The sequence below is a fragment of the Lissotriton helveticus genome, chromosome 6 (genome assembly GCF_964261635.1).
Source record: "Lissotriton helveticus chromosome 6, aLisHel1.1, whole genome shotgun sequence".
Taxonomy (NCBI): Eukaryota; Metazoa; Chordata; class Amphibia; order Caudata; family Salamandridae; genus Lissotriton; species Lissotriton helveticus.
In genome coordinates, this window is record NC_136067.1 from 913,148,722 (window position 1) to 914,302,154 (window position 1,153,433).

At 44.5% G+C, this 1,153,433-nt stretch overlaps 4 protein-coding genes across 9 annotated transcripts in view; 1 reads left to right on the top strand and 3 right to left on the bottom strand.

The window, feature by feature from the left end:
- Nucleotides 1–175,730: 175,730 nt before the first annotated feature.
- On the bottom strand, nt 175,731–540,975 carry LOC144763194 (protein unc-93 homolog A-like). 2 transcript variants are annotated; one of them, XM_078648559.1, is made up of 10 exons: nt 540,723–540,975; nt 337,446–337,638; nt 337,057–337,227; nt 327,976–328,157; nt 278,373–278,602; nt 264,118–264,246; nt 234,794–235,005; nt 222,316–222,451; nt 180,813–180,944; nt 175,731–176,269 (listed from the first exon to the last, which is right to left on the bottom strand). In XM_078648559.1, the coding sequence occupies exons 3-10, from the start codon at nt 337,144–337,146 to the stop codon at nt 176,037–176,039; spliced, it is 1,344 nt and encodes a 447-aa protein (XP_078504685.1). In that variant the 5' UTR covers nt 337,147–337,227; nt 337,446–337,638; nt 540,723–540,975; the 3' UTR covers nt 175,731–176,036. The 2 variants fall into 2 exon arrangements, with proteins under 2 accessions (XP_078504685.1, XP_078504686.1); XM_078648560.1 differs by lacking the exon at nt 337,446–337,638.
- Nucleotides 535,039–693,894, top strand: CCN6 (cellular communication network factor 6). Its single transcript, XM_078648561.1, has 6 exons — nt 535,039–535,159; nt 535,268–535,369; nt 548,524–548,795; nt 622,062–622,304; nt 674,184–674,377; nt 693,496–693,894. The coding sequence occupies exons 3-6, from the start codon at nt 548,681–548,683 to the stop codon at nt 693,775–693,777; spliced, it is 834 nt and encodes a 277-aa protein (XP_078504687.1). The 5' UTR covers nt 535,039–535,159; nt 535,268–535,369; nt 548,524–548,680; the 3' UTR covers nt 693,778–693,894.
- A 29,630-nt stretch (nt 693,895–723,524) lies between these two features.
- TUBE1 (tubulin epsilon 1) lies at nt 723,525–925,862 on the bottom strand. 5 transcript variants are annotated; one of them, XM_078648563.1, is made up of 12 exons: nt 925,755–925,862; nt 905,720–905,793; nt 852,251–852,303; nt 815,742–815,796; nt 804,590–804,705; nt 798,768–798,889; nt 794,126–794,313; nt 781,615–781,787; nt 780,949–781,089; nt 759,573–759,713; nt 758,785–758,959; nt 723,525–724,354 (listed from the first exon to the last, which is right to left on the bottom strand). In XM_078648563.1, the coding sequence occupies exons 1-12, from the start codon at nt 925,756–925,758 to the stop codon at nt 724,196–724,198; spliced, it is 1,401 nt and encodes a 466-aa protein (XP_078504689.1). In that variant the 5' UTR covers nt 925,759–925,862; the 3' UTR covers nt 723,525–724,195. The 5 variants fall into 5 exon arrangements, with proteins under 5 accessions (XP_078504689.1, XP_078504688.1, XP_078504691.1 ...); XM_078648562.1 differs by lacking the exon at nt 925,755–925,862 and adding an exon at nt 916,067–916,196; XM_078648565.1 differs by lacking the exons at nt 852,251–852,303; nt 925,755–925,862 and adding an exon at nt 916,067–916,196.
- Nucleotides 925,863–1,066,620: 140,758 nt separating this feature from the next.
- The window catches only part of LAMA4 (laminin subunit alpha 4), a 467,067-nt gene continuing 380,254 nt past the window's right edge, over nt 1,066,621–1,153,433 (bottom strand). Inside the window, exons 26-40 of the mRNA XM_078648567.1 lie at nt 1,142,320–1,142,451; nt 1,132,660–1,132,799; nt 1,127,055–1,127,190; nt 1,124,162–1,124,299; nt 1,114,753–1,114,886; nt 1,113,371–1,113,535; nt 1,109,603–1,109,756; nt 1,104,352–1,104,545; nt 1,094,768–1,094,957; nt 1,084,371–1,084,526; nt 1,076,847–1,077,006; nt 1,075,568–1,075,698; nt 1,073,693–1,073,786; nt 1,072,560–1,072,679; nt 1,066,621–1,067,235 (exon numbers count right to left, since the gene is read on the bottom strand). Coding sequence (XP_078504693.1) covers nt 1,067,090–1,067,235; nt 1,072,560–1,072,679; nt 1,073,693–1,073,786; nt 1,075,568–1,075,698; nt 1,076,847–1,077,006; nt 1,084,371–1,084,526; nt 1,094,768–1,094,957; nt 1,104,352–1,104,545; nt 1,109,603–1,109,756; nt 1,113,371–1,113,535; nt 1,114,753–1,114,886; nt 1,124,162–1,124,299; nt 1,127,055–1,127,190; nt 1,132,660–1,132,799; nt 1,142,320–1,142,451 — 2,190 coding nt within the window. The 3' untranslated portion in view covers nt 1,066,621–1,067,089. The remainder of the gene's footprint in view (nt 1,067,236–1,072,559; nt 1,072,680–1,073,692; nt 1,073,787–1,075,567; nt 1,075,699–1,076,846; nt 1,077,007–1,084,370; nt 1,084,527–1,094,767; nt 1,094,958–1,104,351; nt 1,104,546–1,109,602; nt 1,109,757–1,113,370; nt 1,113,536–1,114,752; nt 1,114,887–1,124,161; nt 1,124,300–1,127,054; nt 1,127,191–1,132,659; nt 1,132,800–1,142,319; nt 1,142,452–1,153,433) is intronic.

Genomic DNA, 1,153,433 nt, shown 5'->3' on the forward strand with positions numbered 1-1,153,433 from the left:
TGGTGGCCAAAATAATTACAAAAAAGGGGGTGGTGATGGACAGAGTATCTGAGTTAATCAGAACACTCCTACCCAGTCAACAGATCAGGGCTTGATCCATCACCGTTTTTTAGCTCACTGCACCATCAGGATTCAAGCAAGCCGGGCCGAAGACGGCTGAAATGCCAGAAACCGGTCCCCGGAAGCTTGTTTCCTTCCCAGTGTAAGAATTGGCTTTTGTAGTCTGGTCTGCCCTGTTCCCATGATGCACTGGGCCAGGGACGGACTAATTTGCATACAGCCAGGTTCTGAAACTGGGATGGTGCAATGAGCTAAAAAACGGTGTTGGATCTAGCCCTGATCTCTTGACTGGGTGAGAGTATTCTGCTTAATTCAGAGACTCTGTCCATCACCACCCCTTGTTGTAAATATTTTTGTCCACCCTAAGCGTGGAAGGGTATACTCAGATGTGAGTCCCTTGCTCATTGCACCATCAGGATTCAAGCAAGCCGGGCCGAAGACGGCTGAAATGCCAGAAACCGGTCCCCGGAAGCTTGTTTCCTTCCCAGTGTAAGAATTGGCTTTTGTAGTCTGGTCTGCCCTGTTCCCATGATGCACTGGGCCAGGGACAGACTAATTTGCATACAGCCAGGTTCTGAAACTGGGATGGTGCAATGAGCTAAAAAACGGTGTTGGATCTAGCCCTGATCTCTTGACTGGGTGAGAGTATTCTGCTTAATTCAGAGACTCTGTCCATCACCACCCCTTGTTGTAAATATTTTTGTCCACCCTAAGCGTGGAAGGGTATACTCAGATGTGAGTCCCTTGCTCATTGCACCATCAGGATTCAAGCAAGCCGGGCCGAAGACGGCTGAAATGCCAGAAACCGGTCCCCGGAAGCTTGTTTCCTTCCCAGTGTAAGAATTGGCTTTTGTAGTCTGGTCTGCCCTGTTCCCATGATGCACTGGGCCAGGGACAGACTAATTTGCATACAGCCAGGTTCTGAAACTGGGATGGTGCAATGAGCTAAAAAACGGTGTTGGATCTAGCTCTGATCTCTTGACTGGGTGAGAGTATTCTGCTTAATTTAGAGACTCTGTCCATCACCACCCCTTGTTGTAAATATTTTTGTCCACCCTAAGCGTGGAAGGGTATACTCAGATGTGAGTCCCTTGCTCATTGCACCATCAGGATTCAAGCAAGCCGGGCCGAAGACGGCTGAAATGCCAGAAACCAGTCCCCGGAAGCTTGTTTCCTTCCCAGTGTAATAATTGGCTTTTGTAGTCTAGTCTGCCCTGTTCCCATGATGCACTGGGCCAGGGACAGACTAATTTGCATACAGCCAGGTTCTGAAACTGGGATGGAGCAATGAGCTAAAAAACGGTGTTGGATCTAGCCCTGATCTCTTGACTGGGTGAGAGTATTCTGCTTAATTCAGAGACTCTGTCCATCACCACCCCTTGTTGTAAATATTTTTGTCCACCCTAAGCGTGGAAGGGTATACTCAGATGTGAGTCCCTTGCTCATTGCACCATCAGGATTCAAGCAAGCCGGGCCGAAGACTGCTGAAATGCCAGAAACCGGTCCCCGGAAGCTTGTTTCCTTCCCAGTGTAAGAATTGGCTTTTATAGTCTGGTCTGCCCTGTTCCCATGATGCACTGGGCCAGGGACAGACTAATTTGCATACAACCAGGTTCTGAAACTGGGATGGTGCAATGAGCTAAAAAACGGTGTTGGATCTAGCCCTGATCTCTTGACTGGGTGAGAGTTTTCTGCATAATTCAGAGACTCTGTCCATCACCACCCCTTGTTGTAAATATTTTTGTCCACCCTAAGCGTGGAAGGGTATACTCAGATGTGAGTCCCTTGCTCATTGCACCATCAGGATTCAAGCAAGCCGGGCCGAAGACGGCTGAAATGCCAGAAACCGGTCCCCGGAAGCTTGTTTCCTTCCCAGTGTAAGAATTGGCTTTTGTAGTCTGGTCTGCCCTGTTCCCATGATGCACTGGGCCAGGGACAGACTAATTTGCATACAGCCAGGTTCTGAAACTGGGATGGTGCAATGAGCTAAAAAACGGTGTTGGATCTAGCCCTGATCTCTTGACTGGGTGAGAGTATTCTGCTTAATTCAGAGACTCTGTCCATCACCACCCCTTGTTGTAAATATTTTTGTCCACCCTAAGCGTGGAAGGGTATACTCAGATGTGAGTCCCTTGCTCATTGCACCATCAGGATTCAAGCAAGCCGGGCCGAAGACGGCTGAAATGCCAGAAACCGGTCCCCGGAAGCTTGTTTCCTTCCCAGTGTAAGAATTGGCTTTTGTAGTCTGGTCTGCCCTGTTCCCATGATGCACTGGGCCAGGGACAGACTAATTTGCATACAGCCATGTTCTGAAACTGGGATGGTGCAATGAGCTAAAAAACGGTGTTGGATCTAGCCCTGATCTCTTGACTGGGTGAGAGTATTCTGCTTAATTCAGAGACTCTGTCCATCACCACCCCTTGTTGTAAATATTTTTGTCCACCCTAAGCGTGGAAGGGTATACTCAGATGTGAGTCCCTTGCTCATTGCACCATCAGGATTCAAGCAAGCCGGGCCGAAGACGGCTGAAATGCCAGAAACCGGTCCCCGGAAGCTTGTTTCCTTCCCAGTGTAAGAATTGGCTTTTGTAGTCTGGTCTGCCCTGTTCCCATGATGCACTGGGCCAGGGACAGACTAATTTGCATACAGCCAGGTTCTGAAACTGGGATGGTGCAATGAGCTAAAAAACGGTGTTGGATCTAGCCCTGATCTCTTCACTGGGTGAGAGTATTCTGCTTAATTCAGAGACTCTGTCCATCACCACCCCTTGTTGTAAATATTTTTGTCCACCCTAAGCGTGGAAGGGTATACTCAGATGTGAGTCCCTTGCTCATTGCACCATCAGGATTCAAGCAAGCCGGGCCGAAGACGGCTGAAATGCCAGAAACCGGTCCCCGGAAGCTTGTTTCCTTCCCAGTGTAAGAATTGGATTTTGTAGTCTGGTCTGCCCTGTTCCCATGATGCACTGGGCCAGGGACAGACTAATTTGCATACAGCCAGGTTCTGAAACTGGGATGGTGCAATGAGCTAAAAAACGGTGTTGGATCTAGCCCTGATCTCTTGACTGGGTGAGAGTATTCTGATTAATTCAGAGACTCTGTCCATCACCACCCCATGTTGTAAATATTTTTGTCCACCCTAAGCGTGGAAGGGTATACTCAGATGTGAGTCCCTTGCTCATTGCACCATCAGGATTCAAGCAAGCCGGGCCGAAGACGGCTGAAATGCCAGAAACCAGTCCCCGGAAGCTTGTTTCCTTCCCAGTGTAAGAATTGGCTTTTGTAGTCTGGTCTGCCCTGTTCCCATGATGCACTGGGCCAGGGACAGACTAATTTGCATACAGCCAGGTTCTGAAACTGGGATGGTGCAATGAGCTAAAAAACGGTGTTGGATCTAGCCCTGATCTCTTGACTGGGTGAGAGTATTCTGCTTAATTCAGAGACTCTGTCCATCACCACCCCTTGTTGTAAATATTTTTGTCCACCCTAAGCGTGGAAGGGTATACTCAGATGTGAGTCCCTTGCTCATTGCACCATCAGGATTCAAGCAAGCCGGGCCGAAGACGGATGAAATGCCAGAAACCGGTCCCCGGAAGCTTGTTTCCTTCCCAGTGTAAGAATTGGCTTTTGTAGTCTGGTCTGCCCTGTTCCCATGATGCACTGGGCCAGGGACAGACTAATTTGCATACAGCGAGGTTCTGAAACTGGGATGGTGCAATGAGCTAAAAAACGGTGTTGGATCTAGCCCTGATCTCTTGACTGGGTGAGAGTATTCTGCTTAATTCAGAGACTCTGTCCATCACCACCCCTTGTTGTAAATATTTTTGTCCACCCTAAGCGTGGAAGGGTATACTCAGATGTGAGTCCCTTGCTCATTGCACCATCAGGATTCAAGCAAGCCGGGCCGAAGACGGCTGAAATGCCAGAAACCGGTCCCCGGAAGCTTGTTTCCTTCCCAGTGTAAGAATTGGCTTTTGTAGTCTGGTCTGCCCTGTTCCCATGATGCACTGAGCCAGGGACAGACTAATTTGCATACAGCCATGTTCTGAAACTGGGATGGTGCAATGAGCTAAAAAACGGTGTTGGATCTAGCCCTGATCTCTTGACTGGGTGAGAGTATTCTGCTTAATTCAGAGACTCTGTCCATCACCACCCCTTGTTGTAAATATTTTTGTCCACCCTAAGCGTGGAAGGGTATACTCAGATGTGAGTCCCTTGCTCATTGCACCATCAGGATTCAAGCAAGCCGGGCCGAAGACGGCTGAAATGCCAGAAACCGGTCCCCGGAAGCTTGTTTCCTTCCCAGTGTAAGAATTGGCTTTTGTAGTCTGGTCTGCCCTGTTCCCATGATGCACTGGGCCAGGGACAGACTAATTTGCATACAGCCAGGTTCTGAAACTGGGATGGTGCAATGAGCTAAAAAACGGTGTTGGATCTAGCCCTGATCTCTTGACTGGGTGAGAGTATTCTGCTTAATTCAGAGACTCTGTCCATCGCCACCCCTTGTTGTAAATATTTTTGTCCACCCTAAGCGTGGAAGGGTATACTCAGATGTGAGTCCCTTGCTCATTGCACCATCAGGATTCAAGCAAGCCGGGCCGAAGACGGCTGAAATGCCAGAAACCGGTCCCCGGAAGCTTGTTTCCTTCCCAGTGTAAGAATTGGCTTTTGTAGTCTGGTCTGCCCTGTTCCCATGATGCACTGGACCAGGGACAGACTAATTTGCATACAGCCAGGTTCTGAAACTGGGATGGTGCAATGAGCTAAAAAATGGTGTTGGATCTAGCCCTGATCTCTTGACTGGGTGAGAGTATTCTGCTTAATTCAGAGACTCTGTCCATCACCACCCCTTGTTGTAAATATTTTTGTCCACCCTAAGCGTGGAAGGGTATACTCAGATGTGAGTCCCTTGCTCATTGCACCATCAGGATTCAAGCAAGCCGGGCCGAAGACGGCTGAAATGCCAGAAACCGGTCCCCGGAAGCTTGTTTCCTTCCCAGTGTAAGAATTGGCTTTTGTAGTCTGGTCTGCCCTGTTCCCATGATGCACTGGGCCAGGGACAGACTAATTTGCATACAGCCAGGTTCTGAAACTGGGATGGTGCAATGAGCTAAAAAACGGTGTTGGATCTAGCCCTGATCTCTTGACTGGGTGAGAGTATTCTGCTTAATTCAGAGACTCTGTCCATCACCACCCCTTGTTGTAAATATTTTTGTCCACCCTAAGCGTGGAAGGGTATACTCAGATGTGAGTCCCTTGCTCATTGCACCATCAGGATTCAAGCAAGCCGGGCCGAAGACGGCTGAAATGCCAGAAACCGGTCCCCGGAAGCTTGTTTCCTTCCCAGTGTAAGAATTGGCTTTTGTAGTCTGGTCTGCCCTGTTCCCATGATGCACTGGGCCAGGGACAGACTAATTTGCATACAGCCAGGTTCTGAAACTGGGATGGTGCAATGAGCTAAAAAACGGTGTTGGATCTAGCCCTGATCTCTTGACTGGGTGAGAGTATTCTGCTAAATTCAGAGACTCTGTCCATCACCACCCCTTGTTGTAAATATTTTTGTCCACCCTAAGCGTGGAAGGGTATACTTAGATGTGAGTCCCTTGCTCATTGCACCATCAGGATTCAAGCAAGCCGGGCCGAAGACGGCTGAAATGCCAGAAACCGGTCCCCGGAAGCTTGTTTCCTTCCCAGTGTAAGAATTGGCTTTTGTAGTCTGGTCTGCCCTGTTCCCATGATGCACTGGGCCAGGGACAGACTAATTTGCATACAGCCAGGTTCTGAAACTGGGATGGTGCAATGAGCTAAAAAACGGTGTTGGATCTAGCCCTGATCTCTTGACTGGGTGAGAGTATTCTGCTTAATTCAGAGACTCTGTCGATCACCACCCCTTGTTGTAAATATTTACAAAAGCACAACAGAGGTTAGTGGGGTAAAGGGTGTCTCTTTGCTCCCTCCCCCTTTTTATTTATTCTATCTTTTTATTGTTGCAAATAGTTCACCCCAGTCCTGAGTGCAGCGTCAAGGGCTGAGGGGTTCGAATCAGCTGGAACTAAGCGTTGATGTACCTTTGAGCCAAAAGGGCAAATCTGATGGCGCCAAGAAAGAACAAAAGTGTTTTGGGACAGACAAAGTCAAAGTCAAAGTCTTCTAAAAAAACCCCAATGGATCTAAACTCGTCAGGAGGAAGCTCGGTGGACCCCGGGTCAAAACCTAAAGCTAAACGTACCCAAAAGGAAAAAGAGAAAATACCCAAAGAGCAATCGCAAGTGGGACATAAGGGTGGCAAAGCTTCAAACCCTCTGAAAGACTTTGTGGGAAAACATTTCAAAAGGGTCTTCTCCCCAGTTAAGCACCTCGCACCTGATCTGGAATCAGCCGGGGGGGAATCTTGGAAGGGAGGCTCCTCTGTCATTTTTGATGACCAAATGGTGGACCCTGATAATTTAATTAACGAATCACTACAGTTTCTAACAACTCACATTGGTACTACAATGTCACCCCGGCTATCCTTGTCCCCAAAGTTGTCTTTGCTCCACGACTCTAAGGAAGTAAATAGTGAAATCCAAGGACAAGAGGGGGAAGATGACATGAACCTGAACGATTTGGTTCTGAATGGAAACTCGAAAGGACATGACGAGCACGAAGAGCATACTTTAGGGTCCAAGGGCACTAAAGACTGTAATCAATCTTAACAGATGATTCCGGAGTCCTCTACAAATCCGGCCTCTTCAATGCTGGATCTGATATTAATATTGCAAAAAACTCTCCAGGGAATCCTTGAAGTGACAATGTTAAATCATGATACATTAAAAACACAGAACTTGCACCTCTTAAAAATCCAGGGCGAACTACAAGGAATCAAGAGTCAAATGCCCTTAATGCTTAGACCAGTCCCTGACCCTGAACATATAACTCCAATTGGGAGGGAGGTTGGGAAAAAAGAACCCCCAGCTGCAACCCCAATTGTGATGAAGGTTGGGAACATAGAACCCCCAGATGTAAATCATGAAGTGTACATCTCAAAATGGCCTATGCTGATAAAAAGAAGGGGTGTACATAAGAGTCACATCTCAATAAGACAGGGGAGACCTATCAGTAGAGACATGCAAAGAAAGATTAAAGGCAGAGTAGTGAGAAAAAGGACCGTGAGGGAGGAATTATTAGATTTAACGGAACAAGTGTTAAAACGTAATCCCCCAAAAAATAAGAGAGAGAGAGCGAGCAATGCAAGAATGGGAAGCACAGAGAAGCCAGCAATGAATCGAGTAATACATGATAATGGTAGTAGGAAACAAAATAACAAGGGGATGCAACTTAACGAGAAAGCCTATGAGGTTAAAACTAAAATACAACAATCACCTAGAGGGTCAAAGGTAAATGGAATGGAGACTAAAGGAAATCAATGGCTGTATTTTGAGCAAGTAAAAATGGGAAGGGGAGGGAAAAAAACGAAGAAGAGTTTGTACTTAAATAGAGCACTTCTTCTTAATTCTTTCGCCCATTGCCCTAACCTGAAAGGAATCGGCACAAAAGGTCTTAAACAGGTGGGCTTTCAAACAACCTTTGATGGAAAAGAGCTTACTAAGGTACAAGTTTACTCTGAGTTGGTAAAAATAGCCATTGAACGAGCGGGTAGTGAGATATTAAAAGCAGGGATCCAGCTAGTACCTATTGAAGAAGTAGGGGCTGAAGAAAGTGTCCAGCAAGGAAAATATTTCTTAAAGTACCATGCAGGTCTTGGTAAAAGACAAGTAAGATTTGTAGAAAGAGGTTCAGGGCAAGGCTCGGGAAACCTTAATATTATAATAAATAACTCTGCTCCGGAGGACTCTTGGAAGAACTGGAGCCTTAATACTAGCTTCCCAGGACCTTCCCAGCGGTACCTAGAGGAATCTAATAGGTTTGGGCCACTTAGTGATGTAGAATAGGTAAAGGGGCAGCCACATGGCTTAAAAATGGTCTCCTGGAATATAAACGGACTAGGAAATCAAATAAAATTTGAACGGCTAAAAGATCTGGCAAAAAATAATGCGATTATCTGTATCCAGGAGACCTGGCTATGTGGCAAGCCCCCTGTAGTGGAGGGGTTCTGTCAAGTCTATCGACCGGCAGTAAAATCTAGATCAGACGCCCGGCAGGGGGTTTATTGTCTTTACTATCTACAGATTTGGTGAAAAATTTCTCCCGGCTCACTGTAACTTGTAAATGGCTGCTCTGCTGTAGAATAACTTTAATTGCAGTCGGTAATAAGAAAGAAAACATGCTGATTCTAAATGTATATATGCAATGGGGGGCCAAGGAGGAATATGGAGTTGAAATGAGTCTTTTTAAAAATGATTTAGATTTACTGTGTGAAAAGTACGATTCAGATTTGATTTTGTTGGTAGGAGATATTAATCATAAACTTAACCCTAAGCGGCAGGATCTCATGTATCAGGATATTTTAGAATCTTATGACATAATACAAGCAAAGTTTCCCAAATGTCTGTGTTCGACGAATGATGTAAGCTTGGGGAACTACTTAGCGAATAAAAGTTTTTTTTGTCTGAACGGTAGGTTTCCACAAGATCGCCCGGCAAAGAAAACTTTTAAACAAGGTACACAAAATTGTCCCATAGATTATGTTTTTATTCAAGCATGGAACTTTAACATAATAATGGGCTTTACGGTTAACCACATAGAAAATAGTGGCCATAATATCCTAGAATTGGAACTGGTACATTCCCATCAGATAGTTGCTGAAAAAGTCATTATTTCACAGATGGACTATCCCAGGCGCATCACAACACGGTTAACCGAAGAATATATAGAGAAATTAACCAGGCTCCAACATAACATTGTCTTAGGATGTGCAGCTGGTCTGGATCTGGCCTGGTACATTGAAAAGATAAACCAAGTGGTACAAAGTATCAAGGTCGAATTTAGAACAGACGTAAAGATTACCGAGAGTATACAAACCACACAGGTTAGGAAGGGAAGTTGGTGCAATGTAGCCTGTTTAAATAAGAAAAGAGAACTAAGGCGAGAACAGCGCAGTTTGCGTAAAAAAAATTATAAATCTAGAGCTGAATATCTTGTAAAATTAAAGAAAGAATATACTATGCTTCTTTATAGTACAAGAAGAGCCCATAAGAACAACTGCTGGGGGAAACTGCGGGAGGCAATAGAATCCAAGAATATACGATTATTCTGGAATCTCGTCCGTTCAGTAACTGAAGCCTCAGCTGCTTCAATGATCTGCGTGGTAGCTGAGGGTGCCTGGGAGGATTATTTGAAAGAACTATACCCTCCGGGGAGAGAAACCGAAGAGGAAGTACAAGGGGACTGGAGAGGTCTAGTAGATGACCTAAAACCAGACTTCTCAGAAGAAAATGTACTTAACACGATAAAAACCCTAAATTTAATAAGAGCCTCAGGCCCAGATAACCTGCCTGCCCTGATAATTAAGTCACGGACATCTTGGTGGGCTAAATTCTTCTCCCAAATGTTCTTAGTAATCCTAGAATCAGGGATAGTTCCAAGCAATTGGAAGGGTGCGATAATTCGACTAATCCACAAAAAAGGGGACATCAACGCAGCAAGGAATTATAGACTTATCAACTTACTTGATATTGGAGAAAAAATATTTGCTAAAATAATATTAGGTAGGTTAAAGACTTGGGCAGAAGAGAGAGCAATTATTCCAGTGGAACAAGGCGGATTCAAAGAAGGCCATTCTACAATAGACCACTGCTTTGCCCTATGGGCTTTGGCCCGGAAATCAATAGAACAAAATGGGAAGTTGCACTGCTGCTTCGTTGATTTTCGGGCCGCGTTTGACTCTGTGGACCGTAATAAACTCTGGGAGGATCTGTCAGGATATGGAATTCAGGATGGCTTATTGATGATCTTGAGAGATCTTCACAGAGGGAATTGGGCCCAGGTTATTAGAGATTCGCATGGGTCACTAACTCACAAGATATTGGTAGGGAATGGCCTTAGACAGGGGTGCGTCTTGGCACCCCTCTTATTTTCAATCTTTCTGGCAGATCTCCCTGCGACACTTGAAGTAGAAAGAAGCGCAAGCCCTAGAATGAGCGGGCATAAAGTGCCTTGTCTTCTATTTGCTGATGACCTAGTCATCCTGGACCAAACAGAAATAGGACATCAAAGGAAACTACATGTTTTTAAAAGCTATTTTGATAGGTAAATTCTGACTGTAAATATGGAAAAAACTAAGGTTTTATGTTTTGGAAAGAGTAAGAAGAACTTTAACTGGTTTTTGGGTAATGACAAACAAGAGGCAGTCAGGGAATATAGATATCTAGGCCTCTGGTTTGATAGTGCGCTAAAATGGTGCACTCATTTAGAGGCTCAAAGAGCCAAAGCTTTTTCATCCACATGTGGGTTGAAAAGGTTTAACAAAGAATATGGTGACATGACTCATAAACCAATGTTAAAGGCATTTGGAGCAATGATCCCTCCCCCAAGTATTGTATGGGGCTGAGGTGTTATACTTGAGCGGTAAACATGAGTGGGACCAGGAAGAGGGAAAAATCTTAAAAATGCTATTGTCCTTACCGAACTGTACTATGGTTCAAGCAATAAGAATGGAGCTAGGGCTAACCTCATGTACTGTACAATCCCAAATGGCCCTGGTAAGATTCTAGAAGCGCCAAGACCCAGGAGTGACACTAAAGGTCTCACAATGGTGTAGAGATGAGATCCAAATAAGTAATCTTGTCTGGGCAAAGGATGTGAGTAAAACTCTCCAGAAAGTAACAGGGCGTCTTAATGGGAAATTCTCCCAGGACGCCTTGATAGCCGATTTTACTAAGAAAACTCTTAGGGAACAAGGCCAGTCACTCTCGAAGGCGCAGGACCCAGTTTATATGTCAGAGAAAAAATCAGTCCAGTGGTTAAAAAAGTCATGGGTTAACGATGGCTGGTTCCCGTATTTGGACATACTGCCCAACCAAGTTCTGAGACATGAAATTCTTAGAACCCGGGTTGGGGTTAACCCTTGGAAGATAGATGGAAAATTAAAGTCTGCTCTGATTGTTCCAGAAGGTAACTGTAACTGTGGGCGTGGCCTAAGACATGATATGCTGCATATTTTACTTGATTGCTTATTTGTACACGATATGAGGAAATTGTTTTTACGTCCTATATTCCTATCACATAAGATAACCTCACATGCCCAGGCGATCTGCCTACTTACCGATATGCCCACGTTAGAAATTGCAATTGGATTGGGTACATTTTTGAAGGGTTTAAAAGAATTTGGAAGGGAGATTTTGAAGGAGGGGCACTGATTTTTTAAGTCATTTTAAAGTTTTATAAAATGCAAATTTTCAATTTTATTCTTTTAGCGATTATGAGATTTCTGTAAAAATAGGGAGCATTGTATGTTGCATTTCTGAGGGCACCACCCTCTTTTAACTTTCCAATAACAAGCATTGAATTTTATCTATTTAAGATATTGTAGAATTTTGTCTGTTCATACTCTTTTTGATCCTGATTGTGTATGTTCTGTACTGTGTAAAAGACCAAGGTCTAAATAAACACGTTTTTCTCTCTCTCTCTCAGAGTGACAGGGCCTGGGGGATTCCAGGAGACAGGGTGAGTCAGCACAGGGCTGAATAGGCCTATCTGCACGTAGAGAGGTGGGAGGAGTAGCACCTGAGTCTGAATAGGGCTGCGCCTGCCTTCCACAATGCTGGCTCCACCTCCTGTGGTACGTCTGATGTCCCTGGCCCACCCTGCCAAAACAAAGAAGAAGTCCTGTAAACAAAGTGCTCCAGTATTGCACAGAACTGGTTTGGACTAGGTACAGGCCCCTCTGCCTTTAGAGGACAAAATATTTAGTAGTATAAATATGGGGACCCAGACCCCAAGACTTTAGATCACTTCTGGAACAACAAGAAAACCTCTGCCAAGGAGAAGAACCAAGGAAGCTGTAGGAGTTGGACTGCCCCCCTGCCAGTGTCCTGTGTTGCTGGGTTTGCCTAAAGTGGTGTCTTCAGTGCCAAGGAGAGGAGAAGGAACTTTCAAATAACTTTCATCATCTTGCAGAATATTGCTCCGAGGGCTTGAACTTTTGCTTGCCTCCTGCTGAAGTCTCAGGGACAAAAGACTTCATCACCAGCTAGCCTCTGAATTTCCTTGCTGGGAATTCTGTCTGCAGAAGCCTGTGTGTTGCTGGGAGCTGGAAGCATGACTCAACGAGAGGAAGCGGGTCGCAGCCGCAGATGTTGCCGTCGCATCACCAGAGAAGCGTGCCTTCGTCAAAGCTGTTACCCGAGGCATCACCGGAGAAGAGTGTCGCCGGCGCAGTGGTCGCCGTTGCACCACCGGAGAAGCGTGATGCAGGACCTGTTGCGGCTCCAACGTTACTGTGTTTGCCACACGGACGCCAGGCGTGCACACATCATCTTCACGTCGTCGCATCAAGGGGGCCATCTTATCGCATCACACCGGATTGACGCATCGCATCGAGGCGCTATCTTGTCGCATCATAACCAGAATGCAGTACAAGAATCAACGCATCAACTCCTGTCCGGTAAGGACCAAGACGGAACCCCTACTCTGTGCAAACATTGAGGCCCGACGCATCTCCCTCCCTGCGAACCTTTTGTTTGGTACTTTTATGAGAAACGTGTCGCATTTATCATCAACTTGAACTAAGTTACTTCTACCATCTTTAAGTCTATTGTGAGTAAAGTATTGTGGATTTTTGTCATTTGTGGTCTTGTGTAAAGTCTATATAAAGAATACTTATTTTTATAAAACCTGTGTGGTGTCCATCTGTAGTGTTTTCACTGTATTACTGTATGTGTTAAAAAATGCTTAACACACTGCCTCTTAGATAAGCCTGTCTGCTCGTGCCAAGCTACCAAGGGGTGAGCAGGGGTTATCCAGTAGTGTAATCTCCTTTCCCTGACTTAGAAGCAAGGGTCCCCATTTGGTCAAAGGTACCTACCTCTGCCAACTAGAGGCCCCCAGTTCTAACATTGATGGTCAGCGGTGAGGATTCTGGACTTGCATTTGTGACTCATTGGTGTACACTACTAGTGAGTGCAGACCAAACGCGACCACATACTTTTTTTTGTAGAATTAAATTTTCCTTGGACTGTATTTTCCCTGAGAACTGCCAATTCTTACTGCCATGAGCAGACCAGCATCTGTTGCATCTATGGATCTAGATTTTGAGGAAGAGAGGTTGGAAACCTACAATTGGGAACAGCTCATGCATCTCTGCAGAAAATTGAAAGTTGCTACCACAGGCATTTACAAAAAGGATGAGTACCAAAAGGGTAGAAGCAAGAAATGCCCCTGAGCTGGTGGTGGAGCCAGCTGGGGATGCAGATGGGCAGCTGGATAGGCCAGTGTTTCCAACTAGGGAAGGGGTACCGTCCCTGCCTGGCAGTAGCGTCTCTTACAAGGACCTGTCCCCCAGAGAGCTGGAAGACAGGGAAAGAAATATAATGCACAAGCTGGAGGTGGCTAAGCTTAAGCTAGAGAGTCAGTGGAAAATAGAGAATAACAGGTTGTCCTTGGAGAGAGAGAGAATGAGAATGGCGCATGAGAGGATGTTGAGGGAGCTAGAGATCAAGGCAAAGGGCTTAGAGAACAATCCCTCTGGTGGCAGCGCACCATCTGTGCCTTCAGAAGGCAGGGTATATATCCCCAAGAATGTCATCAAAGATTTCCATAGGCATATTGGGCAGTGGCTTGCAGCCTATGAGATAGCAATGTTGGCCCACTGGGTCCCTGAGAAGGATTGGGGAGCTGGGTTGTGGGGCTGCTTTGTGAGTGAAGGGAGGGATACTTTGCAAGACCTATCCAGTGAGAATAGGATGTCTTATGCCCACATGAAGGAAGCACTGATGACACGGTATGGTTTGACCACAGAACTCTATAGACAGAGATTCAGGAATTGTAAGAAGCTGGAGGCAACAACTTGGGTAGAATATGTATCTTTCTTTGGCAGAGCTATGGATGGTTGGGGGAAGGGTAGCAATGTGGATACTTTTGAGTCTCTCTATGATTTGTTTGCATGGGAGCACTTGTCTGCTAATTGTTTTCCATAGCTACGCCAGCACCTTACTGATAGCAAGTTTTTTTTTTAACAGATATCTCAACAACTGAGAAAATTCTTTATTGTGTAATTAATAAAAACCATTACAATATAAAATGCAACAATGATTTAGGATAGATCAAAGAGAGCACATTCTTATCAAATAATAAAACAGACATTGGTTTAAAAGGTAAACATAACTGTGGTACTGATATAAAAAATTAAAAGTGCAAGTTCAGATTCTGTAAAACAGGTTAAAAAAGTTCAGGGAGGTCACATTTGTAGTTGGTCTTGACACAATTCCTGTTTTTTTCATAATTGATAACATATTTGATTATTGATAGCAAGTTAACTAACCCTAGGAAGCTTGCTGAGGAGGCGGACCACTGGGTCAGTACCAGGGTCCACAAGGGTAATGTGGGAGACTCCGCTAAAGGTGGGCAGGGTCCCCAGCAGAAGAGTGGGGGGGACACGTGTAAACAGAGGGAGTTCCAGAAAGGGCCCCAAAGTAATTCCCAAGGGAACCAAGGGAAGGATTCCCAGCCTCCCCCTGAGAAGAAGCAAGAGGCCCGACAGGTAAACCTACAAGTGCTTTACGTGTGGTCAAGTGGGCCATCGTTGGTATGGTGCACAGTGTCCCATGAAGGATTCCAGAGCACCACCACGTGCACCACCCCATCAGATGGCGAGTTTAGTCCTGGGAGGGGAGGAGATGGGTGCCCAAGGTGGGTGGGGTCCCGCAGAAATGTCCCTTGTCTCTTTAGGAGACTTTGAGATGGTCCCTAAGACCCAGCTACCTGATAACACTAAGAAATACAGGTAGTGGGTGACCATCAATGGCCATAGGGTGGAGGCTCTGAGGGACCCCGGGGCTAGTGTGACAGCTGTCAATTGCCGGTGGGTGTCCAAGGAGCAGGTTATCCCTCATGCACATCAAATCAAATCAAAACAGCTTTATTCGGTGACAAGGCAAACACCATAAAAGCATACTAACACACATGTTTCTAAAAGAAAATACATTCTGACTATATTTCAGGAGGGAAGATTATTTTTGATAAAATATGTGCAAATTTAGACTTCATGGGGAATATAACACAATAAAATAACAAATCCATTTTTCAAAAATCCATAAAATACAATCTACCACTAGTACATACAATAAAGTGCAAGTGTGATCAGTGCAAAAGAATGCGATTAAGGAATGGCATTACTCATCATCTTTTTCATACAGAAGAGCGTCCAAAATTGCATAATCTTTTCTTTTTCTAATTGATTGTTGTATGAAGCAGATTACAGAGTTTATAATTTTCATAGTCTCCAGGCTGCATATAAATTTAAACGCATCCTTATAGTTAAAAAGCATATATTTTTTAAATAGTGGTTTCAATACAGTTTTTCGAATATCCATATAAAAAGGGCAAAGGAGAATAAAGTGCAGAGTGGACTGTGAGGTTTTACCATCACATGGGCAAGGGGGCAGAGTTCTGTGCTGTTTCTCAGTTCTCGGGAAGGCAATTAAATAATGTAAAGTGCTCATCCTTAGCCTGGTCAGATAAAATCTATGCTGGACGATATAAGATATAACTGAGTACCCCTCATATATGGATGTTCACAGTAAGCTGCCACTGTCTGTTTTTGCCTAATCGTCCTATCCCTATCATGTTCTCTGACAGTAATATATCTCAATTTCAGGTCACTTTTACTATATTCTCGTATGCTAATGGGGTCGTCTGTGCTTATTTCACAATTTGTCAAAAGTTTAGAAATGTGACACAGCCATGGTATTTTCATACTATGATCTAACGCTAGACAATCTGTAATTAGATCCTTAGAGAATTTTGTTTCTTCCTTTGTCCATAAGCCATACCAGAGTGTAAAGGCAGCTATATTGAGGGTATCACTTAAATATGGGACAAACAATTCTTTGTGTACAATCATGCACTAGGGACTGCCAATAGTCTTTTAGGACCTTATTTTCATTAATTTGAAGGATTGTCATGTTTGCTCTCCCTCATATGGCGGCTCCATAATTAACTGATGGAACTCACTAGCTCCTGTACAGGTTTAAAATTTCTCATAGGGGTTTATTCCCATGTTTTGCCGCAAACCTAAAGATTCCCTCAGTCGTTTTTAAAAATGTAATTTTACATAATACAATATGCGAATTCCATGTGCCGTTATTACAAAATAGCAACCCCAAATATGAAAAAGTCAGGGCTCTACCTATAAAAACACCACACACATGATGCCGTCTACACTTTTGTCTCTGGCCTCCACATGACATTACAATTTTTTTTATTAAGTTCAGCTGTAAGTCTATGTTAATCATGTATTGGGAAAAATGTAAGCCGTTTGCAGTTCTGGACATTAGGACAGCATCATCTGCATATAATAACACGGGGTGGGGCGTATTCCAACTTTTGGGGCATCTACAGCCAATTCTTGTAAAAACGGATCCACATTATTTATGTACAAGGAAAATAAAAGGGGGGCCAATACGCATCCCTGTCTGATACCACACGTTACTACAAAATCAGGCGTGCATTCCCCAGATTTTCCGTACCGAACCCTTAAGGTTAAATAGGTGTAAATTTGCGATAAAAAAAGTAATACTTCTATGGGAGCACCAAGCCCTCTTAAAGTTTGCCATAGTTTTTGATGTTTGACTAAATCAAAGGCACTAGTCAAATCTACGAAACATAAGTGAAGGGTACCTTCCTTAGCTAACGTGTACTTCACAATTAACAGGTCTAAATTTAAACATTGCTCCTCCGTCCCAATACCCCTTCTGAAACCATACTGTGCCTCTGTTAAGATGTCATTTTCACTGGCCCAGTCTTCAAGACTTTCCAGCATAATTCGGCCCATGATCTTAGAAGAGGAATCAAGAAGGGATATTGGGCAGTAGCAATTTGCCTTTTCCCTGTCCCCTTTTATAAATATGGGTACAATGATACTTTCAACCAATGTGATTGGCAAAGCTCCTCCCAAAGCAGCATTAAAAACTGTCACTAATATTGGTGTTCAGAAATCCAGGTCGTACTTAAAAACATCTATCGGCACACCATCTGGGCCTGGTGCTTTCCCACTTGCACTTTTCTGAAGTTCAAGTTTCACTTCCTCTGGTGTGACTGGCGATGTTTTAACTGAATTTACCCTAATGAATCTTTGGTTTTTCCAGTCTATAATGTTTATATCTTCTGGGTTAAAAATACTCCTAAAATGTGACACCCAATCTTCTGGTGGTACTACGGTATCAATCCTTACTGCATTATTATCTTTAAAGTATGGATGGTTAACTATCTTCCAGAAGAGAGCTGGGTTTTTCAGCTCTGCTGCCCGGTTTAGGCTTTCCCAAGCCTCATCATGGATCTCCTTTTTTCTTATTTCCAGTGTCTTTTTATAATCTCTCCTGGCGGCACTTATTTTTTGGGGATCGCTAGGTTTTTGTTTAAGCGCGAATTTCAGTTCCACGTTTAACATTGTGCATTCATGGTTAAACCATCTTTGTGGTAGACTACGTGTTTTTTTCCTTCTTTTAGACTTTAAATCACCTGCGATTACTTTAGTGATGTTAAAGAAGGCATTAATAACCGCTGTATGTGTAGATGTACTATCCAAACAAATTTCTAGATCTTTTGGTATTTTCCTTTAGGGGTTTCCATAAATAGGGAAGGATTAACACCTGTCCATTTTATAGAAACACCATTATTACCTTGCGTGTCAATATCAGCGTCTGCGTCCTTGCCCCTTTGTTTTGTTAACAAGTTTACCTCCAAAATCAAACTTAGGGAATGTCGGTCACTAAACATACTGATGTTTATCAGGACTTTCTTGGCCAAATCATTGCCATTAGATGATATTATGACATGATCTATATTTGAGGATGACCTTGTTCCCATAAAGGTATTCGGATTTTCTTCCCCATCTGAGGTAATTGGTTCTAAAATTATTAAATCATATTTGTGTATTACATTATTAATGGCTTCCCCATATCTATCATGTTTAAAATGTGCGATCTTTTCGCCAGAATGGTCACAATACTTGCATGGCTCGCCAGCTTCGATATTACATGTAACACAAATAAAATCCCCAGCCCAAATTAAAACATAAAACCCTACAATTCCCTTCATAAAACAATCTAAATCCCTTTCTAGTGAATCAATTACAGTGCACCTTGAATTGTCAAAGACGTTATTATAAAAGTTTATGATAACAAAGATGTCATTTTCATTAGAAATACATTTTAAACAGATAGCATTGTGATTCAGTAAAAGTTTTCCCTACGATCAGGGGGGAGGCAACTGGAATTAAAGTTGCCAAACCTCCCTTCGCCCTTCCCTTTCTGGATGGTATTGCACTTGTGCAAATGCTTTGGTACCCATTTAGGCAGACAGTTTCAGGGCACCAAGTTTCTTGTAATTAAACGACCCCCAGTCCCTCCAGTGTATTTTGTCAGTTGGCATCATTGATCTTGTTTTTGATGCCAACTATATTCCATGTCGTAATTATTAGGGTGTTACTCAATCGTGGTTCAGCATCTGCTATCATGCGGTTAACAGGTCTGACACTATAATCATGCTCAGTTGCGTCCTCTATCTCTCTTTCACAAGTATCTATTAAAATGACCACATTTGTTTTGGGTTTGCCATTTCTTATATTAGTGCTCGGACCCCACCGACCTCAAGAATTACCGCCCCATCTCGCTTCTACCGTTTCCAGCCAAAGTCATCGAGAAGACCGTCAACAAGCAGATGGCCGCCTTCCTCGAGACGAACGGATCCCTCGACCCCTCACAGTCCGGCTTCCGAGCCAAACACAGCACCGAGACCGCCCTCATCGCCGCCACCGATGACATCCGAGCCCTGATGGACAAGGGAGAAACAGCGGCCCTCATCCTCCTAGACCTCTCCGCGGCATTCGACACGGTCTGCCACCGCACCCTAACACGGCGCCTCAGCAACATCGGTATCCAGGACAAGGCGCTGGAATGGATCATCTCCTTCCTCGACGGAAGAACACAGCGAGTCCGCCTACCACCGTACAAGTCAGAGGCCTCCGAAGTCATCTGCGGCGTCCCCCAAGGATCATCACTGAGCCCCACCCTCTTCAACGTCTACATGAGCCCCCTCGCGGCCATCGTACGCAAACACCACCTCAGCATCATCTCCTACGCCGACGACACCCAGCTGATCCTCTCCCTGACCAACAACCCCGCCGCCGCCAGAGCCAACCTGCACGAAGGGATGAAAGAGGTAGCCGAGTGGATGACGACCAGCCGCCTGAAACTGAACTCGGACAAGACGGAGGTCCTCATCCTGGGCTCTTCACCCTCCGCCTGGGACGACTCCTGGTGGCCTCCCGCCCTGGGCACCGCACCCAAACCGACAGACCATGCACGAAACCTGGGCTTCATCCTGGACTCCTCCCTCTCCATGACCAGGCAAGTCAACAGCGTCTCCTCGGCGTGCTTCAACATCCTACGCATGCTACGAAAGATCTTTTGGTGGATCCCCTCAGAGACCAGGAAGACCGTCACCCAGGCCCTCGTCACCAGCCGACTGGACTACGGCAACGCCCTCTACGCCGGGACCACCGCCAAGCTCCAGAAGAGACTCCAGCGGATCCAAAACGCCTCAGCCAGACTCATCCTCGACATCCCACGATCCAGCCACATCTCCGGTCATCTGAGAGACCTTCACTGGCTCCCCATCAACAAGAGAATCACCTTCCGCCTCCTCACCCACGCACACAAAGCCCTACACGACCAAGGCCCGAGCTACCTCAACAGCCGAGTCAACTTCTACGCTCCCAAACGCCACCTCCGATCAGCCAACCACGCCCTCGCCGCCGTCCCCCGCATCCGAAGAGCGACTACAGGAGGAAGGTCCTTCTCCTACCTGGCCGCCAAGACCTGGAACTCCCTCCCGTCCGACCTGCGCCTGACCCAAGACCACCTCTCCTTCAGGAAGAAGCTGAAGACCTGGCTGTTCGAGCAGTAGCGGCACCCCCCCCTCCCCAGCGCCTTGAGACCCTACGGGTATGTAGCGCGCTTTATAAGTGTCACTGATTGATTGATAGTACAAAAATAATCAATTCACTCCACAATATGGGGGTTACCCAAGTTCATCCCAATCACTTCGGCCTCCCCTGATGGTAACGGATAGGAAAAAGGAGTTGGACAGTCCTGATTTTGCTGTATATTTGGCTGATATTTATCATGCTGTGTTAGGTCATTTGCCAATTTACTCCTAAAATTTGCTTTATATCTCACAATTTGAGACCCTTGTGATTTATCAGATGGCTGTGAACAATCCCTTACACTAAAGGCTGAAGGGTATATGGTCCCTCTACTCTCATTTGGTTTTAACTATACTACCTGTACACTGTCTCTGATTACATTTGACAATTCTACCTGTACACTGTCTCCGATAGAAGGGACTATTGAGGGATGACTATTACTTTTATCAAAGTAATCCAATTGTGCTAGGAGTAGTCAATCACATGCTTCTAGATCGGTTAGGGGGGCAAATCTATTTTCACAGCTTAGACTGTAAACCATGGGTGGACCTCTAGTGGCCGCCCAGGTTTGTCTCCCCGGCATCAAGCATGGTCAAATGGTCCCTGATAGTTTAGTGGGGCGTGGCCTATAGAAAAAGCCCAGTGGTAGTACTATGATCTTGTTGGGGTTGATATCATGGTCAGTAACCAGAATATTCAATAAAAAATTTACAATTGAACATTGTTAAAATTTAGCACCACACAGTCTCCCCCCTTTTCCTACCTTGTGGGCCCTACCCAAGTAACTCTCCTAGCCATAATCAAGTGGCCCTGTATAGCCCCGTCGCACACTCCCGCCCCCCTCAGCTTTTGGTCCACCAAGTGCATACCTTTAGTCATTAATTGGGATGTGGTTTCTGCCTGGCCCTCCCTCAGTAATGGCACATTTCCCAGTACCACCACCAAGGGTGTGGCTGCCAATGGAAGATGCAGAGTCGGGGTCTGAATGCCAGTCCTTTTTATGCCTTGGTCAGAACTTTCGATCGTCATGTTAACACCTGCGCTTCCTTGATTTAGCGATATTGTGCCCTGCCCCATAAGAGCATTAACATCATTAGTCATTGATGGATTATTTACATCATCCATATGGTTTAGGTTGTTACCACCAATTGGGCTCGTTATGCATTGGGCAAATTCTCCAGTTGTATCCACTAAAGCAGTGATTCCAAACTTTAGACTCCTGAGGACCCCCCTGGAGTCACCACTGGAAGCCGGGGACCCCCAAGCAATTTGTACGAGTTAAATTTCAAATATTAAAACAGTAATTAAAAAAAAACACGTGTGCACTCAAATCAATTTCTCAAAATACTAAGGATTTTGGGGCCAGATGTACGGCCATTTTATTTAGCGCCTCACAATTGGCGATCCATTGCGAGTGACAAATTGTGAGTCGCTAAATGAAATGTACAACAGTGTGTTTAACATTGTTTGGGAATGCCAGCCCTCCCAGGGATGGTGGCTTGCTGGGCTCAGCAGACCACTATGTCTGGGACTGCTTTTAAATAAAGCAGTTTAAAAAAAAATGCAGCCAGTTTTCCATGCATTTAAAAAAAAATTAAAACTGAAACGTTTTCGTTTCATTTTTTAAGGGCAGGCAGTGGACCCTGGGACCATTGCCTGCCCTTAAAAAATAATTTTGCATGCATTTGCAAAGGGGAAGGGAACGCCTGGGCTCCCCTTCCCATTTGCGAATGCATTACTATCTACTTGAAGTAGGTGATAATTGCGAATGTTTTGCGACCGCAATTGCAGTCGCAAAACATTTGTACATGGTTTTGAGTCTCGCTATTTGGAAGGGAATGCCCCTTCCAAATAGCAAGTTGCAAAACCTATTTAGCAAGTCGCAAAAAAATTGAGACTCGCGAAATAGGCTTTGTACATGGCCCAATAGGTTTTTGCATGCGCAAACGGGTTCACGAACCCGTTTGCACATATAAAAACGGGTCGCACATCTGGCCCTCAGTATTTTATATTACATGTATTTCTTTTGTTTTATAGCATCTCTCATACCATTGTAGGATGTCAGAGCACTTTAAATCACACACATATAGAGACAATGAATCATACATGTAAATCAGTGTATAAAAAACATTACATAAGGTAAAGGGGGCTACAAGGTGTAGTATTCACATGTCATTCGTACTGGGAGGCATTTTTAAAGAGAGCTTGGTCTGGAAAAGCACAAACTCCGGATTCAGAACAGACACAGTAGCTAGCACTGACTTTAACATTAAAAATGTATTTCGACCCAAATAAATCTTTTTAGCAGCATCAGGATAATGAATAACTGGGAAAAAACGTAAGTTAATAACTGGTTACAATGCACTTTGCAAGCAGCTCTTTGATGACAGCTTATAGGTCCCTCTGCTAGATTACGATTGTCACTTATGAAGTGCACGGTAACAAAAGAATCTCTGTGGCAAAAGCAGTAACCACGGACCTATGCACATAAAATCTGCTTTTTAAAATGCATGGTACACGTTCTTTGCAGTAGGTACATTAACCATTTGTGCTACATTAGTTAAGTCAAAGCTGCCACTGAACAAAACTCTCCTCTCTCTCCAGCAGGTACATTAAACACTGGCATTAAATTGACACTTTTATTGTTGCTCGAACTCTGCTAATTATACGAGAAACTTTGCTGTGCTTTTAAAACGGCTGCCTACAGACCCCTGGGAATGTGTCACGCACCCCTGTGGCTCCGCGGACCCCAGTTTGGGAAACTCTGCACTAAAGTGTTAGATATGTCCGTGTTCTTGGCTAAGTTGATATCGAATGAGAGTGCCGAGCTTGGGGGTACAGGCTTCTTCTTTTTAGGTGATGTTGAATTTACGGGAAACATCTGTTTACCCATCTCTTGGCCGGTACTTTCAGGAATCTGTACGTTTTCGGTTAACAAGGGTAAAGACCTGTTTTCAATTATTAAAGATTCTGTGGTACGAAAATTTGATTTGGATTGTGAATGAAGGCCATTTAACTTGTCTTCAATATGGGCCAGTCTCAAGATGATTGGATTCAGCATGGTAAACATCAGAGTTTCCAGTCTCTGCCATGAGGCTTCGTCTTGGAATAGGCAAGCTGTTTGTGGGGTATCGATATTTGATATATTTAATATATCCGCTGGATTTAATGCCCTTTTGTTGTAACACCTCCCCCTTTTTTTGACAGCTTAGCAAGTTTTGCAGGTTTGAGTCTCTGCGGGCCCTCCCCCCTCTTCCTCTTCACGACTGGGTCAGGAATTGTTACTGAGCTCGCAGTATTCGTTTTCTTCTTTCTTGATGACCTGGTGGATGATCTTTGGGAAGTGCCAATTGACTCTAGCTCTCATGCAGCATCGTCACAGGGTATTGGGCATTTAGCTATATCAGGGACTTTTTCAACCACTACATCGGGGGCTGTTGCGCTCACTAGGTCAATACTAAATCCACAGTCCTGAGGTGTTGTTGCGGCTATACCCCCTAATGAGGATTTTTTATTAACTAAAGGCTCCAGTGATAGTCGCCGTTCCACCCTCACAATCTCGTGTTCAAGAGCAGAGGTGGCTCTAATCAGAAATTGATCAAGAGTCCCAGTGATAGTCCCGGGTAGCTGCGCACTTTTCCCCTTCCCCTCTCGTTAACTCATCTTTATATTTTATCTCTGAACAGATGTATACGGTGCTCTCCACTATTGGCAAAGTTAATTGAAAGATAATGTATAATAAGGGGCCATCCACAGTACCTTCCCTTGATGTAGATTTCGGGGGGGCCCAGCCCGGTCTCCTCCGATCTTTAGCTGGCGCAGCGGAAGCCCTGTAGCCCTTTGGACGCCTCCTGGCGCTTGGAGTCAACGTGCGCACAGCTAAGACTGCTGGGGCCTGCGTTCCCCCAGCTGGCCTCCTACTCGTGGCTGGTACCGGGGCCGGGGTCGGAACCGGATTTAGCCCAAAGTGACTCCGTTGGCCGTTGGTGGTGGTGGCAGTTCTCAAGCACCTGTAAAGATCAGCAATTGCATGTAAGTTGAGCTCCCTTACTCAATCAACACCTGCAGCTGCGCAGGTACCTGGCTCACAATGTCCACCCACAATAGTTGGTTAAGGGATTTGGGCCCCCTGATGGCTCGGCGTCTCCCAGATCAGCAGCCTCTGCTGCTTCACCGTCGTTCTCACTCTGGTGCTACGGCATGGCACTCACAAACCGGGACAATGTGGCATAAAGCGGAGTTAAATGCAACTTTCACCATCTCTTCTGTGTTGACCAAATTGCTCTCTACTCTGGGCTCCAAACTCTCACTCCATTTGGATGACCATAAAGCCCCCCGTGTGCTGAAGACCGGCGGGGGAAGCAGCGGGGGAGCGAGGAAGCGGAAGCCATGGCCGGAGAAGTGAATCAGTTTCCGCGTTCTCCCACTCAGCAACCTCCTCCTTCTGCTACCGCCCGAACAAAGACGTGGCATCTGGATTCCACACCTCTTTCCCTCATGCATTCTTCCCCGTAGATGCTGCAGAAAATTCACAGAGCCAGTGTGAGGTGGCTCAAATTCCCTTTGAGTGGGGGGGTATCAGTTACTCTCCAGGTAGCTGTGAGGCCAGCCATGCCTGTGGATTGTCTGTTGGAAATTGATTTGGAGAGCTCCTCTTGGGCTAAGGTGGAGAAGAAGGCACATTTGGAGATGTGGAGTCTGCCTGAGTGGGCGTGTGTGACCACTCGGTCTATAGCAGCCAGTAGGGGTGTTCAAGAGATCCTGGAGCCTGAAAGTATGGCCCAGGTACCTGCCTTAAAGAGACAAGATAGGGGCATGGAAAGCCAGCCCCCATTGTTCCCACAGTCCAGGAGGAGGCAGACCTTGAGGGGGATGCCCTGGAACCTACAGGGGAGCAGGTTGCTGAACTGGGGGACCTGTCTGAGCTGACCGATTGGCAGGAAGAAGGAGGACCCTCCAGGGAGGAATTTTGCGCAGAACAGAGGAAGTGCCTTTCTCTTGAAGGTTTGCGGCAGCAGGCTACAAACCAGGCAGCAGGTGATCAGTCTGGATCACATTGGATCTACTAAGAGAACGACCTCCTGTATAGAGAGCCTAAGGTTGCTGATCCTGGGTCAGCACGTGTGCTGATGGTACCCCAGCGCTTCAGAGCCTTCCTACTGGGGTTGGCTCATGATGTGCCTTTAGCTGGACATCTGGGGCCGGACAAGACCTTTGAAAGGCTTGTCACCCGCTTTCATTGGCCCCAGATGCGGAAGAGTTCAGACACTCATTGTAGGTCATGTCAAACTTGCCAGGCAAGTGGAGAAAGTGGAAGGAGGCACAAGGCCCCTCTCCAACCTTTTCCTGTAGTCAGTACCACCTTTGAATGGGTGGGCATTGACATTGTGGGGCCAAAGGACCCCAAGACAGCCATGGGCAACAGGTTTATCCTGGTCTTGGTGGAACATGCTACCCGGTACCCGGAAGCCATCCGCTCAGGACAGTGACAGCCCCCGTGGTGGGACGTGCACTGAAGGGGGTTTTCTCCTATGTGGGGTTCCCCAGGGATGTGGTGTCAGACCGTGATACAAACTTCATATCTAATTATATGAAGTTCCTGTGGCAGGAGTGTGGTGTTAGATACAAGTTCACCACTCCCTACCACCCCCAAGGTAATGGGCTGGTTGAGAGATTCAACCAGACCCTTACAGGCATGATTAAGGGTCTTTAGGAACCAATAAGGTGTAAGTGGGACGTCCTCTTGCCATGCCTTCTTTTTGCTTACCGTGAGGTGCCACAAAAGTCCTTAGGGTCTAGTCCCTTTGAACTGCTGCATGGACACCCGGTCAGAGGATCTTTGAGTCTGGTGAAGGAAGGCTGGGAGCAATCTCCAGGAAACCTCCCCAGGAAGTATACAGTTACATGCTGGCCTTCAGGAACCAGCCTAGGCGATTCAGACAGCTCGCTCAGGTGAATTTGGCTGATATTTATCATACTCCTAAAATTTGCTTTATATCTCACAATTTGAGACCCCTGTGATTTATCAGATGGCTGTGAACAATCCCTTACAGTAAAGGCTGAAGGGAATATGGTCCCTCTACTCTCATTTGGTTTTAACTATACTACCTGTACACTGTCTCCGATTACATTTGACGATTCTACCTGTACACTGTCTCCGATGGAAGGGACTATTGAGGGATGACTCCCACTTTTATCAAAGTAATCCAATTGTGCTAGGTGTAGTCAATCACATGCTTCTAGATCGGTTAGGAGGGCAAATCTATTTTCACAGCTTAGACTGTAAACCATGGGTGGACCTCTAGGGGCCGCCCAGGTTTGTTTCCCCGGCATCAAGCATGGTCAAATGGTCCCTGGTAGTTTTGTGGAGCGTGGCCTATAGAAAAAGCCCAGTGGTAGTACTATGATCTTGTTGGGGTTTCTATCATGGTCAGTAACCAGAATATCCAATAAAATGCTTACAATTGAACCATTGTTAACATTTAGCACCACACAGTCTCCCCCCTTTTCCTACCTTGTGGGCCCTACCCAAGTAACTCTCCTAGCCATAATCAAGTGGCCCTGTAAAGCCCCGTCCCACACTCCGGCCCCCCTCAGCTTTTGGTCCACCAAGTGCATACCTTTAGTCATTAATTGGGCTGTGGTTTCTGCCTGGCCCTCCCTCAGTAATGGCACATTTCCCAGTACCACCACCAAGGGTGTGGCTGCCGGTGGAAGATGCAGAGTCGGGGTCTGAATGCCAGTCCTTTTTATGCCTTGGTCAGAACTTTCGATCGTCATGTTAACACCTGCGCCTCCTTGATTTAGCGATATTGTGCCCTGCACCATAAGAGCATTAACATCATTAGTCATTGATGGATTATTTACATTATCCATATGGTTTAGGTTGTTACCATCAATTGGGCTCGGTATGCATTGGGCAAATTCTCCAGTTGTATCCACTAAAGCAGGGGTCCCCAAACTTTTGACTCCTGAGGACCCCCATAGAGTCACCACTGGAAGCCGGGGACCCCCAAGCAATTTGTACGAGTTAAATTTCAAATATTAAAACAGTGGCGACCCATTGCGAGTGACAAATTGTGGGTCGCTAAATGAAATGTACAACAGTGTGTTTAACACTGTTTGGGAATGCCAGTCCTCCCAGGGATGGTGGCTTGCTGGGCTCAGCAGGTCACCATGTCTGGGACTGCTTTTAAATAAAGCAGTTTAAAAAAAAATGCAGCCAGTTTTCCATGCATTTAAAAAAAATTAAAAATTAAACGTTTTCGTTTCATTCATTCATTTTAATCTTTATTTCGGCATGAATACCATAAAAGAACGATTACATAGATACAATAAAACATTCCTTTTAAAATACACAACTTGCTGTATAAATTCATTAAATTTTCATGTCGATTCTAAAATAAAGACCAAAAAGTTGAAACATTCATAATAACTATTCAATCTAGTGGAAACAGTTATGGACGACAGGAATAAAATTTCATCAATTATCCCTCTGTTATTAGTAGGCAGTAATTTTGACATATCGGCTTTTTACAATTTATAGCCCATTTTTCTTCTTTGGAAAAAAATACTATGCAAGAATCTGCTGACACTAAATACAATAGGTTGGCTAGTGTTAGACAAAAGAATCCTTAAAGCCTGGGAACATGATCTTACACCTAATGTTAAGCATATAGGTTTAATCCATCTTTTTCTAGCCTGAGCATATGCTGGGCAGAAGAAGAGGCTATGTGACTCATTTTCTTTTTGATTACATCCACACATGGTACATGATTCATCTTCTACATGGTTTGTCGAGTTTACACCGCCAGACCAACGAGCCAATGATGAACCGATTTGGAGATTACCATATCTGAATTTCAAGAATAAGGTCTTTGCTAAAGGTGGTTCTATTTCATCCAAAAAGGTCTCGAAGAATGGATCATCTTTGAAGGTAAGAAACCTTGTTACAAGTGACCCACTAGATGAAGCGTTTTTGGTCATATCCGTAATGTACGACCAAAAGCACTCTTTTACCATAGTTTTTGAATGAGGTGGAAGTAAATCTGGATGTTCCCAGTAATGCGTCAGACCTAGTAAGGTAAGCCAGAATTTAACATGTTTAAACCAGGATATCACCTTGAAGCTATCAAGCTCCATAATTTCTATGAGCCCATCTCTATATGCTTGCAGCTCGGGTACACGCCACAGCCTGATCCATAACAGTAAAGGACGTAGAATAATATGATGGTCCGTTCTACGAAAATTTAAATCAAGCTGAAGTGGGACCAGAGGAGTACTTCTAGGGACTCTGACCAAACTTCTCAAAAAGTTATTATCCAAGACCCTGAAAGTATCTTTAGACCCTGGGCCCCAGATTTCTGAACCGTATAGCACTGCAGGTTGAACCCTAAATTTGAAAAGTTCAACTGCAGGGGACACGGCCTTACTGGTACTTTGGCCTTGCTCTCTAAGAATGGGTTTTGTGTTCTGACTAAACATCATCTTACATTTTTCCAATTGGGCTTTCCATGTAAAATTGGAGTCCAATGTTACCCCCAGATAACCAAAATACGGAACTGATTCCAGTCTTAATCCATTTAAAGTTAGACAGCCCTTGTCAATTTTGGTTGGATTTAGGACCATACACTTTGTCTTTTTCCCATTTATCTCCAATCCTTTCTTGTTGCAGTAATCGTTAAAAGAATTTAAGAGAGCTTGGAGACCTTTTTTTGTCTGGGAAATCAAAATGGTATCGTCCGCAAACAATAGGGAAGTAACTTTTTCGCCATTCAACTTGGGAGAGTCGTTTTTGCATCCCTCCAAATATAGAGGAATGTCATTCACAAATAGCGAAAACAATGTGGGGGCCAGTACACACCCCTGGCGCACACCACGTTCGATAGGGATTTCGGGGGTTAGTTCACCTTTTGGGCCCCATCGTACTCTCGCAAAGTTACCTCTATGGAGCTCTTTTATTTGCGCTATCAGGGTGGGTGGCATCCCTACTAAACTCAATGTTTCCCACAGTAAATTACGTGGGACTAAATCGAACGCCGCCCTTAAGTCGACAAACGCGACATGTAGTTGGCCCTTTTTAATCTTAATGTATTTCCAATAGAGGCAACAAAAGCGAAAGATTTGATCAATTGTGCTAACTTTGGGTCTAAATCCCGCTTGGTATCTAGACAAAATTGCCTTTTCATCCAGCCAATCATTAACACGAAATAGGATATGTTTTGTGTAGATTTTTTGTAATATATCCATTAGGCTTATTGGACGATAATTTGAGGGGTCCATCCTATCACCTTTCTTATAAATTAAAACAATTTCAGCCCCCTTCCAGCTCTCTGGGAAGTCTAGATTCCGGGATAACTCGTTACACAGATGGTTGATATAGGGAGCCCATATTTTTAATTCGTGTTTATACAAGTCTCCCGGAATCTTGTCTAGCCCAGGGGCTTTGCCAGACTGCGTTATTGCCAATTCTGTTTCTCCTAGAGTAAAATCCAAGGTATCCCTCAAGATGGCATAGCTTGGAGTTCTATCTGTAATGGGTTCCTCATATTCCTTATAAAGGTTAGAAAAATGGTTTACCCAGGTCTGTTCGTCTAAATAGACGTCCTTGACCACTCTACCTTGGTGGTTCCCATTCGCTATCAACCTCCAGAAGGCTATGTTATCACGTGTTTTTGCTGCGTGCAGCAGATCTGCCCATTTTGCTTCCTCCCATGCCATTTTACTTGTCTTTTGGATCAGTTTATAATTATTCCTGGCTGACATAATATCTGGTTGTGCCTTTGATTTAATCGCAGTTAAAAGTGCCCTCTTGGACTCCCTGCAGTCTTTATTGTACCAGGGTTTGCTATGGGGCAGATTATGTGTCTTCTGCTGCCCTTTCCTCGGCATCTTGGTGACTAAGAGCTTTAAGGCATCAAAAATTTTTTGATGTAACTTCATAAAATGACTGTCATTGTCCTCCTTTGGGGTGTCATTTAGGTATGCTCCAAAGATGCTAGCAAAGAGCTTATAAATTTCTGATATAATTTCACCGTTGCCCAGTATTAGTGGCCATTTAAGAGAACGTCTATTATTACTAATATGAATCTCATTTTGGTCACCGTTAGTTGCTTCTCCAATCGAAAAGGAAACTATGTCTCCAAATAGGGAATCCTCAATCTGAAGGACTAGGGGGAAATGGTCACTTTCTAATCTTTCTGTTACCTCCATGTCAAGAAGGAATTCCCATGATGACACCGAGGCAATAATGTAATCTATGTTACTTTTGTATTTCCCTCTATAAAAGGTAGGCTTCTTCACAGTATCTGATGGTAGCCGTCCATTGCATGCCCTAGTGCAGTATTCTGCACATAGTTTCGTCATTTGGAGGGCCAGGGGCGAACATTTAACTGGTTTGATATTATCTAAAGCAGGGATCCCATTTGCCTCGTCTTCTTCTAAGAAGATGTCACTAAACCCCACAATGGGCTCAAAATTGCAATTAAAATCACCTGCCATGATAACATAATTCTCTCTAGTATCCAAGTTACCCAATAGAAGATCTAAATGGGTTAGTAAAGGAGATTCTCTTGTGATGGGTGTTGGTCTGTTGTAAACGTTCACTAAGTAGAGTTTTTTCCCTTTACAAACAGTGATTTTCAAAATCAGTATGTCAGGGGAGTTGGTGTCCATTACTTCTATGTCCACTCTTAGGTTAACTTTTACCCAGATCAACAACCCTCCCGAGGGTCTTCCACTCCTAGAGGGAATCGCACTAATGCCATAAGATTTGTATCCTAGCCTATGTATAATTTCAACTGACCAGGTCTCTTGCAACATACAAAAATCAAAGGTGTCAATGAAGCTTGCCCATTCCGGATCCCTTAAATTTTTTGATACCCCAGCTATATTCCAGGAAACCAGTTTTATGGGCTGACATGCTTCCGAAACTTTTTGCATAAGTACACTTCCCACCTCCACAGGCACTATAGTATGGCATTCTGGGCTAGTTGCATCGGATTCTAGAGACATCGAATCATTTTGGAGTACAGCGCTTTCCCTCAGTATTGGACTATCCCCAGTTATTGGTACCAACACAGGCAATAGACTTACATTCCCCAAAAGTTTAGTTTCATTAATATTAGCACCAGCTCTTTGTAAACAAAGTTCACTTCCTACTTCCCCCCCCCCAACAAATTGCCATTCTCCAACTCATTTCCATCAAGCCCCTTAGACATTTGGCATCAATCACAGTCATCTAGGCCGCTGAAGATGTCAAATCTATTAAAAGTTTCTAAAGGGGTAAAGGGCTTTAGGTGGTCCATTCTTCTATTGTTGGGGTTGGTTTGCCTATATGGGACACAATTCCAACCAAAAACATCAGGTGCAGGTACGGGGTTTAGGGGGTAAAAGGGCTCCATAGGATTGGGTCTAATAAGTGGTTGCATCATTTGATGTGTATTACCAGCCCTCTGCATAACTGATGGATAGGAACAGGGTATAGTTTGGGATGTTATATGCGCGGCTGGTTGTTGCTGGAAGGGAAAAACCACGGACCTAGGGTAAAAATATGTCAACGGTCTGGGTATTATGCAGCTACTTGTAATGCCTAGGGGCCAATTTAATACAAATTGAACTGCATTAGGATCCCTAAAGTTTACAACCACCACATCGCCCTCAATATTTTTTGGTCTGCTTCCCAACCATTGGAGGCGTCGGACATGGACAATTTCATCATTTATATGGGGTGCTATTGGCCTGTATAGACATAGCCAATGCATGATCTTGTTTTTTAATTGTACGAAACCCTCCCGCTTACTAGTTTGTAACACCGGGACCCCTGTTAAGACTACCACAAAGGGCACTGCCTCTGGTGGTAATTCTGGGTTTGGGACCGGTTTGGGCCTTCCCCATCTTGGCTTTTGTCCCCTCACCTCCGTCGATTGGCTTTCGTTTGGAATGTTAACTATATCGTTGGATGGTTTAGTTATAACAGCAAGTGGCGTAGAAGCGGTTTTGTTTTGTGGATTTTTTGGGGGTGGAATTGGTTGAACAGTTGTTATAGTGTTCCCTTTAGGCGCCGAAATAGAAGGATTCATCAACAGAGTAGAATTAGCTGGTGGAGCTAGAGCGGCTGGGCTAGGCTTGGTCACGCTAGATGTTTTATGCGTTACTGGGTTCAATATTTTTGGATTCGCTTCGCCCTTATTTCCCAGAGCACGCTCAAGTGAGCTTAGTCTTAATTCTACTTCAATCAACCTCTCCAGGATCGATGCAGAATAGGTGTTAATTAAGCTTTCTATGGAGTCTAAAGTGACAGAATCGCGAACTATAGGGGGCGCTTTAGACATCACAGAAACTTCCGCAATATCCTCCATGTCTATGGACATAACAGGCGGTGGCGGGGATGCAATGGTAATAGGCCCTTCGGTAGCAACTGAAATAATGTCAGTGCTAGCTACAAGAGTCTTCATCTTTTTTCCAAAGTCTGAGTGACTTATTTTTGATTGTGGTGGAACCCCCCCTTTTCGCCTTTTTTTACATGGAGATGGCCCAAGTACCCTTAGGGCTAACATAGGTTTCTTTACTCTACTGCACACTATTTTTGATGGTATAGGAGTGGGAGATTTTAAAACAATGGGAGTGCTCGTATGTATAATAACATCAGAACCAATCGTGTCCAGTTGAGGGGAGTTAGTTATACAGGGAGTAATAACAGCTGGTTCCACAGGTTGGCTATCAGTTGTGTGAAGGATGACATCAGCTAGCTGGGAACTTACACTAGTGTTCAGGGGAGGTAAGGATAATGGCGACAAGCGCCGATTTTTTAAACTTTCCACAGAGCGGCGGCGATCAGCATGACGCTCTGCCAAAACAGTTTCCAGTGGAATGTCTGGAGAAGCTTTGGTAAAATAATCATCAAGGGTTTTGTTTAACAACGCTCCCTGCTTCTCAGACATGATAGGTAAATGTAAACAACCACAAACGATGGGTTACAAGGGCGCGAAAGCACAAAGGTGTAATAACAAAGAATCACGGTAATAAATACCAGGGAATAATGTCCAGCCGGTCTCAGTGGTTCTCGGAGGGTCTCAGAGGGTCCGCCCTTAGTCCGGGCTTTGTCCCGGGATATGTCCCGCACACGCGTCCCGCTAATGCGTAGTTACACCAGGTCTTATACGTTCTGTGAAAAGAGGGGGCGGAGTCACGGGAAGAGGCGGCAGGTGTGCTCGATGGGTCACGCACAGCCTGGTGGGCCTCGCAGTCCCGTCCTCCTGCAGCAGCAACTCTCCCCCACGCAGCTTCCAATGCCCAACGGGGCTCCAGGCAGGCAGGCAAACAGCACGGGATTACAATCTCCTTGGCGAGTGGCTCCCGCGAAGCGGGGGCCGCGAGGAGTTATCAGCAGCACAGGGCAGGGGGCGGAGACACGGGAAGAGGCGGCAGGTGTGCTCGATGGGTCACGCACAGCCTGGTGGGCCTCACAGTCCCGTCCTCCTGCAGCAGCAACTCTCCCCCACGCAGCTTCCAATGCCCAACGGGGCTCCAGGCAGGCAGGCAAACAGCACGGGATTACAATCTCCTTGGCGAGCGTTTTCGTTTCATTTTTTAAGGGCAGGCAGTGGACCCTGGAATTTTGCATGCATTTGCAAAGGGGAAGGGGTCGCCTGGGCTCCCCTTCCCATTTGCGAATGCATTACTATCTACTTGAAGTAGGTGATAATTGCGAGTGTTTTGCGACCGCAGTTGCAGTCGCAAAACATTTGTACATGGTTTTGAGTCTCGCTATTTGGAAGGGAATGCCCCTTCCAAATAGCAAGTTGCAAAACCTATTTAGCAATTCGCAAAAAAATTGCGACTCGCGAAATAGGATATGTACATGGCCCAATAGGTTTTTGCATGTGCAAACGGGTTCACGAACCCGTTTGCACATATAAAAATGGGTCGCACATCTGGCCCTTAGTATTTTATATTAAAGTAATACCCCCTCTGTTACATGTATTTCCTTTGTTTTATAGCATCTCTCATAGCATTGTAGGATGTCAGAGCACTTTACATCACACACATATAGAGACAATGAATCATACATGTAAATCAGTGTATAAAAAACATTACATAAGGTAAAGGGGACTACAAGGTGTAGTATGCACATGTCATTCATACTGGTAGGCATTTTTAAAGAGTGCTTGGTCTGGAAAAGCACAAACTCTGGATTCAGAACAGACACAGTGGCTAGCACTGACTTTAACATTAAAAATGTATTTCGACCCAAATAAATCTTTTTAGCAGCATCAGGATAATGAATAACTGGGAAAAAACATAAGTTACTAACTGGTACCATGGAGTTTGCAAGCAGCTCTTTGATGACAGCTTATAGGTTCCTCTGTTAGATTACGATTGTCACTTATGAAGTGCAACAAAAGAATCTCTGTGGCAAAAGCAGTAACCACGGACCTATGCACATAAAATCTGCTTTTTAATATGCATGTTACACGTTCTTTGCAGTAGGCACACTAACCATTTGTGCTACATTAGTTAAGTCAAAGCTGCCACTGAACAAAACTCTCCTCTCTCTCCAGCAGGTACATTAAACACTGGCATTATCTTGACACTTTTATTGTTGCTCGAACTCTGCTAATTATACAAGAACCTTTGCTGTGCTTTTAAAACTGCTGCCTACAGACCCCTGGGAATGTGTCACGCACCCCTGTGGCTCCGCGGACCCCAGTTTGAGAAACTCTGCACTAAAGTGTTAGATATGTCTGTGTTCTTGGCTAAGTTGATATCGAATGAGAGTGCCGAGCTTGGGGGTACAGGCTTTTTCCTTTTAGGTGATGTTAAATTTACAGGAAACATCTGTTTACCCATCTCTTGGCCGGTACTTTCAGGAATCTGTACGTTTTCGGTTAACAAGGGTAAAGACCTGTTTTTAATGATTAAAGACTCTGTGGTACGAAAATTTGATTTGGATTGTGAATCAAGGCCATTTAACTTGTCTTCAATATGGGCCAGTCTCAAGATGATTGGATTCAGCATGGTAAACATCAGAGTTTCCAGTCTTCCAGTGAGGCTTCGTCTTGGAATAGGCAAAATGTTTGTGGGGTATCGATATTTGATATATTTAATATATCCGCTGGATTTAATGCCCTTTTTGTTGTAACACCTCCCCCTTTTTTTGACAGCTTAGCAAATTTTGCAGGTTTGAGTCTCTGCGGGCCCTCCCCCTTCTTCCTCTTCATGACTGGGTCAGCAATTGTTACTGAGCTCGCAGTATTAGTTTTCTTCTTTCTTGATGCCCTGGTGGATGATCTTTGGGAAGTGCCAATTGACTGTAGCTCTGATGCAGCATCGTCACAGGGTATTGGGCCTTTAGCTATATCAGGGACTTTTTCAACGACTACATCGGGGGCTGTTGCTCTCACTAGGTCAATACTGGATCCACAGTCCTGAGGTGTTGTTGCGGCTATACCCCCTAATGAGGATTTTTTATTAACTAAAGGCTCCAGTGATAGTCGCCGTTTCACCCTCACAATCTCGTGTTCAAGAGCAGAGGTGGCTCTAATCAGAAATTGATCAAGGGTCCCAGTGATAGTCCCGGTTAGCTGCACACTTTTCCCCTTCCCCTCTCGTTTATTCATCATTGTATTTTATCTCTGAACAGATGTATATTTAACCGGTGCTCTCCACTATTGGCAAAGTTAATTGAAAGATACTGTATAATAAGGGGCCATCCACAGTACCTTCCTTTGATGTAGATATTGGGGGGGCCCAGCCCGGTCTCCTCCGATCTTTAGCTGGCGCAGCGGAAGCCCTGCAGCCCTTTGGACGCCTCCTGGCGCTTGGAGTCAAAGTGCGCACAGGTAAAACTGCTGGGGCCTGCGGTCCCCCTGCTGGCCTCCTACTGGTGGCTGGGTCCGGGGCCGGGGCCGGAACTGGAATTAGCCCAAGGTGACTCCGTTGGCCGTTGGCGGGGGTGGCAGTTCTTAAGCACCTGTAAAGATCAGCAATTGCAGGTAAGTTGAGCTCCCCTACTCAATCAACACCTGCAGCTGCGCTGGTACCTGGCTCACAATGTCCACCCACAATAGTTGGTTATGGGATGTGGGCTATCCACCTCTTGCTTCCCCCTGGCAGCTCCCTCGCCGCGGAGGTATTGGCAGAGGTATTGGCAGTATTGGTGGTAATGGCAGTAGCAGCCAGGCTGCTTGACTGCCAGACTCACCACAAGCCGCCCGCTACTCTCCCTCCGCATCTCCCCCAAGCCATATGTCTCAAGCCGCTCCATTCTCACACGGCCCCCTGATGGCTCGGCGTCTCCCAGATCAGCAGCCTCTGCTGCCTCACCGTCGTTCTCACTCTGGTGTTACGGCATGGCACTCACAAACCGGGACAATGTGGCATAAAGCGGAGTTAAATGCAACTTTCACCGTCTCTTCTGTGTTGACCAAATTGCTCTCTACTCTGGGCTGCAAACTTTCACTCTGTTTGGATGACCATAAAGCCCCCCGTGTGCTGAAGACGTGGCAGCTGGATTCCACACCTCTTTCCCTCATGCATTCTTCCCCGTAGTTGCCGCAGACAATTCACAGAGCCAGTGTGAGGAGGCTCAAGTTCCCTTTGAGTGGGGGGGTCTCAGTTACTCTCCTGTTAGCTGTGAGGCCAACCATGCCTCTGGATTGTCTGTTGGACACTGATTTAGAAAGCTCCTCTTGGGCTAAGGTGGAGAAGAAGGCACATTTGGAGATGTGGGGTCTGCCTGAGTGGGCGTGTGTGACCACTCTGTCTATAGCAGCCAGTAGGGGTGTTCAAGAGATCCTGGAGCCTGAAAGTATGGCCCAGGTACCTGCCTTAAAGAGAAGAGGTAGGGGGCATGGAAAGTCAGCCCCCATTGTTCCCACAGTCCAGGAGGAGACAGACCTTGAGGGGGATTCCCTGGAACCTACAGGGGAGCAGGTTGCTGAACTGGGGGACCTGTCTGAGCTGACCCATTGGCAGTAAGAAGGAGGACCCTCCAGGGCGGAATTTTGTGCAGAACAGAGGAAGTGCCCTTCTCTTGAGGGTTTGCGGCAGCAGGCCACAAACCAGGCAGCAGGTGATCAGTCTGGATCACATTGGATCTACTAAGAGAACGACCTCCTGTATAGCGAGCCTAAGGTTGCTGATACCGGGTCAGCACGTGTGCTGATGGTACCCCAGCGCTTCAGAGCCTTCCTACTGTGGTTGACTCATGATGTGCCTTTAGCTGGACATCGGGGGCCGGACAAGACCTTTGAAAGGCTTGTCACCCGCTTTCATTGGCCCAGATGCGGAAGAGTTCAGACACTCATTGTAGGTCATGTCAAGGCAAGTGGGGAAAGTGGAAGGAGGCACAAGGCCCCTCTCCAACCTTTTCCTGTAGTCAGTACCCACTTTGAATGGGTGGTCATGTCAAGGCAAGTGGGGAAAGTGGAAGGAGGCACAAGGCCCCTCTCCAACCTTTTCCTGTAGTCAGTACCCACTTTGAATGGGTGGTCATTGACATTGTGGGGCCAAAGGACCCCAAGACAGCCATGGGCAACAGGTTTATCCTGGTCTTGGTGGAACATGCTACCCGGTACCCTGAAGCCATCCGCTCAGGACAGTGACAGCTCCCGTGGTGGGACGTGCACTGATGGGGATTTTCTCCCATGCGGGGTTCCCCAGGGATGTGGTGTCAGACCATGATACAAACTTCATATTTAATTATATGAAGTCCCTGTGGCAGGAGTGTGGTGTTACATACAAGTTCACCACTCCCTACCACCCCCAAGGTAATGGGCTGGTTGAGAGATTCAACCAGACCCTTACAGGCATGATTAAGGGTCTTTAGGAACCAATAAGGTGTAAGTGGGACGTCCTCTTACCATGCCTTCTTTTTGCTTACCGTGAGGTGCCACAGAAGTCCTTAGGGTCCAGTCCCTTTGAACTACTGCATGAACACCCGGTAAGAGGATCTTTGAGTCTGGTGAAGGAAGGCTGGGAGCAATCTCCCAGGAAACCTCCCCAGGAAGTATTCAGTTACATGCTGGCCTTCAGGAACCAGACTAGGCGATTCAGACAGCTCGCTCAGGTGAATCTGGTAGCCAGACAGGAGAAAATGAAGCAGTGGTACAATCAGAATGCCACTCTGATTGAGCTTCAACCTGGACAGAAAGATTAGTCATGGCTCCTGTAGAGCCTTTTGCGCTCCAGGACAGGTGGACTGGACCATTTGAGGTGGTGGAGTGCAAAAGTGATGTCACCTACCTGGTGAACTTGCGGTCTCCAAGGAACCCCTTGTGGGTCCTGCATGCTAACCGCCTGAAGCCCCACTTAGAAAGGTCCGAAGTGGGCATGCTCCTAGCAACAGATGATGGAATGAAGGAGGAGACTGAGCCTCTTCCTGACCTCCTGTCTGCAACAGACCAAGATGGGTCAGTGGATGGGAACAGCCTTTCTGCCACACTGACCCCTGATCCGCAGCAAGATTGTCGACAACTGTTGGGACAATTCTCTGATTTGTTATACCTGGTTCCTGGTGTCACTGAGTGATGCGTCCATTTTGTGGACACGGGGGACAGTCCTCCTGTGAAGCACAAAGCTTACAGAGTGACTGACAGGGTCAGAGCTTACATCAAGGATGAAGTCTCCAAGATGTTTGCCTTAGGGGTGATTGAGTCCTTTAACAGTCCTTGGGCAAGCCCAGTGGTTTTGGTCCCAAAGGCTGCTGTGCCTGGTGCCACACTTGAACTCCGGTTCTGTGTGGACTATAGAGGACTCAATTCAGTCACCAGGACTAATGCGCACCCCATCCCCAGAGCTAATGAGCTCATTGATCGGTTAGGGGCTGCAGAGTACCTCAGCACGTTTGATTTGACGTCTGGGTACTGGCAGATCGCCTTAACTGAGGGGGCCAAAGAGAGGCCAGCATTTTCCATCCCAGATGGGCGCTACCAATTGCAGGTTATGCCCTTTGGGATGAAGAATGCCCCTGCCGCCTTTCAGAGGTTGGTCAACCAGGTGTTTGCCGGATCGGAGGATTTCAGTGCCGCCTACCTGGATGATATTGCAGTGTTCAGTGCTAGTTGGGAAGAACATCTGCGCCACCTGAGGGAAGTGTTGATGGCACTGTGAAAGGCAGGCCTCACAATTTATTTATTTATTTGAGTTTTATATATCGCTGGCTAGACCTGGAGGTATCAGAGCGCTTTACATAAGGTTCCACAAAATTACATCAGCTACAAGTTACATCAGTTACTAGAAAAACATTTCAAGAGTGTAGAAGATAAAATAAATGGAGCTTAGAAGGGTAAGATGATGGGGTAAAGGGGTAGGAGGGAGATAGGATGGAGAGACGAAGGAGAGTATGCCCAAAGTCTGGCTGGGTAGGTGGCGGTCGAGGGGGAAGTCCACAGCCCATCTCCTCTTTGGCTTTAAGGTAGCTCCACCGTGCATCAGCCAAACAGCTAGGTCTCAATGGGAAAATAATTAAAGAGCAAAGAGGAGGGATAAATGGAGCGTATAGGAGAAAGGGGGTGGAGTAAAGGTGTAGGAGGGAGAATACAACTGAGAGACAAAGTAAGTTCTGCCCAAAGACCGGCTGGGTAGATGACGGCCGAAGGGGTAGTCCACAGCCCATCTCCTCTTTTGCTATCAAGTAGCTCCACCGGGCATCGGTCAAAAAGCTAGATCTCCACGATCAAGGCAAGTAAGTGCCAGATCGGGCAGCGTTCCGTGGTGTACTTGGGGCACCAGGTGGGTAGCGGCCAGGTGGAGCCCCTACAACCCAAGATTGATACCATCCTGGCATGGGAGCCCCCAAAGACTAAGACACAGGTGAAAGCCTTTTTAGGACTCACGGGGTAATACAGGAGGTTTGTCAAGGGGTATGGTGACATTGTGGCACCCTAGACTGAGCTGACTTCCAGGGAGCAGCCAAGGAAAGTGAAGTGGACTGACACCTGTCAGAAGGCTTTTGATGCCCTGAAGACTGCCATGTGCACAGCACCCGTGCTTCAGGCCAACTTCTCAAAGGAATTCATTGTTGAAACAGACTCTTCAGAACATGGTTTGGGGGCTGTTCTTTCACAGATTAATGAGAAGGGCCTAGATCAACCTTTACACTTCATCAGTAGGAGGTTACTTCCTTGAGAACAGAGTTGGAGTACAATTGAGCGTGAGGAATTTGCTGTGGTCTGGGCAGTGAAGAAGTTGAGACCATACCTGTTTGGGACTCACTTCCGGGTTCAGACAGACCACAGGCCCCTCAGATGGTTGATGCTGATGAGGGGTGAAGACCCAAAGTTGTTGAGGTGGTCCATTTCCCTACAGGGGATGGACTTTACGGTGAGACACCGCCCTGGCACAGAACACGCCAATGCTGATGGTCTGCCCATATTTTTTCGCCTTAGTGAAGAGAACTCCCAAGGGGAAGGGTAGCTCTCCCCACATTTCAGCTGGAGGGGACATGTGTTAGACCTAGTACCATTGGTGTGAGTCTCCCTTCGATTTTTCACTGATTGCCTCCTCTGTTTTTGATGTCTTTTGCTGGTTTAGATGCTTCGGGCACTGTGCCACTGCTATTCAGTGCCACAGTGCAAGTGCTCCCTATGTTAAATTGATGTAATGGATTTGTGACTCCATGATTGGCTTATTTGATTTACTTGTCAGACCTTAGTATAGTGCACCATGGGTGCCCAGGGCCTATAAATCAAATGCTGCTGGTGGGCTTGCAGCATTGGTTTTGCCACCCACAGAAGCAGCCTGTAAAGTATGTCTCAGGCCTGCCATTTCAGAGCCTGTGTGCAGTCTAGCACTGCCATGCTGACTTGGTAAGTGCACCCACTTGCCAGTCCCTAAATCTTCCCTTTTCTTCATATCAGACTCCCCTAAGATAAGCCCAAGGGCAGGGGGCATTGTAAGTATAAGGTAGGAAAAGCCCTGGTGTGTATGGCAAGTCCTAATAGTGAATTACAGCCATTTTCATTTTTCACTATTGCAAGGCTACCAGTCACCATAGGCTGGAATGGGCAGTTTGGTTATAACACCTTATAATCATAACTGACCCAGGGAACATGGTAAAAATTTGAGTTTAGTATGCCTGACTCAGAATGATAAAATGCATCTTTTAGTGAAGTTAGTTTTAACATTCTGCGTTTGAAAATACCACTTTTAGAAAGTAGGTATTTTCTTACCTAACCATCCAGCCTGCCTTTGCTAGCTTGTGTATTGTGTGTCTGGTTTTGTGACTGACAGGGGCTGGAGGATTCCGGGAGACAGGGTGAGTTAGCACTGCGCTGAATAGGCCTATCTGCACGTAGAGTGATGTGATAAGTAGCACTTGGGTCTGAATAGGACTGTGCCTGCCTTCCACAATGCTGGCTCCTACTGTGGTGCGTCTGATGTTCCTGGCCCACTCTGCCAAAGGATAGAAGGAATCCTGTAAACAAAGTGCTCCAGGCAGCACAGAACTGTTTTGGACTAGGTACAGGCCCCTCTGCCTTCAGAGGACAAAGGATTTAGTAGTATAAATATGGGGACCCAGACCACAAGACTTGAGATCACTTCTGGAACAACAAGACAAACTTCTGCCAAGAAGAAGAACCAATGAAGCTGTAGGAGTTGGACTGCCCCCTGCCAGGGTGCTGTATTGCTGGGTTGGCCTACAGTGGTGTCTTCAGTGCCAAGGAGAGGAGAAGGAACTTTCAAAGAACTTTCATCATCTTGCAGAATATTACTCCAAGGGCTTGAACTTGTGCTTGCCTCCTGCTGAAGTCTCAGGGACAAAAGACTTCACCACCATCTCCCCTCGGAATTTCCTTGCTGGGAATTCTGTCTGCAGAGGCCTGAGCGCCGGTTGGGAGCTGGAAGCACGACTCAATGAGAGGAAGCATGTTGCAGTCACAGGTGTTGCCGTCGCATCACTGGAAAAGCATGTCACCGATGCAGAGGTCACCGCCGCATCTCCAGAGAAGCATGCCTTCGTCAAAGCTGTTACCCAACGCAACACCGGAGAAGCGTGTCGCCGGCGCAGAGGTTGCCATTGCATCACCAGTGAAGCTTGTTGCAGGGCCTGTCATGGCTCCAAAGTTACAGAGTTATCCGCGGGCCGCTTGGCGTGCATGCATCAACTTCACGTTGTCGCATCAAAGGCACCATCTTATCGCATCACACCGGAATGTCGCATTGCATCGAGGCGTCATCTTGTCGCATCGTAAAAGGAACTCAGTACGAGAATCAACGCATCACTTCCTCTCCGGTGAGGACCAAGACGCATCCCCTACTCTGCGCAAGCATTGAGGCACGACACATTGTGTCCCCTGAGCAAGGAACCAATGCATCTCTCTCCCTGCAAACCTTTTGTTTGTTTTGCTTTACGCATCCAAGTACTTTTGTGAGAAACATGTTGCATTTATCATCAACTTGAACTAAGTTAGTTCTACCATCTTTAAGTCTATATTGAGTACATTATTGTAAATTGTTTGTCATTTGTGGTCTTCTATTAAGTCTATATAAATAATGCTTATTGTTATAAAACCTGTGTGGTGTCCATCTGTAGTGTTTTCACTGTATTACTGTTTGTGTCCACAAATGCTTAACACACTGCCTCTGAAATAAGCCTGTCTGCTCGTGCCAAGCTACCAAGGGGGTGAGCAAGGGTTAACCAGTAGTGTAATCCCCTTTCCCTAACTTAGAAGCAAGGGTCCCTATTTGGTCAAAGGTACCTACCTCTGCCAACTAGAGACCCCCAGTTCTAACAGGGGGAGTCACAATCAAACAAGGGAAAAGGCAAAAAGAAACCTTGGTGTCATATCTGTAAAGAGAAGACCCATTGGACAGAATATGTCAGTTGTCTAAGGGCCAAGGAATCTACTCCAGCCACCACCTTCCCTAAGGTAACTGTTCCCCCTAGCTCAGTTCAAAGTGGTGCTACACAGAATAAGGGTGTGGTAGAGTTGACCCTGGGATCTGAGATGGATTTTGGCCTAATCAGATTTCCAACTCAGGCTGTTTTAGTCTGTGATGGAGGCATGGACATTGCCTCCTTATTTGCCAGTCCCAGTAATCTGGGCAAGTACAGACAACAGCCTGTGATAAATGGTACGGAGGACATGGCATACAGGGACACAGGTGCAAGTGTCACAATGGTGACAAAAGATCTTGGTGACCCTGAACAGATCATACTTGTGAGATGTACCAAGTTACCAATGGAAGCAATGTCAGGACAGACCATTCCTTGGCAGTTGTGAATTTCACCTGGGAAGGGGTACCTGGCCCTAATAAAGCTGTGGGTAGCTCTGACCTCCATGTTGAATGCTTATTGGGCAATGATTTGGAAACTTCAGCTTGGGCTAAAGTGGAACTCAGGACACATGCAGAAATACTTGGCATCCCTGCAAATGTGTTTGCCATGACTAGGTCACAGGCAAAAATGTCTTCCACTGAAAAGGTCCTGGATCCTGGAAAAATGGACCAGGTGCCTTCCAAGAGAAGGAGCAGTAGGGGTAAGGCAGTGTCTCCCCCCTGCTGAGTATCAGTCTCTTGAAGGAGATGATCTTAGTCCTGAAGAAGGAACTGTCTCAGAGGAACTTGGACTTGATCAGGTTGAGTTCTTGGGGACGGGGGGGCCTTCCAGGGCAGATCTGAGCCAGGAGAAGCTGAGCTGCCCTTCTATTGAACCCCTCAGACAGCAATTTGCTGCTGAGGCTGCTGGGAGTACCAGTGGGTCCCACAGGATCTACTGGGATGATGAACTCTTATACTGAGAGGGTAGAGACCCCAAACCTGGTGCAACGAGGAGGTTGGATATACCTCTGAGGTTTAGGGGCTTCCTTTTGACACTAGCACATGATATCCCATTAGCAGGATACTTAGCTGAAACAAGACCTGGGACAGACTTGTTCCTCACTTTCAACGGCCTCACTTGTCAGAGGACACAAATAAGTTTTGCTGCTCCTGTATCACTTCCCAAGCCAGTGGTAAGGCAGATGGTACTACAAAGGCCCCCTGATACCACTACCAGTGGTGGGGGTCCCTTTGAGAGGGTTGGATTGACATTGTTGGTCCCATGGATCCTCAGACTGCATCTGGGTACAGATTCATACTAGTGGTGGAGGAACATGCCACTAGGTATCCAGAAGCAGTGCCACTGAGGACTACCACAGCTCCTGTTGTGGCTAGAGCCCTCCTGGGAATCTTTTCCAGGGTTGGTTTTCCTAAGGAGGTAGTATCAGATAGAGATGCAAATTTTATGGCTGGTTACTTGACTGCTATGTGGAAGGAATGTGCAGTAAATTTACCACCCCTTATCACCCACAATGCAATGGGTTAGTTGAGAGATTCAACAACATCCTCAAGGGCATGATTAAACGTCTCCCTGAAAAGCTCAGGCATAGATGGAACATCCTTTTGCCCTGCCTTCTCTTTGCCTACAGAGAGGTTCCCCAGAAGGGGGTTGGTTACAGCACTTTTGAACTCTGGTTGGACATCCAGTTAGGGGTCCTTTATGTCTAGTGAAGGAGAGATGGGAGTAACCTCTCGAACCCCCTAAACAGGATATTGTGGACTATGTACTTGGTCTCTGCTTCAGGATGGTTGAGTACATGAAGAAGGCATCCAAAAACCTTGAGGCTAGCCAGGAATTGCAAAAGGCCTGGCATGACCAAAAGGCGGTTGGCGCTGTTCATCAGCCAGGACAGAAAGTATGGGAGTTGAAACCTGTGGCCCCAGCAGCCCTATAAGACAAGTGGAGTGGACCGCATACTATCATTAAGCAAAAGGGAGAGGTTACCTACCTGGTGGACCTTGGAACTCCCAGAAGCCCCCATAGGGTACTCCATGTGAGCAGGCTCAAGCAATATGTGGACAGGGCAGACATGGGCTTGCTCATGGCTACTGATGAGGGACAGGAGGAAGAGAGTGATCCACTCCGTGACCTGCTCTCACACAACCCTGATGATGGTTCAGTTGATGGTGTAGCCTGGCAGGCAGCCTCACTGACTAGCAGCAAACTGTAGTATTGGTACCAAAACCTCACACCCAGGGTGGTAAGAGAGAGATGAGGTTCTGTGTTGACTACAGAGGTCTCAATGCAGTCACTAGGACTGATGCCCATCCGATACCCAGGGCAGATGAACTTATAGATACTTTGGCCTCAGCCAAGTTTCTGAGTACATTTGATCTGACAGCCGGTTACTGCAAATCAGATTAGCTGAGGATGCAAAACCAAAAACAGCATTTTCAACACCTAGTGGGCACTACAAATTTGTGGTGATGCCCTTTGGCTTGAAGGATGCACCTGCCACTTTTCAAAGGTTGGTGAACAAAGTCCTTACAGGCAAGGAAGCCTATAGTGCAGCTTATCTAGATGATATTGCTGTCTTTAGCTCCACCTGGGAGGATCCCCTGGTCCACCTGAGAAATGTTTTAGGGGTTCTGCAAAAAGCAGGCCTCACTATCAAGGCCACTAAGTCCCAGATAGGGCAGACTACCGTTGTATATCTAGGCTACCTTGTGGGTGGAGGTCAGGTTCATCCATTAAATAGCAAAATCCAGACCATCGTGGACTGGGTTGCTCTAACTACCCAAACTCAGGTAAGAGCTTTCTTGGGCCTGACTCAGTATTACAGGAGGTTTGTCAAGGGATTTGGATCCATAATGACCCCTTCAAATGATCTAACTTCCAAAAGAATGCCTAAGAAAGTTCAGTGAAGAGTTAGTTGTCACCAAGCATTTGATGACCTGAAGCAGGCCATGTGCACTGCTCCCATTCTGCAAAGTCCTGACTATTCCAAACAATTCATTGTTCAAACTGATGCATCTGTGTTGGGGGTAGGGGCTGTGTTATCACAACTGAATGAAGAGGGTCAGGATCAGCTAGTAGCTTTTATTAGCAGAAGGCTGACCCCCAGCGAGAAATGTTGGTCAGCTTTTGAGAGAGAGGTCTTTGCTGTGGTTTGGGCCTTGAAGAAGCTGAGGCCATACTTGTTTGGCACTCAATTCATTGTTCACACAGACCACAAGCCCCTCTTATGGCTAAAACAGATGAAGGGTGAAAACCCCAAACTTTTAAGGTTGTCCATTTCCCTACAGGAGATGGACTATACAGTGGAACATAGACATGGTAGTAACCATGCCAATGCAGGGGGACTTTCAAGATATTTCCACTTAGAACATGAAGACTCAACTGGTCAAGGTTAGTTGAATGTCCCTGCATAGGGGGGGGGGGGGTTGTGTATGAGAGTCGGATCTGCCTCTTATGGTTACCCCCACTTATTTCTGATATATCACTGCTTTTGACTTAGACTGACTGGGATCCTGCTGTTCAGGACCCCAGTCTATCTGCTTTTTCCGGTATAGTAATTACATGTACTTTAGGAACACTCCAGATTGGATTCTGGGGTACCCTTATCACTCCCTAGTATATGGTCCACCATATACCCAGGGGATAGGTACCCCAGAGGCCCCCCGGGGCTGAAGCATGTATTGTGCCACCCCTGAGAGGCCAATAAAAATAACACCACAGGTCCGCTACTGCAGCCTGTGTAAGGAGGTGCATGCACCCCTTACTTAGATATAGGTTCCCCATATCTAGTCTAAATCACTACACATAGAAACCTATCAGTCACCCCAATGGCAGGCCTTAAAAATCCTGAAGGCAGGGTGCTGGGTTTTGTGTGAGAGGATGCCCCTGCATGGGTAGGGCCCCTCTGCAGCCTTCGGAAACTATTCTCCGGGGTTGTCTGTGATGCAACCAACCATATATACTTAAGTGCATTATAACCTCGCGGTAATTGCTAACTTTAAAACGGCTGCTTAGAAACATGTCATGTTTGGTGTCAAACACGTTTGAATCATACCTCCCTACCAGTAACTGGCGGGGTAGGTATGATTCCACCCTCCTAGAGGAACTTATGTGGATCACCGGTCTACCCGGTACCAGCTTTCTCGACCTGGGCATCACAAAATGGATGCTGCCAGCCACAGACACGAGTCTGCCCTCCTGCTGCTGAGCCAAGCTTCAGCAGAGGATGGACTGACAATAGGTTTCCTGTCACAGGGAGGTGTGACCACCTCCCAGACAGGCTTTAGTGTATTGGGGCTGGGTGGATGCACTCTGAGAGTGCCAGAAAGTCTGCACTGGGGTCACATTTGGTGTACCCATGTATAGTCCAGCTCAAACCAGCTCTAGGGTCTATTTGCTCCTGCTCTGCCACAAAACTGGACAAAGGACATGGGTCCCCTCTGTCCTGCCCCTCCCCTAGGAGGGTTCCCAGAGTCAGTCCAACCCCTTACTTGGGCATAGAGTGGGAAACCTGATTCAAAGACTTTGGATTTTACCTGGACTAATCTCTGCAACAGAAACCAAGAACTTCAACAGTCTACACTACGCTGGATGACAGAAGAATCTCCTTTGGAGTAAAGGAGGTACTCCCCCGCAGCAGCAGGCACCTAGATGCATCTGACTGGTTTGCATCTCCCAAGCTCCTGAGGACTCTGAAGATTTCTGCTACACAGGAGGTGTGTTTCAGAATGTCCCTGAGCTTGATCTGCCCTCTTAGCAATCCTGAGACCAGTATCCCTCATGGAGACCGTGCAACCTGAACCCCTGGGCGCTGTGTACTTTTGCTGCAGCATATGCTTTTTGGAAATCCCTGAGGCTGTGCTTTTTTTTCTACATGTATTCCCGACCCGAGCAGCATCTCCACTGAAGATTTCCAGCCTCCACTCCAACGAGTGCTATGTGGGCTGGCGCTTTGTGAATTCGCTCAAGGTCTCCTCATGATCCCTAGTCAGTTGGCCTGTGGGTCCTGGCGAGGGTCACTTTGATTTTCCTTGGGCTTCCCTGGTTGCTCCAGATATGCCCTGACTCCACATAGCTTGGAGAGTCTCCTGGACCTTGCTGGTCCACACCATGACCTGTTTCCTCTGCCCATGTGGGTTGCCTTTGCCAAGTGTTGTCGGTGTTCAATCCGGACACTGGCCCCTCAGCACTCGACATCCTTCATGGGACCGCTCACCTCCTGATTTTGGTCATCATCGAAATTTTCTGGTCCCCGCTGCTGCAGAGCCAAGCATCCTATCTTCACACCTGAACCACCCGACATCAGTGGGAATTCGTCTATCGAGCCCCTGAAGTGACCCGGACTCTGTCCCCTCCTCTTTCAGGTTCTTCTCACCTCAGATCCAGGCTTGGATTCCACCTGACTTTTTTCATCTTCTCAGCAGCAGCAATTATTCGCATCAAGCCATTGAAAACAATGAGGGTTTCCGACACCACTTGACCCCTATTCACCCAGCTACTTTGGGATAGGTAACACGGGTACCTCAGTACTCACTAGGATGCTTGCCTTAGAACCTGCTATGTTCCAAAGGTTTTGTTTGAAGTTCTCTCCAAGGTGTCTTTCAAATGTAATTTTCCAACCGTAACTTTCCCATAGAGTTGTACGGAGCACGCGTCTGTGTTCCCACACTGAACCCGTCCTCCGTGGGCTTCTTATGTCACTCCTTTGGGTGGTTCCTTGGGGTCCCAGCGATTCTACAGGCTCTAGGCCCTGTGTCTAGTGAAGTCGTTGTTGTTATACCATTTTTTGGTTTGGTCTCCTCCTGGAGCCAGCTATGTATTGTGCTGCTTACTCATGTTCCATTGATTAGGTATTGTGTGCCTTATGTTCTTTATGTTCTAATCTCATATGAAGATAAGCAGAGAGTGTTTAGTAATAAATACTTATTTTTATATAACACTTGTGTGGTTCTCCTTGCATTTGATCACTAAGGAGGTTCTCTTCTGGTAAAATAAGCTGCTTTACATTCCTTCAAGACTTAGCCTGAAGGCTGCTCTCCTTAGCTACCACTGGGATAGCTTTCTATAAAGGTTATCTATGACCTAATCACCGTGAGGCTCAATTGGACTGGTGCAAGGTGCCCACTTGAATTAGTGGACAGCATATACCAGGCCAACTTCTCACACAAACCTGTTGAAATATGTGGATGTTCTGATGCCTTAAGTATTCATGTTCCCAATCAACTAATGTTAGTGAACTTTTCCCTTAGGGTTGATAATTGCTGTGCTGGCTTGCAATGCAGTAACTATAACGCACTCACCCGGCATGCACAGTGTTGTCTTTGATGGAGCAAATATTTGCACGTAATGCGACTTGCTTGTAATCAGTCCTCTCGACTTAACGTTAATGTACTAATCAACATGTTTGTTTATTAAATATTGCATTTCACAAAATCATTGGGTATCTAGAAGAAGCTTGCATATGTGTTTTTTTACTAACGATAATCTGCTTGCACTAAAAGTGGCCGCTGCTACGCGGGATTTCTCACTGCGCATACGTCTGTCACACTCAGGTGACATGACGTATCTTTCGCTTGGAGGGAAAATTTTGCTTCTGCGCACTAGAGCTAAAATGGCTGCTCTGTATTACAACATGCATGAAGCTTGCACTGCTGCTTTTGCTAAGCTGTTTGTTCTGCTTAACCTTAACACAATAGTTATATATAAAGTAATGGGTATAGAGTAGAGATAAGTGGTATACAGTTCATTCATTTATTCTGTGTTCTCAAACTGTTTCTTTTCTATTCTTACATGTAAAACAATTTGGGCCTGACGCCTACCGCTTAACTCCATCTAGGAGAAAATTGCGACTGCGCACGAATCACAAAGTCCATGAAGCAGAATGACCTTTTAAACTTTGCCATAGAGCCAACTTGCTACAAGATGCTTGTGGGAACCTTACCTCTTGACCCTACAGAGGTAGTTAAAGTTCTTAAATGGACTAAAATGTAACAAATATTGGAACATTCATTGTCGGGTGTAATAAAATATACATGGGAAAATAAAAATTGATGGGTGGGAACGTTAACAGAATATTCAAAAGAAAAGTGTCATTTTGGTATGGTGTGATGACCGCTCCTCATCCCTTGTCCAATGAAAATTGGGGATCCTTACACTTGCAACATTGGAGGGAGGTACACTGACCTGGAAAATAGTATAACTAGGGTAGGCTTAGCTAGTTAATTTGTCCGACTTGTCCGAATAGCTGACCTGTCACTGACCCAACGCTCTCAATAGGTAATCGGGAGCTGAAGTGCTGGCGGAGCACTCTGTCAGAAGGTTCGAAACCCATTATCGGGGTTTGCAAGCTAAAGTGCTGGCGAAGCACTTTGTTGGAGAAACCGATAACTCTTACCGGGTTCTGGCTGTTAGCTGCAGAGAGGGAGTAACGCAGGCGTTGCAAATTTAACTGCGGGTGCCGGTCTTAGCCTGTGGTGGTCCTGTCCTGATCCAATTTAACTTTACCTGACCTGAATTCTGATCTGCACCTGCCTGCCTTTATGGTGCCTGCATTTTCAGGGTTATGTCCTTCAAACTGACCCATGGCCAGGGTTAGTTCTTCACACCATTTTAGGTAAATATACATATTTTCGTATATCATTGATCTGTTTCCTTTTCTCTTCCCACCCTAATGTTATATGATAAAAGTTTTACATATTGTCGTATATCATTGTTCTGATTCCTTCTCCCTCCCCACCCTGTTGTCAAATGCGTAAAGAATGCTTTATAAGAACTCTGCATATTTTCATTCTAATCATTATTTTCCTGATTGAGAATTTTCTATTATTTAATGCTTGGATTATGACAATATAAAAAGATTTTAGATAAAGAGTTTAAACCTTTCCCGAGTTTGTGTTGGTATATGAGTGCAAATATTATTTTCCTATTATTCTATCACCCTTGATCCCTTAGGACTTTAGGTACCGACTACAAGGATTGGTAAGTCAATGGTATAGGTCCTAAATGAAATTCATAAATCACTGATCAGAGGAAAGTGCACAGGTTACCTGATTAAAACTCACAATAAGTTGTTTTATGGGCCCAGGTGAGTATGGTAAACTGAGTCGGGTGACCTGTGCGCTCTATCAGTATTTCTTTTGGTAGCAGTAGTATGGTTAGGGTTTAGTTAAGATAGGTAGTTAGTTTAGTTAGCTGGTTAATGAAAAATATTCTTGCATATTTGAAATTGTATTATTGATTGTATTGATTTATGTATTAAACAAAATTGTTCGTACCTGTTATATGTTTTGTCTGGAACCCCCGGGGGCAGAATAGCGGGTGGTAAATGGAAGCCACACTGCAGTGAGGTCACTTACCTTGAGGAAATAAGTGCATAGTTAGGTAAAACCGGAAGCATTATTTAGGGAGTTTCTGTATAAATGTGTGAATAAATGATACCAAAGAGTTCGCTAGCAAACCTTTTGGCGTGATATCACCTAGAAAGGGTCACACGGAAGGAGTAGCAGGTTCTTCTGAGCTTGATTGATAGCAAAGGGGTTCGCTGGTGAAACTTTGGCCTTAGTACTTCCCAGAAGGGATAAGTCTGAAGGAGTAGTAGGTTCTCTAATGCTTGTATGAAGGGTAGACGGAAGGGATCTACTCGTAGTATATGAAGAGTAAGCGGAAGGGATTTACTCGTAGTGAGTGAAATATATCTTTCCTTTGAATTAGTCACTCAGGTACAGTGACAAATGTTTTTACATTGTTGTATAATAAAATCTGCATTAAAAGTGAAAGAAATTACGTTTTCGTATTACCTTGCAAAGGAGGGAGTCAGTCGTGGAGCTGCGCTGACGTCACTCAGAGCCGCGCAGGTATTGGTTGAGACAGCGGATGTGTAGCTGAGGTAATAATTGTAAAGGAGGGGTGAGTACAGGAGCGTGAGATGTAGTCTCACGAGAGAAGTCACGCATCTATTGCTTGGATTATTTTGAATTCTAAATTTTGATTGGTCACAGAAAAATAAAAGATGTGCTGGTATTGGAAGTAATTTGTAAACAAATTGAGAATATCCAGAAGATTTGTGTTTGAAATATATGTGGCATATAGGTCCGCTTATAGAAAATAGACCTGATAGGAGATAATTAGGGTTTGCACAAGAACAGAATATAAGGGGAAGACCTTTTAATATGTACGGAGGAAAAAGAAAAATGTCATTCATTAAAAGAATTAGGAATTATTTCAAGAAAGATAAAGCAATTAAAACAAGAGAAGGGATTATTATTCCACCACCAAATATGCCCGCCTCATACATGATGGTTGAAAGGGGCTATCACACTTGTGTGTGGTTAGAAAATTGGATGGAGTACACAAAAGATGATGGTGTTCTAGCATTTCCAGAAAATGGTACATTTAATGGCAGAGTTGTGCACAATTTAAGAACTTTCATGAGTGAATTAGATTCCAGACCTAGATTAACGCAGTATGAGGCATTGGAGGAATGGGAAACTGAGGCTTTTGGGCGAGATAGACCCAGAAGTAATGGTAATTGGAGTAGGTTTTATCCCAGATTTTCAAAAGATACAAGAGATAAATTAATGAAGCAATGGAGACAGTCTATGTTAGTGGAAGGATTGTATCCTGTATTAACTTTAGAAGAGCCCACTGGAAGTAAAAAGAATGAGAAAACGAAACATTTAATGACTAGTGGTGAGTCAGATGATGATTATTTGGAGGATTTAATATTGAAAAATCCACCACCTTATAATGAGGAACCAAGCACAGCTAATCCAAATGCACCGTTTCTGAAACCACCTTTGATTCCGCAAGTGGTACATGAGACATCGTTAGAAAAAGTATTACAGGATAGGGAAAGAGAAGCATTAAATAAACAGAGAAGTGAATTGATTCAGAAAATGTCCTAATTAAATACAAGTCCTGAAGCCCTGACAATTCCAGTAACTATTGGCCCAGTTGTTCCTTTGTACGGAGATAAGAAAGCTAGTCCTAAAACTCCTGTTCTGACTACACCTGTAGTTCAACCTCGAAAGAACCTTTAATAGTTGATGATCAAGCGAGCGAATGTGAGTCAGTGATTTCCCTGATGGATTTGCCCATAAGAGAACCAGTGGGTGACTAGGTCAGAAAAAACACTCCTTTAAATTCGAGAGAAGTACAAATAGAGACATCCTCAGGTATAACAAATGCCACAGTAGTAACACCAGAAAAAATAGAGAGATGGTCACGAGAAATAGAAAAGCCAAAGTCACAGCCAAAGGTATTGGATATATTTAAATTAAGAGTCGAATTAGAAGAAATAATAGCTGGAAATGTGGGATTAGACAGATTAAATACATTCAGTGAAGATGAGTTACTGTTCATATGTAAAAGCATTACTAGAAATACAAGAGTGTTTCATGAAAAGTTATTGGACATGGCAGCTAACATGGGAATTGACATTGCAAATCTAAAGTATCACAGAAACCATATTGAGTGAATTTTCGGACAAAGACTTGGAAAATATGAATGTGTCAGGTAGAAAAGTACAAATCAAGGAGTTGATGTCATTATTGCCGAAATGGGGTGACCTAGAAAAATGGAAAACTAGATGGGCAAAGAAAAAGGAAGAGGCTCGATCAAAACAAACTGCTTCAGAATATGTATTAAAAGAGACAGAAAAGGTGAAAAGGTTATGTCCCATGAGAGAGGTACCAGGTGGAGGTTATGTACATGTCCCATGGTCCTGACAGGATTTTGTCCTTTACAAATGATTTCCCAAAACTTCGAGAAAAAACTGTAGAATGGTACAGACAAGTCGAGAGATTTGTGAAGGTTTCAAAATGCTTTTGAAAGATTTAGATGGATTATTTGACACTGTTGTTCCTGTAGATCTGTGGACAGAATGTAAAATTGCTATTGATTGGCCTAGTGATGAGTACCCTAAAGACCCAAAGAAAGGGGCACCTTCTGATGAGGTTATGAAGAAGTACAACCTGGTAATACTCTACCTCAAAGGGAAGGTGCCTGCAAAGGAGACTGATTGGACTAGAATAGACAGAACCACTCAGAATAAAGATGAATCTGTGCATGCATATTATGAACGACTATTACAAGTATTCAAACAGTATAGTGGTCTGGATAATATCGATATGAAAGACATGACGCATTTCATCTATCGGTTTGTGTCTGGATTAAGGCCAGAAATTTCGCAATGGATTAAGGACCATAAAATTTGCAGGCAGGCCAAGCCAATTGATGAAGTCCTTAAATAAGCAACATATTGTGAAGATGAACTAGACAATAAACAAAAAGAATTAAAGGAAAAAGAAATGTGGGCACCAGTGAAATTAACAGATCAACAAGAGCTTCAATTGAGTCAAGTAAACAATAATCAGAATCAAAGTGATGGTAATGGGGGTAAGCCAAGAAGAAAATTCAATAGAGAGGAAGCCAAGAAGAAATTTCCTTGTCATGGGTGCGGCAATTTAGGAACGGGAAGAACAAGTGTAAGACTGTGCAAAATAACACTGTCCAAACTAATGATTTGAATCCACAGACGCAGAATGAGGTGCCACGGAAGCCACAGCAGAAGGTAATACAAAACCAATTACCTCTTGCACCCATGCCAAATTTTAGGAGCAAAGCACACCAGAGTGTTGATACCACAAATTGGGAGGGAAGTGAAAGGAGAGATACAGCAACCTCACAATTTCTTTTGAGTGATACGTTTTTCAGTGAGGACACCTACTGACGGTGCCTGAGAGGGGAGGACGAGGAGTGCGTACTTGGCGCCTCCTTGCCGGTAGATCAGTCAGGTCCATACATTGCAGGAAAGGTTGAAGGAAATGATGTTACCTTTCTATTGGACACTGGTGCTACCCGTTCTACTGTGAGAACAGCAGACGTTCCAAACCTACCCCTTTCGGGGGAAGCGATCCAAGTAGTGGGCGTTTCTAATAAACAAATTAGTTCCCCAGTTACAGAACCAATGGAAATTAGAATAGGCAATTTTAAAGAAAATGCCCAGATTTGTTGTATGTGATTCAAGTCCAGTAAACATGTTAGGCCGAATTGAATTGCACTATCTTTTGCACCCCAAGTGGTGTTAAAATTCAAACCCCAGACAAGGACGGAGTTTATAAATTAATGTTAGCAAACCAGGAAACTGAAAATAAAAAGTTAACTATAGAAGACTCACCAGAAGAATTACGACAGACTGTAAATCCTAATGTATGGGATTTTACTGGAAAAGATATAGGATTGATGGCAAATGTCGATCTAATAAAAGTGTCAGTAAAAGAAGGTGCAGTTTACCCAAATACTTGACAGTACAAAATGAGCCCAGAAATAAAAGCAGGTGTTGCAGCAGAAATAAAACGTTTGGTTGAAGCAGGCATTTTACAAAAAATAATGAGCAGTCCATGTAATTCGCCCATAATTGGAATAAAGAAACCGAGTGGCAAGTATAGGGTCTTACAAGACCTCCGCAAGATTAATAAGATTGTTGTCCCATGCTGTCCAGTTGTGCCAAACCCTGCAGTGATTCTGTATCAGATACCGTGGGAGCTGGATGGTTTACCGTAATCGATTTGTGTCACACATTTTTCTCGATTCCATTGCACCCAGACAGTAAATTTCTTTTTTTCTTTTGAACTCAACAGTCATGTGTACGTCTGGAACCGCGTTCCTCAGGGGTATACAGAGAGTCCATCGATTTTTTTATCAGATTTTGAAAAGTGCCTTGAGTCTTTGGTGCTGCCCGGACAGTCAGTCCTGGTCCAGTATATATACCACCTATTGGTGGCGTCTAAAACTCGAAATGACTGTGTTGTTGATACCATTGCTTTACAGAATCATTTAGGTGAAGGAGGACATAAAGTGTCACCTGAGAAATTACAGTTTTGCAACACATCAGTGAAATATCTGGAGCACCAGATAGAAAGAGGTGTCAGGAGGGTTACCTCAGAAAGAATCAGAATAATCAGAAACATGAATTTGCCTCAAACTCAGAAAGAGATCAGAATGTTTCTTGGAATAGTAGTTTACTGCAGGCAATGGATTGTGGGATTTGCAGTCATAGCAAAGCCATTGGTACAAATGACAAAGAAAAGAGCAAAAGACCCAGTGGAATGGAATGATGAAAGCATGACTGCTTTCTTGAAAATACGAGAATGCCTGTGTACAGCTCCAGCATTAGGGATGCCTGACTATTCAAAAGATTTTGCACTATTCTGTGACATACGAGATAATTGTGCACTTTCAGTCTTGACCCAAACTCAAGGTCGGATGAGACGTCCTGTGGCATATTTTTCTTCCACACTAGTCCCAGTGGCATCTGCATTGCCAGGATGCCTGAAAGCAGTAGCCACAACTTGCATGAGTCAAGAACAAAGTGAGTCCATTGTTATGGGACATCCAGTAACAGTGTATGTTCCACATACAGTTGTGATTCTGTTAACCAGGACCAAGAACCAGTATCTCACACCTAGTCGGCTGATTAAGTATTAGAGAATCCTTGTAGGTGCAGGAAATGTAACCATCGCTAGGTATAATATCCTGAACCGAGCAACACTGCTACGTAATTCACACTTTGCAGAAGTGAAGGGAGAAGTCGAACATGATTGTATCGACTTGAGTGAATACAGTACAAAACCACGTCCTGACATAAGAGAAGAGCCACTAATTGATTCTGAATATGAGATTTTTGTAGATGGCTCATGTATGAGACATGAGGAAGGAGGTTTAGGTGCTGCCTATGCAGTGTGCCCGTCGGGGGTCCAATTGAAGCATCCTATTTACCTGGAGTCAAGTCTGCACAAGTAGCCAAATTTAATTGCATTAACAAAAGCCTGCAAATTTGGGAAAAATTGGAAAGTAACCATTTACACTGATAGCCAGTATGGTTACGGGGTTGTGCATGACTATGGCCAGCTCTGGATGCAGAGGGAGTCTCTGACTTCTTCAGGTACTCCAATCAAAATTGGTCATTATGTAAAAGATTTGATTGAAGTGATTCAATTGCCAAAAGAAGTGGCTGTGGTCAAGTGCGCTGCTCACAAATCTGGAAATGACAAAGTGACAGCTGGTAACCGATATGCTGACCAGTTAGCCCAACATAGTGCCAAATTTAGAATGGCTGTAAACAAGAAAATTGAAGTAAGCGGAAACAGCTGCCAACTTATGTTGCTTGAAGGTGTGAGAACGTGGGAAGAAGTGAGAGACTTGCAAAATGAAGCAGAACTAAAAGAAAAGGAAGAGTGGAGAAAGATAGGTTGTCAGAGAAGGGTTGAAGGTGGTGTCATTGTTTACCTTGATGGTAGGCCTGTGTTACCAGACTGTTTGTTTGCTCCTATGGCTAGGATGTTCCACGGAGATTCCAATTTAGGGACAGATGCCATGATTAGGGTGTTCAGACAGAGTTGGTTCAATGTGAAGTTCAGGTATGTAGCAGAGAGTCTATGCCAGAGGTGTTTAGTTTGCCAACAGATGAATCCTGGAAAGAAAACTGTAGTGCTACCAGGAAAGATTGGGAAGGCAGAAGGTCCCTTCATACAATTGCAAATTGATTTCATTCAGTTACCCCCTTGTCGAGGACTAAAATACATTCTTGTCATTGTCTGCCTATTCTCAAAATTGGTGGAAGCTTATCCCACACGTGTGGAAAATTAGTACGGTCTGGTAAACATTATCTGCGCCATCTTGCCTTTTTCCCCTGATGCCACACTTTTTGTCGTGCGCACCCGCCATTTTAGGTGCCTCGATCAGAACAAACCCTTTTGCATGCCACTGGCCCCCAGCATAGCCCTCCTCCCTCACAAAGCCCGCACTCTGACAACCCCCTCTCGCACATGCCTTGGGTCATAAACCCCTCTTCAGCGCAGCTCTGCCTCAGAACCCCATCCTGTCCCCGGCGCGACACCTCCCTTCCTTCCTTTCATGGTCCCAGGCCTTTTTGATACAAATCCCCTTTTCCTGTGTGCCCGTTTGTCTTCCTCGTTCCCAGGCCGACACCTAGCTCTGCCGATACTGTTTGTTGCCCCTCCCCGTACAGTAGAAAGCTTCCCTCATCAAAGGACCCCCGAGTTGATCAAAGCCCCCACCCTATGAGATCCGATCAAATCCCCACATTCCATGAATCGGCGGAATGTCCAGCTGCGCGGTAATCATCACCTGTTGTGATCGGGGTGGGGACTTCAACTGTAAATATGTGTGGGAACGGGCCTGAAGGGGAGAGTCGGAGGATATCCCTCCGTACATCAAAGCATTACCAAGAATGTGTTGTATGTAATAAAGCAATAAACCTGTGTATAAGAGGCCAGGCCTCAGAGATGCGGGTAGAGCACCTCATGACGATACCTGCTGTCTGAACTGATGTGTTCTCCTCCGGAGAGAATAAACCTTGTTTCCTGCCTTCCCGTCTCCAGCGCCTGCCTCTTCATTGATTAATAATTTGTGGGTTAAAGAGGCGATACCGCCGGGCAAATATCGATTGTACCTTGACCTTAGATTTAACAATTGGCGTCCCAAGCGTGGGGCCCATCAGCGACTCGTGGATCCAGTGGGAGAGGTCCTGACGACAGAGTGAACGACTGCAACGATCGGGAGAGCTCTTGCCCAATAGACCCTCGTCTGGCAGCCGATCATCCGAACTTCACTGGTTCCGAACAGACCTCTCCCGAGTGATCTACGGTCCTGACTGGGAACCATCAGGAGTGCTGCGAGGAATACAAAGAAAAGAGGACGATCGGGCGCTGGATTCGGAAGACAAGAAACTGTCCATACGGTCCAGGTAAGGTCGTGTAGACACGACGAATCACGAAATAATTGTTTAATTGTTCAGAAAATACTAGTATTACTCTTTGTTGACCTATTTGGAGATTCACTGTCTGCACACGAAGAAACAGTAGGCTCTTTCTCTTTGCAAACAGTGAAGGATAAGTAACGCAGCCAGCGTGCCAATCTTTCTCCCCCACTGATCGTTCATTTGTTCACGAATTATTTTCGGGAGATTTCCCCCTCCCACACTGATTAACGGTTTTTGACCTCGAACTACTGTTCGCGGATTGTTTTCTGGAGATTCTCTGTCTACAAACAGGAAAGAACAGGTTCCCCTTTGCAGATAGTGAAAGGGTAGAGGACGCAGACCTTTGCGGATCTACTTATTCTCCCCACTGGTCGTTTATTTATTGTTTTGATATTGGTTCATGAGGTATTCACTGCCTGCAAACAACGTAGAATAGAAATATTCTGTCTAGTCTTTGCACACAGTGATAAGATAGGCAGTGCTGACTTTTTGTCCCTCATTGTGAGCTGTCATGTCTGTCTTCTCCCCACTGGTCGATAGCTGGTTCAGCCCGGACCGTTTATTAGAGGTGGATCATCTAGCTCCGCTGGAAGGCACCCCTAATAAAGACATGTTCATAAACTATGGATTAGTTACCATAGCCTATAGTAAACTGTGGCACAGGTATACCAAAGAAAGTCAAGAGAAACAGTGGCCACTGATAGGATCCTTCGATCTTGATAAAATAGAAACGTTAGAAATAGCCCTTCGTGATAATAAGACAACGCCTATTATGCTCGACTGCCTCGGTATGTGGCGCAAAGAAGCAATGCAACGAAAGAAAAGAGACGAGGACAGAGCAGGTAAAGGAACATATCGACAGGACAACCCCAGGACACAACGTCCCGAAAGTAATCCCCCGACACTACGCACAGGACGGCCAGACTTAGGGCAAAACCAATGTGCTTTTTGTAGATATGCCGGGCACTGGAAAGCCCAATGCCCGACTCTACTGAACGTGAGTAGGAGCAGAGGACCGACAGGAATAACAGGCCGGCAGAAAGGGAAAAGGCGCGAGACAAAGATGAATCAGACTGATATGGACAGGCCAGATAGAACCACCACGTTCGATTATGCCCGATGGCACAGATTTCGCCAAGCCGATTTCAGCGACATGTTCGAGTCCTCATAGACCAAACAACGCTAAGACGGGAAACCCAGTCTAGCTCTAAATTAACAGACGACAAACCCCGAATAAAGCAGAAAGAATAATGTACACACATGATCAAGCATCCTTACGTTTAGCCAAGTAGGGAAAAGTTTAGGGTATTTCGAGGTAAGGGTTACACAAGTATCCTTCGCCGAGAGGACTAGGGATATTGCCAATGTCTGAAAACCTACTACCTCCTTTCTTTCGCATCCTTATAGGCATATAACTAAAGCCTGCCCCATTGCTCTAACGATAAGTGTGCGCAGCATACAGAAAAAGATAATTATGGCCAATAACTGTTTTATGTTTGTCTTGGGTCTTTTTTATATAATATTTGTACTGTCTCCCCGTCTGAGTTTGTGTGTACGTGATGCATGAATCTGCGTCATCCCTCTGCCTGTGTTACTGTGTTACTTAAACTTCTGTTAACAGAAGCTTTAGCATGGAACAACCTGGAAAGAAAGGAATGGGAAAACGAAATCCGTAGGCCACTGATGAACTTGAACTTTTATTTAACATAACGAACAAGAAACAAATAACAGTACGTAATAATAACACCTATCAATGCCCTAACAACAGAAAATGTTTGAAACAAGAATGGTAAACTAGAAAATGAAAGTCAGCAGAACATTCGCCCCCCCCCATTCTGGAACCTTCCAAAGTAGGGCAGGGTTACGGCTACGCCCAGCCGGCAGCAACCCATATAAGGCGGGTCCTGCTGCCAACAGTCGGCCAGGAAATCGTAACATAGGGTTGAGCCGGAGGAGAGACAAGGGCCAGCGGGACCCAGCCAGGGGATCACCTTGACCACACCGGAGAGTTGTAGGGGGGGGAATGTCTATGTCCTCGACCCTCTCTCCCCCAGTCCGGCCACGGTGGCCCGTGAGAGTTGCAGATAGTCCCGCCACATGCTCCCCCGGTCCGGCCACCAATGGCCGGGGACTGGGGCCAACTGGATCCGGCTGCAGCCGATGAGCCAAGGAACCCGTTCATGGGGCCAGAGCAAGGGGCGTCCGGCCGACATCCACCGGAAGCCCGGCCCAGAGAAGGACGGGACACTTCTTTCTTTTCCCCTCCGTAATGGCCGCAGCAGCACGCCCGGCGCCACTTGAATAATGGCTGCGACAACTCTGGGGGGAGGGATGTCTTGTACATACCTCCGCGAAAATTAGTCCAGGTCGGGCTGGGAGGGAGAGGCGACGCGGACGAGCCTCTCCCACCTCCACGGATAGGAGGTTTCCCAGCCCCCGGCCCAGCGCCGAACTCCTCCAGCCAGGCGGTGGTGCCAATACCTGCGTAGCACCGAACATACCATGGTGGCGCCCCAGTACTTGCGCAGCACCGAACATGCAACGGTGCCGATACTTGCGCAGCACCGAACATGCAACGGTGCCGATACTTGCGCAGCACCGAACATGCAACGGCTGCGCCAATACCCGCACAGCACCGAACATGCACCGCAGGTGGCCATACTTCCGCAGCACTGGACATGGGTTCACTCCAAAAGGTCTCCTCCGCTCTTGCAGACTCGACGAAGGGCGGCTGCTGCAGGCCTCAAAATGGCGTCTGGGCCCCCTGGAAGGCGGGTCTCAGCCGCTAGAGTAACTTTGAACAGCAACGTAACTCGGGCGCTTGCCCACCGGGGCACGAGCCCCCACCTCCGACAGCACCCCCACAGCCTTGAAGATTCTACAAAAGTCCCAGGAGCCCTCGGCCCCTGCAGGCTTCCGGTGAGGAACAACTGCCTTGATCGCTAACGAAATAAGCATGACATAGCCACTCCTTCTGTTAGCATGAATTCTCGAACTGCCGAAAAGGACTCTGGTCCAACTGCCGGTTGTAGGAAACATTTTTTCCCTGATGCTACTTCCGGACTAACCCGGCCCCGCCCAAAATGGCACCGGTATCAATAGGAACTCACGAACACCTCGTGGTGTTTTTTTTAGCTAAAAAGACTCGATGTTCTGAAAAATATATATGATCCTTTGTACACTTGACGAAAAAGAGGGAGGGTTCACTCGATGAACATGTAGAAGGGCCCCGTGAAAACTGTTTTTTCAATGCCGATTCATTATGATATTATCATGTAACCTCGCTTATAACACACACCCATGGTATACCTATAGGAATTTGATTACAACTAGTCCAACTGTGTTTCCAATTATGAAATGAATGCCCCTTGGTCCCTCAACTATTCGATAGACGTTTTTAGTTCACTGCGAATGAATGAATGAACCTTTTTTAAAACATGTTTTTAATCCTACAAGATAGCCCCCCCTCCCCTCTACTGTACGCACTTTAGCCATTGCCGTATCCGGCCAACCCCGATCACACTGTCCTATCAACATGCTGAACGATTGTGCAAATAAAGGTTTTCGAAACTATGAACGGGTATTGCATGCTTTATTTAAATGTGGGATCGGCGGGAGAGTTTTTTTCTGTGCACCCTACTCTGCTCTCTCTTTAAGGTTAATAGAAGATGGTTGCCCAGCCCCGGATGGAGGATCGAATCTAAGACACGACACTCTGCCGTCAAATATGCGACTGACTCAGGGACTCGCGCATGGAGAAAGACCTCGATTTCTGGGGTTGGGTAAGGCGAAACGGTGTAAAAGATGGAATATAAAGGATGGGTAAAGTGAAACGATGTAAATGATAGAATATTATAAAGATACGACACTCAAAGGTACTAGGGAACAGAGTTGACCGAAGAGCTGATAAACCTTAGAACATCACAGCGTTGGAAGAGATTTAAGGACCCCGATAGCTAAATACACCTACCAACTAGAAACCTCGCGCTAAGTGCTTCTGATTCTCTAACGTTTTCCTACTCACAGCCTATAAGGACACACTGCCCCCCCCCTTTTTGCTCCAGAAACCACAACCCCAGGGATTCTATCCCGAGGAGATAAGACGAGTATGAGGTAAGTAAAAGACCTTCGTACCCGTGCTTTTGATATGCTCGGATGTTGTCCCCCTCCCCTCCCCTCTTTTTCCCCCCCCCCTGCAGGCCACATCGGAATCACGACCAAGGTATGGTGAAGATCTGAAGCCTCGCCATGTCTGATACACGAAGCGGACTAACACTGCCTGGTGGCACCTAAACACACCCACAAACTGCTCTTGTACCAAAAGAGCCAATAAATTGTATGACATGATGAAAGCGATCACCCTTAATCCGTGTTGCGTGAATGGACACCTGTCACGTATGTCTGAAACTATGAGATGATGTTTGTGTATGACTGACGCGTTGACTTAACTGGTTAAAGGACCGAGAATGCAAGAAATGCGACACAATGGTGCCCTTTTTACTCGATGCATGTCCCCTGTACCCGGCCTAATGCTCGTCCATCCCAAACTGCATGCTTTCAACATTCTAACACAGACCCGTAATGTCTTATGTTGTATAATGCGCTGAATAGCCTATCTTAATGCACGGCCACTCCCCATGTCGCACGTGTACTATTTAGCCTGTTGTTGCACATCTCTCTCTCTCTCTCCCTCTCTCTCTCTCTCTCTCTCTCTCTCTCTCTCTCTCTCTCTCGCTCTTCCGAACGACTAGCACCTAAATTGGCAAACCGCCACCCCTAGTGCACCACCAATTGGCTCCAAATACCACAAGTATTTGCTCAAAATTTATCCTAAATAAAAATCACCCTGACGCCGTGCCACTACCTCTCCTTTCTGCTAAAAATTGATGAAACCGAGATTTGGCCATTAGGGAAAGGACAGGTAAGACGACTGAGGTTCCCTAATCTGACCCGAAATAAGGGAACTACATGTCAGCGGCTCCTGTGTTATAAAAAGATGCCTCAGATAACGCGACCTTCCCCGTCCCGAATTGTCGCAATACCCAAACAGTAAAGGTGATCGAAACATCCTCATGTTCCCGGAACGCCCCCTGTTTCGTATCAGCTGCCCCAGACGAGGGTTATAAAACTGTCCCTCACCCCCGGTTGTAAGAGATGGGTCTATTTACGCCCTTACCACAGTTTTCTATGTCCCTAGTTGTTTCCCATAAGACCCCTGTCTTTTCTAATTAAGTAGTCAGGCCGTAAGAGGCTACGTAGGAACCAGAATGATGTTTTACAAAGTTAAAGATTAGACCGAAGCGAAGAAATCATTGCAATGAACCCTGTTGAAAGCAAAAATGTTTAGTTGAAAGGCAGGATGCATTGATAGAATGAAAAATGTTTAGCCTATGTTCGTCCCTCAGCAAGATACCTGTCAGACCATGGTGATAGCACACAGCACCCTTTTTAAATATAAAGCCCTGGAGAACGGTATAGCTTCGTAAGGCTCGTATTAAGAAGGTGGGTCTCCGTCAGAAGAACTGACGTAACTGTAATGCAATAAAAGGTGCCAGATCTCGTCCCACGACCAACAAACACCAAAGAAATAGCTGTGAAGGAAAGTTATAGTAAATCCAGCAGGCCCATCATCAATCATTTATATGTTAGTTGCGAACCCTAATATAACGGACGTTTCCATTTTTGCCTGGAGCTGGGAGAGAAATAGACTTATGTGATTACCTTCCTCTGCCAATTCTCTAAAGACTGTCTTTTCAAACTCATTTAAGGGTACGACTGTCGGAGTAAAGAAGGACCGGATGTGGGAGCACGTGGCCTGACTACAGATCGTGGAACATCTGCGACATTGGCCAAGGCGAGACCGCGACAGAAAGGAGTTGCAGGACGAGGCACTGTTTCCGTCAAAGTGAGAGGAAAGGGCTGACCTGATGCCCCTGCTCAATGTTCAACGTGTGCCGAAAAGTCCCCGCTCTCTGAATTCGGTCATGAGCCCGCCTACCTGAAATTTCCGCCCCCCTGATCTGTTCCCGATTTGGCCCAGCTCCATCCCCCCTTTTTCTCCGACCTACCCTATGGACTACACACTCTTCTTCCATCTGAACCTTTTTGACAATCAACTCAAAGGACACAGGGCGAAAAGGACCTTTTTGACCAGAAACGCGAGGAAAAGGTCGTGCCCTGCAACGCGGGACCTAGAATAGAGCTGGACCCGTAGCTCCACCGCCGGTGCTCCACAGCGCCAACAAAAGACGACAAAGAATGCTGAGAACTCATTAACTTCGAACAGTGACACCCTCAATTATCGTTTCTACTACGTCTCATTTCTCTCCCAGCCACCATTGTATTAATTATGCTCCAACCAAACATGAACAGAACTCACATATGTAATGACCTATCAATTTACATTCCGAACGACTATAAGTAGCTATGAAATGTACCCAATGCTCTCACTACAGAATCATCTTTGTCTGTTATTGCATTACTATGGCTTTCCTGCAAACGAGTTTTTTATCGATAGACCCGCCTCCTAAGATGAAAGATTTTAAAATGTAATGTTTATAACTCCTTCACCTGGGTACCTACTTCTTTTCCTATGACCACCACAGTCGACATGAATTGGAAATAGGCCAGCAAGATGTCTTGGATATGTTAAAGGGAGGACTGTGGAAAATTAGTACGGTCTGGTAAACATTATCTGCGCCATCTTGCCTTTTTCCCCTGATGCCACACTTTTTGTCGTGCGCACCCGCCATTTTAGGTGCCTCGATCAGAACAAACCCTTTTGCATGCCACTGGCCCCCAGCATAGCCCTCCTCCCTCATAAAGCCCGCACTCTGACAACCCCCGCTCGCACATGCCTTGGGTCATAAACCCCTCTTCAGCGCAGCTCTGCCTCAGAACCCCATCCTGTCCCCGGCGCGACACCTCCCTTCCTTCCTTTCATGGTCCCAGGCCTTTTTGATACAAATCCCCTTTTCCTGTGTGCCCGTTTGTCTTCCTCGTTCCCAGGCCGACACCTAGCTCTGCCGATACTGTTTGTTGCCCCTCCCCGTACAGTAGAAAGCTTCCCTCATCAAAGGACCCCCGAGTTGATCAAAGCCCCCACCCTATGAGATCCGATCAAATCCCCACATTCCATGAATCGGCGGAATGTCCAGCTGCGCGGTAATCATCACCTGTTGTGATCGGGGTGGGGACTTCAACTGTAAATATGTGTGGGAACGGGCCTGAAGGGGAGAGTCGGAGGATATCCCTCCGTACATCAAAGCATTACCAAGAATGTGTTGTATGTAATAAAGCAATAAACCTGTGTATAAGAGGCCAGGCCTCAGAGATGCGGGTAGAGCACCTCATGACGATACCTGCTGTCTGAACTGATGTGTTCTCCTCCGGAGAGAATAAACCTTGTTTCCTGCCTTCCCGTCTCCAGCGCCTGCCTCTTCATTGATTAATAATTCGTGGGTTAAAGAGGCGATACCGCCGGGCAAATATCGATTGTCCCTTGACCTTAGATTTAACACACGTAGGAATGATAGCATCACTGTAGCCAAACTCCTACTCAGAGAACTCATACCTAGGTTCGGTTTTCCAGTAACGATTGAATCAGACTGAGGAAAACACTTTAATAGTGAAATAATGGGCCTAATCTGTGAAGCATTCAATGTTAAACAAAAGCTGCACTGTGCATACCGCCCAGAGGCTTCTAGAGTGGTAGAACAACTGAATGGCACAATCAAGTCAAGATTGGCAAAGATGTATGAGTCTACCCAATTAGAGTGGCCAGATGCTTCACCTCTTGTTCTGATGGGACTCAGAAGTATTCCAGACCGGAACACAGGCTTGAGTCCTCATGAAATACTAATGCGAAGAGCAATGAGGCAAGCATGGGTGCCAGGACACAAGCTGATAAATATATCTGATGATTTAGTACTGAGTACTGCAAAGAACTGGCTGACCTAGTGCGTTCTATCTCTCACCAGGTTGGGGAAGACGCTGTTGCCAAAAAAGCAACTCCAGCACATGACCTGAACCCAGGTAACTGGGTAGTGTTCAAGAAACACACTCGAAAATCTTGCCTTGCACCGAGGTGGGGAAAACCACGACAAGTAATTCTGGTTACCACCACAGCTGTAAAATGTGAAGGAGTTCCACACAGGATCCATGCCAGTCACACAAAATGAGTGACTGAACCTGATGAAACTGAAGTTGAAGGTTGTACAGCTGAGGGGTCTCAAGATATCGATCCTGAAGTAGCTGAAGAGGAACAACCGAGCACTAGTCAAGATGATTGAATTCCAGTAGTTGAGATACCTGCAGAATATGTGAGAACCAGAAGTCAAACCTATCTAGACAGTTAGAGTGATAGTGAGGATGAGATAGGTCTAGAAGAACGTACTCAGATTACAGAAATTCAAGCCAATGGTAATCTTGAGGAGGATCAGATAAGGAAAAATCAGTATACTCAGACATTCCAAATACATGTCACAGCTCCAGAGTCTGAGGAGGGACGGATAGGTAATAGGGCGGAAACTCAAGCAGAAGAAAATTAAGGGTTCAAAGAGCTTGAGCAGGATCAGATCGGAGTAGAAAAATGTGTTCAGGAAGAAGAAGGTGAATCAAATCAAAGATTAGTAAGCAGACAGAAGAGACGGAAATAAGACCTGGACCTAGTCAGATAGAGAGGGATACAGAAGACAGCATTGAAATAGATGTGCCACAACTGAATGAAAATAAAAGAGCATTGGAAGAAGGCCAGAGCACAGTGCCAGCTAAAAGACTCAGAAAAGGAGACAAGTTGCCTAGGTTTGTCAAAAGACTGAGATTTCATCTAAAAACAATAAATGAAGAACCAGAACAAGTAAATGAAGTAACTAGTCAAGCTGAACAGTCTGCGATACAACCAAGAAGGAGAAGTCCACGAATGAAAAGGCTGAATAATAAATTCAGAGGCCCTGAATGGACTGACATTGTTCTTGAAGATTTCGAAAACCTAGAAATAAGTGATGAAAGTGATGACGAATTGATTGCTGATCAGATTGATAGAGAAGTGAGACCCACTTGAAAATTTCACAGGGTAAAAGACTGTGTAAAAGCTACAAAGAGGGGTTAAATCTCCTTTGTCAGAAATGGCTGATCGTACTGTTAATGGAAGACCGAAAATAAACTGTTTAAAAACATGTTGTAGAATATGCACATGTAGTATAGCGATAGTAGTCATAGTATGGTTAGGACTGACAATAGCTATTCCTTACATAATGAGTAGAGACATGAAGAATGATTCTAATGAGCTACAAACAATAGATCCACCTAAAAGAATGGATACACAAGAGAAAGCACTTAGCATTAAGCAACAGAAGGTAGATTTAGAAGCATCAGATGAGGAAGGACTACATTATACTGGAATTAGAAATAGAACTTACTTAAATGTATTTGCAAACCTATTAGTACACTATGTTGAAGCTATGGAAATAGAAGATTGCAATATTTGTATGAAGTTTTTTTTTTTTGCAGAGTTTTATATAGCGTGAACTAGACCCGAACCGAATCAGGTATCAGTGCGCTTTACATAGCACCAGTTACGTTACATGAGGACACACTTTCATTTTTTTAGGCACGGGGAGATTAAGTGATTTGCCCAGAATCACAGGAGGTTTTTTTGGCGTCGTTACCGAGACTCGAACCCAGATCCCCAGGTCCGAGGTCGAGCGCCTTAGCCGTTAGGCCAACCCCTCTCCCAAGTTACCTACTTCGGTAGCCGAAGGTGTTACTTACCACCATTTATCACTAACATATGGTATTTCATGTAGTATTTTAGCTAGTTCATTCTATAAGAAAGGACCTTTGCAGTATTACTATTCTAATTCAGATGTGATATTTTCTGAACTCCCTATAGGTAGTAACATGAATCCTGTACATACTAAGAGTGATGTAACACGTTATATGGGTGAATATTTTCTAACAATAGATACAATAGATATAGCTGAAGCAGACAAGACTAATTTAACATGCTTATTACATGAAAAAGAGAAAATATTTTTGAATATGGTTGAGAAAAGGAGAGAGAATTTCCAAAGAAAGGCAAATGATAAGAATCATAAAATTCATAAATGGGCCGAAAATATAGGGTTCACCCACAAATGGTAAGACTCGTGCTGCTATGTTGCTTGATTTCGAAAAGAAAGGGAAACTCTGTTTCCACAGGGAAAGAACTAGTTATTATAACAATATCTTCATTGGTTCCAGTGAATGTGAACACAATTATAAGGTAATTGGGGGTTGGGGTTTCAAAGAGGGAACTGAATCTGTGTTTCCTGGGATTTATTTTATATGCAGAAACATGGCTTATTACAAATTGGCAGATCATTGGTATGGGAGCTGCTATTTTGGAATAGTCTTCCCAAAGATATATCATGTAAACAAAATCACTGAAAACAATGAAGAAACTAATGGATTAATACATAGCAAAAGAGCTAGTTTTGGAGAAATAGTAGGTGATATATTTAGTGCATTGATACCTACAGTGGGAGTGGCTCTGAATGCGCAAAGAATTTGCAAATTGTCAGCAGTAGTGGATCGGTTATCAACTGATACTGCTGGAGGGTTCTTGATGGTCAATACCGAATTGGTTGCTATCAGATCAATGGTTTTACAAAATCGACTTGCTCTTGATACATTATGAGCAAAAGAGGGCGGATTCTGTAGAATGTTGAAAGCGCAACATTGTTGCACTTACATACTTGACAAAAGTGTTGAAATTAAAGGGTATATAAGAAGTATTACGCATTTGGAAAAATAGCTCAAACTGGAGGTTGATAGTGCGTGGAAGAGACTTACTGATGGTCTCTCTTCTATAGGTAGTTGGCTTTCTAATGTAGGAAAACGTTTTGTAGGTAGAATACTGATGCCAATGGTGGGAATAGGCTTACTGATTTTAGGGATAATAATTTGTTGCAAATGTCGAAAGCACAAAAAGACATATACAGTAAATAAGCGCGGGAAAAAGAGAAATATTGATGATCTTGAATTAGAAGAGTTGAATGGAAATATATACAAGAAAGTGAAAAACTTTCACACAAACAATGAAAAGAAACAAAATAGAAAGTTTGAAGAGATTGAGTAGGGTGAGATGTGAAAAATTTGGCACCTCTTTCATTAATTGGTGATGATATAAAATATCATCAAAAAGGGGAGTGATGGAGCAAGGATTCGCACGTAATGCGACTTGCTTGTAATCAGTACTCTCGACATAACGTTAATGTACTAATCAACATGTTTGTTTATTAAATATTGCATTTCACAAAATCATTGGGTGTCTAGAAGAAGCTTGCATATGTGTTTCTACTAACGATAATCGGCTTGCACTAAAAATGGCCGCTGCTACGCGGGATTTCTCACTGCGCATGCGTCTGTCACACTCACGTGACATGACATATCTTTCGCTTGGAGGGAAACTTTTGCTTCTGCGCACTAGAACTAAAATGGCTGCTCTGTGTTACAGCATGCATGAAGCTTGCACTGCTGCTTTTGCTAAGCTGTTCGTTCTGCTTAACCTTAACGCAATAGTTACATATAAAGTAATGGGAATAGAGTAGCGATAAGTGGTATACAGTGCATTAGTGTATTGGGGCTGGGTGGATGCACTCTGAGAGTGCCAGAAAGTCTGCACTGGGGTCACATTTGGTGTACCCATGTATAGACCAGCTCAAACCAGTTCTAGGGTCTATTTTCTCCTGCTCTGTCACAAAAGTGGACAAAGGACATGGGTGTAGCCACCCCTCTGTCCTGCCCCTCCCCTAGGAGGGTTCCCAGAGTCAGTCCAACCCCTTACTTGGGAATAGAGTGGGAAACCTGGTTCAAAGACTTTGGATTTTACCTGGACTAATCTCTGCAACAGAAACCAAAAACTTCAACAGTCTACACTTCGCTGGATGACAGAAGAATCTCCTTTGGAGTAAAGGAGCTACTCCCCCGCAGCAGCAGGCACCTAGATGCATCTGACTGATTTGCATCTCCCAAGCTCCTGAGGACTCTGAAGATTTCTGCAACACAGGAGGTGTGTTTCAGAATGTCCCTGAGCTTGATCTGCCCTCTTAGCAATCCTGAGACCAGTATCCCTCATGGGGACCATGCAACCTGAACCCCTGTGCACTCTGTACTTTTGCTGCAGCATATGCTTTTTGGAAATCCCTGAGGCTGTGCTTTTTTTACTACATGTAGTCCCGACCCGAGCAGCATCTCCACTGAAGATTTCCAGCCTCCACTCCAACGAGTGCTATGTGGGCTGGCGCTTTGTGAATTCGCTCAAGGTCTCCTCATGATCCCTGGTCCGTTGGCCTGTAATTTAATTGTAATTTTGTATAGTGCACTACTCACCCGCAAGGGTCTCAAGGCGCTTCTACGAATACCGCTGTGGAACCCATCCTGGCTTTCTCTGTGAGGTGTCCACTCCTGGGCACCCCCAAGGTGGAGGCCAGGCATCCTTAGCGTTGTGGGGGCCATTGTGGAGATTAAGCAAGCTATTGCCCAGAGTTGCAGAGTGGGACTCCATGATTGGAATAGGCACTGAGGCGAGAATTATCAGGTCCGTGGAATTGTTTAGCCCAAGACCCGCCGAGGCGGGGAATTGAACCCTTGTCCCGGGCTAGACCTCTGCATCAGGGTCTGCCGCTCTAACCATTGAGCCACACTTCTCCACCTGTGGGTCCTGGCGAGGGTCTCTTTGATTTTCCTTGGGCTTCCCTGGTTGCTTCAGATGTGCCCTGACTCAACATAGCTTGAAGAGTCTCCTGGACCTTGCTGGTCCACACCATGACCTGTTTCCTCTGCCCATGTGGGTTGCCTTTGCCAAGTGTTGTCGGTGTTCAATCCGGACACTGGCCCCTCAGCACTTGACATCCTTCATGGGACAGCTTACCTCCTGATTTTGGTCATCATCGACATTTTCTGGTCCCCGCTGCTGCAGAGCCAAGCATCCTATCTTCACACCTGAAGCACCCGACATCAGTGGGAATTCGTCTATCGAGCCCCTGGTCACCCTGAAGTGACCCGGACTCTGTTCCCTCCTCTTTCAGGTTCTTCTCACCTCAGATCCAGGCTTGGATTCCACCGGACTTTTTTCATCTTCTCGGCAGCAGCACTTATTCGCATCAAGACATTGAAAACAACGAGGGTTTCCGACACCACTTGACCCCTATTCACCCAGCTACTTTGGGATAGGTAACACGGGTACCTCAGTACTCACAAGGATGCTGGCTTTAGAACCTGCTATGTTCCAAAGGGTTTGTTTGAAGTTCTCTCCAAAGTGTCTTTCAAATGTAATTTCCCAACCGTGACTTTCCCATAAGTTGTACGGAGCGCACGTCTGTGTTCCCACACTGCACCCGTCCTCCGTGGGCTTCCTATGTCACTCCTTTGGGTGGTTCCTTGGGGTCCCAGCGATTCTACAGGCTCTAGGCCCTGTGTCTAGTGAAGTCATTGTTGTTATACCATTTTTTTAGTATATGGTTTGGTCTCCTCCTGGAGCCCGCTGTGTATTGTGCTGCTTACTCATGTTCCATGGATTAGGTATTGTGTGCTTTATGTTCTTTATGTTCTAATCTCATATAAAGATAAGCAGAGAGTGTTTAGTAATAAATACATATTTTTATATAACACTTGTGTGGCTCTCCTTGCATTTGATCACTAGGTTCTCTTCTGGTAAAATAAGCTGCTTTACATTCCTTCAAGACTTAGCCTGAAGGCTGCTCTCCATAGCTACCACTGGGATAGCTTTCTATAAAGGTTATCTATGACCTAATCACCATGAGGGTCAATTGGACGGGTGCAAGGTGCCCACTTGAATTAGTGGACAGCATATACCAGGCCAACTTCTCACACAAACCTGTTGAAATATGTGGATGTTCTGATGCCTTAAGTATTCATGTTCCCAATCAACTAATGTTAGTGAACTTTCCGCTTAGGGTTGATAATTACTGTGCTGGCTTGCAATGCAGTAACTATAACGCACTCACCTGGCATGCACAGTGTTGTCATTTATGGAGCAAAGATTTGCACGTAATGCGACTTGCTTGTAATCAGTCCTCTCGACATAACGTTAATGTACTAATCAACATGTTTGTTTATTAAATATTGCATTTCACAAAATCATTGGGTATCTAGAAGAAGCTTGCATATGTGTTTCTACTGACGATAATCTGCTTGCACTAAAAATGGCCGCTGCTACGCGGGATTTCTCACTGCGCATACATCTGTCACACTCATGTGACATGATGTATCTTTCGCTTGGAGGGAAAATTTTGCTTCTGCGCACTAGAACTAAAATGGCTGCTCTGTATTACAACATGCATGAAGCTTGCTCTGCTGCTTTTGCTAAGCTGTTTGTTCTGCTTTACCTTAACACAATGGTTAAATATAAAGTAATGGGTATGGAGTAGAGATAAGTGGTATACAGTGCATTCATTTATTCTGTGTTCTCAAACTGTTTCTTTTCTATTCTTACATGTAAAACAATTTGGGCCTGACGCCTACTGCTGAACTCCATCTTGGAGAAAATTGCGACTGCGCACGAATCACAAAGTCCATGAAGCAGAGAGACCTTTGAAAAGCTGCCAAAGAGCCAACTTGCTAGAAGATGCTTGTGGGAACCTTACCTCTTGACCCTACGGAGGAAGGTAAAGTTGTCAAATGGACTAAAATGTGACAAATATTGGAAGATTCAATGTCGGGTGGAATGAAGTATACATGGGAAAATAAAAATTGTTGGGCGGGAACGTTAATGGAATATTCAAAAGAAAAGTGTCATTTTGGTATGGTGTGATGACCTCTCCTCATCTCTTGTCCAATCAAAATTGGGGATCCTTACACTTGCAACATTGGAGTGTGGTACACTGACCTGGAAAATAGTGTAACTAGGGAAGGCTTATCGAGTTAATATGTCCCGACTTGTCCGAATAGCTGACCTGTCACTGACCCAACGCACTCAAAAGGGAGCAGAAGTGCTGGCGGAGCACTTTGTCAGAAGGTTCGAAACCCATTATCGGGGTTTGCAAGCTGAAGTGCTGGCGAAGCACTTTGTCGGAGAAATCGATAACTCTTACCAGGTTCTGACTGTTAGCTGCAGAGAGGGAGTAACGCAGCCGTTGCAACTTTAACTGCGGGTGCCGGTCTTAGCCTGTGGTGGTCCTGTCCTGATCCAATTTGGCTTTACCGGACCTCAATTCTGATCTGCACCTGCCTGCCTTTATAGTGCCTGCATTTTCGGGGTTCTGTCCTTGGCCAGGGTAAATATACATATTATCGTATATCATTGATCTGTTTCATGTTCTCTTCCCACCCTAATGTTAAATTCTAAAAGTTTTACATATTGTCATATATCATTTTTCTGATCCCTTCTCTCTCCCCACCCTGTTGTCAAATGCGTAAATACTGCTTTATAAGAACTCTGCATATTTTCATTCTAATCATTATTTTCCTAATTGAGAATTTTCTGTTATTCAATGCTTGGATTATGACAATATAAAAAGATTTTAGAGAAAGAGTTTAAACCTTTCCCGAGTTTGTGGTTATTATATGAGTGCAAATGTTATTTTCCTATTATTCTAACACCCTTGATCCCTTAGGACTTTAGGTACCGACTACAAGCATTGGTAAGTCAATGGTATAGGTCCTAAATGAAATTCATAAATCACTGATCAGAGGAAAATGCACAGGTTACCTGATTAAAACTCACAATAAGTTGATTTATGGGCCCAGGTGAGTACGGTAAACTGAGTCGGGTGACCTGCGCACTCTATCAGTATTATGAATGATGTCATTTCAGATGTTGCTGTGATGTTACTAGTGATGTCATAAAACATGTCATGAGTGATGGGATATGGGAGGTAATTAGCAGTGCATGGCGAGGGTGTGAGTTATAGTTACTTTAGGGTACGAGTTACAGTTACTTTAGATTACTATAACTGGTGAATTTCAGTGTTTCTCTTAGTTTAAAAACAGTATGTTTTAATTGACATTTTGACCCAACTATAACATCCCTTTAACCTTTAGTTATTCAGCAAATTCCTTAGGCTTTTTCATTAGGTCACGTAAGATATAATTACAATTCCTAACTATAATGTCACTTTAAAATTGCTTTTTCAATGACTTTCTAGGTTTATTAGTAATATTTTATTACCATACATAAACCCAATCTCATGGCTCACGACCAAAGGCCATGCACAGGGTAAGGTTGGGTGCAGTGCCTGGCCTGTGGCGATACCCTGCATCCAATGCCCTGTAGTCAGTCAACCTGCACCACGCATTGCTTTCAGCCATCCGTGGTGCTGTATTGGGCATCGGGCCTGGCCTGTGGCTAGGTCCAGCATCCAGTCAATGGCCCCATGGACCAAATCTCCATGACTCAACTTCATTAAAAGGTGATGGGGCATGTAGCGCCCTTCGGCATGCCTTGGAAGACCTCAGGACCCCATCCCCCAGAACAAATATGAATTAAAAGGGGAGGGAGCATGTGGCCCCCTCCCTGAGCAGTCCCCCTTTACTCGATCTGATGGGGACATATTCTTTTTTAAGGAGTGGGGGTACACAAACTCCTCCCCAAACCTTTACAGGCCCTCTGGATCCCATCCCCCTTAGCCCTATTGCCCACCTGTAGGTAGCCAAACACACGCTGTGCATGGCCTTTGGCCATGCGAGGCATGGGATTTCCCACAGGGCCTGTCCTGCAGCCAGGCCCTACACCCAACCCCCGGCAGGCAGCTAACCCTACACTGTTCACGACCTTCAGCCATGTGTGGCATGGGGTTGGCCGCACGGTCTGGCCGCATAACTCATATCCCTAAGGCACTTCAGACTGCAGGGATCCCACCCCCTGGGGCCCTTTTTTTTTGTAAAGGGACAGGGGCACATGTCTCCTCTAAGCCACTTCAGGCCCCGGGAACTAATCCCCTGGGTCTTTGTTTGTTTTAACGGTGGAGTGCAAGGCCTCCCTCCCCAAGCCACTAAGGGCCCCACCGACCCCCTCCCCTGGTCGCTTATTAGGGAGGGACTCACTGCACCCCTTCCTGAGCCAAGATTGGCCTGAGTATCCCATCATCTGGGGCCATAGCATATATTTTAAGAGGAGTGGGATCACAGTCCCCCAACCCTGAGCCATAGTAGGCCCCAGGGACCCCATGCCCCAGTGCCAAACTTAAATGAAGGAGAAGGGGGCATGAGCACCCCCTTTCTGGCGCCTGTAGTGGCCCAGGGAAGTCATCCCTTGGCACTGTGGTGCTCGTGGGTGGGTGCCCTAGGTGTTCACTTGGGGCACCCTCCAGACAGTAAGCTGGGGGCAGCTGCGTGTGCCCCAGAGCCTCGCTGCCCGAGCCAGCTCCTTGCATGCACCCGTCCTGGGTGCTGAGGGAGCTGGCATTGCTCTCGCCCTGTTGGGAGCAGCAGTTTTTGTTCCCACCGGGCAAGAGCAATGTGTGTTACCCTGCCTACAGGAGCACATTCCTGTGGGCAGGGAATACATGTCTGCTCCCACCCAGTGGGACATTTAAAAATGCTTACGCTAGGTAAGAGCAGACATAAGTTTCCCTGCACATGCTATTGCCTGCAGGGAAACTAGGGTGTATCAGGGAAGGGCTCCCCGAGTCATAGTTATTTAGCCAGCCACGTGGGATGGGCTCCCCTGGGCCTCTACAGGCTCAGGAAGGAGGGGCTGAATGCCCCCTCCCCTTGAAGATTCGTTCAGCCCCGTGGGATGGGGTTCCCAGGACTATTAAGGCACAGGAGGGGAGCCCCACGCCCCCACCTCTTTTACTGGATTTGGGACCATGGGGATGGGGTCCCTGGGGCTATTGTGGCTTGGGAAGTGCGGCTGCACATCCCCTTCCCTTACTTTACATGTCAGCTCTAGGGGATGGGATCCACATGCCCCTCTCTCCAAAAGAATGTCTTATGCCACTCCCTGGGCACTGGTCCACCCCACAGGGTTGTTTTATAGTACCATGGGCTCCTTTTTTTATTTTTCTGCAGATTTTGGGGTTCTTCAGTGAATTTGCAGCAAATTAAAAAAATAACACATTTTAGGCCTCAGGCAGGTCCCACTGGGACCCCTTTCCCCAGTCAGGCCTTGGGGTTCAGGGTAGCCCTACCCTGAACCCAGATCTATTTTTTATCTTTTTTTAGGATTCTGGATTGAGTGCCAAGTCCTACGAAGGCTGCCACCACATCCTCATTGATGTGGTGGCAGCCAATCAAATTTCAGCATGAGATCTGTTGGGTCCACAGAGCCTCCGCAGGGTGCACAGACATAATATCGACTCCAAAATATCGTTTGGACAGAATATCGAGGAAAAAATATCGTTTGGACAAAATATCGACTGGACAGAATATCGACAGCCAAAATATCGTTTTTAAGGTAAGTGCAGTAATATCGACTGTAAATAATATAGAAAGTGAAAATATGTAAGTATATACTATAGATAGTAAAATAAATTGTTTTTATTTTTAGGGTTCAGGGTCAGTTTTGGGTTTTTGGGTAAAGGGGTATTTTTAGGGTTCAGAGTCAGTTTTGGGTTTTTGGGTAAAGGGGTATTTTTAGGGTTCAGGGTCAGTTTTCAGTTTTTGGGTAAAGGGGTATTTTTAGGGTTCAGGGTCAGTTTTCAGTTTTTGGGTAAAGGGGTATTTTTAGGGTTCAGGGTCAGTTTTCAGTTTTTGGGTAAAGGGGTATTTTTAGGGTTCAGGGTCAGTTTTCAGTTTTTGGGTAAAGGGGTATTTTTAGGGTTCAGGGTCAGTTTTCAGTTTTTGGGTAAAGGGGTATTTTTAGGGTTCAGGGTCAGTTTTCAGTTTTTGGGTAAAGGGGTATTTTTAGGGTTCAGAGTCAGTTTTCAGTTTTTGGGTAAAGGGGTATTTTTAGGGTTCAGGGTCAGTTTTCAGTTTTTGGGTATTATTTTATTATATTTTATTACTATATATATATGTTTAATAAATATGAAATAAAAAAATATTTATTTAACTTTCATTAATTATTTAATTATTATAAGTTAATTTAAGTAATTTTAAGTATATTTTAGTAATTAATTATTAATATTAATTTAATTTAACACTGTTTTTAGTAAATACGATATTTTTTACAACTATATTTTTGTAAACGATATTTTGTACTCGATATTTTTGTACTTACCTGTTTGTACATACAAACTCGATATTTTTGCTGTAGATATTTTTTCATCGATATTTTGGGTAGTCGATATTTTGGTAGTCGATATTCTTTCAGTGATCCCCTCCGCAGTATGATATATACAACTGGTTTGGTCTTTAATTACTTGAAAAGGATCTATACTAAATCACAAATAGCACTCTTTCTGACCAAGGTAAAGCTTTCTTCAAAATATGATGTAAATCTGTTCAGCCGTTCCTATGGAAAAATGCATGGGGAAAATGTGTTTTGGGGCCACCCTTTTTTCCTAGCCCCCACTTGATGGATCACCCCGAAACTTTTCAGGAAGGAGCTATGGTGGAAAAAAATGTTTGGTGGAAAGTTATCTGAAGAATCGTCAAAATCACCAAAATTATTAGTAAACCAAAAAACACTTCTATGGAATTACGATCCTACCTATAACTACCCAAGAGGGTTTTGGGGTTAATAGCTTTCCTTCTGTGGAGAATTTTGACAAAGACAATGCTAAAAAATAGGAAGATAAGAAGACAAGTTAAATCAAACTTCGAGAGAATTTATTGCCACGTTAAATCATTTCACTAAGAAACAGAAAGAAAACACTATTAAAGAAATAGAACACATTAAAAGAGAAATGTACATGCTGATCTGTGAATTGTCCAGAACACACTAAGGGCCAGATGTAGGTAGCCCAATACCGGTCGGTAACGGCCGAAATTACAAAATTTGGGCCGTTACCGACCGGAATTAGGCATCTGAGATGTAGGGGCCATATTTAAGAATTCGGTAATTTACAGAATCAGTAATTTAAGGAATCGGTAAATTACCGAATTCTTAAAATACCGATTCGGTAAATTACCGAATCCTTAACGTAGGGAGCACTCAAGTTAGTGCATTGGTCATTTAAGGACTTGTTATTTACCACCAACTCCAAGTTGGTGGTAAATACCGAATACCTTTAAAAAAGCAATTATTTGCTTTTTTTTAAAGTGCCATGTGGCAGACATACTTGCCCTTAGGGCATGTATGTGTGCCACATGTGCACCCATGCACTATTCAGGGGTGCAACAGGGTGTCAATGTCACACCCTGCCACCCTTGTAAATGGTCCACCTATTACTGATTCGGTATTACTGATTCGGTATTTACGGAATCTGTAATTCCCATTCATTCCTATGGGCCTCCAGGCTCATAGGAAAGAATGGGAATTACCGATTCGGTAAATACCCAATCGGTAAATACAGATTCAGTATTTACAGAATCGGTAATACCGAATGTTACCGATTCGGTAAAATGTACCGAATCTTTATCTACATCCCATTTACCGATTCTGAAATACCGAATTGGTAAAATTCTGTATTTTAGAATCAGTAAATGGGAATTACCTACATCTAGCCCTAAGAGCTTAGCAACCTAGATATAGATCAAAAAAATGTCTGTGATGAATGGGAATATAAACAAGGTTGCGTGTATACTTCTGCTAAGAAATTTGACTTCAAAAACCTTTATTGTTTTTTGTAACATAGACAGTAAGGGCAAAGCAAAATAAATACATATATGTGATAGTGCATCATTCCATTTGTACTGGGAATAGATGTAGGATACAATTGGACAATCAATCATTGTGATGTGGCGTCATAAACGAGTGCTACAGGGGAATTTTTGATGGTCTCTAGCATATAGAGTTCAATGAATTGCTAGTAAAATCCTAATATTGCCTTGATCAGGACACAGTACAACTACTGTTATGATATGCAAATGAAATCAAATAATTATGATGAAGAGAAAAATAAAAATTAGCGGCTACTAATATGACATGTTAATTGACATCAGCATACGTAAAAATTTTGCATAACTGTTGGAAATGGCCCTTTTTGCAGGGTTATCCCCAAACTTTTTGCTTCTTCTTACTATTTTTTCCTGACTTGTTTGAGTTGGTTTTAGGACTCTGGCCACGTTACCGCTGCTAATCAGTGTTAAAGTGCATATGCTCTCTGTGTAAATTGAGTTATGGATTGGTGGTTCCATGATTGGCATTTGATTTACTTGTTAGTCCCTAGTAAAGTGAACTGAGTTTGCCAGGGCCTGTAAATCAAATGCTACTAGTGGGCCTGCAGCCCTGATTGTGCCACCCATGTGAGTTGCCCTAAAAAGGTACCTCAGACTTGCCATTGCAGAGTCTGCGCGCAGTTTGTAACTGTCATGTCGACTTGGCCCATGCACACACTGGCCAGTCCCTAACCTTCCCTTTTCGTGCATGTCAGGCACCCCTAAGGTAGGCCCAAAGTACCCCTGTAGGCAGGGTGCAGTTTATGTGAAAGGTAGGACATGCCCTGGTGTGTGTGGCATGTCCTGATAGTGAATTACAGCCCATTTTGTTTTTCACTATTGCAAAGCTACCTGTTCCCCATAGGACAGATTGGGAAGTATGTTTATTTATTTTATTTATTCATTTATTTCAGTAGTTTTGTTTAGCGCTAGCTAGACCAAGGGGTATCAGAGCACTTCCCAACATTTACATCATATAATAGTGAGCAGACTGATTATCAATCATACAGAGTCGGTCATCAAAATGTTTGTACCCAGAGGATATCTTGAGCTGCGACCGTGTTGTCAGACTCGAGATTTTAGTAAAGCTGGAGTGGCAGTTGCGGGCAGTCCAGGGACTGTCAGATCCCTCGAGTACGGTTGAGGAAGAGGTCTTTGAGTAGCCTCTTGAATTTTGAAAACGGGGGGGTTGTTCTAATGTGGGGAGGAATAGAGTTCCAGATTTGAGGAGCGTTACCAGCAAAAGATTTGACTGTGGTTCTGTGCTTGCGAGATTTGGGAGGGATGAGCAGTAGAGAGCTGGAGCTCCTGAGGTTCCTGGACTGGCATGCCCTTTTGAGTTTGGGGGCCAGGTATTCTGGTTTACCTGTATGCAGGGTTTTGTGTGTGATGCAGGCTGTTCTGAAACTGGCTCGCAACTCCACTGGGAGCCATCTGAGTTCTCTGAGGGCTGGAGAGATGTGCTCGAATTTCTTAATTCATCTTTGTTGGAAATTAGTAGTATTTCTGTTTTATCTTGGTTCTGTGTCGAGTGATTGGTTGTGAGCCAGTCTTGTACCTCCTTGAGCGTGTTGTTTAGTCTCTGGATATCCTTGATTGAGGTCGTTTCCAGATAGAGCTGCATGTTGTCCGCATATAGATGAAAGGGGATGTTTGATTTTCTGAGTAGAGAGGTGAGGGGTTCGATATAGATGTTGAAGAGCTGTGGGGAGAGTACAGACCCTTGTGGAACACCTCACATGACTGGGTGGATGTCGGATTCGAAGTTTTTGATTTTTATTCTCTGTGATCGGTTGTGAAGAAAGGAGGAGAACCATTGAAGGACTGTCTCTTGTAGACCAGCTCTTTCTTGCAGAACCCTTAGGAGCAGATTGTGGTTGACTGTATCGAATGCAGTCGATAGGTCTAGGAGAATGAGAAGGCAGCATTGATCCGAGTCGAGTGACTTGAGTAGGTCGTCTATGACGTTGAGGATTGCAGATTCAGTGCTGCATCCCTTTCTGAATCCCGATTGGTGGGGATCTATAATTTTGATGTTTTCAAGGTGAAGGGTTAGCTGAGGGAGTACACATCTTTCCATGATTTTAGCCAGAAATGGAAGGTTTGAGACCTGTTCTAGAGGGGATGTTTCTAGCTTTCTTTAGTTTCATGGGAGCAATTTGGTCTAGGGTAAGCATCAAATTAGTGTTGTAGAGAGAGGTGATATTGTTGGTTTAGAGGTGGTAAGTGGCGAAGGGGAGTAGCAAGCTGATTCTTTCTATGACATCTTATAAACATAACTGGCCCCGGGAACTAGGTGGGAAAATAAAATGTAGTATGCCTGAACTCAGAATCTAACAATGCATCTTTTACTAAAGGTGATTTTTACATTTTGTGTTTGAAAATACCACTTTTAGGAAGTAGGTATTTTCTTGCTCAGTCATCCTGTGTGCCCCTGCTGGAATGAGGATTGGATGACTGGGTTTTGAACGACAGATGGCCAGGAAGCAAAGGTGGCTCCCGATAGTCTAGGTAGGTCAGGAAAGGGCTGAATAGACCTGGGCTGCAATGGGGTAAGAGGGAGGAGATTACCTTGCACCTCAAAGGGCCTGGTCTGCCTCTGACAATGCCTTCTCCACCCCCTGCCAGGAAATCACACCAGAGAATGCAGAACTGGTTCTGGCTGGGCACAGACACCCTCTGCCTAGAGGATCAAAGGATTTTTAGATACAAATACTGGGACTCAGACCACTTTAAAACTCTTTTGGATCAAGAAGACTGCCAAGAAGAAGAGCTGGAGAATCTGTGAGGAGGAACTGCCATTTTGCTGTGTGCTTTGCTTTGTTGGCCTGCAGTGGCTGCTTCTGCCTTGGGCAGATAAAGGACTGGACTGAACTTTCTGCAATCTACTTTTGTGAGTTTCTCCAAGGGCTTGAGGTAGAGCTTGCCCCCTGTTCAAGAAGTCTCAGGAACAGCCAAGACATTAAGCTCTTCTGCCCTCAGCACGGGGGACTGTGTGTTTTGTGCTGCAACAGAAGAAAAACAACCCGACAACGTCTATGACGCTGCAGCAGGCTTCGTGTCCTGAAGGCAATGCAGAGGGCACTGCCACAATGCCACACCGCGACCCTGGTCTCACCTACGACACCTGCTGACACTGCCATCGAGCCACAGCCTGCACAGCGACCTACGGGCACCGCACTCTGCACCGCCTCACTTCACAACGACGCCTTGGCACTGTAGAGGGCCCTGCCACAACGCCGCACCGCGACCCTGGTCTCACCGACGATGCCTGCTGACACCGCCACAGAGGCGATGCTCACACCGTGACCTGTGGGCACTGCACTCCACACCGCCTCGCTTCATAATGACGCGTTGACACCGCAGAGGGCACCGCCGCAATGTCGCACAAAAACCATGGTCTCACCGACGATGCCTGCTGACGCCGCCACCAAGCCGCTGCTTGCACCGTGACCTGTGTGCACCGCACACCTCGCTTCACAACGGCACCTTGGCCTTCTCGACGAAGACGCTCCACACCAAAATCAATGCCACTACTTGCACCGTGGCTCGAGGGCACAGCTCATAAAGTTACATGACGCACCGCCCTCATCCCGCACCGCAGCCTTGGCCTACCGGCGACGGTGCCATCGACTCCAGTGCGTCAGCCAACGATGGCGCTTTAGCAACGATGACGCAGCTGCATGCACCATGACCTGCCAGCACCGTGACTAGCACCGCCTTTATCTTGCACCGCGACCCTGGTCTCACCGACGACGCCATCTGATGCCACCACCAGCTGCTGCTCGCACCATGACCTGAGGGCACTGCACACCGCACCGCTGCACTTCGCACCGCAGCACATGACGCCTGCCGACGCCAGCGCTCCTGACTCCAACAGAGAGGAGATCGACCTGCAACACGTGTGACATCGAGGACCCAAACGACTCCTGCACCGACCTCTGGAACTGACTCCTGCAGACGCTGTGTTTTCGGAAGCTCAACAAGAGGTTGCCAATGCCCTGCATTTCCAAAAGGTACTTTTTGCGGGTCTTTCCGACACCGAAGCTGAGAGCCAGCCAGAACTCTTTGGATTTGTTTGCTCACGACTTCGTGATAGCCCTGGAAGGAGCTATCGACATCAAGACATTTTTTTTAGAGCGTGTTTTGATAACTGTGGATTTTTAAGTACTGTATTGTACATTTTTATCATTTTTGGTCTTGTCTTAAGTATATGAAAATATTGGACATTTTTCTAAACTGGTGTGGTGTCCTTTTGTAGTGCTTACACTGCATTACTGTTGGTTATGTGCAAACGCTTTACTCACCGCCTCTAAGATAAGCCTGACTGTTCGTGCCACGCTACCAAGGGGGTGAGCAGGGGTTATTTAAGGAGTGTAACTTCCTTATCCTGACTAGAGTGGTGGTTTCTGCCTGGCTTTGGCACATGCCCTAGCCTGCCAAAAATCCCATTTCTAACAATAACTGAATAAACAAATTAAGGAATCTAATTTAAGTGACCACTTGAAGGCATGAAGCGTTAAGATAAATCTTGCTAAGTGTACCGTGATGGATTATGGTAGTACCTTTTAGTAAACAGACGCTATCATGAGCGCTTCAATGCCTGGAGTAAGCTCGGATTGAGACCTGTCAACAGAGGATTAATGTTGTCCATAAAGTTGTCTAGTGTGGACCAAATTGCTCTTGTTCTTGCTTTCCAGGGAGTAGTCTGCAGTGAAGTTTTATCAGTGCCCCTGATGAAGGAGACCCAGTTTCTCCAGGCTTTGGGTGTAATCACAGCTGTGTTTTTTCCAATTATTAAGGATGAGTTTAAAGGCTAGGAGATCCAATAAGTGCCTGTCTCCCTCGTTGTTTAGGTTTGGGTCTAAGGGGCTTAGGAGGGTGAAATCCCTACAAGGATGACAATGATATTGATCGCTAATGAATTCAAAAATATTGTCCCAGTTTTTTTTTTTGTGATGGGCAGTAGAAGAACATGTGTCCTAGATATCAGTCCCTTTATTGCAATTCCAGCATATGGGTGTATCTCTGAGTCTTAGTTTACGTAAATGGGAATGGGTCCAGAAGATTCTATGTATCAACATAAATTTAGTTTGAGCCAGAACTGGGGTGATGTTATACAAGAAGGGAAATTTAATATTTTTGACAATTGCGTATTATTCTTGAATGCCAGGCTGTCTTCCCTCTATTTGTAATGCAAAGTTTCCATAGGCTTAAGGGATGTTTGGGATAGATATATATATAGATTCCGGAGACCTTGTGCCCCCCTTTGAACTAGTTTATTAGCAAACTGGGGTAATGATGATATATCGGTGTAAGTTAGTGGTTAGCTTAGAGGTTTAAAAATGTATACAAATCCAGGTTGGATAGGGAATATGTATGTTGAAAGTTTGCAAATGATGACGGGAATTTGTTTGATCCTAATTAGTTGATGGTGACGAGATGTCACATGGAGTGTTGGTCTCCAAAGTTCTTAACATGGAAATAGAGCTCAATCTTGATTAAGTTTGCATTTTTGTAAGAAGTTGGTCTGGTATATGCTGTCCACTAATAGAAGTGCTTCTACTGTGGCGATGCTGCAACGTCTCGCCCGGCAGGGTGGAGCCCGTCCGCTTATTTGACCCCGCGATCGCCAGTAGCTACCGAACTCTCAAAATGGCGGTCGACCTGGCAAGAGCGGGCCCAGCATAAAGAAATGGTCCGGTCACTGGTTGACTCCACCACCGTAGTCCTCCACGACCTTGAAGATTCTAGAGGAGCCGCGGGAGTCCCCGACCCCCGCAGACACCCCCGATGGGGAATGACTGCCATGATCGCCCTTGGAGTGACGAAACTGTAGCCGCGGGACATCGGCGCTCCCATGCTGGCGCCAGCCTCAGTTTGAATGACTAGAATCCTGCAGACCTCAGTTCCGGTGAAAGCACAGTGTGACCCGGTAGGAAAAATTGTTGCACCCCCTCCCCTTTTTGACTGATGGTTCAAACCACCGATCCTTTCCTTTGCCCTTTTAACGGAACTTTGGACTGCCTCCCCCCCCCCCCCGCGGCGCCCCACGCCGTTATTTGCTGGGCGGCAACTTACTAGACATCACCTTCGTGCCATCTAGATTTCAGCGCGTTCTGCTGCCTTGGAACTATTCGCACAACAGACTGCTACTGACGACCCACCCCCAGGCAACATCTTCTGAATTTTCATAATTTGAAAGAACTAGTAACATGTCCTCATCAGGAATCTCCTCATGAAAAGTCTGCAATGATGATTCTTGTAACTCTATGGTCTCCAAACATTCGATAAATTCGCCATCAAGAGATTGATCAAAAAAATCATTCAAGTCATCTCCTCCTTGTGAGAATATTTCATTATTGGTGCTGTCAATTTCATTAAATGTAGTGGATAATTCAAAAGAAATTGCCACGGTCTCTTCATTGTTTAAATGTTTTTACTGTTTTTGTTTTGTTGTATATATTTATAAGTTATGAAAGTTTTATATTCCTACTACTTTGTTGGAGTGCTATATATTTTTAATGTGACACATAATTGTAAAAACTTTGATGTACAAAGAGTCATCCCTGGAATCTTCCGCTTCAGGCTCGGTCCCCTCCCCAATCACAATACAGGATGGTTTTCAGATAGTATGAACACGTGTGGTGTGACGGATCTCATCGGGTGTGGGCCTTGATCTACTATAACTCCTTTGAAGAGGGGTGATTCTTTACAGCTGGGGCCATAAACTACATCTGCAGGGCTAGCTGATAGCCTAGGACCGGCCTGGACAATCGGACACAGAAGAAGAGGAGTGTCAGAGGGTGCGGTAGTGAATAGGGCGAAAGGGAGGTGTCGGGCGGGCACAGAGTGTGATTCTCAGGGAAGAGCAGCGCAGATGGGGGAAGGTTTATTGCCCATGCATAAGACAGAGAGCGGGGGTGAGCAGTGCCTGGGGAAGATGCTTGCGAGGGTGGGGAGCCATGCTACGAATCGACAGCGTGCAGAGAGTGGGTCTGGTCAAGGCATCTAAAATGGCTGCCGTGCACAACAAAAGTGTGGCATTTCAAAAAAGGCAAGATGGCGCAGACAATGTTTTTCAACACTTCCTCATTTCCTTCGAATCGAACGTTAACAGACGTTGATGCATATTGCCAAATTTAAGCGATATTTATCGCTAACGATGCTTAGCAACGAATTTTTTTACCGCTAAGCATCGCCAGAAATTATCGAAGATAAACCTTGCTATTATCAAGGTTTATCGCAAATGCGATAAAAAACGGCCGCAATGCATAAATATCGCTAAAAAGTCAGCGATATTCATGCATTACCGAGCTAATGCTCTTAGCCATGTTATCCACCTCCCATTGGATAACATGGCTAAGAACTGCTCAGGGCAGGTGTTAGTTTTTGGAGATATTCGCGCTTAGCGCGAATATCTCCAAAAGTTGGTAATAGGAGATAGATATCTTGCATGTTGTAATGCAAGTTATTGTGGTATATGGAACTCATACCATAATCTCTCAGGAAAGCAGAAACTGATCCTTTTGGGACCGCCTGAGAAGGCCTAGGGGGTGAGGGATACTCTACTTTGCCCCCTTTTCACGTTCCGAACTATTTTATTTTACTCTCTTCTGTAATTACACAAAATGGCAGCGATAAGATGCATCAGAGACAGACAGTGAGAGAAAGGAGGCCGGAGATGAAGAAGAGATGTCAAATACACATTGGAGATAATATAGTGGAAGAAGGGAAGTAAATATGAGTAAACTTACCATGTAACATAAAAATGTTCCACTCTATACTATAAGTCTCATTTTATACTACAATCACTTCACTACAACCTCATAAATTAAAAATAAAAATGAATAATGTCTCAAACAATTTTTGTATTTCTAAATATAAATTTATTCTTCTGAATTTTCAAAATTTGAAAGAACTAGTAACATGTCCTCATCAGGAATTTCCTCTTCAATCATCTCATCTGGAATCTCCTCATGAAAAGTCTGCAATGATGATTCTTGTAACTCTATGGTCTCCAAACATTCGATAAATTCGCCATCAAGAGATCAAAAAAATCATTCAATTAATCTCCTCCTTGTGAGAATATTTCATTATTGGTGCTGTCAATTTCAATAAATGTAGTGGATAATTCAAAAGAAATTGCCACGGTCTCTTCATTGTGACCATTTTATTTTGAAATTGCTTGCTGTAAATTGCAGAAAAAAATAATCACTTTCATTTATCGTTTTTAGTAATACATAATATAAAACTAACTTTATCAATTATTTAGTATAACAGAAGGACTGTAAATAAATAACAGAAAACATTTTTCAAATTATCTTAAAGTGTACAACATAGTTCCCCTTACAAATTAACAACTCACCTTTTTAAAAGTAGAAGTGTTAGTACTGTGTAAACCAAACACCAGAAATTGAGCACCAAAAATTCCTCACAAATGTACCTCAGACAGTAGTATCACAAAATGGCTGTGGTTTCCTCTCATTTTAGATATATACATAACCAATTAACTTTCATCACACACAAATACAAAACCAAAGTAACATTTTAATTGGTTCTAAATTTCAACACTTTCAAATGTGTTTTCCCCATGCAATTTTCCATAGGACATTTAGATACGTCTACAGCCTGAATGGCTGAACGGAATTACACCAAACTTGGCAAAATGGTACATCAAACCTAAGAGGTCAGGGAGGATCTACTATGCCCCCTTATGGTCATTTACCCCTTCGCTTTGGCCTCCTCTTGTCTCTCGATCCTACCGAGAGACAAGATGGCGGCCGCTACGGACTGTTTGCAATGTTTACAGACGTCGGAGAACCAATCAGCTTCGCAAAGCTCCGTTACGCGAAAAGTACGCGAAGCGGAGCGCTGTTACAGATATATATCTTTTTTTGAACGTTAATTTCTCAAAATCCACTGGAGCACATATATTGAGACCTAGCAAAGGCACATCGGGCTACCAGTCCCTACAATTTTGCCAAGTTTCGTGCAAATCCATTCAGCCGTTCAATTATTATTATTTTTTATTTTTTTTGCCCCGCGGGGCCCTTTTAAAACCTCCACATCAAACCTAGAGGGTCAGGGAGGATCTACTATGCCCCCTTATGGTCATTTGCCCCTTCGCTTTGGCCTCCTCTTGTCTCTCGATCCTACCGAGAGACAAGATGGCGGCCGCTACGGACTGTTTGGAATGTTTACAGATGCCGGAGAACCAATCAGCTTCGCTTCACAAAGCTCCGTAACGCGAAAAGTACGCGAACTGGAGCGCTGCCTGGTCCGCTGTTACAGATATATATCTTTTTTTGAACGTTAATTTCTCAAAATCCACTGGAGCACATATATTGAGAACTAGCAAAGGCACATCGGGCTACCAGTCCCTACAATTTTGCCAAGTTTCGTGCAAATCCATTCAGCCGTTCGGGCTAAAAGTGAGGCCAACCGCCCTATGGAAAACTCAATGTTAAAAACACGTTTTGGGACCCCCTTTTTTCTCGGCCCCCCCTTGACGAAACCCCCCCAAATTTTCAGGGGCTGCTCAGGAACAAAATGTTCCATTTTCCTGAAAATTTCAGCCAATTCCGTCCACAAACGCCAAAGTTATTAGACATAGAATTTTCAAAAATCCCATAGAGAAAAAATCCTAACTATATATACCTACTGGCGACCGCCAGTAGGTAATATATATATATATATATATATATATATATATATATAGATATATATATCTATATCTATATCTATATCTATATCTATATATATATATATATATATATATATATATGTGATCAAGGCTGCTTCCCTGCAGCCGAAACACGTCATGCTGGCGAACAACATAATGAAATAAAGATTCATGCACTTAATTGCTGACTTGGAGCACGTTTTTGTGGTCTGTACCTGTTTCTGGCATCTGAGGATTCCAAGGATATATATATATATATATATATATATATATATATATATATATTCACTGAAAAAACCATAGGTTATAGACCATATATAGTTAGGAATTAGCATTTAAAAAACCTTATTTTACTCACACAAAACCATTGAAATTCCATATATAGTTAGTTGTACTAACTATATATCGCGCACCCGCAATCCACTGCTGATCATGTCACATATCACATCATTCATGACATGGTCAGTGACATCACTGATGACATCACTGATGACATCTCAAATGACATCACTGATGACATCACTGATGACATCTCAAATGACATCACTGATGACATCACTGATGACATCATCCAGTGACTGTGTGTTTCTGTAAAGTTTAAATATGTTTTACATATTGAAGAATGAGTAGATGTAGAAGTGTCTGGATGAAGGATTTAGTAGGTGCGTGACTGACTGTATGAGTGAGTGATTAAATGTGTCTAACTGAATGCATGGGTTAGTGACTAAACTGTCTTAATTTGTGCATCATTATGTCTGTTGTTCTGTAAACTGCTGCATGTGTTGATCAGTAGCTATATGAGTAACTATATGGGTTATTGATTGGTTGCCCAAGCATTTGTATGGGAGACTGAGTGTGTGTGTGGGTGGCTGGGAGGTGTATGACTCTGTGCATATATGTGTGAGCAGTTGATTCACTAGATGTATGGGTTCAAAAGTGCATGTGGAAACAGCTGTATGGGCGGTTGACTGTGTGCATGAGTGTATTGGTGAGTGAATGGATATCTCAGTGCTACATGTCAAAGTAAGTACATATGTAAAATACAGTACATGTGAGAGTTGACATATATAAATAACTGTGCATAGGAGCCAGTGAATGTGTGAGTGGCTGTATGCATCATTGTGAACTTGTATCCAGGATTGTATAAGAGAGTAAATATGTTTTAGTATATGTTTGAATAAGTAAGGTGTGTATAACTGTATAGTTGAGAAAATGGAGGTGTGATTGATTCTTTGCATGACTGACTAGGTGTCTGAGTAACTCCATGGATGAGTGACAGTCTGTGAGTGTCTGTTTACACTGAGTGTATCTAAGGTTATATTAGAGTCTGAAGAGGTTCATTGTATTATCACATGAATGATGTCATCAGTGATGTGATCAGTAATGTCAAATGAGATGTCATCAGTGATGTCATCAGTGATGTCATTTGAGATGTCATCAGTGATGTCATCAGTGATGTCATTTGAGATGTCATCAGTGATGTCATCAGTGATGTCATTTGAGATGTCATCAGTGATGTCACTGACCATGTCATGAATGATGTAATATGTGACATGATCAGCAGTGGATTGCGGGTGCGCGATATATAGTTAGTACAACTAACTATATATGGAATTTCAATGGTTTTGTGTGAGTAAAATAAGGTTTTTTAAATGCTAATTCCTAACTATATATGGTCTATAACCTATGGTTTTTTCAGTGAATTTTCAAGGTTTTGTAAATGCTAATTCCTAACTATATATGGTCTATAACCTATGTTTTTTTCAGTGAATTTCATTGGTTTTTTAAAAGCTAATATCTATAGCTGTAAAATGTATTCTTCTTTAAATCCAAAAATATATTTTATATGTTTATTAATAATTTTTTTTTTTTATATTTTTTTTGTTTCGCTCCCGGTTCGCGAACCGGGAAGCTTTCCGTTAGCTCAATTTGATGCCGCGACCCGGTCCGCGAACCGGTAAACGTTAGAAATCAACATCGTGACGCGTCGCGGAAGCGCGACGTATCACGTTGTCGCGTAATGCGTCTTATGATGCGCCGCGTTAGCACACCCGGAAGTGCTCCGGTACGCGAACTGAGACGCGAAGCGCAGCTCCCCGGAAGCGATCCGCGGCGCGTCGCGAAAGCGCGACGTATCGCGTTGCCGCGTAATGCATCTTATGATGCGCCGCGTTAGCGCACCCGGAAGTGCTCCGGAGCGCGAACCGAGGCGCGAAGCGCAGCGACCCGGAAGCGATCCGGGGCGCGTTCCGCAGCGCGTAACATAAGCGTGAGAGGTCATGTGACTTGTTAATAAAACTTTTCATTGGTTCATTTAACTTTTGGTTTCATAATCATGTAAGGCTAGGTCAGGTGACCTAAAAATAACACTTTTCATTGGTTTAGAACTATTGTTTTTCCCAAATGATGAAAACCCCTCCTTCTTTCCTCACTCTGACTTTCATCATTAAGAGAGGAAGACCTTTATTCATAGTAGAGCAATGGCTTCAGTAGTTGCTTCAGCTGGTGCACCCCCACCACCACCTCCACCTCCTCATGGGAGGAGAGAGAAGGACCACAGTTCTTGGAAGAGGTGCCCCGGGTTTCCCATAGGAAAGCCAGTTTCATTTGGCAGTTTTTTTCAATCCCTCCAGGGCAGAAGAAATTAAATGCGAGGTATGTCACCTGCCTCATTTGCAAAGAGAAATTATCAAGAGGGACTGATAAAAAGTATAGCTACGGGAACTATACCATGCATCGGCACATGAACAGGTGGCATCCATTGAATTACAGCCGGGCGGAGATACGTGACATGGAAGAAAACCCAACAGCAACTCCTGTGGCCAGGTCAACATCGTTAATATCGTTGACAGCAGCAGAGGCACGGGAAACTGTGCTAAACATCCAGGAGAATTTTGTGCATATGAAATATACTTGTCTGCACTGCGGTGCATTGATATCATGTGGTAACATGAGCATTAATTCAATCAACCTAGCTTATAACAATCACAATTGTCCTAACCGCCCCAGACAGTAATTTTTTTTTTGCTCCTGTTGAGCCCTTTTCAATGCCTGTTTTTTGTTGTTTCCCCCCCAAAAAAAACAAAAAATATATAAAATTGTTCAAAAAATACAAAAAAAACAAAAAATGTTCAAAAAATAAAAAAAAATATAAAACAACAAAAACATTAAATAAAAAGTTCTTTTCAGAACTACCTCCCCTTTCAAAAAAAATTGCTAGAATGTTTAGCACTCTGGCAAGCTCTATTTCTTTCAGTTCGCTTCCCAGTTCGCTTCCCGGTTCGCGAACCGGGAGCTAACCAAAAAATTAAAAAAAAAAGAGGAGTAAGTATAAGGAAAGTAAACAGAGAGTGATGTTAAAAGAAAGACAGCTATAGGGAGTAAACCAGAGATACTGTTTAATAGATCTATTTACCGAAGAAAAGACGGAAGAGGGTATAATTGTGAAAAACAAAATAGATAAGGAAGTGAAAGAAAAAAAAGAGAGTAGAACAATAACAAAGAAGACTTTCTTGGAGAATGTGAGTGAATGTTCAAAATAAGATTAAAACATGGGGAATAACAGAGAGAAAAAATAGAAAACAGAAAAGAAGAAGTAACAGAAAAAGATTAATTGAAACAGCAAAGAAATGTAAATAACATAGAGCCATATCATCAACATAGGCAATAAAAGTTTTGCAGCTTTTATCGGCAGAAATATGTCACCAAAGCCGCTTTTGCAGCAGAAAACTGCCGCTAAAACCACTTTTGCACCAGTTTTCTGCCAATAAAAACAGCAATAATTTTATTGGCTGTGTTCATAATATGCCCCTTAGTGTGCTTCAACTACACAGAGAAAGCATTATGAACAAGTAGTGAAAGAGTGATCAGTCAAAGACACTAAGAGTAATAGAGACGGAGTGAGTGAACAAGAGTGAGGAACTATGAGAAGAGAGGGACTGAGAAAAAGAGTGGAAGGAGTTGAGTAAGTAGGTAATAGAGAAAGGAATGAGGAAAGTAGCAAAGGCAGGAAACTGAGGGTTAAAGAAATGAAGCTGTGGAACTAATAGTAGGTGAATGTGATAGAAATGTAACGAAAAGAATACAAAACATTTACCTTATAATTGTCGTTAAATTACTCACTTTTTGTTTTTATACTTTCAATCTGTGAAAGAGAGAACAAACATTTGAAAAATATTAAAACATGTATTTAAAAATTACAAAAGACAAGGGAAAAGATTGAAGGACAAACAGTTTTTCAACAACTTTGACACTGACAGAAGCTTCTGCTTCTCCAGGACCCCTACACAGTCCTAAAGATATACATTTTAAACTAACAGTATCTTGATGCAGATGAAGTGAGGCCTATCTTAAAACATGGTGCATCTTTTGCACTGCTGTTGTCTCAGAAAAGTGTCGCAAGACACTAACATTTTAAATGATTGATTCAGGATGCCAATAAGATGTGTCCTATCCAGAGGTTTGTTTGAGGTGAGACCTACTCAGGGTTCCAAATGAAATTTCGAGTTGTTTGAAGAGAACAGAGGACATAATACATGTGAAGGCCTACCAATGAAGTAAGTCATGTCCACTTCACTCTTGAACAAAGGCCAGACCTCTTCTGTGTCCGTGGACAGACCTAAACTTCATCTGCACAATGTCATTCATAAACTTAGGAAACACAGGTGATGTAATTGAAAAATGTGGAGTTTCTTTTCCTCATTTCACAATCACATCACCTGTGTTGCCTTTGCTTAGGTATCTCATAGTGCAGATGTAGTCCAGCATATTAAACAGTACCTAGAAGTGCAGCACTGCATGCAACAACTTTGACACTTATAAAAGCTTTTGCTTCTGCATGCCCCCTACACAATGCTAATTATATACATTTTAAACTGATGGTATCTTGCTGGAGATGAACTGAAACCTATCTTGCAACATGGTGCATCTTTTACACAAAAGTGACCCACAATGGAGCAAAAGAGGCGCACGGCCACCATAAATCTGACCCTAACATTTTAAATGATTGTTTCAAGATGCCAATAAGGTGTAACCTATCCACAGATTTGTTTCAGGTAAGTCCTACTCAGGGTTGCAGATGGAATTTAGGTTTGTTGAAGAATACAGAGAAGATAATACATGTGGAGGCCTACCAACGAAGTGAGTAATGTCCACTGCACTCTTGAACAAATGTCAGACCTCCTCTGTCTCCAGGAACAGGCCTAAACCTCATCTACACAATGTGGTGTGTAATGTTAGGAAACACAGGTAATATAATTGAAAAACATGCAAATTTTTTTGCTCATTCCACAATCATATGACCTGTGTTTCCTTTGCTTAGGTATCTCATTGTGGAAATGTAGTCTATCATATGAAAGACTACGTAGAATATGAGCACTGTATGCAAGAACTTTGACACTTACAGAAGCCTCTCCTTCTCCATGCCTCCTACACAGTTCTAAATGTACATCATAAATGGAAACAGTACAGAATTAATTATACATGTTAAATGGTTTATTTTTGCTGTTCTCAGAATGTATCAAATTTCACTAAAAACAGTGACTTGAAGGTATTCATCATATAACAGCGGGGAAAAAAAAACACAATCAAAATGATTGTGTTTAAAAAACCCATACAACATAACAAATCAGAATTCAGAACTCCTTAAAGTTAACTTACTTTCCATGACGGCGAAGGATGTCCTATGAACAGCTTACACTCTGTTGTGCTGTTATTACTTTCAGCCCGCCACTTTCTGAAAGAAAACCTCCATCGTTTTGAAAAACATGTTACATACAATAAATGACTTCTTGCTCTCTACCACAAGTTTCCACAAGGCCAAATCTTGTCAGAGCCATTTATAACTCTTGGATTTCTTGTAAGCCAATCCCGTCATTTGGCATTTCCGCAACTTTCAGAATTAAAATGTTGAAGATCATTTTCACAATCCTGGACTAGTAATATCTTCCCCTTCTTCCTCAGTCATGTTCTACATTTCCTATGACACTGATACTGCTTACTATGAAGCAGACTTACACTACCTCTATGACTACTACAATTATTTAATTCTCTACATCACTTTTAATCACAAAGCAATGTAAAACAGTAGACAGCATTGCAGACTTACATTCCCTCTACTCTATGTTTTGATTGGCTGCTTCAATTAGCTTATAAAAAGAAATAGTTTTTCTGAACTCATTCAAAGTGCACTTATTTCTCCATGACGTCCAGTCTTATGGTTAGAAGTTATGTCTCTGAACTACACTTATCCTCAAGGCCAAATCGTGTAGGAGCCATTAGAACTTCTTGAAATTCCTCAGAGCACATCCCGAGATTCTTTCCCTAAAATTTTGGTTTTAAAAACACCAGGTAAGAGTTTTTAAGGTCATACGGCAATTTTTTTTTTAAAATTAAAACAGAATCATTGCAGAATGACCAGCCATTTCTAGACTTTAAATAAGCTGTGTAATGTCCTGATGTTATTGAAGGACCGTCATGATATATAATTGCTGCAGTTACAAAAGTCCTTCCTGATATTGACAACTGCGAAGCCACAAAATTTTTAATTAAAGTTGTCAATTTTGTTCCATCAGGCCTACATCGTTGGAACATTAAAATGACATACTGGCCATATGTTCGTATAAATAATGTGGACATCATTTCAGATTTACATTGGCTACACTCCATGTTGTGATCAGCTGCTTTTACTAGCTTATTAAAGGAGACTGATTTACTGTCTGGCAAAGTTAAATATATAAATCTTTCTGAGTCTACACTAGTAGTACTTGATACCCTACAGTTCTCGCAGTCATGCTGCCATTGATAAGAAAGCCCAAACAGCTGATCTACATCTACACCTTCAGCATGCAATACATCAAGCATATACATTAAAAACTCCTGACAATCTTGCTGAATATTTTGAGAGAATTGTGTTTGGCCTGAACATCTGTCTAACAGATTTCGAATTTCAGACACACTTTCTATGTTTGTTCTATCAGTGCTACATTTTTCTAAGACAGAATTTAACAAACTGCAAAATCTTTGATCAGAATTGACCACAATCTCTTCTTTTACATTTTCTAGAGAAAACAAAACATTAACCACTACATTAGCATAGCAGTTGACACCAGAACTGTTTTCAAATTGAAAACCAACAACATCTTCAACAGAATCCTTTTTGTTTCTGCTTATAATTTCAGGTTCATCGACTTTTCGTCTTTTTGCTACAACCTCCCCAGTATTGGTCACATTTCTTCGTTTCCGGCCTACCACACGTTTCTCAAACAAAGGATATTGAGGCAAATGTGGCGCATACTCTCTTCTTAACCTATTGTATTCCTTAACACAATCTAGATCCGCACAAATGCTTGTGACATCACACTCAATCAAGTACAATCCCGATAAAGTTCTAACTCGTGACAATGCCACATATGCCATACCCTCCTTGAACACAGAACTGCCAATATTCACCAATGCACTGTCTACACTTAAACCTTGCGATTTATGGATTGTCACCGCATATGCCAAGCAAACAGGAAACTGCTTACGGCGAACATATAAGTCTTTTACAAGCAAAAATCTAGCAGAACAACGACCAATTAGCTGTACTTCCTCAATGCCATCAAATTTAATTTTTAAAAATTCAATTCCATCTCTATTTCTGTATTTTACAAAATCAACAACATTACCCATTGATCCATTTACCAGACCTCTTTCAACATGTAAATTCCTTCTTAAAATTATACGGCAGTTCAAGCACACATTCAGAGTCTTTTCAAAACCTGCAGTTTTAGATATACTCTTCTCTAATGAATCCAATTTTGTTTTCAGATTCTCAGACAAAATAATTGTTGATCCCATATGCTCTACTCTGTCAATAGCTTCCAGTTTCACAATCTCTTGCTTTTATAAATGCAACATTTTGTTGTTGAATTTGGCACATTCTGCAAGAGTTGGCATCAAACATATTCCAGATTTCTTCTCAGTAATTTTCTGAAAAATATTCTCAGGCACAACATCTTGTTCTGCATATAAATTTGACAGTAATCATGCATGTAAAGCTTCTTTCCCATGCTCGGTCACTTTTCCAATTCTAACATCTTGTAGAATAGTCTTGTAAACTTCATCCTTTGCCTGACGCATATTTTCATGCAGTTCAGCATAATTGAAGTTTAACCATATATTGACGTTGCCAATGCTGCCTAGGCACTTCCTGGTATCTTCATGCGTGAGCATTTTGAACACAGGTTGCCCTTTCACTGGTGTCAGCTGCAGAAGATCTCCGAAAACAATGATGTGTTTGCCACCAAATAACACATCATACTCTGTTTTGAGAACTTCTTGCATTCTCAAATGCACAAAGGCAAGCATGACATTGGAAACCATGCTTACTTCGTCAATGATAAGAAGTTTCATTTTCCTCAAGATTCTTGAAACTTCAAAACAAGCATCTCCAGATAGCTTGTGATATTGTAATTTGTTGTCATGCTCCACTGGCAGCATCAGTAAACGATGTAAAGTAATCCCTTTAATGTTATGTGCTGCCAGTCCAGTTGGAGCGGTGACAACACAAGACAGCGATGACTCTGTCCTTTCCTGCAAATAACATGAAATTGCTTTAATAAGGAAACTTTTTCCAGTTCCCGCTTCTCCACTCACGTACAGTCGGACAGGCTTCAACGACGTACATGAGCACTCTTTCTTGTCATGACTTAATCCATGATCAATTTGCATGGTAACTTCGTCATATATTTTCCTCTGCTCAACTTTGAGTTGTCTTTCCAACTCTTCTAAGTTAACCGCATCCTCCTGAGCATGTGCCATGGCTCTTTCCACTTCATTCATAGCAGTGGCAGCTTCATTTTCGATAACAGGTCCTCCTAGTGGATCCTGACTCAATGAAGCAGAACTCTGACTGTCCTGAGAACTGTCTCTGGCAATCTCGGCTGCAATCATTGCTTCCTGCTCAATTTCCGCATTCAACATTTCTACATATTTGGGAAAAGCAGGACATTCTATGGTCTCCTTGGCGGCATTGAAAGAGTCTTCGTAACAGAGAAAATCTCCAAGCAGTTCCTCTTCTGCACGCCAAGGCTTGAAAAGTTGCAAAAGTGCTAAATAGAAAAACTCCTTTTTTTCAGGAGATTCGCCACTCAATTTTCGATGGTTTACCAAGTGGCATTTTCTTTGCTTGACCAGACATCCCTCACTTCCTATTACAGCATACACTCCTTTCTCAGTATCTTCTTTGATGTTCCTCTTGAATATGTAATTTTGAAGAACCTCATACAGACAAACATTCTCGAGGTGAATGCTTCGATTTGGATAATATGTATCCAACATGTTGGTCTTCAAAATGTCGGTACTGTTTGGCTCCTTTTCCGCCAAATACTCAATTTCCCGCACAGGTTTGAGAACTCGATTACGCGTTACAGCAAGACCAAGACTCGGCCAAACAATACTCCTGGACTTGGCATAGAGACTTGCTGAAGACAACCGGTCAGAACATTCGTACGCTCCGATTTCTCGATGCGACAACATCTTCAGACTGAAACTGTACAACTTCTTGCTGAGGCTCTTTTCATGGGAAATGTCCTCCCACATATCCTTCAATTCTGTCTTCTCTTTTTTGGTGATGTAAGATGTCACATACCGAGCCACAGCCATACAGTTATCAGCCACAAACTGTATATCCATGTTAGCATTCCACATGGACAAAATCACCGGGTTGTAGTCGTTGATGTACTTGGACTCTTCGTTCCTCTTCAAATTGTATGTGTTTTTAGGTGATTTCTTCATCACATTATGTCGCAGCGAAGACATCAAACTGTTTACTCTTCCTTTAGAAATCACCGGTCGTGGAAAGCCGAAACGACATTTGGTGTAGAACTTGTCCTTGTTTCGGAATTTACGACGACAGTACTTTCCACATCGATGGCTTTGGAAACGCAGAACTTTTTCTCTTAGGCTTTTCTTCTCCTTTGCGTTTGGAACAGCACACGTAGAATACTGTTGTATAAAACTCATCACTGAGTCTTCTGGATCCGTTCCAAATTTAGGTGCATCCTTGATCCACAGCAACATATGTATATGAGGAGCACCTCTTGCTTGGTACTCCTTTCTCCAGAAGAAATCCAACACCTCTCCAAGAGGTGGATTCTTCTTATTCATGATGAAAGACATCATAGCTTCAAATCTATGATTGAAGTACCTACATACATTGACTGGATCCAAAGAGCACAGTTCTCCGGGTGTCTTGAATTCGATGTTTTCTACGTTAGCATTTGCCTCTCGTAGAAATTCAAGTAAGTCTTCCCAGCCATACTCGGCACAGCTCAGAGTGAGGAACCATGTGGGAGTTCCTAAGTTCCTCAGCATACAGTTTAAATCACCATGACGACGGTACCAGTACTCATTAGTACCACGCTGACACACCATGAGATTAATCAGGTGAGAATCCAAAATACTGTCTTGGACATTGACTTTATCCATAAAGTCACTTGCCGAGATGTTTTTCATGTGTATACCACTTTTCAAGATGTGGTTCACTGCATATGACAGTCCAGACAGATCGCTTTCAAACAGGAGATGAAACAAATAAGGAATGCATTGTCGAAACCTAGCATCTCCTGCATACAATCGCAAAGTCCGGTATTCAGAAGCAGGAATTTGATGAGGTCGCTCATCATATCTTCCTCCCTGACCTGTTGGAAAAAGCTGTGGGAAACACCGAGCTTCCAAACTTTCCTCCCAAACACTAATGGGACTCCCTTTGGCTTGTTTCATTTGAAACAACTCAATAGCATTCCCCATGACTTCCTTGGAATGCAAAGGATGAACACTATAATGTTCATATATTTCTTCACTAGTAGAGGGTTCTACTTTCTCAATTTGACCAGCACACAAATCGCTATCCTCTTCCTCACTTACTTCCTCTTCTGCAACATATACATTCTTATAGTATTTATTATTTTTTTTCAAATACAATGTTGCCTTTTTAACTTTCCTAACATCCACTAAATCTTGCCATATTTTCTTATTCTTTGTCGGAACCCCATTAACTAAGATAACCAGAGGTTCCTCTTCCACTTTTTCTACTCCAATTGTGTTAATGTTTTTCTTCAAATCTAGAGGCAAATAAACAACTCTTCCCTTTAATCCTCTCTGTAAATCTGATGGAGGCAATTTCCCTGTCTTTGGCTCCATTCTTACAATAGCCTGAAAGGGATGGATACTTTGAATCAAAATAGATTCATAAGTATTTAAATCCTTCAATTCAGAAGGAATCTCAACCAATTCCAGATTATTATGAACTGCTCTAGCAGGCATCTGGTTTTGATTTAATTTGCAACAACAATAAGTACACACACGTTGATCCAATTCCAAATCAAAACAATTTTCTGCCATCAAGTATGTTGTGAAATCCTTCCATTCACTATTATTTTCCCTTTCACTTTTTGCATATAAATCCACTAACTTAGTCTGATTCTTATAATAAGTGCGTCGACAACACACACAAGTGAAATTTGGCCTCTCACTTGATTTGACCTGAAACGTCGCAATTTCCCTCTGGAAATTATCTGTACTGGAAACCTGTACACTATCTTCCACATTACCCGCTTCTTCTTGGTCAATTTCAACATTCTCCTCTTTACTTCCAAAGTAACAAAACTCAATTTCTTCACATATATTCTTCACATCTATTTCAGAACCATGCAAAAGAGCAGCGCATAATTGTTTAAGCATAATTGCTGGACTCTTAGCATAATACAACATTCTAACTAATTTCCTCACTTTATTATGATGCACTGCTAGCATCCTGAAATGATGAAAAACACTCTGGCATACTCTCCTGGAAAGACAAGCCAGTGAATGACCATGCAAACCTGTCACTTCTCTAACTCTGCAAGGATCTAATTCTTGCAACAACCTCATTTTCTGCTTCAAACTTTTCTTATTAAATGACCGTACAAAATCACAAAGCAAATTGATGGAATCCTGTCGCACACTGCAAATACTACTACACTTCCAGGTGTACACAGGACCCTTAGCACGTCTTCCTAAAACCTCATTACCTAACACCTCTTCTGCCTCTGTTGTCACAAGTTTTTCTTTTTCAACTGGACAACCATCTTTCACTTCATAAGCACGACCACTGGTGTCAACTGCATGCACCAAATCATTATCCTGGAAATAACTCTCCTCATTAAAAAATGCCTCACAGCTTGAACTATGCATCCATTCTCCAGAAAAAACTTCACAAAAATTACTACGATTAACTATTCTCTTCCATCTACTATTTCTTTTGAAATCATAAATTGCCTTGTTTAGCTTCCTAATTCTATTGATTATCAAAATAAATAACTTACGTTTAATTTCAAATGCCTGATCAATAACTTTCTCAACTTTTTTTTTCTCTTATAAAAAACCACTTTCTGTTGACCTTTCTTAATATTTTTTAACAAATTGCCAATTATCCTGTTGCGGAACATTCGTTTACGAATGTCCCTAAACTGTTGTTTCCTTCTAATATCATGCACAGAGTTATCTCTTGCTCTAGCAGTAACATTTTTCATTGGCCTTTCCTTTCCGTTTGAATTGCTTCTCTTTTTCTGGACTGAAACATTTTCTGTAGTAATATTTTTTTTACTACAAATATTTCTTATGAATGTTTTTGTACTCTTACCCGGTGCTTTCTTGGTGACTTGACAAATCTTTTTATTATAGGACTGCTGCTTTTTTTCATTCACCTGCTGTCTTTGACGTTTTGCAGCCTTTCTCAGTCTTTCTTTCGTTGGCATGGTGAAATCTTGAAATGATCTGCAGTTGAATCTGTGGTAAAATATATTAAAAAATGTTATTAACCACTATTACCCAACAGTAAATCAATAACAGTAATCAAAAACTTAAAACACTACTTGACATTTTTACATAGAAGATTTTTTAGTGCTTGGCAAAATTAAAATACAGAAATAGCAGAAAAGAAATGGAATTTATATTCATGTTACCTGTGCTATTTTATATGTGAATCTGATCTAATTTTATGAGCATATTTTAATATTTTATTGAAGATACTACACATAACCTGTTTTTGAAGGTGTCTTTATTTTTAAATTAAACGGTTTACATTTTTACTTTTTATTTATTATACATTTTTAAAATAAATGTTTATAGTTCCATAGGCTCAAGCACGTCAGCTTCCCATCCTATGTCATATAATTCGGACAAATCTGCATCCTCATCACGTTCTTCTTCATCCTCAGGATTTAAATCATCCAAGGGATCAACATCCACTGATGTTTCAATTACGAGTTCAATGATGAGGTCAAAATCAACTGATTGCTGATTGTCGCTCATGTTGATGTTGTCTTTATCTTTAAAGAAAGATAACAACTATGAGATGTTGCAGAGTAAGAGACAAATCTCAGAGATTATAATAGTAAAATTGTTTAACAAGAGTAACATTTTGCAGCTATTATATAGCCATGTCCAGCGATGCTGAGCAGGTGAAGCCTATGTCTAATTTTTCAGTGAACAGGACTCATCTCTTCTTAACCTTGGATAAGCCTCACCGACTCTGTGTCCCCTGCACATACTTAAATGTAAAGGGGCAGATTTATGTTAAATGGCACATCCCCAGGCATGCACCAGTTAACGTGCACCGCTGCTCTGCCACCCATGGTGTGCCGCATTTACAATCAGATAGGAGAAAGCTACGTCAAAACCCTGCGCCTGCTTGAAGCAGGCATAGGTCTTGACGCAACATTGTGGAGATGGGGCACCCCTGAGCCTTGCTGGAGCTGCATCACACTTGCGATACAACTCCAGCAATGCGCCACCTTTACAGCACAGATGCGTCACGCATCTGTGCCATTTTTGCCCCATGCTGCGCCTCATTGTAAATGCAGCACACCATGGGTGGCGGATCAGCAGCGCAGGATGACTGGCACATCCCTGGTGATGCGCCAGTCATCATAAATCTATCCCTAAGCTTCTTATCTTGTTAGAGATGAACCGCCATATGTATCATCAAACTATTTTGCATTTCCTAAATAGCGAATTTTAAGGGATAAATAGCGATTCTTTACCATTCCTAATTTGCGATGAGCAAATTGCTAATTGCAAATTACCCATTCATTTCCATGGGCCAGGAGGCCCATAGGAATGAAGGTGCAATTTGCTCGCTAAATTTTTAAAAAAATGTTTTTTTTTCGCACATATGGGCCTCCTCAGCCACCCTCAGAAAACCTAGGGGGTCAAGATAAGTCTACCGTGCCCCCTTCTACCCATTCTGAACATTATTTGCCTTCCATCTTGTATCTTAATTCGACCGAAACACAAAATGGTGGACTCCCGTAACGCTTAAGGTTCGCGAACCGGGGCGCTCGCCAGTTCGCGTACCGGGTCGCTCCCTGGGAAGCGCACCATCAAAAAAGGTGGGAAAGTAGTTTACAGAAAAGCGACTGGAGACAATTTCACCAAATATAGATTAGCTCATACTACATACCAATGCCTACCATTTTCACAAATTTGATTGAAATTCCATTTAACCATTTAGCCTGTAGACCTCTCTAAATACCCTGAGGTAAATTACTTCACAAAACACATCTGAAGTGTTGGAATTGACAACCAATTAAAATGTTACTTTCATTTTCTACTTTTTTTACCTGACATTTGATTGGCTATGTACCTGAATATATATAAAGGAAGAGAGAGAAACACAGCCATTTTGACTACTACTTCCTGAACTACATTGCAAGATCATTTTCACTCACAACTTAAACTTGTTTTTAGAAGGTGAGATATTATTTTATAAATTTGAAAACATTTTCAGATAGTTATATACTATCCCTCTGTAAGAGTTAGACATTGAGAAAGGCTTCTTTATTATAATTATGGATTGATTTAGGTTTCTGTGGTATAATTATGAATTTACTTAGGCTTCTTCACAGGCACTTTTTAATAGTACTACTTCACGCCTGAAACCATACAGTGCCCATAGATTACTTCTCTGTTATAAACTCACAAGTACCTGTCTGAACTTAAACCCACCAGTGCCCTATCTCTACTGATATATTTATTTTTTATGCAAATTACAGCAATAAAATGGAAGGTGAGCAGAATGTTTCCTTCGAAATTGTTCTGGAGAACAACACAGAAAAAGATATTGAGGACAATGATGACTCAGATTTCATGGATGAATCACGGGACCATGAATTAGTTCAATGTGTAGAATCTGTGGATCATTTACTTCATTATGATGACGGTCAAATGTGGGAACTTATGTTCACTCAACAAGAGGACATATCGGACAGTCAAATGCTAGACGTTCTATTAAATTTTGAAAAACAATCCGAAAAATAAAATTGTATGTAATATTAAAAAATTGTTTGAGTCTTTAATCATTTTTATATGTAATTCATAAACTAGTTAAATGTTAGAAATGTTATTAAATTTTCAAACACAATCACAATAATAAATAATTGCTTAAAAAAAAAAAAAAATTAAAAAATAATCAACAAAACCAACAATCAATTTGCCTTGGTTGTGAAAAAAAAACCAACAATCAATTAACATACAGTATTTGAAAAGTCTATCATTCTTTTTTCCTGCCCCGCGAGGCCCTTTTAAAGCCTCCACATTAAACCTAGGGGGTCAGGGAGGATCTACTATGCCCCCTTATGGTCATTTCCCCCTTTGTTTTGGCCTCCTCTTGTCTCTCAATCCTACCGAGAGACAAGATGGCGGCCGCTCCGGACTGTTTAGAATGTTGACAGACACCGGAGAGCCAATCAGCTTCGCTACGCGAAGTTCCGTTACGCGTAAAGTCCGCGAACCGGAGCGCTGCCCGGTCCGCTGTTACAGATATATATCTTTTTTTGAACGTTAATTTCTCAAAATCCACTGAAGCACATATATTGAGACCTAGCAAAGGCACATCGGGCTACCAGTCCCTACAATTTTGCCAAGTTTCGTGGAAATCCATTCAGCCGTTCGGGCTAAAAGTGAGGCCAACCGCCCTATGGAAAACTCAATGTTAAAAACACGTTTTGGGAACCCCCTTTTTTCTCGGCCCCCCCTTGAAGAAACCCCCCCCAAATTTCCAGGGGTTGCTCAGAAACAAAATGTTCCATTTTCCAGAAAATTTCAGCCAATTCCGTCCACAAACGCCAAAGTTATTAGACATAGAATTTTCAAAAATCCCATAGGGAAAAAATCCTAACTATATATACCTACTGGCGACCGCCAGTAGGTAATATATATATATATATATATATTGCTACATGAAATTGGGTAGCTTTGGGAAAGAGAAACTCTACTGAGACAGCTCTTGAAGGATTTCAATTTGTGGATTCCTTATCTTATCTGTGGTTTTTATATGCCTTTAGATGAAAGACTTCGTTCAGTTCAAATGCGCAGGAATATATTCACACAGTCCTAATGGGCAGCAAGCCTCACTGCTACAGTAATGCGCGGAATTTAGTCACCAGCTTAGCGTCACTAAAAGCCTCTCTCACTTGACTGCAAGCACGACTAGCTTCGTACAAGAGTCCAGAAAATGAAGTTGTGCTGCCCGGGGGACTTTTGACTGTTGCTGCTGCACTGAAGAGCACAGTGAAAACTAAGAATGGAATGCTGGACTTACTTGTATCTTCCTCAAAGAGATAAGCCCTTTCAAACTGCCAAAAGATGAGGCACTTACTAGAACCCAACCTTATTTCAGAAATTCTCACTGGAAAAAGAGCTCAACACCGCACTGGAATACACCTTCCAAGCTGTGGGGATTGTCAGTTGGAAATGCTCAACGAAACGCAATTCCTCTGACGAGATTTTAGTCATGAAGAGACCAGAGCACAGGAACGCTACCTTCTCTTCAGGAATGACGTTTGAAGTGCGCGGTGCGCAAGGCGCACACGCGCGATACCCTGAACACTCACAAATACTATTAAACACTAGCACTCAGCACTACAAAGGGAGAACAACTGGCGGCTGCCATCTTGGGAGGGAAAACCAACGCAGCCTAAACCTTTTTATTAGGTCTTGCCTAGGCAGCGCGGATGCGCTTCTCTAGGAGGACCTTTAGCCATCGGTCCTCACTTTTCAAGCATTGCACTCGTGCTTGGGGCAGCATCCACCTTGTGGGAGCGAGCAGCGGCATGCCACAAGCATGAGTGCAGTGCTTGAAAAGTGAGGACTGCTCTCCCAAGCGCGCGCGCATGCACCACTTGCCGCTCACCTCCTGCTCCCCCTCTCTCTCACAACCTTTCTGCTTCACGGTACCGCGCTTCATGTTTCATGAAGTGCAGACCAGGCGGAAACGGGCAATTTGGTTCTTTTTACCGAGCTGCCCTAGGCTGTCCCTGCCTCTAAACTTAAGTGGTGTTGGCAGGATGTTTTTTCCCCTACATTGCAATTACCAAAGTGCTGACTGCGCCCCACCCCCAAACATAATTTTGGCCCAGAGCAGCCGGTCTGACTAAGAGAGCAGATAGTTGTCCTCTGAGGCCAGTCGCCTCTACAGCAAAACCAGCAGAGCGTCAATGGGTAGAATCTCTGATATTTATATGTGCCTCTTATCTTCATTGCTTGATTTTTGCCCGCAAGATAGTGTCACTCATATGCGTTGAAATGTCACTCATAATTACACTGGAATTATGAAAATGTCACACATTGCAATCTGAAACCTTGGCAGCTATGAAACAGAGGCAAATGGGAAGGCCTGTTTAATTACTTTCTCTTTGGGGTCATCCTCCTGTGTAGCAGCACCGCTATCCTCTAGGACATTAACACCTCGTTGTCACGCCATGACGCACTGGACTTCACAATACCAGACTGTTCATGGGTACTTGACTACCTCCGAGGTCCTGCGGCGTCTGCACCGCTGACACCAGGAAATACGGACACCTCCGATGCTTCGACTCCGGACATTGTAAAGGGACAAGGAGGTGCTTCGCGCATCTTATTTGCACAACACTCCCTGAAATAACACTCCGTGAAATTACCCCCCTCTGCCTCCTTTTCATATGTAAAATAACCCTGAATTGAGACAACGGCCACATGCATATATTTCTGGAATCACGGTGCAAAGCGCCTTGCTATCAGGGGTGATAACATCAGAGAGCTGCAGGGAAACCGGAAGGCATAGGTTTACGAAATCCCTGTTATTTTGCTCAACCTTATTCTGAGATCGATATTAAAAAAAAAAGGGTTCAGTTGGGTAATACATTCCTATTAGTATAGTCAACCCCAACCGCCGTCTTTCGTTTTAGATCCTGAGTTTTTCCAGACCAAGCACTTTGGATTACTTCCTCTATTCCACTGGAGTTCGTGTGTCCTTTCTAAATGCCCCCTCCCATTGTCTATGTTCACTTTCGTACCGCCCCTCCCACCTTAGTTTGCATTGCCTTTCTCCCCCCTTGAGCAATGAGAAACTTTAAAAAGATGCTGCAACTACGCAAAACACCTTAAATCTAGGACAATAACCTATTGATCTGTCACATACTATATTTTTACTTGCACTCCAGTGCACCAACTTGCTGTACCACAGACAGGCCACACTGCTGTCTCGGGTGTAACATTTCCAGACCATGTTTGGCTACATGCACCTTACCAGAAGTAGACTTATCATTAAATTCAAATCCCTACGTGAAACCTTTCTTGCGCATACCACATTAAACCACTTCAAACAGGCTTCACTCTCTGGCAGTGTTTTTTGCAATTTTATATAGCATGAAGCTGACTTAAAGGTATTGGAGTGCTTGATATGAGCACCAGGGAGATTAAGTGATTTTCTCAGTGTCACAGGATGATGAGCATCGACGCAGAGATTTGAGCCTGGTTCACTAGTTCTGAAGTTCGTAGCTATGACTGATAGGCATGTCCTCTTATCATGGAACATAAACGGCTTAAGGAATGAAATAAAACAAGAGAAGATAAAGAAATTAGTAAAAAACGTAGAAATTGCCTGCTTGCAAGACACTTGGTTATGCGACGAAACCCCTATCTTTGAAGGCTTCCTACAACTATATCAACCTGCAATTAAAAAAAGATTCGGACGCCCGGCTGGGGGAATCATGACCCTTTTATCGACAAAAATAACAAGAAATGCAAGTTTGCTAAAAGTGAAATGTAAATGGCTATTGGCATGTAGATTAGCCCTGTTGATCCAGGACAATAAATATGAAAATGTAACTGTTATAATTGTATATATGCAGTGGGAGAATGGTGCAGAGTATGGAATTGAGATGGGGAAGTTCAAAGAGGACATAGATTTTCTATGCAAACAGTACGCTTCAGATGTGTTTTTTATTATGGGGGATTTTAATCACAAATTGATCCCAAAGAAGGTCGACCTCTGGCATAAGGAAGTTTTGGACGTGTATGGAATAGACCAAGCCAGGTTCCCTATGTGTGAAACCCAGAGATAGGATTTAGATTTGATAAATTATCTAGGGACGACGGGCCTCTTTTGTCTGAATGACAGATTTAAAGGAGACTGCCCAGCTAAGTAATCTAAAATAGGCTCACAAAATTGCCCAATTGACTACGAATTTTTGTTTGCCTGGAATTTCACTCTAGTACAGGGATTTAAGATACCCCAAAGTGAAGGCAGCGATCACAACTCACTGCAACTGAATATATATGGGGGTACGAGAGTACATAGAGAGAAAGTGATCCCACAACAAGTTGATTATCCCAAGCGTGCATCAACAAGATTGACGGAAGAATATCTGGATAAACTAAAAAACTTTCAGCATAAGGTAGAACTGGGGGATGTAGGGAGTAGTAAAAATTTGGAATGGTATGAGGGGAAGATAGACCAAGTAGTACAATGTCTCCGGATAGAACTAAAAAATGATAAAAGAAAACGTGCAACTGTCCAAGTTAGCCACCTGAAATGGTTCTCTGTTGACTGCCAAAATAAAAAAAGGGAGATAAGGAATGTAACAATAAGATTAAAGAAAAAGTTTAACCAAGTGAGACAAAGCTATCTTAAAAAATTGAAAAGTGAGTATAGCAAGGTGGTTGCAGAATCAAAAAGATGGTATAAAGAAAAATGCTGGCCGAATCTGCTAGATTCGATTGAATCAAAAAATGTAAGACAGTTCTGGACGCTGGTAAAAGCAGCTTCCGGTTCCTCTGCAGGTGCTATAAACTGTGTCATTAGTGAGGCAGCCTGGGAGGAGTATTTGAAGGAACTGTATGGATATCGAGGCATCCCCGTAGTTGCAGAGCCCCACACTTGGCAAGCGCTAATGGAAGACTTTAAATCAGATTTCTCAGAACAGAATGTAGAATGTACAATAATGAAACTGAAATTAACCTGAGCAGCAGGACCTGATAATCTCTCAGCAATAATACTTAAGTCCCAGACAAAGTGGTGGGCGAGATTCCTTTCCCAACTGTTCCAAATAATACTAGCAGAATACTAGCAGAAGGTAAAATGCCAATGAATTGAAGGGTGCTGTAATTAGGCCAATCCATAAAAAAGGCAGCATGGATGCGCCTCAAAATTATAGGCTGATCAATCTGCTAGACATAGGAGAAAAAGTATTTTCAAAAATAGTCCGGAATAAGCTAAATGATTGGGTCAATGAGTCCTCAAGTGTACCCACGGAACAGGGGGGCTTCAGAGAAGGGCACTCCATGGTAGATCATTGCTTTGCACTCTGGGCTATAGCACGAAAGTTGACGGAACAAAATGGCAAGCTTTGCTGCTGTTTCGTTGACTTCCGTGCAGCGTTCGAGTCTGTGGATTGGAACTGTCTTTGGGAAACTCTTGTAAACAAAAACATACCGAAAGACCTACTGGCTTTAATAAGAGAACTATATCGAGATAACTGGGCACAAGTAATTAAGGATACTGAGGGGTCACTGACGCCAAAAATACCCATTGAAAATGGCCTGAGTCAGGGCTGCGTATTGGCCCCCCAGCTATTCTCCATTTTTTTTACCAGCCTGCCTATAAGTGGAAAGAAGCGCAAGTCCAAGAATGGAAGGTAAAAAAGTGCCCTGCTTATTGTACGCTGATGACCTGGTGATATTAGACCAGACTGAAATGGGTCTCCAAAGAAAGCTGAATTATTTTAGTTAATACTGCGCAAGGAATTTTTTAACAGTAAACATGGAAAAGCCGAAAATCTTATGCTTTGGGAAAAAAGAAATTAATTTTAATTGGTTTTAGGGGATTTGAAATTGGAATCTGTCAATGAATATCGCTATCTAGGGATGTGGTTTGATAAGTCCCTAAATTGGCACACGCACCTTGAGGCTCAGAAAGCGAAAGCCCTAACATCGATTTCTGGTCTGAAAATCTTTAACCGTGATTACGGTGATTAGTCTCACCGACCGCTGTTAAAGGCATTCAGCGCTATGATACCTCCACAAATACTCTATGGTGCAGAAGTCCTTTATTTGAGCAGTAAAGGCTTCTGAGACCTAGAGGAAGGTAAATGCCTGAAAACCTTGTTGTCCTTGCCACGTTCATCAATAATCCAAGCAATAAGATCTGAACTAGGAACAACAGCCTGGGGGATCCAATCCCAAATAGCTCTAATCAGATTTTTTAAACGTCTGGATAATGAGAAAGGCCAAAAAGTATTGCAGTGGTGCAAAAAAGATATACAATCTAGTAACCTAAAGTGGGCAAAAGAAAATAGGAAGAAAATTGGGCAGGCATGTGAGGCCATAAAGGTAGATATCTGCCAAGAATCTTTACGAGTAGAATTCACTAAAAGTGAGTTGAAGTATCATGGGCAAGAATTGTCTAGAAGAACAGACATGGAATACCTGGCGAAGGAAAAATCTGTACAGTTTATGATGGGAGTCCTGGTCTAATGAAAACTGGTTTCCTTATCTGGATATTTTACTGAACCATTGGATTAGACAAGAGATACTAAGATTACGAATTGGTATAAACCCGTGGTTGGTAAACGAAGAACTAAAAATAAAATTGCTGGACCCCAATGGTTATTGTAAGTGCAGGACAGGTACAAAAGGTGATATGGTGCACATACTGTTAGACTGTACAAGAATTCTAGAGCAGCGTAAATCATGTCTTCGTCCAATATTCTTAAAATGTGATATATGGTCGCGGGCACAGGTGGTCAACCTACTAACAGAAATCCCCACTTTGGAAATAGCAATTGCACTAGGGAACTATATAAAAATAATACAAAGATTTCTAAAAACATATGAGCGATAACTTTTAGAAATTTTATAAACTAGATGAATTATATAGTTTTTATGAGCGAAAATGTTTATTTTAAGTGTATATATTGTTTTAAAAGGCAGGGCTGCCCAAAGAAGTGTTGTTTTCATTGTAACCCCATTTTCCGTTTTAACCAATGTATTTATTGTCGCATACTTTATATAAATGGTGCTGTAGAATGTTTTAAATGGTAACTATCTTTTATTTTGTTTAAAGACCACGGTCTAAATAAATGTAATTTTGATTGATTGATTGATAGGCATGTCCTCACTTACCAACTGGGAAATGCTGCAGGTCCATTGTAGTGGTCCCAGGCAGTGCCTTGTTAAATTGCTTGTTAAGTGCTGATGCACTGAAATTGGTGTCACTCTGTTGGCAGGTGCTGATCCTCTTTTTTTTACAGATTCATGGGGTTCAGTGTAGTTTGTAGTCTGAACTGAGTGTCGCAGCCGCAGCCGCCAATCAAGGACAGACACAAGCTGGTCCGAACCTTTAAAGACAGTGATGCAGTGCTCACCTACACATCTGTTCATCTATAACCCCCAACACACATGGCAGGAGGGCAGGTAAAATGTTGCTCACTTCCCAAGCCATATGGCACCTGCGATGTATTGCCCGGGGGGGAAGGAGGCAGGCTGCTACAGTATTGGGGCATTAGATAGGCAGAACTTTCAAAACACTGTGGGTTGCATGTTGACCGGATAAGGTACCTGTATCATTTCAGCAGGAACAGCAAGGAACACGCTTTGGCATAGCCAATAGGTCTCACCTTTTGGACCTTCTAAGTATTTATTCATGCAGCACAGTATCCTTGGTGCAACATCAACTGTTGCATGACTAAACACTTATAATGTCCCAAAGGCGAGACCTATTGGCTATGCCAAAGCTTGTCTGTACAGTCTTCAATGGGGTAAATCGGTGAAGCCGATTCCAAGGAAAATTCTGTGTTTTCTTTCTTCTGCAACCTGAATGAAGGTAATTTAAGGGACGGTATTGTCCAGCCCTGACAAGCATTTAGTTAACTATCCTCATAGTACTTTTAGTCCATTTGGCCATACAATCGCTTTAGCCATTTGATCATCCATTGTCTTCCTGCAGCTCTGTAAACGTGTTTCCCGGCCAGTGTTCCATGTTGCTGCACCATGCAGACGCCTTACTCAGTTACCTTAATGTTACGAATTACACATTCTTCTTGTCTGATGCAGCATATTAATGTATTTCTGGGGTGTAATTGCCTTCCTGTCTTAATCAGGGATTCATTATGTGCAGGATGTCTCAAAGGCTGACTGGTAGCAGCTGGATGTAGACGGGGCATCTGGCTCACAAGAAGCTTTATGCGCCTGTCCCAGTAACACTCCTGCTCATGGATGAATTGGGACATGTCCTGTGCAGCATGCTTTGGTAAAGCACTTGGAAGCGCTCCCTTTATTACCTCCTTATTGTGAGGAGGATGCAGAAATTCTTGACTACTCCTTTAGCTGAGCAGCACCATTTTGTGGTATCTGGAGGAATAGCGGTCGGTTAGTGGTCTAACATAGATGTTTCAGTTAAACACACTAGTTTCCCCAGTATTTTGGCGTTGGATGCTCCTCGCATCTTCCAATTGCAGAAAGGGGGTTTTATTGTCTTTTGTTAGCTGCCATTCTTCCTTTTCTTTGCTGTTTTCGATCCTCTCAGAGTGGAGCCAAAGAGCCATGCCCCCATCTTCCCCGGAGTCCAAGTTAAGAGATTTGATCCTACACTGGAAAGGTCTGGTGATATTAAGAATTTTGAACCTACATATGAGACAGAATTACCAAGTAATAATAGTTTGTCCAGTATTGCATCCAGTAATAGTTTTAAAAAAAAATATCTCTATTATTGACTGAAGATGTAATCATAACAGTAAACAGATATATACAATCATAACAGTCTGTTTTGATTTTTTTTCCCTTTCATTGCATAAGTTGGATATCTACATCCCATACTTATTACAAGTAAACTTATTAAAGGGTAAGTTCCTCGTCCTAAACATATGTTGGCTTATCATTGAGTATGTGATTCAGCGCAATTCAAATAAAAGAGACCAATTACCGTCGTGGAACTTGATAAACTCCCACCCCAACAAACCCCTCCTCCCATCCCCACCCACTCCTGGTCGATCTGCTGTCAGTGATTTAGCTGCCCCTGGGTAGGCACTAGAGGCTGTCAGTCTGTAGAGCATGGGAGCAAATTTCTCTCAGCACTTCGTGCTGGCGGGGGCCCACCTCAAGATAGGACCCTCCAGGTCGTCGATGTTATTGAGACCCAGCCACCTGGGATGGGACCAAGTCGAGCCCTTCCAATTCCAGCAACATGGCTTCCCACTCTAACGCTATGGGTTGTTTTTGGTGACCTCTCTCTTCCTCCCTCCTGAGGGCCGCTCCCTCCGCTCGTCCCCACTGCGCTAGATCTGTCTGCCATGTAGTCACAATAGGAGGCCTAGGGGACTTCCACCTCATCGTTATGACCCTGATTGCCAAAATGAGAGCAAGGTCCAGAAATTTTAACTTAACTTTCTGTTTCCCTGACCTTTTACGTAATCCCACCAGGCAAGGTAAGGCTTCGACCGGAACCGGCAACTGTGTCACAGTATTGAGCACTTGACATACTTCGGCCCAGTAGCCCCGCAGCCGTGGGCAAGACCACATCATGAGTATAAAGTCTGCTTCATCCCCTTTACAGCGAGGGCAGCAATGGGGGGAGTGCGGAAACATACAATGTATCTTCTTCGGAGTGAGATATGATCTATGGAGCACCATTGCCTGGATGAATTTAAACTTGGCATTATGTGATACTCTTTTAGGATGCTCTAGTATAAGCTGCCATGCTTTATCTGTCAGTTCAGTATCAGAGTCTTCTGCCCAACGTGTTATGAGGGTAATGAGTGAGATTGCTGCGTGTTCCCTAACTCCGGTATATAGCCAGAGCACAAGATGCCCACCTGCTCCCATATAGTACAGTAAATGTACAAGTTCGTGTTGTGTAGGTTTGAGCCTTTGTGGTGGCCATTTAGTCCTAATATAATGTGTTACTGTGGCATGCAATAGGTACAGTCATGGGGGAGAACCTGTGATCTGCATGAAGGATTTGTGATCGAGTAAGGTCTCATCCCTGAAAAAGGCTCCTACCTCCTCTATCCCGCTATCCCTCCAATGGCGAAGTTTATACCGCGTGAGTCTACCCTGAGGTGTAGGGATGTCTAATAAAGTAATATTCGCCGCGTAGGGTGGCACTGCTGATGTATAAGAGAGGGCTTTCCACCTGCCTAACAAGGCAGTACGTAGTAGAGGGGGGCAGACCAGGGGTATCCGGGCCTTGGGCAGTAGCAAGGAGTGGAGCTCTCCTCGGTTAAGCCGTTCTCCTGTGAAGCCGATCTCGTGGAGGTTCCTGCCCTCGGTCCAGTAGGAAAGCCACTGGAGTTGGCTAGCATAGTAGTAGCCCCGGAAATCAGGGTCCTGAAGCCACCCGACCCAGTCCCCAATTGGAGTTTACGAAGGCTAATCCGTCTCCGACCGGTACCCCAGATAATGTTGATCAAAATAGTATTCAGTGTATTAAAAATATTTTGGGGAAGAATCTGTAAGGGTTTGTTCCAATCAAAGAGCCTGTCCTCTATCTGTGCATTAGTAAACGTTAAGATGTTGTCAAGTTAATATGCTGCCTTAAAACAGTAAGACTACAGGGGCGTGGCCAAGGCGGCAAGCATGGCGGACGCAGCTTGAGTGAGCTCCGTCCCGCCTGTGCATTATCCGCGCCATTTATCCTGCATATCCCCGACCTGCGGACTCCCAGACCAGACGCTTAGCTGCCGGTGGCGGAGGGGCGGCTCCGGTTGCGATTTGGGCACATACCGAGCACGCGAACCGACGCTGAGAGCCTGACAAGGTGGGGCCTGCGCGACGTGCTGAAGCCGGGACCTCGAGTTTCGAGAGGTCCGGCCGGAAGTGAGACGGCGACGGGGTCGGCCGCGAGGTCTGAGCCGGCTCCCCGGACCTACTGACCCCTACTTGGGACCGGAGGACTCGAGGGCTCCGAGGACACTGCGGAGGCAGCCTGGAACTGGACCACAGACGGTTGTGCGGTGAGCTGGCGAGGGGAGACGAGCGCCACTGAGGAGGGGGGAGACACTCATCGCCACAGGCCGAACCCACACGGCGGCCGAGTCGGACCGCGGGGGCCAGGGGTCCCCGGAGTGCTGGGGGGCTCTTGCCTTCGCCCCTTCTCCCGGGGGCACCCCCTTTCTTGCAGACTCCCCCCCCTCTCTCCCCTCCCCCCCTGGTGGTGAACTACGCGACAGCAACTGTGGTGGACGGACCGTGGGTCTGCCCGGACTAGAGTGGGCTGCTGCCAGGGGCTGAAGGCGAGCTGCAACCGGATCCCGGTCGCCCTCTAACGGCCGGACTTCCCCCCCTATTGGCCAGGGCTCTCGACGATCCTGTGGTGCAGGGCCTCCTTGGGGGTCTCCTATCCCTGGACTTGCGATCTGAGGGCATACTCCTGTGGCTGCTACAAGGGGGCTGTGGTGCACTGCAGGAGGACGATTCCACAAGCAGCCACGCAGACATCCTTGGACACGTGCCTAATTTCCCTCTGAGGTCGGGACGCGGCGGGGATCAACTCACGGGGGTCCCTGGCCGGAGGGGAGGCTACCAGTGGACGGAGGGTTCTTGGACGCCGGGCCCGCTCCTCATCATGACGCGGGGCGGCAACAGTGGAGGTACTACGAAGCAGGGCCCCATTGATACATTTACGGGACCGAGCGGTGGAGCAGGAGCGTCCGGGGGCCAGCCTGGCCCAGGACCTGGCCCGGATAATGCGGCCCTGATGGCGGCGATCACGCAATCGAGGGACATGCTGGACGCAAAAATTGGGGCTGTTGGGGCCGATGTTACGCTGCTCCGCCAGGACCTACGAAATGCTGTGGCCAGAATCACGGAAACTGAAACCAGAATCACGGAGGAGGAGGACGACGTGGTCATTCTTAAGAAGAAGGTGGCCACTCTGGAGGGGCTACAGAAGGGCCTAGCGCTCAGGGCTGAGGACGCGGAAGGACGGGCCAGACGAAATAACCTGCGATTCGTGGGTCTGCCGGAAGACTGCGAGAAAGGCAACATGGAGGCATTCCTGACACAATGGCTGGAGGGGTGGCTCCCCCCGGACTCCCTTTCACGATGCTTCATTATTGAACGGGCGCACCGTGCGCTTCTCCCGAAACCACCGCTGGGAGCTCGCCCCCGTCCGGTCATCGCCAAACTGCTTAACTACCATGACCGTGACACTATCCTCCGTCAGGCGCGAGCTAAGGAGCCCCTGATGTATGAGAACCACAGAGTCCTGATCTTTCCGGACTACACAAAACTGGTACAGCAACAGCGACAATCCTTCACTGCAGCGAAGGCTCGGCTACGAGAACTTAAAATCCAATACGCCCTGCTCTATCCGGCCCGCCTGCGTGTAGTGTTTCAGTCCAAGACACAGTTCTTCAACACTCCGGAGGAGGTCTTTGAATGGACAGATGAGACGGTCAGAGTTAAGGTGCATACCCCCCCGAGACGCAACTCCGATTCCTCCTCTGCGACGAGAACCTCGAGGACTCCCAGGAGATCGCGTAGCAGAAGTAACTGGAGGGCACGCTCTCAGAAGAACCGACCTCCCACAGATGGCGTGTCGGGAGGCGACGACGCAGCGGAGGCCCCGGCTCCGGAGCCATGATGATACTTAACGCCTTGAAGCTCTCTAATGGACGCCACCACGTGATTTGCTGCATGACAGCGGTGTGGGACGAGCTGTTGGTCGGGGGATGCCCATAAGTGGGCGGACATCACCCCGAGAACCAAAGTAGTTAGTCGGGTTACGGGTTAGTTGGGGTTGGGTGGGCAGTTGGTGGGGATCCATTGGCATAGAAGGTTGGGGGTCTCCCGTTGGGGGCTGAAGACTGTCTATACCGCGACAGATACTTCAATGTTACTGAGGTATAGGGAGGGGGGGAGGGGGGAAAGACAAAGTTGGGGACATGGAGGGGGTTGGAGAGTTGGTGGGGGTACATGGGATCGGGGGGCGGGGTGGGGGTTTGTGGGAGGTGGGATTGTTGTTTTCGGCACAGTACACGTTCAAGTCTGGTTGCTATCACTGGAGTTTGTGTGGCCTCGAGAGCTCAGGACTTCGATCTATTCACCTATAGATGGCGGGTGATACACATGAGACTAGTCCCCCACGGGCGTTGTTTCGAGTGGTGAGCTGGAACGTCCGTGGAATGCTTGACAAAATAAAGAGGGGTGCGGTATTGCGGTTGGGGAAGAGAGAAAGAGCGGATGTGCTCTTCTTGCAAGAAACTCACCTTCTGGGCAATAAAACACTTAGCTTACAACGCTATGGCTACCAACAAGTGTTCCACGCAGGCTTTGTGAGGGGGTCACGGGGAGTGGCGATTCTGATACATCACCGACTGGCCTACACACATGAGACGCAATGGGTGGATGCTCAAGGTAGATTTATATTTATTAAAGGAATGGTGGGAGATGAGCCGATGGTCTTTGGCAGTGTGTATGCCCCACCCCCACTGCAAGAAGCACTCATTGAGAAGTTGTTTGATGTCTGGGCTGCCATACCTAGTGTGATGTCTATAGTGGGCGGAGATTGGAATGATGTCATGGATGGACGCATGGATAGGTATAGATCAGATGGGGGGCCTATGACACACGTTCCCACTAAATTGAATGGTATGGTACGGGGGATGGGTTGGATCGATGCATGGCGATACCATCACCCACATAGCCGAGAATATACATACGTCTCAGCGGTGCACAAATCCTTCTCCAGACTTGATTGCTTGTTTGTTCCTAATAACTGGATGGGGAGAGTAGCCTCTTCGTCTATACTCCCGCGTGGCCTGTCGGATCACTCTCCAGTTGCAGTGGATGTGCATCTTGGTAAGACACGACAGCCATTTCGGTGGCGTTTGTCTACATGGCAGCTACAACAAGATGACTACAGGTCACACATGCGCTAAGCCATCTCTCGGTACTGGGACTGCAATGATCAGCCCGAAATGGACGCTATAACCCTTTGGGAAGCTCTGAAACCCGTGCTCCGGGGGGTAGACGTCGCCTGGTGCGCGGCGGCGCGTAAGGCCCGCAGGGGAGAGATAGAGGAGACTGCACGGCGGGTTCGGGACCTTGAGGGAGAGAGCACTGCCGAGGGGCCTGTGGATACCGTTGAGCGGTTGTTACTGATGCAGCAGACGTATAACTCTCTCCTAATGGATGAGGCACGCCAACTGTGGCTGGCTACACAGAGTAGAATTTATCAGTGGGGGGACAAATCCAGTGCTATGCTGTACAGGCTCTGTCAGGGAACTTTCCATGCGCAGACCCTACCGGGACTTCGCGATGAGGCGGGGGAGCCTATGACGGCCCCAGTGGAACTGGCGGCCAGCTTCGCCCGATACTATGAAGCCCAGTACGCCCCGCGAGAGACCATTCCTGAGGCAGACGTGGATAAATTCCTAGCTGATCTCCCGCCACGGGCTCTCTCAGATGAGGACCGTGACCTACTGGACCACCCACTGTCCTTGGAAGAATTGATTGCGGCACTCGGGGAACTGAACACTGGTAAGGCCCCTGGGCCTAATGGGTTCCCGTGTGAATTTCTGAAGACATTCCATGTTCAACTGGGGGCGCGATATAGACAGGCGCTGGAGGAGGCCAGAGACCGTGGTCGCCTGCCGGCTGACTGGCGGCACGCCGAGATTGTAGTCTTCTGTAAACCGGGAAGGCCCCCGGAGCAGCACGCGTCGTACAGACCGATTTCGCTCCTGAATGTTGAAGCGAAAATACTGGCGAAGGCCCTGGCCAATCGCCTTCTCCCGTATATTACAGACCTGGTTCACCCGGATCAGGCCGGCTTTATGCCCCATAGGGCAACAAGGCACAATATCCGGCGCGCGCAGATGGTGATAGAGGCGGCCAGAGCTGCCGAGATCCCGACAGCGCTTCTCCTGGCTGACATTGATAGAGCCTTTGATTCAGTCAGCTGGGTCTATCTTCGTGCGCTTCTAGCCCGCTTAAATTTTGGACCTCGATTCCTTTCGTATCTGCACTTACTATACACGGACCTGACGGCTTCGGTGAGGATAGCGGGAACGATCTCGGACCCCTTCCCCATAGGCCGGGGCACCCGACAGGGTTGCCCCCTATCGCCATATTTATTCGCCCTAGCCATGGAGCCGCTGGCGGCATGGGTGAGAATAGACGCGCAGATGCGGGGACTTGAGTGGGTGCGGGGACCGTCTGATCGTATTGCACTGTACGCGGACGATGTCCTTTTCTTCCTCACAGACATAAATAAATCTGGACCCAGAGTTCTAGAAATAATGCGGGTATTTGGGGAGGTATCTGGCCTGCACTTGAATACACGGAAATCCACGCTGTGGGTGCTGGGAGAGCGCGGAAGACATGGGCCCTGGGCATCAACGCTGCAGGAAGCGGCGGGAGGCATCAAATATCTTGGTGTATTCCTTACGGACATTCCGGGGATAGCCTGGACCCGCAATGTGGTGCCGGTTTGGGACCGAGTACGATCCGATATGAAGATCTGGTCCAGGATGCCCCAAAACATATATGGCCGCTCTGCCATTTTTAAGATGGTGGCTCTCCCGCGCCTTTTATACCAGTTGCAAAACCATCCATACCCGATTGCGCCACACTGGTTTAGGCAAGTGAACTCTGCACTGAGCCAGTTTCTCTGGGCTGGCGGGGCGGCCAGAGTGGCGCTCCGCACCTGTTTCCTTTCCACGTATTGTGGGGGCCTGGTGACTTCGGACATCCTATCGTATTACCAGGCATCCCATCTTCTTATACTAAACGACTGGTGGTATGGGGACCGGGGTGACCCGGCTTATGCCCTTGAAAGATACCTGATGGACCCGGACACGCTCCATACCATCCTTTACTCGGCAGGCAAACTGAAAAAACTCCCAATGGTTACTCAAGTGGTTTTCCGAGTGTGGCGTGGAACCCTACGCCGTATGGGTTGGTGGAACGTATTAACAAAAGAAACGCCCTTGTGGCACAATGGACGTTTACCGGAGCTCGTGGCTCTCCGGGGGTTCCGGGGCTGGGACGACATTGGCATCTCGACGCTGGGCCACGTTATGCAAGGCACGACCCTTAAATCGTTCCAGGTTCTGCGAGATGAATACGATATGCCACAGACCCAATTTTATAAGTATTTACAGTTCCGCCATGCTCTGTCCCCCTCGTTAATAGGTCTAGACACGCTACCCGAATTTAGCCCCGTTGAAGCCAAGGTGTTTATGGGGGAATTGGGGGACAAGAAAATCTCCAATATATATCAAACTCTGGTCACGCACTGCTCAGCTTCACTGGATAAGTTACGTAAGGTGTGGGAGGAAGATATTGGTGCCTTGGAGGAGGATGACTGGAGGGAGGCCTTAGAGGCTCCACGAGGGGCGGCTGTTGCGGTGCGCTTGAGATTCATTCAGTTTAAATATTTGCATCGTGCATACTACACCAGAGAACGGTTGTGGCGAGCTGGTCTGATTGCCTCCCCTGAGTGCCTGAGATGTGGTAGCACGGTAGGCACGTTCTTACATACAGTATGGTCGTGTGTGCGGCTGACACGGTTCTGGACAGGTGTGTGGGACTGCCTGTCCGAGGTGCTGGGCTGGGACCTCCCCCGCTCCCCGAAACTGGGCCTCCTTCATGTAATGGAACAGGTGGGAGGGAATATTTATAAACGCCATCTACTGCTCCTGGGCCTTACGGTGGCCAAGAGAGATGTAGCTCGTGCCTGGAAAGACCCCAGGGCTCCTGTACTAGAGGTGTGGAAGAGAGGGTTGGACTTTACCATGGGACTGGAACGTCCGGTCTTTGAAGCCAGAGGTTGCCCCCGAAAACACTTTAAAATATGGAAGCGTTGGGCAGAATATAGAGGGCTCTGGCTGGAACTGCCAGTGCAACGGGCCTCCGATGTAGAACATTTGCAGATTGACTCTGGGTGAAGAGGGCTATGCACTGCTTGTGACTCCAAGAACTAATACTTTGAATCGTATGAACACTGTGCCGGGGGGGGGGGCTCCGGGAGGGAAGGGCCAGGGAGGGTGTGGGGGGAGGGGAGTTGGTGGGGATCCTTTCATCCCAAAATGTTGATTGCAATGCTATTATTTGTTGATTGTCTTCTTTGCTCACTGAACCCCTGATACATAGGGGACGGTGTCCTAATTGTATGCTATTTCAACGAAATAAAATTTGTTCTGAAAAAAAACCCAGTAAGACTACATGATCCCTTTGGTTGTATATCTATATGTTCCTATTGTTTGATCCTAAGGTGCATTGTTATTTGCATGTTAAACTTGTTTAGCTGGGTATGGCATTGGTTTTTATCAAGGCTTATTTGACATCCGAAGTGCTTACAGACTCTGGCTTGCATACTTGATGAAGAGCTAACAGATTCCTTGGTTTGCATACTAATCAGCGCTGCACGTTTTCTAACTGAAACTCTTCCAACGTGCAGCGCGTGAGAGCCCCGCCCACCCCTGTCTATAAAAGACTCCTCGGAGGATCTGCGGTTGCTTGTGCTCGTCGGATGCCTCGCTTACCTGAATATCCCACGTCGTCCTTCCGACTTCTCCGTCTCTGCTGCACAGGTTCTTCTTCCGTCGGCTCTTGGTCCAGCCTCGGAAGCCGTCCTCTGCATTTCCGGTGATCCAGGCTTCCGGTCCCCACGGAAAGCAGAACATCCTACAAAGACACAAAAGAAAGACAAAGAGAGTAAGGTTAGTGCGCACAAACCACAGAAGCAATACAAGTAAGTGCTAAAGTCAATCTTCGTAAAGGAGAATAATCGGACAATGTAAAGACTCAAAACTCCAGATAAGCGTTGGGTGTTTTTTGGGTACAAAAAGACTGTGTTTTGAACAACTTCCTTTTGGCTTTTGCCCCGATATAGACGCCGCTTTATTGGAGACATTCCTCTTTAAAGAGACAGTGAAAGAGACACTGCTACACTTACGTTCAAGTTATGTATGGTTATTTAAAAGATATGATCATGGTATACAGAAATGTTCCTAGTGTGTGAGAATAACACAGAAGCAAACTGTGCAGGAGCATTGGACAGTTGTATACAGATTTGTTAAACAGTGAGTTGTGTTACTGACTTCTTTTACCAATATATATATATTCAAATGTGGAATGAGATAGGTTGTGCGCAAATAAGAAATTAACAGTTATCTTTTGTTTTAAGGTAGAAGATCATTCTTAGTCAAAGTCATAAGTCATTCTTAGTCAAGCCATACCAATCTGGTGATTCTATCTGGTGAACAGAAAGGCCAGAAACTGAGAGGTACATATTTCCAATATGTTGAGTTTGACTCCGCTAGTAGACTATAGAAAAAACAAATGCTTTCATTAAAGAAGGTAATAGTAATATATTTTTTGTATTTGTGTCTTTGATAGGTTCGACAGCCTGATTGCGCTCATCTTTGGCAGGCGCTACTAGAGGAGCTGTGTTTATCTGTCTTTTATTATTTTATCCACTTCCCCCTTCCTTTGAGCTTCTTGTTTTTGCGCACTGTTCATCTTCAGTGCAGTAAGGATCAGTGGCTTAAGGGTGGGTGCGAACTGTCTACAGCTTCCCAACAGAACACACTGGAAGTTCAGGTGAGCAGGACCTTGACAGAAGCACAAGCCTAACAACCTCTAGTTCTGTTGGAAAGATGAATACAGAGAAGAAATGGAAGCTATAGACACTGCTGATTTGGCGCAGGCTTTGAATGAGGATTTGGTTCACAACGAATCAGTGACAGTACTTTGATAGCAAATGCAAGGAGAATTAGAGAAATTAAAGTTAGAAAATGCAGCGTTAAAACAGGATTTGGTACGGTATAAACGCAGGGAAACCCTTTGGGGAACAAGTTTCTCTCCTTTGTTCAAAGACTCTTCTGAAACAGGTACCAGACCAAAAACAACTGCATCGCATTCCTCTACGGTGGAGGTTACTTTTAAATGTTCCTAATGTAGTAACCTTAGCAGCTCCAGAACGATTTCATGGAGACAGTAATACATTTCATGTTTTCCTCAATCAATGTCAGTTACACTTTGTTTGTAAGCCCCAACAATTCCCCACAGATGCTACCAAGATAGCTTTTGTCCTCTCTTATTTGGGAGAAACAGCGGCAAATTGGTCCATTCTGTAATGCCCTTTGGGTTATGTAACGCCCCTGCGGCGTTCCAATTTTTCATTAATGAGGTTTTGCACGAATTTTTGGACGTCTGTGTTATAGTGTACATTGACGACATTCTTATTTATTCCAAGGGGCCAGGGTAACATACACAACATGTTAGAGCAGTGTTGTCTAAACTGAAAGAACTGATAAACAAATGAGAGAGTAAGGGATTCTATTCACAATGGAACTCCTAGTCCCAATGGAACTCCTAGTCCACTGGACTAAATATCAAAAAAACATGAGAGGAGTACCACCATGAAGAACTAAACAGGAGTTCTGGGTGGGATATCTATTGCAAAAAGAAAAGAATTTTTCTTTTATATAAAAAACCCTCACTCACCAACCTGGTTGGTGACATGCTTCATCATTGGGGTCCCCCCTAACAGTCGAGTGCCATCAGGGTGTGCTTCGACACCTGGACTACAGTGGAGCTGGTATTTGTGCAAGTGGTGCGAAAAAGTGGTGTTAAAAATTGTCCTGGTATAACTTATGTGAAAATGAATTTATTCAAAAGCTGCTGGACAATATTAAAAAAGGTGTGTAGATACATATAAGGTTATTATGACCGTGTGTATCTATGTGTGATTGGTCTACATGTTTCAACCTGTGGATGGTAATTTCCAGGTTTTCGTCAGGACCAGAGGAAAGTGGGTGGTCAGCGCTCACTAACGCGCAGCCAGTCCTAAATTCCTAGAACCTACTAACAAAAATCTGTAGTAGGCAACAACCTCGAACCTAAATTTGGCGAGGAAAAAGAGCAAAAAGACCTGTGGGAGGAAGAGAAGAAGGCAGTCACAAAGAAACCAGTTACGTGCCTGTAACGTAGTGTAGTGCTGGCTCTCACATGTCAGATCGCTCCGTGTGCATCCCATTCAGAACTTGTGCGTACTAGCAATGTGCTAGAAAACCATGCAAATTTTGTCAGATTTTAAAGTGCTGGTATTAGGTGGGCTAACATATACTAAGACAAAGCCCTTTATGGCGCACACGGGCACACAGATCTATCGTGGTGTGCTTGGTGAAGAACAATGGTCTTTATATCGATCTCACACACTCCGTTAATATAGGAGCGTGACTCAATTCAACTCACAGACATTAGCGTGAGTTAAAACGATGTGCAGAGTATTTTAAACATTTTTAACACACAGGACAAACACACATAAAAATACCACAAAATACAGGGCTTACTCCTAGTCTGGGTCTTAAGGCTTCACAGGGGCAGAAGGAAGGCTAGCCTCAATGGTGGACATATTCTAATGGAGAAAAGGAAAGGTGATTCAGACTCGCAGTGTACCGAGCGAGGAAGTGCTCTGATATGATTGGTGGCCATTTAGGAGGGGGCCGCGTGTCTCTCGAAGAGCTCGAGTACTGGCTTAAGCTGATTACTTACAGTTAGGCTGAGTCATTGTGGCCATTCACCTACACGCCTCTCGATGCCGTCCCCGCTAAGAGGCAGTGGTTGCTGGTTAAAAGATAAACTGTGGCCCGCTTCCGGGGTGGGCGGGGCCACATGCACGAGTGATGACGCGGTGCCGGGTTCCGCCCAAAACATCAGTACGGCATACCAATGCGTACAAAAACGGTTCCGTATTCGCGTAAGAACGCGTTGCTAGGCAACATACTGGGACACCGAAGGTGTTCAAGTGTGGGCGGAGACTCGGTCTGAGTGGGATGAAAAACAGCCAAAGTGGCTGCTAATCGCATTAGATACTGGGAAAATGAGGGGAAGAGACTGAAAAAGTTAAAAAGCTAGGCAGAATGGTGTTCTGCTCTAGCCCGGAGCCATTAATGGTAATAAGCATACAAAGGTGCCGGAAGGGATCAGCAGCTAAAATGCGGTGTTACATGATAGAAAAAAGTGACAATATTGGCAATACTAGCTAGGAAAGAGAGGCCAAGTGCATAGTTCGAATAGTGCTATGCTCTGCAAAAAGGTGTTCTACTCTACATGGGACAGGGTCATCACTATCACGAGCGTAATCAGGTGTGGCACAGGGTTAGAAGGTCAGCCATTGTGCTAAAGGACGCTCGCCCAAGGTATATTGTCATTAAGTCTTGTTAAATGAGTGGACAATCTGTAGATCCATCTCTGTTCCTTCTCATACAAGCTCTTTTGTAGATTTGGTCCTGTGGTGATCTGTTCAATTATTGTCTACATCATATCATTCGGGGTGTGATGTTCTTCAAGAAAATGGTCAGTCAGTCTTGTCGCACTTTTTTTGCAGCGAATGGAGCTGCGGTGTTCGCAAATGCGTTGCTTTACCTTTCTGGTTGTCATCCCTACGTATAGTTTTTTACAGGTGAACTCAATCAGGTAGACCACATTGCAACTATTGCAATTTGTATGGGACTGTTGTCTCCAAACCTTGCCTGCCTCAAGGTCAGGTGTTTTTGTGTTCCTTGTTCAATGGCAGATGCTGCAATTGCCACAGCGGTAGTGTCCTGTGATTTCTGGTAGGCCCCATGCTTTAGTGATTGATTGACCATCACTTTGGCTTTTCGTTTTTGGCCTGGTGTTAACCAGTGTGTCCTTCAGGCTGTGAGACTTTTTAAAAGAGAATAGAGGTTTTTCCCAATGGAGGTTACCAGTATTCAGGATTTTTCCAATGCTTATTCACACTTCTGGTTACTTGGTTAGAAATGGCATTAAAAGTAGTTACACATGTAAGTGGTATGGTACTTTCAGTGGGCGTTTTGTTTTCAAGAAGGACTTCCCTTGGCTGATTTCTGGCTCTCTTTTGGCACTTGTTGACAATTTTTGTTGGATAGCCTCTTGCCACCAATTTCTCTGTTAGGTCAGAAGCTTGTTTCCTGTATTCCGTGACCTTACTACAGTTAAGCCGTAGTCTCAAAAATTGCCCATATGGGAGGTTTTCCCAGAGGGGGCGCGGGTGGAAGCTTTCAAATCTAAGCAAATTGGTTTTTGCAGTTGGCTTATAGTGTGTTTTGGTTTCCAGGTGGTTATTCTCTTTGGTGATGATAATGTCAAGGAACACTATCTTTTCTTTGTCAAAGCAATTGGTAAATTTTAAGTTCTGGTTGCACGTATTGATCCAGGTAATAAAATCGGTTAGCAGGTTGACGGGTCCTTGCCAGATGGCAAGAACGTCATCAATATAAAGCTTCCAGAATTTTATGTTCTCCAGGAATGGGATTTGATTGCTCAAGATGAATTTCTGTTAGAAATCATACACATACAATCCAGCCACGCTTGGAGGAAAAATGCTCCCCATTGATGTACCTCCTGTTTGCAGGTAGAGGGAGCCCTCAAACTCGAAATAGTTTTGTTTGAGTGCCAGTTTTGCGCACTCCAGTACGAAAGTTCTGGGTGTATTGAAGGTCCAGTTAGTATTGTTCAATGTATGTTCAAGGACTGATATTGTGTCATCTTGAGGTATACTGGTGTACAGGCTTTCTATGTCGAAACTGAGTAAAATGGTGTTTTCATCCACCACAATGTCCTGTAAGAGATTCAGCAGACTTTTGGTGTCCTGTAGGTAGGTTGAGGTGGATTGGACAATAGTCTTTAGAAAGAAATCGCAAAATCTGGAAAGGGGTTCCAGAAGAGAGCCAATGCCCGAGACAATTGGTCGCCCTGGGGGTGGTAGCGTCCCTTTGTGCATTTTTGGTAAAATGAAAAAGTAAGGGATTTTACCTTCTGTATTGCAAAGGTAATCCGCTTCCTGTTTTGATATTCTGCCGGACATTTCTGCGGTTTCTACCAGCTGTTTTATTTCTGATTGTAGTTCCAGGGTAGGGTCTGATTCCAGGCTTTGGTAGTTCTTGGTGTCATTTAGTAGTCGTAGACACACTTCACGATAAGCGCTTTTGTCCATTACTACTAACCCGGCACCTTTATCAGCGGGTTTGATTATAATGGTGTCGCAGGCACGCAGTTCTGACAGTGCCTCATTCTCTGCACTGCTCATATTTTGGAATTGCGATGTAACGTTCATTTTCTCTACATCGTTGTATATAGCTTGTTCAAAAGCTATCAGCTCCCCAGGGATTGTGTGAGGGGGTGGGACGAACATAGATTTCACTCTTAGTCCGGTCTCATTCTGATTCTCGGTTCCGGTGGTAGTCCCTTGTTTTTCGAAAAAAGCTTTGAGTCTCAATTTTTTAAAGAAACCAGCCAGTTCACAGTGTAGTTGGAATTTATCCAAACGTGTGGTGGGGATGAAACCCAGGCCTTTATTCAGGACAAGTTCCTCCGTTTTTGAAAGGGGTCTAGTGGATAGGTTTGTCACTAGGTTCTCGTGTTGCTTGTTCCAGCCTTGCTCCTGGTGTGGCTGCCCACTGGGTCGTCTTCCTCCCAGTGCACTTGGTTCATCGGTTTTCGTCTTCCTTTTCCCCGCCTGCCCCTGCCTAAAAAAGGAGGGCAAAATTGATTTTGTTGGAAGGGCGGCGGTTGGAAGTGCGGTTTTTTTTTTTAGGCAGGGGCGGGACTCAAAGCTTTTTTCGAAAAACAAGGGACTACCACCGGAACCGAGAATCAGAATGAGACCGGACTAAGAGTGAAATCTACCTTCGTCCCACCCCCTCACACAATCCCAGTGGAGCTGATAGCTTTTGAACAAGCTATATACAACGATGTAGAGAAAATGAACGTTACATCGCAATTCCAAAATATGAGCAGATCAGAGAATTAGGCACTGTCAGAACTGCGTGCCTGCGACACCATTATAATCAAACCCGCCGATAAAGGCGGCGGGTTAGTAGTAATGGGCAACACGCTTATCGTGAAGAGTGTCTACGACTACTAAATGACACCAAGAACTACCAAAGCCTGGAATCAGACCCTACCCTGGAACTACAATTAGAAATAAAACAGCTGGTAGAAACCGCAGAAATGTCCGGCAGAATATCAAAACAGGAAGCGGATTACCTTTGCAATACAGAAGGTAAAATGCCTTACTTTTACATTTTGCCAAACAGATTGTCCACTCATTTAACAGGACTTAATGACAATATACCTTGGGCGAGCGTCCTTTAGCACAATGGCTGACCTTCTAACCCTGTGCCACACCTGATTACGCTCGTGAGAGTGATGACCCTGTCCCATGTAGATTAGAACACCTTTTTGCAGAGCATAGCACTATTCGAACTATGCAATTGGCCTCTCATTCCTAGCTAGTATTGCCAATATTGTCACTTTTTTCTATCATGTAACACAGCATTTTAGCTGCTGATCCCTACCGGCACCTTTGTATGCTTATTACCATTAATGGCTCCGGGCTAGAGCAGAACAAAATTCTGCCTAGCTTTTTAACTTTTTCAGTCTCTTCCCCTCATTTTCCCAGTATCTAATGCGATTAACAGCCACTTTGGCTGTTTTTCATCCCACTCAGACCGAGTCCCTGCCCGCACCTGAACACCTTCGGTGTCCCAGTATGTTGCCTAGCAACGCGTTCTTACGCGAATACGGACCTGTTTTTGTCCGCCTTGGTATAACGTACTGATGTTTTGGGTGGAACCCGGCACCGCGTCATCACGCGTGCACGTGGCCCCGCCCACCCCGGAAGCCGGCCACAGTTCATCTTTTCACCGGCAACCACTGCCTCTTGGCGGGGAATTACCATCCACAGGTTGAAACATGTAGACCAATCAAACATAGATACACACGGTCATAATAACCTTATAGGTATCTACACACCTTTTTTAATATTGTCCAGTAGCTTTTGAATAAATTCATTTTCACATAAGTTATACCAGGACAATTTTTAACACCACTTTTTCGCACCACTTGCACAAATACCAGCTCCACTGTAGTCTAGGTGTCGAAGCACACCCTGATGGCACTCGGCTGTCAGGGTGGACCCCAATGATGAAGCATGTCACCAACCAGGTTGATGAGTGAGGGTTTTTTATATATAAGAAAAATTATTTTCTTTTTGCAATAGATATCCCACCCAGAACTCCTGTTTAGTTCTTCATGGTGGTACTCCTCTCATGTTTTTTTGATTTTTTTTTTAAACTAAAAGACCACCTTTTTGCTAAGTTGGAAAAATTTATTTTTAATGCAACTACTGTCGACTTTCTCGGTTACTGTTTATCCCCACAAGGTATCACTATGGATACAAAGAAAATAAGTGCAATCATTGATTGGCCAGAACCTACTTCCCTAAAAGAAGTACAGAAGTTTTTAGGTTTTGCCAATTTTTATAGGAGATTCATTTCTCATTTTGCAGACATCATGGCTCCTATTACGAAACTGTTACAGAAAGGACAACGCTTTGTTTGGGATGCTCAGGCCTCACAAGCCTTTCAGCTTCTAAAGCAGAAATTCACCTCGGCACCAGTCCTTAAACATCCAGATCTTGACTTTCCGTTTTATGTAGAGGCTGATGCTTCACAGGTGGTGCTTGGAGGAGTCCTTTCTCAGCGGGATCCTGTGGATGGTCAATTACACCCAATTGCTTTTTATTCCAAAAAATTGCTACCTGCAGAACAGAATTACACTGTGGCTGAGAGAGAATTATTGGCCATAAAGGTAGCCTTTTCTGAGTGGAGACACCATTTAATGGGGGCAAAGTTTCCTGTCACCATTTTCAGTGACCACAAAAACCTACAGTTCTTTAGTTCCATTAAAGCATTAACACCATGTCAGATGCTTTGGCTAATTTTTTTAGTACCTTTGATTTTGTTATTACATACAGACCAGGTACACAACAAATCCAATTAGATGTGTTATCCAGGTATGATCATACTGTAGAAACAAATCAAGAAAACAAAGGGCAACCTATCATAGCACCACAGAACATATTAGCACCCATACAACAACAGGATTTTATGAAAGGCATGTATGAGGCACACTTGCCGGTCCTTCCACAAGACTGCCTGAGAGACCCATTGAACACAATAAGGCATGGTTTGTTATATCATGATTCTTTGCTCTATGTACCAACCACAGACTTGCAAACACAGATCATAACTTGGCATCATGCTTCTGTTTTGGCAGGACATCCTGGCTGGGTAAAAACATTAGAGAATGTACGAAAACAGTTTTGGTGGTCCACCATGAGCAACGACATTAAACAATATGTTAATACTTGTCCCATATGTGCTCGTCAGAAAACATCACACAGAGCGCCAGCTGGTCTACTGGTCCCAATGCCAACCCCAATGAGTCCATGGCACACATTAAGGGTAGACTTTATTGTGAATTTACCTCCTGTTAAAAAATATACCACTGTGCTTGTAATAGTAGACTACCTGTCCAAAATGGCACATTTTGTACCTTTAACTAAACTGCCTATGGCGGTAGAATTCGCAGACATCTTCCTAAAAGAGGTTATACGTCTACATGGAGTGCCAAGTAAAATAATTTCAGACAAAGCCAGTCAATTCAATTCTAAATTTTGGAAAAAACTCTGAAAAATTAAAGGTAGAGGTAGCCTTTTCCACTGCTTTCCATCCGGAAACAGATGGACAACCTGAACGCTTAAATCAAACACTGCTTCAAACTCTACGATGTTTATTAGCAGACTACACAAGCGAATGGGTTGAAGCTTTACCAATCGCAGAATTTGTGTACAATAATTCAGTACATACCCCGTTCTATTTTATGCAGGGATATCACCCAAGGGTTTTGCCTGTTATTGTGAATGACTCCCTTATCCCAACAGTAACTGAAAGACTAACAAGCTTGTTGGAGATACAAGAAAAAGCTAAAAACCACCTGGGTGACTACTAGGACCGTATGAGAAAACAAGGTGACAAACATAGAACTGAGGCACCAATATATAAAGTAGGAGATAAAGTTTGTCTCTCTACAAAGAATTTGAACAGAGAAGGGTCTCGAAAATTACAACCACGGTTCATAGGACCCTTTTGTGTTACTGCATTAATAAATCCAGTCACTGTGCAATTAGATCTCCCTGATGATTATCCAGTACATCCCACATTTCATGTGTCTTTGCTCAAATCGTATAACCCTCATACTCGATCTGAAACCCCACCTCCACCCATCCCAATTGCAGGACATCTTGAATAGGAAGTGCGCAGCATTTTAGGTGCTAAAAGAATTCATGGACGTCTATTTTATTTGGTAGCCTGGAAAGGGTTTGATAACACAGAAAATTCATGGGAGCCAGCTTCCTTTGTGGATGCCCCACATTTACTCCGGTTGTTTTATATGAGAAACCCTGGCAAACCTCGTCCAATAGGAGGGCCTTTGAGGGGGGCGACTGTAAGAGTTTGTTCCAATCAAAGAGCCTGTCCTCTATCTGTGCATTAGTAAAAGTTAAGATGTTGTCAAGTTAATATGTTGCCTTAAAACAGTAAGACTACATGATCCCTTTAGTAGTATATTTATCTGTTCCTATTGTTTGATCCTAAGGTGCATTATTTGCATGTTAAATTTGTTTAGCTGGGTATGGCATTGGTTTTATCAAGGCTTATTTGACATCCGAAGTGCTTACAGACTCTGGCTTGCATACGTGATTAAGCGCTAACAGATTCCTTGGTGTGCATACTAATCAGCGCTGCACGTTTTCTAACTGAAACTCTTCCAACGTGCAGTGCGTGAGAGCCCCACCCGCCCTCGTCTATAAAAGACTCCTCGGAGGATCTGCGGTTGCTTGTGCTCGTCAGATGCCCCGCTTACTTGAAGATCCCACGTCGTCCTTCCTGCTTCCCCGCCTCTGCCGCACAGGTCCTTCTTCTGTCGGCTCTTGGTCCAGCCTCGGAGGCGTCCTCTGCATTTCCGGTGATCCAGGTTTCCGGTCCCCACAGAAAGCAGAACGTCCTACAAAGACACAAAAGAAAGACAAAGAGAGTATGGTTGGCACGCACAAACACAGAAGCAATACAAGTAAGTGCAAAAGTCAATCTTCGTAAAGGAGAATAATCGGACAATGTAAATACTCAAAACTCCAGATAAGCCTTGGGTGTTTTTTGGGTACAAAAAGACTGTGTTTTGAACAACTTCCTTTTGGCTTTTGCCCGGATATAGACACCGCTTTATTGGAGACATTCCTCTTTAGAGAGACAGTGAAAGAGACACAGCTACACTTACGTTCATGTTATGTATGGTTATTTAACAGATATGATCATGGTATACAGAAATGTTCATAGTGTGTGAGAATAACACAGAAGCAAACTGTGCAGGAGCATTGGACAGTTGTTTACAGATTTGTTAAACAGTGAGTTGTGTTACTGACTTCTTTTACCAATATATATATATTCAAATGTGGAATGAGATAGGTTGTGCGCAAATAAGAAATTAACAGTTATCTTTTGTTTTAAGGTAGAAGATCATTCTTAGTCAAAGTCATAAGTCATTCTCAGTCAAGCCATACCAATCTGGTGATTCTATCTGGTGAACAGAAAGGCCAGAAACTGAGAGGTACATATTTCCAATATGTTGAGTTTGACTCCACTAGTAGGCTATAGAAAAAACAAATGCTTTCATTAAAGAAGATAATAGTAATATATTTTTTGTATTTGTGTCTTTGATAGGTTCGACAGCCTGATTGCGTAATCTTTGGCAGAAGCTACTAGAGGAGCTGTGTTTATCTCTCTTTTATTATTTTATCCACTTCCCCCTTCACTTGAGCTTCTTGTTTTTGCGCACTGTTCATCTTCAGTGCAGTAAGGATCAGAGGCTTAAGGGTGGGTGCGAACTGTCTTCAGCTTCCCAACAGAACACACTGGATGTTCAGGCGAGCAGGATCTTGACAGAATTACTGGTAAATTCACAAAATAATCTAAAAGGCGAGAAAGCATAATCATTTTGGAGATAGCAATTCTGCCCATAACCACCAGTGGTAGGGAGGTCCAGAACCCTATGCTACTGCGAAGCCGTGTTATAGCGCGTTGGATATTACCATCTATTTGGTCGTCCGGTGACCTATACATCTGTATACGCAGATATTTAAAAGTGGTCTGGGCCACTGGGATCGGATATGTACCAAATCGTATATGGGAAGAATGCGGGCCCTCCTGGAAGAAGAAACCAACCGACTTTGCCGGGTTAATCGCTAGGCCTGACAAAAGCTCAAAACTCTCAAAAATGGCGAAAATCGAAGTGTGATCAGCCATCAAGTCACACAGGTAAAATAAAAAGTGTTGCGTCCCATCTATAGGGATGCCCTCGTGGTCTGCTCTGCTTTGGAGGCCCAGGGCCAGGGGTTCAAGAGCCAGGACGAATAAAATCGGTGACAGGGGACAGCCCTCTCGCGTACCTCTATGTACTTTGTAACATTCCAAGATGTGTCGGCCCGTGCGCGCCCTAGCTGTGGGATTAGTATATAATAAACAAACCCAATTTAAGAAGGTGTCTGGGAAGCCGAAGCGTTTCAGGGATTCGAACATAAATGCCCAGGATAAAGAATCAAATGCTTGTTTCAGATCAAGTGCTATACACCCCACCCGGGGAAACTCCCGTGGATTGGCCGTCATTAGAGCATGCAGTCTACGCGTATTCAGCGATGTGCTATGCCCGGGAAGGAAACCACATTAATCTTGATGTATGAGTGTGGGAAGGTAGGATTGTATACGATTGGCCAGAGCTTTACAGAGGATTTTATATTCGGTGGAGAGCAAGGAGAGAGGTCTATAATTAGCCATGTTAATTGTCACGGCCAGGCTTAGGTATAGATGTAACCAATGCCTGCATAGTGGATTCCGGAAAGTGACCCTCCTCAAATGCTACTCTATATACCTTCTCCAGTACTGGCACTAGGAAATACGAATAAGTTAGGTAAAACTCCACAGGGAGTCCGTCCATGCCAGGCATTTTATTACGATTGAGGCTCTTAATCACTGCACGTATCTCGTGCTGGGTAATAGGGCCATTGATGGCCTTCTGTGTATCGGCCGTCAGAACCAGGAAGGGAAGATCTTGCAAGAATTCTGCAATCTGTACATAGTCATCTGGGCCAGAGGGTGCATAGAGTGCTTGAAGATGATCATGGAACGCCACGTTAATCTCCACTTGTGTATGTACCAGGGTGCCTGTCAGGGTGTAAATCTGAGTTATGGTTGGTGGGTCTGGTTGGTCTCATACTAGTCGAGCAAGTAGTGTACCTGATTTATCAGCTTCGGTGTGTTGTCAGCGTAGGTATTCCCTATAATTTATTGTCAATAACGTTTCTAACAACTCCGCGTGATCAATATAAGCTATTTGCAGCTCTCCGCTCTTCGCAGGATCAAGAGCTGCCTCCTGTTCAAGTACTTTCAATCGGTTCTCTGCCTCACAAAGCTTCCGATGTGCCTCTTGTCAGGCCCCCACTAATTGCCCTATTGCCGCCCCTCTGACTACTACCTTCATGGCGTCCCATTTAATCAGGTTCGAGGAGGCGGAGTTCCAGTTTTCCATCAAATAGTCAGTGACAGTATTAGACAGTGATGTGTGAAAGAGGGTGTCCTCTAGAAGAAGCGGGTTGAGTCTCCAGGTAGGTACCGGGGCTGGCACTCTACCCCAGAGGAGCATGAGCATCAGGGGCCTATGGTCGGAAAAGGCCTTTGCTAAGTATTCCGATCTCCCTACTCTAGTCACTATAGATCTGGAACACAGGAACCGATCAATCCTAGTGTGAAGGTTGCGCAAGGGGGAATACAAGGAATATTCCTTATGAGTAGGATATAGACCTCACCATGTATCCGACAGTGTCCAGCCATCCACCCAGGAAGCAAAAATGTCAGTCAACTTGGTCGCCCCGGAGGCCTGAAGAGGAGGGTGTGATCTGTCCAGGCCTAAATCTAAAACTGCATTCCAATCCCCCCCCAGCACCCAGGGGATCCCAACCTACTCCGTCAGTGCCATACCTAATTTGTGTAAAAACCTGTCTTGTTCGTGATTTGGAGCTTATATGCTTCATAGAACTATCAAGGTCCCATCCAGAGTGCCCGTCACCGAAATGTATCTTCCCTGATTGTCCACCCAGCGCTCAAGCTCTACAAATGGTGTCCCGTGACGGACCCAAATAGTGGCTCCGCTGGAAAAGGCTGAATAAGTTGTAGAGTAAATGTGACCTCTCCATTTCTTCCGCATCGTCTGCGATTCTGAATCTGTGAGGTGGGACTCTTGAAGGAATGTGACATGTCTGTGGTGTCTAAGGAGGAACGAATGAATTCGGTGGCGTTTTTGAATCGCACCCAGCCCTCTTACGTTCCAAGTAAGAAAATTGAAGGACCCTTCAGTCACAGCCATATTCGCCATCTACCCAGGTAGTAGGTGTCGCCTCTCCCCCTGTAATACACCCTGTGGAAATCGACCAGGAGACCCTGTACCCTAAAACAAAAACGAAACTTGGCACAGCATAAGAACCGAGCTGGGCCCAACAATGGAGTGTCAAACATACAAGACCAAATAACGGTGCGTACGCCAAAAGGCAGGTGGCCAGGCACTAGCGGTGTCATAGTGGTGTCAAACGCCAAATACCGATGGCTCAACGGTACTCCATCCCAGGGAAAAATAACAGGAGATATTAATGTTAAGGGAGTGATGTGGCAGACCCAGAGCGGTGGGTAGTCCTGGGAGGACCCGGTATCACCGAGGATCTCTGCAAGTGCTGATAACTGAGGGGTATGACCCTAAAGTCTAACTCCCGATATTCCACCTAGGAAACCTAACCCCCAACATCCCGGCCGTATATTCATCAGAACAAATAGTTATAACATTATCAATACATCACATCATGAAGGATACCAGAAGCTACAACTCAATGTTCTTGTTCAGAGCTGTCCAGCGACTATAGTCAGTTATCCAGCATATCATCAGCTGGTGGGGAACAAGATTGCGCTATGATCAGAGTCTGAATGTAACGTGCTATTGTCTGAGTACGTCGCAATTTTATTTGTATCTTCGCGGAAGGCACCAGCCATCGCAATCGCTCCTTTCTGGTCCCTCCTCTGTTGCTCCGGTGATGGGCCAGAACACCCACTGCCCCTGCTGGACATCGGGGATTGACGGTCTTCACGTCCTGAGCCTTCTCCTGAGCCCTGTCTGGACCGTCCTTGAGTAGTAACTTGACTCCCCCCTATGCACATCACCTCCAGCCACTCTTCAACATCGGCGGGACTTTCGAAGAAGTGCGTTTTTTTCTCGTGGATAACCTTCAGTCGAGCGGGAAAGAGGAGCGCATACTTGAGCTGGGCCTTCTGTAGTTTTGTCTTTATCGCTTGAAACGAAGAACGCTGCATCTGGACCATCGTTGTATTATCTGGGTATAAGGACACCTGGTGGATCTCATATTGTATGAGGGATTTCTCGCGAGCCTTCTGCAACAGAGTGTCTCTATCCCGATAATTGAGGATCTTTACTATCAACGGACGGGGTGGTAGACCAGGTCTGGGCTGGCCGGTTGGAGTACTGTGTGCCCGCTCCACACAGAAGTCCGATGAGAGCCCTTCAGGCGCTACATGTTCCCGGAACCATTGTTCCATGAAATCTGCTGCACGAGGTCCCTCGCAGCGTTCCGGCAGGCCTATGACTCGTATATTATTGCGCCGATTTCTCCCCTCCGTGTCCTCCACCTGATCCAGCAATGTGGTGACTTGTTATTGAAGTTGCTGCAATGAGGAGGAGTGTTCCGCCACCGTCGGTGTGAGATCCGCGAGGGTGAAGCTCTGATCTTTCACTTTGTCTGCTAGCTTGCTGTGATCCGCTTTCAGGAGGGTCAGGCTAGTAGTGAGAGCACCCAGCTGTAGCTCAATCACTGACCTAGAGTCCCTTATTTCTTTGAGGAATCAGGTCCAGTTTGTCTGGGGGCTGCTCCCCCGTGAGGGCAGTTGCTGCGGTCCCTGGTGGAGTGCGCTTATCTGCAGCGCTTGGCGTGGTGCAGGGAGTGTCAGAGTTGCCCTGGCTCTCTGGTCCCCTTGCCCCCTTGCGGCCCATAATGCCAAAATTCCTCACCGCTCAACAGAGGATGTCCGGTACCGTCCAACACGGGGCCCGCTCCACAATCGGCTCCATGCTGGTGTGTGGGCGATCAGGCACCCCCGGAAGCATCCCGCAGGGGGAGAGGAGGGAGACAGGCGGAAGCAGTCCAGGCAGGATGTAAGAATGGAGGTGGATCAGAGGGGAGGGGGAAAAAGAGGTCCCCCTTTCAGGAGCCTCGCCTGACAGCAAGGCGGAGCCACAAGGATGTCCCGCACGACTCCAAGCACCGCAGTTGTAGTCTCCCCCCAATTTTCCAGCTTCCAGATAGTGAAAAGCAAGGTGCCGGCAATCATGAAGAAGGGGGGAAGGGGGGATTAACTCAGTCCCGCAGGTAGCACATGTAACCAGGTCCCACAGCATGCGGCTGGCAATCATATGTTGGGGTAATCAGCCTCTCGAGTCCCGGGCCGTTTCTCTCTGGCCTCCCAGTCTGATAAGGTATTAATTCAGCCCTGTTCTTGCCAGGTTCCGGCCGAGGTCAGAGGCTATGAAGCCTCTGCAGCACCGCCCCGGGCCCCCCCAGCCAACAACGTAGTCGTCTTGGTTCCAAGCAGTCTCTCTGCCTTCCAAGGCAACCGCCTGCAAGCTCCCGGGTCCAAACCATATACAGTTATTTAGTGCGGGCGCCGGCCACTCACCAGCACTCGACCCGTCGTGTATCCACGGGGGGTCCCGACCCGGTAATGCCCCATCGCAAGTCCCAAATGCAGGGACAGGTGCCGCACTCACAGCGCCAGTGGCAGAGCGCTGGGGCCCGTTCCCACGCCGACTCCAGAAGGATCCCGCAAGGCCTGTTGTGCTCAGGCCGGCACAGGACGGCAGCCACCAGCGCAGTCCAGGCCCGGATCTACGTTCAGGTCGGGTGCCGCGTGGGTCCTCTCTCCGACCCGCGACTCTCCCCTCCAGGCTCCAATCCGACCAGCGCAGCGGGCAGGCACAGTACCTCTTGTGCCCGCCTCAGGGCAGGATATGGGGGCAGTTCCGCTTCAGAGGTGCCACTCGTCGTTCTCCGGGGGGCGGTCTCACGAGCCCCAGCCTCCACACGCAATCTAGCTCCCGGACTCAGCCCATAGGGCTCTGCAGTAGGCCCCACGCCGCCACAGCCACACAGGACCCGTCGTGGGATCCGCCAGGTTGCCCCAGGCAGGCACAGTGGCGCCAGCACCACGTCCTACTCTCTCGATCAGGGTCAGGCACGCGTAGGCTCCTGTCAGCAGGATATCTTCCCCAGGAGGCTCCGGAGCTCTATTGGCAGTCGACTGCCATCATGGCCAGCTAGCCACGCCCTCTCTTGCATCCAGTAATAGTTATTCTGATTTGGAAAAGCCTTCTAGGGCTATTCCTAAGAGATGTTGAATGTCAAGCACGTTTTAAGATGAATTGAAAAGAATTAAGATTTTGGACTTGAGAGTTTCACCAAAAAGAAAGAAACAAGGTACAGATAAACAACAAGGCTCGAAGGAACCAGAGGATGGAACACAAGGACGGGAAGAAGGAGGCAGAGAAAAAGAGAGAATAAAAACAAGATCACAACTGAGGAAAGAAACATCGATATAAAGTCCATTGTTAATAATCTTTTTGACAAATCACTTACAGCTGATAAATTGGCAGTACTAAACAAGGGTTTGAGCTTTGCACCCATGAATAATTGGAATGACATAGAGAGGAAGAGGGGAGTTGGCCTAACGGCTAGGGCGCTTGACCTCAGACCTGGGGATCTGGGTTCGAGTCTCGGTAACGACGCCAAAACCTCCTGTGATTCTGGGCAAATCACTTAATCCCCCCGTGCCTAAATAAAATGAAAGTGTGTCCTCATGTAACGTAACTGGAAAAATATGTAAAGCACTCTGATACCTGATTCGGTTCGGGTCTAGTTCGTGCTATATAAAACTCTGCAAAAAAAAAAAGAGGCCAAGGTGGATTCTTATGATGTATTGTCAAACTACCGCCCTAATTCCCTCCTGCCTTTTGCTGGAAAGCACGTCAAACAACTTGTCAACGTTTTTTTATCTGACTGGTTGCTTAAAAACAACCTACCTGAGACATCTCAGTCCAAGTTTTACCCCGTTTTACAGCACAGAGATGGTCCTTGTAACAGTGGTAGTTGACCTGTGAATGCTGGCAGACCTGGTACAATGCACAGCTTTTGTCCTATCAGATCTGTCCACGGCATTTGATAAGTTGTCTCATGACATCTCACTCATTAGGTTGAAGGAGATTGGCATAGCTGGAAAGGCATTTGAATGGTGTAGGTCTTATTTACAGGGAAGATCACAAGCAGTCTTCCTACCACCCTATACCTTTCAGTTTAATTTGAGTCACGGAGTGCAGCAGGGATCAGCTTCGAGTTTGAAATCTGTCCACTGGTGAAATTAACGAAATCTTTTGGTCTTAGTGTGTTGAGTTATGCAGATGACACCCAGCTAATCATCACACTGGATCAAATAGCTGAAAAACCACTTCGCCGGTGTATGGCTGCGATATCAGAGTGGCTGCATTCAAACTCACTCAAATTCAACTCAACTTCTTGACCTCATCTCGATCACCTGCAAAAATGTTAATAAGCCTAGGGATGCATATGTACCCAGAGCTCTCTTTAGAGGGTCAGATTAATCACGTTGCTTTGAAGTGTTTCTTCCTTTTAAAACAGCTGAGGAAAAGCCTGCACTTCCTGTCCCAGCCGTTTCATTGGGTGGTGATCCAGGTGAAGGTCTTGAGTCGCCTGGAGTACTGCAACTCCCTTTTCTTAGGCCTTGATGTGGGGCCTTTGAAGAAACTACAAAGAATTCAGAACGGTCTGCCAAGTTAACCCTTTATTGGCCACATTCTTCTTCGACCGGCGCACTCATAGCTCTTTATTGGCAGCCAGTAAGCTTAAGCGGTGATGTTTAAATTGATCCGTCTAGTCTAAAAGTGGTCTTAGTGGCGCTGATTATTTGGTGGAGAAGATCCATCAATACATTCTGGCATGCAATTTATGATCAGCAGCAGCTAATCTGTTAGTGATTCCTTGCTACAAAGGTAAATCCTTTGCAGAGACTTAATTGAAGCCTTAAAATAAGTACTCAGCGGCCTTACGGCTCATACCTCCCCTTATTAAATTCAGAAAGGCCTTAAAAAACGGCTTTTCAAAAATTAGTTGGTTCTTTAATATTGCTTTGGACTCCCTAATATAACCCAAGTACTGATTAGATCTGCCATTTTCTTTACTCCTTGTTATTCTCTATGCTGTACTAGAGTTCTGCTAGCTATACCTGGTAATGAGCTCTAACTAGGGTGAAACCGATCGTGGGTTGCTTGAGTTCCACTTTGTTGAGGACCTGGCAGCTCGAGCTGGACTGTTCCTGCAGGGTCACGGCTGATTTGCATATGGCTGGGTTCAAACTGAAGTGGCATGGTAGTCCTGGCCCCTTGATAAGTCCATGTAAAAAAATTGTTGTCCAGAGATTTTCATTTATCATTTGTGTTTTTGCATCATTAAATAAGTAATTTAGCTAGGGTAGACATTGCTAATCCTGGGTGAATATTTCTGGATGACATTTTAAAAAATGTGGATGTATTGCAGTGATGGTGAGATATTTCAGGAACCATTGAACTTATATACTTCATTTTGATGTAAAAATAGTTTTTTGGGGGTCAAGTAGTCTCATAGAGACTGGAAATAACTCCTCAGAGTCATCCTTCTGCCAATTTCCAAAATGGCGGCTCTATAATGATGTGTTTTAGTCATCAAATTGGTAATTTATTTTAATATTGTTTTCGTTTCAGGTTTTCTGTTGATTTAAATTCGTAAACATGAGCAAAGCAGGGGGTAGCAGAGGATCTTTACCTCCTGACAAAGTGTTGCTAACTACAAAATCTGAGGACTCCAACAAAGAAAAATGTGTCATATACCCAACTAATCCGAAAGAAAAGCTAACATTACCTGCAGCTGGACAGATGAGACTTCGATATGCTGCAGAAATATGTCAAGATGAAATTCACAAAATAGTGAAACTGGTGGGTGAAGAGGATCAACTATTTGATCATTGTAACAACAAGTGCTACTAGCTGTATACAATTGAAAAAAGCCTGGAATTTGTTTTTTAAAAAATAGCAGAAATCAGTGAATCACAACAAGAATCCGAGTATCCTGAGAAAGTGACGACAACCAAACCCGATGCCTATCCACTTAGAAGATTGGTGGCTACCCCTTGTCCACCTCCAGCAACTGATCAGAAAGCAGAGGATCTTCAATGTGTTATCTGTGGTTTAGCTAGAACAAGGAGCAAAAGGATTGATGAAAGAACAAAGTACAGAGTACGTGAGTCTCAAACGGCAAACATGTTTTTATCTGCAGCTAGTTTCTTCCAAGTTGAAGTTTTCAGCCTTGTAACTGATCTAAAAAGCGAGGTGAGTGTATTTGCAGTGGATTTGTATGTCCAAACAATCTGCATGCATGCATACATTCAAAAATATGAATGTACAATGAGCTCCCAGCAGCAAAGTAGCCACCAGCCTTCACTAAAGTTTGCAATCTTTGAAAAAGCAAATGAAGTTTGAAAGCCACTCCCGGCAACGGGTTCACACTCAATGAGATCAGAGAAATAATGATCAACATTGATGGAACTGTATTGATCCAAAATATTTAAATGAATGTTTTTCTGGTGGGAATGTACAATAACAGAATTTGTTTTTGTCAGTCTAACAAAAAGAATGAGCCACTTATGGTGCTGTCAACTGATTTTACTCCTTAAGTTCTTGCTGCCAAAATAAGATCACAGGATTCAGTAGAATAAGCAGGAACCATTTTTTGAAAGATTTAAATTGTGGACTAAATAACTAATTTTGTTATGCCCCAGAGCTCTACAAATCATGGGAGTCAACAAGAATGCCTGATGCTGTCTTAACATTCTTTACATCATTGTTTAATATCAGCAAAGCAAAACCGTTACAAACTAAAGTTATTGAATTCGGAACAGAAGCCAACAACATTAATGATGTCTTTGAAGATATAAGCGAAGAAGTGGAAGACAATCCCATGATTCAACAGGCTTATTCTGTGCAAATGTACTGTCTTTTCCAAATTATGTTTTATGAATTATATCACGGCAAAAAGAAAACTCCGCTGCACATTTTGACTGCCCACACAATCTATGACAGGTGCCAAAGTAGAGAGCTCATCTCTTCATTGACTAGGATTGCTGTATCAACAAGTTATAACGATATATTATGGCACAGGAACTTGTTAGGAACTCATGCTGTAAAGTCTTGTGAAAGCACCCCACTTTCAAGTCACTTTACCAGGAAAGGATTTACAATTGCGGCTCTTTATAATTTCGGTTTTGAAGACAGCTCTTCTTTGTCTGGAAAATCAATGACACTGCCATGGTGCTTTTTCAAGACTGTACCAGTGAACTAGCTGCTGGAAAACAAGCTGTGTTAGCTATAGGCAGAAACAAACGAAGCTGCAAACTTACAACCAAACTGCCTGGCCAAGGTGTGCAAAATCCCTACAAGCCATCAACATGTCCCAGTCTACCAGAGGGACTGAGGACCTGGATCTTCTTCTATCTGATGCTGTGGTGTGCAAAGCTGAGTTAACTGAATTTATCATATCTCTTACTTGGTGCAGACTGAAGGATGAAGAAAAGCCAGTTCCTCCATGGGCTGGAATTCATGCGCTGATCTCTCAGAATACCATCCCACTGAAGATGGTTGGGTTTTTACCAGTAGCACCATAACCAGTCACAAACTATACAACAGTATACACAGCTCTAAAAAAAATTCAAAATATGCATGCTCAGCTTGAAGACCAGTCTATCCTGTCACTCTTTTTGCGACTAAGGTGTTTTCTGTTTTGTAGTTGACATTTGTATGAGCAAAACAGTAGAATTTGATGATCTTTATCGAATGATGGGTGTTTTCCATATGACAAAAGCTACGTTACAGTGTACAGGAAGTTATCTCAGTGGACGTAGCATAGACAATGCAGTTATTGAGGCTGAAACCTTTGGAAGTAAAACTGTCCAGCCAGTATTGCGCAGAACTCATTATGTTCATTCGTTACAAGGTATTCCCATTGTATCTGGGGCTACATAAACATTGTGTTGGAATGGTTTCTAGAACAAGAATGACAAATTAGGTTTTGCATATCTCATCTCAGACGTGAGCAAGGCAAAGTGTGCACTTCATTCAAAAGACATAAGGCAAAGCCAGGGAATGTTCAATACACTCAGTTCAAAAACAGAAAACCTGAAAACCAAGGTTACAGAGTTTGTCAAGGATCTACAGCTTTAGACAGTCAGAGTGTAATCAGGGTAGATATGTACTGTTGCATTCTCCACCTGCCAGGGGCCCTTACACCCAATCACTTGGAGGATATGGACTCTGTCTCGATAATTGAACAACCTTGCCACCACTGGTTGTGGCAGATTTGTCTGATCGAGTCTTTCCCATTGTGTCAATAGGCACTGGTTGGTCCCTCTAGCAACGGAGGCATAGGCCTTTTCCCACGTGGCGGGCCTTCATGAGCCGTTGAGTATTTGTCTACCCCCACCACGCAGGGCATTGTGCTGTGCCACCCCCACTCCGTTAATCGTATTACACCAAGTGATACAATCCCTATATTCTGGTGACCCCAGCGGGTCGGGGGAGAAAGCCTGCGTGGCGTCTCAGAATATATGGGAGGCAATTGTGATCCACGCCCGGCACAGCGGTCCACTCTGCATTTCCAGATTTTTTAGGCACTCACATTGTGGGGTGTGCCTGGCCACCCGGGATATGTCCTCAGCAGGTGTGGCTGGGAAGCTTCTCAGCGTATCACAGGTCTCAAGCTTCTTACTCACTCACAAAGGCGCCACTTCCAGCCTCTTCGAGCACCCCAGTGGTGGCACCTGTATCGTCTATAGAATCAGCGACAGCCCAGGGAGCCTCGCAGGATTCCTTTTGCATATTACAAGTGTTTGCGATTGACTCTTCTGCTTCTGCCTCGCTTATGGCCCCCAGGGCGCTGCGCGACTCGCTGGGCCTCTGCTATGGATGGTGCTTCAGGCATGGGGGGAAAACACAGCTTTGTTATCAGCAAGGTCTCACTGTGGGAGCGGTCAAGCCCTCCAGTAATACGCCTTATTTACTTTCTCGCTGCACCCTTCTTAGAGGCGGATGCACTAAGGGTCACTGGCCGTCCGCTCTTAGAAGCAGGAGAGGGAGGGGGAGGAAAAGGTGCCGTACAGGCCCAAGCCCAGCCACACACAGGTCTGGTGGGGTGTCGGCCACAGAGATTGCAGCAACGGCAGGTCCGGGCACACTAAGTGCTCACCACCGATAATCGTGTTCGGCTCCGGGCTCACCCTCGACAGTTGTTTTCAGCTCCGGGGGACGAAAAAATGCTGCTTCTCTCGCTGTCTTTGCCGATGTTCCTCTCTATTCCCCCCTCCCTCCGATGACGCCAGGCAGCACAGTCTCAGCCGAGTTCCGCGGTCGCCGTCTGGCACTGCGTCACACCTCAGACATCACTCTTGGTCTGCCTCTGCTCCCCAATTAGGGGTGAGTATACATGCTTCTGCTGCACATTAAACCCCAGATAAGTGGCTCATATCGATGAAATACAGGATAATTTGGCTTGCCACACACAAGCTCAACAAAGCGCGTCTACACTCGCCGCCATCTTGGCCACGGCCATATCAGTCTTTTTCTTAAGTTTTTGTTTTGCTAAAGTGTGTGAGATGCAGTCAGTAAATCCACCACCACCATTTCTGGAATCACTGAGGAATCCGGCAGTTATATAGAAACAATGGTTGTGAGTGGTACGTACTGTGACCTGAGAGGAACTTGGCAGCATTTTCAGCAACCCCAGATGATTTTTCTTTGCTCTCTAAAACTGCTGCTCTCTACTGATGAAGGGCTCAACCCAGAAACACGTGTCTAGAGATATACAGCAATGTCTGCACCAACTTTGGTGAAAAACACCAGCTAATTTTGAAGTAAGTTTGAACTGTGTACTGCATTTACCAGGATGCAAAGGGCGAACTGTGCTGGGACTGTGAGGCAGTGTGCTCCCAACCCCCATTCTACAGAAGGAATTGGTCAGCTTGTAGCTTAAAGGTGTCATTTAACTCATTGAGTCTAATTTATGTAAAGAGTCGGTGCGGGAGCACACTGCTTCACCTCCCAGCAGAGTCGCCCCTGAGCATCATGGTAGATGCAGTTCAGATCGACAAGTGAGTACACTTGGAAAGTCTTGAGTGTTTCACCAGGTGGGTGCAGATTAGTGCTGGCCATCTCTGGACACGTGTTTCTGAATTATTATTCGTCATCAGCAGAGATTAGGCAAAATTAATCGGGGGTCTAATTTATGGTTGTCGCCTTTGGTGATGGTGCGTATATGCATTGGTGACATGCCGCTCTGTGTAATGTTAGAATCCTGAACAGAGGGATCTGTGTGGATTCCTATCCCTTACCTAAAATCAGTTATTTGTTGGAAGAGCTAGGGGGAGCAGACTTGCTTTTGAAGATTGATCTAGCATCTGCCTGTCATCAGGTGATGCTCGAGAAGTCTTCCAGTCATTATACTGGTTTTAATTCACATTTTGGCATGTATCAGTTCTGCCAGATTGCTTTTGGCTTCGCCTCCCTTCCCTCTGTCTGTCAGCGCATCATGCATCAGCTGCTGGGTAACAAACATAGAGGTCTTGTGTTTCCGGATGACGTGTTGATTTATGCAGAGCATTTGAAGGAGCATGATCAAGTGCTTAGGTCATTTCTCTAGTTCTTTGATGCAAAATGAATAATGGGAAAAAAGGAGAAATGCGAATTTTGGAAGAAGAGCATTGAATTCCTGGGTCATAGGGTCTCAGGGAATCAGGTTTTCCATACGTCCGGTCGATTAAGGTGGTGGTTGAATGTCTAAACCCTAAAAACAAGATTGAGCTGCGCTTATTCATTGGCTCTGCAAGTTTTATTCCAGGTTCATTCCAGGGTCTGCAACAAAAATGAAGATTCTAACAGCTTGTTTTTCTTCAACATGTTAGTTTGTGTGGTATGTAAGGAAATGTTTTATGTGGTAAAATTAGAAATGGATAATGCTAGGGCATTAAAGTTATATGATCCCTCTCTCTCATGCACTATAATGGTGGATGCAAGTAAATATGGATTAGGGGCCTTGCTTATCCAAGACCCAACAATGGGGAAGTCACATTGAGCTACGCATTCAGAGTTCTCAGTGAACCAGAACTGAATTAGTAAGTGATAGAAAAATAGCTATATGCTTGTTATTGGGTGTTGTACTTGGCCCTTTTTGCAGGGTCATCCCTGAACTTTTGGCCTTCCTCCTAGTCTCTTTTCTGACATGGTGTTGGTGGTTTTAGGACTCTGGGCACTTTATCACTGCTGTCCAGTGTAATGTGCATGTGTTCTCCATGGTAAAACATGGTAAAATTGGTCTACACCTGTTTGGTGTATTTAATTTACCTATCAGCCCCCAGTAATGTGGTATCTCATATACCTAGTGTCAAAACCTGTCTCAGGCCTCTGCCATTGCAGGCCTGTGTGCACAGTTTACTGCTGCTTGGACATGGCACATAAAGTGGGTGTCACATCTGTGACCCTCCCGTTTACTACATATCAGTCGCCCATAAGGTTGGCCCTAGCTAGCCCTCTGGGCAGGGTGTGCTGTAGGTAAAAGGTAGGACACGTACCTTTACTGTGTGACATGTCCTGGTAGTGACAAACAGCCATTTTGGTTTCTCACTACTGTGATGCTGCCCTCTCATAGGAATGCATTGGAGATTCCCTGATAAGTGTTTCAGTGGTAATTCCTGATATGAGAGGAGCAGCTTGGGCAAGTTTGGTATGTTTGGAATAATTACAATAAATGCTGTGTAACGGTGTGCGCAGATTTATTATCACTATTTTACAAATGCCACTTTTAGAAGTGGGCATGTCTGTGTGCTATGTGTCTTTGTGCCTGCCTGATGTGTATTGCATGACTGGCTCTGGAGAGACAGGGGCTGGTAAGGTGCAGTGACTACAGAGGGGCTGGATGGGTCAGCGCTAGGCAGAATGGGCCTGATCTGCATTTGGAGTAATGTGGGGAGTAGTCCCTGACCCGGAATATGTCTGTGCCTGCCTTGTACAGTGCTGCGTCTGCCCCTTCCCTGTGGTGTGTCTGGGGGCAGGACCTACTCTGTCAATGGGGACTGTTGTGCACTGTAAACAAATGTTGGAGTGCCCCCCAGAACTGGTTTGGACTGAGTACTAAGCACTGTGCCAGGGAGAGAACAAAGGACACATGTAGTGAAAGTATTGGGGCTGCAGCCCAATGTTTTTTGCACTTATGTGGAGCTGTGAAGCCGAAGGGCCCAGCTGCTGCTTCCTGTGGGTCCCTACGTGCTGGCCTTTCTGTGCCCAGCTCTGCCCCTGGTGACATTGGACTTAGCGTGGGGCAAGCACTGGATTTTTCGCCTGCTTGCTGGGGAGCTGATTGCCATTGCACTAAAGAGCACGCTCAGCCCAAGAAGGACTCTGCCCAGACTTTAGGGGGTGATCTGCAGAAAGCATGTGGTGAGCACTTTTTCTACCTTGCCCTTTGAGCCCTAGAAGTGGGCTCTGGCTTTCTGGCACAGGGTGAGCACCTCTGATTTTTTTTTCCTGGCCCGGAGGAGAGGGGGCGGCAGGAGCAATGGAGGCTTCGCTCCAAGAGTCATTAGCAGCCGGAAGTCAGGCAGTGAAAGCCTGACTGTGGGCGGCGCTGGCAGGAGTAGGGAAACACTGCCTTCGAGGACCCCTGAGGAGAGAGAGTCCTGCCCACGGGAAGCATGTTGAGAGTGCTTCAATTTTGCCCCTCCTCAGACCAAGGATTGGGGCCCTGATTCCCCAGCGTGTTACCAAGGCCGCCGGAAGCCAGGCGGCAGGCACCTGGATTTCGGCAGGGCTCCAGGGAAGAGAAGAGACCCTCGCGTGATTTCTAAGTGGAGATGGCCGGAAAGGGAAAGTCAGGCAACGCTGTGCCTGAACCAAGGCGGGGCTCTCATAGCACTGAGGACAGTTCCGCGTGTGGTGCTAAGAAAACCCGGCCAACGGCAACTTCGCTCCATGCTGAAGTCCCACGTGTAGTGCTAGAGGAAAGGACAGCCCTGGCAAGTGGGGCTGGAAAGGCACACTGTTGGTGCCAGTCTTGGTTCACATCTACACCGCCAGATCGTGGGTAGCTGCAACGCCCGAGAGAGAAGCCCTGGAGAGTGGAGCTGACGCAGCACACTGTTGGTGTTGATTTGTGTGCACAGCTCTGCCGTCAGATTTCGGGTAGCTGCAACGACGGGAACATTTCTTTTTGGGCATGAGAGAAACAAGGGTGAGTTGCACCCTCGCCCCCATGAAAGTACGGCCCGGTGGAAGCCACATGCTGATACCTGACTCTGGAGACATAGAGCATTGCGTGGAAATTTAAGACGGGTCCCGAGAGGATGGCCAGTTGGCCTAGAGATCGTCTTGCGTTCTGGTGGGACGCAAGGCCCAAAGGTGATGTGTGCACCTTACCAGTATTACTAGGGTGCACTGCTGATTTAGAATAAAAGCCTAATGTAGTTTATACCTAATGTGGTTTATGCCTAAAGGTCATTGATGAATAATGTGGTGTTATACGGCCCCTAGGGAGATTGTCGACATTGCTAAGTTAGCATGAGTTTTGCTGCCATGATGCTGCATTTGCACACGTTACTAAATTACTTTATTTTTGCAAGCCTCTGTTTATTCCTTTCACATGAGAACTGACTGCTTTTCACGTTTTCTGGTGAGGTCCTGGAGTATTGTCTGAACACAACGTGCAAGGTCAAAAACACAATGCCCCTTGTTATTCTGTTCTAGTCAGTCCCTAGCACCTAGACACAACATGCTAAACACAGCTGCAATGCTTGAGACTCATGCTTTGATATTACGTGAATGCATTTTGTTTTAACACACACTTGGAGAGAGCTTTTTCCATGGAGGAGAGCTACACTGCTCCTACGATGTAAACCTTGCATCTAGGCTTTAAGGTATGGGGTCCGCTGGCAAAGCCCAGAGATCTTCCTTTATATAAATAAACTTCTTCCAACCAAGGGGAGGGTGGTTAGGCCTTAATGACCTTTTTCCACTGTCTTTATAAAAATGACTTCCTCCTTTGTGTTCTATGGAATTGTAATAATGCTAAATGTTTTGAGGTAATGTATTTTGCTGCTGGTATTGGCTCGTATACTGTATTGTAAAGCACAATAGTTAAAATAAACATTTTGAACTATTACAGTGACTCTGTCAAATTCTTATTGTGGACAAGTACGAGTGAGCGAGTGACAGGGTATGTCTTGCTACAGCAATTCCTGAGAGTCGGGAGTGTTGTGTTCTTGGTTGTCTAATCATTTGTAGCTCTGTGTTTTTTAGGGGAGAACGAATGAGACACTATATAGCTAGTCAGTTTTGGGATTTTGGGCACTAAGGTGGTAGGTTGGTACACCCCTACACGCCGTGGTCTCGGTTTCCTGCGCATAGTTCTGTGTAGGTGCAGAATCCCTGCAACAGTGGTTTATGCCAAATGTCGTTTATGCACAATGTGTTCATTCTAGGAGCCTTTATCAGTAGGTACTGGTTGTTTTATTACTTACCTTCCAAATGGTGATAACAGTGGCCGGATTGGCCCTGTAATGTATATAATCCTCCTGTGAAGAAATATCTAGTGCCAGATGGCACAGTGTACATTTGTGATTATGCTCTGATGTGTTTTATAGATAATACAAAGGCTATTTCATTAATATATCCTTGTGTGAAGTTTCTTTTGTGGTGTGCCTAGTGTGTCTATGCTGTGGGTGGGTGTGGCACAAACGCTTTACACATTGCCTCTGGGATAAGCCTGACTGGTCTACCAAGCCACCAAGGGGGTGAGCAGGGGTTATCTTTGGTTTGTAACTCGCTTGCCCTGACTAAAGTGGTGGTTTCTGCCTGGCTTAGGCGCATGCCCTAGCCATCCAGAAATCCCAATTCTAACATTGGGCTATTAAGACATTTTAAAAGTATCTTTGCGGTAGAAGATTTCATCTTCAGACTGACCACAAACTTCTAATTTACATTTTAAAGGGTAAGAAGATTAATTATGCTGTCACAGTATGGCTTTTATGTTATTTACATCCTGGATAAAGAGAATGTAATAGCCGATTGGTTATCTAGGTTACCTGTGCAGGAAAGTAAAGAAGTAGATTCTGAAGAGGACAAATAAAGTTTTTTGTTGTTTGAGTCGATGTATCAGAAATCAAAGCATGTTTGGAAGCTGAATGGAGAAATACATGTCAAGAAAATTCTAAAACGAATCAAAGAATTTATAGTGAACATTTGGCCCAGGGAAAGAAATTGTGTTCTGTAGTTGAGCTTTTCTCTAAGATAGTGGAAGAACCCTTGATTGAAGATGGAGCTCTAGTAAGGGGTGACAAGTGTGTTCCGCCTGTAGCCATTCGGTCCCAACTTATAAAGGCTGCCCATGAAGGGCATTTAGGATCCACTTTGACAAAAAGATTAACCAGAGCTTCGTGCCATTCAATGGACAAAGATGTTGGTGCAGTGGTGTAGGAGTGTGTGATATGCAATAGCGCAGAAAAAGGGCTTGAAATATTGACTCCTCCTTTACAACCTATCCAGCTTTCTCAAAAGCCTTGGGCCAACTAAGGAATGGATATGGTAGGACCATTCAATTTTCTACCCCATGAACAGAACAACATTGGTGGGTATTCTGTTTGAGTATCAAATGCTTTGGGTGATTGTCATCCCTAGATTTATAGTCGAAAATGTGTGTTGTGTTTTGTTTCCTATTTTTATTATTATTGTAGTGATCTTTTTATTATCATTTTATTTTATTTTGTGTCTTATTACAATGCAAAAAAGGAGATGTTATGTGGTTATCTTGTATTGATACACTGTGAAACTCTGTGTAATGTTTTCACACAGAGTTTCACAGTGCTAGTCGTTTTAGGAGTATTCCATGAGTGACAGTTGGTGTGCTCCTGAGGCGCTAGTTGTCAAAACTTATTACAGAAAAGTTGCTACTTCACAGCTTACTTTCCTGGATTGATTAAAACAATCTGTCAAATATAACTACCCTTCTCGACAGATTTATAAAAAAAACTTTCCACTCTGCAATAGTATGCTGTTTTTGTGAAGGAGGTGTAGATTATTAAGAGTGACTAGAAAGCGCTGTTTGCCTTTCATTCCTTTTTGGGACTCGACTGGAATTGTCTGTCCAGAATGCAGTGAAGGAAACCATCATCAAATTTGCCATCATTTCAGATCGTCTTTTGATGAATGTGCTTTTTCTAAAACCATGACATTTTGTGTAACGATTTTCAGAACACTTGGGCTACATCAGATATGGCTATCTGAATGCCGTATATTGGAAGCCTAAAAGGGCAGCAGTACTTAAATAACTTAAAAAAAGCAGTGGTACACCATAAAAAAGTCTTTAACTAGGCTGAAACTATTCAGGTAAATATATGCTGAGAAAAGAAGCCTCAAGACATAAAAGCTACAGATGAAGCTTTAGGTACTCCTACAGTACACAACAGACACCCAACCTAAGCAGCCATCATCTGTACCCATCATTCGGAAGAAGATTTCGATTTTGTAGTGGCCTTGATTGTGAATTTCAGAACTCTTCTTTTTTGTTAACATTACTGTCTGTTATGTAAGTTTACTGTCTGCAGTGTAAATGCCTTCAGTTGGTTGATGGAAATGGCAAAATATCAGGTGCTTCATTACATATGTTTCTAATTTTTAACCTAAGCTACTGTAGATGTTAATAAAACATGCCTAAGGTAAAACATAATGCCATAGATGCTCAAAGATGAGAACAATTCACTCCTATGAGATGGGACACGTAGGAGAGGAAGGCGTACATGCAAACAGTACAATTTCAAAATTGCAAACATTCAGCATTATCAGGGCAAATCTCACAACTGTATTATATTGGACAACCATGTCGTTGAAATGACAACAGAAAACGAAACAAAATGGTGTTTAAGGCATAGCATATTTCAGATGCGAAGGGTGCTGCACTGCCTGCAGAGGATTGTAGAGGGGATGCATAAAAAACCATTGCAGACTTGTGGGTGAGTGCTCAAAAGCTTCAGGGGACTACCAGACCTAGGAACTATCCCACTGGAGTGGACTACTTTTGTGCCCCCCTGTGCTATTTGCATTGGGAAAGAAGGTCGGTAGGGAAATAGTAGTTGGCTTTGAGGCGCTGATGCCCTGCACAGCGATGGACTAGTGTGCGTATTTTTTTAACCATGTTTTAACGTTTTACTGCTTTTATGTACTTGTAACCGTTGTAACTTTTATGGTTTTCTGACGTGAAACCGAATAAAGTTTATTTGAATTGAATTGCGTATTGGGTGTACCTGCATGACCCCTGAGTCTTGGGGATATGAGGACTCTCCATTAGCAATGTCCCTATGGGAGCATGCTAGCAGATATATATATGGTTCGCTGGGCACCTATTACTGGGCAAGAATTTCCTTAAAGTTATGTGTTTTAGTACATTTTTCTCCCTTCTCATGACTTTGAAATGTCTAATGACATAGTATTGTTAGTAGGTGCCCATATTGGCACTCCGAATGCCAAATGCGCATTAGCAAGGGTGATGACAGAGTCAGTTAGTGCTATGGAATACACATCGATACAAAAGGGGATGATGGACGGAGCGTTTGAACAAATCAAACACTCACCCCAGTCAACTGATCTGGGTTTAATCCATCACCATTCTTTAGTTCACTCAGCCACCCCAGTTCAGACATGGCTATATGCAAATCAGTCTGACCCTGTGCCTCATGGGAACAGTCCAGCCCGAACTGCCAAGCCATGTCTTCCATGGACCGGAAACAAGCATCCTGGGACCGGTATCCCTTGCTCACTTTGCCACTGGATTCAAGCAAGCCGGGCTGAAGACGGCTGGAATGCCAGAAACCAGTCCTCGGAAGCTTGTCTCCGGTCCAGGGAAGACATGGCTTGGCAGTTCGGGCTGCACTGTTCCCATGAGGCACAGGGTCAGACTGATTTGCATATAGCCATGTCTGAACTGGGGTGGCAGAGTGGGCTTAAGAACGGTGATGGATTATACCCAGATCTTTTGACTGGGTGTGAGTGTTTGTTTGGTTCAGATGCTCCGTCCATCACCACCCCCTTTTGTACCGCTTTTGGCTGCCATAAGTGTGGCAGGGTATGCTCAGACGTGAGTCCCTTGCTCACTTTGCCACTGGATTCAAGCAAGCCGGGCTGAAGACGGCTGGAATGCCAGAAACCGGTCCTTGGAAGATTGTCTCCGGTCCAGGGAAGACATGGCTTGGAAGTTCGGGCTGCACTGTTCCCATGAGGCACAGGGTCAGACTGATTTGAATATAGCCATGTCTGAACTGGGGTGGCAGAGTGGGCTGAAGAACGGTGATGGATTAAACCCAGATCTTTTGACTGGGTGTGAGTGTTTGATTGGTTCAGATGCTCCGTCCATCACCACCCCCTTTTGTACCGCTTTTGGCTGCCATAAGTGTGGCAGGGTATGCTCAGACGTGAGTCCCTTGCTCCCTTTGCCACTGGATTCAAGCAAGCCGGGCTGAAGACGGCTGGAATGCCAGAAACCGGTCCTCGGAAGCTTGTCTCCGGTCCAGGGAAGACATGGCTTGGCAGTTCGGGCTGCACTGTTCCCATGAGGCACAGGGTCAGACTGATTTGCATATAGCCATGTCTGAACTGGGGTGGCAGAGTGGGCTGAAGAACGGTGATGGATTAAACCCAAATCTTTTGACTGGGTGTGAGTGTTTGATTGGTTCAGATGCTCCGTCCATCACCACCCCCTTTTGTACCGCTTATGGAATACACATGGCAATGGCATTACGGTGACTGTTCTCGCATGAAGCGCCCACTGATAATGAGACAAGTGATTGTAAACAATTATGCATGCTGTTTCTTTTTCTATTATTTTGGACTTCTGAAATGCCAATAAGGATATTTTAAAAAACAAGTCATAGCATATCTCAAATAGAAAGGTAAGTTAATACTATGGCTCGATTCAGCAAAGGACATACATTTATCAGCGAAAAACAAAGTCAAGCTCCTGCGATTCAGTATGTGTTTTGAAGGGTTCAAAAGACAAAACTGATACTTAAATCTAAGCAAGTAACATTGCCACTTTCAAAAACTGCCTACGGATTGACCTGTTGAGAACCTTTTGAGCCTTTATTGCATAGGGTGTGATTATTTTATTTCTCACGCTAAACCCAATCTACTGTTTTTAGTAAATTGGGTTTAGCATGAGAAACCTTGGGTGGTTGCATGGAAACGCCCATGCTCCACCCTTGGTACGCCCCCATGGAGCAAAGTGACGCGAAGCAGCGCAATGTGCTGCTTCGCATTACGTTTACGTTATTTCCAGCGCTAAACAGGAAATTACAAAAAAAAACTGATTTTGCGTCTTTATGTGTCGCACACACGGCACAAAAGCTTCGTAAATCTCCCCCAGAATTTTCATATTTGGGTATTGTAGTGAAATCTCATACTTTGCATGAAAGCCCTGGGTATAATAAATGTGACATCTTACAGTAGTCTCATATTTACATTGTTTTAATTCTCTCATGATACAAGTGAGTTATGGAGATATCAAACTTACTTTTCATTTACTTATTAAAAGTTCTTACTTCAAAATGTGCTGACCAATTTAGCACAATCTGTGCCTATTTTAAAAATCAATGATACATTATTATTTAAAAAACAAACATTGGTTGAACGCTGGTGCCAGTTTAGGGTACATGCACCATGATAGTCCTGCTAAATTAGATGTGGTCCATGTGAAGAAATAGTCTTTAAGGCTATCATTTCAAGCGCTGGGCACAACTTGAAATAATTAATTTTACTTTTACCAATAATATTGCAAAGAAGAAGGATGATTCCTATAGGTGAACTGAATAAAGAATCACAATATTATAAAAGACAAGGAGCCTAGCTTTATACACAAACCTTGTATTCACTCCTTCTGCGCACCAACTTTAAAAGCTTCCAAAACAGAACTTCAAAAACATCACAATGTAATTTAGAACTTTCAGTCGCATCAATACTCCATGTGCTCCATCTTCTTCCTCTTTTGTTTGTCTCTTCCCTCAAACTTTTACCATATTTCCTCCTCAATACAATCGCTTAATCACTCCTAAATATCTGCAAAATAAATCAAACACATATTTCCATTTCTAAAATATCACAGTTAACTCTACTGCAATTATAGTTCTTAAAATGTCCATCAGATTGAAAGGCAGTAACGTCTCTGAAGATTTCCCTACCCACTTTACTTCCTTACAAGGGAAGTGTGGGTGGGCTAATGTAAGACTCCTTGTCTATAATAAAATTGCAATTCTTTATTCAATAAACCTATAAATATCGTCATTTTATGGCAAGACAGGAAGCTAGCATTATACATGTTCAAAACCTTTAAAAACACAGTTTGAAACATTTTATACTGCTTTGAAATAAAACCTCCTGAATGTTTCTGCAGAAATATGCCACCTTTATGATGTCCTCCAATGGTCCTCCCATCATACAAACTTTACTTGCAATAGAAACCCCTGCCAGAATGAGTTGTACGTTTTCACATATCTACACCTGTTTTTCTTCATCACAGCCTTCGCCCTTTTAGCTAGAGTTGCATTTGTAAAAGCTTTAAACGGTTTTACATAACATATTAACAACCGCTCTATCCAGGCACATCCCTTATCTAACATTTGTGTTTCAAACTCCTTTAAACAATGCACAAATTTGTCGAATTGTCAAATCTAGGGTGAAAAATAGACCCTGACGTAGTTTTTGTCTGCTTACTAATCTCAAAAATTACCCTGTCTGGCTGAATAAATCTATAAGACACCTTCAATGCTCGAACATTTGAAACTCTCCTGTATAAAATGCGACATAATAATGTCACTAACCTCCTAGTTAACTCCCTTACCTCAAAATCTTCATTACTTGGCCAATACACAAATAACTGTAACACTAGATTTACATCCCACAAAGTCTGATACTTTGCATTAGGTAGTCTCTTCAACCGAATCCCTTTCATCACTCTACAGACCAGAGGACTCCTACCCACAACAAACCTTGCTGTAATGAATGACCGGCTGCCAAAGCCGATCTATAGCAATGTACCATCCTGTATGACATCCCTTTCTCAAATAACTCTGATAAGAAGTATGCCACCTCTGCGTCATCTGCCTCCATGGGATCCAAATCCTTTTTCACGCAACAACGTAACCATACCTTCCATGCTCCTCTATATCTCTTCATTGTACCTGGAGCCCATGACTCATTGAGTAAACCTGTGAACCTTCCTGAACAGCTGATAACCTCCCAACTAGAAGGTTGAGAGAACCCAACTCCACCAAAGGGTGCTCCTTGTTCTATATGCCTAATAACAGACGTTCCTTTGCATGATATTATCAAGTACAGTTCTTTTATCACCAAATTCCATCACTTTTAGAAATCGTGGCTGAGTTTTCCAAAAAGGAGAAACTAGTGCCCTCTGACATCGTTGTCTCCTCACCTGTACCACTACTCTCTGAATCCTACAGAATGGGGGACATCCATAACCTCTCATTCCCGTCCAATCCTTCAAAAGCATCTAAAGCCACTGCTCCCAGAACCGGTCTCCAACAGGCATGACTTGGCAAAAAAAAAGTCAGCCTGGAAGCAAACAGATCTACCTCCAAAGATCCCCTCAACCTCAGAATCCTTTGAAAAATATCCTCTCTTAATTCCCATTTGCTAACATTTCGTGAATTCCAATCCCCTATCACATTTTGGTTTTCAGGCAAATATTCTGCTTTAAAATATATTTTGTGCTCTAAGCAAAATTCCCACATTTACTTTGCTAATTCTGACAGTCTCTTTTACCAGCTTCCTCCCAATTCGTTTATATATGATACTGCAGTCAGATTGTCCATCTTTAGTAGCTCCAAAATGTCCCTAAAATTTCTCTTGAAACTCTGAAGTGCAAACAAAGCTGCTTGCATTTGCAAAAAAATATATGCTCTTTCTTCTCTACCAGTGCCCAAACTTAACCTATTTCCTGACCTAAGCAAGAAGCTCCCCAACCTAAATTGCTTGCATCGGTTTCTAAAACAAAATCTGGCTTTGTCCCTGATGGAGCGAGGTTCAGAATAATATTTTGTTCTGACTCGCAATGTTAAACTTCCATAAAATCATAATCGTATTAATCAGTGTATGTTGAAATACTAATCAACTTAGTTTTAAAATGCATTACACAACATAAGGGACTAATCTATGTGCTCTATGTTGCAATTGCAAGTACGTTGAAAATAATAATCTAACTTTGTCTATTGTCTTTGTCGGTATTAAATGCGGCTGTTTAATTAATGGCATGTGCTTATTTTTATGTGCTTATGTTATGTCTTTATGTGGCATTAGCTCATGGAGGATTCTGTGGCCTAAATGAAGAATGGTATATATAAATAGGCAGCTCTATGTGCTTCAGCTTCAGCTAGGTAACTTTGATTAATGGGTTAATAATTAGCAAAGGAGGTGGGTAACAGAACGAGTTTCATTACTTTAATTAATTAATGTCTTGTGTTTGTTTAAATACTAGTTGTCAAGAGAGAGGCCTAAGGCCTGAGGCCTGCGATAGTGGGTGTTTGGAATCCTGTCGTGAAGAGCTGAGCACAGAGAAATGCTTCAGAATAATAAAAAAATAGACTCTGTAAGACGTGCTCTGAAAGTGACAAATCTAAGGACAGGATGAGGCAAATCAGCCAAGCTAAGGAAGCAATGAACTGTTACACAATAAAATGTTGCGCTTCCGAGGAAGTTGAAGTCGCATGATTGAGAGGACAATGGTGTTTTAGAAAGCTCAACTTTGGATTGAAAAAGAGGTGATGATCTCACATGGACTGACATCTGTCAGCCAATTGGAACTTTGGATGGCAGGAAAAAGAATACTTTTAGCGCAGATTAGCTAGTCAGAGAAGGTATAAAACTTGACCCCTTTGACAGGAGGGCGCTTCTCGCTTTCCGATTCCAGAAGGGCATGACGTGCTGACGGACTTTTGGCGCATGTAAGGATAATAGGCCTCAATGATTTTTCCCTTACAGGTGGAGCTAAGATTAGTTAGGGAAATAGTTTGAGGGATTGGAAACTGTTATATTGCCTTAATACATGTTTACTGAAATGCTTAAAAATGACAGCCTAATTGATCATTCCTCATGAAATGCTGCTTATTTGCTAATAAATTAATGACTTATTAAAGAAGATGCTTTTTCTTTGAAGAATAAAATTAATAAATTTGATTTTGAAACGACAAGCTGGTCTTGTTTATTCATGGTCTAGTTACCATCAGCTGATCCTTAGTGACTTAATTAAAATGTTATTTGCATAAAAACCATGGTAAGAGATGATAATCTGCAGATGTATATAAATGTGTAAATAGTTTGTGAATAGGTTCCGATTAATTAGGTCACATGATTCAGTTGCCCAGAATTTGTCTCGTTAGTTTATGGGCCTTGTGAGTGATTTATGATTAATGGTGAGTATCATGGTGTTGGGTAGCGTTGTTGAGACACTTTTTTTTATAGGGGCGCTGGATCAATTCCTTGGTAGCAGAGTTACGGTTGCTATGGTAACTGTCATGCTACATGGTAATTACATAGGATCAATGTTTAACATATGTTGAGTTTGTTCAGTTGTTATATGTAGTCGAAAGGTTTTTTCCAGCAGTGTGAAAATTCCTGGTTTTGTACCGGTACAAGAGTAGTGTAACAGGTGAAGTTGCACAGTGCATTTGTTCTGTTTTAAAACAGTGGTATTGTCATATATCACTAGTGTTGTGGACGTACAGCACAAGTTTAGGGATTCTAGGTGTGTAAGGTAAAATGTATAGTGAGGATTGTCTATGAAATTGTAGCCTTTGAGTATAAGGACTTGGTGCCTGTTTTAAAACTCACTGTGAAAAGAGTAGTAGATTTTATCCAAGCTTGAGTGAAGGGTAAAAAAACGTTGTCTATCTTACTGGCGAAACAGGTTTTCTTAGGTTGGTTAAAGTCCTGCCAAGATATATGTATACATGGTTAGGGATTTTTTCCGTTTGAATGTGTGTAAATGATTTGTAATACGATCGAGTCAAACTTTGAATTTACACTTTATGTGCATTCAGAGGGAAATGAGTTCGTAATTACCTGTTAGGAGGGTAGAGTAAGGCAATTTACTTTATCAACGTATTTAAATATTCTGTGAGAATAGCGTCGCATATTCCACGCAAAAGAATATCTGAGTGACTGTAAAAGCTATCACTTTATTTTAGTGAAACAGACAAATGGTTTGTATTTCATGGAGTTACTAATTGAATTTCATTAAAAAGTTTTGTTTAAAATGGCGCTGTGAAAATATTTTGTGAAGGAGGGGTGAGCTCCAGGAGCGAGAGACGAGAAGCTGCAGCGGCAGTATACGTCACAGGGTTCGCGCTGTGATTGGCTAACATACGTCACAGCAAGTGCACTGATTGGTTCACCTGACTAAGACGAGCTAACAGCTGATTGGCTTATCCTGAAAGCTGTGTTTCTATTGGTTGAGCAAGGTGGTGACGTAGCTTAACTTGATTGGTTTGTTAGTGAGTTTCGCGCACGGATTGGCTGGTGCAGCGGAATACTAACTTCCTTGTTACGATTTTTACTGAAGTAAAGGAAACAGATCTAAAACATGGATTATTATTATATTAAGCAGAAAAAGAAGCTTTCTTGGTTTCAGAAATCGAAAAATATATTGAAATCTGACAAGAAAATTGAAACGCGAGGTGGAAAGTTACTTCATAAGTAGAAGACACCTGCAGCTTATATGGAAGGTGAATATGGTTATCATACTTGCCTATGGTTTGAAAATTGGATGGATTATACCAAGCATGATGGTGTTTTAGCATGGCTGGAAGATGGTTCTTTTAACATTAAGGTTATGAAAAATTTAAGAGACAAGACGATGACTCTTGAACCAAAGCCTAGACCTACACAATTTGAGGCTTTAGCTGAATGGGAAGATGAGATGTTTGAATTGGAACGAGAGAAAAAAGGCATAACAAGAGGTACCAGATTAGACATAAATAGAGAAACTCATAAGGATAGAATGTGTCGATGGAGACGTAGTGCATGTGATGGTTTGTACCCAGTAAGAGTGATGGTTACTGAAGTACCAGGTCAACAACATACGCGAAAGAGAAATAATAATGTTGAAGAAAATGAATTAGAAGATCCAGTTTTAGAAGAAATTTATATTACAAATCAGAAAAAGACCCCTTATCAACCAGCCTGTACATGGTCTTCCCCGATGGTTCCTTCAGGAACTACTCCAAGTGCACCTCCAAGAGAAATTATTAATAAAGTATCACCCAGATTATACCCTAAGAATGCAAAAACCCCTGAAAGAGTAGAAACCAGAACTAATTCCATTATATCTGGTGAAAACTGAAATTTTGTTGAAACCCCAGTTCACAGAAAAGAAACCTCAAGAAATGTAATAAGAACAGAAGGTTCTGGGGAAATGCCAAATACTTCAGAATATTTACGAACAAAAGAAGAATTAATACAGCAGTTAACTAAAAGCATGGAAGCAGTAACGGTTCCAGTAACGATTGGTCCTGTTCAACCAGTATTTGATCAAAGAGAAGTTAGACACTCAGCTTTAACTATTCCACTAAATGCAGAAATCCAGAAAGTGGCTGAAAAATGTTATTCAGATTTGTCCGAAATTCACCGAGAAAAAACAAGGATGCCCGATTTAACTTTTAATCAAAGTCCGGTATGTAGAACACCAACAGGTGCAGAATCTGATGCTGAATCGCCAGAAAAGAGCATAAATAAAATAGATTTAACGCATACCCCAAAGACTCCAGAAACTAAATTACTTGATGTTGCAAAATTGAAAGCAGATTTGGAGGAATTAATTATTAGCACAATTGGACCTGATAATTTAAAGCATTATCAAGATGAGGAATTGTTGTTTATTTGTAAAAGCATACAATGGACAACCAAAAATAAGTATGAACAGTTGGAAGAATTAGCTACTGAACTAAAAGTTGACTTGAACAGACAGAAGAATTTGGGAAAGCATTACAGAATAGATTTTACTGAGAAGGATATTGAAAACATGAATTCTAATGGAAGAATAGTACATATAAAGGATTTAATTGTGTATTTAAAGAGATTAGGGGCCAGATGTAGGTCGGTCGGTAACGGCCAAAAATCGGTATTTTCGGCCGTTACCGACCGGTATTTCAGAAATGGTATGTAGGGGCATTATTTTACAGAATCGGTAAATTTACAGATTCGGTAAATTTACCGATTCTGTAAAATACCGAATCGGTATTTTTACCGATTCGGTAAATCTGAGATGTAGGTGGGACTCTTCTGAGTCCCACAAGCCTAACCGAATCGGTATTTTACCATCAAATCCAATTTGATGGTAAAATACCGATTCCGGTGTGCATGCACATGTGTGCATGCACACCTATGCCATATGACAGGCAGACCTGCCCTTAGGGCATGTATGCCTGCCACATGGCACCCAAGCCTGTTTTAGGGGGGCCAGAGGGTGTCAAAGTGACACCCCCTGCACCCTTGTGAAAGTCGGTATTTACCGATTCGGTAAATACCGAATCGGTAATGCCCATTCATTCCTATGGGCTTCAATGCCCATAGGAATGAATGGGCATTACCGATTCGGTATTTACAGAATCGGTAAATACCGAATTGTTCCGATTCGGTATTCCAGCACATCTGGAATACCTACATCTCCACCCCTCTGATTTACCGATTCTTAATTACCGAATGGGTAAAATTCGGTAATTAAGAATCGGTAAATCATTTCTACCTACATCTGGCCCTTAGAGATTTAAGTAAATGGAGAGTAAAATGGACAAAGAAAAGAGAGGAAGAAAGAGAGAAGAGAAAGAGGAGAAGTAGCAAATCAGTTTCCAATGAGAGAAATAGCAGGATGTGCATGTTCCTTGGACAAGGCAGGGCATTTTATTGTTCACCAATGATTTCCCTCGGCTGGTATCGACAGGTGGATAGATTTATCAAAGTTTCAAAAGTTCTGTGGATTGATCTTGATGGATTCTTTGACATTGTTGTCCCATCGGATCTTTGGACAGAATGTAAAATTTCTGCAAGTTGGCCCAAAGAAGAACCTCTTTGAGATAGAGTAACGGGTGCTCCATCAGCACTTGTTATGGATCTGTATGACAAGGTAATTGTGTGGTTGAAAAACAAGATTGCCCCAAAAGAAGTTGATTGGGTTAAAATTGACAGAACAAATCAGGAGCCAAAAGAATCAGTACATACATTTTATGAAAGGTTACTGTTGGTTTTTAAACAGTACAGTGGCTATGAAAAATTAAGTGAAAAGGACATGAGCCACTTCATATACAGGTTTGTTTATGGCTTAAGACCTGAAATTGGTGATATGATTAGAAACGGAATAGTTGGTTGGCAATCACTCTCAGTTGATGACATTTTGAGAAAAGCAAAATATTGTAGTGACGAGATAGATGCTAAGCAGAAGAAGCTAAAAGAAAAAGCAATGTGGGCACAGGTGAAGGTAGCTGAACAGCAAATAGCAACCCTGGAAAATAAAAATGTCAATCAGAATCAAGGAAAATTTAAGGGTAATAAGCCTAGATTGATGGGTAATATTGAGGAGTTAAAACAAAAACTCCAATGTTTTAATTGCGGCGAAATTGGACACTGGAAGCGCGAATGTAAAAATCCACCCAGAAATTTTAAAAATGCATCATTAAATCCACAGATGCAGAATGAGATAACTCTGCAGCAACAGCTACAGCAACAGCGACAGGTAGTAAATCAGCAGAGTCAGATTCCACAACAGCCACTTCCAAATTGTGTGAATGTGCAGAGATATAATACAGAGACGGGATTCTGTGGAGGTGAACAGGTAAACAGATCGCAAAGAGTGAATGTGCAAAATGTTTCTCAACAATATTTGTTGAATGAAAATGGAGGGAGTGATTCTGAGGATTACTTATGACGGTGCCTGAGGAGAGGAGGAAGAGTGTGTGCTTGGAGCCACTCTTGAGGTAGACCAATCAGGTCCATTTGTAAATGGTAAAGTGAATGATGTAGAAATCACTTTTCTTGTGGACACAGGTGCTACCCGTTCTACTGTTAGATCAGTGGGAATAGAAAACCTGCCTCTCTCTGGGGACACCATCCAAGTAGTTGGCATAGCTAATCAACAAATTAAAACAGATTTAACAGAACCTGTCAAAGTTGAAATTGGTCAGTTTAAGGACAAACATAGATTTGTAGTTTGTAACAGCAGTCCTGTAAATTTGTTAGGTAGGGACATCCTTTGCAAAATGAATTGCAAAATATATTGCTCACCGGATGGTATAGAGCTCCAAACTTTAGAAGAAGATGGGCTTTACAAATTAACAATGTTAATGGTTGAAGCAGAAGAAAGTAAATTATTCCCTGCATTTGATAAAGATAATCTTCCAGAAGAATTAAAAGAGACAGTTAATGCTAAAATTTGGGATTTGACAGGAAGTGAAATGGGTTTGATGAAAAATGTTGACCCAGTTAAAATTACAGTGAAACAAGTAGTAGATTTTCCAAACATTCCTCAGTATAAAATGAAGGCAGAAACTATTGAAGGTGTCATACCTGTAATTGAAAAATTCATAAAACAAGGTGTTCTAAAAGAAATTGAGAGTAGCCCATGTAATTCACCGATTATGGGTATCAAAAAGCCAAATGGAACTTACAGGATTGTTCAAGACCTGAGAAAGGTTAATCAGATAGTTGTTCCATGTTGTCCAGTTGTTCCAAACCCAGCGGTAATTCTTTATCAGATTCCGCATGATGCAGAATGGTACACAGTCATAGACCTCTGCAATGCATTCTTTACTGTTCCATTGCATCCAGAGAGCCAGCAAACTTTTGCGTTTAGGTTCCAGGAACGCATCCTAGCATGGTGTCATATCCCTCAAGGGTCTACAGAGAGTCCATCAATCTTTAATCAGTTGCTAAAGAAATCCTTGGAGAACTTAAATTTGCCTGGAAAATCAACATTAGTCCAATACATAGATGACCTCCTTGTGGCTGGAAAAACGCGAGATAATTGTGTAACAGATACCATTACTCTTTTGAATCATCTGGCAGATGAGGGACATAAAGTGTCTCCTGCAAAATTACAGTTTTGCAAACAAGAAGTTAAATATCTTGGTCACAGGATTGCAAAAGGAATCAGGCAAGTGACAATTGAGAGAATTAAAATGATTCAGGGAATGCAATCTCCAAAAACACAGAGACAGGTCAGAATGTTTTTGGGAATGGTTGGTTATTGTCGCCAATGGATTAGTGGAATTTCAGTGATTGCAAAACCACTTCAGAGACTGACAAAAGCAGACATAAAAGATCCGATTATTCTAACAAAAATTGAGTTGGAAGCTTTTGAGCAGTTAAAAAGAAGTCTGTGTGAAGCACCTCCTTTGGGTATGCCAGATTACGAGAAAGAATTTGAGCTGTATTGCAGTGAAAGGGAAGGTTGTGCATTATCAGTTCTAATACAGAGACATGGAAAACTGAGAAAGCCAATTGCCTATTTCTCAGCAGTTCTTGATCCTGTTGCAAAAGCATTACCTGGCTGCTTAAAAGCAGTGGCTGCAACAAGTGTAAGCATCAAACAGAGTGAGGGAATCATAATGGGATTTCCTGTAAAAGTATATGTACCCCATTCTGTTGAAATTCTTCTTACCAGAAGCAAAACACAGCATTTGACAAGTAACAGATTAACAAAATATGAGAAAGTAATTTTGGGATCAGATAATGTCTCAATAGCAAGGTGTGTGAATTTAAATCCTTCCACATTATTGCCTGATGGTACAGTAAAAGAAAATCAAAAATGAGAATGACATTGACCACGAATGTGTGGATGTTTTAGAATATTGCACCAAACCCAGGCAGGACATTAAAGATGTCCCGCTAACTGAATCTGATTGTGTTTACTTTGTTGATGGTTCATGCTTAAGAACAGATGAAGGTGTTCTGAGAGCAGCATATTCTGTCTGCACAGTTGCAGATGTAGTTGAGGCTTCCTGTCTCGAAGGAATTCGTTCAGCTCAAGTAGCAGAATTGATTGCTTTGATTCGAGCACGTGAAAGAGCAAAAGAGTTAAGAATTACCATAGTGACTGATAGTCAGTATGGATATGGCGTAGTTCATGACTATGGCCAGCTCTGGTCTCAAAGAGGTTATTTAACTTCTGCGGGAACTCCGATCAGGAATGCAAAATTTATCAAAAGATTGATCGATGGCATTCAGTTACCAGAAAAAATTGCTGTCGGGAAATGCACAGCGCATAAAAAGGGCAATGATTATATAACTAAAGGAAATGCCTATGCAGATGAAATTGCTAGGTACTGTGCAATGAACAATTTTTCAATCAATTGGAGAAAAAGACAATGAACATGTTTTGAATTCACTTATGCTAACATCTGTAGTTGAGACATGGCAAGGAGTTAAAGATTTACAAGATGAGGCAGATGATGAGGAAAAAGACTCATGGTTAAAAGCAGGTTGCAGACAGCGAGAAGAAGATGCGATTTGGGTTTACAAAGATGACAGACCAGTTATGCCAAATAGCATGATTGCTGACATGGCTAGAATGTATCATGGTCCAGGACATATTGGAAGGGATTCAATGATCAGGTTGCTTAGACAGACATGGTTCAACCCAAAATTCAGACTAATTTCAGAATCTTTTTGTCAAAGATGTTTGATCTGCCAGCAGATTAACCCAAACAGAAAAACAGTTGTGAGCATGGGAACCATAGGCCGGGAGGGTGGTCCTTTTACCAGGTTGCAAATGGATTTCATTGACATGCCACCCCATAACAGGTTAAGGTACGTTCTTGTGATAGTCTGTTTGTTTTCAAGATGGGTAGAAGCGTTCCCAACACGTCACAATGATTCAGTTACTGTTGCAAAATTGCTTTTAAGGGAGATCATACCTAGGTACGGTCTTCCAGTGACTGTTGAAACTGATCGTGGAACACATTTTGAAAACAGACTATTACAAATGATTTGTGAAGCACTGAACATAAAACAAAAGCTGCATTGTGCCTACAGACCAGAAGCATCATGTGTTGTTGAGCAAATAAATGGTACAATTATGAATAGAATAGCCAAAATGTGTCTAGCTACAGGAGTAAAGTGGACAGATGCACTTCCACTTGTTTTGATGTCTTTGAGAAGTACTCCTGATAAAAAGACAGGTCTGAGTCCTCATGATATTGTCATGGTTAGAGTCATGAGAAAAGCATTTGTACCAGTTGGAAAATTAATGAGTATAAATGATAGCGTCATTTTGGAATACTGTAGGAACCTTTCTGACGTCGTGACTTCTGTGTTCCATCAGGTGGGAACTGATGTAATTACAAGAGACAAGGACAAAGCTCATGATCTGTTACCAGGAGACTGGGTGAGGACAAAAATACACCGTAGAAGAAATTGTCTAGTACCCAGGTGGCAAAAAGCAAGACAGGTGATTCTTGTCACAACAAATGCAATAAAGTGCAAAGGATTGAAGAGGTGGATTCACGCTTGTCACACCATTCGTGTGCCTACACCTGAGAATCCTGACGAAAGTGACACCACAACTGATTCAGATTCTGAAGAAGAACCTGAAAGAAATTCAAATCCTGAAGATCGACGAGAAGGTCGACATCTGGAGAATTCAACTGCGAATGAGGCATTGAATGAAGATACTGAATACATTGTGATACTAGACTCAGAAGATGATGAAAATCTGCTAGAAAAAGAAGCAGAAGAAGAGTCTGATCAAGTGAAAATTCAAAATCAGGAGAGTATTGAAAAGCAGATTGGAAGCTCTGAAGGCAGGAACGGATGTCCTGAAATTGGGAAGTTATTGCAGAAGAAGAAGAAGATGAAGTTCCGAGTACCAGCTATAAGCATGATGTTCCTAACAGAGTAAAACTGCTGAGTAAAGAAGAGCCTAGATTTAGAATTGAAATCTCTGAAACAGATGATAGTGATGAGGATTCTGAAATAAGAAATTTTAGAAAAAGAGCTTGGAGAGCAGAATGTAACAAATCTGAACCAAAGAAGAAACTACCAAGAAAAGGTGATAATTGGCCTAATGAAAATGAGGGCCTAAAATTTAAATTGGTGAACAGATCAAAAGAGCAAATTAACGAAATATCAAGTCAAAAAGGAGAAACAGATAAGAAAATTCAAACAGGGAAAAAGATTGAAGTAATTAGCGGTAGGGCAAAAAGAGTTGTAAAACCTAACCAGAAGTACAAGTCCCCTGAGTGGACCTACATTATTATCCCACCAGTAGTGGAGGTAAATAGCAGTAGTCAGGAAGATATAAATGACACAAGTGATAATGAGTGATTAAAATCTGTTTTGGCATAAGGCTGAAGAAATTGTGTTAGGTAACACAAGGTCGAAGAAATTTTGTTAGCTGAAAAATACATTGATGTAAGACGCAAGGTCGAAGAAAAGCTGTTAGAAAGCCGGGTTTTTCTTTTTAAAAAAGTATAAAAGGGGGGTAGTTTAGTAATTTTTAAATTTTTGATTTTTTTTATAAGGCTCTTGTTACAGAGTAAAGGTGCCTACTACTAACAGAAACTCGAGATGTTCAATCTTTAGGAGATGTTGTAAAATGTCTTTAATTTGTGTGGTTTTAATAATCTTGGTCTGGTTAATTTTAGCTGTCATTTTCCCTTTTGGAATTGACAAGGAAGTGTACAAAGCTAACATGACAAGCAAAGCTATGGCTAAACAAGATAATAATGGTACAGCAGGCAAAACTAACAGAGTTATTGATCATAAGCCAAAGATCCACCAAGATAGATCTGTTGGTGACTTTTCTAGTAATACTTTTTCAAGACTTCTTTCTGAATATGTTAGAGTCATGGATGTTAAAGACTGTTATATTTGTGTAAAATTACCAGCCTCTGTTTCTGAGGGGGTGACATATAACATGCTTCCCCTTACTTATGGCATTACATGCAGCGTAATAGCTAGTTTGTTTTATCAAACAGGTCGTTTAGAGTACTATTATTCTAACTACGACGAGATTTTTGCAAATTTAAAAGTTGACAAAAGCTTGAATAAGCATAAACAAGCTAAACTGATGAGGGAATTTTTCATTGCAACAAATGAACTAACATATGAATATGCTTTTAGAAACAATTTAACTTGCAAATTGAGAACTGAAGAGAAGTCTTTCTTAAACTTAGTTGAAGAGAGAAGAGCAATTTATAAATGAAATGAAATGCTGAAACAAACCAAATCTAAGTTTTGGCAAATTGAGGATGAAAAGCTTAATGGTAGATCATTAGAAAATGTTGCTATTCACATAGATAAACCAGTTAGGGGAAAATGTTGCATTAGAAGAGACAACATGCTTTTTGATAATTACTTTGTGGGTGCAAGTCAGTGCGAGGATACTTATCAAATCTTGGGTGGATGGGGTTTCAAAGGTGGCAAAGATCCAATTTTTCCTGGAATTTATTTTGTATGTGGGGACAAAGCTTACTACAATCCCCCAGAGCACTGGTATGGGACTTGCTATGTTGGATTCGTTTTTCCAAAGATTTTTCATGTAGACGGAAATGAAAAAGGTTCATTTGAAATTAGCAATCATCTGAGTAGAATCAGAAGAGAAAGTTTTTCAGAAATTTTGGGAGATATTTTTGGTGCAGTAATACCTTTTGTGGGTATAACCCTGAATGCAGTTAAAATCAGAAAATTGTCCACAATTGTTGGCAGATTGTCCACTGATACTGCTGGTGGTTTCCAGCTAGTGGATAATGACATTATTGCTATGAGAACCATGGTTATGCAGAACCGTCTTGCCTTAGACATTCTGCTAGCAAAAGAGGGAGGAGTTTGTGGAATATTACATGTCCAGCATTGCTGCACATATATTCCTGACAAGAGCAAGAATATTGAGATGTATATTAAAAACATTACAGAGCTTCATTCAGAAATTGTTCCTTTAGAAGATGAAGATTTTTCAGAACGCTTGAGCAAAAGATTTGCAGCAATCAAAACCTGGTTCCAAGAGATTGGCAGTTCAATTTTAGGCAAAATACTGACTCCTTTACTGGTTATAGTCTTTGTGATACTTTTGTTGAAAATTAGTTGCATGTTACACAAGAGAAAGAAATACCTAAAGGAAAAGAAGAGGATTTATAAGCTCAGAAAGGAACAAGATAAGGAAATAGAATTGGAAGAGTTTCGCAGATCACAGAATGAGAGTTACAAGCAGACAGCAGAATCAAAACTTTAGAAACACTAATACAGTGTAAATCAAAACATGTTCATAGGGTTAAAATTTTGCTAAAATTTTGGGTGTAGTTTGGTGATTTTGAAATCACCAGATGAGGGAGTTGATGGAGCGAGGTTCAGAATAATATTTTGTTCTGACTCGCAAAGTTAAACTTCCATAAAATCATAACCGTATTAATCAGTGTATGTTGAAATACTAATCAACTTAGTTTTAAAATGCATTACACGACATAAGGGACTAATCTATGTGCTCTATGTTGCAATTGCAAGTACGTTGAAAATAATAATCTAACCTTGTCTATTGTCTTTGTCAGTATTAAATGTGGCTGTTTAATTAATGGCATGTGCTTATTTTTATGTGCTTATGTTATGTCTTTTTGTCTTTATGTGGCATTAGCTCATGGAGGATTCTGTGGCCTAAATGAAGAATGGTAGATATAAATAGGCAGCTCTATGTGCTTCAGCTTCAGCTAGGTAACTTTGATTAATGGGTTACTAATTAGCAAAGGGGGTGGGCAACAGAACGAGTTTCATTACTTTAATTAATTAATGTCTTGTGTTTGTTTAAATACTAGTTGTCAAGAGAGAGGCCTAAGGCCTGAGGCCTGCGATAGTGGGTGTTTGGAATCCTGTGTGAAGAGCTGAGCACAGAGAAATGCTTCAGAAAAATATAAAAAATAGACTCTGTAAGACGTGCTCTGAAAGTGACAAATCCAAGGACAGGATGAGGCAAATCAGCCAAGCTAAGGAAGCAATGAACTGTTACACAATAAAATGTTGCGCTTCCGAGGAACTTGAAGTCGCATTATTGAGAGGACAACGGTGTTTTAGAAAGCTCAACTTTGGATTGAAAAAGAGGTGATGATCTCACATGGACTGACATCTGTCAGCCAATTGGAACTTTGGATGGCAGGAAAAAGAATACTTTTAGCGCAGATTAGCTAGTCAGAGAAGGTATAAAACTTGACCCCTTTGACAGGAGGGCGCTTCTCGCTTTCCGATTCCAGAAGGGCGTGACGTGCTGATGGACTTTGGGCCTAAATGATTTTTCCCTTACTGGTGGAGCTAAGATTAGTTAGGGAAATAGTTTGAGGGATTGGAAACTGTTATATTGCCTTAATACATGTTTACTGAAATGCTTAAAAATGACAGCCTAATTGATCATTCCTCATGAAATGCTGCTTATTTGCTAATAAAATAATGACTTATTAAAGAAGATGCTTTTTGTTTGAAGAATAAAATTAATAAATTAGATTTTGAAACGACAAGCTGGTCTTGTTTATTCATGGTCTAGTTACCATCAGCTGATCCATTTACCTTAGTGACTTAATTAAAATGTTATTTGCATAAAAAACTTGGTAAGAGATGATAATCTGCAGATGTATATAAATGTGTAAATAGTTTGTGAATAGGTTCCGATTAATTAGGTCACATGATTCAGTTGCCCAAAATGTGTCTCGTTAGTTTATGGGCCTTGTGAGTGATTTATGATTAATGGTGAGTATCATGGTGTTGGGTAGCGTTGTTGAGACACTTTTTCTATAGGGGCGCTGGATCATCCCAAATATAGCCAGACAATTCCGTGCTTCCAAATTTTCCTTCCAACATACTAATTCCTCTCTCGCATCTTTGCTCAGAGACACCATCTCTCTATACCACAAACTCCCCGCCAGACCATGAGTCTTTAAACGCTCAAGGGCCCTGTAATGTAATGGCCCTCGGAATTACTGCTTGAATTGACGATGACAAAAGGCCAATCACCCTAGCCAACTCTCTCAATTTCACTTCTTCCTTCCTTGACAATAAGTTCCCCTCTTTCCTTATCTTTCTCATTTTCTTTCTGATAACCATAATTGATTTACCACTGTGTTCACCACAAAAGCCACAAACTCTATTGTCTGTGTTGGGATCATAACAGATTTGTCTAAAATTATCACAAGACCTAAATACTGAAGCAAACTTATTAGCATATCCAGCTCCTTTTTTAACTTGTCTGCATTTTGATTCTTTATCAATATATCATTCAAGTAAATAATCATTCATATTCCCTTTTCTTTTAGAAAACCTACAGCTAGCCTTAGCAAGTTTGAGAAATACCAAGGAGCTGCCGCCAGCCCAAACGGGAGACTTTAGAACTACTACAACTGTCCCTTCCATCTGAACTGCAAATAACCTTGACTCTCCCTCGCTATTATAATCGTGAAATATTCATCTTTGAGATCCAATTTCACCATCCAATCCAAATCCTGAAATAAATCCCTCAGCAAATGAATTGCTTCCATTTTGAAATGTCGATAAGTCACGTAGTGATTCAAATTTCTTAAATGTATCACTGGCCTCCATCCCTTGTCCTTCTTTTCCACGAGGAATATATAGTGCTTATAAATTTATTTTCCTCCTTTCCTACCTTTACTACAGCATTCTTCTCTTAACATTTACAATACCTCCTCTTGAACAATATTCTCCAGATCTTTCTGGAACACCAACTCACTTAGCTCTCTTAACTGGTATGGTTCCGAATTGAACTCTATTTGATAACCTTTTATTGTTTGTAACAACCATGTATCCTTTGTTATTGACTCCTATCGCTCCTTGAAATATCTCAACCTTCCTCTCACACTTTTTGGGATGAAACCAGAAACAGTCTTCATACTCACCTTGTCCTTGACCATTACTGGGATTTTGCCCCCTTTCTTTGTCTCATCCTTTGCCCCTCTGGGAGTAAAATTAGGATCCTCCATGATTTCTCTTGTAAGATCCATACTCTTGGTATTTTGGATTTTGATAATGAGCTCTAAAATTTGTCTGGCCGGAAGAGTGCCTTCTCCTACCAGTCCTGCCATAAAAAAGCTGCCTGCGAATACCCTGCACATCAAGTATTGTGCATTATCCAGACTCGTGAATGTTTTTACGTATTTGGTCAGGGACTCCACCATCCCATCCGGAATAATAAACCTTTTGCATCTTCACTCAACTCTTTTCTAGCCAACTCACTCATTTTTAGATGAATACACATAAGCAGTGTCTTATGCCTCTCTGCCAAAAGGCCTGCAATTAGGCTGCCTAAAAGGCAAACCAAACGCTGACACCACCCTCTTACCACAGTGAGGTCCAAATGAGTACTCTTTAAAAAGCTTCCTTCACAGCATCAAACGTTTTTGCTAAGGGGCCCAGGATGTCCATCACCTTGTCTTGGCATAATTGTAGTGTTTTTTTTTTTCCTCTTTCTGGGATTTTTTCTCATTTTGAACATATAATTAATTAACTCGGGGTCCACATGTAGTATCACAGTCACCTTTTCATCTATTATGGGTCTGGACCACTCTGCCCACATAATATTTTTGTCTCCCTTTTCCAAGGATTTACTTAATCTGGCCTCAATGTATTCTGAAACATGATCCAAAGGCAACCAGTTCTTGAGCCTGGGATGTCTAATATCCCTTGAGTCAAACAATTTTTCCCCATATGGACCAACCACCGTTGTCATATCTTTAATCCTATTCTTACTGTTTATCCCACTCTCCTCATCCAATCCATCATTATATTTAGGCTTTCCCGTTTTCAGTTTCTATTTTTGGAAAATTCTGCTGGTTGTTTTTCAGTGTTTTCAATACCTTAAAAAAACAGTGTTTATCAGTGGTTACACATTTTCTAATCTAAAATATACTCATCTAGATCTTAATTTGATTTTTCTCCCAGCATCTCCAACTCCTCTTTGGGATTTATTCCTCTCTCAGTGTAAAATTGACCCTTCTGGGTGCTACTTCGGACACCTGTTCTCTGTGAGCCGCTTTGGGGCCCTTTTGTCACTGGGTGAACCATCCATATGTCTCTTTTTTCCTAAGGCACTTTCCACCAGGGCCTCTATTTAGGTCCTCCTCTTCCGATAACGGAGAAATGTTCCTCCTCATCCACATTACGCCTATCTCTTTGACCAAAACCTGTCTAACTGTCTCCTGTATGGCTGCCTGTACCTCCTTACTCACAATTATCCTTATTGCCTCCTCTTAATTGGAGCCCTCATTCAGATTTTCAGTCATAATGACATTTGTCTTAAACTTACAGTTATGAAATGTCTTTTTCTTTCTTTGGACTATATATTACAATTTCCTCTGTGTATTTTCAATGAATTTCACATTTGTCACACATTTTTAAACAAATAAACTCTCTCATCAAACCAATGCACTCTCCAATTGTTCCTGGCAACCAATGCTCCGACCAGGCAGTATGTTGCCAGAGAAACAGCTTTGCATGTCAATTTCCTTTAGAAATAGGCCGTGATGTCAACAAATGCCCTACTTCCTTCAGAAAATGTACTACCCGCCAACAACATAGCCGAGTGTCAATAATTAAAGTCGTCCTACGCTCTGACACATTGTTTGATCACTGAGCTTGTGCCTGCAATCACAGCCTCATGCACCTGGAGAACACCATGCACACTGAGAACAGCCAAACTCCCTCACGCTTCTGAAGGACGATCAACTGATCTCTGCACTTGAGCAGACTCACATCTCAGCACAAGGCAAAAACTCATACAAAATGTATGAGTACATGAAAAAACACTTATTACCACACTCACACGCTAGGAAACCAATGTGAAAATTAATACATCGTTTAGTACTTCAAATAACATCAGCTTACATAGCAATTAATCTTGTTTAACACAAAAATAAAGATATTTCTTCAAATAAAAATTCTCCAATAAAGACAATCTTTTTCCCAAAACATACCCATAAATTGGGTAAAGTTAACCTCATACAGACATCAAACCTATATGATATAATCAACCACTGAAAGACACTAAGGGCCTGATTTACAGAACTAGCTTAAGACAAAATCCTAAACTTACTACCATTTTGGTATTCACAGAAGGCACTTACTCATTTTGGTATTCACAGAAGGCACTTACTCATTTCGGTATTCACAGAAGCTAGGAGTCCTAACTTTACTACTCCTAAACTGAAAACATTCCTAACTTTAAGACTTTCGGTATTCACAGAAGGCATTTAGGAGTCCTAAAGTTAGGAGTCCTAACTTCTGTGACTACCGAAATGAGTAAGTGCCTTTTGTGAATACCAAAATGAGTAAGGCCCAGATGTAGGTAATAGCAAATTACCGAATGGTAAATAGCGAATTTTACCGATTCAGTATTTACTATTCGGTAATTGCTATGTAGGTAAAAAATTCGGTAAAAATACCGAATCGGTAAGATTCGGTAATTACCGATTCGGTAATTACCGATTCGGTATCTGCTATGGAATCCTATGGGCCTTGAAGCCCATAGGGTTCCATAGCAAATACCGAATCGGTAATTACCTAATCGGTAAATGTACCGATTTTACAAGGGGGACAGCGTGTCACTTTGACACCCTGTTGCACCCCTGTTTCAGGCCTGTGTGCCATGTGGCACACAGACATGCCCTAAGGGCATGTCTGTGTGTCACATGGCACAGGTGTACATGCACAGATGTGCATGTACACAGGAATTCGTTATTTACCATGTAATAGTATTACATGGTAAATACCGAATCCTGAATGGCCTGTAGCACTGTTAACAGTGCTACCTACATAGCAAATTACAGATTCAGTATTTTTACCGATCGGTAATTTTACCGAATCGGTAAAATTTACAGAATCGGTAAATTTACCGATTCCGTAATTTTACCGATTCAGTAAAATTACCGAATCTGTAAAATTACCGAATCTGTAGGTTTTTCATACCCCTACATACCAATGTCCACATACCGGTCGGAAACGGCTGAAAATCGGTAAAATCTGTATTTTCGGCCATTTCCGACCGGTATTTGGACACCTACATCTGGCCCTAAGTGCCTTCTGTGAATACCAAAATGAGTAAGTGCCTTCTGTGAATACTAAAATGGTAGTAAGTTTAGGATTTTGTCTTAAATTAGTTCTGTGAATTGGGCCCTAAGCAAAGTTCTATATACTTATTTGCTAAGAAGCATGAAACAAAAGAGGAAGAAGAGGGATGATATGGAGTATTTATGTGACAGAAAGTTCTAAATTACATTGTGATGTGTTTGAAGGTCTGTTTTGGAGGCTTTTAGGCATGCTGGTCAGAAGGCAAGACAACAAGATGTATGCATAATGCTAGCTTCCTGTCTTCCTGAACAGCTTTTTTTGTATTTTTGTTGTCCATTTATTCATCCCTGCTTGTATAGGTATTGGTATGTTGGGATGCTTGTATTTTTGATAACCAGGAGACTTTATTTTTCTTGCATCTCTGTAGGTGTTACAGGTCGCTTCCAGCGTTCGATGTATTCAACAATTCCATAGAGAGGCATTCCAAGCACCAGAAATGACAGCACTATGTAAAGCTTCACATAGACGCACAGGGCTGCGCTGTATCCAAAGGAAATGGCGAATCCTAATGAATCCCAGAGACGATAGTTAGAAAAGGCGGCCTCCTTGTGCTCATCAAATAAAACTCCATACAGAGCTGTGGAAATATGACAACAAAAGTACAATGTTAAAAGGATTACTCTATAAAAGGCATCACAACAAATAGGTGAATAAATCTGATATGTGAAATAGGGAATTTTTACTACATCCTCAGAGCTAATAATAACTGATATCATTGTAGCACACATAAATCTAAAGCTCCAAAGATGTTGTATACTGACTCTTCACTGATGCCTCTAATATCCTGTTGTGTGTTGATATACATAAAGGCTTGCTAATATATTGTATGTTGTAAATAGTGATTTCTTTCAATAATTAATAAAAAGTACACATTATAATTTTTATAATCAGTTTGCCTTGCTTTGTGATGATATATGGGTAGTTTGTGGCACGTTACAGTATATATTGACATATTTATATTTTTAATATGTAATCTTCACTAGGCTTGTGGATTCGTTATGGTTTGCTACTGCTTTAGAAATAGTTTAGAATAGAATGTTTAGATAAGAGTACTAGGGCACATTTCTTTTTAGAAGAGTTATAAGTGATGTCAGGAACATAAACTCAAAGGACGTTGTCATGGAAACTCATTGGATCTCTCTGAGAGAGAAATGGAGTGATGTGATTTTGACAGACGCACTGCTCCATTCAGTAGATACATTTAATCGGCAGCCTTGTGTAAATTAGTGAAACAATTTATGGTGATTACTGAGCACTATCATGGCACTGGACAGCTGCATGCCTGAACCGGAAGGCGTTTCAGTGACTGGCTAAAATCTTTAACAAGCTGAAAGCCTGAACCAAGACAACCTTCCAAAATTGCTTGAAGGAATGAAATGTATCTTATGCCCAGAGCAGACTGCAGAATGTTATGTTATGCTATGTTATGAATGAATGAATATTTTATTGTATGATTACTTGAAACCTTTAAACATGTAAAAACAGCATAAAATAAGACCATAGCCAATATAAAGACATATTTGAGATACATTAATTAAATACATAAATGATTACAAAAATGAAACTTCTCAAAGCAGCAAACGGGGTATTATTATTATATTTTTTCTTTAAGAGCAGTTAGTTCATGACCTGGTGGAAAAAAGAATAAAAGCTTTTCAGTGCAGCAACACAAGGTATTTCAAAGCACAAACCTTCTCAAGTGCAGGGATCAAAGTGTTCCAGTGCAAAGTCCAGTGCCCTAGGGCTGATGTAGCGGTGGCAGAGTCAATTTTGCACTTGACTGCTCTGTGCTCCTCGGTAGGGCAAAAAGTGTCCATTGGGCAGGGGCCTCTGACGGCTTCCCCTTCAACAGCGGATGGGCTTGGTATATAAATTTTCCAAGTTTGGAATGTTTCCAGGGAAGATACAAATTTTTGAGCCTCCACTGAGCCTCTATTACCCAGTGTGTGCCCTGCTGTAGAAGAATAAGCCTCAGGAGTGTGCGACGGGCAATTTGCAGTCCACAGCAACCAAGTATTATGTGAGCCAGCAATTCCCTTCTGTAGTTGCACAGTCTGCAACGTGTGATATTTTCAAGTGATTTCCAGGCAAGGCTCAGTTCCCTGATTGGAAGTGGCACCAGTCTTGCCCAAAAAATGTTTTTTAAACCACATTTTCCCAATGCCTGGTAAAGATATGGTTTGCTTGACTGGTTTATTTGGGGTATTGAAACGTCCTCAATGATCACAGCTCAAATGAGATAGCTTGAATCAGAGGTTTAATGGAAACACCTCATCCATCAGCCACCAGGGAGCAGCTGACAGTGAGGCACAAGATGTATTCTACATTCTAAGGGCCCCATTAGGATGGCGGGCGGATCCCCGGAAGTCACCGACGGCCCGGCGGGGGGGTTGGGGTTGCGGGGGGAGGGGCGATCCGCCCGCCATCCTTGCAGCAAAGACCCCCTCCATATTACAATGCCTGAGGGGTCCGCGGCGGACGGAAAGACCGTCCGACGCTTTTCTGCCCGGTCGACAAGTCAACCGGGTAGAAAAGGGTTCAATATGGTGGCGGTGTCTGTAAAACACCGCCAGTCATATTACAATTTGGGTGGGAACATGCCTTTCCGCAAAGGCATGCATAGTCTGCTTTTGGGGGCCGTTGCGTGACCCCAAGGGAATGTGGTGGGCGGGGGGTTCACATGGTACCCCCATGTATTTCAATGAACCACATGGCAGGCACCACGCAGTGCCTGTCACGTTGTGCCTAGAAAGGCACAACCTGCCTTTGTGGCATTGGGGCGGTCGGTGCTTTCAGCACTGCCCACTGCAATGTTGCAGATGCGCCATGTGCCCGCCGGTGTGGCGGGGCACATCCTAATTAGGAGTGCGGGACCGCCGCACCCTCAGCGGGCGGTCCCGTTTCCCGGGGGCATGGCGGGCAGACAAAGTGCGCCCGCCATACTAATGACCCCCTAAGTTCCAGGGAACTTACATACGACAGAGAGGTGAAGGAAGACACCACACATCTCCCTTCCAATAATAAAAAGAACTTACACTTCAAAGTGAATAAATAAATTACAAGTGATGCATCAACTTATACCCACATAATATTGGAATGATCTTAAAGATATAGGGTCATATGTGGGTAATCTCAATTTACCTATTCTTAAATACCGAATTTTACCGATTCGGTATTTAAGAATAGGTAAATGGGATGTAGATAATTATTCGGTAAATTTTACAGAATCGGTAGGATTCGGTAATTAAAAATCGGTATTTACCGATTCAGTAACTCCCATACATTCCTATGGGCCTGGAGGCCCATAGGAATGAATGGGAAGCCATTCAATATTACCGATTCGGTAAATACCGAATCGGTAATAGGGGGAACATTTTCAAGGGTGGCAGGGTGTCACATTGACACCCTGTTGCACCCCTGAATAGTGCATGGGTGCACATGTGGCACACATACATGCCCTAAGGGCATGTATGTCTGCCACATGTCTGTATGTCTGCCACATCGCACTGTTGTAAAAGCAAAATAATTGCTTTTTCAATGGTTTTCGATATTTACCACCAACTTGTAGTTGGTGGTAAAAACCGAATCCTTAACCCAGGAATGCACTAACTTGAGTACTCCCTACATTACGGATTCGTGAATTTACCGAATCGGTATGTTAAGAATTCGGTAATTTACGGATTCCTTAAATTACAGATTCAGTAAAATACCGAATCCAGGAATCATGCCACCTACATCTCAAAAGACAAATACCGGTCGGTGACGGCCGAAATTCGGTAATTTCGGCCGTTACCGACCGGTATTCAGCTACCTACATCTGGCCCATAATTACAATAATAACCAAACACTTCACGACTGTTAAACAACATAGTCTTTCAAGTAATTGGGCAAAGAACACTATGCCTCGGGTAAAGATTGGTGGAGACACTTGTACCGGCAGACATATTGTTATCAGACTTATTCATAGGAGAATTGTTCTTGAGAATGACAACTCGGTTGAAATACCAAATCTTGCCATTTTCCAATTTGACAGCATTGTTGAAACATTTAATGACACGCATGAGAGCAGCGTATTTAGACCAAGATAAAGCACCTACAGGAGCTTTTACCCGTACAACATCACCTACCTTTACAACAACTTCCTTAACTTTTTTCCGTTCATCATATTTTAACTTGTTTTTGAGTTGAAGTTTTTCTTCCCTTAGTCTCCAAGCACCAATATTGTTGCCTTTAACAACTTTTCCCCAATTCATCCAACTAGGACATAAGCTAGTAATGGGAGCTCTGCCTTTGAACAATTCAAATGGGGATTTGCGGGTAGAGTTGTGAGTAGAGAAGTGATGAGCTAAGATACATTTTTGCAATTCTTCCTTCCAATTCAAAGAATTTATTCGAGAGAGTTGAATGTTCTCTTATATAACCCTGTTGAGCCTTTCAACTGCGGAATTAGTTTCAAGATGATAAACTGCACATTTTTTGTGCACAATACCACAGGATTGCAGGAAATCAGACATTAGACCAGAACAGAACTGGGGACCATTGTCAGATAAGAGTGTTTTTGGAAATTCTTCTTTCTTAAATACATCCTGTAAAAAAGAAATCACACAAGAGGATGTAAAATCCGAAATGGATGAAAGCTCAACCCATCTAGAATAGAGATCAATTAGGACAATAAGATAGGGAGTGCGATGTTCTCCATTGAGTGGACCAACAATGTCAATGGTAATATCTTCCCACGGACCATTGGGTTAACTACGACATACCATGGAAACAGTACGGGGAGTGAGAATGTTATCTTGCATTACAAACACTCTCTCACCTCACGTTCAATTTCAAGATCCATTCCGGGACACCAGACGAAGCCATTCTTGCAAACTTCTAGCCCTGCTGAGTTCAGGATCTCGGATCACCCCATTTATATGTGTAACTCTCAAAGCGAGACATAGAAATCTCTATTACAGCACACAATAAATTACTTTCTGAGGGCAAAACAATTTGAGGGGATTCAGTTGAGACACTGGGAGAAAGTGGAACGCACAAAGTGACACATACATTAAGTAGACCAATAGACTAACAAGGATCGGTATGTAAGACCAATCGATCTCATGAACATTTCTTACCATTCAGCAGTGTCTGGCAGATGGCATCAGCCATGCTCCAGAGAGCAGAGAAGACAAAAAAGACTGCAAACTGAGCAGGGTGAGGTCTCCACAGTAGTAGGGCAATTATACAGGAAGCGCTTGTAACTGCGGCTGTGTGGGAGAAAGTAATCATAACACAAGTAGGATTAGTGTTCAGTGATCTGTTTTATGGTCTCAGAAACTTTTAATTTCATATCTACTTAGTGAAAAAAATAAAATATATCAATTATTTGCATAGCTTACGGCATTCAGATTCTAGTGAATAAAGATAACACAAATTTGAAAAGAGGAAGAGGAAATCCCTTTGTACGACGTGGATCAAAAATATTGTTTAATCAGCAAGAGATGTGCATGAGCAGCTTGAGCAAACTTTCAGAGCGAAGGCTGGCGCACATCAGTCACCTTTTTAAGAAAAAGGGGTTACCCTGTGTCCCTCAGAACCTGGGTGATTATGATTAAATACAACAGTGGTTCTGTTGGGTCAGACAAATTGCTTTGTAAAAGCTAATCAAATGCGAGACATACGTATGGAAGCTCTCTGAAACGCATTTGAAGTGAAATAATGAATCTTCACGCAAACGTAATAACTGATTTCTTATAATCAAAGAATGATTTGCAATATATTTACATTCACTTCAAACACATTACATTGGAATTCATTAATTCAACAATACTATGAGGTATTTTGTAAAAAGACTGTCGGACACAAGTGAATATCATGTGACAACTGGTTAGTGCTTGAAACAATATACAGTGAAATACAAAGTTCATATATACAATTATGTACAGGAGTAAAGTTGGCCAGAATATATTTCACAACCGAGGACACCTAGCAATTATTTCAAGGATCCTGGAGTTTTCTGAACCATTGGTTGGGTTCAGAAAACTCCAGGATCCTTGAAATAATTGCTAGGTGTCCTCGGTTGTGAAATATATTCTGGCCAACTTTACTCCTGTACATAATTGTATATATGAACTTTGTATTTCACTGTATATTGTTTCAAGCACTAACCACTTGTCACCAGTTGTCACATGATATTCACTTGTGTCCGACAGTCTTTTTACAAAATACCTCATAGCATTGTTGAATTAATTAATTCCAATGTAATGTGTTTGAAGTCAAATGTAAATATAATGCAAATCATTCTTTGATTATAAGAAATCAGTTATTACGTTTGCGTGAAGATTCATTATTTCACTTCAAATGTGTTTCAGAGAGCTTCCATACGTATGTCTCGCATTTGATTAGCTTTTACAAAGCAATTTGTCTGACCCAACAGAACCACTCTTGTATTTAAGCACATCAGTCACCAACACAAGAAACTTTTTGCTCCTTTTTTACGTTAACCAGCAAAAGAAATTCAACAACTGTGCTCCAACACCCAGGGGCATATTTATGAGAGGCTTGCAACACGTTTACACCACGCAAAGAGGTACACACATGACACAAGTGTCTGAGGCAACTTTATGATCCACTCAAAGCCATCTTGTTTGGCTTTAAGTGGCCTCATAAATCTCGAGTAAGACAATGCAGCGCAAACCGATACGTCACCTTACTCTGGACAAGGGAGGCTTTCCATGGGCATTGCTGTGGGTGTTCCCACGCAACTCCCATGGATTTTGATGCATTCCCAGATTTACAAGGACTTGTAAACCTGGGAATGCGTCACAATCTTACACCTCCTCAGGGCAGCAGTAAAAAGGAGAAATATCTTAATTTCTCCTCGTTTTTTCCATAGATGAAGGAAAACACCTCCATGGATTGTTTTCATGCAGGAAGGTTTACATTCCTGCACAAAACAATCTTGCCTACAACACAGGCACCATGTACCATGGTGAAAGGGTGCCTGCGTTGGTACTAGGCTGAAGAAACAGCACCAGTGATTGGGGAAACAACAGGAATGCAATGTATTGGATAATTACGGTGAATTCCTACCCTTTCACTTTGACGTAACTTGCTGCACTGCCTTGTGTCAAAACCCCATAAATGAGGCCCCTAAGGAGCAGAAGCATACTTGCATAGAAAAAAAGAAACAGTGGTGCTGATTTGTCAACATTTTGCAAAGTCACAAGAAGTAATGCAAGCTGCTGCAATATCTTGGCACAAAACGCTATTTGATCTGGGAAGTAGCCAGAAAATAGTAAAACCAAAGGTTTTGTACTACTTTGCATTAATTTGTACCAAATGGCATCCCCTGGGTGGTATGCTACTATAACAAGGGGAAAAATGTACATGGGAGTAAATCTACATGTGTAAATATACTCTTTGGAGTCAATTTACTATTGTTGATTATTCACATTTTATGAGTGTAAACTTACCACAAAGTGTATACATGCACGTTTCCAGCCCTGATTTCGGGGTGGGGCCCAATTTCCAAGTGTAATGTTGCTACTAATTGGTTGGACAGATCTGAGCTGTTATCCATTTATGAATGATTTGAGTCCTTTTAGGGTGCATTCATTTTAGAAATACAGATTGTGAATAGAAATGGGCATACTGTTTTGTGAGTAGGAGGATGTCTCTCCCTAAACTCCTCCTAGCACTCTCTTAACCCCACCCTACTCCTCCCTAAATCCTTCCCATTTAGTCATAAATATTTGAGTTATAATTACTTTAGGGCATAAGTTACTTGAGATAACTATAACTGGTGAATTCCAGGGGTTTTGCTTATTTAAAATGGCATGTTTTAACTGACAATTTCACCTAACTATGACTACCCCTCTAAACTTTGTTTTTTCAGTGAATTTCTAAGGATTTTTTAATGTAAAGTAAGATATTTTTACCATAACTAACCATACCTATCACTTTAACCTAAGTTTTCAAGTGGGTTTTAGTGTATTTTTAAAGTAAAGTAATAAAAAAAATAAAGTTTTACTTAAAAAGAAAACCAACATGCATTTAAGTTTCTGTCCACTGGACGTACATGCTGGAGCTCTCTGAATACTGAGTGCGGATGGTCGGCATACGTACCTTTTGCTCAAAGCCCAGGACAGATGCGGTAAATTACCTGACAGTTGCAGGTTCCATCGACGAATCAGGACAACCGGTGTAGTATCCCATCCCGGTGTCCATTGTTTTTAATCACTTTGTTGTTCCACATTTTCACTTTTTTGCAGTAGCTTTTGACTGATCCTGAACAAGGCTGCAACACTTTCAGAGGTCTATAGGCCGAAACATGTTAATCGCTTTCAGATACAGCTGTCTCTAATGTCTGCAGCTACATCACAAGCTATTTGTTTTTAATCGTGTCACAGGGTAGTAGAATAAGTTCGCCTTAGCTAACCCTGTAGGCAGTTTTAATCACCACTCACCACAGCACTTCACTTCATTTCAAACACATCACGGTCACGTAGGGTTTTAGGACCATCCTCTCTTACAAAAATATCCCTGCGCTCCTCCCTTGTAGCGAGGGGGTTGTAGCCCACATCACGACTAGGTTCTTGACGTGAGGAGGCACCACTATTATTATTATTATTTATTTCTTATAAAGCGCTTGAATCGACCCCTGAAGGGGTATCCCTGCGCTTAGGATGGGCCATGAGGGTGTGTTGCAGTTACAGCAAAATCAGTCACAGAAAAGAGTGGTCTTGAGCATCTTCCTAAATTGTAGGTGCTCAATACATTGTCTCAAGATCATGGGAAGCTCATTCCAGTATCGGGGGCCAAGATGGGAGAGAGCTCTTCCTCCTAATCTAGCCTTTTTCACTTGAGGCACCACAAGAAGATGTTTGGCACTCGAGCGAAGAGATCTATAAGGTACATATGGTGTGAATTTCTCCGAAAGGTAGGAAGGTCCCAAGTGTTATGTTGCTACTAATTGGTTGGCCAGATCTGAGCTGTGATCCATTTACAAATGATTTGACTCCTTTTTGGGTGCAGTAACTTTAGAAATATAGTTTGTGAATAAAAATGGGCATACTGATTCATGAGTGGGTGCCTGTCCTCCTTAAACTCCTCCTAGCACTCTCTTAACCCCACCTTACGCCTCTCTAAATCCTTCCCATTTAGTCAAAAATATTCGAGTTAAAATTACTTTACGCATTAAGTTATAGTTACTTGAGATAACTATAACTGGTGAATTTCAGGGGTTTTGCTTATTTAAAATGGAAGGTTTATCTGACAATTTCACCAGATAACTGTGAATTCCTAATAACATTTTTATGGAAAGTAAGATATTTTTACCAAAACTAACTATATCTGTCACTTTAACCTAAGTTTTTAAGTGGATTTTAGTGTCTTTTCAAAGTAAAGTAATTTAAAAAAAAGTTTTACTTAAAAAGAAAACCAACATGTATTTACGTTTCTTTTAAAATATTTTTTTAGCTACAACATGCAGCTGTAAAACCCACTACTAGGAGGCCTTGCTCTCTAGCTGAAGAGCATAGAGCTCTAGTTAAGAGGGTTTTGAAAAACTACAGTAAGCTCCCTGGGATCATGGATTTAATGACCCAGGAGACAATCGCTTTTTGCTAACCATATTCAGATTGAATCTTATCAATTGGTTACTAGCCTTTGCAAAAGGCTTTCTGAAGACTGGGGATTCAAGTCCATGTCCATGCGACAACTTCTCTGACCAGGAAACTTTGCACTTTACTTTTTTTTATGTTTCCCTGCGGAAAAAAACATTCTTCTGCTATTGAGCTCATGTCATTTTACCCAGGCAAGGCCAGCTTTATTATACTTGCAGATGCTTTCCTCGCCTATGGTTTGCCTTGAAGTTGCTAGCTTCTTCTCAGTTGCTCTAAGGATTAGGAGAAAGACCCTTTTTGTTTAGCTGAATTTTCACCCTATTTGATGAAATGTATATGCACCTTACCTAAAAAAAATTCTATGTTGAATAGTCATAGTATTTTATTTTTAATGACTCATATCTTTATTTTATCTTCTGTAAATATGGTTTTAGGAAAATGTATTTGTGCAAATGGTACCTGTCACACATTTATGGCTTTTACATGACTTGTTATAACAACTTCTCTTGGTACATTTACTTTTATCCTTGTGCTTTTATGGCCTTTATTAGCAGTAAGTATGGGCAAAATTTGAGAATTTGCGGTCTGCAAATTCGCGCAAAATCGAATTCGCGATCCGCAAAATTCGCGAATTCAGGTGAATTTGCGGATTTTTTTGCGTGTTCGCGGGGTTTTTTGCGTATTCGCGGGCCGCTTGCAGCGCACCAACCGCGAAGTTACCCATGCGGTCGTACATGGGCGCGGCCATCTTGTGCATGTTGCGTATTTCCGTTAATTTTATTTTTATTTATTTATTTATGGGATTTTTAATGCGCAACTAATACCCTAGGGTGTCTAGGCGCAGTAAGATACTCTGGGATACACAAAATTCAGGGCACAAACTTATTGATTGAATAGCCAGGTCTTCAAGGCCTTACGAAAGGTAATGAGTGTTGGTGCTGTTTTAATATGCAAGGGGAGTGTGTTTCACAGTATGGGGGTTGCTACCAGGAAACGTCTGTCTCCCCATGTAGCCGTTCTTGTACGGGGAACATGCAATAGACAGCTTGCTGCTGATCTTAGATTCTTTCCAGGTATGTACACCTGAAAAGCTTCCTTTAAGAACTTTGGTCCAGTCTGATGGATGGCCTTATAGGCGATGCAGAGAGCCTTAAATTTGATTCTGCTCTCCACCCTTAGCCAGTGTAGATGGCGTATGGCTACTGAAGTGGAGTGTCGCCAAAGAATATTAAGCAGGATCCGTGCTGCCATATTTTGCACAGACTGTAGTTTGTTTAGGATGTATTTGTGTGTGCCAAGGAAGAGGGCGTTTCCATAATCTGCGCTATTGGCGCTATTGGCAATCTTGCGTTGTGTGCGTCGCGCTATTACAAGTTTGCGTGTGTTTTTGCGTACTCGCGGGGGAAATATCACGCAAACTTACCCACGTGGTCCTCAATGGGCGCGGCCCTCTTGTTTTTCATTCATTGCTATGGTTCTGGGCATGCTTTTTCTATCCAACTTCAATATTTGCCATCCTTTGTGTGTTTGAAGTTTTTTTTAATCTTTTTTACTTATTATCTATCCCTCTATTTTTCTAGATCTATATTTTGTGTTTTCTTCTACTTTTGGTTACTTTAAAACTACTTTTTTTACCTCTTCTTTTATTTAATTTTTCCCTATTTCCTATTTATTATTTCCATTCCTGTCCAGGACCATGGCAAAGGGAGCCGGGAAGGACAATGGGAAGGGTCCCGCACCCCGTACCCAGCTCCCATGCGGGCGATTGAAGGGGGAGCAAGTCATAGCCCGGGAGATCTTTAGTGCGGAGGAGGTGGCCGCACTGATTTTTTATGTCCAGCGCCGCCTCCCCAAGAAAATCGCGGCAGGCGGCAGGATGGCTGGCGGGTACGGGCTCCGGGAGCGTCGGTAGCTGTGGGGGAAGGTGTGCCGGGCCATGTATCCGCAGTCTCGGGTCCGGCGCAACTACAGCCAGGCCACGCATCGGTGGTCCGATATCCTGGACCGTGAACACGACCTGCTCGACCTGCCAGGCGTCGAGATCCCTGGGCTTGGTGAGTAGTAGTAGCTATTTAAACACTACTCTGTTTTCTCCTGCTCTATGTTATCATATTGCAAATGTTTGTTTTTTCCGAAGAGCAATAATGCTGCCGATTACATTGTAGGTAAATTATGTTTCAAAATCTTCTGTGATTGCATTGCAAGTGCACTGCTCGCCTGCTCAGTGGCGGTGCTACTATGCTTACTTGTTTTCGATTTTGTGCTTATTTCATTGGCCTGAGTGATTATGTATGAGTGTACTTTACAGAACTGCTTAATGCTAGACACTAAGGGGCAGATTTACAATTACTGGCGCATCCCTGCAAATTAGCAGGGATGCGCCAGTAATTGAGCGCCACGCCTTCACCACCCATGGTGCGCCGCATTTACAATGCGGCGCACCATGGGGCAAAAACGACACAGATGTGTCACGCATCTGTGCCATAAAGGCGGCGCATTGCTGGAGTTGCGTCACAAATGCACGACGCAGCTCCAGCAATGCTCTGGGGTGCCCTATCTCCCCAATGCTGCGTCAAGCCGTACGTCTGCTTCAAGCAGGCGCAGGGTTTTGACGCAGCATTGGCCTAAAAGTGACTGAGTGAAATCTTGGAGATTTCACTCAGCCACTTTTAGGAGGCGTAACTGCGCAGGAACGCTCTCCTTTGCACCGGAACGCCCCCTGATGGCGCAGGGCTTTACAACGTGATGCATCTCCCAGATGCGTCACGTTGTTAATATACCCCGCACCATGGCGCCTCTTTTGCGCTGCCGCTGCGACACAAAAGTCACGCAACGACGGAGCAAAAGAGCCACAAGGGGCTTGTAAATCTGCCCCTAGAGACTCAAGTCCTGTCCTTCCTTTGTACTCCTGCCACTAAGAACAGATAGTGGTGGTTGATTGATAGTTTGAGTATATTATGACTGGTTATTTAGTAGGAAACTTTTTAGTGTTCAACTTCTCACTGGTCTGCAATCACGATGGACTGTGTCTGTCACTTCGCGTGCTGCGGAGTGTTGCCTGCCAGTCCTAGTCGAACCTTTTTGTAGTTGGTTTAGTGAGTTACATAACTTTCCAAGTAGACGGTCCGCAAATCCAGCAATACTAATATCCTAGTAGACCACATCAGATAGGTCAATACATTTAGTGCACTTGTTGTCTATTTCCTCGAAATAATTTGTTATTGTTTTTTTTAAATGTTTGATTTGGTTGACAACGATCATCCATGTTTGTGTCTTTCTTTCATGTTGTACATCAGCATCCCCCAGGGGCAAGGGGACACAGGATGAGGTAGCGGCGCCGGCGGAGAAGGGACAAGATCAGGAAGGCCAGGATGGGTCCGGCGAGGGCTCCTCTGCTGGCCCGAGTAAGTTTTCCTGTTAATATTAATAATTATACTTCCCTATCTTTTACAGCACCTATTTTTTCCTAACGTTCCTCATTCGATTTTTGCTAAATCGTCTTTGATCTGCTTGTAGACTGTTTCTAAATTCTTATCCTGCCTCTACTATGACTCCCTGTGGTACTACTAGATTATTATTAGTCTGTCTGTGTAGCTAATTAACCTTGCACAGTTGGCAAAAGGTGTTAAACAAAACTCCCATTCTATTCAGCAATAGCTCTATGCACTGAGTGCAGTCCTCTGGGTTGTCCATAATGTCTTTTGAAGTCTTCTAAATGTTTATGCTTTGACAATTCCCAACAATAAAATGTAAATGGCCACCAAGAAAGAATAAGATACTAGTTTACTTTTTGATTGGATAGGAGGACAATCCATACTACTACTGTTGCAGGGACTATTCTGTACAAACAGAACTATGGACACAAAATAGTGCATTGTTTATCAATTATAATAGGCGCAGTTAGACTTTCCACATACCTCAGTCATAACAGAATTTGAACCCCCAATCTCCTTACTGACTAGCTAGTGTGTCAGAGTCATTTGGCTCCTGAATTCATTGATGATTGATCCCTAATGATTATACAACCCAGGACATAAGACTACGGAGTCAGAGTCCCGACCTCTCAGAGCCACGGACTCATGCTTGCAAATTGCAAACCCTTTCGCTCACTCACTCATGACCAAAAACCACCGAGTCTATGTACGTTTTAAAGCTTTATTAAAAGTAAAAACATTTATCAAAATCAAGTTCATCATACAACATAAACGGTCGATTGAAAATTGAAAGTGCTCACCTGGTTGGAACATCAAGTCTTCTTTGTGGTGCTGAATCGTTGCTGACTCCGTCCAAGTGATGATGATCTGATCTTGCTCTTGTTCTTAGAAGGGAAGCTTCTGTCTGTTATGAGAAAAATGGTGCGTGTTAAAAAGCAAGCATTCATCAGTTGTGCCAAAAAGTGTAGCAAGACATGTTACGGCTAAGCATAACTAAAAAACACCCTTCCCTGAAAAAAGTGGAATTTGTAGTTTAGACAGGAGAGTCACAAATTTTTAATTTTTTTGTGTAGTCGTAGTAAAAATGTTTAATTCCTAGACAAAACACTAGGGAGTGTTGTATATGGCATCTAAGAATCTGAAATAAATTTTCTAGGCGGACCATCGGCACAGCCATCCACCTGTGCCGGGGCCAGCGCGGAGGTGGGCACTCATGGGGCGGAGGCGGTGCAACAGCCAGCGGGAACTGCTGTGGGGGATGCCACGGGAGTGGCGGGCGGTGGTAAGCTATTATATTCCTTACTTATTGAGATTGAAGACTGCAGAGTGTGCTCTCTGCACGGGTGTATATGTTGTACAGTACAAGTATACTTTACTGTTAAGAAGACTTACAAATTTAGAACTAAGTTTTTATCAACCTGGTAGTAGTCTCGTCTAAGTTGACTTCAACTCAGCTGTGAAAGTTTTATCAAGAAGCCAAGTCAATCAGAGATGAACTTGATGGATGGGATGAACGAAAAGGGAAAGAAGGGTGTAAGTAAGTGTGGAAGGACGAGCGAGTTAAAAGTAATGATGACTGTCAAAGAATGATACGTGTTTTTGAATGCTGCCCGAGGTGGCTGGGAATATGATGCATGGCTGGTTGAAGGGTGAAGCAAGGATGGGTGGAAGGAGAAAGGGAAGAGGACTGCCTGGATGGGTGAAACAGAAACTGTATGTGTGCGCAATATATCCTTTGGTTCAAATTCAAATGCAAGTCAAGCAAGGATGCATGGCTTGCGGTTTCCAAAATAAAATGAAAATGTTGATTTTCCGTGAGAAAAACTAAGGTTTGTCCAGTTGAGACATTAAGAAGATTGATAAACATTTACTTTGGATGGATGGATGCCTGGATCATGTTACTATCTGACTCATAGATAGCATATGTGTATGTAGACAGAGTAGATGGTCACTAGATGAAGTAAGTGTTACTTTGAAGAGCATGTAACACCGCACCCGCATGTCCGTTCCAGTGTAGCAAAGGCAAGGAAAAGAAGTTGTAATTTTTCCGATTACTACCATGAACAGTAGTAGTAGTTTGTATTGCAAGCACAGCATATATCCAGCGATTATGGGGGCCACTCACCACCTCTGTTAATCATTTTAGTACAAATCTGTCATTCATGTGTGGCCTATCAGTGTTCACTCAATAAAAAACAAAGCACCTGAAGTCATCCCATATGTAAGCAAATATCCTGTGAAGGAATAGATAATCATATTATTTATCTTCTTCATTTTCCTTTTCTCGCAGTCATTGGCACTGTAGGGTGAAAGTTAAATTAATTAAGCAATAGCCCTTGCAACAGAGTATTCTCAGTGCCACCCGTAATAGAAAATTAAGAGCTTCACCACCTGCATGTACTGGACTGGTACAGTAACGCAAGTCTGTGTCATCATGGCTTTCGTCAGTTTTTCTTGTATGCAAGTTGACTGCGCTGGCATTATGCCGGCTTCCAGAAGTTTACGTACCAATTTCGCTAAACAATTGAGAAGAAGAAGAATAAGACTGGTGTACTGTCATAGTCGACTCTAATGTAGTGAGTCCATATAGTGCTCGTAGAATTGATTCCTGAAACTCCCAATAATGTTAGAGCAGAGGCTGACGAAGTGGGAGGCTAGATAGATACAGGCCACAAATGTTATGTACTGTGCTTGCAAGTTGCTAGTTCTACTGTGACACAACTTTCTGCTGAATTATTTTGTGTTAATCTTAAAGAGCATTGGTTACAGCATGTCTTTCTTTCTTCATATAGATGATCCTTCCAGACTGACATGGAAGGAGCTGGCTAGACGGGCCCGGCAATGGAAGCTGGAGGCGATTGTCGCAGAATATTGGCAGCTGGTGGCCAAGGATGAGGAGGACACGCAGTCGCAGTCCACCACAACATCCACCGCGACAGCTGCATCCTCCTCCTCGCTCCCTGGGTCAGCCAGTCAGCGCAAGCCTCCAGCGGTACGGAGCCGTGGTACCGCAGCCACCCGCCACCGCCAAGCAGCCAAAAAATCAGCTGCCCCCCACAGCAGGTGCAAGGCCCGCATCCACTGCCTAACCCTCAGGGTGTCCAACCTTGAGCAGGAGATGGAGAGGATGAAGAGCCTGCTCAAGAAGAACCTCGGCGGGGAGAAACGGGCCCACCTGGCCAAAGGACACGGCCGGCGGCAGTAGAGGAGGAGAGACTGTCCCTTGCCTCTTTTTTAAAGACTTTTGGGGGGGGGGAATTGGGAGTTGGGTTTTTTTCTTGGACTTTCTCCCGGACATTCTTTGGGGTTAGGGAGCGGGGTGGGTCGGGTCTTGCGGGATAGTTTATTTTTGTTATGGATTTAAATATTTATTTACTTTCAACTTAAACATTGCATACACGTTTTCACTGTTGTGCGGGGGAGGCGGGGGGGGGTTAACTGTTTGTTTGTTTTCCTGAAACTTAACTGGCTGCTTGATTCAAATTGTCTAAGTAATCGCCCAAATGTTTACAAAAGTAAGTGCCACTCACAGAGTTAGTGAATTCGATTGTCCTTCTACTTTACTAGTACTACCGTCAGTCTCTCCTCTCTCCTCCTACTCCATTATTCTTCCCCCCCCCCAAACGCTTATCTTACCTGTGATTCGTGTTTGAGAATAGGCCTAGGGCTAGGCACAGGGCTGGCTGCATGGCAACTGGCGATGAAGGTTGGCAATCCTGGGCGGATGAAATGGTATGGTTGTGGTGGTAGTGGTGGTACACAGTGGCAGTAGCAGCATATGAAAAAAAAGAAAATGAAACCTTGAGTGGCCTGAGCGGATCATTACAACAGTACCATAGATAGCATAGTACACAAGAACAGTGCCATAATTAGCCTAACAAATGCTGAAGTTTCCAAAGTATACTAGTTGCGTGGAGTTTGGCTTTGGCTACTACAAGAAATAGTACTGAAGGCGAAGGGCACAGCAGCGTAATCATTTGCCACGTGTAGGAGAAGGATGTTGCTTTGACCTTATGCTCCCCAGCAAGTGTGTGGAATTATTGTTGTAATTTACTCACACCTCAATGAAAACCACACAGCCCGGGGGAAGAGGGTTAGGGTTTGAAACTTGGATGGAAATGGGGTTTGTGGGGAAAGTTTTGTGGAGAGAGGAAAAAAAACACAGCATGGACAAACAACTAATGAAGACAAATCTTTGGATACGAAGCTATCCATAAATCTTTTAAGGGACATAAAGGAAGTGCATGCACTACTGCATGCATGAAGTTGTTTGCTAAATGGATAGGTTACTGTAAAGTAAGTAGTACTTTCTACAATGTACTAACTATGAAGAAACAATGTGACAGTACCGGGCTGCAGTAAATACGCAATTTCACTTGCCCATCTGTCCTCAGAGAGAAGAACCACTTAGTACATTAAATTAGTTTAAAAAATAGCAAAGAAAAAAGTATACAATGGCTGGAGGGATGAATTGAAGCAGAGAGCAAACAAATGCACAGAGTCCCACTCACAGAAGTTCACAGCAATAACATTAATTAAAAGATAAGTAGAAATGAAGATGGATACTGTAACTGTATGTTGTTGTAGTTGTCCTGTTGAATTTGGGAAGTTGCATGCATCCAGCCATTTCTCTTTTTCGCGGTACTCCTCCATTCCATCTGACGCTCCGCCGATCAATGTTGGGGACCAGAAGACACCTTGTCCACTGCCTGCTGGTGGATGCTGAATTGCAGGTCGCTTTGCCTGAGGTCATCCTTTTTGCCATTGCACAGGGTAAAAGCCGGCCTGTAATTGTTGATGGAAAAACAGGAAGTGAAAATAAAACACCACGGAGATATAAGGTACGCTGTGTAGTGCAAAAATAACACTTTCAGTTTCAGAGTCGACAGTATTACAAAACATACAAGCATAATTTCGAAAGTGCGTACTCAGAGCCTCCTTTTCAAGGATAAATTAGTGTGGGCGAAATTTGCAGGTCTTTCCCCTCAAGCTAGGTGTAAAGTGTAAACTGCGATTTTAGAACCCTTACATTAACCCTAACCCTAGGCTCTAACCCCCCTTTTTCACCATGGATTTTCTCCAAAGCACTTGCGCCCGATATTAGAGCTTCCCAGCAATGCCCCCAGAGCCGTCAACCCACCCGCAAAAAAGTAGAACACCCCCAAACAGGCAATAAGCAAAAATGGAAAATGTGACAGAAAATTTTCGGCCTACCAGTCGACATCACTCCAAACGCACTCTGCAGCTAGGCCCTAACTCCCCTTTCCCACCATGGATTTTCTTCAAACCACTTGCAATCAAAATTAGACAGTGTTAGCAGTGCTCCCAGACCACACAACCCACCCCCAAAAACCTAGAAGCCCCCCAAACAGCCCACAAAACAACAGGCAAGTGAGCAAAAACGCAAAATCTTTTTCACCATGAATTTTATCCAAAACACTTGCGCCCGATATTAGAGCTTCCCAGCAATGCCCCTAGAGCCGTCAACCCAACCGCAAAAAAGTAGAACACCCCCAAACAGGCCAAAAGCAAAAATGGAAAATGTGACACTTAGAAAATTTTCGGCCTACCTTCAATTCAGTTCAAACGCGCTCTGCAGCTAGGCCCTAACTCCCCTTTCCCACCATGGATTTTCTTCAAACCACTTGCAATCAAAATTAGACTGTGCCAGCAGTGCTCCCAGACCACAAAACCCACCCCCACAAATCTAGAACACCCCCAAACAGCCCCCCAAAAACATGCAATACTGCAAGGCCTCAGTTTAAATTGTGCCAAAACGCTGTCTGCAACTAGGCCCAAACCCCCCTTTTCCACCATGGATTTTCTCCAAACCACTTGCAATCAAAATTAGACCTTCCCTCGAGTGCCCCCAGACCCCTCAACCCAGTCACAAAACTCTAGAAGACCCCCAAACAGACCCCCAAAAACATGCTATATTGCTACCTCGCAGAGGCCTGCCCTTCCACCTCTAGGAGGCTGTGATTGTTTTCTGTTTTTTTTCACCCTTGCAGCATATCTAATTGTATGCAGCAACTGCAACATAGCCCCAATTTTACATGAACTGCTGTCTGGACTCTGCCTGGCATAACAACACTACACTGGCTCGACCACTCCACCACGACTAGACAAACATGTAGTTCTGCTGTAGTAGTTGTTGTTGACTGGTTTACCTGTTTGCCACTCACGAATGGGACATACTTCTTCCGTAAACCGACGATGATGAGCCATCCATCCCAGCGAGTGACTGTAAAGAAAAAATATATATTAGTCAACTTTGATCATCAACACTCATTATCAATCATCATGGTATATTGCCAAACAGTGAGTCCAAGGACATTTAACATATTGGAAAATGCAACGTAGTGGGCCCTGCAGTTGAAGTACAATTTGAATTAAACAAGGTAAAAAAAAACATAGTAGACTTGAGTTTCTTTAAGTGTGTAAAAGATTAAATAATAACAGAAGAGATTCATTTCATGCACAACAAACAAACAGCAATTGCTTCCATCAGAGCCGGATAGCCTTTGCTGTCCACTGCATGCCATCTTCTCATTATTCATTCATTACCTGTTCCACTTTTTGTCCGCATCTTCTTCTGGAAGTGAAGTCCCACAGGGCAGCCTCTCCTGTCAATTTCAGAAGTAACTGTGTCAGCCATCATTAATGTGGACTCAGTAATTCCAGTCCCACTTGAGGGGACTCGTCTACGAAGACAAAGTTCTTTCGTTATTGTGCAGAATCCAGCCATCTGCTTTGAGGGAAATGGATAGGGGGAGTCGGGAGGAGGAGGATAGAGGAGCATGACTGAGTTCTTGTGAACTTGTGAACCGGAGGAATGCAGACTGCGGCACCTTCAAATCAATAAGGAAATAAGTGAAGACAGTTCTGCTGATGGGGTTGTTGTTGTGATTAGGTGATTAAAGTTTTGTCGTGGTAAAAGCTGCAAAACAAAGAAAGACACACAGGAATAAAAGTGAATAAGGACGAAAAAGAAAGTAAGTCATTTTCAGGGCTCGGTGTCAGGGAAGTAGAGCTTGTCCTCAAACTCTGCGAATTGAGACGGGAGTAGGTCAGGTAACAGAGAAGAACTTCCGTCATCTAAGTCGGTGTCCTCTTCTTCCGCAGTGCATTCACATATTTTGTGATCTGGTGGTATGAAGTGCTGATTCATCTTGATCATTGTTAACCTCTCCACATTTTTGGCCGAGAGGCGGGTCCTTTTTGAGGTTACGATGCCACCAGCAGCACTGAAAACACGTTCAGAAAAAACGCTTGCGAGTGGGCAGGACAAGTAATTTATAGCCAGGTTGGTGATCTATCGCCATAGAAGCCTTTTCTCATACCAATACACCAATGGGTTCTGATTAACAAAGTCCCCCCCTGCACGATAGGCCCCTCAGCATCATCATCAGATGCAATATCAACTGATACATTTGGATTTGTTGTACTTTTGGCTCCCTCATTCTTCATTAGGTGCGCATCCCAAATGATAGGGTGGTGTTTTTTTAGATGACCTCTCTGGCCTCCGGTGCCATAGTTGGTACAAAGCTTACCACGACTAACATACGTATTACAAATGGAACAAACAACCATGTTTCCCTGCTTTTTGCTAACACTAAAGAAGTCCCAAACTGGGGACTGGAAATGTCTGCTGGTGGTTGAGGTGCTACTTTCACTTTCAATTCCAGATGAAGTGGAGGATGGGCGTTGATGAAATTTACTGTCTTGTGCACTTAGTACAGCACCACTACTTGAGGTAATGGAGGTCGTGCTGGATGGAGGTCCCTGCCGGACCTTCTGACGAGAAAATATGGAAGCTGCAGGTGGTGTTGGTGTACTAGTTAACTGCGTTGGTGGTGGTACCAGTTCCACACCACCCACATCCCGTTCAGCAGCATTTCGGGATAGGGTAAAAATGTCTGTTTGCTGCATGCCCGCTGGGGCTGTAGTCAGTTTCATCAACTTTTATTCGAATATCGAATTGAAAATCATAAAAAGTACATTTGATACAAAGAAAACACAATAGGATCACAGAAAGGTTAAATCACTATAAAATAGAACTTTTTGAAACGATGGAATAGTTTTTACAGGTTAGAGAAATATTGACTTAGCTAAAGAGATTACGGCGTGTTGATATTACTGTTTTAAGAAAAGTTGCTATAAGTTTGGCTTCATAAGGGGATTTCGGGGATTGTAAGTAGGAGAGTGCTGGATAAGAATGTCTGAGTCCACTAGATCGGAGAATAGGGATAATCCATGTTTTCCTTGCTAGTTTGTAATATTTGCAAAAAAGAATGACATGAATCGTAGATTGTAAGGCGACTCCATCACAGGGGCATCTCGTCAGATTGCGGGACCAGTTCTTCATTTCTGGGAATGAAACCAGACGGTAAAAAAGATCGAAACGTAATCTAGTGAGTAAAAACTTTTCATGGTTCGATAAGAAATATGTCAAATAGGGCTGGATAACTTTTCCTGGCTGCACTGAACAGATTTTTCCGTTTTGTGTTTTGATAATCTCTGCCTGATTTCGGAGTTCTCTCAAATGGCCCATACACATTTGCTTTAGTTGTTTCCTTGAAATGTCTTCGACTGAGGGTGGTTCGTGAAAGTAGTGCTCACAGTCCAGATCTTTAAAGAAATTATGTATGTAGTTAAGCCACGGGATTTTCCGCCAGTTTGTTAGACCGAGACAGTCAGTAATAAGGGAGCGGGTTAGATGACTTTCGGTATTACACCATATTCGATGCCACAGTAAGATGGGCTGGCATCGGATGGTGTCGGTGATGTATTCCATACCGAGCTCCCGATGCGAGGCTAATATCGGGGAACTTTGGGGGAGGGCTAGGATGTATTTGATAAAGGCGTTTTCGGTAACCTGAAGCTGATCAATACAGCCATGTCCCCAGATTCCAGCTCCATAGGTAGCCACACTATGACATTTTGCATAGTATATGGCTAACAGTTCGGGTGGGGCTGGTTTGCCCAGTTTCCTCGAGAAAGAAATTAGTGCTGAGGTTGCACGGCGGAAATGAAGGTTTCTGGCTTCCACTGCCTTATGCCAGTTCATTGCGTCATCCACTAAGATGCCCAGATATGGATACACCGGGGTTCTTTCAAGACTGTTATTATTAATCAGTATGGATTTGGAAGCTTTTGTCCTGGGGCCAATATTCATTGTAAACGTTTTTTTAATGTTAACTTTAAGGCCGAGTGAGTCCATAAATGTTACGTATTTGTTGAGCGGCCGCTGAAGTTGGTTTGGGGTCCGTGCTAGGATTACAGAATCATCGGCATACAGGAGGGTAGGAATCGGGCGGTGATTTATCTGGGGCAGGTCCTGGCTCCCTTCCAGCATCGCCTGTTCAAGCCCGTTTGTGTAGAGGTTGAACAGGAAGGGAGCCAGTACACAACCCTGCCTTACTCCTTTCGTTATTTGGAAGGGTCGTGACAGTTCACCTCTGGTGTCAAATCGTACTCGACCTTCTGCGTTAGTGTAAAGTTCTCTTAGAAAGGTTAATATCGGGGGATCCACTCCAAGGGCGGCTAGTATTTGCCAAAGCTTTGCATGCTGGACACAGTCGAATGCCGCGCTTAGATCTACGTAAACAAGGAAGATGTTGCCTCTTTTAGCGCGAGCATATTTTCCAGCCAGGAGGACGAGATTGAGGGCCTGTTCCACGGTCCCGAGCCCCTTCTGGAAACCGTATTGCAGGTCGGTTATGATGTTGTTCTCCCGGGCCCAGGATTGTAGTCGGTCCAGGAGTAATCGACCTGCAATCTTGCCCGTGGAGTCCAGAAGGGAGATCGGTCTATAGCAAGCAGGGTCGTTGCGGTCACCTTTTTTGAAAATGGGTAATAATGTTGAGGTTGACCATGAATGAAAGAGACCAGATGAAACTACTGCTGACATGACCCGTGTGATTATTTTTGACCAGTAGTCGACGTCATGTAGAAACAGATCCATTGGGACCCCATCGGGGCCAGGGGCTTTACCAGTTTTTGAGGCCTTGATTGCCTTTATAATTTCATTAAGGGTGAAACGTAAATTAATCGGGTAGATGTTATTCTTCACCAGTTCAAGTTCTTGTGTTTGGTTGTTTGGTACAGCGTCTATTGGTGTTCCAAAAATTTTTGAAAAATGGGAGACCCAGTCCTCCTCGGTTATTGCCACATCAAGATGGTCAGGGTCACTGCTGTTGGCCAAGAAGGGTGATCTTACGGTCTGCCAAAATGCAGTGCTATCTTTCCTTTGAGCACTGTCATGTAGACGCAGCCAGAGGTCTTGTTTGATCTGCTTTTTACGGTTTTTCCGAGCAGTGTTATAGGTTTTCCTTAATTGCGAGATTTTTTGGGGGTCTCTCGGTTGCTTGCATAGAGCTTCTTTGAGGGATGTAAGTGCCTTCCGGCAGGCGGTGTCAAACCATCTCGTGGTAGGGAGCCTGGACTTGTTTTTTAAGTTGACAAATAGCTCATCCTTTATTACTTCCTGGATGCTTTGGAAGGAGGTGACAATTGTTTCTGGTGGTGTCTCCAGAGTCATGCATTTGGCTAGCCAGTGGTGTGTTTTTCCGAGGATCCTCTGTGACATCTCTTCCGGATCAATCTTTGACCATTTAATTGAGTACCCATTCAGTTTGTTCATGGACATCGAATGTTGATCAAGGGAACTAAGTTTTGCGGGGAATGCGCCTGCTTGTTTCATGTGGGTTTCCATGCTGAGTGAATAGTGGTCGCTTATTGGGTTTGACCCAATTTCGTAGTTAGTTAGTTGCCCTTTATAAGAATTTGAGGCTATGATGTAGTCAATAGTTGTGGAACAACCTCGCCCATGAAAGGTGGGTAGATAATCCTGCTGCGGATCGACTAGTTCATTGACAAAGTCGAGGTCTAAAGTAAAAAGGATTTCATTTAGTTTATTGCCACATGGCGTATGCGCGAAGTGAGGGATGGGATTCCCAAGTTCATTTTGGAGCCCGCAGTTCCCGTTTTTATGCTTTGGGCACAGTGTGAGGTTGAAATCGCCACCCCAGATAAAATAAATTGGGGATTTATTATTGTCTTTTTGAAAAGAATTTTGAAATATGGCTATTTCGTCTAGATATGAGCAGCACTCCAGAGTGCCTGAGTTATTGTAATAATTTATGAGTATATGATGATTTCCTTTAGATACTGTTGACTGCGTGATTAGTATGATTTGAAAGATGGGTGACTCCTTTAGTAGTTTCACTCTAAGAGGGAGGGTGTTGGCTATATAGGTCGTGAGACCCCCCTTTGGTCTGCCCATATTTCCAGGTACTGCTTGGGTGAAAAGAGTTTTGTAACCCGCTAGATGCAGTGGGGTTGTGCACCAGGTTTCTTGCAGACACAGAATTTGATGACGCTTTGCTGTGTCAAGCCACGTAGAAGATGTTATTTTTGTGGTTAGGCCTGCGATATTCCAGTATACGATGGAAAAACTCAGGTTTGGAGGTTCCATCGAGGTGTGTGGTGGATTTGTCGGGTTGTTAGCAGCCTCTACTACTGATAGTTGTCGTGGTTTAACCCAGGGGGGATCAACTGGAACTTTAGGGGCTACGACTAGCTGGTGGCACATTCCTGAGATAGTGTCAACTTCTGCTGAGGGAATGATAGGGGTAGCTTTTTTTGAAATGTTGAGAAACGCGTTGAATGATTCCTGGGTCGTGTGGGTAGCTTTTTTGGGAATGATAAAATGAGTATTGAGAGGTTCTTGGGATGGATTTTCGTGTTTATCGGGAGGGGACTCTGGGGGTGCTGAATGCTGCATAGAGTTAACTAGTTGCGGTGTGGTAACAAGTTTTGAATGTCTTGGTTCATCCCTGAGTGGTCAGTCGACCATCTCTAGACAGTCGAAACGGTTTTGCGTAGAGAGGCTCTGCCAGCCTTCATAGATTTGATAGGGTCTTTCTTGCCAATAGTGCCTCGGCCGTTCTCTTGGCCTTTCTCTCGGTCCATTCCTACCTGCATGGTCATATGTGTATTCCAGCTGGTTCCATGGCTCTTGGTTCCATGGCTCCTGGTTCCATGGTTCTTTAGGGAACTGGTGCCATGACCAGGGTGCGATATTACGATGATGTTTTACTGGGGGATAGAAAAAGGAAAGATGGCAAGCATCGATCCCCCCTTTTTTTTCGAGCAAGGGCCAGGCACAGATGTAGTCCACTGCGGAGGGGTCTCTGCATGTTACTATGATACAGTCTCCGCGGATTGATTTTGTTGTTTTGCCTATCCAGGCTACCCTGCGGGCTGTGGTGATCCCTCCAGATAGATGGGTTTCAAGAGGTCTATTAATGCTTAACCACTGCATTACCTTGTTTTTAAGTGACCATGCAGTTTCAGGTGTATCGTCGGTTAATTCTGGTACACCTGTAAGGACTATCGTGTAGGGAGTGGCTTCTGGGGGCAAGTGAGCAGGGCGTCTAGCTGCTAGTGGTTTTTTAGTAATGTTTTTAGGAGACGACTGAGAGGCCGCTAGTTTCGATGGGAGGGGTGCGGGCTTTTTTTCCGGAGGGGCTCTACTGGTGTCTATATTTATCGCTGGACCTAGAGTATCCGCAGTAACTGGAACCGGGTTTTCCATTTGTTGATTAGATACAGCAGGGATTTTATTCCGCTGTATTTGGGGCGTTGTGGATGGTGACTTGTGCTGTGTGGTGTTATGTTTATGGCTTTTCTGGACTGGGATAGTTGGATTTGGATATTGAGCTACTTTCTGTAATTGTGCTTGGGGTTGTTTTTTGGTTGGCTGCAAAGAATTCCGCTGACCCTTTATTTCTATACGAGTGTTGGTATCGAGAAGGGTAGCAGAGATTATAGTTAGCTGGGCTTCTAAGTTCCTGATACTAAGTTGAATGGGCTTCAAATGTTGAAATAGCAGATCTTTTATTGTGGTGAGAACTTGGGAGGTGACTTTACATGTTCTGCATAGGTTATCTGAGGACTCATTTGATATTGCCATGTGAGATAGATTGGTTGCAGAAGGGAGTATTATACTTTGCGGCGTTGTGGAATTTGGATGAGTTATCGCATGATCTGAACACGGAGCCATGGTTACTGCTTTTTCGGCAGTTATTGGGTTTCGTTTTGGAATTGCTCCTTCCCTTTCGCCTTGTTGGAGGAGGTTGACGTGTGTCTGGGCGTCCTCCTGGGTTTGACAAATCGCCAGGTCAGGGGTGACTTCCAGGTCGTCAGACGTTAATGAAAGGTCAGACTCGGTCTGTGTTACAGAAAGGTTTACTATCGATGGTACTGTGTTTATGTCTGGTGCTGACAGGGTCACGGGGAGGGAACAGTTTTGTGAGTTAAGATGGATGGGAGAGGTGGCGTTTGCTATGGCGCCTGGAGAGGAACGCTTTGCATTCGCGTTCATAAGGTCTAGCGACACTCTCTTTTCCATCAGGGCGATACTCTGATTTATTGCCTCGTGGGTCCGTGAGATGAATAGGTCAATAGGACCCGTTATTTGAGCTACCTCCTGTGCATTTTTGGATTTAGTCTTTGTGGTACTCCTGGTTTTTGGTGGCATGGTGTTAACTGGCTGCGAGTTCTATGATGAAAGGGGGGTGGCCCGATTCGGTCTCTATCGGGCACTAACGGGCAACAACGGGCCCGCCTTTGGCCCGGGCTTCGCCCAGACTTCGCCCCGCGCACGTCCCGCGATGCGCGGTCCAGGTAGTGCTTTTGAAGAGTGAGAAGTTTATGGAGGCGGGGCACTGGAAGGGGGCGCGGCTCTCACGGGAAGAGGACCAGCTGGAGATGGTGTATGCTGGTCCTCGCAGTCCCGGGGCCGGCGCCTCGTCCTCCTCTGCGGCCTCGCGATGGTCTCAAGCTCTCAGCAGCACTTGGGGGATATGCAGCTACTCCTGTAGCGGGAGCGGCAGGTACAGGGCTTCACAAGGTCCGTTAACAGGAAGTTTGCTCCACGAGGGGCACCCGCGAAGCGGGTGCCGCGAGAAGTTGTAGCGCTTCACTGAGGGCGGGGCACTGGAAGGGGGCGCGGCTCTCACGGGAAGAGGACCAGCTGGAGATGGTGTATGCTGGTCCTCGCAGTCCCGGGGCCGGCGCCTCGTCCTCCTCTGCGGCCTCGCGATGGTCTCAAGCTCTCAGCAGCACTTGGGGGATATGCAGCTACTCCTGTAGCGGGAGCGGCAGGTACAGGGCTTCACAAGGTCCGTTAACAGGAAGTTTGCTCCACGAGTGGCTGGAGTCACGTCTGTGAAGACTGGGTCGTCGTCAGATTGTTCAGCAAAATACACCACTTCTTGTTCGTCGTCCTCACCCATAATTAAAAGCTTTGCGGGAACGTTCCTTTTAGAATTAGCTACCTTTGTAGGCTCATGGTGTGCGTCACTCTCAGACTCAGAATGCATTGTTGTATTTGGTGGTGGGTTCCAGTCGACATCAAGGTCATCAGAAAGAAGGGGGCTTGAAGAAGAACTTGTAGTATCTCTCCTTGATCTTTTTCTTGCTGGGGATCTGGAAGACAATGAATCATCAGGAGGAGTGGCTTACTCAGATGATACCTTGGCTTGAATGTCGATTTCCTGATGTGCCCCGACTTCTGGAGGAACAAGCATTGTGGGAACTTGTGCCGCTCCATGCGCCTCTAGTTGCGCCTCTCCATACACCTCTCCTTGCGCCTCTCTTTGCGCCTCTCCTTGCGCATGTACTTGGGCTTCTACTTGCTGCACCTGTGGTTGTTGTTGCGGCTGTGGTTGTTGAACACTCGTCAGATGAGTTACAACCTGTGTTGATTGGATGCTACTTTCTTGCGATGAGCCAACATCACTCGTCGATGGTGATTGAACAAGTAAAGTGGTTGCCTCTGCAGCACTCATGGACCTGGACCTAACTTGGCGTGGTGGTGGCACTAAGCTCAATGAAGCGGAGGTGCTGCTCCCAGCTTAGTCCCCGGCAGACCTCGCTGCTGCAGGCGTAGTTTTTTTTCCCCCAAAAATGTGCCGGTCGGCACACCAGTCTCCTTGGTAAGTGGCGCCACTTGCTTCTTCTGCTCCACCTTACTGGCAACTTTCTTGCTAGAGGAGCTACGGGCACCTTTTTTTGGGGCCATCTTCTTCAGATGTCAGAACAGCAGGCCGCAGTTGCACGAGTTGCTAAGTTGTCTGTGGCCACACGTGACCTTGTGCTGCACACACCGCAGCAGGACTTCTTCCTGGCACTGATGATGAACGATGAGGCTGATTCGTCTTTGTGCACCTAAAAGCAAACGAAGCCAGAGGAACATCAGTTAAATAAATGTTGCATATGTCGTGCTTCAATTAATAGTTTGCAACTAGGCACTTATTATTACAACACACCCCAAAATGGAAAGACCAAAAATAAAAATTGCTAATTAATTTCTAATAAAAAATGGATGTTTACATTAATAGAAGAGAGACCACACAGAGAGGGTTGTTTCATGCACCACTGAGTACCCCTGGGCATAATGGATGAAAGCAAGGCCTACTGGGTGCAGGCCTATGGCACAAAGCACACTGCCTGGCTTCAAAATTGACCCTTGAACCCCAGCAACATGGCCAGGCCCTGCCTGGACCAGGCCTCAAAATGGCCCACAGCCACATGGCCAGGCCACAACAACACCCCAAAAAGTTGAAAAACACACAGAAATCACCACAATCCAATGCCATCCATGCCCTCAATGGTGTTTAAATTCATGACACCGCACAGAAAGACTTGCTCCATGCACCACTGACTACCCCTGGGCATAATGGGTGAAAGCAAGGCAAACTGGGTGTAGGCCTGAGCACACTGCCTGGCTTCAAAATGGACCCTTGACCCCCAGCAACATGGCGAGGCCCTGCCTGGACCAGGCCTCAAAATGGCCCCCACCCACATGGCCAGGCCACAACAACACCCCCAAAAAGTCGACAAACGCACAGGATTCACCACAATCCAATGCCATCCATGCCCTCAATGATGTTTAAATTCAAGACACCCCACAGAAAGACTTGGTGCATGCACCACTCACTACCCCTGGGCATAATGGGTGAAAGCAAGGCAAACTGGGTGCAGGCCTCTGCACACTGCCTGGCTTCAAAATGGCCCCTAGACCCCCACCCACATGGCCAGGCCCTGGACCACGCCTCAAAATGGCTCCCACCCACATGGCCAGGCCCCAACAACACCCCCAAAAGTCGAAAAACATACACAAATCATCACAATCCAATGCCATTCATGCCCTCAATGATGTTTAAATTCAAGACACCCCACAGAAAGACTTGGTCCATGCACCACTGACTACCCCTGGGCATAATGGGTGCCTGGCTTCAAAATGGACCCTTGACCCCCAGCAGCATGGCCAGGCCTCAAAATGGCCCACATCCACTTGGCCAGGCCCCAACACAACCCCACAAAGTTGAAAAACACACAGAAATCACCACAATTCAATGCCATCCATGCCCTCAATGATTTTTAAATTCAAGACACCCCACAGAAAGACTTGGTCCATGCACCACTCACTACCCCTGGGCCTAATGGGTGAAAGCAAGGCAAACCAGGTGCAGGCCTGAGCGCACTGCCTGGCTACATAATGGACCCTTAACCCCCAGCAGCATGGCCAGGCCCTGCCTGGACCAGGCCTCAAAATGGCCCCACCCACATGGCCAGGCCCGAACACCACCCCAAAAAGTTAAAAAACACACAGAAATCACCACAATCCAATGCCATCCATGCCCTCAATGATGTTTAAATTCAAGACACCCCACAGAAAGACTTGGTCAATGCATCACTGACTACCCCTGGGCATAATGGGTCAAAGCAAGGCAAACTGGGTGCAGGCCTGAGCACTTTGCCTGGCTTCAAAATGGACCCTTGACCCTCAGCAACATGGCCAGGCCCTGCCTGGACCAGGCCTCAAAATGGACACCACCCACATGGCCAGGCCACAACAACACCCCCAAAAAGTCAAAAAACACACAGATATCACCACAATCCAATGCCATCCATGCCCTCAATGATGTTTAAATTCAAGACACCCCACAGAAAGACTTGGTGCAGGCACCACTCACTACCCCTCGGCATAATGGGTGAAAGCAAGGCAAACTGGGTGCAGGCCTGAGCACACTGCCTGGCTTCAAAATGGCCCCTAGACCCGCACCCACATGGCCAGGCCCTGGACCAGGCCTCAAAATGGCCCCCACCCACATGGCCATGCCCCAACACCAACCCAAAAAGTCGAAAAACACACAAAAATCACCACAATCCAATGCCATCCATGGCCTCAATGATGTTTAAATTCAAGACACCCCACAGAAAGACTTGGTCCATGCACCACTGACTACCCCTGGGCATAATGGGTGAAAGCAAGGCAAACTGGGTGCAGGCCTGAGCACACTGCCTGGCTTCAAAATGGACCCTTGACCCCCAGCAGCATGGCCAGGCCCTGCCTGGACCAGGCCTCAAGATGGCCCCCATCCACATGGCCGGGCCCCAACACCACCCCAAAAAGTAAAAAAACACACAAAAATAACCACAATCCAATGCAATCCATGCCCTTAATGATGTTCAAATTCAAGACACCCCACAGAAAGACTTGGTCCATGCACCACTCACTACCCCTGGGTCTAATGGGTGAAAGCAAGGCAAACTGGGTGCAGGCCTGAGCACACTGCCTGGCTTCAAAATGGACCCTTAACCCCCAGCAGCATGGCCAGGCCTTGCCTGGACCAGGCCTCAAAATGGCCCCCATCCACTTGGCCAGGCCCCAACACAATCACACAAAGTTGAAAAACACACAAAAATCACCACAATCCAATGCCATCCATGCCCTCAATGATGTTTAAATTCAAGACACCCCACAGAAAGACTTGTTCCATGCACCACTGACTACTCCTGGGCATAATGGGTGAAAGCAAGGCACACTGGGTGCAGGCCTTAGCACACTGCCTGGCTTAAAAATGGACCCTTGACCCCCAGCAATATGGCCAAGCCCTGCCTGGACCAGGCCTCAAAACAGCCCCACCCACATGGCCAGGCCACAACAACACCCCCAAAAAGTTGAAAAACACACACAAATCACCACAATCCAATGCCATCCATGCCCTCAATGATGCTTAAATTCAAGACACCCCACAGAAAGACTTGGTGCATGCACCACTCACTACCCCTGGACATAATGGGTGAAAGCAAGGCAAACTGGGTGCAGGCCTGAGCACACTGCCTGGCTTTGAAATGGCCCCTAGACCCCCACCCACATGGCCAGGCCCTGGACCAGGTCTCAAAATGGCCTCCACCCACATGGCCAGGCCCCAACAACACCCCCAAAAGTCGAAAAACACACATAAATCACCACAATCCAATGCCATATATGCCCTCAATGATGTTCAAATTCAAGACACCCCACAGAAAGACTTGGTCCATGCACCACTCACTTCCCCTGGGCCTAATGGGTTAAAGCAAGGCAAACTGGGTGCAGGCCTGAGCACACTGCCTGGCTTCAAAATGGACCCTTAACCCCCAGCAGCATGGCCAGGCCCTGCCTGGACCAGGCCTCAAAATGGCCCCACCCACATGGCCAGGCCCGAACACCACCCCAAAAAGTTCAAAAACACACAGAAATCACCACAATCCAATGCCATCCATGCCCACAATGATGTTTAAATTCAAGACACCCCACAGAAAGACTTGGTCAATGCATCACTGACTACCCCTGGGCATAATGGGTCAAAGCAAGGCAAACTGGGTGCAGGCCTGAGCACTTTGCCTAGTTCCAAAATGGACCCTTGACCCCCAGCAGCATGGCCAGGCCCTGCCTGGATCAGGCCTCAAAATGGCCCCCATCCTCATGGCCGGGCCCCAACAACACCCCAAATAGTCACAAAACACACAAAAATAACCACAATCAAATGCCATCCATGCCCTCAATGATGTTCAAATTCAAGACACCCCACAGAAAGACTTGGTCCATGCACCACTCACTACCCCTGAGCCTAATGGGTGAAAGCAAGGCAAACTGGGTGCAGGCCTGAGCACACTGCCTGGCTTCAAAATGGACCCTTAACCCCCTGCAGCATGGCCAGGCCCTGCCTGGACCAGGCCTCAAAATCGCCCCACCCACATGGCCAGGCCCGAACACCACCACAAAAAATTAAAAAACACACAGAAATCACCACAATCCAATGCCATCCATGCCCTCAATGATGTTTAAATTCAAGACACCCCACAGAAAGACTTGGTGCAGGCACCACTCACTACCCCTGGGCATAATGGGTGAAAGCAAAGCAAACTGGGTGCAGGCCTGAGCACACTGCCTGGCTTCAAAATGGCCCCTAGACCCCCACCCACATGGCCAGGCCCTGGACCAGGCCTCAAGATGGCCCCGACCCACATGGCCATGACCCAACACCACCCCAAAAAGTCGAAAAACCGACAGAAATCACCACAATCCAATGCCATCCATGGCCTCAATGATGTTTAAATTCAAGACACCCCACAGAAAGACTTGGTCCATGCACCACTGACTACCCCTGGGCATAATAGGTGAAAGCAAGGCAAACTGGGTGCAGGCCTGAGCACACTGCCTGGCTTCAAAAAGGACCCTTGACCCCCCAGCAGCATGGCCAGGCCCTGCCTGGACCAGGCCTCAAAATGGCCCCCATCCACTTGGCCAGGCCCCAACACCACCCCAAAAAGTTGAAAAACACACAGAAATCACCATAATCCAATGCCATCCATGCCCTCAATTATGTTTAAATTCAAGACACTGAAAAGTAGTGTAGGCATCGTAATGCAGCTACATCCCCAATGGAGGCACTACGTTTAGAGTTCAACACTGTGATTCAAAGAAAGTTCAATTTCTGTTGTTGCTTGATTTTAATAGTTGATAGTTTCAGTACAATTTTCTCCATAGATATTCACATCATATCTTTTTCGAGTTCAGTACATGGCGATAAGGTGAAATGAACATCTCCAATGCATTTCGGGGCGGTGGCCCTTTGTCAAGGAGCGCTGTGGGGAAGACGAGAGAGCTGTGAGTACGGGGTATGGAGTGAGTTGTGCGTTAAGTTTAGGGAAGTGCCGATCAATAGTGCAGATGGTAAAACCTCTGGGAGAGTGAGGGATGTGTGGCGGGTTACGTCAGCGCGTGACGAGTTCGAGGAAAGGTGAAGGGAAGGTGCGCTTGGTCCCTACATCGCGGGGTAAAAGGATGTAACTTACTTCGTATCGCGGGTGGAAAACCTCGAGCGTTGCTGTTAAGCTTACGGGCTGGTTGCATAGGATGAGTGTCGCGCGTAGGGGAGTTTAAGAAAGGGCGCGTGCAAGCGTTAAAGGAAGGACTAAAGGGAACATGGGTTGGGAAGTGAAAGCTAATGTGGGGGCCATATTGGAAGGGTGAATGCGCAGCAAAGTGCAATGCATGACAGATTCAAATCGAATCAAACAATACAATAAATCAAAAATCTATGCAATAGAAGGTATGTACAATTAAAGATAACAACTCAGTTCGGTCCGGTCGTTAAGACCGTTCGGTTTGAGCGACTGTAGACGGTAAATCCATTGTAATACTCTTTGGAGCAAAAGTTTTCGTGTGTCAGTTCCTTCTTTTTTAGAGATGGTTTCAAGGATGATGAATCGAAGTTGTGCAATGGAATGTTTGGCTTCAGCAAAATGGGATGCCACGTTGGATTTCTCATGTTTGAGCCTGATGTTTGATTTGTGCTCATTTAATCGTATTTTCATTTTACGTTCGGTTTTACCGACGTATAACTTACCGCACGGACATTTTAATGCGTATATGAGGTGTGAGGTGTCACATGTGGCATTGACATGTAGTCTGATCGGATTGCCCTTCATGGGATGTCTGATGATGTTTCCTTTTATGATGGAATTGCAGTGACTGCAGTTCAGACACGGTAAGGTACCTTTGTATGTCTTAGGCTTCGAAGTGGGATTGGATAGGATTTCCTGTATGTTTTTGTTTCTTGAATAAGCAAACAAAGGAGGTTGCTTGAACATATCACGAAAATCTGGATCCACTTGTAAAATGGACCAGTGCTTGAGAATGATTTTTTTGTAGGTGGTGCTGGATGTTGAAAATTTGGACACCAACACAATGCGTTGATCGTTTTTTTTGGACTGTTTGGTAAGAGCAGTATCTCTGGCGATTTTGTTCACTCTGGATTGTGCCTCGGTCAAGATGGTTGCTGGGTACCCTCGCTCCGAGAAGCGATCGTATGTTTCTTGTATCCGTAGTTCCGCTGTGTTTTCATTGGATACTATGCGTTTGACGCGTAACATTTGTGAGTAGGGCATGTGTTTTTTCAGCGCTCCTTGATGGAAGCTGAAAAAACACATGCCCTACCGAGGCACAATCCAGAGTGAACAAAATCCATCCAGCACCACCTACAAAAAAATCATTCTCAAGCACTGGTCCATTTTACAAGTGGATCCAGATTTTCGTGATATGTTCAAGCAACCTCCTTTGTTTGCTTATTCAAGAAACAAAAACATACAGGAAATCCTATCCAATACAAAGGTACCTTACCGTGTCTGAACTGCAGTCACTGCAATTCCATCATAAAAGGAAACATCATCAGACATCCCATGAAGGGCAATCCGATCAGACTACATGTCAATGCCACATGTGACACCTCACACCTCATATACGCATTAAAATGTCCGTGCGGTAAGTTATACGTCGGTAAAACCGAACGTAAAATGAAAATACGATTAAATGAGCACAAATCAAACATCAGGCTCAAACATGAGAAATCCAACGTGGCATCCCATTTTGCTGAAGCCAAACATTCCATTGCACAACTTCGATTCATCATCCTTGAAACCATCTCTAAAAAAGAAGGAACTGACACACGAAAACTTTTGCTCCAAAGAGAATTACAATGGATTTACCGTCTACAGTCGCTCAAACCGAACGGTCTTAACGACCGGACCGAACTGAGTTGTTATCTTTAATTGTACATACCTTCTATTGCATAGATTTTTGATTTATTGTATTGTTTGATTCGATTTGAATCTGTCATGCATTGCACTTTGCTGCGCATTCACCCTTCCAATATGGCCCCCACATTAGCTTTCACTTCCCAACCCATGTTCCCTTTAGTCCTTCCTTTAACGCTTGCACGCGCCCTTTCTTAAACTCCCCTACGCGCGACACTCATCCTATGCAACCAGCCCGTAAGCTTAACAGCAACGCTCGAGGTTTTCCACCCGCGATACGAAGTAAGTTACATCCTTTTACCCCGCGATGTAGGGACCAAGCGCACCTTCCCTTCACCTTTCCTCGAACTCGTCACGCGCTGACGTAACCCGCCACACATCCCTCACTCTCCCAGAGGTTTTACCATCTGCACTATTGATCGGCACTTCCCTAAACTTAACGCACAACTCACTCCATACCCCGTACTCACAGCTCTCTCGTCTTCCCCACAGCGCTCCTTGACAAAGGGCCACCGCCCCGAAATGCATTGGAGATGTTCATTTCACCTTATCGCCATGTACTGAACTCGAAAAAGATATGATGTGAATATCTATGGAGAAAATTGTACTGAAACTATCAACTATTAAAATCAAGCAACAACAGAAATTGAACTTTCTTTGAATCACAGTGTTGAACTCTAAACGTAGTGCCTCCATTGGGGATGTAGCTGCATTACGATGCCTACACTACTTTTCAGTATCTAGCACGCGTTTAGACGGAAACGCGACCCTAGAGCGCACACGAAACTGAAACAATCTTATAACAGACTCAGTAAAATCAATCTACACCCGCTGTGCCCCTCCTAACTTCTACTTCTAAATTCAAGACACCCCACAGAAAGACTTGGTCCATGCACCACTCACTACCCCTGGGCATAATGGGTGAAAGCAAGGCAAACTGGGTGCAGGCCTGAGCACACTGCCTGGCTTCAAAGTGGACCCTTGACCCCCAGCAGCATGGCCAGGCCCTGCCTGGACCAGGCCTCAAAATGCCCCCCACCCACATGGCCAGGCCCCAACACCACCCCGAAAAGTCAAAAAACACACAAAAATCACCACAATCCAATGCCATCCATGGCCTCAATGATGTTTAAATTCAAGACACCCCACAGAAAGACGTGGCCCATGCACCACTGACTACCCCTGGGCATAATAGGTGAAAGCAAGGCAAACTGGGTGCAGGCCTGAGCACACTGCCTGGCTTCAAAAAGGACCCTTGACCCCCCAGCAGCATGGCCAGGCCCTGCCTGGACCAGGCCTCAAAATGGCCCCCATCCACTTGGCCAGGCCCCAACACCACCCCAAAAAGTTGAAAAACACACAGAAATCACCATAATCCAATGCCATCCATGCCCTCAATTATGTTTAAATTCAAGACACCCCACAGAAAGACTTGGTCCATGCACCACTCACTACCCCTGGGCATAATGGGTGAAAGCAAGGCAAACTGGGTGCAGGCCTGAGCACACTGCCTGGCTTCAAAGTGGACCCTTGACCCCCAGCAGCATGGCCAGGCCCTGCCTGGACCAGGCCTCAAAATGCCCCCCACCCACATGGCCAGGCCCCAACACCACCCCGAAAAGTCAAAAAACACACAGAAATCACCACAATCCAATGCCATCCATGCCCTCAATGATGTTTAAATTCAAGACACTCCACAGAAAGACTTGGTCCATGCACCACTGACTACCCCTGGGCATAATGGGTGAAAGCAAGGCAAAATGGGTGCAGGCCATGAGCACACTGCCTGGCTTCAAAATGGACCCTTGACCCCCAGCAGCATGGCCAGGCCCTGCCTGGACCAGGCCTAAACATGGCCCCCATCCACATGGCCGGGCCCCAACACCACCCCAAAAAGTTAAAAAACACACAAAAATAACCACAATCCAATGCAATCGATGCCCTCAAAGATGTTCAAATTCAACACACCCCACAGAAAGACTTGGTCCATGCACCACTCACTACCCCTGAGTCTAATGGGTGAAAGCAAGGCAAACTGGGTGCAGGCCTGAGCACACTGCCTGGCTTCAAAATGGACCCTTAACCCCCAGCAGCATGGCCAGGCCCTGCCAGGACCAGGCCTCAAAATGGCCCCCACCCACATGGCCAGGCCCCAACACCACCTCAAAAAGTTGAAAAACACACATAAATCACCACAATCCAATGCCATCCATGCCCTCAATGATGTTTAAATTCAAGACACCCCACAGAAAGACTTGGTCCATGCACCACTGACTACCCCTGGGCATAATGGGTGAAAGCAAGGCAAACTGGTGCAGGCCTGAGCACACTGCCTGGCTTCAAAATGGACCTTTGACCCCAGCAACATGGCCAGGCCACAACAACACCCCCAAAAAGTCGAAAAACACACAGAAATTACCACAATCCAATGCCATCCATGCCCTCAATGATGTTTAAATTCAAGATACCCCACAGAAAGACTCACTACCCCTGGGCATAATGTGTTTAAGCAGGGCAAACTGGGTGCAGGCCTGAGCACACTGCCTGGCCTCAAAATGGCCCCTAGACCCCCACCCACATGGCCAGGCCCTGGACCAGGCCTCAAAATGGCCCCCACCCACATGGCCAGGCCCCAACAACACCCCCAAAAGTCGAAAAACACACATAAATCACCACAATCCAATGCCATATATGCCCTCAATGATGTTTAAATTCAAGACACCCCACAGAAAGACTTGGTCCATGCCCCACTCACTACCCCTGGGCATTATGGGTGAAAGCAAGACAAACTGGGTTCAGGCCTGAGCACACTGCCTGACTTCAAAATGGACCCTTGACCCCCAGCAGCATGGCCAGGCCCTGCCTGGACCAGGCATCAAAATGGCCCCCAACCACATGGCCAAGCCCCAACACCACCCCAAAAAGTCGAAAAACACACAAAAAACACCACAATCCAATGCCATCCATGCCCTCACCGATGTTTAAATTCAAGACACCCCACAGAAAGACTTGGTCCATGCACCACTGACTAGCCCTGTGCATAATGGGTGAAAGCAAGGCAAACTGGGTGCAGGCCTGAGCACACTGCCTGGCTTCAAAATGGACCCTTGCACCCCCAGCAACATGGCCAGGCGTCAAAATGGCCCCCACCCACATGGCCAGGCCACAACAACACCCCCAAAAAGTGCCATCCATGCCCTCAATGATGTTTAAATTCAAGACACCCCACAGAAAGAATTGGTCCATGCACCACTCACTACCCCTGGGCCTACTGGCTAGTGAGGCTTTACAGGCAACCCCAAAATAAAAAATAAAAAAACACATATAACAGTGAGCTACAATTCTATGACATAAATGAGATTTAAGTTCAACAAAACTCACAGAAACAGTTGTATCATGCGCCCATGACTAACCCTGGGCCTACTGGATACTGTGGCTACCCAACAATATATAAAATTGTAGTTGCAGCAACTGCAATGCGCCAAACAAACAACACCAACTTACTTGTAAAATCTCAAATCCAAAAGTGATCCAAACTCCAAAGTCCAAAAAGTCCTCAGATACAAACATCCAGCAGCAGCCACAAAAAGTAATCCTTCCAGCTCCAGATCCAAATGAAAAGTGACCAGGACATGGACAAAGCACTGGGAGGAGCCTGCTGGACAGGAACAGGAAGTTGGAGACTCTGGGGCACTTCCTTCCTCCCACCCACCCAAAAATGGACTCCTTGCACAAAAAAGTGCAGCCAAATGTCAATCTGAGGAGTTATTCTGATCAAATTCATCATTATCAGAAGTTTTATGCCGCCTGCGGTGGATTTCTTGTGCAGAATTGCAATTTTTGCAAGTTCGGGAAAGCGACCTGTTCAAATCTCCCGCCGTAAGTTAACTGCGCGCCGCAGCTACGTGTTCGCAATTGTTTACTCCCGCGATGCGTGATCGCGGGCCCTTATGACGTACTCGCGTTGTCAAACTCTCGCTGTGCAAGATGGCGGGCCGCGATGACGTACTCGCGGTCGAAAAACTCTTGCGCGATCACGCAGCAAGATCCAAAATGGCGAAACACACGCAAACAGGGAGGAAAACAACTCTTCCTACGCAGAATCATGGTAAGTCAACGCCGCGCGCGCTAGATTGTATTTTTCAAGCGCGACCAAGCAAAAAATCCGCCAGCTTGCGAATTTGCGGATTTTTGGGCAAATTCGCGGAATTCGCGGACCGCCAAATTGCCAAAAATCGGCAAATTTCGCGAACAAAACGGATTTTACGCCCACGCTTAATTAGCTGCATAAAGAATCTTTTGACTGACTGACCCAGGAGACTTAATTTAAAAAAAAGTTTGGTGGTGCTCTTTTCTCTTCCTGGGTCACCACTAAAATTATGTTATCTGAAAATGCCTTGGGCATTATGGGGTTCTCATTGGGAGGACCAATGCATAATAAATAGGCTGCTCTGGTCACTCATTTATTAACATTGTTTCCATTTTTTATGTTTCTCTGTGTCCCGGTTCCACGCAGGGCACCCTCTGTTGTTATTTTTTTTGTGGGCTGAAGGGAGAGTCCAAGGGCCACTGTGGCAATTTGTTCAAATGTATCTGGGGCACCCCAGACCATTACGTTTGTTGGGAGTAGCGGGGGGAGCCCGAGGGCCTCTCCGTCCCCACCATTTTCCTGCAGGAGCTAGCATCATCAACTTAAAAAAAATATTTTAAGTGGGCTGCCCTACCAGGTCATCCCACATCAGGGCCCTCGTTGGGGGGGGGGGGGGAGGGGGGGAGGAGGCCCAGGGGCACCACAACCTTGCCGACTCCCCAGCTTGCATTCATACCGGTTGCAACAGGAGGCGTCTCTTCACTGCCAGTAGCCCTGCTGCTGTTTGCGTTTAGTTCTTCTTCCCTTTTCCCACCCCAGGCTGAAACATCCTTTAATATGTTAACAAAGGCCCGTGATTTGATTTATACATCAGACTCACTGTCTCAGTTTGGGTCACAGCTTCTTAACTCTGTGCACCCAGCACCAACCAGGACAGCATGGCCAATTACTCTAAATAACGTGCTGTCCTCAACACGTGTGAACTCTGTGGCAGTTTGTGCCTGCACTGAGGAGAGCGCATTAGTGACAGACAGAGCTACAGTTTGAAAATGCACCTCCATCTTTAACTTGAGGCAGATTAGCCACAGGCTGAAAGTGAGGCAGGGATCCCCTCTCCAGACGAGTTCAATTACTGCAACTGCCTGCAGGGGCATGCCTGTGGGTCCCTGGGACCCCTGTGAATCCCTCCCAAAAAGTGCCTACAGAAAGGCACACTGGCTGTGGACCACATTCTATATGGCGCACAATCAATGCATCTCCTGACAGTTTCTTTATCCTTGGACCCATGTCTGTAATACATAGTAATACATTGTGGGTGCAATAGCATAGGGTTTCATCATTTGCTAGGGGTCACACCACATGCAGATGAGGGAATGCTCCTGCGTGATACATTTTACACAAAGGATCACACATATCTGCAGCACCTTCTGTAATACCAAAGTGCTATGTGGTTGAAAACAACAGGTGCACAGGCCTGTTGCACCATAGACCACATTGTTTAATATGGCTCCAGGGGTGCTATATGTTTAGTTCATCGCTATATTTGTTAGGGCCCTCAGCTATCTCCTCTCAAATTAAATCAAAAGCATTCCTGTTCTCATCAGCACACCATTTATTCTACCCCCTTCAGGCTGCTGATGTGCTCCTATGACAGCTGTGTCCATGATCTGTCAGATCACATAAGAAAATAGGAGAACCCCAATTTTTATATGAACAAACGGAAGCTGTTCTCTTCCAGCTGTTATTATTCTAGAGAACAAACTACAGTATCCTTTTATTAAAAGGTAAGACATCTTACCGAAGGACATGTTGTTTGGAGAATGATGGTCCCAAAGTAGTCAATGCGAAATGTAATTAAAATCATTCGTGTTCAAGTTCAAAGGCATACACAGATGTGAGTGTAAAGTAGATGGTCTCTTCTGTTGTGTGCAGTAAATTCCTCGAAATAGGAAATTTCATGACTGTTTCAGTATGGTTGCATGACCTAGAAGTAAGAGGCAGGCAGAGGAGCTGGTTAGATCCACATACTAAATAAGCTATATTTTTGAGTCCTAAAAATTGGAGCTTCTTGGGTGAGTAGAGGCTTATGTACATAAATATTAGATACTGTGAAACCATAATGTGAAAACTGGGAATTTAAGAATGCCAGGATGATCTGCAAGCCCTACGGGCAGTAAGTGGCACATTAATTCCTCATTATTATTTTAATGAAGCCTAGATGTGGAATCACTGCAATAAGTTTGAGCTGTGATATGAAGACATGTGTAAAATATGTCAGAATTACGATAATTCTCATGTAAAGCTAGGTGCTGAACTTTACTAGATGTGAGCAGCCAACTATTTTACAATGGTATATATTTAAATTACCAATGCCTTAAAAAGGTTTATCTTTAATTGAATGCAAATGTAAACAGTAAGATCTGGCTGTAGAGAAACTTTACATAGGCCATAATAGTCTTGGTCATCCCGGCTAGTATCATTAAGTATGTAAATCTGCCCCCCAGTCACACATTAAAACACACTGACAGAATGCATATTGATTCACACCATCATTTAAGATGGGGTGCTCAATGAAGGTCGGTGGATGTTGTTTCAATGCCAAATTGTCAAATTATAACCATTAGGTACATTTACATAAAGAAGAATGTAAATTAAATGTATGTAATACCCAGTAGCTATGATGAAAATTTGGTACGTATATCTCACCCTTCTGGATCTATGTTGGAAACCACTGACTTAGGTCACTGTTGTAACAGGTTACACTAAATGTATAGTCGAAAAGTAACAGGACAAGTAGTGGTATTTACAAGAGTTCGGTAAAATCCACGTTTTGTGTCTTCGTATTAATTTCGGACAGTCAAAAAAAGAGGTTAGTAACTCTTGACTTCTCAGAGTTTATTTAGGGTCATAGATGATAACGACAAGAAAATCTTTTATGAGGCTCAGCCAACACGTGTTTCGCCCCCTGTGGCCCATAAGCCTGGGCTTTCTTAATGCGTCTTGTCTACGAATTAAGGAGCTCCTTGATAACAAAGTTTCTATAGAATTCCTAAAGGTAATCCTGTCTCCATCTTCCTCACTTCAGTGTCTGGATCTCCACCTTCCAGATACAGGAATGTAGACAATAAGCGTCTACTGTGTAGGGAAGCTGATTTCAACATATACAAAATGTCAGTGCAAGATTCTTGGTTCTCACATAACAGTGAAACTTTATACAAGAGAGCTAGTAGCCTACACTCTCCCAGACACATAAAAGGGTCTTGTCAATTATATGAGATCACAAATCATGGTATATTATCACCACTGCATTATGTACTAAACCCAAGTGAGGAACAGTAATTTTCAGTTCACTGTAATCATGCACTTGTTGCACCTCTCCTGGTAACAGGACAGGTCCTGAACCTCACATTATCGGGAACAACAGGCATTGGCCTCTGCACATTCACTAGATTAGTGTGCCATCAGAACTAAAACTAACAGCTAGGATACCAGATACACACATAGTTAGCCACTATGTACCAACAAATACATTTCCTCCACAGATAAATGTGTCTTGTCTCATATTTACGTGCCACACAGAAAGCTGACAGACCATTTCCTGCATTTTTAGCTATAATTGTGTTTTAAGACTATGATTAATTATAAGGCCTAGTGACAAGTATGAACCGGAGGAAGATCCTTCACCTACCTCGCTGCAAAGACCTAGAACATCCTGCCCCTCCACCTCAGGCCTTCCCCGTCGCTGACCCAATTCAGAAAGGATTTCAAGACCTCCACGCCCAGATGGACCACGAACCCCCCAGAACCTCATAGCGCCTTGTGACCCATATGGACGAGTAGCCACGCTTTACAAACCCCTGATTGATTGGTTGATTGATTGACTATGAGTTTTGGGCCAAAACCCCAGAATTCCAAATCAGATTTCAAATATGTTAATTTGTCAAACCAGTTTAACAAGTTCATTATATTAATTTTAATGCAGCAAATGACACTTAGGGATAAATCATTTCCCCTCTATGGTGGATTGTCATTTCAATAGAAAATCAACGTAGATGAGATGTTGTGCGCCTTGCCTGGAACTCTCAGGTAGATTCTAAATGAAGCTTACAATCTTCACTTTGAATGCTGCCCTGTGCCCAGACTCTGGGCTGCTGTACTCTGAGGCTGGCATCTCTCTTTCCTGTTAGGAAGGAGATGAGGAATCTATTTGTGCCTGATTTAGATCTTGGTGGGCAGATTGCTCTGTCACAACAGTGACGTATATCCTGCCCACGGAATATAAATCCAATTCTATCCTATGGGATTTATATTTCAGAGGACAGAATATCCATCGCCATTGTGACAGAGCAACCCGTCTGCCGAGATCTAAATCAGGCCCCTTGTTATGCAAAGAGTTTGAATTAGCAACTGGGTTCAAGGTCCAGAAGACCTCTAGTCTTGCAGGAGAGGGCTTCACCATCTTGGATTCATTAGAAAGTGGGATATGCGATTTTCACAACCATAAGACAAGTGTCATAGGTAAGGGTAGGCATCAAACTGCAGGTACATAAGGCATGGAATACAATTGGAATTTGTTAGTGCACTACTATGGTATGATAGAATCTGCGATGAAAGCGTGTCATCAGGAGAAACTAAGAAAATGGCCATCCCAGGAGTTCACCTGAATACTTGAAAGGCAAGAATAGGAAAAGAAGAGGTGTCTATCCCTCCTAAGCATAACATGGAAGATTCCCCTCCAGGAAGGAGCTAGCCTCGAAACCAGTAGCCAGGTCAAGTTTAATAGGAATAAATGGGTCCATACTAAGAACACTTGGCCCTGAAGATGACCTTCCACCAAAACACCGCTGAGGTCCACACAAAGAAGGTCGAAACGCGTCGGTGTATATATTACTCTAAGGTCAAGAGACCAGTTGAACCATTAGCCTGTGCACATCAGGCATAGAGTAGTAAGCCCAAGGAAGGGCACTACTTTAAACTATCTATTAAAATCTCTGACCTTACCAGGACCACTAAATAACACCAATACTCGAAAGCATTAGACGTCATAATGCTATTAGGTCTCAGTATACAATAAAAATGGCACACGATAATGTTTTTAAAAGCAATGTTTGTACTTTGTGCTATCATGAAGCAATAATGATACAAGTCACAGATGTGTCATACATTATGTTTTTGCACTACAAGATGCCAGTCACTAGCGAATATGTAATTTAAGTTTATGTACTTTGTCACAACAAACTGTGGTTTACTTGTCCCACTTTTTTTGTGAGTTTGTTACTTGTTCACATGTTTAGATTAAATGTCAACATAATGACTTGTTTGTGTATATATAAATGTTTGTCGGTGCTTATTCACAATTTAACAATTTTTTTTTAATACAAAAAAATGAAAGGAGTCCTAGTGTAGCAATGTTTATTAATTGCACAAGTCTGTAAATCAATAATCTGGAAGCGGGGATTTTTGAAAGATATCTTCACTGATAAAAAATACTTTTTCTGAAAGTATATCAAGGTTAATGAAAGAAACCTACTAAGGATAATGTTTCAGATCCTTTTGTATTAAATAATGCTAAACGATGGTCTGGGAGGCAACCTACTATAGGGACGTTAGAATCTGTTATGAAGAACTGCTTGCCATGTGTAGCCTGGAAAGGAGAGAAGAAGGAATACTCTGCACCTTGCTTCCGGGAGCAAAACATTAGGCATGTCGACCTAACTTCTACCTCAATATAGACATTCTTGGACCTCTTCCAATACTGTGGAATTATGTCCCATAAACAGTGTGACTGGAAACTTGGTTACTGTGGGAAGATAGTATCCTGTAGCAGTGCCTGCTCCTGGAGCATGATGGTGCCTAGATCTGAGAGGTCTTGGAAGTATTGTAGTGTACTCAATGCTATAAGGAGTCCTAGGCAAGCATTATAAGGAATGTTGCTTGTGGGGCTCACATACAGCTTATTTAAAGAGGACTGGAATCACTATCACCAGTCCTGAAGTGATCAATAGGAAATGTTACATCAGAAACTGAATTAAAGTAAAAACTTCAATTTTGTGAATTTACAAAGTTCTACATTATTTTTCCAGAAAACACACATGTTCTGCTATTAAAAAACGTGTTACATTATGATCTTATGCATCTCTTCATATGGCTTTGCATTAGCCTGATAAATACTACCTCCATGTGTACCTTCTTGTATAAATTAGCTTCCAAAAACATTAGTGTGCATCCACCATTTTCACACTGCCACTCAAGCAGTTAATAGTTAAGCTCAAACATCTCCTCTGGCCATCTTCTCAGCTACCGTGGATGGAGGCTTACTTGAACCATTACCCTCCTTTGTTATGAAGTATGCATGTTAATAAAGAACATACAGCTTTACCTGTATAAAGGGATATGTATAAACAGCCCTTGCAGGGCAAACATATCTATCGATCGATCTAATTTGATTTGTGAAGTCTGCCTTGCCTAAGCCAAGAGAAAAGGAAACAAGGACCTAGGCAGGCCAGCTAAGCAATAAATCACGGCAGTTGCCACTTGTCTCTTCTACTATTAGGCCCTTATTGGCCCTAGCAAAATGGTGTTCATTCCTGACATATAGAATGACATAATTGTGGTTATTGCTGGCAGATTCCAAGCTTCGACGCCACTCATGCCCCTTCTCAGGAGTTGCAACCTTAAATCACAATTCTCTATCAGCCAACCTCAAGACACAACCGATCCTTTTGTCATTCCAACAATATCTAAAATAGTATCATTTCAGACATCATCTGACTCACAAGCCCTAACTGATATCTTCGACCTCCTGTGATTGTCTGCATTTCTTGTGTTCTTCCACCTGAGATCGTCCATCTATTCTCCTCCCCCCGCTTGTATTATTTAGTGATACCAAGATTTTCCTTAATTCCACTCAGGATGTGCAAGCTGCTCAAGTGCACCTACACTACATCCATCAACCTCCACGTCTTGATCCTTACCCCTCTCCCTTAGTCCTCCTATGTCATTCTATAAAAATTCATAAGCTCTTATTCCTAGGAACACTCCCACACCCTCTTCTCTTCTCCCAACCCCCTGGTTTTAGACGATGGGCAACATTTTCAACCTTATTTATTTCTTATTGCTACAACTTTGCTTATGTTTCCAGTTGTTTATTAAATGTTTGATTGTGTCACACATGAACCTTATGTGCATTTCTCTGGAGATTTGCCTGGTTTTTCAAGCAAAGCTACCAAAGGTGAGACAAGGATGTCATTATGGACAAGAGGTTTTATTCTTGTGGGTCCCACTGTTCGGGCAGAATAGGAACTTAGTCAAAGCTCCTATCAAGACCATGCCTCCTGTCTCTCTCAGCTTGCTTGTCATCTTAACCATATTTCCTAGAAAAAGCAAGTGCACATGTACATGGATTCTTATATTGAGTAAATTTGGAGTGAAAGTTGCTGAAAGTAATGTGTCACTAACACATGCAGTAATTAAAGTCCTCATTTTATTTCCAACAAAGTTGACAACCCCGATCATCATCCAGTCATTCAGCTGCACTCATGGAGATTGTTACCTAAAATAAACAAGGCAATCCGGCCGGTGTACTGGGAAAGCTTTCCAGCCAGCATTGAGAGAATGGCATTGCCGGCTCCAAAACAGATCATGACATATCCCACAAACTGTATCCCAAGGGCACAGGTTACATAGTACTAAAGAAGGAAAGAAATTCATACATTTTAACACGTGAGTAACTCATTCTAATTCTTAAACAATATTCATTTTAAGAAGCTATCTCAAAACCTATTTTATTATTAGGAGCATGTACACTAAAGACAAAATAGAATGGTGGAAATACATCCAAGTACTATTTTTAGCAAAGGGACGCCATGTTATTTTTTCCCCACAGTTGAGGAAGGGAGGAACAATGTCTCAAAATCTCCTGAACAAGGTTGTAGACAGTTCAACAATATCAGCATTGATGTTCATTAATCGGACAAGTGATCAGCTGAGCACTGAAATAGAAGGGTTGCAAGTCAGAATATTTTTGCTAAATATACCATGTGAAATAAATAATGTGTCCTAAATATTGTTTAAGCAGTATCATTAGTAGAGATTGTCTATTATTAAATCCAGTAGGGTGATATTTTTGTAAATTATATTTAGGGCACAATATTTATTCCATAATATTACAGCACCATACAACTGAGATTGTAAACCCATTGAGAACGTAATGGCCCAGGACAGACTGCATAAGTGTATATCTGGTATTCATCTTTGTTCTTTTGAAGAAAAATAAACTTGTGGATGATGAAATGCAACACTATACTCACGAAGTACCTGGGATGCGTAACGCAAAAGAAACAAAAGGGTTGCAGAGAAGGCGATCCGTCGATCCTTCCTGCGCTCCAGTTCCGATGCGACAAGATGGCACCTAGATGCGTTGCAACGATCCGGTGCGATGCGAGAAAATGGCGTCTTTACTGTGATGCGACAACGTAGAGGTGATGCATGCATCCTCGATGACCGTGTGGCAAACTCTGTGGTTTTCTCAGCCGCGAAAGGCCCTGCAACAAGCTTCTCCGGTGATGCGACGACACCCTCGGTGATGGCGACATGCTTCTCTGGTGTTGCGGCGGCAATCAGTAGCAGCACGCTTTCTCAGCAATGCTTTGGCCCTGCGACACGCTTCTTTGTGTTGAAATGGCATCCTCTGTGTGGCGGCACACTTCTCCGGTGATGCAACGGCGAGCAGTGGTGACATGCTTCCTCGATGATGTGACAGCGGCTGCTGCAGTGGCGTCATGTTTCTCTCGTTGCGTTGCTCTTCCAGCGCCCTTCAGCAAAAAGGCCTCACACACAGTTACAGGCCCTCCTGGCAGACTGGAACTCTCAGCAAGGAATTTCAGGGAAGCTGGGGGTGAAGTCCTTTTGTGCCTGAGACTTCAGAAACAGGAGGCCAGTTCTTCTCAGGCCCTTGGAGACGTTTCTTCAGATGGACATAGCACACAGCAAAGTCCTTCTTCAAGCAGGGGACACAGCACACAGCAAAGTCCTTTAGTCTTCTCCTCAGTAGAAACAGCAAACTGTCGGCCAACCCCAGACACTTTGGCAGGGATTGCTCTTGATCACAAAGTAGTCTAACTTTCAGGGGTTTCAGCCCTCATATTTATACCTCTATGTGTGAGGGGTCATGGACCCAGTCCAAACCAGTTCTGGGTGCACTCTGCCAGTGCACAACTTCTTCCTTTGTTAGTGTGGGCCAGGGTCATCAGACACACCACAGGAGGTGGAGCCAGAATTTGTGGAAGGCAGGCATAGCCCTATTCAGGCCCAGGTGCTACTCTTCCCACCACTCCAAATGCAGATAAATCTATTCAGCCTAGTGCTGATTCACCCAGACTCCTGGAGCCACCCCAGCCCCTGTCACACTCAAACCAGACAATCAATCCACAAACAGGCAGAGGCACACAGAAAGGTTGAACAAGAAAATAGCCACTTTCTAAAAAAAACTATTTTCAAACACAAAATTTAAAAACCATCCTTCCTAAAAGATGTGTTACTAAATTGTGAGTTCAGCGGTACCAGATTTCAAATTTCTATCTTGCTCCTATGGGAAGATATGCAGATAAACATGGTATACAGCATTCCCCATTCCGACCTATGGGCAAGATAGCCTTTCAATAGTGAAAAACTAAATTGGAAGTATTTCACTATCAGGACATGTTACACACACTAGTACATGTCCTACCTTCTACATACACTGCACCCTGCCCAGGGGGGTACCTTGGGCCTACCATAGGGGTGTCCTAGGTGTAAGAAAAGGGAAGGGTAAGGCCTGACAAGTGGGTGCACTGGCCAGGTCGACATGGCAGTTAACAAACTGCACACAGGCACTGCAGTGGCAGGCCTGAGACCTCTTTTCAGCGCTACTCATGTGGGTGGCACAATCAGTACTGCAAGCCCACTAGTAGCATTTGAATTACCAGCCCTGGCACACTCAGTTCACTTTACTAGGGACCTACTGGTAAACCAAATAAGCCAATCATGGATAACCAATCACAATAACAATTTACACAGAGAGCATATGCACATTAGCACTGATCTGCAGTGGTAAAGTACCCAGAGTCCTATAGCCAACATCAATAGGTCAGGAAAAGCAAAGAAGGAAGAAGAAAAAGGTTTGGGGATAACCCTGCAAAAAGGGCCATTTCCAACACAAACCATGAAGAACTGAGCCAGAGACTCAGTTTACCCAACACTATCATCATCAATTTCGCTTAACTTTAGCATCAAGAATATTCTGTGCCTCACACAGTGGAGAACAATTTCTTGGCATCTGTAGATTTCAATATCTATTCGTTGAAAGTACAGTAACTTTTCCACTTGCCAAACCAGGCTATGATATTGTGAGTGCAACCTTTTCTATTAGACCCACATGCGTAATGTTGAGTCAAAAGCTATCTCCATCCTGTTAAGCAGGAGTGGGCTTCCTTTTTCTTTCACCATCCACTTTAAGTATCTAATTGGCTTAGTTAAACCACATCTTCTTGTTAGACCTGTTTCACCACATCTCTAGCACCACACACAGGACTGTCAATAGGAACATATATTTTCGTGAACCCTCTCAGAGCTTTCAATATAATGTAATGTGGTGGTAGCAGAAAATGCACTTGTTTGGTAAGGAAATGCTAAATCAGGGGCTTGGGGTAAGAGACTAGAGGAATGACAGGATGGGGGTTCATGGATGAGGTTAATGTATTTATTTTGCAATTTTAAATACCATGAAACAGACCTGTATATGCCAGTGTTGTATACAGTACACAGAAGGTTGGGGTTATTATGAGACCAAGCAGGAAGAAGGAATAGGATAGAGAAATGAAGAGGTTTTACAATTTCATCTTTGAACGTTTAAACATCTTACAGCCAGGGGAAGGTAGATCTGCAAAGTATAGAGGATTGAACACTCTGAATTGAGCCAGACACATTCTGCAGGACTAAGGACCCAGAAGTAAAGTACATCAGAAGGCTATGTAGTAATTCCTCAAGATGGGGCTGAACCATGTGAGAGTTGAGACTATCAAGTCCATTATGGCAATAGTGTCTGAAAAGTAGCATTTTCAATTAAGTATGGAATTGGTTCTATTAATATTTCATCCTGGATGCAGGTGATGTCTGAAATGAATTATTTTATTTCCTTTTTGAATCCATTATAAGATTGGAATATCCTGGTAGTTATTGGGATAGACATCCAAAGTCTTGGGACTCTTCCGCAAGAAATTGCTTCAGTGTTCTCGATTTTTTCACAGTTGGCATCTCATCTGTGCTTCTAAGTTGTTGTTGTCCACCTGATATATGAAGTTTGGGGGAAAGATTATTTGGTGCTTTCAACAGAATTGGCTTATATGAACCCCATAGTAGCCTGCTTAATTTCCCCCTTCTCCCCTCTCAGCAGCTGGACCTGCTTTTGGACAAAATCAAATCCGGATCCCCTCTGGACCCCTGTCCCCTTAAGATCCTTAAGGACTGTAGGGAAGTCTTGTTGCCTCACCTTTTAGAGGTGATGGACTGTGCAATCACTGAAGGCGTTTTTCCATCCTCTTGGAAAATGGCTGTGGTTAAGCCCCTGCTGAAAAAGTCCACTTTAGATCCTGAGACACTAAAGAATTTTCGCCCAATATCTTTGTTGCCGGCCCCAGCAAAGATGCTTGAGGTACATCTTAACGAACATCTGACTGCTTTTCTAGATACCTCCGGCATGTTGGATCCTTCCCAACATGGTTTTTGAAGGTTCCATAGCACCGAGTCTGCGCTTACGGTGGTCGTAAATAACATCCGCTCGAAGGGCGATAGGGGCCAGACTACTCTTCTGGTCCTGCTCGATCTGACAGCAGCTTTCGACACCCTGTCTCCCTCAATTCTGGTAACTCACCTTAGGGAGATGGAGTGGGCGGCCCAGCGCTGAGCCTCCTGACCTCCTTTCTTAATCAGAGGGAACAGAAGGTTAAGTTGGGAGAGTACCTGTCCCCCGCCAAACCTGTGCAGTGTGGGGTCCCGCAGGGGTCGGCCTTGAGCCCCACACCTTTTAACATCTATGTGGCCCCACTTGCCAGGCTGGTAATATCTTTCGGGTTGGAGGTGTTGTCTTATGCTGACGACACTCAAATCATGGTTTCCCTCTCCCACTCGGTGAGTACCTCCGCCCTTAACTTCAGGAACTGCATGGAGGCAGTCTCACAGTGGATGATCTTGAATTCACTGAAGTTAAACGGAGAGAAAAGCGAGGTCCTGATCTTCGGAGGAGATCAGAATATTTGGTCAAGTGACTGGCGGCCTCCATCCCTGGGAGTTTGCCCGCTGCCCTCGAAATTCTCCCGGAATCTGGGCGTGCTGATTGACACCTCGCTTTCTATGGACCGGCAGGTAAACAGAACCGTTTCCACCTGCTGTGGTGTTATCAGGATCTTGAGAAAGATAACTCACTACCTTTCCCCAGAAGCTCGAAAGCAGATCGTGGTGGCCCTGGTCTCATCGAGACTTGACTACTGCAATACGCTCTATTTAGGCATTAATAAGGGCCTGATTCAGCGCTTGCAGATTGTCCAAAATGCGGCTGCTAGATTTGTCCTTGATGTCCCCAGTCTCTCCTCTGCCACATTAGCTAGGAAGAGCTTGCACTGGCTTCCGATTCAGGCTAGGATCTCCTTTAAGATCCTGTGCCTTGTCCATGGGGCCTTGTTTGGAGCAAGCTCAGAAGGCATAAGAATGCTGCTGGTCCCTTACGCTCCCAGCAGAATTCTTTGCTCCTCCAACAAGAATCTTATGTCTGTCCCCCGGGTATGTAGAGCCAGGTGGGGAGGGAGGGCTTTTTCTTCTCTTGCCCCGAAGTTGTGGAACACCCTCCCCCTGGAACTAATAGTACAACCATCTGTTATGCTCTTCCGGAAAGCATTAAAAACATGGTTTTTCACAGAGGCCTATCTGTAATCTGGTATTCGGCTTATATTACATTTTACATCATTTGTTAGGCGCCTTGATGCCTTTTGGGCTAAGTTGCGCAATATAAGATTGCCTTCATTCATTCATTCATTCATATGTGATGAATGCAAGTTTGAAAAACATCCTTGCTTTGTTGGGGAGCAAATTTAAAGAAGTAAGGGCTGTAGGAATATGTTTGAATTTTCTTGTGCAAGAGATAAGTCTGGCAGCTCTATGGGGGATTGCTTTAAGGGGGCCAAGCAGAGAACCAGAATTTCTATTAGAAGGCAGATGCCATAAACTTTTCTTGTCAGGGAAAATGCCAGGTACAACTGTCTAAAGTCCAGTTCGGGGATAAACCAGTTGACACTTCACAGTATCAGAAGTGAGGCAAGGGAGGATGGGGATGGAAACAGTGGAATGAGTGGCAGCAATGATAGCAGGGACACTCAAAGGCAGCAACGGTTGCTTTGCACTCTCTATGCCTGCCAGATATTCCCCATCATGCCACTGACTGATCCTATTAGAGTAATCCAATAATAAGAGGAAGTCGGGACTTGCAGGTTAGGCTCATTTATTTGTTTATTTATTTATTTTTGAGATTTATACAGCGCGTACAATTGCCCGTAGGCGTCTCGGCGCATTTCTGACCTAAGCAGATTGTTCACCCTGAGCACGCAAAGAAACGGATATTTATAGTAGCACTAGATTGCCCTCATCACAGCCTCTCAGAACCACACTGGGCCCCGGCGATTGAAGTTTTCCATCACCGGATCCCCAATTTGCACCTCTTCACTGCCCTCTACTCTTTAACTGCTAATATTGGCAATAAGAGAACAGCAGACCAATCTGCGAGAAAGGGCTTCATGCGCTCGCAACGTGTATACAGTCCACGTATTGTGGTGGTATCGCGGCGGCAGACATCCACGCGTAGTACTGGGCTTCGCACCTCCTGGTGGTCAATGAGTAGTGGTATGGTTCCCAGACAGTTCCGGCCTACGCCGTGGAGCGGTTAGCCATGGCGGGTACCCCACTGCTCCATCTCTTATACAGTAGCTCTTCCCTGGAGGCGTTTCCCCCGGCCTGCCGGATAATTATTCAGACATGGAGGTGGGTGGTTAGGTCCATGGGTTGGTGGAGTACGTTGACCGGCGCCACTCCGCTCTGGCATGGAACGTATCTTTAGCCTGTCTCGTCACTAGTGGGGTTTCATACATGGGACGATATCGGTATATCCACGCTCGGAGACATCATGCAGGGGACCACTCTTAAATCCTTTAAAAAGCTGCAGGCAGATTTTGGCCTTCATAAATCGCAGTTCCATTGCCATTTGCAGCTCCGTCACGCACTGACCCCCCTGATTCGGCAACTAGAGTCGTTACCTGAGTTCCACCCGCTGGAAGGTCGCTTCCTGATGGGAGATCTGGGGGCTCACAAGATCCGGCACACTTACCAAACTCTCACTACACACTCCAAGACCACTGTTCACCGAACACAGGGGGCTTGGGAGGCAGACCTGCCAGCCCTGATGAACGACGATTGGGCCGAGGCACTGACCAGCCCTCGGTACGCCGCTGTCTCTACCAGATACAGGCTAATCCAATTTAAATACCTCCATAGGGTATATTACACGCGTCTCCGTCTTTGGAAAATGGGGGCAATTCAGTCCCTTATCTGTCTCCGCTATGGTGCAGCAGACGAGGGGTCATTCCTACATACGGTGTGGAGTTGGGGGTGCATTGCAGCTCTTCTGGTCTGGCGTGTTGTCTTGCATGGGGTGTGTTTTGGCATGGGATATCCTGACAGACCCTAGATTGGCGCTCTTACACAGCACAGAAGACATCGGGGGAACAGGTATAAAAGACACCTTCTGTTTTTGGGTCTCACAGTGGCTAAGCGGGACATAGCACAGCACTGGAAGGATACATCCCCGCCCTGTTTAACTAACTGGTAAAAGCCCCTGAATAGGTGAATGTCAGCGGAGATTGCTGTTTTCCAGGGGAGGGGGTGTCCACAGAAGGATGGGAAGATCTGGTCTCGTGGGTCGAGTACAGGGGTATGGATCTGTCCTTAATGTTGCAGACAGCCATCCGGGACCCTATTGAACAACTGGTGGTGAATGATTTACCTGTTTAAAGTATCAGTGCTAAAAAGACGTAGATGGGAATTCCTTTGGCTTGTACATATAATGTTATCAAAGTATGTATGGTGCGCACTTGGGAGGTGGGGGGATGGGTGTTTTTCTTGGTCTGATGTTCTGCAGACTTTGGGGGTGGGCGTTATACAGTACCAAGAGATGTTCCATTATGAATTCCAATTGTACTTTGCCTGCTGGGCTCCACCCTTCTGGTACGATGTGCCCCAGCCTCCTTTTAATGGGGTGTGGTCCACCTGAAAACCTTTGACCATATCAGAAGCCAAGAGGAACCTGACCCCACCAAATAATACTTGTGTTCACACCCCAGGACCTCTGACTTGTATTCCATTGTCCTCTTTTGCAGGGGCCTGTCTGGCCTAACAGAGGCTGCTCCTGTGAATTGAAGATCTCCTCCCAGATGCGGGAGCGACTGATGGAGTGAATTTGGATTTAACAAATTATGTGTGTCTAGGTAACAATAATCGATGTGAATTTAATATATCAAAGCTTTTTAAGTAAGCCTACTCATCTTGTAAATTCACTTGAATTTGTACATTTTAAAACAAACATGATCTCTTGTTCCTCTGTCTGTCCAGCTCAAGTCAAAATGTATCCCTCAGCATTTTGTAAAATACTTTTATTTCAATCAGTTTTATGATCCTGCACTGTAATATTTTTAAAAATGACTCCTATTCGTGTTACTGGTGTTCTTGGAGAAAAAAGTGGAGCTCAACTGTATCTCTACAAGGCCATTAACTCTGGCTAGCAGAGGCTGTGTAATATGACACCTACGGGTATTTGTGTGCTATATAAATTTCAATAAGATAACATTTAATTTGAATGTGCCTTAATTTTCACTTCCATACATAATAGAGGATTAGTCATTAGTAATGGAGCAAATGTCTTTTTCCATGTCATGTGTATACTGTTTTATGTTATGTTATGTTATGTTAATAACTTTTATTCGGCGCACAGCTGCCCCAGCGAAGGGGCGTCCTGGCGCCTGATCAGATACCACAACACAACAGGTCAAAGCTGAAAAGAAGAGAAATCAAGAAACAGAAGCGAAAAGGTGCGTCTTAATGGCGCGTCTGAAAAGAGTTAGGCTATCCAAGGCACGGATGTGCACAGGGAGAGAGTTCCATAGATCCGCCGCCAAGACACGAAAAGAGCGTCCACCCATCCTACTCAGTCTGAACCTAGGTTTAATCGCCAGATGGTGAGATTCAGACCTGAGAGACCGGGTGGGAACATACGGCGAGATAAGGCCAGCAAGAGCAGGGGGAGAGGAAAGCTTCAGAATCTTAAATGTCAGACAGAGGGCCTTAAATTTAATTCTCTGTCTGACCGGAAGCCAATGAAGGGAGGTCAGGACAGGGGAGACAGAACAACGTCTCGGAAGGCCTACAATGGCCCGTGCAGCAGCATTCTGCACAATCTGAAGCCTAGTGGCCTCAGCCTGATTCACTCCAAGCAGCAGAGCACTCCCGTAGTCCAGCCGAGAAAGGATAGAGGCCTGAACCACCAGTTGCCGCGTGGGGGGGTCGAAGAATTTAAGGACAGGTCTCAGTCCTCGCAGAATACCAAAACAGGTGGCTGCTGTCTTCTTCGTATGGCTGGTAAAAGAGAGATGGGAATCCAGCCAGACCCCCAGATTTTTTACTTCGGCCGCTGGGATAGGGGAGACCCCCAATTCGGGAGGCCACCATTGATCTCCCCACAGTTCCGCCTGCTTCCCTAATATCAGGACCTCGTTTTTTTTAGCATTAAGCTGTAGGCAATTGCTACGCATCCAATTAGCCACAGCTATAAGTCCAGCCCGGAATCTGGGCGCATTCACCTCAGGGTCCCCGCTGAGTGTCACCGCCAGCTGCGTGTCGTCGGCGTACGATGTCATGGTAAGGCCACATTGCCTGACGACAGCAGCCAGCGACTTCACATACAGGTTAAACAGCGTAGGGCTCAAGGCAGAGCCCTGAGGGACACCCAGACCCAGAGAATGGAACGATGACTGGCCAGGTGGAATGGCTACTTTAAAAAACCGGTCCGAGAGGAAAGAGCGGAACCACTGAAGAGCCTTCCCACCGATACCCACTTCCTCCAACCGCCGCATCAAAATGTCGTGAGACACCGTGTCGAATGCGGCGCTCAGATCTAACAATAGGAGCGCCGCAGTCTGCCCCGCATCCAGCACTGACCGCAAATGCTCGGTCATAAAGAGCAAGGCAGTTTCAGTGCTGTGTTGAGAACGAAACCCATTTTGACTCTCGTCAAGAATGTTGTTACGAGAGAGATGGGCAGACAAGATGGAATTCACGTGTGCCTCAGTGACCTTAGCGATCCAAGGCAGGAGGGAGATGGGCCGGTAATTTTCCGGGAGCAAGGGGTCTAGATTGGATTTCTTCAAAATAGGGCTGACCACTGCTTGCTTCCAGGAGGGAGGAACCACGCCCTCAGTGAGGGAGAGATTGATCAACTCCAGGATGGGCTCACGACACAGGGGCGGGAGAAGAATGACAAACTCCGGCTTCAGCGGGTCTAAGGGAGAGCCAGATTTAATTTTGAGGCTCAGAGTGTCAAATACCTCATTAGACATAGCCGGCAAGGAGGACAGGATTTCAGAGACCGAGACCTTCACAGCACAAGGAGCATCCCCGGGGGCGGATGGTGAAAATCCTCGGTAGATTGCCTGCACCTTCTCCACGAAAAAGGATGCCAAGCTCTCGCAGTGTGAGTCCGTGCATATCTCTGGCGAGGTAGCCCGTTTCCCCATCAGGTCCTTAAGAACCTTAAAGATTAATTTTGAAGGGTTGGGACTGTTGGAGAACTCCGTAGCATAATAAGCAGCCCGGGTTTGACAGATGGCTCTGTGGTAGTTCTTAAGCTGGGCAAAATACAGCGATTTTAGCGTGGGGTCAAAGGATTTCCTCCAGGCTCTCTCAGCTTGCCGGCAAGTTCTCTTAAGCTCGGCAAGAGTCTCGTCATACCAAGGGCTGCGGGTTTTAGCGTGACATTTAGACCAACGCAGGGGTATAAGAGAGTCGAGGGCAGTGAGAATCCAGTTACAAAACTGTTCATATCCCTGTTCCACATTCTGCAGTTTGCCCAGGGGCTGTGTCTCCAATATCCTGACAAACTCCTCCAACTTGAGCTTACGCCAATTGCGCTTAAGGATCTGTTTATCCACAGATTTCAATTGTGGGTTATCTAATGGACATAACACTTTAACCAACATATGGTCCGTCCAACCCACCACCATCGGGTCCGATGTTCTAGCCCGGACTAGAGTGGTAAAAAAGGGGTCAAGTATATGACCTCCTGTATGGGTGGGGGAGGTGACTAGTTGGTTAAATTGCATTGCTTCGAGGTCCGCTAGCAAGGAACTGATAGGTAGAGATGATGTCAGGTCAAGATGTATATTTAAATCTCCGACTATGTTAAAGTTAGCACAACTAGAGACCAGCGAGCTAACCACATCTACAAGGGCGGCCTTAAAGGCAGTGTCGTTCCCAGGCGGACGATAAATAAGCATGCCGCTAAAGGTAAATTGATGACTTACCTTTACCTTAAAAGAGGTTACTACTAAATATTGTGATATAACATTTGTTTCACACTATATTTACAATGTATTCACTCTGTTCGAAATGTGAAATAACACGCTGCATTTAGGAAGCGATCTAGAAGCTTTTCCCTTTTCCGAAAGAGAAGTGCCATATTAGTCTGTTATGTGAATGAGACATATTTTTCAAAGAAATTTGCCTGGTCTCCCTAGAGTGAACTTCACCTCAAGTCACTTGTTCCTCTTATACTTAAAATATTTTGAGAGTTGTTTTACTATTCTTTAGAGACAGTCTTCATGTCAGTCTATTTACTGATGAATAAAATATTTAGAGAGCTCATCCCTTATTTTTATTCACCAGTCTTCTTTATGAAAGATTGTCATTTGACTGTATACTTAGAATATTTTTCTATTGAATGATGCTGAATTAAATTGACTAACCATTTGCCTTTTTGCCTTCTGTAATGAATCTTTAATGTTAAATAAACCTTCATGGTTTGTACTTTGAATCTTGCCTGGTGTAGATTATCCTTTGTTGATTTTTCTGTGTGGGGTTTCCTGTAACTCAGTGTTTAGGGCATTCTTCCTTTAGGACTCACATGGCCTGATCCAGCCAATTAGCCCTATTAATGGTAGATATGCATTGACATAAGTGAAGGCGTGTATGCTAGTTCCTTGCTAGCTGAAATTTGAACATGGAGACCTGCAGTTGGTGAAACTTCAAAGAGGACTGTACTGAACTCGGTACTGCTTCTGCTGCACAGGGGTTATCTGCAGCTGCCCTTTGAATTTGATGTGCTGCATAGATGCTCTAACCTTAGGGGGATCCTGCTTAGCCTACAAGAGGGGGGACACCCAGGAAAGGGGAAGTGGTGAGTGGTCTCCTAAGGCACAGCAGCCCTAGAGCCAGTTCTTTCACTTGTTGGTGTTACTGTTTTCTGTGGCCTACTCCATTTTAAATGTGTAATGAAGTATTTATTTCATTTCTAAAGTAAAGCATGGTGGAATTGGTAATTGCTCTGATGGTTAATTTCTGAATTATGAGTATACGCACCCCCACAGTACCTCCCTGAAGAGTCTGCGACTGCTTGCTGTCACTACTGCTGAGAAGCAAGTGATGAAGGGGTTGTACTTGCCCATTCTTCAATGCCATAGTACTATGGGCCCACAGAAACTAAAAGCAATCTACCTCAGCCCCAATGGCTGAGTCCCAGTAGCTCCTGCTGGCCTTATGAACATACAAAGGGGATCTGACAGTGAATCCTGGTTCATGCACTAGATTCAATAAAATAACAAACCATAACAGAATACAGATAACAAAAATTGAACATATGTGTGAAAGGCAAAACAGAAGGAGCACATTTCCAAACCGCCGCATACCAGTGTATAATCACCAAAAAGGAATCCCTGTTGAAAACCACTGAGCATGGTTAAAGGGATCAGGAGAAGCTGACGTTTATCTTTCATATGCAGGAAGGTAGCTAGAAAATATGTAGACAAGGTCACATCTTCCTCTTCGTTTTCCTGGCCTTCTTTGAGATCAATTTGATCCAGAAATGTTGCAACAATCAGCACTGCCAGCACACCACAACCTGCAAAAAATTCAATCAGGAGGTAGGCCCATTATTGGTATTGAGTACTGCTTGCAGCACAGTACATATTACACAGTGACAGACTGAGCACTCATCAGTGATGGCATGCAGTTAGAGTTTGTGACTGCATTGAGTACAGCACATTTTTAGTATGATCAGAACTGTCACTGTCTGCGACGGGTGCTCTTAGTTACGGGTGTACTGGAGCACCAACAGGGTTCGTGCCCCGGGGGGGGGGGGGGGGGGGGGGGATCCAGGCCTAAGTATAATTTGTCAAGGAATCAAATTATCCTTCATGGCTTGTCTGACATTAAGGGCAAGACTTACTAAATTTTCACGCAACACAGTGCAGCAACCATATTTGCTGCACTACATTACGTGAGGGGAAAAACAGCAGAGAGCCATATCTATTAAGATTGACCAGCTGTTGCTGGCATCCCCTGCACTGGTATACAGAGGTGATTGTGAGCTGTGTAGCATAACCATTGTTCTGGAAGCTACAATTCCTATGCCTAGATAAACTCTGAAGAATCCCATTCTTTGGCTATGTGTTGTGCTCTGCACCACACATGCAGCATGTGGATAAATATGAGAAGTTAAAACACATCTCCTTGTTTGTGCCTGCTTCAAGGAGGAGCATTGATGCAAAGCCAAGTCTGGCTTTATTAGAAGGTCAGGATTTGCATCAAAACATAGGAGTGTTTGCTGACATGCTCAAGTAACAACCCAGTACTGCATCCCTGACGCAAGCTACATAAAGCGGTATAAGGTGCCATTTGCGGTGAAAAAAGAGCACCTTTCCAGCACAAAATAACTTTTGAACTGGAAAGTAAATACCCTTGCAAGACTTTTCTTGGGATTGCATGGCTTTGTGTGACTGTAATCTAGGGCAAAGCCTTAGTACATCTGCTTCTAAATGCTTACTTACACTAAAAGAGAAGCAATGTTTGAAGAAAAGGTTCTCACACCAGTAGACAAACATTGATTGGCTACTGATGTTCCTGAACTGCCAGCTCCCCAAATGAACAGATGACAACATTCTTAATCATAGAAACAACTTTTATGAGTCACCATTTTTTTCCATGAAGAATCATATCTTACAAATGAAAAAATCATGAGTAAGTGACACCTATACCTGCAGTAAAAGGTAATTACTCACAAACAGTGTTTTGTGAAAGACTCCTGATTATTTATTACTGATTTACATTCAAGATGTAATTAATTCATGGGAAATATCCTTTACCAGGCATGCATTACTCTGCATGTCATCACCCCACATGTTTAACACTGCAAAATCTTTCACAACGCAGGGATTTACACGTGCAAACTATTACAATGCATTCCCCAAAGGAAAGCCCCCGTGGAGTTAGAATAGTAAATTGCGTTGTAATGGGAAATGCGCTGTACTGGATTGCGTTGTAAAGCCCTGTGTTGTAAAATATTTTGCGGTGTAAAAACTGCAGGGTAATTGCACGTAGAGTAAAAGTGTGCGCGGTAAAGTGTCCTATTCGTAATTCACACCTACCCTTACAATATACTTTGTGAATCAGGCTCTATATTTTTATGAGGCAAATGTATTAGCGAATACTTTAGCATGGCTTACCAGAGTGCCCTTCACATTATCTACACAAGCAATAAAAGGAAAATTGAACTATACTAATGAAGTTTCCTTTATTACAAATATATTACTAGGATATTTAATGTAAATAGATTACTCCAGATCTCAACACCTATGAAACATAACATTGTTTGGCACTACATTACATATGACTTTTAGATAATTAATGGACAAATCTGTTTGTGAGTACACATAGCTGACAAGTTTACAGATTGCTTATGCGTGACAATTCCAAATTTCAGTTCACTTATGAGTGACATTCAAATACCAAATGTGTGACACTTATAGAGACACTTTATTTTGAGTAACACTAAGAGGAGTTGGCCGAACCGCTAGGGAGGTCGACCTTGAATCTGGGGAACCGGGTTTGAATCTCGGCAATAATGCTGAACATCCTGTGATTCTCGGCAAATCACTTAATCTCCCCGTGCCTAACAAAAATGAAAGTGTCCTCAGGTAACGTAACTGGTGCTATGTAAAGTGCTCTGATACCTTCGGGTCAAGGTCGTGCTATAGAAAACTCAGTAAAAAATAGAAAAGTGCATGGAAATATATAAATATCAGAAATCACATCCTTTTGAGCAATGAAAGGCTCAAAAACTCCTTCAAACTAGTGCAAAAACCCTGAAATTGAAGGTTAACACATGCTTTAAAATGACCACTAAGGGACCTATTTACGAGCCAGTTTGCGTTGTGTTTGCACCACACAATGTGGTACATGCACAACGCAAACCTTAGGTGAGATTTATGAAGCCACGCAAGGCAACTTTGCGTGGCTCTGAGTGGCTCCATAAATCTGGAGTTAAGCAATGCAACACAAATTGCTGCATTACCTTATTTGCGCAAGGGAGGTGTTCCATAGGTGTTGCATGGGTGTTACCTTGGTATTTGACACATTCCCAGATTTACTAGAATTGGTACAATTGGTATTGTGCCAAAAGTATACGTCTTCCCAGGAGAGACATAAAGAGGAGAAATATCTTTATTTCTCCTCGTTACTTCCTCTTGTGTGCATTGTGCAGCACACATAGAACAAGTAAAATGCGTCTCAGGATTCTGGCCAACCAACACTCACTCATTTTCAGGTGAATGTCCACATGTCATCAGAAAATGTAGCCATTCACAGGGCAAGAGAAGCAATGACTGATGTGGATTGAACCATTACCTCGAATGGAGCATATCAGTACAATGTTGGTAATCAGTGTGGAAATGGGTTCAACATTGTAACACATAATAGATATGACACACTCTCAGGTTTAGAGTCCTGTGATTGACTTGAGGAATCGGTGGGTCAGGGAATTGATAGCCTGGAGGAGGTAGTGGGATGTACATAGATATCATGTGCAAAAAGGGGGGAAAACAATGCAATTTCATGGAATATTGCGGGCCTAGGTTCCAAGATTGTAATTGGATCAAGTATATCAAGCAGTATCAAATTATATGCCTGCAGGAGACCTGGTCTATTGAATGCAATCACTTTCTGGAAGGGTACAAGGCTTTTTACATCCCGGCAATGGCAACTACTAGAGGTAGACCAAAGGGGGGTGGTCACGTTTATCTCTGTTGCATTATCTAGCAAAGTTCTCAGAGTTCCAACTTGTAATACTGGTATCATTGGTCTAGTCCTAATGGGGGATAACTGTACGGCCGGTGTGATAAACTTTTATAATGCTATTAATTCTAGCTCTGTTCCTAGTCAGATAGTAGCATTGAATGTTTTTATTAGCAGCTCTATGAAGAATTGTTTGCACAATCTATTAATTATGGGGGACTTTAATGTTCACCCTTGCGGAGATCCCCTTTCTAAATGTATCAGGGACCTTCACTGTGTACAGTTTGAGGGTTTTCACCTTGAACACACTACCGAGGGGGAACATTTAAATGATATGCTTAACGATCTGGATCTAACAGCGACAATGGCCCTGGTGGACCCCACTATGTTATTTGAGATACCGACCTTTAAGGGTCATGGGAGGGGAACCTTCATCGATTATGTTTTCTTAACATCACCAATGCAGTCCTTTTTGGACTCCTTCATTATTGATGACAGCGAATTTAGTGACCACAACCCACTGACTGTGCATATGAGGGGCCCACTGATAGCTAAAGATGGGCAGAATTACACTTCAGGGAGGGTGACCACGACAGATGGGAGAAGGCGATTGAGATGGTCTATGATCACTCCAGATCTGCTGTACAAAGAGATTAAAGTTGCATGTGCAGATGAGATCATGGTCTGCATGCAAGAAGGCGCACAGTCAAATAATATTCTTAGCGCTTTCCAAAACCTAACGGTCAAGGTCTCAAAGCTGTTATCAGCTCCTGCTAAAAAGATGATGATCGAGGGACCTAAATGGTTTAACCATGAATGTTCAAAAGCAGCCAGAAATTTAAAACTAGCACTGGCTGCTAAACCAGGAATAAAGGCGAATGTACAGCTATGCCGGAAGAATTATAAAATTATTACCGCCAGACATAAGGACTCACTCAGGAAAGAGGCCTGGAGCGAGATTCTTGATCCCACAACCCTGCAGTGTAGTACTAAATTCTGGGCTCTGATGAGGAAACCTTTCCTGTCCCAGGTGCAAGGTGATGGTCTAGAATGTTACATAACGAAGGATGACTGGGAAGAACATTTTAAGAAATTGTATTGTTGCTCGCTAGATGGGTCTTATAATACCCCCCTCTAGTTAGTGGTGGTGAAATGACTAGTTTTAATAGAGGAGAGGTTATTAAGGGTATTGTTGGATTAACAGCCGGGAAAGCCCTTGGACCTCATGGGATCCCACCGGACTTATTCAAGTCCAAGCCAAATTTTTGGGCACCAATATTAGAGTCTGTTTTTAATGCTGCTGTGAAAGATGGCTGTCCACAATCATGGGGAGTTTCTACAATCGTCCCGGTCTTCAAAAAAGGGGACAAGGGAAGCCCACATTGTTACAGACCCATCTCGTTAATAGACTCCATGGTAAAAATTGTGGGGAGAATGGTACTGCAGAGATTATCGGATTGGGCAGAGGAACAAAACATCATGTCCATTGCTCAATACGGATTTTGTAAAGGCCGTTCCACAATAACCCAGTGCCTGAATCTTTTTTAATACTTAACAAGTACACTGTAGTGAAAAGGGTCACCATCCATCTCGCCTTCATGGATCTGTCCTCAGCATTCGACTGTGTCAACAGGGGAAGGCTGTGGCAGTCCATGAGGGAGAAGGGGGTGGATGATGGTCTGGTAGGTTTCTTGGCTGATTTGCACAACAATACCAGAGCTAATGTGAGATATTCTCAAGACCTGCGGGTAACGAATAATTTTAATATTGGAAAAGGGTGTTCGCCAAGGATGCATCTTGGCGCCCTTCCTTTTTAATTTCTACATTAATGAACTAGATAAAGTGCTTCAGAAACTTCAGGCACATTGCCCGAGAGTTGGAAGGCGGGGAATTCCGATTCTTCTGTATGCAGATGATGCAGTTTTAATTTCGCGAACTGAAAAAGGCCTGCAATCCTTGTTAAACGCTTTTAACCTGTTTATGACAGATAGAGATCTCTTGGTGAACAACTCAAAATCATTTGTTATGCAAGTAGGCCAGCCATTAAAAAGATCTTTTATTTTCAGAATTGGTGAAGCTGTAATCCCATCAACAAAGACGTTTTCTTATCCTGGGGTTCTTTTTGACACTAAACTCAATTGGACCCCTCATCTTGCATAAAAAAGGGGAGATCTTGTGCGGGTTATTGCCTCTATTTTTAACTTTGCTACAAAATTGGGGCAAAAACCTATTTGTGCCATGCTGAAATTGTACAATGCTAAGTCAGTGGCAACTGTCATGTATGGGAGTGAAATCTGGGGGTATCTTGGTGGTGAGCAGCTGCAGATCGCTGAAAATTGTTTCCTGAAGCGTCTTTTGTGTGTCCCGGTAGGCACTGCCAATTTCTCTGTACATGAAGAGTAAGGGATTCAATAGTTCTCCCTACGGCCTTTGATCTGCTGGCTAAAAATGTGGTTGAATCAGGATATCCCACTAACGCATCTGATTGCGAGGGATTTTCTCTGTCAAGATAATGTAATGTGCACCCCCTGGTTGAAATATCTGAAGTCTAATTTTGCTAGGTTGGGTCGCCCGGACCTGTTTGAACAGCCAAATAAAATCACAAGAGGGGATCTGGAGCTCATCAAACGGGCCTTCCTCCTGGATAGGAGGATGCAGAGAGAGGAAGTGGAGCTCCAGAAACAAAGTGTGAGGAAATGTGCCATGCTAAAAACTTGTGAAACTATAGAACCATATCTGGCTGGCTCATTGACCTCCCATGAAAAATATCTCCTAACAAGGTTCAGGCTAAATATATTTCATCATCTGCTGATCAGACCAAAATCAGACACTTTTAATAAATTGGCAGCTCCCTGTGGCTGCGACTAAAAGTCTCCACAGGATATGCTGCATTTTACATTTGTATGTAAGTTTTATGAATTCCCACGTAAGCGTTATCTAGTATCACTTTTAAAAATACTGAATTTTTTACAAATCAGACCGGCGTTAATGTACTTACAACTTTTGTATAGCGACTGTATCCTCCAAATTAAGGAATTTTTTTAATTGACTGTCAAAATGAGAAATTGTTTGGACCAGTAATGACTCACTGTGAACTTTGTATTTCTTATAACCCCATTTTTGTCTTGATCCTACTCTATGGAAGAAAGTAGACTTTATTTCACTATTGGCACTTTATATGACATGTACATTTACTTGTGACATGATTTTATACTGTATGTGTACTTTTTATGGTTTGCAATATAACCGAAATAAAGTTTTATTGAATAGAATAGAACCATTACCTCCTGCAGTTTGCTGTCATGGATGGAAGCAGATTGTAAATGACCCTCAGACAGACCAATGGTACAACAGAATTAACCTAAAGTCTTTCTAAGCACCTATATGTATATTGTTGAAAATGTGTGGTATTTCCCCCTATTTTTGCTTTCACTACCCTATTTTTGGTGAACCTGTTCTTGTTGACATTAGAACTCTGCACACATTACTCCTGCTAACTAGTGGTATAGTGCTTGTGCTCTCCTTTCTAAACATGGTAAAATTGGCATGCACCTAATTGGCACATTAAATTGACATACAAGTCTATTGAAAATAGACTAAGTTTATCCAGAATATGTAAATCAAATGAATAAAAAACTGTGCATATATAAATTAAATGCTAACAGTGGGCTGCAATATTAATTGTCACACTCACTAAACTAGCACTGTTACACATATCTCAGGCCAGCCAGTTCAACCTATAGTGCAGTTTCAAAACTGCAATTTCAACCTGCCAAAATAAACTTTTTGCTAGGCCTGAACCTTCCTTTTTAATAAGTATAAGTAACCACTAAGTTAACCTCAAAGGCTTACAGGGCAGAGGGCATGGTATGTAAAGTGTAGGACATGTATATTTCATGTTTTAAAATGACGTGGCAGTGAAAAAACTCTGTTGTCGCTATTCACTTCAGCAAGAATAGATCTCCCATAACACTGTTTTACTTTATTAAATTTAATAAGTGATAGATTCAGTATGGCAGCAGTAGAAAAATACTTCTTCCACTCCATTTACTGGTAATCTAAAATCCACTTTATTGGTAAATTCGGATTTTAAATTACTATTTTGAAAATTAGAAAGTTTACATTGTTGTGCATAAATCAGATTGTTAAAGGCTCTCTTGTGAAGTAATATGTATTCCTTTTGGACAGGGGACAAAAAGGCCTTTGGTGTGAGGAAGAGTGTTCCTCTCCTGAGCAGGACAGCGGGGGCAGTACCCATCCCCTTCTGTGCTTTAAAGAGTAGCCTGAGGACTGTAAACTGCCCCTTTCTGACTCCTGAAGATGCCTGTCCCATCACTGTGAAATTCAGCTTACACCTGGACTTGCCTGCCCTTTGTTTCACTAACCAGGCTGTAGCTAGAACCAGGGGAAAGGAAAGAACTGATCAGAACCAGTTTAGGATTAAACAAAAGGAATGTACCTCACACACTGGCTGGAACAGGGTTTAGCAGTGGCAACCCCAGAATCTCTCATCAGAACACCCCTGGTCCCGTGGAAAATCATAGGAAGGGCTGCACTGTTGTCTGATGCCTGGAAAAAAACAGGGCCTGCTTGCCCTGAATGATTTTCTTTGTTACAGGATCCTGACATGCAACTAAGAAGAGATTCTGGCAATAATTAGTGCAGTGCAAACACCTTGCAGGCAAAGGTAATCTATGAAATTTCATTTAACCAAATACCTATCTGTAAGTTTCATTATAGAGTAATAACAATCCACCCTTAAATGCCTATTGACTTTAGCACAATCAAGATTTCAGGACTACTACATTTATCATAAATTTTCGGACTAAACAGATCAAAAGTCAAAGTCAAAATTTTTATTGATTTAGATCCCATTGGAGATCCACAATATAATAAGATTTAAATATAAACAAGCATGACACATATCTACGACAGTTAAAACAATTCAAGAAATGTAAAAATATTGAAACAGATTGATTCATTTGGTGGAGCTTTTACCATATTAATCAATTCATCAGCTTTTGTTATTTTGCATTTCAAATGCAATGGCATTATAAAATAATTTCTAGCTTCAAAAACTACTGTGTTCGGACAGAAAAAGAGTGCATGGCGGTGGTGTTGTACCCCCATCACAAAGATCACATGTTCTGTCCATACTGACACTGCCAGATCAGTGCCTATTGCACACATTCAAATGCAAAATGACCCGTCTTAGCACAAGTATTGTTCCCCAGACAATATGGTCCAACAAAGAGGTAGATATTTTTGAATCTGCTTAAAAGTTACTATATCTGATCTGGATGTATGCATTTCTAAAACAATCAGTGATAGATGTCACTAGAATAATTTATTCTATGGGCTACAATTTTTTTAAATAACTGAAGTAGAGCAGTAGTCCACTAATATAAATGGACTATTGTACATTGCAGTTTGGTGATGGCAGTCTTGATATTGACAATTAAAGTATAGTCTTCTGTGTCATCAAAAAAAGTTTCCCGCTTTAGCAAAGCTCTCAGGGTGCCATCAGAAGGATATAGTAATTGATATGCTCATCTCAGTACCTTTGCCATTGCTAAAAAATAAACGAAGCAAGGCTTGTGCTGGGACCAAAGAGCAAAAAATAGAATAGAGGGATTTTTGCTCTGTAAATTTCCAATAAAACTTAAAGTGGTGCTTTCCGGAAGAGTTTATTTTCAAAAAGTTTTCTTCCGCAAAAAAGGTTAAAGTATTTATGTTTCGCTGGAGACCAATTAGAGTGAGATCAAAAATAACAACATTGTCCGCATACATAACAACATGCGAGTCTTGTGAAGCAATTCTGGGAGAGAAATTCTTATCATTAATGAATTTAGCAGGTTAATGTAAATATAGTTGAGGAATAAAAGAGGAGCTAAAATAGACGTTTCCTTTCAAGCTATTTTCTGTGTGTATCTTCGAAGTGAAGCCCGTATTCCCACCCATCAGGACTTTAAAACAGGTGGGCAAATGCAATGGAATAATCATTTGTAATTCATGTATAGGTATCCCTAGCCTGACCAGTTTCCTTCAGTAGGTAGGTCTATCCACCCTGTCAACTGCTATTGATAAATCAACAAAAGCAGATTATGAAATGTGTTATTTTGGAAACACCTATCTATCAACCAAGGTTTGGACTATATCAATAAACAGATCAGATATAGGGAAATTGGAAAATATTGGATGTATATTTTTCCTAGTGAACCAAATAGGTCTCTAGCTTTTATCAATGGCTTGCCACCATAGCCAACTTAGACCTACTAAATTTGTTATAAGCCTTCCCACAAGGCAGCTATCAAGTACACCATAGAAACATGAAACATTTTACAAAGTGCAGATGTAAAGACGGGAGAAACGCACAAGGAGACTACCAGTCAACTCAAAGTAAACTCTACAAGTACCCAAGAAGAAAAGAGCATCACGCAATCACGAATTGAGTGGCACCTGGCTCGGAAAGAAATCCCATCAGCCCACCACACTGGCGGAGCATCATCATCTGGGAGATGGTGGTAGAGAATCTGTGCAACCAAACTAGATGTTGGATAACTGTGCAGCACTAGATTTCAAGCCAATTGTTGGCCCAGCCAAAAGTGATCTCAAAAAGTGGTGCTGATAGTGTGCAGTGCAAAGTGAATGTGAAAATTAAAAATGACTACAAGGACAAAAATTATGTTTAATTAGGATTGTACTAGTGTCAAGATTAAAAACAACCTGATAGTGTGAAAATATGACTACCTTCCGGCAATAGGTGAAAGGTCAACATGGTTCAGCCGTGTAGGTAACAATGACCGGCTTTCGTCAGGACCTAAATAAGTAATAAGCTACTGCAATGGTTTACACAATATATGTATAAAAAATCTAATTCATTACTTAGAAAATGTATGCACCAGTGGTTATGAACCACCCTACCAGAACCTGGTATGGACCGAAGATCCAGGTTGGTTTGAATGCAATCTTCTTTCCTGTAATGATAGAATCAATTAATTTGTGTTGCTCATTGGTGAACCTAAATCTTCTGAGCCAATGCACAGTTCACTAGTTATGTACGTCGGTACCTCCAGCCGTAGACCAAGCTGATGGGGAGGTATGGAACGGCAGGATAGCTTGCTTTAAATAGTGCTTCTAATTGGTTAATTATCATATGTTAACTAGATGCTGATTCGCGCGTGAAATTCGCGCAGGCGCAAAGTAACGTGTTGAGCCACTAAACTGTACGCGAGCACTCTACGAGCATGCTCATATCAGTCCTCAACGTGTGCCCCTACGTGCAGATCGAGACATTAGGAACCCAAGTTGACGCTTTTATAAAGTTGTAATCCTTAGCACCAGAGAAGAGAAAGAGAAAGTTGATTACACTGAATCAAGGTGGATGCTGTTGATATGATAATATCGCGTTAGTGGACCTGGCAAGTTTATTTACACACATCCTGCTGCAAATAATGGCATCTCAAAGTAACATATGTGGATTCTCCAAAATATGTTCCAACCGGCATCATTGCACAGAGAATGTGTTAATACTGGCCACAAAACAGGAGCATCCAGGGGTTCTCAAAGATGCTCAAACCGCTAATAAAGATGCTCAAACCACCATAGGACTGGAGAGTTTTTTTTAGGAAGATCCGCCTCCATTTCTTCTTTAAAAACAAAGAGGGTGACGCTGTCGCTCAGGACAGTAGTCTGACCAACACAGGGCTACGTCCGAAGTCTGTTTTTACACCTTTAATGCATCAAGTTCCTTCCCAAGTGGCGACATTTGAGAAGGCGGTTACTCATGATGTGATGGCACTGTGTGATTCTCACCAACAAAGTTACCAAAATCTCTCAACAAGAGACAGAACCGCTCTAGACAGTCTGTCTAAGGATAGTTCCATTACAATAAAACCTGCGGACAAAGGGGGTGCAACGGTGTTAATGGACACCGACACCTACCGAGCTGAGTGTCATAGACAATTACACAACACTAAGTCATACCACCCGCTCTCTTCTGATCCAACACCTAGACTGACTTTAGAGATCAAACGATTGATTGACGAGGCTAGTGTGGAGGGATGGATTACTCCCCTTGAAGCTAGGTTTTTGGTCACGAGCCATCCTGACATGCCCCACTTCTACTGTTTGCCCAAAATCCACAAGAGTCAGAGACCACCGCCTGGACGTCCCATTATCTCTGCCATTGGTTCTCTTTTAGAACCCTTATCCACAAAAAGGGTTCTAAAAGAGAACCAATGCCGCCATATTTTTTTGAGGCCTTTGGTCAAGGAAATGCTGACCCACCTCCAAGACACTGCTGATGTACTTAGACTTCTTCCAGATATTGACTTCGACGTCACTACTGATCTGTTGGTCAGTTTTGACGTTGAGTCATTATACACCTGCATTCCTCAAGAGGAGACTCTGGAATCAATTAGAGGTCTTTTGGATGCACGGGGTCTGGAAAGTATAACTCCGGTCAATTTCATCACGGAGTGTGCCAGATTGGCCATGATGGAAAATTTCTTTAAATTTGAGGAACACATTTTTCTGCAGATCTCAGGGACATTGATGGGCAGCATCTTAGCGCCTAGCCTCGCCAACCTATATGTTCATCTGTTCGAGCAAGATCATGTTCTCAACCACAGCAATCCCTATTTCCATTAAGTGGTGCTGTGGAAGAGAAACATAGAAGACATGTTCTTGGTGTGGCGAGGCTCCACTACTGAGATCCAAGCCTTCCATGTGTGGCTCAACAATCAGAACAGATTTCTCAAATTCACTGTAGAGTTTAGTAAGATCCAACTCCCCTTCCTGGATATCCTCATTTTTCCAGAGAATGGCTAATTGGAGTGTGAACTATTTAAAAAAAACAATGGCCAGAAACTCACTGTTAGCTTTCGGCAGTCACCATCCTAAAGCCCTACGTGAGAACTTGCCCGTAGGCCAGTTCCTACGTATCCGTAGGAACTGCTCAATAAAGCCACTTTTTGAAAAACATGCCAAAGTACTTTCCTCACAATTACAAGATCGTGACTATCCCTATCTGCCAACGAGGAACAACTAAGCCGTTTGCAGGTGGTCCAGAATACTGCGGCCAGATTAATTCTTGACGCTCCCCCCCGGTCCTCTTCACGCCCCCTTCTGCATAAACTCCATTGGCTGCCCATCTGGTAGCGAACTGAGTTTAAAGTGTGTTGTGTAATCCACCGATGTCTTCATGGATCTGGCCCTAAATATCTGGATGAATTATTTCAGCTGTATATTCCGACCCGTTCATTGCGCTCCAGCAACCATTTATTGCTGCAGGTCCCTCGTATTAAGAAGGCAAGACAAGCGGGTCGTGCCCTGTCTTATAAGGGCCCTACTCTGTGGAACACTTTGCCCCTTATTCTAAGACAAACTACTAACTTTTATGCCTTCAAGAAATCCCTGAAGACTCATCTGTTTCCGGCTGTGTAAGATCTAGGGCACTCTATGACTATGATTCCGATCTGGCATCTTGGAAGATCATAAGCGCGGAGATACCCTCCGGGGTTGATTCCTGCACTATAGAAGAACATAGAATAAATAAATAAATAAATCCCAAACATCTTGTCCGGCGGGCATGGAAACGGGCCTCCAACAATAATCGTGAGGCCCTTCTAGATGTCCGTCCTGAGAAGGTACTGCTGGAGAGACTTACTTTTGTAAACACCTTTAGCACACTCTCTAACAGGGTACAGAAAGCGGTACATAGGCATTGGAGCATCTTAAATGTGGCCACAGAGAACATTCCTCTTCCCTTGTTCTCTTTCAAAAAGGGCCCTAGCCTATGAGACAGTCTGGTGCACATGAGGCCAAAGACACAGCCCCATGACAACACTAACACATTATGGGATCTTCCTTCGGTCCGGGGTCAACATCCCTGTGGATCGTGAAGTGTGTGCCCACAAACACGAAAGACAGATTCTGTAGACATTGGCAAAGGTAAGCCTTGGATTCTGAAGACTCATACCAACTGTAACTCGGACAGAGTCATTTACATGATTACTTGCCCATGCTCGCTCAGATATATTGGCTACACTACACGGAAAATCAAATTATGAATCAGTGAGCATGAAAGCACAATTCGCTGTAACAAACAATCCACATGTCTCACAAATCACTTTCTTGCCCTAAGACATAAGGCAGAAGACATGCGGTGGCTTGTGTTTCAACGCCCATTCATTCCACCACACATAAGTGACATTTCAAGATTCCTTTTCATCAAAGAACAAAAATGGATTTTCAAATTGAAATGTGATAGCAAGGATCTTAATGATGAGATCCCCTGGGTCTCGCTGTAAGCAGGCGCTGAGCCTTGTCATATACACGTAGGATTTTTGTCGGTTTAGAGTAGCCTTGTGACTATCTCAGTAATTCACGACACACCTATGAGAGGTATATAGTACATGATATAGGCATTTTTATCAATGTCCTGATAAGGTGAGTCGATTTAATGAGCAGCTACAGTTGTGGCTCACTGTGACTTTTTCTACCCGACTGACGCCAACATCTTTGCAGGGGTATCCCTCTTGTTTCAGTTCTTGAACTAGTCATATGGTGGTTTGAGCATCTTTATTAGCGGTATGAGCATCTATGAGAACCCCTGGATGTTCCTGTTTTGTGGCCAGTATTAACACATTCTCTGTGCAATGATGCAGGTTGGAACATATTTTGTAGAATCCACGTACGTTACTTTGAGATGCCATTATTTGCAGCAGGATGTGTGTAAATAAACTTGCCACGTCCACATATAATGCGATATTATCATATCAACAGCATCCACCTTGATTCAGTGTAATCAACTTTCTCTTTCTCTTCTCTGGTGCTAAGGATTACAACTTTATAACAGCGTCAACTTGGGTTCCTAATGTCTCGATCTGCACGTAGGGGAACACGTTGAGGACTGATTGAAGGGAGTATATTGGTAAGGCATAAAAGAGCATAAAAGATTTAAAGTATGATTATGATTGTCTTGGTATGGAAGGCCGGTGGCTGGCTCTTCACAATTATGTCGAGTCACGAGATCGATGTTCCCTTTAATAGATCTCTGCAACTCGTTTTCTTGACATAATTGAGCACTTGTGAATATATAACGCGCATGCGCCTTCAGTAGCGCTAGTGTTTTGGTTTATGAGCATGCGCCATCGACTGTATCAGCGTCTTGAGTCGCACACATGCTTGATGTGTTAATGCTTATGAGCATGCTCGTAGAGTGCTCGCGTACAGTTTAGTGGCCTCAACACGTTACTTTGCGCCTGCGCGGATTTCACGCGTGAATCAGCATCTAGTTAACATACGATAATTACCCAATTAGAAGCACTATTTAAAGCGAGCTATCCTGCCCTTCGATACCTCCCCCTCGGCTTGGTCTATGGCTGGAGGTACCGACGGACAGGTAGGTCATCTTGCTATTGTTGCTCTCTGTGGTCTTTACATAAGGGATTTACATTTCAACTTGGGTTATATATTCAGTACTTAGAGATGTATAACTCTATATTTGATCCAGTCTGTTTTGCAACAAAGTGGGAACCTAGTTTTTCATATATGTTCTCCATGCCAGTTCATGCTGTCTTCAGGGTCTGGGCTCCATTTGAACTTTATGAACACATTATGCAATTTCATTGCTGGTCATGCTTCTTTTAGCCCTCTAGTCTATTGTCAGAATCGCATTAACAATCAAGGTTCCAAATTTGTTGTATTATAAAGGACACATTGGGATTCATTTTTCATTTGTGTTCCTTTGTTTACCCACAATTAGAGCGGGGCCTCATTCACCGAGCAGTTGCCGGGTAAGGTGAGGCATACTCCCACATAAAGCTGGGTGAGTAAATTTTTATTGTATTAAACTAGGTTATTAAGCAAATCATATGCTTTGTCACTTATTGGGCATTTTTTGTCTAATCAAGATAATTACTCTTGAAGATAACTAGTGAACTGTGTATTGGCTCAGAAGATTTAGGGTCACCAATGAGCAACACAAATTAATTGATTCTATCATTACAGGAAAGAAGATTGCATTCAAACCAACCAGGAACTTCGGTCCATACCAGGTTCTGGTAGGGTGGTTCATAACCACTGTTGCATACATTTTCTAAGTAATGATTTAGATTTTTTATACATATATTGTGTAAACCATTGCAGTAGCGTATTACTTTTTTAGGACCTGAAGAAAGCCGGTCATTGTTAACTACACGGCTGAAACATGTTGAACTTTCACCTATTGCCAGAAGATAGTCATATTTTCACACTATCAGGCTGCTTTTAATCTTGACACTAGGACAATCCTAATTAAACATAATTTTTGTCCTTGTAGTCATTTTTAATTTTCATATTCACTTTGCACTGCACACTATCAGCATCAATTTTTGAGATCACTTTTGGCTGGGCCAACCGTTGGCTTGAAATCTAGTGCTGCTACAGATATCCAACATCTGGTTTGGCTGCACAGATTCTCTACCACCATCTCCCAGATGATGATGCTCCGACAGAGTGGTGGGCTGATGGGATTTCTTTCTGAGCCAGGTGCCACTCAATTCGTGATTGTTTGATGCTCTTCTCTTCTTGGGTACTTGTACAGTTTACGTTGAGTTGACCGGTAGTCTCCTTGTGCGTTTCTCATGTATTGAATTTTGGGTGTGGAGATTACAGGGTCGGTAAAAATTGTCCCCTAGACCCCCTTTTGTAAAATTGTGTTTTTGTGTTGCAGATGTAAACAAAAGGAATCCTCCTAAAGGTGTCGGGGAAGTGTTCACCACAGTGGTATGGGAGCACTTAGTGTTTTGTAAAATACCCCTCACACACCAAAAGGCCCCTTGGTGTCATGCTTCATCATAGGGGTCTTCGCACCGCTCTAGCGGGATGCGGCGTGCTACGACCTACGACTACGCGGGAGCACTTTTAGTTATTGACTATGTGTGGTGCATGTGATTGGGGATATTTTATGTGAGTGGTGGGATTCAGTGAGATAGTTAAAAAGTACTTGGCTCGTTGGTGTACTAGAATTTTTTTTTATTCATGACCCCGGGCTGGTACTAATAAAAGAAGTGAAGTGCTAGGTGTATCTGTCGTGACTATGGACTGTACCTCATGTGTGCGTCGACATGTTTCGGAGGCAGAGCTCCTTCTTCAGGACGGGGGGCACAACTTCCCCACCTTACACACGTTTCACTAATTGTTATAAAAATTGTTTTCTTGTTATTAACAAAAGTGAAAAATAAAAATTATATATGTGTGTGTAACTACAGGCTACTATGTGCCTACAGCGGTTTGGCTCAAGTTGATGCAAATTGCATGACCTGAGAAAAAGGAGAGAAAACAATGGTCACCCTTGTAATGGGTAGTTCTGACAGGTGCAGTCACCTGGAACAAACCAAACAGTTCATTAGCCCTGTGCCAAAAAACACTTACATGACATACAACATAGAAATATAAAACACCCTCTAATTAAGTTGCAGAGGTTAGGGTCATACTTGTCTAGTAGTACTTGCTTGCTTCACGAGCATTCAGAAAAGTCTGGGGGTTGATTGCTATTGTGCAATCTAAATAAAAAACATATGGATATCAGTGTGATCCGTTACTTACTTGGGTCGCCTGAATATGTATTAGGTGACATTCCATACTCACGAGCTCAGGAGTAGTTCCCCTCCGTCTTACCCCACACGCTGCTCCTCTGGACTAATGTCAAAGCCCAGGGCGTGTGGTTTTTATACCCCGATTTGCCGATTAATTGCTTGTTGCGGTGACACCTAGGCGGATGTAGAGGGTTGCCCATATATGGGTAATCCGTTGTTAATCAAGCATTTTTTTTGTGCAAATTAGGTAGTTGGAGGACCTTCTAAGGGAGATCCGGCGAGGAAAAAGGCCCCGTATGTAAGCGTGCTTCCTTCGCGCATGCGCAGATGCTGCCAAATGTACGGTGCATGCGCGAGGGCCAGATGGTATGACCTGCGCATGTGCGGTAGAAGTAACTGGTATTGTTATGTTCACAGCAGCTTTACTCTCGACAAAATTGTTAAAATAGTTCAAAACATACTCCCTTGTTGGAAATAAAAGCTACAGGGGTGGGCATATCGCTGGAATGCGATTTAGACTGGGAAAGAAGTGTGCACATCGCTGCAATTGCTCTTTTTATAGTTTTATAAATGAGTGTCAAGATTGTGAGAAATAAACGCCTTATGACATGGATGTACATTATGCAGGGGGATTATTTTTAAACCTGTTGTGGGGCCACTTGGGGAGAGTAACTATTCAGGTGGACAGTTGCCCCCAGGGAACTTCATCATTAAGTCCATTGTTTTGGGTACCCAGACGGAACACCCATCTTTGTTCCTTCTGGAAGAGGCCTGCTTCTGATGGCAATTGTTCGATCACTGTCCATCTGAGGTCGTTAACACAGTGTTGGGCATTTAAGTAGTGTGTGGCCATATTTGTTGTGCTCTTTTTACAACGGACATTACTTTTATGATCATTCATACATGTCTTAATGGCCCTTGTGGTCATGCCCACATATTCCAGGCCGCACGGGCACGTGATCAGGTAGACCATGTTTTTGCTATTGCAGTTCGTCATTTTGCGCTGCTCCCAGGTGGTGCCGTTTCTGAATTTTAGTTTTGTACTCTTTTGTGTCAGATGACAGCTGCTGCAGTTTCCACAAGGGAAATGACCTTGAATACCTAAGACACGTTGCCTCGGCTCCTGGGTTGGTTTGGGACGTGTGTGCACCATTATGTCCTTCAAATTTCTACCCCGGCGGTGTGCAAACATTGGTTTCTCAAGTTCTAAAGCACCACATGTTAGGATTCCCCAGTGCTTGTTGACTATTTTCGTAACCTCATTAGACAAGGTATTATAAGTCGTGACACAAATTGGTCGTCTGACCTCAGAGCTTGTTTGTTGTCTGTCTTCAAGTAGGGCCTCCCTATTGTTGTTCTTTGCCCTCTTCATGGCTTTGTTAATTATCTTCACAGGGTATTGTCTCAATTTCAATTTTTCTTTAAGATCATATGCCTGTGTTCTGAATTCTGATACTTCCGTACAGTTACGTCTTAGGCATAAAAATTGGCCATAAGGTAAGTTCTCTCTGAGGTGTCTCGGGTGGAAGTTGTCAAACCTTAACAGACAGTTCCTGGCTGTCGCTTTGAAATGGGTGGTCGTTTTTAGCCTACCCTCCTCAGCATAGATGTTCAAGTCCAGAAATACTAGTGATTGGTTGGAGACTGAGCTTGTGAATTTCAAAAATGCGTTTTGGTTATTTAACCAAGTCATGAAATCATTCACGGACTGTAGATTGCCCTGCCAGATGACTAGAACGTCATCTATGTACCTCTTCCAGATTTTGATGTTTTGTCTGTAAGGGTTCTGAGTGTGAAGAATTTTGTTTGTTTCTAAATGGTGTACATACAATCCAGCCAGACTTGGAGCGAAAGTGCTGCCCATGCTGGTACCGTGGCTTTGCAGATAAATAGTTGATTTGTACTGGAAGAAATTCTTCTGAAGAGCCAGAGAGATGCACTCCAAAACTAAGCCTCGAGGTGTTTGGTATTGCCATGGTGTTGTGAAGAGGACCTCTTCAATAATTAAGAGTGTCTCATCATGTGGCAAGCTTGTGTACAAACTTTCTACGTCCAAACTTAACAAGAGTTGTGTGGTGGGATCAAAAGTTAGATCCTGGAGGAGCTGAAGAACTGATTTCGTGTCCTTCAGATAGGTGTCCGTAGATTGTACAAGGGGGCGTAGGAATGCAAAGCCATGAAGAGGGCAAAGAACAACAATAGGGAGGCCCTACTTGAGGGCAGACAACAAACAAGCTCTGAGGTCAGACGACCAATTTGTGTCACGACTTATAATACCTTGTCAAATGAGGTTACGAAAATAGTCAACAAGCACTGGGGAATCCTAACATGTGGTGCTTTAGAACTTGAGAAACCAATGTTTGCACACCGCCGGGGTGGAAATTTGAAGGACATACTGGTGCACACACGTCCCAAACCAACCCAGGAACCGAGGCAACCTGCCTTAGGTATTCAAGGTCATTTCCCTTGTGGAAACTGCAGCAGCTGTCATCTGACACAAATGAGTACAAAACTAAAATTCAGAAACGGCACCACCTGGGAGCAGCGCAAAATGACGAACTACAATAGCAAAAACGTGGTCTACCTGATCACGTGCCCGTGCGGCCTGGAATATGTGGGCATGACCACAAGGGCCATTAAGACACGTATGAATGAGCATAAAAGTAATGTCCATTGTAAAAAGAGCACAACAAAGATGGCCACACACTACTTAAATGCCCAACACTGTGTTAACGACCTCAGATGGACAGTGATCGAACAATTGCCATCAGAAGCAGATCTCTTCCAGAAGGAACAAAGATGGGTGTTCCGTCTGGGTACCAAAAACAATGAACTTAATGATGAAGTTCCCTGGGGGCAACTGTCCACCTGAATAGTTACTCTCCCCAAGTGGCCCCACAACAGATTTAAAAATAATCCCCCTGCATAATGTACATTCATGTCATAAGGGGTTTATTTCTCACAATCTTGACACTCATTTATAAAACTATAAAAAGAGCAATTGCAGCGATATGCACACTTCTTTCCCAGTCTAAATCGCATTCCAGCGATATGCCCACCCCTGTAGCTTTTATTTCCAACAAGGGAGTATGTTTTCAACTATTTTAACAATTTTGTCGAGAGTGGAGCTGCTGTGAACATCACAATAACAGTTACTTCTACCGCACATGCGCAGGTCATACCACCTGGCCCTCGCGCATGCACCGTACATTTGGCAGCATCTGTGCAAGCGAGAAGGAAGCACGCTTACACACAGGGCCTTTTCCTCGCCGGATCTCCCTTAGAAGGTCCTCCACCTACTAAATTTGCACAAAAAAATCGCCTGATTAACAACGGATTACCCATATATGGGCAACCCACTACATCCGCCTAGGCGTCACTGCAACAAGCAATTAATCGGCAAATCGGGGTATAAAAACCACACGCCCAGGGCTTTGACATTAGTCCAGCGGAGCAGCGTGTGGGGTAAGACGGAGGAGAACTACTCCCGAGCTCGTGAGTATGGAATGTCACCTAATACATATTCAGGCGACCCAAGTAAGTAACGGACCACACTGATATCCATATGTTTTTTATTTAGATTGCACAATAGCAATCAACCCCCAGACGTTTCTGAATGCTCATGAAGCAAGCAAGTACTACTAGACAAGTATGACCCTAACCTCTGCAACTTAATTAGAGTGTGTTTTATGTTTCTATGTTGTATGTCATGTAAGTGTTTTTTTGGCACAAAGCTAATAAGCTGTTTGGTTTGTTCCAGGTGACTGCACCTGTCAGAACTACCCATTACAAGGGTGACCATTGTTTTCTCTCCTTTTTCTCAGGTCATGCAATTTGCATCAACTTGAGCCAAACCGCTGTAGGCACATAGTAGCCTGTAGTTACACACACATATATAATTTTTATTTTTCACTTTTATTAATAACAAGAAAACAATTTTTGTAACAATTAGTGAAACGTGAGTAAGGTGGGGAAGTTGTGCCCCCGTCCTGAAGAAGGAGCTCTGCCTCCGAAACATGTCGACGCACACATGAGGTACTGTCCATAATCACGACAGATACACCTCGCACTTCACTTCTTTTAATAGTACCACCCCGGGGTCATGAATAAAAAAACATTCTAGTACACCAACGAGCCAGGTACTTTTTAACTATCTCACTGAATCCCAGCACTCACATAAAATATCCCCAATCACATGCACCACACATAGTCAATAACTAAAAGTTCTCCCGCGCAGTCGTAGGTCGTAGCAACCCGCATCCCGCTAGAGGGGTGCGAAGACCCCTATGATGAAGCATGACACCAAGGGGCCTTTTGGTGTGTGAGGGGTATTTTACAAAACACTAAGTGCTCCCATACCACTGTGGTGAACACTTCCCAGACACCTTTAGGAGGATTCCTTTTGTTTATATCAACTATTTTGTGGAGTAAGAATCCTTCTTTATTACTATACCTCCCTTCTCCTGTTAATTTATATATTGCAGATGTAAAGACTACATAAAACCCCTATATATAAAGCCTATAAGGATCAATCTAGTGTGTCATGTATCCTCATGGTTTGATTGACTCAGTCACCAACACCAAAACCCTTGCTTACTAAGGTCTGCAGGGTTCCACATAACAAATTACCTGCTTTTAGGCTTTAGCACAGTGTAATAACAATTCACCCCTTTAACAGCATATTGCCTTTAACACATGCTCTTCACAATAAGTATGTAACGCCTTCTTACTCAGTCATATCAATAGAACACATGTAAGGAATATGACATAACTTTTTCCCAGTGAACCTTTAAGCCTTCTAGCCTTTACCAATGTCTTCACACTAAGCCCAACACAAGGTCTACTGAAATATGCATGAACTGACAACTACCACGTATAAATTGTAAAATTACAAATATTTATAAAATTACAGTTGACAAAACAATATACAGCCCCAACAAGAATACTCTCAGTGAAACTCTGCTTCCTGGGTTTGTCAGAGTGGGTGACCAACAACAAAACCCTTTCTTATGATAGTAATCTTTGTGATTACATGTAAATAAATACCTTTCTACAGGATGTAACAATGTGACAACAATATACATTTAGAGGCCTATTGGCTTTCCCTTGTGCTTTCCACTAAATGTTAGCGAGGTGTACTGCGTTTGTAATACCTTTTCATAATACACAGGCCAAATGTATGGCATCTGGGTTAACCTTTCCCTTTACACCATTTAAGCCTTTTGCTGTTATAATTAGCTTGGCACCATAACCTACTCAGATCTACTGTGTTTAGCATGAGCTATCTCACAAGGCAACCATCAGTCATACAGTCATAAAATTGCAAATGTATACAAAATAACTGTTGGCAAAGAAAATACTATCCTAACAGGGCTACGCAAGGATTCTCACAGTGCACATTTTCTGTACCCATTATTTGTCATAGGGGGTAACCAACACCAACCCCGTTGTCTTCTAAGGTCATCTGTGAGGTTACATCTGACAAAAATGAATCTGTAGGCTTTAATGCAGAGTAATAATAAACCACCCTTAAATACCTATTGACTATAACATATGTTTTTACAATCAATATATCAGGTCTACCTCCTTTATTGTAACATTTGATTAAAAGCTATCAGGCTTATAACCTTTGACATTGGCATGTCATCAAAACCAACTAAAGCCTGCTATACTGAGCGTAAACCTTCTACAAGGCTACAATCCTGCATACACTAATAAAAGTACATACAATACAAAATTACAGATGGCAAAACAAAACTCTGTCCCTCCAAAAAGAGCCTAACAACAGTTATTTTAATGCATATCTTCTATCCCCACAGTTTAAGGTAAATTACCAACATCAAATATTTGTTTAGTACTGTAATCTGTGAAATTACAAATAAAAGAAATACCTGACTACAGGTTTTTAGCATAGTAAAATAACAATTTGTCCTCTAATGATATATTTAACACATGCTTTTCACAATAAGTTGGCTAGGCCTCCAGCTTTGTTATAGCATTTCATAATAAGCAGATCAGTCCTATGAAATATGGCATGACTTTTCTCAATGATATGAGGAAGCCTATACCAATGGATTTACACCTTAGCCAACACTGGCAACCTTCATGTATACGGTTATAAAATTACAATTATGTTAAAAAAAACAGCCTGCAAAACAATATACAACCCTTTACAATAGAGCTTAACAAGAAACAACACCATGAAAATCCCCAGGGTTTGTCAGTCGCAAAAGGCAAGCCAGCAGTCACAGCTTTGACCCCTGGCGACCCCTAAATGCTGTCCATGGGGCTGCAATGTCTCCGTTAAATGGTAGGTGCAGAGTGAGTGCACTGGTGAATGTTGAATTATATAAAAGCACTAAAGGTCATGGATATAGAGTACAACTATTGGCCTTTAGACAGGCAGAGAAATGTATAGATCCTGAACCATGTAGCACATGAGCCACGGCCCACCAGAGATAATTCACCTGGAGCCATGGGAAGACATATTCACTTGAGACCCTATAGCTGGCAATAGGTAAGTCTGCCAGGTCCCTCCAAGTTTGACAAAATCCTGTCTTGGCAATACAGAAGACCCACTCATTTCTGATGGCCCATTTTGCCCTTTAACAGTGGGGTCAATTGAAGCCTTGAAATATTTCTCTGAAATTTGAAAAATTCCAGCCAAAAAAACTCTGCAGGTAGTCATCATCTCTCACCTTGACTATGAGAATGTTCTCTATCTGGGTACTTCCCATTCCTCAATTAAGCATGTGCAGGCTATTCAAAATGTTGTAGCATGACTGCTTTACATATGCCTAAGTGGCAATCTGTGTTCTCTCAGCTGTTTGCTCTATTTTATTTTCCAGTGGAAAACCAGATTCAATTCAAGACACCACACTTTACAATTTGATTTTTTTTTGAGCGGGCAATATTGCTTAACTCTTTTGTACAGCGCTATGTTCCTGCTAGGGCACTTAAATCTGCTAGTTCCAACCTAGCCATCCATCCTAGATTTAGAAGAGCCAGGGTGGGTGGCAGGTTCATTAAATTGCTGGCTTCCAATTGCTGGAATTGCCCCCTTCTCACCTTCGTCATAGACCTAATTAAGGGTGGGCGGAACTCACGGAGTTTCACTCCATGGAATTCCACTGAGTTACATAAAAACTCTGTGATATTCTGTGGAGTTCTGCGAGCTTGCAGAATTCGGCACATCACGCTGCTTGAACTGATGTTTAACCCCGGGAGCTTGCTCCATGCTGTAAAATTAGCCCAAAAGGCACCACACAGACCACCAGAGCGCGCTGCTTCTTTCTGCTGCTCGAGTAGATTTTATACTAGACGAGTAGCTTTCTCAATGGGAGCATTTGATACCTGCCATGACCAACAGCATTGAGAAATCTTACTGGGAGGCGTTCTAGCACCTGAAAATCCCGCAATGGGATGCAAATTCTTGCTCACGTTGCCGTGTACAAGAAAAACTCCGCCACATGGCTGTTGGCGAAGTTTTGTCGCAAGTCAGCATTCCAAGTGTAATGCGGAGTGGGCAAATTCCACGTACTCTGCCGGTGGTGGAGCGGAATTATTAGGAAACAGCTAAAAACCTATTTTGTTAGGCAGCTTTGACTTGCTAATGATCATTCATTACTGTCGGGGAGTCCTGGTTGGCACCAATGCGCTATATAAATTAACATACATACATTTAAGATACCAGTAAATCAGAATAAGTGAACATTTTAAAAAATGGCGCAACTATCTTTAAACAATCTTCTACTATGATGTTTTACAGATTTTGTACTGATTGTGACACAGTGCTCTGCTGGCAAAAGGTTGATGTTTGTTCAAATTTAAACATTTTTTTTATTGTTTTTATTAGTTTGTTCAAACTTTAAATTACAAAAATATATAAATATATGTTGACCTGAAAATTTTTCTAATATTCTGCTTGAATATTTGCCTCACAGAATGCCAAATGTTATTACCATAAAAGCCGGGGCTCATCAGTAGTAAGCACTGAGGTACGGAGAGGGTGAGTCTGAGATTAGCTGAGAAAAAATAGAGGTGTACTAAACAAAAACAGACTGCAAAATAAGTGAGGGGAGGGAGGTTTGAGGGCTGTAGGATATTCAGGAGGATAACGTTTTATAGTTGTTTGAGAGGTGCAAGTTGGAAGGTGGCCCCTAATCAAAAAAGTAGACAACACCTCTGAAGCCCTTCAAATCTATTCATGGTTTGGGGTTTCTGTGTGTTAGACAGACATCTAGGGACAGCAACCAGACCAAGGGTGCTCTGGGTGGCATTTGGGTCCATACTACTGTGGATATTATTAATAATAATAGATTGTTTATACCACTGCTACTTCAAGACTCTAAATAACAAGTATTACTCTTAACCAATTTATGGTACTCAATTTACCGAACTTGAAAGGGTGACAACCTAAGTCTGCCCTGTCAGTATTTGAACTCATGACCATCAAAATGGCCCAGTTATCACTAGCAAGTGTTCAGTCCACTTCACCATACTGTCCAGGCTTACTCCACTCTGTTTATCTCTAAGTCTGACTCTGACTTGAATATTAGAAGTGATTCATTAGCCTTGCAAACAATGGTTAATGCCATCAGTTCCTCGAGAATGGTGTGTGTTGTGCTGTATAGAAAGACAGATACATAACATGCTTCACATCAGTAATGCTGGTGTCAAGGTGTACTGCCTTTTACCTTAAGTGGAGGTATTGCAGGATGTAGTTTACACAAGACTGACTTCGCATCATGCTTTCACAACAAAGGTTCTGCATTACAGTCTGTTTGTAAAAGGTTGATGTTCTTTTCCATTGAATTCTCACAAGCAACTCGTGGGCATTGCGAACTGGATTAAATCAATAGCTTGTCTTCCTTTGCAATGTATTTTCACAAAAGAATGGACTGGAGAGAATACAATAATCAGACTGATTTGGGGTTCCATTTAATACTCAGTATACACTTTGATGTGTTTTTTAATGTTTGGGTCCACAAGAGAAGTCCTGGCAGTCCGTAACAGTAAAAATGTAGAAATAACCCCCACGCCAAGGTAGGTCTTTCCCTAGAGTATCAGGGTTATTAATTTTTGTTTTTCAAAAACGAACTCCTGCTTTGAGAGGTTTTTTTGGTAAAAAAAATCTATGAAACATGAAACATGGCAGCCAAGCAGCAAACTTTCAGTGTCTTCAGGGGAGCCACCATGGCAGTGGTACCTGTGAATGCATGGAGCTCTCTGCAAGGCAGAAGGAGAGCTCGAAACATGGTGGGCAGTAGTCAGCCAAAGCAGCAGAGGTTATTACCTTAAACCCCTTTGTGGATGGCAAGCCACCCACCAAGCTCTAGATGAGTTACTCAAACTCCTGTGTGAAGGGCCGCAGTTCACCGAAGTTGATGTTAACCCCTAATCACCTTAGTCACCAGTGGCTGTGGCATTACTGCTTTGCCCAAAGAAAAAACAAAGGAAAACCTCCATTAAGCCAGAAGGGCTGCTGAAGAGTGTAGCGCCCCATGGAGCAAGAAGGTAACGCACACCAGTAATTCGCCCTGCATCCCATACGGGTCATGAGCAGCACAGGGGTTTATTTCTACATTCAGTTCAGCTTGGTTAATGAACAGTATTGCCCCTGTTCATAAAACAACAATCAGCACAGACTTTAGAAAAAGAAGGGTATGAGAAATTAACATAATTTGCTTCCACCTAGTTATGTTATTTTTCAGCAAACTTATACAAAACTACACAGAATTGCGTGAAATGCAAATCTGTCACCAATCACCAAATGCATCATTTCTTTAAGTTTTGCCCGAGAAACACATTTCACTCGAAAAAATAAAAACAAGTACCATGAGCAACAGCTGCTTGCGTTCTGCTATTCCTGTGCATTTGTAAAAGCGCCAGTTTGTGCTTAATTATGTGGATTGGCGTAATGGCATAATTTTGGCATTTTACATTACAAGGGTAACTCAAAATTCCTAACTTTATGCAAATTATGCCAGAGTTATTTAAATTTGACCACCATTGCTCTAAAAGAACAAAACATGTATAGCTTTGTAACAAAACAAACAATTACAAGTGGCAAGGGAAATGATGAGCATGGAGGGATCAGAGTGAAATGAGTGTCTGGACCATACCACAGAATGGAAACACAATTGAAGGAGAAGAGACGGGTATGACACTGTACGTCCCTTCACATTACACCTAACACAAAATATTAGTATGGTGGCACTTATAAAAGAATGATAAGCCAAGATTATTGGCGCTCACATGTTTGCAGACTAAAAAGAGCTTCAACCTTAAATTATTGTCTGTGCAAAGTCATCCTTAGTGGAAGAGGAAACCTCACACACTTTTCAGTGTGATGCTTCATCATAGGTGTCCTCTCCCCACCCCGGTAGGACAGTGCCACCAAGGCGGACTCAACCTCCTCGAAGACTGACTAGAAGGAGGGAGTTCTTACATAAATCTTACTGGACAACACCAACAGAAATGGGGATCCAGACTTAAACTTAAAAATACTTTAGTGTACCTTGAAAAATGCCTTTATTCAATGGAACACCAGATATAATTAAAAATTAAAGTTGAGTGGGTATCTAGAGTACAATGGCTCACACCCATCCCCTACCTGCCAACATGTTTCTACCTATTGGTAAATAGCCTTAACGGTCTAGGACATTCGTCAGGGCATGTGGATCCCTAATGGTGATTTGCTCCTATACAATCTAACCTTTAGACTGGTTTAGTTGGTCAGGAAGACTGCCTAATTAGGCACTACACATTGTCCAATGTACACTAACGGTAGTTTTTAAGTTTACGTCTGGATCCCTATTTCTGTCAGTGTTTTCCAATAAGATTTATGTAAGAACTCCCTCCTATCTGGTCAGTGTTCAAGGAGGTTGAGACTGCCTTGGTGGCACTGTCCTACTGGGGTGGTCGAGAGGACTCATATGATGAAGCATGACACTAAAAAAGTGTGTGAGGTTTCCTCTTCCACTAAGGCTGACTTTCCACAGACAGTAATCTGAGGTTGAAGCTCATTTTAGTCTCTATAAGTGTAATAGCCAATAGTCTTGGTGCATCGATTACACAGCTTATCATTCTTAGATAAGTGCCACCGTTCTAATATTTTGTGTTAGCCCCATAACACAGAATGGGCCTACATATAGGTGCCATGTAGCATGCCTGTGGGACAATCTGGAGTCCAAAGGTGGGAGAAGGAGAGAAAAAAAAAAGCTGCCCTGCTCACTCAGTATTGGAGGGTGGCATAGAAATACTAAGAAATCATGCTTGATGTTGGCAGGTGAGGCAGAGGGAGAGAGAGTGGTGGGTGGGGGTAAGAGAGAGACGATTGCTGCTGACTGAGAGAGATGTGAAGTGATGGGAGGGGAGTATTGAGAGAGACAGAGTCAGCATGAGCGAGGACAGACAGACACACATGAGGGGGAAAAGAAGGCCATGCACTCCATTTGAGAGATAAAAATCTAATCATGTTCCAGCAAAAGGAGAGATATATGCCTAATATTTGCATTGGACACATACAACAAATCCAATCAAAAGCATAGTAAAACTTGAATGCTCATAGGTGGGACAAACACAAGCCACCTGAAGCAGACAACAAAGTAATCCCAATCATGAGCATCGGTTTGATACAATACTCTCTCTAAATATATAAGTAATTTGTATTGAAGCAAGAGGTGTTTTCAACAGACAGTTACAGCTATCTGTAGCCCAGACCAAAATATTGGGTAACCATTAAACAGCAAGTGAAACAGATAAAAGATAAATACAAATGTTCTCAATATTTGTACAAAAAGAATCCAATAGAAGATTCTTCCATATGTACCACATTGATCAGCCAAGGTTCTATTGAGTAGGGTGGATTTCTTAAGTCTTGGTGAAGTTACATTTCTTTTGGCAAGAAATCTCAAAGTTCTTTGGGAATATTACTGTAAATAAAGTTTTTCATGTTTGACAGGCAAGACGGTTGGGCATGGGTCAACATTGTGCCTTTTCATAAACAATTTACCTCAACACTGAAAACTCTATTTCAGGCATCATTTTCATAATATTTTACCCATGACTCAAGAAGTGTAGAAGTCAAGTTAATGTAAGGTATTGTAACTGTGCTAACTAAAAAACCTTGTTTCTTTAATTTTTGTCTTGCCAGTCATTTAAAAAATTCACACCAGTTCAAATTGATCAGTTTTTTCTACCATGAAACACGATGAAGGAAGGACTTGTGATTTCCCTGCTAAGGAAAAACGAGCCTCGGTTACAATTTCCAGAAGCTGTTATTCTCTCTCTATGGGTAATAACATTTATTTAAGCAACGTTACAGACTTCTCTTAAGCACCTGCAGAAGCACGTACCTGTATACACTCCCATCAAAGTGTAAATTAAATGAATTGATGGTCGATCAGTTTCTGTAGAATTAATAGCATTAATGCTCTGTTCTGGGCAATTGACAGCTCCACAGTTTGTGTAGTTCAGTCCTGTCCCTGGAGAATGCAAATGATGCCATTAGAAATGTATAGGTCACTTTAAACCATTGTTAAACACAAGACTTTGTCTTCATATAACCTTTGGGTTACCAGATTTGCTAACGCAGTATATAATCTTTAAGACATCTTAAAACATTGTGTAAGACAAAGTGAATAACCTTCAACCCACCAGCTTCATAATGGAAACTCATTCATCACTTTCCGAAAGTAAGATAACCTTATAATGTTACCACCCATGGTTGGATGTATGTATAAAATGAAAGAAACAAAATAATCTTGGACTGGTTGGATAAATGCAGTGCCCAATTGATCATGATCACTAGTCAAGTCAAGTCAAGTCAAAAGATTTATATAGCGCGCTACATACCCAGAGGGTCTCAAGGCGCTTGTAGAAGGGTGGGGAGTTACTTGTCGAATATCCACGTTTTGAGTTGCTTTCTGAATGCTAGGTGGTTCTGAGTAAGGCGAAGGTGAGTGGGAAGTGAGTTCCAAGTTTTAGCTGCTAGGTAAGAGAAGGATCTACCTCCCATGGTGGTTTTGTTGATGCGAGGTACAGTGGCAAGGGCTTGGTTGGAGGATCGTAGCTGGCGGGAGGGGGTGTAGAAGGATAGACGTGTGTTGAGGCATTCGGGTCCGATTTCGTAGAGTGCTTTGTGTGCGTGGGTTAGGAGCCGGAAAGTGATCCTCTTATTGACGGGGAGCCAGTGGAGGTTTTTCAGGTGATCAGAGATGTGTTCTTTACGCGGGATGTCTAATATGAGCCTGGCTGAGGCGTTCTGGATGCGTTGTAGTTTTTTCTGGAGTTTTGCGGTGGTGCCGGCGTAGAGGGTGTTTCCGTAGTCCAGTCGGCTCGTGACCAGGGCGTGGGCCGACTGTTTTTCTAGTTTCGGTAGGGATCCAGCGAAATGTTTTTTTGAGCATGCGAAGAATGTTGAAGCAAGATGAAGAAACGGCGTTGACTTGTCTGTTCATCGAGAGTGAGGAATCCAGGATGACGCCCAGGTTCCGTGCGTGGTCCGTCGGGATGGGTGCTTTTCCAAGGGCCTCTGGCCACCAAGAGTCGTCCCAGGCGGAGGGGGAGGTACCTAAGATGAGGACTTCTGTTTTGTCTGAGTTCAGTTTCAGACGGCTGTGCTTCATCCATTCGGCTACTTCTTTCATTCCTTCGTGTAGGTTGGTTTTGGCCGTGTTAGGGTCTTTGGTGAGTGATAGGATCAGTTGAGTGTCGTCGGCGTAGGAGATGATGTTGAGGTTATGTTGGCGTGCGATGGCCGCGAGGGGGCTCATGTAAACGTTGAAGAGGGTGGGACTGAGTGAGGACCCTTGAGGTACACCGCAGATGACTTCAGTGGCCTCTGACTTGAATGGTGGAAGGCGGACTCTCTGGGTTCTTCCGGAAAGGAACAAGGTGATCCATTCCAGTGCTTTTCCTTGGATTCCGATGTTTTTGATGCGCTGTAGAAGGGTGCTATGGCAGACTGTGTCGAAGGCAGCGGAGAGGTCGAGGAGGATGAGGGCGACTGTGTCTCCATTGTCCAGTAGAGTTCGAATGTCGTCTGTTGCTGCGATGAGGGCGGTTTCGGTGCTGTGCTTGGCTCGGAAGCCGGACTGTGAGGAGTCGAGGGATTTGTTGGTTTCGAGGAATGTGGCGAGCTGGTTAATGACAGCTTTCTCTATGACTTTGGCCGGGAATGGAAGGAGTGAGATAGGGCGATAGTTTTTGAGTTCGGTGGGGTCAGCTGTGGGTTTCTTCAGGAGGGCGCTGAGTTCGGCATGTTTCCAGCTTTCCGGGAAGGTTGCGGAGTTGAGGGAGCAGTTGATGACGTCTCGGAGGTGCGGTGCAATAATGGAGTCTGCTTTGTTAAAGATGTGGTGAGGGCAAGGGTCTGTGGGGGATCCTGAGTGGATAGAGTTCATCAGACGGATGGTGTCCTCAGTGGAGATTGGCTTCCAGTCATTGAGGATGTTCAGGGGGGGCGGGGGTCCTGCGGGGGATTGGGTGGGTTGGTCTTCAGGTTGGTTGTCGAAGCTGTTGTGGATGTCTGCAATTTTGTTGTGGAAGAATGAGGCTAGGGAGTCGCAGAGGGCTTGGGCGGGGGTGATGTCGTTGGAGTTGGCTGAGGGGTTGGTAAATTCCTTAACGATGTTGAATAATTCCTTGCTGTTGTGGGCGTTGTTATCTAGACGGTCCTTGAAGGCTGCTTTCTTGGCATTTCGGATTAGTTGGTGGTGTATGCGGGTGGCGTTTTTGAAGGTGTCCTTGGTGCTGGTGGTTGGGTCTTTTTTCCAGGCCTTCTCGAGGGAGCGACAGAGTTTCTTGGATTTCTTGAGATCATCGTTGAACCAGGAGGCCTTCTTGCTGCCTAGTTTGATTTGTCGTTTTTTCAGTGGTGCTAGGGTGTCGGCGCTTTTGGATAACCATTGGGTGAGGTTGGTGGCTGCTTGGTCTGGGTTTGAGGAGTGGGCGGGGGGCTTTTGAAGAAGCGATGAGGAGATCTGGTCGATGGTGATTTTGTTCCAGTTTCTTTGCAGAGTGGGTTGGGGGTGGTTGTTGGGTGTGGGCTTGTTGTAGGTGAAGTGAACGCTGCTGTGGTCAGTCCAAAGGAGAGCTGTGGTGTGGCTGAAGGAAACATGCTTGCTGGAGGTGAAGATAGGGTCGAGTGTGTGACCTGCGAAGTGGGTGGGGGTAGTGACAAGTTGTTTAAGTCCGAGGTTTGCGAGGTTGTCCAAAAGGGTGGTGGTGTTGCGGTTGTTGTTCTTTTCGAGGTGGAAGTTGAGGTCTCCCAAAAGGATGTAGTCCTCAGAGGGGAGCGCGTGTGGAGTGATGAAGTCCGTGATGTCTTCACTAAATTGTGCGCGGGGTCCTGGTGGCCTGTAAAGGAGGGTGCCTCTGAGTGTGGTCTTGGGGTCGATGTGGATCTGGAAGTGAAGGTGTTCAGAGTTGGCGAGATTGACGTCTGAGCTGGTTGAGATGCGGATGGATTTCTTATGGACGATAGCGATGCCTCCTCCTGTGTGGCCGGTACGGTCCTTGCGAATGATCTTATAGTCTTCCGGGATGGCAATGGTGATGTCTGGGGCTGAAGAGGCATTCATCCATGTTTCTGTTAGGAAGGCGACGTCCGGAGAGATGGTGTCGAGTAGATTGCAGAGGTCAATGGCGTGTCTGTGGACCGAGCGGGTGTTGAGCAGGATGCATTGAAGGTGGTTGGGATTGGATATCTGTTGTGTGTTTGTAGATGAGGAGTTGTTCTTGGTGCCGTCGAACTTGCAGGAGTAGCAGGAAAAGGGTCCGTGGGTGTGTCCAGGAGCGGCTTGGACGCAGATGGGGGAGCGGCCAGGGTTAAGGGCTAGGAGGGTGGTGGCATCGTAAGTAATGCGGGAGGGGTGGGCATTACGAGGACCAGGGGATCTGGCGCTGGGCGCGGTCCCGGCGCGGACGGGCGTAGACGGGCTTTCCTTTGGCGCACCTTCGGCGCGACTGGGGCGCGAACGCTGCGCGTGGACGCTGCGCGTGAAAGCTTCTGTCATATATAGATAGTGGAGGGGGGCGGAGCGTGGGAGGGGCTGCTGGGAGGCGGGGAGCGGGGAGGAGACACGGTCCACGAGTGACCAAACCCAAAATGGACGGGCGGAAACGAAACAGGGACTCCAATCAGAGCGTCAATAAAGTAAATAAATACACATTCAATGCAGCGCAATATACAATGAGATGCTTCACATAGAAAAACTATACCAGGCGCTATGTTCCCCTCTAGGCACTCAGGGAATGCAGGCTACGTCGGAGCGCGATCACCCAGGCAGGCAAAGGGTGTTAGGAGCAGCAGCTGGGGCAGGCAGTTGTCAGAACCAGCAAATGGAGCAGGAGGAGTGGAGCTAGAAGTAGCTGATGCCTGCACTGTCCTCAGTACAGTGATACAACGCACACCCCTGTTGCACAACTGTTTTTCTATCCCAATGCAGAAGTACAAATGTGAGACTCAGGATTGAGGTGGACCAAGTAGAAAGCCATTGTACCTAGAATCTCTTCAGAATGATTTTGCTGTTAATTAAAAAAATACTTTTAAGAAAAAAATATATATAATATATATATATATATACACATATAAATATATGTATATATATATGTATATTCACTAAATGGAATTCCCCCGTTATAGTTAGTTCAGCTAACTATAACTCGTGTCCCTGCAATGCACTGCTGATGACGTCACATATTACATCACTTATGACATGGTCAGTGAAATCACTGATGACATCACTGATGACAGCCAATGAAGTTAGCGTCCCTATTGGCAGTCGTTACAGTGACAGTGCATGGGGTGATGGTCTGCGAAATGACTGTGTAGTGGCAGGCTCAGGTGTCAGATAACAGCCCATAATGTCATAGTGTTCATCTACAGTGGCCGTGCATGCAGCGACAGGCGGAACAGAGACAGCCCGACGTGATATTCTGTGCAGTGACAGTTTACAAAATGACAGCCTGTAACATACCAATCATAGCGTTTATAGGCAGTCTCTACAGTGAAAGTGTAAGTAGGGGAGGTTGGTAGGGTGACGTCCTGTGTAGTCACATTCTATTACAATTTAACATCCGGTGTAGTGAGCTGACAACATGACTGTCAGAACAAGAACAGTGTCTACAGGCACTCTCCGACATCACAGCCTGTATAGTGCAGCCTGTGATATGACAGTCAGTGCAGTTGCAGTGTTTATAGGCAGTCTCTGAGGTCAGTGTGTGCTGTGGCAGTCCATAGCGTGACACTGTTTAGTGACATTCTGTGAGGTGACTATAAAATGATAGTTTATATAGTGCAGCCTGAGACATGACAGTCAGTACAATTACAATATTTACAGGCAGTCTCTGATGTCAGAGAGTGCGCCGTGGCAGTCAGGAGAGTGACCCTCTTCGCAGGGGCATTGTGTGCAGTAATTATCACATGTTAGCCTGTGACATGACAATCAGTTCAGGTACAGTGTTTACAGTCAGTCTCTAATTTCAGTGTGTGCCGTGAGAGTCAGTAAAGTGACATTCTCTACAGGTGCATTTTGTGCTGTGCTGTGACTGTGACTATAAAAGCCAATAACAACAAAAATGCCAATACTGATCCACTAGTTAAATTATTTCAACCAAAAGTGTAATAATCATAAAACAATACACCTGTAAGCTCATTAGTAGCTTTTATTGCAATAGCACATCTTTTCAATTTTTTTCCAAAAAGGGAACACATGACTAAATGTGATGAACAGAAATAAATTATGAATAAAATGCAACACCAGAGCTAATAATAAATCCTCCTTTCAAAATTGACCTGGTGGCTTTTACAGAATAGTGGTTTCTGGTCCTGAAGAGAATACCAGGATTAAAGGGATTCGAAATGTGTAGACCACGTTTTTTTGCCAAACAGTGGTTTTTGTTCATTAGGCTTGTTTGTGTTGTGCCCGATTAATGTAAATATTCCATTTGTTGTACATTAGTGTAAATATTGTACAGGGTACATGTGTAAATGAAAAATTTCCTTGCAAGTTAACCACATGTTTGTTTGCCATTTTAGGTGCTTTCTAGGTTGGGCATTCGTCACACTTCTTTTGCACCAAGTAGGATGAATGTGTATGGTATGGTTTAGAGTGAAAGGGTCTGTAAGTATGTGAATGTAAGTGGATTTGTTATTAGCTCTGGTGTTGCATTTTATTCACAATTTATTTCTGTTCATCACATTTAGTCGTCTGTTCCCTTCTTGGAAAAAAAAATGAAAAGATGTTGTGCTATTGAAATAAAAACTACTAATGAACTTACAGGTGTATTGTTTTATGGTTCTTACACTTTTGGTTGAAATAATTTAACTAGTGGATCAGTATTGGATTTTTCTTGTTATTGGTTGTGAAGTGCTCAGCCTTACTGATTAGAGCTATACCCTTTATTGTTAAACAATGACTATAAAAGGGCAGCCGGTATAGTGCAAACTGTGACATGACAGCCAGTACAAATGTAGCAATTAAAGGAAGCCTCTGATGTCACAGTCTGTGCCGAGGCAGTCCATAGCATGACAGTGTGACACTGTGTTTAGGGACATTCTGTGGGATGACTATAAAATGACAGCCTGTATAGTGCAGCCTGTGACACGACAGTCAGTGCAGGTACAGTGTTTACAAGCAGTCTCTGATGTCAGAGTGTCTGCCGTGGCAGTAAGTAGAGTGATAGTGTCCGCAGGATCATTCATCGCGTGCACTGATCATCACATGTCCGCCTGTGACATGACAGCCGGTGGCAGCAGAGCAACGATGGACTGCGCCAGCTGCCTCGGTGTGTGCAGGGGCGGCGCGTGCAATGGCAATCTAGGAAGTGATTCTCAGTGGGTTAAGGTACCTGCAGAGCTCCTCGAACAAATGGAAGTTCAGCTTTCGTTTCTTCTTCTCATTCACTCAGTATCCGATCCGCCGTCTCCGCCTGTAGGTTGGCATCGTGATTGGTCCTCCTGGGGTCCCAAAGTCGAGATGCCGGACCCCTGGACATGCAATGAGACCCTGTGAGAGGCAGAACCCCGAGGCAGAGAGTATAGGGTGGAACAGACAGACCCTGGCACAAAAACTACCAGAGCCCCAAGAACTCAAGGCGTTTGTGATTGTGTGTGTGGGCGGGTGTTCTGCCCTCTCCACACTCACTCTTGTCTTTGTGCTAACACATTTCCTGAACTGTGCCCGGTCTCTCAGTCTCCACAATTGGTTTCTGACAGACAACTTGATCTCTGCCCCACGCCTCCTGTCTCTTCTCGATCCCTCTGGTGTCTCTTCGCTTTTTCCCTCCTCAGGATTTCTTTAACCGCACTCACTCTCGGCCACCTCTCCTTCATAGGTTCTCACCCATCCCTCCTGGAGTCTCATCTCCCCTCTCCTGGTTTATCTCCCCCACCCCAGCTTTGGTTTTACGTCACCCGCCAGGGGTTACCCGCCTCCCCGGGGTCTCTGGCACCAGGGCTCGCCCTGTGGGCTCTGCTTGTGGAGCTCTCTCCTCTCCGGCACAAGGAAGGGGAGGCGCACAGAGCACTGCATCAGCCCTGCTCAGCTGATAGCCATAAATATTCATCCTTGATTTTGCACCTCTTCTGTGTGCAAAGAACTCCCACACGTCAGACACGTGCATGTGTTTATTTCAGGGGATTTAACCACACGGCTTTCACAGATCCCCCATCAGGGCTCGATGAGGATGTCGTACCGGACCCTTGTCTGGCCTTCAAAATAGTCCGGAGTGCATATGGCAGGGACTCCCCTCATGCCCCTTCTCATCCAGGTCTACAGCCACACCTCTGCTGGTACAAAACCAGAGACATTCCGACGTTATAGTTAGTTCAGTTAACTATGACACATGCCTCCGCAATGCACTGCTGATGACGTCACATATTACATTTTTCATGACATGGTCAGTGACATCACTGACAACATCACTAATGACATCTCAAATGACATCACTGATGACATCATCCAGTGACTGTGTGCTTCTATAAAGTTTAAATATGTTATATATATGCCAAATTGTATTGAAGAATGAGTGGGTGTATAAATGTCTGGATGGAGGATTAAGTAGGTGTGTGACTGAATGTATAAGTGAGTAATTAAATGTGTCTTACTGAATGCATGGGTTAGTGACTAAACTCTTTGGATGTCTGTATCGGTCTGTCAGTTGGTGTGTAAGCGGCTGTATGGGTTGGGGAGTAGCTACATGAGTGTCTATATGGCTTATTGATTGGTTGCCTGAGTATTTGTATGGGTGCCTGAGTGTATGTGTGGGTGGGTGGGAGGTGTGCGACTCTGTGCATAGATGTGTGAGTGGTCGATTCACTGGGTGTATGGGTTCAAGAGGGCATGTGGAAACAGCTGTATGGGTGGGTGAGTGTGTGTATGGGTGTGTTGGTGAGTGAATGGATGTCTCAGTGGTACATGTGCGAGTAGCTACATATGTAAAAGGCAGTATTTGTTAGCGATGGTGTATATAAATAACTATATGTAAGAGTGAGTGATTGTGAGAGTGGCTGTATGAGTAAGTATGTGTTAGTATCTGTATGAATAAGTGAGGTGGTGTGTGTATAACTGTATAGGTGAGTAAATGGAAGTGTGACTGATTCTTTGCATGACTGACTAGGTGTGTGAGTAACTCTGGATGAGTGGTTGTGTGTCAGTGTCTGTATAGGTGTATGAGTGCATATGATAGTGTTGTATTGATGAGTGACTGCATGTATGAGTGACTGTATGGGTGAATGAATGGATGTGTGTATAGACCGAGGAATCAGTGAGTGAGTATGTTGTAACTGGTATTCGTCTGGTATGGTTTAAAAAATGTTACTCTGTATTTTAGAGTGGGTGTATCAAAGGTTATATATTGGGTGTGAGGAGGTGCATCTGATTTTGACGTAGATGATATCATCAGTGATGTCATTTGAGATGTAATCAGTGATGTCACTGACCATGTCATGAATGATGTAATATGTGACATCATCAGCAGTGCATTGGGGGGGCGCAAGTTATAGTTAGCTGAACTAACTATAACGGCGCAATTTCTCTGGATTGTTCTAGTGAAATGTCCAACTAACAATAACGTCCCTGAAACCTATGGTTTTTTCAGTGAATTTCAAAGGTTTTTCAAATGCTAATTTCTAACTATAACGTCCCTGAAACATATGTTTTTTCAGTGAATTTCAAAGATGTTTCTAAATGCTAATTTTTAACTATAACATACCAGTCGTGTTTCCGGATTAGTGTAGAAAGGTGAGCGTGGCCTCCAAAACACCTCTTAGCAATCCCACTGTGTGGGATTTACTGGAGGTAACAGGAGTAGTTAGCCCCCAACATCAACCTTGGGGGCCAACTACCCCTTTTATTACCATCATTAATTCCCACACAGCAGAATTGCTAACTTGTTATATCAGGGCGCGCCCCCTCCCTGCAGCACTGTGCATGTTGGAAATTGGGAGATTAAGTCCCCTTGAATCCTGAGGGTCTCTGGGGTCCAACTAGCCCATCAGGTACCTCCAGTAACCGCCACAGAGCTGCTTTGCACAGAGGTGGTCCGAGGCCACACCCCTTTTTACCTCTAGTGTAGGTACTCAGTCCCCGGGGCTGTGGGGGCCCCTGCGGGTTCCCGCTAATAAATTGGCAGTGCTCCCAGGATCTGGCCCACCCAGGGGGCTTTTTTTTTAAAAAACAGGGGAGCCTGTGCTTCGTTGTTTAAAAAATAATTTCAGGCGGATTCACGACCCCAACGCGATTTCCGTCGAAATTGTGGGAACCCCTGAGCCGGCATAGGGAGTCAAGGTGTTTCTACAGTGCTCCCTTTTCTAGTTTTTCAATGTTTTTTCTACTTTTCACAAGATGGCTGCCAACATTTCCTGGTTTGGAGTGTTGGCAGCCAATCAGAGTGAAGCACGTGCTCGGGAGGGTTCGCGAACCCACTGCTGCCCCAGATATCGAACATTTTTCTTTTTCTAATTTCTCAGGAACTACTGAACGGATTTACATCATTTAACAAAAAGGACTCTTTTTGAAACAAGGGCTACCATTTTGCCAAATATGGTGTAATTCCGTTCAGCAGTTCGGGCTGCAGCTTTGTCTAAAGTTTCCTATGGAAAATATCATGGGAAAAATGCATTTTGGGACCCCCTTTTTTCTCAGCTCCCGCTTGACGAATCACCCCGAAACTTCAAAGAAATGTGCTGACCGGAGCGGGTCACTAGTTTTGAGAATTTCATGAAGATTCGTCAACCGGCGCTAAAGTTATTGGGAAAACAAAAACCACTATTGCTGCAAATGACAGCATTTTCTGTTTGCTTGTGCACAGAGGATGTGAAAGTGCAAATGATATGAAAGGAATTACTGAAAATCAATAAAACTGAATTGATGAATGATATGAATGAGCAGATAAATGGATGACTGAACAGACTTGTATGGTCTAACTCTACAAACTAAATTGCTTAAGAGGACTTCTTCATTAATGGAATTTAAAAAATGGTGATTTCTTATTTTGCTTGTGCGTGGTCTTCATGGATAGTGTTACTCGATGGAGGGCGTGTAGATTAGGCAGTGAGTACTAATGCATGTGGCAGGACCCACACACCATGACCTATCTTTTCTGTGGTGCCTAATCCGGAAGCGTTTAAGAGGAAAGCTACAGTGGTCATAGTGGGTTGACTGTGAGAATGTTTACCTACAGAAACATACTCTGCCATAAATAAGGTATAATAAATATTGGTTACAAAATTACCATCAAAATGAAGTTAATAATATAAAATACACACCCAACAGGATGATATTTTTTAGGCACATTTATAGGACACACATTTTATATGAGAAGATATTCTTACAGGGCGTTGTAGTGCAGCACCTTCATGGTGGTTGTTACAGAGGCAGAAATGCTTGGATTAAAATGTTTGTTCATTAAATATTCAAATTTTTCATCAAGGAAACAAGTTAATTACTCATGGCACATGATGCGCAAAGAAGCTGCTTGCAGAGCTTTGATTTTGTGTTGAGCTACATGCAGCCTCACCATTTTTGCTGTGAGGGATTCCTGCTTTCATCCCAGGCATTGTTCGCAGTGTCATGCAAACTGCTTGACTCGTTATTATTAATAGATCGGCACTTTCTTGCGCCTCTCTATGAACATTAGTGAATGATTGGACCGAGGTCTGAATGGGACAGCAGACCTCTCCCAGCATTCAGGTTTGTAATGTGGCACCATTTTGATTGCCCCCTTTAATGGCACTTTGTGAATTAGACATTGGGGAAAGCATGCAGGAGTATCTGTGGAAGCGGTATAGTCTTCCCAGTGTTGGTAGACTGCAAACACAGAATGTCAATTGTTAGCCATGACTTACAGTTTGCGAATGGTTGCTGCCTGCTCTCTGCATTTGGTACAATATCTTGACTTTCGACTGCATTAGAGGTTGCAAGGCATTTGTGCATTCTAATGTGAGTCCTAAGCGGGAGGAAACCCTTGAAAGGATGTGTCATAACAGCCAGAGCTGCCAGCATTGTGACTGGGGAACTGGGGGCATATTTACAAGCCCCTAATTCCACAGAAGCTTCACTTTTCGGACGCTCCGATGGCGTTGCTCAATACCCCATGTTTACAAGGTGGCGTTAAGTCACTAAATATGGCTTAGCGCCACATTTTAAATATGCCCCTTTCCGCAGCAATCCCTGCAGCAAAGGGGCAGGCACTTGGTGTTGCAGTGGGCTTTTCCCCACACCACCCATTGCTTTTTGACACTGCCCCATTCTTGCAAGGCTGGGGCATCACCAAAAACTAAGGTCAGGTAAAACCTGGTCTTAGGCTGGCGATACGTTAAGAATTATTAATTTCTCCTTGTATTTTGCTCTTTCTATGTATGCTGAATTCGGTGTCCCTTTCTGCACACAAACAATCATCCCTGCAGGGCAGGCACCCTTGCAACATGGCGCAAGGGCGCTTGTGCTAGAGCTAGGCAGCTTTCTTAGTGCCAGCACCAGGGGAAATACAGGGGTGCACCGTATTTTTGAATATTCGTCTGATCCATGCATTTTGAAAATTTTGGAGCTCAGTGTTACAAAATTTGACGTTACATTGTGCTCTGACATTTTCTTGTACATATCCCCCTGGGTTCAAGTCTCTGCGTCAGCTCAACATGCTGTGATTCTGGGCAAATCACTTAATCTCCCCATGCCCCCCAAAAATTTATGTTTCCTTGTGCAATGTAGCTGGTGCTCATGTAAAGCGCTCTGGCACCTTAAAGTCGAGTGTGCACTATATAAAATATGCAAAAAAAACAACTCCATTGCCTCTCCTTTTTATTTGAAATTTTCAAGATTTTACAGAGTGCTTATTGTGATTATCAAGTTTGGTTATGAATTGTAAGGCCCTTTTGTGCATTACAAATTGAGACTTTCCATTTGGGCAGCCATTTGAGCTGGTTTTGTTAATTCGAGGACTTGTGTACATCATGCCCTGATACAATACATCAGGGGTCTCCAACCTTTTTTTTTGTCTTTTTTTTATACCTTATATTTATCAATTTTCATCGATTATGACAACATTACAACATCTGATAATCATCAGATGACTTGCGTTTGTCTGACATTATGTTCTCTCTCATCTCTGCACAATATCAAAACAGTGAGTGGAGTAGTCCTGAATAGCATACAACTAAAGCAATAATACAAGTTTGAGAATAACACTGTATTAGTACATTTGGAACATCAGCAGTATAGTTCAGTAGACATGATTTAGGTATCTGTGCTGTGTATCCCAAAAGTGCCATAAAGGGATCCCTCTCCAGTGTGCTATTCATCATTTTCTCAAGGGCTACATAGACTTGTTCCCAGAACTCCTGTATTTTGCAGCATTCCCACGCCAGGTGTATGAATCCGGCCCCTGGTCTACCACATCTCTCACACCGATCATTATCAATTAGTCAAATCTATATTTTTTGGCAGGTGCATAGTACAGGTGGTGTAAGAATTTGTAGTGTATCACCCGTAATCTACAACTAACAGAGATTTGTGAGGTTTGGAGGCAACAGTATGTCCACTGTTCGTCAGTCACTTCTCTTCCCAGGTCATCATTCCAGTGTGCGCGGGCTGGGCTAGCGACTCCCATTTGTTGCGCGCATATGCAGCTATAGAGTCCCGCTGCTTAATGTTTCCCATCCGTGGTTCCCAACATGTGATGTAATTTGAGGAGGTTTGCGGGTTCCCGTGGCAAGTCTGGGATCACCGAGCGGATGCCCTGTCGCAATCGCACATAGAGGAAAAGATCCAGAGGTGAAGGTCGTATCCCCTGGAATAACTGGTCTGAGGAGCGGAACATTCCATTGTGGAAGAGGTCGCCCCATGTAACGGCGCTAATCCATACACATAGCTTGTGAAAGCCTTTTTCCTGCAGTAGCGCGATGGAGGGATGATAGGACAGTGGCAGCTGCGCGGAATATAATAACGGGGTGTCCAGCAGGATTGTAATATGGTTCCATGTGTCAAACGTGCTTGTGACTGTGGTGGGTGCCATTCATGCATCCGAGATTGCCGTGTATAATACCATTCAAGGGAATGGAGTCGGCGAGCCAATCCTCTGTAGCCACCTGTGGCATATATCGAGGGGGGGTTGACCCAATAATAAGCATAATGTGCTTGCGCACTTAAAAATAAACTTCAAAGTCAGGAATATCAAAGCCGCCTTGGTCATATGGTTCGTAAGCATAGACCATTTAAGCCTTGGCTGTTTCCCTCCCCAAAGCAATCTGAGAAAATCGGTGTGTAGAGTTTTAAAAAAAGGTGCCCGGGTGGTATGGTGTGTTTGAAAAAAGATATAGGAACTGCGGGAGAACAACTATTTTTATCAGGGATGCGCGGCCTGCGAATGAAAGGGGTAGGGAGATCCAACATGTCACATTGCTGGTAAGCTATGTGACCGCTGTACCATATTTGAGTCGTATAACGTTTTATCTATCTCTAGTCTATTGTATGCCCAAGTACTGAAGGTCCGTAACGCACCATTCCAACAGAAAGTCGAGAGTGAATCTAGTGACCGCAGGTGTCAGAGGGAAAACCTGAGCCTTCCCACAGAGGTCTCCAACCTTTTTAGTAAAAAGAGCTACTTAAGTTCAATGAAAACCATCCAGAGCTACTGGTACTATTAGTGTTGTAATAATGACCATGCTAGACAAGATTACATTAGTGGCCACATATGTAAGGCTTCTAGCAGTGATCAGCTTGGTGCACCAACATTAATATATAAAAAAAAGTCTTTGTCAGTGTGATTATATTAGTAATAAGTTCTCCCTGTGCCGGATTATTTTATTATTCAAATATGAACCTTGAATATATTTTAAAAATTCAGCAATTTTTTTGCAAACACCAACCAAATAGTTTTGAAAATAGATACAATTTTGTCTCGAATACATATTCTCAATTTTGATGTACATTTATCAATGTAACCAAGCAAAAGCTTGTAAGTTAGTAGGCTGGGCTACACAAAGGAGAACTACTCACAGGTAGCTGGAGAGCTGCCAGTAGCTCACAAGCTACTCATTGGAGAAGGTTGTTCTAAGTGATGTAATTGTGTGGTAAAAATGAAACAAATATACACACATCATCTTTACCATTAGGGGCTCTCTGACTAAATATCAACGAAGAGATGAGATTTCCCCATACGCCTGCTGACTGGTATAACAGGAAGAATATTCCAAAGTAGAGGTTCACAACGTGTGTCTTGTCTTTTCCTTTTTTCTTTGCATATCTGATGCCACTTGTTGTCAGATATGTGGATTTTGAAGTCCAAAGAGGGCCTCCTGCGAATCCCAGGATTACAGAAGTCGGCATCAAAGTGTACCTGTAAAGAAACACAGTAATTTAAGGATACATTTTTATAGTCAAAAAATTAGAATTAGAAAAACCACCCACAAACCATATTCTTTTTCAGTGACATGTATTATTTTTATGTCATCGGTTTGTGTATTAACTTGTTTACCTCTGGCTCTCCAAAGACACTTCACATATGGTATATGGCAAACTGATGCAGTTTACACCTAATATACAGTACTCTCTTCCTTATCGCACACACTGCCATGCTAGAAGGTAGGAAATGTAAGCAAGGGTCGGTTACTTTGCAGGGGCTTAAGTACACAGCTTGGGTTTGCATCAGTGTTCTACCACACTGAGACCGCCAGACGCAGACTGGGGCCAGCCTTTCCAGGTACAAAAAAGCACAGCCTCTGGGATTTGTTATAGCCTGGGGTGTTGAGTAGAAGAAAGCATAGACCAAAAACAGAGAATAAGTGTTTACCTGATATTTCAAGTTTCAGGTGTCACCAATACCCCCAGTGGGTCAGGAGGTAACAATGCCAATGCAACAGGTATTCCGTCAGTTTTTGCGCAGACAGCCTCATCCCATTAGGTGTGATAGCCCCTACTCTTTGCCTTGTACGGATGTCTTCATGGAGAGCTCACTCCCTCCAGGCACGCAGAATGCAGCACACACAAAAAGAGGAAGTAACAAGGAGAAGTTAAGGTCTTTCTCCTTGTTACACCTCTGTCAATTAGGCCCACTAGTTTACCACAAAAAAGGTTTATTTTTTTATTTTTATTTTTTATTTATAAAAAAATGTTATTAGTATTTTTCCCAAGAAATCCAATAAATGTTACAGCACACTTATACAAATTATATCGTTTTCTAGTCATGACACAGATATTTACATATTAATTCATTGCACAACAAAAATAGGATTTACAATTTAGCAAGTCCGTAGGTCAAATGTATTGTCCGTATCACCAGTGGTCCCCTGCCTGTTAGTCAACCCATTTTTCCAGTTTGCTATAGGTTGCCGTAACTTTCTGCCCAGAATTCTAGCTCTTCTTCCCTTTCTGTCATATAGTGCTTTTTCTAAATTATAGGTAGACAGTAGCCTAGCAACCCAAGTTTGGAAGGTTGGTGGTACCCTGTCAAGCCATGATGTTGCTATACAAATACGCAAAACTGCGGTAACCATGAACATAAGCTCCGTAGGGATATTGACTGTCCCTACCAGTACCCCCAGAAGTACTAACTCGTCTGAAAGCTTAATTTTTAGGCCCAGTGATCCATCAATAAAATGCTCAATATCCCTTTTTAAGGAATACAATTGTGGGCATTGTGCAAACATGTGAACGATATCTGCATTAGTTTAGTCGCAGCGCGGGCAAGTTATTCCCGTGTTGCCTCCCCATTGTGCAATCCTAGCCGGGGTGTGATAAAGTGAATATAGGGTCTTGTAATGCTGCGACTGTAGGGTTGCTGAACATAAGACTGTACAGCCCATATTTAAGGACATCTGAAACCCCTCTGGCTGTAGCCCCACTTTTTCAGCCCACTTCGTGGCAAATTTACCCCTATCGTCACTTCTATAGGCATACAGTTCTGCGTATAGCTGCCGAATTGTACAGTGAGTACAGCGCTCTACGTAATCCATTACACGACATGTGCCAAAGCCCAGCGTACCCCCCTGCTTCTTTAAGAGATAGCTTCTTATTTGAAGGTATTTCAAGAAGCTATTTCTTGCTACCTTGAACTTTATTTGGAGCTCCTGGAACTGCAGGATACCACCCTGTTGATTCATAAGATTCCCAATCTTCCTGATCCCTTTATTGTGCCAATCCCTCCTAACCATGTCCCTAAAAATATCCCCAGGTAGAGAATGGTTCGTGTACAGCCGTGTATAGCTATTGACCCTGCCTAAACCCATTTTTTTTTGTAATCACCTTCTAGATTTTATACGCAGCTTGTAACGTCTTGAATCTTGTGTGTTTAAAGTAACTAAAGTCAATTGTGTTCAGAAACCCGTTTTTAGCCCCGTCACCCAACAGTGCAGTATATACATTAGTGTATCCAGATATGCCATCCCCTTGCTCCATTCCCTCTCTCCCAATTAGCCCCTGGAAATACTGCATAGCTACAGCCCAATAGTAGAGCCTAAAAGCAGGTGCTCCCCAGCCCCCTTCTTCCCTTGGAAGTGTGAGGTGTCGGTAGGCTCTCCTGGTCTTACCCTGTGCCCAGATAAATTTGTTTACTATTAATTCTATTTTATTAAACCATAAGTGATCAAAAAATAATGGAATGGCTCTAAATAAATACAAAAACTTTGGGAATGTGATCATTTTAACCACATTTATGCGTCCCATTAGGGTCAGGTGAAAGTTATGTATCCTTTCAGTGTTTTCCTTTACTTTATTCAATAGGGGTCTCATGTTAAGTTCTACTAGACTGTCTAAATCTGCAGTGACTTTTATCCCCAAATATGTTGCTTCCTCTACCACTCTAGTATCTTGATATATCATGACGCTGTTCTGAACTATTACCACAAAAAAGGTTTAAAGTGTTTGTAAATCTGGGTTTGCATCAAAATACATGGGTGGATGCACGAGAATGCCCATGCTCCACCTATGTAACACCTACCAGATGCAAAGTAGCGCAAGGCAGCATTATGCCCTGGGCTGATTTACTTTGTATTTACTACACAACACAAAGCCACGCAAATCGACTTTGCATAGCATAGTAAATGCCAGTAAGGATTTTGCATCTAGACTTCCCCATGAAAGTGACACAACCCTGACATAAAATCATAGTAAATATGGCTCAAAGCTCTTTCAGGTTGCTACGGCATTATTTTATATTGTACTGATAGTGTACACAACTGTTTACAGAGTACCTACTCATTTTACACATTCAAGCTTAAGGAGGTGGCCAATCCTCTTCTACACACAGTATTAACCTTGTACACTATTCTTTTCATTTTCAAAGAAAGGGCATAGTTGTACTCTTTAAATGTACTTTATGTACACGTGTGCCATGACAGACACCTTTGTGCTGTGGTGCAATATTTTCTGTGTTTTATTTAAGATAGTTTTTGTACAAGAAGGACTCCCTTTGTGCAATAGAACACTCAGTTAAGGCTAATTCCTTTGTGTATATGTTCTGCAGAATATAGCAAACGTGCAGAGGGAAAAAAAGAGAAATACATTTTTTTTGTTACGCTACCCTCAGAGGGTGCAGTAGTTTGCCACAAATCTATGTTTACAAGTTATTGTAAATATGGATTGGCATCAAACTCCATGGATAACTCTATTTGTGTGGCCATAAAGACCCATGGTACACCATCTTTATGCAAAACAAATACAAGAAAGTGCATTGTATTGCATTGTATAACTGTTGATTATAAGTACTTTCTGTTAAATTATAAATAGAAATATCTTTTATATCCCTTATGCGTTTCATTAGTAACACAAGCCTGAAACAAAATGTTTACAATTGTGAAATAAATCTATTATCATATGTGCATGGGTTTAATTTCAGCACATAACAATCAAGTTTTATTATTAAGAACAGACTTCTGTAGCAGACTATAATCATACAGAAACATAAAAATACATATATTTTTAAACCAAAATAGATGGCTCTTAAAATAAAAAATTCAAAAAAAACGTTTTTCTTTTGGTAAATTTGTTGTAATTTTTTTTAAACAATGAGTTGTTCTCAAACTGGAAAAAAGAGCATCAAAACTTGGAAGTTGTTAAAAAAAAATGTGTGTGTGGTATTTGTGCTCCCTCATTGTGGTAATTGGGAAGCAGTTGACCTCTGCATGGAATACAGAGGTCAACTGCTTCCCAACTACCACAATGGTTTTACATGTCCTACAATAGATCACCATCTTTATATGTTCGGGATGATCACTTGTCCCTGCTCCAGAATGGATGTTGGAGCAGCGTCCCTAGGAGCATCACTTTGTGCTGATTATGTTGATGAGTGTTTACCATCTTACTCCCACTGTGCTCGAACCAGGTGCTGTGGTGAATGGTTCACATGTGTTTCCACATGCCTGTGGACCCAAGAGGGTATCGTTTCCCAGTTGTTTTTCTCCTAATGAACTGTTGAAGCATTTTCATATCAGGCACTCTTTTTAGGGGTGTGGAATCTCCCCCTCCTCCTACACCTGGACATGTCTCTCCTCCACAGCTGCGGCTCCACTAGAGGTCGCCAGGGCACCTACCACCTCAATTTACAAGTTATCTGGATAGTAATTGCCTTGAGCAATTACCATCCACATACATTCTTTAATAAAGTTTTATTTAGGGGCTTCAAGCCTGTACCGGGTGCTGCCTCAGTGTCTGGCTGTATCTCACACTTGCTGTGATGAGCGCCAGGCAGCCAGTCACTTATGAGAGGGACTCATGCTCTAGTGAGCATATGTCCCACAACATTATTCTTTAAAAAAAATCCTTAAGCCAGGCTAAGGGCTGATCTAGCACCAGCCCTGGCATCCAATTTTCAGGGGTCTGAAGAGACCTCTCATTCGTGACATGCAGCAGTTTCATATTTACAAGCAGTCCCGTGCATCTATAGCATAAACTCTGTTTACCAGTACAGCTTGTCAATCATTTTCACAGGCTGCAAGCAACTCTCTTTCCCAACTCGCCACCTGTGACATAATGGGAAAGGGTGTTGCTTGTAGCTTGTGAAGGATTGTCGGCATGTGATTCGAGGTCACAGAGTCATGAGGCTCTGTGACCTCGCGTCACATGTGTGGGGACTGCTGACTGCTGGGGGCCTAGGGCTGATACATGTGCTTACTATAGGCATGCAAGTAAACCACTCTCACACACAGAGCGCTGGTCTGGACAGGAAGTGCCGTGCCACTCCAGTCCGTTTATTTATCTCTTTCTGGCCACGCCTGGCCAGAAAGTGTTACAAAGTGTGCTAGTGCTTCCGGGGCTCAGGGGAGACCCTCGGAGCACTAGAGCGCTACATCCCTTCCCAACTTGGATTTTGAAAACAACTTGTGAATAACAGTTCAGTATATGAAGCATAATAGTTCAGCATATGAAGTCAGACAGCTTCTGGCTCGGCTTCGGATTCGGCCTGAGGTCGTATCTCCATCTGCCTCTGGTTGGTGCCTGCTCAGGCCCCGGGCCTGGCGATGGAGGAATCGCTTCGTCCTGCCCTGTGGTGTTCGAGAGCATGCTAGCCTCGCTGGATCTTCCTTCTCCTCTCTCGTACTCCTCTCCTGCAGGTTCATCTTGGTCAGGTGCGTGTTGTCGCGTCGATGGTATTTGTTTGAACCAGGAGACATTCCTGGTTACCTCCTCTCCGTTCCTGCTAGCTGTAATAGCTGTGCCTCGTGCTTCTTTGACGACCCACGGTTCTGGTTCAAACACTGTGTTAAATTTCCCTCCAGGTCTTCTAGTCCGGATTAGCACAGTCTCGCCCGGTTGTATATTCCTGGATTGGGCTCGTCTCTTGTGACTTGCTTTCTCATTTGTTCTCCTTCGCCTCTCCTGTGTGCGCCCGGGAGAGTATGGTGTTGGTGCCCAGTTGTCGGCCATGGGAAGCAGGTCTCTCCTCTGCCCAGCGAGCATCAGCGCCCACGGTGATTGTTGTGTGGTGCTGTGAGGTGTGCTCCTGTACTCTCGCAAGAAGACTTGCAGGGCTTCTTCCGGATCTTTACCTTCGGCTGTGGCGATTCGTAAGATCTTGTTGGTTGTCCTCATAAACCGTTCCACCTCTCCGTTTGCTTGTGGCCACTGAGGCGTAATCCGGTGATGTCGGATGCCCAGATTATGTAGGAACTCCTTGAACTCACTCCCCTGGAATGGGGGTCCATTGTCCGTTTTGATGACTAGAGGGACTCCAAACATGGCAAATGATTTGTTCAGAAGAGGGCGGATGTTTGCGAAACTGGTGGAGGTGGCAAGGTCTACGATCGGGTACTTCGTGTAACTGTCAATTAGCACGACGGTGACTCTCCCATCTGGGAAACTCTTAAAGTCCAGACTGAGCCATGACCATGGCGATGGGGCATGTTCTTCTGTGATTATGGGTGCCGGAGCGTCAGACGAGCTAGTTATCTGGCATGCTCGGCATTGGCGCACGATGGTGTCAACGGTTTCTTCTAAGTTGGGGAACCAAACTTTCTCTCACATCCTTGCCTTCATCCGGCGGGTGCCTTGGTGTCCTTCGTGTGCTAAGATAGTCGCCCTTTCTTGGAGAGTTTTGGGGATAATCACACGGTGGCCTCTGAGGATGAGATTGTTGCTTGCTCGGCTCAGGTCATGTCGCACCCTCCAGAATTGCGTTAGGCGTGTCCGGTCTTCTTCGCTCCAGCCGCTGACATTCCGTAGGAAGTTCTCCCAGGAGCCTGATTGTATAGAGTCTGCCACTCGTTGAATGACCGCGTCGTTCATATATTCAGATATGATGGTGTCTGCCGTGAGAGCTCGGGGGCATGATGCCGACGACAGCATGTTTACAAAGTCCTCGGTTTGATTCTCGAGTTCTGTTGATCGACACTCCTCCGGGCCAGGGTGTCTGGATAGAAAATCTGCGGGGTTTTTGGCTCCTGGGCGATACGTGAGGTCCATTTGGTACTGTTGCACTTGTATCGCCCACCGCTCTATTCTTGGAGGTGGGTGAGGAGCGGTCCCTCTGAACAAGGGTATTAGAGGCTGGTGGTCTGTCACCATGCGAAAAGGGTGTCCGGAGATATATAAGTGGAAGTGTGCACACGCCCACTTCACGGCCAGGGCTTCTCTCTCTATTTGCGAGTATCTTGACTCAGTCATGGTTAGTGCTTTGCTCGCAAATGCCAATAGCGACCATACTCCAGGTTCCGTTTCTTGCGATAGCAGGGCTCCTAGTCCTACTGGGCTGGCGTCTACTACTATTTCGGTAGGTTTGGTGGTGTTAAAGTATGCCATCGTGGTGCTGTCTAGCAGGGCTGCTTTGATTTGATCAAATGCTTTTGCTTCGGTTTCCGTCCATTTCCATGAGTTCTCCTTCTTCGTTAGGTTTCTCAGTGGTTCCGCAATCGTGGCTAAGTTGGGGATGAACCTCGCACAGTATTGCGCCATTCCCAGGAAGCTTCGCACTTCTGATGCCGTGGTTGGCGCGGGAGCATTCTTGATTGCCAATGACTTGCGGGGGTCTACGGTGACTCCTTCTGATCCAAACACATATCCAAAGAATTCGATGGATTTCTTGAAAAACTGACATTTGTCTTTATGTAGTGTCACACCGTATTGTGCAAGTCTTTGCAGCGTCGCCTTCAGCCTGTTGTGATGTTCTTCACTCGTTTTGGCGTGGATTAAAATGTCGTCGCTGACATTCAGCACTCCTTGGAGTCCAGAGAGGATTTCTTTGATTGTGTTTTGGAAGATCTCGGCTGCAGATGAGATCCCAAAGTTTAGTCTCTTGTATCGCCTCAGACCCAGGTGCGTCGAGAAAGTTGTTATGTACCGGCTTTCCTCTGCTAGCCTCAGTTGGTGATATCCTGCATTGAGATCTAGTTTAGAAAACCATTGTGCGCCGTTGAGGTCGGTCAGAATGTCGTCGACTGTAGGTGTGAGATGCCGCTCACGCCGGATGGCTTTCTCATGTCAATACAAATTCTGATTTTTCCCGGTTGTTTCGGCTTCTCGGCTATCACCATGGGGGATACCCATGGTGTTGGTCCGGATACTTTTTCAATCACCCCTTGTGCTTCCAGCTGGTTCAGTTCTTGCTCGACGGCAGCACGTAGGTGAAATGGCACTCGTCGGTGACGTAGCGCAATTGGTTGTATTGCAGGGTCTATGTGCAGCTTAATGAGAGGGTGCTTGATGGTCCCAAGGCCTGTAAATAGCTTGGGGAACATGAGTAGAATGTCCTCGACCTGCAGCGCACGTACTGCGTTTGCGAAGGCAATGAGGCCTAGGTCTTCTGCGGTGTTGCTTCCTACCAACAGGTCCGCCTCCTTGTCGATTACATGGAATGTGGTCAGTACTTCTTGGTCTTCTGCTCGGACCTGCACCAACATCTTCCCTCGCAACGGGAGGGGTTCCTGGCTGCCATAGGTGAAGATCCTGGCCTTGGAGGGAACAAGTTTGGGTTTCGGGTTCAGCGCTTTGTAATGCTGAATGCCCATGACATTCACCGTGGCTCCGGTGTCGATGACTCCGATTGCTGGTGATCCGTGGATCTGTATCTGGCACTTGGGTTGTGGTCGCCGACTTTTTTTCAGTTCGCTGACAAACGACACGAAGTAGCATTCGTCTTCATCATCTGTGGACGAGTCGTCATAGTGTGGTTGTGGTGGTCTCTGTGACTTGTTTGAGCGTGATGGCGTGGACTCATCCAGCGATAGCTGCTTGACCGCTCCAGTGGCTGTCTTCCTTCCCGAGGCGTTCCGTCCCCTAGAGCCTCCTCTGCATACGCTGGCGAAGTGGTTGGGGATACCGCACTTTGAACATGTCTTCCCTCGTGCTGGGCAGCCATCTTGGTTGTGCTCTTCCCTGCCGCAGTAGCCACATGGCGTCCGGCGTTGTGTCCTTGTCGGACCTCGCCCTCTGCTTCCTCGGCTTGACATGCGCACTGCGTCCACTCGTTCTGTCTTGATCGCCACTCCTGCGTCATGTTGTGGGTTGAGGGCCGCCTCCATTGCCGTGGCGCGGGCGTCAGATAATTCGTGTGACCGTGCAAGGATCAAGATTTCGTCGAGGGAAATCCGCGGCTGCCTCAGGATCAGCGTTCTCAAGTGTTTATTGCGACAGCCCTGGATGAGTTGTGCTGTGACTTCCTTCTTTTCGTCGTCTTCAGTGCACGTGCTTATGAGATCTCTTAGTCGCGCGTGGAACGCGTCCATCGTTTCCCCTTCTCGTTGCTTGGCTTGACGGAACTTGAATCTCTCGTAGTGAGGGTTCAGTTGGGGGTCAAAATGGGCGTTGAGGGCGTTGACGGCAGCATCAAAGTCAGTGGCGGCCCCTGTGTTGGGGAGGTGTCTGAATAGCTTGTAGAGTTCCGTACCTCCAAAGTGAAGCAGTAGAGATCGCTTTACTTCATTGTCTTTTTCTCTAGTGGCTGTGAAATAATTATTGAGTTGCCCTAGCCACACTGCCCACCGCGGCGCCGCAGTTCCGGGGTCGATCAGTTCACTGAACGGCGGCAATGCCTGTAGTTGGGCGTGCGCTGAGGGGGTTGGAACTTGAGCCGCAGGGGCTGCTGCTGCCGCTGTGCCACTGGTGGCACCTCCTTGGTTTTGGGACATGCTTGTGCGTGATGGGCCCTCTCAGTTGTGTGCTTTGCTGGCCCCAGGGCGTGGCTTGACTTGGCTTGCCTTTAATCCTCCTTTGCTTTATTATTCATTCATTTATTTTGTTTATTTTTTTGCTTGGATTGTCTGGTGCTTGTTTTTCTCTCTTCCTGCCTTGCGCACGTGTGAATTCTGGTGTTCCAGTGTCTGGATTCGCGCCGCTGTGTTGGCGCGCTGTCTCTCCCTCCTCGCGTGCTCACGCGGTGTTAGGCCTGGGGAAAGCGTCGGCCCGTCTCTTCTGCGCATGTGCGCACTGCTCGGCCTGCCGGCTGGGCCTTTCCACTGTCGCTGCTTGCTCCGCCTCAGACGGTCGCCGGTACCGGTCCCTCACGCAGCTCCCTGCATACGCTGCTTACCGGTAGGCGATTTCTTTCTTCTTTGTCGTCCCTGGGTCGGTTGGGCTGGTCTCCGGTGCTGGGCCCGTGGAGATTGGGCTGTCTTCGGAGTTCGGCGGTTTAGGCCTCCTTGTCAGCTGGTCCGTCGGAGGATCTAGGCAGATCCCATCCTCGTCGCCAGTGTGGGGACTGCTGACCGCTGGGGGCCTAGGGCTGATACATGTGCTTACTATAGGCATGCAAGTAAACCACTCTCACACACAGAGCGCTGGTCTGGACAGGAAGTGCCATGCCACTCCAGTCCGTTTATTTATCTCTTTCTGGCCACGCCTGGCCAGAAAGTGTTTCAAAGTGTGCTAGTGCTTCCGGGGCTCAGGGGAGACCCTCGGAGCACTAGAGCGCTACAACATGCATGCTGTAAAACAGAAACACTGCACGTGCTGTATCATGTACAGAGTATCTGTTTATAGCACGTAATTGTATTCAGAGGCTGAGAGGGCACGCTTGGCACTCTCAAACCTCCTCTCCCGGACTAGACAGTAGCAGCACATCCTGTTGCGGGCCACCTTGCGTGTTTAAGAGCAGGATTTGCAAGGTAAGTAGGATGGAGGGAGGAGGATGGAGGCCTTTAATCATGCCTGTCAGCCTGCTTGTTTTTACTGTTTTTGAAAGAATAAAAACAAACTGCAGGTTAGCACAGCACCTGAACTAGTATTTAAAAGTGCTCCCTTTGTGTACTTTTATCATGCAGGGGAAATTCACTTTAGTACATCAGTATAGATAACTTTATTGAGAGGCATTTATTGAAACTGGTAATATTATAGTGATATAAAATGATGTACTAAAGTGAAATGCTCCCACATGTTAGAAAAATACAAGAGACTACTTAAAAAAATTCATTCCTTGATGCACACATCTTGATCTCACAGTTTTAAAAGTGCTCTAGTTTCTTGTAAGCTTATAATGTGGGAGCTCTAAACTTTAGTACCTCAGTTTTAATCACTATTTCGAGAAGCCTTTATGAACAGTTTTAATAAATGCCTCTCAAAACAGTGATATAAATTGATTGTTTGAACTGGCCTTCTTGGCGTGGTCTCCACCTAACTTTTTGCCTTCTGACCTCCTGTTATTGCTGACTTCATTTATGTTAATGTTAATGAAACTTTTAAAGTGCGCGTATACCCTGGGGTGTCTTGGCGCTGAACTAGAGTATGCTGGCCTTAGTACTCTGGACACTTTACCATTGCTAACCAGTGCTAACGTGCATGTGCCCTCTGTTTAAAACATGGTAATATTCGCTTATACCCAATTGGCACATTTAATTTACTTGTCAATCCCCAGTTAAGGGGCACTACAAGTGCCCAGGGCCTGAAAATAAAATGCTATTAGTGGGCCTGCAGCACTGATTGTGCTACCCACCTAAGTAGCCCTTTAAACATGTCTCAGGCCTGACATTGCAGAGACCGTGTGTGCATTTTTAACCTTCCATGTCGACCTGGCAAAATTAACCTTTGCCTAGCTCAAACCTTCCTTTTTAATACATATGTCACCCTTAAGGGAGGCTCTGGACAGCCTCAAGGGCAGGGTGCAGTCTAATTAAAAAGTTGGACATGTTTTTTTTTTAACTTTGTTTATTGAGTAAAATCACAGTAGTACATTACATGATTGAGCGACACGTTTCATACTTTCATCAGGATAGTACAGCTAAAACATTAATCAAAAGTTGTTCATTACATATCTCCTGCCAGTCTCTCTTGCCTTCGCATTTCCAGTTCAGTTGTGGGTGACACACATATATCTCCCCTGTGTTCGTTCCACCGTGACCACTTCTTATCCCATTTCTTGGGGCATCCCCGAGCCTTATAGACCTCAGTCTCCGCCAGCATACATCTATCCATTTTTTTGGCCCACAGGCTGACACGAAGCGGGCACATGGCTCCCCAGCCCCTAGCCACTTCTCTTTTGACCATAGTGTAACCCAGCGTTCTAAATTGCCTCAACACTTCTGCTAGGTCAGTAGCCTCCCAGATGTTCAATAGCCCGAGCTGTGGTGCAAGTGTTAGAGCTTTCCCCAGGGCTTTGTGCATATGAGTCGTGGCTCCCTCCCACAGGGGGCGTATCTTGGGGCAGGACCATAGTGTATGGTAAAATGTGGCCTGCTGCCCACATCCCCTCACACATCTGTCATCAGGTTTGGATCCTATCCTAGCCAGGATTGTCCCTGTCATATATGATAGATGGAGTATTCTAAGTTGAATAAGGCGAAATCTCTGGGTGATAGCTGCTTCACATGGGGACATCAGAGCCGACTGCCAGTCGTCATCTTCTATAGGGCCTATGTCACGCTGCCACCGCTCCCTGAGCTTCGGGAAGGTGTCTGGGAGGTTGTTACCTTTTGAGGGCCTTTTGAGTATATTCTATATCTCATCATTTATTTGTTCTTGCATTTTATTGGCAACATTTTTGCTTTTTCTATTTGTATATACATTTTAAATTGTATTTTTGTACAATTTTTTATGGCTTTGATAGCCAAAATATTGTTATACTGACTGACTGACAGTAGGAGGCGCTTCCAAAAAGTGGCAGAGGATCGTATACCCGTCAAGGTCCTCCCCAAATGACATTCCCAAATCTGCGTCCAGATCATGATACACCCGGAAACCTAAATATTTTAAGTTGTGAAGGGCTGCCGGCAGTGTGGTCAGCCTACCTTCCTCCAGCAGAGCGGCATATGGGTCTAATAAACAAAAGATACAGGACTTCTGCACATTAGCATGGAATCCAGAAAAAGAACCAACGTTGTGTAGGAGTTGCATAACTGGATCCAAAACAAAGGTAATGTCCTTAAGATATATAAGGATGTCGACCACATTAAGGGAGATGGAATGAAAAAGCTGCCTAATATTAGCTGACTATGCCCAAGTATGAATCTCAACTGATTTTGATGGAACAAGAGGGACAGCTGTGGAATAATAGGAATGGGTATTATTCTCCCAAGGATTCTACAATCTAAGTTACAAGTGAACAATGGGTGATAGAAACTCCTGTCCAGTGGGCCACCTCCATCTTTATTCATGATTTATTTTATTTGAAAAGTTTTATAAGGCGTGGACATGGCCCTTACTGGCATCAGAGCGCTGTACAAAGTGGCAAAAGCAAGAATAATACAACACAATGGAACAAATGAGGTAGTTAAATATTCACACTGTCAAACAAAGGGGGGAACAATCCCGGTCAAGGGGCAGGTGAGTCACCCAGACTGTAGGGACCATTACAGTTTCAGAAGGTTCATAGAACGAGATAACAAGTAAACAGAAAGCATACCATTCAAACAAATGGTATAAAAGAAGTTTCAAATCCATATAGAAAGGAGTCTAGGGAAGGTAAGCCAGGTTAATGCTGTGTATGTTCACTCAAGATTAGCCATTTGACATGTTTCTTCAAAGATGCTGTGGGTGGGTTGGATCTGATCTCGGGAGGAAGAGCGGTCCAAATTCTTGCAGCAATACAAGTAAAAGCACGATTGTAAGTTCTTTTCTTTTTGAATTTGGGAGGTTTCAAAAGAAGGGTGGTCGAACTTCTTAGGTTCCGAAATCGAGCCAGGTAGTTCAAGCTTTTTAGCCAAGTAAACCGGGGTGTTGTAATGAATAGCTTTATGCGCCAAGCAAGCTATCTTAAAGCGTATCCTAGCTTCTATAGACAGCCCATTTAGTTGAATTAGGTCTGACGTGATGTGGTCATGCTTTCTGGAGCCTGTGATGAGCCTGACCGATGCGTTTAGGGTGGCTCTGAGCGGAGACAAACTAGCTTTAGGAAGCCCAGCAAGGGTCACCAAACCAAATTCCAGTCGAGAGATAATCAGCAATTGTACTACAGGCCGGATGTCCTCAGGCGGAAGGAAAGGCTTTATTTTCTTAAGGGTGTTGAGTTGAAGACTGGCTCCCCTAATAGTTGCACTCATGTGAGCTTGCATAATTAGGTATTTGTTCAAGGTGATACCTAACGATTTAGAAGAGTCAACAACATGAGGGGTGCAGTTAAGAGCAGTGAGTTGTTTAAGCCAGTCCAGGGTAGATGCAAAGAGGTTGCAGGGGGCAATCAGAAGTAATTCTGTTTTGCGAGTATTTAACAAAAGATGGTTCTGGGCTAGCCATTGTTGAGTTTGTAGGAGTGCATCATTTATGGCTTTAATGTCCTCTGGAGAGGTGATCTTAAAGTACAGTTGTGTGTCATCAGCATACATGTGGTAATGAATATTAGAACAGTTCAGAATACCAGAGAGAGGTTCCATTGAGAGGTTGAAAAGAGTGGGCAAAAGAGCAGAGTCTTGAGGAACAATAGAGACTGGGGTACTGGTTGCAAGGGAATTGTTAACTTTGATTCTTTGTGTGCGGTTCGGTAAAAATGAGGCAAACCAATTTAAGACATGGCCCCGAAAGACCCATCCTATGCTGAAGAAGAGCAATCATGTTTTCATGTTTGATGGTGTCAAATGCTGAGGACAGGTCAAGAAGGATCAGAAGACAAGGGACATTATGATCAAGGGAATTCAGCGTGTCATCAACAATGTGAGTTAGTGTTGTCTCAGTACTGTGCCCTGCTCTGCAACCTGACTGGTAGAGGTCAAGGAGTTGAAACTTCTCTATGTGGTTGCAGAGCTGCATATGGAAGCATTTCTCAAGTAATTTAGCTAGAGTCATGATGTTGGTGATAGGCCGGAAGTTGTTAGGATCAGCTAGATCGGTGTCAGGCTTCCTAGGGATGGGAGTGACTTGACCCATCATGAGGTAGTCAGGGAGCCTCCCCTGCAAGAGGGATTCACGAATGATCCGGGACCAAAGAGGGAGAATGGCCGAATTGAGATCTTTAAAAAACGTAACAGGTAGTGGATTTCTGAAACTATTGGAAGGTTTTAAGGATGCCATAGAGTGAAGCAGCTCCGTGTCATCTGGAAGAAGAAAATAATTCCAAGAGGCATTGTTTTTAGGAGCACAACCTATGTGGAAGGACGGTGAAGGCCCTACCGGTGGTTCCATAGGTTCATATGATGATGCAGTGTAGTTCAGAGGCCACAAAATTGGACAGGCAGGTCGCAGCTCCAGTTCAATTTTTCTTGCCTTTTCAGAGAAATTAGCTGAGAATATGTTGAGATATGGTTGGAAGAGTAGATTGTTGCTTAATGATTTCAAAGAGCTTCTTGGGTCTATTTTTTGAGCAGTCAAGCTGAGCTCTGAAATGATCAGTTTTAGCATCGCAAATGTGTTTGTTGTAGATGCTTCTCATCTTCCTTACCTGTATGAGGCTTGAAGTGGAGGGAGAGTTTCTCCAAAGCCTCTCTGAAAGCCTAAGTTTGCAACGATCATCATTTAGGGGGGCATTAAACCAAGGTTTGGATTGTTTGACTGGAATCCTTTTCAGTTGCTTTGGCGCAATAGTGTTGAAAATATTGGCCAAAGTGCTAATGCAGTAATCAGAGAGATCATCCAGGTTGGTCATGTTATGCGGTGGTTAAAGCCTGTTCTTGGTGATGGAGGTTAGAGCATTAAAGTTGATGTCTCTCAGTTTACGAGTTGGTTGTTTAGCTTTAAGAGGTTGGTCATGTCTGCGCGTGATCTTTTCCAGGATGTGGAAGGCAATTTGATGATGATCCGACCAGTTACAGGGTAGAATATCAGCCAATTGTATGATATTGTCTTTAGCTATGATAAGGTACAGGGTGGCGCCCTTGTTGTGGGTAGGTCCCTTACAGACCCGTGTGAAAATGAGATCGGAGAGGAATGCCTTAAAGGAGCATACTAAAGGGTCATTTGTATCATTGCAATGAAGGTTAAAGTCCCCGAGAAATAAGTGTGGGCTGAAAATCCGTTCTGCTTGCGGAATTTGCGAATTTTTGGCAATTTCGCGGTCTGCGAATCACGCAAAATTGTCAAAAAGGTCACAATTCGCAAGCTGGCGGATTTTTTTGCTTGGTTGCGCTTCAAAAATACAATCTTGCGCGTGCGGCGTTGACTTACCGTGATTCTGAGTTCGCCGAGTTGTTTTTCCTCCCGGTTTGCGTGCGCTGTGCCATTTTGGAAATGGCTGCGTGGGAATTGAAGTGCCCCAGTGTCTCCAACTTCCTGTTCCTGTCCAGCAGGCTCCTCCCAGTGCTTTGTCCATGTCCTGCTCACTTTTTATTTGGATCTGGAGCTGGAAGGATTACTTTTTGTGGCTGCTACTGGAGATTTGTATTTGAGGACTTTTTGTTTAGATCACTTTTGGATTGCTTTTGGATTTGAGATTTTACAAGTAAGTTGGTGTTGTTTGTTTGGGGCATTGCAGTTGCTGCAACTACAATTTTTAAACTTTTTCACAACTTTAAAAAAAATATATTGTGGGTAGGCACAGTATCCAGTAGGCCCAGGGTTAGTCATGGGTGCATGACACAACTGTTTCTGTGAGTTCTGTTGAACTTAAATATGATTTATGTCATGGAATTGTATAGCTCACTGTTATATGTGGATTTTTATTTTTATTTTGAGGTGCGTGTAAAGCCACATTAGCCAGTAGGTCCAGGGATACTCAGTGGTGCATGGACCAAGGCTTTCTGTGGGTCTCTTGAATTTTTTAAATATCATTTAGGGCATGTATGGCATTGGATTGTGGTGATTTTTGTATGTTTTTAGGTTTATTGGGGTGGTGTTGGGGCCTGGCCATGTGGGTGGGGGCCATTTGTGGCCTGATCTAGGCAGGGCCTGGCCATGTGGGTGGGGGTCAAGGGGCCATTTTGAAGCCAGGCAGTGTGCTTTGTGCCATTGGCCTGCGCCCAGTCTGCCCTGCTTTCATCCATTATGCCCAGGGGTACTCAGTGGTGCATGGACCAAGGCTTTCTGTATGGTCTCTTGAATTTTTTAAACATCATTTAGGGCATGGATGGCATTGGATTGTGGTGATTTTTGTGTGTTTTTCGATTTTTTGGGGTGGTGTTGGGGACTGGCCATGTGGGTGGGGGTCAAGGGGCCATTTTGAAGCCAGGCAGTGTGCTTTGTGCCTATAGGCCTGCACCCAGTGTGCCTTGCTTTCATCCATTATGCCCAGGGGTACTCAGTGGTGCATGGACCAAGGCTTTCTGTGGGGTCTGTTGAATTTTTTAAACATCATTTAGGGCATGGATGGCATTGGATTGTGGTGATTTTTGTGTGTTTTTTTATTTTTTTGGGTTGGTGTTGGGGCCTGGCCATGTGGGTGGGGGCCATTTTGAGGCCTGGTGCAGGCAGGGCCTGGCCATGTGGGTGGGGGTCAAGGGGCCATTTTGAAGCCAGGCAGTGTGCTTTGTGCCATAGGCCTGCACCCAGTCTGTCCTGCTTTCATCCATTATGACGTCACGTGTGGCCACAGATAACTCATGCAACTGCGGCCTGCTGTTCTGTCATCTTAAGAAGATGGGCCCAAAGAAAGGTGGCCGTAGCTCCTCTACCAAGAAAGTTGCCAGTGCCACTGCCAGTAAGAAGGAGCAGAAGAAGCAAGTGGCTCCACTTACCAAGGAGACTGGTGTGCCCACAGACACTTTTTTGGGGGGACAAAAACTACGCCTGCAGCAGTGGTGTCCGCCGGGGACCAAGCTGGGAGCAGCACCTCAGCTTCATTGGTCTCAGTACCACCACGCCAAGTTAGGCCCAAGGCCATGAGTGCCACAGAGACAGACTCTTTAATTGCTCAATCACCATCGACCAGTGATGTTGGCGTTGACTCATCGCAAGAAAGTACCATCCAATCAACGCAGGGTGTAACTCATCTGACGAGTGTTCAACCACAGCCGCAACGACAACCACAGGTGCAATAAGGAGAGGAGCAAGGAGAGGCGCAAAGAAAGGCACAAGGAGTGGCACAAGGAGTGGCGCAAGGAGTGGCGCAAGTAGAGGTGCAAGGAGTGGCGCACGTAGAGGCACAAGTAGAGGTGCAAGTAGAGGTGCATGGAGAGGCGCATGGAGAGGCACAACTGCCCACAATGCTTGTTCCTCCAGAAGTAGGGGCACATCAGAAAATCGAGATTCAAGCGGAGGTTTCATCCGAGCAAGCCTCTCCTCCTGATGATCCATTGTCTTCCAGATCACCAGCAAGAAAAAGGTCGAGGAGGGCTAGTACAAGTTCTTCTTTTAGCCCCCTTCCTTCTGATGATCTAGATCTTGATTGGAACCCACCAATGCAGTCTGGGAGGTAGGCACGCCATGAGCCGACAAAGGTAGCTAAGCCTAAAAGGAAGGTTCCTGCAAGGCTTTCACTTATGGGTGATGACGACGAACAAGAAGTAGAAGTGGTGGATTCTGTTGCTGATGAATAGTCTGACGATGACGCCCCAGTCATCAGAGTCGTCACTCCAGCCCCAGCGGGCATGCAGCAGACAGACATTTTTACCCTATCCCGAATTGCTGCTGAGCGGGATGTGGACGGCGTGGCACTGGTACCACCACCAACACAGGTAACTACTACACCAACACGACCTACAGCTTCCATATTTTCTCGTCAGAAGGGCCGGCAGGGACCTCCATCTAGCTAGACCTCCATTACCTCAATAGTCAATCAATCAATCAATCAATCAAGGCATTTATATAGCGCACTACTCACCCGGAGTGTCTCAAGGAGCTGGGGGGAGGGCGTCCGCTACTGCTCGAACAGCCAGGTCTTGAGCTGCTTCCTGAAGGCAAGGTGGTCCTGGGTCAGGCGGAGGTGGGTCGGGAGGGAGTTCCAAGTCTTGGCGGCCAGGTAGGAGAAGGACCTTCCTCCTGTGGTGGCTCTTCGGATGCGGGGGACGGTGGCGAGGGCGTGGCTGGTCGATCGAAGCTGGTGTTTGGGAGCGTAGAAGTTGAGGCAGCTGTTGAGGTATCCTGGGCCTTGGTTGTGTAGGGCTTTGTGTGCGTGGGTGAGGAGCCGGAAGGTGATTCTCTTGTTGACCGGGAGCCAGTGCAGGTCTCTCAGGTGTCCGGAGATGTGGCTGCGGCGGGGGATGTCCAGGATGAGTCGTGCTGAGGTGTTCTGGATCCGCTGGAGTCTCTTCTGGAGTTTGGCTGTGGTTCCGACGTAGAGGGAGTTGCCGTAGTCCAGACGGCTGGTGACGAGGGCCTGGGTGACCGTCTTCCTGGTCTCGTTGGGGATCCATCGGAAGATCTTACGTAGCATGCGCAGGATGTTGAAGCACGACGAGGAGACGGCGTTGACTTGTCTGGTCATGGAGAGGGAGGCGTCCAGGATGAAGCCCAGGTTGCGTGCGTGGTCTGTTGGTTTGGGTGCGCTGCCCATGGCGGGGGGCCACAAGGAGTCGTCCCAGGCGGAGGGTGAGGATCCCAGGATGAGGACTTCCGTCTTGTCCGAGTTCAGTCTCAGGCGGCTGTTCGACATCCATTTGGCTACATCTGTCATCCCTTCGTGCAGGTTGGCTCTGGCGGTGGCGAGGTCGTTGGTGAGGGAGAGGATCAGCTGGGTGTCGTCGGCGTAGGAGATGATGTTGAGGTTGTGCTGGCGTGCGATGGCTGCGAGGGGGCTCATGTAGATGTTGAAGAGTGTTGGGCTGAGCGAGGAGCCTTGAGGAACGCCGCAGATGACTTTGGTGGCCTCCGATCTGAACGGGGGGGAGGCGGACTCTCTGTGTCCTTCCGGCGAGGAAGGAGATGATCCACTCCAGTGCCTTCTCCTGGATTCCGACGTTGCTGAGGCGCTGTACAAGGGTACGGTGGCAGACAGTGTCGAAGGCCACGGAGAGGTCCAGGAGGATGAGGGCCGCTGTTTCTCCGTTGTCGAGCAGGGCTCGGATGTCATCGGTAGCTGCGATCAGGGCGATTGTGCTGTAACTGCACAACAGAGTCAAATTCTGCCGCGCCCATTCTCCACTTCATCTGGCATTGAAAATAGCACCTCCACCACCACCAGAAATCTCCAGTCCCCAGTTTGGGACTTCTTTAGTATTAGCAAAAAGGCGGAAAACCTAGTCATTTGTTCAATTTGTAAACAAGTAGTTAGTTGGGGTAAGGTTGATACCAACTATGGTACCGGAGGCCAGAGAGGTCATCTCAAAAAACACCACATTATCCAGTGGGAGGTGCACCTAAGTAACATCTGGAAAGCCAAAAGTACAAATCCAAAGGTAGACATTGATATTGCATCTGATGACAAAGATGAGCTGATCGTGCAAGGGGGAGGTGAAAAACCGAGAGAGACATTTTTTCTGGTACACACAGTACCCCTGGCAGCAGCACTGCAGTGGTAGCGCCCACACCCTCCTCTACCCCAACAACATCAAGGAGGCACAGTAATCTGGTAGAGACACCAATGCGAAAAAGTACATCAATGAGCCTAACTGGGTTGAAGAGGTCTGCATCCTCATCACATATGAAAACGGTCCAGACCACCATTAAAAGCATGTTTTGGTCGGAGGCGCCATTGGAACGCAACCACCCAACGGCATGTCTTTATAATGCAATGCTGGCTAAAATGTTAGCGCTGGACCTTCTCCCTTTTTATTTTGTGGAAGGGGTGGGTTTTCAAGAATTTGTGGCAACAGTCTGCCCTAAATGGAAGGTTCCTAGCCGGTCCTATTTTGCCAGAGTTGCGGTTCCAGCACTAAATCAAGATGTGCTGGAGGTGATTGGGGCAGCTTTGCAGAAGAGTGCTGTTCACACTATCCACCTGACAACAGACATGTGGACCAGTTGCCAAGCCCTTGATTACATGTGCATCACTGCACACTGGGTCTCTTTTGCAGGGGTTAGAGACAAGATGTATGCAGGTGTTGACACTGCCACAATTTTCCAAGCTAGTTGGAAACATGCAACAGTAGCCATGTTTGCCATGGAGAAATCACATACTGCAATAAACATTTTGGAGGAGTTTAACAGTAAGGTCTTTGAATGTCTGCATCCAAGAAAGCGCATGATTGTTTTTTTTCCACGATAATGGCAGTAATATAGTTAGGGCCATGAATGATGGTGGCTATTTCAGAGTGCGGGGCTTTGGCGCACAGTATTAACATTGTTGTTCAAGATTTCTTGAAAAAAGAAAACAATGTCAGCAAGTTACTGACCACCTGCTGAACAATCTGCACACATTTCAGCCATTCTTTTAAGGCCCGGAAGCAGCTGAGGATCATTCAAAGTGACCGTAGAGTGCCAGTCAGAGGACTCATCCAGGAGGTGGTAACAAGTTGGAACTCAACCTTCTACATGCTTGAGCGTCTGTCTGAGCAGTGCTTGGTAATCAATGAGTATGTCTTTGCACTGGGTTCTTCTATGAAAGACATGAGGCTAGAGTTGGAGGAATGGGACCTAGTTAAAAGCCTGACAGACATGCTTCGTCCTTTTGAGGTCTTCACGCGTGAAGTCAGCAGGGAGGACTGTACTTTGGGCAAAGCTATCCCATTGTTGCGCATGCTAGAGCAGCAACTGAAGGCGGTGTCTTCAACGTTCAAAGATGATACTGAGAAGCAAGACGCATATCAGTTAGAGGAGAGCTTATTAACCCGCCTAGTTGACAATGAAAGGCTTAAAAAAATCCATACAGAACAATATTACATTTGTGCCACTATTCTGGATCCACAGTACAAAAAGGCACTGGCCAGCAAAGCATTCATTCCTTTTAATGAAGCAGATGTTTCAAAGTGCAAACATTGGCTAGCTCTGTCAGCCACTCGGTTCGAAAAAGAGTGGCAGGAAATTGAAGGAACCGGCAGAAGTACTACTAAATCAGCAGGCCATCTGGCATCAAGGTCCACTTCAGTGGCCGAATGCAGTCACTTTCCCTCACAGCCTTTACCGACACCAGCAACCGTATCATCATCCTCACCTGCACCAGGCCCAGCCATAATATTGTCGGAAGCGGATTGGATAACGCATCAAGGGTTTGCTCGTTCCAGTGTTGATGCAAAGGCCTCAGATGGTACGCAAAGTTCAGCACCCCTGGATGACCTTGAGTGGATGGTGCATGCCTATCTGGATGACCCAAGAGAGGTCTACATTGATCACAACCTATTGCTGTATTGGTATGGGAAAAAGAGTCAATGGCTACTGATCACCAAGCTGGCTCTAAATTATTTGTCTTGCCCACTCGCAAGCCTGTCTTCTGAACGTGTTTTCAGTGCTGCTGGTGCCATTGTAACTTCAAAAAGGACCCGCCTCTCGCCCAAAAATGTGGAGAGGTTAACAATGATCAAGATGAATCAGCACTTTATACCACCAGATTACAAAATACGTGAATCTATGCAGGAAGAAGAGGACACCGACTTAGGTGACGGATGTTCTTCTCTGTTAGCTGACCTACCCCGTCTCAATTCACAGAGTTTGAGTACGAGCTCAACTTCCCTGACACCTAGGCCTGAATCTGACATCCTTTTTTTTCGTCCTGACTCCTTATTCACTTTTACTCCTGCGTGTCTTTCTTTGTTTTGCAACTTTTACCACAACAAAACTCTAATCACAACAAATCCATCAGCAGCACTGTCTTGGTCTTATTTCCTTATTGAATGTGCCGCTGTCTGCAATCCTGCAGTTCACAAGTTCACTACTCAGTCATGCGCCTCTATCCTCCTCCTCCAGACACTCCCTATCCATTTCCCTCAAGGCAGATGGCTGGATTACGCAGAATGAAGAAACTATTGCTTCGTAGACGAGTCCCCTCAAAAGAAGTGGGACTGGAATTACTGACTATATGCTGATTGCTGACAGTTACTTCTGAAATTGACACGAGAGGGTGCCCTGTGGGCCTTCATTTTAAGAACAAAATGCGGCCAAACAGTGGAACAGGTAATGAATAATGAGATGGCATGCAGTGGACAGCACTGGCTCTCTGGCTCTGATAAAAGCAATTGCTGTTTGTTTGTTGTGCATGAAATGAATCATATGTCTTCTGTTATTATTTAATCTTTTACACACTAAATGTAACTCAAGTCTACTCTGTTTTTTTTACCATGTTTAAATCAAATTGTACTTCTACTGCAGGGGCCACTACGTTGCATTTTTTAATATGCAAAATGTCCTTGGACTCACTGTGTGTGTAGACTGCGACTGCATGAACAACATTGAGTTTGCCAATATACCATAATGATGATGAGTCTTGATGATCAAACTTACATAATATCTTTTTTTTTACAGTCACTCACTGGGATGGATGGATCATCATTGTCGGTTTACGGAAGAACTATGGCTACTTCGTGAGTTGCAAACAGGTAAATCAGTCAGCAACAACCACAGCAGAACTACATGTCTGTCTAGTCGTGGTATGGAGTGGTCGAGCCAGTGTAGTGTTGTTATGCCCGAGTCCAGACAGCAGTTCATGTAAAATTGCGGCTATGTGGATTGCTGCATACAATTAGATATGCATTGTCTGTCTGTATCAAAGAGGTATGCTACATCAGGTTGCTTCACTCAGTGGTGCCTGCTTTGACCGTCTGCATGGCCCTGGCCTGCTGTGTGCTAATTACTATCTTTGAAAAGGAGACTCAGAGTACGCACTTTATAAATGATGCTTGTAGGTAATACTGTCGCCTCTGAAACTGAAAGTGTTATTTTTGCACTACACACTGTACCTTATATTTTTTTCTCCGTGGTGTTTTTTAATATCACTTCCTGTTTTTCCATCAACAATTACAGGCCGGCTTTTACCCTGTGCGATGGGAAAAACTATTAACTCAGGCTTACCATTAGCGATCCGCAATTCCGCATCCGCCGGGCAGGCAGTGGACAGTGTGTCTGGTCACCAAGATTGATCGAACGAGCGTCAGATGGAATGGAGGAGTACTGAGAACAAGAGGAATGGCTGGATGCATGCAACTTCCCAAATTGAACAGGACAACTACAACATACAGTTACAGTATCCTCTTCACTTCTCCTTATCTTTTAAATAATGTTATTGTTGTGAACTTCTATGAGTGTGACTGCGTTTGTTTGCTCTCTGCTTCAAATTCATCCCTCCAGCTATTTGACAAGTTTCTTTGCTATTTTTAAAAGCTAATTTAATGTACTAATAAGGGTTTATTCTCTCTGAGGGCAGATAGGCAAGTGAAATTGTGTAAGTACAGCAGCCCTGTACTGTCACATTGTTTATTCATAGTTAGTAAGTTGTAGTAGGTACTACTTTTCAGTAACCTAACCCTCCATTTAGCAAACAACTTCATGCATGCAGTAGTGCACTTCCTTTATGTCCCTTTAAAGATTTATGGATATCTTCGTATTCAAAGATTTGTTTTTCTTCATTTTTTGTTTGTCCATGCTGTGTTTTTTTTCCTCTCTCCACAAAACTTTCACCAAAACCCCCATTTCCATCCAATTTTCAAACCCTAACCCTCTTACCCCGGGCAGTGTGCTTTTCATTGAGGTGTGACAAAATGACAACAATAATTCAACACTTGCTGGGGAGGATAAGGTCAAAGCAACAGAAAATCAATTTCAAGGCTGGTGAAGGAATCCAAGGATATATTCTTATTCTGCTTGACACCTACCCACCATGAGTATTTGCAAATAAAATCAGAATTTGATGTGCGCCATCAAGTGGATTGATCATCAACAACATCCTCCTCCTACACGTGACGAATCGAATGCTGACGCTGCTGTGTCCTTTAACTTCAGTACTATTTCTTGTAGTAGCCATACTCCACGCAACTAGTACTTATATTTTGAATACTTTAGCATTGCTTAGGCTACAATTTATGGCACTGTTCTTTTGTACTGTACTATCTATCATACTGTTCTAATGCTACACTCAGGCCACTCAATGTTTCATTTCCTTTTATTTCATATTCTGCTACTGCCAGTGTGTACCACTACTACTACCACCACAACAATAACATTTCATCTGCCCAGGATTCCAGAGCCAACCTTAATCGCCATTTGCCATGCACCCAGCCCTGTGCCTAGCCCTATTCTCAAACACGAATCACAGGTAAGATAAGCATTTTGGGGGAGGAAGAATAATGGAGTAGGAGGAGAGGAGAGACTGACGGTAGTACCAGTAAAGTAGTAGGACAATTGAATTCACTAACTCTGTCAGTGGCACTTTTGTACAAATTTGGGCGATTAGACAATTTGAATGAACCCGCCAGTTAAGTTTCAGGAAAACAAATGTACAGTTAACCCCCCCACCTGCCTCCCCCTCAAAACAGTAAAAAAATCGTGTATGCTATGTTTAAGTAGATAAATATATAATTATTGGAGCCCTAACAAAAATAAACTATCCCACCAGAAGAACCGCTCACCCCCCTCCCTAACCCCAACCAATGTCCATGAATCAAATCAGTCCCCAAAAGTACAAAAACCCCAACGCCCAATTCCCACCCCCCAAAAGTCTTTATGAAAGGGGCAAGGGACAGTCTCTCTACTTCCGCCGGCGGTGTCCTTTGGCCAGGTGGTCACGCCTCTCTCCGGAGGTCCTTGAGCAGGGCTTTCTGCCTCGCCACCTCCTGCTAAATGTGGGACACTCTCAGGGTCAAGCTGTGCACACGACCCTTGCACTTGCAGGTACTGTGGGGGGCAGCTGTTGTTTTTGCTGCTCGGCGGTGGCGGGTGGCTGCCGGACCGCGGCTCCGTACCGCTGGAGGTTTGCGCTGACCGTATGACCCAGGGGCAGCGGAGGAGGATGCAGCTGTCGTGGATGTTGTTGTAGACTGAGACTGCGTGTCCTCCTCGTCCTGGGCCACCAGCCGCCGATATTCGGCGACAATTGCATCCAGCTTCCGTTGCCGGGCCCATCTAGCCAACTCCTTCCTAGTTAGTTTAGAAGAAGTATCTATATGAAGACAGAAAAACATACATGCTCTTTAAGATTAAAACAAAATAATTCAGCAGAAAGTTGTGTCACAGTAGCACTAGCAACTTGCAAGCACAGTACATAACATTTGTGGCATGTATCTATCTAACCTCCCACTTCATCGGCCTCTGCTATAACATTAGTGGGAGTTTCAGGAATTCTACTAGCACTATATGGACTCACTACATTAGACTCAGACAGTACACCACACCAGTCTTCTTCTTCTCTCTTGTTTAGCGAAATTGGTACGTAAACTTGTGGAAGCCGGCATAATGCCAGAGCAGTCCAATTGTACCCGAGAAAACCAGATGCAAGACATGATGACACAGACTTGCGTTACTGTTACCAGTCCAGACCAGCACATGCAGGTGGTGAAGCTCTTACTGTTCTATTACGGGTGGCACTGGCCATACTCTGTTCCAAGGGCTACTGCTCAATTAATTTAACTTTCACCCTGGCCTGCCCCTGACTCCTACAAAAGGAAAATGAAGATGATAATATGATCATCTATCCCTTCACAGGATATTTGCTTACATATGGGATGACTTTACGTGCTTTGTTTTTGATTGACTGAACACCGATAGGCCACACATCAATGTCATTCAATGACAGAGTTGTAAAAAAAAAGTTAACAGAGGTAGTGAGTGGTCCCCGTAATCGCCTGATATATGCTGTTGCTGTGCTTGAAAACTACTGTTACTAGTCATGGTAGTATTCTGAAAAATTACAACTTCTTTCCTCTGCTTTGCTACTCTGGCACGGAGGTGCGGTGTTACATGCTCTTCAAAGTAACACTCTTCATCCAGTGACCGTCTACTCTGTCTACATACACCTATGCTAGTATCTATGAGGAAGATACCATCCCGGCATCCATCCATTCAAAAGTAAATGTCAAGCACTCTTCATAATGTCTCAACTGGACAAACCTTACTTTTTCTCACCGAAAAACAACCTTTTTATTTTATTTTGTAAACCGCCAGCCATGCATCTGTGCTTGACTTGCATTTGAATTTGAACCAAAGGATATATTGCGCACACATACAGTTTCTGTTTCACCCACCCAGGAAGTCATCTTTTCTTTCTCCTTCCACCCATCCTTGCTTCAGCCTTCAACAGGCCATGCATCAGATTCCCAGCCACCTCGGGCAGCATTCAAAAACACGTATCATTCTTTGCCAATCATTAATTTTAACTCGCTCGTCCTTCCTCACACCCTTCTTTCCCTTTTCGTTCATCCCATCCATCAAGTTCATCTCTGATCTGACTTGGCTTCTCGATAAAACTTTCACAGCTGAGTTGAAGTCAAATTTAGAGGAGGCCATTGGTTACTGGTCAACTCCCGCTGCTAATGCTATTGATAATGAGAAGTCAAGGGTGATGTCTTCTACCTGGTTGACAAAAATTTAGTTCTAAATTTGTAAGTCTTCTTAACAGTAAAATGTACTTGTACTGTACAACATATACACCCCTGCAGAGAGCCCAGTCTGCAATCTCAATAAGTAAGAAATATAATAGCTTACCACTGCCCGCCACTACCATGGCATCCCCCACAGCTGTTCCTGCTGCCTGTGGCACCGCATCCGCTCCTGGAGTGAACCCATCCGCGCTGGCCCCGGCACTGGTGGATGGCTGTTCCAGTGGTGTTACGCCTAGAAAATACATTTAATATTTTTAGATGCCATATACACCACTCCCTATTTTGTCTAGGAATAAAAAAATGTTACTAGTACTACATAAACTAATTTAATAACTTGTGACTCTCTAGTCTAAACTAAAAATGTCCCTTTCTTCAGGGAAGGGTGTTTTTTATTTATGCTTAGTCATAACATGTGATGCTACACTTTTTGGCACAACTGATGAATGCTGGCTTTTTAACATGCACCATTTTTCTCCTAACCCCCGCCAAGACTTTAAGTTCCAAACAGGTGAGGGCTCTCCGACAATTAATGTGTGAAATCGTTCACCATTTATCTTATTTTAAAAAATGTTTTTATGTAATGCGCGATTTACATTTTTACAGAGTACAAACAGAGCTAGTTGTTTTACTTTTAATAAAGCTTTAAAACTTACATAGACTCTGTGGTTTTTGGTCATGAGTGAGTGAGCGAAAGGGTTTGCAATTTGCAAGCATGAGTCCGTGACTCTGATAGGTCGGGACTCTGACTCCGTAGTCTTATGTTCTGGGTTGTATAATCATCGGGGATCATCGCTGCATTTTGGAGCTAAATAAGGACTCTGACACACTAGCTAGTCAGTAAGGAGATTGGGGGTTCAACTTCTGTTATGACTGAGGTATGTGGAAAGTCTAACTGCGCCTATTATCACCAATGCCCTATTTCTTGTCTATAGTTCCGTATGTGCAAAATAGTACCTGCAACAGTAGTAGTATGTCCTCTTATCCAATCAAAAAGTAAACCAGTATCTTATTCTTGGTGGGCATTGACATTTTATTGTTGGGAATTGTCAAAGCATAAATATTTAGAAGACTTCAATAGACATTATGGACAACCCAGAGGACTGCACTCAGTGCCTAGAGCTATTGCTGAATATAAGTTTTGTTTAACACCTTTTGCCAACTGTGCAATCTTAGCTAGCTACACAGACAGACTAATAATAATCTAGTAGTAGCACAGACAGTCATAGTAGAGGCAGGATAAGAATTTAGAAACAGTCTACAAGAAGATCAAAGACGATTTCGGAAAAAATAGAATTATGAGGTACGTTTGGAATAAATAGGTGCTGTAAAAGATAGGGAAGTATAATTAATAATATTAACAGGAAAACTTACTGGGGCCAGCAGAGCAGCCCTCGGCGGACCTATCCTGGCCTTCCTGTTGTTCCTGCTCCGCCGGTGCTGCTACCTCCTCCTCTGTCCTCTTGCCCCTGGGGGGACCTGATGTACAACATGAAAGAAAGACACACACATGGATGATTGCTGTCAACCAAATCAAACATTTCAAAAAAACAATAACAAATTATTTCGGGGAAATAGACAACAATTGCACTAAATTTATTGACCTATCTGATGTGGTCTTCTAGGATATTAGTATTGCTGGATTCGCGGACCGTCTAGTTGGAAAGTTATGTAACTCACTAAACCAACTACAAAAAAGGTTCTACTAGGACTGGCAGGCAGAACTCCGCAGCACGCGAAGTGACAGACACAGTCCGTCATGATTGCGGTTTGCGGACCACTAAAAAGTTTCCTACTAAATAGTAAATAACCAGTCATAATATACTCAACCTATATATCCACCACCACTATCTCTTCTTAGTGGCAGGAGTACAAAGGAAGGACTGGACTTGAGTCTCTAGTGTCTAGCATTACGCAGTTCTGTAAAGTACACTCATACATAATCACTCAGGCCAAATGAGCACAAAATTGAAAACAAGTAAGCATAGTAGCACCGCCAGTGAGCAGGCGAGCACCTTCAATCACAGAAGCTTTTGAAACATAATTTACCTGCAATGTAATCGGCAGCATTCTTGCCCTTCGGAAAAAACTAAAATGTGCACTATCATAATAACACAGAGCAGGAGAAAACAAAGTAGTGATTAAATAGCTACTACTACTCACCAAGCCCAGGGATCTCCTCGCCAAGCAGGTCGAGCAGGTCTTGTTCCCGGTCTAGGATGTCGGACCACCGGTGCGTCGCCTGGTTGTAGGTGCGCCGGACCCCGGACTCCCGATACATGGCCTTGGCACACCTTCCCCCATAGCTGGCGACGCTCCCGGAGCCCGTACCCGGTACCGGTCCTGCCGCCTGCTGCAACGGTCTTGGGGAGACGGCGCTGGACAAAGAAAACCAGTGCGGCCACCTCCACCGTGCTATCCCGGGCAGTTACATCGTCCTCACTTAAGCGCCCGCAGGGGAGTCGACTACGGGGTTCGGGACCCTTCCCCTTAGACTTGCCGGCTCCCTTTGCAATGATCCTGGGTGAAAGAAGAAAAGCATAGGGAAAAAAAGTAAGTAAAAGAAAAGAGAGAGCTAAACAAAAAAAGTAGTTATTAAAGTAACAAAAAGTTGTAAAAACACAAAATATAGATGTGGAAAAAGAGAGGGATAGATAATGAGTAAAAAAGATCCAAAAAAAGTTCAAAGAAACAAAGGATTGCAAAGAATAAAGCAGGATAGAAAAAGCATGCCCAGAACCATAGCAATGAATGAAAAACAAGATGACCGCGCCCATTGCGACCACGTGGGTAAGTTCGCGCGATATTTTCCCCGCGAGCACGCAAAAACGGACGCTATCACGTAATTGCGCCCCGCACGTAGGAAATGCCCAACACGAGCATGCAACTAGCGCCCGGAAACGGAAATACGCAACGCGAACACTGAAAACAAGATGGCCACGCCCATGTACGACTGCATGGGTAAGTTCGCGGTAGCTGCGCTGAAAAAAAACCCAGCGAACACGCAAAGATAAAAAGTCCACAAATTCGCACAGATTCGCAATTTTTGCAGACCGCGAGAACGTATTCGCATGAATTCGCATATCGTGAATTCGCAATTTTCGCCCATACTTACAGAGAAAGATATGGCTGGGTTGGTCTGAACAAGAGCTAATGTCCTCCATGAATTGCTTGATGAAGAACAGATTATCATCAAGTAATGATAGATCGTGTGGAGCACACAGACAATCTTGCCAGTATTCAAGATTTCAGTGACTAGTTGCTCACACGAGTAGTAACAAAGCATTTTCAAATTGTTTTATAATGAGGCTGGAACGATGAATGCAAGCAATTCCCGCACCCCCCCTAGTTTTAACAAGTCGATTGCATCTGATAATGGCATAATCCGGAGGAATTAAGATATCGAGAATTGGGGAGAAGGTATTATTAAACAAGGTTTCAGTGAGAAACAAGGGGTCCAAATTTTGCGCAATGATGAGTTCAGAAATATCAGCTGCATGTTTCACTGTGGATCTGCAGTTGAGAAGCATCAATTTGATGGAATAGGACTCGGAGACAGGGGGAAGATCCTTAAGCAGGGGGAAGATCCTTAAGTGGGATTGGTTATGGGCAAGGTGGATTTAACAAATACGATGGGGGATGTGCAGGGAGAGGAGTAAGGGAGGTGTGGGTAAAGAGGAGACGTACAGGGAACAGCAGTTAGGTGCAAGGCGCTCGAGTTGGTAATACTGGAGTCCAAGGGTAGATTATTAGGGTTGTCAGGGTTAGTTGTGTGGGTGTTATACTCATCCTCCGTACTGTTGGAAATAACTGAACGGGAACTAAATAAAGAGGTGGACGCGGAATCGGGGGAATAAGAGGCATAGGAGACAGAGGCAGGGCCGGACTGGCCGAAGCGGGCACTGGCGTTTCCCCCATAGGCCGTCCAGGTGGGGGCCGGTTTTGGCCCTCGGGGTGCAGTTTTTGTTACCGGGGGCTGGCACTATCGCCCCCTTGTAACAAAATCGGCCTAAACAGGCCCTTGCAAACAGCTTGGTCGCACTCTCCTCTCCACCAGGAGGGCTGGTCGAGCAGCAGTTTGCCAGGGCCAGTTTCCGTGCCCAGTCTGGCCCTGGCTAGAGGGTGCAGTAAATGTGGGTAGACTGATATAATGGTTTGTGGCTAGATTCGAGATATTGGGTGTATTTTAATCCTCATAAATATTCTGTCAAAGTGATGAGATTCAGGTCCGAGGCTTGAATGAGGATGTTACTATTATTGTACTTTAGGAAGTAATACGATAAGGGCTTCTCTGGAGGAGTGTGGTCAAAGTTTTTCCTCACATGCAGCCTGATATATCACCACAAGGAGTTTAGTGAGGTCCTCTTGAAAGCATTTTTAAAATGTTAGTGCCAGACCATCAGTGCTCTGTGTTTTACCAGCTAACTGCTGAATACCAACATTAATTTTGTGATCCGTAATAGTACCCTCTATCTCCAAATGGTTGTCAGGCTTCAACACCACCATAGGGGTATCATGCAAGAAGCAATTCAGAACATCCACATCCAAGCCCTCTTGTTGGTCATACAACGTTGGGTAGTACGTGGGAAATACTGTATTAATGTCCGCTTGTCTGTGTACTCTATGCCATCAGGGTGACGGATTGTGGCAATAGGATGGTGTTGAGTCATTACCCTAGGGAGCCCTGCAAGAAGTCTGCAGGCTCTATCCCCTTCTGCATGCTTGGTAGCCATATATATGCCATAATCAGGGTGCAATATTTGTGGAATGTTGCCAGTGGTTTTGTACAAGAAGGTGGCGCAGGTCCACATCCGATACAGCTCAGATCTCCAAAAACACAAATCACACTCTGGTTGATGTCTTAAGACAAATTCCCACTGATATACACTTTAAATCCATCTTATCTGATGAGGGGGCTGGATGCAGAGCTGGCATTTTCTGTAAAGAAATTCTGGACCTCCTCCTCAATTGTGTTGTAGTATACAAAAGGGTGCAATGATCTGATTGTAGGCTGGCCTGCAGCTCAGTGTTAGGTATTGACCCCAGGAGGTGTGGTGAGACCATACACATATCTGTACATGTGTGTAAGGCATGAATGTGAGAGAAATGGGAGTATTCTCACATCTGGATCAACACACCAAGCGTTTGTCAAGTTCCAGGCTTGAGTACAGGCGTGCAGGGCCGAAAACATGGCATGGGCAAGCGAACCTAGTAAAGGGGGGTGTGACTTATCTAAGGAAGTATCCAGGACACAATCGAAGTCCCCTCTTAACACTAGAGGCCCTGAAAAGGAGGACTCAACAAAGCGACTCGTGGAATGCAGGTGGGTAACCTACCTGGTGTTGGGTGCATAAAGTCCCAGATGGTGACTAGGAGACCTATCCAGGAGAGATTCAAACATACATCCCTTCTGAATCCACTCACTGGGTGTCAAGGTGAAAGAGGACCTATGCCCTAATCCAAGTAAGCACCACTCTAGAGAATGTAGAAAAGGTGGTATAATACAGTTGACTCCTCAACACACTTGCAAACGTTGACCTTTCACCTGAGTGAGATAGGTTTCCTGCAATATGGCAATATGGATACTGCACCTGCTGAAATATAAATGTATACTTTGCCTTTTAGCAGGATACCCCATTTCCTGAACATGCCACGTCAAAAAAGAAAATGTAAGCAAACTAGACATGCTGCTACATGGTAGTCGGGAGAGGGGGTAGGGGGAGCAAGGATACCTCATCCTCTGTCGTACATCAGCACAGCCACAAGAATTACGGATTAACCCACAAACAATCCAATGCCAAGGTGAAATATTAAGCCATGTCTCGCAATACAATGGTATCAGTTGCTTATGTACGTACAAAATAGCTTGTAAAAGCATAACAACTCAACAATAATAAATCAGTCTCAACATAAACTCCCCACCAGGGCTGGCAGGAAAAAAAACACACCCTGCCCAATTGAAGCAACAAATATAAGCAAGGGCAATACAGTAACAGCGGGGAAAGAAAGGGAGGGGAAGATAAGGGAGGACATCAGGGGTGAAGAAGGAAAATAGAGGAAAGGAAAAACAATGTAGCAAACAAAGGAACAAATGTTGTCAAGGGGGTGGAGTAAGGATGGCGCTCATAAGAACGGATCACGGTACCCAGGCAACATCAGTCATAACAAAGAAGAGATAGGCCCCCAGGGGAATTATATGAACATCTAGCATGCCTATAATTAATCAAGCAAGAGGAATTAAAAATAATTGATGTAATAACCTTCAGAAGTTCAGGCATAGCACATTAAATTCGTGAGGTCCCACAAGAGCCCAAATTCAGCCAATGGCATCTGGATATACAGTTAAATGTGGGATGCAGCTTTCTCCAGCTAAGAAACATGGGCCCTTGCCCTTGTCTTCAGTTAAATGATATCATCAACAGATTGCAGCAGGATTTTAACCACCTCTTCCTCTGAGCTACTAAGGAGTTCAGGAGAGACTCTATCGCTACTTGAGTCTGAAGCAAAAATGTCTGTCCCTTTTTTGGATAGCCATGACGGCCCACAGTACTAATTCCTAAACAGCAGCTTTCTGAGAGTTGGTGGGCACTAAGGCTGATTGACTGTTGGAAGCTGCTCTTCCACACTTTCTCTCGTGGCATGATCTGTGAGAGCCTCTGGACTGCTGCAACCATTTCTGTGATACCCGAGGAGGGTCCCTGTGTCTCCATCAGCTCCAGGCATTCTACGGATCGGTGAAGAAAAAAGATTTATTGTCCAAAATTTGGCTTAATTTTGGCTGGGAAGAACAAAGCATAGCGGAGTCCCATCTTGCGTAGCTTATGTTGAACTGCAAAGAAAAATGCACAGCCACAGTGTAGTCCAGTAAGGTAAGCACTCTGCTGTCACCAACAATGAAATGACCAGCTAGTCCTGCTGCTTGCAGGATAACATACTGATCCTGGAAGTGGAGGAGTTTGCAATCACAGTCCCGGGTAGGGCGCTGGGGGGTGGCAGCTGCCCCAGCACCTGTGTGCATTGTCCAGGGAGAAGAAAGTGGATAGCTGCTTGGGTGTCCCACACACAATCTGCCCCCATATGGATGCCTGCACTCTAGCGGGTAATCAGGGGTCTACCTCCTCATCACCCCTCCTTACCCGGGGTGGCAGGGCCAGGTCCTGGTTAGTGGAGTGGTGGAGAAAGAAAGAGGATTCCGGAGCTGCACAACGGATGGTTAAAAAAACTACAAGTCCCATGAGGCAAAGCGAAAGTATCTGCAACTGCCTGGGACTGCACATGACTCAGAAGAGGAGGAATGGTTAAAAGGAGCCACCGGGAAGAATGAAGCTGCTGATAATTCCTTCGCCAAGAAGCATGCATACCCTGAATTTCTCCTGCTAGATTCTGTGTACATTAAGGGGGCACTTGCACCGTCCATGATCGAGGCCTTCCTCGATACTGTGAAGATCAGCTGCAAACAACTTCGGCAGAATATTTGATTCACATGAAGTTTTATTAGTGCCTTTATTAATAACAATGCAATTGCTGGTAGCATAGAAACTCTGCTCATGATCAAGTTTATGTTTTGGATATACAACGACTTAAAGGATTAAAGCATTATCACTGAGATAATCGGATGCACATATATGTATTTTTGACATGTGATAGTTGCATACAAAGTAAAGAAACCAAACAAAGAATTTTGGTGAATATTGTTTGTTTAACTCTAACAAGGGGTTCAAGAGGCGACCTTCTGATCTTCCCCTGTGACATGGAACCTGTTCTGTGTGCTGCGCAATTCCTATCCTTGCTGATCTAGTTACAGGAACTTGGACTCTATTCTCACATAACTGGATGGACAAGTGCTGTTTGTTTTACAGGTATGGGCAGCTCAAATAGTAGCTGTAGGAGGGACATTGTACCCACCAATACTTACCCTCATTGTTTTGCCTTTCAGATCTCCCTCCCTGCTGACCCCTTCCCTTTCCTTCCCCTGCTTGATCATCCCATTCACCTGTGCTGTTATAGCAATCAGGGTTGGGACTGTTGAGAGGTGGACCACTTTTTGGCATCAACCGTTCCTGAGGAATCATCGAGTTGACACTGGGAACCACTGTGTCAGCTAGCCAGGATTCCATAAAGATCACCATATCTTGACCTTGTGTGCCTTCGGGCAGACCAACTACTCTGATATTACTTCGCCGAGCACGGCCTTCCACATCCTCAGCCCTGTCCTCAAGTGTATGGAGACGATCCATAAGCTCCTCAAGAATATGGAGACAATTCATAAGCTCCCAGACCCTACCTACATTGGGGATCTGCCACCTGGGTTGATGCTGCTCTATGGCCGACTCTATGTTTGCAACTCTGTACTGCAGCTTACGTTGATATACTCTGAGAAGAGTCACGTCAATGGCCACAGTATTAATTTTGACCTCTACAGATAATCTGGAGGCATTGATCACCTCTAGGATTTGTGCAATGCCTCCTGGACCAGGAGCAGCAGGCATCACGGCCAGGTCCAGGGCACTCCCCGGAGCTAGATCCAGCAGCCAAAGGAGACACCATGTTGTCATCCAGATGCAGCAAGGGGGCTGTCGGCAGATTAGTGGGAAAAGGCATATCCTTGGCGCTGACCCACCCAGGGAGTCACCACAACAGCCCTGGAATGCTGAGGCTAGCAGGCAGTTACCCACTGTGCAATCCACCGGCTCAATAGAGAGAGTCCTCCACAATGCGCTGCCTCAACTGGTAGTCTGGCCACCTCGTACTCAGCAAAGTGCAGTGCCAGTAACAATCTTCTCATCTGCCACACCTGGGGCTTAACACTGAGGAAGCACCCCCCACTCCAATTACCAGGGCAACAGGCCAAGCTGTTGTATTCCGGTGGCAACCAGAGCATCAAGAGGTAGTGAGGGAGTCAAAAGAGTCCTCAGAAATAATCATGGAGCCTAGAGATGAAGGCAAATGGCCAGAGCGCACTAGTTAACGGTTCCACGCATGCATGAAGCTCCCTCCCAGTTGCCCATCTAAAGAGGTATAAGGAGGAGAGAAAAGTGATCAGCAGGCAGGAAAGCACAAAAGGGAGGTCACCCCAGGTACGTCTCATCATCTGTAGCTGGGCCACCCCTAGAAGCCCCCAGCCTCTATGTGTCCTCATGGAGAACCAGATCCAACAGGAGAGCCCCATCCCAATGCCCTCCTGCACCTCCCTTCAGGCAAGGTCCCTGACTCCAACTTCCCCAAGAGCAGGCAGAACCATACGCCAAGGTCCACAGTGCCACCCAGCATGGAGTCACAGCAAGGGATTTCAACCATTCACCCACCTCCGGCCACAGCTGTCAGGCCTCTCTGGGGTTGTCCAGGAGCCCAGGTCACTCCCTCTCTGACAGCGTGCCCAAACACAGGTTTCTCAGGCTGGTGGCTCCAACTCCAGTCTCATCCAGCAGGCCAGGAAGAGGAGCGGAGAACAACAGCTCACTTGGACAGAAAGTGTGCCCCACTCCAGAGGTAATCCTCCTCCTCTATCAGAACGGGGTGGCCCACACCAGCCCGCCAAAAGGCCATAGCCGGGCAAGCCCAAACATGGCATAGCCCAGGACAGAGCCGCATCATCAACAGGCGGTCTGCACCACGTCAGAAGGTGCCTGCAATGTGGGAATGACAGCAGCCATAGGTTAGGAGTGGCAGATGGCAGCTGCCTCCACAGCAGGCACCTTCTCTTCAGGCTGTAGCCTACCCCCTCTGCAAGTTTCAATGGCCGACGAGAGAGGAGGTCACTAGTTGAGCTCAGCTAGCTTGGGGATCACTTTAGCTTATATCCATGCTTTTAGCTCCATCTGACGCCCCACCGACCTTCAGGAAAGAGGATTTAATACAAGAGAAACAGGATCATTTTCTTGACTTGCTGTTGATACAACAGGGCAATCTTCTGGGTCCAGAGATCAGAGTGTGTCCCCATCTGACTCGGCGACAGAGCTCGATGCCCAGGGACAACGCTGTTGTTGATGCCGTTGATGGTACCCCACCTGAATGCCTTGCAGAGCGCTGGTCGTAGAGGGTGAGCCTCGCTCGGTTGTGGGCACTTCCGACATGCAGGACTCGTCTGCAGGCTCTGGAGCATTTATGTATCTGGGACACCTCCCCCACACCGATGCATGGGGAGCACGACAAACGGAGCTGACACTGCTGCTGGCAACGGAGCACTCTGGAGGTCCGTTCACCCTCCCGGCTGGTGCGGAGGAGCGTGGCCGTCGAGAGAGCTCGTCGCGGAGCACAGAACCGCTCTCTGTTTACATGCACCGATGCGGAGCTTGCGGAGGCTCAGGAAGCCTCCCGACAGGAGTTTGCAAAGCCCACGAAAGCAGCCCTAAGGTACCAGTGACCAGTGACCCCCTCCCACCACTCCCCCTCCCCTTTATTTCTTCAGCACATACTTCTTCTAACGGCCCCCCGGACCTCCTCTCGACTACAGAAGGAGGTATGCCAGTTCTGTGTAGAGGCCATAAGACAATGAGCCTCCTTGACCACGGTGCAGTCTAAAGAGCTCAGCAGGCATAGTCTGAGCTCTGCAGATATTTACAGAACGAGTCAGCCACATATCGAGACACAACGGTCTCACGCTAAAGCTTACCTTAATATCGTGTAACTGGCAACTTGTCTAATACTCAGCCTGAGGGAGTTTTGAGGGGCCCTGGCGAGACCACCAGCCCTTATCTCCTCGGCTGGGGTCTAGATAGCTTCCCGAGCTTTACCATCTGGCTCCACTCCCCTATCACATGCTTGCTACATTGCCAAGCTCCTACTAGGGGCCACTTGCTCTACTCCTGATTGAAGGCATGCAGATCCACCTCAACTTGATAAACCCGAATTCCTGGATAGGGGAAGAACTCAGCTGCCTCCACAGATCACACAAAATGGCCGCAATAGAGCAATAGGTTACCAAAGAAAAAGGACTGCTTCCCATGAGGTCCTTTAACTGAAATAGACAGAGGACTTCCTTGCTAGCACTGTTCTAGCACTGTTCTAGAGCAGCCATCTTGGACCGTCTCCACCCATAACCTTGTTTCTCTTTCCCCCTAAAGGGCAGCACTTTGCAAAGACAGCTTCCCATTTGTATACACCCCGTGAATCAAGTTTTACCCTCATTATGGAGCGCACCAGGAACTTCACTTATTTCATCACTCTATCACTTTCCCCCCAAACCTCTCAAAAAAGCACCTTAAGGCTTCAAACATAACTTAGTAAAGTCTCATCCTGAAACCCCAATCTCTGACCCAAACTTCTCTATGAACAAAGGGCTCATCAAGAATGACATCATCTTCTTTACTAAAAGAAGAGCTCAATGGAGAAAAGCCTTTCTCGCCCTCTTTAAGGTCTCTCTCATGAAGAAAATAACGCACGGATTCACACTATCTATCCTATCCTCCATATTCCTTAATGCTGCAGCCACCATTAATAACTATCATAATGGAATCATCCTCATACAATCTACCGACCGCAACCTTAATATGATAAATCACATATTTCCGCTCATCGAGGAGAGAGTCTCTCTAACTCACCCCTCCTCTCCATCCAGTCGTTCCGAAACTTTCAACTCCCATCCTAATCCATTTATAATTCAGGATTCCCAGCTGCCCCATCTGCTCTGACACAAACTCTAGACCTCAACGACTCCCCACCTAAGAACTCGATCCACCTTATATCTGCCTCACTCCTTAACCCTACCAATACACTCACTTTCCCTCCTCAACCTGCACTACCTCTCCCACCCTCACCATTATTCCCAGCACCTCCCTTCAACCCATCAGCCCCACCTATACCCCCACTGATTATGGCTTAGCCCTCTCTCTGTCCCCTCACACTTCACTTCCGCCCCACCCTCCCCCCACCATTACTTCCAGCACCTCCTCTCAGCCCCACCTACTCCCCCACAGATCCTGGCATCCTCCTCTTTGCCCCTTCACCCTACACTTCCTTCCCCACCCTCCCACCTCACCATTTCTCCCAGTACCTCCCATCAGCCCGTCAACGCTACCTTTACCCACACTGATCCCGACATAGCCGTCTCTCTGCCCCTCACCCTACACTTCCTCCCCCACCCTTCCCCCTCACCATTACCCCCAGCTCCTCCCATCAGCCCGTCAACCCCACCTTTACCCCCACTGATCCCGACTTAGCCTTCTCTCAGTTCCCTCCCCCTCCATCGACATACACATAGAAAGAGCATTTTGCTTTGTCCCCGACCACGACTTGCCCTCAAACGACACCAAAGATGCTACTACTCCGACTACTCCCTCAGTCCATCCTTCCAATAAGGACACTCTCACGCCTGACCCCAGACTTGACCAGATATTATCAGCCCTTCAGCAAGTCAAAACTGTCATCCGAACCCTACACAACCTTATCATACAACAACCCAAGTTCACTCGCACTAAACAGGAATACAGATCTTTCCCATGCTCCAAGAACTGCACTCGCACCCAACATCTACCTGCAAGCTCCTAGGCGTCTCCACGTTGGAGCACAGTTCCCCACCCCAATACCTTATCCCGACCCAGCAGGATGATAAACCCTCTATCTGCTATAGAAGTAGGGGCCCTCCTTCACTCTTATGAGCTTCCTCCCCCTCCACATAACGCTGGGCTTCCAGTTATCTCACATACAGACTCCCATATACAATCTATCCCTATCAATACTTACAGAGCCACCAGACACAACTCCAGAGGCATAGTTGAAAATAACCTCACTAGAATCCCCCTCACAATAGAACCCACCACAGTATCCAACGAGACACTGCTAAATTGTATTCTCCTAAACTGCAGATCTGCATTCAGACATGCAGCTGATATAGCTGACCTACTACTCACTAACGAACCTGACATTCTGATCCTGACGGAAACTTGGTTAAATGAAGCATCTACATCCATCATGGACATCTTGCTACCCCCCAACTACGACATCACCAGACTAGACAGAGCGGACAGACCAGGAGGTGGTATAGCCTGCATACATCAGAGCAGCCTAACAGTGTCCAACTCCAATGCCCCCGCTTTATCTTCATGTGAATACCTCTGCTTAAACATCGCCAGTAATAACAAACACATTTGTTCTTTTCACACTTTCTACCACCCTCCTGGAGATAACCTCACATTCAAAGAACAATTCATGGATATTCTAGTGTCAAATGACAGCCAACAAAATAAGCAAATATTCCTGGGGGACTTCAACCCTCACTGGGATGACCGGACGACCCTGGGGTAAACAGCCTCAAAGCCTTCCTCACCGACCTTAATCTCAACTAAATATGTAACAGCCCTACACACGACAAAGGCGCAATACTCAACCTAGTAATCTCTAAAGTAGACTCCACACAGCTTGACTCAATCCTCTCCTGCAACTGGTCTGACCATCACATTATTACATTCCAAGTCTTGGAAGCGGTTAAACGACTCCCAACACAACCCCTGAGAACTACGATCTGGAAGAGAAACCTGAAAAACGTCAGCTCTAACCCTATAGCAACAGCTAACTCAAGCCTTCTATATCCCCCGGAAAACCTAGCCGATGTCCAGAGGCTGACCAATCACTACTTTCACTCCATGAACAACCTACTAGATAAAATAGCCCCGCTTCAACCGAAATGAACTTCCACAAAAGACTCAAAACCTTGGTATGATGGGAGGCTAAATGAAGGCAGACGCTCTCTCAGATTAACTGAACGAGGTTGGAGAGCCGCACCCTCAGCTGACCACCTCAAGCTTCTAAGAATAGCTAGAAACTCCTATTTTAGAAAGATCAGAAAATCTAAAACCAACTTTTTCAGGACTCAATTACACCCTGCCAAGAACCACACCAAAAATATTCGATCTTATCAAAACCCAAACCAAGAGCATACCCAGTCTCCCGAACGCCATCCCTCTTAATTTACCCAATTGTGATGAATGTGCCTCCTTCTTCGCTTCTAAAACAGAATCCATGAAATCATATCTACTTAAGGACCTCTTATCTATCTCAGACATGGAATAGAACTCATCTGTGCCCCTGGCTGGTGCACAAACTAACATCCTCCCAAAATTCAAACTCAAAAACAACGCTACTTGGTCCCTCTTCAAAACTTATAGTGAAGATACCATATTAAAGACGCTAACCGCTCTGAAACCCTCCAATCATTTCACCGACCCGCTCCCGGCGAATTACTTAAAATACTTCATTCCCCTGTTATTACCTCTCTGATCATAAATATGTCCCTCCTCCGAGGATACATTCCAGACATCCTGAAAACAGGTCAGGTGTCACCTATCCTAAAGAACACAACAGCTGACCACTCGGACCTAAATAACTGTTGTCCAATTTCTAACATACCTATGCTATCTAAACTCCTGGAAAAATGTTTTAACATGAAGCTGAACAGTCACATTGTTCAGTTCAACCTGCTTAACCATGTTTCAATCAGGCTTCCGAGCAGGTCACAGTACCGAATCAGCCATGACACATGTAATTGACTCTAAAAATCCTGGACCAAAAAAAAGCTTGTTTACTTATCCTACTCGACCTGTCGTCAGCATTTGACACCGTCAAACACGACAACCTGCTTGAACTCCTGAAACACAGAATGGGAATGTCTGGAACTGTATTTAACTGGTTTGCCTCCTTCCTCCAAAATAGATCCCAAAGATTCAAGGTCAACCAATCCCTGTCCAACCCCATGCCAGTATCATTAGGAGTTCCACAAGGCTCCTCCCTCTCACCGACCCTTTTCAACCTTTTTATGGAACCTCTCAGCGATCTTCTCAGCCTCGCCAAGATTCACTTCCATATGTAAGCAGACGACACCCAAATCTACATCAAGATCCACTCACTTGATGACATCAAGTCACTCAACTTCACACTACAAAAAACCCAAACATGACTGGCCGAAAACCATTTGAAACTAAACTCCCTCATTTCCATTTTTTCCATTTTATTTCATTTGTATAGTGCATAAATCACCCGAAGGTCTCAGAGCGCTGGCAACTGACAAGAATCCTCAACTCGAAACAGATTCAGGGGATCGGGGCTCGGAGCACTAGAGGATTAGATTAGAAGAGCCAGGTTTTTAATTGTTTTCGAAATTTGGAATGAACTGGCTCTGTTCTCAGTGAGATGGGGAGGGAGTTCCATGCTTCTGGAGCGGTTTTGCTGAAAGCTCTGTCTCCGTTTCTCACTGTACGGACTTTAGGAACGGAGAGAAAGGCTTTACCGGAGGAGCGTAGAGTCCTGCCTGGGGCATAAGTTTTGAGTTTCTGTTCAAGGTAAGCAGGACCAAGTCCATTTACTGCCTTATGGACTAGGCAGCAGAGCTTAAACTGTATGCGTTTTTGCACAGGAAGCCAATGGAGTGATCTTAGGCAGTCTGCTGAGGGGGTGCGAGGGGGCAAGCCTAATACCATCCTAGCCTCAAAAAGGAATTCCTCCTAATCGCTCCCCCAAACAAAACTCCCACTATCCTGGATTGACTGAAGCACTTAACAGCTCTCAAAGGACAACCTCTCATCGTTGACTCAGTGAAATCGGTAGGGATAATGCTTGACAACAACCTAAAGATGCAGAAGCATATCAGCGCCTCCACTAAAGGAGCTAACTTCCACTTGAAGACCCTGCGAAAACTGAAACCCTTCTGCCAGCCTATGATTTCAAACAAGCAGTTCAAGCCCTAGTAATACCTAGCGTGGAATATGGGGAGGTAACTATATGCGGCCTCCCAAGGTCTTCGACAGCCCCACTAAGAGCCACTTTCAACTCAGCTGCTTGACTCATCACAGGTTCAAAGAGAAACTCTCACATATCCCCTGACCTGAGAGCCCTCAACTGGCTACCGTTTGAAGCTAGAATTCCTCTTAAAATCGCTTGTATGACGCACAAGGCATTACACCATAATTCCCTGCACTACCTCTAGGAGTGCCAAGACACTTCTTCTAAAACCACAACAATTTGCCTAGAAAAAAACCTATATCCGATCATTCTCTGGTATGGCTCCTAGGATCTGGAACGCTTTGCCCACTGAAACAAGAATGAACCCGTCCACTGCCTCTTTCAAAATAGAAGTGAAAACTTTAGTGTGAAAGTGCTCCTCATGGCTAAATTCACGTGAACTCTCTGTCCATGACTGTATATTATAACTAACTATGTCTTTTTGCTCCATAGTTGTCCTTTTGTTTTTTGAGCTAGCTTATGTGTACATGCATAAGCTATGTATAGCTGTTTCACCTATATCTTTGTTTGCTACATCTTGTTTTCTATATTTGACTTGTAAAGCACTCTGATCCTCGCAAGGGTCTTGTTCGCGCTATATAAAACTCTCAAAATAAAACACCTCCGTCCATCCGGGGGAGTGCCATGAGGCTTCAGCAGGTCAGGTGCTCGAGGGTTGCAGTGCGGCCGCAGTTCTCACCATGCGGTCTTCACCGTCCCTGCAGATAAGCACCTGAGACACATTGCGGCGGCTCCTGAGGGCTCAAAGGACCCCAGTGGGATCACTGAGATGTAGCGGAGGTCCAGCTGTAACATCACACCTGGCACGGCAGGATAGCAGCAGATAAAATCACTGTATTAAAAAGCTACAGTGTTTTGGATGGACCATCACTGGCTGGATGGGAAAGAATAGCTAGGTTCAGCTTTGCATACACTTTTATAGGCTGCGTCCTGCCTCCACACAAAGGGGTGAATACCACCTGTAGTTAGTCTGCAGCAAGGACTGAGGAGGTGTAATGTCTGGAGACTTCAAAGGGAAACCTGTAAACTCTTCTCCCCCACTTCAAACGCAAAACTGGGAATAAATACTGGACCTCAAAACCAACTCTTCAGTACACTTCTGGGCCTGTAGATACTCTACCAGGAAAGAGGACTGCTGTGTTGCTGATAGGACTGCCACTATGCTGGACTGCTGCTCTGAAGGACTGCTGCCCTGCTGTGTAGACCTGTTGCCTTCTGCCCTCTTGCCTGGATGAGACGGATTGAACCTCCATCTCTTGAACCCAGAGCCCCACAGTGACTAGGTATCTAGCTGGCTGCCCCCCTACCTAAAGCCTCAGGGACACAACAGGTTTCCAACAAACTCGCCTCTGCACCTGGACTCTACCATCTGTAAATCTACCCTGGTAAGTGGTAAGTGGCGCCGCCGCAGTCAGGGACCCTTGGAAGTTGGCCTAAGGGGCTTGCCAGTCTCTGTGGATCCAGTGGAACCGACACATCATCTTTGTTGTGCAGCACAACCCATAGCAGAACCAACATATCACCACTGCGGCATGGTTAGATCCCTCGCAAAGACCCGCTTTGCAGCCTGTCACTTCATCGGAACCGCTGCTGTGCTGCACGACGCTTCCTCGGTGCTGGGCCTTGCATCTCCCAGTGATGGCAGCCAGACTCTGTTTTGCAGCCTTGCAACTCCTCGGACCCAAGGCATTCTTGATGCTGGACTATGCATCACAACCAATTGTCGAAAGGATCTCCGTCAATGACGCAGGACCTCGCACCGCAGCCTCGCAGCATACTGGAACTGACACATCACGCAGCTGCATGATGCATGTGTGATGCGGATCCTCGCAATACTCCATAAACTAGGATTTAATGTACTCTATATAGCTGGCCTAACTGGAATCCCTGCAGCTGGCAGCACTCCATCGTCGTCGGCCTGAACTTGTGACTTTGTCCCAATCCAGGGTGGCCAGATATCCACAGTTGGATCTTTGTGCTTTTAGGGACTTAGGGCCATATGTATCAAGCCAAATTGACTTCGCAAACGTCGAAATTCGCAGAATTTCGGCGTTTGCGAATGCAATTTGGACTAATGGTATGCATCAAGGAAATCTGCTTTCAAAATAAGGAATCGCAAAATTTGCGATTCCTTATCTTGTGATTGCATTTAAGGAATCGCAAATTTTGCGATTCCTTAAATGCAATGTAAGAAGCCCAAAAAAATATCAGTATCAGGAGGTATAGGCAGTGGAGAGGAGGTGAGCAGTTATTTTTCAAATAGAAGGTGATCAAAGTCTCGTCCTTATCTAAAGCACCCATGGACTTGAAAACTGAAACCAAAGAGGAACCTTAAAGATATTTTGCCAGAGGGATCGGAAAAATCAGCAAGCTACTGCACAGAATTCTTACAAACTTGTATCCCTGTGTCTTTGTTCTCTCCTTTACAAAATACTTTGAAATAGATAGAGGACATACATTTCCGCCAGGCAAGCTCTCTGGCAACTCCGTTAAGGCTATGAAACACCTTAGAGCTATGATCTTCAAACCCTGGAAATATAGACATGTTTAAGAAATTCTTAATTATATGAAAAGGATAAAAACCTTTCTTAGAAAGGGCGAGAATCAACATTGTTCAAGACTATACCACAGACACAGTCCTAACAAGGAAAGGGTTCTTAGCACTCAGAAAAAAAACTTTCTGATCTAACTCTCTGTTTCTTCTTTGTAGGACCATCCCACTAAAAAATCACCTTTAATTGTAAGTCCATATCTTTGAGGAACTGGATTATCTTCAGGGTTTCCTAGTGAGCACTAACCATAAATAAATGGAACAGTAACCTAGCAACTTTTACAAAATGTACTTTTGGTAGTATTATCTGCCGCAATTCAGACCCCAACTTGCCCAGCTCATAATTAGTCATTATCAAATGCTAAAAGTTATGTTAAGAAGATTTGTTGATCACACTATCACCAGGGAGGGTATGCGGGTGCTGAGCAGGTGTGAGTCTAGGCACGCCTCCAGCCTAGTGGAACTACTCAAAAAGCCAGATCTTCAGCTTCTTATAGAATTCGAGAAGTGAGAAGGAGGCTCTTATGTGTAGCAACAGGCTCTTCCATGCATTAGGAGTGATGTAGGAGAAGACTCTACTGCTGGATCTGGTTTTCCATATGTGTGGAATTTTGCAATTAGGAGTCTGGATGAGAGGCGGTATCTGGAAGGGTTGTGAAAGCAGATGCAATTGTTGAAGTATTCAGGGCCAGTGCTACATAGTGCCTTGAATGTGTGGGTGAGGAGTTTGAATTGTGTTCATTTGTAGATGGGGAGCGAATGGAGCTCCTTCAGGTGTGATGTGATTTGATTGCGGTGTGGTAGATTGAGAGTGGTTCTGGCCTCCTATTTCTAAATGATTGGCATCTTTCTGTTGAGTCTTTTGTTGATCCCGGCATAGAATATGTTCCCATAGTACAGCTTGCATGTGACCAGGACATGCATGATTATTTTCTCGATGATGATTGGAAGCCATTTGAAAACCTTCCTCAGCATCATCAGGATATGGAAGCATGAGGTGGTGACGGCATTCACTTGAGTGGTCATGTCGAATTTGCGGTTGATGATGATCCCAAGGTTCCTGGTGTGGGTGGTGTCAGTCCTAAGTCTAATGACCACCAGTAGAGTCTCATAGTGATGTGCTGTTCCTGAAGACCCTGATTTTGAACTTGTTGTTGTTTAGCTTCAGACAGTTGGTCTTCATCCAGTGGGTGATTTTGGTCATGCAGGCATTGAACATGATCTGGCTACTGTGGTTCTTGTTCATTTAGAAGGGAGTGAGTTGAGTGTTATTGGCATAGGAGAGAGTGTTGATGCATTGAAGTGGGTTGAACTCATTGAGGATCCTTGCGGAACGCCACAGATGAGGTCCCGGGCACCTGAGGAGTATGGTGCCAGGTTGACTGACTGTGCCCTTCCAGTCAGGAAGGAGTGGATACATAGGAGTGCGTGTCCTTGGATTTAGATGTTGTGTATGTGTTTTAATGAGAGTGGGGTGGGTGACTGTGTGAAATGCTAAAGAGAAGTCCAGGTGGATGAGAGCCACCATGTCTCCTCTGTCCAGAGTCATAGGGATGTCATCCATGGCAGAGGTACGGACAATTTCCATGCTGTGGTTCGGTCTAAAACCAGTCTGAGTGGTGTCAAGTAGTTGGTGGTCATTGAGGTGTTCAGTGAGATGTCTGTTGATGATTTTCTCTAAGACCTTGGCTGAGAAAGGTAGCAGGGAGATCGGTGTGTAGTTGGCAAGTGTTGAAGGGTCCATAGAGGGTTTCTTCAGCAATACGAGGACAGCTGTGTATTTTCAAGCATCGGGGAGGGTCACAGAAGGGGTGGAGGCTTTCAGAATGGATTTAAGCATGCAGCTGATGGGCTGCAGTCCTCTGGAGTAGGCGTGGTAGAGGGATGGGTCCAAAGGTGCCCCTGAGTGGATGGACTTCATGGTGGTGGTGTTTTTTCTTGGGTATGATGACAGCCCATGTGGTTAGCATTGGTAATTTGATAAGACCAGGAGGCACTCGTGAGTTTTGTCGAGCCCAGGTGGTGGCTGCAGTTGCTGTAAATGGTGGGGATTTTGATGCTGTAGAATTGAGGGAGATTGTTGCAAAGGTGCGGCTATGGGATGATCGAATTGAAAGCGGCCAGTCGTGAATTTTTTCACAATGGCGAAGGTATTTTTGCTTCTGGTGTTGGCAACAATGCGGTACGCCAGAGCTGTGCATTTAGTGATGCAAAACATTTAGTATTAGCGTTTTTAAGGATATATTCTAACCTTCTCCTGTCTGCATTGTCCTGGCTGATTCTCAATTAGAACTCTGGATAGTAAACTTAGCAAAGTAAAAGATGGGTCATCTATAAGAGTCTTTGCTACTCTGTTCTAAGGTATGTTTAAGTGCTCTCCTATTTTTCTCACTGGTCTCTACCTGTGCTAGAATTTTAACCTGTGAACCAATATTTGTTGATTATAAGTTATGCCACATCCAAGCCATATGAGTAATCTTCTCACTGTTATTATCATTTAGTCAGACTTCTGCATTAAAAGAAAAGCTCTCTACAGTTTTTTTAGCAAGGTGTAGACAATTAAGGTTTTCTTATTATTCTCTAAGTTTAGTAATGTCAATACCTCAACAAGCTAACTGTTATATTAGCTTTTGGAGGCATGCTCAGGGTGCTCCTTCACCCCAACTTTGTCTAAAGAGAGGTGGGTACGCGAGACTTGTCAATTCCTTTGGGCGTGCTGGGTGGGTTTAAAGTTCTTGTTTATTTTTGCATTTACTTCTCTCCTACTCTTTCTCTCTCCTATCCATTATTCCACTCTTATAAAACTTGTTGGCACAGTTTTTTGGAAGGCCTTGCCTCCGAGCATTTCATTCATTTGTAGACATGAGAAGATGAGCTGAGACACACAATACATTACAGACTTCCTTATGGGCAACACAATCCTCTAGTAGTCAGAAAATAAAACACTATGGGCCTTATTACTATGTCGGTTGGAGTTGCCTCAGACCGACATCGTTGCGGATGGGGAACTGTCCGACCTCAGGTCGGCAGTTCCGACACCGGATCTAGGATGCGACTGCACATTGTGCGGTCGCAAACTTATATTTTTCAATGGAGCTTGTGTTGCGGGCCAAAACCGCCCACAGCAGAAGCTCCCATTGAAAAATGGAATTTGTTTTAACATCCCTGCACCGTGATAAACCGACATCATAATCCCAATGGCAGAAAAGCCGTCCTTAAGGGATTATGAGGAGATTCCATACGACCAAGGGCAACTCATCTTCCTCTCTTCCCCTTGGTCTAATCCTAAAAAACTTAATCCAAAACGTTTGTTTGGTACAGTTATACATTGTATACATTTTGACCATTGAACAGTTAATAGTATAAGTTTCAAGAGTACTAACATTTACATATATAATACTTTCATTCGCTCACGATTTCTACTGCTTTGTTTGATGCCTATAATGCACTCTTGTGCCTTTGTTACAATTGCAATGTATTAATAAAATCTTTAAAATGGAAGAAAAAAACTTATTTCTAAAGAGTCTACCTCAAATTTGAGAATAAGGCCTTCTTTACAAGTGATACAGTATTATCGCACTTAGGCCCAGATGTACTGAAAAATAAGGCAACTGCCTCCCTGCGCTGGCACAATGTGTGCTGCCTAGCACCCATGCAGGAACTCTTGTACCATGGTGCAGGGATTCCTGTGTTGCATGCAGGAAGAAACACCTTCCAGCTCAAAAACAATCCTTAAAGGCATTTTACTTTTTTCTATGTGTGTTTCAGAATCCAAGGATGTGTGTTGCTTTGCGAATACTTGCGTCACACAAGGGGAAAGCAAGCCCTTAATAAATCTGGACCTCACCATCTCAGGTCATGCCGAAAGGGCTTTGTCCCTGCTGAAAAGCCCGCAATTATGGTCTTACATGCAAGAATCAGGATGATCTCCTGGTAAAACCAAGTTGCAGTATTACAGATTTATAAATCCAGGACACTGGTAGGGAGTGGCCAACTTGATAGGAATTATCCATATTGCAATATTCCTCAAAAAGTAGAACTCACAGCTATTAAGTGGCCAAATGGCATCCATGACACCTTGAGCCAATACTGTCCTTTATTTATTTTTTTAGCAAGCATCACTTTGCGTTCTTGGACTTGTAGTTCACTCTTCCTATAACACAAAAGAGCCTAAAGGTCACATAATGTAAAGGTCTGCTTAATGCTTGTCAGAACAATAAAGAGTGCTTAAAACATGACATAGATTCATTTCAATAGCTGTCTACAGATGTTACTATTTTCAATTACAAGAAAGATGTGCTACGTGTTCATTACCATTGTGGGTAGAAGTTTGCCACTGTGTATGTGACGTAGCAGCACATGGAGATAACCAGTGTCCACTTGCAACCAATTTTCTTGATGATTACAGTAGGCAGGAACATTGAGGAGATGATGAGGGACACATAAATGACACTTAGTGAGGCAACACCCATCCCTTTAGCAGGATTCAGGCTGCTCTGTAAAAAACAAACAACAAACATAATTAGACAGGAGCACTCAGAATAGAAGTTAAACTGCATCATCGAAAGAATATGTTGGTGTAATGACTAGTACACTGCTAAATATCCTCCCTCATAGTCTATATATACTTTACAATAAGACGTAGTTCTTATCAATCGTTAATATATAAAGTCTCACAAGAGTGAAATTAACAAAGAAATTATTTTTCCCATTATCTTTATTTTTTCATATCACTTCATTATTTCATTTCTTTTCACTTCATTTCCTACTTTTTTCAGCGTTTTCCTCATTCGCCTTTTTAGGATCCATGGGAGCTGTGCATAGTGTGTTGATATCTGACAAGGTTCTGATGAAGGTGGTTTAATCCCCTTTTATTCCACCGAAACGCGCGTCGACCCTTTGCTGAGCCCCGTTCTCTAAACTTTTACAAACTATGTTATGCAGAGGTTCCGCTTGTCATCTGGTTGCATCTACCAAAGTACAGATTTAAGGTGTATGAAGTTTTGTGAGTATGTGAATGTGTATGATTGGGTATAAGATGTATGTATTTATTGTACACAGTCCAGGGACAGTGTTAATTGTGTTTTTTTGTATACGCATGTTTAAATAATACTGATTGGAAATGAATATGTTTATTTTTTGTATTTGTTAAATCTTTGACTTTGAAAAAATAGAAAAGAGATAAAAATAAAAAAGTAAGAAATTAAGTGAAAAGAAATGAAATAATGAAGTGATATGAAAAAATAAAGATAATGGGAAAAATAATTTATTTGTTGATTTCACTGTTGTGAGACTTTATATATTAACGATGAATAAGAACTACGTCTTATTGTAAAGTATATATAGACTATGAGGGAGGATATTTAGCAGTGTGTTGGTTCTTTCCCCTCTTCTCCCTAGTCTTCAAGTATTTCCAATAGAGGGGGTCCCCTATTTTGCGCAGATGTAATGACTAGTTACACAAATGTTTTTTTCAATACATATATGCCTATAGAAGAGCATTAAACACGGGTCTTTCATGGTTGTGATGTACGTGGCCATTTAGAAGTTGGGGTAATTCAGTGTCTCAGAAAATGTTGCATTACAAACTCCCCCTCAATTTTGGTTTAATGAGTTTTTAACCTTTCTTAATGTAAGATTGGGTTTGGAGTGAGTACTGTAGACACCACAACCAAAACAGATCACAATTTTGTTTTGTTTTTTGCTGATGTAATATATGGGATAGAGTGATCCAGTGGAAAACAAGCATTAAAAAAGCCAATAGGACATGCCAGGGCACGCTGCTGCGACGGTTACATTCTTAATTTTTTTATTGCAAGTATACACAACAAAAACAAGTAAAAAATACAAGTCACTGCCAAAACGTGGCAGCCATATGCTTCCAATAAATGTAATTAAACAATAAGATTCTTCGCATATATTATTATTATCAGTGATGTCATCAAAGATGTCAACTGAGATGACATCAGTGGTCAGAAATTATGTCATAGATCATATCATGAGTGTTGTAATATTTGAGGTCATAAGCAGTGCATGGCGAGGATGCACGTTATAGTTACTTTAGGGCATTAATTATAGTTACTTGAGATTACTATAACTGGTGAATTTCAGTGGTTTTTGGAGTTTAAAATGTTATGCTGTGACTGAAATTTTCAACTATAACGTTACCTTTGTATTTTTCAGAGAATTATTCAGTTTAAAAAAATATATAGTATGATATAATTACAATTGCTTACTACAAAGTCACTTTAATCTTAGTTTTTTTCAGTGATTTCTGTGAGAGCCCTACCCCTGCAGCACACAGCCTTCTGGCATGCGCAATGTGTGGTTGGTCTCGTAGGTCCTAGCCCCACTGAGGTTGACTTACTGACTTTGTCAAAGAGTTACAACACCAAATTATTAAAAGTAGGCCAGTTGGCTCTATCAAGGGGTGAATATATCAATATCAATATATATATATATATATATATATATATATATATATATATATATATATATATATATATATATATATATATATATATAACAGATCTACGATCTTTGTCCAAAATTCAACAATATTTTCAATTAAATGTATATTTTAGTAATTCACATAATGCAAAGTCCCAGAACGCAAAGTGCTGCTTGCTAAAAAAACAAATAAAGGACAAAATTGGCTCAAGGTGTCATGGATGCCATTTGACCACTTAAAAACTGTGAGTACTACTTTTTGAAGGATCTCGCAATATGGGTAATTCGTATCAAGTTGGCCACTCCCTACCAGTGTCCTGAATTTAAAAGTCTGTAATACTGCAACCGATATCAGGGATATCTGTAACATTTGGTCCTGGTTTTACCAGGAGATCATCCTGATTCTTGCATGTAAGACCATAATTGCGGGCTTTTTAGCAGGGACAAAGCCCTTTTGGTATGACCTGAGATAGTTAGGACCAGATGCAGTGGCTGCATCTTAATTTGGAGGGTGGAACCACTGACAATATGTTGGTTGGTTTCCACCCCGCTGCGATGTCCGACCGCTATCATAATTTGGCGCGAAGTTTATGTGAGGGCCTACAAATAGTAATTTGTGCCATTAACGTGCAAGTGTTATATCATTAAAAGGCTTGGACAAACAATGCAATGCCATGCTCACAAAGTGGTACAAAAGGGAGTGGTAATGGACGGAGCATCTGAACCAATCAAACACTCACACCCAGTCAAAAGATCTGGGTTTAATCCATCACCGTTCTTTAGCCCACTCTGCCACCCCAGTTCAGACATGGCTATATGCAAATCAGTCTGACCCTGTGCCTCATGGGAACAGTCCAGTCTGAACTGCCAAGCCATGCCTTCCCTGGACCGGAAACAAGCTTCCGAGGACCGGTTTCTGGCATTACAGCCGTCTTCAGCCCGGCTTGCTTGAATCCAGTGGCAAAGTGGGCAAGGGACTCACGTCTGAGCATACCCTGCCACACTTATGGCGGCCAAAAGCGGTACAAAAGGGGGTGGTAATTGACGGAGCATCTGAACCAATCAAACACTCACACCCAGTCAAAAGATCTGGGTTTAATCCATCACCGTTCTTTAGCCCACTCTGCCACCCCAGTTCAGACATGGCTATATGCAAATCAGTCTGACCCTGTGCCTCATGGGAACAGTCCAGCCCGAACTGCCAAGCCATGCCTTCCCTGGACCGGAAACAAGCTTTGGAGGACCGGTTTCTGGCATTACAGCCGTCTTCAGCCCGGCTTGCTTGAATCCAGTGGCAAAGTGAGCAAGGGACTCACGTCTGAGCATACAATGCCACACTTATGGCGGCCAAAAGGGGGTGGTAATGGACGGAGCATCTGAACCAATCAAACACTCACACCCAGTCAAAAGATCTGGGTTTAATCCATCACCGTTCGTTAGCCCACTCTGCCACCCCAGTTCAGACATGGCTATATGCAAATCAGTCTGACCCTGTGCCTCATGGGAACAGTCCAGCCCGAACTGCCAAGCCATGCCTTCCCTGGACCGGAAACAAGCTTCCAAGGACCGGTTTCTGGCATTACAGCCGTCTTCAGCCCGGCTTGCTTGAATCCAGTGGCAAAGTGAGCAAGGGACTCACGTCTGAGCATACCCTGCCACACTTATGGCGGCCAAAAGCGGTACAAAAGGGGGTGGTAATGGACGGAGCATCTGAACCAATCAAACACTCACACCCAGTCAAAAGATCTGGGTTTAATCCATCACAGGGTCAGACTGATTTGCATATAGCCATGTCTGAACTAAGGTGGTGGAGTGGGCTAAAGAACGGTGATGGATTAAACCCAGATCTTTTGACTGGGTGTGAGTGTTTGATTGGTTCAGATGCTCCGTCCATTACCCCCCCCCCCTTTTGTAATGCTCACAAAGTAGCAGCAGATCTTGCCCTGAGAGCCAATCATTGTGCATCACTGAATTTATTTCTGTACTTTGGCATAGCTGTAATATTTTGTTATGAAATGTGGGAACCTGCAAACCCCGTATAAACCCCCCTCTAATTACCTTATTACAGGCGACTTGTGATGTCTCTAGTTCCCTGTAATAAAGAAAATATTTAGTCGCTCAGCCAAGATGGAGGGCTGGAAAGACCATTGGTAGTGGGCTGGCGAACCAATCTCCAAACTTAGAATTTGAGCCATGGCTGGCTTTTGGTCATCAACCTGCGCTGACTTTTACTAGGTAACCCTCGACAGAAACGAAGTAACTTTAACAACTACACCCTAGGTCCCATGAGTGAGGTCAAAACAAGCGCATGCAAACTAAGAAGAGAACTCTGAGCAAACAACAGATTAGGAACCACCACAACCTGGCAGGATCTAGCTACGGCCACAAAAAAACATAAACAGCTAGTATGAGCCCAAAAGAGGAAACAGCAGGAGGCCAAATGGATAAACATTTTTAACCTTATCATCCGGAATAAACAACAGCAATTTTGGAGCCATATAAACACTCTATATTACACCAACAGTAAAAGGTGCAATTCAGAACAAGTAGATAGATGGGTAGCACATGTCAGAACTCTATACACAGAAAAAACACATAATCAAATGGGATCATCTTGGACACTGGCCATGGTAACGGAGAAAAAAGACAACCCCTCTATCAACCAACTTAGAGCATGTACTTGTGGAAGAAAGGGCAATAATCACTATGCTAAAGAGAATTCGAAAGAATGGTGCACTAGGCCCGAATGGCCTTCCCGGGTCTCTATTTAGAGAAGACCCTTTCCTTTGGAGCAGCTCGACAATATATGGAGTGCAAAACAAAGGAGGATGTCCTAGACTCCTGGCAGGCTTCCCTATTTCATCCAATCCAACGGAAGGGGACAAGAAGGACCCAAAAATGACAGATTAATTGCACTATTGGATATTGAAGGAAAGGCATGCACTATTATTCTACTAAAAGAACAAGTCGAATGAGCCACATAGGCGGGTCTGCTTCAATTCTATCAAACCGGCTTTCGCGAGGGAGGATCAACAGTAGATGACATCATAGCCTTGTCATATATAGACCAACAAGCAGCCAATTCTAAAAGACTGCACGTTTTTGCTTGATTCATCTACTACTCCACTGCTTTCGATGGAGTGGCCCGTAACAAACATTGGTAGAAGGTACAAAATTGGATATCCCAAATAAACTGCTGAAAGCGATCATGTGCCTTTTTTGCCAGACATGAGAATGTTTAAAACTTTCTGAAGAGATGAGAGAAATCAGACAGTTCAAAAAGCCATTAGCTTCTCAAATTCGAGACTTAAAATATATGGTTCAGTGCATGGGAAACATAATCTTAAAATGCATTTTTCTAAATACATTTACAACTATTGTCTTTTTTGTAAGATTTTCCTACTTCTTCATCAAATCCTCCACTCTTATACCTCCCCTTCATGCGCATATAAGCATAGATTTTGTACTGGAAAGGGAGCCTTGCAGCACACATGCAAATTTTAAAAATATGGAGAAATTGAAACATTTTCCCACTGTTACACCTGCCTTAAGGAGGTGTAAGGCAGTGGTTTTCAAACTTTTTAATGCCACACAACTCCCACCCCAGTGAAAAAACAAATCACAGGGGCACCTTCTCAACATTTTTCACAATTATTCTATTAAACTACCAATGTTTAAATATGTCTAGACTTATTTAAACATTGAAGTTAAGTTTTGTTACTGTTTTAAAAATGCAATCAAAAATAATTGCCAAACATACTGTTCTGGTCAAGCAGACCTTACAATAGCCTTATAGCCTGCTGTAGCGGGTTATATTGGCTATTAAAGTCGCGCTCCAGCGTTAAAGGCCCGAGCCGAAGGCGAGGGCCTTTAACAAGGGAGAAGGACTTTAATAGCCGGTATAGCCCAGCTATGAAGGGCTATAAGGCTGTTAGAACTCTCTGCTACTAGAGGGCAGAATGTTCAAAAAAATAAAACAAAGGCCACTCGGAGCCCAAGGGGATTGAAATCCCCACGGGCTCTGAGAGGCATTTGTTCAAAACAACATTGGAATGTTGCTCTGCGGGCTTCACCGGCCCGTAGAAGCAAGGAGAACTCCATTGTATTCAATGGAGTGCTCCACATTCCAATCTTCTAATAATGTGTATAAGTATCCACAGTGTGATTATTAGAAATAGCGGTGGGGGTTTTGAAGGATATTTGCAGTCCCTTCCCTTTTGACACCACTCTCAACCAGGGTATAAATGGCAAAAAATGTTAGTGATGACCCATTGCAGAGCAGCTTACTGTCGCTCATTTTGTTCTGCTGAAAACAAAGCACTGTCATCAACGTAATGCTTCTTTTGACCGGCGAAGCACAGACTCCCATAGAGGTATGGGAGATTCTGTTAATCCCTGCACCACGTGGCAGGCAACTCAAGGTGCCTACCATGCAGTGCAGGGGTTACCAGGGGATCACCATTAGTGCACCGCCAGCCCCCAACCATAGACCGCAGGGAGAAGGGTGCCCTGCTATGGGACCCCAAACTCGCTTTCTGACCAGCTATCCATGTCGGAAAGTACAGCATTGAAAGCCTGTTGGAAACCGAGCATCATAATCCCAATGGCAGAAAAGCCGTCCACTGGGGTTACATGCTGGTATCCGACTGGCCGATGGGCTTCTTGAGCCCATCGGAATCCAGCCTGAATGACCGGCCGGTTTTACTTTTGACTGCCTAGATTGTAATTAGGTGGTCGAGAGTGAAATTGCGATAAGACTCTGAAAGCCTCTGACCTGTGGTCAGAGGCTTTCCGAGCCTCATCGTAATAAGGCCCTGAGTGTGTAAAACCACTCTCTTGGCAAATGCACTAAAGTCCCACTTTGAGTTCTTTCTGTACCTGCTAGTGTGGACTATTGGAATCTATGCTGACTTGGCATATAGTTCATATCTCGCTACCAGCTTTTGAAGAAGTCAACAAATAAAGCATAGCTGTGTGAGCTGGTGATGGAATCACTGCATCGCATATGACTGGCACCACAGAGCTCGGCAGTTGCCAGATAAACATTTAGCCAGCTGGGCCAGGTAGATGGAGGGACTTGCAATGTCTGGAAACACACTTCTGAGCAACCATCCCTACCTCTCCTGAATGATGATGTCAGAGGATCTTACACAGTCTCAATGGTGTAATGGTTAGGCCATAAAACAAAAAAGGAGATTTGTGCAAAGCCACAAAGATAGGGCCACATGTTACAAGAATAGGCCAGTTCCCTAAAATACTCCATAGCCGAAATCAAGCAAGATAACATTGAACATTATGAGCCCTGAGGATGCACCATCAAAAAGTCAAATAGTGAAGAAAGATTCAAACAGTTGAAATTGGATCAAGAATCAGTATTCTGATCCTAAAGGGCAGATAACTAAATCACTGCCAAGTAGTTTTGATCATTTGGGTCGGCCCATCCCAGCAGGTTTATCATCTTCGAGTAGGAAATGTTTGTACGCTCTGGGTAGTATCTGGAGCAACTGGTAATGAAAACACAGTTTAGATAGGAAGGCGGGTAATTGTAAAATGAATGACGTCCCACAAGAGTATAAGAAGAACCTCCACCCCTCAGACATTGTCTATTTGTGACAGTAAGCATAGAGAGCCTATGCCTGCAGAGGAAAGATACTCTCTCTTGAGAAGTCCCATAGTAAAGCACAACTTCCCCTGAGCACCAACAAGAGGGCTTCTAACATTTCATTCAGTCCTCAGAGTGACTGGCAGGCCTGTCTGCCAATCTCAATGAACGCTCTGTCCATTCCTGGAGTATGATGTCATTCATTTTCCTGTCAAAAGTAATACAACTTATATAGCAAGGTATTCTATGCCTAGCGCCCCTTGTCCCCAGCTACAGCTAAGCTTAAGCCAGGGACACAATACTTAGGCAGTGCTTCCAGTGCTCTTATGCAGGTTTGGTAGCCACTCCCGAGAGAAATAGCCAGAGCTCTTCTGAACACCTATAATACTCTCCACATCTACGCATGGTGCTTGGTGCTGGGAATCATGGACTATTATGGGCTTTCCTGTACATAAGCCCCTCTGGCAAGGCCGAGGAAGAGTTGAGGATGTGACGCTAGCCTCCTCATTGTGCACAGTGGCCTGTGAGCCAAATCATATAAAGTAAACTTTGCTGGCTTAGCCCGGACAAGAGGATCAAAATCAGGAGCCCCCTCAATTGGGAAGTGTCACTACCCCGAGTAGGAGACCCCTTCCTCACCAACAGTACCACATAGACCTCTGCAGGGTAACTGTGTGGCAGGTACAAGCCTCAGTCTTCATTGGACTAAGTCCCTTCCCCTGCAGTGGTGGCTGGACGGCTGTGGGGGCATGTCTGTGCTGCCAGGCAGTGGAGTCTGGAAACTGCAGGTGCCAGAAGGCTCTGTTCTTCAGACCGACACACAGCTCTTAAGTTGTCTAGAAATCAGTGCAAGGGGAAACCAATCCGCTTGAGACATTACTTACGACCAGTGGACACACAAGCAGACATGCAAATGTGATTGTTTTAATTGACAGCCAGCGTAAGAACATGTGCAGCCCTCAGTCCTGTTGTGGCGAGATCACTGGAATTGCACATACTGGCTCTGTCCATCACTGTTGTTATTTCAAGCTCACACTGATGCAGTGAGATCTGCCAACGGGTTACCTACAAATGCGAAATTATACGAAGACAAATATCCTACCAGAAAAGTATGCATTTTTTTGTTGAAGCTAAAATTCACCTTTCTTTTATCTTCACAGACAAGTATGAGCTGGTGCTTTGTGTAAGCCCAGTTACTCCCCTCCAACATTTTGAATAGCAAGAAATACTCTAAAGTGTAAAGACGTTGTAATAAGGATAGAATAACTGTACATTTCAGAGTACAAATGGCAGAGAATGTAAAAAATAACATAATGTATTAATTATGAGCCCATATCGCTTACCTGCAAATTTTGAAGTCCTCCGTAGGCAGTAAATAAAAGCAGAAACCCAACACCAAGGATGAGGATGTTCTTCAAGTGAAGTATTTCCATTTTCACTTTCAGTTAAACACGTAGACCCAAATACTCAGAGGTTTCCAGGTTTTTAAGCAAGATCCGGAAGTGAGGCAGATGCTGCAGAGTGAAGAGGCACAGATATCTCATTATGGCGTCGCATATTCATTATGACATTGTGTAGTGCACAGTGTAGGCGTCTGTTTAGAAAAGGGTAAAAGTCAGGATTTAGGTAAAGAGAGATAATGATCCCAGAAAACCCATTTTACTTTCTTTTAGGAGCTCTTGTGGTTCAGCCGCAAATAAATAGTGGGTTTAACCAAATATGTCTGCAATACCTGAGGGAGTACATTTATTTAATCATTTCGTAGTCCTGTTGGATTAGTTCTGAACATGTTTTTCTCAAGTAAATCTCCTTCTGGCAAGAGATTCTTGGACTTCTTTGTACTGCCTTTTAATCATAATTCTGTTCCATACAGAGGCCATCACACCTGCAACGTGCATGTTATGGAGCAAAAAGGCATGACTTCCCTGTGTAAAAGATGAAAGGTGATCAGACATTTAATTCAGAAGGTAATGCATGAAGTATGACTTGTGTTATGGTTTATGGAGCTATAGTGTAGTCATGATATGTGGCAAATAAAAACCATGGGCATATTGACAAACTGCATTTTGTATTGTATATAGTAGTACTAAAATAGTGCTATTCACAGACTTCAAAAATACAGTTTACAAGCCTACGTGTAAAGGTCTCTGTTCTGATGCAGAGATGGCTGTCTTGTCTACACACATAAGCCTATTTTTTAATAGGAAATGTGGGAGCGATGAGGGGATTAACTGGAAAATCATACTTATTACAAAATGGGAGGGATTTAATGAGGGGTTAAGTGGGGGTAAAGGAGGGTTAATGAGGAGTTGGAGAGGGACAAATACTCACTCAGAAAAGAGTAGGCCCATTGTTATTCACAAACGGCACTTTTATACCTACTACAGCCAAAATGGACCCAAACAGTCACAAATGTACACCAATTCAGACCTGGTGTAAATCCAACACCACACATGGGCAACCACTGGTGCTGCAACACACTCTCATAGGCAGTAATAGAGGAAGGGACTTAAAATAAATTCCCTGAGGAAATAAAGTTAAAATAATTATGTTTATTTTAGTTGTTTAAATATATATCTGCTTTTATTGTAATGTTAAAAATAAACATAAATAAAACATTTATCATTTTTTAATATGAAATATTTGAATAACCTTTTACATTTAAACCCTTCCCTGCTCATGACGAGCTCAGCTCGTCATGAGTCGTGCCGCTCGCACGCTCATGACGAGCTGAGCTCGTGATGTAACGCGCGTTTTTAAAAAACGCCGCACAGCGCGAAAAAGCAGCCGCACGCATGCGGTTAAAAATAAATTTGCCTTATTCTAAAATTACCTAAATTAATTTAATTAATTGCATAGATATTTTTTAGCAATGTTTAATGAGTGATAAATAAACAGAAATACTTTACTTTTTGTGGGATTTCTTTTTTTCAAAAAATCTTTTAAAAAATGTTTTAAGTTAATTTAATATATTTAAATTAATTACATTTTTAATTCCAAATTTAGTTGATAGTGCTGTAGCATGTTTTTAGCATGTTTTTATTGCGTTCTTTATTTAAAATAAATATATAAAATTAATATTAATTGAACATATTTTTACTATTTCTTTAAAGTTTAATAGACTTTTTAAAATGTCCCTATATTTTCTATAGAGAGAACTCCGCTCTGGTGTTGGAGACCTTTGCCTAAATGTGAAAAGTTACTGGTAGCAACTGTCCAGTCGTAAATTTGGTTCTATCCCATTTCAGAGGGTTTGGAATTGTAGATGTACACTTTGAAGTACATTTTCCCTTGGACATGGTGCATAGCCAAAAGTATTAAATTTACTACAAACTGTAAATTTGCACGTTTAGATTTAAGGACACATTTGATTTGTATACTTAAATTAAAGGATACATTTCAAAGGTAAGTAAAAACTGTTTAATTCAATATTGCATCAAACAACTAAACCTGTCGAGAACAGCCCATCATTATGCACAATTTCTTTTACCTGTCCTCCATGATAAAAATTAGATGAAGGTGGTTGCAAGGATAAAAAAATATATTTTATTTCTCATCAATCCAATATGATAAGTTTCATATAAAATCATCATTCATCACGGCAGAAATCTCAAACATTCAATGCTGATTTGAGTCTGTATAAAATTGCAAATAGGATAACTCACTTTCCTTTACTAGATACCTCTAGAAAGAGAGATGCCACATCTGGCCACATATTATTAGCAGGGACAGAGAGTGATGGATCTTTTGATTGGCTTGTGTAGCTGGATCTTCACTCTGGTTGTTGGTCTTTGCTGGGAGATTCTTGTTTTCTCTTTTACAAGCAATCATTTCTTAACACGGGCACTTCTGTATGGCAGCCAGACACATGGTGGCGCTGTTTGCCTACTGTTAAACATCAGCAAAGGATTTAACAATGCAACTGCAACCAGGCCATTCTAACAGAAGTGCATGGGCAGCAATAATCTAAATGATCCCATTCGTAGGAATGGGACGGGGAATTTGTGAAGGGTTGTGAATGGCATTTGGCAGCTCTAGCAGGAACAGTGGGCGATGAAAGCTTCAGATGCTCCCTGAGAAAGATCTTGCGCACGGGCACATTTTTTTTTACAATTTAAGTGCTGGTTTAGATACATGAAAGTCGTTATTTTTGGCAGAACATGTTACATTAAAATGTGCTCCTACAAATGCACTGTGTGAAAGTCAAAATCAACATATGCCGTAAAGTGATTTAACATAAAATATATTTGCAATGTTGCAAAAGTTCATATTTATTTGATACATTTTTTTATTGTGATTTTAAATGACAGTTTTAAAATTGAAAAATGTTTTTGTGCATAATACATCATGGACGATGCCTCCAGGCCACAGATGAAAATTACCAGAGATGAAAATTACCCCTGCCTCCAGATAGTGCGGGACCTCTTAGCTGACTTCGAAACAGTCATCCATCACACCCTCATACGCACCCTGGAGTCTCAAAGGTATTCACCAGCAATGTCCTTCACTTGGTCTACCTTACCAACAAACACCAGTTTTTTTTTCACACAGGCACCTCCAGGTCCCAAAATATCCCTATCACCTGCAGAGTTCCCCACTGATGCCATACTGTATACTGTCATCTTCAACCTCTTCAAGGAGATGTTTGGTGCTCTAATCACAGATAGCAGAATCAAGATTTATCAATATACCAATGATGCACAATCTATTTCAAAGTTTCCCCTGCTTCAGACATCCAACACCTCAAACACTGTCTGCACATCATCAAGATCTGGCATCCAGGGCCTACCTAAAGCTCAAACCATCCAACATAAAATTCCTGATGACAACAAACAAGAAACATTATAAACCTGGCTTAATGACATGACCTTGAAATGTTTGGATCCCAACTCTTGTCAAATGCTGTTGTGTAGTTCCTATACAACTATATAGGATCTGCACGTTTGGACAACATAGACTATGAGATTGGTGTCCAGACTGATTCCAGACACCCCCATCAAATATGTTCGCTTCCATACCAGCTAGCTCACAGTGCCCTTATGAACTCCTCTTACAAAGGAGTAAAATAGTTTCTGGCAACTATCGAACATGACAACCCTGACAGTACAGTACTTTTCGCTCAGTTACTCGTGCTCACTTTGTCTCAGAGAGATATACAGGGGGACGTTTTCAATAAGCATTTTTTGAACCAGCGTCATTCTAGTATAAAATATGTGTGCTGCAAAAACCATAAGACAGAAACAGATCTATACATTTATAAGCACCAGTATAGTAAACAGATGGCAGAATTCTACCATAGTGCTAAAACATTGGATATATGCAGGTATATAGATACATGACAGTAATATGTACACCTACGATGCACACCCTAACTGAATGTACCTAAGTGTACCTGGCATGTATGTAAGTGTGTAGCCAAGAATCCCCCTAGGAAAGAGCCAACCCCATTACCTGATGTGAGAGAATGAAGGACTCAATCTTGGTCACGAGTTGGACACCCCTCGAGGGATGTCAGGCCACTGCGTGCTGGAGTATCTGCATGCAGGGACCTCAGCGTCTTGTGTCAGTGTGTCAACATGGAAGTCTTTCTCTTCTGCCTTGTCCAGCAAAGATGTGGTGCTTATATAGCAAAAAGGTACCCTCAGGGGTCCTTCCCAGATGTGTCATGCCAGCGTGGATGACGATAGTGATGACCCTTATACAGAGTTATTATGCAGAAGATGGTAATCCTGCTGTGATTCTGAGAAATCTCATGCATAATAAATGAGTCTTGTTTTCAGAGAAAACCACACAATATTTATACAGCACCTAACTAGATAAAAGGCCACCACCAGAACCCTTATGTAGTACAATGGCAGGGTAAATGTAGGTGAAAGGGTAGGTGACTACCAAGGCCTATATTGGGGTACATTGGGAATCATAACAATGCCATGTCACTTGGATTCACCCTGGAAACCAACCTCACCCTCATGGAATACATTGCCAAAAAACACAAAGAAGACCTAATACCAGCTCTCTCTTCTAAAGAAAGTGAAACCATTTCTTCCAGTAAGTGATTTCAGAAATGCTGTTGAAACCCTCATACTCATGCAACTGGGACGTGAAAAACCTCTACTCCAATTCCTCCCAGATTCCAGACTGACACCCCATAATGGCAGCTACATGCTGTGGCATGCCTCATTAAGGACTTGAAGAAATATGATCAAATCACCCCCATCCTGGTTAAACTCCATTGTCTACCTTGCTGCCAAGCATAATTTTTTTAAACCAGCTGAATCATTTACAAAGCCATCACAACCAGTAGCCCTGCTTAACTTGCAGAAAATATTACCTTCTTTGATGGTTCTTGGCACACCCGCAGCCAGAACACACCAGACTGCATACAAAGGAATGTAAGAAATAAAAAACAATGCAGCAGGCCTTTGTCATCTATGTACCCAGGATCTGAAACAATATATTTGCATCCATCAGGACCATCCCAACCTTGCTCCAGTTTTGGAAACAGTTGAAGATGCATCTACTAAATAACACCACATCACAATGAATTATCCTTCAAGCACCTCGCTACCTTTCCTATAACTCTTTGACTTTATTCTTGTCTCTGGCCGTGCCCAGCACTCTGCTGCCTTAGGGCCAGGTTTACACTATAAACATTCAGATATAACAAAAGGACTCAGAGATACAAAAATGGGGAGATATTTAAATTAGAACAACTCAGAGCTTTTTTCAGGAAGCAATGTTTTGTCAATCTTATAAGAGACATTTAACTAACTTTGGGGAGGTTTTTGCTTATTTTTTAGTTATGAAAATTAGCTCTTTTAAATAGATGAATCTCAACACAAATGGAAATTGGTTTGAAAGACATTTCAGTGCACAGAATTGCAGAATAACAGCTTTGCTAAGTGTTCATTGCTTTTTAAATGAGGTTTGAGTTTATTGGACATGGCTTCTGCATATATCCAGGATGCACAGCTTAGCTCCCATATGTATTAAAGGTATAAAGACTATAGGGCCGATTACGATGCGGCCCGTAAATGCTAGAGATCAGAAAGTAAACCCGCTGGTCCTTTTGACTGGCTTCTGACAGGCTTAAGGAACCCATTGGACAGTCGGAACTGGCTCGTAATCCCATAGGGCGGGCCTTTCTGCCCTTGTGATTACCATGCACGGTTAACTGCATGGTATTTCTTTCCGGCATTCTGACATGAAAACCATATTGGAAAGCATGTTTGGGGGCCCACAGCAGGGCCACCCTGGGTGCGCGGCCTCTGGTGGAGGGCACCTATGGTGCTCCCCTGTTGATCCCTGCACCCCGTGGCAGGCACCTTGAGGTGCTTGTCACAGGGTGCAGAAATGAACAGCACCTCCCATTTCCCTATGGGAGCGTGTATTACAGGAGGTTTATGGCCGTAATGCATGCTCCCATATAGAAATGCAGGAATGTGACCGAACATTGTTCAGTCGCATCCTAATGAGGCGGTTGGGACCACCGATCAGAGGTCGGTCGGGAACACTGACTAGAGGTCAGTCGGTCCCAGGATAGAGTTGCTTCTGCCCAACATCGAAATCGGCCCCTTTATATTAAATAACATCTGTTGAACAGATTTTAAAATGAAAACTCTTAAATAAATATTTTTCATTTTGTTTTTTTTCTGCTAAAACTTTCATTTGAATTCAAGTGGAGGGATCTAGAAAAGGAGAGACAAAAGAACGACACATTTCTTCCATTTTATTGTTTCATTCTCTCTCTTTTCCACCTGTCTTTCACATGTGATTTGTCAGCTGTGTTCAAATATCTACATATTTTTGGTGTCACACTTGAGACTTCTCCCCTTTACATTAAATAACATCTGTTGAACAGATTTTAAAATGAAAACTCTTAAATAATATTTTTGATTGTGGCTTTTTTCTGCTAAAACTTTCATTTGAATTCAAGTGGAGGGATCTAGAAAAGGAGAGACAACAGAACGACACATTTCTTCCATTTTATTGTTTCATGCTCTCTCTTTTCCACCTGTCTTTCACATGTGATTTATCAGCTGTGTTCAAATATCTACATATTTTTGGTGTCACACTTGAGATCCCTCACAAGTTGTGAAACAAAGTTTGGAGACACAGGTGGTGTTGTTTAATGAGTGTTCCTAATGTCAAGATCCACAAATACAGTTTTATTGGTGGTGAGTAAAAAAGTTAACATAGATTCTCCCTGGATATGTCTCTAAAGCAGGACTAATCTGCCCCCAAACCTACATAACTGTACTCCAGCACCATCAGTTGCGGCTCTGCATAATAATAAGGCTCACCAGAAATGTTAGGCATGCAGGCATAATCCTCAGGCAGCCCAATGGTGTACTCAAAGACCTTATTATACTATAATACATGGGATTATGTAATCCCTGTATAAAGACCTGTCTCTTATTTCTTTCCAATAGTGACTTGTGACGCACACAATCACAGATTATAAAGAGAAATGTCAGAGCTCAACTTTAATAAGTTATTACAGTTGAGTTCTGACATTACAATGCCTGCTGCCAGAGCCAGCAGTCAAGGCAAAAGACAGGTCAGGACAGAGAGGAGCTGTTTAAAGCAGTGGAAATAAAGCATTGCTTTTCTTTCTTCTGCTCTATTTTTTTTAGCTTACAGTGACAAGTTGAACGAACATGTTTATTTGATGCATTCTTTAGATAATTATAGAACAGTTAGTATTTCTGCATGTTTATACACATTAAAAGTTACTGCAGCTTTTTTATTTTTTTGAAAAAACCTGATTTGTAATGTGTCTAATATCATTTGACAACAAATACCTAACAGGTTTTTGATGTGTCTTACTTTGCACTAGTGGTACTATTTTTAATCTGAATGTTTACAAACATGCTCTCTCTTTCATATGAAAGAAATATGCACCAAGGATTTAAGTGGGTTGTGGAAAAGGTAATGGTATAAAGTACCCCCTGCCGTACATCATAAGGATATTGTGCATCACCTTGAAGTTACCATACTTCAATAAAGGAACTCGGCCTTTGGCCTGTTCCTCTATATGGTTATGGAACTCCTCAGTGACTTGCAATATCCTTTTCATGTACTGTAGGGGGTACTTTCTCCCTTATATATTGGGCAACATATAGATGAACTACAAAAAGCAAACCTGATTAAGAGATGTATTCTGTTAAACTTAGTTGTAGAAACAGTAGTATCTGGTGTAGTACATTCTAATAACTTGTGTTATAAACAGAAGATGTTGAGGTTCATGCTTGCAGAGTAAACTGTGTATCCCAGTAATTCATCTAGCATGGTGGATATTAAAGAAAACTACGTTTTGGAGGAGAGGTGAGGAAGGGAGCACATTTCACATTATTATTATTATTATTATTATTTTATTTTGTAGAGCGCGTAGTCACCCGGAGGTATCCCAGCGCTAGAAAATCCTATCTCCTGAGTGCAGTGGACCAAGGGAGGGGGGAAAAAAAGGAAGGACAGGGAAGAGGACAGGGAGGGCGGAACAAAGGAACAAGATAAGGGCCAGGAATAATTCACTGTGGGAAGAGGTGGGCTTTGAGCAGTTTCCTAAACCGGAGGTATTGAGGTTCGAGACGCAGGGCTCGGGGGAGGGTGTTCCAAAGTCGTGCAGTCTGGACTGAGAAACGCCTTCCTCCTGATCGGGCTCTCTTGAATTTGGGGGCAACAATGAGGTTTTCAGTATCGGAACGGAGAGGTCTTGAGGATTTGTAGGGGGCGATGAATTTCTTGAGAGCAGGGGGGCCTTGATTTCGTCGAAGTTTGTGGGCCAGACACAGGGCCTTAAATTTGACCCGCTCTCTTATAGGGAGCCAATGGAGGAGTTTTAAGGCCGGTTTGGCCGACACTCTGCATCTTTCAAGATTTTTCAGTCTGTGGGAATGAGCATAACACAGTTTCAAAAATGCGGTAAGAGTATTTTTTGTATGGCAGGTTAAGGTATCACCACAGATTTCATGGCGGTATATCAAACTGGTTCCCCACAGTTTATTCATTTTACTTGGCAAGATCCAACGCAGAAAACAATAGTGAATGCACTATTTGCCATTTGCATTCAAGCAGATTACCGGTCATACAGAAAAAGCAATGGAGTACACATGGAGGAACGGGAGAACACAGAAATCTGTAATTTGCATAGAATTCTATGGAGATTTCAGAAATATTTTGAGAATATTTTAAAAGTCAGAAATCTACACAAGTCATAAATGAAATCCCAGACCTTTCACTAACATTTATTGCATCAGGCCAGTTTGACCCATAACAAATGAAGAGATATATAATTACTTTTTTATTTTGCTGTATACCAACATGTGTTGCTTTGTTTTTGTGCTTAAACTAATCAAAAGTATGCAGTGCTACAATGTGAAACCATTTGTAATTTTATAACAAATTGACTCAAATTCGATTATGTTATTAAAGTCTTCTTCTGACACACCTCATCCATAACCTAACTCTATGGAGAGCAGGCAGCTAGGCACAGCTGTTAGAGATTGCTCGAACTACATGACACCGTCTGAAGTCCTCAACAACATGCATATTTATTTGAACAATATGGCCTCTGAGTGCACTGCATTTTCATTGTGATAAAGTGCTTAATTAAGCTTTCATAGTAGCTTAAAGTGCTTAATTAAGCTTTCTTAGTAGCATGATTGCTTGAAATCTCTATGAGCCACATTCGCCTTGTTGGGCGGCTGTTACAGCATTTCAGGGTAATTTTCTAGCAGTGAGATTCATCTTGGCTGGCTCTGGTGCACAAATCCAGAACAAAAAGTTGGCTTGTTGATTACCATTTCCTGAGACTAATTTAGGGGCTGATTTAAATATTGACAGTTACAGAGTAGTCTGTCGAGATTGTGACATTCCTCCTGCCATCTTGAGAGACCTCAGCCAAATCGCTGTCACAGCAGTTCCGGTCAATGTTGTAAACGTTTGAAGAATGGCTCCATCAAACATGATGGCCCTCCATCAAGCCATTAAAAAATTGGATTTTGTTTTTAAAAAATGTAAAACTAATTCCCCCATCATCATGGTGTGAAGGTCATTATTTTTTTTACCTCCCTTTACCATAAGGTAAAACCTGGTGGTCACTGACAGCAAAAAATGCCATCCGACCACTCACTCTAAATAGGGTGGGCAGTGGTGGCTAATGTCCGATGAACTGCACTCCATCTGTCCATTGAAGGAGAATGTCAGTGACTGAGCTTCAGTAAGCTCCATCGTCGATACACTTTTAATCCGCCTTCTTCTAAATGAGAGGAACAAACTGAAAATTTGGTGGTGAGTATACTCTCGCACCATTGCAATGAAGTGCCCTCTTCAGCAAACAGTAAATCAGGGCCTAAGTTAGGTTTTGTATTTTTATCAACATCATAGTATTTTTCTGCCATTTTGCTAATGGTGTCCAACAGTAGAATTTTCAGACACTATAAAGGACTCACTGTTAACTCTTTTGCCTTAGGCGGGCCTTTGCACCCTGAAAATAGTCTTTTTTCCCACACGTTTCCCTCTTTCACTATTCTCTGCATTTCTCTCATTTCCAGAAAGATGTACAGTGATCCAAAAGAAGCAACCAATTTACTCCCTTCATTCCTCCATTCTAACCACCTGCCTGTCGCCCAAACATCAACATTCTCACCCATATTCCAAAGAGGACACCAGACCTTATGTACACAAGCACCCTCTCTGAACATTCCACAGATGCACATTCTTCCCTACCACACAACTGACTCCCTAAGAAATAATAAATACTAAAAAGTAAATACAGCATCAAAGAAATAATCATTTTTTGCATAAGGAAACGTGGAACTACTTTAATACCGCTTATATCCACATCGCGTTCTGGACTAACTCTTCCTTCATTTTAAAAAAACTTTGAAGTACCCTTTTCAAGTTTTTCTTTTTATGTCACCCTGATGGGTAAACTTAACCTTTTCCAGGCGCATGTGCTTGGTAGATTCTAATTCACAACAGTATCTAGAAAATCCATCTTCTTATAATCAAAACCTGTTTTAACAGCCATACTAGTAAACCCCACTTCACATTTCCACTCATTCATAGAGTCACTCTCTTCAGACACCTGAATAGGCAGTTTAGGCATGAAATCCACTTTGAGTTTCCCTACTCTGTGTTGATTTAAAATGCTTGCATTTTGGATGACAATTTGAGCAAGCTTGCAGTTAATGTGTTTCCTCCACTGGGCGAAAGAGCACTTACCAAAGATTTATGATGAGTCCGGATGTGAAATCTTTTCTCTCACAATTGGGAAAATGTTCTTTCTCACAACAACGCACTAGCAACTCTTCTTTCACAGAGTAATTCCTTTCACTCCCTCTCAGAGTATTCAAAGCAAATGCTACTATTTATTCTATGTACTCATCTTTTTGTGAGAATACAGAAGCTAAACCATATTGACTCACATCCACTGATAAGATATATTTCTTATCCATAACAAAATATTTTAGAGATGGTGCTTTAGCAATATCCTGCTTAAGACAATCAACGGCAATGTGTTGCTCCTCCCACTAAACACATTTAGCATTCTTCTAAAGGAAAGGACAGAGAGCCTCAGTCATACTTGCAAAGTCTATGAATATTTTAGAATAAAAGTGTGCTGGTCCTTAAAATAAATGAGTGTTTTTAGGATGGTTCAGGTGCTCAATTCCTTTGCCTTAAATTGTAAGGCCAAAATACTCTACACACTTTTGTTCAAATGTACATTTACCCACATTTAGAGTAAGCCAGTTGCCCTTTAATATTCTAAATAATGATTCTAAATTAGCATCATGTTTGCTCTGATCTTTTCCAAACACCAAGATGTCAAGTTGGAATGCCAATGCACCACAATGATTGTTCAGCAGTTTGTCCATGGTTCTTTGGAATACTGAGACTTTGCTCGCAGGGCCAAACAGCATTTGTTATAGCTGTAAAGAGCCTTCAAATGTTGCAAATGCTAGAAGTGTCTTCTAACTCTACATGGTGCTAGGCATTAGCTAGGTCAAGCATACAGTTGCACCAGCCAATGAAGATGACAATTCATGAATATTAAGTAGAGGATGGCAGTCCACCCATGTGCATTCACTTAAGTTCCTTAAATCAATTTATAATCTGAAATCGCCCGAAGACTTAAGATGAATTGCAACTAGAGGCACCCTAACAGTACATAACCCTTTCTTCACAAAATAAACCTTACCTCCTGTTTTCCCCCTTTAAAGGAACTATCAGCTCAAACGTATCCTGTCAAATCTAATTAATGTTAAGTTTAACTATCTGGACGTATATACCAAACATTTGTAGATCCCCTGATTCTCATACTTGCCTTAGCAAACTTTCTTGTTTAATGGTGTACCTTCCCCAGGATGTATCTTAACCTCAATTTCAATTTCACACCCATCTATTTCTATGAAACAGTGTGGTTATCTCTCTCCATTCTTCTTGTTCCTAGCTATATTCAACACAATATTGCAATTTGAGCAATCTTCCTCAGGAATGTCTCCATCCTTTACTCAATTCATATCTGATTTCCTTGTATTTATACAAACTCTGCAAAAATTATCACTATGGCCACACTGATTGATTTTTTCAAAACAGCTTAGCAAAATGTAAGTGGAAAAGTATGACTGAATCACAGCGTTTGAATGAATAATTTTTCTTGTTCTTGAGACCTTCATCAGTCCTTCTGCCAACGTGATCCATATTTTTCTAGGATGCTTTTGTATACACTATATAAACATCTATTTTACTTTTTGCTTGTATCTTCTCCACATAATATTCTGACTGCTCAATATCTCTCACTATGTTTATGTCATAACCTATGGCTCTCTTTGTGCTTGACTATTCAGGAAGCATAATTTTCCAAATGCGTGATGATGCACGTAATCAGAAGCAGGAAAGGCTGGCAATTTTGAGCATTTAGTGTTGGTACAACTTGTAGAGAGGCTTAGCATCTTTTCTAGGGAAGCTAAATGAGATGTCTGAGTTCAGTGAAGCAAACCGCATGTCCTGTGAAGCCACAGGACTCTCACAAGGACTGAAAGCAGCAGTAGCCCTTTTGAAGTCAGAGTATAAGCTCTTTGCGTACCAGAGTGTCCTTGCTTGGCAATTGAGACACATTGTTGCTGCAGCCAGGATCTTGCTGCCAGAATTAAGAGAAACCTTGAAGACTGTTTCAATACGTTTGGATTCGACATACGACTGAACTGGATACAGAAAAGCAGTATATCAAACCATTTGTGTTAGAGGAGTTAGACTACATTTTAAAGTTCTGTTTCAGGAGCATACTTTTAAGGAATATTACTCCATATTTTTCAGAGCCTCTGCTTCATGTGAAAAATGGAAAGGATTGTCACCACTTCACAGACTTTGTTAACATTTCTTCTCGATGCTCATCTTATATTATGATGTCAATATAGGTTGGAAAAGTGATTTCTTATTTTCAGGGTAGCTTTAAATTCCTAATTTGTGTTTAATATATTGCTGTTTAAGAACCTGTCTCTATGAGAATAATTGAAATCATACAGTGTTTTCTTATAATACAGAAAGTCATTGCCTGTATTGAGAAAAGCAGAATAAATAGCTCTCAATACCTTTAACATTTAATTCACAGATAATTTGGTATACTGGTTCTAGAAGGACTCAGAGTTTAACCAAGTTTGGAGATTAAAAAATTCAGAAATGTTTAGAAGGTATATCAGACAGTCAGTCAGTCAGTCAGTCAGAATATCTTTATTCGACTTTTTCCAAGTCATACAAAGAAACAAACACAATAAAAAACATGACATAAAATACATATTCCTAAATTGTCTTAAAAGCAGCAGTCATGCTGCGCATTTAGAAAAACTATATACATAATTAAAAATAGATTTACATTTAATATCGAAAGGAACATTGTAAGACCATTGGTTTTAAGGCGAAATTTGGCCGGCAGCTTTCGCCCTTGCGGCGGCCACCGAAAAGTTAGCAGTGCAGAAGGTAATGCGAGGGTTTGACAGAAGTTGTAGAAAGAGCAACGCCGGGCGCACCTGTGTGAAGCCGGCTTCTTTCAAAATTGGGAGCAAATGTTTTTTCCTCTGCTCATGGTACAAACTGCAAAACATGACAAAATGCATTGTATCCTGCACGGAGAAATGGTCGCAGCTACAAGGAGGGGCTAAGTCTGGTTTCTGCCAGCTCTTAAAAGAACCTAAACAAAGATGTAACAGGTTAAACCTAAACTTAGTTAATAAAAACCTGTGGTAAGGTAAAGTGACGAGGCTAAGGTAAGGTGCAAGCGAGGATGCGCTAACCAGAAGGCTATGTGCCCTTACTGCTGGTTTCAGCAATTCGTGTGCCTCGCGGCGCACTTCCTTCCTTTCCCTAAATGACTTTTTTATATAGTCTATGTCCTGGACCCTCATTTTCTCTGGGGATGAAAATAGTTCAGGACGACCCAGTTCTGTAAATGATTTGGCTAAATACGCCAGCCATGGGATGCTGCTGTATTTGTCAAGCGCTAGGACGTCATGTAGAATTTTATGGTTTAAAGGTAGGTCTTCATTCAACCACGTTTTCAACCACAGGGTCAGGGGGGCTAGGCTCAATGTGTCTGACAGATAGGGTAAGCCCACCTCTTTATGAATAGAATAAGTTGGGGTTGACTGCGGTACAGAGAGCAGGGATCTAATAAATCTATTTTCTGCTCTCTGAATAGGGTCAAGATTTACATACCCCCACAAAGGGGACCCATATAGTGCAATAGCCACAGGCTTACTCTTATAGATTTTTAAAAGAGCTTCCATGGGCCTAGCTCCTAGCTTGTCAGCGAAACCCAAGAGCGCTGAGGAAGATCTAATTACAGCCAGCCTCTTTGCTCTTATCTGTGGGCCCCATGAACCTTTCTGGTCGAACAATACGCCCAAATAGGGGAATGTGGTAACCTTAGAGACGGGAACCCCTCTGCAAAAGAATGTTTTGTGTCTTTTTTTAGTGCACTCACGCCCCATTACCATTGTGTGTGACTTAGAGACGTTAACCTTGAGGTCCAAATTATCCATATAAGAACCAAAGGTGTCCAGAAGGAGCTGAAGGCCAACGCCAGTTCGAGCAATCAACACGGCGTCGTCCGCATACAGGAGTGCCGGAATTTGGGCACCTCCTGCACGCGGAACGTCCGCTTCCTGGCTCCGCAGATGTTCCCCCAGGCCATTGATGTAGATGGTAAAGAGCAAGGGGGCTAAGATACAGCCTTGCCGTACACCCTTAAGAGATTTAAACAATGGGGTACATCTACCATGATTTGACACTCTAACAGCTGCAAAAAGCTCCTGGTGCAAAGTGGCCATGAACACGACCAAGGCTTCATCAATACCCATCTCCAACAAGATCAACCATAGTTTTGTCCTATTGACCAGGTCGAAGGCCGAGGAGAGGTCCATGAAAGCAAGGAACACGGAACCCTCCTTAGCCACAGTGTATTTAGAGATAAGTAAGTGCAGATTGATACATTGTTCAATGGTCCCTTTTCTCTCTCTAAAGCCATATTGTAATTCGGAAAGCCCACCACAGCCCTCAACACTCTCCCTCAGTCTGGATAAAAGAACTCTGCCCAAGATTTTTATGGTTGAGTCCAAAAGGGATATGGGCCTGTAACACGCAGGATCATCCCGCTGGCCTTTGTTTTTGAAAATAGGGACAATGGTAGATATGGCCCACGAGGCAGGGGCTTGATTACCACTGACTGTGTTGAACACATTTGACATGACCTCCGCCCACAGGTTTGGTGAGTACATAAAAAAGTCGGCGGGGACTCCGTCAGGGCCAGGTGCCTTATGTTTTGTGGTTGCCAAAAGAGCTTTTTTCACTTCTTCGGGATTAAAGATGATAGGATGTACCGCCACAATGGGCAGTGGGGCCTCTTTATTTCCTTCTTCTACGCCCCCATAGACGTTTTTAAAGTGAGACAGCCATTTTTCATCGGTAATCACGCAGTCCATGGGTGCATTTTTGTCTTCAGAGAAAAGGGGCTGTTTAATAATCTCCCAAAATCTCCTACTGTCCTTCAACACTGCCGCTGAAAGGAGATTATCCCATGCCTCGCGTTTGATGGTATCCTTATGATTCTTTATGGCTACCTTGTAATTTTTTCTTAATCTAGAAATATCATCTTTAACCCTGGGAAAATTTTTTAGAGCTACCAGCAGTTCTCTATGGGCATTCGAACATGCGGAGTCAAACCAACGCTTATTTCCTGGGGTTCCCTTTATAGGTTTGGCTAGAAGATCCTTTGACACCTGGTCACATATTGCCTCGTATGCTGCTACTATTTTTTCCCCTTGAGCGCCAGGTTTTTTACAGAACTCTACCTTGTCTTTAATTTTTGGAAAGTTTGTTGCATAGAAGTTTTCCGGGATCACTTTGGCCCATTTCACTCGTCTATCATTATCAGTGGTCCTCAGGGGTTGTATAGGTTTTGCTGTAATTGGGGATACCCCCATATGAGCTCCCCAGGCCACTTCGAGTAATACGGGGTTGTGGTCGCTATGATGTGATAAAACTGTGCGATAATCCGTGGTCCGGCTTAAGATGCCTTGTGAGACAAAGATGTAGTCTATCACTGTTCCATGTTGGGTACCAGAAAAGGTTGGCATTCTCAGGCCCCAGTCAGGTTCGTACAGATCATAATTAGCGAGTAGTTCTTCAAGCTCCTGCCCCTCTACGGAATGTTCAAAGTGAGGTCCCTGTAAGGCCGCATCGTCATCCTCATTAACGCTACTTCCCTTACATGCTAGGTTACATAAATGAATATTAAAATCGCCTAATAAAATAAACTCAAAAGCAAACTGGATATTCTGAGATACTAAATTTAAAATACTATCTAGGCTAGCAATATTGCGACCTCTATAATCGCTATTCCCAGAATTATAAAAATTGACATATAGGGTCCTGCTGATATTATTGATCACCCTTTCGACCATTAAGATATTGTCAGAGTCTGTGCTGATCTGCCTATAGCTACCTTTTAGGTCTAAGGAGAACAAGATAACCAAGCCGCCTTTAGCTCTACCCGCTCTGCTGGAAACTGCAGGTTTGGTGAAACTTGTAAACCCATCCCACCAAAGATTGGCGGATGTGTCCCAAGTTTCCTGCAGGGCAATGATGTGATGGTTTGAGATAAAACTCAACCAGGCGTTATCCTGACGTTTTGCATTTAAACCTGCTACGTTCCAGCTTATGATCTTGCAGGAGTCAGTGAGTAACCTAGGTTCTTTTACCCCCTCCAAATCCCCCTCTACTATACGTTGCGTTAATAATACCTCATTGAGTTCCCCCTGAGGGAGGCTCTGTATATTCTCACTGATTGGGGTCGGCACGGCGCAAACCTCCATCCGATATAAGATCGGGGACTGGTCGGAATTTGACAGCTCTTGGGACCCGATGCTTCCTTGTGACTAGGTTTGCTGGGGTATTCGACAATGTTATGTCGACCACTTTTTAATAAAGGCATGTTCAGTGCCTCACTTTCTAGATCGACTCCTACATTAAGTCAATCACAGGTATTTAGGTCGGATAGAGGGCCATACCTATTTCCCGTACCAAATCCCCACCCAAAGGGGGTAGCTACATGGCCCTGACCAAAAGCTGGTGTGTTCCACATAGGTTGTGGTGTATTTGGACGTGTCCGAAACTGGTAATTTCTCATCGGATGTATAAACCTATTGCCACTTCCATGATGATCGTAACCCGAGAGGCCAGTGCCCCAACCATTTATACTAGGCTCGTGTAGCATGGCAGGCCTGATGTATAGCTCATTCGAGTAGTTAGATCTACCTGTATATGGGTTAGTTGTGGGCTGGAAGTGGTCGTTAGAATTTCGAGGTCTGGTGTCCCCTCCCCAGCTAATGATGTTGGTAGATCTCTTATAGCTGGGGATATTGTGGATGGTAGCAGACAGAGATTTACTATAGAAAAATGTAAGGGTGAGGGGGATTATGGAACCACTGCGGCGTTGGGGTGGAAAGATATTGGTCAGAATGTCTGGGAGGACCTCCGCGTTGGAGAAATTTAAGATTACACAATCCCCCTTAAACTTTTTTGGGTTGCTCCCAATCCAAGATACCCTCCTGGTCATAATGATATCCCCTGCCAGTTTATCAAACCCTTGATGTGCCATGTGCATGTTGTTAGTGAGCCAATGCAGCGCTTTGTCTTTCAGACCCTGATTGGACTCTATTTTGTCTTGTGATAGAACAGGGACGTTTGCCAGTACGAGTACTACTGGTGAAGCTTCCAAGATGAATTGGGCTGAAACATCCTCTGGTTGCAGATCCGCTTTAGCAGCAGTTGTGCTGATGGGGAGATCTACAGCTTCTGCTTCCTGTCTAAGTACAGGTAATGATGGAGATGATGGCAACGGCTCTTGTAAGATGGGCTGTGGATTGCTTTCAGTTGGAGTAACCACCACATCCGTAGCCACCATGTTTGGAACGAGGGAGGATAGATTCTCCACCTCTTCAGCCAACTTGCTGTGTACGCCTCCCAACTTTTTAACCTCAGATGTTAGTTTGTCCAGTTTCCCGATCAGGGGCTTGATTATAGTCCTGATTTTAATGTCTATCATGTCTTGAATCCTATTAAATAGGTCATCATCAACAATGCGTCTAGACTCTGCATCAATGTCGAGCTCGACATTTTTCCCTTCACGTCGTGGTGGGGGGGTGGCGGGCTTTTTCCTACCTTGTTGTTTCCCCCCCCCCCGCTTTGCTGGCTATTTTCTACAGGCTCTGACCGCCCGTGTTGCGGGCTGCAGGGGTGATAATACTTCATCCGCTGTGGCTGCCTGGTGAATTGAATCAGCAACAATATTATCTGATATATCTATTAGATCTATTAGTGGGTCAGAGTCATCAACCTCGTTGCCATTAGCTTGAGGAATAGGGTCTGCTAGATTTGTAGGGGAATTTTCGGGCAGTATATCCAGTGTCGCTGTGCTTAGAACGCTTGTGGAAGGGCTTTCTGGGGACAAAATAGGCGACTGGCTCAAACCTAGGGATTGCCTTCTCTCGGTGTTGATCTTGCTGACCACTTGTACCAAATATGAGTCTAGGGTGTTAAGTGGCTCAGTGGGGGCGGGTACCAGTTTCTTCCCCATATTTGCTGCAGACTATTGAAGGCTATCTAGGGCTGAGCGGACTTGCAGGATTTAACTCAGATGAATTCAGATAATAATAGCGGAACAATGGGGTATGGCAATCAATCAGCGGCAACAATTTGACAAACTAATCTCATCAGCGCGATATTATATGCTAGAATGTCAATCTGGAAACAGTACCTTATCGACGCCAAACGGTGGCTGACAGGGGGGTGGCCTAGCCTGGCCTTTTCGTGCCTCTGAGGGCCACAGAGGGCCCGCCCTTTGCCCGGGCTTAGCCCCGGGCGTCCCGCGACGCTGGGGGCTTGCTCTTTTGTGCGCCCCTCCTGACGCCTTGGTCCTGCGTCAGGGAACGCGCCGCCGCCGCTAGGGCTGCCGGGATTTGGAGTCCCGGGGCGGCTATGGCGTGTCTGGTGGTGGCGGTCTGCGAAGACGCTGTCCGGCTGGGCGTGGGTCCGCTGTAATACTCCTGCCCCTGAGTCTCCTAAGCAGGTAAGGTTTTATCACCTGTTGAGTCTCTCTCGCGTTACTGCTGCTCCCCCCGCTCCACCGAGGGCTTGCTCTTTTGTGCGCCCCTCCTGACGCCTTGGTCCTGCGTCAGGGAACGCGCCGCCGCCGCCGCTAGGGCTGCCGGGATTTGGAGTCCCGGGGCGGCTATGGCGTGTCTGGTGGTGGCGGTCTGCGAAGACGCTGTCCGGCTGGGCGTGGGTCCGCTGTAATACTCCTGCCCCTGAGTCTCCTAAGCAGGTAAGGTTTTATCACCTGTTGAGTCTCTCTCGCGTTACTGCTGCTCCCCCCGCTCCACCGAGGGCTTGCTCTTTTGTGCGCCCCTCCTGACGCCTTGGTCCTGCGTCAGGGAACCCGCCGCCGCCGCCGCTAGGGCTGCCGGGATTTGGAGTCCCGGGGCGGCTATGGCGTGTCTGGTGGTGGCGGTCTGCGAAGACGCTGTCCGGCTGGGCGTGGGTCCGCTGTAATACTCCTTCCCCTGAGTCTCCTAAGCAGGTAAGGTTTTATCACCTGTTGAGTCTCTCTCGCGTTACTGCTGCTCCCCCCGCTCCACCGAGGGCTTGCTCTTTTGTGCGCCCCTCCTGACGCCTTAGTCCTGCGTCAGGGAACGCGCCGCCGCCGCCGCTAGGGCTGCCGGGATTTGGAGTCCCGGGGCGGCTATGGCGTGTCTGGTGGTGGCGGTCTGCGAAGACGCTGTCCGGCTGGGCGTGGGTCCGCTGTAATACTCCTGCCCCTGAGTCTCCTAAGCAGGTAAGGTTTTATCACCTGTTGAGTCTCTCTCGCGTTACTGCTGCTCCCCCCGCTCCACCGAGGGCTTGCTCTTTTGTGCGCCCCTCCTGACGCCTTGGTCCTGCGTCAGGGAACGCGCCGCCGCTAGGGCTGCCGGGATTTGGAGTCCCGGGGCGGCTATGGCGTGTCTGGTGGTGGCGGTCTGCGAAGACGCTGTCCGGCTGGGCGTGGGTCCACTGTAATACTCCTGCCCCTGAGTCTCCTAAGCAGGTAAGGTTTTATCACCTGTTGAGTCTCTCTCGCGTTACTGCTGCTCCCCCCGCTCCACCGAGGGCTTGCTCTTTTGTGCGCCCCTCCTGACGCCTTGGTCCTGCGTCAGGGAACGCGCCGCTGCCGCTGCTAGGGCTGCCGGGATTTGGAGTCCCGGGGCGGCTATGGCGTGTCTGGTGGTGGCGGTCTGCGAAGACGCTGTCCGGCTGGGCGTGGGTCCGCTGTAATACTCCTGTCCCTGAGTCTCCTAAGCAGGTAAGGTTTTATCACCTGTTGAGTCTCTCTCGCGTTACTGCTGCTCCCCCCGCTCCACCGAGGGCTTGCTCTTTTGTGCGCCCCTCCTGACGCCTTGGTCCTGCGTCAGGGAACGCGCCGCCGCCGCCGCTAGGGCTGCCGGGATTTGGAGTCCCGGGGCGGCTATGGCGTGTCTGGTGGTGGCGGTCTGCGAAGACGCTGTCCGGCTGGGCGTGGGTCCGCTGTAATACTCCTGCCCCTGAGTCTCCTAAGCAGGTAAGGTTTTATCACCTGTTGAGTCTCTCTCGCGTTACTGCTGCTCCCCCCGCTCCACCGAGGGCTTGCTCTTTTGTGCGCCCCTCCTGACGCCTTGGTCCTGCGTCAGGGAACGCGCCGCCGCTAGGGCTGCCGGGATTTGGAGTCCCGGGACGGCTATGGCGTGTCTGGTGGTGGCGGTCTGCGAAGACGCTGTCCGGCTGGGCGTGGGTCCGCTGTAATACTCCTGCCCCTGAGTCTCCTAAGCAGGTAAGGTTTTATCACCTGTTGAGTCTCTCTCGCGTTACTGCTGCTCCCCCCGCTCCACCGAGGGCTTGCTCTTTTGTGCGCCCCTCCTGACGCCTTGGTCCTGCGTCAGGGAACGCGCCGCCGCCACCGCTAGGGCTGTCAGAGTTTAACCAAGTTTGGAGATTAAAAAATTCAGAAATGTTTAGAAGGTATATCATAAGCAGTATTAGAAACTAAATGCTGTATCATGATTGATAAGATGCTAGAAGCCTCTTCTTATCTCCTTATTGATGCTCCTCCATCTGAAGAATATGTACAGCTGAATGACAAATCATAGTGGTGATATCCAGAGTCTCTGTTTTCTCTTATCCCATTTCAATTTTCCCAAGCTTACTTGTAACCAAAATATTATTTGGTGCATGATTGGTAGTGGATTCAGTCCACACAACAAGATTGGCCCTTTCTGACAGTTTAAGGTTGCATCTAATGTAACATCCATTCCCCAAATGCAAATTCCTCACTTACCATTTTCTCTTATTTGTTCCTGGTTTATGTTGCATGAAATAGTAAGCAGTCCAAGTTGAGTGTTTGCCTTATTCATAAATGAATTACAGTCACTGGGATTGATTATGTGTTCAGTGTGGAAGAATTTCCCTTACAAGTCAAGAATCTTTTAGTTGCCCTTTTGCAAAGCTGTATACCTATGTGTTTGGTCTTATGCTTGGTAATTGGAACAAAGGCATTTCCTACTGAACCTAATTAGTCTGTGCTATTCTTCCAGAATGGCAGATTAATCTCCTAGAAGGGCATCCTACCTAGAAAAATGTAACTTGGGTGGGAATGTTGTTGCGCTCACACCTAGAGAAGTGGGAACAATTGATTAGCATGGTGAGGTTCTTTAAGTCACTGGGACAGTAAGGGGGTCATTAGGATGACGGGCGGACTTAGTCTGCCCGCCATCCTATCGGGACTAGGGACCGCCCGGCATAGGGCGGGGGTCCCGTGGGTAGTATTAGGATGCGGCAGCCACAGTGGCGGCCGCATCCTGCATTTATAACATTGTGGCGGGTGAAGCTCTCTGCACCGCCCACCAAAATGCCATAAATGCATGTATGCATTTGCATACACAATGCGGCAGGCACCGTGCGGTGCTTACCGCATTGTATATGCAAATGCAGGGGGGTACCACAGGTATAACGTGTGCACCCCCCACCCCTCCTTCACTTTGGGGGCCCGCAGGGGGCCCCCAAAGTGAAGACCGCATGCCTTTCCGTGGCGGCATCGCCGCCACGGAAAGGCACCTGCCTAGGCCCATCGTAATATGGCTGGCGGTGTCTAATAGACACCGCCACCATATTATTCCTTTTCCGCCCCGGCCGCAAGGCGACCGTGGCGGAAAAGCGGCAGACGGTCTTTCCGTCCGCCGAGGTCCTCCCCGCCATACTAATATGGCGGGGGGTAACGAGTGTGGATGTGGGGCGTATTGCCCCTGCCAGGCTGGCCGTGGCTAACTCCAGCCTGGCGGGGGCATTCCGCCCGACATCATAATGGGCCCCTAAGTTTGGCAGAATGGGGCTTCTGACAATTTACAGTAGATGCCCCAATCCTCTAAACTCCAAAAGACCTCATAGGGGTATGTTCACGTGAGAAATTGAGTGGTTGGTTCACAGGGGTGTGAGCGCTGAACAAGCAACAGCCACAATCCTTGACAGGGTGAACCACAAAAATTCACTAAATTAACCTGTGCTTAACCTTGGGCAGCTTGCTACAAAAAGTAGTCGGGCTTAACTTAGAGGCAATGTGTAACATTTTATGCAGCACACAAACAGTTATAAAGTGAAGAACAACAAAAGAGAAATCTCACACCAATTTAGAAAAATAGAGAAAATTTCAATAAATAATTTTGCAGCTAAACAACAAGAATTCAATCAGTAGATCCAGTGTTACATTTTTTGTAAAAATAAGTGCCTAAAATATCAAAGCACCAACCGCTGACATCTAGTCTCGCAAGACTGGGTCAAAGTAAAAAAATATAGCCAACGCAGATGGAGCGCGGGTCGGACACAAGGAGTAGATTGGACCCAGTCAGCCCTTACCCTTGGACTTACAAGGAATTTAGAAGAAAAGTTCTGAGAAGGTAAAAGTTCACCAGGACAAGGCTGCATGTGGTGTCTGAAGAGGATGCATCATAGGTGGGGAACTTCTGGACGAAGCTGAAGTGAAAATTTCAAAGTTCGCACTTAGTCACTTTTTTTAAAGTAAAAAATCTCCAGTGGGGTGAGGCAGCAGGCTTTTGCTGAAGACCGTTCCACAAGGCTGGATACCCCTATGGTGAAGGACCGTTGAACAGGATTTACTGCAGCAGACAAGAGCGTAGCAGGAGCAGCCGCAAGGTCAGGTCGACCGGCGATGCACCTTGGGCAGATTGATGTGCAGGTTCGTTCTGGTCTCCTCTCGGTTCTCGGAGAAGTTTTTAGCCAAAAATCGTAGGTTTGGGATTTTGACTATCTGGGCACCCTTAGCATTCCAACCAAGCATCCAGGACTGGTATGACATAACTTGGGAGGCTCAGGACTCAAGTCAGGATGATTCCAGGTGCATGTCTATGATGGTGGGAGCCTGTTATGTCCCTGTGGCTCAGACAGGAGGCCAGTAAACTAGCCCTTGGAGTTAGGTTGGTATTTCTGGGTCCAAAAGGCAGGAAAATGTCAACTTTCTAAAAGTAGCATTCTAAAAATAGAATTTTAAAACCTGAATTTATCAATAAAGTGGAATTTTTCATTACCATTTTATTGATAACAAACAGGAAGTACTTTCCTGCTCCCAATTAAAATGTAGCACGTATGTTATCCTATGAGACAAGTAGGCTTCACAGGAATGAAAAATGAAGGAAGGATTTTTCACTACCAGGACTTTAAACTTAAATGTGCATGGACAACCTTTTAATTACATTGCAGCCCACCCTACGGGCTACATAGGGCCTACATTAGGGGTGACTTACATGCAATAAAAGTGGACTTTAAGGCTTGATAAGGATGTTATATTGCCACATCAAATTGGTATTTAAGACTGTATTCAGGCTGCCATGGCAGGCCTGGGACAGGTTTTAAGGGGCTACTTAAGTGGGCGTCACAATGAGTGCTTCCGGCCCGCTAGTAGCATTTAATTTACAAGCCCTGGGTAAATGGTATACCACTCTACAAGCAACTTATAAGTAAATTAAATATGCCAATGACATGTTAAGTAATGTTACCATGTGTAGGGGAGTGAGCACAAGTACTTTAGCACTGGTTAGCACTGGTAAAGTGCACTGAGTCCTAAGTCCAACAAAAACAAATGTCAGCAGAAAAATAAAAGTAAGTAGGAAAAACGTTTCGGGAAAGACCACCCTAAGGCTGACACATCCAACAATTCACTTTCCTTTCATCAAATGTCACCTAAAGTCTAATTGACTGTATAGAAGTAGTGATATAGAAAGGGATGCTGGGTTGTGTTTATTCTCTTCTTAAACTATCATGGTCTTTCAGGCTCTTTGATATGACTACTTTAATTCTCCTTAAGATATTATTCATGATCTGTCACTGTTGCAGCGTGTCGCAATTATATTTATATTTGGCATCTCCATCAGATGTGTTGTATAAAACAAAGAAAATATAAGAGTGGATGGTAATGTCAACATATAACTTAAAGGAAGGGCGGCTGCAGGGAACCTGTCTTTTCTGCAAGATCAACCCAAATGCCTTCTGCCTTTTTTTCTGGACCCTATTTTTGTTGGCTTCAGACCTCTGTGCACTTTTTCCCTTCTCAAATGTAATAATGTGTGTTTAGTCCCCCTTTAACTCAGGCTAAATTGACATACTCCTGGTTGGCAGCTTTATCTTGCCTATAAGTCCCTAGTACCTGGTGTGAAAAGTACATATAGTGCCTGGAAGTTAAATGCCACTTCTTGACTTGACTTCTTGACTGCAGCACTTAGGGGCTCATTATGATCGTGGACGGACTTGAATCCGTCCGCGACCATCGAGGAGGAGGGAACCTCTGCATGGCCTGCGGAGTTGCCTCCTCTCCAATTAGGATGTGACCGCCACCCTGGCGGTCTCATCCTCTATTTTTAACATTGCGGCGGGTGCAGCTTCAAGCTGCACCCGCCGCAATGTTAAAAATGCATACTTTGCATTTGTATGCAGAAAGCGGCAGGCACCGCGCGGTGCCTGTCGATTACTGCATACAAATGCAGGGGGGTAGCATAGGTACCCCCCATGTGCACCCCCCACCCCCCCTTCACCCAGGGGGCCCGCAACGGGCCCCCGCAGTGAAGCTCCGTATGCTTTTCCACGGCGGAAAACCCGCCGTGGAAAAGCATTTCTTTTTGGGCATCCTAATATGGCTGGCGGTGTCTGAGAGACACCGCCACCATATTAGGGCTTTTCCGCCGCGGTTGTAAGCCAACCGCGGCGGAAAAGCTGCGGACGTAAACCTGGACCCACCAGCCATCCTAATGTGGCGGTGGGTCTTTGGTGGGTCCGCTGCGGTTTTTCCGTATCCTCCGGGCCGGCGGTGGCTTCCGCCGGCCCGGAGGATACGGAAAAACCGGTATCCTAATCTGCCCCTTAGTGTGCCATCCACTACAGTGAGAGTGCAAATATGGCTACAGCCCTACCGTGTGTAGACTGACTGGTACAGTTTATTACCTGCTTTGCGATCAGTTAAATTAACCCACTTGGACTGGAGAAAACCTCCTTTTTAAATATTAGTAAGTGGTCCATGTAAGCCTTGTAGCCCACAAGGTAGAGGGCATGGTATCTGAAACTGGGACATGTAAAAAATTAATATAACAATGTTCCTACGATGAAAAGACCCAGAAAGCTACATTAGGTGTGGTAGGCCTAGCTGCGCTGTGTAGATTAAATACTAATACTGCTAACATTAAAAAGGGACCAAATACAAAAATAATAACCATTTTAATAATTATTACAAATCCAATTCAATAGTGAATTCAGATTTGTAATAAATATTAAAGAAAGTAACTTTAATAATGCTACCCTTTCCCTGCCTGAAACTCCTGGAGGTGAATATGCATCAGCTTTTCAGCAGTAGCCCAGCCGGTGAGTAGCGTTCTGTAGGTTTTACAGAGGTGTGAGAGGCCTCCCAGGAGCAAACAATAGGATGAAATGAATGGGCACATATGAGTCAGAGCATAGGAGAATATGCACGATGTGGCTGTGGGCTTCCTTCTGAGAGCACAGTCGAAAATAGGTGGTGGAAAATAGTATGCTTTTTTGTGTGATTGATAAATATCATTACAATAGTAAACATACAAATAATAAAATATAATAAAAAGAAATCATTAATTTCTAATTCCATACTGCATGTTTTCTTAACATTTGGTGGGAATCCTAAGTACAGCCCTTGATCTATTATTAACGTCACATTTAAATAGAAAGTGATAAGAGATTGAAATATTTGGCAATTGATAATTACATAAAAAACAAATCAGTGGCCATTAAAAGGTCATAGTTTTTCGAATGTTATGCTATTTTGGATTAAAACTGTATACCGAGAAAGTCACAGGATTAATTCTAGACGAGAGCCCTTTCAATTAGCTCGTAGTTGAGGAGCATTGGTAAATTTCGGTTTTTACTTCATACTAAACAAAGGGGACAGGGCTCTAATCAATAAAAATCTACCAGAAAATCCACTGGCTTTCTGAGTTTACTTATAAAAGAATGAATCCTTACAGAAGGGTGGCAAAAACTCTAATATCACAAAAAACATAGAGCCTCAAAAGGGAGTGCCAGTGATACAAAAATATGCCTATCGATGACTTGTTGGATTTAAGGCAGCCCAATGCAGGATAATAGTTATTAACTTACTGGCTCTTCCACTAAGTAAACCTTTTTGCAGCTCTTATGACAAACTTAGTGAACCACATGTTGAGCATCGAATTCTCTGGGTTCATGATGCAAGGATAGGTTGTCGGCAAGAGCGAACACCAAGTTTGTTCCATTTGCCCCATAACAGCATCCTTCGATCATTGAGTAGTACAGGGAAAACACTTACATGTGCTCAATCGATTCCTTGCTGCACCCCCACCCCCTACACATAGTATTGTCATTTGTGCAGCACCAGGCTGGTAGGTGAGGCAAAAAGGGCCATTCCCCATCATGAGGATCAGAAATCTTTTTTCCAAACAACTTCATAGGTACATGAGTGAAAAGACACAGAACAAACACGCATTTTGATATACATTTTGAGGACCTACTGAGATGGATTAGTACCCCAGATTTCTTTCAGTTCCAAGAATTGCAAGGAGTCTTCTAGGTGACAGCGATGTTTTCATCCCAGCAGACTGGTTGATATTTCCTGCCACAGCATAGCCTCCAAGCTTCGTTTTCTCGAAATGCGTAGCTTATTGCACAGCTTGATCAATGCTCCATTCCCAACCGCTCAGTGATCTACAAGGCCAAACTCAAGTCTTATCTGAGCTTGTGATGAGGTTTTTTGTAGACTCAGCACTTGCTTAAAGATTCTTGTTGTTATTTTGTTCATCAGGCTGTTGTCTTTCCCCAACATGATCTCCGGACCACAGGATAGATAGAGATTTTAGTCTTCATAACGGTTATTAAAGGGGTCAAACGTGGTCCGGATAGCCGCCTTGCAAGGTTTGTAAGTGCTACCTGGATAGTCATCCCCTTGGCTCCGACCTCATCCCTATGTTTTGAAAAAGTGCATCTTGTGCCCATGTGAACCCCTAGGTATTTGTAGGAGCTGGCCCTTTCAATGCTTTTTCCGTTGAACTGCCACTTGCCGCCTTTACCTTTTCTTGCCGCGTAGGTGATTTCCCATGTTTTTGTTCCAACTCATTATGGGTTGTGTAGGAAAGCAACTTATCGAGCTGCCTCTGTATGACTGAGCAGGACGAGGTCATCTGCATACAGTAAGTTACTGACACAGATTCCACCTGGTTTTGGAGGATGTGAATTGACGTCTTCAAGTGACTGCAATAGATCTGAGATGCAAAGGTTAAAAAGGGGGGTCGCCAAAACACACCCTTGTTTTACTCCACGTAATGTTTGTGTTTTCTTGAGATGTGCGATCCATCTCTCAATTTTATACAGCTCCATGTGTTTGTATGGAGCTGAATTATAGCCTTTAAGAGGATGGGTGGAATCCCTCATTTCTGGACTATAATAGTCCCCTAGATGCATGAACTAAGGATGCCATAAAATCAACAAAGCAGAAATGAATTAGCATTCTTGAGGCAGCCGCTTTATCCATCAGTACTCAAATCGCCAGCAGGTTAGGTATAGGTCCTGATTTTGCCATGGATCCTGTCTGATTGAAGGGTAGAAGATGATGTTCTATAGCCCACAATGACAGGTGTTCAAGCAGTAGACTGGCGTAGTATTTAGATTCGACATCTAAGAGAGCTTTCATCCTATAATTTTTGGGGTCAGATCGCGTCCCACCTTTGTAAATTGGATGTATGATGGTTCCACACCAGCACTCTGGAATAAACTGGCTAGACCAACAATAGCCAAATAAGGATGACAGATGTTCGGCCCAAACTGAGCATCCTGCTAGTCCAAGGCCTGGGCCAGACCATTTGGCCCAAGGGCCCTGCCTTAACAGCCTTTGGTTAGGATTCATGCCATTCGGGTCATCAGTACCTCCGATGCCTTTAATGCCTGTTGAAAAAGGCTCCTCTTGCTGGAGCGGGAATTTATAGTCAGTTATTGATGGTATCCGGATAGTAATATGTACTAGTTGCTCAGATATACCAGATTGCATTGTATCTGGGGGGACTGCAGATGACTTAGATTGGTCTGGAGGACCAATGTTATAGGTCTGACAGATGGACCCACTTCCTTTTCAGGTACTTTAAGTGAGCCGTTAAGAAGAATACCCATTCGTCCACACAAATGTTTGCACTGCTTTGTCCTCTTTGGCCATATATTGTCCCATTTACGAAGGACCGAAATTCCTTTTCAGGGTTTTTGCTTGCATGGACTAATTTTGTCCGGAACTGGTCGGAACATTTTTGCTTCTCCAGGAATATTGTTTGCCTAAATGCTCTTTGAGCTTGCTTGTAGGTGTTATGTAGCTGTTTGAACCCCGGGCACCTCCACGCTTGTCTTAATGCTGAGTTGCATAGATTTTTTTGTTTCTTGATCTCTCCAGATGCGATTTTTAAGTTGCCGCTTTTGATTTTTCATGGGGTGGACAAAAAAAGCTTTAAGCAGTTGGATGGAAAAAATCTCCCATGTTGTAGTGAGCGAAATGTCGTCAAGACTTTTTGCACCCAACAGAGCTCAACATGTCGTCATTATTGTTGGTGTAGAGAAGTCTGTCCTTTTTAAAATTGTACGGTTCTCAGTGAAAATTCTGATTGCTGTCAGGCTTGTTGTAGCATGCTGTGATAGATACATGGGGGAACATGTAATTACTTGGCGTTGATGGTCACTGTCTCCCCATGCCACAATAGCGTAATTTTCCATCAGTGAGAACATTTCCTTATTGCATATAGTGTAGTCTATAAAGGAATGAGTATGACCATTTGTTTTTGTCCATGGGAAAACGACTGTTCAGGGTGGTGTAGCTCAGAATGCTGAGCTGTAATACCATGTGTTCATTAAATTTGCTGTATTTGTTACGCTAGCTTTATTTGTTCTATGGTATATTGGTATCTCCCAGGGCAATCCCCTGATATTAGACAGGCTATACTGTGTGTAGGTTGCACATGATCCGGATCAAATGCTCAAACTTAATCCTTTTCTCTCTGGAGCTTGGTGAAATATATACATTGATAAGAAGCATGTGTTCAATGGATTTGGGGCTTCTGATCCTTATACAGGTAACCCAGCCTTCATCAAATGATAGATGGTCAATGTTTGTGTTTATCTTGCCATTAATCCGTTAAGTGCTGCGCACGTTCAGTTGACGTCGCGTGCATTACCTCGGTAGTGCTGCGCAAGTGTGCTGAACGTCGCGGAGGGGTTAATATAGATCAAGAGTCTACCCCTAGGTCTGCTGAACTTGTTAAATCTTAGAGCGGGGGACCTATTTTCCAGGTATCCTTCTATTGGGAGTCTTACCTAGGACCATGTTTCCAGAAAAAGTATGACGTGGTTTTTTAGGAACTTTATCACATCTGGTGACTGGAGTTTTGTGATGAGCCCACTGATGTTCCAGGAACACACGGGAAGTCCAAGTTGGGCACTATTTCAATCATGATTTTCCCCAAAGAGAGCCACTGACAATCAGACCCAGTCGTCGTTCATAGAGTCTAACTTCTTGTAGCTAATTGGCTAATTCTTGCAGGAGCACGACTTTGAGCAGATTTTAATATTGAAGGGTGGGTTGCTGGAATTGTCAGGAGGAACCGAAGTTTTTGCTTGTACCGACGGGTACCGCGGTTCTATTTGAGGAGTTATTTTGATACCCCTGCTGTTAAATTGGTCCAACCTTGAAATTACCAACTCCTTATTTGCTGCTGATGCCAGTGTAATTAAAGTTGGTTCAGTGGTTTGTTTACCTTTAGTAGGTATGGATTAAATGGATATTGCAAAGTTGAATCAGCTACTGTCCAGCAATGCACCATCCTATAACTCCATATCATTGGCCTCATTGAATAGTATTTATAGTTGGATTACCTACGCCTCTAATGCTTGCCTGCCAGCCATGGCAAAAAAACGTAATATTTACCGGCCTCCTGCTCCTTGGTTGGCAGAGCAGTTAAGAGCAGAAAAGACGAAATGCAAAGCTTTGGAAAGAAGCTGGAGAAGGAAATATACCTCAGAGTCCAAAAACATCTATAAAGCCACATTGAAAAAATATCATGCTCTATGTAAGAAGGCACAAGCTGACTATGTATATATGAAAATGAACAAGGACCCCCTGATTTGGATCAATTTCCTGGGTCAGGGCAAAACAGTATATGTGAGTAAAATACCCAGGCAAATCCTCAATCGAACACTAGGACATAAACAGTGACATTAGCTCAAAAAGATTTTTGAGAAAATAATCAGAAAAACGTTTTTGCACATTAAGTGTATTTTAATTTCTATTATAAAACATGATTCAATGATAAAAAAAGTTTTAAGTACATTTGTATCGATACATGATAAAATATTCCAGCATTATACCATATGCGTGAATTTAGACATGAGTAGGTACATATATGTTACAATAAAAAGATGGTTTCCTGTCTACGCGTTTCGACACAACTGTGTCTTCCTCAGGACTGTACCATCATATTTCTATAGATACCAACACATGGTACCGGAATTAAAGCCAATATGAGGCAGATTACACAGCAATGGATCCCCGGGTAAAGTAAACGTTGATAGGTTCTGTTTTGGTGACAGTTATTGTGAGCCGGCTGCGTATGGTTCCCGGCGTCCTTATTTGTATATCGTAATCAGTACCCTCTCACTCGGTCGGCTAGCTTGGCTCGGCTTCAGAGGTTAATCTACGTAGCCTTGCTGCATGTGGTTCCCAGCGTCTTTGGTGCGTGAATTACAGGGCTGAGCACGGACCGGTGGCAAATGGATCCCGTCGGTTTCTAGAAATTCGGCATGAGAATTTCTAGAAACCGCCGGGATCCATTTGCCACCGGTCCGTGCTCAGCCCTGTAATTCACGCACCAAAGACGCTGGGAACCACATGCAGCAAGGCTACGTAGATTAACCTCTGAAGCCGAGCCAAGCTAGCCGACCGAGTGAGAGGGTGCTGATTACGATATACAAATAAGGACGCCGGGAACCATACGCAGCCGGCTCACAATAACTGTCACCAAAACAGAACCTATCAACGTTTACTTTACCCGGGGATCCATTGCTGTGTAATCTGCCTCATATTGGCTTTAATTCCGGTACCATGTGTTGGTATCTATAGAAATATGATGGTACAGTCCTGAGGAAGACACAGTTGTGTCGAAACGCGTAGACAGGAAACCATCTTTTTATTGTAACATATATGTACCTACTCATGTCTAAATTCACGCATATGGTATAATGCTGGAATATTTTATCATGTATCGATACAAATGTACTTAAAACTTTTTTTATCATTGAATCATGTTTTATAATAGAAATTAAAATACACTTAATGTGCAAAAACGTTTTTCTGATTATTTTCTCAAAAATCTTTTTGAGCTAATGTCACTGTTTATGTCCTAGTGTTCGATTGAGGATTTGCCTGGGTATTTTACTCACATATACAAGCTGACTATGTGTCCTCTACTATTCTGGGGGCAAAAAACTGTCCCCGTACTTTATTTTCTATGGTGAAGAAGTTAGCAGGTTCAGAGACTCATCCCAGGCCACCTGTTCTTGATGAACCACAGTGTGACTCTCTTGCTAACTTCTTTATAAATAAAGTTAAACAAATTCATCAGACATTAGGTGGAGCTTGTGGGTCAAACCCGCTCAGCTTGATAGTGAGCGGGTTTATACTATGGTAGAAGACTCTCGGTTCAAATTGGAGCAGTGGTCTTTATTGGACACTGATGCCTTTAAAACATTTTTAGTGAGCATTAAATCAGGCTCGCCATGTGACTTGATTCCTTCCACAGTACTTCTACAGATGGAAGAACCCGCTTTAAGAGTGGTCATGGGGCTCTTAAATGCTTCGCTTAGGGAGGCAGTAATGCCATTGGCTTGGAAACACGCTATGGTCCTGCCATTGTTAAAAAAGCCAAATGCAGATCCGGCCATGCCAGCTAATTTTAGGCCTATCTCCCTGCTCCCAACTTTCTCTAAAGTCTTGGAGAAGCATGTGAATGGCCAATTAGCTACGTTCGTAGAATCTTCCGAATTTTTGCATACATCACAATCAGGTTTTAGACCAGGTTTTTCTACCGAGACCACACTGCTGGGCGTCACTGAGGTGCTACATCAGCGCCTGGATGATGGTAATACAGTGGCTCTTATATTATTAGATTTAAGTGCCGCATTTGATACGGTTTCACATACCGTTTTAATAAAATCTTTTCAGGCACTGGGCATTGCTAGTTCGGCGCTTGGCTGGTTGTCCTCTTTTCTATCGGAGCGTACCTTCCAGGTGTTCTCCTCTAGGGACACTTCAAAGTCCTTTACATCCCAGTATGGAGTACCTCAGGGCTCTATTTTGAGCCCTCTCTTTTTTAACATTTATGTGCAGCCCTTAGCAGTGATCGCTGAAGCGGCAGGGCTTACACTGTTTTCATATGCCGATGATACTTAAATCATCTTTCATTGTCGGCGGATAGGAAACAGGACCCGTCTACTCTGCAATTGGGCTTGCGTAACATCGCAGCATGGATGCAACTCAATTTGCTCAAGTTAAACGGGGATAAGACGGAAGTGCTTATCTTCAGAAAAAATTCTGAACATTGGGACCCTCAACATTGGCCTGACGAAATAGGCACCCTTACCCAAGCACTCCTCTCAGGTACGCAATCTAGGCGTTATTATTGACAACAAATTGTCAATGAAACAACAGGCAGTACAAATTGCAGTCACCTGCTTTACCATCTTAAAATGGCTAAGAAAAATAATCTGGATGCTCCCTGTGGACACCAAAAAGACGGTGGTCCAGGCACTTGTAACATCTCGCCTGGATTACGGCAACGTCCTTTTTTTGGGGTCTAACAAAGATGTACTTCACAAGCTTCACGTGGTGCAAAATTCTGCAGCCCGTTTTATCTGTGGACTTCCCAGAATGTCCAACACGGGTAACACTCTGAGAGAACTACATTGGCTTAAAGTAGAACATCGTATAAAATTTAAGGCCCTGTGTTACATTTTCAGAATTAAGATTGGTTCTGCTCCTAAATACTTACAAGATCAGGTGTGCCCTTACCATCCCTCTCGACTTCTTCGCTCTTCTGCGGATGAGCTTTTTGTGATTCCTAGGATTAAGCTGTCGAGAATGGGTGGTCGTTCCTTCTCCCTAATGGGTCTCCCCATGTGGAATTCCTTGGCTGCTGTAATTTGGAGGGAGAAGCTGCTTCCCAACTTTCGCAAAAAATTTAAAACTTGGTTTTTTAATCAATATTGCTAATGCTAGATCACTGTTGTGCTTCTGTTGGCTTGCGCTGGGAAACCCTTGTTGGGTAGCTGTGTGCATTATAAAAATAAATTAACATAACATAACAACAATGGAAATTATGTCGCTGGATTCAAGGATGCACAGTTCGGGAAACAATTTGAACAATTTAAGGATGTTCCTCTGTTCAGGATACCGTGAAGCCCTTGGGTGGGGTATTCTGGGACAAATAGCAGTTTAGATTTTGGGTTTATTATGATCGGCTCCTGCCATAGGGACGTATAGTTGCTCTTATCCTTTAGCTGAGATAAATCATTCCCCCTTTGTTTGATAATTACTCATTCCGTGTGTCCCTCTTGTTCGCCCCGAGGGGCAAGAAAACCTTATTAGGAACTTTTTGCCCATGTTTGTAATATGAGGGTTTTTGACAAGTGTTACCCAAAGGCTCTCCTTACCGCCTAGCTTTACTTCATCGTTGTGCTGCTCTGTGACTTTTTTTTGTTGCTTCAACTTACACATGTTTGCTGTGTTCATTGGGGTTATGAAGACATAAATTCCAGTCACTGAAAGATTTATTAAAAACACTAGCTGGGGGTCCTTTCTTTGACTCAATTGGGGTTGGGGACTGTAATTCCTTCGGTGGAGCTTTCACCGATGCCTAGGAGTTTGTCTAAGTTCACTGTAGTGGTGTAATGCAGATGTCACGTTGTGTGTCAGCCCAGCTGGAGGTTTTAGGGATGATTGTTGCGACAGAAAGGTGCTTGCAGTGCTTATCGAGCTAGATGGTGTATTGCTTTTATGGGTTGGAAAGGAGTCGCTGGTATATTTTGTGCCTATGCACTGCGCTTATTGCGCTTTTTTCGCAGTCTTATTTTTTCCTTTTGCTGAGCTGTAGATTTTGTGGTGAGTTATTTGTTATTCTGGTTCCTGGACCAGCATCCCCGGTATCCCCAATGTAGACGTTGCATTTAGTGTGGTCTGTGGTTCTATCTTCAATACTGTTTTATCCCTGTTATCTGGTTTAACTTGTTGGTAAGTTCTGCACTTGGTGCTTACAGCTTGGTTGTCGGAGGACGGGCAGCTGCTGGAACGTCTTTCAACGTAGTGTAGGCACTTGCTCCTTGGTCCTTGTTTCCTGTATTTATTTCTCGCTTTGCGCTATGCTCATTAGAGACAGCCTGGGTGATTAAATCAGTTGAGTATGAAAACGGGTACTGAGGCTGGTCTTGCAGGACTACACGTAATTTCCTGATTTCTGTCAGCACTGTAGCAAGGAACTGAGGGATGGAGGACAGACTGTCAATTATTGAATAACAGCAACATACTGATTGTACCATATAGTGTAATGTCGCTGGTTAATAACAGGCAGACCACTTCTTTGTGTTCCAGTAAGTGATTTATTTATTTATTAAATTACACGCTAAATGGAGGAGCGCCGGCCGGCGCTGCCGTTCTCTCGTTGTCCCCGGCGCGCAATCGGGGATGCGCGCGCAGCGCGCCAACATGGCCGCCGCACGTCACGTCAGACGTGACGTGCCTAAACTAGAATGCACACTCTACATATCTCCCCTGTTTTTTATCAAACTTTAACTGAGTCACTTACAGTCCAGTGTCCAACTCGAAATCTCGAAATCTGGAGGGCCTCACCACCGGCCTCCCACTTCTTGTAACCCTTACCGGGTTCTCCACAGTCTCTTGGCTCCTCTCCTCTTGGCTCTCTGCTCCTTCTCTCACAGCTCCCTCTTCACTCATGCTTCTCTCAAACCTGTCCATTTCCATACCTCTACTTCCATTCTCTTCTTCCTCTTCTCTATCCATTTCTCCTCTTACTCCGTCTTGCTGCTCGCTGGTTTCTTGTCTCTTCTCCACGTTCGCACCTTCCATGTCTTCCCATTCATTTCCATGTTGCTCCCAGCCCAAAACCTTATTGCACCTAGCCATCCGGTCCTGGGACCACACATTTCCATCGCTCAACAAGGCAGCTCGATCGTACACCTCCACAACTTGCATAGGCTTGCTGTACTTGCTGTCTCCCTTCTTCTGTAGAGTGGCCAACTTTACTCTCACCCACTCTCCTTTCTCCAATCCTGTACTTTTGACATTCCTCCGTTTATTGTAGTGGTCACTGTAAATTGTCTGTGCTCTTTCCAGGTTGGCCCGCACCACTGCAGGGGACCATTCACTGGTGACGACCTTTTCCTTCCAGATCCTGTTGTCATGGGTGAAGGGTTCACGTCCCCTCAATATTTGGAATGGGCTGTACCCCGTGCCAGTGGGGGTTATTCTGTACGCCCACACCATGTTCTCTAACGCCTTTTCCCAACTCTGTCCACTGGATATGGCGGCTTGGATGGCTCCCATCACTACCCGGTTAAACCTCTCCACTAGGCCGTTACCGGCCGGATGGTAGATCGCCGTGTGCTTGACAGTGATGCCATTCCTTTGCATGAACTTGCTCCACCTTTCCGACGTGAACTGGGGCCCATTGTCACTTAAGATCGATTTGGGTATTCCTTCCCGGGTGAAAGTCTCTGACAGGAACTTTATGATGTTTTCTGTGTCCATGGACTCATCTATTTTCACCTCCGGCCACTTTGAATATCGATCCATGAGTACGCACACATACTTCTGCGTGCCTTGGTCGTCTAGGACGGGACCCAAAATGTCTATCGATAGTTCTTCCCAAGGATTAGCGGGAGGGTCAAACCTCCCTATTGCTGGTCTCAAGGGCTTTAAGGTCTTATCTGCTCTTTGACATTGTGGACATTCCCTGACATGCCTCTCAGCCTTTATGTCCATGCCTGGCCACCAGTAGTTTTGCTTTGCCCTTGCTTTGAGTTTTCCTATGCCTAGGTGACCTTCATGTAGCAGATCCAGCAGTTTCGGGGTGAGGTTCCTGGGGGGAATCACCTTGTCTCCTCTGTAGATGAACACCCCCTTGTCCCCTACTGACAGTTCCTCTCTGACTTCAAAATACGGTTTGAGGCTCGCCTTCACATTCCTTTTCTCAGGCCATCCTTGAACAATGTTCTCTTTTACTTCTTGCATGTCCGTGTCTTCCTCATAGGACTCTGACCATTCTTGTGAGCTTATCAACCTTTCTTGGTCCTCTATAAGGGCTACCAACTCTCCTTTGCTTGTCGGGTCTTCCTTTCCTGGTTCCATGGCGGCCGCCCTGCTCAGGAAATCCGCCACTCGGTTCCGGTTTCCGGGAAGGTACTCCACGTCGTACCTAAACTCGAGTAACTTTAGTGACATCTTGGCTATTCGGGGAGTGGCGCTGGCGTGTCCACTCGATGTCAGCACCTTCACCAATGGCTTGTGATCTGTTTTGAGTAAAAATTGTGTCCCCCACAGAAATTGCCTGAACCTCGCCATGGCCCACACGACCGCCAGCATCTCCTTCTCAATCACGCTGTATTTTCTCTCTGTATCCGTCAGTGCCCTGGACGCAAAACTGATGGTCTCCATTTCTCCTCTTCCTCTGTCTTGCATGAGCACGGCGCCCAGGCCCTTGTCGCTGGCATCCGTCGTCAGTACAGTGGTGCCTTGTGGATCGTAGCCCTGGAGGGGAACAGCTCCTACTACATCCCTTTTGATCGTTTCAAACTCAGCTTGTGCTTCCGGTGTCCATTGGAACACGGAGCTTTCCCTGGTCAGTAACCTCAAGTTGTGGGTCTTTGAGGCGAAGTGGACCACAAACTTGCTGTAATACTCCGCCATCCCCAGGAATGACCTGACCTCTTCCTTGCTTTTGGGTGGTGGAGCATCGGCGATGGCCTTTACATTTTCCATCTTGGGTGTAACGCCCTGTTGACCAATCTCATGTCCTAGGTACGTTACCGACTGTAGTCCCAACCGACACTTCGCCCACTCCGCTGTGAGGCCTTTTGTTTCCAGCGTCTGTAGCACGTGTTCCAGCTTTCGATCATGATCCTGCTTGTCTCGGCCCATCACCAGGATGTCGTCCTGGAAATACTGGACATCTTTGCAGTCTCTGAATAGTTGGTGCATCATCTTCTGGAAAACCGCAGCCGCCGAGGCCAGCCCGAACGGCATGCGACAGAACTGGTAGCAACCAAACGGGGTGATGAAAGAGGTGAGACTTTTGCTGTCCGGGTGGAGTGCTATTTGGTGATAGGCCGATGTCAAGTCGATAGTGGAGTACCACCTCACTCCTCTGGTCTTGGCCAACATTTCTTCAATTCTGGGGAGAGGGAACTTCTCCACCACGATATTTTTATTCAGTTCTCTCAGGTCCACGCAGAGCCGGACCTTCCCATTGGGCTTCATCATGACCACCAGGGGCGCCAACCATTCCGCACAGGTTATCGGTTCTATTATCCCCTTCTTTTCCAACTCCTGAAGCTCCTTCTGGACCGCCTCTCGTACCGCAATCGGCACATTTCTCACCTTGTGAGCTACCGGTATGGCCCCTTCCTTGAGCACGATCTTGTGTTGGAACTTTTCCATCCGTCCCACCGTGCCTCCAAACACCTTTGGGTAGCTCTCCTTCCACTTGTTCAAGTCCGGCCATTCCTCTTGGTCCGCGAGTAGTATTTGTTCTTTTCCACCTGGGTCCAGCTTTATCCCCAAGTCACCCTGGTCCAGCCATCCAAGGACGGAAGGTCCTTTCTCCGCTATATACAGCTTGCACCACGCTGATCGGCCTCTGAATTCAAACAACAAGCGCCGGAACCCCATCATTGGAATGCGGTCGCCGTTGTAAGTGGCCGGCCGAATGTCTAGTTTGTCCAGCTCTGGGCCCAACTTGGGTCTGAACATTTCTTCCCACACTGCTCGCTGGACAATGGTGAAAGGAGATCCGGTGTCTGCCACTACCGTGATGGTGATTCCTCCCATAGACATGTCCAGAATGGGTTTTGTGGATTTCTTCCCTTCTACGCTTAGTACTTGGTCGTATATACATAAGACTGTGATCACCTCTTCCTCTGCGATCTCCTCTAGGTCTTCTTCGCCTTGGTCTATGCTTTTCACCATTCCCTTGGGATTTTTCTTCCTACACACCTTCTCGTAGTGGCCCAAGATGCCGCAGTGTAGGCACTTAGCTCTGAACGCAGGACATCTCCGATCACGTGCGTCGTGGGACCAACTGCCGCACCTGTAGCACAATTTCTTGCCTTCCTTGCTTGCTTGTTTCCCTTGCCATCTGTTGGTTCCTCTTGCCATCGGCTCTTTGTCTCTCTGGTCTTTCCGGTGGTCTCCCTCTTGAATCCTGTTCACCATCGTTGGGGGGGCTATGTCTTTCTTTGTCGCATCGGCACATCTCCGTGCGAGTTCCGCCCTTTTTACAATGACCATTACGTCTTTGAGTGTGGTGTCGCCGCTTGCCCATAACTTGTCCTGGACATTTGTGCTAGTGGTATGCATCACGATTTGGTCCTTTATGAATACGTCTTCCCACAATGCGTATTTGCACGGGGCCGCTAGCTTCCTCAAGGCCGCTACATATTCCTCGATGTTCTCTCCCGGGCGTTGTCTTCTCTGCTGGAAGTTAAACCTGTCCACTGATACACATGTGGTGGGGCGGTAACGTTCGTCCAGATCTTCCAATGCGTGTGCATATACATCCTTGTCTGCATCGTCCCTCTTTTTGGGCACCAGGCTCTTGTAAATCCTGAGACCCTCCGGGCCCAGGTTCAGTAATAGGATCCGTTTCTTCCTTTGGGGGGTGAACGATTCTTCATTTTCGTCCTTCAAGACCCCTATGAAATTGTCGATATATTCTTTCCAGTCCTCCCACTTCATCAGGGGGTCCCCTGGTTTCGGCAGGAATTGTACCGGTGCAATTGCATAGCCTTCTGGCGTGCTCATCCTCACCTCCCTGGTCGCTGTCGATTTGACGTCCTTGCTGGTGGGACTCCCTGGGGTGCTGTCCTTCACCTCTGTGGTGGTGTCTTCCAGGGGACTTTCAGTGCTAGTCCCCGCCTCCTCTTGTTTGGTAGCCAGCGCAGCACCTCCAGGGCCCGGCGTGGTGGTAAGGGATGCACCGTGGGCTGTCTCCTGTGGGGCGTGCTGCAGCCTATCCGGCCTCTTCGCCGCCTCTCAGTTGTCTGTGGCACTGCCACGCTCCTCCACTCGTGTGGCGGCTCAGCTGTGCCTTCCCATGACCCTTCTGCAGTGTGGGCTGTGTGGGGCAGCTCAGCTTCCTGTTGTATGATGTGTGGGGTTCCTACCCTGCTGCTGTCCACGTGGGTGTCCTTGTGTTTTTTTTTCTTTTTTTTTTTTCTCTTCCCTTTCCACGTGGGTGGTCAGCTGGAGCCTCCCGACCTCGTCGCCACTGTAATGTCGCTGGTTAATAACAGGCAGACCACTTCTTTGTGTTCCAGTAAGTGATTTATTTATTTATTAAATTACACGCTAAATGGAGGAGCGCCGGCCGGCGCTGCCGTTCTCTCGTTGTCCCCGGCGCGCAATCGGGGATGCGCGCGCAGCGCGCCAACATGGCCGCCGCACGTCACGTCAGACGTGACGTGCCTAAACTAGAATGCACACTCTACATATAGGTGTTGGATTGCGCTTTTATAATCAGTTTATTAAGTCCTTCAAGTTTGTGGTCTAACCCTGCCGTGTATACTGCAAGTGTATTTAAAAGATTGACTTGTAGGTCAAGTTTATCCAAGTGCAAATTCAATGCATTTACTGTGGATTGTAAGGTTTTCAGAAGTTGAGGCCAAAGTGCATTAGACTCAATCACAGTCACATCCCGAACTTCGTGTGTGTTAGTAATCCTGTTTAAATCTGCCTGGAAGAAAGATAGAGCCAATAAAGAATGTTTGTTGTGCTCTCCCTGCTTTATTTGGGGGTGGTCGTAAGCCGCAAGGGCTGGTAGCATTGTTGGAGTTAACAATTTGATACTGATTGGCAAAATCCTAGTCCATTGAGCTGCTTGGGGGCTTAAAGTATTCTCGATTCCCGCTGATTCTGTATTGTTTGTGTGTGGGTTGAATTCCTGTTGCAGAGATGGCCTCAGATTAGTGGGAGAATCATCACTCGAGATGATAATTAGCGAAGAACTTTGTATGTTGTGACTTTTTGAGTTGCTAACTTGTGGTTGGTTTCATCAACTGACTGAGAAGTTAGTCTTAACTTAAGATTTACGGGGGTAGAGTGTTCGTCTGCTTTAAGGGCACCATCTGGGTATTGACAGGAGCCCTGCTTGTGGGGCTGCTTGTGGATCTTAGCCTGAACTTTGATTTGCACAGGATCTGCTTTCAGGCATGTTCGTGGAGGCTGTATGGGCGATGATGTCATTAAATTGGGGCCAAATACTGCTTCAAAAGGTCTAGGAGCTAAATGAAACACTTGGGGCACACTTGAAACAGAGAGAACAGTATGCCAAGACAATTCGTGTGGATCCCCTGTCTGATTGCTGAAGGACCCTGCTTTGCCCAGAGACATCCGTCTCTGGGTTGGTTGTATGCACAGTGCTTGTTTAAAATTTGATTTTAGTGTTAGATGTGAGAATACACTATAATTGGCATACTTATAAGTATCATGGTATAGTCCCTATACTGCCCCGGTCCTCAGAGCCAGGTTTAGTGACTTTTGCTACCTTGGATTTGCCCTGACGCATTGTCTTTTGAGCCTGTTTGCAGTACAGCAAAATTGACCTACTGCAAAGGTAGGTAGGTCAAAATCCGGGAATTTTTACCCAATTTGGTTAGGGAGAGGATGGGATAGTTAGTGTGAGGCATAAATCCGGCATACTCAGGCACCCTCTTCAGAATTCTTCCTGGACCTGCCGAAGCACAGAAGAGGACTGGACCTTACATATGACCTGGGAGGAGCCCCAAAGGAGTTGAGGGTAGTGAGAACCTACCTCAAATAATAGACTGGGGGGCAGATGTATCAACATCCTGATTTGCGAATCTAAAATAGCAATTTTTTTAGAAATCACTATTTGAGATTTGCAAATAGGGATGTGTGTAGAAAATCGCAATTTTTCTGCGATTTCTTAAAATTTCTTAATTGCAATTCGCAAATTGCGAATCGCAATTAAGGAATTATTTCCCATTCATTTCTATGGGCCAGGAGGCCCATAGGAATGATTGGGAAGGTATTCCCAATTTCCGATTAGCAATTTGAGAATCGCAAATTGAGAATCATTCCAAGAGTGCAAGGGTGAAATAAGGACACCCTGATGCACCCCTGAAATTCACATGTGTGAGCATATGGCGCACATACATGCCCTAAGGGCATGTATGTGCACCACATCGCACCTTCATGGCACCTTTAATGATAAATCGCACAACTTGGGTGCTTCATACATAGCACAATTTGCGATTCCTTAAATGCTGACGCAAAATTAAGGAATCGCAAATTTTGCGATGCGATTATCCTCATACATACCGTTTTGCAAATTTTGACACGCAGACGCTGCTTTTTTGCGATTCGCAGCGTTCGCGAATCAAAATTCGTTTGATACATATGCCCCACAATCCTTTTCAGGGTGAACCACAAAAGTCTCTAAATAAACCTGTGCTTAACCCCCTGATAGCTAGGCAAAAAACAGTCAGGCTTAACTTAGATGCAATGTGTAAATATATTTATGCAGCACTCAAACAGTAATAAAGTGAAAACACAATACAGGAAATATCCCAATTTAGAAAAATAGAGGTCATTTTAATGATTAAAATGACACCAAAACAACTAAATCCAGATAGTAGAACCCGAGTTATGAGTTTTTAAAGTGTAACATTCAAAGTACTGCCAAAATAAATGTGTTAAGTGCTAACCTCAGCCATCTGGTGGCATTTGACTAGGACAACGGTAAGCTTTAAGGCCATCCACAATGGGGCACATGTCGAATACAGGGACCAGGTGACATTTTGAAACACACAAAAGATGATGGAAGACTGCTTGCAATAAGTCTAACCACTGACAATAGCTCAGGGTAGCACTCCAACCTATCATTCTTTTGCTCACCATGTCACCTCAGTTTGGCGCCAGCCAAATGCAAATCGGTCTTTCCCCGGCTCCTCATGGGAAAAGTCCAACCCGAACTGCCAAGTCAGGTCCTCCCTGAACCATAACAAAAAAAACCAGGACCAGTTTTGCCTTAGTTATGGGCTCATCAGCTGGGTACAACTCGATTCCAGTGACACAGTAAACATGGGACCCACATCTGGGCATACCCATGCTACTCAGGGCAGTACATGAAACACACAAAAGGTGATGTGAGGCTCAGCACAGCCCAACAAAAGAAAAGGGGGGTTCCCCAAATGATGAGTAGTGGCACCCAGTAAGAGGTAAAGCATGTAAAAACAAGAAAAAAATGAAAATATTTTATACGGCCCACTTTGCTGAGTATAAATAAATATGCTCTTAGGGCAGGAAATTACACAATATGCCCTAGCAAGGCCTATGAAATTTGCATATTGTGCTTCATCAATCAATCAATCAATCAATCAATCAATCAATCAATCAAATGCCATTTATAGAGCACGGCTACCTTAGCAGAGGTGTCTTGGCGGATCACTCACATAATATCGATTACACTAATATAGAATTACACAAATATCGAGGATAAAATATCGAATACAAAAATATTGAATTCCTATCTACAAACAGGTAAGTACAAAAATATCGAATCACAAATATAGTTTAAAAAATATAGTTAGTCAAAATATCGGATTTTTTTAAATGTCTTCAAAATATTTTACAATTAATGAAATATAAAAAATAATTAACTAAATTATACTTAAAAATACTTAAATAACCTTAAAATTATTCAATAATTAATTTAAGTTATACAAAAAACATAAAATTTTATTTTTCAAAACATATATATATATATATATTAACATAATATTGATACAAAAATATACAATATTTTTACCGTAGGATAGCGGGAGAGTAAAATGTATTATTACCACTCCAGAGAGTGCAACAGTAGGGAAAGCGTTGGATAGCGTAGGGGTAAAAATTACTATTCCCACTCCAGAGAGTGCAACAGTAGGGAAAGTGTTGGATAGCGTAGGGGTAAAAATTACTATTCCCACTCCAGAGAGTGCAACAGTAGGGAAAGCATTGGATAGCGTAGGGGTAAAAATTACTATTCCCATCCAGTGAGAGCAACAGTAGGGATAGCGTTGGATAGCGTAGGGGTAAAAATTACTATTCCCACTCCAGAGAGTGCAACAGTAGGGAAAGCGTTGGATAGCGTAGGGGTAAAAATTACTATTCCCACTCCAGTGAGTGCAACAGTAGGGAAAGCAAATACTTCATATATTAATAAAAATAAATTAAATATTAATACCAATAAAAAATTAATTAAAAGTAATTACAAATTTAATATAATATAATAATTAATCAATTAAAAATGCAAATACAATTAATTATTAAAATTCATTACCTATTAATGCAAATTAATTACCAATGAACAATTAATTAATTAGCAATTAAAAATTAATTAACAATTAATTCAAAATAAATACCAATAATTAAATAAAAAGATTTAATTAATTACAATTAAATTACTTTACACCCTATTCCCCTATAAACTCACAACCCGCTACGGGAAATAATTTAATAAAATTAACATAATTACCAATTAATCAATTAAGTAAAATTAATTGCCAATTACAATTTAATTAATAAGCAATTAAAAATTCATTAACAATTAATAAAAAAACAATAAATAAATTAAAATGTTTAATTAATTACAATAAAATTACTTCCCACCCAATTCCCCTATAAACCCACAACCCGCTACGGAATTAAACTACGCAAAAACTAAATAGCATAAAATTCATTACTTAAAATAAATTATAAAATAAATATACAATTTTCACACATATACTAACATACACAACACTTAAAAAAAATTGATATTATTAAAAATTCGATATATTTAATACCTATATTATATACTTCGATATTTTGACTTTCTATATTTATGAAAATCGATATTAAATTACTTACCTTAAATTCGATATTTTTGTTGACTATATTCTGTCCATTCGATATTTTGTCCATTCTATATTTTCACTTCGATATTAGTGATATTCTATATTTTTGATTCAATATTTTGTCTGTATACCGTCTTGGAGCTAGTAAAGCAGACTAGAGAGATCGAGGCTCGATCTGCTATTTCCCTTGCTTGAAGAGCCAGGTTTTTAAAGCCTTTCTAAACTCAAACTCTGAATTCAGCATGCGAATGTGATAAGGCAGGGCATTCCAAAGTTTGGCGGTCCTGACAATGAACATTTTAGCAAAGCGAGGGACAGCTGATGATTAGATCTTAATGTCCACTCCTGGCGGTAAAGGCTAAGCCGAAGCCTGAGGTAGCCGGGGACCTTGCCCTAGATGTCTTGACAGGTGAGGGTAAGGGCCTTGAATTAAATCCTTCTGGCTACGGGGAGCCAATGGAGCTGTTTAAGGAGCGGGGAGATGTGTTGGCGCCTAGGGACCTTGAGGAAGAGCCTTGCCGCCGTGTTTTGCACTGTCTTGAGCCTGTGGATCAGGTAACCAGGCAGTCCCAGGTAGAGGCAGTTGGCATAATCAAGTTGGGAGGTACCTAAAGCATGAACTGTGATCCTGCGGCTCTCTTCAGGCAGGAAGCTTAAACATTTCCTGATGGATCTCATTTTTCCAAAGCAAGTCGCTGAAATTTGCCTGACTTGTGCATTGAGGGCAAGGTCCTTCTCCCATCTGATTCCAAGGATTTTAACCAAGTCTTTTGGGGAGGGTGGGAAGCCCATATCCTAATGCCACCAAAGGCTTGGCGGGGGAGGCAATTCTTGGTTAAAAAATAAGACCTTTGTCTTATCGGCGTTATGTTTCAAGCAATTTTCATTCATCCAGCCGGCAACGTTCTTCAGGTAGTCCTGAAAATTGTCAAAGACTGGCGTAGAATGTTCTTTAATGGAGAAAAAAAGTTCGGTATCATCCACATAAGAGACTACCTTGACCTACCTTCATGGTGCCCAGAACCCTCAGGGGCACGACAAACAGAATAAGATATGTTCATGGGGCTGTTAGGAGAATAGCAGCCCTCAAAAGAGCCCCATCTTAGTTTTTGTTTGGGGGGGGGGGCAAAGACACCCTAATCCTGGTAGGTCCTTGGAGTCCTGAGCTAGGGAGTCCTTTCAGTAGGACATTTAGTCCAAGGGCTCTGGGGTACAGAGACATTTGTTATTAGGTCCAGAGAATGCTTAGAAGCAAGTATCAAAGTAAAAAAAGATTCACATTGCACATATTTTAATTCTTCATTCACTGTGTCAATGTTAAAAGAGGTTCATTATACCTATGATTGAGTGTCATTGAATGGAGGAAGCATCTTGAACTGTTTTAATATTACTACCCTCGGTTTTTAATTAGATGATTCCACTTCTATTGACAGTTGACACAGTCAGTAGACCTGACTTTAAATAACTGCACTGCATTACATTGCTTTAAACATACGTTCAGGGGTATTGTGGTTTTAGGGTTCAAACCTTGCTGAGGTGCACATGGTTAAAGGGGCTCACCTTAGGTATTTCTTCCTTCCAGCATACAGACATTTACAAATTAAAGTGTAGTATTGAGAAGTGTGTACATAATATGGTACTTTTTCCTTTTCATAATGAGAGAGGGCTGACTGGACAATGATTTATTACGTTTTGTTGTGGCGTGCTTGACAAATGCATCACTAACCCACACCACCTCCATTGAGTAAGCCCTTGGGCTGCTGTTCCTCGCTACCCTGATAGAGTCAAGTGCTACCATTCCAAGTAGATGGAAGATTGCAGCCTTATTACTTCCAAAGGACCCTCATCCTTCTCAACTAATAGCGTATTCGTACTGTTTGCCACCCACAGAAGGTTGGGTGCTTGACTACCCAAAGGACAGGCACATTGGTGCTTGGCTGTCTGTGGCTTACCCCTGCTGAGCATGGGTGAAGGCCATGCACAGCAGGGATTTCCCATACTTGGTGGGTTGGTTAAGGGCTGATAACGAGGCCTGACCTCTCTTATTTTTCCTAACTCTCTCCTCACTCATTAATTATCCCCTCTATCTGTATCTCAAACACTGTCACCCACTCTCTCATGTATCCCCTCTCCTTCAAACCCTCCCGCATGCTTTTCTTCAATTTCAGTTACTGTTTCTCATTATATCTCTTTCAGTCATTTTCACCTTGACTAACTCATTTCCTATTCGCTTCCTTCCATTAACACACTTTTCCTATTCACTCTCTCGCTCACTATTGTATTAATTCACTCTACCCACCACCCACATTTTCACTATCTCTCTGACACGCATGCAAAAATCCAACATATATTTGTATGTATTTTATGCCATTAAAGTTGGTTCTGAAAAATAGTTTTGTTGTTTTAATCACTTTTTGGACCTCATTAACAAAAAGGCATTTTGCAGTACTTAGAAAAGTACACTAGAAGTACTACTTCACATACTACAAAAGACAGTTCACAAACTGCAACTCTTCTATCTTTTTTATACACATGTATGTTTAGGATATAATAATAAATGTGGAAGGGAGTGGTGGTAAAATGGGTATAAATTATAATAAAATAAGTGGGGATGAGGGTAATCTAAGGAGAAAGTTAGGAAGGGATCGGCTAATATAAAACACATCCATATACTAGTGAGACAATTGCTATTCACAAAATACAGTTCTAAGACAGTCCTAACAGTAACAAAACAATTTGAAATACTCTAGCCATACTCACACAAGTCAAGCTCCACATATGCTCAACTACTTGTACTTCAAAACACTGCCTTAGAAACAATGGAGGCAGGTTATATAACAATAACACCTCTTGAAAATAATGTAAAATAAATAAAAATGATTTTCATATTTAAATAATATGTACATTTGTTTTTTTAATTTAACAGTACATTTAAAATAAATTAAATAAATTTTTAACTTAGTTTAAAAGGTGCATTTTTTTCATGAGTTAAAACAAAACTTATAACCATGTGTGCTAAAATGCAAATAAAAATAGAAATGTTAGTAAGGAGCAGGTAATTTCAATATTCAAAAAATAGTATTTAAGCATTAATTTCATGGATTACAGTACTTTATAATTTATTAGAAAAGTGCTTACCAAACTTTATAGACTCCCGACCCCTTTTTAGAATGACTCATTTTCACTACACACCTAGATTTAATAGACATGAGGTGGGCTATTTTTTTATGTAAGTAAAGCATCATGTGGCTGCGTACTGTCATTTACAAACAGCACATTTTCCATTGAAATGGCCAAAAAATTTGCACATACCTCCAGTTTTACTGCTAAACATAGTTGCACACAAATGATAATATTTACAATTCGGGTTTCAGTGAATATTTATAATTTACCCATAACCAATTGCATTGATTTGCTTTGATCCTATTAAAATCTTTGCGTCCATCACACTTCAGAACGACATGAAATGACATCCTACAGCCTTTCCTTTTACATTCTCTGTTTTCCAGCAAGACTACCACATAATTTACTTTACTTTTCTTTCTCTGTGTGCAGATCTGGGTGTACTATATGATATATGTAGTGTTCTTCATATTACGTGACCCTGGAATGCTCTCTGCATTCTGGTAACTCTGTTCCACTTAAGACGGTTGAGAGAGCTCTTTGAGACATACAACCGGAGTGATTGTCAGGCTGTCTTCGTCTTACAATAAACTTACCTGCAACCCTTGACATCCTCTGTAATTGATTACGTCACGTTTGGCGACGAGTGGGAGTTAAGACAGGAAGACATCGTTCACTCGTTCAAAAAGGACTTTTAAGGAAAGATATTTTAACAAATATCTATAAATATATACACGGGCAAATACATATAACATGTGATTTGGGAAACCAAATTAATACATATAAATGTGTTTCATGGCTGTAAAAATGTGAATATTGCCACGAATGCCCCATTTGACAAAATGAAAGGTCATAGGTAACACATTGCACAAACACTGAATGTGCACCAGTCAATTAGTTAATACAACTAAGATGAACTCTTAAGAAATGCAGGTTTATGTAAAAACAACATACAAGTAAGTGGAAAAAAATTTGTATTTTTCTGTCTTTGGGTTACAAAAGTGAAAGTACTATGTCTCCCAGAATTCAATGGGAGTGTTTTAACAGGAAGTTCTACAAAACAGATTGCAAAGGTAGTGTCTCCCGACCATGACAAAGGCCATGCTGGCCGAAACGCGTCGGTTGGACAGACTAGCTCTGTTTGCAAAATAAATTCATCAGAAATAAGGATTTTTGCGTGCGGCTAATAATTGTGAGAACATTTATTTTTGGCCACTTGTCCGGCCAGTAGCCTGCACTTGCTGCTGAGTGCCCTGGCCTCCGACTACATTGTTTGCACATTGAATGAAATTGAAGTAAATTGGGAGTGATATGAATTTAAGAAATTTTAGTGCCTTTAATTTACTTTTTAAGCGATTTTTTTTTAATTCAACAAAGTGTTTGATCATTGTGACAACTTTGTGTTTTGAAACTCGCTGTTAGTATGATTTGATATATTGTACATAGGTACTTCTTTTAGTAAATCTAACTCCCTACATATAGTCTGTCTTTTACTTCTATGTTGTCCAAAAAACGGAGGGAAAACATTGTAATATCAGTATTTAAATCACGCGGGAAATGAACCATGTCATGTGATCAAGACGGGAAGACCCGGTCGAAACGTGTCATGTTGTGATTGAAGAATAAACGCACCTAGAAAAACAGCATCCTGTGTGACGGTCCGTTCCTGTATACATTTGCTGGAGCAATTTCTTGTGGACAGGATTTGGTGTCTATATATTACCTACTGGCGGTCGCCAGTAGGTATATATAGTTAGGATTTTTTCTCTATGGGATTTTTGAAAATTCTATGTCTAATAACTTTGGCGTTTGTGGACGGAATTGGCTGAAATTTTCAGGAAAATGGAACATTTTGTTTCTGAGCAGCCCCTGAAAATTTGGGGGGGTTTCGTCAAGGGGGGCCGAGAAAAAAGGGGGGTCCCAAAACGTGTTTTTAACATTGAGTTTTCCATAGGGTGGTTGGCCTCACTTTTAGCCCGAACGGCTGAATGGATTTGCACGAAACTTGGCAAAATTGTAGGGACTGGTAGCCCGATGTGCCTTTGCTAGGTCTCAATATATGTGCTCCAGTGGATTTTGAGAAATTAATGTTCAAAAAAAGATATATATCTGTAACAGCGGACCGGGCAGCGCTCCAGTTCGCGTACTTTTCGCATTACGGAGCTTTGTGAAGCGAAGCTGATTGGTTCTCCGGCGTCTGTAAACATTCCAAACAGTCCGTAGCGGCCGCCATCTTGTCTCTCGGAAGGATCGAGAGACAAGAGGAGGCCAAAGCGAAGGGGCAAATGACCATAAGGGGGCATAGTAGATCCTCGCTGACCCCCTAGGTTTGATGTGGAGGTTTTAAAAGGGCCCCGCGGGGCAAAAAAAATAAATAATAATAATCGAACGGCTGAATGGATTTGCACGAAACTTGGCAAAATTGTAGGGACTGGTAGCCCGATGTGCCTTTGCTAGGTCTCAATATATGTGCTCCAGTGCATTTTGAGAAATTAACGTTCAAAAAAAGATATATATCTGTAACAGCGCTCCGCTTCGCGTACTTCGCGTACTTTTCGCGTTACGGAGCTTTGCGAAGCTGATTGGTTCTCCGGCGTCTGTAAACATTCTAAACAGTCCGTAGCGGCCGCCATCTTGTCTCTCGGTAGGATCGTTTTTTTGGTGGGGTGCGCCCGGTTCGCGTAACGGGAACAAGGAAAGAAGAATGATTGACTTTTAACTTATTGTACGTTTATAGACTTTTTTTTCTGCTCAGTCCCTACCATCTTGGCGTTTAAGCCCAGGGGGACCGGTAGTGTGGGAGAGATAACGGGGCATATTATCAAGGGGGTTTATCTTCGCTTTTTTGGCTTTAAAAGCCAAGAAAGCGGAGATAAAATTATATCCGTATTACCTAGCTGTCGCTAACACCAGTTAGCGACCGCTAGTAGGAGATAGCGACCATCTTGGGCTCCACTTTGCATGTCAGTGATATTTATCACTAATGACATGCAAAGTGGGCATGCCAAGATGTTAGCGACTGGAAACAGTCGCTAACATCGCTATCTCCTATTACCAACTTTTGGAGATATTCGCGCTAAGCGCGAATATCTCCAAAAAGTAACACCTGCTCTGAGCAGTTCTTAGCCATGTTATCCAATGGGAGGTGGATAACATGGCTAAGAGCATTAGCTCGGTAATGCATGAATATCGCTGACTTTTCAGCGATATTAATGCATTGCGGCCGTTTTTTATCGCATTTGCGATAAACCTTGATAATAGCAAGGTTTATCTGCGATAATTTCTGACGATGCTTAGCGGTAAAAAATTAGTTGCTAAGCATCGTTAGGGATAAATATCGCTTAACTTTGGTAATATGCCCCAACGTCTGTTAACGTTCGATTCGAAGGAAATCAGGAAGTGTTGAAAAACATTGTCTGCGCCATCTTGCCTTTTTTCAAATGCCACACTTTTGTCGTGCACGGCAGCCATTTTAGATGCCTTGACCAGACCCACTCTCTGCACGCTGTCGATCCTTAGCATGGCTCCCCACCCTCGCAAGCATCTCCCCCAGGCACTGGTCACCCCCGCTCTCTGTCTTATGCATGGGCAATAAACCTCCCCCCATCTGCGCTGCTCTTCCCTGAGAATCACACCCTGTGCCCGCCCGACACCTCCCTTTCGCCCTATTCACTACCGCACCCTCTGACACTCCTCTTCCTCTGTGTCCGATTGTCCAGGCCGGTCTCAGGCTATCAGGTAGCCCTGCAGATGTAGTTTATGGCCCCAGCTGTAAAGAATCACCCCTCTTCAAAGGAGTTATAGTAGATCAAGGCCCACACTCGATGAGATCCGTCACACCACACGCGTTCCTACTATCTGAAAACTATTCTGTATTGTGATTGGGGAGGGGACCGAGACTGAAGCGGAAGATGCCAGGGATGCCTCTTTGTACATCAAAGTTTTTACAATTATGTGTCACATTAAAAATATATAGCACTCCAACAAAGTAGTAGGATTATAAAACTTTAATAACTTATAAATATATACAACAAAACAAACAAAAACAGTAAAAACATTTAAACATTTTTAGTGAAAAAGAAGGAACAATGGTCAGTAGCGGTCGGTTGTGCGAATAGTCCCAAGGCAGCACAACGTCCTGATTTCTGGACGGCACCCAGGTGATGTTGCCTGGGTGCCGCACTAATTTGGGCGTCCCGGGGGGTGGGTCGTCAGTAGCGGCCTGTTGTGCGAATAGTTCCAAGGCAGCAGAACGATGGCACCAAGGTGATGTCCAGTAAGTTGCCGCCCTCCGAATAACGGCGTGGGGCGCCCCGGGGGGGGTGAGGCGGCGTGAACGGGCCTCCCCAGGTGGAGGCTCGTCTGCTGTAGTGGGGCGCCCCTTTACCGTTTCAGTTGCCATTCCGTCCGCTTTTGGTCCACTGTGTCAAAATCCGCCATTCAGCTGAGTTGCGCCCACTCTTGCGGTGCAGCGATAGGCGGCTGCCACAGGACTCTCAAAATGGCGGCAGGCTCTTCAGATTTGGGCGTGGTCCACTGAAATGGCCCTGGAACACCTTGGAAATCGGACGCTAGTCTGCTAGGTCTTGGACCCCATTCTCGAAAGCGTTCCCTCAGCCTTGAGGATTGTACAAAAGTCTTGGGGGCCCCCGATTCCTGCAGGCTTCCGGTGGGGAGCGGCTGCCATGATTGCTCGCGGAATGACCACGACGGAGCCACGAGATGGTGGTGCTTTCATGCTGACGCCAGCTTCAGTCTGAAACATCCAGAAACAAGGTGGGGCTTTCATCGTTTGGGAAAGAAAAAAAAGTTTGCATCCAATGAAAAGTGTTATTTTTAGGTCATATGATCAAGCCTTCCATCATTAGGAAACCAAAAGTAAAATGAACCAATGAAAAGTTTTATAAACAAGTCACATGACCTGTTATGCGGCATAGGGTATAACATGCGTAGAAAATCCGTTGGCACGTGAGGCGGCGTCAGTAGCGGACCGATGTGCGAATAGGCCGAAGGCAGCACAACGCGCCAAGATCCGGATGGCACCGAGGTGGTGTCCAGCAAGTTGCCGCACTGGTGTGGTCATCCTACAATGCTGAAAGTCGGCGTGGGGCGCCCCGTTGGCCTGTGAGATGGCGTCAGTAGCGGACCGATGTGCGAATGGGGCCAAAGGCAGCGCAACAATATTTTCTGATTTGAAGACACCACAAGGCGCTGAGATGCCAAGATCCGGATGGCACAGAGGTGGTGTCTAGCAAGTTGCCGCACTGGTGTGGCCATCCTACAATGCTGAAAGTCGGCGTGGGGCACCCCGTTGGCCTGTGAGATGGCGTCAGTAGCGGACCGATGTGCGAATTGGGCCAAAGGCAGCGCAACAATATTTTCTGAATAGAAGACACCACAAGGCGCTGAGATGCCAAGATCCGGATGGCACCGAGGTGGTGTCTAGTAAGTTGCCGCACTGGTGTGGCCATCCTACAATGCTGAAAGTCAGCGTGGGGCGCCCCGTTGGCCTGTGAGATGGCGTCAGTAGCGGACCGATGTGCGAATGGGGCCAAAGGCAGCGCAACAATATTTCCTGAATAGAAGACACCACAAGGCGCTGAGATGCCAAGATCCGGATGGCACCGAGGTGGTGTCTAGTAAGTTGCCGCACTGGTGTGGCCATCCTACAATGCTGAAAGTCGGCGTGGGGCGCCCCGTTGGCCTGTGAGATGGCGTCAGTAGCGGACCGATGTGCGAATGGGGCCAAAGGCAGCGCAACAATATTTTCTGAATAGAAGACACCACAAGGCGCTGAGATGCCAAGATCCGGATGGCACCGAGGTGGTGTCTAGTAAGTTGCCGCACTGGTGTGGCCATCCTACAATGCTGAAAGTCGGCGTGGGGCGCCCCGTTGGCCTGTGAGATGGCGTCAGTAGCGGACCGATGTGCGAATGGGGCCAAAGGCAGCGCAACAATATTTCCTGAATAGAAGACACCACAAGGCGCTGAGATGCCAAGATCCGGATGGCACCGAGGTGGTGTCTAGTAAGTTGCCGCACTGGTGTGGCCATCCTACAATGCTGAAAGTCGGCGTGGGGCACCCCGTTGGCCTGTGAGATGGCGTCAGTAGCGGACCGATGTGCGAATGGGGCCAAAGGCAGCGCAACAATATTTCCTGAATAGAAGACACCACAAGGCGCTGAGATGCCAAGATCCGGATGGCACCGAGGTGGTGTCTAGCAAGTTGCCGCACTGGTGTGGCCATCCTACAATGCTGAAAGTCGGCGTGGGGCGCCCCGTTGGCCTGTGAGATGGCGTCAGTAGCGGACCGATGTGCGAATAGGGCCAAAGGCAGCGCAACAATATTTTCTGAATAGAAGACACCACAAGGCGCTGAGATTCGGTGAGCACCGAGGTGGTGTCTAGCAAGTTGCTGCACTGGTGTGGCCATCCTACAATCCTGCTCCGAATAACGGCGTGGGGTGCCCGAAGGGGGGGGGGGAGGCGGCGTGAACGGGCCTTCCTAGGTGGAGGCTTGTCTGCTGTAGTGGGGCGCCCCTTTACCGTTTCAGTTGCCATTTAGCTGAGTTTCGGCCGCTGTTGATGCTACAGCGACAGGCGGCTGCAACAGGACTCTCAAAATGGCGGCCTGTTCTTTGGATTTGGGCCTGGTCCACTAAAATGGCCCTGGGACACCTTAGAACTCGGACGCTCGAATTTTTTTTCCTTTCCTCTACATGCAAAAAAAGGTAAATGCCCGGTACGTTACACGCTTCATCTGCCACGATGTACTCTCCAGAGGAACCGAAAAAAAATATAGTTATGGTCACTATACCATGCATCGTCATATGGAGAGGTGGCACCGATTAATTATAGTGCTGTATAAAAGAGAGATTTGGAGGAGAACCCCGACCTGCCAGTACATTCATCAAACAAGTGGCACTAACAGCATCAGAGGCAAGGGAAACGGTCCCAAATATTTAGAAGAACTTTGGAAAGATTAAAATGACATGTTTAGATTGTGGCAAATTAATTTCATGTGGACAGATGAGTGTTACTCTAATAAATACAGCATATGAACATCATCATAGTCGATGGTTGGTAGAGACATTTTGACTATATCCTGGACCTGCCCGTCCTCGCCCAAAATGGCGCCGGAATAAATGGGACTCGTAACTCCTTGTTGTGTACTGGTTGCACAACCTTGATATCACGAGATACGTATGCAGTTTTGAAGCACATGGCGGGCGGGGACGAGAATAGATTGAATATTTCGACATCCCTATTGATATTAAGTTGTGATGTGTTATTGATTACTGTACTATTGAAAGTTCGAATTAACGTCACCCATGGTACTTGCCCGCAAATGTATATCTAGATAATTTTATTGTAACTGGCCCTGTCGTATTTTAATTATAAAATGTACGTCCACCGATTCCGCAACTGTTAGACACCTTAGTTCTTGCAACCTAATGGCCCGCCCGTTACGTTTCTCTACAGTGTAAATGTCTACTCATCATATACGATTACAGTTTGCTCCGTGGCCGGCCCACGTGGTTATAGGCTCGTATTTGTGTAATGAAATTTTCACAATAAAGGTTTTTAAAAGAAAACATGGTAGTAGTATATACATTGGTAAAGTTTTTAATAATGGTCACTGTTTTAGAATCAGTAAAAGGCAAGTGAAATAAAGCAGACCAATTACATGAAGGGTAAAAGGTATAATACGCAGGAACGCAGTAAAGATAAATGGTCAAGGGCTGTTGTGTTTTCTACTCCTGCAACATAAAGTGATCGATAAGAATCTCATATTCAGGCGTATCGGCGACTAAGACAGCAGGTCGACCCTCTTTTGCTCAACGGCTCCGTAATGGGACGAAGAAACGCTCTTTTTCTCGAAAAAAGAATATATTTTACTTGCAGGACAGTTGTAAATTTTCCGGGAAAGTACATTAGCCTGGAACATTATAACATATATTTAAGAAAAAATAATGTTCGGAATTAATAAAAAGCGTAATTTTTAGGTCATATGACCAAGCCTTTCATCATTAGAATAAGAAAAGTAAAATGAACCAATGAAAAGTTTTATTAACAAGTCACATGACCTGTTATGCTTACGTTACGCGCTGCGCGTCGCGCCCCGGATCACTTCCGGATGCGCTAACGCGGCGCGTCATATGACGCATTACGCGACAACGCAGGTCCAGAATATAGTCAAAATGTCTCCACCAACCAGCGGTCGGAACACAACCCCTTTCAGCAGGCTAAATAGTTCTGTTAAATGACAACAGAAGGGACAGGCAACAAGAACCATAAGTCAAAGAGGGGAGGGCTAGTTCTTCTCTACCGGGTTACGTTGGGGCGCTACCGGAACTGATCGAATTGGTAGTCTACAGTGTTTCTGGATGTTTCAGACTGAAGCTGGGGTTAGCATGAGAGCACCACCATTTCGTAGCTCCGTCGTGGCCATTCCGCGAGCAATCATGGCAGCCGCTCTTTATCGTTATATTGGGCGGGGTGGGTGGCGGAGCCGAGCTGTCTTGCAGCCATCATGGTGTGGAGTTCAGTTCATCTCACTAGTTTCGTATTTGTCATGAGGGGTTGTTCCTAATGTTTCTATTTTAGCGAGGTCAAAAAGAGATCCCATTAGTGGCCTACTGATTTTGCTCGATTCCTTTTGTTTTTTTACACGATTTTTCGCTATCTGCAAAGACTAAACAGAGTATTGCGACTCTGTGCTTGTTTGTAAATACAGAATGAATCAAAGAGAACCAATTCTAAAACAGTAAATGCTTGGATAACAATCAATGAAATGGAGAGAGAAGCAGGCACGACGGATTACAACGGGGGCAAAGGCCTGCGTTAACTACCCTTCACTATCTGCAAAGAGAGAGTACTCCTAATAGAAATGAGGGGGGGGGCAGCATTCAAAGCAGATCAGTGTGCATAAACAAGAAAATGTTTTTTCTTACCGTGTACTTGACATTCGACAGCTTATGATATCTGCTATTAAAAAACCATTGAAATTCACTGAAAAAACCATAGGTTATAGACCATATATAGTTAGGAATTAGCATTTACAAAACCTTGAAAATTCACTGAAAAAACCATAGGTTATAGACCATATATAGTTAGGAATTTGCATTTAAAAAACCTTATTTTACTCACACAAAACCATTGAAATTCCATATATAGTTAGTTGCACTAACTATATATCGCGCACCCGCAATCCACTGCTGATGATGTCACATATTACATCATTCATGACATGGTCAGTGACATCACTGATGACATCACTGATGACATCTCAAATGACATCACTGATGACATCACTGATAACATCCAGTGATTTTTTGTTTCTGTAAAGTTTAAATATGTCTTACATATTGAAGAATGAGTGGATGTATAAGTGTCTGGACGAAGGATTTAGTAGGTGCATGACTGACTGTATGAGTGAGTGATTAAATGTGTCTCACTGAGTGCATGGGTTAGTGACTAAACTGTCTTAATTTGTGCATCATTATGTTTGTTGTTCTGTAAACTGCTGCATGTGTTGATCAGTAGCTATATGAGTAAGTATATGGGTTATTGATTGGTTGCTCAAGTATTTGTATGGGAGACTGAGTGTGTGTGTGGGTGGCTGGGAGGTGTATGACTCTGTGCATAGATGTGTGAGCAGTTGATTCACTAGATGTATGGGTTCAAAAGTGCATGTGGAAACAGCTGTATGGGTGGTTGACTGTGTGCATGAGTGCATTGGTGAGTGAATGGATATCTCAGTGCTACATGTCAAAGTAAGTACATATGTAAAACACAGTACATGTGAGAGTTGGCATATATAAATAACTGTGCATGAGAGCCACTGAATGTGTGAGTGGCTGTATGGATCATTGTGAACTTGTATCAGGGATTGTATAAGAGAGTAAATATGTGTTAGTATATGCTTGAATAAGTAAGGTGTGTATAACTGTATAGTTGAGGAAATGGAGGTGAGATTGTTTCTTTGCATGACTGACTAGGTGTGTGAGTAACTCCATGGATGAGTGACAGTGTGTGAGTTTCTGTATACACTGAGTGTATCTAAGGTTATATTAGAGTCTGAAGAGGTTTATCGTATTAGCACAAGAATGATGTCAAATGAGATGTCATCAGTGATGTCATCAGTGATGTCATTTGAGATGTCATCAGTGATGTCATCAGTGATGTCACTGACCATGTCATGAATGATGTAATATGTGACATCATCAGCAGTGGATTGCGGGTGCGCGATATATAGTTCGTGCAACGAACTATATATGGAATTTCAATGGTTTTGTGTGAGTAAAATAAGGTTTTTTAAATGCTAATTCCTAACTATATACGGTCTATAACCTATGGTTTTTTCAGTGAATTTTCAAGGTTTTGTAAATGCTAATTCCTAACTATATATGGTCTATAACCTATGGTTTTTTCAGTGAATATATATATATATATAAGATATATATATATATTTATTCACTAAAAAAAACATGGGTTTCAGGGACGTTATAGTTAGTTGAACATTTGACTCATTTAAAACCAGAGAAATTTGTCTGTTGTAGTTAGTTGAGCTTACTATAACTCGTGCGCCCACAATGCACTGGTGATGACATCACATATTACATCACTCATGACATGGTCAGTGACGTCACTGATGTCATCACTGATGACATCTCAAATGACATCACTGATGACACCTATGGTTTTTTAAGAGAATTTCCAAGGGTTTTTAAATGCTAATTCCTAACTATTACGTCTGTAAAACCTATGGTATTTTCAGTGAATTTCAAAGGTTTTTTAAATGTTAATTTCATATTTTAATGTTTATAAAACCTATATTTTTTATATTACATTTTGAAATATTTTGGAACTCTATTATACTTCTTTTTTTTTTACTTTAAAATCATGTAATATTTTACATCTTCCCCAAAAAAAGTATCTCTTTTTTTTTGTTGAGAAAACTGCACTCCCATACCGGTAGCGTACCAAGCGCCATCACCACGCGAATCCGATCCACCATATTGCTAAACTCATAAATGATGCGCATTTCGTATCCAACGGGTTCGTGGCACCGCGTCCCGCGTAACATCATATACGCATGAAGTCGCCCCAGCTGCTACTTTGGTATACGACTGGTACGCAGTACCAAGCCACGTGTTACTTCATGTACATATGGGGACGCGCCCACTGCGCGTTGCGTATGCGATGACTGCACGCCGCCAGACGCTGTGTTACATCACAGACGTATGGTGTCGCACCGGATACGCCATTCCCTGTTTTTTTGTCTCAAAAGTATATCTAAATAACTTTAAACAGTATATGAGAGTAAGCGATAATCTAAAACATTTTAAACATTTATATATTTCTAACTGTAATTAACTTATATTAGGATACATATATTTTCTCAAAATCGCATCGTGTGCGGCCTCCTTGCACGCTCGGTGCGCGATTGCCATGTGACCTTAAAAAAAGCATTTGATTTCTTCATAACATTTCCCAATGTAACAGTTGGACGACCCCACCCATTTTAGTCATTCTCTCTACAGCATTTGATGAGAGACACCTCTTCTGCATAAAGAGCTTTTTTGAAAAGTTTTTTGCTGTATACACATATCTTAAACTACGCGCAACGATCATCTTGATCAATATTCATGGTCTCTACATTAGCCTTCCGCATGTGATGGTCATGCTTCTCAGACGTTACATCAAAAAACAAACGTGTGTTACACAATGCCCCTGGTGTGTGTGTGTGCACATTATTGTGCTGCCTTTCGGCCTTGGTATTGGTGGCTCTAAGAAGTATCACATGTGACAAACAGTAAACAGTAATGCGTAGATTTGTATTGCTGTACGCTCTGCCTTTCAGATTCACGTTTGACATGCATTGCTTGACTGTAATGAGCGTTATCACTGTGTATGACGTAGCCTCACTGCTGATCCTCCCTCCATCTGAACACATTCACATGTGTACACGTCACGATAGCAACACTTTCAATAACAACCTTGACAACCACATGTGATGTTCGCCATTCAATCTTTTGGAACAGCATCTCATTAGCGATAGTTGCCGCCCTCCCAATACATGCTACATTAATGTAAATTGCGCATTCCGTTACGTCAAAACTGAAAAAGAAACACACATAAGAACACTTCCTGGCCTGCCAGGAACTGAACAACCCAGATCCTGAACGCCCAGATCCCGGAACAATTATCCACACCCCTACGCTAGCTGGGCGTACACAAGCCCAGCCCACTTTGCGTATGTATAAATAGGATAATGGCAACGCCACATGTCCCAGTTCTTCCACACTGCCTCAGGTGATACGGACGCATCCACCTCCCATATCACAATGCGCAATAAAAAAAGGGATCCATGAGGTGTACACCATCATGGCAAGCAACACTGGCCCTAAATTGTGAACCCTACTGCCCATCGTGTTTCAAAAGGAGTCCATGAGGTGTACACCATCCTGCAATCAACACTGCAACTGAATTGTGAACACTGCTGCTCATAGTGTTTGTACACACAACAATGACAGCAGGTGAGCAGTGGGTCCTGGGTGCACAAGGGATCCAATTGAGCGTGGTGCTGCGGGAGGGGTGGGTTGCATCAGCCTGAGTGAGCAGGTGCGAACAAGCGATGTTGCTGTGCGGAATGATGTCATCTCTGACCTCATTCAGTCACATGTCTGTCTCATATTAAGGACCTGCTGGACCGTACTGTAGGCCTCAACCAGCGGGCAGCGCTGCCCTACAGACACGTGGCGTAGGCTTTTAGGGCACTGTAGTAAACTCATTACTAAGTGTACATGCACACAGGCTTCCGCCACTGCATTATAATCGCACATTATGCTTCTAGCATGCGCTCTGTTCATTTGTATGTAAACGTTGGCGTAACATATTATTATTTAACCTTGTGTATTCTCACATACTCCGACTCCTCTTTGAACCACAATTACAACTAACAGTTGGTAGATCACACTTCAAAAATGAAGGCTGCACTCAAAACTGGTGTTTTTCTATTAAGCTTGAGGTAAACCTTCATTTACCTCCAGACGTTTCCATCATTAAATTATTTCTCCCTTTTCAGACACTAAATTGATTGAGCCAAAATGGGCAGAGCGGGTGCTCACCCCGTCATGATGCCCTCAACATTCTGACGCCTTTTATTGTGGTATCAAAACACCATCCTGACCGGAGACCTGCTCTCCCACCCTACAAAGGTACCCCGGACTCAGAGCTTGCACCAACACATCGTTGGACACACCGATGGTGGCAGGTGAGCAGTGAAGCCTCGGTGCGCAGGGCCTACAATTGAGCACAGAGCGGGGGAAGGTGCTGGGGTGCAGCACACTGGGTGCACAGGTGCAGGCAAGTGATGTTCCAGTAGCTAATAATGTAATCTCTGGCCTCATTCATATGTTTCATTTTAAGGACTTGCTGGACCACACTCTTTCTCGCGGACGCCAGCGTCCTAGACAATAGGTTGATGGGAGGTAAACACTGAGGGCTGGGTGCAGTAGGTCGACGCTCTGTCTCCTCCTCCCTCTGTTCTTTTGACTCTTCCTCCCCTTCTCCCTTCCACTCACTCCCTCTCCCTCCCATTCTCACTATCTTCCTTTCATTCGGGCTACCTTTCTTTTCCCCATCCACATGGTGCACATACTTATGTTTCATTTTTGTCTTGCAGGCTTTGTACGCTGCTAGCGGAGGAGTCCCACCCACGTATTTCATGTTAGACTGTTGTTTGTTCTAATAAACTTACGTTTCCATTTATTTGGGTTGTTTTAATAAAGTTTTTTTTTCCAATAAATAAGTGAGTGTATATGTCTATTTTTGACAACACTTGTCTGTAGTTTATATCAAAAATCGTATGTTTATAGGAGGTTAGGAGGGAAACATTTGTAATTTTGCAGCGCACCGACCAAATATAAACTAACAGACTATTACATAAATGAAGCCTGCGTAATTCTACAACTGCAAGGGTTCTATGCGTGTATCACTTTATAAAACCATGAGTAATGCCCATGTGTTTACAGAACCAATAAGGACCACCGAGGCTTCAGTGACTGCCGAGGCCCACTCTGCATATTTAAGTAAAGCTCCAGAGAGTGAGGATCCCCGGACTTCAGTTTGTTTGGAAGCTTCCCGAACAATTAGTAAACAATACCCGGGAAGGTGGCAATCCCCTAGGCTGCGAAACGTCTCTCTGCCCTCACGCGCCTAATTTACATGTGGCATTAAGATCCCCAGTCCTAGAGAGACCCCGCAATATAATAATGGGATTGGCCACGGAACATTACCCACCAGGAGCCTCATTTAAATGAACGGGTGGATACCCGCTTCTTTTTTTTTTCTTCTTTTTTTTCTCCATTTTCTACCATCCGGATCCGCTCAATTAAAGCAATACAAGGTTTTCCTCCTCTCGCTTCAACTAGTCAAACAAGGATTTGCTACCACAGGGTGCAAGCCATGCACCCACCCTCTAATAGCAAACATAAATGTCCCGCGGATGTACACCCCGGAACAATGTATGAGCTGCGCCTGGGTGGTCATGTTGCCTAGGATCATGATGCATTGGTTAGTATAAATGCATACTAACACTACTTACACATGTGTAGTACAGCGACCAGAGTGTAGTGAAGAGGCAGAGGATGCACAAAATCTAAATCCTACCAGAGGTCGGATTACATAGTACAATGAGCCGACGACCCTGGGATTAGTAGAAACAGCTACACGAAGAAAACGGGTCTTCAGCACAACGCAGGCAACTTTGAAATATTGGTGAGTGCTGCCTTCTTTTTACCTTCTCCCACTCGTCGCCAAATTTATGTAGTGAAGAGGCAGACAGCAGTGGATCCGGTAAGTAGATTTATTGCAGGAAAACAAAACACCTTAAACACCCACAACCAGGAGCAGACAGCAAGGCAACCGTCTTCTCCAGCACCGTGTACAAACTCCCCAAGGTTCCCCTCATGACAGCCCTACATTCTAACATTACATACTTACATTCCAGTAGAATTATGTTTATGTTTACAGATTTCTAAAGCGCATGGCTGCCCATGAGCGTCCCAGCGCTAATGATAGAATAAACGAGAACAATAGAGGAAGGGTTTAAGGGAATAGCCAGGACTTTAAGAGTCTGCGAAAGGAGAGGATATTCTACATTCTACTATGACTTACATTGGAATACTACACAGAGCACATGACTTTACAGCAATAAGCTCACGGTTTCATCCAGGAGTCTTGAGACCGGTAGGGGTGAGTAGTTCGCTTCCCACTCCCTTTATTATATAAACACAAACTAACACTACTTCTACAGGTATACTACAGTGCCCAGAGCACATCACTTTACAGCAATGAGCTCACGATTTAGGCTCACGGTTTAATCCCCGAGTCTTCAGACCAGTAGGAGATAGTAGTTCGCTACCCACTCCCTATGTACTATAAACGCATATTAACACTACTTACACAGTTATACTACAGCGGCTAGTATCCTACAGCGCCCACAGCCAATCACTTTACAGCAATCAGCTCAGTTTGATCCCTGAGTCTTCACACTGGTGAGTACTTCGCTTCCCGCTTCCGGTATAGTATAAACGCACGGTAGGGGTCAGTAGTTCGCTTCCCACTTCCTGTGTGGTATAAACGCCTACTAACACTACTTGCACACGTATACTATAGCGCCCAGAGCCCATCCCTTTACAGCAATCACCTTCGTTTGATCCCCAAGTCTTCACACCGGTAGGCGTGAGTACTTTGCTTCCCGTTTCCGGTATGGTATAAACACACAATAGCGGTCAGTGCTTCGCTTCCCACTCCCTGTTTGGTATAAACGCCCACTAACACTACTTGCACACGTATGCTACAAAGATCAGAGCACATCACTTGAGCTCATGGTTTAGGCTCTCGGTTTCATACCCGAGTGTAGCATCATATCATCTCAGCACTATGTCACTCTGAGCAACACCGCACTTTCAGACCGGTAGGAGTGACTACTTCACTTCGCACTCCCCAGAGGTTACAGTACTCCTACCCTCCTTTCCTACTTTTTTGCCCTTTTTTCCCCTTACTCGCTTCAACGGAATCACAAAATGGCGGCCAGCACTTCCTAGTTGCAACCGCTCGCAGCGCTCACAGCCAATAAGCAGCAAGCTTGTGCTCGTAACGCCTCAGCCAATCAAATGGCAGAATTCCCAAATATCGATATCTGTAAAATGGCGGCCAGCACTTCCTAGTTGCAACCGCTCGCAGCGCTCACAGCCAATAAGCAGCAAGCTTGTGCTCGTAACGCCTCAGCCAATCAAATGGCAGAATTCCCAAATATCGATATCTGTAAATTTCAATATTTCTCCCAAACTACTGAACGGATGTACATCAAATAAACGAAAGCGTGCTTTCTAGATCAAGACCATTCTCCCTGCCAAATTTGGGGTAATTCCATTCACCAGAAATAGTTTTGAAAATTTCATGAAGATTCATCAAACAATGCCAAAGTTAAAAGCAAAACAAAAAATGCCCTTCCTATGGAAACTTGGTGCTAATTATAACTACCTACTTGCGACCGCCGGTAGGTAATATATATATATATATATATATATTCACTGAAAAAACCATAGGTTTCACCCATGTTATAGTTAAAAATTAGCATTTAAAAAACCTTTGAAATTCACTGAAAAAACCATAGGTTTCACACACGTTATAGTTAGCTGGACATTTTACTCATACAAAACCATTGAAATTCCCCCGTTATAGTTAACTATAACTTGCGCGACCGCAATGCACTGCTGATGACGTCATATATTACAGCACTCATGAAATGGTCAGTGACATCACTCAAGACATCACTGATGACATCTCAAATTACATTACTGATGACATCACTGATGACATCATCCAGTGAATTTGTGTCTTTCTGAAAAATAAATTATTTTTTATATATGTATATCTAAAGGTCGTCGGTAGAATAAATGGGTAAATAAGTGTCGAAATTGATGTTTTTTTAATAAAAATGATTGCATAACTAACTTATTAAGTGTATCTTACTGAATACATGTATTAGCGAGTAATGTTTAAATATGTAAATATCTGTATCAGTGTCTCACTTTGTGTATAAGTGGCTGCATGGGTTGGTGACTAGCTACATGAGTGTCGATATGGGTTATTAGTTGGTTTTTAGAGTATCAGTATGAGTGTCTGTATGGTTTGGTGGGGGGTATTATTTACCACATAGATGCATGAATGGGTGACTCACTGTTTGTATGTGTTTTGAAGACAGCATGTGTGCAGGACTGTATGGGTGGATGAGTGTGTGTATGGGTGTGTTAGTGAGTGAATCACTGTCTCAATAGTTTCTTTATGAGTCACCACATATGTGTTAAACTAGTATATGTGAGTATTGATGTACATAAGTGAGTATATGTGAGAGCGAGAGATTGTAAGAGTTCCTGTATAAATAAGTATGTGTTTCTATAAGTGATTGTTTAAGAGAGTAAGTATGTGTACGATTCTGTAGAAGTAAGTGCAGTGGTGGGTGTATAGCTGTATATGGATGTGTGATAGTTTATTTGCATGTGTGAGTTTGTGTGTGAGTAACTCTATAGATGAGTGTCCGTGTGTAATAAGATGTAGAGGTGTACATATGATGAGTGAGTACATGTATGAGTGCCTATATAGAACTGTTTGTGAATGAGTGGATGGACAGCGAACCTCGTCAGACCCCCGCTTTATCAGCCATCGAGCTGCTGCTCTATAAATTCTTGCATTTGCAAGCCGTGAATATCCTGCCTCGTCTATTTACACGTGGTAAATGCCGCTCATTAATGATAATTGTGCAAATGTTTGAAAGTATGATTAGACAAACATCGCTAAGGAGCTTGTGATCCTGTGCTGTTTGCTGCCCGTTTGGAGCCCCGCTGGACATTGGACTCTGCGAGGGGGAGAGTTGTTGCTGAAGGAGAACGGGACTGCGAGGCCCGGCAGGCTGTGCGTGACCCATCGAGCACACCTGCCGCCTCTTCCCGTGTCTCCGCCCTCTGCCCTGTGTGTCCTATAACTCCTCGCGGCCCCCGCTTTGCGGGAGCCGCTCGCTAAGGAGCATGTGATCCTGTGCTGTTTGCTGCCCGTTTGGAGCCCCGCTGGACATTGGACTCTGCGAGGGGGAGAGTTGTTGCTGAAGGAGAACGGGACTGCGAGGCCCGGCAGGCTGTGCGTGACCCATCGAGCACACCTGCCGCCTCTTCCCGTGACTCCGCCCCCCTTTTTCATAGAACGTATAAGACCTGGTGCACCCACGCGTTAGCGGGACGCGTGTGCGGGACATATGCCGGGACAAAGCCCGGACTAAGGGCGGACCCTCTGAGACCCTCCGAGAACCATCGAGACCGGACTGGACATTACTCCTTGGTATTTATTATTGTGCTTCTTTGCTATTATATCCTTGTGCTTTTGTGCCCTTAGAACTCATTGTTCGTGGATGGTTACATATTTTTCACCATGTCAGAGAAACAGGGAGCGTCGCTAAACAAAACCCTTGATGATTATTTTACTAAAGCTTCTCCAGACATTCCATTGGAAATTGTCCTGGCAGAGCGACGTGCGGATCGCCGCCGCTCTGTGGAAAGTTTAAAAAACCGGCGCATGTCACCATTATCCTTACCTTCCCCGAATGTTAGTGTAAGTTCCCAGTTAACAGATGTCATTCTCCATACAACTGATAGCCAACCTGTGGAACCAGTTGCTATTACTCCCTGTATAACCAACTCTTTTCAACTGGACACTATTGGTTCTGATGTTAGTACACACACGAGTACTCCCATTGTTTTAAAATCTCCCACTCTTATACCATCTAAAATAGTGTGCAGTAAAGCAAAGAAATCCATGTTAGTTTCAAAGGTACATGGGCCACCCCCATGTAAAAGAAGGCGAAAAGGGGAGATCCCATTACAACCAAAAATAAGCCATTCAGATTTTGGGAAAAAGAAGAAGACTCCTGTAGCTAGTATTGAAACTATTTCATCCGCTACTGAAGGGCCTATTATTATTGCATCCCCGCCACCGTCTGCTATGCCTACAGACATGGAGGATATTGCTGAAGTCTCTGTGATGTCTATAGTGCCCCCTATAGTTAGCGATTCTGCTACTTTAGACTCCATAGAAGGCCTAATTAACACCTATTCTGCATCGATTTTGGAGAGGTTGATTGAAGTAGAATTAAGATTAAGCTCACTTGAGCGTGCTTTGGGCAAGAAGGGCGATGCGAACTCAAAAAAACTGAATCCAGAAACGCATAAAACATCTAGCGTGACCAAGCCTAGCCCAGCCGCTCTAGCTCCACCAGCTAATTCTACTCTGTTGACGAATTCTTCTATTTTGGTGCCCAAAGGGAACATTATAACAACTGTTCAACCAATCCCGCCTCCAAAAAATCTAGAAAATAAAACGGCTTCTATACCACTTGCTGCTGTAAACAAACCATCTAATAATACAGTTAATATTCCAAATGAAAGCCAATCGGCGGAGGTGGGGGGACCAAAGCCAAGATGGGGAAGGCCCAAACCGGTACCAAACCCAGAATTACCACCAGAGGCAGTGCCCTTTGTGGTAGTCTTAACAGGGGTCCCGGTGTTACAAACTAGCAAGAGGGAGGGTTTTGTACAGTTAAAAAACAAGATAATGCATTGGCTACGTCTATACAGGCCAATAGCACCCCATATAAATGGCGAAATTGTCCATGTCCGACGCCTTCAATGGTTGGGAAGTAGACCAAAAAATATCGAGGGCGACGTGGTGGTTATAAATTTTAGGGATCTTAATGCAGTTCAATTTGTACTAAATTGGCCCATGGGCATTACAAGTAGCTGCATAATACCCAGACCGTTGACATATTTTTATCCCAGGTCTGTGGTTTTTCCCTTCCAGCAACAACCAGCCTCACACATAACATCTCAAACTATACCATGTCTTTATCCACCAGCTATGCAGAGGGCTGGTAACCCACATCAAATGATACAACCACTTACTAGACCCAATCCTGTGGAGACCTTCTACCCCCCAAACCCTGTACCAGCGCTTGATGTTTTTGGTTGGAATTGTGTCCCACACAGGCAAACTAACTCCAATAATAGAAGAATGGACCATCTAAAGCCCTTTACACCTCTAGAAACTTATAATAGATTTGACATTTTCAGCGGCTTAGACGACTGCGACTGATGCCAAATGTCTAAGGGGCATGATGGAAATGAGTTGGAGAATGGTAGCCTGTCGGGGGGGGTGAAGTAGGATGTGAACCTTGTTTACATAGAGCTGGTGTTAACATTAGTGAAACTAAACTTTTGGGGAATGTAAGTTTGTTGCCTGTGTTAGTACCAATAACTGGGGATAGCCCAACAGTGAGGGAAAGTGTTGTACTCCAAAATGATTTGATGCCTTTAGAATCTGATACAACTAGTCCAGAACGCTCTATTATAGTACCTGGGGAGGTGGGAAACGTATTGATGAAAAAAACTTTGGAAGCATGTCAGCCCATAAAACTGGTTTCCTGGAATATAGCTGGGGTATTAAAAAATCTAAGGGACCCGGAATGGGCAAGCTTCATTGACACCTTTGATTTTTGCATGCTGCAAGAGACCTGGTCAGTTGAAATTATACATAGGCTAGGATACAAATCTTATGGTATTAGTGCAATGCCCTCTAGGAGTGGAAGACCCTCGGGAGGGTTGTTGATCTGGGTAAAAGTCAACCTAAGAGTGGACATAGAAGTAATGGACACCAACTCCCCTGACATACTGATTTTGAAAATCAACGTTTGTAAAGGGAAAAAACTCTATCTGGTGAATGTCTACAACAGACCAACACCCATCTCAAGAGAATCTCCCCTACTGATCCATCTAGATCTCCTATTGGGTAATTTGGACACTAGAGAGAATTATGTTATCATGGCAGGTGATTTCAACTGCAACTTTGAGCCCATTGTGGGGTTTAGTGACATCTTCTCAGAAGAAGATGAGGCAAATGGGATCCCTGCTTTAGATAACTTCAAACCAGTCAAATGTTCGCCCATGGCCCTCCAAATGACGAGATTATGTGCAGAACACTGCACTAGGGCATGCAATGGACGGCTACTATCAGATATTTTGAAGAAGCATGCCTTCTACAGAGGGAGATACACAAGTAACATTGATTTTATTATTGCCTCGGTGTCATCATGGGAATTTCTTCTTGACATGGAGGTAATAGAGAGATTAGAAAGTGATCATTTCCCCCTAGTCCTCCAGATTGAGGACTCCCTATTTGGAGACATATTTTCCGTTCCGATTGGAGTAGCAACCAATGGTGACCAAAATGAGATCCATATTAGCAACAATAGACGTTCTCTTAAATGGCCACTAATACTGGACAATGGCGAAATTATATCAGAAATTTACAAACTCTTTGCTAGCATTTTTGGGGCATATCCAAATGACATGCCAAAGGAGGAGAATGACAGCCATTTTATGAAGTTACATCAAAAAACTTTTGATGGTTTAAAGCCTTTAGTTACTAAAATGCAGAGGAAAGGGCAGCAGAAGACACATAATTTGCCACACAGTAAACCCTGGTATACTAAGGAGTGCAGGGAGTCTAAGAGGGCACTTTTAATCGCGATTAAATCAAAGACAGAACCAGACATTATGACAGCAAGAAATAACTATAGAATGATCCAAAAGACATGTAAAATTGCATGGGAAGAAGCAAAATGGGCAGATCTGCTGTCTGCAGCTAAAAAACGTGATAACACAGCGTTTTGGAGGTTGATAGCGAATGGGAACCACCAAGGTAGAGTGGTCAAGGACGTCTATTTAGACGAACAGACCTGGGTAACCCATTTTTCTAACCTTTATAAGAAATACGAGGAACCCATTATAGACAGGATTCCAAGCGATGCCACCCCGATGGATACCTTGGATTTTACTCTAGGAGAAACAGAATTGGCAATAACCCAGATTAAGGGGCTCATTAGGATGGCGGACGGAAGAGCCACCGCGGCCCTGGAGTAGGCGGAAAAAGCCTTTTCCGTGTCCGCCTGCCGCGGATACTCCGTCCGCCATATCAGGATAGGAAAACGTGTCAAATTTCCGTCCGCGACGGAAAAGCACGCACCGCCGCCGAACTACACACGAGACCGTGGCGGACGGAACACATCCGGAGGCCCCGCCGTACGTACTGACGTCGAAGACCGTCCCCCAAATCAAGATGGCGGAAAATACACATAAAACCGCAGCGGAAAAACAACCTGTCTGAACACGGCGGAATCCCCACAGCGAAGATAGGTGACATAGCAGAGATACCCACCGCAAGCTGACCACCACCATGGACCCAGCGCTACACGCTTTCCCGATGCTCTTCGCGATCCACCACGTCCTAGTCATGGCTCACCATGGACGACGACGCAGGTAAGGCACAAACCATTGGCTGTCTGCAGGGGAATACCAGTAAGGGACGTGACGTAGGGAGGGGGTGTGTCATGTTACCGAAACCACTGATGAGAAGCAAATACGAATACACATTAGTAGTACGCAAGCAGGAATGACAACGACAGACCACGAGACTTGATAGACTACCTTTATTGTACAAAATAGGGGTATAATCACAGTGTATGCGTGAGCATGGGCAAAGTGGGCACCAGAGCAGCTACATCATTGGCAGTCAACGAGAGGGCAGAATGCAGTATCAGAGCATCAACAGGGCATTGTGGAGTACAGAGCAGGTACATCATAGGCAGTAAACGAGAGGGCAGAATGCAGTATCAGAGCATCAACAGGGCATTGTGGAGTACAGAGCAGGTACATCATAGGCAGTAAACGAGAGGGCAGAATGCAGTATCAGAGCATCAACAGGGCATTGTGGAGTACAGAGCAGGTACATCATAGGCAGTAAACGAGAGGGCAGAATGCAGTATCAGAGCATCAACAGGGCATTGTGGAGTACAGAGCAGGTACATCAGAGGCAGTAAACGAGAGGGCAGAATGCAGTATCAGAGCATCAACAGGGCATTGTGGAGTACAGAGCAGGTACATCAGAGGCAGTAAACGAGAGGGCAGAATGCAGTATCAGAGCATCAACAGGGCATTGTGGAGTACAGAGCAGGTACATCAGAGGCAGCACGTGAGAGGGGCTAAGTGCATCAACAGTCCATTGCACAGAACAGGTCCATCAGAGGCAGCACGTGAGAGGGGCTAAGTGCATCAACAGTCCATTGCACAGAACATGTCCATCAGAGGCAGCACGTGAGAGGGGCTAAGTGCATCAACAGTCCATTGCACAGAACAGGTCCATCAGAGGCAGCACGTGAGAGGGGCTAAGTGCATCAACAGTCCATTGCACAGAACAGGTCCATCAGAGGCAGCACGTGAGAGGGGCTAAGTGCATCAACAGTCCATTGCACAGAACAGGTCCATCAGAGGCAGCACGTGAGAGGGGCTACGTGCATCAACAGTCCATTGCACAGAACAGGTCCATCAGAGGCAGCACGTGAGAGGGGCTAAGTGCATCAACAGTCCATTGCACAGAACAGGTCCATCAGAGGCAGCACGTGAGAGGGGCTAAGTGCATCAACAGTCCATTGCACAGAACAGGTCCATCAGAGGCAGCACGTGAGAGGGGCTAAGTGCATCAACAGTCCATTGCACAGAACAGGTCCATCAGAGGCAGCACATGAGAGGGCATACAGCAGCATGTGAACAACAACAGGGCAGTGTGTACACCAGAGCAGGTACATCAGAGGCAGTACATCACAGGGCATACAGCAGCAAGAGAACAGCAACAGGGCAGTGTGGACACCAGAGCAGGTACATCAGAGGCAGTACATCACAGGGCATACAGCAGCAAGAGAACAGCAACAGGGCAGTGTGGACACCAGAGCAGGTACATCAGAGGCAGTACATCACAGGGCATACAGCAGCAAGAGAACAGCAACAGGGCAGTGTGGACACCAGAGCAGGTACATCAGAGGCAGTACATCACAGGGCATACAGCATCAAGAGAACAGCAACAGGGCAGTGTGGACACCAGAGCAGGTACATCAGAGGCAGTACATCACAGGGCATACAGCATCAAGAGAACAGCAACAGGGCAGTGTGGACACCAGAGCAGGTACATCAGAGGCAGTACATCACAGGGCATACAGCATCAAGAGAACAGCAACAGGGCAGTGTGGACACCAGAGCAGGTACATCAGAGGCAGTACATCACAGGGCATACAGCATCAAGAGAACAGCAACAGGGCAGTGTGGACACCAGAGCAGGTACATCAGAGGCAGTACATCACAGGGCATACAGCAGCAAGAGAACAGCAACAGGGCAGTGTGGACACCAGAGCAGGTACATCAGAGGCAGTACATCACAGGACATACAGCAGTATCTGAGGCACCACAAGTACGAATCACCAACAACCCGTAACAAGGTCCACAGCAGTGGAAGACTGTGTACAATGGACAAATCACACACCATGTCCAATTACATGTGAGTGAAGACAACAGCACCTTACATCAGACCATCAGGTGGATTGCGTGAAGTTCCCGCATCGTATAGACTGGCAGCACCTGAAACAGGAGTGTGAGACACAGCCACAGCCCGAGTGACCGACACATGGGCCACAGACCCAGACAGACTGGCAGCACCTGAAACAGGAGTGTGAGACACAGCCACAGCCCGAGTGACCGACACATGGGCCACAGACCCAGACAGACTGCCAGCACCTGAAACAGGAGTGTGAGACACAGCCACAGCCCGAGTGACCGACACATGGGCCACAGACCCAGACAGACTGCCAGCACCTGAAACAGGAGTGTGAGACACAACCACAGCCCGAGTGACCGACACATGGGCCACAGACCCAGACAGACTGCCAGCACCTGAAACAGGAGTGTGAGACACAGCCACAGCCCGAGTGACCGACACATGGGCCACAGACCCAGACAGACTGCCAGCACCTGAAACAGGAGTGTGAGACACAGCCACAGCCCGAGTGACCAACACATGGGCCACAGACCCAGACAGACTGCCAGCACCTGAAACAGGATGAGGCACAACTGATACAGTGGCACTACATGATGCATGACAGCAAACAACAGACACAGTGCCACTACCTGACACATGCGAGTCAACTGCAGCGGCGCCACTGGGACCACTGAAATGATGAGCCACAGGGCTGAATGGGCCAGGAGGCAGGGTGGCTCTGGGAGCAGGGGATAGTTGCAATTGGCCGACCTCGGGTTGGGCATGTGTCAATGGTGTGTGTTTCCGTTTCTTGGTGACATGTGACTGCACCCTGGACAGGACAGGACTGGCAAGTGGGCCTGACTGGGCAGAAATATCACCCACCATGGGAGGTGTATCTGCTGGCGGGGGAATGCTCTCTGGGGACGTGCTTGAGCCAGCTTGTCGTTTGCTGTGTGGCTGCCTTCTGGCCTCAGCAACATGTGGCATGGGGGATGCTACTACAGGGTCAACCTCCATCCGCTCCTGACGGGCCCTGATGGGAGTGGAGGTAAGGGGTGACTCCACTGCGGAGACATCTGTATTCCGTTTCCCAGAAAACAGCAACCGCAGTGCATCAAGGGGTGATGTATGCCTGTCCTTGACAGCACCACTGTCCATGGGAGATGCCTTTGCCCTTGGATGTCCAATTTCCGTAGGAGGAATGATGTCTGTGGATCCTCCCTCTTCCCTGGATGGTGCCCTGTCCCAGGCAGCAGACTTGTCTTTGGTGTACACATCCCCAGGACACACCTTCTCCCTGTGTGTGTCCCTGCCCCTGGGAGTGTCCGTGCTCTGCTTAGGTGCGTATGTCTTGTGACTGTCCTTGTCCATGCCCTTGGGAGTGTCTCCTTCCTTCCTAGTCTCCCTGCCCTTGGGAGTGGCTCCTTCCTTCCTAGTCTCCCTGCCCTTGGGAGTGTCTCCTTCCTTCCTAGTCTCCCTGCCCTTGGGAGTGGCTCCTTCCTTCCTAGTCTCCCTGCCCTTGGTGGTTGCCATGGCCGGCACGGCGGTCCTGGGCAGGGCCTGGCACGGCGGTAGTGGAAGGGCCGTGCAATGGCGGTGGTTGCCATGGCCGGCACGGCGGTCCTGGGCAGGGCCTGGCACGGCGGTAGTGGAAGGGCCGTGCAATGGCGGTGGTTGCCATGGCCGGCACGGCGGTCCTGGGCAGGGCAGGGCTGGCCGGCCGGCCGGCCGGTGAAGGCTGGATGATGCAATGGCACTGTAAGGGGGGGCATGACCTGCCATGTGCATTGACATCAGCTAATGGATGTGTTGGCCTGCACGTCCCCCGCCGATCACGTGCCCCGCCATGTTGGCGCCAGTGATACAACATTGTTGCAAATCGACCATCCGTCCCGGAACCTTGCACATGCACTTGCCGGTGTGTGAGCGTGACGGTCTGTGCACGTGCAGACAATGTGAATGTCGAAGGCGGCCCGCGTATGCCCAGACGTAAACAGCGGATGCAGTGCACCGCCATGGCGTGGTCAATGTTTGCATCTTAGCCGATGATGCACCTTGTACCATTGTCTGCAGCTGCCTGCTCACAGTTGTGTGCGTGATTGCGTGGCTACACATGTCATGCTCCATCCCATGTGTGTCCATACCATGGCCATCGGTGAGCCACAAGTGTCCATCACGTGTGCATGTCCACATCGGGTAGTACCCTACACAAGTTTGTCGTACCTCACATGTACACAGTAGATCCCGTATGTATGGGCACCTGTGAATCAGTTGTCAGTGAGTGGTATGTGTCAGATGATGACTATGGTGGGGGTTCTGTTGTGTACTGTACATGTGTGTTGCCTATTGTGTCCCCATGCATGTGATGTCCGTATGCCCACCATTACTGGTGTTGCCATTGGTGCATCATGAAATGGGGGGGTGGGGGGGGTGTTTAATTTAGTATGTGTGCATGTACTTGCATGTGTGCATGTGATGTTGGGCCTACACATGTGGGTCATGTCACATGTCTGGTTGGCAGTGATGTTGAGGTGAGACACTGTGCATTGCACATGTTGCTAAACATCATGTTGCTAGTGGATGCACATTGTTGCCACGTCAATCCATGTTGTCCTGACAATCAGAGGAGTCACACATATGACAAGCATACACTGGATACTACATGTTGGTAGAGGGCGTTGACATGTGATTGAGTTGCACACACATGCGTTGTATGTGAATTGACTTCCATTCCATCTACTCCCACACAGGAGGGCTCCAAATGTCCTTCGCCCATACACTGTGCGGGAGGATATGGTGGACGAGGAGGTGATCCGGAAATTCAGGCTGGATCGCCGTTGATTGTTGGAACTTGTGACCCTATTGTCTCCTCACCTGCAGCCGCGAAGAACCTATCCAGGTTCCATGACACCCACGCAAAAGGTGATGGCGGCACTCCATTTCTTTGCAACAGGCACATTCCAGTACACAGTTGGAGATGCCGGGGGAATGTCACAGGCCATGTTCAGCACGGTACTCCGGGATGTACTGACAGCCATGATGCTGTACAAGCATGACTATGTACATTTCCCTCAGGCGGCGGAGTTGGCAGCGGTCAAAGCTGACTTCTATGCCCTGGGTCGTATACCACACGTTGTGGGTTCCATTGATGGCACGCATATCGCTATCATTGCACCACGGGCACGTGAGCAGGTGTATAGGAATCGGAAACACTTCCATTCCCTGAACGTGCAGGTGGTGTGCCAGGCCGACAACATCATCTCACATGTGTGTGCAAGATTCCCTGGCTCTGCACATGACGCCCACATCATGCGGAGCAGCATGGTCCCCCAACTGATGGCTAATCTGCGTCCGGCACAAGCGTGGCTTGTTGGTGAGTATGCTGTGGTGACAGGAGTGATATCTGTGTGGCATGGTGTGCCCCACAATGCAGGTTGTGATGTTTCTCTCTCTCTCTCTTCCACCAACACAGGCGACTCGGCTTACCCAAACAGGCCTTGGCTGCTCAGTCCCATACGCAATCCCACTACAGCTGGAGAAATGAGATACAATGATGCCCATGGTAGGACACGTCGAGTGGTAGAACGGACATTTGGCCTGCTCAAGTCTAGGTTTCGGTGCCTGGATAAGACTGGAGGGGCCCTGCCTTACTCACCAGGCAAAGTATGCAAGATCGTGATAGCGTGCTGCATGCTCCACAACCTGGCTGTGCGCTATAACATTGAACTGCTCTTGGACCCTGATGAACTGCAAGTTCCTCGCCCTCCCGACCCACCCATGTCAACTGATGAGGATAGTGGTGAGGAGGAAGGTGTGGACCAGAGGCGCCAGATCATTGATCGCTACTTCCCTTGATTGTGAGTGTGCTCCTCTTGTGCTGCTTGGGTATGCCCTGTGAATGTGTGCTGGTGTTGTGGCATAGTGGTGTGCTTCATCTCTGTGTTCTGCTATGTGATGCATGCATGTGTGTGTGTGTGCTAAATTGTGGCCAATGCACGTCTCCATGATGTGTGTCGTCTCATCCATTACTGTTGTGATGCGTGTGGGTTGTTCAATGTTGCACTGCAGTGTGTTCTGATGAGTGTGATCATGTTTCCTGACGTGTCTTTGCGGTTTCTATTTTCCCTAGGTCACTCCCTCTGCGCCATGATTCTGTACCAGTTGGATACCTGTACCTAGTAACATCTGTTTCTGATGCATTCATGTGAATAAACATGGAGGCAACACATGATTGAGTGAGTAAGTGGCTTTTATTTACAAATTGTGCATGGGTGTAGGTGCATATTTACAAATGAGTGAAGGGGTGGGGGAGTGAGAGTAGAAGGTTATGGCAGATGAAATGTCCGTGCTGACACCACATAGGGTGGTGTCTGCCTAGTACAGCAGGCCTGTGGCAGGTGGGACCGGATAGTTGGCAGGGTGAATGGCATGCTCAGGTACTGGTATAGTCATTTTCGGTTCCTCTTGGAGCGTGTGCCAGCTGCTTCCACACTGCTCTCGCCCACTTCCAGCCTCGGACGGCCCCTCCGTCTTTGTGCCGGTACGGAGTCAGCTGGTTGCGCTGGGGCATCAGGTACCACATCCGCCGCAGGTGGCGGTGGCGGTGGCGGTGGCGTTGTTTGTGGGGTGGTGTTAGCGGATGTACATGGCATCCGCATGTTGGTTGTCCTGGTAAAGATGTCCACTAGTTGGCCAAGCCGCCTCTCAATGGCCCCCAACATTGCAGTGTTGTCAACAAAGTCCTGGTGGGCCCGGTCTGCCTGTGCCTGACCACGTTGATAGCTCACCTCCACCCTGCCCAGTGCTTCCAATGACTGTTGCACAGGATTGGGTGTGTTGGTATCCTCATGTCGTCTTTGGCGTCTGCTCCTGCCTGCCGGATCTGGCCTTGCATCTCTGCCTTGCCTCACACTCTCCCTGCGTGGCTGGGATGGCGCTGGCACGGCGTTGGCCGTTGGGTTGGGCAGGGTGGCAGGGGCAGGAGTGGTGGTAGTAGTGGTGGTGGTGGAGGTGGTGCTGGTGGTGGCTGTGCAGGTCACAGTGGCCGGTGTTGTGACAATGGCAGAGGCCGTAGTCGTTGGTGCAGGTGTGACCTGGGAGCCAGATGGCCCTGGCTGCCTGCTTGTGCCGGGATCATCCTCTGCCCCGGAGGTGGCTGCCCAATCGTCCCCTGAGACTTCTGTGAGTGGCGGGTCTGGAGGGCGGGTGTTGCTTCCAGCTGTCAGATTAGGATGACCTGCAAAACCAAAATGTGAGGATGAGTAATGTGGACTTGACAGGTTGTTTTCATTTTGTTGCCGATTCTGTCTGCACTGGTACTCACCCCACCCACCACCACCACCGCCATCCCTATGGACATGGGGGCCTGTTGGGAGTTGTAGTTCCATCCCCTCACACCCACCACCACCCACCACCACCACCACCACCGCCATCCCTATGGACATGGGGGCCTGTTGGGAGTTGTAGTTCCATCCCCTCACACCCACCACCACCCACCACCACCACCGCCATCCCTATGGACATGGGGGCCTGTTGGGAGTTGTAGTTCCATCCCCTCACACCCACCACCACCCACCACCACCACCACCACCGCCATCCCTATGGACATGGGGGCCTGTTGGGAGTTGTAGTTCCATCCCCTCACACCCACCACCACCCACCACCACCACCGCCATCCCTATGGACATGGGGGCCTGTTGGGAGTTGTAGTTCCATCCCCTCACACCCACCACCACCCACCACCACCACCGCCATCCCTATGGACATGGGGGCCTGTTGGGAGTTGTAGTTCCATCCCCTCACACCCACCACCACCCACCACCACCACCGCCATCCCTATGGACATGGGGGCCTGTTGGGAGTTGTAGTTCCATCCCCTCACACCCACCACCACCCACCACCACCACCGCCATCCCTATGGACATGGGGGCCTGTTGGGAGTTGTAGTTCCATCCCCTCACACCCACCACCACCCACCACCACCACCGCCATCCCTATGGACATGGGGGCCTGTTGGGAGTTGTAGTTCCATCCCCTCACACCCACCACCACCCACCACCACCACCGCCATCCCTATGGACATGGGGGCCTGTTGGGAGTTGTAGTTCCATCCCCTCACACCCACCACCACCCACCACCACCACCGCCATCCCTATGGACATGGGGGCCTGTTGGGAGTTGTAGTTCCATCCCCTCACACCCACCACCACCCACCACCACCACCGCCATCCCTATGGACATGGGGGCCTGTTGGGAGTTGTAGTTCCATCCCCTCACACCCACCACCACCCACCACCACCACCGCCAGTCCTATGGACATGGGGGCCTGTTGGAGTCATTTCGACGTTGGTGAGTATGTGGACTGCATGCATGGGTTGGGGTCTGGGAGATGTGTCTTCACAGTTGTGTGAGGCACACCATGTAGTTGTGCTCGTGGTGCTTGGTTTGTACTTACCAGCCTCTTCTCCCTCAGGAAGTCCATCAAGGCTCTCAGGGTGGATGATGGTCATCACCTTGTCCTCCCACTCGGTGTAGGGTAAGGGCTCCGGGGGGGTTCCACCGCCTGTGTGATTTGCCCGGAGATAGTTCTTGGCTCGAATGGATTTCACTCTGGTCTTTAGATCATGCCACCGCCTCTGTATATCCTGCTTCGTCCTCGGGACGCTCCCGGAGGCATTCACCCTGGTGACTATCCGGTCCCACATGCTGTTTCTCCTGGCTATGCTGGTCTGCTGCACTAGGGCCCGAATAAGTGGGGTTCCACACGGATTATCTCATCTACCATAACCTTTAACTCGGTGTCAGTGAATTTTGATTTTTTTTTTGGTGCCATGGTGTGTGGTGCTCGGGGTGTGGGTTTGCGTGGATGGGGAGGTGCAGGTGTGTGGTGTGTAGGAATGGTGTGGTGGGTCTTTGTGTGGTGGGTGTGTTTGGGTGTGGGTTGTGTGAATGATATATGTCTTTGGTGTCAGTTCAGTAGTGTATCCTGCTAGCAGCTATGCAGTGATGCAGAGGAGTTGTGGAGTGGGTGGGAGTTATTTTATGGTGTGTGTCTTGGCCGTGTCTGAATGGTTATTGGCAGTCAGGTGCTAGGTGGGAGTGTTGCCAGGTGTGGATTGTGTGGTGCTTGGCGGTGGATCATTGTGTGTTGTGATTGGTTTGGATGTTTTCGGTGGGTGGCCGTTTTTTTTCGTGTGTTTGGTGATAACTTCCGTGGCAATGTATGGCATTGGTTTGACAGTAGGGATGTTGTTTGTGTTGTCGTTCCGCTGTGGAGCACGGATTCTCGGTGCATTGGTACCGCTGCAGACGTGGATGGCGGTGACTACCGGGGTACTTGCGGAGTTATCCTAATTGCGGACACGGACATTGCGCAGGTATCGCGGGGGTAGTGGATGTATTCGCGGTCATGTGCGTACGCGGCGGTCGGTGTTCTTTCTGTTCCGTCCGCCTGCCGCGGACTCAGGTGTACTCCGACCGCCGCGGACGGGGATTGGTGTGCTCCGTACGCCGTGGTCGGCGTTTTTTGCATGTTTTATCCTAATTGCTGTTGCGGATTTTCCGCCGACAGGTCCGGAGTATCTTGCCACCTTCCGCGGCGGACGGTACACGTTTCCGTCCGCCATCCTAATCGACCCCTAAGTCTGGCAAAGCCCCTGGGTTAGACAAAATTCCGGGAGACTTGTATAAACACGAATTAAAAATATGGGCTCCCTATATTAACTATCTGTGTAACGTGTTATCCCGTAATCTAGACTTCCCAGAGAGCTGGAAGGGGGCTGAAATTGTTTTAATCTACAAGAAAGGTGATAGGATGGACCCGTCAAACTATCGTCCAATAAGCCTAATGGATATATTACAAAAAATCTATACAAAACATATCCTATTTCGTGTTAATGATTGGTTGGAGGAAAAAGCAATTTTGTCAAGATACCAAGCGGGATTTAGACCCAAAGTTAGTACAATCGATCAAATCTTCCGCTTTTGTTGTCTTTATTGGAAATACATTAAGATTAAAAAGGGCCAATTATATGTCGCGTTTGTCGACTTAAGGGCGGCATTCGATTTAGTCCCACGTAATTTACTGTGGGAAACATTGAACTTAGTAGGGATGCCACCCACCCTGATAGCGCAAATACAAGAGCTCCATAGAGGCAACTTCGCGAGAGTACGCTGGGGCCCAAAAGGTGAACTAACACCCAAAATCCCTATCGAACGTGGTGTGCGCCAGGGGTGCGTACTGGCCCCCACATTGTTTTCGCTATTTGTGAATGACATTCCTCTATACTTGGAGGGATGCAAGAACGATTCTCCAAAGTTGAATGGCGAAAAAGTTACTTCCCTATTGTTTGCGGACGATACTATTTTGATTTCGCAGACAAAAAAAGGTCTCCAAGCTCTCTTAAATTCTTTTAACGATTACTGCATTAAGAAAGGATTGGAGATAAATGGTAAAAAGACAAAGTGTATGGTTCTAAATCCAACCAAAATTGACAAGGGCTGTTTAACCTTAAATGGATTGAGACTGGAATCAGTTCCGCATTTTGGTTATCTGGGGGTAACATTGGATTTCAATTTTACATGGAAAGCCCAAATGGAAAAATGTAAGATGATGTTTAGTCAGAACACAAAACCCATTCTTAGAGAGCAAGGCCAAAGCACCAGTAAGGCCGTGTCCCCTGCTGTTGAACTTTTTAAATTCAAGGTTCAACCTGCAGTGTTATACGGTTCTGAAATCTGGGGCCCGGGGTCTAAAGATACCTTTAGGGTCTTGGACAATAATTTTTTGAGAAGTTTGGTCAGAGTCCCTAGAAGTACTCCTCTGGTTCCGCTCCAGCTTGATTTAAATTTTCGTAGAACGGACCATCACATTATTCTACGTCCTTTATTGCTATGGATCAGGCTGTGGCGTGTACCCGAGTTGCAAGTATATAGAGATGGGCTCATAGAAGTCATGGAGCTTGATAGCTTCAAGGTGATACCCTGGATTAAACATGTTAAATTCTGGCTTACCCTACTAGGTCTAACGCATTACTGGGAACATCCAGATTTACTTCCACCTCATTCAAAAACTATGGTAAAAAAGTGCTTTTGGTCGTACATTACGGACATGACCAAAAACGCTTTATCTAGTGGGTCACTTGTAACAAGTTTTCTTACCTTTAAAAATGATCCATTCTTCGAGACCTTTTTGGATGAAATAGAACCACCTCTAGCAAAGACCTTATTTCTGAAATTCAGATATGGTAATCTCCAAATCGGTTCAACATTGGCACGTTGGTCTGGCGGTGTAAACTCGGCAAACCATGTAGAAGATGAATTATGTACTATGTGTGGATGTAATCAAAAAGAAAATGAGCTACATATCCTCTTCTTCTGCCCAGCATATGCACAGGCTAGAAGGAGATGGATTAAACCAATATGCTTAACATTAGGTGTAAGATCATGTTCCCAGGCTCTAAGGATTCTTTGGACTAACACTAGTCAACCTATTGTATTTAGTGTTAGCAGATTCTTGCATAGTATTTTTTTCCAACGAAGAAGATTGGGTTATAAACTGTAAAAAGCAGATATGTTAAAATTATTGCCAATTAATAACAGAGGGATAATTGATGAAATATTATTTTTGCTGTCCCTAACTGTTTCTACTAGACTGAATAGTCTTTATGATGTGTTCAACTTTTTAGTCTTTATCTTAAAATTGATACGAAAATTGAATGAATTTATACGGCAAGTTGTGTATTTTAAAAGAAATGTTTTAGTGTATTTATGTATTGTTCTTTTATGGTATTCATGCCGAAATAAAGATTTTTCAGATCAGATCAGAATGAGTGGATGTGTATGTAGATGTTGGAATTACTGATGAGGTTGTTCTAAGTGGTATTGGTATCTCCTTTTTTTTGAAAATGTTAGTTTCTATTTTTGAATGTGTGTGTCAAAGGTTATATTAGGGTGAGAGGAGGACTGCCACTCTGTCACAAGGATGATGTCATCAGTGATGTCATCAGTAATGTCATTTGAGATGTCATCAGTGATGTCATGAGTGATGTCACTGACCATGTCATGAGTGATGTAATATGTGAAGTCATCAGCAGTGCATTGCGGGCGCGCGAGTTATAGTTAACTATAACGGGGGAATTTCAATGGTTTTGTATGAGTGAAATGTCCAGCTAACTATAACGTGTGTGAAACCTATGGTTTTTTCAGTGAATTTCAAAGGGTTTTTAAATGCTAATTTTGAACTATAACATGGGTGAAACCTATGGTTTTTTCAGTGAATTTCGAAGGTTTTTTAAATGCTCATTTTTAACTATAACATGTGTGAAACCTATGTTTTTTTCAGTGAATTTCAAAGGTTTTTTTAAATGCTAACTTTTAACTGTAATGTTTGTAAATGATCATTTTTAAATGTATTAATTATTATTATTTTTTCTTTTTTTTACAAATTTTCCTCATTTATATAATAAATATTTTCATCTTATTTTGTTTTATTTATATTTCATATTTAATTGTAAAATAATACTAAAATTAAATACAACAATATTTTTTTGTATATTTTTTATTTTTTTACAAACATAAAAATAAAATTTGATATTTTTCCCCTTTTTGGGGGGGGGGGATAATCGCACGGTACGCGTCCGGTGATTGCACCGTTGTTTGTACTGTAAATTTTTCTCTGCGCGTACCCACGCACACGTTACACATACGTTTTGTCGTTACGCGGCGCATCGGCGCTTCCGTGTGACATCATATACGTTTGGACGACCCCCCGTACGCGTACCCCCAAAAGTTTTATAATGTTAAAAACAATATATTTATGCATTTTTTTAATTTTAAAGGTAGACATTATCTGGGATAATGAAGAAAATGTTTTTTTATCTTTTAAGAACCGCATATTACTTTTTAAAGTAATTACAAATCTCGGGATGGTGCGTCGAATGTTCGTCGTACTGTAAGCACGCCGTAAGAGTCTGTACAGTCATGTGACATGAAAAGAAGAGATTTCATTGGTTCATATTACTTCCTACTGCAATTGTTGAAGGACCCCTGCCATTTTGTTCATTCTACTTTGACTTTTGGAGGAGTAGGACCCTTTCTTTGAAACTCAACTAATCTAAAACTTTATTGGAGTATTATGGCTGCACAATCTCCACATTCTTCTGAAGATTCTTCAGATGACAACACCTTTCTGCAGAACCTCCTCCCAAGAAAAGGAAGGAGGCATTTACTTGGAAATTTTTCAGTTTTCCTGAACATCAAAAAAAAGTGAATGCACCAGTTGTGACCTGCAAAATTTGCAGTACAACTCTGTCTCGTGGGGACCCAAATAACAAATATTCTTTTGGGACTGCCAGTATGGACCGACATGTCAAAAATGTACATACTCGCAACTACGCAAGAGAGAAGACTCGCAGTCTGCAAGATTTTCCACATCCTGCAGTTTCGAGCACCTCAACTGCGCCGCCTCCACCATCAGGAAGCACTCCTACTCATGTTACTGTTCCTCAATTTGCAAACATTAAGTTCCTCTGCAAGTTTTGCAATAAACTTTTATGTTATGGGGAGCAATCAGTAGACCTTATTGTTAGGAGGGAGGAGCAGGACAAATGCCCCAAAAAAATATTATTTATTTTTAATTTTGTGTTCCAGGTCTACTGTTTTTTTCTCAAAAGTTCTATTTTTTTTTAGTTTTTGTTCCTACAAAAAATAATTGTTGAAAAAACTATAAAAATATTACAAAACAAAAAAGAAAAAAAAAACAGTTATTTTCAGAACTACCTCTACTGGTTAAAAAAAGAATTATATTTCTATGTTTGTTTGTAAAAGTTTGTAAGAGTGAATGTCTAGTTCATAAATGAATGAATGAATGAATATGAAAATGCAAAACTATAAGGATCTGGTACAGCATAAATCTATAGGGTGTTTACCTATAGTATACTGTACTACCTCCGAAGCACTTAAATGTAACATATGTATATAAATATATAAATATATTACAAGTCTATGCTTCAATTTGCACTATCAGTGAAACTGCGTGAATGTATTTGTATGTATTAAGGGCGATTTTCCAACCCCCTTGTGTCTTTTTTACACAACTGTTGCATCACATTTGTGATGCAGCAGTGGTGCAAAAGATGCACCATGATGTATGCTATTTACAATCTGACGTACTTGGAAAGTGTGTCATATTGTAAAGCTGTGCGCCAAAAGGAGGCTTTCTTGCATACATGGGGAATGTTCTGGTGCCGGAACGTCTCCTAAAAGTGACTAAGTGAAATTTATAATATTTCATTCAGTTACTTTTCAGCTTATACTGCATCAAAATCCTGCACCTGTTCAAAACAGGTGTAAGGATTGACATAGCATTATAAGCATAGGGCCCAAATTTGTCTGTACTCTAAATGTAGAACAGCGTAAAAAGGCCATGGTTATTGCTAGAAACACCCCCACCAACAACCATTGCACACCCCTTTAACGCATAACACTGTATAAAAGGGTCTCATATTTATCAGGCAACAGTACACCAAAAAAATTGCCATAGAGCTACCTTAAAAATATTATGCTGACAGCTGTGCCACACAACATCACAAAAAGTGACGTTCTAATGGCGCAAGAAATCTCATAATTGTAGGCCGTGAATGATTACAATTCTGCAAGGAGACTGCCTAAAAGGATTTGAAACAGTCCATGCCCTAAGCCCACTTTACCTCATAAGTACTTCGGTACTGCCTCAATGATTAGAAACCTGCAAAGAAACTATCTGGTTGAATGTATAGCAGCTTCACTTTTAGAATATAACCTTATAGTCCACCATAGAGGACTACAGCAGCTATTAAAGGCTCTCTCCACTGTTGTAGGCCACAATCCAAAGGTGAGGGCCTTTAACAAGGGAGAGAGACTTTAATAGTGGTATACCCATCTACGAAGGGCTTACAAGGCTATTAGAACATTGTGTCACTAAAGGAAAGAATGTTCTAACAAAAAAAACAAAGCCTTTTGGGAGCGAGAAAGGAATTGAGATTGGAGGCTGACTGGAGAATTGAAGGTGTGACATACAAGTGTTGAAAATGTGAAAGACAGCTGTGTAGGTGTTTAGAGGACGGCATGTGTAGTGGATAGGGATTTAAAGCAGTCCATGTGCAAAGGCCTGAGTCATTGCATGAGTACTTGGGTACTGACTGATTGATTAGAGTACTGCAAAGAGAGTACCTGGGTGAATTTATAAGTGGTTGGGTTTTGGCGCAGTGAATGGATTAGTACATGGTGCTGAATGGGTCTCTAGAGGAGTGCAAGAGGAGTGACAGGTTGTTTTCTGGAGTGTTTGGATACTGACTGGGGAATTGAAAGTGTGAAAGACAAGTGTGTAGGTGGTTAGAAGACTGCATGCATATTGTAGAGGGGTTTATACCAGTCTATGTGTTAAGGCCTAGGTCACTATATGACTACTTGGGTACCGACTGAATGATTAAAGTACTGCAAGGAGAGTGCCTATTGAATTTTACCACAGTGCATACAAAAAGACATTCTGTTGAATAGCTCTATACAATACGAAATGAGCAATCACAGAGACTTTGCCAGAAGTCAAAGGATATACACCTGGAAATAAAAACTATAAAACACAAGTTTGAAGCACTCCATGCTGTAAGACTCAGTTTATTCCGTAATAACTTTGCTAGTAGCTCAGAGATTACAATTGTTCAAGAACTCTCTCAAACCATTTTTAATTTTTAATCATAGATTTCTTCTTGTAACATTTCATAATGTAATAGAACATCTAGCATGATTTCATCAGAAATTTCATTTGCTTCTTCATCAATTTCAAAACTTGTGACATTCAAGTGCATCCTGCTCAACACCCGCTCCGTCCACAGACACGCCGTCGAACTCTGGAACCACCTCGACACAACATCACCAGACATCGCCTTCCTCACGGAAACCTGGATGAACGCCTCCTCAGCGCCCGACATCGCCATAGCCATCCCAGACGGATACAAGATCACCCGGAGGGACCGTTTCAACCAGACTGGAGGAGGCATCGCCATCGTCCACAGAAGCACCATCCGCATCACGACCAACTCCGATGACACCTTCACCGCCGCCGAGCACCTCCACTTCCAGATACACATCGACCCCAAGGCCACCCTCAGAGGCACCCTCATCTACAGACCCCTGGGACCACGCACACAATTCAGCGAAGCCATCGCAGACTTCATCAGCCCGCTCGCCCTCGCCTCCTCCGACTACATCCTCCTAGGAGACCTCAACTTCCACCTGGAGAACGACAAGGACAGCAACACCACCTCCCTACTAGACAACCTCGCCAACCTCGGACTCAAGCAACTGGTGAACACCCCCACCCACTATGCCGGCCACACGCTCGACCCCATCTTCTCCTCCAGCAAGCACATCTCCTTCAGCCACTCCACCGGACTTCATTGGACTGATCACAGCTGCGTACACTTTAGCTTCAGGAGAACCACGACCCATCACCACCCGCAACAAGCTCCCCGCAGGAGCTGGAGCAAGATCACTGCCGACCAGCTCACCACCTCCCTCAGCCAGAACCCTCCCGCCAGCACAACGGACCCCAACGAAGCAGCCCGTATCTTCACTCAGTGGCTCACCAACTGCGCCGACGACCTCGCACCACTGAAGAACCCTCCCAGCAGACCTGGCAGCAAGAAAGCCTCATGGTTCACCGACGAACTCAAAACATCCAAGAAAAACTGCCGCACCCTTGAAAAAGCCTGGCGCCACGACCAGACTACAGAAACCATGACTGCCCTCAAGAACGCCATCTGCGCACACCACCAGCTGATCCGCACCACCAAAAGGACAACATTCAAAGAACGACTGGACAACAACACCCACAACAGCAAGGAACTCTGCTGCATCGTCAAAGAGCTCTCCAACCCCAGCGCCGGAAACAATGACATCACGCCCTCACAAGACCTCTGCGACTCACTCGCCTCCTTCTTTCACCGCAAGATCGCCGACATACACAACAGCTTCGACGCACCAACCACGCACCCCACCACCGAACCAACGCCCCCCACCACCACCCCCTGCACCTGGACCCTGGTCAGCACCGAAGACACCACCCGCACGATGAACACCATCCACTCCGGATCCCCAACTGACCCCTGCCCCCACCATGTCTTCAACAAGGCCGACTCCATCATCGCACCCCAACTCCGGGACATCATCAACATCTCCTTCAACACCGCCACCTTCCAGGAGATCTGAAAGCATGCCGAGCTCAGCGCCCTCCTGAAGAAACCAACAGCGGACCACACCAACCTCAAGAACTTCCGCCCCATCTCGCTCCTCCCTTTTCCTGCCAAAGTCATCGAGAAGACCGTCAACAAACAGCTCACCGCCTTCCTCGAGACTAACGGATCCCTCGACCCCTCACAGTCCGGTTTCCGAGCCAACCACAGCACTGAGACCGCCCTCATCGCAGCCACCGACGACATCAGATCCCTGAGCGACAACGGGGAAACAGCTGCCCTCATCCTCCTGGACCTCTCTGCAGCATTCGACACTGTCTGCCACCGCACCCTAATACAGTGCCTCAGCAACATCGGAATCCAAGAGAAGGCACTGGAGTGGATCATCTCATTCCTCGCCGGAAGAAACCAGAGAGTCTGCCTCCCCCCGTTCAGATCCAAGGCCACCGAAGTCATCTGCGGCGTACCACAAGGATCCTCACTCAGCCCCACCCTCTTCAACGTCTACATGAGCCCCCTCGCAGCCATCGCACGCCAACACAACCTTAACATCATCTCCTACGCCGACGACACCCAGCTGATCCTCTCCCTCACCAACGACCCCGACACCGCCAGAGCCAGCCTACACGAAGGAATGAAAGACGTCACCGAGTGGATGAAGAACAGCGTCCTTAAACTGAACTCAGACAAGACGGAAGTCCTCATCCTGGGATCATCCCCCTCCGCCTGAGACGACTCCTGGTGGCCCCCTGCCCTGGGCACCACCCCAAACCAACGGACCACGCATGAAACTTCATCCTGGACTCCTCCCTCTCGATGACCAGACAAGTCAACGCCATCTCGTCATCCTGCTTCAACACCTTGCGCATGCTCCGTAAGATCTTCCAATGGATCCCCACCGAAACCAGGAAGACGGTCACCCAGGCACTGGTCACCAGCCGACTGGACTACGGGAACACCCTCTACGCGGGAACCACTGCCAAACTACAGAAAAGACTCCAGCGCATACAGAACACCTCCGCACGACTGATCCTGGACATCCGCTGTCGCAACCACATCTCCATCCACCTAATAGACCTGCACTGGCTCCCCGTCAGCAAGAGGATCACGTTCAGACTCCTCACCCATGCACACAAGGCTCTCCACGACCTGGGCCCCAAGTACCTCAACAACCGCCTCACTTTCTACACGCCCACCTGCCAGCTGCAATCGACCAGCCTCGCCCTCGCCACAGTACCACACATTCGCAGAGCCACCGCCGGAGGAAGATCCTTCTCCTACCTGGCCGCCAAGACATGGAACTCCCTCCCCATCCACCTACGGCTGACCCACGACCATCTCTCCTTCAGGAAGCAACTCAAGACCTGGCTTTTTGAGCAGTAGCGGACCCCTCCCTCCCAGCGCTTTGAGACCCTTCCGGGTGAGTAGCGCACTATATAAATTGTTTGATTGATTGATTGATTAAAGTCAATATTATCTAATGCTTCAATGAAGTCATTGTCCAAACTTTCATCCAAAAAATCGTAGGTTATATCTTCTGCACCAATAGGTTGTTCTTCATTGCTACTGTCCACAAAAGGTACATTTAAGTCCTTTATCAGACTGTTAGAAATTTCAAAAGTGTCTTCAATGTTCTTCTCAAGTTGATCCATAATAAATTTTATTATGTTGCTGTACCTTGCAGGAAAATATAAAAACTTCATTTTAACATTTTCTCTAATAGATAATACAAAACTAGCTTTATCAACTATTTTGCCCTTTAAAAACTAATATGCACAAACCTTTCTCAACTACTTCATATGATTATATCAATTAAATTTGTTTATAAGAATTTGTACTTATAAAATTTCCTTACATTTTTAAACCAACCATTGTTTATCATTTTGGAAATAAACTAAAGCTATTATAATAAAATGCAGTACTAAAAAAAATAAAAAATGTCTATTCAGCTTACCAATTCCAAAGCAGTTGATGTGCTGTAGTTAAATACAAAGAAGACAAGTACACTCTCTATATATGTTTTTTTAATTTCTTCAAACGTGTTTCAAAGATACAAACCATCTTTACAAACTTTTGTACACAATAGACGTCATGTTACTTCACTTTTGTAGAAGTACATCCCATCGATCATTTTTCATAGTTAGTTATACTTACCTTCAAAATAATAAAAAAAAAAAAATTAAGGAAAATTTACCATCTGTAGAAGACAAAAAAAATACAGTTACAATTTATCTTATACAACACAAAATCATTTCTAAAGCATTTAATTTGCCTTTTTTGCTGTTCTCAGAATATATTGAATTTCACTACAAACAGTGAGTTCAATAGTACTCATCACGTAACAGTGGGCAAAAAAACAGACAATCAAGAAGATTATTTTTTTATAAAAACAAACAACAATCTCAATAAATTTTTCCAAAATATAAATAAAATATATCATAAATGTTTTTTTCTAAGACCAATTTCCTATGTAACTATGAGGTATGTCAAACAATCTAGAAATAACAAAACACCATCATTACTTTTATTCCATGATAAAAAATTTAAAAAGTTGTTAAAGGTTTCACAATCTTTTCCTCATGGCCAAATAGAATGTCTGTCATTCTTACTTTGAAAGATGATCGAAAGTAACACTGAACATTTGCCTTCCAGTATTCTGATCCAAAACCATTGATATCATTTGCACCATCCACCACTGCTGATCCGTCAACCCAACGCTATTCATCATCTTCATAGCTACCCTTACACAAGTGGCTCACCATCTCAACCACAACATTTTCTCTTACATCGACGATACCCAGCTCATCCTGTTCCTCACCAAGGAACCACATACCATAACAAATAACCTCCGCAACATAATTAAAGATGTCACCAAGTGGATAAGGAGCAGCTCTGTAAATCTGAACTTGCACAACATGAAGATACTCATCCTGAAACCCACCTATTCACCTTCAGATAACTTCTGCTGGCCAACTAGTTCAAGTTCAAGTTCAGAAATTTGTATAGCGCACTACTCACCCAGAGGGTCTCAAGGCGCTTGGGGGAGGGGGGGTAATTTACTTATCGAATATCCAAGTTTTTAGTTGCTTTCTGAAGGAGAGGTGGTTCTGTACAAGGCGGAGGTGGGTGGGGAGAGAATTCCAGGTTTTGGCCGCTAAGTAGGAGAAGGTTCTTCCCCCCATGATGGATCTATGGATGCGCGGAATTGCGGCGAGGGCTTGATTGGTTGATCGTAGTTGGCGGGTGGGGGTGTAGAAGGACAGTCGCGTGTTGAGGCATTCGGGTCCTAGGTCGAAGAGGGCTTTGTGTGGGTGGGTGAGGAGACGGAACGTTATTCTCTTGTTGACGGGGAGCCAGTGGAGGTCTTTCAGGTGACCGGAAATGTGAGCTTGACGGGGGATGTCCAGAATGAGTCTAGCTGAGGCGTTTTGGATAAGTTGGAGTTTTTTCTGTAGTTTGGTTGTGGTTCCGGCGTAAAGGGTGTTTCCGTAATCCAGTCGGCTTGTGACCAGTGCGTGGGTGACCGTCTTTCTTGTTTCGGTGGGGATCCAGCGGAAGATTTTTTTGAGCATGCGTAGGATGTTGAAGCATGAGGATGAGACGGCGTTGACTTGTTTGGTCATCGAGAGGGAGGAGTCCAGGATGAAGCCCAGGTTACGTGCGTGGTCCGTAGGTATGGGTGCGGTTCCCAGGGCCGGTGGCCACCATGAGTCGTCCCAGGCGGAGGGGGATGATCCTAAGATGAGGACTTCCGTTTTGTCCGAGTTCAGTTTTAGACGGCTGTTCTTCATCCATTCGGCTACTTCTTTCATTCCTTCATGTAAGTTGGTTTTGGCGGTGTTTGGGTCTTTGGTGAGGGAGAGGATCAGCTGGGTGTCGTCTGCATAGGAGATGATGTTGAGATTGTGTTGGCGTGCGATGGATGCGAGGGGACTCATGTATACGTTGAAGAGGGTGGGACTGAGTGATGATCCTTGTGGTACGCCGCAGATGACTTCGGTGGCCTCTGATCTGAAAGGGGGGAGGCGGACTCTCTGGGTTCTTCCGGCGAGGAACGAGATGATCCAGTCCAATGCTTTTCCTTGTATTCCGACGTTGCTGAGGCGTTGTATGAGGGTGCTATGACAGACTGTGTCGAAGGCAGCGGAGAGGTCTAGTAGGATGAGGGCAGCTGTTTCTCCGTTGTCCAGTAGAGTTCGTATGTCGTCTGTTGCTGCGATGAGGGCAGTTTCGGTGCTGTGTTTGGTTTGGAAGTCGGACTGTGAGGGGTCGAGGGATTTGTTGGATTCGAGGAAGGCGGCGAGCTGACTGTTAACGGCTTTCTCAATAACTTTGGCAGGGAATGGGAGGAGCGATATGGGGCGGTAGTTCTTAAGTTCAGTGGGGTCTGCTGTGGGTTTCTTCAGAAGGGCGCTGAGTTCGGCATGTTTCCAGCTTTCCGGGAAGGTAGCGGAGTTGAGGGAGCAGTTGATGACGTTTCGGAGATGGGGTGCGATAATGGAGTCTGCTTTGTTGAAGATGTGGTGGGGACATGGGTCGGTTGGCGATCCTGAGTGGATGGAGTTCATCAGGCGGATGGTGTCTTCAGTGGTGATTGGGTTCCAGGCGCAAAGGTTGATAGAGGGGGGTTTTGGTTCGGAGGTGGGTGGAGTGGACTGATCTCCGGATTGGTGTTCAAAGCTGTTATGTATGTCGGCGATTTTGTTGTAGAAGAAAGAGGCTAGGGAGTTGCAGAGGTCTTGGGAGGGAGTGATGTCGTTGGTGCCGGCGGTGGGGTTGGTATATTCTTTGACGATGTTGAATAGTTCCTTGCTGTTGTGGGCGTTGTTGTCAAGTCGATCCTTGAATGCTGATTTCTTATCGGATCAGTTGGTGCTGTTTGCGGGTGGCGTTCTTGAAGGTGGTCAGGTTGTCAGTGGTTAGGTTTTTTCTCCAGGCTTTCTCGAGGGTGCGACATAACGTCTTGGATTTCTTAAGGTTATCGTTGAACCAGGGGGCTTTTTTGTTAACTTGCTTGATTTGATGGTTTTTCAGGGGTGCTAGTTCGTCGGCGCTGTGGGTGATCCATTGTGTGAGGTTGGTGGCTGCTTGGCTTGGGTCCGATGATTTGGCAGGAGGGTTTTGGTGAAGCGATGTGAAGAGCTGGTCGGTAGAAATTTTGTTCCAGTTTCTTCGGGGAATAGTTTGTGGGGGGTTGTGGGTCGTGGTCTTTTTGTAGTTGAAGTGAACGCAGCTGTGGTCCGTCCAGTGGAGAGCTGTGGTGTGATTGAAGGAGATGTGCTTGCTGGAGGTGAAGATTGGGTCGAGCGTGTGTCCGGCATAGTGGGTGGGGGTGTTGACAAGTTGTTTGAGTCCGAGGTTGGCCAGGTTGTCCAAAAGGGTGGTGGTGTTGCAGTTGTTTTTCTTTTCCAGGTGGTAGTTGAGGTCTCCCAGTAGAATGTAGTCCTCGGAGGGAAGGGCATGTGGGCTGATGAAGTCAGTGATGTCATCGCTGAATTGTGTGCGGGGTCCTGGTGGTCTGTAGATGAGGGTGCCTCTGAGTGTGTGTTGTGGCTACTGCTACTGTCCCTTTATTAGAACTTCACCTGCCTTTCCTCATTGACATCACTAGAAGAATGTTATGTTTTCTCTTCATAAGTCAGTTGCTGTAATCTGCTGTTGGTGGTTGCATCAATAAAGCTCTTTCAACAACTCTTCCTGCTTCAGAGCTTTTATCACTGGCGACGAGGGTCAAGGCTTGATTGGGGACAAGCGCCTGCAACCACCAATTCCCATACCCTTGGAATTTTGTTCTGGATTGGTCCTGGGAGTTTTGTTCTGAAAATCTCGTTTTTTCTACATTGGACTACATTGGACAGACTGAACGCTGTGTGCTTATTTGGATTTGGTGATGGATCACAACCTGAATTTACCTACAGACTTCGTATCTCTTTGAAACTGGATTTATCTGTATCACTTGCAGAGACTGTGTACTCTGAGTTGACCACTGTCTTCCTTTAGTTTTTGGACTACACCTATACCTCCCTACTGCGTTACACTTGGACTGGCTGTGCTGTGGAAATGGTGAAAATACGACAAAAAATGAAGAAAATCACCATACAGGTATAGACAACAGCAGCGCCTTGAAACGACCGTTGCCTATTATTGTTTGAACTCGGCGAGGGCCATCACCTCGCTCACCATTGCGCGAGTACCTCATTCTTTTCCTCGCTCTCCAGCGACTCCAGATGAGCGTGCGCCTCGTTCCCTCCTCGCCGACTGTCAAGAAGAACGGATGCCATTCTGCAAGCGTCATCTTCCTCAACGCGCCGACGGCTCCGTCTACACACCAACTTCCGACGTCTGACGACTGACGTCCAACACGTGACATCATCACGCAGCGGCCATCTTGAAATCTCCACAGCAACCACGCCGATGCGCACGGCAGCGCATTTCCTTACCTTAGACTGTTGTGACAACGACGCCTAACAACCACGCCGATGCGCACGGCAGCGCACAACATTTTTGGGATTATCAGTACGATTGAACACAAGCGTCATTAATGGTATTCAGCGTCACATTGACGCTCAGCAGCGTTTACTGGCAACCGATCATCAAAATTACAGCGCAGTTACACAGAAATACTTTCTAGTAAATATTATTTCAATTTTATTCTTCAATATTCATTGTTAATGTTGATTGGTGATGTGCATAACCTTCTGAAAGACACTAAACTACATACTGAATGTTCTCTACTTTAAACTTTACATTATACACCTTGTCACACTTAATTTCACACATTTATTGTAGTTCCTTATCACTTCCTTATCTAAATTACTTCATTTAGCACTGTTTATCTGTATAGTTAATTGAAATGGCTACTACTTCTAGTATGTCACAGCCACCCCCATTTCTTTCAGAGGAGGGTGAGCCCATTCTTCCTTGGAAGAGATGGAGAAATTTGTTTGACTCGTATTTAGTTGCCATAGGGGGAGAGAAATTCTCAGCTTTTAGAAAACAAGCTATATTATTACACAATTTAGGAGTTGAAGGCAGGCACACGTACGATAGTATGGATACTATACCCATAGGTGGAACTGATGGTGAACCTGCTGATATTTTTGGAATGTCTATGACTATGCTAGAACAGTACTTTGGCCCAAGAATCAATGTCGTCTTGGAGCGACATAGATTTTTTACTCGAGTTCAAGGCGCTCGTGAACGTGTGGTAACCTATGTTGCTGCTCTAAAAACTCTCTCACGCACATGTGATTTTGGTGATCTATCGGAATCTCTTGTCAGAGATCAACTTGTTCGATGCACAAACAGTTCTAGAGTGCAAGAAAAACAATTGTCAAGAAATCCCACACTAAAAGATGCACTAGATATTGTAGAGGGTATGGAAAACACCTCTACATGGGTCAAAGAAATAAGAAAAAATAAAGAAGACGAAAGTCAAACTGTTAATGATCATAAGAAGAAAGCTCCTGACTCAGTACATATGTTAGCAGAAGAAGAGTTCTCTGAATGTCAGGATATTGCCAAAGTTAGTGCTGGACCAAAAAGTAGATCTTTTCAAAAGAATCCATCCTCACAGAAAAGTTTTTCTGAAACACGTCCTTCTTCTTCCAGAGAAACCAATAACTCCAGAGATCAGGATTCTCGTCAGCAACGTTCCTTCCTTAACCAAAAAATACGTTGTTTTAGATGTGGAAGTTCCTTTCACACCTCCAGCTATCCTCAGTGTTTTGCTAAAGACAGCATTTGCAACAATTGTGGCATCAAAGGACACTATGCACGTGTGTGCAAGTCTGAAAAAAAGAGAGAAAACAACAAACCAAATTCTGATATTGTACGAACAGTCGTTGTTTCTAGCGTTAGTGAAGGTATGGTTGATGTTGAACATATATATATGCCATTCTGTGACATTGCCATTGACAAATTCGTATTCAAGCTTATGGCTGACTCAGGTTCCCCTTTTACCTTAATTGGGAACAAAATTTGGGATAAGGAAGTGGGCTTAGGGAATGTTAAGCTCTTACCGTCTGATATCTCTCCGTTGAGTTACAATAAGTCAAGGATAGAAGTTTTGGGTTACACTGTAGCTAACATTTCTTTCAGAGGAAGATGCATTTCTGGTAAATTTTATGTTGCTGTCAGGGGTGATAATCTTCTGGGTTGGAGACATCAGCATGATTTGGGAATCATTCTTGATCCAGGAGCAAAAGTTCCAAAGAATCAAGTCATGCTGAAGGAAGAATTTCTTGCTGCACACTTACATTATGCCACTCCTCCTCAGATAGATTATATCTCTAGTTCTGAAATGTATTTTGCTGATTATCCAAGAGTTTTTACAGATACCTTGGGATGTTTAAAAGGTTTTGAGCATAAAATTATCCTCAAGAAATCTGCCAGGCCATGTGTACACAAAGTGAGGAAGGTACCCAACATGATGCTTGAACCACTTAAGGGTGAGATTGAGAAATTGTTGAATTTAGGAGTGATTGAGGAAATAGAATCTTCGGAATGGTTGAGTCCTGTGGTTTTAGCACCAAAGGATGGGGGAAAGTCAATTAGGATGTGTGTGGATTTACGTGGATTGAATGAGTGGATCTGGGTGGATAGACAACCATTACCCAACATAACTGAGAGCATTAGTACCTTAAAGGGTGCAAAATTTTTTAGCGTGCTTGATCTCTCTTCGGCTTACCATCAAGTTGTATTACACAAAGATAGTAGACATCTTACGTCCTTTGTCACGCCATTAGGAGCTTACCGATTTTTGCGAATGCCCTTCGGTTTAGCTTCAGCTGCTGCATGTTTCCAGAGAGTGATGAAGATGGTTCTGGGGCACCTTTCAAATGTCATGTTCTTTCAGGACGATATCTTGTTGTATGGTGTTAATGAAAGTGAACATGACAGAGTGCTAAGATCTGTCTTGGGCAAGTTGGGAGAGAGTGGACTAACTGTTAAAAAGGAAAAGTGTCGCATTGGTTTAAAGTCAGTTACATATTTGGGACATGTCATTTCTGGAACAGGGATTCAGCCTAAACTGGAGTTAGCTGAGAGCATAGTTGGAGCACCAACTCCCGTGGACAAAGATCAAGTCAAGTCGTTTTTAGGAATGGCAGAATTTTATTCGAAGTTTGTTAAAGGTTTTGCCACTCTTGTTGAACCTATCAGATCTCTTTTAAAGAAGGGTGTACATTTCTCCTGGTCTGCTGAATGTGAGAGAGCATTTGAGTTGGTGAAGGGAGAAATTGGCAAGATGCCTACTTTGGGTCATTTTGACTCGAAACTCAAGACCATCCTCACGACTGACGCCAGTCTTAAAGGATTGGGTGCTGTGCTTTCGCAAGTAGTGAATGGTGAAGAGGTTGTTGTTGCTTTCGCTTCAAGGGCCTTGAGAGAAGCGGAATTTAATTACTCTTGTATTGAGAGAGAAGCGTTAGCAGTGTATTGGGCTGTTCTCCACTTTAAATTTTATTTGTGGGGAATTCCGTTTCTCGTAAAGTCTGATCATCGTCCTTTAGTACAAATCTTTTCGTGTCATCAAAGTGATCATATGACGCCTAGGTTGAAAAGATGGAGTGAAGGATTGCAAGAATTCAACTTTAAAGTACAGTACATTCCTGGATCAAATAATAAGCCTGCTGATTGTCTCTCTCGTCTTCCTATAGTGAGGGATTGTGTCTCTGAAGGTATTTGTGTGAATTGGGTTTTGGAGTCTAGTATCTCCAAAGAGGAGTGGTCACAGAGCATGGCTAATGACACTACTTTTCAACTACTTAAGGATGTAATTAGAAATGGTTGGCCTAACCATGATGCTATTGAAGAGGTTTTGAAGCCTTTGTGGCCAGTGAAGGATGATCTAACTTTCATTCAAGATAATTTGATGAGAGGTGACAGAGTAGTGCCTCCAACTGAATTGAGAGAGAAGATCATAAACATAGCTCATGAAGGACATTTGGGTAGGAATCTTACGAAAGCTCGTATTAGAGAAAGATACTGGTGGCCCAGTATGGATAGCATGGTGGAAGCTGTTGTCAAAAATTGTCATTTGTGTGCTGTCAATGACAAATCACGCACCACTAATCAATCTCCTTTGTCACCAATTGAAGTGCCTGTTGCTGTGTGGACCAAATTGGGCCTGGACATTGCGGGTCCGTTTGAACTCATGCCTGCACATGAAAGGTTTGTTGTGTTGCTAGTTGATTTTACTTCTAAATGGGTCGTTTCCAAATGCATGGGTGTGGTCAATTCTAGAGCTGTGATTGAGTTTTTGAAGGAGGTATTTGGTTCAGAGGGTATTCCTAAGATACTACTCACTGACAATGGAGTACAGTTCACCTCCAGAGAGATGGATGATTTCTTGAAAGACCTAGGCATCATCCATCAGAAGACAGCTCTCTATTCTCCACAAGCTAATGGTCTCACAGAAAGAATGAATAGAGTAGTGAAGAGTTGTGCACAGAGGGCTTTGGAATCCAAAGTCTCTTTTAGCAGTGTATTGAGGGAGACGTGGTGGGCACACCGCACAACTCCCAATGCTGTCATGCAAAGATCACCTTTCGAGGCCTTGAGAGGTAGATTAGCATGTTCCAAACTCAATCCTACCTGGCTTCCTGAAAAGGGTCGTGATGACAGTATTGAAAGAGAGGTCAGAAGGAGAGGAGCGTTGAGAAGTTATCAGGAGAAATATAAACAACGCTACGACGCTAAAATGCATGTAAAATTTAGGAAGTGGAATATTGGTGATTGTGTTCTAGTGAAAAAATCCAAGTGTAGTCTTAAAGGTACTTCAAACTTCACTGGTCCTTTCACCATCATTTCCATCAAGAAAAATGTGGTCACATTAGACAATGGTTGTACTTGGAATATGTCTAAATTGGCCAAGTATGATGCTGCTAAGTTCCATCCCACTAGCAGTCCCAATTCTTCTTGCACTCCTAGTATTACTCCCTCTCCCTGTTTCCAAAGAACTGTTTCTGGGAGAACTTCACATCTTCCTCAGAAATTTGATGTTTTATAATGTATTGAAATTTAATGATTCTGTAATGTTTTAAGTATAGTTTTCTATTTATTCTTTCTTTTTATATTATTGGTGGGGGGATGTGTTGTGGCTACTGCTACTGTCCCTTTAATAGAACTTCACCTGCCTTTCCTCATTGACATCACTAGAAGAATGTTATGTTTCCTCTTCATAAGTCAGTTGCTGTAATCTGCTGTTGGTGGTTGCATCAATAAAGCTCTTTCAACAACTCTTCCTGCTTCAGAGCTTTTATCAGTGTGGTCTTGGGGTCGGTGTGGATCTGGAAGTGAAGGTGTTCGGCGGTAGCGAGGTAGTCGTCGGAGCTGGACGTGATGCGGATGGTGTTCTTATGGATGATGGCGATGCCTCCTCCTGTTTGGTTGGTGCGGTCCTTGCGGATGATCTTGTAGCCGTCCGGGATGGCTGTGGCGATGTCGGGTGCTGATGAGGCGTTCATCCAGGTTTCTGTAAGGAAGGCGACATCTGGCGATGTAGTGTCGAGTAGGTTCCAGAGTTCAATGGCGTGTCTGTGGACCGAGCGGGTGTTGAGCAGGATGCACTTTAGGTGGTTAGTGACGGAGCTCTGTTTGGAGTCTTTGGATTTGGTGTGGGTCCTGATGCAGTCGAGCTTGCAGGAGTGGCAGGTGAAGGGTCCATGGGTGTGTCCTGGGGCGGCTTGGTAGCAGTTTGGTGGGCGGCCGGGGTGAAGGGCTGAGAGGGTTGCGGCGTCGTATGTTATGCGGGCGGGGTGGATTTTGCGGGGGCCATGGGGTCTGGCACTGGGCGCGGTCCAGGCGCGGACGGGCGTAGACGGGCTTACCTTTGGTGTGCATGGGGCGCGACCGCTGCGCGTGAACGCTGCGCGCAAAAGCATCTGTCATAAGTGGTCAGTGGAGGGGGGGCGAGGGAGGAGCAGCTGGGAGGCGGGAGCGGGGTGGAGAGCCGCGGTGGGAGTCACAACAACAAACAACAAAATGGCAGCAAGCCAAAAGCGAAACAGGACGAGATTGGGGCACGACCTTAGTTAATTAAGCGCTATGGACTGGGCAGCACAGTCAGGCAACAATTATCAGAGCAGGCAAAGCGAGGGGCACAGTAAATAACAATGGCACAGTAAATAGCAAAGCACGGTCTAATGGTGAAGCGATACGATCACTTAATATTCAGCAGTGCGAGCAAGTCTGGCAATAAGCGCTACGATGACAAACAAATTCTAGCAGTGCGAGCAATGCGTCCAATGCGTGGCAATCAGAGCGCTACGATACCAGGTGGAAGCAGGGAGCAGCGAGGGGAGCGACCGCTTCTGAGAAGCTCAGGACGGTCACAGCGCTGTTGCAGGACGGGTAGAGCTTACACTCTCTGTGGGAGGGAGGAGCAGCTGGGAGGCGGGAGCGGGGTGGAGAGCCGGGCTGGGAGTCACAACAACAAACAACAAAATGGCAGCAAGCCAAAAGCGAAACAGGACAAGATTGGGGCACGACCTTAGTTAATTAAGCGCTATGAACTGGGCAGCACAGTCAGGCAACAATTATCAGAGCAGGCAAAGCGAGTGGCACAGTAAATAACAATGGCACAGTAAATAGCAAAGCACGGTCTAATGGTGAAGCGCTACGATCACTTAATATTCAACAGTGGGAGCAAATCTGGCAATAAGCGCTACGATGACAAACAAATTCTAGCAGTGCGAGCAATTTGTCCAATGCGTGGCAATCAGAGCGCTACGATACCAGGTGGAAGCAGGGAGCAGCGAGGGGAGCGACCGCTTCTGAGAAGCTCAGGACGGTCACAGCGCTATTGCAGGACGGGTAGAGCTTACACTCTCTGTGGGAGGGAGGAGCAGCTGGGAGGCGGGAGCGGGGTGGAGAGCCGGGCTGGGAGTCACAACAACAAACAACAAAATGGCAGCAAGCCAAAAGCGAAACAGGACGAGATTGGGGCATGACCGTAGTTAATTAAGCGCTATGAACTGGGCAGCACAGTCAGGCAACAATTATCAGAGCAGGCAAAGCGAGTGGCACAGTAAATAACAATGGCACAGTAAATAGCAAAGCACGGTCTAATGGTGACGCGCTACGATCACTTAATATTCAGCAGTGCGAGCAAGTCTGGCAATAAGCGCTACGATGACAAACAAATTCTAGCAGTGCGAGCAATTTGTCCAATGCGTGGCAATCAGAGCGCTACGATACCAGGTGGAAGCAGGGAGCAGCGAGGGGAGCGACCGCTTCTGAGAAGCTCAGGACGGTCACAGCGCTATTGCAGGACGGGTAGAGCTTACACTCTCTGTTGGAGGGAGGAGCAGCTGGGAGGCGGGAGCGGGGTGGAGAGCCGGGCTGGGAGTCACAACAACAAACAACAAAATGGCAGCAAGCCAAAAGCGAAACAGGACGAGATTGGGGCATGACCGTAGTTAATTAAGCGCTATGAACTGGGCAGCACAGTCAGGCAACAATTATCAGAGCAGGCAAAGCGAGTGGCACACTAAATAACAATGGCACAGTAAATAGCAAAGCACGGTCTAATGGTGAAGCGCTATGATCACTTAATATTCAGCAGTGCGAGCAAGTCTGGCAATAAGCGCTACGATGACAAACAAATTCTAGCAGTGCGAGCAATGCGTCCAATGCGTGGCAATCAGAGCGCTATGATACCAGGTGGAAGCAGGGAGCAGCGAGGGGAGCGACCGCTTCTGAGAAGCTCAGGACGGTCACAGCGCTATTGCAGGATGGGTAGAGCTTACACTCTCTGTGGGAGGGAGGAGCAGCTGGGAGGCGGGAGCGGGGTGGAGAGCCGGGCTGGGAGTCACAACAACAAACAACAAAATGGCAGCAAGCCAAAAGCGAAACAGGACGAGATTGGGGCACGACCTTAGTTAATTAAGTGCTATGAACTGGGCAGCACAGTCAGGCAACAATTATCAGAGCAGGCAAAGCGAGTGGCACAGTAAATAACAATGGCACAGTAAATAGCAAAGCACGGTCTAATGGTGAAGCGCTACGATCACTTAATATTTAGCAGTGCGAGCAAGTCTGGCAATAAGCGCTACGATGACAAACAAATTCTAGCAGTGCGAGCAATTTGTCCAATGCGTGGCAATCAGAGCGCTACGATACCAGGTGGAAGCAGGGAGCAGCGAGGGGAGCGACCGCTTCTGAGAAGCTCAGGAAGGTCACCGTCTACACTGTAAACAGTACCAACACCTACTAACCATGTACACAACTTATGATTCTTCCCTACCTCCTCGCTCTGCATGTGAATGCAAGTCTACAGCATCTCCTCATATTGCTATAACACCCTAAACATGCTCTGCAACATTTACAAATGGAGGCTAACCAAGAGAAGAAGAAGAGTGACACAGACCCTCAATAACAACAGACTATACACTTGAAGCACTCTACACAGGAATTTCAAGCAAACACCTACTATTACAAATCCAAAACACCTCCAACTGACTAATCTTCAATGTCCCCTGCTGCAGCCACATCACCCTTGACCTCATACACCTACAGAGCTTCAACATGAACATGAGGAATATCCTTCAAATTCCTCACCCTCCCTTAGAAAATACTCTACAACACCAAATTAACATACCTTAACAACAGTAATCATGAAAGGCCAACATTTAGCTCTTAAAATGTAGGCTTTAAAAATATTAGGTAAGAATTTGGTAACTCTTTAGGCAAACGTTGCTAAATAACTAATTGAGTATCATTACAATGTATCCAACCTTTCAGACATCTTAAAAAAACAGTGTAGTGTCCCGATGTTGTAGAAGGTCCATCATGAAAAATAATTGTAACAGCTACAAAAGTTCTTCCTGATATTGATACTTGAGTAGCTACAAAATTTTTAATTAAGGTTTCCAATTTTCTTCCATCAGCTCTACAACGTTGCAGCATTAAAATTACATACTGTCCATAGCTTTGTATAAATAATGTTGATAACATTTCTGACTTACATTTCCTAAACTCCATGTTTTGAATAACTCCTCCAACTAAATTATTAAAGGACACTGATTCACAGTCTCGTAAAGTCAAATATATAAATCTTTCAGTGTCTATGTTATTGGTACATGTAAACAAACAATTTTGACACTCATGTTCCCATTGATAAGAAAGGCCATAAAGGGTTTCTATATCTATCCCTTCATCTTCCAATACACCAAGCATAAACATTAAAAATTCCTGACAATCTTGCTGTATATTTTGTGTAAATTGAGGAGAACCAGAACATATGTCCCAAAATTTCGAATATCATAAACACTTTGTATTTTAGTTCTATCACTACTACATTTCTCATAAACAGAATACAACAATGAAGAGAATCGTTTCTCCCGATTTTCAGCAATTTGCTGTTGCAAACTTTGAAGAAGAAAAACAACATTAACAACTACATTAGCATAGCAATTGACACCACAACTATTTTCAAACCGATATCCAACATTTTCTTCAACACTATCCTTTTTCTTTTTGCTTGCAGGTGCAACTTCATCTTTTTTTTTTCCTTTCTCTACAGTTTCATTACAGATATTCTCAAATCTTCTTTTTCTACCTACTACACGGTTTTCAAACACTGGATATTGATCTAAATTAGGTGTATATTCTCTTCTTAATCTATTATACTCTTTCACACAATTTACATCTGCACTAACCTTTGTCTCATCAAAATCAATCAAATACAATCCAGATAAAGTTCTCACTCGGGACAAAGCAACATATGCCATACCCTCTTTAAACACGGTACTTCCAATATTAACTAAAGCACTATCTACACTTAAACCTTTTGATTTATGAATGGTCACCGCTTATGCCAAACAAATTGGAAACTGTTATCTACGTACATACAAATCTTTTACAAGCAAAAAACGGGCTACACAACGACTAAGTTATTGTACTCCTGCTATTTCATCAAATTTGATTTTCAAAAATTCGATTCCATCACTATTCACATAATTAACAAGATCTACAATTTTAGCCTTTGCTCCATTTACTAAACCTTTTTCCACATTCAAATTACGTTGCAAAATTACCCTACAGTTTTTACATGCATATAGATTATTTTCTAACATAGCAGTTTTACTTATCGATTTCTCTAAAGAATCCAATTTCCTCTTCAACTTTTCAGTCAAAATAATAGTGATCCTTTCATGTTCTATTTTATCAATAGCTTCCATTTTTAAAATGTCTTCATTTTCCAATTTTAACATTTCTTCATTGAATATAGAACATTCACGTAGTGTTGGCATTAAACAGATTACAGAGTTATTTTCTGAAATTTCCATATACATTTTCTCTGGAAAAATATTTTCATTTGGAAACAAATTGGGAAATATTCGTCTCTGTAAAGCTTGTTTGCCATGTTCTGTCAGTTTTCCAATCCTTATATCTTGAAGAATCGTTCCATAATCTGAATCATTTGCCTGACGCATATTTGTAATAAGTTCCTTATATTGAAAATATGACCAAATGTTAACGTTTCCAATACTCCCCAAAGACTGAATGGTATCTTCATGTGCCAGTGTTTTAAACACTGGTTGTCCTTTCACAGGAGTAAGTTGTAGTAGATCTCCAAAAACTATGATGTGTTTTCCTCCAAATAATACGTCATACTCTGTTTTAAGAACTTGCTGCACAAAGGCAAGCATTAAGTTTGATACCATGCTTACCTCATCAATAATGAGAAGTTTCATTTTCTTCACGACTCTTGAAACTTCAAAACAAGCTTCTCCAGATAGCTTGTGGTATTCCAATTTGTTTTCATGCTCTGGTAGCATTAATAAATGATGTAAAGTAATTCCTATAATATTGTGTGCCGCCAACCTAGTTGGAGCAGTGACAACACAAGACAAATACGAGTCAGTTCTTTTGTGTAGATAAGTTGAAATTACTTTTATAAAAAAACGTTTTCCTGTTCCAGCTTGTCCACTCACGTACAATTGGATAGGTTGAAAGGATGAGCAAGAGCACTGTTTGTTTTCATGAAGTAATCCATGATTAATCTGTTCTTTCACTTGCTCATATATTTCTTTCTGCTCAACATTTAGCTGTTCTGCCAAAGTTCCTGAGTTTCTTACATCTTCTAGAGCTTGATACATTGCTGTTTCCACCTCTTCCATAGCAGTTGCTGCTTCATTTTGAATAATTGGTTCTCCTAATGGATCCTGACTTAATGAAGCAAAACTTTGACTATCCTGAGAACTGTCTCTAGCAATCTCAGCTGTAATTGCAGCTTCTTGCTCAATTTCATCATTCAACATCTTCACGTAATTAGCAAAAACAGGATATTCTATAGTGTCTTTAGTAGCTTTGAAGGAATCTTCATAACTCTCAAAATCTCGAAGTAATTCTTATTCTGAACGCCATGGCTTGAAAAGTTGCAAAAGAGCTAAATAGTAAAATTCCCTTTTGTCAGGTGTTTCACAACTCAATTTACGATGATTAATCAAATGTCCTTTTCTTTGTTTCACCAGACATCCTTCATAACCAATCACAGCATATATACTATTATTGATGTTTTCTGTAATATTCAGTTTAAAAATATAGTTTTGCAACACTTCATTGAGACAAATGTTCTCAAGATGAGACTTCTATTTGGATAATATGTATCCAACATATTTGTTTTCACAATATCTATACTTTCTGGCTTCTTTCCAGCTAAATATTCAATTTCTTGTACAGATTTAAGTACTCGGTTTCGTATTGTAGAAAGACCAAGACTCACCCAAATGATTCTTCTAGATTTGGAATAAAGACTTGCAGATGATAAGCGATCCGAGCATTCATATGCTCCAATTTCTCGATGAGATAACATCTTCAAACTGTAAGTATATCATTTCTTACTTAGACTCTTCTCGTGAGAAATCTCTTCCCACATTTCCTTCAATTCAGTCTTTTCTGATTTGGTTATGTAAGATGTCACATATCGAGCAACAGCTATGGAATTGTCCGCAACATATTGAATATCCATGTTAGCATTCCACATAGACAAAATTACTGGGTTGTAATCATTTATATATTTTGACTCTTCATTTCTTCTTAAATAGTAGGTATTTTTAGGAGACTTTCTTCTGATACTATGTCATAGAGATGACATAAAATTGTTCACTCTTTCTTTCGATATTACAGGACGTGGGAATCCAAAACAACATTTAGTATAGAATTTATCCTTTGATTTGTACTTTCGTCGACAGTATTTGCCGCAACGATGGCTTTGAAATCGTAAGACTTTTTCTCTTAAGTCCTTATCTTTTGTACTTTTCAGTATATCACATGTTGCATATTTTTCAATGAAAGACAAAACTGTGTCATCTAAGTCTGTTCCAAATTTGGGAGCATCTTTAATCCATGTTAACATATGTATGTGAGGAGCACCTCTTGCTTGATACTCCTTTCTCCAAAAGAAATCCAAAACCTCTCCAAGAGGTGGATTTGTTTTGTTGGTGATAAAAGACATCATAGCTCCAAATCTATGATTGAAATACCTGCATACATTAACTGGATCCAAAGAACACAATTTTCCAGGGGTCTTGTATTCAATATTTTCTATATTTGCATTTGCCTCTCGAAGAAATTAAAGTAAATCATCCCAAGCATATTCAGCACAGCTTAGAGTAAGGAACCATGTAGGAGTTCCTAAGTTCCTTAGCATACATTTAAGTTCTCCATGACAACTGTACCTGTACTCATTAGTACCACGCTGACATGCCATGAGATTAATCAGATGAGATTCCAAAACATTATCTTTCAAGTGTACTTTATCCATAAATTCCTTTGCTGAAACATTTTGCAGATGTACACCTGTTTTCAATATATGGTTTACTGCATAAGAAAGACCAGACAAATCACTCTCAAACAACAGGTGAAACAAATATGGAATACATTGTCGAAATCTTGGATCTTCAGCATACAATGTAGATGTCAGGTATTCAGATGCAGGAATCTGCACAGGTCGGTCATTATATCGTCCACATTTTCCTGTGGGAAACAACTGAGGGAAACAGCGAGCTTCCAAGCTTTTTTCCCATACACTAATAGGACTTCCCTTTGCTTCTTTCATTTGGAACAATTCTATAGTATCCCCCATCACTTCTTTAGAATGAAGTGGATGAACACTATAATGTTCATAAATTTCTTCTGTTCTGGACACATCCACTTTTTCAATTTGTCCAGAATGCAAGACAGTGTCTTCTTCTACAGTTATTTCTTCTTCTCTCAGAAACACATTTTCATAACATTGATTGTTTCTTATCAGATACAATGTTGCCTTTTTAACTTTCCTAACATCCACTAATTCCTGCCAAATTTTCTTACTCTTAGTAGGAACACCATTAACTAATATAACTAAAGGTTCATCTTCAACATTTTCTACACCAATTGTTTCAATATTCTTCTTTAAATATAGAGGCAAATATACAACTCTTTCCTTTAACCCTCTCTGTAAATCTGAAGGAGGCAATTTCCCCATCTTAGGCTCCATACGAACAATAGCTTGAAATGAATGAACACATTGAACAAGAATCGACTCATAGGTATTGAAATCCATCAATTCAGAAGCAATATTTACCAACTCAAGATTATTATGCACAGCTCTAGCAGGCATTTTATTCACATCTAATTTATTATAATAATATTTACAAATACGCTGATCAAAACCCAAATCAAAAGAATTCTCTACCAACAAATAAGTTTCAAAATCCTTCCACTCATTATTATTTTCCTTTTCACTTTTTAAAAACAGAACAACAGTCCTGGTCTGATTTTTATAATGAGTACGTCGACAACAGATACAATAATATTTTGGCCTTTCACCAGAAATCACCTCAAACTTTGTAATTTCTTGCTCAAAATTTTCTGTACTACAATCTTGTACATTCTCTTCTACATTTCCTTCTATTGATGTAGCAAATTCTACACTGTCTTCCTCAGGATCAAAGTAACTAACCTGAATTTCATCACAAACCTTTATTACATCTGATACAGATCCATGCAAAAGAGCACTGTTCAACTTTTTTTTTTTTTTATCGAAGGTTCATTGCAATATACATCTTAAACAATTGAGTAAACACAAATAGAGCATTAAAACCATATATGTACATAAGACGACATAAATAGATAAATAGATAAATTATTCCAAATAGATAAAAGTTCAATTCCTAATGATAAGTGGCTGGAATACAATTAGGGCAATTAAATACAGATACAATGTTAAAATTTAGTCAAGCTCTGTTCATACACTGGTTCTGTCTTCCCTCCAATTCAGAATAGGTGCCCATATACGTCTTCCCATCTCGCGTTTTTTAGCTCCTTTAAATTCATACAGACAGGACTCAATATTATGATTATTATTTTCAAGACCAAATTTTGAGTCTGTGCCTAATAATACCAATGTCGGGGATAGATCAATCTTATGACCTAGCAGCCCCTCGCAAAATTTGGATATCTCCTCCTTGAGAGGGCCCAATCTAACACATGTGACAAACATATGAATTATGTCCGCTTGATGTGAGCCACATCTAGGGCAGCAATCGTCCTGTCTAACACCCCACTCAAATAATTTTGTCGGGGTATGATACAGCTTAAATATTGTCTTAAAGTGCTGAGCCCGTAAATTTGAAGTCCGAAAGAGCTGTTTATTCAGTTCTATAGAGAGATCAAGATCGACATCGGGGTTGTTCAATTTCCTGGCCCAACCGCTCTCCGTTTTCTCAATGTCATCTTGAATCTTATCTATTAGTAAATTATATATTGTTTTAATCTTTCTACAGCCTCTGTCCAATACCTCCAGTACAGTAATATCTATTTTGGGCTTTAATTTAGGTCTTAGGCCTCGTAAAGTGCGGGCTATTTGTTCATATAGAAGCCAATGAGTGCGTGGAATGTTATATAACTTTTGCAGGTCCTCAAACCCTCTGATCTTATCTCCCTCCATTACATCTTCGATACTCTTAACCCCCATTCGCTTCCATTCCTGGAGACTCCTATCTGACCTCAATTGTGGAAAAAGACATGAATTTACCAGGAGGAGATATGAGTTTACTTTAGGGGCTTTGAAATGTTTCAGGATGGTTTTCCACACTGACCAGGCCCCTGATAAGGTCTTAAAGCGAGCAAAAGTCCTGTGGCGTTTTTTCCTAACAACATTTCATAAAATGGGGGTGGACCTTGAGTCCCAAGATTGAGGTTCCCCCTCGACAGGGTTGGTATTAATTTGGAGTAATATAGGCATTTGAATTAAAAGGCAAGACCAAGGGTATAGTATAAGATTTGGAAGTGTCATACCACCCCTTTAACTTGGCAATGACATAAGATTAGTAGAGCGTCCGATCTTGCCATAATGCCATATGAATTTTATAAAAACCGATTCCAATTTGTTAAATTTTTTATCCTCTATCAGAAGGGGAATCGCCCTAAATAGGTACAGGACTTTTGGAAACATTGCAATCTTTATAGCGTTTACCCTACCGACCAGAGAGAGATGCAATACATCAATTCTTCTCAGTTCTGTCTCTATGTTTTTAATTAATGGGAGATAATTTTCTTCTACTATTTTTTCCACCAATGCATTAATTTTTACCCCCAGATAGACCGCAGAATCCACAAAACGGGTATCAGACTTAACAATATTTTTTGAACAGATTATTTGAGTCTTGGATTCGTTTAGAAGGTACCCAGAGCTCAGTCCAAAGGTCTTTGCCATTTCTACCAAAATGGGTAAAGTCTGTTGGGGGTCCGTTGTAATTACGGCTAGGTCATCGGCATATGCTAATAATTTATTTGTAAATCCGTTAAATATCACCGGGGGAATATTTGGGTTCTCTAGTATTTTCTGGATAAGGGGATCGATATATATAAAGAGAACAAAATAGGGGAGCAGGGACAGCCCTGACGTGTCCCTCTCTTTATAGAAAATATATTTGACTTTTCCCCCATAGCCACGACTCTCGCGATCGGGTCCATACACATGGCTCTAAGTGCCCTGATGATTTCTCTCCAAATCCTCTACCTGCCAATATCCCCCAGAGAAAGCCCCAATCAACACGATCAAAAGCTTTCTCTGCATCCAGCAGGATCATGGCAATCTTCCCTCCCGTGGCAGTCTGGGCGTCAAACAGACTTATAGCTCTACAGGTATGGTCGGTTGTCCCCCGGCCAGGGATAAACCCATGCTGCCACGGGGAGACAAGGTCGCCAATGATCCTGCCCAGCCGTTTAGCCCAGATCTTTCAGTAGAGCTTAGTGTCGGCATTGATCAGGGATATCGGCCGATATGAGCCCGGCTTCTCTGCCGGCTTGCCTTTCTTATGAAAAATGATAATGTTTGTTTCCCTCCATGAATCGGGCACAACACCGGAGTACAGGATACCATTAAAGAGATCAACTAACATTGGTACAATCTCACGCTCTAAGGCCTTGTACATTTCCAGGGGTATCCCGTCTGGGCCAGCAGCTTTGCCTGGAGCTAATTCCCGCAGGGCAGACAACACTTCTGCATAGGATATATCTTTATCGAGGTCCGTTCTAGTTAACTCATTCAAACAAGGGCCCTTATCTGGGTAATTTTGCCCTTGCTTGTTCCCATTATTTCCCACATCATATAGTTCTTTATAAAAATTATGAAATACTTCTAAAACATCCTTAGTTTCTGTGTATGTGTTACCATTTTCGTCAATACGTGCAATGTGGTTTTTTGACTTTTCTTGTCTTAACCGAAGTGCAAGGGCTCTACCCGCTTGCTCTCCTGTTTCATACCTCTTTACTCTAGATGTTTGAAAGTCCCTTACTGCCCTTTGTGTTACTTCCCTCTGTATTTTCGCTTTAATGGTCAGCAAGACATTATGGCTTTCGTCACCATCTCCTCCAGTGGCAATAACTGCGATATGTTGTGCTTCCGCAATGGAGAGTTTACCCATAAGTTTCTCTACCTCCATCCTATCCTCCCTTCTGAGTCTTGAAGAGCAGCTAATCGTCTCACCTCTCAGCGTAGCTTTAAAAGCCTCCCAGATCCCATTCCGTGATGCACTGTACCTGTTTGCTGCAAAGTATTCTTCCGCCCACTTATTCATATGATCGACAAACCTATCATCTGCTAACAATCGTCTTTCAAAAGACCAAGAGGTTTTAGTTCTCTCCCCTCTTCCCAAGTCATAATTAAGCAACAGGGGGTTGTGGTCAGAAAGCACTCTTGGGAGTTTGATGATCTCAACCTTCTCTATTTCTGTGTTAGATATCAGGATATAGTCTAACTTTGAATATTTCTGAGCCGGATTTGAGAAATATGTATATCCTGGGTTCTGGGGTTCTTTTGTTTGCCATACATCTACCAACCCGTGTGATCTAATGAGAGCCTTAACAGATCTAAAAACTTTTTTTAACATTAGTGTTGGACTTTTTGCATAATACAACCTTCTCACTAATTTCCTCATTTGAGTATGATGAACTGCTAACATCCTGAAATGGTGAAAAATACTTCTACATACTTTTTTAGAAAGAAAAGCTAAAGAATGTCCTTGCAATCCAGTAATTTGTCTCACTCTGCAAGGGTCTAATCCTTACAACATCTTAATCTTTTGTTTAACACTTTTCTTACTATAGTTACGTAAGAAATTGCGTAAAAAATCAATAGATTCCTGCCGTACATTACAAATACTACTACAAATCCAAGTGTACACTGGAGCTTTAGGACGTCTCCCTAAAACTTCATCAGCTAACAACTGTTCCTCATTTCTAGGATCAATTTTCTCTTTCTCAATAGGACAACCATTTTTAACCTCATAAGCACGACCTGTTGTGTCAACTGCATGCAACAACTCATTACTCTGAAAATAACTCTCCTCATTAAAAAAGGCTCAGAACTTGAACTATGTTTCCATTCACCCAAAAAAACCTCTGAAAAATTACTTTTGTTAATTACTCTTTTCCACTTACTTTTGGCCTTCATTAAATGGATTATCTTATCTAATGATCGAATTCTATTGATTACTAAAACAAAAAAAATGTTTTCATTCAAAAGCTTTATCAACAAAATGTTCAATATATTTTTTGGGGGAAAATGCTCTTTTTCTTTTACAATTCTTTACAATCTTAGTCAAAATTAAAACAACTTGATTATAGTACATCTTCTTCCGTATCTCCTTGTATTGTTTTTTTCTCCTTGTACTATACTAATTTTTTTCAGAAGATAATACTACACAGTTCTCTTTTCTCTTGCTTGCAGAAACACTGATATTTTTTTTTCTTTCTGCACACTCTTTATCAATCTTCGTAGAAAACTTTTAGTTTTCTTACCAGGACATTTTTGCGTCTTCCTAACACATTTTTCTTGTGGTAAATCTTGTTGATGACTTCTCTTTAAATAACCTGCTTTCTTTCGTAGTTTCGTTTTCTTAGCCTTACTGGGCATATTGTCTTTTTTTCAGTATTGATCAAAAAAATCTATTAAGAAAATATATCACTTTTGAAAAATAAATATATAAAACACACTATCATATTACTCTTAAAAAGAGAGCAGAGATTACACTAAAAAGACAGGAGGCAGTTTGAAAAGAAGCAGAATACAGCCCATGAATATGAGCACTACATTACAGTGCAAATATAATTCAATCATTTACACAGACAGTCAGTGTGATTCTGGACAGAAATTTGAAAACCATACATTTTACCAAAACACATTTACCTCAGTTAAAGGTTCAAGTGACAGAACACAGCCCATGTATATGAGCACTACATTACAATGCAGAAACCTGACTCCTTTTCAAAATACATTTCCAATTTGCAGCATTACTTTTTGGACAGCATTACATCCAAACATGAGACAAGATACAACAAGAAAGGAGCCCAACCTGCTTGTAAATCTGCCCAACAGTGTATGCAGCACTCCATCTATATTAACTGGGGCATTGTTAAGAGGAGGTATGATAAAACAGAGAGGATTAAGAGGGAAGAAGAGGGAGTATAAGAAGAAGGGGGAACATTAGGGGACAGGAAACACAATGACGATAGAGGGAGACTAAGAAAACAGGAGGCAGTTTGAAATGAAGCAGCACTATCAAGAAAGAAAAGTAAAAATATGAAAAGAGTGGAAATATCAGAAGAGAGAGGACAGTGAGATATCCCATCATCACTGATGTTAATATTTGAGATGATAAGTTCTGCAATGTTCATAGGTAACATAAAAACTCCATCCTGTCATTCAAACCAGTGGGCTGCATCGTGCACCGATAACGATAGCAGATTTAGCGATCGAGGATATCCAGAACACGTACTAGTGAAAGCTAAAACCAAGTGTGCAAGCTTTAAAAGAGAAGAATTGGTAAATTTCGGTTTTTACTTCATACTAAACAAAGGAGACAGGGCTCTAATCAGTAAAAATCTACTAGAAAATCCACTGGCTTTATGAGTTTATTTATAAAAGAATGAATCCTTACAGAAGGGTGGCAAAAACTCTAATATCACAAAAAACAGAAAGCCTTAAAAGGGAGCGCCAGTGATACAAAAATATGCCTATCGATGACTTGTTGGATTTAAGGCAGCCCAATGCCTAATTGGAGAGGAGGGAACTCCGCAGGCCATGCGGAGGTTCCCTCCTCCTCGATGGTCGCGGACGGACTCAAGTCCGTCCGCGATCATAATGAGCCCCTAAGTGCTGCAGTCAAGAAGTCAAGTCAAGACTGAATTTTATAAAGAGAAAATTGACAACAAAAGAATGACAGTGGTCTCTAAATATTCTACACTGAGTAACAAGTACAGGAACATCATTTTAAAGCATTGGCTATTATTGAGTAGAGAACCGGATTTTAAGGGTTTGTTTGAACAACCGCCAATCTTTGCATACACCAGAGGTCCTAACCTTAAGGAACTGTTAAAAAAATAACAGAATATCAGAACCACAACGGTGAAATATCATGGTACACAACCATGATATAATTGCAGTAACTGTAATAAAGTCATGAAAGGGAATATTCTACATCATCCCATGAAAGGAACTACTATCAAGTTAAAAGTGAATGCTACATGCAATACTCCAAATGTAATCTACTTACTTAAGTGCCCATGTGGCTCATGCTATGTGGGTCATACAGAACAAAAAATAAAAACAAGAGTCCTTGAACATAAGAGCAACATTAGGACATCAAACATGAAATCCACAGTGGCAGCGCACTTTGTTGAAAGGAGACACAACATAGCTCAGCTGCAATTTATGGTGAAATGTGGTGAACACTGAAGGAGTGAGCATGAAGAACAAACTGTTACAAAGAGAAGAATTTTGGATTCGTTATCTGTGCACGATGCAGCCCACTGGTTTGAATAACAGGATGGAGCTTTTATGTTACCTATGAACATTGCAGAACTTATCATCTTAAATATTAACATCAGTGATGATGGGATATCACACACATGAATTCCTACAAATATCTTCACGCTAGATTATTAAAGCACCAACAGCAGATATAGACGTACAGTTTTTTAGTTCTTAGATAGTTTCTTGCACACCACACACATGATCACCAGGAATTTGTTCATAGCACACAACTTTCATTATTTACGCTTTTCATATTTAGCCACTACAAGATGGTCCCCTTTTTAATTAGAAGTGAGTCCTTCATCTATGTTTAACACTCCGCTGTTGAACGCGGATTTCTAACTTTATCAACAGAGTAACACACAACCTCGCGGTAACCGCATCGAGTGATGTTGCAGGTTGACTGATACAACCTCGAGTAAGTACACTTCCTTAATTTTGACCCTTGTGGCGCTTATGAGAGAATTTATAGATAGCTGAACCGGGATTTTACATCACGAACTCCGTGACTGTTTATTTACGCACACTGATAGGATATTCACACCGCCCAGTAGTTGTTTAACGTCTTTTAACATTGTGTGACTGACATGCTAGCTTAAATTTAATTACATATGTTTTCAAGTGTAAACTGTGAACGGAAACCACACATATTAAGATGACCCGAATGCGCAACAAGATTACAACACAATATGCACACTTAATGGTGGGGTGGATGCTTACACACCAATGAACATGTATAATCAATTGCTTTCGCACAATAGAACACTGTTAATTGAGTACGTTTTGAAAGTACCGTCGCCCCAATAATGCCAATCTCGCTGTAAAATGAAATATTGCTCATTATCTTTACCCATTATCGCTGTTAATGATTTGTTTAAATGATGAAACACTTATGTATGTTGATTGAAATAGACTACAGAGGACTGACCATTATAATCAGACCAATTAATTTTTGTTACAGAGATTTCCCCTGATGAAGTGCTTATGAAAGGCACGAAATGCATAGTGATCTATGTTGAAATGCTTTGGGACACTCAGACTAATGAGATGAAAAATTGAATTGGATTGTACAAATGATTGATAATTTGGACATCAAAAACTAAATGAAGTAAAGAACATAATGAATTGAAATTTGAACTGGTGTACTTTCTAAATACCCTATTTGGGGTACGTTTACGCTGTGCAATGGGGGACAAACCCTAATAGGATTTGCTCTTTAGATAATTCCCAAACGCTTGATTGAACAGAAAGCGAAGCCCCACTGCACGCGACAAAGTGACAACTTAAGAGTACAACGCGGTGCGTGTCTTACCCATTTTTTAACAATTTGAAGAGACCAAGTACGGAGAGAGGTAACTCATCAGAGCCAAGGCAGTTACATCTCCCCCCGCAGGCTACTCCCTAATCCATTATTTTAACTAATGTACCTGTACTTCGGCAAGGAGAACAGAGCACTGGTCCACTTTCAAAAATAAAGTGTTACACTCCCTGACAGCGAAGACAGGGTATACAAACACCTTGTTCTCTGAATTTAAGATGGCGTGCCCCATCCCATGGGTTGGAGGTTCCCCCAAATCGTTGCTGGGGGATTGTGTTGTGATTACTTTTAGGTCCCCAGAGATGGTTAGGAACATATTAGACATGACTGGCTATCATCCGGTCAAAAACTGGGGGATAAGTGTGGTCCCCTAGGTTTCTTCTATCAATCTACAATGGCTCCCCAGCGTGCTCCAACAACAGAAAAAAACAGAGATGCTCCACAACAGAGATATGGGGTCCCAATATCCAACATTTTTTTATCCCCTCTGTAGTTTGGACGGGGTTGATTGACACACGCTACCTGCTGATATAGTATAGTAGAACGTAGGGGAGAGTTTTGAGCTACTACCTCACTGGGTATGTCACCTCAGGTGGAGTTACATGTACGAGAGGACCCAGTGGGAGTTTCACCATCTGAGTGTTTAGAGGAATATAGAGGTTGTCAGGTGAGTTCAGTCCCCTTATCAGAACAACAGGGCAATATTAATGGTTTCTTAATGTCACCCAGAGCGGACCCAATTACCAAAGAAGGGCTGACTCTTATTAGCCCTCGGCCTGACCCAACCTCAAATATTAGCTCTGTTGTCTCCTGGAACATAGCAGGCTTGCGTTAAAAATTACAGAACCCAGCATGGGAAGCATTCAAAGAGAACTTGGATATTCCATGTTTGCAGGAGACCTTGGCAATAGAACCCATCCATGTAAATGGTTTTTAAACTTTTCACACTCAGGCAGTAAAAGACCCTGGGAGGGAGACCAAAAGGAGGCATCTCCACTTACATCTCCAAAACCATGCCCCTAAGCAATATATATTTTCATGAGGGAGACCATTATTACTACCTTCTAGAACTAATATTAAATGCAACACATATATTGATCAACTTATATAATAACGCCCCTCAAGATAGTCTATGATTGGTGGTAAAGAACATCATGGAGGTTTCAAAGGGCTTGTGTACTGGGAAAGCCAGAGATACTATGTTTCTGTTGATGGGAGATTTTAACTGTGTTTTATGTAATTACACTGACGACAGAATGTGTAGTTTGTCTAATGAAGTGGATAACAGTACCCATTTTAACCATTCTAAAGCGGGGGACTTATTTAATGGGCTTGTTTTTTATATGGGTCTTGGCTATGTTAACGATTTATTGGCCACCCCATGTTTTTTGCCCCCCACTTACAATGGGAGAGGGTCTGCAACCACAATTGACTTTATACTGATCTCACGTTCCCATGCACACTCGGTCTTCCCCTTTGAGGTGGGTGACATTGCTATAAGCGATAATTTCCCCCTTTCTTTAAAGCTCAAGCTACCTAACTACAGAGCCAAAAAGTTCGCACAACCAGCTTGTGTGTTGGGGAATGTGGAACTGAGCAAAACTAATGGTTATTCACTAAAATGGGCTAACGTGGATGTGGATGTGGCTTTGTTGATTAAAAATGTGACAGTGAACTGTAAGACTGCTTTAGATACTTGCCTGAGTGACTTTGCATCTAAGGTTGCTATTGTGCATGCTTTCAATGATATTACCAAGGAGGTTAAAAACTTGTTAACAGTACAGCAAAGAAAGAAACTGAAATCTCCTGGTTAGTTTAATCGAAGATGTACCAATGCCTCTGAAAACTTAAAAAAGGAATTGCATAAACAGCCTAGATCACCGTCTAAAATTAGGCAAGCTAGATCAGAATATAGAGTGGCAATAAAAGAAAAAAAAGCAAACCTTGTGAAACGAAGCCTGGGATTCCCTACATAGTGCGGCCCAGCTGAAAGATAGCGTTGAGTTTTAGAAGGTTTTGAGGACACCCTTACTATCCCCTAGCAATGGCCCTTCTGTGGAAGTAGCAATCGCAGAAGATGCATGGATTAGTTACTCCTCTGGGGTCTATAATGAGCAGGAAAATATTGGGGGGCAACATGATGATTGTATCATAAATAGTAGTAACCAGGTTGATCTGGCAATTAATCTAGAAGAGGTTAATAGGGCCTGGCAAATAGTCTGGGAGGTAAAGCTCCCGGACCTGATGGGGTCCCTGTGGACATGTATACATTTAACGTTCTCTTGTGGGGCCCAATTTTAACCCAGGTAATCAATGCTAGCATAAAGACTGTCCTCCCTCAGACTTGGGTGCAATCTATAATAATTCCAATTTTTAAAAAAGGTGACCAACAAGAACCAGGGTGCTATAGATCAATCTTCCTCCTGTATTCCATGGTTAAAGTAGTAGGGAGGGTCATCCTGGAGCACCTTAAAGACTGGGCAGAGGACAGCCCGATCATATTGGATCTGCAGTATGGATTTCGGGCTGGCCTTGGCACTACTGAACAGAGTCTAAACTTGTCAATCTTGGTTGGGCAAGTATACTAGGGCAAAATAGGGAAGGTATTTTTGGGCCTTTGTGGACCTCACTGCGGTCTTTGATTCAGTAAGACACAATAGGCAGTGGGAAGTCCTTGATGCGGTAGGAGTAGGGTAGGAGTAGATTCACAAATTATTATGTTTTTAAGGCGGTTGTATAGTGGAGCCACGGCAATTGTGCGGTATGGCATATAAAGGGCAGACACACTCAAGCTTTTTCCATCAGGAGAGGGGTCAGACAAGGTTGTGTTCTGGCCCCTTTCCTTTTCTAATCTCTACATCAATGGACTAGAAGAAGCATTACTTTTGCAGGGCAAAGACTTTCCTCAATTAGCTGGTCGGTACATTCCTGCATTACTCTATGCGGATGATGCCTTGCTGATGGCCTGTACCCAAAATGTCCTCCAGAGAGTTCTGGATAGTTTTAGCATATTTATGAAGGACCTAGGTCTTAAAACTAATATTGCTGAAACATATATCATGAGATGTAGGCAAGGGACCCAGAAGACCCGGGAAATGTACATAGATGGGAAGAAACTATTACCAGTAAAACAAAAATCCTACCTAGGCATACTTTTTAATCTGCACGATTCTTGGGCTGCCGCCCTATCTGCTAAAAAACTGGCATTTTCCAGATCTACCTCAGTTCTCGTGACTTTTGCCCAAAAATTGGGAAGGAAACCACCTACAGAATTAATACAAATATATAAAGCAAAATGCATAACAATGGCAACTTATGGGGCAGGGGTGTGGGGTTTTGCCGATGCCACCCCCTTACAATTAGTTGAAAATACTTTTTTAAGATATATCCTTTCTGCACCCCCTCATTTATCTGCCACAAAGAGCTGGGTCTTCATCATATAGCAGATCTTGTAAAATTAGAACCAATACTCTTGTGGCATAGAGTCTGGAGTAAAGATCAGACAAAGCTAAATAGGGAGATCCTAAATGATGCCTTGAAGTTAGAGTGGACTCTGTCGATTCCCTGGATTAAATTCGTCCAAGACTTTATGAATGACCTGGGCCACACTGAATATTTATGATGGCGTTACCGCGGAAGATTTTAAAAAAAGAGAGTCTCCAGCTACTGGAAACAACTAGAATGACAGGGGAAATCTCAAATAAAAATACTGTGAGGCGGCACCAGTTAATACGCACGAATTTTGGGATGGAGCCTTATCTATTATTTGTACCGGGAACCTATGATATATTTATTTTAACAAGGTTCAGACTGGGAAACATACATCTACTTATGTCTTTGCCGAAAATGAATGACTGGTCGCGAAACTTGATATTGTGCTCTTGTGACAAGATTTCCGACCAGTCGACTATGCACCTAGTTTTGTTTTGTACATTTTATTTAGAGCCAAGGAAACTCTGGATAATTCAATTTTTAAAATCTCTAGGGCTTAGACAGTGTCGTCAGGCCATATTTTTTCTCCAGCTATTGGAAAATGACCATATAGCTTGGAGATTCGCAAAGTTTTTAAAAAAGGTGCTCCAAATCAGGAAGAGATAACAATGGAATTGTAATTGATGCACCATGTTTTAGCTGAAACTGAACCGGGTCTTTTATTAATATATTTCTGTAAATACTAATGAATTTGGATTTAAAATATGTATTGAGCGCAGCATTCACCAGCGGTTTCTTGGCGCTATGGAGGGCAGGGTACCAATGGGGGAGAGTGACCACCACACCTAAAAACTGATAGGCCTAAGGAGAAGTGAGAGCATATCACAAGGGAAAGGCCTGTTTAAAAAGAAAGGTTTTAAGGTCCTTCCGAAAGGGAAGGTAGTGTGTTGCCAGTCTTAGGTGATCCGGTAGAGAGTTCCAAAAAGTGGGTGCCAGAGTAGAAAAGTTCGACCCACCCCACTTCTTGCGCTTAAAGCGGGGGACCACCAACAAGGACTGGGAAGAAGAGCGAAGCTCTCGAGTGGGGATATACTCCCTAATCATGGAAAAAATAAAGGCGGGAGCAGAGCCCCGCCGTGAATGAAAAACCATGCAACCCAACTTAAACAAGGCCCTCTCTTTAACCGGCAACCAATGAAGTGCCTTCAGAAGAGGAGTGCAATGATGCGAGCGAGAAAGGCCATGAATAAGTCGGGCTGCCTGGTTTTGAACCAACTGGAGTTTCCGTAGGCTGTACGCTGGAATGCCATTGTACAGGGCATTTGCGTAGTCCAGCCGGGAGACAACAAGAGCTGACATAATCAGCTTGAGTGCCAGAGGAGAGAAAGAGCGAGAAACAGTGCGAATAGTGCGGAGAGTGAGAAAACAAGAGGAAACAACATGGCTAACTTGTGAGTGAAGAGTGAGTTGATTATTGAGTTTGACACCTAATGTCTTAATGAAATCTTTTTATAATGTGTTTGTGTACTTTTGTCTGTTTAAAAAAGCCGTCGAATAAAGTTTGCTTGACTGACTGACATGCGTGTATTCTTTATGTTACAACTGTCCTAATCCAAGAGGAGCCGTGGAGTGGAGGAAAGATAACATATTCATGAAAGAAATGCAGAATGTTCACACTTGTTGGTGCTATGGTTACTTTTCCATATTGATGTAAAGAGTCAGGCGCAAAAAAACATCTTTTTAAGAAAAAGTCATTTATGTTTTGTTTGTTTCTGGTTTTTTTATCTGGAAGTCATATATTTTTACTGGAGTCCGAAAATAGCAGTCAGTTTCCAGAATTTTCCAAAGCTCAAATACACATACGGTTTTGTCCAGTTCAGTTCAGTGCTCTTTAATACAGCCTAGTTCCCCAAAAAACGGAAATACGTGGGGTTTCGCTTTACAAGTTTCACAACATTTTAGCCAAGTGAATCACCCACCACTCTTCATTTAGCGCTATAAAGAGTCTGTCTGAGCATTAGCCGAAACGTACAGTAAGTAAGTACAAAAAATGCAACGAGAGATCTGGGTTGAAAGCCTCAGCGTGAAGCTGGCTACGAAAAGCAAAACAGAGAAGGATGTGGGATTTGAATGTATGTGCGTGTGTGAGCGCGCGCGTGTGCCGCACGCTAAGGAGGAAAGGTAGGTGCAGTGGAGACAGAGGAGAGCTTTGTGTGTCTCCCTTCCGCTGCCCCACAGAGCTCACTATCTCCCAGTGACACGTTGGGCTCCACAGGAACATGCAGTGTCTCTTCGCCTCTGCTCTCCTCATCACTTGCATGCAACAGGTAAGGTCTGCTGGGCCAGCCAGCGTCCATTTTATTCTTTATTTCGCTGCCACCTTTAGGTGCTGAGGTATGAAACATAGCGTGCATGTTGCAGTATTTTCTTAACTGTGGAAAAACGCCTTTTTTGTTCGTATAAAGCTCTTTGCATTTAACTGAAAGAAGCAGGCAAGAAGGTTTTTTTTTGTTTTTTTTTTTACCTTTTAGTTCTCGCGGTCTTCTTGAATTTTAAAGACCCTGTTTTAAATTAATTTCGACAGTTTGGTTTCTTGTGGAGAAGGGAGCTGAGAGAGATAATGTTCGCATTCCTGAGGACAGTATTTCACAAACATCTCCTGTCTCCTTCCCAGATTCCACACTTAACTGGTCTAGACCTCGACAGGCTGGACTTTCAAAAGCGCAATTACAGTGCCTGGTATGTTAACTCTGCTAAGTCGGTAAAAGGAACGGCACGCCCGGCACGTCAACTCATACTTTCCTTCATAAACATGTTTACTTTGGGACGGTTTATATAGAAACATCAATGTTCACAGTAACAGTATATAGACTGCTGTATGATGAATCTATGTGTGTTCCGATGAACCGAGTGGAAACTTAAAGTGACATTGCTCAGTAAAGCGTTTTATGTGCTCTTTGTATTTATAGTAGAATATTTTGTCCATCACATCTCAAGGCCAAGGCCATATTTAAGCAAGTGTAAATGTTGAATTCAGACGTAGTGAATTAATTCGTAAGGATCATGTGCATTTTTAATGATTTCTGTTTCCTAAAAAAAAAAACGTTGTTGCGCAATTATACGCTGTCATGTCCATAGATGAAAAATCACACATTGATCTACTATCTGCACATTAACACAGCTGACTCATAACTGGGTAAACACAGTAGAACTGAGGGGCCTTTGCATAGACCTTGTGGCTACAGTGATTAAACAGCCTTAAGAGGAAGGGCCGTGAAAAAATATACGGGACCTTTAGGCAGACAAGCCCAAGATTTGTTTCCTCGGTTTGAAGGGCGCTGGATGCACACTTACTGCATACAGTGACTGCATCAGCTAACCGTGGCTCACGCTGTGGCGGTTGGTTAACACTTTCAAACAGGTGGGTGTAAACACTCGGCCTGAACTCGACAGAACAAGCGAGAGTGGCAAAATGTCTCACCTCCTTAAGGGAGGCGTGGGGGGAGATTCTTTGCCTGATAATATTTAGAAAATGGTTCCACAAGGTGCACTTTGTACCTAATTCCCCCCCCCAGTAAATGGTATAAAAATACATGGGTTTTACATGCAATACAAATGATTTGAATACACATTTTCATATGGCCTTCGATAATTTTTGGGTCTTACCCGAGTCAATACATACCCTGTCGCTTGCAAGACGTTTTGTTATCTTACAGTGGGCTTAGACCCACCCTTTGCCTACCAGTGGTTGGCTGCACCGTCACTTTCATATCCTTGCTTTTCTTTGATCAGTGTGTGCTGGCTTTACTTCCTATACGTGTGTTTTGTCCCATCCAGGATGGGGTGACTTGACTGCTGGTCACCAGGTCTGATACCCTGAATCCTTTGCAAACCTAAAAAATTGTCCAAAAAAAACACATTTTCCTCACTTTTCTGTGGTGGAAAGTTCTGGAATCTACATAGATCCACAACTTTCCCCTCACCTCGCATTCCCCAAAGTCTTCCAAGAAAAATGGTACCTCACTTGTGTGGGTAGGCCTAGTGCTCGCAACAGGAAATGGTGCAAAACGCAACTTGGACACACCACAATTTCACAGTGAAAAATGTCCCTTTTTTGGTCACCTGGGTTTTAGGCCCTGTGCTCGGCGGCCATCTAAGGATACCTATCAAACCCACACATTTCTCAAAACTAGACACCCGGGGGTTTCCAGGGAGGTATGGCTTACATGGATCCTGCAATGCTTCCTCATTCCTCACCCAGAATCCCCTGCAAATTTCAAATTTAGCTGAAAAAAATCACTTTTTTCGCACATTTTGTGTGTGATAAAGTTGTGGCATCACCGGGCTGACACAAATTTCCTACCACCTAGCGTTCCCCGGGTCTCCCGATGAAAAGGGTGCCTCACTCGTGTGGGAGGCCCAAGTACCCGCGACAGGCAAGGGACCAAATCGTATTGAGGCAACATCAATATTGCCTATCTCAAAACGACCCGGTTTTGCAAGGGGGTCACCTTGGTTTTTGGCCCCGTGCTCGGCGGCCATCTAAGGAAACCTACCAAACCCACACGTTTCTGAAAACTAGACACCCAGGGGATTCTAGGGAGGTATCGCTTGCATGGATCCCCCAAAGTTTCCTTACCCAGAATCCCCTACAAACCTCAAATTTAGCTGGAAAAAATCACTGATTCTGCACATTTCTGTGTGGGAAAGTTGTGGCATCACCGGGATGACACAAATTTCCTACCACCCAGCGTTCTCCCAGGTCTCCCGATAAATATGGTGCCTCACTCGTGTGGATGACCCAAGTACCCGCGACAGGCAAGGACCCAAAATATATTGAGGTGACATCAACATTGTCTATCTCAAAACTACCTGGTTTTGCAAGGGGGGTCACCTAGGTTTTTGGCATCATGCTGGGCGGCCATCTAGGGAACCTACCAAACCCAAACATTTCTAAAAACTAGACAACCGGGATATTCCAGGGAGGAATGGCTTGCATGGGTCCCCCAATGTTTCCTTACCCAGAATCCCCTGCAAACTTCATATTTAGCTGACAAAATCACTTTTTTCACATTTTTGTGTAGGAAATTTGTGTAATCACTGAGCTGACACAAATTTCCTACCACCCAGCATTCCCCAGGTCTCCCGATAAAAATCGTGCCTCACTCCTGTGGGAGGCCCAAGTACCCGCGACAGGCAAGGGTTCAAAACTTAGTGAGGCGACATCAAAATTGCCTATCTGAAAACGAGCTGGGATTGCATGGGAGGTCACCTGGGTTTTTGGCCCCGTGATCGGCGGCCATCTAGGGAAACCTACCAAACCCACATATTTCTGAAAACTAGACATCCGGGGGATTCCAGGGAGGTATGGCTTGTGCGTGGATCCCCCAATTCTTCCTTACCCAGAATCCCCTGCAAACCTCAAATTTAGCTGACAAAATCACTTTTTTTCACACATTTTTGTGTGGGCAAGAGTTGGCATCACCGGGCTGACACAAATTTCCTACCATCCAGCGTTCCCCCGGGTCTTCCGATAAAAATGGTGCCTCACTCGTGTGGGAGGCCCAAGTACCCACAACAGGCAAGGGACCAAAACGTATTGAAGCAACATCAAAATTGCCTATCTCAAACGACCTGGTTTTGCAAGGGGGGTCACCTTGGTTTTTGGCCCCGTGCTCTGCAACCATCTAGGGAAACCTGCCAAACTCACACATTTCTGAAAATTTGACACCCAGGAGATTCTAGAGAGGTATGGCCTGCATGGATCCCCTAACGTTTCCTTACCCAGAATCCCCTGCAAACCTCAAATTTAGCTGAAAAAAAATCACTTTTCCCACACATTTTTGTGTGGGAATGTTGTGGCATCACCGGGCTGACACAAATTTCCTATGACCCAGCGTTCCCCCAGGTCTCCCAATAAATATGGTGCCTCACTCGAGTGGGAGGCCCATGTACCTGGGACAGGCAAGGGCCCAAAATATATTGAGGCGGCATCAAAATCATCTATCTCAAAACCACCTGGTTTTGCAAGGGGGGTCACCTAGGTTTTTGGCCCCGTGCTGGGCGGCCATGTAGGGAAATCTACCAAACCCACACATTTCTGAAAACTAGAAACCTGGGGAATTCCAGAGAGGTATAGCTTGCATGGGTCCCCCAATGTTTCCTTACCCAGAATCTCCTGCAAACCTCATATTTAGCTGGAAAAAAAAATCACTTTTTTCACCCATTTTTGTGTGGGAAAGTTGTGGCATCACCGGGCTGACACAAATTTCCTACCACCCAGCATTTCCCCCAGGTCTCCCGATAAAAATGGTGCCTCACTTGTGTGGGAGGCCCAAGTACCCGCAACAGGCAAAGGCCCAAAACATAGTGAGGCGACATCAAAATTGCCTATCTCAAAAAGACCTGGTTTTGCAAGGGGGGTCACCTGGGTTTTTGGCCCCGTGGGCGGTGGACATCTAGGGAAACCTTACAAACCCACATATTTCTGAAAACTAGATATCCGGGGGATTCCAGGGAGGTATGGCTTGCATGGGTCCCCCAATGTTTCCTTACGCAGAATCCCCTGCAAACCTCAAATTTAGCTGAAAAAATCACTTTTTTCACACATTATTGTGTGGGAAAGTTATGGCATCACTGGGCTGACACAAATTTCCTACTAACCAGCAATAAAAACGGTGCCTCACTCGTGTGGAAGGCCCAAGTACTCGTGAGAGGCAAGGGCCCAAAATGTATTGAGGGAACATCAAAATTGCCTATCTCAAAACGACCTGGTTTTGCAAGGGGGGTCACCTGGGATCTTGGCCCCATGCTCAGCGGCCATCTAGGGAAACCTACCAAACCCACACATTTCTAAAAACGAAACACCCGGGGGATTCCAGGGAGGTATGGCTTGCGTAGATCCCCCAAGGTTTCCCTACCCAGAATCCCATGCAAACCTCAAATTTAGCTGAAAGCATAAATCACTTTTCCCACACATTTTTGTGTGGGAAAGTTGTGGCATCACCGGGCGGAGAGAAACTTCCTTCCACCCAGTGTTCCCCGGGTCTCCCAATAAAAATGGTGTCTCAATCGTGTGGGAGACCCAAGTACCCGTGACAGGCAGGTGATGAAGGAGTTAGCCAGGCAGTCCTAAGTACAGTATGTTGGCATAGTATAGAAGTCACCAGGGCCTGGACCACTGTATGTATGTGTATGTATGTATGTATAAACCATTTTTTAATGCGCTCTGTTACTTGGGAGTATCCTGGCGCGATGGAGAAAGACAAAACACAACGGGGGAACCAGCTTATACCACACCGATAAACAGATGAGTTCCTGGTATCAGCTAGGAAAAGTGTGAGGAACTTCTTTAACATGTGAAGCATATCAAAACAGGTACCCACTAAAGACTGGACTTGGGACCTCGTAGAAACGGTACTATCAATGAGAATGGCAAGGTTTTTCACAGTGGTTTGGCCTAAAACGGGGGAGACAGCTCTTCAGGGCACCAACGGCTCCAATTGTTCACATTAGGTAAGCCAAAGAAGACAATCTCTGATTTGTCACATTTGCATTTAAGCTGGTTTGTTTTGAGCCAATTAAACAACTTTGTAAGACTGACTTTGATTTCAACCCCATCAAAATCTGCCCCATTGTTGCAGGTAAAAATCAGCTCTGTATCATCAGCATATGAGATTATCTTAGCGCCATTTGCCTCTGCCAGGGGTGCAAGAGTCGGGCTTAGGATAGAGCCCCACAGGACACCTAGTTTCATACTCGGTATGGGGTACGCAAAAGGAGGCATTCAGATTTCCTGGTATGTATCTTTTAGCATAGATGTTCCATGTAAGTGCTGCAACTACCAATGCCTAGGTCCCTGAGTCTATGGAGCAGTCTTTCATGGAGGACCGTATCGAACGCCGCCAACAGGTCAAATAGTATATGGACTGCTCTGCCTTCCTGGTCAATCTTCTCCTTTAAGTGCTCCGTCACTTCCAACAGAGCAGTCTCATTGCTGTAATTGGCTCTAAAGCCAGATGTGCCTACAAAATGCTGGGGTCACGTCATCGTACTATTGCCAATGCTTTATAGCATGGTTAAAAGGCATTAGAAATACAAATAGGTCTCAAAGGCCTATTACATTTTGTTAGCTTACCATAGGCTTGGCGCATGCCCATTGCTTACCATTGGTTGGTGTTAGAAGTGAGATTTCTGGTTGGCTAAGGCTTGCACCAAAGTCAGGCAGAAACCACCAATCTAGCATGGCACGAGCAGTCAGGCTTATCCCGGAGGCAATGTGTAAAGCGTTGGCACAACACACACATACAGCAGCAACACACTAGGCACACCAGAAAAGAAACTCCACGCAAGGTTATATCAAAAGTAGCCTTTGTATTCTCATAACAAATTAGAATAGTAATCACGTAAGATACATTGTGCCCACCGGCACCAGGTAATATCTACAAGGGATTATTTACATCTGGCAGGGCCACTTGGACCACTGTCAGCACCATCACTTAGAACACAGCAAATGTAGAACCTATACTACGTAAAACACAACCAGTACTCACTGACCATTACTTACTCAGCATCATCCTGTAATATAAACCATATTACACACAGTCCCACATTAGGCGCAAAATACATTATACGCCAACCTCATCAGTCTAACATTTTAGACCCTAAGCTCTTAATCATAAATCACATTAGGCATAAATCACCTTTAGGCATGAATAACATTAGGCCCAAACCTCATTAGCATAGACACCCTCCTAAACATAAACACATGACGCATTAGGCCTCATAAACTCATTATGTAAGAACCTCATGAACATAATCATCGTTAGAGGCATAAACCAGGGTGCACACGTCACATTTCCCAATATTACATAAATCGCTGATCCCCCTGGCCAACTGGCCTTCTCGAAAGTTACTCAAATGCCCTGCATCCAGAATGTCAGAGCTGCTGCCAACGCAGCATAGTTCTCAAGCGCGCAATTGCGCTGGGGCAGAGGAGGGCATCTCACTCCTCTCTCTCAAAACATGCTCCCAAAAAACTGTGGTCTAAACGTGGCAGCTGGCACTAAGTGGTGCACAGCTGTAATATACACAAGGCCCAGCACCACTATGCCCTCTCCTGTCCCTCTCAGGGACGCTCTTTCAAATGTGCGCCAAATGTTGCAGCTTTATGCGCTCTCGCAGGACAGCTGGTATCATCCAGCAAACCACGGGCATCACTGTGCCTCTGGACCCCCACTGGGGCCCCACGCAAAGATCATGGCCATCGTTGCAGCGGCCTGCTCTCTGCGGGACCGCCCTGGAACCGACAATGTGCCTCGAAATGCAGGGGAACCCGGGCCCCTCTGGGCCCTTCAACAATCAAGTTCCCCCTCGATGCAGCTGCCCGCAATTGCAGCGCAGCTGTGAAGCACAGCAGAGGATAGGGAGGAGCACTACGAGTGCTTCCAACTCAGCCCCCACTCACCGGGACTACTCCGTAGCAGAACTCGTCCAGTCTCCGGGTTGGTGCAGCATAGGCGGGGCTCTCCCTTCACCACGGGAGTCCAGCAAGGCTCAGCTGCTGTCCTTCTCCACTCTTCCCTGAGGTGCCCTAGGAGGCGGGATAGGCTCCCGTCCTCCACCTTCCATGCAGCCTGGCTTCTACCCCTGGGATGCAGGGTAGGCTCCCATTTTCCACCTTACACGCTGCCTGGCTTCTCCTCTGGTCCGGCGAGACACGGGGTGCCTCCTCCTCGCTTTTCTCCTGGGCAGCATGCGGGGCACCCTCCTACTCACAGGAGCCCCTGACTTGTCTCCCTCGGCCACCGGCGTGGCGTCTTCCGGCCCAGACACGCTGCGATTGGCAGCCGCGGCCATTCCTTTCGTGACCCTGCCCAGGGTCAGGCAAGGCCGCCTGCCTTTCTGGTCGGGTCGGCGGCGGCTTCTTCTCGGGCTGGGCCACGACAGTGATCCCTCATCAGCTCTCGGTGGCGATGCGGGGTGCGGGCACCTGCCCAGGGTCGGGCAAGGCCACCACCCTTCCTGGTCAGGTCGGTGGCGGCTTCTTCTCGGGCTGGGCCACGGCAGTGATCCCTCATCAGCTCTCGGTGGCGATGCGGGGTGCGGGCACCCGCAATTAAAATAAACTCATAAGCGGGGTAGCACCCGCTCAGAAACACGCAGTTACGGCATCAATGCGGGGTGGGCTCCCGTACTGCAGGCAACACGGGGGAATCCCCATGCTGGGATTCTCTCCTCCAGACTGCTCAATGGCGCGCTACGAAGCACGCACACGTCTCCTGCCAGAGGGTTACAAATATAGTGCTCATCGACGTGCAGAAAGTCCTTAAGGTTTCAGGGGCATAGCTGGGCCCCAGGGAGACCAGCACACAGGGCCCTCCAGCAGGGAGGCAAGCCCCGCTGGCGGTTCCTCCTGGGCCCCAGCAGCAGCAAGCCCTTCCTTCAGGAACAGCACACTAGAAGAACGGAACAATATTATGGGGTCAGCCCATCTTTTATACACCATTTCTCTTTGTATAAAGTGCAGGGCATGGGGGAACTAGTTGTAACTGGTTTAGGGGGGATTTGGAGCACTTTGTTTTGCAAGCTCCTCTTGCCCTTTGTCAGGTGGGGGCTTGTCATCAGACACACCACAGGGGGGCGGAGACAGCATTCACTAGGGAAGACACCAGCCTATTCAGAGTCAGGGGATGAACCCTCCCACTACTCTTAGCCCAGGTGGCCCATTCAGCCTAGCGCTTACTCACCCTGCCTTGCGCTTACTCACCCTGCCTCTCCTGAAACCACCCACACCTCTCAGCCCCATGTCACCAAGCCAGACATGCAATTCACATCAGGCAGGCAGACACATAGCACACAGAAATGCCAACTTTTAAAACCACACACACTTTACACTAGACCATAGTGCTAAAGTGCTCAGAGGCCTAAGATCACCAACACCAGGTTACAGAAAAAGGCTAGGAGAATGCAAACAGTTTCGGAGGGGGAACCTGCCAAAAGGACCAAGTCCAACAGTTGGCTTCATTGTCACTCTAATTTCCTTGCTTCTCTTTGGGCTGCAAGTCCTAGCTTTGCTTCCTCTTCATGTTTTTGTCCCTACAATTGAGCATCACCTAAGTACTTATGTCCTTCCACTTCTCGCATTTCTAGAGCTACTTTTTTTTAGATGCATCACTACATAAGAGTGCATGTGTTTGCAGAGTGTCTCCCTCGTGTGCTTCTTCCTACACCCTTGCTGTTCTCTCTTACCCATGGGCTTTTGTCCCCCTTTGGGTTGTTGCTTGCCCACACCAGCTGTGTATATTATTACTTCCTCCTCCTGCCCTCTGTATAGTGTCCTGCCCCCACCCACTCACCACTGTGTTCCATGCTGTTGCTTGTCTCCACAACCTCGCTTGTGCTCCGTGTTGTTGTTTTCCCCAGTCCGGCCTTTGTTGCTTGCCCCTGTTGCACATGCTTTTATTCGTCGCCCCTTGGCATGCATTGATTGCTGCTTGCCTCGTTCTCTTTTGTTAGTTGCTTGCCGCATCCGGAATTGTTTTTTGTTTGCTCCCATCCCATACTATTTGTTGCTTGCTTTCATCCAACATTGTTTGTTGCTTGTACCAGTCCTGCATTCATTGTTGCTTGCCCCCTTCTGTGTTGTTTGTTGCTTGCCCAAACCTTTGTTGCAGTCCCCCGTCCCACATTGTTGCTTACCCCACCCATTTTCCCTTCAATCTGGCTGGCAGAAAGAAGTGCTGGCTGTGTTATAACGTTCTGTCTTTATAACTGTTAGACCTGGTACCATTGGCATGAGTCTCCCTTCCATTTTTTACTTATTGCCTCCTCTGTTTTTGATATGTTTTTGCTGGTTAGATGCTTTGGGCATTGTGCCACTGCTATTCAGCTCCACAGTGCAAGTGTTCCCTATGTTAAATTGATGTAATGGATTAGTGACTCCATGATTGGCCTTTTTGATTTACTTGTCAGACCCTAGTACAGTGCACCATGTGTGCCGAGGGCCTGTAAAGCAAATGCTGCTGGTGGGATTGCAGCACTGGTTGTGCCACCCATACAAGCAGCTTGTAAAGTGTATCTCAGGTCTGCCATTGCAGAGCCTGTGTGCAGTCTAGTACTGCCATGTCGACTTGGCAAGTCCACCCACTTACCAGTCCCTAAAACTTCCCTTTTCTACATATCAGACACTCCTAAGGTAGGCCCTAGGGCAAGGTGCATTGTATGTGAAAGGTAGGTCATGCCCTGATGGGTGTGGCATGACCTGGTAGTGAATTACAGCCTATTTAGTTTTTCACCATTGCAAGGCTACCTGTCCCCAAAGGCCATAATGGGCAGTAGATTGTAACACTTTATCATCCTAACTGACCCAGGGAACATGGTAGAAAAACACATTTAGTATGCCTGAACTCAGAATGATGAAACATATATTTTAGTGAAGTTGGTTTTAACATTCTGCGTTTAAAAATACCACTTTTAGAATGTAGGTTTTCTCTTGCCTAACCATCCAGCCTGCCTCTGCTAGCTTGTCTATTGTATGTCTGGTTTTGTGAGTGACAGGGGCTGGAGGGCTCCAGGAGACAGGGTGAGTCAGCACATGGCTGAATTGACCTAGCTGCATGTAGGGTGGTGGGAGGAGTAGCGCCTGGGTCTGAATAGGACTGTGCCTGCCTTCCACAATGCTGGCTCCACCTCCTGTGAGCTGTCTGATGACCCTGACCCACACTGACAAAAGAAGAAGGTGTGCACTGGCAGAATGCACCCAGAACTGGTTTGGATTAGGTACAGGACCCTCTCCCTTCAGAGAACAAAGAGAATAGTAGTATAGATATGGGGACCCAGACCCCAAGACTTTAGATTACTTCTGGGACAACAAGACAAACCTTTGCCAAGGAGAAGAACCAAGGAAGCTTCAGGAGTTTGGACTGCCCCTCTGCCAGTGTGCTGTTTGCTGGGTTGGCCTGCAGTGGTGTCTTCATTGCCAAGGAAAGGAGAAGGAACTTTTAAGGAACTTTCATTATCTAGCAGAATATTTCTCGAAGGGCTTGAACTTGTGCTTGCCTCCTGCTGAAGTCTCAGGGCTACAAGACTTGACCACCAGCTCCCCCATGAATTTCCTTGCTGGGAATCCTGTCTGCAGAAGCCTGTGTGTCGCTGGGAGCGTGACTAAACGAGAAGAAGCCGTTGCAGCTGTTGCCGTCGCATCGCCAGAGAAGCGTGTCGCAGGGCCTGTTGCGGCTCCAAGGTTACAGAGTTTGCCGCACGGCCGTTGGGTGTGCACGCATTGTCGCATTGCATCAAGAGCGCCATCTTATCGCATGGGATTGCCGCATAGCATCAAGGCGCCATCTTGACACATAGTAACCGGAACGCAGTACGAGAATCAACACATCACCTCCTCTCCGGTAAGGAACAAGACGCGTCCCCTACTCTGCACAAGCATTGAGGAGCGATGCATCACCTCCTCCGAAGCAAGGAAGCAATGCATTATCCTCCCTGCAAACCTTTTGTTTGTTTTGCGTTAGGCATCCAGGTACTTTTGTGAGAAACGTGTCACATTTATCATCAACTTGAACTAAGTTACTTCTACCATCTTTAAGTCTATTTTGAGTACAGTATTGTGGATTTTTGTCCTTTATGGGCTTGTGTTAAGTCTATATAAAGAATACTTATTTTTCTACAACCTGTGCGGTGTCCCTTTTTAGTGTTTTCACTGTGTTACTTTATGTGTCCACAAATGCTTAACACAGTGCCTCTGAGATAAGCCTGTCTGCTCATGTCAGGCTACCAAGGGGGTGAGCAGGAGTTATCCAGGAGTGTAATCCACTTTCCCTGACTAGAAGCAAGGGTCCCTATTTGGACAAAGGTGTATACCTTTGCCAACTAGAGACCCCCAGTTCTAACACTGGTGGTCAGCGGTGAGGATTCTGGACTTGCGTTTGTGACTCATATACAGTGTTTGTGTACACTACTGGTGAGTGCAGACCAAACTCAACATGTTTCATGCCCAGAGGGCAATTCATCAGGACCTAAGTGGGACGTACTACACAGTGAAAAGATATATAAATAATCATACAACCTAAGGTTGTATGATTATTTATATATCTTTTCACTGGGTGAAACTAAGGTTGTATGATTATTTATATATCTTTTCACTGTGTAGTACGTCCCACTTAGGTCCTGATGAATTGCCCTCTGGGCATGAAACATGTTGACCACACCAGGGGGTTGTAGGTATCTTGCACAACACTACCTGTAGCAACTATCTCCCCTCCCACCATTTTAACCAAGGGCGCCAGCCACGCCAATAAAGTTCTTTGTGGACTGACCCACCTTTTTTGAAAGTTTCACCACATTTCTCGCGACTACACCCTTTTCTTCCCCGCACACCCGCATGCACCATATGGCAGGGATTAAAGATCTCCGTTAAAGAGCCCCTTTATGGGTGCCCGCTGAACATTGCAGCGCCAGTTCAGCGAGGAGCAAACCCATATGATGAAGCATGACATCTAGCTTGCTAGGTGTGTGAGGGTTTTAGTCCCAACTAGGGTATTCCCCTCTTTGGCTTTCCTCTATCTTTCTCTGTACACGCTTCATTTTGACATACTCTACCTTCTCTCCACCCCACCTGGGGAACTTTGTACATTACTTTGTGGCTAGTCTCTTGGACACGTACACTGGACCCCATAAAACATTGTCCTTCTTGGTTCCCTTTGTTGTTATATAGAGAAATAGGTTACACAAGCTGGAGATGGCTAATCTCAAGATGGAGTGTCAAAGGGACCTAGAGAATAGCAATATGTCCTTGGAAAGAGAGAGAATGAGATTGGAACATGAGAGGATATTGAGGGAGATAGAGCTCAAAGTAAAAGGGTCTATATTCCCATGGATGTCGTCAGAGAGCTCCATAAACAGGAATATATCGGGCAGTGGTTTGCAGCCTATGAGATAGCAATGATGGCCCACAAGGTCCCTGAGACAGATTGGGGAGCCGGGTTGTGGGGCTGCTTTGTGAGTGATGGGAGGGATACATTATTGGACCTACTCAGTGACAATAGGATGTCTTATGCCCACATGAAAGAAGCCCCGATGACAAGGTATGGTTTGACGCCAGAACTCTATAGACAGAGGTTAAGGAATTGCAAGAAACTGGAGGCAACTACCTGGGTGGAGTATGTGTCTTTCTTTTGTAGAGCTGTGGATGGTTGGGTAAAGGGTAGTAAAGTGCATACTTTTGAAGCGCTCTATGATTTGTTTGCATTGGAGCACTTGTCTGCTAATTTCTTCCCAGAGCTACGCCAGCACCTTACTGATAGCAAGTTAACTAGCCCTAGGAAGCTTGCTAAGGACACGGAGCACTGGGTCAGCACCCGGGTCCACAAGAGTCTCGTGGGAGACTTTGCCAAAGGCGGGCAGGGTCTCCAGCACAGGAGTGGGGGAGGACAAGGGTAAACAGAGGGAGTTCCAGAAAGGGTCCCGAAGGAATTCCCAAGGGAACCAAAGGAAGGGTTCCCAGCCTCCCCCTGAGAAAAAACAAGAGGCCCGACAGGTAAACCTGTTCACAGGGGCCCCTCTAAGTGCTTTATTAGTGGTCAAGTGGGCCACAGTTGGTATGATGCACAGTGTCCCATGAGAGATTTCAAAGCACCACCTCGTGCACCACCCCGTCAGATGGCGAGTGTAGTCCTGGGGAGGGGAGATGGGTGCCCAAGGTGTGTTGGGTTTCGCAGAGATGTCCCTTGTCTCTTTAGGAGACTGAGATGGTCCCTAAGACCCAGCTGCCTGATAACACTAAGAAGTACAGGCAGAGGGTGACCATCAATGGCCATAGGGTGGAAGCTCTAAGAGACATCAGGGCTAGTGTGACAGCTGTTAGTTGCCGGCTGATGTCCAAAGAGCAGGTTATCCCCCATGCATTCTTCCCTGTAGTAGCCGCGGACAACTCAGAGAGCCAGTGTGAAGTGGCTCAGGTTCCTCTTTTGAGTGGGGGGGGGGTCTCAGGTACTCTTCAAGTAGCTGTGAGGCCAGCCATGCCTGTTGATTGTCTGTTGGGAAATGATTTAGAGAGCTCTCCTTCGGCTAAGGTGGAGAGAAAGTCTTATCTGGAGATGTTGGGTCTGCCTGAGTGTGCGTGTGTGACCACTCGGTCAATGGCAGCCAGTAGGGGTGTTCAAGAGGTTCTGGAGCCTGAAAATGTGGCCCAGGCCCCTGTCTTAAAGAGAAGAGGTGGAGGGTGTGGGAAACCAGCTCCCATAGTTTTCACGGCCCAGGAGGAGGCAGACCTTGAGGGGGATGCCCTGGAACCAATAGGGGAACAAGTCACCAAACTGGGGGACCTGCCTGAGCTGATCCATTGGTAGCAGAAAGGCGGCCCCTCCAAGTAGGAATTTTGTTCAGAACAGAAGACGTGCCCTTCTCTTGTGGGTTTGCGGCAACAGGCCACAAACCAGGCAGCAGGTGATCAGTCTGGATCACATTGGATCTACTGGGAGAACGACCTCCTGAATAGCGAGCCTAAGGTTGCTGAGCCTGAGTCAGCCCGTGTGCTGGTCGTACCCCAGCGCTTCCGAGCCTTCCTACTGAGTTTGGCTCATGATGTACCTTTAGCTGGACATCTGGGGCAGGACAAGACCTTTGAAAGGCTTGTCACCCACTTTTATTGGCCCTAGATGTGGAAGAGTTCAGATACTCATTGTAGGACTTGTCAAACTTGCCAGGCAAGTGGGAAAAGTGGAAGGAAGCACAAGGCTCCTCTCCAACCTTTCCCTGTAGTCAGTACCCCCTCTTAACGGGTGGGCATTGATATTGTGGGGCCACTGGACCCCAAGACAGCCATGGGCAACAGGTTTATCCTGGTCTTGTTGGACCATGCTACCCGGTACCCCAAAGCCATCCCTCTCAGGACACTGATGGCCCCCGTGATGGGACGTGCACTGATGGTAATTTTCTCCCGTGTGGGGTTCCCTATAAAGGTGGTGTCAGACCACGGTACAAACTTCATATCGAATTATATGAAGTCCCTGTGGCAGGAGTGCAGTTTTACATATAAGTTCACCACTCCTTACTACCCCCAAGGTAATGGACTGGTTGAGAGATTCAACCGGACCCTTAAAGGCATGATTATGGGTCTTGAGGATACTATGAGGCATAAGTGGGATGTCCTCTTGCCAAGCCTTCTGGTTTCTTATAGTGAGGTTCCCACAGTCCCTAGGTTTCAGTCCCTTTGAACTGCTGTAAGGCCACCCGGTAAGAGGACCTTTGAGTCTGGTCAAGGAAGGCTGGAAGCAATCTCCCTGGAAACCTCCCCAGGATGTGTACAGTTACATGCTGGCCTTCAGAAACCAGACTCGGCGATTCAGATAGCTCGCTCGGGCGAATCTGGAAGCCAGCCAGGAAGAGATGAAGCGGTGGTACGATCAGAATGCCACTCTGATTGAGCTTCAGCCTGGTCAGAAAGTTTTGGTCATGGCCCCTGTGGAGCTCTGTTTGCTCCAGGACAGGTGGACCGGACCATTTGAGGTGGTGGAGTGCAAGGGTGATGTCACCTACCTGGTGAACTTGCGGTATCCTATGAACCATTTGCGGGTCCTGCATGTTAACCGCCTGAAGCCCCACTTAGAAATGTATGAAATGGGCATGCTCCTAGCAACAGATGATAGAATGGAGGAGTAGACCGAGACTCTTCCTGACCTCCTGTCTGCAACAGAGCAAGATGGGTCAGTGGATGGTGTCAGCCTCTCTGCCACACAGACCCTTGAACAGCAGCAAGATTGTTGCCAACTGTTAGGACAATTCTCTGATTTGTTCTCCCTGGTTCCTGGTGTGACCGAGTGGTGCTTCCATGATGTGGACAATAGGGACAGTCCTCCTGTTAAGCACAAGTCTTACAGAGTGACTAACAGGGTCAGAGCTTACATCAAGGAGGAGGTCTCCAAGATGTTTGCCTTAGGGGTGATTGAGTCCTCTAACAGCCCTTGGGCCAGCCCAGTGGTCTTGGTCCCAAAGGCTGCTGTGCCTGGTGCCACACAAGAACTCCGGTTCTGTGTGGACTACTGAGGACTCAATTTAGTCACCAGGACTGACGCACACCCCATCCCCAGAGCTGATGAGCTCATTTATCGGTTAGGGGCTTCACGGTGCCTCAGCACGTTTGATTTGACATCTGGGTACTGGCAGATCTCCTTGACGGATGGGGCCAAAAAGAGGTCAGCATTCTCCACACCAGATGGACACTACCAATTCCGGGTTATGCCTTTTGGGATAAAGAATGCCCCTGCCATCTTTCAGAGGTTGGTCAACCAGGTGTTGGTTGGACTGGAGGATTTCAGTGGCGCCTACCTGGATTGAAGAAAAGCAGCCCCCTTTGAGACCCCCGAAGCTGCTTGGCTTATCACCTTTAATTCACTTTCGATTCTATTAAAATAACAAGGCAGGCGCTGGTAACCGGAAGGCAAGAACGAGGTTCATTACTCTAGAGGAGAGCACGTCTACCGCAGACACCGGGATGTCTCTCAGGGAGGTGTTCTAACTTCAACTCTTCAACAGGCTACTTTTATACAGTGTTTCGACAATACATAACAGTGTCATGTAAGCATGGTACCCCGCCCCGGACAGGATGCCATACATTTCGGACAAGTTGGTTCGTACCCTCCCAATCACAAACAGTCGGACATATGATGTTTATCGGGCAGCTGGCCTTTGCCTCAGGGTCGGGAACATGTGAGACTGGTCAGGGTTAACGTCCTTTACTGTTGATAGGAAAACAAGTTCCATTGTCCATCGGGAGGCGCATTCTTTGGGGTGCAATAAACCAGGTTAGTGCGGGACCTTTTGGTATCTACAATTTTTGGTTACGTGCACAGGGATGGGGAGGAACAAGGAATGCAAAGGTTTGCGGCGGCAATAGAATGTCGTTCTTAAGCTAACATCAAACATGGGCACGTCCGCTAGATTATGGCCCTTAGCACACATACCAAGTCAGTCAGAAGGTTATTCAGATACTTGTAGAAGTACAAGTGAAACAGGGGTGAACAACAGAACACAAAATAGTTGTGATCGATCAAAATGGCTGCGGCCTATGTGTGCGTAGAAAAGGACCATCGGGCAAGATGGCGCAGGTAATGTTCACGATTATCGGCCAAGGTTTCACAGTCCACCCTTTGAACATGACTATCCAGCTTGTCACTTTATTTCGATCCCCATAATGTCCTGTATCTCTTGTTCATAAAGTACTCTCATTTTGGTCAGCTGAGTGCCCATAGTTTTAGGGTGCAAGGTGCTTATAAAAAGGGAACACAGAGGCGGCATACAGTGTACACATAAACAACAACCACATATTGCCAATACTGGGACCAAGAGGATCATTAATAACTTCCAACCCCATTCCCTTAAGATGCCCCAAACCCAATTTCCTAGTGTCCAAGTCTCTGTTCCTTGATGGATTTCCGGAGACAGTCTGTGGAGATGTTCAATAGCTTCATAAACAGAAGGTGAAGTGTCAGGGACATATGTGCAACAGCATGATACGACATGCTCCTCCACGGTCCGCTAATACCACGTCCAGGATCATACGATTCTGTAGGGCCACCAGACAGACTGCCTGAAGCTCGGCAGTGTTGTTGGTGAGGATGCCAGCTGTGATGTTCACGGCAGTTTCACATTCATCTCAGACAGGGCCACAGTCAGCATTGCAGTGGTTCTTTTCTTGAGGTAGGAAAAGGTGGTTCTGACAGGATTGTTGAAAACTTGAATTTCCACTTGCTCTTTGGAAGGGACATTTATTGGGAATGTCACACTGGTGGAGTGAGGACAGAAAGGAGCTTCTGTTCTTCCTGTTCTGTTCAGCCAGAACTCAGTGTAGAAATGAGCAATTGTTTCCCCGGAAGTGGCATTGTCTCTGTAACTTTCTTGGAGGAGCATCATCCAGGCAAGGCAAGATCCAAGAACGGAAAAGGGTGAAGGGATGAATGGGATAGATAGTTCAGTGGCATGTGGTAGCAGTTCACAGACCCAACAGTTGGTGGCATTAGTGGCTAGACTGTGCTTGTGCAACAGTTGTACAAATGAGTTGTTCCAAAATTATTTGCGCTGCTTCCGGAGCTGAGGCGACATTGATATCAGATAATGTTCTTTCTGGGTGGTGGGTTGCAAGGTGGGAAACATTGTTCTGTGTGCGGGAGCATTCTCTTCAATGATCCAGACTGTGATCATTAGCAGGAGACAGGTGAGAAAGGCTGCCGCAAGTGCAATTGTCTGTGTGCCGTGCAAGTTGGCGATTGTTCTTCAGGTGTTCGATATCTTCCATCATCTTCAAGAGGCTCAGTGACTGGCAGGACCACAGACTTTGTCTAGCGTTTTGCCCTGGTAGCGGTGGCTGTGCTACCGATCTGAGGTTTTCGACTCAGTAAGTGGCCTGGTTGTTGGAGCACCCTCCTTTCGTTGATCTCAGGTTGTACCCTTTCTTGGACGGCACCATGGGGTCAGGAACTTCTGTGAGTTGCAGTGTGTCTTCTTGTGGATAGCAACTCAGCGCTGGCCGGTCTTTTGTTAGGACTTCATCGAGCACTTCCACCTCTTCGCAAGTTGCCAGCGTCTGAGGGATTTTCTTGCAGTGGTGGGCATGCAGCCAATTTCGCTTCCCTTCCACTCGAAGGGCAGTTCGGGTGGTGATCAAGACTTACCAGGGGCCCGTCCACCTCGGCTCCAGACTCTTGGTCCTCTGGAAGTTCTTCATGAGGACATGGTCTCCGGGCTTTATCTCATGTCCTGGGCCCCTGGATTCATCTGGCAAGGCTTGCTGCACCTGTTGGTGGATAAGTGTTAGCTTGTTTGTCAGTTTATATAAATAGTCGGACATTAGTATGTCCGGGACATCGTTAATGGAGGTTGGTTTTGGAGCTGCCCAAATGCTCATAGGCCTGCCGAAGACTACCTCATAAGGAGTTAGTCTGTGCTTGGTTGGGGTGGAGCGCATTGATAGTAACGCCAATGGGAAGGCGTCGGGCCATTTTAACCCGGTTGTGGCAATTACTTTGGCCAGTTTTAGCTTCATGGTTACATTGTGCCTTTCTACCAGGCCCGCTGATCGGGGATGGAAGACGGCATGAAACTTCTGTTTTACCCCCAACCCTCTCAGGATGTTCTGTATCACCTCGGCTATGAAGTGGGGGCCGTTATCACTCCATAAAATTCTACAAAGGCCATAGCGAGGGAAGAATTCTTTGAGCAATACCTTTGCAGTGGCTAAGGCAGTATTGTCGCGGGCAGGGTATGCCTCCACCCATTTGCTAAAAGCGCACACAACCACTAGGACATATTTCAGACCATGGCACCTCTCTAGTTGGATGTAATCCATTTGTAGGACTTCAAAGGGTGGTCAGGGACTCCAAACCCTCCCTGTGGTTCTACGGTCCCTTTTCCTGGGTTGTGTTGTAGGCAGACTATACATTGTTGCACTAGGCGTTTGGCAGATTTGGCTATCTTGGCATTATGCCACACTCTGGTGATCAGTTCAATCATGGGGGAGGAGCCTATGTGTGCGGGTAAATGTGCCATGGTCAATATAGGGATTAAGTAGGCATTGGGCAACAGCCATCTATTCCCATCTTTAGTTCTCCAGCAATCTTCCTCGTCCTTCAGTCCCACCCTTTCCCACTCAGTCAGTTGGTCCCGTTTGCCTGTCGTCTGTATGTCTCTTACAGTGGTCCTAGTGCTCATCCACTGTTCGGTTTGTGACCTGGTCACATACATTTGTGTCTTAGTCCTGTCTTCTGCCGTGGCTCGGGCATGAATGTCAGCTGGTGCGTTTCCCTGTCCAATAAGATCAGTCACTTTCTTATGTGCTTGGCATTTTATCACCGCTAGCTTCTTTGGGAGGAGGACTGCTTCTGTCAATGCGGAGACTAAGTCTCCATGTAGGATGGGTGTACCATGTGAAGTCAGGAACCCTCTCTCTTTTCATAAGATCCCGAAATGGTGAACTACTCCAAAGTCATACTGACTGTCAGTGTATATGTTGACTGTTGTACCTGCTGCTAAAATACAAGCTCGTGTGAGGGCAATGAGTTCCGCTGCCTGGGAAGAGCATTGAGTAATACGGGCTATCTCTAGAATGGTTCGGGCTGTAGTGACAGCGTATGTGGCTGAGGTGGTGCGGTCAGGGAGTTTGATGCAGGAACCGTCCACCCACAGTACTCCGTATGGTTCTAAGAAGGCAGTGTCTCTAAGGTCTACTCTACTCTTTGTCTCTTCGTCTGTCAGTGTCACACAGTCGTGTAGGGGAGTCACACCAGGATCGTTTTCAGGTAGTGGTAACAAAGTGGCCGGATTGAGGGTGGTGCACCGTTTCAGGGTAATGTGTGGCGCTAGCAAGGTCAGTTCATATCCGGTCAGTCGGGCGCTAGTCAAATGTTGGGTCTTGGTCTGGTTCAGGAGTGTGTCGACCACATGGGGTACTGACACAGTGATTGGATTGGAGAGCACTATTCCTTCCTTTTGTCGTATTGATACTGCTGCGGCTGCTACAGCACGCAAACACGCTGGCAGAGCTCTGGCTACTGGGTCAAGGGTGGCAGAGAAATATGTGCAAGGGCGCTGCGTGTTACCAATTGATTGTGTTAGGACAGACAATGCACATCCCTCCTTCTAGTGTGTGTAGAGGGAGAATGGTTTGACGTAATCTGGGGGTCCTAGGACAGGGGCCCGAACAGAGTGCATCACCTAGCTCTTTAAAGGCAGTTTGATATTCAGGGGTCCAGGGGAGAGGTGAGGGGATGTCTTTAGCTAGGAGGGAAAGATGGGGTTTTGACGGTGAGGCTAAAGTTCGGCAGCCACTGTCGGCAAAAGGAGGTTAGGCCTATCAAGGAACGGACCTGCTTCTGACTTCTGGGGACAGGAGTGTCCAGGATTGTCTGTATTCTGTCGGGTATGAGTTTCCTCCCTTCTTTGGATAAGAGGTGGCCTAGATAGGTTACTTGTGACTGACAAAATTGTAATTTCCTTCGGGAGACCTTGTGACCATTCTTTGCAAGAAAATGGAGCAGTTTGATGGTGGCTGTGACAGCTAATGGTGTGGTGTCTGCTGCTAGAAGGATGTCATCTATATATTGTATTAGTGTCACACCATCTGGTAATTGTATAGGATCCAACTGTCTTTTAAGTGCTTGGCTATAGATGCTCGGGCTCCCTGTGTACCCCTGGGGCACTCTACAAAACCTATATGAGCGAGAATTTAGGGTAAATCCGAATAGATAGCGGCTGTCTTTGTGAATAGGTATGGAGAAGAATGCATTTTTGAGGTCGGAGCGATTGAGGGAATTAAGGTCAGAATGGTAGTGATGTCGGAAACTACTGGGTACTGTGGTACCACTATTTTGTTTATTTCCCGCAGGTCAATGATGAAGCGGTAGGCTTTTCCATCTCCCTCTCCCTGTCTCTTTATTATCGGTAGTATGGGGCTGTTACAAACGTTACTCACTACTTCTTCTACCACCCCCGCCTCCATCAAAGAGTGTGTGATGTCCGTCAGTGCCTTCTCACCCTCTGGTGAGATTCTGTATTGTGGTGCCTTCGGTAGGATTGCGTCTTGTCGTATTGTCACGTGTACTGTGTCAATCATCATTTGTCCTACGTCTGAATCAGCTCTAGCCCATAAGTGTGATGGCAGAGTATCCAGTAGGGATGTGTCAGTCTCAGAGATGAGATACATTTGCTGGGAAGGGCTATCTCTATGGTGCTTTCGGTTGTCATATAAGATGACACGCACACCGTCCGGTGAGCACCTGATTGTCACTTCAAAAGGTCGAGACCCATAATGGCGTCTGGGGTGTTAGAAGAGAGGAGAAATGTTGTTTCAACGATATTGCTGTCAAGGTTGAAAGGAATCGGTTTGGACAAAGGGTTGGTGGAGTGCGTACCATCAAATCCTATTGAGGTCACATGTGAGCCAGACAAGGGTGCCCTTGGAATCAGTCGTTTGGATAGTGAACTACGTGTTGCTCCTGTGTCTACCAAAAATGCCGACTCTGTGCCCAGGACCTTTGCGGTAAGATAAGGGCCTTGCTGGTCAACATAGAGCTCGACTGGATCCCTCCCTTGCCCCTGGCTGTCCTATGCAAAGTCATACGTGTTGTCGTAATCTGTCTGTTGATACTGGTTCTGTCTAGGACGGTCAAATGCGTTCACTCTTCCTGGCCTTTCTTCCCTTGCTTCACTTGCGTACCCTCTCCCACGCCCTCTTCCTCTATGTTCACTTGCTATTTCCCTTGCCCCTCTGCCCCTACCAGCTCCTGATAAGGCCGGGCATTGGGATTTCCAATGTCCATATTCCTTACAAAATGGGCATTGATCCTGTCCTAAGTCCTGGCGCCGTACATATGGTGTCAAAGAGTCATTTCCAGGTGGCTGTATTCTAGGGACATTCTGTTGGTATCCTCCCTTATATGGTTCCCTCCCTGTATTCCCCCCTTGGAGTTGGGCTATCATTACTCTTTCCTTCAAGTCTTTCTTTTTCTTTTCTGTAGCCTTGTCATTCTCGTTTTTCTGATGTTCATAGTACTGGGCCATTTGGAGAATGGCCGCCGGTTTAGATGCTGCCCAACTACTTTCGCTAGTCTGTAATTTCTGGGATACCTCCGGCAGCAGTCCTTTGACGTAATTTTGCACGAATAAGTGGTGTCCGGTTGCAGTGGACATGTCCTGTCCACTGTAATCAGAGAACACTGTTTCGAATCTCGAGAAATACTTGGAGACATCCTCTTGTGGTTACTGGCGGCACGCGGTTACTATGGAACAGTGTATCTTTTCTCCGGTATCAGTGTTTTTACCTTCTGCACTATTTTGTCAGGGAGGTCCAATATAGCTTTAACCGGTTTTTGACCAGGGTTCCGCTGTTTGTCTAATGTGCTGAGTTGTTCCCAGGTATGACCGAGCAATTCTGTGTGGTCTATCTTCCTAATCTGCTTCAACACATCGGCTGGTAAACATAACCCGAAGAACAAGTCGATGTCAGCGAACGTCATTATTGTGGACCCCAACGCGGTACCTAGTTCTGTGTAAAAAGCGGTGGGATTCTTTCGTAAATCCAGCAGGGATTTACAGAACGTCAGGATGTCCTGTCTGTCCCATGGCTGATACACCCAATTGTAGACCACCCTCCTTTTAGCGTCTTGATGGTTTATGTCGTCATTAGTCCCTTGTCCCCTAGGGGGAACCCAATACTGGGCGGCTTCTTTTATCGGCATCATGTTATCTAGCTTCTCTACTGGGGTTTTTACTTGCTTTGATGTTCTGTCTGTATCTATCCGCCCTTGTTCTATGAGGTGGCGGAATACTTCAAACGTGGAGGAAAAGTGTTCTGCCACATCGTTGTCGTTTTTGTCCCCGATGTTAACCTTTCTGTAAAGAGCCATTAGTCTCCCGGGCCCCACATCCTGATATTTCTCTTCATAGGCAGTAAGCGTGTAGTAACAGAAGCGCACAATGAAGAATCGTTTGGGGTTCTCGACATATGAATTGCATATATCAGTCACATACTCTTCCGTTTCTCTTCTCTCCACGAGGGTTTTGACTATCTTGTCAATGTTTGCCCGCTCGTCCGTACTTAATCGTGGGACCCTGGGCAACTCTTTTTCTATTGATCCTATCTCTACTAATGCGTTTGTTAATGAGGCACTTGGTGCAAGTGGCTCGACTGGAGCGGATACGGTTGTGGCATCTTGTTATAAATGAAGTAAGGAGGCTGGTAAAAGGATATATGGCATTTATTATGCACTACAGAGAATAAGCTGGTGATCCCATCAGAAAGCAGGGAGCTAACTGACAAAAGAGAACACATTAACAGATGACATCAAGAGAATAGAATGCTAGACTTAAAGGGATATAACAAAGCATAAGTGCAGAGAATACAACATATCCTCTTCCCTTCGTATAGAGAAACAAAAGTAAAAGAAGGTAAAATTAAAAATAAACAAGCACATGCTCTTCATTATGGAGAGAGAGAGCTTACTTGCAAACAAAATCACTTAAGTAACCCGGAGGTCTTCTCACTCTTTGGGCTCTATCGACTTTAACTTCACTGGGAGGCACATTATCCTCACACTCAGCCCTCTTGTACAGTGCCACACGCCTCAAATTCCAACTTTCACCGTTAAATAGGGTCACAAACCTTTTATGAACAGACTTGCTCTTAAATGGCCCTCTAAACTTCGTTAACCCAACGCCCACCCGACCAGGTTTGAATTTCACCCAATCATTCACTGCTAATTTACACTCTCCATCCGGTTTATTTACATCGTCAGGATTGGCAGGGTTAACAGATATGTCAGCGTTTAGATACTCCTTCATCCATGCTGCGACAAGCTTGGTACCAGCTGAACGCCCCCTCATGACACTAAAAGGAATCATACCAGTCACACTAGTTTCAGTAGTCCTGTAGGCCCAAACTAGATCATTAACCAAACCTCTCACATCCGTCCTAGAAGAGATCGCCATCTGAATTGCACCCTTAACCATCCGGTTCGCCCTCTCAACTATTCCGTTCCCCTGGGGATTGTAAAGTGAGGTCCTGGAATGTGCAATGCCACACTTTCCTAAGAAATTAGTCATCTCCATGGAAGTCAATTGCGTCCCATTATCAGTGATAATCCTTGAAGGAAAACCTTCCTCTCTAAAAATATCGCTTAACACAGCAATAGTACTGTTGGTAGTGATCTCTCTCAGGAACTTAACTACCAACCACTTTGATGAGACATCAACTACCACCAACCCAAACCTCATATCTTGACCCAACTGATAGAACGGGCCAATGAAATCAAGGCATATGGTGTGCCACGGACTCCCTGGATCTACTATTGAGCCACAACTAGTATGACTGCCGACTTTAAGTCTTTTCTCGCTCTCCAAACAGTCGGTACATTTTTCTACCCACTGCGAAATTTCCAAGTCCATCCCGGGCCACCAAAAATTCTCTCTAACTCTCCTCTTAGTGAGGGACTGTCCTAGGTGACCTTCGTGGGCTAACTTAAATAGAGTAAACCTCACTTCCTGTGGAGGAACAAACTTGTCTTCCTTCAAAATCATGAAACCATCTTTGTCTAAAACAGATAATTGTTCTAAGACTTTCAAATATGGGCGAAGTGCAGGGGACAAGCAGCTCTCTCTCCTTGCACCCTTCACAATCAAATCTTTCACTTCGCTCAACACCACATCATTAGTCATGGAAGAGTTCCACCGACTTCTGCTAATTGCTCCAGCACACATATCCACTAACTCATCTACAGCAGCCACCGATCCTTCAGAATTGAGTGATTCTACTCCTAACTTGTCCACAATTTCCCAAGGTAGTGGAAGTCTAGAGAGCCCATCAGCTTGGCAGTTTTTCCAACCTGGAATATACTCAACAGTATACAAATATTCTTGAATTCTAGCAGCAAGTCTAGCTAACCTCGCCGAGCCTTTGCCAGCCCCACCAGGTGAAAGAATTTTAACTAGGGGTTTGTGGTCTCTTAATAGGGTAAACCTGAACCCCCACAAGTACATTCTGTAATACTCACAACCCCATGCTGCAGCTAGAGCCTCACGCTCGATTATAGAGTAATTCCTCTCTGCCGTTGTGAGTGTCCTTGAAGCAAAAGCTACTGTCTTAAGACCAGATTCATGTATTTGAGCTAGAACCGCACCAACCCCCACAGCACTCGCATCCACTGTCAAAACAGATTTGCGGTTTGTGTCAAACGGTGTTAAGATGCCTGCCTCACAAATTTCAATTTTGATTTTTTTTAAAACATTCATCTTGCTCCGCACCCCACACAAACTTGCATCCTTTTCTCAACAACACCTTGATCTTTTCGGGTTTCTCTGCAAAGTCTCTCACAAACTTGGCATAATACTCGATGAGGCCGAGGAAGGACCTCAACTGATCTTTGTCACTCGGAGCTGGTGCATTCCTGATAGAGTCTAACAAGTCTCTCTTGGGTTTGACCCCGTCAAAAGACAAGGTATAACCAAGGTATTCAACTTCTTCTACCGCAAATTTACACTTCTCTTTCTTTAGAGTCAATCCAGCTTGTTCCATCCTTTCCAACACAGTTTTTAAGATTAAATTGTGTTCTTCAACAGTCTCTCCAAATATCAAAACATCATCCTGGAAATACACCACGTTGTCTACACCCTTCAGAACTGCCCCCATCATCCTTTGAAATACTCCAGCTGCAGAAGCCAGACCAAAAGGCATACGTGTGAATTGATATATACCCTCCGCTGTTATGAAGGCTGTCAATGATTTGGAGTCTTGATGTAGTTTAATTTGGTGATAAGCGCTGCGGAGATCCAACTTAGAAAAGTACTTTCCCCCTTTTAGTGACAAAACCAACTCGTTGATGTTTGGTAATGGGAAATTGTCTACTACAATGTTCTGGTTTAAGGTGCGAAGGTCTACACAAAAACAAAACTTTCCGTCCGATTTGGTCGTGATAACTACAGGGGAAATCCAGGGTGATGTCTCAATCTGTTCTATTACTCCCTGATCTAGCATCTCCTTCAGCATTTTCTTCACTTCTTCTCGTGCAATGAATAGAACTTTCCTCACTCTATGTTGCATAGGTACAGCATCACTACGCAATATAATTTTATGCACATAACCTTTCAACTCTCCAATGTGCTCATCAAACAAATCATTCATTCCATCAACAATCGAACCCGTGGTTATACTATCAACAACCATTACTTGCTGTGTTGCTCTGGGATTAATAATTATACCAAGGTCATACCGTTGCCCCCACCCCAAAATTGCAGGACCCGATTTAGCTACATATACTTTCCCTTTGGTAGAACGATCTTTAAATGATAATATACATACCATAAATCCAATCACATCTATACTCTCACCCTGATATCCACAGGGACTAATATCACTAGCTGATAAGTGTACGTCCTTCCAATTTTCCAAGTACATATCCTTAGGAATAATAGTCCATAATGACCCTGGATCAACCATCAATTGGACTTCCACTTCATCAATAAGGAATTTGGCCTTGGGTCTATTTCTTCTACCCGGCTCATCCTCGTTCACGCTATCTCCACCCAAACACAATATTTTGTTGGCACCTTCAACACTACTAATACTTCTCACTACTTCCTTGTTTTCTACAACGCTACTTTAACAGCATTCGCACTCCTACACATTTTTGCGAACTGTCCTTTCCTCCCACACTTTCTACACACTTGGTCAATGGCAAAGCATCTCTTGTAATCAGAATTATGGAAAGTACTCCCGCACCTACTGCACATCCTCCCTTGGAATCTATTCCTGTCATTGCTCGAAAACCCATTGTTAAATTTCCTCGGACCTCTGTCGCCTAGATCTAGACTTTTCTTGTTCACAGCAGCAACTTCATCATGCTCAACACAAGAAATTCCATTCCCTTGTACATTCTCTTTCGTATTATCCTTTCTTTCCATCTCTCTCATGCATGCATTAGATTCTTCAATAACCTTCGCTATATCGATAGCCATTTGTAAGGTAGGATTTTTCGCCGCCCACAGTTTTTCTTGCATTTTCTTGTTGCGACATTGTACTATTAACTGATCACGTATCATTTCGTCTCTTATTTCTCCGAAATTACATTTAATGGACAGTTCACGTAACCTAGCCACAAATTGGTCTACTGATTCCTCATTCCTTTGGGGCTGAGTGTAAAATTTATGTCTCGCCATGACGATATTCACTTCCTTTGCATATTGCTTCTTCATACGGGCTTTTGCTTCTGTGTACACATTGGTAATTGCTCTTCCATCCTGGTTTAGTCCAACTGGAAGATATTTAAAAGAACGTTGGCCTTCCTTCCCTAACGCACTTAGCAAGAGTGCTTTTTTTCTTGTTGCACTAAAATCTTTCCCGTCAAGCGCTTCTATATAATTCTCAAAAATGTCTATCCACTCATCCCACTCAATAGGTGGATCTCCAGTTGTTTGTAGAAACATAGGGGGTACAATCACATTGAGATTTTCCATCTTACTACAAAGTATGCACAAGTAGTCAATATTCTTAGGTGTGTAGATTTGTCTAAATGGTTAATACGGTTTCAGAATCCTCACTATATCGCAGCTTTCCTTTTTTTTTTTTTTTTTTTATACCTCAATCACACATCGCGCTGCATCACTTCAACATATTATAAATATATAAAGATATAAATTAGTTGTTGTTTGTGTCGAATATTGTTAGCTGGTGAAGTCTTTTTATCTACCTTATCAAATGCAGCGTTTTCATTCAATTGCGCTCAGTAAAGTTTACCGTTTTAAGAGATACAACTAAACTCTCCAAGTATGCTGCTCCTCTCTCATGTCATACGCAAGAGCTGAATTCTCTGAGTATACCGCTCCTCTTCTATGTTATCCGCGACTTGCTGTTTACCTGACAAGCAGTCGCGGCGTGTCAACAACGCGTTACTGGGGTTGCCTAGTAACCGGAGTTCATAGAAGATGGCGTCTGCGTAGCGTCATTACTTCATCTCTGCCTGACGCTGCTTGACGCTGGTGCGTGGCACATTCTCTCTTCCTGTGTGACGTCGGTGTGTTGTACACTCTGCTTCCTCGTATGATGGAGTGCAGCTGGCACGCTGGTAGGAATTCGAGAGTAAGTGTTCTTTTTCTATTATATTCGGCATGCGCAGCTTTTCAAAAAATGCATGTCGATTTAAAATATGTGATGAGTCGATAAAATCCTTTTTTCAGCTCAAAGTGCACATAAACTCAACGCAAGTTATTGTTTGACAAGACTATTGTAATCGACTTGTTTACTTTAAATTGTCGAGGCGGTTGGCTAAACAAGCTTTCCTCATTATTTCTACGTAGTAGGAACAACAAAAAATTAGTCTCTGAAACTCACTGCAATTTCGAGTGAGATGTCGATTTCCAGACAATTGTTATTTGCCTTGCCGCAGTTCTTTGATGGGTAGAATAAGTGCACTTGCAGTTTAAGCTGTTACGCTGTTTCTTGAGGTATTTTTAAGTTAATTTCTTCGGATTTGTTTCTTGGTTAAAGCTTTTTGTTTAGAAACGTTTCTTGATAATAATCTTCACCTGTGCGTAGCTGTCAGCATGACATTTTCCTCAAGATGCAGATTTCTTTAGTAGTTATTCGCGTGGTTCTTTTCTTCACCAGTGGAGTTTTTTCTTTCTCCCTCTGTAGTTGTTTAGCTCTTCCTGCTCAACGTCGCCATGTGTTATAAATGAAGTAAGGAGGCTGGTAAAAGGATATATGGCATTTATTATGCACTACAGAGAATAAGCTGGTGATCCCATCAGAAAGCAGGGAGCTAACTGACAAAAGAGAACACATTAACAGATGACATCAAGAGAATAGAATGCTAGACTTAAAGGGATATAACAAAGCATAAGTGCAGAGAATACAACACATCTCCGCTGGTACTTTGCTGTTCTTGGCGTTGTACTACGGGATGAGTAGGGGCATAAGGAGGTGGCATGATGATGATCGGGGGGCCTAACAAGAGATCATCATTTATTCTCTGTTTAGCCGGTAACTCTGGGTAAAGAGTTGAAAGCATTCTAACAGGGTACTAGTGATCCAGCGGGCTATAGAAAATATATCAAAAACTATGCTACCCAACTTCATAACCTATAAACAAAATTTTATACTAAATATGGACCCATTTATGAACCTGATATATTTGGGGCCTACTGAATCAGGTGGTCAGAATAAATCTATATACACATTATCTACAAACTATATACATATTTATACATTTGCAGAAAGAATATTGTCATTAGAATAAAACCCAACTATTTAAACGACCACCATAGGCGACGTGATCTAGCTAATGGTAACCTATACTTCTGAATAATCAAGACCAGCTTGTTTGTCAAAAGTAAGATTTTATTTTCTAAATTATAGTATATAAGTTGAAAGTTTTATAAATGAAATTTATTTGCAATATAGCAAGCATGATGGTAAGAAATATGAGAAAAATACAATTTAAGCAATTGAATCAATTTTAAGGAAATTATATAAAGTTTAGCATTTCTAAAACCTATTTCCCTAACTGAGCTAAATAGACAGAAATTAAAGTAAAGATCTTTGAGGATTCTTACGTGCTCCACGCAAAGTCCAGCAGCACATCACCCTCATCGGAAAGTCAGAAAGCAGCAGCCAGCCCAACCCTAAGGGCATGACTTTTTATACCTTTCTACGCTAACTAAACTAGCAAAGGAAAGTTTTCAGAAATCCTCGACGTCCCATTGGCTGAGAGTGACAAGTGACATGTCACCCGATTCTTAAAAAGTTCCACAAATTCATGTCTTACAAAGACCATTGTCTCTTCCACGTGAAGCCAGAAGCTTCCTGCGATTGCAACTTTGTATTAAGTCATCCTCGCAGCTTCCATAGTCTTTCAGTACAACTTCCGCGGATGCCAAGTTAAGGACTGACAAAAAGTTCACTTTCGACCTTGGCCATGTCCGACAGAATGATGTCAGCTCATCAGTTTTTGCTTTGTGAATGCAGCTTCAATAAACGTTTTAATTCAGAATGGGCGTCTCGTGACTTTCTGCAGAATTATAGATCAGCTCTTTTTCTGCGGCTCAAATAACTAGGCCCAAAAGCAGGCAACTTATGTTTTCTAGTATAAAACAAAAACAAGAAAAGTATTAATGTAAGAAATAAAGTATATTCTGTATCCACCCCATGGTTTACTAATTAATTAACCCACCCGATTAATCAAAATGTTACCTAGCTAATGCAAACAAATAAAGCAGCGTTTATATTTACCAGTCTCCGTTTTTCTATGAGACCCATATGCACCTAGAATAGTAGAAATGACATCACACAGACAAGAAAAAGCAAAACAAGCACATGCTTCTTTTAAGTTTGCAGCAGTTAGTAATGACAAAAACGAAAACAATAAATTATTTTATTATTTTGCACGAACAAAAAGATGCAACAAATATGCACGTTTATGAGCACACATGTTAGTCCTCCCACGTGTAAAGTTTAATCTAAGTTGTATTAGTACGACATATCACAAATCATTAATAATTTTATTCATGTTATGGAAATGTGACTTTGCGAGTTTAAACAAAATTTTGTTTTCTATCTCGCTCCATCAACTCCCTCATCTGGTGATTAACAAATCACCACACCAGCACTCAAAATTTTGGTAAATTAAAAATTTAAGAAATCGATTCAAATTCAATTGTATTAGTAAACCTAAAAGTCTGTTTCAGCATAATCTTTGCAATTAACATGACGCTCTCTATGTAACTCCTGTAACTCGATCTCCCTTTCCTCTTCTTTTCTGAGTTTATAGATTCTCTTCTTTTCCTTCAACTGTTTCTTTCTTTTATGTAACAAACAACCTACTTTAGTCAAAATAAAAATGAATACTATTATAATCAAAGGTGCCAGAATCTTGCCAAGAATTGAACTTCCGATATTATGAAACCAGTTTTTAATTGCTTGAAACCTTTTTGAAAGTTTCCCTGTAAAATCTTCTTCTTCTAAAGGAATTATCTCTGAATGCATTTGTGTAATATTCTTAATATACATTTCAATATTCTTACTTTCATCAGGTATATATGTACAGCAATGTTGGACATGTAAAATGCCACAGACTCCTCCCTCTTTTGCTAGGAGTATGTCTAAAGCAAGACGATCTTGAATTACCATGGATCTAATAGCAATAACTTCAACATTCACTAATTGAAACCCATCAGCAGTGTCAGTTGATAATCTATCAACTATAGTGGACAATTTTCTGATTCTCCCTGCATTTAGGGTTATACCAACAAAAGGTATTACAGCTTGAAAAATATCTCCCAGAACTTCAGTAAAAGTTTCCCTTTTAGCTCTATTTACATAATTATGTATTTTAAACAATCCTTCTGAATCTCTGTCAACATGAAACACTTTAGGAAAAACAATTCCCACATAACAAGTTCCATACCAATGGTCAGGAAGGTTATAGTAAGCTTTGTCACCACAAACAAAATAAATTCCAGGGAAGATAGGATCTTTTCCACCTTTAAATCCCCAACCTCCCATAATCTGATAAGTATCTTCACAGTTGCTTGCACCTACAAAATAATTATCAAAAAGTGTATTATCTCTTCTAATGCAAAGCTTTCCACTAACAGGTTTGTCTATGTGAATTGCAATATTTTCAAGCATTTTGCCATTTAATTTCTCATCCTCTTTTTGCCAGAAGGATGACTTAGTCTGCTTGACTAATTCATTTCTCTTATAAATTGCTCTTCTCTCCTCAACCATATTCAAAAATTTCTTTCCTTCAGCACTTAATTTACATGTTAGATTATTCTTGTAAGCATACTCGTAAGTGAGTTCGTTAGTAACAAGGAAATATTCTCTCATTTGTTTTGCTTTCTTATGCTTATTTAAAGCATTATCAATCTTAACATTAGCAAAAATCTCATCATAATTTGAATAGTAATATTCTAAACGTCCAGTTTGATAAAATAAACTAGTTAATACACTACATGTTACAGCATAAGTGAGAGGAAGCATATTATAAGTTACTCCCTCAGAAACAGAAGCAGGTAACTTAACACAGACATAACAGTCTTTTGCATCCATTACCTTTACATATTCACTCAAAAGCTTTGTGAATGTATTGCTTGAAAAATCACCTATTGATTTATCTTGATGAATGTTAGGCTGATGATCAATTACTTTTGCAGATGCACTATGTTTAGTTTGGCTAACCAGAGCTTTGCTTGTTATGTTAACTTTGTGTAATTCTCTATTCATTTCTAAAGGTATAATCACAGCTAGTACCAACCAGAGCAGAACTAAAATGAGCAGACATACCAGAGTCATCTTACAGCATCTTTTAAAAACAGAACATTTTGAAGTGCTCTCCTTAACGTAAGGCATTTTTAGGTTAGTTTTAGCCTTAAAAATAAAAATAAATTTTAAAACTTATATACACCCCCCTTTTAAAATATATTTTTCTTTTATAACCCTAAACAAGATTTCTTCGACCTTATGTCATACATAAGTTTTCTTCGACTAAACAGTTTTTCTTCGACCTTGTGTCAACTAACAGATTTTCTTCAGCCTTTTGCCAATTTAATAATTCTGTACTTTAATCATTGTCACTAATTTCTTGGATTTCGTTTTCTTCTTCACTACTATCATATATGTCAATAACAGGTGGAATTACTAAGTAAGTCCACTCAGGAGACTTGTATTTCTGGTTTGGTCTAATTATTCTCTTTCCTTTTCTCGATATCACTTCAATTTTTCTTCCGACTCCAACTTCTTTTCCTGGACTCTTTTGACTACTTATTTCTTCAACTTGTTCTATTGGCTTTTTGATCAATCTGACTCTCAATCTTCCACCAGGCCAGTAGTCTGCTTTTCTCACGTATTTCTTCTTTGGTTCAGAATTATTTGATTCTGACTTCCAAGTCCTTTTCTTTCCGTTTTCACTTCCACCTTCCACGTCACTTTCTTCAGTTTCGTAGTCTGAAATTTCAATTGACTCAGGAACTTCTCTATTCGGCAATTTCACTCCTTCAGGAACTTCACTTTGTCTTCCATCACTGGTACTCGGTAATTCATTCTCCTCTTCTTCTTCAATTACCTCTAGCTTCCCAGATTTCGGATTTCTGTTCCTTACTTCAGAGCTTGTTCTCTGCCTTTCGATACTCTCCTGGTCTGAAACTTCTTTTGGTTCAGCTTCTTTGTTTTCAATAGAGACAACCGAATCCTCAGTTATCTTTCCTTTTAACAGATTCTCTTCACCTTCAGAATCTATTTCAATTATTTCTAAGTCTTTTCTTGTCAGATTTCCATTCACTGGCACAGTTTCCAGATGTCGACTTTCTTGTCGATCTTCAGAATCTGGAATTACTTCACCTTCTGTTCTGTCTTCTGCTTCAGAATCAGAATCATCTGTGGTATCACTTTCAACATCAGAACTCTCAGGAGTTGGTACTGGAATAGTATGACTTGGATGAATCCAGCGCTTCAATCCTCTGCACTTTACAGCATTAGTAGTGATCAAGATTACCTGCCTAGGTTTCTGCCATCTAGGAGATAGACAATTCCTCCTCCGATGTACTTTCGTTCTGACCCAATCGCCAGGTCTCAGATCATGAGTCAAAACTTTTTCATTTGATTGAGCTTCAGTTCCCACCTGATTAGACACAGAAGTTACCATATCAGATAACCTTTTACAGTAATCCAAAATTGCACTGTCATTTATGCTCAACAGTTTACCTACAGGTACAAAAGCTTGCCTCATAACTCTTCCCATTAAAATTTCATGAGGACTCAGACCTGTCTTTTTATCTGGTGTACTTCTTAATGACATCAAAACAAGTGGAAGAGCATCAGTCCACTTAACTCCTGTCTCTAGACACATTTTTCCAATTCTGTTTTTGATAGTTCCATTTATTTGTTCGACTACACCTGATGCCTCTGGTCTGTATGCACAGTGTATTTTCTGCTCAATGCTCAAAGCTTCACAAATTAACTTCAACAGTTTGTTATCAAAATGGCTTCCTCCATCACTCTCAATAGTGACTGGAAAACCGTACCTTGGGATGATTTCTCTGAGCATTAGTTTTGCTACTGTAATTGAATCACAATGTCGTGTAGGGAAAGCCTCTACCCATCTTGAGAATAAGCATACAATTACAAGTACATATTTCAAACAGTTGTGTAAGGGCATTTCAATGAAATCTATTTGTAACCTGGTAAAGGGACCACCTTCTCGACCAATTATTCCTGTCCCCACCACTGATTTTCTGTTTGGATTCATTTGTTGGCATGACAAACACCTTTGACAAAAAGATTCTGCAATGGTTCTAAATTTTGTATTGAACCATGTTTCTCTAAAAAGTCTGACCATAGAATCTCTTCCTAAATGTGCAGGACCATGATATAATCTGGCCATGTCAGCAATCAAGCAATTTGGTAAGACTATTCTGCCATCTTTATAAACCCACACTCCATTTTCTTCACGTGGTCTACAATCTGATCTTAACCATAGGTCTTTTTCTTCATCATCTGCTTCGTTTTGTAAATCTCTAATCTCATGCCATGTTTCTACAACAGTTGTTAGCATTAATGAATTTGAATCAGTTTCTTTACTCCTCTCCCGATTGTATGAATAATTTTTTCTTGCGCAGTACTTTGCTGTTTCGTCTGCGAAGGCATTTCCCTTGGAAATATAATCAGTTCCTCTAGTGTGCGCTGCACACTTGACTATGGCAATTTCTTTTGGCAATTGTATTGCTTCAATTAATCTTCTAATGAAAACTGCATTTTTAATTGGTGATCCTGTTGATGTCATGTATCCTCTCTGTGACCAGAGTTGTCCATAATCATGCACAACTCCGTACCCATACTGACTATCAGTAATGATGGTAACTCTTATATCTTTTGATATTTCACATGCACGAATTAAAGCAATCAATTCAGCCACTTGTGCTGAACGAACTCCTTCAAGACATGATGCTTCTTCAACATCTACAACTGTACAAACTGAGTATGAAGCTTTCAAGACACCTCCTTCGGATCTTAAGCATGAGCCATCTACAAAGTAGACAAAATCCGATTCAGACAAAGGTCTGTCTTTGATGTCTTTTCTTGGTTTTGTGCAGAATTCCATGACATCTAAACATTCATGTTCAGTTTCAATATCATCAACAATTTCAGAATCAGGCAGCAATGTAGAAGGATTCAGATTCAAACATCTTGAAATCGAAACATTATCTGCTCCCAATATGATTTTCTCATACTTTGTCAATCTGCTACTTGTTAAATGTTGAGTCTTACCTCTTGTCAGTAATATTTCAACTGAATGAGGCACAAAAACTTTCACAGGAAATCCCATAATGATTCCTTCACTTTGTTCAAGGCTGATACTAGTAGCTGCAACTGCTTTCAAACAACCTGGTAATGCTTTTGCAATTGGATCAAGAACTGCGGAGAAGTATGCAATAGGTTTCTTTAGATTTCCATGTCTCTGAATTAACACAGATAATGCACATCCTTCTCTCTCACTGCAATACAGTTCAAAATCTTTCTCATAATTTGGCATACCCAAAGCAGGAGCTTGGCATAAGCTCTTTTTCAGGTTCTCAAAAGATTCCATCTCAGCATCATTGAGAATAATTGGATCTTTTACATCTGATTTGGTCAGTCTTTGTAGTGGTTTTGCAATTACTGAAAATCCACTTATCCATTGTCGACAGTAACCTACCATTCCCAGGAACATTCTGACCTGTCTTTGTGTTCTTGGCGGTAACATTGCTTGAATCATTTTTATTCTCTCTATTGTTACTTGTCTTTTTCCTTTTGCAATTCTGTGACCAAGATATTTTACTTCTTGTTTGCAAAACTGTAGTTTTGCTGGGGACACTTTATGTCCTTCTTCTGCAAGTCGATTTAACAGAATTATTGTGTCTGTTACACAATTTTCTCTTGTCTTTGCAGCTATTAACAAATCATCAATATACTGCACCAATGTAGACCTACCTGGTAAGTCTAAATCTTCTAATGATCTTTTTAACAATTCATTAAAGATTGAAGGACTTTCTGTATAGCCCTGAGGGATTCTTGTCCATCCAAGGGTTTTACCTTGGAATCTGAAAGCAAAAATTTCATAACTGTCTGGGTGTAAGGGAACAGTAAAGAATGCATTGCAAAGGTCAATAACTGTGTACCATTCAGCATCATGTGGAATCTGAAATAGAATTACTGCTGGATTTGGAACCACAGGACAACATGGAATGACAATTTGATTAACCTTTCTCAAATCTTGTACGATCCTAAATGTTCCGTTAGACTTTTTAACTCCCATAATTGGTGAATTACAAGAGCTACTCTTCATTTCCTTTAATACACCTTGCTTGATTAACTTTTCAATTATAGGTGTAATACCTTCAATTGTCTCTGTTTTCATTTTATACTGTGGAGTGTTTGGAAATTCTATTCCCTGTTTCAATGCAACTTTAACAGGATCTACGTTTTTCATCAGACCCATCTCATTCCCAGTAAAATCCCATATTTCAGATTTCACTGTTTCCTTTAGCTCTTCAGGTAAATCCTTTTCTTCAAATGCAGGAAACAATTTTGTTTCTTCTGCTTCCATCATCATCATTGTCATTCTGTACAAACCATCTTCCTCCATTGTTTGTAACTCAACTCCTTCAGGAGAACAATATATTCTGCAATTCATTTTACATAGGATGTCTCTACCTAATAGATTTACTGGACTACTATTACAAACCACAAATCTGTGTTTGTCTCTGTAATTTCCAATTTCAACTGGTACTGGATCAGTTAAGTCTGTTTTAATTTGCTGATTACTTACTCCCACAACTTGGATGGTATCCCCAGAGAGAGGTAGGTTTTCAATTTCCACTGATCTAACAGTAGAACGGGTAGCACCAGTGTCCACTAGAAAAGTGATGTCTACATCATTAACTTTCCCGTTTACATAAGGACCAGACTGGTCAACCTCAAGAGTGGCTCCAACAACACACTCTTCCTCCTCTCTCGGGCACCGTCAGCAATAATCATCAGAATCACTGTCTTGACTTTCTGTTAATAAAAATTGTTGTGAAGCATTTTGCATTTGAACCTTTTGCTGCTTTTGCTGTTTTTGTGGTTTTATTACCTGTTCACATCCCTGAAATCCCACGTTTGGATTATATTTTTGAACTCCCCCACAATTCGGAAAAGGTGGTTGTGGTAACTGGTCATGACGATTATTCACCTGTTGTTGTTGCTGTTGTTGTAACTGTCGCTGAATATTAAATTCATTTAACCCCTGTTGCATCTGTAGCTGTTGCTGTAGGTTAACACCATTCTGCATCTGTGGATTCAATAAGGGATTCTTTGAGTTTCTAGGAGGATGAGGACACTCGTCCCTCCAATGTCCAATTTCGCCACAATTAAAACAAGGTAATCTTTGTTTCAGCTCTTCTATCTTTGGGCTAAATTTCTTTGGGAAATTATTACCTTTAAACTTTCCTTGTATCTGGTTTGTATTTCCAGTTTGAACAAAATTAGTGTTCTTATTTCCCATGCTGGCAATCTGTTGCTCAGCCACCTTTACCTGAGCCCACATGGCTTTCTCCTTCAGCTTCTTTTGTTTTACTTCTAATTCATCGCTACAATATTTTGCTTTTCTTAGAATATCATCTACAGATAGTGCTTGCCATCCGACAATACTAGTTCTGATCATTTCTCCAATTTCAGGTTTTAGTCCATAAACAAATCTATAGATAAAATGACTCATGTCTTTTTCATCTAATTTTTCATAACCACTGTATTGTTTAAAGATTAACAATAGTCTTTCATAAAAAGAATGAACTGATTCTTTTGTTTCCTGTTCTGTTCTTTCTATTTTAACCCAATCAACTTCTTTGGGTGGAATTTTGTTTTTCATCCAAACAATTACTTTCTCATAGAAATCCATTACAAGTGGATTTGGGGCACCTGTTTCTTTAATTCGCTCAGGTTCTGCTTTTGGCCAACTAATAGATATTTTACATTCTGTCCAAAGATCAGATGGAACTACAATGTCAAAAAATCCATCTAAATCAATCCACAGAACTTTTGACACTTTGATAAATCTATCGACTTGCCTGTACCACTCAACTGGTTTCTCCCTCAATTTTGGAAAGTCATTTGTGAATAACAGAATGTCTTGTCTTGACCATGGGACATGAACATATCCTCCACCTGCAACTTCCCTCATTGGAAATTGTTTTGACAATTTTTCCAATCTTTCATCTTCCTTCCTTTTGGTCCATTTCACTCTCCATTTGTTCAGTTCTCCTAGCTTTTTGATATAGACAATCAAATCTTTAATGTGAACTATTCTTCCCATTGAGTTCAAACTCTCAATGTCACTTTCTGAAAAGTCTAATCTGTAATGCTTTGCAAAATTCTTTTGTTTACTTACATCGATTTCAAGTTCTGCAGCTAGATCCTCTAATTGATCATATTTATTTTTCGTTTTCCACTGAATACTTTTGCAAATGAATAGTAGCTCATCATCCCGATAGTAATTTAAACTATCTGGGCCAATTGTTCCAATTATTAATTCTTCTATATTCGCTTTTAATTTGGCCACATCAAGTTTTGGTGTGGTTACCCTAACTTCAGGACTTCCTACATCTGACATAGCACCCATTGGTGTTTTTGGAGATAAATCCTCATTAAAGGTTAAATCAGGCATTCTCGATCTAGAAGTGTTTAATTCAGTCAAGTCTGAATAAAATTTTTCAGTAGCCTTTTGAGTTTCAGTATTTAAAGGAATAGTTAATCCGTTTTTGTTTGTATCTCTTTGATCAAATACTGGCTGAACAGGACCTATTGTTACTGGAACTGTGACAGCTTCCATGCCTTTTGTCATTCTTTTAATTAATTCTTCTTTAGACCTTAAATATTCATTATAATCAACATCCTCAACATTTCTTGTCTCTCTTGCATAATCTTTTGGAGGTTCCCTTGCTCTTGGAGTCATTGAAAAATGTCTACCTTCATTTCGAGCATTCTCGAATTCTGATCTTCTAGGAGTTTCAGTGATTTCACTATTATTTGGATAAAGTTTAGGAGCTTCACTAATTGGAGGTGCACTCGGTGAAGTTTCAGTAGAAACCACCGGAGTAGACCATGATCTAGGAGGTCTCAAAGGCTGATTAGGCTGTTTCTTTCTAGCAGTTGTATATATTTCTTCCATAACTGCATCCTCAGATTCACTTTCCATAGATTTCCCTGTAGGAGAACCCATTACCATTTCATGAATTAAATATAATCCTTCACTCATGTTTCCCTGTCTCCACATTCGCAATCTATCTTCATGAGTTTCTCTTTTCCATGATGGATTTTTAGAAGGTCTTTTAATTCCACTAGCTTCTCTTTGTAATTGATACATCTCGTCTTCCCACTCAACTAAAGCTTCAAATTGAGTTGGTCTCGGTTTTGGAACAAGAGCATTCATTTTCTCTCGTAAATTTCTTAAAACTCTTACATTAAATGAACCATCATCAGACCAAGCTAAAACACCGTCGTTTTTAGTATAGCGTTTCCAACTGTCGAACCATAAGACAGTATGATATCCGTATTCACCTTCCATGTACGCTGCAGGTGTTTTATACTTATGAAGTAGTTTACCACCTCGCGTTTCGATTTTCTTGTCAGGTGAAAATAAATTCTTAAATTTCTGAAATAATGTTGTCTTTTTCTCAACATGTTTAAAATGATAACTCATTTTTTAAAAGTTAAAATTTAATTCACAAAATCGTTCGTAAAATATTTCCGGGATGTTCCGCAAAACAACCAATCCGTGCGCGAAACACACTAACAAGCCAATGGCAGTTGAGCTGCGTCACTTTTCAGCTCGACCAATAAATTTGGAGATTTTCCGAAGGACCAATCAGCTCACAGGCCGTCAGAGACTCAGGAGCCAATCAAAATACAGCTTGTGACGTAGGTCACCCAATCCCAGCGCGGCTCTGTGACGTATACAGCAGCTGCGGTTTCTCGCTTCTCACTCCTGGCGCTTACCCCTCCTTCACAAAATCTTTTCACAGCGCTATTTTAAGAACACTTTTCAGTGTAAATTAATTCTTAACAATGACTATAAAGACAACATCTGTTCGTTTCACTAATTAGAATAGTTTACATACATTCAAGTATCCACACTTCGGAATAGACGGCGCTATTCACACTAAGGATAATATTCAATTGTCAGTAGAGTAACCTTACCCCACCCTTCTATCACGTATAATTATGAACTTGCTTTGCTCTGAACCCACCGCGAAGTGAAAGTTCTAAGAGTTCCACTTGAACATAAAATACAATTCAAACTCGCACTTTTACACGGAAAATTCCCTAATTTCAAACACACATGAAATCCGTACAGGACTCTCACCTGTTTATAGAATTCATGCACCGTTAGCAAAATAACGACGTTATCCGTACAGGGCTCTCACCTGTTTATAGATATGAAACATGTACCCGTACAGGACTCTAACCTGTTTATAGATAATCATGCACCGACGTTAATTTTACCCTTCACTCAAGCTCGGATATAACTAATACTCTCATCACAGTGAGTTTTATGGAAGGCGCTTTGTCCCTATTCTCATGCTGCTTTGATTTCTTAGAAAATCCTCACTATACAAGATTCAGACCTAGCCCTAAAACTGTGCTGCTCGGCGACAACACTATGGTACACGGCGATACCTCTTGTGATACTCGGCGATATCACTACAAACTGAACAGATGGCTTGCGTGACTAATTTCTCGCCACACAATCTATACCGGTATAACTTACAGATAGGCACGAAAAACGAACTAAACATGTGTTAAAACATCGATCCTATTTCATACCATGACGTAACCCTTAGCAACCAACATATTACCTTGGTTACCTCTTAGCAACCATCCTCTGCTACCAGAGAATTGATCCAGCGGGCTATAGAAAATATATCAAAAACTATGCTACCCAACTTCATAACCTATAAACAAAATGTTATACTAAATATGGACCCATTTATGAACCTGATATATTTGGGGCCTACTGAATCAGGTGGTCAGAATAAATCTATATACACATTATCTACAAACTATATACATATTTATACATTTGCAGAAAGAATATTGTCATTAGAATAAAACCCAACTATTTAAACGACCACCATAGGCGACGTGATCTAGCTAATGGTAACCTATACTTCTGAATAATCAAGACCAGCTTGTTTGTCAAAAGTAAGATTTTATTTTCTAAATTATAGTATATAAGTTGAAAGTTTTATAAATGAAATTTATTTGCAATATAGCAAGCATGATGGTAAGAAATATGAGAAAAATACAATTTAAGCAATTGAATCAATTTTAAGGAAATTATATAAAGTTTAGCATTTCTAAAACCTATTTCCCTAACTGAGCTAAATAGACAGAAATTAAAGTAAAGATCTTTGAGGATTCTTACGTGCTCCACGCAAAGTCCAGCAGCACATCACCCTCATCGGAAAGTCAGAAAGCAGCAGCCAGCCCAACCCTAAGGGCATGACTTTTTATACCTTTCTACGCTAACTAAACTAGCAAAGGAAAGTTTTCAGAAATCCTCGACGTCCCATTGGCTGAGAGTGACAAGTGACATGTCACCCGATTCTTAAAAAGTTCCACAAATTCATGTCTTACAAAGACCATTGTCTCTTCCACGTGAAGCCAGAAGCTTCCTGCGATTGCAACTTTGTATTAAGTCATCCTCGCAGCTTCCATAGTCTTTCAGTACAACTTCCGCGGATGCCAAGTTAAGGACTGACAAAAAGTTCACTTTCGACCTTGGCCATGTCCGACAGAATGATGTCAGCTCATCAGTTTTTGCTTTGTGAATGCAGCTTCAATAAACGTTTTAATTCAGAATGGGCGTCTCGTGACTTTCTGCAGAATTATAGATCAGCTCTTTTTCTGCGGCTCAAATAACTAGGCCCAAAAGCAGGCAACTTATGTTTTCTAGTATAAAACAAAAACAAGAAAAGTATTAATGTAAGAAATAAAGTATATTCTGTATCCACCCCATGGTTTACTAATTAATTAACCCACCCGATTAATCAAAATGTTACCTAGCTAATGCAAACAAATAAAGCAGCGTTTATATTTACCAGTCTCCGTTTTTCTATGAGACCCATATGCACCTAGAATAGTAGAAATGACATCACACAGACAAGAAAAAGCAAAACAAGCACATGCTTCTTTTAAGTTTGCAGCAGTTAGTAATGACAAAAACGAAAACAATAAATTATTTTATTATTTTGCACGAACAAAAAGATGCAACAAATATGCACGTTTATGAGCACACATGTTAGTCCTCCCACGTGTAAAGTTTAATCTAAGTTGTATTAGTACGACATATCACAAATCATTAATAATTTTATTCATGTTATGGAAATGTGACTTTGCGAGTTTAAACAAAATTTTGTTTTCTATCTCGCTCCATCACTAGCCTGATATTTTTGATTCTTGTTCATTTTTATTGTTTTCCCTTTCTTTTATTTCACCTTCTAACTTTTTACAGGTCTGGTAAGCAGACTTTCGCATCTCTTTATCCTGCCTAGCTTCGTCTCTTTTCTTTCGTTGCGTTGTTTCTTTTCGCCAGAGGCCAAAGCTGTCAAGCATGGCTGGCGTAGCTTTCTTTCTGTGGAGCACTAGTTCTAATATTTCTATTTTAGCGAGATCAAAAGATCCCATCAGTGGCCACTGATTTACCCGGTCCTTCCTAGTGTATTTGTGCCACAGTTTGCTATAAGCAATGATGGCTACTCCATATTTAACATACATGTCCTTGTTAGGGGTGCCCTCCGGCGGTGCTGGATGACTGACCTCGAACAAACGGTCCGGTCTAAACCAATCAAACAACTTTGAGAAGACAGGCATGACGTACAAGCGGTCAATATAAATATCTCGATAGGTCGTGGACAAAGGTCTGCACTACCTGTCCTTCGCTGCCTGCAAAGAGGGAAATATTCTATGTTGTTTGCAAGCAGGGAATGTCTCATTTACTACCAATAACTTCAAGAACGGAATACTAGTATTCGACCAAACAATTTCAATACAATCAGACAGTCAATTTTGTCGTATTTCATGACCTTACCCGGACCGTATGGACAGTTCTTCGTCTTCCCCTTCCAGCGCCTGGTTGTCCTCTCACTCTGATATCGATACGGCACTCCTTTAGGGTCCTAGTCAGGACCGCAGGTCACTCGAGATGTAGGTCCGCTCGGAACCGGTGAAGTTCAGGATGATCGGCAGCCAGACGAGGGTCCTCTCAAGGCAGGTTAACCCCAATCGGTTAGTTATTCACTCCCTCGTTGAGACCTCTCTTACTTGGACTGGCGAGTCGTTGATGGGCCCCACGCTTGGGACGCCAATTGGTGAAAAGCAGCCCCCTTTGAGACCCCCGAAGCTGCTTGGCTTATCACCTGTAATTCACTTTCGATTCTATTAAAATACCAAGGCAGGCACTGGAAGGCAAGAACGAGGTTTATTACTCTAGAGAAGAGCACGTCTACTGCAGACACCGGGATGTCTCTCAGGGAGGTGTTCTAACTTCAACTCTTCATGTAAGCTTGGTACCCCACCCCGGACAGGATGCCATACATTTCAGACAAGATGGTTCGTACCCTCCCAATCATAAACAGTCGGACATATGATGTTTATCAGGCAGCTGGCCTTTGCCTCAGGGTCGGGAACATGTGAGACTGGTCAGGGTTAACGTCCTTTACTGTTGATAGGCAAACAAGTTCCATTGTCCATCGGGAGGTGCATTCTTTGGGGTGAAATAAACCAGGTTAGTGTGAGACCTTTTGGTATGTACAATCTTTGGTTATGTGCACAGGGATGGGGAGGAACAAGGAATGCAAAGGTTTGCGGCGGCAATAGAATGACGTTCTTAAGCTAACATCAAACATGGGCATGTCCGCTAGATTATGGCCCTTAGCACACATACCAAGTCAGTCAGAAGGTTATACAGATACTTGTAGAAGTACAGGTGAAACAGGGGTGAACAACAGAACACAAATGGTTGCGATCGATCAAAATGGCTGCGGCCTATGTGTGCGTAGAAAAGGACCATCAGGCAAGATGGCGCAGGTAATGTTCACGATTATCGGCCCAGGTTTCACAGTATGACATTGCAGTGTTCAGCACCAGTTGGGAAGAACATTTGTGCCACCTCTGGGAAGTATTGATGGCACTGCAAGAGGCAGGCCTCATGATCAAAGCGAGTAAGTGCCAGATCGGGCAGGGTTCTGTGGTGTACTTGGGGCATGGGAACCCCCCAAGACTCAGACACAGGTGAGAGCCTTTTTAGGACTCACAGGGTACTACAGGAGGTTTGTCAAGGGGTATGGCAACATTGTTGCACCCTTGACTGAGCTGACTTCCAGGAAGCAGCCCAAGAAAGTGAACTGTACTGACACCTGTCGGAAGGCTTTTGATGCCCTGAAGACAGCCATGTGCACATCACCCGTGCTTCAGGCGCCCAACTTCTCAAAGGAATTTATTGTCCAAACTGAGCATGGTGTGGGGGCTGTTCTTTCACAGATTAATGAGGAGGGTCTAGACCAACCTGTAAGCCTTCTTCAGTAGGAGGTTACTTCCACAGGAACAGAGGTGGAGTGCAATTGAGCGTGAGGCATTTGCTGTGGTTTGAGCCCTGAAGAAGTTGAGACCATACCTGTTTGGGACTCACTTCCAGGTTCAGAAAGACTACAGGCACCTCAGGTGGTTGATGCAGATGAGGGGTGAGAACCCAAAGTTGTTGAGGTGGTCCATTTCCCTAAAGCGGATGGACTTTACGGTGAAACTCCGCCATGGTACAGAATACGCCAATGCTGATGGTCTGTCCATATTTTACCGCCTTAGTGAAGAGAACTCCCAAGGGGAAGGGTAATTCTCCCCACATTTCAGCTGGAGGGGACACGTGTTAGACCTGGTACCATTGGCGTGAGTCTCCTTTCCATTTTTTACTGATTGCCTCCTCTGATTTTGATATGTTTTTGCTGGTTAGATGTTTTGGGCATTGTGCCACTGCTATTCAGTGCCACAGTGCAAGTGCTCCTTATGTAAATAAAATTGATGTAATCGATTAGTGACTCCATGATTGGCTTATTTGATTTACTCCCCATGCACCAGATTACCTCTGTAACATCCCAATGACGAACTAGTATGACTGCCTGTCCGACTTAGGTTGGGTGGATTGACAACAGGTGAGCTCAGTATCGGGATATGATAACGGATGCAGGATTATACCCGTTTCACCTGCAAAAGTGGCCCCGGAGATAGGGGTCCCGAGTGTGGAGACTAGGGTATTAGCTCCGCTTGCCCAGGAGCTTGGTAAAGGCAGGGATTTAGTAATGAGCGCAAATAGTCAATTAGTAGATAGGGAAGCCCCCAGAGGCAATAGAGACATAAAAGTGGTAACCTGGAATATTGCTGGGCTTAGGAACAAAGTTGATGATCCTATTTGGAGGGAATTTATAGGCACTGCAGACATCATTGGCCTACAGGAGACCTGGGACACAAAGAACATATTTACCTTGGATGGCTATACCACCTATTCTCTCCCAGCAGTTACTACCACTAGGGGAAGAGCTAGGGGCGGGTTGGTAACCCTTGTGGCGGCTAACATTCTTGGAACACACACGAGGATTGCCTCAGGTTCCCCCTACTGTTTGGCAGTTCAAATCGCCTGTAAAGGGGCATATAATGTTCTAATTGTAAATTTTTATAACTCCTTTGATAGAGCCACCTCAACCAGCAACTTGACATCGTTAAATTCCTTCTTAGCAGAATATAAGGAGCTGACGGAGTCTCAATGCTTTATAATATTACTGGGGGACTTCAATATTCATGGATGTCCAGATAACTGTCTGTCCAATGTTCTATTTGCCCCCATTGAACAAGGTGATATTCATTTTGAGCATACTGATCAGGGGATCCTATTAGAAAATACCCTGGCTGAAAAAAGTTTGATGTTACCCACGGGGGATGAGGTGGATATACCCACTTTTAAGGGAAATGGCAGTGGGTCAACTATAGATTTTATTTTTATAAGCTTAACCCTGGGGAATAACATAGTAGGCTATTTTCCTGTTTGCTCTCACTTTAGCGATCACAACCCTGTCTTTCTATGTGTTAGAGGCGTCCTTAGCACATCTGAGAGCTCACTGAACAGGGTTGATAAACAAGATATTCGGGCAACAGACCAGGCACGAAGGATTAAATGGTGTAAAATTTTACCTGAGGATTTTTTAAGTAACCTCTCCAATATAAGAGGGGAGGAGTTGCGGATATGTATGGATGAGGAAGCTGGGGACACAGAGGTAGTGGAGGCATATCAAAAGGTCTGTCACCAAGTTATGTGCGATTTAATGTGTTCTGGCAAAGTTAAAGACTCAGGGACAGTCGGCTGGTTTGATCATAACTGTCCAGTAGCCAATCGTAAACTGAAGGAGGCTTTAAAAAGCAAGCCAGTCGACAGACAACGTGTGGCCCTCTCAAGGAAAGCATATAAAGTAGCAGTAGAACAGAGGAGATGGGAGGTCAGGGAAGATGCCTGGGCGGAATTAACCTCCATAGACGTGATAAAAAACAGTGCCAATTCTGGGCAGTGGTCAACCAACCGTATTTTGTTGACTCAAGTAACAATGTTTTAGACTGTGGCATCCAGGAAGACAAGTGGCTCATCCATTTTAAGTCAGTTTATGAACAGGTGACTATAGGGGTTGATGGTCCAACACCGTTGACTAGTCATCCATATACCTTAGTGGTGAATGAGGGTGAGGTGGCTGAAGCCATCAGCAAAACGACAAGCAATAAGGCCCCTGGCCCAGATGGCGTACTAGCCGATCTTTTTAAATCTAACATAGCAATATGGTCTAAAGTTTTATCTAATGTATTCAATAGAATTTGTAAATTCGGTATCCCAACGTCCTGGTCGCAATCGGTCATTGTACCTATTTTTAAAAAAGGTAATAGAGGAGACCCGGGTAATTACCGCCCAATTTCCCTTATAGATTCTGCAGTGAAGGTTTTAGGCAGAGTGGTTTTGTGTAAATTAACTGATTGGCTTGAGGAAACGAATTCTTTGTCAGCATTACAGTATGGGTTCAGAAAGGGGCGCAGTACGATAGATCAGAGCCTCAACCTCCAATTGCTGATTGGAAAGTATACCATAGCGAAGCAAGGTTGCTTATATATAGAATTTATGGACCTGTCCTCGGCCTTCGACCAAGTGAACAGGTCCAAGCTATGGGGTCTGCTCTTAAAGATGGGCATCGATGAAAACATGGTATACTTTCTATTCGATCTCCACAGGGACCTCACAGCCACAGTGAGATATGATCGTAAGGGGAACTGTACGGGTAAGATAGGTATAACCAACGGGGTCAGGCAAGGCTGTATTTTAGCCCCCCTATTATTTACTTTATACATCAATGGGCTGGCCAGTGTGCTAGGAGCAGCTTGTAAGGATATTCCGAGGGCAGGCAAGTTTCCTCTTGCCACTTTATTATATGCGGATGATGCCGCTCTTTTAGCACGCACATCAGTAGGGCTACAAAGTCTTTTAAACTCCTTTCATGAGTTCATGTCCTCCTTGGACCTTAGCGTCAATTACACCAAATCTCATGTCATGGCTGTGGGTACAAAGGGCAGGCGCAGGAAGCCGATGACACTCCACTGTAATGGGAATAAGTTATCGAGGGTAAATAGATTCCCATATCTGGGGGTGGTTTTTGATGAAAGTTCCACCTGGCTTCCACAACTGTCTGAGAAAAGAAATGCTTTTGTTTGGTCCATTTTTGCAGTTATGGGCTTTTCCCGTAAACTAGGGGTAAAACCGCTACATTCAGTGTTAAAGGTCTATGCCGCCAAATGTGTTTCCATAGCCATGTATGGCGCAGATCTATGGGGATTTAAGAACGTCAAGCTGTTACAGGTGGCAGAGGATACGTTTTTGAAGTCCATTTTATCGGTACCGCAATCAACCTCAGGTTTTATAGTGCATCAAGAATGTGGGGTGGAATACTTAGAAGACCGGATTGCCATCGCACCCCTACTAAAGTGGATGGCGGTCTGGATGAATCCGGAACTGGAGGTAAACCATGAGATCCTGAGGGACTGTCTCACTTTAGAACATTGGGAATCCATCCCATGGCTAAAATATGTCAAAAAACTTGCAGTCTCATTAGGTCGCCCAGAACTATTTGATGAGCCGTCTAAACTGATTAAGGGAGACATGAAATGGGTTAAGATCACACATAGGCTACATAAAGAGATGGATAGAGAAGGCCATGAGTTGACTAAACCAACTGTGAGAGCTCATCAGCTAGTTGTAACAACAGACCATGATTTGGAACCATATCTGAAGGTTGTTAACAATGCTAATCACAGATATCTACTAACTAAGTTTAGGTTGAATAAATTTCATTTCCTTCTCTCTGGGCGCCCATGTTGGACTAAGATATCAGAATTAGAATTGTGTACCTGTGATGGATTTTCGATAATGGACACTGCTCACTTTATGTTCTTTTGTGGTTATTTTCCGGATATCCGGCAAAAAATTATTGTACCTCTACTAAAGGACAAAGGGTTTAGACAAGTCAAACCGGCTCTATTATATCTTCAACTACTGTCTAATACGTGGGAAATCGTTAACGTTGCTACATTTTTAACCATAGCCATGAGACTAAGGAAAAAACTAGTTAGTCTGAGATAACAGCTTTGCATGGTCTATTTTTAGAAGTTTGTTAATAATGAATTTATAACAGGATGATCTGTGTATGTTGTTATAAAATTTGGTATTTGGTATCTATCTTGTACAGTTTTTATCCTTTTTACATATGTTTTTTTCTGTTAACCATATTGCAATTTGGTACCTCTGTCCCTCTTCTCTTGGTACTTTTGTATACTTTTGTGGTTTTTGTTATGAACCGAATAAAATATTTTTGACTGACTTGATTTACTTATCAGACCCTAGTACAGTGCACCATGTGTGTCCAGGGCTTGTAAATCAAATGCTGCTGGTGGGCTTGCAGCACTGGTTGTGCCACCCACAGAAGCAGCTTGTAAAGTGTGTCTCTTTCCTGCCATTGCAGAGCCTGTGTGCAGTCTAGTACTGCCATGTCAACTTGGCAAGTGCACCCACTTGCCAGTCCCTAAACCTTCCCTTTTCTACATATCAGACACCCATAAGGTAGGCCCTAGGGCAGGGTGCATTGTATGTAAAAGGTAGGTCATACCCTGATGTGTGGGCATGACCTGATAGTGAATTACAGTCTATTTCGTTTTTCACTATTGCAAGGCTACCTGTCCCCATAGGCCAGAATGGGCAGTTAGATTATAACATGTTATAATCCTAACTGACCCAGGGAATATGGTGGAAAAACGAATTTAGTATGCTTGAACTCAGAATGATGAAACACATCTTTTAGTGAAGTTGGTTTTAAAATTTTTGTTTGAAAATACCACTTTTAGAATGTAGATATTTTCTTGTCTGACCATCTAGCCTGCCTCTGCTAGCTTGTCTATTGTATGTCTGGTTTTGTGAGTGACAGGGGCCGGGGGGCTCCAAGAGACAGGGTGAGTCAGCACATGGCTAAATAGACCTATCTGCATGTAGAGTGGTGGGAGGAATAGCATCTGGTTCTGAATAGGACTGTGCCTACTTTCCACAATTCTGGATCTACCTCCTGCGGTGTGTCTGAGGACTCTGGCCCACACTGACAGAGGAAGAAGGTGTGCACTGGCAGAATGCACCCAGAACTGATTTGGACTAGGTACAGGACCCTCTGCCTTCAGAGAACAAAGAGAATAGTAGTATAAATGTGGGGACCTAGACCCCAAGACTTTAGATCACTTCTGGAACAAGAAGACAAACCTTTGCCAAGGAGAAGAACCAAGGAAGCTGCAGGAGTTTGGACTGCCCCTCTGCAAATGTGCTGTTTGCTGTGTTGGTCTGCAGTGGTGTCTTGATTGCCAAGGAAAGGAGAAGGAACTTTCAATACCTAGCAGAATATTTATGCTGTGTCCCTTTTGCAAATATGTGGCGGTTTCTTTACTATCAGAGCCATGATTTGGGAATAATGCGAGGAACTTGACCTGGGCTTTCGTTTACATACACAAACATTGCGAGAGTTACTGAATGTCGATAATATCTTTATATCAATAAGGTATAGGTCGTGCACTACTATTGTTTAATCTCTGCTTTCTAGTGGGCTGTACTCCAGGGTACCACTCCCCACTCAGGAGTGTAAGTAATAAACACTGAAGTAGCAGTCCTAAGTACCCTTAGGCTGTCTCCCTGGGCACGGGTAAAAGGTGCTGTGTATCCAGCCAAATTCAACGAAAAATAATGCTGTGTTTACTCTTCTGGCTTCTTTCATTCAATGTGTTTTTCATCACATAATTTTCACTTTCAAAACTCCTTATATCGATGGAAACTTCATTTACGATAATACAATATTTTCACATTTGCGCTCTTGCTTGTTTTCCTCCCTCCCAATGCATTTCGGCTTCACAAGCCTTCATCAGGGGTATATCTGAGAAGTAAAATCAAATATGGCATATTCGTTATGTCATGCCTTAGAATCGCAGATTTTATATCCACCACCGTGCGGTTAAATTAAATAAAATAAAACAAGTGAATATTAATCGAATGTGTTCCTAGCTCACTCTCCACAAGCCATGTGTATTTATCTAAGTTCGCTCTGTGCTCCCCGAGTGGTTATCTATTGGTTAGAGTGCGGCCATCTCTGTTGTTCTTGGTGTAGCTGTTAACAATTACTTATTCTCCCTACCGCGCTATGGAGGCAATATTAGATAGACGTTTGCTACGCGTGCCATTTTGCTCAGATTCGGGATGAAATAACGGGTTAGTAAGTGCTTACTGGAGTCTGTAACGCGGTGAAGATCTTGCCTGGTTAATCCTATGTAACGGCTATCGCACAGATAGTTGTTTAAAGACGTACTCTTGCGTATTTACGTTATGCACGGCTGGTACACACGTGTTTGTTAAAGTGACACCAACGTAATAAGAAATAATGCCGTATCCAAAAAACATCACGATCATCGTAGTGTTCTGTTAGTAGCTGTTCTAAAACAATAAACATGCCTGCTATAAAAGAAACATTCAACATAGGGATCACTCGATGTTATAAAGAACTGATAATTACTCTGTCCATGTTATTTGTGTCATAACTTTGGTTAGGTATCATAAAGGGCAGAGAATTCCGAGGGGCCTGAGAATATCCTTAAGACCTTCCCTATGTAAGAAAACACTAAAATTCACAGAAAAATGGTATGCCATACTTAATAAGTGCTCTCTCGATCTGATACACTTGATAATAGAAGAATTATCAAACATCCTGGATGAATTGAGGAAAGAAATCGACGCAGTTAAAATGGAATTAGATAAGCCAGTTACGGCGGAGGAAATGGCTAAAATTTTGGAAGACATCAACAACCAACTGCAGAAACACTCCCAAGAAGTCAATGAAAGGAAATTAAGAAAGTATCGAAGGGACACCATCGATTACAAATTAGGGGAAGTGTATACATGCGCGGAGATCTACGCAAAGAAACGGCAAAACAAACCCTACACTACCAATATAGGCACTTCCTCAACAGATAGTGACGTTTCGTCAAGAACCAGACCACGTGAAAACACCACCTATGGTCCACAAAGTGAGCCAAGCACATCATCTACGGTTCCTTTTTTAGGAACAGACCGCGAAGACTGGTACGACACCGGCGGGCAAAAAAAAAGGAGAAAGAAAAAGGTCCTCCTCAGACAAGGAACGTCACAGCAAAGAAGAACAAGACCAAGAAATGAACCCAGAGAATAACCTTGTTATCAATATTTCAGATCACTATTTTAAAGAAAATCAACTACGAGTACTACAGAAAGGAACATCATTTGTACCCACAGCCCATACTAATGCATTCGAACTAAACGTTAGTTTTTTTAAACTAATGAGGAAATTGAGATTTTTCGATAATGTCATAACTGAACAGTGAACAGAGGAAGAAGACCAGCTTAAAGGATTGAGACCAACCAGCACTTATATGGCTCCCATTAGTCATAAAACTTTGGATTTGTTTGGACAGGTAGTCAAGCAAGATATATCCAAATTAAATGTCAACAAGAAAAACAAACTGCAGAATTTTACGGCCAAGGAATTTGGAATAGTGCGATCTATAGCCAACAACAATGAAATAACTTGTCAAAAAGCAGACAATGGGGGTGCCCTAGTCTTATTAAATAGTTCATACTATGTGGAACAAGTGAAGAGTCACCTAGAGGATGAGAACATCTATATGAAACTGGATTTTAACCCATCCATGGAAATCAAACACACACTAGAAAAGATCGTACAGAAAGCAGTTGAAGATGGAGTGATTAATGAAAAGGTGAAGAAATACTTAATTCAGGAAAATCCTGCAAGTCTCAGCTTTTATATGATACCAAAAGTACATCAGGATCTTCTCAGACCACCATGTCGTCCAATAGTATCCACCAGAAGAAGCGTGCATGAGCCAGTGGGGAAGTTTCTAGATAGATATCTACAACCATGTGTGATAAAAATGAGATCATTCTTAAAGGATACCACAGACCTTCTCAATAAATTCAAAATCATAGTCATCACAGAGGAACAACCTATAGTACTATGCACAATAGATGTCAAATCTTTATATACATCAATCCCCCACCAGCAAGGCATCGAAGCAGTAGAAAAAGCATTACTGAACATTGAATACCAGGACAACATGAAAGTTTTCCTGATGGAATTATATGAATTTACACTCATGCATAGCTACTTCAAATGGGACAACACCTGGTACCGACAGAAGAGCGGAACAACTATGGGCAATTCCGCAGCACCAACATACGCAAATATCTTTATGAGTGATTTTGAAGAAAAATACATTTTGGAAAACAATACATGGAAAGCTTAGACGCTACTATACTTGGGCTTCATAGATGATATCTTCATCTTATGGAGAGGCACAAAGGACACATTAACCGCTCAAATTACCCAACTGAACACCATAGATGAAAGAATCCAGTTTACTTTTGAGATTCAGGAGAACATCATCCACTTCTTGGATGTAGAGATCACCAAGAAAGAAGCAGGATTCAAAACATACCTTTACAGAAAACCGACCGATAGAAACAACATTATAACTATAAGATACGAAAGTTTTTATCCTCAACCACTCAAACAGCACCTACCATACTCCCAACTATTAAGGGTCAAGAGGGTAGTTTCGGAACCGAGTAAACAAACAGAACAAATTGAACAGATGATAACCCGCTTTAAACAACGAGGATATCCAGAAACCGAATTGAAACAAGCCATGGATCGAACAGATAAAAAAACGAGAGAAAACTTGTACATATCTCAGCCTACCACCAAGGATGATGATGATAGAAACACCATTGTGAGCAAGTATTCCAACATGAGCGGTCAATTAAAAAAAAAAAATTAAAAAGCATTGGAACCTCTTGAAGATGGAATCAGACTTCAAGAACATCTTTGCACAAGAACCATGTTCGCCTACACTAGGTCTAAAAACCTAGGAGAGGAGGGGCGTGGCCAAGATGGCGACCTGAGCGGCAGCAAGACCTCAAGGCTCCCCGCTCCAGGTCCCCCTTCCCGGCCTAAATACGCTTTTTGTACCTCAACTCGGCGAGCACATTGCCTGTGAGCGTGCAGGACAAGTGGGATCCGACTTGTGTGCCACTTGGAATTCTGAGGCTCACCAACAGGCCGAGGCGGCGATCGGCGGCTGGGGGATGTGAAATGGCGGCCGCCTGACGTTGGTCTACGGAGACGAGTACACGATCCTCCACCGACACAGGAGCCAGGGAGTGCTGCACCGCTGCTTCGGATCCCCGTCCCGGAGGTGGGGGCACCGCAGACCAGATACTTAAAAGCTTCGGAGGCGTCCGGTGATTGCAGCAGACCTCCCCGGACTGACGTGGAGATTGGGGCCCCGGCGCCTGGGACTGCTGAGTGGAGACGGGCCGGGTGCTTCCTGTCCGGCGCCAGGCACTCAAGCTTCTTCTGAGACCACCGCATCTCCTGGTGAGTGACGCAGTGGCCCTCCTGCAGCGTACGCGCACGAGATTGCCGGCAGTCGGCGTTGGAGGGAGCAGCACTTGGGGCTGCAGTGGCCATGAAAAGTTAGGCCGTGGTTTGGAGGCCTACGCATCTCCGTAGCAGTGACCTCGCGGGGAGAGGGGCCTGGCCAGCAGCCTTCTCCCCTCTGTGCTGGCGGACGCCTTGAGGGGCCCCAGAACACCTGAGGCGCTGTGAACTGGAGGACAAGGCTGTGCAGGACGCCCGGCCCGACTGTGAAGGCCCCACCACTTGCCGCAGTGCCTGGGCCTAGTGTGGCTGGAGGGCGCGATTTTCGATGGGGCTTTGAGGCCTGGTGGCAACGGACCCCCCTGGACGGACAGCTTTCTGCGATGACCCTGAAGAGCACGGCGTGGACAGGGCAGAGAGGAGGACACACCGTGAAGTCGGTTCGCTGTGGAGCACGGCTGGAGGGAGAGCCAGGTGTTGGCTTGACGGATCGGGCCACCGCGGGACACTGAAACAGACGGCCCCTCAAGAGTACCCTCCAGTTTCTGCCGCCCTCCCCGAAACTGCAACAACAGGTGGGCATCAGTGTAGCAGTGCTCTCTGTGGGCCGTGGGTGGCTGCCCCCCCCTAATCGAGCGGAGATGAGGAAGCCCAGAGCTGAGACGAGGGCTGCAGTAGTTGCGTCTCCTCATCTTCATCAGGCAGGCTGTGGACATCGGGCCCCACTCACCCCATTTACGAGCGACGCGGAACTACCAGACCGCTTCAGGCCGCGGGCATCTCACGGATAATGGACAACACAGGGAGGAGAGGTGGGCGGACACTTACGGACATGCTAGGGCCCCCCCAAGGGCGACAACAACCCGCCCAACAGAGATTATTTGTCTTCGTGACCCACAGGTGGAACTGCAGGCGCACGGAGAGGACCTTGAAAATAGGTCCAGGCGGAATAACATCAGAGTTTGTGGCGTACCGTCCAAAGCAGAGGGGGTGAGTGTTGCGGGCTTCCTGCAAGACATGTTCTGGGAGATCTTGGGTGAGGACAGAGACTTTGACATCCACATTGACAGGGCGACAGCTTCCCCCTCCCGACATACTGGCCTTCCTCCCGGACTTCCCCTTTAAAGAAAGAATCCTGCGGGAGGCACGTCACAAGCAACCTCTCAAATACCAGGGGCATTCGGTGGCGCTCTATCAAGACCTCTCAGCGATTACTCTACACAAGTGGAAAGCCTTCAAGGTAATCACTACCTTCTTGTGTGATAAGGAAGTTCCCTATTCCTGGGGTCACCCCTTCAGGCTGATTTTCAAATGGAATGGGACTTTGCACCAGATGAGATCTCTGCAAGAAACCTGCGCCCTGCTGGGCATTGACCTCCCAGACAACGCTTCCTCCATGGACGCTTCACGACCAGTCTCCAGATCACCGCCAACGCCCATCCCAGAGTGAGTGGCAAAAGGTGACCCGTTAACTCTCACCTAAAGCATCCCTGAAACCGGATCCCGTCACCATGGCCTGTGAGCAAGCCTCGGCTGTCCAAGAGGTGTCCAGGGACACAGGTTGGGCCGACTGATCGGGCGGAGTGAGGGACTTATGTCGCATCACGGATATGCAGGTTTGGGGGGAGGGAGTGGGGGGCCGGAAAGGTCGCCAATACCACACGTTCCCTCACATAATTTTACCACAGGCCAGAACTGTGAGTTAATTGGCCTGGGACTATGATGCTCCGATGGAGATTCTACTTTAGGGTTAGGGAGGAGGGTGGTGGGAAATGGGGTGTTGGGGTGAGGGAGGGGGTTGGTGGGCAGTTCCATGCCAGGGGGTGGGGTTGGAGGGGCGGTTAGGGAGGGGGGGAACGGGGTGGGCACCAGTGTGCCGACAGGGGCAGGGACCCATGAGCATGGTGCAATGAGACAACAGGGGGCGAATCTTGCACACACCACTCACCGACGCCTCGATGGCTGATGATACCTTAAAAATCTTAACATTGAATGTGAAAGGCCTCAATAACCCCATTAAAAGGGGAGCAGTACTATCATATCTAGAGAATTCTGGGGCGGCGATATAACTACTTCAAGAAACACATTTACCTTCTAAAGATTGGCACAGGTTGAGGTCCCGAGCATTCCCTCATCAATTCTTCTCCTCCACCCCCGATAAAAAGGCGGGAGTCGCGATTTTAGTTGCCAGGCACTTCCATGGTCAAGTCGGAGACAAAGTGGGGGAAATCAAAGGCAGACACCTGGCCCATAGTATCACAGTGGGTAGTATGCAGCTGACGGTGGGGTCCCTATATGCCCTGAACACGGGACAATAGCCTTTCTTACAAAGCGCCCTATCGGAGTCTCTGCGCTCCTCTGATCCCTTACTACTCTTGGGTGGACCTAAACTTAGTAATGGACAAGGACAGGGATAGGTCGGGCCACCGCTATGGCAGCACAGGAGCTATTTCGGAAACAGGTAAAGAATGGATAAAGCAAAGGGGGTTGGAGGACCTGTGGAGGGCTAAATACCCAGGGGTATCACAGTACACCTTCTACGCACATGTACATCACACCTATGCCAGATTGGACCACTTCCTAGGCTCCTCAGAGCTGGAGACCCGGATGGTGGATGTAGACATCGCCCCGGCAGCCATCTCCGACCATGACGCCTAGGAGCTCACGATTAGAGTCCCTGTCACCAAGAGACCCCCTGGTAGGTGAAGGCTGAGAGAACCCCTCTTGCAACACGCAGAAGTTGTCCAGCAGCTCCGTAAGTGCTTCACTGATTACCTAGCGGTTAATGATCGCCCTGAAATGCCTTTAACGGCAGTGTGGGGGTGTTAAAAGTGGTAGTGCGTGGCGAGCTAATTGCCGTGGCGGCGGCAGAGGCCAAAGATCGAAAAGCTAAGCGAGAAGTCCTCACAGCTAAGGTCGCGGAACTGGAACGAGTGCACAGTCGTACAGGTGCCCCGAGAGTCTGTAAACAACTAAAAGTGGCCAGGGCTCAACTAGCGAGTCTGGACACGGATCGGGCCGAGTATGAGGCTCTCCGCCTGCGTCACACCTATTATGTAGAGGGGAACAAAACGGGCCGCCTACTTGCGAGCGCGTTGCGAGCCAAGGTTCACCGTTCAAAAATGTTGGTTTTGCGTAACGAGAAAGGGGACGAAATTCGAGATGAGGCACAGATAGCGGGTGCGTTCAGGGACTATTACGCTTCACTATACACTGCAGACCCTATATCAGAGACTGACACTGAGGGTTTCCTACAGAGTGCGGCTACCACTGCGCTAAACTCAGCAAACGCGTGCGCCTTGGATGCTCCCATTCGAATCGAAGTGGTGATCAGTGCCATCTCCCGCCTCAAGCCCCTAAAATCGCCAGGCCCCGATGGCTTCTCCGCCGGTTTTTATAAAACTTTTTACCCGTCACTTGCTCCTCTGATTACAAAGCTTTTTAATTCATTTCAGGGCCCCGGCTCCATCCTGCCCGAAATGCTAGAGGCAGACATAATAGTATTACCTAAGCCGGGCAAGGACGCCACTCAGTGCTCCGCATTCTGGCCAATTTCTTTGCTTAACCTTGACCTTAAGCTCTTTATGGGTGAGCTGGCCTTGCGGCTTGGACCTTGTCTCCCCGTAATCATAGAGCCAGATCAGTCAGGCTTCATCCCAGGCAGTAAATGCAGTGATAACACCAAGCGTTTCCTTCACTTGATCGATAAAGCCCACTTCCAGCAATCGGATTCGGTGCTCCTGGCCATTGACGCTGAAAAGGTGTTTGACCGTGTCGACTGGGGCTTCTTAAGGAGGGTTCTGACACACTTTGGGGTGAGAGAGCGCTTTCAAGCCTGGGTGGCAAGCTGCTACCATAGCCCTCAGGCGCGCGTCCGTCTTAATGGTTTATGCTCCCGGCCCTTCCAAATTCAGCGCAGTACTCGGCAGGGGTGTCCCCTTTCCCCTCTCCTGTTCGCGCTCTATGTCAAGCCATTGGCACAGAGAGTGCATGACCACCCAAACATACGTGACATAACATTTGGCGGAGAGCCACACTCCATAGGCCTGTAGGCGGATGACATTTTGGCGGTCCTTGACAACCCTAACCGTTCAGTGCCAGCCTTCCTGGAAGAGATCGAGTTGTTTGGCAAAGTCTCGGGCTTTCGGATGAATAGAGGGAAGTCACTGATCTTGACGTTGGGCAGAAATACCCACACTAACCATGAACCGCCTGTCTACGGAGGGAGACTGTTAACCCAGTTGCAACTCCCTTACTTGGGAATCACCCTCACATCATATACAGACCGGACCGTAGCATTGAACTACGCTGACATAACAATGCAGATCCGAAAAGATCTGGAGTGCTGGACGAAACAGCCGTTATCCCTGCTGGGAAGGATTGCGGCGGTGAAAATGTTGGCACTCCCCAAGATAATATACATCTTTCAAACTATCCCCGTGTCCCCGCCGGCCGGGACTATCACACATTTGCAAACGGCGATCCAGCACTTTATCTGGGGGGAAAATAGACTGCACATGCACAAACAATTGGCATATCGAGGGATGAACGAGGGGGGTCTGGGGATTCCCAATTTACAACAATATTTTCAGGCAGCGCAGCTGCAATTTTTAGTGGAATGGTATAGGCCTGAATCAGAGAAGAGATGGCTCTTCCAAGACAAAGCCATGGCTCAAACATCCCTGTGGAAAATACCTTTCCTCCGCCGCCCGCACAGACCATGATACCTTCAGAATTCGCCCATTACGCGCACCATACTGAGAGTGTGGGACTCGGATGCTGCTAAGCGTAAGCTCACAACCTTCCCTTCGTCGCTCTCTCCTCTATTGGACAATCCCGAGTTCCCCCCGGGCACCGATCCCCGAGCATTCCCGCAATGGCGTAGCTCCAGCTGTAGATCAGCAGGACATCTCTTTGACTTAGAAGGCTTTATCCCATTCACCGAGCTGTCCCGGGGGTACGACATCACCTCGCCACAGCTCTTTCAATACTTTCAGCTTAGGCATTGGCTTATGCAGTCCGCGATTGGCCCACTTGTCGGTAGGCATGTGACCGCGTTTGAGGAATGGTTGGTTACGAAGGACTCGGATCGAGGCCTTATCACGGATCTATACAGGATGCTTACTCCTCTCCCCGAGACACACCACACTGCAGGGCATAGACGCTGGGAACCGGAACTAGGGAGAACATTCACGCTCCGAGAGTGGCAATCGATTTATTACAGAGCCAACCACACAGCGAGGAATGCAGCAGGCAGAGAATCAGCTGTGAAACTGGCCACGTATTGGTACCTCACACCTGCGAGGCTCCACAGGGGCAACCCATCCCAGAGTGCATCCTGCTGGAGGGGATGCGGGGAAACAGGCACGCTAACACATCTCTTATGAGAATGCACTGAAGTCAAGGCATACTGAACCACAGTCCTCAATGATATAGATAGCTCCCTTGACACTGAAATCCCACAGTTTCCGGCCTACACCATTCTAGGTCTCCCGAATGCACTCACTTTCCCTCTAAAATCCAATAGGGGGCGCCAAATGGGCCTTGCGATACAGGCCGCTTGCCAGCACATACTATCCCTCTGGGGGACTAACACACGGCTCACCCACACGGGCTGGCTGCACAGACTTTGGTTTACACTAGGGATGGAACGCATTCAAGCTACACTTACGCAACCCACATCAGCATTCCGCACGGTTTGGAAGACACTGCTTACACTTGTCTCTCAAGAGTTTAATGAAATCACGTGCCCCAGATACCTCTGACTACTGTGCCTGACAGACACAAACGATGACACCATGGAGCCTGAGAAGGACGCACCGTGAATGCGCCATGCTTGAAATATCCTACACTCACAGGGTTCGGCACACTGGTTGGGGAGGGGGGAGTTTTGGGGGCTGGGAGGGGGGTCTGTTATTTCGGTTTTTGCTAGCTAGACTTCACAGACGATTATTGCTTGATGCCACAACTCATTGGAGTGACACAACGAGAGAACGACTATGGGACCCTAAGAACTGTGTGAGCTATTTGTTGTGTCATACGAAGTGGACCCTCCAGCATGTTTGCTACTTTATCTTGTGGCCGCAATATTGCATTGTACTATCTGTGTTTTTTCCTGAAACCATTAAAACAAATTTAAACATAAAAACCTAGGAGAAATGTTGAAATATCCTAACAGAAACACGGACACAAAACAATATAGTGGTACCACACCCTGTTGGAACTGCAACAACAGTCACAATATTGTTAGAGGAGGTTTCATCACCCACCCCATGAAAGGATATAAGATTCAACTACAAGTGAACGCCACAGTTGACACAACTAACATCATCTACATGCTCAAATGTCCCTGCGGGAAAGCACATGTTGGCCAAACTGAACGCAAACTGAAAGTTAGACTCAATGAGCATAAAAGTAACATACGAACAAAAGTGATTAAGTCTACTGTAGCTACCCACTTCATTGAGGCACAACATCATATAAGCCAACTCAAAGTGTGCGTTTTGGAAATTGTAGAAAGGGTGGAAGGAGTTGACCACAGAAATAACCTATTGAAAAGAGAGAATTACTGGATTTACATTTGAACACTTTGAAGCCCCATGGTTTGACCCAAGCTGGGCAAACATACGGCAGACACAAAGTGACAAATGACACCAAGCCAGTCTCCCATAAAATCTGACATTCCAAATATAAAAATATGCTAAACTACCTAAAATCATTCGACCTGATTTTGCTCCAAGAAACCTGGGAGGAGAAAGAGTTCTTTCTTCAAGGATATTCAACTAAAATCCATCCAGCCATAAGAAACTCGTCTTACGGTCGCAGCTCAGGAGGCCTGGCATCGCTTGCTTCAATACTCACCATAGGAAAAATTGAAGTAATAGAGGCAAAAATTACACCTCCAAGTGCCAAACAGGCAATAGTAATAACGATCGAAAAAACCCAGGATCCCTAACAACTGCACATATTAAACATATACTTACATCCGAAGCATAGATTAAAAGGCATGAGAGAACTACTCACCGGGGTGGCAAGACTAATGGAAGAAAGGGAAATAGAGAACTTACTCCTGGCAGGTGATTTTAACCTTCAACTCTATTCGGAGATAAACTAGAAGACAAAATAGTACAGGACCTTAACATTGCTTGGGGAACTCCTAATCAAGCCTCACTCACTCTTAACAAGCAAACAAGATGCTCAAGTCAGCTATTAAGAGATCTAGAGCAGTTAAACCTGAGGGTATTAAATGGTCGATTTGTAGAGGACATACCCCCAACACTTACGTACTTCTCCTCAACCACCTCTTCACACCTCGACTTCACCCTCGCAACACTCCCTCTGTTCGACACTATCTGCTCATTCAAGATCGGTGTACACGGTCAAAGCAACCACCTACCACAGGAAGTGGAACTATATGTCACCAGAGGGAATGACCTGGAAGAAAGAAAAACTGCTGGCACGGAGCACACCACCAACTTTAGACTGATAAGGTGCAAGACTAACAAAGTAGAAGAGCTTACAATCAACGCAAGAATGATTCTGCACCAGATCACAAGCTCGTCAAGGAACTCACTAGAGGCTTGGGTAGCCTTTGTAACGGAACTTGAAACGAAATTCGCCACAGAGCAAAAAATCAACACCAAGAGCTCATCAACCTACACAACAGCGAAAGTAACCTCACAGGAGATAAAAAAAACTAAAACGGGAAATTAATCAGATACTTAGGAAGCTCCGCAAACAATCGAATAACGACGCCTTGCATGAGGAGCTGCGATCCCTAGACTCGGCTCAACAAGTTGATCTGGGAAAAGAAAAGGCAAATCAATGCTGACCTCTGGGCGAAAATCGTATATGATTCAAAACAGAAGAACAGCGCCAGGTTCTGGAAAACAATACAAAGCCATCAACGTCCAAGCTATAAAGGAATAAATTCCCACATATCCGAACCTGAATGGGCTCACTATTTTGCGAAGTTCCTTTCACTATTTATTGACACACTTCAATGACAAAAATCCAGAGGGGGGCTTACTTAGAGGAAAAAACCTAACTACGAGGATCATAAAGAGTAATATGAAAATGACAATCGATCATCGAACACATGCAAATGTAAACAAAGACACTATTCTGGTGGAGACATCGTGCAACCCTACAACGCTGAAGAAAGACGAAACAGCAAGCTTTAGACCACCTTCAGGCAGTGAAGATAAAAACATACAATAACAGCAGCCAGGATTAAGCAACAAATATCCAAAGGGAAACTGGAAGGAGCTCCTGGGCCCAAAGGAGTCCCGCCAATAATGTACAAGTACGAAGCAAACTTCTGGAGCGAGACACTGGTGCCACTCTTCCAGGAAGTCAGGGAAACGGCGACATGCCCTTCAACCTAGAGAGGATCAATACTTAGTCCGATCCATAAACAGGGCGATAGGAGCAATCCAAGTAATTACCGCCTCATCGCCCTAATTGACACAGAGGCAAAGCACTACGCAGGCCTCATCTTGGAGGAACTAACATCTTGGGCAAACCTAAAACACATTATCCCCGTCAACCAAACCGGATTCTGCAGAGGACAGGGCACAATCATAAACATCATGGCGTTAACCTTACTGACAGACGCTGCCAACACATCCAAGTGCTCACTATTTCTATGCTTTCTAGATTATAGTGCAGCGTTTGATCATGTTGACCGAAACAAACTTTGGCTGAAACTGGACAAGTGGGGGATAACGAGGTCACTCCTGAAGCAGCTGATACTACTCCATACCAACACCTGGGTCAAGATCAAACTTGTTAGCAAGACGCACCTTTCCAGGCAAATTAACACCACCAAAGATCTAAAACAAGGACGCGTACTTGCCCACATGTTGTTTAACCTTTTCCTCGCAGACTTGCCCGGAGAATTGGACAAAACCAATTCACACGCACCACGGCTGAGAGACATCTCGCTATCAAACCTCCTTTACGCTGATGACTTGGTCTTAGTAAGTCGCTCCCCAATTGGACTGCAACATCTCTTGGACACTACTAATCAATTTTCAATAAATAACGCTTTGAAGTTTAACTTAAACAAAACTAAAGTTATGTTAGTGAATTACAATAAATTAAAGAAACTGGCATGGTCCCTGGATGGACAGAGGTTGGACCAAGTCACCAACTATAAATACCTTAGCGTATTATTAAACAGCAGAGGCTCGTTCAAACTCCAGCTAGAGGCTATAGCACGGAAGGGTACTACTTTCCATTTCTCAATCAAGTAGTTAAAGAAAGTTCTCCCTGATCGATCATTTGACCCCCTCCTACAGGGGATTAGAGCACGCCTACAGCCTATGCTTACATACGGAAGTGAACCCATGCAAGGGAAAGACGCTAATGCTCTAGACAAAATAATCAGCAGAGCATATAGGGCAATCTTCCGTCTGCCAAACTATGTGTCTCCTGCCCAAATTCGCCTCAAATTTGGTATCCAAAAACAAACGGTGGAGAGAAGAGGCGCCTACATAAAATGCTAAAACAACAGTTGATGGACAGAATGCAGAACAATGTCATGGATTAAACCCAGATCAGTTGACTGGGGGTGAGTGTTTGATTTGCTCAACTTGCTCTGTCCATCATGCCCTTTTGTATCGCTACATAAAATGCTGGCGCAAAATCAAAGGCGCGGAACAAGGAACCCTAAACGCTCATCTATAGACATAAATGTCAATACGATCAAACTCACCCGCTAAGAAATACCTTTTAAACTCATTGGAACATCTGGACTTAACTAGCCTTTGGGAGTCCTCAACTGACAATAATAGTTTCAAAAAGGTGGTAACAAAAGTCACTAAACTGATATCATCTATTGAAGATAAAGAAACCCTGGCCAAGGGGGCACATGGATGGGCCGTGCTGAAAGATTACAACGCCCTGAAACCGCATGAATATCGGAAAATGGGTCTCACGCGGAAGACAAAAGATACATTTCTAAACCTGCGTTTCGGAACTCTACCAATTCTACATCACTTGGCACCATGGAAAAGGAGGCCAGACAATCATCTTTGCCGTCTTTGCAAATCTGGGAATGAGGATTTAATCCATATAATATGCATCTGCCCTAACCTGATAGACATAAGGCGCGTCCTATTTCGATCACTTTGGAATCAAAAAGGTGTAACAAGCTGCAGGCAAGCTGTGATGATATGCTTCAAACCTGATGAAGTCCAGCTAAACTGTAGACTGACGAACTTTTTTGACATGGTGTCCACAAGACTTTCGAACCAACCACATGGCGCAGTGACTAACAGCATGTAACAACTTGCTAACCAAGAAATAGTCTGCCAAGGTCCCGCCTAGTTAAAGCACGCACAGTACATTGACTCACACTTTTAACTCTATATGTTGATTACAGACATTGCAACGAGAATGATCATTTAATATGGTTTTAAATACCTTTTTCCTTAATCAATATACGTGTATTTAAGTTTCTAACGATTTTAACAACGTATGTTTTATATTGTGAGTTTTAATTAACTGTACAATAAAGTAATTCCCCCATGGTTTGAATGAACGGATTGAACTCTTATGCTATTTATAAAAGCATAATTGTTTTTTTCAGGAATTTTTTAACTACAAACATATACCTATCGGACTACTGGCATGTAGCAATGAGGCTTGCACTCATACTCATGCAATAGAGAAACTTGTTATTATTTAATATAATGTACAACCAAAGTTATGACACAAATAACATGGACAGAGCAATTATCAGTTCTTTATAACATCGAGTGATCCCTATGTTGAATGTTTCTTTTATAGCAGGCATGTTTATTGTTTTAGAACAGCTACTAACATAACAGTACGATGCTCGTGATGCTTTTTGGATACGTCATTATTTCTTTATTGATAAATTACGTTGGTATCACTTTAACAAACAGGTGTGTACCAGCCGTGCATAATGTAAGCACGCAAGAGTACGTCTTTAAACAACTATCCGTGCGATAGCCGTTACATAGGATTAACCAGGTGAGATATTCACTGTGTTATAGACTCCGGTGCACTTACTAACCCGTTATTTCATCCCGAATCGGAGCAAAATGGCGCGCGTAGCAAACGTCTATCTAATATTGCCTCCATAGCGCGCTAGGGAGAACCAGTAACTGTTAACAGCGACACCAAGCACAACTGAGACGGCCGCACTCTAACCAATAGATTACCACTCGGGAGCACAGAGCGAACATAGATAAATACACATGGCTTGTGGAGAATGAGCTAGGAACACATTCGAATAATATTCACTTGTTTTATTTTATTTACTTTAACCGCACGTGGTGGATATAAAATTGGCGATTCTAAGGCATGACATAACGAATATGCCATATTTGATTTTACTGCTCAGATATTCCCCTGATGAAGGCTTGTGAACCCGAAATGCATTCAGAGGGAGGAAAACAAGCAAGAGCGCAAATGTGAAAAGATTGCATTATGGGAAATGAAGTTTCCATCGATATGAGGAGTTTTGAAAGTAAAAATGATGTGAATAAAACACATTGAATGAAAGAAACCAGAAGAGTGAACACAGCATTATTTTTCATTGAATTTGGCTGGATACACAGCACCTTTTACCTGTGCCCAGGGAGACAGCCTAAGGGTACTTGGGACTGCTACTTCAGTGATAATATCTTTATGCCATGTCCTATTTGTAAATATGTGTCGGGCTCATTGCTATTAGAGTTACGATATGGGAATAATGCGAGGAACTTGACCTGGGCTCCAGTCTATACATATAATCATTGTGGGAGGCACTGTATGTGTGCCTACACGTATTAATGATAGACTGGTTAATGTAGGCACAACTATGACAAGAGCTTATATATACTCCTGAATGAACGGGTATCTTGTGAACAGCAGCGGCCATGAGGCAAGTTCAAGATTCCGCTTGACTATTAATTTTAACAATGCCTAGGAGTCATTGACTATGAGAGAGCAGGGAGTGAGTTTCCTTACAAGATCTTTAGGAACTTGTTTTTACCTTTTTTTTAGCAAGGAAGTTGCCCTGCATAAGGAAGTAATTTCTGAGATATATACACTTTTAGAAAAAGTTTTTTTTTTATGAAAAAGAAGGAATAAATAAAACTTTATAAAGTCTATAAAGAACTAAAAATCAGATTTCTATTGTTAAGTGTCACTGATGTGATTTAATGTATTTCTGAGCCCAATAGCGATTGAGTCCTTAGTGGAATGAATAGATAGGCCACGAGGGAGTGCTCCTAGTACCTGTTTCTTTCCCCCTTCTCCTTGGCCTAGAAGTATTATTTTTCGGAGGGTGTCCCCAAATATGCAGTTGCATTCATGGTTTTTGAACTGTGGGATTGTGTGAAAAATTAACATTAGTTGTTCATACGGTAAATTAAAAATTGATTGGACCTATTGTATCTATATCAGTGTTTTAGTCTTGTTTGTTATTCTTGGCGATAGTTTCTATGGTGTATCTTTCTTTCATGTTTTTTTCTGCTTCTAGCTTTCTTTGGAATTGGGAGATTGCGAGGGCAATATTTGTAGAGACCTGATTAAGTTAGGGTATTTTTATAGTTGTTCCATAGAAGAAACTTCTGTTTCATTGATATGGAGGGGCTGAAAACCTTTGGGTTTTCCGAGGAGGATTTTTCCTCAATAATAGGACAAATGATGACCAGCAATAGCTCCACTTCGATACCTCAAGGAGATAATGGTGAGTGGCAAAATGTACTGAATCTGAAGAAGAAATTTAAGCGCATGGAATCACATGCGCACTTTATGCTTGAGTATTTAAAAGTAGGAGTGAGTCCATCTGGCCTAAGGGTGCTGAAAGTACCAACATTATTTATTGAAATCTGCAAATTCCTGGAGCGGTGGTCACTTATAGCGAACCGCTATTCCAGGCATTGGATGATTTTAATAATCATAATTGCGAAAGAAGTTATGGCAGTTTTGAGCCAAGAAATACTCCCATTGGAAGACAAATTGAATTCATCCACAGCCTTGGAAGAAGCCAAAGTGAGATTAGACAAGATTCATACCGATATGAAATACTTTGAGACATATCTGATTAATAAAAAAATCAGAGAAATTGAGGAAGGATATCAGGTGGTATACCCAAGAGAAGGCATACCCCTATTTGAACTCATCCTACTATCAGGAATGGAATCAAGGCAATTATTATACCGGTCCTATCAACAACTATAGTAAAATGGCGCTCATCCTGCTGGACTTGTGCGCAGCCTTCGACACCGTGTCGCATTCCATCCTTATTGACTCTCTAAAATCCCTAGGTGTGGCAGGCCAGGCCCTGGCCTGGGTAGTGTCGTTCCTTAGCGACCGAACTTTTCAAGTGTTTTCCCCCAAAGCAGCCTCCACCATTTGTCCATCTACCCGAGGCGTTCCCCAAGGTTCAATCCTTAGCCCTTTATTATTTAATATTTATGTTAAACCCTTGGCGACCATAGTTGAACAGGCTGGGCTAACCCTGTTCTCCTATGCAGATGACACCCAGATTATCTTCTCCCTATCAGGGAGAGACGAGAACAACACCTCCGCACTCAAGGCTGGCCTCATTCTTGTGGCCGACTGGATGCAGAGAAATTGTCTCAAGCTGAATGGGGAGAAGACCGAGGTGGTCATTCTGGGTCGGAACAAACATCTTTGGGGCCCCCATCATTGGCCCATTGAACTGGGCAATGCGTCTACGCCATCCACTGCAGTCCGTAACCTGGGGGTCATCATTGACGACAGGCTAACTATGAAGCAACAAGCTACTAAGGTTGCAGCCATTTGCTTCTCAACGCTGCGGTGGCTTCATAAGATTTTGTGGATGCTCCCCCTCTCCTCTCGCAGAACCGTAGTCCAGGCACTTGTAACATCACGCCTGGACTATGGCAATATTCTCTACCTGGGCGCAGATAAAGCCACCATACATCTGCTTCAGGTTGTACAAAATGCGGCTGCGCGCCTGCTAAAGAACGTCCCTAGACGCACTTCAGCTGCTGCCGCGTTGCGTGACCTTCATTGGCTGAGCGTTCCTGAACGCGTTAAATTCAAGGCACTCTGTTACATGTTCAAGGCCAAGCAGGGCAGCGCTCCAGCTTATATCCAAGGGTTGGTAACACCTTACACACTCGTGCGCTCATTAAGGTCATCGGACACTGGCAATTTCACAGTGCCAAGATGTAAGTTGGCAAGAATGGGAGGCCGCTACTTTTCTATTCTGGGTCCGAAATATTGGAACTCCCTCCCACTAATACTAAAGTCAGAGACCAACTTACTCCGCTTCCGTAGGACTTTGAAGACTCTTCTGTTCACCAAGCGCAGTTAATAGTTGGTTGTGGCCTTAAGTCAGGTGTTGCATTGTCCTTTCTTCTATAGTCTGTCCCTGGCGCCGGGAAACCCACTGTGGGTAGCTGTGCGCGGTAAAAGCTTAAATAAATAAAAAAATTAAAAAAATAAAAAGACTATACATTTTTCTGATACTTACTCATCTGATTCGGACAATGACAACCCCCCAAGAAATGGGTGGGGCTCAATATAACCCCAGACCTTATAGGGGAAGACAAACTTAGCACTCTTTTCATGGCCAGGGTAATTTTTTATCGAGAGGCCAGTACAGGGGGAGAAACAAGCATTGGCCACAGGGAAGAGGGGAACAATAACAGATGAGACCTTAACAACTGTACCTGAAGGCACGAAATCAGCAGTACTGGTGGAAGATAGGGCCAATACTAGTTGTAAATCTAATACTAAAGACATTTTGCCCATTTATAATCTTTCTACAGTGGACCTTGGTACTGAAGAAACCTCAGTTTTTAGCCATGGTCTGTCATTTGTTCGGAGTACTCGCCATGATACCTTCAAACTATATGAAGATCTATATGCTTTCTTCAGAAAAGTTAGGCTGAAGAAATTCTTCTCGGATAGATCAGCAGATTCTCTAGAAGTGAACCAGTCTCAGTGCAAACCTCCTTCTGTCTTTACTCCAACTTTGGATATGGTAGGTCGGGAGGTAAATATCTTTGGGCAAAATGTATTAAAAGACATTGCAAGCATTGTAAAACATCCACTTAGATAACAACATAATTTGTCACAAAAAGACAATACAGCCTTGACAAAATCAAACTTAATAATGACCTTATTGTGAAACCCTGTGACAAAGGGGGTGGAATTACCATAATTAATAAGTCTGATTATAATAATAAGATTCTGGAGATGCTGGCAGTCCCTGAGCACTATAAAAGATCACATTTGAGAGAACTTACGAGATTGAGTGCAAACATTCAAAAAGTTACTCATGTGTCACTGGCAGATGGACTTATTGGTGAAGAATATAGCTTTCTGAATAAATTGTGTCCTATAACTCCAGCCTTGTATGGTTTACCGAAAACACATACAAATGTGGGAGACCCTCCATTGGCTCAGGTACGGAGCCATTATCAAAATATGTGGATTCTTACCTTTGTCCACTTACACAGAGTTATACCTCTTTTGTTCGTGACACAGGTGATGTCATTAATAAAATAGAGGGGCTACCACACAATCCAAACACTGATGTCCTGGTGACGCTTGACATTGAGGCATTATATACGAATAATCCTCAATGTCAAGCGTTACATGCGGTAGCAATCCCCAGGTGAGAGACCGGATGTTTTTTTCTTACAGTGTTTAGAAATAGTTCTGTTGAACAATTTCTTTGACTTCAATGGATCCCTTTATCAGCAGATTAAGGGCACCAGTATGGGTGCTTCCTGCGCGCCGAGCGTAGCGAACACCTATATGGGTGAGTGGGAGCTAAAGAATGTTTTCAATGAAGCAGCACCGTTTTTTGAGAATGGTTTTGTTTGGAAGCGCTTTTATTGATGATATTTTTTCATTTGGAGAGCAGATGTTGAGACCCTTCAGGACTATCAGCCTGATTCATGAAGCGAAATAGCGCCCGCAATGGCTGCAAAAACGCAATTGCGGGTGCAAAACACGGAATCGGCATTCAAGTACGAAATAGCGAAATCGCTAAAAAATAATAGCGAGCGGAATAGCGATTACGCTGTAATAGTCGCAGACTCCGGGAAGTCGAGCATTAGCGATACTGAAATAGCGACCAACCACGGAATCTGCGAATTGAATAGCGAAACGCAATATTGTCTCAATCGGCATTCATGAAAGAAATACATTAGCGAAAAAGCGCTAAATCGCACATTTGCGCGGCGCAATTTAAGGACAACTCAAAGCAGGTGGTAACCATAAAAGCCATGATTAACCAAAATTTGAAAAACTGTTAGCCAATCACCAACAGGTCCAGGCCTGACCAATCACACATAAGGACATTCAGCAGCAGCAATAGGCGTTCCACAATGCCTGGGATGTACATGGTGGTGAGGCGGCGAAGGCTACAGCGAGCAGCATGGAGGAGACGCATGAGGCAGGCAAGGATTTACCGTCAGCGGGTCACCTTGCTGGGGCAAACCAGAGAACAGATTTATGCTAAATACAGGCTGAATGGGGAAATGATCACCTGGCTGATACAAGAACTCGACCCCATCATGCAGCACCCAACAAGGCGAAACAATTCTGTGCCCACACATGTGCAGGTATTGTGCAGCCTGCACCTCCTGGCATCCGGCAGTTTCCAGGGCATAGTAGCCGCTGCTGGGGGGATATCCCAGCCCACCATGTCACGCTGCCTCCACACTTTTGTTGACGCCATGCTCAGCCAGCTCCACCGGCACATCACATTTCCCACGAGCCAACAGGATTTGGACCTCACAAAACTACAATTTTATAATGTTGCCCATTTTCCCCATGTCCTTGGCTGCATAGACTGTACCCACGTCGCCATCTGCCCACCAGCTGGCACGGAGTATATGTACCGCAACAGGAAGTCGTACCACTCCCTCAACATACAGATGGTCTGCAATGCCAAGACCATCATCACTGACATTGTGGCCCAGTACCCAGGGAGTACCCATGACTCCTTTATCTTCAGGCACAGCGGACTCCACACACGACTGATCAGGGGAGAGTTTGGGGAAGGACACCTACTTGGTAAGTACACTTTGTCGACAATGTCACATTGCTATGAAGTAACTGCGCTGCACAGGCAATCAACATCTGCTCCTCTCATTCAGGTGACAGTGGCTATGCCCTACGGGAATACCTCCTGACCCCTTACCTCAACCCTGCCACACCTCAGCAACGCCGCTACAATGTTGCGCACATCCGGACAAGGAACTGTATTGAAAGGACATTTGGCCTGCTCAAGAGCAGGTTCCGTATACTGCACAAGACAGGTGGGGCCATGTATTACAGTCCTGCAGCGTGCTGCCGCATTGTGGCTGTCTGTGCAATGCTTCATAACATTGCAACCAAGCGCCGGATACCAGTTGACATCTCAGGCAGTGAATCTGAGGGGGACGACCGGCCACCAGCACATGCGCACCATGCACGCGGGGAGAACCCAGCTGAAGGCCACAGACGTCGCAACCACATCACAGCTAACAATTTCTAGCCCACCCCCTTCCCCCACCCCACATATCACAATTGCATGCAAACTGTAATGATTACACAAGGCGTATGTGTGCAGCAAAATAAATGTATTTGTTTGAATCACAAAAAAAAAGGGTCATGGTAACAACTATTTACAAAATGCAGTATTCATGCATACTGCATGAGACGGTTCATGGCAGGCTTAGCTTCAGCCTGCGCCTGTGTCCCTGACACAATGTCATTGGCGCCTCCGGCGCACAATTCCCAGGCGCCTGTGAGGCTCTTCCTCATCCTGGGCAGCTGTACCAGGCGTAGCCCTGGTGCTGCGCCTAGGTGGGGGGGCCTGCGTGGCAGAGTGGCTGCTGACACTGGAGGCACCCTCACTCGCATCATCTCCCCCCACAATGGCCGGTAGCACAGGTGCATGCAGTGCCGTGACGGCGGTGGTCAAGTGCTCCAGCACCCGGGTAATGTCCTCGCAGCACTGGACCAGTTGGTGCTGCTGGGTCAACGAGCGCCGCGCAAGCTGGGTGGTGGCATTTGCCGAGACATAATTGGAGCGACTATAGGTGGACAGCCGGCTCAGCAGTTGGTGGTGGCGCCTGCTTGCAACACTGCGGTGCTTCACCAGCGCTGCAGTGTTGTCCTCCATAGCCGACGTCATGCGGTCCATGGCCGCCGTCATGCGGTCCATCCTCTCGCCGACTCCCGCCACATTGCGGCCTATCTTATGCAGCTGGAGCTGGATGGCTCCTTGCTGCTGGGACTGGCGCTGGTGTATGCGGAGCATGCGCCGCTCCACGCTCATGCAGGCATGGAGATGCCCATTGCCCCGCCTGCTGTTGGGCCGCTGTGTAGCGGATGTGGCTGGCCCAGATCTTATTGGACGTGCTGCAGGTGTTGTAGCAGCTGGTGTTGCAGGTGCGGCAGGCACTGGAGGCACATTGGTGGGGTGCCTGGCTCTGGCAGCCGGTGGGCCTGCAGGTGTTGCAGCAGCAGAGGCGGGGGGCCTGGCCTTGGCAGCCGGTGGGCCTGCAGATGTTGCAGCAGCAAAGGCGGGGGGCCTGGCCTTGGCAGCCGGTGGGCCTGCAGATGTTGCTGCAGCAGAGGCGGGGGGCCTGGCCTTGGCAGCCGGTGGGCCTGCAGATGTTGCTGCAGCAGAGGCGGGGGGCCTGGCCTTGGCAGCCGGTGGGCCTGCAGATGTTGCAGCAGCAGAGGCGGGGGGCCTGGCCTTGGCAGCCGGTGGGCCTGCAGGTGTTGCAGCAGGTAAGGTGGGGGGCCTGGCTGCTGGTGTTGGCGCTGCCGCAGGGGCTGGTGGCTGGGTATCAGGTAGGGATTCCTCCTCCTGGGCCTCCTCATCGATCAGCAGCCTCTCGCTGTCACTGCTATCACCCGCACCTGTGAGGGTAAGTGGATACTCATTAGGTGCATGTGACAGTCAGACGTGCAGATGTTACATGCATGCTGGGTGTCATTCCCTGGGTGGCTGTGTCTTTGCGCACTTTGGAACCTTTCTGGCCGCATTGTGGTACTACTACATTGTGGACATACTACGTCTCCCACAATGCTTCAGGGCATTTCCTGATGCACAACATAGGCATGACTAAGGGCCAATGAGTGAGCCTATTTGGTCAGGGGCGGTCATAGGGGACAGGGTCGCAGTCGCATGCCACTTACCTTGGGTGTCTTGGGTGGGGCGGGAGGAGTCCAGAGGGGTCATGCCAACACACGCCTCCCTCTCCAAGGTGTCCTCTACCTGGTCCTCCAGGGGGGTGTTGGGTGGGACAGTCGGTCCACCACCTCCGGTGCCTGATGCCTCACCAAGGCGCTCCGCCACCCTCTCCTTGGTACGACCTCGGAGGTCGTACCACCGCTTTTTAAGCTCCTCCAGGGACCTGTCCGCAACGCCCACAGAGTTGACGCTGGAGGCAATCCCCACCCAGATCCTCCTCTTCTCCTGCTCTGGGACCCTCCGGGAGTTGGCACCAAACAGCTGGTCGTGGTTGGCCACCACCCCTTCTATAAGGTTCTCCAGTTCCTGTTCGGAGAATTTCAGTTTGCGCTTGCGGCCAGCGCTGTTGCTGGGGCCTGGCTGGGGTTCGTCGGACATGGCGGTCGCTATTTCGGCGGGGTTGGGAGTCGCTAACGGCGGTTTAGCGGCAGCTTTCGGTCGTGAACACTCGACTGATAGCGTCACTGTGTTGTTTGGGGGTGGGATTTGGCTGCTTCCTGGTTGTGATGTCATCACGGTGCTCGTAATGCGTCTTCCCGTTTTCCAGATCCCGCGAGATTGCGACTCGCATTCCCGATCGCACGGGATTGCGAGTCGCTATCCCGTGCGATCAGGATTGCGAGTCGCTATCCCGTGCGATCAGGATTGCGAGTCGCTATCCCGATCGCAGGTAGCCGGAAATAGCGATTTTTCTGCGTTTTTTGTAGGTCGCTAACGGCTTTAGCGCCCGCGTGCGAGTCGCTATTTTTTCCCCGAAAAGTACATGAATGCCGTTTTGCGTTTCCTCAATAGCGAGTCGCTATTAATCGCTATTAGGGACACGCAAAACGGCCCGTACATGAATCAGGCTGTTAATTCTCTGACTTAATGCTAGTGACAAGAATTTGAAATTTACAGCAAACTTTGACTCCAAGCAGGGCTTTCATCCAACCTGCCAAAAGGATTCAATCCCCTTTGGGGAGTTCCTCCGTGTTCGACGTAACTGTACGAACATGGTTGATTTCCATAAACATGGAGATGCCCTGAAAAAATGATTACTAGATCGTGGCTATCACATCGTCTTGTAAGACATGCCTATAAAAGAGCGAAATAATATAACCGTGATGCTCTCTTACAAGGCGCTAATCGTGTACCACGGGATCAGATTACATGTGTCATCAACCATTCTTTATTAAACTACAAAATAAAGAATGTGATTATTAAGAATTGGAGGATTTTGAACACAGATGAAAATGGGACCCAACTTAAGCAGCCATTGGTGGCATATAGGAGGAATCGCAATCTAAAATACCTCCTAGTCCATACAAGACAGAAAGCCCCTAACATTCAGCCTCAGACTACCATCACTGGATTACCTTTGATTTTAGGGAATCATAAATGTGGGGCATGCCATGCCTGTGATGCAGCAATAGTCACTGAATCCTTTAGTTACAAGGAGAAGACTGTCAAACTCAGGCATCTCACAAACTGCAGGAGCAGCTATATTATTTATATTTTGTTCTGCCCATGCGGTTTGGCCTACATTGGTGAGACTGGACGTGACTTCCGCCTAAGATTCAGCAAGCATAAATCAGCAATTAAGACAGGTAAGTGTACGGAACCATTAGTACAGCAATTCTTGGATAAACAGCATTCAGAGAGAGTTGTGAGGTGTATTATAGAAAAAGTCCTGAGTAAGGCAGGCCAATCAGCAAAAATTACACGCAAGAAACGAGAACATTTTGGATTTTTCATTTAAATAGTGTGAGGGATGGTTTAAATGAAGATATAGTATGGCATATTACTTAGTCTTGATTATGCCTTTATTGGTATCTGCCCCACACAATACGTTTTCTTGTGGTGTCCGAAACTATCTGTTTCCGTAAAAGCTGAGGAGCACAGAAAATAAAGTCATCTTTCTGGTGATCTAAATGACAGCGTTATTTCTGATGTGCCAGTTACCAGGCGCCTTTCACAGATCCTCTGTTGGGACCGTCCTGAATGGTCTTATGGGTATAATAATGGAGCGTATTATGAGAGTTTAAATAGATTCGTACACGAGCGTCATATATACAGCTCCTTATAGGACATAGATAAAGGTTGTTCTGTGCAGGCTTGTTGTTTTTTTTGTTGTTTTTTCCAACACAGAATCTATTCCCTTTGTTGATATCAGGGAAAGGTACATAGGAGACAAGTGTTTGAATGGCTTGGTTGACTTGAAACTTTAAAAACCTGACTTATGAAGAAATCAGATTGTTATTTGGTTTGCGAATAGGCTTCACTGTCTAAATGAAACATGAATCTACTTGTTTAACATCATCTTTCGATGTTTGCACCAATATTGCTGTTTGTTGTTTATGGGGCACTAAACACAGGGATCATTGTGTACTTTACAATATGGCGCCCCTGTCTTTGACATGCATTAGTCCTATTTCTCTAGTGATGAATGCGACGCGTTGTTTTCAACTTTTGCGCCGTTTTTCAATCAGGGGAAGATTATTTATAGGATGCGGTCTTTTTGCTGATCGTGGTACTGCCAGAGAGATGTGGGCGTCCTGAGATTTTAGAACTACCTTCCTGCTAAAGGTGAGCATACTGGAAGTCGGCGATATAGGAGCTATGCCATATATTGTTTCCCCTGTATAGTTATATATGCTTTTTTTAGTGTAACCAGATTGAGCGTAATATACGTGTGGTTCCATATGTACTCACAACCACCGTATGTCGATAAAATCTTTACGCCGTGTCCCTTTTGTAAATATGTGGCCGCTTTCATTACTATCAGCCATGATTTGGGAATAATGCAAGGAACTTGACCTGGGCTCTAGTTTATATACACAAGCATTGCACGAGTTACCAGATGTCGATAATATCGTCATGCTATGTCCTTTTTGTAAATATGTGGCGGGCTCATTGTTATTAGAGTTACGATGTGGGAATAACGCGAGGAACTTGACCTGGGCTCCCGTCTATACATCTAATCATTGCGGGAGGCACTGTATGTGTGCCTACACGTATTAATGATAGACTGGTTAATGTAGGCACAACTATGACAAGAGCTAATACATACTCCTGAATGAACGGGTATCTTGTGAACAGCAGCGGCTATGAGGCAAGTTCAAGATTCCGCTTGGCCATTAATTTTAACAATGCCTAGGAGTCATTGACTATGAGAGTGCAGGGAGTGAGTTTCCTTACGAGATCTTTAGGAACTCATGTTTACCTTTATTTTAGCGAGGAAGTTGCCCTGCATAAAGAAGTAATTGCACCCTTTGAAGAATCAAAATCTGGATGCCTGACTGATGGAGAAGAGCAAAAATTAAGGTCTCTATGTAGACCCCTACTGATTCATCTTTCTCCGGTTCGTACCTTTTTAATGATGTAGTTTGCAATTTTCTGTCATTTTTGGCTTTTAGTTTACCGTTTGGATACTTACTAGAGTGTTATTAAAATGTCTCTCTCTGCCTAGAATATACTGTCCCTGCTGGGCATGGTTCTTTGGTGAGAAGGAAGGAAAAGAAAAAAATATGAATATATGATGAGTTGAGCAGTATGAGAATAATCACATTAGGTAAGGTCAGCTCTGGCGGAAACTGTCTAATATTCATCTGGAGTTCCCTTTGACTCTAGCGCTTATGCTTATTAAATTGTCTGTCTACACAGATTGAATGTCGTCTATCTAGAAAACAGACAAGTGTTCTTATGTCCAAGTGCAACGATTGGCTGATGGCTATTGGCCTTGTAATTTTTCTCTCTTTTTTTGTAAGGATTTATACATATATAATCATTAATTATTAATTTGTGGAGAAGTGTGGCTCACTGGTTAGAAGCGGCAGACCCTGAAGTAGAGGTCAGCCCGGGACCAGGGTTCAATCCCCGTCGTGGCAGGGTCTTGGGTCAATGTCCGCGGACTCGATAATTCTCGCCTAGGTGCCTAAGCTAACCATGAGTCCCACTCTGCAACTCTGGGCAATAGCTTGCTTAATCTCCACAACGGCCCCATTCAGCGCCGGGGATGCCTGGTTTCACCTTGGGGGTGCCCAGGAGGGACCATCTCACAGGGAAAAGCCAGGATGGGTTCCCCAGCGGTATACAGCGCCAGGACCCTCCGAGATGGAGTAACAGTGCGCTTTACAAGTATACATTTACAAGTATACATTTACATTAACTTTATAGGTTATATTTGAATAATATAGGGGATAGGGTCTACTACACTTTTCTTTGTAGTTTAGTAATCTATTACATCTCGCTGAAGGGTCTCTAAGGTATTATTAGATTATACACTGGTGGATAGAGTGGGTGTTCCTTTTCCCACTTTTCTTCTTTTTTCCTCCTTTTGTACATAATCTATTCATTGTTGGATACTATGATCTCGACACCCTCATTGGTGAGTATTGGGGCTGAGAGAACATGGTGGTTTGGGTTCTTTTGTCTGCGAGTTCTATAATGTGCTCCTTGAGAAAAAGTGGTTTTCTTTTGGATATCTTGGTCCAATCAATATTAGAAAAGACTTGTTATGGGCTCTTAACAGTGACACTTTTAATATTGTTTCAGTTTCCCTGGGTGCTGTGAGAATTACGTGGTTATCTGGATAGGTCCTGATGAAGGTGGTTGAACTCCTCTTCATACACCGCCAAAACACGCGTTGACCATTGGTTCAGATCTAATTTGGTCGAGGAGATCCTCGTTTTTTTCATCTATAATCTCCCCCTTATTCAGATGCACTTTGTATGTAGGCTGTGTGAGTTTGAATGTGTTTGAATGAATTGTGTGAAATTGGTGTATTTATATGATGTCTCCAGGGTCCTAGTTTTGTTAAGTAATTCTATATATGTAAAAATGTGTTATGCATACCTGATGTGATAACAGGATTAATGTTGTTTTCTGTGATATATACACTTTTAGAAAAAGGTTTTTTTTTTAATTGAAAAAGAGGAATAAATGAAACTTTATACAGTATATAAAGAAATTAAATAATAAAAGAAATGAAAAGCAGATTTCAGTTGTTAAGTGTCACTGATGTGATGTAATGTATTTCTGAGCCCAGTAGTGAGTGAGTCCTTACTGGAATGAATAGATAGACCACAAGGGAGTGCTCCTAGTACCTACCTGTCCCCATGGGCCAGAATGGGCAGTTTGATCATAACATCCTATAATCCTAACTGAAGGAACATGGTAGAAAAACTAATTTAGTAGGCCTGAACTCAGAATGATAAAATACATATTTTAGTGAAGTTGGTTTTAACATTCTGTGTTTGAAAATACCACTTTTAGAAAGTAGGTATTTTTTGCCTAACCATCCAGCCTGCCTCTGCTAGATTGTGTGTTGTATGTCTGGTTTTGTGAGTGACAGGGGCAGGGGGGCTCCAGGAGACAGGGTGAGTCAGCACAGGGCTGAATAGTTCTGCATTTAGATTGGTGGGAGGAGTAGCACCTGGGTCTGAATAGGACTGAGCCAGCATTGTGGAAGGCTGGTCCAATAGGACTGTGCCTGCCTTCCACAATGCTGGCTCGACCTCCTGTGGTGTGTCTGAGGACCCTGGCCCACACTGACAAAGGAAGAAGGTGTGCACTGGCAGAATACACCCAGAACTGGTTTGAATAAGTACAGGACCCTCTGCCTTCAGAGAATAAAGAGAATAGTAGTATTAATATGGGGACCCAGGCCCCAAGACTTTTGATCACTTCTGAAACAACAAGACAAACCTTTGCCAAGAAGAAGAACCAAGGAAGCTGCAGGAGTTTGGACTGCCCCTCTGCCAGTGTGCTGTTTGCTGGCTTGGCTTGCAGTGGTGTCTGCATTGCCAAGGAAAGGAGAAGGCACTTTTAAGGACCTTTCATCATCTTGCAGAATATTTCTCCAAGGGCTTGAACTCGTGCTTGCTTCCTGCTGAAGTCTCAGGGCTAAAAGACTTCACCACCAGCTCCCCCCTGAATTTCCTTGCTGGGAATTTGGTCTGCAGAAACCTGCATGTCGCTGGGAGCTGGAAGCTCGACTCAACGAGAAGAAGCGTGTGGCTGTCGCAGCTGTTTGCCATCGCATCACCGGAGAAGCGCGTCGCCACCGCAAGGGTCACCGTCACATCACCGGAGAAGCGTGTTGCAGGGCTTGTCGCTGCTCCAAAGTTACAGAGTTCGTCGCACGGCAGTCAGGCATGCACGCATCATCATCACGTTGTCGCATTGCATCAAGGGCGCCATCTCATCGCATTGTACCGGATTGTCGCATGGCATCGAGGCACCATCTTGCCGCATGGTAACCAGAACGCAGTACGAGAATCAACACATCACCTCCTGATCGGTAAGGAACAAGATGCATCCACTACTCTGCGCAAGCTCTGAGGAGCGACGCATTGCCCCCCCCCCGAAGAAGGAACTGACGCATCACCCTCCCTGCAAACCTTTTGTTTGTTTTGTGTTATGCATCTAGGTACTTTTGTGAGAAATGTGTTGCATTTATCATCAACTTGAACTAAGTTACTTCTACCATCTTAAGTCTATTTTGAACACAGTATTGTGGATTTTTTGTTGTTTATGGTCTTGTGTTAAGTCTATATAAAGAATACTTATTTTTCTACAACCTGTGTGGTGTCCATTTGTAGTGTTTTCACTGTGTTACTGTATGTGTCCACAAATGCTTAACACACTGCTTCTGAAATAAGCCTGTCTGCTCGTGCCAAGCTACCAAGGGGGTGAGCAGGGGTTATTCAGGAGTGTAATCCCCTTTCCCTGACTAGAATCAAGGGTCCCTTTTTGGACAAAGGTGTATACCATTGCCAACTAGAGACACCCAGTTCTAACAATAACTATCAATCATGCTGCACAGCAGCTGAGTGACTGTACAGTATAGCTGAAAACTTGCACAGCATATATCTCTCGTGGGCGAGACGTGTTTGGCTTTGCCAGAGCTTGTTTAGAAAGTGCAAAGCTTAGTCCTTCATGTTTACCTTCCATTTACTTTTAGATTCCCATTTGGACTCCCACATTTAAACTGTTAGTCACATAATAGCTGATAGCTTTTACTTGGTGCCAGAAGACACTTGCTGCTAGAGCTAAAGCTGTTATTGCATGTGCTTTTTGTGATTTATGCTGATAGATTTTTTAGACATTACTAAAACATTAAAGTAGTCTGCTGTCTGAGGCCTGAGCCTGTAAACTTAGTATAATAAAAAAATATATGTTTACTGATAGAAGTAAAAAGTTCTCTTTAACATGAATGAGTGTTAACCCAGCTGCCTAAGCCTGTATGACAAGAGAAGAGTTGCTTTCCGAAAGGAAAGTCTCCATAATCACATAAAAGGTGTTCTGCTCTGACTAATTGATAATGTAATTTAAAACCTTTTAGGGCCGATGTAACTGAAGGTGCCTTAATGATCACTTACTCTTCCATAAGGAAAAAAATTGATAAATGACATGGAAAAACAGTTACATAAGACGCTAAGGAAGGAAAATGGACTCTCGAAGGGTGGTAATTTTAAACAAATTAATACTGCTAGTCACTAAAAAAGGGTATACACTTCATTGTTTCCGAGAAAATGTAATTTCCATTTAAACTGAATAACAGATGGAGTCAAACATACACATGCCTTCAGTAATTAATGTAACTCCTTCATATTTTACACATTTGGTTGCATAGCTTACACCCTGCCATTAGTCCATGGTCACTGGGTGTGATGGATACCCTGGTGACTAAATACATTTCAGGACATCATCAGAACAAAGACAGATTTTTGATGAGACTTTGGAAGGTACTAATTAAGTTATGATGCAGTTATAAATAATTGTATAATTAAGTGATTTAATAAATATTGTGAATACAATGGGGAGAGAGGATTTTCAGACATCCTACAGCTGAAAGTGTATTTGCTGTGAGCAAAATGGCTGGAAGGAATTTGTTCTTAAGGACTCTGCTATAAGCCACTGAATATATCGGGCCAGTAAACCTGCAAATAACCCTAGCAAACCTAATTTTGTTGATCAAATAGCGGGTGGGGGTGTGGACAGATGTACAAAGATAAAGATCGCAAAATGTTTTGCAAATTTGCAAATTGTGCCTTCTTTTTGTGACCTGTATAATTTTTTGCAAATCGATCAATATAACTATAAGTTGGTTTGCAAAATACTGAATCATAGTGGGTTGCAGACAGACATGGCTAATGAATATGAATTAATCAGATTGCAATTTACGACCCACTATGACTGGCTACAGCCACAGGGATAGTGGCCTGCAAGGGTCACCAGACCACAATTTCTGTGATTGCTTTTGTAGTGTAGTTCCTATACTCCCAATAGGCTCTGCGCATTGGAATAATATATTTTAAAGATTAGACATAGGACCGAGGTCAACTAGGTCTCTATCGAATATACTAAACTTAATTGTGTGTGTGTAAGCTAACTCAGAGGTCACTAGAAACGTTCTCGAATACACAAGAAGGGATTAGTTTCTGACAACCACATAAACATGACAACTTTGTTTCCCAAGAATAAGAATATATCTCTCAGAGTCGCGAAACAATAGATAAGTATTTCACTTAGTCGATCGTGCATGCTTCGTTTCTACAGAGTTACAGAGAAATAGTGAGGCGGGCGTTTTCAATAAAAGGTTTATTGAATAGTCTTCTTTCTCATGCAAGAGAGGTGAACTGCTACAATCGTTATGCAGACTTCAAAGTATAATGCGTACAGCGTAAACAGTAATATGAAATAATACTGTAAGAGCATTGTATGGTTTCTAAGCCATATAAAAATACATACATAAATACCATAGACTAAAATACTCAACCGGTGCTTCTAAAACACGCCTACCCCAATGTACCTAACCGAAGTCTAGTACGAGGGAAGAAGTAAGTATTGTGTAGCATAAGTTTTAGTTCTTTTGCCAAGAATCTACCAATGGTTTCTCTAGGTTCTAATCAGCTCCATACCTTGGTTTAGAATGAAGGAGGTCTGGTATCTCTGTCTCGGGGCTCGATTTCCCAACACACTGCAAGGGGAGACGGTAACACTGGAGCTGGATTTTAGGCAGGAGAAATCAGCTTCCTGATCAGTGCGTCACCTGGAGATTCGGCTTCCTTCTGCACTTGCTGTAGCGAGCTGCGTCGGGCAAGTAGGTCTTCGAACTGCTCCGAACCACCGTATCTTTCTATAGCAAGTGAAGGTATATATATCCTGAAAGTGTTTAGGAATGCCATAGTTTGACGTAAACTCTGGCATATGAACGTTAAGAAAGAACCCCTAGGGCAGAGCTTTCCAAACTGTGTGTCCCGACACAGTACTGGGTCGCCTGCAAAAGGTGGGTGTGTCGGGGGATGACACTGGTATTAATGGGCACTTAGCACATAACTGCTGGTAATTAATAGGCATTCCTTCGAAAGAGTGTCAGCAAACACCACTGCAGCAGCGCGGACTCCCTGACACTCTACTCTATTGGGGCCGGCAGATTCACAACAAAGCATTAAATGGTCTTTTAAAGACCTGCGAAATACTGGGGTGCAGCTGTGTGTGTCTGTCCAGGAAGCTGTCTCTGCCCAGGCTGAAACTCGCGGGGTGAGGGGACTGTGGGAGACAGACAGAGGGAGATAGAGGGAGGAATACAGAGGGAGGAAGATAGAGGGAGACAGAGGGAGGGAGATAGAGAGAGGGAGACAGAGAGGGAGAGAGAGGGAGACAGAGAGAGAGAGTGGGCGACAGACAGAGAGAGAGAGGGAGACAGAGAGAGAGGGAGACAGAAGGAGGAAGACAGAGAGGGAGGAAGACAGAGAGAGAGGGAGACAGAGAGAGAGAGAGAGGGAGACAGAGGGAGACAGGCAGAGGGAGACAGATGAAGAGATAGAGAGGAGACAGACAGAGGTGGAGAGAGAGAGGGAGACAGACAGGGGAGACAGAGGGAGAGAGAAAGAGGTGGACAGACAGAGGGAGAGAGAGAGACAGACAGAGGGAGAGAGAGAGAGAGGGAGACAGACAGAGGGAGACAGAGGGAGAGAGAGAGAGAGAGAGAGGTAGACAGACAGAGGGAGAGAAAGGGAGACAGACAGAGGGAGACGGAGGGAGATAGAGAGAGAGGGAGACAGAGGGACGGAGACAGAGGGTGACAGACAGAGGGAGACAGCCAGACAGACAGACAGAGGGAGGAGGGCAACAGAGGGAGGAGGGTGGTAGAGGGATGGAGGCAGATAGAGGGAAACAGGAGGGAGACAGAGAGAGAGGGAGGAAGACAGAGAGAGGGAGGGAGAGAGAGAGAGAGAGAGAGAGAGACAGAGTGAGTGAGACAAAGGGAGACAGAGAGGGAGAGGGAGAGAGATAGAGAGAGGGAAGGAGACAGAGAGAGAGAGAGAGAGGAAGGGAGACAGAGAGCGAGACAGAAAGACGTAGGAAGACAGAGACAGACAGAGACAGGAACAGACAGACAGATAGAGGCAGAGACGGAGACAGAGAGAGAGAGAAGGAGACAGAGGGAGAGAGAGAGAAGACAGAGGGTGACTGAGGGAGGGAGACAGAGAGAGAGGGAGACAGAGGGAGACAGAGAGAGAGGGGAACAGAGAGAGAGGGAGACAGAAGGAGACAGTCAGGGGGAAGGCAGAGGGAAGGAGAGAGAGACAGAGAGAGAGAGAGAGAGAGGGGGAGAGGCAGAGAGAGGGAGGGAGATAGAAGGAGGGAGACAGAGGGAGACAGACAGAGGGAGAGGGAGACAGAGGGAGAGGGAGACAGAGGGAGAGAGAAGGAGAAAGAGAGAGAGGGGAACAGAGAGAGACGGAGACAGAAGAAAGACAGTCAGGGGGAAGACAGAGGAAAGGAGAGGGAGACAGACAGAGAGAGAGAGAGAGAGGGGCAGAGGGAGAGAGGGAGGGAGATAGAGGGAGGGAGACAGAGGGAGACAGACAGCGACACAGAGAGAGGTAGGAAGACAGAGACAGACAGAGACAGGAACAGACAGATAGAGGCAGAGACTGACAGTCAGAGAGAGAGACAGGGACAGACAGGGTCAGACAGGGACAGACAGACAGATAGAGGCAGGGACTGAGACAGAGAGAAAGAAAGGGAGACGGAGACAGAGAGAGAGAGAGAAAGGGAGACAGAGGGTGACTGAGAGAGGGAGATAGAGAGAGAGGGAAACAGAGAGAGAGGGGAACAGAGAGAGAGGGAGACAGAAGGAGACAGTCAGGGGGAAGACAGAGGGAAGGAGAGGGAGACAGACAGAGAGAGAGAGAGAGGGGGGAGAGGGGGAGAGGGAGAGAGAGAAAGGGAGATAGAGGGAGGGAGACAGAGGGAGACAGGCAGAGGGAGAGGGAGACAGAGGGAGAGAGAGAGCGAGAGGGAGGGAGGCAGAGGGAGGGAGACAGAGGGAGGGAGACAGAGGGAAGGAGACAGAGGAACATAAACAGAAGGAGACAGAGCGGGAGACAGAGGGCGTCAGACAGAGGGAGGGAGACAGAGGGAGGAGGGCAACAGAGGGAGGGAGATAGAGGGAGCAAGACAGAGAGAGAGACAGAGGGAGGTAGACAGACAGAGGGAGGGAGGCAGTGGGAGACAGGGGGAGACAGGGAAGGAAAGGGAGGGTGAAAGAGGGAGGGAGACAGAGGAAGACAGAGAGGGAGACAGAGGGAGACATAGGGAGAGGGAGACAGAGGGAGAGGGAGAAAGAGAGGGTGACAGAGGGAGGGAGAAAGAGGAACAGAGACAGAGGGACGGAAACAGAGGGAGACATAGAGAGGGAGACAGAGAGCGGGAGACAGAGGGAGACAGACAGAGGGAGGAGGGCGACAGGGAGCGAGACATACAGAGAGCCAGAGGGAGGTAGACAGACAGAGGGAGAGGGAGGGAGACAGAGGGAGAGGAAGGGAGACAGAGAGAGGGAGACAGAGAGGGAGACAGACAGAGTGAGTAGGAACCCCCCGAACCCACTTAGGTGGTTCGGGCTCGCTCACTACGATCGCTCGCTACACTGCCTTACTGTGTCCCAAAATAATGCATCTCCAAAAAGTGTGTCACCAACATGAAAAGTTTGGAAAGCTGTGCCCTAGGGAATGGTTGTTCTTTGTAAAGTAACTGAGTTCTTGGACAAATCAATATTCCAGCAAAGGGAAGTCCCTGACTGCTTAAGCTGGTTTTCCAAGAAGTCGTTGTGACGTTTGGTACGGGTGGAAGTAGCCATGCCTGTATTTGGGTAGCATGGGCTATGCCCAAATAAGGGCTTGATTTCTATATAACGGCAATGTGAATTGCACCTATATAAGGGCATGAATCGGGAAAATTCACTCGGAGCGTAAAACGCCACACAACACTTTTCACATTTATTTTTCTTAAGCAGCCCATTTTTCTTACAGGAAATTAGGCTGCTTTTAAAAATAAAGTTTTGATTTTTGTAACATTTCAGTGAGAGTTGGCAGTAGTCCCCTGAAACACTGGATCCTCCACATGAAGTTGCCACCGCAGCAGGGACCTATTCTTTTTTCTGAATGAGCAGCCATCCCAACTAGAGAGCCGTAAGTTCACAATGGTATGCACATGGAATTCTTGTTGCAACCAATTGATACATATGGATCCAAATTGAAATTTGGAAACGATGCCCTCAACACGTCCCTTTGAAAATGAGATTTGGTATCCATTTGTGTATTCTTTTACGGAGACAGTAAAACTTCACTGACTCACAAAATGGGTTTAGTATATTCAAAATATATTCTTAGCAGTTGCAAACAATTTCATTTTGTGAATTGGAGTGTTTGCAACCTCCTAAAAGTTTAGCAGATGTGGCTCATAGTTTCTCTTATAGGGTCTTTAACTTGGCTTTGAGTTCTAGTGTTCCATTCAGTTTCTCAGGAGCTGGGATGAATCAGATCTACTGTTTAAGACCTGGTTTATACATGCACAATGCATATGAGTAATTAATTCACACAATCAATTAAGTTACTTTCAGAGGTGGCTAAGATTTATTGACGGGCTTCCACTTAAAGAGCACTATTGAGCCAGCTGCCATTTGGCCCTTAAAAAATCAAAGTAAGATTATATTTTGCTGTCATGTAGCTAAATTAGTAGATTTCTCCACTATATGTTTAATGCAGGGAAAGACATTAAAACGTAGAATATAGTTATTTGTATCTATGAAACGAACTAGGTCCTTTATATTTTGGCAGGACTGGAGAGCTGCCATAATAAGTGACTCTACCAGCCCACAAAATATGTGGTTTCCTCAACCCATTTAAATGGGAGGAATTGCTGACTAACAACCAGAGGAGCAACTGCTGGTGGAGCAGCAGGTCAATAAACGACAGTGATGTCTGTCAGAGGGTTGCTGCCTTTAATGCATTGGGTAATTTGCTCTTTTTAGGATGGTCCTCCAGTTGTATAGTTTCCTTGCAGAACTTGTTGGGATTGTGGGTAAAATAAAGAGCAGCCCTAAATCATACATAGATATGGCTTTGCATGTCAGGCCCATTAATTTTTGTTTTTTACAAGCAAACTCCTGCCTTAAGAGTTTTTAAAAAACAACAGATTGTTGAGGGGGATAAAAAGAAATGGCACCTGGTCAGCATTCAGCTCTGCCGACAGTGAATCTGCTTCATCATTGGATGCGCTTTCAGCTAGACCTGGGCGGAATTCAAATTAGTGGCCCTTTACCACGCCTACATGGGTGGTGCAAAACGTGTCATGCCAACGTCAATGGTGATTTGTTTTGTTAAAATACCTGAATACATCACATCATTCCCTTTACGTGGCTCAGTGTTCAGATTCCCAAGCTGCCCTAGAAGTCTGCACGAGGGCTCATTTTAAGCTTGGATCCCAGTCAGGGCTCCCGGAGGCTGATACGTTATCTTGAATGTCCTCCTCTGGGACTCACTGTGCATGGAGTACAAGAATGTGTAGTGCTGAAGCAGGCCCATGGTGATGCTTGCCTGAGATAGGATGCACAGATTGGGCCCTAGGTCAGAGCCCTAGCTGGCCTGGAGTGGAAGCCACTAGCCATGGGCTCCCTTTTCTGGCCCACCATGTCAAAAAGTGCCCAATACAGTTTGTTATCAGTGATAATATTGAGCAATAGAATTCATCCTTATGATCAATGGGGCCATAGCTGGAGAAAAGCGTGACTACGTAGGAACCCACTTGGACCTTCGAGCCCACCCCCTGCCCTCTCTCTACGCCCATGTTATGATCAATGGTTAAGGGCAAACCTCACCTAAACAAAAGAGTCACTCCCTTGGTCTGCGTGTGACTAGTCGCATAGAATTGAAGTGGGTACCAATATGGTTGGAGCCGTAATGGGCCTGTTTTTGGTACTTGTATAGTACAGAGGGGGCCTCAGCCACTTTTACAGCCACTTCTGTACTAAAGATCACTCTGGCCTTAAATGTGCAACAACATGATCACAAAGGTGAGCTTTATCATTTGCAAGGTAGCATGGTCCCATGAAAATGAGAAAATTCTTTGCCCCTTCACCTGCCCTATATTGCAAACTTAGGAACAAATTAATTAGGCCGACAAAAGGTGCCTTGATTGTGCTATATAGACATGGTGTACAGTAAGTGCGACCAAAAAGGGTGCCCTCTAAAATGGAAAAGAGGGTCCCAGGGACCACCTCCTTATGCCCCCGTACAGACAGGTGCAGTCACTCACTGGATCTGATTGTACGGGGATATTTGTCTGCCCTTAAAACACGGGGCAGGTTGCCACCAGCACAGTGAAATGTGGGGTGGCTGCTTCAAACAACAGATCCACCTTATCACTAATCTACTATTAACAGCGGGTTTGCAAGGACACTGGTAACAGGACACTTGTTGTGATACTAGGCATTGTCCTGTTCTGCACCTCGTGCACTCACTTAAGTGCACACCACAGATCAGAGTGGGACAGCGCACAGTAACTCTAATGAACCCTCAGGTGTCCATCAATGCCTGTCATTTTTACATCTCTGAGGGGAATAATCCCTGGTGAAGGCAGGGGACTTTTGAGTTGTGGTCGTGTTAGACCTCGATGAAGACAGTGCTTCTGCTTGGGTCTAATGAGGGCCATAAAGTACAATGCAGGTGAGTGTGTTTTACATTTTTTAATTAGGTTTCATTAGGTTATCTTGTGATAAGATCAAGATTATGTTTACTGTGGTCACAGGGCATTATTTTTGGTTTTGCCCAACAATGCAGATCCTCCATATTTGATATTTATACTATATATTGAATAGTTATGAAAGTGCCAATATAGAAACTACTACTTTTTGAATGGAAGAATTCCTCCTCAGCCAGTAACACCATAACTCCAGAAATCAAGCTGCGCATTATTCTTTCCTGTTTGAATTTTTTTTTTTCATTCGTTTTGCTGTAACATGAAGTCAACGTTTGTTTAATGGTATAACATACTGTTTGTGATAATTAATTGAGATTGTGCTTTTTCAGAATCGAAATATATAGTTTACAACTTTTACTATAAAGATCCATATTGTCATAGCAGAAATAAGAGCAGGCATGCAGGCCAAATATTTGCACTTTGTATTATGCCAACCATCGAATTGGAATGCATTTTCATAGTAAATACAGAGGGCCTGAAATAAAGTTTGTGTAGAGTTACTCCATCACAGACATGATGGATATCCCATTTACATTATAACAAGTGTTATAGGATATAATGCACGTGTGGTAGGAAGGACAGGATATCTGTCTTCTTTGCCATGGAGTAATCTGTCCACCAAACTCTAAACCACACCTTGACTTTGGAAGCATTTTTCTGTACAAATGTGGAGCTATTGAGCAACTTTCTCAGTTTTTACTACACTTTTTCAGAAGATGTTGCTGAGCAATACACTGCCAACTACAAAAAATACTGCATTGTCTGGTAACTCATACCTCTAGTTGCTAAAATGGATCTGCAGACTACACAATGTTTAAGGGAAACGTACATGATAGGTTTATTACTACAGGCTTTTAAGTCAGTGATGATGGCCATGTGTTCACTTCCTAGAATGCATTCTGTTTAGCATGGTAGCACTAGCATTCAGATTCCTTCCAATGGGTTGTCTCCTATCTCAACTCTATGTTTATGGTCCCATCTAGGCTATTACATGCATAGAACCTTGGGTATTTGGGTTCTGAGGTGACATTGGAAGCCCAGGGGTGATGTGGATGATGGAGAAGGAAATTTTGGGTGTGATTCACAAGCTGCACTTTCAAGTATATTGTTGTACTACAAAAGTTGCTACAAAGTGCTATTCACAAACTGATCTTTTGTAGTAACTTCCACTTTGAAATAAGTTGACTATTTTTCATTATTCACAAAATACACTTTTGTAGTGAGTTAGCACTACACATGGTCAACCACTCGTATTGCAACACCCTCAAATTAAAATGAAGGAGGTAGAAACTTACTACAAAAGTGTGAGTTGGTACAAAAGTGCATTTTGTGAATACTGAAAAGTAGTACACTTATACAAAACTGTAAACTTACTCAAAAGTGCAAATTACCTGTGTGAACAGGGTCCTAACTTTGTAACTTCATTGTCTATATAAAATAATATGATGGCAGGCAATATAAATAATTTAAAGAAAATTATGCCTTTTAACTACTCATGTACATGATTTCATCATATCTTCTTACAATGTGTATAGTGGAAATGTTATTTTTTAGGAAGAGTTTTTTTGTTTTCATTTGTACAAGAGCGATTTACAAATGCTAAGTTATGCTTTTTGCATACTGATAAAGGTTTCTTGGCTATGCACATTCTCAAAGAGTCAAACTCTGTGTAAGTTCTTCTACAGGGCACAGGGAAGTGAGAATGCAGCATTAAAACCTAGAGGACAGTCTTCGGAAGCAGCTGCGGAACACCAGCGCAGAGAGTACTGTCACTGGCCCTGCAAATGTCCGCGTAAACCCACGTGCCCGCCTGGGGTGAGCCTGGTCAAGGATGGCTGTGGATGCTGTAAAACGTGTGCCAAACAGACAGGAGACGCCTGCAATGAAGCAGATGTCTGTGATTCCCACAAAGGACTCTACTGCGACTACTCAGCTGACAAGCCTAGGTATGAAGTTGGAGTGTGCAAATGTAAGTTTCTCCTCAAAATGTATATCCTCACTCAATATTTTTGTACAGTTATAGAAATCTGTGTTTATTTATACTCAAATTAATAATAGGTCCATCTGCAATGTATTAGAGAGCTGGATACTCTAATAGCCAAATTAGTGATCCTACTGGAGAAGCAGGTTTTTCTAGATGTTTGTTAACAGGAGTAAAGTTTATGTCACACTGTTAATACCATATGAGGCACTGTTCTCTAGGTGTAATGTCCACTGGCTTGCATAAGTTTCAAAGTCATCCATCTCATTGGATCTGAATATCTATGCGACAGCAATAAAACTTTTGGGTGCCATCAAGAATTTAAGATGTGATTCTCCATTAAGACTGGAATGGAGAAACTGCTCAATCCTTCTCAGAAGTAGCTTCTTCAGTTTGAGTCGCCCTTCTTGAACTAAAGCGATGGCAGAAACATCTCCATGAATCTGATAACAATATTAGGTAATGGTAACACCTGCTTGAGTAGATGGATACCTATAGACTTGCGCTTTTATGGGTATTCACAAACTATTGGCATGAGTGTTTTATAATAATACTAGCAGCCCGTCCCGACGTTGTCCGGGAGCAATCAGGCTTTTGGGCCCCCGCCCGCCCAGACGTTGTCTCAGGCTTCAGGGCCCCCGCCCGCCCCGACGTTGTCCGTGGGTCCCCCGGAGCACACCCGCCACTTTCAAGGCCCCCAATGAGCCGCGCACGGGCCGCTTCACCTACCTCAGCCGCCGCTCCTCCCCGCCTGTCTGCCGCTCCTCACCGCCTGTCCGCCGCTCCTCACCGCTCCTCCCCGCCTGTCCGCCGCTCCTCCCCGCTCTCATGTACGCCGCTCCTCCTCGCGCTCCTGTACGCCGCTCCTTCCCGTGCTCCTGATGTCAGCACGCACGTCTCGGCCGGCGCTACTTCCAAGGGACTACTTTTTTTTAATGGTAAATATTTTAAAGAACGTATATTTTATTTTTTTATATAGCCTATGTCCATCTGCAGACCCTGACAATTACAACAATGTATCGGGTGTTTGGATTGGTGCTGTGGTTCCTGAGTTTACTCGCCTCAAAGGTTCAAAGTTCTCTCTTTATAATAGTAGTATATATATATATATATATATATATATATATATATATATATATATATATATATATATATATATATATATATATATATATGTATAAAGTCTAAACAGGAAGCCCCAAATTAAAGCAAAGCCACACGAAGTTCAGATCAGCACGTTTATTTACATCCATTTCACTGCTCGCTCCTTGACAGCTTTCAGAGCAATCTTTGAACATGTAAAGCCTGACGCGTTTCAGGAAATAATCCTTTCTTCAGAGGCATTGTTCACGAAGGGCTGGAAGAGCAGTTTTTGGCCGTGTCTGCTCATATAATCACTGGCACCTGCCACAGTGGGCGTGGCTAAATCGCAAAGCCTTCTGTGCCTTGTAATACGCTGGCCCGCTTCCCACAGTGGGGCCACTCAACAGTCCTTGCAATTTGAACCAAGTATTCACCAAGTGGAGTAAAGTAAAGCGCTGTAAGCCCTCAGATTGCGCTGTGCAGCAGTGAATTCGTGCTCAAGGCAGCACCACCTGCATTGGAGCTGCTCTTGTCTTCGTTCCGTCTTTGCAAGCCCCTTCTCAGAGCCTGCACGAACCCTTCGTAAGGTGGGCCTCGCTTCTCGACTGGGCAAACAGCCGATATCCATATAGTCTAAACAGGAAGCCCCAAACTAAAGCAAAGCCACACGAAGTTCAGATCAGCACGTTTATTTGAATCCATTTTACTGCTCGCTCCTTGACAGCTTTCAGAGCAATCTGTGGCCGGCGCTACTTCCAAGGGACTACTTTTTTTTTAATCGTAAATATTTTAAAGAACGTATATTTTATTTTTTTATATAGCCCATGTCCATCTGCAGACCCTGACAATTACAACGATGTATCGGGTTTGGATTGGTGCTGTGGTTCCTGAGTTTACCCGCCTCAAAGGTTCAAAGTTCTCTCTTTATAATAGTAGTATAGATAGTATATTATTATATTATAATGGAACAGATACAGCCTAATCACCAAAGCTTTGGCACTGATGGATCAGGTTGGAATCCCAGCATTGGTTCTACATCCTGTTATTCTGGACAAATTATTTGATGTCCCCGTACATAAAAAAGATAAAACAATTAATCAGACATTGTGTTACCTTGCGTTATGTAATCCGATGCTCATGTAAAGAACTGTTATGCCAACCGCCCAAGTTTATGCTAAATAAAACTGCGAGAGAATATGTATATTCCCACGCTGGATATCAGATTTATTCCTGGCACGAGGAGAAGTAAGTAAAATTCATCTGATGTAAGTGCCAGTGTTTTCGAATGGAGAAAATATTTTCCCCAACGATAAACAAAGGAATTCTTAACAGGTGCATGTTGTGGTGTTTTTGAAGGAGGTGTTCTGCTGCAAGGCACAACCCTCAATTTATTTAAGCTCCAAAATCATCAGAAAAGCAAACAGGATATGTTAGGTACGTACAAGGCCTGAGTCGCTACACGGAAATTATTAGTCTTAGGGCGATTGAACTTTTATACTCCGATTATGAATAATCCAAATTTACCTGAACTTGTTAACGATGGCTATATGCAAGCTTGGTACTCGGCAGGTATAGACAAATTAGGCACTTTTTTTTACTCCTGCAGGTCTTGTCTCTTTTGACGAGTTAAAATCAAGATTCAGTATTAACAACAAAGCCGTTTTTTAAGTACCTATAAGTCAGGGATTATCTCCAGCGGAAAGTGGGCGGTCCCACCAGCTTAGAAAAAATTTTGCTGGTTGACAATTTGATAACGCAGAATTAAATCCGCATTGAGATGATTTATCTGATACTGATTACTGAACAATGAAATGAAAGACGATCTACATAAACAGTGTGTTGAGTGGCAGAACAAGCCCTTAGCCTATCCTGAACCAGTTTAATGTCGGAAAACTTACAAGTCCAGTTTTTTAAAACCTGTTTTATGCTGTATTAACACCGACGCACAAGTTACTACTTGTGTAACGATATATCTGTAAGAGACATTAGTTAGTATTATATTCCTTACCTTAGAATATCCCCAGGCGTCAGACTGGATCCGGAAAATTTTGCGTAGCAGTACCCTTGCGCGTCGGTAGGCGTCGTCTGCGGCTCCGCGTCCGTCGTCGGCGTCGTGGGCGCCGTGATGACGTCGTCGGAGTACTTAGACGCCGCCTCCGCGTGCTGACGTCAGTTCTTAGACACAGCTTTTCCGCGCCAGAAACGCAGAGCCATGTCAAAAACCAACACTGGTGCCATGAAAACTAGGGCCCTGAAGGGGACAACCCTAACCCTAGATATTGGTTCGCAGAATGGGGAGGATGGGTGGGTCGGTAAGGAATCTAATACTAACTAATGTCTCTTACAGATATATCGTTACACAAGTAGTAACTTGTGCATCTGAAAGAGACACGTTGGTATTAGATTCCTTACCTTAGAATAGATACCCCAGCAATACCAACCCCGGTGGTGGGTCTGCGAACCAATAATCACACCAGAAAGTCCTGGAGGACGGAACGGCCAAAGAAGCCATCCCTCCGGACTTGGCTGTCCAGGCAGTAGTGTCTAGCAAATGTGTGCAGCGATGCCCACGTGGCTGCCTGACAGATGTCTTGTAAGGGCACACCCCTGCCCAGGGCAGTGGTAGTAGCCGTGGCTCGGGTGGAATGAGCTCGCAATCCAGCAGGGGGCTCCTTCCTAGCCAAAGAGCAGCATGCCTGGATGCATAAGACGATCCACCGGGAGATGGTCCTCTTGTGCACCGCTTTCCCCTTCTTAGCGCCCACGTAACCAACAAAGAGTTGGTCATCCACCCGGAACTGGCGTGTGCGATCCAGATAAAATGAGAGCGCACGTTTTGGGTCCAGGCGGTGGAGCTGCTCTTCCTCTTTAGAGGGATGCGGTGGCGGGAAGAAGGTTGGCAAAGTGATAGACTGCCCGATGTGAAAGGCCGTGACAACCTTGGGCAGGAAAGAAGGACGAGTCCTCAGAACAACCTTGTCCGGATGGACAGAGAGGAAAGGGGGTTTAGAAGATAGAGCCTGGAGCTCACTCACTCTCCTGGCAGAGGTGATGGCAACCAGGAAAGCAGTCTTCAAAGTCAGAAGGCGAAGAGGACAGTTGTGAAGTGGCTCAAACGGAGCGCACATCAGGAACGTCAAGACCAGGTTCAAGTCCCACTGAGGCATCACAAACGGAACAGGAGGAAACGTGTGAGTGATGCCTTTAAGAAATCTGTTAACAATAGGGGACTTGAACAAAGAAGGCTGATCAGGTAGCCTGAGAAAGGCTGAAAGGGCAGAAAGGTAGCCCTTGATAGTGCCCAGAGCAGAGCCCTGCTGGGCAAGAGAAAGAAGAAAGAGAAGAACCTCAGAAAGAGGGGCAGAAAGAGGATCCACAGCCTTTGCTGTGCACCATGCCACAAATCCGTTCCACCTGCAGGCGTATACCGACTTTGTGGAGGGACGCCTGGCTGCCAGAATAATGTTACAGACTTCAGGAGGCAAGTCAAATGGCCTCAACTGTCGCCGCTCAATCTCCAAGCATGGAGGTGGAGACTGGACAGGTTCGGGTGGAGGACCGTCCCCTGCTGCTGCGACAGAAGGTCCTCCTGAAGAGGCAGACGAACCGGGGGATCGACTGACAGACTGAGTAGCTCTGGATACCAGTACCTTCTCGCCCAGTCCGGAGCCACAAGGATGACTTGGGCCCGGTCGTGCTTGATCTTCTTCAGCACTCCAGGGTAGAAGTGGTATAGGCGGAAAGGCGAATGTGTAAAACTTCCTAGGCAATCATAAAAAAGGGGAAACTAATGCAAGGAGGGACGGACAACTAGATAAATGCACATACATACATGTATTATTTATTTCTCAAAAACCATATTTTATACACAAAATTTAAAAATAACAATTCATAAATCACAATAGCAAAAAAGATTTTTAAAAACAATAATAAAACATCAACATAGAAATAAATAAACAATTAATATTTAAGACCAAAGGTGGCAAGTTTATGTATTTCGACGCGGGTTTCGGCGTTCAAGACAACGCCTTCTTCAGGAGCCACACAATTTTCTGCAACATAACAGAAAAACATACTATAACAAACCTATTTATTATTTATTATCATTATAACCATCAGTTAGTGCATTTCTATTTTAATCAAAAGAGTTTGTCCTCCACTACCTAGCTATTAGACCCTATTGGTACAACAAAGGATTATATACAAAACGGCACAATCATTAACAGCATGAATAGGACCGTCCCCTGCTGCTGCGACAGAAGGTCCTCCTGAAGAGGCAGACGAACCGGGGGATCGACTGACATACTGAGTAGCTCTGGATACCAGTACATTCGTGCCCAGTCCGGAGCCACAAGGACGACTTGGGCCCGGTCGCGCTTGATCTTCTTCAGCACTCTGGGCAGAAGTGGTATAGGCGGAAAGGCGTACAACAGACAGCAACTCCACTCGCGACGAAAAGCGTCTCCGAGCGAGTGCCGCCTTGAAAATTCCAACGCGCAGAACCGATGACATTGCGCGTTCTCTTCCGTGGCGAATAGATCTAACCAAGGCTCTCCCCATCGCTGAAAGAGGCCTTGCGCCACGTCCGAGTTCAGACGCCATTCGTGATCCATCATGCACCGACGGCTGAGCTCGTCCGCCCTGGCGTTCAGAGAACCCGCCAGGTGTTGAGCCACCAGGGTCACGCCCTGGCGTTCCAGCCATTGCCAAAGACGAAGAGCCTCTTGACAAAGGATCCACGACCCCACACCGCCTTGTTTGTTGCAGTACCACATGGCGGTGGTGTTGTCTGTGAAAACCTGCACTACATACCCCCGGACAGATGGGAGGAATGCCTTCAGTGCTAGACGAATCGCCCTGAGCTCCAACAGGCTGATATGGAGCCGGGTCTCCGCCGGAGACCAGAGGCCTCTGATCTCCGCCTCTCCCAAGTGGCCTCCCCAGCCCTGGAGGGACGCGTCCGTCAGAACTACGTGCTCCGGTTGGGGAAGGGAGAGGGATCTGCCGCTGACCCAATCGCGGTCCGTAAGCCACCACTGCAGCTGTCTCGCAGTGCCCTCCGAGATCAGGACGTGGTCGAAAAGGTTGCCCTGATGCTGGGCCCACTGAAACTTCAGGTCCCACTGCAGAGCCCGCATCCGCCGCCTGGCGTGATGCACCAGTAGGATGCAGGAGGCCATCAGCCCCAGAAGCCGTAGCGTCAACCTGACCGAAACCCGGGACAACGGCTGAAAGATGGGAATCAGAGCCTGAATATCCCGGACCCGCTGTTCGGGTGGATAAACCCGGAACCGCGCCAAGTCCAGAACCGCTCCGATGAAGAGGAGCTTCTGAGAGGGGCACAGGTGTGACTTCGGCACATTGATGGAGAACCCCAGCTGGTGCAGGAGGTCTGCCGTCGTCTGAAGGTGGCCGACGACTGTCTGGGGCGAGCCCGCCTTCAACAACCAGTCGTCGAGGTAGGGGAAGACTGAAACCCCTAAACGACGCAGATGAGCTGCGACCACCGCCATCACTTTCGTGAACACCCGTGGGGCGCTGGTAAGGCCGAATGGGAGCATGGTAAACTGAAAGTGCTCGTGGCCTACCGTGAACCGCAAGTAGCGCCGGTGGGCAGGCCGGACGGGGACATGAAAATAAGCGTCCTGCAAGTCCAACGCCACCATCCAGTCTCCTGGGTCCAGGGCAGCAAGGACCTGAGCCAGTGTCAGCATCTTGAACTTCTCCTCCCGGAGGAAGCCGTTGACGTTCCGTAGGTCCAAGATAGGGCGTAGGCCCCCTTTGCCCTTCTTGGGTACCAGAAAGTAGTGGGAGTAGCAACCACACCCTACTTCTGGCCCAGGAACGCGCTCGATGGCCCCTTTGGCAAAGAGGGACGTAACTTCCTCCTGCAGAAGTCGCAAGTGATCCCCCGATACACGGTGGTTCTGTGGTGGCATGGCTGGAGGAGTCGCCTCGAAGGGGAGGGAGTAGCCCCTTCGGACGATTTGCAGCACCCACCTGTCCGACGTGACAGTGCGCCAGTGGAGGTGGTGATGGCGAACCCTGCCTCCAACTGGCGTCACATGGGCCTGAAAACACGGACTAGGAAGGTTTTGAGGCGGATGCTGCGGGGGAAGGTGTGGACTGACCTCGCCGCTGCCCCCGACCGCCCGGACGGCGGTTCCCACGGCCGCCACCGCGTTGGATATTACCCTGCGGCGCGTGGCTGGCGGCGCGTGTGGGCGCACCCCTTCCGTGGCCACGAAAGGAGTGATAGTCAGCCGTTTGCTGGCGCTGGCCCGAAAGGCCTAAGGACTTGGCCGTAGCCCTGGAGTCCTTACAACGCTCAAGCGCATGGTCTGCCTTGTCGCCAAAGAGGCGACGGCCATCGAACGGCATGTCCATAAGCGTGTTCTGGACATCTGCCGAGAAGTTGGCGGACCTCAGCCAGGCGTGGCGTCTGACCGCCACCGTCGTAGCCATCGCTCTGCCCAGCGAGTCGGTGATATCCAGCCCACACCTGATGGAGTACTTTGCTGCGTCCCGGCCCTCCACAAGGGCTTGGCCGAGTTTGGCCCGTACCTCCAACGGACACTCTGGCAGCACTTCCGCGACCTTATCCCACACTGAGTGGGTGTAACGTCCCAAGAGACAGGTGGTGTTGGAAGACCGCAAGCCGAGGCTCAGGGATGAGAAGATCTTCTTCCCATACTGGTCATATCTCTTGGATTCCCGATCCGGCGGAGCCGACAGGAATGCGGTTTGGGAATTGGAGGCCTGGATGACCAGGCTCTCGGGGGTGGGGTGGGTGGACAGGAAACATGGGTCGCCCGGGGCTGGGCGGTGGCGTCTGGTCACGTTCCTATCTACGGGCGAACCCGTAGCGGGCCTGGACCAAGTGCCCAAAAGAACGTCCGTCAAGGCCTCATTAAAGGGCAGCAGAGGCTCGGCCGAGCTTGACTGCGGTTTAAGGACCTCAGTGAGGAGGTTAGTCCTCACGGCCGCGACGGGGAGCTCAAGGCCCAAGGCCTTGGCAGCCCTCATCAGCACCACACTATAAGTTGCCCCCTCCTCCGAAGCCACGGAAGGAGGGGAGACAAAACCAGAGTCTGGAGAGGTGTCCAGGCCACTGGCATCCCCAAGGTCTCCTGCCCAGTCCTCATGAGACTGACACTCCCTGGTCAGAGGGTCCTCAGACCCCTCCCAGTCCTCCCCTTCACCCATCTCCTGAGAATCAAGGTCGTCAACCAATGGGACCTGTTCATAAAAGTGAAAGTCACCAAACGCTGTCTGGAGCGGCGCCCATCGGGGCCGTCCCGACGGCTGAACAGGAATGGGGACAGAACCGGGGTCGGCAGCGTCGGAGCCGAAGCACCCAACGGTGTCGGGGCCGGAGCCGCCGACCCGCTAGGGCTCCCAGACGGGTCCGCTGGGCCCGGAGGCGTCGCGGAACCCGCCGGAGGAGAGAGTTTCCTCATGGCCATGAGGAAGCGCTCGATCTCCTCCTGCGTCGCGTGCGGCCCAGGGACCGGAGGGTATGGAGCCGGACGCGGCGCCCGCGGCCCAGACGGAGCCGCATGGGTGGTGTCACCCGAACCCCCGGCCGCATCGTGCGAGCGTCGGGGGGAGTCCGAGGAGCGATGACGCCGCTTGGACTTCTTGTGCCTCTTACCTGACGACGACTTCGACCCGGAAGAGTGAGGCCTACTCTCGGAGCTGTGGTGGCTCCGGGCCCGCGACCTGTCCCTCGACCTCCCATGGGACTGTCGGAGTTCGAGGCGCCTACGGGACCGCTCCCGCCTGGCTTTCGAAGAGAGGGCCCGACAGTCGGAGCAGGCCTTGTCGTCGTGGTCGACGCCCAAACACGACAAACAGACGCGGTGAGGATCCGTGACCGACATCAGCCGGTCGCAATCGTCACAATGCTTGAAGCCGGGCATCCCTAAGGCACCGAGTCGGAGTCGAGAGATTTCGAAAACAGGTATCAAGAAGGATCAAAAAGTTAGTCAAAAATTGACTAGGGTTACTGCTTTTTCCAGATCTGCGCTTGCTGGCGCGCAAAAAAGAAGAACTGACATCAGCACGCGGAGGCGGCGTCTAAGTACTCCGACGACGTCATCACGGCGCCCACGACGCCGACGACGGACACGGAGCCGCAGACGACGCCTACCGACGCGCAAGGGTACTGCTATGCAAAAATTTCCGGATCCAGTTTGACGCCTGGGGATATTCTAAGGTAAGGAATCTAATAGTAACGTGTCTCTTTCAGATAAGAATCGCAAAGTGGGGAATGGGACAGGAACCAACTGTCCGCTTTGTTCCACTTACTTCGCTGATATCATTCATATGTTTGCATCTTGTCATTCTTTATAATCAGTCAAAAATTAAATACAACATTTTCTCATTATCAAATTGAATATAAATGTAACACTGACACCTAAATTAATTCTGTTAGGGGTATATGAAGAGAAACAGACCCCGTGTATGGATTTTTTCCTTGCTCTATCTATGACAATTTTTAGACTGTTAATTGCCTCAGCCTGGCTGGAACCACAGCCCCCTTTGTTTCAACACTGGTTTGCGCGCCTATTAGCCATCTATAGAATGAAGAAAGCGATCTACTGTATGAAAGGCTCTCAGGCAAAAAAGAAAGGGCAGCTACTATGGGCACTTTTACTCAGACTCGAAAACTGATGCTGTATGTGAAACCAGGAAGGACTGCTAACATTTATTTATTTTTTAGCCCTGCCTCTTTGTGTTTATCTTGGCACACCGCACTTTAACTATAATGGCTGGAGATTTATATCTGTTTTTATATACCTGAAGTATTAACTGATGAACTGTTACCAAGCTGTCTTTCATCTGTGGACTTGCACACTGCACTTTAATATATATACCTGAATGTTTTATTGATGAAATGTCATTAGGTAGCCTACCACTGGTGGATTGAGCCAAATATTGTACTTGTAAGCATTATGATCAGTTGTACCCATGTTATTTATTCCCTCATCACGGGTGGGGGGCCGCGGGGTGTTGTTTGATTAGAAATGCTCAATAAAGATTTAATTTAAAAAAGAAAAGACATCAGGGCGTGGCCGAGGTGGGGACCCAAGGGGACGGGCGTTGCCTGAGTTTCCAGGTCAAGCCACCCTGTACCACTGCATAATCAGTCTTGCAGAGGCTGTGGGTGTCGGCCACAGTGGTTGAGACTGTGGGGAACCAAAGCAGAACTGACAGAAGATTCCAGGCCAACCGCGATCGGAACTGTGCAGGTAAGGGTGCAGCCGTGGTGTGCCTGGGGTGGAGACATGTACAGCTACAGACGAGCTTGTGGTCGGAGGCTGAGCCTGAGTGCTCTTTCCTTGCCCCCTTCCTAGCCCGGGTCAGAGAGGCCTACTTGGTGCAGTGCTTCAGCGAATTAACACCTCTGCGGCGCTCCCATATATATCGCCCGAGGCCTCGAGAGAGACTTCGCCTCACGGGAGATCCCCCGAGGGCTTTCACGATTAAGGACTGTAGAGTCCTAGCATGAACACGGTCTAGTGTTCAAGAGTGTTTGTATTACACTTTACACCCACCCACCACAGACGTCATGGTGTCACATGATGCTGGCAATAAAAGGGGCCGAGCGCACGTGCTCGTGGCCATTCCCACTACCCCTAACTGGTGTCTGTGTCCACGTCATTGCCGCTACCTACCATGCGGGCCTAGGGCCCTCCCCAACACTACACTGGCGACGAGGCCGGTAGTGCAGCCCATGCGTGCCACTACCCACAACTCACAAACAATAAAAAGGGGAAGTGAGCTGCCCGCCTAGAGGGCATCCCCTGCCGCAGGGCGCAACGCGCCGAGAAGCCGGTGGGCACGTCGGAGCCCCGCAGTGACCGGGGGCCCCACAGCAAGCCGACCGGAGCCCACCCGCGTCGACCGCCACCAATGAGTGCCACCTGTAAACAGCGGACCGCCCAGAGCCCACCTGCGATGGCCGCGAGGCTGCAAACCCCACTGGAGAGGTGCACGGGCCGGGCGGAGCCCACCCGCCACGACCGCGACAAAGCATCTGGCCCGCCGGCCGAAGGTGAGCCCCAGGGGCGAAGTGCCCGCCATGAACTGTGCCAATATGTAAGCAGGACCAGCGGAGCCCACCCGCGGCCTGCCCGAGTCGTCCCCTGCCCCCGCCGCGTGTGTGCTTAGAAGCGGCGGGGCACAAAGACTGAAGACGGCGTGGAAAACAGTGCGGCCGACCCGCAATCACCAAAAACAACGAGGGGGAGGGAGCGGAGTAGCTAACCGCCTCCCGACCCCCCTCGCAATGTGATCCGGGCCAGCGGAGCCCACCCGTGGCCCGCCGGTAGCGCCCCCCCCCAAAGGAAGACTCTGCAGCGCCAGCGGAGCCCACCCGCGGCCTGCCGACGGCACCCCCGAGAGGAAAAGAACTGCAGAGCCAACAGAGCCTACCCGCGGCCTGCGACGTCCGTGGCAGGTCTCCGCCGCGCAGCGTGTGCAAGTAGGAGCTGCTGCGGCGGGAGACCGGAGAATGGAGCCTGCAGCAGCTGTTAAATAGGCAGAGCCGGCGGAGCCTACCCGCGGCCTGCCTCAAGCGCCCCCGCCCAGTGAAGAGTGACCGGAGCGACGCGCTCCCCCCACCAGAGAAGCATCAATACACACCCCCCGCTCGCGCGAGTACTGCCGGAGGCTGCCGCGAGCGAGGAGGGGGGAGAGGGTTGCAAAGCCTGCATGCGGCCAGGAGCCGCCGAGAGCAAATGGGCCCCCACAGTGACATCAAATGAAAGTGCCGGTGCACCCAGCAAATATTCAGAACATCTGCCACCCCCAGAACTGTGTGCGCGAGCCCTCAGCACAAAGGAACATTTCCCCCCCCCCTCACGCACACGCGGACGTTTTGCTTTTCCCCTGGCAGGACACAAAATAACGCCTGTTTTGCCCCACTGCCAGAGAGAGAGAGGAACTCTGCCCAGAGCACCACAGTAACTCTAGCTGAAACCCCGGTGACCCACACACGGAGCATGGAGCCCTTGCACGTCCTGGGGTCATGGGAATAATGCAAAGACTCACCTGGGAGGCAGCATGAGGCCAGGGGACCAACAGCAGCTCCAGCCCATGGCGTCCAGCCCCTGGGGCCGACTCACAGCAGCAGCTCCAACCCCCTGTGCACTGAGACAGTAGAGTGCACATCAGGGGAAGACGAGACAGGCTGCTACCAAATCCAGCAACACTGCCACCCAGTGGCCAAAAGCAAAAGTGCACCTGAATCCATAAGGACAAAAACAAGCATTGCACAACACAAGCTCAATCAGCAGCAGCAGCAGGGGCAACAGACTTGAGTAAAGCCCCAACGAAAGCATCCAACCTCACGCAGCAAGTAAGTGCGCAACAGCGCAGGTGACACCCACACACACCAGCAAGGAGTCGGCGGCTGCCACTTCCAACGCGACGTGGGAAGAGGCACCAATGCCTCACTAAGCATCCAAGCACTGACATCTGGAGGAAACGACTGCCAAGCACTGGAAGAACGTCCAGGGAAGAGACTGCCGCGATCAAAGAACGGAGAGACCAGCGACGCCTTGTGGCCACAGGCGCTCACCGCAGCATCAACTACTCCCGCCAACGGTCCAAAGCATCAAGTACCTGACGACAGCCAAAGCAGCAAGTACCCAACGTCATGCAACAGGCGTCCCAGAACCCTGAACAGTAAGTGCGCAAACAACGCGCCACGTGGCGACGCACAGCCACCGCAAGCGAAAGAAGAGCGCAGGCAGCGCCATCGCGCAGAACAATTATCACGCACGACCACACGATGTGGCGCCTCCCAGGAGCCGATCCGCAGAATGATCGCCCATCAAGTGCTGACCCACAACGGGTCCCCAGGAACTGTTGTAGCGCAAAGTTTGACAGGACGACCGAAAGCAACCTGCCAGGCATCGGCAGAAGTGGACCACCAACCGGTCCAGGACGTTCAACCATGAAAAGGTCTCCGGACGTGGACCCCCGAACGTCACCAACAAGCATCAAGAAAAGAAAGCATCAAGAAAAGAAGGTTCGCGACACCAACTCTGGCTGCTGAGGAAGAAGGAGAAAGTGTCCCCGACGGGGACAAGACCAGGGGTGCACATGCAGAGTGCGCGCACTGCATGGAGGACCCAGGTCAGGAGTGAAGACACAAGATCGGTCCAAGTGATGTCGCGAAGCAGGAGGAAGAAAAGGAGAGATCCGAGTGGCACATCTGCCACCGTGAAAAGGAAGGAAGAAAAGAAGAGATCTGAGTGGCACGTCTGCCACCGCGAAAAGGAAGAAAAGGAGAGATCCGAGTGGCACATCTGCCACCGTGAAAAGGAAGGAAGAAAAGAAGAGATCTGAGTGGCACGTCTGCCACTGTGAAAAGAAAGCAAGAAAAGAAGAGATCTGAGTGGCACGTCTGCCACTGTGAAAAGGAAGGAAGCATATCCATGTGGCCTGTTGCCACAGTTAAGAGTAGAAGGAGAAGTCAGTGCGAAGCAACGTCCCCACGGTGAACCAACTAAGGAAAGAGAGAGGAGTGCAGGAAGACCACTCACGCTCCCGAAGAGAAGGAAGGCGACAAGTGCCAGGACAACGGTGCGAGGAACACAAGGCCGGAAGAACACCAGTGGCAAGGAAGACCAGCTGATAGACGATGTTTCCGCACACCCAGGATCTGCGGGGAGGAGCAAGCGAGACCGTTTGTGACATCTACCTTTGGGGTCACACGGACACTGGACACATGCCAGCCGTGGTGACTCAGGGGCAGAGGCCTCCGGGACGCATGTCCCCGCGACGAGAGACGGTCCTCCGACGCCCATCCGAAAGGTCCGGGGAGGGCGAAGACATCGCAAGCAAAGACAGAAACCAACAGCTACCTTGGGACGAGGCTGCGGAATCTGAGGTGAGGCACATGGTCTGCTACATACCCCCAATGACGGCGGCGCAGGAGCAACCAGATGTGGCACATCCAGCCCAGCGCAAATCCGAGAAAGAGGACCTCAAGGATATCCCGTGGCAGGGGAACACCGACGAGAGGGGTCATCCTAGTGAGAGGGATGCCTTGCAACGGATCTGCCTTTTGCCAAGTAGGACACAGACTACAAGTGAAGCTAAGGCCGAGACCGGAAATCGTGCATTATTCCCCGGCGAACGACAAGAACTCCAACTGCACCCGTCGCCATGGAAGTGGGCAAAAGAAGGACTGTGAGGACAATCTTGTCGCAGAGTCGTCAATAGACTGGTTTCCATCGAGTACCCCCAAACCGGTGCCACTGTGAACTGACGTTCCCCGCAGCAGATTGAACACTATCTGTGATGCCAAGCAGCGGCGGATAAAAGGACTCAGCGGAAGTTGAACACTTTACTGCATCCTGATACAGTTTGTTTTTCCCACAGGTTGATTTCTATATGTGGGTTTTTGCGATTAAAAAATGGGAGGGATGTAGAGTCCTAGCATGAACACGGTCTAGTGTTCAAGAGTGTTTGTATTACACTTTACACCCACCCACCACAGCCGTCATGGTGTCACATGACGCTGGCAATAAAAGGGGCCGAGCGCACGTGCTCGTGGCCATTCCCACTATCCCTAACTGGTGTCTGTGTCCACGTCATTGCCGCTACCTACCATGCGGGCCTAGGGCCCTCCCCAACACTACAAGGACCTGCGGAACAATCCAAAAGCTGCCAAACCTGGTTGCTTGGCTGAAACTGCGAAAGATGTGCCATCAAGTGATGGTGCCCCGAAGGATGATTTCTCATCACCTGAAAAAAAGGGGGCCATTCAGTCTCTCTTGCAATAAATGAGGAAGGACATTGCAGCTATAAATGAAAACTTCACAAAAGTCCGCACAGAGCTTGACCATTTGGTGAAAGGAGTTGAGAAGCATCGGGATGTGGTGGAGGCAACGGTGGCACAGCATGATCGGGATAATATAGCCTAGAGGGTCTCAGCACTGGAATCTCAACAGCAGGACCCTTCCGATGCCTTGGAGGATTATGGGAATCGATCCTGACACATTAATATCCAGATCATTGGGATAAGCGCCATCATCTCGAATGCTGGGCTCGAGGGCCATGTACTAACCCTGTTTCATCACATACTTCAGGACACCATGGATACAGACCTCACTCTGGATCACGCACATTGTGTTTTCTCCTCCTACCAGCAGCAGCATAATGGGGTACAACAGCATGGATAGTATGATAAGTGCTTACTCGCTAGTGTACACAATCTGTCCTCTGTTTGTGTGAAGCTGAGGTATTGCACCAACGGGTCCCAGTTATCCCTAGGTCGAGAGGCCTGTGGTAGTTCCTCCGCATATGTTTCCAGCTTTTCTTTACAATACGTCATATCTATGATCCAATCTTTAAATTTCGGTTGAAGTTTGCTACTCCATCGCATTGATATGCATCGCTTAGCCTACAACAACGCCTCCGCCAAGAATTTAGTTCTGCGTGCCAGTTTGAGCTTATAAATACCTAGAAGACATACCAGGGGTGCATTGGGGACCCGCTGAGACAGCATATTAGTGAGAGTGTTGGTCACTTCCAGCCGGTATGAATGGAGTTTTGAGCACTACCAGGCCACGTAAAAGAAGTCTGTTTTGGGGGCACTACATCTGTGACACCTATCACCTGCCCTTAATCCGTATTCATGCAACTGCACAGGTGTTTAATATACCTGCTGTAGAAACTTAAAGTGTATAATTTTCAGGTTGCAATTTGATGTAAGCAGTTTCAGCTGCATGCAGGTATAGTCCCAGTCCACTTTGGCAATGGTATCGCCAATCGTTGCTTCTCAACGTACATGGGGTCTTTCCAGGGCTTGGAACTGCTCACGGTGAGCCATAGTGTATAATCTGTAACTAAGCGTTGCCGCGTTGCTGATGTCAATAGGACCTGTAGGGCATTATGTGTCAGCGGTTCATCCGGGAATGATGGGTATAAAGCTTTTACCACTAGTCCCAGTCGCAAATACGCAAAGATTGTTAAGGGGATGCGATGTGCACCTAAGGCTGCATCATTTTGTGATATACACTGTCCATTCGGAAATATATCCCCCATAGTGTGGAGGCCCATCTCATTTAGCAGATTCAGCATGTAGTATTCCTGCATCACTGTATGGTGTGGGTGATGGTGCAAAGCAGTGCCGGTGCTTATGTTGGGAGCTTGTGCACACGTTTCGCTAGTGTGTGCCACGCTCTCGAGGGGCAGACAGCTGGGTGTATCTCAGTGCTCGGAGCGCTCTGTCTAGGTGATGAGATAAGTGTGAGTAAGGGGTAGGGTGTATGCTCTCATACTCGACTGCTATATGTGGTATGTGTCCGTGCGGGTGTAGCCAATAGTAAGCGTGTTGTGACTCTGCACAGTAAAGTGCATAAGATGATACACAACTTTTTGTCTACAACCAAGAGACCGGCACCGTTGTGCGGATTTTGAAACCAAGTAATTGACAGTAAAACGAGAGACGGAAAGAAGAAAGGTGGTCAGCCTAGTAAGGAACAGCCTATGATCTCATTGTGACCCCCTCCTGGAGTAGCCATAGAATTTGTAAGTATTTCGGACATGTTAGTTCCAGAAACTCAATCGCTAAGATTTTAATAAACGGGGCACACAACTCAAGGTATTGTAACGCACTGTTGTCCACCGCAATAGACATACGTTACATTGCCAGGGCCACCCATAATCTATGCAGCCATGAAATCTGGCCTGGGATCTGCTCTGTTACCCACTGTGCAAGAATTGCTCTCGGGTGGCATTTAGGGCTAACAGCATTAGTCTACCTCTGATTGCCGGGTGATTTGCTTTGTTTAGGGCTCTAAACATTTCATATTTCATGACAAATTTATATCCTGGGCACATACATTACACTTAAATCAGGCTATTTTACAAACAGTGTTGGTATTTGAGCTCATGAGTTAATGATCCATTTCGGATTTTCCAGCAGCCAAAGTGAGTGCTTTACTCATTTGAGAACTACCAGTACCAGAATTCCCAGGGACTCTGTAACTTCCTGGGGAATCTCTGCCGGGTTAAAAGGAAGTGCCTTGCTTCACTCAAATGTTAGCCGAATTGAAGCAGACATCGGGTTTGTGGAGAATGCTCTGAAACAATTTAATCCAGGTAAGCGGCATGAGGCACTACCTTTATAAATAGGAAAGTGCATTTAGGTCAAGAGTTTTAGTAACTTTTACCGTTCCCCCTTTAGACTAAGTTTAAAGAAGTGTGGACTCGGGATGGGCGTCGCCTGAGCAGCCTCATGGAGTGGAATTAATTTGCCTGCAGGTAAACAGATTTAGAGCACTGATGTCGATTTTAAGAGGCTTTAGACATAAAAACACTTCACTAATGGAACATTGTTTGCCATCAGTGAGGCGCCAACTACTGACTACAGGCATGCCATCAGCACAACTTTGTAAAGTCTCTGTGTCAACTGGGATTTCTAACTAAAGGTAAAAGTCGCTCTTTACTAATCCCTATAGCTTGTGAACACTAGCGCATTGTATAAATACAGCCATATGTGCGCGCAACGTAATGTTTTGGTCATTACCTTACCACCTAGATTTTTCATCACATATCATGGCAAATTAAACCCTCAGGCACTTAGAAGAGGTTTCAACTATTCCTCTAGACACAGGGCGGACGCACATTGCACCGCTTTCAAGGTACTCAATTAAATGCAGTATCTGTTGTACATATTCTTTGGGTCGGCGTTTAGGAAATATAAATTATTCACTTATGGTTTCGTTGATTTTTATAGATATCAACCTTGTCCAAGTCCTGAGGAGAATCCGTGAATTGTGTGGATTCAAAACGCGTTGGCTCTTGTGACCTCAGGGGATTGTGTATATATTGTGCCTTAATGAATGTAGCAATAATGTGTTCCTTTTGTGTAGGCAACATTGTTTTGAAGACATAACCCCCGGTTTCTTGGCCTAGGCAGGACAATTAACAACGTCTAGTTAAGAATCTAACGTCCCTATGTGCCTTATGTAAAAACTAGGACTGGTGTTGTACTTTCAATGTTAATGTTATTTCACACGATTGTCTAAGTTTGTTTCACTTGTCATTTTTGTCTTTGAATTTTTTCGTTTTTAAGTGGAATATAACCTTGTGTATAAATGTGTTTTTGTAAATGTGGTGTTCTGTAAATAGAAAGTTTCTTTTCTAAGATATGAAAAATAATTTCTTTGCTTCGCTAATCTAAATAATTTAAACTAAGCTAAATAATGCAATGCAATAAGAACCCTAGAATTTATGGTCTAAGGCAGTGGTTCCCAAACTTTTGACTTCTGAGGACCCCCATTGAGTCACCACTGGAAGCCGGGGACCCCCTAACAATTTGTATGAGTTAAATTTCAAATATTAAAACAGTAATTCGAAAAAAATACACACATGTACACACAACAAATACTCAAAGTACTAAGGATTTTGGGGCCAGATGTACGACCATTTAATTTAGCACCTCGCAATTGGCGACACATTGCGAGTGGCAAATTGCGAATTGATAAATGAAATGTATAACAGTGTGTTTAACACTGTTTGGGATTCCCAATGGAGTCGCAAATTGTGAGGTTAATTAATAATAATGAGCCTCTTGCAATTTCCGAGTCCATTGGGAATGCCAGCCCTCCCAGGTATGGTGGCCTGCTGGGCTCTGCAGGTCACCATGTCTGGGACTGCTTTTAAATAAAGCAGTTGAAGAAAAAAAATGCAGCCCATTTACCATGCATTGAAAAAACAAGAAAATGAAACGTTTTCGTTTCATTTTCTAAGGGCAGGCAGAGGTCCCTGGGACCACTGCCAAAAAAATAATAATTTTGCATGCATTTGCAAAGGGGAAGGGGTCCCTGAGGACCCCTTCCCATTTGCGAATGCATTACTATCTACTTGAAGTAGGTGGTAATTGCGAGTGTTTTACGACCGCAAAACATTTGTACATGGTTTTGAGACTCGCTATATGGAAAGGAATGCCCCTTCCAAATAGCAAGTTGCAAAACCTATTTAGCGAGTCGCAAACAAATTGCGACTCGCGAAATAGGCAATGTACATGGCCCAATAGGTTTTTGCATGCGCAAACGGGTTCGCGAACCCATTTGCGCATATAAAAACGGATCGTACATCTGGCCCTTAGTATTTTATATTGAAGTAATAGCCCCTCTGTCACATGTATTTCATTTGTTTTATAGCATCTCTCATACCATTGTAGGATGTCAGAGCACTGTACATCACAAACATATAGAGACATTGAATCATACATGTAAATCAGTGTGTATACAAAATGTTTAAAGGGTGCTTGGTCTGGAAAAGCACAAACACAGGATTCAGAACATAACACAGTGGCTAGCACTGACTTTTACATTAAAAATGTATTTCCACCCAAATAACTCTTTTTAGCAGCATCAGGATAATGAATAACTGGGAAAAAACATACGTTACTAACTGGTACCATGCAGTTTGCAAGCATTTCTGATGACAGTTTATAGGTCCCTCTGCTACATTACGATTGTCACTTATGAAGTGCACAGTAACGAAAGAATCTGTGACAAAAGCAGTAACCACGAACCTATACACATAAAATACTGCTTTTTAAAATGCATGTTGCACATTCTTTGCAGTAGGCACATTAACCCTCTCTGCTACATTAGTTAAGTCAAAGCTGCCACTGAACAAAACTCTCTGCACGCTCCAGCAGGTACATTAATCACTGGCATTAGCTTGACACTTTTATTGTTGCTGGAAAGCTGCTAATTATACAAGAAACTTTCCTGTGCTTTTAAAACTGTTGCCTACGGACCCCCTGGGAATGTGTCACGGACCCCTGGGGGTCCGCGGACCAGAGTTTGGGAAACACTGGTCTAGGGTATTCGCTTTAAAGTGTGCAAACTAGTCCTTCTGGACACACTCCTTTCTCTTGTATTCTTTGTAAGGGGGCACCCAATTTCTTACCCTTGGTTTTGGAGGCACTTGCATCATCAGAGAGGAGAGCATAAATGTCTGAGATAAGATGTTTGTCCCCGTCTTTGCATATTAACCATTTCTCGAATCGGGTTAGGGGCGGGAGGCACCATGCTCATAACCTGGAGGTGGATATCCAGTGTCTAACCTGAGCATAGTAAAACAGATTGGTCTCTGGTAAGTCATAGTCCTGCTGTATCTGATTGAAAGGGATGATCCCCTGTGGATCAAAAAGTGAGCCTATGCGTTTGCATCCCTGATCGCTCAAGCTCTCCGAACCCATCCCCGGAGGGAAGTCAGAATTGTCAGTGATCGGTGTCATCGGTGAGGGAAATGTCGTGAGACCAAGCCGTTGCATCCCATACTTTTATGGTTGTGTCTGTCACCAGTGATGAGTACAGAACCCATGCCCTATGCTTACAGGGTAGCCAGACCTCCCTCCATATATTAGCGATCATCTGGTCCATAAAGGACCAGTGCTTCTCTGACAGCAGGCGATTCCATTCCACGACTTATCATAGTTGTACGGCCTGAAAGTATCTCGGGATCGGGGGAGTGCTAGGCCACCTTCAGCCTCAGTCCAGATAAGTTGTTGTTGATGGAGACACGGTTTCTTGCCACTCCATACAAACTGATTCATGGGGAGTTAGAGGTTACGAAGGACTGCCGGTCATTTGTTTAGTAGTATAGTTTGGAATATAAAAAGGATGCGAGGGAGTATTGTCATTTTAACCGCCCCCAAACGTCAGGACCAGGACAGTGCCGAACGACCCCAGAATGAGTGTGTCTGATTTGTCTGGGCAAGCAGGGGGCCATAGTTGGCCGCCAGGGTCTTCGCTGGGAAAGATGCTTAAGAGACACCTAGATATGGTGTTGTCTCCTCTGCCCATTGAAAGGGGAACTGCGTTTACAACATTTCTGTCCGGTCCTGGGCAACTGAGAAGTTCAGTGACTGAGATTCCTGTAGGTTGACCTTAAACCCTGAAACTTCGCTGAATGCTTTTTTCTCATCCATCAAGGACGGGAGCAAGGTGGACAGCTCTGTTAGGGACAGGATGATATCATCGGTGTATAGACTAATCTTATGTGTGTCAGCCCCCAGGCGGATCCCGGAGACATGGGGGTTGTCTCTGACTCTCTGCACCGTGGCTCCATGTATTGTGCGAATAAGAGTGAAGAGAGGGGACAGCCTTAGCGAGTTACTCTAGCAATTGGGAACATAGATGGGGAGGACCCGTGTACCCAGACCGAGGCTCAGGGGGTACTAAATATGCAGCATATACAAGCTATAAATCTGTCACCAAACCCCAACCGGCAGAGTGGTTAATAAGTAGGGTCAGTGGATGTGATTGAACACATTTTCCACATCGATGGGGTGGGTAATAACTGGATTGGGTCAGTGAGGTGAATGAGCATTTTGGGTTTCCTCCACACTGTCTCCAGGGGATAAAGCCAGCTTGGTCGGGGTCTATCAGCCCTGGCATAACGAGGTTTAGTCGGCCCACAAGAATTCTTACGAAGAGTTTGGCATCAGTGTTAAGCAGAGATATGGGCCTGTAGGCTCCACATTCCTTAGCGTCCTTTTGTGGTTTTAGGATCACATAGAAGGAGGCCTCAAGCATAGAATCTGTAAGGGAGCAGGATTCCCGGAAGGAGTTAAACAACCAAGTCAAAATGGGGGCTAATTCTTGACAGAAAGTTTTGTAAAATAGTGGAGTGTAACCATTAGGCCCTGGTGCTTTAGACGGTTCTGGAGGGAGGACTGTTAAAGAAATTTCACACAGGTAGGCCTCTCTGCATCGTCAGTTTAGGCGTCTAGGCTTGCATATAGCATGCAGTAGAAATCCTTGAAGGCCTCAGGTATCTCTAAGTCTGTATTGACTTCTATCCGATTGCGGGTGCGAACGAAGCCACGACCCCGGCCATTGACTTGCCGTGTAGCTTATGCGCCAGCATTCAGCCGCATTTGTCTTCACTGAGATAGAATTTGTGACTGAGTTGTAGTAGGGTGTACTCCACCAAGTCCAGTCACCTGAGGAGAAGCCACTGCTTTTTAACCTCCCTCCACACCGTAGAGGCCCCTGTACATTTGTGGATCATCTCAAATTCCGAGACCGCCTGATCTAGGAGACGTTTTTTTTCTTGGTGAAGCCTTTTTTTCAGCTACCGTGATCAGCTCGCTCCTAATGTACGAGCTTAAGCACCTCCCATAGGTAGGATGCACAGGTCTCATTGTTGTCATTGTATCGAAGGTATTCTCCTTTCATCTTGCGAATTACCTCGATTGTCTGCAGGGATTAAAGCACAGCATTCCGCAGGTGCCAGCAGGAGGCCTGGGGTTGCGTAATTTATATTCGTATTGTTAATGCAATCGGGCATTGTCTGACAACGATTGTGGTTCTATGCACGCTTCCCTGGCACTGGCTGAAAGGGCAGGGGACGTGAGGAAGTGATCAATTCAGGCGTAAGATTTGTGGGCCGCTGAATAATATGTATAGTCTCTCGCAGTAGGGTGGAGGTGTCGCAGAGCGCACAGTCAGCACTTCAGGCCGGCAGGTGTAAAGGCCCCAGACAGGGAGGAGCGCTGATTAGAGCGATCTAAATCCATCCATAACCAAATTGAGGTCCCCCCACCAGAATGGCTGAGTCAGGGGGAAGTTAGAATAGTTGCCAGGGTATTAGTAGAAGGGTTTTTGTCTGTCATTGGGTGCTTATATATTGGCCAGAGTGAGGGTGAGAGTACCTCATTGTAGTCTGATCAACAGCACTTCCCTTTGATATCAAGGAATGTGGAGATAAGCTTGCCATGTAACTTTGAGCCAAAAGAATGGCGACACCTTTTTTTTCCGCTGGGCCAGAGGGAGCGCATACAGGAAATATCCATGGCCAAAAGGTGTGCGTCTTGTAATAAACAAATGTTCCCCCTTACTGTTCCAGGAAAGCGAGAACCGCTGTGTGTTTCACTCCATTCTTCAGGCCCTGAATATTTAAACTAATAACGCAAAGGTCTTGTGTCATATGTCATGGGTCTAGGTCGCATGCGTAATGCCGCCCCATATGAGATGCCTATAGGGGACACTATGTGCAAGAGTAAGGGGGTGTGGCTGGGGACCGCTGCATTGACTTAGATGGCGACAGTGGTGCGGAGGAGAGAAAATAGAAAGGGGACAGGAAAGACCCCAGAAAAAACAACATGATAGCGGAGATCATCAGAGTTCAGAGACATCAGAGTTGCGGGGGCAACATCCAACGGCGTCTACCACTAGAATCCGGGCGGGAAATTCGTGGTCACAGTCAAGACAAGGCAACGGGAAAAAGAAGTCCTCTAACGCCTTGGTCGGTATTCTAACCTGTAGCAGGTTCTGAGAGAGTAGATTTGCCCGAGAGTGCTTGCAGGACAGACTGATGTTCCTTGGACATGGTGCCTAGATCCGGCCTCATATTACTAAAGGTGCCTTTCATACGTTTAGAGTCCGGCTTCCTTTGTTGTCTGCAATCTGGGGAATGGACCGGCATCTGAACTTCATCGATACGGGGCAAGGTACAAGTTTCCTTGCAGGATCGCAACTGGCACAGCACTCCCTAGTTGTGAAAGCTAATCCTGAAAGGGTGGCCCCAGGAGTAGGTTATGCCTAGATTTTGCAGGTGCTCAGTGACCGGGCGATAAATCCTTTGCGTTTTTGGAGGCCGATCCGGGAGAGGTCCTTGTAGAGCACCAGCGAGTGCCCTCGAAACTGGAGGTGGTGGGACTCTCACTTTCTTCAGGATGGCCTGCTTTTTTTATAACTTGTGGACACACACCAAGATGTCGGCAGGCGGGTTCTTTTCTGGTGTAGGAGGTCCCACCTTGTGCACATGGTCGATCTGCAGTAATGATTCCTCCAGGCAGCCCAGTATATGTAGAAAGTGTGCGGTGACATAGGTTCGGAGACTTACCCCTTCCGCCAGCACTGGCACTCCCCGTATGCGGATGCTATTCCTGCATGATCAGTTTTCCAAGTCTTTGTTGTGTGCCTGTAGGTCCAGGTACTGTTCCTTAAGAGGGAGAACCTCTTATTGATGCCATTCCATCTCTCCTTCCCTGGTCGTTTCGCAGTCCTCCATTGCTGCCACTCCTATTTCATCCAGATCGCTGTGGATCTCGCGTAAGTCTGATGCCAGCTCTTCATGGCCTGGAGTTCGTCTCTAAGTGACATGAACAGTGCCTCCAGGAAAGACTTTGTGATGGGTCCATCTTCATCTCTGCATCTGTCTTAGGCTCATCCACAGCTCCTGGGTGCTTCTCATCCATTGTTGCCCCTCTTTGATTACCAAACATGTATTTGAGGGAGCGGTCTTTCTTTCCTTGGATTGACGACATGTTGCAGAACTGTCAGCACCTGCTGTCCAAGGGTCCTGGAGGGCACAAGTTACCTGGGCGGTGAGGAGCGGGGTGTAGCCTCTTGTTCTCCTCCGCAGGAGAACCGAGATGCCTTGTCCATGAGGTGCCCTGTTCCCCCTCCTGTGGGTCAAGGTGGGTGACCTCTGGGCTGCACCTCCAGGGAGGGGCCAGACCCCACTGCCCCCGGTGGTTGCACTTAGCTGGGAGGGGGGATGCATTCCCATCAATACCACAGTGGTTTGTAGTGGTTCCTGTGGAGGGGGCCCAGAATGTTGGCGCAGGGCCTCAAGGTCTCCATAAGTGATGTCCAGAAGGGGGGTTATTGAGGATGCTGCTCTTTTCCAGTTCCCTCTACCCAGTGCTGCGTAGTGGGGCCGGTGCAGTACTGCATGGGTAGGGATGTGTCTCCCCATCAAGAGCTTCAGGTAAGGGAGACTGTCTGGTTTTTCTGCACATGTGCCCGGTCCCTAGCAGGGTCACACAGCCCTGTAATAGTGCCCCGTGGACTAGAGCAGCCCTGCTCACACATTTGTCACGCTGAGAAGAGCCAGGCACCGTCTGCTACCGAGGTCCGCAATCCCTCCTTTGGGCCTTACAAATAGGGAAGAGATCGCTACGCCGATGTGGGGATGCACCACGCCAGCTCCAGGCTCACCCTAGGCCTGTTTCAGCCAGCGTGGGCCTCACCAGGCACCACGTGCTGTAGGCCCTTCTCCGCACTCCCAGTGCCTCCCACCCATGGCTTCCTTTATGTCCATGTGAAAAGGGGGGGGGGGAACCTGGCCACTCCGTTGGCGCTGCCCGACTCTCCTAACCTCCGGGCCCCCTCTGGGTTTAGAACGTGTTGCTGGAGTCTTCTTTTCTCAGCCCTTCTTCAGTGCCGGGCCCCTCAATCACTTTTTCCCAGGTCTCTGGGCTTGCCCACCATTGCTTATCAACGGGGTGGGGGCCAGTTCCAGGTTCAGCGGGGCGCCGGCCACAGACTCACGCTGCGGCCACTCGGTCCTGACCAGGCCGCCTCATGTCATCATCATAGGATGAGAGGCTGCACAGCAGATCTCTAAGCGTCTGCAGAGTCTGTCTCAGTACACAGCCGGGGCACAGCCGAAAATGGTTTCCATGTCTTCTCGGAGGAACAGGGCCCAAGTGAGAGCAACTGGAAGGGGGCTGCTGGGCCAGGAAAATGGTGCTGTGGTGGCAGCGGTACGGAGAGATGAGAGAGAGCATCTCAGCCATCCGCCATCTTGGACATGCCCTCGCATTACCTTTAGAGGTGTCACCATCACCCTGTTCCAGGATCTATTGGTCCAACCTTTGGAAAAGTGGTACAACTTCAAAGAGGTGCACTTGCATGTACGTAAGAGGATGATCTTTTACCACTGTGGTTTACTGCTGCGCCTTATCTTCACTGCAGACAACAAGCAGGTCACCACACGGACACCAGACAAGGCCCGATATTTATTTACTGCATCCCTGTCCGACGACAGGCGGAGACCCCTCAATCACTTGAGTTCCCCTAAAGTGACCAGATGGCAGCTAACCCAGCAGAGGGTGGTCCGAAAGACACCTAAGGCAACCTACAGCTGGCGTGACAGATGAGTAGACTGACCTTTGGCAGAAAGTGACTGAAGGGACTGTGGAGACTCCTTTTCTGGACAACCCTGGAGGGTGGTGGTTTTTCGGGACCTCCCTGGGGGAGGGTGGACTAGCATCCAGCATCACCACCTCTCCCTCCCTTGAATGATGGCACCCTAGAGATTCCTCGGATTTAAATCAAACTGATAGGTGTGGACCCTTTTCGACGTTGTGACATGATGAGCATTTAAAACAACAGTGGTCCCATGTAAAAGAATATTCGCCACAATGAATATAGACACAATGGAACTATATTAGTTTGACATGTCCAGCCGGACAGAGGTCTCAGTTTTTACTTAATCAATAATAAACGAACAAAAATGAAAAAACAAGGATTCCTTCAACAGTTCAACGCAGTGGGGCACAAGCCTGCACCCAAGCACATACAGATTTGTACAGTGAGGAAACAAAGAACAGGGCTATTAGGCAAAAGCTGTGAATTTCTGCGGTATATAATGAAACAGAACATTCAAAGAGGCACCTTTACATATACATTACATAGTATATGTTTTGTATAGGGTGCACAAAAAGGTCGACGGCGTTTCGATCCCACTACGTAATCATGGGGATCATCATCAGGAGAGTGATATAGCCTAATAATTGTAAGCCTCTATTGCCTAAGAAAAGGGGAAAGGGAAGGAAAACATAGAAATAGTAAAGGACAAGAATAGTTAAATACTAAAGCTGCTAAGTGTAAATTACATTTGTGAAACAGAGATTTAAACAAGTGCGACACGAGGACGGACAATGGCCAGAGAACATGGCACATAAACTGTCCCTGTATACGGACGTGGTGGTGGTGAAGGATCGTCCGTGTTAGTTACAGGAGGGCATTACTATATAAGTGAACGGAATACCCAGAAGCAATAAACCGTAGGTTGAAGGCGTGTAATGCGCACAGGACTTAAAATTCACAGTAATGGTGACCGCGTGCAAGGTGAACCTTCAGTGATTATAGGGAAGTGCTATAGAGTACAGTCCAGCCCGTAGGTGAGTCGCTGACGGTGATAGGTGAACGACTGCATAAGGGAACTGTTCACGGATATGTAAAATGTAATAAAACGAATTATTTAAAACATGCGTGACGGCGCAAGTGAGGAGAAATATCACAGGCATTGTGGTGCAGTGAATAAGGATGAAAATTGGAGGAGAACCAGGGTTTAAGAAAGGGAAGAAAGACATCAAGATGATATGCATGGAATTTTCATTTAAACAGACAACCATACGTGTCATTACAGTAAAACCAAGAAAATTATTAGGAAGAGGTGAAAATAATTTTCAAACAAAGCAGTTACAGACCAAGATTGATGTACATGGGCAGGCAGTCTCTGTTGGATTATTCCAGAAATTAGATCAAAGTGGTCCAATCTTCTTGTAAGTTCAGTCCGGAATTGAGACTGTCCGTTTTGATTATCCATTTCAATTCTTCCTTGTTAAGTAGTTTTGTCAGGTCACCTCCTTTCGGTGGAAGGATCACTTGGCTGATCACAGTCCAGCGGGCATAATTTTCACTGTGTCCTTTGTCATTGAAATTTTCAACCAGGGGAGCATTGAGTGTTTTACATCGGATCCTGCTTCGGTGTTGTGAGATTCGTAGTTTGATTTTTTGTTTCGTTTGGCCCACATAGATCATATTGCATGGACAAAAGATGGCATACACGAGATTACAGCTATTACAGTTAGTGAATGTTTTAAGCTCGTTTCTCACATCTTTAAAAATAAACTCCTTACATTCAATGGAAAAATCACACACAACACAGGTCCCACATTTAACATGGCCCCTTAAGAGCGGGAGTGACCAAAGATCATCAAGTGTGGTATTTGGAGTGGAAGTTGAGGGGAGAGCTGCCCTCACTAGATGATTTTTTAGGTTTTTGCTCTTTTTGAATGCAAACAGAGGTAACTCCAGATCTAGGTTCCCAGAGTTCAGAATATGCCAGTTTTTCTTTATACTTTTGCGGATTTTATTGGAAGCCATGGAAAATGTCGTGACACAAACCAATTTGTCATTGGATTTCTTTGGTTTAGGCTCCAATAATGTCTCACGCGGGCAGTACCAAGCCCTTTTCATAGCATTTTTAACCAGGCGGCGAGGGTAGCCCCTGAATTTCAGCTTGGCTGCAAGTATATTAGCCTCTTTGAAATAGTCAGTTTTTTGGAAACAATTCCTTCTGAGTCTTAAAAACTGAGAGTAAGGTAGGCTGTCTCTCAGAGCTCTCGGGTGGCAACTCCCGTAGCTAAGTAATGTATTCCTTTCAGTTGGTTTGCTGAACAAGGAGGTGTAAAGCAATCCATCCTTATGTTGGATGCAGAGGTCAAGGAAAGGGATACTGACATTACTGTGTGTGAGAGTAAAGGTCAGGCCATTACAGTTGTTGTTAAGCCAATGCAGGAAGGCTGTTAGAGTATCAATTGGTGCCCCCCAGATGAGAAAAATATAGTCTATATAACGTTTCCACGTAAGTATACCTTGGTGAAAAGGGTTAGTGACGGGGAGGATGGTATTGCATTCTAGCCAGTCCATGTACAAAATCGCCGCCAGAGTCGGCGCAAAAATAGCACCCATGGATGTGCCACGGACCTGTTGGTAGTATTGATCATCAAACAGAAAAAAGTTACGTGTGAGGCAGATCTCTAATAATTGTATAATAAACAATGTTGGTACGATATGTGGGCGGGGTCTGCTGCTAAGTATATTTTCCATCACCATTAGTGACTCTCTTTGGGGAATGTTCGTGTAAAGAGACTCTACGTCCAAAGTACATAGAGTCTCTTCCTCGGGGTTAAAAGAGAGATTCTCAATTAGGTTAATCATATACATGCTGTCTCTAATGAAACAAGTGGTACTGGGCACAAAGTCCTTCAGAAAAAAGTTTACATAGTTACCAAGTGGTTCCAAGACAGACCCGCACCCTGACACAATAGGCCTCCCTGGTGGATTCTCTAGTTTTTTATGAATCTTAGGGAGGGTGTAAATCTTCGGGGTTCTGGGATTAGTCACATTCAGAAAATTGAGTTCATTTTTGCTCAAAAAACCACATGTGTTGTATATGTTTATGATTACTAGTTGTAAATAAGATTAGGTCGCTGGTTTTAGAATTGATATATGAGATCTGAGTATTCACATTATCGTTGTCGGTTTATATTTACATGGGGATGATAACATGAGTTTTAGAAATATTTCTACTTTTTGAGGCATAATATCAATGTGAAAATTTTCTAACTAGATTGACCTATGTAGGATAATAATCAATGTGAAAAGAATCCTTTTAATTGGTTTGACGATTGTGGAGTATCGTTTTAACCTGAATTAATTGTTGGTTATAATGATTTTTAGCATAATGTTTGTATCTTTGTATTGCAGGAGAAATTATATATTCTGTAGGATAAAATATTTATACATGTTGTTATTGCTTTTAAGTTTTTGATTTGAATAAAAGACAACATACTACTCTCGTCTTGATAAAGGTGGTCCTCATCAAGTCACAACACCGAAAAGCGTAGACGCCTCTTAGTTTGATTTAAATCCGCGGAATCACTAGGGTGCCATCATTCAACATCAATGGAACACAATGGTTTAGATTCTAATCGGATTAATAATTCTTGATGTTTTCGTACACGATGCACTTTTTTGTCTCTGCTGAATAGGATATTGTTTTAATTGTATGTTTAGGAACATTTTTAACACAGTGATTTAATTATTTGTACCTATAAAAATGTACTAGAATTTTAATTTCTCCTGTTATATACTTTGGGTTTTAATTTTGAATATGCACTAGGGGCATTTGATCTGTTGACATAAGTACGAATGGAGTGTGTTTGAATTCCAATTATTTACTATAGGTCTTCCCATGGGTCTTTTTCTTTTTGTGATTTACATTGGTACCCAGTCCCTTGGTTGATGGATCACTCCCAATATATTTTTTGATACCCCACACATAGACTTCAGAATGTTTTCATCTTTTACTTCCTACTACACCACTCTATACTGGGTGCAGCCTTCATCAGCTGACACCCTGAACCGCTAAATGTGGGATTATAGGCTCCCCCATGTAGACCCCTCTCTTCTTCATGAGCTGATGACCCTATTACTCTGGATCAGGTGAGGGCTGCCATATAACAATTAATAGTCAATATGTTATTCTTCACTCACTCCTGTTAACCTGTGCCTATGGTTGCCGTTGCTTACTGAACCAGGGGAGCTGCGTGCTCTGTCACTTCTTGATATTTCTCACATTGGTGACCTCTTCGAGGCCAGGGAGGCACGGGGATTGGATGAGATTATCTTAGACAGGCAAGATGTCACCTCGTTGACGGAGTTCCATTACTATAGGGTCAGACATGTGTTTGGTGATATTCTAGGAGATGAACTGATTGAACCGCCGGAAGTTGCCCCCTTCTCCCTGCTGCTGCGTACGTAGTCCCCCCGGTAGGTTGTTTCCAATATCTACAATTTAGCACAAGACTATTGGAAGAATCACTTCACCAAAGCCTGGCTAGACTGGCAAAGTGATCTAGAAATGGCATTAGATGATGATACATGGCGATATTGTTGTGAGGCTACACAGCATTTCTCTCTGAACGGAAGGCACCGTCTTATACGCTTTAAATATTATTAACAGAGTATATTATACCACGATCCGCTTACTTAAATATGGCCTCTGGGACACAGCGAGATGCAAACGATGTGGTATGGAGCCTGCTGGATTTATCCATAAGGCCTGGCTGTGTCCAGACATAGCCAACTATTGGATAGCCGTTTTCAGTAACCTTAGTGACATCACAGGAGAGTCTCTGAACCCGGACCCATTGTTGGCCCTGCTTGGCTTCTCAAAGCAGTTACCTGAAGAAACTAGGCGCCTGGTAGAAATGGGTCTATTAATAGCTAAACGAGTGGTTGCTATGCACTGGGCCAGAGGGACACCTCCCACTACAGCGCAATGGGCTAAAGACATTTTATATTGCAATACGCAATCCGAACTATACAGTGAATTGCTCTCTCCCCAAAGTCGTCCTAAGAACTTCAGGAGCCTATACCAGAGTTATTTAATGGGTAAATAGTAAACTAGGCATTTGTGGAATTCCTCTCTTTATTGCAGTAGGGATTTGTCTGTGGGTAGTGTTTGGGTGTCACTCGTTTCCCCTTTGGGTCTCGTATCCATGCGCTGTCTTGGTGTGTTGCTTCTGTAAGCTGTTGTGGGAGCTCTACCTCGGATTTGTCTCCAAGTTTTGTGTCTCCGAGCTGTTGGTGTGCGTCCCCAACAATGATTGTACAAAGACTTCCTTGGGATGCTCACATCCAATTACTGTACAACCCTGTGAACCTGTGCTTTGAAACCAGGCATGTTCCCTGAATTTCTGTATAAGTGTACCGTCACTAATTTATTTTTCATTTCATCTTTTTGATTGACACTGTTTGTTTGGTCTTCTTGTTTGCAAACTCAATAAACAAATATATATTTTTTTAAAGTCAGTAAGTTCCTATGTCCCAATGGCTTCTCGTTGTCATTCTATAAGGCTTATTACAAACTGTTAATAGAACCGCTAATCAGGGTCTTTAACTCCTTTGTCCTCTCTAAAGCAGTAACCTCAACCATGGCAGAATTATTTGTCATATTTATAGTGAAACTGGTAGGATCCTTCAACCCATACCTCTTATAAGCACATTGTGTTATTGAATTTTGATGTTAAAATATTTACTTCTATCATAGTTACTCAGCTGCATTTTGTTTGGCCATTACTGCTGTCTAGCTGCTAGTTGGATTTCATAGTGAACAGGCGACCAGTAACAATGTACAGTTAGTGGTAAATGTTGTGGAGGTGGAAGAATGCCCCAAAACCACGACTATCCTTCCCTTGCTAGACACAGATAAGGCTTTTGAGTGGGTCAACTGGCAGTTTCTTCGATGGTCCTCTCAAAGACCGGGCTGGGACCACATATGACGGCCTTCATGCTGGCCAACTATGCACCCGAAAATTTGCATTAAAGTGAACTGCACCTTCTCTGCCTTGATTCCTCTTCAAATGGGCATCAGGCAGGGGTTCACCCTGTCCTCACTCATATTCCCGCTCTCCATGGAACCCCTCATTTGCCATATAGAATCTAATTCAGAGATCTGAGGGTTTAAAGTTGATGATGAAAACTACAAGCTAGCACTTTTTGCCGATGATATCCTATGCTTTCTGACATTTGTATTTTATTTATTTATTTAGAAGTTTTCTATAGCGCTAACAAGACCCGAAGGTAGCAGAGCGCTTTACAGTAAAAGGAATGAAAAAGGTGAACAACAAGACATGGCCTGCCACTTCACTGCCACACCTTCTAGTCGAGTTGAAACAGGTTAAGTCTGCTTCTGGATTCTGCATTAACTATGCGAAGTCCATGACCTTGTGACTGGCGGACCCTGCCAATAATTTTCGGGTCCTGCAGCCACTAGTTTGTCATGGGATACCGCCATCCTATGCTATCTTGGAATCCTTCTCACAAATTTCATTCACACACTGTATGACTACAACATACCACCTATACTCAAGACCCTACTCAATGATTTACACCCTCGGGCTAGGCTTAAGATCTTATAGCTGGGTCACATCAACAGCATTAAAATGAATTATCTGCCTCGACTACTGTACATAGCCCACACTCTCCCTCTGTTGATCCCCAGAGGAACTATACTCCAAAGCCATACTCAGGGCTACCCTTTATGAGCGTACTCCTGATGGGGATTGGGCTGTCCAAACATAGAATTTTACGTCCATGCCTCTCAACTCCAGCTGGCCTTGGATTGGCATCACCTTCCCTATATTAAACGTTGGGTACTTGAGAACAAGGCTGATCCGCTTGTCCCTCAAATTATGTCAAGTATTTGAGACCTCTGGGGCAGCTTCCCAGACTTGCAACCACCACTTTACGCAACTGCCACCCACCTAAAACATTGGGACAGAATATATAGCCACCAAATAGCCACCACATACCCCTCCCCACTATTCCCCATCACATGGAACCTTGAATGCCCACCGAGTATGATGGATAATAATTTTGAGACCTGAGAAGGGAGGCCCCCCTTACTAGGGGACACTTATTGCTAGGGGAACTCTAAAGACAGGTTTGTTTGAAATAAAGCGCTGATTCATCTTAATCAACATCTCCACTGGGCAAACACACAGACAATGGGGGACAAAGGAAGAAAGCCTAAAACCTCTCTGGAACATCTGTTTATTTATTTATTTATTATGCATCTTGTATCGCGCAAACTAAAACCCGGAGGTGTCAAGGCGCCTACCAAAAAGAATCAAAAAGCAGGATGCAACTACTCATACGCTTGTACAAAGAGGCGTGTTTTGAGGGCAGCTCTAAAGGTCTGGAGGGAGGGAAGGGTCCTTAGCTCCAATGGAAGATCATTCCACCATTTTGGAGCCAAATAGGAGAAAGCCCTGCCGCCCCATCTGGTTTTCCGAATACGAGGAATGCGGAGAAGAAGATGGTTAGAGGAGCGGAGGTTCCTGCCGGGATTGTAGTAAGACAGGATGGATCCAATGCCCGTAGGGCTACTTTTCGCCAGAGCCTTATAGACCATGCACATGGACTTAAAGACTACCCGCTCCTTTATCGGGAGCCAGTGTTTACCCTAGGTCCACGAGGAAGGGCATCACCCGTCTTTACAAGGCCCTCTGTGGACTTTCACAACCAAAAAAACATGCCTATCAGACATGATGGGAGCAGGATTTAGGTGTCCCATTATTGGATGACATCTGGGCAGCCAAGACCTCCATTTGTTTACAACATAAAGCTAATTCTTACACCATTCTATCTACATGGTATTTTACCCTGGTGTGACTTCACGCCATGATGGGTATATCTGATATCTGTTGGAGGGGGTGTGGGGCCAGGGCACATATTTCCACATATGGTGGCAATGTCCATAGGTGAAGCGCTTTTGGGGGGAGGAGCTCCAAAAAATCCTCCAAATCTGTTCAGTGACACTGCCACTGGACCCACTAGTGCTCTTATTGGGGAGGCTGGAGAGAATTCGGCCTACTCTTATACTACTCCCAGGGGCAGACTGCTTACCTTCCTCCTTTTTGCGGCACGATTAACAGTAGACCATACTTGCCATGGAGCTTCTGACTGCAATATTTCTCGCCAGGATGTACAAGTCAGAGAGGATTAGGCTACATTTCAAAACATATAACAATAGAGACATAACTCAAATGGCCCCAGCTGCCACAAACCTGTACATCCTACAATGAGATCGAATGGGAGGACCTACAGGGGCCTGCCAGTGACCTTTTGTAAACTGTGCTTGATAACATGTTCATGAAATGTATTTGCCTGGTTGCTTCATACTTTATAATTCACATGCTTATGTTAGAAAATTCTGTTCAATGCATATGCTTCTAACACATTAGTGAAGTTATCTTCTTGTGTTATTACTACCCTGGATTCCCTACAAAATCCAATTTTGAAGTGGTTAAATAAAAAAAAAGCAAAGCAAACTCATGGCAACATTTAGTGATCAGTAAGCAAGAAAGGTATGAAGTTAGGGGAGCTAGAGGGCGCACAAGCAGAATGGCTGCACTGCTGTGAGGCTCCTGCTTCCTGGGACCATCATCCTGTAGTTATCCTGTCCAAATGTATTCAAAAATCGCTGAAAGTTTGCTGATCTACTAAACTTACTTACCTCTAGGATCGGTGTGAAAACAGAGAAAATCGGAGCCTGTCAGCCACAGCGCCGGGAGCCGAGAGATGGGACCGTGCCATCCGCCGAAACTGTGAGGAAGTGTGGAGCGGCCGCCGAATCCATGTCAGTCCGAGGCCTCACACGAGGCTACTGGGCCGCGGGACCGGCGAACACCAGACAGTGACAGTGACAGCTGACCTCGAGTGAAGTGCGTTGAGATCTGCGGCCCCCCTTTGTGAGAAAGAAGCCGGTAAGAGGAAGTGGGGGGCTCGCCGAGGAGCTGCCCGTGGCACGGAACACATTACTGCCACAGCAGCGGGAGCGGGGTTGATCCGTGCAGGAGACCGGGATCCTTGAAGGCTCGCTGGAGGAGGAGGGCGCTGCTATCGCTGGGGGGCCACGGAGAAGTGTGGCAGCGTGACAGAGACAGGCCGGGGGTCGAGAAACATTCCCCCCGCCCCCCTCATAGTGCGCATATAGTAGCTGGCTGCTAACAGGTCACAGGAAGACAACAGCAGTCCAGACAGGGGCAAAGTGCCTTGCATGAAGGAGCATACCCCAAATTCAACGCTCCTGTGGCAGACAAGTGGCTGTTGAAGGGCCCCATAAGTTGCCACGGTGTATGTTGAGGAAGTGCAGGAAGCCCGGGGGGCTATTGGAGCTGTCGTTGCCTCCCCCATCACAGGACGTTGAACCTACTCGGCGCTACTGGCCCCAAGATTTGTGAATCGCAACAGTTGTGCACAGGAGAGACACGGGGCCAGCGAAAGTGGTTGGGCCGCACGTGAGTTCCGTGAGGGGGGGCTCCGTGACGCTGCCACTCAAGACGCAGAAGAGCAAGGCACCCACAGAGCTCTGCCGAGACGGACACACCAGAAGGCGACAGGAGCGGGGGCCACCTTAGACGAGCTTGAGTGGCGGTTGAAAGAGGGTTGGCCGTAAAGGTGGGGATCACTGAGCTGACCTCTGTGAGACAGGAGGGCGCAGTACCAGAGCACGTACACACCCCGGAGCCAGGCGCTGCTGCACCGGTCAGAAGAGAGCGAGGCCACTGGAAAAACTTGTGATACACGACCTGCTTGTGCACAGCAGGAGATATGGGGAAGCCTGACACACGACAGCCTAAGCTGAATTTTGATGCAGCAGAGAAAAGTACTAAGGCTATGCAGGATGGCCAAGAGACAGAGACTGAGGCCCACGGTAGCAGAGGGGCTACAGCACAGGCGGCGGACATAAACAATATACTGCAGGAGATACGTCAGGGATTCGCGGCGGTAGTGGATAAAGTGGAACGCATGTCCTCCAGGATAGATGCTATAGCCCACAAGCTAGACTGTCACGAAGAACGCATTAAAGAGGCGGAGCGGCGCATATCTCACCCCTGTACTTCTTCATGGGGCATTCCCCTTGACACCCCACATGTGGTGGTGTCTAAGCTTGGATTGTTGCGAATACGACTCATTGGCTGGTCCCTCTGGCGATCACTTTTTGTCAGCACCTTTGCCACCATGTGAGCGATGCTGTTACAATCCCCCCTTCCATCTGGGACACACGGGAACTCTGTTGGCCTCATGAGGAAGTTCAGCACTTACCGGACCTTCAGCACCCCCCCGTCGACTATCCATTGAACGTTATAGTCAACTCAGCAGTAATGGTTGTTGCGAGAAGGAGTTTTTAACTTTACTCAGCTTCTTCTTTGTTGTTACCTTACGCATACAGTACACAATTTGGCGTCCTTTACGACCGCCGGACACTGTTGAAATCTACCTTAGATAAGAGTTGTGGTGAGCATCGGTTCTGCCTTATCTGTTGTTTTTATCCTTCACTATGTTGATCTACATTCTGATATTCTGGGATTTTTATACACTACCTGTGCATGAATTTTGATACCCTATACTGCACCAAGAGTACGGTGTAGAACACATGTGTGTGACTTCATCATACACAGAATACACATACATCTATGTTGTTTTATGAACAGATCTAGTGATACATGAAGTGTTTTTAATATTTACATTTTCTCACCCTACCTTTAGGTTATTTACCTGAGAACGTGGTAGGTAGTTTTGCCCTTACCATGTGTTCTGCTTGGGTTTTCGGATCAGATAGAACCTGCTCCTCAGAGCATCACTAACCCAGCCAGAACGTTACTCTCTCCCCTCCCTAGGGCCTATTCACGACAGGTATCTACCCCCTAAGGACAGGGAATTCCTAAGATACATACCATGTACCTCCTATAATATCAGCAATCAATGACCTCACGGCTCCAGTCGAACCCAGTCACCTACCCAATCGGCAGCAGTAGCAATCAATGACCTCGCGGCTCCAGTCGAACCCAGTCACCTACCCAATCGGCAGCAGTAGCAATCAATGACCTCGCGGCTCCAATCGAACCCAGTCACCTACCCAATCGGCAGCAGTAGCAATCAATGACCTCGCGGCTCCAGTCGAACCCAGTCACCTACCCAATCGGCAGCAGTAGCAATCAATGACCTCGCGGCTCCAGTCGAACCCAGTCACCTACCCAATCGGCAGCAGTAGCAATCAATGACCTCGCAGCTCCAGTCGAGCCCAGTCACCTACCCAATCGGCAGCAGTAGCAATCAATGACCTCGCGGCTCCAGTCGAGCCCAGTCACCTACCCAATCGGCAGCAGTAGCAATCAATGACCTCGCGGCTCCAGTCGAGCCCAGTCACCTACCCAACCGGCAGCTTATCCTATGATTACCATTACATAAAGGGATCGATCTCACTATTCATCAGGGGTATAGTACTACGTTATCTCGGGATTACACAATGGTTGCCAAATTAGGTGATGTACCGCCTATCCCTCGATCTAAGAGCCCCTCTCTCCCTTATTCAGTTACCACTTACCTGACCAGGATTAGCATCTGTTCACATAGTAGCATCTGACTAGGAGAATAGGTTATCTTTTCAGGAAAGGATAAAGAGCACACTATGTAAAGGTTATTATCTCATAGAAGCCACCCTCTCCCCCTTGTTCAGACCCGCATGAACGGGAAATGCATCCGTTCACCTGCACCTGACTGGAAGAAAGATTAGCCCCACTAGGGACAACAACAGCTACACACTGGTTCACTAAGTACTTTATTTCTCATCGTTACACATAAACACATAATACCACATTACAACACATAGCCTGCAAAGGAAAGTAGAAGATTAGGCTGTACACTCTAATAAGAAAGGGTCGACATCACCTTATTAATATGGAGTCCACAGTCAGCAGTCATCTAGGTTCCCTTCTCGTCTGGGCTTTTAGTTCGTCTTGAAGTCACACCTCTGCAATCACGGGTACACGGCGGCACCGCTATGCACTGTTCCCTTCACTCCTCTCTAAGCCCCTGGGACCTTTCTCTCATCAGCTACTCTCCTTTCCTGGCTGGTCTGCTAGGAGAGTGCATGTCTCTCGATTCTTCTCCGCCTTTGGACTGGTATCTGTCTTCCCTGGAATAAGTGATAGGTTTTCTACTGACGGCCAGATATCGCCTGCAAGACTAACTCCGCAACTACCTCGGGCTTCCACTAATATAGAAGCGTGTTTCTTCATGGAAAATTCCAGCCAGTAACCTGCTCCCCACCAAATTCTTGTACCTCCCCGTACCAAGGACACGTTCCCAGCCGGCCGGCCTGATGTTGTGTCTTCGGCATGAAGAAAAATACAATTCTTCGACAAGGGCCGGCCTGAACCGGTTCTCTCCAAGCGAACAACACCTCGTAACTAAAACATTACACTTGACCTAGAAGCATCCCAGGCTGCCGGGGCAGAAAGAAAGATGGAGTCTCTCCCGTTTGAGGCCTACCAGGCCCGAATTCAGTATAACTCCATGGTAAGTATACTAATACCTTAACTAAGGGACGAATCATCCCTAGTACTAACAAATCTATCCCCTAGTCTATATATATAAGCCCTAATCTAGAGAATAGGATACAGAATCATGTCGAAATGCCTTGTAAATAGGCTCTATCCGCTATTCTAACCCATGTACCAGAATGATAAGAGACTGAAGTCACCATCAATCACCTTTCCTCCAAAAAGGGCCGGGAAAATCGAGCAGAACATTTCACCCTTGACTTCAGTCTATTATACATTTATTAAACGGAACTAACATCTGTGGAGGAATAATAGGAAACAAAACTAACTGATCTACGTCTAGTACCGGGGCTGCAGTATTGAAGTAGAGAAGGAATACACTGAATAAAGCAGCAGATAGCAATCAAAATGCTAACAGTAATCAAAATACCCCCCAAAGCTTGACGCAACATATGTAAATCAGGTAGCCAATTAAAGAGCCAGTCAAACCAGCCCTGGTCAATGTGTTTTCTAACCTCTTCTGTCAGGTCGTGAAGTTTATCTATGTGAGCCTGAATGGATTTCGTATGATCAGATAGGTTAAAACAGCAAAGACCCTCAAAATCAGAACAGTCATGTCCATGTTTAAGCAAAAGGTAATCAATAGCCGCCCGGTTCTGCAAGATAGCTCTACGTTCACCCTGGGCGTCTAGTAATATGTCAGACAAAATCGTAGAAGTTTGATTAATGGATTTCACCATCCAACAGGCCATTTTCTCAATAGACTTGGCATTATAGACCGCCAAAGCAGGAACACCAATAATTGAAAAGGCTAAACCAAGGTATTCAGATTTGGAATATAAATGCATAGATGAATCACAGTCCTCTTGTAGCATTACAGCATCTCGGATCACACGGGAATTAGCATGGGGATGTGAGGAAAACATCAATAAACTCAGTCTAGTAATGGTACAAGGGCCTCCGGAAATGTTCGCGGGAATATATGGCCAGGATGTATTACCACAAGAAAAGAGCCAACCAGAAGGTAACAACATTGTCCGGTAATGACTAGGAGTCACTACTAAACTCTTACAAGTCATATTATTTTGAACAGGAGTGCAAGATTTCAGTGACCTCCGGAAGCAAAGAGTCCTTTCATGAGCCGTGAACGACGTAGCGCCTTTCAGTTTTAAACGTACACACTCAGAAATAGCATTGGGATCACAAGTAAGGAAGAAGCATAAATCACCCTGCGTAATATTATAAGTTGTTATCTGGGACTGGATCAAGGGTGTCGAATCGGACATCTCAGTACATAAAGGGCAGTATTCATGTGTAGCAACATCTCCTAAAAGGACATTAGGACGGGCATTCGATACATTGAAAATGTGGGCCAAAGTCTCCAATGAAGCAGGGACAGCCACTAAACAAGTCGCTAGGATATCAGTCACCGACCGCATCGGCGTTAAGCAAAAATGAGGGGCATTGGTCACCCGCTTGGCCAAAGTGGTCCAAAAGTTCGACGATGAATCCCACGCAGCAAAGGAACGCAGCATCCGGGTTCTCAAATCAGCCCGGGTCAATAGGTTCCCGCCTCTCCCGTCGTAGCAGTCCAAAAGGAGTCCAACGCCGACACATCCTGCAGCAACAGTCCAGAGAATGATCTGAAAGAGGATCAAAAACAGGCATTATTCATTCTCGAAGGTAACATTTGTCAGCTGGGACAGCTTCCCAGCTATCTTTCCCTGGTCTCATAACAAGAATGGTATTATCGTGACCGGTCGCAATTATTTCAGCCTGTTCAGGGGGATTCTTAGGCGATTGCACCCAAACTCTAGCTCCAGGATTATCTGTAGAGCCGAAACCATTCTGTCCTCGTACAGTTAGCAACGTTGGGGCAGCGCCTTTTGTGATCTCACCACTGAAAACAGGCATTATCAACAATTGAGCAATCCGGTCAGTTTTATGAATCGGTACATCAATCTCACTGCTATTCAGCAGGAGCACCTTAATCTCTCCCTGATAGTCACTGTCAATGACTCCTCCGAGTACTTGAATGCCCTTTACAGCCAGCCCCGATCTGGGGGCGATTAATCCAAAATTTCCAGTGGGTATACAAACACCAACACCGGTTTCAATGATAACTCGATCTTTACTTTTTATCATAGTATCATTCATGGCATGCAAGTCTAAACCTGCCGACCCCGGGGTCGCTCTGCATGGAGCCAGTGCTCCGGGGGTAATTTCCCAGTATGTCACAGGGTCATTAACTTGATTGGGCTTCGCATTGACATTTGGAGGAAACAAACGCATCAATGGAGATTCAGCATTTAGAAAGGGACGATTATTCAAAATTAACAGTGCCTGGAACAAATAATCCCTCCAATTCTTATATCTGTCATCAGTCAATTTACGCAGTTGATTATTCAGCAAGCCATTTAGTCATTCAATCAGACCAGAGGCCTGAGGATAATACGGTATATGAAACACCCATTCAATATTATTCTCCACTCAAAATTCCTGCACCAATCTTCCACGAAAATGGGATGCATTATCAGATTGAATTTGGAAGGGGATACCATAATAGAGCATAATCAATTCCAATGTTTTGATTGTATTCACTTGGGTAGCTTGTTTACAGGGGAGGGCCACTAACAGGCCACTGTATGTATCCACAATGGTGCAAATGTATTGACAGTTTTTACTCATAGGAAGCGGGCCAATATAATCAATTTGCCAAATTTGAGCGGGCAGCTTCCCGCGATGCAAATGGCCTTTAACAATTTGAGGCACTTTCCGCTGTCTAGCATGCTGACAAATGGGACAATGCAAAATAATGTCTTTGATTAAATCTAGAGGAATATAAATTCCTCGATCAGCAGCCCACCTGCTAGTGGCTTTCTCTCCATAATGTCCTGCCTTCTGGTGGGCCCATTTCGCCAATCCTTCCATATCAGAATCCTGCATGTCCACCATTGCCTCAGCAATTTTAGATTGTTCATCTGCAATATTATGAAAAAATTTGTCAAGGGAATCTATTGGGGTATGAGCATCCACGTGAAAGATTGTAACAGTACTCTGCGGGAGCATGTCCCAAATCTCTTGCCATAATTCTTTCCCCCACAGTTCTTTTGAATGTAGTTCCCAATTATGGGAATGCCAAGTCGGTAACCAGGCTGCTAATCCATTGGCAGTAGACCAGGAATCAGTAAAAATATGACATGTACCAGGTAACTCTTGTTTCAGAACTTGATAAACAGCATAAAGCTCAGCAAATTGACTACTCTTTCCCTCACCTGTCGTACTCAGCAATCTTTGTGTGATCGGATTATAGGACACTGCTTTCCAATGTCTTTTTGTCCCTATGAATCTTGCTGAACCATCAGTAAACCAAACGTGGTTTCTGTCTTCCAGGGACAAATGATCAAATGGCCTTCCCCACTTGACAGGGGATTCCTGCACTAAAGGTACGGAACATTCACTCTCTGTCTCAACCAATGGTGCCTGCGCCACCTGCTCATGCAAGGATGCAACTCCTTTCGGTCCCACACGTGCCCTGTCCTGTATGTACCACTTCCATTTAATCACACTCGCTTCCTGAGCATGTCCAATTCTGTGAGTTTTCGGCGAACTCAAAACCCACTGCATGATAGGAATTTCAGGTCGCAGAACCACATCATGTCCCAAAGTCAATTGCTCGGTATCTACCAGAGCCCAATAACATGCAAGCAACTGTTTCTCAAAAGGTGTATAACGCTCACCAGCATCAGGTAACTTTTTAGTCCAAAAACCTAACGGTACTTTACTTCTGCCTTGTTTCTGCCACAAACTCCAATTTGCATAAAGGCCTTGTACAGACACATTCAAGTCCACATCACCATCACACACAGGCCATAAATCTAAGGCATACTGGATCGCTTCTTTTGCCAAACTAAACGCATCTTGCTGTGGTTTACCCCATTCAAACGCATTCTTTTTACGAGTGACTCGATACAAGGGGGCCAATATTTGACTCAAATGGGGAATATGCTGGCGCCAAAAACCAAATAAGCCGATGAAGCTTTGGGCTTCTTTCCTAGTCCTCGGAACTGCAAAGTCAAGAATCTTTTGTTTTACTTGTGGGATTACCTCTCTGTGACCTTCATGCCAATTAATACCCAAAAATTTTACAGTCTGGGATGGACCTTGCAATTTATCCGGGTTGATTTCCCAACCTTTTTCACGTAAACATTCAAGAATTTTATCCAATTGAGTCTGGACTTCATCTTGTGTTTCACCTTGAATCAGAATGTCATCAATATAATGACATATTTGAATTTTCGAATTTACAGATACCTCAGCCAAATGCTCTGCCACCAGCCGGTGACATATCGTGGGGCTATGCACATAGCCCTGGGGAAGACTTCTAAACGTCATTTGACGTCCGTTCCATGTAAAACAGAATTGATCCTGGCATTCAGGGGCAATCGGGATTGAAAAGAAAGCATTAGCAATATCAATGGATGCATACCATGTACCTGGATGCTTTTGAATTCTTTCAATTAAGGTAACAATATCCGGTACTGCAACAGTTAAAGGGGGCGTATGTTTATTCAATTCTCGATAATCAACAGTCATGCGCCAAGAGTTATCACTCTTACGCACCGGCCAGACAGGATTATTCCAAGCAGAGGTAACTGGAGTTATAACCCCTGCATCCACCAAGTCTTGAATAGTGCTGCTAATTTCTTCATGGCCACCTGGGATATGATACTGCTTCTGGCAAACCACTTTTGTCGCCTGGGGAATCTTCACGGGGGGCATTCTCAAACGACCAACCCGTACGGGTCTGGATGATATGTAATGTTTAGTTCCAAATTGATAACATCCATCATCCAAATATGAAGTCATTCCTTTCAAAATGTCAATTCCAATGATGTACTCTACAAGGGGCACAACTAATACAGAATATTCATTTCTAGGAATTCTGCCTATTTTCATTTCAATTGTAGTTTGTATTGCGGGAGTTTCCTTCCCACCCAAACCAGTAATGGTAAAAAATTGGCCTTTAAATTTCTTTGATTTTCCATGAATAAGGGTGGCCTCCGCTCCTGTATCTACTAATGCTCGGGCCCTTTGAATATTACGATGTCTCCAAAAAATTTCAATATCAACATAGGGTCTATTATCTCGATGAGCCCATCTGTGTACGGGAGCTTGACCTACTTCCTAGTCATTTTTGCTGCGTTCTAACGCCCAGGACAAATCAGGATAGAGATTCTCACGTTTCTCAGGTATCAATATATCATGTTCATATCCATCTCCCTTACGAAATGGATTCCTATCCTCCGTATTGTATTGTGAATTTAGATCGGAAAATCTGTGTCGATCCTCCCTCCTCCTTAACTCAGGGGACTGATCCCTATCATCTCTACGTCGGTTGTTACCATAATCATCTCTCCCCCTCTCTCTCTCCCCCTCTCTCTCCCTCTCTCTCCCCCGACGAGGGGACACATCACGCTCAAGCCGTCGATCATCACGACGATCGGAACGCACACGACGGGAGTCATCACCGCTGTCATCAGAGCATTCACGATCACACTCAGTCGTACGCACACGCCGGGCACCCTCCTTCCGGTCCAAACCGCGCTTGCGAAACAATTCCCACAAACGAGAAGTAGGTTCACCATCAATGTCCTCCCTCCTCACACCATCAGCCAAAAGTGCCATAAACATGTCACGCCTAGAAATTCTATTGTCACCCGGAGTACGAGCGTCAGACCGAGACTGTCGTTCAGGCTTAAACCAATCACCCAGCTCACCGAGCTGGCGTACAGATTCCAGCACCACAGATAAAGCATTACCAGTCTGATTGATCAATAAGGTCATCATGACCTGCTTATAAGCAACCGGGGAAGAACGAATAATACGATTCCGCACAGAAGACGTTAACAAACCATCAAGCAATCTGTCAGCAGTACTTAGAAAAATCGCAGTTTTCATCACCTCCTCTTTGAGACGCTGTGCAGCATCGCGTAGAGTATACCACGGCTTGTCATTCACAGGCCAGTCAGATTCAGTAGGGTACTTTTGATTACACCCCTCAGTCGCCAACTGAAGCAAACTGATTTGACCACCACCATTAAAATTACGAAAATGATCTTGCACAGTAGAATCCGAGCTCAAAGAACAGAATTTCAAAGAATCGCCAGCATCCAACATAATGCCAGCAGCGCCCAGTTCATAGAGGCGCACCATCCACGTAAGCAAGGTCTCACCAGCGCGCTGTCGAAAGCGCTGCAAAATATCACTAATCTCCTGTTGAGTAAAATCCTCCAAAGAATCCAAAGGAATACCGTTCAGATGACCGGGAGCCTGCTGCAACTTCCTACGAAAAACAGGATGTGCAGAGACCGCAGGAAGGGCACCAGAAGGAGCCCGATCAGTAAATTCGGGGGAACAATCTGCATGAGATGTAGAAAGCGAATTCAAAGGGCGATCGCAGTCGCGGGAATCAACATCCGTAGCACAAGAAGCAGATTGAAGAACCCGTCCGGAGCGAGAAGACCCGCGATCCCTAGGCTCTCATCCGAGGAAAGGGAATCACTCGAATTCCAGATATTACCATCCCACTCATCAGGATTCCAATCCAGTCCGGCTTTCGCCACGACCAGACGCACTTTCCGCTTAGAAACGCGACCCCGACGATGCTTGTATTTATAACGTGCAATCCGCACAGCCGCCCTTTCGGCGACAGTCTGGTACGTCTCAAGCTTGTCAGCAAGCAATTTATTTTGACAACGCAACAAAGTATGAGCATTCTGAATTTCAGCAAACTTCCGTTCCATTTCTACATGCTCCCTCCGCAATTTCAACAACCTCTCATGTACAAGCCTGTACGCAGACAACACAATCCAACCTCTGCGACCTAAACTAGGAAGCTCATCACCCTTCGCTACCGGCGCCTTCTGCAAACAGGAAATGACATCAGCCGGCTCCGCCAGCTCCAGACAAGAATTCCAATTTTCACTCAAACCAGTAGAATCAGCCCACTCGCGGGCCAAGGCCTCATAAGGCGTTGAATCCCAGCCGGGAATATCAACAGGCAACTTAAAAACAGATTTCGACTTTCTCAAGAACATTCTGAGAAAAGGAAACTAAACACACAAAAAGAAAACGAAACAACAAACGCAAGCACGTATACGCCGAGGACAAATAAAAAGACAACAACGCACACAGGTTTCGTAAACGGTTCGTGACGCCAAATGTTCTGCTTGGGTTTTCGGATCAGATAGAACCTGCTCCTCAGAGCATCACTAACCCAGCCAGAACGTTACTCTCTCCCCTCCCTAGGGCCTATTCACGACAGGTATCTACCCCCTAAGGACAGGGAATTCCTAAGATACATACCATGTACCTCCTATAATATCAGCAATCAATGACCTCACGGCTCAAGTCGAACCCAGTCACCTACCCAATCGGCAGCAGTAGCAATCAATGACCTCGCGGCTCCAGTCGAACCCAGTCACCTACCCAATCGGCAGCAGTAGCAATCAATGACCTCGCGGCTCCAATCGAACCCAGTCACCTACCCAATCGGCAGCAGTAGCAATCAATGACCTCGCGGCTCCAGTCGAACCCAGTCACCTACCCAATCGGCAGCAGTAGCAATCAATGACCTCGCGGCTCCAGTCGAACCCAGTCACCTACCCAATCGGCAGCAGTAGCAATCAATGACCTCGCGGCTCCAGTCGAGCCCAGTCACCTACCCAATCGGCAGCAGTAGCAATCAATGACCTCGCGGCTCCAGTCGAGCCCAGTCACCTACCCAATCGGCAGCAGTAGCAATCAATGACCTCGCGGCTCCAGTCGAGCCCAGTCACCTACCCAACCAGCAGCTTATCCTATGATTACCATTACATAAAGGGATCGATCTCACTATTCATCAGGGGTATAGTACTACGTTATCTCGGGATTACACAATGGTTGCCAAATTAGGTGATGTACCGCCTATCCCTCGATCTAAGAGCCCCTCTCTCCCTTTTTCAGTTACCACTTACCTGACCAGGATTAGCATCTGTTCACATAGTAGCATCTGACTAGGAGAATAGGTTATCTTTTCAGGAAAGGATAAAGAGCACACTATGTAAAGGTTATTATCTCATAGAAGCCACCCTCTCCCCCTTGTTCAGACCCGCATGAACGGGAAATGCATCCGTTCACCTGCACCTGACTGGAAGAAAGATTAGCCCCACTAGGGACAACAACAGCTACACACTGGTTCACTAAGTACTTTATTTCTCATCGTTACACATAAACACATAATACCACATTACAACACATAGCCTGCAAAGGAAAGTAGAAGATTAGGCTGTACACTCTAATAAGAAAGGGTCGACATCACCTTATTAATATGGAGTCCACAGTCAGCAGTCATCTAGGTTCCCTTCTCGTCTGGGCTTTTAGTTCGTCTTGAAGTCACACCTCTGCAATCACGGGTACACGGCGGCACCGCTATGCACTGTTCCCTTCACTCCTCTCTAAGCCCCTGGGACCTTTCTCTCATCAGCTACTCTCCTTTCCTGGCTGGTCTGCTAGGAGAGTGCATGTCTCTCGATTCTTCTCCGCCTTTGGACTGGTATCTGTCTTCCCTGGAATAAGTGATAGGTTTTCTACTGACGGCCAGATATCGCCTGCAAGACTAACTCCGCAACTACCTCGGGCTTCCACTAATATAGAAGCGTGTTTCTTCATGGAAAATTCCAGCCAGTAACCTGCCGCCCACCAAATTCTTGTACCTCCCCGTACCAAGGACACGTTCCCAGCCGGCCGGCCTGATGTTGTGTCTTCGGCATGAAGAAAAATACAATTCTTCGACAAGGGCCGGCCTGAACCGGTTCTCTCCAAGCGAACAACACCTCGTAACTAAAACATTACACTTGACCTAGAAGCATCCCAGGCTGCCGGGGCAAAAAGAAAGATGGAGTCTCTCCCGTTTGAGGCCTACCAGGCCCGAATTCAGTATAACTCCATGGAAAGTATACTAATACCTTAACTAAGGGACGAATCATCCCTAGTACTAACGAATCTATCCCCTAGTCTATATATATATAAGCCCTAATCTAGAGAATAGGATACAGAATCATGTCGAAATGCCTTGTAAATAGGCTCTATCCGCTATTCTAACCCATGTACCAGAATGATAAGAGACTGAAGTCACCATCAATCACCTTTCCTCCAAAAAGGGCCGGGAAAATCGAGCAGAACACCATGTTATGTAGATAGCATTTTCTTGGTCCTGAAGAAGTGCCTTGATCCTCCTGGCACCTACAGCACGAAACATGTTGACCGAGTAGGGCATGCTTAGCTAGATACATAGCCACTAGTTCACCGCCACTCTATTTTTAATCAGGCAGTTTACCTTCTTGAATAAATAACTATTAGGACTAACTGACCAGTTTTAATTCACTCCCTGCACATCTACACACACTAGGCCCCCTACCCCCACAGCAGCCAACGGCAGGAACAAAAGATCCCGGCTAAAGACCCCGTACTGGGTGCCCGTCTGGAATTTCAGCGCCACCCTGACGAGGGGCAGGCTCATATGATGAAGCATGACACCTAGCTTGCTAGGTGTGTGAGAGCCCTAGTTCCGAAACGGGAAACCTCTCCCCTCACCCTTTTACTTTGTGGGACCATCCCCTGTTTGATCCCACAAATTGTATTTTGTTGTCTGTTCACTTTGACTCAGAGGAACTTCATACCTTTCTTGCTTACTGTACCTGTTAGGCATGTATGCTGGACCTCTCTAAACTTGCCCCCTGTCCCTCCCCTTGGAAACAGCATTTAGTGATTAAAATGGCTTTCATTTGGTCAATAAATATGATTTTATATGTGTATTCATGCTGTAACACTGCTTCTCACTGAATTCCACCCTCCATGGATTCTAGACTGCATCCAATAACTCAAATCCAGCTCACACAGCAATACATGGGGTATTCAAATACTGTTATGGTGACCCCTCTAAATATAATTTTCATTGTAGAAACAAGTAAATCAAATTCTTGCAACATGCATTCTGCTACTCACACAGCCAATTCTGAAGAGAATGGTGCAACTTTATTTTTCACTGTCACAAATGAGGTCTCTGCTCTGCAACATTAACAGAATGACATCCCACCAGTAAGGGGGATATAGGAATGAACCGCATAAATGTAGCGTTTTTCTAGTTTAGAAATGATGGTGGCCGATTTATTGTTAAGTTATGTCATGCTATGTTTATTTGTAAGAGCACCATCACCCACGAGGGTACCCTGTGGCTAAGAATGTGTGTGTGCCTAGCCTTGCCTACAGTTGGTTGGTTAATTGAATAGCCAGACTTTCAGCTTCTTGTGCAATTCAAGAAGAGAGGAGAAGGCTCTGATGTGGAGTCAGAAGTTGTTCCACACTTTAGGAGCAAAGTAAGAGAACACCCATCCTCCTGATCTGGCTCTGTGTATGCACAGAATGTGTGTGAGGAAGAGCACTGCAGAGCAGAGGTATCTGGATGGTTGATAGAAGGAGATGAGGCTATTGATGTAGGGGGGACCTACATTGTGTAGTGACTCAAATGTGTGTGTGAGGTGTCTGAAATGTGCATAATGGTGTATCGGGAACCAGTGGAGGTCATTGAGGTGTAGCACGATGTGAGGTCTGTGTGGGCGATTGAGGTTGAGTGTGGCAGCTGAGTTCTGCATGGTTTGTAGTCTTCTTGTGAGTTGCTTGGTTTTCCCAGAGTAGAGCGCCTTGCAGTAGCCCAACTTGCTGGTAACTAGGGTGTTAGTCACGGTTTTTATAGTTTTTTTTGGGAGCCATTTGAAAAGCTTCATCGCGATGTTTAGGGTGCAGAGACAGGATGCAGTGACGTGTTGACTTGTGTGGTCATTTCCAGTTTGCTGTTGATGATTCGGAGGTTCCTAGCATGGGTCTGAGTTCAGCTGACCACCAGTTGGAGTCACATGGTGAGGTATTTATGCCCCTGAGCAAGATCACTATTTCTGTCTTGTTGGTGTTGCAGGCGTTGAACTTGTTTCTTGTGTTGGGAGTCTTGTCCGATTGGGAGAGTATGGGTTGTGTGTCCTTGGCGTAAGAGAGGATGTTGATGTAACAAAACACAGTATATTGTAGTGTAATGTATGTGGATGACGCTGGCCAGAGAGATCTCTGAAGTGGGTGGGATCTGAGCAATGAACCTCGACATACTCTGCAGATAAGTATGCCGGCTTCTGAAAAGTAAGCCAGGCTTACAGCTTGTGTTGTATCTCTAAAGAAGGACCAGATCAGCAGATCAGCAGAGAGCGGGTCCTTGGATGCCAATCTTGTGCAGACTCCTAATGAGAATGCGGGTGAGACTGTGTCAAATGTTGCAGAGAGGTCCAGAGAATGAGGACTGCCATGTCTCCTCTGTCAAGGATAATATGAATGTCTGCTATTGTGGTGATGGGTGTTTTTTCTGTACTGTGGTTGAACCCAAATACAGACAGTATGGCATTTTGGAGCTGTTGGCTGCTGAAGTGGTGGTTGAGGCATCCATTGATTGGTTTCTCTAACACATTTGCCGGGTATAGTAGGAGGGAGATGGGTCTGCAGTTGGGAAGTGTGGTTGGGTAAGCAGATGGTTTCTTGAGCAGGTACATGATGGTGACATGAGAAGAAACCATGCACTCAAGCACACACAGTCCAGTTTGCAAGGATGAGTTTTGTCTTGAACGAGTTTGGCTGAAATGATCAGATCCAGTCCACAAAATTCAAATTCTTCAATATAGTCTTTACTTCCAAGATACGTTTTCATACAATATTGTCCAAAACACAGCAGCCGACACGTGTTTCATTCACTTGGACTTTTTCAAGGCAATAAATATGGGTCCGTACTAATCCTAGAGTCCTCTTCAAAAAGGTATATGAAAAATATTGAGGCAGTTAAATCAATCTCAAACCTCTGCGTTAAAAGGTTGTCCCAATAAAGTACTGACCTACGAGTAGGCTCCCAGAAGCGTGTGATCTTCAGAAAGTCCTGGGAAAAGTGTGGCAAGACCCTGATAAGCCCGCTGCTCCACTGTGTCCAGGGTATAACGAATAGCAAATTAACAAAGAAGGATGGTGACATGTTTCCAGGTGTTTGGGAAGGTGGCGGAGTCAATGTAGCCATTGAGGATGGGTTTTAGAGCTTCTCTGATCCGTAGGAGTCCTGTGGTAAAAGAGGGGCAGGGGGACACTCGTCCGGGACTGGGGGGAGGGTGGCAGAGGCGCGGTGTCAGCACTATCCAGGGTGTTAGGGTCAGAAGTAAGGGCTAACCCTTTGGCCTGGGCGGCAGGTGAGGTGTTCGGGGAGTTAAATGCGGCTCCACTCCACCGATAGGATGGGCAGGATATGCCTCATGCGGGCTGCCGGGCTCCAACGAGGGACCCGATGGAGGTGGTGCGCAGCAGGGGATGACCGATCTCCCGTGTCACAACCCCGGTGGGTCGGTGCGGCCCTGCAGCGCATGCATGGGATTCATGGATGACAAAGCGGGATGCACAGGTTTTGTGCGGGCTGGAGTCCGTGGGGGATGGCCCAATGCTATAGGAATATGAGGAAGAGAGTATGGGATTGAGCAGGCTGGCGTCCTCGGTGGGCGGTCTTTGCCAATCCGTTATGATAGTGTGGGAGCAGGGTCATATTTGCTGGAGTCCATGGAGGCCGGCCCATTGCTATAGGATGTGAGGAAGAGAGTGTGGGATTGAGTGTGCTGGAGTCCACGGTGGGCGGCCCTTTGCCAATCTACACTGATAGGGAGCGAGAGGTTTCATGCGGGCTGGAGTCCGCGGAGGATGGCCCAAGGCTATAGGACTATGATGAAGAGGGTCTGGGATTGAGCAGGCTGGAGTTCACGGTGAGCGGCCTTTGCCAATCCGTGATGATGAGGAGCGAGCACTTTCATGCCTGGATGGAGTCCTTGGAGGATGGCCAATTGCTATGGGACTATGACGCTGAGAGTGTGGGAGGAGGGAGGAGGGGAGATAAGAGCGTGGGCGGTAGTATTTATTTATTTATTTATTTTTAAAATTTCTAAAGCGCACAACTGCCTTACGGCGTCTCGGCGCTAATGTTTGCAGATTGCAGATTGCGAGGGTTATAAGATGTTACTGGTTAAAGAGCCAGGTTTTGAGATGTTTTCGAAAGGAAAACAGCGAAGTGTGTTCCTTAATCTGAGAGGGAACCTGGTTCCATAATTTGGATGCAGCCACTACAAAACGTCTGTCTCCCCATGTCACCTTTTTTGTTGGGGGGATTTGGAGCTGTTGGGCCGTAGATGACCGCAGTGTTCGGCTAGGTTTGTAGATTTTAAAAGCGTTTTTAAAGAAGTCAGGCCCATTATTTTTCAGCGCCTTGTAAGTGATACACATGGCCTTAAACTTTATCCTGCTTCTTATAGGTAGCCAGTGAAGCTCTCGAATTGTGGGAGAGATAGAGGCATATTTTGGAATCCCCATGAGGATCCTTGCAGCGGCATTTTGGACAAGCTGTAGCTTGCTCACCACTTGTTCCTGTGCATTGAGCAGAAGGCCATTGCAGTAGTCCACCTTGGATAGTACCAAGGAGGACATTAAGGTTTTGCCAGCAGTAGGAGGAAGAAAAGGGAGCAGTTTCTTCACCATTCTCAAAGTGTAAAAAGAGGCCGAAACCACGGCATTGGCGTGACTAAGGAATGTGAGCTTGCTGTCAAAAAGCACGCCCACGTTTTTCACCTTGGCTACTGGCAATGGAGGCATACCCAGTTCCGAAGGCCACCAGACTGGAGACCAAGACGGAGTCAGTTCGCCAAAAACCAGTACCTCCGTCTTGTCGGAATTTAGCTTTAAGCAATTCTGGTTCATCCAGGTGCTGATGGCCTTCATGCCTGCCTGAAAATTCGCTGCCACAGCTTCTCCGTTTTTTTGTATTTCCAGGACCAATTGTGTGTCATCGGCGTATGATGTTAGCCCTATGCCAAATGATTTAATTACCCTCGCCAAGTCCGACACGTAGATGTTGAAAAGTGTCGGACTTAGCGAGGAGCCCTGGGGAACACCTCACGGGAGAGAGAAATCAGGGGAGCTGAAATTTCCCATCTTTACGGACTGTATCCTGTTGGCCAGAAAGGATGCTAGCGTTGCTCTGGCCCTGCCCTGAATGCCGAGGGTGGCGACACGGTCGATCAGAATAGAATGATCGACCGTGTCGAAGGCCGCGGATAGGTCCAGGAGTATTAGGACAGCGGCGCCGCCCCTGTCCATGATAATCCTGACCTCTTCTGACGCTTTTATTAGAGCTGTCTCTGTCCCGTGGCCCTTCCTAAACCCGAACTGCGTGTTGTCAAGCAGATCGTTCTGGTCGATAAAGGTCGACAGCTGTTGGTTTATTACCTTTTTGATTATTTTTGAGGGGTAGGGAAGGGAGGCGATTGGACGGTAGTTTTTGGGCTCTAAAGGGTTTAATGCGGGTTTTTTCAGGAGTGGTGTTACAGTTGCCTTTTTCCAAATAGCGGGAAATACACCTGTCTGAAATATAGCTTGGCAGATATTGGTAAGTACTGGGGCGATTACGTCAGAGACTGATTTAATAATACGTGGGGGGCAGGGGTCCAGTGGGGATCCTGACTTAACAGTATTTATAAATTCCATCATAGATGCTGGTGGCGTGAACGCCTCTAAGATTGGTTTTAATGGCCGAGGAAGAGTCTCCAAAGAGACTCCGTCTGCCATCGGTATTATGGTGAATTTATCGAAAATATCGTTAACCTTGGCCTGAAAGAAGTCTGCCACCTTATTGCAAAATGATTGGGATGGTTCGATGGAAGGTGGAGCCGGAGGATTGGCTAGGTCTTTTACTACCTTATAGAGCTGTCTGTTAGAGTTGAGGGCATTTTCTATTTGTGTACTGTAGAAGGCGCATTTTTCGGCAGTGATCAGCTTTCTGTAGCTAGTCATCGCGTTCTTGTAGGTCTCCCGGTCGGGGTTGGCATAGTTCCTGCGCCAACGTCGCTCCAAGTTTCTGCAGCGTTGTCTCTCGAGCCGTAATGACTCCGAGAACCAGGCCGCAGAAGGTTTGACGCGGTTTGGCTGCATTTTTTTTTGGGGAGCTAGGTGGTCTAATGCCTTAAATAGCCAGCGTTGGTAGTTCTGAGCGGCTTCGTGGGGATCAGATCGATCTTCGGGTATCGAAGATTCCAGTATGTTACGTAAGGCAGTGACATCAATGTTTTTCCAGTCGCGACATAGGATCGAAGGGCAGGTGCTAGAGGGAAGATTCTTATAAGATTTAAGTGAAATTATGAATTTGACAGCTAGGTGATCTGTCCAGGTAAGAGGGAGTACTGTAGAGATGGTGATGTGGGCATTGTTGGTAAATAAGGCATCTAAGGTATGCCCCGCTTGATGGGTAGCTGTAGTGATCTGCTGTTCTAAACCAGCGGCCCGAAAGTCCGAGATCAGCGTACGCGAGTCCTTATCGTTCGCATTCTCCAAATGGAAATTAAAATCACCCAATATGGTGTAGTCCTGATTAGCGGCTACTGGTTCTAATAAAGGATTGAGAGATTTTAGGAAAAGCGTGCGTGAGGTGGGTGATCGATAGAGGAGGGTTCCTTTAAAAGTTTGTGTGGGAGAAAGAGAGATTGTAAAGGCAAGGGCTTCCGCACAGCAGTAATCAAGCGGTTCGGTTTTTAAGGCTAGGTTAGCTCGATGTATAATAGCCAGCCCTCCTCCTCTTTTCCCTGATGCCCTATCTAGTCTTGTTACTTGATAGCCAGCTGGAGTAGCGACGTTGAAATCCGGGCCAGATGCAAGATCTGCCCAGGTCTCAGTAATAAACATAATGTCAATGTTTTGCTGGTTATTAGTTCTGCGACGTCATTCCTGTGTTTAACGAGAGAGCGTGTATTTATCAGAATGCAGCTTATATATGTAGCGCTGTCATCCCCTGAAGGTGTGACCAAGGGATGTTGGGAGATAGCAGGTGTAGTTGTGAACGCGCAATTAGAGCAGACGGAGTATAAAGAATTATACAATGAACTAAAAGCAAAATGGGAGCATTTCTTGTCCGGTAATCTGTTGCCTATACTCAGGAGTTGTGACCTGGGATAGGTAGTTACCTTAGAGGGTTGTTGGGGTGAGTGGTGGGCAGAGGAGGTGGCATGCGGCACGAACCCGGCGCGGACTGGCGCAGACTGGCACCCCTTTGGCGCGGCTTCGGCGCGGAGACGGCGCTCCCGCTCCGCTCTACCGATGCGCTTCCGGGTGGCCATCTTAAATCCAGAACCCCGCCCCCAGCTAAGACACTAGCTCCCTTGTAATTGGAGAGCCAGCGCTGAGGCGCAATGGAGCTGACCCTGCCCTCCACGCAAACGGCACAGAGCCGCGATGGACCGGGGCAAAGGGTGGGAGTAATGCACACAAAGTAAGTTAAGCGAGTGGATTATTTAAAAATACAATTATTGATTCAATTGCATAAGTGACAAATACATTTTTTTAAATCAAATGCTGTCAGCGTTTCACAGTGGCCGGTAGCGTCCAGAGGAGGATCCCCTCGCAGTCTGTGCTAACCCAACAAACAAAACAGAGAGCTGCCACCACCCTGCTCGTTTAGTCGAGTGGCTCGCTGATGCTTCGCCTTAAATCCAGAACCCCGCCCCCAGCTAAGACACTAGCTCCCTTGTAATTGGAGAGCCAGCGCTGAGGCGCAATGGAGCTGACCCTGCCCTCCACGCAAACGGCACAGAGCCGCGATGGACCGGGGCAAAGGGTGGGAGTAATGCACACAAAGTAAGTTAAGCGAGTGGATTATTTAAAAATACAATTATTGATTCAATTGCATAAGTGACAAATACATTTTTTAAAATCAAATGCTGTCAGCGTTTCACAGTGGCCGGTAGCGTCCAGAGGAGGATCCCCTCGCAGTCTGTGCTAACCCAACAAACAAAACAGAGAGCTGCCACCACCCTGCTCGTTTAGTCGAGTGGCTCGCTGATGCTTCGCCTTAAATCCAGAACCCCGCCCCCAGCTAAGACACTAGCTCCCTTGTAATTGGAGAGCCAGCGCTGAGGCGCAATGGAGCTGACCCTGCCCTCCACGCAAACGGCACAGAGCCGCGATGGACCGGGGCAAAGGGTGGGAGTAATGCACACAAAGTAAGTTAAGCGAGTGGATTATTTAAAAATACAATTATTGATTCAATTGCATAAGTGACAAATACATTTTTTTAAATCAAATGCTGTCAGCGTTTCACAGTGGCCGGTAGCGTCCAGAGGAGGATCCCCTCGCAGTCTGTGCTAACCCAACAAACAAAACAGAGAGCTGCCACCACCCTGCTCGTTTAGTCCTCAGGGGGGGACATCAATAATGAACTGTCTAGTTTTTTATAGAACAGTGGAGACAGTCGGCGCAAGTGGAGAGCGTGGCGCCCCCCCCCACACAACTGGTTAGGCAGCGGGGTCCGGTCAGGACGCCGACCTTGACTCCAGGTACGGCAAGGGAGTGCACGCAAGGGGACGGAGGCTGGTGTGGCACAGCGAAAGGAGTGAGGACGCACAGACGCCCAGTTTTGCACACGAAGTAGGGTGTCAGTGGGTACAGATGCTCGGGGGAAAGGGGGTGGTGCGACGGTGAAAGGGCATTAAACTGTGGGAGTGCGAGGGCAGGGATGGCAGCAACCAACCCCGCCGAAGGGCAGCGGGAGTAATAATTGCGGGTAGCAAAGGGCCAGATGGGGTGGACAAGGAAGGGACTAAGTGGAGTTAATACATTCAGAGAATAGGGTTGCCGTACATGGGGATTAATAAGCCCTTGGGAGCCCACCATTTGTTGGCCACAACAGAGAAGATCCGAAGTGCAAATATGGGGGAAAGGAGCTGGGGCTTGCCAAGAGCTTGCGGGGGACATGAACGTTGCAAATGGGTCGGCGGCATTTCTGATTTTCACCAGTGGGTACTGTGAGAAGTACCCTGCCAGGTCTGCTCATTATGTAATTACATAGACGTGATTAGACGGGCACAGGTGGCGTACGGGGTTGCATGGTCCCATTACGAAGAGGAGCTGCAGGGTGAGGTTCTACTGGGAGCCGGAGGCTAACTGTGGGGAGATAGAGGGCTGGTGGGCAGGAACAGCAGTCTCTCCCGGCCACACAGCATACCGCACGGCTGGGGCAAAGGCTAGTCCGCCCATTAAACAGAGCTGTCTGGATTTATTTTAGCGTTCTATCCACGGAACTGGGACGCCAAGCGTTTGCGGTGGAGTTTCTTCAGGAGGGTGTCCGGCGGCGCTATGAGGGTCCGAGGGCCACACGGTGGGCTGAGAAGTTGTAGTCCGAAAAAAACGCACAGCTTAGTCGGGCAAGCGGAGGTGTTAGACGACGTGCAGGAGGGGTGTATGGCACGTCCGTTCATGGGTAGCCCCATGCGGAACCGGATTATTTCCCCACTTGGCGTGGTACCAACGGGGGAGACGTGGCAGTACAGGGTGATACACCACTGGGCGTAGCCAGAAGGGGCGTTACTGAACGATTTCATAGCGGCTGAGCTGTCTGCAATGTCTTGTTGCCATGGTAAAGTGTGACTCAAAGTCGGCCTTTAGATTGTACCCGTACACCTGAGGAGTAGTAGTGGTGGAGCATACAGTTCGAGGGGTCCAATTTGGGGGTAAGGTGCTGCCAATGGGATGTTTGCGTGGCCGGTGCCGTATTTTAGCGCTTCAGTACGTTCCTGCAGTGGATTCTCATGGCGACCCGTGAAAGAGTCAGTGACACACTACCTGGAAGACTTTTTCCTGGTGGGACAGCCCGGTTCTGCGGACTGCCAGCAGCAACTGGCAAGTTTTAAGAGCTCAGGGGCTACTGGGGTGTGCTCCTGGTGCCAGAGAAGACACAAGCTCCCAGTGGACCGTGAAAGAGTCAGTGACACACTACCTGGAAGACTTTTTCTGGTGGGACTGCCCTGTTCTGCGGACTGCCAGCGGCAACTGGCAAGTTTTAGGAGCTCTGGGGCTACCGGGGTGTGCCCCTGGCGCCAGAGAAGACACAAGGTCCCAGTACAGTGTTGTCCTTCCTTGGTATTGACCTGGCTTTGGGGGCGATGGAGGTCTGAGTGGCGCTGGACAAAGAAAGGGCACATGCTGACGTTGCTTGATGGTTGCTGGCCAAAAAGAGGTTGACGGTCAGGGAGGTACAGGTTTTGCTTGGACACCTAAACGTTACGTGCAGGGGGGGGGACAGACTTGACTTTCTGCAGGAGGACGGGCAATGCGTGGGGCGGGTCAGGTTGGGCCTCACCATCATAGGTGCCTGTCAGCCGCGCTAAGGGGGACTTGGGCATGTGGCGCACAACTGGGGACCAGTTCAACGGCATCCATACAGCAACCCGGGAAGAATGGGAGGGGGATGTCACGATCTCATCGGGCGCAGCGGGGGCAAGAGGCTTGGGACTCTACTTTCAAGGGAGGGGTGCTCGGAAAGATGGATGCCACACTGGAGGAATGGGGGGATGGGTATTGCTTTTCTAGAAGCTCGTGCCGCAGGTAGTGGCCTTGATAGGACGGGCGCGGAAATGGGCACACAAGAAGGTAGGAAGGCATGTGCGCAGGCATGGGCAGAATTTCTTGAAACTAGTTATTTGTATGTGACTGGCAAAGGTTTGTCTGGGTAATATGGCAGGCAAGTGGTCGGCCATAAAATTTTCATGGGAACTCGTGGGGGTAGGGCGTGGTTGGCAGCGTGAAGTAAGCAGCTAGTTGCTAGAAGGTTGGGCACGCGAGAGGCAAGTGGGTGGCAATCACAGACGCAGCTGGGAGTGGTTGGGGGCAGGAAGAGATCATGCGCCTAGGGCACTGAAAGTCAGACTGTTTTGGAAAACCCACATACGGCTGCAGGGCTTTGAGGGAAGGGGACGCATGATGTTCATTTCCTTCCTCATATATGTGTCTTTTCAGGTGTGTTGGCGGGGCCTGCTGCGGCGGAGTTATCCATCTGCATCGTAGGACACCCCTTTTGTTAATAGTTGGTAGATCTGTTTACAGTTACAGTTTATTGGTTGGAAAATGTAACTCTGGGAGCACGCAGGAAGGGGAAGTAGCATAAGAAGGTTACATAGATAGTTATGTTAGGAAATGATGAGAAGTTACAACTTTATCGGGGCAGCAAGGAGGACAGATTTGGCTGTTTAGAAACGGTTGTCAGTTTGGACAAATGATTGAGGTTTTAATAAGAGACTAACTAATTGTGCAGTGGTACAAGAAAATAAAAGAACAACTTTGGGCCGTGAGTAACCCTTCGCTTAAGGATGCCGTAACTATAGCCAAGGTAGTTGAATGAAAAATGTGTCTGAGGTGGCTGATTTGCATGATAATTTGGATCAGATTAACGCTGTGGGAAAGAAACCTGTTTTCAGTTTTCAGAGCATCAAAAACAAAGGAGGAAATGCTAGACCAATGGGTGTGTTAAATTATGCAAGATAACAGTCACAGTTTTGTGTCAGAGATGGGGTAGCCAGTGCCATCTGCATATTCAAGAAATTGCTATGATATAGTCTAAGAATGCCATAAGTGCAGTAAAAAAGGATATTTCGCCAGAATGTGCAAAGTAGTGGACAAATCACATGTTTCTGTGGTGCATGAGGTGAAGGAAGATGTAGAACACAAAGTGTTGATGGTTGGTGCCAGCAACATCAATGAACTTGATGGTGAGGCAAAGAGGATAATCTGTCCAAGCACTAAATTTAATATCAATAGTAAAGAAGTGTCGTTAATGACGGACTCAGGATCATTATTTACCATAATAACAAAACAGATTTTTGATGTTAGCTGGCCTGATGTTGATTTCTATTCAACTGATGCTATGCTGAAAGGCTACCAAGGAGCAGTCATAGGAGTGGTAGGTTTTATCCTCGCAACAATTATATTCCAAGTTCAAGAAATTGTGGGAAAGCTCTATGTGGCAGAGTCTGGACCATGATACTAGGCTGGTCGCACCAATATGATTTGCATATTATTGTAAATCCAAGATCTGTGAATCAAGTGATGATAGTAGAAGATGCAGAACTACACGCCATTTTGAAAGTTTAGCAGTTGTTTTTCGAGAATAGACTGGGTGGTTCTCAAGGTGGTCTGAACAGAGGTCAAATCCATCGTTGGATCAGTTGGTTGATGACAATAATGGCAATGATGGAAGCTGTGGAAGCAGCCAAATGGATCTCTCCGCTGGTGATCATGAAGAAGGCTGATGGCTCATTAAGTTTCTGTGTGGACTGACACAGCCTGAATAGGAATATGATCACAGGCTATTTTCCCCTTAGTAACGTTAATGAGATAATATTGTTACTGTCTGCAGGTATTTCTCAAAACTGGATTAGAGGAGTGGCTCCCGTTAGATCATGCTACATCTAGATTTGAGACACCTGCCCGCATTTATCATGTCTGAAGGTATGTTTTAATAAAATCGGTAGCTGCCTTGTTTGTCATATGTTGCAAGCATCTTCCAAAATGTAATGGCAAATAATTTAGCAGGTGTAAAAAATGTTGTTCTTTTCCAAGACAACATATTGATCTTTGAGGACACCGTTTCTGCGTGCAATGAAGCTTTGCCTGAGGTCTTACTGCCTATTGCAAATTTGGGGATGATGTAAAGAAAAATATACATTTTTTGTTACAGGAGGTTGAGTATTCGGGATATCGCATCTCAGGAGATGGAGATATGCCCAAATTGAACCTAGTGAGTGTTATTGTGAATGCTGATATAGCAGATGACAGAGATAAACTACGTCTGTTCGTGGGACTGCTGGAATATTTCTCATTATTTGTGCAAGAATTTGTAGATAAATAAAAAGCTTTGAGAATATTATTATGGGAGGGAACAAATTCATTTTTGGGGAAGCTCAACAGACAGCTTTTCTTGAGTTAAAAAATAACATTGCCAATGCAGGAGTTCTAGTCCTATTTCAGGTTGGTCTTAGAACTATACTGATGGTGGATGCCAGTGGAGTGGAGATTGCAGCTGTACTATCTCAGGTACATTGTGCTTCTGAGAAAATAGTTGCTTTTGCTTCTCGCTCTTTGACAGGAGTGGAGAAAAACTATTCTGCCATCGACTGATGGCCACTAGTTGCTACATAGACCTTACTAGAGTAGGCTCAAATGAAATTGAGAAATGGGAATATTTTACAGCAAGTATGGCAAACTACTCTACAAGATGTAAGCAACACGGCCAATTGAACAACAGTAGCATGAAAATCTTCACACGAAAACATAAAGAGAAGATTAAGGAAATAAAAAGAATAATTTACCAAACAATGAGACAACTACGGCACAGCCCCATAGATATTGTAAAACACACTTTGCTAAAGGAATCTAAAGTATTTTTGTAAAAAACAAAATGGGAAGCCAATAGACTTGTGGAGGATAATATGTGGGCTAAACTGCACGCAGATTGCAAAGGAAACGATGCCGCAAGATTCTGCAAAACTATGAACCTTTTCTTAAAACCTATGCGTGAAGGAATTTCTTCCAACATCACCGAAGAAATCTGGGCAACTTACCTTAGAAACCACTTTAATCAAGAAAAATACTCTTACTTAAAGTCAGAAACTGTTAATGTGGAAAAATATTCTGTTGAAAACAACCAACAGTTACTGCGAATGAGCTTAGGTAATGAGGAAAACCTTGTACTATCGGCAAACAAAGGAGTGTCAATTCTACAAAAACAAATCAGCTGACAAATCAAAAAGGGAAGAAAAGATGGGGCACCAGGCCCGAACGGAATACCACCCATCGTTTACAAACAGGAGGCAAAAGAATGGGCTGTTGCGCTTGAGCCATTATTTCTGAATATAAGGCACTTCAATATATTACCTAGCTCTTGGAAGGGCTCAATTATTTCACCCATATTTAAATCTGGGGACAAGTCTCCCCCCCAAAATTACCGATTAATTGCTCTTCTGGACAATGAGGCCAAATATTTCGCTGGAACTCTCTTGGAAGATCTGCAGGACTGGGCCACGGAGAGATCATTAATTCCGGTTAACCATACCGTTTTTGCTAAATCGGTGGGAACAACTTCCAATATCCTAGCAATGGGTTTGCTAATAGATAAGGCTAAAACAGTCAAAATGCCGATTCATTTCTGTTTTATTGATTACAAGGCTGCCTTTAACCATATTAACCGAAACATGCTATGGGCCAAATTAAAAAGATGGGGGATACCAGCACCACTGTTAGACCTGTTGATCAACCTACATATGGAGACATGGGTTCAGATAAAGTTGGGAGATTGCTCACTCCTATCAAGACGCTTAGAAACCAACAAGGGTCTCAAACAGGGCTGCGTTTTGGCTCCCACTCTTTTTAACTTATTCTTAGGGGATTTAATTGCTATTTTAAATAGCTGTAATTCTCATCCACCCAAACTAGGAAGGCTTCAATTACTGTGTCTCCTCTACGCGGACGACATAGTGTTAATTAGCCACACAAAAGTTGGACTTCAACAACTCGTAGAAGTAACACAGGGATATTCGGACCTAAATGAATTGACAATTAATTTAGAAAAAACAAAGACAATGACAATTAGCAATAAATGTACTAAGTCACACAGTTGGTTCTGGGAGAAAACTCGCATTGAGAATACACAGGTATATAAGTATCTAGGTGTCGAAATAGACAACAGTGGCCTGTTTACAGTACAGAAAACTAGCATCAGGGGCAAGGGCGTTGCTTCGGCAATCACTCTGAAAGCACTACATAGTAAGATTACGGGTCCATCTCTTCTGCTTCTGACCAAGTAATAAGAGCTAAACGTTTGCCGTCAATAACCTACGGAAGCGAAATACTGAGAGGCAGGGATGCTAAGATTCTGGACAAAACTGTAATAGCTGCGTATAGGATAATATTTGGTCTGCCCAGACACACTTCACCGGCCCAAATCAGGCTTGAATTCGGCATCCAGAAACAGTCCCTTGTAAGACAGGGCACGTATATAGTAGTATGGGACAAAACGCGAAAAAGCAAACAAGGAACTTTGAATAACCATCTATGGTAAGAGCTAGAACTACATCCAGCCTCACCAGCCGCAAAGTACCTCAAAAGGAGCCTGTTGAATCTTGGCTTACAACAGCTTTGGGATTCTCCGATAAGTCATATAACATTGAAAAGTTTGGTCAAGAAAACAATAAAGTATCTTTCATGGATTGAAGATAAGTCAGCATGATCCAGAACTCATACACCACCCGGACACCGCAGTACTATTTTGATCTAGGTTATTCAAAATCAATAAAAATGAAGTTCTTAAAGTTCAGGTTGGGTCTGTTACCTTGTATTCGCCATTTCCCACACTGGTTAAAAGAGCAGGCAGGCACCCTCTGTCGCCTATGTGGCTCGGCGTCTGAGGACATGCCGCACTTGCTGTGCTCTTGTGACAATCTGCTGGAAGAACGTAAGCGCCTGCTAAAATCCTATTTTAATGTACGAGGATTCCATTCACGGAGACAGGCAGTTCTTGCCTGCTTGGCACCCTATGATCCCCAGCTGAACTGTAGATTTGTGAGGTACATGATGGCAGTGGAAATGAAAATGATAAAAGCTGAATCTAAATTGCCTTAATGCATTTCTTTTTCACTTGTGAAGCTCAGTATCGCATTAGAAAAGAAAACATTTTGACATGCTGTTATCCGTATTTTAAGTAAAATTCGGTAGTCCTAGATGTTCAGTAGAACAGTATTCTTATTCAACCAGAAGGTTGAGGGCAAGAATTTGACTAAAACATGTTTTTAACTGCTCTTAGTTAGTTTTTCTCTCTTTATGGATCTATGTTATTTATTGCTAACAGTGTATATAACAAGGACCCCCTGAATCCAATATATCTTAAATTCCTAGGTCAGGGACAAACATGTATGAAAAGAAACCACCTAGGCAATTATATTGTCTTGTCGGTACAATGACACCTAAGAGAGGGAACACATTAACAACTAAAGTGACACATAAAAAACTCAGGTTCTGGTTGTTTATTGACAAGATTACATTTAAAACCACATATATTGTAAAAAGACTTGTTTCCATATAATATATATAGAGATCAAATCATACAATAATAATCAAACAAGATCACAAAGTTTATACAATTAAAAAAAACACATAGCAAGTGGCACAACAGTTAATTCAAATTTGACGCGTGTTTCGGCGACCAGCGCCTTCTTCAGGAATTACCACGTATTGCTTTGGTAAACTTTCATTAGTTTGATAAATTAGTGTCAAAATATTCTTCCCAACGTATGATAATTAAATTATACTAGTTTAATAGTAGACTCTTTCTAGTATCTTAAATCTCAACAGTGGCGAGCTGTTAATTTTCATACGTTGATAGAACACAGCCTAGGCACTGACGAATAAGTGAAGCACCCTCATATAGTTGATGGAGGAAATGTCGCTTGTCACCAATGAACGTCTTTTATATATATCTCTTGTATTTAGATGACAGTCTGGGCCTTCCAATTTGTATGAATTTATCAAGACATGAAGCTAATGTTTGGGTTGTCCAAAACTAGAAAGAGTGCCACTTGCTATGTGTTTTTTTTAATTGTATAAACTTTGTGATCTTGTTTGATTATTATTGTATGATTTGATCTCTATATATATTATATGGAAACAAGTATTTTTATAATACACGTGGTTTTAAATGTTATCTGGTCAATAAACAACCAGAACCTGGGTTTTTTTATGTGTCACTTTAGTTGTTAATGTGTTCCCTCTCTAAGGTGTCATTGTACAGACAAGACAATATAATTGCCTAGGTGGTTACTTTTCATACACATTTATTGCTAACTAAATCATGTGATTTTATGACTTTTTTAGGAAGGAAAATTTGCGACTTGATATATTCCTTCCTCCTTTGTATAGAGAGGCAATTTAAATTTTTCTATCTTTTTAGACTGCTCATTTTAAAAGCTTTGTATTGCAATGGTTTTAAGTAACTATGCAACCAATAAAAGATGTACATAGACCATAAACTATTTTCACAAATGAATTTAGGGAACCCAGGTGATTTTGAGAACTGACCACAAATCTTTGCTCAGAGTCTTTGAGCCTTCAGGTCCACAAAAGTGTTCCAGGCGTTCGGTGAAACTGGCAGTGAAATTTCAAGAGTACGATTGCATTGTGTAATATGTCCCAGGGTAGAAGAACAAAGTGTCAGATTGTTTGTCCTATATGCCGGATAGGGCAGCAGAGTAATGTGACTTAGAAACAGAGGAAATGGTTGCCAGTGTATTGGATGTTACAGAAGGTTTAAAAGGTATTGTTCCATATAAAGTTTGAATGGTGGGGATGGATGAACACAATTCACTGAAGGATGTAGTTACTTTAATGAAAGGGGAGTCAGGCGTGAAAGTATCCTACCAGAAGGTGTGAGACCATTTTACAAAGTAGTTGCCTTACCTTTGTGTAGAAACAAAGTGGTGATGAGGGGTGACAGGTTTGTATCTCCATTTGAGGTAAGGTCTAAGTTGATTTACTTGGTGCATGAAGGTCATATAGGATAAGTGCTGACTCTTAAGAGACTGAAAGAAAACTTTTGGTGGCCATCACTGGATGGACAGGTGAAAAAGTGTGTGTAGGAATGTGACATTTGTGGTAATTCTGAAAAACAATTAAAGTTACGTTTGGGAGCCATAAACGACAAGCAACATGTGTGTGAGGCCAGTTTGGTTGGCAAAAAAAGTGTTTTTAAAGTTTAGTTAGTTATCTGAATATGAAAGGTATGCTGCTGTCATTGTGGATGCAAAGTCTAGGGGGGCTGAAGTTTTATTAATTAAGGAATGTTACCACTAGGTCTACTATTGCAATGCTGCGTGAAGTTTTCAGGAGAGAAGGTATTCCAGCTTTATTGGTAACTGATAATGGGACCCAATTGACGTTGATGGAAATGAACGAGTTTCTGAATGGTATTGGTGGGAAACATTTGTGTAGCTCTTTCTGTAATCCTCAAGGAAATGGTTAGGTGGAGAGGGTTAATAGATTAGTGGAAGGAACTTTGGAATTGGCTTGCAATGCGGGTTTGATCATTCAGGATGCTGTTAAGGATATGATTTGGGGCCATCGGACTACTGTAAATGTGAAAATGGGGAAGTCGCTTTTTGAGATGATGAGAGGATGACAACCAGGTACAAAATTGGTTCCTTCTTGGGTGTGAGATTTGAATGTGTGTGCAAGGAATGTGAAGGAAGCACAGGTTCCTGCAAAGAGATTCATCAATGTGGGGGATAGGGTAAATGTGAAACCAGGTGGTATGGTACATAGCTTGTCCAAATTTAAAGTCATGTAAAAGGTGAGAAAAGTAAATGATAATTGGGTGAAGCTGAAAAATAGTAAAACCTGTAATTTGAGAAGAGTGGCGTTTCAGAGGAATGGTTTGAGTCCCAGTCATGGCGAAAAGGAAGGGAAATGTAGTGGTTGGTTGTTGATGAGTACCTGTGAATTTCAGGTAAGAAATGGAGGTGAGAGAAGTAGTAATGTGAGTCCTGATGCTGCTGTTGGTGACTTTATTTCTTCTGCGCATGGCCATGGGTTTTATGTTAGATGCGTGGTGAGTGCTTGCTGACAGCTGGGGTGGCTGGGAGATTTTGTGTGTAACTGATTTAGTCATGTGGCATGCCACTCATGTTTCTTAACAGCGTGTTGGTATTTGATGGAGAATCTTGTATGTGGTTTGTGTAGTTTGTTTGTTTTTCATTTTCGATAGGGTGGTCCCCTTTTTCCATTTACATCGGTGTTTTGTGTCTATGTAAAAGTGAGTTGTAATTGTTGTGTTCTTGGGAAAGAAGGGGATGTGTTATATATTTAGTAATGGTATTGATGGTTGCTATGGAATGTTAGCTACGTATAAGAATTCTGTTAATGGTGTAACATTCAAGTTGTATTTAGAATGTTTTAGTGGCAGTTTCTGTGTGGTGCTTGGCCTTAGGTGTCACAGGGTTATGCTGCTTAATAAACCCTAACTTCAATTAAGATCTGCATGTAACCTGTCTTTAATTACCATTCGGATATCAAGACCTAATTAACTTATCATCTTCAAATATGTGACTGCTACATACAGATACCGAGTAGCCACAGAAAAGCTAAAGTCTCATGAACATTCTTGAGATCATATTCCTACAGTGCTGGTCTTCGTTTTGCTTGTGATAGAAATGTTTTAGACTCCTTCTTTCTCAAACTAATCTAAGCAGAAGATTGGTACATGCTCTAGATCATGACCAACTCTAATTGTCAAAGAATGCTTGAACTCATTCATTAAAATTGACAAAGAAATGTAGGAGATTCCTCAACATCCTTGTGAGGAAGTGCCCCGAACCCCCCCCTAAAACTCAACTTACCTCCCGTTTCACCCCGTGGTCTCTCTTCTTCCTGGACACAGCTGACGACATCGGGGGCTGGAAAAGCAAGCAAACATTAAAAGTGGACTTTATTTCACCTTCGCAGGATGGGTTAGCATCGTCACAACAAATGGGCCAATCAAGGAGCGGTGTGTGCGACAAAAGGCCCAACCCACTGCCACTGAAGAATAAAAGAAAAAAATAAAGAAGGACTCAATCGAGAAGGAGGCGGGGAAGAAAGGAGCCTTGGAGGAAGGAATGACAGGGAGAGACATCAACAAGGAAGGCGCCGCAGGAGAGGATGCAAATACAGAAGACCCCGGAGCCGGGGAAACCTCAGACGAGTGGAGCGAGGAGTGGTGGTCACCGGAGAAAGCCCAAGAGCTGCTGCAACTCTGGAGAGTTGCTGCAAGAGGTGGTATGGAAGACCGAAGAGGGTGAAGGTCAGGTGGTGGACTGAGGGGCCAAGCCATTGCTATCCCACTGTTGTGATAATTCTTATTTCCCCTCTTTCTTTTCTTCGGGTATCATGGTTCTTTGCAAGACACAACCTCTTGCTACCTCCCATCACAATGTTTTTTTTCTCCCTTTTCTTTTCCTACACCCTCTCCATTAGTCGCAATGGAAGTGCAGCTAAAAGACTCCCAAAATTGGTTAGTCAGAAATCTAGCCACTGGGCACTCAATAAAAGACCCTCATAATATCACCTATATGTTTCTTTTCATTTTTCTTACCGCTGCATGATTCTCCCACCTGGGTGTGGAAAAAAGGTGTACCACCGAATCCACTACAACCAAACTTTTTTTTATTGCTCTACTACCTCTGCAAGCCTCCCGGGACCCCCTCCAGAATACCAGAACACCTGAAAGAAACCAGAAAGAGAACTAATCGCAAGAACTACAACCTTTTTGTCAAGACCTATTTGGAGAAGAACTCCTAATGTTTTGTTTGTTTTGAGAGAACACTTGTGTACACCTTTAATCCACCTTTGACAATAAAAAGCCCCAGTATTACACCGATACGGCCTCCTCGCTTTTGTTTCGGCACGTCCCTCCCAAAGTCCTCCACTCTGCTGGACACAGACAGAAGGCAGAGAGAAGTGCAAAAAGAACAATTGATGGACAGAATGCTGAACAATATCAAACATTCACCCCTGTACCAAGATCTGTGCCTAAATCCATGTTTTATTTTGCTCCCCATGCCATTCCAGTTTAGAGTCAGCCATATGCAAATCAGTCTTGACCCAGTTCACCATGGGAAAAGTTCAGCCCGAACTGCCAGGCCAGATCCTGCCTGGACTGGAAACAAGCATCCTAGGACTGGTTTCAGGGTTTCACCCCTCATCAGCCAGGCTAGCTTGACTCCAGTGGCAGTAGAGCACAGGAGCCACGTCTAGGCATACCCGTACCACTCGGGGTGACAAGTACAGAAAGAATAATTGATGGACAGAGTGCTGCACAATGTCATACGTTCACCCCAGTACAGAGATTTGGGCCTGAATCCAAAACATATGGCCAAAACAGGGGAAATATTTGTAGCTCTACAGGCACTTCAACAGGAGCAGTAAAAGAACCTTTGTAAATCTGTTCAACAAATGGCAAAGCCTCAGACAAAAGCCAGTAAAACAGAGATGGCCTGTGAAAGAATATAAAGTTTGCGGACTATGCACAAAATAAATATTTCTGCTACAGATGTTGCTTATTTAGCTGCATATGCTAAGGACCTTGTAAGGATTACTGGCCTTAAATTACATGCACAGCCCAAAATTATACTCATTGCTTTTTCTAGAACCACATTATTTGGATCACTGGTGAATCCTGAAATATCTAGAATGAGATCTGTTTCAGCAACACTCTAATCAAAATGTCATTATAGCAGAAGAAAAAAATTAGGCTGATCTCAAGGCTTGTCACAGACTATATGTAAAGACATTGGTTGAGTCCCTGTCTTGATTGCAAATTAAAGGGTGATGTCTCCCAGTGTCATGAAAAGGAAGTTCCAAAGACGATTAAAATTGTATTTTTGCCACAGACACTTGGTCCAGAGCTCCAACAAACTTGATTGCTCTGTCGACCTCGCTGAAAAATAAATATTGATACAGAGTAGCACAGTGAGAGTCTCTGTCTCTTTCTCTCTCTCTCTCTCTCTCTCTCTCTCTCTCTCTCTCTCTCCCTCTCTCTCTCTCTCTGTTGAGCAACAGTGTTTCAGAAGTGAGAGATTTCATATTGTGGCAGCAACTTTGTGTTTGCTGGTACCTCCTTCTTCTTTGGCATGCTTCCCTGACTTTGTAATATAGTCCTGGCCCCCTGATATATCTCCGTAAAACACATTGTTGTCCAGAGATTTTTATTTTTGATTTGTGTTTTTGTATTATTAGAGAAGCAATCTAGCTTGGCAAGACATTGCTAATCTGGACTGGACTTTTCTGGATGAAGCATATTTAAAAATGGTGAATGTGTTGCAGTGATGTAATATTTTTAGGAACCATGAGACCTATATAGTTCATTTTGGTGTCAAAACATAGCTTTTGGGTTTCAGGTAGTCTTAATGAAACAGAAAATAACCCCTCAGAGCAACCCTTTGTTCATTTTCCAAAATGGCGGCTATATTGTAGGAAGAAGAGACATGTGTAGAAATAAAAAAAATAATAATGATTATTCATCTTTTAATGTATGCACCAAACAATGTTTATGAACTGAATATGAAAAAAAATAATGTTTCACTCCTTAACCGTGACGCATGTCCTGTTGGCCGACGCGTGCACGAAACGGGTTAATATAGCTGTTTTTTTAGACACATTTTCAAAGTTCACTTTATTAGTTTCGGAAATTGCTTGTGGTACATTTGCAGAATGATGAACATTTGAGAAGAGCATATCAACAGGGCCATCTTTTTGTAGCAAAGGTTTTGCAAGTGCATGTTCATGTAAGTTATGTGGGTAGAGGATTTAGAAATTTCGTAGGTTTCAGCACCCCATAAATATATTCCCAACCAAATTCACACAGATCTTTTTTACATATGCAAGATCCAAAAGAAATTACTCATCTTATGATCAAGTAGAATGCTCTTTTTAATGTGTCCACACACAGAATATGACGTCAGTGGAAGGTCACTTAGCGGGACTGATCACCTGAACTCACTGTTCCAAAGAACTTCAAATGTGTGACAGTCAGAACTCATTTTCCACACATGCACAAGGTTATTTTTCTACGTCTTTAAAGTCACAATCTTCTTCTGACTCAGCAAATCCTTTTAAAAGCGTCACAGGCTTTAGCAGTTAAAGCTCCAAACTTAGTTTTTTTTTTTGCCCAAATGGATTCCTGTGTTATGTTCAAAACCAAGCATCTTATAGTAGTTTTAAGAGTATAAAGGTCTATCTATTGGTAGTTCTTATTTGATAAAAAGTGTTCTTAGCTCATTTTTCATCTGATTCAGTTATAGTCTCAGGACTAGCAAAATGATTGGAACTGCCCAGCTCTTGACAACGTGATTTTATGTAACATACTAGCCATTTAGAGTTAGGATGGAAATCCTAGCAGTCCTCGATTACCCCTCTGTTTAGGTCTACACGAGGACGAGACCAGGCAATCACTACAGGAGCGGGGCAAGCGGCATTCTATCCTGCAAGTAGGAAACACACAATTCTTGATGGCATGACTAATGCAGACTACTCTGTGGGAGTGCTAGTTACCGTCTACAAAATCTGTTTTACTTGACCTGTAAAACTCAGGTATCAGAAAAGCTCCAAACACCTATACAGTAATACACAGAAAAATCACACTTCATATTGCATAATGAACCCATATGTGGGAGAGATTTGCAACCCACTCTGGATGCAAAGTTAAAAACATAAGCCTGGAGGTATATTAAAGACCTTCTTGAGGACAGGTGGGGGGGACCAGCAGGTACTGTTATCAAAGATGATCCCTAAGAAAGAGAAGGCTTTGACCTTCCAGAAAATATGATTATTAATTAGAAAGGAGTAGGTCTTAGTAAAATTAGACCCTAATACCAGGACATAACATTTTAATCGTTTTTGCTCAAATCTCGCCCATCCATTTATGATGTAACGCCTTTAAAAGGTTAAAGCCATCAGTAATGCAGGCCTTCAAAACGGCATCATCTACGCACAAATGGGTTGAAATTAGTTTAGAACCAACCCGGTGTATGTCCTGGCACATTTTAAATAAGGTGAGTTTGTGATCATTAATATATTATATAACAAACCGGATTGGTAAAAATGTCACAATGTAAGTGATGCAAAAAAGTTGCAATGCCTGTGAAGACCCCCATTTCACAATGAATGACCAAATAAATACTTTGTACGTAGGGTGCTTACTTCCTCCAGAGATAAGTGTGGCTTTGCAAATCCTGTAGATATTACTGCACAACTCACAAACGTCTTCCTCAAGCAAAGGGGGCAAAATTAGTGGCCAGCTTTGAAGGACAACCTTTCCTGTAAGGCGCTTTTCATTAACACTTTGGGTGCTTTGCACCTCTCTGTCAACAACGCAACCAATTGGGCGCTGTTGACTGGGAGGTCAGATCAAAGCTCCCAGGCCTGGGAATCCCTCTGGACCTTGCACAAGAGAGATATCCTTCAGAGACCCTCACCTATAGTTGCAAAAAAAAGCTTTTCTGGCAGCCTGTGTGTTTTTTGTTGTTGGTGATGATCAATGCACCAAGTGCGGTGACGCTATCAACTGTGATGCAGTAAGCAGCAGGATACATCAGGGATTACTTGCTTTGGAGCTTATGAGTAGCCAAGTTTTGGGTTTCTCCTTCCATGAGCCTCTTTGTCATTTCTGAACTGCAGGGAAGATTTGGGGGTCAGTGGTAGAAAGCTATCAATCACTATTATCAATCCTCATCGTAATTTGTCCACACTCACCCTACTTGTTACAGAATGACCAATGTTTTGATCTGTTGCCAGTAGTCGAGTTCATAAAACACACACACATCCAAAGACATGCACACACATACAAGGGGTGAACATGTACTTTACATATACCAGTGTTAGATCATCATCCATGAAATTACACCATCCATTATTGATGACTTCACAGGTGAGATCACATGCAATGAAAAAACCCATTAGCAGCTTCTTATCAGCACAGAAGGAAAGGAACGGTTGCAATTCCATTGAAGAGATGCCTTATGTAGATTGCTTAGAGACTAAAGTTTGCAACATTATCATAAAATCAGAGTGAAAATATAGAGAAGAATGATTGGAACTGCACCAAACAGATGGACAGCTATAGATTTTATTGCGAATAAATGGTGCATGGAGAGCGTTGGTATCCCTCCCTTCAATAGATAAGAATACAGAAGTGACTGGCATAGCTCAACTTTAAGATGTATGTATTTTTTCAAAATTAAATGCAGCAGTAAAGCCGCAGCATTACCACTCTTAGCATCAAGACGCCCTTGTAGAAAATATGGAGAGAACAAAGGCCGGTGCGGTTCAATACTCAAGTAATTGATAGCCTTCTAGCCATAAAAGTTAGTTGCATGATGTGTCAATGTCCACCTATCCTCTCAAGGGCTATATATAGGAAAATAATCTAATTCTCTACATCGGGTTAACAGCTGTGGAAAAGTGTACCCACAGTGGTTTCTGTGATGTCATCTACCAGGTCAAATTTGACATCAACAGTGACTAAACCAATGAGGTAATTTATGATACCATCTGTGATGTCATGTGTAATGTCGTGGGGATGTGGTTGGTGGTACTGCTTCCCATAACTATGAATTTCGAATGATTTTTGCATACTGGTTGGTAACCATGTTCAGAAAGATGTTTCTGTCAATTATATTTTTTATAATGTTAGCTAGTCACTGATCTGCACAAACAACTATAAATACATTAGCGTTGTTCATTGAATTTGGAGAATTTGTAAGTTACATACCTTAACCAGTGTCATTATTTTGTCTGCACATGTTGCCTTTTTGTGCCCAGTGCCCCAGCCACATTCTGTGTCCAGTGCACTGGTATCTGCTGGACAGGATATTGGACCATGCTCAGAGAGAATTGAACACAGGGTCTGCCCTACCTGAATCTCTTCCCCACCACCTAGTCGGCATATATGCAAGCAGTGGTCAGTGGGCAAGGGTCTTGCCCTCTGCTAATTACCCATGATTCGAGTGGTCTCTTGCACAGGTTGCGAACATTGTCACGGGTTGGAAAGTTAATTTTTATATTTATCAACACCTGTATTTAAAGTTAGAAAAATAGATTTCATATGCCCTTTCTTGTACCATAATGCTGGCTTGCTAACTGTGTGTGTTTGCCTTTTCTCAGATTTGCTAGCAGTAGGCTGCGAGCTGAATGGCGTGCTTTACCACAATGGCCAAGACTTCCAACCCAACCCCCTTTTCAAATGCCTTTGCGTGAGTGACACTATAGGATGCACCCCGGCCTTCACAAAAGAACTGTCTGCAAGTCAGTGTGTTGCCCATAAAGGTGTAAGAAAATCAGGCCAGTCAAAGTGTGAGCCAGAGCTAGAAAAGAACCAACAGTCAGTAGGATACAGACTAATGCCAGGTATGTATGTTCAGTACAAACAGGATGATATTTCGTTGTGTGTGCAGCGAGAATACAAAACAACAAAAGCATGCATTTAGTCAACATAAAGGGCCTACTTGTAGAATATATGTGGAAAGATCTGCAGTGCAGAGTTTATGTAACTGCTTTCCATCCCTTGGAATTCACACATGTACATAATATACAGATCAGAATAGCGATCTGTTCCAAACAAGACTCAAGACTTCCATTGGAATCATTGGTGTGCGAGAATCTATTCTGTTTGCGAAAGTGTCCGCCCAAAAAATAGCTATGTGGGGAAATTCGTCTTTCTCTTATGAATGCCGCCTACGTGTAGGAAGAAAAGAGGTGAACTAAGTCATGTGCATATCTGTTTCCAAATTGTCCTTAAATGGCGGCTCTTTTCTGGGTTGCCTAATACACTCTTTAGGAAACATTTAATTAAAATGGATATTAATGATGCTACAATAGCTTGAGATAGGTTTTTGTGGATGTCAATGCCATGTATGGAAGGATGGATAGATGGATGGCATGTTGTGTGAAGTTAAATATAAAGTGCTGTTTTCCTGTTGTATTCCACCTGTTATACTTATGTATTTACTTAATATTGACGTCAGTGGTTTGTTGAGCAAAAGAAATCCCAAGGTTTCTCCAGTTGACTGTCACATGAGGCAGTCTAGTAAGAAGTGTTTGTAATGCCTGAAGCGAAAACTTAATGTGTGGCCCCTCTGGGCTCTTTTTCTGTATTTTACCTCGTGCTACATTCACTTTCTAAGTATTATTAAGCAATCTCAGCTGCGAGCAAAGGTTTAGTGTTGCAGCGAAAAATGCATCTGTGTCTGTTACACAGTGCCAGACACTATGAGCCCCTACATTGGATAGTTGCTCATACTTTCAAATTGTGCACCTGTACCCCACTTTCAACACTGAGTGTGTGACAGACCCACCTTAGCTTTGAGGGCAGCAAAATGCTTGCCTTTATGGAGCACCAGCCTATCCTTCAGTGACTTCAGTTTGGCATTCTTTGGTCCACAGCCAGGGTGTGTAAACACGGCTATGTTGCATGCCTTTGAAACAGGGAAATCAGTTTTGTTGGATGGGCAGAATAGCCCAACCCAACCCAACCGGCTGGGGTGGGCAACTGAGTGTCTGTGTGAATACCTACTTACTCCAACGGAAAGACCCACAAACCTTAGACCTTCTACTTGGTAGGAATATGTGCCTACTCTGGATATTTATTGCCCTACTACATGTCCCGCAATAGGTTTGTGGGGAGGGTTAATGGGGTTTTCCTCATTTAGATGTGCTACACCCTCATACCAATGAAGGTACAACCCTTACAGTTCGGAGAGGTGTTTGAACAGTGAATACATGCATCGTACCATAAAAAGTGGCAAGTACAAATCATGCAATTTTCTTTTTGTCAGTTTAGGAAATTTTTATTTGGTTTTAAGAGAAACACAATACAAGATAAAAAAATAATACATGAGAACCGAATGAGAAAAAACATAAGGCATAAAAAATGACTATAAAATAACGGTTCAGCAGGAAATGAGAGGAGAAAAGAAAAAGAAAAGAGTGGAGAAGAGAAGAGAGAAAAAGAGACAAAAGGAGAAAAGGAAGAGAGGACAGTACAGGAAGAAAAAAAGAAAAAAGAAAAGGAAGAGAAAATCTGTATTGGAAGAAGAAGGACTAAAAGCAATAGGAGAAAAAGGCTCAGTAATCAGTCAGGCAAAGTGGAAGAAAGCTAAGTAGAAAAAGGGAGCCAGAGGAGGTCAGATTTAATTTTTAAAGAGACAGAAGAGGAGGAAGCAATAGCAATCCTGTGTTCATCACAAATAAAGTTCCACCATGTAAGTACAGATAATTTAGAGTTATCCTTCCAACATGAGAGGATCACTTTGAAAGCAATAGCAATGAAAAGATCAAGTAATCGTGCACTAGGAGGAGCAATATCTATATCATCGGAAACAGAGCCTAAAAATATACTTAAGAATGATAACGGGACGGAATAATGAAACATATGCATGCAAACATTCCAAACAGAGTTCCAGAAGGAAAAAACAGAATGGCAATCATACAGTTGATGCATGAGCGTACCTGTATAAGAAGAACATGACCAACAGAGAGAATTGGAGGAAGGTGAAAATTTAGCAATACTTACAGGAGTGATAACAGCTCTATGATAAATAAAAAATAGTGATCGAGTAATACGAGCCGCTACAGAAACTTTAAACAATTTACACCAAATACGGTCCCATACATCAACAGATAGAGAAACGGATAAATCAGCTTCCCAGGCGATCTCAGAAGCTGATTTAGGTCGATCAACAACATTTGATAATAGTATTTTATAAACAAGGGCAGCTTTGGGTTGATGACGGGAGAACAGTGGGTAAAGGGGAGTGGAAGGAGAAAAGGACGGAAGGGCACCAAAAGGAGGAAAGGTTGACAAGTGAGAGGTTATAGCAGTAGTAATAATTGTGTATTCCTTAAGACAAGATGCAGGCAAGCTGTACAAAGTTTGCAATTCAAGAAAAGAGAGAATGGAAGTATCGGAAAAAATTGATGAACAAATACAATATCCTTTTCCTTCCAATACTTGTAGTAGAAAGATTTGCCTTTATACTTGAGGAATTTATTATACCATATACAAGAGGATAAAAAACACTGAAGAGGAGATAAGTCTTTAGAAAACACATCATGTAGCAAAGATTATGAATGTTTTAACAGCGGGTGTTAGGCCAAAAATGAACAGTTGGACATAAAAACAGTATGTTGAAATGAAATATCCTTCAACAATGAATGTTCAAAAGCAATCCATTTGGGTAAAGGGGCTTCAAGAAAATCAAATGCTAAAGAAAAGGATTGTTTAATGAGGAAGGCAGAGTGGTACGTTTTAAAATTAGGAAAGCGGACCCCACCTTCATTCTTGGGACGAATGATTTTGTGAAGGGCAATGCGGGGGTGCTTATTATTCCACAAAAATTTGGAGCAAATGGAATTGAGGCGTGTAAAATATGAATTTGGAATTTTCATGGGCAGCATCGAAACAGTGTAGAGGATATGTGGCGTAATCATCATTTTAATGGTGTCAAGTCTACCCCACCATGATAGGAATAGGGGAGACCAGAGTTGAAGGAGGGATTGTATCTTTTGGGTAAGGGAAGCAAAGGTACGTTTGAGAGTGTCAATGAGGGATGAGGAAAACCAAATACCAAGGTACTTAATTGTGGAAGGACACCACGCAAAATCAGTTGAATCAAACATGTATTGATAACAGGTAGAGTTTAGGGGTAAGACTTCCGTTTTAGATAAATTAAGTTTATAGCCTGAGACAGAGGAATATAAATGGACTTCGTTCAATAAGGGGGGAAGGGATGTAGTGGGGTTGGCCATATAGACTAAGATATCATCCGCATAAGCAGATATTTTTGTTTCAATGGAGGAGATTTTGAACCCATGTGTTTGGGGGTTGGAACGGATACGTTCCAGAATGGGCTCAAGACAAAGTATAAACAATAACGGGGAGAGCGGGCAACCTTGTCTTGTACCCCTAGACAGGGGAAAAAATCTCGAAAATTGTTTATTAACAAAAATACTGGCACGGGGGTCAGAATAGAGGAGTTGAACCATGGAAATAAAAGAGGGACCAAAGCCAAACCATTGCAGGGAGAGGAACATGAATTGCCAATTAATAGGGTCAAAAGCTTTCTCCGCATCAAGGGACAGGGCTGCGAGAGGGGCTTTGAATTGTTTACTATGAGAGATGACATTGGCAAACATACGAGCATTGTCAGAGACAAGTCTGCTTTTTACCAAACCAACTTGGTCGGTTTTGATCAAAAGGGGAATGATTGAATCAAGACGGGAGGCGAGAATTTTGGCAAAAATTTTACAATCCTAGTTGATTAAGGAAATAGGGCGGTCATTTTTACACTGGGAATGATCTTTGTCTGGTTTGGGATTGATAACAATGAGGGCATCCAAGAAAGACCCGGAGGCTTTAGCGTCGGCAATGAAGGAATTAAAAAGATGGAGTAGCCGAGGCACAAAAATGTCATGAAACGCAGAGAAAAACTCAATTGGTAGTCCGTCAGGACCAGGAGCCTTTGATTTTTTCAAAGAGTTGATAGCCTTAAGGATTTCCTGAGCAGAAATAGCGTTCTCTAACTGACCAAATTCATCAGGGAGAGATGGAGGAGTGGGGAGAGCATCAAAAAAAGAAGATACATTTTGGGCGGTGGGGTGGGTGTCATCAGTATAAAGGGAACGATAGTAGTTATGGAAGACTTCCGCAATATCTTCATCGGAAGTGACAAGTTTGTTTGTAGATTCATTTAGGATAGGGCCCACAGATTTACGTTCAGATTTAATTATTTAGGTAATTTGCTAGCATTTTACCAGCCTTATTCTGACCCCCATGGTATTTGGATTTGATTTTCAAGAGAGTGTTACAGGCTTCTACTGTAGCAATTTTATTCAGTTCAGATTTTGCTTTAATTAGATTGTGGAGGGCGTCAGCATCTTTAGAGGAGAAGTAGGAGTGTTCCAGTTTTAATGTTTTTAAGTTGATCTGTATATTTAGTTCTGTTAAGTTTCTTCTTCTTAGACACATATGAAATAACAAAGGCTCGTAAAGAAACTTTAAAGGCATCCCAATTGTTGGAAATAGAGGTGTCGTCCGGATTGTTAAGGGTAAAGAACTCAGTAATAAAGTTCTTACCTCTTTTACAAACACAGTATCAGACAAAAGAAAGGTGTTAAATTTCCAGCGACTAAACTTGGAAGAGGTAAGGGAAAGGTCAAGGGTCGCATGCACTGGGGCGTGATCCGAAATAAAAATAGAGCCAATATCAGACTGCTGGAGTGCTGGGAGTAGAGATTTACTTACTAGGATATAGTCTATCCTGGATCGAGTGTGATGGACATTCGAAAAGAAAGTATATTCCAGGGTGTCAGGATTGCAGGTTTTCCAAACATCGTATAGGGGGCGGGAGGCAATAGCCGATTGAAAGCATTTGTGAGTTTTATCAGGATGGAATTTGCTTGATGAGAGCCTGTCTGAAAAGGGGTCCAACCATTGGTTAAAATCTCCAGCAATCACAATATTAGGGCAGTCAATGGAGGAAATAAGAATTTTAACATCGGCCCAAAATTTGGGGTCAGGGCGAACAGGACCATATACATTTAATAGAACCATTGGTTTGTTATGGATCACAACCTTAACTAGTACCCAGCGACCCTCAACGTCCGACTGAGAGGATAGAATCTGGACAGATAAACTTTTATGAAATAGAATCGCAACACCCCCTTTTTTATTTACAGCAGGAGAAAACACAACCTGGCCCACCCATTGCCTCCTAAGCTTAGAAGATTATAGATCTGAACAGTGGGTCTCTTGGAGAAAAACAACCTGCGAATTCAACTTGGATAAATGGGACAATACCTTTTGACGTTTGACGGGGTGTCCAAGACCACGAACATTCCACGTTACAAAGTTACACGCGAAGGAGGGTGAGGAAGGGGGGAAAAAACCTGGATCCAACACACTTCAGGAGAACAACTACAAAAAAGACACAATAAACAAATGTATTACATAAGCATAGGATAACAAACAAACGCATATTAACCCAAAAAAGAACGTTCATGAATACGGTGAACAACAAGATAAAGAACAGGAGTCGAGGAATAGGAAAGAGGACTTGAAAGAGGGTACAAGAGGGGGAAGGTGAGAAAAGATGGTAGAACAGGAAGGTGTAGACTAAGAGGAAGAGAAAGAAGAGAGAGATAAAGGAAAAGAGAAATGTAGACAGATCAAAGCAAGAAACCCAGATCTGAGAGGAAGAAGAACACCAAGACATTGGGAGCGGGAGGACGCCGAGGGGAATACAGACCCCACGGAGCAGCAGGAGAGCAAAAAGCGGCTGTAGAAAGAGGAGAAGATAAGAAAAGCCTCAAGTACAGAATGATGTAAAGGGAGAAAACACGATGAAGAAAGAACATTTACACCAACAAAAGAAATGCGAGCAATAGGAGAAGAAAAAAGAAAAGTCAGCCATTGTTAGTGTCCATGCTAGGTGAGGAAACACTTTGGAGGTATTCGCGGAGCTTCTGAGGATCTTCAAATGAGCGGGTACGGCCATTATGAGTAATCTTGCAGAAACAGGGATGAAGGATTCCATATTGAATGTTCAGCTGTCGCATTTGCAGGCGAAGATTCAAAAATTCCTTACGTCGGGCGTTGGTCGCATTTGAAAGGTCTTGAGAGATAAAGATAGTATGGCCCGACCATATGAGGCGACGTTTGAGTCTGGCAGCTTTGAGGACAGTCAGTAACTCAGTAAATTCGAGGAAAAGAATAATAATACCACGAGGTTTAGTTGGATTGGATTGAAGACGGCCTAGGCGATGAGCCCTCTGGATATTAAGGGCATGAGAGGCAGGTTGAAGGTCTAAAAGTTCACGTAAGAGTCTACAAATGAAGGCAACCATGTCGGACCCCTCAAGATTCTCCGGAACCCCGTAAATACGTAGGTTATTTCTACAATTACGATTTTCAAGGTCCTCCGTATGCAGCTTTAGCTGTTGAATTTCCTTTTCCAGAAGAGGTAGTTTAGTAGATATATCTTGAATATCACTAACACGTTGCTCCAGATTCAAAACCTTGCCCTCCATAACGAGCCATCGTTCTTCAATTTGTTTGAGCTGTTCATTAGTGGCAGACATGAAGGGTTGGAGACCACGTACCTCTTCCAGGATGGAGTCCAAAATGGTGTTCGGGGAGGAATGAATTAGAGACGGGGGGTCATTCTTGAGGCGTTTTGGTTTGGTGCCGGTGTGTGAAGACTTCAAGCTGCCTGCGTCATGAGCCATTGCGCAGAGCAAATAAACACACCAGAGAGAAAAAAGGGGTGCAGGTGCCAAAAAGAGGTATAAACGTCACCAGTCACAGAAGTAAGGACCAGGAGGTAGTGTAACCAGGCCTGAAAACACCAATCCAAAGGCAGGAATCAAGCAATAGGTACAGTCTTGTCAGATAAGGCACAAGTAAGGCGGGCGCTCAGACTCCACATCAAAAATAAGGCAAAAAGATCCTCAGAGAGTCAAAAAAGAGAAAGCAATTGGCAGAACAGCAAAGCGTTCATCAGTAGCACTTGAAGGAAGGGCCAGAGAGGCAGTATCAGAGCAGGATACCAAAAGAAGAGGAGAAAAAATACATAGCTGCGCAAAAAATGGTAAAATGGCGATTATTTCCTCATAGAAGTAGGATAATGAAAGCAATAGAGGGATAAATCCATGTGGAGGACAGTCTGCAGAGCAATTGCGCCATACCTTCACAAGCAGAAGGAAATTCGGGCAGTTGGCGAGCAGCAATATCGCACCAGAGATGCCGCGGAGATTCGTGAGGAGACGCGGGCTCAGCGGCACAAAATGGCGTCCGCCCGCGACTCGATGCAGCAGAGAGGTTGCGATGACGAAAACACCTTAAAATCGGCTCCAAATGGTCCGAGAAGGGAAGATATCAGAGCGGACCATGTTCCGCTGATAGAGCATGTCAAAGGCCGGCCCCAGAAGAAGGAAAGAAGAGGCGAAAATCACTGGAGAAGCCCGCAGCTCAAAGGAGCTCACGGGATGTCCGCCATTCCACGACGGTGCGTAAGCCACGCCCCCAATCATGCAATTTTCTATTCCAAGGAACAATGGTTAATTGGTATACTTATAGAGATACAGCGTTACAATAAGAACCATTTTTTCAACTTACAGGAATTTACGAGGAGCCAGAGAATGTGTCTTCCCCGTTGTGCTAAAGCAATGAATGCATTATAAATAATATAAATATGGTATTCAAATTATATTGTAAATAAATCACATAAACTATTGTAGAAAAAGTTGAGACATATGTGAAGGTGCTCCTAGTGACGGTGCAGCACAAGTTACAATGATGAACATCTGTGCCTGGTATTCCCCCAAACCTTTTGCCTTCTCCTCTTCTCTTTTGCTAAATTCATTTTTGATGGCTTTAGGGCTTTGTGCACTTTATCACTGCTAACAAGTACTAAAGTGCTTGTACTTTCGCTTCAGATTTCGCTTCAAACCTTATCAAATTGGCCTACAACAAATTGGCACATTTACTTTACTTTTAAGTCACTAGTAAATAGTACTACATGGACCCTGGGCCAGTAAATTAAATGTTACTAGTGGGCCTACAGCACTCCTTGACCTACCCACTAAAGTAGACTTTTATAAACCCTCTCAGGCTGTAGTACAATTTTAAACTGCCATTTCAACCTGGCAAAATAAGATTTTAGCCCGGCCTAAACCTTCATTTTTAAAACTCTAAAGTAGGCCGTAACCACCCTGAGGGCAAGGTAGATACTGTTTAAAAAGTGGGACCTGTGGGTTTAAGTTTTACATGTCCTGGCAGTGAACAACTCCTAAAGTCACTTTTCACTGTTGCAAGGCCTTTCTCTCCCAATAACTAACACTGGGCTGCCTTATTACATTTAATAAGTGCTAACTTTGGCTTGGGAGCAGAAAGAGATATGCCATGTTCACTCATAATTAATTGTAATTTAAAATCCACTTTAAGGGTGAAGCCTCACTTACACTGCCAAGGGTGTTGCCTCTCACACATACAAGGGAAGCTGACACCAGGCCTGCCCTGCCTTTTGCCACCCCAGACAGTTTGGAGACTTGACAGTGGAAGAGGAAGAATTTTTCAGAACCAGATGTGGGAGTAGGACAGGGAGTCCCCCCATGCAAATGCTGACACCAGGTGTAAACATTAGACCTCCAAAGTATCAGAACATTCCTGTACTTGTGGAAGTTACAATAGAAGGACTGCCCTGCTGCCAGAGGACTACCCTGCTGCTTGAAGGATTGCTTTGTCCGAGAGGGAAGATTGGACCTGTCTGCTTTCATCCCAGGCTACCCAGAGTGACTCCAAGGGTCAGTTGGCTGACCTCTGTGTCATAGCAACAGGGATACAATACGCTTCAGAGGCCTACCTGCAACTGCCCAGCTGACCTGAAGACCCGGGCCTACCTGGACCTGCTCTAGTTCCTCTGGCCTCTAATGGCATGAGTCCTGATAGCCAAGAGATGCTTACCCAGGTCCCAGACCTTTGTCTGGCATCAGGGTGTACTCCTCTTAAAGAAAGGTGAAAATCCTGAAGTTTGGGCTCCTCATTTTTTTTTTTGATAAATCTTTTTATTAGTATTTGTAAATACCAAAACACATCAGGTACATTTGTATAGCCAAAGCACTTCTTTCAATTTACACAGGTGTCGATACATCAACAGCACGGTTCATCAAGGGCGCTGTGGCAGTACTTGCTAATAGTCCGTGGACAGGATATAAGCGCCCAAATATGCCTTCCCGATGATAAACGAGGGCTAGGCCGCTCCACCCTTCTTCATGGGGAAGGACAAGCTTGCGTAACCATCCCAGCCCCGGACGATAACCATGTGCGATGGAACAAGAACAAGAATAAAAACAGTTAACTGCGACACTGTCACCAAATTACATTACCATTTGCCCCAGTTCCCAGCCCCTCCAGCCCAAGGCCCCCCCCCCCCACTCCCGCTCGGGTGGCTCGCGCATGTCCGCAGTGGGCGTCGCATCGCCGTTGCATCACTTAATGCACCATGGCATGCTCCTGGTGCGACGGTCACTGCGCCCCCTTCCCTGACTCCAGTGGTGTCAGCTTAGTGCCCCCGCCACTCCCCCTGCTGTAGCACCACCTCCCTCCTATAGGGAGCTTAGCATGTGGTTCCACCTCTCAGCCATAGGCTCCTTACGAAGTCCCAGAGTTTCCTCCCTCCGAATGGCTGTCCACTCCGCGCGCCCAGGATGAGAACGACAGAACCCACGCCCTTGTGCTAGGTGGGTCCCTCTCCTTCCATCGCCTAGTGAGAAGTCGTACTGCCGTCACCATCCCCAGATCGAGGAAGCGAGACAAAGCTTTGTCTTTGGGAGGTCTTTTGAAGTGGTGTAGGAGGTACTCAGGCCAATTACAGGGGATGACGTGACCAGTGCCCCGTGCAAGTAATGTGTGAATGTCCCTCCAGTAGGTGCCGAGGCCCGCACAGCGCCACAGGATGTGGAGGAGGTCCGCGTTCAGTTCTCCTCATCTGGGGCAAGACGCGTCTGCTCTGTGAAAGTATTTGTTTATTAGGTCTGGGGTGAGATAGGCTCTGTGCACTATGTATACTTGGATTTGGCGGAACCTCATATTCCTAGGGATTCGTACAGGGCCTCTTAGGATCCTTTCCCACTCTTTGTCTGCCAATTCTCACCCCATATCTCTCTCCCATTTCACCCGCAACGGCGTTAAGTTCAGTTCCGTATGTGTCCGTAGGGATGCAGCAAACCACTTGACTAAGTGCCAGCTCCTGCCCATAACGTGCAGGTACTGCACCTTCAAGTGCTGCGTTGGCTCCTCCAGCACATCACCCCATTTAGCCACCATGTGTGCCGTTAGGGACCTGTGCGTGAGGAAGCCTCCTGGGGGGAGCCCAGCGTGCCCGACCAGCGTCTAGTAGGGTATCAATGTTCCGTCCTGGTATAGGTCGCCCAGTGTTTGGACATCTGCCTCGTGCCATTGCGCTAGCATGAAATGTGTGAGTGTCCCCTCTCCTCTGGGCGAGCCCTCCAGAGGCACCGCAGGCACGTAAGGGCGCACCTTTCTCATGAGGTACAATGCCCTGCGTAAGCACTTGAACGCTACTGCCAGCAGTAGCGGAGTGGGGCATGCCGGCGTCGCCAACGGATGAAATAGTGCATTGATCCGCTCTAGCGTGTATGCCGGCTCGGCCGTGGACGTGTCTTCCCGTCCCCTGTCTGCCAGCCAGAGGGCAACCCATTGGAGCTGTGCCGCCAAGTAATACTGCTCAAAGCAGGGGGCGGCTAGCCCGCCCCTGTCCGTGGGTAGAAACAGCTTCCCAAGTGCTAAGCGATGCCTGGACGTCCCCCAGATAAAATCGCGCAAAATCTTGTTAAGGTTGGAGAAGAAGGACCCGGGCAGGAAGAGCGGTAGGTTCGTGAAGTAATAGAGGAGGCGGGGGAGCATAACCATTTTAGCGAGGGCCACTCTGCCTGTGGGCGATAGCGGGAGTCTGGACCAGAAACCTATTTGGGCCCTGAGCGCCGTCACCGCTCTACCCAGGTTCCCGTCCAGTAAATTCGCTTGCTGGCGGTATATCTGGATCCCCAGATATTTGAAGGTGTCCGTTGGCCAGGCAACTCTCGTACCATGGAGACTGTATTCCGGGTCCGGCACCCCGTCCCCAAACGCATAAAGGCACGACTTGCCTGCATTGACTCGGAGCCCCGAGAGGTCAGCGAAGCGGCTCCGCAATGGGGCCAGTCGCTCCGGCATGCGGCTCACGTCACGGACGAAGACCAGCAAGTCATTTGCGTACAATGACACCTGATGAACCCCGTCGCCCAGCATAATGCCATCTGTCAGATGCTGCCTCAAAGCCGCAGCCAAGGGCTCCATGGCCAGCGCAAAAAGCAGCGGTGACAGGGGGCAACCCTGTCGGGTGCCTCTGCCGACTGCTATTGCCTCTGAAACATACGGCCCCAGCCGGACGCGAACTACGGGTTATTGTACAGGAGGCCCACCATCTGTAGAAAGCCGTCATCTATCCCATACGCCTCCAACACTGCCAACAGGTATCCCCACTCCAGGCAATCAAAAGCCTTTTCTAGGTCAAGCACCAGGCATCCCGCCCTGGGCCAGGCTGATGTTGCCTCTGCTGCCACCCGGAAGAACCTCCTGAGGTTTAGGGATGTGGACCTCGCTGGCACAAATCCATTCTGATCCGTGTGCACCAGGTGCGGGACCGCTGGCGCTAGCCGCTCTGCTAGGAGCTTGGAAAATATCTTACAATCGGTATTCAGCATTGCTAACGGGCGGTAGGAGCCTAAGGACATGGGGTCTCTGTCGGGCTTAGGTAGGGACACCAAAAACGCTTCCCTCAAAGAGGGCGGGAACCGGCCAGCGTCCACCGATGCCCTGTACATTCGAAGGAGCTCAGGCGCCAGAATGTCACTATTTGCCTTGTAGTATTCAGCCGGTAGGCCATCTGGTCCCGGTGTCTTCCCTGATGCTAGCGCTCAAATTGCATCCCCCACTTCCTCCAGTGTCAGTGGAGCACTGAGGCCCCCATTTTGATTTTCCGTGACAGAAGGCAGAGTGACCGATTCGAGAAATCCCGTCAGCAAGTGTGGGTGGCCAGCGCCCCGCGACCTGTAGAGTTCCCGATAATGGTCAGTCAGCGTCTGGTGGATTTTGCGCTGTGTGTACACCACTGTCCCATCGTTGGAGCGGATGACACTTATCGGGGACGTGCGCTCCGTCTTTCAGATTAACCAGGCCAGTAAGCGGCCAGCTCTGTCGGCCTTCGAGTGCGTCCTGGCCGCGTGCGCCGCATAATTGTGGCATCTCAATCGTTCGAGTAGGACCGTGTGCTTGCCTCGAAGTTCCCTCAGTCTACGCGCGTGCTCACCAGTGCCCTCCCCCTCCCTTTCATGTTGCAGTAATTCGGACTCTATGCAAGTTAGGGAGTTGGACACCTGTGCGCGGATATTCCATGTGGCACCTATGCAGTGCCCGCGGATGGTCATCTTATGAGCGTCCCATTACACCCCAGAGTTGCTTGCCGTGCCCTCATTTTCTGCAAAGTAGGAGAGGATGGCTGTGCCTAGAGATGACCGAAATTTAGCATCCTCTAATGCTGCAGACTGCAGTCGCCATGTGGACACCGGAGGCCTTCCTGCCTCCCAACTAAGATGGAAACAGAGAGGGTTATGGTCTGAATGTGTCCTGCCGAGGTACTCTGTCTTGGATAGCAACGGGAGTAGAGACTGAGAGCCTACTATACGGTCCAGGCGGACGTGAGGGTCATGCACAGCCGAATAGTACGAGTATATCTTATCCGCAGGGTGGTGTGCGCGCCAGAGATCGTGTATGTCCCAGTGCAGTAACTAGTTCCTAAAGGCCTGCGCTGCTGATGCCGTTGCCGCTGCGCGTGGAGGTGGAAACAGGGGAGCCCCGCGTGTCGTTGGAGGATGGAATTCAGGGACGCTAGAAAAGCAGCCTGGTCTGTGTTGGGGCATAGATGGAACCTAGTAGTACCTCTTGCCATTGAGCCTCCCCCTAGCAAAGGAGTACCCCCCTTCAGTATCTATCTGCGTGTCTGAACAAATAAAGGGGACACCAGCTCTCACCCATATCAGGGCGCCGCGCGCTTGCGATGAGTAAGTTGTGCCGTGTATCTGCCCCCTCCATCTATTGCCCAGCCTGTCCAGCTCTACTTGGGACATATGAGTTTCCTGGAGAAGCGCAATCCCCACCTTGTGTCTCTGCATGTAGGCGAAGATGGAGTATCTACACGACGGGGTTTGCATGCCCCGGATGTTCCATGTGATAATAGTGGTGCACGCCATGACGTGTATTGTAATGCAGTCGCCTGGGGAGCCGAGGGGGTCGCCCCTCCAGGTCGGGGGCCGGGCTGTTGCAGGGTGTGCACTGGGTGTCGCTTCTGTAATATGTAAACTAACAACAACATTGTAACTCAAAGGGCGATTTCCCAACGGGGCAAGCGTCCAAACTTAGTGAGGCAATTGCTCCACAAGGTAACGTGTCTACAATTTGAGTGTACGTGGGGAATCGCGCAGTCAGTAGTGCTCCATGATGTTCCCTCACTCAGGGCCCTTAAGGTGGCAGAGGTGTTTACAAAGCATCCAAGCAATAATGCACGTCAAACTAGCGTGAGTGAGTCACCCAGGCGATGCACATGCAGCGCACCCCATCTTTCCCCCACGCCGGGCGCAGTTATGTGTCTGCAGTGTGTTGCGCTCTAAGCACCAGGCGCCGCTACCCACGACAGCAGCAGTGTAGGCAATCAATGAAAGGATACAGTATGCAATATACTCAGTTCAGTCCATGTACCAGGGTGTCCCAAGTCCGGCCTTGATCACGCTATGAAGTCTGCAGTCTGAGGTGTGACCACAGGCATAATAATGTCATCCGACATCTCCGTGGATGGCGATTATGGACCGCTGGCTTGCATTTCGTGTTGCTGACCGTGGTCTAGGTCATTGTCGATGGTCACCGTACCCAGTGTCGCAACCGCCTCTAGGGCTTCCTGTCTTTCCTGCCGCATTTTCTCCGGGCTCGGAGCGACCTGTCCCAGGCCTGCACTCCGCCGGGCTCCCCTCTTCCTCCTCCGCCTTCTGGAGCACTGCTCCTGCCATTCGCCTTCCTCCGGGCCCGCCGGTCGCGGTCCCGACCATCGTCCTGTTTCTTCCAGCCAGTCCTAAATCTCTGCCGGGGCCTCGAAGAAGCGCGTGCCTTCTTTGGTGACCACTCTCAGACATGAAGGGAAGCGTAAAGAGTAGGGTAACTCCAGAACCCGCAGTTGTTTCTTCACTGCCATGTACGAGGCACGTCTCCTCTGCACCGTCGCCGTATAGGCCAGGAAAAACAGAACTTGGCTGTTGCCCACCTTAATGTCTCCCCTCTTTTGAGTTTCGCGGAGCACCGCGTCCCGGTCTCTATAGTTGAGGAGCTTGAAGAGGAACGGGCGGGGTCGAGTCCCAGGTCTTTGGGCATGCGCGGGCACCCTATGGGCTCTTTCCACCACGAAGTGCGGCGACAGCGTTCCAACCTGTAAAAGCGTCCGCAGCTAGTCTTCCATGTACTGTTCGGGGTTCTTCCCTTCTTCCCCTTCCGGAAGGCCCACTACCCGGACATTGCTGCGCCGGGAGCGTGTGAACCCTGTCGATTAGGCCAATACGTATCCTGAGGCATGACAGCCTAGTTCACTGCCCACCGCACCCTCTGCGTCCCTCCGTCAATGCTGTCACTGTCCCCACTGTACACTTGACTCCCTCCTCAGATTCCAACGTCACCACTGTTAATGTATAGCCAGTGTCCCGCGCCTTAGGCCCCAACGACTTCCCAGGCAGCAGCGAGTGCCGGCCTTGCCTGTATTGCGTATGTCTCCTAACGCCAGGTCTCGCACCTACCAGTTGCCGTCGGCCGCCTCCTTGCTCCGTGGGGGCCCGTCAGCCCTCCAACTCGTTTCTAGGCCCGCGTTTAGCCCTCAGGTCTCTCCGACTGCAGCGAAACACGGGACCACCAGCCCCGCCAGCGTCGCATGGGAGCAACCGCCACAGGGCCTCGCCTCGCCGCCTCTCGTCACGGCCCCCTCGGGCTCCTCCCGCCGCCTGGCCACTCTCCGGCTTCGAGGCCGCCTTCGCGGGCTCTGGGTCTGTGTAAGGGCCCACGGCACTGCCCAGGCTCGGCCCTCTCACCTCGTGTCTCATGGCGCAGCCAGGGGGCGTAGCAGCGCGGCCGGGTTCCCAATTTGCACTCACTCCCTCAGTCTTTAGTTGTGCACTGCCCCCTCAGTCCAATAGCCGGGCCTGTTCCACGCCAGACACCCTCACCTCCGCGCTGCTCACCGATGGGCACCTACGTGGTCCCTCCGCCACCGCAGGCAAGTCCGGCGGTCCGCGTCACCAGAGCGGCCCAGCACCTCCTCTTTCTGCTGTAAGTCCGGGCCAGCACTTTACTCCATGCGTCCAGGCCCAGGCCAGGGCCTCGCAGCCGCTCCGCAGCTTGGTGCCTCCTCTGCTCGGCGGCCGGTACTGCCCCGTCACAGCCTCGATGCCGGCGCACCTTACACCAACGGATCCGCACCCTCGTTCAGGGGCCCGGTAACGGGGATCAGGTACGCCTCCACTTCCGCCCGTGCTGCACCGGCACCGGGCCGCGCCGTCACCTCTAGGTCCCGGCTTGGATTCGTGCCTCCGTAGCTCCCGTGGGCCGGCTCTGTTCGCCGGCCAGTTGCCCACTCCCGCAGTCAATTCAGCGGGCGCGCCGCACACCGGCTTGATCCCCAGGCGGTCCCGCAGCTACTCCGCCCGGCGTGGGTGACCGCAGTTCCCTCGCCAAGGATCAATTTCGGAGAAGTCTGGGCCCCGCTGACGGAGCTCTAAGGAGTTGCATCCGCCATGTTGCCCGGCTGGCCACGCCCCCCAAGTTTGGGCTCCTCATGATTGTGAATTTACCCATTTGTGCCAAGACTCTGCTACCCGTGATGACTGGCAACGCAAGACCTGCACTTCCTACTACAGCATCGCCAGCATGCGATGATTGTCAATGAAAAGCTACAGCAACGACCATCCTGCTCTTTGAACTACAGTGACAACTGTCTGCAATGCTTAGCCTTGTTAGGGTCTGGGGGCTAGTCCTCTTTCAATGACCATGTACTGCTGTCACATGACCTGGGGCTGTGGGATAAATCTTTGTCCTACCTTCACCTCATTGCTTGATATCGCCATTGTCTGGATTCCTGGTATCCTGCTCCCCTGTTGCTGATTGTTGTTGCTGCAATTCCCTGTAGTCCTGGTCCTGTTTCTTTCCCCCTTCGGTCTCTCACGGGCTCGTGTGAGACGGTTAAGTTCCCTTGTATAGGCTGTTGTTTCCTCCCCTTAGTTAGTTAGTCCCTTCCTCATTATTTTTTCTCTTTTCCTCCTAGTGTGTGTTTACTCAGTAGCGAGCGGGGGCTCCCGTTCGTGGTTATCGTTTATTTTTCTTGTGCCCCGATTAGTACTTTCTTTTAGATAACGCGCTCAGTTTCAGCGTTTCTCATCGTTGCAGCGCGTCTTTGTTTTACGCTTGTCTGCATCGTTGTAGGCGGAAGTGACGTTTGGGTCATTCCGCGAAGGGCCGAGAAATAAACGCTGATTATCTCCGTGTTCCCGAGTGCCTAACTAATGTTCCCCTTTCCCCTGCCCACTGTTTAGAACTCACGAAGGTTTTTTTTTAATCTTGTTTAAAGACCTTTTTCCCCTCGAGTGGTACGTTTCTTTTATATCATAAACGGCGGACACTGTTACAGAAGTTCCCCTGACTGGCCATCCATTACAATTGAATCTATTTCCTTTGGATCGCCCAGTGCCGTCACGAAGCAGAGCCTGCGCTGATCACGGGTAAGAGGGGCAGGGCATGACGAGGTGGGACATGGTCACTGGATTAGAGGAATATTACTGTGGTGCACGTGTAATCAAAGGATATATTCTTCCCCTGTTTGTTGCAGGTGCAGAAGCGTGAAGGAGGGAGCTGTGTCCTATCGTTCTATAGGGTGGAAGACTTGGTGTCTCTTTGTATACCACCCTCTTTTCAGGTTCATTGGGCTTCCCACAGTGTTATCCTGTGGGTGCCTAGTGGGCAGTGGAAGGGGACTGGTGCATGCTACGTTCCTGCAGTGCTCGGGCTGGACGGAATCCAACAGAATATCAAGCCCCCGTATTTAGCACTGCCTGAGCGAGCATGGACGAGGATGGGAATTCAGTAAGTGGGGGTACGGGAGGTCCTTCAATGCAAGACATTATGGGGGCTGTGCATACCTTACAGGCACAGGTTCAGGAGTTACAACAAGAGAACGCAGGTTTAAAGCAGGAACTGGTGGCTGTCAGGGCCAGAGAGCAGCTGCAACACAGGGGAACAGCACCTGTTATACAGCCTGCAACCTTTCAGTATAGTGGAGGGGTGGGACAAGGTGCGGTTGGTGGCAGTAATCCCATTAATGTGACGGTGACATCTCCTGTTGCAGTCCCTTTAGCTCCCCCAGAGAGATTCACTGGAGACAGTGATAAGTTCGGGATGTTCATGAACCAGTGTCAGCTACATTTCATGTGTAGGCCGAGTGCCTTCCCTGACGATTCAGCTAAAGTCGCCTTCACAATATCTTATTTGGCTGGTAACGCTGCCCAGTGGGCGATCCCTTTGGTGGATAGTGACGACTGTGTGCTGTATAATTACACAGCATTCAAGGAATTGATGCGGGGATTGTTCGCCAAGCATGCATTCATGCAGGCGAGCGATGCAGAACTTATGAAGTTACGGCAGGGTAGGCAGGATCTGCTGTCATATATAGCCTCCTTCAATCGGTTAATATCTGAGACTCACTGGCCAGCTGAAAAGAGGACGTCTATTTTCTATCAGGGTCTTTGTGAGGAACTCAAAGACATAGTGTCACAGGTGGTGGATCCACCGGAGGACTGTGCTGCGTTCATAGACCTTGTGGTTAAATTGAATCATAGAGTAGCAGAACGGCGTGGAGAACGCAGTCGGTTCCAGGCATCGAGGAGCAGTTATGTGAAAGCTGAGACAAAGGTAGTGGGGGAGAGTAAGACGTCGCCCGAACCCATGGAAATAGGAGGGGTGAGGGGACCTTTGACCCCGGAGGAGAAAAGGAGAAGGAGAGAGAATAATTTGTGTTTGTACTATGGCCAGGGAGGTCATTTTTCACGGGAATGTCCTGTGAAGCCATCTGGTGTAGGGTTTGGCAAAAAGGTAGCCTGTATTCAGGTAGATCATAGGAAGGATGTTGAACGAAATGAACAGTATGAGGTTGTTGGTACTGTGAGTCAAGCCCCAAGACATTTTGTTATCAATGCCCATTTGTTGCTTCCAGCACAGAACCATGTCCCTGTCTCAGTGTTGCTAGATTCCGGTGCTACCGGTAATTTTATGGATATCTCAATGGCAGAGAAATTAAAGATTCCTTGTCAGCTCAAAGAACAACCCGAGCCTGTGAGGGCGATTGATGGGACTGAGCTGACTTCTGGGTGCATAACCCGTCAAACCACTCCTTTGTGTTTACTATGTGAGAACGGGCATTCCGAAATGGTGGAATTCGATCTGATTGATGCCCCTTCCTTTGGTTTGGTGTTGGGGGTTCCATGGCTACAGAAGCATAACCCCAAGATCGATTGGGTCCAGAGGCTAGTGACGTTAGATTCAGTGCATTGTTTGGGACATTGTTACACCATGGCACGTGCGCAGGTTAATCCTTTGGTTTGTGCATTGGCCGACGTTGGATCCATCCCGCCACAGTATTCGGCCTTTAAGGATGTGTTCGATAAGGGATGCGCTCAAGATCTACCACCTAATAGATCCTATGATTGCAAGATTGAATTGGTACCAGGGGCTTCGTTACCTTGTAGCCGAGTGTATGCACTGTCGGAACCCGAAGAGATTCATTTGAAAGGATACATCGATGAGATGTTACGATTGGGGTTCATTCGCCCCTCTTCCTCCCCTGTGTCATTGGCTATATTTTTTATTCCTAAGAAGGAAGGGACGTTGAGGGCTTGTGTGGACTATAGAATCCTGAACACGGCTACAGTGAAGAACAGGTACCCTCTTCAACTCATCTCCGTGTTACTGGACCAGCTCCGCAAAGCAACGGTATTTACCAAATTAGATCTACGGGGCGCTTACCATCTTATCCGGGTTAGACCTGGAGATGAGTGGAAGACGGCATTCAAGACCAAGTATGGCCTGTTTGAGTACACTGTTATGCCGTTTGGCTTATGCAATGCGCCAGCGGCGTTTCAGTTCTTTATTAACAAGGTCCTCAGCAAATACCTTGACTGCACGGTTATCGTCTATTTGGACGATATCCTGTTTTTTTCCAAAATTAGGGCAGAGCATACCGAACATGTATTGCAAGTGTTACAGACCTTACAAGAACACCAATTATACGCCAAGTTGGAGAAGTGTCAGTTCGATACAGCTGAGGTGGAGTTCTTAGGATTCATCGTTTCGGCAGAAGGGATCCGGATGGACCCAAAGAAAATACAGGCCATTGTGTCCTGGCCTGTGCCGACGTCAGTGAAGCAGATCCAGGTGCTCCTAGGTTTCGCCAACTTTTATCGGCGATTTATCTCACATTTCTCAGACGTGGTGGCGCCTATGACTCGTCTCTTGCGGAAGGGTATCCCTTTTGAGTGGACCAATGAGACTCAGGAGGCTTTCCGATCTTTGTTGGAGCGGTTTACCTCGGCACCCGTGTTGGTGCACCCTGATCCTGCCCTGCCGTTGTTTGTTGAGACTGACGCTTCTATGTGTGCTGTAGGTGGGGTGTTGTCCCAACGTGACGAGGCTACTGGTCATATGCATCCCATCGCCTATTTCTCTAAGACATTGCTGCCGGCAGAACGGAACTATACAGTGGCTGAGCGGGAATTGTTGGCTGTAAAATTGGCTTTTGAGGAATGTCTTCACTATTTATGGGGCGCTAGGCATGTTATTACCATCTACACGGATCACAAAAACCTAGAGTTTTTCCGTTCTGCTAGGGCCTTAACGCCTCGACAGATGAGGTGGGTTTTATTCTTCAATGAGTATGACTTTGTCATCACTTACAGGCCTGCGGCTCAGCAGATCAAATCGGATGCTCTCTCTCGGATCCACGTTGACCCCAGGGACGAAGGTTCCTTGAGAGAGGATAGGGCTATGATTGAGGGAGAACGGATTGTAGGGGCCTTGGATATGGATGACTTTCCCGCATTAGTAAAAGAGCGACTGAATCAGTTGGATTTGGCTCCATGGTCATCGTTGCCCCATATCATAGCAAAAGAGGGGTTGTTATATCATGAGAGTAGATTGTTTATTCCCCCTGTATTGAGGAACATGGTTTTGGAGTGGTGTCATTCCTCCGCCTTGGTGGTGCATCCAGGGATAAGCAAAACGAAGGAATTGTGTATGAGGTGGTTTTGGTGGGACTCCATGAGTAGTGATATTCAGGATTATGTGCGTGCTTGTCCTATATGTGCCATCAGTAAACCTTCGCACTGTAAGCCCTCAGGGCTACTACACCCTTTGGAGGTACCTCCTGCCCCTTGGCACACCATAAGTATGGATTTTGTGACCGACTTGCCTTCTGCCTCCGGTTATACTGCCATACTGGTGGTGGTGGATTTATTCACCAAAATGGCGCATTTTATTCCGTTTCCCAAGATCCCTACAGCAAAAGAGATGGCTGTGGTTTTCATGTCCTCAGTAGTACGGCTGCATGGGTTGCCAGCGATAATTATATCTGACCGGGGGCCACAGTTCGTGTCTCATTTTTGGACTGAACTCTGTTTGGTTCTTAAGACGGAGATACGTTTGTCTTCAGCATACCATCCACAGTCAGATGGTCAGACTGAGCGAACCAATCAGACCATGGAGCAATATTTGAGATGTCTGGTTTTGTCATTGTCTTGTGATTGGGTGATGGCTTTACCCATAGCAGAGTTCGCCTACAATAACAGCTTACATTCTGCTTTGGGTATGACCCCCTTCTTTTGTTCGCTTGGCTACCATCCTAGAGCTGTGGCCATTCAACCTACAGGGCGCGTGCCAGCCATTGACGATGTGTGTGGGCGATTGAGAGACATCTGGGGTTTGGCCCGGGAACACTTGGTTGACGCCAAGGTTGCTATGAAAGCACAGGCGGATAAACATCGGGCCCCGGCTCCATCATACAAGGTGGGTGATCTAGTGTGGTTGGCATCCCGTAATCTGAGGTTGTAGGGAGCACGCAAATTGCAGCCTCGGTTTGTGGGTCCTTTTCCTGTAACACAGGTAGTTAATCCTGTGGCTATGAAGCTTAGGTTACCTCAGGACTATGGGGTGCATCCTGTGTTCCATACATCATTGCTGAAACCCTATGAACCCTCAGTTCAGGTGTTACCCCCTCCTCCTCCGGTTGTGATAGATGGCCAGGAGGAATTTGAGGTGCAGGCTATCCTAGATTCCAAGCGGGTTAGGGGTCGTCTTTTCTATCTGGTGGACTGGAAAGGCTACAAAAAGGAGGATAGGACTTGGGAGCCTGCTGGGGGGGTTCATGCCCCGCGAATGGTTCGAATGTTTCATAGGCAACATCCCTTGAAACCCCGCCCGGTGGGGAGGGTTATAGGGGGGGGGGTACTGTTAGGGTCTGGGGGCTAGTCCTCTTTCAATGACCATGTACTGCTGTCACATGACCTGGGGCTGTGGGATAAATCTTTGTCCTACCTTCACCTCATTGCTTGATATCGCCATTGTCTGGATTCCTGGTATCCTGCTCCCCTGTTGCTGATTGTTGTTGCTGCAATTCCATGTAGTCCTGGTTCTGTTTCTTTCCCCCTTCGGTCTCTCACGGGCTCGTGTGAGACGGTTAAGTTCCCTTGTATAGGCTGTTGTTTCCTGCCCTTAGTTAGTTAGTCCCTTCCTCATTATTTTTTCTCTTTTCCTCCTAGTGTGTGTTTACTCAGTAGCGAGCGAGGGCTCCCGTTCGTGGTTATCGTTTATTTTTCTTGTGCCCCGATTAGTACTTTCTTTGAGATAACGCGCTCAGTTTCAGCGTTTCTCATCGTTGCAGCGCGTTTTTGTTTTACGCTTGTCTGCAGCGTTGTAGGCGGAAGTGACGTTTGGGTCATTCCGCGAAGGGCCGAGAAATAAACGCTGAGTATCTCCGTGTTCCCGAGTGCCTAACTAATGTTCCCCTTTCCCCTGCCCACTGTTTAGAACTCACGAAGGTTTTTTTTTATCTTGTTTAAAGACCTTTTTCCCCTCGAGTGGTACGTTACTTTTATATCATAAACGGCGGACACTGTTACAGAAGTTCCCCTGACTGGCCATCCATTACAATTGAATCTATTTCCTTTGGATCGCCCAGTGCCGTCACGAAGCAGAGCCTGCGCTGATCACGGGTAAGAGGGGCAGGGCATGACGAGGTGGGACATGGTCACTGGATTAGAGGAATATTACTGTGGTGCACGTGTAATCAAAGGATATATTCTTCCCCTGTTTGTTGCAGGTGCAGAAGCGTGAAGGAGGGAGCTGTGTCCTATCGTTCTATAGGGTGGAAGACTTGGTGTCTCTTTGTATAACACCCTCTTTTCAGGTTCATTGGGCTTCCCACAGTGTTATCCTGTGGGTGCCTAGTGGGCAGGGGAAGGGGACTGGTGCATGCTACGTTCCTGCAGTGCTCGGGCTGGGCGGAATACAACAAGCCTCCTCCTCACGACCTCCTCCACCATGAATGGAACTCTTTGCAATGGACTTTGAAGGTTACTTTTTAGCAGGATTAATCTCCATTATGGTCGGCCTAAACATGTGACTTTCTGCCGGTCTTGTGCGAACAAATTACCGCGAGTGGCTCTTTGTGCTTTTAAGCACTGTTTTAGTAAAAACTTTAAAATTGAATAACTCTGGAGGAGGTGCCAAGCTAGCGACCATGATGGCCGCTTAGTGGGTCGGCTCCGCTGATCTCCCTCCTGTCGCAATATCCTGGCACAGATCCTGACCCCATGTTTACTCCCCCGTGCTCATGGAGTTAAGCGGCACCGGCCGGCGGAACAACAAGCCTCCTCCAAAGTTTAGGAGCGGAGATACGTCGTCTGGCGTTTTGAGGCCCGGTCCGGCGCTTAGACCGGGGCCGCGAGTGATCTGCGATCCACCCCGCAGTGAGTAAACAACGGGGCCGGGGAGAGTAGATGACCCGGCCCATTCAATGCGGAGAGAAAACACCCGCCAAGTCCGCGGAGGCTCTGAATAGCGCAGCGCACACGGCGGCAACGTTGGGAAGATGACCTTGAGCCCCGCATTGTCAAATAAATGCTGAGAAGGGATGTGGATGGTGACAGGACGCCGGAGGGGTGAAATCGCCTGGAAGGGCTAGGGGTGCTGCGAGGCAGAGAGACCCACAAGTGAACATAGAGCATGGTGGGGCTGGAACTACTCTGAGCTGCCTTGTCCTGGTGCGGAGGGCACTGCCGGATTAAGAGAAGGCTAGTGTGACACCCCGCGGAGACTGCCTGAAGCCAACAGTAACTTTGGACCCCCCCCCCCAAGAGTGATAACCAGTACAATAGGATAACTGGCTGTGGGGGGGCTCTAGGTGTGGGGTGAGAGGCGCCATAGGAGCCAGGAGGCATCAGAAGAATTAACAAGGTCGAGGACCCCGCCTCTCTCGGTGGGAGATCGGAAGAGGGGGGGGGCTGGATCTGGTCCGTCGAGCAATTTGAGCCAGAAAGAAGGCAACGATCCAGGGGTGGATATTGACGTAAGGCAGCGGCCCCGGAGGGTTGAAAGCTCCCCGCGCCGGCTGTGCTATAGGATCGCCAGGTAGCGGGCGATCGGGACCATCTGGACGGACGGGGGACTGTGGGACCTGCCACACAGAGACGCGGAGAGGAGGATACCCTGAGGTGGACCAGTTGTGGAGAGGTGACAGAGGCAGAGGTGCGGCAAGATGGTGACTAAAATGGAACAAGATAAAGCTGTGTCCAGAAACACCAAAGGGTCCAGGAGTGTACAGGCCAACAGGCTAGATCATAATACTGTGCCTCGGGGATCCCCGGTGGAGGCCAAAAGGGTACAAGTGGGTGGTGAAGACGATGCTCCGGGAGCAGTAAAGCCCACGTTGATGAATCTCATGGCAGCTATCACAGGAGTTCGAACATCCCTTGGCCAAATTTGGTACTTAATCATCTCAATCTGAAGGGACTCAGCAACTTCTTCACGGTGGAGAGAGCGCATAGGGTTCCGGGGGGCCGGCCCAGACAAGGGCTCCCCCCCGCCCAGTGATTGCCAGGGTCCTCAATTTCTGCGACAGGGATGTCATACTTCAGGCGGCTCGAGCGGGACCTCCACTGCGTTTTGAGAATGCGACCCTATCTTTCTTTACGGATTTCACACAAACTGTGCAAAAACAGAGACAGAGGTTTTTGTTAGTGAAGAGGAGATTGCGTGACAAGGGTATGAGGTACGGCATGATGTTTCCGGCCCGGCTTCGAGTGGAACATAATGGGAAGGCTTGGTTTTCTGACAATCCTGAAGTGGCGGCAGATTGGTTAGACAGTGCGCATGCTGCTGAGACAGAGGCCCGGCCCCAGGAAGAGGCGGACAAACAATAGCTATTGTCTAAATGTGCCTGGGCGGATTTGACTATTGAGAGCAGAGAGCGCGGGGGGACAGATGGGTAATGTTTCTTGACTGGACGATATATGGGCAGCATGGCGGGGGGAGAAGCGGGGGTTGGTCCCTGGGCCCTCCTCTATTTCTACGTTTAGTTAGCTGTAGAGTAGGTTGTGGCGACGGGCACACTGCTAGTTGGGGATGAGCGCAAGCTTTAGGCAGGGGTGCAGGGAGGGGGGGAGGTGGAACAAGAGTTGAGGGGTGTCTGAGAATGAAAGGTTTTATTTTAATTCTGATCTTAAGGCGCGTTGTATATTATGTGTTTGATTTTTGCGAAGTTTGTTTTTATTGTTCTTTTCATGCATCAGGTGGCTTAAACGAGATGTACCAACTTAATGTCTTCTGGTAGGCAGAGACTGGGGATTACCGCGCTCAGCTGGAATGTGAATGGGCTGGGAGAAGGGATAAAGCAAGGGATGGTTAACCAATTGATCAGGAGATATGCACTCGATGTGGTCCTGTTAAAGGAGATGCATCTTGTTGGAAATCGCTGTATGGCGTTGCACAGGGGAGGGTATAAACTGGTAGCACATGCTGGATTTACCTCTGGATCCAGGGGAGTGGGGATATTAGTAAGAAATTCCTTCCCGCTGACAATTCAAGCCACTTGGACAGACAACCATGGCAGGTATGTTGGGATCTCCGGGTTGCGGGCAGGAAGGACAGTGACCTTATTGTTAAGCATGGGCTGAAAATTCGTTCCGCTCGCAGAATTTGCGGATTTTCCGCGATTTCGCGATCCGCGAATCTCGCGAAATCGCGGTAAAATCCGCAAATCAGCAGGGAGGAATTTTCAGCCAAGCACTTACAGGGTTAGCGCAGCAGGTGCAAAAGTTGAAGCTAATTTTTTGTAACCTAATACAAAAGGGTTACAAAGAAATTAACTTCAACTTGGGCACCTGCTGCTGTAAGCCTGTGAGTGCTTCCTGGCGCCTCGTTGCCTACTTGCAACTATTCTCTGACCCTGCTCTGACCCTTGAAGCAGGGTCAGAGAACAGTTACAAGTAGGCAATGAGGCGCCTGTCACTAAAATTAAACCTCAACAGGAAGCACTGACAGATATAAAAACAAGCATTTGCAATGCAATAGGTCTCGCATTAGGAAAGTTTGAGCTATTGGTCTTGTAAATGACAAATTTTTTTTATGTGTTGGATTTGAAAATAGCTAAATTAATAGCTTTGTCATTTACAATGCCAATAGTTATAACTTTCGCAAATGTGACACCTATAGCATTTGGAATGCAACATGTTTTGTATTTACATGACTTAGCTGTATTGATATTACAAATTACAATGGCTTTTAATATTTTTAAATAATTAATACTTAAATAAAAGTGATTTTAATTTATTATGGCAATAGCTTAAACTTTTGTAAATAACTTTTGTGAAGATTATGTTCAGTGTATTTTATTGTGACGGAAATCCAAGAACAGAAGTGAAATATTAACATCTTTTTGTGACATTTGTAATAAAGTTTGAAACATTGAGAGAACATATTTGAACCAGTTGTTGTTAAATGGTTGCGCAGATTGATGCTGGGGTGGCGCTGAGTGGTGCTGTGGTGGTGCTGAGTGGTGCTGTGGTGATGCTGAGTGGTGCTGTGGTGGTGCTGAGTTATACTGGGATGGTGCTGAGTGATTCTGTGGTGGTGCTGAGTGATGCTGTGGTGGTGCTGAGTGATGCTGTGGTGGTGCTGAGTGATAATATGGTGGTGCTGAGTGATGCTGTGGTGGTGCTGAGTGATGCTGTGGTGGCGCTGAGTGGTGCTGTGGTGGTGCTGAGTGATGCTGTGGTGGTGCTGAGTGATGCTGTGGTGGTGCTGAGTGGTGCTGTGGTGGTGCTATGTGATAATGTGGTGGCGCTGAGTGATGCTGTGCTGGCGCTGAGTAATGCTGTGGTGGCGCTGAGTGGTGCTGTGGTGGTGCTGAGTGGTGCTGTGGTGGTGCTGAGTGATGCTGTGGTGGTGCTGAGTGGTGCTGTGGTGGTGCTGAGTGGTGCTGTGGTGGTGCTGAGTGATGCTGTGGTGGTGCTGAGTGTTGCTGTGGTGGTGCTGAGTGGTGCAGTGGTGGTGCTGAGTGATAATGTGGTGGTGCTGAGTGATGCTGTGGTGGTGCTGAGTGATGCTGTGGTGGCACTGAGTGGTGCTTCGGTGGTGCTGAGTGGTGCTGTGGTGGTGCTGAATGATGCTGTGGTGGTGCTGAGTGATGCTGTGGTGGTGCTGAGTGGTGCTGTGGTGGTGCTGAGTGATAATGTGGTGGTGCTGAGTGATAATGTGGTGGTGCTGAGTGATGCTGGGGTAGCGCTGAGTGATGATGTGGGGATGCAGAGGGCAGAAAGGCACAAACAGCAGTCTAACAAAGGGCAGAAGGGCAGAAAAACAAGGGAAAAACGAGTCTAACAGAGGGCAGAAGGGCACAAAAAAACAGTCTAACAGAGGACAGAAGGGCAGAAAAACAAGGGAAAAACGAGTCTAACAGAGGGCAGAAGGGCACAAAAAACGAGTCTAACAGGTGGCAGAATGAATCCCGCCCTGCGTGTTTGTCCACGAAGATGCCACCTTTTTGTGCAATACCTCTACTCAACTGGATTACTTTCTACTGTCTAATCAGTAAGTGCTCCCTCGTTGGCTAAATGTATAGGGGCAGATTTACAATAACTGGTGCATCCCCAGGCACCATGTGGCAAAAACGGCACAGATGCGTCACGCATCTCTGCCGTAAAAGCAGCACATTGCTGGAGCTGCGTCGCGCTTGTGACGCAGCTCCAGCAATGCTCTGGGGGGCCCTATCTCCCCAATGCTGCATCAAGCCTTGCGCCTGCTTCAAGCAGGCGCAGGGTTTCGACGCAGCATTGGCCTAAAAGTGACTGAGTGAAATCTTGTAGATTTCACTCAGCATTTAGGAACGCCCTCCCCTGCGCCGGAACGCCTCCTGATGGCGCAGGGCTTTACAACGTGATGCATCTCTCAGATGTGTCACGTTGTTAATACCCAGCACCATAGCGCATCTTTTGTGCTGCCGCTGCGTCACAAAAGGTCTCGGTAGAGGGTGGCAGTGGTGAACCAGAGGGTGGCAGTGATGAACCAGAGGGTGACAGTGATGAACCAGAGGGTGGCAGGGGTGAACCAGAGGGTGACAGTGCTGAACCAGAGGGTGGCAGTGCTGAACCGGAGGGTGGCAGGGGTGAACCAGAGGGTGGCAGTGGTGAACCAGAGGGTGGCAGTTGTGAACCAGAGGGTGGCAGTGGTGAACCAGAGAGTGGCAGTGGTGAACCAGAGGGTGGCAGTGCTGAACCAAAGGGTGACAGTGGTTAACCAGAGGGTGGCAGTGGTGAACCAGAGGTGCTGTGATGAATCAGAGGGTGGCAGTCATGAACCAGAGGGTGGCAGTGGTGAACCAGAGGGTGACAGTGCTGAACCAGAGGGTGACAGCGCTGAACCAGAGGGTGGCAGGGGTGAACCAGAGGGTGCTGTGATGAACCAGAGGGTGGCAGTGGTGAACCAGAGGGTGACAGGGGTGAACCAGAGGGTGGCAGTGGTGAACCAGAGGGTGGCAGTGCTGAACCAGAGGGTGACAGTGGTTAACCAGAGGGTGGCAGTGGTGAACCAGAGGTGCTGTGATGAACCAGAGGGTGGCAGTCGTGAACCAGAGGGTGGCAGTGGTGAACCAGAGGGTGACAGTGCTGAACCAGAGGGTGGCAGGGGTGAACCAGAGAGTGGCAGTGCTGAACCAGAGGGTGGCAGTGCTGAACCAGAGGGTGGCAGGGGTGAACCAGAGGGTGGCAGTGGTGAACCAGAGGGTGGCAGTGGTGAACCAGAGGGTGGCAGTGATGAACCAGAGGGTGGCAGTGGTGAGCCAAAGGATGCTGTGCCCATACACGACCGCATGGGTAACTTCGCCATGCAAGCGGCCCGCAAACACGCAAAAAGCCCCGCGAACACGCAAAAAACCCCGCGAACACGCAAAAAATCAAAAATCCGCAAATTTGCCCGAATTTGCGGATTTTGCGGATTGCGGATTCGCGGAACGCGAATTCGCAAATTTCGCCCATACTTACTTATTGTCCATATATGTTCCACCAGCCCTCCAGACTGAAACCTTCTGCGATCTGAGTAGAATTTTCCTATCCTTGCCCCTTGAAATATTGATGGTAGGGGTTGATTTTAATCCTGTGATGAATAGAGAATTGGATAGATTCCCTCCCCGAGTTTTGCCGTTATCTTGTCAATGGTTGTTAGATTTTGTGGAGACCACTGAATTGATAGAAGGCCTGCGAAGGGTTTGAGGGAGAACAGGACGATGGCGCTCTAACAGTAGTGTTTATGGTGGGTAGATGAATGGTCGGGTGGTCAAATGTCTCACGGTTCATCCAGTATTTGAGGAAAAACCCTAACCTCACACAAGAGCCAAAGTCAAGACCTTGGCACTAGAATACATATATTAAACAGTTACTGGGCACACGTGTAAGGTAAATAGTACAGATACTACAATGTTTTACACATAAGAATTTGGTCGACACCGGTTGAGTGAAAGATACGTTGTTTTATGGAGATTTCTTTCTTTCTTTTTTTCAATACATATAACGCCAGCCGACACGTGTTTCGTCAACAGGAAAGATCCTGTGACTCTTCAGGGCTGTAAAGTTTACAATATACATTAAGCACACATTTGTACAGATGGTATCAAACAATTAAAAACCTAAAATGGACAACAAAACCAAAACATGAAAAGGAAAAGAAACAGTTGCCAGTTAATGGAAGTCACTGGCAAAAGCAGGATCCCCGGAGGTCCATGCAAAAACTTAAGACACATAATAAATCTTATGTGTGATCTATGCACGGGTGGGGAGGAGGTGACGTGACTATGTTGCCAAGTATTGGGTCCCAACGGGATGTGTGCAGGCATCACCAAATGCTAATAGCAAAATGCAACAAATTTCATACATAGCAAATTCATTTGAAAAGATAATCAAATCAGCAAATGTACCATCATTGGTCCAAACAATTTCTCAGCTTAATAGACAATTTTTAAAATTCAGTAACTTGAAGAATACTGTCACTGTGCAAAAGTTGGTCTAATGCTGGTCTAATCTGGTTGAAATTAAGTTTCTTTAGAAGATCTACCAGATAGCGTCTACGAGGATATTCATAAAATGTACACAAAAATATAAAATGCTGCAAATCCTGTGGAGACTTACCGTCGCAGCCACAGGGAGCAGTAGGTTTAATAAAAACATCATTTTTTGGTCTAAACAGCAGATGATGAAAGAGATTTAATCTAAACCTTGTTAGCAGGAACTTCTCATGGGAAGTCAACGAGCCCATCAAATAAGGCTCCATCGTATCACATGTTTTTAACATAACACATTTTCTTACACTAAGTTTCAGGAGCTCCTCTTCCTCTCTTTTGAGCTTTGTGTCCATAAGGAAGGCACGCTTGACTACCTCCACATCACCATTTACAATCCCGCTCGGATGCTCAAACAAGTCCAAACGGCAGAGCCTTGAAAAGTTGGATTTCAAATATTTTAACCAGGGTGTGCCCATTGCCTTATCCTGAGACAGGTAATCTCTCACAATCAGGTGAGTCAGTGGTATGTCCTTATTTAGCCACAGTTTTAGCCAGCAAGTCAACGGGTGTAATGAAAAAATATCACATAAATATCACATAAATATTGCAGCCCTAGCTCTTCATGTACTACAAAATTGGATGTGCCTGCTGGGACACAAAGAAGACGTTTCATGAAAGAGTTTTCAGCAATCTGTAGTTGTTTACCGGCCACATAGCCCCATATTTCACTGCCATAAACGGCAGTTGCCACTGATTTTGCATTGTACAGTTTCAACATGGCAATATTAGGTTTTTTCCCCAGTTTTGATGCAAAATTAAAGATAGTAGCATTCACCCTTGCCAATTCCCTTTTCTTTTTGTCAAGGTGTGGACCCCAACTAAGGGGCTCATTAGGATGGCGGACGGACTTAAGTCCGTCCGACACCCTAGAGGAGGAGGGACCGTCCGCAGGGGCCGCGGCGGTCCCTCCAGTGCAATTAGGATGTGACCGCCAGGGTGGCGGTCACATCCTCTATCTGTAGCATTGCAGCGGGTGCAGCTTCAAGCTGCACCCGCCGCAATGTTAAAAATGCATGCACCGCATTTGCGTGCACAAAGCGGCAGGCACCGCGCAGTGCATGCTGCTTTGTTCACGCAAATGGGGGTACCATAGGTGCCCCCCATGTGCACCCCCCACCCCCTTCACCCAGGGGGCCCGCAACGGGCCCCCGAAGTAAAGGTCCGTATGCTTTTCCACGGCGGAAAAGCATACATTTTACACCATCCTAATATGGCTGGCGGTGTCTGATAGACACCGCCAGCCATGTTAGAGCTTTTCCGCCGCGGTTGTAAGCCAACCGCGGCGGAAAAGCGGCGGACTGAAAGCAGGACCCACCAGCCATCCTAATTTGGCGGTGGGTCTTTGGTGGGTCCGCAGAGGATTTTCCGCATCCGCCGGGCCGGCGGTGGCTTCCGCCGGCCCGGAGGATGCGGAAAATCCTCCATCCTAATGAGCCCCTAAGTTTGGAATCAAAAAGGACCCCAAGATATGAGAATGATTTTGAAATGGGGATAGCTACATCGTCTGTTTTAAATAAGAAGTTCCTTCTTGGTTGTTGGCCAACTTGCATGATAAAAGATTTAGAAGTGTTGACCAGGAGGTCTCGGTCTATCATGAAAATCTTAAAAGCATTTAATAAAGCTTGAAGACCTCTCTCTGTTCTAGAAATTAAAACTGCATCATCTGCGTATAGAAGAACTGGAATACCTCGCCTGCCAACTCTGGGACAGTCAGCCTTTACATTCTGCAATACGCTATCTAGTTCATTAATATAAAAGTTAAAAAGAAAGGGGGCGAGAATACATCCTTGATGCACACCCTTCCTAATGTTAAAATTACCAGTTACACACAAGTCTTGAGAGTATCTAACATTAGCACTAGTATTGCTTTGTAAATCAACAAGGAAGTTGACAATCCCACTGTCCACACCCTTGTCCCTCATGGACTGCCACAGCTTTACCCTATTGACACAGTCGAAAGCTGATGACAGATCCATGAAGGCAAGGTGGACATTACCCTTTTGGACAACAGTGTACTTGCTTAATATTAAAAAGAGGTTAAGGCACTGTGTAATAGTAGAGCGTCCACTGCAGAAGCCATACTGAGAAATGGACATAATACTGTTTTTCAACGCCCAGTCAGTGAGTATCTGCAGTAGGATTCTGCCCACTATTTGGACCATGGAATCAATTAAAGAAATGGGTCTATAACAAAAAGGGCTACCCTTGTCCCCCTTCTTGAAAACTGGGACAATCGTGGAAACCCCCCATGACTGCGGGCAACCAATTTTAGCAGCTGCGTTAAAGACCGATTCTAATATGGGAGCCCAAAAGCTGGGCTTGTCGTGTATTTCTATAGGTTCTGAATCGATCCCCCTATTCCTGACCCTATTCTGGTTAAACTACCTAGCTAGTTAACTAACAGTCAGCCCATGAGGCAAGAAATTCCCCATGATGCAGATACCGTTATCTGACGCAGTCACACTACGGCACAGGAACGTGTTATCTGATTAGGTCATAACGCTTGAGATCTAATTAGACAAGCGATATTCCTCCAGCCCCTGATAAGGCATACGACGTTCTCATAACAAATCAAACCTATGACAACCTGGATAATCCGTGCGGCCATTGTTTTGATTTCACAGAGAACTTTAGTAAAGAATGTGCTAACGAGCAAATCGTATGACATCTTTATTGACGTACCTATGTCCATCCTTACGTCAATCCCGGCACCTTTAAGGTATAAATATTGCCGATCTTGCCCTATGCAAAACACACGCGTGGTGACAAGACGGAGCAGCCATACTTGGCGAAGCCGAGAGCAGAAGCAGACCCCGCAGGCAGCAGCCCCGCCTTCCTGACGCGCTGAGAGACGCGCTGCTATCTCAAGCCGAGAGACCCAGCACCGGCGCTTCTGGGCAGCCCTCGCAGGCAGCCTGGAATATCGAGAGCAGAGAAAGAGATACCATTCCTCATTCATCCTAAATTCCAGGTACAGAACTGAATAACCCCTCCTAGAGAATTCTTTAGTTATTCACTTGGCAAAAACAAACTTAACTTAAACTGTAACTTTCTATTCCCGCCCACGCATTAGACTTAGGTCAGGTACACGGGGTAGGCGTATTTAGAAACACCAGTTGAGCACGTTTAGTCAAATGTATATGTGTATGTAAATATATTTTAATCATTTTAAACATCATATGGCTCAGAAACCATATCAATGTTTTTACAGTACTATTTTATACTATTGCTTCTAATGTATGCACTTTACTTAACTATAAGTATCGCAATAATATCGATCCATTTCTCTTGTACGAGAAAAGAGACTGATCAATAAATAACACCTTTTATTGAACACGCCCGTCTCTTCCTTTTCTCTACATTCTGATGAGACTAAGAATGCACGTACTGACTGAGTAAAATAATTGCCTTGTGCTCACACGACTCTTGAGATTGACTCTTGATTAGGGGAGAGCAAAGTTGTCATGTTCTATGGTTGTCAGAAACTAAATCCCTTCTTGTCTAATCAGGGGAGTTAATCCTTCCTTGAACATTCGAGAAAGTTTCTAGCGAACTCTGAGCTTAGCTGGCAAACCCAAAAATTAAGTCTAGTATCGACAGTAGTAGACCTAGTTAACGTCTGGTCTAGGCCTTTACTGCCGTAGGTACTATTCCAATGCGCAGAGCCTATTGGGAAAATAGGAACTACACTACATGGCGCCCAACGCGTTTGGAAAGGGCGATAAAACTAACGTAAGACATTTAGAGTAACTCAGTCGTGCTTTCTCACTCAGACCCCTTTTCCCAAATACTCCAAAGACGTCTGGAGTGGGTGAAAGGTTATAAAATCCTCCAAAACCTCGCAGGAGGGAACTCCTATGTATGGTTCTTGGTATAGTCAACGTTGAAGGATAAAACAGTTCCAAAATATTGTGCACCTAATCTCTGTTTCCATAAAGAAACCTGATCTGCAAATAAACATAATACCATCCTGTCTGTAAAATGGGAGACAGTGATGGAGAAAGAGAAGCAGTTAGATTAGCGGCTGAAATAGCAGCAGCTGATAATGCTGCACTAGATGCGGACGCGGATATAATACTCATTCCGGTCGCCAAAAGGAGATCTATAACCTTAAAACTTATAGAAAATGGACTGACACCTAGAGGTGGCACAGTCATATTCGTAATCGAGGCACACGAATATCGGCAGACAGAGGTATACTATACATGGATACATTTTCCAGCAGCAAATGCTGTAACAAAGTACTTCCACTATTACAAAATAGAGGTTCCTCCAGAAACGTACACTCCTTTCGAGGAGGTGGAAGTACCACTCAAATTCCAAGAGCATTTGCTCTTATTTGATGGCGCCCTAAAACATAATAATCACATTACAAGGTTCGGTCCTTTAGGAAGACCAGGAGCAACGTGGCCGGTCTTAGCCGGATACACACCACATCCAGACATCGACGAGATGCCTGCACCAGAGCTATTAATACAGCTAAAACAACTACTAAAAATTCACAGACAATTAGTTCAGTATGTAATGCGGACTTCTACAATTCAGCCAGCGATTAAACTACCACAGCTGACCTCTCACCAGGGGAACACAAATAAAATTACACCACAGAACATCCAATCCTGCCTAGGTAAAGTTCCAGCTAAACGGGAACAGATACCATTCTGGTTGGCACAGAAAATCACCCAAATAGAGGCGGTGTTTCCTGACACCACCCCGCTAGAAAAACACAGGATTCTGACTATATGTCTCCCAATGGGAATCGCACCACACATTGAGGACTGTGACACTTGGGGTACAGTCTTTGCTTCCATCTACACAAAAACGCACGGTGTCCCATCCATTTCGGTGATACCAGATGTGCTAAAACAAATTCAAGATGAATACGGTCCAGAACCTGCTTTAACTCTTGGTATGAAATTACTGAAAGACTTCAAGCAGGTCTCGGCTATATTACTAGCCAACATAAAAGGTGAAGCAGCAAACGTGGCGATCCGCCAGAGGTTAAAAGAGACAGATATAGCAGACCAACCAGCTGAAATTGCCAGAATCATAGAAAAATCCTATGAAGAACTAGGCAGAGATAGTCTAGGTGGAATACCAGTAAAACCGCAACTGACTACAAGTCCAGAAAAAATATTTTTTAATAATAATAATTCACCAAAAAAGAACTGGGATGGAAACAAACAATCCAATCCAAAAGAAAAGAAATTCCAGTCCAGAGGAAGGTCTCCTAGGCGAAGAGAGAAATCTCCAAACCCGAGACAAAGGTCACCTCAGAGTGAACCCTCTGGGAATAGATATAACCTTAGAAATAGGGATAATATTAAAAAACCTGATAGATATCAAGACATTGATACACGTCCCTCTCAATCTTTTCAGAATTCCTCGCAGAAATCGGAAAGAAGAGGACGATCAGAAGAGCACGCCAAGTCCAAAGACAAGGAACCTGCTCAACTGAAAAAGAAATCACAATTTCCAAAAAAGAAGGTAGCCAGTATCAAGGTAGTTAACAATGCCGAGAATACTGAGGACACAATTGAAAAACGGAGAGTGGGCTCAGACAATGCTAGACAGCGCAGCAGAGGTGAGCATAGCTCGCAAAGTCCTTATGAATCATCTGGAGACAGTGGACACGAATGAATACCTTCAAGTGGAAACTGCAGATACCAGAGTTAGCAAGCCCCACAAAATATACGAGATAACATTACGTATAGAGGGAGATAAGACTAGGAAAATAAGGGGACTATTTTGGGATAACCTATCCAAAGGCTATGACATCCTTCTAGCTGAAAAAGACTGGCCACCGGAGTTTGTCAGGGAGTGCCCTCATGGCGAAGAGGTAATTATGCCTGCCTTCTCGAATCAAATACCGATTCATAAAAAATACACACTTGCTAGAAAGTGGGCAGTGGCCTTAGCACCTGCTTTATATAAAAATCATGTAGGATGGGATGAGGATTCTCCTCCTCACAAAATCCAGTTAAAATCACAACCAACTGCACAAAGGCAGTACCCAATTAAGCAAGAAGCTAAAAAACAAGTAAATGAAATACTAGATCAGCTAGAATACCAGGGGGTGATTGAAACTTGCACCTCACAAATGAACAACCCTTTGTTTCCGGTCTCCAAACCAGACAATTCATATCGTCTCGTTTTGGATTACCGACACCTTAACACATGTTGCAAAACTTTTGCAGTGCAAAACTCACACAGTGCTGCACTAATGAATAACATAGTGCGCAAAAAATACAAAACAACCTTGGACATCTCCAATGGATTCTTTTGTCAAAACATAGCACCAGAGAGCAGATATTTAACTACATTCTCAGTAAATGGCACTCAAAAACAATTCTGTCGGTTAGCCCAGGGGTACAAGAATAGCCCGGGGGTATTCTCAGCGAGAGTAACAGAATTACTACAACAATATGATGATGAAGCATTATCTTATGTCGATGACATTTACTTAACAGATGATGACTTGGAAACTCACTTGAAAAGAGTGAACACCATAATACTTGGTTTCGCTGCAGAGGGTTACAAATTCAACTTCAAAAAGTCCAGAATTGCCCATCTGAAAATTCAGTACGGAGGATATGAATTATCAAGTATTGCCTGGTTGACAGTCTTTTAAGAACTAGAAGAATTAAAAAATCTAAAATATGAAAAAACGTATCCTCTGCCAATCGACATTCTGCCTCTAAGACATTACGCCTGTGTAATCTATACAGACGGACATGCTCAACCCTCCGTTTGGGGAGAACATGCATACAATCCCACATGTGAGATTACAAAAGAAGTGTGGCACGGAGGTAAACTAAGACCTCTATTAACAAAATCACACTCAGTAGAAACTAATTCAGAACTACAAACTGAAATATTAGCTTTGAAAATGGCGCTAGATAATGCGGATCGCGAATTCCCGACACTTATAGTGTCAGATTCATATTTCTGCGTCAAAGCATATAACAAGGATTTGCAGACATGGATTCAGAACGGTTACAAAGATGACACAGGTGCACCAATAAAGCAGAGACTTCTCTGGGAACAAGTAGCTCTTTTGAAGAAAGAACTACCAAAGACTCACGTGACTCACTCACTGAGTCATCAACGTGATGGCGTTCACGTTGTGGGGAATTCATTGGCTGAGACAGCCGCAGCGGCAGCCACTAAATCGGCTCCCGTAGATCGAAAAAAGCGTACATTAAAATACATTGACGGCGAAACATTGCTGGCGGTGAAAACGTCATCAAAAGGCGACTGCTCAGCGTTACCGATCAACTATCCACTCAATTATACATACATAATCGATGCAAACTCCGTCCCTTTTGCTCGAATCCCTGGAGTGGGGGATAGAGTGATTCCAAACATGGACAGGAGAAACTTGTTAATCGCAGACGCACACATGGGCGAGGGTCTCAGACACCTTAAATTAAAAGATTCTCTGGAAGAATTACAATCACGGTACTGGTGGCCAGGCATGAGCCTGCACTACACCATGTTTGTAAAAAACTGCCCAAACTGCAACAGAGATCGCAGTGGGGAGAGAAGCAGTTTAATACCTCGTCGTATCAAGGCAGATAACATCACCACTAAAAAGAATGGCTTGCGATTAACATACACAGGCTAGTTCCACTTATAATGTAGATCCACAGCACTCGGCTGACGTCCGGACTGTTATACAAGATTTGCGAGTCTAAATGGCATATACGCTAAGAGCATGCTACGTTCGACCATTTTTTTCTTTTTCTCAGGCAATCCAGCCTGGGGGGTGGAAAGAATGGCCAAATGAGCACAGCCCAGCGGGAATCTTCTCACTTCCTTCCTGAGGGTATGGGATGGTGTAAAGAAAAAACCAAGACAGAAAGCAATCTATAATAGAAAGGATATTAGGTTCGGGAGCTGGGTGGGTCAAACATCTAATAAGTGTCCAACGTAGTCTAAATAACTTGCCAAGAAATTCTCTGAAGGGATTCAGTCCGTACGAATTATTATTCGGAACTAGGATGTTGATCTCTGACCTTGATAGTCAGACTTCAGTGGTAACAGAAAAAACCTTTGATGTCAAAGACCGTTTGGCTATTTTGCAGGACTTAAACAAAACAAGAAAAGACCTGAGCAACATACAGTTGAAACAACAGCCAACAACCACTGAAGATTCACCACCTGTCCCAGCAAGACCTGTCTGGATTCCAAAAGTCGGGGATCTAGTCAGGGAAAAGATCGCGGTAAAGAAGGAATTTGGGCCTTCTTACAGAAAAGCAGTTCCTGTCTTGTCTGTCAACGGGACAAGATCAGTTGTACTACCGCCACTTGCTGGAAAAAAGGAGAACCGAGTTGTATCCATCGACCTGGTAAAACCACAACATGTGGCCGATAACAAACAGTAGGCCAAGTGGACTCCCAATAAGTAGCAGAACACCAAGGTTTGCTACCAGTACAGAGGTCCTATCAAAGAGGCTCATCACATTCGAAACGCCTACAGAAGAACAACAAGGACTATGCAACAATGCAATAGAACTAAGACCTCTGAAAACCCAAATAAAGACATTTAGTAGAGACACACCAATCTATACAGAAGTACCAAGTGAAAATGCAAGAAACAAAAATCCTGAACCAATTGGAACAATTGACAGAACTGCATCCGGTTACTTCATCAACTTCGATGATTCCTCTGACGGTTTCAGCGAACAAAAGACACAGCCATCATCAAAATCCTTTAAAGACAAAGCGAAGGAACTTTTGAAACAACTAAAAGAAACATATCTGATTTCTCCATGGATTGAATTTTGGGTGGGTTTTGGTGCATTTATCCTCATACTTTGGCTCATCATGGTATTTACCTTGGGACGCTTCATTGAGGGAAAATATGCTAAAATGGACACAGCAAGTCAGAACATCAACTTGGTCCTCAAACCACACACATCTTCACACGTCGAGAAACGAGAACTTTCTTCAGAACTTTCTTCAGCCAACTTCACAGCAATTCCAATACCTGGTGGGGTAGCCTGGGACAACACTGACTATGAAATTTATGGTCCGGTCGAGATCCTGAAATATCCACACCAAATCAAGATCTCCTTGAGTGACTTTGCAAAACCAAACTCATTTGCTGATGATTGGGACTTTGAAAGTATAAACAATATGATGTCTGACTTAGTAATGTCTGCTAAATTTACAAAACATGATTATTTGCAAGGTTCTACAAATTATGATAGTATGTATTGCTATAACCATTATGGTAACCATTTCTTGCATAAATCTGCACAACCTAGAAATGTTTTAAGTTATAATCAATGGGAACATTGTGCTACACCTCCAAAAGGGAGCTCTAGAACCGTTTATGACAAATATTCATATTTTTCAGGTTTTAACATAACTAATGCTGAAACATTTTATTACAAATTGTCAAACAAGACAGGGATGAAAACCATGATAACCAACACAAAATTGATATATTCAGATTCATTCTTTGAAAAAATGAATACTTTTGGATTTGATTATTGGGACAAACATGTTGATTTGAAAAGTGTTTGGGGTACAAAAGAATGGCAAGTACAGGGCTTAGAAGCTTTGTTTAGAGCCTGCATGATCCCAGAACAAATGATATTTTTAAATGACACCGTCCAACAAACGACCTGTCTTGGCCTAGCAAAAATCAAAGATTTAAATAACCCGTCTATTCCAAAGCCAACAATGTTTAGCAATAGCTCTGATACAGATGAAGAGATAGACGTAAACCATATACTTAACCAAAACAGAACACATCCTGATTGGAAACAATGGTTGATCTGGCCCACAGATACAAATAACTGTCAAGATAGATTCCTGAATAAAACACAGGGTTTCAAAATGACCAGGCCAGACCCTAGATATCCCCAAAGACATCACCCAGGGATAATAACAACCTACAGTGTGGGCAAATTATGCCTTCAATGGCTACAAACTTCCACACTGCCTGAAATTAAGCAACACCTAATTTTACTTACTGATGGTGCTGACTTGCGTGATTTCATACTGGGACCACGCAAACAGCGTCAAAAGCGTTTCATAGCAGCCTCTGTATATGCAGCATACAATGAGGCCTGGAAGGTTACTCAAATTGAGACAGCAGAAAGAATACGGGAAATTGACCGTATTAATTTGGAAAAATCACTTTCTGTAGTGGACAATGGGTTAATGACTCTGTCCTCCAGAATTTTTTCATTGGACAGCATTGTGTCTTCAGCAATCGATATATTATCGCAAGACTTACTATTATTACAACATGGTCAGTCACAATTGCGTTCTATTGTACAGCTTGGTTGGACGTTACAAAATCTGCGTTCAGGCTATGTGCCTTGGCGTTTAATCAACACAACGTCACTATTCCAAATCTTTAACCTTACTGATAGACAAATCGGTATGGCGCAGAAGGGTGCTGATTATACAATCTTGAGCATTGAAAAACTAGAAAGATTACCAATGACAATGTCAGAACGACCTGTCAGTGAATGGATAATACACGGAATCATAAATATTCCAATCTCAACCTTCAGGTTTCAATACTGCCAAAAATATATACAGGCTGGCATGTACGAGAAATTGGGAAAAGGGTACCTTAAAACAACTTGGAACCTGCCCTATTCACATGCATGTGTCAGTAACAAAGGACAGAAAGTGTTTCTTAGTGGCAACAATTGTGCTATGTCACTGAGCGGCACGCTTCTGTGTAACGGTATTAGTTTGCACGGAGCCTGTGAAGGGAATTCATACAACCTTTCATGTCACCAGCAAGGCGCACCTGCAACTGAAATAGAACCATTCTTTCAAAGACTCTATAATGGGAGTTACATTCTTATTGTAGACCGCAGATGCTGTAGTCTTATGCCCGGGACTCCTTATCTCGTCACTACGACGGCGAAGGTCAAGTGCTGTGGACGTTCTTTGTTCCCCAGCTCCTATCCAGACAGGGAGGCAAGGGCATGGCCCGGTCTGAAAATTACTTCTATTCGAATAGACACTTTAAGCAGAATGAAAACAGTGCTTCTTCAGACGCCTACAAGGCTCACGTCATCAAAAGAAACGTATGATCTACAAGTCGCAAGGACGACTGCAGAGATACATACATTATTATCAACTAATTCCCCCGTACATTTCGCGGAAATCCTGAGCGAAATCTTAAATATTTCTGATACCAATGGGATCTCAGGGGTATTTAAGACAGTATTTTCGATGGCATTAACACCATTCAAAGCCATACTGGGTATTTTTCCAGACTTCGTCCATTCGATTTTTGGCGGACTTCCCCTGATCCTAGGACTAATTGCAGGAATCCTATTCCTGGTCCTTATTTTTCGTTATGGCAACCCATGTCGCAGAACAAAATCTCACGACAATGGAAGATACGATCCTAGCCATTGGATACCGGGACCGGATATCAAAAATCCTGGGACTATCCCGGCTTAGAGACCTGAACATGACTTGGTTTCTATCATTTCGACCAATGTGGCAAAGGTGTGTTTTACCTGTACTAAGGTGTCTGCTATGCGGAGAAGAATGCGTGTTAGACACCTGTCTGACGCTACAATCGGATGCGCCAGTGGATGCAGATACACTGTTGGTTCCTACCAAGGTTCACTCACTGTGCTGCCCTCAAAGGCTGCCAATTCTGATGACGGCATTCCTGGAATCTTCACCACTGCGATTGAAGAGTAGTGAAGTTCAAGATGAAAGCAGCATCGAACAGGTACGACCTTCTGTCAGCAATGCAAATCAGAATGTCAATGGAGACAATCATGCGCACGAATGCATGGTTACCCCTATTTCCGACTTAGTGGAACTTTCCCATGAAGCTGTTGACAGTTTTTTCGAAAGCCTGAATGATATGATGTTCTCTCCGGAACAGAAATAGAGACTTTTGAGTAAACTCGCACGCGGCGTTCCCTGAATTCGGCCTTCAACTTTAATAATAAAGTCACATGAACAATTACAATCCAGTTCACGGACAGCAACTTTTTTCAGCAAGCCCCTAAAATATTCTTCTATATATTTTTTCCCGGGACACTGATCTTCTGCTTAAAGTAAGAAACTATTCCTAGAGAACTAAGATTTCTATTTTTTTAGATTCTTTATAGACTTTATATAGACTTTAGCTGCCCACTGGTATGTTCACAATATATTTTATGTGATGAAATGGTTTCGACTTTTTTTCTGTATAGCCATATTAAGAGCCATTTCATGTGTATTTCTCATATACCAACAAACAATAATGCATAACAATGCGTGTTTACTTTTGCATTTGATTCATAGCTTAAGTGCATACGATATATATGACTGCAATTTTTCAGTATATTTGAAAATTTCAAAATGCATTTATGTATTTTGGGGTGGTAAGGTATACACTATACTCTATAGTATGTTGTACTATGTTATACTATGCATAGATTAGTAGATATGACCATAGTTAGCGTGGAGTGGGTGTCGTGTATTTCTATAGGTTCTGAATCGATCCCCCTATTCCTGACCCTATTCTGGTTAAACTACCTAGCTAGTTAACTAACAGTCAGCCCATGAGGCAAGAAATTCCCCATGATGCAGATACCGTTATCTGACGCAGTCACACTACGGCACAGGAACGTGTTATCTGATTAGGTCATAACGCTTGAGATCTAATTAGACAAGCGATATTCCTCCAGCCCCTGATAAGGCATACGACGTTCTCATAACAAATCAAACCTATGACAACCTGGATAATCCGTGCGGCCATTGTTTTGATTTCACAGAGAACTTTAGTAAAGAATGTGCTAACGAGCAAATCGTATGACATCTTTATTGACGTACCTATGTCCATCCTTACGTCAATCCCGGCACCTTTAAGGTATAAATATTGCCGATCTTGCCCTATGCAAAACACACGCGTGGTGACAAGACGGAGCAGCCATACTTGCCGAAGCCGAGAGCAGAAGCAGACCCCGCAGGCAGCAGCCCCGCCTTCCTGACGCGCTGAGAGACGCGCTGCTATCTCAAGCCGAGAGACCCAGCACCGGCGCTTCTGGGCAGCCCTCGCAGGCAGCCTGGAATATCGAGAGCAGAGAAAGAGATACCATTCCTCATTCATCCTAAATTCCAGGTACAGAACTGAATAACCCCTCCTAGAGAATTCTTTAGTTATTCACTTGGCAAAAACAAACTTAACTTAAACTGTAACTTTCTATTCCCGCCCACGCATTAGACTTAGGTCAGGTACACGGGGTAGGCGTATTTAGAAACACCAGTTGAGCACGTTTAGTCAAATGTATATGTGTATGTAAATATATTTTAATCATTTTAAACATCATATGGCTCAGAAACCATATCAATGTTTTTACAGTATTATTTTATACTATTGCTTCTAATGTATGCACTTTACTTAACTATAAGTATCGCAATAATATCGATCCATTTCTCTTGTACGAGAAAAGAGACTGATCAATAAATAACACCTTTTATTGAACACGCCCGTCTCTTCCTTTTCTCTACATTCTGATGAGACTAAGAATGCACGTACTGACTGAGTAAAATAATTGCCTTGTGCTCACACGACTCTTGAGATTGACTCTTGATTAGGGGAGAGCAAAGTTGTCATGTTCTATGGTTGTCAGAAACTAAATCCCTTCTTGTCTAATCAGGGGAGTTAATCCTTCCTTGAACATTCGAGAAAGTTTCTAGCGAACTCTGAGCTTAGCTGGCAAACCCAAAAATTAAGTCTAGTATCGACAGTAGTAGACCTAGTTAACGTCTGGTCTAGGCCTTTACTGCCGTAGGTACTATTCCAATGCGCAGAGCCTATTGGGAAAATAGGAACTACACTACAGGCTCAGATTTATATAAATCTGGCGGAATCCCATCAGGACCTGGTGCTTTCCCAGCAGTAGGCCCCATTATACCCTCAATGACCTCACCTCTTTCAAACCTAACAAAATCACCGCTATTGCAAGGAGCAGGATTAGAATTATCATTCGTCGTGCAACAGTACAGTTGCATGAAGTGTGCTTCCCATTCCTCCTTTGTTATGCAGCATTCCAGACCATCCCCTGGGTCCTGGACCAAAAAAGGCATTTTTACTACCGCCCAGAATCTAGTGCTACATTTCAAGATAGAGGGGTCGAGAATCTCACTCCATGCCTCTTCTCTTAGAAATTCCTTGCGTCTATTGATAACGGATTTATATTCTTTCCTACACTGTTGAATATTCTCCTTTATTCTGGGATTTGCTGCCAGGGCTATCCTTAATTGACGCCCTAGAGCAGTCGTGATTAAACCACCTTGGTCCCCCAATCTCTGTATGCTTAACTGGAGCTGACATCAACTGAGAAACCTTGTCTGAAATATTTTGAAAAGCACTTAGAACCTGGCATGGTTCCGACCCTTCTCGAATACATTTTGCAATTTCCTCGGTACAATTGTCCTTAATGTCTTTATACAACAAATCAGGTGTGATCATAGACCATTTAAGGCGCCTTCTACCGTCAGTAGTGCTCAGCCTGCCAGTGATACAATTCCGATCTTCCTTACCTACCCAGGGGCCCTTCAAATGTACAGTCAGTGGATTATGATCACTAAATTCACTGTGTTCAATAATGAAGGAATCCACAAAAGTCTGAAAGTAAGACATAATCAATGAAGGTACCCCTCCCATGGCCCTTAAAAGTTGGAATCTCAAAGCGCTTAGAGGGATCCCTCAATGCCATTGTCAATGATAAATCCAGGTTATTCAGTAAGTCATTAAAAACTTCCCCCTCCGCAGTATGTTCCAGATGCAAGCCCTCAAGACGGTCACAGTGCAACTCTGAGAGACTTTTAAACAGGGGGTCACCACATGGATGAACATTAAAATCACCCATAATCATGAGATTATGGAGGCATACCTTCATCGAAGTGCTAATAAATGCATTTAATGCTAATATAGAACTAGAAGCTGAGTAAAGGCTAACTGCATTATAAACATTTACCAGACCAACCAAACAGTTATCTCCATTTAGTACTAAACCAATAATTCCATCATTGCCTGTTAAAACTTTGTACCCAGTCCCGCAATGTTCCAGGAGATTACATTATTTCTGGTCAATTTCACCTTTGTAATCTCCGTTTGACCCACTTCACCAGATTTTGCATTTCCTTGGGCCATTGACTCCTCACGTCAATCACATGCCTCAAGGCCAGAAAGTAAATCAAATCTATTCTGTGTTTCCACCATAAACCCGTTCCTATTTTGATTAACAACATTATACTGGTATGGTGCTAACGGAACAGGAGCCTGCGATTGAAACAGTGGCCTATAGTTCCTGTGTTTAGGCGGGACTTCGATCGAGTGGGTGTAAAAATATCCAAGTGGACGGATACATATATTATTCGCATCAGACAATAAAGATGAAGCTCTTAGTAAAACTGTTGCCACATGTTGGGGATATCTAAAGTTAACAACAATACAATACCCAGTGTTTACCTTTCTAGATTGGCCAATCCAATTAACCCTTCTAACTGAGAGTATTTGCTCCGAGTATGCAATTGGGAATCCACAGTTAGTATTCAACCAAGCTACTGTTTTTTTTTTTAATGAGTCATGGGATTCCCCGTGTGACTGGACAGAATGGTCTTCTATAGTTGGAACATTAGTCAAAACAGCCACATAGGGCGCGCAGTCAGGTGGGAGATTAATATAGCGACTTCTTCTTATTTGTCTGAAATCTGATCTACCATCATGGTCTACTGATGTCTGTACAGTTAGGTCAATTTTTGGAGGGGGTTTAGATAGAGCGTTATCTGCTGCAAGGACTTGCCGACAAGTCTGCTGTGCCGACTCCCTCAAGGGTCCCTGCCCTGTTACCACAACCTCAGGTCTGACAGGCGAGACCGCTAACAGGTGTGCTGTTAACAGTCCACCTAATCTATCTACCTCTAGAGCCAAGGTGTCCAGCTTACTTGACAGTGGTCTAATCAGCTCTTCCATTTTTGTCACAATTTTTCCTTCTAAGGTGCTAATCAGGAGGGTAAATTGATCAATTAATATTTTAGTACCGCCCTCGTTATGTCCCTCAGAAGGACAAGGCTCTATGATGGGGCCATTATTAACTGATACAGCTATTTCGGCTCTTTTTCTATTGTGCTTACCCCCCCCGTTTAGGCTGCGATTTTCTACAATTTCTCACCGGTCTTGGTGCTAGCTGCACCTGTTCTGTTTCTATTTCCTCAATAGAGGTATCTGGCAGGTCTTCATGTATCTCTGCATGTACCTGCGCTACAGTTATTAAAACATCCCTATTACTGATATCAGAGTTATCAGGCATAGGTACATCCACTATTGGGAGAGGCGCCTCATCCTGTAACAATGGAGCACTTCCCCGTCCTAGAGAGGCCCTTCGATCATTGTTAATTTGATTAACCTTTTTAACTAGATAATTATCCATGGTGCCCAGCTCAAAAGTAGATTTATCTGCTTTACATCTAGTCAGCTTATTATAACTCTCAATGTAAACACCAATGCAATGGAACAATCTTACACAAACACCCAGGTATTTAAAAATGAAAATACAATAAAAAATAAAGTCTCACTTCAAAAAATGAAGTCCTTATCAACAGAACCAATGTCTGTGTCCCAGCCCAGTCTCCTCAGGCCTCTGAGGGCCATAGAGGGCCCGCCCTTTGCCCGGGCTTAGCCCGGCGTCGCCCGCGCACGTCCCGCGACGCGGGAGCTCTCCTTCTGATTTAAGCGCCGGCAGGCGCGGGCACAGCGTCAGCGACGTCCTGGTCGCAAGTGTTGCCGGGATTGGTAGTCCCCCGGTCCGCGAGCACAGCGGAGGTGACCCGGTGTTCTCCGTGGATCTGTGTGGTGACGGAAGGTAAGGAGCGTCGTCTTCCGTTCACTGCCCCTGGCTCAGTCCCCCAAGAGAGACAATGCAGCAGTTTGTCAAAAGGGGCGAATATTTTCTATCTCGGCATATCTGACCGCTTTCCACCTGTTAAATGAAGGGACCTTACCGAGCCATGCCTTCAAGGCCCACCTCCTTACATATCGACTTTTTTATGTTATGCAGATATGGCTGGAACAGGCCACTATAATCTGCCTTCAATAAATGCTGCAGATTAGTTCTTTTAATCACATCTGCTAGGTCGCTATTGCTCGAGTACTCTCTAATCAGACACTTTAATACTAATTTATGTTGGAATGTAGACATGTATAGGGCTTCATACCATGCTGGGAGATCCAGAAAGGGCTTAATTTCCTCAAGGTTAGCAACCCATTGACCGACATACTTCCCATACAAATGGAAATGTACAAAATGCCTCAAAGAGCCTTCTTCTGATTTTAAAAGACAGGGCAAATAATTAACCATCCACTGTTTATATTTAAGTAGAATGTAAGTGAGGCCCAGCTCTATGCCTCAAGGCATTATTCAATGAGCCTTTAGGTAACGCCAGCCATGCTTTTCAGATATTGGTCTCAATAGTTTACAAATGCTTAATATTCTCAGCTGCCATACCTCATAACCATAAAGTAAAACATTTACAATTTTCGTGTGGTACGTCTCTCTGAAGACGTCCACCGACTTATGGCCCAGGGCTAAAACCATTCTTTGTAAAGCTACAGGGATGGACTTGGCACACTATTCCTGGAGGTCAATATGAGCTTTAAAATGTAGATTTTGATTAAAAAGAAAGCCAAGGTCTCTATATTTGTTTACTACCTCAACTGGAACACCTCTCAAACACCACTTAAACTTTATGGGGCTACTTCATTCCTTTTTAAATAAACTATGACCTTAGTTTTAGACGTATTTATTTTCTAGTCATTCACCTTAAAATATTTAGAGAAAGCGTCCAATTACCTCTGCAGACCCACTGGCATCAGATCTTATAGCACAATGTCATCTACATAAAACAGCAGAAACAGCCTCCGTTCCAAGTCTAGGTGGGAAAGACCAGAGCTGATTAAAGGCTACCATGGCATCCACTATATATGTTGAAAACAAGAATGGTGCCAAGCTGGACCCCTGCCTAATACCAGTAGGCGTAAAGATCTTTTTGGACAAGGCCCTGTTGCTTGCCCCAAAGTTCCACTTAGTCCACGAGCCATCATTGTTGACAAACAGATGTACAACACATAAAGGGACTGTTTCCTTTTCAGGGCGCATTCTTCAGCCGACAGGTTAAATATTAAGCAGCCATCCGTGGTTGAATACCCTTTGTAAAATCCCATTTGAGCCAAAGGTAGAATTCTAGCCCCACTCATCCAGTCTTTTAATAGTCCCAGTAGATGCAGCACATACATTTTACCAGGGATGTCCAACAGGGTTCTCATATGATATTTCGAAGGCAGGCCTCAGGGAGAGTTGGGAAGTCGAAGTTTCAACTTTTTAATAGGCAGATGTGTATGTTATTGCATCATCTTGTTTCAGAAGTTGGTCCCAACCAATTAGGTTCCAGGAATACCATTTTATTGAGGCAATTTAGTGGTATTGTCTGAGCAGTTAGCTTTTTTCACCATTTTTGTTACAATAGAAGAGGGAATTTAGGTTAGATGCTATTGAAGGCCCATTATATTTATGCATTTATGTATGCATATGGTATCACACTTGTTAGTATGCAGTCTCATAGAGTCCTAGCTGCGGGTGTGCCGAGAACCACCAGATTTGTTGAGCTTTCCTGCATGATAAGGGATGTGCTGGTCATGATGGCTTTGTAAATATTTCCACTGGTTTAGAAGATGGTGCAGGGCAGCAAGGGGAGGGGGTGATGTGATCAGATTTTTTCAGATTCTGGATAAGATGTTAAATTAGGTCCTGGCTGAGAAATTAAGTAACGCCCCCCACCCTGGATGAGATGTCACTTAATCAACACTAGTCTCACTGGAGTGTATTGCTGTTATCTATTTTAACCCGTTCCCTGCTCATGACGAGCTCAGATCGTCATGAGGCACGGTTGTGCTGTGCTCATGACGAGCTGAGCTCGTCATGACCGTTGCGCCGCGCCCACGCAGGGATAATTACCCTTCTGTGCTGGGCGTTCCATTGGAGCGGGCGTGGTCATGACAAGCCCAGCTCGCTATGACCACAGCGCCACCATGTTGCATGGCAAGCTGAGCTCGTCATGAGCACCGCGGCGCTGCGCGCGCCATCCCCCCTAGTACAGCAAGGGAATTAGCCCCGCAGGGAAGGGGTTATTCTGCAAATGCATTTCCATGAGTTAGTGACTTTTACTTTTTTTCTCTCCTTTGTACTTTAGTACTTTTGGACCAATTATGGATTTAAGGGCTTCCTGTTTAATGTCTTGCTGAAGTGAGACAATTGCTCTGTGATCCTTTGTTCCAACCTACACTGAGAAGTTTTACTCACCTTGCATTGATCATTTTCCATTCTCTGCAGAATAGTGGGGTTGTGGAGTCTACTGCTGTTTTCCGGAGTCCTCTTTTTCTGTCTGGGGAATTAAGAATATGGAATAGAGTTCATGTTTAGGCTTTGACACCATAATTTCCCTTTTAACAAATATGTGCTTTTTAGATAACAAATATAACTCTGTTTCACTAGTCAAAGTTAATTCTGTTGATTCCTGGTTTCTCCGAACTCAGATGGTAAAAAGGCAACATTGATTATTAATGAGTTTACAAGTGAATGATGTGGTTAGGTTCTAGAACTTGTAAACTATTAAATTGGTTTAAGTAATCCTGTGGACTTTTTGAAATATAGTGGGGAGTTAAAAGTATAGTTGAGTATCTTAATTGAGAATTAAATGTCATCTCATTAGTGCAAATCAGTTGAGTTATTGACGTGTAGTTTGCCTCAACTAAGGAATTGTATTTTGATTGCTCATCTTCTTCAATCAATCACTGTGATAGTGCAGTATGGGCAGATATCGCTTGCATGTTTTCAAAAACCAAACACTATGTGAAAAAATTGGGCTGTACAATAATAGTATAGTGATTTTTGTGGGCTTGTTTATATTATGTTTATTGACTTCGATTAATACAAGAAAAACTGGAATTTGGTTTTCCTTGGCATTGCATTCATTTGGGATTTTGATAACAGATGATATTGTCTTTTTTTTTTAGAGCTTGAACATATTGCATTGACTGGCTTTGCTCAAAGCAGGGAAATGGAATTGGTTTGATTAGGCATTACATCTGTCTGGAGAGCCAGGTTTGCTTATTTATGGATCCTTTCCCAGACTTTGTCTTATAGTAGTTTTGAAGTTATCTATAGGTTTTGTTATTTTGCTTGATACTTTGAGGTGCATGTTTACTGATTTTATTTTTTGGGGTCTAGCTTTTTTGTGGGCAAAAACGTTTTTGGTACAATCTGTAGTTTTTAACTGATTGTGGTGACAAGGCTTACAGCAAATCCTACACTAAACGTTCAATTGAATATTAATGTCATAGGAATTTGCTTGTATTTAAAAGCCCTTTCAACAAACAAGAAACACTATGCTCCTGTGATGATGGAAACTGTGCCAGTGTTGAAAGTATTGAGATACAAAGGCGTAAAACAGACAACTACCTTTCTGCAAGGGTATTGAGTAAGAAGTTCAAAATATACCACATTTTAGCCTGGAACAGAACTTTCCTCTAGTATATGTGTTGTTTATGAAGCAGTCTCTTCCTTAAAAAAGCTTTATGGAGAATGGAGGATTGAGAAGAGTGGTACAGCCTTCAGACGTCGTCTGTCTTGCAGATAGACTGCTCATTATTGCAGAATCAGCTGAAGCGATCCATCAATTGTTTCAAGATATATCTGATTGCTAATGTCTTTTGTAGAACCTTAAAACCCATGAATCTATTTTCAGAAGCCAAAGAAAGGAAACACTTCATCTTCCACAACTCCTACTGCATGAAAGATTTTTGTATGCTTGGCTTTGCTGCACCCATTTCCAGGACTTATAGCCCAGTAAGTGAGCCCTGAGGTGTAATGTCAGAACTAGGGAATTAAAGGTTTATGGATATTGTCACTTGGACCCATGAGTTGGGAAATTCCCTCTGATGAAGAACAGCTCTAAAAACTGTAATGGGTCAGTTGAGCAGGTTCCTAGCAGTGGCTGTCTCTGAGATAGTTGAGAGGAGGTGTTGTAGTGGCATTGGATCTGTCAGAGAGGCTACCTAGAATGACAGAGATCCACTGTCTGTCATGGGTCTCTATATAGACCCTTGAGACTCCTCGAAAATGGTGACAGAACCGTATCTCATCACATTGTCCCACCTTTCTCAGGTCTATTGAGAAGAAATTGTGGCTGAGCAGATGGTGCTCCTTCATCTATCAATTGACCACACTTTCAAGTATATGGTGACTGGGGGGAGGTTATAATGAATCTTTCTCCACTTTCCCAGGACCCAGGCAATGCAATGGAGGCTGTCATAAAGGCATTCTCATAAATGTTTTTTTAATGGACAAAATTTGTTTCCCACTGAGACCATAAATCAGTTTTACAGTGCATTTGTAATACTGGAATGTATTTGAGTAAGAATTAAGATATACCTGCTACATTTACATATGTGAAAATGTCTTGGCGTAGGAGGAACTTGAAATTCATAAAGGAATTCCAGAACTACTCCCTGGAAATTGTGATTTTCGCATCTTCCCAGGAGTACTCCTGGAATCCTCTCTTAATTCCAAAATAGTCTCAAATGTATTTGAAATATATTCACCTAATTGAGCAAATTTCCAACTTTATAGACAGTATGAGAATAGCCTGGTGATCCCGAAATTTGGGTTACGCTTCACACAATGCATGCTGACAGAAGCTGCTTCAAGGCACACAAGCATATGCTAAAGCTTAATTTTAAGTCACATGTCACTGGGTCTGCTCTAGTTCCAGTTTGTTGCTCAACAGGGTTGCTTTTCATAATTATTCAATAAGGGGAAGTACACCTTTAATTGTCCTGTTGAACTGTATTGTCTTACATAGAAAACAATTTATTTTTGCATTTCAGCTCACAAGGTTCTCCCTCTTGTGCAGAAAAACAAATGCCTGGTGCAGGCAACTCCATGGACCATCTGCTCCAAAACCTGCGGCTTTGGGATATCTGTTCGGGTTACCAATGAGAACAATAAATGTAAAATGAGGAAAGAACAAAGGCTGTGCTACGTGCGACCATGTGACCCCAGTACTTTCAAACATGTAAAGGTAAATTAATAAAATGACCATCTATGTTGGGCTACAAGAATGCCCAGGGCATTTAGCTCGTTAAATCCATCCTTCTGTCGTAGGATGCCCTAGGCATTTTACAAGCATGCAAAGAGGGCGTTGGTCTGCACTACTTGACTGTTTTCCAGTAAATTCCCCTCTAATGTGAATTCATTCAATGGCAACTAATATATCTGTAATTACTGTTTGTGTGGAAAACATGCGTGAGTTTGCAGTTCGCGCTTCTTGTCCCTGGTGCCTTCCACACGACCCCGAGCGTTCGTATTCAAATGCCGAACGTTTGTTTTTAACTATGTGAGTTGTTCTTAAGCACCGTTTTCCGACGAAGCTCTCTAATTAGCGGTAAAGACACAGTCAGTGATTTTGATGGCTAACGTGCAGGAGAATGCATATTTTTCTGCAAGAGATATCAATCATTTGTGTCAAAGTGTTTTATACGATTTTTTCAATGGACGGGGTCAGGCACTAAAACTGTTTCTCTTAGTCCACCAGCTTGCGAGAAGTTACAAGATGTGCGAACAGCTACAGTGGAAGAGGTATATATAGTGCCAAATTTGCTCACACAAAAATATGAGCTGCAATTAGGATATCACTGCAGTTTGCACCACCCACTGCCCCTGTCAGTGATGTCCCATCTCCTGGACACGCTAGGATTCTTTTTTTAGTGTATATTAAATTGATAAACTTATGTGTGCTGCTTATATAGGCAGGCACCGCCACAATGTGGTGGATTGTTATGCAAAAAGGCAGGTATTAAGAATTAAATGCCAGTGCCAAACACCAGCACAAATTAAGCATTAGGTATGTCCTTCCTTTTGAGCCACCGGTGGATTTGGAGCTATCCAAGCGGCGAACTGCTCAGGTGCAGGTCTTGCATTGACTTCCCAGAGGGTCTGAAGCCCCCTACCAACAATTGATAAGTGGAGTTTTTCTTTAGGCACGTTAAACAAATGGAAATGGTGTTCTAGGAAGAGCTGCGAGAGCAATCATTGGGCATTATAAACACGAGTCTGTGAGCAGCAGTGGGCTGAAATCAGAGTTTACTTTTTTGTAGGTCACATACTCTAATGTGGAGGCCACTACCACAGGGGTGAAGACCAAAGGGATGTCACAGAAGTTAAGTCATGGCGTTCTTGTTTTCTACTGACTGAGGAAGCAAAAACTACAGTAACAACCGTTGGCAAAGTCAATTGTTCTGACTTTACAGTGCCAAAGTTTGCAAAGATATATGTTGTTGTGGAGAAGTGTGGCTCACTGGTTATACAAAACTCTCTTTCTAATAAAATCATTTGAAATAAAAAAAGAAGTGGCTGTCTCTGATGCAGAAGTCTGGCCCGGGACCAGTGTTCAATTCCCGACGTGGCAGGGTCTTGGGCTCAATGTCCGCGGACTCGATAATTCTCGCCTCGGTGCCTACTCTAATCATGGGTCCCACTCTGCAACTCTGGGCAATAGCTTGCTTAATCTCCACAACGGCCCCAATAGCGCTGGGATGCCTGGCTTCACCCTGGTGGTGCCCAGTAGGGAGCATCTCACAGGGAAAGCCAGGAAGGGTTCCACAGCGGTATACAGCACCAGGATACCCCGAGATGGGGTGGCAGTGCGCTTTACAAGTATACCTACATTTACATTTACATATATTGGATTCTGTTTGCATGTATTGCATGAATAAACGCTGTTTAGGATGTTAAAGCTAGATTTATTGGCTTTGCTAATGCCAAGGCAAAGAAAGAAGCAAAAAAAGAGCATGATTATAGGAAAGGAAGAACTGCATCGGACAAACAGTGTGATGATTCAAGCTACTTTTCAAATGTAAAATGGTCTCTAATGCGTTCCAATGGAAGCACTTCCCAGAACGCTGAATGATTCACCAAACATCCAATGGCATGAGGCGACACAGAAATATTCCTCTGGTTGGAGGCAAACCCCCACACATTTACGATAACGATAATTCCAGCAGGCATCTGTACTGTCAAACAAGACCTAATAAACGAGTTAGGAGATATAGAATCGCTAGTGCATAATTTTTACTGGTAAGTAGAAAGCATATAATATAGTAGACTGACTTTTCAACAATGAAATGAGATAAGCATGGAGTAAGACTTCAACATTAATAAGAATGAAATTAGTCATTCTAGATTCAATGCGCATCATTTGATGCAATTATTTCTGAAAACTACAACGAGTAGCTCTTGACTTTGATATAGTCTGTTTGAATGAGTGCTATAGTATCAGCTAGTTCATCGAATGGCTGACAGATGGGGGGGGTCTTCGGAGGCACCACTGCAAAGAGGAGGGAGAGACCCGTTCAATTCATGAAAAATGGCTTATTTTTCTTTGTCAGCCAAGTATAATCACATCATGCTACTAGCGCACGTTTATTTTATTGTATCAAATTTCCTGCAGTCGAATTCCGAGGGAGAAGAGCATTTAGCAAACATGTGGGCCTTATCCGCCTACTCTTCACAACAGCATAGAAAATTCTGAAGATGGCCGAATCTTATGCTTGAGCAATGAAGAATTCACTATATCTGAAGTTGGAGACTAGCTGGATTGATACTATTATAATTCTGAGGTGTAGTGTTTTGCTGTCAGACGTGGGAAATACTTCTCTTACAGGAAGGGATTTGGACCCCTGAAATGTATTATAGACAGAGCCATATCTATTAAACCATTGCGTGAGCGCGTCGGCTAACGGACGTTGCGAGCACTACCTCTGTAGTGCTGCGCACGTCCGTTGGCAGACACGGCCCCGCCTACTCAATAGAACTCCCGCACCACAGCAGAATTTGCGCCGCGGTTAAGGAGTTAAGAGGGTCACGCCCCCCAAAACATTTCTGGTCACTAGGGACATAACGTGAGTGCAGAGCCTCCATCTAGCACCAACAATACTGATAAGGAATTCATTTGCTTTTATCAACTAACAATATAGTTTTTCAGTTACAAGGGAAATCGGTTCACCCTTTCAAAACCTTCTAAATCATCATCCCCCTTACCATAATGTTTACAACACTTTCAGCAACAAATGTAAGGGATCTAAATATACCCCAAAGATTATGATTCGTGATAACATTTTACATAAGAAGGGATTCTGCTTTCAGTTTTCACGAGTGTTTAGATATCTTGCCCATGTTCTTGAGTACACTGGTGAAAAAATGTTTTGATTTCCTATCCATCACTGATTTACAACCAGCAGTTAGAGTCTGGTATAAGCTGGAAAGGGTGGCAGACGAGAAACTTCAGTGGGAAGAGTAAATAATTTTGTGTTTCAATGATCACCATACAAATAAAACATTACATACCTTCAGGTATTTCTGGTTGATACTATGGCCTAGATTTGGTTAGACTGTGTGCCACTTGTAGCGTGATGCAAAGCAACACCAGCAACATACGCTATTTATTATGCAGCCAATAAGGTGTTTTTCACTGGAAAGGTGAATCTTTTTACAGTTCAAAAATAACCTTGTCCACATAGCACCATAGGGGCCTACTTGGGCAAACCAATGCAAACACCCATTAGTTTAATGCAAAGACCACCCTACTAAGATAGCTAACTGGGCTTTGCATCAAAAACGAACGGCTACTTGGAGCAGGTGCAAGTGTGATAATTTCCAAAACACAGCCCACTTTCAAACTAGGCCTCAGTCTTCCTACAGATTTTCCACCTGATAATTCTTCACCTTATCAATAGCCTTTCAGTGTCTGAAATGGTCCCCTCATCAATAGCTCTCCAACGCCACCAGGTGGCGCCACAAGACTCCAAGCAACTTTTCATTTACCCTTATGCGGAAACATAAGGTTACATATGACACCGTCTTGTGCATTGGCATCAAATTCTTGTACGTTTTCTGTGACCAATTGGGGCACATGAAAGGACTCAAGACATGAAAAAGTAAGAAAAACCTACAGATTATGTAATATTTATTTTAACACCTGGGAATACAATTGATTAAATGAAATGTTTTTTAGAATTCAGTAAATTTATCTTGATTATTATCTTTTGTTCTTTTTAGATATGTATTAGTAAAATATAAGACAGTTATTCCCCCTACCAAAAAAGAGGCTTTTAGGCTCTATCACGCGGAGTAGTGTAAAATAGCAGGTCGGTAGAAATAAACAGTCGATTGGGTTTGAGTGCCTGTAGAGCCACGGATACAGGCTATTTAGTTCTTTTTTCTCAGAGAGACCCCAATAAATTAGGCTATTGAGGAATTAAGAGAGGTTTGAAAACAGCTACAGAACAGCAGCTAACACACTTTCCTCCTATGGGATCTTATTATGCATGGTACTAACTGAACAGGAAAGGAAGGAGGTGAACATAGGGGAGGATATAGTACTGATACAAATACTGTTATGGAAGGTAAGTAACTTATGCTTCTAATACACACTTTTTCCCACAGATTCCTCACCATAGTAATACTCCCAGAGCAATACCACGTTTTCCCGGTGGTGGAACCAAGCAACCAAAGAAGTCATGTGCTACAACCCTGAATGCTCTGCACAGATATGCAGAGAGGACCAAGGATTCACCCAGTAAATATCAGTATGTCACTATTAAGTGCAGCAGAACTCATCATGCCCCTTGTGGAGTGTACATGAATGCCATTAGTAGGATCTTTCTTGGCTAAGGTGGTGTAACTGATCTGTATACCGAGGCTGACCCAACATAAAATCATTGATTAGAATTAATCACTGGTTAATTCTAATCATAGATACAGCAAAACAACTTCCGGACACCCTACTCATCAAAATTAAGACCAGTGAGGATGCATTAAACATTCAAAGAAAGATCACTGTGTTTAAGAAGAAACTGGAAGAAATCAATAAAGAGATTGGTGAACACAAGGATCACCTTATGCAGAGCAAGATCAGTAAACTACAGAAAGACCTAAAGAGAAAATTTGCATGTGAGAGTATATATGTATATTAAAGATGATTATAAGAAACAACTAGACTCAGAAGCAGGATCATCAAATAGGAGTGACTCAGGCTCATCCTACTCAGATCAAGAAGATTGGTCCAGCGACAACTCATCCAAGAGCTGGAGAGAAAGACTGGCTCAGAAGAGGCACGGGGTACAACCCCACATACCTTCCAGCACAGATGTTTGTCTGGCCTGGACAATAAGGCTCCCAACAATATCTAGGACCTCCCTCAGTTTCACAACATGCCTTATTTCCAAACACAACAAGCAGTATTTTTTATGACAGGGTGGCAGACGAGGGAGACGAGGTAGACAGACCAGCAGAAGAATTGAAAAGGACGGCACATCGAGAGAAGGGATGAATACGAGGAGCAAGGAGAGGGACCAACAAGCAGTACCCAGCTCTCTGTAGATCTAGTGGTCAACCTTGCAGATGAAGCCATGACACCAGATGAACTGGAAGTCCCTAATAAAAGACTTGGTTACGTCCCCACAGACCAGAATGATAAATTGAAGAGAAGATGCAAATTGAATGAATTCTTCAGAAAAATCTGAGTCAAAACCAACTGTGAGGGCAACCCCCTTACAGAGGCAGACACTGGTTTTACCACTATGCAGAGGAAATCCAACTTTAACCCTCCATTATCTATAATGCCACCAGAAGTAACCGCATTTGAGGCGGCGGTCATCAATGAGGTGGAACAATTACAACCCAGGAGAGACATCTTCAATAACCTCAGCAGAAGGGAACAGGAGGCGCTAAGATCATTGAGTGGAGGAACAAACCTTGTGATAAAACCAGCAGATAAAGGTAGATCAACTGTTATCCAAGACCAGAAAAGCTACACAATACTATACTACACTTCAAAGGGACCCTACGATATGTCTAAAATGGAAGATTTTGAAAATCTTGGAAGAAGCGTTGAAAAGAGGTTGGTTATAATAAAAGGAAAATAATTTCCTCAACACAGTCGAGCCCAGAACACCACAGTTCTACACCATTCCAAAGATCCATAAAGGTAGAACCCCACCTCCAGGAGGACCCATTGTGTCTGGGATAGGATCGGTTCTAGAACCTCTTTCCCAGTACACAAATTGGTTCCTACTCCCATTGGTCACACAGATTAAATCTTATGTGAAAGACACAAAACATCTACTTAACATCCTGGCAGATATTGATTACGACCCAACACAAGAAATGATAATATGTGTAGGCTCTGTACACAATTATTCCCAAAGAAGAGAGCCTATGCGTCATTGAAAACATATTGCCTACACAAGAGTGGCTATGGCATGCACCCATAGACTGGATCGTGACATTGATGCATATGGCCTTGATTGAGAACTTTTTCAGATATGAAGACCAACTCTATTTACAGAAACATGGGACTTCCATGAGCAGCACTTTTGCCCCAAGTATTGCATGTCTGTTTGCAGTTCGGGCTGGACTGTTCCCATGAGGCACAGGGTCAGACTGATTTGCATATAGCCATGTCTGAACTGGGGTGGCAGAGTGGGCTAAAGAACGGTGATGGATTAAACCCAGATCTTTTGACTGGGTGTGAGTGTTTGATTGGTTCGGATGCTCCGTCCATCACCACCCCCTTTTGTACCGCTTTTGGCCGCCATAAGTGTGGCAGGGTATGCTCAGACATGAGTCCCTTGCTCACTTTGCCACTGTGAGACTAGACTAGCTTTTCTTAATGCCCGCCTGCGCGTGGCTTTTTTGTCTTTGATAGATATATTTTCACGGGAGGACAGACTGCACTTACCGAGTGGGAGTGAGTCCCCGACTTTTCAAAACTAATGAATATATCGGTATGAAAGTCGATGCTATAGCCAGGTAATTTACATCCCCGCAGTGTGGTTGGTTGGCAATGATATAACAGCACACAGTGCAAACACAGTTAGCTCCTTACACGTGCTTTCTTTCTTTGATTTACAGCACCCAAACCACAGTACCTTGCTGGCAGTGGCTTTTTTTAAAAAAACATCTGTGCCCTGAAGAAATTGCCTGAATGTTGACCATGGCAATGAAACATGTCGGCAGCGAGTTGTAAGCGAATCGATAGGGAGTATTCGCTTCTCTCTTTGTTTTATATATGTGTCTACTGTTAGCGGACAGGAGAATACAAATAAAGAGGTTCATATTCTTGTGCGCTCAGTATTTGTTTTGTTATATGTTGAACGTTGTTAGTCCTTGTCACATATAAGTTTGTGTCCACTGCACCATTCACTGTCTTTTTCCTTTGGGAGTCGGTCACGTTTCTGTTAAGCTAGTTGATACCAATGATGAGAACAGGGCCACCCTGGTGAGTACCAACCAGGGGCCCCAATGGTGGTGCGCCCGTGAGGTGTCTTCTAGCTATTCACACATTTTTTCATGTGTCGTCTCTCTTGTGAATGTATGTCCTGTGTTGTCTAAAGTTAGATGTATCAGAGATTGGCTACTTTTATGACTTATTGGCAAGCATCTGGAGTAATACACCTATTGGTAAACTCAAAGGTGTGGTGGAAAGATCTGTAGACATATCCACTTATACCCACAGATATACACTAAACGATTGCCCTGCGGACTAGGTCTTGTTGTCTTTTCGATTGATTGAGTGGAGGGCGACCTGGTCCTGTAAATCCCTCTGTACTCCTAGTAGATGAGTCCGGTCAAGGGAAGGCATGGCTTGGCAGTTTGGGCTGGACTGTTCCCATGAGGCTCAGGGTCAGACTGATTTGCATATAGCCATGTCTGAACTGGGGTGGCAGAGTGGGCTAAAGAACGGTGATGGATTAAACCCAGATCTTTTGACTGGGTGTGAGTGTTTTATTGGTTCGGATGCTCCGTCCATCACCACCCCCTTTTGTACCGCTTTTGGCCGCCATAAGTGTGGCAGGGTATGCTCAGACGTGAGTCCTTTGCTCACTTTGCCACTGGATTCAAGCAAGCCGGGCTGAAGACGGCTGTAATGCCAGAAACCGGTCCTCGGAAGCTTGTTTCCGGTCCAGGGAAGGCATGGCTTGGCAGTTCGGGCTGGACTGTTCCCATGAGCAACAGGGTCAGACTGATTTGCATATAGCCATGTCTGAACTGGGGTGGCAGAGTGGGCTAAAGAACGGTGATGGATTAAACCCAGATCTTTTGACTGGGTGTGAGTGTTTGATTGGTTCGGATGCTCCGTCCATCACCACCCCCTTTTGTACCTCTTTTGGCCGCCATAAGTGTGGCAGGGTATGCTCAGACGTGAGTCTATTGCTCACTTTGCCACTGGATTCAAGCAAGCCGGGCTGAAGACGGCTGTAATGCCAGAAACCGGTCCTCGGAAGCTTGTTTCCGGTCCAGGGAAGGCATGGCATGGCAGTTCGGGCTGGACTGTTCCCATGAGGCACAGGGTCAGACTGATTTGCATATAGCCATGTCTGAACTGGGGTGGCAGAGTGGGCTAAAGAACGGTGATGGATTAAACCCAGATCTTTTGACTGGGTGTGAGTGTTTGATTGGTTCGGATGCTCCGTCCATCCCCACCCCCCTTTCGTACCGCTTTTGGCCGCCATAAGTGTGGCAGGGTATGCTCAGACGTGAGTCCCTTGCTCACTTTGGCACTGGATTCAAGCAAGCCGGGCAAAAGACGGCTATAATGCAAGAAACCGGTCATCGGAAGCTTGTTTCCGGTCCTGGGAAGGCATGGCTTGGCAGTTTGGGCTGGACTGTTCCCATGAGGCTCAGGGTCAGACTGATTTGCATATAGCCATGTCTGAACTGGGGTGGCAGAGTGGGCTAAAGAACGGTGATGGATTAAACCCAGATCTTTTGGCTGGGTGTGAGTGTTTGATTGGTTCGGATGCTCCGTCCATCACCACCCCCTTTTGTACTGCTTTTGGCCGCCATAAGTGTGGCAGGGTATGCTCAGACGTGAGTCCTTTGCTCACTTTGCCACTGGATTCAAGCAAGCCGGGCTGAAGACGGCTGTAATGCCAGAAACCGGTCCTCGGAAGCTTGTTTCCGGTCCAGGGAAGGCATGGCTTGGCAGTTCGGGCTGGACTGTTCCCATGAGGCACAGGGTCAGACTGATTTGCATATAGCCATGTCTGAACTAGGGTGGCAGAGTGGCCTAAACAACGGTGATGGATTAAACCCAGATCTTTTGACTGGGTGTGAGTGTTTGATTGATTCGGATGCTCTGTCCATCACCACCCCCTTTTGTACCTCTTTTGGCCGCCATAAGTGTGGCAGGGTATGCTCAGACGTGAGTCCCTTGCTCACTTTGCCACTGGATTCAAGCAAGCCGAGCTGAAGACGGCTGTAATGCCAGAAACCGGTCCTCGGAAGCTTGTTTCCGGTCCAGGGAAGGCATGGCTTGGCAGTTCGGGCTGGACTGTTCCCATGAGGCAGAGGGTCAGACTGATTTGCATATAGCCATGTCTGAACTGGGGTGGCAGAGTGGGCTAAAGAACGGTGATGGATTAAACCAAGATCTTTTGACTGGGTGTGAGTGTTTGATTGGTTCAGATGCTCCGTCCATCACCACCCCCTTTTGTACCGCCGTAAGTGTGGCAGGGTATGCTCAGATGTGAGTCCCTTGCTCACTTTGCAACTGGATTCAAGCAAGCCGGGCTGAAGACGGCTGTAATGCCAGAAACCGGTCCTCGGAAGCTTGTTTCCAGTCCAGGGAAGGCATGGCTTGGCAGTTCGGGCTGGACTGTTCCCATGAGGCACAGAGTCAGACTGATTTGCATATAGCCATGTCTGAACTGGGGTAGCAGAGTGGGCTAAAGAACGGTGATGGATTAAACCCAGATCTTTTGACTGGGTGTGAGTGTTTGATTGGTTCGGATGCTCCGTCCATCACCACCCCCTTTTGTACCGCTTTTGGCCGCCATACGTGTGGTAGGGTATGCTCAGACGTGAGTCCCTTGCTCACTTTGCCACTGGATTCAAGCAAGCCAGGCTGAAGACGGGTGTAATGCCAGAAACCGGTCCTCGGAAGCTTGTTTCCGGTCCAGGGAAGGCATGGCTTGGCAGTTCGGGCTGGACTGTTCCCATGAGGCACTGGGTCAGACTGATTTGCATATAGCCATGTCGGAACTGGGGTGGCAGAGTGGGCTAAATAACGGTGATGGATTAAACCCAGATCTTTTGACTGGGTGTGAGCGTTTGATTGGTTCGGATGCTCCGTCCATCACCACCCCCTTTTGTACCTCTTTTGGCCGCCATAAGTGTGGCAGGGTATGCTCAGACGTGAGTCCCTTGTTCACTTTGCCACTGGATTGAAGCAAGCCGGCCTGAAGACGGCTGTAATGCCAGACACCGGTCCTCGGAAGCTTGTTTCCGGTCCAGGGAAGGCATGGCTTGGCAGTTCGGGCTGGACTGTTCCCATGAGGCACAGGGTCAGACTGATTTGCATATAGCCATGTCTGAACTGGGGTGGCAGAGTGGGCTAAAGAACGGTGATGGATTAAACCCAGATCTTTTGACTGGGTGTGAGTGTTTGATTGGTTCGGATGCTCCGTCCATCACCACCCCCTTTTGTACCGCTTTTGGCCGCCATAAGTGTGGCAGGGTATGCTCAGACGCGAGTACCTTGCTCACTTTGCAACTGGATTCAAGCAAGCCGGGCTGAAGACGGCTGTAATGCCAGAAACAGGTCCTCGGAAGCTTGTTTCAGGTCCAGGGAAGGCATGGCTTGGCAGTTCGGGCTGGACTGTTCCCATGAGGCACAGGGTCAGACTGATTTGCATATAGCCATGTCTGAACCGGGGATGGCAGAGTGGGCTAAAGAAAGGTGATGGATTAAACCCAGATTTTTTGACTGGGTGTGAGTGTTTGATTGGTTCGGATGCTCCGTCCATCAACACCCCTTTTTGTACCGCTTTTGGCCGCCATAAGTGTGGCAGGGTATGCTTAGACGAGAGTCCCTTGCTCACTTTGCCACTGGATCCAAGCAAGCCGGGCTGAAGACGGCTGTAATGCCAGAAACCGGTCCTCGGAAGCTTGTTCCCGGTCCAGGGAAGGCATGGCTTGGCAGTTCGGGCTGGACTGTTCCCCTGAGGCACAGGGTCAGACTGATTTGCATATAGCCATGTCTGAACTGGGGTGGCAGAGTGGGCTAAAGAACGGTGATGGATTAAACCCAGATCTTTTGACTGGGTGAGAGTGTTTGATTGGTTCGGATGCTCCGTCCATCACCACCCCCTTTTGTACCGCTTTTGGCCGCCATTAGTGTGGCAGGGTATGCTCAGACGTGAGTCCCTTGCTCACTTTGCCACTGGATTCAAGCAAGCCGGGCTGAAGACGGCTGTAAGGCCAGAAACCGGTCCTCGGAAGCTTGTTTCCTGTCCAGGGAAGGCATGGCTTGGCAGTTCGGGCTGGACTGTTCCCATGAGGCACAGGGTCAGACTGATTTGCATATAGCCATGTCTGAACTGGGGTGGCAGAGTGGGCTAAAGAACGGTGATGGATTAAACCCAGATCTTTTGACTGGTTGTGAGTTTTTGATTGGTTCGGATGCTCCGTCCATCACCACCCCCTTTTGTACTGGAAAATCCAACAAGACACATAAATGACCCTCTGGAACCAACCACAAGTGAAGGGACATTATCCATGTGGTTCATGCATAGTCTGTCCATTTCCCGCCCAAACTACTCATATTTATTTGGGCCTTCCCCACTTATGGGAACAGCAACACCACACTAATGTTACTGATAATGGCCTGTACATGATCACCTGCCCCTTTAATAGCCGATATATCGGAATGATGACCAGGAAAGTGAAGAAACATATAAGTGAGCATAGGAGCACTATACAAAGAGACAGAACATCAACAAAACTCACAGCACATTATGTTGAAATTGGGCACTCAGACCAGGATCTAAAATAGACTGTGATTAAGAAAATCAAGGGGGGCACTGGGTTGACACAAAGACTACTAGAGAAGGTACAAAAAACTCATGACGCACACACAAGGGCTCAACGATTCAATCCCATGGGCCAACTGGGATATGCCTCAGAATCAAGATAGCTCACATCTGTGACCACCTTTATGCACTCACAGCACTGATAACATATTTCTTTAAAGATGATTTGACTTCCGTCAGATGACAATGTTAGCCAGTAGACCTGGACCACCAAAAGTGCCCGCGATTTGGAAATAAATACATTACTCAACACTGTCAATTAGTGCATTTGTACCATGAGTTATAGCCTCTATTGGCAATATGGAAATACTCTTATGTAGAGTACAGCAAGTGATGGAACACTGGACAATAGCGGTGCTATCTGATATCCCATACCAACCAACTATATGCCCTGTATCCCTTTTTGTGTGCATTTGTGTATTTTCTGCTTCTGCAGGCAATGACACACACAAATAGACGCGCTCCCATTCTCCAGAGACCTGGGAGAAGTGGGACCAAATAGGTGGTAAAGTGGGGCAGGACACTTCATAAAGTAAGTGGAATGGGTATGACAGAGTGCGATTAACACACTTTAGGATACATAATTGAATATCCAACGGGTGTATAACTTTGGCAACACAATGTCTTTCTTTCCTCCCCTTAAACTCTGTTATGCGCTGCAAGTGTGTCACTACAGGGCTACCCTTGACACTGTGTACCCTTGTGTAGTGAGAGGTCCACCACAGAAGGATGAGTGCCCACAGAATGTAGTTTAGCAATGACAAAAACTTTACGAATGAATGGTTATTGCATGTTTTATTTTTTAATCAACAAATATTTGGGTGTATGATTTTAACTGTGTATGGCAGTAAACAGGAGGTGTAAGAAAGCCTACACCAATAATTCTAATATTCACAAGAAGGGAGGGTGTCTGAAGGTAACCCAACCACTAATCTGAGTGTGTTTGGGAAACAAGGTACCCAGCCGCCACTCTGTAATTAATACACTATGAATAATGCATGAATGCGTGCAGAGTCTCCCACAAGGACTCCACTTACGATAGTAATCACGCCGCATGATATGGGCACATGAAGTGACAGTCAAAAACCTGTTTTTATTTACAGTTTGGGCACTATAACCGATTAACCAGATTGAGGACAAGTATATACCTGGCCAGTTTTAGGTGCAGAATTCTGCACAATTTTGCCACAAAGTAGGTAGATCCTAAATAATCCCAGGGAGAAAAACTTGAATTGCCCTGAAGAAAGCCTAGGACCCCATAGGGCCAATTTTAAGGGCTGAAACATGTTGGCTTTAGGGTCATGGAATCATTATATCCTCATTACTCTACCCCTTATTTTTAATATCCCCAGTAACTCCACTAATGAAGGGAGACTTAATGGAGGATTTTTATATTTAAGCCCCCTGGCCTACTTCTCCTAAGTGCTCCCTGAAGTATGGCTGAGCCCACCCTGACCTTTAGGAGTCAGGGTGAACCCGATAATGAAGCATGACACTACTAGAGTGTGTGAGGGTTATATAACAAAAAGGAATCCTTTCCTTCCCTGCCTCTAAGCGGACAGTTTACCACCTGAGGAGTGTAGTACCCTACATAATACACATAAACGGGGTGGGATACTTTTTCGTTTGGCTAGTACTAAATAGGTAGGACGTATCCCTCCAGCACCTCCTCCAAGAAGTGGAAGCACCTCTCCACCCTTCTGACTTAAATTAGGGTTTCCCCCACCCCTCTCTAGGTCCAGACTTATCAGAGTGTACATAAATGCCAGCAGGAAGATCTTTCTTGGCTAAGGTGGTACAACAGATCTTTATACCAAGACTGACCCAACATGAAATCATTTTGTGACTGCCTTCTCTTGTTTGGATCTAGCAAAGTTGGTAAACAGCTGTTTGTCCACTCTGTTGAGTCATGTGTGGTCAATATATTTAAAAAACAGCCCATCTGGGTTCAGGAGGAAAGAACAATTGAAGAGGAATGGACTGATTCATAGGAAAGACTGATCAAACCATTGGCCAAAAAGATGAGCACATTGAAAACACCATATTGTCTGGATAATAACAGTATATGATGGATGGGATAGCAGCCTGTGTAATTCGGCAACTGTGTTAGGGTAGCGATTGCCCCCAAGAATACAGTCTTCTAAGAAAGTAAATGAACTGAGCAAATAAGTAAGGGTCCAATAGCGAAGTCATAACGAAGGTTAGCACCAAATTTAAATGCCTCTGCAGAACATTGACAGGCTTTAGAAGAAACCTGATAACATACTCTCTGTAAAATTAAACAACTAAATACATCAGAAGAAAAATGCTTAGCCAGAGTAGTACATGAAGACAGACAACACAGCCAAATATGTTTTCACAATGGAGACTGCCAAGCTCTGTTTGGAAAGAGAAAGCCCAAAGCACAGAACATTAGAGAGACAAGACTCAGAAGAGTTCAAACCCTCTGACTCTTCCCATGGAATAATCTTGGACCAGGAGCTCCTATATATCCATTTTAGACCAGGTTTCTGGGTAGCCAGTGTAATATTTGCTACCTCCAGTGACCTCGAATTGGCCTTGCTCATACTCCACATATGCAGTTGAAGCACCTGAAGATTGAGAGAGAGGGCATGATTATTCTGCTGTGAAAGTAGGAGTACCCTCAGCAGCAGTAGAAGAGAGGGCTCTATACTTAGTTCCAAGAGATTAGCATACCACATCCTTCTAATCCAATGTGGGGGGATAAGGATAAAACAAACTCAGTGACGTGGATTTTGTGCTCACTGTGCAACTGGAACCAAGCTACTCCTGACTGATGAGCCCAATCAGGAAAACACTTTCTTGAGGTGCTTGTATTACATTTCAGGGAGGACCTAGCCTGACAGTTCAGGATAAACTGTTCCTATTGGAGCAGGGTCAAGACTGATTTTCATATGACCGGGTCCAAACTGAGTTGACCTGGGAGGCAAAAGAACAATGGGTTTGAATGGTACCCTAAGTGATTGCCGGTGGTTAAACAAATTGAAAGCAATCCTTCCATCACCTTTTAGGTGATTGGTGTAATGCTTTATGTGGTAGGCATGCCCAGACATGGATCCCATTCTCACTGTGCGACCAGGTTACACCTTACTGATGAGTCCCAGTCAGGGCAAAACTGGTTTGTGGGTTTTTGTATCCCAGGCTAGGGAGGTCCTGGCCTGGCAGTTCATGTTTGCCTACATGTTTACTCGCTGCTCAGGAGGATAAGCCCGCAACTGTTCTGTATCTATACCTGTTCCGATTAAAAGGAGCTTCTGAGAGGGAATCAGGTGTGACTTCGGCACGTTGATAGTGAACACCAGCAAGGGCAGGAGGTCCGCCGTAGTCTGAAGATGGGAGAAGACAGCGTGGGGCAAGCTCGCCTTTAACAGCCAGTCGTCGAGATAGGGGAAGACTTGAACCCCTGATCTGCGCAGATGAGCTGCGACCACCGCCATCACTTTCCTGAAAACCCGAGGGGCACTGGTAAGGCTAAAAGGCAGCACGGTAAACTGAAAATACTCGTGGCCTACCTTGATTCGCAGGTAACACGTGTGGGCTGGCAGGACGGGGATGTGGAAATCGGTGTCCTAAAAGTCCAATGCTACCATCCAGTCTCCGGGATCGAGGGCCGACAGGACCTGAGCAAACATGAGCATTTTAAACTTCTCCTTCCTGAGGAAGTGGTTGAGGGCCTTGAGGTCTAAGATAGGACGCAGGCCTTGGTCCTTCTTGGGTACCAGAAAGTAGTGGGAGTAACAACCATGACCAACTTCTGGCACAGGGACCCTTTCGATAGCTCCCTTGGCCAAGAGAGCTGCAACTTCATGGCAGAGATGGGCCACATGATCCTCTGACACCGAATGGAGTGTTAGTGGCATGGGGGGTGGGGCAGTCTAAAAGGGGAGTAGCCCCTGAAGACTATCTGCATAATTCACCTGTCAGACGTGATGTTTTGCCAGGGGGGGAGGTGAGGGCGAAATGGTGGCCCTGAAAGGTCAGACTAGGAGGTTTTGGAGGCTGCTGCAGGGGAGGTATGGGTGGACTGGCTCAAAAACCCGCGTTGCTGGGTCCCTCGTCCGCGGCCACGCAGAGGCTGGGTAGCTTGCTCGGCCCTGTGGATTGGGTGGAACATTGTGGGGTACCCGCTACAGAAGGGGTAAAAGGCGAACAGCATGAGGCGTGAGGTGGCCGTGAGGCCCAAGGATTTGGCTGTAGCTCTAGAATCATTAAAGCGCTCGAGTGCGGAGTTCACCTTGTCACCGAACAGGCAACGCCTATCAAAGGGCAGGTACAGAAGGGTGGATTGGACATCCCCAAAAAAACAGACGTCCTCAACCAGGCATAGCTCCTCCAGGCTACTGACGTGGAAACCGTTCTTCCCCCACAGTCAGCGGTATCCAGCCCACACTGAATGGAGAACTTAGCTGAGTCTCGACCCTCTGCGACTGCGTGGGTGGGCACGGTCCAAGCCTCCTCCGGGCACTGTGGAGGAACATGTGCAACCGTCTCCCACACCGTATGGGTATAATGGACCAAAAAGCATGCAGTGTTCACTGACCGTAGGGCTAAGCTGGCGAAATTGAACATCAGCTTCCCAAGGTGGACCAGCTTCTTGGATTCCCTATCGGGGGAGCTGCAGTAGGAAATGTGCCCTTAGAAGATGAGGCTTGGTCCACCAATCTCTCGGAGGTAGGGTATTGGGAGAGGAAAAGTGGGTCATCCGGGGCAGGTGTTGGTGTCGGGCAATCATTCTGTCCACAGGAGTCCCTGTGCTGGGCTTGGACCAAGTGCCCAGAAGGACGTCTGTCAGGGCTTCATTAAAAGGCAGCAGGGGCTCTGAAGAGGCCGCTGAAGGTTGAAGAAGCTCTGTCAGGAGGTTAGTCCTGACTGCCACCGTAAGAAGCTACTGGCCCAAGGCCTCAGCCCCCTACGCAACATCACTGCATACAAAGCTCCCTCTTCTGTAGCCACGGTAGGCAGGGAGAGTATGCCAGGTTCCAGGCAGGTACCCAAACCACTGGCATTACCCAGTTCCTCTCGCCAGTCCGGCTTGTCAAGCAGGTCAGCTAAAAGGTCTACCGACCCCTCCCAGTCCTCCTTACACTCCTCTGGCTGCCACTGAGGACGATAAAGAATGCCAGGGATGAACATCAGTACGAAAGTACCCACCGGTGCCGGTACCAACATCGAGCAACAATGGTACGGCATGTGTCCAAGTCGGGGGTGAGGCTGGGGTCGATGCTAGTTGGGGGCACAACTGACATCGGGTGCATTGTCACTGGAATCAGCGCCAGGTAAGGTACCATGAGGTCGACCGGCGCCGATCTGGATCCAGGCTTAGTCCGCAGGGCCTGAAGGCACGCCGGCGGAGTCAGACTGCCCAAAAATGCTATGGAGCACTTTGTAAAAAGCTTGAAGCTGGGCTGGGGACGCTCCAGCTCTGGGAAAGGGAGGGAAGCACAGAGCCATCCCAGAAGTGGGCTCTGAAGATTGAGCCAGAGAGCGACGATGCTCTGGGCCCACATCTCGTCAGCCAACAGACAGGGAGAAGGCGAAGAGCGACAATGCTTCTTCGCCTTCTTCTTGTGCTTTGACTTACCTGAGGAGTATGAAGACTTCGATGAGGAGTGGTGGTCGCTCCGTGACCAGTCCCGAGACCTTCTACCCGACCAGGACCCCAAACAACGTGGAGCAGACTACCGGGTGTCCAAGAGCTCTCAGGGCCGCACCCGCAAAAAATTCGGATTGATGGCCTAGCAAGACTTCGGGTCGTGGTCACGCTCCAGGCATCAGAGGCACACGAGGTGCGGATCTGTGATGGACACTGATTTATGATAGGAGTCACAAGGCTTGAAGCGGGTCCGGCGATGGGAACATACCTTGTGCTACCAGGAGTCGAATGACTCAAAAAAGATGTCGAAAAAAGTTTAGTCAAAAAATGACTACGGGCAACTTTCTCTAAGGATTTGCGCTGGCTGATGTGGAAAAAGAAAGTACTGACATCAGCGTGCAGGGGTGGCGTCTAAGTAGACGCTGTGATGTCACTCAGGCGAGCACGACGCGATGACGGATGTGTCGACCAACACCACCTACCAACGCTCAGGGGTACTGCTACAGAAAACTTCTCCGGATCCAGTCTGACACCTGGGGATAATTCTAAGGTAAGGAATCTATAACTAATGGTCTCTTTTAGATTCTGAAGTTAATGTGTCACCTAGCAATGGTATATTCCATTCTGGTTTTGACACTTCTAAAACGACATGCTAAGGCAATGCATTAAAGCAAATATATAAGAGTACGAAGAGTATTACACAGTTCATCTAATTTTTTTAATATAGCTAGCTGTGAGATCCTATCTTATTGTATGTTACACAGTGTTAGGGATGTACCTCCTTGTCACATTTGTAAATACATTTTACACCAAAAATATTCCCTATTATGATGGTTATTCTAACACACATGATCTGCAGGAGAAGAACATATAATAAAAATTAATCACTATAATATATATCAAGATTTATATGCACACTTTTTCAGGGATCGCCCTGCCCACCCTTCGGATTTTACCTGAGCGAGCAAGAGGCTTCGATGACAATATTGTCGGATTTATAACCCTCCTTCACTCTAGTAAAATTAACTTATCAGTTTATGTCTCGCTTGACCGTACAGCTGTCTGTACAATATTTTGTTACCAATTTTTCATACAGAGGGTTTTGACTCCACCCAAAGGAGTATCACAAACTCTCCTTGTGCTCTTGATTAATTGGATTGTCATTCCACCTTCCTTTGGGGTTTATGTGGAACATTTTTGCATCTCAAAAGCATACTCAATCGTCAAGCGTTTTGTCACATTCAAATATGTATCACCTTTGTGCCTGCTATACAGCCCTACAGGGCCTTACACAATATCTTAAAAGATTTTGTGCTTTATATGGTTATGAAAGTGGCCCGTTGACATTAAGAGAATATGGAGCCACAATTCAATAATTTCAATAAAAGATTCGACCAAGTTTTGTGTAGTAATTCCTCAGGAAACAATTCGAACATGGAGACAAAGGCGAGCTGTGCTTCTAAGAGCATTTACCATACAATCTCGTGACTAATCAGCGAATATTGATCCACTACTTCTAAAATCCGTTTTTTGATTAAACACCTCCCTGCCCTGACGATGGAAGAGTTTATTTGTTCAAGCACGAAAGATTAATTCTGAGGGTTTTATTTATAGTGACATGATTACATCAAACATGTTTTGCTTTTATTATAGATCCCAAAAGGAAAAACATGTCAACCCACATTTCAAGCAGCTAAACCTGAAAAACTGGTTCTGTCGGAGTGTTCCACCAAATGGAGTTACAAACCTACCTACTGTGGCGTGTGCACAGACAAGAGGTGCTGCGTCCCCAACAAGTCCACAATGATCACCGTACAGTTTGACTGCCCAAAAGAAGGGTCCTTCAAGTGGAAGATGATGTGGATCACATCATGTGTTTGTCAGAAAATATGCACTGATCCTGGAGACATGTTTGCTGAACTTAAATTTATGTAAAATGCCAGATTATTGCTACCTCTCTAAACAGATCCACAACATGCTACCTGACTTTCGAAACCGGAAACAGGGATGTGAACATTCTTGTTGCCCTCCGTTATTTTGTATAAAACAAAAAGGACATTATATGTGTTTGTTGTCACTATTTCTCTCACTGTTTCTCCTTTCATTTCCTGCTTCTCAATCTCAAAATTATTGGATGCATCTTATAATTATTATTGTGCCTGTCTTTCTTGCCTGATTCTCTAGTCACTTTAGTTTAAACTATCACCTTCCATGCTTTGTCTTCTTAAATATCAGCAATGTTGCCCAGAGCAGGCAGCAACAGACAGTGACATAGCTACCAATGATGCAGCAGGTGCAGTGGTACCGAGGCTCAGAGGCCTAAGGCTCTATTATACTACTGAACGAGCAGACGGGGGCGGGAACATTGTTCTTGCTTGCACTTCGGCCAATGCCACCTTTACTGTGGCACCAGCCACAGTGGCCAATAAGTACGCCTAAAAGGGAGGCTGCTGAGGGTACTAGCAAACAGTGTATCTGTAGTGGAAAATAAAACTCTTCAAGCCTCTACATCTCACCTGGTAGAAGTGAATGATAACCCAGGTCAAAACTCAATATAGGGTATGTGGATCTTAGTTGAGTATCACACAAACATCAAAGGTGTAATTAAGTATGACTGTCCAGTCCAAGTTGTGGGCTGCCTGACACTGTATAACTCACAATATATCAAGTGTATATATATATTATATATATATATATATATATATATATATATATATATATATATATATATGCAGCAACCAGTCGTCAAAGGAACATTCGAAAGGACGACAGCGGACCCAAAGATTTCAAAGGTGCTATATTTTTATTGTGCTACTCCCCGCACCTCCGCCATGACGCGTTTCGAGCCCAAACGGCCCTTGATCACATGACACGCTCTGGAGGGTTTTCCGGCTATTTAAAGTGACAGTGCAAAAATAACGTCTCAAGCGTCATCATAGACATAAAAAAGTAATACTTCTTGGAATTCGTATCAATTTTAAAACAATATTGTTCTAAAATGAAAAGAGGCCTATATTGCAGCAAAACAATCTTTACAATTGTAGACATGGTCTTAAAGAAAAATGTTGACTAACAAATAAATTCTAAAATAGAATTAAAAACAAAGACCAGCCCTATCACTTAATATCCACTCTGCTAGGCTATACTTGTGCATAACTGTAAAATACGAGTCGATTGGGTCACATTTATAGTACTGAATCATTTGCACCATCCATTTCATTTTCAAAATTTGGACAACGAATACCTTGATCATATCAATCCATACTGGATAGTCTTTTGAAAACGCTATCATTAAAGTGCTAACCTGTGCATATAATGTTTATAGTGCAACCATAACCTATGTGCAAATACTGGTGAATAATGTGCAAATTATGCAATATTAAGATATAAATTAACTCATATAAACATATATATATAAACATATATATATATATATATATATATATATATATATATATATATATATATATATATATATATATTCACTGAAAAAACCATAGGTTTCACCCCAGTTAGAGTTAGGAATTAGCATTTAAAAAACCTATTAAATTCACTGAAAAAAACATAGGTTTACACCAGTTATAGTTAGCTGGAAATTTTACTCACATAAAACCATTGAAATTCCCACGTTATAGTTAGTTGGACTCACTATAACTTGCGCGTGCAATGCACTGCTGATGACGTCACATATTACATCACTCATGACATGGTCAGTGACATCACTCATGACATCACTGATTACACCATCCAGTGAATGTGTGTCTTTCTGAAAAATAAATAATAGTGAGTAATGTTTAAATATTTAAATATATGTGTTATTGTTTCACTTTGTGTATAAGTGACTGCATGGGTTGGTGAGTAGCTACATGTGTATGTATATGGGTTATTAGATGTTTTTCTTAGTATTAGTATGAGTGTTTGTATGGTTTGGTGGGGGTATTACTTAGCACATAGATGCATGAATGACTGACTCTCTCTTTGTATGTGTTTTGAAGACAGCATATGTGCAGGACTGTATGGGTGTATGAGTGTGTATATGTGTGTGTTAGTGAGTGAATGACTGTCTCACTAGTGTCTTTATCAGTAACTACATATGTTTTAATCTAGTATATGTGAATATTGATGTATATAAGTGAGTATATGTGAGAGTGAGGGATTCTAAGAGTTCCTGTTTAAATTAGTATGTGATTCTATAAGTCATTGTTTAAGAGAGTAAGTATGTGTAAGTTTCCTTAGAAGTAAAGTGGTAGTGTGTGTATAGCTATATATGCAAATGAATAGATGTTCAATAGTTTATTTGCATGTGTGAGTATGTGTGTGAGTAACTTTTGGATGCCTGTCAGTGTGTAACAGGATGTATAGGTGTATCACTACATATGATGAGTGAGTATATGTATGAGTGACTATATAGAACTGTTGGTGAATGAGTGGATGTATATATAGATGGTGGAATTATTGAATTGGTTGTTGTAACTGGTATGGGTATCTCCATTTTGTTTGAAAATTTTAGATTCTATTTTTGAATATGTGTTTCAAGGGTTACATTACAGTGAAAGGAGGTCTGTCACTCTGTCACAATGATGGTGTCATCAGTGATGTCATGAGTGATGCCACTGACCATGTCATGAGTGATGTAATATGTGACGTCATCAGCAGTGCATTGCACGCGCAAGTTATAGTGAGTCCAACTAACTATAACGTGGGAATTTCAATGGTTTTATGCGAGTAAAATTTCCAGTTTTTTCAGTGAATTTAATAGGTTTTTTAAATGCTAATTCCTAACTATAACTGGGGTGAAACCTATGGTTTTTTCAGTGAATTTCATAGGTTTTTTAATAGCAAATCTCTATAGGTATGAAAAGTAATAATTTTTATAACGAATTTTAAATTGTGTAAATATATATATAATTTTTTTATTGTTTGCCCTGGTACGCGCCCCGGAGCGCTCCCGGGGCGCGTACCGGTGAACGCACGGGTAAGCGCAATGTTAGGGCGCACCCCGGGCGCGTACCGGGGAGCGTCCCGAGTGCGCTATTCCCGCGAACGAAAACAACATCATGACGTTTCGCGTAGTCACGTGATGCGTCATATGACGCACTGCGTAAGCGCACCCGGAATCACGCGATCGCATACGATCGCACAACGTCATGACGCGCTTACGGGGTGCGCCCTGGGCCCGTAGCGTAAGCGCATCGGGTCATGTGATCTGAAAATAACACTTTTCATTGGTGCAGATCAGTTTTGGTTTCCAAATGATGAAAGCTTGGATCATGTGACTTGAAAATAACACTTCATTGGTCCAGAACACTTTTTTTTCCCAAATGATGAAAACCCCACCTTTTTTCCTCACTCTGACTTTCATCTTTGTGAGAGGAAGACCTGTTTCTGCTTGTTCAGTCATGGCATCTGTAGTAGCTGCAGCTAGTGGACCCCCACCACCACCACAACCACCTAGGAAGGAAGGACCACCTGCACAGTTCCTTCCAAACCCAGAGGAAGAGGAAGAAGAAGAGGAAGAGAAGGTAGAGCCGAGGCAGTTCTTGCGTGAAGAGCCCCGGCAATCCCACCACATAGACCATTTTATATGGCAATTTTTTTCTTATCCTCGAGAGCAAAAAAAGGTCAATGCTAAGGGTGGGCGGCCAGCTACGCTCCGTGCACGGAGCGCACGGAGTGCCGTCTCCTACGCATTTTGCGTAGCGGGCGTAGCCAGGCGGCACTCCGCGCGCTCTGCAGACGGTGCGTAGCCGGCCACCACCCGCCTCCCTCCCGCCCTCCCCAAATACATAAATAAAAGTTAAAAAAGCTTTTAAAAACACTTACCTTGTCTGCCTGCGTCCCCGGGGCTCCCTCTCGCCGTCCCGCGATTCGCGCCGCCATTTCGGATCCTAAAGCGCATGCGCGGGCGGCCGCGCATGCGCATTTCTCATGAGGAATGCGCATGCGCGGCCGCCCGCGCATGCGCATTAGGATCCGATTCGGTGGCGGCGCGAATCGCGGGACGGCGAGAGGGAGCCCCGGGGACGCGGCAGACAAGGTAAGTGTTTTTAAAAGCTTTTTTTACTTTTATTTATGTATTTAGGGAGGGAGGGAGGGAGGCGGGCGGCGCGGAGTGGGGCTACGCGGAGTGCGCGGGTGGGCGTAGTTGTGCGCCCACTTCGCGTAGCTACGCGGAGCCCCACTCCGCCCACTACGCCCAGGGTTAGTCAATGCCCGGTACGTGACATGCCTCATTTGCAATGCAGTTCTGTCCCGAGGCACAGACAAAAAGTATAGTTTTAGGACCTATACTATGCACCGCCACATGCAGAGGTGGCATCCAATCAATTACAGCGTTGCTGAGGTGCGTCACCTCCAGGATAACCCACCAACTCCTGTGGCCAGTATATCGTCACAGGAAACTCTTTCGGGACCAGAGGCGAGGGAGACGGTCCCAAGTATTCAAAAGTATTTTGTGCACCTGAAGCTAGTGTGCATTTATTGTGGTGCACTAATTTCTTATGGGGAGAGGAGTATCATTTTAATTAATAGAGCATTTGAAAACCACAAGTGCTCAAAACACCCCAAGAAGTAATTATTTATTTATTTTTGCTCCTGTTGAGCCCTTTCTAATGCCTGTTTTTCGTTGTTCCGCCCAAAAAAAAACAAAAAAATATAAAATTGTTCAAAAAATAAAAAAATAAAAAAATGTTCAGAAAAATAAAAAAAAATATAAAACAACAAAAACAATAAAAAAAAGTTCTTTTCAGAACTACCTCCCATTTATAAAAAATTGCTAAAATGTTTAGCACTCTGGCAATCTCTTTTTTTTTTTGATTCGCTGCCCGGTACGCTCCCCGGTGCGCGTACCGGGCGCTCCCCCCGCGAAAATCGAAAAAAAACTAAAACATTTTTTTTACCCGAGGGACCCTTTTATGGCCCCCACATCAAACCTAGAGGGTCAGGGGGGGGTGTACCCTGCCCCCTTTTCATTATTTTCCCTTTTGTTTTTACCACCTCTTGTGTCTTGATCCTACCGAGACACAAGATGGCGGCGGCTGCGAACTGTTTCGAATGTTTACAGACACCCGAGAGCCAATCAGCTTCCCGTGCGCAGGTCGCGTGGCGCGCCCGGAGCGCTCCCCGGTACGCGCACCGGGGCGCGCTTACAGATATATAAATTTTTTTGAACCTAAATTACTCAAAATTCTCTGGACCACATATTTTGAGACATAGCAAAGGCACATCGGGCTACCAGTCCCTACAATTTTGCCAAGTTTGGTGAAAATCCATTCAGCCGTTCAAGCTAAAAGTGCGACAGACCGCCCTATGGAAATTAACATGGGGAAAACACGTTTTGGGACCCCCCTTTTATCTCGGCCCCCGCTTGACAAATCCCCCCCAAACTTTCAGGGAAGGAGCGGAGCGCCGCGAGGCAAAGTTGCAGAAAAATTCAGGCTGATTCCTCAACCGGCGCCAAAGTTATTCCAAATAGAATGTTGCGATTTCCCTATGGAAATCGATCCTAACTATAACTACCTACTGGCGACCGCCAGTAGGTAATATATTTATATATAGTAAAGTACATAAAATACAATACACAAATGTAACAGTAGTCACACAGTGAAACTGATAAACTCACAATGAGAACAATATTCTTATAGAGAAATTGGAAATCATTTAAAGCAAATCGTATTATCACCCTGCAGTCAGGGTCCCTGATTTTGTGATTGTGCACTATAAATAATATGCAGGAAGCTCTCATGCTTTTGATGTTATAATGTTTGGCAGGCTTTTATGGTCAGGAAGTTTGGAACATATTTGGCATGAGAATAATGTAGATGCAGCATGATGCAGTACAGAACTGGTAATACACTTACACCCAGTTCATAAATGGAATATGTTTGCGAAGCCCAAATCAATAAGGATGCAGGGTACAGGAACAAAATGTAGCCTATCTAAATGGGTAATTTGTAGAAAAAACTTGGGGCTTGAGTTTGGACGTTGGTGGACAGAATACACTGCCGTCTGCCTGCTTTATTTAGAGGCAGGGACCACCCGCCCCAGTTAGGGTCGATGGTGTAATGTCTTTTTTTTTTATTTTCTGTTTGTTGCTGCCATGAAAAACCTGGTGGTGAGGGACAAGAAAAAAAACTTTAATAAAGTCCATACATAGCAGGGGAAAACTCACATGTTTTTTAAAAACACATTTCTGCTTTGGGAGTTTAATTTTGGAGAAAAAAAAAGTGAAATGTTTGGTGTGGCCCACAAAATCGACTCTGGCCATTCACCAATCTTTTAGTACACTGAAAATAACCAGCTTGATGGCATTTTCTTTCAGTGTTCGGAGATGACTACTGGGCGAGTAGTCACCTTTAAATTTGACAAACTAAGTAAGATTAAGAGTAGGTGCAAGCGAGTGTGAATACCAGCAAATGAGAGCAAGTGAGGGCAAGCAAGTGAGAGTCAAGTAGTGAGAAAAGAGTGAGAGTGAGTTAGAAACTGTCTATGAGAATGAGTGAGTGTAGGTACATGTATGTGAGAATGAGTGAGTGAAGATGAATGAATGTAAGTGAGAATAAGAGAGTGAGAATGCAGTGTTGGGCTTGCAAGTCTGCAGTTGTCCCTAGCACACTTAAGGAAATATTGGCTTACAGACAACCATACAAAATGTTGCCACTGGTAAGTTATAAGGAATACTTTGAACTGACAAACTACAGGTAATAATTTGCATTGGGATACTAGAGTAATCCTTGGTACTGGCATACTAGAGATAATACTTGGAAGTTGGATACCAAGGCAAAATGCTAGCACTGGTCTACTGAAGGTAATTCTATGCATAACAGGCATCTGTGACAAAATACCAACACTGAGATACGAAAGGTAATTCTTGGTGTATGGGCCACAAAAAACAAATGCTGGCGCTGCCATAATGTGGTTAGTCCTTGGCATGTAGGAGGATACAATTTCATATGAAAGAGATTTAACCCTGACAAAGTGCTGGCCCTAACAAACTAGAATTACTTTTTGACATAAGGTTCACCCATACTATATGGACAACACAAATTTCAACTTTCTGACACTGTCATATTGCATGTCATTTTTGGCATAAGGAGACACTCAGGTGGCACCCATGACTAAAAGATATCTGTTACATAATGGACGTAATTATGACAATATGTTTTGGAAAAAAATGGGCTCGACCCCTTGGAAGGGTTTCACTGATTTGCACATGATGAAAGGACTAGTGTTAGAAATTAGGGGCCAGATGTAGCTCGCCAATTACCGGTCGGTAACGGCCGATTTCGACCATTACCGACCGGTATTTGGGAATTGACATGTAGGGGGCATATTATTGACAGAATCTGTATATTTACCGATTCGGTAAATTTACAGAATCGGTAAAATACCGAATCGGTGAATATACTTATTCTGTAAATCAATATGTAGGTGGCACTGTAATCAGTGCCACAGGCCCTTACCGAATCGTTATTTACCATGGAATACTATTCCATGGTAAATAACGAATTACAGTGTACATGCACATCTGTGCATGAACACCTGTGCCATGTGGCACACAGACATGCCCTAAGGGCATGTCTGTGTGTCACATGGCACACAAGCCCCAAACAGGGGTGCAACAGGGTGTCAAAGTGACACCCTGTCCCCCTTGTAAAATCGGTAATTTTACCGATTCGGTAATTACCGAATCGGTATTTGCTATTGAATCCTATGGGCTTCAAGGCCCATAGGAATCAATGGCAAATACCGATTCGGTAATTACCTAATCTTACAGATTCGGTATTTTTACCAAATTATTTACCTACATAGCAATTACCGAATTGTAAATACCGAATCGGTAAAATTCGGTATTTACCATTCGGTAAATTGCTATTACCTACATCTGGGCCCAAGTCTCTAATTGGCAGAGGCATGCACCCCGTCCAGGTAGGGACCACAATCCTGGTCAGGTAGCTACATACACACTAAAAGATAACCCGTGTACACCCTCTGGTAGCTTGGCACAGAGGAGTCAAGCTTATTTAAAGAGGCAATGTGTGAATAATGTGTGCAACGCAAACACAAATATAGTAACACAAATACAGTAACACAAAAAAAATAAAAAATACTCCACATAGGCTTACGAACAATCGATCATATTTATATGAGTAAAACAAGATTAAAATGATAAAAATCCAATAAGTAGAACCAGAGTTATGAATTTTTAAAGAATAAATCAAAAAATGTTGCTTAGAAGCAAATGGCCTTTGGGCGTTACTTGAAGTCCTACTGGACCGGGGTAAATCCAAAGTTCAGGACGACCACGATAAAGGGCAGGCCGGCAACAGGACTCATGCAGGTCTTGCTAAATGAGTACCTTGGATGGCGACGTCTTGATGCGTCGGTTCCCATCGGCACAGGCGATGGAGGCTTCGTCGACAAACCTCTTTACGATGCACTTGCTACGTCTTCGTCGAGCCATACTGTCCGTTGCCGTCGAACCGCACAGTCCATCGGAGCAACGTCATCAATAGGCTACTGCGGTGAAGGGCAATGCGCCGATTCCGATTGGCGGAAAGTCAGCACAGAGCCTATTTGGATGGTTCTGAACAGCTTGAGCTGACTTTCAAGGGCCCAGGACTGGTGTGACACCACTTGGCAGGTCAGGACACACATATGGCAGAATGGAGGTGCTGTTGCAGAGTTGTGTGAAGTGTTTGACTACCCTGAGACTTCAGAATATGCGGCAAGCCAGCAAGCTCTTGGAGTCACTCTGGGTTCAAGTGAGATGTGTCCAGTCCTTGTCCTCAGCAGGGTAGACTAGCAGGCAGAACAGCAAAGCAGAAATGCAGGTATTTAAGAGCAGCAGTCAAGCAGGGTAGCAATCCATGTAGCACAGCAGTCTTTACTCCTGCCAGAGTTTGTTATAGGTCCAGTTGTGTAATGTTTGATAGTGTCAGAGCCACAGTACGTATACCCAGGCGTGCCTTTGAAGTGGGGGTGATTTCAAAGCAGGCCCTTGAAGTGCACTCGTCCTCCTTTCTTCGAGCCCTGATTCCAGACTATCAGTAGGGGTAATCAGCCCTTTGTGTGGGAAACAGGACACTGCCTATTCAGGTGTAAGTGTCACCTCACACTCTCTCTTCTCCTGGGAAGAGCTATCAGAAAGCAGATGTGTTCTATGTGACACCCACCCTTCATCTGTGGCTGTCTGGAGGGGAATGCACAAAGTGAAGCTGTCACCCACCATACGCATGTTTTGGAGACAGGCTGCCAAGGACACAAAGCAGTAATGCAGAGAAATGACCCCTTTCAAAAAGGGACATTTCTAAATTAGTAGTAAGTCCAACTTTACCATTAAAGAGGATTTATCATTACCATTCCAAATATTAAAAAACATGATGCAGCTACTCGTTTCTGATACAAGTAAAAAGAAAGTAGGAAGAAGCAGAGGTTCATTCAGCTTCCAAGAGGTACTGGCTATCTATCAGAAAGGGGCGAATGAACCACATAAGTTTCATAACCAAAGTCTCAGAACCTTTTGTCTCGGAGACCCTCAATCAAAATGTTCTCAGACTGCGGTGTATGTAATCTCCTCTTAGGGTGGTTCGGTGGATAGCATCATCATCATGTCTAGCCACTTGAGTGTCCTGTTCTGCAAGTGACATCAAAACCTCCACCAGGAGGGATATTGCCTTGATGTCAACAGCGGTGAGTGAATTTAAATAATCTCCTACCCTGTAGGCAAATCTTTATTAAGGGAAAAGAACAGGATAGGGATAAATCTAAAAACAAAGTAGGGATTTGTGGAGGAGTCACTGGTCCAAGACACCTAGTGGTCGGTTCGACATCTTTCGGCCTGGAACAGCCACTACAGGTCTATGGCCTTCATCAGGACCAAAGGAATATGCATGTAGGCATCATACTTCAGGGCTTCCGGGTTAGTCTGTTATTAGTGAGTGGAAGTACTCACCCTTCTTCTTCAGTGAGCACAATTTGCTCAAGACGGAACATATTTATAGGTGACGTTTTCAGGCCTTTTACTTAAATATTTCATTTGCATCATGGTGTTGAGAAATGTAGGACAGGAGTTTGAGCTTGGCTTTAAACGGGGGCAGACGTGTTTGAAAGGCTGAGTGAGTGGCACAATCAGTGCTGCAGACCCAGTGGTAGCATTTAGGATACAGGCCCGGTGTTTATGGTATACCACTTTACAACTGTGTATACACCAATGTTACCATGCTTAGGGGAGAAGCATATACATTTTAGCACTGGTCCGAAGTGGTAAAGTGCTCAGAGTCCTATGGTCAACAAAAAGTAGTTCAGAAAAATAGGAGGAGGAAGGCAAACGATTTGTGGTGGCCCTTCAATGAGGGCCATTTTCTAACAAATAGTATATTTAATGACTCCTCTTTCAAAGCCTATGCCATGTGAGCTAGTTTATGGGAAAATTCAACTTTAAAATGCACTATTTAAACCCATTATTTTGCTAAATATTCACAAGGGGAACACTGCCCAAAATTTCCAGGAAGAAGTCAGACTCACTCTTAACTCACTTTGTGTCAAAGTAGTACAGAAAAGTATACTGCTATCATCTCCAGATTTAGCTTAATAGGATACAAATTTAGCAAATGGTTACATAATGGAGTAAATTGTCTCAGCACCAAACTTGTCTTGGGGATTGTACTAAGACTTCAATCGCTCCTCCTCTCGCATTGTGCAAAAAACGTTTTCTTTCATTAAAATGTAAGGATAATTGTTTGATAATTGAAGGCAACTTCCAAAAGAGCTCCAGCATCCTTCCCTCAATACCTGACACACTCTGGGCATTATCTAATGACATAATTTATACTGGCCTCGTGGTGTCTCCTGGCCAGAACTCTGCATTGATTAGAAGTCATTTTCTTTCAACACTATAGGGTCTATTCAAGGCTAACCATACTTTAGTTCATACAATGCTCCCTTGCACCTTTAGTTGTGCCTCTAGGTGCCAGAACGAACTGCTGATTCCTTGAGACGAGCAGACTAATACAACTTTCATCCAGTTCCCTATCTACATCTTCAGCCACTACTGGGCTGCAGACAAGCAGCTCCAATCTTTCAACAAAGAGTTTAATATTCGTGACCCATTGCAGCTAGGCTCCTGTCTATAAATTAAGCATCCTTGGTCATCGATGACCTGAAGTTGCAAATAGATGGCTTTGGCTCACTGATTTAATTGTATATATCAGCTGCTTTAGACAATATTGATTCATCCCTTATTGTCAGATAAACCTAGGTATTAGAGCCAAACATTTTCAACTACTGAATCCAGAGACATTGCCCTGCCTTTCTCTAATTATCACCTGTAGACTCTTGCCTTGCTACTTATTGCATACATACAACACCAAATATCTCATGCACATCAATGATTTTACATATTGTTTTTAATTCCCCTGCCTCAACTTGAACTTGTTTTCCAATGGCCAATTGGGGGACGTCCAAACACATTCTCAAATTAAATGCAATTTTATGAGAAATTCTGCTTTCGAGCTCCACTCCATCCCGTGGGATACCAGTGTCTGGAATTCACACATTGACCACATTCAAAGACTTTGGCAATGGTTAGAAACCTATGCATTTTAATTAGATGGACGTTTATACTACATGCACAAATTAGCTGCTTTTATGCTCTTAAGTTATTAAAGCACATTGTAATTTTCCACTTATATAGTCGTCAAATTTCTGCTGTAAATAGTTTAATCTCATCCAATTTAGATGAGTATTTCCCTAACAATTTCTCAACAATATTCAATGAACTCAGAAGGCAGCTGATTGATATTCAGTCATGTAGTTCAAACTTCACATTCAAATTTATTTATGACAGGTAATTAAAGTAACTGAATAACACACCAAATTGTACAAAATAATAAACATGCAATTGAAAATAAAAAGTATACACCCTAAAATGATTCATTTTCTATAGATTTTGCCAGCTTTTTTTGGAATAAAATTCTTTACAAAGCGAGGGCTCAAGCACACTTGAAATGAAGCTACTAGTGCATGCCTGGATGCGCGGAGCCCCATCTGATTGAACAATTGTTCAAACCAAGCTTGTCTCGCTGTGCCTAAGCAGAACGGGCACACAAAATGTCCTCTATGATTTCCTTGAACTACCCACAGAGTTAAAGCTGCAAGCTACTGGGATTGCACCACTTGGGCAAAAGGTCCAAAGTTGGAAGACCTCGTAAGTGATTCAACAAACATTTATTGTCCGAGAAGTATTCACTTCTGTAATTTTAGTAGAGTGTAGACCAGGTCCACTAGGACGTCACACTGCTGCACATGTTAAAGAGTAGAATAATGCAACAGTGCACACTGAGTTATAGTGCAGAGGAAAAGTGTATCAAAATCATATTGCGGAATACAAAGATTACACAGTAATGGCTATTCAATCTAGATTGCAACAAAAGTGCTTCCAATAACAGGAGAAGAAGTTGACATAAGAGATTGTAGATTAAGAAAATTAACAAAATATAAAAATGAGAAAAAAGTTACTAATTGCATCATTGTAAGTAAATGTTTTATAACAGTGTTAAAGTTCTTTCCTGGAGTTGGAGAATGTGTGCATGAAACGGAGAGAGAGCCTGATCAAGGTATTTTCAGATTTTTGGACAGTGTCAGATTCTCAAATCAGATGAGGTCTAAACCATGCAGTGCGTGTCCCCCTTACACAATGAATAGCTTACAGGTTAGATATTGAGATACATTATGTGTACTGCTCTGTAGACCAGAAAGAGAGTTTTGAATATCCATCAACCATTAAAAAAGGTAGTTTATCATTATTGGTTTGAGTTACATTTAAAGCAGTTAATTTAGACTTTGGGAAAAAAGTGAGCAAGGCGTTCCTATACTGCAATCTTGACAAAACTGGTGATTGCTCAACAGAATTGAATGTACTTGCCCTGCCATGCCCTAAGGCCAACACCTACCATTCATAGTAGGCATACCACATGCGATTCGCCCCTGCCAGATTAGACCAACTAACCCACTTACTCTTTTCCCACCACAAAGACACCAAGACAAGTAATTGGTCTTCACTGCATAGTCTTTATTAAACTTTCAGATGCCGCAATCTTTAGTTGTTGATTCACTGTCACCACATGACCAACTTTATTATAAACCAAACCAACACACATTGACATAAATAAAAATAGGCTTGCGAAATATACATTTGAGCCACAGGAGGAGATAGATTGTATTTACATTTCTGGATCTCCCGAGCCACACTTTATGAGTGTTGTGCCAGCAGGCCACCACACAATAATTTTACTGCTCCCCACTGACCTGGGGTAACTACCCATTGTCTATCCCCTAGGCGCAGCCACCAGGGCACTGCTTTGCACCTTGCCCCCAGCGGGGGTTCCTGCGCCCAAGATAGACTCACTAAAGTGGCTTACTACAAGCACCAGCATCTCGGGTAGGGCCGGAGAGTCCAGGGCCACCAGCAGGTCAGCCCCCTCTCCCGCCAGCCCGGAGCCCCCATTGACTGCCCGTCCTGTTCCAGTACCAGACAGACCCTGCCAAAAAGGAGTCCCCGCCATTTATCTTGCCTGAGAAACAGGACGAGGAGGTTACTGGCTCGCTCGCCCTCCCCCAAATGCCGCTTGACCTTCCTGATATAACGCCATGGCCCCTAAAATGGTCTGGATGAACAATTCCAGCCCTGTGTTGGACAAATGTGCTCCATCTGCCAAGTACAATTCCGACTTTGAGGCCTGTATTAGGTTATGCCTAATGGAATGTATGGGTGGCCCTGCCAAAAGTTTTGCCACAGCCGGATTACATTTTTTCACCAACCTCTTTACTGCAATTGATGGCGACTTGTTAGCCCAGACCCAACGTGGAATCACCTCTGACCAGAATATAGTGGTTTTTGGCCGGGCCCTCCTCGCCAATGAAAGTGTAGAGAAGAGTGCCTCTTTCACCCCCCCTCCGGCCCGCCGGGATCATGTCATTGCCCTCTGAATGAATCACCAGCACGTCCGGCATGGGCATGCCCTTATCTAGCACATTATGTAACTGGGCCTCGAGATCCCTCAACCGTTGCCCTCCAATCCCTATCCAGTGGTGAACGATTCCCTTTATCCTCTACACTCTTTCCTCCCTGGAATTGCCAAAATATTGCCCTGCTCTGCGCATAAAAGAATGGCCACACCAGCATACCTGCGTCGGCTGCCTCTGGACCACTGTTTGAAAGTTAGAAGAATAAAAGAGAACAGCTTCGTTAGGTGAGAGACACTGCATTCGGCGCTATGCCCTAGCAGCTGTTTAAGCTGACTGTGGTCTCATATACCGCTCAAATAGGATGACTTACATCTGCCTACCCTCTTGATGATTTCCGATGAGAGGCCTAACGTCGCTGCTGTAGTGGCAGCCCCAATGCGGAATGAATGAGACATAAAATGGTCAGTTTCTTCCCCCAGCAACACCAGGGAGCGTTTGCATATACGCGTGACCTGAAACCTTGTGGGGGGGGGGGTTCCATATGAATGTAACAACAGCCTATAATCTCCCCACCAAGCCGTATTTGCATGAAGGTCTGCATCAGAGTCATAGGACAATAAATGGCCCCATGCACTGCTCTTAGCTGGACCCACACTCCTTTCCCTAAAGGTCTGTCTTTGACCTCCTCACTCTCACTTGCAACATGTCCTCTGAAATTATCACATCTGCCATGCTGATTCCCCCCTTGCTGTCCGCCTTTGAGGCTGGTACGAGCTCAGATATTCGGAAAGCCCAGAAGAATACCAAAGAATCCTTAATCTCAGCAGCTGCGCCTCATAAGGGGATATGCAGACCTGTGGTAACACCTTCAGAATACTTGATTGCCTACTGGAATCTATGGGTCTCCTGTTGTCTTTCACCCCTGTGGCTAAATGTTCCCAACCTTTCACTGTCCATCTTACTCTAGGATCCTTGGTAGGATCGGCCACCCCTTCTAATCCTGCAAAAAAGGCAATTGCTGACAGCTGTCTCCTAACTAGAGGTAGCGATTTCTCATTCTGAATAGCAGCACCCCTTGTGGTGTAAATGTATCTGTGCTCCCTGCACCCTTTAAAACAGCTAAGTATAACTGCCATGCCTTCTAATACCTACTCCTAGTCTTGGGCGCAAGGGCAGCCGCTATCAAGTCGAGGTCAATGGGGCACCAACCTTCCATAGCCGCTCCTGGAAATTCGTCATCTGATTGTCCGCTTGCGGCCATCAGGCTCTGAATTTTGTTTACTTAAAACGAGACAGGGCATCAGCTACTGTGTTGTCCACCCCTGGTACATGCTTGGCAATAAAGTACACATTGCGCTTGAGGCAACCCTGAACCAGTTCCTTAAGGAAGAGGAGACCCCATGGACATCACTGCAGACATACTGTCAGACCAGAACACTATACGCTTATTTTCCAGGAGGGTGTCCCAAAGGTGTAGTACCACAATGATGGGGAATAGTTCTAAAAAAGTGATGTTGTGAGTCAATCCATCTTGATCCATACTGTCAGCCAGTGCTTCATGCACCACGTTGAGCCTAGCACTACCCGAACCCTACGCTGCCAGCTGCGTCCATGTAAAGCTCTACCTCTGTATTTGCTTGCATTGGTTATCGCCAACTCACTGACCCATTGAACTCTACCAAAACTTCTTTCCATGTGCCCAAGTCGTCTTTCACCTCTGCAGAAAGCCTAGTGTGGTGGTGTTTTACCCTTAAGCCGGACATTGCCCTGGCGATGTTCCTAGAAAATGCCCTGCCCATGGGTATCACCCAGAGAGCAAAAGTCAGCTGTCCCACGAGGACCTTCAAATGGTGCAAGCTAACCTTGCGTGACATTCATCTATGGATGCTTCAAAGGCTCTTACTTTCTCTTGGGGGAGTCTGCATACACCGGCTATAGTGTCTATTTCCATGCCCACGAAAGTTAGGCGAGTCGCTGGGCCTTCATTTTTTTCATCCGCCAGGGATACCCCCAATGCCTCTGCTAACCTCTGGAAGCCCAGCAGGGCCTTCCCGCAAGCTGGCGAGCGAGGCGGACCCTTAAAAAGGAAATCATCTAGATAATGCACCACTTCTCGTGATGCCACAAGGTCCTGAACCGCCCATTCCAAGAAACGACAATGTTTCAAACACCGCACATAAATGTAACACCCCATTGGCATGCATAGGTCCATGAAAAAACTCCCCTCAAACGTAAAACCAAGCAACCTAGTGTCTTCTGAGTGCACCGGCAGGAGATGAAAGGCAGCTTCTACGTCGGATTTGGCCATCAGAGCGCCCTTACCTAGTCTCTGTAGTTTCTGAATTGCAGTGTCAAAAGTGGTATAACGCACTGCGCATAGTTCTGGATCCAATCTGTCATTGACTGACAACCCCGGTGGACTTAATAGGTTATGAATCAGGCTCAATTTCCCCGCCTCCTTCTTTGGAACCAGGCCCAGTGGTGAACACCCTAAGTCTTGCCTTGGTAATTGCTAAAAAGGCCCAGCGCTACTTCTTTCATTATTTTTTCCCTCGCCACCTCCGGATTTTTAAAAACTGAGTGCTGATTGTGTGGGGTAACTGTGGAAGGCAGAGCACTAGATGGAATATGTAAACCAAATTTAAAACCTTGATATAATAGCCTCTTGCCTCCACTCAGATCTACCGAGTAAGTGGGCAGGGCATGCAGACATATGGGAGTAGGTGGTTTCATATGAAGACTGAGCAACACTTGTTCTCTGGGTGACCTTGTATTCCACAGAAGGAACATATATGCCTGAACTTGCATGCAGGTCCCCTACTGCATTAATTCTTGTTAAACTGCCAGCAAGCTTGTTTCTTATCACCTGCCCGCCTTGTCCCCTCGAAAGGTATGAGTGGCCTTGCTAACTGGCGCCGCCGAGTAAAATTCAGCATGCCATATGTTGATCTCACTTCTGGCCTTACTTCCTTCATTTGTCTAAATTTGTTGTCGTACTGCAGCCAGGACGTGCCCTGGAATTCTGAAGCCGCCCCATGAATCATTGACATGTAGCTTATCAACTGCGGCGCTAATGTTGGGAATCGCTCTACCATGATTGCTACGTAAATAGCAAATCCAGCAAAGCAATTCTTGTTTGACCATTCTACCCAAACTTTTTTCTGCTTAAATTTGCCCTCCTTTCCTGCCCTGTTCTTCGCAGGGACCCCTTCCGCCTTGAAAAGATCAAATACCTCTACAAATTCCCCTCTGAAATTCTTTTCTTTAGTTTCTGCCGGCACGTACCATGTAATACCTGTTCATGGGGCTACTGCGAGCGACGCGGAACCATATAGCACCAGGCTCTGTGACAGCAGGGTCTGCAATAATACCACCACCAACGGGGGGTGCCGGCGGCGCTGCTGGGGGTGTTCCTGACCCTGGTAATCCTGTATTATTGGTTGGTCCTTGTGGTGTAGCAGCAACCACCACGGGAGATTGCGCCACCTCACCCGACTGGACCCACACTTGTGCCACCCCGCTGCCTTGATGCGCTACTACCGGCGCGGGAGACAGCGCAATAGGTGGTGTTGCCGTCGCAGCCCCCCTGTGCTGCCGCGGCTTACGGTGTCCTTGCCACTACTGGCATTGCTATTATGGGGAGCGCCGCGTTCTGTGAAAGCCCCCCCATTGGGAGTGGCTCTACATTCTTCTGACCCTTCTGCGCAGCTGCGCCAGAAGCCTGGTTATAACCTGTGGTCAGCAGGGGCTGGCCCACTGCCAACGCCCCACCTGGGCTGCTCGCCTGCGATTTCGCAAATCATTTGAGCTTTTACTGCTGCCCGTCCCTATAACGTTCGGGCGCCCTCCTTGTGCGTTTGGACAACGGGGACCCCTGCTGTGGACTCGCTCCGGCCCCCTGAGCTAATGTTTCGCAGTGCCCAATCGATGCCGCCTTTCTTTGCGACCTCCCACAATGCCAACAACTATGAAAATTCCTCCGGTGTAGCTGGGGCCTCCTTGCCCCTTTTGCCTGCTTTGGTGGTATACTGACCACTAGAGAAAGCAAACAGAGTTAAATATTGGCCCTTGCCTCATTCCTTTTGCCCTCTTGCCAGGTCTTGTGGCGCCGCACTTCAATAAATGGCAGAGGGCCCCGGGAATACTCACTACCCTAGTGACCCCATGGGCCCTCTATCTTTCTGCCCGCTCAGGCGATCCGCCCATGCATTACAAATCAGCCCCATCCAGGGCTACTCAGCCTACTCACTAGGTGAGTGCCCTGGGTTGTCATTCTTTATCATAGAAAATCCCCCATACATTATGTCCCCCCTGGGAGCTCTCAGTCTACTCACTAGCCAAGCGCCCCAGGTTGTCATGCTTTATCTTAGAAAACCCCCCATGCATTATGTTCCCTCTGGGAGTGCTCAGTCTACTCACTTGCCGAGCACCCCGCGCTGTCCTGTGTACTGTGCCTCACTCCGTCCATGCGCTACCGGGTAGGCTCCTCCCCAACAGAACTTGCGTTTTTTAATATTGGCCGATCTACGCATGCAATGACCCACTTTGCTCACTCATCATGCCTTTTAATAACTCTGGAAAACTCCCGGTCAAAACTAGACAATTTATTTTTTTATTATTCGTAACATTCACTTGGTTTAAGCCTTTTAACTACTTGCGGCACTGCTGACGCTCTCGGTCATACCCCACTTCCTCACATTTGATTCCTACAGGATTCTCAATGTTAGTCGCGTTGAGGCCTTAACCGCTTACCGCCCCCATACTCGTGGAATGCTGCTTACAATGTTGTAACTGTGCTCCCGGCGCTTTTTGGCCTTTTGAAAAATGGCGCGCCTGCCTTTTCCCAAAACGTGCGTTCAAAATGCTTACACTGTGCTCCTAAGTGCGGGCAATGGTGTGCCCGTGCTCCCCATCCATCACCGTATTTATTTATTTTTAAACTCGCTTGCCTCCAAATGTGCGCAATTTCAAGCTGCCGCTCACGGTCAGCTAAACCATTTGCGCACGTATCGCGCTTGCCATTTTTGCTGTGCTTGCCCTTACCGCACCTCCTGCTTTTAATTTCCTGGAAAACAAGCATCCGGACAGCACCCTACGCTAAGGTACGACCGCTCTATTTAAATTTGTAAATGCAGACCGTATACGTTCGACACAAAAAACCCTTCACTCCATTTTGCTACGCTATGAGACCCTCTCACCTGGGTGCCAACACCCGCCAGCTGGTCACTCCTCGCGCCCGCTGTAACTTGTTGCCGCTCCGATGGCCCACCTGGCACCTGTGGAGAGAGGACAAAGAGTGCCTTCCCCTCGCGTCCCCAGCTTTTATCTTTTCCTGGGAGGGGGTTGCCCGTACACCCCAGTGATGCACCTAAGGGGACCTCTCACATTTCCGGCGACACCCCTTCCCCTTTTACCGGAAGATATCCAGGAACACTAACGAGATGCCACTAACGGCCCCTAGGTGTGGGGGTGACTGCGAGGAGTTCAGAGATACTAGAGTCAGAGGAAGCAGCTTGCTTAGAATTTGTATGGTCCATGCACTGCTGCTCCGAGCATGGTTCTGTGAAAATACATAGCTATCATCTTCATAATAGTAGACAAAGAGTTCAAATGGTCTCTAGGCCGTGAGTGAGTGGCAGAGGAGGAAGTACGGGCCTTTAGTCACATACCCGAAAGGCAGGTTCTTTTAAGCCCTAAATCTACTCATTCCAGAGTAATCCACCACAGCCAACCACAACCAACCACATACAGTGAAAGTAGTCCATGCCACTAACATGCTACTCGGCATCATGACCTGGCCTTCAGATTATTATGAGCCAGTCAAACCTGTCCTCAAAGAAGTGAATTCGAGAGCAAACTCTGGAATTTAAAAGGCAATCTGCAAACAAATAGGGAAAACACCAAGTACACATTCAACTGAAGGGTTCCACTTAGTAGGGGTGGTCAGACAAACACAATTTGGGCCATCCTGATGCAACCGAACAGTGGACAGTTTAAAAACGAGCATTAGCAAAGCCAATAGGTCTAGCCCATGGGTGAGCTAATGACTTTGGCAATCGGGTGGGGGTGACTAACAGGCGGTGGGGAAGGGTAAGGAGTGGATAGCGGGATTATTTTTAAACAGTATAAAGCAGCCAGTGCTAGCTGCTTCATGGCGTTTCTAGGTCAAGATTGCAAAGACTGGGAGCAGGGGAGGTGGGAGAGCAAGAGAGAAAAGGAGTGGGAATGGGAAACGAGATAGTGGGAAGGAGGGAGAAAGCAAGAGAGGAGAAAAGGGGAAGAAAGAAAGAAAAAGAGAGCAAGTATGTTGGGGGAGAGAGAGAGAGAAAGATTGGATCAAAGGAAGGAAAAGTATAGGAAAAGAAGGTATTGGAGTGTGGCATCGGAACAAAGCTGTTGCCAAAAACAAAAACAACCCATTTTGACAGCAGCGTCATGCAATGATAAAGAGACACGAGGTTAGGTGGGAGGTGGAGAAGAACCAGGGACAGGATGAGAAGAAACAGTAAAGGGGTGGGGCTAAGAAAAAAACAAGCACTGGCATAGACAATAGGTCTCGCCTTTGGGACCTCATAAGTGTTTAGCCAGAGCAATTGGCTCTCCCAATGTCTTTAAGCTACAGTTTAGAAAAATAAAGGTATTTAATCTAAACTACACAAGCCCAAAACGACAAAGATCCAACATACACAGTTCAAGAATATGGTTTCAAAAGTGTTCTTAAGGTTCGTTAAAAAAATCCACAGTTGCGTCACATTTTAGCCAACAGTACCTTTAGATGCAACAAAAGTTCCAAGCGAAAGCTGTAGCGTTGAAAAGCAAGCGATGCGTCACTCCTGAGACCCTGGGGAGGCAATGCGACAACCCCGCTGGACGCAGCGGGTGTGTTGCGATGACTCCGGTCTTGCATGGATTCCGGTGCACAGGTTTCGGTGGAAGCGGCTTGCAAAAGGTACGATGCGACGATCTTCGGGGCTGTGACGATGCGTGGCTCAGCGGCGATCTCCTCTCGCGGCCCCTCGATGCAATGGCTCTGCGACAACTCTCGCAGCAACGTGATGCGGTCCTCAAGCAAGCGGTGCGACGATCTCACCCAGTGACGACAGGCTCGGCGACGATACTCCAAGCGATGGTAATCTTCCCACACCGGACTGGTGCGACCCACAAGCGAAGGATGCGACGACTCTGGCAGCGGCAAGAGGCGCTGCGACGATCTCGATCTTCGCGGAGGCGGGAATTATCTCACACTGACGGGGATGCGCTCTGCAAACGAGCGATGCGTGAAAACTGGCAGAAAGTCTTTAAAATCTTAGTTTCCAGCTTCCCAACACAGGTACAACTTCCAGAGGCACCACAACTTGCCCAAGCACTCTAGGAAGGACAGAACTCCCTCAGTAGAGTTCAGGGAAGCTGGGGGTCAAGTCCTTTTGTTCCTGGGACTTCTTATCAGGGAGCCAGCTCTTCTCAGGCCCTTGGAGATTCCTTCAAGCAAGGGGACACAGCACAAAGCAACGTCCTTCCCCTTTCCTTGGCAGCAAAGCAACTGCAGGTCAGTCCAGCAAAGCAACAGCAGGACAGTCTTCCTTCTTCAGTCTTCCAGCTTTCTCCTTGGCAGAGGTTCCTTCTTGATTCCAGGATGATCTAATTTTCTGTAGTCAGGAGTCCTGTACTTATACCCCTAAAAGTCTTTGTTCCCTTTGTGCAGGAGGGCTCTGAGCCCGGTCTGAACCAGTTCTGGGTGTTCCTTGAGCACTTTGTTTTCCTGGCTTCTCCTTTGCTTTCAGAGTGAGGGGCAGGGACGTCAGCCTCCCAGCAGGAGGTGGAGCCAGCATTGTGGAAGGCAGGCACAGCCCTATTCAGGCCCAGGTGCTAACCCCTCCCACCACTCAAGATGCAGATGCAAACATTCAGCCTAGGGCTGACTCATCCAGCCTCCTGGGGGCTCCCCAGCCACTGTCACTCTCAAACCAGACAGTCAATTCGCAAACAGGCCAAGGCACACAGAAAGTTCAGACAAGATAACAGCCACTTTCTAAAAGTGCTGTAAAAACCACCTTTCCTAAAAGTGTTATTAAATTCTGAGTTCAGGGATACCAGGCTTTTATGCCCTATCTTGCCCCTATGGGAAGATATGCTGGTAGCCACTTTAGCCATCATTCCCCATGAGCCTATGGGGCAAGATAGCCTTACAATAGTGAAAAACGAAAATGGCTGTAATTCACTATCAGAGCATGTCACCTGCACTAGGTCATGCTCTACCTTTCACATACACTGCACCGTGCCCAAGGGGGTACCTAGGGCCTTCCGTAGGGCTGACCAATGTGTACAGAAAGGGAAGGGTTAGGCCTGGCCAGTGGGGACACTGACCAGGAGGACTTGGCAGTTCACAGACTGCACACAGGCACTGCGGTGGCAGGCCTGAGACACCATTTTAGGGCTACTCATGTGGGTGGCACAATCAGTGCTGCAGGCCCACTAGTAGCATTCGAACCCTGGCACTCTCAGTGCACTTTACTAGGGACTTCTTGGTAATACAAATATTCCAATCATGGATAACAAATCACAATAACAATTTACACAGGGAGGACTTGCACTTTGACACTGATCAGCAGTGGCAAAGTGCCCAAAGCATCTAAACCAGCAAAAACAAAATCCAGCACAGCATCAAAAATACAGGAGATAGAGGCAAAAAGATAGGGGGAACCACGCCAAGGATGCCAGGTCTAACAGCTACGTTGTAGAGCAGTGTGGATGCTGTGCAGCATGTTGAAAAGTTTAAAAAGTGGTATATGCTTTTTTGTTACCTTAGATATAACCAAGAATACATTATGTACAACTGAACGACCATATTAAAAAATCAGGCTTGCACAGCACATTGGTCAGTGCTTCTATCTGCCGGAAGCCTGATACAAGCCGACAAGTGTCAGGTTGATCTATCTCAGATTTGTGTTAGAAAATGTACTTAAACCCACATATGTATCTGGAAAGTGCACTTTCACATTTTGGGGCATCCTGAAGATAAATTAACAGATCTTTATTGTTACCCAACTCAATTAATGAACTTTGGAAGGATGAAAGGTTAAGTGAGCCCAGTTGGGATTTGAACCTCTGACCATGAGGTCAAACATGCATCACAGGAGGGGATGCATTAATCCACTAAGCCACCAAACTTGATGACCAAACCCCTAGTTCAGAAATTGATATAATGGAGCACAGAAGCAGTGGAAGTAATGTTGCCAAGTATGTATGGCCCTTTTTTCTACATCTCAGTTCTTGACGCAATAGCTACAGAGCTGTTTTTGCTAAAGAGGAAAGGAGACCTATAGAGAACTATATCACCAAGACAAGACCAATAATGGAAGCCTGCTGCAATCTCCTACTTTCACCCCTCCTCCAATATATTTGCACTTTTTGGATCGAGCTGCTCTTGGCTCTATTACTTGCATAGAAAAAAAGGAAATGTTTCAGAATTATGGTGACTCCACCTGCTAGATCCATACACTTTGTCATAAGTCTTATCACAAGTGATAGATGTTTGTCTTTTGCATCTCAGAACCAGCTTCTAAGTGCTTCAAAGACCAAAGGACCAGTAAGGTCAGCAAGCAACAGGTTGGTCTGGAGCCGCAGACGCTTTTTCCACTATATGTCTCACCTAGCAACGGTCACCTCATAGACTAAAGCTGCTTTATAGTGTTGCTCGGATACACCTCGCCTACTACTCGCCCTGAGACCGAAAAAAGTAACTGATGTCTATGGGTCATACTGACAAGCAGGGCTTCCTCTGGCAACATTTTAACAAGCATAACCATATCTTCTGAGTGTCTAGGCGCACGCAGCTGATCCGGCGTGAGTGGGTAAGAGGCAATTAGGAGTGTCAACTCGCTTACGAGGCCATATCATGACAGTAGCCCATGGCAACACTGCACATATCTCAATGAACTACTACGGCCTCAAATTCACAATATGATTTGCATTAATCGCCCTCATGAATCCGAGTTACTTTGTAACGCTACTTCACTCATTTGAAGCATTTCTGCTCCAACTGTCAAGGCTGCAAAATATAACGGATAAAAAAAGTAAACAAAAACATGCGAACATGGAGTTTGCGGCCAATATTTGCACAAAAAAGGCAAGGTTAATCTACCTTAACCTGACAAAAACTACGCCATGATCACTTTGAACAGCAATACTGGAGCAACACTCAATGAAATGAATAAAGTTACATGCACTCACTATGGAAAGAGGTGGTGGTGCTAAATCAAATCAGATGCATTTATGAGCTGCACTCTCGAGGGACAAAATACAGTTAAAGTGGGAGCAGGCAGAGCACCTTCCTGAGGCCGAATTAGAAGCTAAGTCGGCCACACCCTCACCAGGGACCTGCTGTAGGTATTTCTTCACAGGAGAATATTAGGTCAATGGGAGGAGGAGGTGCAATGATCTACATAGACAAGATTTTAAGTGTACATTATTTCTATAAAGTTGCTGTTTTCATGGAACGGATTAAATTTGTTCCTGTGATGCAAGCAACAACTACTCCTGCTAACAGGTGCAAATGGAGGAGGCTACCACAGCTCTGAAGCTATAGGGTACAACGTGGTTATGGACGGAGGTGTCGGGATGGACAGGTGAGAAGACGGGATATTTCTGTAATGTCTTAGAGATGGGGGAGAAAAGCACAGGCTGCGTGGGCTTGGACCCATCCCATAATATTGTAATTCCAAAAGGAGGAAGGGAAGGGGGGGCTGGTTTGAGAGGGAAACTAAGGTTCAATTTCCGAACATTGCAAATTTCATGAACTGTTACTATGTGGTTCGTGGGATTTGGCCTCCCGGAAATTGAATATCGGGGTACTGGGTCACTGTCAAGGGCCAATTATCTATTTGATGTCCCATAATATGACACACTGACATGACGAGGGGTGAGGCCCGGGCAGTGGGTTTTAGGGCTCTAATAAAAGCCCCTAGGTATGGTAGAGTTAATCATGAGTCCTTGCCCTGGAGTTATCGGAGCTGGCGGGTAGTACAAGGGAGCTCTCATCATAGTTTTTTAAAGCCCATAAAATAGCCATGTAAAGAGTTGAAGAGGTGCACCACTCACCTGAAGTCCTTATGACTGGATGTAGTTTTCTCCAGCAGGTTGGAGATATGGTGTGAAGCGCTCGGCATGTTCCTATTTACTGGGGGTGGATACACACAGGAAACTAGCTGGGGACACCGACACCGGAGGCTTGTGCTACTCCTTCTGCCGGGATCCTCTAAGCTCCACACTATCAGATGCCTACTGCATTTCTTGCGACACAGCCCTTTTTTACAGAGTGTACGCTGGGGGTTCCGGGCAACTGGGCCCGCCAGGCCTCACGGTAATGTCCGAGGGAGATCAACCCTGCTTTTGCGTCCGGGGAGGGAGGGTAGGGGCTTCGAAAGGTGGATGGCAAACAAGCCTCCCCTATGCAGCTTCAGTTGGTTCCTGGATGCTTCAAACAGTTCTGACAAAAAGAACAAGCACTGGAATGGCATCAATTCTCATCTAATAATTAATTTTAAAGGCGGTATATCAACAAAGAATGAGCTGCCTTTCACAGAATGGTAGCAATAAAAACATCGTAGCAGAGTGTGCTTCGTTTACAGATGATTTTAGCTCAGTGTGTTATCAACCGGGCGGTAAACAAATGCTGGGTGGTTACAGCGGGTCTCGGCTTGGTCTGCCCTCCCTGCTGCCACTGCCTGTTGGAAAGTATGAGGCAGCATGCACATACACCCCAGCATTTGGATATTACAAGCACTGCAATGCAAACAATTCTAATAATTCATTTTAATTGGAAGAAGCAACAGGCCTGAATGCAATATAAACAGTGCCGTGGGGGGAAATGCACATGATGAACACCAGTGCCGGTCATGTGACGTGGAGGGCGTCCAATGGGAGAGCAAGTAGGAGGGAGGAAGGGCCATCATACACTGTATAGTGTAATGGCCAAACAAAACGATCTCTTAGTGAAATTGCCAGCGAGGGAGCTCAGCTCACAAGGGAGTAAAATTTAAGCAAATGAACCAATAACAAGCCAGCATTTGTAAATGACCGAGATAACAGCCACTGGCAACTGGTGGGTGTGCAAACCCCACAGAAGAAAAATAACAGGTTGATCAAGCTCAATCTAACAGGAGACAGGGCACGAAGGTGGGAGGAGAAGAAACAAGGAGGAGAGAAAAAACAGGGATGGGGTGGGGATAAGTTAAATAAAATAGCTATGACATGGCCAGCTTTGAAAGTGTCCCAGCTCAGATATAGTACCTGAATTCCAGTGCGATCAGAAGATGGCCAGCAGAAGGTCAATCAATCAAAGCTAATTAATCTGTACTTGGTCAGTGCGCCACAGCAAGAAACGCACTGCCTAATGAGAATGTCACAAAGAACAGTGACAATGATGCTAACAAATGGTAGGCTATGTGCGTGTTCCAAGCCCATTACTGAACACAAGAGTGTTGCAAGCGAGAGTGCATGCCCTGGTGCATGCTCTCACAGGCTCGACCTAAAAAGTGCTCTGCTATAACCAAAGCAGCTATACATGCTGCAGCATATGTCCTGTAAGGCCATATCCTCAAACACATAACCGCTGGCAAAGGTTGACATCTGTTTTGGCGTTGCAAGCACAGAAAGACATTCTTTAGCCCTCAAAGGTCAAACATACCATATAAAAACAGGCAAGAAACGGAGAGAAAGAGAATGTGTTTACGCATGCACAACCTCCACCCACTGTTGATTTGGAATGTACTTTCAAATTATAGGTTCCAGATTTGGGGACACATTTCAAAAGATGGTACATGTAGGTCGAAGTCATGCTCATCTTTAAATCCAATTAAACAAAATACCTGCAGATAAGGTGCTCATCTGAGACAAACTGGTAAGGGTTAAGCATCTAAACAATATATGTTTATTTCTAAATGTATATTTGGAACCTAAAGCACAAAGGGGCACATGCATCATTGTAGGATTTTGCACTTCCTAAATTGCGAAAATTAAGGAATCGCAATTTAGGAAGTGCAAAATCCTATGCATCAAGAAATCCTAAAAGTTTTTAGGATTTCTTAATTTTCGGAAATTGCGATTCCTTAATTGCGAATCGCAATTAGGGAATGGCATTACATTGATTCCTATGGGCCTAGAGGCCCATAGGAATCAATGCCGTTTTGCATTTATTTTTTGGGGAATTCGCAATTTGTTGATGCATTGCAAGGGTGCAGAGGGGGGTCCAAAGGACCCCCCCTGCACTCCTGAAATGTATTTAAAGTGCATGTTTCACACACACATGTCCTAAGGACATGTGTGTGTGTAACATGACACTTTCCAAAATGCATTTTTGTGCTTTTTTAAAGAATTTAGCAAATTAACACGAGGGTCAACCTCGTGTTAATTTGCACTTCCTATTTCAAAATTTGCATTTTTTTAAAAATTGATGCATTGCATTTAAGGAATCGCACAAATGCGATTCCTTAAATGCATTCGCATTTTTAGGAAATGCAAAAAAAAGCAAATTTTGAAAAATTGTTTCATGCATCCCAAAAACGTATTTAGGAAGTGCAAACGGCCGAATTTACCGATTCGCACCGTTTGCACTTCCTAAATAGGTTGATGCATGTGCCCCAAAGTGCCTATGCGTACTAAATTAACCTATGGTCCCGCAGTCATCAAGTTCACTTTAAAAGTCAAAAGCCAGAGGAAGTAACGCATGTGGTCAGAGGCAGAGACACGTTGCAAACAAACACTGACAATTGTAGATTATTTTGTAAATGAGGTGCTCCTTTACTGACTGGCACATTTGTGAGTTTTGTGAATGAGTGGGACAATGGGTAAGCTTGAAAGCAAGAGTACATGAGAAGATGGAAATGAGTTTCCAAATGCATGAATAAATAATGGAAGAGTGAATACATGGATGATAATGTAAATGAGACTGAGGATTTCTACATGGTGTAAAAGTATCTTGATTGGGCTGGAAAGGTATTTTCCACAGAGTAAATTCAGTTCGAAAAATGTGCCAGCTTGTTAAACAAGTGACAAGATGCAAAAAACCGTGAATGGGTCAAAATCGATTTACACAATTTCAGTGACAGGCTGCAAATAACCAATTCCTGAAACTATTATCAGGTGTAGGCTCTCCCCGGACCAACTTGGAACATTATCTCAACTACAGGGTGTGCCGAGTTGTATCCCCTAAGTAAGCTATCCCTGAAGCAGCTTGCAGAAAATATTCAGTGAAAGCACATTAATGGCAACATTTAACTTTCCATAAAAAGTGACAACAAAGGCATTCTTTGAAGATTCAGGATCTTGCGATGTAAAGCAATCCCAGGGCAAAACACAGCATATCACCACTCATTCATAATCCAACCCCCATTCGGTTTCCAGCAAAAAAAAAACCTAGACAAATTGAAAGGCTCGTAAATCTCGACCTTTTTTCTCTGGCAATGCTTGGTTATATATTGGTTTGTCGAGAAACTAAAGCTGATGGCAGGAATGGAAAATAACCGATGGATTAATCGCACCTGACACAGTCAATAATTTGCTGCATAATTGAGGTTTCAACAAGCTCCATTGGGTACTACCACAACTGGTGGCACAGAATGGCAGACCCTTTACAAATGTTAAATGGTCAACTTTCAGTAAATAATTGCTGTATTCAGGTGTAAAAACAGTGAACAAATTGAAATATTTGTCGGCCAGACCCTGTGCTCAACCACTCGTAGGAGTCTATCTTTTGCTGTGCACAGCGGGGGTTAGCCAGGCCTGCACCCAACTTCCCCAAGGACTCCAACGCCCTGCGGACTCCCACCCCTCATTTGTCTTATTTTTTATTTTCATTTTGTTTGGCAGTACTGCCGCACAAGCTGCACCTTTATGGTAATGCAAGACCATGCAAGCTTCATCTAACGAAGCATGCATGGTGCTGTGGTGCTATGGGATAATGTTAGAATAGCTGCTCCTGCAGGAGTCAAGCAGTACTTAACAGGAGGGCTGCGCAGGGTCCAACGGAAGTACTGCAGTAGTCGCAGCACAAAACATTTTTATTGCTCTTTTTTGTCCCCTGAAGAAGCCCTCTCTCAGCTCCCGACAAATGCCCTGGTGTCAGTTGCGGGACCAATCATATTGCGTGGTACGACCAGACTATAACCAGTCCAGCGATACTGAAAAGGCCAATGGGAGAAAAAGCTCACTCGACGAATCAGGGGCATTATCTTTTTAATTTATGGTACAGGGACACCAGATATCAAGATCATTTAACCCCTTCACAAACAACCAGAGCCCCTCTTTGGATGTGATTCTCTTGAAAACGGCTGAACAGATTTAGACCAAATAACGCAAACCATCCTTTTGAGTAAAGTTCAAACTTTTAGCCAAATTTTGTGCAATTCTATTCAGCTGCTTTTTTCTGTATTGTTTCCCAAATGTTCCTATGAGAAGTAACACTGGAAAACAAAGTTAAGAGATCCTCCATTTTCTTGGCCCTCCACTTGACGGATCACCTTGAAACTTTCTAGGAAGGAACTGAGGCCGATTAACTTTTTGTTGGAAAGCTTGATAAATATCTATCAAATGGTGCCAAAGTTATTAGTGAGATGAAAAAGCTCTTACCATGGAAACTCTGATCTAACTATTACTACACGGGGAAACTGTGTGATATATGTGCACACTCACACACGCACACTCAGGCACTGAAAAATGTCTTAGTTTTAAGTGGTATCTTTATTAAAAACAGAAAAGTGTGAGGCAGCTCAAGGAAAAAAAACATTTCCAAGTCTTTACCACAAATCAGCTCAAGCTCGGCCTTAAAACTCTGATTGTCCCATTTCCTCCAAGGCACAATGAGATAGACTATGTTATTTGATTTCTATTCAAAATGTATTTTAAACATCATTTAAATAACAATATGTACATCTTAGAAAAGCTCAACAATAATTTATATTTTATACAATTTTACAAATATATAATATATCCAGTTATTAGAAAAACATTAATTTATATTCACAGAACTTACACCAGCACAACATGCCCACCACGAGGCATAATGAAAAAGCAACACAGAATGGAATCTGCTGTATGTTGCCTTCGGAATGTTGAGTTGTGACATATTCTCTCTTTAGTCGGCGTCCTCTACATTGGTAACTTTTGCTCCAAATCATATTCATCATACTAGGTACAAGACAAGAACACCACATCAAAAACTAAAAAACCTAACTTTATCTTTAGTATGTGACTCAAAATATTGGGAAGTACAACACAGCAAGATAAAACACCAAGTTTGTAAAAATCTTGCAACGCTGCTATTCTAATTCTGAATTATTGTCCATTTTTTCCGCTTGCTTTGATGTGGTTCTCTGCAAAAGTCTTTATTTCACTATAAGGCAATACTGAACCGTGGTGAATCGGGGATGAAAACTCCTCTAGTGGCATCCAGCTGATTGTACTCCTCAATTAGTGAAGATAAGGAGGAAACGGCCTCGGTGAAACATCCTTGCTCCATTCCATCCACATGTAAGTAATGGTGAAGATGAGCCTGTCAAGGTAAGGAAGAATACACCATAACACAGAGGGACTCGTTTTTTGTTCAAATGCTTAATTTAAGATGCAGTAGTAATCCTAAAATGCGCAATACTTACCTTACCTACATAATATGCATTCACTGCTTTAAACATCAAATAATTTCAACAAATTGTAAAATAGGGTTCTTAAAATACAATCGAAAGGATATGTTTGACACACATTATGTCCGAATAATAAGAAATAAAACTGAACCTAGATTTAATCATCTTTACATTAATCCTATATTTGATGCAATCTCTCAGTTTCTCTATTGGATTTGTTAACAATACCCTTTATTGATAGGCTAAACACAAAAGAGCATACCCCCGATAAGCATGTAATGGCCTTGATGATTGATTACATTAGAGATGTATAGCTCGCATGCAACTCATTCTCAAGTCCAAGCAAACCTAAGTTCAAAAAAGAGCACCCTCTATTCCCAAATGCAGAACCTATGATCACAGGTATAGTAATCACAGCTCCTTTTGAAGAAATGTTCCCTAGCTCGAGCTTCATCGTTCTCTGTCGTAATCAAAGAGTATTAACACTTTTTTCTTGTTGAGCTAATAAAAGTATGTCTTTTTTGCACAATCAGGGCTCTCCATTCGCGCAACCCTCACAAAACGATCTGTTTCCACACTGACGACATGAAAATATGTTAAGAGTTTTTTGTTTTACTTCAAAATGAAGACCATCAGAAACAAGCATTTGCAATGCAATAGTTCTCACATTAACGCGGGTTTGAGCTATTGGTATTGTAAATGACATTGCCTTTTATTTATCTTTTGGTTTTTTTTTAAACATAAATAAAGCCATTGTCCTTTACAATGCCAATAGGTCAAACTAGCGTAAATGCGAGACCTATTGCTTTGCAAATGCTTGTTGTTACCGAAAAGCCCTTTACACAGCGCATACTGGTTCCTTTAACATTACTCACAAAAACAAAAAAAGGAACGTTAATCTTCCTGCACAGTTTGAGCTCGGGAAGGAAGTAGCTGAATCTTAGGAGTGGGAGGAATACGAAAAGCTTGGGAGGGTTGGTGTTAAAAAAAATTCGGACCCTGGATGGGAGAAAAGTTAAAGAATTCAACTGTTGATGGTTTAGAGACTGATGGGAGGAAGAATGTATCGTAGTGGGGGCTGGGAGTGTGGTCATTGTTTTTCTGGACCTTAAGATTAATTGACCAATTCATCTTGCACATGTGAATTTAAATCCAGGGGCGGGAGACATTTATTAGGGACACACAACATAATGAAAAACAAACAGGTTCGTCCTCTATTACATTACAGACTGACAGAAGAAACAAGTTAAATCAGCAATTATCACGGATTTTGCCAAGTTCTTAATGGTCTTATTTATTTATTCAAAGTTTTATATAGCGCGAACAAGATCCTTACAGATATCAGAGCGCTTCACAAAGACAGGGTAGGGGCAGTGGGAGTGAACAGAGATAATGGGAGCAGTATAATAGTCACTAACATGATAGGATAATAGTAACATACATAAGGCATATCAATATACACTCAGGTAAACAAGTAATATAAGACGGTACAAGTCATTGATCTCAACACAGAGGTGTTCAGGTGCACCTTGGGTGTGTGAATGGCTTATATCAAAGCCTTAGTGTAGAGAGAACACTGAGTGAGGGTATCAGGAGAGTGAATCAGTAATCCAACGTGTATCATATATTGGTAGTGACACCAACAAGTTAGAAGTATAGTGCCAGAGGACAGGTGAACAGTGATACAAAGCAATGCAGAGTCTCCGATCCAGCACCAATAGTGTTCAGGAGATCTTGGCCAGAAGGATGGTTTTCACCTCTTTCTTGAAGAGTGCAGCGGAGGAGATCAGCCTGGTTTCAGGCAGGAGTGTATTCCAGATCCTGGGTGCCATTCCGAAGAAGGAGCGCTTGTATGTTTTCTCTTTCCGGAATCTACGAGGTTTCAGGAGTAAGTTTTTTGAACTTCTATTGGATCTCGAACCTCCTGATATAGACAACTTTTGAGCGAGGTAGTTGGGTGCATTGTGGTGCACGGCCGCTTGTGTCATAACTGCAATTATATGTTGTACAGCATGAATAAATAGCAAAATTTAAAATATGAATGCGGGCGCCGTGCTTAAACAAAGCGTGGCACCCGTGCACATAAACATTAGGAGTGTGGCGGCCCGTGAAGCGATCGTCATGGTAATAAGCAGAGTATCCCCAGAAGTGTATAATGCACAGAGGAGCTTGAAGGGAGGGGCTGTAGAGAGAGATTATTAATGCATATGAAGAAGGCAGCAGTGTCCCGGCTGCCGTTTCATCATCCCCTCAGGTGGGCAAGGGCCGAGACATCAATGCCTCATAGCCTTGCAGCGTCGGGCCCGGGTAGTGAACGGTGGAGCAAGGCGTCAGGTGAGGGCAGGTACATCTAAAATGTCTTGAGCAGCCACCAGAGGGATCAGGTTTCACGATACCAATGGAGTTTTCTGAAGACGGGTCTGATGTTCAAGCCGATACGAACAGCAACATGTTGTTTACTTATTCTTTTAATTTGTTATCAACCCCACAACATAAAAGCATTTGAGGCGGCTCTCCGGGAGTAGCGCGGGGAGTGGCAAAGCGTCGGTCCAAGGTACAGAGAGGTGGAGCAAGGCGTTGAGTCAGGGCAGGAAGCTGGCAGATGTGCCAGCGGCGGCAGTGTGCAAACATCGGGAGCAGCAAAGAAAACAAGTAGCCCCTAAAAGAATAGATAACAGCCAGCAGCGGAACTAACCTGTAGTTGGTCGGTGCTGCTTCCTGCAAAACGGAAGTGACATATTGGACCCAAAGCAAACTGTTAGACCTGGCACCTTGGCGTGGGTCTCCCATTTTTGCTGCATGTGTTTTTGCTGGTATTAGATGCTTTGGGCACTGTGCCACTGCTGTCCAGTGCCACAGTGCAACTGCTCCCTATTGTATATTAATGTATGAATTAGTGATTCCATGATTGGCTGGTTTGGTTCACTTGTCAGACCGTAGTACAGTGCACTGAGTGTGCCCAGGGTTGTAAACCAAATGCTGCTAGTGGGCTTGCAGCACTGGTTGTGCCACCCACAGAAGCAGCCTGTAAAAGTGTGTCTAAGGCCTGCCATTGCAGAGCCTTTGTACAGTCTGGTACTGTCATGCTGACCGGGCAAGTGCACCCACTTTCCAGTCCCTAAACCTTCCCTTTTCTTCATATCAGACACCCCTATGGTAGGCCCAATGTAAGGGTGCATTGTAAGTATAAGGGAGGACATGCCCTGGTTTTTGTGGCATGTCCTAATAGTGAATTACAGCCATTTTCGTTTTTCACTATTGCAAGGCTACCTATTCCTATAGGCCAGAATGGGCAGTAAGATTATTACAGTTTATAATCCTAACTGACTCAGGGAACTAGATAGAAATTCGAGTTTATAACTCAGAATGATAAAATACATCTTTTAGTGAAGTTGGTTTTAACATTCTGTGTTTGAAAATACCACTTTTAGAAAGTAGGTATTTTCTTGTCTAACTATCCACGCCTGCCTCTGCTAGGTTGTGTATTCCTTGTCTGGAGTTTGAGTGACAGGGCTGGGGGATTCTAAGAGACAGGATGAGTCAGCCCAGTGGTAAATAGAGAGATCTGCATCCAGATGGGAGGGAGGAGTTACACCTGAGACCTGAATAGGGCTGTGCCTTCCCTCCACAATGCTGGCTCCACCTCATGTGGTGCGTCTGATGTCTCTGCCCTGCACTGTGAAAGGACAGAAGGAATCATCTAAACAGAGTGCTCCAGAACTGATTTGGACTGGGAAAGGCCCCTCTGTCCCCAGAGGACAAAGGATATTGGGGTGTAAGTATTGGGACCCTGATCCCAAGAATTTAGATCACTTTTGGACTACAAGAAGAAACCTTTGCTAAGGAGAGGAACCTGAAGAAACTGAGGAGAGACTATCCCTAAGCTGGAGTGTTGCTTGGGGGATTGGCCTGCAGTGGTTGCCTGACTGCCAAAGAAAGGAGAAAGGACTTGGTGTGCACTTTATTCAACTTGTGAAGGATCTCCAAGGGCTTGAGAGAAGAGATTGCCTCCTGCTAAAGTCTCAGGGACAACAGACTTAAACCCCCAGCTCCCCAAGAGTTCTTTGGAAGTGCCTGCTTCTGTTTTGGGCCTTCTGAGGGACTGCGTGTAGCAAGGAGCTGGAAGCGCGACTCAAGAGGAAGAAGCGTGTCGTCGTTGCAGTCGCTGCATCTCTAAACAAGGGTGTCGCCGCTGTTGCAGACGCATTGCACCGCATCGAGAGTAGCGTCTCGCACCGAAGAAGCGTGTCGCCGTCGCAGCCGCTGCCGTCGTATCTCTGAACAAGGGTGTTGCCGCTGTAGCTGACGCATTGCACCGCATCAAGAGAAACGTCTCACACCGAAGAAGAAGACAGTCGCCGTCGCAGCCGCTGCCGTCGCATCTCTGAACAAGGATGTCGCCGCTGTAGCTGACGCATTGCACAGCATCGAGAAAAGCGCCTCGCATCCACGGAGAAGCGTGCCGCCGTCGGAGCCGCTGTCGTCGCATCTCTGAACAAGGGTGCTGCAGCTGTCGCATCGAGCGAAAGCGCCTCGCATCGAGGGAGAAGAGTGTCGCAGCCAAAGCCGTTGACGTTGCATCTTTGAACAAGGGTGTCGCCGCTGCAGCTAATGCGTCGAGACTTTTCACAACATCGGAGAAGCGTGCCGCATCCGGAAGAACTTGACGCCTTTATTTCTTTGCACAGGATTTTGCTGCATTTCCATTGTTGCAACAATTTTGTTGCCCTGCGTGTCGCATCTTAACCACATTGGTGCTAAGGCTTTTCCCGCTGGGTGCTGACAAGTCAGATTTACCATTGTTCATGACAAGGTCAGCTCGTCATTAGCACAGCTCCAGTGTACTGCATGACGAGCTGACCTTGTCATGAGCATGGAAGGGGTTGAGGTACATTGACTCAAAGTGTTGCATTTTAAGAACTTAAGAGAATTAAGCTAAAACTACCATTTTAAGTATAGTATTGTGGATTTTTGTTGTTTGTGGTCTTGTGTTAAGTCTATATAAAGAATTCTTATTTTTAATATAAAACCTGTGTGGTGTCCATCTGTAGTGTTGTCATTTGATTACTGTATGTGTTCACAAATGCTTTACACACTGCCTCTGAGGTAAGCCTGTCTGCTCGTGCCAAGCTACCAAGGGGGTGAGCAGGGGTTATTTTAGGAGTGTACCCCCTTACCCTGACAAGAGGCAAAGGTCCCTATTAGTCACAAGTACCTACCTGTGCCACTAGAGACCCCCAAATCTAACACCAACCATAAGCCAGATAAGACCAATGCCAGAATCAACCAGCGGCAAGCGACAGGAGAAATTACCCTCCATATTTATGTTTACTATAGGTCTTGCGACAGCGCATGCCCTGTCTAGGCGAAACATAAAAAAATATGCAATGCATTTTTTTATTATGTATACACAACGGAAACGATTAGCGGAACACCACATGAATGTTTGGTTGGCCAAGACAAATTTAAAAAAGCTGTATTTTTTATATTCTGTTTTGACATTTAATATCAGGTAATACTTTCCTTCTAGCACATTTTTAATGGATAGGAAGGCCCTAAATATAGACTGCCCTGTTTCATAATTGTGGGCATAAAAGACTAGATATTAGTTGCATTAGAATTGCCTGAGTGAGTTCATCGAGCTGTAATACATGTGGCACATTTCAGAAGGTCAAGCAGAAATGCTTGTTTGGTGTTCCTGTCCTTACATGACAAATAACCACCTTTGGTGACACAAACAATATACATTTTTTAATAGCGTGGACTCCAGGGAAACTGTATATAGGCTGTTCATCTCCCCGGCAGTGAATGGCTTTATAAACCATCGAAAGGAAAATGCCAGTTTAAAGACTTTTGCATAGTTTCCTAAAAGATTTATGTTCACATGACCATCTCAGAGGCTGAGGCAATCTAGTGGCAAAAATGACCCAGATTCTTTCATTCTTCTGGGTGGATATCCCAGGATATGGATTGCTTAAATGACACTGCCTTGGTAAAGCTCATGGGCTTTAAATGCCAGAACAATCCTCCTGTCAGCAAAACAGAGTAAAAATACGTTCTCCTTTGATTTTCCGGTACTACTGTTTTCACTGAACTCTTTCATATGGATTGGATTACCTGAATGATGTCACTTATTGTGCTCCAGGCTCTTATAGTTTGCCTGAATTCCACTGGGTGCTCAGAATCAGAAAATAGTGTTGCTAGGTTTTCCCCTGGTTCTATGGAGGCTTTACAAGAAAAGGAAGTTGAGAATGGTAGGAATATCAGTATCCTGCAGTTAATGAGTCGGCTTTCCTTATGTGCAGGTGAGGGAAAGAAACACTGTGAAGACTTGTGTATGTATGACCTCCCAACACTCCAGCAAATATGAACAAAAAATATAAGTTGTAATTTAAACTTTTTCCAATTTTATTTTTCCAATTTCAATTTCAGAACTATTTGTTATATTAGATATAGTTTCAGTGCACTAATAAACCTTAGTTTTGTTTAGTACGTCAGCCTACTTCATCGGTCATGGCTGAGGATGATTTTGCATAATGTACATTTGGGAGTATTAAAGTGCATGGGCAGGTAGGTGGCATGTCTGCTGGAATACATTTAATTAACTGTCTAGGGCACTGACATACTTATTTATATAGAAGAGGATACTTAAGAAACAGTCCTATTTCCCACTTCCATTGTGGAAGAGACACTGGCAATTGACCTGGAAGAAAGAACATTTACAGTATCTCAGCATCAGGGATATACAATCTTCGACTACTGATTGTAGACACAATAATGATGAGGTTAAGTTTTCAAAAATATTTTTTCCCAGCTTAGGCAGGACCATGGCCTAAACAGGCTTAGGATTGAATAAAACAAAAATGCAGTTCTCTCATAGAAGGGATTTTATGACCAAGGGTGGACTTAGACCTGGCACCCTGTATTTTTGCCTTTGCCTCCTGTGTTTTGGCTGTGTGTTGGACTTCGTTTTTGCTGGTCTAGATGCTTTGGGCACTTTGCCACTGCTGTTCAGTGCCAAAAAAAAAAAAAAAAAAAAGTGCAAGTGCTACCTTTGTAAATTATGATTATGGATTACTGATTCCCTGATTGGCAAATTTGATTTACTAGTCAGTCCGTAGTACAGTGCATAGTACTGCCATGTCTATTTCGCACGTGCACCCATTTGCCAGGCCCTACCTTTCCCTTTTCTTACATGGTAGACACCACTAAGGTAGGCCCAAGGCACCCCTGTGGGCAGGGCGCAGTGTATGTAAAAGGTAGGACATGCCCTGGTGTGTGTGTGGCATGTCCTGATAATGAAATATTGCCAACTTTGTTTTCCCTATTGCAAAGGCTACCTGTTCCCATAGGATAGAATGGGGAGTATGCTTATAATGTCAGATAAGCATAACTACCCCTGGGAACAAGGTAGGAAAGGTAAATGCTACATACCAGTATGCATCTGTTCTTGGCACGTAGAGCTGCAGAGTTACACACTATGCATAGATGGCCACCTAGTGTTGGGCCCGGATGTTTGCAGTTTGTTTTGTTGTAGAAAAGTCATTGGAAGACATGGGATAGGTGACTCCTCCTTTGGATGATACTGCGCATGGGCATCGGCTCCATCCCTAGATTGTTTTTCGCCATTATGGAAGTGATGGAGCTGTACAAGAGGTAGTGATGTCCATGTGATTTGTATCTAATTAAGATAATACTGGAACAGATAAAGGTAGCCGGGGAGGCGGTGGGCGTGTGTAACTCTGCAGCTCTACATGCCAAGAACAGATGCATACTGGTAAGTAGCATTTTCCGTTCAAAGCATATGAGCTGCAGATTACACACTAAGCATAGATTGTATAGCAGTACCCACACCTAGCGGCGAACACCAGTATCCGTTGCAGTTGTTTGAAACAGTGTTTTTAGTACAGACTGGCCCACAGTGGCTTGTTGTTTAGTTTGCACATCTACACAGTAATGCATTGTGAACGTGTGCGGTGTAAGTCATGTACCTGCTCTGCATATGTCATCTAGGGGAATGTTCCCTAAGAATGCCATTGAAGCCCCTATCTTTCTTGTTGAATGGGCTTTTGGAGGAATTGTTAACGTACGTTTTGCTTTCTGGTAATATATGTGTATGCATTTAACAATCCATCTGGTGATCACCGATATTGATATGGGGTTGCCTTTATGTGGCGGTGAAAAAGACACAAAAAGTTGTTTTTTTCACGAAAAGTTTGTGTCCTTTCGATATAGTACAGTAATGCTCTTTTGACATCTAAGGTGTGTAGAGCTCTTTCTGCGACAGTTTGAGGCTGCGAGAAAAATACGGGCAGCTCAACTGATTGATTTAGATGGAATGGTGAAATGACTTTAGGAAGGAATTTAGGATTAGTACGAAGAACCACTTTATTATGATGCATTTGCAAAAAAGGTTCTTGAATGGTAAATGCTTGTAGTTCACTAACCCTTCTGAGAGAAGTAATTGCTACTAGGAAAGCTACTTTCCAGGTTAGGAATTGCAACTCACATTTATGTAATGGTTCAAAGGGAGGACCCATTAATCTTGTAAGAACAATGTTCAGTTTCCACGCTGGTGCCGGTGGCGTTCTGGGAGGAATTATTCTTTTGAGTCCTTCCATGAAAGCTTTTATAGCTGGTACTCTAAAAAGAGATAGATGTTGTCTATTTAGTAAGTATGCTGCAATGGCAGCAAGGTGTAGTCTGATAGACGTATAGGCTAAATTACACTTTTGAAGGTGTAATAGATATCCTATGTTGTGTTGAATAGACACGTCTAAGGGATTTATTTGGTTGTTTTGGCAGTATATGACAAAGCGTTTCCACTTAGCAGCATAACATGCTCTAGTAGTGGGACGTCTAGCTTCTTTAATAATGTTCATGCATTCTGGAGGAAGGTTGAGGTAACCAAACTCTATGACCTTAGGAGCCAGATCGCTAGGTTGAGCTGAGGCGTGGACATAGGTTTAGTTTTTGGTGTGGTACTACAGACATCTGCAACAGCGTGGTGTACCACAGTTGTCTGGCCCAAGTTGGAGCGACTAGAATGAGCGTCAGGGAAAGTTGTTGTAGTTTGCGTACCACTAACTGAAGTAGTGGGAGAGGAGGAAAAGCGTACACAAATAGCTTTGACCAGTTCATCCATATCGCATTGCCTTTGGACAATGGGTGTGGGTATCTGGCGGGCAAAGTTTGGGCATTTTGCGTTTTCGTGGGTGGCAAAGAGGTCTATCTAAGGTTGTCCCCACATTTGAAAGAACGGATGAAGAACTTGCGGATGAAGTTCCCACTCGTGGATCTGCTATGTCTGTCGACTTAGCAGATCTGCGATAGGGTTTTGTACTCCTGGGACGTGTTGGGCTAAGAGGAAGATCTTTAGCGGTAAAGCCCATCTCCATATCTGCTGTGCTAACTGAGAGAGCTGCAGAGAGCGTTTGTTTATGTAGTACATCGCTGTCATATTGTCTGTGCGGACTAAGACAGCTTTGCCTGACACTTGCATTTTAAATGCTTTTAGGGCTAGAAACACAGCTAGCAACTCCAACTGATTGATGTGGAGTAACTTCTGTTGCGGTGTCCACCTGCTATTGCATGTTGTGATGCAGTAGGTGAGCTCCCCAGCCGTGGAGCGATGCGTCCGCTGTCATGACTATTTGAGGAACTGGCTCTAGGAACGGTCGCCCTTTGGAAAGGTTTTTGGTGTGCCGCCATTGCAGAGAACGATGTGTCCGACCGCCTACCAACACTAGGTCTGTTAATTGACCTTGAGCCTGGTTCCATTGGCATGCTAGGCACTCTTGAAGTGGATGCATTTGCAGTCTTGCGTGAGGTACTACAAATAAGCAAGAATCCATCATTCCCATGAGCTGCATGAACACTAGAGCAGGTAGCGAGTGTTGCGGTTTGAATTTTGTCAGGAGAGTTTGTACACTTGTTATCCTGGCTGGAGAGGGATAAGCTAGTTTTAGTTGGGTGTTTATTGCAGCGCCGAGATACTGTTGTATGTGTGAGGGTTGCAGATGCGATTTGGTGTGATTTACTGTGAATCCCAAGTCGTGAAGCAGTTGAATAGTAGCGTGAGTGTGTTGCACACACTGGCGGTATGAGCTGGCTTTTATGAGCCAGTCGTCTAGATATGGGAAGACATGAATATGTTGTCTTCTTAAGTGTGCTGCTACTACTGCTAGGCATTTGGTAAACACCCTTGGCGCTGTTGTGACTCCGAATGGGAGCACATTGAACTGGTAGTGCTGCCCGTCCAGCACAAATCTGAGATATTTTCTGTGCGCTATGTGGATGTGAATATGGAAGTAGGCGTCCTCGAGATCTAGAGTGACAAGGAAGTCGTTTAGTACCAGCAGTGGAAGGACTTGTTGGAGTGTGACTATATCAAAATGATCCGACTGTATGCAAATGCTTAGAGGTCTGAGGTCTAGGATGGGTCTTAGAGATCCGACCTTCTTTGGAATTAGAAAATATAGGGAATATTCTCCTTTGTTTTTCTGATGCTCTGGAACTATTTCCATTGCATTTTTCTGCAGGAGGGATATTTCCTCCTGTCTGAGCAATGTTAAACGTTCCTGTGACATTGGACGCTGCCTGGGTGGTATGTTTGGGGGGGTAGATTTTAGTTCCAGACAATAACCTGATTGAATTATTTAGAGCACCCACCTGTCTGAAGTTTTCCCAGGCTGGCAGGTATTGTTGGAGTCTTCCCCCGACAGGAGAGGAATGGGACGGGGGAAGGGGAAGGGAGTCATTGGGCAGGGGTAGAGGCAGAGCATGAGTTGTTATTTTTACCTATGCCTTTGTTATTGTTACCCCTGTAACCACCCCTTTGGTAGCCCTTGCTGTAAGTGGACTTTGCTTTGTAGGGGCTTTGTACGAGGTAGAACTGTGTCTGAAGAGTATCCCCTAGTGGCACCTCGATAGGATGAGCGACGAAATGAACGTCTGGGAGCCTGCTCCCATAGATTTGGCGGTGTCTCTATCCTTTTTCATTTTGTCTAGTGATACATCTACGTTGGGTCCAAATAGGTGTTGCTCATCAAAGGGTTGGTTAAGAATGGCACTTTGTACCTCAGGTTTGAACACTGATATACGTAGCCAGGCGTGTCTGCGTAGTAAAACGCTGGTGTTCACTGCCCTAGAAGCAGTATCTGCTGCATCGAGTTCACACCGAATAGAGGTGTTAGTGATGTTTTCCCCTCTTGGATAAGCTTGTTTGCTCTATCCTTGTATTTGTCAGGGAGGTGCTTCATTAACGACTCTAACTCGTCACAATGTGCTTGGTCGTATTTGACTAATAATGCCTGGGTACTGGCGATACGCCACATGTTTGCTGCTTGAGACGCTGTTCTTTTCCCTGATGCGTCAGGTAGCTTAGACTCCTTATCTGGTGGTGCAGCCTCACCTGATTTTTGTGAGTTTGCTCTCTTGCGTGCATTGGAAACTACAAGTGAGTCTAGTGGTACTGGACCTTTAATATATGCGGGGTCTGAGGGGGAAGCTTTATATTTTTTCTCTATACGAGGGTTAATGACCCGATTTCTGACTGGGTCCTTGAAGACTTCAGGAGCATGTTTAACCCCTTCGAGGCTGATGACGAGCTGGGCTCGTCATGGTGCACACTGGTCGTGCGCTGATGACGAGCCCAGCTCGTCATGAGCCCCACCCTTGGGGGAAGAGCTGGCACTCCCCCCGAGGGTTTCCGATGTTGCAGGCAAGTACGGGGATGGCAGCGGAAGAGTTTCCGCTGGCCCCCTCGCCCCTCCCCATGGGAATCCCTGATGACGTCAGCATGCACAGTGCGTGCTGACATCATCAGGGATTCCCAGGCGCTCAGGAAGCCATTTGCTTCCTGCGCGCCGAGGAGAACGGTAGGTTTTTCGTGTCTGGGGGGGGTTTGGGGCCGCAAACAGGCATCAGGGGAGAGGAAAGAGATTTTCCTCTCCCCTGATGTCTCTTTGCAGGGCATTTCTGCCTCACGATCGTGCACAGCGTCGCGATCGTGCGGCAGAAATGCCCCCACTAGCACCAGGGATTTTAAATTTAGGTTATAGGAAGCGACCCCTTGGGCATGGGTCGCTTCCAGGTGGGCTCATATTTACTTTTGGATTTTCTGCCCCCCCCTGGGGGCAAAACGGCCCGTTTTTTCAGCCGTTTTGCCCCCAGGGGGGGCAGAAATTCCCCACTAGCACCAGGGATTTTTTTGGGGGGAATGTTCATGTTTTGGAAGCGACCCCTTGGGCAAGGGTCGCTTCCAGGTGGCCCAATAATTTGTTTTATGATTTTCTGCCCCCCCTGTGGGCAAATCGGCCCTTTTTTTGTCTGTTTTGCCCCCAGGGGGGGGGGGGGGCAGAAAATCCCCACTAGCACCAGGGAAATTTAAATTTAGTTTATAGGAAGTGACCCCTAGGGCAAGGGTCGCTTCCAGGTGGGCTGTGATTATCTTTTTGATTTTCTGCCCCCCCCTGGGGACAAATCAGCCAGTTTTTTTGCCCGTTTTGCCCCCAGGGGGGGGCAGAAAATGCCACTAGGCACCAGGGATTGTTTTTTTGTAGTGGAAGTGACCCCTTGGGCAAGGGTCACTTCCAGGTGGGGGTGAAATGTGGATTTACATTTTCTGTCCCCCCCCCAGGGGCATTTAGGTCTGGTTTTTTTCAGCCTTTGTGCCCCCTGGGGGGGGGGCAGAAATACACCACTAGACACTAGGGATTTTTTTTGTTTGTAATGGCGGCTACCCCTTGGGCAAGGTTTGCTTCTTAGAGGGAACTTGTTTTAGGATTGTTTTTCTGCTTCACCCCCACCTCCCTGGGGGCAAATTGGCCCTTTTCTTTTCTGTTTTTTTGGCCCACTAGGCCCTAGGAATTGAGTTTTGCAGTGTGTGGAAGTTAGCCCTTGGGCAAGGCTTGCTTCCAAAGGTGGTTATATTTTTGGTTGTTTTTTAGTGGCCGCCTCCCTTGGTGCCAGTTGGTCTTTTTTTGTCCTTACTGCCCCCGTGTGAGGGGGGTACTGTTAGGACCAAAAGAGCGACTGGCACCAAAGGGGTCAGGCAGTAAAAAACTTTCAAAAAATTAACCAGTGTCTTGTTTGAAAACCTCAACTAATCCCCATTGGTGTAAGCCCTATTTTATGGCCCATCTGGGCAAATGTAACTTTGGGGGGCACATTTGTGTGTTGTTTTTTTAATTGTTATATTGTTTGTGAAATGTGGTAGTAATTTTTTTTCTTCTCTATTTTTGTCTTGTTCCAGGCTTTTGCTGTTTGGATTGTTCTAGGTTGCGGTTCTGTTACTGCTGGTTTTGCAGCTTGTGTAGTTGCATGTGCTTGGTAAGTGAATGTATTTTGTACTACTTTCCCTAGGTGATTGTGTTTTTGAAAAAGGTGTACTTATAGCAGTTTGTGTGGCTCTGTGTTTTTTGTTTGTTTATTTTTATTTCAGCATTAGTGCTTTATGTGCACTTTGTTTTCTAATCTGTAAAAATTTTTTCTTTCTAGTGGGATATCATTTCTTTTTGCTGTCTCAGCAAAGTAGGTGCTGGTGAGTGTAGCTATATTTGGTAAGAGTGAAATTGTTTTGGAGTGTATATATCTTTGTGTGAAAGCATTACCTTGTTTACTTCTTACTTTGCACAGTGTAGGTTGTTGCTCACTTGTGTGTGCAGTCTTCTTGTTTTGTAAGGATAATGGCTAGTCGCAGGATTACTGCTCAGCAGGTTCTTGGTTTGCTTTTTGAGTCTTCCTCTGACCATGGTTCAGAGACTGACTCCGATTCGGACCCAGAGGTAGGGGCAGAAGATTCAGGCAGTGAGTTTTCTCTTCGCATGTAATCATCGGAATCATCGGATGATGAATCTTCTTCTAGTGCTGATGATGTGCCTATGGTAGAGGAGGACATTGATGTGCCGGTAGTGGGCCAAGAGGCATCTGGGCAGCTGCCTAGGGCCGCAAGGTTTCCTTTTTTTTTACGTCGGCAAGAGGCATGTGGGCTGCAGCCTGCGCCCAAAAGGCTTCACATTGCTGTGGTGCGCCAAGAGGCATCTGGTGCTGTTCGTCTTCCTGTTGGTGTAGTGCAGCAAGAGGCATCTGGGGCTGTTAGTCTTCCCATTGGTGTAGAGCGGCAAGAGGCATCTGGGGCTGCTAGCTTTCTCGGTGGTGTAGTGCAGCAAGAAGCATCTCAGGCTGCTAGGCTTCCCGTTGGTGTAGTGCAGCAAGAGCCCTCTGGGGATGCTATGTTTTCTGTTGGTGTTATGCAGCCAGAAGTAACTGTGGCTGTTAGACTTCCCGTTGGTGTACAGCAGCAAGAGGCTTCTGGGCTGCAGGCTGGGGTGGCTGCTCCTCCCGTTGACAGGGATGGCCTCTGGGTTCCCCCTGGCATGGTGCAGCCGGCATTGCCAGATTTCACTGGTGTACCTGGGAGTAGAGTGAATACTGAGAATTTTCTGCCAATACATTTTTTTCAGTTGTTTTTTGACGATGCGTTTTTGCAAGAGATTGTTGAGCAAACTAATTTGTATGCAGAACAGTATTTGAGGGACAACAGTGCCTGCCTTAAGCCCCATTCTAGAGCTACCCGGTGGACTCCCACAAATGTTGAAGAGATGAAGAAGTTTTTGGGATTAACTTTTTTGATGGGCTTGCTAAGGAAGCCATCAATGTCTTCATATTGTTCCACTAGTCCCTTGATGGCAACAGCTATATTTCCAGCAGTCATAAGTTGTGATCGATATATGCTTCTTCTTCGGATGATGCATTTAGTTGATAATGGTTTAGAGTTGCCACGCGATCACCCTGATTGTGACCGTCTGTTTAAGATTCGGCCTGCCCTTGATCTCTTTGTTGATCGCTTTTCTGAGATCTTTGCTCCTGGTAAAGAAATTGCAGTGGATGAGTCTTTGCTATTGTTCAAGGGCCGCTTGGTTTTTAGGCGATACATTCCTATTAAGAGGGCACGCTATGGAATCAAACTGTATATGCTGTGTGACAGTGAGACTGGATATGTCTACAATTTCAGGGTGTACACTGGTAAGGAGTCCAGCATTAACCCTCCTGGTTGTCCTTCCACTTTTGGAGTGACTGAGAAAATTGTGTGGGAACTAGGTAGAGGATTATTTAACAAAGGCCACCATTTATATGTAGATAACTTCTACACTGGTGTGCGGTTGTCCAAGGAATTGGCCAAAGTGGGCACTGTTGCTTGTGGCACAATGCGCTGTAACCGTAAAGGTTTCCCAAAGGAACTTGTTTGCAAAAGGCTTGTGCGGGGACAGTCTAGTGCATTGCGATGTGGCGAGCTTCTAGCTGTGAAGTTTTCAGACAGGAGAGATGTGTACATGCTGACTACTATCCATGATGAAAGCACTGTACCTGTGCCTGTTTGGGGTCAGGGTGCTGAAGTGCGCAAACCTGCGTGCATTTTAGATTACAATAAGTACATGGGTGGTGTTGACAGAGTAGATCAGAGGTTGGAACCTTATGCTGCTCTTCGAAAGGCTTACATTTGGTACAAGAAGTTGGCTATCCATCTTTTCCACTTGGCATCCTTTAATGCTTTTGTTGTGTTCCAGAAGTCTTGTCCTAAGTCGAAGATGCCTTTTGTTAAGTTTCAGGAGTCTATAATAGGCAGCCTTGTACTAGTGGAACAGGCATGTGTTCCTAGATTTGGAGTGGTGGAGGATGTGGCTAGATTGAAAGATCGCCACTTTCCTGAATACATTCCTCCCACATCCGCAAGAGACTTTCCGACTAGAAGATGCAGAGTCTGTTGGCGAAGAGGCGTGCTGAAGGAGTCTCGTATGTACTGCCCTGACTGTCCTTCTAAGCCTGGATTGTGTGTGTCAGCTTGTTTTAAATTGTACCACACGCAAAAGAAGTTTTGGGAGTTTTAATGAGCTGTAAAGTGAATTGCCTGGTCTGTATTCTGTAATAATTTTTAGTTTGTTTAAAGGTTTGGCATTAGTGCAATGTGTTTAGTTTTAGAATTTGTGTTAGCTGATTTGTAGGTATTTCCATTTGTTTAGTGTTATTTTGAAAAAAAGAATTCTAAATGTGATTGTGGTGTGTGCAGGCTGGTGCTTGGATGGCGGTGTGCGTGGACTGGCGCTTGGCTGGTGGTGTGCGTGGACTGGCGCTTGGCTGGTGGTGTGCGTGGACTGGACCCTGGCTGGCAGAGTGCATGGATTGGTGTTTTGCGGGTGGTGTGTGTGGATTTTTGTTTGGCTGGCGGAGTGCATGGTTAGGTGCTTGGCTGGCGGGCTGCGTGGACTGGCACTTGACTGGTGGTGTGTGTAGACTGGTGCTTGGCTGGCAGAGTGCAAGGATTGGTGTGTGGTTGGCGGTGTGTGTGGATTGGTGCTTGCCTTGCGGTGTGTGTGGACTGGTGCTTGGCTGGTGGTGTACGTGGACTGGCACTTGACTGGTGGTGTGTGTAGACTGGTGCTTGACTGGCAGAGTGCAAGGATTGGTGTGTGGTTGGCGGTGTGTGTGGATTGGTGCTTGCCTTGCGGTGTGCGTGGAGTGGTGCTTGGCTGGTGGTGTGCGTGGAGTGTCGCTTGGCTGGTGGCGTGCGTGTAGTGGTACTTGGCTGTCTGTGCACGGAGTGGTGCTTGGCTGGCGGTGTGTGTGGAGTGGCGCTTGGCTTGCGGTGTGCGTGGAGTGGTGCTTGGCTGGTGGTGTGTGTGGAGTGGTACTTGGCTGTCGGTGTGCGCTGAGTGGTGTTTGGCTGGCGGTGTGCATGGTCTGGTGCTTGGATGGTGGTGTGGGTGGACTGGTGCTCGACTGGCGGTGTGTGAGTAGTTACTTTCTTTTGGTCACTACACACACTGCTAGTTGAGTGACACTCCACGCAGTCCATCATTTTGTGTAGTTGCAGTGTCAGAAATGTGGGCGTGTGAAAGTGATGGGCCCTTGAATGGCGCTGTCTGCTGGTGTGAGTGTTGTAATGTGATGGGTCCGCGGCTGGCGGTGTGAATGTTTTGGATGTGTCACACGTACGAAAGGTGTATGAATGGCCTGTAAAGAGGTTGGTGCCTTGACGTGGCTTTACAGCTCACGAGCTGTGAGTCAGTGGTTCAGTTTATCATACTTTCAATTATACGCAGTGTATTTCATTTTTGTGAAATTACTTGCGAATACAATTGTATGTACTGAATCATCACTCACCCTCGTGCCAAATCCAACCAGTATGTGTGTGTGCTTGCGGATTAGATGGCTGTGCAGTAATATTTGTCTTTTTTCTCTTTCTGAAGTAGGGTGTACCTTGTCCCTTTTTGTGAATGTTGTAATGTGTTGCTTTTCCTTCCGGATGGTGTCAATGGTCTGGTGTGTATCAGGTATGAAAGGTGCGTGAATGGCCTGTAAAACGGTTGGTGCCTTGTCGTGGCTTTACAGCTCACGAGTTGCGAGTCACTCGTTCGGTTTTTATGCATTTATTTATTGACAGAGCATTTCATCTTGTTGAAATATCTTGTTAATAAAATTTTATGTACTAAACCATCACTTGCCCTCGTGCCAAATCCAACCTGTATGTGTGTGTCTTTGAGGAATAGATAGCCGTGCTTGAATGTTTGACTTTTGAGTAACTCTGTTAAGGTGTACATTATAGCTATAAATAACTTACTAAATTTATTATTGTTAAACCACGGGAGTATATGGTCATGTCTTTCTGGTGAATTCTATTGGTTTTTTTTATCCACAATCTCCTGCAAACTTGAAAATGTCTATCACAATTTCCATGCAATATTGTCCCAAGAATCGCATGCTCTCAAATTGCAAACTTAATTCATTCAAAACAATTTGGTTTTGCAAGGGTGGTTCCCATGAGATGTTGGCCCGGGGCTCAGTGGCCATCTTTGGAAACTACCAAACCCAAACAGTTCTGAAAACTAGACACCCGGGGGAGTCCAGGGAGGTATGGCATGCGTTGGTCCCCCAATGTTTTCCTACCCAGAAATCCCTGCAAACCTTACATTTAGGCTAAAAAAACACTTTTCCATACATTTTTGCGTGGGATCTTCGTGCCGGCAAAAATGTCCTACCACCCAGCATTCCCCTTGATCTCCCGAGTAAAATGATACCTCACTTGTGTGGGTGGGCCAAAGGCCTGTGACTAAGGTGAGGTGCTTAATTTGTCAATCCCAAACACTACAATTTTTAAAAATTCATTTTTAGCCTGTTCTGCTTTGGGGCACCTACACAAGTGAGGTATCATTTTACAAGGGAGAACAAGGGGAGCGCTGGGCGGTAGGACATTTTTGCCGGCACGGAGATCCCACGCAAAAATGTATGGAAAAGTTTTTTTTTAACCTAATTTTATGGTTTGCAGGGAATTCTGGGTAGGTAAACCTTGGGGGACCCACGCATGCCATACCTCGCTGAACCCCCCACGGGTGTCTAGTTTCCAGAAATGTGTGGGTTAGGTAGGTTTCCCTAGATGGCCGCCGAGCCCCGGGCCAAAAACTCATGGGAACCCCCTTGCAAAACCAGGTTGGTTAGTGATAGGTTATTTTGATGTCGCCTCCTTAGGTTTGGGGCCCTTGCCTGTCGCGGGTCCTTGAGCCACCCACGCAAGTGAGGTACCATTTTTTTCGGGAGACCTGGGGGAACGCTGGGTGGGTGGAAATTTGTTGATCCACGCAGATTCCGGAACTTTCCACCACAAAAACGTGAGGAAAATGCATTTTTTTCACAATTGTTTAGCTTTGCAAGGGATTCTGGGTAACAGAACCTGGTGGTAGGCAGTCGAGTCACCCCATCCTGAATTCCCCTGGGTGTCTAGTTTTCAGAAATGTATAGGTTTGCTCGGTTTCCCTAGGTGCCGGCAGAGCTAGGGTTCAAATACAAAAGGTAGGCTCTTTGCCAAAAAAGGGCACGATTTCACTGCGAAATTGAATTGCGACCACGTTGCGTTTTGCGCTGTTTCCTGTCGCAGGCACTAGGCAGACCCAGGCACGTGAGGTACCATTTTTTTCGTGAGACCCGGGGAAACGCTGGGTGGGTGGAAATTTGTTGATCCACGCAGCTTCCAGAACTTTCCACCACAGAAATGTGAGGAAAATGCATTTTTTTGGTCAATTTCTTAGCTTTGTAAGGGATTCTGGGTAACAGAACCTGGTGGTAGGCAGTCGAGTCACCCCATCCTGAATTCCCCTGGGTGTCTAGTTTTCAGAAATGTATAGGTTTGCTCGGTTTCCCTAGGTGCCGGCAGAGCTAGGGTTCAAAAACAAAAGGTAGGCTCTAGGCCAAAAAAGGGCACGATTTCACTGCGAAATTGAGGTGCGACCACATTGCATTTTGCGCTGTTTCCTGTCGCAGGCACTAGGCAGACCCAGGCAAGTGAGGTACCATTCTTTTCGGGAGACCAGGGGGAACGCTGGGTGGGTGGAAATTTGTTGATCAACGCAGATTCAAGAACTTTCCTCCAAAGAAATGTGAGAAAAATGCGTTTTTTTTGTCAATTTCTTAGATTTGCAAGGGAATCTGGGTAACAGAACCTGGTGGTAGGCAGTCGAGTCAACCCATCCTCAATTCCCCTGGGTGTCTAGTATTAAAAAATGTATAGGTTTGCTAGGTTTCCCTAGGTGCCGGCAGAGCTAGGGTTAAAAAACAAATGGTAGGCTCTTTGCTAAAAAAGGGCACGATTTCACTGCGAAATTGAGGTGCAAACATGTTACGTTTTGCGCTGTTTCCTGTCACAGGCACTAGGCAGACCCAGGCAAGTGAGGTACCAATCTTTTCGGGAGACCAGGGGGAACGCTGGGTGGGTGGAAATTTGTTGATCAACGCAGATTCCAGAACTTTCCTCCAAAGAAATGTGAGAAAAATGCGTTTTTTTTGTCAATTTCTTAGATTTGCAAGGGAATCTGGGTAACAGAACCTGGTGGTAGGCAGTCGAGTCAACCCATCCTCAATTCCCCTGGGTGTCTAGTATTAAAAAATTTATAGGTTTGCTAGGTTTCCCTAGGTGCCGGCAGAGCTAGGGTTAAAAAACAAATGGTAGGCTCTTTGCTAAAAAAGGGCACGATTTCACTGCGAAATTGAGGTGCAAACATGTTACGTTTTGCGCTGTTTCCTGTCACAGGCACTAGGCAGACCCAGGCAAGTGAGGTAGCATTTTTTTCGGGAGACCCGGGGGTACGCTGGGTGGGTGGAAATTTGTTGATCCACGCAGATTTCAGAACTTTTCACCACAGAAATGTGAGGAAAATGCATTTTTTTTGTCAATTTCTTAGCTTTGCAAGGGATTCTGGGTAACAGAACCTGATGGTAGGCAGTCGAGTCACCCCATCCTGAATTCCCCTGGGTGTCTAGTTTATAAAAAATGTATAGGTTTGCTAGGTTTCCCTAGGTGCCGGCAGAGCTAGGGTTAAAAAACGAAAGGTAGGCTCTTTGCCAAAAAGGGCACATTTTCACTGCGAAATTGAGGTGCAAACATGTTACGTTTTGCGCTGTTTCCTGTCACAGGCACTAGGCAGACCCAGGCAAGTGAGGTAGCATTTTTTTCGGGAGACCCGGGGGTACGCTGGGTGGGTGGAAATTTGTTGATCCACGCAGATTTCAGAACTTTTCACCACAGAAATGTGAGGAAAATGCATTTTTTTTGTCAATTTCTTAGCTTTGCAAGGGATTCTGGGTAACAGAACCTGATGGTAGGCAGTCGAGTCACCCCATCCTGAATTCCCCTGGGTGTCTAGTTTATAAAAAATGTATAGGTTTGCTAGGTTTCCCTAGGTGCCGGCAGAGCTAGGGTTAAAAAACGAAAGGTAGGCTCTTTGCCAAAAAGGGCACATTTTCACTGCGAAATTGCGGTGCGACCTCGCTGCGTTTTGCGCTGTTTCCTGTCGCAGGCACTAGGCAGACCCAGGCAAGTGAGGTACCATTTTTTTCGGGAGACCCGGGGGAACGCTGGGTGGGTGGAAATTTGTTGATCCACGCAGATTTCAGAACTTTCCACCACAGAAATGTGAGGAAAATGCATTTTTTTTGTCAATTTCTTAGCTTTGCAAGGGATTCTGGGTAACAGAACCTGGTGGTAGGCAGTCGAGTCACCCCATCCTGAATTTCCCTGGGTGTCTAGTTTTCCAAAATGTATAGGTTTGCTAGGTTTCCCTAGGTGCCGGCAGAGCTAAGGTTAAAAAACAAAAGGTAGGCTCTTTGCCAAAAAAGGGCACGATTTCACTGCGAAATTGAGGTGCAAACATGTTACATTTTGCGCTGTTTCCTGTCGCAGGCACTATGCAGACCCAGGCAACTGAGGTACCATTTTTTTTGGGAGACCTGGGGGAACGCTGGGTGGGTGGAAATTTGTTGATCCACGAAGATTCCAGAACTTTCCAACACAGAAATGTCAGGAAAATGAGTTTTTTTGTCAATTTCTTAGCTTTGCAAGGGATTCTGGGTAACAGAACCTGGTGGTAGGTAGTCGAGTCACCCCATCCTGAATTCTCCTGGGTGCCTAGTTTTCAAAAATTTATAGGTTTGCTAGGTTTCCCTAGGTGCTGGCAGAGCTAGGGTTCAAAAACCAAAGGTAGGCTCTTTGCCACAAAAAGGGCACATTTTCACTGCGAAATTGCGGTGCGACCATGTTGCGTTTTGCGCTGTTTCCTGTCGCAGGCATTAGGCAGACCCAGGCAAGTGAGGTACCATTTTTTTCGGGAAACATGGGGGAACGTTGGGTGTGTGGAAATTTGTTGATCAACGCAGATTCCAGAACTTTGCTCCACAGAAATGTGAGGAAAATGTGTTTTTTTTGTCAATTTTTTAAATTTGCAAGGAATTCTGGGTAACAGAACCTGGTGGGAGACAGTCGAGTCACCCCTTCCTGAATTTCCCTGGGTGTCTAGTTTTCAAAAATGTATATGTTTGCTAGGTTTCCCTAGGTGCCGGCAGAGCTAGGGTTCAAAAACAAAAGGTAGGCTCTTTGCCAAAAAAGAGCATGTTTTCACTGCAAAATTGCGGTGCGACCATGTTGCGTTTTGCGCTGTTTCCTGTCGCAGGCACTAGGCAGACCCAGGCAAGTGAGGTACCATTTTCTTTCGGGAAACCCGGGGGAACGCTGGGTGGGTGGAAATTTTGTTGATCCATGCAGATTCCAGAACTTTCCACCACAGAAATGTGAGGAAAATGCGTTTTTTTGTCAATTTCTTAGTTTTGCAAGGTATTCTGGGTAACAGAACTTGGTGGTAGGCAGTAGAGTAACCCCATCCTGAATTCCCCTGGGTGTCTAGTTTTCAAAAATGTATAGGTTTGCTAGGTTTCCCTAGGTGCCGGCAGAGCTAGTGTTCAAAAACGAAAGGTAGGCACTTTGCCAAAAAAGGGCCCGTTTACACTGCGAAATTTCGGTGCGACTACGTTGCGTTTTGCGCTGTTTCCTGTCGCAGGCACTAGGCAGACCCAGGCAAGTGAGGTACCATTCTTTTCAGGAGACCTGGGGGAACGCTGGGTGGGTGGAAATTTGTTGATACACGCAGATTCCAGAACTTTCCACCACAGAAATGTGAGGAAAATGCGTTTTTTTGTCAATTTTTTAGCTTTGCAAGGGATTCTGGGTAACAGAACCTGGTGGGAGTCAGTCGAGTCACCCCATCCTGAATTCCCCTGGGTGTGTAGTTTTAAAAAATGTATAGGTTTGCTAGGTTTCCCTAGGTGCCGGCAGAGCTAAGGTGCGAAAACTACAGCTAGGCACTTTGCCATAAAAGGGTCCATTTTTAACTGCAAAATTGAGGTGTGACCACGGCCCACACAAGTGAGGTACCGTTTTTATCTGGAGACTTAGGGTAATTCAGATTTGTAAATCAACTGTTATTACCTATTGAGTTTTGATGCATTTCTCCCTTCCCAATGAAAGACATTGTGTAAAAAAAATCTTTTTGAAAAATGACCAATAATTCTCATGCTAGTATGAGTAGTCCCAATTTTGAAAATGTGCAAATATATACTGTTTATAAACTCTATAATTTGTACCCAATTCAGAAATACATAGGTGTCTTTCATACCGATTTTTCCATGTATACATTTTCCAGTAAATAATAAAATACCATTGCAAGTTGCTGCTCAGTTTTTGGATCTGGGTTCTAGGTGAAACTACAAGTCCTACATATCCCCACAACCAGGAAGGTCTAACGGATGTAACGGTATATTGCTTTCCAAGAGCTGTCAAAATTACAAGAAGTTATAGGTGAAAACGTTGAGACAAAAGGCTGTTTTTTTCAACAAATTTTCAATTATTCCAATATTTAACTGTTAGTTTATATAAAGAAACCTTCATGGATTTAGACAAATGACCCCTTTCTGAATTCAGAATTTTGTCTACTTTTTGAAAATGTATAGATCTCCAGGATCCATTATTGCTTTCAAACTCATTTCTACCATTAACTGGAAGGAGGTTGAAAGCTCTAAAAATAGCAAAAATAGGCTCTGTCCCAGAAAAATGCCAAAACTGTGTGAAAAATGTTGCTTCTCTGACAAGACTGCCTTTCCCTAAAAGCTGAGAAAATTGAGATTTTAGCCCCACAAACCCTTTTTTGATAACATTTGCAGGGAAAAACCCAGAGGCTTTCATTTGCAACCCGTTTTTCCCATTTTTCTGAAAAAAACACAAATTCCACTGTATTTTGCTTAATTTCTGGGACCCCTCCAAGGGAATCCACAAACCCTGGGCACCTTTAGAATCCACATGATGTTGGAAGAAAAGGACGCAAATTTGGCGTGGATACCTTATGTGGTCAAAAAGCTACAGGGGCCTAAGCGCGCACTACCCCAAATCGCCAAAAAAAGGCTTAGCACAGGAGGGGAAAAGGCCTAGCAGCGAAGGGGTTAATCACTCCTTTAAGCATTGGTAAAATGGATGAGGACCTTTGTGCATTATCAAAGGTATCCTCTACTGGGTCTGTATGTATGTCTACCCCATGATATTGTGCAGCCCTGTGGATTAATTCATTAAACCCTATAGTGTCTTCTGGTGGGGAAGGCCTTGAAGGGTATAAGTCATCCTGAGGGACATTTGGGACATCTGGGGTGGTATAATCATCCCACAGGTCAGGGGATCCTGTAGGAGTGGTTGGATCAGGTATGTTACCCCCATATTATCAGAGCCATCATCCCAGTTGTCATCATCTGGTATAATAGAGGATGCCGGGGAATGCTGTTGTATGGGAGGATGTGGTGATGGTACAGGTGAAAGAGAAGGGGAAGGCAGTCTTAAGGGAGAGGTAGCCATGTCCTTCTTCTTTGAATGCGGAGCTGGTGTGTCCAGTGGTCGCTTTTTTTAAGCCAAAATTAAGTGTCCAGTGATTGGACCCTTAGCTAGAGTCTTTTGAGCAGGGTCTGGATAAGGTAAATCCTCTGCAGGAGGTCCATCTTTTGGTGCGGAGGAAGGTTTGGGCACCGAGGTGGCTTGTTTTGGTTTCTTGACTATGTCTTTCACTGGGGAAATAGGAGTCTCTTTCGGCTCCGAAGCTTTTTTCGGTTCCGAGGATTTTTTTCGGTTCCGGTATGGTTTTTTGATCCGATGGTTTTTTCGGATCTGAAGGTTTTTTCGGTTCCGGTGTTTTTTTGGAATCCGAAGCGGGTTTGCTTGGTTCCGACCTGAGTTTCGGTGCCGAAGGAGTAGTGGTTTGTATCGGCGCCGATGGCTTGGATGTAGGTGTAGTCGGCGCCTTTGTCTTTTTCGGTGCCGGTAGATGTGCGTCAGCACCGTGTGAAGGCTGACTCGAGCCCGAGTCGCCTGAAGGCTTAGTTGGCTTCTTAGGGCCGGGCCGGGCCGGGCCCGAAGGTGGGGCAGTAGAAGCAGAGTGTCGGTGTGCACCCGAGCCCGAGGGCGAGGGTGTGACCGGGGCCTTCTTCGGGTGTGTCGAGGAAGGGTCGGGGTCGACGTCTTACTTACGACCCGCTGCGCTGGAGTGATGTCCTCGACATCTGAATCTTCTGCCTCGGACCTGCTATCGACGTCGTGTTGTTCAGGAACGTTGATGCCTTCTTCGAAGGTGTCGTCCGGAATCGGAGCTGAAGATCTTTGAGCCATTGTTCTCCTCGCTCTTCGGTCCCGGATAGTCTTTTTGGAGCGGAAAGAGGCACAAGCTGAACAGTCTTTCGCCTCGTGCTCCGGAGAGAGGCAGAGGTTGCACACTTCATGAAGGTCGGTGTGGGGAAACTTCGACCCACATTGAGGACACTTTTTAAATGGCGTCCTTTCCCCATGAGCTGGAGTCGAGGCCTAGCTAGGCCCGAAGGCCATCGACGACGACCGAAATCGAGATCCTCGATGTTGAAGAGTAGCGTTGACTGGAAAAGCGCTCAAAACTTTTTTTGTAAGTTGGTTAGAATTGCGCGCCGAAGGAAATTGGTTCCAACACGAAGCGCTGGAAACACATCCGAGCCCGGTGGTGGAAAAAAAATATCTGGGGATAGAGCCGATGCCCATGCGCAGTATCATCCAAAGGAGGAGTCACCTATCCCGTGACTTACAAAGACTTTTCTACAACAAAACAAACTGCAAACATCCGGGCCCAACACTAGGGGGCCATCTATGCATAGTGTGTAATCTGCAGCTCATATGCCTCGAACATAAAGTTTAGTATGCCTGAACTCAGAATGTTAAAATGCATCTTTTAGTGAAGAGGATATTTACATTCTGTGTTTGAAAATACCACTTTTAGAAAGTAGGTATTTTCTTGCTTAGCCATCCAGTGTGCCACTGCTAGGATGTGTATTGACTGTGTGGCTTTAGTGACAGGGCCGGGGATGAGCATGGCTCCAGAGAGTCTGGATGAGTCAGGGATGGACTGATTAGACCTGGGCTGCATTTAGAGTAGGGGGAGGAGGTTTCCTTTCACCTGAATGGGCCTGGTCTGCCTGACACAATGCTGTCTCCACATCCTGCCAGGAAGCTGCACCAGAGAAGACAGAACTGGTTTTGACTGAGCACAGGGTTTCCCTGCCACCAGAGAACAAATATGTTTGCTGTATAAAAAGAGGGGCCCAGACCCCAGACTTTTAGATCACTGTTGGACTGCATGAGGAACCTCTGCCAAGGAGAAGAGCTGGAGAAACTGGAGGAGGAGTACTGCCCCTTTGATGTGTGATGTCTGGGGCTGGCCGGCAGTAGCTGTTTGTGCCCAGGAGAGGAACTGTGTGTGTATCCTGCTTGCAAAGGGTCTCCAGAGGCTTGAAGTGGAGCTTGCCCCCTGTTCAAGAGGTCTCAGGAACAGCAAAGACCTCACCAAGCTTCTGGGCATCATCTAAGGAAACACTGGTTTCATTCGCCACAGAAGAAAAGGGTAACCAACTCTCTCACCGAGTCCGTCGCAGGATTCCGTGTCCTGAAGGCACCGTAGAGAACACCTCCTCGCAACGCAACCCTGGGCTCACCGACTCTGTCAACGAGCAACTGGTTGCACCATGTCCTGTGGGCATTGCACTACGCACTGCTTCACTACACACAGCCCTCACATTATCGGCTCTGTCGCTGCCTGACTCGTACATCAAGTGGCTCCTTCGCCGCATCGTGACCTGCCAGCACCGCATCGAGCACTATCTCACTCTGCAACGCAAGCCTTGATCTCACCGACTCCGTCAACGAGCCTCTGTCTGCACCGAGTCATGAGGACACCGCATGCTGCAATGCTTCCATCTCACCTCGCAACCACGACGGTAGCCCCGGACCGGCTCATACCATTGTGTCGGCCGCAATAACAAACGGTACTGTGTCTGATCTATCAACGCTTTTGCTAACTTGTATAGAAGCGGTTGGCTGGAACAGTTAGACTGTCGTATTCAGTATCCCGGACCGAGCTATCGAGTCAGAGGAACTGTATTATCACTTTTTCCTGCAATTTAAAGGTTATTTGGCACAGTAACTATTTTCAAGAGTACTATATGTTGGATTTTTTTTGTTTTTGGTCTTGTTGGTTTAGATAAAGATTACTTATTTTTCTAAACTGGTGGGGTGTCCATTTGTAGTGTTTTCATTGTGTTACTGTATGCATGCACAAATGCTTTACACTCTGCCCCTTCGATAAGCCTGTCTGCTCCTGCCAAGCTACCAAGGGGGTGAGCAGTGGGTATTTTAGAAGAGTATCCCTCTTACCCAGACTAGGAAGAAGGGTCCCTACTTGGACAAAGTGCACACCTCTACCAATTAGAGACTCTCATTTCTAACAGGTGGAAACTTGGGAGTCCAGAAGAAACCTAGAGTAGAGTACCAAGAGCAAGGAGGCACAGGATGATGGAAAGACTAGGACTTGGTTTTCACTAACATGTCTGCATAATAGAGTGGTCAGTGACAAACAAGAATTTCTCATGGTACCATTTAGTAAAGGAGCTATTTGATGTAATTTACTCATAGGCAGGCCTGCTCACATATATGTAGCCTGCTCCTAATGTATAGAGCATTCTTTAATTCTATGCTAGTGTTCCCTTCAGGAGGAATAAACATGAGTTGGCAGCCCTGCCAAGTATCACGCATTAGGCGTGATACTAACGCATTTCAGTGTGGTGGTTCGCATCACCACACTGAATTGCAAAGTCACGCATAATAGGCATAGCGCTCCTTCGCTGTTAAGCCTTTCTAGTGCTGGTAACTATGCACCCTTGGAATGCTAAACTAAAGTTTGAGTGGCTCCCAGCAGGCTTTAGGGGCTCCAGCAGCTCTTGCTTAGCTGCTACAATGTAACAATTATTTGATTGCCACTGCGTAGCATACTGATTTACACGTGATTGACGTAACGTGCTGTTGTGTGTGCGTTTGCGTGGGCGTGTGACTGCAGTTCCTGAGTTGCAGTAGCTGTGGGTGCTCACTGCTGTAGTGGCAATGAGCGCTGCTCGCACCACAGTAATCATATTATTTAAAACATTTGATCGACATCTACAACCAGCGGCGAACCCGACCCAACCCTGAGGACAGGAATGCGGTGACTACTAGATCGCAACCACTGTACATTTCTGCCGCTGAATCTTCATGCTGCTGGAGTGGTTGTGGCCACGAGGCGGCCGGGCTCGTGACAGTTTGCAGCCTCTCAAGAGTGGAGCAAGATATCGCTCTCTCTTCTAACAAAATGTGGTTTAAATTATATTCATGTGCTGGTTATCTTTGCCTGCATACACTGCCTGTGTTACAGCTGAAGTCTTAGTGTGTGCCTTCCCAGTGTTGCTATTCTTCAGGAACTGGCGCCACCCCATCGACTCCCTGTTAGAGCCACTGACACCTTTTTGTGGCCACTGGGGACATATTCTGCAGAGAATCACATGGGCATTTACTATCTTGAATTGGCGCCATCTGCTGCTAGACTGGGCTGCTAGCGCCTGTTCGGTCACGTGAACAGACTGACTTTGCTGCAGTGTCCAGACTCAGCACAACCTGTGGCAGCATGATGTATTTTTTATTTCTTCAATTTCCTGCCAGTGGACCTAGGTCCCCATTAATTGCTGCCACCGGCCGCAGTTTTATTGTCCCTGACCTCGACAGATGGACACTTCAGGGCAGCCCATGACAGCAGGACGGTGTGGCACAGAGTTGTGACACCATGGGCCTGATGTCTGACTCCATGGGCCTGGCTTTCTCTGAAGGTTGCTGCATGCTTCCCTTAAAGTTCCCAAAGTTTTTAAATTCTACGGTAGGAACAGTTTTCTTTTTTTTTTTTTACAATAGAGTATTTCTGTTCTTTCATCTTGAATTGGCGCCCACCGCCAGAGTTGGGCGTCTGGCAGGTCCCGCTCACACTGCAGGGTCCGGACTTGGCGCAGGCTGTAGCAATAGGCTGTTTTTTCATTTCAATTTCTGGCCAACAGACCTAAGCCCCCAAGAATTGCTGCCCCCGGCAGAATTTGACTGTCCTCCCTGACAAATTGACATATGGACAATTCAGGGTAGCCCGATGCGGTAGGACGCTCCAGCGCAGCTTTGTGACTTTCTGTGAAGATTACTGCAGGCATTCCTCAGACAAGCAGGGGCCTCATTTTCCAAGTAGCTTTTATTCGAATACTAAGGTAGGAATTGGTTTTTTTTTATAGAGTATTTTCAGTTTCAACTGTTGTGGTCCTGGGCCCGGACATTCCCTATACCATGTTTCCTTCTCCTGTCTGTGTTTTCAGTTTGCTTTTTACTTTATGCCATGCAGTGCAGAGGCCCCTGAGTTCTGTATATATGTAAGCAGTTGTAGACAGTGCTTACTTTTGTTTTACTGGTTCTGCCCGCGAGGGAATAGGACATGGGAATCGGTCCTTTTAACAACAACAATGTGGGGACCGTCTCTCTCCTAAGGTGCTGTGTTTCACAGATAAAACCACTTCCTGACGAATTCCTTCTGTATCCAGTTTTCTGGCAACAATTGAAATCATGAGGAGATCACTCTGGTGAGTAATCGACATTTTGCATTCCAACTCAGGTCGGTTAAATCATGATCTCGTTCCCAATCGTCTGACATACTCCGCATTTAGTTTAATATCCTTGCGACCCCGTACTCCTGTTTCTTGTACTATCTGTACTCTACCTATCCATTATTTCACTTGTGCAGGTTGTGGCTACTCTACCGGTAAAATGTCGCTTTCTAAGACGCAAACTGCTAAGGCACATCACCGCGGTAAATGGAAGGCCACTAAGATTCTTCAGCCTTCCCTTCCTCTCCAATTTTGGAGTATTAACTGCAGATCGCTCCCCAAAAACAAATTAAATTTGAGTCACCAGACGCTCTGTTTTTAACCGAGACCTGGCTTCACGAAAGCTCTGGACCTGACATTTCTTTAGCCGTTCCTAACGGCTATGTGATGGTACGTCAGGACAGGGCTTCCGGGAAGGGTGGGGGGATCGCTATTATTTTTAAATCCATCTACCAATGTAAGTTGGAGTCGTTTTCCCTCTCTGGATGTGAGGCCGCTCTATTCAAATTAACGATTGGCCCTCAACTAACGCTTACTGGTCTTCTAATATATCGTCCTCCGGGCAATGCTGGCCCTTGGATATCGTCTTCGGCCGATATTATATCCCCTATATTACTTAAATCGGCTAATTTCACCATTCTTGGTGACCTCAACATCCATCTTGAGGACGCTGAAGGTACCCTCAGTCAGTCGTTACTGTCAGATCTCGAAGTTTTCAATCTTTCACTTCGAAACTCTGGGGCTACCCATTCAGCAGGTCACCTGTTAGACCCAATCATTTCTAACTTACCCTATGACTGCTCCCAAAGGGCCCGCCCACTAGAATGGACTGATCATTTTGCGGTACATTTTGTGTTACCTCTTTGTTCATCTAATGCTAAGCCTTGTGCTGGTAAGAGCAAGCTTTCTTATCGGTGGGACAAGCTTAATATGGTGGCATTTAATCAACACCTTTCTGAATCTATCCCGACTTTGGAAAAATCTAGATTAGAATCTAATGCTGCAGTGTCCCAGTGGCTAAGGGATGCTGTAACTGCACTTCTCCCTCCCATATCTAAGAATCACAGATCTCTTTATCCTCCCGCACCTTGGTTCTCAGAGGAGCTAAAATCACAACGAGCCAAGTGCAAGGCATTACAAAGAAAATGGAGGCGTTTCTATTCAATCCCCAGTAAGGCAGCTTATAAAGAGGCACTAAAGAGATATCATGTTAACTGTAAACTGGCCAAGGCCACTTTTACGGCATCTACGATCACTCAAGCCCAGAATTGTCCGCGGACTCTTTTTACAATGATAAAGAAGCTAACAGGAGCAGACACGGTACCTTCTCCTCCGGCTTTGGACAAACCACAGTGTGATGCCATTGCTGATTTCTTTATTTCTAAGGTGGAGCGTATTCATGAATTTTTGTCTACCTCCCCCCCATCTGCTGAGTCCTCACTGGTGGTTACTTCTGGGAGTCTTCCCCTCCCTTCAACGATCATCAACGACTGGTCTTTGTTTGATGACACTACCTTTTTATCGTGCCTAAATAGTATCAGGTCAGGCTCCCCTCGGGACCCTGTCCCTATGAAAATGTTAAAACTGTTGGACCTCGAGCCACGGAGAGTCCTAATGAGACTTTTGAATACCTCTCTTATAAAGTCTACGATGGCACAGGAGTGGAAACATGCTATGGTCGTTCCCTTGTTGAAGAAGACCGGCGCTGACATCACGAACTTAGCAAATTTTAGGCCCATATCCCTGCTGCCTGCATGCTCTAAAATTTTAGAACGACATGTGAACACCCAGCTTAATTCGTTTGTCGAAAATGTGGGATATCTCCATCCGTCCCAATCCGGGTTTCGCGCACATTATTCCACTGAATCCGCACTCCTTGGGGTGACGGAGAGGCTTCGGCACGGTATCGATCGCGGGGAGACCTTTGCACTCATCCTTTTGGATTTGAGTGCAGCGTTCGATACCGTGTCTCATTCCATCCTTCTTGACTCTCTCCGCTCCCTTGGTGTTGCTGGATCTGCGCTGGCCTGGATTGCCTCCTTTTTAAGAGGACGCACCTTTCAGGTATTTTCGACAGAAGCCGAATCTGCTGTCTACTCATCAGCATACGGCGTCCCCCAGGGGTCGATTCTCAGCCCTTTGCTGTTTAATATCTACATCAGACCCCTTGCCACCATCGTGGAGGACGCCGGCCTAACAATCTATTTGTATGCTGACGACACGCAGATAGTGTTCTCTCTCTCTAGCAGTGAGGGCCATGAGGTCTCTGCTTTGAAGTCTGGCCTATCACGCGTTGCTGCCTGGATGCACGACCATCTGCTCAAGCTCAACGGTGATAAGACCGAGGTTGTTATTTTGGGCAAAAATAAAGATCTGTGGGGCCCTCGACATTGGCCCTGCGACATGGGTCCTCTGCCGAATCCAACCCCCGTAGCCCGCAACCTCGGCTTTCTTATTGACGATAAGCTCTCAATGAGACAGCAGGTAACAAAGGTCGCTGCAATCTGTTTCTCCATCTTAAGATGGTTGCAGAAGATCTTATGGATGTTACCTTGCTCTACTCGGAGAACTGTCGTCCAGGCTCTTGTGATCTCCCGCATCGACTATGGGAATGTGCTTTATCTTGGGGCCGATAAGGCCACAATAAACAAACTCCAGGTGGTGCAAAATTCATCAGCTCGTTTATTGTGTAATGTACCCCGGAGATCTTCTGCAGCCAAGGCTCTGTGTGACCTTCATTGGCTTAAGGTCCCGAACCGCGTACAATTTAAAACCTTATGTCTTCTTTTTAAAATTCGGCAGGGCTCTGCTCCTAAATACCTGCAGAACTTGGTTCAAGTCTATGAGCCTGGTCGTACTTGAAGATCCTCCACCAGTGGCAATCTCTTGGTCCCTAGAATTAAATTGGCAAAAATGGGCGGCCGCTCGTTTTTCTATCTTGGTCCAAGGATGTGGAATGCTCTTCCGCCGGCTCTGAAAGCCGAGACTGATCTCCTCTCATTTCGGAAAAAATTAAAGACTCTTTTGTTTAATTGATCCGTCTGCACTGTTTGGGCTTTTTGCTTGCTTTCTTCTCTTGTCTGTCCCTGGCGCCGGGAAACCCATTGAGGGTAGCTGTGCGCAATACAAGTTTAGATAAATAAATAAATAAATAAATAAATAATGTTCCTGCTGGATCAATATCAGTGTTTTGTCTAGTGGCAGTTTTCACCCAACTTGAAGTAGCACAGAGGGTTAATATGCCTGCTGCAAAGAACGTGTGCATGCAGATCACTAAAGTGCTTATGTGGGTAGCTCAGTGGGATACTCCTTTTGTCACAGAGATCCTTTTGTTACTTACAGTTCATAAATTACAATCGTAAAATGTAATCCTAATAAAACACAATTACTTATGAACTGCAATAAAGGGCCTGTATTCAAACTGCATTGTATAGGTTCGAACATTATGTTTCCTCTCAGGCTTTCATTATCCTAATCTTGATAAAAGATTTAGTCGGGTTAGGAAAACATTGTTTTTAGTAAAACCAACCACTGTTGTATTTTTTAAATTCAATGTCTGTGCTTCTCGGAACCACTCTTAAAATATATGGCCTACTAGTAGGGATGACGTGATTCTACAATTTGTAATCCTCGCCTGTATTATGTAGGATTTCCTATAGACTGATTTACACACTTATTATTCATTGTGTGATGTAAAGTGCTCTGACATCCTACACTAGTAAGATAAGCGCTGTAAAATAAATGAATCGCATGAAAGAGAGAGAGATGTGCCCTTCCATATCAGGTGATTTGCAGCAGTTTTAGGATCTTTGTGAGGTAACGGGTTTTTAGGAACCCGTTTGGTGCCAGGGGATAACACCCAAAGACCTCTGAGTTCTCCCTTGTTCCGGACCACAGAAACACTGAGTCTTCTAGTCGCAGTCAGAGATCAAGTTTTATTGGCAACTACCAAGTAACAGGTGTCCTAGAAGCACGACAAACACGGGTCATGTGTTCTCAGGAGACTGTTCGTTTTTACAGAACCAGCCTTCTCCTTATATACAAAAATAATAGCTGCAAGCAAGAATTCTTGAGTTTATGATATGGCTATACACATATTTCTACAATAATACAAAAGAGCGAAGTCATGTAGGCAAGCCCGTATTTTAGATGTCCAATTCGTGATAGATTACCCAGCCAAGCCCGGAACTCCCATCAGATATCGGTGAAGCCCCAATAAAAGAAGGCACCTCCTAGTCATAAAACTGGCCATAAACAGGGAACGCGGACAGGCGTGTGTGTAGAAAACATGATCTGGATGTAGTGAATGGTTTGGGGCATGTTATGCATTGATGCTATCGTATTAGGCCACTGGGCGAGGAGCTGCCCAAACAGGTTTGGCTGGAGGCAAGGGAGTCAGTTGGGACAGGTCAGGGGGGAGTCAGGGAAGGTGGACGTGTCCTTTTAGATCAAGCTCGACCTTTAATTGACTTATCATGAGGGCAAGACACAAGATGGATACCGTTTACAAAATGGAGTCTGAGGGGTCGGGACGGAAACTACGATTTAGGGGTGTTAGCATGTCTCGATCATGACGCAAATGCATAGGAATGATGTCCTAATCATTATCGGTTCGTCGACACCAAATTCGTCATGGTACGTTGATGTTTCGGGACACGGGTATCGGACCTCGATACCGGGACAACAGTAGGGTCCAGAATTTCAGAACCACATTTGTGTTTCTCATTGCTCATATGAGTGTAACTTCTGGTATTTATCTGTTTTTATGTACATCATTGCTTGATTTTACTCCCGAGAAAGCGTCACTCTTAAGTGTCACACATTGGTCATTGAATGTCACTCATAAGTACACTGAAACTTTGGAAATGTCACACATAAGCAATCTGAAACCTTGGCAGCTATGAGTTGGGTCCGGAGTTTATTTAAAAAGTATAGACTTTTTTCTTGCCCAGTTTTAACCCCCACGTACCTTTTTCTTATAAAGTTTAGCAAATCGGTCTCTGAGCTCCACAAAGGTAGGCTTTACACAGGTGTTGTTTGCCAGTGCAAGGAGTGAGTGAGAATGACCAACAGGAGGCACGGAACACAAGCCTGTTTTCCACCCCTCCTGATTCCAGGAGACGAACTGAAGTGAAGGCTTTAGCCTGAAGAATAGAAATGTTTTAACAAGCTGTTATTGTACTGTTCTCTCGAAAGACTGAATGAAAGACATGTTAGAGTCCACTATTTATTGAACATACCACCAAGCACCTTGAAAGACACTCATTTAAACTTCACATACTTCATGTTAAATTGCTGCCTTACAGGTTACAAAACTTATGCAAAGACAATTCAGACTAAGGGACATAATAGGAAAATGCAGAGCATAAGTGAAGACATTACTGAGTTAATGAAACCAGGGAAACGTGTTTCTAATCTCGTCATGTTAAAAATATTCAGAAGAATCGGGTATTCAAATGTTGTGCACGAGTAGCATGTACATGTGGCACACATTTTAGAATCTAAAGTAAAAGCAAAATTAATCCAAGCAATGTAATTTTGGCTCCAAATGTTACTCTTACCTTTATGAAGAACTATATTAAAAACAAGTTTAAAAGGATTATTTTGCTAATCACCTGCCTCTGCCTTAGGTACTGCATTTCTAATGTTTTTCACACTTTTCTCAGTTTTCCTCTCAAATGCAGAAACATACGAAACTTTTAAAACATGTAAAACACTGTACCGAACGAGTAAAATTTAAGAACGTTAATATCCAACCTCTCAATGTTTCTTCGAAGGTCTGAAATCTGTACATTTCCTCGAACCATAAGCGCACAGGCAAGATACAGATTGTGCTTGGGGTCAGCCCGAATAAGCTGATGATCTTTGCTAAAAGCGTCAGAAAACATCTGGTCCAACCTAAATAAAATAGGCAATACACAGTTGTTTCAACGCGCTTTCCAAAATGTAAACAAATAAAAAAAGAATTGCCACTTATGACAGATTAAATGAAATGGCGCAGTATTTAAGAAAATGAAAAAAAGGTTTCAACATCTCACACAGAATATGCTAAAGATTGATCAAGAAGTAATTTATGCTAAAATGTTCACACACTTCAATTAAGTGCTGTACTTTTTATCCAAACACAACAATGATGGACAGAATGTGGATCAATGTCACACATTCACCCCAGTCCAAAGATCTGGGCCCAAATCCATCGTTTTTCCACTCCACACCACCCTGGGTTAGACAATGGCGATATGCAAATCAGCGCTGACCCTGTGCCCCATGGGAACAGTCCAGTCCGAACTACAAAAGCCATGTCCTTCCCAGAACGGAAACAAGCATCCGAGGACCGGCCCGGTTTCGAGGTAACACCTCTCATCAGCCCGGCTAGCTTGATTCCAGTGGTGTGGAGTGCCTGGGACTCACGTCTGAGCATACCCAGTACACTTAGAGCGGTAATTGCAAACACAACAATGATGGACAGAATGTGGATCAATGTCACACATTCACCCCAGTCCAAAGATCTGGGCCCAAATCCATCGTTTTTCCACACATGGGCAATCCACTAAAATATTCTCGAGTGATATACGAAAGTGACTGTCACAATCTCCCCACGAGAAAATAAAAAAAATACAAAGCCACATACATGGGAAGGAGCGATCTTTTTTTATGTAACTGTAGCAATGTGTAGTAGGGCACTGTCATTAACAGACAGCATATCTTCCATTGAAAAGGCCACTACTCTGCATAGACATACCGTTTTACTGATAAAACTATATAGCACTCAGATGAAATGTGTTGAGTTCAGGTTTCTGTGAATATTTATCATTTGTATTCCATAAAGTAAAGTGTCTTGGTTTGTTTTGATCCTGTTAATATCTCTGTTTCCAGCACAATTCAAAGTTACTAAAAATGTGATTCATATTTGCTAACCTAATGATGAATACATAATGTTCATTTAAAGGTTTTTACAAAGAAACAAAAATAAATGGCGTTACCTTTTACGTTCCCTATCGTGTAGCAAGATAGACACACAATTCACTTTAAAAACTGTTGTCACTTTACAGTCAGAAAAAGAAAAGTAAATACCAGTCCCATGTTACAAGATTAAGCAGCAATTTGTCAGAAGACAATAACTGACATTTGACCTCTGTCTTAGAAACATGGAAAATGTGACAAGATAAATACCAAACATCTCTCGTGGATCGCCACCCACAGTCTGGGAAACACTGTTTTAGAGCACAATTGTACTGCAGGACAGGAGGCTTAATTATGAAGTCTCTCTTCATGCTGTTTGTTTTACATAACACATTCAAAGGACACTACATTTCCCACAATTCTGCTTCTTGCTACAGCAAATGAAGTGTTCACTACTGTTGGGGGTCCAATGGGTGAAACCAAAACAGTATCGTTGGAATTATCTAACCCATTGGTCTCCTGCAAGTCCCTATTTAAATTATCATCATCGTATAGCGTATATCATCCCCATCATCACCCGTTATTATGTTAATGTTAAAAAGTATTTATTGAGCGCGCTGCCACCGGTTGGTTTCCTGGCGCTGGAGTAGACAGAGAATAAATCCTGACGGCGGGAAGGGGAGGCTATCAGTGGTAAGCTTGTTTAAAAAGCCATGTTTTCAAGGCTTTCCTAAAAGACAAGAGGTCTGGGCATGATCTGATCTCAATGGGGAAGGTGTTCCAAAGGCGAGATGCAAGAACCGCAAATGTGCAGCCACCAGAACGTTTGCGTTTGAAGGCAGGTGTCTGGAGGAGAGCTTGGTGCGCAGAGCGCAGATTGCGGGAGGGGGTGTACCTAGTGAGAATACTGTCTATGAATTTAGGGCTTTTGCAGTGGAGATATTTAAATGAAATGAATGAAATGAAAATGATTCTTATATAGCGCATGGCTACCCAAAGGCATCCCAGCGCTTGCAGCTATGGACAGAAAGGGGGAAGGAGATTAGTTTAATGGATAAAGCCAGGTTTTTAATTTCTTGCGGAAAGAGAGATGGTTGGGCTCTTGTCTGAGGGAAGCGGGCAGAGAATTCAACAGCTTTGAGGTGTTGTGAGAAAATAGACGACCCCCTGAGCGGGCCTTGTAGATTCTGTTGACTTGTGCCAAGTTCTGGTCATTCGAGCGAAGGTTTCTGGGGGCTTTATAAGATTTAATCAGGTTTGCCAGGATGGGAGGGCCCTTGCCCTGGAGGTTTTTATGGGCTATACAGAGGGCTTTGAAATGAACCCATTCTTTAATGGGCAACCAGTGGAGTGATCTCAGCGCTGGCTTCGCTGAAGAGCGGCAGCTGGTGCTTGTCAGTAGTCTAGCGGCAGAATTCTGCACTACCTGCAGTTTCTGGATTACTGAGACCGGAGCTCCCAGATAGAGCGTGTTACCGTAATCCAGCCTCGGCAGGATCATGGCTTGTACCAAGATTTTTTTGGCTCCATCCGGGAGTAGAGGGATCATTTTTCGCAGAGATTTAAGTAAGCCAAAACAGATCGCCGCGGTTTTTCTGGCTTGAACCTTAAATGTAAGATCGTCATCAAGCCAGAATCCAAGGCTCTTGATAACGTTCTTAGGGGTCGGGCTAGCACCCATAGAGAGGGGCCATAGCGTGGGGGAGTTAAAAGATGCCTTCCTGCCCAGTAACATCAGTTCAGCTTTTTGATTATTAAGCTTTAACTGGGATAAGCCCATGCAACCAGTTTTAAAGGAGCAACGTTGGGCCAGGGGGAGCCAATGGAGGTCCCTAAGCAGAGGAGAAGCTGAGTGCCATCTGGGTTGCGCTGTGATTAACCTGGCTGCGTAATTCTGGACCATCTGGAGGCGCTTGAGGAGATAGAGTGGAAGGCCTAGGTATATGGACTTTGCATAGTCCAGGTGGGATAAGACCGTGGTAATCACCACCTGGGTCATGGCTGCAGGAGTGAAGAAACGTCGCACCTTCCGGATTTTCCTGAGCTGGAAGAAACACTTGGAGACCACTTGACCCACTTGAGTTTTTAAGGAGAGGTCGCTGTTCAGGGTCACTCCAAGCGTTTTTGCGGCCGGGGTAGGGGCTTTGCCCATATCGGATGGCCAGTAGTGAAGGCCCCAGAATTTGGCGCTGTCCCCTGTGAGCACCAGCTCGGTTTTTCCAGGGTTTAATTTTAGGTGATTTTGGTTCATTCAGGTATGGATGAACCGCATGGTAGACTGAAAATGGGAAATGGAGAGTGTGGAGTTATCGATCGTAAAGAGCAGTTGCATGTCGTCTGCGTTGTTAAATACAGACACCTGCATGTCTCTTAAGGCCTGAATTAGCGGGAGAATGTAGATGTTAAACAGGTGGGGTGACAGTGATGAGCCCTGAGGAACACCACAGGTAGTGGCCCGTTTAGGGCCAACCAGGGTACCCAGACGGACCGTCTGGGAACGATTCTCCAAAAAGGACTTCAGCCAGTCTGCCGCTAGGCTCCTGATGCCAGCCTGATTGACACGATCGATCAGTATGTCATGGTCGACCGTGTCAAAAGCGGCCGACAGATCTAGGAGCACCAGGGCCTGAGGAGAGTGTCTGTCAGCGCAGTCACAGAGCGAGTCAAGGACCGCAACTACCACTGCCTCAGTTGAATGGGCAGGGCGAAAACCTGCCTGGTGGGAATCTAGACAGTTTGAGCTCTCCAAAAAGTTGGACAGATGTTTTGCGACATGGGCTTCTAAGACTTTAGCCAAAAAAGGTGATGGAAAACTCTGGTCAAAATCCAAGCTAAACAGATGTTGGAGCTTCTGATGTCAGTTTCATAGTAGTGGAAGTGTGCTAGCTGAGCCAGACTGTACAGGAACCAGGTGCATTGGAGCGGAGTTGCCATACGACCACAGTAGGTGTCAGACATCGGACCGGCGCAGGGCATGGAGCCGCAGTATAAGTAGCCACTGGAGATGGTGCAGAAGCAGGTTCCAAGAGGTCAGATGGCACACAGGGAGAATCTGCTGTCGATAACAAGACTTGGAGCACAGGGGGACCATTGGGGCCCAAAGGAGGCGGAGGAGTCACAAAAATAAGCAGCATGCGCATCTTAAAGGTCTCAAGCTGCAGATGGTCTAGGGAACTCGGGGTACTTGGAGATAAACTCCAGAATCGGCTCCTCATTTGGAGATCAGGAGATAGCCTCAAAACTTCTCTCGGGAGGAGAGTGGCAGGATGTGGGTCGAGTACTGCCTTGACTTCTTATGCTTCTTTATCAACTTAAGGCTGATCAGATGATTTTGGCCACAAAGAAGGACTGTTGCAGAAACGTCTTTAAGAGTGGGAACAGGTCCACACCCTCGACTTGGGTTGAGAGTGACTTGCACGAGGTCTGTGTCTTCTCTCAATGTTTCATGACACAAAGTTTGCTTCATGGCCTCAGATCACCTTCGGGTGCAAGAGGAAACATTTTTAACACAACTTGGAGTCATGCCCCAACTCCACCAAAGGCACAACTCGTGTGGGTACATCACCAACATCTGTTCCTGACAAACCTGTAGCATTTGGCGGGTACCTCGTTCTCTTACACACTGGAAAAAGAATATGTCTACCAACGTAAAGGGAGGGATGCTCCAGATGAGCATTTGAACGCAGAGAAAGAAAGGAACTGACAGCCAAGCACAAGGGCGATGTGTATATGCAGCTCCGCTTCATCTGTTCTGGGGCAGAACGAGGCCAACATGGAGCCCCATGACGCCACCTAGCAGCGTGCAGGTGCACAGCCATAACAACTTCCAGATCCGGTCAGGCGCCTGGGGAATATTCTATCAATAAGAAATCAGTGGGTAGAAGTATCCCTCAGATATATAGTATTTATCAATTGTCCAAAAACATTACATACCTAGAGCCATCAACCGAGCTATGGCTTGTGGTAATTATTCATTGATACTCTACAATGCATCAATTCATAAGGCAAAAAGGATTAGTTACTTACCTGTAATCCTAGTTCTCATCCAGGGGTATACTCATCAAAGTCATAATCTATGACTAATCCCCGCCTATGTGCGGGATCCCGGAGCATATAGAAAATACATATAAATATATAGTCAAAATTACTCAATGACTTTTTAGTCATTTAATGTGAAGGCACTAATAACAATGCGAATGACATACTTAATGTCAACATTATATGCCTCACAATACGATGGTAAATCACCAGAAACACACCCAATAAATTGTACTTGCATATTGCTTAACTCGCGAGCCACCGATGCAGTGACAAAGCTAGATTAAATAACAGGAAACTGTAGTTGCATACTGATCCCACAATGCATCCTAATGTGCCGCGTGTGATTGTCAGTATAAATACACAACACAAACGATGGACTAACGTTTGATGACCGTGATCAGGGACTTGTAATAGTCCGAAACGCGTAGGTGGAGGGTGGAGAATGCCTACTGGAGAATAAACAGAATTGAAATCAAATTGAAGTGGTGTGCGGCGTCTTCTTGAAAGAAGAGAACTTGTTGTAAACATTTGTAGCGAGGTCGTCCCGATCCTCGCCGCAAGCGCCAGCTAACAGGACGCTCCCCCCGTTTGGGACATTTGCTCGTTAGTTAATTATACACGGGGGAGAGCCCAGCATTCCTTGAATCAACGAACGTGGATGTGTTCAAACTTGGTATTGACCTCGTAAGCCCCGGAGTATGCGGCGAAGCTGAACTGTTTCCTGAAAAAAGCGCCGACATTTCTGATAACGCAGGGCTGACCACGTTTTGGAGATACAATTTGCCGACAAAGGCTGGGAAAGGACTTGGAAAACAACCGGTCGAGCGCCGACTGAAAGTGTCTGAGGGCACGAACAGTGACGGGAGTCTCCTGGTAAGTGAATGCTACTTTGTATTCTAAATGTCCACCAGCCTCGAAGATTGCCGAATGCTGTAGCGAGTGTTAAAGAGACTTTCTTTGTTTGACCACAAGCTTAAGTCTCACTGTGTTCGAATTGAGAGCCAGTTAAACAAACATTCACTTCAAATACACACTCCAGAGCAAAAGCGAGCATTGACTCCTTGAATTAGGCATCCTAGAACATTCTCCCGTAGTTCACAAACGAGTCACATACAGATTAACAACTGCATGCTACGGTACATTTAAAAATCAACTTGAAAGTAACTACATAGCTGACAAACCTCCATCATGGAAAAACGAGCAGCCCAACGCTTGGAGAAAGCTGAAAACATGTTTGCTAAACAAACGCATAGTAGTAATGAATCATCAAACAAAACAACAGCGAGCAAGTCAAAAAACCCAACGACTAAACAACTGTTTCAGCAATTAGAAAAACTATTACGCAAAGAAATCTCAAGAAGTTGGGAAACAATCACACTAGAAAAGTACTCTGAATTAGGCCTAGTACCAAGAAGACTTAGAATCTTCACACTGCCCAATCACCCTGATACCAGCGCGGAAATGCTCGAGGAATGGGGGCAAAATATTATGGACTGCTCAAAAAAAATGATTCAAATTATCATAAAACATGCCAAAAAAAATGTGGATGAACTATATATCAAGATTAACTAACTGGAAAAACAAATTCAAACATTGGGTGAAAGTGAAGAAACAATAAAGAATCTGAGGGCAATAATGGAAAAGAATCTTGACAAGCATGATACCGAAATACAAGAGAGAAAACAACGCAAATTCAGGCGTGATGAAGCGGATTTTGAAAACGGCACGATTTTCACTTTTGCTAAAAGGTTTGAGGTTTTAAAAAAACAAAAACAAATATGGCCACAAACTTCAGACAGCACAACATCTCAAAGTGAGCCTGAGTCAGAAGTCAGTGATGGAGAACAAGCAGCAATCGAACGAAAAAGTTTTTTTTTTTTAGAAGAGATGCAAATCCTCTACAAGGACCAACAAACTCCAAAAGGAAGTGGAAGAGGCAGAGGAAACCGTCAACACGAGGAACAGGAAGAGGACAAACGGTGAATACAGGCCAAGGAGGAAAACCAGGAGAAGCAACAAGCTGAAGATACCCAATGTGCAACAGAGCTGCCCCGAAAAAATACTAAAAATCAAAACTCAAAAGGAGTATCTCAAAGTAATCGTAAACCTATCTGATTATCAGCTGACACAATCAGAAACAGTGATTTTAAGCAAAGTACTTACGTTTTGTCCTGATAAACATCAGGATGAAGTTGAAACGCGGATTGACGTATATAAATATATACGCAAATTAAAACTGAAAAAGCATTTCGCAAAAACGAAAAGAGAAACATTGCTAAATCCAACAACAGAAGGAGCTACATCCCAAATGGCAGTCGAACCCTTCACAGTAGCGGATGCTGAAAGTTTACAAACTGCATATCAACTAGCACATCAGATAGAAGAGACAGATATGACGAATACTCAAGTAATTACTGATATGGGAATCCCGATAGCATCTCATTCAAGAACGAACTTTAAAAGAAAATCAAAATTCTGCCCAATAATATATCCAGGAAATCGAATAGATGTATACCATGACTTGGTAGTGGCAGAACTTGAAACTATGAGTAATGCAAATAACACCAAAGAAAATGTGAGTGAACAAGAACGAGCAGCTCTGAAAGCCCTTCAAGTGAACCCCTTAATCGAAATAAAACCAGCAGATAAAGGGGGCAACATAGTCATCCAGAACAAAACAAACTATGTAAATGAAGCTAATCGGCAACTTAATGATGAAACGAATTACAAACTATTGCAGACCAATCCAACTGCCACAATGATGCAAACACTACACAAACAAATCGGTGAATGGTATGAAAAGGGTTTACTAACTAAAGAAGAAAAATACTTTTTGACAGTTCTGCACCCAATAACACCAACAATATATTTTCTCCCGAAAATTCACAAGACTCTACATAATCCACCAGCCCGACCAATTATCCCTAGTTGTGGTTCCCTTTGTGAGAATGTTGCGTCGTATGTAGACTATTTCCTGGCACCCCTTGTTCCATCGCTCAGTTCATTTATAAAGGACACTGGAGACTTCCTTAGAAATATAATGAATACGGAGTGGCACCCGGAATACTGGCTGGCAACAATAGATGTTGTGTCTCTTTATACGTCGTTACAACATAATATAGGACTGAAAGCAATCAAATATTTCTTGCAAAAACGTCCGATTTCAGAAATCAGGCATACGAACATGTTGATCGACATGATTACCATTTGCCTGATCAATAACATCTTCCTCTTCAATAAAAACATGTACGTCCAATCATGCGGCTGTGCGATGGGCGTATCTTTTTCCCCAAGCTATGCTAATCTCACCATGGGTTGGTGGGAGAAAAACATAGCTTGGGGAGAGGCAAATGAGTAATATACCACGGATGTGGTACAATGGCTCAGATTTATTGACGACCTTTTTCTCCTTTGGAAGGGTCCCAAGCAAAAACTAATTGAATACATTGAAATTTTGAACAAGAACAATGTAGGACTCAAATTTACTTGTAACATTCAGAAGAAAGCAATAGACTTCCTAGATTCCATGGTATACATAAAAAACAACAAATTGGGAGACAACTGTCTTCAGAAAAAAGACTTCGACAAATAGTGTTCTTTACGCGACAAGCTTTCATCCAACGTCTCTGAAGCGAAGCATCCCAAACGGAGAGTTCCTCCGTATGCGACGGAACTGTTCTGAAGATGAAGAGATGGAAATCAAATTTAAAGAAACCAGAGAACGATTCACTGCTCGTGGATATAAGCACTCAGACATCGCCCATGGGGAACAAAGAGCAAGAACTAGAACGAGAACTGAAACTCTAATACCCAGAAACAAAGAATTAAATTTGGATGATGAAAAACCACGAATGATTCTCACATATTCAAAAGAAAGTTTCAAAATAAGACAAATATTGACCAAATATTGAAGTGTACTGAAGAAAAACACAAAAATTGGACCAATTATTGGAGAGAGACCACTGATAGTCTTCCGTAAAGTTCCATCAATACAAGACACGGTGGTTAACAGTCACTTCCAAATAACCAAGCCTCTAACTTGGCTAGAAAAACGTCAGCATGGACTTGCAAAGTGCCAAACATGTAAGGCGTGCAAAATTGGTCAGAATCTAAAAAGCCTAAAAGATCCAAAAGTGCGAAATTTTGAAATTAAAGACAAAATAACATGTGAGTCACAATTCGTCGTGTACCAACTCCAATGTTTTTGTGGCAAGAAATACATTGATTCAACAACTTGCCCATTGAAAAAAAGAATACTCGAACACATCCGATCGATTAACAACAATGATTACAGCTATGCAATTGCCAAACACTTGAAAACACACCCTGGGAAAACCTGGAAGGATGTGACATATGCAGGCCTGGCTGTTATAAAAGAAAACGAACGAGGCGGTGACAGAGTGACTAAACTACGACGTCTTGAATCCAAACTGATAATAAGATTTAAGACCAGAATCCCGATGGGACTAAATGGGGATGATGAGATGTATGTGCACTTATAAACTGTATGAACATCTGATATGAAAACTCAAAATGAACTGCAACCTTGATGAGTCTATTAGCTCAAAATGTCCTTTGATAAGTAACAAGATTTGGCATATCTTTATGTCAAAATGAAGTACAAGTCAAGCATGCAATTGAAACAAATCAGTTTAATTTCTTTACAATTATTTTTTCTTTGTCAAGGTGTGGCAGGCCTGTGAGAAAAGTATATGCAGTATTGGGAAGTAAATCAGGCACTCAGCCAAAAATGACTCAATTACTTTTTAGTCATTTAACCACATTGGTGCTAAGGCAATTCCCGCTGGGTGCTGAACTCTCCAGATTTCCATTGTTCATGACAAGGTCAGTTCGTCATAAGCACAGGAGCAGTGCACTGCATGACGAGCTGACCTTGTCATGAGCATGAAAGGGGTTAATGTGAAGACACTAATAACAATGCGAATGACATACTTAATGTCAACATTATATGCCTCACAATACGATGGTAAATCACCAGAAACACACCCAATAAATTGTACTTGCATATTGCTTAACTCGCGATGCAGTGACAAAGCTAGATTAAATAACATGAAACTGTAGTTGCATACAGATCCCACAATGCATCCTAATGTGCCGCGTGTGATTGTCAGTATAAATACACAACACAAACGATGGACTAACGTTTGATGACCGTGATCAGGGACTTGTAATAGTCCGAAACGCGTAGGTGGAGGGTGGAGAATGCCTACTGGAGAATAAACAGAATTGAAATCAAATTGAAGTGGTGTGATGCGTCTTCTTGAAAGAAGAGAACTTGTTGTAAACATATAAATATATATGTATATATATATGTGAAAACATATATTTGCAGCCTAAAAACATTTCCCAACTGGCAAATCTGCCGCAAAATTACATGAATTAGCATACACACAGTACTACTCTCCCAACCCCTAAGGAAGAAAGAGAGCAGTAAACATTTGCATACAACAATGCTTTATTGCCATAGGAAAACCTGTAATTGCAGGCATTTGCCAGTAGGCTGCAGTAGAGTATAAAGAAACAAAGAAAAACTGACACCTTGCCTTTAAGGCATTAGAGTAGGGGTACCGTGCCTTTAAGACCTGAAGGCGACCCCCTGCTCCCATGATGCACCACAGGTGGCAGTTGGGTCAGTTCTTTTTGGAGGTGCATGACACCTGAATAGATCCGTAGTAACCTTTCATTTCTTTAGGTTCATGCTCGTCCAGGGAGGTGGGCGGGAGCTTAAGATTTTTATGAGTATACCCCTGGTTGAGAACTAGGATTACAGGTAAGTAACTAATCCTTCTCATCCAGGGGATACTCATCAATAGTCATAATCTATTAATAGATTAGCAAGCTCATACCCAAAATCTCGCGGACGAGCAAATAAGTATTCATAGAGACATGAATTTTTTTTACATTTTTCATACAACTTATGCAAATACATTTCTCAAAGAGGCCTGTCCCACTTGGGCATCGGTCTGTGTATCAGAATCTAGGCAATAATGGCGGGTAAAGGTATGCACCGACCGCCATGTAGCCGCCTTGCAAATTTCAGAGATTGGAACATTACGAAGGAGAGCCGTAGTAGAAGCTTTCCCTCTAGTAGAGTGGGCATGAGGTCTACCCTTAAAGCCTTGTTAGCTATACAGGAGACTATCCAGTGAGAAATTGACCTTTTTGAGGCTGACAGACCAGTATTAGTGGTTCCATAATTAACAAAAAGTCGGTCAGACTTCCTAAGTGGAAGGGTTTTAGCCAGGTAAAACTTCAGAACCCTCCGGAGATCTAGAGAGTGTAAACACCTCTCCAGAGGAGTGGTAGGTTGAGGAAAAAAGGTAGGCAGGGAGATAGACTGGTAGATATGAAAGTCTGGGACTACCTTAGGCAGAAAACCTGGGTGTGTCCTCAGTACCACCCTGTTGGCGTGAAACACTGTGTAAGGTTCCTTACAACACAGGGCCTGGATTTCGCTAACTCAACGGGCAGAGGTAATCGGCACTAAAAAAACGGCTTTCCAGGTCAAGTGCTGCAAAGAAGCCTTATGTATAGGCTCGAAATGAGCACCCATCAGCTTAGTAAGTACGATGTTAAGCTCCCAGGAAAGGGAGGGGAACCTCACTGGTGGAAACACTTTCTTATGCCCCTCTAAGAAATCTTGAACCACAGGCATAAGGAAGAATGATGTCTGAGAAGGTGACTTCCTATAGACTGTGATTGCCGCTAAGTGAACCCTGATGGAGGGGTACTTGAGGCCTAAATTTGCTAAATGCAATAGATAGGGTAGAATCACCTTCTCCTGACCGTGGACGGTGGATAGGGTCAAGAGAATTGGTAAGACACCATATGAAAAACCTCTTCCACTTGAAAGCATATGACTTCCTAGTGGAGGGTCTCTTGGTTTCTTTGAGAATGTTCATGCAGACTGCTGGGAGGTCTAGGTGTCCATACTGGATGACCTCAGGAGCCATGCCATCAAGAGAAGGGACGGAAGGTTGGGGTGAAACACCTTCCCCTGGTCAACAAGCCTGGAAGGCAAGAAAGTCGCCGGTGCGGAACTTCCGACAGTTGGAGGAGATCCGGGTACCGCCACTGGCATGGCCACTCCGACGCTGTCAGGATCATCCTGGTGTTGATCCTGTAGAATTTCTGTATCACCGCTGGGATCAGAGGCAGGGGAAGAAAGGCGTACAGCAATGTCTGCGACCAGCTGATCAAAAGGGCGTTCCCCTGTGAGCCCTGTTGGGGGAACCTGGATGCGAAGACGGGGCATTTTGTGTTTGCGCGTCTGTGAACAGGTCTATGTCCGGTACGCCTCAGTGTTGAAATACCTCCTGTGCGACTTCTTCGTTGAGCACCCAATCGTGCGCTTCTATGAAGTCTCTGCTTATGCAGTCCGTTTGGACATTTTGGATCTCTGGTAGATGAACTGCCACAATGGATAGACCTCTTGCCAGGAGCCAGTGCCAGATGGCTTACGCTTCCAGGGATAGTACTCTTGACCTGGTGCCTCCCTGCTTGTTCAGATAGAACATAGTTGTCGTGTTGTCCGTCTGAACTTGGATGTAGTTGGTGCGCAGAGAAGGATAAAGAGATTTGAACGCCAGATGAACGGCTCGAAGCTCTAGGAAGTTGATGTGGTAGGCTCGCTCTACTTCGGACCAGAGACCTTGGACCTGAAGCTGGTCCATATGAGCACCCCAGCCTAGAAGAGAGGCATCCGTGACCACTGACTGAGATGGAGGAGGGCGATGGAATGGAACTCCCCGGAGAAGGTTGGAACGTTTCATCCACCATCTGATTGAGTCTCTGGCACCTTGTTGAAGAGAGACACAGTCCTCCCAGTGACCTGACCTCTGAGACCATTGGTCCTCGAGAGCCTGCTGCAGAGGCCTCATGTGAAGGCATGCATTGGGCACGATGTAGATGCATGAGGCCATTGATCCCAGGAGAGAGGACACTTGCCTGGCTGTGTGACTGTGATTGTCCAGTAGAAGACGACGCTTCAGGAGCATGGATGACAACCTCTCCACCGAAGGACACATGCTTGCCTGTACGGAGTCCAGGGAAGCGCCCAGGTAATGAATCCGTTGGGAAGGATTGAGTACTAACTTTCTGAAGTTGACCTGGTAGCCCAAAGAGTTCATCAGATTGAGACAGAACAAAAGATGGTTTTGAAGCAGAGCCGGAGTGGAGCTTCTCAGTAGCCAATTGTCTAGATAGGGATAGACGAAGATCTTTGGCCTGCGGAGAAAAGCAGCCACCACCGCCATGCACTTGGAGAATGTCCGTGGCGCGGATTTGAGGCCAAATGGAAGCACTCGATACTGGTAGTGATGGCGTCCGATCTGAAACCTGAGAAACTTACAATGCTTTACTGAGACAGGTATGTGAAAGTAAGCGTCCTGCAGGTCGATGGCACACATCCAGTCTCCCTGATGAAGATGCGGGAAGATCTGGTGCAGGGCTAGCATGTAGAATTTTTCTTTTTTGATCAATCTGTTCAGTAGTCGTAGGTCTAGAATGGGCCTGTATTCTTGGATTACACCTCTTTTTTGGACAAGAAAATAGCGGGAGTAGACTCCTTGATTTCTCTGCATGGAAGGAACCTCCTCTATGGCCTTCTTTTTGAGGAGGACAGAAACTTCGTCCTGAAGCAGTTAACTGTGAATTCGGGGAAGGTGCTTTATTTGAAGGAAGACTTGCGGAGGGGGGGACTTGAACCTCAGCAAGTAACCATGCTGCACAATACTCAGCACCCATCTGTCCTTTGTTATGAATCTTCACTCTTCCAGATGATGAGAAACACTCCCTCCCACCGGAGAGGCGAACAGTTGCGGAGAAAGCAACAGCTCAGGGCTTGGGAGGTTGCTTGGAGGCAGACTGCTGCTTGTTATTGTTGCCTCTGCCAGGGCGTCTCTGCTGAAACTGGGTTTCCTGCTGTGTTTGGGATGACCATTGAGGGGTTTGAACCCTATGCTGGTAAGACCGCTTGTCCCCCTGACGAAAGCGCTTTTTAAATTCTTTACACTTCTCCAAACCCACAGCTTTAACAGTGTCCATTTCTGATTTCATTTTGGTCATTTCATCGTCAGCGTGTGAACCAAAGAGAGAGGTACCATTAAAGGGGAGGTTCAAGATCTTCTTCTGAGCATCCGGCTTGAGGCCTGTAAAGTGGAGCCAAGCCGAACGCTGTGAGCAGATTCATGGGAGTAGCCATGGGCTGCGAGGTCAGAAGCATCCGCTGCAGCACTGATGACCTGGTTGGCTACGAGCCCTCCCTCCTGCAGGATTTCGATGTAGTCCTGTCTGTCTTCCTTAGGAAGCTTCTCTGTGAAGCAAGTGAGGGAGTCCCAGAGGGACCTATCGTACCTTCCAAGAAGAGCAGAGGCACTGGCCACCTTCGTATAAGAAACTGAGGTGTTGCATACCTTTCTGCCAAACGAATCCATGAGTTTGCTGTCCTTTTCTGGGGGTACCGAGGATGAGGTGGAAGCCGAATGGGACTTCATGGCAGCCGCCACGATAACTGAGTCGGCTGGTGGATCCGATCTGAGGAACAAAGGGTCCTCCGCTGGAGCCTTATACTTCTTGGTAATTCTAGATGGAACAGAACCTACCACCACAGGCGTGAGAAAGGTAGCCATCGCCGGTTCAATGAAGCCAGGCACCAGAGGTCTGGGCGCCATCCGGTGACGAAGGGTATCAAAGAATATAGAGGTGGGTACCAAAGGAGTATGCAGAGAGATATTAAGTTTCTTTGCTCCCCTGCCCAGCACATTTGTAAAAGTTGCGATGTCATCAATCGGTGAGACTCGTGAGGGAGGAGTAGAGGAGAAGGTCAGAGAATAGTCCCGGACCGTAGACCTCCTAGAAGATGACCAAGTTGGAGATCTTGTGCGTCTTCTCTTATGGGGCCTGTCAAGATGACGGCTGTGCCGACTCCTGGATCTAGAGCGATGTCTAGACGGAGATATTGGCCTGGGGGCGATCTTGGCCTGGCAGGTGTTCTTGGTCGTGCTGGAGAGCGTGATCTGGCAGGAGATGTTGGTCTGGATGAGGGCCGTGGCCTCCGAGAGGGAGACTTAGATGGTCTGACCGGAGTACTTGTCCTTGGACCAGACCATGAGAATGTTCGGGAGTAATCCGAGCCCGGACTACTGCGACCGCCCGATACAGCCCCCTGAGGACGGTGAGATGACACACTGCGTGATCTGTCCGCAGATCTGGGGGAAGCTTCCGGAGAGATCACCACGATGTTCAACCCAGGAGATGAAGATCTGTCTCCTGATGACCTGGACCCAGGTGACTCCACAACAACCGTGACCTGCTCTCTCGACGGCGAAAGCTTCGACGTCGAAGAGGTCTGTGTGACCAATGGCGTCGAGGGAGGCCTTGATGCTCTCGACGTCGATCGCCCACGCCATGGGGACCTCGACTGCAATCTTCCGCGTCGAGCCGGTGACCTCGACGTCGATCTTCCTCGACATCGGGTCGACGGCGAGCCTTGATGGCGTCGTGTCGACGACGTGTCAACGTTGACCTTCTTCGACGTCGTGCCGACGGCGACTCTTCCTGACGTCGCCTTGACAGAGACCTCCTTGACGTCGAATGGTGGGATCTAGACGACCCTCACGACGGCAGCACGCCAGCCGGCGGCGATCTGGAAGTCGCCATAACTCTCGACGCTGACCCCCTCGAGGGCGGCGGAGAGTGTCTCGACGTCGACGGAAGCCTCGACGTCGACGGAGACTTGGACATGCCAGCAGCCACAGACTTCGAGCCCGAAGTGTGGCGTCTCGACACCGACTTACTTGGTTGCGGCGGAGACTCTCGACGTCGCAATGGTGATCCAGAAGAGCGTCTGGGCCTCTTCGACGGCGATCTTCATCCTCCCTTCCTCTTTCTGGGCACAGCAGAGGCGGAACATCGCCGTTTTTGGCCATGCTTGCTTGAAGAAGACGTCCTGGGGCCTCCTTGGCCACCCACCTGATAACTTTTGTCTTTCTCCAACATGGCATGAAGTCTGATACGTTCTCTGTCACGAAGAGTCCGCCTAGGGAACTTCTGACAGTGGTGGCACTGGTCAGAGCTGTGTGCAGATGGAAGGCACACAATGCACACTGAGTGTGGGTCAGTCAGTGCCATCTTCTTGTCACCGGAAGAACATTTCCAGAATAAAGCAGGCATTCTGACAGGAAACTTTAGTGGAATACCACAAAAAACCAAAGTAGAAGCCTTAATAAACCAGAAGATGTCTAATTTTTTAACAATTTCAATCAAAAACTGAAGAGCTCAAGCTCAAGGATCCTCACAGAAGGAGCCGGAAAAAAGAACTGACCCAACTGCCACCTGTGGTGCATCATGGGAGCAGGGGGTCGCCTTCAGGTCTTAAAGGCACGGTACCCCTACTCTAATGCCTTAAAAGCAAGGTGTCAGTTTTTCTTTGTTTCTTTATACTCTACTGCAGCCTACTGGCAAATGCCTGCCATTACAGGTTTTCCTATGGCAATAAAGCATTGTTGTATGCAAATGTTTACTGCTCTCTTTATTCCTTACGGGTTGGGAGAGTACTACTGTGTGTATGCTAATTCATGTAATTTTGCGGCAGATTTGCCAGTTGGGAAATGTTTTTAGGCTGCAAATATATGTTGTCACATATATATATATATATATACATATATATTTATATGTCTTTTCTATATGCTCCGGGATCCTGCACATAGGCGGGGATTATTCATAGATTATGACTATTGATGAGTATCCCCTGGATGAGAACTAATGAATACAAAAATAGGCATGAAGAAAAAGGAAAGGTATGCATCAGTGAAAGAGTCCTATAAGTGACTTAAGAGAAAGTTTTTTTTATTCCATACAGAATATGGGATTACCCATATCTGGTGATTCTGAAGGCATTTTCTAAAATGTGTTTTTGCGCACACTGGCATATTTGAAGGTGGATACAATCAAATGTTCTACAATCCAGCATTCCCTCACCTGATAAAAACTGTAGCCCACATGTGTGAGTGGGATTATTTCACAGGACAGGAAAAGAACCATGCACACACAAATTCAACATCAAGATTATTTTATGGTAATTACAATGATTCTTGGGCCCTAATGGCCTGTCCATTGTAGTGTACAAGCTCACGGCCTCTAAACCAGCCCCCTATTTGCTGGGAATGTTTAAGGAAAGCTGCGATTCAGGCTCTCTAGCCAGAGATCAAGCATTGGCCAATATAGAGGTCATACACAAGGAGGGCAAACCACCAGTGGATTGCGCCTCATACGGGCCAATCTCGTTGTTAAAAGCTGAAGAAAAAATACTTGCAAAGGGACTGGCGTCCTGGCTGATTCAGGTGATTAAGATGTTAATTTATCTGGATCAATCTGGCTTTATTCCAGAGCAGAACACTACTATTAAGCTGCGGCGACTACTTGGTGTCTTGGGTTGAGCTGCGGATTTTCATGAGGATGCCCTTGTGCTCTCGCTCAATGCTAAAATGGCATTTGATACAGCTGAATGGCCATTCATGATTGTGGTGATGGCCAGGATGGACTTCGGCCCCCGCATCTACACCAATCCCCTAGCCCCGGTGATGCCCTACGGATGTACGTCTTGCGTATTCCGACTCCGGTGTGGCACCAGACAAGGCGCCCGCTTCCCCCCCTAATTTTTGCCCTTATTTTAGAGCCACTGCCAGTCTGGATCAAGCAAGACCCCTTGGTTCGAGGGTTGCAATGGACCAATGACTGGAGAGATAAAAGACCACTGCCCGCAGATGACATTCTGCTTTACGTCTCAGTACCAATGCTTACGCTCAAATGAATTATGCAAATACTTACCCCGTTTCGCGGATACTCTGGTTATACCATCAACTGGAGCAAGTCTCTAATCTAAATCCTTCATGGGCACATGTCGCGACTGCCCCATGATTGTAAGGCTCGTGTTGTCACAGAATGGGTTTCGCTACCTAGAGATATACGTTACAACTGACCCTGACATATTCTATAACAATAACCTATTGTCTACGTTCGATGTCCAGCATTGGGGGCCCTACATCTGTCGTTACTCAGTAGAGCTGCGTTCCTTAATGTGATGGTGCTGGTCTGTTTTCTTCACACTCTACACAATACGCCCTACCCAATCCGTGTGATGTACTTAAGGGCAATAGACACTGAAACCTGTTCTCTACTCTGGGATGGTGGCCCTGTACGTATTGCCATTAAACAACAGACGAGAGGCTGATACGATGGTGGGATTACCCTGCGCGATATACAAAAATAATATTGGGTAGCACAACTAACCACCATTAACCACTGGATTCACCTCCCTGCAGAGGAACCCACAGCGCAACTGCGCTCTTTGGAAACTAAGCCGGGCTTCAATAAATGGAACCTTATTGGTCTCTCCACGGTGAGGGACTTCTGGGCACGAGAAGGGGGATCCATTTGCTGAACTGCAAAGCGAGCACCACCTAGCACCCACTGAAACCTAATGCTATTTGCAAATATGGCCTGAACTACAGAAAGCTCTGTCTAAGGGGGAGGTACTCCCCGTGTCTTGGCCACTAGATGACAGATGGTTAAATGCCTAGCTGCCCTGAAACAGAGGTGGGACTGCAATCTCCCTTACATGTCAAAAATTGATCAACAACTCACCGGATATCCTAACACAGTTATGTGCACAATGGGAATGTGATTTCGAGGATGATGAGTGGCCTGAGACCTCGGCATCCCCAAGAGAAGTGACTATCAGGTCAAGGTTCCGCCTAGTGCAGTTAAAAATTCTACATAGATCCTATTATGCATACACTTCAATGGTAAAAATGGGCAGAGCGGTGACAGTACTGTGTTACAAGCAATGCGGCCAAATACGAATATTCTTTCACTTCATATGGAGCTTCCCAGCTGTACGCAATATTGGGAGTCTGTGGTTACTTGTCTAAATAGCGTCTGTGGGAGCATTATAGGTGCATCTTGAATGTCTGGGATGCAACTGATTTCGCCCATATGCAACAAATTTGGATGACCCTGGGACTTATAGTGGCCAAGCGCAAAATTGTGCGTTTATGGGGGGTGGACCAGGCACCACAATTGAAAGATTGGAAGTTTGACATGGATTGGTGGATGTTAGTGGATAAAGTTGTATATGAGGGCTATGGAATGACTATCAAGGACGTCTTTGTGCCTTCACTGCAAGTACCTGTCCTCATATCGTATTTGTTACTCACTCCGATTCAAACATCGCTTTTGGAAATGTGGAAGGGGGAGGGATTACGGAGGATATCCTTGGCTGAGGGGAAACTGATTTTGCTTGACTGTGTTACTGTGCTGCAGTGTATTATGTTTATTGTGATTATAATTTTACTTTTCTATCTGCAATAAAAATATATTTTTTTTCATTACATTGATTCTTTGGATTGGGTAGTTGTGATGTTTGGGCCTGGGTTTGGCCAGAAGTGAATGTAACCTACCAACCCCAGAAATGTTTGAAAGCTAGACACCAGCAAGAGCCCATGGCTTACAAGTATCCCACCACTTTTTCTTACACAGAATATCATGCAAATGTCAATGTAGGGCTAATATCACTGATTTGCCTCACATTTCTGTGAGGAAGCGTTCTGAATCTATGACGATTGACAAATGTTCTATCACAAATTGTCCCATAATTCTTCAGATAAAAAACAATGCTCCACAAGTCTGTGTGGGCCTATTGCCCCCAAAATGTCCAGAAACACACTGATGAAACCTACAAAATTCTGCTTTAAACTTAAATCAACTGTTGGGATAAGGGTAGCTACAGTATTCCGGCCAGAGGACAAAGAGCACCGATGGATGCCTACTGATTGCAGACATTTCTGAAAACTAGATACCAAAGGACTCCAAGGTGGAGTGTCTTATTAAGATCCCATAACATTTTCTTACACAGAATACTCTGTAAATATCATAATTATACGTAAAACCTCCAAATTCTTCTTAGTGTTCATTGGGTGGGGGGAGGTAGCTGAACTATTTCGGTTTATGAACATCTAAGTAAAATACCTTTTTTTCCTGGGTCTAACAAGGTTTTCTTCATCCACTGTCTATCCAATCCCTGCCAGTTTCACTCCTCTCACCATCTGCTTATAACCTGGGTGTTATCGTTGACTCTTCTCATACATTCTCAGCTCACATGTTTTTGGACATTTTCTTTTCACATTCCTCAGTAGCAGAATGACTTGACTGTGTCAGCCAAGGATGTCAAGTACCCTGATCGCCTTTCGTTCTATGCTGAAAGAGTGTCTAGTTTCCGCGTCTTTCCATTCTTTCTTGAGTCATGTTCTCTATGCCTTTGGACCCTAAAAGTTTTATTATTTTATGCTTTTGTACCGCTTTGTTAGCCTACATCAAACATGGTAGTTAATGTGTTTTGTAAAGAAAACGAAATATATTCACTTTAAATAGGTGTATTGAACATGAAAAAATATGTATATGGAAGTCTATTCTGCATCTTAGAAACTGACGAATTAAAGTGCTTACTGTTGACGCATTTCTAAAACCTGGAGAAGGCTACTTTTTCACGGAAGTAAGAAAATAAACCTATATTTTTATACATACACAAATATGCTTATATGTACACATACCGATGCATGTAATGGAAATATGATCTCTGCATGGTAATAGTATCAGCTTACAGATATTCGCTCCAATTACAATATTGTTGCTATTTAATGATGTTTACTTGAGGGTTCGGCTTTGCTTTCATGGATACCACAGGTTTCAGTTAAGAAGACATTCCTGTAGTTTCATATGTATAAATAAAAGGTGTTACTATTATGCAGCTAAGTGTTGCTCATTCTGTCCTGCCTTGTAAGGATGAAAGTCTCTGTTGACTAGTGAGTGTTCGAGCCAGGATCTTTCAGATTGCACAGATGGATCCCCGAGTTATTTTAAGTGACATTAGTGGCACCTTCGTATTTAAAATGTGGCTCTTCTGACCACAGTAAATCACATTTTGCAACGTGTATATGTATTATACTTCAGACACCAATAGTTGCCAAATGAAATATTTGATGGGCAAATTAAACCTTTGATTGGGTTTGAATTTTGAAACCATTTTCATTGGAAAGTGAAACAGTGGGGTGTCACATTCCAATTTCTCATTGCCTATAGGTATAAGGGAGAGAAAGGCTCTATGTCTTACCTTCGAGTTGGTATATTTACATCTGATAATGTATAAAGAGGAGTCAGGCTTGACGTGAGGTAATGAAGTTTGGGAAAGGGAACCAAGTTTAAGCTGATTTCATTGAGATCCATATTAAGGGTTCCTTCAAATCTTGCGGAGCTAAAATAATAGAAAATCACAAATTGATGAGTTTTCATAACAAGCCACTCTCCAAATTCAACTTATAACTTACAAAAAATGGTACTGCAATAACCTAGTGATCTGCCAAAAGGGGCGAGGTCTGTTAGCGGGTAACTACATCACATTCCTAATCCCCACGACCTCTTAGAAACAATTAAACTGAGAAGAATGACTTTTCAGCAGGAATGCTTTCCATGAGAAGTGTTGTAATTGAAAATAATAGGCAGTAAGAAAAGGACTTTCTAAATACAATACAAGGGTCAAAAAGACCCTTCAGACAACTGTGCCTTGAAAAAACATCATCCTAATAAAGGCAAATAAAAAACACCCTTCCAAATAAACTGCTCAAATATGGAGTGAGCTAGGCTAAAGGAAACAGGTGCATTATAAGCCTCAGATGTGACATCTAAACTGGAAAAAACATCAGAGTCTATCAACTTGCTCCCCTATGTCATTGTGTAGTGTTTTATACGTTGTGCTTAACAAAGATAAACATCCACTTACCTAGTGAGGTTAAGCAACAAGTTGGCCACAATATTGTTCATAGCATCAAATGGTTTCTCTGTCTCTTTAATGGCTCCTTTACTGGAGGTAACAGGGCTGTTCTGCTTAACGGCTGAGCCTAGCTTTCCAGATCTGGCCATCTGATCGATCTTGTTAACAATATCATTTAAGGACTGTGAAAGGAGAAACGTATGTGCTTTAAAAGATTTATGGATAGAGTATCACTTGGAACAATGCCAATAGTTTATACCAGTGTATGACTGCTCGTTAGGGAAGCATGTGGCTACTTATTTGGAGGATGCATTCTAAAAACTCACACAATTTTTGTCCACACAGCTGTGCACTGTCTCTCCGATGATAATAGGATCAGGTTACAACGTAAATTAAGTGAAATCTGTATATTTTGTACGACCTATGCTGTAAGTAATTAACTATCACTGAGTAACTAAACAACCAATTGCAAAGAGAATAGGCCTGGCTTTCAAGTGTTGAGACAATGATTACGAAAAGGATTCAGACTATTTGTACTGGGTCTCACTTGTGTACAAACTGCCTCGTTCTGTGTTTCCTATAGTATGTCTCCAATCTATGTTGCGTTCTCAGCAGTTGTGGGCATGTATGGCACCACTACCAGAAGCTTAGTGAATACAAATTGCAGCCTAGAACCTTTAAGGAATACATAACAGGACACAGGCCTAAGTAAAAGATAGAGAGAAAAGTTGCACATAGGTACACCACAAATCATAGATGAGCGAATGGAAAGTGAAATGCTGCAGGAGATTGCCGTCTAATAGGCAGGATTTGAGGATGGGTGTCTGAGTGCCTTTTTGTTTTTTCCAGCGGGGATCAAATTCTTCATGGAAAATGAGATCAGAATATCAATAAAATAATCAATAAACATCTTTTTGGATGGTATAAGATGTTCAAATCAAGTGGGTTAGGTATTGTATTTGTGATCTCTACAGTGAGGCACTGTAATGAAAATAGGTTTACTTACTTAATCATTTTGCATTTAACTGACTAATTTGGATAAAGGCAAACCCCATCCATTTTTTTCTGTTCAATGGTGGTGGAGGTCATTGAAATAAAAGTACAATTGAAGTAAAATAAAGGGATGAGCACAACCAGATTTTTATGACGGCTGTAGAGCCCAGGTCACAGTCTTTGATGAGGGCAGACATGGAATTCAGATTACAGACCGGAAGCCTACAGTGCAGAACCACAGCTCTGATGTGATGTGTATGATACTTGTCACTGGGCTTAGAGGAATCAACTCATCTGAGGTTGGCTTGGCAGATTGACCTTTAATCGTGTTAAGGATTTCCAACTCTAGAGATTGTGGTAAAAGGAACTGTTGAGGTGTCTGAGACCACAGAGTATTCAGGTATAAGGGGTCAGTTAGATGCAATGTGCAAAGAGGAGTGCTTGGAAGTACTGAGGCTGACGTGTGTGTCAGGTGCTCCAGAGTAAATGTTTCAAGTAACATGTAACAGGAAAAGGAATGGAAAGGAAGCGAAAATGGCCTCAAGATGTATCCTATGGTCAGTAATAAGTGGCTTAAGTATGAGGCAAGTAATTGCTTGTCTCGTTGGACTGGGCAAGGAGGTTGGTAGATGGAGGCTATATCGAGAGGTGATGGTAGCTACAGGAGGGCTGTGGATTTGGTAGTTTGCAGTACTTTGCTCTGTGACACTGTAGGTGAAACTTTATTCCTGATGTGGTCCAGAATACCTTAATTTATGCTGATATTATGTGTCTGGTTTCACTCCCTGAGGTGTGTGCCTAATAGACGAAATATCAGTAGAGTGAAGGAATGTCGTTAAGGGTGGCATAGTCAGTAAAGTACATATTATGAATGCATTGTATCAATGCATGGTAACAATGCTGATGCCCGTAGCTATTGTAAAAGGTTTAAGGAGCTTCAGGGTATTAAACCATGGGATCAAGATATGGAGGCTGATATACAAGGAGTTCATCACGACCATTCAGTTTCACAATTGTGATGTGTAGCAGAACTAGATAGTACGTTTATTTCCCATAAGGGCTTTAATTGTTCTTTGAGCCCAAGAACAAAAACCAGGTAGCGGTCAAGGAGCACTTGTTCTTAATAATAAAAAGAGTAGGTCAGTTTTAACAGAGAGAAGTTTGAGACAATGTTATTTTCCACTGACTAAGGTTTCTGGTTTAGTTGGCAGTGCTCAGTGTAATGGGAGTGACAGTAGTTTTAGATAAACCATTATGGAATAGTGTCTCTGAGATTCAGATATTATAGGAAGCTCTCTTTGTTTCAGGATTGGTGGCCAAAGGCAAAAATGAAGTATAGGCTATTGATTTTGGAAAGCAGATTACCCTTGGCGCAACATAAGCCTGTGTGTGTAAAACTTAGAAGAACGCACATCACGTTTAAGTGCAAAGCTACCTCTGATGAAAAGTTAAAAGCACCATGGTATCAGAATTAAAAGCAGAATCACATCTACGGCCAAATGTACTCTTAGTGCAACATTAGCAGCAGTGTGGAAACATGTTTAGGAGCAGTACTCACACACAGGAAGAAACGGCCATATAGGTGTGAAATGACATCTAGGTTTGAAATGACATTTAGGTGAAAAATCATACTTGGGTGCAAAATCATTCACAGTTACATAATCATCATTTATGCAGCATCAACAGGGGAGTGCAACAGAAAGAAATATTCTACCTAGGGTCACGTGCTCAGTACCGGAAACATGTTATCACAAACATTGTGTTTTATATTTTCTGTGGTAGCAACATGTAACACATAACAGATCTATGGGTGTCCCTTTGTAGTCGTAGACATTTTAGTGAATACCACTGTCATGAAGAGAAGTAGGCTGAAACTAATACATCCCAGTGACTACATTTGTTACTTATCATGGAGGCAGTCTAGCAGACAAAAACGTCAACATGGTATGTGTCACAGGCCATATATTAAACCTTCAGTATGTAATTCCATTTCAGTAATTTGATTGTAAGCCAATACCCATTTGTGCAGATCTCGCTTCTACTGGGTCTCATTTGGACCCTCCATTTTGAGATTCCAAACCAGGCAACAGCGATGCATCTGTTTGCCAGGACTAGTCCCAGGTTCACAAACCTGTTGGTTATCTTAGTCTTTTTCTTCAACAGTACTTCAATGGAGAACCTGTTATTTTGCATCAAATGTGCAGGGCAATGGGCAATCAAGGAAGTTTTTCCACAATCATAGAAGTGGAATATATATATATAGAGCAGTCGTGCTGAAGCTCATCTTTTGTCCCACTGAAATCACAGTACAACATGTATTGGCACGGAGTCATGCAGTAATATCAGTGATAGCCACAGCAGCAGTGTGATTAAATCTCTAGTAATAGTGATTACTAAGCCGTCAGCTTCTAACATACTTACATTGAGTGGCAATGTAATATTGTGTGAAGTCATGTAAAGTCGTGTGTGCGATGACGAATGAAGAGGAGCGCAGGTGTCTAGAGGGCTGGTGGACATTCAGTCAATGGTTGATGTAGGCAAATCCTAGGTCGTGGAGGGCTTTGAAGGTATGCGTGTTCATCTTGAACTGGCATCTCTTCTGAATGGGGAGCTAGTGGCGGTCTCTCAGGTGGGGCGATATGGGTTCATTTGAGGATGCCAGGATGAGTCTAGCTGAGGCGTTCTGTTTGACTGGAGTCTTATGAGGAGCTGGGTGGAGATACCGGCATAGAGGGCACTGCCATAGTCAAAGAGGCTGGTGACAGGGGCCAGAGTGACAGTCTTTCTGGTGTTGGTTGAGATCCATCTGAAGATTCTGCAGAGCATGCGAAGCGTGTGGAAGCAGGAGGTGACTGCATTGACTTGTCATTTCATGGTCAGTTGGCGAACAAGGATGATGCAGAGGTTGTGTAATGGTCGCTTGGTGTAAGTGTAGGTCTGAGTTCTGCAGGCCACCAGCTGAGGCCCAGGCAGATGTGGTCTTCCTGAAGATCAGTACTTCAGTATTGTCGGAGTTGAGTTGGAGGCAGTTGTCTCTTATCCACTTGGCTAAGCCGTTGGAGAGGTACTCTGTGAGAGAGAGGATAAGTTGAGTGTTGTCTGCATAGGAGATTATGTTGAGTCCATGGGATCCGGCGACATCTGCGAGGGGGGTCATGTAGATGGTGAACAGGGTGGGGCTGAGTGATGATCCTTGTGGTACGCCGCATTTGATGTCTTTGGATAAGAAGGCAGTCGGATGCTCTGGGTGCGTCCTAAAGGAAGGAGGCGATACTCTATAGGGCGCCCTGCTGTATGCCTATGTTGTAGAGTCTGTTGATGAGGGTGTTGTGGCAGACGGTGCCAAACTTCGCTTAGCGGTTGAGGAGGATAGGGGCCAGAGTTACTCCATGATCGAGGAGTGTTCTGTCGTCTGTGGTGGCAATTAGCACGTCTCTGTGTTATGGTTGGCACGGAATCCTGATTGTGAGGCATCCAGTAGGTGGGGTTTTTCTAGGAATTCGGTGAGCTGCTGGTTGATGGCTTTCTAGCGTACTTTGGCTGGGAGGGGGAGCAGGGAGATCAGAAGGATGGGCCTGATGTGAACGTATTTGTCCAGGAAGGTTGCTGTGGAGATGGAGGTGTTGAGGAGGCTGGTGAGTTGCGTGCTGATTGCGTTTGTTGAGAGGTTGTTGGTGCAGGGGTCAGTGGGCGCCCCGGAGTGGATGGAAGACATGATGGCTGAGGTGGTCTGGGTGGTGAGTGGAGACCAGGTGGTAATTGTTTATGTTATGTTCGCTGGTTGGTTGAGGTCGTTTGGGCTGAAGGTAGTGGGCTGGAGGGTGAAATTGTTGTAGATGTTGGTTATCATGCTGTGGAAGTAGTCTGAGAAGGAGTCACAGGCGTCTTGGGAGGGGTGGATGGTGTTATCTATGGCTGTCAGGTTGGAGGATTCTTTGACTATTTTAAAGAGTTACTTTTTGTGGTTAGTCGCGGAGACGATGCGGGTGGTGATGGCTGCTTCTTGACTTCTTTGATGTGCCAGTGATAGCTGCTAAGGGCTGTTTTGTGAGCTGCTCTGTCGGCGGGGTTCCTGCTAGTGCGCCATTGTTTCTCGAGTTGGTGGCAGTTGCACTAGGTGGGCCTGAGTTCTGGGGTGTACCAGCTAGCATGTTTGGAGGTTTCAGTGGGATGACTCTGTCAGCCCAGTCGGTGATCCAGGTGGTGAAGTTCTAGAGGGCCTGATCGAGGTCTGTTGAGGCCTCTGGTTGGGAGGGGGTGAGGGTTTGCAACCACTGCTTTTCGGTGACGTTGTTCTAAGTGCGGTGGGAAGAGATCTGACGCCCGGTGATGGTGTGCTGGGCATCTGTGATGGTGAAGTGTACGATGGTGTGGTCAGCCCAGGTGAGTTCTGTGGTGTGGCTGAATTTGATTCCATCGTTGGAGGTGAGAATGGGGTTGAGTGTGTGTAGGGCTTTGTGCGTGGATTCGGTGACCAGTTGGGTGAGGCCGATGTTGCTGAGGTTCTTCAGGAGGGAGATGGAGTTGGCGTCATTGGGGTCATCGATGTGGAAGCTGGGGTCGCTGAGTAGGACGCAGTGGTGATAGTCGATTTCTAGGGGGCAATGAGGTTGGGAATGGCCTCGCAGAATGTTGCTCGGGGTCCCGGGGGTCTGTAGGCGAGGGTGCCTCTTCGCGTCAGTTTGTAGTAGGAAGTTGAGGTGTTCCAAGAGAGGTGTGAGGCCATGTGAGGCCATCTTTGGAGACGGTGCAACTGAAGTTTTTTTTAAAGATGACGGCGATGCCTACGCCTTGTTTTCTGGCATGGCTCGGTGTATCATCTTGTAACATTCGGGAGTGGCGGTGGCGATGTGTGGGTTCAAGGAGGGGTTGAGCCACGTTTCGGTAATCAAGTCAACGTCTGTGGTGATAGTGCCCCAGATTTCCGTGGCATGTTTGCAGAGTGAGCTGGCGATGAGCAGGAAACAAAGGAGCGGTTGCGGGGTGTTCTTGGTCTTGGGGGCAGGTGTGGTATGGGATCTTTTTTAGGACGTGCCGCAGAAAAAATGGCAGTGTCAGCAGTTGTAGGGTCCTTTGGGGGATCGCGGTGAGGAGGAAACACACTTTTTGTTTTGGCATTCGGGGCCCAGGAGTTCCTTGGTGGTGTACCGTCTGGTGGCAGGAGGGCCAGGGGTCCTGGTACTGGGCGTTGTCCACCCGGCAGTGAGTTGGCGGCATGCCGCTGCACACGTCTGCTGCGTGGCTGTGCGGTGGCCTCCATTTGTGGTCCTAGAGGGCGGTCCTAGTTGTCCTGGGTGCCGGGCAAGGACAGGCAACATGGGGGAAAGGGACAGCAGGCGGGACAGGGTAGGGGGAGGGGCCGCACAGGGACAGCAGGCAGTGCAAGGACAAAGACAGCAGGGGGAGCAGGGATAGGAACAGCAGGGAGTGGCAACGCAGGGACAGCAGGCAGAGCAAGGATAGCAGAGGGCGCAGGTACAGCAGGGAACAGCAGCGAAGGGAGAGCAGGCAGTGCAGGGACAGCAGGCAGCGCAGGGATCTCCGCTCTGCCCATTTGTCCTTTCTCTCGCTGCCCATGTTCAAAAAGAAACGATTAGGAGGATCTCGTTTCGCCTACCTTGCCCCTAAAATCTGGAACTCCTTTCCCTTGTCTATTCGGAACTGCACTAAGCTAGTAGAATTCAGGAGAGCCCTGAAGACCTGGCTATTCAAACAAGCGCACGGCTAGAGCATTGTTACCATCTGTCTCTATTAGTCACCTTCTGTCTTTCAGCGCCATGAAACCTCTGGGTGTCCGTGCGCTTAACAAATCCAGAATAAGATAAGATAAGATAAGGGACAGCAGGCAGTGCAGGGACAGTAAGCAGTGCAAGGACAGCAGGCAGAGCAGGGACAGCAGCAGGCAGGGCAGGGACAGCAGCAGGCAGGGCAGGGACAGCAGCAGGCAGGGCAAGGACAGCAGCAGGCAGGGCAAGGACAGCAGCAGGCAGGGCAGGGACAGCAGCAGGCAGCGCAAGGACAGCAGCAGGCAGCGCAAGGACAGCAGCAGGCAGCGCAAGGACAGCAGCAGGCAGCGCAAGGACATCAGCAGACAGCGCAAGGACAGCAGGCAGCACAGAGATAGGGACTGCAGGCAGCACAGGGACAGCAGGCAGTAGTTAGGAACCACAGGAAGCGGCAGCTCAGGGACAGCAGGTAGCGTAGGGATAGCAGGGGATTCAGGGATAGTAGAAGCGGAGACAGCAGTCAGCACAAGAAAAGCACACAGCACGGGGACAGCAAGCTGCACAGGGACAGCAAGCTGCACAGGGACAGCACGCAGCACAGGGACAGCACGCAGCACAGGGACAGCACGCAGCACAGGGACAGCACGCAGCACAGGGACAGCAGGCAGCACAGGGACAGCAGGCAGCACAGGGACAGCAGGCAGCACAGGGACAGCAGGCAGCACAGGGACAGCAGGCATCACAGGGACAGCAGGCATCGCAGGGACAGCAGGCATCGCAGGGACAGCAGGCATCGCAGGGACAGCAGGCATCGCAGGGACAGCAGGTAGCGCAGGGACAGCAGGTAGCGCAGGGACAGCAGGTAGCGCAGGGACAGCAGGCAGCGCAGGGACGACAGCAGGCAGCGCAAGGATAGGGACAGCAGCAGGCAGACCAGGGACAGCAGGTAGTGCATGGACAACAGGCAAGAGCAAGGACAGCAGGCAGGGACAGAGACAGCAGGCAGTGCAGGGACAGTAAGCAGTGCAAGGACAGCAGGCAGAGCAGGGACAGCAGCAGGCAGGGCAGGGACAGCAGCAGGCAGGGCAGGGACAGCAGCAGGCAGGGCAGGGACAGCAGCAGGCAGGGCAAGGACAGCAGCAGGCAGGGCAAGGACAGCAGCAGGCAGCGCAAGGACAGCAGCAGGCAGCGCAAGGACAGCAGCAGGCAGCGCAAGGACAGCAGCAGGCAGCGCAAGGACAGCAGCAGGCAGCGCAAGGACATCAGCAGACAGCGCAAGGACAGCAGGCAGCACAGAGATAGGGACTGCAGGCAGCACAGGGACAGCAGGCATTAGATAGGAACCGCAGGAAGCGGCAGCTCAGGGACAGCAGGCAGCGTAGGGATAGCAGGGATAGTAGAAGCGGAGACAGCAGTCAGCACAAGAAAAGCACACAGCACAGGGACAGCAAGCTGCACAGGGACAGCAAGCTGCACAGGGACAGCACGCAGCACAGGGACAGCAGGCAGCACAGGGACAGCAGGCAGCACAGGGACAGCAGGCAGCACAGGGACAGCAGGCAGCACAGGGACAGCAGGCAGCACAGGGACAGCAGGCATCGCAGGGACAGCAGGCATCGCAGGGACAGCAGGCATCGCAGGGACAGCAGGCATCGCAGGGACAGCAGGCATTGCAGAGACAGCAGGTAGCGCAGGGATAGCAGGCAGCGCAGGGACGACAGCAGGCAGCGCAAGGATAGGGACAGCAGCAGGCAGACCAGGGACAGCAGGTAGTGCATGGACAACAGGCAAGAGCAAGGACAGCAGGCAGGGACAGAGACAGCAGGCAATGCAGGGACAGGGGGCAGGCACAGTTCGTTCAGCTGGGGCCAGGCGAAAGAGACGTGGCCCAGCCCGGTCTGCTCCAGGTTCTGATGGCCACGGACGGGCCCGGTCTTGGCTTTGCCCAGGCTCCGCCGGCACACGTCCTGCAATGCAGGAGCTGTAGGCAGCCTTTACACGGCACTGGGAGGCACGAAAAAGTTAAACCCAGCTGGCCCTGCCTCCAGGGATACTGGGAAATGTGGTCCTCAGAGGTCCTATGGAGGGAAGGGGGCGAATCACTTTAAAGCGCGGAAGCACGCAGGCAGGCAGAACAGGAGGGGAGACACCTCCTGGAGGAAATGGCAAAGTCAGCTTCTTTAGGTTCGATGTCTGGAATTGCATAGGGCATACTTTGCCAAAGATAAAAGAACCCAGGGGCACAAATAACCTGAAATAGTGTTATGCTAATCATAAGGGACACCGGAAAAGAGAGCCCCATTACCAACCTGTCCATGGTGGACAATTCTATCAGATCATAAACCCTCTTGAATTCATGGTGGCTAATGTGCACTATATTACAATTAACGTCACCAAAAAGCAAGTCACTGCTTTGCTGGGGCGGCCCTTTGGCTGTGCCCCCTTTACCACGGCCCCTGATATTAATGCTCCTGTAACCTCCCCTTGACTAACCCTGCATTGACTGCTGCTGGTAAGTGGCCGACGGGTCAGGAGAGTTGGTTTTACGCCTCCTCTGTATGGAGGCCTGTGATAAGAGCCGCAGAGGGAGAACGTTTGGAGAGCACCTATAGCCTTGGCTGTGTTATTGTCTTTCTTGATCTTCTTGAGCAAATCATCCACTTGCACTCAAGAGTTGTTCTCCTTCGAACTGCAGATTTAGCAGATGCTAGTGAATCTCTGGTTTAAAGCCAGAGACTCACAGCCAAGTGTGGCACCAAATAAAGATGCTGGAATTAATTTGCGTCAAGGGCACAGTGGAGATCGTGGTGCTAGATATGATCTAGCCCTCTGAGACTAGTTTGTGTCCCCACTGGCTGTACTGGTTCAGGAGGAGCTGGAGAAGAATCCAACTGGTCCCCGCTGGCTCTATTATATCGAGAGAACTATCCCATCAAATTCGCACTCCTCCGATCTGTGGTGGGTTGCACAGAGACACTGTTGCCTGCCAAGTCAATCTTTTTGCTCTCTTTATCAGGGATGGTGCATCACCAGCTCCTTGTACACTACTGCTTTTGCGCGTGACTCCGACTAATACCTGGGTTAAGGAGTGAATTGCAGAAAGTTAACTGAGGGTGGATTAGTCTTAGATTGTTACTAGACATCCCGGTCCCTAAAGATGTCGAGAGAATTAACTCCTTCCTAGTGCTGCAATTTGCAGAGTGCAATTCTCGGATCAAGTCGGTACCTGAATATCTTCTAACAGAATCTGAGCAGGCTGCACAGGTGTTGGTCGGGGCTAGGATACCTGAAGTGACAGTGAAGATAGCACTGGGAGTCCTTTCCATTAGTGTCTTGTCTTTGTCAATGAAAAGAAGAGAAGATGAGGTAGAAGGCCAAACACAAGACAGAGCCCCGTGAAAGGGCGTAGTACGAAACTGGCTGTTGAAGCTCAATGAGCGGTGAGACCAGAAGAACAACGAAACTAAGATGGTGTCTTCACACCGACTGGATATGATAAACAGTACAGCCCTACGACAAACACCAAGATGCGTCGACCCAGAGTTCACAAGGTGGTGTGTCCAAACTCGACAGCAGAAAGAAAATAATCTAACAGTGGAACCGATGCCGTTGGGCATTACAAGCCAGAGGAGTCACTATACCTTAAGATTCAAAAGGTTTCTTACAAGTTGCACACAAATGAGCCCAACACTACGTGGCAGGAGTATACAGGACATGTGAATCTACAGTTACACATGCCACAAAAGTGTATGTGTGTGTAATTATATATAAAATCAATTGTTAGAATGTCAAATGTGTTGTAAAATACCGCAAAGCCAAACTGTGTTATAAAGGTCAACACGTTATATAGCATGGTTATATAGCATGCCTGGCAAGGGCATGCATTGCAAAACAGTATGCTGTAATTACTGATATTCGACATAACCTCTGAAACAGGACCTAATAAATATGAAACTGCCGTACAAACAAGGCTATGCAATTGAGCCACATGGTTCGTTGTCGTTTGTAGATCTATAACTGTTTGAAGGTTAGTGCCTGCAAGTTGGGGAAATCTATTTGACGTGAATAAGGCAGCGAACAACTATTACTCTTTATTTGTTCAGGGAATTGTACGATAGTTATAACATTGATAATTACGTAAAAAACGAGTGGCTGACGAGCATTGGTACATTTGGTGTTCTACATGCACATAAAAGAGGTCTGCTGCCCAGTGAAATTGTAAATAGCAATTCAATTCTAAACTGCAGTCCTTCACCTGGTCTGCTATGCCGTAATACTGTTCTCTTTGCATGAATATTCATAAATAATCTTAGACATGGTATTCTGGTGGAAATTATTGGTCACAAAATCGCCTTGCAACCATTCTGTATGACCACGAAATGTTACCTTAATAATAATAATATTTAATGAAATGAACATTTACCAGAAATTGGCCCCTTGAAACTCAAAGACAAATGACCATCTTAACTGTGAGGAGATTGATTTTGAAAATGCAAAAGGTTTTCAGACTATGTCTGAAAGACACAGGATCTTCTTGAACTGAGTGGGAGAGATTTCCATGGACAAGCCACAGCAACTTTAAGGAATCTTCCCCAGCTAAGCCATTTATGCGTCCTTGAGACAACATGCCAACACAAATGGGTGGAACTGCAAATTTACGGCATTATATGAGGTGAAGCGTTATTGCTGCAGAAAGATGGAAACTTGTAGGTGGATTACTTTGTGTACCATACACATGGGCTTGAAGATAAATCTCTCAGCCGCAGAAGCCAGCGAGAAGAGCATAGTGTTTTAATCCATTACACTCTGTACAGCTCTGCAATTTGGTACTGAGGGAGCCTCAAATACATTCTGTATTCATAATGAGCTTTCTATACATTGACTGCCAGTACATACTGTATTTCTTGGAAAAAGATTTGAGTATCTGCAAGTGAGTGAAAGCACTCCTCCAAACTGCATGTTGTTCCCCCACTGTCAGTATTTCATCTATTTTAACAACCGCTTTTGAAAATGGAGTTGGAAGTAGCACTGTTTTTCCCATTAGACCTCTTTGGAAGGAGTCGTTTTGGTGCACTGTTACCAAAGTCTCTGTTATGCGTATATTAAACTTCAGAACGTTGACTGTTATCCACTGAGTTATAATTACTAGACGGGAGAACAGGTGCTGAGTGCATATTTCTGGTGAGCGTTAACTTCTGAAGAGTATCTGATTTTCATAAGCGTAATTATAAATGAACAACTGTTTGTTCTGGGAGTTGCTCCTCAAGTAGAACACATATATATAGGTTAAGGTGGGTGGAGCCCTGGCCACTATCCAGGACATCAGGTGTGATCTGGATTGAAGTACATATCGATACATTTTTGCAGTCTATAAGTCTAGTGCTGGGCAGTTAATCCCATTGTGTTTCAGTACCAAAGAAGGGATCAATTGGACAGTTATCAGCTGCAGTGAATGGTACAGACTGGTCAAGTGGAACCAATGCCCTGGTGCACTTTATCTGCCTTCATTGTCACATCACCCAGGATGGCATTGATCACAAACTCTGCGCCACCTTGCTTGGCAGGAATAACTTTCTCTTAAGCTGTCGAAACAAAGGCAGCACTGTTCCAGAGCAGTAAAAAAGAGGCTCAGTTTATCCAAATAGTAAAAAAGGTTCCAAATGATTCAATAAGTCCATTATCATCATTCCATCGACATTGTTTACTAGAACACTAATAAAACACAAAGCCACGCGTGTGAATAAAAACAAAACCCAACCATAAAGGGGGAGCACAGCTTCAACAAAACAAGTCAGCCTTACTTGATTTTCGATTGGCAGAACACAATCAGCATGCTCCGTAAGCTCCTTCATTGCTAAAACACTATTGTATGGTGACGTGATGACATCGTCCTCAGCAGAAGGATAAACGGCCGTCACAAATCTGCACACTTCTGGAAATTCATCCTCTAGCAATTTCAAAACGAACGTGCCAAGACCAGAGCCTGTACCTGAGAATAAAAAAACGTAAACGTTAAAAAACATAATGTAAGCTTTATTTAGTGCACGCACTGCAACACACATTTTTTCTAGAAAAGTAAGAATAAGTGTGCTCATTAGAAGATCCAGGTGCTGATCTTATATGTATCTGGTATTAAATCCTGAATTTATTTATTTATTTATTTACGGATTTTATAAAGCGCACGGCTACCCCCAACGGGTGTGTCCCGGCGCTAAAAACTGACAGCAGGGGGAAAAGAAATAATCTAGATAGATGAAAATAGCCACGTCTTCAGGCGTCTGCGGAACAGCGCTTCGGATGGGGCAAATCTAAGATCGATAGGTAAACTGTTCCAATGTTTGGCTGCAAGAACAGCAAAAGCTCTGCCACCCGTTCTTGTGCGACGGAATCTTGGCACAACCATGAGACGCAGATTGTTGGAACGAAGATCCCTAACCGAGTGGGACAATCTCAGTCTCTTTCTTAAATAATCTGGACCAGTTCCATTCAAAGCTCGAAAGGCGAGGATAAGCGTTTTGAACTTAATACGGTTGGCTATAGGAAGCCAATGAAGCTCTTTACGAAACGCTGAGATAGGGTGTCTGTAAGGGATATTGCCAATCAATCTTGCTGCCGCGTTCTGAACCACCTGGAGACGTTCAATTTGGTATAGAGGGGCCCCCGCATATAAACTGTTGGCATAGTCCAGGTGGGAGGTAATTAAGGCCTGAGTGACAGTTCTGCGTGCCTCAATTTGCAAAAATGGAAAGATCTTCCTCATCATTTTTAATTTACCAAAGCAGGCCGAAGTAACCTTATTGATTTGAGAGCTGCAGGATAGCGTATCATCAAATATAAACCCCAGATTGCGAGCAGAATGCACCGGGGTAGGGGGGGGATTAAGAATCGTTGGCCACCATAATGACGGTGGGATGGTCATTTTTTGATTAAAAAACAGAACCTCCGTCTTATCGGTGTTAAGTCGCAAGTGGTTCATGGACATCCAAGAACAGATTTCGCCAAGACAATGGCGGAAACTGGAGAGGCTGGAGTCAGAGTGATCGCTAAAGGAAAATATCAGCTGGGTATCATCAGCATAAGAGATCACTCTGACTCCGCATGCCTCTACTACCTTGGCCAACGGGGCCAGGTAAACGTTAAAGAACAAAGGACTTAACGCTGAGCCCTGTGGGACTCCGCGTACCAGAGGTTTACATTCTGATTTGAAAGGTCTGAGAAGAACCCTCTGTGATCGTCCTTGGAGGAAGGAACCCATCCACGATAGGGCAACGCCGCTCAATCCAATCTGCTCCATACGGTCAAGAAGAATTTTATGGGACACCGTATCGAAAGCGGCGGATAGGTCGAGGAGGACCAACATGGCCTCCTCGCCCTTGTCCACACACTCTCGCACAGTCTCCGAAACTTCTAGCAGTGCGGTCTCAGTACTGAATCCAGTACGGAAGCCGGACTGGGAATCATGCAGAAGGGAATTGGTCTCTAGGTACTCTGCGAGCTGTAATTGGACCGCCTTTTCCAAAACCTTCGCGGGTTTCGGAAGGAGGGAAATAGGTCGATAGTTACTGAATTGCGTGGGGTCAGCATCAGATTTCTTTAAGATGGGCACAAGCAAAGCTTCCTTCCAGGCTAAGGGAAATTGGCCTAGTTGTAAAGAGGCGTTCCAAATGGAAGTGAGTGGCTCTAACAGTAGGGTAGACAATTCACTCATGATTTTTGAGGGAACCGGGTCCAAAGGGGAACCCGATTTGCACTGTAATAGTAGTTTACGTGCAAGATTAGGAGTGAGATCCTTAAAAGCCACTAATGTAGGAGCAGTGTCCTGGTTAGTTGAGACCGGGGGAAGGGAAAGATCAAGAGCTCCAGCTGGAGGGAAGGAGGATGCGATTTTGTCGATTTTTTCTTGAAAGAAGTCTGATAGTCCATTACAAAGAGACTGATTGGCTAGATTGTTAGGAGTCATAGCAGGGGGTTTTACAAAATCCTTGACAATTTTAAACAGTGTTTTTACCGAATTGTCTGCATCTTTAATTTGTGAGGCAAAAAACTCTTTCATAGCCAATTTTCTTAATTGAGAGTGAACTTCTTGGCTTTGATTTGTAACAAGGAGTCTCAATTATATCAGAATCTTTAGGTGTTAAAGAGATCTCTAAGTTTTATTTATTTTCTGCATATGAGAGCCTTTACTCAAAGCTACAATCAACCCAAGATGACAAATTAAAATGGAGGCAATGTCCCCCTCTCAAAGCTGCAGGTCCATCCTATTTAAAATCACTGAGATGAATTGGAACAATAGAGAGAGATGTGGGGGAAGAGTGTCTCCCCAAAAAAATAATTTTTTTTCACCGGAAAGGTATAGACTAGACTGGTTCTCTAAGCTTGGATGCTTGGTGACTGAAATTATCCTGCACAGGTTAAAAAAACCAGGAATAGAAGCTTAATCAAATTTGCATCTTGGACTTGCACAGCCAAGATCTGTTGTTGGAGCTCCACCAAAGAACTTGCTGCCGGATATTAAACCACTGAAGGCAGCATCTTAAAGACACATCTGACAATGCATTTAACCTCCACAACTCAGCTTCCTCTCCTATCACTCGCTGACTTTAAGCTTGCCTTTGACCAAGTAGCGCTCCACTGCCTTTTGGCTAGATTTGTGCTATAGAAATAACATACATACATTCAGCCTCCCTACACTTCATTTTGCTTAGATCAACTGTACAATACATTCTTTAAAAGAGTCGTTGTCAACTTCTGAAAGTATTTAAATAGTGATTGAGAGGTACAAGTCTATGTTCCTACTTAAAAGTAGGATCAAACCCAGTGTAGGCCTTATGAAAAGCCCCAACCTTCTTTAACTGCAGGAATTCTGATGCTCCTCTCACCAGTTGCTAGACCTCAGTAAAAAAGAACTGGGGATTTACGCTTTATCCAAGCACATCCATTTAGGCATAAAGAAGTTTTTAACCGCTGAATGCATTGGCACTTTTACTGTGAACAGTGATTGAACTCCTAAAGACTTCAGTTCCAGCAGAGATTGGTAGGCCTCATGCTCTCGGAGCCTCAACATCTCCTTTAGGTAGGACAGAACAGCGAACAAAGTTTTCTTCCTAACATATTTACCCTGAGGATCTGGATGCAGCATTTTATCTACCAGGATTGGGGAGACAGAAGATGAATCTGATAGAGGGGTAACACACTTGAATGTCCCTTTCAATTCTGGCCTTCTTTTCCTTCAAAAAATCTGACTGGCTCTCCTTCACATGGAACTACATCAAGTACGGAAGGGTTCCCCTACATTCCCCGTAAGGGAAGACTATCTTTTCATTATCTTAAACATAATTTCCATTACAATAGCAGCACAAATATGCCCTGCAGCATTCTCCCTTGTGCAATCATTATTACAGGCCAATCCAACATGAAACCTAGACAAGGAATCAACCTCCTGAGATTTTACTGACCAAGCACCAATGAAACTATAGGGAGCAGGGGCCACTGAATTGTTAGCCTCAGAAAAGAAACACTGTGCTACTATGGGAATACAATCTGCGATGGATCAGTTGCCACCGTCATGGTCAGCAGGTATACCATACATCATAACTTTCACATATCCAGACGGTGCATTGTGTCCTTGCTACATATCTGTCCATTTTCTTGTGGGAAGCATATTAATAGGATGATGAGCCACAACTGCCTGGAACTCTTCAACAGGAGCACTCTTTTACAGCAATCTGGAAAAGGTTTGCAGGACTCAAACTCTGTTTCCTCTAATGAACTACCACAAAAGAGATAAAACACAAAGTAGCACCCTATCCGCACACCCCCATCACCCCGTCTCACTTCCCTCCCTCACCATGGGGAATCTCAATCATGCTATGTATGCCCTGGCTGACCAAAAACATATCTAGCCTTATCTTTCTGGATTTGCCATCACTATAAAGCTATTCATTTACCAATAGGAAACTAATCAGAGGCTTCAATCATCACACTGTCTTAAACAGCCTTAATTTTTCCACTTCAAACCACAACAGATACAAACAGGAGGGTGGGAAGAGAAGGTACTCATTTACTGTCATTACAGAATAATCGAGTGTAGGGATTAGGAAAAGAGGGTGAGCTATGTTATAAGTTTAAGGTTTTATGCAGCAAGATGTCCATCTTCTGAGATGTCTTACATCACTCTGTAAGGCGTGAAACAAAGAAAATGACAATATCGAATGCCAGCATGTTCAGGCTGTATGTAAATCTGTATGTAAGTGTGATAATCTAACAATCACATATGCAATCATATTTTCTGGTATCGGTCCTCTTAACAACAGTCATTCAGTCAGACAAATAATAATCAATCTTGCCACCACAAAGCATAAGAACAATGATTGCTATATTTATTTTCACAAATTTAAACAGTCAGAAGAAACACTTCTTGTGATAAGCGTGAACTAAAGTTACCTCCTCCCATTGAATGAATAACGAAGAAGCACTGCAAACAGTCACACTGTTCTGCTGTCCGCCGCAGATTGTCCACAATTTGTTCTCGGTACTGAGATCCATACAGCCTGTTGCCCACAGCCCTGGAGAGGAAATTAAATGACAGCAACTACTTCCATTTACTCTACGTAAGGGTTTGCAATGATGTACTCATTTTTTTTTAAATCTTCACTTTGAGATTAGGGTTTACAAGTTGCTGCCTGTCACATAACATGTTTTCTGCCAGCAGAGCACCACACACATGCTCCCAAAACCAGCATCTTCATCTCCAAACCTCCTCTTCCTATAACACATCAGATTCCATTCACAACATCAAGCCTTTAAGGAGGGGGTGTTTATTTGCTTATTGGTAGTCAATATTAACATTTTGTCAGCTGGGGTACTTTAGTGGTGCAATCAAGACAGCCCTCTCATATCTGTGGCAACTCAGGGCCACTGTTTATTGCATAGACTACCAGTTATTGTTACTCATCTTAATGGGGTTTCTCTGAATAAACAAGTGAGAACTGAGAGTGTGGCCCACACTTATCAATATTTCATGTGATGCAGCAAGCCACCTCCCTGCGATGTGTGAAAGGGACAAGAAAGGAAGGTGCCATACTTAACCCCTTCGACGCTCATGACGAGCTGGGCTCGTCATGAGGTAGCCTCCTCGCACGCTCATGACGAGCCCAGCTCGTCATGAATAATGGGTTTTTGAAAATCCCAGCGCAGGAAGGGAAAATGTGCCGCGAGGATGTGGTTAACATTTTATGGCGCATTCCTGCTCTCTGCCAGCACTGATGCACAATCTGCTACCTAGTGCCAATGCAGGCACCCTTGCACCATGGTGTAAGGGTGACTGCATTGTAGGCAAGCTTGTTTTGTTGCAGGAAGAGACACCTCCCTGTACTAAAACAATCCTCTGAGGCATTTTCCTCATTCTACTTGTGCTTACAAATGCAAAAAGAACGACTGATGGAGGGAATGCTGAACAATGTCAAACACTCATCCCCAGTCAGAGATCTTGGCTTAAATCCATTGTTTTTTTTGCTCAACCCCCCACCCCAGTTTGGACCTAGCTATATGCAAATCAGCCTTGACTCTGCTCCCCATGGGAACAGTCCAGCCAGAACTGCTAGGCCGGGGCCTCCCTGGACCAGAAACAAGCATCCTAGGACTGGTTTCAGGGTATCACCACTTATCAGCCAGGATAGCTTGACTACAGTGGCATGGTGAGCACGGGACCCATGTCTGAACATCACTGTTTCACTTGGGGTGACAAATGCAAAAAGATCAATTGATGAATGCAATGCTGAACAATGCAGCACATGCAGAAAGAGGAAACAACAAGAACAAATAAAGATATCTGTCCTTCTGGAACCTCTGGTGGCGAGGTGTAAAATTCTGACACATTCCCAGGTCTACCAGTGTTGGTAAATCTGGGAATGTGTCAGACTGCATGGGAACACCCACGCTCCCATACCCATGGCACGCCTACTTGCCACAGAGCAATGCAAAGCAGCGATCTGCACTACCTTGCACAATTCTACATTTATTAAGCCACGCAGAGCCACACAAGGCCTTGCAGGGCTTGGTAAATCTAATTTTGGTTTTGCGGCACCCTTGTGCCCTTGCAAGGGCGACCCAAAACCTCATTAAATATGGGCCTGTATTCTATATCAGTTAATATGTGACACACTTCACACATGTATGGGTACAAGCAGCTAATTTCGATACGTTGTCTCTTTCACATTCCAAATGAAATAGTATTAGCAAAGTTTTTACTGAACGTAATCATTTTAGCTAGACCCACTTATGTTAGCTAAAGTAAGGACATTCGCTAACAAAGAATGCATTCTGAGGTAAGTGTCCATTCTCTGGGCATTTTCCACAGACACGCGATTGTAAAATTTGATGGGCTTTGTCTATAATGTACTTTTGCTTACTCTGTTTTGGAAAGGATTTATCAGAGTGGCAGCTGAATTGTGACAATATTAATAAAATCAATCATAACTTGTTTTTTTACAATGCTTTAAATTGGACGAATGGAAAAAGAACAATTGATGGACAGAATGCAGAACAATGCCATACATTCACTCCAGTACAGAGATATGGGCCTAAATCCATTGTTTTTTTGCTCACCATGCCATTCCAGTTTGGACCCAGCCATATGCAAATCAGTCTTGACCCTTCGCCCAATGGGAACAGTCCAGCCCGAACAGCCAGGCCAGGTCCTGCTGGACTGGAAACAAGCATCCTAGGACTGGTTTCTGGCTTCCAGCCTTCATCAGCTAGGATCGCTTGACTCCAGTGGCATGGAGAGCACAGTACCCACGTCTGGGCATACCCCATCCCACCCTGGGTGACAAATGCAAAAAGAACAATTAATGGACAGAATGCAGAACAATGTCATACATTCACCCCAGTACAGAGATCTGAGCCTAAATCCATTCTTTGGACTAATACATCTTCTGAGCACCAATATGTGATAGTTAATGTTTCGAGTACTTTATCCTCCTACATTTTTTCTTTCTTAACTTTTTTTTCTCTGATCTATACAAGAGGTTTGTTTCAAACATACAGAGAGCATGTGATAAGGAGAAATGTAATTGATTTTTATGAGTTTTGAAGTTTTATCGTATCATTTTGCCAATTTGTTTTCCTTACAGTCGATCTAGTGGCAGAGACAGGGGGAAAGGGAGATGTATTAAACTGGGTTATTAGTTGCCAAGGGTGTAAGTCCTTCATGAACAATAAGTCTGCAATTGTATTTTCACTGTAAACTAAGTAGACTATTGCAGCACGTAACCCTCAGGGTTGCGAAGCAGAGCAGTCCAAGGCCTACTCAGAGGAGATGGTGTGGGCTAGTAACTCCATGGCGTCATGAGCACACACCGCCCGTGACGCATGACAGCGTGGATCCGTCATGAGCACCGAAGCGGCGCAATTTGCGCCGCAGCAAAGGGGTTAAAAATGCAAACACACACTACTAAATACTGCCCATTAACTACAAATATGTACAATCATTTAGATGGGAATTCCGTTGGTGACCTCCTCACATCACACCCCTAGTAGAACCTGAAGCCTATAATCACAATACCCCCACTTATGCTAAGTGCAACATCACAATATAAAGGTTATCACTATCAATAAGTCAGGACTATTAGCTTTGTCAGGGTATCACCACATTAGTAAAGTCAGTCACATCTTATACCTCATCAATGTAACACCACCAAAGTCAATAGAGACAATACCAATATACACTACGTGTTATAAACCTTCACCAAAGTCAATGGGGGTAGTATCAACATTCTAAAGCATTATAATGTAAAACCTTGAATTGTCATCCATTACCATTGTCAATAAAGCATGATATTCAAAAAATAGTCTCAGTCTTTCTTTTCCTTTTATCTAACACTGCAGTCATAAAACCAACCAACAGGGGTCATAAAATCCAGGGCCTTAGAGCAAAAAGCTCTAGCTCTAGGAGTGCTTTAAAACAGTACTATGCCTTTCTAGGGGTCATCGTTATAAGGACTCATGAGGGTTAGGGTGACTGTGCCCTAAAATCATTCTGGTTGGCTACTGCACTTCCTGCAGCCCCCAAAACACAAGTTTTGTGCCGTAGGAGGTGTCCTTGCCCTTCTTGAGGCACCACATAGATAAATATTCAAATTGTTTCACCTGGTGCGAAGGATTATAGGGCGTGTCATTGCCCCCAGGCTTGAATATTTATGTTGCCTTGCACTGTGTGGCATTTTTCCTTTTGTTTTTTAAATCCCGGGTGCTTATGCCCACTAGCCATAGTTGGGGCAGCACAGGAAGCCCACTCTCACGCTGTTCTGCTTGTTCTGCTTGTTCCCTGCCCAGCTTTTTTCCAGTGCTGGCAGTAGTTGGTGTACTGCTTTTCTCCCACACATCATCGTGGGTAGGTGACTGCTGTGCTGTGCCTCTCCTGCTTCTCCCAGTCATGGTGAGGTGGCACAACTATCAAGTAGAAGCCCAATGGCGCGCCAGTCCGTTGCTTGTCCAAGGGATGGGATATCATAGATTTCAGCAGGTCTCAGGAGACCAGGGCCTTTGGGCCCTGTTTAGTTTGGGGGGCAAGGGTCACGCACGCCCCTCACCCAAGGTAATACATATATTTAAAAAGGTTACCTTTGCACTGACTCCTGGCCCACCCAGGGGGTACGTTGGAGATGATACTGTGGAGCACCACATCCTTTGTTCGCTGCTTAGTCCCACTGGGGGTCCAAGCTCTATATACTAATTTCTCTAGCTGCGTAGGGCTCAAAGGACTCACTGTGTTTGGGCTCATTCTGCTCAAGGTGGCAATCCCTAGTCACCAGGAGATTTTTATTCAGGCTTACCAGCCTCTCCAGCACACATTTTGCAGGGAGCTGGGTTTCCCCGCACTGTGTGTCAGACCTGCCCTGTGCTCCAGAGGCTCTCTCCTGCTTGGAGGAGGGGGGGGGGGGGGGTATTTCACAGCCACTCCAAAGCCAGCAAGAAGAACCTCCTCCATACTTCTCTCCCCAGACCCCACATCCTCATGGCCATTTCGCAGGCAGGTGTATGTCAGCAGCCCAGTCAAGAGGCAATCCACAGAAGTGGCCCCTCCTAGTGCAGGTGTCAAATGGTGTGAAAGTTGATCCTTGCGGAGCATTAGGTGACTTCCCCTTAGAGCTGAGCATCCATACGCAATTGTGGCAATCGAGGCATCACTGGCCAATCCTAGGGTGCAACATCATCAATCCACCCCCATCCCAGCCTAATCCTCCAGCAGTGCATTCGGAGACATTCCAATATGGAAACTTAAAATGGTCTATAAAATGAGCTCCCCTTGAAAGCATCATCTCCGCCCCTAGCTGACAGAACTGCCTGATCCCTTCTCACCACAACTTCAAAGGTGTTGGCTCCAGATGTCTGTTCTTTCTTCTTTGTTCCAGTGGGCCAGGGCTACCTAGGTGCATGTACAGTGTGACAATCTAATTAACTGCTGTAGACTTTCGCCCCACCCTTTCCTCTCCCAGGAACTGGGTCAAGCACTGTTTATTGCTCTAATGTGTAAGGAGACCCTCGAGCCTTCTACTGGGGAGCAAAGTAATTGACTTGGCCCGGTAAGGGGGAAGAGGGGCAAAGTCCTGAAATCTGTTTATGAGCTGAGCAAAGGAAATATGACAATTCCTAAAGTGCCGTAGGACTGTAGATATGAGAAATTTTAAAACCATACACTATTTAATTTAAACCCTCATGAGTACTTTTTAGATTATGTAAAAATAAATTTTGCCCTGCATGCAAGCAATTCAATAGGTTGTTTATGACTTTTCAATTAGATAAGGAGCACAACTGCAAATCATAAATTTCAGATGTACTAGGTGGCACAAACAGATGGAGAGCTGTATTGCCGCACCGCAGAGCAGAGTGTCTGTTTGAAGCGCCTCTAGTGCGGAAAGTCAATGAATTGAAACCAACACTTCTCCAAGTTAGAGTTTCATTTTCAGACAGTACAGCTTGGAAATAATGAGCAAGGTTTGCCTCTCTCAGTTTCAGAGTTGAAGAAGTAGGTAGGCCTGAAAAAATTACCAAACTAATTTATATACCAAGATTATATAGTAAGACTACAATATTATATAAGAGACTAAATGAGTATGCATTTTTCATGTTCGACTGTAAAAATGGTTGGTCAGTGTTTTTATACCAACACAACCAAATGTATAGCTACATTTCATCATTGCATTAAACACACATTTAAATTCTACTTGCTTTAGCAACCTTTTTGAATAATCTTCCATTCTCACCAGTTGTTTCCTGATCCCGATACATCTGTAATCAGTTGTTTGCTATCAAATAAATCTCTCATGGGTCCCTGGAGGATCTCGTTAACTACTCCCTCTTCCATGTCAATCAGGACAGCCTGAGAAATAAAGAAGTAAATTAGGAAATTTAACCAGCCTGGCTCCAAAGACAACTGTGCAAAGGTCAACAATCTAATTTCGGGAGGCCTTCTTGAGCTTGTTCATTCACGCCACACGAGTCCTTATTTATTGTAACTCTGTTTTACCAACAGCAAAACATTAAAATGACACACCTTCACACATCTTCCAAAACCTAACAATGTACCAAAACACTAGATGAGAAAAATAACTGAACAAAATGTGAAACCGTTGCATATAGTGAGGTTCTTTAATTTTGACTCCATCTTACATTTGTCGTCAATTTATGTTGCCTTTACACAGGCTGCTCTATTCATGAAGTGTCTCTGCCCTTTGGACTGCAACGTGTTGAAAACCCCCTCTGTCCTTGCTTTGAAATCAATCTCAGACACCAGCTGGCCTAACTGCATACAGACATGTCCTGCCATTACTGATTGACCTATAGGTGCTGTAATTAATTTACTTGTGGGTTGGGCAGAAACACGACGTAAGGGGGACGTTCTGGTTATATGATTCTTTTTTTTTTAATGTTCTCCTATTGGCTAATATTTTGCAGATCTTGTATGTCCATATTAGGTATTTTGCATGCTTGCAGAAGCTAGGACTGCCCCTTTCTTTTATGCTGAGTTTGTAACCCTAAGCATATAAAAGGCCGCTGTGTTTTGTACTCTTTAGACTGCCTCATTCAGTTGCTAAAGGCTTCTGTGTGACGTAGTCTCACTTAATTAAGTTCTTTGTATTAGTGAGACCCCTGAGAATGAAGATTACAGTTCTTCAAATGGCGCGGCCAGCGTGGGCTTCATCAGAGAAGTGACTTTCTGAAGGAGTGATCTTGTCAGGAGACTGAAATCTACTGAGGAGGACAGGACGGGACTCTACTACTCTGTGCACAAGGATTCTGGAGATTCTTTGTCTTTGCAGCCCAGTATATTTCTGATCTTCCTGATTTTGATCCTCCACATGATGTCACTCCTGACTGAGAACCTTTTTGGCGTGAGTATTCTAAAAACGGACCGGTAGGTTATTTAGAACTTGGCAGTTAGAATTTGGACAACCTTTTGATTGGTAAGAGTAAGGTAGTTTAGTAATGCTTACTGTAGCTTTGGAACTTTGGAATTTGTGTTGGCCAACTTTTGATTTGTATGGATTTGATATGCAAATTGCAATTTGTGTAGACAGGTAATGAGGAGATTTTTCTCTATTTGGTTTTGTTGAACGGTGCACATACGAAAAGTACATTAAGCACTACTTTGATTGTAATATTGTATATTTTGCAATATATTTGGCATGCCTGTTTCAAAGCTCACATAGAGGAATGTGTTGCTTTATTTGGAAGGTACCATAGTGTGGTGTGAAATTAATTAGCTGGCTCTCCTAGAAGGAATACCTAAATAGGTTTAGGTATACAAACATATTTCTTCCTTGGTGATTCTGTATCCCCAGGGAATTAAAATATGGACTTAATACATACAAGGATCCTTTGTTCGGTGCAATTTTATGAATGAAGATATGCAGGGCGATTTTTGGTGTTCTGTAAGCCAAAGCTAGTGAATTGAGTGTGTTTTGGCTTCTTGGATATGTAGCAGTCTGTTTATGCAGTCTTTTGGAACACAATTGAGAAGCGTTTCTTGTAAATATGACTTACAACTAGTATTTACAAATGGTTTGGTTTAAGTACAGTCTGTGGGCTGTCCTTTGTTTCTGTTCTGAGTATTGGTTTGTGGGTTAAATGTGTGTTTAAATGTCTATGTGGTTTTCCCATTAGTGCAATTTCTGTAAGTGAATAGCGTTGGCGCTATTTATGAAATGCACGGCTAAAGCGCGCCGTATTGTGTGTCCTGAGTGTTTGACCCCCTTTCTGTTTATGTCTGAAATGAGCTCAAATGTGTGTTTGTGTTTCTTTTTGATGTTTTCAGTCTATTAAGCAAAATGTCTAAATGCTTAAAAACTAAAATGTAAATTCACATTCACTAGGAATAAAAAAGCCCCCAAAAACGAAATTGGGTGTTTTGCAAAAAATAAATAAACTTACAGCATTTTCCTTAGATATATTGTATTAGAGCTTAACAGGCAAACACATCATCTGAATACATTGGAACTTGCTGTATTGCACACGCATTTTGAAACTTGAAATGTCTTAGTTTTAGTTTTAAATAGACAGCCACCGTGCTTATGTTATAAACATTGAGAGACAAGCTAAATAAACAGGAATATTTATTCAGCCAGGACTTTGCCCTCAGTTGCACGGGTGAAACTTTGCATTTCAGAATGTTATTTTAAAAAGGTTCCAAAACTAAGGTTCATTATTTTGTATTATAGGAAGACATTTCAATTAAGGGTTTTCCTCTCTTTAAGCATTTCTGTAAGCATATTCTTGGCTCTGTTGCTAAATAATAATTAACCCATGTAATGAAGAAACATTTAAAAAGAAAGAAACAGTAACAGATGCTGAAACAAGATAAGGCAAGTGCAAGGAAACTAAAAAGTTAACGATGTCTTGAACATTGATTGACAATTTCAGATAAAGATCAATCAGGGACATTGGCTTTGCGAGGTCAGTTTCGGGTGAAGAGGTCAGTTTCTTACAGTTTATTTCAGAGTAAATCTGGTTAATGTGTACCACCTTGTTCGCCAGGCTATCTTTGCAGGCCTATGTGGCACAGAGCAGAAAAAAAGAAAATGAAGTCAGATTCGAGGAATTACAGAACCTTAATATGTGGAATTATCAAAAATGATTGGGTTATAAAAATAAGTGTTACAAAATTCGTTTTTTACTATTCATGAAGATTAATACTTATACCCTGACCTCCTAGCATTATAATTTAATTTAAGTTATGTTATACTGCATAATGAGGACATTAGCATATAGAATTTCACTTGGCCAGGCGTGAAAAACTCATTTTTCTCAGGATTTGCATGAGATATGTCTAATGTCCAATCTCTGCAATTTGCAAAGAACATTCTGAGGATGATTAATAAGTAATGCGATTGTAGGATCTTTATTTTTAAGTGCCCCAAATATCAAAGTCGAATTTGGATAAAATTTGGGCATTTTTGCCATTTACAATGGCTATAAATTGCTTTAGGCTTCAGTAAATGCATACATTTAGATATAATACACATTTGCAGGTTGTTCCCATTTGGGTTTGCTTTTAAATGGCTCAGTGAGCCAATGTGCCTGGTGCAGAGGTTTGAGTTTGATATAGGGAGGAAGGTTTTAACTTTGGCTGGACATAACTGAGACGTTCATCCATTGAAGGTTGATGAAATGAGTACCATTGCAAACAAGCATTTGTTCTAAAAACTGGTATGTGTGTTATTATGTTCTGCGAATTATTCACAGTAACTGTTTTAATAATCTAAGTATAGAAATAAATTGTAGCCCCTAACAGGAGTAATATATATATATCATGTGTTTTTAAATAGGGTTGGTTATTGCAGGTTAGAAAGAGTTGGGAAGGTTTTTTGTCTTTTTCAGCCTTAGAGTGAGGAAGAGATAGAGGGCTGAGGAGCCCGCAAGGCAGATTTTGACCTTAAGGTCAGTGAGTTGGGAGTTAGGAGTAAGTGTAAACAGATGGAGAAATCATTGCTTGGAAAAGCAGGGCCTCAAAGGGTGTTGGCGCACGGGACACGCAGAGTGTCTGTGAAAGAGTTTTTGGGACGTCACAATTAAGGTGGTTTAGCATGTTTTCAAAAGATGGTTGGTTACAGTTGATATTTTGTGTGTTATGTGCAGTGTCAGCAGTATGTTGAAAAATATGTTTTTTTTTTTATTATGACTTCTTTTGAAAAGAAATGTTCGTGCGTTTTACATATTTTTGCATTTTATCCTTTTATGAATTGTTCCTGCTGGTCCTGTGTGTCGGAAGCGACACAGTAAGTTGTGTTTGACAGCCACATCTCCACTAACTGGTGATCAGGTGTCAAAAGGAGGGTGAGGATTTTAAGCCTGACAAATTAAGCAGGCCTGAATATTCTGTTTTGGGCTGCATGTTCACAGTGCATAAAGTGTATGCAATGGTGTTGTGTGTTACTGCTTATTACATATGCTATTGTACTTTGTCTATGCTTTTTGTGCTTGATATACAGCGCGTATATCGGATGGCTTGGCATATGTGTGTTTTTTATTTTATTTTATGCATGTTTTTGTTTTATGTTGCTGCTTTAGATACTATTACAAGTTCACCTGTGTTGTGAAGGGTTCTACATGACGATGTATATCGCTGCACAACAGTTGGGTGAATTTGCGCTGATACTAAATTTCACAGATATGATTTTTTATGCTGTGAACAAGACAGACAACACTTCACCAGTGTATGTCAAATTTGGCTATATAGTATTGAAGTAAAATAAAAGAGATATACAGGATCAAAGTGTGTCACCTGCTGTTAGTCACAATACTGTCCTCTTCCCTTAAGGAACAGACAGCCCTAAATTTATGTATCCTGATTGGACGTAAGGATAAATTATAGATTTGTGACTCTTGTACATGGTGACCTAATTTCTATATTACATTAGTCAGTTTTGTTCTGCCTCCTAAGTAGTGCATGGCTTTGTACCATAAAGGAAACAAGGTTTCATTTTTCTCTGAAGAAGGAACTGGAACATTAGCTGAGATTACTGTATATGGTTTACTGGGTCTCGGCGGCGGGGGAACCGCCCAAATCTTCCATACCTTCCATACTTAGTAAAAGGAGACACAGGAACCTTCGTCTGCAGAAGGAACGCAGATTTATTTCAATAGCCCGGGCTATAGAACAGAGTCCCAAGCTAGTCAGCGACAAAACCCAGGAGGCTTTTGGCTGTCAGACCATTGTTTAATCAGGGCAGTGTTTACAGTTGATAACCAGATTCTTACGATGTTTGCAATTACTGACCTGGTCAAGGCTTGGTACACAGATCATTGTTCACTCGGCTTTGAGCAAGGCTCAGTTTTTAAGGTCTTTGTTCAATTGCCTTGATCAAAGCCCGGTCCTTCAAGTCATTGTTTAATCACCCTGATCAGGGCCCAACAGTCAGACCATTGTCTAGATAACCTGATCACGGTGTCAAGGATGTTTACCAGGCTGGGAGCAGGAGATGGAAAACAAGCTTGTTTACACTGGGCGTGGGTGTCCATGGCTTTCTGTTGAACTGCAAAGAACAGGGGGTTGGGTGTGCGACAGTTCCTGGGCAGACATGCAGGCTGCAACATGGTTTTTGTCGTGTCAGTTTAGATTTTCCTCAGGCATCAGCAGAAATGACCAGATGGGGCGTGTGGAAGTGTTTGACATGAGATGGCAATGAAAAAACAATGGAGTCCCGGTACAGATGATGCTAATCAGAAAAACACTTTTCCTCACATACATCACCTGAGACTATCTCAAGATTTACATTTAGCGTCAGCGTCATTAACATTATTAGTAAATCCATAGCAGAAGCAATACAGCGATGACCACTGTGATGCTTGCCCATTCAAAATATCAGAGAAACTATAAAGAACATGACTCACTGTTTACTGTTAAAGAATACTTATTCGAAGAAAACCATAAAATCATGCATCACAAAAATTTACAACAAGAATATGCTTTGTAAATGACATTCTTCAATATGTAGAGGAAAAACAGAAAAATCAAATAACATGACCAGTGCACTAACACCAGGAGGAATATATGTAGTAATCCAGTACAGCTCAACACATATAAGCATCGCGCAATACAGTTAACTATATGGTACACCCAAAATATCCAAATAAAATTTAGTATAATTTACAGAACGGAAAGCTGTGGACAAAAAAACTCAGGGATTATAAAATAACAGGGAGCACACATATGCAATATTGCATGTAGGCTACAATGCAGTATGCAATATATGTCAAGATTGGGAATGGGAGTTACCTGCTGTTAGCTGTTGAACATTCACAGCAATAGGTGTGAAAGGGGACTGAAGTCAGCCACTGGTACTCCCTGGGCTCAGCTAAACTGCTGTTTCTCCTTCAGCAGAGCCAGTGTGACCCAGAAGCTGAGCAGCGATTCTCCTCCCTCCTTCTGAGGCTCCAATGACTCTGTGAGCTACTCAAGGAGGCAGGGAGATGTATCCGGTGTGCCCTGCAGCATAACCTCTGCCTTTGCCTTTCCCCTGCCCACTCCATGCATTTTTAAGAGGCAGGGGAAAGAGAAAGGCCGAGGCTGTTTATTAGAACATTAAAATGTGGAGGGCAGCAGGCCTGTACCATATTAAAGAGGCCACTGCTGCTTCATTGGCTTGAACAGAGCTCTCAACATTCCAATGTTCTAATTATCGTTAGATCATGTTTATGGCATGGAACCAAGTGTAATTGAAAGCACGGCAATGTATTTCACATGTCACTTTTTTAAAAGAATTAAGACTGCAGTGTTCTCATACCAGCACTTTTTAAATCACTTTTGAAAGAATTCAGACATGAGTTTTTTCATTCCAGATCTTTTCACATCACCTTTCGTTCTATCCAGTATCTATGGAAGAATTAAAGAACTAGATATTTAGCACATCTAAATAGGGTGTTCTCTTTATGTCTGGGTTGACAGTGCAGCTGTATGCAAGACCCATTGCCTACAATACACATAACAAACCTGGCTTTGGATCATCCCCCTTCAGCCACAAGGTTATTCGGATCAGCCTTGTTCAGCAACTGAATTGAGACATTTGTGATCACATCATGGATCAGCCATCATTTTTGTCATTGGTATATCATTCCACCTTCCATTGTGATATTCAGTATATTGTCTATAGTAGTGAAGCTACTAAACATTTTAAGGAGTTACAGTTGCCTATCGATTAAGGACTAATATTATGAAATGCTGGAAAAAATTAAAGGATTTTATTATTAACCATGTTAACATGGGCAGAAAAGAAATACAGCAAATGCCATTAAGGCTCAGATACATAAATTATTCCAAGTCATAATAAGTGGAAAAGTCTCTCTAAAATTTAAATATTAGGTTCACAAGAAACACCGACAGCATCTCCAGGGATAAAGCTACCAAATAGTCTGGCAGACTTCTCTAAAGAAAACGAAAAGTCTCATCAAAATAAAGCAGGACAGAATCCCCGTCAGGAAAGGGAAATCATCTCTGGCTCAACCCCAAAACTATGTTTTTTTAAATGAATTGTAACCATAAACAATTAGCAAAACTGCAGGTACAGCATAGCATGACTAGTAAAATCACATACTCGACATTAAACTTTTTATAACGTTAATCCTTTTCTAAGGTAGGCAGTAATCTTCTATAGCAACAGCAGTCTGGTGATGTAAAATAGAATATAAATCATTCTCAAACATAATTAAATCGTTTTAGGTGCATCATTATTCATCGTAGAAATCATTAGTATATACAGATTATTTGTTACCCATAATTGCTTATTTAAAAAAGCTTTGGGAACTGTTTCCCACCAATGAACACCCTGCTACAGTTACCATCAAACTGAAGTAGAAGCAACCACTAGAAAGTGTGCACACTGTGTGCTTGCCTGGTAGCCGACTCATGCAATCATCAATTCTGAGTGAAACAATAGCTACTTTCCGAGTCTCATTTATGGATTCCATTCATGTCATTTAAGACTTCCCTAACATTCTATACATAAAGAACAGAACTGCTAATTTTCCCTTATTCCACTTGCTCTTTACTAAGCCAGACTGAAATTTAAATTGTGAAGACGAAATTCTCAAACTTCATGTTTCACACAATTTGTGAACATTTTGTATTCCACAATTTTTCAGTTATTGTCTGTGCGAAACTGGTTTGTGCAGAAAAGGTTTGGCTGAGATACATCTTCTGTTCAAACCAGTCTCCTGACTTATTTCAATTGCTCTTTTCTGTGTGATATTCATTAGCTTAAAAAAGCCACACAAGGTACTAGTAAAGGTCATTTCTCTTCAAAAGCAAAACTTGTTCACACCCCATCTTTAACTCATGTATAATGACTATAAAGCTCCTGCCACAGAGCAGGTATTGCTGTTGGAGTACCAGTGCCACCTACTCTTGTGTGCTTACTCATCACCTGTGTCAGAACCCCGTTCTGGGGCCCCGGGGCACACAGGAGTTATTCGGCCCAACTGAAGGGATTGAGGCATTTTACCCCTGATGTCCCCGGGCCCACCCTACTATGGATTCAGATCAACTGGGTCATGCGCCCCCTTCTGCACCTGGCTCTCAGCTGGGTAGTGTAGCTCCAGCAGTCAAGGCTCCCTCAGATAAAGCTCAGATACAGTTCAGTGAACATGACTTATAACTAAACATGTGAGCAGCGCAACAATAAATCAATGTCCAGTCAAATCCTCGATTTGTATATAAAGACATATTTTATTCTAACGCTACACATGCAATGGTAAATGACATTCAAAAACATTAACACACAGTCTCTTTGAGGTCGGTGGCTCTAGTAGTTGTCAGAACAATCCCTGTCCCTTGGTGGAGTGTGGGGGTTGGTCTCCGTGCTCCAACGGGGTTCCAAGGGGATAATCCACAAAATGCAGCCGAGTTCCACATTGGTCACAACAGTTTCCCAGTCTCAGGTGAAGACCCAGACCTCTCAGATTCAGCGTCTCCAGCGGCCCCTCCTGGCATACAGGGTCACCACTCCGGCCTTCCTACTCCAGCCATGCTAGCCTCACGTGGATAGTCACTGCAGCCCTTCCTGCCATAGAGGATCTACTAATCACTCCAGCGCACGGGCCACGGCCAGATCAGTGCGGAGATGTCCTTCTCCAGCCACAAGCTTGACCCCATGCAATGGCGGCTCCTTCTGGAATACGGGTTCACCCAGTTAGTTTGGCACACGGGCAACGGCCCAATCAGTGAGGAGACGGCTAAGAGTCATAAAAACACAGTTCATCACAAGACATTGGTACATAAAACCTTAGAAAACATTTAAAATTTTGATCTAAAAAATGCTATGTACAAGACAGATAAAACGTATACCAGTTTACAGATTCCTCAAGCAACTATAGGTATACAGACAGAACAGCTATAAGAAGTACAAACAGGCAGTGAATATATGGCCAGAAACTATTGGATCTGTCTTGTTAAGTACACGTTAAATAATCGAACACACTGACTCTGGAGCCGGCAAGCTTTTCCTATATCTGATGGCCGCTATTAGCAAGCTTGCAACCCCAAAACACACTGTGGGGGAAGGTAGCATTTGGAGATAGTCAAGGCCGGCCTCACTTGAACAAACTGTCGGTCTTTGAACAGGGGTCACTCAGTTCGGCACACGGGCAACGTCTCAATCGGTGATGAGATGGGTTTCTCCCGCCACAATCCTTAAGCAATTTGCAGCTGCACCTCCTGGCATACATTGCCATCCAGTTAGTTCTGCACACGGGCAACAACCCAATCGGTGTGGGAGTGGGTTTCTCCCACCGTGCTCCTCTGATTCAGTTCACAACGGCTCCTCCTGGCATACTGGGTCACCAATTAAGTCCAACACACGGGCTACGACCCGATCAGTGCAGGGCTGGATTCCTCACACCTTTCAGAGAGTCCCAATGACAGGGCTCTCTTCTGGACCTCTCTCCCTCCAACAATCTCTGCCTCAGGGGTATACCACTCTTGGTGAGCAGACAGGCGCTGGTGCTCCAGGTTGCAGGGCAGAGGATATTGGCTTCTCTGGGTGACGTCCCCTCACCCATCAGGGAGACCAGCATGCAGGGCCCCTACTCCTGGTCACAGGCAGAAGTCTTGCAGAGCTTCCCCTCCTCACACGATTGGCTGGCTGCTCGGCAGATGACAACGTTTGGAATCACCACATGAAAGATGTGTGCAACAGCCGGCAGGACTTCGAAACGGACTGACCCATAAAAAGATTCATGGGAGTGACCAGGGTTCAAAACTGGATGTCGGCCACAGTAATATGTGCATCAAAGGCTAATTAAGGGCCTCAGCCCTACTCTTCATGATTCTTTTATCAGCTCCAGCTCCCTCTTCCTGAAATGTGTCCAGTCCCCTTTCCTTGCGATCTGCCACTGAATCAAAGAGCCCTTTGAAACACACAGGGAGAACCTGGCTCTCCCTTATTCGGTGCTTGTCCCACCCAGTTTACAGAAATGCAGCAATACACAATTCTGTATGGGGAGGACTATTCTACTCCTCATGTTTTCACCAGGCTGGCTTGAGCTTTCCAATATTGAACCCAAGGTCCTCCATGTTATGTACTAGTGCAGGCTCTTCTGCACTCAGTGTACACATTCCTAGCGCACACACTACCTAGTACTGCTGTCCTTGTGTATTATTTTACCACCTGCATTCCCACATGCAGCACACACACTCAGTCTGCACATACTGTCCAGTACTGCAGTCTCTCTGTACTGTATCAGTGTGTGTTACTTTAAAAGCAAACCCTGCCAGAACACACACATTTACCATGTATGCACTGTACCACACTTCCTCCTAGGTGTTGTGTATTCTTTACGAGCACACATGCACTCAGCATGTTTTTATCAAGCATGCACTTAAAAATATCAACCGGATGTAGGCCAGGGGCGAGTTAAACACAGCAGCTGAACTTTTAAAAAGGTGAGTAAGCCTTTAGGCCTCACCCCAGTGACTCAGGGTAAAAAAGGACCTGTTCACTACTACGGATCACGACAAGGTATGCTCCCACCACGGTATTTGCACTGTTAAACTCCTGGTTAAGGCAGTAGCCTTTCAACACTATGAGGGCAGCCAGCGCTTTGGTTTCCCCTCCCAGTCCAACGCGACTACAATCCGTGAGATGGACCTATATCATGGCACACATGCATGATCCGTATTCGCCTATGGCAGAAAATCAGCATTTTGGTTCCAGACAACGGTACAGTTGGGCACGCAGGGGTACACACCTTTAACCATGCAGAGGACTTTTCCGTCACAACAACTTGCTTTTAGGAAAAGTTTCCCTGTCGAGCCAAGCACCCCAACAACGTGAAAACTCTGCTTAGAAGCTTAAGTCTTTAAAATAATGATACCCCAATACAATAACTGTGAACAAATTAATCATTGATACACTGAAAACTTACTCGAGCTTTTAGGGAGCATATTTTTCCTCTGTGGGCGTCAGGGACATCGCGATTTCTAGAAAAAAATAACAGCATGAACACACAGAACATAACATAATTTTAATATTGAACAAGCAGTGATTTTGAATGGGCAACAGAGCATATCTGAGCTCGAGGAAACGCAAGTTTATGATACAGTTAGGCCCAGCGTAAACCGAGTAATAACATTCAATGGCATCCTCATGCGACGGTTTCCTAAAAGAGCAAGGCGCTCACACCTTCCTAACAAATGAACTAGAAACGTTTCACATCATGTGTAATATCCGTCACTTTCCAAATTATAATGTGGGACAACGGTGCCATCTTGTGGGGAGAAACATGTAACTGTAATAAAGACAATTTTCACACTGCTAGCCTGAGGGGGATACCAAAAACTTTAACAAAGGATGTCCTCCCCATAAAAGCGGGGTGGGCTCCAGAAATGAAGTTGGACGCAAAATATGCAGCAAGTATAATCAGCTATCTATCTACCTGTCCCAATTTCTTCACGATCCCAGGGCTGACAAACAAAACCAACATTTACAAAACCAACAAACTTAACTTTCCTCTATTAAAATGATGTTTTGCATATGTTACAAAGGGCTCACAGCAAGGGTCTCCCCACACATTACTTCTACTGACCACCCTGTCAGATCCATTATACTACCCTAAGTCCAACTACCACCTCTGGTCCTAGCCTTAAAATGTTCAGTACCTTCACTACACTCCTTCAAACATTCTTAGATCAAACTCCTAAAATTAGCCCTCCTTAAACCAGCCCAGTGAAACATCCTCTCTCTCATCAAACCTTTTTAGTTTAAACAGAGACAACTTAAGCTGTTTGGCATTTCATCTGTAATTTTACAAGTGGCCCAACATTCCCTTTCCCCCTAGGTCACTGCTCGTTACAAGTGTCATTAAAATTCTGGACCAACCCAGAAGGCAACCGCTGACGTTGGATCAGTCACTTGTGATGTAAGGAGTATTTCCGAAGTACTGGTTATTTCACTGCTGACTGCAGGTGTAAGGGTCTGTACACAGAGGACTCTAAGTTTCCATTGGAGCTATGCAGCCGGTATTAAATAGCTTGCATGGTACGGTGAGAGCGTGCCACCCACTCAACTCTGTGAGTGGCTGTCCAGTTGCGCAGCACTAAGCAATTTAAAATAAAATGATTTATGTTTGTGACAGACCCGTTGTTGGTGAACATGCACAGGCATCAATGCATGTGCACTTAATGCATCAGTACTATTCAAGGCACCCTCTGAGTTTGCGGTCTGTGGCAGGTCTCCAGCCCCAACGGTCAGCAGTGCACTCAATGAGGAGAAGTATGATGGGGACCTTGGCTGGAGACAACTCCTTTTGTTTACCAGTGACAGGAATACATGACAGGTGGAAGACAGTCCTTTGAGTAACTTGCCCCGCTGTATTCCTGTGTGAGTGACTGAGGGAGTGATTGTGAGAATACGCTAATAGGTAGATAAATGGATGAATGAGCGACTGCATAGAGGAATAACTGGTCAAGCGTATGAAGAGAAGAATGGGTGAGTGGATGCATGAATAAGAGATGAAGACCAGTGGCTGATGGGGAGTACTGTTGTCCCATTAGGATCGCAGCCATTCCAAGCATACTGGCCTTGAAAATTAGTGTAGTCACTACTTTGGCCCAATCATCTACCCATGCACTCACACCTATTAATCCAGCCATCTAGCCACATCTTCACCCACGTATTCTTTGATCCACGCTTTTACATCTTCATAGATTAATTTAGTGGACTATTTACCCACCCATGCACCCGCTCTCTCACCCATATATTTAATCATATGCTCACTTTGATTCAGTTTCACAAACACACCAGTCCAACTACATACAAAATCGTTAATAAATGAAGAAGCGCCTACATTTGAAAACAACTGTGAGATCTATTTGCTTTATGGGAAATGTCAATTGGAGAAAGCACTGAAGGATGACATTTGTTGTCTTTACACACAACACCAAATTGGACATCCGGAAAGACACCTTTTCAATTACTGCTAGGCAGGACATACACTGATTTGGCCCGAGTAAAAAGAGAAATTGGTGAACAAAGAGTAGTGTGATTGAGCATTAGGGATGATTTTAAAAACCAGGTGTTTTTATTATAACATAATGCAAGACATAATATCTTGCCACATACAATATGAAGGCATTCAGGCATACGTCAAACAGACCTTTTTAGAAATAATATGCTACATTAAAATACTAGTAAGGAAAACAGTGCCGACGTCAACAAAACAGGCCTCTAGGTAAGAATTCCAAATTTCACGGAACAGAATATCTGTTTCTAAAAAAGCATCTGTGTAATGACTGGAGAAAAGTGAGCTATTACAACTCCACAACCCAATTTTCACAAAGAACCGCAGGGGAAGACATCCCTTTCTAAGTAGTAAAGATTTAGCTACTATTAGAGTTTTAGCAAGCCATTTCTCTTTAAATGAAACAATTGGGAGGGATGAACGAAGGAAAAAGAATAATTTCACAGTTAACGATGAGTGAAGCATTTTCGGAGATGTTCTTCCAGAGGCTTTTTACTGTAGGGCAGGTTACTAGCATATGAGTAAGATTAGCGTGAAAGACACTGCACAAAGAAGTGTTTGTGAGATAGTTTTTGCATTTTCTTACAGCTGAACAAAAATATCCCATGCCAAGTATATACTGTTGCCGATCTAGGGCTGATCTCTGAAATACTTGCCATGTAAGAAGATCAGTACTTAGGTGGGATCTGGATTCCAAATCCTATTTCCTAGTCGGATCTGTGTTTTTCTAAATATGTTATATTTTCATCTGAGAAAAGCCTGTGTGTTTCAGCAGGTGACATTTTCCAGTAAGTCAGATTTAGTAACAGCCTTTTGTCTTGAGATCTTCATCTGTATAGCTTGAGATCACAACTGATAGTGGAAATGGTATTTTCCTCAACACAATATAGTTCACTTGTGTGGAGACAGTGACACCTTTGTAAACCACTGAAGAATATTACAGATGCACAAGTTACTACTTGTGTAACGATATATCTGTAAGAGACATTAGTTAGTATTAGATTCCTTACCTTAGAATATCCCCAGGCGTCAGACTGGATCCGGAAACTTTTGCGTAGCAGTACCCTTGCACGTCGGTAGGCGTCGGCGGCGGCTCCGCGTCCGTCGTCGGCGCCGTGATGACGTCGTCGGAGTACTTAGACGCCGTCTCCGCGTGCTGACGTCAGTTCTTAGACACAGCTTTTCCACGCCAGAAACGCAGAGCCATGTCAAAAAACCAACACTGGTGCCATTGAAACTAGGGCCCTGAAAGGGGACAACCCTAACCCTAGACATTGGTTCGCAGAACGGGGAGGATGGGTGGGTCGGTAAGGAATCTAATACTAACTAATGTCTCTTACAGATATATCGTTACACAAGTAGTAACTTGTGCATCTGAAAGAGACACGTTAGTATTAGATTCCTTACCTTAGAATAGATACCCCAGCAATACCAACCCCGGTGGTGGGTCTGCGAACCAATAATCACACCAGAAAGTCCTGGAGGACGGAACGGCCAAAAAAGCCATCCCTCCGGACTTGGCTGTCTAGGCAGTAGTGTCTTGCAAACGTGTGCAGCGATGCCCACGTAGCTGCCTGACAGATGTCTTGTAAGGGCACCCCCCGGCCCAGGGCAGTCATAGTCGCCGTGGCTCGGGGGAATGAGCCCGTAATCCAACAGGGGGCTCCTTTCTAGCCAAGGAGTAGCATGCCTGGATACACAAGATGATCCACCGGGAGATGGTCCTCTTGTGCACCGCTTTCCCCTTCTTAGCGCCCATGTAACCAACAAAGAGTTGGTCATCCACCCGGAACTGGCGTGTGCGATCCAAGTAAAATGAGAGCGCACGTTTTGGGTCCAGACGGTGGAGCCGCTCTTACTCTTTAGAGGGATGCGGTGGCGGGAAGAAGGTTGGCAAGGTGATAGACTGCCCGATGTGGAAGGCCGTGACAACCTTGGGCAGGAAAGAAGGTTTGGTACGCAGCACCACTTTGTCCGGATGGACAGAAAGGAAAGGCGGAGTACAAGAAAGGGCCTGGAGCTCACTCACTCTCCTGGCAGAGGTGATGGCAACCAGGAAAGCAGTCTTCAAAGTCAGAAGGCGAAGAGGACAGTTGTGAAGTGGCTCAAAGGGAGCGCACATCAGAAACGTAAGAACCAGGTTCAAGTCCCACTGAGGCATCACAAACGGAACAGGAGGAAACGTGTGTGTGATGCCCTTAAGAAATCTGTTTACAATAGGGGACTTGAACAAAGAAGGTTGATCAGGCAGCCTGAGAAAGGCCGAAAGGGCAGAAAGGTAGCCCTTGAGAGTGCCCAGAGCAGAGCCCTGCTGGGCAAGAGAAAGAAGGAAGAGAAAAACCTCAGAAAGAGGGGCATTGAGAGGATCCACAGCCTTTGCTGTGCACCATGCCACAAATCTGTTCCACCTGCAGGCGTATACCGACTTTGTGGAGGGATGCCTGGCTGCCAGAATGATGTTACAAACTTCAGGAGGCAAGGCAAATGGCCTCAACTGTCGCCGCTCAATCTCCAAGCATGGAGGTGGAGACTGGACAGGTTCGGGTGGAGGACCGTCCCCTGCTGCTGTGACAGAAGGTCCTCCTTAAGAGGCAGACGAACCGGGGGATCGACTGACATACTGAGTAGCTCTGGATACCAGTACCTTCTCGCCCAGTACGGAGCCACAAGGATGACTTGGGCCCGGTCGCGCTTGATCTTCTTCAGCACTCTGGGCAGAAGTGGTATAGGCGGAAAGGCGTACAACAGACCGCAACTCCACTCGCGACGAAAAGCATCTCCGAGCGAGTGCCGCCTTGGAAATTCCAACGCGCAGAACTGATGACATTGCGCGTTCTCTTCGGTGGCGAATAGATCTAACCAAGGCTCTCCCCATTGCTGAAAGAGGCCTTGCGCCACGTCCGAGTTCAGACGCCATTCGTGATCCATCATGCACCGACGGCTGAGCTCGTCCGCCCTGGCGTTCAGAGAACCTGCCAGGTGTTGAGCCACCAGGGTCACGCCCTGGCGTTCCAGCCATTGCCAAAGGCAAAGAGCCTCCTGGCAAAGGGTCCACGACCCCACCCTGCCTTGTTTGTTGCAATACCACATGGCGGTGGTGTTGTCCGTGAACACCTGCACTACACTCCCCCGGACAGAGGGGAGGAATGCCTTCAGTGCCAGACGAATCGCCCTGAGCTCCAACAGGTTGATGTGGAGCCGGGCCTCCGCCGGAGACCAGAGGCCTCTGATCTCCGCCTCTCCCATGTGGCCTCCCCAGCCCTGGAGGGACGCGTCCGTCACAACTACGTGCTCCGGTTGGGGAAGGGAGAGGGATCTGCCGCTGACCCAATCGCGGTCCGTGAGCCACCACTGCAGCTGTCTCGCAGTGCCCTCCGAGATCAGGACGTGGTCGGATAGGTTGCCCTGATGCTGGGCCCACTGAAACTTCAGGTCCCACTGCAGAGCCCGCATCCGCCACCTGGCGTGATGCACCAGTAGGATGCAGGAGGCCATCAGCCCCAGAAGCCGCAGCGTCAACCTGACCGAGACCCGGGATAACGGCTGAAAGAAGGGAATCAGAGCCTGAATATCCCAGACCCGCTGTTCGGGTGGATAAACCCGAAACCGCGCCGAGTCCAGAACCGCTCCGATGAAGAGGAGCTTCTGAGAGGGGCACAGGTGTGACTTTGGCACATTGATGGAGAACCCCAGGTGGTGCAGGAGGTCTGCCGTAGTCTGGAGGTGGCTGACGACTGTCTGGGGCGAGCCCGCCTTCAACAACCAGTCGTCGAGGTAGGGGAAGACTGAAACCCCTAACCTGCGCAGATGAGCTGCGACCACCGCCATCACCTTTGTGAACACCCGTGGGGCGCTGGTAAGGCCGAAGGGGAGCACGGTAAACTGAAAGTGCTCGTGGCCAACCATGAACCGCAGGTAGCGCCGGTGGGCAGGCAGGACGGGGATATGAAAATAAGCGTCCTGCAAGTCCAACGCTACCATCCAGTCTCCTGGGTCCAGGGCAGCCAGGACCTGAGCCAGTGTCAGCATCTTGAACTTCTCCTTCCGGAGGAAGCCGTTGACGTTCCTTAGGTCCAAGATAGGGCGTAGGCCCCCTTTGCCCTTCTTGGGTACCAGAAAGTATTGGGAGTAGCAACCACACCCTACTTCTGGCCCAGGAACGCGCTCGATGGCCCCCTTGGCCAAGAGGGCCGTAACTTCCTCCCGCAGAAGTCGCAAATGATCCCCCGATACACGGTGGTTCTGCCGTGGCATGGCTGGAGGAGTCGCCTCGAAGGGGAAGGAGTAGCCCCTTCGGACGATCTGCAGCACCCACCTGTCTGAAGTGACAGTGCGCCAGTGGAGGTGGTGATGGCGAACCCTGCCCTCCACTGGCGTCACATGGGCCTGAAAGCATGGACTAGGAGGGTTTGGAGGCGGATGCTGCGGGGGAAGGTGTGGACTGACCTCGCCGCTGCCCCTGACCGCCTGGACGGCGGTTCCCACGGCCGCCACCGCGTTGGGTATTGCCCTGCGGAGCGTGGCTGGCGGCGCGTGTGGGCGCACCCCTTCCGTGGCCACGAAAGGAGTGAAAAGCAGCCGATTGCTGGCGCGGGGCCGAGAGGCCCAAGGACTTGGACGTAGCCCTGGAGTCCTTAAAGCGCTAAAGCGCATGGTCTGCTTTGTCGCCAAAGAGGCGACGGCCATCGAACGGCATGTCCATGAGTGTGTTCTGGACATCTGCCGAAAAGTTGGCGGACCTCAGCCAGGCGTGGCGTCTGACCGCCACCGTCGTTGCCATCGCCCTACCTAGCGAGTCGGTGGTATCCAGCCCACACCTGATGGAATATTTGGCTGCATCCCGGCCCTCCACAAGGGCTTGGCCGAGTTTGGCCCGTACCTCCAACGGACACTCTGGCAGCACCTCGGCGACCTTATCCCACACAGAGTGGGTGTAACGTCCCAAGAGGCAGGCGGTGTTGGAAGACCGCAGGCCCAGACTAAGGGATGAGAAGATCTTCTTCCCATACTGCTCATACCTCTTGGATTCCCTGTCCGGCTGGGCCGACGGGAACGCGGTCTGGGAATTGGAGGCCTGGATGACCAGGCTCTCGGGGGTAGGGTGGGTGGACAGGAAACATGGGTCGCCCGGGGCTGGGCGGTGGCGTCTGGCCACGTTCCTGTCTACGGGCGAACCCGTAGCGGGCTTGGACCAAGTGCCCAGAAGAACGTCGGTCAAGGCCTCATTAAAGGGCAGCAGAGGCTCGGCCGAGCTTGACTGCGGTTTTAGGACCTCAGTGAGGAGATTAGTCCTCACGGCCGCGACGGGGAGCTCAAGGCCCAAGGCCTTGGCAGCCCTCATCAGCACCACACTGTAGGTTGCCCCCTCCTCCGAAGCCACGGTAGGAGGGGAGACAAAACCAGTGTCTGGAGAGGTGTACAGGCCACTGGCCTCCCCAAGGTCTCCTGTCCAGTCCTCATGAGACTGACACTCTCTGGTCAGAGGGTCCTCAGACCCCTCCCAGTCCTCTTCAGCACCCATCTCCTGAAACTCAGGGTCCTCAACTAATGGGGCCTGTTCATAGAAGTTAAACTCCCCAAACGACGTCTGGAGCGGCGCCCATCGGGGCCGTCCCGACGCCGGAACAGGAACGAAGGTGGGACCGGGGACGGCGCCGCCCGAGGACGGCGCCGGAGGCGACACCTGAGGGTCCGACGCCGGGGAGGTCGTAAGGTCCACCGGCGACGAACCAGATCCCGAAGGGGGTCCAGCGGCGTCCCGCGGCTCCGGGCCTGAAGGCACCGGCGGCGCCGGAACAACTGAACCCCCCGGCGCCGGGCCCGAAGGCGCCGGCGGCGTCGGGATAGCGGGAACCTGCGTGCCGTGCCCGAAGGCATCGGCGGCGCCGGGGCCGTAGCACCCGACGGCGTCGGGGCCGATCCCCCCGACCCGCTAGGGTTCCCAGACGGGTCCGCTGGGCCCGAAGGCGCCGCGGAGCCCGTCGGAGGAGAGAGATTCCTCATGGCCATGAGGAAGCGCTCAATCTCCTCCTGTGTCGCGTTAAGCCCAGGGACCGTAGGGTACGGGGGTTGGACGCGGCGCCTGCGCCACCGTTGGAGCCGCGTGGGTGGTGTCACCCGAACCCCCGGCCGCATCGCACGAGCGTCGGGGGGAGTTTGAAGAGCGATGACGCCGCTTGGACTTCTTGTGCCTCTTACCTGACGACGACTTCGACCCGGAGGAGTGCGGCCTACTCTCGGAGCTGTGATGGCTCCGAGCCCGCGACCTGTCCCTCGACCTCCCATGGGACCGAGACCTCTCGCGGCGCGGGACCGACTGCCGGAGTTCGAGTCGCCTGCGGGACCGCTCCCGTCTGGCTTTCGAAGAGAGGGCCCGGCAGTCGGAGCAGGCCTTGTCGTCGTGATCGACGCCGAGACAAGTTAAACACCGTCGGTGAGGATCGGTGACCGACATCAGACGGTCGCAATCCTCGCAGTGCTTAAAGCCGGGCATCCCTACGGCACCGTTGGAGTCGAAGACTCGAGAAATGATCAAAAGCGATCAAAAAGGTTAGTCAAAAAATGACTAGGGTTACTGCTTTTTCCAGATCTGCGCTTGCTGGCGCGGAAAAAAAAAGAACTGACGTCAGCACGCGGAGGCGGCGTCTAAGTACTCCGACGACGTCATCACGGCGCCCACGACGCCGACGACGGACACGGAGCCGCAGACGACGCCTACCAACGCGCAAGGGTACTGCTACGCAAAAGTTTCCGGATCCAGTCTGACGCCTGGGGATATTCTAAGGTAAGGAATGTAATATTAACGTGTCTCTTTCAGATCCCTTTTTTAGGTTGAAGCCTGCATTGCAGTGCATGCGCTGCTGCAGGCGAGAGTTCTTGTAAACAAGAAGGGGCATGAAACCACGCCCCTTCTGCCATTGGCCGGCCTCGCGAAATGGAGGCCTGCCGTTGAGCTGCCCCTGTTTGGATGATTTGTCCGGCTGTGATCCCGCCTTTTGAGGACTCGGTGACGTGACTTAAGGTGTCGCAAGCGTATTCTCTGAAATATCGCCATGGCAACCATGAGTCAGGTCACCAGTCCGGGAGGGGCGGGATTAATTATTGCGTTTCCGGCCCAAAAAAATTTTTCTTTCACATTTTTGCAGGCATTCCTGCGCGTTCCTCGGCGGTGGAGGAGGTAGGGGAGAGGCTGTGCTGGTTTTAAAACATCTTCGAAGTGGATGGGAGTTTGTTAAGGATAGTCGAGCTTGCTTGCTCCCATGCAATACATACGGACTTAATTTTAAACCTCGCCATTTTCAACTGTCACCAGCCGCCAAACTTGAAATGCCAATTCCCTCCCTCCCCTTCAAGAACTCGGACATTCCACCAAAGAACATTTATGAAGTTAGAGTGCCATCTAATGGAGAAACCCTTTGACAACAATCTGCGCATCAGACCACATCCTCCGTTACAGCTACTGTAACGCGGTAAACAAAGAAGAGAGTTTGTGAATGAAAGTTCACAAATGACGATTGTGTCTCGTGCGGTTAAAACTGGCCATTCTGTCACTTAGCGTGCGCACGTAGATTCTCCGTTCCTTTCCTGAAGAAACCGCTAAGGATTGTTGTGGTCCATTTTAAATTAATTAAACGATTCGTGGGAGGGCGCTCTTATGTGATGACATGCCGTTGCTCCCCCGTGGTAGTCGAGAAAAAGGTAGGAATATAAACGACTTACGTCCACAAACATTCCTCCATCGAACTTGAAAAATAGACTTATAGCCAGTAGAACAAACATACCGTACTTATGTATTAATATGTCACACCAGAAATTACTGAGGTGAAATGTTGGCCCGTTACAGACCTGGACATCATCGCTGCTTGTGGTATCGCAGTTGCAGAAGATCAGGGCCAGACTGCTTCGTGCCGCGTCTCCCTCCTTCCCACTGGGCCCACACCTACTGTGGACATTCGCACTATGGATCCCAGAGATAAAACAGCTGCTAGGACGTGCACGCAGTATGCCAAAGGAGATGCAGTGAGGTAGAATAAAGGACGTTACTATAAGGGAGACTCATAGATCTGGACGTGGCCTAGCGAGACTCCTTTAATATATAAATCGAAGGAGCTCTGTGCAGGCTGGTTGTAAGGATAAAAATGATGGTGAAAATGACATTTATTTAATAACTATTTAGAAAATATAACTGCTATCAAACATACTTTATCCCAGCAGCACCAGCAGAACACTGTGAATGGGAACCCTTATGACGTCACAGACCCAGCAATTGTAGAAAAGTGGCTCCAGGTCCCTGGCCTCTCACAGCACTTACTGCCTTGCCCCTTGCCCCGCGGCACCGAGGGGAGGCACAACTGTGAGTCCTGTGTGTCTTGTTATGTTGTTTCACCATAGCGGTGCTCCACACACCTGAGCTGCAGCCAGGTGGGGTGATGTTATTCCCTCCTACCAAATAGGTAAGCGAGTTGGAATGAGGATAATCAAATTCATTACCATATTCTCTATATATGTTGTATTAATGATACTAAATGACTGAACAAAATGTCTTATGTTTAAATTACTAAACTTACTGTGGTTCTCTGTGTTTTCTATCTGAGCGCATTTCCCTTCTAGCACGTTAGAGGAGATTGAGCAAAACCTGAAACTTCACAGGTGATATTTTTCAATTTTTTGCAGTAGCAGTTACAATCTAGGTCCTGAAGAAAGCAGTGGCGTATCTGTAGTCACAAATGCTGAAACATGCTGACCCTACTAGCTTGCAGATATTTTGTTAAATCTGCTAGTTTATCATTTTGCTTTTAATGTTGGGAGAGTTGAGAGAAACTAATAAAATTGCTTATCTCTACTCAATCTCTACCCAATTTTATACTATTACACTTAAATTTTCACTACACATTTATGCACTGCATTTTCAGTTACCCCGATGAACCAAATATTTCCGGTCCCACCCTCTACACAATTTCTCACCCATCTTGTGTTGACTGTCTGTTACAATAACAACTAGTGATAGACTACACTTTCTCCTGGGTTAAGGAGAGCCCAGATGATGAATAGGGTGGGAACTGATGGGCACCTTTTCCATAGGTAGGAATTGTGTGTTGTTGGTTGCACATTTTGCATTATTTGCTCAGTTAGTTTGCTGCGCGACACTCTAGTAAACACAGTTGAATCCTTTTTTCGTTTGACCAACAGACACTTTTTATTGTTATTATAACAAAGGCACAACGTTCCTCACATCTGCTGACACAAATCAACAGGGCTAGAAAAAGAGGGGGAAGGGAAAATAAACCCAGGAAATTGCTTTTTTTGCAACGTGTCTTGTTTATTAATTCTGGATTCCAAATCTGAGTCTCAGGACTGAATGCCACCTTCACCCATCACTGTTGGTGCCCCCTCCATCCTCGCAGGTTAGATTTGTGAAAAGCCGGCATGAGTGGCGTATGCAACTGGTGACCTGAAGCAGCAGAGAGTGGCGGAGGACATGTCAGGGAGGGGGTGGTGGCGGAGAAGGGGGTGGTCACCATTCCAGCACACGGGGGACGATCATACCGAAATTGCCTCTTTCCGCTGATTTAAAGCCAGTTTTGTTTATACAGAAATCGAGCTCATGGCGTGTTATGATTTCCCGAGAATCACACAATGTCATCAAGTGGGAACGCCAGGATTATTACTCAGGTCATCAGAGAACGTAGACTACAGGGACAAGATCGCTTCTGTAACTATCTTGTGGATCCACTAGGCAAAACCACCTTTCACCTGTGTCCCTGGCCGGCAGCGTGTGCCCACATTCTGTAGCCCCAACCACACTCTATTCCTCTTCCCCTGCAGACTCCAAACAAGGTATGTGGCCCCTACCCAGCTCTGGGCCCTCCACTCAAACACTGCAGTAGCCATCATGGTCCAGTGGTCCACAACACCATCTGCCCAGGCTCTGTGCCCTCCACCCCTGCTCGGAAACCTTCTTCCAGGCTCTATGCCCTCCACCCCTGTCGGAAACCTTCTTCCAGGCTCCGTGCCCTCCACCGAAGCTCAGCAGTGTACGTCCAGGCCCAGTGACCCCCTAGCCACTGTAGCCCCAATCCAGGTTCTGTTCCCACCCCCTCCCCTCCCCCCAAAGCTCTGCAGCATTCAAAAAGGTCCTTGGCTTTCACAACAGGCTCCTTGCCAACACCCAGGCGCTGTCACCACCACCCACCGTTGCTAATTGATCTATTTTTATTATGTTTTACCAATATGTCAATGATTTTATCTGTTGCTGACAGTGTCTTTAGTGAACCACTGAAGACATCCCTGCGGGCACACCTAATCTACTCTTGGGTCAAAAGAAGATTCCAAACAATAGTTCCTTGCTGAATTTCACATATTTATTTTCAATGTTTTTTTCTTTTCTTCCATTTCAACTATTTGAAAAAAATTTCATCATATTTCCATCAGCGACACAGTTTCTATTCAAATCCAATGCATTTCGGGCTTGTCAATCCCGCCCTTCATCAGGGAATCATATCTACAATCAAAATGTGATATTCATGAGTAAATGTAAGTGTACTTCAATTTAAACAATCCTATTATGTGCCTTAAATACATATCACCCTGTCAAACCTTTATAACCCGTGTGTTTAATGACATCTACCCTCATCGTTGTGTCTCACTTACGTGTCGCATGTGAGCTGTTCACAAACTCTGTGAAAACATAAGATAAAAAAACGTGGCTGTGGTTAAGTGTGCTGGATCGACGTTCAATTATTTTCTTATCGTCTGACAACCACCCTTGTTGTCTATGTCTAACGTCAACTAACCTGAAAAAAACGCTATGGATGGCGTCTCTCCGGTCTCTCATCGCCTATCTTCCCGACATATTCCTGTCAGTCAACAACCTCCTCACGGATTGCTCACCCCTAATATCAATTATACGAGTCGCTATAGGCTCATGGTTCGTGCACGTGACTGCTGTTCCTTCGTGCAAACGTAAGTGCAATTTGAGTTCTAATATGCCGTTTTCTACTAGTAAAGTGGCAAAATCTAGGTCTGTGTGCTCGTGAGTGTTAAATATTATTAAAACTGAAAAATGAGGAAAAAATAATAAAGCATGTCAACCCATCCCCACCCGGGGATTGAACCCCTCCATTACTGTCAAACACAAAAACTCAAGCTCCTAACAAGTGAGCTATCGTGGAATCTACTGGGTGTGTGTGTAAAACGGTGATATACAAACAGAAAGTATACATTTTAATACTCATAACATTTCTACTGTGCAGTAGTCCTTTTATCAGAGCAAGGAGGAACAATTAGAATCTATTAAAGATAACATGATAATTCCATACGTTCATTTAGCCCGGCCGGGCTCTGGGTACTTAATTTATTAATCCAAAAATGTTCTCGTTGTAGCATAACTTTGGTGTTATCTCTTCCTTCAGTCTTTTCTACAGTCTCCAAAATCAAATACTTCAATTGTGAGATGTTATGTTGTGCCTCCATGAAATGCGAGGCCACTGATGATTTGATGTTTTTCATCCGAATGTTTGATTTGTGTTCTGTTAATCTGGTCTTGATACTTCTTTCGGTTTTGCCGACATATAGTTTCCCGCAGGGACATTTCAGTGCGTAGATTACGTTTTTCGTTTCACACGTTGCGTTCACCCTTAGTTTAATCTCATGTCCTTTCGTAGGATGATTTATATTATTTCCTTTTATTATACTGTTACAGTTCCCGCAGTTTAGACATGGTTTCGTACCTTTGAATTCTTTGACTATTTGTGGCCCGTTTTTTAAGATTTCGCCCACATTTTGGGCTCTGGTATGAGCAAATATTGGGGTTTGTTCGAATGATTTCTGAAAGTCTGGTTCTAGTTTGAGCATCCTCCAATGCTTGGTGATGATTTTTTTATAATTATGACTTTGTGTGGAATACTTAGATACTGCTACTATGCGAGCTTCTGGTTCCTTGAATGTAGGTTTTAAAAGTTCTTTTCTTTCCATTGAGTTCACCCGCTTTCTTGCATTCTCTAGAACTTCCTCAGGGTAACCCCTCTTCAAAAATCTTGTGGCCATTTCTTCCAGAGCAATATTTGTTTTGGTACTGTCCAATATGATTCTTTTTGCTCGTCATCTGGGAAAAAGGTAAATGTTTTTTGAGACTCGGTTGGTGGAAACTTGTAAAATGCAACATGTTGTTTCTATCTGTTTCTTTTCGATACAAGCTGGTTTCTAATCCTTTCTCTGTAATGGTGATCCTAACATCCAAAAAAGTTACCGTGGTGTCGGAGATGTCCCACGTCAGTTGTATCCGGTTATCTACTCTGTTGAATTCCAATAATGCGGACTGTAGAGATTCTTTTGTTGATTTCCACAAGATGAATATGTCATCAATGTAACGTACCATGAATTTGATGTTGTCTTGCCAGATTTTTTGGGAGAAAATGTTTGTTTCTTCATAGTCTCTCATAAAGATGTTAGCGTATACAGGTGCCGCCGAATTTCCCATGGCAGTTCCCGTGAGCTGTTGATACCAAGAATCTTTGTACTTAAAATAACTTTGGTATAGTGTAAATGTCATCAGTTCCATTAGAAATGTTTGTAATTCATGACTCAAATCGCTGTTTAATAAAGCCTTTTCTATTGCTTCCATTCCCAATGAATGAGGTATCGAAGTATATAACGATCGTACATCCGCTGTGCACATGATCATTGGTTCTTCCGCTGATATTGTGATACTCTCCAATTTTAACAGAAACTCCGTCGTGTCTTTAACATACGTTCTCATCTTTCTTACTGTGGGTTGTAGATGTCTGTCTAGTAGTTGACCTATCGGTTCGTGAATGCTGCCCCGTGTCGACACGATTGGGCGTAGGGGAGGATCTAGTGGGTCCTTATGAATTTTCGGTATCATATAAAATACCGGGCTTTTGGGGTTAGGTTTATTGAGAAAGTTTTTTGTCCTCATGTTTATAACACCCATTTCATACTCTTTATGAGTATTAAAATGTATACTTTCTGTTTGTATATCACCGTTTTACACACACACCCAGTAGATTCCACGATAGCTCACTTGTTAGGAGCTTGAGTTTTTGTGTTTGACAGTAATGGAGGGGTTCAATCCCCGGGTGGGGATGGGTTGACATGCTTTATTATTTTTTCCTCATTTTTCAGTTTTAATAATATTTAACACTCACGAGCACACAGACCTAGGTTTTGCCACTTTACTAGTAGAAAACGGCATATTAGAACTCAAATTGCACTTACGTTTGCACGAAGGAACAGCAGTCACGTGCACGAACCATGAGCCTATAGCGACTCGTATAATTGATATTAGGGGTGAGCAATCCGTGAGGAGGTTGTTGACTGACAGGAATATGTCGGGAAGATAGGCGATGAGAGACCGGAGAGACGCCATCCATAGCGTTTTTTTCAGGTTAGTTGACGTTAGACATAGACAACAAGGGTGGTTGTCAGACGATAAGAAAATAATTCAACGTCGATCCAGCACACTTAACCACAGCCACGTTTTTGTATCTTATGTTTTCACAGAGTTTGTGAACAGCTCACATGCGACACGTAAGTGAGACACAACGATGAGGGTAGATGTCATTAAACACACGGGTTATAAAGGTTTGACAGGGTGATATGTATTTAAGGCACATAATAGGATTGTTTAAATTGAAGTACACTTACATATACTCATGAATATCACATTTTGATTGTAGATATGATTCCCTGATGAAGGGCGGGATTGACACGCCCGAAATGCATTGGATTTCAATAGAAACTGAGTCGCTGATGGAAATATGATGAAATTTTTTTCAAATAGTTGAAATGGAAGAAAAGAAAAAAACATTGAAAATAAATATGTGAAATTCAGCAAGGAACTATTGTTTGGAATCTTCTTTTGACCCGAGAGGAGATTAGGTGTGCCCGCAGGGATGTCTTCAGTGGTTCACTAAAGACACTGTCAGCAATTGTTTGTAGGCGCCCAGGGACGTCGGCGGCCACCTACGGAGCACCCATCACAGAAAAAGCCCACATCAACAGTAAGCTGTGCACTAATCCCCAATCTAAGCATCTAATGATTTTATCTGTGACATTTTTTATGAAAAGAATTAAAATGTACTTTCTATGCTAACTCAGTGTTTCATCATTAATTTTGTTTTGTTTGCCATTTAAACTTGTGCCAGTTGTCATATTGTTTGCCTGGGTATGTTACTTTACATACATTACTTGCCCTGACCCAGGAACTTTATCCATATCAGGGGGTCCTTGTTTTCTCACATATTGATACCCACAGTGCACCCGTGTGGGACTAAACTGTTCTTCTTATTTAAAGTACCGGTTTATTCAAGTTGTCCTCTGTATCTACACATGGTTCATTTTTTTTTTCATAACAAAATACATGGTTCATTTTTTAATGTATTTTATGTAACTTTTTTCTAAAAATCCATTCTTTATCTTACTTTCTGCAGAGACTGGTGCCCCATTAATAGTACTCCACCATGGCCCAAATGCAGACATTTGGCTTCTCTGATGAAGACTTCGCCACATTAGTAGGCACTAGTGTACCCTCAAACCATAGCTTCACATCCAACACTCAAAACAATAGCGACATAGGCAAGCTGTCCAACCTAAGGAAAAAACTAATAAGGATAGAGGCCCACGGGGAATTCATGCTCAATTACCTGAAAGTCGGCATTATCCCATTAGGATTAAGAGTTAAGAACATTCCCAGCCTTTTTGTAGATGTGAAAACTTTTCTACATAAATGGAGCATGATAGCCAGTAGATGCTCCCATGACCTCATGATTCTAATCATAGCGACATCCAAAGAGTTAGCTACAGATTTAAAAAAAAGAAATAGAGGAACTGGAAGATAAAATAAAGAAATCATCCATAATAGAGGAGGCTGATAAACAACTAGAAACTCTGAAAAAGGATGTCTTATCCTTTGCTGAATATCTTACAAAAAGAAAAAATGAGAAATTCACAAAGGATAAAAGATTTTATACCCTGGAGCGAACCTATCCTTATCTTGGAGAAAACTTCTATAAAACAGATTACCATCAAGGAGACACAAACTATAACCCGCAAAAAATTAATACCTTTTCAGATTCCTCAGACCCTGACTCAGATGGTGATGGTAACTCCAACTACCATGAGGATAGCCCGTACAATCCACATAATGGACGTAGAAACACACACCAGTCTTTTTTAGGCTACCGCGGCGCGAAACGGGGACGACAGAGAGTAAGATTTCAGCCTCAATCGAGAGGTCACTATCAGACCCACCAGTACCCCACGGAACCTCAACATTACCTAGAGACACGCAGCAAACAATACCAAAGACAATGGATGTAATACCCATTTTCAATCTCTCAAATCACAAGCTAGATGCTGCAGATGTGTCTCTTCTAACGAAAGGAATAACATTTGTTCCTCATTCAAATGTAGATCTATTTGAACTACATCAGGACATCCATTCTTTCCTTAGAAAAATAAGACTAAAAAAGTTCTTCATGAACAAAGAAGAAATTGATCAAGACAGCAGAGCAAACAATATAGTAGCCCTACCGTCTACATTCACTTCCTCTTTGGATCAACTAGGCCCAGAAATGGCAATATTTGAAAAAGTGGTCCTTAACAAATTGGAACAAGCTTTACGGTTTGTACCCAAACCTAGATATAACATCTCCAAGAAAGAACACACATCTCTAAATAACCTGAAAAACAATAAATCCATTGTTATTAAGAACAGGACAAAGGAGGTGGCATAGGCCTTATGGACTCCACCAACTATGAGACCAACATGTTAAAAATGCTGAATGACCTGTTGTTCTATAAAAAAATCACAATTAACCCCACCGATAGAGTAATTAAAACAATTCAAAGAATTGAAACAAGGGCCCTTAACACAAGAGTAATCAACAAAAAAGAATATGACTTCTTAAATAAATCACAAAAGAAGATAGCCTGTATTTACGGGGTACCGAAAATACATAAGAACCAGCAGGACCCCTCCTAACGTCCGATTGTGTCTACAATAGGCACCCCTACTGAAGCTATCTCTAAATACCTAGATAATATTCTCAGACCCTATATTCCGCTAACACCCTCTTACATAAAAGATACGGGGTCAATCATTGCAAAGGTTGAACATCTACCTTTCAATCAGTATAGTGACCTGCTGGTCACTCTGGATGTTGAATCCCTATATAGTAACATTCCCCAAAAAGAAGCAATAGATGCAACCATGTGGTTCATAGACACATACCAGATACCCTGTTCTAAACCGTTCGTTTTTGAATGTCTTTTCTTAGTCCTTAAAGAGAATGTCTTCCAGTTTGGTGAGCACATGTATCAGCAAACTAAAGGCGTAAGCATGGGGGCAGCCATGGCTCCATCTATAGCCAATATATACATGGCTCTCTTTGAATCCAAAAATATATACAATGAAATGGCCCCATTCTTTGAGTCTGTTTCCCATTGGTACCGGTTCATTGATGATATTTTTTTCATCTGGACCAATGGGGAACAGACTCTACAAGAATTCTTGGACTGGCTCAATCTTGCAGATAACAATCTCCGCTTTACTGCCCACACTAATACAACGCAAGTTGAGTTTCTGGACATCTATATCAGAAATGAATCAAATGTGCTTGAGGTAGATTTATACACAAAGCCGACAGCAAGGAATACTTTGCTTCACTTTTCTAGCTATCATCCAAGAAATCAGAAGGATGGCATTCCCTTTTCGCAGTTCTTCAAAGTAAGGAGAAACTGCACAAATCTAAAGGACTATGACACCCAATCATTAGCAATGAAACTAAAATTTCTAGAACGAGGTTACCCCCATCGTCTTGTAAGAGAAGCATACAAAAGAGCCCGATTCTACGATCGGGATGCCCTACTTAAGTCACATAAAGAACTGCAAGAACTAAAACTGGTTTGCATCACGAAGCACTCCACGGTAGATGCCACTGTAAAGCAAATCATTAATGCCAATTGGCATCTTTTAAATGTAGACTCATCACAAACCAAACTGAAAAAAACACTCTTTGCACACCGTCGTAATAAGAACCTAAAGGATCTTGTAGTTCGATCCCGTTATACTGCAGCGACCACCAAAACTCCTTTTATACAAAAATCAATACAAGGCACCAACCCAGTTAAGGGCACCTCCCGATGTGGCTCTTGCCAGTCATGTGACAACATCATAACGGGAGAAACATTTACCTTCAATAAATTCAACATACAAGCAAAAGAACTATGGACATGCAATACATGTAACATAATATATCTCATTGTATGCCCATGTAATTTGGGCTACGTGGGAGAAACTTCGCGTGCAATAAAAACCCGTCTTACAGAACACAGGTCAGCAATCAAAACACGCAAGCTCGCGTCCCCACTAGTGAATCATTTTTTAGAATTTAAACACTCCCCGTTTGACATCAGATGGCGGATCTTGGAAAAAATCCACACGCCAAACAGTAATGGAGGCGAGAAAATCAGAAAGAAGAAAGAAGTATTTTGGATTTTCTCCCTGGGGACATTCACCCACGGTTTGAATAATGAATTACCCTGGGAGAACGCCATTCTGTAAACCTAATAGAAAATAAGAAATGACCTAAATATGAGCCTGCTTTAAAAATAAGAATAAACATAGAAACCCTGCCCCTCCTAATGAGCTATATGAATATATCTATTTGTTGTGGCCGCCTTGTCCCCTGTTTTGGTCTAATTTCTCATTTCACATATGGACCATAATTCCTTTGATATGATCCTGGGAGTTGAGATCAGTACACAATGAGGGAACTTGCACTAAAAAGAATTGTGGCCAATAAATACATATCTTGCCCCCCCGAATATGCTAAATAAATATATTCATCTCTCCATGTGAATCTGTTTACTGTGCAGCACCTTGCTGTGCTTTCGGGGGTCACACCTTCCATTGTGCCGCCTTGACAGCTGTGGCTGTTGACTGCTCGGGATACCGCGCCAAATAACATACGGCTAACTAAGGGATACACCTTTAAAAGGCAAGGTTAACACTAATCACCAATGGTAACACGCAATATATAAACCAACCAACAGGATTAATTCAAACTCCCCTACTGAAACCGCAGCTGTCCGACCGTGTCGCTCCGGCGTGCCGCTTTTCCACTTAGAACAGGTAAGAAACAAATCAGAGGCTGATGCGAATTAGAATGACTAAACCAACATGTATCCTGTAATAGTAATGCATATGCACGGCTACTTTTAATCCTAGATAGCCGGAAATCTGAACCCGAAAAAATTCTCATCTACCACGTATCTCCGGCACATCTTCGTTACGTTTTACATAGGTAAGAAGCAAACTTATGTGTATAACGATCGCGCCACGTACCCCATTATGCCTATCCTCTTATACGACTATTCTTGATTGTAGATAGCCGCTAATCTGTACTCAACCAACCATTACTAGGCTGAATAAGCACGTGATCCAGTTTCGCAGCGTTTTGTGGCCAATTTATATAACAAAGGTAAGAAGTGTAAAAACATCGCCTTATTTAATCCAACCCTTTCGAAACATAGGTTCCTATATATGGTTATACTCCATCGTAGATAGCCGATAATCTGAAACCAGTCCCAAACGGTGACTATTTGGATAACCACGCTAATTCGGCACGCCCTAAACCAGCTCGAAGCAGGTAAGAAATAGACATGAAACTTGCGTAAAGCACAACAACCTACTTGCAATACATTCAATTATGCCTATTTCCTTGCACGTCTATTGTTTAATTTTAGACAGCCGACAAACTGAACAGGACCAAACGTCATTAGTTTATGTGATCATGTGCCTTTATTACGTCACTACTACGGGTAATTGCTCAATTTCGGCCCCGTCTAATTTTAGATAACCAGTAATCTGATATCCGCTCCTGCCTCATGCGGCTGAGAAACCACACGGTTCGATGGAGGACATTCTGGGAAAATTCAGTACTAAGCAGCCACCATAGCTTTTAAATACAGGTAAGAATTGAAAAATGCTACTACCGACAAGTAGGCTAACCTTTTAACTATTATTGCAAGATAAGGTTCACGCCCATCTCTCTAAACTTACAGATAACCGATATCCTGAGACCACGCAACTTACTGCATCACTGAACCAGCAGACTTTACATCCCAAACGCAGGTAACTCTCAAAAAAAAATTGTGGCACTGGATAGAATTTAACAAAAAGATGAGCAACTAAATAATACTGACCACATTCCTTTTAATAAAACCTTGCAGATACCACAAACTGTCCTAAGCAAATTTGATGCTACCTATCTCCCTTGTAATTATGTTATTAAATAGGTCAAAACCAACCCCCAACTTATGTAAAAACTGTAAAGTATAGACAAACACCAGCCTCTTTCTACCTTTTTCTCATGGCTGTCACCTGAATGGTAATCTTACCACTCTGCTTTATATGTTTCATTTTTTTTAACATTTTCTATAAATGTAATATGAAATGTCAACTGTTTAGGTCCAATCCAATTAATGTACATGTTAGTATGTCACTCGAATATTCGTCTGTATGTTGAATAAAATGAACCATTGTTATGCGGTATATCATGAAGAATGAACAAACCACTGGCTTTAAGAATCTGGCAAACTGTATCTAGCACTGTTAACTGTTTAGCATAAAGACAAAGTTTTAAACACTGTCTATTTATTTTCAGTATCATGATGGTAGTGTCCTGAGGAAGACACCATCAACGTGTCGAAACGCGTAGACAGGAAACCATCTCTCCACTATATCACTATCTGTATAAACAATGCATATTTGCTAATTGATCTATTTTTATTATGTTTTACCAATATGTCAATGATTTTATCTGTGACATTTTTTATGAAAAGAATTAAAATGTACTTTCTATGCTAACTCAGTGTTTCATCATTAATTTTGTTTTGTTCGCCATTTAAACTTGTGCCAGTTGTCATATTGTTTGCCTGGGTATGTTACTTTACATACACCACCACCCACCCTCTGCAGCACCAAGGCACAGTCTTCTGTGCCCACCTGGATCCTATTAATATTATATGCCCCCCTGCCCATCCTCTGTACTAGGGGCATAACTTGACCCCACCTTCGGGGGACAAAACCTCAAATAATTTAGGGGGGGGGGAGCTAACACTTCAAGCAGTGTGGGAGGAGCTAATGTCAGAGCCAACATAAGAAAAGAGAGTGACAAACTGTGCATTTTAAACATAAGGGCTAAACAGTCTAGAATTAGAATAAACCTATACATCCAGGTATCACCACAAAGGAGAGCCATAGGTTCATTAATGTATGTTGAACTTTAACCCGGAGATGCTCCAGCACAAGGGAGGCTTAAGGCAGTGTTACAATATCTGCAAAAGCTCTATCTTCAACACTATAAACAACAACTAAAGTCCAATTCTACCAGAGACGCTCCTCCTCGTCATGAGGGGGAGGCGAAATAAATCTTTGCTGGGAAGACGAGGTCACACTCACACCTATAAGGCTGTGAATTATTTAGCTATGAACATTTCGGCTAAGGCAGCCAGGCACCTGTTTAATTAGCATATGTACAGCGCCTGGATCCTTGAGCTAAACATAAACATGTACAGCGCCTGGATCCTTGAGTATCTGTAAGGCTGACCGTTGCTCATCCTGAGAGACACTCTTCATGCATCAGAAAAAAGTAGAGACATACACCCTCCGCCCTTAATGATGGGCCACTACTGTCCAGAGGAGCGCCAATGAGCACTGTAAACTTAGTGAAAAGGAATGCCTAGGGCCAGAAGAGTTAGGCAATTAAGTGACTGAGGCGTCCACATTGGCTCTGCACTTCCCTTGCAGACACAGCCGCCTCCACCTCGGCTCAGTTGCTCCTGCTCAGGAAGCTCTGTAGCCTCTACCCAGGCTCTGCCACTCCAACCAAGCTCTCCTCCTCCCATGCCATCTGTCGTGATACCAGGAATAGTCTGCGCATCGTGTGGAGGACTTGCCACCACCTCGCTATGCCAGAAGCACGGACCTGGTGCCCCATGCACCGACCCAGCACGGAGCCCATCTCAGTGCCATATGCTTTCAGTCTGACACCTCCTATGGCAGCAGCTGTTCACTCATTGGCAGCTCTGCGTGTGACAACTGCCAGGCTCCTGCTAATGAGAGGTGCCATGTCATCACAGTACCCTTCCACAGACCCCACCCTCCCTAGACTCACCATTAAAGAATCAGTGATGGTTCATGAAACATAAAAATCCTCAAACTGTTCACACCTCGTATATTCATGCCAATAAATCACCTCTGCCAAGCAGACACCCTCCCCCCACTAGTGTCCTGTGAAACACCACCAACAACATTCACATTTAAGTTGTTTTTTAAAGATCAAGGACACTCCTCTAGTATTCGTGGATTGGGAGGTGGAGACCGCAAAGTCAATCCACCTATTTTTCTTTACCAGTATATCTAACTCAGATTGAGTCAAGTGAGTTTCCTGGAGCAGAATGACCTGCGCATCTATATCTCGAAGATACTGAAACAGTTTTCTAGCCCTGGGTTTAGTCCGCAGGCCATTTATGTTCCAGGAAAATATTTTTAGATTAGCCATACCCATAGAAAAAGGGGACCAACCAAGTTCTTACCAGATAATGACACTGATACCCAGGAATGCTGTTATACCATTCTAACCAAGACAAACTCAGCTGTAGATCATAAAGCGACCACTGAACTTCATAATATAAAATCATATTGGAATGACAAATGAGAATTTTTTTTGCTTTTAACCCCCCACCCGTCCTCCCCACCCATTACCTCCCCCCCTCCCGTGGAGAACCCTAGATGTATCTAACCGGATCAAATCCAGTAGATGGCACCCCCCTACGGACCCCGGCTAGCCCATCCGGTCCCAAGCTGACCCTAATACCCACCACTTGAGTTCAAATACCCTTGTAACCCGATTTATGTGCAACTAGAAATGAAAAAATTTTTTTTTTTAAATATATTTTTGTTTCTCATTTGTGTGTATGTGCATTTTTTTTCCCAAGCATCTATCGTTTATCTAAATGTCTTAAACAAAAGGGGGAAGAGATCTCAACTTGATTTTACTCCAATCTCCATGAGACACAACCATCCCCTACACCGAAGAAGCCCTGTTGCCCAGTTCCAACAAAAGCTCATCCGCTGCCTGCACTGTCCTGATGTTAAACATTTTATTATTGTGCATTACTTTTAATGCAGCAGGGAATGTTATCTTAGCTGTTGCGCCCACCTTCCTGAAGGCGTCTAAGCGCCTACCAAACTCCCACTGTCTCTCGAGTGTGACCCTAGCCAGATCCGATCTTATAAGAAAAGAAAACCCCTTCCCTGATAAGGATTTCTGTTTAAGGGCTTGATTGAGAATTTGTTCTTTGAGGGCATATGTGTGAAAATTGATCAGGATCTTACGCGGTTTAGGCCTTTGTGGGTTACGTTTAAAAGGCTCTCTATGTACCCTTTGGATGTCAGTGGCAAGCTCCTCCACTGAACAGTCCAGGAGTAGTGAATCTTTCAGTGTCTGTGTCTGTGGGGCTAGGGGAAGAAACCCTTGGCCTCTTCAAGGAAAAATGCGACGCTCCAGACACACTCTCACCTTCCGACACCAAGTCATCAGTCTTGGTCTTGAGTCTGTAGAGCCATAGCAGAAGTCGACCTTCTCGGTCCTTGAGGGTCTTGTTGGAGAAGGTCCGACATATTTTGCAGTCCTTTGCCTGATGGTGAGGGTAGAGGCAGTATAAACATGTTTCATGTTTATCCTCTACATGAAGTCTTTTCTTGCTGCAGTTGGAACAGGCCCGGAAAAGACCCTTCTTCTGGCTATCAGACATAACTTTATAAGACAATTAATGCTGTTTGAGAAGAAAATAGAAATTCCTGAGGAGAACTCAGGTGGAGACTCCCTAGCACAACGTGCGGTAGAAAATCTGAGAGACTTGGGCTCCTGGCAGGAAGGTTCTAGAAGGAGGTAGTAGCTGATTGGCTGTTTTTCTTTATTTGGTCCTTTTTACAAAAGGACCCAGATAGGCCACCAAGGTGGGACCCTTGGGGCCTGCTCTGTTTGGTCCTTCCTGCAAAAGGACGTGGATAGGCTACTAAGGTGAGACCCTTAGGCCTATTCTTTTCTATGTATGTCTCTAGGACATTACTTTTTTATATACCGGAGGCTCCCGTCTCGACGACGGGGAATGATTCAGGCATGTGAATCTATGAAAGACACCCAAATACTGGATAACAGAGCGAGTTCTTGGATAGTATAATTTCAGAGGGGGAAGTGGGGAAAGCCGTTCAAAATGCAAAAAAGGGAAAGGCGGCAGGACCGGACGGTCTACCAGCCGAAATTTATAGAGTATAAGAGAAAGAACTAGCCCCCTTTTTGACAATTTTATTTAACCAAATTTTACAGGACGGCATTCGCCCTCCACCATCTTGGGATAAAGCTTCTATAACTTTAATTCTAAAGCCCGGAAAGTCACCTACTTCATGTGGGTCGTATAGACCCATATCAATCCTAAATGTGGATTATAAAATCTTTAACACAATACTTGCTAAAAGACTCGCAACGGTGGCTCCTGAAATCCTTCACTCAGATCAGAAGGGATTCGTGAAGGGACGACAGTTATATGAGTTAACTTATGATTTAATAGGGGCAATAGATATAGCCTCTCTGGAGTCCCTCCCCTTAGCAGTCCTCACGTTGGACGCAACCAAGGCCTTCGACAGGGTGAACTGGGTTTACCTGTCGGAGGCCTTGGCAAAGTTCAACGTGGGTGGAAAAACGCGGCGGGCAATCGATCTTTTAGATCAGAACCCCAGTGCCCGTATTTTGGTAAATGGCATCCTATCTGAGCCACTGAACATCTTGAGAGGTACAAGGCAGGGCTGCCCTCTCTCCCCGCTCCTGTTGGATCTATACATTTAACCATTTGCCCAATGCTTAAGAGAGAATGTTAACATCAGACCGTTCAAGTATAAGGGGTGGGAGAGAAAGGTTGCCCTATACGCCGATGATATTCTGGTGTATACATCAGAGGTACAAACTGCACTTCCTGCAGTCTTAAAGGTGGCCTCTGAGTTTGGTGAAATCTCCGGGTACGAGATCAATCCTGATAAGACGGAGATGTTGATATGGAACGTAGATCAGGTTCCAGCAGATATCACAGTACGTCCTGGAAATAAGTTGAGATATCTGGGCATCAACATCATTAAGGATATCAATCAGATCGCCAAGATACATTTCGTAGCTGTAGCTAAGGAATGCCGTAAATTATTACTGTCATGGGCACAACTTCCTCTATCATTTTTAGGAAGGGTTAATTTAATTAAAATATCTATTTTGCCTAAAATTTCTTTTCTTTTTAACACAATTCCATTATACTTTGATCCCTCATTAATAAATAAATTACAATCTGATATTAATTCCTTTATTTGGAGTAAGCGCCTCTCGAGGATCTCCTGGAAAAAGTTGAGGAGGCGTAGAGAAAAGGGTGGAATTGCTGCCCCAGACTTTCAGACATATGCATGGGCATTCCAACTGTCTCATGTCAGAGTGCTTTTAAAAAATCCATCTGAGTATGGGGCAGGCTCTTTGTATTCCACCCTTCTTACAGGAGAAGGTGTCAGCCAATCAGGGTTTCTGTTCAAGTTTGGGGACCCCAAGTTTTTAAAAAAAATTAAGTTGAAGATTCTGCAAGGAATGGCTAAAATGTGGGCACAGATAACTAAAACTATCAAGGTAGGGTACTACAATAGTAGGACTCCGCTTTGGGATCTTCCCGAGAGTCCGATTTGGTTGAGTGACAGTCTTACGACCCTGATTAAGGAAGCTGGGTTGGCTGTTTGGGGCGACTTGTTCACAGAAGGGGAACTGCTCCTGTGGGAGTGCCTTAGAAACACCATTGGCCCCAACTTTGCTAGGTTCAAGCATATGCAAATATCTAGTTGGTCCCACGCATATGTCTCTCGGACAACCCGTGGAAATAAATTTCCCCTAGGTGGTCACAGCCAGTTAATATCTTCCTTAGTCGATAAACCTCCTGCCAAAAAGGAAATTTCATCCTGGTATAAGCTGATTATGGAAGAAAGGGATGGTGTTTTTTCATTACCGGAAGAGCTTTGGTCATCTACCATAATGGGTTGTAATCTGCAAGAGCTCTGGAGCCTATCCTGTGGAATGTTGTGGGATGTAGTGAAACCATCTTGGCTCCGTAGAAATCACATCTTCACCATTCATAGGGCCTATTATTCTCCATTAAGGCTTTCGAAGTTTACCCAGGGAAGCCTGGTAACATGCCCTAAATGCGGTTTGGTAGCCGCTTCAGACTGACACATGTTTTTTGACTGCCCCATTTTGTCAACATTTTGGGAGGCCATAAAAAGAACTCTGTCATTATCTTTGAATTTGAATATAGTCCTCGATCTCCCACTGGTTATCTTTGGTATTTTGGATGGTCTCCAAAGCTCAGAGAAGAAGCTAGTTTTTTATTCTATCTTGTTTGCCAGAAGGGAGATATGCAGAAAATGGAAAGACTCTTTGCCCCCTACACCTCTATATTAATGGTCTCCAGATTAGACCTGGGTAGGTCTGGTAATTCAAACAAAAAGGCGTTCTGGCAACTATTAAATTGGGCGCACTGAGTGTCCGGGGTTTTTATTTTTTTTTCCCCGGGTCCAATGATTAAGCCACTTAGACCTAACCCAGGGCGTGATATCCTTGTGGAAATATCCACTCCTTTCTTGATTGGTTTTTGTCTGGTGAATTATAGTTGGTTGAGACGGAGGAGCTGAGGGTCAAGTATCGAGGGTCAAGTTGGGCCCTACCAGCTACTCACTAGCTGAGACAGCATCCCGCTCGTATACCACTCGACTTCATCATGGGACAAAACCAATGTGGCAAATGAGGACAAAAACAAAAAAAACATTCACATTTAAACGCGAGACCTATTGCATTGCAAATGCTTGTTAATATTTGGTCTCTGGACAATATGCTTTTTTGCCACTGCCGCTTTTCGCCTGGAAAGCTAATTTATATGTTGTCCCAGATAAAATGAGTAACTGGAGTTCTTCTTCGGGCTAGTGCATAGGTAAGATAAAGAAGAGTAGGTGTTTTAACTATAAAAATAAAAGTAGTGAATCCTACCACTATCTGCTGTTAATATTGATTTAAGTGATGCCCTGCTGATGCTGCGCCTTCTATTTTGGTTCAATTTGGCAATATTGGGTCTTATGCATGTGCCAACAATCTAGCCTGATAAAGAATAAATGCCCCTATGATAATTCTTTAGGTCTGGAAACCCAAACAGCATTTTGGAGATTGAGATGGTAAGCTTTCTGACGAAAAATAGTAGCTTTCAGTTACTATCCCAAATGAAATCTGAGAATATTTGCTCCTACGATTTGTAAGCTAAATTATTGTAAGGTGCAAAAAGGTTGTTTACTACATTAAGAACTCTTGCTAAAATGTTAAATTTCGCGTTTTAAGCTTAGTCCAATTGCTCATGCCCAGTTTGTTTCATCTTGCAATATCGAGACCATTATATCCCTTTCTGCCTTTCACATTTAAAGCAACTATATTTTCAACATTTCTTGTAATTTGTTCTCCCAAATATTTTGTTTGTGCCGTAAAGTTGAACATATTCAGTGGTTTAATGTCAAACAAGTGGCCAAAGAGAACAAGCATTGGTATAGCCAATAGGTCTCGCCTTTGGGACCTTATAAGTGTTTAGCCATGCAACACTTGATGTTGTTGCACCAAGGATATTGTGCTGGATAACTAAACACTTATAAGGTTCCAAAGGCGAGACCTATTGGCTATGCCAATGCTTTTTTAGATCATGTCCCCCATAAGCACCTTGAACCCCTCAGTCAAGTGACAGAACCTGATAGAACATGAGCACAGATCCAGTATTTCACCATTTTACTGATTACCCTGAGTGTTCTGGCATTTAGTTCTGCACAGTCATTCTTCTGCCCACGCCCCCACCCCCATGCCACCTAAAGTATCCCCCAGTTCCCTTCCGAGCGTCCCCTGTGAAGCATTTCCTATTCCACTTACCGTCTAAATGGGTAGAAATGTGCAGGTTTACTGCTTTATATGGAGGACATTTCAATTACGGTACAGTACAAATAGACCTGTTTATGGGCTTTCAATTCTTTCCAAAACGTAATTACTGGGCCATTTAGTGCACTTAATGTTTTTTACGCAGCCAAGTCTCACTCGGATGTATCTCTTGTTTCAAGCCTCAGTGTGAATGAGTTTCGAGGCTCGCGGGGCTGTCTGTCACAAGAGCGCGTGAAGGGCAAAGAGAATCACTTCCGCATTCACAAGCAATCTGGGGATTGAAGTGGCATAAATCTCCCTATCTAACGTGTTCTGTGGACCCTTTCATTGAGGTCCCCTTGTGTGCCTCGAGAAGCCCCGCACAAGAGAGAAGGAAAGAGACAAAGTCCGAAAAAGAGGCACAGAGGAGGGAGAGGAAAAAAACAAAAAAATATTAGTGACAGATGGAAGGGGATTGGACAGGAAGGAGGGGTGGTAGGGAGATAGCTAGAGGGAAGGGATGAAATAAAGGCGGGCAGGAAGCAAGTATGGGCGCAAGAAAGAGACGAAGCAAAAAACAATGGAAGGGATGAAGGAAGAAAGGGATGACATACATATGGGACCGAAGGAGCAAGTGGAACGGAAGCAAAATCAAAGAGGAAGGAAGAGAAGAAGGAAGCGCGTATGCGAGGAAGGAAGAGGCAAATGAAACAAGTTGGAGATGTGGGGTGAGTGTGGCAGAGAGCACACACAGCGTTTCCCTTGTGGGAGCGAGCAGGGGCATCATATGTTTGAAAGTTAATTACAAACAGATGGTTTCAAAGCTCGCTCCCGCAAGGAAATTGCCAAACGTGCATGCGCTGCCATTGAAAGCAATGCAATACGTGCATGTTTTTGGCAGAAAAAGCAAATCGATTTCAAGAAGTCTCCTGCTATGCAGCGCATGCGCGCTGCGTAGGCGAGACCTGAAAAAGGTAATTTTTCAGTGCCCAAAGGTTTAGGCCTTATCAAAGTAAGTAAGAGTAATCGATGCCCTAGAACAAGGACGTGCAGTGCACAGTTTCAGTCGATTTCAGGTTACAATATTGCTTATTCTGAGGTTTTTTTTCTTTTAGGGAAATGTGTACTGTATGTTTCGCATAAGAGCGTTAAATGATACCACATTGGTCAAGACTTACATCGTGAAACACTTCATAATTGACTACGCCATTTATTGCACGATACCAATAAAGTTTAGGTTTTCATTCGCCTGTTCTTTCCCTAGATATCACGGAGTGAGGTTCTTCAGAGCGAAAGTTGGCACAGAAGGATGGGTGAATGAGAATAGGTTAAAAAACTGAGAAATAGCCAGAAGAAAGGGTTGGAATTGAGGGTATGGATTTGGTTTGACAGAATAACCCCCAGACCGTAAAGTGAAAAAATATATATGGGCAGGCAGAAAGCAATCTAAACCAGCAAGGAATTTTTGAATTCATCATTACAAAATTAATGAAGGGTGATTAACAGTGCTTGGGTAAGGATGGGGAGGGCTTCACAAAAAGTGATTTGAAGGCTCCACATAGCGTTATGGTTCCTCTGGGTTGGCAAGCATTTTTGAAAACAAGTAAGGGATATACCTATAGAGACTTGGAAAGGCAAGCACATCTTTGACAATATTGAGTCACATGAGAGGAACTGAATACCTTTCATTGCAATAAGGAAGAATGTTGGAATGCTTAAGAATTCCTTCAAAACAGAATGATAGTCAAGGTAGCTAAAGACCTGTGGGATAGTGTGCCTGACATTCAACCAAACTCTGGATTACTGCAGGAAGCCACAGGCTTGAAGTGAACCCTTTACCGGGCCTTGAAGGAGTACCACTGTGAGCCGGCCCCGACACATACCTGTCCATACAGACGACAGTACCCGATCCTACACCCACCAACAGAAAGTGAGCCGGATGCATACCACAGACAGTGGACAACTCGAGAAGATAACCCTGCCCACATGCCATGTGTTCACACACGAGGAGGGGCAGTGGTGGGACGCGGTGGAAGGAGGAGGAGCGGACCCCAGAAGAATCGGCGAGTGGACAGAGAAAAAAGACTGGAAGAGAAGGATGAAAAGGCGAGTCGAGGAGACGGGGAGAACACAGGTGGAGAGGATCGCGTGGAAGACCCAAATAATCAGAACCAGAGAAGACGGAGCCGAAACCGAGAGGGAAGACGAGCGGTGGAGCGAGGAAGGGTGGTGTCCACTGGAGGATGCCGGAGAGCGGCCGCAACTCAGGAGAGTTGCAGCGGAGCCGGTGAGTGTTAACAGGAGGGGTGAGCAGTGGGAAGTGACTGAGGGCGACGGGAGGGCACCAAGGCACCAAGGTCAGTGGGGAAGGGAACAAGAGCACTAAACGGGTACTGTGCACCAAACGTTGGCCAACCCCATTGCACACCTTCCAGAGACCCTGTGCCACAACACCCTGAGATCCTGCAACGGGGCACCGTAAATCCCTCCTGCTTGATGAAGCGTTCTGCTGACTCAGGAAGCAGGATCCCCCTAAGAATCGGATCAGACAAACCTGAGAAGAAGCATTCCAGGACTGTCTGTGTCTATGCCGGTTCCTTTCTTTTTGTATTTTTCTTTTCTGAGGGAACCCCCACCTTTGCCTTTCTTTCTGTTTTGCGACATTGGACGGGTGAGGTGAAAGGTGCACGACTCTCTAACCCCTATCAATGCAGTGACTGACCGCTCCTTTCTCGCTCCATTTCTGAGCCTTGGGAAGACCAATAGACAAAGAGAGAAGAAGGCGAGACGGAGGACGCAAGCCCTTTCACACTGGAGGAGGAAGACCTGAAGGACCGAGAAGGATATATACCACCCATACCAGAGAACTTGAATAACCCTAAAGAAAACCTCACCATTGAGCAGACCCTCCAGGATTTCGCGATTGGCCGCGAAATCGGCACTTTTGTAAAAATCGCCGCATTTTTACAAAGGTGCCTGCAAAATCGGCACTTTTTTAAAACGATTTCAGAAGTTAATGTTGCAATGTCCAATACAGCGAATTGAGTAGTTAGAACTTTTTTGCTTCTTTAATTTCTTAAATACATTTTTCAATATAGGGAAACGTGTCTTTATCTTTATAAGTTTCGAAACAATTCAACTCCAGCTCCTTTAGTGACACTGTTTCTAACTTCAGAATCTACACTTATTTTTACTGGACAATGTTTTAAGTTGATAATGTTTTTTCTGCACAGGGTTAAGCTCTTTTAAATGTATTAAAAGGTTTAACAGTATGCTGTTCAGGTAACATGTCAATGGAAACCAACAACCGGTTGGATTCCAGTGAAACTGGTGGTTGTTTTTTTTCTTCTTTTCCTTGGGGCTGATATAGTTGGGAGTAAGCATCCCCTAGGTTACCTACTCTTTCGCAGCCTTTATCTCTTAATATACTGGTTACGGTCATAATGTTCCTGCAGTGCAGATAGTAAAACAGTGTCACGTTAGACTTAAACTTTATCATTAATTTAAATAGTTACAGAATGGTACTGGGAAATAGTTATCCAGCTCCCCAACGGTACAGGTTAAGGTTAGTTTGGGTATTTAGTTGCACTGACATTGTAGCACGTCAACCCGAGATTATATGGATTTTTGTTCTACCTGGTGGCTGCTGGGAGCTTGTCTCCTAGGCACACACTCAATACACTGTGGCCTTCTACACTAGGGTGCTCTCTTCATTTTAGGCTTGTTCAAATAATGTCGTCTTCTGGCAAGCACATTCCCATCTCTTGTGAAGAGAGGTCCATAGCCGATTTCTCTCTCTTCTCAGATAACAGCTGCAAGCCTTCATGTGGGATTTCAGACCAAATCAATCTGGGAGCATGTGACAATATCAGTTACCTAGTACAGGACAGAATATATTGATCTATCCGGTTTACAAGGAGTCATAGCTACAGTGAAGTATTTATTGAAAGTGTATATCGTGGTTGCACTACAGTTTTCTGCTGCAGGTCCAAGAAGTGTGGTACTAAGAGCAAAACATAGCTTACATCAACCTTTTTTAGTGGACTTTTTATAAGAGAGCAAGTCTGAAATAGAATTAAGCAGATTTTTGCTTGGAGTGTGCAAGTACTTTCTATGGTTACTTGATTAAGCAAGCTGTGGCATCTACAATATTTTGAGCAGCCTGACGTTTTTGGGGGGTAGGAGGTTGGTGCCAATCATCTCATCAGTGTCCTCATAGTTTATAATACAATTGCAAGCATTGGCATTACACTACATGGAAAAGGCCAAAATTAATTCCCACCTTGAGTTGAATTTTGTGAATACCTGGCTGTCCAGGCCATTTAGACGCAAACAAATGAATTCAAGCAGAACATCCTGAGGCAAATGAATGGGGTCAAAGATCGCGTGGTTCAGTATGCTTCTGTTGTCCAGGCAGCAGAAACGTCACTCAATAATTGAAATTTTGGACCTTGCAAAGAAGGAGCTTAACAGGACTGAACCCTTGAGAAATGACTATGAAACAGTTTCCACCACATTTCTTTTGTGTTACTAATTGTCCTTCATGCATGAGCATACACATTGTGTTACCCAGTGGCCATTTATAATGGTCAGTGATTTCGATTTTCTTGAAATTCAGGACCCTGTTCACAGATAAAAGTGTCTGTAGATGTTTGTAGTTGCTTCTGACGTTTGCATGGATGTTTACAGGTTTTTGGAATTTGCACAATATGTTGCTAGGGTATGACTAGAAAACGTTTCGTGAAATCCATTTTGCTCTTGTGCAAATCAGAGTTGTATAGTGGATTCAATTGTGAACTGTCAAAAGGCAGTGCCTTTGTACAATAGCACCTTTCCTTTCATGTATGTATCAATAGGCACAAATGGCTCTGTGAATCGAGCACATTTCGCTGTGTTTATTGTGTTGAGATGCAACTAATAAATAAAACTGTTCATGCTTAGCTGACTGCTGTTTTACACTATTTGTGATAAGCTCTGTACTTTTATTGATTTTCCAAAATTCTATGGCTGATTGAATTTATCAGAGTAGCATACTGTATTTATGATCCAAGGGAAGCATTGTTTTCATTCCTGCATTTTTGGTCACAGCTGCAGTTACACGAGACGGATAACAGAGCATGTTAAGTCAACATCCATGGCATTCAATTAGTTAATCAATCAATCAATCAGCTATTTATAAAGCACAACAGCTACTCCGAAGAGTGTTCCAGCTGTAGGAGGAACTGCTTTATCATCCAACTACAGTACCAAGAACCCTCTTAGAAAGCCAAGCCAAACATCCAAGCCATTCTTCACCCCCCCGGCCAATCAGACATAATTGCCAGGGCTAGTTTGCGTTCCCAGAACGGCCCTGCTTGGAGGACCTTCAGAAGTTGTCCAGCCTCTTACATTCGAAATGCCCTGGCCTGGGCTGCCTGACCGTGGCTTTCCGAGCTGGCTGTAACATGGCACATTGTGTGATCTTAGGCAAATATTTAATTTCACAAAGGTAGCTTCTGGAATGCCATTACCTATGGGATGCTACCAGGCCATCTTTGTTGGGCTCCTCAGAACCTATACTAAAGCAAATGGAGGATTGCATTTCCAAGGGATAACAGCCTTCACCTGTGGGCTGCTTCCTCTGTTCCATATCCCAGGTGGCCTATTTCAAAGCGGACTACTCTGCTAAAACAGTTTCCATTGATTTAAGGCTGAGAATGAATGATTATGAGTAAAATAAAGTGCTGCAAAAATGCAACTAAATTTCCATATTTGTGCCGCTAAATTTCCATATTTGTGCCGCTAAATTTGCTAATCCATGCCGCTATATCCTGGGGGGTCTGATTGAGAAATACATACAGTCTCCACGTCTCTTGCGCTCCCACAACCACATACTAGGTTGCACTCAGCTTTTCAATAAGTAGAATGACACATCAGCAGGTATTGCGGGCCACACATGAGGGGGATGTATGAAAATGTGAGAACTGGTGTCAAGGATTAGCAAATTTAAGTTGATGCCGCTGATCTAACTGTACACAGGTCATATTTACCTCACACCCGATGTCCTACATACGAAGAAGGCCAATTTGCAAACTGAACGTCACTGGCCCAGAACTGATCACTTTCACAAGAACTGGAACTGCAGTTGCATTTTGGAATTTTGGGAGAACATTAAGCACGTAACTCTGGTGAAGTGGGCTTACCCAGCTTTTGAATGAGACCATGCCCTAGCGCTGTCTGTTGGGTACTATCTCGAGACAGAATAAAAAGGAGAGCACTTGGCATACATGCAAGTTGGGGTTTTTCATCAGCTTAAAATAGGTCAAAAAGTTATTATTTGAGTTTCAGCACTTTGACTAGATGAATGAATTAAATAAAGATGTCAATAGAGAGGCTCTACAGTAAGAGAGCTTGCTTCTGAGGGATAGGAGTTACAATTTACAAGACTGAAATAGAGGAGCTTGTTCGATCAGCTATGGAAATGGGCAATTTATAAACAAGCACTGTCTCCCGCAGAATGGACATGGTAATACCAGGGCAGCCTTGTTTTTACTGTATATGTGGAAGCTTTGAAAATGTTTTGCACTCAGGTGTGTTGAAACTGTGTTAAATGCCGTATATTATTGAGGTGATAATATATGTTTTTGTTATCGTGTGGGTCGTGATGCACAAGAATATATGATATGAAGAAGGGCGAGACATCAGAACACCTGAAGCTAAGGGAAAGAGAGGGGTGAGAGAAGAAGACACACAGGGTCTCATGGTTTGTAGTGCGACATTACGGCATATACTGGATTGAACCTAGAGGTAATACCTGGTTGGAGACCATAGCCTACAGAAGGTGAATTAGAGGAGAAAGATGCAATATTACAGTTGGAACATACAGGAAAACAAATAATTTCCTCACCGCTATCGCTCCCTTTCATTGTTCCTGCCTTCTCTCTTCCCCTATCATCTGTCTTTCTCTCCTTCTCTTACTCTGCCAAATTCAATTTATTCTAAAATGCAGACGCTGCGTTCCACTGCGTCGCTTTTGTGCATTATACAATAAAGCCTTCTGACCAAAATACATTCTCTATACCACTTTCAAACAGAAAGTACCAACTGGCAACATACAGCCACATTTCACATACGCTCTCTCAGCTCGACACAGCATATTAACAAGTTAGCTTTTCTCTCGCACACTGATATATATGTAAAGTTCATTGCATTAAATTGCACAAAACGTGCAAGCTAGGATGATATAATTGGAAAGATAGCACAATCATCAGGAGAAAGATAGCTCATGGTTAGTCAATAAAATGTTTTGGGTAAACGATGGAAAGGAAAACAATGGTTAAAAAAAGCGGCCAAAATGCAAAGTGTCACAATATTTCACTAACGTACCTGCTGTCTACATTTCTGAAGAAACTACTGATTGCTTCATCATAAACTCCTTTCTGGAAACAAAGATAAAAATGCAATTATGCATCCCAATACTATGTAGTCTGTGTTTTTCAACAGAGCAACTAACAAGAAATTATGTAACAAATGAGAGCAGCTGATGTGGAATGACAACATCAAGAACCAACAAATTAAAACTCTTATTCAATGGTTTTATGGAAGCATTCTGCACCACACATCCCATTCCGGCAGGCATTCTTAAGGGTCTAAATTAACTGCATGTCCCTTACAACAATTCAGTAAATTAATAGGTTGGTAAATTTCAAGCTTTAAATAAGCAACATTATGTCTGAGTCTGCTTAGTAAGAAAATGTATTATCAAATTAAATGCATCCTTCAATCCATGATAACAAGTTGCTACCTGAAACCTCCAATAATTTAACAATTGCTCTTCTTGAAGGACAAATTTGGGTCGACCAAATGCGGTTTTCACAAATATTTAAAGTAACAGCTGTAATATTTTTTTGTTCATTGACAAACCGATGCCAAAGTAAACAAGCATTTGCAATGCATAAGGTCTCGCATTAGGAAAGTTTGAGCTATTGGTATTGTAAATGACACATTTTTTATATATGTGTTGGTTTTGAAAATAGCAAAAATAATAGCTTTGTCATTTACAATGCCAATAGTTATAACTTGTGACACCTATAGCATTTGTAATGCAATATGTGTTGTATTCACGTGACTTAGATGTATTGATATTACAAATAACAATGGCTTTGAATTTTTTTAATAATTAATACTTAAATAAAAGTTATTGTAATGTATAATAGCAATAGCTTAAACTTTTGTAAATAACTTTTGTGAAGAATATGTTCAGTGTATTTTATTGTGACGAAAATCCAAGAACAGAAGTGAAATACTAACCTCTTTTTGTGACATTTGTAATAAAGCTTGAAACATTGAGAGATCATATTTGACCCAGTTGTTGTTGAATGGTTGCACAGATTGATGCTGTGGTGGCGCTGGGTGATGTTGTGGTGGCGACTAGTGATGCTGTGGCATTCAATGATCCTGTGGTAGCGCATAGTGATGTTGTTGTGCCCCTTAGTGATGCTGTGGTGGTGCTGAGTGATGCTGTGGTGATGCGATAGATAGAGTGAGTGGGATAGATAGATAGAGTGAGGGCGATAGATAGATAGAGGGAGGGCGATAGATAGGAGTGAGGGCGATAGATAGCTAGACAGATAGATAGAGTGATGGCGATCAGTATCTAAATAAATAGATAGAATGAGGGCGATAGATAGATAGTGTGAGGGCGATAGATAGAGTGAGGGCAATAGATAGAGTGAGGGTGTTAGATAGAGTGAGGGTGTTAGATAGAGTGAGGGTGTTAGATAGAGTGAGGGTGTTAGATAGAGTGAGGGTGTTAGATAGATCGATAGATAGATAGATAGATCGATAGATAGATAGATCGATAGATAGATAGATCGATAGATAGATAGATAGAGGGAGATGGATAGAGTAAGGGCGATAGATAGATAGTGAGCGCAATAGCAAGATAGATAGAGTGAGGGCAATAGCAAGATAGAGTGAGGGCGATAGATAGAGTGAGGGCGATAGATAGAGTGAGGCCGATAGATAGAGTGAGGGCGATAGATAGAGTGAGGGCGATAGAGTGAGGGCGATAGATAGAGTGAGGGCGATAGATAGAGTGAGGGCGATAGATAGAGTGAGGGCGATAGATAGAGTGAGGGCGATAGATAGAGTGAGGGCGATAGATTGATAGATTGATAGATAGATTGATAGATTGATAGATAGTGGAGGGCAATAGATAGAGTGAGGGCGATAGATAGAGTGAGGGCGATAGATAGAGTGAGGGCGATAGATAGAGTGAAGGCGATTAGATAGATAGAGTGAGGGTGATAGATAGATAGACAGATAGAGTGAGGGCGATAGATAGTTGTGTGTGGTTGTGTGTGGTTGTGTGTGCGTGGTTGTGTGTGTGTAGTGTGTGTTATGCTTTGTTTTGCTATGTTTTGTTATGCTATGCTATGTTTTGTTGTGTTTGGTATGCTATGCTATGTTTTGCTAGGCTATGATATGTTTTGTTTTGTTATGCTGTGTTTTGTTAAGCCATGCTATGTTTTGTTGTGTTTTGTTAAGCTATGCTATGCTTGGTTAGGCTATGCTATGCTTGGTTAGGCTATGCTATGCTTGGTTGGGCTATGCTATGCTTGGTTAGGCTATGCTCTATGCTTGGTTAGGCTATGCGCTATGCTTGGTTAGGCTATGCTCTATGCTTGGTTAGGCTATGCTCTATGCTTGGTTAGGCTATGCTCTATGCTTGGTTAGGCTATGCTCTATGCTTGGTTAGGCTATGCTGTATGCTTGGTTAGGCTATGCTCTATGCTTGGTTAGGCTATGCTCTATGCTTGGTTAGGTTATGCTCTATGCTTGGTTAGGTTATGCTCCATGCTTGGTTAGGTTATGCTCCATGTTTGGTTAGGTTAGGTTATGCTCCATGCTTGGTTAGGTTAGGTTATGCGCTATGCTTGGTTAGGTTAGGTTATGCGCTATGCTTGGTTAGGCGCTATGCGCTATGTTATGCGCTATGCGCTATGTTATGCGCTATGCGCTATGTTATGCGCTATGTTATGCGCTATGTTATGCGCTATGTCATCCGCTATGCGTTTTTATGCGCTATGTTATGCGCTATGTTATGTGCTATACGTTATGTTATGCGCTATGTTATGCGCTATGCGCTATGTTATGCGCTATGTTATGCGCTATGCGCTATGTTATGCTCTATGTTATGCGCTATGCGCTATGTTATGCGCTATGTTATGCGCTATGCGCTATGTGTTGCGCTATGTTATGCGCTATGCGCTATGTTATGCGCTATGTTATGCGCTATGTTGCGCTATGTGCTATGTTATGCGCTATGCGCTATGTTATGCGCTATGCGCTATGTTATGCGCTATGTTATGCGCTATGCTATGCGCTATGTTATGCGCTATGCTATGCGCTATGCTATGCGCTATGTTATGCGCTATGCGCTATGTTATGCGCTATGTTATGCGCTATGTTATGCACTATGCGCTATGCGTTGTGCTATGTTATGCGCTATGTGTTGCGCTATGTTATGCGCTATGTTATGTGCTATGCGCTATGTGTTGCGCTATGTTATGCGCTATGTTATGCGCTATGTTATGCGCTATGTTATGCGCTATGTTATGCGCTATGCTATGCGCTATGTTATGCGCTGTGCTATGCGCTGTGTTATGCGCTATGTTATGCGCTATGTTATGCTCTATGCTATGCGCTATGCTATGAGCTATGTTATGCGCTATGCTATGCGCTATGTTATGCGCTATGCGCTGCGCTATGTTATGCGCTATGTTATGCGCTATGCTATGCGCTATGCTATGCGCTATGCTATGCGCTATGCGCTATGTTATGCGTTATGTTATGCGCTATGTACTGTTATGCGCTATGCGCTATGTGTTGCGCTATGCTATGCGCTATGTGTTGCGCTATGTTATGCGCTATGCGCTGTTATGCGCTATGCTATGCGCTATGTTATGCGCTGCGCTATGCGCAATGTTATGTGCTATGTTATGCGCTGCGCTATGTTATGCGCTATGCACTGCGCTATGTTATGCGCTATGCAATGCGCTATGTTATGCGCTATGTTAGGCGCTATGTTAGGCGCTATGTTATGCGCTATGCAATGCGCTATGCGCTATGTTATGCGCTATGTTATGCGATATGCGCTATGTGTTGCGCTATGTGTTGCGCTATGTTATGCGCTATGTTATGCGCTATGTTATGCGCTATGCTATGCGCTATGCGCTGCGCTATGTTATGCGCTATGTTATGCGCTATGTTATGCGCTATGTTATGCGCTATGCAATGCGCTATGCGCTATGTCATGCGCTATGTTATGCGCTATGCACTATGTTATGCGCTATGTGTTGCGCTATGTTATGCGCTATGCGCTATGTGTTGCGCTATGTTATGCGCTATGCACTATGTTATGCGCTATGCACTATGTTATGCGCTATGTTATGCGCTATGTTATGCGCTATGCTATGCGCTATGTTATGCGCTGTTATGCGCTATGTTGCGCCCTATGTTATGCGCTATGTTATGCGCTATGCGCTATGTTATGCGCTATGCGCTATGTTATGCGCTATGTTATGCGCTATGCTATGCGCTATGTTATGCGCTATGCGCTGCGCTATGTAATGCGCTATGTAATGCGCTATGTTATGCGCTATGTAATGCGCTATGTAATGCGCTATGTAATGCGCTGTTATGCGCTATGTTATGCGCTATGTTATGCGCTATGTAATGCGCTATGTAATGCGCTATGTAATGCGCTATGTAATGCGCTATGTAATGCGCTATGTTATGCGCTATGTAATGCGCTATGTAATGCGCTATGTTATGCGCTATGTTATGCGCTATGTTATGCGCTATGCGCTGCGCTGTTATGCGCTATGTAATGCGCTATGTAATGCGCTATGTAATGCGCTATGTTATGCGCTAGGTTATGCGCTATGTTATGCGCTAGGTTATGCGCTATGCTATGCGCTAGGTTATGCGCTATGCTATGCGCTATGCTATGCGCTATGCTATGCGCTATGCTATGCGCTATGTTATGCGCTATGTTATGCGCTATGCGCTATGTTATGCGCTATGTTATGCGCTATGTTATGCGCTATGTTATGCGCTATGTTATGCGCTATGTAATGCGCTATGTTATGCGCTATGTTATGCGCTATGTTATGCGCTATGTTATGCGCTATGTTATGCGCTATGCGCTGCGCTATGTTATGCGCTATGTAATGCGCTATGTTATGCGCTAGGTTATGCGCTATGCGCTATGTTATGCGCTGCGCTATGTTATGCGCTATGTTATGCGCTATGTTATGCGCTATGTTATGCGCTATGTAATGCGCTATGTTATGCGCTATGTTATGCGCTATGTTATGCGCTATGTTATGCGCTATGTTATGCGCTATGTTATGCGCTATGCGCTGCGCTGTTATGCGCTATGTTATGCGCTATGTTATGCGCTATGCTATGCGCTATGCTATGCGCTATGTTATGCGCTATGTTATGCGCTATGTTCTGCGCTATGTGTTGCGCTATGCGCGATGTTATGCGCTATGTTATGCGCTATGTTGCGCTATGTTGCGCTATGTTATGCGCTATGTTATGCTGTGTTTTGCTATCCTATGCTTTGCTGTGTTTTGCTATCCTATGCTTTGCTGTGTTTTGCTATCCTATGCTTTGCTGTGTTTTGCTATCCTATGCTTTGCTGTGTTATGCTTTGCTGTGTTTTGCTATGCTATGTTTTGTTTTGCTATCCTATGCTTTGTTTTGCTATGTTTTGTTATGTTCTGCTGTTTTGTTCTGCTGTTTTGTTGTGTTATGTTATGCTATGCTATGTTTTGTTTTGTTATGCTATTCTATGTTTTGCTATGCTATACTATTCTATGTTTTGCTATGCTATGTTTTGTTTTAAGTTATGTTATGCTATGTTTTGCTATGCTATCCTATGCTTTGTTTTGCTATGTTTTGTTATGTTCTGCTGTTTTGTTGTGTTATGTTATGCTATGCTATGGTTTGTTTTGTTTTACTATGCTATGTTTTGTTTAGCTATTCTTTGTTATGTTATGCTATGTTTTGTTTTGTTATGCTGTTCTATGTTATGCTATGGTTTGTTTTGTTATGCTATTCTATGTTTTGCTGTGTTATGCTATGTTTTGTTATGTTCTGCTGTATTGTTATGCTATGTTTTGTTATGCAATGTTTTGTTATGCAATGTTTTGTTATGCAATGTTTTGTTATGCAATGTTTTGTTATGCTATGATTTGTTATGCTATGATTTGTTATGCTATGTTTTGTTATGCTATGTTTTGTTTTCTTATGCTATGTTTTGTTATGCTATGTTTTGTTATGCTATGCTTTGCTGTGTTATGCTTTGCTGTGTTTTGTTATGCTATGTTTTGTTGTTTTACTATGATATGCTATGTTTTGGTATGCTATGTTTTGTTTTGCTATCCTATGCTTTGTTTTGCTATGTTTTGTTATGTTCTGCTGTTTTGTTCTGCTGTTTTGTTGTGTTATGTTATGCTATGCTATGTTTTGTTTTGTTTTACTATGCTATGTTTTGTTTTGCTATTCTTGGTTATGTTATGCTATGGTTTGTTTTGTTTTACTATGCTATGTTTTGTTTTGCTATTCTTTGTTATGTTATGCTATGGTTTGTTTTACTAAGCTATGTTTTGTTTTGCTATTCTTTGTTATGTTATGCTATGGTTTGTTTTGTTATGCTATTCTATGTTTTGCTGTGTTATGCTATGTTTTGTTATGGTATGTCTTGTTATGCTATGTTTTGTTATGTTTTGTTATGCTATGATTTGTTCTGCTATGTTTTGTTCTGCTATGTTGTTTTGTTCTGCTATGTTTTGTTCTACTATGTTTTGTTCTGCTATGTTTTGTTGTGTTATGTTATGCTATGTTTTACTATGATATGCTTTGTTTTGCTATGCTTTGTTTTGTTATGCTATGGTGTTTTGTTGTGTTTTGTTATGCTATGCTTTGTTGTGTTTTGCTATGCTATGTTGTTTTTTGCTATCCTATGCTTTGTTTTGTTATGCTGTGCTTTTGCTATCCTATGCTTTTGTTTGTTATGCTATGCTATGCTGTGTTTCGTTATGCTATGCTATGTTTTGTTATGCTATGCTGGTAAGGGTATGTGAGGGTGTGTGTGTGAGTGTGTGTGAGGGTGAGTGAGGGGGTGAAGGTGTGTGAGGGTGAGGGGGTGAGAGGGTGAGGGGGTGTGAGGGTGAGGGGGTGTGGGTGTGAGGGTGAGGGTGAGGGTGAGGGGGTGTGAGGGTGAGGGGGTGTGAGGGTTAGGGGGTGTGAGGGTGAGGGGGTTTGAGGGTGAGGGGGAGTGAGGGTGTGTGAGGGTGAGGGTATGTGAGGGTATGTGAGGGGTGTGAGGGTGAGAGTGTGTGAGGGTGAGTGTGTGAGGGTGAGTGTGTGAGGGTGAGTGTGAGAGTGTGAGAGTGTGTGAGGGTGTGAGGGGTGTGAGGGTGAGGGGGTGAGGGGGTGAGGGGTGAGGGGGTGAGGGGTGTGAGGGTGAGGGGTGTGAGGGGGTGTGAGGGTGAGGGTGTGTGAGTGTGAGGGGGTGAGTGGGGGTGGGGGTGTGAAGGTGAGGGGGTGTGAGTGTGTGAGGGGGTGTGAGGGTGTGAGGGGATGTGAGGGTGAGAGGGTGTGTGAGGGTGAGAGGGTGAGTGAGGGTGAGGGTGTGTGAGGGTGTGTGTGAGTGAGGGGTGTGAGGGTGAGGAGGTGTGTGAGGGGACAGGGGGTGTGAGGGGGTGAGGGCGAGTGAGGGGGGTGAGGGCATGAGGGTGAGTGTCTCCAATGAATGTTGCTGCTTCGCCTTCATTGAAAATGTTCAGTGCTGCAAATAGAGCATGCCGCCCTAATTATCACAGCATGAGGCCCCAAAGTGATAATTATCACAGCATGCAAAGAGGCGCCCCACGCTGCTGGAGCACTCAACTGCACATTAATTAAAGTTGAGTGCTCCAGCAGCCTGGGGCGCCTGTTGACATGCTGTGATAAGTGGGTCTCATGCTGTGATAATTGTTGCGGCGCCTGAGGAAGTGGAGACTCCTGCTGGGATAATTGGTCTTGTGGACCTCGGGAAGTAGAGTTTCATGCTGGGATAATTGGTCTGGCGGCGCTTGCGGTGCCTGACGTCCAACAAACGTGCACAAGCTGCTCAACCTTGAAGCGCGTTCACAGACCTGGGTCGGCTCCTGCCCAGGTCTGTATCGGGCTCGTTCACAGCTGTTACTCCCTTGACAGGGATGAAGGCGGCTATAAGTCTCGTTGGCGGCAGCGCTTCGCGCTGCAACGCCAGCGAGACCTAAAAACGGTAAGCAAAAGTAACCGTTTCTAGACAACCACAAATCCACAGAAACTCATGCACCCTTTCCCTCTAAACGTATTGTGGCTGCTGGCACTAATGCGAGTAAATTCACTCCCTTTCTTCAACATACTGCTCACTCTTCTACAAAACAAAGTCACATCATCACCAAAACATGATCTCTAAACTGCCCAATAATTAATACTCTTATCACTCTCTAAAAACACGCATCACATCTACGACCTCCTCATTGACACACATCCTGATTTACTCTTTGGGAGAAGTTGGCCTGGTATATGCTGTCCACTAATTAAAGTGGACACCTTGCACCAGTCCAAACGACCCTTATTGATGATTAGGTCAAAGACACCCTTTAAAGAAAGCTATCCTAGTGATAGCTGTGGAGAGCAGCTTTCAGGCTAAGTCTCGAATGAATGTAAAGCAGCTTGTGTTACCCGATTGTAACTCCTGAATAACCAAATGAAAGAAGAACCACACAAGAGATATATAAAATGTATGTATTTATTACTAAACACTCTCTACTAACTTCTTTATGAGATTAGAGCACAAAGCACACAATATTAAATCACTAGAACAACAGTAAATAGCACAATACAAAGTGGGATCCAGGGGGAGACCAAACCATATACTAATAAAGTGGTATAACAACCACGACTTAACTAGACAAGTGCCTAGAGCACGTAGAATTGCTGGGACCCCAAGGAACTACACAAAGTAGTGACACAGGGGACCCACGGAGGATGGGTGCAGTGTGAGAACACAGACATGAGCTCCGTACAACTCAATGGAAAAGTGGTGGTTGGAAAATTAAAGATTAAGGACACTTCGGAGAGAACCTCAAGTAAACCCTTTGGAACATAGAAGGTTCTAAGGCCAGCACCCATGTGAGTATCGGAGTACCCGTGTTACCTATACCAGGGGCGCCGGGTGCATAGGTGTCAAGTGATGTCGGGAACCTTCGCCGTTTTCAATGGCATGACTCAAAGAAGTGCTGCTGCCTGGAAGATGAAAAGTGTGCAGTGGAATCCAAGCCTGGATCCGAGGTGAGAAGAACCTGAAAGCAGAGGGGACAGAGTCTGGGTCACTTCAGCGTGACCAGGGGCTCGGTAGACGAATGCCCACAAATGTTGGGTGCTTCAGGTGAGATGACAGGGAGCTCGACTCTGCAGCCACGGGGACCAGGAGACGTCGACCAAAGTCCGGAGGTGAGCTGTCCCACGAAGGATGTCGAATACTGAGGGGTCAGTGTCCGGATTGAAAACCAACAAGTCTTGGCAAATGCAACCCACACGGGCAGAGGAAAGCAGGCCCGGTGTGGACCAGCAAGGTCCAGGAGACTCTCCTAGCTATTTGGAGTCAGGGCACATCTGGAGTAACCAGGAAAGCCCAACAGAAGTCAAAGTTACCTTCACAATGACCCACAGGCCAACGGACCAGGGATCGCGAAGGGACCTCGAGCTGAATCACGAAATACCAGCCCAAGGAACACTCGTGGAGTGTAGGTCGGAAATCTTCGGTGCAATTACTGCTCGGAGTCAGGACTACACGTAGCCCACAGCACAGCCTCAGGGATTGCCAAAAAGCATATGCTGCTGCAAAAGTACACGGTGCACAGCAGTTCGGGTTGCAAAGTCCCCACGAGGGATACTGGTCTCAGAATTGATGAGAGGGCAGTTTGACCTCAGGGACACTCGAGAACCCACTTCCTGTGTTGCAGAAATCTTCTGAGTCCTCAGGAGCTTGGGATTTGCAAACCGGTCAGATGTGTTAAAGGTGTCGGCAGCGCAGGGGAGTAACTCCTTTACTCCAAGGGAGATTCTTCAGTCATCCAGCATTTCGTGTCACGCGTTTAAATAAAGATGCGGACGCGAGGTAACTTTGAGGCTTCTTATTATCCCCTGCTTGCCACTGTACTGGCGCTCAGTCGCGCCGCCCCCTCCCCATCCGTTTCCGGCCATGCCTGACCGGAAGTCCAGGACAGAGTCAGGCATGGCGACACAACATCTCCCCTTTTATGATTCATCAGTTACCTTAGGTCCTTCGATTCTTTAAATTTCTTCAATGAGTCTAACTGGTCTTCGAATGGTCCTCTGCGGCCGGCAGGGAGGCTGCCGCTCTCCGACTTCATCCGTATCAATTACACAAAGACATTCAGCGAGGTTGCCTGTTCTTGGGTCGGAGGTGTCCGTGTCTTCGTCTGCTGCATCTTCTTGCTTATATGCCATTGGATTGCACTTCTTGAAGTGTGACACATTTCTTGTGGTCCTCTTGGTCGTGGAGGCAGCTGTAATCAGGGTCGCTTTCCTCTTCACTACTTGTAGCGGGTGAGCATGATAGCGGCTGTTGACTTTGGTTCTCCGTTCCTGCCTCACTAGTACCCAGTCTCCTTCTTGAAGGTCAGACGTCTTTGCACGACGACGATTGTTGGCATATTCTTTCATCTTTGCTTTCTTGTCTCTATCGAGGTACATCAGTATCCCATCATCCGAGGTCGGGAGTCTGGATTGTATGACGGCATCCGACGTTGGTATCCTGGTGTGGTTCTGTATGCTCGCAATACTTTGTTGAGTGCTGGTTGGATATCGCGCTGGGACAGTTCAGCTTGTTGTTTTGTTTTCTTCAGGGTGGCCATGAAACGCTCAACCATTCCATTGGCTTGAGGCCATAGAGGAGTGATTTTCCGGTGTTTAAAATTCAGGTGATTTGCAAATTCCGTGAACTCATGTCCATTGAAAGGTGATCAATTGTCTGTCTTCACTATCTTGGGGATGCCCCATGCTGCAAACACTTCGTCAAGAATGGGTATGACGGCAGATGCTTTTGTGGATGATAGTTGGTGTGCAATGGGAAATCGGGAATACTCGTCCATGATGACAATGACATATTTCCCAGATTTTAGCGGGCCAAAGAAATCGACCGCTACTTGCTGCCACACGCTGTCTGGGAGATCAGACAACTGCAGTGGAACGCGTGGTTTTTCTCGCCCTACTAGTTGCATTGTGGGCAATCTTGAAGCGTGGCTTCTACCATTTGGTCAAGGGATGGGAACCAGACCCTCTCTCTCAGTCCTTTCTCTGTGGCCCTCATGTGCTAGATTGATGGTCCCTTGTCTTAGTTGGTGAGGGATGACAATTCTTCGGTCTCCGAGTATCAACCTATCTGCACTGATTGTGAGCTGTCCTCATCTCACCTCAGACTCCGGCAGATCTTAACAAGTCGATTTGTATTTAAACTGGGCGCCTCTCGACTCACTGCCTTTGCGTAGCCAACCGTGGCCTTCCTCCCAAGGACAGGTGTAATCATTAGACAAAAAGTACCAGTTGCTCAATCTTAGTTATTTACCATACACAGGCTGCGTCCCCAGGAGAGCAAAGGAGACCAGCTGTTTACAGGGGCTTCTTCTTGGTCTAAGTTTGCCATTCTTAGGGCGGCTTTAATCCAGCCTTCTCTAGTGGGGGGTGGGGGGGGGGGGGGGCAGAGTCCTTCCATCCAAAGCATATCTTCCTTCTAGCCACAATCACAAGATAGAGAAGGAGACCTATCTGAAGGGGTGAAAGTGACCTGGGATCATGATTATTCATACCAAATATCACTAGAGAGAGATCAACCTCTATATGTGTTTGAAAATTATCTGCCAAAGTGTCCCCCACCTCTTTCCAGAATACCGCTAATTTTGCGCATTAAATAGAACATATTGATATCATCCGCTCTAATAATAGAACACCTTGGGCAAACAGGTATTGCGACAGCTGAAGAGACAAATTTTGCGATTTTTTTCTGGTGTATAATAAAGCCTGTTTAGTACAAAAAAATGTTTTTTCTTTATATTCTCAGGTTTTATATATTTATACATTAACTTGATAGATAAGTCGAAAAGATTTTCAGTGTCTTGGAGAAGGGGAGTAAAATTCCATACTGCTGACTGACGGAGGACCTCATGATCTACTGCATTTAAGAGACTTGTATACCACAACGATACCTCTTTTTTCCTTGAGCCGGCATCTTGAAACAGCTTCTCAAGCTCCCAATTCCCAACTGTATCTCAGGCCTCTGCCTCAAACCATGACCTTATCTGAAGGTACTTAAATCTTGAAAATGCAGGACCAATTTTATCTAGCAGTACCTCCCACGGAAGGACCCCTTCTAAATCCAGCAGGTCTGGCCACTTTTGATTGAAACTGCTAAGCTATCGCCCAGGCAGATGGAGGTCCCCGGTGAATCCCAGATTGGAGAGAAAGGGGAAAAATATCCAATACCCCCGATACTCCTTAATTTATACCATATTTGCAAGGCAGCTTTTGAAACCTTAAGACGTACCCACTTCAAAAATCTGGGTGCCCCAAACTTATATAAAAACCCATCATGTCCATTACCACCCTCTGCTGTTACAAGTTCCCCCAAAAGTCTGCCCCAGGAGGTTTCGGCCGGAGTAGTTAGCAGCCTCCTTATGCCCTTAAATTGAAAGGCCAACAAGTATAGATTTATATCTGGGAGTGCCAGGCCCCCTTTCAAGAGCTTCCTTCTCAGTTTCTTCCAAGAGAGCCTGGCACTTTTCTGCCCCATACAAAGCTACCTATCTTCCCCTGGTTCTTATTGATGCATTCCTGCGGAAAGGTAAGAGGAACCTCCCCAAAAAGAAAGGTCAATTTAGGTAGAACCGACATCTTCACCAGGTTGACCATCCTGTGGATCGATAAAGGGAGGTTTTTCCACCTGGCGAAGAGAAAGTCTACATCTTTTCAACCTTTTTCCAGTTGATCAAAGGTATTTTATTTAAGTCCTTTACAATCTTTATTCCCAAGTATTTAAACTCTTTACTTACTGGGCCTTGACTATACACTGAGTTCCAACACATGATCTCGGTTTTATCAGAGTTTGCCAAATACCCTGCAATGGCGCCGAACTCCGCCAACAGATTTCCTAAATGTGGGATAGAGATGTCGGGATTTGCAGTATAGATTATGACATTGTCTGCATATAGGGCAATTTTTGATTGGTAATCTCCTGACTTAAAAGGACTTATGTTATTATCCTGCCTAATTGCCTGCACAAGGGGCTCAATATAAATATTGAACAAGAGAGGGGACAGGGGACACCCCTGTCTCGTCCCTCTTTGAATTTCGAAACTAGAAGTCAAGGAGCCATTTAATAGAATCTTCGCCGATGCTCCATGGTAGCTATTCTTTAAGGTCTGAACGAACGTCTGACCCATACCCATTCCCTCCAACACTGCCCATAGATATTTCCAGCACACTCGATCGAAGGCTTTAGTGGCATCTAATGCCATTACCGCCAAGGGGTCCCCTCTGTTTTCGGCTAGATCAATGTTGCCAATTAACAGTTGGATTTGTTCCTGTATGACTCTTCCAGGTATAACACCTTTCTGATCTATATTAATCAGATTTGGAGCTAATTTACCCAATCTCCCTGCCAAAATGCTCATGAAGATCTTATAGTCAGCGTTAAGCAGGGAGATTGGGCGATAAGAGTCAGGTAACAGAGGGCCCTACCCTGACTTCAATAGCAAAACTATTGTAGCCTCCTTCCACGAGCTAGGGATCTTCCCTGCTGGGCTGTAGATCATCATGAATAGAGTGTGAAGCACAGGTAAAAGATCGCCGAGCAAGATTTTATAAATTTCACTGGGGAGGGCGTCGAGACCCGCAGATTTCTTAGTTTTGGCCCTTTTTATTTGCTCCTTAATCTCCTCCATTGAGATAGGGGAGTCTAATAGATCTCTGGTTGCATCCGTAATGACTGGCATAGTTTTATCTTTCAACCACGAGCCTATAGCTTCTGAAGAGGGATCAATATCCTCCTTATAAAGGTTTGCAAACCGGGTCAAAATACAATTCTGCATGACTGCCGGCTCACTAGATTTGGTTCCGGCATTATCTATTATAAGCTGACTAATGGTGTTTTTAGCCCTGTCTGCTCTTGCCTTCCATGCCAATAAGGCACCAGCTCTTTTCCCATATTCAAACGTCTCCATATTGCGAACCTTCCACTGCGCCTTACATTTCCGGTCCAAATATGACCGTAGATCTCGTCTTGCTTCCTCAAGTTTTCCCTCTATCTCATCCACCTCTCTGAGATCACCCTGCACAATATGGCTTCTTTCCTCTTCATAAGAAGAGATTCTACCCTCCAATGCCTGAAGTTCTAAAGCACTGATCTTATTCCTTGTGCTTATTAGGCTCCGTAGATGCCCCCTTAGATTTGCCTTATAGGCATCCCAGACCACTTCTACTGTAGTAGATCAGAGATAAAAAAGGAAGAATTCTTGAGAATTTTCTTTAATTGCCTGGATAATTTCTGGGAACAGAAGCATTGACCTATTTAGGGTCCATCTGACTTGTTGAGAGACTATCCTTGTAGAATACACAAATACTAAGGGCGCATGGTCAGATAGATGACAAGGGTATACAGATATACTCATAATATTCTCTGTATTCTCCCTACTCACCAGAGCATAATCGATTCTAGAAGAATGATGATTCTTTTTACAGTGGAATGTAAATCCATCCGCATCCCCAATCTTTGCTCTCTATATATCTACTAAATTGATGTTCAATAACAAACTTTTCATGACCCTACGTGATCTCGGTCTCCCATTAACACGGCTTACATTTGATCTATCCATTACCGGATCAAGCCAAACGTTAAAATCTCCGCCTAAAATTATCGGGGGATTTACCCCTATCAGCCTGTCCTGCAACTTAACTAAAAAGGATGAATTGTCTGTATTCGGGCCATAATAATAAGAACAAATCAACTTCTCTCCCTCAAAGTCTAGCAATGCAATGATCCATCTACCTGTTTGATCTGTCTGGACCGAACTTATTGTAAACGAAATCAATTTTTTTACTAGAATGGCAACTCCATGAGTATTCATCTCTTGATGGGAGCAACAAAACATTGAATCCATACTTTAGAAAAAACAGCTTCTGACTCTGTCCTATTCAGGTGCGTTTCTTCCAATAGACAGACATGCGCAGGGGATAGCTCTAAATATTTAAGTATTAGTCTTTGTCTTCTTAAACACCTTAGACCATTCAAGTTCAAAGAGATAAATTGAATACTGCGACCCCCCATCATGTTATCCTGATACAATTTCGGTGCATCTTATCTATGTGATGAAATTGTATTTTGATTGGTCTAACCCTGAGGGAGTCTGAAGACTTATGAGATGAGGAATTTGTTTTACCTATTTTCCACCCTGTGCCCCCTCTGTGTTCCCCTACCCATCTATTCCCCCCTGACCCCAGTGTCCCCTATACTACCCTGAGGAACCCTACCTTCCAATAGGTCAATACCTATTCGGACCTAACCCCCCCACCGCCCCCGCTCCCAAGTCTCCATAAGTATATATACAAAGATAACTAGAAACTTTTCACGGTGCGGAAACAAATTCTCAACCCTACTAATATCCCCTACATCCCTCCCCGTTTCTCATTTTGAATCTTGACAATGAGCATATCTGCTTCATTTGTGGCCCGGATCATGTGCATATGGTTATTCCACATTACTCTCAGTGTAGCCGGGAACCTTAATTGAACCTTAGCCCCAAGACTGTTCAATTCTGCTAATCTCTTCCCCAGCTCCCACTGTCTTTCGGCTGTTATATGTGAAATATCGGACCTAATGGAGAAGGTGAATGGTGATCTGTCTAAGAAAGGAGAGGATATAGTTCCTGCTTTTAGAGCTGCTGATAAAATCTGTTCCTTCACTGAATAGGAGAGAAAATTAACCAATATTTTCCGTGGTTTCTGCCTTCCCGGGTTTCTTTTAACGGATTCTCTGTGCACCCACTGGATTTAGTTTTGTAAGTCCACATTTGGGAACCCCTCAGAGACCGTAGCTTTCAATAGTGAGATCACAAAACCCTTTAAATCTTCTCCCTCCATCGCTTCTGGGATGTGCAAAAATTTCAAATTGTTTTTGCGTGAATGGTTCTCCAATCTCTCCACATCGTCTTTGAGCTCTTTATTTTGCAGAGCTAGCTTCTCGAGGGGATGTCTCAATTACACTCTTCATCCTTGGAATCTCAGCCTCTATTGCTTCTGTTTTTCCAGTGACCTCTTCAAGTTTTTCTGCTAAAATCTCACATGAAGACTTAATAGCTGCCTGATTCGCCTCAGAAACTAAAAACCTATTTGCCAACTCAGCTTGATTCACCTCTGACACGGTAAATCTGTTCGCCATTTCGTCTTTTAAAGCAAGAAGAATGTCTACCAAAGAATGAGAACGTGAGTCGGAGCAAGAGGCCGTACTTGAAGTCAGAGTCCCCTGGGTTTTTAGCGGTGAGCTAGGACTGATTTCACTTCCCAGGCTGGCTGGACTTTCTTCAGTCTGGAATGCCTGCACATCCCTGTTTTTATCGTTTTCAGACCCCTAAATGGTGCCTGCTTCACCGCTGTACTCAGAAGCTGAAACAAGAACGGGCCCTGAGCCTGAAACGGGATTGGGAGAGTCTTCTAGATTTTTTGTATCAGGGCCCTTTCCTTGGTCCAACACCGAAAATCTATTAGAGAGGGCTATGCTGGATGCCCTTCTAAATTAGTATCTGGTATCCCAGTTAAGTCTGTTGAGTCGATCAACTCTGCCGGTTGTAAAATAATAACGCCCTCTTGAGGATGCTTTTGCTTAACCTGTTTAGCCCCTGGACTCTTTTTTCTTGGGGTCCCTGGAATAGGTACAGATGTTGAAAAGACAACTGGAACCTCACTAATTTGAGAGCTTGACTCAAGGTTAGACTCAGATTTACTACCCCAGTTTCCCACCCTCCTCCACTTCAATGGACACGGGGGTAAAGGTAATGCTTTGGTAGTGGACATGGCCATAACCTGGTAGTAGGTTTTCAGCGAAGGGGTTATTTTTGATATAGAGAAGGTGAGTTTTTTATCACGTACTATCCCCTTCCCTCTCTGGTTTCGAGGCTTAGATGGAGAAGTTGTTAGATTATTACCCCCGGCCTGGTTGGACTGTTTTGCCGAGAGTTTTACCTCAGCCACCGGTGGAGATACTCGCTGTAATAAAGGAGACTGAATAATCACGTTGTTGGAAGCCAAATGAGCCGCCCTAGCCAGCAGTGAATACCTTGTAAGTTTAGGAGGAGATGTTTCCTCTTGCGATCCCTCTCCCTTCTCCATACAGTCCAGCAGAGCCTTATACTGATTGTCCTCTACCTCTTTTTCTAACTCGGCTTTACCGTTTAAGTCCCGATATAAATGGGCATCCGGATACAGAGACTCGTTACTCCCCCAGCGGGAACCTACAGACAGCCCCCCTTCTGCCAGCTCATACTTTGAATGAACACACCACTCGACTCTGTGTTCCCCCCTAGCCTCAGCTCCTACCTGCTGATACTGTGTGCTCTGTATGTTCTGCAATCTGTCATTTCTCCCTCCTGCTTTGCGCAGTGACCGGACGAGAGAACCACTTTGCCTCGACTTAGTAGCGGTTACTTTCCACCTCCAGCCTGAGCCAGACACAAAACCTGATTCCGGCAATCACACTGGATGCCCAAAACACTAGAGCACTGACTGCGCTAACAGCACCATCCACCGACGTGCTCGCCGCAAGCGCCTCCCGCATACCAGCCGCCAGAGCGCTGAAAAACCGTCAGAAGGAGAAACACCACGCCGACACGCCGGAGGAAATCAGCAGCAAGGTTGGGCATCCGCCGAAGAAGCACCGTAAGTAAACAGAAACCCAGTCCAACTTACAGAGTTAGATCGCACACAATTTCTGCTGAAATTAGGGCTCAGGATGCGGGGACATTGAACTTCATACCCCCAACGTTAATCTGGAGCCATGGAGAGGAGCGTCCGCGGCTATTCAGGCGGCGGCCGCCATGTTCCTCTCGAGTTCATCCTTGACGTGCCTGAAGGCTGAGAGTTCTTGCATATTAATAGCAGTGGTGGTTTGCAAATCCTCCAGATGTCTCCATGAGTCTGCGCGGATGCGTTGCATGGCGTCTTGGAGTGTGGCATCCTTGGCAGTGGCTTCTATAATGGTGTCTAGTGGGACGGCAGGTGGGCGTGCTTGGTCAATAACGAAATGGAGGTAGTCTTGAGCTAGCGAGTAACGTGTCTTTGTCAGTGCTTGGGGATGATGTGATATGTAATCCACTGGCTTGGTGGTCAGTGATAAGTGTGAAATGCTTGCCATATACAAAAAAGTGGAAGTGTTTGCATGCCCACACGACTGCTAGACGTTCCTTCTCCGGTTGGGAGTATGCCTTCTCCGTGTCAGTGAGGCCGCAACTGGCATAGGCTATGATGTGACGCTGGGCTCTCTCATCATCATACTGGGCTAGGATGGCACCGAGGCCAACAGGGCTGGCGTCGACTATGATTTTGGTTTTTCGTTTGGGGTTGAAGTAAGCCAAATAGGCAGCAGAACTCACAGTTTTTTTGATCTTTTTGAAAGCATGCTCCCATGCGTTGGACCAGTGAAACGCTTGACCTTGTCTTGTTAGTTCTCGCAGCGGGTAGCTAATGGTTGCATAGTCTTTAATGTATCGGGCACAATAGCTGGCCATGCACAGAAAAGACCAAATGTCACTGACATCACGAGGTTGAGGAGTGTCAGCCAGTGCTGAGACTCTCGGGATGCGGTCTCGTGCCGTCTTCATAAAAGATGTGGCCATAGAACTTGAGGGTTGACATGTGAAATTCACATTTATTTCTGTTGAGTGTGAGGTTGGCGTTGAGAAGGGCAGGACACACGCAGTCTAGAGCTTTGTCATGGTCTTCGCATGTTGCACCAAACACAAGGATGTCGTCACTATAGTGGAATGAGTTTGGAATGTGGTGAATCACTCGCCGCACGGCTTCTTGAAAGATTTCCGCCGCTGAAGAAATGCCAAAATTGAGGCGTTTAAATCTGAAAAGTCCTTGATGTGTGTTAATATATCTGGATTTTTTATGGAGTTTGAGCTGGTGGTATCCTTTGTTGAGATATAATTTTGAGAATACTGTTGCTCCATTCAGGGCTCGCATGTCCATGCACAGGAGCACTTTGTTCTCATGTCCTCGCTTAGGCACGACTGCAACGGGTGACAGCTACGGAGTAGGTCCGGACGACCGTTCTATGATGTCAGCAGGTCTTGAAGCTCGTCATCGACTGCTTGTTGGAGGTGGAACGGTACTTTCCTGTGGTGTTGGGCCACTGGCGTTATTTGCTCATTTATGTGTAGTTTGATTTTGACGTTGGCCAATTTTCCTAGTCCTGAGAACAGCTTCGGGAATTTGTTTATTATATCAGTTGAGTCGTCCACTTTGAACAGGAACTCCACCAGCCTTAGCCTATCTGCTGTGGGTACACTGAGCAGCTTCAGGACCTTCTATTACGTAAATTTGGGCCTGGATTGTCCTGTCCTTGTAGATTAGCATTGTGGGAAATTGTCCTAGGCACGGCAGTGGTTCCTTGGACATTCACGTGTAAACATGCACTGCAGCTGGTTCTAACTTCGGTTTCGGGGCGCACTTTCTCATGTTCCGCTGTGCAGATGTAATTGAGTGACGCTCCTGTGTCCAAGACAAATTTGGCCAAGTAGTTTCCCATTTGAATGTCTAGTCGGGATTTTTCTTTTGCCGGTGTGGGTCGGCTACCATGCACACGTATTCGTCACTGTCTTGTGATATGGGAGTGAGGGCAGATGCACACAGCTTCAAAGTGATTGTCTCTCCCGCATCAGTGACATTGTTGTCCCATGGCTGGGCAGGTGCCTGTATGGGGGTAGTCCAAGCCATAGCGGTAGCAGTGTGAAGTGGTTGTTTCTGGATACTGCTGTTTCTGGTCCCGCCACGGGACGAACTCGTGGGTTTACCAGGCCTCCCAATGGTCCGACCGACGTCTTGTTTCTGTCTAAGAATGAACTCGGAGGGCTTGTTCTTTTTTTTCTGTTTTTCCAGCTTCCATTTTCTTTGCGTGTTCTTCAGCTTGATCATTTATAAGAGTGAGTTCCTCAATGTTGTCAAGTGAGTAATGTTTCTTTAGTAACCGACGTCGTAGTGACTCTGATTGGTATACTTCTATGATGCGTAAGCGAAGCGCATCTTCAGTATTGAAGTTGTCAAACTCACAGTATTGTGCCAGGCGCTTTAATTGCGAAATGAAATCGCCCATGGATTCATCGCGTTCTTGGGATGCGAGATTGAAGGTGTAGCGTTCGTAATCCAGGTTACGTTTGTGAAGAAATGTCCTATTCAGAGCTTCTCTCACATCTGCATATGACGTGGCGTTCGCCGGAGGCAGTTCTTTGATTATTTGTCCAAGGTCTTTGCCCACTAAGTTTTTTAGTGCTATAAGCTGATGGTCGGGTTCATTTACTCTTGAGCCCGTCATAAAATCTTCGAAGTCCTCTATCCAGCTCTTTCGCTTGGGGCCCATGCTGTTTCCAGAGGTCAGTGTTAGAGCTTCGGGGGGACGCAGAAACGATACCCCATTAATATGGGTCCCTGTGGCGCAGCTTGGGCCGGACGTGGCATGAGGAATCATGTTGCGTGGACATGGTGACGTGTTGTTGTCTTCACTGTCCCCTCTGATACTTTCCACCGCATTCACAAGGCTTCAAAATGTCTTTCGGCAGGCTCGGGAGGCTTTTCTGATAGTTGCCTGACTCCAAAATGGCCGCCCGATTGGTGGAAATGCTTTTCCTATGGGGCGCCTGACTTCAAAATGGGTGCCAGATGTGACTCCTTTGTACTGGTTTGAGGAGTGGGGAAGTTAATGCTCTTACCCCAATGCTGTGCACCTTCATCTGTTTTGATGACACAGGGGCTTCTCCTGCACAGCGCTCTCCTCAGGGTCATAAAACAAGCTGATCTGCAGGGTTTATTGGCTCAGATGACAGCGCATCTCCTTTTGCGGTCCACACGACCTCCGGCGCTGTTGCCACATTCTGCAGAGCTGGAGGGGGGTATCCTCGCATCCCACCCTCGTCGCCAGTTTTCACGTCGCGCGTTTAAATAAAGACGCGGACGCGAGGTAACTTTGAGGCTTCTTTTTTTCCCCTGCTTGCCTCAGTACTGGCGCTCCATCGCGCCGCCCCCTCCCCATCCGTTTCAGGCCATGCCTGACCCGGAAGTCCAGGACGGAGTCAGGCATGGCGACACAACACAGCGTAGTGTAGATCGTGGAAGTACTTGGTTTCTGCTTCCAGAGTTTAGTCCAGGTAAAAAATCTAAAGTCATGTAGTCAGGGTTCCTACTTTATACCCAAGGAAGGGGTGGGACAAACTCTGGGGACCCACCTATGGGATGGTCAGGACATAGTGGTAGTTACACCCATGTCCTTTGCCCAGGTTCGCGCGTAAGAAGGCGCAAATGGCTCCTGCAACAAGTTTGAACTGGACTATGTACATGGACACCAAATGTGCCCCCAGTGCAGACTTCAAACACTCTGAGAGTGCACCCACCCAGCCCCAGTACACTAAATCCTGTCTGGGAGGTGGTCACACCCTCCTGTGACAGGAGACCTATTGTCCAGACTCCCCTGCTCGAGCTCTGCTCAGCAGCAGGAGGGCAGATGCGTGTCTGTGGCTGGCAGCATCCATTTTATAATGCCCAGGTCGAGAAAGTTGGTTGTGGGTGTACCGGTGTGTCGTGTATGTCCTTTTAGAGGGAGGAATCATACCTCCCCTGCCAGTTACACCAGTGACACCAAACACGACATGTTTCCAAGCAGCCATTTTAAAGTTAGCATTTACCACAAGGTTATAATGTACTTAAATATATATGGCTGGCTGCATCACAAACAACTCTGGAAAAGAGGTTCCGAAGGATGTGGAGGGGTTCTGCTCACGCATGGGCACCCTCTCCCTTCAGGATTGATAAGGCCTGCCATAGGGGTGACTGATAGGTTTATATGTGCAGTGATTTAGGATAGATATAGTGAACCTATATCTAAGTAAGAGGTGCATGCACCAACTTACACAGGCTGCAGTAGCAGACCTATGGTGTCAGTTTGAATGGTCTCTCAGGGGTGGCATAAAACATGCTGCAGCCCCTGAGAGGCCTCTGGGGTACCTACGCTGGGTAAATAGTATACATATACTAGGGACTTATAAAGGGTACCCCAGAATCAAATCTGGAGTGTACATAAAGTACATGCAATCAATTTAGAGGAGAAAGCAGCTTGACTGGGGTCCTGGATAGCAGGATCCCAGTCAGTCGAAAACAGTGAAACATCAGCAAAAAGTGGGGGTAACTATAAGAAGCAAATCCTACTCTCCTACACTCTTCATAACTGAATCGTAGTTGAGAGATGACATGGCTCCAGTGTTGCATAAAGCCGACCCTAGGCTGTCAAACTCTCACACAAAATCGTATAGGCAAAAGAGTTGGCCTAGCTGTTGTATTCAAGCAAACATTAAATATCACTAAAGCTGACAACGTTTACATACAAGGTTGTGAGGTCCTCCTCACCAAACACACCTGCGCCATTTTCCTCCTGTAACTTTCTACTCCTCTATAGACCTCCACTTAGCAACGTAACATTACCAGACACACTTCTGGACACAGTTTCAAACCTGATAACACAACACTCCAACCTATGCATTCTTGGCGACCTAAACATTTGGTTTGAAAAAAACCAATATGCCACATTTAAAAACAATCATCACTGGCCTAGACACACTGAACCTACGTCAGATCATCCACAAACCCACACACATCGCTGGATGTCATTTTTGCAAATACAGAACCAGTTACGTTTCAAACGATTACTCCAGTCACGTGGTCAGACCATCATTTGCTTGATTTCCAATATAAAACACCACAAAGAAACACACCTACAACCACCTTACATGCATCTACCAATCGACCGTGGAACAAACTCAATATTGAACACTTAGAAACACAACTAATATCCAATACACATCTAGACCAAATTCCGTTCAAAAACTATATGAGTGGCTACAAGAAGGTTTTGAAAAACAAAACATGACAAAAGAAAACAGGCACCTTGGAAAAATACATAGCTTAAAGGAATAAAACAGCAAATTAGAAAACTGCAACACACCTGGCTCAAGACAAACAGCAATGAAAACAAACTTCACCTACAGAAACTTAACAAACTATAAAAGGCAGCAATCAAAAATGCTAAGAAAAAAAAAGATATAAAGATAAATTAAGAATTTTCGTAAACCAAATTGCCTAGAAGGAACTCATCCCATTACTCAAGAATTCAAACTGGCAAATCATTACACAACCAAAGCAGACATGTTGAACTCCTATTTTAAAACAAAGGAAAGCAACCAGCACCAACTCCTTTCCAAAAAGACCCCTCCAAGAGTAGGCTAACAAAACCTCTTCATTCCTTCCAACAAATATCACATAGTGAATATAAGGATCTGGTCAAAACAAGCAGGCGAGCCAGCAGCCCTTCTGACCCATGTCCACCACAAACCTTCAAAACAATTCTTCTAACTACCTCTGCTGCCACACCAGTAAGAAGAATCATCAATAATTCCTTAACTACAGAAATATTTCAAGAAGACCTAAAAAAGTCATACATACGCCCATTACTAAAGAAAACAAACCTGGAACCGCTTAACCCAGACAACTACAGACTAATTACAAATGGACCTATCCTGGCAAACTGATAGAAAGAGCAGCATTCGCCGAGATGTCACAATTCATTGAAGATAACTTCATACCAGATTTCCAAACAGGATTCAATCCAGGAAGAGGCAGAGAATCTTCCCTGATTGCTATCTGGGATGACCTTAAGAACGCAGTAAACCGAAACGGGTTTGCTTTACTACTTCTCTTAGATCTCCCAGCTGCCTGTGGCACAGTTGACCATGACACTGATACAAAGACTCCATGAAGCCTGCATAGAGAGTACTGCTCTTGACTAGATCACAACCTAACTTCAAAACAGAACACATGTCACCCATATCCTCCCTTTCTCATTCAAACTGTACTTCACAAAAGCAGGGGTCCCTCAAGGTTCTATCATGTCACCCATTCTTTTCTACATGAAGTCATTACCAATTAATTTCACCTCACATGCTATAACTATGCAGATGACACACAAAAACTATTTAAACTGGAATCCCTCAAAGACCTTAGAAGCTCACAAATTTTCAGCTGCCTCAGAGCCATTGATCAGTGGATGACAGTGAGCCAGCTCAAAATGAGAGCTTCAAAAATACTCACATGTAACGATTGAAGTTATGACCCACTCGCCACATGGTCTGACGATCTTGGAACATGGCCTAAAACACATGGCTCAAAAAATGTAATTGCCGGTCGCAACAGAGAGTCGGTTTCTTTCAGGGCAAGTTAGTTTTCAGGCCAACTTGACCGGCCTGGCGAGTGAGGTCTGTCGCTGTACTAAAGTGCAGTGCTGGTAGAAGGCTCTAGGGGGACGCTGGGTGAAATATTCAGGAACTGCTGTGACAAAATGCGGGAAAAGCAAAGCTGTTGATTGGCTTATTGCAGCGCGGGCTCTGTCTGCTGTGTCCTAGTTGCAATCAGCCAATCATATGGTAGCTAATCTGGTAGCTAATCTCCGCACAGTAAAGTGTATAGTAGCATGTTTACATGTTTCTCTTTGGCTGATTACAATGAACCCCAGCAGGATGTACTGCCTGAGAAGCGTGTAACCTGTCTTTGCCAACCCCTGTACCCAATTCACTTCACCGGAGGCAGGCCATGAACGACACTGGTGCCCTAGCGGAGCAGAAGTTCTCATCCCGCTCCTTGGGTGTTTAGCCAAGATCCGGGAAGCCCTGCTAGTGGAGCTCTGCCCGTGATGTAAGCCTGCGCCTGCTGAGGACAGCTCGATCTCTCTGCTGGGGGGGCCCTACGGTAGGTGAACTTGGATGGGGACACAGCCATGGGTCAGCGGCTCTTGCTCTGATTCTAGTGTTGGAGAGGGTTGCTTTGTAGGGGATTAATGTTGGCAGGAAATGAAGAGCAGCCAAGTCTTGTCTACTTACCAACAGCAAGAGAAATTGCTGGAACGCACATGCAGAACTCAGAAACACTTGTGAAGATCACAGACCTGTGATTGACTTGTGCAATACAGTGTTCAGCCTTTACAGATAGGTATTCCCTCCTGTCCCCTTGCTTCTGCCCCCACCTTTAATTGTCTAATGCCGCTGATCTTCAAAGCAAGTAAGGTCCTATTGGGTCTCAAGGGAACAATGCAATTACTCTAATGCAGTGGTTCCCAATCTGTGCGCTGTGGCACCCTAGTGCAGCGTCATAACTAGCCAGGGGCGCCACGACCCAAGCGTGCAGTTTGGGAACCACTGCAAGATGCAAGCTTATGAAAATTATGTGATCAAAATGTAGCGCTGCAGATAATGCGAGCTTCCTTACTATTTTTGGCCAGTTAAGTAAATAATGTACACAGTGAAGGCATGGCAGTGAAGAGCACACGGACGTGCGTTTCCCGATAAAAAGAATGGCAAAGGGTTACATTATGGCCATCACATTGTGAGGGGAGGTGAGCAGTCAGGTGAGGTGGCCTTTGCGATACAACGCTTACTTCATCTGATTCTCTAGAAACTGCTAGGTGTTACCTGCCTTTGGGCAACGGATGTGCCTCATTTCTTCCCCTTTACATCAGCATGTTTGGATGTTATCTTCGGTCGTGTAAAACGATAAATCATGTATCACCCATTTTGTTAGGACCACTCGTCCTTATGCACAGAGAACTGTAATGTGTAAAATGCAGCCGTCGGTAATAAGCATTTCCTGTACACTGAACTAAAGCAAGCTGCCTTTCATCAGCTGTTTGAATAACGAGAACTAGCTCCTTGTAGCAGCGGCCGAGTAAATAGACACTTCTGTACTGTGAACTCAGCTAAGCCTTGCAATGCAATGCATATTATCTGCCCTGCACCTCACTGTGATTTATGCACTCTACCCAGAATCATTGAGTCCAAAATACTGTACGCTGAAGTGGTTGAATGCACGTCCTACAAATCAACAAACACAAATCTGCAACTATGTCCATAGTAAAAACATGACGTTTTTGTTCTGGGTTTCAAAATTTCAGGAATTAATAGACATAGGCTGCTGACAGTATTCTGCAGCAGGGGAATCACATCAGAATCATGGATGCACCTTTATTCTCCCGAAGTGCGTTATAACTTATTTTGGATCACAGCTGCCACATATTCGGATTGATGATGTGTGGGATTTCTGTGGTTTGAATATTAATAGGTCTGTGGGAAGGGGTAGAGATCTTCGGAGTGTCTTACTCAGTCCCGTTCTCCCCTACACACCCCTCTCATCTGCAGTCTCTCACTGACACTTTTCTCTCAACATATTTCTGAAATCCTCTATTTTCATATCTCACATATCATTTCCTTCCTCTTCTTCACTGTCTTTTCATTCTCCCTCACACCCTTAAATCTGTATCTCAGAAAGGGTTAGGACTAGTAAGTCAGCCAATGATTGCAGCACGTTCATCAGCTCACTTAGTAATCTTGCCTCAAGTAGACTATGTGTCATTCTGATTATTTCTCAAAAAAGTGATTTTGAATTATAATCCTAGCAATCACAAAATGTAAGTTACGAGCATGTTCACACCAACGGAGGTTCCATCTAACTTTGACAAGTGTGAGATCGACTTTGGTGACCTTGTTGACTCTCTAAATGGGGTCTGGTGTAATTTTAAGGCTGCTAAAAACCCTTTTCTTGGGGTCAGTTTACTTAAACGGTGGGAGCTGCACCAAGCGGATGCTTGTGAAACTGGCACCTGTAACCTTAGGTCGCATATAGTATTACACCTATCTGTAGTGTTAGATTTGTAAATCTGTGCACACAGCCTTTCTAGCGTAAACTGTGCATGTGCTTTTTTTTTAAATTTTACAGACAATCGGTTAAACTATATTTCTGGTTTAAAAAGCTATGCGTTTGGGGCGTGGCTTGGACGGCGTTGGAAATGGCCGCCTAGCTCGTTCGCTGCAATGCAGGAGAGCGGACCTTCAGCCCTAAGGGACGAAATATCATCGCTACGATAGTGGGAGTGGAAGGCTTTCCCTCCAGACTGCCTGGAGCACTCTCGGTGTAATTTTGAGCACTCAGCACCCAACGGAAATACCTTTACAGGAACCCGACAACTCACGAGAAGAGAAGTGCGGAGGTTCGGCGCGCTAAGGGACACCCACCGCATGGCGTAAGACGGAATCCGCCAGGGAGTCAGCGGAAGCGCACACGGCAAGGAGGTGAGCCCAGATGTATGCGCACAGCGTCGGCTGACTATCGGCAGCATTTGTAGCCCTTCAGAATGAATGCTTCTGTTTTTCCACCCGGAGCCCGGCAGCTCGCCTGACTTAAAGATGGCCGCCCGCTACCTAACTCGCGCCTAGAGCGCTGGCAAAGATAAAGCTCCACTGCCATTAAGAAGCGTTTTGCCTTACAAAAACGAAGTGGCTGCCCTACACCCTCAAAATAAAGCCCCACAGGAAAAGGGATATCTTCCCCCATCAACGACTGGCCTGTAAAATGAACGTGATCATTACCACTAGCGCCTGACCTAAAAATGGTGTCTGAATGTGTACAATTTGTCATTTTTCGGCGCGAAAATTGAGGATTATAGGAAATATATGAAAGGTTGATGGAAAAGCTTGTCTTCTAAAGCCTAAATCTATGAAATACTGAATTCTGCCACATACACACGCATGGCCCTACCTTTTTTCAACACTGCTATGTCTACAATTGTTCTGGTGAAAGGAGTCATAATCAGCGCAAACCTGGTGTAAAACCTCTGTTAAACTCTGCTAAAGTCTCTGTGCCAACCTGAGATATACTAGCCTACCTTACAACGCAACAGGTAGCCAAAGCCCTAACGCAAAAGATTGAGCCCTCCTCGGGAAGTCACCGACAACGTCAGCCAGTACCCCATTACCCCACGGTCCTTCTGGTAGTACGGAATCGAAACTCCTCAACATGGCGGACAGAGACGAGAAGAAGAACGCAGAAAAGGTAAAACCGGCACCCTCTCTGTCAGATTCTCCCATCAAGGCAAAGGCAGACGTCAACAGTACCCTAGAAGTGATCCTGTTAAAACTGGCAGAAGTACACGATCTAGCAAAATCAACCAAATCCAATACTGACGCTATGCAATTGGAGCTCACTGCAATTAGAGCCGACATGAGCTCGGTCCACAAAAGCATAGATGAAGCGGAGCAAAGGATTAGCGACTTGGAAGATAAGACCAAAAATGCCTCCGCATCCATGCGGCAAATTCAGGGATCAACGGACCAGCTCAGACGCCAGGTATCGGAGTTGGAAGACAGAAACAGGAGGGGAAATGTGCGCATTTTTGGAATCCCGGAAAATGCAGAGAAAGACGCGAATTCCTGTGTGGACTTTTTAGAAGCTTGGATCCCGAAAATAACAGGAATTTCCTTCCACCACGAATTTGAACTCGACAGAGCCCATAGGGTGCCGAGCTATATCCCTCATGGCTACAGAGGTCCGCGCCCACTGATCTGCAAACCATTAAGGCATCAACATACAGAAGCTATACTGCAGTTCGCGCGGCGAAACCATAAAATCACTTGGGAGGGCCACACTATAACTTTCACCCAGGACTACTCGAAAGACACGCTTGAAATCAGGAAGGGCTTCCTGGCCCAAAGAGAAAGACTAAGATCGAAAGGAATTCAATACTCTTTCGCTGGCCCGGCAAAATTCAAAATCTCCATTCAAGGCAAACCGAAATTCTTCACGAGCCCAAATGCATTGGCGCAATTCATTGGAGAATCCACTTCACAAAGCATGGACTTGTCAAACAACCCCTCGAATAAACGCAAGACGAACTCGCTAGAAAATGTGAACTCAGACTCTGGTCATGGCTGATCCCATCATTCTATTCTCATACCTCAAATGTGCTGTCTTATTAATACAGCGTCCAGGTTTTGCTCCTGGAATTGGATAGACAAGCTAATACTTACCTTTTGGCAAAATCATTTTCTTGTAGACACTTCCATCTTAGTTTCAAGTAACATTGTGTTCTGATGTGTTTGTCGCCATCAGGTATGACCACTCAGGGTACGGATCCTTGTTCACTCATGGTAAACTGGCGTATTCATTGAACCTCCTATCACGATACATAGCTCCTAGACCACAGCTTAATACACGTGTTAAGATATGTTTTGTAAACCATTAATGGAACAAAATGTTTTGCGATATGATCCCTATCATTACTTCATATAGATCTTTAGAGATCACTCGAGAGAAAGATCATTTTCTGCAGAAAATCCTCTCCTGATTACCTTGTTTCAGAGCACGTCTGTTTTCACAAACTACTCCTTTACAGTATATACAAATCAACAGTCATGGAGTTACAGCCTTTTAACTCCTACTCCTATCTAATAAGCTTATAAGATATACTATCTCAGACAATTTGATGTTCTCCCTAAGGTTCACTGTATCACAACTTTCTGTGTACATGCTTATTATGTTTAGCTGAACCTGACTGTTACTTAACAAAGCGCCTTAAGCGCAGTAAGAACTTGATGTTACTGATGTTATTCCCTGTTATATCTATCATTCTCAAACCTTCCTGCGTTGCAGATGGACGGCAATGCCGTCGCAGCTCCTAAGTTCTTTTGAGAGGGGAGGGGGGAGGGGGGAGGGAGGAAGGGGGGGAGAGAAGGGGGGGAATGGGGGGAAAAAAAATCTGGATTGTTTCAGCATGTGTTCAATGTTTATGGTTGATGATTCCACTCACCTTTTTAGCTTTAGAAGTAATGCTAACCGAGACCTTATTAGGTGCCTCAATAGCCACTCAGTGCGCTCTATCTTTCCACTCTATAAATCTATTCCTTATAACTGACCACGGTAGCACATCAAACACGATTTCAAGACACGATAATCCTGCAAAAGTCACTACAGATGAAACTCACGCGAGGCAGAACCTTACTAAGGGAACAAATCGTTCACCCATACTTGACATCCACTTGATATCCTATAGCTTAATGGTCACGGCTCTACCACTTGACCAAGAGCGACGACCTAGCTATCAATGACCCACAATTCCTCTATCACGGAGGGCCTTAACATTGTCTCCTTTAACGTTAAAGGACTCAATCACCCAGTCAAGAGGAGAAAAGTTCTAGAATATCTGTCAAAATCCAAGGGCGACATCCTCCTCTTGCAGGAGACTAAATTATCGAAGGATGACGCTGAATTGATAAGTCAACATTGGATCTCACACACTCTTTGTTCGCCAGCAATTGGCAAAAAGCGTGGAGTCCTCACCCTAATAGCTAAAAAATCCAACATCTCTGTAATATCGCACACTCACGATGAGGATGGCCGTTTCATCATGGCTCATCTACAAAGAAACAATGACCATATCCACGTCATGAACATTTACGGTCCCAACACTGACGACCCAGAATTCTGGGACTCATTGGCCCCGACCCTAGAATGTGTACCACAGGGAGAATTACTGATAATGGGAGGCGACTTTAATTTACCCCTTGACCCTATAACGGACCGCCACTCTACCTGTTCCTACCAACCGACCCGCTCACATACTAGTCTACACCGCTTATGCTCCAGATTCAACTTACACGACTCATGGAGACTCCAACACCCTGACGGCCGCGATTACACATTTTACTCACCTCCTCACAATTCCTACTCAAGGATAGATTATATCCTCGTCAATAGCCCCTTCACACACCTCATAGAGGAAACCAGCATTGCCCCCAAGTTGATTTCTGACCACTCAAGCATTCAGACCAAATTAGTGGGTTCCAGGTCCATTCTCCCCCCTAAAAGATGGAGGTTCAATGACGAAATATTTTCTGAACCAGAAAACAAGCAAAAGATCGAGAATGCCATCCGAGACTACCTCACCTTAAACGACACCCATGACTCGGACATAGCGACTGTATGGGAGGCACTTAAGGCCACCCTGAGGGGTGTAATCATAGGAATTAGAGCTCATGCTAATAAAAAACTAAACAAGGATTTAACCACTCTAGAAGTCAACATTAAAAATCTAGAAGCCACTCATATCGCAAATCTCCAAAATCCTATGATTTTAAACGAACTTACTAAGCTGAAATATGAATACAACTCGATACTCAGCAAAAGAGCGGGGGTCTGGGTTAACAAGTTCAAGGCTCTTAGGACATGCGAAGGTAACAGAGCTGGTAAAGTCTTGGCGTCATACTTAAAACACAAACAAAAACAATTCAATATCGCCTCAGTCAAAGATAGTAATAATATCGTCCAAACAAAACAGGACCTAATCTTACATACCTTTAAATCATTCTATCAAGACCTGTATAAAAATAATTTGACCTTTGACACGGAAGAGTGTAATAGATACCTAAACTCATTAGGCCTACCTAAACTCAATGACACGGATAAAGCCACTCTGAATTCTCCAATCATCCTACAAGAGGTAACAACATCTATTAAAACCCTTAAATGTAACAAGGCACCTGGCCCTGACGGTTTCTCCGCCAGTTTCTACAAAGAACTAACGAATTCGCTGAGCCCGACTCTCTTAAAACTGTTTAAGTCCTTTAATGTAACGAAAGGAATAACAAAATCGATGAGTGAAGCCACCATTATAGTCATTCCTAAAGAAGGCAAAGACCCACTGTTAACCAAAAACTACAGGCCGATTTCCCTAATTAACTTAGACTGCAAGATATATGCAAAGATCCTAGCCACACGACTAAACTCGCAACTACCAAAACTAATTAGTACGTCGCAAGTAGGCTTCATGAAACAGCGCTTGTCTAACGATAATACAAGATTACTCTGTCACGTCATTGAAAAAGCCAGACTGCTCGCAGACCCCGCAGTTGCTATTACTCTCGACGCAGAAAAGGCGTTTGACAGAGTGTCCTGGCTTTTCCTTAAGAGCTGTATGTCCGTCTTTAACCTTGGGGACACATTCACTAACTTGGTAATGGCCCTGTATCTCTCACCTACCGCACGCATTGCCATAAATGGCTCATTATCAGACCCTTTTTCCCTTGAGCAGGGGACGAGGCAGGGCTGCCCCTTTCCCCTTCGCTCTTCCTATTAGCAATGGAACCCCTAATAGCTAATATAAAAAACAACGAATCCATTAAAGGTGTGAAATTTGGGAATAAATGCGTCAAACTTGCCGCCTATGCGGACGATATCCTGATTGTGACAGAATCACCAGATACCTCTATCCCTGCACTAATGTCCACCATTGACAGATACTCCACATACTCGGGATACAAGCTCAACCGGGATAAATCTGAGGTCAAACCACTCAATATTTTAACAGCCAAAGAGGTACTAGGGAACTCAGGGCTTTGCTGGCAAACAGAATTTGTGAAATACCTTGGTATTGAAATCGGCGACTCCCTTATGGAGACCCTCCAACGGAATGAAAAATTAACCTTAAACAAAATCAAAACCCACTTGGAGGGTTGGTCCCCTCGCTTCATTACGTGGTGGGGAAGAGTGGAGACCATCAAGATGATGATATCGCCACTGGTTAATTACCTCATATCTATGCTCCCTCTTACTCTTACGCCTGACTTCTACCACAAACTAGACATGACTATATCAAACTTCCTTTGGAAAGGGAAAAGAGCCAGAATCAGCATAAAAAAACTCCGCTTAGACAAAACCACTGGTGGGGTCAACCTACCTGATTTCAAAAGATATGAAACCGCCTTTCTCGCCAAACAGGGAGCCCACTGGCTCTCGCCTTCACCTGACTATACTCCAGTTTGGCTAGACATTGAGAACGAGATTCTAGAGGGTATCTCCCCTAGCGCGGCCCTCTCATCTAATTTGAATAGGCTAACCCACTCCAAATCAATATTCCATAACACAAAATCTGCTCTTCTAAAGTTTGACAGACTCCTGGAAAACAGCATTCGGGGATCACGCTGGGAATCCCTATGGGACAACCGTAACATTTTATATAAAGGTAAACCCCTACACATTACATCATGGATCAAAAAAGGCATACTTTTTCCGTATCAGCTGTTTACGGGATCATACCCTGTCCCATTCAGTGACCTACAAACCAAATACGACCTCGAACCAATTGAATTTTATAACTTCCTTAACGTAAAAACAGCACTGTCCAAAGCCAAACTCTCCCGAACTACACCCTCCCTTCCATCGTACCTAGCCAGGGTGAACAGGTTGGGACACCAGGTTTCCGCCCTCTATAAACTTAGTCGCCCTCAACATCCTAGCCTCATTACCCCAATTACACAATTCTGGGACAACCTTGCGTCCAAGCCTATTACAGAGATGGATTGGACCAATACATGGATATCCTGTATGAGACACAAAATCAGCCCCACACTTTCGCAAACAAAATACTGGCTCTTGCACAAGGCCTTCTGGACACCGGCGCGATTATTCGCACATAATATCACCACAGACGCCTTCTGCTGGAACTGCAAACACGCGGAGGGTGATCTATCTCATATTATCTTAGAGTGCGACTGCGTAACACAGTTTTGGGAGAAGATATTTGAATTTATATCAAAATTATTCCACATTACACCGATTAAAGAGCTCCCCTATCTTGTTTTCGGATTCACCCAAGACCCTTCCCTTGAAATAGAAGATAGGGCCTTACTCGACCTCCACCTCACGGCGGCGATCAAGACAGTCCTTAGTAACTGGAAAGATACCAATAAGGCCAACTTCGCAGGGTGGTTGAATTGGATAATCAGTCTACGCGGTGCAGATAACATCGCACTTCAACAGACGCCGTGGCGTCCCCCCACGAGAAAACTGTGGTCAACCCTTGATAATTACTTTACGACGCATAAGCCACCTTAATATAGTCGACCACTGTTTACTTCACAGGCACTAGCACTTGCATTATCCCATCACCGTATTGCCTTTCATGGTATCCTTTTCCTTGTAGCCAGTGACGCACAATATCTGTCTCTAAATGCTTGTTGAGTGTGCGATACATGTTCTGCTACCTCCGACGAGAGTTATTGGTTATTGTACTCTTGAGTTTTCCACTGACTACTGATGTAACGCATTATATGGCGCTTTTAAACTGTACACTTCTGAACATAAATGTACTACTGGATCTAATTACTGTTTGTTACTGCTGAAACAACCAATAAAAACTTTTTGAACACAAATAAAAGCTATGCGTTTTTGTCATGTGCCTGATAAAATGTGGTCTTCTGTAAATACTTCTCATTAGTAAGTCCAGCCTCGTGCTACTGGTTTTCTCATTGAGCAAAAATGCAGTTGATGATTACGAAGAGTACTAAACAGCTTTACAGGGATAAACAACAGTGATTGGTAATCAAAGCAGAACATCTTGGAATTAAACCACCCTCTTGCTTCATAGCTCGAGGGGTGGACGCCCCTGTGTGGCAGGTTTTGAGACAGACGTTAAAGTATGTGAAAAAAGTCAATGGGCCCTACCTCTTGAAACAAATGAAAAGCATAAGTGACTCCGTTTGGTTTGCATTCTGGGACATGATGTTCTGTATTTATTACGGTACACAGCTACCAGTACCAGAAATCAAAATATGAAAGAAAGAAATGTCTAACCTTAAAGTGTATTTCCAAACCAAAAACAATACATCCAGGGGAGTTTGATGGGTTTACTTTTCGTTGTAAGAAATATCATCATTCCTCAAGAATAGATTATGTCTTGATAAATAGAGAGTACATAGATAATGTTGTTAGTATATCGTTCTTCCGAGCCATCTTTCGGACCATGCTCCCCTTTTCTTTTTATACTCTATGAACAATACCCCTGAACAATTAAGGTGGACCTTGAATAGGACAATGTTATCTGACTCTGGTATTATCCAGGCATTTAAAAAGACATCTCTGGAATTTTTCTCTTTCAATTTAGGCTCTACCTCAGTAGAGGTTGTGTGGGATGCCCTTTATAAATAAATAAAATAAATATAAGGCAAATTTGAGAGGGATCTTACGCAGCCTAATAAGCTCAAGGAATAGGATTAACGCTTCAGATCTACAGACTTTGGAGGGCAGAATTTCTTCTCTTGAAGAAGAAAGGAGTCACATTACTCAGGAGAGTCTAGGAAAATTGGCTCAGATAGAGGAGACTTGAGGAGGTAAGGCGGTAACTAAGAACCCTCCTGGATCTGAAATGCAAGGCCCAGTGGCAAGCTCGTAATATGGAAAATGTTGAGTATGGGGAAAGAGCAGGTGCCTTATTGACCTGGAAGGCAAGGATAGATCAGGCACAAAACACCATTAATGAACTTATTATCGCAGTAATGCAGAATTGCCTTTCGTCCCTCTTTTTAAATCTCTATAAGGAGAATATTGATCCCTCATAGGATTCAATAAGTCTGTGGCTAAGGGATAAGTCTATTTCTGCTCTTACAGAATCAGCCAGAGATCTCTTAGATTCACCCATTTCTATGGAGGAGATCAGGGATCAAATAAAGAGGGCAAAAAACAAGAAGGCGGGGGGCCTTGATGCTCTCCCTAATGAAATCTATCAAATTTTACTTGACAAACTTTTGCCTACACTCCACACCTTATTTAATATGGTCTATAGCTCTGAGGGGGCGATGCCCGGTTCTTGGAAGGAGGCCACAATTGTGTTAATACTGAAGCCCGGTAAGGATCCCTTGATGGCGGATTCCTATCGTCCAATCTCTCTGCTGAATGCTATTTATAAGATCTTCATGAGTATTTTGGCAGGGAGATTGGCAAAACTGGTACCAAGCCTGATTAATACCGACCAGAAAGGATTTATGGTTGGGAGAGTCATCCAGGAACAAACCCAATTACTAATCGGCAACATCGATCTTGCTGAAATTAGGGGGATCCCTGGCAGTAGTGGCATTAAACGCCGCTAAGGCCTTTGATAGGGTGTGTTGGAGATATCTTTGGGCGGTGTTGGAGGTCATGGGTATGGGCCCAATCTGTGTCCAGACCTTAAAAAACTGTTATTCTGGGGCGTCGGCGAAGATTTTACTAAATGGCTCCCTGACTCCAAGCTTTGCAATCCAGAGAGGGTCAAGACAGGGGTGCCCTCTATCTCCCCTCCTGTTCAATATCTACATCGAGCCCTTTGCGCAGGCGATTAGGCTGGATAACATCATAAAACCTTTAAAGTCACAAAATTATTAGTGCAAAATCTCCTTGTATACGGGCGATGTAATAATCTATACTGCTGACCCTGACATCTCCATTCCGCGACTTGAAACCTTGTTGATGGAGTTCGGCTCGATCTCAGGATATCTTGCCAACTCGGCTAAAACTGAGGTTATGTGTTGGAATACAGTGTACAGCCAAGGCCCCATATGTAGAGAGTTCAGTTATCTAGGAATAAAAATAGTTAAGGACCTGAATAAAATTCCTCTGATTAAGCTGAAATTTTTTTTAAAAGATATTGACTTCCTCTTTGCCAGGTGGAAAAACCTCCCTTTAATGATCTACGGGAGGGTTAACCTGGTAAAGATGTCGGTATTACCTAAACTGACTTTTCTTTTTAGTGCGGTGGCTCTTTTTTTTTCCTCAGAAAAATATTAGCAAGATTCAGGGCAAAATTGGTAGTTTTATATGGGGTCAGAAAAGTGCTAGGCTATCCTGGAAAAAACTACGAAGGAAACTTTTAGAATGTGGCTTGGCACTTCCTGATATTAATTTGTACTTACTGGCTTTCCAAGTTAAGAGCATAAGGATGCTGTTGTCTACTCCGGAGGAAACTACGTGGGGTAGGCTTTTGAGTGAATTGGCCTTAGTTGAGGGTGGTAGCGGACAGACGGGCTTTCTATATAAATTTGGGGCAACCAGATTTTTTAAGCGTGTACGCCTCAAGGTGTTGAAAGCTGCCTTGTTGACGTGGCATAAATTAAGAAGTATTTGGGGCATAGGTTATTTCTCCCCTTTTGCACCAATCTGTGATTCTCCCGGGACTCCCCTCTGCTTGGGTGCTAGCTTAGCGACTCCGATTAGAAGAGCAGGTTTGGAGAAGTGGTCGGATCTGGTGGACTCAGAGGGGGTTCTCCCTCGGGAGATATAGCTAGACAAGATCGGTCCGCATTCTCCAGGTTTAAGTACCTTCCGTTAAGATCAAGGCATGAGGCGGAAGCTCGAGATACAGTAGGGAACTAGGAACTTGAGCAGTTATTTCAAGACTCACGCCCCAGGAAAAAAAGAAATATCACTGTGGTATTTAAGCTTTCTTGAAGCAGAAGATCACGAGGCCCCCCTCAGTCATCGGTATGGAATTCTTCCCCACTTGTCCATGATGTAGAAAGCTTTTTTTTAATTTCTCTTAAGCTATTGTATAAATATATCAAGCCTGCTAGGCTATAGAAAAAATTTTTTTTTGATTTAAATAGGCTTTACTACAGCCCGGCCAAAATTGCCAAATTTGTACCTATTCCTGCTCCAGTATGCCCGAGGTGTTCTATCAGTAAGGTGGATGATATCCATATGTTTTTTGAATGTGCAGAATTAGCCATATTTTGGAAAGATGTGGGGGACTCCCTGACAGCCATTTTTCAAACGCATTTAGAGATCGATCTTCAGCTGGTGATTTTTGGTGTAAATAATCTTGTAAAAGGGTCGCTTTTACAGTCTCATTTTGGTTTGCTTCTCTACCGTGTGATCTTGGCCAGAAGGGAGATATGTATCAGTTGGAAGGATCCGGCTCCCCCCACTAGAGAAAGCTAGCTGAAAGCTGCACTGTGCATGGCTAGTTTAGACCAAGAGGAACCGCTTGATAACATCTGGTCTCCCTTGTTAATTTGGGGTCGCCGCCTGTGCTTGATAAATAGTTAACAAATTTGGTCTGTATGGGTGCGTCGAATGATTACACCAGTCCTTGGGATCAAGAGGAAGGCCGTGGTTGGCTAGACAAACGCAGTGAGTCGAGTGGCGCCCAGTTAAGTGTAAATCGACTTGTCAAAACTGCCAAAGTCTTTGGTGAGATGAGGACAAAGAGAAAAAAATACATCCAGGGCCCCTTTGTGCCAACCTCTGAAACGCAGATTAGAACATTCCCTCTCCATTTCTTCAACGATGTTTTAAAGGCAAGAGCAAAGTGGGCTATGGCCCAGGGCCACAGCCTTTCAGGGGGACCCCAGATAGATAGGGCTCTGTTATCCACATAGTTGTGTTGTGTGGTGACCATGAATGAATTTTAAACACAGAATGTTTTGAATACCATTTTCAGTTAATTATTTTTTTAATATAGGTCATGTGTGGGAGTTTATTACATTTCGTAGCACACTTTTGTGTATGTTTTTCAATACCATGCAACAACCATTAAAAAAGTTCCATCTCAGATCAAAACGGACCTCACATATTTGAAATGGCATTGTGTCTGAGAGATTATTTGCAATAATATTAGTGAGGTGCTGCTATATTACAATATTGAAAAGACAATAAAATTGCCTGAATATTAGATGGAAACACATTTAGAATTTGTACCGATGTGGCTCTGCATTGTCAGTGACCTGGCCAACAAAGGCATGAAAAGGTTGAAATTGGATTATAAATTCAGAGATGTTCTGAACAGGGGCCCCCAAAATATGGGGTGGGTGACAGCTATATTCCCAAAGGATGCTCATTCGCAGTGAGTAGCAATCAGGCTGCAGCAACCTTCTACTTGCTCTTTAGTTATTGAAATCCGAGGCATTAGCTATCAATGGTGCAGCTAGTGTAGCGGAACCACTGCAGAGCCGAATCAGGTCACTGCATTTTACTACCTAAATGGGGGAAAGAGGAGCAATTTTCCTTGCCTGAATTAAAAAACATTTCACATTATTGTACCATTGACTGAAGTCATGAGTTAGAATCCCATCAAGGCAGACACACAGCCTTCCATCCTATGGTCTTTGAGATGAGTACCATTAGATTAAGTGATAAATATTTGGTTGGAGCAATGTACAGTAACGGAACACCAAATCCATCTTGGCCTGTGACGGGTTACAGAAAGCCATACATGTCACATATATTTTTGAAGTAAGTAATTGGAGCCATCTCACTCTAATTACAGAAAGCTAAATTGTTAAGCCTTTAAAGTTAGTAGTTTGTACACAGTTCATGGTGTTTTAAATTAGTTAACATGTTTTCTTTTTTCTTTTGCAATTAGATTCTAGCTCAGAGGACATAATCAGTGCTGGCTATTTAGTGAGGAGTCAGACAACAGGCAGAGAGTGCAGAAACAATGGCAGACATCAGGTTGTGGAAAAACTACTGGAGTTAAAACTCCATTGAATAATGCAGGAGAGAGTTCAGCAGTTGGGAAAAGGGAGTCAGAAGAAATCCACCAAAAGCAAAGGGAGTATGACCAAAGAAAAAGACAGTTATACAACAGAAATGGCTTGAAGATTTTAAGTGGGCAGTGAATGAAGAAAGGGAAACTAACTGAGCTGTTCTAGAGTAGACCAGTTTATATAAGTCCCACGTTTTTTATTGTGCAGTTTGCAGGAAGTTTCCTCATCTTGCAGATACTAAGTCTTCCCTATATGTTGGTGTGACAGAAAAGTTCAAAAGGGAGACCTTGGAATGGCACAACAAGAGCAGATCACATGAAAAATGCTTATTCCATGAGGCTGCAATTCAAAACCCAGAAAAGACCATACATAGTTAAATCAATCACAAAAATGCATGAAAAAAATTGGGCACTTAAGCATTCTATTCAATACAACCTATTATCTTGAAAAAGAGGCTTTTATTATGTTTCCAAAACTCTGCACACTTGAGAAAAAGAACAGAACAATCCTGACTGGAATTTGGAAAAAGCATACCAATGATCATGCATGTACTTTGTAATGGCAATTTCAGAGACCATAAAAATGAAAATCTGATCGCAAGCAGAAAATGCTAGGTTCCTCAGTGTTCTGTCAGATGGGTCACCTGACAAAGGAATACAGGAACAGGAACTGCTTTATGTGCGATTCATTTGTGATGGCACCCTTGTTACCCATCTATGTGACATTGTTGGCATTAAACGCTCCACTGCATCCGGTGTGAAAAATACTATATTACTTGGCCTGCAAGGGATGGGCATATCTCTGGATATGCTGAATCAGAAATGCATTGGTCTGAATACAGATGGAGCTACTGTGAACCTGGGCAGTAATACTAGTGTTAAAGCAGCTACTGGACGAAATCTTCACACATCAAAGATGGGACAACAACAATCACATTGCAGTTGTGCACTGTGTAGCTCACAATCTAGAACTTGCTGTGCATGATGTTAAAAAAGCAAGTTCAAACGTATCCAAATTATTCACCTGAGCAGAGAAGAGAACCTAAAGAGATAGCTTACATCCTGGAAGAGCAGTTAAAACATGTTGATGGATTGCAGCAAATCAGAAGGGTAGCAAGTCAGCACAGGACAGTAACAGCACTTAAGACAAACTGAGAGTCTACAGTACTTCATCTTGAGAACCTTGCTACTGGTAGTGATGAATATTCACATAAAACCAAAGGATTGCTTCATGACATGAAATAGGAGAAGTTTATTTATTTGTTGCACTTCATGTTAGACTTCACAATGCTGCTTCAGCAAGTGTCTAAGGCATTTCAACATGAAGACAGTCTTATTTCTGAAGTTTCAAGAAGAATTGAGGAGCTTCAGCAGAAGCTGATACAGCTGAAAACAAAGCCAGGAAAAGCACTAACACAATTTCAATTGCTTTTTAAAGAGAATAATTTTGCTGGGGTTCCATTACTAACAACGACAAAGCCTGCTAGAAAAGGCAGTTCTAGTTAAACTAGTGTCAAGGAGGAAACTACTAAGTTCATAGATAGCGCTGTTTCTGTTATAAATGGCCGGTTTCTGAAACACATCTCTGGCAAGCCGCACTCTTTGATTAATATTTTTTATTTTACTTTGTGGCCAGACTCTGTTGAAAAGATTATAGGTTTTGACGATCAAGAATTTGAGGAGCTGGTTACGTACTACGAAAAGGTACTTACAGATGATGAAATTAAGTCTGCCCCTCGAGAGTGGCTAGATTTTAAACTGTACGTATTTTATCGGATGACGCTTAAGCCAGTATCTCTCTTCACTCAGCTATTGAAAAAACGCCCGGAAGAAGTTAAACATGGCCTTCCAATTTTAGAAATCATTTTTTCCATCTGTCCAACAATGGCAATATGCAAACGTGGGTTTAGCAGCATAAACCAATTAAAAAACAAGCTTTGCCTGTCCCTCAAAAGTAACACAATGTCACCTTTAATGAGAATCTAAGTAGATATGCCGGAGTTCGAAACTTTTGACCCAACTCCAGCAGTTTTGCATTAGCTGGCAGCAAACCCAGGAAAGTGACATGTTATGGGCCAAAAACCTTGTTTATTGCTACATAATCTATTTTTTCAAATCAGCACCATTTTCCTCAACAAATGTAAATGCCTGTTGTGGGGTCCTATTTTACCATTCACTGGTTGGTGTGTGACTTCTTGATACAAGGCAGTGTATATCTCTTTTACTCTCAGAAGCTATTTAAGATTGCCCATATGAAAAACACATGCTGCCAATAATTTTACCTAATCATTGAGATGGTGATTTCTGGTGCTTGGCACTGACAATTGATTGGCAACACTTTCTGCCATGGTGGAGCTGTTTGTTTACTTTGGAGATTAGCACACAAAAGTTTTTTAATAAATGAACATACATTAAAAGTGGTTAATAACTGCCGACAAAGCCATTCTTTTAGATTTGTGGGACTGGAATAGTCAGAATTGTCACACTTGTAGGGCTGGGATGGTTAGTAGCTGTGTTGATACTGTAATTGGCAGTGGCAATGGGCAGTGCAAGTGGAAGTGGACTCCTGACAAGGGCCCTGACATTTATTTTCAGTTTTTTACAAGTTAAGCGCTGCCATAACTACAGCAATATAAACAAAAACGTGGAGGGTTTGGCAGCACAAATTGATTAAAACATGAGCTACAGCCGGCCTCAAAGCTAACAAGTCAGCATTAATGCAAATGCAAGTGGCTAGATCGAAGGTTGACACTTTAAGCCAACCCGAGCAGTATCGCTTTCCCTGAGAGAGAACCCAGGACATAGACAAATTACCGGACACCGTCTTCCAGATCCAATATGCAAAACTGTCCTTATGACTGTCTTTATTTTGAAAGAACAGGGACTTGTTCTGGCTATAGTAGACTCTTGGCTCAGTCTGCATCAACCTCTTCATTGATACAAGTGTGGTCCGGTTACACAAAGTAATTTCTGGACAGAAAGTATTGCAAATACAAGAAGCATGGCATCTGAAGAACGCAACCTCTATGGTTAGCTCAGAGCATCAGCATCATCACTGAAACATCAGCTACATCCTGCCTCAAAGCTGACATGCCAGCATTAATGCAAATACACGTGGATAGATCGAAAGTTGCCACTTTCATCCAACCCGAGCAGTACTGCTTTCGCTGCGTGCAAACCCAAGACCAAGACACATTACTGGACCCTACCTTCCAGGTCCAATATGCAAAACTGTCATTGTTTTGAAAGAACAGGGGCTTGTTCTGGCTATAGTAGACTCTTCGCTCAGTCTGCATCAACCTCTTCATTGATACAACTATGGTCCTGTTGCACAAAGGTATTTAAAGACAGAACGCATCCAAAGGCAAGAAGCTTTGCATCTGAAGAACATAACCCCGATATCTATGGTTAGTTCAGAGCTTCAGCATCATCTGCAACAAGTAAGTGCCTCATATGTTGTTCATAGATTGCATTTCAGTGACATGTTAAAATTTATGGGGTATTTTTGCCATATTTAATATGTTCGCAAATTGTCACCACCTCTGATACACACATTTTAGGGAGGTACCTGGGTGACAAACTGAAATTTGCTGTTTTCTACCAATTTGGTTGGCCAAAGTTTTCTTGTGTTGTTGGTGCTGCATATGTTTGAAGAAATGATTCCTAATTTATTTATCTATCACAATATGTATGTGACTTTTATCAAAACAATTTATCTACAATTGCTTCACTATTGAATTACTAAAACAAAAAAAAACAATTAAATAAATAAACACAAATAAAATAGTTTACAGTACAGCAGCACTTGAAAGTCTGAGTTTATCAAATACAACTTAAATGTTGATATATTACCATCCTTATACATATATACCTTCTATGTACTAATGTATCTATATATTTACTACTTTACTGCTACTGTTAAAAAAATGCTGCCTCTCCGATGCACTACAATATAGCTCACCCTATACCTCCATCAATATATCCTCTAACCTCACTCTCTGACTAACCCAAACCTAATTCTACTATCGTGATCCCCAAAATAACCCTTTCTGGACTCTTTCTTCCTCTATCCCTCCTTGCATCATCTTAAACCTCTTTTTACTATTCAGATCTCCCAAACAAGCCTTTCTAAACCTTTCCCTCATGTATCACTCACTCCTAGACTCATCCGATACCCGATCAGATCATCTTTCTCCTTAATCCACTTCTGGAGACTGTTCCTCCCCTCTATCTGTCCTTTACTTATCCCAAACTTCCTCATACTGCTATGATCTCCAAATAAAGACTTTCTAGACCCTTCCCTCTTCTATCCCTCCATTATCCATTCTAAACTAACTAAGAGACTCACAAGTCCACTGCTCAAATTAATTCATATTGCCCTATACTAACTGACCACCAATCCTTTTTGGGTCCCGGAGAAACATGCTACTCGCGGAAAAGCGATTTGACGCCTCGTCAGGGGTAGTAACCACTATATAAATGCAATTGCAATACAATGAGGCAGCAGGGGTGCTCAAGCAATTTAATGCGTATATTCAACAAGACAGGCGAACTGCACATCACAAGTTTGAAGCCCAGCAAGGCCAACACAACTTTCCAGGTAGGTAAATTGAATACTGGTATATTGGCCAACAGAAACAAGTGGTATTTAAAGCATTTAGAAATAGAAGAAGTATGGTATAACACAATCATTAAAAAATATGTTATTACTTGCTTTTGTAATAGTTTTATGGCCCGTTTTAATACCTGCACATCTGTATTTAAATAACTGAGCATTCAATTGAAACGTGTCCTCAATTCGTAGTTGTGGAATGCTCCATCTTGGGGTTGTGCTCTTCTCCTAGCATAGCAATCTGCCAGCTCACAAAGACACAGGAGTTTATGAAGCGCAAAATCTTTTTTTGTTTAGCCTCACTGTCGGGAAAAAAAGCACCAATAATCTGCTTTTCACCAGCAAGCTAAATACATTTATATTCTTCGAAGACTCAATCTCCAAATCCAAATGTTTTGACATTCTTTCTAAACCCACTGCCTGGGACAACATAATGTGTCCCATGCAAAAGTAATGTGTCTGATTATTAGAGGTGAGTGAGCCACTGAAATCTTGAGCCATGCTTGAGTCTGAAGCCTGGCTCTGGCTCAGCTTGGGTTCCAGTTGGAACATCGAGCCCATAACAAGCTGAGCTTTCAAGTGGCTTCTGATTGCCACCCTCCATCTACCAAGGATGTGGCATAGGGCCAGAGCTTCAGACTCTGTACCTGGGGAACCAGGTTTGAGTCTCGGGGTTGGCTCAATATCCTGCGATTCTGGATAAACTACTGTATCTCCCCATTCCTGTCAAATTAAATCTAACCTTGTGTAATGTAACTGGTGCTCAGGGGAAGAGCTCTAATACATCTGGGTTAGGTTCACGCTTTATAAAAACTGCACAAAGAGTTATAAATAAAGTGGTATCGTAAAAAAGGACAAATAGGTACCCATTTAGTGGTCGATTTGTACAAAGTGACACCAAAAAACCTGGATAAACCACTGCTTCCCCCTTAGATTGTGTCATCTTAGGCAAATATTTTATTTCACAAAAACTCCTTTTTATTCATTATTCCGTATGAAAGCCCTTTCAAATACGTGAGCTCAGATTACTGGTTGAAAAAAAACTTTTGTGTTTGATTTAATGAAGGCAAGACATGGACTAAACACTTTGGTGCACATTTACAATGCTCAATTCATATATATGCCTCAACCTAGCAGAACATTTGCCCACATATGTCATAAGAACTGAAGACTCTGGACCAGCGTTTCCATTCCTTCCTGTTTTCTCATTGTCTGAAAATCCCCCTATATTTTTTTATTTTAGACCATTTTGTGGGGCTCCTCAACTACACCTACCCCACAAACTGCAAATCTAGTGTTCCCTAGGCACAAACTTTGGACACAGGTGATCCAAAACTGGTCATGACTATCTAAATTCTCAAAGGTGCACCCATCACCTTACCACGTCCTGGTTGATTGTAGTATTTTCTTTTGGCGTGCACTTGCTGCACCTGGGATAATGCTTCCTGGCAACACTACACGAAGTACATTCAACGATCCTTGTAAACTTGGCTCCACCGGGTTTATTTTTTATTGATAAATACAAGTGTTTACAAACATTATCTACATTTGCAATTATGATTGCATTTCATTGTAATGAGTGCATACATAAGGCTGATAGCGGTGTTCACCATAAAAGCATCTTTTATTGCAGTTACCCTTAGATGTTAATGAGCACCTTCTTATATGATAACTGAATAACTGAAAGTGGGCTGGAGGATGGCTGCTGAGCTCAGAAAAACAACTGGTGCAGCACATTTTCTAATGTCCTCTCCCCTTGCCTTCAGGACCTTTCAACATGAAATACAATACACAAGATCTCCTGGCAGAGCTGACCCCTGGAGACGATAGTAGCTGCCTGGTGTCACACAGGCACCTGCCCTCATAATATATTCAGGGAACAAGGGCATCTAATACTCAATATGCCCTCTGAAAAGGGAAACATGTCCCAACTTGAATTGTTGATTTTTGTTTATTTTAGCGTTGGAATGAACTTGAACTTCCTTGACCCTACCTTGCTGGTCTGAGGTCAATCATCATTTGGTTGGGTTGTGTAGGAAATTGGGTTCTTAGTAGTGCAGGATGTGATGCCTGCGAAAGTAATAGGTCTACAATTTCCCCTTACTGGGAAGCAAGCACCCAACTGTAGCATTTGACTTACTCAGGGTTGCCAAGCAGAGAACTCCAAGGCCTACTCAGGGGAGAGGGTGTGGACTAGTAATCACAATTTGCTGACAAGCAATAATAACACTCAATAAAAGATTGTTCAGTCAGTACCTTTTCTTTAAAAATGGAAAAGTACATTTATTACCCACACACAAAACTAAATACTATGTATCAATTTACAAATATATCCATACGGCAGATAGAAATACCTTGGTGATTCTATGAAATCAACTTTGACCCCTGACTTTGATCCTGAGCTGAGCCAGAGAAATATAAAAATTCTGAATGACTTATAAGATGAACATATATCTGCTTGTGCCTTGCATATTTGAACCTGTAGCACACTTTCCACCCCTGTTCGATATCTTGCGGGACTTTGTAGGCCTAAGGGAAGTTACACTGCACTCTAAGGCATATTCCTCACTATATATGTATATATAAAATACAGTGTGTTGGACTTGGCGCTTTTGGCAGGTTCACCCTGAAACTTTTTGCATTTGCCTAGCCTGTTTTTGTAACCTGGTGTTGGTGATTTTAGGCCTCTGCACACTTTTTCACTGTGGTCCAGTGTAAAGTGCGTGCACTCTCTGTGCATGTGTGGCGAGAGTGGCCTGGCCTCCCATAGGAATGCATGGGGAATATATGTGACCATGGTAGTTCCTGATGTGTGGGGAGTGCAGGGTCGAGTTTAGTATGTGCGAACTCGTGAGATTAAAGGCTGCGTGATGATGTGCGCGGATTTATTGTGTCTAGTGTGAAAGTGCCACTTCTAGAAGTTGGCATGTCTGTGTAGTAAATGTGAATTGACTGCCTGGCTCCAGGAGTCAGGATGGGTCTGCCCCGGTGGTGAATGGAGAGATCTGCAGGTTGATGGGAGGGAGGAGTGCACCTGGGACCTGAATAGGGCTGGGCCTTCCCTCCACAATGCTGGCTCCGCCCCCTGTGGTGCGTCTGATGTCCCTAGCCTACCCTGAGAATGGAAGAAGAGGAGCTGAGCAAAACAAAGTGCTCAAGTGCTCCCAAACCAGTTGCAGCTGGTTTTCCCTAAACCCTGTGCTAAGGGGACAAAGGGAATTTGTATATAAAAGAGGGGCTGTGACCCCATGAAAGGGTTCTTGTTCCTACTTGAATCTACCAGGGGCGTGCTACTGCTGGGGCCCAGGGGAAGGCGTGCCTCCCTGTGCCCTGCCCAGCCCCTGGATGCCTGATGGTCTTTGTTGCTGGGACCCTTCTGCCCTCTTCACCTATGAGGACTGTGTTGCTGGGACCCTTCTTGCTGTAAGGGTCATTTCTGGGGCCTTTGGTGGTTGCTGTGCCCCCAGCACCTCGTGAGCGCTTTATTTTTCAGTTAGGCGCAGAGCGCTGTCGTTTTCCCTCGGGGGGAAGAGCTCCTGCCCTTTTGTTGCGAGCGCGGGTGCCCACCCCGCTTATTTTTAATGTTTAATAGAGCAGGTGCCTACCCTGCATTATGCCCGTGGCGGTGTTTTGTTAATTGCACGGGTGCCCACCCCGTTTTAATGAGTCCCAAAGTGGGTGCTCACCCCGCGTTATATTTTGAGTTATAGAGGGAGCCTACCCCTCGTTTTACCACGGAGAAAATCACCGCCGCGGCCCTCTCGCAAAACCGGAAGCCAGGCCCGCGCCGCCTGACTGTGGGCAGGGCCTGGAGTAAACCATTTCCGCTTCCCCCTGCCTGGGGTAAGCTGTGCAGCCGCATTGGGCCCAGAGGGGAAGAAGGTGGCCTATGGTAGCGCGGGGCTCCCAGAGGTGAAGGGAAGCCCCGCGCCACAGAAGAGGTGCTGCCGAGTTGCCCAGGTGAAGCGAAGAGGCGGCAGCGGCCGCCGAAGGCATCGTGGGGCTCCCAGGATGGACAGTGAAGCCTGCGCCATAAGTGGAGTGTTGCCGCCGGAGTCCTCCAGCGAGGAGGAGACCAGAGGAGCCCACGCCCACACAACAGACCGGTGAGTGTTGACCGGCTGAGGGGGAAGCTCCGGGCGTGTGCTGTAGTGTGGGAGTGAGGCCTTCCTTCTTTGTGGGAAAGAGGCCCCCGAAGCACCCCATGGGTGCTTGCTTGTGCTAGGGGGGCATTTAGGGCGGCCCCGGATGGCTGTGGGCCACCCCCAACGTTTGGATTATCTCGAGAACCTCCGTGGCTCCAATGAGGGGGCAATGTTGTTTAAAAGGCCCCGTGGGTCCATGCCGCCCCTGAAGGGCATTTTCTCAGCTGCCCCATGTTGGCCGGGGTCAGCTGCGACTAGGCGACATGTCGATATTCCAGAGCCAGTGAGCTCCAATGCCAGGGGGCATGTTTGTTTCAGGAGCGTAGGTGGCTCCCCCACCCCCAATATTTTCCAGAGCCTAGAGGGCTCCCATGTTTGGCGCAAGTTTAGTTAAAGGGCCCAGTGGGGTCCTCAGGGGTCTGTGTCACCCCAGTTCACGCGCCAGTTCTTGTCTGCCATGGCGCAGAGTTGTTCTAGGGGCCAGTGGTGTGCTCCAGGGGGCACTTATTTCTTACAGGGGCCAGAGTGGCCCAGGGGCAGGGATTGTTCTTCAGAGCCCCGTGGCTCCAACGTTTGGGCGCAGCTGTGTTCTAAAGGGCTACTGAGAGCCCATGCCATACTTATGACTTTCACAGCTGCCCAGCACGTAGTGGGCAGCTGCACCGTTTAGGCGCAGTTCCAGTGAGAGTCCCTGAGAGGGACAGAAGTGGCACAGAGCTGCCAGGCCTTCCATAGCTGCGCAGCACTTAGTGCCAGCTCCAGCGTTTAGGCCCTGTTCTTGTTCTCAGCTGCCCAGCAAGTAGTGGGCAGCTGCAACGTTTAGCTTTGCGCAGATGGTGCACCCTTGACTGGCGCTGCATTGGCAGCGCGCCCTGACATTCTGGACACAGGACATTTGAGCCCCTTCTTGGATGGCCAGTTGGCCAGGGGGCTGGTATATGAATACGGCGCAAGGCCCTAACGTGATTGATATGTGCTTTAAATGTGGTGCTAGGAAATGTAATGCATCTAGTATGTTTTACGCACCCTGTGTTGATACCTCTAGATATGGTTTTACCTATGGATGTTTGTGTTAGTGAGAATGTACTTCACTGTGATTTACGCCTCTAAATGCGAGTTATACTTAGGAGGTAGGGTCTAATGTGTTTAGACTAGAGAGGATATTGCCTACTGTATTTATACTGGTTAGGCCTAATGTGATTTATGCGTAATGTGCAATGCCTATATGCCTGTGATACCTCTACATGTGTTTTCATGCTTAGGAGGTTGTTTTGCCTAGTATAGTTTATACTAGTGAGTTTATGTGTCCCTGCGTGATCTATGCCTATGGTTATTAGTATTGCGTAGTGTGTACCTACCTTTTACAAGTGGTTACTGGTTGTGTTCTACATTTGTTATTTTTGTGCTACACTTATTCTATGTTCTAGAAGTGCTATTTTAGCTAAGTGTTGATCCTGACAGTGGCCCACATGGCCCTGTCCTGTGTAAATAATCTGTTGTGAATATTGCCCGTGCCAGTTGGCACAATGTATATTGTGTGATTGCGATCTGATGTGTGTTGACAATACAAAAGTTATTTTTATATAACCTTGTGTGGAGTTCCTTTTGTAGTGTGCCTGGGATGTTGTTGCTGTGTGCGTGCGCAAATGCTTTACACATTGCCTCCGGGATAAGCCTGACTGCTCGTGCCAAGCTACCAAGGGGGTGAGCAGGGGTTATCTTGGCGTGTGACTCCCTTGCCCTGACTAGAGTGGTGGTTTCTGCCTGGCTTTGGTGCAAGCCTTAGCCAACCAGAAATCCCTGTTCTAACACAGTGTCACTGCAGACAAAACAGTAAACCACACTGATGTTACCTATGAGTGCCCCTAATATTATTAAGGCTTACCTCAAGTCAATATCTAACCATGCAGAGTCCCCTCTGTGCCAGGTTACATGTGAGCAGTTACAAACCTGCGCACAACAGTAGTCTCAAAAGCGCAGCCCGCACACATGTGCACACATGTTTGCGTGTAACCAGCCAACTGCCCCTTATTCTAGCGGAGTTGCAGTGACGTTAACTTAACCCCTTCCATGCTCATGACAAGGTCAGCTCGTCATGCAGTACACTGGAGCTCTGCTAATGACGAGCTGACCTTGTCATGAATAATGGGAAAATAAAATATCCAGCACATGAGAAAAATCTCCATAGCATTGAAGGTGTTAAAAAGCGGACAGTGGCGGTGAACACCCACAGTCCATTCACTATGTGATTACCGTAGGCGAGACGCAAGTAATGAGACTCACCCACACTAAAAAGTCCAAAATTGGGTGACCAAAAGTAAAAACTCTAGGTGTACTAAATGAGAAGATAACCATTTTGCAATAGGTTGCTTGCAATGTGGATCCTGAAGCTCACGTGGGTCCTGGGTGGGCCTTATGTGTGCTTTTGGGCCTACCCTTATTTCTCACAAGGGCCAATTACGAGGATATATATATAAAATATATATATATATATATATATATATATTTATTTCAATTCCCAAACCAATTAATCACGTTATTTGTTATTGTTGTTTGCGCCCTATGAATCTGTGTGCCACAGAAAAAAGACTGACAGGACACACAAGAGTCTACACATATAGGGGCATATTTTTCAATCTTTCATGTAGCGCAACGCAGAATGCTACCATGCTGCGCCGCCCGAAAGTGCAGGAATGTGCTGTATAACATTACATTATGTATAACACTATACGGCACAGCTTTCCAAACTGTGTGGCGCGACACGTTACTGTGTCGCGCCCCGTACATAGGTGTGTTGCGCCAGTCAGGTCCACTCGAGACGTGTGTTGAGGCGCGTCTCGCGGATCCGTGACTAATCTTAGGTGCTGGAGGCCACTTGCGGCAACTTCCAAAGGGAAGGCAATGAATATTTTCTTAAATGCGCTCCTGTGGTCTCCGTTGTTTACGCGGTTAAGAATCCACATCAGGCATCAGGCGTGCAACACCCATTGGGCTCACCGAGCTTCACCCCCCCTCATGTGTGTCAGCCCGGGCTGAGACACCTTCGCGGGCTGGCGACGTCTAATTGCAGCCGCACCCAAGTACTTCACAGGTCTTTAAAAGACTGTGTACTTGTAAATGAGGCTTTTGTTGTGTTTTCATCCCTTTTTACAGCCGCTCAGGTTACGGCTGGAAGAATTAGCCCCCACAAAATCTTTTTCAGCACCCCCCCACCCCCCGAAATTTGGCTCTAGTTGCCCGCCTGATCAACATGGCATAGAATCCTTCCTAGGAAACATCTTCAGACCCTCCTGTTAATGGCTGCAACAAGGGAGAGGATGTGTCCTAACGGCTAGAGCGGCCGAGAATCCTGGGACAGAGAGCAAGGAGAATTGTAGTCGTTTGTTTTGCTTAACTTCTTTGGTCAGCGCGCTCTGGACAGAAGTAGGTTTTCCTTCAATCTGGAATAGTCATCGCCCGTCAGAAGTAGGAGACTCACCGAGGCGAGAAAAGCCCGCCTTTTACGAAGCAGGTATCTGCTTCTAATTTCCAGAAATCAGGTACTTGGGCAACGTCTCGGTTGCTGGCACATGGCATCCATACCATCGACATCAGGAAAGAAATCAGATTCATGATCTGTGCACATTGCCCAGTGCCTTGTTGTAGCCGGGCGTCCGAGTATGCTATGCACTTTATCAATCAATGTTTGTAAAATGTGCGAGATCTAAGCATAATTCATAAGTTTAATTCCGTCATCAGAGTCTTTAAAAAATTTTTTTTTTTTACTTTTCTTTCTGTGATTTTGACCAAATCCCCTACTCTCCCGGTGCCTAAAATGAATGTAACGCAACTGGTTCTCGTGTAAAGCGCTCTGACACCTTCGAGTCGAGTTTGCGCTAAATAAAAAAAAATACATTTGAATGTGGGGTTGTGTGTGGGTGGGATATTGTGTGTGTGTGGGGGTGGGTGTATGTGGGGTTGTGCGTGTGTGGTTGTGTGTGTGTGGGGGGGGTTGTGTGTGGGGTTATGTGTGTGTGTGTGTGTGTGGGGTTATGTGTGTGTGGGGTTATGTGTGTGTGGGGTTGTGTGTGTGGGGGGTTGTGTGTGTGGGGGGTTGTGTGTGTGGGGGGTTGTATGTGTGGGGTTGTGTGTGTGTGGGGTTGTGTGTGTGTGGGGTTGTGTGTGTGGGGGGGGTTGTGTGTGTGTGGGGTTGTGTGTGTGGGGTTGTGTGTGTGGGGTGTGTGTGTGTGTGTGGGTGGGGTTGTGTGTTACAGTTATGCCGCAGGGGGATCAATTTAACCATGCAAACCACCCCCATTAGGTGGTTCGGGCTCGCTCGCTGCACTCGCTTTACCGTGTCCCTGATATTGTTTGCGCAAAAAGGTGTGTCACCAACATGAAAAGTTTGGAAAGCTGTGCTATACGGCGTATTCCTTTCCTTTCCTAGCACTGGTGCACTTTTGGCTGCCTAGCACCAATGCAGGTAAACTTGTGTAATGTTGCACGGATGCCTGCATTGTAGGCAGAATTGTTTTTGTGCAGGAAGGTCTCCCTTCCTGCACAATAACAATCCTACTAGGCACTTTCCTGTTTCTATGTGTGCTGCAGAATGCAGCACAGGAAGAAACAAGAAGAAACGGCGTGAAATAAAGATATTCTCCTCAGTATGACTCACCTGGTAAGGGATAGCATTTTGATACAATCCCAGGTCTACCACAAATGGTAAATATGGGAATGCACCAAAATCCATGGGTGAATGAGTGAGAACACCCACGCTTGACCCATGGATCGCCTCCCTGGGGCAGAGTAACGCAAAGCAGCGCAAATCGCTGCATTATGTTACTCTAGATTTATCAAACCATGCAGGGCCATGCAAGGTGGCCTTACATGGCTTGATAAATGTTCCTCAGGTTTTGCATTGCCCTTTGCGTGGCGTAATGGCGGCAAAAAAACCTTGATAAATATGCCCCACAGAGTACAGTAAATAGTTGATAAATGTGTTGAGCATTGCACTCTCTTACTTCCTGATGTTAACACATAAAACGGGATCTCATTATTTAGCGCCATGGAAAAGAGGAGAAAGAAATCACAGACAGTGTGTTTCAGCCTCTGCTACTGTAATACAGGATTGCCAGCGCTTGCATTATATGTCTTCATCAGTCCCCTATAGCCCTTCTGACAGGGAGGAATACCGTTTAACTTCATAACACTTACATAATTCTAGAGTGAGCAAGGCTGTGCTGAGACTCAATATTTTCAAACCGACATTTTCTCAGTGCTTTACCCCGTTCGCTGCGTGCGTCGGCCAACGGCCGTCACGAGCACTACCTCTGTAGTGCTGCGCATGTCTGTTGGCGGACGCGGCCCCACCCGCGCAAGGAAACGCCTGCACCGTGGCAGATTTTACGCCACAATTAACGGGTTAAAGGCACAGCCAAAACACATACAAACAGAAATAAAATAAAATCGCCAACTGTATACTTAATTCACTATACACATGCTATCTTGTCCTCCCATTTCAATGTAAAGAATGGAGCAATTGGGGATGGTAGTACATTTCCTATTACCTTGTTGACTGCAGCATGCTCCCGCAGTGCCAGGTCCCAGAATCTACAACCAATCTGATTGCCACACTGCCCCACTGAAAAGACAAATAAGAACGATTCCTTGTAAGTGATTCACTGGGTACCCGCAGAAAGGCATACATTTCATTTTTAAAAGGGTGGTGAAACAGAGTCAGCAACTTTCACACAAGGACTTTAGGCTCAGGAATCATTACTAAATATGGATGCCACATGACTTGGTTTGGGTTGACCTGTGTATGTCATTGACCTTTTCACATTCAAGTTTATAAAAATCTGAGTTAGTATTAGATTAAAAACTTGCATCTTTAGGATCTATAATGTGCCTGGAATAGGCGAATCGCACTGGTCAGGTCTAGCTTGAATAAAAAAGGTGATTTACTGTATGCTTACATTATATAGTTTATGTGACCCTAATCTAAAGGGGTGCATATTCATATGAATTATGGAACAGATAGTTTCCTGTTTTGACCCTCCATAACACTGATCCATTGAATGGAATATATGTCATAGAAGCAAGCATTGGTAAATGCATTAGGTTTTGCCTATTAGATTCATGAGAGGCCACCCCCGCGACTAGGGGAGGGGGGCCTTTAGTGGGCATTCCGTGCCCGCCTCAGTAGGTGAGTTTCGTTTCTTGAGATAGACGTCATGGGAAGGGTCTCTCCGTAATGTGAGACGCTTGGTGGGCGTCTGAGGACCCTCCCTCCAAGGCAATAAGAAGTGCAGCACCCCTGGGAGTAGCCCTCTTTCGTCTCTCGCCTGATTACAAGAAGGCTGTCCGGGAAAATAGTTGGCGAGCGGTGGAGTCAGGCCGGTCGGCTTTGCTTTGTAGACAGGTGAGAGGCCATAGCGTAGCGTCTAAGGGCATATGTGATGGTGGCGGGAGCCTCGGGTTCGGGCCCCGGAGAAGCATTTTAATTGTGGAGGTATTTTTCCTGTTTTGAGCAAGGATGAAATATATGCTGGTAAAAGCGCCCCGTGTAGCGTGGGTGATTAGCCCAAGTAAGCGGGCGATAGGTGTTTGTGGTAAGTCATAGGGTGAGGGAAACGAGCAGCGATATCGCGGACAGAGCGAGTGCAGCGTATTAGGTAGGTGGAGGGAGGGGCGTTCCCTTCCGAGCCGCGTGGCGGGATGGGGTGCGCGTCGGGCTACGGGCCAGAGGAGAGCGGAGTTCGAATAGTTAGGGATGAGTTTTTAAAATAAATAAAAAATAAAAAATAAAAGCACAGCGTTATGCAGGGTGTGCGATGTTTAGGAAATCATTGTCTCGCACAATTAATAAGCGCGTTCGCGAGAAGCCCGGGTATGGTACAGCTGTGTGTGTTCCACCTTTGTGGTTTTTTCTGCCGATCAAGTACGGAAACAATACACATCCCCGTTTAAATTTTATGGGACCTCAGCGCTAATCTTGTTAACTCTTTGTGGTTTCTTACTTTGTAGAAATGGGGTGGGAAGCGCAGAGCGCAATGTCATTTTGATTAATAGGCGAATTTCCCCGAGATTGCTATGCGTTTTTAAAATACGCGTCTCGGAGGCATGGAGGGGCGCAGCCTGAGGGGTGATACGGTGTCAATCATGACGAGGAAAACTGGCTGCAATGCAATGATCGTGTGTAGGGGCGGGGTCAAGGGAGTCCAGTGATTACAAAGACAGGGAATACTGGCTGCAATATATATGATTGTGTGTGCGGGCGGGGACAAGAGGGTCCAGTAAACAATAAGACATGGGGAGATTTTTGGGGAATAATCTGCCAACTTTTGCTTAATAGAAATGGGAAAAGTTTTGGGCCGGCAGGCAAGTGTCATCGACATTTGCAATCTCTGCAGCAGAGTATATTATATGGTGGGCTGCAGTGATGGTGCGATTAACACCACTTCATCCACGATTAACACCACTTCATCCACCAGGGGTGTCACCTGATCAATGGTTCACCAGCATGGCCTGTATTCTCGGACAGTTTAAAATATATTACAAGGTGGCATTTCCCCATTTTTGAAAGCCAACAGAATTTCAAACGGTAAAATTAGGGTAGATGGCTTTGATTCGACTAGAGGCGCGCAAGCGGTACGGTGCAAAGGGGCCGCAGCTTACGTAATTGACGGGCATGGTGCCCGGGGGTAAAAGGGCATGGCTGGCGCAGATAGAAGGAGGCGCGCTAGTGCACGACCGGTTGTAAGGGGCATATATGTATCGACCAATTAACCAATTAATGATTGTGTTTTCTTTCTTAGTAGGCGGAGTGCCGCTCAAGCGGACACGGGGGGCAAGGAGGCCCCAGCAGCAACAGAGGAATTCCGTTCATTGGCGGCATTGTGGGAGGCCGCAAAGTAAGGAGGTATTGATTGGGCTCTGAGGACCCTATCGCAGGACGGGGGAACAAGTGGGCCTGCCCGGGCAGGCTGCGAGGAGGTGGTATTTTCGGGTGGGTTGCTAATGATTGTTTGCACCTGCAAGGGGGCGCTGCTTCCTCCGTGGGTTCCTTGGTTCGATCCCGGGTTTCAGCGGAGGGTTTTTTCTGCTGACTGAAAAGCGTTAGACACGGGAATAAAATGTCATAGGACTTTTGGGCTAAAAGTGCAAGACGATCTATGTGCCAAGTATACACTCTACTCATTCGTGGGCGATGTGACTTGTAAGCTAAGCTGATCATTAAACTCTTTCATGGCCACGCGGCCGGTTTCATACACAACTTGGGTACGGGTTGTTTTTCAGTCGTTTTTAATCGGGACAGTCGCCTCTTGAGAACAGAAAACCTAGATATCTACCGTAGCCAGGACAAGCAGGCAGGAACTTCTTTGTTATCCGTATTGATATGGAATGGCCATTAATGCAGCGCCTAGTTCGTGCAAATTTTGGGGGTCAGCACTAATTGGTGGGAACAGGACGGATTTTTCATACTGTCTTTGGCTCAGAGCAGGTGAGAGAAAGGCCCCCCGTGTAGGTATAGATCTATATCAGTTGCACAGTGAAGGGTGACATTCAGCAATCGGAAATGGTCTTTTGTTTTAATGTTCAGGAACTTTTGGTTGGAATAAAGTAGAAGACACAATTGAGACCAGACAGGCGTGCATCATCGGTGACCATGTTTAAGTGCTTTGGGGGTCAGGCCTTACTATCTCCTGGTTCCATCGATAAAAGAATAACAAAGCAGGTTTTTTGACTGCTGTTGACTTATGCTAATTGTTAATTTAAACCCTTTAGGCCCATAAAATGAGGGCTAGAGAACACAGGTGCAATCCTAACAGAAGACATCCAATCATGGAGTTGTAATTAAAAACCGTCAAATGCTCTTTTACGTGCTGCACACAAATGGATGCTATTTTCCTTTTCAAAAGGTTTTAAAAATGATAAGTCTATTTTAAGTAATAGGTCAGTGGCTAAGGGGTAGTGCAAACTGCGGGTGATTGCGGTATGGGACCGTGCTTGGGTGCGCATTGCTCAGTCTTCGGGTCGGGGGTGCATGCTAATGGACCCCCTTTTTCTAGGAAAGCGGAGAGGTGATTTTTAAAGGAAGAGCAGGCAGAGTGGGCAGGGTTTCGTTGCCAGCCTGGGAACCTGCTTTTATTAGATGGAAATAAATTGATGTAGTTTCCCTTGGACACTGGTTTATAAATGAATGTACATTTAAAGAAGATGCCAACAACCGAGGGGGTAGGGCAGGTTGGTTGTTAAATGTGCATTTCAACATGAAGGGGTCGCAATTTCCAATAGCTAACGCCAGTAAACTAATTTTAGTATTCATGTAATGCAAAACACGACAAGGCATCCGGCGGTTTCTAAATATATGACCCCTAGAGTCACTCGGAGTACTGGTTTTCTTTAGAGATGTGGGGATATTGAGACATCATGAGGGAGTTTTTGCGCTTCAAGGTACGGGGTTGGGGAGCGCGCACGGGTGGTGGCGCCTCTGTGATTTATGACGGTGGTTGCGCGGAAGGGAGCCTCCGCGCTGGTCGGGCATTTGCGTGGATGGAGCAGCTAGTAGCCGCTGCTCTGCCGGGTCCTCTTGGCACAGGGCCAAGATAGGCGCAGTCATGTTTGCTAGTCATTTCCAGCTTGCCGTTGTCCATCAATAGACAGAATGGACATGTAGGGGCACGGCGAAAGGGTGAAACCCAACAACGGGCGTCTGTGTGGAGGCTCGGGAAGCCGTCTCAGCGGGGCTGATGCACAGGACGAGGCCGAGGGCACATTGAAAAGGGCAAATAGCAATTGCTTCCACAAAGGGCCTGACTGCATTCAGGTCTCTCCTTGTTAAAAGTTTGAGAACGTGTTGTATTGTACACAGGCGGCAGTAGGAGGCCTTTCACAATTCTTCTTTCCGGTGAAATGCATGCGTCACTTCCTTCCATCTGTGGGTGGCATGGCCCTGGGGTATTCCAAGCTATATAAGTCGTTTAAAAAAAAAACAAAAAAAAAAACAGCGGTAGTGCTGGGACTGGGGGTGGCATTGCTCTGGGGTATTGCCAGCTATATCAGTCGTTTAAAAACAGCAGTAGGGCTGGGAGAAACATGTGAAAATGCATTTGTTCCTGATTATTTAGGTTTGCTGGTTAGTGATTGTGGCGTGATCTTGGAAGGGCTATCTGCAGGAAGGATGTGTAATTGCTGCCATAACAGTTGCTTCCATAACCTGAGTAAAGGCATACATTATGGGAATGTCCATGACATGTCAGAACAATCAACCTAATCTGCTCATTCATGCCAGATCTACTGCAAAGAGCTCCTGGTTTACAGGGGGCCATCTGTGGTAGGAGTTAACGGTTGCCGGTGTGTTGAAGTCGATATAATGGCAGACGGTTCATCAATGAAGAGTCTGAGAATCTGCGTCACTGTGGTTGTGGCTAAAATCTGATTTTTACTCAAAAGGTTAGGTTTTTATCCTGCCGTTTTTTCAGGTTACATTTCAAGATTGGTTCACAAGGGGTGATTTGGTTGCGGTTATTGGAAGACGAGATACAATTCTGAAAGCATTGTGTGGCTGACTATGGTTTGGGGATGCATAGAGATGCCACATCTGCAGGTTTGTTGGGGCAATAAGTGTAAGGGGACACGGAATGCAGTTTTTCACTACATGGTAATTAGTCACCTAGGGTGCGGAGGTAGCCAGCAGTTGGTGCTACAGGGGCATTTTCGCCGGTTGTTGTGCGTCATTAAGGGAGTTAGCCAATGACTAGATCATCTCAGTGTGAAAACTCATCACAACTGATGGAAATATTTTGGTGACACATTCCCTGGGATTAATCGCGACAGATTCTCAGGCAATGTGAGGAACGGTGCCAGTAAGTCCTTACCGAGGACTGAGGGTGTACAACACAAGGTGCATGGAGTGGGCCTTTGGAAGGTACTCTATTGTAAAGCTCATCCCAATAAAATGTGGAGATGCCTTGGGTCTTGCTTAAATGCCTAACACTGCTATGCAGCACTTCTTTTCCTGGTAAGGAGCTCCCATCTCATCCCAATACAAGGTGGTGACTCATTGGGTTTGGCCTAATTGCCAAGTACTTTTATGCAGAGCTTCTCTTTTTCCTTCAACTACGGCAGTCTCTCGTAAGGGACTTATGGGGTACAATGCAATTCACAAAGAGTGGGCCTGGGGAGGAGAAAGCATTTTAAATCTCATCCCAATAACTGGTGGCAATTGAAATGTGGTGCACTCCACAGGTACTGTGGGGGATGGAATCAGCATATCAGATTGAGGATGTGCGGTGTACAACACAATTAATAGAGTGGACGTGGGGAAGGAAACCTTGAATGGCCAAATATTTATATGCAGACTTTCTCATTTCCTTTATGCAGCGGCAGTCCTTGGGGAGGACTGGTAGTGTGCAACATTATTATCAAAGAGTGGGCCTTGGCATGCTAAAGTGCATCCCATAATGGGTGGGGATTTATTTGTGGCATAAACCCCGAGCAATGTGAATAGCTACCAAATCAACCATCAGTAGGGTTGCTTGGGTCTGGGGCTAGTGTTATGTCATTTTACATGTTGACAGTTTTTAGTGAGGGCCAATGGGGTGCAATACATTTAGCATTCAGAGGGCAGAGTGCAGGAGTACAGGCCAGTTAAAGTCCTGCACAAGAGGGTCTCTTGGTGGACGCAAAATATGTAGCATAGCAGAGTCGTTTCTAAGGACACTGGGGTGCCAGGTTGTTAAGGCGGTATGTTTGGTGGCGCCAGCTGAGGGTATAGGGAGCCTGGGGGCTGGCTGATAAAAGTGGAATGTCATATGGGTGGCTTTGGCAGGTTAGACTTAGACATAGCTTGCTGCAGACATTGACTTCAGATGAGTATCGGACAGGGGGGGGTGCACCTGTCTAGGGTAGGGTTGGAAGTGTTTGTGCAAATCATTCTGGGGGCCATTGCTTTGCATCCTGGAAGAGTGGCAGAGCGTTAGCGTGGGGGGAGTGCAAGGGTGCCAGTGGGGCTCCTTGCCCTGTGGCGGGGTCCCTGATAAGAGAAAAGGCTGGGGGACCCTTTTTGGACGGAAAAATGGTTGCCCCTGGAGCAGGGGAGGCAGTTATGGTGGCTCTAGGCTGGCGGGAGAGGGGGCCGTCCTGCTGGTGGTCCTGGACTCTCTGGCTCTACCCTAGTAGCTGGTGGCTTGAAAGGGGGTGGTGTTGTGTCCTGCTGGTACAACACGCCTCGAGAGATGCCAATTTGTATATATATGGTAAACGGTGGCGCATATGTATGGGCGCAGCATTTATGTGTGAATTTAATAAATGGTCAATGTGGGAAGTTTTACCCACAACTGAAATGGTGTTTTGGTATAATAATAAAGCTACGCAGAGGACATCAATCATTTGTAAGTGTTTTACTGGGGAGGGGTGAGCCAGGGGTGTTGAGCGAATGGCACGAGATATCCCCACTATGAGAGGCCACCCCCGCGACTAGGGGAGGGGGGCCTTTAGTGGGCATTCCGTGCCCGCCTCAGTAGGTGAGTTTCGTTTCTTGAGATAGACGTCATGGGAAGGGTCTCTCCGTAATGTGAGACGCTTGGTGGGCGTCTGAGGACCCTCCCTCCAAGGCAATAAGAAGTGCAGCACCCCTGGGAGTAGCCCTCTTTCGTCTCTCGCCTGATTACAAGAAGGCTGTCCGGGAAAATAGTTGCCCACCCACCCATCCCTAAGTTCAATTGTAGGGGGCGGGGTCCCTGATAAGAGAAAAGGCTGGGGGACCCTTTTTGGACGGAAAAATGGTTGCCCCTGGAGCAGGGGAGGCAGTTATGGTGGCTCTAGGCTGGCGGGAGAGGGGGCCGTCCTGCTGGTGGTCCTGGACTCTCTGGCTCTACCCTAGTAGCTGGTGGCTTGAAAGGGGGTGGTGTTGTGTCCTGCTGGTACAACACGCCTCGAGAGATGCCAATTTGTATATATATGGTAAACTGTGGCGCATATGTATGGGCGCAGCATTTATGTGTGAATTTAATAAATGGTCAATGTGGGAAGTTTTACCCACAACTGAAATGGTGTTTTGGTATAATAATAAAGCTACGCAGAGGACATCAATCATTTGTAAGTGTTTTACTGGGGAGGGGTGAGCCAGGGGTGTTGAGCGAATGGCACGAGATATCCCCACTATAATATTGTTTTTGCTGAAATTTGTAGCAAATAATAGCAATGATTTAATCCGTTCCTTCACTCGTGTCAACACGCAATGATCAAAGCCAGTGCAATTCTTCACACTGTGGTATTAGAGCACGGCCCTCGGTAGCAGCAAACTTGCTAAATAAACAAGCAATGACGGGGCAGGGTTGCCGTGAGAGAGTAATGACCAGGGCAGGGGATGGCGGCTGGAGACAGATGCCAGCAACATTAGGGGGTGCAATGAGGGGAGAACGGTCTGCAAAAACATGTACTTGTTTAGAGTGCTACTGATAAAATGAAAAAATAGAGTAAAGTGGCAAGACAAAGGATGTGGCGTAAAGGCTAGAACTACCGGCCCTGAAGCTGGGGGGCTGGATTCGAGTCTCGGCGTGGGGCCACATGCATGCTTGAAATGCGTGCCCAAAAAGTTTAAATAAAATACGAGACAAATGCATGTAGCTATGAAAAGTAAAGGGCATTAAGCAAAAGTGTACATTAAAAAAAAGTGCCCCAACACCGGAAGGAAACAGTACTTTTGCTAGGGTTACCAACTGGCATGGGTGCAAATTCAGGACGGTCAGTGTAAAAATTCAGGACAAAGTGTCAAAATTCAGGACAAAAATTCAGGACAGAATGTCAAAATTCAGGACAAAAATTAGGGCAAAACTTAAGTTTTACAGACATATCAGGGGAGGTGGCACAATAATATTTAAGTAAATAGACAACCAAAATAAATACAAGTCAAAAAAAGTTTATATAAGGTTGAACCAATCGCACACTTCACAGTTTTTCAGTATGCGCGCAGCTTTGCAATGCGACATAGGGCCCTTTCTGCAATTAAAATTTGTGCTAGTAACAATAAACATTAATTAATAGTATTTTTTAATTTTATGTTGAAATCTGTCTTTTAAATATACAGTGAAAACACTGTTAGTTATTTTATTTTTATTTTCGTCAGCATGGCGTCAAGACAAAAGAAGAATGCTTTGCACTAGTCCCATGCAGAAGAAGGCACACACACCACATGCTGTCACTACAGTTGGGCCCATTGTCATTCTAAAGTGCTGATCATCTGCAGTCTCAGAATGACAATGGGCCAGTCCACAGTCTGCGCGAGGTCTGGGAGGGGTCTCTGCAGGCAGCCTCTACAGATTAAAAGATAAGAGCGAGAGGCCCGAGCGAAATCTTTTAAACTCAGGGGGCCTCTCGCAGGAGAAACAGCATTCCTTACTGAAATGTCCTATTTCGATTTTAGTATGATGTCTGTAAGGCGTCAGTAATTTGAGATCCCCAAATTACGGACGCTTTAAGACATCATACTAAAATGACGGACGGTCCGTGAAATTTACGGACGGTTGGTCACCCTAACTTTTGCAATGGGAAACTGATAGGAGAAGCAGGTGAGGAACAAGCATTGGTAAATGCAGGAAACTATGGTGCAGCCAATAGAAATGGAGGGAAAGTACATAACAAGCACAGGAACCAATGAAAAGTAAGGGGGCTGGGTGTTGCCCCTTTTAAGATTATATTGAATTTGATAGATTTCTCAAGCACAGCAGGCAAAACCTAACAATACCACTCTGTCAATAGTGGCTGTAATTTGGTCAGTTTCAGAGACATGATCTGCACTACAATAATGGTCTGACAGTGTCAGAACGCTCAAAAGTCCAATTTATGCATGAAGCTCTCATACAGATTAATTTTTTTTGTTTAGGGCTTATTTGACTGCGCAGGGGTCTTGAAGACATGTTGTTGCACAACCTTAAAAGATAATTAGAGGATATTTGCCTCCAGCTAGAGAATTTCTCTCTCTTGTCATACTATTGGCAGTTAAGTAAATCATTTTGCCTTCTCCGGAGTGTTTTCACTGCAACTCGTGGAGGTTTATTTTGCAACTCAAGATTACATTAAATCATCAAACATTAAGTTTGCTGTCTCGTGAATGAATTTAATACCGAAAGCAATCTGCAGCAGCACACTTCCAAAGCCCATACATGCCAGTAACCCGATTCAAAGCCCCAATCTCCCGATTTTTTTTAAATCTCCCACTTTGTTCTTCTGAAATGTTGGCATGTATGAATCTATGTCTGCATTTCATTAGCTCTTAGGCGTATCAGTTCACTTCTTACTTGCAGTGCTTGCACTACAAGACATAAGGGATTAATTTACACCTTAATGGTGCACTCATTCATCGTGCAGTGCATTCTTAGTCTCATCATAGATAGACTGTTCACAGAAAATAATCGGTTTTTATTTGCTTTTTTACTACAGCATGCTTTTTTCATTGTTTAGACAAGATTAAAAATGCCTTCTCAGTTGGCTTTATAAATGATTGTTTTTTTTCCTTAGTTGTCAGTGCACTTTAAAAGGATCGCTCCACATACTGCATAAACGAGCACCGATAGGGCTAACTGGTTTGGCCTTTGTAGAACAATAGCCATGCACACTTATATATGGGTTTTGTTAAAGGGAGAGTGCAAGTATGCGTTGAGCAGCTTTACTAAAGGTAAAATTGGAGGACCAGAGAATCCTTTAAACTTCGGCGCCCTGGTCTGTGGTACTTTCCATAAAAAATACGCCTCGTTTCCTAATTTATGTACAGAATATAGGGAACAGTACACAGAATAACATTCTACTCCTGCCCCAGGCGACTCTTTCTTCTGCAGAGCAGTGGCTGTTTGTGCGAATTAAAAAGTGAGAGCTGGGGTCTTTCGCCTGATAACGGGGGCACTATTTCTCACCCTGCACCACCACGGACTGGGTCATTCTACCGTCGCCGTTGCTGCTGTTGCTAAGTGCATGAAACTTTCCAGCTGTTGCTGTTGCACCGTACAGGAAATGTCCGGACGTTGCGCATTACGTGAATACGTCGCACGAGCTGTACGTCACTTGAACTTGCCGCTTTCGATTGGAGGCGTGGTGATGTATGTGACGTACGTGGCCCCGGCACAGCGTTGAAAGCAGAGTTCGTTTCGCAAGGGTAATCTGAATGGGTGCAATAAAGCGGACTCAGGTTACCATACCATTGCCAGAGAACTTCTAAGACCTGTGCGGTCCACATCTAAACGAACAACCCGTAGAACTATGAGACGTGAGGGGGTGCGCTGCAGGAGAGCGGTCGAGTCTACGTAAATACCTTATTAGACGCTGTATTTTATCCACACGTTGGTAAACAGCAAATTAAGTCGTTTAAATTAACAGTCTCTGCAGTCTACTCCCGGATAAATGCATTAGCCGCTTATGGGTGAAGTAGTTAATTATAAATAGGGCTCCCGGTTTTATGGTATTTATTTTTGTGGCATTTCCGTCTGTATTTATCCATATTTATTTTTCGGGCATTTTTTCTGTATTTATCCACATTTATTTTCCCCACAAGTAAAATATGATGCTACAGCTAGTATTTTTCCACATTTATTTAAATTGACAATGCACACATGCGCTCACTTAAACTAGAGATTTGTTGTGGCTTTAGCAGTGCTTTACCTGGTCCGGTACTGAGTAATTTGAAATGGAAAGTACCTGTGCTTCTCAGTTCTGCTATAAAAACACTTTAGGCTAGAGTACAAGCACTTATCAGGAGCAAACATGTGCCAGCGCTTCTGTGTTTCCATCTAAAGCCAGCTAGAATTCTGCCTTCAAATGTCTATGGTTTTCACACAGAAAGTACGTAAGGCTACCTATATTGGCGGTGGTGTGTTTATGTGTTGATAGACAGACAGATAGATAGATCCCAAGCTACACGCCACGTGCCCTGAAAGTTACTATCTCAGTCTAAGGTTCACCAACTGAAAATAGATGCTAAACCACTCTAGGGTGATCCCAGCGAGCAGAATAAATTGTCTTATTCCACTCAATCCATGTTTTCTCACACCCACAGCAAAGTTCGCAATAGACATGAACATATGAAGCTGTGCCAAAAAATGATAATTCTCAACCATAGAATGCTGTGTGAAATTGGTATTCCACAGCAGATGGCCAATTTTTGACAAATTGTACTAGTCATACTTTGTATATGGCAGAAGACCTACATTTGATCTGACTCATGAAATGCTTCAGCACATCAAGCTTTCCTTTCAAATTTAAAATATAGACAGAACTCCTTGGGTGAAAAATTACCTAATGCTGGTTAACAGAAAATATGCCCTATCCAAGGTCACCAGGCTAAAATAGAACAACCTCCTAGTATCAAAATAGATTGAAAAGAAAAGGCATCATTTTTTAGTTTTGGGGTCAAAGGGTGTGGGATTTCATCAAGTGAAGTAAAAAGGCACCACTCCTGATTAAATGGAAAAAAATAAAGAAATGTAAAATGCCTGTCACCGTGATTAAGGTAAAATGATAGTTAACTTCCTAAAGGATAGTCGTTTTCCTTATGTTTTTTACATTTTAAGTGACGATGATAACTGAATGTTTTTGCGTCTGAATAATTGCAGAACAGGCCAAACAGCAGCAGTTGTTATGTGGCACGGTGTGTTTTAATTGTCTGTAAATGGTGTCCATTTTTTTGTCGTTAAGTCGACGGTGCCATCCTGTTTACTCTTCATAAAACGGTAGTTAAGAAAACATTTTACAGACTTGCAGCTCTCGCGTCTACAAATTCCTCCCAAAGCCTAGCCTTAAATTATTTTTAATATTCTGGTGGAGAAAAACCGCGAGAAAAGCGATAGAATATTCCTGTCTGTTAACAGAAGATGAAGCTAGCGTTTACAGAGCAGGGTCTTCTCTCTCTCCTTTCGATAGTCAATATGAGGTACTATGCTTTCCTGTGCACAGAAGCCTTCTTGTTATGTGACCTTTGCACCACAAAGATTTATACATGAGCTGGTATAAAAGGGAATATACAAATACAGTGCAGAGACTGTCGGAATTTGCTTCTGTCAACAAATGGAATAAATAGAGGAAAACAAGGTCAGAGTTTGAAGAGCTTCCCTTCAGCTCTATTTATCTGCTGTCACGATTTTTCATGAAAATCTCACCAGCTTAAGACTGGCTCGATATTTTATTTAGAGAGTTTTGTATAGCGCGAACAAGACCCTTGGGTATAAGAGCGCTTTACATTGCATGAGGTAAAATAGACACAATCTTGTACAGTGCAAACAGACACAGTTTTGAATAATACAACTATACCTGGTTAAATAACGTAGTTAATTACAAACCGATTACAAATTAAAGGGGTTACCATAGTATAACATGGCGCTTAAAATGATCAGTCTTGTCTATGAGAAGTATTTGCTCATTTGAAATATTTTCATTTCCCTCTTGAATGACGCTGTGTTTGTTATTTTTCTAATGATTGGTGGAATAGAGTTCCAGATTCTGGGTGCTGCTCCTGAGAAAGCTCTATCATAGGTTTTCTTCTTCCGGAAGATGGGTGGTCTCAGCACCAACTCCTTGGCACTCCTAGATGGTCTGTTTCCTCCAGATAGTTTAATTTTCTGGCAAGGTATCTTGGAGTGTTGTAGTGAAGCGCTATGTGAGTGATACATGCCATTTTTAGCTGAATTCTGGCTTCATACGGTAACCACTTTAATGCTTTCAAGTGTGGAGAGATATGATCGAACTTTCTCGACCCGGTGATAATTCTTGCAGCTGCATTGAGGCATGCTTTTAGTGGTGCTGTGGAAATTTTGGGTAAGCCTGCTAAAGTAGTGCAACCGTATTCAATCCTCGGGATTACCAATGATTGGACTGCTAGTTTGAGATCCGCCTGAGAAATGAAAGGTTTAATTTTTCTGATCTATGGGTGGTTCAATGTTCTCCACTTTACGAGAGATTCAGAAAAAGTTTTACACACAAATGGAGTCCATTCATTTGTCAAAGAACTTCCACGAGTTGCCTTGTACTTTTTGTTTCAAGCTCTCAATCTCTTTCAGAGAGAATACAAAATCATCTGTTGGGAGGTTGGTGGAGGGTTAGAGGAAGACGAGTTTTAAGGATTCCGAAAGATTACTGTTATGGTAATGGGTGAGAGGTTCTTCTACATATATTTCCACAAATTATGAATTAAAGGGGGGAAGCAAAAAAAGCATGAAACTATTGAAACTTGGTATTTGTTGGTTAAAAGCAATGAATTACTTTTGTACATTTTGATACAACGATATCAAAATTTTATAGACATCTGCGAGTTAAAGAAAAATTTGGGACTGGATTATTTGATTTATAACTAACAAGCGCAAACTGAAACACACTCAGGGCACTATTAAATTTACACTTATAAGACAATTGGTGTACACAATTTTGAGGGACTCAAAAACCAATGTCTCCTGGTTTCACATGCAACTAATCCTTTGCCCTACCCATGTTTCCTTAGTAGAAAAGTTATAAACAACATTATAGCTCTGCAACAGCCAACTTGAAAAGGTTTTTGAAAAACTCCAATTACTTTCCTGAACATGAAAATATATTCTTGGATGGCAAAAGCGTGGATAATTTATAACTTCTTACTACACAGTTACAGTGGAAATGTGTTATTTTCATCATAAGTAATTTACTCAAAACATTTAAAAACATTAACATTTAGATCTTGCAAAAAAGGTTTGCTTGTGTGGTAAATACATTTTGAATACTTTTCCCTACAAATTTCAGAATTGGGATTGCAGAATTTTCATAAAACTGGTGACATTTTGATCACACTTTATTTACATGAGCAAAAGCGAAATCCACACATCCTTATGTATTAGGCAGCTGAAAAGGCTCCCATTAAAGAGGTAGCATTTCAGCATGAAGCAAGTGATTAAAGAATCTCAATCTCTGCATCATTACAGACTCCATGAAATACACTGGATGGCGACACTTCATTCATCAACCTGCCCTGCTTTGCTTGGGTCTGGATCCCATTTCCACTATACACACAAAATGCATTGTTACTTCTTAACATAATTTAAATATTCACGACCAGCATTGTCCATTACACAAGTGCATTCTTACTTGCATGTTATAAGAATAATAAAAAAAATTTAAAAATGTGTGCATGCTTCTCTGTCCTTTGCAGGTAAATTAACTCTGCAAAGAAATATAATTCGCCAAACATCAGTAAGACTCAACACATAGTTGCTACTCTAAATCAAGTATGAATCCAAATCTGAGAAGGTGACCATAATTACAATTTATTTGCTTTATACCCCTATAAAACATTGTAGCTGGTAATAATTTACTAAGAAAATAGAAGACCTGCACACCTGAGATTTACCTGTGCGAGACATATTTTCTAATGAAAGCAATACTCCCGAGCCCCTCACATCTCGCCTTAGTTCTGTACACCCTCAATTAGCTTGATTTGACTACATTTTCACAATACAAACCAGCCTTTCTTAATGACGACGAGCAGCAATTTAGTCTTTGTTTGTTTCCCCAATTCATTTCTCCACAATCAACACCAACATTCTTTGAGACTTTTATTTAAACAAAATATCCTTTTCCTTTGCATATTCCAGCTCCAGGAAGTAATTTTAAATTTTCACAAGCTTGCAATTTGTGTTTAGCAATCTTGTGCTTTTTTCTATTTAATGTGTCTTGCCGCACTCAATTTAATACCACCACTATTTTTGCATATGCATTTCAGAGTAAGATTAAAGTTAAGTATTGTTCTTTCACACAATATGTAAAGTTATTAGTGAGGACTCAATGCAGTGTTCACAAATGTTTGCCTCTGCTTCAAAGCCTTACTCCAGCTTCTATAGGTGGTATATAAACATGTGATTGTCTCTCTTTTGCTGCCCTTATCACAATGTGGAATGCTACTGACCCAGAATGTATACACTTAAAGGTCCAGAAATGAAATGTCCTTTGCCTCACACAGTAATGCTGCCTGTTTAATAGTTTGTGTAAACTATGCATAGAATCCAGGCCCACCATTAAAATAAGAAAGGCTTTCTTGAACTATTATCAAGACTGTCTTTAAACATAAGTCCTGAATTACATATCATTTAAATACTTGTTTACATTATACTTCAAGTAAGCATTTGGTTATGTAGCAGAAAATGTTGATTTTAGAGGGAAAAGCTTTCTTTTGAAGATGGTTTTCCATTCAAAAATTAGTCCCCACCTCAAGCTGCAGTTTAAAAAAGCAGAGTGCCAAGATGCACTGCTGCTGCTTAAAACGTGCACTGTGTGGGGCCTGGGACAGGAGGAGTCAGGGGCGTTGGAGGAGGCTACGGCATGGGGTAAAAGAACAATAAAGCCTCATTAGCAAGTAAATGGTCTTTCAAAAGATCTGTTAAGTACTCTGGCTGTGTGTGCCCGGGAAGGAATTTCCAGCAGCAGGAAGTGGGCCTGGAGAGAACTCTGGATTCGAGCATGGCAGCATGGCAAAGTTTTCTAGTATTTTACTGTTTCGAAATATAAATACAGACAAAGGAAATATAGATTTCCGTCTGTATTTTTATGTGAAAATCCATAAAAACGAAAAACCGGAAGCCCTAATTATGGACCACTTGTGTCTGCGAGTACACAGACAAAATACTTCTAAAAATTATTGTTAGGGAATACATTAAAGAGGCTTTCAGCCATGGGCAGACTTGCACAGGGAAGAAAATAGAAAAACAAGCATTTGTAAATTCATTAGGTTTCGCCTTTTGATCAATAATACATTGAGGTGTGGGAGCAGTACATGAGTGCAGGGAGAATGGTGTGAGTACTGTCTGTGCAGGGTGAGTGGTGCATGAAAGAAGGACTATGGTCATGTGAGTTGAGGAAGTATTCATATTTGTTTAACCTGTAACATTACATATTGTGAGGCTATAAGTCATGCAGTGCAAGTGCAGATCAGACCCGCAAGGTAAGGCCCATGGAAAAAAAGGTTTGTTTAGAATCAGAAGAACAAGGGGTGAGGAGTGAGTATAAGGCAACCTCGAGATATGCTATTGCTGCATCTTCCCATTTGCTTCACCCAGCAATGTGTCCGAACATGCCAGAGCCCTGGATATCCACCAAAAGCCGCACATATGAACAAACACTGACAAAAACAAGTGGTCTTGCGTTGGCTGCAAGCCTATAGGTTTTTTAATACTCGTTTTATTTTCTCATAGTTTTGAAGTCAGCCAATTGCTGAAGTGTACTGACTAACCATGCTGTATCGTGCAATAATGGAAGAAAATGTGAATGATTCAACAACAGTCTAATTGATGAAGAGGACTGACTGAAAGTACATTATATATAGATTTAATAAAATCCAAATGTCTTGATTAACATCAGCATAACCTAAAAGGAAAATGTCTAGTGAGAGAAAATGGTGTTAATGGCAGGGGTAGTACAGGCACTGATATAAGTGAAAAACTAGGATCCAGGGCGCCATGCGAGGGAGGATGGGCCTCATTAAGAAAGTACTAGACCGAGAAGGCAGATAAGGAGTTAATAATATATGTATTACAAGCCAAGGTATAATTGTTTGTGGTGTTTCTGATTTGACAAGTCAGTGACTGCTCGTGCGATGATGGTTAAAAAAATCAGTTTTTTTTAATTGCGATATTTGCATTCCCTTATATTTTCACGTTATTTTTAACAGGTTAAGGAAACGGAAGCAATTATTAACATGCATTTGCAATGCAATAGGTCTCGCATTTGCCCGAATTTGAGCTAATGGCATTGTAAATGACAATCCCTTTCATTTATATGTTCTGAAAACCTGGAAGCGGTGCGTTAACACGCACTTGGACTTATAGTCCTTGCTGATGAGAAGCAAGGCTGGCAGTAAAAGAGGAGCAGTTGCTGCTAGCCTGCTTCTCAGAAGCAAGGCCTACAAATACAAACTCTTGAAGAGAACACTGTGTTACTGAAGAGATTTGATTAGTAAATGTGACAACATGGAAGGGGTCGTACTGCTGTATTTGGAGCTGCAAGTGCAGAGGCTAGATGGATCAGTATGAGAGCTGATGGGGCATTTTAAGCAGAAGTGGCAGGAAGCATAGGGGGAGAGTATGTGAGGAAATGGGAAATGATTCAAACGGGGAGTGTGTGAGCAGAGGGGGGTAGGAAGCATAGAGGCAATGTATGAGCAGAATCGGCAGGGACTAGAAGGGCAGTGAATGAGCAAACGAGGCAATGTATGAGCAAAATCTTTAGGGAGTAAAGGCAGCAATGTGTTACCAACAGGGCCAGTGTGGTAGTGGATAAAGAGGGGAGTGAATAGGGTAGTGTGTACAGAAGAAGGCCCGGGTAGGCGGAAGGAGCATGGACTATATGTGCTAGCTTGTGAGCAAAGGAGCAGAGTATGAACGGAAGTGGCATGGATGAAAAGGGTGCAGTGTATGAGCATATTGGCAACTGTGTAAGTAGGTGATAGTGTGTAAATGGAAGGGTAAAGAAGCAGAGGGCAATATGTGTACAAGGGACAAGCATAGTACTCAGGTGTCAGAGTAAGCAGGCTGTGAGCAGAAATGGCAGATAGCAAATGGGGGAAAATAAGTGAGCAGATGGGGAATGTGTGGCAGGTCACAGCGTGTCCCCTGAAGGTGCAAGGGGCAGAAAGCAGAGTGTGAGCAAATAGGAACAAAGTAGAGAGGGCAGGATGTGATTATAGAGGGTAGGATGTGAGTAAATGAGGCAGTATGAGTTGAACGGGGCAGTTTTTGAGCAAAAGAAATTAAGAGCAGATGTAGTGTAGGAGGATAGATTACCCTATTGTGTATTTAGTAATGTTGACTGCATGTTAAAATAACTTGCCAATCTTAAAATTGATTCATTTGAATATGTTTCGCAAGTGGGTATGCTCACCGCACTATCACACCTCTAATTCTGTTGCATTATAAATCTAGAATTGTACTCATCTGACCCAGGACATAACAATCATTTTATGAGCCTGCTTCCTGTGCACCAGTGCTGCTGTGAGCCGCAGTGGTGGACAAGTGATTCTGGAGCCAGTTTTGAGACAAACGTCACTAACCCAGAAGTGCACCATCACACCCCAGCCCTTTCCCCAATGAGAGATCAGCTGCCTGCCCAGGCAAACCTTCAAAAGTGGCCCCTGAAACATCTCAGTGGGATCATGAAGGATTTCATGGTTTTGTTATGAAAGTAAGAATATGCATATTAAACAAGACCTTCAAAATAAAGACATTGTATGTGAGGTACTATGCTTTCACAGAAACAAATGACCCAATGGATTATTTTTTTAAAGTGCAAGTAAAAACTGTGGATTTCACACCATTTCCAGGAAAACACACTTTAGAAATGTATGCGGAAACTGCCCAAATATGAAAAAAAGAGCACAAATTGTTTTATATCAGAGGTCAATAGATCAAATGTTGTTTTATTCATTGGAATCTTGAAACATATAATTCTGCATTCTAATAGGAAAAATGAACATACACAAAATGTAAAGGTAAAAAACGTACCTGTACTCCCATCTAAAACTGACCAACTTGAGCTCTCTCTATTATGTTTTAATAAATATCAGGTTGTGTTTGTTTTTTTATTCTAAAGGAATAAAAGTCGCAGAGATACAAAGAAGAAAGTAATATGAGACCCAACATAGAAAAACCTCAGAAAACTCATTTGTCAGTTGTGCACTGTTTATCCTGTCTTTGTCCCTTGTATTCTGGCACCGGTTCTATTCCTGTTTATTTAAAATTATATACAGAGCTCTATAGTTACCCAAATGCAAAAATATCCCAAAAAACAATATTGGATATCATCAGTTTTCCTGTATTTTTGGATAAAATGTGGCATACAGTCAAATGGCAATAATAGACACACCCCACCTATATTTCTTTGCAAATTGGCATCTACGGAAACCTACCTTGCACAAAACATGGTAATGTATTTTTATTACTTGAAGATAACTGTATGTTCTCTTTCCTATAAACTAGCACTTGTGGACTATAAGTTCCACACAAATGACATGTAAATGTCAAATAAGTATACTGAAAACGTGTTGAAATAAAGGACTATGCAAAACTTGGCAGTTACGTTGATGCCACTGTCAGCAGACCACCTGAGCCTTTGAAGTACAATTTTGGGTGGCTCGGAGGAGGGCCATTATAAATAACTTCTATTAAGTGGACTCGCCCAGCACCTCCGTAACTCCACTGAGACTTTTGAAAAGAAATGAGGGGTGCAAGACAGCAAGTGGCAGCAGCGTCAGCGACCAAGCATTTCCAGCCAGGCTGTAACCTTCCCATTAGCCACATTCATTGGGAACAGCATAAACCACAGCTCTACCCAGAACAAAGCAGCAAAAATGTGAAAGGAAAGTGACCCCTCATGTCATGTGGAATGTACGAATACACCTGAGAGAGGCCGTCAAAGTACTCCCCCCCATTATCACTGCATTTCTAGTTGTCATTTGTTCTGGTCTCGGCTGTGACGCTGCTCATGTGTTCCCTGCAATTGCACATTTATTTTATATTGAGTTTTCAAAACTTCAGATATACTTTCTGAGTGTGTGGGAGTGGTTGCTAGGTGGTGGCGTTTGTCTACTCTGTGAGCACTTACCCATTAGCACGTTTTGTCCGTGAGGCTAATCCCCAGAGTATTCCCACGATGTCTGAACAGCTGCCATGGACTTGCCTCAACTGCTCCTTGTGCTCTTGCTGGCACGTGTGGCATCCGACCCCTTGTCATTGAAAGAGAGAAGAGACAACTACATTGTGCCTCAAACGCAGCTACATCTGCCATGTTAGAAATGGGAATGCAATGAAATGGGACGTTTTAAATAAACTAAAGTAAACAAATAGAAAACAAGCAGAATTAGTGACAGCAAAGCATGTGCCATGCTCATCGATCAGCTGGCAACAATATAAGCACTAGAAAATGTACAGGCTTACTAATGCTGCTTGTTTAAAAAGTATGACCGGCAGAGCTTTCCACGAGCCTCAGCTACAGTACACATTCATATTTTTTGTAGACACTGGTAGATTAATCTGCAGCTGTATTATTCGTAATGTAGCTGGTGCTCGTGGAAACACCACGAAAATTAAACAAAAAACATGCACAGTGTGCTGCTGCTAATGTGTGGCTTGGGGAGAACAAAGGTAGACTCAACATGGTTCCCCAGAGAGAGGACGTGGTGCAGCAGTTAGACAGGCAAATGGACAGGCAAATGGGAAGTCAACAGAGCACTGAGCAGGGGCAGGCAAACATAAACAAGCACAATCTCCCTTAAAAGGAAGCCCAAACCAAATAAATATCCTACCAAAAAAATCCTAACTGCCGGTGGACATTGAAAAGTGCAAAAAGCTTAAAATAAATACAAGCAACGAGCTACAAGCAAGGAGCAAGAGGCAGGGGAGGCAGGCAGTAACATAATTGTGGCATTAAGAGCCATGGGAGGAAGAATGCTATATTTAAATGTAAGCAGCTAGGACACTGAAGCTGAATACAGACCACCAGTAACAAAGCAGGAAACCAAGAAAAAAAGAGTCCCCCCACACAACAGATAAAGAACCATAGCAGAATGAGACCGTACTAAGTCCCTGCTTTGTCAGAGGAACAGACGAGAGAAAGGAGGGACAAAGAGGCAGGACTGACCATTAGCAAGTAAGGATTTTTAAAGGACACTAACATAGACAAATGAAAAGCAATTGCAAGAAAAGGGATGGACTAGAAGCCCAAGGACTGATTACAGCATGTCTTGAAGAGACAGTACATGCACTGTTTAGCTCTACCTAAAATGCTTCATTAAAATTCCTTACCTGCGTTATTGTATGCTGCTGCCATGTCAGATGTCTCTAGCACTGCTAATCTAGCTTCTAATCAGTGGTGTACCCTGCCCAGGCATTCTTGCAAGCCTTTATACCAGGGCAGCACAGCTCTCTTACTAAAACTGCTCAGCGTTTAGACATCCTGGCTGATTCATCCCAATTATCCTTGGAGTTGCAGCAAGCAAATGCAAAAAAAAAAGGTGTGCGGCACATTATATCTGAGCTGTATAGACAGCCGCAGAAGACAATAGCAGCATGCCATCATTGTAATCAGAGGCTCCGCCGTGAAGCTGCAGCAACATGTCCACTGCAGATATATAATTATGAGGCAATGAGTTTTCCATCTGCAGCAGATTTGCAAAAATGATATTTAGTGCAGAGCTTTTGATTCCTGTTTGCGGTTTCGGCAGTGATTGATCTGCAGTTTGCATAGTTGCATGTGTTTGGTAAGAAAAACATTTTTGTTGTGTTTACTCAAAATGAGTATTATTGTCATGCATGAATACTTTTTTTGTAAGTGCTGTCATAATAGCAGCATATTTAGTTCATGTTTTGAGTTAGAAATTATTTTTGGATTTGTGCACGATGTGTATTGCATTGTCTTATGTGCAATTTTCTTTTCCTTTTCTTTTTTAGTGGGATATTGTTGGTCCTTGCTGTATCTGTGCAGAGTAGGTGGTGCTGAGTCTAGCTGTTTCTGGCAAGTGAGTGGTATTGTTTTGGAAGATATAGGTCTTTGTGATAAAGGCACATTTTGTTTATTACGGAGTTTTGTAGTTGACTTATCTGTCAAGTTACCTTTATTAGTAAGGATTATAGCTAGCTGCAGGATTACTTCTCAGCTTGGAGTGCCAGGGGGAATCCTCTTCTCTGAAGATGGGTCCCAGTTGGTGTTTGAGTGTGTTGTCCTGGGCTCTTAGGACCCTGATGTAGAACTTAATTAGGTCCCCCTGTAGTGCCAAGTCTGGCCTATCGAGACTGAGCTCCAGCCTTAACCTGGCTTTCCTGCTGTTATGAATGAGTCCAGGGCTCCCGGAAAAGCCAGATGTCTGTATTGATGGCCGGAATTTGTTTCACCTTCAGGACTGTCAGTTGTTGGATTAATCGCTTTAGTGTAAAGATTACATGGTCAGCCTTTGCTCTTTGATGTTTTATGTGAGTTGCCAGTTTGGCCCTCTCCGAGAGCTGTGCCCCAAGGTAGTTGTAGGCAGATGTTGTCACTATTTGACGGTCTCCCAATTGCCAGAGGACTTGCCTTTTGTGTGGATATTTACCAAATAGACTATCGTGGTTTTGCTCTGGTTAACTTGAAGGTGGTTTTCCTGATTGTACTTATGGAGTTTGTTGAGGGCTCTCTGGAGACCAATCCTAGTGTGGTCCATTATTGCTGTGTCATCCGTGGATTGTAGGATGGAGAGCCTCACCTTGCCCAGCCACGGGGCAACTTGTTGTGAACGTATCTAGGACCCTATTTAAATATTCCCGATTTATGCCCTTATGTGGTTATAACAAATCATATCCTTATAAAGGCATAAGAATCATATCCATATTTAGTCATAGCCAATGCAGTCCAAATACGGCAAGGCTACTCCCATAGACTCCTAGAAAGTACAACGCGTTCTTAAAACAAACCAAGCCTCCAGCAGCCCGGGAATTCCCCCTGCTTCTGTTTTGATTTGTCCAAGAACTCCTGGAGTCCTGAAAGAACTGCGAGTTCTTAGTGACGTCTTATGTCCAACCTTACGTCAAACTCGGCACCTTCCAGGTATAAATATACCAGCAGCTGCCCTATCAAACACACGGTGGTTTGGAGCAGATCAGCTATCTACTTGCCCGACACCCTGCTGTGGCAAGTGCCGAAGGAAGCCTACCCTCCCATTGACGCACTGAGAAAGACGCTGTCTTTTTGCCTGCCGAGAAATCCAGCTCCAGTGTTTCCAGTCACCCTTGCGGGTTGCTGGGAGATCGAGTCCTGAGAAAGAGATACAAGACCTCCTTCATTCTATAACCAAGGTACGGAGCTGATTAGATCCTTAGAGAATTCTTGATTCAGATTCTTGGCAAAACTATCTTAACTTAAACTGCAGCTCACTTACTCCTTCCCACGTACTAGGCTTAGGTTAGGTACACCGGGGTAGGCGTATCTTAGAAGCACCAGTTGAGTACGTTTAGTCATGGTTTTATCTATGTATATATTTGATCTATTTTAGATACCGTATGGCTTTGAAACCATACCATGCTTTTACAGTATTATTTTATAATACTCCTTTTACTGTACGCACTTTACTTTATGACAAGTATTGCAATTGTGGCAACTCACTTCTCTTGCATGAGAAAGAAGACTGTTCAATAAATAACCACTTTTATTGAAAACGCCCGTCTCTCTATTTCTCTGCGCTTCTGGTGAAACTAAGTATGCACGATTGACTGAGTGAAATAGTTATCTATTGTTTCTGCGACTCTGGAGATATACTCCTTATTCTGGAGGGAGCAAAGTTGTCATGTTTATGCGGTTGTCAGAAACTAATCCCTTCTTGTCTATTCAGGAAAGTTAACACCTTCTTGTTTACTCGAGAAAGTTTCTAGTGACAGTTTCTCTGAGCTAGCTTGTAGTGTAGTTCCTATTATCCCAATAGGCTCTGCGCATTGGAATAATATCTTCAATAGTATAGACGTAGGACAGAGGTTAACTAGGTCTTCTACTGTCGATATTAGACTTAAAGTTTAATGTTTGCCAGCTAGCTCAGAGTTCACTAGAAACTTTCTCGAATAGACAAGGAGGAGTTTAACCTCCCTGGATAGACAAGAAGGGATTTAGTTTCTGACAACCATAGAACATGACAACTTTGCTCTCCCCTAATCAAGAGTGTATCTCTAGAGTCGTGTGAAAACAAAAGACAACTTATTTTACTCAGTCAGTTCAGTGCATTCTTAGTTTCACCAGATTGTAGAGAAAAGGAAGAGACGGGCGTGTTCAATAAAAAGATGTTATTTATTGATCAGTCTCTTTTCTCATACAAGAGAAATGAATCGCTATTATTGCAATACTTATTGTTAAGTAAAGTGCATACAGTAATAACAGAATTATAAAATAATACTGTAAAAGCATTGATATGGTTTCTTAGCCATATGATACTTAAAATGGATAAAATAGATACATACATATATACATTGACTAATCGTACTCAACTGGTGCTTCTAACTATGCCTACCCCAATGTACCTGACCTAAGCCTAATACGTGGGCGGGAGTAGATAAGTAGCAGTTTAAGTTAAGTTTGTTTTGCCAAGAGTCTGCTTCAAGAATTCTCTACAAAGGGTTATTCAGTTCAGTACCTGGGATTTAGAAGGCTGGAGGGTTGGTATCTCTATCTCAGGGCTTGATATCCCAGCTGCCTGCGAGGGCGGCTTGGAAGCGCCGGAGCTGGATTTCTCAGCAGGAGAAAAGGCAGCGTCTCTCTCTCAGCGCGTCAGAAAGGAGGGGCAGCGTCTGTGGGCTTCGCGGTCAGCTGGACTCCTCGGCAAGTCTCGCTGCTCCAATCTTGTCACCACCTCGTGTGTTTGCTTAAGGCAATGTCGGTATTATTTATACCTGAAAGGTGCCGAGATTGACGTAAGGATGGACATAAATACGTCAATAAGGATGTCATACGAACTGATCGTTCGCACATTCTTTACTGAAGTTCTCGGTTAAATCAAAACAATGGCTGTGGGGATTTCCCAGGTCGTGGTAGGTTTGATTTGTTTTGAGAACACCGTATGCCTATTAGGGGGTTGGAGAAATAGTGCTTGCCTAATGAGATGGCATGCGCTATGACCTAATCAGATAACGGGCTTCTGTGCCGTTGTTTGGCTAATTAGATAACGGGTTTCTGTGCAGTTGAATGGCTGCTAGTTAATTATTAACCAGACAAGGGTCAGAAATAGGGGGATCGATACAGTACCCATAGTAAATACATCACACCCACTCCACGTAATCTATGTCCATATTTACAAATCTAGGCATAGTAAACAAAACTAGTAGCGCATGTGTATACCGAACCACCCCAAAATAAAATCAAATGCATTTTGAAAATTGGAAATGCGAAATACACGAAAAGATGAGTATAGTTACTATATGCACTTCAAGCAGTATAATAATGCTAAATCTAAACGCATATTCTGAAATCAGCATGAACGAAATGCGGAAATTACACATGAAATGGCTCTTAATACAGAGGAAAAGGTCGAGACCATCTCATCACAAAAATCATAATACTTGCGAACATGCTAGAGGGTAGCTAATGTCTCTAGAGTAGCTAAAAATAGAAATTTTGTTCTCTAGGAATAGTTTTACGTTAAGCAGAAGATAAGTGTCCCAAAAAATCGTAAATATTTTTGGAAATGGAAGGGGAAAAAAAAATGTCTCGCTCTCCGTAAAAACTGGTGAGAAAATTTCTTATTGCTTTATTTTCAAAGTTGAAGGCCAAATTCAGGGTGTATGGAACGCCGTGTGCTAGTTTGTTCAAAGTCATTCTTTCTGCTCTGGTGAAAACATCATATTGTTGAGACTTTCGAAAAAACTGTCAACTGCTTCTTGCGAAAGTTCCACTAACTCGGAAATATTTTGTAACATGCATTCATGAGCATGATTGCCTTCATTGATGTTTCGATCAGCATAGCTGACAGAAGGTCGTACCTGATCAATGCTGCTTTCATCATGTACTTCACAACTCTTCAATCGTAGTGGTGAAGTCTCCACGAATGCCGTCATCAGGATTGGTAGCCGCTGGGGACAGCACAATGCATGAGCCGTTACCGGACCCAACAAAGTCTCTGCGTCCATTGGCACATCCGATTGTAGTGTCAGACAGGTGTCCAACACGCATTCTTCGCCACATAGCAAGCACCTTAATACAGGCATAACACAACTTTGCCACATCGGTCTAAATGAAAGAAACCAAGTCATGTTTAAATCTCGTAGCCGTGCTAGTCCAAGGACTTTAGTTATGCGGTCCCGGTAGCCAATAGCTCGGATTGTTTCTTCCATTATCGCTGGTGTCTTGTCTGTGACGTGGTTTGCCATAGCGAAGTAACAGGATCAAAAATAGGATGCCTGCCACTAGTCCCAAAAGGAGAGGAAGTCCGCCAAAGATGGAATGGACAAAATCAGGAAAAATACCCAGGATGGCTTTGAATGGGGTTAAAGCTCCCGAAAACACTGTCTTAAATACACTCGCGATTCCACTTGTATCAGAAATATTTAAGATTTCGCTCAGTATTTCTGCGAAATGTATGGGGGAATTGGTTGATAACAGTGAATGAATCTCAGCAGTTGTCCTTGCAACTTGGAGATCATACGTTTCTTTTGATGACGTTAACATGGTTGGCGTCTGTAGGAGCACTGTCTTCATTTTGCTTAAAGTATCAATTCGAATAGAAGAAATTTTCAAACTGGGCCATAACCTTGCCTCCCTGTCTCGGGCATTGTTTGGGAACAATACTCGTTCACAGCACATGACCTTCGTAGTCACGGTTATGAGATAAGGTTTTCCGGGCAGCAGACTGCAACATCTGCGATCTACAATTAGAATGTAACTCCCGTTCGAGAGTCTCCTAAAGAATGGTTCTATTTGTGTTGCAGGTGTGCCTAGCTGGTGACATGAAAGGTTATTTGAAGTCCCTTCACATGCTCCATGCAAACTAATACCCTGACACAGAAGTGTACCGCTTAGTGACCTTTCACAATTATTGCCACTAAGGAACACACTTTGTCCTTTATTACTAACACATGCGTGTGTATAGGGCAAGTTCCATGTTGACTTAATGTATCCTTTACCCAACCTTTCATACTGGCCTGCCTGTATATATTTTTGGCAGTATTGAAACTGGAAAGTTGTTATCGGAATATTTATTATCCCATGTATTATCCATTCACTGACAGGTCGTTCTGACATTGTCAATGGTAATCTCTCAAGTTTTTCAATGCTCAGAATTGTATAGTCAGCACCCTTCTGTGCCAAACTGATTTGTTTATCAGTAAGGTTAAAGATATTAAATAGTGACGTTGTGTTGATTAAACACCAGGGCACATAGCCTGAACGCAGATTTTGTAACGTCCAGCCAAGTTGTACAATAGAACGCAATTGGGACTGACCGTGTTGTAACATCAGTAAGTCTTGCGATATTATATCGATTGCTGAAGACACAATACTGTCCAGTGAATATATTCTGGAGGACAGAGTCATTAACCCATTGTCCACAACAGAAAGTGATTTTTCCAAATTAATACGGTCAATTTCCCGTATTTGTTCTGCTGTCTCAATTTGAGTTACTTTCCAGGCTTCATTGTAAGCTGCATATATAGAGGCCGCTATGAAACGTTTTTGACGCTGTTTGCGTGGTCCCATAATGAAATCACGCAAGTCAGCACCCTCTTGAAGTAAAGTTAGGTGTTGCTTAATTTCTGCCAGTGTGGATGTTTGTAGCCATTGAAGGCAGAGCTTGCCCACACTGTAAGTAGTTACTATCCCTGGATGTTGTCTTTGGGAATATCTAGGGTCTGGCCTGGTCAATTTGAACCCCTGTATTTTGTTCAGGAATCTGTCTTGACAGTTATTTGTGTCTGTGGGCCAGATCAACCATTGTTTCCAATCAGGATGTGTTCTGTTTTGGTTTAAAATATGGTTCACGTCTATCTCAACATCTATAGAGCTATTACTGTTCGTTGTTGGCTTTGGAATAGACGGTTTGTTTAAGTCTTTGATTTTGGCTAAGCCAAGACAGGTAGTTTGTTGAATAGTGTCATTCAGAAATATAATTTGTTCTGGGATCATACAGGCTCTGAACAATGATTCTATACCTTGTACTTGCCAATCTTTTGTACCCCAAACAGTTTTTGTTTCAATGTTATTGTTCCAGAAATCAATACCAAATGTATTCATTTGCTCAAAGAATGAATCTGAATATATCAATTTCGTGTTTGTAAGCATGGTCTTCATACCTGTCTTATTCGACAATTTGAAATAAAATGTTTCTGCATTACTTGTGTTAAACCCTGAGAAATATGGATATTTATCATAAAATGTTTTAGAACTACCCTTTGGTGGAGTAGCACAATGTTCCCATTGGTTATAATTTAAAACATTTCTAGGTTGTGCAGATTTATGTAGATAATGGTTACCATAGTGGTTGTAGCAGAACATTTGATCATAATTAGACGAACCCTGCAAATAATCATGTCCTGTAAATTTAGCAGACATTACTAGGTCAGACATCATATCATTTATACTTTCAAAGTCCCAATCATCAGCAAATGTGCTTGGTTTTACAAAGTCACTTAACGAGATCTTAAATTGATGTGGATACTTCAGGATTTCAACCGGGCCATAGATTTCATAATCAGTATTGTCCCATGCTACACCGCCTGGTATAGGATTGGCTGTGAAGTTCACTGAAGAAAGTTCTCTTTTCTTGACGTGTGAAGATGTGTGTGGTTTAAGGACCAAGTTGATTTTCTGGCTTGCTGTGTCCATTTTAGCATATTTTCCCTCAATGAAATGTCCCAAGCATAGTACCATGATGAGCCAAAGTAGGAGGATAAACGCACCTAATGTCACCCAAATTTCAATCCATGGAGAAGTCAGATAGGTTCCCTTTAGTTGATGAAAAAGTTCCTTTGCTTTGTCTTTAAAAGTTTTTGTTGATGGCTGTACTTCTGGTGCACTTGGATCTTCTGAAACATCATCGAAGTTGATGAAGTAGCCGGATGCCGTTCTGTCAATTGTTCCAATTACTTCTGGATTACTTTTTGTTTTGGGATTTTGCTTTATTTCATTAGCAAAGTCTGTAGTTACATCATCGTAGGTTGTTGTTCCTTGATGAAAAGTTTTTATTTGGGTTTTAAGAGGTTCAAGTTCCATTGCTTTGTTGCATAGTCCTTGTTGTTTCACTGTAGATTTTCCAAATGTGATCGGTCTTTCAGTTTGAACCTCTGTGGATGTAGCAAACTTTGGTGTTCTGCTACTTCTTGGGAGTCCACTTGGCCTACTATTTGTTATCGGCCACATGATTGTGGTTTAACCAGGTCGATGGATATGACTCGGTTCTCCTTTTTACCAGCAAGGGGCGGTAGTACTACTGATCTTGTCCCGTTGATAGACAAGACAGGAACTGCTTTTCTGTAAGAAGGCCCAAATTCCTTCTTTACCGCGATCTTCTCTCTGACCAGATCCCCGACTTTTGGAATCCAGACAGGCCTTGCTGGGACAGGTGGTTTTTCTTCAGTGGTTGCTGGCTGCTGTTTCAACTTTATGTTGCTCAGGCCTTTTCTCGTTTCATTTAAGTCCTGTAAAATAGCCAAGCGATCTTTGATATCAAAGCATTTTTCTTTAACCACTAAAGTCTGACTATCTAAGTCCTGGATTAACATTCTAGTCCCAAACAATAGTTCGTAAGGACTGAGTCCTTTCAGAGAATTTCTTGGCAGGTTATTTAGACTACGTTGGACACTTATTAAATGTTTGACCCACCCAGCTCCTGAACCTAATACCTTTGCTGTTATAGATTGCTTTATGTCACGTTTTTTTCTTTCTACGATTCCGTTTCCCTCGGGATGAAATGGACAAGAGTACCGCAATGCAATGCCCATGCTGGTCATGGCCTCCTTATAAGCCCGGGAGCTAAAAGCAGGACCCTGGTCAGAATGTAGCATGCCAATTGCGTATGTGCCGATAAAGACTCGCAAATCTTTTATAACAGTTCTGGCGTCAGCCGATCGCTGGGGCCACATCCATATGAATCTCGTGCATGAATCCACTGCGACCAAGATATATTTATAGTTACCATCCCTTTGTAAGGGACCACAGTGGTCCAGGTAAACACAGGCTAATGGTTTATCTGAGATTAGAAGGGGCGTCTGTGCTGGTCGTTTCACTGTTGATACTTTCATTCTTTGACATATTTCACATTCTAGAACATAGTGTCTTGTTTGTCGTCGCATTTGTGGCCACCAGTATCTCTGTTTTAATAATGATACTGTGGCTGAAACGCCAGCATGTACAGAAGCAAGCCCTTCGTGTGCCGCTATGATGAGTCCTAACCTATGTTCCATGTTTGGAATTGCCCTATCCCCCACTCCAGGGATTCGAGCAAACGGAACATTATTTGCATCAGTTATGTATGAGTACTTTACTGGAAAGCCTTTCGGGAGTGTTTCTATCGCATCTTTTACTGTAGCACTGACAGCCTGTAATATTTCGCTGTCTATTTTTGTTTTTGACCGAGTGATGGCAGCTACGGAAGCCGTTTGCACAGCTGCCTTCGCGGCCTCATCAGCCAATGAATTCCCTTCAACGTGAACGCCATCACGTTGATGACTCAGTGTATGTATCACGTGAGTCTTTTGTAGTTCCTTTTGCAAAAGAACTACTTGTTCCCAAAGCATTTTATGCTTGATTGTGCCACCTTTTGCATCTTTAAAACCGTTCTGAACCCAGATCTGCAAGTATTCATTGTAAGATTGGACGCAGTAATATGAATCGCACACTATGAGTGTGGGGAATTCTCGATCGGTATTTTCAAGCGCCATCTTAAATGCTAGTAGTTCTGCTCTTTGAGCTGTACAGTCTCCTAGTGATTGCGTTTTAGTGACCATAGGTCTGAATTTACCTTCGTGCCAGCGACCTTTAACAATCACGCACGCAGCACTGTAAGCTTGCTTACCCCCTACTGCGGGTTGTGCTGATCCGTCTGTATATATTATACAGCCGTAATGTTCTAGAGGCAGAATTTCGGTCGGCGGAGGACATTCGAATTCATATTGGAGAAACTCTTGTGTTTTTAAGTTGGGATCAAATTCGTATGCCACGTCTGTTGCAGCAAGAGAATTAGCCCATTGTATCCATCTCGGATGGAGTGCTTTAGCATTCGGAATGCTTGCCTTTGTTACCGCCTCCAGGGCGGGTATCGGTGTCACGATGATTATTCGTTTACCTTGTGCTAGGGCTCGTTCTTTTGCTACCGCAGTCTGTACCGCGGTTAGAATTTTTTCCGTTGGGCTAAATTTCATTTCAGCTTTTGTGTACAAGTGTGATTTGTATGCAATTGGTACCTTCTCTCCCTCATTAGAGGTCAGGTATGTGAATCCGCATCTTCCTGGGATGACTCGAATCACAAGGTTGCGTGTGTTGTCACGTGTTTGTAATTTTGTTTTAACTAACATATCTGTTTGTAAAGATCTCAAAATTTCTGTGTGTTTTTGAGTCCAATTGATTCTTTTAAAATCTGGTTTTATAAGATCATAGAGAGGTTTAACTCTCTCTGCATAATTTATAATGTAAGTTCTTCCGAAATTCAGGAAACCTAGAATTGATTGTAAGTTTTTTAGTGTTCTAGGTGCTTGGATTACAGCACATTTCTCTAGGAAATTGTCAGCCAGGCTTTTGCCTTCACTTGATAGTTCATATCCTAAAAACAGGACAGTTAGATGGGCAATTCTTGACTTTTTAAAGTTGAATTTGTAACCCTCTGCTGCGAACCCAAGTATTATGGTGTTCACTCTCTTCAAGTGAGTATCCAAGTCATCATCTGTTAGATAGATGTCATCGACATAAGATAATGCCTCATCATCATATATTTGTAGTAACTCTGTTACTCTTGCTGAGAATAATCCTGGGCTGTTTTTAAACCCCTGGGGCAAACAACAGAATTTTTTTTGCGCGCCATTTATTGAGAACGCGGTCAAATATCTGCTCTCTGGTGCTATATTTTGACAGAAGAATCCATTAGAGATGTCTAATGTTGTTTTGTATTTTTTGCGCACTATGTTATTCATTAGTGCAGCACTATGCGAATTTTGTACTGCAAAAGTTTTGCAACATGAGTTCAAGTGTCTGTAGTCCAAAACAAGACAATATGAATTATCTGGTTTGGAGAAAGGAAACAAAGGATTATTCATTTGTGAGGTGCAAGTTTCAATCACCCCCTGGTATTCAAGTTGATCTAGGATCTCTTTTACCCGTTTTTTTGCTTCTTGCTTAATTGGGTACTGCCTCTGAGCACTAGGTTGTGATTTTAACTGGATTTTGTGAGGAGGAGAGTCCTCATCCCATTCCACATGGTTTTTATATAATGCAGGAGCTTGGGCTACTGCCCACTTTCTTGCAAATATATATTTTTTTATGAATTGGAATATGATTTGAGAAGGCAGGCATAATTATTTCTTCGCCATGAGGGCACTCCCTGACAAACTCTGGTGGCCAGTCTCTTTCAGCTAGAAGGATGTCATAGCCCTTGGAGAGATTATCCCAAAAGAGACCCCTTATTTTCCTAGTCTTATCCCCCTCTATACGCAATGTTATTTCATATATTTTATGAGGTTTGCTAACCCTGGTATCTGCAGTTTCCACCTGAATGTATTCATTCGTGTCCACTGTCTCCAGATGATTCATAAGGATCTTGCGAGCTATGCTCACTTCTGCTGCGCTGTCTAGCATTGTCTGAGCCCATTCTCCGTTTTTCAGCTGTATCCTCAGTATTCTGGGCATGGTTGATTACTTTAATACTGGCTACCTTCTTTTTTGGAAACTGTAATTTTTTATTTTGATGAGCAGGTTCCTTGTCTTTGGACTTGACGTGCTCTTCCCTGTGTTTTGATCGTCCTCTTCTTTCCGATTTCTGCAAGGAAGTCTGAAAAGATTGAGAGGGACGTGTATCAATATCTTGATATCTATCAGGTTTCTTCAGATTATCCCTATTTCTAAGGTTGTATTTTTTCTCAGAGGGCTCCCTCTGGGGAGACTTGTGTCCTTGGTTCGGAGATCTTTCTCTCCGCCGAGGAGACCTTCCTCTGGACTGGAATCTTTTTTCTTTAGGAGTGGATTGTTTATTTCCATCCCAGCTCTTTTTTTGAGTGTTTAGATTATTTTTAATAAATACTTTTTCAGGTTTTTCAATAAGTTGGGGTTTCACCGGTTTTCCACCCAAACTATCTCTTCCTAGTTCTTCATAGGATTTTTCTATGATTCTGGCAATTTCAAATGGTTGGTCTGCTATATCTGTCTCTTTCAACCTCTGGCGGATCGCCACATTTGCTGCTTCTCCCTTTATATTTGCTAATAATATTGCCGAGACCTGCTTGAAGTCTTTTAGTAATTTCATACCAAGAGTTAAGGCAGGTTCTGGACCGTATTCATCTTGAATTTGTTTTAGCACATCTGGTATTACTGACATGGATGGAACACCATGTGTTTTTGTGTAAATGGAAGCAAAGACTGTACCCCAAGTGTCACAGTCCTCCACATGTGGTGCGATTCCCATTGGAAGACAGATAGTCAGAATCCTGTGTTTCTCAACCGGGGTGGTATCTGGAAATACCGCCTCTATTTGAGTGATTTTTTGTGCTAACCAGAATGGAATTTGTTCCCGTTTTGCGGGTACTTTACCTAGACAGGACTGTATGTTCTGTGGTGTAATTTTATTTGTGTTCCCCTGGTGAGGGATCAGCTGTGGAATTTTAATAGCTGGTTGGACTGTTAAAGTCCGCATTACATATTGGACTAATTGTCTATGTATTTTAATTAATTGTTTTAGCTGTGCTAAAAGTTCTGGTGCAGACATTTCTTCAATGTCTGGATGTGGTGTGTATCCGGCTAGGACCGGCCACGTTGCTCCTGGTCTACCTAGTGGACCGAGCCTGGTGATGTGATTATTATGTTTTAGGGCGCCATTAAACCAGAGCAGGTGCTCTTGGTATTTGAGTGGTATTTCCACCTCCTCGAAAGGAGTGTACTCATTAGGAGGTTCCTCTATTTTGTAATAGTGGAAGTCCTTTGTTACAGCGTTTGCTGCTGGAAAGTTTATCCATGAATAGAATACCTCTGTCTGCCGATATTCGTGTGCCTCAATTACGAATATGACTGTACCACCTCTCGGTGTCAGCCCATTTTCTATAAGTTTTAAAGTTATAGATTTCCTTATGTTGACCGGGATGAGTATGAGTATTGCCTCCGGGTCTTGCTGTAGGAGACCATTGTCAGCCGCTAGGAGTTGAGCTGCTATTCTAGCTGTCTCCCTTTCTTCTTCATTTTCTGACATTCTACTGTCAAGAAGATTTTGTTTAGTTGCAGATCAGGTTTCTATGGAAACAAAGATTAGATGCACAATATTTTGGAACAGTGTATCCTTCAACGTTGAATAAACCAAGAACCATACATAGGAGTCTCCTCCTACTAAGTTTGGCGGATTTAACCTTTCACCCACTCCAGACGTCTTTGGAGTATTATGGGGAAAAGGGGTCTGTGTGAAAAAGCACGACTGAGTTACTCTAATGTCTTACGTTAGATTTATCGCCTATCCAAACCGTTGGGCGCCATATAGTGTAGTTCCTATTATCCCAATAGGCTCTGCGCATTGGAATAATATCTTCAATAGTATAGACGTAGGACAGAGGTTAACTAGGTCTTCTACTGTCGATATTAGACTTAAAGTTTAATGTTTGCCAGCTAGCTCAGAGTTCACTAGAAACTTTCTCGAATAGACAAGGAGGAGTTTAACCTCCCTGGATAGACAAGAAGGGATTTAGTTTCTGACAACCATAGAACATGACAACTTTGCTCTCCCCTAATCAAGAGTGTATCTCTAGAGTCGTGTGAAAACAAAAGACAACTTATTCGACTCAGTCAGTTCAGTGCATTCTTAGTTTCACCAGATTGTAGAGAAAAGGAAGAGACGGGCGTGTTCAATAAAAAGATGTTATTTATTGATCAGTCTCTTTTCTCATACAAGAGAAATGAATCGCTATTATTGCAATACTTATTGTTAAGTAAAGTGCATACAGTAATAACAGAATAATAAAATAATACTGTAAAAGCATTGATATGGTTTCTTAGCCATATGATACTTAAAATGGATAAAATAGATACATACATATATACATTGACTAATCGTACTCAACTGGTGCTTCTAACTACACCTACCCCAATGTACCTGACCTAAGCCTAATACGTGGGCGGGAGTAGATAAGTAGCAGTTTAAGTTAAGTTTGTTTTGCCAAGAGTCTGCTTCAAGAATTCTCTACAAAGGGTTATTCAGTTCAGTACCTGGGATTTAGAAGGCTGGAGGGTTGGTATCTCTATCTCAGGGCTTGATATCCCAGCTGCCTGCAAGGGCGGCTTGGAAGCGCCGGAGCTGGATTTCTCGGCAGGAGAAAAGGCAGCGTCTCTCTCTCAGCGCGTCAGAAAGGAGGGGCAGCGTCTGTGGGCTTCGCGGTCAGCTGGGCTCCTCGGCAAGTCTCGCTGCTCCAATCTTGTCACCACCTCGTGTGTTTGCTTAAGGCAATGTCGGTATTATTTATACCTGAAAGGTGCCGAGATTGACGTAAGGATGGACATAAATACGTCAATAAGGATGTCATACGAACTGATCGTGCGCACATTCTTTACTGAAGTTCTCGGTTAAATCAAAACAATGGCTGTGGGGATTTCCCAGGTCGTGGTAGGTTTGATTTGTTTTGAGAACACCGTATGCCTATTAGGGGGCTGGAGAAATAGTGCTTGCCTAATTAGATGGCATGTGCTATGACCTAATCAGATAACGGGCTTCTGTGCCGTTGTTTGGCTAATTAGATAACGGGTTTCTGTGCAGTTGAATGGCTGCTAGTTAATTATTAACCAGACAAGGGTCAGAAATAGGGGGATCGATACAGTACCCATAGTAAATACATCACAAGCTGGCATTCATTATTATGTCTAACATATTCAATAGAGACCTAGTCTACCTCAGTCCTACGTCTAAACTATTGTTTGTTATTCCAATGCGCAGAGCCTATTGGGAATATAGGAACTACACTACAAACTAAGCTAGCACCTTTCAGGGCGGACACCAGGTTGGTAGTGTAAAGATTCAAGAGTAGGGGGGCCAAAACACTGCCCTGCTTGAGCCCGTTGTTGGTGGCGACTCTTGATGTTACTGTGGTGGGGTTTACTTTGACCTGAACCCATGTCCCCTCATGTAAGGATGTAATCACTTTCAAGAACATTGACAGGGTCCCCCAGGGAGTCAATTTCCCCCAAAGACTGAGCCCCAAGGTAGTTGTAGGCAGATGTTGTCCCTATTTGATGGTCTCCCAATTGCCAGAGGACTTGCCTTTTGTGTGGATATTTACCAAATAGACTATCTTGGTTTTGCTCTGGTTAACTTGAAGGTGGTTTTCTTGATTGTACTTATGGAGTTTGTGGAGGGCTCTCTGGAGACCAATCCTAGTGTGGTCCATTATTGCTGTGCCATCCGTGTATTGTAGGATGGAGAGCCTCACCTTGCCCAGCCACGGGGCAACTAAGCTGGCACCTTTCAGGGCGGACCCCAGGTTGGCAGTGTAAAGATTGAAGAGTAGGGGGGCCAAAACACAGCCCTGCTTTACCCCGTTGTTGGTGGAGACTCTTGATGTTACTGTGGTGGGGCTTGCTTTGACCTGAACCCATGTCCCCTCATGTAAGGATGTAAGCACTTTCAAGAACATTGACAGTGTCCCCCAGGGAGTCAATTTCCCCCAAAGCCTGCCTCGGTCCACCCTGTCAAAGGCTGTGCTGTAATCTAGAAAGCAACAAAACAGGGGCAGATGCTTTTCCTTGACTGATTGTTTGGAAGGATATTCCAGTGCAATGATGTTATCCATGGTTGAGCTATTTGCTCTTAATCCTGACTGATAAAATGGGAGGATTATTTTGTTATTTGACCATGCCTCCAGTTCCTTCAATAAGATTCAGGCATAGGCCTTAGCTTCTAGGTCAAGGAAGGCAACAAACCTATAGTTTGCCGGGTTAGAGCGGTCACCTTTTTTGTGGATGGGGTATAAGATGGATGCTCTCCATGACTGCGGTGTAGATGAATAGAAGCATAGTTAAAAAGTTGGGTCAGGGTTGGAACTAAGTGTGTCGGAGTTAGTTTAAATACTGGGGCGGGATCCCATTCAGCCCTGGGACTCCATCATTTCTCATTTCCTTGCTGTTATTGATTACATCGCCTTCTGTAAATTGGGTGCCTTGTGTGGTATCTTGGCCTGCTTCCGGGTCACTATTTGTGACGGGCCCGTCATCTGGGGAAATTTTTATGTACAGTTCTTTCACGTACATTTCCCACTCATTTCCGGCTACACTATTTAGTTTTGCTGAACCTTGAGTATCAAGCTGATTGATGTATCTCAATAGTTTGGAATTATTCTTGTCTTTCAGCAAGGTGAACACTTTAAGCCATTTCCTTTCAATGAGTTTTCTTTTGCCCTCCCATGCTTTCTTCCTATAAGCTGCCTTCAGGGTGGTTATAGGGCTCCCCTCAGACAATTTGCCACCTTTTTTCTTCACCTTGAGTGTCTTTCGAAGGGCACATTTGCACTGAGTTATGCCCTTTGGAGCACATGGCCCCCTAAAATGACATTTCTCAACTCATTCTCTTGTTTGTGTGTTAGGCCTCCACCAGGCTCTGCTGTAGGTCTATTAGGGCTTCCCAACTCTTATTGCCTTCATTGGGGAGACTGACTCGGGGCATAATTTGCTCATTTCCACCCACTCCATCAGGTTAGCTCTGAGGTTGGCTGTCCATTTTATTCTTTGGAGCACCTTGTGCTGCTCTTCTCCCGTAGGTTCTCCTATCTCGTGCAGCAAAGCTTCTGATCACACTTCTAGCGGTAGAGAGGCACACAGAGTTCTATGGTCGCTTTCTCCTCTGTCATCAACTAAAATGTCCCCCAGATTGTCAGCCAGCTTTTCATTAAGTAAAATGTAATTGATTGTAGATGCTTTCTTAAAAGCCGGTTTGGAGCACCATGTGGAAGAGCAAATTTTTTAATTAAATGGGTTGATCGTAACTAGTGGTTTTGATGAACAGTAAGAAAGGCGGCGACCTTGCCCCCATGACTGGGCGAATCATTTGTCATCTCCAGGCCTCTCATATTGAAATCTCCAGAGATGATCACATGATGGAATTCATATTTAATTATTAGACCATCCAATATGCCAGTTAGAGATTCCATGAAGGCTTTCTTTTGACTGTGCATGGGGTTAATGTAACAGTTTATTAACAGACATATTTTTTATAGTGTATGTTTGTTTGAGCACATCACAAGCTTTAATTGTTAGGGCTGGCCCTCAAAACAAGCAAATAGCTCACCTGTACTTCTCATAGCAACAGGAAATGCTGAATAGGACAACAATATTTAGTTCTGTGTTTGAATCTTTGTCCTACCAACCAATTCTTACATGTATTATGATCAGCCCACATTTATTTGATAACACAGGTGTTGTTATTAATGCATCATAGTTATTAATTCTGAGAACATTATTTAACAAATAGAGGCAGTGTATCTCCGTTAAGAATATTGGAAACACTAGTGAGTTTTTTTCGCATGTGTATTGATAGGCTTTGAGTGGACATTAGCGGGCATTTTATGAGAGGCTTGTGTCACGTTTGTACCATGAAAAGCGGTACGTGCGTGACGCAAGCCTATTAAGTCAGATTTATGAAGCCACGAAAAGCCACATTGCGAGGCTTTGAATTGCTTCCTAAATTTGGAGTAAAGTAACACAGCACAAATCGCTGCATTGCCTTAACCTGCGCAAGGGAGGCATTCCATGGATGTTGCAGTGGATGTTGTCCCGCATTCCCCATGGTTTTTGATGCATTCCCCGATCTGCCAAACCTTGTAAACCTGGGAATGCGCCAAAAATATACGTCTCCCCAGGTGAGGCGTAACAAGGAGAAATATCTTTATTTCGCTTCGTCTTTCCCTCATTCTATGTGTGCTGCATTCTGCATCACACATAGAAAGAGGAAAACACCTCTATTGATTGCTTTTGTGCAGGAGGGTGTCCCTTCCTACACAAAAACAATCCTGCTTACAACACAAGCACCCTTGCACCATGGAGCAAGGGTGCCTGCATTGGTGCTAGACTGTGGAAATGGCACCAGCGCAGTAGGAAAAGAACAGAAATGTGCCATTTTGCTTGAATACTGCACTTTCCTGTGCTTTTCCAGTGACTCAGGTAAGCATAGCAGGGTGACTTGCTACACTGCCCTGTGCCACTATTTTCATAAATATTCCCCTAACTTTGCTATGCACGAGAGTGATCCAGCGCTCCTATAGAAAAACTGTCTCACAAACACTACCCATCTCCGCATTACTCACCATTAATCATGAATCACTTACCAAGGCCCATAAACCAACGAGACAATTTTTGAGCTACTGAATCATGTGACCTAATTAATCAGAACTATTCTCTAACTATTTACAATTTTATATACAACTGCAGTTTATCAATACATACCATGGTTTTAAAACATTTATCATTTAAATTAAGTCACTAAGGTAAATGGATCAACTGATGGTAACTAGACCATGAATAAACAAGACCAGCTTGTCTTTTCAAATCTAATCTGTATTGTCTTTATTATTCAAAGAAAAACCATTTTCAATTATAAATCTTTATTTATTAGCAATATTGAAAGCAGCATTTTTATAGGAATCGATTAACTGACATTTTATTAAAGCAAAATCAGAAAGCATGAACATTAGTAAATAACAGTTTCCATTCCCTAAATCTATTTTCCCTGTCTGTATCCCTCAACACCTAGAAAGGAAAGAATCATTTAAGTCTGCTGTCCTTACGTGCGACAAAGTCCGACAGCTTGTCACGTCAATCAGGAATCGGCAAGGAGAAGCGCCCTCCTGCCCATGAGGTCAGGTTTTATACCTTTCTATCTAGCTAATCTGTCTACAAATTATATTTCTCCAAGCAAATCCAGACTTCCCATTGGCTGTCTTATGTCAGTCCACATTAGATTATCACCGTTTCAACACCAAGATCAGGCTTTTCTTAAGCCCTATTGTCCTTTACTTTTGCGTCACTTGGCTTCCTCAAAAGTGATACTTTTCACTCGAGTTACAGTCCATAACTTCCTTGCCTTGGCAATCTTGCCGTTTCCTGTCCTTGAGCCTTTCTCCATGAGCACGTTCAGCACAACTTATTAAACTGCATATTTCTGACAAAGTTTGTCAACGTGGCAAAAGTTTCCACTTCTGTGCAAGGCTCCTCTCTGGACAAGATTCGAAACGCCATAACATAAGCACACAAAATAAGCACATGCCATTAATTAAACAGCCGCATTTAATACTGACAAAGACAATAGAAAAGGTTAGTTTATTATTTTTCTTCGCCTTTGCAACAAAGAGCACATAGGTTAATCCCGCGTGTATAAATGTATGCAATTTTAAAACTAAGTTGATTAGCAATTTCACCACATGCTTGTTAATACTGTTACATATGTTATGAAAGTTTAACTTTGCGAGTTTGAACAATTCATCATCTCGCTCCATCAACTCCCTCATCTGGTGATTTATAAATCACCAAACAATACCCAAAATTTTTAGAAAATTTTCAACCCTTGAACATGTTTTGGACAACTTAATATTAGTATTTCTAAACTTTTGATTCAGCTGTTTGTCTGCAACTCTCATATTGTGATCTACGAAACTCTTCTAATTCTATTTCTTTTTCTTTTCTGAGTTTGTAAATTCTTTTCTTTTCCCTTAGATATTTCTTTCTCTTGTGTATCATACAACTAATTTTTAACACAAGTATCACTATGACTATGACTATTAAAGGACAAAGTATTTTACCTAAAATTGAACTACCTATCGCTTGAAACCAGTCTCTGATTGCTGCAAATCTTTTGCTCAAACGTTCTGAAAAATGTTCATTTTCTAAAGGTTCAATCTCAGCAAGTAATTCTGTTATATTCTTAATATACATCTCTATATTCTGGCTCTTATCTGGAATATATGTACAGCAGTGCTGAACATGTAAAATTCCACAGACTCCTCCTTCCTTAGCTAGCAGAATATCTAATGCAAGACGATTCTGCATTACCATCGATCTCATGGCAATAAGTTCTGAATTCACTAATTGAAATCCACTAGCAGTATCAGTAGACAATCTATCAACAATTGTAGACATTTTTCTGATTTTAACTGCATTCAGGGTTATACCCACCATAGGTATTACTGCACCAAATATATCTCCCAAAATTTCTGAAAAACTTTCCCTCTTGAATCTATTCAGGTGTTTGCCAATTTCAAATGACCCCTTTGTATTTCTATCTACATGAAAAATCTTTGGAAAAACTAATCCCACATAGCAGGTCCCGTACCAGTGATCCGGGAGATTGTATTTTAAAAAAAATTTTTTTTTATTGTTCTTAGCACAGCAAACTGCAAACAACATCTCAAATTAATATTCAACAAGTACATCATCAAATAATAAAGTCCAAATTATGTTAGCTTTCAGGAGAGATAAACTCATGATTCATAATAGTCTCGGAAGGCACTCCAAATTTTAATACCCAGTCTCTTTTTCCTTAATCCTTTAATTGAAAATAAACTCCACTCCAAATTATATAAACTCAGCATTTTAGCACGCCATTGATGAAAATCCGGTGACTTTTCCTGTAACCATTCCCTGGCGATACAAAGACGTGCCACTGTCATCGCAAAAAAAATAAAATGCCGGTGTTGAAAAAGTGTTTCCAAAATATTGTCTTTTTGAATTTTTCCTAACAGCATCATTGCTGGAGAAATGACAACCGTGGTTTTAATCACTGAAGAGATGAATTTTTCCAAGTGCTCAATAAATCCCTTTAACTTAACACAGCTGTAAAAAATATGTATCGCTCCGGCATCCTCCTCACCACAACGAAAACATTTACCTTGACTTCCCACTGCCCATTTTGCCATTCGCTTGGGCGTATAATATAAATCACATAATGATTTAAAAAACTGAGCTTTCAAATTCGCCGACCTGAGCCCCTCCTTAGACAAAATTAAAAGATCTTCTACGTCAATCTCAAAATCTCCTAGAGACTCTCTCCATTTCACCTGTACTTTTTCTAAATCATCTTTCTTAGCAGAGATCAAGGATTGATAAATCACTCCAATTTTGACTGATCTACTAATTTCTTCAATAACTTGATGTTGAATTAATTTCCCACCCCGTCGAGTTAAATAATCCCGTATTTGTAGATATTTAAAAAAAATACCATCTGGGCAGTGAGTATTCGTCCTTGATCTCTTCAAAAGATTTACACATCCCATTCTTGTTAACAATATGTCCTAACATCTTGATGCCTTTCTGCTGCCACTTATTAGACATTGCATCAGAAAAAATGCCTGGTAAAATCCTATGTGCGTTAAGCGGAGTATAATATGACACACTTGGTAAATCCATATTTTTCATAAACCATTTCCAGACCTTAAAAGCACCCATGGTTACCTTGAACCTTGTTCGCTTGAAATAACTCCCGTCAATTTCTTTAACAAGAATATGCTTTGCATTTGTCCCTAACTGTATATCAAAAATATTTGACATGTTAGTATCATCAGCTTCATTTACTCCTATTATTAGAACTTTCATTTTCAGTAAAAAACAAGTGACATAATAAAGAAAAAAATCAGGTACCCCCATTCCTCCCCTTAAAACTGGCAGCGTCATATATTTCATTGCCCTTCTAGGTCTCCCCGGGCTCCATATAAATTTTCCGCATTTAGATTGCAGGTCCTGTATTTTATCTTTAGTTATTTCTAAAGGTATCGATCTAAACAAATACAAAACCTTTGGCAATATATTCATTTTTATCACATTTGATCTTCCAATAATGGTTAGGTACAACCTTTCCCATCTATCCAAATCTGCCGTAATTTTTGCCATTAATGTATTCCAGTTAACTTGCACAAAATCCGTCATATTTGCCCTGATTAAAATTCCCAAATATATCACTTATTTAACCACCCTGCTATCTAGCCAAGTAATTGTATCAGAGCAGAGAATTTGAGTTTTAGTCTCATTCAATTTATAGCCTGCTATAAGACCGAATACCTGTGCTAATCGTTCAATTTCTTTAATTGCTGTTGCAGGATTAGTTGTTGCCACTGCTATATCGTCAGCGTAGGCAAACACTGAAAAATAAAAATTATGAACTTTATAGGGAGGAATCAGAATATTCTGACTCAATAACTCAATAAAAGGGTTTATATAGAGAGCAAATAAAAGGGGAGAGCAGGGGCAACCTTGTCGCGTACCACGTGTTATAATAACATTGTTGGAGAGTTGGCCCATAACTGATATCTTTGCAACGGGTTTTAAGTACAGAGATTGTATTGCTCTAATAAATCTCACCCCAAATCCCATTTTCCTCATTAGTTCCCAGAGGTACTCCCACTGCACGCGATCAAACGCTTTTTCCGCGTCCAACAGAATCAGCGCTAGGTTATTCTTATATACTGAGGCAGTGTCAAAGAGAGAGATGACTGTATTTACATGTTCTACCGTCCCCCTTCTGGGAATAAAACCATGCTGATGCTGTGATACTAAAGGGGTGATACAATCTGACAACCGATTAGCTAAGATTTTAGAATAGATTTTATTATCGGAATTTAACAGCGAAATCGGTCTATATGACCCAACGCAGTCTGCTGGTTTTCCTTTTTTTACAGAAGACTGCGATAGTGGCTTTTGCCCACGATCTTGGGGGATTTCCCACCTGAGCTTCTCTCACTGTTTTTAGAAGTTCTTTTTTAATATCCTGATAAAATTGTATATATATTTCGCTGGGTAGTCTATCGGGGCCAGCAGCTTTACCCTTTGCTAGACTTTTAACAGCCCTATCCAGCTCCTCCTCTGTAATTATATCCTCTAGCCCCAGAGAGACAGTTGAGTCCACCATTTTTAGGCCTTCTGCTAATGTTGTATTCCAGTTTAATCCGGGAGCAGATGGTCCTTCATATAGCTCAGAGTAATATTGTTGGAAAATCTTAAGTATCTCCTGTGGTGTCGACTGCATCACCCCTGTAGAATCTCTCATTTGAGCAATATATCTGGCCGACTCTTTAATACGTAATTGAATCGCCAATCTTCTCCCAATTGCTTCTCCATATTCGTGTCTATCCATTTTTGAAGAGAGATATTTCCTAGCATTTTCCTCAGACCAGATACCTGATATTTTCGCTTTATCCCTGGCAACTTTATCCTCCAGTATAGTTAGACCTGGCCCCTTATTGATTATCTCCTGCATTAACTGTGTTTCAGAGTGAATCAATTGATCATATAATCTATCTAACTCTTGTTTAGCTTTTTTCTGAATCCTGCACGAAAAGCTTATACATTCTCCCCGAAATCCAGCTTTAAAAGTGTCCTATATTATACCTTGTGAACTGGATCCCTCGTTCTCTTCAAAATATAGTTTCATCCATTTTCTTATATGTTCTTGAAACTCCTCATTAAAAATTAATTTCCTGTCAAATGTGAAACTAGTTTGTCTAGGTTTATTTAGCTCCGTATCGATCTCTAATAGTAACGGGGAGTGATCAGATGAAATTCTAGGATATACAGAAATAGTTGCACCTGAAGTAATTGAAACAGGAGTAAAAAAGTAGTCAAGTCTAACCAATTTTTTATGTGGGTACGAATAAAACGTATACCCAGTATCTTGTGGTCTTAATTGCCCCCACACATCCACCAACCCATGGTCCTGTGCTAAGCTTGCCAACGCCTTGTATACTTTTGGTTTACGGCCTATGTACATAGCCAGCCCTTCCTTTATAGCAGTATTGTTCAAATTTATGTTCATATCTCCACAGATAATTATAGGTTGAGCCCAAGTAGTTAACTCAATATTCATTTCCACTAAAGCCTCTGGGTCATCTAAGTTTGAACCATAAATATTACAAAGCGTTAGCTTCTTACCTTCTACACTTATTTCCGCTATTGCCCATCTTCCTTTTTTATCCGCCAAAGTTTTACCTATTACAGCAATGTTACCTTTAGACATAATAGCAACACCCCTAATCAGACTAGTTTGACCTGTAGCAACTACAAGTGTATATCCCAATTCTCTTAAGACCAATCTCTTAGACCAAGGTAAGTGAGTCTCCTGTATACATACGATATGTGGTCCTATATACCTCAATTCAGCAGCGACTTTCTGCCTTTTATTCACGTTATTGAGTCCTGATACATTTAGAGAACACATTTTTAAACGCTTAGTTGCCATTGAAAAAGTCTAGATAAATTTCCCTTTATTCTGATATTTCGGGTTATATTCAAGATCCAAATCATTTCTAAACACTCATATACAACAAAAGGCATGATACTCCATACCAGCGCTAAATCACAATTAGACTTCTCAATTTGCAGTTCACTGTGCCCAAGAACTATTTTTTCCCACTTTTCCTCCCTACACCTCCCCACTGTGCCACCCACAAAGCCCCCCCAAACAAGTGTACCCTTCCCCCCTCCCCAACCCTTTATTGAGGCTTTAGGACTTATGGTCCTCTTGATTGCGAGCTTGCCCCATTTTCCCTACTTTCGCCCGCGAACTTAGTGCTAATTTAAAGAAAAGAAAACAACACAATATACTCATATGCGTCTTCCCACTGACCTGAGGGCTAGGCCATATAGATAATTACCCAACTCTTAGATAAATCTCTAAAGATGTAGTATAATCATAATCATTATGTACTCATTTCACTACATTAGTTTACACATTAACTAAATCTAATTACATTGAGTCCAAAAAAGTGTTAGCTGCCAGTGATGTTGTGAAATAATGAGTACGCTCTTTATACACAATTTTCATTTTCGCAGGAAACATAAGGTAGACCTGAGCTCCTTTGGATTGAAAAAGAGGGATAAGCTGTCGCAATTGCCATCTCAGATCCACCGTTTGTTTACACAAATCCGGGCGGACAAAATATTCACAACCAAGTGCGCTGATTTTCTTATCTGGTCTTGCCTTCTTATATACTTCCTCTCGCGCTAAAAAGCCATTAAATGCCACTAATAAAGCTCTTGGTCTCTGATCGCGGTGTTCCGAATGGTTTGATCGTATTTTAAAAGGAAAACGATGCGCCCTTTCGACTTCCCGGTCCCAATCCCATCTGGTTGAATCTGGGAATGATTTTTTAAGAAGCTCGATTATAAAGCCACGAGGATCTGACCCCTCTTTTCCTTCCATAATTTGTAAAAATCGCAAGTTATTTCTCCTCGCGCGATTTTCTAGATCAATGACTTTCCAGTTAATCTCTTCTTTATGGGTCAGTTGTTCGGCTATGATCCTCTTCTGTTGTGTTACCTCGTCCTCTAAAGTAGATATGCGCGTCTCAGCCTCAGTAACTCTGCCCATGAACTCTGCATGAGATTTAGCCAGCCGCCTGACAGAATTTTGTAATTTTTTACATGAGTTTTGCACTCTTAGACTGTCGTGTCTATGCTCCTCTCTGTGTATCATCATAGTCTTGTAAATAAGCTCAAGTGATATCTCATCATCTTGCTCCTCACCAGACTGTGAGGCAGCTCCTGTGTGATCATAATGCCCATCCTGGGTCAACCGCAATTGGCGTACAGTCTGCCCAGACTATCCCTTCATTTGCTCAGAGCTCCCCTCTTCAGCCTCATAGCTGCTATTAAAGCTTCCTTCAGCCATACTCATCTGTTCAGCATACTGTTGAACAAGATCCTCCGTAGATGATATGGAGTGCTCTGAGAGAGAGTAAAAATCTGCAGAGTCTGTACTCTCAATGTATTTGACGGGAGTGGTACCACCAGGGAGACCAACATTATCTACAGGCTCTTGAACCATGGCAGTCTCAACCGACTGTATCTCATTCTCTTCGCACAATCCTCCAACCCCACCGTCATCATTATTTAACTGTGCCTCTTCACTCAACAAGTTATCAGAGCCTCCTTGTGACCCCTGACCGGTCTCAATACGCTCTATCAGAGCATCAACAGATTCAACAGGCACAGTATCATTATCAGAATCCTGACGTGGAATGTGCTTTGTACCTTTTTAAGAGCTCCTTATTTTTCAAAGTATTAAAAAGTTCAGGAATACCTTTAGTCACTTTAACAGTCTTAGAAACCTCATGCAGTGCAGTCTCCAACTCCTTCTCATGCAGTCGTGGATTACCTCCTCCAGCCTTTTCAGGTTCATTGGCCGGTATCTCCGCTCGACTGTTGCCTCTGCTCGGAGTGTTCTGCAATGGTGTTGAAGCAGCGTTATCTCCTCTCGAATTCGGACGCTCTCCCTGTATCTCAGCCTGTGTCTCAGCCCCAGGGGCAGTCTGCCCCCGGCCCCTTCGTCCTTTAGGAGGCATTGCTTGAAAGTTATATTCGCCAAATAATTGCCAAATCCGGAACAAAAGCCGTGTCTCCGTTATTATTTCTTACGGCTCGGCTCCGCTCTCCGAGCTTCTGACACCCGCGCTGCAGCTGGTGTGCCGTCTTACTGGGCGCGCCCTCCGTAACCAGCGCAGAACAACCGCTACGGTCTCCACTATCCCGCTCCTATCAATGCCGATAGCAAAAACAAAGTGTCCGCTTGCCGCTCCCAGAGACACCGAGACAGCTCCACATACAATCCTTCATCAGCATTAGTAGCGAAGGTTATTTTGTCCTTCCATCGACTTTCCAACAGAAGACGCCGAAGTTCGCAAGGTCCGGCAGAGCGGCTAGCTCACGCGACCGTTACGGTCGCCATCTTGCCCCCCTTACGGTCGCCTACAATGATCTGATCCGGGAGATTGTAATAAGCTCTGTTCCCACAAACAAAATAAATTCCAGGAAAAATTGGATCCTTGCCTCCTTTAAATCCCCAACCCCCCATAATACGATAAGTGTCTTCACATTGACTAGCACCTACAAAATAATTATCAAACAAAGTATTATCTCTTCTAATACAGAATTGTCCACTTACAGGTGTATCTATGTTAATTGCAACATTCTCGTTTCTACCATTGAGCTTTTCATCTTCAATCTGCCAAAACTTAGTTTATGTTTGTTTCAGCATCTCATTTCGTTTGTAAATTGCCCTTCTCTCTTCAACCATGTTTAAGAAAGTTTTTTCTTCTGTTCTCAACTTACATGTTAAATTATTTCTAAAAGCATATTCATAAGTAAGTTCATTAGTTACTAGGAAAAATTCCCTCATCTGTTTAGCATGTTTATGTTTATTCAGGCTGTTATCAACCTTTAAATTTGCAAAAATCTCATCATAATTAGAGTAATAATACTCTAAACTACCTGTTTGGTAAAACAAACTAGCTATTACACTACAAGTGATGCCATAAGTAAGGGGAAGCATGTTGAAAGTGACGCCCTCAGAAACAGAAGCAGGTAATTTCACACAAATATAACAATCTTTCACATCCATTACCTTAACATATTCAGATAAAAGTCTTGAAAAGGTATTACTAGAAAAATCTCCAACAGATCTATCTTGGTGGATCTCTGGTTTATGCTCAATAATTCTATTAGTCTTGAATCTACTACTTTTTTCACAGTGAGTTTTGAAACAGGCTCCAAGTCCCTGTACTCGAAAGCTACAATTTCATAGACAATCCTCACTATACATTTTACCTTACACACCTAAAATCCCTAAACTTGTGCTGTACGTCCACAACACTAGTGATATATGACAATATCACTATTTTGAAACAGAACAAATGCACTATGCTGTGCAACTTCACCTGTTACACTACACTTTTACTTTGCGGGCAAGCCAGGAATTTTCACACTGCTGGAAAAAACCTCTTGACTACATATAACAATTGCGATTCTCCTATTAACATGCCTAGAGAATCTAGATTTCATTAAAGACACGGAGGCTCACATTATGCAATGACTTTTAATTGCAGATCCAAGCCAGTCGCATCACAATATAAAGGTTCCAATAAGAACACTGAGAAGAAGTAATAGGCAGAACATAGCAACAATCAGCCTCTTTTAAATCAGGCGAAGAAAGGAGATGTAGTAGTATCCAGAAACATCGAAGTAGAAGATAAACGAAGAAATCAACCGGACGGACTCCTGGTGATGAAACATCCAACGTAAATTAGGTGGAAGGATTACCTGAAAGAAAGGAGACATTGAAAATTGTATCCTAAAGGGATAATCTTAAATAAACAAATCCTGAAAGAGAATTGAATAGTCATAAACAACATTTAAGTATAAGCATAAATACATCGTATCATATTAAGTCATACTTAGAATAGAATTATATATCCACACCCAAACAGGGAAGGGATGGGTGGGATAATGTGAGCCTCCGTGTCTTTAATGAAATCTAGATTCTCTAGGCATGTTAATAGGAGAATCGCAATTTCATTACAAGAACGGAGGCTACATTATGCATGTTGGTAGCCATGTAAAACTACATTAGACATGTGATCAATAGGTTTACAATAGTGTCTTGCAAAGGTATTAGCATTAGACCAGTCGGCAGCTTTAAGGATATCCTCCAGCTTACCTCCGGACCAAAGGGACTTACTTGCCATGGCGCCTCTAACGGAATGGGCCTGAAATTTAGATATATCAATACCAGCTAGGGACATAGTAGATTTAACCCATCTGGCAATCGAGGTGGAAGAGACAGCCTTATGAGGTTTAATAAAGGAGATGAGGAGCTGACTCTCATTAAGGGGACGAAGGTTAGACATTGTTCTATCATAAGCCTTCATACATTCAACAACACAAAGTTTTGGGGAAGGGTCAAAACTGGGATAGAAAATTGAATCAGACATGGTCTTAGTTCTTCTAAAGATTTCGAATTTAACTCCAAATAAGTTATAAGATCTATTAGAGATCTCTAGAGCCTTAACATCTGAAACTCTACGGCAGGAGATGAGGCAAAGAAGAGTTGCGAGTTTAAAAGAAAGCAGTTTTCTGTTCAAAAGAGAATTTTCCGGCCAGGAAGTGAAAAGGTCTAGAATTAAATTTACATCCCAGAGAGAGTCATATTTTGGTCTTGGGGGTCTTTTAATGCGAATGCTCTTCATCACCCTACAAACAATAACATTTTTGCCGATAGACTTGCCGTTAATGAGGGCATGACCAGCAGAGATCGCCGATCTATAACAGTTTATTGATCTATAACTCAATCCTTTGTCAAAGAGTTCAGCGAGGAAATTCACTATATCAACAATAGGTGCTTGAGTGGGATCCAGGTCCCTCTCCAAGCACCAACGAAACCAGCATTTCCAGATATTGTTGTATCTGTAGTGAGTCCCTGGTGCCCATGACTCTCTGAGGAGAGAAGAAGCTGATGACGAAAGTCCTGAGACTTCGTTAGATCTCCTGACACTCTCCAGGCAAGAAGGTTCAAACTCCCTGACAGGGTCATTAGGTGAGGATCTCCGTTGACGTCCGTAAGGAGGTCTTTCAGGGGAGGAATGAGAAATGGGATTTCGAAGGTCAGTTCCAGAACAGTGGGGAACCACGCCTGTGATGGCCAGAAAGGAGTTACTAGGACTAGGGAACCTCTGTCCTGTCTCACCTTCTGTAGGACTCTCTGGATCATTGCGAATGGGGGAAAGGCATAAGCATTGATCCCTGACCAGGGTTGGAGAAAAGCGTTCACTGCTTGTGCGCCGGGATCCGGCATCCAACTGAAGTAACGCTCTATTTGAAAGGTGAGACGGCTCGCGAATAGGTCTATCTCGAATGGACCCCAGTAGGAATTTAGTGAGTCGAAGACAGCGACGTTCAGTTTCCAATCGCTGTAGTCTGAAAGGAATCTGGAATTCCAGTCGGCAGAAACGTTCGACTTCCCTGGGTAGTATTCCGCTCTGAGAGCGATTTTGTGTTCTAAACAGAACATCCAGAGTTTCCTTGCTAGGTTCGAGAGGTCGGCAGACTTGGTACCTCCCAAGCGATTGATGTAGGCCACTGCTGAAATATTGTCCATTTTCAGGACAACCGAACTCCCTTGAATTGAGTGCTTGAAACTCATAAGGGCGTATAGACCGGCAGTAAGTTCTAGGAAATTGATGTGGCGAGATGACTCCTCCTGAGACCAGATACCACCCGTATTCTGGTCTAGGAAGCAAGCACCCCAGCCATGGAGGGAAGCGTCTGATTCCAGGACAAAATCCGGTTCTGAACCGAAAATTGCCTTCCCATTCCAAGCTTCTAGGTTCTCTAACCACCAGTTCAGTTCTACTTTGGCCTCTAAATCTAAGGAGATTCGGTCTTCGTACCAGAGACCGGATCTCAACGCCCTTCCTTTTATCCTTTGCAGGGCCCGATAGTTCAGGGGACCTGGGAAAATCGCTTGGATGGAGGACGATAAGAGACCTAGAAGTCTCGCCAGTTCCCTTAAAGGGATGTCCTCCTGCCTTAGGACATGACGAATTTCCTTCTTGATCTTCGAGATTTTTGAAGGGGGTAAAAGGAGTAGACACTTGGAAGTATCTAGGGTGAAACCCAAAAACTCCAGAGATTTTAAGGGGGTTAGAATAGACTTCTCTTTGTTGACGATGAAGCCTAGACTTTCTAACAGGTTCATAGTCGTTTCCAGGTCTATAAGAATTTGGGATAGGTCTTGCGACAAAATCAGAATGTCGTCGAGGTAGATGATAAGTCGAATTCCTCGTTCTCTTAGGAAGGAGGCTACTGCTCTCATTACCTTGGTAAAGCACCAAGGGGCGGAGGAAAGTCCGAAGGGGAGGGCCTTGAACTGATATAGATGATTCTTCCAGAGAAACTGTAAGTAAGGTTGATGTATCTCCGCCATCGGGATAGTGAAGTAGGCATCCTTCAGGTCTAGTTTTACTAGCCAGTCTTCTTTTTGGAGGAGGTCTCTTAGGAGATGTATTCCTTCCATTTTGAAGTGCCTGTAGACCAGGAATTTGTTGAGACCTTTCAAGTTTATAACCGGTCTCCAACCTTTTCCTTTTTTCTCCACGAGGAACAGGGAGCTTACGAAGGTTAGAGAATCTAAGGGGACTTCTATTATAGCCCCTTTCTCCAGCATAGAGTGGATCTCTTCCTCGACTATTTTCTCTTTTTCTAATGAAATAGGAATATCTCTTGGTAGAGCGGTTTGAATAGGAGTTTGAGTGAAGTCTATCATGAAGCCTGTTACTGTGGAAAGGACCCAAGGGTCTTGAGTTATTTCTCCCCATTTTTTTGAAAAAAGGCTGAGTCTCCCTCCCACCTTTGGAGGGGTAGAAGGGGGAGGTGAAAGCTGGAGACTTACTTGGAGGGTTTGACGCGAAGGAAGCTCGTGATCGTGCACCTCTGGCTCTGTTTCCTCTTCCGCGGTAGAAGCCGTTGTTGTAATTATTTTGTTGTCCGCCTCTTCCATAAGGGCGTGATCTCTGATAGGGCCTCTGGTTGAATCGGCCGGAAGAAAGGCCCCTTCTTCCGGCCCTCCCGAAAACATTATTGCTGAACACTCGTTTGATGCTCTTTTGTGCCTTGTCAAGTGCAGTAAAGGTCGAGACGTATTTCCCTAGAGATCTTATGAGCTCTTCGCCAAAGAGCAGGCCTTTTGGATTTGAGGATGGCTCTTTGTCGGCCATGTCCGTAAGTTTAGGATCTAGTTTAAAGAGGATTAGTCTACGTCTCTCAGCGTTAATGCTGGAGTTGGCATTACCAAGGAGGATGAGGGCTCTTTGGCTCCAACCCCTTATGAGGTCTGTATCAAGTTGGGTGCCTTTGAGGTAACACTCCTCGGCGGAGTCGAGAATCCTGCTTAGTGGACCCAGTACGTCCAGCAGACGATCCTGGCATCCTTTAAAGGCTTTCTCAAGACCCTTCCTGGGGTCGCGCCCTAGTCTAAAGAGATATTTAATTAGCTCAGGATCCATGTTAGGGGCATAGCATGCCTTTTCATCGATTGAGGGTCTAGAGCACTCGGCTCTTAGGATATTTCTTGTCCCTCTTTCGAGAGGGAAACGGATCCATTTTTTGATAAATTTAGATACGTGTTCCTGTGGAGACCATAGAGTGGAGCGGGGATGTTTTAGGTTTAGGGGGGAGAACATCTCTTCTCCCAGGGGGTTTAGGATAGAGTCTTTAGATGTAGAGGGGAGTTCATCCTCCTCATCGAAAGGGTCAACATCCCCGTCATCAAGGTCCAGGACGTATTCGTCTGGATCCATGTCATCGTCATCATCAGAGCCATCTCGGTAGTACTGAGCACTTTGGGGTAGTGAGCCGCTAAGGGCGTCCAAGGTATTTGGGCCGCAAAGGGCACCCGAAGAAAGTGAGTCATAGAAGACATCTCTATTATTTGAGGTGTAAGGACCTCCCAAGGATTTTGTGGTGCCAAGACCACCAACAATATCAGAGGTGCTAGGACCTCCCGTGCTCACCTGCATTCCCGTAGGGGTGTTATTATTTTTCTTTGTGCGTTTTGCACCCGCTTTGAACGTATCAGGTAGTTCTTGGGAATTAAGGGGTCTTTTATAGGGGGCGAGATTGGCAAAGGTCTCCCTTAAACAGGACTTCATCTCTTTTTGGATCATGGATCGAAAATCCTCCCTATTAAAGGAAGGGGTTGTAGCATTATTGCCCTCAGAGTCTGAGTCAGAGGCATTATCCATCTTATTTATTGTAATAACCCCTTTTTTTTTTTTATGTAAAAATGCTATATAGATAGGAGTATAGGTCCAGTGATTTTAAATGATCTTTATCTGTAATGATGATCTTGTCTGTAATAAGGCTCTAGCGTCCCAGCGCTTATTTTTAAATTATCCTATGTGTAAGAGGCTCTAGGTCGCGATGCCGAGGTGCCTCCAACAGCTGCGAGCTAACTGTCGCTCGGTAGGGTTGAGGAAAGTCCCTCGGCGAGACACTCACGAAGCGTGAGACTCGCCGAGGTACTTTCCTCTAAGGCGCGTCACGCGTCATGTTTGTTTTGGGAAGCGCGCAATGTTAGGGGACGGGCGGCCAGGACGGGTATGCGGCGCTCCTAATATATTCCAGGTGAGTGCTCCTAATATATTCCAGCGTGACTGAAGGGCGCCTCAGCGCCTCAGGCTGTGTCCGCACATCGGGGGCATCGCGGACCCTTCCGCTTTGAACGGCAGGCGCGCGGCCCTCCGACACCGAGGGGAGCGCTGAGCGCCTTGCGTGGTGCGAGCGCCCCTAACAGACAGTACGAGTTACAAATTACTAAACACAAATTACGAGGGGGCGACGTCGCGGGGGAGCCCATATGGTGTACAATGAGGCATAATCACGGGGGAGCCCGCTACGAGGGGATAATAAGCCTACCTGTAACCCTAATATTCTTAAGGGTAGCGTGTCAGTGGTGTAGAAGGGATACAAGGAGGGGGTGGATCTCCGTAAATTGCAGATCCGGGGAGGGTGGAGGGTAGGGAGTGTCGCAGGGACACAACCAGTAGTAATAAAAGGCAGGGAAATGTTGGGTAATTAACTTGCCTTAGCTAAAACCTCCCCAAACAATATCTAATATTCGGTTAATAGATAAAAAGTTAATACTAGAGAGAATGAAATGAGCTACTTATCTGCTTGGAGCCGCATTTAAAAGAGGCTGATTGTTGCTATGTTCTGCCTATTACTTCTTCTCAGTGTTCTTATTGGAACCTTTATATTGTGATGCGACTGGCTTGGATCTGCAATTAAAAGTCATTGCATAATGTAGCCTCCGTTCTTGTAATGAAATCCTCACTATACATTTTACCTTACACACCTAAAATCCCTAAACTTGTGCTGTACGTCCACAACACTAGTGATATATGACAATATCACTATTTTGAAACAGAACAAATGCACTATGCTGTGCAACTTCACCTGTTACACTACACTTTTACTTTGCGGGCAAGCCAGGAATTTTCACACTGCTGGAAAAAACCTCTTGACTACATATAACAACTGAACAAACTCAACATATGTTAAACATTGATCCTATGTAATTACCATGCAGAATGTCAGTTACCATAGTAACCGTAACTCTACTACCAAGAATTTGACCCAGCGCTCCTATAGAAAAACTGTCTCACAAACACTACCCATCACCGCATTACTCACCATTAATCATGAATCACTTACCAAGGCCCATAAACCAACGAGACAATTTTTGAGCTACTGAATCATGTGACCTAATTAATCGAAACTATTCTCTAACTATTTACAATTTTATATACAACTGCAGTTTATCAATACATACCATGGTTCTAAAACATTTATCATTTAAATTTAGTCACTAAGGTAAATGGATCAACTGATGGTAACTAGACCATGAATAAACAAGACCAGCTTGTCTTTTCAAATCTAATCTTTATTGTCTTTATTATTCAAAGAAAAACCATTTTCAATTATAAATCTTTATTTATTAGCAATATTGAAAGCAGCATTTTTATAGGAATCGATTAACTGACATTTTATTAAAGCAAAATCAGAAAGCATGAACATTAGTAAATAACAGTTTCCATTCCCTATATCTATTTTCCCTGTCTGTATCCCTCAACACCTAGAAAGGAAAGAATCATTTAAGTCTGCTGTCCTTACGTGTGACAAAGTCCAACAGCATGTCACGTCAATCAGGAATCGGCAAGGAGAGGCGCCCTCCTGCCCATGAGGTCAGGTTTTATACCTTTCTATCTAGCTAATCTGTCTACAAATTATATTTCTCCAAACAAATCCAGACTTCCCATTGGCTGTCTTATGTCAGTCCACATTAGATCATCACCATTTCAACACCAAGATCAGGCTTTTCTTAAGCCCTATTGTCCTTTACTTTTACGTCACTTGGCTTCCTCAAAAGTGATACTTTTCACTCGAGTTAAACTGCATATTTCTGACAAAGTTTGTCAACGTAGCAAAAGTTTCCAGTTCTGTGCAAGGCTCCTCTCTGGACAAGATTCGAAACGCCATCTTTTTGCAGGCCTTAGGCCTCTCTCGGAAACTATTATTCAAACAAACACAAAACATCAATTAATTAAAGAATTGAAACCCATTCTGTTACCCACCCCCTTTTGCTAATTTATAACCCGTTAATTTATGTTACCTAGCTGAAGCACACAAAGCAGCATTTACATCTACTTTCTTCTTTTAAACCGCAAGGATTCTCCACAAGCTTTTGTCACGAAAAAGACATAACATAAGCACACAAAATAAGCACATGCCATTAATTAAACAGCCGCATTTAATACTGACAAAGACAATAGACAAGGTTAGTTTATTATTTTTCTTCGCCTTTGCAACAAAGAGCACATAGTTTAATCCCACGTGTATAAATGTATGCAATTTTAAAACTAAGTTGATTAGCAATTTCACCACATGCTTGTTAATACTGTTACATACGTTATGGAAGTTTAACTTTGCGAGTGTGAACAAAATTTTATTCACCATCTCGCTCCATCAAGAGCTATATTTGATGCTGCTTTTTTATTAGTAAGAAGTGTTAATGGCTCAACATAGTGCACCTCACAGCAGTACTTCTGAAGAGCTTATGATGTCACAATCAAATGATGTCACACAGTGAAGTGTTCCAATACCAGATGAAGCACATAGAGATAGCGTACGGCTACATTTAGCAATGACAAGATGTCTATTTATTAGTCCTACCCGATGAGCTCCAACAATGCAAGGCTTCATTCAGCAGCATCATTTTGATCTCAGACATACTTTTTTGTGACTTCCATTTTCTTCTTGGTTAATTCAAGTCAGACCTGAGTAAAGTATGTCAGATTTTGCTGAAGAAGCAAGGAGGTTTCCAGTGGAGGCAGGTGATTCAACAATAAATGTTGAACTCACAGCAGAGCGAAGAACCACAGAGTCTTTGCAGCACAGACCCCTGCCCAGGTAAGAAGTTAATTTGTTTCCTGTAAGTTATAGCGAGACAGTAAAATATTTATGCAGCAAATGTGGGCCCAACTGCACTCTGTAACTGTATGCAAGTTTAGTTACACTTAGGTGCGAGAATGACACTGCATATATATGTACTGAATTTATAAATGGAAAGCCATAGCTGTATAACTTTCCTAAAGTAAAGATGAGTTTCTTTCCGCTTGATCTCAAATGGAAGTATGTTCCAGAGATAAGTTTCTTTTTCTAAAAAAGCAGATGAAGATCTGATAAGCTTAAGATATTTATCAAAACTGGATTTGCCTGGTGGACTGCATCTGTTATATGAATATTGGGTAGATTGCAGGCAAAAAGAAATTGCTTAAGTAGTCTTCTTTAAAGTATGGTTGCAAAATGGAAGTGCCCCGACATTGTGTAAGGAAAAGGATATCTCAAATTTGAGACACAGCAAGATTTACCTAAATCAGAATTTCCACATTTACTGGATCGGAGATGGTGTTAAACCTCCGTTTTATGAGCCAATGTGTCCCTGCGTTAAGGCAACTCCCAAAAACATCAAATGAGAAAAATACAATTCAATAATTAATTTTGGGAGTGCATGGGCCTAGAACAATAAAAAGCTAAAATGCTTTTATTACAAAATTAAAAAACATGCAGCTGAGGGTAATTGCCACAAAGGCTCTCGAATGCAGAGTTATACAGATTATGTAAAAATCTGAAAATATCCTAAGTTTCAGAGGGCAGCAAAATTAGAAAAGTATCGAATAGCATCCCTAGTGGTATAGGAAAGTGTGATGTCTCCCCACAAGGATGATAGATCAGCTGAGAGAAGGAAATCTTTACTCAGGCTCCTCAGCCACCACACCAACTGACAGCTCACCTTCAACAATCCTCCCTTTACATTCCCCATTCCATTACCTCATGACATTCCTGTTCAACAAGCAATACTCTCTGCATTCCATGACGGTACCTCATCAACATGGTATGCCACACTTTTTTCCTCCTTAACAAAAACCCACGCAAAGAAACATCAACTATTCTGTAGAAGAGAAAACAAAGCACAGAGGGATTATGTTAAATAAATAATGCTAACAAAACATTGAACAAATAATACTCAACTTTACATTTCAGAAATAACCCTCACCTCAACAAGATCAAGTATTACCATCAAAGGTAACATAGAGAAAATGTGCAATAAAACAAAAGATCATCAGGCTAATGTGCAACAAAATCTTGTCAATAGGAAGGAATCTTTGTAACTCGGCCACTCTTCCTCCTTTCAAGCACACTAGAGGAGTGCCATTGATACCAACAATTTCAGGTTCAGCCACCACTGCATTCTTGTTTTCTGTATAGATCGATTTCCGCCTGCTCCTTTCACTTCTCAAAGAATCATGTTGAGGGACTGCCCTACTTTTGTTCCAAATCCTGCCATCATGCGTCTTAACAGTTCGACCATCTCAAGCTTTTTAGTGAACTTGGATCAATCAGCACACCTGGGTGCTCTCACTCTTCCATAATCGCCCACCTTATTTATAACATCCTTCACATTCTTTTGCTTGTCATAACTCTCCTTCCTTCTTTGTTATAGGTCCATTTTCTTTTCTCATTACTCTCCTGTGTCATTGCTCACACACCCTTTATTCCAAGTAATCCACCCTGGGCATACCTTCGTACATGGAGTCCTCCCCTTAAACAGTTTGAATTAAGATATAGCAGTGGTGGAGTAGGAAGACGTGATACCCAGCTATTCTCCTGGATAATTTAATTTTTCAGTTGAGACCAGTCACTCCAAATGTATCCCCTCCTTCAATGCTTTTATCACCCTCTCAATTGCACAATTTGCCTGGGGTAATATGAAGCAGATTTCTTGTGGGATATTCCACACTCTTTTAAGAAGCCCTCCTTCTCTCTGGAACAGACCTGAATCCTTTGTCTGTGAGTAAATATCGGGGAAAACTTTCCCTCTTGAATATGTTTTCAAAAATCCTTATCGGCCAATGAGGAAATGTCCCATAAAGATGACACCTTTACCCACCTTAAGTATATAACCATCAAAACCCGAACATATGGAGTAGCATGTTTTCCACATACTGTCCCCAAAATATCCACTGTGACATCTGAAGTGCATCCTCCTCAACACCCGCTCGGTCCACAAACACTCCATTGAACTCTGCAATCTCCTCGACACCACATCTCCGGACGTCGCCTTCCTCACAGAAACATGGATGAACGCCTCTTCAGCCCCCGACATCGCCATAGCCATCCCGAACGGCTACAAAATCATCCGGAAGGACCGCACAAACCAAACAGGAGGAGGCATCGCCATCGTCCATAAGAACACCATCCGCATCACGACCAGTTCCGACGATCACCTCGCAGCCGCCGAACACCTTCACTTCCAGATCCACACCGACCCCAAGACCACACTCAGAGGCACCCTCACCTACCGACCCCCAGGACCCCGCACACAATTCAGCGAAGACATCACTGACTTTATCAGCCCACAAGCCCTCCTCTCCGAAAACTACATTCTACTGGGAGACCTGAACTTCCACCTTGAAAAGAAGAACGACTGCAATACCACCAACCTTCTAGACAACCTGGCCAATCTCGGACTCATACAACTTTGACACCCCCACCCACATTGCCGGACACACGCTCGACGCAATCTTCACCTCCAGCAAGCACATCTCCTTCGATCACACTACTACTCTCCATTGGACGGACCACAACTGCGTCCACTTCACCTACAAAAAGACCTCAACCCACAACGCCCCACAACCTATTCCCCGAAGAAACTGGAACAAAATCACTACCGACCAGCTCCTCACATCGCTTCATCATAACGCTTCCGCCAAATCATCGGACCCAAACCAAGCAGCCACCAACCTCAGTCAATGGATCACCCACAGCATTGACGAACTAGCACCCCTGAAAAACCATAAAATCAAGCAAAGCAACAAAAAAGCCCCTGGTTCAACGACGACCTCAAGATTTCCAAAAAGCTCTGTCGTACCCTCGAGAAAGCCTGGAGAAAAAACCCAACCACTGACAACCTGGCCTCCTTCAAGAACGCCACCCGCAAACATCACCAACTCATCCGATCCACCAAGAAATCAGCATTCAAGGATCGACTTGACAACAACGCCCAAAACAGCAAGGAAATATTCAACATCATCAAAGAATTTACCAACCCCAACGCTGGCTCCAACGACATCACCCCCTCCCAAGACCTCTGCGACTCTCTATCCTCATTCTTCTACAACAAAATCGCAGACATACATAACAGCTTCATTAACCAATCCGAAGACCAGCCCATTCACCCACCCCCGAACGAAAACAGCAATCTAACAACCTCTACGCCTGGAACACAATCACCACCGAAGACACCATCCACCTGATGAATTCCATCCACTCAGGATCGCCAACCGACCCTTGCCCCCACCACATTTTCAACAAAGCGGACTCTATCATCGCACCCTATCTCCGCGATGTCATCAACTGCTCCTTCAACTCCGCTACCTTCCCAGAAAACTGGAAACATGCCGAACTTAGCGCCCTTCTAAAGAAACCCACAGCAGACCGCACTGAACTTAAGAACTACCGCCCCATCTCGCTCCTCCCATTCCCCGCCAAAGTCATAGAGAAAGCCGTCAACAGTCAACTCGCCGCGTTCCTTGAATCCAACAAATCCCTTGACCCCTCACAATCCGGTTTCCGAGCCAAACACAGCACCGAGACCGCCCTCATCGCAGCTACAGACGACATTCGATCGCTACTGGACAACGGAGAAACAGCTGCCCTCATCCTACTGGACCTCTCCGCAGCCTTCGACACAGTCTGTCACAGCATCCTTATACAACGCCTCAGCAACGTCGGAATACAAGGAAAAGCACTGGAATGGATCATCTCGTTCCTCGCGGAAGAACCCAGAGAGTACGCCTTCCCCCTTTCAGATCAGAGGCCACCGAAGTCATCTGCAGCGTACCACAAGGATCATCACTCAGCCCCACCCTCTTCAACGTATACATGAGCCCTCTCGCTTCCATCACACGACAACACAACCTCAACATCATCTCCTACGCAGACGACACCCAGCTGATCCTCTCTCTCACCAAAGACCCAAACACCGCCAAAACAAACCTACACGAAGGGATGAAAAACGTAGCCGAGTGGATGAAGAACAGCCGTTTAAAACTAAACTCGGACAAAACGGAAGTCCTCATCTTGGGTTCATCCCCCTCTGCCTGGGACAACTCTTGGTGGCCACCTGCCCTGGGAACAGCACCCACACCTACGGATCACGCACGCAACCTAGGCTTCATCCTAGACTCCTCTCTCTCGATGTCCAGACAAGTCAACGCCGTCTCATCGTCCTGCTTCAACATCCTACGCATACTCAAAAAAGTCTTCAGTTGGATCCCCACCGACACAAGAAAGACAGTCACCCACGCCCTGGTCACCAGCCGTCTAGACTACGGAAACACCCTTTACGCCGGAACCACAGCCAAACTACAGAAAAAACTCCAACGCATCCAAAATGCCTCAGCCAGACTCATACTGGACATTCCTCGTCAAGCTCACATTTCGGGTCACCTGAAAGACCTCCACTGGCTCCCCGTCAACAAGAGAATAACGTTCCGTCTACTCACCCACGCACACAAAGAGCTCTACGACCTCGGACCAGAATGCCTCAACACACGACTAACCTTCTACACCCCCACCCGCCAACTACAATCATCCAATCAAGCCCTCGCCGCTATCCCACTGTGATCCAGCCCCACGGGACACGCGACCCCGAGACGCCCCATCACCTCTGTTGCCACATCGCCCCGCAGCATGTCCGGGTAGTCGCGAGGTATCCCCAACAACAGCGTCCATGACGACCGGAATCCCGCCCCTCTCTCCTTTGCAGGGTCCAATCAGGTGTAACGAAGGACCGGAAGGGCTACCCCGCGACCCCGGAAGTCCCACCTCCCGACGGACGGCCGGATACAGAAAAGGCGGAAGGGAAGAGACAGAGGGGGTCGAAGGATCGTGGCAGGAGCTTTCGGCTAGAGCGGTGACGGACGGAGAAGACGGGAACGGAGACAGCGAGGAGTGGTCCGAAGAGTGGTGGAGTCCCACGGAGGCGGCTGAAGAGCGGCCGTAACTCGGAGGAGAGTTACGGCGGAGCGTGTGAGTACCAGTTCCCTTCTTGAGCACATTAGGTGCACTGTGTACATATTAGAAAACCCCTTCCCGTGTATATTTGTTCCCGCTATCCTAGGCACGTCACCTGTAAGCACTAGGCATCTTGTATATACGCACTTAACACTGTATAAAGAGCACCCCTCTCCCCACCACCCTGTGCACCTCTTCTTTGCTTCCCCTTCTTCGACTCTTACCCATACCTTCCTCTGCCCGTACCTAACCCCATCACTCCCCTTTCAGTTCCTCACACTACCGGGTAACGGTGACGGGATCGGATCTCTAGTCCAAGTGCGACTAACGGCTCCCTTTCTCTCTTATTGCCCTCCGAGGTGTTCTCCGACCATACCGAGGCAGCTACACCCAAGACCCGGACACCCGTTGGACCTTCGTCGGAACAGGACGAACAAAGAAGAAGACGCACTCCTTTCCCTGGGTGTTGGACCTGAACTCTCCTTCTGTCCCCGTAACCCGCTGTATAAAGACTCAATAAAACACTATCGCCCACTATATCCGGCCTCCTCGCCTGATTTACCAGTCCGCCGACCGCCCACGTTCACACCCACGCATCCATAAATCCACCATGGGAGGCAGATCCTTCTCCTACCTAGCGGCCAAGACCTGGAATTCTCTCCCCACCCACCTCCGCCTTACACAGAACCACCTCTATTTCAGAAAACAACTAAAAATTTGGATATTCGATAAGTAAATGCACCCCCCTCCCGATAAGTAAATGCACCCCCCTCCCCCAAGCGCCTTGAGACCCTCTGGGTGAGTAGTGCGCTATATAAATTTCTGAACTTGAACTTGACATCTTCCCATGGATAGAACGGCAGCTCCCAATACACCATTGGTGAATTAGAGGCTCTCAAACTTTTGCCACATGCCACACTTTCAACACATTTCCTAACCATACACTCAACATCACGGTCAAATGCAGGCCCCCAGAAATCTCTGCGAAGTATCATTTTAGTCTTTACTATTCCTAGATAACCCCCATGTGTGACCTTTAAAAGTTTCTCTCATAAATTTTGTGGTGGTATGAATCTTGTCGCTCTCAATAGAAATACCCATGTCAGCAGCAAGTTCGTGTCTCAGCAACAGCAACCACTGCAACTCTTCAATCCTCTCTTTTTTTGGGGGTTTAATTTAGTTTTTATTATAGTTGCTATAATCCTTGTATACAGTACAGTTATACTTAATGATGTCGCCATACAAATTAAAGTGTTCCATATACAATCAATACTTTTGTGGCATTCCTTATTTCCAGCATCATCAGTTTTTACAGGCACTGGCTGCGATTCCATGTCATGTTGTCACTGCATACAGAGTTAAACCATGAGCAATTAAATAAAAACATATATATAACTCTAAACAATGTACCCCACCTCCCGGAACATGTACAGCAAAGCCATGCACCACCTCATGTCCTATAACTATGTCTCATCATTCACATCAGTGCAGCCCACCCAACTATGACTAATATTCCTAATGTATATCCTAGCTTCCTGTACCATCCAGTATGTAATGACCATCAGTGAGATGGTGTGTGTGGATGCTCGGGGAACTATTCAATTCTCTCTTATTAAGATTTTCAGCAGTCAGCGATCCTATCATTCGCTTCAAATCCTCTTCTCTCTCCAGGTCTTGTAACCATTCCCCTTCTTCAGTGCTTCCATAAGTAACTTCACATACGCTGATATCTTCTTCCATATTCTCTCCTACATCCAACTCAGTTGAATCACATATGTGAATCAATCTCGATAAACAATCAGTGGAAAGGTTTCCGGTGCCAGGGATATACTGTGCAATGAAACAATATTCCTGTAAACCTAGTACCCATTTACATTTTTGAGAGGAGATGCAATCAAGACCTTTCCTTGTGAAAACCTCATTAAATGGTTTATGATCTGTCTGAACAGTGAATTTTATCCCCCACAAAAAATGATGAAACCTGTAAATAGCCCAGTAATCTGCTAGTGATTCCCATTCTATAACTGAATAGTTACATTCATCATTTCTTAAGGCTCTCGGGATACATGCATGAGTTTCTCCTGACCAACTCTCATTTGTATGATAAGAGCACCCAAACCCTTCGCTCCAGCACCATAGACCACTTTGGTGTCACACTTGGGATCATATGCTTGAAGACATGGAGCGTGACTCAGTTCCTTTTTTACCCACTGAAATTCCTCCATATATTCACTCCCCCACTGAAACTCCCATTTTCTTCTTTAGCAGGTTCCTCATGATGTAGGCTTTACCTGCAAAATTATCCACAAATTTGCTATAATATTCAACCATGCCAGGGAAAGATGACAGTTCTTCCATACATCTAGGTTCTGTCATTGATATGATTGTGTATACCAATTCCATTTGAGGAGTAACACCAACACCAGAGATTTTAAAGCCCTGATAATTCACCTCACTCACTCCAAATACACTTTCCCACTTTTAAGGTTTTAGCTGCATCCTTCAATTTGCTCTGTAACTCTCAAGCTGTCTCAGGGGTGGAATTTTCCAAATAATCTAGTTGTCCAAGAGACAAAATGCCACTGAGATCTACATCTCCTGTAAAATCCACTTGTCCCACCTACTCCCATCCCACATCAAATAAAAGGACTTCAGCTGACAGAGAAAAAATATATTTTTGCTTTATTAAAACCATTAAATGCTGTGCAATAATAATGCTAAAGTAAAACTTGAAAATCGATATTATCCCTTTTATCCAAACATATGGAAATTGTATAGAAATACAACAATAAATGATCTTGCATGGGAGGATGCTCTAAGACTCATATAAGCAATACTTCAATAGTTAAGGTAGATGTGGCCTTTTATGTCCGCACACATGCTTTGTGCTCTGCTGGGTCATAATCCTCAATGTTGTGTCCTTCTACCTTAAGAAGCATTAGGTCTTGGAGAACTTCTTGATTTAACCACGTTCTTACTGGGCTCTTAATGATATTCATGGCAGAAAACACACGTTCAGCTTCTGCTGTAGATACACTGAATGTGAACATCATCTCCACAAGCTTTAAAATTTTAGTCAACAAGTTGGGTTTTATTGCTGGCAGAGTGGAATATGCAGGCAATACAGGAATACCTTTGGTTTGAAAGCTTTTCATATGGGTTTTACGTCCACAAAACTCCTCTACAATTGCCAACCTCTCGTTTGTGGTGAAAAGTACCTCAAAATGTTGTACAATTGCCTCAATATCAGAGAGCCCTTATGCATAGACCTCCTCTTTACTTTCTGGCCACACTGTATAATCAAATGCCTGAAAACCTTGAACCGGCATGCAATTAAAATGTTCAAACCTATTATAATTGTACTTGACCATACTGTCAATGAGCTCACTGTCACTTTGGATTGTTGCTGCTGGTGGGCAGTGTCCTGATAACTTTATTTCCCAGCCATCAGTAGAATGTATCCAAACTTCTTTTCTTCAGGGTGGTACTGTTTTTTAAACTGCTGCATATATTCACCCAGCTCATTTTTTAGGCCTACTAGGGTCAACGCACACCTCTCTGCAGCAGGTGGAACATGCAATAAAAGCAGTTCATTAGACTGAAAGAATTCTGAAAGCTGAGACACTGGCTTCAGAACATCACTCAGACTGTAAAGGTTTTTTATAAATGTAAAACTAGTGACAACTGAGAAGTACTTTTTTGCCTTAGCAGAAGAATCATCACTACCAGTTGCGACCTGTCCCAAGTGTAGAACCACTGTCTGCAGGTTTTGTTGCATGGCTGCTAAAGCCCTGGTTTTGCTGGATACCCATCTAACTTGTTTAATATCAGTTAAATGTGCAAAGTTTTCATCAATTATTCTTGAAATTTCTTTGGCATCTCTTCGCCTCTTAGGACTATACCGATAGAGTTTGAAAATCCATTTCAAATTTTGCTCAAACTGACAAGTAGTGGGATGGGATTTTACAGCATCTAGAATCCCAAGCTGAAGCTTGTGGGCTACACAGTGGAATGGCAGAAGAAAAGGAATGTCTTTCTTTAGGAGTGCTGCAACCCCTCCCTTAGATCCTATCTTAACTGCAGCACCATCGAAATTGACCGCTATTAGTGATAGACCTGGATGTTCTGTAGACCTCATATCTACTAAATCCAAAGATAACCTTTGGATTCCTTTAACTATACTGTCCAGAACTCCTTCAGCATGTGCATTTTCAAGTGGAATAAGATCTGCAAATAGAGTGTAGGGTTTTCCACCATTGACTACTCTGACCAGCACAGTTTCTTGTTCAGTGATGGCACTATCTGTGCTTCCGTCAGCAATAATGCAGATGAAGCGAGAATTTAAAACAATTTTTTTGATTTCCTGTCGAAGTATATCAGCCTCATATCTAATAAACTCTGAGGCTTTTTCGCGGTTTGCATAATTTTCTCCTATATCCACACCTGCTTTCTTCATAGCCCTACATAGGATGTCCATGTCTGACAGTGGCTTACCTTGTTTTGTAATTAGGTAAGCATTGTTAAACAAGATGGTCAGTTTCTTTCTTTTTGTCTCTTTCAATTTTTGCAGTGCTTGCATGATGAGGAGCTGCTCTGTAGGGACACTGGAATGTGAGGTACCTGCTATAGGAGTCTTAGACTGCAAGGTGGTTTCTTTCATTTCCTGGTGGTGCCATGAAACACATGTCATATGTGCCTTATTAGTTTAATGAGCTCTGATTAGTTCAATGCACAACTGGTCACACCCACTTAAGAATGCATTTCTACCTGAACCTGAATAGCTGACTGCTACATTATTTTATTTATTTATGTATTTATTGATTGATTTAAAAGGTTTTATATAGCGCTAGCTGGACCCAAGAGTATCAGAGCGCTTTACAGGATAAGTTACACAACAAGAACAGATCAACATAGGGCAATTTGATAACATAGAATGATGCATTTGAGTCTAATGAGTGGATAAGGATAAAGAATACTTCAGAGATCATGTAAAGAGAATGAGTACTGTTGAATAAGTAGATAGAGAAGGGTTGAGTAGTTAGATTTAGGATGAAAGAAGGAGAGAGATTATAGGAAAGGTAGTAGGATGGAGTGAGTAGTGGTGATGCAAGGATTAAATGGACAGAGATTTCAATATACTTAAGGACCCCAATGTTTGTTGAGAAGAAGCAGCTTGAGTTTTTTTTTGAAGAGGGGGTAAGAAGGGTTGCAATGAAGATCTTTGGGAAGGGAATTCCAAATAGAGGGGGCATTACCAGAGAATGAACAAGATTGCGTCTTTTTATTTTTGAGCTGAGGGGGGATTAGGACAAGGGCGTTAGTGCTCCTCAGAGATATAGTACACCCTGCTTTTTGAAGTTTGAAAGGTACGAAAGGGTGTTTTGGTGAAGGGCTTTGTGAGTGATGCAGGCAATCTTGTAGGTGGATCTGCCTTCAATTGGAAGCCATTTGAGGTTTTCGAGGACAGGGGAGATGTGATCATGTCGCTTACAGTCAGAGATAAGCCTGGCCGCCAGGTTGAGAACAGATTTAATCGGGGCAAGTTGACTTTGGGGGAGCCAGCAAGGGTGGCGTTGCCTTAGTCAATTCTGGAAAGGACAAGTGATTGCACAACAGATTTAAAGTCGTCAGCTGGAATAAAGGGTTTAATTTTTTTAAGGTGTTGTAGAGTGAAGAGAGCACCTTTAGCAGAGTTTTTTATATGAGGTATGAGATTGAGGTTTTGATCGATGCTAATGCCGAGGGATTTGACCGAGTTGGATGCGGTGAGAGAGCAGTTGAGTGCTTTAATATCAATAATCCAGTGTTGGATAGGCAGTGAGTTATTTTTGGGAGCGAATAGGATGATTTCAGTTTTTTGGGGATTACGTTTGAGGTGGTTACGGTGAAACCAGACTTGGATTTTAGTCAGGGCATCGTTGAGATGTAAGATGTCATTGTGGGATTTGATTTTATAATAAATTTGAGTATCATCGGCATAAAGGTGGTAACTGATTTTAGCTTGTTTAAGAATAAGGGTGAGGGGTACCATGAGGGAGGTTGAAAAGAGTTGGCGAGAGGATAGAGCCTTGTGGGACGCCCAGTGAGATAGGTTGGGGTTTGGACCGGCAGCCGCTAAGTTTAATTTGTTAGGTTTTATTTTGGAGATAAGAGGTGAACCACTTGAGGACATTGCCGTAAAAACCGAAGCGGTCTTTGAGAGTCTTGAGTAGGGTGACATGATTAACAGTATCAAAGGCCGTGGAGAAGTCAAGGAGGATGAGGAGGGAAGATTCTCCAAAGAGCGATGAATGTCGTCAGTAATGTTGAGCATTGCAGTTTCCGTGCTGCATCTCTTTCTAAAACCTGAATGGAAAACGTCAAGGAGCTTGAATGTGTCAATGTGATTATCCAGTTGTCAGGACGCATTTTTCAAGGGCTTTGGAAAGGAAAGGAAGGTTAGAGATAGGGCGCAAATTGTTTAAGTCGTTAGGGTCTGCTGCCTATTTTTGAGGATGGGGGTGATTTGGCCTAGTTGGAAGAAAGCCGGAACACTACGTGTAGCAAAAGAAGAGTTGATAATGTTGGTCCATAGTGGGGCAATGATGTGCTTATATTCCTGAACCAAATGAGCGGGAAGAGGATCTTTGGTATGCGAGGATGGTTTGATAGGTGATGTTGAGAACAGCGCTTTCTGATATTGGATAAAATTCACTCCAAGATGCATTGTTTTTTAGCTGGGGGTCAATAGAGTTAGTACCATACTGGGGGAGAGAGAGGAAGGGTTGAGGGAGAGCAGGTGGAGAGAAGGAAGAGGAAGAAGGTACAGTTGGAATGCTAAGGAGGAGGTGTTGGCTGAGTGGAGTGGGGTGTGGGAGAAAGATTGCTCAATCTTGTTGACTTCATCGGAAAAGAAACTAGCAATTTCTTCACACCTCTCTACTGTGGCTAGTAATTTTGGAGGGCCTGAGGTGGTTTGTTTTTTGACAATGTTAAAAAGTTCTCTGGGACGATTTCTAGCCTGGTCAAGTTGAAAACGAAGGAAGGAGACTTTTTCGTTGAAGATGTGCTTTTTGTAGTTGGCCCTGGCATTTCTGAGGAGTACCAAATTAGAAGAGGAAGGTTGGTTCCTCTAAATGCGTTCAGACTGCCTGAGGGCACGTCTCTCGTTATTTAAGTCAGAGTTGAACCAGGATTTGGGCGGGATTTTTTTTGTGGTTTTAGTTTAGTTGGGGCAATTTGGTCAAGGGCTTCAAGGATAGAATTATTGTAATGATCAGTTAGGTTGGTGGTGCTAAGGGAGAAAGGGGGGAGCAGTAATCGAGTTTTAATAGAAGATTCCAACTCGCCAGGGGGAATGAGGTGAAGATTTCGGGTTTGTTTCATTTGTTTGCTGTAGCTGGGGGTAAGAGGAGTAATAGAGCTGTTCATGGTGAAGAGGATGAGGTGGTGATCAGACCATTCAACTTGTATGATCTTGGAAAGAAAAGCCAGATCTTTACTAGAGATAATAGCATCAAGGGTGGCACCCTTAGAGTGATTTGGGGATTGACAGAGTTGAGTCAAGTCGCTAATGTCCAGAGTATCCTTGATGAGGTTAACTGCAGGGTCATCATTTTTATTCCCATGGATATTATAATCCCCTAGGAAGAGATTTCTGGAGTTGGAGAGTGATGCTTGAATAATGAGGTTAGACAGCCTCTCGGCAAAGGTGGGAGAATTACCGGGGGTGGTAGATGGTATGCAGACGGATAATAGGGGAACTGGGAGTGGTAAATTCGGCACTGAGGTATCTGAAAGTGGATGGGTCCTGGTGAAGGACCTGCGCAAGTTTAAGTTCATCTTTAAAAATTAGAGCAATGCCTCCTATTTTTTCAATTCTATCTTTCCTGAGGATGGAGTATCCTGGTGGAATGAGCATATCAAGGAAAGAAGCAGAATGGGGGTTTAGCCATGTTTTAGTTAAGAATGCAATGTTGATGCTTTCGCTGAGAATGGTTTCAGCGATTTCGGTAGCGTGGCAAGAGGCAGATCGGGAGTTAATCAGCATGCAGCTGAGGGGTAAAGTGTCAATGTATTGAATGGGAGGATAGAAGTTAGTTGTTGCGGGGGCCTGGGTGACGATGGGTGAAGGGGGTACCCGCTCATTCCCATGAGTACTGGGATGGCTGAGTGAGGGGAGGGGTGGGTTCGCAGAAGAGGTGGAGATGGGGTGGGTTTTATAGGGATCGGTGAGGTCACGGGGGTAGGATGGCTAGGGATGAGGAAGGGGGTGACGGGGGTTCGCAGAAGAGGTGGGGAGTGGGAGGGTTTTATAGGGATCGGTGAGGTCACGGGGGTAGGATGGCTATGGATGGGGGAGGGCCGAGTGGGCTGAAACTGTCGGTCGTTGGGGGGAGAGACAGGGTAGGTTGTGGTCAAAGAAATTCCCAAGGTCACTGGGCTGGAAGCATGGGGAGGAGGGGAGTTTGACATTAAGATGCAGGTGGGGAAGACTTTGTTATGTTCAAGGGGACCTGGTGGGGAGGGTTGTTCCGATGGAGGGGTGGGCTGAGCGGAGTATTAGTGTTAGTAAGTCTAGTAGGAGAGTTGTTGGAGGGGGAATTAGGTCCTTGGACGTGAGGCACCTGGACATTTTGCGAAGGGACTGTGGGGTAGGTGTGATCCGGAGAGTAGTTCATGGAGAGGAGAGCGACGTAGTTTCTGAGGGAGGAGAGTTCTAAAACAAGGGTCGAAAGTTGTAGGTCAATATTAAGGAGAGTCTGGGTAAGAAGTGAGGAGTGAAGGTGGTCTGTTGGATTCAGGAGGTGGTGTGAAGAGTCAATATTGTTTTAGTGAGGGTGACTGGGCTGTGGGAGAGGGGGAGGAGAAGGGAGTAACAGTGGGGGGTGAATTCAGAGAGGGGGGGAGAGAATTTGGTATCCTTGGGTTCTCAGTGAGTAGGAGGGGGTCAGAGGAAGTCAGGATAATTGAGGCATTGGGTTTGGGAGTGTTGGTTGGAACATGAGGAGAAGGGATAACAGAAGAAAGTATAATGGGGATTGTGGGAACCTTAGTGGGAACATGGGTAGGTGTTAGCCGGGGAGGCATAGGGGAGGAAGGGTGAGCAGTTGGGGGAGTATGTGGAGGAGTTACACGGGGAGGGAGTGGATTAAGTGCAACTGGGGGCAATTTAGTATGGAAACGAGGAGAGTGGAGTAGATCGTCGATCACTGGAAGGAGAGGATAGAGGAGGGTAATTTTGGGAGGCTGCGTGAGTTAAAGGTGATTCACAAAAGGTAGATGTAGGAGAAGTAGTCACGGGAAGATCATGGGAAGTAGGGCATACAATATTGACTATAGATTTAGTAGTTAGTGAGGACGTGTGAGTAAGGGTACGAGGACAGGAGTTTCAGATAGGCTTGAAGAGTCGGTGGGAAGGTGAAGTGGGGTCAAGGGGTGAGGGGGCATGGGAGAAGAGGGGGGTGGGGAAGTTTGCAGAACAAGAGTAGAAAAAGGGGGGAGGGTATGGGAGGCATAGGGGGAAGAGGGAGAATCTGTAGAGGGGGCGGATGGTAGAGAGGAAGTCGTTGGTTGAGATTGGGAGATGGGGTTGTCATTAATGGTTATAGTATTCAGAACTAGCAGAGTCAATAGTGCTTGGAGATGGACATCAAGGTTAGCAGTAGAGGCAGGTGAATCAGGAAGAGGAGATAAGGTGACTTGGGAAAGCAGGGGTAGTAAGGTATCTAAGTGAAGAGGGGGTGGCAGGTAAGAGTTTATAGTATGAATGAGATTTTGGGATAGTGCACTGAAGTGGTGTTCGAAAATATAGAGATGTTTTTCCGATGCTTGAATGAGTATGTTTCCAGATTTGAATATAGAGATGTCTATTTCACCAGGAAAAGAGGAGGAGGGAGTGGTGGGTAGTTTCAGACCATAAGGGATTTTGCGGGAATTAGTGATAGGGAGGTGTCGGAGAAAAATGCTTTTCCATTTAGATGGGCGTTTGGTGAAGAAGATGTAGTTGGTAATTATGGAGGAGGTAAGACTATAGTAGTTGTCAGCAAATAGAGTTTCTTGATGGAGAGTAAGGAGTTTGTGTTTACATTTTTTCTTACCATGTTTGGAGAGATGTGGGGGGTAAAGGATGGACAAAGAGTTAGGGTCAAGTTTGGAGATAGGTGATTCTAAAATCGTGGGAGTAAGTGTGAGGGGAGGCATGATGAATCAGCTGGGTAGGAGTGAAGGGTGGGAGGAGGAGCGGGGGGATGTAGGGAGGCGTGAGATGGTGAGGAGGGTAGGGGCACGTGAGTGGAATAAGAGGTCAATGAGGTCAAAGGTAAGGGAGAAAAAAATCAGGGCAAATCGAATGCACAAGAATCACTAATCAGCCCAGTGAATATGGTGAGTAGATAAGTTAAGAGTGTAGTTAAAAAAGGTTCCACAGGACAGTGAGGTAATAGTAAACGAGAGTAGAAACAAATAAAATAAACCACTAACACAGTAAAAACTAGAATATAAAGTGCGGACTAAAGAAAGTGGGAGTAGAGTTGAGGTTAGGCATAGCAGTTCCGTTATAATATTTGAGGTGGAACAATCAAAAGTGCATCATAATGAAGAGCAACGTAATCATAAAGAGTAATCGCATAGAATAAATCACAATAAAAGTAAAATAAAATGATATGAGTCCCATAGGGCAAAATGAGTCACACAGGATACGCATACATATAAAAGCAAAAGAAATATGGGCAATTTCAGGTACAAGAGGCATGAAATAAAACACCTTGTCTACGATACAATGATTAAATTCACTGGCAGTTAAAATTAATTTAAAATAAGTTAAAGAAAGGTGTGTTAACTATAATGGGTTTCAGTACAGATGGTGAATTTAGGAGCATAAGGCGTAATATTTAGAAAGTAACTAGTGGTCAATCAGGTTAATTTAGTCAGTGTTGGAAATGTGTACCAGTCAAGCAAGAACTAATAGTAAGGAAGAAAAGTCTAGGGGATGCTGAGAGTGAAAAAAATGACCATGGCTCAAAGATAAAGGTACAGGAAAGTTAATATACTCAAAGAGATAGTTAAGAGTAGTGAGGGAAGAATGTCTTTGTAAGATGGCCGCCAGTGTAGAGCAGCGAGGAGAGTCCTATTTTTATTTTTATGCCACGTGGAGCTACAACAACAACATCCGGGGGACATCGGGGATAAAATGGAGAATCGACATAACCTACAGTGAACATAGTAGAACAAAATGGAAGTCCAGGATGAGCTCTATCTCCCTCCCATGGCTCAGCCAAAGTGAAAGACAACATCATAAAAAGGATTGCATCCGGTGGGGAATAGTACAAATTACAGTTAAGTCAGAGACAAGCAAGTTTCAATTAAAATCAGACAGATTCAGGCTTCCGGGTCTCATCATCAATCAATGACCCCTTCCCGCGACAATGCAGAGCACAGGTATTGGTAGCGGAGGTGCCCCTGAGAAGCAGACAAGCGCCAGGCTACTCAGTTACCTCAAATAAAACAGGCACTGGGTGCATAAGGGGTCAAACCGCCTCTAGACAGTATCCCGGCGCTGCCGGTAGTAGTAAAATGGGATTATCCCTGCACATTCATCTGGGCATTAGTTTAAGCAGGGCAGAAAGTGTCAATGAGTCATCATTGGGTAGAGCAAGGGTGAGAGCATCCGATTCTCACCTAGATCCAAACGAAACTGGAGGCTTCAGTCGAGAACGGAGGAGGCGGTAAGATCAGCCGGCCCGCTTTGCTCACATGCATCAAAGGGAAACAGCAAACAAGTGGACGTCTGGCCTCAGTTCCCCCACCGCGGGGGACACCAGAAACCGAAAAATGGCACCACAGGACAGTCTGTCTAGGCGCCCAGGACAGCGGCCCTCAGTCACCAGGGAGTGGGGGGGTGAATCTCGCTAACTCCCCGGCTCGATGCCCCCAGGAAAGACAGAGACAGGGGGGGGGTGCAAAAGCTCAGAGAGCCGCGATGAAGGGGGCTCACCCTCGGGTCGCCATCTTCGGGCGCAGTAGAGGGATCAGCCGGACCGCTTCACCTTGACTAGGTCCCCCACCGCCAGGACACCAGCAACCGGCGCCACGGGATGGCAGCCCATAGCATCAACCTGACCCTCCTGGGCTCAACAAAGGAGGGGGGGGCAAATCGCTCCAACTCCCAGGCTTCCCGATTCCGATTCGGGTTCAGCGAGTCGCGATGCAGGGCGCTCACCTCCGGATCTTCCACCGCGTGGAAAACCGCCAGGACCGGTCGTTTCAATCGTCAGGGAGCAGGTATGGGACAGACGGAGGGGAGAGCAGTCTCACCATCCGCAAAATGCTTCAACGCCGGAATCAGCGCCGCCGCCAATCATCGATGAAGCGGACCCCTATCAACGACCAAGGATTGGGCCTCACAGAGGGCAGCAGCGCAGAGCCTCCGACTTGGACCACGGATAATCTCTGGGCCCATGAAAGTCGACAGAGGGCCGCAACAATGACCAAGGACATTTTTTGCAAATAGTGCAGTACATTTTTGGTCCTTCTCCCTCCGGACTTTCCTTCAGGGCTAGCCATGGCCAGGATTCCACCCAGTGTGACTAAAAAACTTGTTTTCTTTTTTCGGTATCATACTTTTTGTTCTTAGTTTTGTTAGGATTCTGTGCAGTGGTACAAGGCCCAATCTCAGTTGTTTTTTTTGGGTATCCTTTTCCAAAGTTGAATAGACTTTGTTGGGCATATTTGCCTATCAACTGGACAAAGTGATCAAGTCTGAGACTATACTTAATTCAGTATTAAACTCACTGTCCAGAAATGTTGAGCTATTTATGGCAACAGTTGTTTCACATAAGCTTGCACTAAATCTTGAATGATACAGGTTTCTTCCTACACTTTTCCAAACTCTATGAGAACCAAGGGTTGAGGCTGTCTGCTGCAATTAACCACATCAGCGCGGCGCAGATTCCTGCGCTGTGCTGAACGTTCTAATGAGCCAACGGGCTCATGACGGAACGGTTCCGTCATGAGCACAGGCCAACCGACGCTCATGACGGAACCGTTCCGTCATGAGCATCGAAGGGGTTAACCTCTATGCTGCTGCTACGGTTTGTAGTGATTCTGTTTCATGCCAAATTGTGAACGCACTGAAGTCGCGTGCTACACTGGCTGCACTCTAGGCTTAGAAGCCAAGAAAAGATTTACACTAAGTAAGAACAAGGATTTGAGCTTTGGAAAAGAACAAGTTTAGATAAAGGTGATTCAAATCTATCACCCATGTTACCATTAAAAAAAATGAAAAACATTAGAAATAACGTGTAATTGACAGCTTAAGAAAGATTATGGATAATAAAGGAAAGAATGAACAGAAAGAAAAAAAGGAAAGGTAAAAGTGAGAAAATAAGGGGCAAAAAGAAAGGAAAGAAAAATTATAAAGAATGAAAGAACTGGAAGGCAATTAAGAAAGAAAAGAAAGGAAAGACAAAAGGGAAGAAAAACAAGAAAGGCAGAAAAGAAAGAAGGAAAAATGAAGGAAGGCGCAAAACGGAAAAAAAGAAAGAGAATGGAAGGAAAGAGTGTATAAGAACCAAATTACACCCCATATATATTTTTTTTAAACTGCTGCAAATTAAACACCATAAAAGGTGTTTTTCTCCCTGGGGAAAGTTTATCAAAGAACCATTGGTGAAAGAGAGTCAAGGAATGCAATGAAATAGCAGCCGTTGACTTCAAACGAAATTTACAACAGCGTTGGAAGATAGGAACTGATACAACAGAAATATGCCATGGGCTCACTTCCAATGTGTCCTACGATCAGCTGGTATTCTGAACGCAGCATGCATTTGAAAGTGCTTCTATTCTTGATTATGAATAAAGCTTCTGGTTTTCCGTTTTAACAGATTTTTACATATAAATACAGACAGAAAACATTTCGTTTTCTGTTTGTATTTATATATAGATGCGGGAAAATACTGGCAAAACAAATGTTCCTGCCGCCTCTGTGCTCCTCTATAAAAATCTCTGTCAGAGGCGCACAGGGGCTGCAAATGCAATCTGAAACTACTGACGATCTGGAGAGGGGTGAACAGTGCAGCTGGGAGCGCCGTGTCTGCAAAGACCCTCCAGCACCCCACGCTGTGGTGCTCATGCAAAGTTAATTCTTTGCTCAGTGCAAGCATCCAAAGTCCTTTAAAAGGTGTGAAAACAACCCAGGACATCGGCTGCAGCCCGAGCAACCTTTTGTTGTATTAGAGGGGGAAGGAGTGTACAACAGCATGTGCAGGGCCACTTTACAGAATTGGCCAGATGCAGGCTGTGTAGACGTGGGTTGTGGGCTGGTTTGGCTCCCTGTGTTGTTGAGATGCCAGTGAAATGGGACAGCCTTGGCTCGGTCTCACTTCCAGCTCTATTGTTTGATGAGCTTGCTGCCTTATCTTTTTAGCAAGTAAATGAGGACCCTGGTAAAACGTGCCTGGTGCCATGAGCAGTTCTGTTGCCCTTGAAGACAAATTAAGCCTTCATACAGTGCTAAATTACGCCATTGTAGAAAAAAAAATATTCCACTCATAAAAGTAAACAAACTTGAACTCTGTACACACAAAAAAGCCTGGTGTGACCATGTGTCTTAAATGCTTTATATTTGTTATTGACGAAACTATTCCTAAAGACAAAGCACATTATTCTTGCTTTGTCAATATTAGTAAGCAGTAGTTCTGTGAAGGTTCGAAGCTGAGGTATTTGCCATTCCAAACCAGCGTCTCCTGTATCTTATCCTTTACCCTGCTTTTTGACAGAGATATTACTATTAAGTGTCTTGCTTGGGAAGGGAAAACACTTGGTGTTGGCAATTATATTTCAGGGGTCGAACACATCCTTCACAAAACTGACAGATTGCCAGGCTGTATTCTGTATTCAGCATGCATCAGAATTTCAACGTTTTATTTTTTTACAGGGCCAGATGCATAATGTTAGCCGGACATATTATAGGTAAGCAGAACTTTAGAAAGTGTATGGGGGGCGCAGCACCGTATGTGGCTTGGCATACAGGGTGCTTGTGGCAGTCATTTGTCGAGCGAATCCTTATTCTTTCCCACTATGGATTCAGCCGACAAAGTATGCATGTTTAAATAAATATGGAAAAATACTAGCTGCAGTGCCTTTTTTTGATTGCGACAAAAATAAATGTGTATAAATACAGATAAAATGACCCAGAAATAAATATGGATAAATACAGACGGAAATGTTAAAAAAATAAATACCATAAAACCGGGAGCCCTAATTATGAATAGGGCTCCCGGTTTTATGGTATTTATTTTTTTGCAATTTCCGTCTGTATTTATCCATATTTATATTTTGGGCATTTTTTCTGTATTTATCCACATTTATTTTCGCCACAAGCAAAAGCCGACATTTATTTAAATTGACAATGCACACATGCGTTCGGTTGTTATTGGTCAACACAGTACATTCACGTGAAAACTTTGCCATTGAAGTACAAGCACATGCGCATTTCAAGAGACTTTGAGGACATTGAGACTCTTTCTGGTTTATTGATAAAATGCAGACCACTGAAAACCCGTTGAATATTTGCTGATGATACTGGAATGGCCAAAAGATTCAAAGATAGATTGCACAGGCACACAGAAAGCCGCACCCGAGTACTTCACGGGTCTTTATAAGACCAATTAGGTATTTAACGAGGCATTGTTTTCACCCCTTTTTAGAGCCTCTACATCTCCACTCAGCATATTGCTGTAAAAGTCCACGCCCCCCCCCCCTGAAATTTGGCTCTATTTGCGCCTCTGGAGTAACTCGGTGTATGCACTGCAGGCCTGTGCACAACACCTGCATCACCCTCTTTCTGCCTGCTATTGTACTCGATCCTGCAGCAGCGCACTTGCAAAGCCCATACATGACGGAAACTACATCTCCACTCAGCATATTGCTGTAAAAGTCCACGCCCCCCCCCTGAAATTTGGCTCTATTTGCGCCTCTGGAGTAACTCGGTGTATGCACTGCAGGCCTGTGCACAACACCTGCATCACCCTCTTTCTGCCTGCTATTGTACTCGATCCTGCAGCAGCGCACTTGCAAAGCCCATACATGACGGAAACCCGATTCAAGAGCCCATTCTCCCGATTTGTTTTTTAAATCTCCCACTTTGCTCCGCTAAAATGTTGGCATGTATGGTTCTACGTAACATTACGCAGAACGAGAAAAAAAAACAAGAAGTGTCCATAAAAACAAACTCAACAATTTGTACACGATTATTTTGTTTTAAAGTAAAGTTCCTGCGTGGCTGTCTCTCCTTCAGCTGTCCCATCCGAGGCTGACCAACGCAACAAACACGACAGGGGAGGGGCCAGTGGGAGTGTGATGCCAAAAGGGGGGTGGGGGGTAGGAAATAGCCACATACACTTACCTTGGCAAACTCGGGCGGCAAGCTGGGGCTGAGCAAACTGCAGCTGCGGAGTCCTGGATCCCTTGGCAGTACAATGGCAGCGGGCTGGTGCAGAGCGAACTCGGGCGGCAGGCTACGGCTGAGCAAATTGCAGCGGCGGAGTCCTGGAACAGGAAGGCGTCTTGAATCCGTAGTGCAAGTAAAAGAGTATAGTAGGCAGGTGAGCCCCCATAATAAAGTGTAAAAGTTCAGAGGGCGGGGTGGGAGGTGTTAGCACGCCCACACAGTTAGGCTTGCATACGACCAAGATTGGCTATGGGTCACGGACGTCACTAAAGACCCTGAGCCAATAGGTCCACAGTACGTCACCTTAGGGAATTCCCGGCATCGGTAAACAGGAGCGCTGCACAGCAACTGAATGACGGCAGCGTGGCAACATTACATTTAATAGTATTTTGCCGTTTATTAATATAAATACAGAGGGAAGACAAATAGTTTTCTGTCTGTATTTATATAAAATACGTGAAAACGGAAAACCGGGAGCCTAATTATGAATAGGGCTCCCGGTTTTATGGTATTTATTTTTTTGACATTTCTGTCTGTATGTATTTATCCATATTATGAGTTTTGCGAAAAAAACGAAGCTGAAATTGGTATATTTCCGCATTTATTTAACCAATAAATATGCAGTCACGCTTGAATGCATGCCAGGTTTCAGTGATATGAACACATGCAGAAGATAAACCAATGCACTTATGTAAAAATATACACATTTCAGTATCAGCCTTGTGCATATCTACTGCTGTTTAAGCCTCTTTACTAAAATTCCTTTTTTAACCCCCTTACCTATCAATCCACACAGTTATTTGCCTGGTAATCATGGCAAAGTGCATTTAGAATCACTCAAAAAGCACCTAATTTCCGTTTTTATGCATATTTAAAAATAAATACAGATAAAAAAATTAATGGTTTTCTGTGTGTATTTATCTGTAAAAATCAGTAAAACGGAAAACAGGGAGCCTTAGTTATGAAGGAGAGAGGAGTTGGCCTAACGGCTAAGGCGCTCGACCTCGGACCTGGGGATCTGGGTTCGAGTCTCGGTAACAACTCCAAAACCTCCTGTGATTCTGGGCAAATCACTTAATCTCCCCGTGCCTAAAAATGAAACTGTGCGTCCTCATGTAAAAAACAAAACTTAACTTGTGCTATGTAAAGCACTCTGATACCTGATTCGGTTCGGGTCTAGTTCGCACTATATAAAACTCTTTAAAAAAAAAAATGTAAAAAAAAGGAAAAGTTAGTTTTGGTGAAATAAACTATTTGCCTAAGATCACATAATTTAGGCATGGAAGCAATTTTTTTTAATTTATGAAGCCAGGTTCTCTTTCACAAAGAGTATCTAATTAGTTTCAGACAGTCAAGAATTCTGCAACATCACAAATAGCAGATTTGTGCGATCCCTTCCCAAACATAAAATCGAAATTTCCGAGTTAATTGATTCATACAACTTAGATCTTCTATTTATCACGGAGACTTGGGGTGATGACTCCTCTGGCCCAGACTTCAGAGCGGCCACTCCGACAAACTACTGCGTGAGCAAACTAGATAGACCTAAAAGGAAAGGTGGAGGTATTGCCATTATTTATAAAGATCATCTTAAAGTTAAAATTTCGGTACCAAACCTCACGGAGTGTGAGGCTCTTTATTTCACCATGGGCCTTTCTGACAAACAATCATTTAGAGGCATGTTAATTTACCGCCCTCCTGGGTCTAGGTCAAAATTCCTCACGAATGTTGGTAACCTAATCGAGGCCTCAGTAGGATCTCCAGATTTCACTTTACTGGGAGATTTTAACTTTCACCTTGAAACATTGGAGGACCCTGACACCTCACTGTTAATCAATGACCTAGCTGCTGCTGGGTTTCTGCAACTCGTCAAACAGCCCACACACCAATTGGGACATACCTTGGATGGATTGTTCACCAACAACCCTCTAATATCTGTCTCTAAGGTAACCCCACTTACCTGGACGGATCATGCAGCCGTCTGCTTTTCCATAAATACCAATCCACGCACTCCTCCCAATATTTCTTCCTCTCCTGTCTCTTTCAGAGACTGGAAAAATATCAATACTGACCATCTCGCAGAGATGATGCTAAGCAACACCTTCCCCAACGAATAGGACCCTACTTTAGCGTCTATCAACTATCTGAGCAACTTAAACACCGCTTGCAATAAGTTAGCCCCGATCAAAACCACTTACCGCAGTAGAAAGCTTCCGTCAGCCCCTTGGTTCACTGAACCCCTAAGACTGCAAAGACAACACTGCAGGAACCTGGAAAGGCATTGGCGCCGCCATTACAATTCTATCGACAAAACAGCCTACAAAAACTCTCTCTCCAAGTACAAAAAGCTTATTACTTTGGAAAAAACAAACTACTACACGTCTCAAATTAATCAGGCCAAAAACTCTACAAGAGACCTATTTCAGATAGTCACCCATCTATCTAATCCGCCTGCTCCACGCTCAGATGGATCACAGTCTCTCTCGGATTCAATAGCTACATTCTTTGAAAATAAAGTTACTGCCATCTTTTCAACTTTTACCCATTCCCCCTCTTCCCCCTTGCCCATGAAACCTTCCTCCAATAAGGCACCAACTTTTTCTGTCTTCGAAGCCACTACGCAGGAACATATTGAACTTCTGGTCGCCCGTACCAAATCGGGGTCACCAGTTGACCCTTGCCCTGCCGCTGTCCTTAATCTTATCCCGGAAGCCATTTCCCCCGCTCTAACTACCATCTGCAATGCAATGTTCTCATCTGGCATTTATCCATCTGTTTGGAAGGAGGCCATAATTAAACCACTTCTAAAAAAGCCCACTTTAGATCCTTCCCTTCCTGCCAGCTACAGACCAATTGCTTGTCTCCCTTTCCCTGCTAAAAATTTTCGAAAAAATTATGAATTCACAAATTTCCAAATTCATAAATGAAAATAATTTACTTGACGACACCCAATTCGGGTTTAGACAGGGTCATGGTACAGAGACAGCGCTTTTAAAGGCAGCCGATGAGATAAGAATCACAATGGATAAGGGAGGAGCTGCGGTACTAATACTTTTGGACCTCTCAGCAGCTTTTGACACGGTCGATCATGTCACCTTGATCGACCGTGTCTCAGCCATGGGAATAAAAAACCAAGCCAAAGAACTTCTCGCCTCATTTTTGGCCAACCGTCCTCAGACAGTGAAGATGGGAAACTACACCTCCCAGACTTTCTCTCTCCCTTGTGGAGTACCTCAGGGCTCCTCGCTGAGTCTGACACTTTTCAACATTTATGTGTCGGACTTAGCGAGGGTCATAAAATCCTATGGAATAGCCCTTACAACCTATGCGGACGACACTCAACTGGTGTTATCTGTACATAATGATGGTATAACGGTCGCCGCCAACTTCCAAGAGGGAATGAGGGCAATAAGTTCCTGGATGTCATCAAACTGTCTCAAATTAAATTCTGATAAGACAGAGGTGATGACATTCGGGAAACTGTAACCTACCTGGTCCCCCCAATGGTGGCCACCTGAGATGGGAATACCTCCTCAACCTGTGTCTAAGGTACGTAATTTGGGAGTCATATTCGACAACAAATTGACTTTCCATCAACATGCCAACTCAGTGGTTACCTCATCTTTCCACATCCTAAAGAGGATAAAAAAACGAATTCCGTATCTTCCTTCCTCCGCGGGCAAAACTCTTATCAGTACTCTGGTCTTCTCCAGAACAGATTACTGTAATGCCCTTCTGCTTAATGCTCAAGAAAAGGTCCTCAACAGACTGCAGACGGTTCAAAATGTCTCAGCCAGGACTTTACTAAACATTCCCAAGTTTGCGTCCATCGCCCCGTATGTTAGACAGCTGCATTGGCTCCCAGTGAGGAACCGGACTAAATTTAAGGCTTTATGCATTGCCTATAAAGCTATTAATAATCTAGGTTCAACATACTTAAAAATAGCATTCAGCCCGCTTGAACATTCAAGAACCCTACGCTCCTCTTTTGCTCATCTGTTAAAGGTTCCGCGGACAAGAAGGGCCAACTGGGGAGACAGATGCTTTACCATCGCAACAGCCAAGCTCTGGAATACTCTACCCCTCCATATCAAAACGGCTCCCACGCTGATCAATTTCAGGGAAAAGCTTAAAACATGGTTGTTTTCAATATAAATCTTTTTAACACAATGAGAGTTCTGTTAAGTTAGCGCCGAGACACCCCACGGGGTATTTGCGCGCTTTAAAAATCGCATAAATAAATAAATATAACTACTGTAAATAAACTCTGCACTCAAGATGGATGTTGCACAATGTCACAACTAATGCACAACTAATTGTTACTTAGCTCACTGCTTAAAAAAAAAGATAATGATCACTAATAATGAACATCTGTCGCCAACAAGCCACACCTATCCAGAATACTAGAATATCCCTGAGCATGCAGACATATCACAAATAATGGATAGTCATCACAAACAATATCCACCTGCTTCAAGTAAGGCTGTAGATACAATGACCAAAAGAATCCTGGACTATGATTAAATAATATAACGTGAACGTGCATTTGCAGAGCTATTTGAGGCAGAACTGAAGTGCATTGCAGAGCTATTCATAGCGGCCCGGCCCCCCTGTTTCACACAAGTCAGAGTGATCTAGTTGTGTTCATTGGCAGAGGCTCTGCATATGTGTATAAACTAGCACATACAAAATTAACACAACACCAGATTTGTTGTACTGCTGCCAAGTGAAATCAGCATTTTCTCTTCTTCTTTAATGGTAGTACCCTTCATATCTTCCTCACCACCTTCCGATTTCACTTGTTTCTAATATCCTTGCTGTAGCGTCGTGCTACAAAGAACCACAGACACAACACAGGTTCTTATATTTAGGAGCTTTATTATGTGCACCTTATCTCGACCCTGTCCCTACACTAACTGCCCACATCCTGTCCCTACTCCGCCTCTTCCTGTCCCTGACCACCTAGCTCCGCCCACCCAGCTACTAGACTGCTAACATATAACATCTCCCCCTTTCTTAACAAAACTGATAACATAATCAATCATATCTCTGTAATGAGTCTCTTTGGTGGCTGAGCATTACGGCGCGGCCTTGCGTTCAGTTCGACAGTGTTCTCCTCCGTCTGGGGTACATCCAATTGATCCAGAGTTGGTGGGTTGTCTCGATCAGGAGTGCCAGGATCTGGTGCCACAGTGGGGTCAAGCAATGATCCGGTCGAGTCCTGAGAGCACTTCTTAAAGTGCGACACGTTTCGCGTAATTCGGCGGTGGTCAGACTCCGCCGTCAGCATGGTGCCTTTCTGCCGAGTGACCAGTAGTGGTTCATCGGGAAATTGACAGTCTGTTTTCTTCTGTTGGGTTTGTTTCACTAACACGTAATCTCCTTCATGCACAGAAGGTGACCTTGCTCTTCTCTTGGTGTCGGCATACGACTTCATCTTGTCCTTCTTTCTCTTGTCCATCTCTGCCATTTCTAGATGGTTGTGGGTGGGTGAGATGGCTCGCAGTGCTCCATCCCAGGTTGGGATCCGGTTTCTCATGGGACGACCTAACATCAGCGTGGCAGGACACTGGTCGGTGGTCGAGTGGGGAGTTGTCCTGTAGGCCCTGAGGACCTCGTTGAGAGCAATCTCTAGGTCCTTCCTTTCGGCACAGGCCTGCTGAATTGTTTTCTTGATTGTGGCCATGAAGCGTTCAACGGTGCCATTTGCTTATGGCCACAGGGGTGTGACTTTCCTATGATGGAAGTCCAAGTGTCGGGCATATGCTTCAAAGTCATGTCCATTGAAGGGAGGACCATTGTCCGTCTTTACTCCTCTAGGGACACCCCAGGTGGCAAATAATCCGTCCAGCACCTTAAGAGTACTGGGGGCACCGGTGGAGGGTACGAACTGCGCGAATGGGAAACGAGAGTACTCATCAACTATGACTATCACATACTTGCCGGAAGACAGTGGTCCGTAGAAGTCCACGGCAATTTCTTGCCATACTCCCGCCGGCAAGGGGGTCATTTGCAGTGGAGCCGGGGGATCGCCTTTGCTTGTCAGTTGGCATGGGTGGCAGTCTTTCAGGGTGGATTCCACCATTTGGTCTAGTAGAGGAAACCACACACGCTCTCTGAGTGCTCGCTTCGTGGACACAACTCCCCGGTGGCCTTCATGAGCAAGATCAATGACACCTTTCTGTAGAGTTCTGGGGATCACGATTCGTTGTCCCCGCAGTATGATTCCGTCTGAGGTTATTGACAGTTCTTCATGAACGTGCCGGAATGCCTGCAATTCTTGTTTGGTGTCCAGCTCAATGTCTTCATCCTGAGGGTCATGCCTCCACCTGTTGGTTCGAATCTTGCTGAGAACCTTTTGCAGGATGGTGTCCTGCGCGGTGGCGTCTCGGATCACGTCCATTGGAATAGCGGGAGGTAGCGCCTGGTCAGCTACGAAGTGGATGTATTCCTCTGCAATCGAAGGGTGAGAGCTCGTTGACGCTGGCGGATGTCGAGACATGTAGTCTGCTGGATTTTCAGACTTTCCCGGCTTATGTACAATCGTGAAGGTGTACTCCTGGAGCCTCAGGCCCCACCTCTCAATTCTGGGGGGCATTTTGGCTCGGGGGTTGCCGTAGATGGTGACTAGCGCCTGGTGGTCCGTGATCAGGGTAAAGTGCTTGCCGTAGAGGAAGACATGAAAATGTTCACATGCCCAGACCACAGCAAGGCTCTCCTTCTCAGGCTGTGAGTACGCCTTCTCGGGGTCAGACAGGCTGCGGCTAGCATAAGCAACAATACGTCTCTGGTCAGAGTCATGGTCATATTGCGCTAAGATAGCCCCCAACCCTACGGGGCTGGCATCCACGGTGACTTCAGTCATCCGTCTGGGGTTGAAGTAAGAAAGGTTATCGGCCGACTCCACGGCCCTCTTGATTTCTGTGAATGCTTGCTCACACTGGGGAGTCCATTCAAAGGGTTGCCCTTGCTTGGTCAAAGTGCGGAGCGGGTGGCTGATGGTTGCGTAGTCCCGGATATACCGGGCGCAATAGCTGGCCATTCCCAGGAAAGATCTCAGATCGCTGACATCCTGAGGACACTTGGTGTTGTTCAGGGATGCCACTTTTTCCGGGTCAGGTTTCATTCCCGCTCCTGAGAAGTTGTGACCAAAGAACTTCAGTGTAGATTGGTGACATTCGCACTTGTCTTTGTTCAGAGTCAGGTTCGCGTCAAGCAGGGCATGACAGACGCGGTTGAGTGCAATGTCGTGTTCACGAGTGTCGGAGCCATAGACAAGGATGTCATCGCTGTAGTTGAGCGTATTGGGGATGTTTTGGATGATCTGTCTGATTGCCTCTTGGAAAATTTCAGCAGCTGAAGACACCCCAAAGCTTAGCCTCTTATATCGAAAGAGTCCCAGGTGCGAAGCAAAAGTTGTGATGGGGCGTGACTGGGCGTCCAGTTCTAGCTGGTGATAGCCCTTGTTTAGGTCCAATTTGGAAAATACCTTGGCGCCGTTCAGTGCTGAAATCATGTCGCATAGAAGTGGCCCTGGATGGCGTTCACGTTCTATCGCAGTGTTGGGAATGCGCATGTCGACGCATAGTCTCACCTTGCTGGTGTTGCCCTTTTTTGGTACCACGACTACCGGCGAAACCCACGGGGTCGGTCCGTCCGTGCGTTCAATGATGTCAGCCGACAGGAGGTCATTGATCTCTTCTTCGACAGCCTTTTGAAGGTGGAAGGGAACACGCCGGGGATGCTGAGCAACAGGCCTGATTTGCTTGTTGACATGTAGGTGTATCTGACGGTTCCTCAGTTTCCCTAGCCCAATGAAAAGGCGAGGAAAACGGTTGACGATGTTCTGGTCATCACAGACTTTGAAGAGGATCTCCACGAGACGGAGACGTTCCGCAGTCGGCAGGCTGAGCAAACAGTCAGCCTCGGGTCCTTTGATGACATGAATGACTGCATCAATAGTGACGTTGTCGTGTGCAAGTGTAGTCGGGAATTTGCCAAGACATTGCAGGGGTTTCTTCGACATCCAGGTATAGACGCGTACAGGTGCATGAGCAAGCGACGGCTTGGGGCGCATCCTCTCATACTCTGTGACAGGGATGTAGTTCAGCGAAGCTCCGCTGTCCATCACGAATTTGGTGTCGTGATTCCCTACTTTGATGTGCAACCGAGGGTACTTCTTCAATTGATCTGGGTCTGCGATCATGTTTGCATAGTGCTTCGTGTATTCGGAGCCTCGAGATGAAGATCTGGAGCTCCGGGACGGGGATCTGCGGTCCCATCGCGATCTGTGCGACTCCCTGCTGGAATGAGTTGAGCTAGAGGACCCTGCATCTGTGTCATTGACAGCTCTAACATGGTGCTTTCTGGTGTCCGATCGGGACGACCTCCCAGTTCCACTTCGCCTTTCTTTGTTGTACTCGCTACACATTGCTTCGAAGTGGTTTGTACGACCACACTTTCTGCACCGCTGGCCCATGGCAGGGCAGACATCCACGTGAGGGTAGTCATAGCCGCACCTGAAGCACTTCCTTGCTCTCTCTGGTCTCTTCTCTCTTCTGCCGGTTTCCCGCCTCCTGTGATCTGAGCGCCTCGAGCGAGACGACGGTCGCGATGTCCACTGATTGTCTCTCGAACGTCTTCGCCCACCACCTCGATCTTGAACTCGATGCGCTTGCTCATGGCTCACTCTGCGTCCCGATTCAATGGTGGCAGCATGCTCTTCAGCCTGATCGTAAACGCGAGTCAGCTCCTCAATGTCATCTAGTTCTTGCGGCTTTCTCAGCAGCCGTCTCCTGAGTGATTCTGAGTGGCACCCCTCTATGATCTGGGACTTGATGGCGGCGTTGGTCGAAAAGTTGTCGAAGTCGCAGTGTCTCGATAGCCGCCGCAGGCGGGTGATGAATGTGCTCATTGCCTCGTCTTTTCCTTGACGTGCCTGATGGAAGGCATGGCGCTCGTAGTCCACGTTCTTTTTGTGGAGGAATTTCTTGTTAAGTGCGTCGCGCACTTTGTCGTACGTGCCGGTTTCTGCGGCAGGGAGATCCTTGATCAGTTTGCTGATTTCACGTCCAGCTAGATTCCGGAGAGCTATCAGCTTGTCTTTGTTGACGGTTACTTTGGATCCTTCGAGGTAGTCCTCGAAGTCTTCGAGCCATTCCTGCCACTTGGGGCCCATGCTTCCACCTGTAGTTATGGAGACTGGCTCTGGGGCCCTCAAATGTGATCCTCCTGCAAAGAGGGGCTTGACGTCCTCTCGTTGCGGCGATAGCGCCATGCTGGAAGCTTGTCGATGCTTGTTTGTTTGCTTTTATCAATGCTTGTTTCTATCTTCTTACCAATGCTTGTTTATTTGCTTTTGTCAATGCTCGTTTCTTTCTTCTTACCAATGCTTGTTTATTTGCTTTTGACAATGCTTGTTTCTGTCCTTATGCCTGACTTCAAAATGGCCGCCTACAATTTGCTCAGGGAAGGTGTCCCAAAAGTTGCCTGACTCAAAGATGGCCGCCGTGGTTGTCTGCAGGCACTACTTTCTCTCTCTTCATTCAACTCCTCTTCTTCACACAGGACTCACCAGCAGTCGTTTTCAGGAGCAGCACCCTCCTGATTCAGCTCCCTCTGGTCACTGCTACAGGCAGGTGAGGTTGGGGTGGGCTCCCACCTTACTTTGCAGGGTCCTTCGGCGGCAGCATGCCAAACCTCACGCATCCGGCGTGAGGTTTTCCGACGTCTGAACTCGCTCGGTCATCCGGCTCACCGCACTCAGCAGCGCTTGACAGCAGACCTTCGTGGGGGTAATCCACGCTGGAATTCACTACTCTCCGGCCACAGCAGTCATCAGGTGAGGTTGGGGTAGGCTCCCAACTCACTTCCTCGGTTCCCGCTCTTCAGTGCCGATAGCGTGCTAAAGCTCAAGCATCGGGCGGGACTCGCGCTTTCGGCGCGAAAGGCTCCTTCTTCTCGAGCGTTTCAGCGCTCGTGGTAGCGGCTCCCTCTGGGCTCCCACAATCACAGGGGGGGCAGGGTCACCTGCTGCTGGTCTCCTCTTTCACCTGGCAGCATCACACAGCAGCGGATTCTTCTTTTCGACGCTGCAGGGGACAGGGTGCTCTGATGGGGGTTCTGCAAGCTTCAATCATGCACATCCCGACCTCGTCGCCAGTTGTAGCGTCGTGCTACAAAGAACCACAGACACAGGTTCTTATATTTAGGAGCTTTATTATGTGCACCTTATCTCGACCCTGTCCCTACACTAACTGCCCTCATCCTGTCCCTACTCCGCCTCTTCCTGTCCCTGACCACCTAGCTCCGCCCACCCAGCTACTAGACTGCTAACATATAACACTTGCCCGAGTCATTTTAACACTTGACTACACTTGCATATGACCTTGAGACTGAAAGTGCATTTTTAATAAAAGAATGACTTTCTTTTTGCTGTTTATTAGCGCGAACTCGACCTGAACGTATTAGAGCACTTTACATGAGCGCCAGTTATATTACACAAATTGGACATGTTCATGTATTTCTAACTGTAGCACCATTGGCAGCTGCACGAGAAATCATATCAAATGATATGTGAACTTATGCAGAGCCTGCAGAGGGGACATTATTCTGGCAGACGCTGATACAATAATAAGTTGATCATTGTAGTTTGTAGAATGAAAACCAACATTTCTGCTAGAAGTAAATCAGGTGACTCCCTGTGACCCGCCTTAGGCATTCTCTGCTATGCTCGGAGCGTGGCTGAAGTTGCAAAGTAAAATGATGTGTGGCTCACTGTGACCAGGGCCGGACTGGCCATAGCGGGCACCGGGCAATCCCCCGGTGCGCCGCATGGGTGGGGGCCGGTTTTGGACCCTTGGGGGCCGTTTTTGTTACAGGGCCGCTGCAAAATCGGCCCTGTACCAAAATTGGCCGTAAACCGGCACCGGCGGCAACTCCAACCCCCCAAGTGGGGGGTCCGGCCGAGCACTTTGCCAGGGCTGGTTGGGGTTTCCAGTCCGGCCCTGACTGTGACTGTGCACTCAGTTGGGTAGCGCTTTCCCGTACCACATAAGCACATGCCCGCAGTTACCTTTATGCCAATGTAGTGATTACTCGATGTCACTGCATGCTCTTTCCTTTCCTCACGCCTCCACCTTTACTTTCTACGTCTGAAGTTTTTAAACTGCTACTGTATGCGCTCTTCAGTGAGCGCTGCCTCACTTTATGGCGCCGGTACATATAAAGCTGATTGCAGCCACAACACAGGCACCATAGAGATGCCTCGTTGGTGGTGGAATTGAAGAGACTTTCGTGACCAGATCATCTCTTGTATTCAATGGCACTCTGTTTAAATAACGCTTAGCCTAAGCGTTCGAGTGAGAGCCTGACGGTCAAGACACCAATTGAAACTAAAAAGCGCACGCATTCAGTGTGCACCGAGCGAAGAGGAAGACACGGGCACCCCGAGGGAGCCGTAATGCATGCCTGAATCCAGTTGCTCCAGGTTATTTAAACAGAGTGCCATTGAATACAAGAGATTGAAAATAGCCCGGAAATTTGGACACACACACAAGGTTCTCTAAAATAGTTACCGCAATCTCCTCCCTCCACGAGACGCTGGACGGTGCACAGTGAGAAGTAAAGCTTGAAGCATCGTTCCCCAGGTGTATAAATGAAAATATGTTCTGCTTGAAATATACAGACAAATAACAAAGCCCTGATGAGGGTTCGAAAACTTGCTATTCGAACCTGAAACGCGTCGGCATACTTACAAGAGCCAGTGATATCATTGAGTGATTGATTGTAACATATTAATTTTTGTCTCCGCTCTTGGTTTCACATTGCTTTGTTCGTCTACATATATGAATTAATTTTGTAAATATTGATGAAATGCATTTTTTGTGAATGTGTATTGTTCTGTGTTATTGTGACACTGTTTTGATTTGTTTCTTTTTTGTCAAAATTGTAAGATATTGTGTAAAATTGTGTATCTGTTTCTGCTAAAAAACAAAATTTCTTCAAAAAATAATTCTTCAAAAATTAGAAATAATAGGTATAAATAAAAGTACCTTACCAGGTTTCATAAAGTAGTGCTTGGTTTCTATCCAATTAGTTTTATACTAAGATATGAGGGATCAGGCATTATTTCTTTTTCCTATAGTCTAAATGGTCCAGCTCTTCCCTCAGTCCCGTTAGGACCTAACTCCTTTGTTTATCCAAAAATATTAGGTCAAGTAAATGTGTCAACTATTACCTCCTTGTTGAGTTCCCTTTACATGCAACAGCAATAGGATCCAACCATTCAGTACCTTCCACTGGTTCGATATTCCACACGTCACACAATTCTGTAATTCACTATTGACCACATCCTGTATGCTTAGGTGAGTACACCTTACCTTTTCTACCACTGTTATAGAATTTTCTCTCAATATTATCCTGTGCTTATATCCTGCCAGTTTCCCAAATTTGTCCTGAAACAGGCTTTGAAACTCCCTTACAAACCTGTGATCCCGATACAATTTCATCAACTTGAACTTGCTCCGCCTTGATTCCTAGGTTTTCAGTTTGGGTTGAGGATGAGTTGGAGCTCACTCAATAGGTTAATTATTTGTGACTGCTTGGGCCTGGACGACACTTCACAAATTCCCTGGCTGCATTATGTCTTGTCCAGCTTGAGAGTTTTAGGGAGACCAGAGCTTTTTTATAATCCATGTTGTACTGTTAAAGCAGATGTTACATGAGTTAAACGGGCCTTTAGTGCCAAGGTGGTAGCACAGCGTGAGGCCCTCACTTTAACCAAGTAGTCTCTGAGCGACTTTACCTTGGTTAAATCCGTGTGTGGCATGGAACCTAACCTAAATCTGGCTATGTCCAGTTACCATTTCTGGCTCAATTTGTTCCCACGGCTCATGCTTCCCAATCGTAGCAGATTTAAAGGTTTGTACTTACCTGTATTTACTTGTGACAATGCTTCTATTGCTGTTACTTTGTATATTGTTATGAACTGCCCTAGGTTCAGCAATTTCATCATAAATATATACGGCCCCTTTTGCTACTCATGAATTTTAAACAAGTGAGACTTGCTCTCTTGTTTTTACAATTTTTATTAACCCCTGAAGTGTTCTTTTTTATTATGGTATCTTTTAGGCGCTTGAGATTAAGTCAGTCGTGATTTCCTTTATAGTCTGTTACTTTTGTTCTCTTTATTTATTTTGTATCATATGTTGCTATTGTCTGTTTATTGTATTGATCTGTGCTCTGACTTTAATGATTTTCTATGTAAAATCTAATAACGTTTTTGTATTGATTGATTGATTAATTGAACTTGGGGTACCTAATTGGATTTAAACTGACTCCAAGGCTACCTTGGTGGACCCATCCCTACAGATCATTTCCGTCATATGATACCTTCCCATGTGTATATTTGTTTCTCATCTCAATGCAATCCTCAAATAACCTAAAATTCAAATTGCTGAACCTCCAAACCCACCAGACTTGCCATCCATACTCAACAGTTTTTCTCCTTTTAGGTAACGTTTCTCCAAAGAATCTTGGGAGAATATAGTAATCTGAGAGCAAGAGTCAAACTTCATGAGTCCACTTGCTCCACCAATCACTACAGCATCTGTGGAATATCCCATGGCTACACGTTTTATCTGCAACACCTCTTCCTGACACTTCAGGGACTTTACTTTTGGGAACTTTCTTCCCTTTGCTTCTACAACACTGTAGGCGTGGGAGAGGGGCAGGGGATACTCTCTATGCTGGGAACAGGTGCTGTAACAGGAACAGACTGACCAGTATACTTCTTTAGACTAGGTTTTATTTTTATGGTACGTCTGGTTCTGAAAGTCAAGTCAAGTCAAGTCAGAGAATTTATATAGCGCACTACATACCCAGAGGGTTTCAAGGCGCTTAGGAAGGGGAGGAGGATTACTTGTCAAATATCCACGTTTTAAGTTGCTTTCTGAATGCTAGGTGGTTCTGGGTAAGGCGAAGGTAAGCGGGGAGTGAGTTCCATGTTTTAGCAGCCAGGTATGAGAAGGATCTGCCTCCCATGGTGGTCTTGTTGATGCGAGGTACAGTGGCGAGGGCTTGGTTGGAAGAGCGTAGTTGGCGGGAGGGGGTGTAGAAGGACAGTCGTGAGTTGAGGCATTCTGGTCCGATGTCGTAGAGTGATTTGTGTGCGTGGGTAAGCAGTCGGAAAGTGATCCTCTTATTGACGGGTAGCCAGTGGAGGTCTTTAAGGTGACCAGAGATGTTCGTTGCGTGGGATGTCTAATATAATCCTGGCTGAGGCGTTTTGGATTCGTTGGAGTTTCTTCTGGAGTTTAGCGGTAGTGCCTGCGTAGAGGGTGTAAAGTCAGTCTCTCTCTGGCAAACTCCAGCTTATCCGTGATGGTGGTGTCCGGGGAGGGCTGGATTGACTTCTGGGGCTGTCTTCCCTGCTGGGGTCCTGTGGTAGGGGTGTCTTCAGGGTTGTCTTCCCGGTTTCCGTGTCTCCGTACCCAAGGAGAAAGAAGACCGACAGAGGGAGGCCGTTAGTCATTTCTCTGATACTAGCCACACTCCTCCCTCGGGAGCGTGGCACGGCGGATCACGGGGTCGTTGGCCTCCTGGCTCTCCTCCGCTCTCGGTCCTCCCGACTTCTCCGCCTTCTCCTCCTCTCGCCTTCGCCTTCGGTTTCTCTTCGTCTTCTCCGTCTCTCGGTCCCGCGGTGACGTCACACGCCGCATACAGGGCTTCCCCTTCTTTCATCCATTCGGGTCCTCCTACGTCAGCCGGAGGCGTGGTATCGCTGACGTCATCATACGCCCACTTAAAGGAGCCGGTATCGTTTCCTTCGTCTGTCTCCGGCTGTATTCCCCAGTCTTCACTCGAGGTGCCAGTCTGTGGGGAAGGAGGGGAATTGTGATCAGGGGTCCACCAGTCATCCCGGCCTCCCGTCCCTGCCTCGTTACAAACACTTACTGAAATGACCCTTGCCACCACAAGCATTATATGTTTAGAACCAGGCTAGACATGCCTTGTCATTGGCTGTGACCCCTTCCTTACCACACCTAAAGTACTTTAGTTTAAACGCTGTGTCATTTTTTTACTGTTTTAGGTTTTCCTACACACTCATCAGCTGTATTGTCCTTTGACACATTAGATTTCCCTCCTTTTTCAACACTGAGTTCCTCTACACACTTGCCATCAAAAGCACCTACTCCAGCGGTGGTTCATCCTTCATCTATAGTTTTTTCTGGATCTTGTCACTATTTGATCACAGTACAAAATGTTCTCTGATTTACTCCTTCAAAGTCCCTCTGAATTTTAAGCTTGTAGCCAGTTTGCTTATACTTGGGACAAATTCCTCCACTGGTTCTTTTTCCTCTGACTGCTCAAGCCAAAAAGATACCTTTCAAGTATCTTGCTGTCTCTCGGTAGATAATGTACCGTATTTTCCGGCGTATAAGACGACTTTTTAACCACTTAAAATGTTCTGGAAAGTCGGGGGTTGTCTTATACGCCGGGTGCCAAATTTGACAGTATGTTTTCATGCGTTTTTTACATAGCGCGGACTTTACCCGAAGGTGTCAGAGCGCTTTACAGTAGGAACAGTATTGATACAAGAGGAACAATTACAAATGAACAAATTACAAAAGCAAACGTTAAGTTACATGGATCAAAAGTGACAATAGTGAGCAACCAAAATACATGAGGTAGCAATCGGTACGTTCCTGGAGAAAAAAGTGATAAGTGTGCAGGTTACAAAAGGGTACAAAGTACGAGCCAACTATGCAGGACTGCGTTGGACTGCGCTGGAAGTGGGGGTAGTCTTATACGGCGAGTATAGCACAAAACCTACATTTTATCAAGCAAAGTAGGGGGTCGTCTTATACGCCGGGTCGTCTTATATGCCGGAAAATATGGTAAGTCAAGCTTTGCAATGACAATTTCATATTTATTTAGATCTTTCATCTTCTTTGGTGATAACTCTGGTAAATTCTCTAATACTTCTTGCCCTTCGGTGCCCAAACAATGTAAGAGGAGTGCATTCTTTCTTTCAGCACTTAGGGCCAGATGTGCTAAAATTTTTAGCCGGCGCTAATGGGTTTTAGACCCATTTGCAACTAAAAAAACATGTGGCCCATGTACTAACCCTATGTTGCAAAATGAATTTGCGACTTGCTATTAGGAAGAGGCGTTCCAAGGGCATCTCTTCCTAATAGAGACTCCTGAAGCTGACTGCAGTTGCGGTCGCAAAACAGCCGCAGTTTACCACCCTTCACAGAAGGGGGGTAAACAACTCGAAATTTTAAATGCTTCTCGTTTTCCTTTAAGGAAATCGGGGTGCATTAAAAAAAATCTGCTTTATTTAATAGCAGTTCCAGACATGGGGGTCTGCTGACCCCAGCAGGCCACCATCCCTGAGAGTGCCAGCCATTTCCAATGTGGTCGCAAATTGTGACAGCCTCATTAATATGCATGAGGCATGCAATTTGGGACCCCATTGGAAATCGCAAACAGTATCTCAGACACTGTTGTGCATCCCAATTTGTGAGTCGCACATTGCGAGTCGCAAATGTGACTCAATTTGTGAACCGCAAATTGGTGGGTCGCACATCTGGCCCTCTATATTGTGCAGCATACCCTTGAATAATTTCCCAAAACTGTTTTCATTTATTCCATTTGGGAATTGGCTCATCCAGGGAGGGTACAAACAAAGTGGTATATGCTATTAATATTCACAGATTAGCCCCTAAACCTCTCCAACTATGTATGGCTGGTTAAGGTCAAGAGTAATTCAACTGCCCTTCAGAATGGTGGAAATCTTTACAGTTTATAGGTCACACTGTGAATGGGCACAATGTTGTTGGTTAAAGGTTACCATACCACCACCACTCAAAGATGTAAACTTTTATATTGCTGCTGTCGTTGTGTACTTGCTCTGAAAATCACCAACTTGACCTAAATTAAGATATCGGCCCCATATCTGAAGATCTGATGTGACTGCTCTCAACTTCTTATGCCAGATCACCACTGACCTGAAACTAAGTCTCCACGTTCCTGTCATTTTGACGTCACTGTTCCTAGTACGATAGGCCAGGTCATACAGTTGTCCTGAATTAAAGTTGCCGCCACGTTTCCAGTGTTCCAACATCACCACGTATCCTTGCTCAACCAACGTTGTGGCTGGTTGTTCTCACTGAATCACCGAGCGTACGTGCCCCTTGAGCGCGTTCAGGATGGGTCGTGCTGACTACATGCATGCTAGCTGCTTGATTGTGGTGGCTTGCGCTGGTGCTCAAACGTGCATGCTTTCCTTCCTAAACCCACACCCGCACAGTGCCAGAATGCTCTCACCCGTTGAGCAATCCTCTGCTGCTGACTACTGTTTAGGTCCTGCACTTCCCATGCAATTTCTTGATGTCACTGATTCTGAGTCACTGGGACATATGCTCCCTGAGGAAGAACTCTCGCCATGTGTTGAGGTGCCTGATGTTCGTTGCCGCAGTGTACCGACATGCTCATCACCAACATGTGATGTCTCCCCACAAGCTTAGATGAGGTAATCTTTAGTCAGGCACCTCCGCCACCACACCAACTGACAGCTCACCTTTAACCGTCCTCCCTCTACATTCCCCATTCCATCTCCTCATAACATTCCAATTCCAAAGACATTATTCTGTATACTCCATGACAGACATGTGTTACCCCACCAACGTGGTATGCCACAGAAAGTCAGCCCAAATTACCAATCCACTACATGAATAATTATTCAGCACCCTCTAGGCGAATGTCATTCGGAGATGCTCGGAAAGAACAAGAATCATTAACGATAAAGTGTTATGTGAATGAATAGGTCTCATTGAACCAGTGGAACACATGGCAATACGTTGCAAGTTACTGCTGAATTGGAGATGGTTCTTTGTAAACAGAATAACAATAACAGTTTGAAAATAACCTAAAACATGTCCGCTTGACAGTGTGCTGCAGAGCTTTCGGGGAGAGGATTTGTGCGCAGTGCGGGGGGAAGCACAGCATGAGTGACTGAGATGACTTCCATCTCAGTCAAGATGGCATTTTGTACAGAAATGTGGATTAGTTCCTACACATTAGAAAACACACTTCTAATCATAGAAAACTAATTTAAAAAGTAATGATACTATTTCTGGCCATACATATGAAATTGTGTGTGTAAATGCATTCTGTGATGCACCAAAATACAAACCCATAAAAATCTCTTACAAATCCCCCTCTGATTATTTGACAATCACTAAAACACAATAAGAATTTATTAATCAGGAAATAATCACAGAGTCTGCATCACTATTTGCTTCTTTCATGTGCTGTCCTCCATAACCTTCAAATGATTGTAAACATGACATTTTCCATTTTGATTTCTTCTTCTCTTTCATTTTAATGATTTTCTTTCACCCTTACTCTCACAAAATGTAAACAGACATCCAGAAATTTTTGACAAGAGAAACAAAGCAATTGCACACATCATTATAATTAGAATAGGAGTTAGGATTAGTCTCAAAGTTCCCCCTCCCACATTATCAATCCATTCACTAACCTTATTAAAAACTTTCCTTGTAAAATTTTGAGTGTATGCTACAATAACCCTTCTGTTATTGGGTATGAAGGTGCTATTTTCTTTTACCTTCAGTACCTTGCAAACACTGCCTTCCTTGTTAAGAAGCATATCTAGCGCCTAGTGGTTTTCCATCACCATTTGCTCGCATAACAATTAATTCATAATTAATTTGAGTAAGGGCTCCAGCAGCATTAGAAACAAGCCAGTTCTTAATCGAGGATGTATATTTGATAATCTAACTTCTTCTTTAGCTTAAACCTGTTTTCGTATCTTTCTCTTCTCTCTCTATTCTCTTTCAATCTCATTATATTTTTTAACAAATTATTCCTCCTCTTTATTTAAACTACACACATAACCCCAGTTAAAAGGTTTAACATCATACTTATTTTTTGCGGTTGTTTTTAGAAATGTACCATATTTAAGACCCTTATTACACCTTCATCTGCAAATAATAGGTAGACTCTCCAACAAGACTGTTAAATCTGACAGATAAGGGGACACAAATTCATTCTTAATAAATATAGTAACAAAGATTTTGCAAGACAAACTATATCAGTGTGAAAGCTGTAAACAGGTAGCGTCTTCACCTGCAGAAGAGGGAATAGAAGTGCATACGTAGTAATCTTTAACTTTCATTATCTCAATATAGTCTTCTAACATTTTTGCATGAGTATTATCATGAAATCCACTAACTAAACTTTCCCTAAGTGTCAGTGTGTTATATTTCACTTCATTATATATTGAATTAATTCAGCCTTTATAGAGACATATCACACCAGAGAAAGAGCGCACAACAACAGGTCAACTAGGATTATCAATATCCTTAATATGGCAATTAAACTAATACTTTTACAGAATTTGCTGTATGCCATTTTCTATTGAGGCTAAAACAAAAGTTATGGTGAAGCTCCAAAAGTTAACAAAAATTGTCTTTAAAACAGTTGTAGAATTTTCTTCTTTTTTTCTTGTCTTTGAAAACAATAATCAAAACTAAAAACTTCCAATTTCTATTTCCAAAAGTTCATTCCAGTTCGTACTCTCTAAAACATTTTTCCCTTCTTTTCCATTTTTGCCGGAGAATTCTCACAGTCTAAGTTTTTCTTTTACAGTCTTTTTAGAGCTTTCAAGGTAGCCTTTCATTTTCTGATTCACTTACAGGCAGTGGCGTAGTGTAAAATGATAGGGCCTTCTCCGGAATTTGATGAAGGCCTCCCGAGACTCCAACATCTCACATATATTGATTTTCCTTGGTTGAATGAGCCCCCGCTTGAATGACTGGGGGACCCCTGGATAGCTGGGGGCTCCCTGAACTGCAGGGGCTGCATGGCCGGCGTTATGTCCCTGCTTACAGGTTCGCTTTCAAATATGTATTGGCAACGATTTACTGGGTGATAATCTCTGATTCTGAGTTTTCTTTTCTCTCAGACACTGTTGCTAAATACACCCATGCAGGTGATGCATGATTTCTTTGGCTGTCTCTTTATAGCTGGTCTTTTTGCAACTTGTGACTCACTTTCGATGTTTTCAAATTCAATTACTTCAAGTTTATTGGCTTCAGCTTCACTTGTTGCCAGTGCTTTCTTTTGCTGGTTCTGTTTTGTTGCATGATTCCTTATGAACTGTTTCCTTCCTCTGGGGGTTCATGTGACTTTCAACTGGACTCTTTTGTTGTTTGGATCGGAGACTACTTCTTCCTGCTGCTACTCATACCTCTTAGTTTGACATTGGAACTGGTCTTCACTCTGAACCTCACCTTGAATCTGGACAACCCCATTATTAACTTTACCAGGATCTTCACATTCTTAGATATGAACTTCTATACCTTCGTCGTCTTCACCAATTTCACCATACCCTCTTTCCAATTTTTATACCACCTTCTGTATTCACTCTGAAACCTGTGTTTCATTGTGTGAATCAGTGGTTGTTTTAACCACTTCTTCATCGCCATGGATCCACTCTGGGATTCCAGCACACTAAAGAGCAATGTTTGTTACTAATTTTTGCTTGCAAAAGCAATTGTCATATCCCCAGCCTGTGACCTCTGCATAAGCACAGCACCAATACCTTTCATGCTTGCATCCATAATGACGTATGTGTCCCTTCCAGGAACAAAAGACTGCAAATTCGGGGCTTCTTGCAAACACTTAATAGACTCCAAAAATTCTACCTAACACTCATCTGACCTTTTAAACATAACTCCTTTCTTAAGCAATTTTCTTGTGTTCTAGCCAGCTATAGTTTATAAAACTACAACATTCTAAAATAGGACATCAATTCCTCTTTGTTTCTGGTGGAAGTCATCTTAGTAATCGTGTCCACTGTTTCCTTCCTTGACCGAACACCTCTCACAGACAACATGTGTTCCAAATAACAAATCTCACTCACCCCAAATTGTCACTTTTCAGCTCTCTGTGTTAAACCTTTCTTTTGGAAATGTAACAGTACCTGCCTCAACCTTTCATTGTGTTCCACCCAGGTTTTCCCACACACAGAGACATCATTATCCCCTTGATACCATCCAACAAATTTTCCATTATCCTCTGGAAAACGGACAAAACCAAGCCAAAAGTCATATGTATAAATGCCTAGGAGAATAATAAAAGATTTGAAATCCTGAAATTTCACATGTAAATACATCTAATAATTGGTGGAAGCCAAATCCAATGTCAAATAATGCTTGACCCATCTACCAATGTCAGCAACCCAGACATGTTGGGTATCCTTCTCTATGGTGTCACGTGTAGAGTAGGTCTTGACAGCAGTAACATTTACGACTTACTTTAGCATCTACGACTGGGCTGAGTTACTTGTCCTGCTGCTGACGAGCGATCTGCCCCGCGCTATCCACCCTAGCGGTAGCCGGGCCTGCAGTCACCCACGGCCTTGCCCACATAACACTGGCGATGAGCAGAGGGGGCCCAACCCTCGACCGTGCCTTACCGTGGCCACAGGAGCGCTCCGCTCCCTTGCGCGACTCCACCCCGCCTCAACGTGCTACCAGTGCCTCCTCGTGGTGTGGCCTGCTACCCCTGCCTGGAGCTAATTGGGGATCTGCTGTGGACCTGCCTGCCACCTCCCGCCACCCAGACCTCACCTGCACTGCCTCCGCTGCTCTCCCGGTGCAGCGTGCCGCCTCCCCGCACACTCTGCCCGGCCGGTGTGCGACGCTGTGCCATTCCCCACGCATCTTGCGTGCGTGGATAAAGAAGAGGGTGCCGAACCTCACGCATCTCGCGTGAGAGTCAGAATTTGTGCCCCAGGAGCTCCAGAAGTGCACAAGACAGCCTGCGGACGTCGGGCACGCTGCTGGAGGCGCCCACCAGCCCTGATCAGCAGACAACACCGGCCTGCCGCCACTGGAGTGGCCTAGCGGTTCCACAGATGGCGCAAGAGTAGCCACAGAAGCCCTGCTCACCGGCGAAGAGGACAAGGAGAGCGAGAAAAAGGAGAGGACGGACCGCGACGCAAGACCCAGATAGTAAGGAGTGGGGGTGCAAGAAAAGGTCATCTAACCCCCCCCAACGGGCGCACGATGACGCCTGAGCGGCTGAGCAAAGCCGCCGTCGCCACCGAGTAACCGCCGAGAGAGGGAAAGTGTGGTTCAGACTTGGCTCCGGAACTAAAGCGGTATCAGTGGTATCAGCGGTATCAGCGCAGCAGTTTCTTGCCGCATTGAGCCAGCCACCAGCCCCGTGCTGGGCGAAGGGCGAAGAGGCCGCGAGTGGAAAACAACAGCCAACAGCCAAGTGCCAACCCTGAGCGCCCCTGACACCCCCCCCCCGAGGATCTGGTTTGTTGGAAGTTAGTTGGACTTCAGGGGGCGCCGCATTAAGCCGCACCGAATCGACCAGTGGGTCCACCCGTGTGGGGCGCCGCGTGAAACACATTGGCCAGGATTGCCTGATCTCAATCAGTTGGTCTCGCTTGGTGGCCGGGGAAGGCTGCGGGATTCTGCGAGCCGACTGCCAGCGTTGGACTTGCAACTAGAGCGGAGCTGCAGCTGCAATGGAATCCTGGAGGGGAGCTGTGATTAGTGGCGGAGGATTGGTGGACGGGAGTGGAGCCAGAGAAGGCGGGAAGGTGCCTCTCAAGATCTGTGAGTCCCCTGCTGCGACAGCCCTGCAGTGACCCATCAAACTCACCCACAAACTCAATATGAGGTCAGGCAAGAAAAGGGTCCAACTCGAGCGCAAGTCAAAGCCGAAGCCTAAAACTGAAACCAATTCGAAAACAAAGTTGGAGATCGCACTGAACGTCATTGAAACAGTTAATGAAACAGAAATTGCCCAAGAAGAAAGCTCCCAAGGAGAGCTCAGTGTGTCTAGCGATCGAGTCTCACCAGTTGCGATTCTCCTCGTTCTATTCTTCGGCAACCGAAGATCACATCTAAATTCAACTTTTTGAAGGATCCATTTTCTACCATCTTCTCGACCAGCGGTAAAATCCTGGGCCTCCAGGACTCACTTCTACCCCTATCCCCGGTGGATCCACACATTGATCAATCCTTGGACCAAGCTAGTTGCATTTCAACCAACTCTTCTATATTGGTCGGCCAACCTGCATCGAGTTCAGTGACAGCAGGGGAAACAGGGGCTTCAGTTGAAGGCAAGCCCACTTACACGGCCACTTGCACACCTTCAGTGCCCCTGGAAGGCGGCAGTGGGGCCATGTCTTTCCGTCATCCATCTTCATCTGTCACGGATCTCAATTTTCCATCAGCACTAACAGGTGCATCTCCATGCGGAATCAGTCAGACACAAAAGCATTCTGTGCCCAATTTTACAACCAGCAGTGGCAGGGAGGGTTTTCAATGGCAAGAAGTCCCAAGCAGCGAAGATCCAGGCAATATAATCAACTTGCCGATCACAGACAAAAGCCATCTAGCCCATCAGGACAGCACAATTCCCCACTCATACCCCCCTGAAGGAGTTGCTAAAGATCAGCTAGGCCAAAGTAAGGAGGATGTGGTAAATTTACCAAACCTTGGGAGCGACGGCCCCGTTAATACTACCTACTTGAGTTCACAAGAATGGGCCGATCTAGTTGCGACATACATCCCGACTACGGGCATTAATCCATCTTCGCCAATAGCGGAATCAATTAACAGCATCCAGGCTACTGAACATGGCCCAATCCGTGAGGGTGTCTACTCAAATTCAGCCTCCTTACCGAATTCTTCACTGTCTTGAACTCCTAAAAAAGGGGCAAATGGTACCGGGCCACCATCAAGATCCCAAGCGACTGAAGTATCAAATACGTGGGACATCTTGCTTAACACTATGCAACGAGCCGTTGACACTCTGCATTTCCAATCGGACAAAATGGACCTACAGCTGACCTTACTCGACACCTTTGTTGGGCGGATAGATGACAAACTCGGACAACTAAACTCGCTAATCGGCAGAGCTCAGGAGGCAAAGCTGGCATGCAGTTGCGGTCCCATAATTGACAAACTTGCAGCGCTTCCAGAAATTGTATCCTGTTTAATAGAAGGGCTGCCTAAAGAGACAACCGCAAGGCCCCGGTGCACTAATCCGGCCGAAACAGCCGTCCATGCAGCACCAACAGGAGGGTCAACTACATCAAGCACCTCTGAAAAAGTCTTATTGGTGTCACCAGCTGGGTCTCTTGCGCCGGAACCGGCTCACACGTCAACTTGTTCCACTCCTCCTCTAACGGTCAACAAGCCGCCCCTCAATGCGAAAGGGCGGCGACAATTGAAAAGGAAAGGCCGCAAAAAACAAACACTAACAAGCATACCAGAGGTTTATCCACTCTTTCAGCCAAGGAAAAGACATGAGCACCAGGACATGGGTCCTAACACAGCAAGCAACCTTGGAAGAGACCAACCTTCTACAGGCCCCAGACTTTCCCCCAATGTAGTACATGCATCAGTAAGCACAGCAGTCTCCATGTTGGAGGATGGCAGAGTCTCACTTGAAGGGGACATCGGGAAGCAGAACACGATGGACAAGCATGTCCTTAACAAAGTAATAGAGGGGAGCCTCCTCATTCCACTTCGAATATCTGAGCCTGGAGCGATACAGGTAAATCAGACCATGGATCCTGCACGGGATGATCCAACCATGTCCCCCTGTGAAAGGTCCCGCCCCCAAGAACTGACGGAACCACGGCTCCCGAGCCCCCAAACTAAGCTCTCTTCTACTATAGCAAGCACCACCGCAGCTCCTCCTGTGCCCGTTTCAATAACTTTCCCCTCTGGAGACAGTTCCATTGGAACATTGCCTCAGTGTGACTATAACAATTTAAGAACTCAAGGCCCTAACATTTCAGTTAACTGCTCTGTCGCATGTTCCGAACAAGTTCCTGACTAGCATCATCATTTTCACTCCTGAGTACCAATCAAAGGGCCGATTCGATATCTTAAACAGAGGGAATCTACTACGATTACTCAGCACCATACCAGTGCTAAAAGACTTATCTTCAGCAGACCTGCTATCTATAGAATTTATAAGAACTGATAGGTTGGATGGGAACGAGGCGACAAAAGCCACATGGATTTCGCCTGAAATCTCGAAGAGCAAGGTCTCCTTAAAATATGGGGGATTTGCACAGCCGTCCACCACGATACAGGATTCCCGTTGCCCTTGCTCGAGAGGCCCAAGCAGCTACCACCCAAAACAACTCCAACGACAAGGTCTGTGCTGAGGGGCGCATTGGGTTGCTCTCCTACAGTAGTTCAGGCAACATCTGCGGAGAATATTTCAAGACCTATCAACATGAATCGCACGATTGAACATCGGCTCTTCAGAATAAGTAATACAACAATGATTTCCCAATGACAAGGATATCCAACAAAGCCGGAAATGTCCATAGAAGCATCACACCTAGAACGTTGCTCGTGGAACATAAACGGGCTTAACAACAAAGTAGCGGACACTGATTTCATACAATACGTGAAAACATTTGACATCATCCTTCTCCAGGAAACATGGCTGGAAGAGCCGGTTCAACTAGAGGGTTATACCTGTTACCATTCTGCAGCAACAAGGAAAAGCAAGTTTGGTCGGTTGTCAGGAGGCCTAGCAACCTACCTCAAAATATCAACCATTGGTAGCGCATGGGCTTTAAGCAATAATTCCTCAGCCACAAATACAGTAGAGATATCACTTAACTTTGGGGGCATAAAGAAATATATCGAGCTGATCAACACTTATTTTAACCCAAAAATAAGAGTCATGAGGGGAAACTTCTAATGGACCACTTACATCACGTTATCACTACTTAAACATCAACAAACCTAATTCTGTCTGGAGACCTTAATCAATGCATCTTAGGGTCTTCCGCAAACAGTGATATTCAAGCCCAGTAGTACCATTGGAATATACCAACTCAATCATTTAGTAGCCAATGTAAAACATCCAAGCTTGCAAAATCACTATTGGAAGATCTGGAACATATGGGCCTAAGGGCTCTAAATGGTAGATGTCCTGATGATTCACCATCTGTGGCCTCATTCACCTCAGGCAAAACAACCTCTACTATTGACTACACTTTAGTCTCCCTTTCATTGTTCCATCATATATTGGGCTTCAACTTAGGGGACAAGGGTGATAGCGATCATCGCCCTCAAGAAGTCATCCTAGGAGCCCTTCCTGAGGCCATACTCTCAAATCCAACAGGACTGCAGGACAGTCACACCATAAATCATAAACGAATCAAAACTCCGGTAGCAAATACTGTGGAGGTACTTCAAGCTGCAAAAAGGCAATTGAACAACTCAAACTACCCTTCGGGCAATACAGTGGCAGGTTGGGAAAAATTCACGACTGAGTTTGCAAACAATTATTCAACAACTGTACGGCACTTTCCATCATCTGCATCTGGTATTGCAAGAAAGATCTCAGGCACCCAGAAACTGGCCATGAGATCCCACAAAAAAATTATTAACAAATCTTTTAGACTGTTGAAGAAAAGCCCGGGTGACGGAATACTTCTAGCGCAGCTTCGTAAGCATCGTGCTGATCTCAAAAAGCTGAAATGGGTAATCAAAAGAACGAATGATGAAGATTTCTGGGCAAAACTCCATTATGCTTCCAAGGATAATAACAGCGCCCAATTTTGGTCTACTATAAACAAAATGTTAAATCCGAGAAGTAATGGCATAACATCTTATATAACCAAATCGTCTTGGGAATCTTTTCTTGACGAACATTTCAATCTACAGGTCGCAAAAACAAGCGAGCCCCAGGTTCAGCTAGAGAGCCGACCACTTCAAATAGTCTCACCATGTGAAGATGTCAAACTTGAACCTTCTGCGGTCCTAATCAGGAAATTAATCTCCAAAGGCAGGAAAGACGGCGCAGCCGGGCCTAATGGAATTCCGCCGGCCCTCTTTAAACTCGAACCGGAATATTGGGCTGACACGCTGACCCCCCTCTTTATGTCTGTCAATAATTCGGGGCGCTTGCCTGCCTCATGGAGGGGCTCAATCATTTCACAGATTTACAAGGCAGGGGATAGAATACTCCCAAAAAACTACCGCCTGATTGCACTCCAAGACATTGAGGCTAAATATTTTGCGGGCCTTCTATTGACCCAGCTGCGAGAATGGGCAACAAACCATAGCCTAATACCATCTAGCCAAACGGGATTCTGCAGAGACACCGCAACAACAACAAATCTGATGGCCATTTCATTACTCATCGATAAGGCAAGAGCGACCAAACAGACTCTCCATCTCTGCTTTGTGGACTTTAAGGCGGCCTTCGATAATGTTAACAGAGGAATCCTTTGGCGAAAGTTGGCCTCCTGGGCGATTCCCTCATCATTTATATGTCTCCTGATTGAATTGCACACAAACACGTGGGTCCAGGTAAAGCTTGGAAATGGCTCGCACCTCTCTAGGCGTATTCCAACTACAAAAGGCCTAAAGCAGGGGTGTGTGCTAGCTCCTACCCTCTTCAATCCATTTACAGCTGACCTGCCACCCGCACTAGAGGCTTGCAATTCCCACGCCCCCCAGTTAGGGGGAAAAGCATTGTCCAGCATATCTTATGCTGATGACGTGGTCCTGGTCAGCCACACAAAAGTGGGCCTTCAAAATCTGATTAAAACGCTCCATGGGTACGCCGACGACAATCTATTAGAAGTCAACATCAACAAAACCAAAGTGTTGTCCATAACTAGGAACAAAACGTTGCACACTTGGTTCCTTGGCACAAAAGTAATTTCTAACTGCCCAGAATATAAATTCCTTGGGATCATAGTTGATAAAGGTGGCCGCTACCAAAATCAATTAGAAGCCATTAAGAGGAAAGGGATGCTAATAACCATAACACTGAAACAGCTAAAGTCCAACTTGAGTGTTGAGACTCTATTGCCACTGCTTCGAGTGGCGAAAACTAAAATAGAGTCATCAATCACGTATGGCAGTGAGGCCCTAAGAGGTACTGATGCAAAACTTCTAGATATAACTATATCAAAGGCCTACAGACTTCTCTTCCATTTGCCATCCTATACCTCACAAGCTCAGATTCGTTTAGAATTTGGTCTGACGAGCCAAATGCTTGCACGTAGAGGGTCATATATAAAGTGTTGGCACAAAATAAAGAATTCACCGGAAAACTCCTTGAATCAACAGCTCTGGCAATACCTGACCAACTCCTCTGGAACACCGGCGAAAAAATACTTAGAGGAGTCCCTGAGTATTACTGGTCTAAAAGAGCTATGGGAGATTCCTCTATCCCATGCACAATTTAAGCACGCAGTGAACAAGAGCTTAAAAAGACATTATCATGTGGAGGACAAAGCCACCTTTTCTCACAGGCGTCATGCCTGGATGACTCTGTGGACATACAAAACACCGGGGCTCCAAGCATATTTTGGTCTGGGATATGGCTGGAAAACAAAAGAAGCCTTTTTAAAACATAGGTTGGGGATCCTACCTGCCATTCCATATCTACCACCGTGGCTGAGAACGAACTATGGGACTAGATGCCGGCTGTGCGGAATAGGAGTCGAAGACTTAGAACATTTACTATGCACTTGCTCGAGGCTGAACGAGGAGAGAGCAGCTCTGTTAAAAACAGCATTTAACAAACTAAGTATCCGCTCACGCAGACAAGCAGTCCTTGCTTGTTTTAATCCTGGTCTTCCACCACTAAATGGGAAGCTGGTGAAATTTCTGATACTAGCAGAACGGAAACTACAATGCCAGGCAGTCGGCTAAAGAGGAAATTTCGGGCTGTGACCAGCTGCTATGAACAATTTGCCACTCACGTTTATTGATTTTAGTAATGTTACTTTTTAACTAAAATTTCTTGCTTTTACATTTTCTCTTTTAATTCTACTTGTGGAGATTGTTTTAATGTATTTTTTGTAATGGTTTTAATTAACCTAAACAATAAAAAGTTACTAACTGCTAACATATGTATAAATGTATAAATGCCTAGGAGAATAATAAAAGATTTGAAATCCTGAAATTTCACATGTAAATACATCTAATAATTGGTGGAAGCCAAATCCAATGTCAAAAAATGCTTGACCCATCTACCAATGTCAGCAACCCAGACATGTTGGGTATCGGGTGATGATCAAAAACCACTTACTTATTCAGTGTCCTTAAGTCTACACAAAGATGAATCTCACCAATGGGAGCTAACCATTGACTTGCTTCAACAGGCACAAATTCACCTTGTTTAACCAGCCTATCCAATTCAACTTACGCCTGACCAGCCATACCAACCAATAATCTCCTTACCTTGGAGACAAATCGTTCTGCACCACTTATAAGTTAGATTTTATGCACATAGGACCATAGACACCCATTCTTGTCACGGAAAACCCCATCAAAACTACCCACAGCATTTATACAACCATCTTCCACCTCCCTTACCTGTACTCGAGGTTGCATGTTGGATTGAAAGTCCATTCCAAAGTATTTTTGCATTTGCCAACCCAGTATGTCATCACCTCTTTCAGACACATACATTTTATCTTAAACTCCAGATTAGCATAAAAGTAACCATGCATTGGAATTTTCCCCCCATAATCACCATGTTTTACATCCAAGGGTTTTAGATCCACATTTCCTTATAAATGGCAATATGTTTTCTTGGATAATATCGCCAATCTGGAGCAAAGATCAAAGAACATTCTAACAATCACACCATTCAATGTTTCAACCTCATACAGATTTACACATGAAGTACTACACAACTGCATAATAATCTCACCACAACTTTCACTTATCTCCTAAGTCGGCATGGGTGACCTACAACACTTAATAAAGTGTACCATTTTACCACATCAATTACATGTAGCCTTTTGAGCATGACAATCTTTACAATTTTCCATGTGACCTTGTTGTCCACATGTAAAACACACACCCCTCACTTCTTTTTAACATCCCTTCATTACCCTTTATCAATTAGTCTTTAGATCTACTCACAAAACTAACCAGCGATTGAGGTTTTACACTAGAATCCGCATCTCAGACACACATGTCAACATCTGCTAGACTCTTTTCATAACTATCAACACTTCACACAATGGTGCTTCGTCTTTCAACCATAGCTCCTCCCTTACAATTCAGAAGTAGCAGATCTTGAATGTGCTCTTCACACAGTACCACAAATTTACAAGTGGCAGCTGGTTTCTGTAGACTCGTCACATGCACTTCTACACTTTCATTTTCACATTGGACTGTCTTCCCAGCATGTAAACATTCTAAAATTGCACATATTTTGTTCATTGAGTTTCTTAATAAATGTATCCGACTGATTTAAACCATGCTCCTCTTCAATGCTTACTTCTGCTAACTCTTCAAATACCTCCTGTCCTTCCACCCCTAAGCAATGTACCAAAAGGGCAACTTTTTTGTCCATAGTCAAATTGTTTTGACACACACGTATGTAATAAAAAAATTAGACCATTCTAGTTGCACCAGTTTTAACAAAAAAAATGGATGTGCTGTGAAACTCTGCATTTCCAATAACTATTAAAAGGCATTACAATCATATTCATGCAGGAAATATAATGGCAAACAACAACAATTATCAAGTCAAATGAAACAAGTCTCCTCCTGGGGAATATTCTGCAAAACGTCATCCGTTGATGTGACAGAGAGAACTTTCTTCAGTATCACAGATAACAAGCCCCTGCCCTAAAAGACCTGCTCCTCTATATACCCGTCAAAAGAGGTTGGCCAAAAATCGATACCTTTGCTGCAACAAAACAATGCCCATAGTTTCTAATTACTCATTCGCCAAACAATAAAGATGACCCCCACACACACCGAAATGCATATTTTCTAAAGATGCCCAGTGTATAAAAAGAAATCAAGATGGCCGCCATGTTTAAAATGTCATTTTTAACAGAGGTTGTGCTTATTCCAAACCAATCCCAGCCTCTCAAAGTAGGCGCCAAATGTTGCACTCATTTTCAGCGGCTTGTTGACGTTGTTCATCTACGCTGAGCAAGATGCACTTCCTCTTTCTAATTTACAATTTTTGACATAATGCACGCATCACTAACACAAGACAAGAAGTCCAGATGCTATCAGTGCATTTGTATCCCCCACCTGACTCAACATGCAGCAACCTCAGCAAGTAGACTTAATGATGCTGAAATCTGCTCTCTGCCCACCTCCTCCTACCTAGTGTGCAGTTGGGCAGGAGAACACAGGCAATAGTATCCAAAGGTAGGATCTTTATTGATTCAGACCTTATCCACCCGCTTCCAACAGTAACTCCTGGTTCATGGGATCCCCCTCTAGCGTTCCAGCCTCCATTCAACATTCCAAGACATCACAAAGAGTTTTGCAACTGTCAGGCTGACTGATCTCTGGGTCAGATATAACTCAACCCATTTAAAAAACAGGCAGACAAATATATGAATGTATTTCAGGCCATTGCAAACTGGCATCTCCTTAAAATCTGTTTGAAGTCTTGTAAATGGGCCCTCTGTTTTGGCAATGCGGTTTACCGAAGTGTTGGTTCTCTTACCCTGAATATTCCTTTGGCACAATAGACTGTGTGTGCCCAAAACTTCTGCAACATTTCAAAATTTGTATTCTCCAAATATTTTCTAACAGTCCTAATCATTACATCCCTACCTGAACGTGACAAGTTATTCAAATTACGTCCCATGTGATACAGCATTAAGACCCCTATTGTCAACATATTTTTCTATAGAAACAGAATGGGGAAAAGCCTTTTGTACAGATGAACCCTTGAGGGGTAGTCTCCTTTGAGTCTCCCAGAGACTGAGGGTGGGGACTTTCCACTTAAGTGCTGGGGGAGTCTGCGCGGCTCCTGCAGCTCCCCCTGTACCTTTCCACTTAAGTGGCGGTGACTCCCCCCCCCCCCCCCCCCTCTGGGGAGCCTCCACGCGCCAAAACGAGCTGGTTCCCCTATGCCAGGCAAGGCATTATGGAACGTTTCGCGCTCAGCGCATCAATAGCTTAGCAGCGGCTTCCCTGCTGCTCCGGGGAGAGCTGCGCTGTCTGCTGTAGTGGCCTTGCACCACATCTGACCTTCGTTGGGGGCCCTGTCCCGCCCTGACCCCTTCTGTGCTGGTGAGGTGGAGAGCAGCCCAGGGAGCCCACCCCAAGCTGCTCTTGCCTCGTGTGCTGCTGTGGGAGCTGGCGCTGCCATTGTGGTCTGCCCTCTCCTGTGGGCAGACACGGAGGCTGCCGCTGGTCTGGCGGGACCCACTACATGAAAAATTATTCAGAACCCTCCATGGTAATTGTACCACAATAAATGTGGCAAATAACTTAATACGTTTCATTTTGACACGGTGGACCTTGTGGGGAGAAGATGTGTGCCAGAGCCAGCACAGAATGAATAACAGAGATGACTTCCATCTTAGTCAAGATGACGTTTTCTACAGGAATGTGGGCTGGTTAATACAATTGGAAAAAGCACTTCTACACATCATAGAAAACTTGTTTCAAAAGCAATCACATTATATCAGTCTATGCATATGAAATTGTGTGTTTGAATTAATTCTGCAGATTGTTGATGATGCACAAAAATACACACCAATATAAATGTACTACAACACATTATGGAACCTTATTCAAGAAAACGCTGATGCACTAACCTTCTGTTTTAGGAAATGTGTTCCGTCCGCCATGGTCGCGGCAAAATCACTCCCGACCGCACCACGGAGAATCCGCGGTTGCGATTAGGATGTTTATGTCAAGAAACTCCGACCGCGGCGGACGTATCATAACAAACACCGTCCGCGGCGGACGGAGCACACCAAAGACCGCCGTAAGCGGACGGTTCCAAAGAAACACCCTCCGCCGCGGACGAACATGACCGTGGGAACAGGCCCAACCGCCGCCATACCTGCAGAGGTTCCGTCTGCGCGATTAGGATAATGCCGCCATACCAACGGAACTCACCACCGTCCTCGACCGCCGCGGAAACAATGCATCGCTAAACGGACCATGACTGCAGAAGGACCACACAAACACCATCCCTGCTGTCAAACCAATTACAAAACGGCAGACGGAAGTAAATAGAAAACACACTAAACAGGACAACCAACCACCTGAAACACACACCCCCAGCAACTACACGCCCCAATGACACCCCCCCAAACACCGAAAAATGCACCAAAAACACCACACCTACAGAACACCTGATTGCCAACAACCATTGGGACACCACCACCACACAGAGTATAAAATGAATCCCTCCCACTACCACAGTCCTTTGCATCACAGCATAGCTGCAAGCAAGAGCCACAAAACCACGAACAGCAGACACACACAAACACACATACAACCTGCACACAGACACACCCACCACACAAACACCCACAACACCATCCCTACACACCACACACCTGCACACCCCACCCCACCAGACACACACCTTGCACATCATACACCATGGCACCCAAGAAAAACCCCAAGTTCACAGACAGTGAGTTGAAGGTCATGGTGGATGAAATCATCCGTGTCGAACCACATCTTTTCGGCACCCTAATCCAGCAGACCACCTTGGCAACCAAAAACAACATGTGGGACAGGATAGTGACCAGAGTGAATGCGTCAGGGACCGTGCCACGCACCAACCACGAGAGCACAACCTCAAGGCAAGGGTGAAAGGCATCAGGGCGAAGAACCACCTGCGGGCACACCACACTGGCGGCGGCACTCCCCCGGAGCCCATACCATATGCAGAATGGGAGGAGAAGGTGCTGGGCATACTGCACCCTGAGAGCCTGGAAGGAATCGAGGAGGGACTAGAGGCTGGTAAGTACAAACCAATGACCACTATCACACTGCCATGGTCTGCCTTGCACAACTGCCAACACACATCTCCCTGGCTCCAATCCATGCATGTGTGCCACATAGTCACCCAAATGTGAAGTCCTGGGCTCCAATGCACCCACCATGACCAAACACAAACGTTGCCTCCTACGTTCCCAGCCTTGCATGTTGTCAAAGCAGCCAGCACCACAACTCCCAACATTCCCCCATGTCTACAGGGAGGGTGGTGGTGGGTGGGGGGTGTGAGAGACCAGCACTACAACTCCCAAAAGGCCCCCGTTTCTACAGGTAGGCTGGTGGTGGATGGGGTATGTGAGAGAGGTGGGTGGGGTATGTGAGAGACCAGCACTACAACTCCCAACAGGCCCCCATGTCTACAGGGAGGGTGGTGGTGGGTGGTGGGTGTGAGAGACCAGCACTATAACTCCCAACAGTCCCCCATGTCTACAGGGAGGGTGGTGGTTGGTGGGGGGTGTGAGAGAGGTGGGTGGTGGGTGTGAGAGACCAGCTCTACAACTCCCAACAGGCTCCCATGTCTACAGGGAGGGTGGTGGTGGGTGGGGTGTGTGAGAGACCAGCACTACAACTCCCAACAGTCCCCCATGTCTACAGGTAGGGTGGTGGTGGGTGGGGTGTTTGAGAGACCAGCACTACAACTCCCAACAGGCCCGCATGTCTACAGGGAGGGTGGTGGTGGGTGGGGGGTGTGAGAAAGGTGGGTGGTGGGTATGAGAGACCAGCACTACAACTCCCAACAGTCCCCCATGTCTACAGGGAGGGTGGTGGTGGGTGGGGGGTGTGAGAGACCAGCACTACAACTCCCAACAGTCCCCCATGTCTACAGGGGGGGTGGTGGTGGGTGGGGTGTGTGAGAGAGGTGGGTGCGGTGTGTGAGAGACGAGCACTACAACTCCCAACTGGCCCCCATGTCTACAGGGATGGTGGTGGTGAGTGGGGGGTGTGAGAGAGGTGGGTGGTGGGTGTGAGAGAGCAGCACTACAACTCCCAACAGGCCCCCATGTCTACAGGGAGGGTGGTGGTGGGTGGGGTGTGTGAGAGACCAGCACTACAACTCCCAACAGGCCCCCATGTCTACAGGGAGGGTGGTGGTGGGTGGGGGTGTGTGAGAGGTGGGTGGTGGGTGTGAGAGACCAGCACTACAACTCCCAACAGGCCCCCATGTCTACAGGGAGGGTGGTGGTGGGTGGTGGGTGTGAGAGACCAGCACTACAACTCCCAACAGTCCCCCATGTCTACAGGGAGGGTGGTGGTGGGTGGGGGGTGTGAGAGAGGTGTGTGGTGGGTGTGAGAGACCAGTACTACAACTCCCAACAGTACCCCATGTCTACAGGGAGGGTGGTGGTGGGTGGGGGGTGTCCTGATTCCATAGTGAGTTGTAATGTTAAAACAAAAAACATGTCATGTCCACAGCATTAATTTTGAAACTCTTATCCCTCAGGTGATCGTAACTTAACCGGCGAAAGCAGCAGCCGCCAGCACCAGTCGCCCCCTCACACCCAGGACTCTCCGGGGACGATCCAATTGACAGCTCGGGTGCAGAGGAGGAAGCTGGCCCAAGCAGGCTCCCAGGGCCATCAGGCTCCCAGGACATCCCGGCCTCCACCACCTTGGCCTGTGTCACTACACCAACACCTGCCATTGTGAGCTGTGCAGCTACCACCACCACCACCACCACTACTACCACCACCACCACCACTCCTGCCTGTGCCACCCTGCCTGACCCATCGCCCGATGATGGCCCATCGACATCCCAGGCTAGCAGGGAGAGTGGGCGGGAGAGGACACAGGTGAGGCCACAGCTCACAACCAGGAGTGTAGTTGCTCGTCAAGGTCGTGAAGGAGACCCACCCTATCCTGGGGCCGAGACCCTGGAAGCCATCGCCAGAGTCAATGCCTCCTATGAGCGGTCGCAGGCCCAGTCCGATCGGGCCCACCAAGACTCGCAAGAAAACAGCCAGCTTCTGCTGTCCATTGACACACGGATTGGCCAAATTGTGGACCTCATGGGCCAGCAAACTGCTCTGTGGAGGGATTGGTTATCCCACGCCACACCACCACCCCCTCACCCAACTGCTCAGCGGGACAGGTCACCAACCCCACCGGCACCATCACCTGAGGCCATGGACAGGGAGGTGGACCCTGACCAACCTGCCCCCACAGCTGTCTCTGCTCCGGTTCCAAGATGGAGGGGCCGTCCGAGGCTGGATGCAGCTGAGAGCAGTGGAAGTGCACCATCTACCCGCTCGAAGAGGGGCCGCCAGTGATTTCACCCTTCCTTGAGCCTGCCATTCACCCTGTCAACATTGGCACACGTCTGCTGGACTAGGTGGACATCACACAATGTGGTGTCCCCACGGTGTTTCCATCTGCCATGACCTTCAACGCTCACTTCCCCCCAACACCTACTTGTAAATATGCACCAACATCAATCCACAACCTGTAAATAAACACCACGTTAACACTCTATGCTGTGTGACCTCCATGTTTTAATCACATGTTTGTCTAATAAATTGTCATTACCAGGTGCAGGGATCAATGTTCTGGAGAATCATGCCACTGTGGGGGTGACCTAGGGAAAATGACAGAACAACAAGCACAGGTCAGGAAAGTGATTCACACACATCACAACACAATGTACTGCAACATCCCACAAACCACACATCACCAATTCAGTGGATCACAGGACACACATCAGGGAGCATTGCATGTACAACATCTCACACACACATCTGCTAACAGAACATACCAGAACAGGCAGCATAGACACAGCACACCCACACATCACCAGCAAATATCCATCCATTGTCTAGCTGCACAAGAGGTAGCTACTTACATTCAAGCAAAATATCGATCAATGAGCTGACGCCTCTGGTCCACACCTTCTTCCTCCCCACTATCCTCATCAGTGGACATGGGTGGGATGGGAGGCGGAGCAACCTGTTGGTCTTCAGGGTCCACGATCAGTTCAATATTATTTCGCAAGGCCAGGTTGTGGAGCATGCAGAAGGCAATCACGATTTTGCAGACTTTGCCTGGTGAGTATGGCAGGGCCCCTCCGGTTTTATCAAGGCAGCGAAACCTAGACTTCAGCAGTCCAAAAGTACGTTCTATCACTCGACGTGTCCACCCATTGGCATCATTATAACGCATATCACCAGGGGTAGTAGGATTCCGTATGGGGCTCAGCAGCCACGGCCGGTTTGGGTACGCAGAGTCGCCTAGGTGGGGGGATGACAGACACAAATATCATTACCAGGAGTGGCGGTGGGTGACTGGCCAGGACTGGCGGTGTGTGACCGGCCAGGAGTGGCTGTGTGTGACCGGCCAGGACTGGCGGTGTGTGACCGGCCAGGAGTGGCGGTGTGTTACCGGCCAGGACTGGCGGTGTGTGACCGGCCAAGACTGGCGGTGTGTGACCGGCCAGGACTGGCGGTGGGTGACCGGCCAGGAGTGGCAGTGTGTGACCGGCCAGGACTGGCGGTGTGTGACCGGCCAGGACTGGCGGTGGGTGATGCTATGTGACTGTAAGGGGGGGTTTCAACTGCGATTTCAAATTGCTTATTCAAATGTATGTGTTAGCCTGCACCGCCCCCGCGGAATGCGTGCACCGTCATAGCGACGTCAGTGACTGATTATTTTCAAATGATGCACCGTCGCGGTAGTGCGCCCATGCGTTTTGCGGGGTGTGTGACCGTGACGGTCTGTGCACATGTAGCCAATGGAAACAGTTTACGTGGGGCGCGTAAGCGCATTCAAAAATAGCAGAAGCCGTGCACCGCCACACCAGGGGAGTCATTGGCTCATTTTGAAAGATGTATCCAGGAAAAACAATTGCTGCAGACGTGTGCCACAGATATGAGCTCAGGGCCCTATATATGAAATGAAATGAAATAAAATGAATAAAAACTTATATCGCGCTACTTTGCCCGAAGGCATCAAGGCGCCTATGAAATAAAATCATAAAAGGCAGGGCCCTAAAACTAAGGGTAAGCTTTGGCAAAGAGCCATGTCTTCAAGGCCTTTCTGAAGGCTTGCATCGATGGCAGGGACCTAATTTCACAGGGTAAAGTATTCCACCATCTAGGGGCAAGGCTCGAAAAAGCACTGCCTCCCCACTTAGCTCTTCGAACTCGGGGAACTGATAATAGAAACTTTTTGGAAGAACGGAGGTTTCTAAAAGGAGCATATGGGACCAACAAGTCTTTTATTCCTCCCATCTCTTTTCTGGTCAAGGCCCCATAGACCAGGCAAAGAACCTTGAAGGAGATTCTGGCTTCAATCGAAGCCAGTGCAAGGACTTCCTGGCGGCCGTGGCTGATGACCTCCTGGGCAAATCCAGCACAAACTTAGCTGCAGCGTTTTGAACCGTTTGTAGGCGCTGTATTAAGCACTTATTTATTCCTGCATATAAAGCATTGCAATAATCAAGCCGAGAAGCTATTAGTGCGACCACAATTTGCTTCCGGGCTTGGAGAGACAAATAATGCTTGATCTTCCGCAGGATCTTAATAATGTCCCAACACGTGGAGATAGTCATATTTACTTGTTGACTCATTGCAAGAACCGGGTCAATCATGACCCCAAGGTTTCGGGCCAAGACCGTAGGAACAGGGCAAGACCCCAGCGATGAAGGCCACCATTCGGCAGACCAAACGTCATCCTTCCCGCCGAACACTAGGATCTCTGTCTTCTCGCCATTCAGCCTCAATGAATTGTCAATCATCCATTGAGCAACTGCCTCTATACAGTGTCTAAAATTGGAGGCAGGAGCCTGGGCAGACTGGGCGAGAGACAACAGGATCTGAGTGTCATCGGCGTAGGAGACTACCTCCATCCCAAACGATCTAATAAGCCTGGCAAGTGGGGTCACGTAGATGTTGAACAGGGTCGGACTTAATGCCGACCCCTGTGGGACTCCACACTGCACAGGCTTGGATGGAGATAGAAATTCCCCCAGCTTGACTCTCTGTTCCCTCTGGTCCAGGAAAGAGGCTAACAAACTAAGGGCTGGCCCCTCCACCCCTATCTCCCTGAGCCGAGATATTAACACCGAGGGAGACAGGGTATCGAACGCAGCCGTAAGGTCTAACAGGATAAGGAGGGTACTCATGCTCTTATCTACTGTAGTGCGGATGTTATCGAGCACTATGGTAAGGGCCGATTCCGTACTATGGCCCCTCCGAAATCCGTGCTGCGAATGGTCCAGAATACCAGAGGTTTCCAGAAAAGATGCAAGATGTTTGTTAAGATGAGTTTCCAGCAGCATCTTTGCAGGAGATGGGAGCAGTGAAATGGGGCGAAAGTTTTTAAGAACCTCCGGATCTAGGGAAGGCTTTTTCAACAGGGGTTTAACCACCGCTCTCTTCCACTGAGGAGGAAAAATGCCCTCCCGCATTGCCCTGTTCATGATCTCCAATAGCGGGGGCAAGAAAGTCTCCTTACACTGTTTAAGGATTTTAAGAGGACAAGGGTCAAGAGGAGACCCCGATCTGGTCTTACTCAGGAGGACATCCAGTTCCTGTAGGGGAAGAGGGAGAAAACTAGACAAACCTACCAGAGTAGAAGGCCCAACAGATACTAGGAAAGAGATAGATTGAATGGGAGGAGAAAAAATTGAAGCCCTTTGTAGCTCTAGAGTCGAGACAATCTTGGTAATCTTTGTATGGAAATGAAGGGCAATATCGTCACAAAGCTGCTGAGTACAGGTAACGGGGTCCGGGGTCTGCAGGGAGGTCAACGAGTCAACGATCTTAAACAGCTCTTTAGGTGAAGTAAGGGCGGTGGTAAGCTTAGAAAAATACTCCTGATTAGCTCGCATGACCTCAACCTTATATCCCCTCAAAAGGATTTTGTGGGTTTCCCTATCCTGTGTATCCCAGCTGGCCCTCCAAAGTCGCTCCTGCTTCCTGCACCCTTGTCTTAGACGTCGTAATGACTCCGAAAATCAGGGAGCAGACGGCCTTTTTCTGGCAGAGTAGCGTAGGGAGGCAGGTGCCAGTTCATCCATCGCTACTATAATGGAGCTTTCTAGCTTAGAGACCGCTGAACACACATCCTCGTCCAATGCAATCGACGAAATGGGAATCAGGGGAGCCAGAGAATCATTAGTTATATTCTTAAAATTTCGCCTAAATTCCATTTACTAGGGCCCTTCGGGATGTTGTTTACAGAGGTAACCTCCAATTTCAAGGGAACTGCGAGATGATCCGACCAGGTGAGCGGGGATAGGGGCATCGACGGTCAACCGACTATCATTCGAAAAAACCCCGTCTAACGTATGGCCTGCCTGGTGGGTAGAACCCTTAACTAACTGCTGCAGGCCACAAGCAGATAAAGTATCAAGGAGAGAAAGAGTTTCGCTCGCCTCTAGGTTTTCTAGATGGAAGTTAATATCTCCCAACATGCTCACAGCCAAAATGAGGTTCCAAAATACCGAGCAGATGCTGTCCAAAATCTACTCTAGGCCCAGGAGGTCTATATATAAGAAAAAGACACATTGTTTTTTATCAAGGACCTCGCATTAATTAGAAATCCATGGTCCCTACTTGTGCTCTGCATAGATTTACTAATATTGCCTGCATTAGTGGATCCAGGAGGCACCCCAGCTCCCATACTGCTTGTCCCAAAGCATCTACAGCCGGGGGAGTTTTGGAAAGCCTCAGGGGAAATTGAATAATGGCACGGCAGCCAAGGAAGTTTAAGTTTCAACAGGTCATGATGAGAGTACCTGTTACAGCCGAGTCCGCCCCTAGTAGAGCCGATCGCCCCTTCGTCCAGCTCGTCCTTGGCGCGGACGGGCGCAGACGGGCTGGACTCTGGCGTGACTCCGGCGTTACTACGGCACACAAGCCAGGCGCACGCGCCGTGCGCATGCATATACAAGATTAAGTAGGGCTCTAGCCTGACTGCTAGAGCGCTAACCACAATGGCATCCGGCCGACGTCCTCTTCAGACCCCCAAGATGGCGAGGAGACTCCGAGGGAGCGTGCAGGTGAGCCGCTAAAACCGCGGTGTGGGATACAATTATGGTGCAAGAATGTGGAGGAAGTTAAAAACAAGGGAAAACAAAAGTATATTTAAATTAAGAGTAGACAAAACGGGGATTTTAAAATTACCAAACAGCGCTAGAATGTCACAGCGTTACGCGCAGTAAAGGGTTGCCTTGTCAAGACTGACCCCGCTTTCACTCCGCCTTAAGTAAGCCTTTCGGTTTCCTCTAGCCAGCCTATATGTGTGAATGTCTTCTGCACACATTCACTGCTTCCAGCCACTGCTGCCTGTGACTGTCACCTCTACCTGCTGCTCCTGAGCTATCCAACAACTGCTGCCTGCGACCGTCACCTCGACCTGCTGCTCCTGAGCTATCCAACAACTTCTGCCTGCGACCCCCACCTCGACCTGCTGCTCCTCAGCTATCCAACAACTGCTGCTTGCGACCGTCACCTCGACCTGCTGCTCCTGAGCTATCCAACAACTGCTGCCTGCGACCGCCACCTCGACCTGCTGCTCCTCAGCTATCCAACAACTGCTGCCTGCGACTGTCACCTCGACCTGCTGCTCGTGAGCCATCCAACAACTGCTGCTGTTGTGCCACAGTCCTGGACCTTGCCATGCAGAGAGTGCGAGAGATCCGGTCTCGTCCCTTCACCGCAGCGGAGCTGGATGTCCTTGTGGACGGTGTGCTCAGCCACTATGAACGGCTCTACGGTGCACCCGGACAGGTGGTAAGTGCAGTGGGTAACATGTTGGTGGGCATGAGGTGGTCACTGACTCCTGGCTTCTGCAAGCTTGGCGGTGTGTTGTGGGACCTTCACATGTGTTGTACTGAGCATGGCTGCATGAAGATACGTGTTTCTACGATGTTTGTGAATGTCAAACTGTCCACTGACGTTCCCCTCTTGTCTCCCATCATGGTAGGTCAAGCTGCACCTTCGCAAAGCCGTGTGGAGGACCATAGCACGGGAAGTACGGGCAGTGGGGGTGTAGACGACACACACACTGCCACAAGCGCTGGGACGACATATCCAGGCTCAGCAAGAATGTTGCGGAGATGACACTGGGGATTATTCCAAGATCAAGCCGCCTTGCCCGATGCACCATGACCCCTCTGAGGCACCGTATATTTGCTGTGACGCATCCTGACCTGTCCGCCCGGCTGAGAGGGGATCAACAGCAAACTAGCGGTAAGCAGACTGTATGTGTCTGTAACTTGTGAGTGCATGCATGTATTGGTGCTCAGACACAGTTGTGACATCCGTGGTGCGTGTGTTTTGCAGCTATTGCATGTTGGTGCCATTAGCGGAGTGAGCGTTAGCACCCATGTCCGCCAGGTGGACATGCCAGTTGATTTGTAGTTGAGGGTTCCAGGACATGCCGTTGAGGTCTGTGTTCCCATGGCATGACATGTGTGGTGGTCTGCATGCACTTGCCCTGTTTCTATGATGTACATGTTTCACAGGCACCCCCGGTTCTTTGATATGAGGATGTCTGGTAGGGGTGGTTCGTGTGCAGGATGGGAGCTACATGTCAATCGACTGTAAGGAAAGGTGTGAATTTGTAACCTTCAGTACGTGAGTCTGGCACTTAGGTTAACATCTCTTCCCTCTCTTCCAGCTTTGGCCGAGGGCACTGACACACAGACGACGGAGATGAGTGGTGGCAATGCATCCGGATCCGAAATGACACACACGCAGACGAACACTGAAGGGGGCAGCCCCGGAGAGGGGGACAGAACCGTCCCTGAGGACTCACATGTGGAGACACCGTCGTCCTCATCCTCAGACAGTGTGGGTGAGTCAGCACTGTTGTCACAGACAGGGAGTGGGCAATCAACACCTTCAGTCGGTACACAGCACACAGGGCCCACACTGCCACCAACTGCAACAAGTACTGCTCGTGCTCGCCAGAGTAGGGGGAGCAGAGTTGCCTTCGGCGCAGGCACCGCTGCCCCTGCCCCTGTGCCACAAAGTGCACTTTGTGCTGAGGCTGTTGATCTGCTGCGACAGCTGTGTGTAGGGCAGACCAACATGATCAATGCATTCCAAGACCACGATAGGAAGTTGGGGCAGGTGGTAGCATTCATGGAGGGGATGCATGGCGATTTTGCTGGTCTCCACAGAACAGTTCAGCCATTAGCAAACACTGTGTCTTCAGCCATTCTTCAGTCGCGAGGACAGGGTGCTGCTTCTGTTCTCCCATCCACACCACTAGATGTCTCAGGGGAGAGTGAAATTTCAGACCAGGCGTCATTTTCGGGGTATTGCACTAGAAGCAGCCACAGGCAGCAAGGCAGGGCACGGAGGGCACAAACACCATCCCCTAGGACAGGGAAATCTTTCACACATCACGACATGAGCTACACTGGAGTTGACACACAGGATCCTCATGGGGTGTTGGGGGAAAGTGATTCACATGTAACAGACGCATCCCCCTCAAAAGGTACTCCCAAGGCAAGGGCACCTCCCAAGTCCAGGGACACTCCCAAGGACAAGGACACTACAAAGGAAAGGGCTCCTCCCAAGTCCAGGGACACTCCCAAGGACAAGGACACTACAAAGGAAAGGGCACCTCCCAAGTCCAGGGACACTCCCAAGGACAAGGACACTACAAAGGAAAGGGCACCTCCCAAGGCCAGGGACACTCCCAAGGACAAGGACACTACACAGGAAAGGGCACCTCTCAAGGCCAGGGACACTCCCAAGGACAAGGACTCTACACAGGAAAGGACACCTCCCAAGAGCAGGGACACTCCCAAGGACAAGGACTCTACACAGGAAAGGGCATCTCCCAAGAGCAGGGACACTCCCAAGGACAAGGACGCTTCAAAGGAAAGGGCACCTCCCAGGAGCAGGGACACTCCCAAGGACAAGGATGCTTCAAAGGAAAGGGCACCTCCCAGGAGCAGGGACACTCCCAAGGGCAAGGACAATACAAAGGAAAGAGCAACTTCCAAGAGCAGGGACACTCCCAAGAACATGGACACTTCAAAGGACAGGTACACTACAATGGACAAGTCTGATCCCAGGGACAGGGCACCGCCCAGGGATCAGGGACATTCCAGAGACAGGACACCTCGTACGTCCAAGGCACATCCCAGGGCCAAGGGTTCTCCCATGGACACGAGCTCCATCAAGGACAGGCATACATCACCCCTGGCTGCCCTGAGGCTGATGTTGTTGAAGGAACGTAAAACACATGTGTCAGCGGTGGAGTCAACACATACCTCAACTTCCATCCACACCCCGCAGAAGCAGAATAAGGAGTACACTGTACTTGCATCCCCCATTACACATGATGCAGAGGGCAGAAGGCAGGCCCACAGCAAACATCAAGCAGGGTCCAGCACGTCCCCAGAGAGCAGACCAGCAAAAGCACATGATCATTCTTTGATGTCTGATGAGTCCACAACACTTACCAGTCCAGTCATGTCCAGGGTGCCCCTACATTTCACAAAAAAACGGAGACACACACCAGTGAGACCTGACCACCCCAATGTTGCTCCAGTACAGCTGTCCCCAGCTACCAGAGCCACCCTGCCTCCTGGCCCATACAGCCCTGTGGCTCATCATTTCAGTGTTCCTAGTGGGTCAGCTGCCGTTCACTCTCATGTGTCAGATAGTGGCACTGTGTCTGTTGTTCGCTGTCATGCATCATGTAGTAGCACTGTGTCAGTTGTGCCCTCTCCTGTTTCAGGTACTGGCACTGTGTGTGTCAGCCACTCTCATATGTCAGGTGCTGGCATGGTATTTGTTGGTCAGTGTACAGGGACATGTCCTGGTAGTGTGGCTGGGTCTATGGCTCATGTGTCAGTCACTAGAGCTGTGGCTGTGTCTCACACTCCTGTTTCTGGTGCTGGCAATGTGTCTGGGTCTATGGCTCATGTGTCAGTCACTAGAGCTGTGGCTGTGTCTCACACTCCTGTTTCTGGTGCTGGCAATGTGTCTGGGTGTATGGCTCATGTGTCAGTCACTAGAACTGTGGCTGTGTCTCACACTCCTGTTTCTGGTGCTGGCAATGTGTCTGGGTCTATGGCTCATGTGTCAGTCACTAAATCTGTAGCTGTGTCTCACACTCCTGTTTCTGGTGCTGCCAGTGTGTCTGGGTCTATGGCTCATGTGTCATTCACTAGAGCTGTGGCTGTGTCTCACACTCCTGTTTCTGGTTATGGCAATGTGTCTGGGTCTATGGCTCATGTGTCAGTCACTAGAGCTGTGGCTGTGTCTCACACTCCTGTGTCTGGTGCTGGCAGTGTGTCAGAGGCGACTAGTTCAAGCAGACCACCAGATTCTGTGCTGTGAGGTGTAGCTCCCATCACTCTCATGTAATTTGACTTTGTGTCTCGATTGTCCATTGTAACCACCCTAGCATTGTTACAGTCCTTGGGCCGGGGCGGTTGACCCACGTACTTGTGTTGCCTCTGATGTACCTGTGCCTTGCCATGGACTGTTGATGCACTTTGCCCCTGTCATTTGCTGCTTCAGATGTACCTGTTCTGTGCCATGGACTGTTGATGCACTTTGCCCCTCTCATGTGCTGCCTCTGATGTACCTGCTCTGTTGTAAACACTGCCCTGTTGCTGTTCTGATACTGCTTTGTGCCCTCATGTGCTGCATCAGATGTACCTGCTCTGTTGTAAACACTGCCCTGTTGCTGTTCTGATACTGCTTTGTGCCCTCATGTGCTGCATCAGATGTACCTGCCCTGTTGTACCCAGTGCCCATGCTCTTGGGTAGTGTACGATTATACCACTATTCTGTTTAATAAAGCAAGCCAATCATGTGTCGTGGTTTGTCGTTGTCATTCCTGCTTGTGTACTTGAATTGTTGCTATATTGGTGCGATCGTACATGCAGTTTATCAAACATGACACTCCCACTCCCTACGTCACAGCCCTGGGAGGTATTCCCCTTCCGACAGCAATTGGTGTATTTGCGTACCTGCATCGTCGTCGCCGATGGGCCATGACTTGCAGGTGGTGGTGCACGAAGAGTATCGGAAATGCGTGTAGCGCTGGATCCATGACTGCGAACTGCTCGTGGTGGCAATGTGTTGTATCTCCGCTGTGGTCAATCTGCCGTGTTCAGGCAGGTTGTTTTTCCGCAGCGATTTGATGTGTGTTTTCCGCCATCGTGATTTAGAGGACGGTCGGAGACGTCATTCCGTACGGCGGTGTCTCTGGATTGGTTACGTCCGCCGCGGGTTCGGGTGTACTTCCGCGGTGGTGCGTGCTCTTCGGCCGCGTACGGACTTTTGACAGTGTTTCCCATCCTAATATGGCGGACGGAGTGCCCGCGGCAAGCGGACGGAAAAAAAGCATTTTCCGCCTACTCCAGGCCGGAGGTCGTCCTTCCGTCCGCCATCGTAATCGACCCCTTAATGCAGGATGTGGATACTTGTATTGTCATTTATGGTGCAATGTTTGGGTTCTCATAGCCAACAATTTCTCACAAGTATGTTTTAAAGACTGTAGTCACTTTTTAGTTCTTTGAATCCTATTTCAAAATAATCTCACATATATCCATGCTCAAATCAGGCACCATAATGCATTCCGTGTACCATTGCACTTCTTCATGAGAATAATCGGTGTCTGAAGCAAATAGAAGACTGTCTAATAAAGAAACAGGTTACCTAAAAACAAGTGTCATAATAATATATTCAAAAAGCACAATGAATTCACAGTACCACTATGGTAGTTGATTTTCATATTGAAAATATTGGGCCCGATGTAGGTGGCCAAATACCGGTCGGTAACGGTGAAATTCAGTCAATTTCACGGTTACCGACCGGTATTTAGCCATTCTTGATGTAGGGAAGGAATCGGTAATAAGGAATCGGACCGATTCCTAATTGGCCTTGCATTTAAGGAATCTGTAATACAGATTCCTTAAATGCAATGTAGAAAGCACATAAAAAAGTGCTTTTGGGCCTTAAGGAATCGGTAATTACCACCAACTTCAAGTTGGTAGTAATTACCGAATTCCTTTAAAAAAGCGTTTTCTTGCTTTTTTTGAAGATCCATGTGGCACACATCCATACCCTTAGGGCATGCATGTGTGCCACATGTGCACACATGCACATTTCAGGGTTGCAACAGGGTGTCCTTTGGCCACCCTGGCATCCTTGAAATACCTCCCGGTATTACCGATTCGGTAATACCGAATCAGTAATACCGAATATCTTCAAATTCATTCCTATGGGCCTCCAAGGCCATAGAAATGAATGGGTAGGTATTCGTTAGCACCGAATCTTAATTACCGATTCGGTAATAACCAATATTAAGGATTCAGTATTTTTTACCGAATTCTTACCTACATCTGAAATACCGATTTCTTAATACCAAATCGGTAAAATTCGGTATTAAGCATTCAGTATTTCACTATTACCTACATTGGGCCCATTGTGCCTACTTTAGGTTGGTTAAAATTGACATGACTAGGCCACATTAGGCTGCAGGATTGAAAAGAGTGTTTGTTTATTTGTGTGCAAGAGCCCAGCATGTTCATGTTATCATTCAGTTTCTGAAAATTATTTTAATTCTGCTGCAAACCATGGTCTGTACTTGCATGTAACAATTAATGTTTCACTAGCTTCTCCCGGAGAGGATGTTATGATCTTATAAATCCACTTACATCAGGCAGATTGCCCGCGGGCCAATCTGCATCTTGCGAGACTCCTATAAGTAGGGAAAATCTGGTCCAAGAAGAGGCGAACAGAAGAAGCAGGTGGCTCTCTTATGATCATGCAACACAGTTCCATTCTGGTCAGCCCCTTCTCAGACTCGAGCTACCTGTAAGGTTGGTTTCCTTCCCCCAAATGATGGCACATACACTTGGGGATGCAGTCAAGCGCTTCTTTATTTACGGAGAGGGAGCGTGTACAACCTGGTAGCTCGCGCTCCGAGATTCAGTGACATGCGCAGCCTCCCATCAGACTTTGAGGTACCACGTGGGGCACAACCACGAGACTGCGACACCACACTACCTCCAAATTGCTCCTGCTATGTGACTGTCCTGGTTGGAGTACCCACACTTTCCAACGACAAAAAGGAGAGTCATTGGGAACTGAAGAACGGAGTTTGCTTTGGCTAACCTGTAACACTACATTTTCTACTACTGATTATGACGAGTAAGGAGAATTGGTTGGGTTGGTCATACCCCAAAACCATCTAAGGGGTTGTGTGATTATGAACTGTAGGTATCAAGGCTTGGCACACCGGTTGATTACAACTGGAAGTAGGCTGAGCGAGACAGAGGCTGCAATCAGCATTGTTCCGTTATTTGTTTTTTACAGAAAGGACACCATCAAGCCAGCTGAGTAGAGCAAAATCTGTGAACCTACAACCAAATGTTGTAAGAGGTTACACTGTTTCAACTAGCAACAGATTCTCACCACTATCTGGGTTGGAAAATAATGATTGTCTTTCCCCTAGTACTGTGCAGAACACAGCAAGGGGAACTGACCTATGCCTTGCTGTTTGAAAAAGGTTAGATGGACTATATTTTACAAGGATAACCCATAGTAAACATAGCAATCAAACTACCCAAGGTACCAACCTGCCATGGCCAGGAACTTTAGATCTTATTGTACCCCCCCCCCATTGCCTTTAATTCCATTGTATGTTGATTTAGACAGGAATCCCTGCAATGATGTGTCTGCACCAACAAAACTTCCAACCAGGAACGTAGTTGGTCTGGTATCAAAGTTGTTTTTTCCAGATTGCTACCTACCCTTAAAAAATGAAACGAAAACATTTCAATTTTTCTTTTTAAATGCTTTCCATTTTCCTTTAAGGAAATCCGGCTGCATTAAAAAAAACTGCTTTATTGAAAAGCAGTCCCAGACATGGAGGTCTGCTGAACCCAGCAGGCCACCATCCCTGGAAGGGTCAGCCATTCCCAATGGGGTCGCACAATGCAAGTGGCTCATTAATATTCATGAACCTCGCATTTTGCGACCCCATTGAGAATTGCTAACAGTGTCTCTGACACTGTTGTACATTTGCTTTTGCGACTCGCAAATGTAGACTTGCAATTTTTTGCAATTTGCGAGTTGCAAAAGTAATTGGCCGTACATCTGGCCCATGGTACCTGCAACCCCTATTTTGTACAGGATATGTGAACTTTTACAAGGCAGCTTCATTTAAAGGGGCAAGAAGGCCCTCAGAGAGCCTGGTGAGGGAGGTTAAAGTTACAGTGAATTCCCCAGATATTATATGCTTTAGTATGGCCGCTCACCTGGATGTGGTATATTATATATATACAATATATGCTATAGACGCATTTGTTTGCTGTAACACTTGTAGACCCATTAGGAACAGGACTGAATCAAATGTTGAGGATCATCCATCTGAATTAATATCTAGTTTCCCTTCCAGCTTCAGCTAGGAAAATAGCAGAGGGAGATTTTAACTGTGAATTCGAAGCATTGGGCACAGATAGCTATGCGCTGACAGCAGATGAGCATGCCAGCTGGTCTATTCCAGAGTTGGAAATCCACCCCCATTAACCCCTTCAGTGCTAATGACAAGGGTAACTCGTCATGGAGTTTCCATTGATTTCAATGGAAAGTCAATGGAAGTGCATCATGTGCCTTAGCAGCCAAGTGGTTAAGAAATGGTCTCCCTTACCAGTCTAAATCAATGCCCGTACATTAAATCAGGGGATCTGTGCTTGTAATGGCTGGTCAATCTCTGATAAATCAGATAACCACACGTTTAACTGGGTGAACCACACTAGTTTAGTTGATTACATAATGCTGAATGTTAAGCTATGGCCATTTCTGGTGGATATGGCTGTTATACTCAGTTCGGACAGTGACCACAATGGCCTGACTCTCAAGCTAAGTCTGTTCTTTAGTGCACAACACCACTCCTTTGGGAAACACTTTGATAGAAGACTGAGAGTTACTAGTAATAGCCTGAGAGTAAAACAGCGCACATTAGAACATTCTCAGGAGACAATCAGTGAGATCTATAGGAAGGTTGTTGCAGGAATGGGGGGGCATGATACCATTGATCATCGCAGGGAGTACTCCTGAGCCCTTTGGTGAGAGAATAGAAATTCACTCACGGCTGTATACGAACCCAAGGAAATCTTTCCTAGTTGAATCAGGGTTCATAGTAGAAAGGAAGCGCACTAAATATTGATTTAACAAAGCATGTCGGGAATCCAAGTCCGCTCTGATAGCTGTGATCAGACTATTAATCCAGACAGCCAGGCCGAGTTATTAGTTTGTGTTATCAAGGGCCAAAAAGGAATGGGAACTGGGAATTTGGGAAACTCTTCTAGAAGCTACTAAAGACCAACATTCCTTCTGGAACTTGCTAGCAACATGTGGTAGGGATGGATTTAGCATCATAGAAAACAATATCGCAGCTAAAGACTGAGTGGCACACTTCTCCAGCTTATACATGCAGAAGGGAGACCAGCCAAATAAAACGGGGAGACAGATGGGGCCTGGGGAAAACCGCCAGCCGCTAAGTGTACTAGGTCTGGTGAGTGACAAGATTGTCTCCCGAGGGACCTTCACCCATGCACAAGAAGAGGTGTGTGCAGACATTTCTGTGGAGGAAATACATTGGCGATTAAGGGAATAGTATGCAACAAAGCTCCTGGGCTAGACGAAATCCTTGGTGGTATGAGTGAAATAAAACTCTGGTGTGCTTATTTTGCAGTACTATACTCCGCACTTTTAAAGGGGGTGCCCATCCCACATACCTGGGCAGGGGCGGAAATAATTCCCATCTTTAAAAAGGGCTCATGCAACTCGCGGATGAATTATTTATTTATTTATTTATTAAAGTTTTGTATAGCGCTACCTGGACCCTAGGGTATCAGAGCGCTTCACAACACGTACAAATAGGCATCAGAAAGACAGTGAGGAAGGAGAACAGGGTAGGGAGCACATGGGTGAAGAGAAAGTCTTTACAATAGTAACAGGAGCGCAAAACAGGGCAAGAGTCAAAAGCAAGTCATCCGGCTCTGGGAACGCAGAGAGAATTATCATCCAAAAGGTCTTATAGACAGCACACAAAAGCTCTGTAGTAAACTGATACTATGAAGATCATAGGATTGGCTAGCTGACAATGACATCCTGACATTCCTTTATCCAGACTTAAGAGAGCCAACAAGTAAAACTGATCAAGTGTTTAGACTTCAAATGTTGTACTGGAAAACAGTTACTTTGGGGAAGGGGAGCGACTTTATGTCGTGTTTGTAGACATTAGCTCTGCCTTTGATCTGGTACCAAGATCAACACGTTGGCAGATCCTTTCTGAGATGGGAGTGCCAACATATATGCTAGACACTATAGTCAGACTGCATTACAACATTTATGCTCAGGTTAGACATGGCAGAGCAGGAGAGCCATCCTATTCCTTCCCCGTAACTAGGGGAGTCAGGCAAGGGTGCATGCTGGCCCCCACGCTCCTTACACTCTACATTAACGGCCCTGTCTGGAACAGTGTCAAAATGACGCACCTATATTAACAAACATGAGGGTTCCTACCCTCATATTTGCTGATGATACCTTATTGATCTCTAAGACCCCGATGGGAATTCAGAGGCTCCTGGACCAGTTTGTTTGTTCTGCAAACAGAGGGGATTGGATATCAATGTGAGTAAAAGTAAGTTCATGGTCCTGAACCCTGAGCTCTTGACTAGGGGACACCTTACTTTAGCAGGGGCCTCACTAGAATGCGTGCACACATTTGTGTATTTAGGGCTCACTCTCTGAACATCTGGGGTGGCAAGCTGACATTACACAGCGACAATTAGAAACCAAACAAATAGAGGGAGGAATTTTAAAGATGGCGCGCAGATCACAGTTTCACCGTATCCTGCCAGCGATTCAGATTTATAACTTTAAAGGACTGGGGACAGCTGCCGTTGGTGCTGAGCTGTGGGGGCATCTGGGTGCGATCTCACTGGAAATTGTTGAAAATTGCTTTATGAGACAGCTGGTCAGTTTACCTGTAAGCACTCCTTTGCTCCCACTCAGGCTGGACCTTCGGGTCAGATACATCTCAGACAGATTGGCATTGCACCCCGTGCTTCACTAGAGGAGGATATGGGCTACACTGGAGCTATCTGCTTACCTGGGGGTTAGAGGAAATATTGTCCCAAGTAGGCTGCAGCAGAATTCAATGGCACCGCACTGCCAGGTCCAGTGCGGTGTTCCCCAGGGTTCTTCTCTGTCTCCTTTACTGTTCAACCTTTACATCTCGCCTCTTATCTTTGCTCTACAGTAGCTGGAGGTCACGGTATATAACTATGCCGATGACCTCCAGCTCATCTTTAACCTGTCTTCTTCCTCTGACTCCATCTCTAACTTCCAATCTATTCTATCTTTCATCAGGGACTGGATGAACTTCAACCACCTGAAGCTCAATCCCGATAAGACGGAACTTGTGGTTACGGGTGGTTGTTCCAGTCCCTGGAATTCTCTATTTTGGCCCCCCTCCTTTGGTTCTCCTCCTACCCCAGTTTCCTCTGTTAAGACTCTTGGCATCAAGCTAAATGACAAACTCACTATGCACTCCCAGATAGGTTCGGTGGTTTCTTCCTGTTTTCTTACTCTCCGTACTATCCGCTCTATTTCTCGTTTTTTTTCCTTCTCTGCACTTAAAATAATTATGTCCGCACTGGTCCTGTCCCGCCTGGACTACGGGAACATCTTGTTCAATGGCATCCCTCAGTACAGCCTGCGCAAACTGCAACTGGTGCAGAACCAGGCGGCCCGCCTTGCCTTTGGTCTTCCCAAATTCCAAAATACCTCTCCCCTCCTGAAGACCCTTCACTGGCTTCCCGTTCGGGAACGCGCCTTGTTTAAATTAGGCTGCATGGCGTTTCAGGCCAGGATGGGCCTGGCCCCTCTTTTTATATCTTCAGCCATCAAAGCTTATGGCCCTGGCAGAGACCTCCGCTCCTCGGCACAACATCTTTTAGCAGTCCCTCGCTACCGGAAAAAAAAACAGGGTGGCTCGAAATTTTCCACTCTTGCCCCCATGTTCTGGAATTCCCTCCCCTTCCACCTTAGGTCTCTCACCCAATATTCCATTTTCCGTAAAGCATTGAAAAAATTTTATTCACTCAGGCTTTTCTGTCTTAAACTCTGTTCCCCTTTTCAGTCTATGTTTTAGCGACTGACTCTGCCTAGCTGGCTGTTTGCTATCTCAGCGCCAAGAAACCGCTCAGGTGTATGTTGCGCTTAATAAATATTTTAAACTTAAAGCATGTAAAGGTCATACTTACAGACACCGGCCTTGGTGAACTATGGAATGCCAGCTGGGTCGTTTTCCAAATCACATATTAAAATTGCATACTGACAACAAAGAGATAATCGTATACATAGTCAGTTGAGTCATGCACTCCTAACACTTAAGGATTCTGTTAAGCAGGAGGACTTCCTGAACAAAATATATCTTCCTCTAGCCAAGCAGTTCCGGTATGGAACTTTATCTCTCCAGGCCTTTAATGCCAAGTGGGTGCGTACACCGTGGGCCAATGAGCTGCAATACCCGGCCGTGGGGAACAAACTGAAACCTTATTTTTTTTTTTGTCCAACCCATGTGTCCCAAAGGATGTGTTCGATAATCCCACTTTGTTGAATTGTGGGAGTTAGGGAACACAGGGATGCACTCAGGACTCTGAGATATGATATATGCAGGCTGTCAATCTTTGCTCTCTCTCGTTTTCTGATAAGTGTGAAAATGAAGGTACAAGCTGAGTATATCTTATGCAAACTGCTATAGTAGTGAACAGTAATATGTCAACTGGCACACTTGGAGAATAGGATGACTATTACTTATTTAATAATAGAGGATCATTTTTTAGAGTTATTATATTTTTTAACTTTTAGCAGACGATTTACCTATTAATTTTACAGAAAAATGTGTACACCTAGTGACAGGATAGCTGGGCATGTAATCATGATAACAACCAATGCCAGCCAGGGAGGTACCACAAACTCCATGACATTTTGTATACATTTTACTTTGTAGGAGTCTACCTAATAGCACAGGGACATAAGTTGCTTCGTTGACTATACTACTGCACAGAATGTTGTACATTATAATGCTTAATTCAATTGTATTAATTTATGTTTTATCACTGTGCTTTTATGGCTCTCAGCCAAAATAAAGTTTATGGTTTAATTCTTTTTATTGAATCAACAGCCAGTGCAGCTATGTGATATGCGAAAGACTGCAATATGTAGGTTACGCAGAACTCAGCTGTAAACATTTAGCACAGGCACTAATGGAAGAGATCGAACAGAAACAAGAACAATAACAATCCCCCCCTCCCAATGTCCCCTCCCCCATCCACTGCGTGTTTGGAATCGTATCTATATAGGGTGACCGCTGTGGTGGATCCTGCTGAGTAATAGCGTCCGGCGAGGTAAGTTGTAGGAGGCTGAGGTATCTGGGGGATGTTAGTTCCCAGAATTCTTGGACCAGGAGAGCCAGGAATGGTTTCCAGAGCTCTCCAAAAGTCGAGCCCTTCCCTGCAAGCGTAAGTGAGATCTTCTCCATCCCTAGTTTGTGCCACAGTGCATGAAGCCAAACCATATGGGTGGGAATCCGAGGAGTCTTCCAGTGAATTAATATGTTTTGGGTGGCCGTACCTAGTGCTATTGCTATATGTCGCCCTCTGCTAGACTTGAGGGGTTATTTGAAGGAAGTGGCCCTAAGGGGTCACCCTGGTTACTTACAACCACCTGCTATGCCTTCCAAAGAACGAAGAGTCGTTCAGACAGTAGAGAATACAAACAAGCTTTTATTAGCAATACTCTGCAATACCCAGCAACCTAAGATGTCTGCCGAGGGACTAACCCCCCTACAGTCTGCAACACGTAATGATTCTTCCCAAAAGCCTCCAACCAAGCCCACAGTGGAAAGTTACCAGCCTGGGCCAAACATGAACAAAGGAGGAACTGAAGGATGGGCTACCACTTGCCACATGGGTACATGCTATCTGCAACTCAAGGTTACCGCGCTGAGTCTTAGCATCTCCTAACTTGGGAGCAGAACTACACATTCAGGTACGTATGTGAGGGCAGAATGGCCTATTCATTAGTAATTCGGTAGCAGCCTTGAACAGAAAAGAAAATAATAACAAAATACAGTGTTCTGCTGAGGCAAGCAATACGAATAATGAGGCCTTGTTCAGGCAAAGCGTAAGCAGCCTAACAGGAATTACGAAATACAAAATGGAGTCACACACGCTAACTAAAGCTTGCACATTACAGGGATAACTCAGTGGATTGCATAACATGAATACAAATGGCGTCTATTTATCCACACACTGCTAACCTAATATAGCATGAAACAAGTGCATTGCAGGAATGGGATTTTCAAACCTAACCTATGTAAGGGGGTTCAGGACTCCCAAGAGGACATAGGCCGAAAATCTTGGGAGCTCCATGTCTAGATGTTTGTCAGTTTCATCAAAAATTTAGGACCAGTACTGTTGTAAATGCTTGCATTCCCATAGAAGATGAACCAGCGTTCCTGTCTTCCCACACCCTCTCCAACAAGCTGCACTGTGCGTGGGGTCGGCTTGGTGCATATGCTCAGGAGTGTAATACCAGTAGGTGGCTAATTTGGTTAGCGTTTCTGTGAGGCCCATAATACTTGCTGTGTGTCGCGCCCTGTAGTATACCCCTTCCCATTCTTTGCTACTGAGTTCCCGGCCAAGGTCCCTCTCAAGCGCGTGCGGCCTGCATTGTAGATGTGTGTGTATCTTTTCAGTAGCATTTTATATAGGTCCGAAATAAGTTTTTCTTTTACAGAGTTTTATATAGCGCAAGCTTGACCCAAATCGGGTATCAGAGCGCTTTACATAGCACCAGTTGCATTTCTTATCTGATGAACATGTGATAAGCCATCGTTCGTATGATGTGAGATGTCTTTGCGCCTCGGACTTGTTGTCAGCGTGTAGTGCCCAGTGTCGTAATTGCAGGTAGCGCAGCCTTTCTAAATCCGGAAGGCCGTAGTAGGACCTAAACTGAGGGAAGGGGATGACGCCCTCTACATCGAAAAAGGGACCCAGTGCTCGAAATTCCGTGGCTCTCCATTGTGTAAAAGAAGTCTCGCGTAGCCCAGGGCTAAAGTCAGGGTTGTCAAAGAGTGGTGTGATGGGTGAGGGGAAAGTGATCTGCCCGTGGCTCCTATTGGTCTGGTTCCATGTTGTTAATGTGGTGCGTTTAATGTGCGAAGTGTAGAGATTGGGGGCTCTATACGACTTCTTAAGGAAGGGTTTCTTCCTTAGGGATGTGCCCACCACTGCTCGGTCCTGTAATAGCCAGCGCTTCTCTGAATCAGTGCTGCTCCATTCAGCCAGATGCCGTAACTGCGCAGCTTTGTAATAGAGTGTGATATCGGGTATCCCAAGACCGCCTTCGTTAGGCGGGAGAGTGCTAACGATCCTCTTAATTCTTGGCTTGTGACCCTGCCAAATAAAGAGGGAGAGATCCGACTTCACTCTGCTCAGCCAACCAGTGAGAGGCCATAGGGGGAGCGTCTGGAAGAGGTATAGGATTTTAGGTTGGCCTGCGACTCTCTCCCTCCTTGGTGCCCGGCTTCCCCTCCGCCTACACTCTAATGCCAATGGCAAAAGATGTGAGCGGGGCGCAGGATATGCCACTCACCAGCCTTTCAGGAGTGCGCTGCTACACTGGGTTGACTCTCTGCCCTCTCTCCGTGCTGTTCCGGTGGTGTGGGTCACTAATTTTGACCTCTCACCTGCCTGCAGTATCGCTGTGCAGGGGGTGCCGTGGTTGTCAGTGCTGGGTCATTATCGCTCCTTCGGTGCTGGGCTTGTCGCAGCACCGCCAGACAAGATGGCGGGTAGACCTTCCCATCTGTCTTCGTAGTCTGGCCTCCCAGCTGCAGGTCCGCACCCCGAGCCCAGGTGGGCACCACTCAGGAGGGCCCCCTCCGGCAGGTTGCTAGACCGGCAGTACACTGCGGCCCGGACCCCACTTCGGTGGGTGCTCCGGGGCCTCCCCACAGGCCTTTTAGGGGGACCCCGCCATCTGCTGCGCCAGGCCGCCACCCCGGGATTAGCGGCGCCGCCCAGCTGCCCCGTGCTCGGGACAAAACTGCGGTCGTCGGCTCAGCATCACCCGGGTCCCTGGAGATGGCGCTACAATGGGGCACCCCTTCCTGGTGTTCTTAGGGCTGTAGGCGGCTAAAGGCCGGAGCATTATTTGGCAGTCGGCAGGAGAGGCAGCGAAACACGTCCTATCTCGCTGCCATCTTGGCCATGCCCCCCTCCAAAATAAAGTTTATAAAGTAAAGTTATGTTCTTACAGCATTGCAAGGACACTGAGCTTGAGAGTCCATTAACATGTCAATATTATTTATGTGCTAAAGCTGTTCATTGTTGTTCTCTTGTGTTTTGTATTAATAGCAAATTATGTGCACTGTTAGCCAATGCAAGTACTTGTTATTTTAAAATTGCGCTTTCCAACTATCTTTCTTTTCTAGACTGCAAATGATACAAAATGCAACTGCTAATCTCCCTTTAGGTCTTAACAAATTACATTTCAATCACTGGCTACCTGTGTGCAAACGCTGACTTCTCAAGACCCTCAGTTTCTGTCATAGAGCCATGCATGGCTCCATGTCCATAAGTTATCTGACCTCTCTCTTCTCCCCTTTTGTACCTGCTAGACTCTCATTCTAGCTTGTGACAGCTAGCAAATAAGTCAACATTCACCAAGATGCGCACTGGTGGGTATGTTTTATCTGAATTCATTACTCAAACCTGGAACTATCGTCCGCCTGCAATCTCCTAATTTTACACCAGCTGTTATATTCTTACTCTGGACAGTGCACTTCTTTTGTTCTAATTCAAATGAAATCAGATCCTTGATTATCACAGCTTGTTTTCTCTTTCAAGGAGCCTGGATCAATGTTTTTAATGTCTCTAATCCAGTGTTTGGTTCTTTTTGGTTGACCTGTGGTCAACCACTTCGAAGAAAAGAATAGAGTAGGGAAAAAAATGCCAGGACATCAACTACTACAAGGCTCTGGGCTCTCAATCAATCAGTCAGGATTTGCAAAGCATGGCTAATCACCTGTGAGGGTATCCTGGCGCTGAGGGCCTTGCTGCTTCGGGTTGAATCAGTTGAGCATCCAGATCTTGAGTAACTTCCTGAATTCCAGGAATGAGAATGAGGTCCGGAGGTGAAGGGCAAGGTTGTTACAGGACTTAACAGCAAAGTAGTAGAAGGAGCGTCCTCCACTGTTGCTACGGTGGATGCGGGGGCTGTGAGTAAGGGCAAGGGAGGTGGAAAACATGTGTCTGGAGGGTTTGTGGAAGTTCATGTGCTGGTTAATGTATGCTGGTCCTTGATTGTGAAGAGCTTTGTGGGTGTGAATCAGCATCTTGAATTGGCATCTCTTCTGAATGGGAATCCAGTGGAGCTTCCTGAGGTCGGTAATGATGTGGGTCCGGAGCATGCGATGAATGAGAAAACAGGCAGAAGAGACTGTATTGATCTTACTTTTCATGAAGCGCTTGCTGTCCATGTTAAGGCTGAGGCTGCGGGCATGGTCTGTAGGAGTGGGTGAGGATCCTAGTTTGGATGGTCACCAGGAGTTGTTCCTTGGGGAGGTGTTGTTTCCGAGGATCAGCACTTCCATTTTGTCTGTGTTGAGTTTTAGTCGCTGTTCATCTAGTCGGCGACGTTCATCGCTACTCTTTCCAATCCCAGCCAATCATGAGTCGCTCATAAAACCAAGTTCTGACAGACTTTTTGCTGGGTGTAATGCTGTTTTTGACTAGTCTGACTGTGATCCTGCTAATCAGGGCCCTAGTCTATCTGCTTTCTCCCTAAACGGTTATGCATGTACTTAGGTACACCCCAGATTGGATACTGGCGTACCCTTGTCAGTCTCAAGTATATGGTACACATGTACCCAGGGCTTAGGTACCCCAGAGGGCTCCCATGGGCTGCAGCATGTATTATGCCACCCATGAGAGACCATTCACAATGGAACTACAGGCCTGCCATTGCAGCCTGTGTAAGTCGGTGCATGCACCACCTACTTAAGATATAGGTTTTACTATATATAAGGGTCACTGCACTTAAAACCTATAAGTCACCCCTATAGCAGGCCTTTACAATCCTGAGGGCAGAGTGCTTGGTTCTAAATGAGAGGGTGCTGCTGCATGAGCAAGTCACCCCTGCTGCCTACGGGGTCCATTCTCCCAGGTTGTCAGTGAAGCAGCCAGATACTAATATAGAGGGGCATTACGCGACCTCGTGATGACCATTTTGAAAAAGGCTGTAACCAACCCTATCGTGTTTGGTGTCAAATATGTTGGAATCATGGGAGATGTGATTCCACCCACCAGGAAGGCCCTTCGTGGGGCCCTCGGTGTTCCCGGTACCAGGCATCTAGCTCCGAACAGCACACAATATGGTTGCTGCCAACCATAGACACATTTCTGCCCTCTTGCTACTGAGCCAAGCTCGAGCAGGTGAAGGCAGAACAATAGGCATCCTGTCACAGGGAAGTGCGACAACCTCCCAGACAGGATTTAGTGTATTAGGGCTATGTTGGGACGCTTGCCAGCGCCTGAAAACCTGCAGGAGCAGCACATTTGGTGTCCCTGTGCATAGTCCAGTTCAACCCAGTCCAGGGAGCCATTGGCTCCCGCTCTGGTGCGAACCTGGATAAAGGACATGGCAGTAACCTCCCCACTGTCCAGACTTTTAACCCTCTCCTGTGGGTACTTAAGGGCTTACCTGGCTGTAGGACCTTAGATTCATTGTGGACAAGATTCCGAATTGAAACCACTGCACTTCGACCGTCCAGGCACTCTGGACTTCGCTGGACTTCGTTTGGGCCTGACTTTGTCTCCCTTCCAGTCTGCTTCTTCGTCTGTGCCTGTGCATCCTCCAGGAACCTCCCAAGGCTTGTGAAGAATCAAGGACAACCAAAATACTCTCTCGTGGAGTGAAGGAGTCACTTCCCTGCATTCGCAGGCAGCACAACGAAGGAGACCGGTCTGCAGATCCCGAGCTCCTCCGAACTCCGTGGGCTCTGCAACTCAGGTGGTAGTTTTTCTAAGCCCCAGAGGCCTGCTCTCCCCTCTGACCAAGTATGAGGCCAGCAGCTCGTGTGGGGATTGCAATAACGAACACCTGGGTACCGCGCCACATTTGCAGTTGCAACGGCTTGTTGACATCTATGCAAGAAGATCTCCGGGCTCCAAGTAGCCCCAACTCCGAGCACCTCCTATGACCAGAATCTTTGGCCACATGGCATCCTGCGTATCGTGGCCTGACGCTTTTGGTGAGCTGCTCAACATCCTCTCGTGAATCCTGTGCTGTTGTCCTGTGGGTCAATTTGAGGGTCACCTTTGAGGCTCTAAGGCTGTTAGAACAGTCTGTTCTTAGAGGGCAGAATGTTCTAGATAGTAAAACAAAGGCCTCACTTAGCCTGAAGGGATTGATATCCCCTCGGGCACCGGGAGGCCTTTGTTCAGAACCACAGCTGTGAGCAAAGGCAAGCATTGGAATGTTGATACTCCGGGCTTCTAACAGCCCTTAGAGGCCTGGAGCACTCCATTGTCTTAAATAGAGCTCCCAACATTCCAATGTTCTAAGAGAGGAATGGTTTTGACTGTGTTCAGTCCCTGTATATAAGAGCTATGCATGCACTGTAAGAGTGTGAGATGTGTGAGTCTGTCCCAATATTTACACAAATAACAATTTAAATACTACTAATTTGTTTTATTTCTTTTATAGCGCTACTCATTCCAATGCGGGATGTCAGAGTGCTATACATTAATCATTGACAATAAATCATATTTGTGTAAATCATTGCTCAAGATGTGTTACATAAGACAGTGAGGGTTATAAGGAGTAGGAGTCACATGCCCTTCATAGCTCATTGTGCAATATTAGAAGGATTACAATTTATGACCTGCAAGTAACAAAAGGATTTCTGTGTTAAAAGCATTAACCCACTTACCTATCAAAAATGGGACTAGACAAAACTCAGATCTCTGCCGCAAATGCACTAACCTCCAGCGTGATCTTAACAATAATATCATGCTGTCATGTGTCAAAATGTTGCTTGCATACTGCCTAACTTGGTTAGTCCCCCTACATTTCTTTTACAACTTGTGCGCTGTAAAGTGGTTCTTGTTTTATTTTTTATTAGTCTACTTAGATCTGCACCCTGGGAATATGGGATACAATGACTTCACATCAGCACTTATGTGCTTTCTCTGTGAAACTTTATAAGGTTTCTAACCAAAAAAGCTGGTTCTTTGTACCTGTCCATTCTTCCTCCCAAATGTGGGCGAATATTTTGTTTAAGATGCAAGTGATATTTTTCAAGTGAGAAGCATAGGTTTCAGTTTCCTTGAGGGCCTTTGTCACTTCCATAAAGAATACGTATCCTTTTACTGACAACTGATTCTGCTTTTTGATGTCTATTCTCTGATCCAAGCGCCAGGATACCCGTAGGGTGGCAGTTTTGCGCTATCTAAATTCCTATTCCATTCCATTCCAAAAGACTAAGGGCCAGATGTAGGTCGCCAAATACCGGTCGGTAGCGACCGAATTCGGCCGTTACCGACCGGTATTTGGCTTTTGAGATGTAGGTGGGTCTGAATTTACAGAATCGGTAAATTTACCACTTCGGTATTTTACCGAATCGGTAAATATACAGATTCTGTAAATCCATATGTAGGTGACACTCCTAAGAGTGCCACAGGCCCTTCAGATTCGGTATTGTACCACCCAATCCTATTGGGTGGTAAAATACCGAATTCAGGTGTGCATGCATATCTGTGCATGCACACCTGTGCCATGTGGCACACAGACATGCCCTAGGGGCATGTCTGTGTGTCACATGGCACACATGCCTGTACTTGGGGTGCTAGAGGGTGTCAAAGTGACACCCCCTGCACCCTTGCAGGATTCGGTATTTACCGAATCTGTAAATACCGATTCGGTATTTCACATTGATTCCTATGGGCTTCAAGGCCCATAGGAATCAATGTGAAATACCGAATCGGTATTTACAGATTCGGTAAATACCGACTCTTACAGAATCGGTAATTTTTTACCTACATCTGCCTCCTTCCTATTTACCGACTCTTAAATACCGATTCGGTATGAGTCGGTAAATAGGAATTACCTACATCTGGCCCACACTCATAAAGCTAACCTCTGGTCTTGTAAAGAACTCTGTAACTGATTCAATGGCCACCTTGCTTGATTGGGTGTAAGGGATGTGGTCTGTCTGGGTACTGGGAAAAAAGGTTGTAGAGTTTGAGCCTTGGGCAACAGTATGTGGAAGAAGTTGGGCAATGAGGAGGGCATACTGAGCAATAGATAGACATATTGTTACTGGCAGGAAGGGAAGACCAGAATTGAAGATTGACTTATTGAGGTGTCATGTCTTTAGACCGTAACACAGATTTTTAAAGATAGAAATTGATTACTCTAATGCACGCCGAGGGTGAAACCGAAGGTTTTATGCCTGGTGGGATTTTAGTGTCCTGAGATGTATCAAATCCTACAAGATCTCTGCCCTAAATTGTATATTGCGAGAAAATAAGGTCGGTTTCGAGGCCCTTACTTGATGTGCAGTGATATTAGTTAGCAGTTTGCTTTTCCAGGTAAGGTTTTAATAGTCTATGTTTAAAGTTTGTAGCTGCCTTTATGGAAAGATTGTGCGAACAAAAGATGTGGACACTGCCTTTACTAGGTTCTTTCTGAAGGACGTTAGATTAGTGGGTACTATTTTACTGAGCTAGCAGGAGGTTAAGTTGGTGATGCACCCCACTAAAAATAAATATTAGCCCCCATGTTCTCTCTCAGCCTCCCCCCCTCCAGCTGTGCCATCCGTTTTCTTTCTTGCTCTCCTCACTCAATGAGACAGCGTACAATGAAACCATCCTAACTACAGCTCTCATAAAACTTCAGTCAGGTGGGACACATATCTTCTCAAAGCAACAGTCTGCTCAGACCTGTGACACTCACAAGATGGCGATTGGTGACTCTGGTGCGTTACCTGCATTCGCTTACTTCCAACTCTGCAGACCATAAGGTGTGAGGAGGTGAATAGAGGACGGGCTACTATTCCCTCGCCTCCATCTGGTGCAAAAATATCCCGGCCACCATTTCTCTAGGGTGTCTAGACAACCAGCCAAGGTGGCGGAAAACCGGAGAAGCGACTGCTGCTGAGTGAAATCACAGCAGCATGAAACAAATTATGTTTTTCACTGCTGCGACAATATGATTAACCTGACTTCACTACTAGCTTCCTATAGAGCCCATGCACAACAGATTTCAGGATAGTAAAACTCAGTAATTATATTGTTAGATTACGTCACAACACCCCACTCATTGATGCTATCCAGGTTGTTTTAACATTCCTAATAGCTTTAAGACTTTGTTTTACAAATACAATATGCGAAAACGTTGCGAACATTGAATTACATTTTTAGTTCTAAAATAAATTGTCTCCTAAGTATTTTATTATTCGAGGTTTCATCTTTCATCCTTCAATTTTGTATGTCTGCTGCAGGCTTCTACGACGTTGCCCCGGAAGCCACTGCTTGATTGTTTCACCCCTGCCTATCAACTTTTCCATCATGGCCAGAAATCCCGAAAGTTCGAGGCAGCAGGAAAGTGTGCCCTCCTTGCAAGTTTGAACATGGTCACGTTGCTGTAGGTTCATCCTGCGGGGATGCAGACACTCGAAGAAGCCGTTGTGTTGAGCTGGGCAATAAAGTGTTACATTTCGTGAGGAATAAAAACTACACGACTCTTGCGAAATTCTTGTTGGGTATATTTTTTGTTTATCCATAGGTATCTATGTAAACGTTTTAAAGTAAATTAAAGAATAATACCCCTTGTGATTCTTTTTGCCAAACCCTTCATAAGAGGTGTTTGCACAGCAGTGCTTTGCAAACAGAAAAACAAGCATTGGCAAAGACAATACATCTGGCATTGGCTACCTGCCTTTTGCATTTGGCACTTTGTGATGTATTTTGTAAAACGTTTTTGGTCTGAAAAACATACATTGCCATAGTAGTCCCTGGAACTGAAAATAACTACCTAGCATGCAGATGTACTTCCTGTGACAGAGCAGAATGATGTATCTCAAAGTGAAGCTGGTTGAAGAGGGCTGACTCGCTTCAGCCACTGGCTAGTCTTGTGCTGTGTGTTCCAGTGAGTGGAAGCACATGTGAATGACACAACAGACCAATGGATGAAGGTGGGTGGCTGACAGACACTATAAGCAAGTATGTTTATTATATACGTTATTATGCTTAAAACAAAAGGTCTTGGCTAACACCAGATGTAAAAACACTCTTCCAGAGGTCTGTGTAGCAAATTTGGGGGCTCCTTTCTTACATTATAGACATAAAAAAGCGGAGGCCAAAAATTAACATTGCACTAGCGTGTGATGAATGACTTTTACAAAAGTAAAAGTGAAACATTATAACACTGAACAAAGTCTAGCTGCAACTTTGGTGTCTTCACTTTTTGACAAGGTGTAGGCATATCCTTTGTGATAATATGCTTAAGAATATGTAAGTGAACGTTCAATAGTCTTCTTGCATGTCCCCAGTCTTTTTTCAAGTTTCTCTTTTAAATATATGTCCTGTTATAATAGTACACCATTCAAGAGCTATTGAAAAATATTTGGGCCTTAAACTGGATTTGTTTTGTTTTGAATAGAGCCACATGACTTCACTGGTACTTGTAAGATGCTTGGGGCTGAAATTAAGGAAAAAGAGGAAAGGGAGTTCAACTAATAATTATCAAGACCAAGAGGAACTGTCTGGGGTTGCTTGTGTTTGGGTTAAGAGAGGACTTGTCCTGGCAGCTCAGGTTGGTCTGTTCCTATTGGAGCAGGGCAAGAGCTGACTTTCTTAGGACTGGTTCCTGTCTGAGGTAGCACTGTGAAAAGAAAACAATGGAAGTGGATACACCCTGTGTAATTAACAATCAGCTGAGAATAACTCAATCATTCCACTAATTGCTTTTTTGTATTGTTCACCATGAGGAACGTTTTCATAGCGTTAGATCAGTGATGCCAATGGAGCAACGAGAAAGATAGGAAAACACATTCACACTTATATATACACTGGAGGTGCTGCTCAACACAAATAATCAGATTTCAAGCCTGGGGGGGAGCCTGCCCGTTTGCTTTTATAAGCCTATTCCTACTTATGGTTGACATTCTTAAAAGTAGCACCAGAGAAAGACAACTTTTTCCAAAAAAACAAAGTCAATCGAATTAGATAAGACTGTTATGTCAGAGAAATTGTAATTTTAAGAATATTAATACCATGAGGCGAAATGACAGGCACAGTATTGTGCAGTCAAAAGGTAATGCAAAATTGTTCTACAAACGTTTGACATTCAGAACTCTCCACAGTCCTTTTCCTGTAAATCAGATATGTTCCAGTGGTGTATTAGGAATAGGAGGAAAACAAACACATGATACTCACACCACTTAAATGTAAATCAATCTTCAGTTACTTTAGGTGGTTGCATAGACCCCAGCAGTTCATAAACTTTCAAGATGTAGTGTTTTATGTGCCCTGCACCTGAAGTGGTTGCAGGTGATCTGATAACCCTCTTATTAGTATTAAAACTACAACCGACTTTCAGGAGTCAAGGGGAAAGTACTGTCATTTATTGCTTTCTGTAACTGTACTTTGGAGTTAGTAAATTAATTAGTTCATTCTTGAGTTAATACTGCAAGAAACACTTGCAATTCCTCATCTATGTTCGAACCCTGTATTGAGTTCTACTAAATGTATTATCCATTTTGCCTTGCATGGTTTTATTTCAAGATGTCTGTTATTACCATTTTTGTGTAAAGGTATGTTCGTGCTCTATTTACAAACACCTAAACCTTCTCAGTCATTAATGCAAGAAAGCAAGATCATGAATTCTGAGGCCTTTTTTTCCTTTAACTCATTTTTAAGGGCATTATGAAGCATGCATAGGATACACAGCTGTTAGTGTTATACATTATACAATGACTTCATGTAACATTTTGCAGAACCATTTAACAAAAAGGTCAGTTGTCATCATTTGAAAAGACATAGCATACTCATAGCCCCATTGCTGACAATTATAAAACTGTGAGAAAATATGCCTTTTGGGTCATGTTCCAGAAACTAGACCACACAGATAAACAAGTTTCCATAAGGGTCACTCGACTCACTTTGGCTTCAAAGAGATAAAAATGTAATTTAAAGGAGGAATGAAAACTTCAGCATCAGTAACACCCTCCGATAATCATGACCATAGCAGTACTGGTTGAACATGTGAAATCAGGTCTTGCAGATACTCCTCAGCAATGGTCAGTTTGACACAGGTGCTAGTTAATGGGAAGAGAGAGAAGAGGTCAGCTGGGCCTAAAGTTTGTTGGATTTAAAATCTATGCAAAACCACTAGTTTTGGAATCACAAACCCCATCTTTCAAACCCGGGCAGCATGTTTGCCTTTTAGTTGCAAAAATGATAATGAGAGCCTAAAGGTCAATCTCTACTTTAAAAGACTGCATATAAAGTAGCTCATGAAAATGTTTGCAGACCTACATGAGCAGCAGAGACTCCCACTTGATGGTGAGGTAGGCGCCTGACATTTTGATAGTGGTGGTAATAAGAGATACAATAAAATGTGCAACTAATATTTATTATTATAATGTTATTTGTTGGTTAGATTCCATCAAGTTGTTAATGACTCCTGATGACTAAGTATCGATAAATTGTCTCCAGAATGCCCTTTCTTATATTTTAGATCTTCGGACTTCTCAATGGTGCATCCATTTCTGTCAAGATCAGGATAAAACTCACTATTGAATCACTCTGGTATTTTCTTAGTGGGCCACAGGCTAGATGGCTGCTTTCAGACCAAGCTCATCTGCTATGACCCAGCCATACCCTCTTGGCTCCATTCTAGTTACAGCCACCTGCATTGTGGGTCAAGTTTAAGCATTTATTCCTGAGCCGGTTTTGTTTCTCGTCTTTTCCTGAGATTGGGTCCTTTCACCTTGCTGCTGGGCACCCCCTTCCTATTTCTCCTTAAATGTTTACAAGCATCTCAAATGTTTCCAGGAAATTGGGTATTCGCCTTGGGTGAACCTGGCCATCTAAGGGTTGAGTGAATGTTCTGAATGATTTGATCCAGGAAGTTGGGTATTCGCCTTATGTGGCCAAATTATAAAAGCTTCAATCTGGCCAGCTAAGGTTTGAGTGAATGTTCTGTTTGATTTGATCAAGTATACATCTGTTTGTTTTCTTGGCTGTCCATGGTATACTTAGAAGTCTCATTCAACACCACAGTTCAAAAGCATCAATACTAGTCTTGTCCTGTTTCTTAATTGTCCTACTTTGGCATATATACAGTGTTGCAACGAATACCATTGCTTGCACAATTCTGACCTTTGTTCTTGAAGACACGGTGTATTTTAAAACATTTAGCAAAAATGTTTCCTTGTGGAGCTGATCTATGGCTTGAATCACGAGTGCCTGCATTTTTGTTATTGAAGGTTGTGAGAAGTTGGCCTGATATATAATGTTCACTATTCTAGTGAGCACTTTGTATCAGTCCAAACAACCCTTATTGATGATTGGTTGTAAGTCAACCTTATAGACCAGCTATCCTAGTAGCATGGATACGAGCAGTCTAAGGCTAAGACTCAAGAGGGCGTGTTAAGCCAGCTGTTTCACCATCACATTACCCCTTGAACACCCAGTGAAAGGACACCACACAAGTTGTTATGAAAATAAATGTATATTTATTTCTAACAAGTCTACCCTGAACTCTTTATGAGTCAGGGAGCTAAGCACAATACAAAACTCTTATAAAAATACTTAAGTTAGCACAGTATATACAAATGCCCGAGGGGCACGGGAAACCATATACTCAAAAAGTGGAATGCGAAACGACTAGCAGGTAAGTACAGTACTAATAGGCTTTGGAATCGCTAGGACTTGACTATAGAATCGTTAGATTACTTCTAGGAGGCCCAGGGGACTCGGGTGCAGAGTGTGCACTCTCACGCGGGATGCGGGACAAAGTCTATGATAGCTAGTAAAGTTAAAGTTAGTGTTCACGGGCGAACCCGACCTGGTAGGAAGAAAACGACAGTGGATCCTGACCCTTGGATAGTGAGGCTATGCTGGGGCACCGAAATGCCGAAGTTACCTAGCCCAGGGGCTGCAGCTGCATATGTCTCAAAAGACGTCGGGAATCCTCGTAGACGAACCAGGAGCCTGGAGGAAAGATGCTGGCAGGCGACCAGTGAAGAGAGTTCGAAGTGATCCAAGCCTGGATCTTGAAGATGGATGACACCTGAAAGCAGAGGGGACCAAGTTCGTGACTACTAGCCAGTAGTCAGGGGCACCAGGAGGGCACCTGAGGGTAGTCACCTCGACTAGGTGAGTGGGAGACGCTGTGCTCTGCAGATCTCACGGACCAGGAGGCGTTGTCGGCGACCAGGATGGAGGGGCGAGCTGTCCCACGATGGATGAAGCTGTCGGCGTCGAAGGACCCAGGATTGGGCAACAAAGTCTTGGCTAATTCAAGCCCACGCGGTGGACTCAAAATGGCGTCTTGAGTGGACCAGGAGGGTCCGGGGTGCTCCTCTTCTGGAAGGGAGCAAGAACCAGTCTGGAGCAACCAGACCAGCAGCAGTGATGTCGTCGGGCGTCGTTCAGAAGGCCACAAGCCAGCGGGCTAGTAGCCAAACAACGCGGTGAGCAGCAAAAAGCAGAAGGGCCCCACGCCGATCGTGGAGATGCTGGGGGGCTGATCTTCGGTGCTGGAGCTGCTCAGGGTCGGGGCTTCTCGGACCCCAAAGCACTCGCCAGTAGATTACCCGGCGGGCTTGCTGTGAAGAAGTCGTGCAGTCTTGGCAATAGTCGGTCCCTTGAGGTCTCGTCGCACTCACGGTTCTCAGCTTGGCTGTAGAGGTGAGTAGAGGTCGGAGGTGCCAGGGAAGCCGGGTCTTGTCGAGCTGGACAGTCGGATTCCGGAGGAAGGACTTGCAGCAGACCGCAGTGTTCTTAAGGTGGTGCCTGCGGATGCAGGGTGACTACTCCTTAGTCACAAGGAGGAATCTTGAAGGAGAAATCTTGATGTCCTTTCGTAGAAAGTCGTGTCTTGATTCCAAAGATGATCTAATTTGGAAGGGGGCCAGTTCCTACCTTTATCTGGGAAAAGAGGGCTGGCACGTGACTAAGTCCTGCCCTATGGGTGGGACCAGGAGGGGGGTGGTTACACCCCTCTCCTTTGGCGGGCTTTCCCCAGGCCAGGGGCTGGAGTGCCCCTGGAACTGGTTTCAGCCAGCCTATGCACAGTGAGCACCGGGGTGCCACTTGCAGTCACCTTCCTCTGTAGCCCTGCCTACCTGGAATACACAAAACCCTGTCTGGGACGGTGCTGGCACCGCCCCTGGCAGGAAACCCTTTGTCCTTGCCTCCTGCTCTGGGAGGACTCCCAGCAGCAGGAGGGCAGACTTGTGTCTCGGTGGCAGCATCCATTTTGTGGATGCTAAGGCTCTGTCTGACTTTAACCGGGGTTACAGGTTACATACATGTCGTGTCCCTCTAGAAGGGTGGAATGCTAACCCCGTCGCCAGAATTGGCGAGGGGTTAGTATTCCAATTCGTTTGACACCTTACTCGACATGTTTTGATAAAGCGATACCAGAGTTGGCATATAACCGCGAGGATTATAATGCACTTAAGAGTATATGGTATGCGATATCATGGAAACGGCTAAGGGATGGATCCCGAAAGCCGCAGACAGGCTCAGCTCATGCCAGAGCACCATCTCACACGATTCCAAGCACTTTGCCTTCAGGATTGTTAAGGCCTGCCATAGGAGTGACTGATAGGAGATCTGTGTGTCCATTTTAGGGTTAGATATAGGTATACTATATCTAAAGCAAAGGGTGATTACACCACCTTGCCCCAGCTGTCGTGCAGCCAGTTGTGTCAGTTTAGTTAGTCAGCCCAGGGGTGGCACAATACATGCTTCAGCCCCTGGGAGACTTCTGGGTGCACCTCAGCCCTGGGTACAGGGACTTAGAGAGGGCCCAGTGCCAATTCAGTACCTGAGTACAATTTGGATAGAGAGAACAGCTAGGCTGTGGGTCTGATTAGCAGGCCCACAGCCAGGGAAAGTCGTAAACTAGTGCAGCAAAAAGCAAAAAATCTGGGTGATCATAGGATTGCAGACCCTACTCTCCTACATGACCCCCCCCCAAACTTTGGGACAATAAACTAACCTTGACCAGGTGAGTCTTCTTGCTCTAAGTGGAAATACCTGGAGAGCCCATCAGCATTGCTGTGATCAGTACCAGGTCTATGCTCCACTGTAAAATCCATCCCCTGTAGGGAAATGGACCACCTAAGCAGTTTGGGGTTTTCACCCTTCATCTGATTTAGCCACAAGAGGGCTTATGGTCGGTCTGAATGGTGAAGTGAGTGCCAAACAAGTAGGCCCTCAGCTTCTTCAGGGCCCAAACCACAGCAAAGGCCTCCCTCTCAATAAATGACCAATTTTTCTCTCTGGGGGTCAGCCTCCTACTAATGAAAGCAATAGGCGGATCATTACCATCAAAATTCCGCTGAGACAGAACAGCTCCCACACCCAACTCAGAAGCATCTGTTTGGACAATGAATGGCTTGGAGTAATCTGGACTCTTTAGGATAGGTGCTGTGCTAATGGCCTGCTTTAGGTCATTGAATGCTTTCTGACAGCTTGCTGTCCACTGAACTTTCTTTGGCATCTTTTTGCTTGTCAGGTCATTAAGAGGGGTCACTATGGACCCATAATTTCTGACAAACTTCCTATAGTACCCAGTCAGGCCCAAGAAAGCTCGAACCTGAGTCTGGGTGATTGGAGGAGCCCAGTCCTGGATGGCCTGTATTTTACTCTCCAATGGCTGAACCTGGCCTCCACCCACAAGGTGGCCCAGGTATACAACCTGTGTCTGCCCTATCTGGCACTTAGTGGCCTTGATAGTGAGGCCTGCCTTTTGCAGGGCCTCTAACACTTTCCTCAGGTGGACCAGGTGATCCTCCCAGGTGGAGCTAAAGACAGCAATATCGTAAAGATATGCTGCACAGAAGTCATCCAGCCCAGTGAGGACTTGATTCACCAACCTTTGGAAGGTGGCAGGTGCATTTTTCAAACCAAAGGGCATTACCACAAATTGATAATGCCCACCAGGGGTAGAAAATGCTGTCTTGGGTTTGGCCTCCTCAGCTAACCTGATTTGCCAATACCCAGCTGTCAAATCAAATGTACTTAAGAATTTGGCAGAAGCCAATTTATCTATAAGTTCATCTGCTCTTGGTATTGGGTGGGCATCAGTCTTAGTGACTGCATTGAGGCCTCTGTAGTCTACGCAAAACCTCATCTCTTTCTTACCACCCTGTGTGTGAGGCTTTGGCACTAGAACTACTGGGCTAGCCCAAGGGCTATCTGAGGGCTCAATGACTCCCAGCTCCAACATTTTCTGCACTTCTGTTTTGATGCAGTCTCTAACATGATCAGGCTGTCTGTAGATTTTACTCTTGACAGGCAGACTGTCCCCAGTGTCAACATCATGGGTACACCAATCAGTTTGGCTGGGTGTTAGAGAGAACATATGTCTGAAGGATTGCAGAACTTGCCTGCAATCCTGTTGCTGATGCTCAGTGATGCTGCCACAAAAGACAACACCATCTACTGACCCATCATCAGGATTCTGAGTGAGCAGGTCTGGGAGAGGGTCACTCTCTTCCTCCTGTCCCTCATCTGTGGCCATGAGCAAGCTCATGTCCTTCCTGTCAACATATGCCTTGAGCCTGTTTACATGGAGCACTCTGAGAGGGCTCCTGGGAGTTCCAAGGTCCACCAAGTAGGTAACCTCTCCCTTTTGCTCAATGATGGTGTGGGGCCCAGACCATTTGTCTTTCAGAGCTGCTGGGGCCACTGGCTCCAGCACCCACACCTTCTGTCCTGGCTGGTACACAGTCAGAACAGCCTTTTGGTCATGCCAAGCTTTTTGAAGTTCTTGGCTGGCCTCCAGGTTTTTAGATGCCTTTTCCATATACTCAGCCATCCTGGAGCGGAGACCAAGTACATAGTCCACTATGTTGGTTGCAGGCTTTTTGAGAGGTCTCTCCCATCCTTCCTTCACCAAACACAGGGGTCCTCTTACAGGATGCCCATACAGAAGCTCAAAAGGGCTGTAGCCAACCCCTTTCTGTGGGACCTCTCTGTAAGCAAACAAGAGGCAGGGGATCAGGACATCCCATCTTCTCCTAAGAGTTTCAGGTAGCCCATGAATCATCCCTTTGAGGGTCCTGTTGAATCTCTCAACAAGCCCATTGCATTGTGGGTGATAGGGTGTGGTGAACTTGTAGTTCACACCACACTCCTTCCACATTGCAGTCAGATATCCTGACATGAAGTTTGTACCTCTGTCAGAAACAACCTCCTTAGGGAAGCCCACTCTGGAGAACACTCCAACTAGGGCCCTTGCCACTACAGGTGCTGTAGTGGTCCTAAGTGGAATAGCTTCAGGATACCTGGTGGCATGATCCACCACCACCAGTATAAACTTGTGCCCTGATGCTGTCTGGGGTTCCATTGGGCCAACAATGTCAATCCCCACTCTTTCAAAGGGGACCCCCACCACAGGTAGTGGTATGAGGGGGGCCTTTGTGGTGCCACCTGACTTACCACTGGCTTGGCAAGTGACACAGGAGCGACAAAACTCCTTGGTATTCTCATTCATGTGGGGCCAGTGAAAGTGTGAGACAAGTCTGTCCCACGTCTTTGTCTGACCTAAATGACCTGCAAGGGGAATCTCATGGGCCAAGGTGAGAAGGAAACCTCTCAGAGACAAGGGGATGACCAGCCTCCTGGTTGCACCAGGCTTGGGGTCTCTTGACCCAGAGTACAGGAGTCCATCTTCCCAGTATACCCTGTGGGCACCTGTGGCATTCCCTGCAGCCTCAGCAGCAGCCTGCTGTCTGAGGGGTTCAAGGGAAGGGCAGTCTAACTGTGCCTTCCCCAGGTCTGCTCTGGAGGGTCCCCCTGAGCCCAGAAACTCAACTTGATCAAGTTCAAGCTCTTTAGGCTCAGTTTCCCTCAGCTCTCTCAGATCAGCCTCCTCAGAGACTTGATCCTCAACCTGGGGCAAGGGGGAAGGCAAAGCCTTAACCCTACTGCTCTTCTTCTTGGAAGGTGTCTGGTCCATACTTTCAGGATCCAGCACCTGTTCAGTGGGGCATCTTCTGGCCTGTGACCTAGTCACAGCAAGCACATGTGCTGGCAAGCCTAACATCTCCATGTGAGTCCTCTGCTCCACTTCTGACCATAATGATGACTCCAAATCATTGCCCAACAAACAATCAACTGGGAGGTCTGAACTGACTACAACTTTCTTTTGACCCTTCACTCCACCCCAGGAGAAAGCCACAATCGCCATACTATGACTGGTAGTGACGTTGCTGGCATTGGTCACCAGGAAATCTGTACCTGGCATGATCTGTCCAGGGTCCACAAAGTTAGGTGTCACCATGGTGACACTGGCACAAGTGTCCCTATAGGCCTGAGCCATCTTGCCATTAATCAAAGGTGTCTGCCTGTATTTGCCCAAAGTATTGGGACTTATATCAGGGGACATATCCATATCCCCTGTACAGACAAGGACAGCCTGAGTGAGTGTGCCAACTAAGTTGTCAGACCCCTCAGTTCCCAAGGTTAACCCAACTAATGCCCTGGGAGGTACACTACCACTACTGACTGTACTAGGGGGTGCAGTTGCCTTAGGGGCTGTAGTGGCAGGAGTTTGTCCTCCTCTTTTGGTGCACTCACTAAACCAGTGAGACCTACTTTTACAGTACTGGCACCACCTCTTTGACTGGCCTTCTTGAGCCTTCTTCTTCTGGGAAGCCTGACCCCCACCCTCTTTGGTTTGTTGGGGACCTGGTGAAGACTTCTGGTCATTTTGTTAACTCTTAACATTACCCTTCTGGTCTGCTTTCTTCTGACCACCCTGGTTCTGGTTCTGGTTCTGCTTGATCCTTGTCCTGACCCATTTGTCTGCCTTCTTTCCCAATTCTTGGGGAGAGGTCAGATCTGAATCAACAAGGTGCTGGTGCAACAACTGGTTCTGACAATTATTTAAAATCTGTTCTCTCATCATGAGATTGTACAATCCTGTGTAATCAGTAACCTTGCTACCCAGCAACCAGCCCTCCAAAGCCTTAGTGGCACAATCCACAAAGTCAGACCAGTCCTGAGACTGAGTTTTCTGGGTGTCTCTGAACAGCAACCTGTACTGCTCAGTGGTTAAACCAAACCCATCAACCAGTGCATTTTTCAGGACCTGGTAATCATTAGCATCCTCCACTCTTGTAGTGAGGAGCTTATCTCTACCTTTACCATCAAAGGAGAGCCACAGTATAGCTGCCCACTGACTTCGGGGAATGCACTGCACAGTGCAGGCCCTCTCCAAAGCAGCCATCCATTTCTGGATGTCATCCCCTTGCTTAAAGGGGGGCACTATCTTAGTCAGGTGTTTAGTATCTAAACCCTTCTCTCTATCTCTTGGGAGATTGCTGCCACCAGTGGGAGCTAACCCACTCATCTGCTGCTCTCTAGCAAAGGCAAGCTTTTCTTTGGCCAGGGCAAGTTCTTCCCTTTCAATCCTCAGAGTAGCCTGTCTCATCCTAGCTTCATGCTCCAGTCTCTGAGGGGAAGTCAATCTCCTCTGGGGAGAGTTCCTTCTCCTCTGAGAAGAGGCATTAGAGTGCAGAGATCTATTGGAGTCCCTAGAAAGAGATCTATCTCTCCTAACTCCAAGGTTAGGCCTACTTAGGGTCAGTACTGGGGGTCCCCCAGATCCTAGCCCAAGCAAGTCTAAGTTGGCCCTAGTTAGCCTTCTGACTACCTCAAGACCTTTGTCTACCTCATCCCCAGAGAGTTCCTCAGGCTCCTCCTCCTCAACTGCATTTACAGTGTTGTGGAGGTCTGGATCACCAAGGTGCCCCTCTAAGGCTGGCATATTCCCCTCTCCCTGAGATGCTTTACTAGCATCATAGGTCTCTAAGAGATCCAACAGGAAGGGAGTGGTGGGGGTTAGCCCCCTGTTTCAATTTCCTGGAGGTACACAAGTGTCTCAACTCCTGGAAATTGAGAGCTGCATATCTTGAGCTGACCTGTGGAGGGTCAATCACCACAAGAGGGGTCCCTGAGGACTCTCCCTGGGTAGACATGCTTTTCTAGTGAGGTGTAAGTGGTGCACTTACCTACACTATATGTTTGCCTACTGATCCCTTGCTAGAGTTGTAGTTTAGGGTGTGCTAGGCCCTAGGAGCTACAACAGCTGGTTCAGTAGAACTCAGAGTATTCTAAGCTAAGTTATATGTACCTTTAGTACTTATGTGATCTTTCACAAGATATTCTTAGGATATGTGTGGTAAAACAACAGCAAGCTCAAATCCCAACCGCTGCTCACCAATGTGAGAAGTTGGCCTGATATATAATGTTCACTATTCTAGTGAGCACTTTGTATCAGTCCAAACAACCCTTATTGATGATTGGTTGTAAGTCAACCCTATAGACCAGCTATCCTAGTAGCATGGATACGAGCAGTCTAAGGCTAAGACTCTAGAGGGCGTGTTAAGCCAGCTGTTTCACCATCACATTACCCCTTGAACACCCAGTGAAAGGACACCACACAAGTTGTTATGAAAATAAATGTATATTTATTTCTAACAAGTCTACCCTGAACTCTTTATGAGTCAGGGAGCTAAGCACAATACAAAACTCTTATAAAAATACTTAAGTTAGCACAGTATATACAAATGCCCGAGGGGCACGGGAAACCATATACTCAAAAAGTGGAATGCGAAACTACTAGCAGGTAAGTACAGTACTAATAGGCTTTGGAATCGCTAGGACTTGACTATAGAATCGTTAGATTACTTCTAGGAGGCCCAGGGGACTCGGGTGCAGAGTGTGCACTCTCACGCGGGATGCGGGACAAAGTCTATGATAGCTAGTAAAGTTAAAGTTAGTGTTCACGGGCGAACCCGACCTGGTAGGAAGAAAACGACAGTGGATCCTGACCCTTGGATAGTGAGGCTATGCTGGGGCACCGAAATGCCGAAGTTACCTAGCCCAGGGGCTGCAGCTGCATGTCTCAAAAGACGTCGGGAATCCTCGTAGACGAACCAGGAGCCTGAAGGAAAGATGCTGGCAGGCGACCAGTGAAGAGAGTTCGAAGTGATCCAAGCCTGGATCTTGAAGATGGATGACACCTGAAAGCAGAGGGGACCAAGTTCGTGACTACTAGCCAGTAGTCAGGGGCACCAGGAGGGCACCGGAGGGTAGTCACCTCGACTAGGTGAGTGGGCGACGCTGTGCTCTGCAGGTCTCACGGACCAGGAGGCGTTGTCGGCGACCAGGATGGAGGGGCGAGCTGTCCCACGATGGATGAAGCTGTCGGCGTCGAAGGACCCAGGATTGGGCAACAAAGTCTTGGCTAATTCAAGCCCACGCGGTGGACTCAAAATGGCGTCTTGAGTGGACCAGGAGGGTCCGGGGTGCTCCTCTTCTGGAAGGGAGCAAGAACCAGTCTGGAGCAACCAGACCAGCAGCAGTGATGTCGTCGGGCGTCGTTCAGAAGGCCACAAGCCAGCGGGCTAGTAGCCAAACAACGCGGTGAGCAGCAAAAAGCAGAAGGGCCCCACGCCGATCGTGGAGATGCTGGGGGGCTGATCTTCGGTGCTGGAGCTGCTCAGGGTCGGGGCTTCTCGGACCCCAAAGCACTCGCCAGTAGATTACCCGGCGGGCTTGCTGTGAAGAAGTCGTGCAGTCTTGGCAATAGTCGGTCCCTTGAGGTCTCGTCGCACTCACGGTTCTCAGCTTGGCTGTAGAGGTGAGTAGAGGTCGGAGGTGCCAGGGAAGCCGGGTCTTGTCGAGCTGGACAGTCGGATTCCGGAGGAAGGACTTGCAGCAGACCGCAGTGTTCTTAAGGTGGTGCCTGCGGATGCAGGGTGACTACTCCTTAGTCACAAGGAGGAATCTTGAAGGAGAAATCTTGATGTCCTTTCGTAGAAAGTCGTGTCTTGATTCCAAAGATGATCTAATTTGGAAGGGGGCCAGTTCCTACCTTTATCTGGGAAAAGAGGGCTGGCACGCGACTAAGTCCTGCCCTATGGGTGGGACCAGGAGGGGGGTGGTTACACCCCTCTCCTTTGGCGGGCTTTCCCCAGGCCAGGGGCTGGAGTGCCCCTGGAACTGGTTTCAGCCAGCCTATGCACAGTGAGCACCGGGGTGCCACTTGCAGTCACCTTCCTCTGTAGCCCTGCCTACCTGGAATACACAAAACCCTGTCTGGGACGGTGCTGGCACCGCCCCTGGCAGGAAACCCTTTGTCCTTGCCTCCTGCTCTGGGAGGACTCCCAGCAGCAGGAGGGCAGACTTGTGTCTCGGTGGCAGCATCCATTTTGTGGATGCTAAGGCTCTGTCTGACTTTAACCGGGGTTACAGGTTACATACATGTCGTGTCCCTCTAGAAGGGTGGAATGCTAACCCCGTCGCCAGAATTGGCGAGGGGTTAGTATTCCAATTCGTATGACACCTTACTCGACATGTTTTGATAAAGCGATACCAGAGTTGGCATATAACCGCGAGGATTATAATGCACTTAAGAGTATATGGTATGCGATATCATGGAAACGGCTAAGGGATGGATCCCGAAAGCCGCAGACAGGCTCAGCTCATGCCAGAGCACCATCTCACACGATTCCAAGCACTCTGCCTTCAGGATTGTTAAGGCCTGCCATAGGAGTGACTGATAGGAGATCTGTGTGTCCATTTTAGGGTTAGATATAGGTATACTATATCTAAAGCAAAGGGTGATTACACCACCTTGCCCCAGCTGTCGTGCAGCCAGTTGTGTCAGTTTAGTTAGTCAGCCCAGGGGTGGCACAATACATGCTTCAGCCCCTGGGAGACTTCTGGGTGCACCTCAGCCCTGGGTACAGGGACTTAGAGAGGGCCCAGTGCCAATTCAGTACCTAAGTACAATTTGGATAGAGAGAACAGCTAGGCTGTGGGTCTGATTAGCAGGCCCACAGCCAGGGAAAGTCGTAAACCAGTGCAGCAAAAAGCAAAAAATCTGGGTGATCATAGGATTGCAGACCCTACTCTCGTACAAAGGTTGATCCCAGAAGACAAAAACCATCAACCACTTCTAGGTCTTCACCATCAGCTTTTTTTATACATTCAGTTGTAGCCCCAGTTTTTCACAGTGCTCCTTTGTTGTTTCTTAAGAGGGTTCTCAAGTCTTCTTGACTTTTGGCTATGTGAGTTGCGTCATAAGCATGCCTACGAATGTTTCTTTTGCCTATTTTGAATCTTTTTATCACTCATCTTCCAGACTAGCATCTCTCATTATGTATGATCCACATACACCTTAAATACGCATGGTTAAAAATGCAGGTTTTTCTAACCCCTGTACTACTTCTTCACAAAAAAGAGCTATAGAGGGAAAAGCTCAAGCCAGATCACCCTCCTCCCATCAATCATTTAAACAACAAAGACCTGGCTTTTGAAGGGGAAGCATTGAAGTTTTTACAGAGGAAAGGTGTTTTGGGGGTATCCACCTCCACCCAACAGCTGATTCATTTTTCAGTCAAAACCTATCCAAGGTACCCCAAACATTCCAGTTTGTTAAAACAAAGCTAATCTGAATACTCCACACACATATACCCTTGACCAAGATAGGTGAGTATAAGACACATCAAAAGTGAGTGAAAGAGTGTACCAACAAGAACCAGCCTGTTTCACCATGTTCAGCGTGGACTGTGACTTTATGTTTGGCATCAGAACAATGTATAGGTCATGCAAAAGAACAATGATATGTTCAGGATACCCACTTTCTTAAAGATGGTCCACAATTTGATATTATTGACAAAATCAACAGCCTTGCTGTCATCAATAAAGCACATGTTAATTTACTTGTGTTGTTCTTTGGGGCTTTTTAAAGTATCCAGTCATTGTAAGCATTCATATCTCTTGTTTCACTTTCTTTCCCAAACCCAGCTCATCCAACTGGAAATTCTCTTTCCATGTAGTGCACTTACCTTCCTTGAGTTATGATTAGCATTTTCTTGCTGGCATGTGAAATTAGGAAAATTATACGCAGTTTAGCCTGTTGGCGAGGGCTTCCTCATTTGGGATTGGAATTTAGACTGATCTCTTCTGATCAGTTGTATGTTGAGTTGATTTTCTATCTGCTGGCAGTTTGGGTAGCACATTGTCTGCAACTTCATCTGTTACAATGCCATCATGTCTTTTACAGAGTACATTTTGCAAGAAACATTTCTTGCTATTCTTCTGAATGGCTTGAATTCTAAAATCGAGCCAGTCTGCACCAGCCCATCTCTGCTGTTAGAACTGCGTTCTTGTGTCTTTTGGCACTGAGAAAGGAACAACGTAGAGATGGCGCATTGAAGAGCCACAGCAATCTTTCTGACCATTCCATTTATATCAATTGTATCTATTCCCCCATAATACCCTCACAGGTCTAGGCCAAGGAGAGGAGCAATACATGTTCCAAAATGGGAAATTATTCCTATAAGTTCCAAGTGATGATTCAGCTCCACAAACAATACAACTAGATTCTTTAGAGGTCTCGCCAAAAACATAGAATTGGTTTATACCCAATTGACACAATTAATTTACATCTCAGTAAAAGTGGCACTACCTGTGCCCAGGACCTGTAAATTAAAATGCTACTAGTGGGTCTGCATCATGGATTATGCCATCCACTTAAGTAGAACTTTAAACATGTCTCAGGTCTGCCATTTCAGTCTGTGTGTGCAGTTTTAAAGTCGACCTTGCAACATAAATGTCGAATGTTGAAAAATATGAATAGCTGTTTTCATTTATTGCTACCCCTGACAAAGGACTGTTGAGCCCAAAATGCATTGGGTTAATGTGAATAAAGCAGTCCAGGATGAATTAAGTATTCCTACATGTCATAGAAGAAGGCCTGGATAGGCATTTTTTAGCCTTTGAAAAGATTGGGAAACATGAAGCCTTTTATGTGAATGGAGCAAGTGACGAGAAATGTATGAAATAAAACATGGATTAAAACGGATTAAAATGATTATTTAATTAAAGATGTTGTCTTCTGAATATTTCCTGAATCTGCTGTGCACCTGATGTATAGAGTGTAATGACTCTCCACATGTCATGAAATCATTAATTCGTGCTGTTGGGGCAGGGCACAAATCCAGTCTGCACACGAACATTTTTGCCTAAGAGCATCTTGAATAAACAGATTTTTGAGTATGAAGGTGTGCATTCTGTCCCTTCAATATGGACATTCACTAAATCTTGCCCCTTTGATCGTTTGCACCCAGGATGATAATGCAGATTAAATGATTAAAGAAAAGATCACTAGGCAGCAGTTGGCTATTTGTGCACTATCGCAGTGTAGTGATAAGGAGTCAATGAGGCGGTTTAACTGCCAGGAACAGCATTTAGTTAGTACAGGTACAGATTATTTTTACATTTTTTGGGAAGTCCTCACGTTGTGAGTGTTTAGTTTGCACACACTGGGTTTTATTAAGTAACATAGAAGGAGCACCTGGATGATAACGTTTTATTTGATTTTTTGTTTCACAATGTTCAGGAAGATAATGGAGAGGCATTATAAGTTGCAGATGTTTGTGCATTATTCTTCTACATCAAATATGCATGGATTAAAGTTTGCACAATTGGTCATGATTATAGCGTATGCTTTATGTCGAATGTTGTAAAATATTATTAGTGGTTTTCATTTTATAGCTACCCCTTATGAAGGGCTGTTCAGCCCCAAATGCTTTGGGTTAATGCAAATAAATCTACCCAGGATTAATTATGTATTCCTACGTGCCATAGAAAAAAAGCCTGGATAGGCATTTCTTTAGCATTTGAAAAATTGGGAAACATGACGCCTTTTATCTAAATGGAGAAAATAACGAGAAACTTCTAAAATGTAACATGGTTTAAAATGGAATAAAATGGAATATTTAATTAAAGATGGAGTCTTCTGAATGTTTCCTGAATCTGCCGTGCAACTGGTTGGATGGAGCATAATGACGCTTCACATGTCATGAAAATAAACCTTTCGCCAGACCTCAAACGTTACTGTTCAATACATATATGCCACCTCAAATGTAGCCCCTGGACAACGCAGAGAGCAGGGTGCAGTGTATTCAGAAAGTAGGACATGTTTTTTAAATGTTACATGTCCTGGTAGTAAAAAGCTCTTACATTCGGTTTTCACTACTGCAAGGCCTGCCTCTCCCATAGGAGAACAACGGAGGTACCTTATTACATTTAATAAGTGATAATTTCCAAATGGGAGCAGGTCATCCGTTCATGTTTGGTGTCTTAATTGTAATGAAACATCCTCTCTTGTGGTGGTCAGATTTTAAATTACAATTTTGAAAATTCCAAATTTAGAAAGTTGCCGTTTTCCTGATCTAGCCATTTAGGGCCTGCAGCCTATCTCTGGTCATATTACTAGGAGTAGCTGACAGTTGGGATTTGTGTATTCCTCCTGGACGGCCACACACAATAGGGAGCTTAGTTGTGCCTGAATGGGCAATCACTGTCAGGATGGGAGGGCGGACACAGCCCTACTTGCATTTGAATAGGCTGTGTTCTACCTCAACACAAAGGGCTGCTTACCCCAGGAGGAAAGATGAGACAGGATGCCTGCGTAATTCAAAAAGAAACCTCTAGAAGCGTTTCCCACTTCAAAGGAAGGCCCAGATATAAATATTGGACCTCGGACAACTCTCCAGTACACTTCTTAACTTGTGGGTATTCTGCTATTAAAATGGACTGTTTTGCTGCTGAAGAGACTGCCACTATGCTGCAATGCTGCTCTGAAGGACTGATGCCCTGCTGTGCTGACCTGCTTTCTTCTGCCTTCTTGCCTGGGTGAAAAGGACTGGACCTACATATGTTGTACCCAGGACTCCAAAGTGACTCCAAAGGCTATTTGGCTGGTCTCCCACAGGACAGAAGGCTCCAGAAACATTGAACCAAGCAACTGGACTCTGCCATCAGTGAGACCTACCCTGCCAAGTGGTGCTACCCCAGTCCTGGACCCTTGAACGTGGGCCTGAAGGAGCTATGCGAGCCCATCATTGGATCCAGCAGAACTGGTTCATCTCCTCTGCTGCGCGGCATAAACCTGAACAAAACCGACACATCACCTCAACTGCAAATATTGTCTCACCACAAGGACTCCGCATCAACCTTGCATCCCACATCGAAACAGCTGCTGTGCAAGGTTTCACTTACGCAGGCACTCGCATCGAAAATCTCTCATCAACAGCAGCCTTAATGACAATAAAAATTCTCACATCGTAGCTCTTTGGAGCTGACGTATCACCTCTATTGCGCTTTTATTTCATCTTCTTCTACTTCCGTTGCTGAAAAGGATTGTCACCTTAAATATTTTACTTTTGTCAGTATGTTAAGTTGAATAAACGCAATCACCAGTTCAGTAATTCAAGCATCTGCTTTTATTCTTCAATGCACCTTACAATCATGGTGAAGCAAACTAGAGAGAGAGGCATTAGAATCTTTTGGGTTTGAAAGTTAACACAGTATTTTAAAAGATTTACATTTGTTGTTGCTGTGACAGTGACTGTGGTAAAATGCAAATAAAATGTAATTATGTGGTGCAATGAAGCTGACCAACAGTAAATGTTAAATGTCCACAGCATATGGAGTGCAATGCAGAAACAAAATTGTATTCGAAAACATATTGGATTTTTTTTGTGTTTGCAAATTGCAAGTGCATGAGTCCTGATGACTGCTCTAAAGAGAGACTGCTCAGCGTGAGACGGTCATGCATAAGACATGAGTGTTAGCGTTCAGGCATGTCCATATGAGATGACTTTGTTTTGTTATTTGCAGTGATCCTGAAGAAGATCTCAGCGTTGACCACGATGATGATGACTCCACTTCACGCTGCAGGGCAGGAATTGATGCTCACTGCTCCATTGATGAGAGCTGCTTTGCTGAAGATCACTGCTTTACCATCAATGAAAAAGTTGCGTACGCAGCCAGTGAAGGAGCCACGGGTTGTTAGGGTTGATGCTAACATTGATTCTAATGGGTACAAAAGAAAAGAAAAAAACTTTGTTAGAGTCATTTTAGTTGCCTACAGCAAACTAATTACATTTGTAACCCACTCGGAATGCCTTTCTCATTCAAATGATGAAAAATACACATCACTTAAGTTAATTTCCTTGTACACTATATGTATTGCATATATATATATATATATATATATATATATATATATATATATATATATATATATATATATATATCCCACAGTTTAAAAGATATCTGTTGCACTTAAAAATTAAGTTGTACGTAATTACTCTTCATAATAGACATTTCCAAAATATTCCAGCAGCAGCTGGAAAAAGACTTTTATTTCTGTCAAGGTTTGTCAATGAATTTCTGAAACAAGGAAGAAGGACATGATCCTATTGTGTTCTAAAGTATTGCTCCAACAATTGAATGTTCTATAGGACAAATAATGAAGCATACTCCTTTTATTGCTGTTTACTTCTGCATGCATGTGCAACCAAACTTGTCTATTGTTAGTGTTAGCCGAATACACCACAGGTTGGGCAGACCTCGTGTTTCAGTGATATAATTTATGTACAATATACTGTACTCCATTAAGCAATCAAAAGATAGCGCAACAATCTTGTCAGGTCTATTTTGATGAATTCTCAGAGTAGCATGAACTCTCCAGAGCTGAGCACATCAGTTGTTTGCAAAAATAACTCACAGACGTTACATACAAAACAAGAAAGACTTACATGAAATTGAGATTATCATAAGGTGGAATCAAGAACGAGAGTGACAAACAGCATTGTGATGAGCTTAGAGTGTTAGGACAAAATATAATGAGGTATCTGAAGGTAAGGCCCTCTTACATTATGAGCACTTTAAGCTGCAAGCCTTTACAGGCATGTCATCAAGCAATATCATAAAGTAATCAGAACAACACAGGTTTCTGCATGGTAGACGGCTATAACTATGGGAATTATTGTTTCCTACAAATGTGTACTTAAGTGACAGGATTTGAAATGTAATCATTAGAAGCATGAATGTACTACTTTAGTTTGATAACATGATCTGCCCCAGCAACATCAATGGTGTATATATAGTTTGGATAACACAGACTGTTCAGTTCAGGATATTCTGTACTAACATTCTCATCTGTTTTTATTTCTTCCTGTTACAGTGAGTCTTCAATGAGAACCTGAATTTTATACATCTGGGGACATTTGACCACAATTTCACTGTGCATATTTTCAAAGGTTAGCACCGGTGGCACTTTGCTCAATCCACTTCTATGGCATGGTGGGAGCATGCAGTGCTCCCTTTTTAGCCCACAGGCCTCTTTGTCTTCTGATGCCCTCCACATTCCTCCATCCTGTAACCCACATGGCCTCTACTCACATTTACCACCTTATGAGAAAAGGTGGTAAATTGGAGCAGAACTATCCTCAGAATCAGGGATCAGCACATACATTTGGACCTGGTAACCCTGGAACTTCATGGTAATTCCACATTCTGGGGACACAAATTCATAATTGCATGGTGCAGAGGTGCCAGTTATTTCGAATCAGGTCATTTTGGCACCCCTCACACTGGAATCCATAATATTCCCCTAAATCACTAGGTTAGTGTCATTTTTGTGCGTTTAGTCAATCGATTTAAATCAAATCATGCTTAACCTTCACCGGTGTTATGTAGTTATGTAAATGATGTTGTAAATGCCCTGTCTTTTCAATCATGTTTACTATAACTACACCTTTTAGACTTATTTCGTGGGTGATGTGTCAGTGTTGTTTACACAACAACATGACATTGTATAAACACCTATTAACATAACATAACAAATATGGATACCTTTGTTAAAATAAGTTACTAAATGTAAGTCTTGAGATTTAGTATTGAATCCAGTCTATGTCATTGAAGTAGGTCATGGAAAAGTGCTGTTAACAGAATTAAATTCTGTGGTTTGTGCTACTTTGCTACATTCAGCAGTGGTGAGGCCAATAGGCAACGAATCCGGTGTTCATATTCAACTCACAGAAAATAGAGCATTTTACGAGAGGATGTCCTAGTGGGACATTTGCTCAGGGCAAAAGGCAGGCTGAAGATTAAAATATAAATTTCCTCCACACTTTGACATGATATCTAAGAAATGTTCAGCCAAAAATTCTGGAACAAAGTTTAGTAGGGGACTACAGTTTTACCCACTTATATGAACCACTCTTATCCCATTGTTAGTTTTGTTTTCCACTACACATTTTGTTCAGCAATGTATCCAGAATTTTTGTCATCTCTTTGTTTTTAAATGCCTCAGATTTGGTTCAGAAGATTAGTGTAAGGCTTGGAATCAATACAAATTTACCACACAATGAATGCATATGTATCTGAAGCAATGATACTTTAACCAAAACATGAATTTGCTTGTTTAATCTTGTGCTTCAACCATAGTGGAAGATGACAAGAAAATCCAACTATATATACTAGAGTCAAAAAGAGCAATCAGTTGTTTCACTTTGTTTTTTACATGAAATGCAGTACTGAAGAGACTATCACAACATCTTTTTAACTCCAGCAATCTGTTTTATTCAGTGTGTTTTAGAAAGCTGATTGCTACTGTTACTGGTTTCACAAATCAAGGTGGTTAGGGACATCATGTAAAGGGTGTGGTCCATACATCCAAGCTATCAGCAAATTGGAATTCACACGTATCTGCTTATGTTACTAATAAATGCCTGATTTCAGTAGTCAGGTAAATAAATGGGCAATGCTGACCTTGTTGCAGCTACTCTCTTCCCACCCACCCATCTGATTATAAACTCTTAAAGAAGCTTGCATAACTGACTTTCCCAAAAATGTATGGAACTTATTATAAATAAAAAAAACGGAATCAGCCTGCACTTCATCAGCTATACAGGCCCATTGAATTTTTGTACTGAACAGATATTTAAATACATGTTTAAATACGTTAATACTTTGATCGTACACCTAAGCATTACAGCTTGCTATTGAGTATTTCCCAAAAAGACATACATTTGGTCTTTGAGGCACTGATGATCAGTTTTGTTTTTCACTGGGCAGTAGTCAGCAAAGACAAAGTGCTAGAGTTTTTTCTCGATTTGACAAAAAGTTCAAAATCGCCATGAAAAAAACACAAGAACGCAATGCGTTTAGCACCTACACAATCAACATCATATACCATTTTCAATAGATGGGGGTTCACAAATAAACAAAATGATCAAAGCTGGAGCCAGAAACCCTATTCATGCCTTACGGCATGGTGAATACAGAAATAATCTACTGATTCTTTGTTGACCTAAACGGGAACTCTAGCATTATTGTTTTTATGGACATGCATCAAATGTTTTACCGAGCTGGAGCCAGACCATCAACATTTAGACACATCCACTACACCCACTGAGCTCAAGGTGGGTGTTTATTTTTCAAATTCATAGAACTAAAGACCCACACAACGTGGGAGTTTTTTCCCCAGAATATGTGTTCATGTGTAGTGTGATAACTTACATTGACAGCCAGCACTTTGCATGCTGTGAGAGTAAGCTTTCCATCAACAAAGTCAATGGAAAGCTACCAGTACACCCTACTCTAAATAGAAACAGTGGACGAGAATTTGAAGGAGAGGTATTCTGTCCACAAAACTGTCAATCAGGCCCTTTGTGATTAGACGGTTTATTGTGGATGAGTGTTCAATAATTCTATTCTAATGTGCGCATAACTTCATTTGTGTTTAGCAAGAATTTCCCTAAGATGACATTCAGAAAGGACCTTGGCTGGAAACTTTGCAATCAGCTCAATTACCCTCCTATCAAACTGGTATCATCTGCTTCTGTCAATGTTTCACTCTGGGAAGGCTCTGGTTTCCAAAAGGGCATTAAAAGGTTAACATAAGTATGGCGCACCAAATAGCAAACTAAGCTTCAAAGATCAGATGTGTTCAGATGGGTTCTGGTGTTTTACTTGAGGACTGGTTCCTGGTTAGTAAAGAGAATCACATAAAATAACACCCCTATTGGATCATTGAAGAGAGGCAAGTATAGTCTGCTGGGTCCAAATTGGTTCTGGGATATTGCTTGCACAGACAATTATTTCTGATACATGACTCATTGTTATGAGTCAGACTTACCCGTTAAGTTGCAAATGACATGACTGACTGATATTCAGAAGTTCAACGTTATTTGACCAAATGCAGGACTGTCCATCCCATTAGTGGTTTTAATATAGCCTTATACCTGCTATTAAAGGCCCACTCCAGCGTTAAAGGCCCAAGTCGAAGGCGAGGGACTTGAACAAGGGTGCAGGACTTTAATATCCGGTTTTGCCCAGCTACGAAGGGCTATAAGGCTATTAGAACATTCTGCCACTAGAGGGCAGAATGTTCTAACAAATTAAACAAAGGCTTTAAGGAGCGCGAGGGATTGAAATCCCCTCAGGCTCCCTGAAGCCTTTGTGCACAGTCAAAGCTGTGAACAAATAAGCATTGGAATGTTGGAGCTCCGGGCTTATACCATCCATTATAAGCCCAGAGCTACTACATTGTTTTCAATGGAGCTACCAACATTCCAATGTTCATATAATAATTAAACAGTTCTGTATATCTCTGAACACCACTGTGATTCTTGAAAGAACATAAACACTAAGGTCACCTTCACCTTTCTTTCCCAGTTGAAAATACACTAACCTGGAGAGACAGTGCATTTAGAATGGATAGCTTAGTATTTTCGTTTCACACTATGGGTCTTAATTTAGAGTTTGACGGGTGGGTTACTCTGTCACGACGGATATCCCTTCTGCAATACTACAAATACTATAAGATATATTAGAACATTGGAATGTTGAGCGATGCATTGAAGACAATGGAGTGCTCTGGGCTTTTAATGGCTGATAGAAGCCGGGATCATTCCAATGATGTTATTCACAGCTGTTGCTGTGAACAAAGGCTTTATGGAGGCTGAGGGGATTTCAACCCCCACAGGCTCCGTGAGGCCTTTGTTTTACAAATTAGAACATTCTTCCATCTAAGGGGTGGAATGTTGTATTAGCCTTAGAGCCCTTTGTAGCGGGCTGTCCCGGCGATTACTTGTCCGCTCCTTTGTCAAAGGCCCTCTCCAAAATGCTGGAGCGGGCCTTTAATGGCCTGTAGAGCCTGCTACATCTGGCTCTAAGGCTATAATGTACTTGTATAACGCAGAGGGAAGGCCTTCACGTTGTGATAGAGTAAATCATCCATCAAAACTCTAAATCAGACATTATATCTCCAGCCATATATCATTAGAGATACGAACATATGCACAGTCTCATGCCACCTCTTGTGTGAAGTGTGGAAAAAAACCTACCCGGTACACCACCAACAAAAACAGGTGCCTTCAAGTCTTCTGCTTTAGAATCCAGTGAAGCCACTGCCTGGTTCATTTCAGAGTCCACATCCAGCTGAAGCATTTTTGAGTTTCTGATAACTAAAATTCAATAAAAAACATAAGATCAAAGTGGGTGTTGCATCATTTGCATGGATGCATAAAAAAGTACAAATGAGAGAAGGGCTTTACTGGTGCCTCTGCCGTATTCACGATGAAGGTGTCTAAACAGACACTAAAATGTGTAAGAGTCTGTTGCTGGGTTAAAAAGGAGCCATTTATCAAATGTATGTATGTATGTATGTACTATATATAGGTGGAGTATATAAGTCAACCACACACTGAACAAAGACATATTCTTTTAAACTGTATTGATAGTTGTATTTATTTCATTCCTTAGAAAGGCTGCACAGATCTTGCAGTAGCTGGTGACAGAGAAGATTAGTGGTCCATGAGTAGAAAGGTGTAGTTGATGTTGCCTTGATGAAGTGTCGACGGTACATGACTTAATGAATATATTCATATGAGGAAGTTAGGAAAGTTCCCATTCTGCTACTGTGAATGGTTTAGATGACTATAACAAGGTGGATGATTCGAAGACATATGGATCTTAGTGGGGTTGTTAATAAGGTTAATTTGAAAGCATTATTAAAGGTTTAATCGTGTATCAAGTGGCTGGTGTCAGTGCAATGAACTTACCTTAACTGTGCAAATGGGCAGGAGCATTTGGTGTCTGTAAGGACGTGAAGAGTTTGAGGGAGGTGTAGAGGCAGGGGGTGCAGGTGGGATAGCCTATGCTACTTGAAGGCAGGCAATTTAGATGGCACAGTAAGATTGTGTGGGTGGTAAAGTAGTAGATTTGTCCAGGGAATTGGCAGGTGTATGATGGAAAGTGTTTGCAGTAGTTTAACATGCCTCTTGAGCACTAGGATATTTGGTTTTGTTGGCTGACACGAAAGGAGGTTTGGACTGATCTTGCAGATGTTAAGCAGGTTATGCTGTGAACCTTAGATGTGAAAGCAGACAGAGAGGGAAACACATACAAGGAAGCAGACTGAATGGGAAGAAACATGCGCTGGCGGGTATGATAGAGGACAGAAGGGATTTTCACTTACCTGTTATTCTGTGCCACCTGCCATCACACAGACTCTGCCTGGGAGTTACAGTGGTGGCAAACTCTTTAGTTCCATCATAAACCATCACAATAACCTTAAAATTAAAAAAACAGATTCATGTCAACAATTTTACAGTAAAAGTCTTGGTGAAAACACAGCTTTAGACTAATGTTTAAGACTGAAGATATCAAGCCATTTTGCGGACCGTGCCAGTTGCCCCAGTGCCCTGTTTGTTATTGCTAAATTGGCATCAGGGTAGCTGTCAGGTGTCTGGCACTTCTTTTTTTAAGGCACAATCTCACCTTCCCTTGTGCAAAACAGGCGCAAGAATAAACTTCCCAGCCCTTGGCAGGGCTGGGCATATTTGTGTAAAGGAGTATGTGCTTTCCCATAAACAATAAAAATATGTACGGACATATACAAAGTAGAAGTAGTGAGAGGAAAAGATTAACAATTTAAAAAAGAAACAAGTGTTTTTCTAAATGTCTCCAGGTGTTCTTAAACAGTATGAGGAACTATAGAAAACCACATCATTGTTACAAAAGTAGCATATTTCAGCACTTCTTGCTCAATCGATGCATAGGAGTTTAATTTTTCATACCTTGGCTGAAAGAGTTTTGGTATCCCCCACAAGCCCTGGCCAGATCCAGGGAGGGTAAACAGTAAAGACACTCCTCTTTTTCATCTCTTCCTGGCCAGGTGTAAAATGCCCTGTAGGGATCCGCATATATGGATAGGCCTAAGGCGCCCATCCTATGGACAGTGGAGTACCAGCTTACTGGATACTGCATTTCCGCAAATCACACAATGTTATTGACTGTCGTCTGTACTGGATTTATCAGTGGGAGGATCCATGGATCCACAGCTAGTTGCAGATGCATTAGGCATGTGCACTGCAAACTGATACCATGGAATCATAAGTCATGAAAAAAGGAAAATGAACCACTGCAACTGTGCATGGTAAAACGCCAAGCACAATGAGTTCTGCAGAACCTTCTCTGGGTTTTGTAGCCAATGCCTGCTGCACACTGACAGGTTCATATGGTTTGTGCGAGACAAACAAACACCAGACCTGCATGAAGAAAGTATTGCGCACAGGCTTTGTCCATGCTTAGCGGTTTGGAAGGAGTTGGTCTTCAGCCCGGCCCTTTCCGATATCTGACTGTGCATGGCTGTAAAACATGCACAGAGATGGGGCTGGTGCAGGACCTAGCCATTTGCCAGGTTTACAGTACCATAACATTTATATATGTAAAGTACACGCTCACTTAGAAGGGTATCTTGGTGCTGAACAACAAATGTTTATTGTTACCCAAGTCAATGGTACTCAATTGATCAACTTCAGAAGGATGAAAGGCTGAGTGGTCCCACCGGGAATTGAACCTATGACCACGAGGTCTAACACGGGTGCCTACAGTGGATGCAATAGCCATCAAGCCACCAGACCCTGCTTTGTGCTGACAAGCTGCTGCACACAGCCAAATGTCATGTGCAGTTATTTTGTTGGGACAGGGCCTGGGTGCAGGCCCTGCACTCAGTGTCATGTGCAGGTGGGACAGGTACTAGGCTTTGCTTTAGAACACACCATGTACCTAGAGCCTTATGTGAATGGCTGAAGCCCAGGCAATCACCTGCACTGGAAGGACCAGAGTGATTCCTACTAACTAAAATTATTTCAAGCATTCAATCCATTACTTTTTTAATTGAATTATCATTTGCATAAAGTTTAATACTTATGTTTTAAATGTATCTCCTGGATAAAACATTCTGCATTTAAAATTCAAATGACGTGAGAATACTACATACATGAAACCACCCTTTATTAACAGTGATATATCATGCTCAGACTCTAAAGTGCTTCACACAACTTCTTACCTTTCCATAGGTCATATGTATATTCAAGTACTCCCCATTCACCCTCTGAACATGTACTAAAATTCCAGAAATGCTCCTTGGTCGTACTTCAAACTCAAGTTCAAACTCCAAGCCCAAGCTGAGGGAATCATCTGAGGGAGGAATGGATATCAATGTTATCAATAGTGTCTATCAAAACATTTCAACGCATAAACAACTTGATGAACTGACCATTACTTTTTTTCATATACAAAAATATATTCAACCTTTATTGGACACATTACCATGTATGTTGAAGAATATGTTGGTTTAATTTTTTGTTTCTGACTATGACGTATTACATAATATAAGAGAAGAGCACCAGAAGAACTATGACAAATGCAGACTGTGCCAGATTTGTTAAGATCAATGTGGCAGAACAAAGACCAGCTACTCCTTGAGTGTGTTGAAACATACCATCTAACAGGCGCACATGTTTTAACCTCATCCGCGCTAAGCGTTTTCCCGCTGTGTGCTGACTTTTTCTAAAACCCGCGTTTCATGACGAGCTCAGCTCGTCATGAGCGTACGAGAGGCGTAACTCATGACGAGCTGAGCTTGTCATGAGCGTCGAAGGGGTTAAGTAGCGCTAGAGCTGTCTGGTGATGAAGGGGTTGTCTTTGATATTCGAGTAAGAAGTTACAACCCTGTCATGGATCCTAACATGATCAGTGTTTTTTCTGTAAGATGTGTTCTGCATACTCCTGAAGTTGTCTTCTAAATAGTTTTTGAAAGCTAGATCCAGACTTTTTCTAGTTGTTTGAGTTGGACCTTTCACTAATAGCTGAGGCCTGGTGCTTCTGTTTAATTAATTACGTCTGTTGCCTTTTTGTTGCCAGAGGAGTCACTAATATGGTAAAGTCTCCAAATCATATGGTTTACTGTGGAAAGATTAGCAAGTGTAATGCCAAAAGTAGTAAATTATGCAAGAAGTAGTGGAGTTCCCTGGTTTGCAAAAGACAAATACTATATTGAAGGAGGTGTTAGTGTTGAGTGCCTTCACGCCTAGTTCAGTTTCATGATAATGCCAAGCTCTTTAGTGCATGGTAGTTCGATGGTATAAATATGTTTTTGGTATCTTGATTCAAAGGAAAAAGGGCAGGCAAAGTAGTCATATTTATAAATGCAAGAATGCCTGAGAAAACATACAACTACTAGTTATGGTAATAAGTGCAGTAAGTATTACATTGCAAATTGTTTCTACAGCTCTCTCAAATAATACCACACAAAATGCAGCAACTCATTTGTTTTTATGCATTACCAAGAACCACATATCCTCCTCCTGTTGAAAAGTATGTTCCTGATTCCAGTGGACCTTCAAAGCATGGTGTGACACCGAAGGACTGAGAAGCAGCGATGACAGAGCGGCCATTGAGCTTCAAGTTGCTCAGGCAGCCACTGAAACTGTTGACTGAGTTCTCCTGGGAAAAGAGAAGAGTCCATTGTAAGTAAAGGTGAAATTCATATTCCGGTTACATTGACATGTAAGTACCATCACCCCCATTCTGGCTTTGAAAAACATGCTGTGCCGTGTGTCCATCTTGTCACATAACATTTAATATTGCAAGTCCCCTATTTTGGGCTCATTCTTGGTTTTCTTAAAAATGTTCATGCTTTCTGACATCATTTTCTGCCATGACATGTCATGGCAGAGCTAAATACTTTAAAAATAAAATAATTCCAGCCACAGTAAAACAAAAAAGTGAAACATGTTTTTGGGGCAGTTTGACTAAGTGCCACATTTCTGCCGTAGATCAAGGGAAGCTGCAAAGAAGAAAAGACGAGGAATATTTGTACAAAAAAACAGGTCAGGAGGTCCAGAAATTAACAATATGTTGTCATCATCTTCATGTTCAGTAATATCTTGGGTCTTCTGTAGGCTATACCTTTTTTGTAATATGGTGGGCAGGGCATCCTCCATGTTTGTGACAAAGTATCCTGTCTGCCAAACTCTAAATAAGGTTATTGGCCATCTTAAGTGGACTACACATGGCAAGAATTTAGATATTGTAAGCTTTGGTGGGCTAATATAAACATCACAATATGCCCGAGTGGTGGAAGGGAGGAATTGCATTTCTCCTCCAACTGAAATGATACCTGTCCGCTATCTCTGGCACAGAAAAAGCTCCCTATCCTATGTTTAGATAAGGCGCTACATTTTTGGGATGGATACCACCACTTTTTCAATAAAAAATGTGAAATGTTGAAATTTCCTACTTAAAATTTCTCTGTAGCCGACATATATTATTCTCAGGCCTCAACTGGTGGAAAAATACCCTGTTGGGCGAAACAAAATGTACCACATGATTTGGTATTACAGCTCAGATGCAAATGTTATGTTCTGTGAGTTTTACCTGCCTGTGTATTGCAAGATTTGATCCTGACTGGACGCCAAACAGCACATAAGGTTAGTTTGTGCCCCTTAAAATTATGGCTATCATGCTTTATTAAAGCTCTGTTACTTATTCCAAGGTGGATATAAGGGAATCGGGTGCAAAGTGCGCAGTCTGTGTTTACCAGGCATGCAATTTGCATCAAGAAGGCTGCACTATTTTTGTACTAACATTTGGCACATGACGTTTATTTTCTCATAAAAACTCTCAAGTTGTTGGTTTCATGTAGTAGATGAAATTGTTCTCAAAGTTGAGTGTCTCTAAAACTGTGTCTGTATCAGTTTCTCTCCAAATATAATAAAGTTTCTAGTTAAATGTGAAAATACCGGGTGCAAATGTATATCAGTTTGATTTAGATTTTACAGTCATTTCTGGTCTGGCTTGAAAACGCAGCTGTCTGCAAGACCTGTTGTTGCTAATTCTTTAATATGTACATAGAGTGCGATACTCACTACCCCGAAGGAATATTTCTATCTCACCTCATGCTCTCATCTTTTTGGTGAACAATTACAACTTCTTTTGGGTGTTTGCATAGAGGTGCACAAGGGACAATTTTTATTCTAGAATGTAATTTAGATAATTACATACGCTATTCTTCATGTCACATTTGCAATGTATCCTTTTCTGGCATTTGTTCCCGTGCAGCAGATGTTTTTCCTTGTTTTTCTTAGGATCAAGTGCAAAACGGTTTGTAATATGGCCGTCCAATGGGGCTGTTACTTTGTAGATAAGCGTGATGCCAATGTGACCAAAATCTTGCAGCAAAAGCTGCGATCAGGCAAGACTTTGGTTGAAACTGGGCTATCATCTTGGATCGGGACATCTGATTCCCAATGCTTCTTTGAGGTTATTGCACAGTAAGCATCGATATTTTGTACAGTGATTGCCAAAGTTAAGTCCATTCATTGTTTACCAAACGCTGTCAGAAGTGGGATGCTTTGACAATGTTCACCACACAATGCCACCAAGTAACAGAAGGCCATTTTACTACATCAACCGAAGTGTGTTAGTGACAGTCATTTTGTTGTGCACGCTAACGAATCAAACTATAAGATCTATCAATGTTCACATTTAAAATATACCCTTCATTTCATTGACAGGGACAATATTTCATTTCGTTTTCGAAGAGGTTGTATATATTTTCACTAAATGATGGTTAAGGCTCAATTTTAAATCTAATACACGTAAATATAGTCTTTCACAAAATGGGTGCTTTTAGGTAAAATACACAGTCATACAGACATGATTAAGATAGGCTTGTTTCAGACCATGACAAACTTCAAAATGAACTACTAATAACGGAATTGCATCTAACCTGCCATCTGCAGTGCAATTGGCTACGTGGAAAGCTCACTTCCCTACAGCACATTAATGTATGTGTAGCTGCTCTCCTGGAAACCCTCTGCCTCCCAAAGTTCGAATTACACACCAGAGTCCCGGAGGGCATTATCATGCTTATAGCATGTTTATGTTTCATATCCACTAATCCATGAACACATCACAAGACTGCTTTCTATATTTTCAGATCACTGTGTCTCTGTATCTTTGTCAACTGAACTGTAGTGTGCTGGGCTAGTGGCAACAAATAGGCAAAAGGATGGTGGTGGTCAGTTTGCTTTTCTAAAGGAATTCTTAAAAATGCATACATTCATTGAGTGGCTTTCAGTTAGCTGTTCTCGTCCATTGTTGTATTGTAGTGACATTCACATTTTGCTTCAGTGCATAGAGAATGAGGCAATGGGTCAGCCCATTTGTGTGGTCAGCCACTGGTTTCCTTCTGTGAGAGTGACAGCATTGTGCCAAAGCACAATGTAGTCATTCACAGAGTAAATAGTCTGATAGAGAAAACGGTTGATTTATTATGTTTTTGCCTATAATATTTTTCAAATTTCTTTAAGACGGTTGGACAGCTGCTGGCATGCTGCAACTGGGAGTCCTTTGCCTCTACCCTATTGACCCGCTTGTCCTAAAAAATTGTGGTGATCCTGGATTTGTAAATATGGAAGTGGGTGTTGTAGTGTCTTGTGTTTTATGAAGAGTGGGACCCTTATGGTCCCTAAGGGACTCCCTAGTCTAGTGAAGTTAGTGATTGGGTGTGGTTAATAAAATGTATGACGTAGTACACTTAACGGTTACACTCTAAAGAATAAAGACCTGTAATACCAAGCTCAATGTGTGGCGTAATTCATTTTACATGCTACCAGGCTGTGGAGAATGCTAAAGGAGGTTGAGAACAGCTTTTGCTATGGCTGGAATGTCCCTTGTCATCAGAGCTGCATGAAAAATTGGAAAAGTTGACAGCTCTGTTACATGGTAATGATTCCATCAATTAGAGCCATTATTATTGGTTGTTTATTTGAGAATAATAGTCCGCCCTCAGGTATGGGTATGTCATTTCCTAGTTATAAATCGTGTTAACTTAATTTACTTTCTCAATTTTGCTTCCCAGATTTATTGAGTGGAAAGGATTAACTGTATGCTGAGAATTGTCTAAGACCGATTTAGCATTCTCAAATGTGTTACTTTCACTGACCTTGTTTTCATTATTCTCAATTTCTGCAAATAGTTTCTTTAGGGTCTAATCTACAAAGTGCATTTGCGGTTGCAAACCCAACATTTTGCATAATCAGTGGGAAGAGGCTTTTTCAATCTACAAACACCCTTTTATGAGTCAGAAAAGTTTTTTCTGAATCTTAAAAGGGCTCCCCAATCCTTTCTAAATCGCCACAAGGAGGGCCTATTTACAGGTTACAAAGGTATGTATCAATAGTTTATGACCACAATTGTGGTTGCAAGCCATTCATCAGTTACTGATCCCAGAGTTGGGTTGGTAACTGATTCGCAAAGGAGAAGCTGAATGTTTGGACATCTTTCCCATTACGGAATAGTATTGGCCTTCTCAAACTGCATATAAATTATATATTTTTTTTACAATAACAGCGATGGAGTGCATAGAGGTTTTTTCCTCCTTTTGAAAATGCAACTAGAGGAAGGGTGGGCTTCTGTGCCTTGCAGGACTGCATCCCTGAATTCACAGTCAATCAGAAAAAGCTGGGAATTGCAACATGCCTGATAATTATTCAATAGGCAAGTCATTTTGCAGCTCTCTGTGACGGTACAATATGCAATCTATGGCCCTAGAAACACACAGTACAGAGAGAAAAATGTCCCTATGAAGCTGAAGTTTTTCAGAATATTTATTTATGTATAAATATTGTGGGTGCATTACTTACCTGCAATCCCAGGCGATAATGTGCACGTTAAGACACTCAATGTTTTGTGCTTTCCTTTCGTAACGCAAGGCAAGGTAGGGCGATACATAACCTAGAATGAGATTATTCAAGTCACGCATGGCCACCTTGTATGACCTTGCATGGCATGGTAAATCTGGAGTACAGCAAGCCAGTACAAGTCTCTGTCTTGCGTTACTCTGCCTTGCAAAGATGTTCCCTGGGTGGAGCTTGGGTGTTCCCACGCTTCTACTCATGGATTTTGGTGCATTCTCAGATTTACCATTAGTGGTGGACCTGGGAATGCGTCAAAATGCTACATCTTCCCAGGGGAAGCACAACAAGGAGAAATATCTTTATTTCTCCTTGTTGTGTCCTCTTTCTAAGTGTGCTGTGTTCTGCAGCACACTAAGAAGAAGCGAAATTTCTCTAAGGATTGTTTTATGCAGGAAGGTCTTCTTACTTCACAAAAATCATCCTACTTATAATGCAGGCACCCTTGCTCCAAGGTGCAAGGTTGTCTGCATTGGCGCAAGGCAGCACATTGTGCACCAGTACAAGGACAGGGCAGGACTGTGCCATATAATGTTAAATATGACACACTCTTGCCCTCGCCCTTTCATTCAGCACAGTGCAGGAGGGTGTCTTTCTGAGTTCTGTTGTGTGAAACCTTAATAAATCGTCCCTTCAGTGAGGAGTTTAATATGTAACTCAGGTCATACAGTTTTTAAATTCTTCTAATTAGTGGTGTTGGTAACATTGCTATTAACAATATGAATTCACTAATAATCTTAGCAAAATACTCTCTCTTCAGAATATGAAACAGACAATTTACTTAACCTGAGTGGATACTGTTGGATTGCTGAGGTCCACAGAGTGGAACATGGATTAAATTAATGCTTTGCTGATGTGACTTTGCCTCAATAAGAATCTCTGCTTATTATTTCTGTAGAGCATAATATCCACAACCTTTTGAGGCATCATGTTGACAAAGTTAGGCCTTTGCTTTATGCCAGATTATTGTGGTTGTACTGAGTAATACATTAACGTCATACTTAAATTGTATGTCTTTAATCAACATTGTTATGGTGCAGTAGTTTTTTAATCACAACTTGTTTTTGATTACTTGACTTCATCTAAGATTCCCGGGTTAAATTCCTTAATGGTTGCATATATTCTACAGATGATAGAGATTCTGCTTTGGTTCATCTTTGATGGTTGCACAAAATGTAACGTACTGTGCGAAATTGGGTATTTGGTTGATAAAGGAGTGAGATCTTCTCAAGCAACATCCCACAATCATTGTCAAGGTGAACCATAAAAAGTCACCCTTACTGTGTCCCATTCAAGAAACACACAGTACTAGTCCCAGCACCGGTCCCAAAAAAACAAAGAGGGCAAACCATGAATTGTTTACATTGTAAATATAGAAGGCAATGCATCCAAGAAGTCAAAAGGAAGAGAATAGCATGATGAAATAATGATGAAAGATTGAGGCAAAAGAAGGAAACCCTTTCATATGTATATGGCACACCCTTAGTGGATGTGTTAATAAGGTGAATGTAGCCTAAAACACTGTACTACTTGTCAAGGTAAAAAACGATAAATCTAAATGTTTTTGTATCTGTGAAAATGGCAAGTTGTTGGTAGAGTCCCTTTTCCTTAAATGACAAGGACATGGATACCAATAATGATATCATAATCAAGTAATACAAACCCACTTAATGCCTCTTCACCACATATATTTTTCTGCTTATGCTACTGCCTGTTTGATTGCTCTACTATGGGTCTCAACATGGGGACCAATAGTTCCCCTGCATAATCATAGTTTTGGGGACTTTGCTTTGTAAAAGTAACATCAAGAATACAAAGGCAATTTCCATGGGATAGGCACCAGTTAGCAAATTAAGTAAAAGATATAGAAGAACTAATAACTAAGTACTTTAATAGAATTTGAATTCATGAAATATGTAAATCATGTATCCCCAGATTTCTTACTTAACCGATGGATCTAAAACAACTTGTCTTGTTCGAACACTTGACTAATGAGGATATATAAATGCTTGGCTAGTTGGCCTACAAAAATCATTAATTCCAGTTAGGGTTTAGAGTAATCACATTGAATATGAATATAGTGGATCTACAAGCAATGAGCATCAGTGGAGATGTTTTGCATTCTTGCCATTGTTGAACTACAACTCCATTTCACTTTTTGTTAGATTGGACCACAGCCCTCAATTAAATGCATTTGGAGTGATAAATGTTTCTGCAGGTCATAGGTTCGCAGTTTTATTTTTCGCATGGATGATATTATACTTAGGAAATTTGCTTAATATTAATTTTATATATATATATATAACAAAACAACAGAAGAGTACCTTAATAACATGAAAGACAAAAAACAACTTCGCAGGTGGAAGGGGGTAGAGAAATTATTCCACCACCACCACCCGTGAGTGTATAAAGAACGCAGGAAAAATGTACTGTAAAGCGCTCATAGTGAGGAAAAAGGGGAACCCTCAGGCACCTACACAAGGCAGGTAGCCAGTTGTCTTCATCGCGTTCCCGTTTGTTAGTACGTGAATAGTATAAGAGATAAGTGCTTGTTAAAATGAGTATTGACTACTCCCTCAGCAAAAGACTATTTTAATAAAGGGGTAGCTCTAACCCAATTAAAAACAGAGTGAACATTCGGACATGATTAGGGTCGTGTGAATTTGAACCCAATGTCCTAGAAAGGTGGTCGACATGTTTCAGCTGTTGAGCCCAAACTCAGCTCAGCATTCCTCAGGACCAGTATATATTCTTACCTGTAGGGAGGTGCACGCTAAGGCGCCTACTTCAAACCAGGTAGATAAAAAATTGAAAATTACGAACTTGTAATAGGTGCACAGGAATTCCCAGGTGCAAACACTCTCATATCAGAGTGTTCTCAATTCTATTAATAATGGTAGCAGGCTTCCTGGACACGTGGCAGGGGTAAATTTTCACGCCAGCGTTTCCAAGCTGGTGACTCCCCACCTCCACACCTAATTTAATCACATCCACGGCCCGTATCTAATATTAATGTTAACCATTGAAAAAAGCCTGGAAAGTCCATAAAAAACAGACTGAAGATGAAATATTCTGCTTCTACAGATTTAATAAAAACTTCTGGCTTACCTGCACATGTTTTACAGCTTTTCCTGGAGCGACACCTCCCAAATAAATTGGGTCAATGACTTGCCAGGTAGGATCTACAGCATCAACACTTTCTTCCACCACTCGAAGACCATCAATAATCATTCGACCCTTGTTTGTTTCACGCACAAATATCACCTGCAAAGGGGAAAGTCACAGCAAAGAAAACACGGGTAAATATTTATCTGTCCTGTATTCAGTGATTAATTTGAACAGGTCCTTTCCGGCGCACAGCACCAGCACTTAATCATCAACACCAACGCTTATAGTGCAAACTCGACCAAAAGGTAGTGGAGTGCTTTTCATGAGGACCTGTTAAGAAAATATTCAATTTTGGTAGGTACGGGGAGATTAGATGCTTTGCCCAGAATCACAGGATGTTGAACCTACGCCAGACTCGAACCAAAGTAGGGAGCTCTGGCCATTACGCTACATGCTCTCCCCACTTGTAGGGTTTCATGGTTAGTATTTGCTCCTGTCATAGGCGGCGCTAATAGGAGCAAGCGGCTCATGCAAGCTGCCTGACGTGAGCCCCAGCATTTTATTTTTTCACAAATTAACTGCTGCCTGTATTCAAACAAAAGTATTTACAGTACAAGAACAGGAACATTCTAGTGCTTTGAAAAATGTGAGCACTTATCTGACACTAACCCATGGTCCAAATATTGTTTAGGCAATATTGTTCAGGAGGTGATGTGTAACTCATTTTTGGGGCACACCCAGTCAGATATTACAAAGAGATGAGGATGTGGTTGGATCTCCGTGGAGAAAAGTAAATTAGACAGGTACCTCAAACCTCTTCCTTTGGACCAAAAGCATCAGAGAATCGGGCTTTTGGCGGACAAGAGACCTGCCATAGAACTTGCCGGCAATATTACATGGCAACCATGCTTTTACCTCCCCACATCAGCACATAAACAATACATTGTTATGATAATGGACGTTTATTATACCCTGAACTATTGTAGAATTTACAGATTAGAATAGGCATGATAAACATATAAATAGTAGCAAAGGCAATTAATATTAGAGTAAAATTAATAAAAATACCAAACATTATATTTTGTTGTTGATCATTCTATGATACATCTATTTATTAATTTAATATTTATGTATTTATAACTTGCAAGGCGCACCAACATCCATAAGTTGTGTGGTGCATAAAATAACTATGGCAACTAGGAGTATAGAAATTTCAGAAACTCTTATGCGAGCACATAGGTTTTAAGAGCTTGTCTAAAAGCCAAGTGATTGCTCAGGGCTCTAATGCGTGGGTGGTAATACCCAGTACTTTAGCTACACTGTAGTCAATGGAGGGTTTCCACACTTTCTGTGCCCACAGGGAGTTGTTCAATCATATGTATTTCATCACAAGAGTTTACCCTCAGTTATGCTGATCTGTGTGATTGCTCAGGGCTCTAATGCTTGGGTGGTAATAACCAGTACTTTAGCTACACTGTAGTCAATGGAGGGTTTCCACACGTCCTGTACCCATAGTAAGTTGTTCCATCATATGTATTTTATCAACAAGAGTTCACCCTCGGTTCTGCTGATCTGTGTAAGCCTCCTTACATGGCTTGTTACCAGCCACATAGGAGATCAGCTAAACTCATACTTTGGATTTGCAAGGCTCCCATGATTGTAGCTAGGCCATCCCATTCTCATTAGGAGAGACGGGGTGACATTGGCTGTGTGTCTGAATAAAGTAGTTGCCTGGTAAGGATAATATGGCAACTTTGGCTCAGAGCTGGTGCTTGACAACCCTTTCCCTATGTGGCTTAGCTGCTAGAGCAGCTGACTTTGAAGCTGGGGAACCAGTTTGAGTCTGATGGGCAGCTCAACGTCTTCTGATTCTGGACAAATCACTTAATTTCCCGTGCCTAAAAATGAATGTGCCAGTCTTCAATGCAATTGGTGCTTATGTCAAGTGCTTTGATCTTTTCACTGGTCTCTGTCACATAGTGACAGTGGCTGGGCAAGGTGGCAAGCCAACCAACCACTCTATCAGAAATAGTTCAGAAGAGAGCCCAATTAAAAACCACTGTCAATCACACAATATTCTTGCAGAATGCATTCACATTGACAGCTCTTTTCTGACCCAAGGCCTGCTGAGGCTGGCTTTCTCCTTCATTAGACCCTTGAGGTTGTCATTTTCCAAGAAAAAACTGGGTATGAGTGCTTTGTGTCTCACGTCTCATGTGAATGGGAGAACTTCTACATGACTCAATCCAGGTCTGTTCTTTTGTCTAAGAATAGCTGGTCACCTTCTAGAAGCAAATAACCATTTGCTATTTTAGAGGGTCAAATGGGTTCTTCCTCCCAACCTGCATGGATTATTGCAACAGCCTATAGTCTTGTCTCCCTAGTACATCATTCTTACCACTCCAATACGTTAAAAATCATGCAACTTGCCTGTTTTCTGACCACACCCCTCTGGCCTTTACATCCCTGCACTCGCTCCCAATAATAGAAAGAGAGCCCTTCAAAACAGTTTGCGTTTTATCCAGGATGCGTAATGGCAACCAATTACCTTGCAAAACTGTTTGTCCTTTACCAAAGGAACGTAAAACTCAAGTCTGCCAACAGGTGTTTACTTCAAACCAACCATTTGGCTACAGAAGATATAGTGATTGCTTTATCCCCCACCATTAATCATCAATCACAGTCTTATTTCCAGATCGATCACCCTGAGGTCTACCCCCTCAAAAAATGCCTTCTGGCACACATTCACCCCTTCTAGGAAAGTGACATTCACTACTTGCTCACATTGCTGAAACCATCAAATCACTTGATTGACCCTTTACCTCCTTCTATCTTTAAGGAGATCAAATTGTCTATCCTCCCTCAATGGACTAAGATCGAAAATGCCTCTCTCCTCCAGGGCACCATACCTGATTGTCTAAAAGAAGGAGAGGTAACCCCCATCCTAAACAAAACCAACGGCAGACTGCAACACTTAAACAATTTCCATCCAATCTCCAACATTCCCACTCTGGCGAAGCTTATCGAGAAATGTGTACAGATCCAACTCTGTAATCACATGAATCAGTACCAATTCCTAAAGCAATACTAGTCTGGTTTCCGCCAAGACCACAGCACAGAAACAGCACTCACTCAAATAGTGGAAGACGCCTATCAATGCTGGATCAGAATGATGTGTGTCTTCTCATCCTCCTTGACTTATCTTCAGCATTTGACACTGTGAAACACATCAACCTTCTAAACCTACTTGAAAGAAAGATGGGTTTACCAGGGACCGTCCTCCAATGGTCTACTTCATTCCTCCTGAACAAGAACCCAAAGAATAAAGGTCAACCACTCTCTGTCGAAGCCCTCTATGGTCACCTTGGGAGTCCCACTCTCACATTCTCTTCAACTTATTCATGGATCCTTTAGCAGACTTCTTAGCATCCTCCAACATCCATTACCACATTTATGCTGATGGCACACAACTGTACCTGAAAATCTCTTCTCCTGATGACTTCAGTTCTCTCAACATTATTCTACAGAATACTCAGAACTGGCTTATGCTCAACCATCTCAAACTTAATACCATCAAAAGAAGAAGATCGACCTTTGGATGAAACATCTAACTGCTCTTAATTGTACTCCTCACTTTGTAGAATCTGCAAGATCTCTGCTAATTATACTAGACAAACATCTGCACATGCAGAAGCACATCAGCAATGCCATCAAAGGAGCAAATTATCAGATGAGAATTCTAATGAAACTAAAACCCTTCCTCCCCCAAGATGATCTTAAATCGGCAGCCCAAGCCCTAGTAATCCCAGGGCGTGATTACAGAAGTGTCACACTCAGTGGCCTTCCCAGATACAAACTGGCCCCTTTACAGGCCTCCCTTAACGCTGCAGCCAGATTCATCACCGGCACAAAAAGAAACAATCACATCTCTTCTGACCTGAAAACCCTAAACTGGCTCCTGTATGAAGCACAAATTCATCTAAAAATCACTTGCATAACCCATAAAGCACTGCATTTCAACACCCCAAGATACCTTGCATAAAAGCTGGAACTATCTGGCGGATGGAACTAGCAACAGCTCCATGCTGCTCAAACCTCAGATTTTCCTCAAGAAGAAAGCGTGCAACAGAGCTTTCTCAGGCATCGGACCGAAAATCTGGAATTCTCTTCCGAAGGAAATCTATCTGATTCACTCTACCGCCTCCTTCAAATCAGAAGTGAAATAAATCCTGAGGTCTAAATGGTTATACTAAAAGTTGTCAATATACTATTTATCGATCGAACTTACCTGTTGAACTCTTATTTTGTTGAGCACAATCACCTCCGTATGGTCCCCTAAAGAGATCGCGCTCCTAGATTTGATACTCTTCTATGTTTATATTTTATGTCGTAAATGCACTGTATTACTGTTTTTTACTGATTTATCCACTCCCCTTGTAAAGCGCTCTGATACCCTCACGGGTCTTGTTCGCACTATAAAAAACTTTATAAATAAATAGCCACATCCATGGTTCTTCCCAGCCCCTTCATCTTCAAATAAACAATTCTTATTTCATATTCAGAAGGTATTTAAAGACTCATCTATTCACCCTGGCATTTAGGTAATCCTATCCTCTTACCAAAAGTCGTGCACAGCTATTTCCTATGTCTTGCCCAGTCAGAAACCTAAGACAATGCCACTACATCCAAGCTACACCCGTATAAATAGCCTGAATCAGGGTGAAACCGGTCTTGGGTTGCTTGTTTTCTGGTTCAGAGAGGACCTGACCTGGCAGTTTGTGCTGAACTCTTCCTATGGGATTAGGATAAAGACTAATTTGCATATGGCTGGGTCCAAGCTAAGGTGGCATGGTGGGCAAAAGAAGGATGGGTTGAAACGCTAGCCTGAGCAATTGCCAGTGACTAGATTCATTACAAACATTCCTCCCATCACATTTTGTGTGTTTGGTATAATGCCTAGAGTGGCTAAGGGTATGCCCAAATGTGGTTCCCGTGCTCACTGTGCGACTCAAGCTGTACCTGACTTTTGAGCTCCAATCTGGGGAAAACCAACCTTGGGCTGCTAATGTTCTGGTTAAGGGAGGACCTGACCAGGCAGTTCGGGATAGATTATTCCGATTGGAGCAGGATCGATGCGGATTTGCTCATGGCTGGGTCCAAACTGAGGTGGCACCCTGGGTAAAAGAATGATGGGCTGGAATTCTACCCTGAGCAATTACCAGTGGTTAGACTTATTGCAATTGTTCCTTCCATAACCTTTCGTGTGTTTCACCTAAATATTTGGTCCCAGTAGATGAATATTTTATGGGTCTTACTCTATTTGGAGATCTTATGATGGATGGATACAGTACTTACGTTTTTTTAGAAGCCTAGGCTTAGCTTCCCCTTTTGGGGGCAATTCTGCCATTAATCGAACCCTATGAGTTTGCGTTCACACGTTTCAGCCCTGGATGAAACAAAAACTTGAACAGGACCAGGGCGGGCCCGGAGAAAATCAGTGAGGCCTCAAATATTCCTTAGTATGACCCACCACTAAAAGATCTGTATTCTTGATTAAGCTGTTAATGTCACAGAAGTACTGGTAGGAAGATGCCTAAAGTTCTTCTAAGGGTTTTGTAGGAACCTTTTACAGACTGATGTACTTTGCAGATCATAAGTCTGGAATACAATATTGAGTTATCCTTACAGCCTCTATAAGTTATGATGCCATGCCTTCACTCACTGCAGATGATGATAGACCTTGTGACCTTTTCTAGTATGCAAGTTAAGTGATTGGGTTTTTAATGTCAGGGCTTTTCTCAAGAGCTAACAGTGATGGTGCAGTAATCTAGACCTCCCTTCATTCCTCAAAGCTACAACAGACATTGGGCCCATGCCAAAACTTTATGTACAGCTAAAGCTATTGCAAAATTTTCCTTTTGTTTTTTGTCTTTCAGCTCTGTCATATGGGTTTGCTTCCATTCTTTCTGCCACTCTTGTTCTTCTGCAGTGGGCAATCTGACAGCCCACTGAAAGGATTTCATTGATATGGAGTATTTAGCAGCTGCTATTTTGCCCACACTCATCATCTTTCTAGGCCTCATGTCCTTTCCATTTGCCACTGGTTGTCTCAAACAACTAATGAAAATACTTATGGTACACTCCTAACTACACTGATATCTAATCTTTCTGGGAGGCTTTGTCATCCACTACATTGACGAGGAAGACTTACAGATCACTATTCTTAAAAGCTTCCTTACCGATTCCAATTTGGTACAAGAGTGCACAGATGTAACACACACCAAGGATGCTACACTTGTTCTACACAAATTAAAAATACATGTCATTGCCATTGCCTCCATTATCCCAACTGACTGGTCAGACCATCACCAACTTATATTCCACATTACCACAACCACATAAATCAAAAGATCAAGAGAGCAAACCAAAAGACTGGATAATAGATAGTAGAAATATGAACAAGCATGACCTGACTTCCCTATTCCAGCTGAATCTTCTACCACCAAGTGAAGTAAGAAGCATTAAAGAGCTTATTGAGCGATACAACCAAAAAATAGCTGATATCAAAGCCTCACTATACCTCAAAGGACACAAAGAAAACATTCTCCTATCCTTGGTTTAACCAAAACTTAAATGAAACAAAGAAGGGAATCAGAATATAAGGGAGATTAGGGAAACAAGGGGCCAGATGTGCAAACATTAGGAATTCCTATTTCCTAATTGCGATTCTATGCGAATTGCAATTAGAAAATAGGTATTCTTAATGTAGGAAGCTTTTTTCAGTTCCACTAGTGAAATCCTAGTGGGTCGCAAATAGACATACCTCATGCATATTAATACACAGGCCCATAGGAATGAATGGGGAGTTATTCCTTATTTGCGATTAGCAATTTGCTAATCGCAAATAAGGATGATGTAGGAATCGCAATATTTTTTGCTATTCCTACATGAATTCCGTTTTGCAAGTCCTTAATAGCGATTCCTTAATAATCGCTATTAAGGACTCGCTAAATGGGACTATGATGAATATAGCTGATTGTAGCTAAATTAGTAATATTTCACAGCTAAATAATTTAGGGACACTAAAAGTATTTATTAAAAATAGAATTGCTTGCTGGATTCAGAAAGATAGTTTTGTGAGACAGTGCATAATGTGTTCAATATGCGCAATGTGCGCAAATAAGGAATAACTTCCCATTCATTCCTATGGGCCAACAGGCCCATAGGAATGAATGGGGAGTTATTCCTTATTTGCGATTAGCAATTTGCTAATCGCAAATAAGGATGCGATTTCAAGGGTGCCAGGGGTGTCCAAAGGACACCCTGTAGCACCCCTGAAATGGAAATGGAGCCTGATGTTGCGCACACACATGTCCAAAAGACATGTGTGTGTGTAACATACCACTAAAGTGCATTTTTCTAAGTTTTCGCTATTTACCACGAAGTCTGACTTCGTGGTAAATAGCGGCCGGAAATTGCGAATTCGCATATTTTAAAAGTTTCATGAATTGCATTTAAGGAATCTCAAATAGAGATTCCTTAAATGCCATTCCTCGCAAATATGCGATTTCGCAAATAGCGATTTTTGCATTTGGGATGATGAATCCCAAATGCAAAAATTGCGCTCGCAAAGGGCCAGATTCTGAGAATCTGGCCCTTTGCGAGCCGATTTTTCTTTCATGAATCATTATGAATCTTTTTTAAATTTTCACTAAAATATGGCCTAGTTACATAACCTCATGGCAGAAACAATGCTCTCCGGTGAAGTGAGCAATGGAACAGAGAAGAAAATAGAATCTTATCATGTCTTGTGAAACTATGTCTTACATTACAATATCAGTTGACGGCCTGGTAAACATATTGACTACATGGTCTTATAGCAGGTCATCAAAATAATTAACTTTATTTTGCATTTGCTATAGAAGTTTATAGTGATTTCTAGAGAAGGTGGAATAGGAAACTTAGAACAGCACATTGCATACTTAGGTATGTACCAATGGCGTGTGCAATGTATAAGATGCTGGTTGATAGAGGTAATCAAGTCAAGTTAAATAAACTTTATTCGGCCACAAGTGACCATAAAAGCACATTTGCACACACCAAGAGTAAAAGGATAAACACTATAAAATACATAATAAAGGGTAGGTCCACAGATTCATATATAATTGCCAAGTATGAGTCTCAGAGCCCTAAGATACAGAATTTCTGCGCTTTCATAGACCTCGTTAAAGTGCAAGTCTACAAATGCATATACAATTGCCAAGTGTGGGTCTCAGAGCCCTGATATACAGATCTTCTGCGCTTTCCAGGACGTCATTAAAGTGCAATCTATACAGTACTAGCAATAATTAAAAACAATGCCCCGTAAAATATAAAATTTCTAAGACCGGTTCAGTGCATGATCACATTTTTTCCTCCACAATACGGCGCCTGTTAAAAATCTCGCGACCCCAAAACATATCAAAAATGAAGACAGCATTTGAAGATATTTCAGAGTGGGCCTCGCTTGTGCCAAATTACAATGTTTTAAAAGTCGTAAGATGTATTTCACCCCTCCCGGTCATTAAACAATCCTCAGAAAAACATAAAATGTAGAAGATCTTGGTCTGAGAAGTCATCACAAGAGCAGGGCTTTAAGGACCCTGGCTTAGAAAAGACCTTGGGGACCTTGAGACACCAGAGAATTTAATTAAACCTAAATCTAATTAAAAGAAAGCGATGGTGTAAATTTTCAATGTAAAACCAGAACAGTTGTTCCAGGGTCCCAGGACTCAATATTAAATATTGTCTTATCGTGGGTTTATTGAGTTCACTGTTTTCCCTTTCCACCATCCTCCTGGCTAAAAATTGCCTTCTAATCTCTTTCAACTCTCCAGGGCACATCTCTCTGGGGTGTGTAAAGAGCTCAGGGCGCCCTATATTCTCTAGCTGCTGTGAAATGTAAGCTAGCCGAGGAACGTCAGCAGCCCTATCAAGCCTCATACAGTCTTCTAAAACAAATTGGTTCAGAGTAGGGGTGGGGCTAGACCATATTTTTAACCAGCGGATTAAGGCGGCCACTGCTATGCAATCGGAAATGTAGCCCTGCCCTAGTTCTTCATGCCCCATAAAGGTAGGGGTGCTAGGGGGTACTGTTAAAAGTTTCCACAGATATTTATTTTCGGCCACGTGCAGAGGGCCGTTCTCCTTATAGACCCATACCTTGCTGCCAAACGTGGCCATTAGTATGCATTTCTCGTCATAGACGTTCAATAGTGGTTGCAATGGTTTACTTCCCAATCACCTAGCAAAGACCATAGTTGCTCCTGCAGGTCCAGACAGGGTATTTTTTTGAGTATTGGCTGAGCCACCCATGACCCTTTTTCGTCAAACAGAATTCCCAAATAAGATTGTCACGCTTTATGTTACCAATCAACATTATATGGCACTTAGAGAAATTAATGGAGAGGTCAGGCGAAACCAAAAAATCAATAAAAGTATTTACAAGTCTTTGCAGACCCAGTGGTGCCCTTGCAAATAAAACTGCCTTGCCTGCATATAAGAGAGCAGGAATGAGTTCAGAGGCTGCTCTAGGGATGTCTTTGCTAGCAATTGACAGAACAGCTCCCAGGTTATTAATATATCAAGTAAATAGGACGGGCTAAAATACATCCCTGCCTCACCCCTTGTTTATCAACCCAGGATTTCGTAAGGAAACCATTTTTATTATATCTGGCCGAGGCAGTCAAATTTAAGTGGGACCAGTGCAAGAAGGCCACCAGATCGGCATCCATTCCAATTTTTAGTAGTAAGGGCCATAGTTTTGACCTATTCACTCGGTTGAAAGCGGTGGTTAAGTCCACGAATGCCATGTACATACAACCCCTTTTGGCGAGTGTATATTTACTGATTGTCATTGGTCCACTGTCCCCATGCCTTTTCTGAAACCGGATTGCAAGTCTGAGATTACGTTGCTTGTGTCTAACCATATTGTTAAGCGATCTAAAATAACCTTCCCCAGGATTTTAGCAGCCAAATCTGATAATGAAATCGGGCAGTAACAAGCAGTTTAATCCCTGGTGCCTTTTTTAAAAATGGGTAAAATAACCGCAGTAGACCACAAGGGCAGTAATCCACCCCTTGCTGCAGCGTTAATGCCCTGGCTAGGGTCGTTGCCCAAGTCCCAAGATCAGCCTTGCAAAGATGAGCAGGGACCGTGTAAGACCCGGGGGCTTTTTGTCCTGATGTGGCCACGATGGCTTTCTGGAATTCGACTACCCCAAAGATTAGCAGACACGTCTCAGAGGAAATCAAGAAATAGATCTCGTTTTCTACATTCACATTGCAGTTATACATAATGCCAGAGTACCTTTAGTAAACCTCTTTCATCTCACTTCAATTTGTTGTCGCCATCTTACCTGGTGCCAGAGTCCATCGCTGTACTTCTCTCGGCTTCTCATTCTTACATTCTGTTGACCAACATTGAACATATAAATAAGCCGCCCGTTGGAAAGGAAAAGCGTCATAAAGTTCATCTCCTCCTTATCAGAGACATAGAAGATCATTCCACTCAAATAATGAGTTCTGAAACTGATGGAGAACTGAGACCTGCCAAATGAAAGACATTTTTGATCAACAGGATAGTTTGACTTCAAATGAACACAATGATACTATCTCTGCTAGCATTTATGGCAGGTGTGTGGAATGTGCTTACTCCCTGAGTTGCCTAGGTCCTGGATAACTAGATCACCTGGGTAATCTGGCATCACATTGTTTCTGACCTGTGATTGGGCATGTGTAGCTCTAACCATGGTGTTTGCCTCTCGATTTTGTTGCTCAGTCACAACTCATCTGAAATTCAGATTAATTGGCTCAGTTTTAGATGGTACCTTAAAATTAGAGTTCATTTATGGATACATACATGATTGGATGACTGTGAGCCTCACAAAGACTAGTGGTTTGCCTACTGACACCATAGTATCATCAAGGGCATCAATATCAGTTGCTCGATATCCCTCTAGGTAACACAACCACTAGGAGTTACGATTCTAGGTGCAGACTTACAGAGGGACTACAAGTTGGACACTCAGGGTTGCCTTAGAATTTAGGAATTATCAAGTAAAACAGTAACTCCAGTCCCCATTCAGCCATAAATTCTTAATTGTTCACCCAAATTTCACACAGAGATCCTGACTGTTATCAACTATCAAAGCCTCTAGATGAAAGTCATAGAAACGGTACCATGAGCACTGGTGCATACAAGAACAAGCATTGGCAAAGCCAATAGGTTTCGTCTATGTGCATAAAGTGAAAAAAAGCCTAAACACAGCCAATATTGACTATTTTGCAGTGCTTTTTCCCCTTGCTGCTGTGCAATATGTCTAAAAACAGTGCAGGAGGTTTGAGGTGAAGCAACATGAAGGACGAGAGTGGGAAACACAATGGGCAATGGGAGGAGGACCAGGTGGGGAAGCACTACGGACAGCGAGAGGAGGGCAGGGGTGTGAAAGCACAATGGACGGCGGGAGGAAGGCGGGTGGGGAAACACAGCATGCAGCAGGAGGGCATCAGATGGGGAAACACAACAGGCAATGGGAGGAGGGGGGTAAAGCAACATGAGAGAGGGAGGAACAACAACGGAAGAAAGATGGAGGTGAAGGAGAGGTACTGCAAACACATGCACTCTCTAAGAGTGCATGTACAAAAGTAAAAAAAGAGAATGTGCAGGAGCCTGAGGCCAGAGGAAGGGCACTGGCCGCAGACAGAAAGCTGTACTTGGTCCCTGCTCCATGCCTGGGAAGCGAGGAGAAGACAGGGACCAATAATAAGCAAGTAAACAAGAGTGAAGTGGAAATCAACCAATGGTAAGTAATGGGTGGGTTCTAATTCATTTTAAGGTTATTTTGTTTACAAGACATTTTACGCTGTGCAGTCAAACCCTAAAAAGGGGCCCCTGTCCACTGATTGGTACAGTAGACCCCCTAACACCCATGGGTTATTCCTCTCCCTTAAACATTCGACCCCCAGGAACTATTTTCATGCTTGCAGTGGCACATTCCTCCAAAATTACAAACACAAGAGTACTTGTACTGTCATCTTGGTCACAATGCTATCTTGAATTCTAAATTTGAGGACCTATGAGCTCCTACTCTTTTCTGCAGGTCAAGTGGCTTTAGACAGTGATTCCATTATATGTGGATGATACAAACCCCACTGCAACTCAGAACTTCCTGTATCCTATGGAACCAATTAGTCTTTTCTAATTAGTGACTGTTCCTACATACTTGGCAAACTACAATCTTGACTTTCTGTTGTGTACCAATAACCTGACCAGGTTCCTTCTCTACCCCCTTCTTAGCCAGTGATGTATCAATGGTTTCAATGGGCCCACTTGCAGGCAAGAATATTGGGCCAGCTAACTCTTTTCGAATAGTAAAAGACAGCCATAATAATAATAATAATAATCCACATTTGTATAGCGCACAATCACCCGTTAGGGTCTCTAGGCGCTGGGGGCCGTCGGGAAGATTAAGCAAGCTATTGCCCAGAGTCACATGGTGCTGGGCTAACCTGCCGCCGGAGCCGGGGATCGAACCCTGATCCCCAGATTCCAGCGTCAGTCGCCCTGGCCGCGGCGCCACACCTCTCCCATAAATGAGTACAATGGGCCTCTTGCAAGCAAATGACACTACACCTGCCTCACAGGCGCGGTGCGTCCACTGAAGCGTAGGGGCGTAGCCTCGTGGAAGCACCGTCAAGCACTGCAGTTAGTAGTAAGGACAAAAATATTGCTGTTCCAATCCTCACGTGCGTGACGTCCTCGCTGAGAACGCCGCGGCCGCTACCGGGACACACCCGACACAATCGGAGTGCGCCAGGGGGTGGGGCTGGGCTAGGCTGCTGCAGCTTGAGTGACAGTCCACACTCAGCTGCAGCAGTAGTGCGCATGTGTATTTTTGGGCTTTGATCAGCCAGCACATGCGCTTACTTCTTCTCCTTAGAGAGGGACCCAAGGGGTGCTGTTTCATACAGCACCCCAGGGCCGCAGCCCCGGGGTTGAAAAGGATGGTAACTGTGCCCCCCTAGCCTATCCTGGCGCTGCATGCAGTCCCAGGCTTGGTTGGTCCACCGCGCAGAAGGACAGGCAACCATTATTGGGTGCCGCACGTGGGTGGTGGCACACTGCCGCAGCCGTACGTTCTATGGCCAATCACTGTGTGACTTCATGTGAAGCCATGCAGTGATTGGCCATTTCGGGACGCACGCTGTCTGTTTGGCTGCTCCCTCTGCTCTGGAACTGACACACCGGACAGTCTGCTGGTGCCTGCTGCTCGTGACGGTGGACTTGGAGAGTTGGACTCGTGTCACATGTCATCGACGTGTGTACTGTAGTCACTCACTACTAGTCAGTGTAGACTAGAGAGAGAATAGAGATCCTGCAATTGCGAAAAAAATGAAAAGTAAGAGTCTACTCTCGAACGTGTTAGTTACAGTAGTGGCTTCGTCGCGGTATGTGAAAGATCGAGTGAGTGATCTTTTCTAATTTATAGTTGTCGATGCTGCAGTAATAATTTTTTTCCTGAGCTTTGATGGCCTGAGGGATTATGTATTTTTATATAAATTATGTATATATATATCATCAAATGTGCAGAACAGTGTGTGCGGCTCAGTGCAACAAGACAGACATCGTCGCAGTGAAACACAGGCTGGGCGAGAAGGTTCCAGAATCCAGTTGCGTCATTATTTTCCACATGGTTGGAAGCGCAATGTTGTGACTGTGCCCTATTAATAAATAATGTATGTCTCAATACTCACAGACAATATCTTCCAAAAATATTCGAGGACTGGAGTGTAAGTTTTAAAAACTCTGAACACTGTTAAAGTTCAGCTATGGTGCAAATAAAACTGAAAACTCCCTGAAATTCTCCAGTTATGGTTGGCTCCCCAAACCATAGCTTGCACAACCGGCAAGTTAACCGTAACTTGCACACCACAAGCAATGCTTATGATGGCACAATATTTCTAACAATGAATAAGAGAACTTCACACCACAGCTTTCCATTACAGCACTGAGATCATACTGACTCTAACCATAGCTGCATCATTCATGTTAGTGGTATGATAATAAGGCATACATTTGGGACATTTTGTCCTTTCAATATTTTATTTACAATATTGGAGTGCCACAACATTCTTATGCTCATTATTCAAGAGTGCAGCCACCCCTCAAATTAAGCAATAGCTCTGTCAGCAAATTGACTCCTCCCTGCTATATTAATAATGCTAATGAAATATGAATAAATACTATAAATTAACACACAAAACCATTTATAACTGGTCCACGGGACCTTCTCATATACAACACAAGACCTGTTCCTATGGTGAGTGCACTTCTCCTGATCATAGCCAACCAATACTGTTATTTAATTGGACAAGCGGCTGCGGCATCTAGCCATCTTGTGTTCCTGGATCAGGGTCGCCCTTTTTAGAACATTAATTAAAACAATGCGCTGTTTTCTCTGTGACTCCCTTCTCACTCTACTCTCCCCGAAGAACTATCTGGAGTAAAAGGTGAGTAGGATAAATAAAGTAGAAAAAGTGAGAAACGAAGTGGTGGAGCCTCACGGGAGTAACACCATGGAGGCTAGCAGGATGGTACTCGCCTGCTGCCTAGGTTCTCATCATCAGCATCCACCACTCCAACCAAGAAGTGATAGTGTGTAAAGAAAGATGATGAAAAAGTAAAGGTGCTGGGGAAACAGTGCCTGCCTGTACACCAAGCGTGGTGTACTGCAGGTTTGGACCCAAAGTGTGGAAAAGCGTGTCAACTGGCACACTAGTCCTGTGAATATAAAACCGACCTGCATCACACTAGCCAAATGTCCTTTATTCTGTGCTGTGTGCATGCCCCATTAAAAAAGCCGACATGTTTCGTTGCCTATTGGAAACTTACGGCAACTTCTTCAGGGCCTGGGTCTGTCACGCCACCCTGCACCAAATTTAAAAAATATGCCGTTTCTCAGCGCTCCAAAGGCATACCTTTACCTCGAGAGTGGGTGTGCCTCTGTAACTGTTTTACAGAGTTTTGCCCTCATGCTGCAGCTGTCAGCCGGGACCTTGCGGTTTGTAGAGCGTTGTCTCAGCACCGTCACCACGGGACCTTCTGCCAAGGTCAGTCTCTAGTTGTGTGTATTTCGGGATCGGACGGGCCGGGTCGGGTTCCTTGGCCCTGAAGTGTCAGGTCCAGAGGGAGCCGAGCTAACGCCGAGGGAGGGGTTCCCCTTGGACCTGTCAGAGGCAGCCGAGCCAACTATGTGTTGTTGTGGTTGTGGCATTTATTATTTATTGGGTATGATAAATAAGATGATGAGCCGCGGTCAGACTCAGATCAGCAAGATAAGAATCAGATTGCAGATTGGGTGCCATGTCCCTCAATAAGTTTGAGCGCGCGACGCGCATAATACTGCATACATTAAAATATAAAAATTGTAAAGGAGTGAAGTACAGTACTCCTTTACAATTTTTATATTTTAATTTATGCAGAGTTATGTTATTGGTCCAGCACCCTCCAGTCCATTTGTAGAGAGCGCATTCCTATAGAGTAGCCTGTCGCTGCCACACCATCAGGAAAGCATGTCCAGGGCGAAGAGGGCTGCCACCATCAAGGCTCGAGTCGGGGGTACAGTGAACTGAGCCTTAAACCTGAGATCTGCTCCGGTGGACTCTCTTTATTGTTCAGCCTAGTGGAGGAAAGCACAGGTTGGCTTGAAAACCTACAGGGGCAGAGCAGCCCCGCTTTACAAAGCCACCCTGAGGGCTTTTGTTCCATCTCTCGTGGCAGCATTTATTAGAATTACTGCTTACACTATATGTTGTGCGACGTGACCGGTATATTTGGTAGAAATGTTGTAGTCAAATCATAAACACATGACCCACAATTCACCCCATTGTACTAGTGCCAAGTCATGCTATAAAACCCTACAACATAGCACCGGGACACAGAGGCCTAAAGGCCCCACTGACAGGCGCGGTAACGAGAGACAATCAAAATATTATGACAACGCTGATGGTTAATGTTCTTCCTAGAGAGAGATCATAGTTTTGTCTAGTGGAAGTTTTGGCTCATGGAAAGGTAGCGCAGAAGGTTAATGTGCCTGCTGCAAAGAACATGTACCTGATGCAGATCACAAAATGCATATGATGTAAATAGGTCAGTGAGTCACTGCTTTTGTCAGAGAGATCCTTTTGTTACTTGCAGTTTGTAAGTTAAAATCCTAACATACAACAGCGAGCTATAAACTGTCATCTAAGAGTTGCATGCAAACTGCAAGGAAAAAATTGGAGCGTTATGTTTTTTTCCCCACAGTCTTTGTTTGATTACCCTAGCGTTTCAAAAATAAATTGTTATCTTTTCATTTTCAGCACCTAGTAAAGCCTGACAATCTGAAACATTACCACATTTTCGGGCAATTTGTCAGCGAACAACAAGAGGCCCCCAACTTCCTTTGCTGCTCTTTCACCCCGACTACGACCCAGCAAACACCAGTGTTAAAGGTAAGGAAACTGATGCTATGTTTCTTTACATGGGAGTTAGCGCTATGTATGTGGTCACTCTCAAGGCCCTAAAGCAGTGTGTTGCAGTGCCTCTAGCAACCACTATGGCACAGAGAGGCAGGAGGCAGTAAGGCTGTATTTTTAGCAGTCATTTTGTGGAAAGGGGAGCTGTTGGAGATGTATTGCAATACTGCACAAGATATATGTATTTATACTGAAATTTGATATTATTGCACTGCACCTTATACGTTGTACTTTGATTATTGACAGGTTTCTTTAATATATATATTGGTAAGGCCAGCATCGGCATCACGAATACAGTACAAGAGCTGATTACAAGGTCATTCCAGGCAGGGCCACTTGAAGAGAAACTACTTTTAAAGCAATTAGAACCTCATCAGCCTGACATAAACCTACAGAAAACTTCCCAGGACAGAGGAAAAATGTCAAAACGTACATTCTCAAATGCCTGGTACACAAAAACTGATTGGTTTACAGGGCGCACTTTAAGAAATTCTCTGTTTTGCTTCCCCTGCTTGCTGTTTGGTGGTGAGTTTTCTTGGACACATCAAGGAATCACAGACTTGAAGCATTTGTCGGAAAAAATAAAGAAGCATGCATACGCAAGAAAGCCTATGGAAAACCTGACGAGACTGGGAATGTTGGGGGAAGACGCACCAATTGAGCAGCAGATAAACGATCCATACCGCAAAACCATACAGAAACACAATGAAGCCGTTGATAGGAACAGACAAATTCTATCCAAGATAATTGATTGCATTAGTTTCTGTGGTGCTTTCAAACTGGAACTGCGAGGCCATGATGAATCAGAAAGTTCCTCAAAACCTGGGATCTTCAGAGCCCTAGTGGATTTAATAGCAAGCATAGACAAGGATTTGGAAACACATTTAGCAAGTGCTACAGTCTTTAAGGGCACCTCTAAAACGATACAAAATGAACTCCTTGAGTGTATGCTCGAAAATATAAGAAGCCATATTGTGCAAGAGTTGCAAAACACAGACTTTGTGGCTATTCAGGCTGATGACACTACTGATGTGGCCACTAAAACACAGTCCGTATTAGTGTTTCGGTACCTTGACAAAGACAGAGACGTTGTGGAGAGGCTCTATGGTTTCACACATTTAAGAGACTCTAGTGCAGCAACCATTACTGCAGCTATACTGTGTCAACTGAACTTACATTTTTGTTTTTGAGGCAGCTCCGGAAAAATTATCACACAAAGCTATGATGGTGCGTCCGTAATGAGTGGAAGCCTTAGTGGAGTACAGAAAATAATTTGAGATGTGTACCCTAATGCTCATTATGTGCACTGTTACGCCCACCAACTCAATCTTATTATGCAACAGGCAGCATCAAAGATCACAGAGACACCAATTTTCTTTCAGGATATAGGAGGCATAGCAGCATTCTTCTCACGTTCCCCCAAAAGAACAGAAGCCCTTCATGAGATTGTGGACAATGGCGTTCCAAGGGGATCCTCAACTCGTTGGAAGTTTAACATCCGTACAGTCAACCTAATCTTTGAACATAGGGAGGACCTTGAGAAATGTTTTGTCGCCATAGAAGCCAATGATGAGTTTGATTACACAAGTCAGAATGAAGCCCGTGGCTTTGTTAGAACACTACAAGACAGAGAGTTTCAGTTCTTACTGTTTTTATTTCATGAAATAATGCTTGCTGTCGACACGTTGTACAATCAGTTACAAGGAAGAGAGGTAGATACTGTCAAAGTGCAAGAATGTACCACTATGTTTGTACAAAGCATAAGGAAAGTGAGAGATGAGGTTGACAATTTAGAGAGCAAACTGCCAGAGCATTCTACTTTTGCAAACCGCAGGAAAAACATCCACACTCTGGTTTGAATTGCAAAGGAGATATGTGACATTGCAATTGTGCAGGCACAAGAACGTTTTTCATTCACTAAACATTTGGTGAGTGCCACATTATTGCAAAGTATAGAGTTTGCAAAATATGATGAATCCTTCCCGGGGCGTGCTCTGAATGAGGCTGTGCCAGCATATCCTTTGCTCAAAAAAGAGCAGCTGAGAACTGAGTTGTCTGTACTGTACGCAATGCCTGTGTACCGGAAGGCCACAAGTGCCTTGACTTTGCTGGCTTTAATACATAAACTCAATATAGAAAAGTCACTTACAGAGACAGTGACTTTACTAAAAATTGGCATTACCACTTCAATGACAACATCCAAATCTGAACGATGTTTTTCAGCCTTTAAAGCGGATTAAGACACTCCTCAGGAACACCATGCTAGAGGAAAGACTCAATGCTTTGGCGATGCTCTCTGTAGAGAGCAAGCTAGTCCAAAAAATACCGGACTTCAACATTAAAGTTATTGACAAGTTCGCTACTCTTATAGAGAGACGTGCTGGTTTCATTTACAAAAAGTAAACAAAGTTGAATGCTGCTACTTGTTTGTTAAATAAAAAACATCTATGAGTGAGGTACTCAGAAATGCATTGTTATCTCTGTTTTTAAAAGTTTTCTAGTGTTTGTTCTACTTTAGGACTAAACAGATTTTACTGATGAAATGGCACATTATGTAAATTCTGTAGCACCTATACACTATAAACTGTGTGGAAAGACATGCGTGGTAAAGGCACATGCGTTGTAATGGAAATGTGGTAAAGGTAATGCGTGGTTCCCAATGCTTTGTAAAGGCTTTTCCCCAACGGCTGTGCAACTTCTGCTACTCTTAGAGCTGAGATTTTCAAGAAAGTCTTATAGTCTGAATTCAGCAGTGTAATAGGACAGAATGTATGAAGCTGTGTGGTTATACTGAATAGGCAGCTACCTATGTTATGGCATCTATTAGTGTAATAACTGCACTTTCACAATTGCTTTATTAACCTTCCTGCTTTCTCTAATTTGCTTGAAAATGCATGATTTTTATTCTCTTTTTTCAAACTTTTCTTGGGGGGAGAACACCCCCGAACCCCTCTTATGCGCTCGCTCACAACGGTGCAGTATGCCAATCATTTTACACCCCGCCACTTTCAAATTTCACCAGCCACCCCTGCTGCTGCACGATTGAGTGCTATGCCCCTGCTCTTGACTGTACGGATCAGCGAGATATAAACATGCTATTGTGTGACCCTCCCGTTTACCACAGTGCATTTAGTACTAGTAGTGGTGTTAATAGGAAGTGCAAAGTGTACAACGAGATAGAGAAGAAACCCTTAGCGACGAAGTGGGTTAAGCAGATCCATTCTGTCTGCACCAGGCCCTTAGACCAATACTGTTGGCAATAAAAATAAAAAATTGCAAAAGTGAATAACTCAGCTTCAGTTGTGTAAGTTTAGGATATATCTCTCCCACAAGACACTCATTCATTTATTTATACTTATTCTTTTTTTTCTGGAGATGCACGCAACCATAAGTCATGAAAAATGCAATGGCAATTTGTACTTACTTGTCAGCGATCTTTTCAGGAATGTGGCTCAGCTCCAGGCGGCTGTGAGCTGCCCCTCCGAAATGGCTGGCATGGTCAATCACTCGGGGTCTACTGGACAGCTGGCACTGGAAATCTTCTTCTAATCTTGGCATGTGCTGCAGAGCCTTGGGACCCGGAAGAATTCGGGTAATTACATCTTTGTCTCTTCCCATCTTCATTACAAAAAAAAGAAAAAATTATAAAAAATTATAATGCAAAACTCCAACTTCAAAGACACTTTAAAAAATATTTCATAATAGTGCATTAAATACGCCTTTTGTGATCTAAGGACAGTTTTATTACAAATGACCTCATAGGTACATGAACCCATGTGGATAACATGTCCAACAAAGCCTTTTTCACTACATCAGTCCAACACTTAAGGATATGTGGGTATTGAAGAATCAATTTATACAAATTTCAGGCTTTACACAATGATGTCAAATGAGTTAAAACAAAGTGGGTCAGTAAAATTCAGTTTTAATTGTAAAAACGCAGGAACTGGTTTTGCGGTGTCTCCATCCCAGATTTATTCATAGGCCCTGATTCTAAATATGTTAGATTAAGGACAATTTGTGAATGAGAGGCAACATACAAGAGACAGATCAACTGTACAAATTTGAGTCGATGAGATGGTTCTTGTGTTGGTAGTTTTCTTTTATTTGCCAGATGTGTTCAGTAAGCACAGGATCAACAACAGCCAACGTGTTTCGCCCACAGTGCGGGCTTCTTCAGGGCAGTAAAGGTTATACAGAAGATTTATAAACCAAGCGACAGGGACACACGTTGGAATGGCAATCTGGTCTCATGTCGAGAGTGTCTCAAGTAAGGGTAAATTCTTATTTAAGGAGAATACAAGGACCTGCACGTTGCTCGGTCTGAGTCAAGAAAAAGGAGCCGTGTCCGGTGTACGTGGCGATACCAATGTAGCTGATTCGAGGTTGGCTGTTGTTGATCCTGTGCATACTGAACACATCTGGCAAATAAAAGAAAACTACCAACACAAGAACCATCTCATCGACTCAAATTTGTACAGTTTATCTGTCTCTTGTATGTTGCCTCTCATTCACAAATTGTTGTTACTTTTTTATGGTCTACAAGCAGCAGATCATTTGAGGTGGGCAATATAGTTGAATAAGATTGTGACTAATGTCTGGTTGTGCGGTTTCCTTGAACCCAGCTGCTGTACCTGTTTAAAATACATGTTAGATTAAGGGATGGTGTTTACTGCACCGGGTAAGTAAAAATGCCTCAAGGTGAGGAGTTTTTGGTTGTGGTTCATTCCTCTGATTCCAGATTTAAGCCCTGGAATGTGGATTTGGTATTTATCATAAAAACATGGGAATTTTTTGCATTTTTATGGCCCCTTTTTCCCTGATAACATTTGCAAAATATTTCCGGTGCAATCTGTCAGATTAAAACAGCGAGGTGCGGTTATTATCTCACAACTTTGAATTCCGATCCCTGTGCTTGAATTAAAATTTGATCCCACGAGTTATAACCAGGCTTCTTCGAGTTGCTGAGTTAGTGCATGAGCTCTAGACAGCACAATTTCTTTAAAACCAGATGCAGAATGTATTTATGATACTGTCCAATATTGTAACTAAACCACCATATATGCAGGCAACGCAAAAGCACAAAACAAGTCAACATGCTAGCAGCTGACCAACAGGAACATTACTGGACTGGCAGAAAAGGAGTGGAATGGAGACAAGAACTAGGTACCATGTGGAGAGGCTATCTTCTTATGAGTAGGCCTTGTAAATCAGCATAAGGAAACCAAATAAATAAGAAGCCATTCGAAACCCCTTGTAGTCGTCATGAATGATGGCCACCATCACCAATTGACAGTTCTCAGACTTTACATGTGTGTGTGACTAAACTAAATGATAAAAAAGACAAACGCTGCAGTGGTAGTATTGAACTCCAACAAAAGATGTAGGTTTTGTGCTGCTGAAGTAGCATTGGTTTTGGCAAGATGGTAGTCAGTATACGTTTATAGGTCCATAGTTTGCAAGTGCATAGGTCCATCTACCACAATGATTGAGCTGGATGGTTTAGGAGGACAGTCTGCTGCGAGTTGACAGGCTCAGAAAAAAATTCTTTCAGTCTCACACCACCTCACACAGAGGAAGGAGGTGGAAGTTTATCTGTATGTTTGAGTGTGAAATTATATTGGTTTTTATCTAGAACAGTTTGTAAAATGTAGCTTTCAGCACAAAAGGCAGTTTGCTGGTCTCTCGCATCACAAAGACAAGTCTTGTGTAGAATGTCTAGCTAGACACTGGCTGAAGACTCTTCATGCAGAAAATGTCGCTTGACACAACATTTTCTCCATGAACCATGTTCTTGTGGCCGTAAATTTGTCAAATTGCATAATGCTACATTTTGAAAGATTTATGAATTTCCCATGGCGCAAGATTTGAACATTTCACCTCTCACTTTGCATAATTAACATTTCAACCATACTTAATTCTTTTGGGACCAGGTTTCAATGAACCATGATGATTAACTGTTGGGTTTTTACTGTGCCTCTGAGTTTTTCTAGTTGGGTACCATTAGAATTACATGTAAGGAAATGGTAAGGAGATAGCGGAGAAAACAGTCCTTTTGGCAGCTGAATGAAGTGATTATGCATTGGGATCCTCATTTCAGGTTATTTTGAGTAGTGGGGTTCATGATGAGGAGCACCGTTAGGACAAAACGTATAATAGAGAAGCTAGGTATATCTCACACCTTTGCTAGGTTCCAAATAGTATCTTGTAGGCACCGTCCTGTGCTCTTTGCACTGATATAATAGAAAAACCTGGTCTGATATCTAGAGCTCTGAGCACCACTGGGGTATCTGGGACAGTGATATTGAAGAAAACCCCCTCTGTTTGTACTAACATATTTAGATTGATAGACATATAAATATGAGTTTTGCCAATTCATTAGAAACATTTGTGATCACATTCCAGTGCATTGCTTTATTTGTGACTGTACCATGACAGATATTATATTCACTAAGATTCCATGTTGTATATTTAGGAGCCTGTTCACAAAGTGCATTTTCTTCTGTGTTTAATAGAACTGCAACATCTACAACTCCACTTCTTCTATATGTTATGTGCTGAGATCTCCGCTTCAAATGCAGAGATGTCCGCACACATAGTTATACATTTTAGTAGTAAAGTGGAAAGGACGATGGGGAAGGAGTGGCTGGAAAATAGTGAAAACTTAATTCTAAATGCAAGGGGTTTTGGGGGGAGTAATCAGAGTACTTGCACCCACCCTCAAAAGAGTAAGCCCCTTTCATATTCACAAACTGCCCTTTTATAGTTACTATTGCTAAAAGGACTCACAACAGTCATAAATTTACTCCAGCTCGGAGTTGGAGTACATCAATCACCACCTACGGCTACTTACAGGTCCTGCATTATCTACCCATGTAAAATAATGGAAGCAGAGACAAATGGTATTTAATGTTAAAAATTGTCTATAAACAAAACATAATTATTATTTTAGTTTACAATATGTTAATCGCCTTTTATAAATGTAAACATTTAACACTTCAATTAAATAAACATAGACGAAATAATGTGAATTTTTAATTTCCAATTAAGTTTAATAATGCTGAAACAGTTTTTACTGTTCTACAATAAATGTAAATATATATCAGTAATTGCTTCTAATAACTAACAAAAAAATATTTTAAAAATGTTATCAGAAATTTTGTAAAATGTTTAGACTTTTCCGTACACTGACTCTAAACCTGTTTCATTGGGTGGAGACATGTAAGTCTACACTTTTGAGTAATTTTGCACTTGTAAATGGTGAATAGCCAAAGCAGGAAAGTACTAAAAAGTGGAAGAGTACATTTACTGTAAGTAAATTTACATGTGAGGAACACCTTTGTGAATATCCTCCTTAGTCTTAGTAGGGAGAAGTGGCATTATTACAGGACGGAAGAGCATTGACTAGGGTATGTAGTTTGAGGGATGGTTCATATTTGAAAAAGGGGACTTTTATGAGTGATTTTGAAGGTAGATATGATAGGTATCGCTTGGTGATTGATTGGAAGGCAATTTGAAAGAAACGGGAAGAGAAGGTGGAATGGGTTGCAGCAAATGTGTATTCGATGGAGCTTAGGACAGTAGGAAAGATTAATGTTAGTCGGGTACAGATGCTGGCACATGAGAATGTTTTAGCCAATAAGTTGGGGTACAAATCATGATTTTACTTTAAAAATTAGACAAGGAGTGGTCAGCTAGTGCCAAAGGAGAATAAAGAGCACTTAAGTTGGAAAGTGGGTGACTTACAACTCTTACATTTTGAAACTCGCAAATTGCGTGGCTTTGTTACTCGCAATTTGTGACTCGCAAAATGCAATGTACAGTAGTGTCACAGACACTGTTAGCAATTCCCAATGGGGTCCCATATTGCATGCCTCATCAATATTTATGCAAGCGCAACTTGCGACCCCATGGGAAATGGCTAGCACTCCCAGGAATGGTGGCCTGCTGGGGTCAGCAGACCGCCATGTCTGGGACTGCTTTTTAAATAAAGCAGTTTATTTTTTTTAATGCAGCCCGTTTTTCTTAAAGGAAAACGGAATGCATTTAAAAAAGAAAAATGAAACTTTTCAGTTTCATTTTTTAAGGGCAGGCAGTGGTCCCTGGGACCACTGCCAACTCTTAAAAAATATTTTGGGGACCCCTTCCCGTTTGCGAGTGCTTTACCACCTACTTGAAGTAGGTGGTAACCTGCAAATGTTTTGCAGCCGCAAAACATTAGTACATGGCAGTGAGTCAGTGACTCGCAAAATAGCATTTGTACAAGCCATTATCCTGTTTTGCCGTCACAATTGGGCCAATCTTCCGTTTGCGAGCGCAAAAACGGGACATACATCTGGCCCTTTGTCTAGGAAGAGAATGTATATTTTTGAAAACCATGAATGTTGAGATTATAGTAATGATGTTTGCTCAATGTGAGTGTCTTGTGAAAATGAAACACGGGTATCTAGCTGCAATAGGTTATGTGGATGATAGGGAAAGAGAAAGGACATCCGATGTAAAGGAGATTGCTGGAGCCAAGAGAGATAGGACTCAGAACCTTAAAATTAAGATGGAGGATGATATAGGTTTTAAATGAACTTCAGAGAATTCTTGGTTCAGCATCATAGCAGTTTTAGTCATTTCAGTTTTACCAAAGAAATGTTAGGGTTTTCGTCCTACCAGCCGAAACTTACCTTTCTGTTTCGATTTCCTTTTGGTTTAGAGGAGTTTTTCTTATTTTGAACAACAAGGGCTACTGGAGATGATTCCACTGGGCATCCATACAGTGAAGCGTGTACCTTTTCGCTGTACCTCTGAAAATCTTCCACTTCAACATCTCTGTCCAACCTGTGGTATGATTGGATAACATTAAACAGCTTGTTTCCAACCGAGCAATGCAAGAGCTGCGAGTGGCAATGCCAGTATGCTATCATGGACTGGTAAGAATATTAAACAGCTGTTGAACAGCTGGAGAGGATTCTTACCTCCAGTGAAGTTGGATGTAATGGAGAAATATTTTCTCAGGAATCTTACCATCACGGAAATGCAACTATTATGACCATGTATTTGCTATATGTGATTATTTTCCTACAGATGAAGGATTAGGCTAGCCTGTTTAAACATTTATGGTGAAAATACTATAAATATTAAAAGTTCAAAAACCTAAGAAGTGGGCTAATGCTGTCAAATCTAAGAATATCTATTAATTTCGGTAGGCAATGTCACTAACAGGGTTGCAATGTTTGTGCAACGTGACATTTCTTCTTATGCCAGTACCTAGGAACAGGATAGTCTTTCATTAAGAAGCTGCAACAACAATATAAAAATCGTAAAGGTATCAAGCTGAATTGAAGCCCTCGAGCACCTAGCCCATTGGATAGTCCATGAACTAATGTTGCCAACACTGTTAGTAGTCCGGTTCATCTTTATTTCGGTTGATTCACTCTAACTATTCAGTTGTTCTAGTTTAGTCAACACATGTTTCATCAACAGACTTCATCAAGACTGGAAATCATATAATACAACTAAAATACTCTCCCTTACTCTAGAAGAACAGAACCCCTATGCTTCGTGCTTTGTAGCAAAGTTACAAACATTTTATTAAAATTGATGTATAACAAATATGTGTTCTTCAGAAATGTTGCACAGTGGCAAAACCTTACTTTAACCATAGTGATCACCCATGTGTGCATATTTGAAATGAAATGTTAATGCCATATAGAGATTGCTTTTAATAGGTGTGTCGTAACAACCATAACCATACCCAACACCAAATCTAAGTGTTCCCTCATATTGCCACCTTAATGTAAACTTCCAATATCATTCGCCACAAAAGCATCTGATGCATAGAGAGCTCACCCATCCAGTTGCAAAACGAATACTACATTTTCTGACTATCTATTCTAGTTCAAAGCACAAACACTTCTAAGTCTGGATCCATATAGAAAACCATGGGTGCTCCAAAGTATCTATTACAGAGGTCTGAAATCTCCTGGTGGTGGTGTGTATGTAGCATTAATTTAGTTTGGTGATTATGATTGGGAGTACACAACAAGATATTGCAAGATGGCAATCACGTTGGGGCTATGGTGGTTGGTCCATGTGACATAATGTAGATGTGAGGATTTGGTATACATGATGGAATTCAATATGCCGCCTGTGTTTCATGTTAAATACATGCGGCCATCAGGAAAGGTCAGACCTCCGTAAACAGGAGAGGAAGCAAGATGAAAAACGAAAAATATAGCAAATGATTGTTTGTGATTTTCTTTTTCTTCTTAGTAAGATAATATTATTTGTACTGTACCTTACAGGTCAGATTGTTAGTAGAGCTGTATTGAAGCCCAGGCTTTATTTTAGGCACTTGATATAGCGAACTGTGGAATTAGTAAGAATATCACTGCTATGATTCACTATTGAGTGCAAGGCAATAACATTCTGAGGTATTTTGGCAGTGCTGATGTGCTATGTATGAAATTGCTTCAAGGTCTGGTTCAAAGTCCTCCATGTGTGAATTCTCTGTGTAGGCCTAACGGGTTGTGGTGTGCATTTTAGACGTTGGATATTGTCTCCCCCTAAGAGTGGTATGGAGAGGTACCGCTACATGTACCTGAAGTACAAAATGCAGGCTAAATATTTTTGTCTGAAACTTAGAGGACTGCATGCTCGTGAAAACTCTTTATATCCAGAGGCATTTTGCTCCTTCTTTGATCAGTTTGTATTTGTTCTTGGAGAGAGGGGATTAGTAACGCTATCATAGATTTATCTCAACAGACTGTGCTGAATGCAACCATACATTCCACTATGAGTCAGTGAAGTAACTTCAAGGCTGATGTGATACGATCTTGCACCAATGGATACCCTTGTACCCTGATTCTGTATCTTCTGTATTGTTCATATCTGTTTTAAGGGTAGGCACATAAAGGACATTATGGAAGTCCATTACTTATAGCACCAATGATCTAATTAGCTACACAAAAAAACTAAAGTACAGTAGTCTAAGGATCGTTCTGAACATGTCTTGCTACAGGGTTGCCCCCTTGACAAAGCCATTTTCCTGTGTGGTAAATTAGAGTTGCATATTGACTAGAGCACTGAGATTTCTTGCTTTTTGGACCATTTCTTTACATTGCCTAGGGGTCAGTATGGCTTTCCTGCTTCCATTTCCTATCATTTTGTGTCACCAGAACCTCTGTCTTTGACCTATTCAAGAATGGTGCATACATAAATAAGGCAGTCTGCATTGCTTAGAAATGGTTTTAAAGTTTCTCAGGTCAGAACGGCAGCATAAGGTCTATCTTGTTGGTTTAAACATACATTTGAAAGTACAAGTATTGCTAGTCATTGACTAGGGTCACAGGATGTATGTCAATATTGAACGATAATGGCTGAAGAGCAGACCCCTAAGTCACCCCACAGATGATTCTTTTGTGGATGAGTGGGTACAGCAAATCAACATTTCTAGCTGTGATGAACATATGTTGTGCAACCAAAACATGGTTTTGTCTCTGTATGTCTGTAGAGATGGATAATCTAAAATTATAACAAGGTCCTTAGAGAAAAAAGGTATATGGATCCCTGAAGATCACTCAATGAGGATATAGAACCCCTCACTCCAGAACTCCCCTGCATCGCCTTGAGAGCCTGATGCCTTCTGTTATCAAAAATAGTGAACATGTGTACAAAAAAGATCAAATCTGAAACTGCCAAATTAATCAAGGGAGCAGGTTGTCAGTTGTCAATTGAAACACTTCTTTACATTTCCAACCGACTGGGAAGCAAAAGCGTTCAATTCCAAAAGTAAATATTAGTATACTGTTTACCCCTACAGTAGTACCCTGTACTGTAACACTCAGCAGATAATTAGATCACAAAGCCATAAACTCTAGAAGGACTAATTGTACCTATCTTTGATGGGCTTATAGTGCTCAATCTGTTTTTATCTGTTCTCTCTTGCCTTTTTCTTTCCCCACAAATTGCGGCCCTCTGGTACATTGTCTTATTTATGTACTAGTAGGATTCTCATTTAAATTTCTGTAACTGTCTTCTAAATGGTTTCACAATTCACGGAAGAAAACGAAATGTCCAATGTCACTATCTAACAATCACCAAAAACACTAGAAGCTTACTTTAGGTGAGGATAGGGATAACGACCCGATATAATATGGTAAACACCAGACAGAGCTTTACATTTTCAATCTGTGCCCTGTTTGCAGATTGACTTTCAAACAATAATAGAGTTTTATACCACAATGTAGCATGATATCTTTGGCAAGGCGTCTTTCCAAATATCTTCCTTTATCATTATGCATACTACTTTTTAAAATTTTTAATACAAATTCTTCAATCCCTATTAACTATACCTAATATTACAGTCGTTTGGACAGCAAGACTGGTCTCTAAGCTCATCTCAATCACAGACTTGCCTCTCTATAAAGCAACTGTGTGAGACACCAACATACCTGGTAAAATAGGCATTGCTAATACAACCAGTGAGGTTGGCGTATGCAAAGCCAATGGGAGTCCCGCCAAAGTAGTATTTTTTGGCTGTTGTTATTGACTGTCTTGGTTCTGTTTTTTCTTTTTCTTGAACATTTTTGTCTTCTTCGTCCACTACCAGCTCATACCTGCAAACAAAAAAAACACCATTACAAAGTTATGGAACATTCATGTATTAATTTTCTCAAGGCTTTTTGTGTGAGAAAGGTTGATGCACACACAATAGTTGGGTTTCTACCAAAGAAATGTGTTATTTGGCAGAAGTGTTTCTTCTCCAGTAGCCTAGATTGTACCATATTTTATTCTATGGTAAGGTGTATTCTAGTTGTCCTCCAATTCATAGTTAAGCTCACTAAATATTAACAGCAGAATAAACACAAATAACAGCTTTTAAAACAAGTGGCCAAGAAGCAAGATGAGAGCAGACAAAGAGGAATGCGGCATAGGACACATACACTCTTCGCCAACAATACATTAAAATGATGTCTTGGAAATTATAGGATAAATAAGTACCACACAAAAACAATTTTCCAAATTAAAATAAAACCAACTGAAGCTGGGCTACCCTTCCTAGATGAGAGCTGTTTGCCTCATTCTGGCCACAGATAGACACACACACACTCCTTTTCCAGGAAAATTCTGTGCAAATCCTCACTTTAAATGTGATTGCCATGGCTTTGGACTTTTTCTGTTTGGGTGTGAATTTACAGAGTGTTAATATTTGTGACTCCACAAATATTCCCAGCCTTCTTCTTTTGCCAACTATTCAGACAAAAATATTCACCTAGAAATACTGAGAGCGCGAGCACGCACACACACTAAGTGAACAGAGACTCCCCATATACTATATAAAGAAAAATTACTGATGGATATGCTGAGTGTAACTATATTAAAAAAGAAACTGGTGCTATCAGAAAAAGAGGATTGAACAGCAAGCTTGTGGTAATATTCTGTGATAATCTCTGGATTGCAGGTGGTTTGGAGCTACCTTATGGTCACTATAAAGGGTTAGGAATGAATGTGATACCTGGCATGGAAAACTGATTTTTGTGTCTTATAAAGACATTTTCACTGATAGAATGAGGTCACCTTTTCAACCAGTTCTATTAGCTTCGCACTCAGGAAGAGTTGTATTCTACCAGTTATGAATATCTCTCTCTATAACTGTTGTTACAAATGTGATGTGGAAAAGACAGGCTTAAGCTTGCTAGAACCTAACTCTGCCATAGTTTACCACTAGACCGACTCCTGAGCTAAAGTCCCACATACGTTTTCTTTAATGTTGTAATCACATAGCATATAAGCCTAATTGTTAGACAGACACATGCCGAAGAGATAACTGTACCTTGTTGGCATTACAGAAGCAATCACAAAATGGTTCTGGCCATCATTGTAGGGTTTGACTGAGGACTTAACCCGAACATCTTTTACTCTGAAGACCACATCTCCGTCTTCCAAGTAAACAGAGAGCTCGTTCGGCTGAAAGAAACAAGATATATTTATTTGAATTACCCCCTGCAAATTCCTTCAATTCTCAGAGATGAACTGAAGCCTGTAAACATTTGTCTTCAACACACTTCTGGTGAACTCTAATGACCTAATTCTATATGAACTTGCTTTCCTTCTCACTGTCAGTCATTTTATGGCAAGGAAATAGTGACTTGGCTATGTGAAATAGAAGAGAAATTCCCATTAGAGTTTTAGTTGGCCCATATACAGTAGATCCAAGCAAATTCACTGTCCGATATCCTCAAACTGATTGAGTTAGAGAACCAGGGACCAGATGTGCTAGCATGAGGAATACCTTTCCATAGTAGTGTTTATCTCAAGAATCGCAATTAGGAAATCAATATTCAAAATGTACAGCAATGTTTATTCCCAATTAGCTATTCCTAGTAGGTCACAAACTGACCCCCCTCATGAATATTAATGAGGAGTGTCGCAATGTGCGACCCGTTAGGACTCAGCGCCATCACAGAGATGGTGGCATTCTTGGGTCAGTAGATCACCATGTCTAAGATTGGTCTATTGTAAAGCAATCTTTCTTTTTGAAATACAATCCGTTTTTCTTAGAGGAATACGGGCTGCATTTCAAAAGAGACTCCCTGCATTTAATTTTTTTTTAACATTTTCTAGTAAAGAAGCTGGAGCAACGAGAAATGCGGGCACACATCAAGCGTTCTCTCTTAACTAGCAACTGTTCATCAATAATCAGTACATTTCAAAATATAACATCCTGAGAACTGCCATTCTATGGTCACACATAACAACCTAAGAACATTGGCAGAGAATGTTCAACTATGATTCCACCAAGCAGTGAAACAATACACTCATGTACAATAGACTCAGCCTTTTATTCCCTGCCAATACTACACATTCTTAAAGGAGAAGGGGTCCACTTTTAAACTGGTGGTAAAGCAGAAATACTATACGGATTCTGTAGTTGGAAGGGACGCCCCTTCCAAATACCGAATCGGTATTTAATTGAAAACCCAAATTGTAATTTTGTAACAAGTTACTTTATCGCAATTTGGTGTTTGTATATTTGAAAAAGCATTTCACAGTGACATACGTTTTCTAATGTTTCCTGTACTAGATAGACAGGCATAATTACAATTCCTACATTTACGACGAGACAAGCACATTTCATGTGTGCCATCTTGCAGCACATGACCAGCGTTGCTCGATTACTCACCAGGTTGCAGGAACCTGGTGTGTGCATGCCTTATGCATTCTTTTATCATCGTCACCAGCATACGAAAGACTTGAAGCCTGCTTAGCATGTCACCATGAGCACAGGTCCTTGTATTCCAAACTGTTTTAATTAACTTTCTTATTATTCAGTGAACAGGCTTGTCTACTAGAGCTATGTGAAATGTCCGTGTTAAGGGGCGAATTGCCAAATTTGATGTAGACATAGACCCACGCCACTTTGCACACCGCTTATATGCCAGAGGCAGAATGTGCTGTTCACGTTTAAAACCTTTAGGTGTGCTCCAGAGATTACGTTCATAATTTTAGTGCATTCTGCTCATATATATATATATATATACAGATTGCATTCAGTATGTCATAACCAAGATTTTATGACACATCATATAGGCTAACATTATGCAGCGCTTCCTTTATTTGTAAAAATAGGCACGTATAAAAACTTGGAACCTGCATCTGAGTTGAGATCTCACGACCATCGTTTTCCCCTTTTGCCACTACAGGCGAAGCCCATGGCTGTTACATCCGTTCAGAGGAACCTAGTGACTATGAACGAAGCTCTGGGGAGAGGGGTTGGCCTAACGGCTAAGGCGCTCGACCTCGGACTGGGTTCGAGTCTCGGTAACGACGCCAAAAAAAAACCTGTGATTCTGGGCAAATCACTTAATCTCCCCGTGCCTAAAATGAAAGTGTGTCTTCATGTAACGTAACTGGAAAATATGTAAAGCGCTCTGATAACTGATTCGGTTCGGTTCTAGTTCGCGCTATATAAAACTCTGCAAAAAAAAAAAAGAAGCTGACCTTCCCCTTGATCTAAATAAAAAATATTAGTCTTATCTCTTTAGGAGCGGTGAGTACTAATCCGCTGTATAGTGGTAACAAGGGAAGGAAGATCTCCATTTTCTAGTTACCTGGTCTAGGCGGACTTGAATTCTCTTCTGTTATGGATCACAAATGTACTACACAGCTCAATGGCCACCAGGTAAAGAAATATCATTATTCACTTCTCCTTATGTTGTGTAAGTGTCAAGTCATCACACATTTCTCCATATACCATTCAAAGAACCTTTTTCAAGAACCACTGTCCACCTGTAACCGTGCAGATGTTAATGATTTTGTATTCATTGAACTCAATTAACATATGTACAGTAATAAGCATAATAGAGAAAGAGAGCTCTAGGTATTGAGCTTGTAATACCAAACCATGTTAGGATACCTTCTCTGCAAGTATATCCCACGAAGAGGTATCTTAACTCACAAATAATTTTGTAATTTTATTCCTTATTTAAATGAAACATCATTTAGAGAGTGCTTGCTCGAAAAACTGACCTGGCTTTGGACATCTATACCTGATAATCAGATGAAGCATACATTATCAATAAAAGATCAGCACGGCTGAACTCATATGTACAAATAATATCCTTAGTGAGTTGCCAGGTTTCAAATTAAATCTTCATTCAAACTTAATGCACAGACTCCATTTCATTTTTCTTGAAAATGTTCTTTTTATTCACATCTTCTCTTCCTTCCTGTAATGCAAACGGTTCTTCAGAAGTAGCGTGCCGATCTTTTTTTGATACAATGAGCTTGACTCCGTTGTGGAAGGTTAGGGGTTTGATCTTCCTGATCTTTGCACTGCCTGTATTTGGACCTTTTTAAGTCACTAGAAGTGATAGGTGCGGTTTGCTGTATCTCAACCCCATTTTTTATGAATCACACAGTGTCTACATAAAGAGTTCACCCAAGGGATACTATCTTCGGCTCCTTAAATGTTTCATCCATGAAACCACACATTGTGATGGTCATAAAAACAGTATGCCTCTGGTTACCCTAATCGGACACTGTAGTAAAATTGGGTATTGTTAGAAATTGGGTTGTAGGTTGACTGGAGTACGGGCCCTAGTCATGCGGCAACCACAATTTTAATCAGGGTACGAAGCAGGGAAACCCTAATTTAACCTGTGCCCACCCTCTGGTAGCAGAGCAGTCAGGCTTAACTTAGAGGCAATGTGTGACGTATTTTTGCAACACTTCAAAAAGTAAAACCGTAAAAACACAATACAAAAAGTTTCCACACCAGGTTAGATAAATAGACGTTGTTTTAACCCAAAAAACAAGACCAAAACAACAAAAATCTAATAAGTCAAACTTGAGATATTCATTTTAAAAGAATAAAGTGAAAATAGTGCCACAAATCACAAGGTGCCAACAAGGCACATCTGGTTGCCCTGGACAGGGTCAAAGTCAAAAGTTCGGGACAACCGCCATGGAGCGCGGGTTGTCTACAAGGACCAGATTGGGCCTGCTGAGAAAAAGTACCTTGGTCCAGGTTGTGTCAACGTCAAAGATCCTGTTGGTGATGGGGTTGCTGAAATGCAGTCAAAGCGATGCAATGATGTTGAGGTGAAGTGTGAGTGTTGACTCTCACAGTGGCGGTGATGTGCTGGTCCTGATCTGCCCAACACCGGCGAAGCGTCAGCTCCGATGAGCAAGGGGCATTGATGCAGAGTTTTCGGCATCATTGTCGAGGCTGTCGTTGACAGAGATAAAAAGACCTTGAGTGGAGCATCATGCAGTGCTGGTTATGAAGGCGCTGTATCAGGTCAATTCCCAAAGCAGAAGCGATGTGCCAGTTCTGGTAATGCAAGAGGGGCAATGTGCTGGTTCCAGTCCACATAAAGGCATCAGTTTCAGAGAGAATGCTCCAGTTGGAATGACAGACTCATGCATGGCAGAGTCTAGGTGCATCAGCAGGTGTGTTGGAAGTCTTTTATGTTCCTGCAACTTCGGATCAGGAGCCGAGCCAGCTAGCCCTTGGAGTTACTCTTGGTTCAAGTGATGTAGGTCCTGTCCTTCTCACCTGGACAGGGGGCCAGCAGGCAGCAGAGCAGCACAGCAAGGCAGGAGTTCCGCAAAGCAGCAGTCCAGAAGTGTACTGAAGTAGTGGTGTCAGAGGTCCAGTACATTGTACTCAGTTGTGCCTTTGAAGTGAGGTAGGCTTCAAAGACAGGTCTTTGAAGTGCACAGAGGTCCTCCCTTACTGCTTTGACTTACTACAGGGGGGTATGCAACCCTTTGTGTGGTGACAGGACACAGCCTATTCAGGTGTAAGTGAGGCTGGGACCAGCTTGTTCCTCCAATCCCTGCAGGATGGCCCTCCTAACCCACTTAAGCTCCCACTGTGTGTGGCTGTCTAAGGGGAATACACAAAGCCAGCAGTCACCCTCCCCGGAAGTGTATCAGAGACAGGCAGTAGGCACCAAAACACAAAATTAGGAAAATTATAACTTTCTAAAAGTGGCATTTTCAGAACTGAAATTTAAAATTTTACTTCACCATAAGTTGTGATTTAAAATTGGCACCAAACTTGAAAAGTCTATTGCTTCATAGTTGTAGCTACACTTAAAAAATGTAGTAAAGTAATCTCAATGCTATCCTATGGGAGAGATAGACCTTGCAGTAGTGAGAAACGAATTTGAGACTTTTTCACTACCAGGACATGTAAAAGTTGAAAGTACATATCCTGACTTTTAAATACATTGCACCCTTCTCTATGGGTTGTCCAGAGCCTACTTTAGGGATGACTTATATTTACAAAAAGAGAAGGTTTGGGTCTGGCAGTAGGGTTACCTTGCCAGGTTAAATGGCAGTGTAAACTACACACACAGCTCTGAAACAGCAGGGCTGAGTCATGGTTAAAGGGCTACTTAAGTCGGTGGCACAATACGTGCTACAGGCCCTCTAATACACTTTAATTTACAGACCCTGGGCATAAGTAGTGCCATTTCAGGCACTTATAAGTAAATTAAACATGCCAATTGGGGAAGAGCCAATATTACCATGTTTAGGGGAGAGAGGACAAGCACTTTTGTGGAAAATGACAATGTATATGTACATAAGCGGCGTTCATTTGTGTTCACCATACCCCTCGCTGTAAGCAGAACGAATACCGAAGCATTACCCGCATCATCTCGCCAGTACAGGCCCATGCACGCACGTATACGACAGCCATTTTAGGCACCAAGGCCTCTCTGCCCACTCCCGATAGCCAGCGTCTCTCTCTCCCCCTCACTCCCCAGCCTCGCAAGCATCCCCGACAGCCCCCAGCCTCTCATGCATAGGCCATAAAACCCTCTCCCTCTGCGCGACCCCGCTAATCAAGCTAGCCGGGCTGAAGAGAGGTGTTACCTCGAAACCGGGCCGGTCCTCGGATGCTTGTTTCCGTTCTGGGAAGGACATGGCTTTTGTAGTTCAGACTGGACTGTTCCCATGGGGCACAGGGTCAGCGCTGATTTGCATATCGCCATTGTCTAACCCAGGGTGGGGGGGAGTGGAAAAACGATGGATTTGGGCCCATGTCTTTGGACTGGGGTGAATGTGTGACATTGATCCACATTCTGTCCATCATTGTTGTGTTTGCAGTTACCGCTCTAAGTGTACTGGGGATGCTCAGACGTGAGTCCCAGGCACTCCACACCACTGGAATCAAGCTAGCCGGGCTGAAGAGAGGTGTTACCTCGAAACCGGGCCGGTCCTCGGATGCTTGTGTCCGTTCTGGGAAGGACATGCCTTTTATAGTTCGGACTGGACTGTTCCCATGGGGCACAGGGTCAGCGCTGATTTGCATATCGCCATTGTCTAACCCAGGGTGGTGTGGAGTGGAAAAACGATGGATTTGGGCCCAGATCTTTGGACTGGGGTGAATGTGTGACATTGATCCACATTCTGTCCATCATTGTTGTGTTTGCAGTTACCGCTCTAAGTGTACTGGGGATGCTCAGATGTGAGTCCCAGGCACTCCACACCACTGGAATCAAGCTAGCCGGGCTGAAGAGAGGTGTTACGTCGAAACCGGGCTGGTCCTCGGATGCTTGTTTTCGTTCTGGGAAGGACATGGCTTTTGTAGTTCGGACTGGACTGTTCCCATGGGGCACAGGGTCAGCGCTGATTTGCATATCGCCATTGTCTAACCCAGGGTGGTGTGGAGTGGAAAAACGATGGATTTGGGCCCAGATCTTTGGACTGGGGTGAATGTGTGACATTGATCCACATTCTGTCCATCATTGTTGTGTTTGCAGTTACCGCTCTAAGTGTACTGGGGATGCTCAGACGTGAGTCCCAGGCACTCCACACCACTGGAATCAAGCTAGCCGGGCTGAAGAGAGGTGTTACCTCGAAACCGGGCCGGTCCTCGGATGCTTGTTTCCGTTCTGGGAAGGACATGGCTTTTGTAGTTCGGACTGGACTGTTCCCATGGGGCACAGGGTCAGCGCTGATTTGCATATCGCCATTGTCTAACCCAGGGTGGTGTGGAGTGGAAAAACGATGGATTTGGGCCCAGATCTTTGGACTGGGGTGAATGTGTGACATTGATCCACATTCTGTCCATCATTGTTGTGTTTGCAGTTACTGTATCATACGCTGCGCTAAGGTCTAATAGGACCAGCGCAGTCGTTAGTCCCTCATCTACTCTCTTCTGTGTCGTCTCCGTAGCACAGAGAAGGGCTGTCTCTGTTGAATAAGTTGGCCTGAAACCTGATTGGGTGGGATTTAGAAGTTTATTTCCCTTTGTGAGGCCCTCTAATTGTGTATTGAACACTTTCCCCCAATTTTGGAGAAGTATGGTAGCAGTGACACCGGCCACAAGTTTGTTAAAATGTTCCCATCCACTGAGGGTTTTTTTTTCCAGTGGGAGAACTATTGCCTGTTTACGTGTGTCAGGTAGCTGAACCTCCTGGAAAGAAATGTCCAGCAGTTGTTGAATCTAGGGGAGTATTACTTCTAGCCCTGTCCTGATCACTTTAGGCCTAGCTGGATCATTCGGGGATCCTGATCTTATACGTTTTACTATCTTTTTCAGATCTTCTGTAGGGGAGAGCAGAATTTTTTAATATTGTTTTCACTCCATACCTTCTCATCGAATGTATCATACATTTTGGATACCTTTTCCGCAAAGAAGTCTGCAATCTTATTGCATGACTCTTCCGAACTGGAGGGTAGTGTGGATGTCCTTTCTGGTGAGGATATCTCTTTAAGAATACCAAATAATTCCTTTGATGAGTTCTCAGCTAACTCAATCCTCTCTGCATAATAGAAAGCCCTGGTTTTCTTTATAAGCGCATGGTACTGTTTGAGCTTAACTTTGTATGCTATTTTTTCTGACTCCAAAAAAACCCTCCTCCATGTCCTCTCCTGCTTTTTACACACTTTCTTGGCCTGTCTTAGTTCCTCATTAAACCAAGGCGCACTCTGGGATTGCCTATATGGTGGGCTAGTGGTCCATGGCGCTACCTTATTTAAGGCAGCTGTAATCCACTTATCTTCTCCTTGGCTTGCTTCATTGATGTTATTACTTAAAACAGGAAGCTTTGTATGTAGGGCCTGTGTAAAATTGTTCTCATTGAATTTAACCTATTTCCTACATCTACCAGTAGGAAGTTGATCCGCTTTTGTGGGTGGTCTTATTATCGGGATATAAAAAGTCACAAGATAATGGTCTGACCATGGGACTGCCATTGGATGTCTTACAGACAGACCCTGGCAATTTGAAAAAATGGGGTCTAGTAGATGTCCCCGTTGGAGTGTTAGCCATGTGGACTTCAGTCAAAGTTGTAGCCCCTCCAGCTCCTGTCATAAAGTGTGTGCTTCATTACACATTACATTGTCAAAATGTAGATTTTGGTCTCCAAAGACTATCACATTTTTCTGCAGTCCTATTTCAACTTTCCTTTATTGAGCCCACAGCTTCACATTTGGGATCCTAAATTATTTTGATCCTAGACTAAGATCAACTTGATGAACTTAGGGAATGCTCTTAACCCTCTTCCACTGACTCTCAACTGAAATGTTTCTGACTATGGCCCTCAAAAGCTATCAACAGCTCATTTGGAAGACTTGGGCTGGCAACAGAATTAAACATGCTAGTACTGCCCCCTGGAGAAATGTTCTCTAATGTGAAATCCCTGCTCTGTGTGTCAGCTGTTCAATATTTCTCTTACTACAGTTCTAGCTTCAGAGTCTTGGACTCAAGCTCCGGTTGTCTCTTTGCTTAAGAAACCATCATCCAACCCTGTTGTGTTGGCAAAACTGGCAGTCTATTTCTCCTCTTCCTACTGCCACCAAAACCAAATGCTTTTAAACACTTAATTCCCAGCTTTCAGAATCCATAGAAGCCAGTTCCCTTCTACGTGAATTAAATCCTTTTTTAGTCTCTGTTGCAGAACTAAATTCAACTCTGCTACCGGCCTCAGGGCACATTAGAACCATTTTGGACTAGATCAGCTGTCTGAGGTTAGTGTTATTTGACCTCTGTGGAGCCTTCAATGGGGTATCTCTCTTTATTCTGCCTCACAGACTCTTCAGCTTTGGCGGCCTAGCTTTCAAATGGTTTCATTCCTCTCTAAGCACTATCAGTCCGTCGTGCACCCCCATTGTAAATCTTCTCCATTTGAGCTTAATTTTAGTGTTTCTCAGGGCTCATCACTGAGTCTTACATTCTTAAATGTTTACATGGGCCTGCTGGGTAACCGAGTTTTTTTTATAGGTGAGTCACAATGTAGGGCATAGACAACTAAAGTACTACATGCCATTTGTGATTAACAAAATCTCAACTGTGTGGTAGCTGTAAATGACAATCAGCGGCTGGAGTTTAACAACACTCATAGGCTGCGCCATTTGGTGACAGCTGATGGGCAAGTGCCATTAACATTCAAAAGGATGACTACCCCACTCAATCCCGTCAACAATCACTCAGCCCCGCGACACATCACCTCAGTCATACTCTGAAACAGTTCAAAATATTTTTGTCCCATCTGCATGGAGAAGTCCAATCCAAACCAACCAAGCAGGTGCTTTCCCATAAATGCTACAAATCTAATCACCTCATGAGTAACAGGAGACAGGGCAGACTATCATTGTCTAATCAGCGTGCCAGTTATTGACGTTTTATTGTGCTTGCTTAAAAATATCTTCAAGTTGGCTCTGCGCAGTTACACAGTTAGTTGCAGGCGGCACTTCATGAGGATACAGCACAGCTTACTCACCGCATCTGCATGATAGAATAGGATACCGTTGGGTTGCAGTGTTCGAAAGCTAAATCCTCCCTCAAAGCTTTCGAATGGTGTCAATTTTTGGTTGGTAGCAATGAAGCTCTCCCCATTGAAGTAAACTCTGCGGGACATCTGTAAAATGGGAAAAAGGACAAAGAAGAGTTAAAGGTTTCAGCCATGCCGACAGTGCCAAAATCAACAGTCTAAAGGCATTTCTAGAGTTTTATACAGCAGTGAAATCTGGGGTTATGTGCCCCCACACAGGTTACCCCGAGGGCACGCCAGCCTGGTCTGTGCATGAAGAACTAGGGGTTGGTTACCTGGCGGATCAAATGGCAATCAAACCTTTAGTGTGCAGAATAAAGATATGGACAAAGGAACATAAGTGTTTAAACCGCATGATCCAAGCAGATTGTTTGGCAATGGAACATGGCAATAAAATTCCTTGGATACGATACTTGAAGGAGTCTTTCCAGGCTAACGGAAGGCAAGACATTTTCTTTGCACATGACACTTTAAGTTTCGGGGACGTCAAAATCACAAAAGACCTACATCAGAAATGTTTTCCTGTGAATCGTGAAAACACTGAGCTTAATAAACCCTCAGTGAGGGTCTGTGTAATGTTAAAATCGGTTCCAGGTATTGAACCATACCTATCGGCCCTAACTAGTGCTCATGATAGATTCTTAATCACACAATTAAAATTCAACCAGCTTATCATTTTTTAGCAATCCCGGCTGTTTTTTTTCCCTCAGACCAAAGAGGTCCCTGATGCTGCGATGTTCGATCTCCTCAGGACACGTAACATTTTTCACTATTGTGTCAAAAAAATGTATTGCCCACAAAATGCTTTCTCCAGCCCTTGTTAAAAAGTCTGAAGCTTAGGCAGGCTAAAGTGGAACTCTTGCACTTACAGGAGCCGATTCACAGAACTAATCTGAGACAAAATCCTGAATTTACTACTTTTGGTATTCACAGAAGGCATTTAGTAGTAGTAAAGTTAGGATTCATAACTTTACTACTACTAAACTGAGCCAAATCCTAACTTTACTACTTTCGGTATTCACAAAAAGGATTTAGTAGTAGTAAAGTTAGGATTCTTAACTTTACTACTACTAAATGCCTTTTGTGAATACTGAAAGTCATAAAGTTAGGATTTTGTCTCAGTTTAGTAGTATTAAAGTTAGTAATCCTAACTTTACGATTACTAAATGCCTTCTGTGAATACCAAAAGTAGTAAGTTTAGGATTTTGTCTCAGATTACTTTTGTAAATCGGGCCCACAGTTGTTACCCAACCCCTTTACACTCTGTGCAGTATACATTTTTTATTTGCCGCTTACGGATCTAGGCTCTCTAGAATTGACTGTATTTGTGCAGCCTGCATTCTTTAAGATCTTTTAGTGCGAGGATGTGTACAGCCTTGTCCTCCAGAGCTTTATCAATTTGCACTGTTTTAAAATTTTATTATGTTTTAGCTGCATGAAATGCTTTTTTACATATTATGTGGTGTAGTTTTATTTTATTGTATGAATGTATGACTGTATCTTTTATGGATGCATTTGAATCCGAACAAAGAAAGATATATATTAAAAAAAACAGGAGTCATAATATGATCATAATCACTGCTCATTTCCCTAAAGAACACTATAAACTGAATAATAATAACTGGTATTGTAAACTAAATCGATAACACTTATTTAATAAACATTAGATGAAATGCTGATTTAAGAATTTTTTTGTGTGTATTTACACTCAGCAACTTTGTAGCCTGCTGAGAGAATTGCAATTTAAAAAGACACGAAAATGATGAAACAGTGTTGCAGTGTATGAAGTTAAGGTGTGGATTATAGCATGAAATCCTTAGATTAGGAAAAGGGCTTGGAAAGTGGATATAGTGTAGCTAATTGATGATAAAGCTGCCAGGAACATCATCACTGTAGGACTGGGGGTTAAGCTCCCACTGGACTAGTTTTTCCAGCCTGGCCAGTATTTTAATGGCGGGTCACTTAAAAAATAGAGATTATCATTAAAATCATGTATTTCATACACATTAAAGTAGGATCATAAAGCAAGAAATACAAAGTAAAATGGCATTAAATGTATTCCAAAATTATTTTTAAATATGTAAAGGCAGAATTGTGGTGACAAAAACTTAATGCAAAGGACTTAAACCAAACTGTAGTTTAAGTATCATTTCATGGCCCTTCCAGATCCTCATGTTTTTCTGAGAACAGTGCCAATCCTAGGTAGAGACAGCTGTAGGTAAGAGGGGAGGCAGAGTGAATGACTCATAAGAAACACCTTGTAAAGTTGTGAAAGTCTGGCAAATGTCATATCTAAAATATTTTCCTTGTGGAGAAACCTCCTTCTCATGGACACCCATGGTGTTTGAAGGTGTTTGTTCTCATTCTCACTATTGACAAGTATTTACTACTGCCCTTTTCTGGAGTAAACGCTATGTCCAGGGTGGGAAGAGGTAAAAGGGGAGGTTGCGAAATTTATGTTTGTGAGTGAGACTCCTATGTATTATTACATTTTTATAAGGTATACATTATGCATGAGTAAGAGGGTTTCTGACAGAAAAGTCACCTTTTTTTAATTACTTGCAGTCTAAAACACAGACTCCTTTTCTTTTAAATCACACACGTGCAAGGGAATTTGTGAATCTAGTCTCAATTGTTCTAATAGGGCATCCCATGTACACACTTAAATTTTAAGAGTAACTGGAGTAAAGCAGTTTTTGAAGTTGTTTGAATGTTTGGACTCCTTTATTTTTGTGCATATTTTTGAACATGGTAATAGAATCAATGCTCTCATGGTCAAACAAAATTACATGCAGACTTGTTAAAAAATTACTTTTGTCGTTTAATCTTGAATTTTACTTACAAGTGACTCTTCCGGGCAGCCGTAGCTGATTCCAAGCGTGCCTGGCTCCTCTAATAAATTGAAGTCCTTCTTTTGGAACTGGAAGCCTTTCATGCATCCCTTAAAGGCGATATCGACGGCCACGTGTGACTGTACACTGTCAGACCAAAAAACGACAAGGGAGGTGGTCATTCTATACAACTTACACTTGCTTAAATAGGGCAGTAATTTCATACAGCAAAAAAAAAAACAGACAATAATTCAGTAAGAACTATAAGCTCAATAACTATTTCTGGTATAGGCGTAAAACAGGGATAGACAGGAGTGTTATCTGCTACCTGTTCTTCTGTACAATTAATAAATGCTTGGGCACAGCTAACAGGGGATGTATGTTTGCCCGACAATTTCGGCAGGTGGTACGGTCCAGATGGACTATCGTTAGGGTACAGTGAACAGGGCTACCAACCACCATTTTGTGATTTGTGACACAGTAGCTGGTAGTTAGACAGGGCCAGATCAAGGTTTTGTGCATTTTGAGCATTTAGTTAGAGTTAGGAGCATTTTAGGAGGATGGAGGACAAACAAATTGAAGAAGCTCAACGCCTCCTTGGGGAGGCTGGGCATGAGGATTTGCTGCACATCGACCATGGTGTGGGTGGCATCAGTTGGTGAACAGGCCCAGCCGGTGCGTTGAGCATCAGAGGGCGTGGCGGCAGTAGTGTTGGTCTGCTCACCGCCTCAATCAAAAATGCCAAGAGTGAGTGATTCAGTAGGGACAGGGCTGCCTGTAAGTGGGCCATGTAGGACACAGTGAAAGGCCCCTTGTGGCCAGTTCAATCGCACGCAGGCAAGGTCCGAGGACCACACGGCAAATGGCACAAAGAGCTTGAGGTGGTATGAGCGGGTGGATAAGGGATTAGCTTTCGACAGGGAGGGCAGAGCGGGTCTGAAGGCTCTGCAAGAGGGTTGGCTGGAAGGGGAGGAACAGGTAGGATTTTCTGGGGGCAGTTAGTGACCCCCACATTGCAATGGTCAGGATCTGGGAGCATCTATAGAAAGGGGGACAAGAAGGGGTGGTTTTGAGTCAGAACTTGGGGCTGAGTCTTTACGGCTAGTAGGTTGCCCATAGTGCATCGGTCATTTCAAGACTGTCGTTCCCAGGGTTGTGCGGGAACAGCAGGTAGGGGACAGGCAAGGCAGGTGGGAGCATGCTTGGCTTTCAACAGAGGTTTCTGTGGCAGGGATTACTGGAAATTCTGGCATGGATGTTCAAAGTACAACGTACAAAGCCAGGAACCCTCTTATACTTTGCGAGGGATTTTAGGGGGCTGCAAGGGGTGCACGGAGTCACTTGGCACCCTCTGAGACAGAGGGGGGATGTATAGGGTCAGAAGGGCAAATACACCAGTTAAATTGGACTGGCTGATTTTCTGACTACAGTGGCAGGGAGTTGCAGAGAATGCATGTTTATTATGGGAAGGGGCTCCCAATGGTTTTGAACGGGGCTATAAAGGGCCATGTAACAGAAGGCGGGTGCAAAATCTAAAGTCAGTCAGGGAGCATCCCCAAGTGGTTAAGGACAAGTTGGAAAAAGAGGTATATGAGGGCAGGATGGCAGGCCCATTTGATGATTGGCCACTGGACAGACTGTTAGTTTCGCCAACTTGTATGGTCCCAAAAAGGAAATAGGACCATTCAGGCTGATTCAACACTTTTACTGGCTTGAAGGACAGTCAGTGAATGATTATAACTTAGAAGATCTGTCAACAGTTTCATATTTCTCTGTAGATGTGGCCATAGACTTAGTAAATGTAGTAGGAACCTGGGCAAATATGGTGACGAGTGACACAAAGTCAGCCTCCTGCCTGTGAGCCCCAAATATTTTGAATTGCTGGGAATACAGTTTGATGGTAAATGGTGTGTGGACAAGGCTTTACCAATAGGATATTCCATTTCATGTACACTGTTTGAAAATGTTAGTCCCTTTTTGACGTGGCTGCTCACGTTTGCTATGGTACACAGCTCAGTGGCACATTACCAGGATGAGTTGTTTTTTGTAGGCTCAAAAGGCTCCATGGAAGGCCAGCATATGTTGGCTAGTATTAAGGCGGTCATGGCAAATGTAGATGTGCCATTTGCAGTGTAAAAGACGGTAGGGCTTGACACTAGGATGACTTTATTAGGTACTGATAAAGAACAAATAGAGACACAGCTGCCAGATGATAACAAATGAGTGATGGGGCAACTGACTGACACGGTGCTGGCAAAGGAAAAAGAGAGAGTGCGGAAGATGCAGGCGCTATTGGGACACTCGAACATCACCTGCTGAGTAGTAGGAGTTGCTCAGAGCTTTTGTAGGAGGCTGGACTTGGTGTTATCCAGGTTGTCTTTACCACACCATTGGCTACGGTTTAGGGCAAGAGTTATGGCGGATCTGAGCATATGACATTTCTTTTTGGATCAGTTAAATGGTATTTACCTACAAGGGCTGGGGGATGCAGCGGAGTGGAGTATTCAGATATACTCATATGCAGCAGGCGGTGGTGGATACAGTCTATACTGGCAGGGGCATTGGAGCGTGGAGCAATGGCTTGAGGAATGGATGAATGGAGGAAGAAGCATAGTCTTGCTGGAATTTTTCCCGTCAGTGGTTGCCTTGTTCTTGTCGAGAGGTGAAAGCGCTTTTTAACCTAGGCAACATGTCAGTGGTACAGATTGTCAACAGGCAGTCAGATAGGGATCCAGGTTTTAAAGTTGTTAAGGGTGTTTGAGCTTGGAGCCTTAAGACGGAGCATTATGTTCAGAGTGACGCACGTATGGGGACTGGAGAATGACATTGTGGAAGTTTTGTTTAGTTTGCAGTGGCATAGGTACCATGGGCTTGCTTTGGAAGCATACCATGAAAAGATGCCAGTTCTGGAAGAACTGTGGTTGGATAGACATGCAAGAATGTTACAGTTGTTACTCTTGCACAGTCCACTAAAAGGGTATATAGAGAGGTGTGGCTGAAGTTTTTGGAGTCGGGGGCACACAGGATAGACACTCAGAAGGAGGTTTGGCAGACGACTGACGATGTGGTACTTTTAATAAACATGATTGATAAAGAATGGTGAAGGATTACCATAGCAGGTAAATTGGCTGGCATTGTATTCATGGGAAACTTGCTGTGGGTTATGCCCCATCAGATGATGAATTGGAAACACAGCTAATAAGAGGTAGGGTGAGGGAGAAAGGAAATAGGGGGCAGAAGTGAAAACCCCTGTTGTGGGCGGATTTGCACAGTGGATGGGGGCTTTGACAGCTATTGGTCATGATGACAAAGAATAAAATGTGTTCTTGTTGCTTATGTGCTGGATGTTTTTGGGGGTCTTTCGAGTGTTGGAGTTGTTGACGGGCAGGGACCGTTAACGGCTGATGGGGCGGATATGCAGTTGTAAGACGACAGTGTGGAGATTAATATCCATCGTTCAAAGATGGATCAAAGGGCAAAAGGGACCAAAGTGCAGTTATGCTCTTACCAAGTGAAGATGTTTTGTTCAGTATATTAGGGCTATAAATGTTGGACTGGCAGCATTATGGGCTTTAAAAAGTTTTTCAGACACAAGTCCAGGTCATTTGCACATGAGATTGCCAGCAGCCGAATACGGGACACAATTGTTTAGGATTGGGGCAGCGATGGAGGCAAATAGGCAAGGTTGATCTAAACACCAGATGCAGTGTATTGGGAGATGGTCATCAGATTGTTACAAGACATATGTGCAACAGACAGGAAGGGAGGCATAAAAAGCAGTTTTGTTAATTGTTGTTGTTTGTTGAATGTTCTGTTCCAGGCCCGAATCGGAGTATCTCACTTATGTATCATAAGACATTCTTTCTTGAAGTGGGTGGAAAAACAGGCAGGGAGCAGGGGCTCTGGAGATCAACTGGCTCTCAATAATAAGAATTTTAGACTACAATAGCATGGCAAAGGGGGCATGTTATGGAAGGATTAACTGCAGCGTGGACAGGTTGCTGGACTGTGTCTAATAATAATAATCCATTTAGGTGAGAACAAACGGGTGAGGAGCAAAGGGTTAGCTTTGAAAAAATCCATAAAAGCAGATGTGAGGGAGCTAAAAAGTTTGTGGGCAAGAACGTACATATTATGGCCTAGGATTATACAATGTGATGTGCACCTGCCTAATTGAAGCAGCCTTTTCCACATATGTAAGTTGCCAGTCATCTATGTTGGGCCATCTTGCCCAAATGTGTGTTGTGTCAGAGCAGCTATAGGACAGACCATGCATCTCCGATGACTCTAGTGAAATTCTGGCTTGCCTCGCTCAGGGACACCTAGCCAATCCTGATGCTGCTCTTTGCCTCTTTAATTTCAAGATAAACTTTTGAATTGGCTGACTTGAGATGAGCTGGGCTGACTGGCAACACGGGAAGCTTTTCCTGTGGTGCATGTTTGCACATAAACAGAGTGTTCTGCCTATGCTACTTTGTTGATGTTTCAGCTGAAGCTGAAAAATGCAGTATTTTAAAGTTATATACTATATCCTACTGTGCTGGCAATGCTCTGTATTTGTTGGCTGTTAGAGGTTAAATGGATGAAAATGTTTTACACTTTGCTCTACCAAGTCTAACACCTTGATTACAAGTTCTTGGTTTATTCTGATAGATCTGGTAAATACAGAATTGCAATGCCAGTGATTATTCTTAAGAGGCAGTGTTATTCACCCAGAAGGTTGTATGTCAGAATTTTAATAACAAGATTATTGTCTGACCCAAATATTGTGGCTCATATAATATTTACAAACATATTGCTCCAATGAGTGTAGATTTGCTATTATTAACTCCAATGGGGCCTTACTTTGTACACTCAGTCTTTTTGTCAGTCAATATGTATACCAAGATATTCTGGTATTACACTCCTCCCAGAGACTTTGTTTGCTGAAGGCAGACTAAATCTCTGGGTGAAATTCCAGGGGAAACTAGGAAAGTATTTACAGAATATGGTCTAAAATTACTGATTCCATGCAATTTCTTCCTCATTTTAAAGGGACCTTCACTTGTAATCCTCAGAGTAACTTCCCACCAGAATTACCAATACCCCAAGTATCGATATATGCATGGGGGAGTTACCAAGTGGGTTACCAGGTCTTTTGGGATGAGGTGTTAAATGCAGTGATTGGATCAATCTGACTGCTTGAAGAAGGGTGTGTTTACAGGAATGGTTAATTCAGGTAATGTGCTCCACAGGATCTTGAAGGCAAGTTGAAAGCTTGACAGGCTGAAACTGGTGCATATTTTAGCAGCAGTGTAGTTTATCAGAATAACATTTTTGGTAAATTTGCATGTCTAGGATAAATGGTATGAAGATATGAATAAAGTACAGGACCAATGGTTAGAAACAACTCTTGGACTAATGCCAACATGGCATTTAGTATAAAATTTTCTACCGCTTGTTCGCGGTGACTGATAACGGGAACCCACTGAAAGATGATCATCCTGATCCCACACAAACAGTTGAACATCCACTGGAGTTCAATGTTCTTTGAACATTGCCAATCCTTGCCCGACATGTGAAAGTGACATGAGGATATTAAACAAAAATATTTTTAATTAAATTAGGGAAACTAACCTGTGAAGAATCTCTGATGGTGCTCCTCCTATGTATATATCAGAGAATGGTATTGACATCTTCTCATTGTCCACACTTTTCACGTGTCTTCTGTCAACTACCAAAATCATTTTCTTAGAATGGTGGTAAATAATTGAAATCTGAAAGAAAGATGAACCTGGATAGTACATTCTGCATAAATAAAGCTTGTAAAAATCAATTTATCTATCCAAAGAATAACAAATTGGTTACTTTTGATATGTAGTTGAATATTGTGAATCAAGACATATATCCTTCTCTCTTTTTTCCCCAGCAAGACAACCACATGTAAGAAAGCACAGCTATTTCTGCTGTAAAAACACTGTATAATTTTACTACAGGCCTATCAACACCTTCATCAGTGACTGTATACTTCAATGATGTACAAGAATGCACATGCAATACCTTCTTATGGGACTGATGCAGGACTTTTCATGGTGAAGTTAAATGTATGTACTCTCACACTATTATGTAGTGCACAAATACATTCTTTGAATTAACTGACAGAGGCTGTGTTTTAGGCAAAGGACTCTGCGTTCTTGATGAATGACCTACACCTATATATTTGGGCCGTATTCTGGGAAGGAACTGTAGGTAAGTCCATAATTAAGCCTTTTCTGCTTGCTTTTTTATGAGACCTGGGTATTAATGAACACAACTATTACCACCACAGAATTTTAACTTTAAGCCCTATAATTTGTATTTAGATTACTAGGTATGTAGAGTGTATCCTAGATTATATAGGCAGGTAGAAAGGAGTCTGAGAAAAGACTGGTCTGAATTCACAACAAGAAGCGGCACAATGATAAAGGATGCCACCTTCGGTGGCTGAAGATAATGAATCCTTGAAAATAAAATATGCAAAAGTGAACTCCTTTTGGGCTTCAATTGGTAAGACTAAGCTAATAAGATGCGTATCTCGGTCTCTCGCTCTTGCTCTAATTATGATAGATTTTGATTAATCGCACATTAAATCTACACACGTTAGTGTAAATGTATATTAATGCAACCTATCCAGTAGAGTGATCACTATAGATTGTCTAGCTGTGATTGTGCAGTTGGCTGTAGGTAATAATAAAACACCATCAATACAAAACCCTCATATATTGTACATTTCTACAATTCTTCTACGTCTGTCTTGTTCTTATAGTTCATGGGAGGAATAACAAAATACATAGGGCCTTACTGCAATAGGCAGAACGAATCAAGAAACTACCAAATTAATTCAGCAGTTTCTGACATTTTTACTAACAACTTTTCCATTTGTCTAATTAGTGATTAGTTTATTAGCTTGTAATTTGAATGTGAATGACCTTTTTGAAGAGAAGAGCAAAATCTAGTTACATGTTAATTTACAACTGTGCACTGCTGGGAAAAAGGAAACCAAGGATACAACTGAATAGTTTGCTTGGAATGCTCACATTTTAATTCATTTCTTTTAAATCTGCTAAGTGTGAACAGTGTTTTACTGAGTCTGATTATTTATTCTTTGAAGCAGAAATAGATACATGTGAAGATAAAAGAGAAAGCCTGAAAGGAAATACATTTGTACTGCCCAGTTACCGATAGACTGCAAAGGAAACCACCTCTGTGATATGACCACCAAATGACCTGTTTATATTTTAAGAACAGAGCTTTGGACTATGCCATTTCCAGCTGAAAGTCAATATGCAAATGCTTGTTGCTTTTACAACCAACTTTGCCCAATTTTTGGTAGCACTCAAAAGGATTCTGGGTAGTGATCTGGACATCTACTGTTCTTTAACATGGAGGGAAAGTAAGCACCAAACTGAGTAACACACCAGATATAGGAACACATGGATAGAAATATTGACTTTCAGCTGGAAATGGCATAGTCCAAAGCTCTGTTTTTAATATAAAAACAGGTCCTTTATTGCCCAGTTACCTTACTCGGCTGCTCTCTGTGGCCCCGACAAAAGGGACTTTGAGCAAACAAACAGCATCTGAATATTCACATGCGCCCATGGTTCCCATCTCCTCTGCCTCTCGATCAGTACAAGAAGTTCTACCTGTCCAGGCAGGTAGTAGAGGGTAGATGGAGCACGCATATAGCCATGGTCCTGAAAGTAGGGGTTCCTTGGTTAGGGGAGCTCAGGTTCTGAATTCGCCCTTGGCAGTGTGTCTCTATATATTAATCCTGACAAATGTACCCAGGCTCAAATTGGTTAAGAGTCGACAGAGTAGTTCATTCTAAAATTACTCCATTGGCTAACTAGGCCCTGTTCCTTGATCACTCTGTGTCAACACAAATTCTCATGGCCAGGAGGGTGGAATGAGTGGGTCATCTCCTAGGACAATATCTGGCAACTGTATAGTTGTTACTTTTAAAAATTCAAATATTGTCTCAAACCTTTTAAGATGACCAAAATGCCCTTCCTAAGGGTTCTCCCAAATTTCTGTTCTCCCTCTGGGTTTCTTTATAAGCCTTGTAACTCTTCCCTTTCACCCCCCAAATCGGCTTGAGTAACCCCTATGGGACATACTTCTGAGTACTGTACTGCTAATTCCTCTGGGGTGATGCTTAGTAACACATACTTACCTCTGGAAGGGATGGAGGACTGTCACTGACTGGTCACTCCCCCCAGAGGTTGAGTCATTTAGCAATGATACCCAGAGCTCTGAAATAGCCAATCTGAACATTATCAAATCTGATTCATTGAAGCTTCTATCATGGCATATAGAAGGGTCGAGGAAAAAGCTAGGTGTACCGGACTGGCCAGAGTTAGTGGTAAACTACCACATTATATGTCTTTAAGAAACGTCAGAGGTTAGAGGAACCACATGGATGGGTTTAGTATGTACCACACTCTGGCTTGTCTTTTGAACGCAAGCAGGGCCAAAGGGGGATTAGTCACCTTTATTATAAATAGTTTCCCTGGGGGGAGATTACGTTTTATAACTATTCAGTATATTTTCAGTACTTGCTGTGTGACTTTTCAAAGAACCGGGGCCTGTTGCTATTCAATTATTATAATAACTGTTTTGACAGGAGAACCTCACAGGTGGTGGCAGCTCTAGATGCAGTCATCCAGATGATAAGTAATTATCATCATAAGCCACTGAGGTTACTTTGGGTGGGGGTTATAATGCCCACCACTGTCTAAAGTTTATAAAACTGGTCTGTTGGTTGACAGATAATAAGAAGGAGACTCTGGTGCACTTCAGACATAATGATGGTGAATGGACTGAGGGATTAAGTAGTTGGCTTGCTCCCACCTTTATGGGCACTGCTCACACAGCCAGAATAGTTTGTATTCTAAATATGGAGGATTTGGATACTTTGCTGGCTGAATTTGAGCGTGAATTAATGGGTATTAGTGATCACACTAAGCTGTGCTGTAGGCTGAGGATGGAGGGTGTGACTAAGCCCCATACTAGCATTGGGTGTAAGTCAGTTTTAGTGAGGAAGAATGGATTCACTATTAAGTGGGAGGAGGTGCAAGGGGTGTGGCCAAGATGGCAACACCATTGGACTCTTTGTGAAGAGCTCCGCCGCTGGCCTGTAATTAATACCACATTAATCCTGGCCATCCAGTCTGTACATGCTTCAGAACATCACCCAGGCAGCTGGTGCAGTGGGGAGGTGCCACCTGATTTTTTGCTCACCGTGTGAAGTTCCTGCACCGATGAGACTCCGGGCAGGAAAAGCCCCCGGTGAGATAGGCCAAGACAGCGTCCACGACTTTACTACATCTACTGCCGAAGGTGGTTAGCAGTGCAGCCTTTGGGAGCCCTTACCAATGTTTAGTGAGACTTGCGGAGCAGTGGAGGAGAGATTTAGTCTTACTGCGTGTCCCCACAACCCCCTTCCGGTGCAGCTGGTATCTGCGTGGCATGCTGCCTGGGATATCCAACGTTTGGTCTGACTGGGCCTGGCCCTTAGCTGGGTTGTGGGTGATCTGAGGCAGCGGTAAACTTGACTGCCAGCGCCCAAACTGCAACGATGACTCATAGACATGACCAAAAAGGCTTGGGTTTGTCACTGCGACATGTGGGACGAGACCAAAGAAAAGATCAGCTCATTACATTAACAAGATTAGGGTCGGTAATGCTCTCTCTTTCTTCTAGTTAGGCATTCTTTTTGATAGTAAATACCAATGGAAACCAATGGTATAAAATAGAACTGCTATGTTAAAAAAGAACATTTTGGGGCTCTATAATGTTTGTAACATTTTAGGCTCCAAACCCATGGCAGAGCTCCTGACCATCTATGCAGATAAATCAGTGGTGATTGCTACGTATGAGGTAAGCATATGGGATGTGGCTGATATTTATGGTATAAAACTCGTTGAAAATGCTTTTTTCAAAAAACACTTTGGTGCTTTAATGCTGTCTGCCATGACAAACTAGGCACCCCCTTTATTGCGGATAAAATAAAAGTAGCGCAATTCCTACTTTGGCATTGTATCTGGTCTCGGGAGACTGCAATATTAAATTGCCTTGTAATTGAGGACTGCCTAAAATTGCATGCAGCCCTTGGCATACCCTGACTTGCTTATGTGAAATCAACACTGGACGAGATTGAATTTCTGATTTATTTTCTTCCACTAGTTTATGCCTGAGCTGTAAAAAGTCCAAGCTAAAACAATTGTTCTTACCTAATACTGTGTCAAAAAGAATGGTGACTGATGAACACAAAGCTGTAGTGTCTTCTTATAAACTGGTGTATCTAAAAGGTCTCCAACTTTACCTATCTTTAACCCAGAATTAGCAACATCATTTTGTTCTAGCTAGATCACGATTTAATTACCTACCTTGTAAAGTGGGCTATCCATCGAACTGTTACTCTTTGTCAGACTTAGATCCCTGCCCCAGCGACGATGCGTCTATTCAATTTTATCTACATATCCTGTTCTTTTGTCCCTTCTATGTGGGACATTTTATTTTGCCACTTTTTAAAGTGTTTAAGTTTAAACAGTAGAGACCTGCACTGCTACTTCTGCAACAACAACACTCTCCTTTTGTTTGCTACTCCATGGTTCTTTTTATATGGAGGATTTAAAAAATAAGGCGATGGTGGTATGATGGCATTGCATTGTAAATTATATTTTAATATATGGAATTTTACTGTAATGATTATATTTACCTGAAATGTTGTTGATTTTTAAATTTGTTTTTAATACCCAGAATGATAAAAGAATGTATATTTGTCGTTTTCTATGTGCTTTTATGTTACAGAAATGTAGCAAATACATATTTATTGACTGGCTGACAATAAATCTGTCAAATTAAATAAGATGTCCCTTTTATGTGCTGAAGGCTCAAAGATAAAACTGACTTGAACCCCTATTTTAATGATAGATTCTGTTCTTTGCACAATTAGGCTCTTGCACACAGGAGATTTAGGTTTAAGAAAGACATGTGTAGTCTTTTATGCAGAACATTCTGAAGATCAAATAGAAGCATTTGTGGTGACAAACTGAGGTGATTTTGAGTGGGTACTTGGTGTGTGGGTTGGTGTGTTTAGAGGAGTTGGAGAGATCAGGAGCAATGTGTAGTTTAATATTTACTAGATGTAATTTATTCTTCTCAGATAGTTTGAATATGTAAACGTTATATAATAGCAGATATTCTCTCTTCATGTAAAATTAACATGTGCCATAGGGGTCAGTTGCCATTATGGATTGCTTGCACTACAAATATTATAATTGTGTGCCTTATTGCTATTATAAATCCCTTTGAGAATTTTGATGAAAGCTCTATTTTTTCACACTTTAAAAAAATAAATAAAGGCTCATACAAAAACAGTTCCTTCACTGCTATAGTCCACAGTTGGCCATTTTGATTTATCCCAGAGAGTCCTTAGATCAATATCGGCTTTGTGGGATTAATCAAATACAAGAACATTGTGATTACTCATTTCTAATGGTGTGATGGGGATGTTGGTGTTCATCACTTATAAATTCAGTCATTGTTGTGACAAACTAGCCAGGGAAGCAGCCTTATGTGGTTTCCCAGCACCATGTGCTTGCTTGCCTCTAGCATTAATAGCTGATGCCACTCGAAGAATGAGGAAGGGACAGGCGAGGAAGAGCATGTCACTCCCACCTCAGGTGCATTTTCCATCTGGCATTGGCATGACATATATGTAGACAACATTTTTTCTTATTATGAATTGTTTTATGATGTAATGTTTTTTTAATAAATATGATGATGTTTTTATCAATATAATTCAAAAAGATAATAAAATAAGAGGTACAATCTATTCCTTTGTTTCTCTGCCCTCATTGTATCCCGTTGACTATAATCTGTGATTTATATGCCATATGAATGTAAATTTGTTAATCTGTCTGAGACTCTACACTTTACCCAATATATTGAACATCAATATAACAGCCTTATAACTAAAGATACAAATGGGGGTGGGGTCGCACACTACTTACACACCGGCGGTGTCGCCCCTAAGGACTCTGGTCAATGTAGTAAAGTGTTTGCGATGCATCATCTTTCGATCTTCTGCTATCTTCGCTGTCGTCGCCATCCCTGGACACGTGTTTCGGGGTATCACCCCTCGTCAGCAGGGATAGGCCGTGTACTGGGGTTGCCGATGGCTGCCAATATCTGCCAGGTATAGTACCACTCAGGCGCATAGGTGCGGGATCCCAGGCTCGTCAGCCCACTGCTCACGAGAGCTTTAAAGTTACAAATGGGGTGGGGTCGCACACTACTTACACACCGGCGGTGTCGCCCCTAAGGACTCTGGTCAATGTAGTAAAGTGTTCGCGATGCATCATCTTTCGATCTTCTGCTATCTTCGCTGTCGTCGCCATCCCTGGACACGTGTTTCGGGGTATCACCCCTCGTCAGCAGGGATAGGCCGTGTACTGGGGTTGCCGATGGCTGCCAATATCTGCAAGGTATAGTACCACTCAGGCGCGTAGGTGCGGGATCCCAGGCTCGTCAGCCCACTGCTCACGAGAGCTTTAAAGTTACAAATGGGGTGGGGTCGCACACTACTTACACACCGGCGGTGTCGCCCCTAAGTACTCTGGTCAATGTAGTAAAGTGTTCGCGATGCATCATCTTTCGATCTTCTGCTGTCTTCGCCATCCCTGGACAAGTGTTTCGGGGTATCACCCCTCGTCAGCAGGGATAGGCCGTGTAATGGGGTTGCCGATGGCTGCCAATATCTGCCAGGTATAGTACCACTCTGGCGCGTAGGTGCGGGATCCCAGGCTCGTCAGCCCACTGCTCACGAGAGCTTTAAAGTTACAAATGGGGGTGGGGTCGCACACTACTTACACACCGGCGGTGTCGCCCCTAAGGACTCTGGTCAATGTAGTAAAGTGTTCGCGATGCATTCATCTTTCGATCTTCTGCTATCTGTGCTGTCTTCGCCATCCCTGGACACGTGTTTCGGGGTATCACCCCTCGTCAGCAGGGATAGGCCGTGTACTGGGGTTGCCGATGGCTGCCAATATCTGCCAGGTATAGTACCACTCAGGCGCGTAGGTGCGGGATCCCAGGCTTGTCAGCCCACTGCTCACGATAGCTTTAAAGTTACAAATGGGGGTGGGGTCGCACACTACTTACACACCGGCGGTGTCGCCCCTAAGACTCTGGTCAATGAAGTAAAGTGTTCGCGATGCATCATCTTTCGATCTTCTGCTATCTTCGCTGTCTTCGCCATCCCTGGACACGTGTTTCGGGGTATCACCCCTCGTCAGCAGGGATAGGCCGTGTACTGGGGTTGCCGATGGCTGCCAATATCTGCCAGGTATAGTACCACTCAGGCACGTAGGTGCGGGATCCCAGGCTCGTCAGCCCATTGCTCACGAGAGCTTTAAAGTTACAAATGGGGGTGGGGTCGCACACTACTTACACACCGGCGGTGTCGCCCCTAAGGACTCTGGTCAATGTAGTAAAGTGTTCGCGATGCATCATCTTTCGATCTTCTGCTATCTTCGCTGTCTTCGCCATCCCTGGGCACGTGTTTCGGGGTATCACCCCTCGTCAGCAGGGATAGGCCGTGTACTGGGGTTGCCGATGGCTGCCAATATCTGCCAGGTATAGTACCACTCAGGCGCGTAGGTGCGGGATCCCAGGCCCGTCAGCCCACTGCTCACGAGAGCTTTAAAGTTACAAATGGGGGTGGGGTCGCACACTACTTACACACCGGCGGTGTCGCCCCTAAGGACTCTGGTCAATGTAGTAAAGTGTTCGCGATGCATCATCTTTCGATCTTCTGCTATCTTCGCTGTCTTCGCCATCCCTGGACACGTGTTTCGGGGTATCACCCCTCGTCAGCAGGGATAGGCCGTGTACTGGGGTTGCCGATGGCTGCCAATATCTGCCAGGTATAGTACCACTCAGGCGCGTAGGTGCGGGATCCCAGGCTCGTCAGCCCACTGCTCACGAGAGCTTTAAAGTTACAAATGGGGGTGGGGTCGCACACTACTTACACCCCGCACCTGCGCGCCTTTGTGTGGTACTATACCTGGTAATATTTGGCAGCACGCAGCAACCCCAGAAGATAAGAAGATGGCCTAATCCCTGCTGATGAGGGGTAAATACCCCGAAACACGTGTACAGGGATGGCGAAGATTTGAAGATACGCGAGAATTCGAAAGAAGATGCATCGCAGAGAACAGTACTACAGTTACCATGGTCCTTAGGGGCGATCCCGCTGGTGTATTAGCAGTGTGCGACCCCATTTTGGTAAATGTTTATGCTCCTTGGAGCTTTGAGCTGACGAGCTCGGGACCCCGCACCTGCGTGCCTTTGTGTGGTACTATACCTGGTAATATTTGGCAGCACGCAGCAACCCCAGAAGATAAGAAGATGGCCTAATCCCTGCTGATGAGGGGTAAATACCCCGAAACACGTGTACAGGGATGGCGAAGATTTGAAGATACGCGCGAATTCGAAAGAAGATGCATCGCAGAGAACAGTACTACAGTTACCATGGTCCTTAGGGGCGATCCCGCTGGTGTATTAGCAGTGTGCGACCCCATTTTGGTAATTATAACTAAAGATCTGTGGAGAATTTCTCCTCATAAAAATAAGGAAAAGGGACTTTTTGTTTTTTGTCTAATAAAAACCCATTCCCTTTTTCTCAAAAGAGTTCCTCCCCAAAAATGTTTTGATCCTATATGTAGATGAACCCACTTCCCTGTGCACTCCATTATAAATGTATAATTGAAGGTTTGTACTACTCTATTGGTAGACTCAATGAATCATGGGTAATTATTTTGTATGTTTAACATGTCAAAGCTGGTAGGCTGTTACACACAAGTAGCTGAACACTTACAAAGAAGCTCACATTGAAAGTGTTTGCAAAATGAAACAGCATTTTACTTTGTCATGTCAGATTGTGTTTGCTTCCTTAAAAAATCAGGTTGCCCCAACTTTTCTGGAGGGTTCTCTTAAAGCGAAAAGAGTAAGAGTATGCATCTTAGAGCCTGACCTCCAGCCGCGGTCCGTGCAGGTAACAGCGGTGGGGGCATTAGGGCCAGGTTTTGGGGGGATTTCGAGGGACGATGCGGAGGGAAAATTAAATAAATAATTCATTTTCCCCTCGTTATCATCCATCGGAATCCCCCAACTCGGCCCCATGCTGTTACCAGCACGGACTGCGGCTGCTGACCTTTCAAAGTGCGAGCAAACACATTGATTGCTTACCTCATGGAATTTTGCATCATTAATACGTGCCTTCTTCATTGAATCATCCAAGAGCACAGGTCCTTTGCTGAAGCCAAAGTCATACAACAAGCGCAGATACCCATCCTGGACCTCCAGGCTGAAGAACATGCTCTGTACAAAAAGAGAAAGGACTGTTGTGACACTAGATTGAAAATCTATCAGGCTAAATCATCTTTCTGTACACAGATACATTTAAAAAGAATATTACAAAACAACAAACATAATGTAAAAATACCTCCAAGTAAAAATAACTGAATGTCTATATGGCAGTTTACAGCCTAAAAGGATCTAGGGCTTACTTGGCCAGAATGATTACACATATCAGTACAGTGGATGTCTTAACTCACTACATCAGCAGCAAATTTGATCTGGTTAAGTTTCAGTATAAGTTGCTCTTCTGTTATTAACATTTCCACATGCTTTACCCCAACTTGACAAGACTAACAGCTGCATTGGTATTAAATTCCCTTTTATTTTCTGTATTGCTATTGGTGTTTAGGGGACTTTATCTAACCAATGTTGTGTGCGTTATGTCAGTGTCACTTACGTCTGACCATAATGTTCAGTGCTTACTGAGGTACTGCTAGAGAATAGCTGTAACTTGGCCTGTGATCTATATTTGAGTGTGGAATAGCATGTTTATCTCATATTTGTGCCACCCTGTTCATCATTAATTCTGGGCACGCATGAGGAAGTCTTGCTTTCCTGTACCTGACTTTGGTGATTGAGGGTGGAGCACTTCTCTATCATTAGCCAAGCTTGCAAGCCATTGTTACTAGGACAAGTCGCACATGCTCTTGGAACTGAGATAGTGTGGGCCTTTTTAATTTCCTAGCGAGCTTCCTGGACAGATGGGTACAGCAGTCAATGTTTCGTTTAGTTGCATTTCTATTGAGTAGTCCCAAAATTGTAATGTCACCACTGTGCAAAGACATGGAAGCTTACTGAATGCTAAAAGAACCACCCATAAAAATGTCTAATGCACTATTCCACCAGAGGTCTACCCCAGCAAGTTAGTCAAGGCTTTATCCAATCTCACACACTCTTTAGCTGAAAGTAAATCCACTAGGCATACCACAGAAACATTCGAACATCTCCTACAACCTGCCACAGAAAACATTGCCTCCTTGGCTCAAATGCTCATCAATATATAATGCAGGAGGTCTACTCATCATGTCAAACTGAACTCAGCAAAAAGGGAGAGCCTCCTGATCTCCATCGGGGCAAGCTTGACTGAACACTTTTAATATGTTCGACTGAAAGCAATCCATAGTTGAATATGACAAATATCTGGAAACGTACATGAACTCCTTACTAAAAAAAACTCTAGCTCACTCATCAGGCTCATTAAATGATTAAACTTTTCATCCCGGTTGAGTTTAAATCAGAAGTACACTTCCTAGTGCTCTGTAGCATCCACTATGGTTACTCACTACTGACAGGTATCCCTAAACTCGGCCTGACCCCCTAAGGGTTGCCTTTTTTGTAAAATATGTGGTCTCCTGATTTTAGGGTCCCCAAGCTGACTCTTTACCTTTTTACAATTGAATTTACATGCCGAGAACAGGAAGTGACTCGGGTACACTTCCGGGTCAACTCTAGGTCATCGCTCTAGTGCTGAGCTAAAACCGCCCTGACCCGCAACCAATTTCGGGTTAAACGGGCAAAATGACACAGGTGCAAACGGTTTAGCCGGCAAATCTGCAATAAACTAAACAATTACCGGCACTATAAAAAGAGTCCTCCCTGTGGTCTCAGTACACCACGGAGCCGCGGGTAGGCGCTGATTCGAGCGAGGCAGTGTTGACAAAACTGTAAGTACGGCATAGCCTCTGAGTAGGGACAGTCAGAAACGCCGACTTCGAGACTCTAAAAGCCACTTAGAAGGACAGTCAGAAACGCTTACTACGAGACTCTAAATACCTCCTTTTCATTTTTGTTTTCCCCCCTCCCCCACATTGGTCTCTTCTGGACAGAATTCAGTTGCGACACCATTCCCTCCCATTCTAGAGGCTCATGGAGCATTGTCTCCCATAAAATGAAGTATTTAGGGCCCGATGTAGGTGGCCATTACTGGTCGGTAACGGCCGAATTCGGCCGGTACCGACCAGTAAATGGGACATTGAGATGTAGGGGCTATATTTTACAGAATCCGTAAATTTACCGATTCTGTAAAATACCGAATCGGTAATTTTTCCAATTCGGAAAATTCCTGATGTAGGTAGCACTGTTTCCAGTGTTACAGGCCTTTTAGATTCGGTATTTTACCACCCAATCCAATTGGGTGGTGAAATACCGAATCCAGATGTGCATGCACATCTGTGCCATGTGACACACAGACATGCCCTTAGGGCATGTCTGTGTGCCACATGGCACACATGCCTGTAATTGGGTTGTCAGAGGGTGTCAAAGTGACACCCCCTGCACCCTTGCAAAATTCGGTATTTACCGATTCGGTAAATACCGATTCGGTAATGCCCATTGATTCCTATGTGCTTCAATGCCCATAGCAATCAATGGGCATTAACGATTCGGTATTTACCGAATCGGTAAATACCGATTCCTTCCGATTCGGTAATTGTAAAAATACAATTACCTACATCTCCCCTCCTCTTTTTTACCACTTCTTAAATACCGATTCGGTATGAATCGGTATTTAAGAAGTGGTAAAAAAGATTTACCTACATCGGGCCCTAGATGTCTCAACATTTCTACTCTACATACTACACTGTTTACAAATATAGAGTGTGTGCTTTCTGTTAAGTGTTTGTATGTCTTGTTCGTCATTTTCTTCCACAGGTCATGGCACTTATGGTTAATAGACGATTGTGACTAAGGACACAATAGTCACATTGTGGTACACTTTCCTTACAGGTCACACGTGTTTGCGCCGAAGGAGGCGCAGTTCTACAATTTATAATTCATTGTCTTTCTTTTTTCAGATGAACTATTAGAATACCAAATGGGTGCTGTATACAGTGCATGATTATTTGCATTTTCACTTACTTGTACATATCACTAGTGTTTCACTTTATCGATACTTTGCTTGGTAACATAGTGAGTACTGAAGGGATCAGTTATAGTCCTGATGAAGACGCCCCAGAGCTTTGAAACATGTTGACTTAATTAGGAGTATCCGCACATTACATGCAGGACACCTCCGACCAACTGCTTTTAACCGGACCAGTTCAAGGGAATATTAAAGTTTCTTAGTCCACGTGGGCCAGGTTCTTTTTAATTTCACTTTTCTCACTCACCCTTGACCCTTCCTCTCACAACTCCTACACCACACATAGTACTGAAGATCAGGGCTCCCACGTAGTCGCAGGTCATAGCACGCCCCGTCCCGCAGCTGGACGGGAAGACCCCCATGATGAAGCATGACATCCAGCGCCCTTTTGGTGTGTGAGGGGTATTTAAGCAAACACTGTGTGGTTCCAATCAATGTAGGATACACACCTTTAACAAAGAGAGTATTTCCACTGAAAGAAACCCATCTACAGGTGGATCCTTTTGTTTAGTATAGATTTCCAGGGGAGGACGTATTCACCTCCAGTGCCTGTCAAGGACACTACCTCTTCACGCCGTCCTTTTGTTTTTGAATGCCTTTTTTGTAGCCACAATATTAGCATCAGGATCCATATCCTTTACCGCATAAGAGTTTGACCACATAACTTTGGTCACGGTCACCCTTGAGTGACTTACTATTAAATCCAGGACCATTTTTTTTTAATATTTCTTTTTATTGAAAATTAACAAAGAAAACAGCAAGGTGTCAGATAGTTACATCAAGCAAATAGACTGTGCATTGGTGGGTCCTCGAAACAAGCGACATTTAACTCACATATAATAGAGAAGGATGGGGGGGGGGAAAGGAAGAAGACAAAATGAAACATTTAACATCATATACAGTGAGGATCAGGGGGAATGTGGGAGATCAAGTATAACTGTTTCAGGTGGTACACATATATCTCCTCTATAACGATTCCAGAGGGCCCAGATCTTCTGCCACTTTCGGGGGCGACCACGGGCTACATATACAGTCTTTTCCCTAAACATACACCAGTCCATATCATTCATCCAACACTCAATAGTAGGAGGCCTTTGGGCTCCCCACAGCTGTGCAATATTGAGTTTGGCAATCATTGTTCCCAAGGTCACCCACTGAGTTTAGGCTACATCATGATCAGTGGGCTCCCAAACATTTAAAATACAACGCCTGGCTTCAGGTAAAAATGCGATCCCCGTGACCTCCTGAAGCACCCGGTGAATCCTGCACCAATAATCAGTGATGTAACCACACTCCCAGATGATGTGCAGAAATGTGGCCAACTGGCCACAACCCCGCCTACACAGACCCTCCTCCGAAAAACCCATCCGTACCAAACGAGGGCCCGTGATGTATACTCTGTGCAGTATTTTGAGTTGTACTAATCTGAGGCGGGCTGGTATCGCTACCTCCTTCGGGGAGGAGACCGCTGACTGTCAGTCCTTGTCATCAAGTTCTAGGTCATCACGGGTCCACTGATCTCGCAATTGGGAGAGAAGGTCCGCTCTATGATTAATTAATTTTTTATACACCAGCGAGATGGTACTATCCGGTATATACCCATCCAGCGCACGGTCCTCCAGCGGGGCAGATTCAGGTATCTCCGCCCCCTTAGAAAAGACCGAATCAAGCGCATGACGAATCTGAGCGTAGCGGAAGAACTCCGTTCCACCCAGCTTGAACTCGGCCTGTAGGGCCACAAAGGACTTCACCTGCCCCTTAGCCCAGAGGTCCCCAACCCTGGAGATACCAATAAGGTCCCACCTGTCAAATCCCTTCGTATTCCACAGTTTGCCAACTCGATTCGATCCAAACAGCGGGGTAGCCAAGGTCAAACGATTTTCCATCCTAATGCACTAGTGGCCACCTGCCGAACACGCTCAGCCGTACGCGTCGGCCCCGTCAGAGATCCCACTACCGATTTGGAATACAATGCCCTATAGTAATTACCTCCGGGGAGCAGCCACCTATCCATAGCGAAACCCGGGTGAGGCCCGGGATAGTACGTACCATGGTTGATAGCCCCCAACTGCGATGCCCAATAATACCGTTTAATATCAGGAAGAGCAATACCCCCATCGTACCAGGGAAGCGTCAATTTGGCAAGTGCAATTCGGGGCCTCCCATCCTACAGCAACTTCCTCTGCAGATCCTCAACAACACAGAAGTAGCTACCAGGAACCAAATCCAGGGTATTTTGCAAGGCATACAAAAAACGAGGGAGGGACATCATCTTAAAAAGGGCCGCCCGCCCGAGCAAAGAAAGCGGTAGATTTCGCCAACCCGCCACATCCCGTCTCAACCGCGCCAAAGGAGGGAGGAGGTTTTTCTCATATCGGATCAAAGGGTTCAGTGAAATAAAAATACCAAGATATTTAAACCCATGCTGTGTGATCTGAATAGGACAACCACGCGGCTAAACCGGTGTATCACCACTGAGCACATAAAGGGAGGATTTTGCCCAATTAATGATCAAACCAGAATTCTTACCAAAAGAGGCCAAAACGTCACACAACACTATCAGGGATTTTCTAGGGGAGGTGAGATATAATAGGATGTCATCCGCATACAAGGAGATGCGATCCTCATGTTCCGGGGACCAATAGATACCTCTCATGGAAGGCTCCCAACGGATCCATGCAGAAAGTGGCTCAAGCGCCACCGCAAACAGGAGGGGAGATAGCGGACAACCCTGCCGAGTACCACGCCCAAGAGCAAACGATTCAGAAACACGGCCATTAGCCACTACCTGAGCAAGGGGGTCGGCGTAAAGAATTCGTACCCAACCGATAAATTCAGAGCCGAAGGCAAATTTGGCCAACACTGCCCACAAGTACGGCCATTCCACAGTATCGAACGCCATAGTGGCGTCAAGAGACGCCAAAATGGCCGGTTACCGCAATGTCCCGGCCCTAGCAATAACACCATGCAACCGCCAAAGATTCAATGCAGTATTCCGGTGTGGGATAAAACCGGATTGATCCGGATGCACTAGATCACTAATGACCTTGATTAGTCTATTGGCTAGTACCTTTGCCAAAATCTTCGGCTCAGCGTTTAACAATGAAATAGGCCGGTATGATGCACATCTATTCCGACTTCCCCTCCTTATGTATAACCACTATAGTGGCCAGACGCTGATCACGGAGGAGGAACCCTCTATCACGGGATTCCTTGAAGATATCTGTCAAACACGGGGCGATCCTGTTGGGCCGAAGCTTATATAACTCAATTTGGACCCATTGCTTTACCCGAGCGCAATGAATGCAGAGCCAATGCTATTTCATCCGCCGTAATCGCCGAGTCCATTAAATCCCTATCTTCCTCAGGAAGACTTGGAAGGGAGATAGCCCGAAGTAGTAAACAAGAGTCCTCCTCCGGCCTATCAGACACGGAGGCGTAAACAGTGCGAAGATGGGTGGCGAAGCACGCCACTATCTCCCGCGGGTCAGTAACCACGGCCCCCTCCTCCGTCTCAATTTCCGGCACCACACGACTCGCTCTATCTTTCCTATCCAACCAAGCTATCAGTTTGCCGGCCTTGTCTCCAACATCATATATGCGTCCCTGTTGCTCCAGGCTAAGAGCCTTCGCTGCATCCGACACTAATGATTTGTATTCGAACTGCTTCAGCTGTAAAACATGCAGTTTTGAGTGGGTCACCTCCTGTTCCATGTCTGACTCCAAAGCCAGTATTTCTGTCTCTATCTTTACCACTTCCTCCTCTTTCCGCTTTTTGGCGCCAGAAATCAATGATAAGGCCTGACCCCTCAGAACGGTCTTAAAACCCTCCCACAAGTAGACCGCGGAAGCAACCGAGCCTACATTCTCTAGGAAATAATGGTCAAGCGCCTTCACCAGGCCAGTACGAATTTTAGGGCTGCGAAGGTACCAAAGGTTAATCGGGGCAACCCGACCCTCGACACCCGGGACCAAATTCAAACGGAGCCAGAGTGGGGAGTGATCAGAGATCCCTCGGGCTAGATGACGAGCCTCTACAATGCCAAAAGCCTGTGCAGCCGGCACTAACACATAATCAATCCTAGAGAGGCTACCATGGGCTCCAGAGAGAAACGTATATTGCCGCTGACTGGAATGGAGTAAACGCCAACAATCCACCAAACCCAATACATCAATGAAATCAGGCAACCAGCTATGCGACGCTTTGACATCCCTGGGTGGATATCTATCAAGCCTTCCAGAAACCACTGCGTTAAAGTCCCTCCCCAGAACCAAAAGCCCAACGGGGAGATCAAGTAGCACCCGCCCCAGTTCTGAGAAAGTAGCCGACTGCAAACCAGGAGGAACATAAATAGAGACCATGGTAAGAGTGCGACCCTCCCACCGCCCCGAAATTGCCACATAACGGCCTCTATCATCGATGACAGTGGATTTCACTTCAAGCGGGAGAGCAGTCTTAACAAGGATCCCAACTCCACGCGAGCCAGAGGTGAAACCCGCATGCGCCACCAGACGATACCCCAGTCTATTCAGAGCGTGACATGTATTTCCGACCAAGTGAGTCTCTTGAAGAAGAACAATATCAGGTGAATGGCGTTTCAGGAATTGTAATACCACCCCCCCGTTTAATCTTGTCCCCCAACCCATTAACATTCCAACTAAGCAACCTCAATCCCCTACCCCCATCATAAAAGAGAAAGAAGATCCAGCCACGAGCTAAGTCCAATGTCTCGATGAAGTCGTTCAACAGTAGAGCACCATGCAAAGACAACAAACAAAACAACCAAGCCCCCCACCCCCCGGTTCTCAAACAACCCATTACAACACCCCCCACCCTGCACCCCTGCTTGAGACTAAAAAGCCACCCCAACTTGCAGTGTGCCTGTCGCCCTCACACCCAACTAAATTACGAAAAGTAAGGCTGAGGAGGAATAAACCCCAAAGATATCCCCATAACCCCCCGTGCAAAAGGATATTGACAGTAATAGGTCAGATACGGAATCATCACAATAAAGGTCCTTTCATCGACCCCGGTGGAGCCTACTCTTGTTCCTCAAGTCCTCCCTCAGCTCCCCCAGGCCGACTCTCAGGATCTCCTCGGGAAGGCAATGTGTCCAACCAGTCCGCCACCACTTCGGGCTTATCAAAAAAGTACACTCTCTCGTTATGTTCAATTCTCAGTTTGGCAGGAAATAGCATGGCATACTTCATGTCCATATCTCGAAGACGTCGTTTAACCCCCATAAAGCTGAGACACTGTTTCTGTACCAACTGCGTAAAGTCCAGGTAGAAGCTGATGGAGGTGTTTTCAAACTTGAGAGGGCCTCCCGCACGAGAGGCCTGCAGGATAGCATCTCTGTCCCGATAGTTAAAAATCCGTGCTATCAAAGGCCGTGGCAGGGCTCCCACTTTCGGCTTCCCGCTCGGGATCCTGTGAGCCCGTTCCACCATGAAAATCTTGCTCAAACCCTTAGGTGCCAAATGGTTGGTGATAAGGTCTTCAACAAAGATGTCTGCTGCTTGCTCTTCTGCCTTTTCCGGAACCCCAATTATACGAACGTTGTTCCGCCGGGCCCGTCCTTCAAAATCCTCCAGACGCCGAACCACGATGTCATGAGAAGCGTCAAGCTTACGGACTGTAGTTTGCAATTCAACGACGTCTTCCGTAAGACTCGATGTTTTAATATCCAATGATCTAACCTTCTCATTGGTTTTGGTTAGATCCGTCCGGATAAGATTCACTTCGATTGCCACCGTGTCCAACTTGTGAGCAAGAGTCTCCATCTGCTTCCCGAGGGAAGACCGGATACCATCAATGGCGGCCATAACGTCTTGTAACGTAACGTCGGCTCCTCTTTCGGGGTCGACAAAACCTTTGCACTCTCCAGCGACCGGCCGGCCCCGCCAGGTGACCCTCGGATCTGAGCATATCGATCCATGACGTTGGTTTGCGTGTAGCTGCCCCGTCTGGTGTTCTTCACCCTCTGCTTGTCTCCATCAGGCTTGCCTGCCATGTCGTGATACTATCCAATAGTTCCTCCCCCCCGAGCAACAGCGAGGGAAGAGGGGACAAAACAGACAAAGCTAGTAGGAAAGAGCAAGTTCCATCCAGAGGGACCGCCAACCAGTGCGCCAAAGTGGAAAGCAGCCGAGAGAGCGAATGTCAATGAGGGTTCACAGATCCGAAACCCCAGTGAGAACCAAAAACGAAAGTGAAACTGAACGGGACGGGGGTCCTGCTCTGCAACAAGCCGTTGTTGTTCAATTATGCCCCGGGCGCCCTGTCAACTCGGGCGCCGGGCATCCAAAAGATGAAGGCCGCAAATGTCTCCGCGCCACAACTCCGGTCACCGGGGTCCGATCGGAACGACGGCAACAGTTTCAGGATCACCAGTGGTTCATCCGCACCAAGACGTCAACTGTCAGCAGGATAAATGACAGGATATATTCGGGAGGTTACGAGGGTCTCAGGAGCCCCTTGCTCACACGGCCATCTTGGTTGCGCGCGAAGCTCCTCCTCCCAGGACCATTTTTAAGTTGGAATGATAGTACATAAAACACTACATTCAGGAATGCTGCAAATGTCTGGCTTAGAAGCTGATTTCACCTCCACCACCTACCCAATAATTAGTGCTGATCCTTCAAACTGTGCATTCATATAGGGGTTGAACCTTCTGCTGCAGCAACACTGCCACTTTCAACTTTGTATTTGAATGTGAAGGTCTGTTTATGCTTGAAAAATCTACATGCCTGCCCCCAATGCCTGATATACCTGTAACTTTATATTAACATTTTACATATGCATATAACCCCTGTGTTAGTTACCCTGAGCTCTAATCAAACGTATATTTTATTCAGTGCTGCTTTGTCCTTTTTGTCCTTTTTAATAAATATACATTTATACGTCTTTCTGTGAAATGCTAAGCTACCTGATTGTCTGGTTCACACTTTTGAAAAATAGAAAATAATACAACTAGCCTAAATTATCTTTTTGGTGCTGCCCACCGTCAATGTCAAAATCAGGGCTACACCAACTTCAAATAGATCAAAATAAAATTGGTGTGGTCTACGTTACTGTGGGCACGTACATAGATTTCACTTGATTCTTTCCTCCACTACATTGTTCTACCCCATATTAATTCCGAAGTAGATTTTTTTAAATCATTTGTTTTACTCTGATGCCACTGTTCATTGAGTACAGTTTACTATAAGACACCCTTATTTGTTGTACATCAATATGTTTTTCTGTACTAAAGTTTGTGTTTTTGTGCACACATTTCTGCTTGTGTGAACACAGCCATGTTTGCATAAATTATTCAATTTTATTAAAAAGAGTAAGAAAGATTGCAAAAAAAAAAATTGTATTAGGACTGAAACAACAGAAAGAAAACATAGAACATAGACCCATCAGGTAATGAACATAATCATTTTATCTGGTTTTCAAGTGTTTCAAAATGCTACAAACACAATTTCATTGTTGAGTATCCACAAAACATTTGAAAAAACATCACAAATATGGTATTATTTTAGATATAGTTGACAGTAACTTTTATTTTTTAGACTCAAACTAAGGAGTGTAGCCTGGGTTACTGTTGTCTCTGCCCTTGCATGCTACTGTGTGGTTGATGGCACCTGCATCCTAATTACAGCATCAATTGTGAAATTAGTATGATCTGGAAAAAACAGATTTATCTTTTGCAGGTGTTCATATAACTAAAACCTGGTAGGCATTCAAGCATGACTGCATATTTATTGGTTAAATAAATGTGGAAATATACCAGATTCAGCTTAATTTCTTTCACAAAACACATAATAAATATGAATAAATACAGATAAAGTTGACATAAAATAAATATGGATAAATACAGACGGAAATGTCAACAACAAAAAATACCATAAAACCGGGAGCTCTAGTTAATATGTGTTAATCTCGCACTGCCTCACCATTCCAAAAAGCACCGTTGCTACATATGGCGACCAAGCTGTTTTTTTAGCTGTCTAAAAAGGTAGAATACTCTTCAACTGTTGTTCTCTAAAAGCTGTTTTATTATGTTCAGAAAATTCTTACTGACCTGATTATTGC

Coding starts and splice junctions, on each gene's coding strand:
- TUBE1 (XM_078648562.1), bottom strand. CDS start 916,091: ATGACCCAGTCCGTGGTGGTGCAGG. Junction 905,794..916,066: donor CCAGTCCGTGGTGGTGCAGG/GTGAGAAATAGT, acceptor TTGTCTTTTCAG/TGGGGCAGTGTGGCAATCAG. Junction 804,706..815,741: donor TATGCTCCCTAAAAGCTCGA/GTAAGTTTTCAG, acceptor TTTATTTCTCAG/GCTGTCCTGATTGACATGGA.
- CCN6 (XM_078648561.1), top strand. CDS start 548,681: ATGGCTGTGGATGCTGTAAAACGTGTGCCAAACAGACAGGAGACGCCT. Junction 622,305..674,183: donor AGGATACAGACTAATGCCAG/GTATGTATGTTC, acceptor TTTGCATTTCAG/CTCACAAGGTTCTCCCTCTT. Junction 674,378..693,495: donor GTACTTTCAAACATGTAAAG/GTAAATTAATAA, acceptor CTTTTATTATAG/ATCCCAAAAGGAAAAACATG.
- LOC144763194 (XM_078648560.1), bottom strand. CDS start 337,146: ATGGAAATACTTCACTTGAAGAACATCCTCATCCTTGGTGTTGGGTTT. Junction 278,603..327,975: donor GCAAACTTCTACCCACAATG/GTAATGAACACG, acceptor GTTTCTTTACAG/GTACACTTTGATGCCGACTT. Junction 264,247..278,372: donor TAGTCAGAGAGCCCCTAATG/GTAAAGATGATG, acceptor TGCATTCTCCAG/GGACAGGACTGAACTACACA.